At 46.1% G+C, this 952056-nt stretch overlaps 141 protein-coding genes, 5 long non-coding RNA genes and 4 other non-coding genes across 238 annotated transcripts; 78 read left to right on the top strand and 72 right to left on the bottom strand.

Annotated features, from left to right (window-relative positions):
* Window positions 1-4867: 4867 nt before the first annotated feature.
* Window positions 4868-5977, top strand: LOC120446190. The gene is made up of 2 exons (XM_039627036.2): window positions 4868-5084; window positions 5142-5977. The coding sequence occupies exons 1-2, from the start codon at window positions 4941-4943 to the stop codon at window positions 5418-5420; spliced, it is 423 nt and encodes a 140-aa protein (XP_039482970.1). The 5' UTR covers window positions 4868-4940; the 3' UTR covers window positions 5421-5977.
* A 3-nt stretch (window positions 5978-5980) lies between these two features.
* On the bottom strand, window positions 5981-6854 carry LOC120446191. 3 transcript variants are annotated; one of them, XR_005615833.2, is made up of 5 exons: window positions 6679-6854; window positions 6523-6619; window positions 6415-6456; window positions 6154-6351; window positions 5981-6098 (listed from the first exon to the last, which is right to left on the bottom strand). XR_005615833.2 is itself a non-coding variant. In XM_039627037.2 (4 exons), exons 1-4 carry the CDS (start codon window positions 6829-6831, stop codon window positions 6260-6262), a joined length of 384 nt encoding a protein of 127 aa, XP_039482971.1. In that variant the 5' UTR covers window positions 6832-6854; the 3' UTR covers window positions 5981-6259. The 3 variants fall into 3 exon arrangements, 2 of the variants coding, with proteins under 2 accessions (XP_039482971.1, XP_039482972.1); XM_039627037.2 differs by having other exon boundaries at window positions 5981-6351; XM_039627038.2 differs by having other exon boundaries at window positions 5981-6351; window positions 6693-6854.
* A 1014-nt stretch (window positions 6855-7868) lies between these two features.
* LOC120445490 lies at window positions 7869-8901 on the bottom strand. Of its 2 annotated transcripts, none has more exons than XR_005615750.1 (3): window positions 8698-8901; window positions 8445-8642; window positions 7869-8389 (listed from the first exon to the last, which is right to left on the bottom strand). It is a non-coding gene; the product is annotated as an uncharacterized LOC120445490 (long non-coding RNA). The 2 variants fall into 2 exon arrangements; XR_005615749.1 differs by having other exon boundaries at window positions 8702-8901.
* A 1315-nt stretch (window positions 8902-10216) lies between these two features.
* On the bottom strand, window positions 10217-11560 carry LOC120446549. 3 transcript variants are annotated; one of them, XR_005615864.2, is made up of 6 exons: window positions 11475-11560; window positions 11203-11401; window positions 10950-11149; window positions 10692-10894; window positions 10441-10637; window positions 10217-10385 (listed from the first exon to the last, which is right to left on the bottom strand). It is a non-coding gene; the product is annotated as an uncharacterized LOC120446549 (long non-coding RNA). The 3 variants fall into 3 exon arrangements; XR_005615863.2 differs by having other exon boundaries at window positions 10441-10894; XR_005615865.1 differs by having other exon boundaries at window positions 10445-10894.
* A 1084-nt stretch (window positions 11561-12644) lies between these two features.
* On the bottom strand, window positions 12645-13580 carry LOC120446548. 3 transcript variants are annotated; one of them, XR_005615861.1, is made up of 5 exons: window positions 13400-13580; window positions 13244-13340; window positions 13136-13177; window positions 12875-13072; window positions 12645-12819 (listed from the first exon to the last, which is right to left on the bottom strand). XR_005615861.1 is itself a non-coding variant. In XM_039627564.1 (4 exons), exons 1-4 carry the CDS (start codon window positions 13550-13552, stop codon window positions 12981-12983), a joined length of 384 nt encoding a protein of 127 aa, XP_039483498.1. In that variant the 5' UTR covers window positions 13553-13580; the 3' UTR covers window positions 12645-12980. The 3 variants fall into 3 exon arrangements, 2 of the variants coding, with proteins under 2 accessions (XP_039483498.1, XP_039483499.1); XM_039627564.1 differs by having other exon boundaries at window positions 12645-13072; XM_039627565.1 differs by having other exon boundaries at window positions 12645-13072; window positions 13414-13580.
* A 19847-nt stretch (window positions 13581-33427) lies between these two features.
* On the bottom strand, window positions 33428-34990 carry LOC120446588. Of its 2 annotated transcripts, none has more exons than XM_039627608.2 (4): window positions 34840-34990; window positions 34541-34721; window positions 34232-34490; window positions 33428-34183 (listed from the first exon to the last, which is right to left on the bottom strand). In XM_039627608.2, coding segments are annotated over exons 1-4 (798 nt in total). In that variant the 5' UTR covers window positions 34842-34990; the 3' UTR covers window positions 33428-33827. The 2 variants fall into 2 exon arrangements, with proteins under 2 accessions (XP_039483542.1, XP_039483544.1); XM_039627610.1 differs by having other exon boundaries at window positions 34052-34183; window positions 34245-34490.
* A 2493-nt stretch (window positions 34991-37483) lies between these two features.
* LOC120445502 (protein takeout) lies at window positions 37484-38832 on the top strand. Of its 2 annotated transcripts, XM_039625950.2 has the most exons (4): window positions 37484-37680; window positions 37833-38070; window positions 38131-38264; window positions 38321-38822. In XM_039625950.2, the coding sequence occupies exons 1-4, from the start codon at window positions 37596-37598 to the stop codon at window positions 38749-38751; spliced, it is 888 nt and encodes a 295-aa protein (XP_039481884.1). In that variant the 5' UTR covers window positions 37484-37595; the 3' UTR covers window positions 38752-38822. The 2 variants fall into 2 exon arrangements, with proteins under 2 accessions (XP_039481884.1, XP_039481885.1); XM_039625951.2 differs by lacking the exon at window positions 37833-38070 and having other exon boundaries at window positions 37564-37680; window positions 38321-38832.
* Window positions 38833-40103: 1271 nt separating this feature from the next.
* LOC120445365 (MORN repeat-containing protein 3) lies at window positions 40104-41321 on the bottom strand. The gene is made up of 2 exons (XM_039625738.1): window positions 40787-41321; window positions 40104-40727 (listed from the first exon to the last, which is right to left on the bottom strand). Exons 1-2 carry the CDS (start codon window positions 41262-41264, stop codon window positions 40288-40290), a joined length of 918 nt encoding a protein of 305 aa, XP_039481672.1. The 5' UTR covers window positions 41265-41321; the 3' UTR covers window positions 40104-40287.
* Window positions 41322-58943: 17622 nt separating this feature from the next.
* Window positions 58944-61828, bottom strand: LOC120446647 (protein krueppel). The gene is made up of 2 exons (XM_039627718.2): window positions 61433-61828; window positions 58944-60966 (listed from the first exon to the last, which is right to left on the bottom strand). Exons 1-2 carry the CDS (start codon window positions 61467-61469, stop codon window positions 59495-59497), a joined length of 1509 nt encoding a protein of 502 aa, XP_039483652.1. The 5' UTR covers window positions 61470-61828; the 3' UTR covers window positions 58944-59494.
* Window positions 61829-103332: 41504 nt separating this feature from the next.
* LOC120445892 lies at window positions 103333-108789 on the top strand. 3 transcript variants are annotated; one of them, XM_039626544.1, is made up of 7 exons: window positions 103337-103384; window positions 104255-105652; window positions 105801-105933; window positions 106011-106153; window positions 106204-106548; window positions 106606-106662; window positions 106724-107359. In XM_039626544.1, the coding sequence occupies exons 1-7, from the start codon at window positions 103345-103347 to the stop codon at window positions 107200-107202; spliced, it is 2595 nt and encodes an 864-aa protein (XP_039482478.1). In that variant the 5' UTR covers window positions 103337-103344; the 3' UTR covers window positions 107203-107359. The 3 variants fall into 3 exon arrangements, with proteins under 3 accessions (XP_039482479.1, XP_039482480.1, XP_039482478.1); XM_039626545.1 differs by lacking the exons at window positions 105801-105933; window positions 106011-106153; window positions 106204-106548; window positions 106606-106662; window positions 106724-107359 and adding exons at window positions 107463-107586; window positions 107652-107794; window positions 107845-108192; window positions 108248-108789 and having other exon boundaries at window positions 103333-103384; XM_039626546.2 differs by lacking the exons at window positions 105801-105933; window positions 106011-106153; window positions 106204-106548; window positions 106606-106662; window positions 106724-107359 and adding exons at window positions 107463-107586; window positions 107652-107794; window positions 107845-108083; window positions 108248-108397 and having other exon boundaries at window positions 103333-103384.
* A 7710-nt stretch (window positions 108790-116499) lies between these two features.
* LOC120446370 (ejaculatory bulb-specific protein 1) lies at window positions 116500-118024 on the top strand. Its single transcript, XM_039627300.1, has 2 exons — window positions 116500-116599; window positions 116660-118024. The coding sequence occupies exons 1-2, from the start codon at window positions 116585-116587 to the stop codon at window positions 117854-117856; spliced, it is 1212 nt and encodes a 403-aa protein (XP_039483234.1). The 5' UTR covers window positions 116500-116584; the 3' UTR covers window positions 117857-118024.
* Window positions 118025-119226: 1202 nt separating this feature from the next.
* On the top strand, window positions 119227-119700 carry LOC120445499 (ejaculatory bulb-specific protein 2). The gene is made up of 2 exons (XM_039625947.2): window positions 119227-119311; window positions 119383-119700. The coding sequence occupies exons 1-2, from the start codon at window positions 119297-119299 to the stop codon at window positions 119572-119574; spliced, it is 207 nt and encodes a 68-aa protein (XP_039481881.1). The 5' UTR covers window positions 119227-119296; the 3' UTR covers window positions 119575-119700.
* A 632-nt stretch (window positions 119701-120332) lies between these two features.
* Window positions 120333-120693, top strand: LOC120445617. The gene is made up of 2 exons (XM_039626129.2): window positions 120333-120393; window positions 120444-120693. Exons 1-2 carry the CDS (start codon window positions 120379-120381, stop codon window positions 120618-120620), a joined length of 192 nt encoding a protein of 63 aa, XP_039482063.1. The 5' UTR covers window positions 120333-120378; the 3' UTR covers window positions 120621-120693.
* Window positions 120694-123339: 2646 nt separating this feature from the next.
* LOC120445494 lies at window positions 123340-125587 on the bottom strand. Its single transcript, XM_039625941.1, has 4 exons — window positions 125160-125587; window positions 123998-124189; window positions 123664-123934; window positions 123340-123600 (listed from the first exon to the last, which is right to left on the bottom strand). The coding sequence occupies exons 1-4, from the start codon at window positions 125242-125244 to the stop codon at window positions 123429-123431; spliced, it is 720 nt and encodes a 239-aa protein (XP_039481875.1). The 5' UTR covers window positions 125245-125587; the 3' UTR covers window positions 123340-123428.
* A 10810-nt stretch (window positions 125588-136397) lies between these two features.
* LOC120445611 lies at window positions 136398-137431 on the top strand. The gene is made up of 3 exons (XM_039626121.1): window positions 136398-136570; window positions 136623-136947; window positions 137000-137431. Exons 1-3 carry the CDS (start codon window positions 136470-136472, stop codon window positions 137336-137338), a joined length of 765 nt encoding a protein of 254 aa, XP_039482055.1. The 5' UTR covers window positions 136398-136469; the 3' UTR covers window positions 137339-137431.
* A 9193-nt stretch (window positions 137432-146624) lies between these two features.
* LOC120445594 (male-specific sperm protein Mst84Dc) lies at window positions 146625-147096 on the bottom strand. 2 transcript variants are annotated; one of them, XM_039626089.2, is made up of 2 exons: window positions 146953-147096; window positions 146625-146900 (listed from the first exon to the last, which is right to left on the bottom strand). In XM_039626089.2, exon 2 carries the CDS (start codon window positions 146880-146882, stop codon window positions 146727-146729), a length of 156 nt encoding a protein of 51 aa, XP_039482023.1. In that variant the 5' UTR covers window positions 146883-146900; window positions 146953-147096; the 3' UTR covers window positions 146625-146726. The 2 variants fall into 2 exon arrangements, with proteins under 2 accessions (XP_039482023.1, XP_039482024.1); XM_039626090.2 differs by having other exon boundaries at window positions 146625-146889; window positions 146953-147046.
* A 6420-nt stretch (window positions 147097-153516) lies between these two features.
* Window positions 153517-189959, top strand: LOC120445161 (protein jim lovell). Its single transcript, XM_039625336.2, has 6 exons — window positions 153517-153664; window positions 160643-161138; window positions 161290-161567; window positions 180758-182970; window positions 185584-185715; window positions 188064-189959. The coding sequence occupies exons 4-6, from the start codon at window positions 180792-180794 to the stop codon at window positions 188888-188890; spliced, it is 3138 nt and encodes a 1045-aa protein (XP_039481270.1). The 5' UTR covers window positions 153517-153664; window positions 160643-161138; window positions 161290-161567; window positions 180758-180791; the 3' UTR covers window positions 188891-189959.
* Window positions 189960-192010: 2051 nt separating this feature from the next.
* On the top strand, window positions 192011-208660 carry LOC120445162 (protein goliath). The gene is made up of 8 exons (XM_039625337.2): window positions 192011-192568; window positions 203482-204118; window positions 204181-204313; window positions 205515-205632; window positions 205690-205841; window positions 205900-205996; window positions 207693-208049; window positions 208114-208660. The coding sequence occupies exons 2-8, from the start codon at window positions 203557-203559 to the stop codon at window positions 208543-208545; spliced, it is 1851 nt and encodes a 616-aa protein (XP_039481271.1). The 5' UTR covers window positions 192011-192568; window positions 203482-203556; the 3' UTR covers window positions 208546-208660.
* Trnaa-cgc lies at window positions 204379-204450 on the bottom strand. Its single transcript has one exon. It is a non-coding gene; the product is annotated as a tRNA-Ala (tRNA).
* Trnaa-cgc lies at window positions 204661-204732 on the bottom strand. The gene has a single exon. It is a non-coding gene; the product is annotated as a tRNA-Ala (tRNA).
* On the bottom strand, window positions 205101-205172 carry Trnaa-cgc. The gene has a single exon. It is a non-coding gene; the product is annotated as a tRNA-Ala (tRNA).
* Window positions 208661-217729: 9069 nt separating the features above from the next.
* Window positions 217730-220430, bottom strand: LOC120446694 (protein gooseberry). The gene is made up of 2 exons (XM_039627791.1): window positions 220189-220430; window positions 217730-219107 (listed from the first exon to the last, which is right to left on the bottom strand). The coding sequence occupies exons 1-2, from the start codon at window positions 220241-220243 to the stop codon at window positions 217879-217881; spliced, it is 1284 nt and encodes a 427-aa protein (XP_039483725.1). The 5' UTR covers window positions 220244-220430; the 3' UTR covers window positions 217730-217878.
* A 7166-nt stretch (window positions 220431-227596) lies between these two features.
* On the top strand, window positions 227597-228502 carry LOC120446813. 2 transcript variants are annotated; one of them, XR_005615892.1, is made up of 3 exons: window positions 227597-227780; window positions 227837-228185; window positions 228252-228502. It is a non-coding gene; the product is annotated as an uncharacterized LOC120446813 (long non-coding RNA). The 2 variants fall into 2 exon arrangements; XR_005615891.2 differs by having other exon boundaries at window positions 227597-227791.
* Window positions 228503-230562: 2060 nt separating this feature from the next.
* Window positions 230563-242405, top strand: LOC120445251 (protein gooseberry-neuro). Its single transcript, XM_039625525.1, has 5 exons — window positions 230563-231019; window positions 231181-231494; window positions 234779-234890; window positions 240989-241582; window positions 241699-242405. The coding sequence occupies exons 1-5, from the start codon at window positions 230962-230964 to the stop codon at window positions 241968-241970; spliced, it is 1350 nt and encodes a 449-aa protein (XP_039481459.1). The 5' UTR covers window positions 230563-230961; the 3' UTR covers window positions 241971-242405.
* A 2044-nt stretch (window positions 242406-244449) lies between these two features.
* Window positions 244450-252458, bottom strand: LOC120446205 (neuropeptide-like 1). 3 transcript variants are annotated; one of them, XM_039627056.1, is made up of 5 exons: window positions 252155-252458; window positions 247750-247869; window positions 246934-247615; window positions 246499-246761; window positions 244450-245447 (listed from the first exon to the last, which is right to left on the bottom strand). In XM_039627056.1, exons 1-5 carry the CDS (start codon window positions 252224-252226, stop codon window positions 245121-245123), a joined length of 1464 nt encoding a protein of 487 aa, XP_039482990.1. In that variant the 5' UTR covers window positions 252227-252458; the 3' UTR covers window positions 244450-245120. The 3 variants fall into 3 exon arrangements, with proteins under 3 accessions (XP_039482990.1, XP_039482992.1, XP_039482991.1); XM_039627057.1 differs by having other exon boundaries at window positions 245317-245447; window positions 246493-246761; XM_039627058.2 differs by lacking the exon at window positions 246499-246761 and having other exon boundaries at window positions 245259-245447.
* A 581-nt stretch (window positions 252459-253039) lies between these two features.
* LOC120445313 (protein unzipped) lies at window positions 253040-275096 on the bottom strand. Its single transcript, XM_039625624.2, has 5 exons — window positions 274960-275096; window positions 274450-274523; window positions 256413-257194; window positions 256006-256355; window positions 253040-255951 (listed from the first exon to the last, which is right to left on the bottom strand). Exons 3-5 carry the CDS (start codon window positions 257164-257166, stop codon window positions 255544-255546), a joined length of 1512 nt encoding a protein of 503 aa, XP_039481558.1. The 5' UTR covers window positions 257167-257194; window positions 274450-274523; window positions 274960-275096; the 3' UTR covers window positions 253040-255543.
* Window positions 275097-275686: 590 nt separating this feature from the next.
* On the top strand, window positions 275687-296677 carry LOC120446690 (myosin heavy chain, non-muscle). Of its 2 annotated transcripts, XM_039627783.2 has the most exons (13): window positions 275687-275793; window positions 276576-276834; window positions 281344-281559; window positions 285206-285362; window positions 287571-287692; window positions 289397-289420; window positions 290411-290503; window positions 290565-293304; window positions 293402-293706; window positions 293793-294323; window positions 294386-295681; window positions 295742-295905; window positions 296445-296677. In XM_039627783.2, exons 2-13 carry the CDS (start codon window positions 276703-276705, stop codon window positions 296578-296580), a joined length of 5916 nt encoding a protein of 1971 aa, XP_039483717.1. In that variant the 5' UTR covers window positions 275687-275793; window positions 276576-276702; the 3' UTR covers window positions 296581-296677. The 2 variants fall into 2 exon arrangements, with proteins under 2 accessions (XP_039483717.1, XP_039483718.1); XM_039627784.2 differs by lacking the exons at window positions 275687-275793; window positions 276576-276834; window positions 281344-281559; ... (1 more) ...; window positions 287571-287692; window positions 289397-289420 and adding an exon at window positions 290040-290132.
* A 556-nt stretch (window positions 296678-297233) lies between these two features.
* Window positions 297234-302105, bottom strand: LOC120446691 (lysosome membrane protein 2). Of its 2 annotated transcripts, none has more exons than XM_039627787.2 (7): window positions 300552-302105; window positions 299257-299542; window positions 299106-299197; window positions 298821-299048; window positions 298479-298751; window positions 297830-298421; window positions 297234-297765 (listed from the first exon to the last, which is right to left on the bottom strand). In XM_039627787.2, exons 2-7 carry the CDS (start codon window positions 299513-299515, stop codon window positions 297413-297415), a joined length of 1797 nt encoding a protein of 598 aa, XP_039483721.1. In that variant the 5' UTR covers window positions 299516-299542; window positions 300552-302105; the 3' UTR covers window positions 297234-297412. The 2 variants fall into 2 exon arrangements, with proteins under 2 accessions (XP_039483721.1, XP_039483719.1); XM_039627785.2 differs by lacking the exon at window positions 300552-302105 and adding an exon at window positions 299882-300020.
* A 1049-nt stretch (window positions 302106-303154) lies between these two features.
* LOC120445451 (lysosome membrane protein 2) lies at window positions 303155-311680 on the top strand. Of its 2 annotated transcripts, XM_039625894.2 has the most exons (7): window positions 304750-304887; window positions 308430-308557; window positions 309286-309538; window positions 309601-309774; window positions 309844-310415; window positions 310474-310595; window positions 310655-311680. In XM_039625894.2, exons 2-7 carry the CDS (start codon window positions 308497-308499, stop codon window positions 311033-311035), a joined length of 1563 nt encoding a protein of 520 aa, XP_039481828.1. In that variant the 5' UTR covers window positions 304750-304887; window positions 308430-308496; the 3' UTR covers window positions 311036-311680. The 2 variants fall into 2 exon arrangements, with proteins under 2 accessions (XP_039481829.1, XP_039481828.1); XM_039625895.2 differs by lacking the exons at window positions 304750-304887; window positions 308430-308557 and adding an exon at window positions 303155-303194.
* A 1344-nt stretch (window positions 311681-313024) lies between these two features.
* LOC120445452 (scavenger receptor class B member 1) lies at window positions 313025-314932 on the top strand. Its single transcript, XM_039625897.2, has 4 exons — window positions 313025-313730; window positions 313778-314180; window positions 314244-314494; window positions 314552-314932. The coding sequence occupies exons 1-4, from the start codon at window positions 313119-313121 to the stop codon at window positions 314807-314809; spliced, it is 1524 nt and encodes a 507-aa protein (XP_039481831.1). The 5' UTR covers window positions 313025-313118; the 3' UTR covers window positions 314810-314932.
* Window positions 314933-316466: 1534 nt separating this feature from the next.
* Window positions 316467-317581, top strand: LOC120445457 (ejaculatory bulb-specific protein 3). The gene is made up of 2 exons (XM_039625902.1): window positions 316467-316616; window positions 317101-317581. The coding sequence occupies exon 2, from the start codon at window positions 317114-317116 to the stop codon at window positions 317477-317479; it is 366 nt and encodes a 121-aa protein (XP_039481836.1). The 5' UTR covers window positions 316467-316616; window positions 317101-317113; the 3' UTR covers window positions 317480-317581.
* LOC120445455 (m-AAA protease-interacting protein 1, mitochondrial) lies at window positions 317555-318729 on the bottom strand. The gene is made up of 3 exons (XM_039625900.2): window positions 318231-318729; window positions 317883-318178; window positions 317555-317823 (listed from the first exon to the last, which is right to left on the bottom strand). Exons 1-3 carry the CDS (start codon window positions 318594-318596, stop codon window positions 317682-317684), a joined length of 804 nt encoding a protein of 267 aa, XP_039481834.1. The 5' UTR covers window positions 318597-318729; the 3' UTR covers window positions 317555-317681.
* Window positions 318730-318829: 100 nt separating this feature from the next.
* LOC120445456 (60S ribosomal protein L19) lies at window positions 318830-319991 on the top strand. The gene is made up of 3 exons (XM_039625901.1): window positions 318830-318978; window positions 319218-319324; window positions 319388-319991. Exons 1-3 carry the CDS (start codon window positions 318974-318976, stop codon window positions 319885-319887), a joined length of 612 nt encoding a protein of 203 aa, XP_039481835.1. The 5' UTR covers window positions 318830-318973; the 3' UTR covers window positions 319888-319991.
* A 500-nt stretch (window positions 319992-320491) lies between these two features.
* Window positions 320492-322721, top strand: LOC120445453 (cyclic GMP-AMP synthase). The gene is made up of 3 exons (XM_039625898.1): window positions 320492-321878; window positions 321943-322141; window positions 322198-322721. Exons 1-3 carry the CDS (start codon window positions 320985-320987, stop codon window positions 322263-322265), a joined length of 1161 nt encoding a protein of 386 aa, XP_039481832.1. The 5' UTR covers window positions 320492-320984; the 3' UTR covers window positions 322266-322721.
* Window positions 322722-323230: 509 nt separating this feature from the next.
* Window positions 323231-328658, top strand: LOC120445454 (dentin sialophosphoprotein). The gene is made up of 3 exons (XM_039625899.2): window positions 323231-323749; window positions 326763-326904; window positions 327006-328658. Exons 1-3 carry the CDS (start codon window positions 323709-323711, stop codon window positions 327663-327665), a joined length of 843 nt encoding a protein of 280 aa, XP_039481833.1. The 5' UTR covers window positions 323231-323708; the 3' UTR covers window positions 327666-328658.
* Window positions 328659-333505: 4847 nt separating this feature from the next.
* On the bottom strand, window positions 333506-340165 carry LOC120447011. Of its 3 annotated transcripts, XR_005615902.1 has the most exons (9): window positions 339318-340165; window positions 338850-339125; window positions 337861-338791; window positions 337190-337745; window positions 336697-337119; window positions 336446-336640; window positions 335700-336385; window positions 334166-335647; window positions 333506-333914 (listed from the first exon to the last, which is right to left on the bottom strand). XR_005615902.1 is itself a non-coding variant. In XM_039628326.1 (8 exons), exons 2-8 carry the CDS (start codon window positions 339081-339083, stop codon window positions 335427-335429), a joined length of 3246 nt encoding a protein of 1081 aa, XP_039484260.1. In that variant the 5' UTR covers window positions 339084-339125; window positions 339318-340165; the 3' UTR covers window positions 333506-335426. The 3 variants fall into 3 exon arrangements, 2 of the variants coding, with proteins under 2 accessions (XP_039484260.1, XP_039484261.1); XM_039628326.1 differs by having other exon boundaries at window positions 333506-335647; XM_039628327.1 differs by having other exon boundaries at window positions 333506-335647; window positions 336697-337116.
* Window positions 340166-340274: 109 nt separating this feature from the next.
* Window positions 340275-342141, top strand: LOC120447012 (dnaJ homolog subfamily C member 21). Its single transcript, XM_039628328.2, has 2 exons — window positions 340275-340967; window positions 341015-342141. The coding sequence occupies exons 1-2, from the start codon at window positions 340362-340364 to the stop codon at window positions 342029-342031; spliced, it is 1623 nt and encodes a 540-aa protein (XP_039484262.1). The 5' UTR covers window positions 340275-340361; the 3' UTR covers window positions 342032-342141.
* On the bottom strand, window positions 342063-343611 carry LOC120447015 (LHFPL tetraspan subfamily member 2 protein). The gene is made up of 3 exons (XM_039628333.2): window positions 342538-343611; window positions 342368-342481; window positions 342063-342317 (listed from the first exon to the last, which is right to left on the bottom strand). The coding sequence occupies exons 1-3, from the start codon at window positions 342938-342940 to the stop codon at window positions 342175-342177; spliced, it is 660 nt and encodes a 219-aa protein (XP_039484267.1). The 5' UTR covers window positions 342941-343611; the 3' UTR covers window positions 342063-342174.
* A 222-nt stretch (window positions 343612-343833) lies between these two features.
* On the top strand, window positions 343834-345133 carry LOC120447016 (wnt inhibitory factor 1). Its single transcript, XM_039628334.1, has 4 exons — window positions 343834-343965; window positions 344217-344625; window positions 344691-344801; window positions 344859-345133. The coding sequence occupies exons 1-4, from the start codon at window positions 343953-343955 to the stop codon at window positions 344959-344961; spliced, it is 636 nt and encodes a 211-aa protein (XP_039484268.1). The 5' UTR covers window positions 343834-343952; the 3' UTR covers window positions 344962-345133.
* Window positions 345134-346030: 897 nt separating this feature from the next.
* Window positions 346031-347861, top strand: LOC120447017 (troponin C-akin-1 protein). The gene is made up of 3 exons (XM_039628336.2): window positions 346031-346214; window positions 347038-347357; window positions 347426-347861. Exons 1-3 carry the CDS (start codon window positions 346200-346202, stop codon window positions 347592-347594), a joined length of 504 nt encoding a protein of 167 aa, XP_039484270.1. The 5' UTR covers window positions 346031-346199; the 3' UTR covers window positions 347595-347861.
* Window positions 347862-347996: 135 nt separating this feature from the next.
* LOC120447018 (putative gamma-glutamylcyclotransferase CG2811) lies at window positions 347997-348787 on the top strand. The gene is made up of 3 exons (XM_039628337.2): window positions 347997-348418; window positions 348477-348584; window positions 348636-348787. Exons 1-3 carry the CDS (start codon window positions 348096-348098, stop codon window positions 348676-348678), a joined length of 474 nt encoding a protein of 157 aa, XP_039484271.1. The 5' UTR covers window positions 347997-348095; the 3' UTR covers window positions 348679-348787.
* On the bottom strand, window positions 348691-350155 carry LOC120447013 (protein CDV3 homolog). 4 transcript variants are annotated; one of them, XM_039628330.2, is made up of 4 exons: window positions 349817-350155; window positions 349649-349731; window positions 349274-349535; window positions 348691-349217 (listed from the first exon to the last, which is right to left on the bottom strand). In XM_039628330.2, exons 1-4 carry the CDS (start codon window positions 350027-350029, stop codon window positions 348963-348965), a joined length of 813 nt encoding a protein of 270 aa, XP_039484264.1. In that variant the 5' UTR covers window positions 350030-350155; the 3' UTR covers window positions 348691-348962. The 4 variants fall into 4 exon arrangements, with proteins under 4 accessions (XP_039484264.1, XP_039484263.1, XP_039484266.1 ...); XM_039628329.2 differs by having other exon boundaries at window positions 348691-349220; window positions 349817-350152; XM_039628332.2 differs by having other exon boundaries at window positions 349274-349517; window positions 349817-350142.
* An 848-nt stretch (window positions 350156-351003) lies between these two features.
* On the top strand, window positions 351004-359880 carry LOC120445155 (putative fatty acyl-CoA reductase CG5065). Of its 3 annotated transcripts, XM_039625329.2 has the most exons (8): window positions 351008-351189; window positions 353723-354006; window positions 354078-354503; window positions 358704-358902; window positions 358956-359195; window positions 359265-359396; window positions 359456-359581; window positions 359642-359880. In XM_039625329.2, exons 2-8 carry the CDS (start codon window positions 353727-353729, stop codon window positions 359736-359738), a joined length of 1500 nt encoding a protein of 499 aa, XP_039481263.1. In that variant the 5' UTR covers window positions 351008-351189; window positions 353723-353726; the 3' UTR covers window positions 359739-359880. The 3 variants fall into 3 exon arrangements, with proteins under 3 accessions (XP_039481264.1, XP_039481263.1, XP_039481262.1); XM_039625330.2 differs by lacking the exons at window positions 358704-358902; window positions 358956-359195; window positions 359265-359396; window positions 359456-359581; window positions 359642-359880 and adding exons at window positions 355960-356398; window positions 356453-356584; window positions 356643-356771; window positions 356835-357468 and having other exon boundaries at window positions 351004-351189; XM_039625328.2 differs by lacking the exons at window positions 358704-358902; window positions 358956-359195; window positions 359265-359396; window positions 359456-359581; window positions 359642-359880 and adding exons at window positions 357490-357928; window positions 357996-358127; window positions 358194-358322; window positions 358379-358609 and having other exon boundaries at window positions 351019-351189.
* Window positions 359881-360293: 413 nt separating this feature from the next.
* Window positions 360294-367413, top strand: LOC120445154 (transient receptor potential cation channel protein painless). The gene is made up of 4 exons (XM_039625327.1): window positions 360294-360315; window positions 363956-364183; window positions 364244-366268; window positions 366329-367413. Exons 2-4 carry the CDS (start codon window positions 363965-363967, stop codon window positions 366860-366862), a joined length of 2778 nt encoding a protein of 925 aa, XP_039481261.1. The 5' UTR covers window positions 360294-360315; window positions 363956-363964; the 3' UTR covers window positions 366863-367413.
* A 2926-nt stretch (window positions 367414-370339) lies between these two features.
* On the bottom strand, window positions 370340-399455 carry LOC120445152 (sodium channel protein 60E). Of its 10 annotated transcripts, none has more exons than XM_039625317.1 (29): window positions 399363-399455; window positions 398504-398648; window positions 396388-396922; window positions 389656-389867; window positions 384054-384673; window positions 383759-383978; window positions 383571-383705; window positions 382783-383515; window positions 382509-382723; window positions 382275-382445; window positions 382023-382216; window positions 381859-381961; window positions 381668-381796; window positions 380789-380803; window positions 380218-380460; window positions 378000-380161; window positions 377619-377946; window positions 377457-377557; window positions 376713-376887; window positions 376337-376633; window positions 375916-376070; window positions 375075-375208; window positions 374340-375009; window positions 373865-374224; window positions 373653-373761; window positions 373413-373594; window positions 373044-373144; window positions 371240-371509; window positions 370340-371170 (listed from the first exon to the last, which is right to left on the bottom strand). In XM_039625317.1, exons 3-29 carry the CDS (start codon window positions 396422-396424, stop codon window positions 370662-370664), a joined length of 8580 nt encoding a protein of 2859 aa, XP_039481251.1. In that variant the 5' UTR covers window positions 396425-396922; window positions 398504-398648; window positions 399363-399455; the 3' UTR covers window positions 370340-370661. The 10 variants fall into 10 exon arrangements, 8 of the variants coding, with proteins under 8 accessions (XP_039481251.1, XP_039481249.1, XP_043861741.1 ...); XM_039625315.1 differs by lacking the exon at window positions 373044-373144 and adding an exon at window positions 371970-372088; XM_044005806.1 differs by lacking the exon at window positions 373044-373144 and adding an exon at window positions 371970-372088 and having other exon boundaries at window positions 371288-371509.
* Window positions 386503-387119, top strand: LOC120445158. The gene is made up of 3 exons (XR_005615724.1): window positions 386503-386651; window positions 386746-386836; window positions 386942-387119. It is a non-coding gene; the product is annotated as an uncharacterized LOC120445158 (long non-coding RNA).
* LOC120445156 (mitochondrial thiamine pyrophosphate carrier) lies at window positions 390226-391411 on the top strand. Its single transcript, XM_039625331.2, has 2 exons — window positions 390226-391206; window positions 391270-391411. The coding sequence occupies exon 1, from the start codon at window positions 390235-390237 to the stop codon at window positions 391204-391206; it is 972 nt and encodes a 323-aa protein (XP_039481265.1). The 5' UTR covers window positions 390226-390234; the 3' UTR covers window positions 391270-391411.
* On the bottom strand, window positions 391375-394449 carry LOC120445157 (keratin, type I cytoskeletal 9). The gene is given in 4 exon segments (XM_039625332.2): window positions 391375-392316; window positions 392385-392430; window positions 392432-392507; window positions 394341-394449. Coding segments are annotated over 4 exon segments (1173 nt in total).
* A 649-nt stretch (window positions 399456-400104) lies between the features above and the next one.
* Window positions 400105-402427, top strand: LOC120444437 (angiotensin-converting enzyme). The gene is made up of 4 exons (XM_039624095.1): window positions 400105-401190; window positions 401287-401853; window positions 401913-402226; window positions 402288-402427. Exons 1-4 carry the CDS (start codon window positions 400202-400204, stop codon window positions 402302-402304), a joined length of 1887 nt encoding a protein of 628 aa, XP_039480029.1. The 5' UTR covers window positions 400105-400201; the 3' UTR covers window positions 402305-402427.
* Window positions 402428-402481: 54 nt separating this feature from the next.
* LOC120444436 (sodium/potassium-transporting ATPase subunit beta-1-interacting protein) lies at window positions 402482-409523 on the bottom strand. Of its 5 annotated transcripts, XM_044005779.1 has the most exons (8): window positions 408507-408644; window positions 408065-408453; window positions 407854-407991; window positions 407710-407790; window positions 407455-407646; window positions 407333-407393; window positions 406502-406556; window positions 403736-403883 (listed from the first exon to the last, which is right to left on the bottom strand). In XM_044005779.1, the coding sequence occupies exons 2-8, from the start codon at window positions 408122-408124 to the stop codon at window positions 403871-403873; spliced, it is 600 nt and encodes a 199-aa protein (XP_043861714.1). In that variant the 5' UTR covers window positions 408125-408453; window positions 408507-408644; the 3' UTR covers window positions 403736-403870. The 5 variants fall into 5 exon arrangements, with proteins under 5 accessions (XP_043861713.1, XP_043861714.1, XP_039480024.1 ...); XM_044005778.1 differs by lacking the exon at window positions 406502-406556 and having other exon boundaries at window positions 402482-403883; window positions 408507-408651; XM_039624090.1 differs by lacking the exons at window positions 403736-403883; window positions 408507-408644 and adding an exon at window positions 409439-409523 and having other exon boundaries at window positions 404163-406556.
* Window positions 409524-409705: 182 nt separating this feature from the next.
* Window positions 409706-414401, bottom strand: LOC120444569. Its single transcript, XM_039624326.2, has 3 exons — window positions 413785-414401; window positions 411929-412892; window positions 409706-411862 (listed from the first exon to the last, which is right to left on the bottom strand). Exons 1-3 carry the CDS (start codon window positions 413876-413878, stop codon window positions 411310-411312), a joined length of 1611 nt encoding a protein of 536 aa, XP_039480260.1. The 5' UTR covers window positions 413879-414401; the 3' UTR covers window positions 409706-411309.
* LOC120444953 (leptin receptor gene-related protein) lies at window positions 414307-416101 on the top strand. Its single transcript, XM_039624958.1, has 3 exons — window positions 414307-414437; window positions 415477-415732; window positions 415798-416101. The coding sequence occupies exons 1-3, from the start codon at window positions 414307-414309 to the stop codon at window positions 415903-415905; spliced, it is 495 nt and encodes a 164-aa protein (XP_039480892.1). The 3' UTR covers window positions 415906-416101.
* A 62-nt stretch (window positions 416102-416163) lies between these two features.
* On the top strand, window positions 416164-419641 carry LOC120444568 (TBC1 domain family member 31). The gene is made up of 4 exons (XM_039624325.1): window positions 416164-416706; window positions 416766-416879; window positions 416942-419357; window positions 419417-419641. The coding sequence occupies exons 1-4, from the start codon at window positions 416423-416425 to the stop codon at window positions 419573-419575; spliced, it is 2973 nt and encodes a 990-aa protein (XP_039480259.1). The 5' UTR covers window positions 416164-416422; the 3' UTR covers window positions 419576-419641.
* On the bottom strand, window positions 419549-420956 carry LOC120444570 (cyclic AMP-dependent transcription factor ATF-2). Its single transcript, XM_039624327.2, has 2 exons — window positions 419815-420956; window positions 419549-419759 (listed from the first exon to the last, which is right to left on the bottom strand). Exons 1-2 carry the CDS (start codon window positions 420824-420826, stop codon window positions 419650-419652), a joined length of 1122 nt encoding a protein of 373 aa, XP_039480261.1. The 5' UTR covers window positions 420827-420956; the 3' UTR covers window positions 419549-419649.
* A 13235-nt stretch (window positions 420957-434191) lies between these two features.
* LOC120445902 lies at window positions 434192-435340 on the top strand. The gene is made up of 2 exons (XR_005615795.1): window positions 434192-435127; window positions 435192-435340. It is a non-coding gene; the product is annotated as an uncharacterized LOC120445902 (long non-coding RNA).
* Window positions 435341-442593: 7253 nt separating this feature from the next.
* LOC120446428 (seminase) lies at window positions 442594-443343 on the bottom strand. Its single transcript, XM_039627391.1, has one exon. The coding sequence runs from the start codon at window positions 443341-443343 to the stop codon at window positions 442594-442596; it is 750 nt and encodes a 249-aa protein (XP_039483325.1).
* Window positions 443344-458895: 15552 nt separating this feature from the next.
* LOC120446030 (homeotic protein distal-less) lies at window positions 458896-479186 on the bottom strand. Of its 2 annotated transcripts, XM_039626792.1 has the most exons (7): window positions 478394-479186; window positions 476314-476489; window positions 473972-474165; window positions 459632-459773; window positions 459449-459553; window positions 459166-459382; window positions 458896-459033 (listed from the first exon to the last, which is right to left on the bottom strand). In XM_039626792.1, the coding sequence occupies exons 1-7, from the start codon at window positions 478522-478524 to the stop codon at window positions 459015-459017; spliced, it is 984 nt and encodes a 327-aa protein (XP_039482726.1). In that variant the 5' UTR covers window positions 478525-479186; the 3' UTR covers window positions 458896-459014. The 2 variants fall into 2 exon arrangements, with proteins under 2 accessions (XP_039482726.1, XP_039482725.1); XM_039626791.1 differs by lacking the exon at window positions 458896-459033 and having other exon boundaries at window positions 459162-459382; window positions 459449-459773.
* A 4828-nt stretch (window positions 479187-484014) lies between these two features.
* LOC120445554 lies at window positions 484015-484760 on the bottom strand. The gene has a single exon (XM_039626025.2). It carries the CDS (start codon window positions 484659-484661, stop codon window positions 484467-484469), a length of 195 nt encoding a protein of 64 aa, XP_039481959.1. The 5' UTR covers window positions 484662-484760; the 3' UTR covers window positions 484015-484466.
* A 10081-nt stretch (window positions 484761-494841) lies between these two features.
* Window positions 494842-495614, bottom strand: LOC120445326. The gene has a single exon (XM_039625650.1). The coding sequence runs from the start codon at window positions 495310-495312 to the stop codon at window positions 494947-494949; it is 366 nt and encodes a 121-aa protein (XP_039481584.1). The 5' UTR covers window positions 495313-495614; the 3' UTR covers window positions 494842-494946.
* Window positions 495615-495722: 108 nt separating this feature from the next.
* On the bottom strand, window positions 495723-496665 carry LOC120444952. The gene is made up of 4 exons (XM_039624957.1): window positions 496657-496665; window positions 496309-496482; window positions 496095-496259; window positions 495723-496033 (listed from the first exon to the last, which is right to left on the bottom strand). Exons 1-4 carry the CDS (start codon window positions 496663-496665, stop codon window positions 495884-495886), a joined length of 498 nt encoding a protein of 165 aa, XP_039480891.1. The 3' UTR covers window positions 495723-495883.
* Window positions 496666-497067: 402 nt separating this feature from the next.
* Window positions 497068-498719, top strand: LOC120445165 (origin recognition complex subunit 4). Its single transcript, XM_039625343.2, has 2 exons — window positions 497068-497356; window positions 497417-498719. Exons 1-2 carry the CDS (start codon window positions 497165-497167, stop codon window positions 498602-498604), a joined length of 1380 nt encoding a protein of 459 aa, XP_039481277.1. The 5' UTR covers window positions 497068-497164; the 3' UTR covers window positions 498605-498719.
* A 150-nt stretch (window positions 498720-498869) lies between these two features.
* LOC120445167 lies at window positions 498870-499619 on the top strand. Its single transcript, XM_039625346.2, has 2 exons — window positions 498870-499137; window positions 499194-499619. The coding sequence occupies exons 1-2, from the start codon at window positions 498952-498954 to the stop codon at window positions 499617-499619; spliced, it is 612 nt and encodes a 203-aa protein (XP_039481280.1). The 5' UTR covers window positions 498870-498951.
* Window positions 499497-506077, top strand: LOC120445166 (rhythmically expressed gene 5 protein). Of its 2 annotated transcripts, none has more exons than XM_039625345.2 (3): window positions 499497-499622; window positions 505056-505245; window positions 505378-506077. In XM_039625345.2, the coding sequence occupies exons 2-3, from the start codon at window positions 505056-505058 to the stop codon at window positions 505938-505940; spliced, it is 753 nt and encodes a 250-aa protein (XP_039481279.1). In that variant the 5' UTR covers window positions 499497-499622; the 3' UTR covers window positions 505941-506077. The 2 variants fall into 2 exon arrangements, with proteins under 2 accessions (XP_039481279.1, XP_039481278.1); XM_039625344.2 differs by lacking the exon at window positions 499497-499622 and adding an exon at window positions 500770-501443.
* Window positions 506078-506794: 717 nt separating this feature from the next.
* On the top strand, window positions 506795-509033 carry LOC120444763 (NF-kappa-B essential modulator). 2 transcript variants are annotated; one of them, XM_039624692.2, is made up of 7 exons: window positions 506795-506855; window positions 507097-507545; window positions 507607-507709; window positions 507768-508075; window positions 508222-508380; window positions 508441-508809; window positions 508862-509033. In XM_039624692.2, exons 2-7 carry the CDS (start codon window positions 507234-507236, stop codon window positions 508988-508990), a joined length of 1380 nt encoding a protein of 459 aa, XP_039480626.1. In that variant the 5' UTR covers window positions 506795-506855; window positions 507097-507233; the 3' UTR covers window positions 508991-509033. The 2 variants fall into 2 exon arrangements, with proteins under 2 accessions (XP_039480626.1, XP_039480627.1); XM_039624693.2 differs by lacking the exon at window positions 506795-506855 and having other exon boundaries at window positions 508441-508803.
* Window positions 509034-509077: 44 nt separating this feature from the next.
* Window positions 509078-510901, bottom strand: LOC120444761. The gene is made up of 5 exons (XM_039624690.2): window positions 510175-510901; window positions 509955-510118; window positions 509789-509898; window positions 509271-509730; window positions 509078-509219 (listed from the first exon to the last, which is right to left on the bottom strand). Exons 1-5 carry the CDS (start codon window positions 510885-510887, stop codon window positions 509131-509133), a joined length of 1536 nt encoding a protein of 511 aa, XP_039480624.1. The 5' UTR covers window positions 510888-510901; the 3' UTR covers window positions 509078-509130.
* Window positions 510902-511083: 182 nt separating this feature from the next.
* Window positions 511084-512826, top strand: LOC120444762 (tyrosine--tRNA ligase, mitochondrial). The gene is made up of 5 exons (XM_039624691.2): window positions 511084-511249; window positions 511323-511655; window positions 511709-512283; window positions 512343-512531; window positions 512590-512826. Exons 1-5 carry the CDS (start codon window positions 511113-511115, stop codon window positions 512748-512750), a joined length of 1395 nt encoding a protein of 464 aa, XP_039480625.1. The 5' UTR covers window positions 511084-511112; the 3' UTR covers window positions 512751-512826.
* Window positions 512766-513612, bottom strand: LOC120444764 (uncharacterized RNA-binding protein C365.04c). The gene has a single exon (XM_039624694.2). The coding sequence runs from the start codon at window positions 513590-513592 to the stop codon at window positions 512840-512842; it is 753 nt and encodes a 250-aa protein (XP_039480628.1). The 5' UTR covers window positions 513593-513612; the 3' UTR covers window positions 512766-512839.
* Window positions 513613-513959: 347 nt separating this feature from the next.
* LOC120444766 (larval cuticle protein 9) lies at window positions 513960-514550 on the top strand. Its single transcript, XM_039624695.2, has 2 exons — window positions 513960-514183; window positions 514241-514550. The coding sequence occupies exons 1-2, from the start codon at window positions 514052-514054 to the stop codon at window positions 514505-514507; spliced, it is 399 nt and encodes a 132-aa protein (XP_039480629.1). The 5' UTR covers window positions 513960-514051; the 3' UTR covers window positions 514508-514550.
* A 114-nt stretch (window positions 514551-514664) lies between these two features.
* LOC120447032 (histone-lysine N-methyltransferase eggless) lies at window positions 514665-519114 on the top strand. Of its 2 annotated transcripts, none has more exons than XM_039628373.1 (8): window positions 514665-515743; window positions 515810-515927; window positions 515982-516271; window positions 516331-516580; window positions 516642-517147; window positions 517206-517970; window positions 518035-518736; window positions 518812-519114. In XM_039628373.1, exons 1-8 carry the CDS (start codon window positions 514742-514744, stop codon window positions 519016-519018), a joined length of 3840 nt encoding a protein of 1279 aa, XP_039484307.1. In that variant the 5' UTR covers window positions 514665-514741; the 3' UTR covers window positions 519019-519114. The 2 variants fall into 2 exon arrangements, with proteins under 2 accessions (XP_039484307.1, XP_039484306.1); XM_039628372.1 differs by having other exon boundaries at window positions 516325-516580.
* Window positions 519115-519250: 136 nt separating this feature from the next.
* LOC120447033 (epidermal growth factor receptor substrate 15-like 1) lies at window positions 519251-526323 on the top strand. Of its 5 annotated transcripts, none has more exons than XM_039628374.2 (12): window positions 519251-519713; window positions 519806-520042; window positions 520114-520877; window positions 520936-521257; window positions 521318-521407; window positions 521616-521678; window positions 521824-522021; window positions 522078-522521; window positions 522582-522770; window positions 522829-522897; window positions 524565-525213; window positions 525272-526323. In XM_039628374.2, exons 1-12 carry the CDS (start codon window positions 519648-519650, stop codon window positions 525955-525957), a joined length of 3777 nt encoding a protein of 1258 aa, XP_039484308.1. In that variant the 5' UTR covers window positions 519251-519647; the 3' UTR covers window positions 525958-526323. The 5 variants fall into 5 exon arrangements, with proteins under 5 accessions (XP_039484308.1, XP_039484309.1, XP_039484312.1 ...); XM_039628376.2 differs by having other exon boundaries at window positions 519253-519713; window positions 524949-525213; XM_039628375.2 differs by lacking the exon at window positions 521616-521678 and having other exon boundaries at window positions 519252-519713.
* Window positions 526324-526429: 106 nt separating this feature from the next.
* LOC120447037 (glutathione S-transferase 1) lies at window positions 526430-527923 on the top strand. The gene is made up of 3 exons (XM_039628383.2): window positions 526430-526550; window positions 527100-527202; window positions 527260-527923. The coding sequence occupies exons 2-3, from the start codon at window positions 527108-527110 to the stop codon at window positions 527834-527836; spliced, it is 672 nt and encodes a 223-aa protein (XP_039484317.1). The 5' UTR covers window positions 526430-526550; window positions 527100-527107; the 3' UTR covers window positions 527837-527923.
* A 15-nt stretch (window positions 527924-527938) lies between these two features.
* Window positions 527939-529510, bottom strand: LOC120447036 (neuralized-like protein 2). The gene is made up of 3 exons (XM_039628382.2): window positions 528958-529510; window positions 528599-528904; window positions 527939-528537 (listed from the first exon to the last, which is right to left on the bottom strand). Exons 1-3 carry the CDS (start codon window positions 529505-529507, stop codon window positions 528422-528424), a joined length of 972 nt encoding a protein of 323 aa, XP_039484316.1. The 5' UTR covers window positions 529508-529510; the 3' UTR covers window positions 527939-528421.
* Window positions 529511-529599: 89 nt separating this feature from the next.
* On the top strand, window positions 529600-530197 carry LOC120447038. The gene is made up of 2 exons (XM_039628384.1): window positions 529600-529729; window positions 529790-530197. Exon 2 carries the CDS (start codon window positions 529790-529792, stop codon window positions 530150-530152), a length of 363 nt encoding a protein of 120 aa, XP_039484318.1. The 5' UTR covers window positions 529600-529729; the 3' UTR covers window positions 530153-530197.
* An 18-nt stretch (window positions 530198-530215) lies between these two features.
* LOC120447034 (suppressor APC domain-containing protein 2) lies at window positions 530216-531700 on the bottom strand. Its single transcript, XM_039628379.2, has 2 exons — window positions 530629-531700; window positions 530216-530560 (listed from the first exon to the last, which is right to left on the bottom strand). The coding sequence occupies exons 1-2, from the start codon at window positions 531592-531594 to the stop codon at window positions 530216-530218; spliced, it is 1311 nt and encodes a 436-aa protein (XP_039484313.1). The 5' UTR covers window positions 531595-531700.
* A 702-nt stretch (window positions 531701-532402) lies between these two features.
* Window positions 532403-535683, bottom strand: LOC120447035. The gene is made up of 4 exons (XM_039628381.2): window positions 535355-535683; window positions 534073-534371; window positions 533686-534012; window positions 532403-533283 (listed from the first exon to the last, which is right to left on the bottom strand). The coding sequence occupies exons 1-4, from the start codon at window positions 535373-535375 to the stop codon at window positions 532653-532655; spliced, it is 1278 nt and encodes a 425-aa protein (XP_039484315.1). The 5' UTR covers window positions 535376-535683; the 3' UTR covers window positions 532403-532652.
* Window positions 535684-535767: 84 nt separating this feature from the next.
* On the bottom strand, window positions 535768-549369 carry LOC120447030 (ubiquitin carboxyl-terminal hydrolase 43). 2 transcript variants are annotated; one of them, XM_039628367.2, is made up of 7 exons: window positions 548260-549369; window positions 541324-541407; window positions 539882-540124; window positions 539545-539814; window positions 537652-539467; window positions 536798-537597; window positions 535768-536733 (listed from the first exon to the last, which is right to left on the bottom strand). In XM_039628367.2, exons 1-7 carry the CDS (start codon window positions 548878-548880, stop codon window positions 536683-536685), a joined length of 3885 nt encoding a protein of 1294 aa, XP_039484301.1. In that variant the 5' UTR covers window positions 548881-549369; the 3' UTR covers window positions 535768-536682. The 2 variants fall into 2 exon arrangements, with proteins under 2 accessions (XP_039484301.1, XP_039484302.1); XM_039628368.2 differs by lacking the exon at window positions 541324-541407 and having other exon boundaries at window positions 548260-549368.
* Window positions 545546-592063, top strand: LOC120447031. 2 transcript variants are annotated; one of them, XM_039628370.2, is made up of 5 exons: window positions 545546-546481; window positions 571216-571959; window positions 585744-586402; window positions 586471-586628; window positions 586691-592063. In XM_039628370.2, exons 2-5 carry the CDS (start codon window positions 571243-571245, stop codon window positions 587701-587703), a joined length of 2547 nt encoding a protein of 848 aa, XP_039484304.1. In that variant the 5' UTR covers window positions 545546-546481; window positions 571216-571242; the 3' UTR covers window positions 587704-592063. The 2 variants fall into 2 exon arrangements, with proteins under 2 accessions (XP_039484304.1, XP_039484303.1); XM_039628369.2 differs by lacking the exon at window positions 545546-546481 and adding an exon at window positions 558394-560685.
* Window positions 592064-593041: 978 nt separating this feature from the next.
* LOC120445207 (beta-galactoside alpha-2,6-sialyltransferase 1) lies at window positions 593042-595861 on the top strand. 3 transcript variants are annotated; one of them, XM_039625457.1, is made up of 7 exons: window positions 593042-593136; window positions 593813-594016; window positions 594098-594640; window positions 594864-594961; window positions 595047-595326; window positions 595423-595520; window positions 595581-595861. In XM_039625457.1, exons 2-7 carry the CDS (start codon window positions 593830-593832, stop codon window positions 595749-595751), a joined length of 1377 nt encoding a protein of 458 aa, XP_039481391.1. In that variant the 5' UTR covers window positions 593042-593136; window positions 593813-593829; the 3' UTR covers window positions 595752-595861. The 3 variants fall into 3 exon arrangements, with proteins under 3 accessions (XP_039481391.1, XP_039481390.1, XP_043861754.1); XM_039625456.1 differs by having other exon boundaries at window positions 593813-594640; XM_044005819.1 differs by lacking the exon at window positions 593042-593136 and having other exon boundaries at window positions 593742-594016.
* Window positions 595862-599891: 4030 nt separating this feature from the next.
* LOC120444685 (matrix metalloproteinase-14) lies at window positions 599892-616309 on the top strand. Of its 6 annotated transcripts, XR_005615705.2 has the most exons (7): window positions 602290-602728; window positions 605012-605219; window positions 610992-611395; window positions 611465-612380; window positions 612454-612532; window positions 614773-615100; window positions 615316-615452. XR_005615705.2 is itself a non-coding variant. In XM_039624549.2 (6 exons), the coding sequence occupies exons 2-6, from the start codon at window positions 605061-605063 to the stop codon at window positions 615483-615485; spliced, it is 1818 nt and encodes a 605-aa protein (XP_039480483.1). In that variant the 5' UTR covers window positions 599892-600317; window positions 605012-605060; the 3' UTR covers window positions 615486-616308. The 6 variants fall into 6 exon arrangements, 5 of the variants coding, with proteins under 5 accessions (XP_039480483.1, XP_039480484.1, XP_039480486.1 ...); XM_039624549.2 differs by lacking the exons at window positions 602290-602728; window positions 614773-615100 and adding an exon at window positions 599892-600317 and having other exon boundaries at window positions 612454-612622; window positions 615316-616308; XM_039624550.2 differs by lacking the exons at window positions 602290-602728; window positions 614773-615100 and adding an exon at window positions 599892-600321 and having other exon boundaries at window positions 612454-612622; window positions 615316-616308.
* Window positions 616310-616324: 15 nt separating this feature from the next.
* On the bottom strand, window positions 616325-618208 carry LOC120444686 (protein painting of fourth). The gene is made up of 4 exons (XM_039624553.1): window positions 617781-618208; window positions 616836-617720; window positions 616581-616772; window positions 616325-616510 (listed from the first exon to the last, which is right to left on the bottom strand). Exons 1-4 carry the CDS (start codon window positions 618067-618069, stop codon window positions 616386-616388), a joined length of 1491 nt encoding a protein of 496 aa, XP_039480487.1. The 5' UTR covers window positions 618070-618208; the 3' UTR covers window positions 616325-616385.
* Window positions 618209-618245: 37 nt separating this feature from the next.
* On the top strand, window positions 618246-619146 carry LOC120444687. Its single transcript, XM_039624554.2, has 3 exons — window positions 618246-618406; window positions 618467-618826; window positions 618884-619146. Exons 1-3 carry the CDS (start codon window positions 618327-618329, stop codon window positions 619089-619091), a joined length of 648 nt encoding a protein of 215 aa, XP_039480488.1. The 5' UTR covers window positions 618246-618326; the 3' UTR covers window positions 619092-619146.
* Window positions 619147-619232: 86 nt separating this feature from the next.
* LOC120445086 (RNA-binding protein 28) lies at window positions 619233-621438 on the top strand. Its single transcript, XM_039625215.2, has 3 exons — window positions 619233-620377; window positions 620439-620694; window positions 620750-621438. Exons 1-3 carry the CDS (start codon window positions 619263-619265, stop codon window positions 621347-621349), a joined length of 1971 nt encoding a protein of 656 aa, XP_039481149.1. The 5' UTR covers window positions 619233-619262; the 3' UTR covers window positions 621350-621438.
* Window positions 621439-621550: 112 nt separating this feature from the next.
* On the top strand, window positions 621551-622140 carry LOC120445091. Its single transcript, XM_039625219.2, has 2 exons — window positions 621551-621664; window positions 621726-622140. The coding sequence occupies exons 1-2, from the start codon at window positions 621606-621608 to the stop codon at window positions 622111-622113; spliced, it is 447 nt and encodes a 148-aa protein (XP_039481153.1). The 5' UTR covers window positions 621551-621605; the 3' UTR covers window positions 622114-622140.
* On the bottom strand, window positions 622129-623255 carry LOC120445089 (NADH dehydrogenase [ubiquinone] 1 alpha subcomplex subunit 8). The gene is made up of 5 exons (XM_039625217.1): window positions 623115-623255; window positions 622892-623055; window positions 622541-622716; window positions 622387-622477; window positions 622129-622327 (listed from the first exon to the last, which is right to left on the bottom strand). Exons 1-5 carry the CDS (start codon window positions 623182-623184, stop codon window positions 622196-622198), a joined length of 633 nt encoding a protein of 210 aa, XP_039481151.1. The 5' UTR covers window positions 623185-623255; the 3' UTR covers window positions 622129-622195.
* On the top strand, window positions 623241-624004 carry LOC120445087. The gene has a single exon (XM_039625216.2). The coding sequence runs from the start codon at window positions 623241-623243 to the stop codon at window positions 623982-623984; it is 744 nt and encodes a 247-aa protein (XP_039481150.1). The 3' UTR covers window positions 623985-624004.
* A 161-nt stretch (window positions 624005-624165) lies between these two features.
* LOC120445092 (pupal cuticle protein Edg-78E) lies at window positions 624166-625119 on the top strand. The gene is made up of 2 exons (XM_039625221.2): window positions 624166-624268; window positions 624334-625119. The coding sequence occupies exons 1-2, from the start codon at window positions 624257-624259 to the stop codon at window positions 624601-624603; spliced, it is 282 nt and encodes a 93-aa protein (XP_039481155.1). The 5' UTR covers window positions 624166-624256; the 3' UTR covers window positions 624604-625119.
* A 5-nt stretch (window positions 625120-625124) lies between these two features.
* On the bottom strand, window positions 625125-626036 carry LOC120445090 (isochorismatase domain-containing protein 1). Its single transcript, XM_039625218.1, has 3 exons — window positions 625827-626036; window positions 625546-625755; window positions 625125-625480 (listed from the first exon to the last, which is right to left on the bottom strand). Exons 1-3 carry the CDS (start codon window positions 625947-625949, stop codon window positions 625187-625189), a joined length of 627 nt encoding a protein of 208 aa, XP_039481152.1. The 5' UTR covers window positions 625950-626036; the 3' UTR covers window positions 625125-625186.
* Window positions 626037-638040: 12004 nt separating this feature from the next.
* Window positions 638041-639624, top strand: LOC120446327 (vasorin). The gene has a single exon (XM_039627242.2). It carries the CDS (start codon window positions 638200-638202, stop codon window positions 639622-639624), a length of 1425 nt encoding a protein of 474 aa, XP_039483176.1. The 5' UTR covers window positions 638041-638199.
* Window positions 639625-639701: 77 nt separating this feature from the next.
* On the bottom strand, window positions 639702-640713 carry LOC120446329 (antigen 5 like allergen Cul n 1). The gene is made up of 2 exons (XM_039627243.2): window positions 640554-640713; window positions 639702-640495 (listed from the first exon to the last, which is right to left on the bottom strand). Exons 1-2 carry the CDS (start codon window positions 640686-640688, stop codon window positions 639740-639742), a joined length of 891 nt encoding a protein of 296 aa, XP_039483177.1. The 5' UTR covers window positions 640689-640713; the 3' UTR covers window positions 639702-639739.
* A 6729-nt stretch (window positions 640714-647442) lies between these two features.
* LOC120444283 (cytochrome P450 9c1) lies at window positions 647443-649313 on the bottom strand. Its single transcript, XM_039623798.2, has 3 exons — window positions 649012-649313; window positions 648413-648947; window positions 647443-648356 (listed from the first exon to the last, which is right to left on the bottom strand). The coding sequence occupies exons 1-3, from the start codon at window positions 649188-649190 to the stop codon at window positions 647496-647498; spliced, it is 1575 nt and encodes a 524-aa protein (XP_039479732.1). The 5' UTR covers window positions 649191-649313; the 3' UTR covers window positions 647443-647495.
* Window positions 649314-657012: 7699 nt separating this feature from the next.
* Window positions 657013-667146, top strand: LOC120444287. The gene is made up of 6 exons (XM_039623803.2): window positions 657013-657145; window positions 657588-657670; window positions 657788-658491; window positions 660547-660835; window positions 661095-661469; window positions 666211-667146. Exons 1-5 carry the CDS (start codon window positions 657142-657144, stop codon window positions 661461-661463), a joined length of 1449 nt encoding a protein of 482 aa, XP_039479737.1. The 5' UTR covers window positions 657013-657141; the 3' UTR covers window positions 661464-661469; window positions 666211-667146.
* A 110-nt stretch (window positions 667147-667256) lies between these two features.
* Window positions 667257-671458, top strand: LOC120444289. Of its 2 annotated transcripts, none has more exons than XM_039623807.2 (3): window positions 667257-667490; window positions 667553-667610; window positions 671034-671458. In XM_039623807.2, the coding sequence occupies exons 1-3, from the start codon at window positions 667425-667427 to the stop codon at window positions 671354-671356; spliced, it is 447 nt and encodes a 148-aa protein (XP_039479741.1). In that variant the 5' UTR covers window positions 667257-667424; the 3' UTR covers window positions 671357-671458. The 2 variants fall into 2 exon arrangements, with proteins under 2 accessions (XP_039479741.1, XP_039479740.1); XM_039623806.1 differs by lacking the exons at window positions 667257-667490; window positions 667553-667610 and adding exons at window positions 667909-668314; window positions 668382-668439.
* LOC120444284 (aarF domain-containing kinase 1) lies at window positions 668444-670700 on the bottom strand. 2 transcript variants are annotated; one of them, XM_039623799.1, is made up of 4 exons: window positions 670551-670700; window positions 669079-670199; window positions 668916-669011; window positions 668444-668854 (listed from the first exon to the last, which is right to left on the bottom strand). In XM_039623799.1, exons 2-4 carry the CDS (start codon window positions 670189-670191, stop codon window positions 668501-668503), a joined length of 1563 nt encoding a protein of 520 aa, XP_039479733.1. In that variant the 5' UTR covers window positions 670192-670199; window positions 670551-670700; the 3' UTR covers window positions 668444-668500. The 2 variants fall into 2 exon arrangements, with proteins under 2 accessions (XP_039479733.1, XP_039479734.1); XM_039623800.2 differs by having other exon boundaries at window positions 670496-670689.
* On the bottom strand, window positions 671370-675053 carry LOC120444285 (NEDD4-binding protein 1). Of its 2 annotated transcripts, none has more exons than XM_039623801.1 (6): window positions 674802-675053; window positions 673274-673375; window positions 673022-673222; window positions 672361-672959; window positions 672075-672296; window positions 671370-672015 (listed from the first exon to the last, which is right to left on the bottom strand). In XM_039623801.1, the coding sequence occupies exons 1-6, from the start codon at window positions 674952-674954 to the stop codon at window positions 671811-671813; spliced, it is 1482 nt and encodes a 493-aa protein (XP_039479735.1). In that variant the 5' UTR covers window positions 674955-675053; the 3' UTR covers window positions 671370-671810. The 2 variants fall into 2 exon arrangements, with proteins under 2 accessions (XP_039479735.1, XP_039479736.1); XM_039623802.2 differs by lacking the exon at window positions 674802-675053 and adding an exon at window positions 673470-673751.
* Window positions 673530-674781, bottom strand: LOC120444288. The gene is made up of 3 exons (XM_039623804.1): window positions 674241-674781; window positions 674062-674180; window positions 673530-673997 (listed from the first exon to the last, which is right to left on the bottom strand). Exons 1-3 carry the CDS (start codon window positions 674703-674705, stop codon window positions 673784-673786), a joined length of 798 nt encoding a protein of 265 aa, XP_039479738.1. The 5' UTR covers window positions 674706-674781; the 3' UTR covers window positions 673530-673783.
* A 264-nt stretch (window positions 675054-675317) lies between the features above and the next one.
* LOC120444500 (transcription factor grauzone) lies at window positions 675318-677709 on the top strand. Its single transcript, XM_039624212.1, has 4 exons — window positions 675318-675544; window positions 675608-676848; window positions 676911-677301; window positions 677356-677709. Exons 1-4 carry the CDS (start codon window positions 675428-675430, stop codon window positions 677596-677598), a joined length of 1992 nt encoding a protein of 663 aa, XP_039480146.1. The 5' UTR covers window positions 675318-675427; the 3' UTR covers window positions 677599-677709.
* LOC120444506 (S-adenosylmethionine sensor upstream of mTORC1) lies at window positions 677626-678742 on the bottom strand. The gene has a single exon (XM_039624222.2). It carries the CDS (start codon window positions 678724-678726, stop codon window positions 677749-677751), a length of 978 nt encoding a protein of 325 aa, XP_039480156.1. The 5' UTR covers window positions 678727-678742; the 3' UTR covers window positions 677626-677748.
* Window positions 678743-678830: 88 nt separating this feature from the next.
* Window positions 678831-680006, bottom strand: LOC120444507. 2 transcript variants are annotated; one of them, XM_039624224.1, is made up of 4 exons: window positions 679865-680006; window positions 679384-679804; window positions 679219-679326; window positions 678831-679168 (listed from the first exon to the last, which is right to left on the bottom strand). In XM_039624224.1, the coding sequence occupies exons 2-4, from the start codon at window positions 679771-679773 to the stop codon at window positions 678932-678934; spliced, it is 735 nt and encodes a 244-aa protein (XP_039480158.1). In that variant the 5' UTR covers window positions 679774-679804; window positions 679865-680006; the 3' UTR covers window positions 678831-678931. The 2 variants fall into 2 exon arrangements, with proteins under 2 accessions (XP_039480158.1, XP_039480157.1); XM_039624223.1 differs by having other exon boundaries at window positions 679384-679880.
* LOC120444503 lies at window positions 679911-682334 on the bottom strand. Of its 2 annotated transcripts, XR_005615672.2 has the most exons (4): window positions 681886-682334; window positions 681294-681813; window positions 680591-681160; window positions 679911-680531 (listed from the first exon to the last, which is right to left on the bottom strand). XR_005615672.2 is itself a non-coding variant. In XM_039624217.2 (3 exons), the coding sequence occupies exons 1-3, from the start codon at window positions 682221-682223 to the stop codon at window positions 680657-680659; spliced, it is 1362 nt and encodes a 453-aa protein (XP_039480151.1). In that variant the 5' UTR covers window positions 682224-682333; the 3' UTR covers window positions 679911-680656. The 2 variants fall into 2 exon arrangements, 1 of the variants encoding a protein (XP_039480151.1); XM_039624217.2 differs by having other exon boundaries at window positions 679911-681160; window positions 681886-682333.
* A 110-nt stretch (window positions 682335-682444) lies between these two features.
* On the top strand, window positions 682445-683160 carry LOC120444508 (putative ATP synthase subunit f, mitochondrial). The gene is made up of 3 exons (XM_039624225.2): window positions 682445-682499; window positions 682567-682649; window positions 682751-683160. Exons 2-3 carry the CDS (start codon window positions 682571-682573, stop codon window positions 682993-682995), a joined length of 324 nt encoding a protein of 107 aa, XP_039480159.1. The 5' UTR covers window positions 682445-682499; window positions 682567-682570; the 3' UTR covers window positions 682996-683160.
* On the bottom strand, window positions 683138-684296 carry LOC120444505. Its single transcript, XM_039624221.2, has 3 exons — window positions 683806-684296; window positions 683406-683748; window positions 683138-683350 (listed from the first exon to the last, which is right to left on the bottom strand). The coding sequence occupies exons 1-3, from the start codon at window positions 684254-684256 to the stop codon at window positions 683164-683166; spliced, it is 981 nt and encodes a 326-aa protein (XP_039480155.1). The 5' UTR covers window positions 684257-684296; the 3' UTR covers window positions 683138-683163.
* Window positions 684297-684346: 50 nt separating this feature from the next.
* On the bottom strand, window positions 684347-702501 carry LOC120444501. 4 transcript variants are annotated; one of them, XM_039624213.1, is made up of 9 exons: window positions 702372-702501; window positions 701662-701896; window positions 694516-694574; window positions 693868-693916; window positions 690076-690298; window positions 689940-690006; window positions 685867-686348; window positions 685492-685810; window positions 684347-685436 (listed from the first exon to the last, which is right to left on the bottom strand). In XM_039624213.1, exons 3-9 carry the CDS (start codon window positions 694564-694566, stop codon window positions 685239-685241), a joined length of 1389 nt encoding a protein of 462 aa, XP_039480147.1. In that variant the 5' UTR covers window positions 694567-694574; window positions 701662-701896; window positions 702372-702501; the 3' UTR covers window positions 684347-685238. The 4 variants fall into 4 exon arrangements, with proteins under 4 accessions (XP_039480147.1, XP_039480149.1, XP_039480148.1 ...); XM_039624215.1 differs by having other exon boundaries at window positions 702376-702490; XM_039624214.2 differs by having other exon boundaries at window positions 701662-702481.
* On the top strand, window positions 691435-693637 carry LOC120444504 (actin-binding protein IPP-like). Of its 2 annotated transcripts, none has more exons than XM_039624218.2 (5): window positions 691435-691733; window positions 691793-691851; window positions 691904-692543; window positions 692597-692796; window positions 692859-693637. In XM_039624218.2, exons 1-5 carry the CDS (start codon window positions 691548-691550, stop codon window positions 693070-693072), a joined length of 1299 nt encoding a protein of 432 aa, XP_039480152.1. In that variant the 5' UTR covers window positions 691435-691547; the 3' UTR covers window positions 693073-693637. The 2 variants fall into 2 exon arrangements, with proteins under 2 accessions (XP_039480152.1, XP_039480154.1); XM_039624220.2 differs by having other exon boundaries at window positions 691438-691733; window positions 692862-693637.
* A 1357-nt stretch (window positions 702502-703858) lies between the features above and the next one.
* On the top strand, window positions 703859-705359 carry LOC120444498 (testis-expressed protein 9). The gene is made up of 2 exons (XM_039624210.2): window positions 703859-704605; window positions 704658-705359. Exons 1-2 carry the CDS (start codon window positions 704034-704036, stop codon window positions 705250-705252), a joined length of 1167 nt encoding a protein of 388 aa, XP_039480144.1. The 5' UTR covers window positions 703859-704033; the 3' UTR covers window positions 705253-705359.
* Window positions 705360-705510: 151 nt separating this feature from the next.
* On the top strand, window positions 705511-706045 carry LOC120444499 (neuropeptide SIFamide). The gene is made up of 2 exons (XM_039624211.2): window positions 705511-705667; window positions 705731-706045. The coding sequence occupies exons 1-2, from the start codon at window positions 705535-705537 to the stop codon at window positions 705814-705816; spliced, it is 219 nt and encodes a 72-aa protein (XP_039480145.1). The 5' UTR covers window positions 705511-705534; the 3' UTR covers window positions 705817-706045.
* Window positions 705950-709106, bottom strand: LOC120444497 (steroidogenic acute regulatory protein-like). 2 transcript variants are annotated; one of them, XM_039624209.2, is made up of 12 exons: window positions 708898-709106; window positions 708553-708683; window positions 708341-708489; window positions 708120-708278; window positions 708005-708058; window positions 707811-707943; window positions 707617-707750; window positions 707281-707433; window positions 707122-707226; window positions 706520-707061; window positions 706330-706453; window positions 705950-706263 (listed from the first exon to the last, which is right to left on the bottom strand). In XM_039624209.2, exons 2-12 carry the CDS (start codon window positions 708650-708652, stop codon window positions 706165-706167), a joined length of 1752 nt encoding a protein of 583 aa, XP_039480143.1. In that variant the 5' UTR covers window positions 708653-708683; window positions 708898-709106; the 3' UTR covers window positions 705950-706164. The 2 variants fall into 2 exon arrangements, with proteins under 2 accessions (XP_039480143.1, XP_039480142.1); XM_039624208.2 differs by having other exon boundaries at window positions 708740-709105.
* A 116-nt stretch (window positions 709107-709222) lies between these two features.
* Window positions 709223-711863, bottom strand: LOC120444496 (peptidylprolyl isomerase domain and WD repeat-containing protein 1). 2 transcript variants are annotated; one of them, XM_039624206.1, is made up of 11 exons: window positions 711612-711863; window positions 711356-711559; window positions 711115-711298; window positions 710829-711061; window positions 710556-710769; window positions 710196-710498; window positions 710014-710132; window positions 709927-709932; window positions 709748-709868; window positions 709468-709687; window positions 709223-709400 (listed from the first exon to the last, which is right to left on the bottom strand). In XM_039624206.1, exons 1-11 carry the CDS (start codon window positions 711778-711780, stop codon window positions 709254-709256), a joined length of 1920 nt encoding a protein of 639 aa, XP_039480140.1. In that variant the 5' UTR covers window positions 711781-711863; the 3' UTR covers window positions 709223-709253. The 2 variants fall into 2 exon arrangements, with proteins under 2 accessions (XP_039480140.1, XP_039480139.1); XM_039624205.2 differs by lacking the exon at window positions 709927-709932 and having other exon boundaries at window positions 711612-711856.
* A 155-nt stretch (window positions 711864-712018) lies between these two features.
* On the top strand, window positions 712019-715462 carry LOC120444494 (RNA polymerase II subunit A C-terminal domain phosphatase). 2 transcript variants are annotated; one of them, XM_039624203.2, is made up of 7 exons: window positions 712019-712583; window positions 712680-712773; window positions 712839-713269; window positions 713339-713520; window positions 713578-714747; window positions 714812-715021; window positions 715087-715462. In XM_039624203.2, exons 1-7 carry the CDS (start codon window positions 712174-712176, stop codon window positions 715227-715229), a joined length of 2640 nt encoding a protein of 879 aa, XP_039480137.1. In that variant the 5' UTR covers window positions 712019-712173; the 3' UTR covers window positions 715230-715462. The 2 variants fall into 2 exon arrangements, with proteins under 2 accessions (XP_039480137.1, XP_039480136.1); XM_039624202.2 differs by having other exon boundaries at window positions 712021-712583; window positions 712833-713269.
* Window positions 715463-715593: 131 nt separating this feature from the next.
* On the bottom strand, window positions 715594-718052 carry LOC120444495 (unconventional prefoldin RPB5 interactor-like protein). The gene is made up of 4 exons (XM_039624204.1): window positions 717912-718052; window positions 717543-717841; window positions 716101-717487; window positions 715594-716052 (listed from the first exon to the last, which is right to left on the bottom strand). The coding sequence occupies exons 1-4, from the start codon at window positions 717984-717986 to the stop codon at window positions 715720-715722; spliced, it is 2094 nt and encodes a 697-aa protein (XP_039480138.1). The 5' UTR covers window positions 717987-718052; the 3' UTR covers window positions 715594-715719.
* An 840-nt stretch (window positions 718053-718892) lies between these two features.
* Window positions 718893-722342, bottom strand: LOC120445609 (E3 ubiquitin-protein ligase ZNF598). 2 transcript variants are annotated; one of them, XM_039626118.1, is made up of 7 exons: window positions 722213-722342; window positions 721792-722074; window positions 721593-721738; window positions 720963-721526; window positions 719687-720905; window positions 719427-719624; window positions 718893-719366 (listed from the first exon to the last, which is right to left on the bottom strand). In XM_039626118.1, exons 2-7 carry the CDS (start codon window positions 722068-722070, stop codon window positions 719169-719171), a joined length of 2604 nt encoding a protein of 867 aa, XP_039482052.1. In that variant the 5' UTR covers window positions 722071-722074; window positions 722213-722342; the 3' UTR covers window positions 718893-719168. The 2 variants fall into 2 exon arrangements, with proteins under 2 accessions (XP_039482052.1, XP_039482051.1); XM_039626117.2 differs by having other exon boundaries at window positions 721792-722312.
* A 525-nt stretch (window positions 722343-722867) lies between these two features.
* Window positions 722868-724974, top strand: LOC120444649 (inorganic pyrophosphatase). Its single transcript, XM_039624476.1, has 6 exons — window positions 722868-723090; window positions 723527-723645; window positions 723717-724112; window positions 724170-724321; window positions 724379-724488; window positions 724802-724974. Exons 1-6 carry the CDS (start codon window positions 722883-722885, stop codon window positions 724831-724833), a joined length of 1017 nt encoding a protein of 338 aa, XP_039480410.1. The 5' UTR covers window positions 722868-722882; the 3' UTR covers window positions 724834-724974.
* A 17-nt stretch (window positions 724975-724991) lies between these two features.
* LOC120444650 (ion transport peptide) lies at window positions 724992-746860 on the bottom strand. 6 transcript variants are annotated; one of them, XR_005615684.2, is made up of 5 exons: window positions 740199-740579; window positions 738620-738852; window positions 728264-728481; window positions 726091-727556; window positions 724992-725731 (listed from the first exon to the last, which is right to left on the bottom strand). XR_005615684.2 is itself a non-coding variant. In XM_039624477.1 (3 exons), exons 1-3 carry the CDS (start codon window positions 746758-746760, stop codon window positions 725623-725625), a joined length of 330 nt encoding a protein of 109 aa, XP_039480411.1. In that variant the 5' UTR covers window positions 746761-746858; the 3' UTR covers window positions 724992-725622. The 6 variants fall into 6 exon arrangements, 2 of the variants coding, with proteins under 2 accessions (XP_039480411.1, XP_039480413.1); XR_005615682.1 differs by lacking the exons at window positions 738620-738852; window positions 740199-740579 and adding an exon at window positions 746758-746858; XR_005615685.2 differs by lacking the exons at window positions 738620-738852; window positions 740199-740579 and adding an exon at window positions 743210-744283.
* A 669-nt stretch (window positions 746861-747529) lies between these two features.
* LOC120446301 (chorion protein S38) lies at window positions 747530-753482 on the bottom strand. Its single transcript, XM_039627208.2, has 2 exons — window positions 752964-753482; window positions 747530-747610 (listed from the first exon to the last, which is right to left on the bottom strand). Exon 1 carries the CDS (start codon window positions 753445-753447, stop codon window positions 752998-753000), a length of 450 nt encoding a protein of 149 aa, XP_039483142.1. The 5' UTR covers window positions 753448-753482; the 3' UTR covers window positions 747530-747610; window positions 752964-752997.
* Window positions 753483-754278: 796 nt separating this feature from the next.
* LOC120445836 (zinc finger CCHC domain-containing protein 8 homolog) lies at window positions 754279-756328 on the top strand. The gene is made up of 4 exons (XM_039626457.2): window positions 754279-754544; window positions 754602-755273; window positions 755334-755453; window positions 755508-756328. The coding sequence occupies exons 1-4, from the start codon at window positions 754365-754367 to the stop codon at window positions 756192-756194; spliced, it is 1659 nt and encodes a 552-aa protein (XP_039482391.1). The 5' UTR covers window positions 754279-754364; the 3' UTR covers window positions 756195-756328.
* Window positions 756304-758261, bottom strand: LOC120445837 (small integral membrane protein 14). Of its 4 annotated transcripts, none has more exons than XM_039626460.1 (4): window positions 758211-758261; window positions 757227-757328; window positions 757127-757172; window positions 756304-756794 (listed from the first exon to the last, which is right to left on the bottom strand). In XM_039626460.1, the coding sequence occupies exons 2-4, from the start codon at window positions 757296-757298 to the stop codon at window positions 756580-756582; spliced, it is 333 nt and encodes a 110-aa protein (XP_039482394.1). In that variant the 5' UTR covers window positions 757299-757328; window positions 758211-758261; the 3' UTR covers window positions 756304-756579. The 4 variants fall into 4 exon arrangements, with proteins under 4 accessions (XP_039482394.1, XP_039482393.1, XP_039482392.1 ...); XM_039626459.1 differs by having other exon boundaries at window positions 758112-758240; XM_039626458.1 differs by having other exon boundaries at window positions 757227-757361; window positions 758112-758216.
* Window positions 758262-758654: 393 nt separating this feature from the next.
* LOC120446340 lies at window positions 758655-760388 on the top strand. Its single transcript, XM_039627260.2, has one exon. It carries the CDS (start codon window positions 758655-758657, stop codon window positions 760386-760388), a length of 1734 nt encoding a protein of 577 aa, XP_039483194.1.
* A 10-nt stretch (window positions 760389-760398) lies between these two features.
* On the bottom strand, window positions 760399-764065 carry LOC120446339 (breast cancer type 2 susceptibility protein homolog). Of its 3 annotated transcripts, XM_039627258.1 has the most exons (4): window positions 763178-764065; window positions 763059-763124; window positions 761827-763001; window positions 760399-761319 (listed from the first exon to the last, which is right to left on the bottom strand). In XM_039627258.1, the coding sequence occupies exons 1-4, from the start codon at window positions 763962-763964 to the stop codon at window positions 760561-760563; spliced, it is 2787 nt and encodes a 928-aa protein (XP_039483192.1). In that variant the 5' UTR covers window positions 763965-764065; the 3' UTR covers window positions 760399-760560. The 3 variants fall into 3 exon arrangements, with proteins under 3 accessions (XP_039483192.1, XP_039483190.1, XP_039483191.1); XM_039627256.1 differs by having other exon boundaries at window positions 760401-763001; window positions 763178-764064; XM_039627257.1 differs by having other exon boundaries at window positions 760402-762995; window positions 763178-764064.
* Window positions 764066-764170: 105 nt separating this feature from the next.
* Window positions 764171-767861, top strand: LOC120446337 (polyadenylate-binding protein). Of its 2 annotated transcripts, none has more exons than XM_039627255.2 (3): window positions 764171-764573; window positions 764642-765512; window positions 765752-767861. In XM_039627255.2, exons 2-3 carry the CDS (start codon window positions 764814-764816, stop codon window positions 765974-765976), a joined length of 924 nt encoding a protein of 307 aa, XP_039483189.1. In that variant the 5' UTR covers window positions 764171-764573; window positions 764642-764813; the 3' UTR covers window positions 765977-767861. The 2 variants fall into 2 exon arrangements, with proteins under 2 accessions (XP_039483189.1, XP_039483187.1); XM_039627253.2 differs by having other exon boundaries at window positions 764638-765512.
* A 69-nt stretch (window positions 767862-767930) lies between these two features.
* On the bottom strand, window positions 767931-770441 carry LOC120446336. Its single transcript, XM_039627252.2, has one exon. It carries the CDS (start codon window positions 770418-770420, stop codon window positions 768699-768701), a length of 1722 nt encoding a protein of 573 aa, XP_039483186.1. The 5' UTR covers window positions 770421-770441; the 3' UTR covers window positions 767931-768698.
* A 253-nt stretch (window positions 770442-770694) lies between these two features.
* On the bottom strand, window positions 770695-772669 carry LOC120446335. The gene has a single exon (XM_039627251.2). The coding sequence runs from the start codon at window positions 772433-772435 to the stop codon at window positions 770708-770710; it is 1728 nt and encodes a 575-aa protein (XP_039483185.1). The 5' UTR covers window positions 772436-772669; the 3' UTR covers window positions 770695-770707.
* Window positions 772670-772674: 5 nt separating this feature from the next.
* LOC120446334 lies at window positions 772675-774820 on the bottom strand. The gene is made up of 2 exons (XM_039627250.1): window positions 774757-774820; window positions 772675-774476 (listed from the first exon to the last, which is right to left on the bottom strand). The coding sequence occupies exon 2, from the start codon at window positions 774430-774432 to the stop codon at window positions 772693-772695; it is 1740 nt and encodes a 579-aa protein (XP_039483184.1). The 5' UTR covers window positions 774433-774476; window positions 774757-774820; the 3' UTR covers window positions 772675-772692.
* Window positions 774821-774835: 15 nt separating this feature from the next.
* LOC120446333 (mitochondrial proton/calcium exchanger protein) lies at window positions 774836-780715 on the top strand. Its single transcript, XM_039627249.2, has 5 exons — window positions 774836-774904; window positions 775273-775623; window positions 776972-779271; window positions 779332-779628; window positions 779684-780715. Exons 2-5 carry the CDS (start codon window positions 775551-775553, stop codon window positions 780035-780037), a joined length of 3024 nt encoding a protein of 1007 aa, XP_039483183.1. The 5' UTR covers window positions 774836-774904; window positions 775273-775550; the 3' UTR covers window positions 780038-780715.
* A 1801-nt stretch (window positions 780716-782516) lies between these two features.
* On the bottom strand, window positions 782517-783380 carry LOC120446822. Its single transcript, XM_039627999.2, has one exon. The coding sequence runs from the start codon at window positions 783262-783264 to the stop codon at window positions 782644-782646; it is 621 nt and encodes a 206-aa protein (XP_039483933.1). The 5' UTR covers window positions 783265-783380; the 3' UTR covers window positions 782517-782643.
* A 4589-nt stretch (window positions 783381-787969) lies between these two features.
* Window positions 787970-789429, top strand: LOC120446056 (proteasome subunit alpha type-7-1B). The gene is made up of 3 exons (XM_039626833.2): window positions 787970-788172; window positions 788238-788467; window positions 788634-789429. Exons 1-3 carry the CDS (start codon window positions 788071-788073, stop codon window positions 789058-789060), a joined length of 759 nt encoding a protein of 252 aa, XP_039482767.1. The 5' UTR covers window positions 787970-788070; the 3' UTR covers window positions 789061-789429.
* A 591-nt stretch (window positions 789430-790020) lies between these two features.
* LOC120446057 (suppressor-of-stellate-like protein) lies at window positions 790021-791143 on the top strand. Its single transcript, XM_039626834.1, has 3 exons — window positions 790021-790117; window positions 790188-790724; window positions 790791-791143. Exons 1-3 carry the CDS (start codon window positions 790107-790109, stop codon window positions 790951-790953), a joined length of 711 nt encoding a protein of 236 aa, XP_039482768.1. The 5' UTR covers window positions 790021-790106; the 3' UTR covers window positions 790954-791143.
* Window positions 791144-793312: 2169 nt separating this feature from the next.
* LOC120446055 lies at window positions 793313-795830 on the bottom strand. The gene is made up of 2 exons (XM_039626832.2): window positions 794930-795830; window positions 793313-794870 (listed from the first exon to the last, which is right to left on the bottom strand). Exons 1-2 carry the CDS (start codon window positions 795720-795722, stop codon window positions 793441-793443), a joined length of 2223 nt encoding a protein of 740 aa, XP_039482766.1. The 5' UTR covers window positions 795723-795830; the 3' UTR covers window positions 793313-793440.
* A 226-nt stretch (window positions 795831-796056) lies between these two features.
* LOC120444949 lies at window positions 796057-796705 on the top strand. The gene is made up of 3 exons (XM_039624954.1): window positions 796057-796116; window positions 796175-796492; window positions 796559-796705. The coding sequence occupies exons 1-3, from the start codon at window positions 796057-796059 to the stop codon at window positions 796703-796705; spliced, it is 525 nt and encodes a 174-aa protein (XP_039480888.1).
* Window positions 796706-796871: 166 nt separating this feature from the next.
* Window positions 796872-797579, top strand: LOC120444948. Its single transcript, XM_039624953.1, has 3 exons — window positions 796872-796931; window positions 796990-797307; window positions 797379-797579. The coding sequence occupies exons 1-3, from the start codon at window positions 796872-796874 to the stop codon at window positions 797577-797579; spliced, it is 579 nt and encodes a 192-aa protein (XP_039480887.1).
* Window positions 797580-798151: 572 nt separating this feature from the next.
* Window positions 798152-798860, top strand: LOC120444947. The gene is made up of 3 exons (XM_039624952.1): window positions 798152-798211; window positions 798270-798587; window positions 798660-798860. Exons 1-3 carry the CDS (start codon window positions 798152-798154, stop codon window positions 798858-798860), a joined length of 579 nt encoding a protein of 192 aa, XP_039480886.1.
* A 346-nt stretch (window positions 798861-799206) lies between these two features.
* Window positions 799207-799877, top strand: LOC120444942. The gene is made up of 3 exons (XM_039624945.1): window positions 799207-799266; window positions 799328-799645; window positions 799728-799877. Exons 1-3 carry the CDS (start codon window positions 799207-799209, stop codon window positions 799875-799877), a joined length of 528 nt encoding a protein of 175 aa, XP_039480879.1.
* Window positions 799878-801311: 1434 nt separating this feature from the next.
* On the bottom strand, window positions 801312-838163 carry LOC120445709 (5-hydroxytryptamine receptor 1D). The gene is made up of 9 exons (XM_039626269.1): window positions 837111-838163; window positions 808731-808959; window positions 808504-808629; window positions 807580-807696; window positions 805408-805480; window positions 804891-805351; window positions 804240-804371; window positions 803966-804091; window positions 801312-803246 (listed from the first exon to the last, which is right to left on the bottom strand). The coding sequence occupies exons 2-9, from the start codon at window positions 808950-808952 to the stop codon at window positions 802539-802541; spliced, it is 1965 nt and encodes a 654-aa protein (XP_039482203.1). The 5' UTR covers window positions 808953-808959; window positions 837111-838163; the 3' UTR covers window positions 801312-802538.
* LOC120445712 (dynein light chain roadblock-type 1) lies at window positions 815614-816839 on the bottom strand. Its single transcript, XM_039626272.2, has 2 exons — window positions 816680-816839; window positions 815614-816601 (listed from the first exon to the last, which is right to left on the bottom strand). The coding sequence occupies exons 1-2, from the start codon at window positions 816760-816762 to the stop codon at window positions 816283-816285; spliced, it is 402 nt and encodes a 133-aa protein (XP_039482206.1). The 5' UTR covers window positions 816763-816839; the 3' UTR covers window positions 815614-816282.
* Window positions 816915-817842, bottom strand: LOC120445711 (leucine-rich repeat-containing protein 40). The gene has a single exon (XM_039626271.1). It carries the CDS (start codon window positions 817711-817713, stop codon window positions 816994-816996), a length of 720 nt encoding a protein of 239 aa, XP_039482205.1. The 5' UTR covers window positions 817714-817842; the 3' UTR covers window positions 816915-816993.
* LOC120445710 lies at window positions 817937-819374 on the bottom strand. Its single transcript, XM_039626270.2, has one exon. The coding sequence runs from the start codon at window positions 819238-819240 to the stop codon at window positions 818026-818028; it is 1215 nt and encodes a 404-aa protein (XP_039482204.1). The 5' UTR covers window positions 819241-819374; the 3' UTR covers window positions 817937-818025.
* A 1619-nt stretch (window positions 838164-839782) lies between the features above and the next one.
* Window positions 839783-841749, top strand: LOC120446532 (4-coumarate--CoA ligase 1). Its single transcript, XM_039627545.2, has 4 exons — window positions 839783-839972; window positions 840040-840434; window positions 840500-840616; window positions 840680-841749. The coding sequence occupies exons 1-4, from the start codon at window positions 839823-839825 to the stop codon at window positions 841629-841631; spliced, it is 1614 nt and encodes a 537-aa protein (XP_039483479.1). The 5' UTR covers window positions 839783-839822; the 3' UTR covers window positions 841632-841749.
* Window positions 841750-846122: 4373 nt separating this feature from the next.
* LOC120446798 (probable isocitrate dehydrogenase [NAD] subunit alpha, mitochondrial) lies at window positions 846123-847485 on the bottom strand. Its single transcript, XM_039627954.2, has one exon. It carries the CDS (start codon window positions 847424-847426, stop codon window positions 846245-846247), a length of 1182 nt encoding a protein of 393 aa, XP_039483888.1. The 5' UTR covers window positions 847427-847485; the 3' UTR covers window positions 846123-846244.
* Window positions 847486-860208: 12723 nt separating this feature from the next.
* On the top strand, window positions 860209-861576 carry LOC120446840 (serine/threonine-protein phosphatase Pgam5, mitochondrial). The gene has a single exon (XM_039628035.2). It carries the CDS (start codon window positions 860261-860263, stop codon window positions 861080-861082), a length of 822 nt encoding a protein of 273 aa, XP_039483969.1. The 5' UTR covers window positions 860209-860260; the 3' UTR covers window positions 861083-861576.
* Window positions 861577-862453: 877 nt separating this feature from the next.
* LOC120444747 (chymotrypsin-2) lies at window positions 862454-863579 on the top strand. Its single transcript, XM_039624674.2, has 3 exons — window positions 862454-862797; window positions 862853-863129; window positions 863191-863579. Exons 1-3 carry the CDS (start codon window positions 862535-862537, stop codon window positions 863542-863544), a joined length of 894 nt encoding a protein of 297 aa, XP_039480608.1. The 5' UTR covers window positions 862454-862534; the 3' UTR covers window positions 863545-863579.
* An 834-nt stretch (window positions 863580-864413) lies between these two features.
* LOC120444743 lies at window positions 864414-877412 on the top strand. 3 transcript variants are annotated; one of them, XM_039624668.2, is made up of 19 exons: window positions 864414-865196; window positions 866659-866975; window positions 868863-868918; window positions 868978-869210; window positions 869297-869484; window positions 869684-869779; window positions 870613-870824; window positions 871216-871372; window positions 871834-872359; window positions 873454-873745; window positions 873897-874150; window positions 874927-875355; window positions 875444-875668; window positions 875728-875868; window positions 875953-876114; window positions 876198-876383; window positions 876548-876631; window positions 876863-876928; window positions 877159-877412. In XM_039624668.2, exons 2-19 carry the CDS (start codon window positions 866687-866689, stop codon window positions 877259-877261), a joined length of 3699 nt encoding a protein of 1232 aa, XP_039480602.1. In that variant the 5' UTR covers window positions 864414-865196; window positions 866659-866686; the 3' UTR covers window positions 877262-877412. The 3 variants fall into 3 exon arrangements, with proteins under 3 accessions (XP_039480602.1, XP_039480603.1, XP_039480604.1); XM_039624669.2 differs by having other exon boundaries at window positions 877089-877278; XM_039624670.2 differs by lacking the exons at window positions 875728-875868; window positions 875953-876114; window positions 876198-876383 and having other exon boundaries at window positions 877159-877410.
* On the top strand, window positions 867526-868714 carry LOC120444746 (NSFL1 cofactor p47). The gene has a single exon (XM_039624673.2). It carries the CDS (start codon window positions 867626-867628, stop codon window positions 868679-868681), a length of 1056 nt encoding a protein of 351 aa, XP_039480607.1. The 5' UTR covers window positions 867526-867625; the 3' UTR covers window positions 868682-868714.
* Window positions 877413-877486: 74 nt separating the features above from the next.
* On the bottom strand, window positions 877487-880932 carry LOC120444744 (GPI mannosyltransferase 4-like). Of its 4 annotated transcripts, none has more exons than XM_039624672.2 (3): window positions 880686-880932; window positions 878743-880627; window positions 877487-878020 (listed from the first exon to the last, which is right to left on the bottom strand). In XM_039624672.2, the coding sequence occupies exons 1-3, from the start codon at window positions 880840-880842 to the stop codon at window positions 877561-877563; spliced, it is 2502 nt and encodes an 833-aa protein (XP_039480606.1). In that variant the 5' UTR covers window positions 880843-880932; the 3' UTR covers window positions 877487-877560. The 4 variants fall into 4 exon arrangements, 2 of the variants coding, with proteins under 2 accessions (XP_039480606.1, XP_039480605.1); XM_039624671.2 differs by lacking the exons at window positions 878743-880627; window positions 880686-880932 and adding an exon at window positions 878392-878692 and having other exon boundaries at window positions 877487-877953; window positions 878018-878308; XR_005615709.1 differs by lacking the exon at window positions 877487-878020 and adding an exon at window positions 878024-878331 and having other exon boundaries at window positions 878392-880627; window positions 880686-880930.
* An 813-nt stretch (window positions 880933-881745) lies between these two features.
* Window positions 881746-888507, top strand: LOC120446516 (sodium-dependent serotonin transporter). 2 transcript variants are annotated; one of them, XM_039627526.1, is made up of 8 exons: window positions 881746-882461; window positions 883249-883728; window positions 883838-884114; window positions 885435-885645; window positions 885702-886154; window positions 886256-886550; window positions 887140-887340; window positions 887412-888507. In XM_039627526.1, the coding sequence occupies exons 2-8, from the start codon at window positions 883543-883545 to the stop codon at window positions 887655-887657; spliced, it is 1869 nt and encodes a 622-aa protein (XP_039483460.1). In that variant the 5' UTR covers window positions 881746-882461; window positions 883249-883542; the 3' UTR covers window positions 887658-888507. The 2 variants fall into 2 exon arrangements, with proteins under 2 accessions (XP_039483460.1, XP_039483459.1); XM_039627525.1 differs by having other exon boundaries at window positions 881746-882479.
* Window positions 887659-888110, top strand: LOC122756436 (transcription factor MafB-like). Its single transcript, XM_044005892.1, has 2 exons — window positions 887659-887672; window positions 887732-888110. Exons 1-2 carry the CDS (start codon window positions 887659-887661, stop codon window positions 888108-888110), a joined length of 393 nt encoding a protein of 130 aa, XP_043861827.1.
* A 53-nt stretch (window positions 888508-888560) lies between the features above and the next one.
* LOC120446514 (26S proteasome non-ATPase regulatory subunit 7) lies at window positions 888561-890088 on the bottom strand. The gene is made up of 2 exons (XM_039627522.2): window positions 889723-890088; window positions 888561-889656 (listed from the first exon to the last, which is right to left on the bottom strand). Exons 1-2 carry the CDS (start codon window positions 889895-889897, stop codon window positions 888815-888817), a joined length of 1017 nt encoding a protein of 338 aa, XP_039483456.1. The 5' UTR covers window positions 889898-890088; the 3' UTR covers window positions 888561-888814.
* A 272-nt stretch (window positions 890089-890360) lies between these two features.
* LOC120446515 (serine/threonine-protein kinase 10) lies at window positions 890361-901065 on the top strand. Its single transcript, XM_039627523.1, is given in 15 exon segments — window positions 890361-890516; window positions 891273-891415; window positions 891605-892044; window positions 892109-892307; window positions 892368-892678; window positions 892746-892886; window positions 893908-893983; window positions 894048-894403; window positions 894468-896699; window positions 896757-896863; window positions 896923-897055; window positions 897840-898820; window positions 899645-899719; window positions 899722-899751; window positions 899961-901065. Coding segments are annotated over 13 exon segments (5115 nt in total). The 5' UTR covers window positions 890361-890516; window positions 891273-891415; window positions 891605-891720; the 3' UTR covers window positions 900111-901065.
* Window positions 901066-902984: 1919 nt separating this feature from the next.
* Window positions 902985-913302, top strand: LOC120446091 (muscarinic acetylcholine receptor DM1). Of its 4 annotated transcripts, none has more exons than XM_039626884.1 (5): window positions 902985-903669; window positions 908188-909304; window positions 909627-909810; window positions 909872-910008; window positions 911372-913302. In XM_039626884.1, the coding sequence occupies exons 2-5, from the start codon at window positions 908349-908351 to the stop codon at window positions 912486-912488; spliced, it is 2394 nt and encodes a 797-aa protein (XP_039482818.1). In that variant the 5' UTR covers window positions 902985-903669; window positions 908188-908348; the 3' UTR covers window positions 912489-913302. The 4 variants fall into 4 exon arrangements, with proteins under 4 accessions (XP_039482818.1, XP_039482815.1, XP_039482817.1 ...); XM_039626881.1 differs by having other exon boundaries at window positions 909872-910059; XM_039626883.2 differs by lacking the exon at window positions 902985-903669 and adding an exon at window positions 903922-903984 and having other exon boundaries at window positions 909872-910059.
* A 74-nt stretch (window positions 913303-913376) lies between these two features.
* Window positions 913377-915567, bottom strand: LOC120446092. The gene is made up of 2 exons (XM_039626885.1): window positions 915172-915567; window positions 913377-915116 (listed from the first exon to the last, which is right to left on the bottom strand). Exons 1-2 carry the CDS (start codon window positions 915287-915289, stop codon window positions 914797-914799), a joined length of 438 nt encoding a protein of 145 aa, XP_039482819.1. The 5' UTR covers window positions 915290-915567; the 3' UTR covers window positions 913377-914796.
* Window positions 915568-916985: 1418 nt separating this feature from the next.
* LOC120444936 (serum response factor homolog) lies at window positions 916986-943108 on the bottom strand. Its single transcript, XM_039624937.2, has 4 exons — window positions 941774-943108; window positions 937808-938056; window positions 917746-918097; window positions 916986-917685 (listed from the first exon to the last, which is right to left on the bottom strand). Exons 1-4 carry the CDS (start codon window positions 942353-942355, stop codon window positions 917516-917518), a joined length of 1353 nt encoding a protein of 450 aa, XP_039480871.1. The 5' UTR covers window positions 942356-943108; the 3' UTR covers window positions 916986-917515.
* Window positions 919432-919505, bottom strand: Trnan-guu. Its single transcript has one exon. It is a non-coding gene; the product is annotated as a tRNA-Asn (tRNA).
* Window positions 924113-934691, top strand: LOC120444937 (uncharacterized protein DDB_G0285291-like). The gene is made up of 2 exons (XM_039624938.2): window positions 924113-924397; window positions 933597-934691. Exon 2 carries the CDS (start codon window positions 934179-934181, stop codon window positions 934341-934343), a length of 165 nt encoding a protein of 54 aa, XP_039480872.1. The 5' UTR covers window positions 924113-924397; window positions 933597-934178; the 3' UTR covers window positions 934344-934691.
* Window positions 943109-952056: the final 8948 nt, after the last annotated feature.

Below are 952056 nucleotides of genomic sequence, written 5' to 3'. Positions count from 1 at the left end.
TACTGACAATGTCCCTGAAAAAGAATAACAAATTAATAAAAGCATAAAACTACGCAACCTACTACTTCCCTACTAGGCGCAACGGAAAATGAAGTTTTTGGCACCTAAAACATTAAAAACCTATAATGTTTAGATGCCGTCTCCACATCGGGGTGCCCCTTTGTCCTTCTGAACTCTAGGTGCGGCGCTGCTGGCCTGACAAAGGGTCAATTTCGCGACCCTTGAATTTGACATTTTCTGGCAGCAACGGTGTACAGACAAAGTCCCTGAAAAATTACAAAACAATTTATAAAACAAATTTATAAAAACACAAAGCTACGCAACTTACCATTTCCCGACCCGGTGAAATGGAAAACGACGATTTTGCATCCAAAACATAAAAAAAACGTATAATGTTTTGATGCCGTTTCCATACTGGGATGCCCCCTCGTCCTTCCGAGTCCTAAGTGCGGCGCTGCTGACCCGGCAAAAGGTCAAAATCGTGACCCTCAAATTCGACTTTTTCCTGGTAGCAACAGTATACTAAAATATCCCTGAAAAAGTACAAAATAAATTAATAAAAGCGTAAACTACGCAACTTACTACTTCCCGACTCGGCGCAAGGAAAATGATTATTTTTTGCACCTAAAACATTAAAAAACGTAAAATGTTTTAATGCCGTTTCCATGTTGGAATGCCCCCTCGTCCTCCTGTATCCTGGGAGCGGCGCTGCCGACCCGGCAAGAGGTCAATATCGTGACCCTTAAATTCGACTTTTTCCGGGCAGCAACGGTATACAGACAAAATCCCTGAAAAAGAACAAAATAAATTAACTACATCAGAAAACTAAATGTATAAACAAACCTACTGACATATACGAACCTCCCAAACGATGATTATCATAAAACCATGGCAATGTCTCCCTTCCCAAATCCCACCGGACAAATCTGAAAAATCCTGGACAATCTGGACCTGAAAAAGAAAAGACAAAAACTAAAATCAGACAAAACAAAACTAAACACATAGATATACTTATCTAATCCAATTTTCTGCATCCAATTCCATGGACTTTTACGAGCGACGGCCCAAAGCAAAGCATCTTGGCCCGGCGACCATAAGATGCTTCCTTTTCCCTGGCGAGATGACCCACAGAAGCGACGACCCTGGTGACTCCAAACAAATGACGACTTTCTCGCCGTTACCCTGTTGAACTCCAGCTGAAATGCAGCAACTTCCCTGACCCTGGAATAAGACGGCGGCGCGGGAATCCACTGCGCATTGAAGAACTCCAGCTGAAATGCAGCAACTCCCTGGACCTTGGAACAAGACGGCGGCGCGGGAATCCACTGCGCTTTGGACCTTTTGACGGCTGGCGATGAGACCCATGGGCGGGTTGGCGGCCTCCTGCAATTTATCTGGCAGACGCGGTGCTGCTGGCAACAACAAACTCCACGAAAGCGATGTTTTCTCTGCCCAAAAAAAAGCAGACTCCATCGCCAAATGTTGCCAGCGGACCCAAAGAAATCTAAATTGACGGCGGCGCGGGATTTTCACACGAAAATAAAAATCTGACGACTGGTGAAACTGCTGTAACTAAAATGAAAACTCAAACGCAAAATAACGGCCGCTGTAGTGGTAAAAAGTACCACATTTGACAGCCGGCAAAAATTCCACCATGAATACTACTTACCAGAAATGCTGGCCCAACTCGAAATTTCGAATTTCGCGCGCAGCCTGCGGCTGCAAAAAAAACTGGGACAAAGAAACTCCCATTCCCCACCGGCAATGACTCCCGAGGTTCGATGCTTCCGTCCCTCTGGCGGGGGCATCTGAAAAAAGAAATAAAACTAATATTATACTTAATTAAATTGAATAATGTAAATTGGAACTTCAAAATGTAAACAAACCAAAATGTAAACAAACTAAAAACCATATGTTAATGTTACCATCCACGCAATGTTTATAAGTAAGAAAATACCAAGACATGTATACTTACCACACCTGTCCAACCCTCACACTCATCCCCACAAATGTACAAACTCAAAAACGAAAATAATTGTACCTAGATATTGCACTCTGTGTAATCACAGGCAAATAAATGCGTGGATGCGGGGCAGAAATAAATCATTCTGTCTCCGTACTTTCACCAGAAACGTCAAAAAAGCAAACGAAAAATAAACGGGACAGTTAAGTGAAAATCTCCACAAGTGGAAAGACAAAAGCAAAGTTCAAATAGCAAAGTTAATAAAAAATATTTTAAATTGCCTAAAATTGTTTATAACAATTACAATTTAAAATACAATCGAAAGTACAAAGCAAACGAAAAATAAACGGGACATTTAAGTGAAAATCTCCACAAGTGAAAAGACAAAAAATTCCCGGCCGTAAAATTTATACAGAAACAATACGACAAACAATTAAAATAAACAATTAAAATAAACATATTAAAAAGCATATAAATTCGGTTTTTTCCGGTGAAATACTTTGAGACAAATCGACAAACTCAGCGAGCTGCAGATTTTATTAAAGAAGAGGAGCCATAAAGAAGAACCATAAAGAGGAGCTATAAAGAGGAACCAGAAAGAAGAGCCATAAAGAAGAACACTAACGTCGCAAAGAAGGAAGAACGCAAAAAAGAGGCAAAGAAGGACTAGCAAAGAAAAGGAATTGTACCAAAGGACCCGCCAAAACCAAAGTCAGGGTATTTATACCACAAAAAGTATCGTTCCTTTACATATAGTCAGCAGATATTATGGCCCATGTAATACTCTCTGACGATTCTTCAAATGACGAGGCGCTCTCTCTTTTCTCGAGCCCAGAAAGTCAAAATACCCCTTTCTACCTGGAAATCTCGCCCATGTCCCATAATTCTAACAACTCTCAGTTTAATATCAGTATAATAAACATGAAAAAATCGCCTTCCAAATCTGCAATTAACAGTCTAAAAAACCCTTCCGAGGCTGCTATAAAAATTATAAATTCACTTACATATAAGGGGAAAGAGAATAGAGAAAACAAAAATGCCCAAAAAGACCCGCTCTTCCTCACTAATACTAATAAAGAAACAGCTGGCGCCAAAAGTAGCGTCTCAAATGGGCCAGTGGTTTCCCCTCTTTCTATCACACATACAAATAGGGGGAAAAAATTGACAACAGCTCACAACACCAATGCAGCTGAAATTACTAATACCAACACGGATGACAAAAAGAGCGGCGCTCTTAGAAATTTCCCTTTCCCCACACATGAAGACAACAGCATGGAGAGAAACCTCAGCACATCTACAAAAATTGGCTCTAAAAGCATTTCCCCTCACTCTCTCTCACCTACACACACAAGCAAGGTTATTAACATAAGCACAAACAGCCGCTCAAAAAGTCCCGCGCTTGCAAATGTTGACACACTACATAAACTACATAAACATATATATGACAATAGCAGGGACCACAACCAAGGTGAAACACAACATAAATTTATAACTCGCAATACCTTTTTCCAAAATTTGTATCCTAAACCTGACATTTCCAAACTAAGCTTAAAAAAGAAACCCACCATTCTCGCGGAAACTACAAAAAATAAAAGCATCTCCCCCCAACCGAAAGGCGCTTCTTTGTGCTCCCATGTTCAGGCTAATTTAAATTTCAAAGTCACCACTACACACTCTATGGGTAACACATCTGCATCCAGAACCCTCAACCGGCCTGCAGCCAAGCGGGACCTTTTTAATTCACCCCCCAATAGCACGAACGCACTGCCTATAAGTTTTTCGGAAGTGGTGGCCGGAACCGGTCCAGGAATTGTGGCATCCTCTGATCCGGCACCAATTACGAAAACCCCGGGCAAGCGCACAAATACCAACATGGATATGGATAGCTTTAGCTATAAAACGCCCAATAAAAAAGCATGTGTGCCCACCAATTTTGCGACCCCAAACCCTTTCCCCCCCTAGCCACCCCCATCTTTAAAAGTAAGGCGGCCAAAAGTATTGTCGAGGAAATAAAAGCCCCCCGCCACCCAGTCGAGAGTGAAAAGGCCTCTGCACGCAGCGCACCGGCGCAAACTGAAATTGCCCCCCCTCCCCCTAAAAATTCGGCTACCGAACTGCCCCCGTGGCAAATAGTTCCACAGAGCCGCAGGGCCCCCCCTATTCATATAGAAAATGTTAGGGAAATCGTGCCACTATTGGAAAAGCTAAATTACTCAGCAGGGGTAGACAGTTTTACAACAAAAACGTCTATAGGAAACGGTGTAACTATTCAGGCTAAAGACTTGACTGCACATAGAACAATTAAAGACATACTAGCTAAAAGTGGCATCCCATACTATTCAAACCAGAATAAATCTGAAAGGGGTTTCAGAGTTGTTATTCGTCACCTGCACCCCTCTACCCCTTGCTCGTGGATCACCAGCGAGCTGCAGAAGCTCGGCCACCAGACTAAGTTCACAAGGAACATGACAAATCCTGCAACTGGTGGTCCGATGCGGATGCACGAGATAGAAATTGTCTCGGCCATGGACGGAAGCCACCTTAGGATCCTCTCCATTAAACAGCTAGGAGGACAAAAAGTGGAAATCGAAAGGAAAAACAGGACGAGGGAACCGGTCCAGTGTTTCAGGTGCCAGGGTTTCAGGCATGCTAGGAACACATGTATGAAGCCCCCAAGGTGCATGAAGTGCGCTGGCCAGCATTGGTCTAGTGAGTGCACTAAGCCAAGATCAACCCCCGCCACCTGTTCAAACTGCCAAGGAAACCACATCAGCGCATATAAGGGGTGCCCTGCCTATAAGGCAGAGAAGCAAAAATTAGCAGTCAACAGGATAGATTTTCACAAAATTAGGACAATAATGGACGCAAAAAGCAAGAATAACGAACGTCAGCCCCGCCCCCTTTCAACAAGACCCCCCGACTACCCTATAGTACCGAAATTGCCGAAGCCCGAAAGGAAGCCGCCAGGAAGTCTGCAATGAACCCGTTCCGGCAAAATGTGAAGGATAGTAGGCCAAACCTACCGCACCTTTCTTCACATGAAGTTGCCATCCAAAAACGCCTAAATAAATGGCGCCGGAGTGCAAACAAGGCCTCCACAAATAGCAGGACCAATCTCAAGGTAAAGGCCCCAAATATGACTAGAAACCCAGCGCAAAGGCACCTGGAAAAATTCCAGAACGGGCTACGAAAGGAACAAAAAAATGTAGAAAAAGCTATGGAGCACAAACAGGGAAAAGACGACAGCCCCCCGACAACGAGCAGAGCTGCTTTGGCAAATCTGAAGGCAAAGATAGTTAAGGAGACAACGCCCTCACCACAAAATATCAACACTCTTCCAGTAAATAGCCAACCCGACGACCCAGTCATTAAACTGGCAAATAGAGTTGACAATCTGGAAAAGAAAATTGATATATTAATGGCCTTAATTATACAAGCAAGAAATCCGGACGAATAAACCTTTTGACGACGTATTCCTGCTGACCCCCACGATGAAGACGCGAAGGACGCCACCCACTAGGACCAGCATAGACGAATCTGGAAGCTGATGGACAGGAGAAGGATCAACGCGCAGCAAAAACATGATGAATTTAAGTCGACTCATTGCAGCAGCGTATGCACAACGTCACTTATCTGAACTGTTTGCTGCAATTCCTTTGAAATGTCCCAAAACAGCAGCTGCAATCTCTACGAAAGCCATACTTGACGACAAAAGACGACCCGACTGGGCGTAATGGACAAACTAACTTCTTGACACTCATAACACAAAAAACATACAATGTTTTGATGCAGTTTCCTTATTGGGATTCCCCCCCGTTTTTACAGACCCTAGGCGTGGTGCTGCCGACCCGGCAAAAGGTCGAAATCGTAACCTCTATAATTGACTTTTTTCCTCCAGAAATGCAATATCGACAAAATCTCCGTTAAAGATAGAAATACTTTAATCAAAACATAAAACAGAGCACTATATAATAATATATATAAAAATCCACAATGTTTTGATGCCGTCCCTTTTCCAGGACGCCACTCGATTTTATTGACCCTTGGTGCGGCGCTGCCGACCCGGCAAAAGGTCAAAATCGTTACCCTTGAATTTCGACTTTTTCTGGTAGCAACGATAACACTGACAATATCCCTGAAAAAGAAAAACATATTAATAAAAGCATAAAACTACGCAACCTACTACTTCCCTACTAGGCGCAACGAAAAACGAAGCTTTTGTCATCTAAAATATAAAAATCCTATAATGTTTGGATGCCGTCTCCATGTTGGGGTGCACCCTCGTCCTTCTTGACCCTAGGTGCGCCGCTGCTGACCCGGCAAAAGGTCAATTTCGCGACCCTTGAAATCGACTTTTTTCTGGCAGCAACGGCATACAGACAAAATCCCTGTAAAATCATAAAACAAATTAAAAAAACAAATTTATAAAAACATAAAATCACGCAACTTACCATTTCCCGACTCGGCGAAATGAAAAACGACGATTTCGGCACCTAAAACATTAAATAACTAAAATGTTTTGATGCCGTTTCCAAGTTGGGAAGCCCTCTCGTCCTTACGAATTCCAAGTGCGGCGCTGTTGACCCGGCAAAAGGTCAAAATCTTGACCCTTAAATTCCACCTTTTCTTGGTAGCAACGGCATACTGACAATATCCCTGAAAAAGAGCAAAATAAACTAACAACAACAGAAAACTAAATGCATTTACAAACTCACTGACAAACACGAACCTCCGACGATGCTCTTTATAAATTCAAGGCAATGCATTCCTTCCCAAATCCCACCGGACAAAAATGAAAAATCCTGGACGAATTGGACCTGCAAAAGAAAAGACAAAACTAAAATCAGACAAAACAAAACTAAACACATAGATATACTTATCTAATCCAATTTTCTGCATCCAATTCCATGGACACTTACGAGCGTCGGCCCAAAGCAAAGCATCTTGGCCCGGCGTCCACAAGATGCCTCCTTTCCCTGGCGAGACGACCCACAGAAGCGATGACCCTGGTGACTCCAAAGCAATGACGACGCTCTCGCCGACACACGATGAACTCCAACTGAAGTGCAGCAACTCCCTGGACCCTCGAATAAGACGGCGACGCGGGAATCCACTACGCACCGAAGAACTCCAGCTGAAATGCAGCAACTCCCTGGACCTCGGAATAAGACGGCGGCGCGGGAATCCACTGCGATTTGGTCCATTTGAAGGCTGGCGATGAGACCCATGGGCGGGTTGGCAGCCTCCTGCAAATTAAAATCTAAACTGACGGCGGCGCGGGATCTAAACACGAAAATAAAAACACTGACGACTGGTGAAATTGCTGTAACAAAAATGAATACTCAAACGCAAAATAACGGCCGCTGTGGTGGTAAAAAGTACCACATTCGACAGCCGGCTTAAATTTACACCATGAATACATACCAGAAACGCTGGCCCAACTCTTTTTAAAATTGGCGCGCAGCCCGCGGCTCCAAATATCTGCGGCTCCAAATAACTGGGACAAACAACTCCCTTTCCCCACCGGCAATGACTCCTGAGGCTCGATGCTTCCGTCCTTCTGGCGGGGGCATCTGAAAATAGAAACAAAACAAAATTTTAAAACTTAAATTAATTGACAAATGCAAATTTCCTAAACCTTTAAAATGTAAACAAACAAAAACCATATGTTAATGTTACCATCCACGCAATGTTTATAAGTAAGAAAATACCAAACCATGTATACTTACCACACCTGTCCAACCCTCACACTCATCCCCACAAATGTACAAATTCAAAAACGAAAATAATTGTACCTAGATATTGCACTCTGTGTAATCACAGGCAAATAAATGCGTGGATGCGGGGCAGAAATAAATCATTCTGTCTCCGTACTTTCACCAGAAACGTCAAAAGTATGCACAACGTCACTTATCTGAACCTTTTGCTGCAGATCCTTTTGCTGTAGATCCTTTGTAAGGTCCTGAAACAATCAGCGGCAATCTCCCCGAAAGCTGTACTCGATGACAAAAGACGACCCGACTTGGCGTAATGGACAAACCAACTTTTTGACACTTAGAACACAAAAAACAGGCAATGTTTTGACGCAGTCTCCTTATTTGGGATTCCCCCACGTTTTTACAGACCCTAGGAGTGGTGCCGCCGACCCGGCAAAAGGTCGAAATAGAAACCTCTAAAACTGACTTTTTTCCCTCAGAAATGCAATATTGACGAAATCTCCGTTAAAGATTGTAATAATTTAATCAAAACACATAACAGTGTAATATATAATAATATATATAAAAATGCACAAAGTTTCGATGCCGTCCCCATGTCAAGAAGCACCCTCGATTTTATTGACCCTTGGTGCGGCGCTGCCGACCCGGCAAAAGGTCAAAATCGTGACCCCTGAATTCAACTTTTTTCCCGGTAGCAACTACAATATCCCTGAAAAAGAATAACAAATCAATAAAAGCATAAAACGACGAAATCTACAACTTACCTACTAGACGCAACAGAATACGATGTCTTTGGCACCTAAAACATTAAAAACGTATAATGTTTTGATGCCGTTTCCATGTCGGAATGCCCCCTCGCCCTTCTGAATTCTGGGTGTGGTGCTGCCGGCCCGGCAAAAGGCCAAAATGGTGACCCTCAAATTCGACCTCTTTATAATAGTAGTGGTATAATGAAAATATCCCTGAAAAAGTACAAAATTAACTAACATCAACAGAACACTAAATGTATATACAAACCTACCGACATACATGAACCTCCCCAACGATGCTTCTTATAAATCCATGGCATCGCTTTCCTTTCCAAATCCCACTGGACAAATTTAAAATCCTGGACAATCTGGACCTGCAAAAGAAAAGACAAAAACTAAAATCAGACAAAACAAAACTAAACACATAGATATACTTATCTAATCCAATTTTCTGCATCCAATTCCATGGACATTTACGAGCGTCGGCCCAAAGCAAAGCATCTTGGCCCGGCGTCCATAAGATGCCTCCTTTCCCTGGCGAGACGACCCACAGAAGCGACGACCCTGGTGACTCCAAAGCAATGACGACGCTCTCGCCGACACATTGATGAACTCCAGCTGATGTGCAGCAACTCCCTGGACCCTGGATTAAAACGGCGACGCGGGAATCCACTACGCATTGAAGAACTCCAGCTGAAATGCAGCAACTCCCTGGACCTAGGAATAAGACGGCGGCGCGGGAATCCACTGCGCTTTGGACCATTTGACGGCTGGAGATGAGACCCATGGGCGGGTTGGCAGCCTCCTGCAAACTAAACCTAAATTGACGGCGGCGCGGGATCTAAACACGAAAATAAAAACACTGACGACTGGTGAAATTGCTGTAACAAAAATGAATACTCAAACGCAAAATAACGGCCGCTGTGGTGGTAAAAAGTACCACATTTGACAGCCGGCTTAAATTCACACCATGAATACATACCAGAAACGCTGGCCCAACTCTTTTTAAACTGGCGCGCAGCCTGCGGCTCCAAATAACTGGGACAAACAACTCCCTTTCCCCACCGGCAATGACTCCCGAGGCTCGATGCTTCCGTCCTTCTGGCGGGGGCATCTGAAAATAGAAACAATACAAATTTTAAAACTTAAATTAACTGACAAATGCAAATTTCCTAAACCTTAAAAATGTAAACAAACAAAAACCATATGTTAATGTTACCATCCACGCAATGTTTATAAGTAAGAAAATACCAAACCATGTATACTTACCACACCTGTCCAACCCCCACACTCATCCCCACAAATGTACAAATTCAAAAACGAAAATAATTGTACCTAGATATTGCACTCTGTGTAATCACAGGCAAATAAATGCGTGGATGCGGGGCAGAAATAAATCATTCTGTCTCCGTACTTTCACCAGAAACGTCAAAAAAGCACAACGTCACTTATCTGAATTATTTGCTGCAATTCCTTTGAAATGTCCCAAAACAGCAGCTGCAATCTCTCCGAAAGCCATACTCGATGACAAAAGACGACCCGACTTGGCTAAATGGGCAAACCAACTTTTTGACACCTTGAACACAAAAACATGCAATGTTTTGACGCTGTTTCCTTATTGGGATTCCCCCACGTTTTCACAGACCCTAGGAATGGTGCCGCCGACCCTGCAAAAGGCCGAAATAGAAACCGCTAAAACTGACTTTTTTCCCTCAGAAATGCAATATTGACGAAATCTCCGTTAAAGATTGTAATAATTTAATCAAAACATATAACAGTGTAATATATAAAATATATATAAAAATGCACAAAGTTTTGATGCCGTCCCCATGTCAAGAAGCACCCTCGATTTTATTGACCCTTGGTGCGGCGCTGCCGACCCGGCAAAAGGTCAAAATCGTGACCCCTGAATTCAAATTTTTTTTTTCTTTTTTCCCGGTAGCAATTATAATATCCCTGAAAAAGAATAACAAATTAATAAAAGCATAAAACGACGAAATCTACAACTCACCTACTAGACGCAACGGAAAACGAAGTTTTGGAAACTAAAACACTAAAAGCGCATAATGTTTTGATGCCATTTCCTTGCTGGGATGCCCATTCGTCCTTCTGAATCCTAAGCGCGGCGCTGCTGACCTGGCAAAAGGTCAAAAGCGTGACCCTTGGATTCGTCTTTTTTCCTGGAAATAACAGTATACTGAAAACATCCTTGAAAAAGAACAAAATAAATTAATAAAAGCGTAAAACCACGCAAATTACTACTTCCCGACTCGACGCAACGAAAAATGATGTTATTGGCACCTAAAACATTAAAAACGTATAATGTTTTGATGCCGTTTCCATGTTGGAATGCCCCCTCGTCCTCCTGAATTCTGGGTGAGGCACTGCCGACCCGGCAAAAGGTCAAAATCATGACCCTTGAATTCGACCTTTTTCCGACAGCAACGAAAACACTGACAATATCCCTGAAAAATAATAACAAATTAATAAAAACATAAAACGACGAAATCTACAACTCACCTGCTAGACGAAATCGAAAAACGAAGTTTTTGACAACTAAAACATTAAAAACGCATAATTTTTTGATGCCATTTCCATGCTAGGATGCCCCCTCTTCCTTCTGAATCCTAAGCGCGGCGCTGCTGGCCTGGCAAAAGGTCAAAAGCATGACCCCTAAATTCGACTTTTTTCCTGGCAGCAACAGTATACTGTAAACATCCCTGAAAAAAGAACAAAATTAACTAATAAAAGCGTAAACTATGCAAATTCCTACCTCCCGTCTCAGCGCAACGGAAAACGATGTTTTGGCACCTAAAACATTAAAAACGTATAATGTTTTGATGCCGTTTCCAAGTCGGTATGCCCCCTCGCCCTTCTGAATTCTGGGTGTGGCGCTGCCGGCCCGGCAAAAGGTCAAAATTGTGACCCTCAAATTCGACCTTTATAATAGTAGCGGTATAACGAAAATATCCCTGAAAAAGTACATAATTAATTAACAACAACAGAACACTAAATGTATATACAAACCTACTGACATATACGAACCTCCCCAACGATGCTTCTTATAAATCCATGGCATCGCTTTTCTTTTTAAATCCCACCGGACAAATTTAAAATCCTGGACAATCTGGACCTGCAAAAGAAAAGACAAAAACTAAAATCAGACAAAACAAAACTAAACACACAGATATACTTATCTAATCCAATTTTCTACATCCAATTCCATGGACATATACGAGCGTCGGCCCAAAGCAAAGCATCTTGGCCCGGCGTCCATAAGATGCCTCCTTTCCCTGGCGAGACGACCCACAGAAGCGACGACCCTGGTGACTCCAAAGCAATGACGACGCTCTCGCCGACACATTGATGAACTCCAGCTGAAGTGCAGAAACTCCCTGGACCCTGGAATAAAACGGCGACGCGGGAATCCACTACGCATTGAAGAACTCCAGCTGAAATGCAGCAACTCCCTGGACCTAGGAATACGACGGCGGCGCGGGAATCCACTGCGCTTTGGACCATTTGACGGCTGGAGATGAGACCCATGGGCGGGTTGGCAGCCTCCTGCAAACTAAAACCTAAATTGACGGCGGCGCGGGATCTAAACACGAAAATAAAAACACTGACGACTGGTGAAATTGCAGTAACAAAAATGAATACTCAAACGCAAAATAACGGCCGCTGTGGTGGTAAAAAGTACCACATTTGACAGCCGGCTTAAATTTACACCATGAATACATACCAGAAACGCTGGCCCAACTCTTTTTAAAATTGGCGCGCAGCCTGCGGCTCCAAATAACTGGGACAAAACTCCCTTTCCCCACCGGCAAAGACTCCTGAGGCTCGATGCTTCCGTCCTTCTGGCGGGGGCATCTGAAAATAGAAACAATACAAATCTTAAAACTTAAATTAATTGACAAATGCAAATTTCCTAAACCTTTAAAATGTAAACAAACAAAAACCATATGTTAATGTTACCATCCACGCAATGTTTATAAGTAAGAAAATACCAAACCATGTATACTTACCACACCTGTCCAACCCCCACACTCATCCCCACAAATGTACAAATTCAAAAACGAAAATAATTGTACCTAGATATTGCACTCTGTGTAATCACAGGCAAATAAATGCGTGGATGCGGGGCAGAAATAAATCATTCTGTCTCCGTACTTTCACCAGAAACGTCAAAAAAAAAATCAAAACATAAAACAGAGCACTATATAATAATATATATAAAAATCCACAATGTTTTGATGCCGTCCCTTTTCCAGGAAGCCACTCGATTTTATTGACCCTTGGTGCGGCGCTGCCGACCCGGCAAAAGGTCAAAATCGTTACCCTTGAATTTCGACTTTTTCTGGTAGCAACGATAACACTGACAATATCCCTGAAAAAGAAAAACATATTAATAAAAGCATAAAACTACGCAACCTACTACTTCCCTACTAGGCGCAACGAAAAACGAAGCTTTTGTCATCTAAAATATAAAAATCCTATAATGTTTGGATGCCGTCTCCATGTTGGGGTGCACCCTCGTCCTTCTTGACCCTAGGTGCGCCGCTGCTGACCCGGCAAAAGGTCAATTTCGCGACCCTTGAAATCGACTTTTTTCTGGCAGCAACGGCATACAGACAAAATCCCTGTAAAATCATAAAACAAATTAAAAAAACAAATTTATAAAAACATAAAATCACGCAACTTACCATTTCCCGACTCGGCGAAATGAAAAACGACGATTTCGGCACCTAAAACATTAAATAACTAAAATGTTTTGATGCCGTTTCCAAGTTGGGAAGCCCTCTCGTCCTTACGAATTCCAAGTGCGGCGCTGTTGACCCGGCAAAAGGTCAAAATCTTGACCCTTAAATTCCACCTTTTCTTGGTAGCAACGGCATACTGACAATATCCCTGAAAAAGAGCAAAATAAACTAACAACAACAGAAAACTAAATGCATTTACAAACTCACTGACAAACACGAACCTCCGACGATGCTCTTTATAAATTCAAGGCAATGCATTCCTTCCCAAATCCCACCGGACAAAAATGAAAAATCCTGGACGAATTGGACCTGCAAAAGAAAAGACAAAACTAAAATCAGACAAAACAAAACTAAACACATAGATATACTTATCTAATCCAATTTTCTGCATCCAATTCCATGGACACTTACGAGCGTCGGCCCAAAGCAAAGCATCTTGGCCCGGCGTCCACAAGATGCCTCCTTTCCCTGGCGAGACGACCCACAGAAGCGATGACCCTGGTGACTCCAAAGCAATGACGACGCTCTCGCCGACACACGATGAACTCCAACTGAAGTGCAGCAACTCCCTGGACCCTCGAATAAGACGGCGACGCGGGAATCCACTACGCACCGAAGAACTCCAGCTGAAATGCAGCAACTCCCTGGACCTCGGAATAAGACGGCGGCGCGGGAATCCACTGCGATTTGGTCCATTTGAAGGCTGGCGATGAGACCCATGGGCGGGTTGGCAGCCTCCTGCAAATTAAAATCTAAACTGACGGCGGCGCGGGATCTAAACACGAAAATAAAAACACTGACGACTGGTGAAATTGCTGTAACAAAAATGAATACTCAAACGCAAAATAACGGCCGCTGTGGTGGTAAAAAGTACCACATTCGACAGCCGGCTTAAATTTACACCATGAATACATACCAGAAACGCTGGCCCAACTCTTTTTAAAATTGGCGCGCAGCCCGCGGCTCCAAATATCTGCGGCTCCAAATAACTGGGACAAACAACTCCCTTTCCCCACCGGCAATGACTCCTGAGGCTCGATGCTTCCGTCCTTCTGGCGGGGGCATCTGAAAATAGAAACAAAACAAAATTTTAAAACTTAAATTAATTGACAAATGCAAATTTCCTAAACCTTTAAAATGTAAACAAACAAAAACCATATGTTAATGTTACCATCCACGCAATGTTTATAAGTAAGAAAATACCAAACCATGTATACTTACCACACCTGTCCAACCCTCACACTCATCCCCACAAATGTACAAATTCAAAAACGAAAATAATTGTACCTAGATATTGCACTCTGTGTAATCACAGGCAAATAAATGCGTGGATGCGGGGCAGAAATAAATCATTCTGTCTCCGTACTTTCACCAGAAACGTCAAAAAAAAAAAAAAGTTAATAAAAAATATTTTAAATTGCCTAAAATTGTTTATAACAATTACAATTTAAAATACAATCGAAAGTACAAAGCAAACGAAAAATAAACGGGACAGTTAAGTGAAAATCTCCACAAGTGAAAAGACAAAAGCAAAGCTCAAATAGCAAAGTTAATAAAAAATATTTTAAATTGCCTAAAATTGTTTATAACAATTACAATTTAAAATACAATCGAAAGTACAAAGCAAACGAAAAATAAACGGGACATTTAAGTGAAAATCTCCACAAGTGAAAAGACAAAAAATTCCCGGCCGCAAAATTTATACAGAAACAATACGACAAACAATTAAAATAAACCATTAAAATAAACATATTAAAAAGCATATAAATTCGGTTTTTTCGGTGAAATACTTTGAGACAAATCGACAAACTCAGCGAGCTGCAGATTTTATTAAAGAAGAGGAGCCATAAAGAAGAACCATAAAGAGGAGCTATAAAGAGGAACCAGAAAGAAGAGCCATAAAGAAGAACACTAACGTCGCAAAGAAGGAAGAACGCAAAAAAGAGGCAAAGAAGGACTAGCAAAGAAAAGGAATTGTACCAAAGGACCCGCCAAAACCAAAGTCAGGGTATTTATACCACAAAAAGTATCGTTCCTTTACATATAGTCAGCAGATATTATGGCCCATGTAATACTCTCTGACGATTCTTCAAATGACGAGGCGCTCTCTCTTTTCTCGAGCCCAGAAAGTCAAAATACCCCTTTCTACCTGGAAATCTCGCCCATGTCCCATAATTCTAACAACTCTCAGTTTAATATCAGTATAATAAACATGAAAAAATCGCCTTCCAAATCTGCAATTAACAGTCTAAAAAACCCTTCCGAGGCTGCTATAAAAATTATAAATTCACTTACATATAAGGGGAAAGAGAATAGAGAAAACAAAAATGCCCAAAAAGACCCGCTCTTCCTTACTAATACTAATAAAGAAACAGCTGGCGCCAAAAGTAGCGTCTCAAATGGGCCAGTGGTTTCCCCTCTTTCTATCACACATACAAATAGGGGGAAAAAATTGACAACAGCTCACAACACTAATGCAGCTGAAATTACTAATACCAATACGGATGACAAAAAGAGCGGCGCTCTTAGAAATTTCCCTTTCCCCACACATGAAGACAACAGCATGGAGAGAAACCTCAGCACATCTACAAAAATTGGCTCTAAAAGCATTTCCCCTCACTCTCTCTCACCTACACACACAAGCAAGGTTATTAACATAAGCACAAACAGCCGCTCAAAAAGTCCCGCGCTTGCAAATGCTGACACACTACATAAACTAGCCAATATATATGACAATAGCAGGGACCACAACCAAGGTGAAACACAACATAAATTTATAACTCGCAATACTTTTTTCCAAAACTTATATCCTAAACCTGACATTTCCAAACTAAGCTTAAAAAAGAAACCCACCATTCTCGCGGAAACTACAAAAAAGCAAAGCATCTCCCCCCAACTGAAAGGCGCTTCTTTGTGTTCCCCGGTTCAGGCTAATTTAAATTCCAAAGTCACCACTACTCACTCTATGGGTAACACATCTGCATCCAGAACCCTCAACCGGCCTGCAGCCAAGCGGGACCTTTTTAATTCACCCCCCAATAGCACGAACGCACCGCCTATGAGTTTTTCGGAAGTGGTGGCCGGAACCGGTCCAGGAATTGTGGCATCCTCTGATCCGGCACCAATTACGAAAACCCCGGGCAAGCGCCCAAATACCAACATGGACATGGGTAGCTTTAGCTATAAAACGCCCAATAAAAAAGCATGTGTGCCCACCAATTTTGCGACCCCAAACCCTTTCCCCCCCCTAGCCACCCCCATCTTTAAAAGTAAGGCGGCCAAAAGTATTGTCGAGGAAATAAAAGCCCCCCGCCACCCAGTCGAGAGTGAAAAGGCCTCTGCACGCAGCGCACCGGCGCAAACTGAAATTGCCCCCCCTCCCCCTAAAAATTCGGCTACCGAACTGCCCCCGTGGCAAATAGTGCCACAGAGCCGCAGGGCCCCCCCTATTCATATAGAAAACGTTAGGGAAATTGTGCCACTACTGGAAAAACTAAATTACTCAGCAGGGGTAGACAGTTTTACAACAAAAACGTCTATAGGAAACGGTGTAACTATTCAGGCGAAAGACTTGACTGCACATAGAACAATTAAAGACATACTAGCTAAAAGTGGCATCCCATTCTATTCAAACCAGAATAAATCTGAAAGGGGTTTCAGAGTTGTTATTCGTCACCTGCACCCCTCTACCCCTTGCTCGTGGATCACTAGCGAGCTGCAGAAGCTCGGCCTCCAGACTAAGTTCACAAGGAACATGACAAATCCTGCAACTGGTGGCCCGATGCGGATGCATGAGATAGAAATTGTCTCGGCCGTGGACGGAAGCCACCTTCGGATCCTCTCCATCAAACAGCTTGGCGGACAAAAAGTGGAAATAGAAAGGAAAAACAGGACGAGGGAACCGGTCCAGTGTTTCAGGTGCCAGGGCTTCAGGCATGCTAGGAACACATGTATGAAGCCCCCAAGGTGCATGAAGTGCGCTGGCCAGCATTGGTCTAGTGAGTGCACTAAGCCAAGATCAACCCCCGCCACCTGTTCAAACTGCCAAGGAAACCACATCAGCGCATATAAGGGGTGCCCTGCCTATAAGGCAGAGAAGCAAAAATTAGCAGTTAATAGAATAGATTTTCACAAAATTAGGACAATAATGGACGCAAAAAGCAACAATAACGAACGGCAGCCCCCCCCCCTTTTCAACAAGACCCCCCGACTACCTTATAGTACCGAAATGGCCGAAGCCCGAAAGGAAGCCGCCAGGAAGTCTGCAATGAACCCGTTCCGGCAAAATGTGAAGGATAGTAGACCAAATCTACCACACTTTTCCTCACATGAAGCTGCAATCCAAAAACGCCTAAATAAATGGCGCCGGAATGCAAACAAGTCCTCCACAAATGGCAGGGCCAAGGTCAAGGCCCCAAACATGACTAGAAACCCAGCGCAAAGACATCTGGAAAAATTCCAGAACAGGCTTCGAAATGATCAAAATGTGCATAAGGAACAGAAAAATGTAGAAAAAAAAATGGAGCGCAAACAGGGAAATCATGACAGCCCCCCGACAACGAGTAGAGCTGCTATGGCAAACCTGAAGCCAAGGATTGTGAAGGAGACAACGCCCTCACCCCAAAATACCAACACTCTTCCGAAAAATAGTCACCCCGACGACCCAGTCATTAAACTAGCAAATAGAGTCGACAATTTGGAAAAGAAAATTGATATTTTAATGGCTTTAATTATACAAGGAAGACAAAATGACCCTGACATGGAAACGTCGATGTAACTGTATTTAAAACAAAACTATTAAAAGACTGAAAAGAAAAAGACTCCGACGGCGTTTTTAGCAACTATGTCCTAGTGGCAGAAACTCGCCAAATCTCCCTCTTGACAACCTGTAAACAAGGAAATAACTATATATAATATTATATAAAATATTAAAACGACACTCACCAGCAAGCAATCCGGACTAAAAAATCTCTTGACAATGTATTCCTGCTGACCCCTACGAAGAAGACGTGAAGGATGCCACCCACTAGGACCCGCACAGATGAATCTGGAAGTAGATGGACAGGAGAAGGATCAACGCGCGGCATAAACATGATGAATTTAAGTCGACTCATTGCAGCAGCGTATGCAAAACGTCACTTTTCTGAACTTTTTGCTGCAGATCCTTTGAAATGCCCAGAAACAATGTCCTGAAACAACAGCTGAAATCCCTACGAAAGCCATACTGGACTGCAAAGGACGACCCAACTTGGCGTAATTGAAAAACTAACTTTTTGGCATTTAGAACACAAAAAACATACAATGTTTTGACGCAGTCTCCTTATTGGGATTCCCCCACGTTTTTACAGACCCTAGGCGTGGTGCTGCCGACCCGGCAAAAGGTCGAAATCGTAACCCCTGAATTTGACTTTTTTTTCCCTCAGAAATGCAATAATGACAAAATCTTTGTTAAAGATTGAAATAATTTAATCAAAACATAAAACAGAGTACTATATAATAATATATATAAAAATTCACAATGTTTTGATGCCGTCCCTATGTCAAGAAGTTCCCTCGATTTTATTGACCCTTGGCGCGGCGCTGCCGACCCGGCAAAAGGTCAAAATCGCGACCCTTAAATTCGAATTTTTCCTGGTAGCGTTGATTATACTGACAATGTCCCTGAAAAAGAATAACAAATTAATAAAAGCATAAAACTACGCAACCTACTACTTCCCTACTAGGCGCAACGGAAAATGAAGTTTTTGGCACCTAAAACATTAAAAACCTATAATGTTTAGATGCCGTCTCCACATCGGGGTGCCCCTTTGTCCTTCTGAACTCTAGGTGCGGCGCTGCTGGCCTGACAAAGGGTCAATTTCGCGACCCTTGAATTTGACATTTTCTGGCAGCAACGGTGTACAGACAAAGTCCCTGAAAAATTACAAAACAATTTATAAAACAAATTTATAAAAACACAAAGCTACGCAACTTACCATTTCCCGACCCGGTGAAATGGAAAACGACGATTTTGCATCCAAAACATAAAAAAAACGTATAATGTTTTGATGCCGTTTCCATACTGGGATGCCCCCTCGTCCTTCCGAGTCCTAAGTGCGGCGCTGCTGACCCGGCAAAAGGTCAAAATCGTGACCCTCAAATTCGACTTTTTCCTGGTAGCAACAGTATACTAAAATATCCCTGAAAAAGTACAAAATAAATTAATAAAAGCGTAAACTACGCAACTTACTACTTCCCGACTCGGCGCAAGGAAAATGATTATTTTTTGCACCTAAAACATTAAAAAACGTAAAATGTTTTAATGCCGTTTCCATGTTGGAATGCCCCCTCGTCCTCCTGTATCCTGGGAGCGGCGCTGCCGACCCGGCAAGAGGTCAATATCGTGACCCTTAAATTCGACTTTTTCCGGGCAGCAACGGTATACAGACAAAATCCCTGAAAAAGAACAAAATAAATTAACTACATCAGAAAACTAAATGTATAAACAAACCTACTGACATATACGAACCTCCCAAACGATGATTATCATAAAACCATGGCAATGTCTCCCTTCCCAAATCCCACCGGACAAATCTGAAAAATCCTGGACAATCTGGACCTGAAAAAGAAAAGACAAAAACTAAAATCAGACAAAACAAAACTAAACACATAGATATACTTATCTAATCCAATTTTCTGCATCCAATTCCATGGACTTTTACGAGCGACGGCCCAAAGCAAAGCATCTTGGCCCGGCGACCATAAGATGCTTCCTTTTCCCTGGCGAGATGACCCACAGAAGCGACGACCCTGGTGACTCCAAACAAATGACGACTTTCTCGCCGTTACCCTGTTGAACTCCAGCTGAAATGCAGCAACTTCCCTGACCCTGGAATAAGACGGCGGCGCGGGAATCCACTGCGCATTGAAGAACTCCAGCTGAAATGCAGCAACTCCCTGGACCTTGGAACAAGACGGCGGCGCGGGAATCCACTGCGCTTTGGACCTTTTGACGGCTGGCGATGAGACCCATGGGCGGGTTGGCGGCCTCCTGCAATTTATCTGGCAGACGCGGTGCTGCTGGCAACAACAAACTCCACGAAAGCGATGTTTTCTCTGCCCAAAAAAAAGCAGACTCCATCGCCAAATGTTGCCAGCGGACCCAAAGAAATCTAAATTGACGGCGGCGCGGGATTTTCACACGAAAATAAAAATCTGACGACTGGTGAAACTGCTGTAACTAAAATGAAAACTCAAACGCAAAATAACGGCCGCTGTAGTGGTAAAAAGTACCACATTTGACAGCCGGCAAAAATTCCACCATGAATACTACTTACCAGAAATGCTGGCCCAACTCGAAATTTCGAATTTCGCGCGCAGCCTGCGGCTGCAAAAAAAACTGGGACAAAGAAACTCCCATTCCCCACCGGCAATGACTCCCGAGGTTCGATGCTTCCGTCCCTCTGGCGGGGGCATCTGAAAAAAGAAATAAAACTAATATTATACTTAATTAAATTGAATAATGTAAATTGGAACTTCAAAATGTAAACAAACCAAAATGTAAACAAACTAAAAACCATATGTTAATGTTACCATCCACGCAATGTTTATAAGTAAGAAAATACCAAGACATGTATACTTACCACACCTGTCCAACCCTCACACTCATCCCCACAAATGTACAAACTCAAAAACGAAAATAATTGTACCTAGATATTGCACTCTGTGTAATCACAGGCAAATAAATGCGTGGATGCGGGGCAGAAATAAATCATTCTGTCTCCGTACTTTCACCAGAAACGTCAAATAGAAACATCTCAAAAAGTCGCTCAATCTGCGCTTCTTGTGTAGCAATTCGGTTTCCCGATATGTCGTCTCCTTTCCTTTTCTTTCTTTCCTACGCAGTAGAGTGTAGTGGCGCCAGTGTTGTTAAAGCTGTTGAGTATAGTGGCGGCAGTGTGGTGTGTTGGTAAAGCAGTTGTGTGTTGTTTAATACCGCTATCCGCACTGGCGCTACTATACAGAACAGCTTATACAAGTGGTGCCAATAGAAACATCTCAAAAAGTCGCTCAATCTGCGCTTCTTGTGTAGCAATTCGGTTTCCCGATATGTCGTCTCCTTTCCTTTTCTTTCTTTCCTACGCAGTAGAGTGTAGTGGCGCCAGTGTTGTTAAAGCTGTTGAGTATAGTGGCGGCAGTGTGGTGTGTTGGTAAAGCAGTTGTGTGTTGTTTAATACCGCTATCCGCACTGGCGCTACTATACAGAACAGCTTATACAAGTGGTGCCAATAGAAACATCTCAAAAAGTCGCTCAATCTGCGCTTCTTGTGTAGCAATTCGGTTTCCCGATATGTCGTCTCCTTTCCTTTTCTTTCTTTCCTACGCAGTAGAGTGTAGTGGCGCCAGTGTTGTTAAAGCTGTTGAGTATAGTGGCGGCAGTGTGGTGTGTTGGTAAAGCAGTTGTGTGTTGTTTAATACCGCTATCCGCACTGGCGCTACTATACAGAACAGCTTATACAAGTGGTGCCAATAGAAACATCTCAAAAAGTCGCTCAATCTGCGCTTCTTGTGTAGCAATTCGGTTTCCCGATATGTCGTCTCCTTTCCTTTTCTTTCTTTCCTACGCAGTAGAGTGTAGTGGCGCCAGTGTTGTTAAAGCTGTTGAGTATAGTGGCGGCAGTGTGGTGTGTTGGTAAAGCAGTTGTGTGTTGTTTAATACCGCTATCCGCACTGGCGCTACTATACAGAACAGCTTATACAAGTGGTGCCAATAGAAACATCTCAAAAAGTCGCTCAATCTGCGCTTCTTGTGTAGCAATTCGGTTTCCCGATATGTCGTCTCCTTTCCTTTTCTTTCTTTCCTACGCAGTAGAGTGTAGTGGCGCCAGTGTTGTTAAAGCTGTTGAGTATAGTGGCGGCAGTGTGGTGTGTTGGTAAAGCAGTTGTGTGTTGTTTAATACCGCTATCCGCACTGGCGCTACTATACAGAACAGCTTATACAAGTGGTGCCAATAGAAACATCTCAAAAAGTCGCTCAATCTGCGCTTCTTGTGTAGCAATTCGGTTTCCCGATATGTCGTCTCCTTTCCTTTTCTTTCTTTCCTACGCAGTAGAGTGTAGTGGCGCCAGTGTTGTTAAAGCTGTTGAGTATAGTGGCGGCAGTGTGGTGTGTTGGTAAAGCAGTTGTGTGTTGTTTAATACCGCTATCCGCACTGGCGCTACTATACAGAACAGCTTATACAAGTGGTGCCAATAGAAACATCTCAAAAAGTCGCTCAATCTGCGCTTCTTGTGTAGCAATTCGGTTTCCCGATATGTCGTCTCCTTTCCTTTTCTTTCTTTCCTACGCAGTAGAGTGTAGTGGCGCCAGTGTTGTTAAAGCTGTTGAGTATAGTGGCGGCAGTGTGGTGTGTTGGTAAAGCAGTTGTGTGTTGTTTAATACCGCTATCCGCACTGGCGCTACTATACAGAACAGCTTATACAAGTGGTGCCAATAGAAACATCTCAAAAAGTCGCTCAATCTGCGCTTCTTGTGTAGCAATTCGGTTTCCCGATATGTCGTCTCCTTTCCTTTTCTTTCTTTCCTACGCAGTAGAGTGTAGTGGCGCCAGTGTTGTTAAAGCTGTTGAGTATAGTGGCGGCAGTGTGGTGTGTTGGTAAAGCAGTTGTGTGTTGTTTAATACCGCTATCCGCACTGGCGCTACTATACAGAACAGCTTATACAAGTGGTGCCAATAGAAACATCTCAAAAAGTCGCTCAATCTGCGCTTCTTGTGTAGCAATTCGGTTTCCCGATATGTCGTCTCCTTTCCTTTTCTTTCTTTCCTACGCAGTAGAGTGTAGTGGCGCCAGTGTTGTTAAAGCTGTTGAGTATAGTGGCGGCAGTGTGGTGTGTTGGTAAAGCAGTTGTGTGTTGTTTAATACCGCTATCCGCACTGGCGCTACTATACAGAACAGCTTATACAAGTGGTGCCAATAGAAACATCTCAAAAAGTCGCTCAATCTGCGCTTCTTGTGTAGCAATTCGGTTTCCCGATATGTCGTCTCCTTTCCTTTTCTTTCTTTCCTACGCAGTAGAGTGTAGTGGCGCCAGTGTTGTTAAAGCTGTTGAGTATAGTGGCGGCAGTGTGGTGTGTTGGTAAAGCAGTTGTGTGTTGTTTAATACCGCTATCCGCACTGGCGCTACTATACAGAACAGCTTATACAAGTGGTGCCAATAGAAACATCTCAAAAAGTCGCTCAATCTGCGCTTCTTGTGTAGCAATTCGGTTTCCCGATATGTCGTCTCCTTTCCTTTTCTTTCTTTCCTACGCAGTAGAGTGTAGTGGCGCCAGTGTTGTTAAAGCTGTTGAGTATAGTGGCGGCAGTGTGGTGTGTTGGTAAAGCAGTTGTGTGTTGTTTAATACCGCTATCCGCACTGGCGCTACTATACAGAACAGCTTATACAAGTGGTGCCAATAGAAACATCTCAAAAAGTCGCTCAATCTGCGCTTCTTGTGTAGCAATTCGGTTTCCCGATATGTCGTCTCCTTTCCTTTTCTTTCTTTCCTACGCAGTAGAGTGTAGTGGCGCCAGTGTTGTTAAAGCTGTTGAGTATAGTGGCGGCAGTGTGGTGTGTTGGTAAAGCAGTTGTGTGTTGTTTAATACCGCTATCCGCACTGGCGCTACTATACAGAACAGCTTATACAAGTGGTGCCAATAGAAACATCTCAAAAAGTCGCTCAATCTGCGCTTCTTGTGTAGCAATTCGGTTTCCCGATATGTCGTCTCCTTTCCTTTTCTTTCTTTCCTACGCAGTAGAGTGTAGTGGCGCCAGTGTTGTTAAAGCTGTTGAGTATAGTGGCGGCAGTGTGGTGTGTTGGTAAAGCAGTTGTGTGTTGTTTAATACCGCTATCCGCACTGGCGCTACTATACAGAACAGCTTATACAAGTGGTGCCAATAGAAACATCTCAAAAAGTCGCTCAATCTGCGCTTCTTGTGTAGCAATTCGGTTTCCCGATATGTCGTCTCCTTTCCTTTTCTTTCTTTCCTACGCAGTAGAGTGTAGTGGCGCCAGTGTTGTTAAAGCTGTTGAGTATAGTGGCGGCAGTGTGGTGTGTTGGTAAAGCAGTTGTGTGTTGTTTAATACCGCTATCCGCACTGGCGCTACTATACAGAACAGCTTATACAAGTGGTGCCAATAGAAACATCTCAAAAAGTCGCTCAATCTGCGCTTCTTGTGTAGCAATTCGGTTTCCCGATATGTCGTCTCCTTTCCTTTTCTTTCTTTCCTACGCAGTAGAGTGTAGTGGCGCCAGTGTTGTTAAAGCTGTTGAGTATAGTGGCGGCAGTGTGGTGTGTTGGTAAAGCAGTTGTGTGTTGTTTAATACCGCTATCCGCACTGGCGCTACTATACAGAACAGCTTATACAAGTGGTGCCAATAGAAACATCTCAAAAAGTCGCTCAATCTGCGCTTCTTGTGTAGCAATTCGGTTTCCCGATATGTCGTCTCCTTTCCTTTTCTTTCTTTCCTACGCAGTAGAGTGTAGTGGCGCCAGTGTTGTTAAAGCTGTTGAGTATAGTGGCGGCAGTGTGGTGTGTTGGTAAAGCAGTTGTGTGTTGTTTAATACCGCTATCCGCACTGGCGCTACTATACAGAACAGCTTATACAAGTGGTGCCAATAGAAACATCTCAAAAAGTCGCTCAATCTGCGCTTCTTGTGTAGCAATTCGGTTTCCCGATATGTCGTCTCCTTTCCTTTTCTTTCTTTCCTACGCAGTAGAGTGTAGTGGCGCCAGTGTTGTTAAAGCTGTTGAGTATAGTGGCGGCAGTGTGGTGTGTTGGTAAAGCAGTTGTGTGTTGTTTAATACCGCTATCCGCACTGGCGCTACTATACAGAACAGCTTATACAAGTGGTGCCAATAGAAACATCTCAAAAAGTCGCTCAATCTGCGCTTCTTGTGTAGCAATTCGGTTTCCCGATATGTCGTCTCCTTTCCTTTTCTTTCTTTCCTACGCAGTAGAGTGTAGTGGCGCCAGTGTTGTTAAAGCTGTTGAGTATAGTGGCGGCAGTGTGGTGTGTTGGTAAAGCAGTTGTGTGTTGTTTAATACCGCTATCCGCACTGGCGCTACTATACAGAACAGCTTATACAAGTGGTGCCAATAGAAACATCTCAAAAAGTCGCTCAATCTGCGCTTCTTGTGTAGCAATTCGGTTTCCCGATATGTCGTCTCCTTTCCTTTTCTTTCTTTCCTACGCAGTAGAGTGTAGTGGCGCCAGTGTTGTTAAAGCTGTTGAGTATAGTGGCGGCAGTGTGGTGTGTTGGTAAAGCAGTTGTGTGTTGTTTAATACCGCTATCCGCACTGGCGCTACTATACAGAACAGCTTATACAAGTGGTGCCAATAGAAACATCTCAAAAAGTCGCTCAATCTGCGCTTCTTGTGTAGCAATTCGGTTTCCCGATATGTCGTCTCCTTTCCTTTTCTTTCTTTCCTACGCAGTAGAGTGTAGTGGCGCCAGTGTTGTTAAAGCTGTTGAGTATAGTGGCGGCAGTGTGGTGTGTTGGTAAAGCAGTTGTGTGTTGTTTAATACCGCTATCCGCACTGGCGCTACTATACAGAACAGCTTATACAAGTGGTGCCAATAGAAACATCTCAAAAAGTCGCTCAATCTGCGCTTCTTGTGTAGCAATTCGGTTTCCCGATATGTCGTCTCCTTTCCTTTTCTTTCTTTCCTACGCAGTAGAGTGTAGTGGCGCCAGTGTTGTTAAAGCTGTTGAGTATAGTGGCGGCAGTGTGGTGTGTTGGTAAAGCAGTTGTGTGTTGTTTAATACCGCTATCCGCACTGGCGCTACTATACAGAACAGCTTATACAAGTGGTGCCAATAGAAACATCTCAAAAAGTCGCTCAATCTGCGCTTCTTGTGTAGCAATTCGGTTTCCCGATATGTCGTCTCCTTTCCTTTTCTTTCTTTCCTACGCAGTAGAGTGTAGTGGCGCCAGTGTTGTTAAAGCTGTTGAGTATAGTGGCGGCAGTGTGGTGTGTTGGTAAAGCAGTTGTGTGTTGTTTAATACCGCTATCCGCACTGGCGCTACTATACAGAACAGCTTATACAAGTGGTGCCAATAGAAACATCTCAAAAAGTCGCTCAATCTGCGCTTCTTGTGTAGCAATTCGGTTTCCCGATATGTCGTCTCCTTTCCTTTTCTTTCTTTCCTACGCAGTAGAGTGTAGTGGCGCCAGTGTTGTTAAAGCTGTTGAGTATAGTGGCGGCAGTGTGGTGTGTTGGTAAAGCAGTTGTGTGTTGTTTAATACCGCTATCCGCACTGGCGCTACTATACAGAACAGCTTATACAAGTGGTGCCAATAGAAACATCTCAAAAAGTCGCTCAATCTGCGCTTCTTGTGTAGCAATTCGGTTTCCCGATATGTCGTCTCCTTTCCTTTTCTTTCTTTCCTACGCAGTAGAGTGTAGTGGCGCCAGTGTTGTTAAAGCTGTTGAGTATAGTGGCGGCAGTGTGGTGTGTTGGTAAAGCAGTTGTGTGTTGTTTAATACCGCTATCCGCACTGGCGCTACTATACAGAACAGCTTATACAAGTGGTGCCAATAGAAGCATATTTTTTAGAAGTGCAGAGTTGCCAGTGTACACAATTCATTAAAAGCGCAGTGTTGCCACCTTGCACAGTTTTTAAAAGTTAAATGGCGCCACCACGCACAATTGGTATAACAAGTACAGTGGCGCACCTTCACAACGGCTTATACAAGTATAAATATACACAAACGTCAAATATAAAGGCACAGTGGCGCCACTACGCACAACTAGTGTAAAAAGTACAGTGGCACATTTTATACAATGGCTTATACAAGTATAAGTATACGAAAAAGTCAAACACAAAGGCACTGTGGCGCTAGTATGTACATTTTACATTTAAATTGAGGCCGTTAAATTACGTCAAGTATATATATTCAATGGCGCCACTATTTAAATTTTACATAGAAAGTGAGGCCGTTAAAATATGTCAAGTATATTTATTTTGTGGCGCAACTATATATATTATACACGTAAAGTAAACCATTCTACACAATGCATGTCAAATGTAGAACATTCGTACCAACAATGTATGCATTTTACATTAATCATGTAGATATAAAGCAGGCCAAGTTTACATACACAGTGGCGCCAGTATGTACTTTTGACATGTATAAAGTAAACAATTTTACACAACGCATGTCAAATATACATGAGCTGTGACGTCAATTTATACATATTACATTACAAATGTAGCTAGAAAATAAGCGAAGTAAACATACACAGTGGTGCTATTGTACACAACTGCATAAAAAGTATATTAAAAAAAGCTAGCAGGGTCGTCACTATAAACATATTAATTAGAGGCACCCAAATACTCCACCAAGTAAATGTTAATTTAAAGAAGTGTGTTTAACGGCAATTTAAATAAATTTTTTTTAATGATAATCAATAAAATAAATTATTTCCGTTAAACTCTGCAAAATAGACACAATTAAAAAACAACGCATTATTAAGAAAATGAGTGTGTGCAATTCGGCACCACATTAAAAAAAGCTCCATTTAAATTATTATAAAGCTTATCTTGTTTCAATAATAAAATAAACGGGTACAAATTACAAGCAACTGGTACACTCTTTTTTCGGATTATATTCGGTTGCAATAATAAAATATGCCATTTACATATATGTATATCCAACTCCCATTTTCGCAGCTATTTTGGTTTACGGTAATATGAACATAACTTTTGAACACTCCTACTCCTTCTGAGACGGCCATTTTCGATGGCAATATAAAAGGCAATTCGTAGATATATGCATCTCATTTACCCGCCGCCATTTTGTAACTGTGTGTGAGAGCAAAAGCTAGGCCACTCCTACCTACAGCTCGTCCGAACGCAGCGGAGCGTCTAAAGTTAGAGCACAAAATGGTCGCGTAAAAAGAGCCTAAATATATTAAGATACCTTCTCATGGGGTCTCTTTCATTACAGCAAACGCAAAATGGTGTTAAACGGCAAATAGAGATTTATATATATATAATTTGACTCTCATTTTGGACTACATATTTCTGGGAACAAGAGAGCAAGAAGTGGCCTGAACATTGATTTTCTCTGGATCTCAAAATAGCGACGGATAAAAGAACTATAGATATATTAATATTTACACTAATTTCCATCTCCCAGATTTTTGCAACCAAAAATGGCTAAGTAGACGTTCACTGTATTTGTGTCAGTTTTTGTACAATTTAAAAAATCTAACGTTTTTGTTGTTTAATGCGAATTAATTAGGAATTATTTTTAAGGGTTTAATTTTCAGTTTTCGAACCATAAACATCAAATATTTGTCAACAATTTGTTTATGGTAAACAAGCTTTTTGTTCTGTAATTTCGTTTTAGTATAGTCAAAGCAGAGAACACTGCCAATTGATTATACGTTTTAAAAAATTACTTGCATTTTTTTGTTCTAATTTTTTAAAGGTGAACGTTTATGTACTTACCTATAGAAAACATTTATTTTTGTAGATGCAAGCAGACATCATTTCCCTGCAAATTAAATACGTGTGTAAATACAAGTTTGGACTGCATTTAATTGTAGTTAAAATAGTTTGCAAAGTAAGAAAACTTATTATTTTCCGCAGGTGATAACCAACAGTAATTATTTCTAAAAACACTTTAAATAATTTTGATGTTCTAACATTTAGACCCATTCTTGTATTTGTTGGTTTGCAGCATATACGCACAATTTAAATGACTTAATTTTTAAATGCAATCTGATTGCTACATTTTTTTTGCTAAAACAATTATGATTTAGCGGTTTTTAACTGTAGTTTATCTATAAATTTATAGCCAAGATGCGTTGTTTTTTTAGCGCTTTACATCATTAAATAAAATTAGGTGGGAAAATTAATTTATTTAACTTTGCATACCAAACAAGTGCGAGTTGTGTTGCACTTTATTTTTCTTTTCTGCCCAGAAAATGCATGTTTCCGCAGAAAATTCAAACAGGACATGAACATAATTGCAGTATATTTTGTAATATATTTAAACAAAATAGTATAAATTAAAAAATTATACTTTTTTTTATTAAGGTTAAAAAGTAAACATATTGCTTTACATCAAATTAGTCTTTGTTTTTTTATTTTATCTAGAGCATGTTCAAATTTTTAAAAATGAGCTTTTGTTTTAAAAATAATAATTAAATTTATTATTATACATTTTTTTGAATGAAAACATGATAATGGGTCTTTCATGTTTTAAGAAATTATTTACAATTTAGTTCAATGTTAAACCAGTTTTACATTTTATTTATTGTTGTATACAATCACAAGAAAGATAGTTTTCCCAAATAAAACACAAATGGCCATTAAGTTGAAAAGCTGAAAACAAATAGCGACAGCAAATGCAGCCGCGTTGTCGACGGCAGCAGAGAACTCTGCGCAACGGCGCAAAACGAGTCTTGAATACATAATAACTTCCTCTTATTATTTCTTTTATATTACCGCACACAATAATGACAGTACACGAAAGAGGAAGCGATAGTTAAATTGTCTCCCCTGTTCTTCTATATTATTGGGACCGAAAATGCTCGCGTATGCGAGAGAAGTGGGCTAAATATTGTTCTTTCCAAAACCCTAGTGACGGCTACATATTCCGATCAATAATATACCTTAAAGTTTCGGAAACGCTTTCTTCTACCTCTTACATACTCTTTAATAAAACAAGCATACTCTTTTACTATACAAGTAACGGGTGATAGATTAATGATTGGTCACTAATAGTGGTCAATCGCTGTCCAATGATTTTAAATTGAAAAAAGCTGGCTAGGCCATCAGCAAAGAAATCGTAAAAAAAAAGGTACTAATTGCACTTACCTTTGTTTAATGATTAAATAACATTCCAACATTTATTGTCCCAAAAATAAATATAAAACTGTGTCGTTACATGTTTGCAATACTTTTACCACGAAACTACAGAGAACCGAACGCACACACTTAAACTCCAGCCAGGAATCGAATAACTTCAGAAAACAGTTTATCAAAATTAAGTATTCATTTCCAAAAAATTGTTAGCGTCGTGTTATTTGGTTGCACATATCTCGCGCTTACACTTTTGTCTTTGAAAATAACTGAAAGCTGGCGCGCGCACCACCAGTCCAGTCAAGAGCCGAAAAACAACTGAAAACAGATCACCTAGATTAAGTTTCACGTCACAAGAAGGCGACAACGATCTCTGCCACTTGCAACGTCGTATCTTCCTCTCTCTCTTTGCGAATTTTCCACTCTTCCAATAACCACCACACCACAACCAGCATGTACCCAAAAGCTGTTTATGGCAGAGCAAATCAGCAAACACGCAAATACGTACATACACGCTACCGTTTCTTTAATTTTATATACTGGAAAAATTAAAACAATTGAAGATATCGCATGATAATAATAATAAAATATTTTTACATTTATTGTAGCTTTTTCCTACTGGTATCAGATTAAAAAAAAAAAATAAACAAAATGATAAAAAATAATATTTTCATAGTATTATTTTCTTATTAACTAGATATATGTTATATATAAATATATGTATAGATATTAATATTTGTTCAAGAACAAGTTATTAAAGCTACCAAAATTTTAAGTTGTTTTTTGTTTTTGTAATGAAAATAAAGTTTTCCAAATATAAGCGCTTCCAGACATAGCAGACCTTTCGAGCATTTAAGAACAAATTCCATTGGTATTAGCGTTAATGAAGTTGTTGCTAATCTCAAAGGAAAAATAGAAAATGAAAACAAAACGCAAAAATATGTTTGCAAAAGGCATTGTCAATGCGCTGGGCAACACATGCATACGGCGATTTTTGTTTGTTATAGGCGCGCATGCATATGTATATACATGTAAATTTGGTGGCGCATATATTTTTAAATTGGGCATCTATGATGTTGCACCCTATTTGTTCAATTTCAAAGTTTTGCACTTAAAATGCTGATTGCAAAATACGAACCGAATAGCGAATAGTTTTAGCACTGTAATTCAATAAAGCCGTTGCACGCTCTCTGCGAACGTGCAAAAAAATGTGACGAAGAAAACCAAGTAATAACCTACTGTAAATCAAACATATCCACGCCATTGCTCTTTCAGCTAATTTTGTTTTTGCAACTTCTCTTTCTATAGAAAAAGCAATCGCCATATATGTACATGTGCTGCTCAGCGCATTGACAATGCCTTTTACAAAAAGGTTTTTGCGTTTTGTTTTCATTCTCTTTTTTTTTCGTTTAGATTGGCAACTAAAACTTTATTGACTTTACCGATAGTTGGCTAATACAATTGCAATTTTTTTTGGATGCCTAAAAGTCCTGTTTTTGTAATGAAAGTAAAGTTTCCCAAATATAAGCGCTACCAGACATAGCAGACCTTTCGAGCATTTAAGAACAAATTCCATTGGTATTATTAGCGTCAATGAAGTTGTTGCTAATTTCAAAGGAAAAATAGAGAATGAAAACAAAACGCAAAAATATGTTTGCAAAAGGCATTGTCAATGCGCTGGGCAACACATGCATAAGGCGATTTTTTTTTGTTATAGGCGCGCATGCATATGTATATACATGTAAATTTGGTGGCGCATATATTTTTAAGTTGGGCATCTATGATGTTGCACCCTATTTTTTCAATTTCAAAGTTTTGCACTGAAAATGCTGATTGCAAAATACGAACCGAATAACGAATAGTATTAGCACTATAATTCAATAAAGCCGTTGCAAGCTCTCAGCGAACGTGCAAAAAAATGTGACGAAGAAAACCAAGTAATAACCTACTGTAAATCAAACATACCCACGCCATTGCTCTTTCAGCTAATTTTGTTTTTGCAACTTCTCTTTCTATAGAAAAAGCAATCGCCATATACATATGTACATGTGCTGCTCAGCGCATTGACAATGCCTTTTACAAAAACGTTTTTGCGTTTTGTTTTCATTCTCTTTTTTTTCGTTGAGATTGGCAACCAAAACTTTATTGACTTTACCGATAGCTTGCTAATACAATTGCCATTTTTTTTTGGATGCCTAAAAGTCCTGTTATGTCTGGTTGCGCTTATATTTGTGCTACTTCATTTTTTCCATCTAAAACTGTTTTTGTATTTGCGTGTGCTTTTGGGTACCTCCCGTAAGTGTGGTATTCATTGAAAGAGTAGAAAATTCGCTGCGGAGAGAGAGAAATAGAGAGATGCCTGACAGTGATCGTTGTCGTCTCCTTGTGATGTAGAACTTAATCTAGATGATCTGCTTCAGTTGTTTTTTGCTTCTTAAGTGGAGCGGAGGTGTGTGCGCGGTCAGCTCTCAGTTCGTTTCGGGAAAAAAGTGCAAGCGCGAGATATGCACGCGTCGTGTGAGAATTTTTTTTGGTAATGAATACCTAATCTTGATGAACTGTGTTTTAAAGTTCTTTGATTCCTGGCTGGAGTTATAGTTTGTGCGTTCAGTTCTCGGTTCTTTCAGTGTAAAAGCATTGAAAACATGTAACGGACGATCGTTTTGTATATATTTTGGTGAAAATAAATATAGGAATGTTATTTAATCATTAAACAAAGGTAAGTGAAAGTCCTATAATTTTTAATTGTTTCCTTTTGTTGTATCCGTTATCTATCTGGAAATCTTTCCTGCACTTTAATTGATGACAATGTTATTAAACAAAAACAAAGAAAGCCTTTTAATCTTAATCATTTTCCGATATCAAGTTTTTTGAAGATTTACCACTAAATTATGTACAAATATCTATATGTTTTTTTTAATGAAATTTTTAAAACAAATTGAACAAAAATGTTTAAACGACATTTATTAAAGAAACTTAGATATCACAAAAATAATCAAATTAAACGTACAGTGGGAACTTTGGCATATGTAGGCAGTAATATTTTTGTTTTACATTCAAAAAAAAAGTTTCTATTAGATATTTTTATATAAAAAATATTTCCTTTTGCGTCTAAGCCCTTGTGTATTATAAAGGCTATAAAGCAAGTGGGATTCGAAAAAAACAAATTTTGGATGATTTCTGGCCAAATATGGTTTTGTTTTTCTATCAGAACTTTAGTCAACTCGACTTTCGTAGTATTATAAGTTTCGTATTATTGTCTTGCAAATTTCTATCGATATGCCAACAAAATCTAGGCGACACCCAACACTGCCACGCCCACACATTTTAATAATGTTCGGATTATTATTTATTTTATTTATTGTACACACACACTTTATTTTTTAATTTTTGTCCGTTTTTTTTATTTGTTTTGCCAATTACTACCGGTATACCGAAAACAATATTTTACTTTTTCGATATTGTTAAATTACTTTAATGAATTTTACATTTTGTTGAATCCGAGTCTTGACTTTGGGGCTAAACAGGAAAATTCTTATTTAATAAGTTGGTTTAATTCTATAACTTTAAAACCGCGGTGCAAGCCAAATGCGGGCGCTTCATGGGTTGATTTTAATTCTGATAATTTAGTTTACGAATATAAATACAATTATCCCTTGCTAGAGTAGATATTATTTAATAGTTTTTTATTTATTTTTATATTACCAAAGATAATTAGATAATACCGAATTGAAATAACGGATTTTTAAATTATTTTTAATCGATCATCTTCAATCTGTATGTTGGCTCTAGTCGGTGGATTCCATTTTCATTACAAATTTCTCCATTATGGCGTTAAGTCGCTTACGTTCCTTTAACTGCTGCTGCATTAAATCCGCTATCTGCGTACCCAGTGCTAATAATGCCTCGGTGTTAGCTTTAGTTCGCTGGGCGTTTAAACGGGATCGTCTATTTAAATCACTAAGCTCTCTTGCTATATCCAAAAGAACCGGAACAGAACGTTCTTGTTCCATTTCTGAAGCATTTTCTTTAATACGCTTTCTTTTTTTAGGAGTAGTCTGTGATGTGTTAGCGCTAAAGCTATGCTCTAATTGAACACCTGTACGTCTAATATTGATGGAGCAATCTTCATCCTCATACTCGTCTGAAAAATAATAGTGGTAAAATAAGCTTTACTTAAACGCTTGCTTACGATTATCTGTCACCGTGGAATCGTCTTGGTCGGTTTTTATGCATTTTAGAGAAACTCCGTGGCTTATTTCAGTTTGAGCCCTGGGGCAGGCTTCGGCGATGGTGTCTGCCATATCGTATAAGTCGCAGATTACAGCAACTGCATCCTCCAGGGGAGTGAGAGTATCTTGGTATAGCGATCCTTTGCCAGTAGCCTTAGGGTCCTCTAGCCGATTATTAGTAATTTTTTTTCGAATACAACTTTTCCAGTCTTTCCAAACCTGAAAAAAATTGTCTAAAATGGTAGCTAGTTTAATTTAGTTGTATTTACCCGTTTCCATTCGCTGGCTTCCTTGACAGGGGGTCCAACACTATTTAGCTCATTTGACAATCTCTTCCACGCTGCCTCCGCAACTTGCTTGTCGCCTTTAAGATAATTTTTCGAGATGATTGGATGCCGTTCCATGAATGCTACGAAGATTGCATCCTGTTGCGCTGTTCTGTGCTTACCCCTGAAACAATCCAAAAAACCCAAAATAATTATTACTGCCGTCTCCGAAATTTTCCTCCTGGAATTCTTATGAATACAAATTTCAACACAGCATATTCCTTTGATTTCTGCTTACTTACATTACGATGGGGATTTAATTGCAAGACAAATATTGTCTTTTATAGACGATAAAAACTATATTCTTCTTATATTTTATTTTTTCCTATATTCCCTATTTTTTGTTGTCATTTGCAACTTGTGTGGCTTTACCTTTGACAATTCAAAAATACCACTAAAAATTTGTTTAAGATACTGAAATATAATTATTGCACGGACTTGAACCCTTAACAATGGTTTCGGAGACTCAAACCATGTAGAATGTTCTACTAAATAATGATTTTCTGAAAATTTGTTAGAAGAAAGGTGGCGTACGTCAAGGCTGGAAGCCCAAACCATATAACTTTTAAAAAAGAGAAAATGCAATAGTCAAGTTTTTCGACTAACAGATACCCCGTTACTCAGCTAGGGGAAGAGCGAACTAGAAATTTTAATATTTTCTGAAAAAGTGGTAGATATTATAAAAAAAATAAAATACAAAAATTACAAAATTTGTTAAAAGTGTTGGCGTCAGTTGGGTGATTTGTGGGCGTTTTAGAGTGGGAGTGGCAAACGTTTTTTTTGGAAAATAAAATAATTAAAATTTATCAAAACATTTTTTAAAAGTATGGGCGTGACAGTTTTTGGCGTTTTGTGGGCGTGTCAGTTTTGTGCCGTTTATCGGCGTAGCAAAAAGTTTTTGGGCAAATCGGTAGAAATTTAGAAGACTAATTAAAAATATCAAAACATATTTTAAAAGTGTGGGGTTGGCAGTTTTGGGCAGTTTGTGGGTGTGAAATAAATAAACAAACTTGCGCTCCGGCTATATTTAATCACTTGTAGAGTAAAAGAGTATCGTTGAAAAGTATGTAACAGGGAGAAGAAAGTGTTTCCGACCATATAAAATATATATTTTCTTCATTAGGATCAATATCAAAGTCTATCTGACCATGTCCGTCTGCCTGTCCGTTTGATCGTCTCGATTCCAGGAACTATGAAAGCTTGTTACAATTAAGGATGCAGATTGCGGAGACAGGCCCACCGCATGTTTGTTTCCAAATGTTGCTACACCCACTCTAACGCCCACAAATCTCCCTAAAATTTCAGGCCCTCACTTTTGAGTTTTTTTCATTTTATTATTGTTTGTTTTTCTTTTTATTATTTTTTTTTTCAATTTTTATCGTTTTTCTAGAAAAATGTTAAAATTTATTTTTCGCACCCCCATTACCTGACTAACGGCTATCTTATGGTTCAAGAACTCGACAATAGCGTTGTTTTAAATTGGAGTTAAAAAAGTAATAAAAAAATGTTTTCCGTCGTTAGAAGGTAATCGTGTGCAATTTCGAATACGGAAGCATTGCTGCTTCTATATATATTATATATTTTTTTCTCGCACATGTTATGAGCAATGGTTATCTAATTGCCGACATACTTGACAATAACGTAATCTTCTGTTGTTCTTACAATAATTGCTTACATATCTATCAATTTTATCATCATAAAACATGTTAAAATTTTTTTTTGCAAATATATAGGTCTTACGTTAAAATACTACCTTAGAAATGTATGGGTATGTTAGCAAACTCGGTACACGTCCCCGTGTATGTTCATCATCATTATCTACATTTCTGATTCTCGTCATGTTGTGGTAAATCCATTTAAGTTTTTAAGTTGTGTTTTATGTACTTGAGCACAAATTTGATGTCCGCACGTAATAGGGCGTTTTCCTCCCCGTTGGTTTTCTTCCCGTACCTTCGAAATTTTGAGTTGCACAGTCCGGCCATCATTTTATTGCACTTGAAAACTTAATTAGGCCAAAATGCGGTGTGAAAGCCTATCGATGGAAGAGAGAACTTTCATTTCGACAGCTGTTCTGGCTTTTTATTACACGCATCAAAGGTAATTTGTTACAAATTTGATGTGTTTCTACTTTCTGCCAAACGATAAAAAAAAAAAAAATGGAGATAAATCCTGGGAGTTGGTTGTGCTTGAATTAACATTGTCTGTGGATATTCGTCTTACCTTTGAAACATTTCGTTGGTTCTATGATCAGCAACCTTTTTTAACAAGCTGCCGTGTTGTCCCTTTTCCCTATTAAATAAAGTTTTAATGGTTACTTTTGGTGGCTTACCATTGCGATGGTTAATTTTGCTTCAATAAATCAAGCTGCACTAAACATAAGTACATTCTTAGAAAGCAATTTTTATATAACAATTGGTGGTAGCATGGTGACTAGTCTATGGTTTATTATATGTTTTCCTTGCTTACTTCGTTTATAAATTTCAAATTTGCATTACAAAAAAATAAACATTTTTGTTTTTCCTGATTGGTGTTGATGTTATCCCCAATCTAGTTTTGTTTCATCCTTGCGCATACATTATAACTGTAGCGCTGAGGCTGGCCCTTGGAGGATGACGATAAATTTATTATTTAAATTTTCGTAGCTGATTTACTTGCATTTGTTATTCAATATTAGGGCCATGAATTCGGCATTGTTTTAATTCACTTTAAACCACATAAATTTAACTTTACATGCAAGGCGACAACTCACGTGCCCCTGAGTGGCGTCAGCGGGCAAGTACGTAATCGTTGCCTTGTGCGTTTGTAAGTGTGAGCTACTCGTTTAATGCTATGAAAATGTCGCGGGAGGGAGAGACTTAGCTAAGCACGCTTAATTCAATCAAAAACACGATCTACTGCCTGTTGAATCGTTAGTAGACCGCTTGGCTGCAACAACTACAGTTCATTCAAATCACAAACGGACATATCGTAAAGCCATTGTGAAAAAACCGCTTTACAGATGATTTACTATAGGTGTTTTGAGGGCTCCGTGTTATTGCTGGTGTGCCTGGCGTTGCAGTATACTGTAATTTTTGCAAACTTGCGTAAGTATCCAATTGCATCGATTTCAAGGGATTATCTTGTTACGCATTTCAATTTCTGTTGATGTGTGAATGGCCTTGAATAAAATAAATAATAACGTTTCTAATTGGGTTTCACGTCAAATTGTAAGTTCTTATTTTCGCTTTTCTGTTAGCATCCACAATTAAACCATGCCCCCGCAACGAACCTCTTCTGGAGCGCTGTATCATTAACGCTGTGTACCAAATAAGGCCATTACTAGTGCACGGAAACCTGGGGGATGGCTTTACAACACCCCCATTAGAACCGTTGTCCCTAGATAATATTGAACTAGGACTAAGTAGTCAGTTTCAAGCTGTTTTCACGGACCTTGAAGCCAATGGAGGAAGTAACTTTGTCATTGACCGTCTTATGTACTTAAGTATTAGCATTATGAAAATGTTTATTCTAAGATATTAATTTTTTGCATGAAGTGCCAAACCGTTAGACACATCGTACGATCTCTGGATTACACTCCCGCGCATTGACTTTAGAGGGAAGTACTCGCTGCACCTTAATTGGCTACTTCTAGACATAAAAGGAAAGGGAAATATGCAGGGATATTGCGGTAGGTTTTAACTTTGAACATAAAAACTAAAAAACAACTCATTTGCTTTATATTAGAAAACGCAAGAGCATTCGTTAAAATTCGTGGCTCTCGCTATCTGCGAAATGGCAAAGAATATGTGAAGTTCACCAAGATGACCATGCGCATTGATTTTGAGGATTTTAAATTAAACTTTGCAAACCTATTCAGCGGCGATCGAATTTTGGGGGACGTAGGAAATAAACTTATTAATAACAATCAAGAATTATATCTGAAAGAGATTGTGCCTGGCTTAGAGCAAGGACTTTCGAAAAAATTTTTAGATGTGGCGAATGAAATCATTGCCAGCGCTACATTTGATGAGATGTTTCCCCCTGGAAAGACGTTCATCAATCCGATAACACAACCGCCTAGATTACCATCATCGGTTCTCGGTCCAGATATATTTGAGCCCCCCTTTGAAGTTGGAAATCCCGATGGAAGTATTTTAAATAAAGTGTCCTTTTAAAACTGATTTTAATTAAATAATTCATTTGTGGGCCAATATTATTGATGATAACCTACACTCTTTTTGGGAAATTTTTGATAATATAATGTATTGCCCATTTAAAATTGTATAAACTATTTCTTTGTTAAATGGAAATTTTTGTGTTTTATATTACATTGTGAAATTATATAAAAATTATGATCAAGGCTATGAATAACTTTTAAAACCTCTTCGAAGTCTGTTTTTGGATTTTAATATTAGGCTTGTACTCTTTAAAATGTAAAGTCACATCTAACTGCACCATGGGGACAGCTTAGAGGGGGCACATATACACTCTATCCGAGCAATACACCTTGAGCATTGTGCGCGGGACTATTTGTTGGCCCTCTCTTGCTTTTGATTAATCACCGGCCACGACATAGATGAATTTACAGAGATTTTTTTCTTCAAAAGTTTTTACTTTCATTTCAGGGAGGAGGGCAGTTAATTGCGTTGGATGGACTTGGGTTGCCAAAAAGTGTTGCTGCCCTGGTGATATTCAGCTGGCTATAATTAAATTCATGCGACGCAGCTGTCACTGGCCAAAAAAAGCATTATCGACTTTTAGGTGCTTAATATTTCAAATGAAAATGTTTTTGATGTAAACAGAGGGAAGCCAAAGTAAAACCTTGGCAACATCTTCCACTTCCGTACTGACCAATGCCTTGCAAAGTGTCGTCGGCATTAATTTCATTTATTAATTTTTAACTACGCCCGCGCACCAAAATAAAAGGAACTTGATAAATGGAGAGCTTGCAGGAGGAGCGTTATGTAGAGTGTGCGCTGGGAGGTGGTTTGAAATCTTTTTCTTTTCTTTCATTGTACGAGTATTCATTTGTTGTTGCTTTTTTTTCCGCTTCTTTTTTCGACCTTTTTTGCTAATTTTTTTTTTAATTCTTTGCTTTTCACTTGAAAGCCGCTCAAAACGTTGAGATGCTCCGAGGCCCGCTAATGTCCTTTCTTTTATCATTAAGTAGAAAACGTGGGTGTCTTTTTTGGGGATTGTAAGATGGAGGGTGGTTCATTTTGGGCGTGGCAAGACTGTTTTGTTTGAATGAATGGGGGTTATGGGATACACAGGTATTTTTGCTACCATTAGAGATATCCTAGCTTGGTCGGCCTAAGTTACAATTTCGTGAAAGGAAGGGAAAAAAGCTAATTTATATAAAGCTTGTAAATAACATTTTAAAAATAAATAAGCAATTTATATAAAGAGCTTACTGCTTTGTTATACATAATTGCACTGCAAATATACCGGTATAAAACATTACAAAATACAATATTTTTTTTTTGTTTTTTTTAGTTCCCAAATTTTGAAAATCATCTTTGAAAAGTTTTGGGTCAGAATGCTATATTTGACTGACAATTTATAGAAAGACCTTACTGACATGTTATACATTATTTCACTGCAAATATAACAATATTAAACATTGCTATGACATACAATTTTGTCATTAATATTTAGGCTGCCATTTTTGTAAAATCAACTTTGAAACGTATAGGGTAAAGTATAGTATGCTATATCTGACTAAAGTTGGCTTCGTTTCTGGCCACAGTTTCGCAGTCGCAATTGCATCCAAACTCAGCTTTGGGGTATAGGTTTACAATTGTTGGTGAAGCGAAACGTTCTTCGCAAGAGGCATACTGTCGGTGATGGTGAATGAAGGCAAGACTGAGCCTGTCATTGAATCTACGATGGGGCTTATTGCTGAAAGCTTTGTACCTTTGAAAAAGTTCTCGCATTATTTCGTTAGGGTACTTAAGATAGTTTCGCGGAATCGGATATGACGTTATTGCAGTATTACAGCGGATTTTTTGTTCATCCTGTATCACCGACGTCTTTAAATTATCATTTTCCCACATCCCCTTCTGAATTTGTCCTGTATGCATATGGTAGAAAACACCCTCGCCATTTTTGTATCCACGTGCAAAGTGTCCTTCGTACCGATTTCCATTGGCTAGTTTATATTAAAATGTTAATTCGGAAGAACCATTAAAACTATTATTATTTTCGAACCGTAAAACATGACCCCAAGTCCGTGCCGGAAATCTGTCTCCCATTCGCCCGCATAGATATTCCCATTGTTGTACCACTGGATGCCCAAACCGTGCCGTCGATTTCTTATCCATTTTCCAAAGTATACGGATCCGTCGGAATAGAATTGTTTACCTTCTCCACATTTCATGTCATCGTACCATCTTCCCGAATATATCAGTTGTACTTCAGTTCCGCGTTTTCGTAGCATTGATCCAATTCCTTGTCGTTTGTTCATCACCCAGTCCCCTTCATAAATGAGCTGGCCATCAGGATGTTTTTTACCAAAAAAGTATTGGCAAGTTCGTTTTGCCGTCTTTTTGACACCCCAGCCCTGGTGTTTGTTGCATAACCAGTATCCAGAGTAGGTCCCACCTCCAGGATAATAGAAAGTGGCTCTTCTGCCCGAGCTGCAGATAGGTTTATTGGGACAAAAAAATCGTTCCAGGCAGGTACTCATACTGTCAAAAAAAAATTTGACTTGGACACTTTAAGATATGCTAATGTGAGAGCTAGGATATGCATGACAATAGAAAATTTATTAAATTGATACAGAAGGAAATGTAAATACTTTGATTTATATTTTTCAATAACTCGACCCTTGAGCAACTCAACATATGAGCAGAAACTACCAAACGGTACGGGGTTTTTAGAATCGCTTTACCATAAATTTCGGGGAAAGTTTATGTTAACGATTTGCGTGTGAATAAGCCGTAATCATATTATTAGGATTGGAAAGCGAAAAGGTAAATGGTTGTGTATGAGTTGTGGATATTGAATAGATTTCTTTTTTTGTGGCACTTAAAGTTTTTGATGAATGAAAAACCGATTTACCGAGGGTTTAAATGATAATAGATTAATAAAGAAAATGCTTTTAAAATCAAACTTTCGGGATTTTCTTATCTTGCCTTAACATTTCTGTAGATGCATTTAAATTGTCAATATCTGTTAAATATAAATAAATATTAATTATTTTTAGTTTATATAATTTATAACTCTTTGATACATACTATAACATAAAAAAATAAAAGCTGCCAAATAATCAGATAACATTTATCATAGTTGTTTTTCATCATAAAGTGGGGTATACACCAGCTTTTCAACAATATATAATTTGGGTTTAAATTTAATTATAAATATCATATAGTTGTCGGAAAGGTAATTAAAAACAAGATAGAACGCTATAGTCGAGTTCCCCGACTATCTGATACCCGTTACTCAGATAGTGGGAGTGCGAAGGAGAGTCTTCAACACTGACAGTTTGTGGAAGTTAGAGTGGGCGTGGCAAAAAGTTTTTTGGCAAATCGATAGAAATTTACAAGACTACAAAAATGAAAAAATATCAAAACATTTTTTAAAAGTGTGGGCGTGGCAGCTTTGGACGGTTTGTGGGCGTTAGAGTGGGCGTGGCAACATGAATCGACAAACTTGCGCTGCTTAATCTCAGCTTTCTAGCTTTTGTAGTTCCTGAGATCTCGACGTTCATACGGACGGACAGACGGACGGACGGACGGACAGACGGACATGGCCAGATCGACTTGGCTATTGATCCTGATCAAGAATATATATACTTTATATGGTCGCAAACGCTTCCTTCTGCCTGTTACATACTTTACTCTACGAGTAACGGGTATAATAATAGAAAATAAGTCATATCATAAAGTCTTGTTATTCGGTATACAAAATTGTTATTTTTGGTATTTACTTACTTTTTTAGGGTTTACTCTAAGTGATAGCCTGTAAGTAAACGACTATAAAATAAAAATAAAATTGGTCGTATAAGGATTGTTTTAAACTATTAAACGAAACCTATTAAGCCAAACCTATTAAATCAAATCTATTTTTATGTTAGGATGATGGCAGTTGTACATAAGTTCATTCATCGAATTTCTTCCTTCGGTAGCAACAGAATCGAAATCCACCTATGTGCTGAATATATGCAAGTGACAGGCGCTTTAATTTTTCTTCCTGTTCGACAGCTTGTATTTGGACTGTATATGATAAGCCTAATTAAGTAGGTTGCTGCTTATTTTTTTGTACGGAAAATCACAGTAAAGGCAAACGTTCGGTTTTCGTTGCTCTCTTTGTATCCATCCCCTTGTATTCATGAACTTCAAATAAACAAATCAACGACAAAGAAGAAAAATATAAAACTCAAATAAGTACAACTTTTTTTTTTCGGTTGAGTGAAATGGAAAATTTTAATTGCTTTGCCAATATATATCTATAAAACATACAGTGATTTTTCTTTATAGGAAAGTGTGCAACCAAAAAGTTAAACATTTTCATGTGTATTAAGCATTAAACAATTAAATTGTGATTTTGAATATCATATATAATTGATACGCATCGCAACGCTACCATAGGGTGAGCGCTTAATCCAAGAGAAAATTTTAATCTCTGTTAGGACTCACAATATTACCAATATCGATTATAAATAGTTTTAAGACGCATCATCGTAAAATTAAATATGCCCAAGATAACCCTTTAAATATTATATAAATCATAGGGGATGTTTATTAATAGCCACGCAGCCATTAGATAAAGTGAAAGAGTAAGGTCCGACAGCATAAAATACATATCATTTATGTGGGGTTGTTTTCTCCGTTGTTGAGATAACCATCGTGGTAGAAAGCTTTTTGTTTTAATTTAACCCTTTTATATCCAACCTATGCCTAGTGGGCAGTGGCCAAACATCCAATAAGGGGTCACCGCCTGATTAACCCCTTTTTCGTAATTAAGGGTGTGAGCCACTACTGCCACACCCACGAAAACCCCACACATAGGCAATATTTTCAAAATCGAAAAATGTAAACAATTTATTTACGAATAATTATACCCGTTACTCGTATAGTAAAAGGGTATACTAGATTCGTTGAAAAGTATGTAACAGGCAGAAGGACCATATAAAGTATATATGTATATTCTTGATCAGGATCAATGATATTTTTTCATTTTTGTCGACTCGACTACAGCGTTCTCTCTTGTTTTATTTTTTGGTGGGGGTAGTCAAAACTTGAGTTTCTTTGATTTGCATGCGCTAAAGTTTCTTCAACTGGAAAGAAAAACAGAAAACGAGCACCAACAAAAATTTGAGCTTGAAACAAATTAACAGTCCAATGATTATTTTCAAAAGCAAAGGACGAGAAAGGCAAAGTTTGAGTCTATGGTACTTATCATATCCCTCCCTTCTCCTTTCTGGGGGGCCAGTTCAAAAATTAGAAAAGGGCATAATTTTAATGAACTTTCTTTTTGAGTCGCGACCTCCAATCAAATAAATACTGCCTGGTATCCAAAGCAGCTGTCGAATAAGGACTTACAATTTTCCATTCCGCTCTGCCCACTTGTCTTGGGTTTTGAGTACTCTGAGCCTTGATGGAAGTTTTTTTTGTCAAAATTTGTTTGCAAAGTATAGGTAATATACAGCTTTAGTTGATATAGACTAGCTTAAATAGTGAACGAAACGACGCCCAGATCATATGATATTTGTAACTCTAACATTACTCGCCTAATTAAATTTGAGTTTTATGTAGTAGCACCTACTCATTTAATCTGATAACTTGACCCGAGCTTCAAACATTTTCGATGGCACAGAAACTGCTCTCGAACAAAGGCCACCAGTAACAACTCAAGTTAAGATTCCTATGCAGAAGTATATTTAATGTCATAATAAAGAAAATAACAAATCAAAAGATAATATTGATTTGTGTTTTGCAATTAAATAATTTGTTGATTGGGCTTATAAAACAAAAAAACAAATTGTTTTAAAAGTTCGATATGTAATCAGCGATATTCACCCTCAAGTATTATTCTTTATCTATTAATATGTTTTAATCTATAAGCCCTAAACAAAAATTGCCGCTTTAAATGTCTTTGAGAATCAGACACGAAGCACACAAATAGATAGATCTCTATTCTCTGAGGAGAAACAAACCCGAAATGATTGATTAGAGGCTTGGTTAGACAGTTAGGTAGGCATTAAAGACCTCAATGTGCTCCGAACTCAATCTTGCCTAATATTTCACGCTCATTTATGGTATTACTGGAACAGACAGCGATGCACCCTCCCCTTTACAATAGACTTAACTCTTGAACGGGCCCAAAAGGAATTGCAACTGTGGATCAAAGGATCACAATAGAGCGGATGGGAAAAATAAAACCAATGCCCGCTTGACATTTGGCTGCTAAACAAACAAATACTGCAAAAAAGGAGAGCTGCAAGGAAAAGAACGGAGAAAAACGGACAATCTGGCAAGTACCCATTCATTGCGGGGGTGATACTCAGGTCAATCAAAGGCTAGGATCTGACGTGTGCAGTTGCTCTACGGTGTTGCCTTTCGTTTTAGGAAAGGGAATATGAATCCGCTTCCTTGTTAAAAAATGGAAACTGAAATTGAAATTGTGTCATTTCATGCCATAACCTGAAACGAATGGGGAGGGGCAATACCAAGGGACACATATACACCTGGTCTTCAATAGGTTCTACGTTCTTTGTGTAGCCAGCTTCCTTTTAACTGACATTTTTAATTGTTTGCGTTTAACCGTTATCAGAAGAAAATTACGAATGCAGAGGAGACGCAAATTTATCGAAAATTGTATTTTTCTGTGGGGTTTTTATGGCCTGAACTCTTGTCGTGGCCAGTTGCCCATTAAGCTTACTTCTAAGTGTCATTCAGCCCCGTTCTCCCCGGTCTCTCCGCGATTTCTCCATCAGAGCGCTTTGCACTTGAAAAATTTGCGCATGCACAGCAATTTCTTGCCTTGCTTTTCACTTTGTTTCTCATTTTCATTTTCATTTCCTTGCCTTCTTCTTATACCAATCTTAATTTTTTGTTGGTGCTTCTTTGGGGTTGAAAATAATTCATTTATGCAAATGAGGGGGTGTTTAAAATTAAGCAAAGAGCACGTAGGCAGAAGCAGCACAAAAAACAACAACAGCAAGAAGCGGCAGAAATAATGAAGGAGGTGACTCGCTAAGTGGAATGAAAAAGGGAACAAATTCGGGCAGTGCGGGCAGTAAGGCCATAAACAAAGGTTTTTCGCTCTCTCCCTAGAATCCCCAAAAACCCCTGGGTGTCCTATATATTTCCGAGCAGTTTCCATATTTTCTTTTGTTAGATATATGTTACAAGTTTAAGCTGTCCATAGAAGCTTTGGTTAAAAAAGGGGAGAGAACCGCACGAAGTTTGAAAAGGTAAAACACCTCAAAGTAGGATTAGCTAGAATATATCTGGTACCTCAAAAGAAAATCCTTGTTTGTATTTACATTTCTAGATCGGACGAGAAACAATTAAAACTTAAATACAATTTTATATACTTTCAAGTAAACAGCTTCTTGCTCCAGCCAAATGGCGATAATGGCCATGGATGCATCATGCCCCTTTTCAGCACAAACAACAATCGAAATTCAAAGCACTGAAAGGAGTAGCTCAGCCTTATCATGAAAAACATGACATTTATTACGGTCTATTAGCGATGAGAAACGAGTCGGAGAGGGGGAGTGGATAACTTACATACGTTGGTGTGAGGTCATGCGAATCCTTTACTGTTTTGAGGGTGAAGAGTGTGTGCGACCGAGTAGGTGAAAGGCAACGATTTGTAATGCTTTCTGTGTGAGATTTTTTATGCAAATATAACACACATGCATATGGCCACGGAAGTTAGACGGGGAAGCCAACACAAAATGTTTACGCGTGCTGCTTCTGTGGCCACATACGCATATGTGACGACTGAACGGAAAAAGAGAGCTGAAGCTCAAGCCAGAGTAGGAGTAGGAAGGGCCGTGCCCTCGCCTCGAGCGGTTGTTTGTGTTTTTTTTTTGTTTCTTTTTCACCACGCTGAAAGGTTAAATGTTGCTACTAGGCACATAATTTTGTCAAGTGCTGTCAGGGGGTCTTACACTCCATCCTAAGCTTTCACTTATTTGTGTTGTTTCCGACCCTTACGTGCACAGAGTAAAGTGTCTAATAGGAAACTAACAACTTAATTAATTCCATTGCCATTTATCTTCAGTCTGGAAAGATACATATTCGCCAAGCAAATCAACAAATTTCTATTGGTCAAACTTTGGCGTATTCGAATAGTCTTTTCTTCAACTTTTACTATACGGCCTTATTTCAAATACGATTTATTTATGCGAAAGTTTAGCTCCAAGCTCATACGCGATTGACTGCTTCGACTTACTTACTGTCCTGTTAAAGAATTTGTATTACTTATTTTTCTGCGCCAGTACAAAGTTATTACAAAAAATAAGTCTTTAGTCGAGTAGTTATCCTTAATCATAATCAATAGCCGAGAGGGTTTGGAACTTTAAAAGCTAAGAAGATTCAGATTATGCATGCAGCTTCCAGAGACATAGACGCAGCGCAAGATTTTGTTCGACTCTAACGGTCACAAAACCCCAAAAACTGTCATGCCCACACTTTTTAAAACTTTTTTGATATTTTTTGTTTTAATTTTTGATTAGCCAATTTCTATCGCTACACAAAAAACAAGAACTCGACCGCTCTATTAGGTATACATGTACATATGTATGTATTTGGAATTTTTTAAATTCTCAATTTTTAAGTAAACTTTCACTTTCAAGTTTTGTCGTTGATATACACAAAAAAAACTTCATAATTTTGTATTGCAAAACCATGCTCATGTTATGAACTATTAAATATTCATATGTGTTTTTGTACTAAGAAAACACATTAACCAAATTTGCCTGCGACGAGTGAAACGTTGTCAAAAACTGAATTATTCGTTGAGTTTTCCGGGCACTCACCTAATTGCATTAAAAGAAATGTCTTTATCAGGGAATGTCCAAAGGGCACCCCAAGCCCTAGCGAGGAAAATTGCAGTTCCTTGCTTACTAGGCATATGTTGCCTTGTCTTTTTTGACGCTGCTTCCCCTCTAAGGTTGTCTGTCGCCTGCTTTTCAAATTTTATGACATTTTTACTCGCTGTGGTTCGGAGAACACGAAAGATGTCGAAATAGCAAAGTACTTTTAGTGTTCTTTCCTTTTGAAACAAAAACATTTCTTATTATTTTCTTAATTCTTTGTGTTGGTGTTTTTATGCATTACCTTTTAAGTTTTTATATCTGTAATAATAGGCGTAATTGTTTAGGTAGTTTCACTAAAGGCTGTGTCTAAAAGCTTTTTATTGTACGTAGTCAACGAATAAAAAGCACGTATTTTAGACTTAGTCTTTACAGTCAATTCAACCAAGTTAAATGCATTTCTATATTGCCAAATATATAGTAATTTAATTTTAATTTATTAAAGGAAGCTGAAGGTTGTTGATTAATGTATTCGATGAAAGGCAATAATATAATAATTTTATTACCGTGAGCAATACATTTGTATGAAAATATACCTATAAGAAAGTTATAGATGCATATCATAGAGAAATCCAAAGGGCTTCATATAAAAATAATCATAAACAAACATTCACTAGCGATTTAATCATTGTCATCAACATCCTTGCCAAAAAATTTAAAGCAAAAAATCAGATACAAGTATATCAAACTATGGAAATGTATTGAGTTCGGATGAACAAAGAATGGAAGATTGAAAAAAAATAAATGAAAATATCGATCAACAACGGTGGTAACGAGCTCCAACCCCTTTGCTTGGAGCAGGATAATCAAGTAGGGCTAGGGCAGCAGACGAAACGGCGTTATTGATGATCTAACATTGAGGAAACGCATCGTAATTAAATGCACGAATGTGACTGTATGTGATATATTAATATACGTTTTTAAAAAAGATTAGATAAGTGGCCCATATTGGCAAATTTTATAATAAACCCTTAGCGCTTGATTTATTTCTCCGGTTTTGTTTATTTTTTAAAAATTGTTCTTACTTTTACTATATTCTGTTATTGTCGCCTGCTGTTTTTGTTAACTTTATTCACCCTTTGCAAATGAGGTAGATATATTTGTGAAAGAAGTATAAAGCAAGGGGAAGAGCGCCCACAAGAAAAGTACAATTTTCCACATTATCCCCCGACGCTGACGAAGGCTGCGCAGTTGAAGGAATCGTTGGCGCGAGCTCATTCAAATTTTCTACTCTTGCTTTACAGGCGCGTTTTCGTTGTTTTCGCTTTTATATTTTTTAATAGGTATACAGTTTTTTCCTACGCCAGCTTCGGTCGAGGGTGGCACCTTTTTTTCAATGTCCCCTTTTAAATGGCGGCTGTGCCAGCCACTTTTGGCTGTGTTGGTCTGGCACTTAAAACGGTTGCCAGAAACTTGCTGTATTTGTTGCGAACGTTGCTTACTCCACACCCATTCTCGGCTTCTTACTCTGTCTCCCACTTCCGCGTATTCCCATCTGCACTTGCCGGTATTAAACCTAATGTTAATTGTGTAATATTATATTTGAAAGACAACAAAATTTAGGGTTGCATTTGTCTTTTTAATGAAAAGTCAGTTTTTTATTGATCCGCAGCTGTCACTGATTTTTTTGTTAGTTTTAAGTGAAACCTATGTTTTTTTTTTACTTATAAGTAATTTAATATGAAAAACACTTAAGTTTATGGAAACTTGTGTTGTTAGTGATCAACTTAAACAATTAAGTTTAATAACCAGAAAGTTGGTCATTCTAAATAAAATACAACATTAATGAAATTTTTAAAAGTAATCATTTGCAAAATGTTTATTCGAGGTGTGGTATATTTTTGGTTAGAACAGACTACATGTTAAGAAATCATCATTTCCCTTATTAAAATGCGCGACAAGTCAAGTGTCAATTGTGAGACCCCTTTTAATAATTTGTTGTATAATTATGCGATTTTAGAAATAAAACGAAAACTTTCGATGAATATTAAAATACAAAGTACATTTTGAATTTGGAACATTAAAATCATACCCTTTTACTCCACGAGTAATGGGTATAATTACCACATCGATTTTCTATTTCACCATTCCAGTGCTTTTCGTGAAGAGGTTGGTGGAGTGGTGTTCAGTATAAATTGGGTTTGACGCTTACTTCCAGCGAAGTTCCCCCACCGTGACTATTGCTGTCGTTTTTTTGCTAGATCCCGCAGCCGCTAGACAAAAAACCTTTGACACAACTTTTTTAAGCATTTTTAGGGGTAGCTCTTATTTTTTTCTTGCCATCCCTTGCACATCCTTTTATTCAGGAGCTTTTCTAATAAAAAGCCACCGACAATTACAAGAAAGCCACGCGATTAATAAACAAAGTTAAATTACTTAAAATTTAAAAAAAATGTTAGATACTCAAAATCTACATTGTACCGCAAATGTAGAACAGCAATTACTGTACTAAACCAATTTTAAATAGATATATGTATATACATATATACAAAGTTTTACAATGACGTAAATGTTGTAGCTCGAATTGTTGATTTTCTCTTTATCGAAACTATATTAGGACAGATTGGTTTTTTGGCCAACATAATAAAACCTCTAATACAAAAGTAAGTTTAAATATGCTTCTTTTAAAGGTAATGGTGGTTTATTCATATTCTAGCGGCAGTTCCTGGCCAGCACATGTAGCTTTTACTGGATATTAATCAAGACCATTTTTTGTCTTCCTGCTGTGATCAATCCCAGACCTTAGGCCCGCAAGCCTTTCTGTTTTGGCTAACCTGAGCGAGCAGCTGTCTAAATTGCTAATAGGCGAAAATGAGACGCCCAATGGACGCCAAAGGAAAGTATAATTTCCGTTCCTTAGAAATACTGAAAAGAAAACGACGTGTGCCGCTCGCATTCTTTACGCAAAATCTGTTGTTGATCTTCATCTGCATGTGCTGCCCCTAAATCGGGATTATTCGTCGCATGCTAAATGCAAAAAAGGGAGAAGGGAAAACTAAAGGAAAATCGAAAACCGAAACCCTTTTTAAATTCCATAAATCCCTATTGTGAGGTACATACCGAAATCTGTCTATACCGTTTTTTTTTTTTTACCAGCAGCCGGAATTTGCATACCCAAAAAATTAAATATTCAAAAAAGTGAGGCTGTGCCTGGCATGGCACACGACAAAAGCACCCCTCATAAAGATTTTTTCTGTTCGTTACCCAGACAACATTGAAAGTCCTATGGCTGGGATAGCGACAACCCTTTTTGCACTTTTTAAAAGGGGTTTCCACAACTTTTAATTTGCATTTTGTTGCTTTGTGTTTCTGTTAGGACTTGAAAATCAAGTTTTAACTTACCCCTAAAGCTGTCGGCATCAGGATCTCTGCATAAAACACAAATGCCTCATTTTTTTGGTACAGTTTTTTTTAATTTACGAGTGAATATTCAAGTATGCTCTGTAAGGGTTAAACGGGTAAAAGAGCTAGGGTAAAACGCAAAAAAAAAACGTGGGTTATTTAGCATGTGCTCAAGCTGAAAAATTTAGGCTGATGTGGTAAAAAGCACTTGTACTAATAAAAATTTTACTTTTTTTAAAATTTTTTTTTTTTATTAATTTTTGTTATATTAAACGAAAATAATTAATTTATTGATAGGGAATTTTAAAAACCCTTTACAATGCAAATATATAATATTGTAACAAATTAGTTAATCAGATGATTTATATCATGTTTTATATAATAATAGTATTACTACATATTATTAAGTCGAAAGAAAAGCATTTAAATAATTATGTTCACCTTTAAGATCTTAAAATGGAAAATAAAATTACAGCAGTGCAATACGAAATTCAAAAACAAGCAAAGGGGTAAAAAAAAAATCGTAGCCTTGCATGCAAAGCAAAAGTTAATCACAAAATACATTAAGGTGGATAAAAAAAAATAAATGAAAAAAAAAAAAATGAAGCAGACATGGGGGTCGTTTTTTTCCCCTTGATAGGGGTTAATTTAATTTATGCACAACTCTGAACTGGAAGCGTGTCAGCTCTGATGATTGCGGCAGTAGATGCCATACTGAAGTTGATAATAAAGTAAGCGAGCATCACGAAATGCGCTTATTTTTTGCTCGATTTTTTAATTTGCAAAATATGCCTTGGTCTATAAAAAACGCGGCCCCCACGGTTACGCTGTTTGCATAAGTTTTCATTAAAGCTATTAATTTATGCATGCCTGGGTGTGTTACGCATTTTATACTAATCTATACTAAACAGAAATAATATGTTGTTTAACTCTTTGCTACTACATTTGATTACAATTTGTAATAAACTGCATGCGGTCCTTTGTTCCATCAAAAATACAAAAGGTATAAATTTGTTATAATGTGCACTCAAACTCCAATTAAAAATTATAAGCATGGGTTCTTCAGTCAAATTTTACGCGCAGTATCTATAATACCACCTTGATAAGAATTTGTACATTAAGAAAAACTGCGTGGCCACCTGCGCAACCCAGAGCCAAATGATGCCGTTAAGATGCTTATGGCAAACGAAGGGCGCCAACTAGGGACGCAAATACTTCAAAAGGCATTTAAAAAAAGCAACAAAATGAAAGCTAAGATACCCCAATGCCGCAAAGGGGGTGGCTTAGAAGGGGTGGCAAACGAAATTTAATTTTGTACTTCGCATAAACTTAATTACTCGTCTTGGACGGCTGGATGGGACGGGTGTAGAGAGACGTCCAGCTCTTCAATTTCCTTGGGAGAGTCTGCGCAGTGCAAGAGTTGCCTTTGCTTCGTTCATTACTGGTCGCGCTTAATGGGAAATATTAAATTATGCCCGCGGCACTGTGCTTTGCTGTCTTCATTTTGGGTCCTTTGCTAATTTAACCCTCAGCCAACCCAGATTGTGAACAGCAAAGCCTTTTGTCTCCCCACTAGAATGCTGGCTTTCATTTGAGTGTCAAACAAAGTAATTTCCACGTTAATTGCACGCCATTTTGTGCCTTTGGTCTTTGGCTTTGTTGATAGGCTGATTATCCTTTCATTTATGCAAAGTCGTCGCTGTTGTTAATTCATTTATTCGTTGCCAACATCCTGGTTATGGGCTTGTCTGTCTCTTAATTAATGTTTTCCTTGTTGTTGTGCTAGGGAGTCATCTGATTAAAAGGATATAACGTCAAGTCCTGCTTTATACCAGGGTACTTGGACGGATGTGAAAGGTAATTAAAATTTTTTTTTTTTACAATGTTTGATTGCGTTTTAAATATTTAGTGGTAAATCCTTCAGACGAAAATAAAGTGGGTTTTATTGAGCGCATATTTTTTCTTGTTCCATTGAACAACGCGCTTACGTGTCAGGCTTCGATGTTGATTCAAAGTCATACTCGTATTTAGTTACTCATTTAAAGTTTTTGTCTACCAAAAACACTCTTTGGCGAGTGATGATCACACTTCCTGCAGAAAAAAGTTCTGATGACAACTTCTGTAAGGTTTACCGATTATACATTTTCTATCATTTGGCTGATAAATTTTGAATAATTTAGTTTTGTCATGTTGTATAGTAGACATCTTTGGAAATTCTTTTTCACTACGTTTAGTGACGTACACAGCTGAAAGACAGACGGAAATTCGCAAGTTGCACAACCTAAGCTGCGACCTTTATTTTATAAGCGAATTACAAATCCATTAGGACTATTTCGCAACAACATACGAGGACGATAGACATTCGATACGAATCTTAATGGAACAAAATTTAATAAGTGATTTTTAGAAAATCCTTTTTGAGGCAATCCCATCCAAAACCCATAACAGGTTATAATTAAATTGTGAAACCAAACTGAAACCTCTTGTTACCAAACATATATATATGTATGTATCTTAAACTGACTGGTTTGACTCGCCTTCCTTCATTTTCTTTCCCATGAGCTTTCTGATATGTATTTTACAGTTGTCGTAATTGAAACAATGGACCAGGCGAAAGTAAATACACAACAAATTGCTTATGAAGTATCAAGCCCAAAACAGCCCTACCTCATCTAAAACCCTTATATATATATAGGTTATAGTTAATTGTTAAACCGAACTGAAACCTCTTTTTCTGAACTTTTTCACACGCCTTCATTTCTTTTCCCATGAAGATGCAGTTTTCATAATTTAAATAAAGCACCCGCCGAATGTAAATGTCAGCAAAAAAAACACACACAAATCGCTTAAGACGTATCAACAGTTGCCAAACGCCCTCGCTCACACACGCAAAACACTTTCGAGTGTGTGTAGTGAATGATAGCTGGTTGATAGCTCACTTTCCATGGAACACAAAATGTCAACAAGCCACACTCCTCCCTGACACGTCAACGAACCACACCACGCATATAATTTTCAAACGTTTTTCACTTGATTTTTTCTAAACAAATTTTGCAAAAAAAAAAGGGGAAGAAAGGGTCCACGACCTTCCCAAGGGGGAATAAAAATCCTAAACCACATGAAAATCGCGTGTGCAGTTCGTCGTCATTGTTGGAAAATTGGCATTTCCGCTGTCAAAGTCGTTGCGGGTTATGCATGTAAATTTGTCCAAAATTGCCGAAAATTTGTGGTAAATAAAAACATATGTGTTAGGGCGGATGTAATTCACTTGTCTAATGTTTATGTATTCACCAGACCTTTGTTATACAATCAGCAGTATGGTTATTTAGCACGGTTAATAAAATGTGTAAAAGCAGATAAATGGTTAAAATTTTTTTGGAGGGTGAATAAAAAACGCTTAAGTTCATATGTGCGGAAGAAACGTTTTCGAAAAATGTTTCATAGCTTGCTTGGCATTGGGGCTCATAGTCGAAATTACGAGAATTTTCTAACGGAAATTTTAAAGCCTTTCGCAAGTACACTCCTGAATTCGTTAAACGAATGTTTAAAAATCCCATGTAAAGTTACCCGTCTTTGCGCTTTGCCTTTCCTGCGTACGACGTTAATTCCATGAATAATATACGCTCATTTCTTAAGCTTTCACGCTGACGGTTTTTTGTACTCACTTCCTTGGCTTCATTTGTTTCTTCGTTTCTCTGCATCTAATTCCAAAGGGGTTGTTCGTAATTTTCGTTAAGGAAAAATGTCTTTTTGCTTCTACATAGCTTTCGGGGAACATCTGAGAGACTAAAATGAAAAATATAAATGAGTCAGAGAAACCGCTGAGAGCTGCTAGCATGGAAAAGCTTTGCTGCAGGGGGTGTTGGGCGATGGGAAGCAAAGATGGAAACGTCTCAATGAGTTTAACGCTCGCTGCTTGATAATGAGTAGCAAGGAAGCGCTTCAGCGAGCTAGCCGAAAGCCGGGAAGCTTTGCCCCATTCCAGGTCGACGCTGTTCTTGGCTGTGACTGCGTTATTCCAGGATTAAACTCTTTGATATGAAGGCAAAGGTGCAACAGGGACGCAAAGTGGCCACCCTCTCTTTTCTACAGACGCAGGTGGCCTATTGCCGCCATGCTTCAAAATAAAGAATTGGAGGGATTGGTAAGGAGAGAAAGCGAAAGCACTTCGTATGCAAATGAGTTTTTCGTTATCGTTGCTGCTGACGCCGCGGCCGGTTTCGCAGTCGCTGCTGTCCTGTTTGAGAGGGTTGTTTTTCATTTTTTCTTGCCGTTATTCTTTTTGCCCTTTCTTCGCTTCTACTACGTGTACTTGTACTTGATAAGAGCAGGGCCAATCTCGAAAATTCCAAGCGAAATTAGTATGAGTAGAATTGTAAAATTATAATGAGTGTTTTGCGCTCACCCACTCTCTTGGTATGTACCATTTGTATGTAAGAGATGAGGCAATTTTTTTCTAACTCATATTCTACCATTTTGCGGGAATTCATTTGTAAGCGGGGCACTGCTAGATTGCTATGCTTGATCCCGATCCCTTGCTAATTGCGTTTGCCTACATTTGCATGACCTGCTAGGGTCCTGCTGGCTTATACTGACCCTTGGCGTTCGCATGTGTTTTTCGCATTCCTTTAAACCGTTTTGTTCCTTTTTACTATTGTGTTAAATCATTTTGTTTGTCCCTAGGTGGTAGTCCCATGCTCTTTTGGTGTAAAAGGTGAGCAAGATTTTTAAAAATGTTACGTAAAAATTCGCCGTTAAATCTCAACAAACAATTTTAAATTACAGGAATAGAGTTTGTTATACAGTTGTATCAATTCACATGATTTATAGAACCATCCAGTTGAAAAAGTTTGGGCTATGAAAGCTGAGCTTAATTAAAAAAACATCCATAATATACCTTTTACTCGCCGGGTAAAAGGGTATACTAGATTCGTTGAAAATTATCTAACAGGTAGAAGGAAGCGTTTCCGACCATATAACGTATTGATTAGAATCAAAATCTAAGTCGATGTGGCCATGTCCGACTGTCTGTTCGTCCGTAAGATAGATGAAATAAGGTATGCAGATTCCTGCGACATTGACGAAAGCTTGTTTACTAACGTCACAAACACTCTGACGCACACAAATCGCTTAAAAATGTTTTGATATTTATAAGTTTTTTATGTCTTGTAAATTTCTATCGATTTTTCAAAAAACTTTTTGCCTTGCCCACTCTAACGCCCTAAAATTCAAGAAATAGACCGAGGCTGACAAATAATAGGAACACTGAGGTGAACCCTATACCAACAATCCATATTTCAATCTATTGTCCGTTTCCCTTTAGGGAGCTTGTTATAATGCCTTGCTTGGATGGGCGCCTAGATTTTGTGAGCAGAAGTCTTCGTCCTTATCCTCATTTTCGGACGTGAAAATTATAATTTTTCAATTTGAATAATGAGCGACAGTTGGGTGCGTCGGCGATTCTTTGCCGGCGGAGCCTTTAAATTCATTTTGCATGCCTTTTATTTTCATTCTTTTGCGGCACGTGAAATATTTCAACAACCGAACACTCGTAAACTCATTTGACAACCAAAAATTTTTGTACCCCCCCTACCAAATCATTTACTCGACAGCTAAAAAAAAAACTTAGGTAGGTAAGAATAGGGGGTCCGAATAATATACCTACACTTTAAAACTGTAGTTACCAAGAATATATTTTCTTCCTTAGATTTATTTCGTAATTAGCTTTTATAAGTTAAATGGGGCGTACAAATTGTATTAGATATCGTTACGTACCGCATTTTACTTGTTAAGTTATTTTTATTTTCGTGTATGCTCACAGAGTATGTTTACAGAGCTCTAAACGAAAAAAGGCTAAAATGCTAATAAGCAGTGCAAAGCTTGAGCATTTGTCCTGCGTCTCACTCTTCTAGACCATTTTTTATATGTAAGTACATAAGACGTTCTTTATATAATACTCGTATATACCATTTTATATATAGAGAGCTGCCAGGATGAAGCCTTTTTTGGCTGTTGAAAGGGGCACAAAGAAGTGAAGGCGTCAGTTCCGCGGGAAGGTTGAACGCGAGGCGGTGGGTATGAGTGGGTAGTATCGACTTTCTTTCATAGCGTTGTAGATGTTTGCTCTCTCTCTCTGGAGATTAAATGGAAAAAACACTGTGACATTTTCTGACTGCGCGGCGCGATTTTTATATTCGTTTTTTCTCAGCTGCTGCCGTTGCCTGCAGACGTAAATTTAAATTCCAGTGAAGGGATGACGAAAGGGGCTGGGCATGGGGAGAAACGTGGCTACAGCATTAGTGGGGCGTCTTGTGGCAAATGTAAAATAATGCGAAAGGGCTTCGTTTGCATAAATTAAAAATTTATGTAATGCTGCCAGTTTCGCTTTTACGAAAAATCGAAGAAAGCTGTGGCTAATTTTCCTATAGCGGGGTGGTTTTTTTCACGAATCTGTACAACAAATTTTGTTTAAAATATATATAATCTATAGATATTATATATATATAAATATTTTTTTGGTTTCCCAGATATAGCATTTTTATATTTAACATAATATATTAGGGTTTTAAAGTAATAAATAGTTATTCAGTATGTATATGTATGTATGTATTTATTAAACTTATGCATAAAGGTCAAACGCCTGGAAGTAGTAGAACATTAAACAAGAGAAGAATAGTTATAACAAAAAGTAACAGCTTTGTTTACTTTTTGTATGCTCGACCGACATAGCTAATGCAATCATGTACCATAATATAAATTTTCTAGCTTATGTTTACTAATGTTTTTTTACAAGTCGTATGTATGTATATCTATAAAGGTTTTAAATATAAAAACCCCAAAAATTAACACAAATACGGCTTGTTTCTGGATACATTGCACATCCCTAGCCTCAGTAAGGGTTATAGTTTATTTACATAAAAATTGACTGTGGTGATTTTATATATTTAATTATATCTATCGGTTTTAACGTCAAGTGTTGCTGTACACAATTAATATGAAACATATGTATTTGAGGTCTTTCGTGCGCTGACTTTCAAATGATTCGAAATGCACTTTCTATTTTAGTTTATAAGTTTTGTATTCTTTTAATCTTGAGGAACTTGTATACCATACATTTGAATGAACAAAGAAAATTACATATTAATTTGTTGCATTTTTATGACTTTACAACGTTTTGAAATAAAAGCAGTAAGTTGTTAGCTTACTGAAGAATGGAACCAAAAATTGCACTAAAATTATTTTAAAGTTTACATTTATATTGTTATATACAACCTTAAATATTTTTACATCTAGCTCAAATTTTCCTAGTATTCAAAATTGATTTCTTATTTTAGGTCCTTTAAAATATGCATCAAAATTGTAATACATACATATAATTTGTTTTTGCTTCATAATTTATATTTCTAATTGTTGTATATAAATTCAGTTGAATTGTACGATTGCCAAATTGTTGAATGTATATACTGTTCAGCTCACAACAATTTCGATACAGAGGTATTGGAGGTATTTGGTTATAGCATTTTTTTCCTGTGTATTTGGTTCATGTCTTACAATTATAACTAATAGTTACGAGTGCTAAGATACATGGGATTAACATACTTTTGATACGCATTGATCTACATTCTTATTAAGGTAATGCTTTTGGAATATATAATTATTGTTTGCAACAATATAAATATTTATTTAAAAATGGATAAAAATTAAGATAAACTGCGGGAACGCTGTTTAAAATTTAATCTTACAAATAAAAAACGAAACAGTTAAATATAAACGTTACCATTGTTTTTCCATTTTTATTTATTCTTTATATTTCAAGCAGCAGCAATTGAACCAAATATTTATTAAAGTATAAATATAAAAGTCCATATATTTAGAAAGAGCTTAAAAAAACAGAATTAACTCAGTTATTATATATAATAATAGTTTTAAATAGTAAATGCAAACAAAACAATTAGCGAACAGATGTTTTTTTTATTATTTAACTTAAAGTTAGTTTTGATTTCAAGATTATTGGCATTGTTTTCTCAAAGAATTTTTATCAAATTATATAAAATTAATCTATAAATTAAATAAAATTATTTATAGATTTCCTAATTAAACCTTGTCTTTTCATTTTCTGTTACAATACATTTTTAGAGCGCTGATTACTTTACAATTGGCAGCAGCGTAAGATGAATATGTACAATTTAATATGCTTTGAAACCTAAGAATATAATTTAAACTTAAGGTAAAGAATGGCACGACATTTTCGATTTGATTTGGTGGGGTTTGGCGGCAACAAGCATATGGCAGGGCTTACTTTGTACAATTTTAGAGTTTGTTTTGTGTATGTCCTAATCTTTTTCTAGTCTCGTATGTATTGTGATTTTTTTTTACTTGTACTTATCATTAAATTCCTGTTGCAACAATTTTTACTTCCCACTTCGAAATAGCAAAATTTTCAATTTTGTTTTAATAAATGCCAGTCAATTCCATCTAATGAAAACTGACTATGGCTATGTACAATTAGGTATGGTACTGGCCTAATGTTGTGTATGGCCCATATAAGGAGCAGCGGCATCATCCAAATCATACAAGTCTATATCATCGGTTTGCTCATGAGATCCGATCGAGCGGGGCGAATGCATGCTCAAATCCTCTGGCTCGGTTTGCTCAGGCATATCACTGGGTACGTGAGGGATTTGCGGTGGAGGTAGGCGAAACACTCGGCGAATGTCCTGGGCCTTGCGCCGTGCAATGCTGCTGCAATGGCCATCTACAGAGCTGGCTCCATCCTCAGACAAATCCAATGGACCATCGTCTTCCGTTGTTTGTTTTTCCATGTCGACCGACTCATCCGAAACTCCATAGTTGGCACACATTGCCGCAAATTTATTCGTGGATGACTCGATAGCCATTGCGGAGACTGACATGGGGTAATCTCCACTCATGGCTGGTGAAAGAGCTGGAGTAGGCGGCGACTGAGTGCCACACTTATGATTCATCAGATGGTGGCGCCGTCGGAACTTCATGTGGCAGCGGTCGCACTCGAACGGCTTTTCGCCGTTGTGAACCAGCATGTGTGACTTTAGCTGATTGGAGTCACTGAATTTGCCATCGCAGATTTCACACGTGTAGGGACGCTCGCCAGTGTGTACTCGCAAATGTCTTCTAAGATTGGCCACCTGAACGAATTGCCGATCGCAGTGCGAGCAATGATATGGCTTCTCTCCAGTATGCAGACGCATGTGGGTTTTTAAATGATGGTCACGAGTAAACCGTTTGTGGCACTCCGGGCATTCGAAAGGCTTCTCCCCGGTGTGGGTGCGTTCGTGGTTCTGGAGCACGTGCTTATAGCCAAAGCTGCGTGAGCAGATTTTGCAGGTGAAGCTTTTGTCGCGAGATGGGTCCTTGGAGACAGCGACTCCTCCAGCATTGCCACCCGTTCCGTCGTGCGTTGAGTTGGGCGAGCTGCCACTGGAGGGCGGAGATATGGGGCCTCCCGGTGTATGGTAAAGATCGTTTACACTCATGCTGATCTCGGTCTGGAACTCCTTCTTAACCGACAATTTTCGAGCCTTCTTCGCTGGCTCATGGTGCTGGGGTGTGCTGTTGGGGGAACTTAACGGGTGCTTCCCACTGCCTAGGGGCGTAGACAGCGGCGAGTGTGGGCTGGCGGGCGGCGAATGTAAATGCGTGCCCTGGGTCGGGAGCGTCTGTTGGGCAGCCCAAGCCCCAAACAAAGCCGCCGGATTGTGTGGAAAGAGCGTGTTAGCCAATGTGCTCATGGGCAGTTGGGCCATGAATGCAGCAGCCTGACGGTTTGCAGCCAGAAGTTGGGTGGGTGAGAGCATTCCGAAAGCTGAGGCAGCTGCCGCCTGTTGGAGACCCATAGCTGGGTACATCGCTGCGGCGGTTGTGGCTGATGTGTTGGCCGACATGGGAGGCGATAGCGACATGGAGCGGTCCAGAGCGACGTCCTCTTGTTTTATGCCAGCTAATGCAGCAGCTAAGGCTAAAGGAAATCATAAGTTAGTTGACTGTTTAATAAAGGAATATAATTTGAAAATGTCTAGCTACTGATGTGACCTCTTCGTAAGAGCAACGGTTTAAAAGAGCAGACAATTTAACATATGTTAGATGTGTGAGAGAAAGTTTCGTGCTCTCCGTACTCTTAGTATTTTGGCAGCTCTTTATATGCGCCTAACTAGCTTTTGTTTTGGTCGATAACGGCTTAAGTGCCGGGTTTCTGTCTAAACGTGTAAACACAGTCTAACTGATCGGTGTGTGTACATGGGTGTTTTGTATTTTTTTACATTTGTCTTTGCTATCTTAAAGCCATCAAGACGTCAACTACCAAGTCTTATAGTGATATTGATTTTGATGCGTAATTAAAGGACTAAATGAGGAAGTGATCAAACACAATAACTTCTAGACAGTTTACAAAATGACCGAATATTTTAATATTGGCTTATACTTACTTCGCGTTTGTGCGTCTTGAAGCATTGATATGGACATCAATAAATTTTTCCTGTGCTTATAATTGTGTGCTCGCGCAATTTTCTACTCCACTCAGCAAACACTTAAATTATTCGCCTTAGTAGTTTTGAAGCTTTAGTTTTTTAGACAACAGATTTCATTTGAGCAAATTGTGCACTTTCAGGGATATGAACAATTTTTTTACGCACTTTTGTACTTTGAGGTAGAGAGATTTCACTAAAATTTCCTTTTCTAAAAGTTCACCGATTTTGCAAAATGAGGTAGTTGAAATTTGATTCGATTATATTTTTCGCGGTTGTGTGTGGCACAACAAATGGTTGTTCCTTTCGCTGACAGAGCCAAATCACGACTGATACAAATTCGCTGCGTGAGCTAACTATAAGTACGCTCTGTCTCGGCGAAAGAATCTCACTCACCCTCGAACGCACGCACACCGGGACTCAATGCGCTCTCCCGCTCACACGCACGCAAAAACGCGTACAAACAGGAAGGGAAACCATCACGGCGAAAGCGAAAAACGATCCCCAAGCCCGAAGCAGGTAAAGTATAAATGGGTACTTCTCTGAGTTGAGTGAGTGGATTTCATCGGTTCCTTTTTATACCTAAACGTGCTGATTTTTCATATGCAAATTAGTGCGAACGAGACAGCCAGTTCCTTTCAATGCCGAAGACATTTAGTTTGCTGGAGTCCAATATGGACGATGAGGTTTTTTAACATAGGATGCCGTTGAAAAGTATCTTCGCTCAGAAGAGGTTTTTATGACCTGTGCGTTTCTAGTCAGTCATAAAACATAAAAAATCAAAACTATGTGTTGACCATTAAAGGACATTTTTTAATACTTATGACCACTTCCGTTTGTGTTTTATAGAGCCTTCATAAAAGCTGCACTTGCGGGAATATTACTCCAAATAAAGATCACGTAGGAGTTATCAAAATAGCTAAGGAACGTATAAAAAAACTCACTCAGATATGTCTTGGTCATTTCCCCTTTTTACATTCGAGTTATAAAAATTATCTAAGCTGGCTAAGGGGGATGAACGCCAATAGAGAACTGGGCGAAAGGGAAACAGCGAGAGCAAAAGAGCCAAAAGTCATGAAAAGAGATGTCATGGACGGGGTTGAATTTCAAGCGTGCGCTGTAAGAGTGAACAGGAAGTAAACAAAACATCGGCATAAGAAGTGCACAAAGCAAGAAAAAAGGTCGACTTTTTTTTACCAGCTAGACTGAGTGAGTTTTTTCCCTTCGCTTGTAGCCTGTTGAGCAAAGTCTCAAAAAAGTGGAAGTTCAGTTTAATGGGTAACTAATTATTGGCACACGTCTAAAAAAGAAATCGTAAAAAAGGAACTAGTAAAAAACGCATTCAGGTAGGAAAAAGGATCATAAAAAACGGTTAGAGAGCGTTGTAATGTTTCTGCTTGCATGGACGTCTTCTGTGACTTTTGCGGATTGACTTTTAAATGGTTTTATGTAGATTTTTATGGCAAGGACATGCTGTGCTAAATTTATGTTGAAAATGTGTGTAGATCGGTATTTTTGGTTTTGTAGGTAGGCCAAGGACGCTCAGAGCTCGCCGGGTGGTAAATTCGAACTACCGTGGATTTTGAGAAAGTGAAACCAAACAAAAGCAGAATATCCTTGCTCTGCATAACGTTACGTAAAATTAGAATGGTTTTTGTCATGGCATGAGCATGGTCGACTTCATCGAAAGAATTTCACCAAAACAAAATTCGCAGAAGGCATTAAACAATATGCAAGAACAGCGCTTTAAAATGACCCTATTGATAAGAGATTCTTAAATTTCGGGCTGAGCTGACCCGTTTCAGCACATCGTCAGACAATTCCTAGGTTTCTGCGATTAGTCAGAAAATTTTTTGGGTTGTTTGCGTGATAAGCAGCAGTGTATGGCTTGATATTAAAAATCCATTGAAGCTCAACTGATTTTATTAAGATCCGGGCCTTATCTTTCATGACTTTGTCGACAATCAGTAAACCAGACTATTATCAAAGCGAGTAAAAGAAAAGGTAGACTAGGTTTAGATTGGCAAAGTGAACCAACGATTTCTGTGTAAATGGGGCAGTAGTGCGTAGTGCAGTGCGTATGGTCGTGGCCGTTGATAAGGTCCGAAATAGGGGAACTTACCTTGGTCAACAAATTCAGTTTTATTTTTTATAAGTCATAATTTGTTTCCCATATTTAATTTATTTTTGTTTAATATTGATGTATAGTTTTACATGTTTAATTTTTAAATTAATAAAGATGCGGCCAACTAATATTTTAAACGCGTTTAGCTTTATTTTAAGAGAAACCATGCGCTTGGCAAAAAGTTATAACTATAATATTTGTGAAAGAAGAGATCAGTTATTGAGCAAATATATGGAGTGACAACGAGGATTGTTGACAAAGGGATAATGGTTCAATAAAAAAAGGGGAAAATGCGGAAATAAAGTTGAAAGTAAAACCCTAAAACATGGGATGCAACGGTTGTAATTTGAAGCATCCCTAGGGGTACGATAGGGTTTTTTTTAATTGTTTAACATCCCATAAGTGTGCCCACAATTTTTTTTTAGCAATTTGTAACACTCGATTGGGTTTCTGTTCCATTTTTTGAGGGTTTGGTTTCTTTATTTATGGTCAGTCCATAGTAACGATAGTAACGTTAATAGCGGTTACCACATGTACGGTAAGATTAAGCAGTACGTAATAAGGTATTATGAGCCTCTGATTTAAATTTAATCCGTTGACAAAGTATCAAGAACAGGATTGAATTTTGTTCACGTTTGTCTTTAACCAGTCGATAATCGTTGGTCCTAATCCACGCAACCTTAAGCTGCCATGGAACGGCTTAGATCTATTTAAATATATTACAGAATGCAATGGAAAACCCCTTTTGAACGAACTCAGGAAGTACTCAAACTCAGTTTCGCCGTTGAAGTGTTTCTTAGATATTTTATGTTTACATATGTATAGGGTGTTTTTTTTAGAGGTATAGAACTTTAAATTGCAATAAAACAACGATGGATTATTCGATTGACATGAATTTTATTGACATGAAAGATAATCTTGTGGCATTACATTTTAAATATGATTTCTGGCATATGACCGCCACGGCTGGCTCGGATGTAGTCCAATCTGGACGTCCAATTTGCAATGACTTTTTCCAATATTTGGCCGTATATCGGCAATAACACGGCGAATGTTGTCTTCCAAATGGTTTAGCGTTTGTGGCTTATCCGCATAGACCAATGACTTTACATAGCCCCACAAAAAGTAGTCTAGCGGTGTTAAATCACAAGATCTTGGAGGCTTATGAAAAATCGGGAACAACAGCAATCTCGTTTTGGGCCCATTCGACGAATCTACGCCTTGCTTGATGATCGTTTGGTTTCAATTCTTGCACGAGTTGGATTTTGTAAGCACGCATGACGAATTGCCAAACCAAACTGAGAATAAATCACTCGACAGCTGTTAAATCGGTCGCCATCTTGAACAGTAATGCCAACTTAAAGTTCTATACCTCTAAAAAAAACACCCGTTATATAAAGAACACATATTTTGTCGTTATAATGTCGTTACCCTCGGTACACGATCTGAAAAATCTCAACAATTTTTTAGGACGATAACATCCATTAACACAGGGCTTTTTTTAAATCGGGGTCACAGCAAGGGTAAGGGTTAATATATGTAGAAGGTGCCAAAGAAATATAATTTGAATGAATTAGCAGCTTGCGCATCTGGTAATCATAATGATAGAATCAAGAACTTGGATTGCCCTGCCGGTAATGAGTATAATTTTACAATTGCTTAAATAAGAGAAAAGGTGGAATTGGGATATATGTATAATCTCGGTTGAACTTATATCCACGCCTACTTGTCTTTGTCAAATATTCTTCTGGTGTCTATTTTTTTCCATAAAATAAATAAGACTTATACCTTTTGCTGAAAAATTTCTGCGTAAACGTTAACTTTATACGTCGATATGGTCTGAGTAGTTAATATTATTTGAAAGAGCGTTTACAAAAATGTTTATATTCTAGATGTTGATTATTGACCTTTAAAACAACCATGATTCGGAAAGTTAAAAAACTTGTTAGCCATAATAAATAGCAGGTAAAAAGTCTAATAATAAAATTGGCCATTAAAAAACGGAAGTACACAAGTACTTCCTTGTAAAAAATTTTTCCCTTTGCATTCGTAAAAAAGACAAGTCAAAATTTTAAAAAAGTGGTGCGAAAGAGTGAGATAGCTAATAACGCTGAGTTTCAACTTATGTGGCGGTTTCGTTTACGGTGCAAGAGTGACATGCAAATGATCAAATTTTAAAGGCTGCCTGGCCATGTTTATGATGCAAGAATCCTAAGCCGGATTTAGTTCAGTTACGCATATTTTTTGCATTGTTTTTCCTTTGACATTTTTTTTGTTTTTAAGTGAAATTTGACTTCTTAATTGCCGACGATCTCAAGGCTGGAATATTGACTACCTGTGACCAGAGAGTCTCGAATTCAAGGGGCAAAGACGGAACCCACGCTTACAGGTAGATCAACGCCATGTCGACTGCCCTCCTTAGTGTATTTAGGAATTCCATAATTATGATCCTCATTCGGTTCTTAGGCCTGCCTTCTTGCGAATTGAAGAAAGTGAAAAAACAATGCAGAAGGAGTCGCGAAAAAAACGCGTCGCGCTCTAAGCCGGAGATTAACCGAGGGATTTAAGGAAAATCCGTCAATATTACGCCCCTTGGTAGGGGATCAAGCTTAATCACCATGCTTAAGGCTGGATTATTTGTCTGAAAAAATTTAATCCGTTTCTGAAGGTAGACGTAACATTTTTTCTTTCCTAATCCAGGTCCCATCTGCTCTAAAGAGGTAAAAGCATAGGAAAATATAAATTGTAGCAAATTGCTTTTTATGCCCATGCATGACGATTAAGTTAAAACAGTTGTCAAGATCGGTAGACTTAAGCAGGTAGCTCCATATTTCCATTCCGGAAAATGCTACTTAGCTACTGATCCAGTGATTAAGCTGGGATTATAGTTAACTTAGGAGCCCGATTTGACTTGATCCACATTAGGAGCTAGGATACTTTGCGTGTGTGGTGCAATAGGAAAACCGCAGTTCCGCATATCTTGATTAACATGTGGATTAAATCCCTCAAACCGTAATAATCGGTAGGAGCACTTTTGGTCGAAAGTAAAAAAGCATCGACGATTACCTGAGTCTTATAATATTTACATATATCATATTTAATCGTAATTATCATTATTATAATCTGTTTCCATTATTTCAAAAAATTTTAAATTGTGTCCTGGCCTCTGAAAAGCGATAAATGTTTTTGCTTTATTATGTTTTTACTATTTCCAATAACTAATGCTGCTTTTTTACCTTTCACGTTGAGATCCTTTTTTAATATTTGTAAAACATTTTTTGATGTGCACACTCCACCATTGTTACTTTGCTGTTTATTTAACTCCCAGATGTATAATTGGAAAATGATTTTGAATTTTTTGCGATGCTGTTTTTCTTATCACATCAGAAACGTTGCCCGCTGGGCTCGACGCGCAACTTTTCGCTACGAACTCGTGCTCTTATCAATCTTTGTTTCTTGCACTATGCTAAGCTAAACGCTTTAGACAAAAATACGTAAAAAAAAACATTTAAGTTGGTTCAGCAGCATAAATTTGCGAGTTGAAACGCAGCGTCAAGATCAAGGATTTTGCCAGGCTTATCAGTAGGTCGTACAATGCACCCGGAGCGCATTTAGTCAACCAGTTTGTTATCAGCACCAAAGCTATTTATTTTTCAAATAATACTGTCAGAAGCTCCAAGCGTGTTTAAAATGCGGGGAAGGACAAAAACCGGCATGGCAACCAGATATCGACAGAATACGATGGCAGATTTACCCACGAAATATAAGTCCCAGATAATATACGCTAAATAAAAAAATCAATGCCCAACTTCTTAAGGGTTTCATGTTTAATTATATATCAATATATATCAACTTGAGTAAGTTAACTTATATGCAAATTAGTAAAATATATAATTTTTTAAAGAAATAAGTATTGCTGGTAACTGTCTATTTAGTTTTTAAGACAGCCATATTTAAGCCACCAACCCGAAAAATTATCCGTTTTCAACCTATTCAAGTAAATTAGGTCTCGGTCGATATTGACTAATTTGGCTCGTTTGTGGCAAGTCGTGTTTTTAAAACAGTGCCAGAAATGGAGAGGTGCGATGAAGATGTTGATGTGATGTCACTCAAATGTCCGCAAGTCAATCCAATTATACAAAACCTCATTGTGGAAACCGCAAAAAAGTTGAGCCGTGACAGGATAATCAGGCGACGATTGTTTGGCAATTAGACAGAAGTGAAGTCGTAGAAAAGTTATATGACAAAAAACTCATGACCAGTATTAAAAAAAATATAAAAGTATCGCATTGCACATAGGCAGCTTTTCAAGTAACAGTTTGTGGTTGGATGTGTCCTTTGTTTATCAGCGGTTGCCTGTCAGCGTTGTAACTCTTGGGAGATTTTTCGAGTAAATTTGCAAAAATGAAGCTATAAATTGCATTGATATTTCGCTGACAGCTGGGCGATTATAGATATGATGAGGGGTTGGTATAAGGGCCACACGCATAGAACCAGGCCCTGAGTTGAAGCCGGTATTTGTAAGCATAGGTTGTCAACAAGCGCGCCAAATGGCAATTGCTTACGGCCAATCCTTTTTAGGCCCTGGTCGGAATCAATTAATCAAATGTATTGCCACCTACATAACATAAAGGAAGTCCTTAGGTGTCAATCAATCGACCTACATGATTTATGGATTCCAAAGAAAGTAGCTCCTTCCCTTCGTGTGGTCTGAAGAATTCTATATGTTACAAGGTTTTGATCTTTACTTTTTCTCCTTGACACTAATTTTTTTTAGCGTTGTTTGGATCGGGAATCCAGTGAGAACATTACAAACAAGAACTGCCAGCCAGTTAGCTTACTTTTATTGAAGCAGATTCATTAATCATAATTCTTACCTAGCGAGTTCAGTGGGTTTTATAATTCAGGATATTTGACGTTACCCAATAAACGCCACTGCAGTTTAAGAATTTTCAATGTGTGAAAAAGTTTTAGGCATTTCTTAGACCTACAGTCTGTTAAATATTCTTGTCATGCGGTGTTGTTTTAGACGTCCACTTTTCTCCGTGAAATAAAGTTGAGCATCGCTTGGTTCTGCATTCCCTTCACAAAATTGAAAGAGCAGATGTGTTTCTATTTGTTAGACCTAACAAAAACACAATTTTCAGGAGGTATTTGGGTATTTAAAGTATACATTTTATACTGCTTTTCATTTTAATAGAGAGTCCAAAATAGTTTTATAAACCCTGCTCTGATAAAATTAAATTGACTGACATTTTACGGCAATCCTCGACTAATGATTCTGGTGTACATGATTGCTAACGACTGATTAACAATACTCGACATTCAATTTTGTTGTATACTTTTCCACTTTGTGTGGACACGATTTTTCTGGCAACCAGACATACATTGACATGTCATCACCTACATAAATTATCAATTTAAGTTGAAATTTACGTGATTTTATATAAAATTATCAAACGTATCTCTCATCCAATGTATTCTTTTGTACTGATCTTATTATCCACAGTGTAAAGTATATGTTTCTATTTGTACATGTAACCCTAATAGGACTTCGAATTCAAATCTTCTTTGATCTGTACCGCAATCCTTTTTTTTGTTGGATTGGCACGTATCCTTAGTTTTTGGATCGTGCAGGCATTTTATACGGTCTTTAATCTTATTCAAGTTCCTCAGCACTCAAAAATGTGCCATTTGTTAAGCCTTTCCGTCAATGTTACATAAGTCAACCAACAAAATACGATTATAAGTGCAGTATCACACGGTAACTAAGCTGACGGGGAATCGGTATAATTTGAAGAAGCAATAAGATAACCTAAAATCAGTCTGGTCAGTCAGTAATTGTCAATGAAGCAAGTACATTTCCGGTAATGTTTACTCAATTGCAATTTTAATCGACTGTCCAGACTAAGAGACTGATAAGCAAAGAGAAATTTTCATGGTTTGGGAACTCGCTGTGGAAATTTATTTTTAAAATATTGTTATTGAGTTGCTGTTTGCCTTATTGTGTGGTTAATGACAATGGGTGTCTTATCATTTTAAAAGCACTCCGAAAATGACTAGACATTTGGTTAAGCTAAATGTTTATTTACTCTAAGGCGCCAGTCTAAAGGGGAATAATTACCTTGTGTTAGCACGCAAAAGGAATACTGATTGGTCGAAATTTCTTATTTCGATTTTTAGTTTTGACCAACGCAAAACATTACAATTTTCGCCTATACATTATTCTATGCTCCCAAAAATAAAAATAAAATAAAAAACTGACCCTAATCACAGATGCCCAAGGTACCCACGCAAAATATGTTCAATCTTGCGCAAAGGGATAACAAATTTTAAGCACATGGAAGGACAGGATATCTCTTGCCGGCCTTCTGACCAGGGTGCCGTTGGTGAAAAACGAAGATGAAGAATGTGTGCACTGAAGCAGGCATGCAAAATGTGAGGACTGTCGTTTTTAACAAGGAAAACAAGTTCATGCGGTAGAAAACACATATGCCTCGTTGAGTTTTGTTTTTTCCACTTCTTGTTCCTTAAGTGAAGGTTCTCGTCTTTATCCCTCGAGCAGAAACCCGACACTTGGGTAACTAGGACATAAAACACAAATAAATCAGAGAGGCGCTCGATAAAAGTAAAAACCATTTCCGGTATCAGCGTGGAGTCCAGGCAACTTTCGATTTCGATTGTGTATCAAGGGCAGGCAGATTTTCTTTAATTTCCACGTCAAATCGCGCACAATAGCAGAGCGAGGCACGCCCCGTAAAGCATTCAAATTTCATTTCCGCGTAGTCAGTTCTCTGGGTCACGATTAAACGATCAAATTTGTGGTCGGAAAAACAAAATCGAAACTTCCTCCAATTTATTGTGTGGTCTTATAATTATAACTTATCATATTGCAAAAAAGGTGAAAGAAGGTATTATTAGAAAGTTATTTGCGGTTGTATGGATATACATATGTTCTGGAATTCTGTTTGTTTAAATAAGAAGTAAAAATACCCGCATAAAACCAAATGCTTGTTTAAACTAATCTAGCATATCCGTGGCCACAATTTTTTTGACAATCTTTTTATCGTCGTTCATCCCTAAACGACTGGCCATTGAATTAGAATCTTAATACATATTTCCGTTCATTGATAACCAATTTTTTTCTGATACAAATTTCCCTCTTCTTACTCCAAAATTGTTAAATACAATACAATTGTTAAAAGGCGCAGATAAATACAAGCTTAGTCATTCATAAAACCATTGGCAAGCTAGGTACATTTAATAGTTAGTCTTAGTTAAAAACAAGAGAGAACGCTGTAGTCGAGTTTCTCGACTATCTGATACCCGTTACTCAGCTGGTGAAAGTCCAAAGGAGTGCGCGGTGCGGTGTGCAGGGTGCGTGGTGCAGGGTGCGGGGTGCGAGGTGCGGGGTATACGGGGTGCGTGGTGCAGGGTGCGGTGTGCATATGATTAAATAGGATATAAACGATAGAAATTTACAAGACCAATACAAAAATGAAAAAATATCAAAACATTTTTCAAAAGTGTGGGCGTGGCATTTTTGGGCGGTTTGTGGGCGTTGTAGTGGGCGTGGCAACACGAATCGTCAAACTTGCACTGCGTCTATGTCTCTGGGGTCTGTATGCTTAATCTGAATTTTCTAGCTTTTGTAGTTCCTGATCGACTCGGCTATTGATCCTGATCAAGAATATATATACTTTATATGGTCGGAAACGCTACCTTCTGCCTGTTACATACTTTTCAACGAATCTAGTATACTCTTTTACTCTACGAGTAACGGGTATAAACATACCTTTCTATATTGCTTTCTATTACAGTCATTTGTGCGAAAAGACATTTTTACAGACAGCTGGAATACGGACATGGTTAGATCAATTTTAATAGAGATTACTAAAACACCTGCTTAAGTAAATTTGAATGAATATGATCTATTTTTTTTTGTTTTAAACTAATTAATTGAAGTTTACTTCTTTCCGGTAAATATTTTTGTTTATAAAAACAATTTCGAGCCAAATTTTCGGTGTTTTTTTTTCTGCGAAATTAACAGTTTGTCTAGATTCACAAGATTTAACACAATTTTCTGTTTAGTTTTTTAATTTCAGATGATCCAGTTAGGAGAAATAGTGGTAAGCGAAAAACATTTTTTTTTTCAAGAGGAACTCCCGAAGATCAGCTGCAGCTCTTTTTATTATTTTTATTAGTACTTGGTCTTAAAATATATTCATTTGTATGTATACATATTTTTCAAATGCCAAGTACAAAAAGTAAATTCTTTGTCAGGGTTTCTAATTGTCTTTCTGCCCTGTCAGTTTCTTAATGCTTTTGTTTGCTCACGTCATTGTCCAGCAAAAATGTTTAAGTGTACACTCTGCGATTTTGCAACATGTTTCACATTATTGATGAAGATCCGGTAAGGGATCCTCTCTATGCTGTTGCATTGCACCATCATAATGACCATCTTATGACTGTTCACCATACGATATCGTTTAGCTTCCACACAGCCTTGTATAATGAACGCTTGACCTAGGCAGTCTTTGTGTCGATTTTAATTGTCCAAATTTAACCGATGAGCTGTAAGGTTCACTGAGCTTCTATGTGTTATTTACATTTAACATTTTTTATTTAAAATGCATTGTAATGCCTATAATATGTATAGGTGCGTGAATCGAATCCTTTGCAATGTGTTGCATACATTTTCCCATGACGTATAAGAGCGGGCCTCATTCTGGCAACATTGTCTTCATTTTACATGTGTGGGAAACAAACACTTTCTCTAGCCGCTGGTAGCTCCTTATTCGTCTCACATTACACATTGTACATCCTGTCGTAACGTTGCAAAGGATTGACAGCGACTTTCAGATGGTAAGTGTCATTGTAAACAAAAAAAGACTGCTTCGCATCAGAAAAGAAAAAAATAAAGAAAGGAAACCATAATAATATTTTTGAACTCGAAATAGTTGCGGAAATAAAATCCAAGGAATAAAACGTAGATGAGTGCTAAAAGGGATATTAGGACCCAAGTCTCCTCCAATCGTAAACCTGACCGTTTAGGCCAAAAAAAGCAAACTTCAAATCAAGTTGTGCTTTTAGGACGCAATTTATATACGCCTAAAGTCAATAAAAAAATAGTATACACCTTCAAAATACGCTCGAATGCAATCATTTGCAGACGTAATAACAAATATTTTTTGCTTACACGCGCAATAAGAAACGTTACTTTTACGCAGATAGTTCTTGGCCACTAGTGTTTTTATGACGGCCCATTGACACATTGCTGTGTTGGGGCTCGCATTAGTTACTACCCTGCACAATATACTTTTTTTCGAGTGTGGAATCTTTTTCCGTAATAAAACACTATTATGCGGATATGTCTACTTTGGTGAAAATAAAAGATTCATTTTTTATGGATTAAATACGTAAGTCGGATGTTTTCGTGTCTGTAGGTATCTGCCATTTTTACAAAGAAATAATATAATTTAAGTAAATCAAAATGTATGCCATTATTTTTAACTTTGTCTTTAAGGTTGGTTAAATTCTCTCTCTGTTGATAATATTCCTGTTTTTAATTGACTGCTCTATTTTTGTTGACAATTCATTTTTACTTTGTGGCCCCCTCCCTGTTGAATTTTATTTCGTATCCGACAAGCGTGCTCAGCGCCTGCTGCATTTCAAATGTTAAAAAGTTCAAATATTTCTTTAAGATATCTCAAGCAAATGTCTCATTTCCTGCAACAATTGCCTCCATGTGCTCGCCACTTGGAGAACGAATAATAATTTTTCTTGGCTCCTCCCCAAGAGAATTTAGGAACTCTTCTAGGATGCGCCATATGCATATGCTTTGCTCAGCATATTTTCACCTTTGTACGACATTGAGTGCGTGCCTAAAATAAGGTGCAGGCTGAAAACATACATAAGGGGAATATAAAAAACTGGTAGTAAAAAATGAAAATGTTCTCACTTTATTTGCCATAAATCAATGCCATAGTCTTAGGTATAACAAAGAGAACCCCATAGTCGAGCTCATAGAATATCAGATACTCAGCTAGTAAATGTGCGATGGATAAATTTCTTGCTTATTTCTTAGTTTACACCATTGGTAACGGGTAGAAAAATAGCTAACTATGTAACGACTTTTTTTGGTAACGAATACTCAAGAAAGATTAATAAAAACCTCAAGCGGACTTTTTATTATGAAAGATAATCTTTTGGAAGCTGGACAACAAACAAAACCCAAACACCTGAGCCAGAGAACACCTGTGAGAATATTAAACAAAACGCAAAAGATGCGCAAAAATTGCATGAGTCTGAAACACCTTTAGCAAATACCAAGGTTGAGAATATGAGAACACTTAACTCAAACAGAAAACCACAAGTATACAACACAATTTTTTGAAACCAACACGATCAGCTGTATAAAGTGCATCCGTTCTTGTGTTTTCACTTTCACAATGAAAACCAAAACCACAAAAACAGAACACCAAATAGTATATGTATGCACAGGATGTGCGATTATTATGTCCTGCGTTGAGTGTCCTAGATTTGATCGAAAACAATAACCCGGACACTGCTATCAAATTGCAAAAGCTGATTTTGTATAGATATACAACCATTTATAACACTTTTCGAAATAATATAAAAAAAAATTAGAAACAAAATTTAAATATGTGTATATACATATGTATATGTATACATATATATGTATTCCATATTTCCTAGTTAGTCGACCCCGAAACTATACACGTTTTATATTTCCTAATTTTTAGTATTGGCCAACGTTGTCCAGGTTCAGGGACAATAAAAATTGTTTATAAAACAAATAAAGGAGCTTAACGTACTTGATTGCTGTGCGCCAACCCATCACAGACAAAAATGGCCGCCAAAACAGAGACGGAAAACAGCACGCATGTGCTCCAATTTAACACTTTCGCTCTCTTTCGCCCGCACGTGTCGCCCACTTTAACCCTTTTAATGCCGTCTCCGTCTGCATCACGTCTGACATTGATGTGCGCTCTTTGGAGCTGTGGGGCTTAAATTTTGATTTTGGGCCAACATCCTCTCTTTCTTACTCATCGCAAATGCACGCTCTTCGCCGTAACACCTCTTCGCTCAGTAAAAGTAAAAAGGGGAAGCAACACTTGTTCTCTTACCCCTTCATTCTCAGCTCCATGCTCGTCCGTGTGTGTACGGCTTGAGTGAGTTTTTTTTCGTTCTCTCCTCTCATACTCGTATGAATTTTCAGATGAAATCGAAAGGATTTTTGTACATCAAAAGGGTAAAAAGGGACTCTTGGGGTTGCTGCTTATATTATCGATTTAAGAGTTCATATATTAGTATATTAGGGTTGCGAATACCCACACACACAAACAACTCTGTCATTGCCATTCGCTGTTTGCTCTTTAACTCTTTATTTAGCGTTGGGGAATTGATTTATATTTCTAAAATACACACATGTATGTTTGTATTTGTGCGTAATGTGATATGAGTAAAAAAGGAAGGCGGAGTTTGATCGATATTACCTATGAAATGGTGTACTGCTTTGAGGTTAAATTTCTTGCGAATTTCTCTGGTGAGATAAGGAGGATGTCGTTGAAAATGCAAAAGTAAATAATAAATACACCATCTAACATATGTATAACAGAGCAACAATAAAAACATTATACAAAAAAACAACAACAATAATGACTATATACTTTGTTCGGTAATTCTAGTTGTTCTAATTTACTTAAGTATGTTTGATAGTTTTCTTACAGTGGATAATTATATATATGTATGTATGTACATAGATTTGTTATTAATGTTTGGTAGACCCAAACTAAATCGTTTTCCTAGGAGCTAATAAAAAGCATGTTTGATCTAAACATTGTAAGAACTTTTCTTATTCGGTATATTAAACGTTGTTCCTGGAAAACAATTGCTTAAAATATTATATGTAGTGTATTCACCTTTTGCTTTTAATAAAAAATAACTATTTGAATAGACTGCATTTTTATTACATTTTAGCCCTAATGCAGTAACGGAAGAACATGTGCATGTAGATGTGTTTTAGCAACATCTTTTTTCATCCACATTATGTTTTCTTTCCATTAATATACATATGTAAAAAGCTCGTTAATAACTAATATCCTAAAGTCACAATAAACATTCTCGTTGTTGTTTTGCTTTTGGATTTTAATTACATAAGAAGTGGGAGGTAGAGCTTAAATGACATGTCTGTATATTTGTCTCAGTATATAAAAGTTTGAAATTAACACCGAAATTGGTTAGTCTTACCCTGCGTAATTAATGAGTAACAAATACCCCCGAGAAGCAAAAAGAAACTTTATCAAGATATATGTATGTACACTGCTAAGAAATAAACAGAAGCTGATTTTGGATCTGTAGTTTCCGAAGTGTTTTAGGTTGAAATAATGATTTCCTACAGTGCAGTAAAGTTTTTCGTGCTCAATCGGTCAAACTGTGCGAAATTTTCTTGTGGCAGCTTACAAGAAAATGATTTTAGCTTTGGTTCTTTTTACCTTTCTCATATTTCTTGTTCACTATATTTTTCGGTAATATCCCAGGGCTCACATAACATAATGTATTTTTTCTTCACAATTTCCAATGTATTTTACATATACATATATATTTGCATATTTATAAAATATACAAATAAAATAAAGTTAGTTATGTAATGAGAATAAAACTGTGTATCTAGCCTCTCCCTTTATTCAACGTCTCCTATTAAATGGGAAGAGCTCATGATCACACTTGCGTGTCCAGGCAGCGGTTGTTCTTTAGCGCCGCCTTGCATGATAAGTGGTTAATATCAAACTCAATTTTCACTATGTAGCAGTGCCGCATATGCCTGAAGTACAATCCAATTCGACTACAGAAAGCGACAACGAATCATCCGAAACCAACAATCCGTTGCGTTCGCAGCTCTTCTTTAATCATTCTTATTTATACGTTTTATCGTGGTATATTCAAAGTAAATTTTGTTTAATTCGTATACAATAGACGGATTTATTTTTTTTGTATTTTTGGCATCCATCTATACAACGGATTGATATGCTGACATTCTTATACTAACATTTATGTGGATACTTTCCTCCATATGAGTATTTTTTATTGCAAGAGTTATATGCTATGAATTTTACTTATGAAATTGTAAGTTTAATTTTTACATATTATCCTGTAGATCCAAAAGGTATGAGATTTTGTTCTAAATTTTAAATGTCTAGCATTTTAAACTGACCAGTAGGTGAAGCTATTAAACATCGCATGCAACTAGTTAAAAGGAAAAAAATAAATGTTGGTGCTTTCAGAAATATATTGATATTAATGTGTGAACGAACACCACAATGATCAAAAACAGGAAGTTCGATCAAAGTCTTAATTCGTGCTAAGAGGCAGACTGTGGGTAGCTAATTAGTTTTAGTTATTCGATTGAAATGCTCCCCCATTTTAAGTGGATAACGCCTACAAGAATACAAAACGCAGCCAATTAATACAGTCGCAAAACAAATTAACCCCAAAAAATCAACACGAAAGTTCTTCTGTGCGCGAGACTGACACACGTCAGAGCGTCAAGACGATAAACGCCATATGGTATTAGCCCCAGTCCCTCGAATATATAATATTATAGCAAGCTAAAAATTCGGATCCGATACAGCGCACATGCCGAGATTTCTAGTTGAAAGACGCGTGCGCTTGTGACCCTTTTATTATTGCATTCGAAGTATAGGCAAACTAAACTGAAGTGGGGAATGAAATCCGGCATTGATCACTAAATTAGGGGTTAAAAGATCAAGACGAAGAATAAAAAAGAAGGCGAGAGAGTCAGAAAGGGGTGCCATGGACAGAAAACAAGATCCAGGGACGCGATCCCTAAATGCTTGATAATGAGTTCACATTTCCTTCTTCTCTTTTTTTTTTATTCGAAAACATTTTCGAGACGGGGTTAAAATTCAATTATGTTTTTAGGATGCCTTGTGGCATTTTAATGTGGCTAATATGTCACCCTTTACTGCTGTCAAAGGAGTTCACAGGTAGGACCAGTTTAGGGATTCTGAAGAGGCTTCCACGTTTGCTCAAGTCGCTTAAATATCGTATTATTCATTTGATCATGATGGATTTTGATGTGAAAGCCAGATGACCGAGTGTTTTAGATTATAATCGCATCAAAGTTTGATTTGTAATGGCAAGGTAAGCGAACTGACTTGAATACATAATGTGGTTATAGCGTTGAACGCGGAGGATAGCTGTTGTCAAATGCCTTGACAGTCAAAAGTATTTACTCCGCAAGCCCAATTTAAAATCAATACTTTACTATTTGTGGGGGCCTCGTATTGTCTTGGCAAATGCCTCTATTTTTATTTAAACAACTTTTATAAAAATCAGATTTTTAACGGATTAACTGATGGCCATAAAAAAAAATAAATTAAAAAATTAATTATCGATAAGGTTTTTTTTTTCAATCATTTCGTAATATCGCGCTTAAGAGATACTTTGGTTGTGTCCTTTCCCAGAAACAGTAACAGGCAAACATTAACTTGACACCGTTTCCGGGAAAACGCCTAAACTATAATTTACGTAAGCCTCTACCTCATCGCTTATCAAATGACTTCACCTGTATAAAACACACACTTGCATCCTGAAATAGCCAGCAAGACAATAGATTGTACGGTTTCGTGACCGAAACTTATCTTTAATTGAACCGTAGGTTTTATCAAAAATTACACAAAATTAACGCCAATGCAAATAAGAGACCAGTGAAGATCGTCCTAAACAAATCGCACTTCGGCTTTATTTTTATCAACCGCAGCATTGCGTTCTCGAGGAACCAGGACAAACATCCTTTTTTCTTTGGTGAACGACGTGCGACGGTCGTTATCCTTTTGTAAATATTGACGTCTAAGCGTGCTGAAGTGCTCATTGGGAATCCTTTCGTTGCGCGGCAATAGTTATTTGTAAGTCTGCCGGCACTCGCTTTTCCTTTCATGTGCGATAACTGTTTTAACCAACGCTAAACATTTTTCATTTGTAGATCAAGAAACATGGAAAATGTTTACTAATCAAAATTTGTTTTTGTTTTCCTTCGGCCTTTTGATGGTTTTAAAATTGATACGCCAAAAATATTTTCTTCACGCCCCCTAAACCTTTCAGATGTGGGGATTATTTTAAAAGTTCTTGCAGTCCCAAATCCTTACTATTTTTAATGAGTTGCTCGTGTATGTAATGTAACTTCACTCCGTTGTTATTATGCATTGATGATGCATTAATGAAGCAGCTTAAAAATGCCATAATTATTTAGTATTTAACTTCAACCTGGTAGTCCCGACATCTGTTATTTTTGGGCAGAGAAAGTGGAATTTCGTTAAGGAGTATGTATTGTTAGCAAGTGTTACGGTCTTATATTGTTAGACAAGTCGATTTAAAACCGGCGGCACTCAGTAAAGAGTAGACCACAAAAAAGGGAAAATAAATGAACATATGTTTGAATGCGTAGGTAACTCAGAATGTGAAGGTCAGTAGCATGATGTCGAATTTCAAGTATTAAACGAAAATTTCTAACTAAGGTTTTACAGACCGCTTTAGACTGGGTCCTTTCGCTTACTTTCATTTTCCTACTTGCAAACTAACCACTTTCTTTTATGATTAGTGTGGCGCATCTAATTCGAGGCATGTGAGCCCTTTCAGGTTTCTTATATGCTATGGGGTTGCTTCGTTAAATGCATCAAATTGTTGGAATAAGGCACAAAACGGCAGTTGTTATGAAGCAAGAAATATCATCAACACAGCCCACCACACCAATAACTATCCAGACGGTCAATACATTAAACAACATTTTTCTCCGGGTCCAAGACCGCGAGTACACGTCTTCAATTCCCGGTTAAACCTCAACTGAATTGCGTTGGCCGAGTCATCAAATCAGAGCCGAAGGATTTACGCTGCAAGTAAAAGTAGTAAAATGTAGTTCAATACCATTCTTGGTGTGTTGGCAAATTTAGATGACATTATTTGGTATGCCATAAGTTTCCTTCCGTAATCATTGTTGGGAATCATTGCGCAACCCTTAAATCACAGTCTCGCAATTTTGTTAATAATCCTCAAGACAATTTCGAACGGCCATAACAATATCCTTTCCATGATTGTTCGCTTCCTATCTTGCCAGCAAGGATATACGACCTTTACACATCTCACGCAAAGCTCCAATCAAATAAGACTGCTATCTGTCAATTTCATTTTGACTCAAACTGCTGATGTTTTTTGGCTAGGTTAAGGCGATATGATATTGATTAACTAGTAAACTTGATGAATAATTTCTTATTTTCAGTCTATAACAAAATTATAAATAGTTTAGATCACATTGTTGGCTTTAAATTAAATTGGCATTTTAAAAAGTATTCTATTATACATATTGCCCTGCTTTTGCTCGTGTAACTTAAAATTCTATTCATGCCTAAACGTACATAAAAGTAAAGAAAGCGGAAAATATTCAAGAACTCAAAGAAAATATTATAGGTATTAGTACTGTAATGCAAATTGTTATTTCATGCAAGAATGTGAGCTAAAAAGGACTCAGTCCATGCCAAATCTCCCTTTGAAAAGGACAGCCTAAAGGATTTACTTGGTCAAACATACATAAGTTGAAAAAAATTTTGTTTGTGCTACTTTTAACTTTTTGTTATACAGAACAGTCGACTTTTGCTAGTGTTGGTGCTCTTAACTGGTCGGCTTCTCAGCCACATTTCATTGCCTACTGGACCTTTTTCAATAACGTACATAGTTTGCCATAAAAGAGATACATATTTTAGCTCACCCATAGCCCAAAAAGGAGAATTGAATGGCTTCCATTACATGATATTTAAATATGTATGTTGCAGCTGCCCAATTGTTTTTGTATTATTGTATTACTTTTATCGTATTAAAAATATATATGAGAGTAGAAAACGTTTAAATATTTGCACTTGCTCTCAACTAAAATTTTGGTTATCTTATATTTTACAACGTTAAGAGTTTCAAGTGTATACCTTAATTTGGACGGTTTAAATTTCCTCGAAATTTGGTTGACAAAAAAATTTTTTAGAGTTCATTGAATTGTTTTTTTTTTTATTAATTGACAATTATAAAATGTGCACAAAAGAATGCAAATTTAAACCCACCACAATTTCAGTTTATAAATTGCATCCCCAAATTTTTGGAAGACTTACCTTTCTTTATATATGTAAGTTGCGATCCCTTTTTGGATGCTTAAAGTAAAAAAATATAATATATGTATATACCACTGAATAATGACGTACATGCTTATATAGGTAGTAAGTTACCCAATGACCTCTTAAATCATAGAGTTTGTTAAAACTTAACTTCTTACTTAACCATATGGTCAAAATATAATGCATAAATAAATTAACCCTTAACAGGCCGAACTTTATGTATGTACATTAACCGTAATATCAATGTATGTCAACCAGAGCCAGGAAGTTCATCGAAAATTTAACTTTGGGTAAATACGGGTTAAAAGCATTTCTGGGTATTTATAGGTATATGCGACGAAAAAAGTTTATATATGATCTTAATTTCCTTTTACAAAAAATGCATTTTGGAATCCATTTTGTTTTTTAGCTATTAGTAACCCAACCCCTATTAAAGGGTTGGACAGAGTTCATATAAATAACCAAAAGGGTTGACTCATAGGAGGGAGGGAATTAGTATATAAATTCAAATGGCCAATGATAAATGCCATATGAATATAATTGAAATAAAACCATGCTATATAAATATGTATAAAGCTTTCCTGCAGAGTAAACATTTATGTTTGTAAGTTTTCTCTAAAAAGTATGTGTAATTTATTTATTGGTTACATGGAAGTAGCCATCGACATCCAGGCTTTCAACCTTTGTTTTTTTTTTTAATCAATATTACTTTTATATAGTACATAAGACATAAATAGGCGACCGCGATATAAAATAACCATTAAGTTAATTAATGTTCTTCAATTATGGTCAGTAAAAAGCTTATGGAGCTAAAACTATAATTTTAATTCTGTAAGTCGTGCTGGCACATACAAGTCACAGCGTGCCTTCTTAATGTGCTATTCCTCACTCCCAGTCCCGCTTTATGTTTATGTTCTAAGAAATCTTACATCATAACAATTAGTTGCCCGCTGATTACTTTTGCAATTAAAATAATAAATGTATGATAAAATACAGAACAAATTGAATTTTTTCTGCGAAGATCGCTTTATAAATATTTAGTTACAAAAATACAATTAACAAACGAATAAATAAAGACGTTTAGTTTTTTTATTTGAAGATAAACTTAAAACCTTGAGCTGTAAATAATCTAACTTTTTTTTAAATCTCCGCTTTATTTGGTTGATATGGTTTAGATAACAAAAAAAAAATAGTTTGCTTCTGTTAAGCATTATTTTGAAAATATGAAATACAAAATTTTTAATAATTTACTAATTTTTATTTTAAGCTGATTCTTGATTCCATTTTATCTTCCCATCTACAAAACGCAATTAATTAAAATTCTACTTGTATAAGTTCAAACATCCTCTATAAACAAACATACTGGTGGAGCAAAGTCGTTAACGGTATGAAACGTAAGGCGACCAAGCCTACGGCGTGGGTAAGTAAAAAGCGTTATCAATTTCGCGTTCTACACTGGGGCTTTTTAGTCTTTAATTGCAAATTACATTTAAGAAATTCTGCTTCAAGGGCCGTCCGCGATTAGCCAGTGCTAGGTTAAGTATTTCTTCGTTTTTGCCTTTGCCTCGGTGTCCTTAAAAGGCAAGCTCCTTTTCTTAAGTAGAAAACAATTAGTATGCTTTTGATCCTTTGTTTACCCCAACAACAGCCAAAACGACAACGACAGCACACCCAGGCATCGTTAGCACCCACCAGACCACGTCCAGCTTTTTTTTCTTTTTGAAGAATTTTTTAATTTTCAAAAGCAAATTCTGTGTCATGAATACCAGCCCTCCTTGTGATTTTACTTTAGCTTGGTCATGATGTTTCATGCGGTTGGCTGTTTCTCACATCCGTTTCATAAAATGCCCCCAAGACGCTTCTCAGTGTCTCCACCATTTTCTTGGTGTACAGTCCCGCGTTAATTTATATTGTGGGTGTTAAACTTAAACGGCGCAACTGAGTTTGGTTTAGCTATTGAATATACATAAATGCTTAATTTCCAATCAAAACGTGAGTTTAAGGTTATATCACCTTTTACATTTTCACGGCTAATAATGTGCACAAAAGTGCCTGAATTCCAAATGACCTAAATATATTAATTAAAACCTTTTTTACAATCTAGTTACAAAATACATTTAAGAATAACAGTGCAAAAATAAAAAGTCTACGTTATTTTGATTCACCCTCCCAAAAATGCGTCACCCATTTTTTTTTTTAGCTAAACTTTTAAATTTTTTTTGGTGTTTATAACAAACATTACCTAGAGAACTAAAATTATAATACAAGCTTTTGCGATAAATCGATAGTCCGCTTCATTTTTAGCAAATTTAGACATGTTACCCTCTTCTCCCACAAGTAACCCTTGTGGTGGTGCAAACCACACCAACCCTATGCTGTCAACCCATTTGCTTTTTCGTTGCTTTTCCCCTTATTTTTTTGACAGAAAAGCAGCAGCAACCGAAGACGACATGTGGCCAAGAGCTGAAACTGGACTGGACCTGGCCAGACCGGTTAGTCTCGTCGAAGTTCAAGCAAATACACCAAGAGCGTTCTAAACGTTCCGGGGTGGGTTTTGCACCAAGTACAATATAAAAATAAAAAGTTTTTATACATCTTGCGAGGGTAGAGCGGTGTTACTCAACCATCCAGCCTATATACACTTGAAGGGTACGGTTGTGGGACTTTTGTCACATGTGTCTCAATGTGTGTTGCCTTCCATGACCCTAACTGGCGTTTTATGTATATACAATGTTGAAACGCACACTGAACTTGCGAAAAGACTCTGGATTGCCTTTCACCCTTTTTATTGCGTCTTGAAGTTGTTTTATCTACCCTATGTATTGGTGATTTGTCTGTGTAACGTTTATATACAGATGTATGTACATACATATACAGAGCGTGTGTTGAATAACCGGAAATATGAGACATCAAGGCTTTTATAAATGGAGGCCGTATATGCTTTTTGTTGATGTATGATGGTTCTTTTGGTCAATGGGGGAGTTTGGGCTTCCGAACTTCAGCTGCAAGATTAGAAGCGGGAAGTCGAAGTCCTCGACGTATGGGTTTGACAGGCCCATATAAGGGGTAAATTGAGTTTTAGAAGGGTCCAAGGCAGAGAAAACAACTAAAAGTTTTCGCCTTGTTTGCTTGGACCAGCTACAGTTGAACAGCGGGAAAAAATAAATAGTCAATAACTTTTATAACAAAATGTATTAGAAAGATGTCAAAGATAAAGAAACTTGAATATGTAGTCCCAAAAGAGGTAAAAAAGTGTATACTTTAAAAAATACTTCTATTCATAATTTTGTAATGCAACAAAAACATGTTAAAAAGTAGTATGCGAACCGATCTTCGAAAAATGATTACAGCACCGTTCAATGCGACGTATAATTTGTAATGTACTACATAGTAAATATGATTTTTCTGGAAACAAGGCAGTCCACAAAACAAAATTAATAATAAATGAGTTTATAGTTTTTCTTGCCTTTTTATCGTGGGCAAAAGTGCCAGCCCCTTACCCCTTACTCCGCGATTTATGGGCGCCTCACAATGTGTTGCTGCTGTAGCTATTTGCCAACGGCTGCAAGGACTATCAAAGAATTATACTTCTGCATTCCCTTACTCTTGAACAATTTTTACGTATTACCTCGCGCCTCCCACAAATAAAGAAAGCTGCATTTTAATTTGCCTTCCATATCGTTGGAATTCTATGTGTTCAGTGCGCCACATGTCACGAATGTAAAAGAGACACACACACACATTCGGTAAAGCGTTGTGTATTCTTTTAAAATTTGATTGTCTTGTCTGCAGAATGGTATCAAAAAAATATCAATCCAAAGAATTTATCGGTTTTTTTTTTGTATTTATTTGTACATATTTCAATGCTTTTGTATTATGTTTTTAATTATAATGCTCTCTACGCATTTTAAAATGTACACCTGGCATAGTTTTAAGTAAAGTTTTGAGTAAAATAAGGCAGATTAACGATTGAGCAACCAGTAAATTTCCATTGATAACAAGGTTCGTTGCCTTCGGAATAAGTTCGGTCTTTTTCTTTAATCACATTTCAAATGACATTTGAGGCACGACCACACAAAGTCCATAAAAAAGGAAACGAAAAACCTCGAAATAATTGGAACAATTTCCTACCAAATTTATGTGCCATAATCGGTAGCAGCAGGTTAAAAGATAAAAATCGAGCGCATTCCAATATAGAGTGTCCCGGGCCCTTGTGCACATGTTCGTAGGCTTGTAAGGACAGGTGAAAGTGGTCGCGTCTATACAAAGAATGTGAATACCTCGAGGGCATCGGAGTCGTTTTTATGACCACCAAATCGCTTTCTCAACAATGATTTCCCCGTTTGCCACTATTTTGTGGTTAGCTCAACTCCTTACGTCCTTTTCTAAGCCTTGTTATCCTTCCCTTTTATGCTTCCCTTTCTCAGCTTATCGCTGATGTGCCATCTTGACGTAAAGGATACAGACGGGCAGTGTAACCAATAACCGTCGCGTTTGATATTATTTCAGATATGTCTCAATCGTGGCTTCTGTAAATTGGCTTTAGCTAATAAGCGAAATGCCTCTGAAAGGTAACATTTCTAAGGCTAGATCATGAGGAAAAACCAGTCATAACCCGGAATATTAAAGGAGCCATCGTTGACATTATTCTCGTTGCACCCATTTTAATTTATCCTTGTTCATTGGTCTGACCAATTTTATTCTAAGCGTTGCTCTAACCTGCATTATAATGGATTTCTTTAAAATTAAAATTTGTTTATACCTCAACAACAACTTTAATTTTTAATATATCTGCAATGTATAAATGGGTGCCACCCTTTGAAAATACTTTTCATTATGTTATTCCAAACTCAGAAAATTTTCTTTCGCTCTCCTTATACTTACACCTGAATCCATAACTGTCTGTCAATTGTGTCTTATGGCTTCCTGCTACATCTACCTGTCTGCTGCAGATGGGCACCGAATCTAATCTTATCATAATAGTGTTCGTCAGTGGACCATAGCTCACCGACATTAGGCAGGTGTAACTGTTCCATTTGTTACAATTATCCAAAACATTTATGCCCCTACACGCAAAAAGTGTTCTTTTTTTTTAAAGATATTTAAGTACAACTTTTGCCAAGTTGAAGATTAGATAAATGGCAGAATTGATGCTCATGCCAAGCATGATACTGATCTGAAATGGTTGAAGCCGGATCCTTGTCGACTCGCCCGCTGTGAGAAGTGAAGTGGAAAACGAAGGACAGTCAGGTCAATAAGGAGTAGAGCAGCATGTTATAATTCTAATACTTTGCAACTGACCCTTTCAAGGACTTTTACAGATAAGTTGATTGATTTCATAAAAGTGTTTTCAAAAACCGGCATTCTTAGACTATACTTTTTGTTGGAAGCTCATGTTATAACCTGTATATAAAAGAAATGAAAAGAAAAGCAATTGAAATTTAAAATGATAAATGATTTACTCTTTTCGAATTGAAGTACCGTGGCAAATTTTTTACGCAAAAACCGTCAAGATCTATTCAGATCATCATTACGTACGAGTTTTAAACTTGTACTTATATATTCATCTCCTCATACTCCATGCATTCTCTAATTACATTTTTCCGGTTTAGGAAATAAGCGAGGGCGGGCAATTTCGACAGTTTTCGCTTTCCTTTCGTTCTTCAGCAGCACAATTAGTGGCCTTTTGACAAAGGCTATCGAGCCCCTTAAAAAAACAGCCAAATTTCGATTTCGGTTCGAAAGCCGAAGACCTTTAATGGATTTCAATTTTATTGATACGAAAATTGGTTTACACCAAAGGAAGTCGGCAGGGCAGCTGTCTTGCAGGGAAACACCTACAGGACGCACGTGGGACTGCGTATTCGTATACGTTTGTGCAAAGAGAAAGACACGCGTTCACATCTAGCGTTGGCTTTGCATTTGAATTTTTGGTCAGCTTCCAGAGCAAAATATTTCAATTTTCTAGGCCAGTGGGCAAGCTAGAATTCAACTAGGAATTGAGATCCGTTGTCCTGGCTAGCGTAACCACGCACAACGATAGCATTGTCGCCTAAGGATTTGTTTGTCAAAAACAGACAGCAGTAACAGCAGCATAAGGGAATTCGTCCTGGTTCCTTTTTAGTTAAGTTGCCTGTCAACTTAAAATTTCGTTTATTCATTTTCTTTGCTGTTCCTATCCTAGATCTTAAGTTTTTTGCGGCACCAATTGCTACTTGTCTCTATAGCTAAAACAGCACAATATAACACCTACTCTTTTCCGTTAAAGTTACAATCCACACAATTAAAATTAGTTCAAAATCATCATGCTATTCTGGGTTCTTAGTTGAGAACTACAATACTTCCTATTGAAAGCATATTTCTAAGATAGGGGCTAGCTACCCTTAGTATTCTGCTGGTTTTTGGGTATGTTTTAATAGTTTATTATATATCACCCTTTAACGAAGGCCAACAGAAAAGGGTTGCTTTGTTTGATTGTTTGTGTTTGATGCTGATGACACCGCTAATTGCTGCCTAATTTGTTAAGTTTGGCTATAAAGGGTTGAAATGTTTATTATAGTGTTGTCCATCACAGCGTTTTTCTAAAGGCGTTGAAACTGTTATTTATATATGAGGGAAAAAGGTCGACAAAAAAATGTTTAGTGCTTACCGTTTTTGTTTAAAATGTGTGCAACAAAAAAAGAATTTTTATCTTAAACGGTTTATGCAAAACATTATACAAAATTCAATAACCCAACTAACAAAAAAGCTGACGAACACACTTTTTGAATGGGTCTCAATGAAAAGGGTCTTAAAAATCTTAAAAATGTACAACGAGTTTAACAAAGACGTGACGTGGTCATTCACAGGACATCAAATCTTTTGTTTTCTTTCCTGTTTCTAAATTTTAAATAATTTTTTTATCTGATTTTAAGATTGCCCTCAATTCCGGTGCGATTCATCTCTACATAGACAGACTTTCGTCCACAGCCAAGGAGACATTGAAGTAAAATTAAGCATTGGTACTTCAAGGCGCCTGCTTTTAAAATAGGATTTATTCGGGTGAACTCATGCAAAAATGACTATAATTAAAAAACAAAAACCCGCGATGATGGCACAGCAAGCCCAAGTTTGCTGTGCAAATGACAGGACAATGAAAACTGACTTCCCATCTAAATTTGTTTTAACACATAATGGTCTGCTACTAATTAAAATTATGGCCAAGTGAATGCCATTGAATATACAAGAAACGAAAAGACGATACAGAAATTGTAAAGTAAACAAAAACGATATAAAAAAAATATTTAAACAGTTTGCAAATAATTTTAAATGCACTATTCGAATATAACATGAGAATATAAAAATTATAAATGTATGCCTAGTATTTAACTCAAAATAATTTAAAGAAATTTTGTTGGTACAGATGTTTTAAAAAAAAAGGTTTGTAAACTTTTTTTTACAAATAATTTTTCAACTTTATTAAATTTTTTTCCATCCTAGTGGTCATTTGTTTTTTACTTCGCCCCAGCAGCACATTAACCCACCGAAAATAGCCATAAAAAACGTAGGCAAAAAAAAATTGCCTGCGATTTTTTACGTGGGTTGCTTTTCTGTCCATTGTTTCATTTCACTTTTTACTCATTTTTCACTTAAAATAAGCCGCCGGGCATTCAAAGCATGTCCATCAGGACTAACTAAAAATGGTGCCGGTTTAATGCCGCACGCACGTTAACGCCTAGCTTTCAATTTACGAAGCCTAGCACATCCTTTCAGCGTGTCCTTTGAGTTCAGAGCAGCTTAGACATCCGCTATTTTGGAAACCTCTGTTTGCTTTTCGACGTAAGCAGTATTTTCCATTAAAATTCCGACACTTTTTGTTGCTTCAGTGGGACAACGAGCCACAGAACGAAAATTTAGAAAAAAGTGTGGAATTTAAATAATAAAGCAAACGCGCACAAATGAATCTAATTTTTTAAGAATTGAGAAGGATGATAAAGGAGAACTGCGGGGCTCTGGTATCTAGAGAACACTTGGTACGACCAAGTAAAGTGCCTTGAGTAGGGAGTACGAGTAGCAGGAAGTGGAGTAAAAGCAAACTTAAACGTGGAGCCTTGTAAATGAAACCTGCCAGCTGAAAGTGGGCGGGGTATAGAAATCTGTAACGGGTTTTTTTTTCTTTCAAATTTTATTTCTTCACACCATATATATGAACCTATGATTCCTAGGGTGTGCAAATAATCAAGTGAGACACATTAAGGACACGTTTGTCTTTCTGTCCTCATCTGTTCCCATTATTCATTTACCTCGTTCTAAACACATAAGTGAGCCGAATTAAAAAAAATCTAAAAATCCGTTTTTCATGTCACGCACGGCAATGCGTCGCATAAAATGAAAACTGCCAAACACAACCCTGCCCCTTCATTAAATCCTCGGGTATAATCAACGTTTTGCACAACCACCAAGTCGGCAAGTTGGTGAAAAACAACTTGAAAATGGGCACAAAAATTGCAAATTGATACAAAAAAAAATGCAATGACAGAAATACAAAAGAAACAGGGGTTTTGTTGGGTTGGTAAAGGGAGAGATGGCCCACGGCTGATTATAGGGTTGCGTCGAGTATTAGGCACGTGTACGAAAAAAGGATTTAAAAGTGCTCTAACGTTATTTAACAAAATTTTCATGCTTTTTTTTTACTACATTTTTAGTTTGCCAGAGCTAGGTAAAAGTGCCTAGGGGGTGGAAGCAAAAGGGCTACATTTGACTGTGGTGCAACCAAACTGAAGCTGCTGTGCAAGTATCTTCAAACTACCCTTGACCACCATACTCGAATTGATGCTATAAGTCTTACTAAAATTCGAACATTTCATCTGTATTATATTGCAACGCATCCTCGATGCGGAATTGTTCATTTTAACCCCAAATTCTACGGCAAGCTGACGTAAGGCCTTTTGGTAGTTTTGTTGGTCAGTCCTCTCTTTACCTTTTTGCATGACCAGCACATCTCTGGTCAACCCCTAAAATGGCAACAAAAGGACAGCTGGTCAATACTACGTCATTTTAAATATGGAATTCCCGCCTAAAAACAAGAAACTGTTTTAAGAACTAAACCTTTTTATTTTTAACTGCTTATTAGTTTTTGTTTATCTATCTACAATTTTTAAGATTTCTGTTGTGGATCGGTAGAGGCATATTACAACATTGGTAAAGCATTAAAAAAATCTTTAATTTAATGATTACACATGTTTATTTAAATACTATTACACAAAAAAAACCTAAATTTTAGATATTGTTTGTGTTCTAACCTAAAAATTAAAACGACAGCTGAGCTGCTGCGTTTCATATAAATGACCTTTGGCCTTAGTCTGACACACACATCCACGGATCCGATATACAGACTACCAGTATGGAGAAAAATGAACCCTGTGACTGTTGCTATATTCAGGACAAAGGATAATATACAAAAGACCAAGCTGACGTAACAATGGCAACAATTTTTAAAATCGTTTTTGTACAGTACTTCCAACGCCCGTCTAATTTTGTGTAGAAACTATAGAAAAACCAAAGAATGCGTACCGTCAATGTAGACACACAGTTTTAAATGGTAAATAAACTGTGCTTAATAGTAGCTCTCATTTTATTTTCCTTTTGAAAGCCACTAATCGCAGAAATAAAGGGAATACTAGATTTGATAGAAAGTATTTAAGGAAGGAAGCATTTTCGATCGTGTTTAGTATATATACTCTTGACCGCTAAGCAAGACTAGTTTTGTGTGAAAACTATTGAAAAACCAGAAAATACATCACTTTTCTAAATGGCAAATAGACTGTGCCTAATAGTAGTACTAATTATATTTTACTCGCAGATATAAAGGAAATATTAGATTAGATAAAAAAATTAGGGAAAGTACTTAATCACGGGAAATAAAAATAGGGAGTTATTTTCAGTGATTAAGTACTTTCCCTTAATATATTTTATATACTCTAATATTTCCTTTACATCAACAATACTATTCTAGTAAGGACCATGAAATGTAAATCAAAATGTTGCCAAGCCCACAATCGCCCAAAACAAAATGCAATAAAAATTGTTGCTAATGATTTTTTAAAAAAAATCTTAACGCCGCCCCTAAACTTTTGGATATGCGGAGGATGCACTCCTCACGTGCACCAAAATTTTATTCCTGTACCATTTCCAAGGGGATGTCTAAAATTTTTTAATCGTACCAACTGTGTCACTGATCAAATGTCAAATCAAACAAAAAATTGACAGTGAAAATGGAGATAGCACAGAAATAGACACGAAGGGAGTCCAAACCTTACGTTTGTGAGAGATTGGGGATCCGCTTGCAGACAAAACCGCTCGACTGTCAAACGAAGTGTGCAGCACATTAATCCTCTATGGAGGATGTGGCCTCCAAATTCACCCCCCGTCTCCTTAAGCAGCAATTAAAAGCCACAAGGCACGCGTTCCCCTTCAATGTTTTTTCCATCGCCTTGGCATGTTGACAATTTGGATATGTAAACGTGCGACTAATGAACACTTTAAAAATGTCCCCGCCCCACAGTGTGGAATGTGCCAGTCGCATGGCAGCTGTTTCTAAAAAACCATGAGGGACTGAAAGGAAAACCAAATCGGGGAAGACAAAGTGCAGTAGCCGTCGAAGAGAGCGGAACCCAGGTATATCTAGCAAGAAAAGTGAGGATGAAGATCATCGCCACGTGCCACCCTCAAATGATCGGAGCACACTTTTTATGATCCTAAAAAGTTACAGCTTCCTTGCTCTATGCTCCTTGATCTCGTGCCTGGCAGACGATGCGCCTCTCGTCAGTTTCGTTCTCCCTATCATTGCCTCATACCATCTGCAGTAGCCCATTTTTTTATACGTAAATCTCTTTGTGCCGCACTGCAGATCATAGGTTCCAGTTTTCTTGTTTGTTTTTTATATTTCTGTGACTTCAAACAGTGGGCAATCAGCAGAATCTATTTCGTCGCGTGCTTTGGTTCCTGGTCCATAGATTTTTTTTCCGATTATTTTTGTTCGTATCCCGCTAACTGTAGCGTAATATTATATTAAGCGTAACATTATGTTCAATTTTACTAAAAATCCTGGATTTTTCCGATTCTAGTTAAATAAAAGGCACGCTTATTACTATTAAAAATATAAATAAAATATTTAAATTTTATATATTTCTGAGTCATACATATATGTGGGCTTTCTATCTTATAAGCTTTTCAATATTATTTTGAGCGATTAGTGAAATACAATATTTTTTTTTAATTTGAGTAGCAGAAAGTAAATTTGGCATGAATATTTTAAAAACTTAAATTAGAATCAGATAATGTACCTTTTTTTTTTATACCCGTTACTCGTAGAGTAAAAGGGTATACTAGATTCGTTGAAAAGTATGTAACAGGCAGAAGGAAGGGTTTCCGACCATATAAAGTATATATATTCTTGATCAGGACCAATAGCCGAGTCGATATGACCATGTCCGTCTGTCCGTCTGTCCGTCTGTCCGTCTGTCCGTCTGTCCGTCTGTCCGTCTGTCTGTCCGTCCGTATGAACGCTGTGATCTCAGGAACTACAAAAGCTAGAAAGTTAGGATTAAGCATACAGACTCCAGAGACATAGACGCAGCGCAAGTTTGTCGATTCATGTTGCCACGCCCACTCTAACGCCCACAAACCGCCCAAAACTGCCACGCCCACACTTTTGAAAAATGTTTTGATATCTTTTCATTTTTGAATTGGTCTTGTAAATTTCTATCGATTTGCCAAAAAACTTTTTGCCACGCCCACTCTAACGCCCACAAAGCGCCAAAAGCTGCTACGCCCACACTTTTGAAAAATGTTTTGATATCTTTTCATTTTTGTATTGGTCTTGTAAATTTCTATCGATTTGCCAAAACACTTTTTGCCACGCCCCCTCTAACGCCCACAAACCGCCCAAAACTGCCACGCCCACACTTTTGAAAAATGTTTTGATATTTTTTCATTTTTGTATTGGTCTTGTAAATTTCTATCGATTTGCCAAAAAACTTTTTGCCACGCCCACTCTAACGCCCACAAATCGCCAAAAGCTGCTACGCCCACACTTTTGAAAAATGTTTTGATATTTTTTCATTTTTGTATTGGTCTTGTAAATTTCTGTCGATTTGCCAAAAAACTTTTTAAATTTAAATGCTGAGTAACGGGTATCTAATAGTCGGGAAACTCGACTATAGCGTTCTTTCTTGTTAACGATATAAATGTTTAAAATATAGAATACACAATTTTTTTTTATTAATTACATTTTTGTATTACAAATATTACTATTTGTTTTTTATAGAAGTATAGCTGTGCTATATTGCAAGCTGTGGTAAATACATTAAGTAAAAACATAAGCTTTATGCAAATAAAATGATTGTTTAAATGGAGTCACATATATATATTTGATATAATATATATTTATGTATGCTGTCGTTCTTTTCCAAATGGTCAACCCTTACGAATAGCGTTATGCATATTGCCCTCCCTCTTAGATATCAAGGACCCAGTATACATATATGCATAATGTCCACCCCTTTTCGGGATCAAGTCAGCCACCCCATTAAAATAAAAATGGCGTACGTTTCTTGGTAAAGAATTATTTTCAGGCACGCTGTCGAGAATGCAGGATTTGGCATGCAGCATATCAATTTACGCAACATATGCAGATACCATTAGGGGGGAGAGATGAACAAAAAAATTCGAGCGCAGAGGCTGATGGCACGCTAAAATCTTGGCACACTCCCAAATTCTAATTCTTAAACTCAACTCGTCGCGTGCCTGGAGCATCCTCATCGAATCTTTTACGTGGTCGTATATAAAAAATAGTTTTAAAAATCGTGGCAAAAATTTAGCATTCAAAACAATGAAATAAAAGAATGTGAAAATGTCCAAAAAGCAGGCAAAATGTGTATATGTGAGTGAGTTGCATCCCTTGTCAACAATGGCAGAAAAATCCCGTTGCTGACCTTACGATGACCCCAAACGAAGGTCTATAGTCCTCTTTCCGTCCTTGATGATTTTGTGTTCCCTTCGGCTTCATTCAATCTGCAAACAAAAGACCGGCATTTCTGTGACTGATTACATGTAACGGCAGCACATTCTTGCATGTATTTAGTTATGTGTGAGAAAGAATCTGGCGCTTCGACCAAACAATGATTTTTCAGAACAAAATTTTTCTCTTTTAGGCACGCCATTTGCATGTTCTCATTTTTATGTTGTTTCTTTGAAAATAAATGTAAAATGTATAGAACATTATAAATAAGGGGTTTCTCTGTCACAATTGCAAGCGCCCTGACAACGGCTCACAGCAATATTAAAAAAGGGAATACTAAACTGTGGCACCATTAATAGTGGCCTTCTCAAAACATTTCTTTTAAATTAGTTATACCCGTTACTCGTGGAGTAAACGGGTATTCTAAATTTGTTGAAAAGTATGGAAAAGGTAGAAAGTAACGTTTCTGACCCTATAAATTAGGATTACTAGCCCAGTCGATCTGGCCATGTTCGTAAGTCTGTCAAAGTAACGAGTAAGCATGTATATTCTAGTGACGTCTTTGCTGTGCAAAAAAATTTTCAACAAATCTCCTCATTCTCCTTTCGAGGTAATTTTTTGTATATAGTAGTTGGCTTAAGTATGAACAGAATCTTTCGATTTAATTAATACTCAAATAAAAAGTAATATTTTTAATAATAAATGAATATCATACCCGTTAATAAGCTCTTATAATAACTCAATTCGTACAACAATGCATCAAAAAGAGAAGCAAAACAAAAAAAAACAACAACAAAAAATTGGAAGAAGGTCAACAATATAATAAAACCCCTGCTTCCTAATGGCGCCCAAGATGAAGTATCTAAGAGTATGTCAGTATTGCTGATTTTATTTTTATTTTACACCCCTATGATATACTTTCTCCTTCCTTGGTTTCCCTTGCTATCAAGTTCTTACTGCCAAAATACAAATTTGCGTACAAAAAATGGACACATTCCTTATGGGCTTAGATACTCTTGCATAGGGAGAATATGTTCTTAGGAGAACTTGCTAAACAGATGTTTGCATATCGTAGACTACATTTATTTTATATACTCTTGCACAGGGTGTGAGAAGTTGGCACCATAGTTATGAAGCGTTTTAATGAACTCCATAAAATTAGAACTATTCATACCGGAGAAACATACGAAGATTTGTTTGAAAAATGTTTAAGGATTAAAAATATTGATTCGTCGTTTTTAATAAAATTGTTTTAACTTTATCAAAGCCTTACGGTCTTGAGTATTTGTAACTCGATTTTTACTGAGTATATCAAATGCGGCTTGCTTAAGCTAGTTTTCGTTCTGGGTTTTTATTAAATACATTGTTGGAAAGGCACCCAAATTTTGGTTTTCGCATTTTCGCCTTACTTTTTATATATAACCAATGTTGTGCGTAAGATGTTCAGATAAACGCATTAGAGTGAAACTTTGGTTCGTAGTATTTGGCATATAAGTCAATTACATGGATCATTTATTACATGGCTAAAGAGACCTTTGTATCTGTCCTTGGCTGTTGATGGTGCCGTGTGTTTGTTATGTACTTTTTTTCTTTAATAGTCTTGACTGGATTTTTTTCCATGAGGATTACGTTATCCCAACATATTATCGATGATAGTCCTGGACCTGGGGTGGTAAGTCAATCTTTTTTTACACGCGACGAAATTTTTAGTGGGATAGAATGCCGAAAATTAAGCATAATCCTAGATCATGTTGCATGACATTAATTTATGTATCTAGTATCTTATTGAAATCGTAAATCAATAAATTTTAATTGATTCCACAGTCTAAATTATGGGGACTAAGTACTGAAACATGGGTGATGTTTAAATACTGTCTATTTAGGATTATATTTTTAAGATCATTTTAAATGCTATTGTACATTTTCTCAGTAGTATAACAACATAAACAGCTACAAAAAATGCTAGCAAAAAAGATTCCACGACCATTAAAACTTGTGGCTTGGATAATTCACAATTTTCTCAGCTTGCTCGGTGAAACCGGAATGTCCATTTTTTGCGTTCGTTACAGAACGAATGGTAAATATCTGCCACTAAAAAGATACAGATACCCTTGTTGTGAATGCCATCTTACTCGAATTGAGTGCCATGCTCCCGTGAGATTGTTTGATTAATGGCCCACAAGACTTTTTGTTTTTCTAGTTCGTAAGGAAACTGTTAACGGACATGTGGGCTGGACCCTATTAACTTTCCCCGCAATATAAACAGAGCAGTTTTTACCTAAACACAAAGTTCACTGTTTATAACGCAAAATCATCAAGTTAACATTTATATATGATTTATAGCACATTCATACGACATGGGGCTTCCAAATTGTATTGGTTCCGTTCAAATTTACAGCACGATATGGGGAAACCCATCAGAAACTACCTGGCGCTGACAGTTTGCGTTAGTCACGCGAAGGCATTTAAGCGTTATTGTGCTTGACGTTATATAAATATAATCTTTATCATGACCCTATTGCTACATTTAACGGAGCCTAACATGTTCCAAAAAACAAACCATATTGTTAAAATTACAATTAAGATCTATTTGGTCACGCTGGCAGAATTCTCCAAAAATGTATTAATTTAGATCAGACTTAAGTTTTTAGACAATTACTTTACCGATTCACAGTGGTTAAAGAGTTTGTCGCACGCAGATATGGCTGTTTTTATTCGCTATGTGCTTAATTCATAAAGTAAAATAAAATATCCTTCCAGATTTAAATGTCGTCAGGGCATACTTTACTTATCAAGTTTATGTTATGTTATATATTTAAATTATAATTTTGCACTTCCTCTTAAGAAAGATGATGGAACTGGTACTAATCTATCAGGATTTTCATATTTTGTGCTACTTATAAATACTTAAACCACAACGTATAAAGACAAATAAATTATCTTACGGTGTATAGCGCGGGCAGATGTACAGCAGCTAGGTACAGAAAGTACGCCGATATGCATAATCCGTATGCACACATTTTACTTAGACAATGGTAAGATTTGATTAAGGATGACGGGTGTTGAAAAAATACGTTTATATACTCGCACATACATTGATGGTATCGGAATTGACGAAGAATTTGAAAAACTGAAAAGGGCCAAACAGCTGTTCACCTTGTTTGGCGTATGCCAAGTAGATTTAAATATTTGTTTCTAGCACTGGATGAGTGTTAAAAGGGTATTTCTTAATTTATTTTAAATAAAATGGTTAGACGCTAAAGTATTCAAAATAACAAATCGTAATTATTTTTTTAGAGTTATGATTACAACTACTATACAAAATATACCGGCCCAATGACGTATGCTTAAAATTGTTTATTAGCTTTTGAATCCTATTCTTGCCGGCTGTTTGAAGCAAGCATCCTCAGAAGAGCCAAAGAACCAAAAACTTTATTTTTTATTAATTTGATCTTCACTTTCTTTAAAGCCAGCATAGTGTTGCAACGTGTTCATCTCAAAGAAGAGAAGAATATACCTGAATGATCGGATATTATTTAGGAAACGTCGATAATCCCTCCAGATCACCCTACTTATTTAGAAAATCTTACCAACGTAAGTTTTGCAAACAACTTACCTAACATAAATACGCCCTTGCTATTTAAATTAGGTGCAAAGGGCTAGTATGTGTTGGTGCCATTTCCTTTGTTAAATAAATCTCTTTGGCTAAACCATTGGAATGTGAACTATTTTATTTCCAAGAAGTAAGTTCTAATTTGGGTAAATCGGATTGCCTTACGCTGGTCTTATAAAATGCAATTTATATTTTTGTTGGCCTCAGTCAGTGAGGTCTTATGAAATATATGCAACTAGTTCGAAAGCAAGCATCGGCATTTTGGTAACATAAAAGTAAATCCAGAAAATGGATGTCCTACACATTCAATTAATATACGTAGAAACAGCCTAGGACTTGTTAAGCCCAAACTAATAAACCCCGCCAATAATTTTTAATGTCGTTAAGGCACTGGTAGAGGAAGCTTTTGTTGTCTCATGAAAATTTGTTAAGGAACTTAAGCTACGCATAAAATACTGTAACTTTTTATACCCAAACTATGCGCTTCTGTCAGTTGTTATAAAGGACACATGTCCATATTCTGTCTCCTGTCAGCCAACAGCGCCAGCGCATAAATTTTTTATTCAAACCCCCACACACACCAGAAATGATTTTGTGAGCTGTGACATAGGCACACCTTTAGCAGCGTGTTGAATTTATGTACAGGTCGAAAAGTATTTAATTCAAGAGCAGAAAAATTTGGTATACAGCTATGTACGTCTTTGGGTTTATTTTAAGTGAGATGGTTTTCGGTTAAGGGTTTACTTTTTGAAAATCAGGAAAATCCAACTTAACGTAAAATTTTATGTTATTTTTACTAATTATTTAAAATGTTTTATTCGAAATGGTTTATGTTGTTGCTGCATACGCTAAACAATACAAATACCAAAAAAGCGAGTGCTCGACTGTCATGATTGAACCGTTACTCAATTAATGCATTTTAAAATATGTATACATTTATACACAAAAGACGTGATGTGACATCCCATATATTGTTAAATGTATTTTAACCATACTGTTACTGTTATTAACCATACTATGTCGCTCGAACTTTTAAATTAATAATCAGTTGTCGGTATTGGCAAAAATAAGAATTGTAAAATGGTGATATGGTCGCTGATCTATCAAGCATGTATACAGTTTGTGTGTTCAAAAGTATGTAACTCTACCTGTTACACCTTTTTAACAAATATAGAATACCCTTTCACTTTACGAGAATAAAAATACAAAGTAAGACAAAGTCACTCGGCGTAAAGAAAATGAAAAAGGACACTGAACTGGACTTCTGTCTTGCGTGGGAAAGGCAAACTGGTTTGCTTCGAGCGAAAATACAATAAATTATGTGTGGTCACAAAGGGCAACATACAGTACAATGGAAAACAATTATAGATTGTGAGGAAGAACGTTTGAGTTACACAGAAACTGGGCAAATTCGAAGTGAGGGGCTTAAAAGTATTGCCAAAGGATTGTATATTCTGCTGGCCGTTGTGTAATTTACGGACTTTGAGGGATCGGGATCTTGCTGACCATTTTCAAACAGCTGCACTTGGATTCACAGCATGCCGGCATCGACCCGGCCCCTTTGCTGCACGTGGCCTGTTTACATTTTAGATGTAATTTAACGTAATGTTCCAAAGTAACAATTTATGTGAAACGACAAAAAAAAATAAGTCAAGTCTGTCTGTTTGTTGCAATTATACACTTTTTATTTTTATTTTTGGTTGATATTTCTGGTAAGCATTGTAATAAGCTGTACTAACTTGGAGGGTTAACTATATTATATTCTATAATATGTAGTTAAATCGGTAAAAACAAAGATATACGCTGACCTATTCTGACAGAATAAACTCATAATTTAAGCCTGCTATATGATAATTTGCGTATCAATGGAAAGAGCATTTGACATCCGATTGGAACAGTCTTTATTTTTAACCTTATTCGTGGTGAAGTGGATAGTCCCGACTTGGTTAGTCGGCTAAACTTCACTGTTCCGAGCAGATTTACTAGAAATTACGTACCTCTAATTTTAAATCATTGAAGATCTAGTTATGAGTTGCATGATCCCTACAGAGTATTATGTTCTGACTATAATAGATTGTATCCTATTATCTCTAATTCTGACTCTCTGCCGTTTTTAAAGCGATCAATACTAACATACTTAACGAATTCTTAGATCTTACTACTATATACATATATACACGTCTATCTTCCCGCGATTCGAGCCGTTCGATACACGGCAGCGCCCCTCGGTCGGTTGGGCGGGAGGTTTTGCCGTGGGACTCGCGCGAAAAAAAAAAAATATATACGCTGACCTATTCTGACAGAATTTTATGTTAAATAACCTCATAATTTAAGCCTGCTATTTGATAATTTGCGTATCAATGGAAAGAGCATTTCACATCCGATTGAATGATAAAAACTGCGCCTAACCCATTAAGTCCCCACTTAAAAAGTGGGGTTTTTAAAAATGAATATTTTTTACTAAGACACAATTTGTCCTCTACATACCCAATTTTTTAATATGCAAAAGCATAAAGAATACATGAAAGTTGATGACGGTCAGGTGGAAGAAAGGATAGATGGTCACGCGACTGTCGATGCTGATAGAAACGAGTTATACTGCTAAGCACCAGCCTATATTTTCTTTATATAAGGTAAAAATACAACTTCATATATATGCCCAGGAATACAACGTAGCATTCATATGAAAACTTTAAAATTACGTTAGTTAAGGGAATGTCACTTTCTATTTAGACAAACTGCTTTAATCATTTGAGTTTACAGAATGAAATTTTCTATATATGTAGGTAGTGTTATATTGTATGTGTGGATGAGCTCAGTTGCCAGCAACACAATTTAGCTTAGGGCAATATATCTGTTCAGAATGCTCAGAATCCATCCCGAATTGCTCCTTCTATTTGACCCACGCACTTTGGCAACAACATTTTAAGCTGCGTCGTAGTGTTTTTTACAGGACATTCTCAGCTTTGACATCCTTCATTTTATCCTCCAGCAGAATCGTCGCTAGGATACCCTTTGCTTGAGTACAGCCTACCGTTATTTGATGCCTTGCTAACTTTCATCTGCGGAACCTGCAATAGATGTAGTGAAGGGAAGAAATTTGTCGTTTTTTTTTTGGTTTTTTAATAAATGGACTTTCTGTGAAGGAGGCGGCGGCCGTTGGGAAAGCTGTTTTTATTTTTGTATTAACGAGAAGAACTACGTCGTTTCATAAATTTTTTTTATTTAACCTTTCTTGTAAGCTTGTTTTTATTCATTTGGGATGGCGTTATATCCACTGCCGGTTATTCCTTTGTAGTAGCCAGTTTATTAGCTTGTAGTATATTGTAGAGGCTTTAGGTTACCGGAGCAGCCGGTCGCTGAACAATACACCACCTATTTTGTTAGTATTAATAATTAAATCAAAACCTAAATACTATAAATTTTAAGATACTAAAGAAAATTATAATTTGCTTTCTATAAAACAACCTTAGTACTTCTAACTATTGGTTACGGATCGGTTATTCATTTAAAGCCTTTATGTTTTACAAATGCCTTTATAGACAGCAAGTGAGTCCGTACGTTTGCTTGTTTAGATAAAGCCTTTTACTTGACGTGAAATTTTTTGATTAGTTTTTAGGCTTCTCGAAAGTTAGGAAATGAAATTCATTTAGCTCCACCCACATGTCGTGTTTTGTATTTAGCTAAAACTTAAGCCAGAATTATCTACATTTTAGGTCAACGAAAATTTACATTTTCAATTTACATTAAAATGCAATGTTGGAAGATCTAAACGTCGACACTTTTTACATTACTAAAACACCAGAAAAATAAATAAGATGTCACGTCCACTAATCTGCGAACGAAAATTTACATTTTCAATCCGTGTATAATAAAATGCAAGGTTGGAAGATCTAAACGTCGACACTTTTTACATTACTAAAACACCAGAAAAAAAAATAAGATGTCACGTCCACTAATCTGCGAACGAAAATTTACATTTTCAATCCGTGTATAATAAAATGCAAGGTTGGAAGATCTAAACGTCGACACTTTTTACATTACTAAAACACCAGAAAAATAAATAAGATGTCACCTCCACTAATCTGCGATTTTTAAAACACAATACATACATCCTAATGGTTATTTATGTATATGTTTGGTTATGAAGAAATAGTAGAACCTTTTTAGAATGACAAATATTTAACATTAGTTTCTCTCATTTTATAGACCTCGTAAAGTGAATTGCTTTATATCAATTTATTTCGTTTATTTATAAAGCTATTCAGCTTTGTTGAACCTCAATATACATATATGAATTGTAATCTACGGCAGGCTTTCTTACTAACCTGTAAATAGCAAGAAGAGATCTAATGTACATTTTATATTAGCCAAGATCGAAACCACTGGGTTTATGTACCATTTTGGTATATTTGGCTGCATATGGTATTTTTGCGTTTTTTCGTTAGCATGATATACACTCGTTTTGGTTTACAGTATGTATGCATGTACATACACTCGCTTACACATATTTATAAATATGTGCATTTATTATACATAAAGAAAACATAAAATTTGATTATTGGTTAAAAAACGATATACGATATGAATGGTTCTTCTGAGAAACGCAAATGTTATGAAAATACCAGTTGTGGTATACTTTTCATTTGCATCCTCTTCTCTTAACAACTTGAAATTTTTTAAGTATACGTTTTTTAAATAAAATGCACACCATAATATGTAAAAAAGGCAACATTCTTGTAATTATACCCGTTACTCGTAGAGTAAAAGGGTATACTAGATTCGTTGAAAAGTATGTAACAGGCAGAAGGAAGCGTTTCCGACCATATAAAGTATATATATTCTTGATCAGGATCAATAGCCGAGTCGATCTGGCCATGTCCGTCTGTCCATCCGTCTGTCCGTCTGTCCGTCCGTATGAACGTCGAGATCTCAGGAACTACAAAAGCTAGAGAGGTGAGATTAAGCACACAGACTCCAGAGACATAGAAGCAGCGCAAGTTTGTCGATTCATGTTGCCACGCCCACTCTAACGCCCACAAACCGCCCAAAACTGACACGCCCACACTTTTAAAAAATGTTTTGATATTTTTTAATTTTTGTATTGGTCTTTAAAATTTCTATCGATTTGCTAAAAAAAACTTTTTGCCACGCCCACTCTAACGCCCACAAACCGCCCAAAGCTGCCACGCCCACACTTTAAAAAATTTTTTTGATATTTTTTCATTTTTGAATTAGTCTTGTAAATTTCTATCAATTTGCCAACAAAAATTTTGCCACGCCCACTCCAACGCCCACAAACCGCCAAAAACTGTCAGAGTTGAAGACACTCCTTCGCACTTGAGTAACGGGTATCAGATAGTCGGGGAACTCGACTATAGCGTTCTCTCTTGTTTTTATATGCGTTACTTCCAAAGTATAAGGGTATACTAGATTCGTTGAAAAATATATAAAAGGTATAAGAGTTTCCGACCCTGAGATTAGTTGAAATTAGACATGCAGATTCCAAGTTTGTTTACTGATGTTGCCATGCCCATAATTCTGAAATTTTTTGGTCTTATTATTTGTTTTTCCAAATTCTACCTATATGCTAAATTTTTATATTTAAATGGATTTTTAAAATAAGTATTTGTATATTTCATAATTAATACTGATTATTATAGCTGAGTCCTGTACACATATACTCACAAGCCACAGTTTCATTTAAATGACCAGTAATGTCTTTGCTAGTAAACAACTACATATGTACATATGAACAGTTTTATATTTATATTAATAAATATATTTATACTTTTCATTTATTATTTTTTGCATAGCGGCTTCACCACTGTTTCAGTATTTCCATTGGCTTAATCTTATCATTTTTACTGATAAACATTACTTAAAAGATAAAAGCGATTGCTCATGGGCGAGGCACAGGTTGTAGCTGGTCAGAAAATGAACCATTCAGTTCATGAGAGACAGCTGGTAAAACAAGGTAGTGTTCTGAAATCTGGTAGTAAGCGGTAGTAAAATATAAAAACTTAAGAAAGTTAACAACTGATTAATTAATAAACACCTTCGTGAATAAAAATATTTCGGTTTTCCGATTCAGTAAACAATGATTAACTTACGTTACAAATATTTCAAGAACGTGTTGTTAGATACGCAAAACTTCTTATCTAATCGCAGGGCCCTAAACTATGTTAGCTTTAGCAAGTGCTAGAATTGGGGCGCGGGTCCACAATGTTCTTATGTGTAATTTACACCTGACTCATTTTTTTTATGTATCACCGATTGCAAAGTTTCACAATTATTAGTTGTACAGTATTACCAATCTATATAGTACAAACTACACCAGTAGTTTGACGATCTCATAAAATTTGAAACCGAATATCCCCAACAATGTTCTTAAGTGTAATTTACGCCTGACTCACTTTTTAATGTATCACCGATTGCAAAGTTTGACAATTATCAGTTGTACAGTATTACCAATCTATATATGTAGTTTAAACTACACCAGTAGTTTGAGGATCAAATAAAATGTGAAACTGATATCCCCATTAATGATTTTAAGTGTAATTTACACCTGACTCATTTTTAGTTATCACCGATTGCAAAGTGTCACAATTAGCAGTTGTGCAGTATATAATATACATATATAGTAAAAACTGTAGTTTGAGGATTCTATAAAATGTGAAAGCAACATCATTGAATAAATATACCACACTTGACTAATTAGCATAACTAGCATGTTCTTAAATTGATCCAACACACATTTCAACATTCAACGCACATTTGCACATCCAACGCTTAGTTCGGTTTCATATCCAAAATATAATGATATTTAATTCAATTAAATTTGTAGTTATCACAACGAAAACGATTTATCGTACAATGAAATCGAAGCAACTTTTGGCAGCAGCTCTCTGTCTAGCTGCTTCCCTTTTTCTGGAGACAATGGCACAGGAAAATGCAATGCTGCAAATTCCCCCTTCATTGGTTGAGTGTTATAATACATCATACTTCATGAATCGGGATAATCGTCTACCAGCCAACATGGACACGCTCATTTCTCTTATCGAAAAAGTAGAATACAGCTACGCAGCTAGTTCAGGTGTACAAGCCGATATTCGAACCGTGTCGGTAGCCTTGCTGCATCGTTTCCGTCAAGATGGCATTAAGAAGGCTGCTGGAATAAATGCAGCTGACGGGGTAATACCGTACAGTCCAACAGGCTTTCAGTTTCCGAAGCTAAAAATTTTGCTCTCAGGGCTTATACCGGGAAACGCCTATACCTTTCCCAACAGTTCATTGACAAGAGTGGAGCGGTGCTCCCTCCATTTTATGCTATCTAGCACCTTTGACACAAGAACGCGCGGCGATGAAAACAATGTGTGCAATCAACTCTCTCAGTATAGAGCCCAGCGACTGCCGAGATCCTTAAAAAAGGAGCATCACAATAATTTTATAAGCGATTCTGAATGGCTGGAGGCACGCTCGAAACGAGGACGATCATCCGACTCAGTATCTAAATACGAACAATTGGGAGAATTAGACTACGAATCCGACTGGGCTTATGCCGGCCCTGAAACTAGCCAATGCCCTGTCGAGGACGGCTTGGTACGAACACGCTGGGGAACGATTTCTGGAGGCACTCTGATCGCCGGTATTGCTGCTGGTGTCCAGCAGCAGACAGTGCAACTCAATCAGCTATTGACCCGGGCTACCCCACTACGTGCTCGTAGTCGCAGTCAGTCCCAGACTAGCAATACTATTGACAACAGGTGGGCGGCAACTTTGGCCGGGGAGTTGGCGGAAGTCACGTTGGTCCAACTACCAGTGTCGAATGGCAATTCCGCTTCCGTTGGGGCTACCGGTGGATGGAATGACACAGTCCTACCCCATTGGTACTTCTTATCGCAGCGCAACAACCTTGAGGCTACCGATGCCGAGATCCGTGGTGGCCTTGATGGTCTGATTCTGGCTAAGAATGTGGCCAGTTGGAGGACTCAAGCATCAAACCTGAAACTTTCACAATTGCTGCGCATGTACTACTCAACAAATGGTGTCCTTAGTTCAGGGATCAATGCCTGCAGTAGGCAAAATCAATTCACAAATGTGGCTCCGTCGCAGGAAATGGAGGACCAGACAAATGCGTTTGCCGTAGTACTGGATCGGCAGATGCAGCTGCGTGTCACCCTCCAGCCTTCCCTTATTTCCCAATTTGCTGGTAACGCTACCGCATCTCTGGTGACGTATGTGCGTAAGTAATACCAGGTCATTATTATAGCGGAACCACCTTGCTTTTACTTAAATTTCAAGATATCCAGAATAATCGACACTATGCTAAACTTTTGAAATACATCTTTATTGCTTCCGTGTGCATTACGGCTTGCGTTTTCCTTGAACAGCACAATCGTTAAACGATGTCTCTTGCGTGGCCACCAGTAATCTTGATTTGACAGATTCTATAACTCCAATGACTAACCTGTATCTTTTCTTGGATACTTCTTGGCAATATAGCACCATTGTTGACTATGTAGCGTAAGTTGGTCTTTTCAAAGCATTGCAGACATTACATATATAATAATGTAAAAAAATTGTGAATAAATTATTTTTAGTTATGTTATCCAGCAGCTTAATATTCACCCCTATGCCAGCACAATCACAATGCTTTCCGCACAAGATGGATCGATTATCGTAAACACCACAAACTATATTACCGATGTCTATCAGCAATGGAATGCCACTTCACAGGCGACTTGTAAGTTCTATTTGCGAGAGATTTGCTTTCGATTAAACGTTTTTTCGCAGATACTCAGGGATTCAACCTTCCTAATGTTCTGCGTACAATTCAAAATCTAACCCAAAACTTAATGAATGAAGAAAAGACTAATTCGAGCTTAAGTGGTCACTCACTAGTAGCTCTAATCATTCCGAATCAGCAAACGGTCAATGATGGTGACTCCAGTTACGCCACTACAGAAATTCAGTACATTCAGGAGCAAATTCCAGACCTGCGTTTTATATATTATGGTGGTGGAAGCATTCAACGGTTTTCAAGCTTTGTTCGAGATCCCACCCAAGACCTTTTCTCCCTCACGTTGGGCAGTACACCGGCGACTTCAGCGGGACCAGTAGCAAGGCGCATTGTCCAAAGTAAGTCAACTTATTTTTGTATTTTAAAATTTATTTAAAGGTTTTTTGTTCTTGCAGTTCCCCGTCGCATTATTAATCCACGTTGTGGATCAAGTTGGTACACAAATAGCTGGGGTATTTAACTAATTATTAAATAAATACAATTTTTATATTTACTATTTTATATACCTAACAGGCACTGATCAAACAGCTCAATATGTTGGGCCTGGAAAGGTGAACTTTTACCGAGTTTCTGCTAACTATTTCTTTGGCGCTGGTGCGAATCGGTACTTGACCATTCAATCTCAGAATGGAGGAACTTATACCATATGTACTTCACGTACATATGCATGGCCGCAACAAAACTCTACTACTCTTTCTACAGTGAACTCGATAGATCAGAGTTGCACACAAATAAGTGGAAATAGTTATAGCTACGATCTTTCAAGTGCCTGTGAGGGCTACTACACTATCACCCAGTGTCCAGACTTGTATTTGTCAGTCCAAGCTACATCAAATACCACGTCCTGTTCACAAGATGCTTGCCAGACCCCTGACCAATGGCGTTATATAATGTCAATGGTCAACATGGGATGCTACAGCGGTGTCTCGGGTCTAGCAGCCAGCCTACTAACAATTATATTCGCATTGTTAGCTCTAATGCAGATTCAATGATTGGTAACTAGTGTATGGTAGTATTAGTGGTACTGCCGCAGGTTTTAAATCATAAGTCAATTCTCTTTTCGCAAACAACTATTTTTTCGATTTACATTAATCTTTTATTTTTTGATATGTTTCAATAAACAGTCCTAAATAAATTTCCTGAATATAACTATTCTGGCTATTTTTATTTGATATGTTTGGTGGTTCCCGATAGGCGCTGTTTAAGAAAGACAAACTTACACTAATTTAACCACTTTTCGTTTGGTTTTTAGCAATTATGGATTACTTTCCGTCCCCGCAATGGTCTGAAATATCCAATCTAACCACAATAAAGACTGATCTATATGTGTTTGTCGACACATACTGGCCCTTCAGCTGGGTTGTTGATTACGTAACGTAAGTTTGCTTAACGAGATAAAAAGTAGAAAATTGTACAATTTATTAATAAGATGTTTTTGCAGCTATGTGCTGCAGGGCCTTAACATTCATCCATACGCAAGTAAGGTTACCCTATTCGGAGCTTACGATACCACGGCCATAGTTAATACCACCGACTACATAATCAACGTCTATGAAAATTGGAATTCAACTTCGCACTCTTGGCGTAAGACTAAATTAAACTGATTGATATTTCAATAATTGTATTCATTACAGATCCACCCGGTTTTAGTCTGCCACGTATCCTAAACACTTTAAATGCAAGAGTTGAGGACTTGCTAGAAACAGATCGTGCTACCGATAATCTGGGAGGCCGATCATTAGTTGCGCTATTAATACCCAGTTCGCTATCTTACGTAGATGAGGAGGACTATGATTATTGTCAGCGATATTTGGAAAGAATGCGTGTGCGTTTACCCAGTTTGCACTTTATTTACTATGGAGGGGGAGCGTTGGTAAGGTTCCACGACTTCGTACGCGATCCAAGTAAAGATTTGTACCTTTTGAACACCGAAAAGCCACCAGACAGTTGCGGTGCTCCCGTTATTACGCGAATTCGGCAAGGTGATACCTTAATTTGTATATAATCAATTAAAACTTATCGCCTACTTTTTTTTAGTGCCCCGTCGAATTTCAAATCCACGTTGCAATGTAAAAGGCGCTATCAGCGAGTTTGGAACCAATTCCCTGACACAATTTGGGAGTTTGGGCAGTATTAATTTCTACAGACTGGACTCGCTATATCTACCGGCTAGACAGAGTATGCGTTACCTAAAAGTTTCTCCCATTAGTGAAATTACTTTTACTGTTTGCACCTCCCGAAGCATCGAACGCCCATTTAGAAATTTAAGTGCGCCATTAAGGGCGGAAGAGAACTGCGAATCTACAGCATTGGGATCATTTAGCTTTGATCTTACTGATGCGTGTGTTGGTTATACCTTTGTGGCTTGTCCTCCTTTATTTTTCTCAGTCCAGGCTCAAAGCTTTGGTGAGGTTTCATGTATAGTTGAGGCTTGTCAAACTCCAGATGAGGCGCAGTATATCATTAGTTTGAACAATCTTGGCTGTAACGGAGCTACCGTCGCAACAATTAATATGGTCTTACCTTATGTGGCTTGTCTACTTTTATTTTTTAAGAAAATGTAATTTCTAATAAAAAATTTTATGACGTTTTTCTATATATAAAGTGTCGTTCTTTAGTTTTTGTTAAGCAAAGATATAATGTTTTAGTCAGGTGCACCGGTATACACTGTTTACTGCTTTCGAAATAAATATGATTCTGTGCCATTAGAACATCTTACATGCCTATGTAATTCATGATATTTCTCATTTCGTTTCAATTTATTCAATCTTTTAATTGTTTAATTTAAAGTTCTTACGGAGTACTTATAACCAAGCTAACGGATATAGTTCTTTTCTTGCCTCATGATACGTTTATATACTCTAAGAAAAATAAAGATTTTTGAATATAAATATTTGAATATTAGCTTGAATATATAAAAAGGGTTCTTAAAATTATCTACAATGTTTTAAATTAAAACTAAAAAACACCCAAAAAAAGAACACACATTCACCACATTATTTCTAGACCATTGGAGTTGAAAATTGAAACACTTAAAAAGTACAAAAGGAAATACATCTGTACCATAAGCACTTTTCTGATTTTCTCCAAAAAATAATCACTTTCGTGGTAAACATAATATTTTCTAAAAGTCCATAAATATGTATATTTTATTTTAATTTATCCAATACACCCTCCACGCTAGCGGGTGCACCATCCTCCTAAGGCTAGAATAATATTGGGATTGTAGCGACATCTAGCTCTGGATTGTATATAATTTTTTACGTGTAAGGTAAAGAAAACGATATCACTGTTTCGACATTTATATAACACTAGTGAAAGGTTTTGCTTACTTTGCAATTGTATTTACACCACAATTACATAATATTTATGACAGTATTTTTATACCCTTGCAAAGAGTATATTGATTTCATTCACGCAAACATGACATTTGCGACCAAATAGCCATATTCTTCATTTTGTGAGCTGATTCAAATTAAGTTATTTAAGTATTTAATTTTTTTAGAACCATAGTGGCCTAATGATATGTGATATAATAAAAACATTAAATACGTTCCAAAATGGCCTGTCTAAATACATCTACTTTGTAATTAGCTTTCTCTTTGTTGTTTTTTAGTGATAACATTATTGTGCTTAAAATGAGTGAAAGATACTTTAATTATTTAAATGACAAACATTCGGAAGGGAGTTGAAGGTGGTTATGACGCTTTCTAATCTTAATCAAGCGAAAGGATGAGTAGGCAGATAGAGAAAGACAAATCGGGGGTTTAAGTTTAAAATAAGTTTTCTTTTTCTATATAACTGTAGCCTTAAAAGACTAGCGCATTATGTGTGTCGTTAAAAGTTAAATGGAGAACGCAAATTCTGCTTGTTTACCTTAAGGAACCTTACAAAAATTATTTACAACAACCAAGACCGAAGAAATTATGAAATTTGGTAACATCTAATGATATACATACATATGTCTAAAACTTACATTTTTTTATTTTATTAATAGCTAATTTTGTCTATTATAGTGTCAAAACTTTTTTTAACTAATACTATCATTAAATATAAAAATTATTGTTTATTTTTAAAAATATTATTATAACTAAGCTACTTATTTCTTATTTTTGCTTATGATTAATGCTATATTTTCTTATTATTTTTAGTGTGAAGTGCTTAATCATGGCCATGAGAGTGTTCAACAACGAATTAAGTTTAAAATAAGAAGAAACCCCTCCAAACGTGCATAATGTGAAATTCAAGAAAATAGGTAAGTTCCAAATCTGGAAAACTACCACAAGGGTGAAAAATAGTTTTATATAAAGATTTTAAATGTGCTTTATTGGGAATGAAAATAAATCCAATCCATGGGAGACAGACCAACTTCATTAAATCTGTCAGAAAGACCGCAGCCCAACTCATGTTATTTTATTTTAGTATCTGACAAATGCTGACCAAGACACAGAATTTCAAGTTTCTATATGCACTTGACTTACGTATTTAAGGACCTGCATATGCTCCAGAAAGCCACCGGCTGTGACCACAAAACAGGGCCGGAGACCGACATTTTTGAAGTTAAGAATGTGTCTTGGAAAATATTATTGCTGACTGTGCAACGGTAGTTGATGAAATACTAAAATATCATTCGATACATGTACATAGCAAAGGGGCTGAGGCGCATATCAGTGTCTTGACAGGCGAACTTGGAATATGCGAGGGACAAATCCAGGGCGACCGCAAATCCAACTTGCTGGTAAAGTTTCTGGCCAAGGGCAATGGGTAACATGTGATAAGTTTATTGTCTTGCCGGATGACGCAAAACTAAAATAGGAGTGAAAAAAGGACCGAGAACCAATATCACATTTCATAAGGGAAATATGTTTTCTTTGTAAATAAATTAAGTTGTCTCGCCCACAAATATTAATTGCTTAATTAGCATATGCGTCTGGCATGGACGAAGGAACTCGAAAATAATTTTTGTTTAAAAGTTGGTTGGGGCAGACAGCCCAGCACAGGCAATGACATTTTGAACCCAAAACCCGCCTAAGGAGAAGATTTGTCTAACTGACGTATACCCACAACATATTTGCTTAACAGAACACGTGCTCATTCGTTATTAGAGGACTAATTTAAAGAAAAAAACGTAAACGACATACAAAAAAAATATATATGTTGTTTTGTTTAATTTTTTGAATTATTTTATTTTATTCCGGGAATTTAATGGGAATTACTACCGTGTGCCGCAAGGTGCTGTGAGAGGTTTGTGTACTTACACTTCGCCCTAGAGTCTGAAGACAATTGCAAAGTATACTTTTGGCATCTTTTAATATACCCTCACCTTCCATTACAACAGGGTATAGCCGCGCATGAAAATTTCTACAGCCGAAATGGAGGGTTGTTATTTATTTTTGGGCTTTAATTATTGTTGATTCTGCTTCGTACATCAAGTAATGTCCTTCATGTGCTTCAGATGTAGGTTATCGATTTGCGTTGCTAATTACTAATATTTTGAAAAAATGGACACCCACATTTAAAATTAGAGTTTTAAATCTAAAACTAATAAAGTGCATCTCTTATATCTTGTACCAATTTTAGAATAAGCTCATTTTTTCCTCATCAAAATAACGAGTTGACTGCTATTGGCATTTGGCAGACTCTGGAATTAAACAGTTTTTGATAACTTTAAACGAAATACAAGCAGATGCAAGAAGAACACCATATCCTCGAGACTTAATTGCAGATACCAAGGAAACCACAAGCTAACAATCCGTTAAGTTTTTGCCATTCAGCTGGTACAACTAGAGGAAATGGGCACCCTTGGCAGTTGCTTCTTATGCATAAAGAGAACTTTTCATATTTTTTTTTTGCAATTGTAGTGGGCTCTTCATCATCAGCAGCAGGAAAAACCAGACACGCAAATAATGAAGAATAAAAGACTGGGGAGCTACAGGCAGACATACGCGTATATTTTTTATTTGTTTATTATAAGTTTGTCTTGCTGTTTTAACTTGAGGCCAAGCAATACTTGTACCCGCAACTTTCAGCGTTTGTTTCAGAACCAGGCAAACAAACCGCCGAAAACAGTCACTTCTTTATCCGAATCGAAAAGTGAACATTTGGAATAGAAAAGTAGTACAATTAGAAATTTGCCTAGATCCGTGTGATACTCATTTATAGTCATCCATTCGTCTATTTTCCGTGTATCCCTAACGTATCCTTGCTTGGCGTCAACTTACATTAAATGCTGTTACGGTCAACAACCCTAAGTCAACCCTTCCCGCTTTGTTTCTGACCGACCTTTAAAAATTTGCTGCTCAAATAAACAGCTGTACAGCATAAATGCAAAGGATCAACGTTTCTTGACTATAAGGGTTAGAAATCCTGAAAAGATTCTGTGCGGTTTCTTAAAGCGATACGAATACGTTTACCCAATTTTCAATTAAGCGATAAGGATCTAATAAAACTTTTCATACTCGAAAATGTCCTTGACCGCAAGTCATGTGCTTGGAGTTTTGTGATTAACGAAGTGTTGACCAAGTCAAAATGAATGTTGAACCTTGACGTTGATAAGAAAGCTGACCGATAGAAGCCTCCTTTTATTTTAGTAAACATGTGTGCGACCGTCCAAAGAAGTTTGGGATGTGAGTGGTTGGGGTTGGGATTTTGTAGTCCGCATACCAAACCATGTGCTAAGTGGCATGTGGTCGAATTGATGCAAGTTTTGGGTCCATGGTCAAGAATAGTTTCAATTTACGCCTTATGAGCAAACATTTATCAAATGTATTTTAGAAATTGTAAATGTCAAAAAACCCCTCGCACGCCCCCGCAAAGCCTTTTTCACAGCTGTGAGTTCAACCCTTATCGATGCCGAAATGGGTTAACTGTCCGGTTTGCGAGTTTGAGTGTCCGGTCATGGAATAATTAATCACACACTTGCATGCGATTTGTAAAGTTAATTACCGTGGCGAAAGCCCATATTGGGAGCAGGGTTCTCTTACGTTCTGTTTACGAATCATAAGTGGTAGGTGTGAGATGGCAGTGGATGTCTAAGTGCTCGGCTTGTCTACAATTTTTGACACTTTAGCACATATTCCAATTGCACAGAGCCGGCTCTTTTATTATTCATGCCTGACCATTTTCCATTGCAGCTCCGACCCCCACTTAACCGGCAGGATAAACATTGCTAGCGGCAGCGTCGTTGAGTGTACTTTGAGGCTTGGGTTTATCTTGGGACGGTACTGTGCGTAGTGATGCTGATGAGATTTCGGTGCTACATTTAATAGTTTTCAGTTATCTTTGTGCACCAGCACTAGTCAAAAGCTGTTTTGCTTAAACAACCTGTACAAATTTCATGGATGACAACGCATTGTTATGCATAGGTGGGATTAAGTTCAGTTAATAAGGTTGCATATATAAATTTTAAAATTATAGATTTATATCAAATGTATTTATTACAAAAAGTTCCTATGACTTTAATTAAAACAATGGACAGAAAAGTTTAAGAGACATTTGTTGATTTTCCTACGCGTCTACGAAACTTTTGCCAACTTCACTCCTCCAAACAGAATAACTGAATACAACGATGACAAGTGTCCTTGAATTGAATTTTATACCCGTTACTTGTAGAATAATACTGGATTCATTGAAGATTATAGTAAAAGGAAACGTTTGGCAAGAATATATATACTTATATGTTCTTGATCAGGATAACTAGTTAAGCCGTTCTGGCCATGTCCGTCGGCCCGTCCGTATTAATTTTGTTTTTATTATTTGTTTTCAAATTTCTATCGATTTGCCAGAAAATGTTAAAATTTCTCGTTCGCACTTTCACTAGCTGAGTAACGGATATCTGACAGTCGGGGAACTCGACCATAAAACTCTGTCTAGTTATACCCCTTACTCGTAGAGTAAAAGGGTATACTAGATTCGTTGAAAAGTATGTAGCAGGAAGAAGGAAGCGTTTCCGACCATATAAAGTATATATATTCTTGATCAGGATCAATAGCCGAGTCGATCTGGCCATGTTCGTCGGTCTGTCTGTTTTGATATTTTTTCATTTTTGTATTGGTCTTGTAAATTTCTATCGTTTTGCCAAAAAACTTTTTGCCACACCCATTCTAACGCCCACAAACCGCCCAAAACAGCCACGGCCACACTTTTGAAAAAATGTTTTGATATTTTTTCTTTTTTGTATTGGTCTTGTAAATTTCTATCGTTTTGCCAAAAAACATGTATTTAGTCATATGCACTCCGCACCCCGCACCCAGCACCCCGCACCCCGTATACCCAGCACCACGTAGCCCGCATACAATTTGATAAAAAAAAACAAGAGAGAACGCTATAGTCGAGTTCCCAGACTATCTGATAACCGTTACTCAGCTAGTGGAAGTGCAAAGGAGAAATTTCCACACTGACAGTTTTTGGTGCGGTAGCACCCCGCTGAGTAACGGGTATCAGATAGTCGAGAAACTCGACTACAGCGTTCTCTCTTGATTTTATTTTAATTATTTTGTTTAATTATTTTCAAAAGAGTTCGTATTTATTGTTCGACTGCAAAACCATTAGTATTATATGAGTGTAATCTAGTCCGAACTTAAAAACATGTCTGCAGTTTATATTTAATGCAGCGCTTTTGTTAAATTTTTATTAAAATCTCACGTTCGAAATTTAACTTATTTACAGTTCTTTATACATTTTGTTACAATTACAAACAATTAACAATAATGAATGAAATTACTAAATTGCTTTTGTATAAACCGTCAACCTTTTCAAGCTACACGCAAGTCTGATCCATGAGAGCATATATAAATACAGAAAATAAAGAATTTCACACGAAAATTCATAAATTAATCAAACATATTTTATCCTCGCAAAGGAAGGTTAGAGGAAAATAGGTAAAAGGTCGGCGTCTGCACGCGACAATTGACCCTTTTATTAATTAAATTTTATAGGCAATGAAAGGACATTTCTGTGTTTACCCAGTTAATAATCAAACAAGGAAACAAATTGTTTTAGGGAGGGAGTGAAATGTTTACCTTTATTATATGAATAGTGTCGTCTGTTTTGATAATCAAGGTCGTCGATATAAATTTACGAAAAGTGGCGTTATCTAGCTGATATTCTCGGGTCTATGCCTCTTTGTGTCCGAAAAACATTGAAATATGCCCTATACATTTTTTCGTTATACTATGAAAAAAGGGTTGGCAACCTTAGCGGGAAGTGACACCCTTGCAGCTCTTCGAACAGAAGCTTCAGTAGATTAATATTCAGATAGGAAGACCGACAGGATATGTATTCCCTGCATACGATGTTTATCTTTTAGTCTATTAGCCCACATAAATTATTAAGGCTTATTCTGTAATGTGCATGCAGTCTATTAGCACTTGAGGACTCGAACTATAACTATTGCGTGTGCCCTTTTAATGTCCTTTGCATGTTTGGTTCACTTGCCAAAACTTACCATGCCTCCATTTGTATTAATTTACATACGACACGCATTCTCGCACTCGCAGTCGCACCATCCTGGCAAAAGAGGGTATAGGTTGACATCTATGATATATTTCTGAAGCCAAATATTGGGTCGGTTTCAATTAGTTCATTTTCCAATGGATTTAAAGATAACATTTTTTTCATCTATATTTCAAGTCGTGTGAAATCCTTTAAATTTTGGTAACAACTACTTTTTACTGGATATATAAAATTAAATTTATAATATAAAGCTGCAATTTTTTATTTTCTAATGAATCAGTTTTTATTAGGCCAGAAATAATACTCTGTGACCAACAAAAAAATAAAAGAGAATAGATATCAATGGTGACATCAATAGGGGAGGCTGTAAAGCTGGAGAAACACAACATAAACAGATTTCTGGACATTGAACCGTTCTGCTAAAACCTTTTGTAAATAATTCCACTTATCATCAGCAAATATTAGAGTGAAAAAGATAGAACGCGATAGTCGAGTTCACCGACTATGAGATACCCGTTACTCAACTAGTGCAATTTTTATTTCATATTTATTTATAACATACATATAGTATAGACTGTTGTATCATAGCACAGTATAGACATAGCTTATTTAAGATATTGATTGTTCTTTTTATGAAAGCTATTGGCTTTTGTTAACCATTTAAGGGTTTTTGCTTTATTTTCTTGATTTTCTGAGCATCCTAGGTTATATTGCTAAATAAGATAGTTTCTAAGATGGTTTCTTTTTTTCGATTTATCTTGACAATTCCTTACGGTAGTTTAAACTGACACCTATACTGCTGTTTGAACTCACAAGATTACTTTTGCATAATATTTCTCATTTATATTATAATTATCAACTAAAATCACTATAAAAAGCAGATCTTGAAAGGCACAACATCAGTTGTAAGGAGCATTTGCTATGGTGCGACAATTGGTAAAAGATTATATAATACTTAATCTCGAACAAGTCTCATTCTTATTCACCCGTTTGCAGATTCTCGTCCTTTCTCTGATCCTCTTTTGCGGCAGCTCACATGCTATTGTCAGTGAGTTGGCCCGTCAGACCGAGTCTGCCATCCAAGGATGGGCAGACATAAAGATGGCCCCTCTACGTTACTTAAATGTTCTCTTTGGTGCTAATCCCGGAGGACTTCGGGGTCTTAACGGTAGAAATCTCGCACTTGAAGCTTCTTTATCTACTGCTGCCAATTTGCAAGTAGCTAAATTAGTCAAATTATTGGCAAGTGGCAACCTATTTCCAGGAGGTTATTTCCCTTATCCCGGATATGGTAAAATTATAGCTGATGTGCCCAAGGGAAGCGACCTAATCACTATAATCAAGAACCCACGGTCCTACGATCCGTACTTAACTCCACCAGGTATTCCTGGTTGGAATATTCCAGTTGGATGGCCTCGTTATCCAGGTTCTCCCCTTTGGCCATGGGGCACAGAGAAACCTTCGCCGATACGTCCCGAAGATCTTTTCCCTGGTGAACCTCGACCGACACTACCTCCAGGTGGAAATTTCCCTGGATTTCCACCTTTCCCGGATGTACCTCTACCTCCACCGGGAGGACCTCCACATCAACCGGGTGGACCTCCAGATCTATCGGGTGGACCCCCAGATCTACCGGGTGGACCTCCACAGCAACCCGGTGGACCTCCACATCAACCAGGTGGACCTCAACGTCCACCAGGTGGACTTCCACCATTACTACCTTTACTACCTTTCCCACCACGACTACATGGAATACCTGGACTACCTGGAATACTTGGACTACCTAGACTACTTCAAGAATGGATACTGCGTGGTATTTTGCCGAAAAGACCTGTTATTATTGGTCCGGGTGCAGAAGTTGACGTAGATGCGACGGTAAATATAGGCGGCGGATTCTTCGGAAACGGTGGACTACTCGGTACAGGAATTTTTGGAAAAAATGGACTTTTTGGAACTGGATTTCTTAGTGGACCATCATTAGACCCCTTTGGCATTTTCACCCCAATCGGAAGTTTCTTTGGAGCACTGGGAAGCCTATTTGGATTTAGTCCGCCAGTACCGTTCTTTGGACCTTTCGGACCTTTCGGACGCGGAATGGAGGGGTCTGTCACCTTGGATGTCGGCGGCTACGTGCCATGGCCAAAAAGCATATTGGCAGGAATTTTGCATCCTTTCCTGGGATTTCTGGGATAGTACCAAGGAATCGAGTCTGCAATAAAAAATGGACCTGGCGGCTTAACGCTTAGTTTTAACATTTAGTATTAAGAAGCGACAAGTGTCGGGGTAAAATAAATATTTGTCTTGGCCAAGCTTTGTAATTTTAAACCCACTAATAAAAGTAAGCAGCATTCCAATTGTAAATCCTTTGAACGGAAGTAGGAATATGTGTATACTTCGCTTCATCCCGAAAAGTGGTCGGTGTAGATTTTACAATTGATATGATATACTTTGTTAATCGGTTGATGTTTTCTAATTAAAAGTTTTTTCCAATTTGGGATAACCAAAAAAAAATATCTCTTAACTTTATAAAAACATTCTTTTATTAGGTCTGGTGGCGAATATACGAATGAATTAATGAATATGATACTTGAAAATGTCCTCTATCGTTGGTCAATTTTTAAATAATTCTAAGGATTTTAAAGGGTACATATACCAACAATGCATTCGAGCTTTAAAAGCTCACAAGAATGCCATGTGGTTGGTTTCATCTAGGATTATATTAAAAAATGTATTAATTTTGTTTAAATTTTATTGTTTGTCGGGCCAGTTTCTATATATATGTATGTCAAAATTTAATTTTATTTTTTAATTTCTTTTTCAAACTCGCACTATCCGAGTTACGGGAATATTATAATCGAGGAGCCCGACTATAGCACTCTGTTTTAGTTTTCGCTCAATAAATACCTTTCCCGCCTTAAGATTTTGGTATGGTTTAGTCGATAAAAATGAATGTAAAAGATGACTATATAACCTATATTTTTTCTTGAGTAGGATCACTAGACGACTGTTCATATAAACGTCGCCAAGTTTAATTGATTGCAACGCCCACTGTAACGGCTAAGATCCACACTAACTCCCACCCTCAACGCATTTTTAAAATTGTTTTGAATTTATGATCTGTCTTGTCAATTTCTTCTGGTACGCCGAAAATAATTATTACAAAAGGTTTAAAATATCAATAAATAACGATTTTAAGATGTAATTACAGTGACGCTCGTGGCCAATCTGGAAAAGAGTCCCTTCCTTACTCAAATGTCTGTTTCGCATTCCCTTTAACTCAGTAACGGGTATATAAAGGTCCTACTTTGTTTTTAAATGGGTGGGTGAGTGACAGCTTATGTACCTAAAATCAGTATCTCCTTTCTCACTAAATATTTAGTATAATACAAAATTATAAAGTCACAACACAAATTTACCACACAAATTATAGTCAGTTTACGGTAAAGAAAATTAATGCAGTTTGTTAAAGCAATTTAACCTTGACTAGGTGTCTGTACACTTTTACGACTTGTATTAACATATTTTTAATCTGCATTTAAATTGTAAAAATATTGCTATATAAACCGAATTCAAGACTTATTTGCTATCAACTGAGAAATACTTTCAGTGCGACACTTGAGCTCAGTTTACATCATGATTCGAATTTTGGTAAGTAAACTCGGATAAATAACCCCTAACTATAAACCCTAACGCACCCCTAACTATGACTTTCCTCACAGGTTTTAATGATTACATTCGCTTTAATGACTGGTAGTGCTCTTTGTTCTATCGAGAACCTTATGCGTATCTTTGGCGGTGGATCTTCTGGAGGCGGTGGATCTAATCGAGGCCGTGGATCTTTGGATGTAAATATAGTTCCACCCAGTAGCGAACTATCCTTTGGATATGGCTTTCGTCCTGGATTCTTTTGATTTGGTCCGCACCTATATTATTTGTTTTGTGTTGAGGGCAGCTGGTTTCATGTAAAGCGTATTCGCTTTATTATAAATAAATATACTATTTATCCAATGCTACAAATACACATTAAGTCACATTAAGGCTTTTAGATTCTTTTTTAGTCCGAGCCAAGTTGTTTAAGGTGGTGCTACTACGCTGCCAGCGCTGTGGTGGAACGACAAAGAAGATCGCTTGGGTCGGGTAGCCCAATAAAGATACGTAACGATATTCCTTAATTGGCTGTGTCTTATAAATAGATAATGAAGATAATGAACATTGACCGAACACCATTTGGTAATGGATATACAAACAGATGGGACTTTGGTCAAGACAAAAAATGTCCCTCCGTTGGACGAGTTTTTGTTCAAACTCTGACTTTAAAACAGATAACTTTTACGCCCAAAAAAACAATATATATATTAAACATACACTATATATGTACATCTCCCGGGAATAGGTATCTAATAGCTGAGGCACTCGACTTTAGCGTGCTCATTTCTACTCCTTTGGTAAAAATATGTAAAAATTTGTATAAACTTTTTATGACATAATGCTATTTAAATGTTCGACAGACAGTTCAAGCCGATTACAAATTTTTATTTTTGGAAATAATTAACCTTTAGTCCGTCCCCATGAAATCGAAAGCTATACCTTTTATGGTCTATATTACCATATTTCCAATTTGAAAATTTGTCAGATTTTGCTATATAAACAAAAATTCAAATATATCTGCTATCATTCGTTTAACTATTATTAAAGAAGCGAACAAATTCTGCGCAATGTCTCGCCTATTTGTAAGTTTCATTTTAAATAGTGCTTTGCAAACTACAACAATGTCTTTTAGATTCTAGCACTTGTTTTGTGTATCCTGGCTGATAGTGCTCTTGGTGATATTGAACAGATATTACGAAGCATCAACAGGGCACTTGGTGGATCCACCGGTTCAAATTCTGGTAATACAGGGTCTGGACTTGGCATAAGAACACCCAATAGCGAATTTTCGATTGGATTTAATGGCTGAATTATCCCATTTTTGAGAAAGCGTCATCATGAAATATCTGGTTGACAAAATAAAACGAATTATTTAATTGTAATTCTTAATATAAGAGTATTACATGAAAAACTAATAAGGAAAACAGGTGCATTGAAATCAAGCAGGGTAAACAATTTTAAAGCGGATTTGATTAAATGATTGAAATTTTGTATTTGGCTGTTGTGGGTATTTAAATTTGTTGGCTGTCCTATAGCAGCCCTTTCCATCCGCGCTTTTTACGTTCTTGGCCAGCCGTTTTCTGCTTGTTCACCCACTTCGTTAGCAATGTAAATGACTGTTTCTTCTTTGGCATCTTAAGTAATTCCTACGACAGGCTGGCAACGCCGCTTTTATAAACGCACATATACCAACAGCTCACGCATGTTTTCGCGTTTCGAAAGGCACTGATTTTAACCCTTTGAAAGCATTGCCACCCCGAAAATTAAAAGGCCGTTCGTGTCTTCACTTATGTATTACCTTATATACAACCAAAGAAGGGGAAATTTTCCGCTCATCATGCATGAAAGTCGCGTCTACGGGGCTAAGTTTTTGTGTATATAGACAAATGTATGTATGTATATATTGCATTTGTATTGACGTTTGTTCGTTTTTGTGCTTATCCTCTTAATATTGTTTTTCGTATTTGCCCCGAAGCGTTCTTTGTAAAATGAAAAAAAAAAAAAATATTCTCAAGCCAAATAAACTCACATTAGTTAAGTGTTAAAATACATGGTTACACCTAGTTGGCTTGGTATACATTCAATTATTGAGGAATAATCGCTTGATTTTTATTCATTTCATATGCAAAAAAAACTAATTTGTAAGAATATCCGACTTTTGACAGGAAAATAGGGAACAAACCTAGCCCCAAAAAAAGTAATTTTATTTTAGTAATGTTGTAGTATATACACACATTTTTTAGCACTCTAAATATGACACTAAAAATCAAATTTTATTATGGTTGGACTTCTATAACTCTTTCATTATCTGCGTTTTAGTTACGCAGACTTCGACCGTTTAACCTATGTATACCTACATTTTGTGAAACCAGTTTAACCTTTAGAGACAGATGGGAGAAGTTTATATTTAAGTTTCGAGATGTTAACTGCATTCGTAGTAGATAATCTTTTTCCTTTAAGAACTCCAAGTTCCCAATTCTACTCCCAAATTTGCTCTAAGCTACATATGTATGAATGGAAATATATGTAACATTTTATAAGAAATTAAACCCCAAGGACACCGTCTCTGTCTATGCGGACTTTTTACATTTTCTATATTCTGCTTTGATTAACATTCGTTTGTAGGTTGAGGTAGCCACCGTCTTCGTCTGGGTCCAACGACGGAGAGTTTTAATTACTTTTGGGGGTAGTTTTTCTGCTTTCATTTTTTCTTTGTCGTGGAAAGAAGGAAAAGTCTGAGAATCAACATAAAGAAAATAAAATGTTTGTGTGCAGACAGGCATACGTGTCTCAATAATGTGTATGCATACATCAATTACTTCGCATGTTTCCACACCCTCGATTTGATAAATTCATTCTTCTCTGATTTAAACCTCCAGGAAACATTCCCTTTTCAATTACCATCTTGTATCTATTTATATTGCATACCGTAATAAAAAAAGGCAAATAAATAATATTCAATCCGGTTTACTGCCGGGGGTTCATTTTGCCACGGATCTGACCACTTGACCGTGATAAATATTTATCCCCTGTTGACCACATGAAACCGGAAATGTATACTTAATTGACCTCAGGGAATGGACAATCACGGGGAAAAGGTGATATTGTGGAAAATCGCATCAACTGACCAAAGCCCTAAGTGAATCGTTTCCATACCTGTTGCGCTGGGTAACGGACAATCAACAGTGAACTACGAGGGTCGTCATGTCCAGCCAGTAACCCCTCTTCTTTTAGCTTCCCTTGTGGGTCAGTATCTCTTTATGCCGAATGGTTTGAAGGGGCTGGTCAGTAGGAAGGTCAGCTTCATGTGTATGTCGCGTGCCCTTTGTGTAAACGAATCAATTACAAGCGCTAAATACGCTTTATAAGCACTCGCTCACATTTGCATTTTAAATTAGTCTTGTTTTCTTTGAGGATTGTCAGAACTTTTATAAATTGACCAGGGGCTGTTTTATTGTTATATAGTTGATTTCAAATTATAATAAAGGGGCTATTTAATATATCAACAGGAAAATAACGTGATAAATATTACATACATTAAAAGGCACCACAAATAAATCCTAGTATAGGTACTCAAGCTATTCAGTTTTTTATTTGCATAGCTTCTGAATGCATTACCCCATACCATATTCTCATGTGCTGTGAAAATACGCTTTTATTGCACACCACTTGACTGAAGCTCGACTGGCATTCAGAGCAGTCAAGTGCGAAATAAAGCCCTACCCGTCCTCTGCAATCGCATTGGCTGTCGGTTGTCCTGTTGCTGCAGCTTTCACTGCATATTGCATCCTTGCAGCCTTAAAGTCCTTTATTACAGTCAACTGCGAGTCAAACGAAGTGCAACAGTCAACGTGCTTGTGCATATGCATTTAAATTCCCTGCTCTCGCTTCTCGGCGTGTGGCTTTTGCGGTGTGGATGCAGTCTAAGGTTGCATTTTTCTTTTGAATTGGTTCGTTGTGTTAATTTCCCCTTTTATGTTGTGCTTCAACGGGTTGAAGTACGACACGTCATTTTGCAGTTTTCTCACTTGACTTTTTAGATAATAGGGATTTTACTTTATAAATTGTATCAGTGAAATAAATAATATATTAAATTAATAAGTAAATCTAATCATCATTAATATTTTTTGACCATCTTTTCTGCCAAACTGCGAACTACATTCTCATCGTAGTCCTCAATTTCATCGTCTCCGTCATCAATATCGACATCGTTCGGTCTTACAGGATAACCTTGCTCTGGGGGAACAATTTTAACTCCGTGATCTCCAAATAAGAGACAGTCAAAGTTTCTGAATTCGAAGAAAGGATGTTTTATAAATGCTAGCTTAACTCGCACCGTTTTTCAAACTTACCTTTCAAACAACTCAAAGCCCTGAAATTCTCCTGACATATACATGCAAACGTGCATATTACGCCCGACAAACCATATATCATGAAATTGAATACAGGCTTTAGCAAAATTAAAACGTGGCGGCCGGAAGCAGAATGGAGGCGGATTCTTGCCAGATACCTTTTGTCGGAACCAAATATTGTTGTTAACCCGCATTCGCAACTCGAATGAAAATTCTTCAGGTCGATATGCCACTTCTGTGCAACTGTTCATACCAATAACAGATAGGAAACCTAGGAGCAGACAATTGGGTTTCTTTTGTGTTTAGTTTTATTGCCAAGATAATTTCACCTTACCAGCACAGCACTTGCATAACCCATTGTCACAACTACAGGGTATGCGGTTCACGATGTTCCCCAGTGTTATGTTTGGTAAACTTAGTTGTCTTGATTCTTCCTCATGGCTAAGTAAATTAAGACGATGGTTAAGTAAGCCTAGCTGTATAGCTGCGTCGTATGCCACATCTTCAGTTGGTGGTTGTAATGGCACTACAAGAATTCAAATTAAGCAGCGGAACTAGAAACTTTCAACCTTTTCTTCATCATATTTTGTTTGTACAGGGTTAGATTTAAGAAGAGATTACTTTCATCTTAATTTAATTTTGAATTGGAGTACGGATTAGTAGATTAGTTCCCAAACTATACAAAAAAAATTCGAAAAACTGACAAAACATAAACAAATACATTTTGCTCAGTCATTCAAATCAAACTTCCGCGTATAATGTTAATCAGTTCCGCATTTAGCCAACTGACATAGCCGGCAAGTCACAACGATCGCCTAACAGTTTCAACTATTAACCTTGAATGCACAAACGAGTTACCTGAGTGGAAGATACGAGACGATTTTGATGTCAATGAAACCAACGTAGCAGCAGTGAGCGTTATGTGGTCAAGATCATGGACAGCAATATGTAGATAGTACACGGATAAGTTATGTTAGTTGTAAAGTCTCTCTTTAAATAGATTACATTTGATAACAAGGTATTAAACAGGCTTTGCAAGGTCTTCAGTTATCAGAAATAAAATCGTGAATAATTAATTTTTGTATTTAAAGCTTAGCTTAAAGATTAGACTGAGACTCCACGCCACTTAGTTAATAATATTAGCAAAGTTGTTAGTAATTAGAATATACACATATGTAAATAAAACAGCATTACAAAAAATATTTAAAGAAATATTTTTTATTGCACAATTAAAGTAAAATAGTTTCTAAACTTTATTATCACAAATATTCTCAAAAGCAAATGATACATATTTACAAGCTTAGGAGTTGTTCTCATACATTTGTGCACCAACTTAAAATGTACCTATAAAAAACTAAAGTATTTAAATTGCTGTACATTGCTTTACGCAAGGCAAATATTTACAAATCGATAAAATATCGGCATTGCGAAAGGGTTTATAAAGTTAATAACCAAATAGTAAAAGTATGAAACAAAGTAAGAGTTCTTTGTACTACCAGCATCCGACTTGGAAACGGCTAAGAGTGAGGCAGCGCACAGTAAATAGAAGAACAGACGTGAATGTGAGCTGGCTGCTGGCATCTTTGCACGACGATCAGAACGGAAATAGAAACGAAGGTTGCTGTTGACCCGGTTTGTGGACGTTGATTTTACACGCTTTAGTGTTTTGTTTTCTCTTAAAAAATATATATGTTTGTGTTCACAGTGCTCTGCCTTTACTTTTTTGATTAGTATTTTCTTTCGTGAGCACCAAGAAATAAACTCCTTTATAAACGCAACTTTCGCTTTCGTGCGAAATACGACGAAAGTTTGTTAGGCACCAACTTTAAAATAAGTTTATATAAAGTAAGGTTGAGTTTGCTCATATGTGTTTCACACTTGGCTTAATCTCAAAGCGCGGGCGCAACTCCGTACGTGCTAATGGCCAAACTACAACTGGGTAAGAAAACGGAAGCGCATGCGCATGCTAGCGGACGGGCCAGCAGCAGATGCCAAGCAATCAAGTATGGTACCATCGACAGGTCCAATAGCTCTACTATAATACAAAATACAAAACACATGAAAGCCGAAGTCGTGCGTCAGACGACGATGAATACGAAGCGCGTCAAAGTAGTCTGGCTCTGCGTCTTTTAAAAACGACATATTTACTCTTCTAAAGATAATCTTGATTATGATGTATAGTGCGCGGTGGCACTAATAATGGATACAAAAAAAAAGATTATCAGTTGGAATTTTACCCTAAATTTCCAACTAACAAATATTGACTTAGTGCATTCTTAACCGCAATTTGTTTTGGCCTAGGGTATAAAGTGTTCGGTGTACTAAACTTAAGCTTTAAGCGAGAGAAAAAACCAGTATTTTGTCCATATATGTATATCTTCACAGTTGGCAGTTCTTTTGATTTCTGCTATAATTTCTCTCGTATCACCTTTTTATTTGCTTACATTAATGACTCTCACTTTTTATCTTCGGAATCGGCGGTGCTCGGCATGAAATTTATAAATTTTTAATTGACTTGTCACTTTAATGGTGTGTATATCTTATGTTCTTGGTCGAAACCATAGCAAACAAATATTACCATAATGCTCTTTTAATGTCTATGTCCCTAGCAACAAATTATTAATAAAATGCTTTTTAAATAAAATCGAATGTAGCAGAATCGTAATTATGGTGCCTACATACCTATAAAATACATCAATGAAGTGGCACACTTTCATTGCCTGAAGATATTTCTCACTTGTTAACGCAGTAAACATATTTCAGGTTTACTTGGGTTGTCCTACTGAGTTCGTTCTTTTAAACTGGTTTCCGGCTGCTCCGCAGATTTTAATTGTATGCGTTACCCAAGTATACTTGGGTATACTTGAATCGAAAGTAACGGTAATAAAGCCAACAATAGTGTGTGACAAGAGCAAGAAACTGTCATGCCCAACGACCCACGTGCATATTTTGTACCAAAAGTATTAGCTGAGTAATAGGTATCTAGTAGTCGAGGAATTGGACAATCGTGTCTTTACTTGTTTGTATGACAATATGATATCGAAATGTAGTATTGGTAAGTTAAATTATATCTTCAAAATCTTTTCCAGCAAATGCCGTTGATAAATGTACACAAGAATTTTTGCATGTTGCAGTACGAACACGAACAAACAAAAAAGTTTTGTTTGCCACAAAGTCATTCAAAATGCGCAAGACTGTGTATCAAGCATAAGCCGGCTAACGAGCACGGACCTCGCTGTATGATTATCTTCAGCGCTGCAGCGGTACAATCAAAAATTGATTTGTGAAGCTGAAACGGCTGTGCACGTAAATCATGTGAACTCAATCTCAATTTCTCTTGCACAATTTCCACTTTTGGCAAATATGTCAAAAAAGACCAGAGGGTACACCAGTAAAAGTCGTGAGCAAACATTTCCTTACTGCAAGCCCTCTTTATCTATTGCTGCTATTGTTTGGTAGCATCTTGGGCTCAAATAATACCATGTTCACTCATGTCATCCTATTAATAAGTCAAAACTCGTAGCTGCTTATTCTGGTAAAGGAGTTTTGGTATGAATGCATTTTGACCAAGTGCATGGCGTTGTACACGCAGAAAGGAAACTTGACTTAGTAAATCACATGTGAAATTTTAATAAACTGTGCTTGTATCTTTGCTCTACTCCGAAATCACCAAATGTATTAACAGTCATTACTGGTATAATGTATTGTATTCGCTCTAAAGTGCGTAATTAGTGTCAGAATTTGTTAAATTTATCAATTTAATGAACGTACGTTTTAAAGGTTGGCCACTACTTATCCCTTTTAAAGTAATCAAATATTTCTACGAGCAAAATTTGTATTCTGCTTTGTTTTCTTTTTATTTTTTAGCTGAAAAAAATCCTCTTCAACTCTGCTTGAACCATCCTTCATTAGCAAGGTTTTGGGGGTTATAATTAACCCTTTTGCATGAGCAACATGTAAAAGGTTATTTAGCCGTATCCCCTTTACCATGCCAACCACTTCATCGCGTATTTCTGAAAACGAAAAATATGAGAACAACAAGTCGGAAGAACAAAAATTAGTTTGTTCTTTTTGGGATGAAACTGCCGAAAAATGAAAGAATTGCAATATGCACCCACATATTCTCTAAGGACACTTGACTTTCGGCTTCTTGTGCCTTTTGGAGCATCAGCCAAAAAGAAAGGGCAGGGCTCCACATTGCCCGTTGACAGCTCCCTTGCTTTACAGTCCCGCATCATAGACTTTTTGTTAACTCTAGACATTTGACGGTGCCAATTAATTAAGCGAAATAAAAGCAGAACAAGCGGCAACGGGAGTAGGAAACGTTCATTAGTAGCTGCAGAGAGTGGTAGTAGGGGTGGTTGAGCCCTTGGATGGAGAACGGATTGCACAAATTCTGGAATTCGATTTAAAACTCATGCAATTTGTTTCGTTCAAAATGCTGAGCTTTAATTCGCAATTAGCGCAATTCAATCAGCGTAACGCCGGTTTGGGGAGATGCGCTCGGGTGTTTGCCAAAGCCTTGCCATAATTGTAGACGCGCTGAGGCTATTCACGACGCCTTTTACCACCTGCGGCTAGCGGTGATTACGAGCAACATGAGCATAAAAATTGCTTACGCTATGTAGACAAAATCTTGGACCCTAGGAGGCGGGTGTCTGCCGATGGCTTGTTTCGGTTGCTTCGTTAATGGAAATCAGAGAACAGAAACTGAGTCTATGTCTGCATCTTGAATCGCAGCCTCAGTGATGCCGTGATCTGCCACCAATCGATGGAAGCGATGTCAAGCCCGCGAAATGCATATCTCCTAGTCTGCTAACAAAGTTGAAGACCTTTACGATCATCGTCTATATAAACACACTGTGTCACGCGCACATCGCTAGATAAGCCTGAACTTTTGTCGGTGCGTTGCAACTTGCTTATGACACATGATGCAGTTGATGGAGATTGCTGTTCGAGCGGCTATCGACAGACCTATGAGAGGCAGAAACAGATTAAAAGACTTAGTGTACACAATTTATTGGCGTAAACTTAGAATGAACTACAGCCAAGTTGGAGGAAAACAGATATTTGTAGGTGGTCAGTCTTCTGGGTGGAAGACTTCTGTGATTGGGTATGGATTCGTTAAGATTTGATTTAAGCGTTTTTAGTTTGCTTGTTGAAAAATACATATGTATACATATGTGGGTTGAAAGAGCTTATAGTATGCAGGCTGCCTGCTTCTTTGAGTAGGAGCCTGCACCGTACCACCTGTTGATCTTTTAAAAGGGGTCAGGCCCCACAGGGGCGCGTTGTGATATTCTCCCAAAAGCATGTTCCTGTTAATCCGTTCGCATTAATATTTTGTAGTTTTTCCAGTTCGAAGTTATGTTACTTGAACTTCAAATTCAATTTCATAGAACAGGCAATGAAAATTGCCGATGTCAAATATTCAAACCAATAAGTTGATTACGTTTATTATTCGATGAAACCTAATTTCCATGCGTATTCAATACGTATTCCGGTTCAAATCTCCGAATACTTGAACGCAGTCACGTCCCATATGATGACGATGAAGTCAGAATATGGCAAATCACAGATGGACGAAAAGCAATCATCTCTGCAACTGCTGAAGGGATTAGATGGCTGAAATGCAGTACACAGCAATCTATCACGTATGTAATTCCCATGAAAAATTTTCAGATTCTGGAGACGGAAAATACTAAAAACGGGAGCCAAATTGGTGAAGGTGGACTAATAACATCGAGTAGTTTGTCTGCTCGTAAGTTACATGGTTGGAATTTGAAGCGTAGCCAATCGATTCGCCAAACGCATTGCACATGATGATGTGCACCAGTTTTAATCCATTTGGACCTATCTGAATGCATTAGGCTGTGGAAGTTCAAACTTGAGTTCAGCACAATTTGCTGTAGAGGAAAAATGCTATCTGCACGATCTGGGCAATCGATCGGGCACCGATTGCTGCCCTCGGTGCGTTGTTGTGGCAACACGTAGAGACCCAATTTTGTAGCATTTCGCCAGCTACTTGTTACGGGTCAGGCGGAGAGCTTCATCATCAATTTCGTAGAGGCCTTGCAGTCTCATAATCCCATGTTTGTTTGCATTAGCCACCGCAGACAGGCTGCAATTATGTCGTTTGGGGTTTGATGGCAACCGGCACTGTGACTGGGACTTTCTGGCTTGTGAGAGCAGCGCAGCTTCAGTTGATTTTGGGGGGCAAGCAATGCTGCCAAGCCGTACCCTCACAGATAGAAAGTTCCTAAGCTTTAAAATTGGTAATGCATAATCAGTACAGGTCTCAGTTAGGAAAGGGTATACCATGTTTTATCTCACTGGCTGTTTATTGCCAATTTGATTGCTCCAGACTTTGTGGCGCATATGAATTATGGGTTCAGTTTATTTTTAAGCCAGCAGTCGAGTCACATTCCTTTGGTCTGCACTTTGGCTTTGTGACTCGGCGGTATTCTGGGCTGCATTCAATGTTTCTATTGCCGGTTAGTGGACCATGGGAAGTTGTGTCCTCGGCGTCAGAGGTATTGAGCGTTAAAACGCGTGCGAAGCGCTTGAAGGCAGTCAACGAACCGCACGCTCCGTTGCCTATCTGTCTGTCAATTTTTTTCCGTCGTCTGTTTTTTGTTTTCTGCACATTTCTCAAAATTAACACTTCGCCACACTCACTCTTGCCAAATTCATAAGTGCGCATAAATTATGCCAAAAACACAAGCCAACCCTGTGGTGGGTTTTGCGTTTTTTGTTGTGCTTAAATTTTAATGAGTGAAAAATCATGTTGAACATTTAATGCACATGTCTACTCACTGAGTATAATTTCTTTTAACCCTATATTCGAATAAAAATTCACTTAATTTAAAAAGTACATAGTTCTGCAAATGTACTAGTTATTATGTCTCCATTCTAAGTTTCATTGATTTAGGTCCTGAAGAAACATATACTGAGGTAGAAAAACCAACGAAATTATCTGCAGGTCTCCATGGACACATTTAAATTAAGTGATAAAAAAAAGTAATAAACAAAAATCTTGGGGCTAAAGCATCAGCGCAACCAACACAATATTGTCAAGTCTCGTCTAGGTTCAAGAGGGAAAACGCACGCCAAAATCGTCTACGAAAATCATTAAATAAAACTTTGGGGCGTTGAAAGAAGGCTTCCAATACTTTTGCCTGACTGATTTGGTAATTTTGCGTTTGTATCGAATTTAAATAAAGTTCTCTTAGCCGCATGAGAAAGTTTTTGATATTCACGAAGCAAATGAGTTTGCAATTTATTTTTCGAGTTTTCTTATCTCTTCTCTGTTCTTTTTCTAGCATTGCAAATAATTTGTAATGAATTGACAAAATTCGACTGGAATAGGGAAAGACCATACACTCTCACTTCCCTACGTATATAATACGATTTTAATGAGAAATTCAGTGTTGGATTTTGGCTTCAGGCAAACAAGCCGTTTGGGTGTGCCAAAGTACAGTCCGCGACCTGTCAATTAAATTAAATGCTGTATTACGCTTAAGTTTAAGACTTTGCTTAATTCCCATTACGCATTTTTTTTGTTTTTGGGTGCGTGGTATGGCCTTGTATTCAGCAGAGTCATGCGATGACAATACTAGATTACGAGGGACACGCCACTCGATTGTTGGAATGGAAATTGGTTCCTCGGACCAAGTTTAATTACTTTCTCCCATGCACCGCGCATCTGTGCGTCGTTCCTCGAAACAAACTAGAATTTTTTGTTGGATGCTTTTAGGCGGAGTTAAAGGTGGTTGGTTGAAGCTTAAACGACACGAGCAGTCTTATTTTAAAGCTGTCTTGAGTTGTATAACTTTTATTTTTGGCTTTCGTGCCTCATTGTGAAGAAAAATATTACAAGAAGAAAAACTTCATTGTTTGGGACCGTTGGAATTCGAAGTTAGCTCCAAAAACAAAAGTAAAAAATTATCGCCCGACCCAAGAGCCGAAGGCAGATGAAAGCATACTCAAGTAGTCTCGGTGCTTTCTAGTGTTTGCATGGCTTATTCAACTTTACCCAGTTACAAAAAGAACGAACAGAATAGCAGGCACAAGTGTCTATGTGAGATTCGGAACGGTTGTAGGCTGAGCGGCCCACTCAGGCGTCTAGAAATCTCAAAAATGTGCACAGACTCAGCTTCATCCGCTTCCGCCCGCTTATCCTCAACGGAACCCAACTACAACAGCCAGTGCAGCCCCAATGTGAGCTCTGCCGACGATGTCTGGCAAGGCGATTTAGCAAATTAAAAGGTTTTTAATGCATGGAGTGCTCTCCTACTTACTTCATAATTTGATGCCAACTGTGCCAGGGAAATGCGAGAAACAGGACGGGCAAGGATCCGAAATCCGCAATTTGCTTCTGTGGGATGTATTTTATTTTTATCCAAAAATTGTATTTTTTGCTTTTACATAGGAATTTGGCCATGGAGTTTTCGGTAGGCCCTGTGTAATTTCCTCTTTTACCTATTGCAGACGCAAAATTTATAGGCGGTATGGTCAAAGACTGCTAAGAATTTGTTTTATATTGAAAAGTAAATGGAAGTAACAAAAACTCTGTTTTTCTCGATGTAACATATAAAGCTTGTTTCGCGAGAGATAATTAAAAAGGTAATTTCCTTACTAAATAAACACATTGCAGAAATAAACATCCGGCCTAATGCCATTGTACCCACACTTCCGACATTCCCTCACACTTGGTTCCATCAAATCTAAATGAAGTAATATATTTAAAGCCTCTTAAAAAGCAACCACAAATTATACACTTGACTGCGACACATTGACACATCGCGAAAAACTGGGAAATGCAAAACCAAGCCTTGTTTTGCAAGCGCACACACTCGACAACTGTCACGTGTCTTATTGAGTGCTTTGTTCTGGAAAATTTCGCAGGTCGGAAAATTCGCATGCCCGTGGTGAGGGCGGCTTACACCCTAAGCATACTTCCCTCTTATTTCTGCACGTCCTATCATCCAATTTCCTTAATATTGGGTTATTGGGTTGTGTACTTTTGCGGGTTTCGGCGGTAATGGAGATCTGGTTGTAAGTAAATTTTTCGCCGGCATTAAAGCTTATGAATGTTCAATTGCCTTGCAAAAGCATTTAAATACGCTTTGCGATTGCTAAAATGACAGTTGAATTTTTGATAAATGTCGACGCGTGTGTGTGGTGTGTAGAATAGCACGCTGTGCCTGAAAAGCAGGGGTGTTCGTTGTACAGATTTTATTGCTTGGAAAATGGCATGCAAGTGAAGGCTGTGTTGTTATGGCTTTGGGCCATTTAATGTTACTTAAGGGCGCTACTTTCAACAAATTAAGCCAATTTTATAATAATGTGTTGAAGCATTTAAAAGGTGTGATGGACAGGCATATGCAGCAGAAAACCAGTAAGGATATTTATTATACTAAGTCCATAATTGTAAGAAAGTATAAAGTATTCAATACCTCACAAATAAATTTACAATACAATTTCCTGTTATTTATTTTGATTCCTTTCCGGGCCAAACCAAACTTTATTTGAAAGACAAACTTTGACGGTCATGAGAAAAGGTTGTCTTTCCCATGATAAAAACATTAAGCAACAACTAAAAATTCCTAAGCCAGCAAATAATAATAGTTTGTATACAAACGTTGGACTCGACTACCTCTTTCCCGCACCTATACTTGGAGGTCAGTCTACGTCTTTGTTTACGACGCAGCATTATTGAAATCAGGATAATTGTGCAAAAGGATGCGAAGAAAAAACCGCAAATACTTTAGGTTCAGAGCGAAGCACCAGTCCCAAGTAGTCATTCATTCCGTAACGAAGATATCTCAAGAGCCATTTCAGTGCGACAAAAACTGAAAACTGGAGGGCTGTGCACGGCATTAGACGGCGAAGGCTGAAGTGGAGTGAAAAGCTCTACCATGCAGAAAGTGGTCAACATTTTTGCCACTGCCATGGGCAAGAATAATAGACGTCTCTCGACAAATGCAATACGAATGCAGCTAAAAGGTAGCAATCATGGTGCAGAGTAGTCGTCGAATAATAATAACCTCCATCTTAGTTTCTGTTATACGCAGCTGAGCAGTGGGAGTTCTAGCGGTAATAAACCGTAAGACATTTCGCATGGCATATTTTCTTAAATGTGGGAGTAAAGGCCATTAAAATGAGCATAAAGATCCGAAGCACATTTTCTTTGTTATTTTGCGAATTTTACACTACATTGGGGATGGAAAGTAATATAAAAAATTAACTAAAATATTAAATACAAATTTTTGAAATAACATTGATCGTCGTCTTAAAGATTTACAAATCATTGCATAAACTATATTATTTGATAGTCTTCTTAAAGAGTTGAAACATTCAGCTTATAGCTGTAACTTAACATTTTTACATTCCCATTTCTAATCAAAAATAAAAGCGTGGTCCAAGGTCATCATTCTTTCGATCAAACATTTTCTAAATTTAAGCTCCAAAAATAACCTTAAATTAGCACCCAGTTCATTTCTTTATAAGAAAACTTTTGTCGTCAGTTTATCGTTGCCGTAAAGCCCATCCCAAAGGACGTTCTTTATAATGAAAGATCTTTTTACTCAACCACCATCCCGTTTGCATAGCCTACTTGATTTTTTTTTTAAATTATGCTTGTATGGCCACGTCAAAAGCAGCGACAGCACAAAACAAAAGGAAATGCTAAATGCGGCGAAAAATCAAAAAGGAAACCACGCCAAAGTAAAACATGTTTTGCTCTACAAATAACTGCTACTCTTTGATGAGGGATTTTGTATATGCAAATTTTACATGGATCTTAGGACAAGCTTCTAAAGTCTTGGGTCTGTGCAATTTCGCCGCATTGGCTCTGCTACTATGATTTATAAACTCACGGCGTGCGCGTATTTATCAAACTCTAATTAATCGGTGATAAACCGATCAAGACGCTAAATGCTGCACTACACGAAGCCGCCAAGACAACGAAGACTCGCTGCAGACCCTCACAGGGGATCTGCACTTTGCGCCTGCAAACGAGTTTGGAACACCTCTTTCCGAAACTTGGCTCCGATTGCATTTTTATTTCTGGTTTCAGTTTCGTAGTCCACCGATTACCATGTGATTTGGTACACCGCAACCCACCTCACCCCATTAACATCATCCTCCACATCTCCAGCCCCTTTTTGGGAGTACGAGTATTTGTTGAAGCAATTTGCTTTCCTGCATCTTGTGGCCGACCAAGACGACTGCGATGCAATCAATATATGCTCGTGTCCAGCAAATAATAGACTTCAAACTGGCATTTTAAAAGTTTTTTTATAGCCAAAGTCTTAGTACGAAGTGCGACTGAGCCTGGAAGGAGTCCACCAATCGTTTTGGGGTTTCAATTCATTGCTCTTACAGAGGGCAGAACACTTTTCCCCCAAATGCTCACATAGTTAAACTTATGAACAGCTCGCTTTGTGTTGCACTAACAGGGGCCTCCAACGAGGACCAGCTTACTTTCCCCTAAAGACTACCAACAACGAAGATCAGTGCTTGGCAGCACAGCTAGAACATCCTGTATATGTCATAGCAATGAACTCTAATCCACTCTAGCAAATCAATTTATTAGCCACGTATGACTTATGCCTTTTTAAATGAACGCTTGCATGCGTTCCCTATTTTAAGGTTGAACGTTTAGAGATTGGCCATGCCTCAAGGGCGAGCTGAGTCGCAGGATCCTCTTAAACAGAGGAGGCACATGATATTTATGTTAACATGGTCTGCGTAGCGCCTTCTGGTATGTAATTTGGCATTGTTTAGGTATCACGATTACGATACGACCTTAACTGGCCTGTCCTCCGACCTTAAGACGGTACAAATAGACCATAAAATACGAGCACTAGTATATGTATGTGCTTCGCAATAGTTACTTGGGTGTAAGCCATGATTATCTCTACTGTAAGTGATGTGTGCAAAGAAAATACAGTTATGGGGAAAACGTTTAGCGTTGATAGTAAGCGTGTGAAACGACCTGTGCGAGTTATATGTGCTCGTATCTGGATGTGTGTTTATTTATGGGTGCGTTATGGTGACCAGAAGGACTTCCCAAAGCAATGCCGAAGTCAACAAACGGAAAAATATCAATTACATAGCTAGGCGGCACCCGCTGCCAAAAAATACGGGAAAAAATGCTTAGTTTTTCTTGCTTAACTTTTTGGACAGCTTTTGCCATTTGCCAGTATGCACATAAACGTTGAGTATAAATTGAAAAAGCCATTTTGCTGCCAATTTAGCAAACACTTAAACCAATTTTGCACTTCAATCCACCGACGCACACAAAAAAGGAGTGTCTCACTTCCTATTCAGCTGAAGCCACACACTTGCACCCGGATCCCAGGCGGATGAAAGTCCATGAAGCCTGCATCGACGCTGACTTTGACGCGGTAACAAGGACGACCCAAAAGTCAGTTGCTATGCCCCACAGGGAGGAATGTGTAGGAAGCTTCCAAAACGTTGCCAACAAAGTGTGAAAATGTCAAGTCGTAAAGTGTCCACTGGCTAAGGGGATGCAGCGAGCGGAAGATGGGTTCAGTCTGTAAAGTGAAATATTTACAAGAAAGTGGGCTACCCAGACACCCTTATCTGTTCGGACAGTTTAGTTTAATAGTCTGATTTGAGAGAAGTATTTGCATCAAAGTTATTTTCCAAAAAAACATGGCTTTTTGCATTATGACAATTAAGGAATTTACATATGTATATAAGTTTATCGAGAAACTAGTCACTTTTGTGTGGGAAGTCATGTGCAATTGATGCTGTAAAATACTTTCAAATTTATAATGTCCTGTATATGCCAATTCCATGATCTTGGGGACATTGCCAGCAGAGACCTAGTAGCGTTTCCTTTGCCTGCAAGTGACGACATGACCGTTTTCAACGAGTAAGCGATAATTTAAATAATTGATCTGTGGTTACCACTGGACTTTTCATAGGGTGGATAAAGAATCATCGGAGCATAATGCTTCTAAGGTTAGGTTCTCGGCCTCAGATCTATCCGACTGTCGTGCAGAAAACTGGCTCCATAAGAAAAAGTTACGGGAATACGAAGTTACAATTGAAAACCTGGAGCAGTTGGTGACTACTATAGTTGAGAAGCAGCACCAAATTTTGAGCGAAATGTTTTACTTACGCAAAGAAAACCGAGAGCTGCAATCCGAATGTCATCTTCAACGCGAGTATCACTCAATGGAAAGAAATGCCCTGATGAGGGATCTGCATGACGCTCAAATCTTGTGTAGAAGTCGAAATCTCGGCATGGTAAGTGCAAAGTTAATGAAACCAGTAGTGCAACTCTAAATGACAAACGCAGGGGTGTCGATCCACTGAACATCCAGACATCGCAAGCTTAACACATGGAGACTCGATCATAAAATCTGAATCATCTTATGGTGACTTTGAAGAGGACGACATGATTGAATCGCACGACGGTGATCAGTGCCAAAGCGGTTGCGGCTGCAATAATAATGAGGATTATGATGCCAGAGAGAATTGCGCAAAGCCTTTAGCACCTAGTTCAGGTGAAAATTCTGGTAGGACATCACCATCTTTATCAAGCTCAGTAACAGGGGACTCGGAATCGGCTGACGACAGATTTCTTAATTACAGAAGAATTAATCAAAGTCTTATTAGTGGTAGCGATTCGGACTAACCAGACAAATACTTACTACTTGATGCCTTTGAGTTTAAATGTATATATTTTGGTTCAACATAAATACATGTTACTTGTAGACAACACATTTTAGCATGACTTTAAGATGTCATTTATCGCATTAAGTAATCAGAACAAAAACGTGACATTCGCACAAAACAAATCAACAATAAGTTTGACATAACGTGACGGTATCAGATTGTCTGCAGACATGGCACTACAAAAAAAAACGCATTGAGAAAAATAAAAGAATACCGGTGCCAAAGTATTTGCATATCAAAACGCCAAAGGGCTGCAGAAAACACGTTGCTAAAGTGCTCTTCACGTAGCTGCCACACAAATATGATTGAATGGTGAGTAAATATATGGTCGTCAAAAGGGGAGTATTTAAATTACTGGCAAAAACGTGTTAAGTGTTTATCTATCGAAAAAGTTCAGGCCAAAACAGCTGCCAGCCCTTTTACAGCTTCTGGCTTCGCTCTACATGGTTTGAGGTTGGCCCACACAAAGTTGTAAGAGAAGCGGGAATGTGTGCTTGTATTATGGGCAATTTATCAAGCAGAAAGTTTGCAGCACAAATGAGTCGTGGCAAGGCAGCCGAAGGGCACCCGGGCACTCGTTTGCCACCAGGATTAATGAGTCTCGTGTGCTGCCGGTCCTATTCTACATCCTTGAAACCCGTCTCACAACACGTACTAATAATCCATCATGAGCCCTCTTCGAGTGGCAACTTGTGGAAGCTTTTGCGTTCTCTTCGAGATCGCTTGTCTTCGCTGCGTTACGGGTGAGGTTTTTGAATACTATATATGGGTGATATGATCAACAGAAGTTATGATATGTTATCTTAGACTTGTAAAATGTTAAGACAGGAACCATAGTTTCTCTGTTAGTGTGAACAAAAGAGCATATTCCAATGCAATGTTAAAAACTATGTGCTGTTCGTTGCTGGTCTGCAAGGACGTACACAGAAATAATAAATGACCAACGGCCTCGACTCAATTTATATCCAGTCAAAAACTGTTTGCAATGTCATTTATCAGTTCAGAATTTTGTTTAGAAACTTGTTGCGCACAAAAAAGATTTTCGTGTACACGTGAGAAGTGCAACGGATACCTTCGCAACGACAAGGTACGAGGACTACCGCAGCAAACATGGATTGGATACGAGATGTGAAACCAAACAAGGCATGAAAGAAGCGCGCAAACTTACGTCTGAAATATATTAATATGCAATGCCAACTTGGCAACCATAAACGCATTGCGAATTGCATCATGATAGGTGTTATATCAAACTGCTGCTGAGTTAGTTCCTCGCACCGACATTTTTCCGGCGGAATCTGCATCGGAACCTGCATCAGCCTTTCCTATGCCACCAACAAGTAGCTTAAAGTTGTGCGAGAGTTAGCATGGGGACTTTTTTCAATTCAACTGGGTAAAAGACTAATTGACTTTAGGCTACATTGAGATCAACTATAGTTAATAAATATACGTGTGAAACCAAAAAGGTGCTAAATGGTTACTCAGTGAATGGCTTGGATGAAAGGTACGATCAAGCGACCATCGCCGATTTAGTACATATTATGTTATACCAGCTGCCTCTATCCGATGAAAATCGTATTTTCTGGATCAACGCCTACCTACTTACTGAACCGTGAAAATAATACACGAAACATTTGCAAAAAACCTAAAAAACGTATTTGCGTGTTCTAAGCAATTTCAAACCAATAATCGTTGGGTGTCTTTTAAATTAAGTAACCGGAGCCATGCAAGCCAAATATTATGCCGCATTGACATGTTTATCAATACTGCTATGATGGTTTCGATGGGAAGAGGGTAAGGACTTTTTGTTATTTTTTAATTTAACTAATCTAAAATTAAAATCATTTTTACTCAGCCCACAGGAAGTGTGGTACCACGACAGAAGAACGGACGAGTGATACATGGCTCCTAATAATCATTGCTCGAAGTCAAATTATAAAAGATACCCTTTCTATATATTATTACCTTATAACGAATGAATATTGATATATACCATTTTAGCGGTAAAACAGAAGTACAGAAATACAGTAAGACTCCCCAATTCCGTTGCCTCTTATACGTCCTGACGCAGGGCTAAATTTTCCCTTATAGGCAATTGGATCTAAGTCATTGAAGCGCAAAGTTATATACAGGAAAATACTACCCAAGGCAGGCCACATTTCTGCAATTCTACCGCGCTTCTTATATAATATACATTAAATTTTGTTTGACACAAAAACCTGACTTACAACTTTCTCCAAACTTCTATGTAGGGTAAATGTTGAAAAAGGGTAATTTTTACTTTATACACCTGAATACATTTAGCCGTTTATTATGCATATTTATGAAACTTAATTTTCATTTAGCCGAAGAAATGAAATCGAACAGTATTTGTTTCAGAAAATGTGTGCATGTGCGTTTCAAGAGCCTGAACCCCTTTCCCTAGCGTAATTAGAAGACTATAATATTGTATCAAGGATACCCTTTTGTCCAATGCATATTTATGAGTATAGATTTAATAAACATTTGTTCCTGATTGGTTTACGTGTATAAACAAAATAGTTTTGTTGCTACAGAAGCATTAATTAGACACAATCAATGGCCCAACAGTACCGAGTAAGGAAAACTTTCCTTCTCTAGTTTCCTTCACAAACATTACCAAATGGAGTCCGAAAACAGGTATTTCCCGTTATTTGAAATTGTTCTTAGCACTCTGACCGCAGTCGCAGAAATACAACATGGCAAGCTGTTATAAGAGAGAATATGGAATCATACTTATTTGTGTGCAGAAATCCATTTTCTAAAGTAGAGAAAATAATATGGCATACAGCAAGGTAAACGCTGAACCGTGAAGAGTGCAACATGTGTTGCACCCAGAGGATCGGAACGATTACGATCGTTATCACCAAATCAGCGACCGGGGTTAATACAGCTGTACACGATGGTGCGCGGAAAATGCTATCCAAATTAACGAGCGGCAAGAACGAAACGAGCACACATGGCTCCCACTTTGGTTTGCAGCCTCCAGGAAAGGGAATGAGCCTAGATGCAGCTGCGAGGAGTTGGCCACATTATTTGCGAATCTAGCACCTCCACTATTACCGCTACCAGCAAATGGAAAGCGATTCTGCACCAGTCAGTTTGCACTTGACCACACTTATACATCTTTCTTGTAAAATTTTGTGAAATAGCTTGCGAACGGCAAGCTGGAAAGATCGAAATCGGCGTTTGATCGCCTATCCGCTGGTCCATACTTCGATTACAGTTAAGTAGACAGCAGGCTACTTAACCTCCAGCTAAAGCGGTTGACTTTGGTGAGGAAGAGTCGACTGCCGATTACCTTGTTTTGGCGGGGCGTCATTTTTAGTAAATTACTTTAATAGTATAAACATAATCATTTGTACTGCGGCTGCTGATCAGCAACCAACTTCCCAAGACAACAAAATACAAGTGCACGTTGTAGATGCCTGCATTTTGCACTGCGGGGAGCAACGAACTGACTATGTTCTGGTAGTAAATTCATTTTAGTAACGAAGCTGTGATTGACCGAATCACAGTTTTCTTGGCAAAAGTAATAAATTAAAAGCATGTCGAACTATGGAATGATCGCTTTGAAGGATGGGAAGGTTTTTATAAATTTGTTCTATTCAAAAAGAGTTTTTACGCTTGCTCTCTACGAGTTCAAGAGGTGAATTCAATTAAGCTGAAACCTACGATCCACAAATTCGAGAATTCAAAACGCAGCTGTCAATGTTTTCTCCCTTTTTAACAAAAAAGGTGTCCCCTGGCTCTTGCCTTATTTAAATTTTTAATCAATCTTATTTGCATACGGAGACTGATGTGTGCATCCGTATATCGTTTACCTGAGTATACAATATCGGTAGACAAGGATACCCGAGGATCGCCCAACAAGGGATTAATTCAAGCAGCTGGATGCTGTGATAGCTCTGAAAAGGGTTGAAACTCCCTCTCTTCGTCTTTTCTAAACCTAAAACCGTTGCGCGTACAGTTTTGTTCCCTTAGTATAAAATGCACACCAATTTGAATAAAATAGCAAGTAAAGTGTAGCAGAAAGAAAAAGAAACGACTAAGAAAAGAGCGCGAAAACCACGAAAATTTGTGCATAATTTATTGAAATTTCGTGCCACAGACAAAAGAGTCAAGGCAGTAGAAAAACCATGAGCCAAGCATCGTAGTCCGAAATTGCATGAAATGTGTTTCTATTTTCCCACTGCGTTGTGGTGCTCCGTGCTGCATTATCCTGTTTGGCTTGTGTGCATTTATTTTTCATTTGCATGAATTTTTCATTGTTTTCCCAGACACGAAAGGAGCTGCCGCTAGGATGCACTTAACGCTCCATGGGATCAAGGACAAACACGCGATATTTGTCGGCGGGAAATCATCCGGCAAATCGAGCTCAACTACGTTGGACTCTGGGTAGACATTAGGTGATACATATATAGACATTCATCCTTCTGATAAACTTCTGAGGAGCATAAGTAAATATTTTTCTTTTTAATGTGGCAAAATCTATATTTCCTTGTAGCCTTCCGATGGCACTGCGGGAAGAACGCAAACAGATTTTACACAAATTGTTGCATTTAAAAGATCTTTTTTAAGAAAACTAAGTACAAATAAATACTGGTATTTATTTTCATTAAAAACAACAGCTAAATTAGTATTTTTTGTATTCAAATATGAGGCATTATTTTACGAAATTCGAGCCACACAAACTGCAGCCACGGATGGCCTTCAGCCATTTTCCAAGAAATCGGGGGTGTAGAGACTTAGATTTAATCGAAAGCTAAATCCTTTACACGAGTGTGTCCATATCCGAACAACAACAATGTGAACGCATGTTCACCCCATCTCAGGCATTGCAATTGTCTAGGAGGAGGGTGGCAGCGTAGGTTGTTGGTGGTGCGGTGGTGGAATTTTTGGCGTCGGTGGTTGATAAATGCAATTTATCATAAAATGAAAAAAATAAAAGCTCGAAATTGAAGCAGACGAACCCTTCGGGGAAGGGGGTGGCGTAAGAGTCAATGTTGATTGTGGAAGGAGAGTGAATGGGAGGGCTAACATGGCACACATAAAAACACCCACAGTCAGCTCATCTAATAAGGCGCATTTAGCGTCTGTCAGTCTCGAGTGTGGAACGAAGAATACCAAGAAAAAGGCAAATAGGAAAAGTTATGGAGCTGTAATAAATTGGATTAGTTCGAGAAGCACCGCCATTTTGTCTTTCCCGCTAAAACTTACGAGCTCACATATAAATCTGGAGGGCGAGAAAAACTTAAATATACATTTTCCAAGCCGCATGCCGTTCTTCATTTGGAAGGGATTAGCGGGAAGTACAGGGGGTTAGGAAAGGTGGTAGCATCCAAAGCACTAGAGGCAGAAAAGCTCTTGAGGGCGCCACTTTCATTGAAAGGCCCCGTCATCTATCAGACTCTAGGCTACGTGCCAAATCAAAATCAGATTTATATTTTTCGCTCCTGAAGTGCACTTCAATTTGCATATGAAAGCGATTAATGTATCCCTTTGTTCCTCCTAATATTTGGCACCTTTACATTTTTTATTTTTAAATGATTAAATTTTTCGTTTTCGTTTCAAATTGTCTTTTATGGGACCCGGGATCTCCTCTGGCAGCATCTATACTCAGCTTCCCCTTTGGTCTACCACATAGTATACATATGTATGCAGATTTTACACTGCTTTTCAGTATAATCAGCGACGATAATATTTGTTTGATACAGCTGCCTTCCAGCGCAATACTATTTTTTTTATTCAAACGCATAAAAAATTCAAGTAATTAAGGGTAAAGTATAATTTTCTAAGCGTGCTTCGGCGAGCTGCAGCTTATAACTTATTGATACAAATTGGCAAGACAAATCATAATATCAACCAAAATTAAAACATTTTGTGGGTGTGGGCAATTGTCATTCTTATTCACCCCTTAATATGCATTTTGTTTAATCTAAAATTTCGGTATCAATACTTTTACCATAGAAAAAGTTTTTGGGACCGTAGAGCGGTAGGAACCAGAGTATGGCAAAGGCGTCTATATTTTAATCGATACTTCCGTCGGGTAAAATTTATAAAACACACGAAAATTTGTCGCGAAGGGTTTATCTACCAGTAAATGTGAAATTACAGAAATATAAAAATAAAAGTGTAAATCCCTTGCTTTAACCATTTCAAAACAAAGATAACTTAAGCATTCACTTCTATACAAAGATATCTTAAGCCTTCTTCTATACCTTATTCATTATTTTATTTTTTGCCTGCAGGCTGTTAATTTATTTAACTACCGAGCTTTTAAGGTGACGCTAACCCACATATCAAAGCTTCGTTTGCCATCAAATGGATTTCATTTTGAAATCCAATAACTGTCAAAAGGAAACATTTTCTAGCTGGCACAACCCTTTCAGTCACCATCTACTTGTGAAGCCAAGGCATATATGTATATCGTAAAATGAAACATTTTCGGTGTACATAATGTAATAAGCTGTTTGTGTGTGTGTACTTGTATACGTACGCAGTGTATTTCGCACTTTACGCAATTTTCCCCGCCAGCGCAAAAAGGGTTGAAAGTGCGTTAGGACGTGAAGGGACAACACCCCAGCACACGCACATGCTCTGTGGCGTTGCCAGACTGTCATCGCTTTAAGCATCTTCACGGCTTGCCTGAAACCCTTTCTCCAACGTACTTTGTTCTCTGTTAGAGGCCATTATTATTTTGCTTTCCAGTCCTTTTACTTAGTTCGGACCTACCACTCCCCATCAGTCCTGACTTCCCCGTCGTTTTGCTTCTTTCTTCGACGGTTTTGTAATTTTCTTAAAAATATTTTGGGAGTAAACTTTATATATTTAAGCCCTTCCCGGCAGCTTTTCTTTCCCAACCAACCCTCCTCTGGTTTCGGCAAACCATTCCCGAGGTTTTGTGGTTTGCATGGCTTTACGGAAGCTTCCAGTGAACTCTTCTACAGCTTCTTTGCTCCTTAACAGCGACCAGGGACCTCGCGTTTTAATCTCATTTTATGAAATGAAAATTTTTCAATTTTTCGACAAGAGATAAACTTTTTCTACTTGAATGCGTAATTACTCGGCTTTGGAATGAAAATGCTGTGAATTTTCGTTGGGTTCTATGAGGACTTCTGTTGGTAACCATTGCCGATGGTGTTGCTGCCGCCCCTGCTGCGGTAATCGTTGATGATGCCCCTGTTAACGATGATTTTCATAATGGCGGGCGATTGAAATATAACTGTTAAGATTATTAAACCGAAGTAAGGTACCGGCTGACTTATGATGTGGTCAAAAGGGGGTTATCCGGGATTGGGCCATGAAAATACGTACCGAAATTTGTACGTATTCAAACCCTCACCTTGAAATAGGATTGACATTAACACACTATTATATCATGCAAAAGTTGTACCTAATTTTTGTTTTAAATTACATTTACAACGGTTTCGATTTTTTGTAATTATCCAAATTGGAAAACTCAGATAAAACGATAAAATTGCTAAATCATTATCTTCTTAAAACGAATGTGAGCGATTGCAATTTTCTTAGTGATTTAGGCACCCTGCTTAAAATCAGTGGAAAAACAGAAAATGTAAAAACAAACAAAAAAAACGGAAAACAAAGAAGTCTGAAGATGGTAAACCATTTTCCCCAACTTTTAATGAGCACACACATATACACACACGTTTCGTCGGAAAACGTATAAAAAGCGTTAAGGGCGCGTTGCCAAGAGAATAGAAGAAGAATTTAAATTTCTTGGCATAAGCGGCCTACAACCACATTCACAAAACTCATATATGTACATATGTAGCTATATACATACATTTAAAAAAAAACCAAGTCAATTTAAAATATGGATTTGGGGGAGTTCGAAGAATCCCAAATATAATAGCTTTGGGGGTTGAATTTTGAAATATCAAATTCGAAACTCTCGACCAAAACTATAAGATTCCTCGGACTTAATTTTTTCGCACCAAAAAAGAAAAACTTTTAGTTCTTTCGTTTATTGAATGTTTGTATTTGGATCTGTTAAGATAAAGTTGCATAATTTTGCATTAAGTAAGAATCTAAAAATACACAACTAGTACAACTAGTAACTAGTACGTATATGTACAAGCCGATTTTCTGCACGATATGCTAGGAAATTTCTGATCTACTGATTCACTGACAGTAAAAAGCCATTTTTTCGGAATAAAAATCGTTGCTTGAAGTTGTCTATCAGGTATCACATTACATTAGCAATGGTAAATCATTATTACTTGTGAAAGTATTGTTTTTTTTAAGTATGTGTGTAGATACATATGTACCTTTTCTAATATCTTTGGGTTTTTATTCTACCCCACTATAAATCCTACTGTTAAACATCTTATGCTCTTACGCCGAGTCGCACTTTGCAAATGGCATAAATTATTTAAACCCATTTAATGTGCAGCTTCTGGGGAATCTCTTTTTACGAAATACAATTTTTATTTTCGGGTTTCTTTGCCACCCCTCAAATTCCGTTTCGTTCTCTTTTCGCGTTCATTTCTTGGTTTTTTTTTGGGTAAAAGAAAATAATTTTGTTGGAAAATTAAAATAATGTGTCCGCTGTCGTCGCCAGACGCGACCCTCAGTCTTGGTGGGATTTGGATGTTGTGGACTTTACGTATGGAACACAAGCAGTAAACTTTTCTATTGGCAAGCAACTTCCAGAATTTAGACTTGGACTATACATACATACATATCTTGAAAATCTCCGATAACTTACATTTAAAATTGAGTGGTCACTCCCTAGTCGGTAAATTGGTACCAAAACCAATGGTCAAGCATAATGGCCCTTAACCCCTTTCTACAATCTAAAGCCAATTAACGCAGCTTGAATTGATAATGAGGCTCATGTCATGTTTGCTTTGTCACACAACCCCTAATAACACGCTGCTTAACTCGTGTTCACACTGACCACACAGTAATCAAACGAGGGGACGTGAAGTAAAACGGGAAGTGACCACGCGATACAAGCCCAATATGAAGCGGTCAGTAGGGTCAACTGGTTTATATCTGACCCGCTGACTTTTGAAGTGTTTGTCCTGCCTAATAAACTGTTTTGCATTCGCTTTGGGCTGCGCATAAATTAGCACTAACAATATACACCAAAGGACCTACATAGGGGAATTTTATAGCAGTCATTGGGCAATTACCAGCGTAATTGATGGTCTAAGAGATGAGTTGGACAGGAGCCAGATGTCCTCAATTAAAACAAGACTTCGAAAAGTCGAACACCTTTTATTACGACTTGATCTTGATTTCAAGACGAATAGGCCACATCAATAAATGTCCTTTCAAATAATGTTGGTTACTGGTTACCAAATTTAACACGACGGTCCGCAGCTGCTGCAGCATCCGCCCCCGCAGCAAGGTCCACATGGTCCACTATAAAATCCGCACCGTGGTCCAAAACAGCGGCCACTAAAGCAGGGGCTACAGCAAGGGTAGTAGCAAGTTCCACAGCAGGGTCCGCAACACATCACGAAGCTGTCAGAGTTCTAAACAACTTTTCATTAAAATATATAAATGGCAAATATATAACTCACTTACACAAAAAATTTCCAAAAATGTAAACAGTTAACAATAAATTTTGGTGTTGTCGTGTTGAAGGCCAGTGTAAGACTAAATATATCTCGGCAGTAGAGCCTGTTCACAAATTTGACAAGCTACAGAAACACGATCAGGGCAAATGTGATCTTAATAACTATTTTTGTAATGGTCGCTTTATTAATACAAATTTAAATGCATATCTGTATTTTGCAGTATTTAATAAACAATACGTCTATGGCTTATCAATTTGTTTAGAAGTTTCATTTCGGTTTTGCAACCAGAACCTCCGCATGCTTACACCTTTGCAATGGACGGTACTTCGAATATTAACAAAAATCTTAGGTCACTAACATTAGTCCGCCCTGGTACCGGATGAACTTTGTCCCGAACTCATGTGGTAAATGTAAGTGGCCACCACTTTACCATTTAGCTTACACGCACACGGCACGCGTTCTGTGGTCGCAAATATCATAGCAAGCCTAATGACCAGTACGCATTTCCGCCTGTGCCTCTTGGAACATATATTAATATACTAAATATTCCAAATGCTCCTACCCAACGCAATCAGCCAAAAGTGAGGTATATTAAAAACTAATTTACCAGCAAATGAGTTAACATTTTTTCCTTTTGCTGGTTCTTCTCCAAAGGGACTTAGAGGGAGCCAAGGAGACGGAAACACATGCTGTTCGACTCAAGCTTGACCGGAACTTCCATACGTGCCGGAAATGCGTGATTTTTGGTTAAGTAGAGCATAATATCGGGTCGATATGTAAACGCTAAACGTAATACTTTATATTTAAGAAAGCTAATAGCTTGAAAACAACACAAGGTTTTAGGCACACATGCTTGACGAACATTTCAACTTAAACATAACTTTGATTTATTTACTTTAGTATTTATTTATAGTAATAATAATATATTTCTATTACCTTTATTGTCCGATTTTTTTTAATTCGTTGTTTGATTTTGTCATTTACTTCTGACGAGTTCAACAGTCTTAGCTTTAGACATACGTAAAACTGTGGTAAGCATCACCTCGGGATCGATTCGTTATTTCTTTCGGCTTGGAGTTATGTTTGTGTTTGTTGTTCGGGCTTGTCATCTGGCTAAGCTCTAAAAATTAATGATGCGCGGCACATTCGAGAGTCCCCTGCTGTCATTGGCTGTGTTGGATATCCAAAAAATATGTAGATGTGCAAAAAAAAAAAATTAGAAACGAAATTCACATTCGCCGCTTTAAGCTGCGGCTTAGATTCGCTTGCTCATTGATGAAAATTAATGAGTGTGCGTGTTGCGTACGGTAAATATTCACAAGGAATATTTTCGGAGATTCTGTATTTATTTCCTGCCCCGGGACCTTGCTCTGTCTCAGCTATGGCGTATTCCCCTACAGCGAACTACAGACTCAGGACTAATTTGCATAATTACAGCCCGTAATTTTTTTCGTTTTTTACGCAGCACGAAGAATACACACGAATTGTTTGTGTGCGCCCTTTAGCAAAGGGACGCAATTTCCTTTTTTGTGTATGGCTCTTTTTACTTGATATTTGTTTATTACGCAACCATATACACACTCACATATTCGCTGGTTCTGGATATTCAATGAACAACGTACCACAATGCATTCTCAGAAAAAATGTAAATAGGTAGAGTATGACAATATCATTGATACTCATATTCTGAATTATCCAACGCCCTTAAAATCTATACATGCAGGACACTTTTATTTATTTATCCACATTCTAACTGAATAACTTAAGAGCGTTTCTGTTGTTTAATACAATTTTATAAAAAATATTCTCCTGTACAAAAGTCTGAAGTTTCATAATCAGTAAAAATGGTCCTTAAAAACCTCATTAAAATTTCGCGCTCCCCCATTTCTAGCTATATACAAATGCAACCCTCAAAGCTATTTTCCTCATTTCGGGGTACATATACGGATTTTTAAACTAATTTCAAGTCGCGCTCTTCTCTCATTTACTTGCGTTTTGCTCTCGGTTCAAGGATGGAATCGTCGGGCTCGGGACAATCCAGATTGTGAGTTCATTCCACTCATTAGCATGTGCTTGGCGTAAAAGAAAATTGTGAAGGGAGAAGCGGTAGTTTTTCATGTCTGCCTTCTTCCTTTAAATTTATCGATTTTCCCGGATGGGTCGCACAGCTATTTACCGTTACTAGCTAATGAGGTGCACTTGTGTTCCGGTTTGCTCGGACTTCACTTGGCCCAAGCGGAATCATTCAACGTTACTGGCTTCGCTGATTATAATCAGCATAATATGTACTCTCTTACACTTCAACAGTTCACGCCACGGATCAGTGAAGCTCAGCTCAGTTCGTCCTGACCGGACCCCTCCCTTTCCTGCGGCTTCGATGCGTAGTGAGAACGGAAAGTCGCAGCGACCAGACTAGCGCTTCTCTGCCATTTTTTATAGGCTGTAATGACCGTAATCAGGTTAACGTTAACGTTCAGTTTACCTACTGATTTGCTGGCACTTGGCAGTCACTCCTTTTCCTATTCCAGATCCAGGCATGGCATCTCGTCAGTGAATGTGTGAACATTGAGAGCCTAGTTTCTGCGAAGTCGTTTAAAGTTTCAGAATACCCGCAGGTAATTTTACAGAAGATTTTAGAAGCTTGATTTTAATCAAAATGGCGAGGCTTTCAGGTTAAGGCAAGATCGTGGCCGTTGTTTGCTGTTTTTTTGACCAACCGAAAAGGCCTTTCTCCCGCACGTTAGCTGTTTATATAATTATGATATTCTATTTAATGACGACTTGCTTCCGAAACAATCCAATCAAAAAATTTGATTGAAGTGGGCGTCGCGGCAGCAAAACAGGAAAGTAACTTCTGCTGCCTGCCAGGCGTGATACTATTTCAAAGGTCAGGCAGCTTTAGGAGTTTCTTACACTTGCTAATGGTAAGACAGCTATGAAAATTGTTTAAGCTGATTTATTGTAATAGCCAACACCAATAGCTAAGCAGTCATGGCCGTTTAACTGAAAGTTTATAACCACCTGACCAACCTTCACACTCACAAGCTAACCCGATCCTTGTCTTTTAAATTCTTAATTTGCAATCATTAGCAGGCACAGGGGATAAGGCGTCTACGAAGAGGTCCGATATACACATCTCAGTCTTTCGATATTCAATTTGGCGCTAGCAGAGCAACTGTGGCAGGAAGTCGAGTTTCCACTGTTCTTGCCAAGAGCAAAATCAAGGCGGCAAAATTTAATACCCATATATCGTTACCAAGCTGCTTTACAGCACACACGTCCTGGCCACAAAGATCTGAGATGCAAGATCCGATCATCGTGCACCTCCTGCCTGCCTTTGATTTTTAAATTGAAAATAATAATTTTGCGCACTCAATTTTTAGCGATTTGTCAAAACATTGTTTATTGTCGAAGCCAAGTCCCGATTCTCCAACATTCAAGTCCAACTCCATTTCGCCTTGGCGCTGTTCTGTGTACTCTCCTCCACTGTGGCGGCGCACTTTAAGTTAATTGAAATATTTCAATGATTTTCGCCCTGTGGTTTCTTCTACCTGCCGACGCGTCGTGTGTTCGTCTTTGGGATCAAAGGGGATTCCTCTCTGCATGCGCGGCTGCGATCAAAGAGCTTTTTGCATATTCTCGGTGTACTTCTCCGGCTGCCTTTTAATAGAATTGAACGCTCATTTCTATCTCAATTGATTTATTTCCTTCCATTTTCTGTTCACGAGTTTAAGCCTCTCGCCATTTGTTGTATGAGGAGTTCTGCATTGGTTCTTATTGCATTTTGACCGCTAGGCGCCATTACGCTTTTCAATTGAGTGATTATTGATCGTGGAATAGCGAGCTAGTACTAACATGGGTAATTATTAAAGGTAAATATTAGAAGTCGATTTATGTGTACTGAATGAAAGAATCGTGAGTAACGACAGATTAGCTTGAGCTGATTTTAAAGGGTTAATGCGTAGTTTTGCTATCCATAAGAGAAAATGTAGTATCGTAATGTAAACATGTACAGTTCGTATTTTTTAGATTTGCTAGTTGGCTTTCATAAACCAAAAATATTTGGTCTTTCTTTTCTTGGGGCTCACTTGAAATGATAAACTGCTTCATAAGCTTGAAACCAATGTCTGCAAAGCATCTAGTCACTTGCCCACAGGCCTGCTGAGCACTTCAGCGGTAATCCTGAGCTTTGTAGCCCACAAATTTGGGGCTTGTTAGTTCTCCCAGACTGCACCTCATCTCACCAATACTTTAGCATTCCCAAAGTTTTTGCCATCTGGTTGCGCATAGGCAAAAGGCGTTCTTTCTGTGAGTGTATAACTGTCATACGCTATTTCCACTGCGAGGTCCGGCTAAAAAATTGTATACAATGTCAAGCAGCCAACGCCCCAAAAGTTTTTAAGCCGTCAGAAGGCAGCGCGTAAATCTTTTGCATAATTCAGTGCCTGCTTTTTCTTGTGCCTCTTCAGGCCCACTTGAGGGGCCACTTCCATCTCCTATCCCAGCCCTGGCTCCCACTCCAATGGCTCATTCCACCCTCACGCACTGTCCCCCGCAGTCCTTGTTTATGTCCATCCAGTCGTACTGGCGAAGAAGAACCCTCTGTCTGTACCCATTCTTTAGCAGCATCTTGGTGGGTGCCCGATGTAAAGCCTCCGCTGTCCTTCATTCGCGCCCAACCTACCCTTGGCCTCATCCTGGTCGCGTGCGTTTTATAGTTAAACATGCCACCCATTTAATAATCATCCCTCCACGTTCCTGCAATGTCGCAGCCACATGTAAATGATTTCTTCCTCGCCCCTCTTGTCTAACGCAGCTCCACGCTTTGCTACTTTCTCGGGGTCTGTTCAAACACACTCTAGATGTCCCCCTGCTTGTGCAGATAAATGTATATACGAGTATGTACACTTTTTAAAACTTATTCCAGAACTCCAGTTGGGAGTGTGCTCACAACCACGGTATTTTTCCTTAGTCTCTCGGGGCGTCATTTGTAAAAAGCGAAGGTGAAGGATTTTTCAATTCACGTTCCTGCCCCTCACTGACGTGTTCAGTTTCTTTGTCTTTGTTATGCCACTGTGGAATAAATTGCTCAGAGACGGCGGCATTGTCTTTTATTTGATAAAATTTCAATGTATGCCCCACTGTTGTAAATGCCAATTTATTTTCATCTACGCTCTTTGATTCTTCTTCATACACCTTAAGTTTTATTGCTCTTAACCAAAAGGTCAAAAGGGTGTTGATGTCTGCCTTTGCAAAGGCCCGGTGGTGCATTCTTTTAACTTCCTCTCAGTTTTGGGGAAGTTTATTCATTACGGTTAAAAATTTAGGTGTGAAAACTAATTTCAATAGAAAATTTGATAAAAAATTGTAGAATACAAAAATGTTGTTAAGCAGTCATCATCGTAAATAATGAAGCACATTCGGTAAAAATGACATTTTATCAAGAGATCTCACGTGCAATTTAACGAATTTGCCAAGACACTAAACCCACAGCCGAACTCTGGATGATAGTCGCACAATCGTGGCTACGCAATAATGCCCAAACTCCCAGGCGGTTATTTCTCCCACCCACCTGTAACTCCCAGAGCCGTGGCAGTGGAGGTTGCCCACGCGCAGTTGGCGTTCCGCGGAGATCATATCACAGAGCAGGCTTCGATGCTTGCCTGACACGAAACGTAAACTAGCCGGCCTTAAATGTAATATTTGTATGCGTTATGGGCTTATGCGGTTTAAAGGGAATACTGTGGAAGGTGCTGAGGCGAGGCGCAGGAAGCAGTCGCAGAAAGTCTTGTTAGTGTGGACTTGCCTTGACCGTGACTGTAGCCACCATCGCCACTATCATCGCGGCCTAAGCAGGCATTGAGATGTGAAGGCCAGTTTCTCTGGTCCTTCCTGTGGTGGCTTGGTTTTGGAAAGGGGGGCCCTGGGGTCATTTAGCTTCTAAAGTGCGGTATTCGGCAACACTTTGCTAGTGATTTTTGCACTACAAACTGTTCAGAAGTGCTTCCTAACACATTTGCACACAGTCGTTGTCGAAGCTTTTATTGGTTGGTTGTCGAGCTATGTAATTTAAAATTAATTCAGTGATTTTATTCGAATATTACGAAATATATCTTATAGTTTATTTAGTTACAATTTGTAAAAAAGGTAAAGCTATATTCACACTTATCGGCATATTTGTTGTGTAAATATTTAAGTAAATAAAAGGATTATTCAAAACTTTACATAACCCTTTAGTCTAACATCCTGATATTCTCGAAGACCAACCTTCCATTCAAAAGTCTTCTGCATTATGATATTACAGAAAATATTCTTTATACGTTATACAGCCCATCAACAATTCTTGCATTTTAGTCTATCAAGAACTACGGCAACTAAAGGTAGTCTCAGTTATTATTATTACTACTTCCGGGTATTAAATTGTTATCTTTTGCATCCAGTTATTTCCTGCTGACTCCAACATTGAAACGGTCACTTTAGCTAAATATTCGCCCTTTGCCCCAAGTATTGTGATTCATTAATATATGTTGGAACAGGTTGGCTAGCTTTTGCTGTCAATTGTGCTGTTTAGATGTTTAAAGTTTCCGTAATACCCACAATAGTGTTTCTTGAACGTTTTTAGTTTGGGGCACTCCTGCACTTAAAATGAGATCTTCAATGGATCAGACACTCTAGTCAAGAATATGATTTATTTAAGCACGCGCACTTGGAAATACAAGGTGAGCTCCTGAAGCCACGAGGAAGTTTATAAGTTTGTGCTATCAGTTGCAATTAATCCGAGTGTTTGGTATTTTCACGCCCACATGGTGATTTGGTATGTTGGAAGGTCTTAGTAGTAAAAACTGCATTGATCTCTCTTTAAACTTTGATCTAAAAACTACTACTACTAAGGAAGTTCATGTTTTTTTACTCTAGTTACGAATGTTCATATGTCAATATCATGAGCCCATGATATTATCTCCATTATCTCTTGTATTGGTAGTATTGACAATATCTTATATCCGAAATAGAATCCAAATCGAGCAATGAAAGTAAGAGCTCCCAAATCCACAACTCAGAATTTTCGTGCCCCCAGCACAAAGATAAATAGCGGCAATTGACTTCATTAGCAGTAAATGTCAAGCAATGCATCGCAAAGAGTGCGTGTGTAATTTTGTATAACAACAAACAAAACCCCACAATTTCCTCCTACCCTCAACTCCCACCCCCGTTAAATAGCAAATCTAAACCCCACTCCCGAGGGCACTTGCCAAAACTTCCGTTAGAGTCAGAAGAGAATTTGCATACGCATTTCGCTTGCATCGTTGCGTGAAGGCAGCCAAAGGAAGCTGGCCGCAGTGACTCCATTACTGCGGACCCCGGGACAGACAATGAAACCATCAAAATCCAATGAAATAAAATAAAATTCCAATAAAAACATTTTGGCAAAGGGCAGCCAGGGGAGAGTTCCGCGCCCTTTGCACTGATTCCTGGCTACGGTTTCTGTTGATATAAAAGGGAAGAAAGTGTGTGCAGCCAACCAAAATCTGCACATATACAAGCCACCACCACCCATCCTTGTTCCCGCCCCCGCCCCCGCCACGACGCCATCGACGTGTGCTTGGGATTTTGCAAATTTTCGCAATGTCGTGGAAAAACCACTGGAAAAACATTTTCTCTGGGCTGATGCTGTGCTGGTGTTTGCATTTACCCTTGTTAGCGGTTTCTACCAAGCGACTCTGCTAAACTGTCAAATGTCAACATGGCACTTGGTGGGTCTCGTCAAGCATTGGGCGTGGGCAGAGAGCAAAAAGGTTTGGGAAAACTCCGATAAATTCCACCGGAATGCAAATAATATAATATTTGCTGCTTTAAGCATCGCGCCATTTCCTATTAGCTTTAGACGTGCTGTCTGTTTTCACGATCTATTAAAAATTTGAGCGAATTCGATGCGTTCTCAGATGAAATTACGGAGTCTTGGCGGCAAAGAAAACGTGGCGAGTCCTACAGTCACACAATCAGAGCCTGATACAGATACGGTAATTTTCACAACATGCAATTACCGACATATGCCACACATATCCACGAGCGGAAAGGAACAGCAAAGTAATTCACTTTGACTAGCCAGTTGGTCAACTCAGTGACGGGTCTGGAGTCCGCTCTTCGAGCCGCACAATTTACGATGCATATTTGGATCAGGCCACATTATACAGAGTAATCGTTTCTCAGACGTTCGTTGCACGTTTCGCAGATTGGAACAAAGCCATGCTGTTGATGGGCAATGAATATTTTCTGAGATCCCTTGCCGGCATTTACATCAACATCACCGTAACATTAAGCATTTTGCTAATTTTTTGTGTATTTGTCTCGAATTGCGATATTGATTCCGGTAAACCTTTGAGCCTTCATTTACCTTATGATTGCAAATCAAACATTGCCGAACGTATGGCAAACTTTTCTGTTTTTATACAAGCGAAGTAGTCATACGAGTATGATGCATATATTGCCACTGGGCCTAGTTCATTCTCGACTACATCCATATATCACAGTTTCCCGGTAAAACCGGTCTGGATCAGTTTGCGATCCCTGCCTAAACACTTTTATTTCGTTAACAAATTACAACTTAATCAGGAATTGACCCACAATTCGAGTGCGATTCAAACGAAGCGGAGGGCAGCAGTGGTGCGCAAACAAGCAGGGGAACGGCGTCAAGCAAAGGTCACCCAGCGTCCATTACGACGACGGATTGGGCTGCAGACGTGCGACAACAGACTGACCGCACGAACAAATAAATGGACACGGGTCGGCACAGAGGTCAGTTTCAGGTTCGGTAGCAGCAACAAAAGGTGGGCAATCATAATAAAAATAATTTGAAAAGGGGTGACGATTATCCGTAGGGGTGAGTGGTGCCCGCAGAGGGCGGTAGGCCAAAGGCTACTTAAAGTTATTGTGCTGTTGTTATTTCGGCTGTTCCTAGCAGCAGCCGCAAATCAATTAAGGCGACAAGTCATATTGCAACGCGCCAGACCGGTTTTTATATAGCTTCGGTTGCCTGGCTTTTTATTTTGAGCAGGTTGTCCTAGGTCATGCTAACCAAACAGCCCCTTTTAAGAACAAGGGAAGAAGGGAAGATGCTCTAATAGCTAGACTGCTAAATCAGCACAGCCATTAAATTAAGCAACCGGAAATAAGCGGAAATACTAAAAAATACAAACGAGGAATTTTCATATCAACTGGGGTTAACCAGCAATAAAAATGTTGCGTGCATTAATATGAATTTAACATCTTTCTAACGGTGTTCACTGCCCTGCAATGATCCAATCCCGACTGTCGTTTGTCCAAGCCCTTCAAATTGCACTCCCAATCGTGCAGGTTTCTACTAAAATTCGTATTTGTACTTATTTGTAAAATAATAATAATAAGTACGAGCGAAATAAAAAAACCTTAAAATATTACACGCTCTAGAACGTGACCAATGCAAATGCATATGCTTCGAGGGGTACGGAGAGAAAGTCAACTTAATTGAACTTTGCAGCTCAACGTGTTGCTTCTGCAGACGAGGACTGCGCAAGGCCTTTGCCTTCATGTAGATCATCTGTGTAGCGAAATAAACTGACCCTATAGTCTGCCTGGCTCGCGTGTGTATCGCCTCTGGAGGATCAGCAGTGGCAGGAGTCGAGGTATGGAATTATCGGTCACGTAGTAAAACAAACATTTTCAAAGGAATGCCATACGTAGCCTTTTGCGCATTCAGGTAAGGGGCGAGGTCTCGCCATGGAAACTACTCATAATGGATGATAATCGTTTATGAACAGCAGGGAAACCAGAGACCTTAGACTGAGCAGTTGGACAAGGAAGCGCCACTTGGCAGTAGTTCGCGAATTGCAGACTGGATAGCCTTGCTTTAATCGGCCTGGAGAGCTCTGTGACACACATCCTTTCGGCACTATATCGATTTATTTTTGGTAAAAAGAATATAGTGCACATATATTTTTAAAAAATTACTAAGGAGATACATTTGTTAATTCATTTTAATTCATGTCCAATTTTCCACCAGATGAATTTTGACTTAACTGAGGCCCCTTAGCAGATACGGATTGTATGACAATCAGATAATAATACCTCTGAGATGCGGGGCAATTCCCTTTATAACCATGAGCCGTTGACAGGCGCCGCATGCTGCCCCCAAGGGGCGGAGTGGGCGGAGTTAAGGAAGAGAGCCCTCTACTTTGTCGGTGTGCAAATTTATTCTGGGAACCAAAATTTATGACACGCAACTTCGCACACCCGCTGCACGTAAACAAACATACACCCTCACCCTCATAAAAGGCAGCCAATAAACTAAACGACGGCCCATCCTCCTCTCGAATTCCCCCTCTTAGCGGCTCTTCAATGTTTGCAAAAAGCAGGGAAGGAAAGAATCAGGCGTACCCTAATTTAGTTTGGCTTTCACTTTCATATTTTCGGTTTTGCACAAACCAAACGACTGCAGAGCAGGACTTTCTCTTCCATCCCTTCCCTGACGAAGTGAGCATCTACCCCTGCGACTATGGGTTTTCTATTTCACGTCATCGCTTTGATTGCAATTCAATTGCAAAATTGGCAAAAACATCAATTTCATGCCGCCGCAGAACAATCATCAAGTGCCAAACCATTACGTAATCAGCAGCAACAATGGCGGGGGTGGAGGCGGGGATGGCAGAATGGCGTAGAGGGGTGTGTCCCAACAAGTATTGGCAAACATGTTACCCATATCCTAATCCTGTGCCCTGCTCAGCGAACCCCATAAAGGATACTTAACTCGACTTTACACAATCTGATTTTCGGCTTGCAAATTTTTCCTTTTGCGTGGCGCATTTTCCTGAGTTTGCCAATTTTCCTATCTCCGTCCTTGTAAGGGAGAGGGTGTCTTGTTGTGGTTGTTGATTTAGTGGTGTTGTGATTTCGAGGCTCTGCCTTTGTTGTACTCGGTCCTTTTGTTGTTATTGTCGTTCTTGGTGCTCAGTGTAACCAGGAAATATTTGATAAACGGTTCAATCGCATTTGCATTAAAATAAGTAACGAAAATGTCTACCTTCGCCGAAAGCAATAAATGAATTGTGAAAGGAATGTTCATTTTGTGCGAGCCTGCCTTACTGTCATGGAAACGAAATGTCCTAAGGCAAAGGATTGCGCAGCTAATTTTATTTCAAAAATGTACAAATCGATATTCATTAGTAGCCAATTCAAGAATGGGGACTTCCAACTTGCTATCAACTATAACGTCAAATACCAATTACTTGACTCCTAATGTGAGGTGATCCTGTCTCGGGAGTTGCTGTTGCTTCAGTTGTCTTCAGTACTTTGGTAATTCAAATTCATGCGCCGATAGGCAGGCAAATCGAAATCCATAGGGCCATATGTAGCACCCATCCTCCACCAACGTTACGCAGACGATTGAAAATGCTAATGCCAAAGCCACCTAGCAGCCTGAATCGGCCGGCTGTCGCTCAAAAACTTTATGCCACCAAATCCAATTGATTTCAACCAATTTCTCAAACCCCTCGCCAAAGTAAGAAAGAAACGGAAAATACAAGGAATACGTGCCATCGGAAATAAAACAAAAAAAGTAGCAAAAAATCAATTGAAAAAACTTTTATATTTCCAAGTGCCAGCGGAGAGAGTCTCACGCCCTCAATCCCACCATCCCTCGTACCAATAAGCCCCCAAGCAGCACAAGTCCAAGCACTTCTGACTCCACTGGGTCCATACTCGTGCGTCGCATGAGTGACAAAGAAATGGGAAAAATTGAGAACTAAATCCGGCCGTGCGGCGAGTCCTTCGACAGCACCGAGGATTCCCATTGGCCGTTGTGCAACACATTGTCAACGGAATTGCGTATCCAAATGGGCAGCCCCAGCTACATACATACGTATGTATATACATACAAGAGCAAATATATATATATATATATATTGCTGTCTATCATGGTAGGTATATATCGCAGTTGAGGCTGCTCGCAAACGTAGCAAATAAAATGCAAAAGATGCCAAATAAAAAATGACATTTGGATACAAATCGAAATCGGAAGGCGGGTAGGGAAAAGGAAGTACGAAGAGAACTTCAATTGAATATTTAATGGCAGTCAACTGCTGCTCATCCGTTTTGGAAGTTAGGGTGGATTCTAATTCGGTACATTTGTGGTTAGAACATCTTTTTATAATCGAAAATAATATGTTTACCTGGACTAACTTATATTTAGTTAAATTAAAAAGCTGGGATTGAGATTTATAGATATACTTTAATAACGTTACATTATTATTAGTTATAAAGGTAGTACAGGATCAATAGCTAAGTCAAGTAATTTGACTACCAAATAGAAGTTGCACCTAAAGAAGCAAACAAAAATATACGTAGTTTTGCCATAAGTCATTTTGCTGACTTTTATGCTTTGTTGAACTAAAAACAAAACTTCTCCCTTTAATTAAATTTTGACCCATTTTTCCCAAATGTTATAAAACAAAATCGGAACATGTTTTTAAAATCTAAAAGCGTTAGCGCCGTTCGGCTAATCTTGCCTATTCTATTCTTATTCTAAAAACAGCGTAAAGAACAAGTTGTGCCAAAAAGTAGTTATTAAGGCCTGTACATACTTTTCAAAGAATCCGCTTTACTCATATAATGAAAGTTATAAAATCAATAAAGTATCTAAAATTGATATTTACTGATTTCTTTTTACGGACCTCTAACTGTCAACACTTGTCCGGAAATTATTCATTATGTGCAACGTCTCAAGTAAACTTTACGTGGCTTTCGGTCATTATGGCCGAGCACAGAGTAAAGAACGAAAATAAAAAAGTAAAAAACCCTGAGAAAACTTGCGCATTTTTTCCAGGAGTCCATTGTGCTTGGTCAAGACGGCGAGGTGCAGAACGAAACGAAGAAAAAACCATCCAGGCGAACTGTTGTTCAAAGTCAAGGCAAAATCTTAAAGTAATAAAGTAGCCACCATCGCGAGGTCAGCGCCGGGCCGGACCTGGTCCGAAGTGTGAATGACCTTAAAATGACCCGCTTTCCGTCTCTTGCTGCCCTTCTGCGATTTAACTTCCGCGTTGTAGTCCACCCTCTGCCGCTTAGGACTTGGCCTTGACTTGAATTAAATTAAACTTTCTTTTGGTCTATTTATAAAATTCTTACTTGCTATTACTTGATTTTTCAACCGTTGCCTTTCCCATTCGCAAGTGCTTTTCGATGGGTTGCATTGCCATTGTCAAACCCTTTCCTTTTGACTGTCATTGCTGGAAGTGGGGCTCTCTTCTTTTTAAATAGAGTACTCTCCTTTTAAAATAACCCTTTGTGAGACCTGGTGCTCGCTGAACGATGCCCGAGTAGCTCTTCTAAGTAGAGTTCTGACCAGCTTTAATTAACCACATTTCCATTCTCTCTTTTGTTCAAATATTTTTTTCGTGTATGTCAACTCGATGACTGTGCCCGTTCTTAAACATGTATACCTTGACTAAAACCACCTTGTCGAATACGCAATTTGTCATACGTCCTGTTTACTCCCTCCCTCCTAGAAACATATCAGCCATTTCAGTCAATCGCATGCAAGAATTTGAACGCAGTGCACTACAATATAGTATATAGGGAAAGTAAGGAGGTGAAGGTGCAAGTACATAAATTTTCACTCGTATGTATGATTTCGTGTTCTAAATAAACCTAAACATGTTTCCAAGCAGAATTCATTCGTTTCCCATTCGTCGTTTTGCTGGGAGACCCAACTACACATCAAGTTAAAAACGAATGGATGAGAGTTAAAATGAGCCAAACACACATACACAGGGCAAGTGAGCATAAGTACGCAACGAGCACAGAGAATAAATCACACGATGCGAATGGAACGAAACGAAACCGAAGCACACTGCTACATACATTCACTCTTTCACCAGGCAGCCTCTGGCCCACCGCCTAACACCCATTCCACCCATTCCACCCATTCCCCCATTTTAGCCTTCTAGTACAAGCAGAGACGACGACGTCGCTTAAAAATCCCACAACAGTAGAAAGTGCGGGGCCGATGGAGGTTGGCCGCTGAAAATGGTGCGGGACGGTGGGAAGGCAGAGACACACAACCAGAGACATGCAGACGACAAAAAAGGCGGAGTCTAAAAACTGGGGAGCAAAACAACAACAACAACAGCGCCAGCGTCAACTGAAAAAGGAAATAAAAATCATGTAAGAGTCAGACACACACCCACACATACACACTCATATACCGCTATATGTATTAAAGCGCCAACTCGTGTGCAGCAAATAACAACAACAACAGTCTGCTTTGTATGTGTGTGTATATCTATGTGTGAACTGTTCTCTCTTTCTGCCATAGTGCTCGCTCTTTCTCTCGGTTGGAGCTTGGAACGAAAAAAGCGTGGAGCAAAAAAAAATATTAAGCGAATACCAAGTAAAAGCCGAGCTGCGCAGCGGGCAGCGCTGCTGGCGCCTCAGTTGCAGTCGACGTCAACGCAGCGTGTATGACGAATACAACTCGCATTGCACACTCTCATACGTGAAAGCTGGAAAGGAGTCGAAACGGGAAGGTGCCGGAAGGGGAGCTCGGATCCGGGGAGGGGAAGGAGATGATGGCGATGCCTGATTCGTACATGGGTAAATATGCTTACATACGAATGTACCTATGCGAGCGTGTGTGTGCGAGCATGTATACGCTCATATATCTTAGGCGGGAGCATGAGTTTTTCAATTTATTCCTTCCAGGAGGGATTGGGGAGCACGGGTGGACAAGCCATGCACCGATAAATGACGGATAGGAAAGCACACCAATACGGCCAGCGACTTTCACAAAGTGACTTGAAGGATAATTTTATATGAACATCCTTTTTAGTTAACTCTTTGGGAAGATGGTTTTTAAATCAAAGACCACTTGATGCAGGCATGCTAATCAGTATTCAGTATTCATTTTGCGACAACAATCGAGAAATTTTTGAGGAGTTTTTGAGGACCACAAAGCTAGAGAATATAAAAGTACATTGTATTATAATAATCTTAGCAAGCTCAAAAGTTAGTTCATCTTTAAACGATTTAGGGAAACTACCTTCACAAGACCTAGCTTAAGCCACCATGTCATTATCAGTATAACCAGAATTGCGAACATAAATAAAAAAAATCATATGCAGAACTAAAGCCCAAACTCATAAGCTTATCGCGTTCTTGGCCCTTCCTATGCAGATTTCGGCGACAAACGCGGCTAAAAGCAAATTGCGCAAATACAAAACGGAAATGTTTCCATCAGCAAACGAGACGGGGTGGCCAAGCCGAAACGAGCCCGTTTTACCCAGGCCAGAAAAGCCGGAGAGAAAATAAATTAAAAATCTGACTTAATGCGCAAAAAAAAAGAATGTCTAAAATCTGTGCATTTGTAAGAGGAAACAAAATATTCCCAAACAAAATTTGCCATCGGACGGGAGAGCAATCCAAAGTAGGAGCCGCGACGAGCACAGGAAAGCACTCAATGCGCATTCCAGTAGTTGTGGAATGGAAGCCGAAGCCAACTGTCGTCGCTTTGTCTGTTAGGAAAAAGCGCTCAAGCTGTCTGAGCTTGGGGGGACCAGCCAGAGAGAGCGCCAGAGAGAGCAAGAGCAAGTGGGTATGAGTGACTTTTTGAGCGCATTTTTGGCTGCCTCTAAATTTTTCCCGGTGAAACTCTGCTTCTTTTATTTATCTATTCACTCCTTATGTACCGAGACATATAGTGAAAGGGTTAAAAACCTGTGATCTTTCCGGACAGCACCACTGACTGCCCCGCTTTCTTAGGGACGCAGTTAAGTGTTGAACTTTTCTTGCTTGAATTATTGATTATTATTTGCGTCCACTTAATTAAATGCTTTGGTCAGAGGTATTCTGAAAATTGTATATTGGCTTTCTGTAGCTTTTAACCGTATTGGTTCCTTTAACACCCTTAACAATTACTTCGGTTTAGAATTCTAACAATCCCAACTCCACTAACCCTTAATTTCTTATAATTACACCTGCGACGTGGAGTCATTTTTGTCCTCCGTCAATAATGATTATCTGTGTTTCCCACTTGCGGCTTTGAATGATTCCACGTTATTTTTCACACAAATCAATCTTTTCAACCTTTGAAGTCTAATTTATATTTTACCTAAAGTCATCGTCATCCTCCTTCGCGTTTGAGGACAGCTCCTGTGTTGTGCAAATCAGACAGCGTGGCATTTGGGAAAATTAATTTCCTTTCATTTTCTCTCCTCCAAAAACTTTGGTCGCTATTGGGAAAAGGACCACACAGGTTAGCCATTTGAAGTATTCGCTGATGCTGGGTTAGAATTAACGATCCGTTTCGATCTTTGGTATTCAGTTAGGCATTATAAATGGCTGATTATTAAGCATAAAAAACTTTTATTTTCAACCAATTAAATTATTTTAGACAGGGTTCCAGCTCAAGAATGAGCTCCCTTACGTAATGAACCATATCGCTCCAACAGTAAGTAATACTGACCGCCCACACCAATAAGAGCCATAAACGTGCCTCTGATCGCGACGATTGATCATTTAGCAAGCGGTAACACCTACTTTGGCTGGTGCTGCATTTTTCACCTTTTGTTGTGCTTCCAGCCATATCGCGGTCTTTTCTTATACACCAACGAGCAATTTGTTGCCATCATCCTTTCTATACTCTTGCAAAGGGAAAAACTATTTAACCCTATACATACGTACATATTATATATGCTTCATAAGAAACCATTAGTGCCGATTAATTAATGTATATTGCAAATGGGCCCTTATTAGAAATATCAAAGTTAGATAGCAAGCATGTGAGGGTATATTTCGTTTCGTCGTGCAGTAAAGCCCAAATAATTTTTTTTTTGCTTCGGACCATTTTTTGCAGTTTTCTATCCAATGTTCACGTCAAATGCTTAATTTATGACTTAAGTGATAATATACATTTCTTTAGATGGATCAAATTATTCATAAGAAAAGAAACTTTTCGCTTTAGGTTTTAAATATTTTCTACCCTTTTTAGACAGAAAAGTGCAGTCCTCTTTTGATTTGAAGTCACAGGCAGTTAGTATGTGGCCGTCATTACCTAGTCCTGCTTTGATTACGTTATTTACAGTAGTGGAATGTCCAGCAGCTCTAAAGCCCCATTTAAGCATCGAAGATATATGAAATGATTCTAGTCGGAAGCCGCAGATGAATAGCAAGTTGCGAGTGAAGTAGGGATATGGGTAGAGACCCTAGATCCGCGTGCTTGGAGATCAGAGCTTGCAAAATCAAATTTGGCTCCAGAGAGCGGTAAGGCATCTTCGACGCTCCAGCATCGCTTCGTTAACTGAGCTCAATGGCTGTTGTCTTGGGAAATCTTGTCCAGACGGCAAATTTAGCTGTAAAATGTCATTTCGTGCAGACAAGTTAACAAGGCAAATAATAATGTTGACGGGTTGCATGGTCGCCATCCCAATAACCGAAATCCAAGTCGGCTCAGTGAACTGGCTTACTGGGTCAATTTGATTAGCTTCAATAGTCCAGCTTGTCTGCAACCAGCTTTTAGTGTCGAAATTTATTCGCCTAACAATAAATTATCGTCGTCGGTTATGAGATACCCTTTTCTCTGTGCTTTGGTGAACTATCTGTTGACATTTGAATTGTCTAATTACCGTCTAAAGTTCAAGTCAAGTCCAATGATAGATCAATAGTATGCACGCCACAGATTTGTAGATACCAGTCACTGCCAGCAGTTCACTTCCAAATTCGTTCACACAATGTTCTGAAAACTTTCTCACACTCCCTCCCCAGCAACTACAATGGGGGAAAATATAATATAGACATTATAACCCCAGACAAATACCCAAACTACAATTCGTCAATTGTATTCAAATTCATGCAAATGGGCAGCGCTTCAAATAAAGATCTGGAAGAAGTTATTCCCCCGTCCTTATTCCATCTGACCACCAGTGCCCAATAACGTGCCATGAAATTGATCTTCACACTTGAAACAATTTGAAAGCGCTCACATGCTGTGCCCTGGGCAGCTCGGCTGTTGTATTCCCGACCCAAGCGTTTTAAATAAACCGTTTCGGGGGGCTCGGATCGTTTTCAGTGGTTATTTCAGTTTGCACTGGTGCCTGGTGCTTGATCCGCTGATCTTCTCTTAATCTCGATTAGTTTCTGCTGAGCTTTGATCAGCGCATATGTCTGACGAGAGACGTCTGGCCTTTGTCTTTATTTGAGTGGTTGCGGTCTTGAGCTGCTAATCACGCGTGCACCATGCCGCAAATCCAAAAACAAAGGGATCAACGTTCGCCTCTTGGCCGATGGTCTGGACCTTTGTTTGCTGGAGGTTTGAATAGCGAGAAATGTGTGTCAGCAATGCTCCTATGAAAAAGGAGTAGAGTAGGGAAAAGCGCCGAAGAGTTTCTGAGACAGAGCAGCTACAGCTGATTCGACCCAAAATCAAGTCATTTTCTAGTAATGATTTCAAAGTATTCACCAAGGATTTCATTAAAGTTCTCGTATCGAACGCTTTTTATTTTAATGCGCAGATAAAGCGAATCCAATACGCGAGTACAGCGTATTCCCAACAATAGGTGTGTTGGGGCTTGCTGATGACCTGGGTCACAATAAATATTAAAGCAAAACAAATGTTTCTTTTAAAAAAGATCGGTTATACATTGCAGGGACTTAGAGGGCTTACTCAATGGAGTAGACATTCTCGCGCCTAAGTGTGCTGCATTGCTACCAAGTGATGAACGTGGCCAGTGAACTCCTCCGCCGACAATTAGAATCAAATTTTGTGCGGATCGCTTCTTCGCCTGGATGAAGATTCAAATGCTTCATCTAACTTGGAAGGTTGCCCATGACCACATTGTGCGTCACGATGCGGCCTAACGATCGAAATCTTGGACTCCACTGCCGAGTCGGCTCACTCACACACGTGAAATCTTGGGCTATGCTTCCTTTCGTTTTGATCCGTACGGCGTGGCCGATGATGCTGCTGATTTGGATCTTCTAGTTTCTATGTTCTGATCTTGATTTCGATTTCAACGACATGCATTGTTTGCGGGTTCTGGTTGTGTTGCTGCTGTTGCCAGCGCGCCGGCGACGACTCCCCGGTGCGGCAGCTGCAGCTTCAACTCTGAACTTGCAACAAATTCAAGCGCCAAATTTGAATGCCCCACCACGACGATGAAGATGATGGCGGTGATTGGGTGCGGGTGAAGGGAACTGCTGCAGGAACTTGTTGTGTATGCGATCAGTTGGCTCCGCGATCTACCCCCAGAGAACGACTTGGTCTGGCTCCCCTCCCTCACTGTACTATATTTCTTTTCGTATGACACGACAAACATGATCTTGTTGCGGCAGTTGTTGTTGTGGTGGCTGTTCCTGTTAGTAGATCACTTCGCTCTTTGTGTGGCTTTATCAGTCGAGACAAGCGCTACGTTTATTGCTGCAGGAGTTACGAAGGAGTTGAGTTCAATGCAGTTTCAGGTTCTCGCGGACTCTACTAGCAACTCCACCTACACCAGAGAACCGTCGCTCTGGGCTGGCCCTCTTGACCACGTGATCACGATTTATTTGCTCGCCTTGCATTGTTGCGGGCTTGTGTTATTGTTTTTGTTGCTGTTGCTGTTTGTTTGAGCCTAAATACCCCGCGTGTTGCTGCTGCTTTGGAAGCAGCCACTGCAACTGTTGCCGTTGCCGTTACCGCTCCCGTTGCTGCTAGAGCTGCTGGCCTAAAAGTCGTTGACTGAAACAGTTCCCCGTCTCTGCCGAAGAGCTTTGCGCATTTGTCTGAACGGATTATAAGCCTTTGACTTCATTTAAATTAGACCCAAACTGTTGAGTATTGCTTTTACTGGGCTTCACAGTCCGAACGTCACTTAGCAAGCTCAGATAAAGTTCAAGCATCAATTGCGATCACACAGTATAACAATACATCTTCTTATTGCAGATAATTAAATTCAAAAATAAATAAGACTTTGCCCACTCATTTTCAGCCTTGTCAATGAAAATCCAATACTAAGCAACCTTTTCGCATCATTGCTCATCCAAAACCAAACACAATTAGCGCTCAGCCTCCATATAGCAAATTTCGCAATCAAAAGACAAAAACATTTATATTCAGAAAAAAACACAGCCACATCATCTCAAGCTTAAAGCTGGCCACTAGGAGCGCAAAAAAAAAAAAACTAGTCCTCCGTTGCACTGAACTCGATGCTATGCGGCGCGATCCGTTTGTGCAAATGTCGGTCATAATATATTTCTGACCAATTAGAATAAAAACTAATTGCTCAAGAGCCGACGGGGAAGACTACTGACCAATTAGTCAGGCCAACAAAACATTATCCCCAACTTCAATCGAGGCAGCACAAGAGAATGAGCAGCTTTGTGGCCAAAACCAGTTCCGAAACCCTCTGGAAGTTGGTCAACCAACCAGGGGACTCGGAAAGCGCTCAAAAACACAAGTCGCACGAAAAGCCTCGGTTCCAGCTTAAGCCGAACTTATCGAGTAGCTGTCCCCGATCATGGTCCATTCAAGCTAGGCCAGTTGCGGGCCAAACGCGAAGTGAACCTGACGCGCAAGCGCACAGCACAGTACAATTGAAATTGCAAGACTATACCGTAATGTGGTCAAATATCGTAAGAGCATCGAAGGTGTTCGCGCCGTCGGTAAATCCACTGCAAATTGATCGGAAAACAGTTTAAGTAATTTGAAAGAAATGAACGTTTAAGGTGCTAATTAAAGCAAATAACCATGCCCGGAGTTTAATTAACTGCAATCTCACGCGAATGCAAATGTAAAATTTTTAGCAAAGCCAATTTGAATGGAAATGTATTTGCATACATGAAATGCAAATATCTATCATTGAATTAGCATTTCTCATTTTATAAGTTGCAATTTGATTTAAAGTGAGCAACAAGTATTTGAGAAAAAATTTGTAGAAATTCCATGTGTCTTTGTGAGGGCCGTCCTCTGAAGTACTTACAGCATTTGCATAAGTTCACATCGCAAATAAATAACAATAAATCGCGAGTATTTTTTCATACCCAAAGCATACTTTTAAATACTTCTTAATTGAATTTAAATGGGCATTGGCAGACTCCCGTGTCTGTGTTTCAATGATTACCTTCAACTTGGCCAATTCTTGAATATTCTATGCGGCTTTAACTTGAAGGTAAGTTCAATTAGTTTCACCCAAGAGGTTAAGAGTTTAGGCTTCTCTTCGCTTTGTCCCTGACAGTAAAGTTTTGCCGTCAAATATGCCCAACACGCAAGGCAGAGTCTGAAATATTCTAGTATAGGTGGCAACCAGATTTAACGCAGCAGGATCTCAGTCATTATATCATCCTTTTGTTTTTCCTTTTTTTGGTAGTATTATAGTTAAATTCGGTACATATTAAAATTTGTCAGTGACAGAACTTATTAATATTTAATAACCTTGCATTTCAACCAGTATGTAAAAAAAGAGAGAGATCCTGAATATTTGGCGAAAAATGTTACAGGCACACCAGTTGCGACCAAAAATACATTTTTGGCTGCCATGACAGCAAATGTCGATGTCCAGAAATAACGTTGAACTAGAAAAGAACAGAAAAAGGGCGGGTGTTCAGGGGGCTGTGGTGGTATGATATCCAAGCTGAACAATGCGAAATGAGTGAGCCAGACATGGATAGCATAAAACGTCATATCCGCAGGGAACTGGCAACAATTACTAATAACAAAACAATATAAACCAACAACAAAATACCGAAAGGTTATCAAACTGCTGAAATCAAAACAAATCGCAAACCAAAATGAAGCAATAAAAGCCAAAGCGCAGGCATTCGGTTCGGTTTCTGCTTTGGTCGCCGCTTTTGTAGCCCAGGGATATGCCAAGGATACGACATGTTGATAGTGGGTTTGGTTCGGGTTCCCATCTATTTGTCCACTTCAGAGCTCCTCGTAGTCGGCCAGACGCCAGGCGAGCTGGGAGCCGGCAAAAACAGTAGCCATCCTCCGATGCGAGTGGCAGATTCATTCGAGATACGTGTTGATGGGACCGTCCGAAGGGGCGTGCATAAATTTATTGCAGTGAAAGTGCTACAATGTTGAAATGGTGCACGGAAGTCTTCGTGGACGGGGTAGGCCGTGTTGATAAGAATAGAAGGATTCGCTTTCGCTGTTATACTTGAATTGTGTTGAAAATGGTTGGGATGCTTGGGCTGTGATTATATATATTTGGTTGATCCCCATCGGCGCAGACAACGTATCTCTTTTGCCTAATTTTGATGATTATCCGTCATTTTCAAACAGAAGCACCTTCCTTATTTCTGCACCGACTGACCTAATTTTGGTAGATGGTGGGTAGATGGATTAGTCGCCCCTGTCTTGTGGTCACTAATATTGTTCTGTCGCTCCTCAGAAGAAAACTGGGATAAAAATCCTTCAAGACGACTTTGCCTGGCCCGTGGCTAGACGATGGTAATCTTAACTTTTACATACTCTGATGCTGCTAATGTTTATTTGATTTCGCCTTTGTCTGGCCTGCATTAGGAACTGGGACAACGAACAGCCAGGTCACGACGTGGGCTGGCTAATCCTGGCGCTAGGATAATCCTCTATTTAGACGTGGCTCAGTCACAAGTCTAGACAATGGTCAGCGCCAGGCATCTCGATAAGCGTATTTCTTTTCCAATCGAAATAAACCCATAACTACGATGATGATGTAAGGTGTTTGCCAGAAAGCTCATTTCACATGTGCTCAATTTAAAAGCCTTGTGCCCATTACCATCTCAGTCAACAAAAGCCTTTCCCGCCGATGGCGCTTAGTACGAACAATGGACCACACCGCGGCAAAGAAAGATTTGCTTCACTGGATCGCCGTGTTGCCGACGTAGTAAGTCCCTGCCCTTGGTGCGTTTAGTGATGAATTCGTGATTTTGATCGTTATGCTATAAGCCAGTCTGTGTCAATTGCCACCAAAGAATACGGCGCCATGGGTATCTTTCGAGATTGCAGTTGATTTTTATATTGATTTCATGCAGCTGCTTGCACCCAGCGATTGCAGTAATATAATAATTCAAACAATAAAGCGTTTTATGGGCTATAGATATTTTTTTAATTTATCAATAATATTCTTACGACTAACCCGCGCTTGGCATTTGCATAGGTCGTCTTTGTTTGGTAAGAGAGCCATCAATTGTCCAACTCTAGTAAGTCAGGATCTGTTTGGGCTCAGCCCATTGTTCGAGGCCAGCCGCGCATGTGGCAAAACATACAAGCTCCGTCTCATATGTGCTGGGGTGTGGCAACTTCTGAAACTAATAGGAGAACTAGGCACAAAAATAAAAAGTGAGGTGGTGCTTCGGTTTGAAGGTTGATATTACAGCTATTGCCTGGAGCGGACCAGACCGATCAGATCTCGAGAATCGAAATGTGAACAAAATACAGTAATTACCTTGTAGGGGTTTTCTTTAAATCTTAAAGTTGGATTTTTTATTTATTCGTTTTGAATAATTGGATCTTCCAAATCACTTTAAAACTTTCAAAAACTGTAAGGCAAACTTGAATTGCGTTTTCTAATTACGAAGGTGACTCAATTAAAAGTTTTTTAGTCACATTTCCAATTAGTTGTATGGGCTATCTCGAAGTTTTCTTGCAGTTAGATTTGAAGCTTTTGCAAGCGAAAATTTCAATTTTACCTGGGTGAGACCGTTTCGCCCAGCTCATTTTGAATTAAGGAATTCTGTTGAAATATAGAGTAATTTAATTTCATTTCAAAAATTCGCAATGTAAGAGATCAATCTGGTTTTCTATCCTCTTTTTAATTCTGAACTGTAAAACCTTTTATGCAAGTGCGACAATGTGCACAAAAGGCGGCTTCAGAAGGCGTAACCTGAGTTGCAATTAAAAACAATGAGTGACCATTGTTCAAAGGAAAGGAAACTAGATTGGAGGTCCAAACTACAAGCAGCTATGATAACGCTAACGAAACATTGTCGAAATATGAGGCCCAAGAACTTCACCTTTAAATAATGTGAAGCGAAATTCGAGCGGGCAGGGGCTCTCCCGGGAAACTGGTCACTGATAATATCACTTTAAGGTGATTCCCAGCGCATATTATGACGGAGATAAACATCGCTTAAAGCGGGAGACGGCGACGTCGGCGACGAATGACCAACTTTAAAGGCCACTCTCAGTACTCGCAGAATGTAAATTTACCCTGGAACAATTTTCGTCCACCGAAAGAAAGTCGAAAAGAGTGCTAGAAAATGGTGGAAACGAAAAGAAAATACCAGAGTAATAAGAAGAACAACTTTCGGACAATAAAGGTTACCTTAGGAAAGTTGCCCGACGCCTTGCTGGGCAGTTGCCCGACGACCGCGTGAATCGATTTTTATCTTGGCGATAAGAGAGCAGTTGGGGGCGCCAAGGGAAGGCCAGGAACACGGAACTATGTGCCCAACTTAATGAGGCAGTGCTCAAGTCACGGCCTGGTCAACTTTCCTAAAGAAAAGACGAAAATTTAAATTAGCCCAGGCAGCAGCTTTGTTGTCTTCAGCCCACATCCACCACGAAATATATGCTCATGTGTAAGCATATAGTAGGGTTGAATTGGGCGAGCTGGCCGAAATAAGAAACTAACTGGAATTATAATTTAAGCGTGAGAAAAACCCATTGAATTGTGTGAAAAAATCTAAAGATTTTCTTTTGTAATTCTTAAATGTGTTCACCTTTGGGTTCGCATCGAGTTGCACACTCAACTGGACTAGTAATCGGTGAATAATGTGGGACAATGGGAATGTGTAGTTACTGTATAAGTAATGAACGTGTTTAAACGCGTGAAAGCGTTTGGTCTAATGCTTGTGAGCGCATAAACTATTTTTTACTTCTAAATATTTTCATATCTTGAGACATTCATCGTTATTGTTGTGTTATAGATTCTTTGGTCAGACGACATTTTCTCAAATGCCAAATAATAATAATAAATACTTGCTACTTTAAAATTGAATATCAACACTCCCAATACATGAACACGGCCTATCAACGAGCTATAGGAAACTAGAACGAAGCCCTCGAGCTAAGTACCCCAGATCCAAACCCCATTGGAGGAGCGGGTACATAATATTGTGTACATATATACACAAACATTCGACATCTTAAGCTATTCTGATATATAAGTGGTGTCGTACCGATTGCGGAGAACCGTCAGCGAAAACGACAAACTTTCCTTGTGGGCGGTGAGCAAGAAAAACACCGTCGGTGGAAAAACTTTGCCACATACGCAGGAAAGAGATAAATGACGTTGAGGACGGTGAGAAAATTTGCCGAGGCGGGAAACGCAAAAAGCCACGAGAAAATGTATGTGTGTTTGGGCAGCGTCAGTCGCCAGTTAATGGATAAGAAACTGTGTTGTCGAGGCGATGGGGAGGGGAAGATGGGCTACCAACGCATATACCTCCCAAGCCCCCTAGCCCACTGTTAAGTTTGAAACCCCTTGCGGTGTCCTGTAAACACTGATATCAGTATGGTAGGAAAGGTCCTTAGTTTTTCCTCCATAACGAGCGTTCATTTTCTTTTTCTTTTCGGGAACCGACTTTCACTTTTCAGTTCTTTGTCGCCTCATAATGAACTCTTTAAGGTGTATTTGGAAGAATATTCAGAGAGTTTAACGACGGAGTTGGGTAGAATAAAGAACTGACCAGGCCAGTTTATTAGACCGATAATATTGTGCAAAAAATATATACAAAAATAATAATATTCCTTCAAAAAAAGTAAACTTGGTAAGAGTTAAAAATAAGAGACAGAGCACAAAGTGCGCAGAAAAGTGCAGAATTCAAGGAAAAAGGACGAACTCACTACTAAAAGTGCTTAGAGGTAATTATGAAAGGAATGTGGAGGAGCATCGCGCAAGGCAAAAGATCAAAATTACAGCCGAATGATTAAGTCTGCTATATTTTTAAAATTTTTAGGACAAAGCAAAAATGGAGCCCCTTGACTTAACTTATAAGATGTAGCTGAAAGTATAATATTCTCAGCTGAAGAAATTAATGAAAGTATCAGACAGTTTTGGAGCTGGAAAGCCACCACCATGCCCAGAAGGTCCACATATCCATTGGCCCACCCCATAAAAACCGTTATTTGTTCCTATGCCCAGGAAGTTATTTAAAAAACTCGGCTATTGTCTTTGAGCTCAAATTTCAACTTACAAACAAGGAAGACGGTCATGACAGTTCTTGGTGGGGGTTTGGGGAACTGCCAAGAGATGGAAATGGGCAGCCCGGTGGGCATGGTCATGGCAACGGTTTTCGTTTCTCAAGTACACTTTGTCCAGGGATAAAGCTAGGAGCAAGACAGCTGCTCCGGGGACGAAAAATGCTTTGGTAAACAATATTAATGAATAAACGTAAAGAAGCGCAGGAAATAACTCCAGTTATGCCAACTGTCTAGCAACATTTCTCAGGGTACATGATAAAGAAGGCGATGTAGAGATGTAAAAGTTATAATCAAAATGTTAAAGTCAAAGAATCGTAGGTGCTTAAGCGATAGACAAAACAAAGAGTACTTTAAGAAAAAAAAAATTGTTTTTTGGACGTACGTTTTCTCTGTTTTGTCCGTTTTTAATTTTATCCTTTAGACGGTTTCGGTCGCGTTAAATGTATCCTAGACAGCCCTTCGGAGAGGCTGACATTGTCAACAGTTGCAAAATGAAAATGGCGTTGACGGCTGGCGCAGTGAGCGCCTTTTTAATTTAATTTTTTTTTTGTTTCGTTCTCTCTTCCTAATGTTGTTGATGTTGGTTATGCATGTTCTTACTGCCTGCCTTTTTTGTGAGCCCTATAGATGGTAGTGGTGCGTCCACTTGGCCAGCGCCGGCAAGGAGTCAAGCCAACTTTTCTATCCATGTTGAACTGGACGGCAGGAGCTTCTTCCTGTGGGTCTATGTATATGTGCCTGGGTTGCATCAGTTGCGATGCAGTCAATGCCTCTCCGCCCCATCAGGAGGCCATCTCACTTCTCCGGCAAATCGGTCGCTTGTTGCTCTTGACTCCTCGGCGTATTTCTCGGAAAAACTTTTCTCGCATTCGCCATCCCTTTCCTTTGCTAAACGTGCCTCTGTCTTTGTCCCGTAAGCCCTCCTTCACCGTCTACTTTTTTATTTTCCTTTAATCATATTTAATTTTTTTTAGCTTTTTCATTCCCGGGCTCGAGTTTTTTTCCTAAAGTTTGTCTTCTTTGCCTGCTGTTTCTGGCGACTTTTCTCGCTGGTGCACAGCAACCTTCTGCCGATTTCTGGGCGCCTGTTCCACCACTGGACTTGGCCGGCCATCCAGCTGCCTATTCCTTGACTCTGTTCGTGGCCGCGTTGTTGCGCGTCCTGTAATGGTCAAGACGTATTTACACTTGCATTGATTTTTCGTTTTCTTCTCACGATTTCTTCACCACTGTCAGCTGGGATAGAGCAATCTTTAGAGCTCTGTTTTAATTGTAAATAAGTTCCCTAAATTCTATTAATACGCATTAATTTATTCGAAAAATAAAAAACAAAACAAATTCATGAATTCATTGATGGATCAAACCACATATCGTTGTTGAGAAGAAAACGGATCATCGTTAAACTAGTATTCGAAAATTACTTTAATAGAAAGGGGAAATCAACTGAAATATTAAGATGGTCCGTGGCCACCTGATATCTCGTTAGCATGCATCAATTATGATCCAATCCCAAGAGCATCCCTTTTTCCCGTTCGCGAAATAGAAGTTACTTGTAGATAACTGCTATCAAAACACGCTCCACCGGGCCACTGCCAACAGACAGTAGACGTCGGCCAACTTGTGAGCTCTTAATTAGTAAATGCTGGCCATTATGGCGGATCCTGCCCCTCCTGCCTCTAGCCACTACAGAACATCTCGAGTAGCAAACAGACCAGAAAGCTCCAGCCCCGTCCTCACTCGTATATAACCCATACAAAGAGAATTCCATACATTTCATAATTATCAGGCGAGTCAAGAACCCCTTTATCACAAACAGGCGCACCTACAAGCGGTCTTCCACCCACATTACCCTTGACAACCCCTCTATGTGCTTGGGAAGCCAAAGGATAACGAAAGGAAGGAGAGCAAAACAAGAGTGAGAAAGGGGACTTCTACGCCGCTTCCTCCGCTGCGTCCACCCAAGCGCTCTCATTTTCGCGAGCGTGAAAAATTGAGCAACGAAGGAAAATACGGAAAAAAGGAAAATATAGCCGCGTCCTGGGCCGAAGACATGCGCACGTGTGCCGCGGAAACCGCGCGGAAGGGGTGGGAGAAAGGAAAACCAGATAGGGCAATGAAAATGTACACTTCCACTCGGCTCCTGCAGCAGCCCCACGCAGTCAGAGCGACAGCAGCCTCTGCCGCGAGCAGACCGCGACAGACACGCGCTGCATATGCCGATTCGAGGAACTCTGTTCGCTCAAATCGCAATCGGAATAGCGGGGAACATAATTTGCATAATTTTCAAATAAATCCCTTCAATTCGCATCCGAGAGGTGCATCCGGCGGGGATTGAAACTATAACTATTGCCACCCTTGATCGGTCCTTTTTTCTCTTTTTGTTGTAAGGTGTAAAAAATGTGAAAACGTATCCTTTATTTGCCCTTTGTCTGAATTGGAATTTGCATATGAATCGGGAAACTTTCGTGCACTGAATTCCTCGCATTTGCATAATCGATGCGCGCATGCGTGCAGTTTTAGATTTAGGTTAGCTATTCGATATGATTTTCTACCCCTTGGGGTGATTTGCGATCAACTGGGTAGGCTGTATGCAAACGACATATTGTCGGTCCTTTTTAACGTCGTCCAATATCCATAAATGTGTTCTATGAGTTTGCGTAGGACTCCTCCGATAACACATTTCATATATGTATGTGTTCTATACCTAGATATTGAAATATGATTTTTCCAAAACAATTATAAAAGTAAAATATTATAACAATCAAGAGGCATAGAACAGGAGCAAAGCGGAACAGACGAGACCCGACCGAGGTGCCTAGACTAAAGGTGGGCACCACAGCAACGGAACTCCCTGCTCGTCGTGCTCCACCAACAACTTAAAAGAAAGAGAACGCCAAAAAGTAAAAATCGAAGAAAGACAATTAAAATTTATGGCGAAAACAAAGCGCTGGGAACAAAGCGCAGGCAAACAAATCATAAAATGTAAATGAGCCACCAAAAAGAAAACAAAATTCAAGGCAAACGAAGCGGTAGGAATAGGCTGGCTTTTAGGCAGTGCATAGGTGGACTTTATTTGGCTAGAATACGTGTAGCAAGCCAAAATTTTACCAGAATTGCTATCGAAACAATTGGTGAGGGAGCTTTCATAAAGGCCCCTTGTGTCGCAAACACGGTTGCGCCTCAATGTTTCTCATACGTCAGACCCGCTCCTAGGTTCCCAGCCAATGCCTGGCTTCGACTGCCAACACACGGCTGACCTCTCCTAATCCATTTGAGCACATATGTGGGCGTGTGTACATAGGCGTCTACTGTGTGCAGTGCCTAACCCATGTACTTCTGCATTGGTGAGCGAAAGATTTGCGCTAACAAATCGAAATGTTGCAAAAACGTGCTCATATGGCCCACACACAATAGCAGAGGCACACATGCTGACATACACATCCACCCTCATCCTTCCGTTCTGAATTTCCCGCAACCGCTTTTCCGATTTCCACCAAAATCGCGCTCAGCTAAGGGTTGGTTTTTCCGAACTTCGCGATGTACATACAAACATTTTTTGTTTTTTATTTCTCTTTCGCACACATGCCCGAGAGCGAGAGACATATGCACACACACACACTGCGTGTGCTATGTGTGTAATGTGTTGTGTATATGATTTTTTTGTTGTGCCTCTGCGCCAACGCCGAGCTCCTGCGCTCCACCCCCCGAGCTTCTATGTAAAGGCAGCCTGCATGCATGGCATAGCACGGAATAGATAACATATTAAAAACTGAGCACATGCGACAAGGACAGCACCAGCAGTCCTGGCTGCGCTGCCTCGGAGAAGCAGGGCAGCGACGCAACGTCGCTGCTGGAAAAGCTTTCCCGGGGCAGATGAGCAGAAGAGTTGTACATGTGTGGGGTGCACACACAAACACACCCCCACGATAGTCCTAGTCTCGCTTGTTGTCTCGTGCGCTCTCTGTCGGAACTGTCGTCCGTCTCGCTCGAAACTCTCTCCCTCTTGCTCACTGGGCCACTTTCCCCCATTCGTTCGACTTCGACAGCGGCAGCGGGAAAACTCAACTCGCAGCTTTTCAAATTTCCATAAGCTGGCAAAAAAGGGATATGTTGCCGTCGACGCCAACGCCGGCTGCGACGTCCGCTTTTCGGGGGGCTGTTAAAAAATGTTACACTCCCGCGCAGTCGGCGGCTCCAATGTGTGACAACTGTGGGCCGTGAGTGAGTGAACTCTGTGTGGTGTGGGTGTCCTTCCAGCTCTTCTTGTTGCGATTCCCCTGTTGTCTGGTGGTGACTATTACTCTTTACGGGCATTCAGAGCCTCCACATGAACACGAGTGCGTTTATGTGTATGTGTGCACGAAGGAAACTCGGCGTGCGTGTGCTCTTTTTGCTCCCTTCGTGTCCTTTTGGCTCGTCCGGTCTCATTCGGCTCATGTTCGGCTTCGGCTACGCATGAGTATGCAAATGTATTTCGTGTACACATATACATAATAAATTTTTTTCGGTGTACGTGACGTGCGAGGACACCCTCCAACTCCACCGTCGCCCCGCTTAGCTGCTGTTGTGATAAGGGAAAATATATATTTTATGTGATGAAGGAGTAAGTACGACGCTTCGCTGCCGACGCTGCTGCCTCTGCCGACCGAACATCGTCCTGCCGAACGGAGCGCCGCATCCTCATGTGATTCCTGTTTCGTAGAGTCCGACCGTTTGTGGCCCGCTGCTCATACGTGTGCGTGTACGTGGGCGGCCGTGGCCCACGCGAGCAGGGGGCGTGGCAAGTGGGTGGCTGTGGGGAGCAGCGCGTGTGTGCCGTCGCTGCCGCCGCCTCTGCTGACGCTTCTGTTAGCTGCGACGTAGTTGCTGTGTTTTTTCAGGCCCGGCCGACATCATTTGAATTAGTCGCTTCGTGACGTTTGAACGGTTCGAAACATACACGCGACACCCACACACGCTCTTCCGTTAACCGCTCACCCGTTAACCGTTACGATGTTCAGCGGTCTTCTACAACGCCGCCGCTAGTAATCTACCATATCAGTTCGATCGAGAAGTATGTTTAGAAAGTACATGCTCTTACGTGAAATTAAATATATCGATTATCGCGTGTTTCAAAGTACATATATTGAAAAGAATGAGTTACAAAGCTTCGATACGTTTTATTGTTTTGCTTTGTAAATTTATGGATATGATTTTTTTATATCTCCGTTACATTATTAAATCCCTCCCAGCTAGTTTCTTAAAAAGAAACAATTTAATTCAAATGATCGCAAGCAATCAAACGGCGGCAATTAAAATATCCATAATGTTTTGTCAATCGTGTCCAAACATCTAGTTTTTCTTAATTTGAAGTTTTGTAGATCCTTTAAACTTTAAAAGTTATAACTTATAGGTCTCGGAAGGCCAAAGTACGTTTCATGTTATTATATTACGGTCAACGCGCCCTTCAAAAAAACATTGTATTTAAAACATTTCAAATGAAACCCAAAATCAGTTCTTTGAAAATTGTCTTAAAATTTAAAGGACGGCGGGTATGGCAATATAAACACAGTAATAGGCCACAAATTGACCTGTCAGCAGCCATTTAGAGAACAAAGTACCTACCCATTCGTGATCTACCTGTTCGGCTGGTCTGCACTTTATTTATTTGCTTTGTGTGTGTGTCAACATACACGATCACGCACCTGATTATCACCTGCACTGTTGACCAAAGGGAAATCCTTCGTCCCGCAGAGTGAGAGCAATGCGAGAGCGAATTTTAGCCGATCCTGCCCACCCCAACTCACACATGCACGCATAGTGTGCTGTATGGTGTGTGGTGCACGTTGATTGAGGGTTGCATGTGTGCGGGGTGTGTGTTGAGGGTCCTTCGCTCATAGGTGAACACTGTTACCAACTTGCTGTGCGTTTATTTGCATAGATATAGCTCAGTTTGTTGCAAACCCTCGACAGGAACGTGCAACACTAGAGCAGCGCGAGTCGGGTCTTGTCAAAAATAACAATTAGTGACACCCATATATTTTGCACAGAACTAAATTGTGAACAGTGAAAAGGGATTAAAGCGTTGCCTTTCAGCTCTGTTTTTCTAAATAATAAAAGTGCCATCAAAAATATCGTAGGAGTCACTTGAAATGGTATGTTGGGCTAAAAAGTTACATTTTGTAAGGATAATGGTTCCTAGTGCCTTATAAAGGTTGTGTTGTTATGGCTTTCGCACTCTACATTTTAATTTAATTTTTCAATTCATTATTGCCAATTATATATGGCTCAGTACGGGAACTAGAAAAGGTATTTTCTTCACACAAAATAGTTGTATTTTTGATGAAAGTGAGGAGTGAAAATGTGTGATTGCAAGATAATAAAGGAATCGTAATTGAATGTAGAAGACAAATCAACGTTACCTAAAAAATTTAATCTTAAAATGAGTCCAAGTGTTGCATCAATGTGGGATCCTTAGTCACTTTTAGCTGACTTACTTTGCCATTAATTAAAAAACTTGATTTGCCTTCTCCGCGTTCCACTAACTTGCTTTTACCTGTCGCCACTCTAAAGCAAAATAAATAAATAAAAATGTTGTCTCAGCTGCCACAAACCGCAAATGAAGTACGAGCTGAAAAAAGGAGCAAACCAGCACCGAGAAAGGAACGAGGTAAACGCCTAGCAGCCCGCTGCTAATTGCACATTGTTGCATTCGAGCGTGGTTATCCTTTGGCTCTGGCTCGGTCCCAGCAGAAAGATCTGGCGTGGAGAAGCATGTGTTAATATGCGGTTTCAAGCTCCATCCACCCTCCTCTTCTACTCAACAGCCGCTCCCGAACGGTAGACGGACGAGCCAAAGATGCAGCAACTACGGCAAATAAAAATGTTTATTTTGCTTGCGCTCCTACCAAAGTTTTTTAATTTTGTCTAAGGAAGTCAGTGTGGGGTGGACTCTGAATTTTGAAGGCGGAGGTAGTCAGGCAGCTGGTGACTGTTTTAAAAATTCACACACGCAGCGTGCGATGCTTTCGGGTAGATGGGGTGCGAATCCAAGCCAGACAGTCGCTGAATTAATTAGATGCCTCGCACTGGATGTGGCAATAGCCCATGAATAAAACGGTGGCAGATCCACACAAACAATCACAGTTTTGCTGTGGTAAGTTGTTTCGAACACTTTTTTATAGCCCAAAATATAAATCAAAACGGTTAACTAGTCTCAAAAACGGTGATCTTCAACAAGAAATGGTTCTGAAAAAGCTCCCATATTGCCAGATTCATTCCACTGTGAAGTGCCGGGAGCACCGTTAAACAAAGCAAAACAAAATTCGAGGCAGGGAAAATGAGCCATTATCACACATCACACATCTGCATGTGATATCCTAGAGGATATGCGACACGACACGTAGCAACTGTGATTGCTACACCTTCGTGCTCTTTTTTGCCATTCACTGTCTCCACAGCTGGAAAAATGATATATGCCGCGACTCATTAACATATTATCACATTGTACACACTTCAAATGTGCCTTACAGCATATGTCATGAATACGAATACATTACGGCTGGCATTATCCTTAAGCTTTGCTTATTCGTCTCTCGCCTAAAACGTTCTCTCTTTCCTTTTTCCGCATGTTTTTTTCCCATAGAATTGAAGCACGCTGCACGTGACTGGATTGGGGCATGTTAAAGGACGCCAACCAGGAGTTGATTAAACATCGCCAATCGACGAAGCTCCCCATGACCGACTTCGCTCGTCAGGCGGCGCCTGTACAGCTGCCTATGCCGCTCGAATTGCCGCTTCCTATGTCAGTGCCGCTGCCGCTTTTAGCCAAGACTCCGACCAGCGATCACGCCCCCATGCACTCTACGCCCCCTACGACCCCGCTTACGCCACCACCTCTGCCCTTGAACATGAGTCAATCGGCATCAGCGGTAACAGAAGCGGCTACTCCATCAGATCACAGTCTGCCTGCCACACCACCCACAGCAGGAGCACCAGCTGCAGCGTCGGATCACTACAGCCTGCGCTGGAACAACCACCAGAACCACATCCTGCGGGCATTCGATGCACTGCTGCAGACCAAAACGCTGGTGGACGTGACCCTGGTCTGCGCGGAGACTTCGATCCGTGCTCACAAAATGGTGCTCTCCGCCTGTTCGCCCTTTTTTCAGCGCGTCTTTGCGGAGACTCCCTGCAAGCACCCGGTAATCGTGCTCAAGGATTTCCGGGGCTGGGTAGTGCAGGCCATTGTAGACTTTATGTACCGCGGAGAGATCAGCGTGCCCCAGCAGCGACTCCAGACCCTCATCCAGGCCGGTGAGTCGCTTCAGGTCCGAGGCTTGGTGGAGAGCTCTGTCCCAGAACACACACCCACGCCGGCCGCCTCTCCCGATGATTTCGGCATGTTGGACACATCTATGCTGTCCTCCAGCTTTGAGGACGAGTGTCCGACGATGGTCAGACCCGCTGCGGGTGGAAAGCTTATGATGCCGTCCGCCCGACTGTTTGGCAACGCTTCAAACGCTATGGCTGCGCTAGGTCTGCGGCGGAAACGAGAGCAGGATTGCGACCGCGACATGGAGAGCGATCAGGAGCTGGGAGGCAGTTCACCTATGCCACGACGTAAGCAAGCACGACCGCGGCGCCGCTCCGGCGATGTGCCGCACGACTTTACCCTGAACAAGACCGATGCAGAATCCTTGCCAACTGTGATCAAGCACGAGCTTCTGGAGCGAGCGGAAAGAGATCAGGACGAGACTCATGATCGAGATCACGCCCAAAGTGAAGTTGAAAAAAATAATTCGTCGCCAGTAGAAACGTTGGGCGAACAGGCTAAGGAGCAGCAGTCCATGAAACAAGAAGGACCCGACCAGCCACGCGGCCACAACGAGAGTCACCACCACCAGCTCGACCTTGACGATGATGACGACGACGATCAGGATCACGAAGAGGAAGAGGAGCAAGACATTGAAGAGCTTATTCACACGACCAACGAGCTGAGGCGCAAGGCTGCAGCAGCTGCTGCTAATGCGGCCGCCATGTCCCCCAACCCTTCTCCCAGCCTCAGTGACGGACCCGAAGACCTCTGCACCACAAAGAAAGCCAAGGAGGGAGTTTCTGGCGCCCCTAGCTCGTCAGACTGTGAGTCCAATAACAACAACAGCAGCAAGCTGCAGGACAACAACCAGCGCATAATGCTGTCTCTGAAGGACATCCGCCAACTAAACGCTAATCCGAACCCCACGGCCATCCACACGCCTACTAGCTGTTCGGGGGGCAACAACGGACTGCTTAGTTTTCCACCGCCAGGACTTCGGCCACCTGGACTCCCAGACAGCCCGCCCTGCCACATGGAAGCGCTAGAGGCACAAATGCACGCAGCTGCGGCTGCTGCCGTGGCGGCTGCTGGATCTGGGGAGCACCCCTTCCATCATATGGAGCACCAGATGGAGATGTCTCTGGCGGCTGCAGCGGCCGCTGCTGCGATGCATCAGCGTGAGCCACGGGATCCCCGTGATGGGCGCGACCACAACGCATTTGCGAGCAATTTGCTGGGGCCAATGGGGATGCCCCCATTCGGAGGACATAACGGAGGCCATCCGGGCAACAGTGGTCCAGGAAACGGATGTCCTGGACAGGCTGCGCACGAAAGACTCGAGGAGAGTATGAATCGACTGAGTAAGGAGCTTGGCAAGGAGTTTGGAAAGGACTTTGGGAAGGAGTTCGGAAAGGAGTTTGGCCCGGCATCGCCGATGAGTCTGCAAGGTCCCTTCAATGCGCCGGATGGACCTCCGCATCCGCCATCACCACTGCCCTTTCCTGGCATGTCCTCTGCGATGACGCTGACTCCCCCACATAGTGAGTAATCCGTTTGAATCTAATTTTGTTTATCTTTAGCCAATTGGGCCCAGAGGTCACTGGGCTATCTGCCTGGATAAAAGTATATGCCCAGCGGAAGCTTTAATAACAGAAACCCACTTCAATGTGGTCACGTGCAAAAGGCTTCCCTCCCCAATAAACTCTGACAAAGATTCCCTTCGACTTGTCTGCCCTTTTTGCCACTCCGAAATGCAACATGTGGTCTTAGCGCGACATCAAAGTGTCGTCAAGTGACGAGTATCCTTGGAGAAGTGCTCTTGCATTGCCACTCAAGACTGTTCCAAAAGCCCCTAAGCACATTACGGCTCCTCAGGCTCCTTTTGCCGCTAATATGACCTGTTAAGAACTCCATAGTGAGCATGACACTGTTGAAATGGTGCAGTGCTTTAAGCGTTTCTGAAAGAAGCATACCTATCACACCGCTGGTGCATTTTTTTTTGTAATTAAGTCATAAAAAGTTTCCGCTGTTGACAGCTCGTAAGAAATATGGAAAGGCAATCGTATAAGCTCCTAATAATTTGACAGTTTGGCGGCTCCCAGTCCGTTTTCTACTGACAACAACGTCTGGGGAGCTAAGAAAGGGGAAATGGGAATGCCTTTGCGGTTAAGTCCCAGGAGGAACTGCAGCCGAAGTCAATTCAATTGCGTTTTATATGATTTTTACATTCATGTCACTCGGAGTCAGGCGAAGCAAACACAAGTTGAGGTGCAAAGGTTAAAAATAAGGGCGGGTTGGGTTGGCTTCCGCCGTTGCGTGCAGAAAGCGCAAGAAATTTATGTTGTGTTTCTCCAACATGTGATTTTCGGAGCGGGTTGAGTTTAAACTGTCAGCAAACGTTTAGCCAAATGACTTTTAAGTTGCTTGGCTGCCGAGCAGAGGACAGCACTTCTCCACATCGGAATATTCGCTGTCTGCTTTATGCCCTTTCTGGTAATGTGTTGTGTTTAAAGTATGCCAAAGCGCGCACAACTTAAACCTTTTGGCAAACAACTTTGGCAGCGTCGCCGGCATAAATAAAAATACGTGGCGACGTCTCGTGGTTGGGCTTTCCTTACCTTGGTCTAGTCCTTCCACACGACTTTTGCATACATATAAGTCGCGCGATATTCATATTAATAATATCCGTTTGGGGAGGCCCATGCCAAGCCGGGCCAGAACCCAAGGACCAGGACCTTCACCTGGGAAGAAAGGGGGCGACTGAATGCAGGCGAGACGCGAGCACACAGGATATAAAATAAATTAAGGCACAAAAATATGAAAAATTGTACGAAAACGCCAAGTGGAAGTCAGGCAGGAAGCGCAATACCTTTTAATGCGACAAAAATTTCAGCCAACATATCAGAAAAACGAATAAGAAAACGAGTACGGGTGAGTACAGCGCACCAAAGGCGCGTCGTATTCGAGCAAATCGCTAACTACTGCATAAACAGGCTGCAGGCAATGAGAAAACCGGCGAAGGATACGCTAAGCCACAGAACTCCAGTGTCTTCCTACCAGAGAAGTAGTCGCCTACATAACACCCTGTAGTATGAACAAGTTTAATTTGAGCTGCTATAACTTAAATCTTAAAACAAGAAAATCCCATCGAATTGAGTGCCAAACTTTTAAAGGATATTAAATTAATTTTTTATTTATAATTTGGTATCTTTTTATGGTACTGTTGCTATTTGTTTTGTGTATGTTTCCAAGTATCCAGCATGGCCAAAATTTATTTACGAGTATATATATTAACATTCCATATATCTCGTCCGCCAGACAGTCGTGCAAGAGATTTACCACCGTTTGCCTTTCGTATGAAGAATGTGATTTATTTTTTTAAGCTTGAACATATTTGGCGTGAAAATCATTGAACTAATAGCTTGTGACATGTGGGATGGGCTGTGAAGTCTATCTGCTTGAGATCATTCTGGATTTCAAAAGGAAATCCACTAATTTTGCACGCCGTCAAAAAAGTTTGAGTAAAAAACCCATATTACGTATACGCCGCGTGTTGTAATGTCTACTTCAGAAAACGGAGTCAGACAATGCGCGCTCGTTATTTTGTCATTATGCTGCAGATACAACACATCCCCAGAAACAGAAACGGATACGTCCCCTTATTCATATGCTTAAGCATTGTTTTCGCCCCCTTCCGTCTGTATGTTGGCTCGTCTGTTATGTGGCGCTTGTTTGCATCTTGAAATCCGCGGCGCGACTTATAAAATCAGTCAGCACAATGTCAATATTATGCGTTACCTCCCAGCTAGGTGAAGAGTCTTTGCGGAATCATTCCTTAGTTATTCTCATCCTTCTTCTTGGCTCATCAGCTTACCAATTGTTTCACTCATGTGGAGAAGTGCACTCCAAGCGTAAAATATTAATAGAATAACGATGTGCCATTGTCTACTATCAGTAGGTACCGTTTGTCGGAGTGTGTTTGCGTCCATTGTCTTGCCGGCTAATCAGCTTCAGTGAGCTGGAAAATGTGTCGCTTATGCTTAAATTACCCAATGCAGTGACTGTTGTATAAGAGTGCAGTTTGCTATATATAAAGTTATTATTTTGGTTACAGTGAAAAAATCAATATTAACTGATAATGTTTTTGCCCGCAGTGTTTGGCCTCGACTCCCCACTCGGACTCTTTCCACCCGGAATCGATCCTGGCAAGCTGTATAACCCGCTAATGGAAATGAGCGATCCAAGGGACATGCCTGGCGGGCCGCCTCCGTTTCTAAAAAAGAAAAGTAAGTACACGTATCCCATAAAATGACTGAACAGAACAAACTTTCGCCAAGCCGAGCAAACAACTAATTAACCCGAAAGACAGCGCGAACCCCTTCAAACTTCAACGGCCAACACCTCCCTACCGATCGGAAAGTTTGAAATCATTTCGGCATGATTGGCGTCGATCACGTTGAGGCAGTCGAGCTTGTAGGCCGATCTGTTCCGTGTCTGGCTGCAATACTTCACACCTGACTGATTGATCATGCCCAGTCTTCTACCTTTGTACCTCTTGCATTTGATCTGCTGCACTTTTGATCACGTAGTTGCGCTGTAGGTACAAAGAAAACACTTCGGTTAGGTATCGATTGAGGGTAATTGAAGAGCAAATAGAAAGGGTCATAAGCAGTCTTGTGAACGGCAAAGCTAAAGCTTAGTTTGGATTATATTTTCTAAATGTTGCTACGAACACAAATAACTTTGGATTTTGTTTTGAACACTTGCGCACTTCCTTTCGAAAAGTTACGCCTTATAGGACTGCTACAAGTGCACACCAAGCCACATTCTATGCCTCCCATGCCTCGGACCGTTCCAGATGCGATCACTGATCACTCGTGCGATCATGTGAGGCGGCAAATTTGTTTCTGCGGTTTTCCTGTGCGCCGATGCAGTCGTTGAATCGTTCGAGAAATGGTTTGTTTGTTTCTTTTTTTTTTCTTTTCTTTAATGGGGCAATATGTGCACCTATGCAAAACGTAAAACGCAAGCGTCGCTTTTTCTGATTGACAAATGGGAAAGGCGAGGAAGTAAATTCAATGTAGAGCCCCATGTTTCTGTCGCTTTTTACTAAGCTCACCTGCAAATGGTGCTACGAAACCTCAAACGATGAAATACGTTTTGTTTTCGTTCGCTATAAATGTATTTGTGAGTCAGGAAATCAATAAATTTTTTTTATTTTTTTCAATGTATTTCTCAAATCAATTATGGCCAAGCTGCCAACTGATTGACAAATAAGACGTGAAGGAATAGATAAAGTTAGGCATGTAGAAAAATTTTTTAAGCTACATATATGCTTTTTGCTTTGACAGTGAATGTGACAGCTAACCGCTGGTGCTTTCTTTTCAGGCCCAAAAAGAAAAGTAAAATAACTATAAATCATAAAGACGCCAAAATGTAATTGCTTAATTTTCTGCTCTTCAAGAACCTATTAATTGAGCCCATCAAGTGAAGGAATAACAATGGCAGAGTCGTGATCATATGTTAGGCACGTCAGGTTGAAGAACATCCAGAGCAGATTTGTTAAGTGTTATCTAATCTGAATCTTGAGGCGTGCTGAATGACGTCGATTTACAAACTCAATTTCAACAATGTAAGCCGGCAAATAAAACGCAAATTTGGCGTATAGCACGATATTCTTTATTGCAAGTCTGCAAAACCTGTTTCTCGACTGATACTAATCGGGAGCCGCGCAGCTATACACTCACAACTTCGATGCGATCCACTCGTGGTCTTTGGCCCGCAATCGTGTGGGTGTGATTTAATGATTTGTTCACATTCATTTGTTCATTCGTCGATTGTTTTGAGCCAGTCTGTGAAACGTGATTTCCGATTTGTACCAAATTTAAATTTCGCTTATGTGAGATCCCGGCTAACTAACATTTTTGTCTAGTGGAACTTCATTAGGACGGCTTCATAAACTTGCTAGTTGCAGTTCGCTTTTCAGTATTTTCGATTTCACCGGAATCAAAGGGTCATACCTTGCTTGAGGCCCATCGGCTGCAGACGAGCCAGGCAAATATTTATCCTCTGGATGGTAAATGTATATGATCAAGCCGAAGCCACCAGTGAATTGGGGTATTGAATGAATTACATATTTACTTGCCCACATGTTCGTCCCAAAAAGAAAGAAACCTGTGCATTTGTTGGACTTTTTGCCCGTGCGAGACGATATCTATGGATCTAAATTGAGTTTTAGCGGCGCATGTGACGCCACAGTCTCTGCTTACTTTTAATTTGCATACAGAAAGGAGCCGACCAAAGCCGGCAGGTCAGAATGGGAACCTCCACAGCGTTCTTATTTCTTTGGATGTGCCGAATGATAGCTCGCCTCAAGAATAGGTGCCACACAGACATGTATCAAGGTGTGTACGGGCTCAACGCAAGCTGCATCGCTCTGTAGACCCCAGACAATGGGTAACTTTTCAGAAAACTTGTCTAGGCAGTATATGAGGGCAGAGATTGAAACATTAGCAGATATAAGCCAAGCGATAGGTTGGGCTTGTGGCGCCCGTGTGGTGCCTTTTCTTATCCCCGTCCTATGACGCAAGGCTGTGAAAAGCATTTACTTTATCCAAATGATCCTTCTTTGCAGTGCCACGACCAAAGGGACAGCACTCAGCCCCTCGCGGCGGTCCTCCGCGCTCGTGGACTAACACAGAACTGACGGAGGCACTTCAGCATGTTTGGAACAAAAAGATGACCACGTCGCAGGCTTCGCGGATTTTCGGAATCCCCTACAATTCACTACTTATGTACGTCCGGGGAAAGTACGGAAAGAGCTTAAAGCTGGAGCAGCTGCGTAAGGACTGCATCAGTGGACCACCGATAGAAATGCTGCAAATGGGCATCGGCGGAGGCAGCGGTGGTTCCACTAAGAATGAGAAGAGCAAGGAGCGCAAGGAGAAGGACAAGGACAAGAACTCCATGAGCAACAACGGTTCGGGTGGTTCTGCCAATGCCCAAGGCGGAGGGCCGACCTCCGGCAACGGGTCAATGCAGCATCCCGGTGAACTGGGACCTATGGGACAGTTAGACCTGGATCTGGGACTTCCCCTGGGTCCTCCGGGAGGACCCCGTAGTAACAGTTCAGAGCCCGATCTACTGAGTGCCCCAAATGCCCTGTTCAATCCCTTCAACCCACAGGGTTTCTACCCGGATTTTTCGGGCGGCTTTCCCGGCCTCCCTCTGAGCATGTTAAACCTTTTGCCACCGGCAGAGCGCCACCATGCAGCTGCCGCCATGCACCATCTTGGCGTGAGCATGGATGAGGACTGCAAGTCTGTGGGATCGAAGCAGTCCTCCTCCGTGGACGAAGACTACCCAGGTCCTGGAATGCCGCTCTCGCTGGAGCACCGGCGGGAGATAAGCGCGACGGGCCCACCACTTACGCCATCTAACGGCGGGGCCGGGCAGGATTGAAACTTGTGGCGGGATTGGGCAGCCGGGGCTGCCAACGCCAATCCAATGTACTTCCCTGCTTTTGAGCTGGACCAGGAAAAAATCCCGACCCCGCCGTCCCTGCCTTCGCGACCCGCCCTTTACCAAATGGCCTGCCGTGAGCTCAGCTTTAAGCCAGACCGGTTCATGGCAAGAAGAAAGCTGAAACGCTTCCGGGCCAAGCGCCAACTCCAAGCGCAGATTGACACTCCAACAGCAGCCGTTCCTGCGCCTTGTCCAGTCAGCAACGCGCTGCCCCCGCTAAGGACTTGAAAGTGAACCCGAATGCAATACGTTACTATTAGTTGATGATTTCTTTTAGTTAAGTAGCCCCAAAGGAATATATTTAAAGAGGATTACAAGTTTTTTTCTTTAAGCAAAAAAATTGTGTATAATTTGCTGGTGCTTTTAGTTCCTATTCCCAATCATTTATTTATATTTTGCAAATAATTTTAATTAAGTAATCAAATATGACAAAGCTTACAAAGCATTTGAGGCAATACGTGAAACAACATTTTTAACACCCTGTATTTATATATAATTTTAGTGTGGAAAGGATTATAATCAAAATGAAAGAAAACTGTAGAAGATGAACAAGTGTATATATGAGACGATCCAAGCTAACAAAAAACATTATCTCTGCCAGCTTGGAAGCAAATTGAGGGCAACCCCAATACAATTAGAAGTATCGACGGATACATAGCCGATGACTGTACCAAATTTTTGATGTTATTTAACAAAACAAATTGGAAAAATTTGTAGTATTATTAAGTGTTCTTGTAGGCAATTCATATTTGTATAGAAAAGGATTCTACCAATATTCCTCATTCATAGTTGTGCACATTCCCCTTACCAAACATGCAAGTTCGTAGTTATTCGTAGAAACCGCTTTGTAAATCTCAGCCAACCTAATGGAATCCTGCAGATTAATCCGTTTTGTAATCTCATTTGTATAGAAAGCAACAACCAACCTATAAAGAGGCATAATAGAGACACGTTCCCGCATAGTGTTAATACTTTTTAAGCTCAAAATATTTTAATATTAAATATTTCAACAGAAACGTATGTAAGTAAAATAATATTAAAACATATACATTACAATAAATAGTACAAGTTATTAAACAAAATGTTTTTATCTTAGGACTGTTTTAAATGGAACACTACCACAATATTTTGAATTAGCCAAAAAAGTGGTTTTTATTTGTAATACGCTTATATATAAAGTGGTACAGGGCGAGTTCCAGTTTCGCTTACATTGGGGGGTCTTTCCGATAGATCTGGAAATTGTGAGAAATCATTTTTGTTCGATTTATGCATTTATAATTTCCAATTGGTCCGAGAGCCTTCTGTTTGATACAATATAACCCATTTGACATTACAGAATACTTTCTGTGATTCCGTGATTCTGCGATTTTCATATATAAAGAAAAAACTATTGACAGTGTGTTATGTAATTTACATGATTTATTTTACATGTGTGTAAAATACATATCATTCACCACTAGGTGGTGCAATGTGTTGTGCTCTTATTGAACGCAAACAAAAGATGGAGCTCTAAAATTTATCTTGCGTCAATAGGTAATGCATTTAAAATTAATCAATAAATACCGCTTACTATAGTTAGCCGGCGCGCCCAAATGGGCTGAATTAAGCTGCCAAAGATACGGAACACTCAGCATTGGCTGCCTAACGTGTATGCTTAATATATTTTTGTGTGACCTAGATTTAATTTGAAAATGGTATTTATTCAGAATTCCTAACTAGCCCGTATTAGCCTAAGTTGTAAGGTGCTGAAATATATTTTTCTTTCACCCGCTGAGTCAGATTGCTCGGTGCAAACTTTATCTTTATCGCGCTGATTCTTCGGCTAATGCATCACCAATCGCGGCATTGCTGCTGCCTCTCTATACTTTCGTTCGTTGAACTGGCGAGGCAGTCAAAACAGATTATTCACTTTTGAACCCTGTCGCTAAAGCGAATGCTTATTAATAGTATATACCTTAAGAAGCCTCTCGGGCGCAGCTTTAGTATGTTTTATTAAGTCTAAATCACATATTTATTTTATGTAAGTGTCGCAAGGCAGTGTTTCGAAATGGCTTGACAGTCTGTGCACATTTTAAAGATACCAAAAGCCTTATCGGCAATGAGTACGATTATCAACACGTGCAGAGAACGGTTTGTTTTGATTTCCACATGAAGTCACAGAAATTGAATTTCTGCCAAAAATTATGTTTTGTATAACTTTGCGGGCCCTAGGTAATTAGTGTGTCAATGATCATCCCAATAATTAGTTACTAACGGCCTTTGTCGTCGAGATGGTCACATTGACGAATCAGGCAAGGGGCCATGTGACAAGCCGCTCATCGCCACAACACAAGACCGGGCCGTCGAGCTCTAAAAATAGCATGCTAAGCCTCAGTGAAGGTGTTCCAAAGGGAAAAGCAGTAAAGTACCTGGTGATTTTAAAAATCCTGGGTATGTTGAAGGTATCAAAATTCTCGGGTGCATCTAATATTTAAAGGAACTGCTCTAAAAGTCTTACAAGTCTATATAAATATTTCAGAAAGGATGTAAAGTGTAAACTTTTCCGTCACCTTTATATACAGGACTTTATATACAGCGTAGATAAATAAAAGCCTAATAGCATATAATAAATTGTAGTTGATTTTTAGAAAGATATATTCAAATATTTGCTTTGAAGTCGGTGTGAATTACGATGTATCAAATAATGAGTAATGATTGACCAAACAAAATAGTGATTTTTTCAGATCGTACCATTTATATTGTTATTATTTTTATTTAGCTTCTTTTTTCTTTTTCCTCTCTGCTGATAGCAGAGCCACGAACCATAACAAGTTTGTATTTGAGAATTCGTTTCAGCTTCGAACTCGAATAAAATTTTAGTTTCAATTTCGATGATTCGAAATTCTCTTTTCTCTTTGTACATTTTAGAGAGCAGCAGCTAAACAGTTCCGTTTCCACTGTGTTCCGTCGAGGTGAAGGTGAAACGCCTGGGATCTCAGTTAGCTTGTCGAATCAAATTGGAATGGAATTGTCACTGTTTTTGTTTTAACAGCAGGCAGCGTTTCAATTTTTTCACAGCGCTGAATCAGTCTTTTTCCGTGCTTGCATCGAATCGGATATCCGACTGCTATATTGGCGCTCCAGGTGGCGCGTATCTGCGGATCTGTACTAATTGCATTTTTAACTCGTTAGTCAGTTGTTTAGTGAATAAATAATTGTGCCGGAACTAGCTCAGCTGCAGCCTGACAAGTGATATCTAAAGAAAACTGCGCTTCAGCCAGTGTCTTGGAGCTACAGGGGCAGTCTATTAAAAGAATACACATGAATACATATACTTCAATCGCGTTCGCGTAACAAAAACAAAATAGATAAAGTAGCTTCAACAAAAATTATTACGAAAATGCGCCAAGAAAATTAAAAAGTGCAGATATATTTCAGCCGTGCTATAGAGAAGAAGGTATCTGCTGTTTATTTATGTTATTCGTGTGTGAGGGGGTAGAAACAGCTGTTGAGGCAACAAAAGCGACAACCAGTTCGGATACTTCGAGTGTTGAATACTTTTCGTCAGCAGAGGCAAGACACAACAATACTGAGCTCTTCTATAAAAAGTGTTTCGCTTCCACAATTTATATTCAGGTGAGTTTATTTACATATTTAAACAGAATAGCTCAATTTTCGGCTATGACGGAAAAAGTTGTTTTTCTCTGTAAGGGTATACTGCTTGAAAAGAGTTGTGCAACACACGTTCAAAATTTTCGCAAAGGTCAATGCCTGCCAACTTGAACTAATGCTAAATAAAACATGTATTTATGTTAAAATGATCACAGAGGAACTGATAATTTATGCAACAGGTTACCTATCATAAGATTTCCTATATCCTTAAGTTTAATTTCGATTGGACTGCAGTTTAAACTTTTCTTTTCGTGAAATCGCAGGTCTGGTTTTCAAACCTTTGTCCACACCTAATACGCAATTTAATGAATCAGATGCTGCATTTTTATACAGCATGGATACTGAGTGAATCTGCCAACGGAAACAAAGAACCTGGGAAAAATCAATAGAACGAACGCCCAGCGGTCTCAGAGCATGTTTTCCCTCTCCGCAGGAACCAACTCGAGCCACTCCTTTGCGTTCAGATGTTCAGATTGCTTCTAATTCAGAAACGCGATTGGATCCAAAAACCGATTGCCTCCTCTTAAAGGACGCTGACATGTTGACTGGTTTGGGACTGAATTATAGCGGTTGACTACTCCTTCGTACTGCTTATATTCTCGTCCTGCAGGAGTCATTGTCAGATGTTTCCAACCTTTAAATGCTACCGAAAACAAGTCTGCACGCTGGTTAGTGAGAAGAGCAGCGCATGCGCGTTCTTTTTCAATCCGCAGTTTCAACCAAAACTCAAGCTCCCATTTACCCGATAATTGTTGTTGTTACTCATATGGTTTTTTTTTTGTCTCCGGTCTATTGTTAATGTATTTCCAGCTACAAACTTTTTCGCTTGTATGTATATCCGGAGGGATGCCACTGGCAATAGAAACGCGAGTGGAAAAAGAGTTTCTCAATGCAAAGAACTACGATTGCAATAACTGCACAAGATTGTCAAAATGGCTGGGGCATGGACACTTTCGTTTGAAATGGCAATTTGGGTTACTGGTCTACAACAGCCTCTTTAATTGGGTCACTTCGAAATAATGCTATTGACCAACATCTGGAGTGGATGTTTTCATCATAGAGGAAACGAGACATACCCAAGGGTGGAATACTTTGTTGAGCAAGTGGCTTGCATAGCGAAAGTATATACGTACATAAAGCGAGATAAAGTAAAACGGCAGCGCTTCCGGCTTGCATGTCAGATACCACCTTATCAGTCGCCATCTCAGCAGCGTTGATATGGACCAATAGTAAAAACAATTGCGTTGTAATCATAGCAGTCGTTCTCCCAATTAGCCAACGCCAATACGGATTCATTTCACTGTCGTAGATATCATTGTTTGCATACAAAGTTCTTCTTCCACCAACACTTTTTTTACAAGTGTTTAGTTTGCAACGCGATGCACTCCCAATTATTTTAATATCTAAAGATTTTCTTTATTCACTAGACAAACATCTTTCACGCGACGTATACCTTCGAGTTTTAACGCCTGATTGTGAGTTGGCGACCGCTGATCCGCTTTTAACATTTCTTTCTCTTAACTCAATCCAGAAATGTTGGAAAATTGGCTTGCCATAAGTATGTCATCTGATTCATAGAAAATTCGAAAAATACAGTTCAATTATTGTAGCGCATAGACACACATTTGTTGGTGTTAATTATCCATGCATAATATTTCAAGTTGCAAATGAAAATTTCCTGGTGAGGTATCATTTTTGGACATTTCGGGGAAAGGCATTCAGGCACGCGCCAAACAGTGCAAAAATATATGTTTACTAAATATAAAACCGGCTGAGGACGGATGAGGCACTCGCTCTTTGGAACCAGTAGTAGCCGGTGGCGATTTTAACTGCTGCAGACAACAACATAGTCACGTTCTTGTTATTTATGATTGCGATAAATAAGTTAAGCTGTGACCGGTTCATTCTAGTTAAAATTTAACGAGCCCTAAGTGTTGATGGCATTAACTAATTGAGTTTTCCATTTTTCGTCCTTTGGTTGCGAATATACTTTTCCATAATCATTGATGTATGTACATACATAAATACATACCTATTTGGTTTTATGGCCACTGTTAAATCGCTTTTATGAATATACTAATATTGCTTCGGAATTATATCAGGCCGATTTATTCCAAGCCAATATTTATCATGGCTTGCACAACATATTTTAAGATGACGTTTAAATAATTTGAAAGCACAAATCAACAAAATCGCGAAGACTCGTGGAGATCTACAAGAAAGATATAATCCGGATAAGGAGCGAAAGTAAAGCATTGGAAAATGTAGCTCACTTAGACGTAATTAACTGGCCCACTACATACGTAAGTATTTATGCAAATATCAGGTTGGGGATTTAACAATCTTTGCAGTTTTTAAGCTGTTTTTTAAGATTGAACTTAAATACTTTCTCTATCATTAGAGCCATGTGGCTTTTTGTAAGCGAGTTAGCGCTGCTCTAGCAGCACCTTGAGCATACACAAAAGTGTTAAAAATACTCTTCTGCTTATAAATATCTATGATAACTGCAGGAAAGTCAGATGGCTACTAGTTCAGATCCAGATGTACCAGATCTGTCAGGCTCTGGCCTGAAAACGGTCAATGTGAATGAATGTGGCAAGTGTATGAATGACCAGTTTTACGTCACCTTACTTATCAGACAAATTAGAAACGCGTGCTAGAAAACTCTTGGCAGCGGGGAATTAATTAAAAATCAAGTGCCGTTAGCTGGCGAGAGCCACTTCCTAACCGTGTGTCCAAAGACCTTTGTCTACCGAAGTCTGTCGTTGTTGGGGCCAGTGACTCGAACTGAAGTCAGTTATCCCCGCATTTACACAGCTGAGGCCAGTTTAGACTTGCTCAATTTACTGAAATCTAGCGTGTGTGACATAGAATAGTTTTTTTGTCTCTTTAAGTTCTTATTACTTTCACGCTTTCGGAGATTCAGAACAATAACAAATGCAAGTGTCCATTGATCATCAATTGGTTTCGCTGGTCAACATCGCTATGTATTTAAACTGCCTGCACTGAATACGTGAAAAACGCAAATTTGTCTTACGAAAATAATAGCATGTGTTGATCTTCAAAATCTTTAAATTATTAAAACGGACGGCTGTGCTGTGACAACTCGAACAGAAGTATGTTTAATCACATGGCAGACATGGCCGAGATATTATTTTCTGCTTCGTAATTAGCCAAATTTTTGAACAGTTTAAATTTGTATGTTTAATTTGATTGCACTTTAAATTAAATGACTTCATGGGTTTTAATTTTCCCATCACTACACCCAGTTCATAAAATCTCCCCATCGCTGACTCAAGCAACTCCGAGCATGACTCACTTACCCCAGTCCCCAGCATAGACTCCAGGAGGGCGTTATTTCGAAGCCCCCATTCCCAATCACGGCGCTGCAGGAGATGCATTTGCATGCAAAGACAAAGAACAATATTTTCTGGTGGGCCGCTGTCTTTGGCGCTGTCTGTGCCGGATCCTGACTTCCCAGGGCGACGTTAATTAGGGCGACAAATGCCTGGGCGGGACCGGTACTGCAGTCCCCGCCTTTGTATGCATGCCTTGGTAGTCCGTGACAACTGCGTCCTTAAGTGGTGAGCAAAGCATTTACCCTGACATTCCCTGACCCTAGTTCAGCACGTTGTTTTCCCCTGCAGAGTGCACCTACTGATTAATACATCGACACATTTTTGAAGAAAGTCCAGAAATCATCTGTGCTATTTTTATACCCGTTACTCGTAGAGTAAAAGGGTATACTAGATTCGTTGAAAAGTATGTAACAGGCAGAAGGAAGCGTTTCCGACCATATAAAGTATATATATTCTTGATCAGGATCAGTAGCCGAGTCGATCTGGCCATGTCCGTCTGTCCGTCCGTCTGTCTGTCCGTCTGTCCGTCTGTCCGTCTGTCCGTCTGTCCGTATGAACGTCGAGATCTCAGGAACTACAAAAGCTAGAAAGTTGAGATTAAGTATACAGACTCCAGGGACATAGACGCAGCGCAAGTTTGTCGATTCAGGTTGCCACGCCCACTCTAACGCCCACAAACCGCCCAAAACTGCCACGCCCACATTTTGGAAAAATGTTTTAATATTTTTTCATTTTTGTATTGGTCTTGTAAATTTCTATCGATTTGCAAAAAAACTTTTTGCCACGCCCACTCTAACGCCCACAAACCGCCCAAAGCTGTCACGCCCACACTTTTGAAAAATGTTTTGATATTTTTTCATTTTTGTATTGGTCTTGTAAATTTCTATCGATTTGCCAACAAACTTTTTGCCACGCCCACTCTAACGCCCACAAACCGCCCAAAGCTGCTACGCCCACACTTTTGAAAAATGTTTTGATATTTTTTCATTTTTGTATTGGTCTTGTAAACTTCTATCGATTTGCCAAAAAACTTTTGGCCACGCCCACTATAACGCCTACAAACCAGCAAAAACTGTGTTTAAGACTCTCCTTCTCCCTTCCACTAGCTGAGTAACGGGTATCAGATAGTCGGGGAACTCGACTATAGCGTTCTCTCTTGTTATATTTGATTTTTTTTATATTTTTATTGATTTCAATAAGCTGCCCACAATTAGCAGCGGCAGTCGAATGGCGAGGCAGAACCAGGAAGCTGAGTAGATCGATAGTTGGACCTACTCACCTTGCTTATTAATTGCGGGCAAGACTTCTATTTGCATCCGAGAATGGGCATAGCAAAGCTGAATAAAAATATTCTGCCTTGTCTGACATAATTGAATAAAATGTTTGAAACAAAAATAGCGAAGCCAAGCACAGAATGGCGCGAGCCTAGAGGAAAAGGAAAAAGGAATAACATTGCGAGGAGGAGACAGCGATAAGACGTGTGCGTGGAATTTGATATGGCTAAAAATGTCATCCAACAAAAACCAATTCTTCGCACTAATTGGATAAAACTGCGAATTGTTTGATGCTAGACGAGATGGCACAGTGAAGGGGCTTCAAACTGGCGATGAATAAATACCTCCCCGTACTAAACAAATCAATATTGTTTAGCAATCTCGGCACGCAAATCGCAAGCCACCAGCACGTTGCCATGGCCAAATTGGGTGGGGGTGGAGAGGGTTTGCTATGAAGGGAACCGCTCACTAATTACCAAGTGCTAAATACTAAATATTCTGACGCGTGTTCCTGTGTTCTTATGACGGTGATAAGGTGGATGGATACCCAGTAGATTGTGGTGGAAATCACGTGTTTGCAACAAGTGCTGAGATATTGTCAATAACTGCTGTGCGATGCCTCTCTCTCCATTCTAAATCCGGATTTGGTCTTCAAGACTTTTGCGATGTTTCGTGTCATGAACTTGCTGGACAGAAAACGGGTATCACCAACCTGATATTTGCGTTCATACTAAAAGTTAAGCCTTTTATAATGAAATGGGAAACGATTTAATATTTATTTTTGATCAGAGCGGCAAACAACCAAAGTTGGCCAAACAATTACGCTCAAACAGAGCCAGCAGAGAAATAGCGGAAATCACGTTTTTACACTGCTGACGTACGAGTGGCTAATGAATGGAATGAATGGATGGGCGCATGGAAAAAGCCGATCCAAGCCTGCTTCCGACCGCCGACAGCGAAGGGGTTCATGGGGTGTGGCGGGCGGTAGTGGCTGGCATGTAGTGGGTGGACAGCACGTGGAAGGTGTGCAAAGATTTATGACGCCGTTGCCGGCGCTGGCTTACACATGTTCCTTCCCTCTCTCTGACTGGCGCACTTAGGGATACGACAAACACTAGAAGAATAACAACTCGGCAGTGAATCGCAGCGACCCCGCTTCAAAAACGTGACTGGGGGAACACGGCACCAAGTACCTGGTGTTAATATTTTTATGACCGTGTCTTGTGGTCTACCTGCACTCTGACTCTCTGACTACCAGGGCTTCCAGCACTACCAGAAGCAATTTACTGGAAGTGAGTTTCCGAGAGACTTGATTTTTTCGGCAGTTATGTTCTTGATACGTCATGGCTGTTATTGGTTTTGTCTCCGAGTCAAAAAGTGCATTATAAATACTTACAAGGCTGTACCTCATTATGGTGCTCGTTTCGCCGAGTCCTTTTTGGCCGCAACTCAAGGATACAAAACGACTCAGGCGCTCATTCCCAAAGCATTTCTTTAATTAATCCAAGCTCATTTTCTTAGTGCCCTTGATCCAAATATCTGGCCCCAAAATGACCTTGCAGTTAAAACTCCTATGCTCATTTAGGATTGCTCCTTGTACAAAGCGGCCCTTAGCAAGGCAGAGACAATGTGAACCAAAGTGAACCTCTTACCTTTGAAACTGTATGAAAATTATGTGATTATTGAGCTCATGTGAATCTGCAAGTATTACATTCATACTTGTACTGTACGCAATGGATCAGTTAGGGACAAATCAGTGCATTGTTCATTATTCAGATTTTTGCAGTTTAATGTCGCCGAGAAAGCAGGGTTATATGCAAACAGATGTAAATACATACCAACTAGATACTCTCGTGTATTTGTATACGGGAAACAAACATGAAAATTAACCTAAGTTATTATTGTTCGCGAGGCACGTTTTTGCAAATCACGTTTTGCTATAAAAAGGTACAAAAAAAAAAATTAAATATTCGTATCGGCAGTTCCTATATTCGTTTATGGAAATAAACTAGTTTTAGTGTTTATATAAAAGTAGTTTGTCGAAAGGCAGGTTGAAATATGTTTTAGCAGTAGTCTTTAATAAGCTAATGAATCTAAATGTATTGGTTAAAGTCCGCTCAAGCCAAAACATTCTACCTAACAAACAAACCACCTGTGGATCATTTTAAATTGAGGTAGTAGACAATAATTGTCTTGCAATTACAAGTTCCATTTTGCCCTGGCAAACTGCCAAAGTTTATAAAAAATAATCAAACGGAAGTACAATAGCCGCATCGTGCACCACCAATTTTATTATTGTAAGAAAGCTCAGATATATTTTTAGCCTTCAATAATAAAGTTTTGTTCTATTACGCTTCATGTTTTATTAACTACTAAGCGTTTTGAGAGCACACAAACAAACTTGCTATTGTCCCTATGAACAAAATATTAAAAATAAAAAATCCCATTGTATATACATACATATACAGACTGGTTGTGGAATATACAATATCCTTATATTTTTGTATATTCCTTTATTTAAGATTCGCCAAGAAAGAAAACAACGACCAATGTTTATATTTGTACGTTTCTTGCCCCCAAAACGACAACTTGTAAACGCAAATATGATACAGTAGAATCCGGTTATAGCGACTTTCAAGGGACCGACGATTTTACGTCGTTATACCCGAAAGGCGCACAAACGGAAAGGTGAAAAAAATTATGATTGCCATGTTCGTACTATGTTTTAACATAAAACAAATTAATTTTTATTTTAGCAAACAGAAAATTTGTTTCCGATTTTTTGATAAAAAATAATCCGTTTTTTTTCTATAGCGCTGAAAACAGCAAATGTTTATTAGCAGCACAAAACAGTCTTAATTTTAGCTGTGCGGCCGTTTTTGGCCAAGTTATGGGAAAAACGCCGATTGAAAATATCCGATCTTTTACAACAACTTTTGTTGCGATTTTTTGATAAAAATAATACGTTTTTTTTCGATTGGAGTAAAAATAGTTGTCCAAAAGTGGAATGCCATAGCTCGTTGAATTCGTAACAAAATTCCCTATCGATCCATGTACATACATTGAAATGCTAATTTTTTGCTGTTTTTCGCAAATTTTGATGATGGTACATACCCCCAATCGAAAATGCAAAAATTGTCAAATTTTTTTTTTACGAAAACCGAAAAAGTAGGGATAGACATAGTTAGCTATGTTTATTAGCAGCACAAAACAGTCTTTATTTTAGCTGTGCGGCCATTTTTGGCCAAGTTATGGGAAAAACGCCGATTGAAAATATCCGATTTTTTACAACTTTTGTTTCGATTTTTTGATAAAAATAATACGTTTTTTTTCGATTGGAGTAAAAATAGTTGTCCAAAAGTGGAATGCCATAGCTCGTTGAATTCGTAACAAAATTCCCTATCGATCCATGTACATACATTGAAATGCTAATTTTTTGCTGTTTTTCGCAAATTTTGATGATGGTACATACCCCCAATCGAAAATGCAAAAATTGTCAAATTTTTTTTTTACGAAAACCGAAAAAGTAGGGATAGACATAGTTAGCTATGTTTATTAGCAGCACAAAACAGTCTTTATTTTAGCTGTGCGGCCATTTTTGGCCAAGTTATGGGAAAAACGCCGATTGAAAATATCCGATTTTTTACAACTTTTGTTTCGATTTTTTGATAAAAATAATACGTTTTTTTTCGATTGGAGTAAAAATAGTTGTCCAAAAGTGGAATGCCATAGCTCGTTGAATTCGTAACAAAATTCCCTATCGATCCATGTACATACATTGAAATGCTAATTTTTTGCTATTTTTTGCAATTTTTGATGATGGTACCATACCCCCAATCGAAAATGCAAAAATTGTCAAATTTTTTTTTTACGAAAACCGAAAAAGTAGGGATAGTCATAGTTAGCTATGTTTATTAGCAGCACAAAACAGTCTTAATTTTAGCTGTGCGGCCGTTTTTGGCCAAGTTATGGGAAAAACGCCGATTGAAAATATCCGATCTTTTACAACAACTTTTGTTGCGATTTTTTGATAAAAATAATACGTTTTTTTTCGATTGGAGTAAAAATAGTTGTCCAAAAGTGGAATGCCATAGCTCGTTGAATTCGTAACAAAATTCCCTATCGATCCATGTACATACATTGAAATGCTAATTTTTTGCTGTTTTTCGCAAATTTTGATGATGGTACATACCCCCAATCGAAAATGCAAAAATTGTCAAATTTTTTTTTTACGAAAACCGAAAAAGTAGGGATAGACATAGTTAGCTATGTTTATTAGCAGCACAAAACAGTCTTTATTTTAGCTGTGCGGCCATTTTTGGCCAAGTTATGGGAAAAACGCCGATTGAAAATATCCGATTTTTTACAACTTTTGTTTCGATTTTTTGATAAAAATAATACGTTTTTTTTCGATTGGAGTAAAAATAGTTGTCCAAAAGTGGAATGCCATAGCTCGTTGAATTCGTAACAAAATTCCCTATCGATCCATGTACATACATTGAAATGCTAATTTTTTGCTGTTTTTCGCAAATTTTGATGATGGTACATACCCCCAATCGAAAATGCAAAAATTGTCAAATTTTTTTTTTACGAAAACCGAAAAAGTAGGGATAGACATAGTTAGCTATGTTTATTAGCAGCACAAAACAGTCTTTATTTTAGCTGTGCGGCCATTTTTGGCCAAGTTATGGGAAAAACGCCGATTGAAAATATCCGATTTTTTACAACTTTTGTTTCGATTTTTTGATAAAAATAATACGTTTTTTTTCGATTGGAGTAAAAATAGTTGTCCAAAAGTGGAATGCCATAGCTCGTTGAATTCGTAACAAAATTCCCTATCGATCCATGTACATACATTGAAATGCTAATTTTTTGCTATTTTTTGCAATTTTTGATGATGGTACCATACCCCCAATCGAAAATGCAAAAATTGTCAAATTTTTTTTTACGAAAACCGAAAAAGTAGGGATAGTCATAGTTAGCTATGTTTATTAGCAGCACAAAACAGTCTTTATTTTAGCTGTGCGGCCATTTTTGGCCAAGTTATGGGAAAAACGCCGATTGAAAATATCCGATTTTTTACAACAACTTTTGTTGCGATTTTTTGATAAAAATGATACGTTTTTTTTCGATTGGAGTAAAAATAGTTGTCCAAAAGTGGAATGCCATAGCTCGTTGAATTCGTAACAAAATTCCCTATCGATTCATGTAGTTACATACACTGAAATGCTAATTTTTTGCTATTTTTCGCAAATTTTGATGATGGTACATACCCCCAATCGAAAATGCAAAAATTGTCCAATTTTTTTTTTTACGAAAACCGAAAAAGTAGGGATAGACATAGTTAGCTATGTTTATTAGCAGCACAAAACAGTCTTTATTTTAGCTGTGCGGCCATTTTTGGCCAAGTTATGGGAAAAACGCCGATTGAAAATATCCGATTTTTTACAACTTTTGTTGCGATTTTTTGATAAAAAGTAATACGTTTTTTTTCGATTGGAGTAAAAATAGTTGTCCAAAAGTGGAATGCCATAGCTCGTTGAATTCGTAACAAAATTCCCTATCGATCCATGTACATACATTGAAATGCTAATTTTTTGCTATTTTTTGCAATTTCTGATGATGGTACATACCCCCAATCGAAAATGCAAAAATTGTCAAATTTTTTTTTTACGAAAACCGAAAAAGTAGGGATAGTCATAGTTAGCTATGTTTATTAGCAGCACAAAACAGTCTTTATTTTAGCTGTGCGGCCATTTTTGGCCAAGTTATGGGAAAAACGCCGATTGAAAATATCCGATTTTTTACAACAACTTTTGTTGCGATTTTTTGATAAAAATAATACGTTTTTTTCGATTGGAGTAAAAATAGTTGTCCAAAAGTGGAATGCCATATGTTTTGTTTTGCTGGCTATCTAAACGAACGACACTTTTTTGATGATCCTAAAACCTTTCAAGCCAATTTTAAATTAAAAATTAAAAAATATGGTCCCAGTCAAAAAGGGAATTTTTTTCTGAGCTTAACAAGTTATAACTTTGAACACTTGGACCACTATTTGATTTTATTTGACAATAAACGGTTTTTTTTGCAGAACATAAGTCAAATAGACTTGACTTAAATTAGACAAATAACTGAAATGACTGTGCATACCTCATAATGCGCGTAGCTGTAAAAGTATTAAAAAAGAACCTCATAAATATATAATAAAAATTTGGTCTAACTCAATTCGTCTTTCTCGTTTTAGTTTCCGTACCACAACGCTAAGAGGCAAATGCGACATTCTGATTAAAATAGAAAACAGCTGATACAGTCCTGCGTCATGTATTTACGGAAAACGCTCCTACTCGCATGCCTTGTTTTGCTGTTCGGAGGACTCCCGCCTTTCACTTCCCCTGCAACGACCACTACCTTAGTGGCGGCCATGTCCATCGCAAATCAGGACTTGGAGCGTTACTTTAGACCAGGCAACGGCACGCACAGCTTCTCCGGCATGGAAGATCGTATTGCTGTGGACGTATATAACTACGCCTTCCTTAACTGGTCGTATGTTGAGCATGGCAACATGCTGTGCAACATGGAATTCGCCCAGGAACAGGCTAGATACGGGGAGGGCAAGGTGTTGAACGTAACGGGACGTTTGGTCCACATCAGCGCCACGGACAACTTTAGTGACGATTACGCGTGCACACCATACATACGTGGAACCCTGGGAGCACCCACACCAGATAAGGGGGAGACCTGGATCGCTTTGGTTCGACGGGGACGCTGCACCTTTGAGGAAAAAGTTAAGCATGTCTACCAGCAAAATGCTGCTGGTGTTATTATCTACAACGACAAGCAAGTAATGCAGCTGGAGAAGATGCAGATCAAGGGCAAAACAAGTGAGCTTCAGCCGTAGTATTCAATCTATCAGCCTGCTCATCAAATTACACTTTTTTCCCAGGAAACATAGCCGCAGTGATAACTTATCAAAACATTGGCCAAGACCTGGCTATGACTCTTGATAAGGGCTATAACGTAACTATTTCGATCATCGAAGGACGTCGAGGTGTTCGCACCGTAAGCAGCTTAAATAGGTAAGCTCCATCCTATTAACTTCAAAGCAAAAAAGAATTCAAAACAAAGTTACTCCTGCTTATCTTGGAGACGCCGGGGTTTGAACCCGGGACTTCTCACATGCGAAGCGAGCGCTCTACCACTGAGCTACGTCCCCATAGAAGCACATAAATATCAGTCTAATCCTTCAAACAGGTTACTAATATAATTTTGATTTAAATGTCACAATTATTCAATACTTTTAAACGCTCGGTAATTTCGGTAGCCGAAATTGCAAAATATTGCTTACAGAGATCGGGTTTATCCAACTAACTTGTAAAACCAAGTTCCAAAAAAAATATAAAGTAGAGATTGACATATCTGCTGCTGGAGACGCCGGGGTTTGAACCCGGGACTTCTCACATGCGAAGCGAGCGCTCTACCACTGAGCTACGTCCCCTTGCGGCTTTGTTCTGACCTATTGTCAACTGAAATCAGAACCACTTTCACTACTGCGCTAAAACTGCTTAATATAACGTCGGTAAAGCAGTACTTTCAAATTCCTTGTCAAATCCTCAAAACTGTTCTAAAATGTAACATAATGTGACTGTCAAACTGTAGTGTAACGTTACGTTTAACACTATTGATATTCGGTTTCTTATTTTATGTGATCTCTGTAGGTCAAAGTAGAATACTTCATGAATAAATCCAAATAATATACCAAATAAAAACACGGTTCGGTCTGAGTCATGAATAATTTGTTAAAATGATCTATATCTAAATTTGGTATTCGGGAAAAAAATAGCACGTTGACCTTTAAACAACAGATGGAGACGCCGGGGTTTGAACCCGGGACTTCTCACATGCGAAGCGAGCGCTCTACCACTGAGCTACGTCCCCTTGTTCATCTCTGTTGTCTAATGCACCACTAGTGACAGTCCAAGAAAAAACTGCTTTACCACAATAACGTCGGTAAAGCAGGTATTTTATTGTCATAGATGAAATACTCTTTTGACAATTATTGGTAGCAATATGTTAGTCAGAAAAGTAATATAATATTTGATCCCTCAAAAGCTTGAGAACTAGTTATTCGACAAGCGAGTCTGTGAATCCTAGTCCATGTTTCGGAAATTTGTAAAGATTTATGTTTTATTACTCAGTCTGAGTTTGGGTATATTCTCGTCAACTTAAACTTAGTGAACTTAAGCTAAATACTTGACTTTTTTTCCGTTTATATTTCAGAACATCAGTGCTGTTTGTGTCGATTTCATTTATTGTTTTGATGATTATATCTCTGGTATGGCTCATCTTCTACTATATCCAGAGGTTCCGTTACATGCAGGCAAAGGACCAACAATCGGTAAGCCCTCTCTTGATAAACAAATACATAAATTAATCCACCCTTTGGCCGATGTAGCGCAATCTTTGCTCTGTTACCAAGAAGGCTATCATGAAGATTCCAACGAAAACCGGAAAAATCAGCGATGAGAAGGACTTGGATAGCGACTGCTGTGCTATATGCATCGAGGCCTATAAGCCCACGGACACCATACGGATACTGCCGTGCAAGTAAGAATCCAGTTCTTCAAGCTTCCAACAGAAATACCATTTGACTTCTTAATTTAAGGCACGAGTTCCATAAAAACTGCATAGATCCGTGGCTCATAGAGCATCGAACCTGTCCCATGTGCAAGCTCGACGTCCTGAAGTTCTATGGATACGTGGTGGGTGACCAAATCTATCAAACCCCCAGCCCGCAGCATACAGCGCAAATCGCCTCCATAGAGGAGGTGCCCGTCATAATGGTGGCCGTACCGCAGGGGCCGCAGCCCCTGCAGCAGCTCCAGGCCAGCAACATGAGTAGTTTCGCTCCTAGTCACTATCTCCCGCGTAGTCGTAGTCCTAGCAGTAGTGTCCAGCAGCAGCTACCGCCACTTGCGTATCAACCCCACCCGCAGCAGGCGGCAGCGGAGCGCGGCAGACGCAACTCCGCTCCCGCCACAGTGCCGCACGCAATCACTGCCAGTCATCAGGTGACCGACGTCTAAAATATCGCCAACTACCCACGAATAAGGCTTAGGTACAAAGTTCAGCTTACTCTGTACATAAAAACGCGTGTATTCAATAGTCAGCTATAGTTAGCTATAGCCAGCTATACCACCAGACCAATTTTCATATTCCTTTAGTGAGGTCCTTGCATCGGAATTTGTATAGTAAAATTGACGCAAACCCGCCCATGGAGTCCAGGGTTCTTTTCAGCCCTAATCGAATTTTGTATTATTTTAACATGTAAGACTCTGTACGTAGTCAATATGAATTTCGGTACAGATTAGGTTCATAGATTTTGCAAATGTGTAGCCTATATTTTGTAATGCCCGCCAATGGACGTAGTGTAACAGATCATGCCATTGACTGGTTTTAACATGATTACTAAGATTAACGTACACCTCGGTTTACTTAATTAAAAGTGCTGATACCGATTAAGGTAATGAAAAAGCTTATGGATATATTCACTCATGTGTAAATAAACTCATTTAAGAGCAGTGTACTTAAAAAAGCTGATACGAAGACTTCCATTTTAGTTATTTACAAAAACCCCACGCACATTTACATGTATTTAAGCAACAATAGAAAATACCGCTAGAAGTTCAACTTGAAAACGGAATCATGAATACACTTAAATCGCGTACGGTTTAAGCATATGTTTAAGTTCTATGTAAGACTTACAATTGTCGATAAAAGTAGGCAATGAAAATGACTTGCGAGTATGTACTACAATAACTATGCCTACTTCAAATTCAATACCAATACAATTATAAACAATGACTATATCTGATAGCTGTAGGAAAAGTAATGGTAAATGCAATAAATGAGCGACTGTGTTGCTAGTCACATATAAAAGGCTACACAAATCGCACTCAGCGCACATTATGAACTAATGACTACTGTAATATAAAAGGTGCCAAAGTATTTGCTTTTAGTTATTCAAATTAAATAAAGAATGAAACAACTTTATTTACTTTGCGTTTGTTTGCATTTATTTTTTTAAGTTTTTATGCTTAAAAATAAATTATTAATAATTGTTTTATGACCTTTTTTAGATGTGCTATTATAACTTTTGAGTTTTAGAAGGATTCCCCGAGTAGTTTCGGTTATAGATTCATGTTTCATGAATTTGTTATTTGCTTTACCACCAACTTTGAAACAAGACCATGCTGATCGGCAAAGGTATCCGAAAGGTATTCATACATTATCTGTGCTAGACACCTTCAACATATTATGGACTCAAACATTTTAAGGAACAACCCCAATAAACATATTGAATTTTGAGAATTTACCTAATGAACCGCTTTTTGAATATAGAACCGCTCCTCAGATTTCTCAGAGCCAAACCAAAACTAGATGGTTTTTGTCTTACAGTTTTTAGGCAGCGAGGAAAGTATTCTGGAATATCAGCCTGATCCCCCGCAGGGTCTGGCAGTTGTGGAGGCACGGGACGAGTCTGCGGAGCCTGTGGCTGGATCAGCGCAAACCAGGCCTAGTGCTTTGGCGGACCTTATTCGAAGCCGCGACTTTGTAGTAGACTTTCCGCGAGTATTTGTCCTCGACAGCGGTAGTGTTGTGGGAGCCCGCGAAACGCTGTTCCCGACTCGGTTACCCGAACGATCTCAGAGCTCCCTATCGCTCAGACAAGCCCGTGATTGGATGAGCCTGATGAGCAATAAACTCGAGGAGCAGCAGGGACTGCGCCGCATGCGCAAGGATGAAATGCAGCAGGTAATCAACTGAAAAATGATTTAATTACCCCCGAGGTTTGTACTCAAGTACTATTTCCTTAAAGCAACTTCTTAGTGCGCGGGAGTCGGCACGCCACCGGCGATCGCGATCAGCGGATGGGCGCTACTCAACTGGATGCTTTGGGGGTCGCCAACGCCAGCCTCCTGTGCCGGCATCTAGCCAAGGTCAGCCGCAGCTCCATAGCGAAGTCGCCCAGCTGCAGCGCTCCAACTCCTCGCAGGCTTTGCAGCAGTTGACAGACGCCGCCCACGCCCAATCGCGGCAGCGGCAGCGTGAAAGCTTTGACTTCGCCAGGACTCGGCGACGATTCATGAGGCGCGAGAGCGATGAAATATCCTTGCGCTCACTTCCTAGGCGAGGAGGAGCCCCTGCGTCCCGTCGGCAGTTGCATCGGGAGAGAGAGTCAGAGGACAGCGGACACACTGACCAAATTACCATTCAGGTAAATGGGGAAGGTGTGGACCTTAACGAGTGATGAAACTGCAAACGCTTAATTGATGAACAAATTGTATTAAATGTAATGTATCTATTTTAGTAACTTTTAACAAATTATTAGAATTATGTTTATTTGACGGTGCATATATGGACTGTCATACCTCGTTGCACTTCTAATAAAATAGCAAATTAAAAAGGATGCAAGCTTTGTTCTTTTCGATTGTAATCCATTTTGGAAAAGTTGAAAAACTTCCGGGATATCATCGTTAGTTTCACTTATCGGCTGCACATTTTACACTACAGTTGCCAGTTACTACAAAGCATGGGAAAATAATATTTGGCACATTTTCGCATCAAAAAATAAATCGTCACTAAATTCATTTATATATTTAAAATAAAGCAGGTTCCCTGAAGTTCTTTTAATCATCGATTGGCGAACTCTGCGCAAATTCCATTGAGAATTTGCGCGTTTGCCTTAGGTGTAGTTTAGAAATGCAGAAAATGGTCTGATCCCTGCCAACTGATATGTTGTTTAAGTTCGGGTGACCAGGGCAGACAGCCAGGCAGCAAACTGGGAATGGATCCAAATTTTGATCCCACCGAAGGCGAGGAGCAAAAGCAAGAGAAATAGAGTACAAGTTATGAGGAAGCCGATCGGTTGAAGTTGCCGCGGCCAGAGACAGCTAATAAGAATTCATCATGTGCCGCACCAGTAAGCAGCAGGGGCAGCATTCTGCCAAGGGAGGCAGGGCCAGGCGTTGGCTGCACGCGCCGTAATTGCAACGCAACAGGAGGGCCGCTAAAGCCTGCACCAGGAGCAGATGCAGGGCGACCCAGGCTTAGAGCCACTCGATGTTTATAAACCCAAAGTCTGTAATCACGTTTGGGCTTGCATCAGTGGCTTGCCTGGCTTTCCTGCCCAACTGTTGCAGCTTTATCACCTGACGGGGCTTCGCTTCTCGGACTTCGCTCATCTCCATAGTCATACTCGCCTGGTTTTAAGATCGCGATCGATGACAGCACGTACGGGCCTCGCTCACTCTTCCGAGATTGGAGGCACGGCCGCGTTGTGTTTTTTCTGAGCTTTGGGCAAGAGGGGCGTGTTCGTGGTGGGCGTTACTAAGCATTCATGATAAAATTATTATATTGTTGTAGGGCGGCCGAATAACAGAGAGGGTAAGAGAAAAAGTATAACGGGCAGCGAGTTTTTTCCCAGTAAGTATTTACGCTGCGTATCCATACATTAAGAAACACGAAAAAACGCAACATTTAAATATTTAGTTAAAGAAAAAGAACTCTGGTCGATAGTGAAAAATGCTGCCGATTATTAGTCTTGTTGCATGAATTTAGAAAAATGCGAATTAAAGGAAGCTTGTGGCTATCAGTTACCAAGAAAAAAACACTTATAACTTCCTCCCAGTATAATTTTTATGGTCTGGCTGCAGGTCACTAATATATGGGCGCACGACAAAAACAATGCATCGTGCTAATGTGGCAAGTAGGTGGTGATGCCATTGAGGCGAAACCAATCGCCGAGGCGGCAGATGTGGCTTCGTTATCCTCCTTCATCTCGTTTATGGCTTAAACTTAGGCCAGTCCACAATGCGATCACCAGGGCCGTCGCTGATCTGCTGTAAATGAGTAACACAATAAATCGAAATCATCATAGCAACTGACGATCCTCCGTATGGTCCGGGAATCCTGCCATATTCGCTCTCCCAATCGGAACTAATTGGGGAAACAATAAAACCGTTCTCATGTACCCTCCTACGATGTGTGAAGTTAAATCCAATCACAGAACCAACGGCGTTTCAGGATTAAGTAAGTCCCCGGGCTGCTGAAGAAGAGAGTTGTTTTGCACAATGTTATAGCCAATACTTTATTTTTCGTATTTTTTCCACTATTCATTGACCGTCACGTGACAAATAGATCACCTATGCGATGTTTCGAGAAAATGGAGATTTTTCCAGACTGCCTTCCATCCCTGACATTCCCTGTGGCTCACGACTCCCGATTTAAAAATGGCAGAATGAGTGGATAATACTTGTTATTTCAAAATTAAAAGTTCCTAATCAATTACTAAAATTCAATTAAAAATATTTCTACTTTCTATCGATTGTAAGGCAAAAGCAGTCGAAACTTAGCAAAATAGCTTATTTTTTGTTTGTTTAATTAGAGAAGATTTTTCATTGGAACACCTAATCTTGTATCTGATTTGCTATGGACTTACCTTGAGGTACCGCCGCACAACTGCTTCCTTTTGCGGGGGATCAGCCGAGACCGGCTCAGAAATATGTTATATTGTAAGACTTGTTGGTGCGAGTGATTCATAGGACGGAGATCACTTGGGGCGGCCTTTCTCAGAGTGTTTTGTGCTCTGTGTGTTGGCCCGTGGATTGAGGTTGCGATCATGTCGATTGGTTGCTGATATAAATACAAATTGGCAAGCATTGCGCTGATTTGTCGGCTTAACTACAAAGAGAAGACTAACGGCAATACAGCTAAGCCTTTTCGATTCTGCGCAGACTTGTAAACGATCATTGCGATCTCTAAGCGATCGCTAAGCGATCAAACTTATGCGATTTTTTGTACTCTTGGAATACCTTCAATATAAACGTCATGTTTCCTACTTTCTGAGAATTTCCAACTGCTTACCAGTTCATTCACAAGTCCACAAATGGTTCAAGCTGATCACAAAGTTAATCCATAAATTGTCGCAAAATCAAAATCCACCAAAATATTTTCAAGACCTTCCTAGGCCCTTCCTGCCGAGCACTCTAAAATTCCTCCGAAGTCAGGCAAGTATATCCGAATATCCGATTATATAGATCAGCGCGATCAACGGACAAAAACATTCTGGCGAGAAACGACAAGAAAACGGCATGTTGTCAAACGTTGAGTTGGCTCATCCGAGGCCAAGATTATGTTGGAACTTTTGCACCTGAATCCGATGAGACCGCAGAGATGAAGAAGAAAAGAATGCGGAGCGAGTCAAGGAAACGAGACCTGTGCCGCAGGCAACGTGGGCGTGGCTGCATTTTGATTGAAATCAAACACAAAAGCAGATTACAATTTATTTATTTGGTCAAGCGTGTGGGAAAAGAAGAGGGTAAGGAGCGACGGAAAGCCTTAGGAAATGTTGAGTTCGTGAGTTGCGCGTGTGCAGCGGATTATCCTTGTACACTTGTTACACATCCTCGTAGGAGACCGCAGAATCGGCAAAGTCGGCGACAAAAGCAACAGAATTTAAAGGGGACCAAGTTCAAGAGCCGGAGGAGGGTGAGCAGATGAACTCATCAGACAAATTCAGATGGCCAAAAAGACGACGGGACGGAGACCGGCACTGATCCCGTTCGTCTGCCTTGAACCCGAATGAATGCGGATTAGTTGCCCGAGAGGGTGCTAAGACGAGTAAACGCCTACATGGCCAGAAGTCATGTTGGCCCAGAAAGGAAAGGATTTACTTTTGCACTGACACAATTTCTTGCGCCTGCGGAGTCAGAAAACCTGCTAAGATCAAGATCTCCCTTTTATCCTTGCACCCAAAAGGCACTTGGCACGGTTTGAAAATATTTATTAGTTTTTATTGGATTTTCAGCTTAGGCTTATTTCCATGCGCAATCTTGGATGCGAATCTGCCAAAGAAAAGGTACAGAAAAATATGGCCACCCCAACGACTTTTTCATGTCACCTACTTGGGCGAAACAAATTCTACTTGGTCATGGGGAATTATTTTGCACTGTTTCATTATAAGTTTTCCTTTAGTCAAATGCTCAATGACGAGCCACCCAATCCGGAAGGGATTGTGTAGGTATCCGTTTAAATTGATTATTTAAAATATCCAACTTCTTTCCTTGCATATTGCCCTTACTCAATGATCCACAGGTAAACCGCAATGCATCAGCTTTTCGCAGGGAAGAAATAGTCCCAGCTCCACAACTTCTTGCAGGGATAGTTGCAATTCATAATGGCTGCCGCAAGGGAAGAAATAAGTATGGAATGTTCAACCCTCAACATTCAGCTCAAGCGCGAGCTCGGACACACCAAGCGTTTATAACCGCCAAAAGCAAACATCCACCGAGCATTTCGAAATAAGCGTGAAAATAATCCTTACTTTCGCTAAGCAAGCTGCAGCCCGCTCCCGTCACCTCGTCCTGTTCTGACACTTGGACGCATGGCCTGCATGGAACTTGCCTAGGCTGGGCCGCTTTTCATGGCCAGGATCAGCGCATGGCAGCTGCTAGGGGGAGAATGGCAGCAAAAAAAGTGTCAAAAAATGTTTCATTTTAGATTTGTTGAAAAATAATGCTCCCGTCTTTGTCCTTTTCCCGTGATTTCTGCACGCTTCACGCCAATTTGCGCGCCTATCAGCTAGCAGTTGGCAGCGATGGTGGTGCTGCTGTGCCACACATCCTACATTCTACGCATCCCCTGCCCGCTCGATAGCGTTTTCTACATCCTTTCACATACTGATTTCATTCGCCCTTCCTGCCCAGGGAATCACTTTCAATGGCGCGAAATATAATTCATTTGAATGATTGGGTTGTTTGTATAGACTGCATATACGGGGTGAAGAAGAGGTTGCGCTCTGCAATCCGTGGAAATTTCTTTTCCCACACGTTCACAGAGTTTTCTATTTTCCGCTGCTGCTGGCTTGCTTTGGGGGTATTTTCCATATTCTATCCTAAATCAGTGAGTAAGTCGTATCTTATTAAACAACATTTTGGCCAACAAATTGGCTGCTGCCAGACCTTAACCTTGGTTTAAGTTACGGATTGAGCTTTGCAGTTACAGGCACCTTCACAAATAGTGGAAACTACCAACAATTGAAATAATACGAAACGCTTGTCTCGCTTTTCTACCAATAGAAAAGCTGGCGAAGAAAACTGTATGCGAATCAACTCGAAAGTGTTCAAGTCGGACTTGCCGAGGCTACAATACGGCTACAATTACAATTACAAATCCCAGTTGGCGCGTCGGCAAAAGATCAAAACAAGCACAGAGCTCTGCAAGTCAGAAAATAACAGAAAACAAGAGAGAACGCTGTAGTCGAGTTTCTCGACTATCTGATACCCGTTACTCAGCTGGTGGAAGTGCAAAGGAGAAATTTCCACACTGACAGTTTTTGGTGCGGGGTGCTAAATGCTAAAAATGTTATTCTAAAATCATTTTTATAATTATATTTTATAATTAAATAATATGAAAAATAATATTAAAATAAGGGGTGCGGGGTATACGGGGTGCGGGGTGCGGGGTGCGGGGTGCGGGGTGCGGGGTGCGGGGTGCAGGGTGCGGGGTGCATATGATTAAATACATTTTAGCTTTTGTAGTTCCTGAGATCTCGACGTTCATACGCACGGACAGACGGACATGGCCAGATCGACTCGGCTATTGATCCTGATCAAGAATATATATACTTTATATGGTCGGAAACGCTTCCTTCTGCCTGTTACATACTTTTCAACGAATCTAGTATACCCTTTTACTCTACGAGTAACGGGTATAATAACTTTGCCAGCGTCCACATTAACAATGGCAATAAAGATAAAAATAATAAAATATAAGCCAAGGAAAAGCGGTGTACAGAAATGGCACTACACACACCAGCCACAAGAGGTATCGCATAACATTTCCATCTTAGTCCCCAGCTCCTAAGCCAATCCGACCCCATCGCCAACTTTCCCAAGCTATGCCAGTATGCAAATATATCAGAGTCGGCTGGCTAGTTACCAGATGAATGCTGCAGCCGAAAGTTCCGTGAGTTCCGTGAGTCATCCGCCCTGGTGGCCGCTTCCTCGAGCAGGTACGACACCAAAGTTACGGTTTGATCACAAGTTGAGCGTAAAATATGCTAAAGATCATCGGGTGTCAGTGACTGTGTGTGCCGGCAAATCAGCGTAAAATGATCAAAGAATCTTCGCGCGCTATGCCAAGTCTGCCTTGTGGCCTCACTACCCTCCTTCACCCTGCTTCACCCTGCTTCACCCTGCTCCACCCGATCCCCCCATCTGCTGGGTCAGGACTTAGTCGTCTTCTGCAATTGAACACGGCACGTATACTAACTACGTGCGCGCATTTTGTAAAATAACATTCAATTTGTGCAACCTGATCAAGCCATTGCAGCAGGACCAGATTACTGATCGCCTTTCGACAATCATCCAAAAGCCTTCCTTAATAAATAATCAATATACCCCATTGTAATCACATTTCTGCGATCCACATTTTCAAATCCGTCGACCGACGTTTGAGCATATTTTTACGCTTGCTTAAAACGGCCGACTGCCGACCTCAAAGAAGATAGCCGCCGGCTCCACCGTTCCCATCCCGCTGCGACCTTTGTTCAAACTGCCACCATCAGAGATGGAAATTACACGTTGCAGGCCCCTCTGATGATTTCTGCAATTGCTGGCCAACATCGGCGGCAATAACAACAATTTGCTCACATAGCCGCTGCAGACAGCCTGGCTGCTGCTGCTGCTGCTGCTTCATCGCTGGTGCAATTGGCCCGACTCGGTCGGTAAGGCATCGGTATCGAAATCAACTCGCAGCTGCATTGCCATTACTCAGGCGATCTTCGAGGCTCCTCCCGGTCTGGGGGGTTCCTTATTGAATTATAATGTTATTTAGTTGCGGCTGCCGCTGCGGCTTCTCCATCGACGTCATCGATGGTCGATTGCGGACTTAATCGAAGCGACTGTCGCCCCGGGCTCACAAAGTGCGACGCGGTTGATTTTAGTGGCATATGAAGACATTGAAAAGTCATATAATTAGAAAGCTAATACGAACTCTCAAAAAGGAGGTAACAAGGTCTTCAATCCTGATGCTGGCCACGATTAACCTGTAATCCATGGACTTTTTTATATAGACAAAGTCGCACCTACTGCTGAGTCAAGAATGCTGCGGGTTGATTAAAAGCTCGCATGCGCAACTTAAACACGGCTTATCAAATTTTCAACGCGAATCGATCAAAAATTCATGCGTAATTGCCCGGCTGCATGAGGAAACCCTTCCAGGGTGGACTAACCGCATCCAAATGTTGTTCGAAGCCCTTTATGCCGCAGGGCGCGCAGAATCCACACAGACACGCTCTAAATTTGCGTTACGTAACGGAATTTAAAGCGTTTCTTATCAGATTGGTTTTAATGTTTTATCAACGCTTGCTGCTTACCGCTCCCATGAACATGAGCATGAATGGCTGGTGTTGCTCTTCACCTGGGCCATTTAATACGTTAATAATTTTTAATGAATATACGAAAAACAATTTTTGGCGTGTGGTTCGGATCGGATCACGCGAATGAGTGTGTGAAAAATTACCGAAAAATTTCCAAACGTCAACACTCGGGAAATATATATTAAATCGTCAAGAGACGAGAGAAGAGCAACACAAGAGGTTGTTTTGCTGCATACTGAAACATTTAACGGTTGCATTTTGAATTATTTATAGTACTTTGGAAACCGCAGACTTGAGGTGGTCAATAATGATTTAGTAATGAGATATAGTTCCCAAGCCATAGTGATTAGCGAGTCAAACTCAGTCCGTACAATAAGATTCGCGAAGCTGAAACGTGATCATCAATCATTGGAGCGGATTCAGCTACCGGAGGTACGCCTTCAGTCAACTTGGCCACACAGGAAGTCTGAAAGTAACAGCTCTTGTATATCGAAAACGCATAAATCATAGGCCTTTTTTGTGTCGGGAGCACCTTTCAACAGACTTGTCAATTGTGCCGCTGCGGAACTTGTATCTTGGCCCTCGGCGGCCACACAAATTTAATTTGTATAAAAATAGCCAAGTTGGTGGCCCAGAATCCAGGCCAGAGTAGGAGACGGCAGGACGCAGGCTACTGTGTGGCTTGGGATCGACAAAGTGGAAACGGGGAGGAAAGACGTCCAGAGGATGCGATGTGCGATCAATTATGATTGTCACAGTTGACACACATTATCGCCCTTGTAAGGGCCCAAACCTGTTGTCGTCGTAGGACCCTCCAGCTGAACTGATGTCCGAGCCGATGTCCGACTATAGGAGCTAATTGATGTTTTCATTTGGGCACTCTGACCGCCAGGGAACGTTTTCATTCTAGGTGGTAAGTGCGACGCCCGCTGAGCACACATAATTGGGAGCAGCGGGAAGGTCCTGAAGAAAGACACCGACCGCCGAGGACCGACCTAACTACGGCTGTACCTACCAGCAACACCACCACCCAGGAACCCGATCGGCCGTAACTAGTGCATGGGGAGAAGCCTGATATAAGTATGAGTCCTGCCCTCCCTCGCTGTCATATTGTCAATGGCTTTGTTCACTTCTGTGTGCACTTGGCTGCCTTTTCGGGTCCTATCATCTTCGGGCAGGCCCACATTTGGCGGCATCTTAAAAGTCCCTGGTCGGTGACGTTGGTGGTCGCCCGATTCTAGTGCTCATACTTTGCGCATCTACCTTGTCAATTGCCCTATTTTGCTGCGATGTGTGTGGTTTCCCCAAGCCATTCACCAATCCATAATTATTTTTGTATTATCAAATCCGCAGTACGTGTTTGCCGTTTTTGTCTCTAATTGTTTAATTGTCAGATCATGAGTCTGTTTTTTGTCTGAGTATGGCAGGAGAGCGCCTTTACCCACATCCCGGCCTCCATCCAAGCAACAAGGGATTTAGGGCGATCGACATGTTAGTACATTGTCACTTTGTCATTTTAGAGAAACGTTTGTGAACTATTTTGAAGGATTACTCGGATGGGCTTGTGAACCTGTTAGGTTGCCAAAGGAACATGACAAAATCTGGTAATGTGTGTGGTCCAGGAATGTCTTTAGTTTAATGGATTGTAAGCGGCTTGACTCTATTGTGCGAATTTATATGGTTTGAAATAACTTCAATGTCAACGAGAAATTCAGAATTTGTTTGCTCCACCGTGCAGCTACATTTAAAGTAAAAGCACCATTAAAAAAATGTATTACATACACGCCTTATAGTAATGTTAGAAACGTTGGGAAAGATACCAAGCTAAAAAAAACTTCGGGTCTAGAAAGCTACCTTGACTTTAAGATATTATATTTAACAACCAAATATAGCTTTCGTGCTTGTATTTATTCATAATTTTTCTGGGTGTACAGAAATGCATTGCTCCCATGTTTCTTTACTGTTTTAATTATATAGGTATATTTAAGTTCTCAGAAATAAAACTAATCGTTGGTTTTTATTAAATGTTTACTTTTATTATTTTGATCATCGCTCCTTAACCTAAAACTACCAGGAAAATATGTCTTAAAATACTAATTTAAATATTTTTAAACAGTCTTAGGGGGATTAGATGTAGGCCTTTAGCAACATTAAAGAACGCTCAAAGTTTTAAAACGATTAAAAAGAAAACATATTATCGACCTAAAATCCAAAGTATGGGTAGGTTGGTGCAGTGGTCATCATTGAGCTCTTCTGATCGACCTGATGATGGTAGCCGCTAATGTGGTTGCTTGTGGCAGCAGCGGGAGGGAAGAAGGAACCCGCAAAGTTGTAGCTGTCCCACGAGGAGGGGTGGTGCGAGCCCGAAGCGGCGGCCGATGCAAACTGGGATCGCAGCTGCTCCGCGGATGTTGTAGGAGTTGGCGGCATGGAATAGGCGGCAGATGGGTAGGTAGCAGTGCTCGATCCTACGCCGTACGTGGGGGCCATGAACTCGCTTCCAGTTCCTGGCTGCTGCGCTTGCGTCTGCACGGGACTGTGGGCGGCGGAGCTGGTGCCCGAGGTGCTGCTGGCGGGGGACATGGATGCCACCGATCCACCATAGGCAGCATGGTTGTCATAGGCTCCAGATGATGGCCAGTTCTGTGAGCCGTACAGACTCATGCCCATGCTGGGAGCTGGGGCGGCACTGGTGGTGGGAGTTGCGCCGTAGGAAGTGGATGTGGGGGCAAAGCTAGGCACCTGCTGGGTGTTCAGCTGCTTGCGCAGACGAGCACGGCGATTGGAGAACCACACCTGGACACGGGCCTCGGTCAACCCTGTGCTCTGGGCCAACTCCTCTCGGGTGTAGACATCGGGGTACTGGGTACGGGCAAAGATGCGCTCCAGGGCGTCGATCTGATCGTTGGAGAATGTGGTCCGGGAACGCCTTTGCTTCCTTTTCAACTGCACACTGGGCTCGGCATCGTCTTCGCTTTCATCCTCGCTTCCCGCAGATCCAGCGCCTCCGCCGAGGATGCCGTCGATGCTGTGGGAGGTCCCCGATCCTGAGGATCCTCGCAGAAGGCGCGAAATGGAGCTCACCGATGGAGCGTTTTGCTTGTCACAGACTCCTGCTTCGATCAATTTGGCGCGGATCTCCCAGCTAAAGATACCGGGCTGCGTCTGTTTAAGCTCCTCGATCCTGGACTCGATGTCTGGCGTGGCTACACGGGGCTTGCTGCCACCGATCACTCCGGGCCGAATAGAGCCAGTCTCCTGGAAGCGGTTCAGAATCTTTGAGACGCAGCCATGGGAGACGCGCAGCTGGCGGGAGATGACACAGGGACGAACTCCAGCGGCTGCCATCTCCACGATTTGGCGACGGATGTGGTTGGGTAACGGACGGCCGTTGATAAAGACGCCGCCCAGTTGGTTGACGCGACCTTGTCCTGGAAGAAAAAAAGAAAAACGGGCATGAGTACACTTGCAAGTCAGCATTTATTCGTAAGTCCGTCCGAGGAGGTCTGATCCCATTACAATATCTTAAGTACGTTAGTTGTGTGGTCTTGTTTTCGGGACGATCTTTCAATTAACTTTTTTCCCTGCTCCATTGAGCGGAAGCAAGTAATCTAGTTAGACGGCATTGACCACTTCAGTGAAATGCTTACGAACTGAACAGCACTAAGCAGGATAAGCCGGAGGATCAATTCGCACGATCTTTTGTTGCAGATTGGTACAAACGATTCGATAGCCATTTGTAGACATAACAAAACGCAAATTGGCCATTTGCGTAGGCCTTTTTGAGAGAATAGTAAGCCTCTTGCAGACGAATGGATGGCGGGCTGGTGTCGGGGAAAAATACCAATCTCGCCAGGGGACGGAGCTGCGAACATAGCTGCATCCCGGGCCGGCTCTTGCAATCAAATCAAACTAATAATCCATAAGCGCAGCAGATGCCCAGCTGTGCCGGCTAATACACAAGTGTGTGTATATGAAAAGGCGGCCCCAAAACAGCCGCAAAGAGAAATGAAATCCCGGTCCGTGTGCAGGGTCTGTTGTTTGGGGCGCTGACGTTACTCAGCTACGTGATACACAAGACCCCGAGCTCCAACACAGACACTGAGTCGATTGAAGATCAAAGCCCAGCGACACGAAGCCGCCGTGGAGTGAGTCGAGACATGAGCTGGCAAGACGGTCGCGCCAAAAAGTCTGCAAAGTCCGCACCTTAAGCTGGGGTTGGATGCGGCTGGCTTTGCTCTGGGTCTGAGTCTGGGTCTGGGTATGGGTCTGGGTCTGCGTATGGCCATTGGGTCTGGCCTGTCCGGGCTAGTTGCCGATCACAATCAATAAGTCAAAAAGCTGATCATGCTGCCGAACGGGTAATGATCCCTCGTTTGAAAACAGCGGGCGAAAGCGCTGCCCCAAATGATGAGCCAGCACTTTTCTGAGTCCGAATCTGGCGTTTTGTACCAGTAATTGTGGTAATTGGTAATGGTCGTTGTGATCTGCTATCTATCGGTCGGTGCTTACCTTGGAAGGGATATCCAGCAAAGTAGGGTGTCATGTTGAGAGCCGAAACAGCCATTTCCTTGCGGTAATCCGTTGGAGAGTTGGAGGGTTTTTCCGGAGTTTTGTCAACACTTTTACTTCTACGTTTCAGATTAATCTTCACTAGGCCCGAGAGTTAGGAATGCTAGGTTATTCTCGGAGTGTGTATCTGCTGCGAGTATCTGTTGCGAGTGCGCAGTGAATGATGATGCTGCTCGGTTGCTTGACAGCTCGAAACTGATTTTGGAACGGTCAGCCGCAAGACTAAAACGAATCCGTGAGATTCTCAGAGCCAAGAAAACAAGTTTTGGTCGACGAGGAAGCAGTGCGGGCGAGGGTGGAATTGCAGGCCGACAGCCGGCAGCCGGGAGAGACAAGAGGCAAGAGCGAGAGGCTGCGATCGGCGCCGGTGGTTAGAGCGGGCCAGCTGCTCGGCCTGCCGCGTGAGCAAGAGCAGTGCCGTCAAACCAGAAACGAGAGAGAGACTCCATAGCATGGCTGCAATTTCCTTAGCTCCGCCCCCAGAAAACAGAATTGAATTCGGTTTAGTATCCCTCCCTGACGGATCTGGGTTTTGGAAAATTCCGAGTGGGCTCACTCGGTACTCCATTATGATTGTTTATTTTATATGCGCTTGATTTGGAGTTATGCCTCGGGACGGGAATCTAGGGCTTGAGGTGGGTGGGATGCCCAGTTGGCAAGCTGATTGCGCATATCGTAATCAAATTGTAAACACGATTTCCGACGCCGCCGCAAATAAACTGTTTTCCTGAAACCGTATATTTGTGCGACACAAAAATAGATTTCCATTATGATACCCGTAGAAAAGCCTTGAATGAATGGGCAAAAAAGAATGCAAAAGGTTTCTGAGCCCTCTCTTTCTCGTTCCGCCGTCAAGACAGACGGTCTATGAAACGCATTTATGAAATGCATTTTCTTCTGGCTTAAAGACGCCCTCGCCAAACCAATGGCCTTGGCTAAATGGGGAAAGGCGTGGGGCTGAGGTACACGTGTCTGGCAGAGTCTGTTGCAGGATTTTACTATTCAAACAAGTGAGAGCAATCGATTAAATAGTTGCCTTCCATTGGAATTCCAATTTAAAGGCAGGCATATTGAGACTGTAATGGTTTAACTCGGTGACACGCTTCATTAAAAGCTCATTCCGAATTTCTATTAGTGATTCAATTACTGCCTCTACTTAACAGGCACTGTTTGCCAAAGCTAATTGGAAGAGCCCCATCTGCAAAACCACTCTCAAAATTAATTCATGAGAAAAAGAGAATGGGAACGGTCTTTAATACATGTATGTGTGGCCGAGTGGGAATCTGGCTAAAACATTTTCGCACAGGTAAAAAGGAAGAGGAAATGTAAACTCCATTTCCGAGTGCATGACTATCGGTTAATTTTTGAAGCTGCTTAGCTATGAGTTGGCGGTCGAAATCAAAGGCATTTTGGCCATGTTGCGTATACGCCGCGTGTGCGAGCATTGAAATTATGCGGCATCATATCCAAGGTAAGACTGTGGAACAATGCAGCCAAAGCTGTGGCCACTGTTGTTGGGGCAGGCAACTGTCGAGATACTCGTCCAGCGGCCAATTATGTATCTGTATAGGTATCTGTGAGATACTTTCGGCGTGGGTGCGACTGTGGATATGTGCCATTTGGCAATAATTGTGGGACCATTGTTTGGCTGGCCGCTACGGTCTGTGTGGCTTCGCCGCAAGGCAATCGCTCAAATCATTTGACAACTGAAACTGCTACTGTGCGATTGGCAAAGTCTTCGATGCCGACACTGCCTCAGATGCAGATTCCGATATGGATTGTGTGTCAGTGGGAATGATGAATCTGAATCTATTGAGCATTCAAATGGCAAGTGTTCGGCCTCTGTTTTATCTCCATCGACTGCGTGTCTGTACCTCAGCACCAGCTCTCCCTTATCCAATTTTGGATTGACCTGGACCAACTTTTATATAAGAACACTATCTGTTAAACTCAAGCAGACCCGACGCCAAATAGCTAAATTCTTTCCACTCCTCGACTGCGGCATTTTTGTGGGAATTTTTTAATATTTATTCTAAGCCAGCCGCAGACGGAAGGCTCGAAGGCCATGTATTTGCCTGGCTGTCGAAATGTACATTGTGGGTATTAGCACAAGTTGGAAAATTCATTTGTGAGTCGACAGGCGAACTGGTGACTGCAGCCGAAGGAATTGGCTTGACTGATGGCTTTAAAATGCTGTGGAATTCAATTTCATTTCTCAAAACGAGGTCCGTGACAGGCAATTCCAAGGGGCTTTCCCGTATTGATACAAGTAAGTTAAAAAGAGGTTTTTGTGGGGAACAATTTTTCATAAACCTCTTTTACTAGTGTATAATGAAGAGCTCTTCAAAATACTGGGCTAATGATTTTCCAAGCGCTCCCAATGAATACCGCTGAAAAATAACCACTAACGCCCATATGTCAGATTAACTGAAAGTCGCCTTAGGCAACAACAACAGCTGGGGCAACAACACAAAGCGCGAAGCGGTGGAACAAATAACTTAAATTAAAACTCAGCCGCATCTGTTTACACAGCAAATGTTACCGCAAAGGGGCGGCTTGGCGCACAAGGCCTCCAACTGACTCCAAGCTGAAATCCCGGAACGGCCTGAGCCGGGAGATGATTAATTAAGGGGGCTACTTGGAATACTTGGAATAGGAGGATCGGACGAACGGCTCGGACAGTTGGCCGGCGAGGTGAGAAGAGTAATATGTACAAATATATCACTCCTTCGGAACGGTTAAAAACGAATTAATAATCTGTGATCGGAGACCTCCCCAAAAACACGAGGAGTGCCAGTTGGCGGACCCGAGAAGATAATCGACTAATTGCGGAGTTGGCCTGAAGGATGCGGCGGCCAATCAGAAGTGTTGTGCGGGCGGGCACACGCACCTCCGGGATGACACGGCAAAGGACGTCTCGGACCCAGGATCCAAGGACCGCTTGACTTCGGTTGGCTGCACAAAGAATGCCATTATGTGCATGATCTGTGGTTTCCCTTTCAGTCCGCGCAGCTCCGTTTGCGGCGCTTTGTCGGCGAAAGTGTGAACAGTGAACTGAATAGGGGAGTGGAGTGAGCTGAGTTAGGGGAGGACACCCAAAACGCTGGCCTGGACCACCACCATCAATGTGTGAATTCTAACAGCCCGCGTCGGCGTTTCATCGTAAATAATGCGTTTGAGATTCGGTCACAGTCGCTGAAATGTACGGATTCTTTGAAACCCAAGAACGAATGCACACTTTACGTCGGAAATGATGATAGAGATGAAGATTGAATCCACCTTAATTGCCACGGCAAAGCGCCTTCGGCTATCGCATTCCTGTTAATTTCGGTCCGATCCTTGATTATCACTCCGTTCGTACTCTAATAAGGATTCTTTCACGCAACTTCTTTACGTAGATTTGATCTTGTATGGCGTTAAGCCATAAAATTCGTTTAACACCTGTACAGCCGCGAGAGGTGTGTTGTCAATGATTATACTTATAACGCCCCACATCGATGAATCTGTGATACAACAAAAATCGGTCGTCATGATCTACCAGTTCTTGCAGAGAGGGAGGGCGACTTTGACCTATTGGCTTTTCGGAACAAATGCGTTTTAGATCCACTTCAATTCCAGGTCTTCTCAGCCGTAGCTGCGTGTCCGCGTGGAAAATAATTCATTTTTTATCACTCCACGATTCTAACTAATTTGACATTGAAATATTAGCATGCCCCTAGCCAGATACCCCAAGAAAAAAACCCCCGAAGATTGTACACCAAATAATCACTAAACGCAATCAATCCTTTGACGATTACGCAGATGACGAGCTGAGCCATACTTATGAGCTGCATCCACAAAACATAAATAATCAAGAAAGGCAGGAATTTCTCTTTTCCATGCACACTGCTTTCCCGCCTTGATTTATTTACCATAGAAAATATAAATGCATTCGAAATGCATTTTAGTTATGCACTGAGCCAGCCACCAATTTTCGATTTTAACGTCTTCAGTTCTATGTGAGAATTAAATATAGATAATTCTCCACAGGTTTACAGAGCCACTGAAAACGACGATTCGTGCTTATTGTTCTACCTTTAATTAAAAACGCATTTTTTCGTTTGGATTTCGTTTGGAGTCTTTAGTTCCAGTTGCATCCCAAAATCAATTTGATACAATTTCAATTTTTGTTGATTTTCCCCAAAGTGACAATTGGCCTGCGTGATTTTCAATTATTTGCAGCTGAATCGATTCGACAGTCCGACAGTCGGCACATGTCAAAGGGGGATAGCTGCTCCCAAATCCCCGCGACCATAATTGTGGCATCAGGTTCGGTTCCCGTTAAGACGAGTGTAATGCCCCGTGCCGAGCTTTCCAGCTGGAATTGCAGCGGCTTGGTGCGGAAGTTTTCTTTTCGGCGAGTGTGAAGAATTAAGCTGCATGTTATCTTCCGTTGATTTAATTAGATTTCGATTTGTTGCGCCATTTTCGCATTTAATTGATGTTAGGTTCCTGGAATCCAAGGTTTTTATTGGGCAGGTTTTGAAGATGCCGCCGAGCAGATAAGCCAACGGTTATATTGTGCGGAATAACTTTTTAAAATCGTGATATTTATACTTTTGATCTTAGAGAAGCATTTCTGAAAGCCTCTTTTCTTTAAAAACGTAATTGGCAAAAGACAAATGTATTTATTGTAGGTAAAGCTATACTATAGTCTCTTTTCACATGTATACATATTTATTTTTAAAATCTGGAAATAATTTACTGCCTTTAGTGGGCGCCCAAATCAATTTGCAATAAGCGTCATTAGGTCGATTAACACATTAGGTATCTTCATCTTCATTATCATTATCATCGCTTATGGTAATTTTCCTGCTCATATACAACCCACAAATTCTTCGTGCCTCAATGTAACATTTAAAAGACTAATTTTATTAGCATAATTTGGCAACACCTTTTCTGGCTGTTACGGCTACGCCTAAACCCCTATGGACAGATGCGTATCTTCCGGATTGCCGGTAGACACTCGCATCACTGTTTGTGCGTTTAGGCCAGAAAGCGCTGCTAAAGCGATTGGCGACGCCAGAGCAGGATATAGGCAGCCAGAAGTCGACTAAGTTGGCGTGTCAAATCGATCATTGGCACAGTTTGACAAGTCTATTCGGCTGGACAAGTCCGTGAGCCAGAAAACAAAACTCCGACCGGACAAAGCCGTGTCGCAGCGACCACCGGCAGTTTCGGTCTGGCCAAGTCCAGACGCAGAGTCGCCCGGCGGACAGGGACGGAGCGTAACACTTACGATTTGTAATGGCCCCTAATCATGCGACAAAAAGTGGCAGATCGCCGTGTACGGCCAGGACCTACCGCCGTTAACAGGTAGTCGCGTTCGCTGGTGCAGCATCACTGCCAGTGGGCAGTGGACAGTTGGCAGTTTGCGGTTCGGGTGTTAATGGTTTGTTAGTACGCGCAGGTGTCCTTGCTCGCTCTCGTCCTTGAGTGGCATAGTCACAGGTTCGCCCACGCAGCTCCCCCTCAGACACACCGCAATTATAACGCCTGTGGTCGTTGCGTTTGCGGTAATTTAGTTATCTTCCAGGACTTCATGCGATTTTCGCCGGAAATTGACAGTCGGCGGTCGAAGCCACAGATCTTTGATTTAGCATGCACTGTTTAAAAACACATTCGGCAGCCTATAAGTCAGCTTTACTGCCAATGCCAAGCGATAAACACCCAGACAATACTATACTCTCGGCCCATAAATTCGCGAAAACCTGCCCAGTCCTGCTCCATCGATTGGCAGTTGCATGTTTAGCAAATTACTCAACAGCTGGTGCGGGGACTCCGTCGGGGTCAGCGAGCCATTAAATAAATTATAACGAACTGCTCGCCGAAGAACGCCCTCCGCCTTTGGACGCTAAGCGGAATGGACATTGCCGCAAACAAATTGCTCCCTGCCAAGAGCTCGCCCGCCATGTGGGAGACGACACGCAGTCTGCAGTTTCCGCGGTGCGGTGGGATTGGGGCAGGGCCAGAAGGTGCCAGTCAGGATCGCGGAGAGGAGGATTCATGTGTCAGCAGTTTGCTCAAAGCCAATGCCGCTGGTGGTTTTCTTTTCGGGCGAGATTTTAATTTATGTATTTGATGCAAAAAGGGGGCAAAGTGCACCGGAAGAAATTGAGGTTGGGCAATCAAAAATACATTTGCCAATAGATTGCGTATTCTGGCTATTCTAGCTATAGTGTGGGAAAATATTTTCATATGCAAATGCTATGAATCGGTGAGGGTTGCACTTTGAATTTTGCGTGAGCAGTTAACGAACATACACAAAAGAGGCGAAATGAGTTACGGATTTGCAATCGCTTAAGTTGAGTGCCAATCTGAGCCGGCCCCAAAGCTCAGTCATATAAACAAATGAACATATGTAAAATCCATGCTCGACAGCGACCACGACAACTTGGGCTGACGCTGATGCTGATGTTTTTTACGACTTGACACAGAGTTTCCGAGGACAGACGAGGATGGGGATGAGCATGGGTCTGCAAAGTCTGCCAACTCTGCCAACTCTGCCAGCTCTTCAGTGACTGGACAAAGTGGCCGACAAAAGTCGGTCTGAGATCCGTGCGCTTCAAGCTTCGAGTTCGGCGGGCTGCTGACTAAAATGGCTTTGAAGCGCACATTTGCCAAAGTGATCGTAAAAATGCCAGGCCAAATACCTTGAGCACGTCAAGCGCGGCAATTAAAATTGAACTTTTATGTTACAATGACATATAGCCCAGTCGCAGGCCCGAGTTGGCCCACGTCGGAGCGCCCTAGCGCTCAAATGTGATGCTGATGGGCGGCGGCGAGAGGGGGGCCGCGGCATGGGGATGGAGTGGAAAGGCCATGCGTGTGAACGGGGCAAGATCAAAGCTCATGCCGCTGCCACGCACTTGCAACTGGGAAAAGGACGCAGCTAGAGTGCGAGCGAGTGGAGTATCTTTTTTGGCTTTCAACTGTTGCTGGACAATGCAAATGCCAAGGCTGGGTCCCATGCAGTTTGGTTTCACAATTTAATTGCAAATAAATTGAGTTTTTGGTACTTCATTTAAGCGAAACACGCTAAACCTTCCTTGACCGTCGGATCCATCAAAGTCGGCTGGGGATGTCTTTCTCGCACTGCTTAAAGTTGCCTTTAAGAGGCTTCCTGCGACCGCAAGACTTTTGAAACGAATTGTTTGCATGAAATTAAAATGGTTTCCTATCCAACTCGACGAAAGTGTCTTCTCAGGACTCCTCGCAATTTTCACCAATCGTTCCTGGAACTTAGTGTTCGCATTCACCCATTTGGGCCCTGCCGTACAATGAGGTTCCGCTAACTGATCCATCAAAACTCCGTTAGAAAACTGTCAACAGATGCACAGGAACTCTGAAATTGGGCACACAGTTAAAAAAGTCAGCCAGTAGCCGGTGGCCAAACGGAAGGCACAACAAACAGACTGGCGATCCCACAAATATTGAACAATCGCACATGACGGATCGCTCATCCATCTGGACCAGGTCAAGGAGGAGGACAAGTAAAAATTAGGTACAAGCACGCATGCACAAACAAATTTAACTCCTGTATGCTAAGTTGGCAAGGCAAACAAACGGCATCGTTGGTCCCGCCGGACTCTGCCCAGGACTCTGCCCAGGACTCTGCCTAGGACTCGGCAGACACAGCGGCAGTTCAAGGACGACGAAGGTGTCACAACAACGGGGTGCCGTTAGCCGGGGTGGACGGTAGCACAGCAAGTGGCGAGGAGTAGGCTGGGACATTTAGTACCCGATTGGGACTCGGTAGTCCCTGGCCCCAGCAATCGCCAGATGCTACTGGACCATTCTAGGAAGTCGCCACCTATTCATACGACAGCATAATAATGTGAAAAACTCGTAAGCGTCCCCCTGTTTTCTTACGAGATTCGAAAGAGGTTTACAATCTCGTGAGTTTGAATGAATTTGACTGTACTCGCACTAGCCTTTTACAGCTTCTTATAATGGATTTGTAGGACAAGTTTTATGCATGTACTACTGGCGACAAAATTTACAGCCTCCAGTAAATCACGGTTGTGAAGTGTGGCCCACATGTGCTCTGCTCTGATTCAGGGAAAATGGACCTTGGGATTTGGCTCTCAGTTTACGGCATTCATAAAAGCCCGTCAATAGTGTGGCATGGAGCAGACGTCTTCAGGGATGTGATACAATTTTAAAACTCTCTTATAGAACGTTAATTGAGGGCTTTGTTGACGAAATATTAACTGGAAAGTGTCCCAAAAAGTGTGAAATGTTGTTATTCTTCAGCACTTGAATGTTTTCCAAAAAAGTCATTTTATGAGCACATCCTTTAGAAACTAGTTCATATATTATTCCCGCAGCATTTGAATTGTTGATTCAAAAATGAGATTTAGCACTTTTCAGTTCTTGATTTGGAATGTGATGCACGAGAACTCAATCTGTAAATTAGAAAACCCAAATGGCAGAACCACATGTTTAGCGTTTGACTCTTACGAGTATCAAGAGTTTTAACACAGTCGCTGCCACGCATGAGGAACTCCGATAATTGAAAACTGTCAATACGCATATTAGGTAATTTGTTATGTTTATCATGGCCCAGTACTTGTGGTTTCGCTCTGAGCACGGAAACGGGCGGAGACGCAATCAAATTATGCCTTGGCCGAGGACGTCCTGTTTGGCTCATTTGCATTGCCAGTTCTATTGCCGATGCTGATGAGGCATACCAGTGCACTCAAGTGGATGGCAATGCGGCTCCTTGCACAACGCTTCATTAGCATCGATTTTTATGCTCATTACCGCAGGGACTCCAGGTCGGCTTAGCAGATTGATCCTGCTTTGGAGAGCCCTTGCATATTTCTTCAGCCTGCCAGCTCATTCTGCTCAATTCGGTTTTGGGCCGCAGCTTCTTGTAATATTGTTCTAGATCAGAAATTTGCATGTGCCCGACTGCCACATTGTACTCCAATACGAACCGAACACAGGACGACGAGCGGCCATTTTATGGCTGGGTCCCTCCCCTGTCCCTTTCTCGCACTGAAGCCAGATGCAGGCGGCATGTGCGTATCCTTAATATGCGTAAACTTCACGCTTAATTCTTTATATTATGATGATGTCCTTTCGCTGTTTTCGCTTTTGTTCGTTGGTTTTTCAATTTTTCAAAACTGCAGACCGTAGACCGTTCAGACTGTACCAGGTGTGACTTTCCATGCTGTTAATGGCTGTTGATTGATTTTTGTGTTTGTATATTGGTAATTGACTTTCCTGATGCGGGGTAGAACAATCAGGATGTGTTCACCGGGCAGTCTAAAACGGTTCCTTCTAGGCAGTCGCTGGTTCACCGTATCTAAGCTTTGTTATCCTTCGATGATGAATGCCTCATAACCAGTTAATCCGCAAGGGGTCATCATTACATTACATTCCCTTCCATTAATCAAAAGCAGAATCCTATGCCAGTCCTGGAGAAATAAGCTAAACCCCCTCAAACCTCGGCTCGCTTCACCATCGGCTGAATGTCACCAGGAGAGGATAAGCCAGGGAGCTACAGGAAACCCGGACCCCATAAACATGGCTGTCAGAGAACTAGCCTAACTAGCCAGAAGCTAAAGGAGGGCGCAGACTGCAAAATGGGATAAACATACATATATTGGAAGCACACGACATGCAACTGTGGGTGCTGGAAATGACAAAACCGGAACAATTGATACAGTGATGTGGTGCTGGACTGGAGTTTGCGCCTGGGCTTGGGTCTGGGCTTGGTCGTGGTCCTCGGCATGTGTCCTGTGCTGCCTGCAGCCTTCACGGTTTAATTGGCTGCCAGCGATGAAATAAAAGTCATACAATTCCCACAAAATGCCCGGGACAGCTGCATTCACACAGTGATCAGGCAGGCGAGTGTCGTCAGGGGGGTTGATGTGCGGATGGATTATGGATGCGTTGCAATATCAAACGTCGGGCGAGCTGAGCCCAGCCAGATCCGCCCTGAACCAGCTCAGCCAATCACGTCTTCCGAGGCGTGGCATTTGGCATTTCCTCGATTAAAGCGCGGTCCGCTCACTACCGACTCTATCTCCGCCCGGCAGCGAGGCTTTGATCGGTGCCATATTGTATATTGTGCCTGGTCGTGGCGCTCGAGCAGGCATCAACCACCGAAAGGGCGGGCGCGAAAGCTGCTCTCGCTCTCCCTCCTGCCAGCATCTCCATCTGCGTCTCCATCTGGCGCTGGCCGTGGTGCTGGTAGTGGTGGTGGTGGTGGTTCGCCGCGAAAACCAGTTTGTGGAGCGATCTCATTGTGCGCCCGTCTGCGGAGTAGTCGTCGTCATCGCCCGGACCGGCCGGCCCTCGTTAATTTATGCTCGCGCTTCTCTTTAGTTGCTTTGCAAGTCTCGTGCCGTTTGATCGCTGAGGCGCGCGTAATTCCAAGAAAAATCCCGCTTCTCACCACCGCGCTGAGAGTTGCAAAGTACCGTCGGAATCGGGAGTCGCCCGGCGTAGTGATGAAGTGGATCCTTTGAGTTGGCCCAAAGGATTTGAGTGATTTTCCGCAAGGAACGACAGCCTACTGATTCTAGCCCATTTCAATTATAATTGTGCAATGGTATCGACTCTGATGCACTAACCTAACGAAAATATAAAGTTTTTAGCAGTTTTTCTGCGGTGCAGCGTCGTTTAGATTCTAAGTTGTTATAAGATCTGTGCACTCGGACCATGGATATGTCCAGCGCCAACTCGTTGCGGCCCCTTTTCGCGGGGTATCCCTTTCAAGGTAAGATCATAATACTGTGTATTTCGATTTCGATTTACCCCTTGAAATCGCGCAAGACCTATAACTATTTAATTTAAAGAAAATAAAAATAAGCATTTGAAGGCTTGCATACCAAGTTCGTTTCACCAGTGCTCATGTCAATTGATCTAACTTGCCCACAGGACAAGGCCGGGTAAATCAGCTTGGGGGCGTCTTTATCAATGGACGTCCGCTGCCCAATCACATTCGACTGAAGATCGTGGAAATGGCGGCCAGTGGAGTGCGGCCCTGTGTAATATCGCGCCAGCTCCGCGTCTCTCACGGCTGCGTATCGAAGATCCTGAACCGATACCAGGAGACGGGCTCTATTAGACCCGGCGTAATAGGTGGATCTAAGCCCAAGGTGACCTCGCCCGAGATCGAAACGCGGATCGATGAGCTGCGAAAGGAAAACCCCAGCATATTCAGCTGGGAAATCCGCGAGAAGCTGATAAAGGTGAGTACCGAGCTGCACCTGCAAGGCTGCAGGAAGCAATAAAATGTGCCAAAACAAAGGATGCGAGGATTTGCTGGACCTACCGGTAGCCCTAACCGCATGCCATTATGCCAAGACAGAGGAGGGTCCAAATACGCACCGAATGCGAATCAGTTTACTTCCGTTTTCCGAAAAGTCACGTGGCAGATTCGTACCGCCCGCTGGCTTTGTTATGGCACGTTGCCAATGACACCTACTGGCCTTTTGCATATGCCGGCTGGCTAGCTGCACAGATGGCCCAAACTGGCCAAGGACCCAGTTTGAACTTGGCCGCTCATTGACAATTTTGTTGTACAACGGCGACGACAAATTCTCGCTTGCCACCCAAACCGTTAAGAAATCAATTTAACCATAAAGACACTGCTGCTGTCGTTTTCCTTGTCGGCATCGTTTGTCTTTCATCCTTGAGGCGAAAAGGTGCTATAAAAGAACATACATAGTTATATGTTTTTCGCCGTCGGGACTTTGCTTTAAACTTCCTGTTTTGAGGCGTGGAAGAATCGGTCCACACCAAAGCAATGAAATGGCTTTCATCAATGATGGTTTCGATAAATCCACTAGATTAACTTAATTCATGTTTATGCTTTAAGCAAACGACATCTTTCTCGCCATCCATTCTCTGTTTTAATATGTCGCCTCACAAACCTTGTCACCTTTGCCAATACTGCGATATTATTAAGCTTCAGATTTGCGTTAAAGCTAAAAGATGAGCACACATACCCACACCTTTTAGCTTTTATATGGGAGGCAAAAGCGAAGTCCAAAGGGGAAATTGTGTTTCAGCTCATTACTGAACCTACGCCAATACGGCTCATTCACCGAGACCAACAGTCTGGCCAAAGCTTTCGCCACACTGCCTACCAGCCGGACCAGCTCCTCCGATTCACGCCTGCATGGATGGATGGATAGTCCTCTGACGGCTGTCTTGAAGTTGATTTTCCCTTTCGGCAAAACTTATCGACGGTGGAGGGAGCGGATGGAGTGTGGGGAATGTGGGGGCTTAGGATTAATACAAGCGCTAGTGTATTCATGCGCCAGCCTCTTTTGGCGGCATCGTCCCGCTCTTTATTTGAAACCGCAATTAGCCACACTTTATGTGGCGATAGGACTCGGGCGAGTATCGATACGATCGGACTATGGATCAGAGTCGGCATCACTTCGTTCCAAATCCATGAGATGCGCACTATGTAATATGCACAGAAAAAAATGTAGGTCGGTTTAAGTTCGTAAAAATTTATTGGAAATGCAAAGTTTTTAAGCTTAATACCTACTTGTGTTTTTGATAGGAAGAGTGTTAACTAAATCATATTTCATGAAAACAGCATTCAACATTTTATCAACGACAATCCACTGCTGATTGATCTCAAGATAAGAACAGCCGCTTGATCGCGATGGAGATTGTTTTCTGTGTTACAGACCTTTAAAGTTTGTGCTCGCTTTGCGTGGCAGTAGGCGTACAACTGCCTCCAGGTGAGCTTCACGCTTAATTAGAATACGCTTTAGGCATCTCTTGTGCCGTGATTTCATACCTGACCGCGATTGCCCCTCCCTTTGCCTACCTGATACGACTCGCTTAGTGGCGACTTATCCATCGACGATCGGGATGTCAGATTGCAATATTGTTAATGCACTTCGGACTTGGATTTTATTTTCGCTCTTAATTCCATGTCCTTATGGTTTCGCTTCTCGATGAAAAGTTCAGTCACCAAATTCCATGATTCCTGATTCCAAGAAATTTAATTATTCAAAAAACAGCGCGCACCAGTCGTTCAAACTAAGAAACTAGAAGGAACAAAACAAAATATAGTCAACGAGCGCAACACAGATCGGTCAAGTATAAAGCGCAGTCAAGTGTCAATCCAACTGTCATCTAATTAATTAAATTTCAATTGAAATTGTAAGCCACAACCCAGGCGGATGCAAAATATGTGTCTCACAGTCGGGGGCTCGACCGAGATCGAGATCGGGATTGGGATTGGGATCCAGTTGTCAGTTGCGTCGAGATAAGCCGTCACACATTCCAGCCGAACAACTGGTAGACCCCAGCCGGAGTTTAAGACCCAACGCGAGCAACGCAACAAAGTCCAGTTGAAAATCAAAACATTTTTCTGTTGTTGTTCCATGACACATTCAATAGAAATAGGAGCCAGTAGCCAGAAGACCAAGACCAGTTAGCCAGACGGACGGCGGCAGCACTCCCAGCATACTCGTACACTCCAGACTGGACAAAATGTCAGTTTCGGTTTCCGAGCCTGGCGTCATATCTTGTCTGGTCTTGTCTATGAGGTGCCAGTTATGCCACCTTTGTTAGCCGGGGAATTAAGCGCAGCTTAGAGCGACGGACATAGGTCTCCGCTCCGCGATAATTTCGTTACTGGAAAAATAATATTATTAATCATGAAAATGTTTGCGGCACATGCCACTCCATTTGAGCCACGGCTGACACTTGGACACAGGACAGACGAGCTCGAGTCCTCCGCCGGTGACGCTGGGTCACTGAACGTCCACCGATGAGTCTGGCTGATTCTGTCCGACCGACACATCGGTACTTCGCACAGGGGAGCTTCGTGTTGGCAGCAATGGGAGCAAACCTAGAAATTTTAATGAAAACTGACACTTTTAAGTTCATTACTATGGGAAACAACTAGTTTTTGGACTTGGATGTCTGTTTGCTTTCAAGGATGCGAGGATGTTACTGCCCTAAGAGCGCCAGTACTTGTACGCACAGATCCGAGTTTTAGTCTGGGGAAACTAAAGCCTCCTTTTCTTGGCAGTCAAAACCGAAAGCTTAACTTTGCTTACATAGATTAGACTCTAGCAGTTCCCTATTCTTTACAATCTCTGCACTTGCCTTGTCTTCTAAGAAAGCACGCGTCGTTATCGTATGGCGAGCAGAAAAACAAAGGTCAATTCTTATGCGGGGCCCAAACTCCCGGTTTGACATTCCCCTAATTGGATTACCATCCAAAGATCGTGGAGAGGGAGTGACAGCTACATGAAAATGGTCCAAACACAAGGCAGCCATCGACAGAGCTTTTGAAGTGTCTGGTTCCCAAATGAATCGCCCATGGGACATGGAAATTCTTTAGGTGGCCAACAGTAGCGCCCTACATTTTTTATCAGTCCTTATCCTAATTGGAATTGGGTAATTTATGATCCCCGAATCCGTTGTCCAATACTCATTAGACCTAACACAAGGAAACAACCAAATAATCGAATAACTTTCTATTTTTCCGATAATGCAGGAGGGCTTTGCGGATCCACCGTCAACATCGTCGATCAGTCGCTTATTGCGGGGAAACGATCGCGGCAGCGAAGATGGTCGCAAGGACTATACTATAAATGGAATTCTTGGAGGTAAGAAAAGCCAGATTACTACGATAGACGATTAAGGCGATAGACAATCCTACGAGTTTGGGAACGGGGACAGGCATCTTGCTGTGAAAATCACCGATCATTTATTTGATAATTTCGGAAAATCATCATCAAATCATTTGTAGCTCAAATCAAGAAACTGGTGTCGGCACCTTGGCTTTGATCGTCTTAGAACTAGCGACTTAAACTTAAATAAAAGCCGCTCGGAGTGGGAAAGAAAAGACTACAATGGATCTGGCTGGCCATACGATAACGATCTCGATCACTTTTTGGCCATACACAACAGAAATAGGTGTAGATGATGACACCTTAGAATCAGAAGTACACAAGTTCCGAGATTCGATCGCCGCAACCCGGTCCCAGCTAATAACCCTGCTTTTCACTGTCTTCGGAGAGATCTCGCAGTTCCCCCTGCCTCTGTCCCATGATCGGAGCCAATAATCAGGCTATAACTGCATAGTCATTCGATAAACGACCGGCTGGGTCAAAGAGGTGGTCGCTCAGCCAGGGAGCTTGGTAGCCGAATTGCTCATGCGGTTGGGAAATTGGGCAAGATCTTTTAATGATGCCTCGTAGAATCATTTTATGCATTCAGCACCTAAATTCCAATTTTCATTTAGCACCAAGTGCTGAACTACTACCAAAGTAGTCCCTCTTCTCATTTGTTGATCTGGAAGCCATCCTTTTTCTAACCTCGTACTGTCACAACAGAAACAGGCGTGTTTCAGCCTCACAATAGCCTAGAGGGGAACCCGTAAGACCTTGTCCTTCTCAATGCCTACGACCTGACAATGACTTTAGTTTGCATTCGATCAAAAAATATTGTACAGGTGTTTAGGTAAGGTGGCCTTGAAGAGAAGTCGTGTACCATGTAGTTTGTTTTCTATTTGCGAGAGAGTTTGTAAAAATCATTCACAGGAGAAATGTCAAATAGAAATGAAGAACGAGAAAATTACTACCAAATATGATAAATGCTGAATTGTGCCCTTTAATTTAATACTTACCGAGGAGCACCTGTATGTCAGTGCTATTTAAATGTGGCCGGAATCATCCAATGTAAAAAATTACTAAGCATAATCTACACAACCCTGCCACAAGGGTTATCATTATGTTGTCGAAGCGTATAATAAGCACACGCCCTCCCATCATCATTGATTCCCCAACCCCAACCGATCCCCGGCCCCAAGTCCATCTCCGTCCCAGTGCCGCGTACCTTTATTATAGGCGGGCAGGGAGAAGTAGGCAGCTCACAATCACATCCCCAATCGAAAGGACTGGGCAAAGACACATCCAAAGTGCAACTGGCCAGATCTTTGGGATCTGGAATCTGGGATCTGGGACCTGGGATAACGAAGTCGGTGCCGTTGCCTGTAATCAACGCCTTCTTCACCGGCGACTGAATGTTTCCTGGCCCTCACCTGCAGACTCGAAAAATAAAATTATGCATTATTAAATATGTTTCTTCATCTTTTGTTTCGCGTATAATTTCCTTTGATTTGGTTTTTGAACAATTTATACAAGTGACTCTGGCCCACGTCCCTCCTCAGGTCACCCTTTCCCCAGTCGCAGTTTCTTTCCCAGACCCATCCGGAGTCTCGAGCTTCCCCGGCCACAAAGCCGTAGTGTCGCTGACAGTGTTCACCGGCGGCCCGCTTTGATCTCGCAAATACCGAAAAATCGATGGAAATATATAAAATACCCAATAATAGCTGAATTAAGCAAAAAAAAAAGAGAAATTGTGTAGGCTGCTGAAATAAGTTAGGTGACAATGTGCTGCCATAATTTTTGATGAAAATGTGTGTGTACATTTGCGGGCAAAGTAAATGCGCCGACCACAATCGTTATTAAGGCCATTGATAGCAGTCGAGAGATGTTGATGAAAATCCTCAGCTGAAAATTATTTTAAATCGTAATATTTCAAAAGAAAAAGTGATGAGACGGGGCACTCACACTCAGTTTAAGTAATTTAAAATCTTCCTGCAGAATTAGCGACCAAAGTTCCTCGGAATCCGTACCTCTGGGCTTCTCAATGTTCTCCAGCTTGATAAACATGCGTCTCCACGCCCCGTCGAAAACACAACAAACACGCCGCCAAACGCTGGAACGCCTCCGCTTATCAGCCTGACAATAGCCAAGCTGATTCAGAGCCCAAAACCCTGACTGATAAATACGCGTGCGATTTGTTTTATTTAGTGCGATCAGAGGGCAAACCGACCCACTCAAAGAAAGAAAGTGAGGCAAAACAATGAGCCCAAATGGCAAAACACCGACAAGGAGTCAACGGCGAAAGAAGAAAAGCCGAGCAGAACACTTGTGGCAATTAGTGGCCGCACAATGGCATCAAGAGACACCGTCGTGGGAATGAACAGCGATATTTACCAAATATTCCCCCAACCCCAGGATCCGGACCAGACAATGAGGCTACCACGCAAGGGCTGATCCTGGACGAGTCCAAACACAAACAGGTTCAATTATTTGCAAAAAAAAAAGTAATACAAAATGGCAACAGGCAACAGGCAACGGGCAAAGGACGAAGACAAACGGACGCCGCCGAAGGATCCTGTTATGGGAGTTCACACCTCCTCTAATGATTCGCAACGGGATGTCAGTGGGAGCAGGGCACAGAAGAGGAGCATCCTGCAGTGTCACATGACAAATGACTGCTCGGCGAGGGAGGCGACTCAGCTCAGTAACTCTGCGCAAAAATGCCCTATCCTTGCCCCGGCATGTACATGTGCATGTGCATGTGCGGTCTAACCCGCAGCACCGACGTCGTGCTCGGAGCTGACCCTATCTCACACATATGGCCCGAAGATCCAGTGGTTGGCTCATTTGTTCGACTCGAAAACCCATTAAAATCGTTCATGCCCGAAAAAAGTGTCAACGTAACAAAAGCAGCGCTTTGACTTCAAATGCACCGATCTCGAGCGGCTTCTTTAATGCCCACCAGGGTGTCCTGGAGCGTTCTGTTTGATCTCATTGTGGCCCGGATCCTCTCGGACCGACTCTCGTATGTTTTCCGCCGCCTCGATGCACTGCTGCGCCCCCGAGCCCCGTCGTTCGTGCTGATGAGTTACAAAATATTTTATTAACGTATTATCACACTTTAACCGGCTTCTCCGTCCCGCTCCCTCTGCAGCTCCCTGCTTCCTTCGCTCCTTCTCTTTCGCTCTTCCCTGTGGGATTTTGTTTTGATCAACTGTTTGTATGCATTGTTATTTAAATTAGTTTCATTTGATTCTGGTCCGATGTTGAACTTCTTCGATTTCCATGATTGCGTTTCCCTTGCCATCGGATTATGCTCATAACGAAGTTTGGGATCAGTCCCCTGTGGTAGTCCGACTTTGTAAATTAGTTTAAATGGACCTCAGTGGGTAGTCATTTGAATTCAAACATAGTATTTAATAGATTGTGGGGGCGCTACTTGAATACATTTCTTTTTCGGTTGAAAGAAGTATTTAGCAGCGAATGCCAGTGAAACGAGTGTAACTTAAATATGGAAGTCATGTTTGCTTAGGTTTGCTTAGTTCTTAAAAACCATTTGCTTGGTTTGGACGGTTTGAACGGTTGGACTGCCTTTATATTTATTTTTAATGAGATATTTCATAAAAAACTATGTATGTATATCTGGTCAATAAAGTTGGGTTGCACCACATTCCATCCTTTGTGCGCGACTCAGCGCCTGTTAAACTCAGCGCACATAAGCTTCCTTACTTTTAAAGCTCCTGTAATCCTTTTGCTGACATGAATCTTAAGACACAAATCTTAAGACTTAAGAAATAACATTCGCCGGAATCGGGCCCAACAGAAATGAGCTGAGTTGAGCCGGGTGGGTTACCCTTTCGGCCAAACCTTGGCCAAACCCAAGTCAATGTCGCGTGGTCCGAGGCCTTTGAGTCGAGATTCTGTGGCTCGGCGACAGAGAACGCTCGTCTGACTCCAACTGACATCTGACAGCCGACGTGGGGCACCCCTCCTCTCCCAGCGGACTTTTCAATTGCAGGTCATATAGCATAACGCTTTGCCATGCATTAGATGCACCAATTTAAATCAGGGGTCAGTGTCAGGGTGCTTGATTGATGACAGTGCAGGGGTTTCACTCTCCTCCGCATGTCTAGCCGAAAAAGAGAAAAGGAACTGAGCAGATTGATCTTTGCCTTAACTGCGGTAAAGGTGAGGTGATTGGGCTCCAAAAATAAATAAGCACAGAAAAGAGTAGGGAAATGACCGCTAGCCATTTGAACTATTCCACAGAAGGTCTGGTTCCTGAAGTGCGTGTACTACCTGCTGTTTGAAAACACAGCCTAAACGTCGTCAAAAATGATGGAATACCTGCTCGGATTACGAAACCACAGCAATTTATCAAAGCCCAGTGCCCCAAACGGTTTTCCGCGGCGACCAGTCACCAGTCCCCGAAAAGAAAGCCCAAAAGTCAAAGAGCTCCAGCTCCAGCTACAGCTCCAGCTGCAGCTCCAGCTCCACAGTAGCCAAAGTGGTGTCCGGCCTTTGTCGGTGTTGGTGCCAAAATAAAAAGGCTTTGTCTTCGACGGAGCTGGATTGTTTTCCCCCCGGATCGCCGGTGCTGGCGGGTTTCTTTTGCATACGGGCGCTTTTGATGGGCAAGTAGCAACAAATTAATAAAATGTTTAACATTTAAAAACTAATTGATTTTTCTGCCTTCCACCTTTCTCGCTGCTCTTTCCCTTAGCCGCTTTGCTTTGTCTTCTTGCCCTGGTATCCACAAGCGGCTTCTGCATCTCCAGAAGCCCGACCCCTTATTTCGTATAATTAAGTTTTATTGTTTCGTGCGTTGAAAGATTAATAGTCCGACTTCTGTATTTTATCATTCATATCCATTCGTTTAAATTTAATACGCATGTGAACTTTTCGATTTCTTTATTGGACCTCAGCCCGACCTAAACAGTGGGCGTTCCGCGCGCCAACATTTTCAGGGGTTTTGCCCAAGATGATTTTGGGTGTGACCAGTTCGTCGACAAAGCTTATAAGCGTGCCGAAAGATTATTTCACAGTTTGGGCTTCAAAACGGAGTTTTCGCCAATCCGATTTTGACTATTGCCATACAAGACTCGGGCAGATAAGAAATAGTCGATTGTTGCTGATAGATATAGTGATTTATGTGATATAAACTTTAAAAAAAGGTACAGAACAGGTGAATAGAACAGGAAGTGGTTTTATTGGTGGATAATTTTTTAATTTCACTTGACAGGCCGGAAAAGATTAGCGCCGCATTGGTAGCAGCCACACAGGAACTCTTGAATGCATTCAGGACAATGAACGTTTCCGCTTTACCGCCGGGAAACAAAGTCAGGGATTTGTGGTTCCTATTTTGAAAAACGAGCTTGTGATCTTGTTGAATAATTCCAGCAGAGGAGGCCTCTTTTCCGCTTTGATCCTAGGCCGATAGGGCTGCGACCGAGCACCGCCTCGAAAACGCAGTTTATTGTGTAATGAGCTCTCAAAATAATATGGCACGGTTGTGAGACCGCTCTGCCACACGCCGCGCTTCAAGCCCGATTGCCGATGACGGCGGCTTTCCCCATTTCCCTTTCGTAAACAGATGCCGAACTTAATTGGCGCACTCCTCCATGGCCGCTGATAACTTGCCGATCATCTTCTTGTGTAATGTGATATATTGTGTCACTTGTCAATGCTGTGACTTTTACGAGCTGCCTGCGGCAACGCCCCCACCCAGCGGTCCCAACCCGCTGGATCTAAAGAGCCCATCTTGCCACATTGCCGCGTTGCTGCCTTCTGTGGGATCGTCGGTGGCTTTGACAGATTTGTTGCGCTCCCTGACGTCTCAATTAATATGCAATGGCGCGCAGTGAACGTCGACTCCCATTCACATGGAGATTGGACCACGGGACAATCTGGGGGTTACACGATCGCCAGCGATCCACGTCGGTGGCCCTATTCATTGAATCTGGAGATCAAACCGCCGAATATGATTTAGTTTCGAGGGAACCAATGGGCGTGGAGAATTGTATGGCTTCCTACGAGGCGTTAATAATTTTAGTTGCCTTTTAATAAATACCCGAATCCCTTTCCCATCGTTTCAGGCCGAGACTCCGACATAAGTGACACGGAATCGGAGCCTGGGATTCCGCTGAAACGCAAGCAGCGTCGCTCCCGCACCACCTTCACCGCCGAGCAACTGGAGGCTCTCGAGCGAGCCTTTTCCCGCACCCAATACCCGGACGTCTACACCCGGGAGGAGCTGGCCCAGACCACTGCCCTTACCGAGGCTCGCATCCAGGTGTGGTTCTCTAACCGCAGGGCACGCCTGCGCAAGCATTCTGGCGGTTCGAGTTCCGGGCTCTCGCCCACGAACAGTGGAAGCTCTAATGTGGGCGTGGGTGTTGGGCTCAGTGGGGCGACAGCGCCCCTTGGCTACGGACCCCTGGGAGTTGGCTCGATGGCCGGCTACAGTCCGGCGCCGGGAACCACAGCCACTGGAGCTGGGATGAGCGACGGAGTTCACCACGCCGCACACGCACCCAGCTCCCACCACAGCGCAGCTACGGCTGCTGCAGCGGCACACCATCACACACAGATGGGTGGCTATGACTTGGTGCAAAGTGCGGCTCAACACGGATTTCCCGGAGGCTTTGCTCAGCCGGGACACTTTGGCAGTCAGAACTATTACCATCAAGGTGGGTTGACTTAAGCACATACACCACATTCCACAGTCACATATACAAGATTTCTGTTGGGAGCCATCTAACCACTGCTCATCTTATGAACCTCCGTACCCTGTCTCCCTTTGCAGACTATTCCAAGCTGACCATTGACGACTTCTCCAAGCTCACAGCCGACAGCGTCTCAAAGATCTCGCCCTCACTGCACCTCAGCGACAACTACTCCAAGCTGGAGGCTCCCTCGAACTGGTCGCAGGCCGCCTACCACGCCGCCGCCAACTACAATGCCCACGTAGCCCAGCACCAGCTCAACGACTATGCCGCTGCAGCGGCTCACGGGAACCCAGCCACTGCCTACAGCCACCCCTTGCCGGCGCAGGGTCAGGCCAAGTACTGGTCGTGATCTGATGAATCGGCGACGTCGCGATACGACGGAGAAGCATTCAATTTTCGCGTTAGTTTTATGCATTTCAATTATCAGCAGAGGCACATGTAAATGTTAGGCAACTATTTATACCCCCAACGTGAGTATGGGAAACATCGGCTTGGCTATAATTTAGGATTACTGCGCTTACTGCATGTGCATTACATGGCTTTTATAGGCGCATTAAGGCTGGCAACGTTTTCATACAAGCATTATGAACATGCAACTAAGCTAACAATGTATATTTATTTACTTAAGTATTGAGATATTGTTAAATCCAGTACTTCGGTGCATCCGACAATTCAACCAATAAGAGGTACTTTTAGGCGTTGCAGGGCGTTGTAAATTTTAGTAATTAGTAAAATAAAACAAGAGAGAACGCTATAGTCGAGTTCCCCGACTATCTGATACCCGTTACTCAGCTAGTGGAAGGGAGAAGGAGAGTCTTAAACACAGTTTTTGGCGGTTTGTAGGCGTTATAGTGGGCGTGGCAGAAAGTTTTTTGGCAAATCGGTAGAAATTTACAAGACTAATACAAAAATGAAAAAATATCAAAACATTTTTCAAAAGTGTGGGCGTAGCAGCTTTGGGCGGTTTGTGGGCGTTATAGTGGGCGTGGCAGAAAGTTTTTTGGCAAATCGATAGAAATTTAGAAGACTAATACAAAAATGAAAAAATATCAAAACATTTTTCAAAAGTGTGGGCGTGGCAGCTTTGGGCGGTTTGTGGGCGTTAGAGTGGGCGTGGCAAAATTTTTTTTGACAAATCGATAGAAATTTACAACACCAATACAAAAATGAAAAAATATCAAAACATTTTTCAAAAGTGTGGGCGTGGCAGTTTTGGGCGGTTTGTGGGCGTTAGAGTGGGCGTGGCAGCATGATTCGACAAACTTGCGCTGCGTCTATGTCCCTGGAGTCTGTATGCTTAATCTCAACTTTCTAGCTTTTGTAGTTCCTGAGATCTCGACGTTCATACGGACAGACAGACGGACAGACGGACGGACAGACGGACAGACGGACAGACGGACAGACGGACAGACGGACAGACGGACGGACAGACGGACATGGCCAAATCGACTCGGCTATTGATCCTGATCAAGAATATATATACTTTATATGGTCGGAAACGCTTCCTTCTGCCTGTTACATACTTTTCAACGAATCTAGTATACCCTTTTACTCTACGAGTAACGGGTATAAATATATTATTTTAACTCCTAAACTACGCTCAAAATATGTGTTTCTCATTTGTAACAACGCCGCCATTCAACAGTACTAACCTTTGGATCGACACATTCATATGTTTCCGTTTTAAAAAACGCAACAATTTAATATAAACAAGTGAGAACGCTATAGTCGAGTTCCCCGACTATCTGATACCCGTTACTAAGCTAGTGGAAGTGCGGGAGAGAGTTTTCAACACTGACAGTTTTAGGCGGTTTGTGGGGGTGACTATGTCTATCCATACTTTTTCGATTTTCGAAAAAAAAAATTTGACAAATTTTTGCGTGCGGGGTGCGGGGTTTTCCGTGCGGGGTAAGGAGTTTTGCGTGCGGGGTGAGGAGTTTAGGACCTTTTTCGTCATAACTTGGCCAAAAATGGCCACACAGCTAAAATAAAGACTGTTTTGTGCTGCTAATAAACATAGCTAACTATGTCTATCCATACTTTTTCGATTTTCGAAAAAAAAATTTGACAAATTTTTGCGTGCGGGGTCCGTGGTTTTGCGTGCGGGGTGAGGAGTTTGGGACCTTCTTTGTCATAACTTGGGCAAAAATGGCCGCACAGCTAAAATAAAGACTGTTTTGTGCTCCTAATAAACATAGCTAACTATGACGGACGGACAGACGGACATGGCCAGATCGACTATTGATCCTGATCAAGAATATATAAACGTTATATTGTCGGAAACGTTTCCTTCTGCAAGTTACATATGTACTTTTCAACGAATCTAGTATACCCTCGAATGGAAGCATCCTCATTCAATTATACCATATAGGGTGAGAACTGAAAGAGGTTATTAAAACACAGGTATATATTGTATTATGGGAACAAACAGGTAATATTTGTGTATATATTTCCATTAATTTAATATGATATATTGAATTTGTATACAGACACTTTTCATCGCCAGTTAGTGGCCACAAGTTGTCAGCTCAATTTTATGCTTAGAGCTTCACCGCAAGCCGGAGCTTGGATTGGTTTCGTTCGTACTCGTATATAATCGAAGTAAATACTTGGTAATAATTGAATTGATTAACCTTTCACTTTTTAGATACTTTGGTTTGAAAATTCATAGTAGTTTAAATTAATTATTGACAACATCAGACTTTTTATTACACACAGAGACTTAGAAATCTTGCTTTATTCCTTTTTTCAATGTATTTTACCAATGAATTGAAAAAGTTAAATTCAATCCATATGACTCGTAAAGAAGTACTTAATACCCCGCAATATTTTATTGTCAATATTCTTTATTGTCTGGAATACATTTAAGTATAATATATTTATGTATATATAAATCGATATTTTTCTTTAGTTCTCATCAAGTTTTATTGTCTTTGACGCAGTTTGTTAACGCTTTCATGTAACAGTGATCGTTGGTGGTAATTCTTAGTTTTTGACTAGTGGAAACAGTTATTGTCATTTACACATAAAAGACGTCAGGGAAAACAATCTCAACTGCTATCATATGTTAGCAATATAGGATAAAGTTATTTGAGCGAGCTCTAGTTCTTGCAAGGTACAACACTAGCACTAATTTAAAACTTCCGTTAAGAATTCCTTTTAAATTATAAAGACGATATGACTTGCTTTGATATTTACCGTGTTTTCGCTTTGCACTGATATCAGTTACTTTAGTTTCATAAATATATTTATAAATTGAGAGTTATAGCAATAGCAATACAGATCCTACAATTTTGAGCACCCCCAACTACAGCTCTCGGTTTTACCCGCTAGCATTAGTAGTCGCAGAGTTCGCAGGTGTTGTGTGTGACATTACCAATAGATTTGGGGGATTTACACTAAATACATTCTCTGTATAGTTAAATATTCCGACTACTGTATACGAGTATACTAGGAAATCTGTATCGCGGTATTTGCATAAAGAGTATATTGTCGATATTTAGTATTCGTAATTTTCCGAGTTGCGTCGAAATTCTCGTCGATGCAGTGCTGTGATACGCGGCGGAGTGCCCCAGGTGTGGAAGGGCGGATAGACTGGAGCCCCTGAGCGCAGGAGCGGACGCGGAGGACGTCCCGATGGCAGCGAGTTAGTGGACAGGCTGGGCAGGCGCGCAGAGGAGGGCTCGGGATCCACGTAGTACTTGGGCAGACGACCGCGTACGCCGGCACTGCTCCAATTGATCATCGGTTGGTTAGGAATGAAACACTGCTTACAAACGGCTGCGGTGGGTTGACGCAGTCGCTCGTGTTGGGGGAAGTACCCGGCCTGTGTGGGGCAAGGAAACCGCTCGAATTACTACTTTTCCAAATGCAGGCTTTCTAAAGGGGGTCTACGATAATTAAGAATACAGAACAGTCTTGCACTCAATGCTCTAGGTCCACGATGCAGTCCATTTATCAAACTCCCGCGCAGCTACGCTACAGAAATGAACTTAGAAAAACAAACCAAAGATACAGAATCCATCATGCCAATGCGCTTAAACATGCCAATGCAAACTGATTGTTAGAACACCACTGAATCAAAAAAATGTAACAATTTATTTCAAATGAATTTGTAAAAACGTGTCTGATGATTTGGTTTTGTAATATTTATCTACATAAATGTTTAAAACATCCGAGAGTGCGTAATGAACTAGCCCAGCGTACGTTGCATACTTTTCGACTGAAACGTAAATACGACCACGATGTGAGTTTACATGTGTCGTGTTAGGCGCTCAAAGATAGCGCACAAGTCCTAATCCTGTTTCAAGTTCATGACCTTTAATTTAATATCCTCAGACTACGTAAATGCTTTCAATATAACCTGTGAAAAATCTGCCTGTTTGGGAAGCCAAACGAACGCAAACAAAGTGCCGGAAATTGGCCGCTTGTTGTAAAGTCCTGTGCAAAAGGAATTGTGAAATTTTTTCGGAAATCAAATTTCCGAACCCCGTTTAAATGGGAAATACTACATTGAGTATGCCGACGGAAATACGCTTTATTGTTGTAGGGGCATTTGCAGGGCTTGAAAAAATGTGCAAAGTGACTCAAGAGAATCGCAGAAGGTTTTCTGGCTGGAATAACACAAAGCATTCAAGAAATCACAACAGTAAGTTTAGCATCAACGACTTCTAACATGCTACTTGTGAAACGTGACAACCAAATTTCTACCGCTTTAAAGGGGCAGGCACAGCAAAGGATGGAGAAGGGTCTCCGGAGCCAAATATTACAACTCGAACCAAAAAATAATCACAATTTCCACAACAGAAAAGGAATCAAGGAAAACAAATAAAATAAAATTAAGCAGCACACATCGAACCATCGCCATTTACTCATACAAATTGCCTGGCGTCACGTCCCGAGCGACTGAAACGCCCCCCGGCCCCGCCAAAACCAGCTCCGCCCCCAGGGCTGCGAAGGTAGCGGTAGCTGGGCAGGAATCCGGAGCGGTAAACGGCGCCTATGTGACGCTTCTGCGGCGATGGCAACTCCTCCCCATCCGCATCCGCATCCGACTCCATCTCCGCCTCGTCTGCGGGTGCTGCAGCAGTGGCATCGTTGCCATGCTCGATGCCGAACAATTCGGGATCCTTGGATGTGTCTTTTTGGGATAGTAATATAAACATATGTACAAAAAAGTGCTAGAAGACGGTGCCGCATGGCTGCTAGCTAATGTGCAGGTGCTGGTAAGTGTTAAGTGTGCAACAAGAGTCCGGTTCCAAAAGGATTACCTGCAGACTTCACGCGCTCCTAGGAACCGGTTGAGTACTCACCTAGGAATCGCTTCTCGGCCCGGCGATAGTCGTTCCAGTCGAGGTCGGCGTACCCGGCGTAGCTGGGGTACCACCAGTAGCTCTGCATGGGATCGGCGTAGTCGGGGGCGGCCGCGGGCAGCAGCATCTCTTCGTCCTCGCGCTTCTGTTGCACTCCGTGGACCGGCGAGGACTTCAGGGCTCCCAGGTTGCGCTTCTCGGCACCAGCGCGCTGGATGTGACCCTGCTGCGAGTTGTACCGTGCGACGGCGGCCACATTGCGTTTCGGATCTCGGTGGGTGGAGGGAGCACTCTGCAGACGGGCCATAGTGGCGATGTTTCGCTTGCCGTTGGGAATGGGCAGCTGGAAGTCGCGGGCCAGGGTGCCCACGTTGCGCTTGCCATAGGTCATCAATCCGCCGGCCCTAGACAGTGAGCCGATGTAGCGCTTCTGCTCACTCGGCTCTCCGGAGTCCGCGTCGGCGTAATCCTCGCCAGGCTCCGCCGTGGGCAGTTGTCCGTTTTTAGCCAGGGTGGCCAAGCTTCTCTTCGGGGCGTTTAGGAGGCCTTGGGCAGCCAGAGCAGCCACCGAGCGCTTGTCCTCCTCCAGATAATCGGTGTACTCACCCAAAGGCTGTTCTTCGCCCACGGCCAGCTGTCTTTCCCGAAGTAAGTTCTTCAGTTGATTGCGCAATGCGGAGGCCTGATAAAATGGAATTTGCGGAATGGAATAGCGGAAACCAATTTAAATTCAAAGCCTGGGCAGATGTTGCCTCCGATGGCTCAAATAAATCCTTTAACGTCAAGGATAAATGCGGGATGCAGCAGGTGACTTACGTGAAGCTGGTACTCGGGACTGGGGTTCATCAGTTGATTTATAAGGGACTCCATTTCGCAAGGCGACACATTGGCGACATCATCAGTGGCACTCACAATACTGGAGTGTGGCTGAATGGCCTGGAAAAGTGGGAAAAATATTTTAAATTGGATATCGGTCTTGCATTCTGTTTGCTTCCACGCATCTCAATTATCGAAGAAAGCGACATAGCCTCTTCCTTCATTGCCGAAATTAATTAAACTAAACCAAAGAACACAAGTTTATTTTTGGGAATTTAAGGAAAAGTTCAAAAAGTTTGTCGTGAACGGTGGTGCATGGTTCTCTGGACCACGCGGTCGGCACATTTCAATTATTGTTGCCTACTTATGAGAGTCCATTGCTAGAGGAAGGGCCACCCTAAAACAGTATCGTCGGCCTGTCGCATCGACTAATCGGCCTTTCACGTTAAATGAGTAAAACAGCAGAACACAGCCTGTGCAGCCATCTAACAAGAGTGCCTAAGCTGAGTTCATAATATTTTCCTATACGTTCACAGAGTCAAGTGAGGACAGGTCGGAGCAGTTTGTTCGCCAAATGGTTGCTCAACTGAAAGAATAATTCTGAGCTGGCTGCTTGTTATCTCGGAGGGATGAGCATGTGAGCTCCTTGCGAGCACCAACGTGTGTGGACGTGGACGTCTTCCGTTCCGACCAAGGGGCGGGGGTGGGCCAATACACAGTGTTTCCGCTTTTAATAATGGGCTTGCTGGAGTATGTGTGGCGGAAGGAAGGACGCACAGGATGTGTTGCAGGACGTGCTGGCTGGCGGCGGCTCTGTCCGTTAATCTCATGCAGGAATTGACAGCCTCTGAAAGTGGCAGGACCCAAGTACATATGTGCCAGCGGCCTTCCTTTCTGTCTTATTAGCACTTGAGATAATAACCCAAAGGTGTTTGTTAAGACGACTGTATTCGTTTGGATTTTACTCTTACTAGCCATACTTGCCAGCAAATATTATTCTTAGTTTTTTTGCTGATATTAAATTCGTTGGGCCATAAATCTGCAATACTGTACTCATTTGAAACAATGCACAAATTGGTCCAAAGCGGTGGAGCGTAGAATCAAGCAAACAAAAGCCCATACAAAATAATGGAAACCACGTATTCATGTTTTACAATTTTTCTGAAATATTCGTTCAAGACTAAGCAACACGAAACTGTGCAATGGCGACTTGAAGAATTCTTTCGCATGAAAGAGCTTTTGTCACCAGCATTTCCTAAACAAACAAGTAAAAACACTAATGTAGGGGCGGTTGCGCTGCGTGAGCTGTTATATACGAGGAATCCATTCATGGCAGGCCTGTGTTGCGTAACAATTTAGGGGGTTATTTCCTTATCTCGCAGACTTTTGCAGGAAGAGATGTAAAATATTCGTGGTTTATGAGCTATTAAATATGAGTCCTGCCCAGTTTAAGCCTGTATATCAGTCCTCCTCTTAAGCAGGCGGATAAAAGTAATTGGCTTACCATTGTTTGTTTAAATTGAATTCCTAACTAATTTCTGAGTCTGACAACAATACATCCTTTCAATTGTAAAAAGCCGTAATATTGCTGCAGCCAATTAAAGTTGAAGCTCAAATGGACGGAAAAAATCAATAAGCACTAAAAGCGAACCTAATTAAAACATTCGCATAGCCAATCAAGTGGACAGGCAACAGGACATGTCCAATAAAAGAGGACGATGCCACTCGATTGGCTCAGATTGCTTGCCTAATTGGGCGTGAGATTATGCACAACTGCAATGGCCAAGAGCGCCATAAGCAGTGCGTGCCAGCAATCCGGGCAATGTTTTTCCTGCCCTCCAGCTCCACAACATCCTCTGAATCCCATTTTTTCTCCACAACGTCCACTGATTTAATTCCTTTTTCTGTGATGCCTGTTGAGGCGCTTATGTCGCCTAAGCCCAGCCGCAAGCAAATTTTATTATCGCAGACGTTCTCCCTGGGTTTCCATCCATTTCAGGGGCGTAATTTGTTGCCGTTTTTTTTTTACCTAAATAAATACTGTGCGCAATATTAAAACTTAAGTGCTGTGACCTTGCCGGGAATTCAGAGTGTCTGAAGCCCTGGAACGAGGAGTCAGCCACGCGCGGGTGGAATTTGTGAAGGTATGTGGGTGAGGAAAATGTACTGCATTCCGCATTTTATGTGCTTAAATTGTTTTAAGCGTTTCGAGTTGCATGAAAGGGTTATATTGAAAATATTTTGTTCTCCGGAAGAAATATATAAATATTACGAACGATATTTACTATGCTGATCAAAAATTGTATTCATATCTTTTCCCTGCTAGTAGCTCGTCCTTATTTATTGTTACCAAAAGACAGGAATTTTATTGGCCATGTAGGCCAACTGACGTCCATTCAGTTTCATTTGTGTCCATTGCGTTGAAATGCCTCAATTAACAATAATGGTCCTTGCAATGAAACCCACATGTAACCTTTTCCAAATCACTTTGTGGACGAGCTTAAGTGTACATACCATGGGGAGTGGTTACGATGGCATGTGGTAATTACTGAACACGAACCAAATAGACAAAGGCAATAAATCAAGGTTTTCGGTAATCAACCAGCCCAAAAAATAGTATTCTTTCGAGTGTTAAGTAGAACAGCCAACAGATAGTAATGCAAGTTTCGTTTTGGTTTTTCTCTTAACCGATTATATAAATACTAATATAATTACTAAGATGCATAAGCGAGTCTGGAGTGTGGATGATTTGTACATTTAATCTGGACATGCTGATGGTGTGGGATTAATTCAAGGAAAATAAGCCTTAAATACTTACTAACGGTCAAAGGATAGCAAAAAGGATACTTGAAGAGGCTAATCGGAAAACTTTTCAGACAAAACTCAATCCTTCTCACCAACTTCGAAGTGAGCCCAAGTCAATATTTATGTAAATACTCATCCGAAATAACGCACAAAGTACCAAAACGTTGCATATTTATTTGCTTGTTCGGTGCGTATACGCGATATCCTGCAGCCCGACAGCCATGGAAAAGATGAATATTTATTTTATTGAATAGACCAACAGAGTCGTTATTGATTTTCTTGTTTGTTAATTCGCGGCCGCAAATGACAATGACGAGTCATATCATAAATCGCACATATCTAGTCTGATGCCAGAGAAAGACACACTCTCGCGTTTCTGTCATTTCAATATTGGCGTCATATATTTCACGTCAACAGTTTGCATCGTCATTCATTAAAGAGCTGATTCATTGTCTCTAATACTGCGATGCAGCTTCGAGATCATAATCAAGTTTACATTGAACCATGTTGTACAATAGTTGTCATTGACGTTGCAGTTTCCTCTGACGTTGCTCGTTTCATTGACGTACCAGATATATCCTCGCATACTTGTAGATGGCAGGGAAATTTTTAGTATCTGAGGAACATGTTACCTTTATCTAAAATTAAGAGTTCAGCTCCTGAGCGTCAAAGCCTTAATGGACATGTGGCTTAGTTCGTTATTATCGAAACAAACATTTTCAGTGCTAAGATTGTCGACAAGAAAGTTTTATTTATGTTTGATAAAAGTTAACAGAGAGAAAGATGCTCAACATGAAAGTTTCTTCTCTCCTATTTCTGGGAAAGCAGTTTGATTAACTAGTTAAAGCTTGCTGTGCTGCAGTTAGTTATTATGAAAAGCTCTCATGGAAATGCCAAGTTCCGCGGAAATGAAAAATGAAGAAAGGTCCCCATACACATGTCAGTGAAAGACAATAGGAATGCCAGCCATTTCGCAAGAGATGGTTGAGTGCACCAAACGGAAAAGTGGAAATGCAAAATGAATAACTGCACTGTGAACGTGTTTTGCTGGTCCTGACCAAAAGGATGCAGATGCAACCGCAGAGGCAACTGTTGCAGAAGTAAAACAGTCCGCGAAAAAGTAATGCCTAAATGGGGCGTGGCTGAACCAATATAAATTACTGCAAAATGCCAAGTGGACGGGGTCCTTGAAAAATGTAAATAATTTGCTCGTTTTTTAGACACTGAGAAGCTGTGGCCGAGTGCGTCTTCTGACAGCATAACTAATGGAAAGCGGATACTTTACTTTCTGCCATGGTTATTTGTAACCATGTTGCAACGTGAGTTAGAAATGCAAGAAGAAGAAGTATGTCAGCAATTTAATTAGCTTTTTAAAAATATGGATGTTTTCTAAGGATTAAATCGCGTTTTCAATTTCCGTTCGTCGACAAAATACGCAGGCCACAAACCAATTTCGCCAAAATTTGCGCCCCACTGCACACGTCAACATAAAAAAGATAAATTTAGGGGAAGGCAGTAGCACGGTCCATGAAACAGACAGACCGAAAGATGTTGATAGCGCTACATTTTTAAAATTGAAAATATAATCCCCAGGACTTACGGCATTGAGCAGCATGGAGAGCAACAGCATTAGCCGCCTGCTGCTGTGCGCAGATTGGAGCACCGCCTGCATCGTGGATGTCGTTCTGGGGGCGGCACAACTGCAAAGTCCCTGTTAAGTGAGTTTCGCTCGCTTGCAACGCGACAAAAGGATCGACCGCACTCGCACTGCCTCACAAATTGAACTGCCTCCTGCAGCACCCACTTTCAAACCGATTCAAACCGTAACGGAAACACGGACGCAAGCCTTTGCTGTGTTCGCCAGCTGCCGTACCAGTACCAGTAACGTTAGCCACGAAGTCGTCTGCTCGACTGCTTTCTCTTGGCCAGGACCCTCGACTTTTTATACCCGAGCGGCACCCCGGATAAGCTCTCTCGCGGGAGCGAAACCGGAGCGCCGTCAACTGTTGCTCTTCTAAAGCCTCTCTGTTGCGTGTGCAGTGTCCTGTTTCGTCGGCCGCTTATGTAGGTAATGACGTCATGGCGGCTGCAGGACACGAGTTCTGTTACTTGTTGGCAAGCTCTGTGTATTTAGGCCAACCGGCCGCACAGTGGCTGCGATAAAGCTTTTCGATGTCAGCTCAATGTGCCATGTAAAATTGGTATTCGCAGGTGACATAATTGAATCATTTAAGATATATAATGAACATTTATGCATTACTACTATATTTCGAATTTCGCTTCCCCTTGAAAGAGTCTTTTAATCATCTTTCTTTCTACTCTGCCAGTTGATTCCACTGTGCACTTGGCGCTTAGGGACCAATCTAAGAGTTTTTGGTTTCTCTTAATTTGAACATGAGCTATTGGCCATATGTCGGCGCTCCCAGCGGGGACATTGTCCATCGCAGAACTTAACACTTCAATATAAAAAACATTAAAACAAACATATGCTTCAATTATTCTTTATTGGAAATTGAAGTCGATGACAATAGTTAAAATACACTTAGGCTTCGTTGAAATATTTTTCTAACTTTTGTATTTGCAATTACTGAGTATGTATATATTTAATCTGATTATCGCATAGCAATGGGCTGGAAATACATTATCAATCACATTTACTGTTTGGTTATTCAGAATAATAATTTTGAATTATGTTCAACATTGATTATATTCGTTTTAATAATCTCCTTGTCACCTTTTCATCGTTTGGATAAAACAAATTAAAAATATTATAATTCAACGGAGTACAAAATTACTCCCGAAAAGAAGTGCGGCGTAGTGGTGACCTATCTGTCCCGAAAATACAAAACAATCAAGTAGCTGGAAAGTAATGCCAACAGACAGATTGCTTCATCTCGCCCGCTGAAGCTAAATTTATGCAATTTTCGAATACAATACTATGAAGCGTAGAGCGCTGAAACATAACCACCACGCACACGGCACAGCGAGATCCGCGGTTATGCCCAGATCCCTCAGTGCAGCAGATGCAATGCACAAAGTGCAGGGGCGGTCACATCCATTTGCCTACGTCAGTAGAGTCAAACGCTGTGGGGGTTTCCCCGCGTCACGCCCAAAAGCAGGATATACTCGTACAGCGAATGGTGGATGGTCGATGGTGGATGGAGCGGCGGATGTAGCAGATTGTACGTCGATACAGGCGGCTGGCAGAAAAACTTGTCAGCGCACTGCAACAAAGGCTGGAGAGGTTGGAGCCTGCGGTACTGGCGGCGTTTGTTTCAAGCAACCCATGCATATCAAATTTGGTCAGCAGACCAGAGCAACAGTCGAGGATGAGTTGGTTAACATGTTGGCATCCCTAGTTCTGGCTTCAAGCGGACTGAGCTCCCCCACATTTCTGTTGGTATATCATTAAAAATTCGCACAATGATTTTGGCTATATTGCAAAGAGCCCAAATAAGTAGAAAGATGGACTACTGAGTTGAGCTTCCCTTCAGTGGTACCGACGCCCCCTAAGCAATGATACAGTTCAATTGCCCTGCCATCCGGATCAAAACCCGTTTGATAGCCATCATGTGGTGGTCACGCTTTAAAAATATCACTCGCATAACAATACATGGGATTCTAATGCGAAACAGCTTTTTGCCAGCTTGCTATCAAACTGCTTTTGGGAACTAGTCTCCAACAGCGCAGAACGAGCGAAAGAAGCTGGGAATATATAACACTACCAGAGCAGTTAACACAACGTGCTTTGCATTGTACACGAAAGCCAAGCAGACTGCATGGCAAATTCAATATGCGAATAGGTTATTTAAACCTATTGGTTTGAGTAGAGTACTGTCTCATTTTAGTTAATTAATTCGCTCTCGCGCACGCTATTTTTTCAGGTGGCAACTAATATTTCAATGTCAATAAATTACGCTGAAAAGGTAGGCGCAGGTGTGGCTCAAAGAGCGAATTCGGATGTATTGTGATAGAAGTATTGTGCGCTGAATATTTCATGAGCTTAATGAGACTTTAATAAAGTATTGTCTCGAAACCCGATTGAGCTACTCGTTTGATTGTAAAGATATATAAATTGGTCGTTAGAAAGTTTAGGACTAAAGTGTAACAAACTTATCCTTAACTGTATTGAATTGACAGCATTCAATCAGCGTAGTATAATAATTGTTTGTGAATAATTGATTTTCAAAGCACAAATTAAAATTTAATTTTGGTGTATAAGGAAACCAATTTTGTTTCGATTTTCATTTACAAGCCTTTTATTTATTTTATACGAAATTAGAGATTCATTGTTTCTTTTATGAAGTTTTAATTGAAGTCAAATCGATTCTGATAGAGATTAGCCTTAAATAAACGCAAATCATATTTAAAATCAAAGTGTTCAAATAAAAAGGTTCTATTTTACATATTTGGAGTGGTTGACTTAAAAAATAGCATACATACTCGTTCTTATGTTATACATAGGTTTACATATTAGACATACATGTATACGTACATCATTTTAGAGAGCGCGATTTGTAATATCATCCCTAAACAAATGTCAATTCAAGTTTAGTATTTTCTCTACTTGCTATTAATGCTGCTTACTAACTACAAAAATGAGAAGCGATTTAAATCATTGCAAATAAAAAAACTTGTAAAATATTTCTACATAAAAATATGGATATATTTATTTTTATTCATACTTTTGATTTATTTCCGCTTGTAAGGGGTTCTGTTTAGGAATGTATTACGTTTATTTTCGTGATCATTTAAATTCTTTCGCTTGCATGCGTGTTATAGAAGAAGCCTTGGGACAAGTATAAAAAATATCGACTTTTGCTTTCCGTTTTCACACCAAATTTCACACCAATTTTCCCGCTTCTTGGGGTTTATATATGCCTACAATGTCTATCTGCTTATTTCATCTCTCTGACGCTCTCAAAGACGGGTACAACAGGTACAACAACAACAATTAAACGCTATACTAAGTCCAGAGCTCAATTTCATCTACAGACTCAAAAAAAGTGTTAAAAGTAGCGTCAATGAAGTCGACCCAGCAATAAATGTTGACCCCGCTGCGTTAACTCCGAACCCTGCCAGTGCCACATCCTTGGCCGGGTTGGAGGACATGTTCTCTGGAGCCTCGTGCGAATTTAACTCGTTGCTGGACGGTGAGTCGTGCAAAGTCTTCTCCAGCGTATCGGGACCTGAATGCTGCACTCCATTGTCCTTCATATGGACCAGCGGGGGCTCGTTTATGGGCGTCGGCTCCTTGGTGCTGGTTGTTGTGGCATGTGTCGTGGTCGATGTGGACGTGGTCGTTGTGGTGGTCGTTGTGGGCACCAGAGTACCGTTCTCAATCCAGTAGACGGGGCTGAACTCCAGCTTTACCTCCTTCAAGTAGCTCTTACGCACCTGTAAGTTGAAATACATTAGAACTTGACTTTGCAAAGAGCTCGAAGCACTTACCTCTGCGCTGATCTTACGGGAAACGCTTTCTTCGCTTCCGTAATAGAAAGCAAAGAGCTTGCCACTGTACGGCGCCTCCAGGGTCACATAGTTACCACGTAGCGTAACATTAATTGCTGTGCCGGGCCAGAGTTTCGTGTGGACTGCCTTGTTTTCCGATCGCTTCTCGGTGTGTTTTAAGGCCCAATTGATTTCAGCCGGGACGGCTTCATCTTTTTCGAATATTTTTGTGGGCAGCCCCCGAGCAACACCCTCATGGGATCCCCAATATTGATTATAGTTGAAGGTATAGCTTAGAATGGTCTCCACAGTGCTATATTTATCTTCCAGATTCTCAAGCCTCCTAGTAACTACGAAAAGAGTTTATGTTATTAAAAAGCTAACCAATTATATTTGATTAGACTTACCCAGTTCAGTCATGTTCTCTTGAATATCAGTGCGCAAGCGATCCAGTTTGATGTCCCTGAGCTCGTACCGGAAAGGCTCTGTCTCGACTAGAACCTCGCCATCGTCGTAGTACTTCTCACGTTCGGCTTCAATGACCCTGATTTTTCCCAGACCCACCGGCTCCAAGTGGCCGAGATTAAAGTCTGCGCCCCAGTGGGTGACAACGCCGTCCTTATTCGGTTGACTTGGGGCCCGATGGCGACCAATGTAGGAGTCATCTCCAATGCGTATGGCACCCACGGGAACACCAGCATCGAACTTACGCCAATGACGCCAGCCAACCTTCCCCAGGTGACCCTTGTTCATCAGGACATCGAAGTTGTCGTACTTTCCGTGCTTATAGTGGGCCGCAAGGCAGACGTGTCTCTGAAGGATTTTCTCGGTGTGGCCGGACACTTGGATGCCATCGATTGGCACACGGCATACGTACATGGGGTAATGCTCATCCTCAGTAACGTACTTTCCGCCTTCAACGGCGAACTGCAGCTGTGTGGCATCCTTGGGTTCATAGCTCTCCCATACTAGGGTGCTCGAGGTAACCAATTGACCCAAGACCGATGATGCGTTTTTGTGGGTGAACACTGAGTGCTCCGCAGCCTTTGCTGGAGCTAGAGTTTGAACAAGGACCAGAAAGCAGCCTAGACCGATAAAACAACTAGTTGATGTCATTCTGTCAATTGTACTTCGTTGTGATTGGACTCTGACTTTTGTCATTCCAGTTTGTGCCCAAAAGAGGTGGGATCTGAAAATAAAAGCAAGGAAAAATAATTAAAAATGATTTATTAATCTGCAAATAGTACATTGGATTTTCCCTATCAAAACTTCAAACTATGTGCTTTTTGTTTACTGCGTCAACTTGCCCATATGGTTGTTAACAGCCAGACATGACGGAAGTTCACATGGTCGCCTTGTCCGAAAAGCAAACATTTGATCAAAGTTTAAAGGGAAATATGCAGACTGATGTTATTTGTCTAGTGGAGGAATCTGCGCCAAACAACTCCACCGCTGCTCCCATTAGCGGCATCAATGTCGCCGAACCCAACACTGAGCTGTCAATTGGGAGCAGAAGAAGGGGTAACATGCTATACGTCTGCATGTTGTCCCTATGGATAGGATTCCCAATAAATTTGTCGCTTGTTGGCCCAACTTTCGTGCGGACACACGCCGTATACGTAACTTTATAATTGAATTTATGGCGAGGAGGAGCGCAGGACGAAACGTTTGCTGCAGCGGAAGTGACTGGTCGCCATGTTTGTTCATTAGCAAGCATTGTGTTCAGGACACGGACACACTGGTCATGTGGGTACGAGTGCAATACACATTTACGGCAGCAAGACTACAGTTTGTCTTCGTCTAGTGCCCCATTGTAATGTGCTGTCCTTGTTTTCAACCGAGGTGGCTCTTATAAACGAACTCAGAGCATTTGCCCCTAGGTGGCCGGCTTTCAGCTGCTCACCCATGCTGACCCTTCCCTGCCAAACCGTATCGTCAGCGTATGCAGCGGATATGAGATGATAAGGTTACGTGCAACATCATTTGTTGCCTTGACAAATGATGTGTTATTGTGATATGTTTCAGAAGCCAAACTCAACGAGGGGATGACATTACGCTCGCCGGGGCCAAGTAACTTTCGAGTGCCGGGAGTTTAAGTGGGCTGGGTCAAAATTTAAATAATACATGAGCAGCCACAGATGGGAATAGCTTGGTCTTGGCTTTGTGTTCAGCGGCGAGGCTTCATTGCTCAGACGACTTGTGAGTAGAGGCGCAAGAGCTTACATTGACAACACAGCACCATCCTGATAGGAGGAAATGCTCAGCTTCCGTTCCTTCCGGCTGCACCTATGCTCCCAGTGCTCCCAGTGAGTAACCAGTTTAGGCAGTTAAACGATTCTGCTATGACGCACCACTTGCCACTTGGGGCACTTGCGGAACACTGGCATTCCTTCGGCCATCGCCGGAAGCAACCGTCATAAAAACGTCGCGGGTTGCGACCGGAGGCAGCAAGCAGCAACTTATGGATATTCACATTTCGAGGCATATTGACCTCTGGTCACCGACCGCATTGTTGGCCCGTTTTTGCGCATGCAATTAAAATGCTAAAAATAGCCGAGGCGAAGACCGGGCAAATTGGCGAAGGCATCGCAGAAAATTATTTATTAAGGTCCAGCATAGTTGCACAATGCCGAAGCCCCCCGCCAGCCGACACCCTGCATTAATTCAATTGAGCGCTCTGGCAGTGCGGAAATCGGGCGGCGGAATCTGATCTGCCCATGGCTTATGGAGGAGGAGTCGGGAGTCCGGAACACACAAGCCAGGAGAAGTTCACGTGGCTGTATATTAAATCACATGGCTTGCAACATTCTCTTAGGCTTGCGAGTTGCCAGTTTCCTCTGCAGGTTAGCTTATTAAGATTTACGAGCAACAGGGTCCGGTGAAAGGTCTGCGGGTTCTGCAGCAGCGTAGGGAAAGGGGGAGGGGCAGGGCAGGGGCAGGGGCAGGGGCAGGGGCATGGGTAGCCTGAGGCAGTTTAATTGGATTTTATTGAACTTTGACTCTGACCCTCGCGTGGTTGAGAAAGTTGCAACAAGTTGGTGCGGTTGCTCGTGCCTGTGCAACACGACATTGGGTTGCACCCAATTGATGCAGCTAGTTGTTTTGAATTATAGTCGCTGTTCTTGCCGCAGCCGCACCAACCACTCCCATCCCCATTCGCATTCTGATTCCCATTACTATATGAGGGCCCGACCCGCGCTTCAATCAACTCAATTGGGCATTGTGCATTATGACTTTGACATTACAATGATCCGGCGTCCGGGCGTTTCAACACTTGATTTCTCACTTCATCGGTTAGTTGGCTAGCGCTTAAAGAGCAGGGCTTCAGTGCTCTTGGCATCGCCTTGAAATATTTGCAAACAAAAATAATTAGAAAACCATTAAAGCCAGTAATGGCCAACAAACTCTTCCCGGCACCATCCGAACGTGATGTTGCCGCCAAACTAGCATGGGAATGTAGCTATAAATAAGTGGACTGAAAGCAAGGCAGATTTACAGATTTGGAAGTACTTGCTATGAATGCTTGGGGTTTGGGGCTGGAAAAATGAGTACGCAATAAATCACAGCTTTCAATGGGGTACCTTAATTAATAGAATTAGCGAGCAATTGTTTTCAGTTCATCGGTCAACTTCTTCGGGAATTGGGAAAAATGTTGAATGAAATGACCTGACCGAACAGTAAGTCCAGTCTAGTGGAATTTAGTTTCCAATTGTGGTAATTGCTCACAAAATCAATTAAAAGCATTTCCTTCATATTAATTAAGCAATTACTTATAAGTCGGTGATAGTTAGCAATGCTTATAACACTTACAGCTTATACAGCTTTCCATCCAATGCCCTCACTTTTTACTTTTCAATTAAACGCCGATTGAATAACTGCCTTGCTCCGGTTTGAAAGTACTCAACGATTGCATGAAATGCTTATCCGCAATCCTAGCTAAAGCTATTTCTCAATAACTGGTGTTCAATTTTTCAGGTGACTTAATTGACGGTTCAGTTTGCGTGCCGCTTTCGCGTCTTTCCTCAAATGCCTCAATGCGATTGAAACTTTGAAAAACTCATATGCAATCTGAACGATCTGAACGGGTCAGGTATCCGCTCAAGTACTATCTGACTTATATATGTATATATAATTGCCCGTTCGTTATTGTAATTTGCTGGCTATCTGGCAACAGGTGACACTATACCCTTAGCCTCCCACGCTTTCGAGAGTCCGAGCCTACGCCGCTTCCCGTCCCGCTGCTCGTGGCTTTCAAGCCATTTCAAGCAGCGAAGCAAAGCAGTTAACCAGCGAAGCACGACCAAAACGCGGTAACAGACCCAACGGCTGGTTTCGCCGGTCGGTCTTTTTCAAGTCCGAAAAGAAACTAACGCGAAAAACAGAGGGAAATTACTATTCTGCTGTTTCTAGCTGCAAGCGCAGCATTACAAAAACAGTTGTTAACTTAATTAAAGTGCCCGGCTCAAAAGCAATAAGAGGTAAACGGAAAAACACGTGCCTTAAAAGCCTGATCATAAGGCCTAGATTTTTTCGAACAACGCGTTCGCTGGTTGGCGACTACAATAGGGGTTTACGAGGATCTGATTTAAAATCCTTAATGTATTCATTTCAAATGCCCAAAGGCCATCAGTCCTGCACTTATATCACAAGCTGAGCCCAAAACGCTTCGTTCCATGTCAAGTATATATATATATATATATGAATACATACAAATAAATTTTAAAGCTCCGACGTCACAGATTCATTCCACTGACCCCACCCCGTGCCCATGTCGGGCACCTCCGGTGTTTGCCCAGCTGCGACAGAGCTCTCGAATGGCGCAAGTCTGGCCCAAAGTTATCACACCCCGCTCCCCCCACTTGCAACCTGGCAGACCCATTTGCATGTTGCATCAATTAGGGCGTCTGGAGCAGTCCGCTCAGGTTGGCCGGCTACCGGCGGCCCATGATGAGTGAGCCCATGAAATTGAATGCAGTCTGCACGAGGCACGTGACAATGGACAACGTGTGTGCCCCATCTCATCGGCTGCCCTGCGTCGCTTAAAATGTACATTGTTTGCCAAGCGATTCCACTACACTCAATTAATTTAATGGATCAATCGATCGCCGTGTTTGATGGGGGGCCCAAGCTAACAGTTAACAGTTAACAGTTTTAAAAGTCGAAGGGGGAAATACACAAATTGCCACCTGACTAGCCGCCGTTCAGGGAGACTGATTGCGGTGCGGACCACCCTGATTGCCTCACTATTTTCATTACCTTTAAAGTGATGGAAAACTCGATTTAGCCCAAAATTGAGAGCAAGTTCGTTACTTCATTTCAAACTAGTTTATGCTTGCCTCGTTTTAAATTACCAAAGCTATTTAGTATTCAATGCAAATTTCGAGCTCATAAATTTCCATTTCAAATTAAACCCGTTCTCATAAAAAAATATATACAAATATAAACGCATATTAACTAGATTTAATTAAATAAACATTTCGGTGTGAAGTGGAAAATCTTTAATTAATTTGTAATGCCTTATGAAATTGTCATTAGTTTTAATTTCAGTGCCATTCAAGGAAACTAAGCGTACCAAAAAAACAGAAAAACCATTTCCGCCCAAATTTCCTATTTTTTTCACATTTTTTGCAATTTTTGATGATGTTACCCCTTACAAAAAATAAAAAAAAAATTGCCAAAAATTATTTTAACAAAGTTGGTCAAAAAGTGATTTGTTTGGTTAGCATTGTTAATTAGGAGTAATAAACTGTAATTCTTTTCGCTTTATGACCATTTTCAGCGAAATTATTCCGAAAATACCAATCGTAAATATTGAAATTTGGGCGAAAATCGTTTTTCTGTTTTTTTGAGTAAATAATTATGAGTATTTTTATCACAGCATTCGAAATAGTGGTCCAAATATGGAATGCCATACCTCGTTGAGTTCGGAATTAAAATTCCAATCGAACTGTGTTTTCAAAAAAAAGTGCTATTTTTTTCACATTTTTTGCAATTTTTGATGATGTTACCCCTTACAAAAAATGAAAAAAAATGGCCAAAAATTATTTTAACAAAGTTGATCAAAAAGTGATTTGTTTGGTTAGCATTGTTAATTAGGAGTAAAAAACTGTAATTCTTTTCGCTTTATGACCATTTTCAGCGAAATTATTCCGAAAATACCAATCGTAAATATTGAAATTTGGGCGAAAATCGTTTTTCTGTTTTTTTCCAGTAAATAATAATTAGTATTTTTTATCACAACACTCGTAATAGTGGTCCAAATATGGAATGCCAAATGCATCAAAATGTAATGGGAACCGAATAAAAAACCAACCGTTTTGGTCACTTTGGATCATTGGAGGTTTTCTTTGCATTTAGTTGAATGTTCCTCAACCATTTCCCAACGATACGTGGAAGACCGAACATCTGACAATAGTTCGTTATAATTGCTTTTTAATTATGCACGAAAAGTAAGGGCCCTATACAAAAGCACTCAAAGCTCTTGAAGACACACTAATTGAATTCAATAATGTAATACGCCATTTTCCTTGCAGGCTTCCGACAAAAGACATTTCGCCACGCTGATGGTGTACTTTGGATTCTGTAGTTGGTTTTTGAACCATTTTTCCCCTCGATGGGATTCCCATTGACCTCTCGCAGATTGCGTTGCTCCGAAATTGGTCATGGGCCGTTGGAGAGGGAGCCATATGTGTTTCGAGCGCTCTGGGACTACGTCATCATCGGAGCACTGTACGGCCAAAAACAAGGCAAAACCGGTACCAGTGTAGCGTTCTTGAGCCAGCGAGCCACGTGCTGCTCCTAAACTGATGCCGCCAAAAACGTAAGAAAAACAAAAAGGTAAGTTTGAACTGGTTTTTGGACTGGACTCCGATTTAACGATGCCAGTAGAGAGGAATCAATCTAAAGCTATGCCTATTCTGAGCCATTCGTTCTGAAGTAAATCAAACTCTGGAGTCCAACATATATAAATTGGATTTAACGCCAAGGCCACATGGGGTGTTCTTCAAAAAATCTGATCTAGCCATTGCGCAATATGTGCAGATACACATTTCTTGATTCAAGTCGAAAGCTACTATGAAAATATCATCTGTCAGCATTAATTCATAAGCTAAGAAACTGAGCCAAAAGAGCCCAATTGCCGCAAACAATGTATATTCTACTGGTTATGTATGTACCATAGTATTGTTTTTTTGCATTTTAATTCCCCCATACGAATTGCGTGAGCGAGGTTTATCTGTTGTTCAATTTTAGATGGCAAACACGTCATGGCAGCTTTTGCTCAGACCTTGGGGACTGCGGCGCTTTTGTTGGGTTCATCTATTAACAGATATATAAGAGCCATTTACTTTGCAGATTAGATATGTAATTAAATATTGAAATGGGGCTATATAGGGAATAAATAATGTACGTGATGTAGATCTAGACGCGGAAAGATTGTCTTGAATCTGCGCTTAGATCTTTGAAAGCGTTTTTCTCAAAAGCAACCACATAAGCTTTTCCAGATGCCTTGAAAACACAGATCCCAGATTAATACCAAAACAACAATACTCCGTGGTGGTCGAGGGAAGTGGTTAAAGAAGCTCCAGGCGGGAGGCCCGCCGTCCCAGCTCCCTTATTAGACGTGGTAAGTCTTGTAAGTCATAACCGCGGTTGCGGCAAACACACCATCTAACTGTACTTCCATGGTACTGCCGTGGCCGAGAGTGGGATCAGTGGAGCAGAGAAACGCAGCATGCCGCGTCGGCACGCCGCGATTCATTGCCAGGGCTCCATTAGCACCTCACTGACAGGCGGAGAGGCTCGGGTTACGCACATCGCAGACGACAGGGAAACGCAGCTGGACTTGGATGCAATGCATAAGTGAATGCCTGATGCGGCCTAGATGCCGCGTCGCGTGCTGCACTCATTACATACATACATATGTACATATCGCAGCGCTAGAACTTGGCCATCGATCCCGGGGCGGCCTTCGTGGCTTGTGAGCACCATCTTCGAGTGTTTATTGAGCGCTTGGCAGTAAGTTTTGACAGTCCATCAATTATAGTCGAACATTGCTCATACGCCCAGTGGTGACGTGATGCCTTCAATTTGATGGACACAAGTGCTATTAACAAAACCCTAGTCTTCCCAATGTCCCTCGTCTTTTGAGCCGCGTGTTTCAGCCTTCAAAGAATTTGTAGTGAACTTAGTTGGAAGTTTCCATATTTGTCACTTGCAAGGGTCGCCGCAAACTCATTTTGTCCCAAACGCTCATTTGTTATTTGATCCTTTTGCCTCAACCTCCAACGGGCTTCCCCGTTTCAGACGGTAATTAACTGGCAATTTGAACTTTGACCCTTCCGACCATCGTTATTGTTTACTCTAGAAAATAAGTCCTTTCCTCCCTTCTTTAGTACCAGTATTCTTTTGTTTCAGTTCTGTGTGTCTCAACATCTTACCCGACCGCTTAATATATTCAATTTGTACGCTACTCTGTTCGACTAATTTGAAAGGGGTCTCTGCCCCAAATACCCCGCAATTTGTTATGATAAAAGAATGTTTCCATTTGCAGCAAATTTAAGCTCGTGCGATACTCAGTGTCACTTTAAATTTCTAGCAATTTATAGTAGTTCGCGTTCGCAGTTAGTCTAATGTGCGTCTCTGTTTTCTGTTCTGGTTTGTTCACTGCGCTTCCGTCGATGAGGTCAGCAGTTACTAATCCATGTTATGCATAAAGTTTGCCTGTATAAGAACTCACTCCCAAACGGGTTTCTATGAAATTACTCACATTGGAAAATGCAATGTATAGCTTATGCTTTTATCTGCTCTGCTGATCAAAAATCACTTCTAACGTCCACAGTTTGAAAAGAATGCAAATGGAATGCTGACCCGAACGAAGTAAAAGCAATTTGTAATACCATTTTGTTAAACAATGAAAGCACGACAATGTAGAGCACGAGTAGCACAAACATGAAAGCAATGGAAATGGCAGTGTCATGCCGACTTCGACCATGAATGCACTGCAGGTGATGCTCCTGTTCAGGAGGCACTGCAGTGGAATCCTTCGACCGCACCTGTTTTAATTGGCGAATTCCAATTACCATTCCACTCCCAGTTCCTTCCTGCAGCGGCGGAATTCCAGCGCGGGTAATTATATAATTCAGTTCGGGTGAAGTCACTGCATTTCTAATTAAGGTTTGCCAGCCATCATCGCCGATGATCTGCGAGATACGAGATACTAGAGCCTGGGTAGCGGGAGCAAAAAATGTGTGTCAGACACTTGACATTAAACATTAAATGAAATGAAATTGCCGACGCTCCATGTTTGGCATCTATTGCTGATGACATCGTTTGACAACGTTCCATGGATGCGAGCGAGCACCTAATGACCTGTAACTGCTCCTCCAATGGAAAGCCGTGCTTCTGCACTGCGTGGGTGAAGTGGGTCGTTGTTGTTCTTGCGGTCGAAGTCGTGCGTCGGAGGGTGTACTGTACGGTGATACGGGGCGTTAAACGCGATAAGCGGTGTTCCCCATGCTCGCATTGACAACCTTCTCCACAAAGTGAAGAATCCACGCACTCTAGTTGCTTCCAGTAGGTCAGAGCCGAGAAAAATGGAAAGCACTTAAGCCATTGTCTTTATTGAGACGTAGAGCCGCACTCACGTAATAAAATGCAAGGCAAAAGAGTGTTTGAATTCTCCTTTTTAGAGAACCAGCAAAAACTGTATTCACTAATTCGAATTATTTTTGCACGAAAAATAAATAAATGCAAATGGCAATAAATGAAAGCAATAAAGCTTGTAGCGACGGATGAGCTGAAAACGCGCACGAATAAACAAACCCCGAAAGGCAGACGCACTAAAAATACAAATTTTACCCAACAATATACTACAAAAAAAAAATAAATAAAAAACGGGAACTAAGTGGTGAGGAGAAAGAAGTGAGAGGCAGGCTCGCCAATTCTCAGACAAGGTAAATAAAGCAAACGACCCCCGGAGCCACGAAAACCCAGGCTGATCTCACAGCTCGGATAAGTGTCCCACAGAAAGAGGAAAGCGTTTGTCTACGGTGTAAAGCTTGAAGTCGTCATCCCACACTGAAAAAAAAATGTAATGATTGTTTTATGTAACTTGTTTGGTAACCAGAAAAGTCCAAATTATTTACACATATATTTTAAGAGTACTAGTGCTGATCCCCCGAACTGAAACTGCATTTTGTAAAATGTCGTGGCCTTTTGGCCATCATTTTTTTCTCTGCATGTTCAGGCAGTAGTAACCGTCGACGGAGACGTCGCCACTGCTTGTAGTTCAAGGTGCACTGGTGAGTTGTTGAGAGGCCGACAGGCATGCGGGTGCAGTGGAGACTGGCTGGCACAGACGACGCCCAGGGGCCAGCAGCAGGGTTTATGCTCCCGAGGGCGCACTGCTTACCAATTTCCACTGTCCGCCAAGTACAGGCACCAAGTCATTCTGCATGTGCACTGTAAATTGACAATGATTGCCCACAATTTGCTCGACACAAAACGCCACAGAAACGAGCAAGAAAGGCTGGGAAAGCCAGTTGAACGGAGATGCAAATACAGAAATGCGAACTGCTGCGAGCAGATACAGATATCCCGCTGCAGATAGAGATGCAAGTGCTGGAATCGCAGCTACTTTATGGGCATGTCTCTATCTGTGACTTGTTCCCGGCTTGCCGGCAGCCGTCTCATAACTCTGGCCACTTAAGTTGTGGCGCAGCCTCGTCCGGTGGGGGATCGCAAATCATCGCGGGCACCGCGGAGGGGTTTGGAGCGGCAATAGGGCATCTTCTCAACGAATTTGTAAGCAGCTCCAATGTTTATACCCGTTACTCGTAGAGTAAAAGGGTATACTAGATTCGTTGAAAAGTATGTAACAGGCAGAAGGAAGCGTTTCCGACCATATAAAGTATATATATTCTTGATCAGGATCAATAGCCGAGTCGATTTGGCCATGTCCGTCTGTCCGTCCGTCTGTCCGTCCGTCTGTCCGTCTGTCCGTCTGTCCGTCCGTATGAACGTCGAGATCTCAGGAACTACAAAAGCTAGAAAGTTGAGATTAAGCATACAGACTCCAGGGACATAGAAGCAGCGCAAGTTTGTCGATTCATGTTGCCACGCCCACTCTAACGCCCACAAACCGCCCAAATCTGCCACGCCCACACTTTTGAAAAATGTTTTGATATTTTTTCATTTTTGTATTGGTCTTGTAAATTTCTATCGATTTGCCAAAAACACTTTTTGCCACGCCCACTCTAACGCCCACAAATCGCCCAAAGCTGCCACGCCCACACTTTTGAAAAATGTTTAGATATTTTTTCATTTTTATATTGGTTTTGTAAATTTCTATCGATTTGCCAAAAAACTTTCTGCCACGCCCACTATAACGCCTACAAATCGCCAAAAACTGCGTTTAAGACTCTCCTTCTCTCTTCCACTAGCTGAGTAACGGGTATCAGATAGTCGGGGAACTCGACTATAGCGTTCTCTCTTGTTTTTAATTAAGATTGATGGTAATGAAGTCGTATTAGGGCCTGTCGTCGTCCTGTCTAACGGACCGCTCCTGTTATGTAAGCTACAGACCGACAACGCACATTTCACTTGGACACATCAGTCCTATATGGAGCCGCAGATATAGATCCTTAGATGGATTGAACAACGCACAAATAGTGCGAGTAATTGGCTTTACTGAAGCCCAGCTGAAATTACACTTTTCATTGAAAAAAACATTTCCAATTTTACGAGTTCTACTGATCTAATCTTACAATCCCTATCACTTTCCCGCCGACTTTGTGGAATACGTATTTTAACCAGTTTATACACTGAGGAGGCCAAAGCTGCTTGCACATGGTAATCCATCACTTGAGCCGACACTATCGACGCTAAATCTCACGAGCCCGATGCGATTAAGTATCTGGGCAAAACAAACTGATAGTTATGAACTCCAAGAGCCGGGCGAGACGGAGGAAAATGGGGTACCGTTAGCCACGACTTGAGCCAGGCTAATTGCAAAGTCTGCCAGTGTGGCATATGTGTGGTAAAAGTAAACCAGTTTGCCGCGTTCAGCTAGCTGCCCGCTTAAAGTCAACAAGCGTAATCTTCACTGCACGTGGGGCAGAGCGGCCACTGAGGAGGCCAATTCCGAAAATCCGCTAGAACAAAGAGGCCGCCAGAGGAAACGGAGGCTTTTGAGCGGGAAATACAATTGAGCGCTCGAGCAACGATGCATGCCAGTTAGGAGGATGTGGTCACGGATTAGAAGCCCTAAGCTTAAAGCGAACTCGGCTACATTTTACCTGGCCATATCTCTTCGTTCGCTAATCGATATTGGAACGTGCTGTTTTACATCAGCTAATTTGCGTCCCGTCTCATTCACTAATGAATGAATATAGCCATCAAGCTGCAGGATCGTAAAATAAATTTGCTAATTAATTATGAAACCGCGGGCATTTTATGGCCAGGCCATTAAATTCCGTTGTTTTGCAGGCTAGCGTGGAAAGCGACGAGTCCGCTGGCCGTCAACTGTGTGCCATCAAGCCGGCCATTCCAGGTGTGAAAAATTCATAACTTTTGAGGTCAGCCCGTTCCCGTGTCCCACTGATCACGGTGTATCCCAGCCACAGGCGGCCGCACCTTAATATCCACAGAGACCCCTCAATGGTCTTTGAAGAAATGTTTTCCAATTAGGCGACCCAACCTCGAGTGCCGCTAATTTGTCTTAGACTGCCTGTAATTACAGATGTGAGATACGCCCGCGCAGAGATGCAGATTCTTATCTCGATTGGTTGGCGCCATACTTTTTGCTTGAACTGATCGGGGGAGGCCAGAGGAAGTCCAATTTTACGGTGCACTCGACGTTCAGAGCGGACAAACAGACAAACGGCATTTTAATTGGAGCTGACATTTGTGTGTGTGAATATCCAGCTTCTGCTAAAATTTTGAACGACCCATGCAAATGTCAACAGCAGACGCTTAGAAATGTGGCACACCACACACAATACAAATTCCCCACTCTGAAGTGGTTGACCATTCAGGCTGAGCTGTGCGGAATTTCGGGGGGCAGTTGAGGACTCGAGAATCCCATAGTGGGAGCTTAGAAGTCCACATTCTGATTTCAACCACAGCCCAACCACGAACTCAATCAGCTCGTATAAAGTGCCTTCCATAAATCAATAACACACAATTGCAGTGACCCAGTCCATTAGCCAGAATCAAACAGGCCACTACAATAGGGCTAACTGGCAGCCCGGACAACTACCAGGAAAAAACTTGGCAGGACCCTTCTGAAGCTGGCTAGTTTTCGGTGGCCAGCCATATGGAAAATTCGTATGGTCAGCGCAACTCCATTCCAGGGAAGGGAGTCAAGGAGCGGACTTTTACGGTAGCAATTTTGCCGGAAGTATACAACCTGTTTTTAGTTTGCAGCGAAAGCGTGGTCGGCAGCAAGTATACCATGTCAAGTGCCAGGACAGGAGCCCAAACATGAGACATTTGCTGACATGACATGGCGCCAACACAAGCCAGCCGGGGACACTCCACTCAAACTGCGTAGTGCCAGGCATTGGAGCCCGTCTATTGATTTTCCATTGTTGTATGGACATTTTCGTCCTTGTTGTGCCGTCACTGGCATTTGTTGTCAAGCACTTATCGCTAATACCCAGCAAAGGTTTTTAGCAATGCTATCTTGGTTGTGAGGGGACTCGTCTCGTAAGGCGTGCACTCAGGATATTCTGGAGGAGCTTCACTTTGACCTCGCGTCAGCAGCTGCCGCAGCTGGAATCGAATCAGGTGGCTCACCTTGGCCGAGGCTCCAACTGAAATAGTCTACTGTTGTTGGGCGAAATTGCAATTCAGCATGGATGGCGGGGAGGCCCACGATATCGTATGAAGGAGAAAGGGCACATCGCAATCCCTGCCTCAGGCGCACAATGTTGGATTTGACTGCAAACAGCTGTGCCCGCAGTTTTACGGGCGTGATGGAGTCTGCTGTGCGCTTTTGTGTATCTTAAATTTAGCGTTAACTTGCAGGTTCTCGGCTGCTTTTTACTTTGCGCCTTCCTGGCAGGATTCACCCTCGAAGGAAAGTGAAAAGTTCCGCATCCGAAATACGTCTTTTCACAGCGCCGCACACAAAGCGGCTTCGTCGCCGATGCTGGAAGTAATAGCGGCGGAGGGAGACAGGTTGAATGGGCCATAGACTGGTGGGAACAAGGACTTCACTTCTGTGGTCTGGAATTTCTAGCAAAGGTTCGTCAAAGGTTGATTGGAAACTTAAGGAATAGGAATAGGGCATAACCCTGCCTGGTAGCACCCACAACCATTCCAAAGAGTTAGATTACTCTTAAGCAAAGTTATTTGCGCTTTAAAACAACCCGTTAGCCCTCCAGAGTAACAACAAACAAACGGTTTCAAAGGCACGCAATCCACTTTAGAGGAGGACTTGGCTCTAGAAGGTGTGAGAGTGTCGAGTATGCCAACGGCCAGAATGCAAGTCATGTGCCTTTTTCCCGGTCCGATGCGAGTCTGAGGGGTGACAAGTATGTGGGCAGGAAGCCAAGGAGCGGGTCAGGAACCAAGCCGCCCTCGAAACGCGGCCAATAAGTCCAACGACAATGTGGGCAATTTCGAAATTTATCACAACAAAGAGCCAAAGGGTCCTGGCGAAGGGCATGCACTGCAAACGCGACCTTTACGGGGTGGTTTTCACATTATCAACGCCGCAGGATGCACGCGGGATAAGCGTGGAGAATGCCCCGGTTCGGTGTTGAGAAATACCGGCCCAAATAACCATTTGTGTGGGGAAATTAATTTTTACTTTATGTGTCTCGCTTTGTTTGCTTTGTTTGTTTACAGAAACGTGAAATAATTGGCGGTGGGCGCCGCTCGCCAGCCGTTTCAAGACCATATCCAGGATATGGAACAGAGCACGTGCGGTTTACGAATTTCGCAGAAAATAATGCTTGCGGCACTTTATTGTAACCGGAAAATGTATAGAACTGTATGCCAATATTGGCACTCGTTTTCCAGCCGTTAATCACGCTATATAGCCCAATGCCGGAAATGCAGATGAAATTCCTATGGAGCAGCCCAATCGGTGGTTGCTACAACGATAGCGCAAAATAAAGAAGCCTCGAATTTTGCATAAGGGAATTGCATACTCAATATTTCAGCCACCACTGTCGCCCAAAGAACTCTGCTCAATCCGAGGGTCTATCTCACTCAAAGTTTGACTCACGAGCACCAAACAGCACAACAAATGCGGAATAGAGACAGAAATAGCGAAATAATAAAATAACAAAATAAGCGAATGCCACTTCCAACCCCCCGGCTGCCAGTCTGCAGGATGTACTGCCCGAAAAATAGAAAAATAGAAGCCACGATTTGCGAGTGGCAACAAGAGCAGGGGCCCTGGGAACGTGTAATGCTGTAAGCAGGGCCAGACGCCGAGCAGAACTGAGCCAAACCACCCCTCGGTGGTGCCGGTGCCAGCAAGGATGGGTTCGGCGGCAGAGGACAATGCCGCAAGAAGAAGCAGCTGCTGTTAGTTGCTCACAGGCTTCCATCGCCTTTCCCATTTTCCCTTTTGCGTGAGTGTCTCTGCGCGTCATCGTCGTCCTCGTGCCCATTCTTGGACTGAGTCCTGAATCTCCTCCACAGCGCCGCGCTCACGCTCATCGTGTTCCCGTGCACTCGACAGGCTGTAGGAAAAGCTTGAGCCAGAATACGAAATCCCACAGAACGTGATTCATTCACGGAACTCTCCCATGGCGGCTCAGAAGTCAAGTCCTGCAGACTGCGACCCGCTCTAGTTTGTCTGGTAGCCTCAAACCCCGAATGGCATTCAGGTGATTCACCCAGACACCAAATCATCGTGATGAGTGAACCCAACCAATTAAACTTAAATCTAGAATAAAGGATGCTGTAGATGCAACGCCAAACGATTCGGATATTATTTAGCAATAATGTGCTACCTTCAAGTAAATTCAATCATAATCCAATACCCATCAATTTAATCCAATCAAGATCACGTTGGAGAATAAACGCCATACAAGGAGGCGATTCACTCACTTTACATACATAGCTAAAAATGAGCATAGAAAATCAATCAACGAGAAACTGAGTCATGACCGCGGGAGCCGATGGATGGGAGCAGAATTCGATTCAAGGTTCCCATATAAATCTTCGATATGATGACATCACACGCCGCCACGGAGTCAAGAATTTGTGTGCAAATATTTCAATTAAGTTTAATGTATTGTGGGCTCCGCGGTTCAAGACGAGCACTTAAATATTCCAGAAATGTACAAAATAAATTGAAAATGTGCCAATCTTTTGCAGGAGTAAAAATTAAATAGAATCCAATATACTGAACCCTCATTTCATTGTATGCCTTTGCCAAGACAACCCCAACAAACTAGAAACTAATCAGCACCACTAACATTGCCTTCTGTCGACGGAGTGCACGACCTCTCATGTCTGACGTCCATCAAAGAAAATTGATTTTCATTTTTGGGAGTGTTTGGAGGTCTTCCCACCATCAGGCCTAAATGCACCATTCCGACAAACAAACAAAGAGAATCGAAGCCAACCTACCGCAATCCGAAACCCAACTGAGCAACATCGGTCTTTTTGTCTTTATGCATATATCTATGCGAACTTGGAGGCCTATATGGGCCATCGCGTGCTCGACGCGAGTTAATTGGGCGCCGAATAAAATTTCATAATCAACAACTGCTAGCAATGGGAAATTTACGACGTTCCCCCGAGTTGCTGCTCTCCTTTTTGGGCCATTAACTGCTGAAGAACGAATGACTCATCGTGTCCCCACGAATCCTGCGACCTTCAACAGGATCCGAGAGAGACCTCAAAGCGGCCAACGGCTTCGCAGCGAATTAACTGCCAACTTTTGTTCATATCCTGAATCCTGATATCAAGCCAAGGTTTCGTTATCCCCTTCGCTGCTTTCGCTGCCTTCGCAGACAATTGCTGCCGCCCCGCGTCCTTCCCCCTTTGACTGCTCCTCGAGCATTTATTTGTTTTCGTGCCGGTGTCCTTTGCCCTCCAGCTCAGCTGTGTGCGTGCGGCGTCAAATAAGTTTCCTACCCAGGGGCAGGAGGTCGGAGAGGAGGCGTCAACCGAGCGAACGTCAACTTGGCGCCATTTCAATGCCGCCAAGCTTCAATGGGGGCCCCAATGGGCTATGGGGGCTATGAAATGTCAGATATTCAGGGGACGAACGCGGAGTATTTAATATCCAATCATGTTACCAGGCAACGTAAATATTTTCAGCTGTTGAAAGTGTTCTTGAATGAGTTGCACATGTCCCCAAATAGACATTAAATTCTGTCACTAAGATCACAGTAACGAGGTGTGATTAAAGCAAAAAGTAAGCACACAAGAGCACCATATATTAGCACAAAAGTGTTGATTGGAGATGATATCACACAACATTAGCAGTCAGCAAGAACGGCAACAATTGAGTGCCATCAAAATCATTCTAAAAATATGTAAATTTGCGAAAACAAGTAAATGCCGAGAATAAGAAATGCCAAGCAGAAACATCAAAATGTGTAAATAAAACAAGTTTTGATGGTTTGGTGGGCTGTGGAGTCAACGGCTCTGCGAGTGGACCTCGCGAATGAGCAAATCGAATAAGATTAGGGAACGCATATATTCGCTGGGGAGCTTATCAGAGATCTGCTTTTCGATCCTGGCCGGGCGAATTTGGAACTGACATAAGGGCCTTCAGGCTGAACCCAGTGAAACTCCCTTTCGAGCAGGACATAAGCACAGTAGGCTTGCGGGGTTTTCAACTCGATTAACATCGAAAATCGATTCTTGCCCTCGGCGGGAGCCCGGAAGCACTTACAGCTCTGCGCTCTGCCGAGTCGTAAATGCGATGTACCACGGCCCCCATTTGCTCAACGACCCCTTACGTATGCTTATTAGGTCGAACGTGCTCTGTCACGGGACTCCGGGCCAGGAAAACTGTCTGCGGCAGGGTTTCCGGACGGACCCCAACCGATTCCAGCCCAACCATCCAGCCATCAAGCCATCCGCCACTTGAGCAGTAAAGGCCTTTGATTATGTTGTTTCGGGATCCTCTGGGAGCGGGCATACCTTGTTGTCTGCCGCTTGTCTGGTCTTTCATTATTTACAGCCTCCCAAAAAAGCGGAATAGCAGAACCGGCAGGACCGCGGCCCTCTGCCCTTTGAAGATTTGTCCATTTTAATTTATGTGGGCTTGTTTTTCTTTTTCACTAGCAGTCTCAGCGCGCACACATTAAAAATTCATTATCAGCATAAAGTCTCGTGTTTGCTAGCATAATTTAGGAAAGATAGGCTGGCTCACCTTACCACGAAAATTCAGTGAAAACCAGAAACTGCACGTGCAATTATCATTGCTGTCTGACCCAGTTGCTTCAAGGAGAAACGATGGCTTACCTGAATCGATAATTCCTGGCTGCACGTTAGTTTGCCATTCACTGAATCCTATTCGGAGGCACTCACTTAGGATCCTGGAAACGAGAAACCATAGACAAAACGTGAGAGTCTAGCGAAAATAGCAACTACACTCGCACTCGCGACAACAACAATCGATTCTGTTCGCTTGCAGTTAATTCTTCGGTGAATGCAAATTGAATTCGCTATTGCGCTCTAATTTCGACACATACACACGCATACGCACGCTACCACACACACACGAACACAGGGAAACTGGTCAGCAGGCGAATGACGTCATTGCCAAGGATGCTGCGCGCATCTCAGGAACGCTGCCAGAAGTCGCACTTCATTTCAAGAACTTCGGTCTGCTTCGTACTTGCATTCACTGTATAGTCCGTTTCCCCAAAGTTAAAAGTTCACCAAGCACGCCAGATATTTTATGAGAGTCAATTAAATTGCGACTGGCGCCAAGCACTCACTTTTGCCTGGGATACTCGGAATTGAACTTACTGATTCAAGCGCGGACCTTCACCGTTCCTCGAAAAATTCGAAAATAACTGTAAGTCTCCGCACATCCGCGCATATGCCCAACGGTTTATCGAAGTTTGGTTTTACCAAGAACTGATTCGAAGAGAGGACAGTACGCCAGACCCGGCAAAACACCAAAAACGAAAAAGCGCTAGGGTATTTCGTTAATGCCGTGCGGTCCAACTAAATGAAGAATGATATCAGATGGCAACGCTTGCAATCGTCTACGTCCAATGACATGTCAAAAGTAGACTGGCATATCCTGCAACGATTTTACTTATTTTAAATATTTATATTTGCTAAATTTATATTTGCTATACCGAATATGCAAATGAATTACTTCCGGTGAAATATTTTAGAGCTACTATCCTGATCTCTGCACAATTTAGACGTAGCCATCCTAATATCTTTACCGGCTATACTCGATTACAATCGATATCGCATGGTTTGAAACCGCGATGATTTCGATCTTAACAGAAATCATTACAGACTGAGGCGAAATCTGGTGTGAAAACAAAAATTATTGAATAAAAGCGATGAAAATGTTTCAGAGAGCCCATATCGGGATGCGCTCCATCCGTAGAACCTCTATCTTTGGATGTGTGTCTTCACAACTCGATAAGCACAAAGCGCTGCTGCGGCCGCGTGATGAACTAAATAGAATCGATGCATCGATAGTGCGAAGGTAATCGGAAGGCATCGATTACCATCGAACTCGAAAAGTACTCGGTCGGCTAAACGGCAAGCGGCGAAAAACAGTGAAAAAAATAAGGGGAAAGCGAAAAGACGTGCTCAGGAACTGCGGTCGAAGTCTTTGTGAGTGTGAGTGGGTGCAGCTGTCGCCAAACAAATAAAAAGCGCCTGGCTTGCGCGGAATACGGTTCCCCAAAAATTCGAAATGTGCATAGGCATCCAGCGGATGCAACGGCCTCGTCACCGGCGTCGGGACGCCGCCTGCTGAAACTGCAGGGCCGAATTCGGCCGAATTTGCACAAACGCTGTGCTGACGCGGGGAAATGGGAGCATAAAAACCGAAACTTGTGTGCGAAATATGCGAATTCGCGAAAACTTGGCTCCCAGTGCGATCTCTGTGTGTGTGTGTGTGAGCCGTGCAGTGTGTCGGTGTTGCAGAACGAACAAAGTGGGAAGCAAGGCGAGAGAAGACGAAGAGGAAGAAAAAGAGCCGCTTGTACCTGCTCCGAAAACTGAAACAACCGAAATTGGAGGAGCCCCCGGCGAAAAGGTGCTCCGAAAGTGTTTGGCTGCAGTTTTCGGAGATGCAAACTGGTTAATTGCTACGTAACGCTATTTTTCCGCTAAATCACCTTTACCACCCCTCCCTTTTCTACGTTCAGCGGCGACGTTGGCTTAAGAAAATGAAAATGTGTGGCCATATTTTTTCCTCTCCGTCTGCCTCCGTCTTTCTTTCGCCTTCGCGCTCTCCCTTTTGAAACTCTCGCCGCGCGCTGTTCTCGCCGCCTCCGTTTTGTGCCGCACTTCCGAGATAAAGAACGCAAACGCGAGATAAATGCGAAATATTGTATCTGAGGAGCGAGGCAACATACTCATTGTTCTCATCGATTTGTTTTGTCCGACAGAAAAGTGCGTTGCATCCGAAAAGCGAATATCCAGTATCCAATATCCATTATCCAAAAGCCGCTTATTACCGACATACAAGGAATTATTAAGTGACTTAAACAGGGAGACCGCCAGATCGCCGCCAAAATGTCGGAGGAAGTAGATCGCAACGATCCGGAGCTCAAGTACCTCTCGGTGGAGCGCAACCAGTTCAACGATCCGGCCACGCAGGCCGAGTGGACACAGAAGCGTCTGGTGTGGGTGCCACACGAGAACCAGGTGAGTCTGCTTAGTCCCTGTAGTCTGTACTGCCTACCTGTAGAGCCTGTTCCTGCGCTGGAACCTACCTCTGCCACGGGATTTCCACCCCGGCTGACTCAGTGAGGGAGCCACGCCCGAGTCGCCGAACTACCTGAGTAATCCCTATTGATAGCCTAAAAGCAACAGGAACTGCCACAGCTGAGATATAAATATAGTACTGTTTATTTCGTAAAGTCACACTTGAGTTAGCTATAATCCCTTAAAAGTATTGAGCTAATTACCAATTATGTTGTTTTGTAAAAATGACAACAGTTGTTAGAAAAATTACCTAAATTTAAAACATTGCCAAAAAGTAAAAAAAATGAATGGGTATAGTCGACCATAGTCTGTTCGACACATCGTGATATTATTTTAGCCACAGCTGTACGTGCTCTAATCAATTTGCGCAGTGTTTGTCCCCGGCTTTGGCTCCTTATCAACCAACACCTTTCCGAGCCATTCGGCTCACTCATCGATTGGTCATGAATCACGCTCCGCCGATCCGTTTATTTTTAATTTTTAACAGGGCCAACTTCTTTGAATTTTCATTACATTCGCACCGCGGTGATAAACTTGGGTAAACATCCGTCGGCGTCGACGCTGAATCACTCATTTCTCCTGCGCTGATGCTGAATTGATCTCACCGCAGTAGTGTGCCAGATTTAACGGTTCACTTGGCCAAATCCGCGACCATTTGCTACCAATTTGCATGCAGACGCTCTCCTCCGACTCAGTGACTCACCTTCGAAGGAGAGTGGAAGCAGGAATGGCCCCAGTTCGCAGTTCCCACTAAGAGCGGGCCAAAACAAGTTTTCAACGTGGCCAGGTATTCGTGGTGTCGATTTGCTTGTGTGGGGCTCCCGACCCTCAACCACACATTTGGCCAGGCCAGCGAAGAAACGAGCTGAGATTGTGCCAAAGAATCGCTGCCCTCGGAGTTTGTGCGCCCACTCTTGGCCTATAAATTCGAGCCCAAATCTTTGGTCGTCTGCGATCCAGTCTTATGATAACAAGCTGATTGTTTTGCTAATTTCGGTGTGGCTTGTTCTTCTCTTTTTCTGTTTGAAACAATTTCTTTCAGGTGTCATTCAACTGCATTCCAACGACTTAATTTCCAGACCATAAACAACGTAAACAGATAAAATTAGCAGCCGCTCTTTTCTCCCCCGGCTGCCCGTAACTGCTGTATTTGCCAGAGATAATTCCGGACATAGAATGGTAGCACTTTTGGGTGACTTCGTATAATAAAAAAAAGGCACCGAAAACAAAAGCCAACAACTTCACATTTTTGTGTAATTACGCGATCACTTAAACAGACATTTACTTTACAATGGAATCTGAAAGAAGACAACGGCAGAGATAAAACCCAGAAATAAAACGAAAATAACGAAACGCTCGATTGTCATGAGTGGTCCGTCGGACGGTGGGACAGACTGTCTAAAGGCTAAAAAGTCTTTGCGGCTGACGAACGGCACATGAGACGGGCGGGAATAGTTAAGAAATTTGCATATAGCGCAACTGTTGCTCCGCTGGAATGTCCACAGATACAGATACAGATACAACTACAGCTACGTCTTAACGGGAACGGACCCGGCCAAAAGGGTATTCGCCAATTGTGTCAACACTCCGTTCGTTTCGCTCAGCAAGTGTTCCAGCTTTGCGAAATGTAAGGGAATTCGCTGAATAATGGCGGCGTCAGTCCACGTACGTGATATCCAAATTCAGTAATTTACTGCTGCATACGGATACACAAGGAGCGCTTTTGTTCGTGGTTAGATTTCGTGTCTTTTTGTTTGCTGACCAGCGAAGTAGCTTGTGTTTCGTCACTATGATTCATCGTAGCAAGTCCACATGGAGGAGGTTTAGATAGGGACTAGGTATAGAAGCTGTATTTCGGGTAACGAAAAGAAATTATTGCATTATTTGCGATCTTGAGACTATTGAATTAGTGATATGACAATGCTGTTGGCTTCTTCGTTTTCAAACGATCCTGACAATTTGTAGATTTGTTTTCCATCCAACGATGAAATTGAAAAGTCAATAAATGGGAACCAAATGAGTATTCGTAAACATGGTGGCGAAGTGTTTACACTTCCTCCCTCATTTCTCTCTTCTCCAGCGCTAATGCTCTTCTTATTCGCTGACGTTGTTCGGGCATTCCTGCATGCCCCCGTACCCACTCCCGCGACCAATCTGGAAACTTTTTATATTGTTAGCCAAATTGAAGTCGGCTTAACCTTCGTCATGCCCAGAGAATCGATTCGATTGTAACGAACGGCGATCATTAGGGGGTCTCTGCTCACCCACACATGCTGCGTTTGATACTTCCAAGCGTGTCTGTGTGCTGCTCGTATTTATAACCAACGAAACCACTTTGGAGTTTGTTTGCGACCACTCCCACTCCGCTTCCCCGCCCCCGCCCTGGGCCTCGCCGCGATGGGTTCTGGCGGAGATGCCCGTGCCGCCGCGCGAGTGTGTGTGTTTTCTTTTCGGTTACGGCAATGACAAACGTAGCCAGCTTTCGACTCTCGTCCGTCCGGTTTACGGTCAACGAACCTGCGCCTCGTATCTCGTATCACGTATGTGTAATATACGCTTCTTACCCTCTCCATCTCCACATCCATCCCCACACATGCATATGCGTTGATCGATTAAGCGAAGGAATAAAATAAAAGAGTAACAAATTGTAAGGGGCCATCCATCGGTCGTTCAGTTTGCTCGCATCTAGATCGTGTTGGAAAGAAGGGGGCACCGGGGACTCCTATTCATTATTCTGTTCATATTTACATATTCGGTATAGTGTAAACAAAAGAAGTTGGCGAAAACCATACGCTCCCAGAGAGTAAATAATGGCCACAGATATATCTTGCAAAATCCCCAGTATTCTCGTGCGTGCTGTTCGGCGGATACCTTGGCAAGTTCAAGGTTGCGGTTGGGCACCCGAAAATAGTCAAACCCGAATCGGGGACTTCCCTCTAGACTGCCCTCCTGCGCAACTTCCTTTCTTCGATGCCCGCCTTCCTGATCATTACCATCACCATCATCGGCGCTCGCTTGGTTTCTAGGTGTTGTTTATACATTTTCTTTGGTTTCGCTTCACTGATTGCCTGGAATGCCCGAGATGCCGTTGAGCGAGAATCCGAGACTGATGACCTCATATGGCCCAGCCTCTCGCTGCCGCCTTGCTGAGTAACTTTGGCCAATTTCCCTGGCCCGATAACTCCAATTCATCTCTTGCAGGCCATTCCGATACCGTGAGTCACGCACCAACTGGCTCAGCGGCTACAGCATTTTCCGATTCAGCGAACTTTTGGCTTCTTCTGCCACTGTCACAAGCCGTGTGTATGGTTTGTCCAAACTGTCAAACGTTTTATGCACAAATGTTTTGCAGGCTGACAGCGGCTGCCCACAAAACAGACAGACGCCTGGGAAATGAATTTAGAGACAGCGAAAGTACTCGAAATGTAGGCCTATGTGCAGACGACTTTACCTAATGACTAATCTGTAAACTTTTCGCTGCGCGAAATGATTCGCCTTAGGACCCAGTTGAGTATTCGAACGAACTCGTTACATGCTCTAAATGGTTTCATATCCGCCGCATCCGCCCGAGAATAACGACTTTCTTATGGCTGTTTATCAACAGTACCGGAAAAGCGCAAAGATAACACAGGGCGAGGCAAGAAGCACCACGGCTCGCGTTTTTCCAAATCTGATCGCTGGGGCGTGTGCGTATTTAACTTAATGGACCCGCACCGGGTTGGGATGCGTTGCAGATGCTCCTGCCGTTGTTGGTATTAATGCATTTCTGGTTTGCAGCGGCGGCACTCCACTCCACCCTTTAATGACTGAGTTACGGGCTGCCCCTGATTTGATTAATGCCACTGCGCCGCGTGCAACATGCTCCCCTTTGTTGTTGTTTCACTTGACTACTAATTGAAGCTGTTATTCTGTTGGTGCAGCTCTACCAAGATGTTTTCGTTCGATTCAATTTCATATTCGTAGAAGCAGACAATTCGGAGAAGACTCGGAAGTAAACCCCATTTGGTACCCTGATTTAGTTATGGCCACTGCGCTCCGCTCCGAACGGTGCAACATCAAAACTGTGATGCCATCCCGAAATCCGAATCCGCGCCTTGAACTTGCTAAGCACCCGGGTCGGAGGGAAGGGGGCCAGACAGGCGGACAGACAGTTGCATCTGCCTCCCGTTGTTCTGGGTCGGTTCTGGTTCCGTCTGCCTGGGCCACTTGATTGGGTGCAGCTCGTTCCTATGCATTTCACTTGGCAGCGAGAGAGCGGAGGCTGAGTGGTTTTTCTTCTGGCGCTTGACTCATGCGGCGTCATTGCACTTGTTGTGTTTATCGCCTTCCCGCTGAGATGAAGAACAGAAACATACGCGCGCCCCGTTTTCGCATAACACAGCCATGCCAACCACACCGTAGGAAACAGAGATTGCAACCGTGAATAACTCTTTCTATTTTCTTTTACAGGGCTTCGTGGCCGCCAGTATTAAGCGGGAGCATGGCGACGAGGTCGAAGTGGAGTTGGCCGAAACCGGCAAGCGGGTATTGATCCTACGCGACGACATACAGAAGATGAATCCGCCAAAGTTCGACAAAGTCGAGGACATGGCCGAGCTGACATGCCTGAACGAAGCCTCCGTTTTGCACAACATCAAGGACAGATACTACTCTGGCCTTATCTATGTGAGTACCCCGAGTTGTAGTACAGATTCCCTATCTTATATGTTTGTGTTGGCTGCCCCAAGTTTCCGCTGCGCCAGCTGCCGGCTGGCGGCAATGTGACGATGATGATGACACTAAGTAAACAGCCCTCCCTTTCATACAATTGATTTCGCTTAACTGGAAACTTTGAAAGGCAAAACTTTATAGAGGCGTCTTGCCTCATCGCGTTTCTATTTATTTAAAAGCATCACAAATATTTGACACTCCAAAGCCCAATCACTCAATCCTTTGCTGCATTCGTCACATGACGAATGATTTATAAACATTAACTCACTCTTTCGTCCTCTGTTCACCCAATCCCCCGCAAAGCATATCCGCTGTTAATTGGCATGCCAAAAGCGCTTCGGTCTGAGTAGAAAGCCAGCAAAAAGTTCATTTTCGATTCGATGAGAAACGAATTTCAAGTGGCGCATTCGAATTCGACTCCATAAATTCCAGCTGCTTTGCTTTGCGACTGTTCCCCTTATGTCTCCCCTAATAAAAATCATTTAATTAGCTTCTGCAATGGCGGGCAGCAATTGATATAGATTTATCTGTTCACAAACCTTCAATAAATAACATCCATAATTTGCTGGTTAAATATATAAGGCTGAAGTGACTGAAGCTGGTTTTAACTCCATGACAAATAATCGATTTGCCTATGCTATCAGTCGCGAAACTAAATTAGCTTTCGTCACCAAGCCAAGTCCAGCAACATGTTGCAAGGGAATGTTGCCCAACTACTTGGCTTCAGTTCTGGTTGTTCGTCTGAATATGTCTCTTAGCCTTGATTCGCCGCCATGAGGCAGGTTCGTTGCGACTTCTTTCATTGTTATAGCAAATTATGTGCCGCTGTTTAAATATTTTATGTACTGCGCCTGCTACTTATCGCAGTCTTTCTCCCTCTTGCCTTGCAAGTTTTAATTTAATGGCCAAATGGTTGTTGCTGCCTGTTTTTGATGTGGGCGCGAACTACTTTAAATTTGTTTAAGTTGTTGTTGGCCAGCCATGCTTCAGCGCACTTGCCATTGTCGTTTTTGTTGCCAAACTCGAGCGCCGCTTTACCGTTTACACAACCACGCCACGCACTCATCTTGCGTCCCTTTCCCGCTCTTACCACGGCCTGTCCCACTTAATTCGCTTGCCAATTGTTGCTAGCTTGTTGCACGAGCGATGGGGGAGTTAGAGGGCGAGGCGGTGGCGGTGGCGGTGGCAGTGGCAGCCGGGGCTGCACTTAACGGCATAATTATTATAATTTGTTGACATTTAATTCGATTTTTAAATTTCATTTAAATTAATTCGCCTGGCAGCTGCCGGCTGACGGTAGCTTGTAGTCTAATTAATATGCGTCGGCAAGAAGAATGTATCTCGCACGGCCACACACACGCACACCCATGGCGACTTGCTCGCATATGCTAATCAAATTGTCAACACCTCAGCAACACCTCAGAAAATCGAAAAATCTGCACAGCTCAAATCTATACAGCTCATGTATAGACATTTCCATATGGCCGGAAAGTGTAATCTATTGACTGACCGCAGGTAGTGCAGACTTGCATATTTTATTCTTCTTTGTAATAGATATTAATGTTTAAACTATTTGTTTGCCAATAAAATAAAATTGACGCCACAAATTTTAAATTTGTTGATGCATAGCCCATTAAGAAAAGATCTTGTTTTTGAAGAATGTCTAGTCTTGCAATTTTGTCAAACATCTCCCTCTGCTGCGCCTGATTACACATGAAATTGGGTTTGAAATATTCCACAAAACATTTGCCGCTGTCCCTGTTGTTGTTGCAATTAATTGATTTACGTCCACCGGGTGACTGGGTGCAATTGCTCACAGGCACTTTTAATATTACCTAATGTATTCCGCTTGCTGTTTGCTTGGCTGCGTTGGCAGCCGAAAGAATCGCACTTGACAACGCAGCAGCGTCAAGGAGATGATGACGTGGTCATCGGCGTCTTGGCTGTTATTGCCGTCTCGATTCCCAGTCGGTCCTGATTATCTGTGAGAGGCGCTAATTGAAATGGCCAGCAGAATTAGACAGAATGGCTTATTAATGTAGGGTTGCTGTGACACTTGGCTCCCTTGCTCGGATTTAAATACGGATGCAAATGAGGCACCACATGAGGCGTGCTCTTTGTGGCAAATAAAATATGATTCCCGCATATCAGCCAAGCAATTTGTTCGCACATATTGGCACAAATTGCAGACCCCCAGGAGCGGGTGGATTGGCAAGCAGGGGGGCAGGCTGACACCTCTGACGGTCGAGCACATAATTAACAAAAAAGGCGCTGCCGTTCGTTGGCTCATGCCTCGATTTTCTGTGCTCTGCTTGCAACACGTCTTTTGACCGCACACGGCCTTAAAGTGTTACCAAAACGGCTTCATTAAACGACTAACATATTTGGTGGCCAACTTGAGTGGGTTCCGATGCCCATTAATTCTTAACTTCTTTCAGCTGCTCTTCAGACTCTCATTCTTTGTAAGCCATATTTAAAATCCTTTCACGTTAGTCCTCCTCCCAGCACTCCCATATGCAAATAAATATCACTGTATTTTGAATGCCTTGTCCCCATTTGCTGAATGTTTCGTGACCATATAAGGCTTTATATCAGGGCAGGTTAAGTGATTAATGACATTTAGGGGGACGGTAGAAATATGCACCAGGACAATGACTCAAGCCAGCATAGCCGATGTGATGCAAAGACGAGTGGAGCAAAAATCGTCACGAGTCACTGCCACTTCTAAACGGTTGCCAAAAACAGAAACTGAGAAAACAATTTCTTATGCCATTTTTGGATGCCTGACATACGCACACACACACAAACACACACATACACACGAGGAAGGTAGCTGATTGGCAAGACGTGATTTTGATTGTTAATTGCGGGCCCCAAAAGTGATTCAGTGTCCCACCGCCCTCTTCATCACCCTCACCTGTGCGAAGTGTTGAAGGCATTTTCTCTACTATGATTTTTGCCTGCGGTACTTTCCATTTCGATCTGTGTAGGCTGCACCACACTTCTCCACCTCCTCCTATTCCCCGTGAAGCTCGCGGCACTCGCATCTAATGTTTGGCTAGATATGTATTTAAATGGTACAACAAATAGCAAAGCCGCATACTTAGTGCCCACGCCGCGGTCTCGGTCCCAATCACAGTCGCAGTTATGTAGGCTGCCGCTCGATAGATACCACCAACGGATTCGGATTCGGATACAGATAGAGCGGCAGATACAGATACATGCGTTTGCTGCTTATGGTACTGGCCAACTTTAAAGCACATGTCTTGTTGTCTCGGACATTCATGCGAGCGTGTTAGAGTTTGGGCAACAATAACTAGGCCACTGAAAATCAGTTGCCGGTTACCAAAGCTGCCGTTAGCCCAAGCATCACTTTGATTAACTGCAGCCCAATGGACAGCATTTGTAGCTGGATAATGATCAACCTTAAGAATGGAAATACATGGAAGTAAGATTTTATCTAACTAGGTTTAAAAAAGTGTCAAACATTCATCATCAACACAGATTGATTATAAGCAAACAGTCTAAACTATTAGGAAACCTAAGGCCAACATGAACAATACTAAACATGAACTTACACTAAAATATTTCCTAATTGCAGACATATTCCGGTCTTTTCTGCGTTGTGGTCAACCCGTACAAGAAACTACCGATCTACACCGAAAAGATAATGGAACGGTATAAGGGCATAAAACGACACGAAGTGCCTCCGCATGTATTTGCAATCACGGATAGTGCCTATAGAAACATGTTGGGTGGTAAGTATCTCGAACCTGCACTCACTCACTTTCCCTTTCACTTTTGATCCAGAGTCCCATACATATAGGAGGTGGAATGCCAGCATTATCTTCTTTTCTCTGTTGCGCGATTCCTGGTCGCTATCGAAGTTCCATTCTCCGAATAAGCAAGCGAAAATGTTTTTCAGACTGATTAGATAAGACGTGGAAAAGTAAACAACGGGGAGGGCATTTCCATGAATTACGTTGAAGAGGGGTCCATACATGACACACTTTGCAGAAATAACTCCCAAAAGGTGCATTAGCCTTCGAGTTCATATGAATATTGTGAATCATCTGCAAGTCTGCTGCTCTTCCCCGAACGACTGACTGCCTCGTCTAATCTGAAACTGGTTTCCTTTTTCGGCTTGCAGTTTCAAATGGGATTTTTTCAAGTTTCCTTTTCACTTCTGTGCCGTTTAGTTCGGGCTTCACTGAGTTTCGATGGTTTGCATGTCCGTTCCAAGCGTAACGTCGCGCCGGGAGATGACTCACAGCAGAGACTCCAGCTCGAGGCCTTATCTATAGGTTCCTCTGCATGTGTGTGTGTGTTTCCCTGCTTGAGATTGGTTAACTAATATTGCGTATACGTGTCATTACCATATTTGGATCTAAAACTGAGCAGAGTGGGGCCGCTTGGACAGCAGGCAACTTTGTTTGCCCCATCATCAGCTATGTTTTTGTTGCTGCCGTGAAAATGTTTAAACAAATCGACACCTCACTCTGGCTCACCATATTTCACGCTTATTAATTTTCGGCTTATGCACATTTGCCCGATAGTATATTGTATATTCGCGGTATCCATTTTTTCGTGGAGTTCGCTCTTGCTGCCACTGGGGAGGGAGTGGCATTTGCTTTGATTTATTTCGCTGGCCTTTAATAAACTTAGCCCAACCCCATCGCCTCCGACTCCAACTCCATTGCCCTGAAACACGCACCGCACTTCTGCATTCAACTCCAATCCGATCTGGGCACTACAGTGGAACTGGACAATCGTCGGAAACCTTTATCTTTTTGCAATTCTTGGGCTGCTCTCCCGACTCGAGGCAATCGCAATTCTTGCAACTCCGAAAGCTTCAATTTTCATGGCATTCCATTTCATATTTCCGACGAGTCCCGTCATGATAAAATGAACACGCCTTGACTTTGACTATATAGCTGCATGTCTACATGCACATATGTACGAGTATATAGTAGCTAAGACCACGGGGAAAGGTCCGTTACTGGGCAGATGTTTTACCTGTCCGTATTTTTTCAGTTGTTTAAATGAGGAATTTATTTTGGGCGTGAAGTCGCCATGCGATGCAAAATAAAATGTTTTTACAGCTTTTGGATAGGAGAAAAAAGCAAATGTATGATCGATCGTAGCTTCGAGCATTAAAATGCATCTTTAAGAAGCTAAATTTGTCTTCTGAGTATTACATTTATTAATGACTCAAAAACTGTTGAAAAAGTCCCATAAAATGAAGTGTGGAGATATAAAGTTGGGACCATTTATGGTCAGATATAGAATGTAGTATGTGTGTACGTATGAATATGCGACTGGCTCTACCCATAATAATAAATAAGTACGGGGTCGTGATATGGAAGCTGTTTGGTTGTTTGGAGCTCCGTGCCTCCAATGCCTGAAAATCTATGGCACCAGAGTAGATATATCTGACTGCGAGTCTCTCCGCCTGAATTTGTGGTTAGCTCAATGCTGGATCGAATGACGAGGCTGCCATGTGGCGGGGTGATCCCGGGGTGCAGTGCGAATCTAGTTCGCTGTATTCTAGATGGGATCACTGGCGCCATATCAATAGCTACGAGCACCAGCAATTTACTGCTTATGTCTGTTGTCTTTTGTATCTTTCAGATATGCAGCCTGAAATCAACTGTTTTTGTTCTTCGTTTCAAATTGATCATGCATATACGAGTATGAGTTGAGTTGAGTGTTGGTGCTCGAGCGAAAATCGTTTGATTTCATTTGATGTATGTCCCATTTTTCAGTCGTCAACCATTCTGTGTTTTACTTTCTGTGCCTTTTTTTTTTTTGTTTTTGCCCGGCTGAATTTGGGTCAACAGAAAATTCAAGCTGAGCTGGGCTTTTAACATTTTAATTACATTTTTGGCTGGTCAGCCGCATTACTCCGCAAATGAAGTGTGTCACTTGCTCACCTACTCACAATTTTCCCTCCATTTTTTCTGCAGATCGCGAAGACCAATCGATTTTGTGTACTGGCGAATCGGGTGCTGGCAAAACGGAGAACACCAAGAAGGTCATCCAATTTCTTGCCTATGTGGCAGCTTCCAAGCCCAAGGGCTCGGGTGCGGTAAGTACAGAAGAACAGAAGCGAAATGAGTTCCGAGAACCGAAGCAAATGCAAAGTTGTATACACCAGTGGGGTGGTGATATCTGCCCGAGAAATACAGTCCCATATGGGTTTTTTTAATGGAAATGCTTATTAAACTCACATTAATTGCACGCAAGCCCGACAATTGTTATTGTTTGGTATTGTAATTAATGAGACAAACAATGTTAGCAACACATATGTACGTATATGTTTGTCGTCGGCAGAATGACTTTAATCCGCCTTCGAAACTATGACTTAGTCGTGGGTGAATATCTGTTTTAAATTACCATTATCGGAAAACTTCTAGATTTATTTAGCTTACAACAGTAATTAGATCCGCTGACATTGCTATTTATATATGAGATGTAAAAGCAGGAATCGATCACCAAGTTATTCCTCAATAACGGCCCTCAAGAATTAGAAACAAACTTCAGTCGAATTCAGAGTTTCTACTGATGCTCCTTAACTGATGCTCCCCATATGGTGGATGGCCGAGGGTAACGCTTTAATATGTGGATGGCTGATGACTTGGCAGCTGGCTTATGTGGTTTTATGTGGTCCCGGGGAGCCGGAGCACACTTTATTAATCAAGAGGCATAGTTGCTGACAAATTTGGTCGTTTACAGCAATAAAATAAACACCATAAAAAAGATGTGAGAATTGAAATTGAAAGGCAATTGATAAAACAAATTAAAATTAAATCGCAAAAATTGCGGCATTCGATAAATTTCTGGGGCGGCAATTGCTGCTCTGTACAATTTTGCTACTCTTGGGATTGCCATATCCATAACTGTGGGGAAGAGCAAACAGCTTTTTGTGTTTTTCGGACTTGCACAATCCTTTCAAGTGCAAACAAGCTGTTCTTGAGCTCCAAACACACTTTTTATTATGTTTTATGTGTTTGCTGCCATATATGAGCCTGATGCTGAGGCTGCGGCCGAATCGAGATTACTTTGCTGCTGTGAACGTGATAAGCTGCAAACATACTTAAAAAGCTTCTTAATACATTAAACCAATCTAGAAGTATTATATTTTTACACCTTTCAGTTCGTACATGGTTTTAAGAAACATTTTTCTATCTGATTCCAACTTCCATAAATAGAAGCTGACGATAAATAACATATATCACTGACTGCAGTGATTCATCGCAAGTTACTGTAGAACTGAATTGAACCCAAAGCAATTTTCGTTAGTTTGATTAGAAATTGTGTGTTTTAGTGGTACTCTTTATCAGGCCAAGATAAGAGGAGCGATAAGGAAAACCGAATACAAACATTGATATAACTTTGCATTTGTTTAGAAAATTATATCGTTTTTGTCTTTCATGAAGTTTAGTTTTATCAAATATTTTTGCTTGATGCTGAGGATAAGGCGAACTTTTAATTGATTTACTTCTGATATAATTATTATTTATAATTGATCTTATTTATTTTCATGTCCTACACACAAACACTCCACTATGCCACACAACAAACACACCTATAAATACACGCACACTCACCCTGTACATTGGACTTTGGTTGTTGTCTTCACTCTCAACTCTGCTCAATATGCTATAAATATATTTATAAAATATGTAAATACAATTTGTATAAAATGCTGCCAAATATCGCAATCAATCCAAATATCCAACAACCAAATCAAACCTCAACACCTCCAACCAATTGACACCAACTCCGACAGGTGCCGCATCCCGCCGTGCTCATTGTAAGTATTCGAGGACTGATAATCCTGAAACGTTATCCCACTTTGTGTTTCAAAATTAACTCGAATTATTTAACTTCATAACTGTTTAATTTAACTTATTCATCACCCTATGTCTATTTCTGATCCCAACAACATCCTTGGTTTCCAAACGTTATTTTGCTTTCGTAATCCTTAAAATGTGGCCGAAATATTATTATTAACCCTCTCCGAATGAACTCTCCCAACTCTGTTTTGGTTCCCTTGTTGCCTTGTTGCCGTCCCATCCAAGCCAACACTCATCTACTCAATCTCATCTCTCTGCTCTGCTCTGCTCTGCTCCCTCATTGTACTACATTGCCAACGAAATTTTAGAGTAGTCATCAAGAGACATTTGCGGTAAAGTATGCTTGACGTCCAAAATTCCCTTTAATTATAATTTTTTAGTAGATTACGTGCCGTACGCTGTATATATCGATTTATTTGTACCTGTTTATTTCGGTATCTAAATATGATTTCAAGACTGGATAGATCAAAGCGCGTAAACGATGCAAGTCGTCAGGAAATCCCTGAATATCCCCCCGTACCCCATAATCCCATTCCTACCTAATTGCAGAACTTCTCGGTCAACACAAACAAGTACATAAGGGTCAAGATTATGGCCCAAAGTCAGAATCAGTCAATCGAGGTAGTCAATGGATTAAAGATGGTGGAAGTTAATTCCGACTGTCCAGAGGTAAACCGGGTGATGCCATGGCGCCGGCATTGATCGTGAGAAGCTGTAGGAGATCGTCCAGTGTTTATTGTCCTTCGTTAAGCTTGGCTTTGCCTCCTTCCTGCATGTCGTCGTAGTAGACTAACCATATCTAGTTTCGTAGATACTTTCTGTTGCTTGTGATGTTACTGTACTTGTGTTAAGACGGCTTTTGTACATAAATGTGGCTAACCCCTAACCCTGAGTACCGTCAAACGTATAAACCTAATATAAATATCATCTTGTTTATCTCTAAACAGGGCGAGCTGGAGCAACAGCTGCTGCAGGCAAATCCTATTCTGGAGGCCTTCGGCAATGCCAAGACCGTCAAAAACGACAACTCTTCGCGTTTTGTAAGTTGTATCTTCCTTCGTTTTACCAACAGAATGACAATTTCCGTTTGCCTCATCGCAGGGTAAATTCATTCGAATCAATTTCGATGCCTCGGGATTCATCTCGGGAGCCAACATCGAAACATATCTGCTGGAGAAGTCGCGTGCCATTCGTCAAGCAAAGGACGAACGAACATTCCATATATTCTACCAGTTGCTGGCGGGGGCCACGCCGGAGCAGCGCGAGAAGTTCATACTGGATGACGTCAAGTCGTATGCATTCCTTTCCAATGGCAGCCTGCCTGTACCCGGCGTGGACGACTACGCCGAGTTTCAGGCAACGGTCAAGTCCATGAACATCATGGGCATGACATCAGAGGATTTCAACTCGATCTTCCGCATCGTGAGCGCCGTCCTACTGTTCGGCAGCATGAAATTCCGTCAGGAGCGCAACAACGACCAGGCCACTCTACCGGACAACACGGTGGCCCAGAAGATTGCCCATCTGCTCGGACTTAGTGTGACAGACATGACCCGGGCTTTCCTGACTCCGCGCATTAAAGTGGGTCGTGACTTTGTTACGAAGGCGCAGACAAAGGAGCAGGTGGAGTTCGCCGTGGAGGCGATCGCTAAGGCCTGTTACGAGCGCATGTTCAAGTGGCTTGTAAACCGCATTAACCGTTCTCTAGACCGCACCAAGCGCCAAGGAGCCTCCTTCATCGGCATTCTCGATATGGCGGGCTTCGAAATCTTTGAGCTCAACTCCTTTGAGCAGCTGTGTATTAACTACACCAACGAGAAACTGCAGCAGCTCTTTAACCACACCATGTTCATCCTGGAGCAGGAAGAGTACCAGCGTGAGGGTATTGAGTGGAAGTTCATCGACTTTGGGTTGGACCTGCAGCCTACCATCGACCTGATCGATAAGCCCGGCGGCATCATGGCACTGCTGGATGAGGAGTGCTGGTTCCCCAAAGCCACTGACAAGACGTTTGTCGATAAACTCGTATCGGCCCATTCTATGCACCCAAAGTTCATGAAGACCGACTTCCGAGGAGTCGCAGACTTCGCAATAGTGCATTACGCCGGACGTGTTGACTACTCGGCGGCCAAGTGGCTGATGAAGAACATGGACCCATTGAACGAGAACATCGTGTCGCTGCTTCAGGGCTCCCAGGATCCGTTTGTGGTGAACATCTGGAAGGATGCTGAGATCGTTGGCATGGCACAGCAGGCCCTGACTGATACTCAGTTCGGGGCCCGCACCCGCAAGGGCATGTTCCGCACCGTGTCTCATCTGTACAAGGAGCAGCTGGCTAAGTTGATGGACACTCTGCGCAACACGAACCCGAACTTTGTGCGCTGTATCATACCGAACCACGAGAAGCGCGCCGGCAAGATCGATGCTCCCTTGGTGCTAGACCAGTTGCGGTGCAACGGTGTGCTCGAGGGCATTCGTATCTGCCGTCAGGGCTTCCCAAATCGCATTCCCTTCCAGGAGTTCCGCCAACGCTACGAACTCCTTACGCCCAACGTGATTCCCAAAGGATTCATGGACGGCAAGAAGGCCTGCGAGAAGATGATTCAGGCGCTGGAGCTGGACTCGAACTTGTATCGAGTGGGCCAGTCGAAGATCTTCTTCCGCGCTGGTGTCCTCGCTCACCTGGAGGAGGAGCGTGATTTCAAGATCTCCGACCTAATCGTTAACTTCCAGGCCTTCTGTCGTGGCTTCCTTGCGCGTCGCAACTACCAGAAGCGCTTGCAGCAACTTAACGCTATTCGCATCATCCAGCGGAATTGTGCCGCCTACCTTAAGCTACGGAACTGGCAGTGGTGGCGTTTGTATACAAAGGTCAAGCCCCTGTTGGAAGTTACCAAGCAGGAGGAGAAGCTTGTCCAGAAGGAGGATGAGCTGAAGCAGGTACGCGAAAAGCTTGACACACTGGCCAAGAACACGCAGGAGTACGAGCGCAAGTACCAGCAGGCTTTGGTGGAGAAGACCACTCTAGCTGAGCAGCTTCAAGCCGAGATCGAACTTTGCGCCGAGGCCGAGGAGTCGCGTTCTCGACTGATGGCGCGCAAACAAGAACTGGAGGACATGATGCAAGAGCTTGAGACGCGCATAGAAGAAGAGGAGGAACGAGTCCTAGCGCTGGGAGGCGAAAAAAAGAAGCTTGAGCTTAATATTCAAGATCTGGAAGAGCAACTCGAAGAAGAAGAGGCCGCCCGCCAAAAACTGCAATTGGAGAAAGTACAGCTCGACGCTAAAATTAAAAAGCACGAAGAGGACCTTGCCTTGACTGACGACCAGAACCAGAAGCTTCTAAAGGAGAAAAAGCTATTGGAAGAGCGTGCTAACGATCTGTCCCAGACACTTGCTGAGGAGGAGGAAAAGGCTAAACACCTGGCCAAGCTGAAAGCCAAGCACGAAGCCACAATCACTGAGCTCGAGGAACGTCTGCACAAGGATCAGCAGCAACGACAGGAGTCTGATCGGTCCAAGCGGAAGATCGAGACCGAAGTTGCCGATCTTAAGGAACAGCTCAACGAACGTCGCGTCCAAGTAGAGGAGATGCAGGCTCAACTGGCCAAGCGCGAGGAAGAGCTTACCCAGACTCTGTTGCGCATCGACGAGGAATCGGCCACGAAGGCCACCGCACAGAAGGCTCAGCGTGAGCTGGAGTCGCAGCTGGCCGAGATCCAAGAGGATCTAGAGGCCGAAAAGGCGGCACGTGCAAAGGCGGAGAAGGTTAGACGCGACCTTAGCGAGGAACTAGAGGCTCTTAAGAATGAGTTGCTGGACTCTCTGGACACCACAGCCGGTAAGACTAAGCATTTTTATTTTAATAACGTTTTCTCACAAATCCGTATCTTTGAAACTAAATAACCTATTTATTCATTTTATTGTTGAACAAACAGCTCAGCAAGAGTTGCGATCTAAACGCGAGCAGGAGTTGGCTACGCTGAAAAAGTCGCTCGAAGAAGAGACTGTCAACCACGAAGGAGTTTTGGCCGACATGCGACACAAACACTCGCAGGAGCTCAACGGCATCAACGACCAGCTTGAGAACCTGCGCAAAGCCAAAACAGTCCTTGAAAAGGCCAAGGGCACCTTGGAGGCGGAGAACGCCGACTTGGCTACTGAACTGCGCAGCGTCAACAGCTCCCGGCAAGAGAACGACCGCCGGCGCAAGCAGGCAGAGTCGCAGATTGCTGAGTTGCAGGTAAATAAACACGAAAAAATAGGCGGCTCATCGCACATGTTATTTCCGTAACAAACAACTAATATGTTTTCCTATGTTTTGCACAGGTAAAACTGGCTGAGATTGAACGCGCCCGCTCGGAACTGCAGGAAAAGTGCACAAAACTGCAGCAGGAAGCAGAGAACATAACAAACCAGCTGGAGGAAGCCGAACTAAAGGCCTCGGCCGCCGTCAAGTCTGCAAGCAACATGGAATCACAGCTTACTGAAGCTCAGCAGCTGTTGGAGGAGGAAACGCGCCAAAAGCTGGGTCTCAGCTCCAAGCTGCGTCAGATCGAGTCAGAGAAGGAGGCTCTACAAGAACAGCTGGAGGAGGATGATGAAGCCAAGCGTAATTACGAACGCAAACTGGCTGAAGTCACCGCCCAAATGCAAGAAATTAAAAAGAAGGCCGAGGAAGATGCGGATCTGGCGAAGGAACTGGAAGAGGGGAAGAAGCGACTCAATAAGGATATCGAGGCATTGGAACGGCAGGTCAAGGAACTAATTGCCCAGAACGACCGCCTCGATAAGAGCAAAAAGAAGATTCAGTCGGAGCTTGAAGATGCCACTATTGAGCTGGAAGCGCAACGTACGAAGGTGAGTTTCTGAATGACTTTAATAAAACAGTTGTAATACAACAAATCCTTGTCCTTGGTCAGGTGCTCGAATTGGAGAAGAAGCAGAAGAACTTCGACAAGATTCTTGCCGAGGAGAAAGCCATATCAGAACAGATCGCCCAAGAGCGTGACACTGCAGAACGAGAAGCCCGCGAAAAAGAGACCAAGGTGCTGTCGGTTTCCCGCGAGCTAGACGAAGCTTTTGACAAAATTGAAGACCTTGAGAACAAGCGAAAGACCCTCCAAAATGAGCTCGATGACTTGGCCAACACACAGGGCACTGCCGATAAGAACGTCCACGAACTGGAGAAGGCGAAGCGGGCGCTAGAGTCTCAGCTGGCTGAACTGAAAGCACAAAATGAGGAACTTGAGGACGACCTACAGCTGACCGAAGATGCAAAATTGCGTCTGGAGGTGAACATGCAGGCCCTACGTTCCCAGTTCGAACGCGACCTCCTGGCTAAGGAGGAGGGCGCTGAGGAAAAACGACGCGGACTTGTCAAGCAACTGCGGGATCTTGAAACCGAACTGGACGAGGAGCGTAAACAGCGCACTGCTGCTGTGGCGTCGAAGAAGAAACTGGAGGGCGACCTGAAAGAGATCGAAACCACCATGGAGATGCATAACAAGGTAAAGGAGGATGCGTTGAAGCACGCGAAGAAGCTGCAAGCACAAGTCAAGGACGCGCTGCGCGACGCCGAGGAGGCAAAGGCCGCCAAGGAGGAGCTACAGGCGCTGAGCAAGGAGGCCGAGCGCAAGGTCAAGGCCCTGGAGGCAGAAGTATTACAGCTGACTGAGGATCTGGCCAGCTCAGAGCGGGCGCGACGTGCTGCCGAAACGGAGCGCGACGAATTGGCCGAAGAAATTGCCAATAATGCCAACAAGGGCTCCTTAATGATCGACGAGAAGCGCCGATTGGAGGCCCGCATAGCCACTCTTGAGGAGGAGTTGGAGGAGGAACAGTCCAACTCAGAGGTGCTGCTGGATCGCAGCCGCAAGGCGCAGCTGCAAATTGAGCAGCTGACAACTGAGTTGGCGAACGAAAAATCCAATTCTCAGAAGAACGAAAACGGGCGCGCTCTGCTCGAGCGCCAGAACAAGGAGCTGAAGGCTAAGCTTGCCGAAATCGAGACAGCACAGCGGACTAAAGTAAAGGCGACAATCGCCACGCTAGAGGCCAAGATCGCCAACCTCGAAGAGCAACTGGAGAACGAGGGCAAGGAGAGGCTGTTGCAGCAAAAGGCCAATCGCAAGATGGACAAGAAGATAAAGGAGCTTACGATGAACATCGAGGATGAACGGAGACATGTCGACCAGCACAAGGAGCAAATGGATAAGGTGAGTAAAAAAATGGTTCATTTATAAGAATTCTTACTTAACGAGTACTTGATTTTACAGCTGAATAGCCGCATTAAACTGCTCAAGCGCAACTTGGACGAGACCGAAGAGGAATTGCAAAAGGAGAAGACGCAGAAGCGCAAGTACCAGCGTGAGTGCGAGGACATGATTGAATCGCAGGAAGCCATGAATCGTGAGATTAACTCACTCAAAACGAAACTACGGTAAGTCTTGCACTGTGCCGACCTATTTATTCTATGATCAAGACTGGGGTTCCTTAGGTGTCTCTTGGAGATGCATTTTTGATTATTGTTTGAAATTTATCTTTGGTTCAAGCTCCATACAAGTGGCCGAGACTGAAAAGGCCAAGGCATATTCGCCGAAAAAGGATGCCGCACTCATTATGAATTGTGAGGGTCTGCATTAGGTTTCGTTTCGCTTCGATTCGCTTCGTTTCCTTCTCGTAGGCTGTAAGTGCTGCTGTTCGCCCCGATCCTTAGAACCAGTGAATGTCAACCGAACCCAGCAACCAAAACATCGTCTTCTCTTTGCATGTTAGGAACAGAACTCACGACAAGACCAAACATACAAATTTATGCAGTGCTCCAAACTTCCTCAAAAAGATTTCTTAGTCGTGAACCCTCCAACGTACCCCTGTTTTGACTTGTGTATCTGTTGCCCCTGCACTGCACGTTCACACAAAAGCGCACAAGCCATTCTGAACAGAAATACTAATCATATATCACGCTCTATCCCTTCCTAGACGCACCGGCGGCATGGGTCTCAGCTCCAGCCGGCTCACGGGTACACCTTCATCAAAGCGTGCAGGAGGAGGCGGCGGCGGCGACGACTCATCGGTGCAGGATGAATCATTAGATGGAGAGGATTCTGGCAATTGACGCGTTAATTATTAGAGGAAGAAAAAGTTGAAGCGCAGGAAGAAGGTGATGATGAAGAGCAAAATAAACGATTATATTTAATGTTTCTTTTATATAATTTCTCTGTTATTTTTTATATAAACTATTATACATACTTAAATTAAAACGTAAACAAAGAAAACCAACATTTTTATAACGACAACACTTAAACAAAAAGAAAATGTTGTAAAACACAAACACTCAAGAATTTTCGCATCCCTCGAATGGCTGCGTGTTTAAGCAGTCAACGAAATTAAATAAAATAATACAACACAAAACTCAACCAAGAAACGTATTAACTCTCAACCCCAGAAACCCGCAAACACCAATAAAGAGAGACTAAATCAACAGAAAACTGATTTCTACATTTTTTCTACCGTAATATAAACCCATAGAATTACTCAATGCAATGTAATTTATGCATTTAACAACTAAAACGGTTTTCAAACAGAACAACAGACCATAACAGAAAATCAAATGTTGAACACGCAACTAATATACGAATTTCGTTTTTGTTTAGAACTTAACAATAAAATATTTGCTACATGAACAGTTCTTTCCTTGGGCAAATAATTGTGTTGCAATGTGATAAGCTTAATTTATTCTACGGCACGCATATATGTAAATATTACAAGTTATAGGTAATGAACAGTTTATTGAACGATTCTACATATATATACATCAGATTCACTAAAGACTAAAGGTAACTGGCGACTCTATGTTTACAAACTATTCTATAATTAGTGCAGACAAATTCGAAAATCTCATTTAAGTTTGAAAACTTTCCCCACTCCCCCCCTTACTAATGGCACTTTTACGTTCCTCGATGGTTAATGCCCTCTTGGACGGGCAGTGGAACAGGCATGTCCATGTGGTGCACAACGATGATGTTCTCACCGCCGTTAAGCGCCTCCAGCTCAGCGGATGTCTTGCTCTCCTGGAGCTGCTCCTCCCGCCTGCTGTTCAGGTAATAGACGCCGGCCACGATCAGGCTGAACGATGTCACCGATATGAGCAGGGTGCCGTACTTAAGGGTTTGCTGAATGGCATTCAGACCAAAGGTGCTCAAGTACAGCGTGTGCAGCACCTCCTCGGAGAAGTCTCCCGACGTGATCTCGATCCAGATAAGAGGAAGGATGGTAGTGTTCTTCAGCCGATCGCCCTGATCTAAAACAAACCGGTACATACAGTATTAGTTAAAACAAAAGGTTGTCTGGTATTTGGCGCTTACTTCTTAGTATCGGCGTTTTATCCAGCATAATGTTTATCTGCACACGGGACGCGCCGCTAATCGGGAAACCGAATCGAGGATGGATGTCGGCATAGGTTTGATGCAGTTCTGCGTCTGGTTCGATGCCTTCAAAGTCTTTGTACAGCACCGGATCGCCAGTGAAGAAGTGCGGGAACGAGGGAAAAATGGGCGCATCCCCGTAGCACTTGGTGGCGTTGATCACTCCGCTGGGCAAGCACAGTTCCGTGTTCTGACAATAGCACTGGTTCGCTGGATTTTTGGAGGGATGACTAAATACGTCCATTGGCGTCTTGTAGCGCAGAACATCTATGTCGTTGTAGATGGTTACCTCTTTTTCGAAGTGAAGCGGCACCTTGCGGCACAGGACCTGCAGGAACACATTGACGGTGCTGCGATCCTGCAGCAAGTGCGGGGAGAACATCGAGGGCTCGGAGCCATCGATGCGATTGCACTCATCGCCCTCCCAATAGTCCAACTGGGGCATGCCGTTAAACTGGGTAATGATGCTGAACTTGGTGATGTCGTCCTCGCCTGTGTTAAGCTGGACCGAATCCACGCTGGTCCCATTGCGCTAATCGAAAACATATTTTGATAAGCCGACCATTAACCAATTTCTTACTTTACTTACGCTCATCAGAAGACCAAATCGTCGCCGACCTCTGCCCAGGGACTTCAACTTTATGATTTTGTCCTCATAACCCCAGAGATATTCGGAGACTGTGAGTTCCTTGAATAGAGGCTCCTGGAACTGTTTGATCCATGGGGATACAAATAATCGCTCAAAAGGCTTCATGCGCTTAACTGGCCCGGCGGCAGAGATAAGCGGCACGTTTGGCACCCTGACCACGTAGTCTTCCCCAATAGACGACTTTTCCGGCAGAAACTTATAAGACTTGCGGTCCTGAAAAGCATATTGGTTAACCATGTAGTTTGCATAGTTTGGAACAGTTTACTTTAATTGGAGACTTACCCTGAAGCTAACAGTGAAGTTTTTGTTAAAGGACACTTCATCTTTAACAGTGTGTTCCTGGTAGGTGAGAGGTCCTATATCCACGACCTTTATTTTGTCGGCCCGCCCTGCTAAGTAGTCATCGATGTTGGGGTAGTCAAAAATGTGAGCCTTTAGCAAAGTGTCGTACTTAGGATCGGGATTGAGCCAACTTTTAGCGGTATCCGAGTTCTCGGCGAGTATCAGATTCTGAAAATCAGTTCAAATTAGGAACACCGAGTTACAAAGGACGAACTACTGGCTCACCTCCAGCATGGTGTTGTTGTAGTATTCGGTGAACCACATTACGAAGAATCCGGTCACGCTGATTACAAAGAGCAAAAACATTACGCCCAGCACTGAAAAAGTGAACCAGATTAATCAAGCGTGCCGGGCTTGTCGAGAGTGCTCTACTCACTTATCAGGGTTCCAATATCCTTGGATGTTGGCTCGCGGTTTTGAGCCTGATTGCGCAGACCCAAGGCTTCCATTATCATGTGCAGCACAGAAGGTTTCTCGGCCCCGTTCGTCATGCCGTAACCCCCGAAGTTTCCCGTGCCCACCCCACTCCGCGTGGAGTTCAGAGTGAGGGATTTTGTATTGGATGGGGCCGCTGTACGATCAGATTCCTGGCGAGAGGAGGGCATGGACATCTCCTGATCTTTGTCTTGCGACATTGTTCTGTGATATTTTTTCGGGGTAAGCTGAAATGGTGGTAATAGTAAATGTTGTTATGTCATACTTATGTTGGTGTCCCCAGTTTAAAAAGTAAAAAAAAATCTTTTGTAAAAAGAACCCAGTAACTTGTAACTTAGTTGCAGTTCAAAATCTTGTTCATTCATATTAAATGTATATAGAGTGTTATCTTTATAAATGCGAAACACGTGGCTGAACTGAGGGATCTGTTTGGCAAAACTATTAGCTTATCAGGCTGGGCTATGTACATAGAAGCCCGGGGTTCATTGAACACATAAGAACACTATCGACTCCTGAGCACCCTTATTTTTACTTTAATTATTCACCTAACACCAAATAGAAAGTACCTTGTATAGCCTAATGATAGTATATTTCCTTGTTTGTTGTGCAAATTTTAAACCATTATTGACGCGCCGGACAGATACTTAACCATGCGCTTACAGATGTTTCCACGAACTAATCGGGGTTTCGATTCCGAGAGCCTTGGTTGCTCCGGAGCTCGTGGAACTGCCCGTGCTGAATTCAAAGTTCAAACGTATGTGCTCTAGTCTTATCAGCAGCTCCTGCGTACATATTATGTACTACATAAGCTGGGCACATACTTACTAGGCATTAATTCATTATTAAACGAAAGCAACACGTATCAGTCAGTATGGGCACTATATGTATAGAGTTGAGATTTAGTTCGATTCGCCAACTCTGAAATCGGGTCAACGGCATCCGATAAGGCGTTGAAATTTTCCAATAATTTGCTCGATCTTGAACTCGAATGTGAACGCGATTGAAATAATTGTTTGACCACTTTAGTAACTTTAAGTAAGATAGGACCAATCTGAAGTATGATTTGTTTTCGATTTCTGGAGACTTCGAGATCAACCAAGGGCTGTCGTAATGCTACGGCCAAAATAAGTCTATCTATCCTGACAATTTAGATTCCTAGGTGTTCGTTCTACTATGATATCTTAGGATCTGATCTATGGATGGTAAGAGCCTGCCGAGCATTTCACTATAACTTACTTGTCAACGTTTAAAAACCGCAAATGGTTCCTCCGCTCTCCTCAGTTGCACAAAAGAGGCATTGGCTGATAACGCGATGCGTGGGCGTAGAAAGGGGGAGGGTGGGTGGCACTGAGCGGGAGAGCGCCTGCAGAGAGCGCGGTCTCGATCGGCGTGCACTTGGAATGAGCTTTGGGGCACCAGCTGATTTTGGTGCGCAACACAAACGTGCGCGCTACGTTGGAAGCGGAACCACTCTCCCGTAGACGAAGTGCACCCACACGCTTATCTTTATTAGCCGCTCTCTCCCTCTCTTTCTCTCTCTCTCGGACTTTCTTTCTCTATCTTCCTCGTTGTTTACTCGCTGCTCAGGGCTCTGCACTTTCGAAGTCTGCCAAACATTTGGCGTCTTAATTAACAATTTCGTCGCGTTTACGCTGGCTGAGCACAGTCGTGTTTATTGGGTTTTTTCGGGTCTCGTACCGCTCCCCTACTGATAGATGCTCCTGCTGGATGCACCACCTATGAGATGTATCTATGCGACAGACTTGTTTTGTATCTGGTATCTGTATCTGTATCTGTATCTGTGTTGCTGTATCTGTGCTGCTCTCTGTTCCTTCGTTCTTTTGTTGCCGCGCGCGTTCTTTGTTCGCCCGCTTCTTTGTTTTGTCGCCGTCTCTTTTGTGGGCTCGATCGCACTGGCTGCCACTGGCACTGTTGTTGTTTTCGCTACAGCTGCAGCTGGAGCTGGAGCTGGAGCCTAGAGTTGGAGCTAGAGCAATATCAGGTTTTCCGACCGAACTGCAGTTTTCCTGCCCAGCTGTGTGTGTACGAATCTAGCGCGGATTGATTTCCGCCGCCACTTCCAGCCAAAAGCAGCAATTAAAGACGGACGGACTGGCTTGCGGAATTTGATTATCTGCGCACGGAGTTCGAGTTTGGCCCACTGCCACCAGTTGATCCACTTGCCAATTGTTGCTTGGCTGCGATTAGCTACATACTCGGGCCGGCCCACGCACTATCTGGCCGAGAACCCTATGGAACCGATTAGATTTGGCCCGTTTCGCGGCGATCCGATCTGCGCTGGGATTAGAGAGCGGGCCTGGAACTGGGACTGGTTCTCCGCTGGACTGGACTGTGCGTACTGCCGACCAAACAAGTTATTACTACGACGTCGGAATCGGGCGGAATCAGTTCGAGCTGGGCAACTGAACTGAGCAATGCCAGCAGCGCAGTCGCTCCTCTTTCCTCATTCTTTGCCGTCGCAGTTGCCGTCGCTGCCTAGGTCGACGCCGCTGCCGCCGCACTGATAAGCGCGCATGCGTTCAGCTATGATTGCAGATTACCGCTGGACGGAGCTGGCGCCGACTGCGCTGTCGAGAAATCAAGAAATCGGGATCCCTTGTTTACTACGTAGCAGCTTTGTGCGTACCCGCGAGACAAAGTGCAGAGCCAATCGTCAATCGTCAAAACAAAGAAGCCACTTGGGGCAATATAGAAGATGTAGCAACCATCCAGCTGCTCGTTCCGCTCCAGCTTCGTCTGCGCATCACTACTACGGAGTTAGACAAGGTCCGTGGGGGGAGGGTCTTCGAAACAGGCTTCGTAGATTTGCCTTAAAAAGTGTAAATAAACCAGTCTATGTTTTGAATTTGTTTTGAAAGCATTTTTCTGAAAGCATGCAAATGCAAATGTGTACAAAGTCCCATATCTACGTCTATTTTTAGGTGTGCGCTGTCGCCAAAACAACTTAATTATCACTTAAGTACTTTAGGTTCCCTTCACCCATGGCCCTGCATTTGGTTTACCCAAGTAATTAACGGCGGGGAATGCACTGTGAGAACTCCGATAAATACACAGCTGCTTAATAGGCTTTCATGTCTTGTTTTCGTTCGCAATTCTGAAATCAAGACTTATTTAAACTGGCTTATCACGCCCCTTCTTGTAAGATTGAGCAGGCAGAAAGGCCGGAAGATCGCAAATACCCCCGCCGGAGCCGTGTTATTGAACCCCAAGTGTACGAGTACGTGTATATGAGCTTAGCATTATCAGTTCAAGTAATCCGCCGTTTCAAAACGTCCCTTTCCCGAAATGCCTGCTTAATGCCCACATCATCGGGTTTCGCATCAGCACAGTTGATGATAGCCCTCTGAACTTTTTGTTTTCCTCGGATCGGTTGACGCGCACGGCTCTTCAATCTCTCGATCTGCCGTGCTAGCTAATGTCTGGCAATGGCAATTTGGCAGACCTGCCTGAAATATTTGCCGGCACACTCTACACAGAGCAGTCTATTGCGCGGTGGTCAAGTTCGGCTGATAGCTCAAGGGGCAGGATGAGTGGCTTAAACTTGTTTTAGGGCCTTTAGGGCGCCTAGGCCGCCCTCAACAGATGTTTGCTCGTGCTGGCTATTATCGGCTAGTGCCCACTTCCTTGCGATCGCTTACAGGCATCTTATCACCCGAGGGAGCTGGCTTATCAACCCGGTTGCCAGGCAGTAAAGTGCCAAACAGTTCCCGAACGCAATCAAATATCAGTATATCAGCACACTGAATCCAAACAGTGAATCCAAACAGTTGAGGAAGTACTCCAAACGCTCCAAACCTTTTCCGGGCCTCTTAATGGAACTCTGATCGTTGGCCATGCAGTTGGCCGACATTCTGCATAGTAAGTTAGCCATGGAATCATTACAGATGATTGACTTTGACACCACATTCGGGGCTGGGTGGGGGCAATTGATGACACGCCACCGGAGCTGAATTAACATATGCGTCCGTCGTTGTTGTTGTCGCGGTGTTTTTGTTATTATTTATTGCATCATTTCCAGCAACAAATGCGCCACTTTGTACGACAGTTCACATAAACAGAAAGGTCGCATGCAACCCGGTTAGCCTTATTGGCATGCAAAGTCACTGCGGAGTCAGGCTTCGGATACGGGTCTCCATTAAGGTGATTATGTGTGGTTGGACTTGGCGTGGAATGTCACAAGCATTGGGGCGATATCGTCTTGGCCTACCTTCTATGTACGTAGTACTGAGAAACGATTGCCCAAGAGGTTAGACTCAAAATGGATCATGTTATATCATATAAAACACAACCAGATGCGCTACCGCCAAGCAACTGAAAGTACACTACATTTCCGTGGATTAATGACGAGGAAAACTTATTCTATTAGCATTTTATAATTTGCCTGGGAAAACGGCCCACTTGCAAGGTTTATAAAGCAAATCCCAGTTAATGGGATTTGTGAAAAGAAACGATTCATAAGTAAATCGAAGTTTGCCCCTGATTCACCAGCAGGTGGAATTTCTCCAGCTGTTTACCCAGAACTCCACCTCTGAAAAGAAAACCTGGACAATTTAGTGAATCGCATAAGCGTCATTGATTTCCCCTTGCTGATTGGGTTATGTAAATGCAGCAAGTTTCTGACGCCAGTTTTTTCCACAGCTGAGTCGCGCATATCCCAGACTTCGTTTTTGCCGAGCACGGGTCTTTGGCGAGATTTTCTGATTCTGGGCAGGCAGCAAAGAAACCTTTCGCAATGCAGGCAAAAAGCTCCATCGGCAATAACAATAATTTGCGATCGCTGGAGCTGTCAACTTTGCATACATTCTTTGAATGCAACCTGTCGTCGCTCTTGAATGTGGTTGTTGTGGATGTGGCTGAGTTTGGCAACCGCCCGTTGCAAGTGACTCACTTGCCACAACAACCACAACCGCGAGAGGAACACCGACAACAGATATCATAATCCCGCGAGTGGACGAGTGTTGGTGTGGCAATCAGTGATATTTTTGGAGTTAGCAGCATAAAACGAAACGCGCAACGCAACAAAACGAAAGACTTCAATGCAAGGCAAGGCAACAAACTCGTTTTATCAGCCTGGTCCAAACATTGGCAACCACCACATGGACCGCCTCATGGATCGCCTCGGCATCGGGCGATGTCGATGCCGATGCCGATGCCGATCCGCTCAAGCTTTGATCGCATGCGTTGCACTAGCAAAACCCAAAAGCTCCCGCTTGCTCACTCTCGCTTTTGATTTGCTACCTACCTGCCGGTGGGCTGGGGGTTTCGCCTACCTGTTTATCAGGTTTTCCAGTTGTGCTTTGTCGCAACGCGAAGCCGAGCTTTCGCCGCCTGAACATCTTACGATCTTACGTTGGGGGGCCACTTGAAGACGGCGACTTCAGTTACTCGACGGCACTGCGAGCGTTCGAGTCGTTTTCGATTTTTACCGGCGGTTGGTGCTTTACGTTCCCTGCTCACCGATCAGCGATTACCTTCCACGTTATAGCCCGGGCCCAAGAATCTTGGCTTGCACATCGGACCGCCGCAAGTCCGTGTTACCGTCGAAAACAGTGTGAGTGAGTGAGTTGGCATGGCCATTTGGAAATGCCTGTGGTTTCCAGCCCGTCCAGCACGTCCAGCCCGAATCAAACCTGCCGCACCAGATACGAGACACCAGTGGCAGTAGAAGAGTGTTGGGGCAGCAGTGCGAGTCGCATTCCTAGGAATTGCCTGACTGCACCTAGAGTTCGATTGTTGTTTCTGCCCCGATCGGTGGCAGACCCTTGGTCCCCATTCCCCACTCGCCATTACCCATTACGCGGTCCGAGTCCGAGTCCGAGTCTGAATCCGCATCCCAGTCACCAATTTGGACTCCAATCGGAGCGCTGGTTAAGCAAGACCTTGCCCAGTCAGCCAAAATGAAACCACTTCGACAGCGAGTTCGCTTAGCAGCGCTACAAAAGCGGAAAATCATTGAATTATGCTTGGGGGCTATGATTTTTCAGTGTTTCTGTTTTTATTTCTGCTTCGGTTTCTGTGCTGCCTCCGCGGCTAAACGCTGTCTGCGGCCCTGCCAAAAGCGCATTTGATGTACGTGCATAGTTTTATGATTACTTGTGTGGAAAAAGTGAAATTTCGCTCTGCACTTCACTCGAGCTGCCACGAAGCAGCGACTCACAGCAACTCACAGCGTCTCACAGCGACTCACAGCGAAATCAAATAAAAAGCAAAGCCAAACACACATTTACAAGACGCGAGATCCGAAATTAAGCATGCGCAGGCAAGAAAACCTAAGATAAATACTTGTAAATAAATAAACAGGGGCCAGCCAGCTTTTGACCACATAACGAAGACGATTATGTGAAGGTTGCAGCAGCAGCAAAAAGCTTCGGGCCATCTTCATCTTCGTCATCAGGTCTGTTTGCCCTGCCGCCCTGCCGCCCAGCCGCTCTGCCCAGTTGAACATTTAATTGAGGTGACAATTGGCTGGCTTTGTCTTAGCCTGCTGTTGACACATTTCACTGAGAAAGCCACCGCAAGCCTCGCTTTGCACTTCGAGGTCCCCTTCCTCTCCCACAGCGGAACTGACCTACTGAAAGTCCAAGACGAGCCACTTCAGTCCGCACATGTCTGTCACGCCATTGACGACGACATCAACATGGTTTAAGGCCCAAATGTAAAACCCATTTCGTTGCGTATTATCAAATGCAGCTCGGCACGACAAAACGGCAGGTGAATTGTCAGCCGCTGGCTTACTTTTTTGGCCGGTCAGTGTCACAGTGTCCATAATCAGCGGGAGCATAGAAAGAGGGGCTCCGAAGTTTCAAATACTCTGTAAAACTGTGCTAGGTTATTTTCTGGAGCTTTCATTAAAAAAAAACTAGATGGGTAGATAAAAACAATTTCAAATTATAGCCAAAATCTCGATTAATATCCCTAAAGAGTCCCCCTACAGAGGCTGGATATAGTACAGAGATACAAATTCAGCTTCACTGACTTGAAGCAAGAAGAAATCAATCCCACCATTTAACTTTTTACATAGTGGTTGTCAGTGACTTGTCTGAATGTAATACCCTCTGCAAGGGTAGCGTCTCGCAAATTGGGTCAGGGTAATTGCCTCCACTAAACAGCTACTACCGCTTGTATTTCTTTGTGCAACACTTAAACGCAGTGAAATTATGAGACGATTCAGCTCGATCTCTGCGCCACCAAGCTGATCAGAGCCGAGGAGCGGATGGCTTTACCGCTTTCCGCTGAGCTCATACAAAACGTGTGTTTAGAAAGTAAGTTTCTATTGAAGTTGGTGATTCTGGCCAGGCAGCTAGGCAGCCAGGCAGCCGCCAGCAGCTGCTAATTGAACAGCCACCGCAAGTGAAATCAAAAATAAAACCAACTATTACATCAGAAATCGCAGTCATATGGAATGCCGAGTGCCGAAAAGTGCTTTTGTTATGGAAAGGTGTTGTTGCGTCTATGGTTTTGCATACTTCGCGGCGAGCTTGGGGCTGATAAGAGTTGCTCAAGTTCTGGGTAAACACTTGGCTCCGCTGACTCACGCGGTCTGTGTAAACATTTGGCCCCAACTGGGCCTGATTCCGAGCAGTTGCAGTCACTTTTCGGAACAAAGCGGCCAAGTGGGGCGTGAACGCAGAACCCAATTAGCAGGCAAAGAGCCAAACAGCTGAAGGGTAGCCAAATCCCAAATCCCAAATCCGAAATCAGAAATTGAAATTGAAATCACTGATTAATGGCCTGACTGGCCGGCCAGTGTCGCCGAAAATTCATTTGAGGTGAAATAATTATTGGTTAATTAGTATTCAATGGGCATCGGCATCGGCATCGGCATGGGCATCGGCATCAACCAACAATGGTGGATCCAATAGCCAGCTGAATACAACAGCACACATATTTAAGCCCAGCTCAAGTTCGGTGGACGAGGGCAGAGCCAGAAGCGGGGAAGTGCGACCTTGTGGTGCTCGGAAAGCGCAGTAAACTCGGCAAATAATAAAACTTCGTGGCTGTGTGGCTGTGTTGGCTGTGTGCGTTGATAGGCTAGAGCGAACTCAAAGTGCAAAGTTTAACGCTTTTAGCTAAAACAGCGGAGAAATCGTAAAATCACTAGCCGCCATTCTCGCGAGCATCCAAGAATCAGACGTCCAATTATCGGCGACTGGAGGAGTGTACGTGCCACATAGATCCATCGTAGATAAGCGGCCGTTTGTATGCACTCCGGAGGAACTGAATCGGACGTCAAGGGACCACTCGATCAGGACGCCATTAAGGTGTTTCCACTGTCTATTGTTTCTATTGCCGTGCGACGCCTGCAAATGGCTCGTTGGCTGGCTATTAGACGAAGTCCAATTGGCTTCATGTCGCTTCATTTGCATTGCTTTTTCGGCTTCGCGTATGAATATGAATAATGGCATACGGCGGTGTGGCTGGAATTGTCGATAATAAAATGTCTCGGCTTGCGAACGAAAGACACAAGTATCTCATAAGTTTTGCGCTTGCGCAGCCCTGGCCTCGGTCAAGGTAGCTCGCAGGTTAACCTCAACGGAGGCCGAGCCTGTTGGCCCATTAAGAAGCGCTTAATGGCGCAAGGTCCATGTGCCTGTCAGGAAGGGCGCACTCGACTGCTGGAACAAAGTTCGCTGACTCGAAGGTTCTGGAGTTGGACTGGCAGATTGGCTTTTCAGCTTTTGTGCTGCGATACATACGATTTCAGGCCAAAGCCCGCATATTGACAAAGCGATGTCAAAACAGCACAAGGCCAGCACGCCCCAAAACGTGTCTGGGCTCTTTGGGCCTCGGGTTCTCTTGAAAAGACGGCAGGTGAAAATGGAAAGATCGGGCAAGACGACAAGAATGATTGGAATCTGAGAGTCAAGATCGCGAAGCGATGGCCTAGGCCCAATGTCATTCAGAACAGAGTGCAGTGTTCGAGATGCGGTATTGAATGATTACTTTCCTGTTTGTCTGGCTGCCACCGGCAATTATAGATTAACGAGCTAAGACTACAATTTAACCGGTATTACGGCTAGTTTGTCCGTGTGTCTCTAGGTCTCCGTGAAACAACGCGATATGCTTCATATATAATTTTATTTTGCATTTTAGTTAACAACTGCAAGGCGGTTTGCTCTTCACCCTCCAGCACCCCAAACCCCAAAGCCGACCTGTCAACATGAACGGCCCGAAACACAAGTTTTGCACAAAACTCTCCAGCACATATCTGCGAAAGTGGTGTAAGTATTCCATAGCGATGTTTAGATAAGACCTGAGGTTAATTCCAAATCGCCCACATCATTACGGGGCAGCACTCCCATGCAAGAAATTGCCATATAAATTTCCAGATTGTTATCGTAATAACCAATCAGACAACTTCACCGGTAATCAGGTGGCGATTGAATCGGTGTTATAACTCCACGTGCCACATTCTTGTTTTGAACCAAAGTATAGTTCCTATTGCTCGACTGGTTAGACTGGTATCTGAGCGGAAGTAGTTCTATTTATTACAGTGTACATAGGTATGAGATGAGCTGGATGCCAGACGAGTTCCTATTTACTCGAGCATTCCCATTTCCACAATTGTCTTGATTCCGAAGTTCTTCTGGCAGGCATAAACGAAATCCGGTTATAGTTTTAACTAGACTTTCCAGTTCTGCTGTATACTTACTCAATCAATACTAATTGGCCGTATTTATAGATAATGGGAGATTGTAGAACTGGGAGCTAAGGTCAAAGGGTCAGTGATTCATTCGCACAGCTCGTTCAGCGATCTATAAATATTTATGTCCCATCCCAAACATTGCAACCGAGAGTTTTCTCTCGTGCGTCAAATCAAATATGAGGTCCGATCAAAGGCAATACACTTTTCACGTTTACCCACCTAATACTAAATGACTCACCCCACTTATCCAGTAATTTATGCAATCGGTGAACAATTGCTAAACAATTCGCAACGGTTTTTCAGGGATTACGATTGTCGTCGCGGCGGCGCTGATAATTGGCGGCATTGTGGTGGCCTGTGAATTCACCGTGCTGATCGATGCGGTCGTGGACCGAATGGTGGCCCTGCGTCCCGGCGCCAAGACCTTCGGTTGGTGGGCCAAGCCCCCAGTGGAGCCCAGAATCAGTCTGTACATCTACAACGTAACCAATGCGGACGACTTCCTCAGCAACGGCTCCAAGGCCATTGTCGATGAGGTGGGACCCTACGTTTACAGGTAAAAGATCACAATTGTTATCATTAAAAGGCATCTGGCTTAATTCATTACCTCATCTGCAGCGAGACCTGGGAGAAGGTGAACATCGTAGAGAATGACAATGGCACGCTGAGCTACAATCTCCGCAAGATCTACTCGTTCCGCGAAGATCTGTCGGTGGGGCCCGAAGACGACGTGGTTATTGTGCCCAACATTCCCATGTTGAGTGCCACCTCGCAGAGCAAGCACGCGGCCCGGTAAGTACTCCGTACTTAGCTCCGTTTAAAAGTGTTTCCCCATTTTTAACCGTGAACTTCTTGGTTCAGATTCCTGCGTCTGGCCATGGCCAGTATCATGGACATACTGAAGATCAAGCCATTCGTTCAGGTGTCCGTGGGCCAGTTGCTCTGGGGCTACGAGGATCCACTGCTCAAGCTGGCGAAGGATGTCGTGCCCAAGGAGCAAAAGCTGCCCTACGAGGAGTTCGGCCTGCTGTACGGCAAGAACGGCACCTCATCCGACCGGGTGACTGTGAACACAGGTGTCGACGACATTAGGAATTACGGCGTCATCGACAACTTCAACGGTCGCACCCATCTACCCCACTGGACCACCGACGCATGCAACACTTTGGCCGGCACCGACGGCTCCATCTTCCCCCCACACATCGACCACGATCGCATCCTGCATGTTTATGACAAAGATCTGTGCCGCCTTCTGCCCTTGGTGTTTGAGAAAGAAGTGATGACTTCAAACGAGGTGCCCGGATACCGGTTCACCCCACCAGAGTGGGTCTTCGCCGACGTGGACAGCCACCCGGACAACATGTGCTTCTGCCCCGCAGGCAAGCCGTCTTGCTCCCCCAACGGACTCTTCAACGTCTCGCTGTGTCAATACGGTGAGCATGAACCCGGTATACCATTCCCGGCCAAATTCAAAAGTAAAGCTCTCTGCAGATTCTCCCATCATGCTAAGTTTCCCGCATTTCTACTTGGCCGATGAAAGCCTGAGGACACAAGTGGAAGGTATTTCGCCACCTATGAAAGAGAAGCATCAGTTCTTCTTCGACGTTCAGCCTGTAAGACCCAAAAAATACCATCTATCTCGCAGTTGTAAACTTACTATGTTTTTTCGCAGAAAATGGGAACTACGCTGAGAGTTCGCGCCCGTATCCAGATCAATTTGGCCGTAAGCCAGGTGTTTGATATCAAGCAGGTGGCCAACTTCCCGGACATCATCTTTCCCATCCTCTGGTTCGAGGAGGGCATCGACAACCTTCCCGACGAGGTCACCGACCTGATGCGCTTTGCGGAGCAGGTGCCTCCCAAGATCCGCGTGGCACTTATCATCGGTCTATGCGCACTAGGTGTGATTCTACTACTGCTGTCGACCTTCTGCCTGATCCGCAACTCGCACCGGCAGAGCACCCTGCATCTGGAGGGGTCCAACTATCTGGCCACCGCCCAGGTGGACATGAACAAGAAGCAGAACAAGGATAACCAACCCGCCAGATACTAGGCGCTCTAGTCGCTGTCTGGTCGCAGTACGAGGGTCTTTGGGTGACTTCGTTTAGTATAAGCCGTAGCTAGTAACAGGGACCTGCCCGTCCCACTCCCACTCCCACTTCCACTCCTACTCCCATTCCGACCTCCCTATGTCAACCCCAATCCCAATCCCAATCCCAATTCCATCCCCGCAGAGGAAGGTGCGTCTATGTAGTTAAAAGAAATGGAGCTGGGAAGACTTGTATGTATTTGTATGTGTATCTGTATCTATTGTATTGTATGTAGGTTATCTTCGTAAGTAAGCGTTATGAAAATTTTGATGTGTAGTCTAACGAAACAGTCGTGATCGCTAAAGGGCTCAAAGCTTCGACTTAGACAATATTTGTTATACCAAAACAGAAACAGAAACCGATCCCGCACTTGCTTTCTTTAACCCTGTTGAAATGAAATTTAATGTCCAATCAAGTCACAGAACTCGAAACGTTTCTCAAATAAAACAAAGTTCCGTCCTCGAATACAAATGTGCTTTATTAGACCAAATGCTGGACCTGGACACGATCCGCATATGAAATTTATATTCTATAAATACATAACATTGTCGATCTAATGTACGATTTATATTCATTAATGTGTACAATAAATAACGATATGATTTTAATTAGAGATCCTCTTCAATCCATGTATGTGTAAATGATTCACAAGCTCTGCCTTTTATAATGAGCAGTGCTATCCAGATTTCAAAATTCACAATGAATGCAAAACTGAGTTTCCAACTGCGCGGAAGAAATTATATAATAATCGTGAATACATTATTGAAAGGAATGTTTCTGCGTATAATAAATGTGTAATTCAATTATATTATATATATAGCCCAGGTAAGGAACCATTTCCTTATATGCATTGTGTGCATATCGTTTTTTGGAGTCTGATCAAAATTGATCTGACAAATTCCAATATTTCCAAGTAATATATTTTGGAAAATATTTTTTTATTAATAGTTGAACTACAATTTAAGATGACCTATAACTCTGGCCAGGTTATTTCAATCCCCAGTTCAGCAATCTAGACGTTTCCTGCTCAATCCCAAAAGTATGCAATCCCAAGAAATGTCGGAAAACGGAAAGTTAAAACTGCCAATTTTTCTAATACAGCTCTTTTTCAAAATTGTATTTGTACGTTTCAGGGACCGTTAAAATGGAAAGTATATGTTTAATAAAAGCACCTCCATTTAAAGTTATTGTAATGAACATCTTCTGTCATATTCTTTTTTAAGTATAATTTCCGGAATGATTGGCCGCTACATCTTTTCAGCGTTTAAGTATTACCCTAAGGCTAATTTATACCTTTTATAACGCGTCACATTAAACGATTAATTTTTACGACATGAAATTAGGGCACCCATTGACCGGTATATTGAATTAAAAGTACTTTTACTTTTTATTTTCACATCGAACCAGACCGGATTCTGAAGCATAGCCACTACGTTGTCAATAAAAATGAGATTCCGAGTCCGGGGAAGATCAGACAGACCAGCCAAAGCCAGACGTTAATGGCGAGTCATTTGTTTCGTTGCACGTTTGGCTGCCCGCGGCACCGATAACAGCAGATTCATCTGTCTGTGGCTGATAAGCTCGCCTTTGCCAAAACCCCAGGGCAGACTCGCCTGTTCAATGGCAGGCCATCCACACCTGCTCCCGATCAAGGTCAGTGCTATCCCGGTGGGGTCCACCCGGCGAGAGGGGGCATCTCTGGAGGCAGTGCAGCAGTTCCCAGCCCTCGAGGACAATCTGCGTAATGGCCATTTTCTATGCTCGGATCATAGGTCTGTCGTTATCACAGCTATTCCCAGTGTTGGCAGCAGCTTTGGTGATAACCTTTCTGCTATTTGATTTTATAAACTTTGTTTTCATTCCATTTCGATTCAAATGAAACAAGAGGAGCCAATGGGAGGCGGAGGCTGGTGATAAGTGATTGCACGGCCGTTGCCGAAAGCATTTAGAATTCGACTCAAACGGATCGCGTGTTTTCCCCCGATCGGACGCGAATCACTCCCGTCTCTGGTTTCGGTCAAAGCCGTCCTTAGAAAATTAGAAACAATGAAGCCAGTTCAGTGGGTGAAAATAGTGCTCTGCCTGATCCTTGCGGCCCTCAATGTATTCCTCTTCGTGGTGTCATGTGGCGTGGACTACCGCATCTTGGTGGCTAGGGAACATATACGCTTCCGCCAGGAGATGCCGACCATGGACAGTTGGATAAACTCGCCGTTCGGGAAGCTGAAGAGCTACGTCTTCAACGTGACCAACGCCGAGGAGTTCCGCCGCGGTCGTGATAATAAGCTTAAGGTGAAGGAGATTGGCCCCATCGTGTACAAGATCGTGGGGTTCAACGACATCCTAGAACGCAACGAGACAAACGTTAAGTATCGCAAGCACCGATACCGCGTAGTGGAATTCCTTCCGGAGGACAGTGTGGCACCCGACGTCCTCAACTGGACCATTACGTCCACGAACAACGTTATCCTGGGCGCAGCGACGAAGATCAAGCATACGGCGCCATTTGCAGCCTTGGGTTTTGATGCCGCTCTTATGATGGAGGATATATTTGTTACAGACAGCGTTTACTACTTCCTGTGGGAGTTCACGCGTCCCCTGCTGCAAACGCTCTCCAGGATCTCCAACATAAGATCCAACGTTGCAGTTCTCTACAACGTAAGTTCCTTGCATATCCTTAGTTCCTCGCTAATATTTTCCCGCAGGCTCTCAAGGAGAAGGAAGAGGTGTACACGGTCAACATTGGCCCGAAACGCGGCATTGAGAACTTCTTTCGCATCGAGACGCTCAACGACGAGGTGATCATCCGGGAACAGCTTCCGCACACGCTTCTGCACGACTCCAACTCCTGCCCCTTTAACGTGACCGGAGCGCTGGACAACTCTCTCTTTCCGCCCTTTGTCCAGCCGGATACGCCGCTGGACATAGTGGCTATCGAGTCCTGCCGGGTCCTCCCGCTGACGTACCAGCGCCAGGAGCGGTACAACGGCCTTGACACCTTCCGCTACACGCTGCTTAAACCTTACCAGAAGCCTCCCGGATGCCTGGACAGTAGCTACGGGATCAAGCTTCCTGACGGAATGTTTGACGTATCCCAGTGTGTGATAAGTACGCTTCTACGGCCATAACAGCACCGCAGGTTTTGTAAGAAATCTATCTTATCCCCAAAAGATGACGCCCCCTCTGCGTTTTCGATGCCACACTTTTACGGAAGCAGCTACAACTGGAGCCAGCACTACGAAGGATACACCCCCAACACCGAGGATCACGAGCCATACATTTTGCTGGAGCCGGTCACCGGTATTCCGGTTACGGAGAAGTACCGCTTCCAGTCCAACATTCCTATTCCGGATCTCAGCAGCTTTAGCTTACGCCTTAAACGGTTTAGCAACATGATGATTCCCAGTTTTTGGTATGAGTTCGTAAGTACTTTCCCGCTGCACGAGGTGTGCATATGATCACTCTCTAATCCCTCCCAGGAAATGGGAGAGCTGCCCGGCTTCGTGACCGCCCTCATGTGGATCAACGTCAACATTGTGCCCCACATGCAGCCGTATTGCATGGCCCTCTTCCTGGTGCTGGCCCTGTGGAGTGTCCTAAAGGCCATCAGAGTGGCCTGTGGCGACCTGAGCTATGCGGGTCTCTTCCGGAAGTTATGTGGCGACATGGGTGCGGTCACCGCGCTAGAGACCAAATTCCAGGCCACTAACGATTCCCCCGACGTGGCTGTCAAATAGTGATCTACTTTCTAGACTGGACCCGTGTATATATGTATGCAAGACTTAGATTTAGGGTAGAGGTGTCGCTGCTGATGAACTATCAGTAGTCCGCCGTTACGTAATATACGATTTAGTGGAAAATTGAATGTGCCTCATTTCACCTTATCTGTCAGCCGGTCAGCCAACCAGACGGCCAGGTCCAAGCGCTCCTCTGCCGTCTCCTCCTCCGCCGCCGTCACCAAGCAGGCAGTTTGAGGTCGCGGCTCTGTTTGATTCGCCCCGCCTCTTGTGCCGTGCGGCATGACACTGAAAACTTGGGCACGTACCGAAGATTTATTTTGCGTTTTATTCAATCTGTGCATTTACTTTTTATTGTTAGTATTTCTTCAGCCTCTATGCCGCCTCTGAGCCGTTGTTGTGGATTTTGCGGTTTGTTTACTTTTGTTTGCCTTGCTTACTTCTCCTTCTTCTTCCTGAACCTGAACTTTTGCACATGTCTCATGATCTTCCCTGCCTTCGGTGCTGATGCCCTGTCCGGCTTCAAGGTAAGGTACCCTTGGCCCCCTGCCCCTTTACACCTTGGACCTGTTGGACCCGTTAACCCCCCCGCCGGAGCACCGCGTCCGGGAGTTTTTTTCCTTTCCGATCGAGCACTCGCGATTTGCATAAATCGATGCGAACCCCCAGCGCAGCGCTCGAGGCTAAGGATGCCCCAATTTAAATGTTAATTAATTAAACCGCGAACAAGCAGAAAGTTGTTTGAATAATTGGCACGAGAGTTATGTCACAGGTGAAGAGTCAACGCTGGTGATTTATTGACCTCCATGCCTAGACGGAGCGGAGCTGATCCACCGAGCCGAGCCAGCCAATCAGTAGAATCGTCTGCGTCAGAGTCGTAAAATGCTCATAATTATACGAGGGTATGAAGTGAATTTTGGCTTTATGGCCAATTATTGTTTGCCCCACCATACTAGTAATTTCAAGTTGAGCCGCGCTCCATTAGCGAGATCAGTTCCAAGTGCGGACCACCGCCTGTGAACCCCCAGCAAGATGTCCGAATTGTCCACCTGGACTGGGGTAAATCCCGATTTCTGAGGCAGACCAGTTGGACTCGGACGGGCCAACAACATGCGCCAAAACAAAACCCAATAACACTCGCCCCGGCCGATGAGCTTTCGAAATCTGGTTCAGTCTAGACTGGTGCGTGCGATTCATGACGCCAAAGATAATTAAAAGGGAAATGGAAATGCATAAAAGTGATTACAACACAGCGACAACAACTCTAGCACTACCATATGCGCTCGTTAAGTCGGGAAAGAGTTGGAAACCCAACTCCAAGCTGATCCGAGCTGCGAGTCTCGGAGCAACTAAAACCGACTGGCAAAATCAACATGTAAATTTCAATTTTCACGTACGTCGATGCTTTTCCTACGAATCTCGTACGTGAACGGGTAAACAAACGACCGGGGTGTGAGAGATGAATCTGTGATAAAACTCCCATTCCATTCCACCCTTTGAACCGCTGGCCCGAGCCTCGGACCACTTGCCGAAATTCGGCTGAAAAAACCTTAAGTCACTCATCGAAAATCCGGTTCAGTTTGCCAGCTTTGGGTCTACACTGTGCCGCGACTTTGGCCAAACCCGCCGCCTGCTCCCCGCCTGCTAAAGCTTCGACCGCCAGAGAGCCGACCATTGCGCTCAGTGTACGAGCCGTTAAAGCTTCTGGTATAAAAGCGAGGCCAGCAGGCTAACTGCTCGCAATCCAAGTCGCGCCTTCGAACGCACCACAACTGCACCTGGATCACCGAAAGCCACCGGAAGAGAAGTGAGTAAGCCATTGTTTAAGCCGTGCTTTGTTTGACCGGGTTAGGCCGAGCACCCGAGGAAATAAGGAAAACTGCGCCACCACCAAAACCACAACCACCACCACCACCGATTGCGTAAAAGCTGCTCAGGTGGCCACAGGTTAACAAGGACTGGAATATGGGGCGCAAAGAAGTCGAAAGCAGTTAAGACGACGTGGTGTTGGTGAAATTGTGAAATCTTTTCAACAAATATTATAACCAATCGACCGCCAATTAGTATGCATATGTGATATATATGCCAAGGGTCATAAATAATACATGAGTTGGTGGGCAGACCACTGATAGCTGCGGATGATTCTGTCGACATGCGTTGAAAACACATTAACGCCGAGACTGACTGACGCCCTCTTATTATCTGCTTACCCGGCAAACAAGACGGTCATTTTAGGAAGTGCTTTTTATAGTTTACCTTGGTTTAATTGAATTTCTCGTCCGCCTTTCCAGACAGTCCTTCAAGATGAAAGCCTCGCTGGCACTCGTGTTTTGTGTGTTTGCCGGTCTTGCGGCCGCCGGTTCTCAGCAGCAGTACACCAGCAGGTTTGACAACGTCAACGTGGACGAAGTACTCGGCAACGACCGAGTGTTGAATAATTACCTCAAGTGCCTGATGGAGAAGGGTCCTTGCACACCGGAGGGCCGTGAGCTAAAGCGCCTGCTACCCGACGCTCTACTGTCCGACTGCTCGAAGTGCACCGATGTCCAGCGCAAAAACTCAGAGAAGGTAATCAACTACCTTCGCGTTCACAGAGCCGGCGAGTGGAAGCTGCTCCTGGACAAGTACGATCCCAAAGGCATCTACAGAGCAAAGCACGGAGCACACTAAGCTCTTTGCTTGTCCAGCATCTGCAGCTAAATGCACTCATTTCACATGAACCTTATTTAAATCAGAGATCCACAGTAAAGATTTTAGTTTTTTATACCTAAATGCGGCAAACAAAACTTTTATTCCAACGAAGGCGGTGGCAAATGCCAATATAGGCTATGAGCCGGTGAACAGTTCGGATGATGGTAGTCATGAGCATATGTTATTTGGTCTCGTTGATGAGGTCGATGGCCCTAAACTGGTTGGCCACATTTACGGTCCAGTCCGATTGCTGCCCGGCGGTGAATTCTTTCACAAAGCGGTAGTTGCAGATGAACACCTTGTCCTGGTACTCGGGAAGGGTTCTGCAAAAAATGAGAGTGAGAAGGGGCCGAACGCTAGGTCAGTGACAGTCCAAACTAACCCCATGTTCCAGGGTATTTCCTCGCCACGTTCCCGCATCTCAGATAGACCACGCATTACATGAAACACCATGGTGATTTCTACGAAACGCTTTTGCAGCTTGTCGTTGGCATCGTCGAACATAATACCGACTTGGTAGGGGAAGCTGAGATATATGTCGCTCTCCTTGATTTCCAGCTGCCTCCGCTGCGTCATTGACAGTTTCTGTATTACCGGCCTAAGCTCCGCGATCGCCTCGGGGGAGACAAGATTGTCCAGCGAGTCTAGGTCGCCGCCCATCAGTTTTGAGGACACTACCTAACAGGGATGAGAAGTCAGTACGGATTATGCTAGACGGACCATGACGCACCTGCAGGGCTTGCTTGGCGCCGTATATGAACTCCTTGAGTTGAAACTCGCTGTCGAAGTAGGGTCGAATTATGAACTGTATGGTGATCCAATTCTTCAACGTGTTCAGCGCAGAGGGCCACACGATCTCTGGGAAGTCCATTAGGCGAGGCAGGCGGTTGAGGCTCTCCCTGGCATTCTGCTCCTTCTTGTCTTGCTCCTGCGGCAGCGAGGCGAAAGACCGACTGGCCGGTTGAGTTGCCGTCGAGAGGGGAGTGGTGATGGAGCTAGCCTCCTGTCCCCTGGAGGCTGCCAATGTGGGTCTGGGCTGCAAACGCGTCAGGGATAGCCGGGCCATGCCCAGGCTGCGTCTAAGCGTGTGCTGCATCGCAAAAATTGCACTTTAAACAGGTGCAACTGGGCTTAAAAGTTGTTTTTGTTTTGTTTTCGCCAGTTTAGTGTGACCGCAGATGGATCATTAAAATATACCAAGCCTTGTTACTTAATCTCTTTTACTAACTTCGAATAATATAAATATGGCCTGATTTTGCACACACAAAGTGCTGGAAACCGCTCAAAATAGTTATTTGTTATTCAATAATTTGTTAAAGAAGCCTTGCCACCCCGTTAGAACTAGTTGAATTCCGAGGCGTTGCCAGACCCCCGATTCCGCTATCGATGTATCGATAGCACCCTCCAGAAAATGGTGCTGACTTCCGGCTGTCAAATTTTTCTTTCTTTCCCAGCCACGACGAGGTCGACAGCATGAGGTAGATTTGAGTTCGTAAATATGAGCGAAAAGTGGCGCTCGCGGTGCCAAATGTTTGCAAACTGTGCCGGGCGAACGCGTGCTGTCCACTGCAGCTGCCGGGCGGACAAGTGCAATTCTGTTTTCCGGCAGTTGTGAAATAACCAAACGTGCGCCGCTCACACACACAAGCAAGCAGACAGGCGCATCCCAGCACGCTACTTTCGAAATGATGGACTAACAAGTACCCCTCCTTTGCAGTTCTCTAAAGCTCCAGAAGAGGCTCGCAGCCTCCGTGCTGCGATGCGGCAAGAAGAAGGTCTGGTTGGATCCCAATGAAATCAACGAGATCGCCAACACAAACTCGCGTGAGTAGAAATGGTTCAACATGGAGTGAGAGCCCAGCTAACTGTGTATTCATCCCATTCCAGGTCAGAACATCCGCAAGCTCATCAAGGATGGTCTGATCATCAAGAAGCCCGTCGTGGTCCACTCCCGCTACCGTGTGCGCAAGAACACCGAGGCCCGCCGCAAGGGTCGTCACTGCGGATTCGGAAAGCGCAAGGGTACTGCAAACGCCCGTATGCCCACCAAGCTGGTGTGGATGCAGCGCCAGCGCGTTCTGCGTCGCCTGTTGAAGAAGTACCGCGACAGCAAGAAGATTGACAGGCACCTGTACCACGACCTGTACATGAAGTGCAAGGGTAACGTGTTCAAGAACAAGCGCGTCCTGATGGAGTACATCCACAAGAAGAAGGCTGAGAAGCAGCGCAGCAAGATGCTGGCTGACCAGGCCGAGGCTCGCCGACAGAAGGTGCGCGAGGCCCGCAAGCGCCGCGAGGAGCGTATCGCCACCAAGAAGCAGGAGCTCATTGCTCTGCACGCCAAGGAGGACGAGATCGCTGCCAAGGCCGCCACCGCGGGTCACTAAGCAGTCCGGCCTCGCTAGTCGAGGTACCCTATATTGATAGTACTGTTTATCATCTGAATAAAACACCTTTGGTTTGGCCGAAATGATTTTGTACAAACGTGAAACGCTCATACTTCTTAATGGCTGTCATCTGTGGCCAGTCGTACGGGAATTTGGTTAAGTGTGTCGTGTTAGTACTTATATTTTCTCACTGCCTGCATGATTATAAATGCCCTGTTCAAAACCGTTGTTGCTTTTCTTTGTGAATTCAGATTAAAGACAGTGATAAATCAAATTAAAAATATATATATATATTCATATCCGCAATACCCATGATACGCATGATTATTTATCGGAAACCTTTCACCATAATGGAAATTTAATAATTGGCTGCATTTAGTACAAGAACTTCGTCTCCATTAAAATAAAGATTTTTGACTGTTCAGTTATCGAGATCAGTACTTTAAGCTTCAAGCCGGCACAGAATTGGCTGATATCGAATATTTAATTAATTCACTTACACCCTAAGTAAATAATTAAAATGGTTTTCAGTATTTAATCGATTCTACAAAAGCTCTCAGCTCCGTTCCAGCGGATCCGAATCTTAATCGTTGAAGCTTTCGCTATCCATTAGTATTTCCGACTTGGTCTGTCGTTACGCTCTAAACTTATAAACCACTTCTTCATAAATCTTCTTAAAATAAAATAATATATTTAAGGAAAATAAAATTGTTTAGGCAAACCATGATAGGTAAAGGTAAAGACTTTTTGAGCAAAACCCTAGATGAATGCAAAAGTAAGTATATTGTCATCCCGGAACACGAGAGACAAAGATATGGTAAGCACTTCGAGTCACTGAAATCAAAAATCTTTGGAATATTGAGAAAGGAGAATGCACAACTGGACAGCCTCATCGTTGAGTACAGTTTGGAAGGTATGGTTGGGTATGTTCCTGGTGGTCCTCGCCTCCTCAGGCGAAAAGTCCACGGGACCTTGGGTCGCAGAAAATATTACACACCACACATCCCCATCTCCTTTCCCACACAGTGAGTCAGTGCACGTTATCAGTGCAATGAAGTCGTAAAGATACTTTTTTCGGTCACTGTTTGCACCGCACCATGTATGCGTTTCCCTCGCGTTTCCCCTCGCGTTTCCCCTCGCGTTTCCTTTGCGTTTTCCTCGAGTTCCCCGTTCCGCGCTCGTCGTGCGGCGTCGCGTTTCTCTGTCGTTACTCACCGCGAAGTTTTCATTCCACAGGGAGTACGGGAGATAAATTAAAGGTGGCGAAGCCTAACGAGTTCGATTTGGTATTTAAGTTGCAAGTTCCGTACTACGAAAACATCGTCGTGACGCGTGATCCGCAAATTCCGGGCAACGTATTTCTCGATATGACGCGCGTGCTGGAACTTCTTAGGAACGATCCCCGCGAGGATTTCCAGAGCATTCGGAAACTTCTTCAAATTCAACTCGTGGATGCGCAAAACTTTCTCGTCGTGGACAAACTCCGTTCGTGGCTTCAGAGCTTGTTCAGCCAAGCACTCAACCGGATGGCAGATCGCGTGGAGCTGGTTGACGGCGTCGTGTCCCAGCTTAAATATAGGACCTGTGGCCCGGCCCACACTATCGTCGTGTATGGGGAGTATGAGTACTCTGTCGACTTCGTACCCGCCATCCGTTTGGCGGCCAAACAGAACGTGTTGCTCAGGGATCAGCTTATGTACTTCGAACGCGCCAAATTATCCCACTGGGAAGCGATTCCCAAACCTCTGAAAATCCAAACCCAGACCAGCAGCATCTCCTTTCGCTCCTCCTTTTACGCCGCAGAGAAGGCAATGCTGCGGGGTAAGCACGAGAATTGCCTGGATGCAATCAGGTTTATGAAAAAATTTCGTGATGTGAAGACCAACTTAGGCAATTTTAAGAGCTACTACATTAAAACTTTATTTCTTTGGAAGATTAGGCATGAACCAGAGTCGTACTGGAATAAGCCGGTCTTAATCATTTTGACCGATGTAAGCATCAAGTGCCTTCAGCAAGTCGACGCATGTCAAAATAAACTCAATCTAATTCCTACAGATGTTCGACGAGCTGGAGGACCTCTTGATGCGGGGAGTTCTTCCCTTTTTCTGGGATCCCGAGCTGAACATGCTCGACGTGTTTACCCCGCACCAAATTTCGGAAATGCTCCGGGGCATCCGAAGGATTCGAAGAGCGCTTAGAGGGGACGGCATCCGCCGGAAGCATAGTTTAAGGCTTATCGTTCTACGGGGTTTTAGTAAGTTCTTCTAGTAGTTGTAGCTTCACCATTCTTATAGCCTGTTTGTTTCTTAGGTCACAAAGAGGAAAGAAATCTGAAGTGCAGCCATAAGCGGAAACAAAATAATGTCAAGCGGATATAGGACAAAATCAAGAGGGAAGACCACTTAGTTCCACCTGCCTTTATAGCCTGTTCGTTTCTTAGGTCACTTAGAGTAACAAAATCGGAAGTGCATCTCTAAGCGGAAACGAAAGCGGCTGAGTTGGGACAATTGCGCGAAGGAAGACCACGTAAATTTCCCTTCGGGGGATTTCCCCCATAAATGTCCTTGAGGGAAGGAGATCTCGAGAAACCTAGAGCTATCAGAGCCAGTTGGAAATTCGTCAGAGGATCTAGAAATTGGAAGTGCAGCTCTAAGCGGAAACAAAAGCAGCTGAGTTAGGACAATTGCACGGAGGAAATTTCCCTTCGGGGGATTTCCCCCATAAATCCCCTTGAGGGAAGGAGATCTCGAGAAAAATACCTAAGAGCTATCAGAGCAATTTTGAAATTCGTCAGAGGATCCAGAAAAATATATGTGTGTATATTGATAATTTAATTGATTTTCGTTGTTTCAATTCGTTTTTAACCCAAAACTTTAAATAAACTTATTTTTGTAATTTCTGTTAAATTTCTTAAAAAAAAAACAGTTCTTTGGTTAAAACAAAATCAATATTAATAAAAACGTACTATAAAAAGCTCAATATTTCGCCGTTTATCATAATTAATTTTTACACAAAACAAAATAAAATTTAAACAATTTTGAATCATACCTTAACAGCGTTACCCCCGTTTTGTCATTTCTGATCAATTTCTTTAAAAAAAACAGCTCTTTGGTTAAAACAAAATCAATATTAATAAATATTTCGCCGTTTATCATAATTCATTTTTACACAAATTTAAACAATTTTGAATCACACCTTAACAGCGTTACTTCGAGCTGCCACACTTAACATGACAGCTGATGGCATATCGGGTGCCCCGAGCTGAGTAATCGATAGTTCTATCGAAGAGTCTGCAGCCCTGGCTCGGCCCGTACTATAAAAGCAACTGGCAATGCTCCCCTCTCCGTAATTTTTTTTTCAAAATTCTGCTCGCTGGCTGCTCGTGTCGAAACTGAAATTAAATTAAACTCAGTGCGCGTGCAGACTGCTTAGAATTCCCATATTTAATTGGTTCGGACAAGATCGACGGCCAAAGCCAAACCAAAGTCGGGGTATAATCGAGCTCGGTGCGTGCATGCAAATTTTTGGCATAAAACAGCCGCGACTTCTTGAAGGCAGCGCACTAGACACAGCAGTTCCGCCGGGGCAGCAGCTACTCCTATTCCGAATCCAACCCAACCCAATCCAATTCAATCCAATCCAGGCAACCGAACTGAAGCCAGCCCAGTCACCTGTGCCGATTTCGTAATCCCAGTCAGGAATACTCCGATTCCAAACGCGAGTGAAAGTGCGCGAGTGTTGGTGCGGCCAAAGAAAATTTCTCGAACTACATATTTGCACCAGCAGTAGTACATAGTCATCAGGAACACACAGAAGTCATCATGAGTGGATACACAGACCTCACCAAGCTGGAGACAAGTCGGTAAGTCGGAGTCCGAGTCCGCTAGTTAAAGCGTTTAAGTTCAATTTGCCCAAGTGATGCTAAATTGATCCCACCCCCCCTTCCCAACCGTTCGCGTTCCCGTTCCCGATCCGCCCAAGCCCCGCACCGCTCTCTCCACCATCTCATCCGAGCCCGAACCCGAATCCGAATCGCTCTCTTTCGTTGATTTACTCGCCTCTCAAATTGAATCCAAACCGCACCCCGCGGGCGTTTTCTCTTTCGTTTGCACTGCCACCGTCGAACGAAAAACGAGATACAAGAAATTTATCGTACGATTTCTCGTTGGGCAGAGGGGGACGGACGGCCATTCAAACACGAAAGAAAAATACAACGAAAAAACCAAGCCAGCGCTAATATGACACAATCGGCTATATATTGTACACCTATACCAAAGTATGCTGGTGTTTTCAGCTGTTTGTTTGCCCAAATGTTTCGAGTGAGCCAGCAGCGGAGGGAAATCACAGCTTTCGGATAAGCGATAAGATGCCTTATCTGTAGCTCACCTCCGGCCCACTGACACCAGTCCGCCAGCTATCTGCCTATGCCCATTACTCATCGCTGCTAGTGCTCCCAGTGCTGTCCGCCTCCTTGGGCCGCTTAAATCGCAGAAAATTCTCTGATTCACCTCGTTCCGCTGGCAGTGTGTCACTTTTTGAGGCAGGTGTCGCCTTGAGCGCCAACTTACGGCCGCCAATGCGCGTTGCCCGATGGCCGAGTCAATCCGGCCAACCCAGCCAAACCCGGCCACCGAGTAGGTAGAATATCTAATTTGCGGGCGTATCAAAAATCGATTATGCTGGAGGTCGGCGCGCAGCCAAAGCCAAAGAAAACCAAATATTGGTCAACTCGGTTCAAAGATGTTTATGTGCGTATATGTTTATGTGCGTCTGTATGTGCCGTTGCTCAACATTGCAAATACGAGAAATACCACTGAAAACAGTCGGTCGCTCGCATGAAGGGGGAGGGGAGGGGAGGGGCGTGCAGAGGAGGGCAGAGCATCGCTAGCGATTCGATTCATTCATCTTGCTCAGCTGATGGAGGCGACTCTGCTGGCCACTGTACAGTTTCTGAGCAACATCACGCCACTCGGCAGCAAAGAGAAAACAGCCGCACCGAAGAGAGAGCGCGAAGAGCAGCGTTTGATTCGCTTGCCACATGAAGCCAGCTCGGCATCGGCATCGGTAACAGCCACCCACCAAACCGCCTAACCACCACCCCTTCACCGCCCTCAGCTACCGCTGAGCGAAAAGTCGCCTGATTTCGGCGTTGTATGCGGTACCCACTCTCTGCCGCCGCCTACCCCACAGCTTACCTCGCCCATCTGGGCGCGCATGTCGCGTGACGCTGGTTGGGCTTAGCCGAATTCCCACACCGAGCAAGGAGTAGCACACCCAGCAGGTGTGCCTCTGCCGATTGGCTGGCAGCATGTGGCGTGTTCCCAGACCGGCCTTTTGGGCTCTCGGGATCTGTTTGGAGGAGTCTCTAGGAAGGGAAAGGTCAACAGCGCCCTCCAAAAATGCAGTGATAAGTTCAACTTAGAGCTGGTTCTGATTATGATAACTACCCAACTATGCAAAGCGAGGGTCGTGGTCGGGGAGAGAAAATGACTATAATTGTAAATAAATGGAGGCGATTACTCAGGTTCCACGAGATTGCAATCAATTATGGTCGAGTGTCCAAGCGAATGGCGTTGATAAGATGGTAATTGTTTTCGCATTCCTATGCGGATTCCGTGATTGGAATCCGCTGCAATTAGCTTAATTAGTCACTGGGCTGAGTGGCTGGGATGGGAATCTTCCGTCGGCGTCCACGACATTTAACCGTGCCAGTGGAAAGAACCTTGACACCCGCCGCCAGCCTCTTCTAGATCTAGATCTCATTCTGGTTCTAGACCACGGTGAAACAATGTCGGTCAGCAGGGCTCGGAGCACGCAGTACTCGCGTGGCCACCCCCACCACCACCCCACCCCGGCCATCGATATCTAGATTTTCTAAGTTTCTTTGCCACGCCGGCGGAGCGGGCGCGGGCCGGGGATAGAACTGTAGGGTAGAGGTCTTTAAATGGCGCAGTCACTGAAACTAAATTTATCAGTGCGCTCGGCGCTCGCTCTGTCAACTAGCTGCGATCACGCGGCCCCGCACTGGCTCCCACATGCCGTTCCGCCCCGGACTATCTGGCCGCATTAAATGAGAGGTGCGGGGGATACGCAACTTTAGCTCCGTCTGGGAACCGTCTGGCGACGATAAGCCAAGCCGCCTCTAGACTTTGGCCGCTCCAGCTCCAGCTCTAGCTCCAGATATCAGCAACTAACTTTCATTCCCATTCCCATTCCCGGCGGGTTAATGAAGGGGGCTAAGGCGAGTTTATGGGGCTTGACCTGGCGATGTTACGCGATCTTGTCGTGAAATTAAAGTTAATGAGACCAGCTAGAGGATTGTATAACCATTATTTTGAAGCTAGTGAGCAAAGTCGGGCTTTGCCCTCCGCACCTGACACCCCACCACCCAAATACCATCTGGCCCTCGCCAGCACGTGGACGCGATAAATTGGCTTTGGGAACCAAAATAGAAATCTTTCTATACGTCCGTCCGTCTTTCTGGGCTTTGTTTTAAGAGCCACACGAGCACTGTCAGGTATAGAGCAGCAACTGGTTTTCCATTTTATACAAATTGAATTTGCGACAACGCCAGCGAATCGCTGATTTGCATAGAAACCAATTCAAATATATCATACGCCACGTTGACCAGCGGGGAGGCGCACCCATCTCCAGCCGAAAGCATCAAAGAAAGATGGTTTCGAGTGGCGGAAGTCTGATCGCGGCAGACTTAACGACGCTGTAGAACGGCCACCGCTTGGTCAAGTCTGGCGTGATGTGGCATGGTCACCAATCACGCAGACTATTGTCCACTCCAAACTGGTTCCCCTGCACACGCTCTACTGGTTAACTGTGCGCTGGCCCAAGCTCATCTTTCGATTGTTCTGTTTTTTCAGAAACTGCCTGCGCCGCATCGCCCGCCACGATGAGCAGCAGTTCTCCAAAGACAGCATTGTCAATGTGATGGAGAAGTTTGTAAAGACTGTCAACATTATGGACGACACCATACTGGTGCCATGCAGGCTCATGGATCGACAGGTTGGTACCGCTTAACCCAAGAATCCCAGCCCCCCGTTTGACCAGCCATCTGGATCGTAACCATCAACTTATGGCTCCCACTTTACATAATTTATCTCCAGATCGGCGACAGCACTGACATCATCCCAGCCACCGGCAAGGACTCGACCGCCAACCAGCTGACACAGAGCTCCAGTGTCCACGGCAAGCGGGGAGCGGCGCAATCGAAAAATGTCCAAGACTTTCTCAGCGCCTCCGAGTTGTTCAATCTGTACAACATGCTGAACTCGCTGAAAAAAGATCTGCTCTGGACCGCCAACCAGGAGGACGACGAGCAGCAGAACCCCCAACAGCAGCAGCTCAACGCCAGTTCCAGTTCCACTTCGAGCTGCAATCCCAGCGAGAGCAAGACTGAGTCCAACAGCGGCAGCACAAGCACAACCGCTTCCGGCAGTGTCAAGGGTCATGTGCGCCGTACCTCTACCGCCTCGATGATGTCCACCAACTCGGTGAGCAACATGAGTGACTCCGACTCGGACATATCGCAGGAAAACGACTCGGGGCTGGAGTCCGATGGCAACAAGAGCGACAATGCCCAAAGCAGCGACGGCAGCGACATCGTGGACGTCGCCAAATCGAAGCAGGGCTCGGGGGACAAGGCCACGGAGCTGGCCAAGCGCTGCCGGAGGCATCTAAACGGTCTGTACCAGTGCCTAGAACAAATGACAGAGGCGGCCAACTACCTGACCGCCAGATACCAAAGTGATATTGGGCCCGTCTAGGACCGCCAACTCAACGCCTTCTCGACCCTCCTTTACCTACGCCTCCTACACCTACACTATCACTTCCTTTCGAGCTGGTCGGGGTTAACTTCATACCATAGTCGCGGGCGGGTCTTTACACTCATTAGTATCAAGTGTGAGGTCTTTTTTAACTTTAACTATAACTGTATCAAAATATCTATATCTATGTATATGATTATGTATATGTATCTTGAGGGGGTGCTAAGCAAGACATATGAGAACCGTATGTGTGCATGAGGATTGTATAAATGTATAACTGAGGATGATAAATAACTGGTAGATATAGTAGTGGATAAAGCAGCGCCTACAGCAACAAATCAACAAACGTTCTATTGTAAAAATTGTAACCTCTTCGTTGTATCTCTCTTATGGGTTTTAAGGGGAACCAAAGTCAAAATCACAGTACCCGTCGAGGCTGCCCTGCGCCCAAGTCAAAAAGTTCTCCATGGCGCAGCGGAGGCACCGACCCGAATGTCCCTCTTTCTTTCTTTACAATTGATTTTCGTATATATATATTGGATAGATCGCTATGGGAACTGCAACACAACACTAAAGCAAACAATGTTCAACAAGTACAAGAAATCTAATTTCTAACTACATTACGAATACGAACGTAAGTGAAGTGGGAGCTTTGCTAGTGGAGACTGGACTTCACTACACTTCACTTTTAGCCTGTATGCAAATTTATATATTCCACAATTGTTATTGTAATTGTTTAAGCCAACTATTTGTGCCGTTATGTTTCGTTTGATTTCCTCCTCGCAGCCGACCAGTGACATCCAGTGGTTACAGTGCGAGTGCGTGGGATCGACCCGATCCCATCGAGAGTCACCTGGAGATCCGACTGCATGTCCCTGGTTCGGCAACGAGGACCGCAGAGCAAACTGTAAATTACTAACGTTAATAGCGCTTGTGCGAGAGCTGAAAGAGAATTATTTATACACAATAAATAAATTTTACTTAGAAAATATATTCAGCTGGCTCTTTTACTGTGTTCGTATGGTCGTATGGTCAGCAGCCCCCCTGTGTCCCGCTTTTTGGGGCTTGGCAACGATAAAGAAAGTGCCAACGGAGCTAAATTTCAGTTCTGGCTCGTGCGATGGGTACAAAGGCCGGACGGTTGAAAGGTGGCATTGGCTGTTGTAAATGCGCTATTTAGATTACAGTGGATACCCCGTAAACGAGCCCCGTTTTGGTGCAAAGTGCATGCTAGATCTCTTTTATTGGCACTCTTTTCAAGTCAAAATAACAATCGAGGTGTATTTAAACACACTTCAACTTTAACGTCAACTTCATTGCTTTTAAACGTTATCTTATAAGATGTTATTAAAAATTCGATCGAAATTTGTTCCTAAAGTAAATTTCTCTTAACGGAAATTCCTTTTATCTTATCCTAACGAAGACAAAGAGTCGATATTATTTGTATTTATAGCCACAACAAAGCCAACGTGACCACTGGTCATCTAGATGTGCCTCTGCGAATATAAGCTCTTCAATCCGAATCGGAAACTTCCCAATCTAATCACACTTCCAGGTTATTTAATGAAAGCAAACGCGTGCCAGATCTCGAGAGTCACTGGTTTTATTCCTCTGGTGACTTCGATTAGGCGTAACTCAGGGAAAGGGAAAACCTTTCCTCGAACCACTTTCAGGCGAAGCCTATGAGGCAACCTTATCGCCACATAGATAAAGTGCTTAAGGCGAAGCATGCGTTCAATAACAAAGTACCTCCCCGCCCTGCGGACGCGTAGCCTGTGGCCGTGAAAAACTACCGATCATGCGACTGACTCATGGGTGTATCTGCTTCGCGCTCAAGTGCAGGGCGGGACGGACCGGGGAACTGGTGGCACTCGAGTTCTTGGATCAAGAGCTACAAATTCGGTTCCAATGCGAAAAACATGCGGCGCAAGGTAATGATGGGCGGAATCCGTCTCAATCTGAGTTCGGTCACTGTTCTGATAAGTATGTATAGGTATGTTTATGTATCTGGGCCAAGTTAATTGTGCTTTCTGCCGCGGCCACTTGACGGCTAGTTAGTGTTTATTGCTGTTTCCATTTTGGCTGTGCTCTTGGACGTGGCCTTATCATGGTGGTGTCTAGAATCGCTACCAGTCTAATGGAGAAGCCATGAACTTGTTTCGTGCTTATCGGCAGACTCCACTTGAGCGGTTTCCAGGGTTTCTTCCTCCTGGCCCACTGAATTGGGTGGTATCGAATCCGGCTGTGAGTCGGGGGCTTTCTTCTTCTGAGAGGTTCTACCCGTACGTCTCCTCCCAGGCAATCAATTAGCGCCCTGCTAAGGCTTCCGCATCGCCGGGTGGTGGCGTGGAGGGGGGTGGCCAAGCATTTGCTAACTGCGCCAGTCTCAACTCGGGTTTCTTTCGAAACTTTGTTTTGGCCTGGTTGATTGCCTTAGATTTCGGCTGCTGTGAGCCAAAACTTGTTTGCGGTTCTAGTTGCCTTCGGCTTCCGCTTGTTGTTGGCCAATGGCCATTCGCTCGCCTTAACCCCGGACGACGGCGGAGATAGACGGAAGTAGCCAAGATCGGCGAAGATCGATGCTGCCTTGTTGCCTCTCCGTTTATTGACCCCGTCCGATGCGAAAGCATCTGAACCTTGAGCCGGGCAAGGGAACCGCCTTCAGCCCCTCGCTCAAGGAATTAGCATAACTCGGCGGCGACAAAAGAAAGTCGGAGTCGGCGTGAGTCAGCAGTTTGGACCGTTTGTAATGGTTAAGCATTTTGGTACTGCCCAAGGTCGGAGTCCAAGTGTCCAAGGCTGGAGCTGGTGTTCTGCAACATTGAGCTGCAGCTATCACGGCAGCTGAGAAACAGAGTCGGAACCAAATTTTATCACGTGCCGCGGCTGAGATCCGAAAATAACTCGGCATGCAAATCGAAACGAGATATTAATTAATAACGGCACTCCGAACAGCTCCATCGCGGATTAGCATGAAAGGTCCGAGCGCATCGAGAAACACTTCCGTTTGACCCCAGATCGACGTACGCAGGCGGAAGCTGAGAGGTCTTGGCTCGCGCCTTAACAATTGTGTCTAACTTTGACTGGGTTAGCAAATCGCCGCTAGGGCCGCCTCCCCAGTAACCGATTGCTTCCTGCTTCCATTCGCGGATGCTGGTCTCGTTATGGCCACGGAGCGATGGATATGGTTGGGGTTCTGCCGCCGAATCGGGCCCCGAGAACAGAATTCCGCATTATGCTGTCAGCAGTACGTCGCATTGCTGAACAATCGGGCCCCTCCCCCCCTCTCCGCTCCTCACCGCACTACCGACGCCCCTGCCCATCTGCTAGCCGCAACAGATGAATAGCCAAGCGCAAACAACGCTTACGATCTTGCGGGGGCTGGAGGGGCCCGGGCCGTGTTGTTGGCAGCCAGCACTGCGAAGTCGGTTCATGGCTGTAGTCTCTGGTACAAAGTCCAAAAACTCGAAATTCGACTCACAAACACACACACACTCGTCCAGAGCCGAGCTGGTCGAGCTCACATCGCAGACATTACAGAGCGCGCTAAATCACGCTTAAGATATTCATTCACGAACATTCTGCGGATCTGTGGAGCAAGTTTCCCAATCCGCGTTACCCTATCCCCAACCACAACCACAACCCCAACCCGAACCCCAAAACCCGATTTCAGCCCCCAGGGGGATGCACCGACCCTCTCAAAGTCCAGCGACCAGCGTGATCTCCGGCGGGATGGGAAATGGGAGCGAGCGCTAATTGAGCACCCTCGAAATTAATTAGCTTGACCCACTCCACTCCACACATTAAAGGGGAACTCGCACTCGCATGTAGGTGGGCCAAGTTCGGAAATCCAAAGAGCCGTCGTGACGTCAGTGGTCAGTCAGTTTCCGAGTCGCAGGCACCTGAAGCCAAGAAGCCAGGAACAGGTTCAATTGGAATGCACTGGGGGATGTTGATTATGCTATGATGATAATCTTGCAAATCTCTTAAAAGCTCAGACCAGCAATTGAATGATTTTGAGCTGGAAAGGAATACATTTAAGGCGGAACATGATATTACGTATAGTTTAGCTACCAGCGTTAACAAATGAGAAGAGTACTATGTAAGCATGATGCCGCTGAGGTGGGTGCCATTTTTGGCAGGTATCTGCGACCTGTTTGTGTAGACGCAATCAGTCAGAGATCAGATCGAGTTGGAAGCCCCCGTTTCCTTGATGTCAAGAATCAGAACCGGACTTTCCGCTACGCAGCGGGCTGAGCCGACTTTTGCATAGTGCCGCATGACTGGGCTGTTTTCCTTTGTCATCTGTGTTTTGGGTACGCCTCACATCCACTGCCTGCCCAAAAACAAACCCCCATCTCACATCGAGTTGCAATTGGCTTAGAATTGCGCACATTTGTCTCAGATTGCGAAACTCCGAAAATGTGGCTGACGCAACATTGAGAACTGGACAATAACACCATGGGGAAGATCACTCATACGCCCTGTGCAGCAGTGTGGGTAATTACACGCTTACAAGAGGAGGCACGGGCAAAAGCTCGGACTTGAGTCACACGCACACCAGCACAAGCGAGTCATTGGACTAGTTTCATAACTGCCAAAACAACAACGTGCCCCTCTACCCACCTGTCCGCCGGCCCGCCCCACCTTTTTGGAGCTGCAGTTCGGCTTGGAACGACTCGGATTCGGTTTCTGTTTCGGACTTAGTATCGGGCTCGGCCCGGGCTCAGGTGAATCTGAATGCCACACACCTGGGCATGACCTTCATGGCTAAAAACAGCGGTTGCGGCGACGCCACTTCGCTGTCGAAGCGACTGCGGCTGCGACTGCGATAGCGGCAGAGCCCGCGACTGCGCCGGCGCACCGAGCGGACGCTAAAGTAACATTTTACGGCCAAAACCCAAAGCGTCGACAACAACAAGAATCTCAATAATAATAACAATAATCGACAAAGACGTTAAAAAGCAGCAACAACGCACAACACTCAACACGACGGCAAACAGAAACCACAACAACATAGCCCCCTCCTTGGAGCCCAAAGCTTTCGGCGCGCTCGAGATCGAAAGCTACATTGCAGGCACAGATCTCATCTCGGTTGGAGTCGGCCATGGCAATACCCTAACCGGAAATCGTCGAGCTGCGGTACTTAATATATAGGTTTTCAGCTGTGAGACGTACTGCTACTAATTTCATTTTTTAACTAATTATTTTAATACATCTAGCCATTTGCGAACTATTCATCTGTTGTCGACTTCGCAATATTTTGAGCACTCTTTGGTTAAGCACCTGACATACCCTAAGTAAAAAAGCGAATCCGCTGGTAGACCGGCCCCTGCCTTTCAGATTGCATTCCTCCCCCTGGTCAGCGTTCAGCTTGTGGAAGGCGAACCAGTTTGGCCATTTAGGGCGCATCTCCAACGGAGCCGGAGACAGAGCCAGAGCCAGAGCAGGTCGCGCCTCCTCCTTCACTGGGCCACCACGCATTTAATGGCAACTCCTCCGAGCCATGTTTTTGCCCACTTAATGCTGATTTGATGTTTCAAGCGTGGCCTGCTCAATTGGTATTCCAGCGGGCAGGCAGGCCAGTGTTCCTCGCCCAGCCCGCTCCCTGTCTCCGCCTCCATTTGCATAATTAGCAGCGGCCAGTCCATGATCTGTCTGCTAATTTTCCATTGCCGATGCTCTTCTGGGGATTTTTAGAACAGTGCGAGTTTATTTTTATCGCCAGACATAATAATGAACGAGATGACAAGAAACGGGGATCGGATCGACGTCTCTGGAAATTCCACGATGACTGGCATCTTGTTCGAACGTGGAAGAGCAATTAAGATATGAGGCAGTTCAAAATATTGGTCCTTTATTGGCGTTTAAAGTACATGGGTTCAATAATTACACGTGTCGACTGATAGGATAATCGGTATTCAGCAGAAACGAATATCACTCATACCACACGTGGTACTGGGTCTCGAACGGATGTAAGTCCCCGTCTTCGAAGTGAATCTGCAGCAGTCTTTCCTAAGTTGCGGTTTGTAAATCGTCTTATCAAAAGCTCGTTGGATTGTCTTAAGGTCGCTTTAATCGGAAAACCAATTGAATATTTGGAATCTAGGGTGCATAAATTACCATGACAGCTGCAGGTCCAAGCCGTCACTGTGGGCTGGGTGGAACTACGCATTAGCTGCCCATTTAAAGTTCAAAACAGCGAGTTCGATGTCTTGATATCGCTGGGTGCGTCTTTCGTTTTGCGGCCTAGCGTTCGATGTTCAAGTGTCGCGTCGCGGGTGAAACTAATTAAGTAAATTTAACACAGCATACCGAACAACTACCCCACCTGCCCAGAGGCACTCTAAATACTAGATGCAGGCACTAGTACGTAAGCAAAAACGAAAATTGCAATTTTAATTTGGATGAGCATCAAGCTCGCAAAGCTACAAAGACGTACGTACTACTAGAAAGTACAAACAAAACAGCTGAGACTTATGTAATTAATTTATACTTACAATTCGGTGGATCCTCTTTGATTTGGATTGGGATCTGGTTTGATTTTGGTCTGGGGGTTTTCATTAAGTTTATTATCACGTTACAGTATGACTTAGATTATGTATTCCTCGTGTGGGTTCTACAGCGTCTATATGCATATTAATTGGGTACACAATACCATACATAATTACATGAGTCGATTAATCCAATTTACAACCAAATTTTGCCCAATTGGAATACATTATAATTGTTGCCAATACAAACAAATTCGAATTCATTGTAAAACCAGCTGGAATATACTGCGATTTCCGTTATTTTATCCAATGTCTGGCATAAAAAACAATCGTCTTTATCTACTTAACTAAGGGAACAAAACAGTAAAACAATGCCTTTTCTTTTCATTATTCTACAAACAATTTGGCTAAACAATTTTAATTTGGATGGATCGTAATGTGGGTTACTTAGAGGTCTACTTCCGAATACTTTGGTAATAAAGTTAATTAGGTGAAATGTTCTGTCAAGTCTAGCAATAAGATGAGCTATAAATGTTTGCGGGGTTGATTTAGAACTTGCATTGCAAGGTAAGGATATTTTCCAAATTACCGCACAAACACACAAACGCTCTATAAAAACTAAGGAATATTATCAGTTATTAACTTATGTAGAGTAGTATAGTTACTAATATCAACGTATTCAAGCTATGATTGGATAGTATGAGTTGGTAGGATAGTATAATTGGACATGCCATGGAAATAGTGTTCTGAACACACTTTCAGCTTGGGCACATAGACCGTTTAAAAAACAAAATTTTAATGTTACAGTAAAAGAAAGTACTTCAAAAACAAAATATATGTAAATACACAAACGATTAAATTCAACAGAATATTACATAGTATAAAAATCGTTTGATATGCTTTAACTAAAATCTAAGGTGTCTAAAGAACACTTTAAAACCGAAAATAATACTTAGAAAACTTCTGGGTTATGATTACGATTATAATGTAAAAACTCCATCAAAAACAATTTTCTACATGCTACATTTTTTGTAATACGATTCTGCACCAGTTCATATGTTCTATTACGGCCCTTGAGTATTATGGTATTTTTGTAAATAATCGTCTTCTCTTATAAGTAAAAGTTATTGCGCTCAGTTTCAGTGTCTAGTCTGAGGGACTAGTTTGGACTGTTAGCCTATATCTTAGCCTACTAGTTACTGCCTATATGATGTGTTAAGAATAAGTATGATGATGATATTAGTTCTATTAGTTAGTTAAATCAGTTCTATTCGCCATTAAGACCACTCAGTTGATAGCTTTGATGCTCCAAGCTGCGCTTTAAATCGACAATGGTATTCAGTATGAGCTGCTGCTTGCGATTACTACCGCCTATTGCATGGCCCTTGGCCTCGTCAACGGTCACGTCTTGCATAGAGCTCTTGGCCGACACGGAGGCCATCAGTTTCATTTGCGAACGCTCATTCGACTTGCACCGTCCGTTTGAATCTGTGTATCATTTGATTAAATATTTCACTAACAAACTAGCCGAATCACTTACCCAATTCCAAGTCGAAGTTCTTCTTTATGCGCTCGAACGATGAGCTTCCCTTGTATACTTTGCGCTTTAACGGCTCGCTGTGTGGGCAATAAAAGTTGTTATTAATATTTAATTCGGCTTGCAATGGGTTTTCCATCTTCGTATTCGATTCATCTTTGTTATCCATCGTATTCGATTGGGGCTGAGGCAAGTAGTTGTGATTGCCAATATCCTCTACAGCTATGCACTCCATCTCAGAATCGCTGCCGTGGAAGCTAATCACCGTTGTCGTGGTCGTGGATGTCACCATCATCGTGCGTCGCTTGCTTTTTGGACTCTCCTGAAGACTCCTTCCATTTAGCTGAAGTTGTGGCGAGAGTGGAGCAGAGGGCGGGTTGCCTTTTATCTTGCGTGGCGGCAACTCTGGTGGAGCATTTTGATTCATAAAGTTGGTCAGATGCGTTTTGCGAGGACTGCAACGAGCAAGCTTGGGACTGTTTGGTGGCGAAGAAGCAGACGATGTCTCAAACTTGAGCATTTCTATGCGCTTATTAATGGCTGCTGCTAACTCATGCTCAAGCGGAGGAGAGTTCGGAACCGGAGCCTGTTTTTTGGAGTCCACTTCACTATTTTTAAGCATTTCCACGCGCTTGTTGGCCAAGGGATTCAAACGCCTCGGACTGGCGACAGGTGTGTCTCTGGGAATGCTAATTGTGATACATAATAAATAGTAATGAACAAAATACTTTAACTTTAAGGTTCTTTACCTCTGTAAGCTGTTCTTCATAGATTCCAGCAAGGACTCCGCTTCCATAATAAGTTGTTTATACTTCATATCAGCCTCCAAGTCTGCCTTAAGAAGTGCTTTTTCGCTTTCTGCGATAGTGAGTGTAGAATTTTTATTGATGCTACCAAAAATCAGCGAGTTGGAGCGGTTTGACAAGGGAGACGTCTTGTATATTCTGTGGACAATATTATTAAAAAGACTATATAACATAATTAAAGTGTTGTCTTATACCTCTCTCTTGGACCCAGTAGATTGCGGCGCAAGCAGACGGGCGTGCCACCCACACTTCGGGTCCCTCGTGGCTCGCGAAGAGGCGACGATGGGGTCTTTTCGCGATTTTCACAACTCTTCTTACGTGTTTTAAGGAACCGCTTGCGTCGTCGCTGTTGGGAGCTTTCCCCTGTCTCCTGACCGCTCTTGCGTCGGGAGCGGACTGATGCCTTGCGAGTCATCATGGGACTGATGGGGTTATTAGTATAGTAGTGACAGTTGCCCAGATTTCGTGACAGATCCTTGCGGTCCAGTTCCACCTCTTGCATGGATGAAGTGTCTATAAAGTCAATTTCCAACAACTCGTCAGTGTCACACTCATCTCCCGCATCTTGTCCAGTGTCTAGCTCCGAGGCACAGCAGTCAGTAAGATCTGAATCACTGCTAGAAGGCGAATTGAATATATAAAAGCAAATTAAGTTGACTAGGCAAGCAATGAACAACTGCAACTCACCTTAATATATCAGTTTCCTTTTCGTAAATGTAACTCTCGTCAAACTTCCCAATCATTTCGTTAAGGGTAGCCTCGTCATCACTAAGAACGAAGGATGTAGTGGTAGCTCCAGTTCCGCCACCAGCTACTACGGGTGCTGAAGTTGTTGTAGTCTCGGCGTGCTCCAAGTGACGCCGCTTTATGGTATGTGGGGCATGCATATTTTCCACTTCAGTCGAAGTCGAAGAGCCCTCGGACTCGTAAGCGACTCCGGCTCCAGGTGCAACACCGGCCCCACCCCTAACAATGTCCACACCAGCCTGTTTGGCTGCCTGGATAGGAGTAGCTCTGCACTTGGGGGTTGCTGCGCAAGGGACTGGCTTTCCTGCTTTGTTTGGTATTGTTTTGGCCGCCGGAACTTCCAGTTCATTGCTTGACTTAATGCCCGACGAGGTCGTGGAGGTAGTACTGGTGGCATCCAGATCCAATCGTGTGGGGCCTGTGGAGGTTGGCAAGTGCTCTCCCGTGTTGTACCAGGGATTTGTTCTTATGCGACAGCGCTGTCTCGGAGAGGGAGCTGCAAAAAGTGGGAGAAAAAAGGAAATGAGAGATGGTACTTCAGGCAAGTAGAGACTTTAAATGGGTTAATTGCTCAGTTTGCCGGCAGGCGGACTAACAACACTGACACTCACACTCAAAGAGCTTTGACTGCTGCCGCAGAGCTAGCGGACTGGGCGACGACTCCAGGCCATGATTGGCACTTGCGAAGTTGCTCTTGGGCAACGGATCCATAGGCGACATCTCCTCAATGCGGTTTAGGCCGAACTTGTAACGTTGGGCCTCGACGGCCAGCGAATTGACGCTCTTGGGGAAGTAGTGGGTTCCCGAGCGCATGTTAATGTAGTACTCAGGTGGATTGTAGTTGCTGGCGGCGCATGGCGATGTGCCATCTGTGGAGTAGCCCGTGGAATAAGCGCTTTCTGGCGAGGGCAAGCTGTGTGGCCGGGGTCCCGGCATAAAATTATTGCGCTGAATTCCTCGTGGAGTTCGCATACGCGAGCCGCTAAGAGGAGCGGGTGGAATTGGCGGTGTAGCTGTCAAGGTGTCCAAGGAATCGCCAAGCTGAGCCGGTGCTAGCTTGGAGGGAAGCAGGCGACCGTAACGAACATGGTTGTTGCTTTGCCTTGGCTCTTCCTCGTAGACTAGACGCATGGCGCTTAAGTTTTCTGACTGCGGGCGCTGTTGTTCCGCAATGGGGGGTGGTGGTCGAAGTAGCAAAGCGCCAACTTCCTCATACTCCACCTCCTCCTCAGGTGGAATGTGATATTCCCCATTTAAGGACTGCTCTTTAAAAGTGGCTTGTTTGCCAGAAGAGGGCTCCTTTGATCCCGTTGACCAGGACAACGACGATATAGAGGATGAAGAGCAGTTTACCCTGATAGGCGATTTCTCTGCACAGGAGGGGTCCTTGCTATTGGGCACGCCTAAGTGGTGTGACGGCTGCTGGATCGGTAGATGCGGCTGATAGCAGTGCGGAGCGTAAAGCAGGTTGTCCGACTTGGGAGAAGCTATGACATAGGAGTCTTCGTCTGGGGATTGCCAGCCATATCGACGACTGGGCGGCTACGGAAATATGATCGACGTAAGCGTTTTGCATATTCCTAAAAAGGAAGCTACTTACGTGACACTGGATGGGAGAGACCTCGCGTCTCCGCACCGGACTGGCGATGCTGTGGCTTCCGCTACTAGTCAGGACCGGGCTAGTTAGGTTGCTGCCCTGTGGGGGTAAGGTGCCCGCCTTCTTCCCCAAGCAAGAACTGCCTGCTTCCGCGGTCCCTTGCTTGTGTTTACTGCCCTTCTTGCGGGGACGCACAATATGCGTCTCCATCCAGGAGCGCAGCTTGGATCCAAACATAGTGGTATTCTAGTCTTAGCCGATGTGGACGGACGGTAATTCCTGAAAGGGAAGGTCATTAAGCTAGCTGGCTGCAATTCAGCTGCAACAATGAAGAGGAGTGGACTCCTGGGACCACTTTGCGCTGATAAGGAAATCCATTTACTACCGCACAAAAGCCGAACAGCTTTTCAGTAGGGACACATTTTCTATAGTTTAGGTGGGAGGCTGTGTTGGAATTTTATGCGAAATTACCTTACTTGCAAATGCGGCAGACAACGTTGGCCTCATATCCTTTGCGCCTCCTTTTATTGTGGCGCCCACACACACACTCGCACACAAAGATGAAAGGGCAACGGTAAATCTACACCAACACACACACGGACTTCGTCGGCTTCCTGTACTTGTGTTTGTTTGTTTTTTGTTGACGGTTATTTTTTGCCGTTATCTGTTACGTCGGGCCGAGTACCGACGCACCCAATGTTGTTGGGGGTTGCTCGTAAGCCGAGAAGCTTCAAGGACTTCACTCCCGCACTCACCCGATTGCGTATGTGTGTGTGTGGGCCTGTCTGTGTGTTACAGCTCTCGGTTGTAAATCCCACGTAACTGTAAATTTTATGTCAAGCTATTTTCCTTTTCGTCTGCAGACTCAAATGCTTAACGACATTTTGGCACTTTGTTTGTATTGTTATTGGTGATTGGCAATAGTCAATCTTCGATACCAATCAGTTTTGTATGTATTTCATGCAAATCATGTAAAAATGTAGTGGAAACTAAGGTGAAAAAAGCACAGTTCCTTCCTGGAAAAAACTACAATTCCTGATGTGTTAAACTGCCGCTTTTCACAGGAACCTTTTGGACTTTAACTTTTTTCCGTGGCTGTGTATGGGTATGCGATGTGTGAGCTTCGGTGGTAGTGAGAAAAGCATGCGGCAGAATTTAGTGAACTAAGGATGCGCGGACACGAATGAAAAGAAACATCCGTCGCCGTCGAAAGTAGAAAAGCTAATGGCGGAATGCGCAGTTACGTATGATAGCAAGGAGGTGCCACTTGCAGTAACGTCAGTTAGATGGAGAATTTTAATTAAAAGACTTCGTAAGAATGGGCTTCTACTGTTTTCCTAACGTTTTTTCCAGCTATTACAATAGATTCAACGCTTTCAGCCCAAAAGCAAGCTATTTTGATAGAAATTTACGTTTCGTATTGGCGCTTTGCAGCACTGACAACGCATCTGTGAGCACCAGCTGTCTTCCGCCCATCTGGCAACTCTGTCAAAATTATTTGTTGTGCTGAGAAACATGCGTTGCTATTACGAGGAGCTCGAGCTCCAAAGAGACGCCAGCGATGGGGACATCAAGACTGCGTACCGTAAGATGGCCCTGCGCTGGCATCCGGACAAGAATCCCGACCGTCTGGCGGAGGCGAAGGAGCGCTTTCAGCTGATCCAGCAAGCGTATGAAGTTCTCTCCGATCCTCAAGAGCGGTCTTGGTACGACAATCATCGCGAGCAGATCTTGCGGGGCAAGAACTCTGACTACGCGGAGAACTCCCTAGACGTGTTCCAGTTCTTCACCAGCTCCTGTTACAAGGGCTACGGCGACGATGAGAACGGTTTCTACCGCGTGTACACTGAGGTCTTTGTCCAAATCGCCTCCGAGGATTTGGAGTTCATGGACAAGGACGACCGGCTGGGGATGGCACCTGACTTTGGTCACTCGAACAGCAGTTACGAAGATGTAGTGGGTCCGTTCTACGCCTTTTGGCAGGCATACAGCACTAGAAAAACCTACGAGTGGCTATGTCCATACGACGTTCGCGAAATAAAAGAGCGCTTCATCCTTCGCAAGGTGGAGAAGGAGATGAAAAAGATCGTCCAGGCTGCCCGCAAGGAACGCAACGAAGAGGTGGGCAATTCATATCGCTTGTTCTGGTATTAACCTCATTTACTTAGGTTCGCAACTTAGTCAACTTCGTGCGGAAAAGGGATCGCAGAGTGCAGGCCTACAGACGCATGCTTGAGGAACGCGCCGAGGCCAATCGACTGAAGCAGGAGGAGAAGCGCAAAGAGCAGTTAAGAAAGCGCCAGGAAGAACTGGCGGCCGTCAGGAAGAATAATGTCTTTAACGAGGGCTACGAGGAGCAGCTGAAGCAGTTGGAGCAGCAGTACGGTAGCGAGTCAGACGATTACACGGATGAAGATGAAGATGATGAGGATGGCGAGGACTCTGACGGCGAAGGCGGTGCTGAAGCCGAGGAGTACGAGGTGGAATATGTAGACGATCTTTACTGCGTGGCGTGCAACAAGACGTTTAAAAACGCCAAGGCGCGTGCTAATCACGAGGAGAGTAAGAAGCATAATGAAAATGTGGAACGGCTGTGCCAGGAAATGGAGGAAGAAGAGGACGCATTCAACGAGGCATCCCATGAAGACAATTTAAAGGACGTACAGGAATCCCTGGAAGACTTGCAAATCTTTGAGGATGAGCTATCTGTTGATGGGGCTCCAAGCGAAGAAGAATCTTCACTAGCCAAACGGACCAAAAAGAACAAAAAGGCAAGGAAGTCCGCTGTCAAACAAGCGCAGGAGGAAGCCAGTGACGGACCAGATGAGTCAATAGAAAATAAAGCAATCAACAGCGAGTCAGAGGATGAAGACTGGAGTAAAGGCAAAAAGGCGAGCAAAAAGAGTAAGAGCAAAAAGACAACGACAAGGAAGGTGAAGCCATTAGAGCAAACGGTTCCGGAACCAATTACAAAGGAGGCTAAAGCGGCTCCAAAGAGCGGAGATGAGGACCTCGACCCGGACAAGCCGCAACACACTTGTGTCACCTGTAGGCTCGTCTTTGATTCGAAAAACAAGCTGTTTGCCCACCTAAAGAAGACGAACCATGGCGTCTACATACCCAAGGCAAAGCCTGATGTTGAGGGCAAGCCTCCTGGCAAAGCTAAGGGCAAGCGCAACAAGTAGGTCGTATGGATATCCAACCACACATTGTATCTATACTTTAGAATGTTAGAAGTTTATTTATGCTAATGATAAATTTAATTCGTGAATGAAGTTAAGTATGCTCGCTCTTAGTCAGATATTGTTCTTATTGTATCCGAAGGCAGCTACGGAATGCACACCAGTTTGGTGCCCGCCTCCACGCTTCTGCGAACGCGGGACCGCATATTGGAAGACTCTGCCTTTAGGCTTATACCGGCGGCAGTGAATGTAAGGAGTAGGCCAATGATTCCGCAGTAAAATGAAACTCCTGTAAGGGTTAAGTTTAGTTAGTTTAAACGAACAGTTTTACTGAATTACCTAAGCTACAGTCGGCGGGGTAAAAGGGTTCGGCATCCATGCCGCATAGACGTTGAATCCGGCTAGCTCGCCATCCCATCGGGTGCAGAAATAGAGCCAGCATCATACATATTCCTAGAAACAAGGCACACTTAACTGCTGCGAAGATATTGCATATAATAGGAGCTTACCTGCTACCACCTGGGCGCAGGCCGTCATGTTGTGTATGCTCTTGCCACAGGCCGACTGGCGGCAGCAGGTGATCAGGGTCAGGAGCACCGTTACGGACAGTATACTCATTCCCAGCGTGACGAAGAACATTGCCGCTTTCCATTCGCCGGGGTAAACGCTACTGTCCGTGGCCAGTCCGTCCAAGTCGAAGCGGCCGCAGCTGAATCCGCCCTCGTGCATCACCTTACAGCGCGTGTAGATGCCCACCGAGGAGTGGCGGTGATGGCTGGCGTTGGAGTCAATTCCTTGGGCGGGGCCCACCAGCCACTTGGGCGTGACCAGGGCCACAGCGAAGAGCATGTCCGCCACCAGGGAGCAGAGGAACCACACCAGACTGGCGCTAGTGATAATAACGTAGCACATTTCGATGCACCAGATTTGCCACAGTACACAGATTCAGCGATCGACGACGGACGCCAGCAACGCGTCAGCACTTGCCGGATAGATAATAGACTCTAAGCGCTGTGGCTTTGTCTGGGCACACACATCCCACACCCACTTTGCCGTCACCCACCACCACCGTCGCACCACTCGCCACCACCAGCAGCGCGGGGCCAGACCAGAACTTCCTCCCAGCTGACCAGCCCGAAATGGAATTGTTTATTTTATGCTTTCGCCGCTCGCTGTTATGCGCTGCCTTCTGCCTTCTGCTTTCTGCCGTCTGTTTTATGTTATTCACCCCACTCACACGCGCGCGGAGGGTGACTGGGGGATAGGGGGAGCACGGGGAGAGGGCGGGTGCGAGGCGGTAGACCGCCCAGTTCGCGGCTCTGTCAAGAACTCAATTCGGAGCTGACGTCGTGCGCGGAAATAACTCTGCCTCGATGGCGTTTTCGCTAATCCCCCAAGCGGCTGCAGCTATTTGGCAACTTATTCCACACTCTGGATCTCTGGATCTGAGCTTCCGTTCGCGCAGGCGTGTCTGCTGCCGTTTCTCACCAGCGTCATCTCTCGCCGACTCCGACCGACCGAATGAATGGGGCCCATTAAAGCCAGCTGCAGTCCCAGACGGAGCCAGGCCCCAATCGCAGCACTGGGAGAAAAGGTTTGGTGCATCTTTACATTTTAACAATACATCGTGATACTCGTATTCTATTTTGGTTTTGCTTTAACGAGTGTAAACTTTAACGAATTTAAGTACTTTAACCCAATCATTTTACTAAGAATCTAATAATTTAATTAAATATATTTTAATTTGAATACCTACGTTTTCAGTGCCTCATGCAGATGTGGGCGCCGACTTCTCATTGAGAGCGTGGAAATCCAGACATTCCAAATTCAGAATCAGTCCCCGATTGGCTCTCCCTGGCTCTCTGCACACACGTTCGAGTTGGATCCGATCTGACAACTCCACCACAACCCCACCAATGCCTCCATGCCCCGATCGGGTGAGTAATGCACGCCGCCGCTTCGATTCGGGCTGATCATGTGCAATTCCGATCAAGACGATCTCCGGTCGAGCGGTTATCAGTTGGCCGAGTCTGTTGGGGGCCATTGCGTCATCCGCAATGTGTTTGTACACAGTGATCGTGACCGAGGCCGTAATGGGATCCGCACACAAATTGCGTCGCCTCCGGAAAGCACTTTCACTCTCCCTTTCATTGCCGGAACAAATCCGCTGCTCATCACTTGTCATTAGCCAAGATGTCGCGCCGGATGGTCTTCCTTCAGTTGCTGCTCTGGACAGTTGTAGAGGGCCACTACTACTACGACTACGGGTACTGGGAGATCAACGAGCCTCCGCCGCTTTGTTCCGACTACGAAATGCTGGTGGTCAACACCCACCAGTGCGTGAGGCGCTGCAACATCGTCTGCCGGAATGGAGTGTGCTTTGAGGACGGAGCCTGTCCCTGTGCCGACCAGTATCTAGCGGGCAATCCGGATGGGTTGGTGTGTGCTGCAGAGTGCCTGCCCGGGTGCAGGGCGGCAGGCGGCTACTGCGCCGCACCAGACCTCTGTGTGTGCCGTAAGGACAGGCACTACTACTTCGATCCCCTCTCCCAAAAGTGCCGCCACAGGGCGGCCCGACTGCTGGATCCCTGCCTGGGGTGAGTATGATTCTTGCTCCTAACCTTATCGCTTCTGAAATGAATGTGCCCTTTGACTTTCGCAGGCGCTGCACCCATGGCACCTGCTCCTCCGACGGACGCTGCATCTGTGCCCAGGGATACGAGCTAAGAGACAGCCTGCTTCACGGTCAGCAATGCATGCCAGTCTGCGATCAGTAAGTTTCATTGTCTCCGTATCTTTTGGCCATACTGACCCTAAAATATATCCGCAGCAACTGCGGAGCACGTGCCTACTGTTTTGCTCCCAACTTGTGTGCCTGCCGGCACAAAGAGCATCATTATGCCCACAATGGTGTCTGCTCCAGGGACTATTAACTTGGAGGGGCAGTCGGATACAATGGGGCTGTTTTAGGTCCCGCTGATGACGCCTGGGTTTAATATATGTATTTATTGAGTAGGTTTATGAATAACTATATTACGCTTTTAAATAAATTATTTATCTCATAGAAAGGCAATACGAATATACTAAATTCAAAAACGCATTGTATATTACGAGTGCTTATCTTATAAATAATCGTTAACAAGATAGACGACCATATGGCACTCTCTTGTGGTTCCTATTGAGTCCAGAAACTGATGTGCCTCACCTTTTGCAGGGCACAATTAAGAGAGCGCTGCGGACTTTACATTTTGAAAGAGAGCATGCCAACTGGTTTTGTTTTGGTGTTGCTGTTGTTGCTACCGCACACATCCCCCGCCAAATTACAAAGTGTCTTTGTTATTGTTTATAACAGATCTGCCACATGGAAGTGCAGAAAACTACAATACAACATACAATATACAATTTTCGATTGCCACCGATCGGCTGGGAAACCGGAGCAGACATGCGTACGTGTTCTGCAGAGGCGTCGCCTGAGAATTAAAATGTTGTGAGGGGGGTCGGTCTCGAAGAAGGAGCGTGTATTCAAAGAGGGGCTTCTGTACTCAGCATTTATTAGGCTTCTGATAAGGCCCGAATTTTAAACTGTTTCTGCTTGTGGGACCCATCATATTTGGGGTATTTCAACTAAACACGCACCCCCACCCCCCAGAGTGTATTTCTTAGATAAAGCCCAGCGAAGAAAGGCAGCGCCGTCATTTTTAGCTTTGCGCGTGTGGCGTGTTATTGTTTTACTTGTTGTTGTTCCCGTAGAGGCGGGCCTCTTGGTCTCGACGACAGGCACAGTGGGCAGAATCACAGAACAGACTATATTTAAATTTCTAGTTGTTTTAACATTATGTTATCTGAGAAATGGTATATGTTATATAAATATTATTAAGAGGTATTTTCCCATTATTCATATTAAAATGAACCGAGAACACGTTCTAATGAGTCCCACTGTGCCAGCAGCAACAACAACAAAAGCAGCGGCAGCACTCGTGTCCGCCGCCGATGTTCTCCATCGCGATTCAGTTGGAGTTTTGCTGGCCATCGGCGCGGTTGTATCTTTGCTGGAGCTCCTGCACACCATCCCATCCAATCCCGAAGAGCTCTCTCGCTTTTGCTTAGTGCAGCAATTTGCAATTTTAATTATCTGCAGGCGGTTCGACCAGAAACTAAAAGACACAGGAAAATGGGCCAGGCAAAGGTAAGCTGAGTGAGAGGGCAGTACACTGGAAAGCCCACGCACACATGCACACCATTCACTTACATATGTATGTATATAAGCGCATCCCTTATCCTTCGTCCTTGGCAAGTGGGCAGCCCCGAATGGAAAGCGTGGAAAAGGCTGAGAAGTTGCTCCTAATTGCAGAAATTTTAAAGTTATCCGATGCTTGGAAAGTTGAGAGATAGTTTATTGAAATTTTTGAGATATCCATGTGTGTGAGCCGTCGTCTGTTCTGTGTTATGTAAGCGGATTTGCCAAGATGCTTTGATGCAACCGCTTGCCTAGTAATGACATTGATTTAAGGCCGCTTGCGTGTGCTATCCATTTACAGCAATGATTAGACCGATTTAAGCAATTATTAATGCACCTAATGACATGTGTACAGATACCGGGGATATACATATGTATGTACCTATGTACCTGAGGAGGAGGCGTAGCTGCTGCGCAGTTTGTGAGGCACGCATTCAGTCCCAAAAATACGAGAAAGCTACATATATTAGCAACCATAACCGACTTTAAGAATAAACATGTGTGAATGCACGAAACCGGTTTAGCCATCCCATCCTCGCCCAAAAAGCGGTTCATCTGGGAATCTCGCTAAACACCGAGACGTATCGTGAACCACCTTATCAATAAATGTAGAGCGCTAGCCAGTGGAAAGTATTTGGTTGCCTGATAAGCCATGGCGATCGATTGATACTAGTAGAGCAAACTCTCACAAGATACCACCTGTTTATCAGATCTCTAACCTAACCCTACTTCTCTGTCTTTTCGCCACACCCACCTCCCACGCACTCCACAGAAAGTCTCCTCCGCCCTGAGCAAGCTGTTCGTGTACGGCGCCCTCAAGTACGGACAGCCCAGCAACTCAATCCTGGCCAGCTCCGGCAACGGATTCGCCAAGTTCTGGTGCAAGGCCACCACCACCCAGAAGCTGCCGCTCGTGATCGCCACCCGCTACAACATTCCCTTCCTGCTGAACAAGCCCGGCGTGGGCTATTACGTAACCGGGGAGATCTACGAGGTGGACGACCGAATGCTCAATTCCCTGGACAACCTGGAGGATTGCGAGGAAATCTACACTCGCGAGAAGCACGACATGAACATTGGTGTGGGAGAGGGGTAAGCTTTTGTCGAATCTGACGTCATTTCAGCAATGGGGTGTGATCATGTCACCCTTTCCCTTCCAGAACCGTTCCCTGCTGGGTGTACCTGCTGCAGAAGTACCCGGAGAACCTGCTCAGTTTGCGCTACTTGTCCAGCTACGAGAACTCAACCACCCATCCATACATCATGCGCCATCGCCGCACCCACAAGCATCCGGCCCAGGACGACCTCACCTACGAGGCCCAGAACTAATGACCTATGTAGGTTGTGGTGTCGCCCGTTTCATTGGATGTGCTCTGGATAGCCTGGCCACTAATCTTATGTTACCGTAGTTGCATTTTAAGACCGTACTTGCAGACGCAGATGTACTGATCGATATATACACGTATATATTGGAAAATGATATACACTGATATACACATATGTACCATACGCATTATTTAGGTTTTAGCTAACGTAGTCTGTAATTTGATAGTTTTCGACAAACAAAGCAAATAAACTGAAGAAATTCAAAGAAAACTGTGATCTCTCTCCTCTCTTATGGAAGTAAGGTGCTGGGCAGCACCTACCAGTCTCTGGTAATTTTCCACCGACTGCCGAGTGCTTCTGTTTCTCGCGGTGTACGGGGGCAAGATTCGGTGCGAATGGCAGCAAGAAGAAGAGAGGGCGGATTATGTCGACTGTGCAATCTACAGGTCGGATTTGATAGTACGATACGCCTGGAAACTGATAAGCCCGGCGGCGGGAAGCGCAATGGCTGAAAAGCTGAGAATGGCGGCAAGGGTTTTTGTGTATGGCACGCTGAAGCGCGGGGAGCCCAATCACCACTGGCTGACGAAAAAGGAGAACGGCCAGGCCCGCTTTCTTGGCAGGGGAAAAACGGAAACGAAGTTTCCCCTGGTTGTGGGCACCCGCTACAACATTCCTTTTCTGCTCGCCCGTCCAGGCGAGGGGAATAACATAGAAGGCGAAGTCTACGAGGTGGACCAGACCATGCTCTCCAAACTGGACATACTTGAAGACTACCCGGACTACTACGATCGCGAGCAGCAGACCATATTGATGGAGCAGAATGAGTATTAAGGTGTGGGGCGATTGCCAGATGTGAGAACTCACTTTTGCCCCTTTGTGTAGAAGCATTCAGTGCTGGCTGTACCTGATTCGCAACTTTCCAGAGAAAATGCTGGCCAAGGAGCTGCTGATCTCGTACCACAACACCCCGGAGAGGCCGTACAACGAAAAGTCAGTACGCACTGTTTCAGCCAGAGATGATCTTTCTTACTGATTTTGCAGCTACTTGGAGAGCTGCCCGGAAGACCTCGCCATGGATGAGTGAGAGACGGAATCGTATAAAAAAGTAACGTTTATAAACGGATTTCAACGCATGGCTATTATTCGTATTGTATTACATTAATCCATTCTTCAAAAATGCAAAACGAAATGAACAATAGTAGTTTGTGGTTTAGGGTAAGAGTAGCAGTGGTGGTTTATATGAATCAAAAAGCCTAGAAAATCTGCATGTGCTGGCGCAGAACCCTTGTATGACTTGAGCTCGGCAGCGGACACTGTGGTAGATAGCGGTTCCCGTGGCCAGCAGCAGCACCGTTGGCGTGGGCTGACCTAGCTTGCTTCGTCGTCGAGAGACTGGAATCGGTTGGAGGCCGCCACCGGGGCAGCCGTGGACTCCTGAACGCGCTGGAAACGGCTTCCGTGCCGGACTTCTTCAAAGGCGGGTTCGTTTTTCTTCTTGCGCTGTTCCTCCGGACGCGCTGCACTGAGTGTTGGGAAAAACTCGGTATTGGTGATGTCGGGGGCGGCGCGTCGTGGACGCAATGCCCCCCCAACAGTGCCGCCTCCCAGACCGCTTCCGGCCTGCTGCTGCAGAGCGTTCGATTAATCTGGGTCTGGATCGTCTAGCTCTTCCTACTTACGCTGTATCGTAGCGCGGGTGAAACGTAGGTCTTGGACGAGGGCTTTTCCACCTCCACGGGCACCGGGATCTGCATTACCTCCTCGGCTGGGACCACTTTCTTCCAGGGTCCGTGACCGACGCGCTCCTTGTTTACGTCCGCGTTGTCATACCCATTGCTGTCCTCATCGTCCTCGTCGTAGTTGCCGCCGTCCGGGGCAGTGGGCACGCGAGCGGCTCGCGACTCGGCACTTTCCTGGGCAGTTCTGGAACGGTCCGAAGAGCTATAGAGAGCGGGTTTTCGCAATATGCGGGGTCATATGGAAAGTTAATCACTGAAAGTGGCCTTTTCTCGTGCTCATCGAATAGGCGGTCGGTGTAATGGTCGAAAACTCACATGGTGCTCAGCTGGCCGATCTTTAGACCGCTGTAGTCCTTGCGCTGCTCCTCCTCGAACTCCTTCCATTCCTCCTCGACGGGCTACGGAGCAGAAAACAATGAACCTATTAGCATGCCTTCGGTGGCCAACGAGCCCCGATTTCACCAGCCCTAGATTTGGACTCACCGGGGCGGACTCTGGCACCTTGGTGCCGCTATTCTCGTTTTCGCCTACTACTGCCACGCCGCCAGCGGCTGCCTCCGGTTTCTTAGGCTTGACCACCTCGCGCTTGGTGCCGTCCTCCAGGTTCTTCACCATCTCGTCGGCGGTCACGAACTTAGTCTTGTTCTTGGACTTCTTCTTGTCCTTTTTCGCGAAGAAATCGTCCAGTTCGGCCATGGCTTGCAATTAATTATAAATGAATAAAATTCGCGACAGGAAATTTGGAGAACAACTCTGCACGCCTTTTGTGCCAGATGTATCGATAGACGGGCCAGGGCTGAAGATTCCTGGAAATTCGCAGCGAAATTACAAATTTTCGATATACTTTCACAATTTAATTTACATAATTAGTTTTTTTTTTTTTTTAGCTTGATTTATTTTCTGGGTAATTGTGACTAATCAGTTTAAACATCACTGTCAGCACTTAGCTGACAGCCCGAGCTTCGATATCCAATCTGCATGATATCGATATTTCCAACTTTGGCGGTCTTTTTGAAAGCAACTGTAGTGAAGTGACTGTTTGCACCGTCGAAACATATTCGTTTTTTTGCAACAAAATTGCTAACATGCATAATTTACCGTGTGCAAAAATCGCAGGAAAGACTGCATTAATTACCTATATTTGCTACATTGGGCAACAATATATTTGCATAGGAGATTGATAACCACCTAATTAAGACAAACAAAGTGGAAACCACCGCCGCGGTGGCTGCGAATGCAAAGCTGGACCATTGTGTAATGGAAACCAAACGGATCCGTTGCTAATTTTGCATCCATAATGACGTCAATATATCAAATTCGCGACAAAGCGGCAAAGGCAATAAAACTCGTCCATTTAGCAAAGCTAATGTTTCCCAAAATATGCCAAACAGTTCCTGGGCCTGGGACTCGCATCTTGATGGACCGCAGCAGCCCCACCCAAGTACTTACAAGTCAACTACTTGGCCCAGCAGCCTCTTAGGCCAGACGGTCAGTTCCGCCTAGATTAGCCCAGCCAATAGATATTTATGTCTGTACCAACACCTGCCGAATACCGACCACTACGACCACAGTACGGCGTGCAGCCAGGCCAGTGGTTTTGCTTCGTTTCGGCTTGGTTTGCCACATCCCAGAGCACTGCCAGCCCACTCCGCAGCGTATTCATATTGACAACCACCGGGCTGGTCGCGTTCAGTCTTCTTTCGAGCTTCGCAGCGTGCACACCGCTCCCTCCACTATTCGATTCGATCCGAACTAGTACGATCCGAACCGATATAGTCTCGCATTAATTCGCGTGCGCGAGAGTTTGATACAAATATTGCAAGTGTTTTAATTGAGGAGAATCCCAAGCACTCAAGGTAATTAAAACACTTAGTAGCGCCACAAATGATTTAGACCTGCGAATCCATCTTTTGATTGCCGCATTGTAAAGACAATGATGCTCATATTTCGGGGCTATTAGGCTGCAATTCGAGGCATTTGCCAGCCCAGCGAAGCATTTAATTGGGGACTTAAAAGGTAGACCCCTCTAAACTTGAACCGTACCGTGTCAAGTGTTTGCCCTACTGAGTTTGATTTCGAGACACGCTCGTGAACCCCGTCTGTGTCAGGGTTGTGTCATGACCTGTCGCAGAGCCTGAGATTTCGATATTCCACATTTTCCGCTTCGAGTTCCGTGGTTTTGTCTGGCCCTTTGCATATATATGAACCTTGCTGCTTCTGCTAATTTTATGTGTCGGGGTTTCATCTCATTTGTATCAATGCTGATCCAATACAAAAGCCATTTACATACTGAGGGGGTTTTTTATTTAAATATTTCGTGAGACTGTCTGAGCAAAGGCCAAATGGGAAATGGAATGGAAGAATTGCCAAACATTTAAAATTTGTTCGATTTCATGGTTTAATGTCTCAGCCTCAAGTGGCTTTCTTAATGATCCTCCACACGGCCATCTTCTGCGAGCTTACGTTGCCTTAGAAAAGGGGTCATTGGTGCGAAGCAGTCGGTCAGTCCGTCAGTAAGTCAGTCAGTCAGTCAGTCAGTCAGTCAGTCAGTCTGACTGGCTGTCATTGCGCTGCATTGGGTTTATTAACTGCAGACAGATTGCAGGCTGCACTTTGCATTGGAAAATTTTAATGGCCCCATCATCGTTAGCCAGTTCTGAGGTCGCAATAGAGTTGCAACAACAAAATGTTACATTGGCTTAAAAGCAGCAATGAGTAAACAAGAGGAACACACCATCGATAAACACAGCCACATACAGGCTAATTAAAGATTCCAAAATATTTCTACTTACAACTGATATACCGGTTTTGGCTCCAATAAAAATATGACAAACGAAGGAGGGAAACAAATATCATAAGCTAAAGAGTCTTGTCGTTTTGAATAGGGTCAGTTTGCGTAATATCAAAAAGCAGAAAAACACTCTTGCCAATTGTAGGGAAGGTAAATATAAAATGGCACGAAAACATTTCGGATTGAAACTTTTCGAATACTACGTAATTTTGGCCAATCGTTCGACAGCATCAATTTACCTAAGAACTTAAATAGATAGTAACAGTTCACATAAGCTTCTGGAATTCCATTATCTTTTTGATGCTCGAATTAAATTCTATGTACGGTGGGTCCTTTTATTGAAAATCACAAATAATTAATGCTATTTTGGTCGTCTATCAGTATTTAGCGCATTGGTTACAGTTCTCTTCGCTCGACTCTTTCTCGCTCGGCCGCCCTAATTGGGATCAAGTTTGTGGCCTAAGTCTTTCGTTTACAAAATGAAGCTCCGTTGTTTTAGGTTCAGTCTTAATAAATACGTTTGTGTGTAATGCTCATAGCTTCGTGTTTGACAACTTGGCCGACCCGACACTCAAAATTTGGCTCAATGTGTGTATTTGGATGCTTGCATAAGTGCAAGCACTCTGAGGTTGTTTCTCGGGCTGTGGTGCTGCTCTCGCTGGTTTCACACATTCGGCGGACGCGTTTTAATTGGCAATAAAGCCGAAAACTGGGGCTCAGTAACAAGCCCCTAAAGGCAGGTGCCGCGAGATGAAGGACAACAGCAGTGCTCCAAGTGAAGTGATCCCAGAAACTGCTCCCGCCACATAGACGTAGATTAGAGCTTGTAGTTCAAGGTGCAGTGGGGTTGCTGTGTCATGCTTCCTTGCAACTTCCATCTTCGCCAGCTCTGCTCTGCTGGAGGAGGTAAACACTCGCAGATAACCAGTCGGAGATACAGTATTGGATATGCATACTCTTGGGCTGGGTGTGACCACAATCAAGCTGCAATAGTGCAATAGATAGGTAAACAAGTACGTCCGCTCGGTCTTGCGTGAAATGTCATGACATGCCCAAAGTGCAAGGGACAGCCACAATCCACCATCCACAATTAGAGATTGTCGAGCAGATGTGGCCAACTGTAACGCGGCTGCAATCCAACCCAGCCGCATGCAGATTGAGAAACATACACTTGCAACAATCCCCGTCGGAGGGGGAGATATAAAGTTAGCCTGGCACGCTAGACGGGTTCGATGCCTGCTACCCCTGGCAATTGCATAAGCCAGCAAAGAAATGCGAATCCACAGGCGCAATCGAAAAGCCAAATAGAAACCGAAAGCCCGCTGGAAACCAGTTTGCGGCAGGTTCAGCTCACTGGTTGCTGCCGCCTAATGGCTGCTTCCAAGTCGGACACCAGATGTGGCAAGAGGGGCACGCGTGGCCAGAATTAGCCCCAGTTTTTCCAGCACCACTTGCGCCACTCGCTTGCCAATCACTAGTTTTTCCTTTGACTGGTTTTCGCTTTCCCGGAATGCTTCTTGCGTCACTCCGTTCCCATTCGCATTCCCATTCCCATTCCCACTCCCAGAAATTGTGCTAATACAACTCCTCTCTTGCAGCAAGATGACGGTGGATCTATCGCCAGTGCAGGAATACTACAAGGACAAGACGATCTTCATCACTGGAGCGTCTGGGTTCATGGGCAAGGTGCTGCTGGAGAAGTTGCTCTACTCCTGCCACTCCCTCAAGGAGGTGATAATCATCTGCCGCCCGAAGCGGGGCAAGGCACCCGAGACGCGTCTCGAGGAGATGTTCAAGCTGCCCATCTTCCAGCGCATCAAGGACGAGCGTCCGGAGATGCTCAAGAAGGTCACCATCTACCAGGGCGACGTTACCTTCGACCGTAAGTGTTGCCCAACAACTGCACAGCAATTAAAACTGAAAGCTTTTGCTTCTCCTGCCCTTCATCTCCAGAGCTTGGACTCAGCGGGGAGAGCTTGAAGCACGTGACCGAGAACACCAACATTGTTTTCCACATGGCGGCCACCCTCAAGCTGGAGGGCAACCTTCGCGACGCCATCGACATGAACTTGCTGGGCACGCGGCGAGCTCTCAACGTGGCCAAGGAAATGAAGCAGCTGGAGGCCTTTATCCACTTGTCCACGGCTTTCTGCAACTGCGACCAGGAGGTGATGTACGAGAAGGTGTACGATTTTCCACACAAGCCAGAGGATCTCATGCGCCTGGCCGAGTGGATGGACGTGAAGACCCTGGACGCCATTACGCCGGATTTGCTGAAGCCGCACCCCAACACCTACACCTACTCAAAGCGCCTGGCGGAGCTCCTGGTGCGCGACCACTACGAGTCCATGCCCGTCATCATCGCCCGTCCCAGCATCGGTAAGTGACCTTTTGACCACGGATGCCATCCCGCTGTTGCCTATCCGCGTCGCTTGGCCTGCGCAAATCGATTTATTTGAGTCGTTAATGCCCCACGTCTCCGCACGGGGATTGCTTGCTTGCTTGGTAGCCAGCTGCGCTGGAAGCGAAATGGAGACTGCAATTGCCAGTTGCCTCCAGTTTCCCTCTGCTAACTAATAATGCGCCTCCGCTTAGCTGCCTTATGTCTATGCCGTCTATGTCTGTGTCTATGTTGCCCTGGGCCACTGGCTTGCTTATTATTTATATCTTTTTTGGCCACCTGGCGTCTTGGTTGAACGTCTTGGTTGGACGTCTCTGGTTGAATGTACAATCTGTCTGCGCTGGCAGTCAATTAAACTTTTCTATTAGCGGTTTTGGCCAACCTGAGAGGTCGTTATTCATAGCAGTTAGAGAAACTATCGGGCTGAAACCAGTCCGAGCAGATTGATTCAAATCTGCAAAACCAAACACTTTTCAATTTGAAGCCGAGTGGTAATTTGATACGAAGGTATACTGTTTCGGTGATAACATGCAGATTACCCAGCAGTAGTACTCTATCTGAGCAAAGAGCTACATTTATTCAATCCAATCTTGGACTTTTAAATAACATATGTTCTGAAATTAAGTGGAATTAAGTAGGAAACTGCATGTTTGTGCATTGTATTTCCGATTACAGCTCCCCTTCAACTAATGATAGGCTAGCTGAGTGCTCAAATTAATAGGAGCGAATGAGTGTTTCACTTGCAACCAGGCGGGCTAAGGGTTCAAGGCAGGGCTGACCTGCTTAGCTGGGCAAATAGCCCGTGGATACAGTCAATATGGACGTTCGCTAACTAGCGAGCAAAGTTCCGCAGAGTTCGCGGATTTTAGCAGATCTTCAGAGATATTAGCAAATTGGTATTGAACGTACTCATTGGGGTGGTGTTCGCTGCTTTGGTGCTAGTCTTAAGCCGCTTCTTGCCACCTACCGCTAATTCGTCAATGGTTTAAGCTTTCCGTGTGTTTTATGACATCGCCACCGGTTGATCTCGCGTCCTCCTCTCCGGCGCGGGCTCACCCGCTTGCCTCCTCCGCTGCCGCGCTTCTTAATACGAACACCGCACATGAACCAAGCACAGCAGCAGCAACAACACAGATCTGAGCCACCACAAACCGCCAACCAACACCACCACAACCACAGCGCTTGAAAAGAAAAGCCCGATTACATGGCACGGTGTAAAACATTGCTTAAAACAACAAACTACCTCAGCCACTGCACACAAACGCCGTCGTCATTGACCAAAAAGTTCAATGAGCATGCAATGAAAACAAAGAAGACAGAAACGCCAACCAGTCCCCGCTTTACCCTTCCTACGCATCCGCATCCGCATCAGCCCGATCCCAGGATAGTCTGGGGGAAGGAGGCCCATTCTGAACTCATCTCCCGCACGCCCAGTGTCGCCGTCGGCGTACGAGCCCGTCCCGGGATGGGTGGACAACCTCAACGGACCCACCGGGCTGATGGTGGGCGCCGGCAAGGGCGTCATCCGCTCGATGCTGATTGACACGCGCCACCTGTCCGAGGTGATTCCGGTGGACTACGCCATCAACGGACTGTGCGTGATCCCCTACCAGTTCGCCAAGATGACGGAGCGGCCGACGGAGGTGCCGGTATACAATATCACGTGCGCTGACCACCGCAAGATGCAGTGGGGCGAAGTAATCGAAATGAGCAAGGAAATAGGATACAGATACCCGATGGAGGCGGGTCTCTGGTATCCCGACGGATGCATCACCACCAACAAACTGCACCACAACATCAACGTGCTGCTCTTCCACTGGCTGCCCGCCTACTTGATCGACTTCATCCTGCTGCTGCTGGGCCAGAAGCGATTGTAAGTTGCGGATGCTGTGGATCGCGGTCACAGATCTTGATCCTCTCTCCCTAGCATGATCCGCGTCCAGAACCGTATCTCTGTGGGCCTCGAGGTGCTGCAGTTCTTCACGATGCGCGCCTGGTTCTTTAAGTCGGACGCCTACTCCTCGCTGTGGGCCATGCTAAACGAGGCGGACAGGAAAAAGTACGTAGCGCGCGAGTAGAGGGAGAGTAGAGTTTACTTACCTGATCCCACCCAAAAGCTTTAACATGGACATGGATCCCGAGGAGACCGTCCCCATGTACATAGAGTCCTGTGTCCAGGGAGGGCGACAGTACCTGATGAAGGAGTCGCCCGACAGTTTGCCCCGCGCCCGGCTCCAGCTGAAGCTGTAAGCCACAGATCCCCGAGCCCTGAGCCCGATCTCTAAGCACGGTCTTCCTCTCATTTATAGCATGTACATCTTGGACCGCGCTTGCAAGACGCTCATCGTGGGCACCCTGTGCTACTGGACCTACGGTTTGGTGGCCCGTCTGCTGGGCGTCTAAGACGACGGCAGCCCGGAGTTATCACGATTCCCAATTCATTTGCGCGCTTTTCTCAATCAATCTCTGCTTAGGTTCGCTTGGGGCATAACTTCGAGCCTCTCGACGAGAGGCCTCGGATCTGGTTTTCATTTCTACTTTAAGTGATTATCTATGTTTCGTGTCAAAATAAAAAGTCTGTGTACTGAGCTTATGTGTCTGTGCTTCAAGTGTACAAGTGTTGATCCAGAGGAATCGCGCGACAACCAGAACAACACAAACAAAACACACAGATCACACACAATACACAGAACACGCCGGAGAATGAGCACAATGATATTTCCCCCAATCGCACACTATTTCCCAATTTCTAAATTCACGTTAGAACACACTCATCCTGGAAACATAATCCCCACCATACAACTACACCACTTACACCCACACCACTCCACACCACTCCACACCATACACATTCACACTTAATACGGCTTCGGTGACCATCATCTTGGGCTCGTGGTATGTAGACTGGTTTCACGTGAAGCACCCATCAGACAGCTCCTAGTAAACCCCTCTTCCTTCCTGCAGTGTCTCCGGCTGCCTTCGAGCCCTTGCCCGGATGGGTGGACAACCTGAATGGACCCACTGGCCTGATGATCGGATGCGGAAAGGGCGTGATCCGGTCCGTGCTGGTGAACCAACGGAACAAGGCCGAGGTGATTCCCGTCGACTACGCGATCAACGGACTGATCGTCATTCCCTACGAGTTCAACAAGCAGGCCAAGCGGCCCGCCAATGTGCCCGTGTACAATATAACCAATGCGGACCACAGGAAGATGACCATGGGCACCGTGGTGGAGATGAGCAAGCGCATCAACAAGCAGTTCCCATTTAACGCGGGTCTCTGGTACCCCGACCCCTGCGTGACCACCAACCAATTCTACCATAACTTCAACGTGGCCCTGTTCCATTGGCTGCCCGCTTACTTCCTGGACTTCCTGATGCTGATCTTGGGCCAGAAGAGATTGTAAGTTGCGCCGTGAGTGCACCTCACCTCAAATGGAGCCGTATATAAATGCCGTATTCCTCCCCAGCATGCTGAGAGTGCAGGAGAAGATATCCACAGGTCTGGGCGTCCTGCAGTTCTTCACCCTCAATGCCTGGATCTTCCGTTCTGAGAACTACTCCTCCCTGTGGAACAAACTCAACGAGGAGGACAAGGCGATGTAAGTGCTGTCGAACCCATCTACTGATAGTAGCCACATATGAACATTTCACTACCCCTGGTTTAGCTTTAACATGAACATGAACACCGAGAACACCGAGGAGGAGTACATGGTTGAGTGTGCCAAGGGCGCCCGAAAGTTTATTCTCAAGGAGAAGGAGGAGGATCTGCCCAGGGCGCGCGTGCACATGAAGATGTAAGTTAGCCCAGAGGCTGTACTATCAACTATGACTCACCTGTCTTTACTTCCAGCCAATGGGTCGTGGACGTCGTGTGCAAGACGGTGATTGTGGGACTGTTCTTCTACTACCTCCTCAAGTGGACGGAGGTGCTGGCTATATTCTGATTCTGGTTCTCCGTGGACTTGCATTGGTTTGGTGGTCACGGTCACAGGCATTTAATTAGTCACCTAGCTTAGTTGTAGTTACGCATATTCGAGGTTTTGAATCCAAATAAATATGATTGTAGGTTGTTGAATATTCACATTTGGCCAATTGCGCCGTGTTTCTCTTTCTTAAACCCGTCACCAATAGCGGCCCTTGTGTCTCAGCATACTGACATGTACTTTGTTCTCCAGTAACTCCAGCTATCGCTGAGCCCCTGCCAGGTTGGGTGGACAACATGAACGGACCCACGGGTGTCCTTATTGGCGCCGGCAAAGGAGTCATCCGTTCCATGATCTGCAACGGGGAGCTAAAATCGGAAGTAATCCCTGTGGACATCGCCATTAACGGCCTAATCTTGTTACCATACCACAACAGTCTGGCGGAAAAGAGGTAAATTGTTCAGAAGCCAACCATGTGAATGTGATATATAGCTTTTGCCACAGACCTCTTCAGATTCCAGTCTACAACTTGACCGTGGACGATGCCAAGAAGCGCACATGGAAGTGGATAATGGACGTGGGTCGCGACTTGGGCATAAAGTACCCCTTCGAGGTTGGACTCTGGTATCCCGACGGCAACATGACGTCCAGCAAGTTCTACCACACCATCTGCACCATTCTGTTTATGTGGCTGCCAGCCTACCTTATCGACTTTCTACTGCTGATCTTCGGACAACGTCGCTTGTAAGGTCTTCAAATGAATTGGGGAGTACCGATCAAGTTATCCAACCTGCAACTTTTCTGTTTGTCTAGCATGATCCGGGTTCAAACCAAAATCGCTGTGGGTCTGGAGGTGTTGCAGTTCTTTACCACGCGCAGCTGGGACTTCAAATCCACACACTTTGATCAGATCTACAAAGAATTAGGATCTACCGATCGGAGGATGTAAGCATTACATTTGAACTTATACTAATAGGTTTGTAATGCAATTATATTTTCGACAGATTTAAGATTAATACCGACGACGTCGACGATTATGAGTACATGAAAGTCAGTATTTTGGGTGGTCGTCAGTATGTAATGAAGGAACCTTTAACTTCCCTGCCGAAATCACGCATACAATTAAGATTGTAAGTAATATTTTACTTCCATCTTTAGTGTTTAACCTCCTTTTTTTTCTTGTTTTTCAGCATGTATGTTCTGGACCGCATTTGCAAAACGCTCATTATTTCAGGCCTTCTATACTGGGTTTCCCAAAAACTGAGAATATTACCTTCTAGTAACTAAGCATAAGTTGTTCTTCAGTTCGTTTCTTAAAGTTTTGTACCTTTTATTTCATGTGCCTTTGAAAGGGTTTATAGTAAATCAGGTCAACAATGTTCAGGTGTTTTGTATACGTATAACTTGTGATTGCAAGTCGTGGAAAATAAAAATGTTAAAACAATAAGCTAGTTGTTTTCGGGGTACTGACTGTTTTGGGCAGTGTCTTGGACATATGTATATATCAAATGTATGATTTGACATTCTTGGGAGGTTTAACGTCTTTACTAGGTCATAGCGCTTTATTAAATATCTACACGTTTGTTGTTAGTTGGCAGTGCGGCATGTAATTGGGAAACCCCCAAAGTTTGAAAATACATTTTTAAATGCGCCCAAAAAGTCTCCAAAAGTGTGCCCATATTCGTGGCGTTCAGAAAATCAAGCTCAAGAGATAAAAGACGTATCGATAGGCCACGTGCCACGGTGAGTGCCACCAGAGGCGCTCTGTTAGCATGCTGTTAAATTTAAAATTCCTGTTAAGAGCCCGCCTCTTCGATCGCTTTCACGGATCAGATTAGTCGTTGTCTGGATACTAACGAGCAAGGTAATGATCGCGCAGCAGTGTGGCGCGTTTTTTGCTTAGGCGCTGAGTGTTTTGTGTTTTGAAAACAGTTTTTGAAAGCCCGAGGAAGATCTCCAATGGGTCAATGAGTCATCTCATCGATTATGCAAATCAGTCCGGTGTTGCGCCAAATCTTTACTTAAGCGAGATGACTCGCGGGGAAGTTAAGATGTTTTATTAGTTACTGCGAATGAATCATGTGTAATGCAGATCTGAAACCGCAGTTGCAAAGTGATCTGTGCTCGACTTCAACCCACACAACAAAAACATAAGCAGTGAAAACAAGTTTTAAAACATTTAACGAACCAAGGTTAAGAAACTGCAGAAAACGGCGCCCACGGCGCAATCGCAAAAATATTAAAAAAAAAGCTTTGTTTTAATGACGCCAGAACAGCTAATAAATTGATTGAATTGCATTTGATAAATGATTAATTTGGAATGTATTTATACGCGATCTGTGACATCATCGAAGTTTTAAAAAACGATTTTTAAATGCCTGGTGGGCAGCTAACGAAATGCCCTAAAAGGAAACGCCCGCGGTGTCCACTTTTCTGTGAAGTGCTCGGATTGTGATACCATTTCCTCATAAGAAATACGAAATACGAAATAAACAGATAGTGTTCTTGCTGACCAGGCGAGTCCACAAAGTGTCGTGTAAGACGAGCCGACAGAGCCCATGTTCACCCAACTCGGAACTGGGTTGGGGACACTTTCCTCTGGCATTTCCACTGGCATTTGCATCGAAATTAGGCGCACTGTGCTTCCGTTCCCCTCCAGAAGCGCTTAATATGCGTTTTTTATTGCCAATTACAATTAAGTAATCCATCGATTAGGCGTTATGCGGCTATGCGGCATGTTAGGACCCTCCTCCTCCTCCTCTGGAGCCCGTGCTCCAGCCTACTCACGAATGCATAAGCCGTGCGAGTGGATCATTCGCTCGCTGATTTGGCTCCGCCCATCTAATTTTTGTATTCGTTTTCTGCTGTTCGTGGGGCACAAGGGCGTAGATCCAGAGGGGCCCAACTTGCTTAAATCGATTGGTAAATGGTGATTCCTCCAGTTCAGGAATCCATCCATCCTAGCATACGAATTGGTTTTTGTTTGTATTCCTGAGTTGATCTCACACATGTACTATGTACGTCCGAGTGTGTTTAATTAAATTATTTGAAATTACTGAGTCGTGCGGAGCCGAGACTCTCTGGCTCCCCACTCCCCACTCCGCACACCCCTCCCAAATCTTTTGTTGTGCACACGATGTGGGCCAGTCAATTGTTTATGAAGTGCACAGTGGGTATATAGAGCAGCGATCTCTATGTGGCGGGGGTATCCACTTTCGTGGGGCTATTGCCCATGTGTCTGTGGGCTGTTCGCTTAAACATTTTTTCCGAATACAACTAAATTCTGGCGCTGTTGTTTTTTCGCGGATGCTTCACAAACTCACTTCACCATGAAGTCAGCCCCAGTCCCCTGTCTCCCGTCCCCCGTCTCCGTTTCTCGTCTGTGTCCAAATCTTCAGACCCATCTCCGCACGCATCCATCTTAATTATGACTTTTTTACGATGACAATTTCGGGCTGAGCTTCGCGAAGTTGATTACACAAAAACTTCACTTGTGGACTGTTGTCCCCAATCACGATCGCTGTTTTTCAGCCACTCCTAAGCATTTAGTTCAAGGAATTCGAATTTCTGGCTATTTCCCCTGTTTTTCCAGCCGCCAATTCAAGTGTAAACACAGCGAAATGATCGTCTGTTGTTCATTAAGTGCAGAAAGAGCAGTAAATTAAGCAAACAAAATCTTCCGTTGCCAATAAACGGACTTTATGGACAAGTAAATTAGTTTATTGTATACCGAAATCGCCCACTCCACAAAAATCTATAAGGTCACGTATAGCCGAAATGCTGGCACTCCATTCGTTATGGCGCGTATGTACATACATACATACTCGTATACAACATGATAAACAAGGGAAGAGTAATATTAATATTCCTTGGATATTTGCTTGGATCCAGAGCGACTATAATTATCTGCACTGCTTCCTTTCCAGCTGTCGGTGTCGCGAATCTCCCCTTCATTCCGACATTTTCCAGACTATCCCCCCAACCCCCATTCCCCTCTCTTGTTCCGGGATGCCCGATGGGGCGCTGTTGGGTCTGATTTGGATGTAGTGCAGAAAGAGGGGGGAAGAGAAAGCGGGGAAGAATGTTATCAGCGAGCCGAAGTTTGTGTACACTTTCAGGGAATTAAAGAATATTTGCTCATGGTATTTAAAGGCAGCTCTGAAACTTCTCTATTAATTCACACTGTAAAGGAAATGAGTAATGGAAACTCCGATTTTTCCACTTTTCTGCCAAGAGTTGTGCAATTCCTCAGTTTAAGTTAGTATTTGCTTGTCTGTTGCTTTTCTGTGCAAACCTGATCGACGGGTTTTCTTTTGGCAGTCTCTAAGTGCATTCCAAATCCCAATCCCGAAGACTGCGAAGAATTTGCTTCCCCGGTTCACTCGACTCACTTTAAGTCTTATTACGCCATTCTGTCAACTGTCGCCTAAGACTTTGGGCCTGAGCTGGGCAAACAATAAAGTTGTTTGTCAATTGGTTTTACAAATAGCCTAGTGGCCAAATACACAGCACAAACAGAGGGGCCAAACAGTGGGCCAATTAGAGGAGATGATTGTGCGATTCTGTTTATCTTATCAGGCTGAACTTGCCACCTGGGGGGGTCATTTACAAAACCCAAAAGACTTCGACTGAGAAGCCGCTTTTAACGGATGAGTCGGGTATACGTTTCCTGATTACCCATTCTTCGGCTGTTGATAAATAATCAGAAGCGGCGTATTCAAATTAGCCAGGTTTCAAGTGTGATTAGCAGATTTCTCACACATTTCAAGTATCAAGACGGTCAGCTCAGAAAAGTGGAAACGAGAATCCCCAGAAGAAGCCGCCTTGAAATTTACGAACAAAGCCGCCTATAAATCTCGCGATTTCGCCGATCCCATTGCCTTAGCCGCCCCCAGGCTCCATTGGAGGCCCATCAAGGGTTATCAAAGCGTGGAGCGCAACAAATTGATTGCTAATTGATACTGATGTGTCGATTATTTTATGATTATTCTTTATGATCGTTAGCCGCTGAAACCCGCACCAAACCTGATTCAGATTTAGTGGATCACTGCTGGCACTTTGGGAGCTCAAACCTCGTCTTGTCTTCGCATGGATTGTTATAATTTAATAACTACACGGGGTACCGAATTCGGTACCACAGAAACCACTTAAGACGCTTTCTTTAAGTGCCCCCAAAACGGAGATTTGGTTGTGAAGAAACCTGTAGGGCAGCTTTTTGCTCCCGCTCCATTCCAGCCTCATGTCCACGTCCACGTCCACTCCATGTGAAAACCATCGTAGCATGAAGCGATGTCAAATGCCGTTTTTTGAGAGCGTCCAATTCAAAGCCATTGTTTCTGGCTTCCAAGGCCTTTGGGTCTAGTGGGGTCACAAAGTTGGCTGAGTGAGCAATGCGGGTTCTTGCTTCATTTTAAGCTAACTCAGTTAAGTTACTCATTCGACGCGTGGGGGTAATTGCTCATCTCACTTTGCTCATCCGCTCCGTGGCTGCTCTCTCTTTGCAGACCACACCAATGGACTTTAACAGCTGCGGCTTCATCGATCCGCAGGCCCAGTTGGCTGGAGCTCTGGCCAAGCAGGACATTCGGCAGTTCGTTGCTGCCCTGGACAGCGGTGCCCTGGCCGATCTGCAGGACGACCGGCATACCAGCATCTACGAGAAGGCACTCTCCACACCAGGTTGTCGGGACTTCATAGAAGCCTGCATCGACCACGGCAGCCAGGTCAACCACGTGAGTAAAGCATCAAGGAGCAGAGGTCGGACCACAGCTAACCCCAGCCCATCTCCACAGATCAACCAGAAGCTGGACAAGGCCGCAGTCAGCTATGCGGCCGACTCAAGGGACCCAGGGAACCTGGCGGCGCTGCTTAAGTACCGCCCCGGAAAACAAGTGCAGGTTGACAGAAAGTACGGGCAACTCACTCCACTCAACTCACTGGCCAAGAATCTCACGGAGGAAAATGCTCCAGAGGTGCACTCCTGCATGCAACTCCTGCTGGACTACGGCGCCTCGCCGAACATCGTGGACCAGGGCGAGTTCACACCCTTGCACCATGTGCTGAGAAAGAACAAGGTGAAGGCTGGGAAGCAGCAAATAATTCAGCTCTTCCTGGACCAGCCCGAGCTGGACATCGATAGTTACCGCAACGGAGAGGTACGCCGACTGCTGCAGGCGCAGTTTCCGGAGCTTAAGCTGCCGGAGGAGCGTCATACCGGGCCGGAGGTGGACATTCAGACCCTCCAGAGGACTCTGCGGGACGGGGACGAAGCACTGTTTGAGCAGCAGTTCGCTGAGTACTTGCAGAACCTCAAAGGCGGGGCGGATAACCAACTGAACGCCCACCAGGAGGAATACTTCGCTCTGCTGCAGGACAGCATCAAGAGGGGCAGGCAGCGGGCCTTCGAAGTTATTTTGTCCACTGGCATGGACATCAACTCGAGGCCGGGCAGAGCGAACGAGGCCAATCTCGTGGAGACGGCCGTGATATACGGTAACTGGCAGGCGTTGGAGCGACTGCTGAAGGAGCCAAGTCTGCGACTCGCTCCAGACTCCAAGCTACTAAACTCGGTGATCGGCCGGCTGGATGAGCCGCCGTACGATGGCTTCAGCCACCAGCGCTGCTTTGAGTTGCTCATGGACAGCGATCGCGTGGACGTGAACGAAGCCGATTCCGGGCGCCTGGTGCCCCTTTTCTATGCGGTCAAGTACCGCAACACGAGTGCAATGCAAGAGCTCCTGAAGCACGGTGCCTACATTGGATCGAAGAGCGCATTTGGGACACTGCCCATCAAGGACATGCCACCCGAGGTTCTCGAGGAGCACTTTGACTCTTGCATCACAACCAACGGAGAGAGGCCTGGTGAGCAGAATTATGAGATCATCATCGACTATAAGAACCTAATGCGCCAGGAGCGGGACTCCGGCTCCGGAGTGGACTCCGGGAAGACTTCCGTTAATCTCAACCAGCTGCACGACGAAATGGCCCCAATCGCGTTCATCGCCGAGTCGAAGGAGATGCGCCACCTGCTCCAGCACCCGCTGATCTCGAGCTTCCTGTTCCTCAAGTGGCACCGACTCTCCGTGATCTTCTACTTGAACTTCCTGATATACTCGCTTTTTACCGCCTCCATAATTACATACACGCTCCTCAAATTCCACGAAAGCGATCAAAGAGCTCTCACTGCATTCTTCGGATTGCTCTCCTGGCTGGGAATCGGCTACCTCATATTACGGGAGAGCATCCAGTGGATAATGTCCCCAGTTCGTTACTTTTGGTCTATAACAAACATCATGGAGGTGGCTCTCATTACACTATCCATCTTTACCTGCATGGAGTCCAACTTCGACAAGGAGACGCAGCGCGTCCTGGCCGTATTCACCATCCTACTAGTCTCCATGGAGTTCTGCCTATTGGTGGGCTCCCTGCCAGTGCTCTCAATTTCGACGCACATGCTGATGCTGCGAGAGGTCTCAAACAGCTTCCTAAAGAGCTTCACCCTCTACTCGATCTTCGTGCTCACCTTCAGCCTGTGCTTCTATATCCTCTTCGGTAAGACAGTGGAGAAGGACCAGCTCAACAGCACCACGCCGGCTCCAAGTCAGGAGGCGAAGGAGGACGACGATGGGGACTTCAACACATTCACCAAGCCTATCGAGGCCTTGATCAAGACCATTGTGATGCTGACAGGCGAGTTCGACGCATCGAGCATCAAGTTCACCAGCATCTACACCTACCTGATTTTCCTGCTCTTCGTGTTCTTCATGACGATAGTGCTGTTCAACCTGCTGAACGGTCTGGCCGTGAACGACACCCAAGTAAGTCCATCGCCATTCGTATTAGCTTCCTCCGCTAATCCCATTCTCGACTTCATCTAGGTTATTAAAGCTCAGGCGGAACTGAACGGAGCCATTTGCAGAACCAATGTCCTCAGTCGATATGAGCAGGTCCTCACTGGCCACGGACGCGCTGGGTTCCTGTTGGGCAACCATATCTTCCGCAGCATTTGCCAGCGTTTGATGAACATCTACCCGAACTACTTAAGTCTGCGTCAGATTTCCGTGATGCCGAACGACGGGAACAAGGTGCTTATTCCCATGAGCGATCCCTTCGAAATGAGGACCCTTAAGGGCAACAAGCAGGCCAGCTTCCAGCAATTGCCCCTGAGTGCGGCACTGCCCCAGAAGAAGCTGCTGGATCCACCGGTCCGACTCCTGCCCTGCTGCTGCTCCATGCTCACCGGCAAGTGCTCCCAGATGAGCGGTCGGGTGGTGAAGCGGGCGCTCGAGGTGATCGACCAGAAGAACACAGCGGAGCAGAAGCGGAAACAGGAACAGATCAACGACAGTCGCCTGAAGCTGATCGAGTACAAGCTGGAGCAACTGATACAGCTGGTCCAGGAGCGGAAGTGATGGAGCCTGTATTTTGTATTTTGTTAGGTTTAGTATTTATGAGACTATTCAACCGCTTAGATCGATTTGCATTTAACCTGTTTAAAGAGTTTAAATTGTTTAAAGAGTTTAAAGAGCCGGGTTAGTCGGAAATTGTTTTTATTAACATACGAGTAATGAAATTGAACAAAACCCTTAATAATTGTCAGTAAGTAAGTAGTATATAATGGTTATATAGACAGTAAATATTGTATAAACGAATATCATTACTGTACCATTTGTACCCGAGTAAATATTTAATTTCAAATGTTAGATGTACGCTTTTTAGAGTTTTCATTTAGTTGTTATTCGCTTTACTTAATCTTCTTTTATTTTATTTTGATTTGATATGATTCGGTTCAAAATGTGTGTTAGTCACATATTATGGTTAATGGATTCTTAATCTTTAGCTTTTTGTCTTCCTTGTCTATCATAATCTTTTATCGCTTATTTAAGTCAGAGCTGAACTGAGCGTAGCGGACCAAATCGAATTACACGGGCGTAAAGAGCTAACGAGGCAATCAATGGCAATGGAAAACCGACTGGAAAGTTATGCAAACTGTGCGGTCTTAATTTGTTAACAATTTTCAGCCTAATTATTTTTTCTTTATGATTTCCGACAGCAACGGATAAAAAGCTTGAGGCCGTTGTTTTTGGAGTGAGTGAAGCGCAGGCGTTGATTAAGCTAAGCTAGAATACAAATTACTACTAGGGCTTAGTTTGGTTACTCGACTTGATTACGCTGTCTACTTGCTGCTGTTATTGTTAGAGGACTAGGACTAGGACTAGGACCTTTAAAGCGGCAAATCAAAATAATTGACTTAGTTCTCGGAGCGTTTTGGACAATCGTACGACTTGTTATTCGGTTTAAGTGGTATTATTCGTCTTACTTTGCTGCTGGTAGCGTGGCCGATGAAACATTAACTGCTATCGTTCGTATATACTCGTACTTTGAGCTCAACAATATATATATATATGTATATATATAAATAAAATCGTGTATTCTGTAAGGCATGCCTAATTAAACCAGCCGTATTGCTAACTATAGGTATATATCTGTGTACTTCGTGTGATTTTGCATCCTGCATCCACCTACCCCTCCCAGGTCCGGGAGTTCGTCCTTACGTCTTGTCTGTGTTGCGTGAGCTCTAAATGCATAGGATTCGGTTCTGTCTTCGCCTCCAATTCAGATTCAGGTTCGCTGGCTTCGTATTGCTATTGAGTGTCTTGAGTGGGACCAAAGCCTCGTCTACTGCGATTACGAGTACGATTCACGATTCCATAATAATATCTAAGAGTTAAGTTTGTCCTTGTATTCCCAGATTGTGTGTGAGTTTGCCTGTCTACCTGTCTATCTGCCTGTTTTTATTTTGAGTATTGGTTTCGGTAACGATGACTCGAACTTGCGTCTCGCTAATTGAATATGCATCATTCTTTTTATTGTCGTTATACTCTATGACTAAATTAAACATTCCACTTCCCACATCCCACATCCTACATCATAGCATCGATCCGACTGGTCTCGCCTCGCTCTGTAATCTGGTTAATCGATTTTTGTTGAGGAAAACTAAAAAAAAGCATTTCTCTTCTTTTTTTTTTGAGTTTTTAGTTTTTTTCCTGGTTGGATGAGGTTCTATTGCTATTTCGTTACCATTATCATAATCGTTTTTCGTTTATGTACAATCGAATACGAGTACGTACCAATATTAAATATCACTTAATTGACGAGTGTTTGGTTTCTGTCTGTTTTTGGTTTTGTTTTTGGTTTTGGTTTGGTTTTGTTTCCTTGTTAACAATTCTAATTAAAATTATGACCTTATTTTTCGTACTTTCTGTGTAAAAATTGCAGTTAAAATCACAATTAAGTTGTTGTGTGTTCATTTGGTTGTTTGTTTCTGGAAAAAACGTTTTAGTTGGTACCATAGAATTTCAACTTACTATCAATCGCTGTCTGATTGTCTGTTGTTAAGTTATGAAAGTAGAGTAGAGTAAGAGTAGCAAAGTGCCCTGAATGGCGCGGGGGTGCATAAGTAATTCGGGATTTGTTAATATTTTCCCACTCGGAGTGTACGTTATTCACTTCTTAACTCTTTTTCCTGTTCGATGTTTAAACTGTTTAAACTTAATGCGATCACAATGGAGACTTAAAAGAGAGAACAACACTTAAAAAGTAACAAAACAAGGCGAGTTTCTTGGAAACTTGGCCCGACCTAACCATTCTTAGTCGTACAATAAAGTGAGTGTAGATTGTAAATTATTTTGCTAAAGTAGAGTTCTTGTGGAAGCTTGTTGGTTGTTCATTGTATAGGAGACCAAAATTGTTGCGTCCTGCATTTGATTTGCTTCTTTCGACTGTACTTATCGAAAATCAACTAAAAAACTTCACCTTCGTAAACTTCTTCTGACCTGTCATGGTACTTATGTGGACTGCTGATTGAATCCGGGATTGATTTCGTTCGGATCTCGATAAGAGTGCAGTGTAGTGGGGAGATCCCGACTGGGATTAGGATTGATTTAAATATGTGAGTGCGTTGAGTACAAAATCACTTGACATTGTTTTTGGCTTAGTGGTTACCAAAGGCCAATATAATCTCTAATCATCTTCATATACTAATGTCTTCGTCGTTACCGCTGTACAGGAGATGCACAAGAGAAAGGGCGATGTGGATGGGGAAGGAGCCAAAAGATATGTACAATACAATATAATAATAATCAAATCTACTAATACTTCGCTTTTGTACTTCGAACAATCGGTAATGGATAATATTAGCTATCGTAATCGCATTTGTAATCGGCAATTTTTGCGCTATCGTAACGAAAAACCTTTATAAATATTTCAATAAATTGTATCTAACTAACGTCATATGTCTGTAACTATAGTATTAGCTCTTTAATTTAAAATACTTCCTTTGGCATATGTACAAAATGTATTTAGATACTATTCACATATACCTTCCGTATATGCAGGTCGATAATTACGAAAACAAACACTACAGTTATGAGCCTAGATCTAACCGCGATAGTTGGTTACACATGTAATGTACGCATGTGATGCAAACCTCTACGTATTGTATAGTTCAAAAACAACCTTCGAAAATGTGGCAGAAAGTTGGCCCACGGCAGGAGAGCTGAAGGCCGTGCACAACACCTCGCCTTCATTGTCTCACTTGTGGGTCAGGCATTCTGACTACAACTAAATCGGGCAGTAAACTACCGACAAACTTGCTCTTCCTCAATTCTGATTGTGACATTAACCACGATGATGGCGATTCCTACTTCCTACTTCCGACTTCCGACTTCCGACTTCCGACTTTCGACTTTCGACTTGCGAGTTCGGACTTTTGATTAGTTTCGAGTACTACAACGGTTTAATGCACGTTCTTGTTAACATAGTTAATATTGATTTCCTCCTTAAACTGACATTGCATGTATAAATCTGAATAGTTTCGTATCTGTATATGTGTATATATGTATGTATATCGTATAAAGCGATTAATATATAACTATATAGGTAATCGACTATGATAACAAAGGGGCGGGCCCCATATGCCTAAGCCTAAGAAACTACGAGTTCTGACACAAATGCACACAGGAATCGGCAAAGAATACGCACTCAGACCGAAGGTTGTCAGCTTGTACGCCGTGCCGAGGGTGCGGCTGCCGATGCCGCCGACGACGACGAGGAGGAGGAGCAACTCCTGATGCTGCTGGTGGTGCTGCTACTGCGGCTGCCACGGCTGGAGCGTTTCTCCGAGTCCCGCAGGGGAGTGTTGACCGGAGGTCATCTCTGTCTGTCTGGAAGTGATTCGCACTGCGCTGCCTCCTCCTGTCCACTCACTTGGTCATCGGTGGCCTTCTCAGGATCGTAGTCGTAAAACACCTGCGAGGTATCGCCCTGGACATTCACATCGATTGGCGCACCCACATCATCAATCGGTGCTGAGCTGAAATCGCCGCGTGGCGGATCCTTCGGACTGTCCACCATTATCTGCACTGTGGGCATCGCGCAAGTGTCCATTGAGCTCTCTACCGAACCCGTTGTGATGCGTATCTGAGGCGGCGGCTGCTTGCCAAGCATGTCCAGGCCAATACCAAAACCATTTCCGTTGCCGGGCGAGGACGAGGACGGGCTGCCCTCATCCTCCTCCTTGTACTCCTCGCTCTCGCGGTGTACCAGTACGTGGACCAGGGTTGCGTTGTCCGGACGCAGGCTCAGCGAGTGCGGATGCGGATGCGTCTGCTGCTCCGGCGATGGCCTGGTGACGATCACCTCGGGGGCTGGCGCCTCGGCTGGAAAGGGCAAGAGGGGACTTTAGTGGGCTGCTCGGTCCGAAGATAGCAAGTACAATTCACACATACAGACAAAAGCGTTCTTGTTTACTCTTAAAGCGCTTTGTGCTGACAAACCTCTTTCTAGGGGCGGTTTCTTGCGAATGAAACTAGAGGCGCGCTTACGTGAAGGAGCCGACCCACCCCCCACCGCCTGGTGTCGGTCGCTGTCGGAGGCGGAGGTGGCTGCTGGGCCACACCCAGTGGCTGGGGCGGTGGCGGTGGCGGTGGAGGAGGCCGTGCCGGAGGTGGAGGCGGAGGCGGAGGTTGAGGTGGTGTTGGTCGTGTTGTTCATTGCGGCTGTCGTGGGTGAGATGTACGCATTAGTGTCAGGCAATCGTGGTGGCACAACGCACAAGTACGAAGGTTGTGTGGACAGATAGGTAGGTCAGATAGACGAATAGATATAGCTATAGGTATAGGTATAGATAGAGCGATCGCAGAGAGTAACAGTTGATGACTCAAGAACATAAGCTTACAACTAGAAATGCAAAATACTGTTTTCGATGGAATGCATCTTAATGGAAATAAGCCACAAAGGTGAGGTTGATACTAACTGAGATTCAGAGAGTGGTGCAGATGTGGTTCGAGGTGCAGGCCTTTCGGGCAGTGGCTTTGTACAGGGTACGAGTACGAATACGAGTATATACAAATAGCGCAAGAGTCGTGAATGGTCTAGTAAGTGATGGTTGTTGGTGCTGGGTTGTTAGGTCGAGTGGAAAGTGGGTGGGTGGGTGAATAGGCACTTGTCAATAATTACTTTTTCTATGTACTGAAGGTGAGGTTAAGCTGTCATCGACAGCATCCTGATGACGCAAAAAGAAATTATAAAAGCTTCGGCGACGACTTGCTCTAGGCGCTTCCACAAAAATGCTACCGCTAATAATAGTAATAGTTTAGTAGTTGGAATAACAGTAACAATCATAAGCATAAATTTCATTTATCTGATGTAGATGTAGAATGTTAGGTTTAGGTCAGTTCACATATAAAAGTCGAGGATTGTTTCGTTTCAACGATAGCTGCAATTTTTTGACGAAATAACAAAAGAAATAGGGAAAGCTTTCAACGCTAAAGAAGCTGTACATCATTATCAATTGTCAATGGCGATGAGATCGATTTGGTATGAGATTTAGTCTTACGGTTCCAATTACCTGGTGACATGTTCGTTAAGCTACATTTAAACTAAATGAGAGTACTTATAGATAGCCAAACTATCTTAACGATCTATATAAGGGCAAGCAACCAATCAAAATGAAATCAAATGGCGCATTCACGTGTTCATCGCAAATGAATTTTGGCGAGACAAGTAAGGTCGGAATGGGTGGATTTACGGATTGGATTCAAAGGAAAAGCCGCTACTTACAAATGATCTTAATATTATTGGTATAGGAAGTTTTAAATTATTTTAAAACTGAAATTACTGTGGGTCTTGTTCTAATAATTGTTGATTAATAGTTGATAAGAGTTGCTGTAGAGAGCTGCTGACTGCAAATGAGTTTTTGACAGACTGCTGACGTTCGCAGAAATGAGCTGAATCGAGTTGAGGGTCGAGTTTGGATGGAGATACTATGTTAAATAGAGTAAGTATAAAGTCGAATGATTCGAGTACTGGATAGTTGGTACTGTAAATACATATACTTAATCTATCTGAATATACAAGGATTGTGGATGAGTTATAGTCGAGAACTTAAAACGAAGTTGGTAAGATTGCTGTTGCTTTTGTTTTAATACTGCTATTGATGTTGTCTGTTGTAAGATTTAAGATTGTACGTAAGTAGTAGGTTATAGATTGCCAGCTAAGCTAAGCAGCTGATGAATGGGAGATTGCCTTTACCTAGGTAATTCAAGCCACTAGGCTGCGAGCCACTTCTGAGAACGGCAGTGACCATGTCTGCGAGCAGGGACTCATAGTTTAGGGAGATACAAGAGGATTTGCTAGAAATAGGGCTTAAGTTCATATACACTGTGGACACACAAAACGTTAATTTATCGATGCAGATCGACGGTTATGTTCTTGTTGCATGTGGCATGAGCATGGAAAGCCTTTCGTTTTCGTCTAAAAATTGCATTTCAAATTCATCGCAGCCATGAAACATAAACATACATGGAATGGCTACGTGTCAGTATGTGTGTTTTTGTAGTGTGTGTCATGAGTCGGTGTGGCTGTTGTGAGTAGGTGGAAAGGGTGCTGCTGGATAACTACCGTTTGCCCAGCTCGTCGTTTTGCAGTTTGATGTCCTTGACCACTTCGTCGGCACCTGAGACGAGCATCAGAGGCAGGTTCAACCAGGGTCCAGCTAGTTCGCTGAGATCGGATGCATCCGAGGCACGCGACGATTTCCGAGACGAGGCTCGACTGGAGCAGGCGGTGCCTCGACGACTCACCTGCGGAGAATCAAGTTTAAGCACCTTCATGAGGTCCACGGTATATCTCTGCACTCACCTGAAGATGGAAGAAGTTTAGGGCAGAAAGTTTTGATTGCCATCCGCCAGGGCTGGAGGTTTGAGTGGCGCTGTCCCCAGAATTGGAGCGTTCCTTTTCCCGCTTGCGCCTGTGAAGAGACACCACACGATTAGAAACTCGCAAGAATCAGAGAGGGAGTTCGCCGGAGAATGCTAGGGTGAGGTAATGGGCTGGTGTGGTAAGTGTAGTACCGCAAATATTCCTTCCAGCCCGTTTGAATGGTCTTGGCCGCCTTTTCCTGGCGCTTCCAGATCCGCGTCGACGAAACAATTTCCAATTCTTTGCGCGTTGGAAACTGTTTCTTGAACTTGACATCCATTTGTTCCTGCAACTGTTTGAAGTTATCGGTCTCCTCGACATGACCTAGCACGTGCTTAACGAGCGCGTGCAAAATGTCGAGACAGTGTATTTTATTACCCTTAGAAATGGGCAGATTAAATGACACTAAAGCGACATTATTGGGCTTCGAGATGCCCAATGGTGGATCGAGAGAGGCAATAAAATCGGACAGTTGCGAGAAGTGTATAAATTGGGTGGCATGTGGATCGTATCTGCAAGTAAATCAGACGGAATAGTCAGCAGTGATCCTTAAATAGTTTGCCAGGCAGCTTTTGGTGAGATCCTACAGCTTTTGGCTAGGCCTACCGTCAGCCAGAAAACACCTACTTTGACCAGCGAATGTAAAACATTTCCAGATCGTCCTCGACGATGCCGATCTCCTCTTCCTGGTGCGCCTGATTGAAGTTTTCCAGGATGATGGCAATGTACATGTTGATCACTATCATATAGCTGATGATGATGAAGCTCGTGAAGTAGGTAATGGCTAGTAGCGGGTGTCCGCAGTCGCCGTTCGTCTGTCCATGGATAAATGGGTCGCAGTCGGGCGGCTGTATCATCAGGGACTCAAGGACGTCGTTCCACCCGGCTGATGTCATCAACCGGAACAGCAGCTGCATGCTGCGCCCGAAGGTCTGGAAGTTTACCATGTCATCGAGGGCACCTTGGAGCTTGACATGTCCGAACAGCGACATGCCCAGAATGGCGTAGATAAAGGTGATAAGGCCTAGCAGTGCCCCGATGTTAAAGAGGGCGGGCAGGGACACTACGAGAGCGAATAGCAACTTCCTGATCCCCTTGGCGGCCTTGATTAACCTCAAGATACGCCCGATGCGGAAGACGCGGACCACCCGAAGTAACGTCGGACTAATGGGCAGGTCTATCATGATGTCTTCCATCAGAATTCCGAAGATGGAGGCCAGCACCAGAAGGAAGTCGAACACGTTCCATGGCACTGTGAAGTAGTGGTAGCGCAGACCGACAATCTTCACAATGGCTTCTGCAGAAGGAAGAAAATGTAAATACATCAATATTTATATTTACGAAACCGTTTCAGGCGCTTACCTAGACCAAATACAGTGGTGAAAAAGGCGTTGCTCACTTCCAGAATGAAGAAGACTGCATGCGGCTGATCGTAGTGCTCGATGCCCATTGTAAGCATATTTAGGAAAATCAGTACAAAGATCGCGATCTCGAACCTGCACATCACAAAGGTGGATTATGATTAGAATTTTTGATTGACACTATGAAACATCGGACTAGCCGAACTCGCGGTGCTTGAAGTAATTCAGAAAGACGGGGATTATATACAGGCAATTCGAGGAGCACCATTATAAGTAGTAGTAGGTATAGTAAACTAGTTCTAATGCTAACTATGTTGATCATGCTGGTTGTACACCAAAGGGGCGAGGTATAAAAGGGTCGGATTCAGAGGCCAAAGGACTGCTACTTATCCGATAGATAGAGCATGCCTAGAGTGCGGAGGGTCTGATATTTTGAATAATATCTAGTTCAGTCTTTAAGTATCATAGCAAAATGTGCTCTACAAAACTTCCAAGAGTATGCATTTCAATATAGGATACACAGATTAAAAATACAGAAGATAGAGGCATTTTTGACGGTGCTTGCTTGAGACAAGCACCGGTTTTGACCAAAAATGTCGGGAATTTCAAGTGTTTAAATGAATTTTATCACCAAATCAGAAACATTCTTGAGATGTGTTGTGGGCCTAACCTAAGCAACTAAGCTTTAGCATACAAGTTGGTACAAAAGTACAAAGAGAGTTCATAGAGGACAGAGTCAGACTAATACTAGTAGTAAGTACAAACTATAAGTAGATATACGTAATTTGCTGGTCTTAGATTGAGATTGGTGGGAGCAATGGTTGATTGACGGGTTTGTTTACCTTCTCGAATTGGATAAATCATAAAACATAGCTAAAAAATGATTTATAGGTCGCTTAATAACTTTCTGTGGTTTCTTTCGTCCCAATTTTTTCATAGCCGTGTAATAGTGTTTTTGAGATTCGGTGAGAAACATTTCCAACACTCCTCCTTCATACTATAAAAGTGATGAGAATAAAATGAACATTTAATTATATATATACAATCCACATGTATGTAACACACTAAGCGATATGCAAAAGGTATTCAATGAACAACTCGTCACAACATAGCAACACAATAACACGGATAGGTTTACACATAATGACGGCGATTCGAACGGAATACAGCAATTCAAATCAAAAATGGTTAGCGTTTGTACAGGTGACTTAAGTGTGGATGCAAAATAGCTGACCGGCCAGGAGCATAGGCCAATGGGCTTACCTTCTTCTTAAGCATGTTAAAGTTATCAATAATAACTCCAATGAACAGATTCAGTGTAAAGAACGATCCGCACACAATAAATATAACAAAATAAATATACGCATATAGGTTGGCTTCCCGCTGCGGTTGCAGATCCACTCCACGAGCATCCACCGCGTCGGCCATTACCTCCATCCAGCCCTCGAAGGTCGCCACTTGCAGCAGGGCCAGATAGCCCATTCCCACGTGGTCGAATGTAATCTTAGAGTTAATCCACGTGTAGTTCTGTTCGATGCAGTCCCACTTGTCGTTCACCTCCTGGAATATGCAATGATTAATAATATCCCAAATGTGGATTGGTGTGAAGCTGCATCTGAACATTCACCGGAATACTTACAGTAATCGGCAGTAGCTCGCCCATCTCATTAACGCACTTAAAAAATTTACCACCAAAGAACTGAACACCCATTATTGAGAAGATCAACCAAAAAACCAAACAAACCAAAAGTACATTGAAAATTGATGGTATTGCATACATGAGAGCGTTTACTACAATCCGCATTCCTTGCCACCTGGAATAGAAATGATCGATGAAATGCCAGCAGCAATAACGTGATGGACGCAGGTCGTCTCAACTGTGCCGGGACAGTGCTAAGTGGTCGTGGTCAAATGGATACTTAAAAAAGTAGTGAATGGATTGTGGAGTGGAACTCATCTGCTTAGTCAACTATTTAGCTAGCTTAGGGCATACATATATACATAATATTCGTTTCTACTTCTACAATATACTAAAGCTACAGAGGCACAGAAAAGGTCTATACTTCAAATACAGACTAAACAGATTTAAGGACGAGGACAAGGACGGAGGCGAGGACGATGCAATGCGTGTTCTACGAGTACGTATTTCTATTCGAAATTCATAAAGAAGACGAGATTGTATTAAACACTGCACACGGCTTGGATCGCATCGCTCGGTCTGACCAACTCCTCCTCGAAAAGATAAAATAGATCAGTAGTGATAGAGGAAGAACGAGAAGTAGTGACGGAAGTTCCTACGCAGAGAGCTTTCTTCATCGGATGCACGGATGTCTGAGTAGGTTGTGGTGCAGCCTATCGGGAGACCAACAATTGGTCAACTTACCGAGAGATGGCTCTCAGCGGACGCAAAGCTCGTAAGGTGCGCAGCGATCTTAGGACCTTCAGGTTCTCATTCTCTTCAATAAGCAGCGAGAAAACTGATACCTGGAGGAGAGCAAGTCGGTAAGAAGTCACGGTTTAATACACTTTTATAAGAGTCACTTACAAACACTATGATGAAATCAAGTATGGTCCAGAAGCTGGTAAAGTACTTGGAAAATCCCAGGGCCAGCCACTTGAGAATCATTTCCACGACGAATATCAGACAGAAGGAGAAGTTAATCCAGTATAGCACTCTTTTTAGCGTTTTGTTCTTGTCCAGGTTAATGTCCTCGAAGCAGAGCGTGATACTTGACGCAAAGATCAGCACCAACACAAACCACTCAAAGGCCGGAGTATCGACAACCGTCAAGACAGCCGTCCTCACGCGCGTCCAGTGCTTGGCGCTCTGCGTGTCCATGCAGCTCATGAACCAGGGGCAGCGAAAGTAGAAACTGAAAAGGAGTCTCAATTAGAGAGCTCAGGGGGAACGCTGAGGAATACTTACTGATCGTAGCACTTCTGGGGGAAACAGTCGTCAGGCACCTTGGCGGGCTTTGTGGCCCCGTAGCTCGGAAAAGTCATGGGATCATTGTAAGCTCCCTGCGAGTTACGTCTCCCACCGACAGTGAGATCGTCTACGTAGGAAACCAAACAATGCCATGGTTTTTCGGTCAGTCGCGTAAATGCAGACGGCTTCTGGGTGGCCTCTGGCGCCGTCGACTGCGACTGCTCAGTCTTTTGGGCCATGGCCAGAGCCAGGGCTGAGCTCGTGTCTGCCGCTCCCGAGCTGTGCGACTCGGTGCGCGCGGACTGGAAGGATGCGGCTTTGTCTAGCGTCGATTGTGGATGCTCCTGGCGTCGCCGCTGCCCAGCCATTGAGTGAGCATGTGCCTGAGAGTGGGCATGGGCATGGGCATGGGCGTGGGCGTGAGCGTGAGTGGGTGCTGCCTGAATGCTTGTGGCATGAAAGTGCTGCTGATGCTCGGTGAGAGCAGCCAGCGGCGGGGTGGTTTTCAGCGATGAAATTTGCGCCAGTGTCGGTGGCTCGATGCTCGATTTCAAGGAGGTAGGCGGAGTAGCAGGAACGGCGGGGGGCGCGGCCATGCCCAGCTTCTGTTTCTGGATCAGGAGGTTTTCGTACGAGTTCGTGCTCTTCAGAGAGAGGCTGTCCAGACGCAGCTGGTCGTGACCGTGCAGAAACTTGCGCGGCATCTTCTCCGACTCAATGCGTAGCGTCGAGATAGGCTTCTCCTCCTCGGGTACTTCCTCCACGCGCTCTATAAGGGAAAGGCGCTTGAAGCGATCGAACTGCACTGTGAACGGATCGACCTTTCGCCTGAGAAAGGGTGATTGATTAGGTTGGGTCGCCTGGCTGGCGCTGGTGGCTGCGACTGCCATTGCTTCCATGGCCACGAAGGGGGCGTGGATTTGATCACAGATTTTGCGTATCTCATTTGAGATGCTAAAGTCCTCATCGATCTTGCGCTGTTTCTCCAGGCTGCGTCGCTTTAGTTTCACGGACTGGCGCTGAGCGGCTGCGCTGACGGATTGCGAACGTCGTGGTACGCTGGACAGATCATAACTGTCGTATGGGTTCAGGGGGAGCACTACCTCGTCGGCGGCAGAGCGCTCGGAGGCGCCTGTAATGATAGCAATGTGCTCCATAATGGCTTTAGTGGCTTCATCGGCTGCCGGAGAGGGCTCTGAAAGGTTGGAAAGTTTGCGCTCCAACGATGTGGTGGATCGCTTGATCTCTTCTAGTTCTTTCTCAAAACTCTGAATAATGTTGTCAAACTCAGAGTGCTCCACCAATGCTTCGTTATCTGGCTGTCCCATCTGACTAGAGGGTCGTCGGGACCTCATTACATTTGAGATGCGGTTCAGGTTGGTCCCCTTATGCAGTTCCTCTTCCTCCTGCAGGAACTGAAATAGTTCCTTTTGGTCGCAATTGAGCAGTTCCTCTCGCAAATTGCCCTGCTGAGACAGCAGTTCATCCTGTTCGATATATATGGAGTTCAGGGACTGGCCGCTATAATGCCTCCGCATCTCAGCCTCCTCCGACTTGAGCAATGAGCGCTGAGACTGCCCACTAGATTGGGATAGGCGATCCAGTGACTTTCGGTAACTAGGAGATCGCGTCAGCAGGGACTTCTGGTACTTCAGATAGGCCTCATCGTGCTCTTCGCTTCCGTACCGCCGCGAGGAGTTGTCCTGCAGTGAGTCGCCTCGGTTGAAGGAACCACAGCCGCTCCGTTGGTCGTTAGCGTACGGGTCCGTATCCGTTGAGTTGTACTGGCCCAGCAGACGCAGCTCGATTGATTCTGTGTAGGTAGCCTCCTCGCGTGAATCGTTCTGCTGGGTGCTCACTCCCGAGGAGATTTGGTGCTGCAGCCGGCGCTCGGCTTGTACGAATGGCGTTAGATTTTGACTGTTTCCGTTTCCATTGACAGAGGAAAATGAGCCCGCAGCGGCGGCCAGCATTGCACTCTCATAGGTAGGAGGCATCGAGTCCGAAGTGGGTGGCAGTGGATGCGCTTGCAGCTGGATCTGCTCTGGCAAGTCTTCTGTGTCCTCATACTCTAAGCCATCGACTATCGTATGCAAGCCGTCGTGCAGGGGAATCTGGAAGCCAAAGTCGGAGCCGGAAACTGGGCGATTCATAGATTCCTGAGAAAGATATGGATTATTTTCATAGTTCAAACGTGAAATGCAAGACTTATTACCTGATAGCTCAATCTATGAAACTTGGTTTCCGCCAGCGCACTGGGCTTGTCGCCTCTCTCCAAACCGACTGCAGCCTGGTGGGAGTGAGTCTGAGCATGCGCCTGCTGGGCATCCAGTACGATCTGCTGGAACTTCTCCGCAAACTTTCGCTCCTTGCGATCCTTGCGCTCTTGCCGCTTCTTGCGAATCAGGTCGCGCACCCGTTCGATGCTCCTCGCCAACTTGGACTCCTCGCCCACTTCCTATTTGGGTCAGAGAATGCAGAGCATTAGAACACAGCGAAGCCCAAGAGTGAAACTCAACTAAAGAGTTTGCTACATGTTTCTTTTTGAATAGACATCAACATTGATATTACACAATTGGGGATCCAATGCATACAGAACTGAAGAGGACTTATGCTAAGGGCAGGCAACATAAAAAATACAACGACATATATAGCCTGATCGACTTTTGACTACTCTATACATAAGTATTTACACATACAGTATGTCTGGATTTAGATATGGATTGGTTAACGCAAACGAGGCAAGCAAGTTTAAAGCAAGTAAGAAGTTTAGTTAAAAAAATTACCTTCTTCTTGAAAATCTGTTTAACGTTTTCAGTGTATTTAAATTGTTTAAGTTTCGTTTTGATTGGGTTTAAGATTGTGTTTGTGTTAGGTGTTTTTTTGTGTCGCAAGTTAGGATTTAAAACGCATTGTGCAGAGTTGACGACAGAAATTCGGTTAATTGGAATACGCTTTAGTGCATTTAAGAGATTTGTTTTACATGTAGACCTACTATAAGACTTATGCGAGGTCTGTTCTGGGTCTGATTTTATGCGATTTGAGTGGTTGCTAATTTCGCCAGAACAAACTTCGTAGAATCAGTTTTCGGACGGCTCCGAACTGATGAACCCAGCAAAGGGCGTAAGTAGAACTCTTCATAGACTCCTGTGCTGAGTGGGTTTATTATTGATTTGGTTAAATAGGAGAGTATGAACATTTAGCACAGTTAGTAACACAATACAGACAGCGATTAAATTTAGTTGGATTTTTAGAAACATGAAAATTATAATCGGTTTTGCTTGTAGAAACAGAGGAGTGCCACAGATCGTATGGTGTATAATTCAACTGGAAATGTAATTGGGGGTGCCATCGCGCGATCATGATAAAGCTAAGATCTCACACTCAGAGACACACAAATACCGAAAACCACATAAAGTGCAAGACACATTCAAATCAAACATTTATAGGTCGACCAAACAAACGATCATCTTAACCATTTTAAAGGGGTTGTTTTATGACACGGGAGAGATGATCCCTCCCCCATCGCTTTTCGAGATTTTCGGATTTAGTTATCGGGTTGTTTAAGTGCCTTTTCTGGCACACACATAGACATAAAGACATATACATTCACGAACGCTAAGAAACTGGGATCAAAATATGAGCATCCGGAACATTTGACTTGCCTCTTTTTTCGACTTGAGCTCCTCGGAGTTAAAGCTGTTGAGCAACAAGGCCAAGAACAAGTTAAGCACCATGAAGTTTCCCATCACGAGCGTCGGCAGAAATATGGCAAAGCAGGTGGAGGCTCCTTGCTGGAAAATGTAACCAATTTTAGTAACCTTTAGTTATTAGTCAATAGCCGTAAGGGCCATACCTCCTCTTCGGCTCGCATGCAATCCCAGAGAGGCTCGATCCATTCGCCGCACAGAATGCGAAAGATCATCATAAACGAGTGAAAGAAGTCATTGAAATTCCATCTGTTCAAAGGTATAAATATAATTAAGCTAAAATTTTTGAAAGATTTCCTTTCGGTCTTGCCTTGGCACAGGATCTGGATCGAATTTCTCGGGCGTATAGTCTTTGGAGAACAACTGCATGCCGATGACAGCAAATATGTAGATGACTATGACTAAAATGAGCGTGAGGTTGCCAAGGGCGCCGATCGTCGAGATTATAATGCTAAGCAGCACCTTCATTGTAGTCCACGATTGGGCCAACTTTAATACCCTTAGCTGGAAAAATGAATATAAGATTAAAATATGAAATTGAATGCTAGATAAAGTTATTTACCAGTCGCAAGCCACGCAAGACACTCAAGCCATCGACCAACTCGAATATTATATCCAGCAGGCTCGCAGTAACGATAAGGAGGTCGAAAATGTTCCATCCGCAAAGAAAGAAATCTTTAGACAGAGCCATTAGCTTCACAATGCACTCAAACGTGAAGATGGACGTAAAGACCTATGAGGTGCAAGATAAATAATGATGATGACTTACTCTGGTGGTTGGCAATATTGAACTCACTTTGTTTCCCACATCCAGTGCGTTGCGAAAGGTTTCACTCATCCCGTGGTGTTCCATGGCCAAAAAGGCGGTGTTCAACACGATGCAAAGTGTGATGGCCAGCTCGAAAAGAGGATCCCTCACCACTTTGTATAGGCAGTTTTGAAACTGTAGCCAGCTTTCGTAGTCGGTGCACCAATGAACGCAACGATCACAGTTTCGGTCGGGTAGGTCATCTTGAATAGTGATATTTGCATATAATCTGTCCATTCACATAACTTTTTTTTTTACTTACCGATCACCACCACCTCCGAAGAGAATTCCTGGTGCAGGGCGTACACATTGTGGTTCTTGATCCGTGCAATGTTTCCATTGCACTTAATAAGGCGTACCTCGCGTGGGGAAAGGGCCAGCTCAACAGTGGAAACGTGTCCCAAGTCGTTGTTCGTATCTTGTTCCTCGTGATCGTCCACTACCCCAGAGTCGTCCTGCGAGGACTCGCGATTTACGCCGCTTGAGTTGGAGCTAGGCTGGCGGCTGCTGGCGATGAGCTGCCCTTTGTAGTCCGAGGGGTAAAGCATATTGGGGTTCTTTACGCCCATTCCGGTGTCCTGGAAGCTGATGCGCCCCTTGGGCGTGGGGGCCATTGCAGAGTTGCTGCCGCCAGTGCTTGATTTGGCCAGCTTGTGCTGCTCCATCTGCTGGTATTGTTTTTGAGCTTGGATAGTAAGTGCCGTCGGGCATTCGGTTGCGCTGTGGCGGGGACTTGGTCCAGGACTGGGGGTGGCCGAATGGGATTTATGGTCGTCCCCGTTGCTGCCGTTCCCATTGCCGTTGGTGCCACCTTCTTTCCCCCCTTTGGTTTTTTTTCGTCTCGTTTTCTTCTTGCTGTACGATGCCAAGAGCACTCCCTTCCGTGAGTCGATCTTCTTTTTGTTATTCTTGTTCAGTTTTTTTACGTTAAGCACCGAGGGATCGAAGCTGAAAGTGGAGTCGTCCCGGTGGTCCAATAGATCCTTCTTGCGTTCCTGCAGAGCCATTAAAATGTTAGTAATGCACAAAATAGGGTTTACGTGAACTCACCTCGTTCGTGATCTCTGCTTCCTCCTCGTAACTTAACGCCACTACAGCCAGCATCAGGTTGATTAGATAAAACGAGCCAAAGAAAACCACCACCGTAAAGAAGGAGACGCTCATGGGACCGCATGTTGCCAGCACCTGGAAGAAATGTGATTAGACCCTCAAAACACAAAGACCCTGGAAACACAAACCATGTTGTACACATTTTCCCAATAGTCGAGCGTGATCAGCTGAAAAGTCGTCAGCATGGACCACATAAAGTTGTCAAAGTTGGTGTAGCCGTGATTGGGATTCTCGCCTACGCAGAGGCACACGTACTCGAAGGGACAATGGCGGGCTCCAGTTAAGTTACCACACAGCACGGGCAGTTCATCCTCGTCATACAGCCAGTTGTCGGTGTCGTTGACCCAGCTGAAACGAAATAAGTCATCGATTAGATCGCACTTCTGACCGGAAAGCGAGACTCTGACTCTTTGCACAACTCACATCTGCCAGTCTGTGTGAGAGACGTTCGTCCAGTCGGTGGGAACCTGGCGCACGCACTTATTGCGCAGCTCGCCCATGTAGACCTGGAGGGCAAAGAGCGCGAAGACCATCAGACAGAAGATGGTCAATGTCATGACCTCCGCCAGCTGGCGGAAGGAGTGCAGCAACGCGTTGATGATCGTCTTCAATCCGGGCATGATGGACACCGTCTTGAGGGCGCGCAGCACGCGGAAAGTGCGCAGCCCCGCCAGGTTGCCCACCTCCATGCCGATGGTGGCGTAGCCACTGGTAATGACCACGAAGTCCAGCCAGTTCCACGGGTTGCGCAGATACGTGTACTTGTTGAGCAGAAATCCCTTGGCAATAATCTTGATGACCATTTCGATGGAGTATATGGCCAGAAAGATGTACTCCGCCTCCTCCACGGTCTCCGTCATGGCCAGGAAGATGCAGTTGAACAGGATGGTGGCCATGACGCAGTAGTCGAAGAACTGGTTGGTGGCGATGTAGACGCAAACGCGCCTTGCTGGGCTCCATGGGTAGAAGAGGAAGAGGCTCTTGGTTCCCGTAAAGCGATGGATGTAGTTCTTCCGGAACCGCTTGGATACCACACAGAAGGTCTGGAATTAAAAAAAAAGCGCCTTTAGTACAGGGTGCTGCTCCGTGGAGGATTTTATTTATCCAGTTGGGGCACCTGGCGATGGTGGTAAGCGTTGTGCAGTTCTTATTACTTTTCCACTTGTTAAGCGCTGCCGAACCATTTCCAATTAAGCAGGACTTTCTTTTTAAATTTTATTAAAATGGAATCGGATTTTATTTTTTTCAAATTTTTTGCAATTTTTATATGGTGATTCTGGATTATTGCCGGAAATCGATTTTCTGTGTTTTTGCGATTATAAATATCAGTATTTTGATCATAACATTCGAAATATTGGTCCGAATATGGAATGGCATACCTCGTTGAGCTCGTAATTAAATTTCCTATTGGACTGTGTTTTCAAAAAAAAAAAAATATTATTTTCACTTTTCTTCCAATTTTTGATGATGATTTTTTGCCGATAACCGCTTTTCTGTTATTTTGCGACTATAAATATCAGTATTTTGATCAGAACATTCGAAATATTGGTCCGAATATGGAATGGCATACCTCGTTGAGCTCGTAATTAAATTTCCTATTGGACTGTGTTTTCAAAAAAAAAAAAATATTATTTTCACTTTTCTTCCAATTTTTGATGATGATTTTTTGCCGATAACCGCTTTTCTGTTATTTTGCGACTATAAATATCAGTATTTTGATCAGAACATTCGAAATATTGGTCCGAATATGGAATGGCATACCTCGTTGAGCTCGTAATTAAATTTCCTATCGAACTGTGTTTTCAAAAAAAAAAAATATTATTTTCACTTTTCTTCCAATTTTTGATGATGATTTTTTGCCAATAACCGCTTTTCTGTTATTTTGCGACTATAAATATCAGTATTTTGATCAGAACATTCGAAATATTGGTCCGAATATGGAATAGCATACTTCGTTGAGCTCGTAATTAAATTTCCTATCGAACTGTGTTTTCAAAAAAAAAATGTTATTTTCACTTTTCTTCCCATTTTTGATGATGATTTTTTGCCGATAACCGCTTTTCTGTTATTTTGCGACTATAAATATCAGTATTTTGATCAGAACATTCGAAATATTGGTCCGAATATGGAATGGCATACCTCGTTGAGCTTGTAATTAAATTTCCTATCAAACTGTGTTTTCAAAAAAAAAAAAATTTATTTTCACCTTTCTTCCAATTTTTGATGATGATTTTTTGCCGATAACCGCTTTTCTGTTATTTTGCGACTATAAATATCAGTATTTTGATCAGAACATTCGAAATATTGGTCCGAATATGGAATGGCATACCTCGTTGAGCTCGTAATTAAATTTCCTATCGGACTGTGTTTTCAAAAAAAAAAATATTATTTTCACTTTTCTTTCAATTTTTGATGATGATTTTTTGCCGATAACCGCTTTTCTGTTATTTTGCGACTATAAATATCAATATTTTGATCAGAACATTCGAAATATTGGTCCGAATATGGAATGGCATACCTCGTTGAGTTCATAATTAAATTTCTAATCAAAACATGTTTACACCAAAAAGTTTTATTTTATTCAAATTTTTTTGCAATTGGATAACACACGGAAGGTCTGGAATTTTAAAAAAAAGCGCGCTTAGTACAGGGTGCTGCACGGTGGAGGATTTTATTTATCCAGTTGGGGCACCTGGCGGTGTGGTGGTAACCGTTGTGCAGTTCTTATTACTTTTTACTTGTTGAGCGCTGCCGAACTATTTCCAATTAAGCAGGACTTTCTTTTTAAATCCTATTAAAATGGAATCGGATCTGGCAGCACCAGCGCGAAAAGTAAATGGCAGCACTGCCAGGTGGCAGTGCTAGGTGGCAGCGCCACTATCGATAGGCAGCTATCGCACCGAAGCAACCCTTCAGCGTGCTGTCAAATGGCCACGCGAGCCTAGCAGGCCGACTTCCGTTTGATATTCGTTCTTTCGTTCTCAAACCGTCGTCCAGACCAGAAGGAAAATGAGAGCTAAGGTAATTAGTCGCGAAGAGAAAATTTTCCCTTTGGAATATAGTGAAACGCACCCAAGTGAACAGCAACTAACAGTGATATTTCTCTCGTTTGCAGTGGCGTAAGAAGCGTATGCGTAGGTTGAAGCGTAAACGCAGGAAGATGCGTGCAAGGTCCAAGTAATCGCTGCACCATTGCCCACTAAATGGTGAGTTCATCCGCTGACCGCAGCCTCTGGTCTGGGAGCACCCTTTCCCAAACCACTCCATTGCCCGCACGCGAGGTTCTAATCCAAGTTCCCTTCTGCTTGCAGGAACTCTTGATTGATGCTAACACACCGAAACGAAAAACGCCGACTGGGTCGCCCCAAAAAAGTGGCCCACATGTAATTTTGCAAACCAGTTTTCACACAAACGTATATGTGCATTTAAAATTCACGTAAAATTGATTCTAATAAATTACTGGATTTTCGCCAAGGTTCCACAACTAAACCATGCGTTGTTAATAAGAGTGGCAGAAGAAAGAGAGCGGTGAGAAAAGGGCCAGCGTGCTCTTTCGACATAACCACATTCGCGAATCATGTGTCTATATGTGCGTGAGCGCGGGAGCACGTTTTGCCAAAAGTGTTTTGCTTGCTGTTCAGATTACAGATTTTAGCCCACTTCCTGCCGATGGATGCTTATCGGCCAACCGGCGGATTGGATTCACTTGGTGCCCATCGCAAAGGCCCCATTAAACATTGATCAGCTCGAGGCAGGCCAATAAATTGCCTCCAAATCGGCTAATACGGTTTGGTAATTCAAGGCGCAGTCGGTTGGAGGAACTGCCTCCTGCGACCCCAGGGAGCGCGTGTCCTGCGCTCGTCATGCTGTTCCGCTCTTGCCCCTTGGCCACGTTCGGAAAATCGATTTGTTTGCCTCCAAAGGGGAGCAACGAGAACCAAACCTTAAGGCAGCCGCCCAGGCCGCACTGAGTTGTTCATTAGCGCCCTGATTCCTTCAATTATATATGCAGATGTGCCTGCCGAGGATGATGTTTCGGCTGGCCCAGTAGCGTCCGACCGACCCCCCCCCTTCCAGACTCACGCTCGTCTGAAGGTCGTTCGTTCGTCACTGTAATACACACATAAACGTCGCCCAGCCAAGTAAGCAGAAATTTTAATGTAACAAGCAAAAATTTCGATTGGGTGGCATTTGCCATTTACCATTTTGTGGGCCTGGCTGTAAATTTGCATGCCTATCCAGTTCCCTTCCTACCCGGAATGTAGTTGGTGGTTGGTGGATCCGGCAAGCAGCGGAGCGGAGCGGAAAGCTTAAGGATAAGCGTGTGTATTTTTAAGTGCCCGAAATGAAAAGCTGTGTAGAAGCTTGTAGAGATTCCGGACAAACATGCGGCGTCTGTGTCTTATCGTGTCGCCGGAGACGAGCAGGCGGGCGTTGTTTGCCAGCAGATGGCCATTAAAATGCAATTAAGCACTTTGATTCTGCACCTGCAGTGGCTGCTTGAAAGCCATGCAACCCATTTCCAAAGGAGGCAACTAGCCTGGGATGCGGATGGAAGCCACTGGGTGGCAGGCTTGCTTGCCTACGCTGTTTGGTTAGGAAACTTACTCAAAGGCATAGTTTAAGAATGTTTGGTTTGCCTGAATCCCAGGGCACTACCAGAGGTGAGCAATAGTTACTAAGAGCCTAGAATCAATGTCTTGGCTGTTATTAGAATGTAATAGTTGGAAGTTTCAATTACTTAATCCCCTGTCTATTCAAAGCATTTTGAACAGAAAATCAATAAGCTTAAGACAGCAATTATTTTGCTACAAAATAATCAAATCTAAAGCCACAGCTAGGAAAGCCAAGTGCAGAGGGGGGAGGTACCTTGGGAGTTGCCTCGATTCTGTGGCACGGATTAAATAAAGCCGTGTGCTCAACAGATTAGGCAACCGGAGAAACTCCGTTCTCATTTGCTTCCCCAAAAACCCAACCACTCTGGATTTAATTATAGAATGTGGGACAACATTGCAGCACCCATCGCAGGAGTGACCCAGAAAGAGCGTCGAGATTCGCAGTGGGATGTTCCAGGACTGCAAGCATGTCGCCAATAAGATTTAATTATAGATTGCCGGACTTTGTTTGTCTTGGACTTAGTGGGATGTCCGGTAGATCGATAAACACATCACTCGGCGTCACAGGTACGCTCATCTTATCGCTCCCCGTAACTCCCATTATATTGTGCAGCCCCGTGGACTGGGCACTTGCATGTTTACTCAGCCCCGTCCAGTCCAGTCGAGTCCAGTTCGTCCGGGGGTCCGGCCGCGGCTGCTATCCGGAATTATTTCGCCACGACACGTGGCGCGAAAGCCGCCAAGTCTTGAGTACACTTGCATGTTCGCCTATAATTTGTCCTCCGCGGCTGCTGCGGCAGAGGCAGCGGTTGCGGCAGTGGCAGTGGCACCGGCCACTTTGTTTGAGTCACGTAAATACGGCTGTCAACTTTGCTGCCCGGAGCCCTGTGCATGACATGACCCATATTTCCAGCACCGAGCTCATGCCTACACACTCACACTTGGGCACTTGGGCAGACGTGTTTGCAACTGTGTGTCCTTTGTTTGATGTTGCTGTAGTTGATGTGGTTCCAAAATTTATTCCCGGCTTTGAAATTTAACGAGCGAGCGGCATTTACGCTGATTTCCTTTTCGGCTTTCGAGGACCCACGAGGGCCGTTCTAGGCGTTTCCATTAACCGCAGTTTCCCTGCGCCAAAGTGCACTTCCACTTGTGCCCACAATGGGGCAAGTGCAGCGCGACGACGGTATCAAAACAAAAGCAGCAACAGCCGCGCCCGCCGTGTTCCATTTCCGCCTCCAGCACCACCGCCTACCACCGCGAGGATTGCCCTACTGCCCCACCACGAGAACACGGATCTGGGGTCTGGTGGTCGCCGCCTGCCTGTGACTTTTTAATTAGAGCCAATGGGCGGCCAACTGAGGCGAGGCCGCGGATAATGAGGGAAGGCTTAATGCGGCAGTACTCACCTCCTCGTAAATGAAGGTGTCAATCTCCTCCAGCGGCTTTCCGTACATGTGCTCCGGAAAGGGCTCGAACTTGCGGGGCAGCACGTCGCCGTCCTCCACGGAGGCCTTGGTGCGCGGGTGGAAGCCGTACTCCCGCACCAGCTGGATGTGCCGGTTCTCGTGCTTGACCTGCGACCTCTGCGTGTACGCGACAACCTGGTGCTTGGCGACGGCTGAAAGAGATCGAAGGGATTAGCACTGGGAGGAGCAACATAAACATATATGTACATATGCAGACCCCAACTAATGTGGAGGTAAATACGTAGACACCTCACTTATTTTAAGCTTTTACATTATTGTCAGAGAAATTATTGTGTATTTTAAAAATTCGACTAAATAGTAAATTGAAAAAAAAAACGTGTGTGATGGGCCGGAGCTTAAAAAAAGCCTAGCCGATTTCTTATACAGTATCAGAGAATTTAGCTTGCGGAATGACAACACACCACCTCGTCCACATCTGTACAGTGAATAGCTCCTGCCGTGCTGGGGAGCTCGCCCCGGACCGAAAGCCCACCCGTCCATTCCTCGTCACCACATCCGATGCCCGAGAACTCGGTTCAAATCCAGATAATGCAGGCCGTCGGCGGCGGAATCGCCGGAGCTGCGACGCGGGCCATAACCCAGCCGCTGGACGTGCTGAAGATACGCTTCCAGATGCAGGTGGAACCAGTCACCAACCATCACGGGTCCAAGTACCGAGGGGTCATCCACGCTTTCAAGTCGGTGTACGCCGAGGAGGGAATGCGCGGCATGTTCCGGGGTCACAACTCCGGTCAGGTTCTGAGCATCTCGTACGCTCTGGTGCAGTTCTGGTCCTACGAGCAGCTTCGCTCCATGGCCCACCAGTGGGACTTCTGGACGGAGCGCCCCTTCCTAATGTTTTTCATCTGCGGCGGCATAGCCGGATGTCTGGGCGCCGTGGCGGCCCAGCCGTTTGACGTGGTGAGAACCCAGATGGTGGCCGCAGACCCCTCCTCGCGCCGCAGCCAGATGAACACTTTTTCTGGACTTCGCAAGGTCTATAGAATGGAGGGGTGGACGGGTCTGTCCCGAGGATTGCCCTTCACGCTTGTGCAGGTGTTTCCGCTGGTGGGGGCAAACTTTCTCTTCTACAAGTACCTCAACGCCGCCGTCCTGATGGCCAAGCCTCCCGACCAGCGCCAGGAGATCCACGGAGGCTTCCTCTTCCTCAATGGGGCACTGTCCGGGGTGCTGGCCAAGATGATCGTCTACCCGGCGGACCTGCTCAAGAAGCGCATCCAGCTGATGGCCTTCAAGCAGGAGCGCAAGACCTTTGGCCGCAACCCCGAGTGCCCCACGATCCTGGGCTGCATCACCACCACGTTCCGGGAGGAAGGATTCGGGGGCTTCTATAAGGGGATGTCGCCTACCCTGCTCAAGGCGGGCCTGATGAGTGCCGTGTACTTCTCCATTTATGACATGTTTAAGCGCCACTATATAGCTCCAATGAAAGAGGCGGAGAAAAATCGGCACAAACGTGACAAGGCTTAGGTAAATCACACGCTGGGCAGTTGGCTTAAATTATTACACTAACATGGTTTATTTGTACACCAGTATCTTGGGAGAATGTGTGGAATATGGATGAGCGAACATGTCAAATATAAGTTAAACGTGAACAGTAGACTAGACGACCAGATGGCCACGGACGGACATTGCCGTCTACTTCCAGCTTGGGTTGGATCCTGCCCAGCCGCCGGAAGCCGGCGCCGAGTAGCTGTATCCGTCGCCACCGCCACCGCCGCCGGAAGATCCGCCGTAGGAGCCACCGCTGCCGGAAGCAGCGGCTGCAGCCACCACCTGGGTATCGTAGCTGGATCCGCCGCCACTGCTGTAGCCGCCGCCATGTCCACCGCTGTATCCTCCGGAGCTGTAGGACGAACCAGCGCTGTAGGAGGAGGCACCGCTGTAAGAGGATCCCCCAGAGTATCCACCATCGTAGCCACCGGAGGAGCCACCGCTGTAGCCACCGGAGGAGCCACCGCTGTATCCACCAGAGGAGCCACCACCGTATCCGCCGGAAGAACCATGGGAATCACCAGCTGCAGCAGCAGCCACAATCACCTGGGTGTCATGACCTCCTCCGCTGTGACCGCCACCGCTGTAGCCTCCGTATCCTCCGCTGCCACCATGAGCAGAAGAGTCCGAGGTGGCGGCGATGGCTGCAATGTTGGCGATGGCATGGCCACCGTAACCTCCGCCGTGTCCGCCGCTGCCTCCATGTCCACCATGTCCGTGATCAGAGGACGAGCCAGCGGCAGCTGCGATAGCAGCAATCTTGGCATCATCATGACCGGAACTATATCCGCCGGAACTGTATCCGTGGTCACCGCCACCGCCTCCGCCTCCTCCGGCACTGTATCCGTGGTTCTCGGTGATAACAGCATAGGTGTTCACATGGCCACCACCTCCTCCACCGCCGCTGTATCCGCCATCGTGGGAGTGAACCTCATAGCCGCCACCTCCATGGCCGCCAAAATCACCGCCTCCGTGGCCGCCGTGATCCCCACCGCTCTCCGGCAGGTGAATGCGGATGTGGACATGTTCTCGTCCGAAAGTGGGCTTGCCCCATACAGCTGGGCTAGCCAGCAGAAGCGCACTGATCTGGGATTGGGAGGAGGGAATCTAAGTTAGGATCCACCTGAACTGACGTGGTGTCGTGCCAAACTCACTATGAAACGGGCTGCCATTTCTCTGGATTCGCTGCGAAGGACTCGAATGATTGCTCGCCTCTGGACCGACTGGAAATGATTCGGCAATCGTGGGCACACGCCGTTTTATAGCCCTCTTCTGCACTCGGGAGCCATGGGGTTATATAAGCGATCGCTCGCCGCGGAGCAAGTGCAGAGATAATCTCTTTCTCCGACGACGAGCTGAATGAAGTGGAGCCAGACCACTGGGGCTTCACGACCGCGACCCATTGAAGGCCACATGGCCGCGTCTTCGTCTTCGTTTTCGTTTTCTTCTCGGCCGTCCGGTCTTCACTCTCCCTTTCCGAAGATCGCGAGAGTGTTGACCTTTCACATCATCCCCAGCATGTGCCCTTTTGCAATCGCAATCCCGCTCGGCTCACGAAAAAAGTGTCCCAAAATTATTTCAAATCCCATGTTGTGATGCCAACTTGAGTGTATCAGTCATCTTTGGTTTTCCATTTTCAATATTTTATATGATAAACAAAACCGGTTTCCTAGACCCATTTAAGATCGCCAAATGATATCTTAAATTCCTTTTGATATATTTACGTAAGAAAAACGTATTTTATATGTCTAGAAGCTGTATCTAGATTTATCCAAGCTGCATAATAAAGAATGTTTTTCTAGTTGATTTCTGATTTCTATTAACATTATTCCCTTGGAACTAAAAAAGTTGGGTTTTAATAAGCTGTGTATTATCTCCCAGTGTACTAAGTCACTCTCTCCCGAGGAGCATTCGCTTCTGTGCTCTACTTTCTTTCGAGAGAAAATCTGAGTGGCCCTAAGCCTCGTGGGCTGGTCGCCGAAAATAGCTAACACCGAAACTCAAACTGTTGTAATATGCAACTTGACCAGTTCCAGTTTTGGCCCAGAGCTAGCTGCTATTGCTATTGCTACTTTATCACATCGCCGATGCTGGTTGTTAACCGTTAGGTATTTTGTTGACGTTCATGTTTATGGATTTTATGCAGATACGACGAACTTCCTATTGGCAATTCCTTATTGTTGGTCCAGACTTGCATAACGATTGGCCAAGGGTTGGCCGGATTGGTTGGCCAGGTTAGTCAGGTTGGCTGCTGCCCGCCGGCTGCTGGCCGTCGTTAGTCATTAACCCATTGATGGCCGTTCCCGTGCCGGAAATTAGCAAGATAAGTTTGTTTGCCTCCACGGAGGGGGGCTATGGGGCTGTGGGGCAGGGAACGAGCCAGGCACTGTTCTTCGGATTGGGCCAGGTCAGGTCCCCTCTTAGAAAGCCAGTTCGGCAAGAGACTCTCGAGCGTTATTGGGTTAAGCCTCGCCTGCAGCAACATCAAAAATATCTTGTCATGCCCCGGCGCTGCAGCAATGGGTTTTGTTCGCGCTTACATCACCATCACCAAGATGTCCGACTGCTGGCGGAGAGAGGTCATGGCCACTGGCCACCCAACAGCCCCAACACCGCCAACTCACCCACCACTCAGTACGCCTCCGCCCTCCTCCCTCCGCCCACCGTCATGCTTTCGCTGTTGATTAGCCACTGCTTTCATTAGCAGTGAGTGACTTGGACTGAGCCGAGCCAGCGAATCGGGGCCATCCGGCCATTTCGATTACGTCGCTGATTATCATTTCTCATCTGGCAGCTACGACGCTATGCAGCTAGGCAGATTCCATCACTGCCGAATAATAATTAATCCACATTTAAACTGTTTCGGATTGTAAACAAAGCGGGCTTACATAAGGAACTAGCTGGGAGCAGCAAGCGGGACACCGACGCAATAATCTGTTGCCAATCAAACCACATCGACATCGTCATAATGACGATGCTGAGGCGAATGAAGTTCGAACTGGAAGCCGCTGTGCTGGAGCCCATGGCTGGAGCACATGGCCTGCACTCCAGTGCCATCGGAGCATCTTTCAGTGGGGATTACATCTTCAGCTGGCGAGGGCCATGCTCACGATGATGAAGCTGCTTCTGCTGGCGCGGCGATGACGGCAATGACGATGGGCAACCGGTTGGCGGTCGCACATTAACATCAGATGCAACAAAGACGCACATCTTCCCCATGTTGCATAATCGACCCGGGCTCGCGACTCGAAACTCCAGACCTGCTGCCGCATCTTCACGCGGAAGCAAAGTCATTCTCAAGGCGCCCAAAAACAAAAAAGGAAATTGCACACCGACACAGAAAACTTAAAAGCAGCTAGCAACGTGCAATGTCGTGGTTTTCCCAAAAAACCAGTTGCATCCACACACGGCGAGAAAAGTTTTGGTACAAGTGATTCATGCGATGTTCTTAAAAACTGCAAATTGTGTGGAGAAAGTGTAGAAAGTCATTTCGATGTTTTTCTTTATTAATAGGCACTATAGCAAATCGTAATGGACCGGCTGCGTTGTTTCTGATTTTCCGGTTTTATATTAAACGTTTTTTGTTTTTAGTGCAGCTATTGTTGCAGTTGCAACTGGCGCTGTTGCCTCTGTTGCAGTTGCAGCTGCGCAGACCTTTGAGCAAGTTCAATGGTGACGGGAATGGGAATGGAAATTGAAATGGGATTGCGATTGGGACTCGGAGCGGAGCGGAGGCTTAGGGGGTGGGGCAATTACGCCCCTCGCAGTTGGGGCACTTTCCATACATACAGTGCTCTCGACTGCTTCCTGGCCCTGGCCAAAATCCAAATCCAATTCGAGACTGGCAAGGCGGAAAGGAAGGTGGTCGGTCCAGGCCCCAGCCCAAGCCCAAGCTCAAGCCCAAGCCGAGCCGAAGGAGAAACCGAAACACTGGCTGCACTGATGCGGGACCAACAAAAGTGAAAAAGTGAATCGGTAGGATAAAGCGAGATGCAGCAGCAATTGCTCTACATATTTAATTAGTTTCCGTTTCCGTTCATATTCGTAATCCGCAGCTGGCAGCGCCCGCTGGCCTTTGTGCATTGTTCACCTCCCCAATGAATATCCTCCGCTGACAATGGCGTCCTGCACCCTGCGCCCTGCTCCCTGCGCCCACTTATCAACCCAAGGCCCACCCACCCGCTCCTGCCGAAAGGACAAATGGCGCTCTCTATCGGCGCCTGCGAAAACGATTGCGTAACTTATGGCCAGTCATCAGCCGAAACTTTTGCGTCCGGCAAAAGCGCTTCCCATTTTCGATTTGTTTATCATTTATTTAAACGGCCTTAGGGTCGCCCTGCCCCGCCATTAAGCTGGTTCGATTCCATTTTCGTTTTATTGGCCAAGACCCAGGACCCGGGAAACAGGACCCAAGTGCAGAAGACCCACGCCCATGCCATGCCCCACATCCGAGGCACAACCGGCACAGCAATCGCCCAGCACACAATGAGCAATGCTATTTAATTATGTTGATGAGCAGGACCGGACAGCGGACAGGAGTTCGGGAAGTGGCAGGAAAACGCTCAACACGCACAAAAAGCAAATGCCTTCGGTCCTCCCGCCCCCAACTGCCGTTATGTGGCACTGTGGGTGGCTGCCACACTGAATTTTTGGTGTGTGTGCAATAACCTGATGAAGAATGTCCGACTTTGAGCTCATAACTCGGCCTACTAATATATTGTTTGCAATTTGTCAGCTTGAAGTCAGATAAGAAGTATGCGGCATGTAAAAGGAAACTTAAACAGACCCACAAATGAAGTAGAATTACAAGTACAGGTGTAATAACTCTATAGAAAGAAATCCTGTAACTTCAGTCATGCGACAACTGGGCTTCCACAACCACTGTGCACGACTCTCTTTGGTTGGCGTGCAGGTGTCGTTGTCAGGATGTCGGAGGAGCTGATTGAGGAAGGAGGAGGAGGAGGAGGAGGAGCACAAGTCCTGCCCTGTGACACCTGCCCTCCTGACCTTGCACACTCCCGCATACAGATTTGATGGCCTCCCGCTTACTCCTCCAACTCCCCGCTGGACAACTTGGGAATAATATTTATGAGGCCGGGTGGCTTGGAAAACTATCAATAGCAGTATCAGGAGGGCTTAGCGGTTTAGGGGACTCACCTTTCTCATCGTTGGACGTCGCTTGATCATCACTCATCTTGACTGATTGTCGTCGTTTTGTTGGGTGCTGCTGTCTCTGGTTGCGGTTGCTTCTTGGTCCTTAGCCTCGTCGTCGTCGTCGTCGTCCTGGGCGAGGTCCTTAGGGCAGCTGCATGGCTCGGTCGCGCTCTCTCTTGCCAGGCTTCTCACTCGACTTTCGAACACTAGTCATATGTCTATCTCACTTTTCAAGCGAGCGGATCGCTCAGTTTACCGATAATATTGTCACCGTTCCCTTTGTTAACCATGTTGTGCCTAGTATCTACTATTGCTGTTGCTTTTGTTGCTGTGCTTATCACGCTGGGGGCTTTCATGATGTCTTCTGCTATTGCTATACTATGCAAATCTTATGACTACGACCGTTTCCAATAATGGCATTTGGCATCGCCCCAGCTCAGTTCCTCCGGCTCGTCTACTTCTATTGTGAGCTTTGGCTTTGTTGTGCTGATTATTGCTTTACATTTTGCGATGCGATGCGACGCGATGCGTATGTTTTCTAAACGAAAGAAAGATTTCGATGTAAGTGGAAAGATTTAAGCTTATGTAAGAAGGGGGAATGAGAGTAAATTAAATCGCCTCTGCCGGCAATTGCTCTGCGTCGTCTCATGGTAATTGGTAGCGCGCTAATCCCCGACAGCTCAAAGCACCCGCACCAATGCGCGCGGCTTACACACAGAAAAAAACAAGAGATTGTTCTAAGAGTAACCAAAAAAACCAAACAAACGATAAAATATATTTGTAAACTCTGTTTATTATACTACCCCTACAGTCCGCCTCTTTATTTCAGACCAGACAATCCAGTTACTAGGGGAAAAAGCTGGTAAATGAAAACAAGGCAATTGAAAAGAGAAAGAAATTTACGGATTTTGTTACATGAAACCAAAATAGCAGTCAGCACCGAATGTATACTTCCTCAAGACTAAGAAACCGCTTTCTGCGAGTGCAGTACGTATACGCAACGTAACGACTCACTCGACTTACGTATGTGTAATGTGCGTAACGGAAGAGATAAACACCTGAAGGGGGAGGATGCGGATTGGGACGAGGGCCGGGAAATGAGTGCCGCTTTAAGTCTTAAAGCTTGAGCGAGATAAAGTTAATTAACATTATGGGCATACCCATACACACAATCTAGCATCGCCCGCACAGACACACACACAACACAAGTAAGATACAAGAATTGATAAATGGCGCCCAACGAAGAAGCAATGAGGTTGCGTGGGCAGTGGCGTGGGAAGTGGGGCGGGGAGGGGCGAGGCTGCTTATTGCTCAGCGCTTTGTTGATGCTGCTCCCGGCATTGTTGTGCATATACTATATGGGCATGTGTATGGGTGAGTATGGGTGTGTAGGTGCTTGTGTAGGCCGGTGCTTCCTGTTGTGTTCCTCGCAAACTTCTTGACACGTCTGCGAGCAACTGGCAACTCGCAACTGGCAGCAAAAATGGAAAAGCGGTAGATGAAGGCGCCCATAAAATATTCAATATCAAGTTTCCACCGCCCCGTTATGGCAGTTGACGTGATGTTTGCTGGCGGAAATTCGCTGGCAGTGGCAGGGATGTGCCATTACGCCTGGAGGCTGGGCGGTCGTGTGCCATTGGAGATCCACCTGCATTTGCTGGTCTGTCCGAACACACACACAAATCGGCAAAAACACTTTTATTACAACAATGAGAGCGGCGCTCGAGGCATTAAACAGTGTGTTGTTGGCTTTCAATTGTTTGGTGGGGTCTTCCCCTTAGGGGCGGGGATACTCGCTTCTGTTTCTGGTCTTTGCTTTCTGGGCGTGACCAGCGGTTGGTTTTAAAGTTGGCTCATAAAAGTGCGGCTGGCAGAGCTTTGCCAGTTGGCCCCTAAAGTTGTGCTACGAATTTTGTTCTCGGTCCCCTTACGCCATTTTTGCTCTCTCTTTCGTGCGAACAGAACGAAGCGATTCGAAACGAAACGAAGCGAAAGTGTGGCCACCTAGTTAAGTGCACATCAAGGGCTAATTTATGGTCAGGACATTGTTGTTGTGTTGGAACCCAAACTTCCCTCCATGCACTAACACACGCACACGCGTATGAATTTTCGATTTTACCTTTAAGCTACGGCCATCAGTTTTTTTATTCTCCGCTGGCTGCAGTTGTCGGATGTTCGGGATGATAGCGGGGCTTTATGTAATCGCTTGTGTGCTTGCACTCCGGCAATTTCTATTTCTATTTTCGTATTTCACTTTCTTGGGCCTGCAACACACGCACACAAGGCACACTTACACACTTTCACACGTGAACACGTACACCTTCACTCGCACTTTAACATCGACTTCCCAACACTGGCGCACTCACTATTCCCGATCCAGTTGTTTTTGCGCCTGCTGCTGTGTTTTATTTGATTTTATTTTACATTAATTACATTTTTATTTAGTCGCAACTGTGCAACAATGTGAATGTGAGTGGGTGGGGGAGTTGAAACGGAACCACCAACAAAAACAGAAACAGAACAAAGCAAAAAACTTCGGGCACGCACATTGTTTGACACACGCACACACACACACACACATATACAAGCGTACTGGCAGTCTAAGAAGTGTTATTACAATTTACTGTTGATTTCTTTCGCGGCCCGAAGGGTGAGTGCGAAAGAGATAGCACGGTGGCCTCCCTGCCAGCGCACGTGTGTCTGTGTGTGTGCCAGCAAAAGCGTGCGAAAGAGCGCGAAAATGTAGGTTAGTTTCCGTCGTGGCCCCTCCCCCTCCACCACCCTTCACCCACTCAGCAGCAGCAACAACAATATGCAGCACACAGTTCACTCTATTTTTGGGCGCTGAAGAATTTTCATCGCACCGAATGCACTTGCGATGGTAACGCGCTTGGCTGTGCGGCTGTGTGTGTGCGAGTTCTGCGTTATGTTCCATGCCCTTTCAGGCTTTTCACTGCCTTTCACTTTTCACTTTTTACCATATTCCTTGGTTTTTTTCACTTCACACTAGGACACTATGACACTGGGCCACTGTAAGTACGTGCGCTCGCATGGCGACTGCTCGGTTCTAAGGTTCGTCGGAGACTGAGCTCGGCTAACGGGTTTCCTTTCCGTTTGACGTAATCTGCAGGGCGACCACGATGCAGAGCGATGAAAAAATACACACGCGAACTTCCCACTATTCTCTGGAAAAGGACTCGCGCGGGAAATGCTCTCACGCTCGGCTTCGTGCTCGGTCTCCCCCTGCGCCCTCGCGTTTGCTTGTAGGTCAGCCGGCATAAACAAATGCCGTGCCACATGCCACACGAGCGACGACGAAGTTCCCTCTATTTCTCCGATTTAAATTCCGAAGCCTCCGCTGCTGCACCGCGGGGCAAAGGACTACCGCCGCTGTCCCTTCCTCGGAAGGAATATGTCAAAATGATTTAGCTTGAATATGGGCCACTGGCTAACAAAACCAGCAGCATGCGGACGCTGTTCATCAGTCCAAAATGGTGTAAGGATGGCCTCTCTTCTCCGCCTTGCCCACTGCGATTTCCGCCTCGGGCTGGCACACTCAGCGTATACGTAATGTCAGAACAAGCACGTAACGTATACGCAACGTTTGCTTGGGGAGATCGCCAGCTGGGCTTCTTTCGCAATTACAGATAAGCTCTATGCCCCGGACTTGGAATGATAAGCCTGCGGCTCGACTGGCAGTGTCGACTCAGTTCTGCTCGAGCTGCCACCAGAGTCGGAAGCTAATCCAAATCCCAAGTCGCATTCGAAGGCACTCAGATAACCTTATCAAGGCGAAACGGAAGCCAGCAAAGTCAAAATGCGGTTGCCATTTTTAGGAGTGTCGCTGGTCCTTCTGCTCACCGTAACCTTCGGAGTCTGCCAATCCAACTATGAACTGGCTACCAAACGCATTCTGGATAGAGCCAGAGACCGCATGCGCCACGTGTGGAGTCTGAACCGCAGGATCTTTGTGCAGCTCACGGCCAAGGGAAAGTCGCCGCTGGGCGGACAGGTTCTCAACTCCAAGCAGGAGGTAGAGGCGGAGACGTATCGACTATTTTACGACTTGGCGGGCAACCTCAGCGTTGTGCCAGTGGCTGAGTTGGATGACCCACTTCTTCGCAGGCGCGTGCAGCGAATGGTCAAGTTGCAGCTGCAGGGCCTGCGGCCAAAGGACTACGAGCAGGCCAAGGACCTTTTGCGCCAGATTCATAACTTTGTCAACGGACCACTGGTCTGTCTCTACGAGGACTGCTCCACCCGCGGTTCGCTGGCCATGTACCCGCAGATCGTGAACAAGAACATGCACACCAAGTTATACGAGGATCTGGTCGCCAACTGGAAGGCCTGGCGCAAGGCCATCAACGAGAAGGACGTGGCCAAGAACACGTTCATCGGCTACGTTCGGCTTCTGCGGATCGCTGCCACCTACAACGGACATGTGACGCCCTCGCGCACATGGTACCTCAACTACGACACGGAGAACTTCCAAGCTGAAATGGAGGCGGTCGTGTGGGAGATAATGCCGCTCTACCGGGAACTGCACGCCTACTTGCGCCGCGAGGTGCAAAATACATACCCAAAGGCGGACACAAAGAGCGACGGCGCCATCTCCGCTCCCATTATGGACCAGATCCTGTCGCAGGACTGGTACCCCCACCAGTTCTTTCGCACACCGCACCAAGGCAGACAGCACCAGTTGCCTTCTGTTCATCGCCGTCTGGAGGAGGTCCTGGTGACGCCCGTCAAAATCAACCGCAAGGCCGCCGAGTTCTTTGAATCGTTGGGCTTAATGGTGATGCCGAAGTAAGTAGTATTGACTTTAAATTTAAATTAAAAAAAAATAGGATAAATTTATATATTAAATTTATATATTAAATATAACTAATTTTTCGGTGACAGCATTTTTTACGACCGCTTTTCCCGCCGGATGAACGACGAGGAAGGCGGAGCTGAGTGCAAATCGCAGGTGTTTTACTTTCCGCCGGACGTGGCGCTGCGCTACTGCCCCAAACTGGACTACAAGAAGATGATGCAGATTCACGGCACGATGGCCGAACTGCAGTACCACCTCTACAAGATGCAACTGCCGTTTGGTCTGGACACGGAGCCCTGTCCTGGTTTTGGAGCTGCCATAGCGGAAACAGTCATCCTGGCCTCAGGCACTCCACGCCACCTGCACCGCCTCCACATCCTGCTGAACGACAGCCTTACGGAGGAGCAGTCCCTTAACCGCCTCTTCCGCATGGGTGTGCACACCTTGATAGCCGTGCCCCAGTACTTCATCAATGACAAGTTCCTCGTGGACGTTATGGACGGGCGGATCGGAGTTAAGGACTATAACTGCGCCTACTGGGGCCTCCAGGACAAATACGCCGGAGTTCAGCCGCCAATAAAACGCCTTAACAAGGACTTCGATCTGGATTTCAAGTTCTATCGCGGATTAAATCCGGAAACCTCCAACACCAAGTCAGTTTGCATCCCTTGTATTTGATGGCTAAGAATTTTCTATTCCCCGACTCCCACAGAAAATTTCTGGCCGAGATCCTGGGTTTCCAGTTCTACCGTTCCTTTTGCCTGGCAAGTGGCCAGTACAAGCCCGGTGATCCCAATTTTCCACTTCACAATTGCGATTTCTACGACAGCAAAGAGGCAGGCAAGAAGATTAGCGACATGATGCAGCTGGGAGCCACTCGGCACTGGCGGGATGTCATGGAGATAGCCACCGGGGAGCGAAAGTTGAGCGGACGCGGTATCCTTGAGTACTTTGCCCCACTTTTCACGTGGCTGAAGGAGCGCAACAAGCAAATGGACATTGAGCCGGGCTGGGATGCAGATGAATGTGAGTATCGGTGGAGATATCCAACACTTGTAGTGTCTCATGTTTTCGTACTTTTTTTCAGTGTGTCGGAGGGACTAGGACCCCAAGTATCTACCGGTATATATAACCCAAATACCTAAGATGAAATATATAATATATGAACATAAACAATTTAGTATTGAGAGAATGATCTAAATGAACAGCAAACATTATTGAGTTTTCTTTTTGGCCGTATTTATGAAAACAATCTGTTCTGATATTTAAATAACCGATCCATTATTTTAAGTATTTATTTACAAAGGCACTTTGGTAAAACGACAGAAACTTACGTATAAATTAAGCACTACAGATATCGTTATATTACGGATCAAGTATAAGCTATCCATGTGGTTAAAGCACGAAGTGGTTGCCTTGGCTTGTTGCACAAGATATTATATGATTTGGGCATGGGGTGATGGCTTGATGAAGATTATGTTTAATTCAAGATCCATGTGCGACGATGAAGACCACATCCCAATAGAGGACTACATGGTCGTCTCCGAGTCGGGCGGCGTGTGGTAGTTAAGATTGTAGGCGGGCGGACCGTTGTTGAGAAAGGCCATGGAGCGGATGCTTTCCCGCGAGGCAGTCCTTTTGGAGAAGGACATAGTGCTGACGTAAGCAGGCGCCGGATCCATTGGCGGCGGTGGAGGGTACTGCTGCTGCTGCTGTTGTTGTAGTTGCAGTTGCATGGGATGCTGTTGGTAGAGGGGCGGCGTACAAGGAGCCTGCGGTGGACTGGCGCTGGCTCCGTTCAGTCCAGCGAATACGTTCTCGCCAGCGGCATTCCCGTAGGCGGTGGAGAGTGGCCGTGAGCCGTGAAAATTCGAGTAGCTGGAGCGCACTGAGGGCGGTCGATTGTTGTACGCTTCATCGGGAGCGTGGCCAACGTCGTTTAGGTGCGTCGTGGAGTGTTGATAACTGGGGTTGTAGTGACCTCCACCGCCAGCGTGCAGAGTTGATGCTGCAGCAGCAGATGGCAGAGGTGGCGGCGGCGGAAGGCTCGGCGGCTCCTCCAGCGCTCCTAGACCGTTGGTATTGTAGTAGATGGGGTCCAGCGGTATGTTTTTGCGGTAGCTGTGGTAGTAGTGCTCGTTGGGTTTGCCCAGACTTCCCAGTTGGCTGCCGGAAGCATTCGTGTTGTTTACGAAGTCATTGTTGAGTGACTGCAGGTTGGAGGCAGTCAGCGAGAGTTTATCCTGACGGTGGAAGGAACCCAGGTGAGGCTGCTGCTGCTGTAGCTGCTGGTCGATGATCTTAGTCACCGGGTTCTGATGATACTTCCGGCGGGAGCTCCGAGTGCTGCTCCTCACATAGCTTCCGCTACTGCTGTCTGCTCCGCCTCCACGTCCACTGTGTCCGTGCTTGGATCGCAGGGTGCCGCTTGATCCGTGGTATGAGCGCCTGCTAGAGCCTCCTCCATTTGACTGCCTTCCTTGGGTGCCGCGCGCCATGACCGATCGCCGCTTGACGCGTCGTGGTGTCATCGGCTTGGGACTCAGTTCGCCGCCGTCTTGGTCGCCCCGGGGATCGCCCAGTCCCAAGGAGTGGCCGCCATGCCGGATGGTGTCGGTGCTGCTGCCGAATTCGATGGAGTACAGCGACTGGCGGTGTTTAGACTGCTTGCTAATATGCTTCACTGCGCCGGGGAGAACAATATAGGATCAGTGGGAGATTGTTAAGAGCGTTAAGCCGCGGATACAATGCTCAAAGTTACCTTGGCTTATTTTTGAGTGTGCTTTTGTGATTGGAGCTGTTAAACAAGTTGGATTAGCTACGTTCGGAGAGAGTCAATGGTTAGCGGTTGGTTAGAGCCACAAATGCTACAAAAAGCCAGCTACCAGAAGGAGAGCAACTTAGGAGGATAGAAGGATCGGCTACGAGAAAGGCTTCCGACACAGAGATAGATAACCCGTAGTATGGTGTAAATGAACATTTTTATTGGAAACGTTTTCAATCTCATCGAGAATTGGCACCAGTCAGCGCAACTCGCATGGCTAAAGATGGGGGATCTATCTAAAACAGTAGTGTCTACGCTAAATGGATTTAGATCTGCTCTGCTTATGCATATTGTGGCCTCAAGCTTAATACTAGACTTAACATTTCTATACATAAATCTAAACGTTTTTACGTATGCTTGCGCTTGTATAACGAATCTCACACTTAACGGAATAGGCAACTTCTTGTTTGCGTTCGACAACTAAAGTTTGCATCGTAGTACATTTCGTAATCAAGGGCAAATACATTCATATGTATTACTAGTTAAACAACAAAAGGCAACTCTTGGGGAGGCTGCGCTCTCCCGCACATAACATCGGTATATATATGTTGTATATTCTAATCTCTATTCCGTCATTCATCCAAGGCATCTGGTTGCAATTGGCTCAAAATTTCATTTATCTTGCTCGTATTCTCAACAAATTGTCATATCCTTTTCTTGATAATGTTTTTGTGACATTTTCGTTTTTTAAATAATCGTTTGTCGTTCATGTTTGTTTTCAGTTATCACAGTTCAACATAAAAATTGTTAGGCTTGCACTTTGTCACGACTTTCCACGCCTTCTATCACAATTCGAGGAAAGTCTCAACTGTTCGCACGTATGTGAATTAATAATTAGATTTACACAATTAAAGTCACCTCAGCAAGGCATCATTTAAATCGATAAACGCCTGCATGGGAAGCTATGGTTAGGACCTGTTCTTAGCCAGGTTAGCCGGCTGGTTAGGCACAACAAAGAAACAGCAACACCTATGTATATGAAGGGTTTTATGTGTTTAGGGATCGAGTGATCCTGGTAGAGTTAGTAACAGCCATCCTGCCTAGGCAGAAAGCATAAGTAAGAGAGAGGAGGAGCAAGTGCAGCGGGACGTACTTAAGTCTAACCCTGCACGCCCACTATCGAGTTGCAGAAAGAACGAGGACGGGACTTTTGACCGCTACCGCCGCGACCGCTCCGACGATTCACGTGCGGAGCAGCCTCAGCCTCAGCCTCGACCTGTTCCATTAGGCGATCGTCGCTCTGAGCGCGTACCACGTAACCAGGAGGTGTAGCTCGAATCTGGTCGCAGAAGTTCACGGGATTCGATGGCCTTGGTCGACGGTTACTGCGACGTACCATGGGCGACCCATGGGGAATGGGAAGTCCGGGTCCAATCTTGCTGGGAATTGCATAGCGCTCGGCCACTTCCGGAGAGAGATCTAGGTAGGGCGCCTGACCCAAGCGCTGATGGATGTGAGGCCGCACTACCGGCGGAGGCGGGGGCGTCAGCATCTGATCGTGGTCTGGCTCGGACTCGCCATCGGCGTCCTCATCATTTTGCACCTCCTGGCAGTTGTGCATGGGCACCGTGGGCAGGGGAATGTGAGTCGGTCGTCGGGCATTGGAATTTGACCCCAGACGGAGGGAAGAGGGCAGACCGTTCTGGTCGTAGGGATAGGCGTTGTTGTTGGGACTAGAGCGAGAGTTGGAGTGGAAGACGAGGTGAGGCTGGGCGTTGTTGTTCTCGCCCAGAAAAAGACTGTTTGGAGTGGGACTTTGAAAAGGGACGTAGGTGACACCGTGTTCTCCGGGAGCAAATTGTTGAAGTGAAAAGTTGTCTTCGTCGTCCTCGAGACTGCGCGACAGGCGATCGAGCGGACGGACGGGCGAGGATATACCCATGCCCGGATTGCATTCTCCAGAAATAGGATAATCAGATTTGGGCGGCCGGGGCTTGTGATGAATGCGGGCGAAATGAGAACTGCCCTGGAGCGAGTCGGGGCTCTGGAATATGCTGTAGTTGCTGTTGCTTAGGGAGTTCCCGGCTAGGTAGGGGCTCGAGTTTTGCAGGGAGGCGTACGAGAGTGACGGCGTGGTCTGGGGGGACATGGGACTGGGGCTGACGGGTGCCTTGGAGTGGTGGTGTCTATGGCGGCGTAGGCTACTGCAGTTGCTCCCCTCTCCGCCTGTGCGCTGGGTTACATGGTTGTTTGAGGGGTGACTTTGGGGTTGGAATGATGCGCTGCGGTTATTTGTTGTGTTTGGCGGCAGTAGCGCAGGCGCGCGCTGGTGGAGATTATTGTTCAGTGTATTATTGTTGCTGCCGCTCAACTGGTAGTTCTTATTGAAGTGGTGTAGTTTGGGTTGCTGCTGTTGCTGATGATGATAGAGTTTCAGTGAGTTCTGCTGCGGCTGCTGGTGCTGCAGTTGCAGATGCTTATTTGATTGCATGGTGGCGCTTGCGGATGTTGTGGGTATACTTGTATAGCTCACGTACATTGGGTGCACCACGGTATGCTGTGGACTCTTCGCGTCGCCGTTCATGAAATCGACTGAAAACCAGAAATTGATTAAGATGCTTTAACAATTAACTGAGGAAAACATCGGAGGTATCAGGACACTGTGCAGCACTTTACTAATTATAGGACTAGTCAAAATTAATTAATTTAGCCTGTTATTTGTGTAAATGAATATGTTTTTATGTTCTTTCTTCAGCTATTTGTAAAACACAGGATTTTTTACATTCACATTTGATATCATGTAATTCATTTCGAAGCATCTCTTTCAACTTTGCTTAGAGCTGCACAGTGTCGCTGTCCATATGCAGATACAATGTTTCTGATTTCTTGATTATGAGTAATGACAAATACATAACATGAATAACAATACGATTATATGGTACGTGAGTAAAATGTTTTTTAAGGCATATGTATAGATGCTCACAATTCAAATGGACACGTCATAATGGTTAATATAGGATACAATTTATGTTTAAATCGAAACCATAATTTTCGGGGGGTACAGTCGCATTCCAGGTTGCGGGTTTTTGGGTAGGGAGGCAAGGGCCTTCTTATCGACATCCTGATATAATCGAGAATAACAATAAGCAATTGACTGAATTCTCGATGACAACTTTACAAACACTGCTTACACATAGAGGAATATTGCAGGCTTTGGGAGAAAAGGAAACAAACACCACAGTGCACAGTGAGACCCGAAAGTGAAAGATCTTATGGGGATGAGAGGGGTTAGCAATGACCGTTCCCGGTTAGTGATGTTTATGACAGACGAGCATGTTTCGTATTCGCATTCAGAGAGCGCCACTTACATCTGTCGTCCTCGTCAAGAAATATGCAACTAATCAGAATCGCACCGAGTATGCCGAGCAGCTGTGGGAGTGGGCGAGACAATTTACGCAATTCAGGCAACTTAATCCAGTAGAGCACTTACCGCCAGAGCGCACTGCACCCCCGAGTGGGTGATCTCCACCAGCGGGTAGTCCAGCAGGCAGCCTTCCACGCGCTCCGGCCGCTGGGGACGGAACGAATCGTCTGCGGCCATGTTGTAGGTGGGCTTGCAGCCGTATCCATTCGCTTCGAACCAGGATACGCTGCCAGTGCCCAGGTTGAGCAGGTCACTGTCCTGTGAAGAGAGATCCGCCTAGTTGAGAAGAGATATGTCTCTCATGGAGCTATGTTAACTCACCCTGTTCAACTGCCCTACATTTAAGTAGAAGCAAATGAGGAAGGCGTTCCACCCGATCCACAGGAAGTTCCATATTAGATACTGCAGGCGGGCACACAAAATAAATTGGGGTTATCGCATAGATATGGTAATCAGGGCACTTACGGTGATGATGTATTTAACGCGAAAGTGGTAGGCGCCGTAAAACCCGAATATGATGAACAGAATGTGAAAAAAGTTCACTAGGATGGGCGCCCACATGTATCCGAGGAAATCGAATACCTGACGCTCGATAATCGTTATCTAGGGGGAGCGGTTTGTAGCGGTTGTAGATTTTGAATTGTAATTTTAATCATCCGGAGCGCTGACTACTCACCACTTGCAGGAAGCATATTGACAGCAAAAAGTGTCGCCGCGTACACGAGCACGAGCCCATCACATCGTCATTCCATTCAGAATTTGAATAATAAATAAATCCGCTCTCCCCGTCGCTATCTGTCTTTCCAGCTAGCTGTCTACTTCAGTCTATCGTGGCCTTATCGGGACTTGAACTGGTGGCTATCGGCGGCTGTAGCTGGGTCTCCTAGAGGCATTTCCGCGTTGCCTGCAGACCTGCTGCAAGTCAAGCGTGGCAAGTGCCGCTCTACCTCTGCCTCTTGGCCTCTCGCTCGCACCTCGAGAACGAACAGGTGCAGGGGTTTCCAGGGGCAGGGTGGGAGCGAGAAAGAATGCAGCTGCCCCGTCGAGCAGCGAACAAAACCTGATCTGTGTGAACCGAGAGTAAATAAAGAGAAATTAAGCCAAATGAACTGCGCTACCGAGAGAATCCCTGCTTAAACAGAGCTGGCGAGGGTACTAGTTCCTGGAACCTCGGGTACTGCACTGGGGGTTCATGATTTCATGAATATAACTTGAGTTATGCTTCCTAAATTTCCAGAAATATTTTATCTACAAATTCTAATTCAACATGAACCGTCAAGTTATTTTGAAAACAACTCTAAATAAATCACCATATGAACGTAGTAATTTATAGAATGCTCTTGCCCTGGCAAAGTCATGGGTACCAAACTATTTCACCTAGGTACGAGCACAGAGGTACTGCCCGTGCCCCACACCGCTGCTCACACACACTCGCGCACACGGAATGCTCCCTACCAACACACTCGAAGCGAGGGGCTCACGTAACTTGAACTGAACCAAGCACGCACTATTTTCGCCCATTTCATCTACGCGAGCACAAAAGTGTTATATATATGAATTGTATGTATTGTGGATTTCAACAGCGTCTGCTTAGTGTCCAGGTCAAGTATGAGCAATTAATTAATTAGCACACAGACACAGCCAGAGATGCTCCCGCATCTCCATTCCAGTGCGAGTACGCCATGTCTATATTTGAGGCCCCTCACAGATGATCGATCGGTGATTGGACGTAGCTTGGCGGCACCCGGTAATCAAATTAAACTGTAATTCAATGGACAACGCATGACGCGCTTTATTTGTCACTCGAATATGACTCAAACCGAGAACTCAATTTCATTTGTTTTCCACTTGCGACACGGAAGCCCCACTACAACCATGCACACAAACACACACACACACACAAGGGCAGGAGGGAAAGATACGCTGCATTTAGATTCCATATGTTTGGAACGGCCCTAACGCAGCGAAATCGACACAGCACCACTCCACTTTACATAATACGCAGCCACGGCGATTTATTATCTCGGAAATTAACGCTTTTCGGACTTACGCTGGGAACAAGTGCGCGAGCAAACGGGACAAACAATTGAAATAACTGAGCAGTGTGACCGTGCTACAAACGATAAGAAACCTTCCGACCTGAAAGAAAACGCCAAAAAAAAATACCATTTCAGTTTTGAGAAATACCAATCGTTAGAAATGGTATTTTCCGTTACTTTTCAAATGTCATCTACCATTATCAAAGTATAAAATATACAACTGTTTTAGCATTCCAAGTCCAAATACGTGTTGATTGGAAAAAAAAGAAACGGCGTGATTTTGGTTAGTTTAGTTTATTCTGTATGCATATTGTATAATTTGTGTTTTTACGGTTATCATACATGAATAAATATAAATTAAATTATGCTCTTCATTCACAAAGTGTTTTCTCTGCACCTCCGCTTGAAACTTAGCATTTCGAGTCCTCGTTTTGAGTTCGGATTATTTTCGTGTCTTTGGCCAATCACCATAAAATATATATTTCAAACTCAACATTACGCTCAACGTACATTCATATGCTATGCGCATTTTATTGTGGCTAAGTCAGTTTCGATTTGGAATTCAAATTCAATTTTCAATTTTCAATTATCAATTTTCAATGCTCCAAGATGCTTTGCATTCGCCTAGTTAATAGAAATATAGTATTCGTGTTCTGTTTTCTTTAGCTAGTTTTTGAACTCGCAAGTTCTTCAATTCGGTTGTATTCAGTGTATTGTTTCGGCCGCAATGGTTCCTAACTCTGTCCTTTGCCCAATGTTTCATGATTATTTACAGCAATCGAGAATATAGTATAGTAAAATGTTCGCTACAGTTTCCTATAGTAGTTCTTGGGGGCTGGGAATCGTAATCGTTTCCGCTGATAGTTTTCATTAATAATCTCTCACTAATCAGTAAATAAATTGTTTCTTCGTATCTTCGTATATTCTCTTTTTTTGTTTTGTACAATAGACGCGTGTTATTTTTGTGTGTTATCAGTCGTTTTTCATTTACTTTACATGAATGTGCAGGGAAATTATTGTTAAGTTTTACTTGTAAATAATCCTCTCCTCCTCTAGTCGCGTCTCCTGCTATACGAAATATATTTGCTTGCGCATGCAAACAGATTGGATGCCGGAATTGTATTTCTAAATTGACACAGATAATTTAGGATCGATCACAAAGCGTAGTAAAAATGAGAGAAGATAGTACACCACACAGACAGGTAAGTAAAAAGGTGTCCGCCTCCGTGTATCCGTGTATATAATACAATAATTACATGAATATATATCTATATATAAATATGTGTGTGTGTGTATACATATATTTATAATAATATAATATGTTAGTTTGCTTCGGTTGGTTGTCCCTCCTCCTGAGCTCCTAAGCTCCCTACCTCCTTAGCTTCTCCAGACCTCAAATCCAACGATTCGCAGAGACAAAAAAAGTTCATATACAATAACCCACGCTGCCGTGCAGAACAGAATTACGCAGCCGGATCTTAACAGAATCACCAGCGTTGTGCAACTGACAGCGGGTGGAAACTGGGTGGATGGGGTTGGGATTGGGATTCGGATAGGGATTCAGATAGGGTTCGGGGAACCCACGGTTCACTGGCTCAGGCGTGCTGGGAGCTATTCTTACCGCATAGCAATTACGTTACATTACCGGACTTATGCATATAGGGAAGAATAGTGACAGATAGCTGAGTTGTGTTGTGTGTGTGGTTTGCTCGGCTCCTGGAATTACATTCCCTGGAGTGTCTGTTAGGAATTCATATATATATGGCGCTACCACCTAGTCTGATCTGTTTCTGAATCTGTGTAGAGGATGTGTCTGTTGGCTGACAATTGATCAGTCAAACTTTACCAATTGCCCCAAGAGGGAAAACAAAGTCCAGTCGCCTTACTTCTTGCTCTTGCGCTTCTGCTTGGGCTCCTCCCCTCCGGTCGTTGTGGTTGCTGATGCGGCTGAAGCGGCTGCTGCTGCAGTGCCCGTGGCGTTCAGGAGATTAATGTTCGGCTTGACCGTTCCCTTTTTCTGGGTGGCCGGCTGCTGGGGGGTGGCCTGCGTGATGTTGTTATTGGTCGCGGCTGAAGCATTGGCAGCTCCAGCGGCTTGGGAGGACAGGTTGTTCGACGGCGTGGCCGGCGTCTCGTCCAGGAAGAGCGGATTCTTCACCTCCATCTCACCAGTGGGCGCCAGGCCGGGGCACTCGTACACCGTGTAGTCGCCCTCCTCGTTGTCGTCGTCGCTCTCCACGTCCGACATGCCACAGCTACCGTCCGTGGCCTGGTTCTCCATGGCGATGATCTGCTGCTTCTGGTGCTGGTAGTGGTACATCTGGGCGCTCTGGGCCAGCTTCCTGTCACCGGACGGCGAGACATCCTTGTTCGGCCCGGTTACGCCGTAGGCAGGGTATTCCACGTCCGCAGCTGCCTTGTGTCGATTATGGAACCTATCACCAAATACATTCGTTAGCTTTTGGATAAGGCATTTGGGGGAGGTTCTCAGGGCTACTTACCAAGTTACTCCGAGGGCGAGCAGCCCAACGGTCACCGCTGCACTAACACCCGCGATTAGAGCCACTATGTAGACCCCCATCTCGCTGTTCATGCCCATGTGCTGGCGCAGCACAATCTGCTCCTGACTGGAATCACCTCCGTTGACCAGCGTCAAATGGGAGGGCGCTTTGCTCTGCTTTTGCAGCTTGTTGATCAGTGCGTTAAGTTCATGGGGTGGTTGTTCTTTGGTCAGGGGAATATTGACTCCCGCAACGGCTGCGGCGGCCACGGACTGAGGATTGATGCGATGGAAGTTGGCGTTGGCGGCGTCAAGCAGCTTGGGTGGCTCAACGGGCACGGGAGCCGGCACAGGCGTATCGATCTTGGTCTTACTGGCGGTGGTGGCTACTTCGGGCGTGGGCTCAATGGGAGCATACTCCTCGTAGTCCTCCAGCGCTCGGGAATCCAGCTCCCCCGAGGGGTCGTTCGGGTTGTCAAAGAAGCGTGCGTCGTTGGGACCAACGGCGAAGGGAATCCGCTCGCGGAGCACACTGTTCCGGTTCGGGGAGTTGCTCAGGCTGGGCCGATTTGGAAGGCTGGGCAGGGGCGGAAGATTGGGCAGCCGAGGGAGGTAAAGAGGAGGACTTTGAAGATCCGAGACCGCCTCCATCGGACTGCCGTAGCTGGCCTCTGCTTCCGCGTTGTCGTACTGGTCGTACTGCTGGTTCAGGTTGTTTCCGTTGGTCTCGTAGTCCTCCTCTGCCTCGCGCTGCACCTGGAGCTCCTGCTGCCGCTGACGGTAGCGCTCTTCCTCCAAGAGTTGCCGCTGACGATCCATCTTCATGTTGATCTCGTGCAGCTGCTGGTCGAACTGCTGCTGCAGACGACGGCGGGCGTATTGTTCCATCATCTGGGCCAGGAAAGCATACTCCTGCTCACTCTGCGGATCCATCACGGGCGGCTGAATGGGTCGACGGCGCAATCCTGCAAGGATTCGGATTCAGGTTCGGATTCGGATCAATTTAATCGGGTTAGCAGGCGCGGATAGGTGATTATGGTAATGGTAATGGTAATGAGCCTGGCCTGCGTGTTAGCGTTCGGAAAATAGAAAGTGAAATCGAAGTCGAAATGGAAATAGAAGGAATAGAAATATAAGTGGTGGGGTTGGTCTGCCCCCGAAGGCCTTAAAGGATTCGAAATAGACAAACAAAAGTTCGTTTTATTGCCAGAGGCTAAAAATAGACCAATTACACACGCGCCCAGGTCAACCCGAGCATTTCCCGCAGAGTGAGGGAGACCAATATACAGTCGGAGGACTGGGAACTGAAGTCTGTGACGTGCGTGGCCATTCGGCCATTCTATCGCACTTTGTTGTTGTCGTCGTGTGCGGCCCATTGTTGCGCTCGAATCGAGGAAGTATTTCTTAACGAACAGCTTTAAGGCGCTTAAATGTATGCTATGAAAAATTTCGCTATTCCTTATATTTATACCTAATGCAGGATATCAATGGTATGCATATGTACATATGCATATGTGTATGTACTTTTCGATTGAAGAACTTCCACCTGTGTGGGTGTTACGGTAGCACTTATGTATGTATATGTAGTTATGTATTTACGACGCTGCAGTTGACTTGACTTCTTACTTCTGCCGAAGCATAGAGCGTGGGTGTTTTGGTTTGATTCGGAGCACTTCGCAGGACACGCTATGCATGTATCTAGTGCAGGGGATACACAAATCGAGGTGGCAGCCCCCTCCCCCGTCCTCCTGCTCCATTCAAGCACTAAGGCTGCGAGTGTATGGGTGTATGTGGAATGGGTGTATGGGTGTGTGTGTGTGGGTGAATGGGTGTGTAGTGCGCTATTTTTAGGCTTACCTGGGTAAACGGACATTTCGCAATGACCCAATATGCTGCAGAGTACCGTTGCAGCGAGCGCCAAGCTAACGGTGATTTCCAGGCGAGCCGCCATCTTGCACTTGCACTTGCACTTGCAGCTGCACTTGCGGATTTCTCGAGAACTCACAATTTGATTGCGAATGGAAACTATCTAGCACTGCACCAACACCGCCACCACTGCCATATGGCCGGTTAATGGGGCTTTGGCCAGAACGACGACGTCGACGAGGGTTATTGATTTTCAACACCCACACTAGCACACTCTCGCACACACTTGCGAATATACCCAATTGGCAGCTGCTGGTGGTTGCTCCCCGAACTTTTGCACTTTCGCGTGGGCGTGCAATATTTGTGGCTAATACCCAGAGCCAATTGCACTTTTCGAGGATTTTCAGGCAGCTGGTGCCCAAGTAAAGGTTTCGCTGCACTGCACCGGCTGCTGAAAATGTCAAATGGTGCACTTTTCTCACAGATTGCTGGCGGAGAAGTTCAGATGGACATATGGATGTGAGGATATATGCGGAGGGGACTCGACTTCTGGGCTGCGTTGCTCCGCTGTCGACGTATACCGTTATACTGAAGAAACTGAATGAGCCTGGCGGCGGCAAAAAGCCCGAGAAGAAGCAGAAGCTGTGACGCAAATGTTAGGTTCGCCCCCGCGCTGTTAAATGTTGCGGGCAGCTTTTGAGGGCAGGCCGCGCAGCAACAACAACCACGGGGGCACAGTGGTCTGAAGCAGCGCCTGCGCACAGTGGGGCTGAAAAGCTCGGCACGTCCGTTCCTTTATTCTTTCAGTAAACACGGGCATTCATAAAGAGCCGAGGCGAAGCCAACGAGACTCTCGGCCAGCTAGCAGGTGGCTGCCACTCACGAATCCCAAAGCCGCGCCAACCTACTACTTGCCCGCATTGGGGAACCTTCCCTTTCCTCCAGCTTCCTCGCTTGGGATAGGGCGCGCTTAATTTTTATCAATGAATTGGCAGCCAAAGAGCTTTTCTCACCAGCGAATGACTGCGGGAGTTATGGCAGGCGGTGAAGAATCAGTCATGAGGATATGGGAGCATTAGAACTGATGTCAGGATCCTGGATCTCGAATTCTTGCGGGAAAAATAATATTGTATAATGAAGGAAATAAACGGACGTTAAAGTTAAAAACCCTTTACAACAAAAAAAATTCTCTAAACAGATCTTGGGAAAGCAAAGCTGAGCCCTAAACCAACCAATGAACAGAGGTTCGAAAAAATAAGTATATAAGTTGAAAATAAAATTAAAAAGGATTATATTAAAAATGTCTAAGAGTACCAACTCTGAAAAAATTCAAAATCGAATTCAATAAAATACTTTTAACGGATTTATACAGAATCAGTAAGTATAGTAAGTATTTTTGAATGGTCCCGATTCGGCCACACTGATGAACTAGCTCGCCTGGAACTACACATCTGAGTCATTTTTAGGAGCGACAAAGGAAAACTTATAAACAAACACAATGGCCACCTTAAAGGGTAATTATGAACAACAATCTAATGCAAATCTAATTTCTTACGTTCTTTGCCTACATCAAATCCAAATGGAACCGGCGCCACCTCTCCTAAAACCACCACACAGCGTATGTCTACATCTACACCCACTCCTGCAGCCAATCGTCTGATAATGATTCTCCTCTTTGTGCAGCCTCTTCATCTGCGCCTTTCTCACATGCATTGGCCTTACCTTCCTGATCCTGGCCTGCGCCGTGCCCTCGCCGAAGATTTTCTATCCATTCTTCGTTTTACTTTTCTACGTGCTGTCGGTTCTCCCGGTCTTCATTGCCAAGAGGACAACTCCTGGAAATGAGACCAATCCGAAATCGGAGTTTGCTCTTTTCCTTACCGCGGGAATGGTGCTGAGTGCCTTCGCCCTGCCCATCGTGCTAGCCCACGCAGCGGTGGTAAGTGAACAGAGGGAGTTATTGGAATTGTAAGAGTGTTTCACACGCGTTTTTCTTGACCACAGATCACCTGGACAGCGGGTATTCTGACGATAATAAGTAACCTTATTAACTACGGCACCATCTTCGGGTACGCCATGCGCGATGACGAGCCATACGGCTCCATGTTCTAGAGGGGATTTGAATTCCAGAAGCCCTTTAGGCCAGTAACCGGCGCAGGAATATCACCGATGCACTGAGTCCTGGGGTTACGGCCAATTATCCGTAAGCACGCATGCTGGTAGCTTATCCGCAGTCATCAACAAATCTCATATAATCAATTGTATTCAGATAAACAAAAACGAAATAAAACAGACGTAGTAAACATTAGCTGTCTGGTTCCGGTTCCTCCTGCTGGTTCGATATCCAAACCACTCTTCGATAGGCAGTAGTTCACTCCACTGGCGTATCAAAGAGGGATTAGCTGGCAGTTTTCACTCATTGAATTGAACTGAAAATATTTGTAGTCGGTTAAATTGGCTTGTTCAATTAGCTGAACAGAAAATAATAGGAAATAAGCATTTAGTTATACCAATTAGTAAATATCCCTGCCCGATAAATGCATTGACTACGCGTGTGGTGATACTTTTTTCATTGCCAAAAGTAAACGCCCTTTGACAAATGGAGTTGGTCCTAATTTGAGCCCATAACATGGACAGGATAATAAAATCAGAATTCAAGAAGGAAGAGATCACGGGTATTCCAGCTGTGACCCTCCATGGCATCGAAAACTCGCTGCAGGACGATGGGGATGACCACACTGACGTGGAGGAGGACTTGACGGAGGAGGAGTTGGAGCTATTAACTCACCAGGATGCAGACACGGGGGATTCCGATGTAACGCTCACGCAGCCCGAGGAGGCTGCGCGCAGTGTGCCCTTGAGTGATGCTTCTATGCGCAAGTACCCTTTCAAGCTGAAGCAAGGCGAATCTGGGTGAGTGTGCGCTTTAAGCGAATCGTGGAGCTGACGCCAACGAAGTTTTGGAATTCCAGGAACGTCCTGACCGTGCACCACACGATCAAGGAAGCGGGTCAGCCAGTGCGCATCCAGATTGCCGCCTGCTGCTTCAACGAACTTAGCAACAAACTGGTGGTAATAGACAAGCGGTAAGGATCAGTGACGACCAATGAGGAAATCCACTTTTAAGCACTCTTTTTTTCATCCCCAGTGGCAACGTGTTCGTCTTCGACTTTGTACGCAAACGCTACTGGCGCCTGGGATTCCGGATGCCCAAGGCCAAGCTCATCCGTCCATCCCCTCTGCACGCTAGCGACTACATTGTGGGCAATAAAACGGGCCACATTTACATCATAGACGTGGACAACTCTATTCTTGGCGTCCACGCAGAGGTGGGGAGCGCAGCGCTTGAGGAATTGAGTTGGAGCAATCGCCTGCCGAATGCACGCACTTCCAACGCTCTCATGCGCTTTGGCAGCGATGCTCTTCTGGTGAATCTGCATACTCTGCAGGTATCCCACCAACTGGATTTCGATGAGTCGCGCTACACGCTGAAGTTTGCTGCCTTCCTGCCCAATTCGGACCAGTTCTTCATAGGGTTCTCCAACGATTCTCTGCATGTGTGGTCCTCCCATTCATTGGGCACTTTGCGGATGGCGCAGCCTATCAAGGCCAGGAATCGCAAGCTGAGACTGCTGCCAGCCGGAGAATCCGTTCCGGAAATAGTTCTTCGATGCCCTGATGACAGCGACTTGGAGGAGGACTTGACGTTTGACTGCCAGGACTACGACTTTGCCGATGGATTGCTACTCAGCTACTGCTTCACCCCCGACGGCAACAAGATGTGCCTTAGTACCTTGGATGGCTATCTTTTATTGCTGAGCGTGGCCACTTTTGATCTGGAAAAGATGTATCGCTTGACGGACTTTACCCTCCACCAAATGGCTTTCCTCTCGCAGCCCAAGGAGCGCATAGTGTTTGGAATCACAGCCAGAAACCAAGCGGTTATGCTGGATCTGGCCAATACAGATCACAAGCTTATTGTGCAGCACTCCAATGCACGTAGCTTGAGTCTGAGTCGGGATGGCAAGCTGTTGAGTGTAACGTCCCGCTGCGGAGAAGTGAATGTTTGGTCCACCTGCCGCATTTTCAACGCCCTGCAAGCTCAGACCCGCTGCCTCAGCCAGGTGAAGTCCACGTTCAAACAACCGAAATCTCTGCCGGCTTGCATCGTCGGTGGAGGCGTTAGCAAAGAACTGCGGCACCTGCTCAATCCGCAGCGCCTAAAAACCATGCTCAAGGAGTACGGTTGCTATCCGGAAAAGTACAGGTACCTAATTTGGACATCGCTCTTAGACCTGCCCTGCAATGGGCCACAGTTCCAGGAACTGATCAAACTGGGAGCACCTCTCATGGTCAGAAATCGAGCCAAGAAGCTTAGGATTCGCAACGATCAGCAACGCCGCGTTGTGATTAAGATCTGGAGTTGCCTCGCTCAATGGTGCAAGGTTCTAGCTCACGCTGATTTTCTGCCGCACCTTATTTTTCCGTTTGTGAAGCAAATGCCCAAGAATAGTCTGGTGTGCTTCGAGTTGATCGCTACCCTTGTGCTGAACCATTTTCAGCTGTGGTTTGAATTCCACCCGCTGCCGCCCTCCAATTATCTGGCCATGTGCGAAAATATCCTGCAGCACTGTGACGAACAACTTTGCAAGTTTTATAAATCCCATGAGATCTTGCCCAAAGATTTTGCTTGGCCTCTTCTGAGCACCGCCTTTTCCGAGGTTCTTGAAGAGCAGCAGTGGCTGTCGCTGTGGGACAACATCTTCTCGGAACAACCTTGGTTTCCAGTCTTTCTGGTGGTGGCCTACAATTTGATTCATCGAGAGATAATCGTGCGGCTGCCGGACAAGCGATCAGTGCTCTCCTTCTTCCACGATCAAAACCCAGTGGACCTCACCAAGCTTCTTTCCAAGGCGCGCAAATTAATGTCCAAATGTGCGCTTGCACTTCACCCGCAGCGTTTCATGCAACGCTTCAGCCCCATTCCGAAGGGCGTGTATCCGAAGTTCCTCAAATATCCCAGCGAGTGGATCGATGAGCAGGAGGACCAAGCAGTATCGCTGATCAAGCACAACCAGGAGATCGACGCCCGCATCCGACATCTAGAGTTGGAGGAGGTAAAAATCATGGAACGTCTTGAAAACGGACTTAAGCAAGAGGAGCACGCCCGCCGCCTCAAAGAAATGGAGAAAGTGTATCAGGACACAATCCATCGCGAGGAGGAGCGCATCACCTGCCAACGGAAAATGCTGCTCACCTACCAAATGGAGGTGCGTCGGCGCAAGAGCGAGGTCATCACCAAGTTACAGGAGTCTGAGCAGCGACGCAAGATTCTGGAGATGGAGAAGGACATGGACCTGCTGATGCACAGCATCGAGCGAGAGCGTCGACGCCACAACCAAGAAATGCAGCTGGCCGAAGATGAAATACGTAACCAGGAGATGGAGCTCCTTGCCCAGCGCTACTACTCGGATACGGAGGGTGCTCCACTGGCGCAAAAGTATTACGACAAAATCCAGAAACTCTGTTCGCAGCGTGATCAGCTGCAGAAAAACTTGCGGGATGTATGTAATGAAAGATAATTATATTCTGTGATCTACAACGTTTTCTTTCTTCCGAACAGATGACCATGGAACAGCTGCGAACTCCTGCGACTTCATCCGTGCAATTTAGTCCCCATTTGGTGGATATCGAGAATTCCATTTTTGAAATACAGAGAGAGTTTACGGAAATCATAACGACAGATACAACCACATTGGAATACAGAAGGAATTTATCTTAATTGTACAAATAAACGTCTAGGGTAGGATTATGTACATGGCACTAGAAAATAAATTAACGAACAAGGCATCTCGACTATTTTTTATCCGCGCTCGCATTGCTGGCGGACGAAGGCACTAACACGTTGGGCACATTGATGAGCAAGTGTATACTGGAGGGAGGAATCCGCAGCTGGTCGGCCACCACTGTAAATACAAATAAATTAACTTATGAACTCGGGAGCGGCTCAGGAAAGCTTACCTCCAGCTAAGCTGTTGTGGCTCCTGTGCTGCTGCAGCTCCTTTTCTAATCTGGTAATTCTTTCGTGCAGTTCCTGATTCTCCTGCTGCAACTGGGCGTTCTGCTTGATGAGGTCCTTGTGCTCGTTTCGCATCTTGTTACGGTAACGACAGGCTGCTGCCCTTCGCCGCTCCATACAATCCTCGTCCCGACTGCGATCCTTTGCCTTCGCAACCTTGGGCGGTGTGGAGAAGTTGCGTCTGTTGTTATTGCTGTGGATAATGGCCTTTAATCGCTCCTTGATGGGCAGCTGCGAGGTGGGCGTCAGACTGGCGCTACTGGGCTCGTAATTAGGTGGGTTGCAACTGACCAGAATAGGCTCGGGCCTTTTACTGGCTTTATGTAACTCCTTGGCAGTGGGTTTTGGCAGTATGAAAGGATGAATGGCACCAGTCGGCTTCACTCTGCTTCTGTTAGAATCTGCTGTGGCGAGGGAAATGGGAACTGACTGAGCAGGCAGCACCCATGTGATGACCTGGGGCTGGATCAGCTGAAGCGGTGGCGGACCGTCTTGACTGGCTTTGGAAGGCGGATTCACTGTCGTGGCCAGAAGCTGATCCACATCCATATCACCGCAGCTGACATTTTGTGGGACCTGATTCTCAGATGTAACTGATACCGTGGTGGAGGCCTCCACGGGATAAACCTGCGGCGTGTGCAGGGACTCGCCGTCATTAGGTGGAGCCTCTGGACGACTGGGAGTGCCGCTGACATTTCGCTCCGCTGCTTGTTGGAATCCAATGTCAAAGGGATTCACGTGCTGCAGGTCCTCGAAGAGACCCACCTCGTCGCAGTTCTTGATCAGTCGCGTGGGCGTGGGCGTCTGGTCGGCGGCGAATAGAGTATCTGACTTCTGCCCCAGCGAAATGTCCAGCGAGACATGTTCCGCCTGTGCCCGAAAGTTCTGATAGCAGTTGCCCTCAGTGGATTTGGGCTCAAAGTCGCCGAAGGACACACTGGCCATGTCCTCCATGTCTCCGGCGGTGCTGAGGTTACATCAAAATCATGTTATTTACAAAAAAAACGACATAAACCGCGGACAATCCGCAATAAAAACAAGTATTTTGTAAATCACATTAGCAAAACAAAAAGGAAATTGTTATCGATGTAAGGAACCTATCGATTCTATAAAGAAACCAATTCGACTGATTTCAGCCCAATCAGCAGTGTTGGGAATTGAATTGGGTTTTTATACCTAGGAATTTGCGATGTAAAATGTAATATACTACCGGTAGAATACCATAACATGGAACTGAAAATAAACTAAATAAAAAATGAATAATTAAGAACTAAGTGATTTCTTCAACGTTGAAATAAAGTATTTTTTATTTGTTTTTGTTTGCCGTAGACAAGAGGCTGACACAGTAGTGATGTGAGCAAACCGATAATCCGATACCGCGAGTGGATGCACAAAAGCGCGCCAAGGTTTTGAATTTGAATCTGGTTACCAATAAATACTATGGGGCTCTTTTTGTTCCTAGCCCCAATCGTATTGAATGATGTTATGCAACCAATGTCTAAGTAAGCCACTCTTGACATTCAGCATTTCCGCCACGAAATTGCGTATCTGCCATCGCTTCCCAAAAGGCCCAAATGCGAGTCTTCGGCACGTAGAAGCAATCATATGTGAAGAGGAAGATAAAGCGAAGAAACCAAAAACGACGAAACATTTTTGGCAGCCAAGAAAAGCCCATAATTTAAAATTTGTATCTTTTAAATTAGATTTCTCATTGGAGGAACAAGCAGAAAACAGACAGCGGACAAAACAACACGCAAAATGCTTTCAAGTCGCTCGCATTTTGGGAAACATGCACGCAACGAAACGAGCAATTTTCTAAAACTCTGCCGCACAAAAAGCAGCAGTCTCGTCTTGTGGGTCAAGTTCAGTGCTCAAATTGTTCCCAGCGACAAGATGGAGGACCCCTTCTCGTCCTCGTCCTCGTCCTCGTCGTCCTCATCCTCCTCGTTCACCTCCACTGCAATCCGCTCCGTTTGCGAGGAGGAAGGGCCGCAAGATGCACAGCATGAAAATTAAGAAAAAGTGATGCGTAATTACAGTCATTCTCTTTCACTGCAGCCAAGCGGGCTATTCCACATAGCCATACCCTTGGCCACGTCCCGATCTCGATCCCGATCCCATCCCATCGCATCCCATCCCTGCCACGTTGCATGCAACGGACGCGCGTTTTTCGGACAGCGTGGTCCATGGTCCATGGAGCTATGGGTTGTGGAGATGGAGATGGAGATGGGTTCCGATCCTCGGCTCTGGGTTCTCGTTTCTCGCACTGCGCTGCTGCCGGTAGAAACAATCAGTTTGAAGTTCGTTCGCATAATTATGGGCAATTTTCAAAGAACATGCGTTCCGATGAACATCTCTCTCTTGCTCGCATTCAAAGTATCTTCCATACCCCATACCCCACACCCCTCAGCTCCTTTTCCCCCTTTCCCCCCTTTTCCTCCTGCCCACCGCCACCTCCTTGCCATCATCGCACTGCAACCTCGCCATTTTTCTTACTGTCCGTCGGCCTTTTGTGGTTAGGACCAAAATGGTTCCCAAACTGGGAATGGCTTTGAAATGTTTTGTTTGTGTGAATAAAATCTGTAATTTAACTATCTTAAGAACACCTGAAGTTATTGTTTGTAAGCTTTGGTTTGCATAGGTTATATTAAGTTGTTCGAATTCATAAGGTTTCTGTTTCTTGCAGTTGTTTTGACGTGACCAAATGAGAATTCCATTCCTTTTAAGCCAAGCAATGATGTGGTGGACCCTAGCGTTGGTTTTCATTTGACCAACTTGGCGATCAGGTTCCAGGCCCTAGGACATCTGCAAACGAGTCAAGGACCGTGGTTGCCCATAACGGGAAGTGCGGACCGCAGGATCCGGCTGGTCTCCAGCTCAGAGGATCAGAGGAACTCAGTCCTTTCATAAATATTCAAAACGGAGTTCCTAGAACGCCCAACATTTGTTTTCCCCTGCTGAAAGTTGGCTTTCCCGCTGCCTTTTGGACACTTTGTTGGTTTGCCATTCCGCCAGCGGCAGTTTTGCATATAATTTATTAAGTTTGGCTGGCTCATTTGGGGTTCCTTTAGCGGAGCACTGCAGCCGAGAGGTTGTCGACCAAACGGTCTTGTTTATTTTCCCTGGTATCTCAATTTCTTCATCGAGTGTAAAAGTCGAAACGAAAGGTGGACACCGAACGTTTTTGAAGGCCTATAGAAGTGGCGGCTATTTCGGCAGATTGCGCATATATTTTTTAACAAACAACAACTTCCACGGCCCGGGGCACCGAAAAACTTCCTGTGCCGCCGCGACTCGAAATGATTTCTGCTTTTCCGACGGCATACACAGAATCGCCTTGCCTCCGAGATACAGATACGTTTCGCTGCCGTCGCTGCTTGGCGCTCCAGTAATAATTTCATAATTATGGGTTATCTGGCAAGTGGCATTCGTAAATAATAAAAACTAAGAGCAAGAAACTACGATTCGCGGCAAAACATAAAACCGAAATACAAAAGAGCCCAGATCCGCAGTTCGGTTGCGTTGCAGCGCTGCCGAGATTGATTGTCGCTAATGGGCGTGCGGCTGGGTTCCAGCGAAAAGGCGAAAAAGCGAAGAGGTCTCTCCTGGTTCCTGGCCAGCCCACTTGGCCCAGACACCCCAGACACCCCAGACCATCGAGACACCCAAAACATCCGAGACAGACTCGGATTCGGACTCGGACTTGGATTCAGATGCGGACCCTAAGTCCCTGTAATTGTTTTAATTGCCCTGCAGCAAAAGTAGAGCAGGCGGCATTAGAAAGAAGCGGGTCTCCATCTTAAAGTGGGTCCACTTAAATGTGACCTTGGAGCCGCGCTCCACTCATAGGCAACCATCCACATGAACTGTGCCACATTTTTGAATTACAAAAGCCCAGAAAACATGGATAGATGGGTATTAGTAGTTCTTGAAAGCCTATTCAGAGTGCAGATACATTGGCAGAGCTGTCCTGTGTATCTAACGGTGGAGCTGAAGCCTTTTAGCTCGTGCTGCGAGCGCGCCAATCTGCGGGCCATCATCATAAGCCGCAAGGATGGGGTTCGGGAGTTGGGCCTTGTCGGCGCTGCTCTCATCACGCCGTGATTCGCCGGATGATGGATTGCGTTCACTTTTGATGGATCTGCCACTTTCGGTTGGAAATTTAATGCTCACGTCCGAGAGGCGCTGCCTAATTGCCCAGCCCGTCGTAGGATCCCATTCGCGGTGCCGAGTTCACTGGGGCCAGATCCCCCCAGGACCCCGCGACCATTTCCATTTCCGTTAAGGCCGCTGGCCAAAATCTTGGCCCAACTTTCGCTTTTCGCCTTTTTCTGCAGTCTCCTTAGTTACCTTAGACTTTTCAGTGGCTGGTAGACTGCGGCTGCCGTCGGCTTCTAACATCCTGTTCAGTTTGTGTCCAGGGGCGAGTCCTTTGACTTGGACTGCATAATTGGCGTCTGGAGGCGGGTCTGCGGGTCCAGGGCTTGTGTCCAACATGTGCCAAGCACATTCTGGCCCAAAGAAAGCAAGGTTAGACCTCAAAGGCGTGTTTGCCCTAAGAAGCCGCAAAGAACCGATTAAACCCCCTTTGAAGAGGGACCAAAACCCAAACCCAAACCCTAACCACCGCTGGGCATTTGGAACCCTTTGGAGACTCGGCTAACGGTATCCCTTCTTAGGCATTTGTTTAATTGCAGGTTTCACTCGCGTTTCAGGGGAATTTCAATTTCGGAAATCCTAAGCCACATGCAACATGCCTTGCAAACTACGATAACCCATTGCTAAACAGCCAAACAAATAAAACAAGAACTAAACATCAGGGGAATAGGTGTAAATATCTCTTAATGCCACAAACACCCGCGTTCTCTCAACCTCATTCATTAATGGTGGGCATTCGCAATCATTATGGCTCCAAACTGAGGCAGATCCATTAAGCTGAGCCAAAATCCATCAATGAACATCAATTCGCCGCTTATCTTCCCTCGATACTTCAGGGTTTAGTGGATATCCACTACATTGATGGAAAATAAGTTACATTGTGGAAATATAGTGCTTAACTTTATGATCAGTTTACAGGTAAGGTAACTGCCATGTGGACAATGAAACGTAGCTACAACTACCATATTTCGTTTGATTGCACTTGAGTTGCTTGCAAGTTTTTCTTTGCTCTGCCAAACTGACTTAGAACTCATATTATTGGGGCAGCTCCATCACACTTGCCCCATTCACTGTTTCACCCAAAACGGATTTTACGCATTCGTAGGCCGCGCAGAAAAGCTCGCAGTTTCAATTCGCGACCTGCGGCCATTTTCGCGTTCTCGACTCTCCGCGACGGCGGACTTTGTGTTTTGAGCCAAAAGTGAAGCCATTGACAAATGATTGGTGGCAGGGTGGAAGGGGGGAGGAGTGCGGCTAGGAACGGAACGGCAGCAAAAACTCATCAATTAAAAGTGCTAATGGCTATCATAATGATATGTTAATATCACTCGCAGCTATGGCCATTCTGCCTTTGTTTTTGCGCTCGGGCTAACTGCGGTTTAGTTCAGTTAGCCGGGCCGAAAGAACCGGGTTGAAAAAAGGTTACACAGCGGTCTCTAAGCCGAAGAATGTTGTTGCATGATTAATTATGCCTTGGCGACTTTTTGGCGGTCTCTTCGCAAACGCAGTCAAAACACATTTCCCAGCTTGCCGCGGCTTCATTAGCGCATTTCTTCCTTGGTGGCAAAAAGCAAAAGGCAAAAAGCAAAAGGCCAAAAGCAGAGGGTCCACAGCTCGTGATATATGTCAAATTAATTAAGTTTTCTGGCACAACCGTTCCGAGGGGTCAACGGAGCAGGTGAACGCGGCTGGTTGGCTCATCTGCCGGAGAGCATGTAGTCCACTTCCCGAGACTAGTATGCAGCTCCCATGGCCCATGGCCCCAGATCTGATTTATAAGTTCAATCAAACTCATGAATATGCACATCAAGCGCCCGCGGCCCTAGGATCGCTGATTTATGGCCTGGAATCGGGATCGAGATGGAGATGGAGATCGAGATCGAGATAGACATCGAGTTCGAGATCAGGATCAGGACTTTTGCGCTTGTCCAGCTGCAGAATCATTGCCAGATTCGAGGCTCGAGTATGCAAAGGTTGCAGATCGACGGGCGCATTTTTCACCATTCCCAGATTGATACGTGCTGGAATGCTCTGTGCCCGGTCAGGTCGTAATTCTTCTCGCAGCCCGTCACAGGTGATATATGCGTCTGCCCGGATCATGGGATCAGGGGATCAGGGGATCAGGGGAACTGGGAGTCTGCGGATCAGGGCAGGGGTCGTCTTCGTGCGTAGGCCTAATGATTGGGTTGCCGCGCGATCGGGGTTAAGAATTATGGTTGAACTCCGCGGCGGATGTAGTGCATCATTCGCAAGCGGCCATAATGATAGGTCAGCTGGGCAGTGGAAAGCGTCAGCTTAGATTTAGCATTTTAATTGTTGCGCTTATTTTGGGAGTCGAAATTTATGCATCCGTTGGATGGCTCCGTTCCCAGCGCACAGTGTGCACTAGATACCTTGCAGGACGCCCAGGACTGGGTGGGTTTTTCAACAGGACCACGTGCTAGTCCGGGCATTGCGTGCCAGGAGCCCATCACTGAAGCCGCCAGCCAATTGTATCGCAAAGTTCTCCATGCCGACTTGCAACGCCAACGCAGCTCCGCAGCTCGCCCCGCGGCCAATTCTAATTTAACTTCTTTCTGCGGCTTGATATTTGGCCAAAAGTCGGGCCGCCATGGCGGGCTGGCTAACAAGTTTGGAAATTTGCGTTTCCGGCATTTGCAAATTTACAATTCGCGCCTTGCATTTTGACAAAGATGCATGCCCCTTGCGATCGAGGAGTCGAGGTTAAAGTTGCCCCGCCAGTGGTGCGCACTGACTGCGGGCTCTAGTTTCTTCTGAAAATGTGTTATTATAGTATAGGGAAATTCAGTTAAGTAGATCTTATAGTTCTCTCAATAAGTGATTTGAAGAGTATAGCCCCCTGACACTTTTTCCAGTTCAATTTGATATATTGAATACATTCGAAACTTTTCGAACTTCTGGGATATGAAAACTCCCACTTTTTGGCAGCCACATTTGCTCATCTCTGGTGGTGTCGTGGTCGTAGGTGGTGCTTGGTGTTTGGTGTTTGGAGTTTTTGGTGTTTCGGGACCTGTCTGCGGTTGACTGACTGTGTGCTCCGCTGGACGGACGGATGGCCGACTGCTTTTTGGGGGGGTTTTTGGGGGGTTGGCGGCTTGGCTGGGGTGCCCAGCTAACCCGTTATGTAAACGTCTTTGCGCGCCTTCATTTTGCGGTTTCAGCAGCTTGGAATTTTTCCGTTTTTGTTTTGCCCGAGCAAATGTTTATGGGCTGTGGGCTAACTTCCTTTTAACATGCAACAATTTACGCCGCTTTGGCTGAAATTGCATGCGTCTGTGACCCCAAACCAGGCGCAACTTCCCCATCCGCGCACTCCGACTCCTAAAACCAGTGCCCAATTCCAATCCCCACTCTTTACTCCAAAGTTGAAAATGTTAGATGGCGGGCGCCATTTCGCCCCGAATTCACGAGTTTTGGATTTCGCACTCCGAGGACGGGCGGAAATGCTGACAGCTCATGGCATTGCAGCTGCCCGGGGAATAGAAGTGATTTTCTTGCTGCCGTCCAGATACAGATACAGCTACAGATACAGATTGACCAGACTGGTCAGATACAGATATCGACAAGATCAACCGCTTTTTGCTCAAGTCCCGCTCCCATATAAATCACAAGCCGCGCCGAGCCAAACAAAACGAAACGTCAAATTAAAATGCAAATTTAATTGATGTATCGGGCCGGCCAACTAGTTTCCAGACTGTGTGCATTAGAGACACCGATCCGAGAGACCAGACCGATCATTAGATGCAAAAAGCTGAAACTTAAGCTAAAGTGCACCACACACTAGACCGCGTAGCGGAAATTATACCAGCGAATGCAATCTGGTCGCCGCGCTGCCGCGTTGCCGCATTGCCGCGCTGCCGCGTTGCACTTTGCAATTTGAAATGCCTCGTCTAATTACACGCATTTCGCATGTGGCCAAAAGGAGCGGCCCATGGCCAGCAGCCCCTGCCCATCCCTGGCTCCAGGATACGTGCTCCTCGCCCATTAAGTAATAGGCGCGGACCCTGCTAATAGTTGCACTTCCAGTTGCAGTAGCTGTTTCAGTTGCAGTTGCAGTTTCAGTTGCACTTGCACCAAGCAACTCAAGCTTCAAAGGCATCAAAGGCATCAAAGGCCTCAAAGGCAGCAGGACAGCAACTGCGAACGCCTCGGATGACATTACCATTAGGCAGCTTGTGATTGCCAGTTGCTACGCATCTCCGAGATACTTTGGCTAACAGCGAGTGGTGTGATTGCAGTGATTGAGACTCACGGATTGAATTGTAGCACGTGTGCTTCATAAAGTCATAATGGAAGTAATTACATTCTAGGACAGCTGCAGTTTTCAAAACACACCTTAAGGAAAACAAATAATCAAACTGAATATAGGAAAATCGATTGAAGAGATAGCTTTAAGAAGTTCTTGCAAATCAGGAACTTATTTTACATTCAGTTTGTAATGCGAGTTCCCTCTTGGAACTGACACTCGACCAGTCAAAGGTCAAGCTGCGAAGTCGAAAGGTGTTGGTGTCCCTCAATCTTAGACGAGGAGGCGGCGGAGCAGGAGGAGTCGCCAGCGACTTCAAGACAAACATTGACAGGGAATGCAGATGCGGCACAGCCATCTGACAGATACTAAGATACTATGTCTGCCTGTCTGTCTTGGTCCATCTGTCTTCTGTCTTCTGTCTTCTGTCTTCTGTCTATCTGTCTGTGTGTTCTTGAAAACTCCAAATTGGCCGGGCTGCTGTTGCTTTGCATGCGAGGGACTCTGCAGTCGCTGCAGCTGCACAAAGCCAAAGATTCAGATACTTTGCTTGGTTGAGGGCCACAGTCGAAAAAAAATGAAGAACCGAAAGAAGCGGATGAGTAAAATGGCCGCCAAAGCCATGGACCCATGCCGAAATCCAGGCCCAAGCTCCAGCCGAGGCAGCCATGGATGCGATCTGGTCCTGTCCTTATTTTTCATCTCATTTTCTACTTTCTGGCAGTGCCTGCCCCTCGTTGTGCTTTATCGTCTGCTGGAAATCTGCGCACGTTTTGGCCGGGTTATTATGCGCGCCTTGGTTGGCTTGGCTAACTTGGCTAACTTGGCTAACCTGGCTGGCTTGGCTCTTTGCGGGGGCAGCCCTCGAACGTCGAGGAAGGCGAAGAGCATTGGGACTCTCCTCCATCTTGGCTCTTCTCTGCTGCAGTTGGTGTTTTCACAAGAAACCTGGTACTGTGCTGTGGTGGTGTGGTGCTCCCCCAAACCTGGCATCGCATCGCATCGTATCTGGGTATCTGCCAGCACCCCGCTCCCCCCGGCGAGCTGTCAGCCACTTGGCAGCGTGTTTGTTAACATATAGTATTTTGAAGGCGTGGGAGCCGCATTGCAGGCCGGGTTCAGGCCAAGACCGAGACGCTTTGGGCCAAGAGTTGGAGGTGGCTGATGAGGAGGAGGAGTACGTGGAGGAGGAGGAGGAGGTGGATGAGGGGAGCCCGCGGAGAAAAACGTTTTTAAGTTTCTGCCTTTGTCTGCGGCAAACGCCATTTTTCCCCTTGACTTCGTTTGGTCTTGGGCAGAGAACATCCGACTTCGACTTTGACTGCGACTCTAGTTTTCTAAGCTTGGCTGGCTGGCTGGCTGGCTGGCTGGCCATGTTATTTGTCAATGCATGACAATTTTATTGGCTTATTTCTGCGGCCCTGTTGCCGCTCTTTTGGCTCTTTCCGCCCTTCCTGCGGCTTTGATGGACGTTTTGCGGTCTGCAGACACTTTAATTTGGGCATCGCCCGACCCGGCCAATCCGCCATCCTGCGTGCGCAGTCCTAGGAAGGAGGCCGTCCATAGGAGTCTTGCATTTGGATTTGGGCTCGGGCTCCGGCTCCGGCACGAAGTAAATCACATCACGACACAGCTCCAACGATCCAATCCGATCCGATCTGCGGCAGTTCCATTTCCATTTCCAGTTCCATGTTCATTTCCATTTCCATTGGAGGCAATCGAAGTTGCATGCCTGGCATGGGACGGCTAATTACGGGGATCGATTTGTGTTGCTGATATTTTCGGCGACTTGGCGTTAAGCGGCGAATCATGATCCACGGGGTGTTGGAAATTCAGCGAATGCCGCCGGAGAGAAACCTTAACCCACTGAGTACATGCTCAGTTGTGTCTCAGTTAACACAAACATAATACATGAGTAGTGTTCCTCATGAGTGCGGTATGCGAATATTGCCAATTTTTGCGTTTTCCAAGGAAGAGTTCTAACAACATTAGTGAATGCAATCTTAAGAATCTTACTTGTTTTGGCTTTGTTTTTTCAGAGGGTTAAGAGCTGCTGCGATGACGTTGCCATATTCGATGGCCGCAATCGCTCAAGGAAAGAAATCACACGGAATCGTGCCTCATTTTCCGCTCTCCCCCAGTCAGTCGTTCCACCCGCTTTTCCGAGGAACTCCCCCTACTTTATTTTTCACTTTCGGTTAGCTTTTTGCCTATACCTCCTTCCTATAACTATAGCTAAGGCCAGAACTCTTTGGCTCGTTCGTTCGGTGGCTTGGCGGTCTCGTTTCCTCCCATCCAGCGTACTAGCCACATCCACATCCATAGCTGCACCTATAGTACAACCACATCTAAAGCCAGTGCCCTGGGGTTGCAATTCAATTTGGCTTTGTGGAAGTTGCCGTCGCCATTCGCCGTTGATTCTCGTGGCATGTATTTTGCATATTGACGCGCGGCATTTTGTAAGGCAACATTTCACATTGCAATTGGCATTCGACAGCCCAGAGTCGCAGCCACGTTTCGTGCCAAGATAACCAACTGCCACATAGCACACCACACACCACACGAGCTCCTTTGGCTCACAAATGCAATGCAAAATAAAAGCAGCTCAGCTCACGACATCTCGACAGCCGCAGCCCATGACTCATGTGAATGCAAGTCCCGCCACGAACACGATCAAGTCAGTCCGCAAATCAACGCCGACACTCGGCCGATAAAAGCCATCGCATATCTGGATGCATGAACGGCCATATAGCCTATAGTCGCATATAGTTGCATAGCCAACAGATAATAACAATAACCATAACCGCTTCTGACATTTTTATTGAGTGTCTGTTTGATGAGTTGTTCGCCACGACAGGTTTCGGTTTCAGTTCGCAGTTCTCAGTTTTCAGTTTTCAGTTTCGATTCTAGATTTAATTCCCCGTAGAGCTCGTTGCCGTAATCATAGGCCAGTACCGCTTCCACTCATGAAATGCCAGAACCCGGGGCGTCTTTGGTTCATTACACATGTCATAATCAGGGATACTCACTTACTATTCAATTACTACTTATACCTATTACTGCAGCATGAGCATTGCTGTTCCTATGTCGCAATTACTTGGCACCTTTACGAGTTTCATGTTCCGGATGAGATATCACTGAGGTTTCTACGGATTCTACAACTGAACCAACAGAGGTGTTATTAAAATCTTCAGAATGCTGGACAGCTATGGGGATTGGCCCACCTACAATTTGCCTACAAACTGTCCAACTGCTGGCGACGATCGACTGAGGAACCGAAAGAGGGCGGTCGCGATTCCCTCGAATCAATAACCATTCATCATTCGGGCCTAACCGGGATGGGGATGTGGAGCCACATGGCTGACCAAAATTTCTTCATTGGTCCGGGACAAACCTCCTCCTCCTCCGCAGAGCAGAGCAGCCCTTTTGGGTGCCCCGATCGCCTCGTGATGTTCCGCGGATACGCTTTTGATAGGACTTTTGATTTATTACAAATTGAAGTTGATTTTAATCGAGTGTTTGCCAAAGTCCGCACGCTCCACGTACTCCAGTTGGGTTTGGATCGGATCGGATCGAATCTGGAGTGGACGAGGAGCTGGAGTTGGAGCTGGAGCTGGACCTCAAGTTGGACTGGGGCTGATTGATGAGTCGAGCAGCTGTCGAGCGCGTTTGAAATTTATGACAAAATATATGAGCCGCACTTTATCAGCTCGCGGTGATCGCGGCACGCCGCGAATATTAATTGGAGCGACTTGGTCCTGGTCCGTAGGAAAGTGTTTTCCATTTAAATTGAATCTGGAATCTGGGATAAGGGATATGCCTCGGCTCCTTCGAGGGCATTGCATTATTTTATTATAATGTGATTATTTATGCTCCGGCCGAGACGAGACGAGATGAGATGAGACGAGACGAGACGAGACGAGACTTTGGTTTGACACCCGACGATCGACGTGGTCGCATGCATCGAATTGATTTCAAAATTACAGTAATTTTCACAATTTTCTAATTATTTAATCGATTATTGATTTTTGATGTGCGCTAAGTGGCTCACTTAGTGCGTGAGAAATTGATGTGCAGAATCATTTGGCTGCGCCCGCCCGATCTCCACGAGGTGTTGATTTGCGAGGCTGCAGGTGGGGATGGGATAAACGGCATGGATGTGGAGTGCCCACTCCACAGGCTGGCGACTGGTGGGGGCGTAGCAAATGGAGTGCGCGTAGGTCACCCCCAGCTAATGACTCAATTAGGTCCGCTCGCTCGGAAAGTAACAGTGAGAGTAAGAGTATCCCAGCCCACGCAGAAGCAGACGCAGACTCCGGAGTGATCTCTCCCAGCTCTGCAGACGCCCCTGAATCACCCATCACCACGCCGATCCCCTTCGAAATGAGCCTACGAAATCGACGGCAATTGGGAGGAAAGTGAAATCCGAATCAAATTTGGCGCCAAGTGCCAATTGAGGTGGTCCGCCGAGCGGGCCAAGAGCAATTTAGGTGTCTTTCCCCTTTCGCCGCCACGCTCTATTGGTGCAACAAATTTCGGCTGAGGCCGAAATTGAGGACTCGTTCCTGTCGTGTGTCCAGTTGGATCCCCTCCCTCCTCCACCTCCTCCTCCTCCTGTGCAACCGCTTAAGATCGAATAAGATATAATGATAATGCTCTGAGGACGATGACGATCGTAATGAGCTGCAATTGCTGCGCTTGGAGTGTGCCACACTCCTCCTCCTCCTCCTCGGGACTCCGACTCCGACTCCAGCTCCGACTTCCATTTCCACTCGAGTTCGACTCGGCTTCGACCTGCGACTGTGATTACACTTAAGTGGAGTGGCCAATGTGATTTGGATTCTGGCCGGGTTTTTGCTTTGCCCGCAAAGTGGGCTGTGGTCGTGGTTGTGATCTGGAAGATCGCTTTACGCTCTTCAGCTTTCTGGTTTGCGTCGATTTGGCGCAATCATTTCATGGTTAGCCTTAGCATACGCATCCCGGAGCCAAAGTCGGGCCACCAAATTGCTGAAATTATTGCGGTACAAACTGTCACAGCGGAGCCATCAGCGAATCGAATCCAATCGGTTCTTTGGCTCATTAGAATGTCAACAAAATTTCGCTGACAACGATTTAGTAAATTGCCTTGACTTGGTTCGGATTGCCGGCGACTATATGCATATGCATATGGATATGGATATGGAAATGGATTCGGGCAGTCGTGGCTATAATTACTCCGGCCATACTTGGACGAACGCTGGACAGGTGTCCCCTGTCTTCTGTCCACTGTCCGCTCTGCGGGATTCTGAATAATTCAGCTGACTTGACATAACATCGGCGGGGATCCGCGACCTGGTGTTGCATTTCCCGTGACGCGACAGTGCGTAGTCGCAGTTCGAAGTCGGACTCGGATTCGAATTCAATTTGCTTGAATTATTAACGCAATTGTGTGTGCCTGCCATCTTCCCACCATCCCCGATTCGCTTTCAGCCCCTTGAAGGATTTCATAATGCGGGGAAGTCATAAACTTGTTCAAATATTGACGCCCAATTATGGCAATTTGCATTGTCCAGTCCGCATGGCTTATGGATAATTTTCATAATAAAAGTCATGTGCAACGTGCTGCGATTCCCCCACCATTTCTGGGAAATACCCGGTACTGTCTTTGCATTTTATTCTAGGAAGTGCCGTCGTTTGATATTCAATTCCGTTTCGAAGCATCGCCGATATCATTAGCTTGAAAGGTTTTGGCCCTTAAATTTAATGGCCGAAATCGGTGAAAAAATAATGAAGCCATAAGTTGATGGCGAATGGCATGGCACGATACCAAAGACACCAAAGTAATGTGTACTATTTACATCTATGCATTTTCGACAAAAATTTAAATTGTAAAATAGAATATTTGCGGTGAAAATACGGAAACGTGTGCGTTAAATGTGACACCATGGATTGGACTTTAATTTGAAGTTGGCGCCAATGCAGTGCGCAAGCAGTGTCCAAGCAGTTCGCAAGCAGGCGAAGCAGTGAACCGGTTGCAAACGGGTAACACGCACTCAAGCAGGACTTCAATTTGTGGAGTCCCCTTTTTATTGGCTATAAACCAAGTTTAAAGCATAGAAAGCCTCTGGAAGGCACAGCCATAGCCATCACATACGACACCATACGACTCCAGCTACAAGCTACCTTAAAATGCCCTCGAGCACCTCAATTGGCTGTCGATTGGCCAACTAGCGACACTTTCAGTGCCTAATAAATTAATTACGCTTTACGCTTTAATTGATGCCCGTCGTCGCTTTTGTCGCTTTTGTCGGTTTTGGCGTGCGAACAAGTTGGCCAGTTACCCAGTTTGCCAGTTAGCCGGCCAGTCGCAGTCAGGAGCAGAAGTCACCTGGGCTTGGTCAGGTGTCGGCGCAACAACAGAGTCATTAGCCACCGCGCTGGGCGGGATGGGGCTCCTCCTGCTCCAGCTCCTGCTGTTGCTCCTCCTCCTTCTCCTGCTCCACTGGCATCCACCGCTTTCAGTCGCCGAACTATGTGACATTTTTCAAATGTTCCCGCCGGCGGAACAAAGGAGGAGTACGGTTACAGCTGGCCTTGTGCGTTCCCTGGACGCCCCCTTGCCACCTCCTCCTCCTCATCCTCAAGGAACGTGCTGCAATGCCTACGCGTCAGCGTTGGAGTCAATTGCAACGCCAATCGAAGCTGCAAGTACACTCGCAACAAATTAATCCGGAAGTTTGGATTCATATGCCATTCGTCTAAGATCTTTGATGCCTTTTAAACACAATTCGCTTAGGTGCTATAATATAGAAGTTGGAGTTTAGGTTGTAGCTAAGATGTTCTAATCCAAAGTAATATATACAGAGAAACCCATTTGACATATTATTATTATACTCAGTATTCATTCATCGCCAGTTTCGTTGTGAAGTATTCAGTTTCTGTGAGTGCCTGCAACCAAGAGCGGCAGTTCGGCACTGGGCCGTCAATGGTGTCACAACGCCGGCTGAAAGCCAATCCGCGTCCCAGCAATGAGATGAGATGAGCTGCGATGGATGGGACGGAATGGAATGGGATGCGATGAGATGATCGGTCGTGTTCTGGCGGCTCCACCGCATGTACTCACGCCTGTCGAAAGCTATTTAGCCAGCATTCATTCAGAGCTCTTCCTCTGGGCTGATCCTCCAGCCATTCACGGGACTGGACTGCAGTGCCAGGGCAGTGGCAGTGGCAACCAGTTCTCGTCTTCTTCTCCAGCTGCCGCTCAACTTCAGCTGCAGCTTCAACTTCAAATCCCAATCAAACGTCGCTGCCGAGGGGAATGGTGAGAATTTCCTTTGTGGCCGCGGACGGCGTTTTGTTAACAACAAACAAGTGGAATGCAAACTTTCAGTTGCAGCGAGGGAAAACAGAAAACAGAGAGCAGCAGGCAGCAGGCAGAAGGTAGGGGAAAATAAAATAATTTCGGGCCACTCGTCTGGCTGGATGGCTGGATGGCTGACTGGCTGACTGGCTGGCTGGCCACTGACCACGTTGACATCTCATCTCTCGACCGGCGGCAGCACTTCAAAGCCGCGAATGCGAATGCGAACGCGGAGGATTCCCGCTGGCGTTTCTCAGTGCCGCGGCACGAAAAGAATTTCTCGTGCCTCCGCGGTTTGTTAGCGGTTCCTCGGTGCCTTGGTTCCTTGGCTAAGTTCCCAGTTCCCAGTTCCTGGCCAGTTATTCGGCCTGACGAACTGCTGACCAAGCGACCAAGCCGAGAGGTTTTCCGCGTGGTTTATTAACCTTTTTGGCGACAAGCACTGCATCGATAGGGCCTTCGGATTCCGGTCTCCAGGGTCCACTGCCTATCGGCCAACTGCATCTGCGTTCTGACCGAGTTCCACTCGCCCGATCCGTTTTATCTTTTTCGGCCCCTGCAATTAGACACAATGGCTGCGCTTAGCCAGTATCGCAGCGGATATGTTTAGGAGCTATTTGAATATTATTAGCGGCGGATAATTACAGACACGCACACCCACACACACACTGCCGCACACACACAGCACTCTCCAAGTGCCAAGTGCACGCAGGCAGCCGACAATAGGAGGATGATTAGAGGGAGAGGAAGGGGAAGAGGCAGGAGGAGGACGAGCAGGACCCGAGACAATGACACAGAAACGGGTCCTTGGTGCTGGACCTTTGTTACTTGCCGCCAGGCACAGTGGTCAGAAGCCAGATAAAATCTACTTGGATCGGGCAAAGATGCCTACTTAAGATTGCATTGACTTGCATTTGGCAAGCTATCCGAGTGCATAATCGCTTCATTGGACAACAAGGGGAGGATGCATTAACGCAAAAAAGTAGTTTCATCATTGAGATCAAATGCCTTCTACTTCAGAGTAATCATAAAGGTGTCAGAGAATAACTTTCTAATTAAGTGAAGTACTCAACATGAGGTATAGCTCCAAATGCAGACTGTAACCTATAAGATACAATTTTGTTATCAAACTGGAAGACATTTTACTTCGATAAGTAAGATTACCTTTTCTTTATATTAAAGAAGCTGCCAGTAGCGTTTTATATTATAACAATCCCTAAATTTAGCACAAATTCCCTCAATTTCAACGATCGAGTGCCACTGTGGCCTGCTGCTGCGGGATTTTCTGTTTTAAAATATTGTGTTTTCCCTTTTTGGTCTATGGAAACCTACACTCACGCAGGTAATTATAATAATTATCCGGACGGATGCATGAATGAGCAGGGAAGGGAGAGGAAGTGGCGGGGGCAGGTCCTGCGGCACATCGTCCATCTTGGGCAGGAGCGTCCAGTCGGCCTTCGGGGGCGTGGCCGAGTGCAGCACCGCCAGTGGTCTGCAACAACAACTACAGCTACAACTACAAAGGGCGGCCAAATGTGACTTCGCAACTGACACTAATTACACGGAGGCGGCGACCACGTCGGTGGCAGCCGAATTCCTGCTCATCCGCTCATCCTGGCGCGCATCCTCGTCCTTGTCCGCTCATCCGGTAGGAGGCAACCTGTGCCGCCAACTAATTGCACCTCCGCCCCCGCAGGATGCGGGATGCCCTGAGTTAGTCGGGCATCCTTTAAAGTCGCATCGAGACAGTCGAACTGACTTGAAAATCAGCCAGGACTCGTCCTGCCGCGCAGCGCACGTGCTGCAGATTACACGTTTCAATGACTTTTGGCGGCAGCGGAATAAAAGGAATTACAAATGTCTTGCCGTGCCACCAACCCCTCCGCAACCCCCTCAGCCCAACAACCCCACAGCCCTTCGGCGGACGAGGAACTGAACTTCAAATGCCCGACTGCTTTTTCAATTTGCTGGCCATTGTTGGTAGTTGGTCGCTTAATTAAGTTGACGCCGCAATCAAATCAAATAAAAATCAAAATCGCACGCATATGCCATTCGCCGCGGGAGCGAGCAGCACAGCGATAGGCGGGCCACCCCAGGAGCAGGGCGGCGGCCACAGGAGCGAGCGGGATGGCAGGAACTCCGCCCAAGGACCTTCGGCACATGCTCCTGCTGATTCCGCTCTTTGCCCGATGACGCTGCTCCTGTGACCCTGCAATCAACAATTGCTCGTCAGTGTGGATGCGACTTGGGCGGTTGCCAGTTGGTGGGTGGCGAAATGGATGAGGTGGGTGGAAAGGGCGCTATGGATGGGATGGATGGAATGGGTGGGGTGGGTGGGGTGTGTGGGCGTACGCGTGCGGTCTACTAATTCGCTTTAAAGCCTTTCAGCTTTCAGCTTTCAGCTTTCAGCTTTCAGCTTTTCAGGGTCGCTGGCTGGATGTCGCCGCGATAACGCGTCTTCTTGACACACACAGCGTCGTCAATGGGATCGTTAGGCAATCCATTCAATTGATTCGCTCATCGCACTTTACGGGAGCTATGTTTCTGTGCTTCCTCGATGATGATTGCACTGTTCGAGGCGGATGGATTTCAGATGTACATATTGTGGTTTCATTACAGAAAGATTATTGTTATTATCAGAGCGATAATCCCACAATCATAGATTGTTGTTATTAGAGAGGTAATCTCAATAAAAATCATATGCCACCGGATACGCTTACCTAGGCCGCTTTTCTTCGAACTCCGATTGTATCCAATTTTATGTGTTGATCGGGTAAGATTTGAGCCAACTAAATGCTTAAATAACTAAGTGTTCACAAATTACACTTAGTACTCGGATTTACTTAACATGCCTATGTAAAAGTTATAACTATTTACTATCAATAGAAGTTCTTCCAATCCACTTGAAGCTCAGCTTGATTCATAGATTTGCTTAAGCCAGAAGTACATTAGGTGAAATCTAAGAAACTTGCGTTTCAACATAACTAAAGACAGAAATGTATATAAGCGATGGTAGAGATATACATGAAATGGAATCCTTTTACTGCAGCTAATAAACCCATTACCTGAGCAGATTCCCTGCTGCATGCTTATCCAACCAACTGCGAGCACCTCTCGAAACTGGAGAGCTAATCATCGCATTTGGCCCGGCCCAATAACCAAATTCACAAATTAGAGAGTCCAGTGGGCAGCCCACTACAAATCATGCATAGAAATGGTAAAAATATTGGACACATTGGACACAGTGTCCATGTGTACGCACATACATATGTGTACAAGATACGGGCTCCACCTCCAAGCCAAATGCTAATTTGAGTGCTCCACATTTGCGAGGGAGGGCGGCGGAGGGAGGGTCGAAATTTGGATTTGTAATTGGAATCAACGGACGGGTGATTGGATGATTGACTCCACAGGAGCGGCTGGCATCGGGTGGCTGTGGACCGGGCCTATAAGTAGGCTAGCATTGCCATTGATTTTAAAGGATCTCGCTTCACCCGACCCGAATCCATGCAAATTGGAGGGATGCCCGGGTGGCTGGTGGACTGGTCAAGGGTTGAGGAAGGTGGGAGGAGCTGATGCCCATGGAATCGGACAAACGGATGCGTAATGTCGCCTCGGTAAATGAATGACTCGAACGTCGAATTCTACTCCGTGTGTGTGTGGTGTGTGGTGAGTGGTGTGCGTGCATTGAATGTGGCTTGTTTTACACTCGAACGCATTTGAATACGTTGCTAATGGGATTTTGATGATGACAATGTTGCCGTCTGTCCCACTCCCACTCCCAGTCCCACTTCCATTCCCACTCCCGTTCGGAACCCAAGTGGGTCTGTGGAAACGTCGCTCCAAAAAAGCAGAGTTTCCACAATTCGGGAGTCTGGAAGAAACTTTAACCGCAATGCAGCCGAGGCTGGAGTCCCAACTTGGAGCCCCAACTTGGTCTCTTGGTCTTACACAGTTTGGATGGCCGGCCGGAGGAGGGCAGCATTATGTCGCTCTAATGCGTACAAGTACATAATGGCAAGCACACACAGAGCCGGAGAACGTCCTCCCGGGTCTGCCCATCCAATTACCACCCCGCAGCAGGGCTTTCGACCCCGGCCGGATGACGACAGCAGTCCAACAACACGACCACGTCAAGCAGCGGCAACATAATGTGCCATTCACTTCCGTTCCGGCGGAGGTCTCCGAAGAACGGCAAAAGATTCAGCACCCACTCCTCCTTCCCTGCGCTGCGAAGGTCCCTTTTGTGAGGACACCTACACACAAGTACACACACGAACAAACAGACACACACAGAGACAGCCGGACTACATGAACAAACGCCTGTTCCTGTCACCGCTCCTGTTCCCGCTCCCTCTCCCGGAAAACCGCTCCCGCTTCCACTCCCCCTTCCACTCCTACTGCCACTGCCGCTTCCACCGCCGCCACATTTGCGGTTACGTTTTCAAGCCATTGCGCGCCATTGCCGCACCGACACTCACACGCACACCGGCGCAGGAATTACAACAGCCACCCCTTACCTTTGTGACCCCTGACCCCCACCCCCATCACCACCACCACTCCCCTCCCACCCCGTGCTGTTTACTTTCTGCAGGTTGCGGCTGCGGTCGCTCGCTGCGCGGTGGTTGGTTTTCCCTCCGAGGGTTAGCCTGTACAGTGAGCCCCCTCCCGCGGCGCCCTTTCGGTTTTCCATGTTTTAGTTGGCCCTTTGCCAATGCAGGTTGGACAACTTGGGCGTGTCGTTCAAATACCGCAGGCCGTGGGTGGCCCAACTCCAGAGCCACTTCCATTTCGAATCCCGGTTCCACGCCGACTACTCACGCAAGCCCAAAAGAGGCCAAAATCCAGGAGCTACGACGCCAGTGCTGACTGAACTGTATCGACCCTTAGTTGCAAGGACCCAGTTTTCCATCGCTGTAACTCAAGTAGAATGTCTGGGCCATAAGATGAAGAGGAGCACTTAAGCATAATGTTGCTCTCTTTCCAATTTTCGAGGAATAAGTCTGTATAACTACAATTTCAATAAAAAGAATGATACATTTATAGCTTGTGGAGTTCTATTAGCCCACAAATTCTAACCATTTCCTGTCTGGTTAAAGCCAAGTTGTCACCACCGATCAAACTCCAGGCCTTCGCAGGGTCCTTTGCCGAGTAGCTGGAGTGTCCTTTGGCCGGGACAACTTTATTGGGCGGCCGGTTCCGCCCCTACAGAGCCATAAGCCACCGCCGACGACAACCACCCCTTGGGTGGCGGCGGTGGCTCAAACTTGGCCATATCGAAGGTCTCGGATCGGGGAACTACCCCTGGGCATACAGTGTGGCTTGTTATTGGCTTTCAGTGTTGGCACGTTCGATTATTTGTGTCTTAATTAGCGTTTGTTGAGATTTGCTGTTGATGTAATAAACTAATAAGCGACCGCAGCGCGGTGACTGCCCCACCTGCCCCACCTGCCCCACCTGCCCCAACTGGCTGCAGCCTAATTGCACTTCAATTGTCGATGTGCCACGGCAAAAGTTTTGTTCAATCTTTTATTGGTTCTGGCCAGCAGTCGAACAGTAGAAGCCGTCAGAATGCTAATTGGCCGGCATGAGCGAACGAGTTTAATAATAATAATTTGGCTAGCTGATTAGCCGTGGAACTTGGCTCGTTTCCACCTATTCTGGCTCATTCACAGCCATTCTCGGCCATTCTCAGGCATTCAGGCCTTGGCTAATTCGTGTATTTGTGGCTGTCAATCTGTCGATGGATTTCAATGTTGATGTGGGCTTGGATGAGAAAGCTTTTCGCCGCAATTACAATTTATTTTCGGTTCAGGCACTACTTAGCACAAATTGAATGGAATCACACTTGGCTTTTGACCCTCCTGCGAAAGGTGACCCGCTTGCAGGTGATAGGTGATGTCCACCATGGGGCAGCATTAATAGCGAACCCATTAAGTGCTCAATCAAACGGGAGCTCATTAAACTGAAGAAATGCACTCTGGATTGCGGCAATTGATGATAGCAGCGATTGATTAGTCCGCTTGCGGTGCACCACCGTTATGGAAATCGCCACATTGTCGGCCACATTATAGTTTCATTAATTATGGTTTCATCTAAACGCACTCATTGCGGCGAGCGGGTCTCCGTCACCTCGCAATTACACAAATGAGCTCGATCCGCTCGATCCGCTGGATCTGGTGCGGGATCTGCGGTTGTCACCAGATCGCTCCATATGAGAAGGCGCTCCAGCTGCAGAGCACGTGTTAAGTGGCGCTTTAACTGCACTTAATTTAGATGGAATTGCTGGCAATCAGCGGCGGACGGGATATGAAAGCTGGCTGACTTGGACTGACCCGTGCTCCGATGGTGGTCGGCACTTGCCCACTCAGTGCTTCCTTCCGCTGCGGTGCAGGAACCTTCCATCCTCCTGACCAGCGCCCAATCAATGCAAATCAAGCCTAGCAATCGCTATAAATTAGCGCGCGACAACAAAGTCAACACTCGGAAGTGGCCACTCATCATCGATCGGGATGATGAGGCCCTTGGCCCTCGTTCAGCGCACCTTGGACAAAGGTTCCACTTCGTGCTGGTGTACTTCGAATTCGTAAAAATTCCTACAACTTATCTATATTTCAGCTTATTGTTAAAGTCATTGAAGACAATTTATAGTATAGTTTCTTAAACTGAACTATCTAAGTGACATACATGTTTCAGCATTTTGGCATAGTTTTCACTCACTGTGCATTGCCCACCAATTTACATGCGGCAAAGCCACAAAGCAGATGGGTGATATCTTCATTGGCCCATCGCCAATCTGCAGTCGCCCATCCGGTCCGAGGACTTCCCGACTTCCTGACGACAGGCGAGGAGCACGAGCACTTGCACTAACGATTTTTAATTAATATTTTAACTAACTATTAATAGCTGTGGCTTCCGGCGAGCCCACAGCTATCCCTTGATTGCCCACTTCTGCTCTCACTTCTTGATGGAGCTGAGAATGAAGCTGCGCACCCGATGGACGCTGGTGTAGACTCCGGGATACTTGGCGTTGGCGCAGCCCAGTCCCCAGGAGACGATGCCACAGAGCTGTTTATTGAAGATCGCCCCGCCGCCCGAGTCGCCGGAGCAGCTGTCCTTGCCGCCACTGCGGGCGCAGAAGGTGGAGGCGGTGAGGGTGTCCCTTCCCTGGTAGGCCTTCTGGCACACCTTCTTGCGGATCAGCTGGATGCTCACGGTGCGCAGCTGGTTGGAGGGGCTGGAGTTGCCGTAGCGCGTGGTGCCCCAGCCGGAGACGCGCATGTAGTCGCCCGGGTTCCACTGCACCTGGCAGAGCGGAATGGTGGTGATGCCACTGCCAGTCAAGGCGCTCTGCAGCTTGATGACGCCCACGTCCCAGTTGAGGCTGGAGCTGCTGTAGCTGTTCGGGATAAAGTACTTGGCCACGCGTCTCACGACGCCCGTCTGGCTCAGCTTGCTCACTCCGCCCTGGACGGTTATGCGACCCGCCTTCTTGTCTTTGAGGCAGTGGGCCGCCGTGACCACGTGCCTGCTGGTCACGAGGGAGCCGCCGCAGTAGAAGGTTCCGTCGTAGCGCAGGTTCACCACGAAGCCTCCGACGGCGGAGAGCGTGGTGGTGGTGCCGCCCACGATTCTCGGCTGGACCTGTCCGTTGGCCAGGCCAAGGAGCAGCTGGGTGAGCTGGAGGAGAAGCAGTGGGCGCCACATGATGGAGGCGACTGATTATGCCGGGGATTGAGATATGTGCTTTTATGAGCGCAGGAGTTTCAGCTGTGCAAACAAGCTGTGCGGATTGACTTTCATGGTCACCTCACATGACGCAGAGCACCCAGACTGGGACTGGGTCAACATCGCTGAGATCTTCAGGGTTGACCTTGTGGGGATCATAGCAAAACATATATTTAGAGTTCAGCTTATGTAGATCAGTTTTGAGAAGGCAATAAATAAGTACAAATGAGCGCTGTTTGCGAAAGTATCTTAGAACGATGGTAGAAAGTAGTAAGTAGTGGTAGAAACTGGTCGAATATTTCAAACTTATGATTGTTTACTGGTACTAAAGTATTCGATCCAGCAGCTTAGCCAAATTAAACACGTGGATTGAGCTGTCAGTAAGTTAAATGTAGAAAGTTGTATATGAAATTCGTGTAGCTTAAACAAATAAGAGCCTCTCTCAGCATTCCAGCCTCCATCGGCAGGTAACTAAGCAAAGTTCAGTCTTGTTGTGAGTCATAAATCGGGCCCAGAGTCAAAGTCAATGGGCAATGAAGAGGAGAAGAAATTGGCAGGACGGAATGGCAGTGCCTTTGGGTTCGTTTTGGCCAAAGCAGCTCATTCCACGGCGCGGAAGGGAACCCAACGTGGCATGCGGGATCGATGTGCGATGGCTACCATATTGGGTTGGTGGATGGCTGGATCCGAAGCCTCCTGGCGTCTGGACTTCGCCTTGGACATGGGTAAGGGTATAGGTATGGCTATGGGTTTGGGCTTGGGTTTGGGTTTGGGGCTTGGGGTCTTGGAACTTGGCCTGGCCTGGGCTACACCTACTGGCGGACGCCGACCTTATCGCACCCATTAATCTGGAGGCCGGGAAAGAAATGAGCAATAACGAACCAAATGAGCCGAGGCAAGATGGTGGATGTCCCGCACCGCTCCCTGCACCCTGCTCCCTGCTCCCTGCTCCTTGCTCCTGCCACTGGACACAGCCAACATGGCGGAGGACGCAGAACGGAGCAAGACCTAATGAAAAGCAAAAGCAAAAGCCAAAGCAACCCTCGGGAGGGAGCGGTGAGTTAAATATTATGACCGGCTCTGAAAACGCCCGCAAAAGCTGGGTTCCTGCAACACGGCCTGCCCCATACGCAGCCGTCGAAAAAAAAAACAGAAAAAAAAACACGAAAGTAAAAAAAATAAAAACGAGAGAAAAAATATGAATTTTTTACGATCTCAAGTCATGCAAAAAGCGAAGCGAATCAGAACGCGCTGCGCATTGGACGTGAGTCGCGAATGCTTCGTGCGGGGCTATGATGGCGGCCATGGTGGGTTAACGTCATCCGGACTTGGGAGCCCATCCCCTTCCCCCTCCACAAACCCCAGGTTTTGGGCTTTGGGCCGGGCTTTGCACTCCTTTTTCTTGTGCGCACACACCGCCCGAGATAAGAATGTTTTTTACTTTTTGTACGTTTTTGTACTTTTGCGCTTTTTGTAGTGTGTATTTGGCTGGTATTCCGTGATGGCGAACATCATGGAGCATGGAACCTCTGGCGGAAATGTTTGACAGACACGTAATGCCCTCGCCACAGTCATAAATTTTTCTATTCTTTGCATACGCTCTGTGTTCTCCCCCCCCTCCCCGCGGAGCTCCCCATCTCCTCATCACCGGTATCGAACGATTTTCCCCAGCTGTTTTCGGATTCGGAAAACCCAAGCTGAAGAAACTGCCGATGGAATTTTATAATGAACACTCAGTGGGCCTGACATTTGCGCTGCTAAAGTGCAGTTAGGGAATAATTGTTACTCTAAAAAACAGCAGCGAAACCCGTAACTAAGCCCCGGGACCAGCAGTAGTAGAAATGAAGAGCCCAGTTCACAATGGCCCTAAACACACGGCGAGAAAAAATGCTCAGAAGGGGGCACTTTAAAACAAAGTGAGGAGAAAGGTCGTAACATCAGAAAGGAGCAATCATGAAAGGGCATTCAACAAGGGATCAGGTATGCCAAGTGCCACACACGCTACTCGAAGGTATAAAATGTTGCACATATGCATGGCTATTTGCTGATTTGTCCACAAGTATTCATAATTTCTGTAGTCGCACTGATGACAAACGCCCAAAATTCGTGCCTACGTCCTACAGCAGAATGTTGGAGTGGAAGTAGTTTGAATTTGAATTTTTAAATGGAACAATACAGGGCACTCCAAGAGGCTTTCTGGATGCACTAATCAAAACCTCAGCCCACATTAATTGCTTCCAAGCGGAGTGCTAATGCATGGCTCATCACCAGAAGCCTTCATAACTTGTGCCCCAGTGGAGTCCGGTGCCAAGACCCAACCGAAGCGAACCAAGCCCAAAAAACTTCAGGGAGAGAGCTGTGGCGGGTAAGATGGCTGACGACACTCATACGCCCCGTTTTCGCTGCAGCCACCAAGCCACCAAGCCACCAGCCACCATGCCCCACAATGGCAGCCAAACGAGCGCGGCAGCCTCGAAAACCGCTTCAGCTGCGTCGGGCCAAAAAAGAGGCACAACAAGCAGCTCAACAGTGCAAACCCGGGCACCGACCAACAACCATGACACCGAGCTAGGAGTTGGGGGAGTTGGAGCTGCAGTTGGAGCTGGAGATGGAGCTGGAGATGGAGTTGCAGTTGGAGTTGGTCGAAAGAGAGGGAAAAGCGGCGGAGGGTCTGGAATATTCGTGCGCAATTTCGAGTTTGACGAAACATATAATCTTCGCACATTTCTATGGAAATGAATGGATTGGTGAATGCCTTGCTGGATGCATTGATAGATGCAGGCCCGGATTGATGGATATATGGCTGGTTGGATAAATTGGGCTGGTATTGGTTTTCCAGCTGCTCCCCAACAAGACTCGATGGTCGTCAAAGCGATGGGTAGAACTGCAAAAAATGAACAAATGGCAAAAAAGTGCAGAAATAGGTGGCACATTTCTTTGCCAGCTGCAGCCACGTTGCAGTTTCTCCCGCTGTCGCTGCATGCAAATGGGTATCTCCTGCTCCACCTCCGTGGGGGCCACACCCTCCTCGAGATCTCATTCCCCCATTCTGCAAGAGGCAGGCGCCCCAGCGTCGCTGTTTTTGATTTTTCCACTCGTGTTCTACTTACGGTGTGTGTGCACTCGATTGTGTTTGTGTGTGTGCATTTCGTGTGTTTTTCTGCTCTGCGCCTATGCAAATATGCAATTAAGTCGGCCTGGCCCGACTCTTGCCATCGAACGGCATGTTTGCTGCCATCTAACATGGCATTCCGTCAGCAAACAGACGAGCCATCGACATCGACATCGACATAGGCATAGGCATCGGCATCGGAATCAAAATCAGCAACAGAATCTGAGTATGAACCCCACTGCCTGGAGCCGAATCCGAATCCGAATCCCCTGCTTCATCTATACGCTCATCGTCGCAAACTTGCCACACTTGGCACTGCGAGTGGAGCTGGGAAAGGCATTGGAGTCGGATGTGGAAGTGGGAGGGACTTGTGGACGAGTGGACGCTAGATGGCCATCATGCGATTGGGCTAATAGTTGGGTCATGTGTGAGTCAAGTGCGGGCTGTGGCGTCGCAAATGGCAGGGGCGGATAGATAAGAGCACGGCTTGATTATACGGCCAGATAAATAGATAGAAATGCCTATAATCCACAGCTGGCTATAAGAGTGATGACTGTAGGCCTAACTGGATAATACCAAATTTGATTTCAAAAGTGGCTCAATGCTAACAGAATAAACTTCTTTATTTCGGGAACATAACCCTTTTCACCGCCTTTACAGAACCATTCTTTAAGGTTAATTAGAAATCCATCTTTATGCAAGTTTTTGCTTTCGAGAGTAAAGTATCATCATATGGTAATAGCATTTATTATGCGCCACCCCAAATTTGCATTTTCCATTGAATGGGGCGTATACTTGATGCGCTTCCGCGGGCTTTGCGTATACTTAATATTCTGGGAGCCCCTAACGATTTCTGGCTAATAGGAAATTTGCATCAGGTATGCAGGCAGCAAAATGCCGCAGGGCAAAGAAATCGCAAAACGAAAACAATGCTGAGTGCTTACAAAACGCTAAGCCGCAGAGGAGAAAGGGAAGAAGGAGAAGAAAGAGTAGGAGGAGGAGGAGGAGGAGGAGGAGGAAGGTAGCGAGATGCCGCAACGAAAACAGAAAAAGAAACAGAAACAAAAACAAAAATGCAGCAACGAAATTCCGATGAAAGCGCTGCTGCATCTTCCGTCCCTGTTCCGCGCACGCCTCTCCCTCTCGCTCTCTCCCTTCGGGCTGCGCCTGTGTGTGTGTGCGAAGGCGACGCCATGTTGCGTGTAGTACGCGTGCAGAGGAACATGAACATATGTATGTGCGAGTGTGTGTGAATTCGCATGCACACGACACGGAGTTACACACGTACGTTTGTATGCATGTATGTACCTGTACGTGTGTGGCACGTAACGCATTCGGATTTCGCATTATGGCCGACGCGAATGCTTGTGGCCACATGGCCATATACACACACACCATGTGGCTATTTGGCCATTTGGGTCTCGGCTCTTAACGTGGCCCAACTTCCACTTCCACTTCCAGCCACCCAAACCCGTACACTCGCAGAAAAGAGGATAGACTTTGCCATTGGATTAGGAAGGATGACTTCACTCTTTGAGCTAAGTTTTTCTAAAGTGTTTTATTGCTGGCGACATTGTGGATACATGGAAATGGAGCACACCATACCCACTTTCTTGCTCTGCAGAAGAGTGAGCGACAGAACGACCAAAGAACTCACTTGGCTGGCTGCGCAGTGAAAGGCGGCGGAGTCTTCGGCTGGGGGGGAAACACCTCGGGGGGCGGAGATCTGGGTGCAACGTAGTGCCACAAATTACACTGTGGATAAGCTGCAGCGAGGTGCTGGGTTTATGAGTAGCTGGGCCTACGCAAAAGGCCCAGAAAGATTGTGATTAATAAAGCTAATTTCGAGGCTCTCAGGCTTTGGAACTATTCCAAATTAGCTGGCATGAAATTTTCAATTAATTTTGAAATTTCAATTTACAAATTGAACCGCCAGCTGTCGAGTGGAACCGCGAGTAACGGCCGCCACTGAAAGTGTGATGAGAAATTTCGTAATGACTTCTTAGCCCCCGTGAGTCCATAATAAGTGCAATTAGGCCATTGATGGTCTCGCCAGCTCCACGGTCACTCCGGAGCACTCCGCTCTCCACTCGGATGGGGATGTGGATGTGGAGGTGCGTCCGAGGTGGGAATGGGTGCAGTGGACTCCAGAGCTCCTGCAACTGTCGCCTCGCCTCGTTAGCCGGCCAGCAAATTTGCAGCATCTAACATGGCCGGTCGCCATGTTTAATCAAATACGTGACTTGATTTCGATTCGGCGCCAGTTCGCCACAGATGCAAACCGCCTTTCCACGTTTAAGGCTTAAAGAGTTTCCGCCAGATGGCTCGCTGGTGCGTGGCAGGTGGGGTTCGGCGACAAGAGTCCTGGGGCACACATATCTCCAGAGTGCCAATGGAAATGAATATGGCATCTATAATCCAAATGGTTTTTAGTCCAAAAGTAAAATGGCAGTGATTATGTGATAAGCAAAGATTTGGTTTTATGTAATAATAATGGTAATAAACACTGGTTAATAATAGACCAGAATTAAGTTCAAAGCATTGCCCAATAAACTCTTTCCATTAGCTCTGCCAAAATACAAAAAACCAGTTTAAATTGCAATAGAAATTGGCCGCCAAGTGTTGGGCTAATTACGAGGTTTCGGTTCTCGACAAGTGCGTGGATCTTTCGGCGGATCCCAGGGACAAATGGCTCGGGTTAACCTGTTCCGCATTTCAACAAGTCAATCACTTGGCCGGCTCTTCGGTGATCCCCGTCTGACCGTCTGAGGTTCGATCTCTGCGTATTGGATACGATAATATGCCAGGTTCCGACAACAAGCCAGTCGCCGTCTCCGCTCTCTGCTGAAAGTAATAATAATAATATGTGCTGTTCAACAACAACATAATTGCAAATTGGCCCCAAAATAAAAACAACAAAGCGGCAAATAAAAAAACAAAAAAATCAAAAACGAGCCACAGAAACACGATAATTTAATGTTTGCCAAATGGGTGAACGGGACACACACACACACATAGATACGAGACACACACACACTCTCACAGTCGCAACGGCGAGCCGAAAAAGTAAATTATAGACTGTCGGGTGACCTTGAAAGTGAAATGCTCTTCGATTGGAGCGAGTCTGGAGGGGATGGGGGGTGGATCGCTGGATGGAATCATCCATCGGGAATCACTGTATCGGAAAGGTGCCAGGAGCTGGTGCCCAGAAATTAGCTGCTCTGCGACCAGAGTGCCCGCTCTAATTGCGTAATTGACTGATCCGACACAACGGCGAGCAAAATGCAAACAATTGACAGGCACTCAGCTACATATTGGGAAGCAAAAACCGGGGGGCAGCGCCGCTCCACTGAGAGAAACAAGGATGTGGTTGCTGTGATGTAACACATCTGTGTGTGATGAATAGAAGTGGCGGTTGAGCTGCGAAAGTAAGTACTTCACTCTATTCTCCCTTCTAATTACTTATGGCGAACACTTAACTCTGCTCATTATTCTAAACTAAAAAGAAAATGCAAATAGTTGTCGACCTTTTTTGCCGTGTTATTCCAGCTATTCCAGCTTAGGGCTGCGACAATCGGAGCCAGAAGATTGAAGCCCAGCAGGGTGGCGGGGGACAGGGAAGGGAAGGGAAGGGAAGGGAAGGGAAGGCGACAGGACAGGACAAAAGGTCCTTCTAGGGTTACGCAGTTGCTGCGCATGTATCTTGCAGATACGCGGATACACATTCTGCTCTCATGAGCCGCACCGCTGCACCTTCGCCACTCACTGGTTTTTTACTTTTATGCAATTGTTCGGCTCCTCTCTCGCTTTTTCCCGCCCTGCTTTTTGTTTAAAACATTCGAATGGGCGTGAACCGAAAATACTGCCGCTGCTTTCTTCTCGAGTTTTATACTTTTTTGTTTTGCTGCCGAGCTGATTTCCGGCGCGTTTTGGATTACACAATGCAAGCGGCTGCCAGCGAAAGGTGAGCGGATTTTACTTGTTTCTGGGCCCCGGCCTGCAGAGGAGTTCCCTGGACTTGCCTGGAGATGGAGTAGATGCCAGGCAACAAGGCAGGCGGGCGAGTGGCGAGTTCCGCCCAGCGAATTCCGTGGTGCGCGATTCCTGTGCCGCCGTCGTCTTGAGAATCCAATTTGAATTGTCAATGCCCGGCTAGCGAGTCCGGAAGCCGCTGGAAACAAAGCCTTGAACTTGTGGCACTGCCACATTTGTTGCGCCCTCTCGAGAGCTGCCTTCAAGGGTGCTTGCCACTGGTTACCCCTTCCCGGGGCACAGCACTCCTCTCCTCCCCCGGTTGCTGCCCGCCCCAACTCGATCGGCTGGTCGGATTGTCAACTCACTCCCTGGGTGCTCCTTGCCATTACAATTGGTTTGCGTTTACAGTTGGAACTCGCATCTGGCGGAGGACCTAACGGAGCGGAGCAGCTGCAGGATGGCAGGATACAAGCTGTTAGGTCTCGAGAGCACTTCTCGAAATGGTTACATAAAAGAGGTGACCTTCGGCATTGAATCGTCTCGGCTGCTTTCAATATCTTTAACTTTCCAATCATATTTAGATCTGACCTTGCCAAAGCAAAGCCAACACTCTCGTATCTCCAGTCACTCAAAATAGCCGCTTGATAGAACCACATCTGCTTTCTTGCCCCACAAAAGCTCAAGTGAAATCGAAAAACCTATTAACGCTTCCAGGAAGCCGGGTGGGCGTGGAGAATTCGATTAGAGCGACTCTGTCACAGAAGCACTCAGCGCTGAGCCCAGAAAGCGCAATCCGCGTCCATGGAAGGTGAGAGATGAGCGGCTCACAGCGGGACAGTTCAGCTAGTTCAGGCAGTTCAGGTAGATCAAGTAGTTCAGGTGAAATTAATCAAATCTAAGCCGGACCGGACCGGGCCAAAGCTCGAACCCATTCACACATCGGCTGTGGGCACCAGCGGGTTAATCTGCGCCGAATCAATGAAATGCCGGCTGTGTGGGGCTGTGTGTGGCTGTGTGTGGCTCCAGCAGCTCCAACGTCCGCCAAACAATGAAAGTGGCAATTAACCAGAAGCCGAGCATTAAATTACAAAATGCGATCGCAGCAACAGGTTGCCGATCACTCGATCACCCGATCGCCCGATCGCCATCAATAGATAGTTGTAATAATAATAAAACAACGGCAGCGGCGCAACAACCACTGAATGGGCTTGACCACGGGGACCTGGATGTCCAGTGGATGGGAATGTGGAGCTGCCACTGGACTGGCACTGGAACTGGACTGGTTCTGGCCTTCTCTCTCCCTCTCCCCGATCTTTTAATCGATTTCTGAGCCCCCGGCCGCAGCCTCTTGCACTCTGCCATTCCTGCAACTGCAATTAGATGGGCTTGCAGCTTGCGGTTCGGGACCTTACCTTTAACCCTCGAGTGGCCGAGATCCGCAGATCCGCAGATCCCCATCCACATTCCCAGATCCAGATCATCATCCAGATTCCTCGGCAGAGAACTCGACTGCCCGCTGCGCCAATGCATATTGATTGAAAATTGATCCATTACGAGTCTCAAAGTGCGACATCGATAATCCGCTGCAAAAGTGCACATGGCCGTGGAACAAAGGACGCAAGTAAGCCAGATCCGCTTGTGGGCGTGGCCGATGCACCCCAGCATTGCATCCCAGATGCACTCGTAGTATCCGATCTGTGTGTTTAGAGTGCGCCCGGCAGGGGGCGCCTCACACCTCTGTAATCCCTCCTCGCTCCGTTTGATTGACAGGCGGCGACACCTCTTATTTACGACCGCTTGCTTATTTGTTGTTTGCTGCTGTTGTTTGTTACTGCATTTTTAATGATATCACGTAGTTTAATTTACTCTCGCTGCTCAGTTTTTCTTCTGGCTGTGTACGGCGTAATGCGTACTGTAAATGGCGAAAAGCGAAAAGTTTTCATTTCAAACACATCACATGGCAAACGCTACTTCCTTCCTGTCCGTTGAAGAGCAGGGGCATGATGAGCCAGCATTCAATGGATTTGCTCATTATTGTTTGCACAAACTTTTGCGGTCAACCCATTTGCCAGGGGTCGGAGGTCATTGCGGGCGAACATATCCATGGTAATGGACATGGATACGAGGTGTCATTGATAGCGAGTGCGGTTGGGCAATGCCATTTAATGGGGATATCAAATCGGATGGCCAACCAGTTTTAGCTTTACTGCGGATTAGTTGTTTAATGGGCAAGCAGCAGTTGATGCTTGTGGCTCTATTAGTTATGTGTTACATACCTACATGACTATCAACCAGCTATTTATTAATTCAAACTTACTCATTACCTACAGAGATATTCAAATGGGAAGCCAACCCCTTGGCAGTCGTTGATAATCAAAAGGTTAGTAGTACCCATTGATTGACGGAGATGTCAACCCCTAACGTGCCGAGATATCCAAGCACTTTGATTTGTCAACTGCTCTGAATGCCGAGTGGCTGGCTGGCTGAGTGACCTGGGGTTCAAGTTGTTTGCATGAGCCACATCTTGATTAGCCCAAACACTCTCGGAAAAACTCGACTCACATACATACAGTGTACACTGTACCGCTTGTGGTAATCGAATTGTTTCAGCGCCGCTCGGCAGTTGTCCACAAATCGAGTCAATTTAATTGACCTCCAGAGGTCAAGCTGTTCCCTTTTGTTGCTGCGGTCAGTCCGCCAAAGGAAGGGGGGAGGAGTGGAGGAGGGGAGGTGCCCCCATGGGACGCTTACGCTTTCTTTCTTCCGTCGGATTCCCAGTCTTTGTGGGGAGTGTGGGATCCGCCGCAGCACCCGACTGTGGTGTGCAAAGCGAGCTCCTTGCCCGTTAATGGATTTAATTGAATTTGGCTTGTTGCTGCGTTTTATTTGTCTTAATTGTCTGCGAAATAATCATAAATCAGTTTTGTGAGCCTCCACGGAGACGGGACAGCCCCAGCCCCAGTTCCAGTTCCCCACCCATCCAGAGCAGAGCCGAGCCAGCACTTGGGTCAATCAATTTATGACATATCCCCAGCTCAGCTCGTTCCAGACCATAACTCGACCGATCTCAAGCCGGGCGGATGATGCGGCACTTTCGAGCTGGGAACCTGGGAACCTCTGCTGCATCCGTCTCCGCCGTCCACTATCTCCACCGAGTGGCATTGTTTCGCGGGCAGCTCCTTTGTCTCCAGCTTGGTGCTCGGTGCTCCGCGGGCAAGGGTCACCCACAATTGGAGAGCATTTCAAACATTTCCATGCGGGCTGGGCCCGAGATTTAGTTAATTTAGCATAGCAGATCCCCAGATCCGCACATCCCCGGATCCGATGAGTTTGGCTTGGCGGCTGCTCTGCTCCGTTGGCCAGCGGTTCGAATCAAAGCCAGTCGAGGCCAGCTTCCTGACCATGTTGACAACTAAATAACACGTTAATGTGTTTATTGCGTATGCTACAATGTCCCCAGAGTCTCTCGCCCAAGCCTCAGCTGGGACCGAGATGGAGATGGAGCTGGTGATGGAGCTGCTCTCGGGATGGAGCATCCAGAGCTGGTCGACTTGGACTTGTGTTAGGTGTCGCGGCCAACACATTCGATCTGGCCTGCTCTTGATCCGCACAGCTCATGGCTTTCGCATTAAACATGAGGCTGGCCAAGTGAATCGCAGCCGGGGACACAAAACGCGTTTCACGCCTGGCCAGAAGCTTGGGAAAGCTGGTTGCACTTGGCCAGCTCCTTAACATTTATTTATGTATTTATGAAAACGTCATGCGATCACTCGGATCAGCGGTAATCGTATGCTGTGCTGCCTGCCCAGTGCCCCCCCCCCCCCCTCCAAACCTCTGTCCCCCCATGCCCACGAATGCTAAAAGTATAAATAAAAGATTAGGCTTTGCGGAATTATCATTTCGCCAGTTGTCCGCATTTAAAATGTGTCGCAATAAAATTCGGAATTATTGAGCCAGATATTGGGCTGCATAGTGGGAAATTCAGGGAAACTATATCTTAAGTCGATATATTGAAAACTAGCTATTCCCTTTGGAAACACTTTCCTGCTTTCATTGAGTACCAATTTGTTGACCATTGCAATGAATTATGATATATATATGGCTTAAGTGCCCTTCTGTTTGAGACACACGCACTAATTACGTATGTTAACCCAAGATCAGGGTCACATGAACTTTTTAGCAATTAGATCTGCATTAGGAGGTGTTTCCTCCCGCCGCCGTAATTCCCGCTTGCAATTCCACGTGGCAGCTGCTCCTGCGTTTCCCTTCCGCCGAGTGGGCCAGATCAAACGACGCTTGTCACGTGCCTCACGTGCCACGCCCACCGGCTGATTAAATTAGCGGATTTATGCGCCGCGGCGGCAATCGAGAGCGGTACATATCTGGGCACGGCGGAGCTAAAAAGCGAGCTGCCCGTAATTGCCAGTTTCGGATTTCGGTGCTCGGTTCGGTTTTTGGGTTTTCATTTTAGGAGCTGAGCGCAGCTGAAACTCTCGCCGCCCTGATCTCCCCTGATCGCCCCCTGAACCACCCCCTCCCTCCCCCGAAGGCCGTGTTATGAGCGGATCTCGTTACACAAGCCAAGTCTGTTACACCAAATGTCAGGCGAGGCGACCTTACGCATGGCGGGTCTGATGTTCGCCGCCAAATGTCGGCAAGTCGGAGTGCGAGTGGGCAAATTAATTCATTTTCAACACCTATTTTGACAGTTCATAAAATACATTTGTCATAAAGTCGGCCAGCGACAGCGACAGCGACTTCTACTTGCCCGGTCGTTACCGACCTGGCCAAGATTTATGTGGCTCATTGAAAATGCGATTCAAGAAGGGCTGCCTGCCTCTGCCTGTTTGCCTGCCACGTCAAATTTGTCCCTTTTTCGCCGGACCTTCGCCTCTCTTTTTTTTTCGGCCCATTTGTTTGGACCGTCGCCCTGGTCCTGCATCCGATTCGATCCGATCCGGAGGCCCGGCCCAAAGCGAGTTGCAAAAATCTTAACAAAGTTATTTTAGCAAACGGTACGACAAAAAATGTCATGTCCCTAAACATTGCAACAGACCAGCGGGCATCCTGCGATCCCATCCCCGGTGAGCATCCCCGATGAACTGGCCCAACTGACTGACCACTGCTCTGCAATCGATATGCGTGCAGATGCTCCACTTTGATCAGGTCATCAGCGACACATCGTTCATCATTCCAAGCGGACGGTGCGCAGGAATGCAGCAGCTCTGGAAGCTGATTCTGTGGTGGAGGAGGGGAAAGGGCTTAAGGAAAAGGAGGAGCTGGAGCTGAGGAAGCTATGCATGACCAGTAGCCGAGTTCAAGACAATGGGCCAAAGCCATGAAAGGAACGCTTTTCAAGTTTCACGCCGAAGACCCAATGTCTGGGGTTTGGGCTTTTGCCTCGGCTTCCACTTGGTCCTGGACTTGAGCTACAGCTGAAAACGAAGCCGGGAGTTGGGAGTTGGGAGCTGGGAGCTGGGAGCGGAGCTGGATGAGGATGAGGATCCCAGGGCCAGGGCCGCGACTTTGACGGATGAATTTCACAAATAACTTCAACTGCTTCTGCAGTGCAGCGCTGCCGTTTTTTATTCCGCTGCTGCTGCCTGCGTTATTTATTGTACGAGTATTTGGCATGGGCACACGGACGCAGAGCTACACTGCGCAAAAATCGTGCATATTACTTAAATATCATATATTATCCCTAAGAGCAATCTTTTGCGATTTGAGGTTCATTTGAAAATAAAGTATTTGCCAAGCTTTTCTAAGTACTGGCTCATCTATCGAACTCCTTTCTTTAAAATCCTGAAAATCCTGTATAGTCCTGTGCTAGATTTGCGCTGAGTGCACCCATTTTTGAGCTGAGCCTGGAGCTGCAGTCTGCAGCGTTGACACAAAACCTTGTTGAGTTTCGGAACGCAGGCCAGCGAATGACAGCAACAACGTTGGATGTCCCCGATGTGTCTATGTTTGGTATGCGTCATTTTTACAAGGAAATTCCTCTGACTTTCTGGCTCTGAGTCCGAGTCTGAGTCCGAGACCGAGTGGGTCTCTCTGGAGTGGAGCAGTCCGGTCCTGCTGCTAATTTATGTAAACACGCTAAGTACAGTCCTAGCTGCACTTTGCTCCCTTCCCCACTTTGCCCCTCAATTAGAAGCCACTGAGCACGCGGAGCCGCGAATTCCGGCTGCAGTTTTAAATTGAAATCGCAAAAAGCGCTCACAAATGCAAAATTCTCCGCGAGCTGGCATTCCACTGGCCGGCCATTGTCTTCTGTTGGCCGGGTCGAAAAGGTGTTGATTTAATGAGGCCCAGGCAGCAAAGGCAAACGCAGAGGAAGAACCCATGGGCTTGGACCCATCGTTCCTGCGAATACTGAGTGAATGCTCAGTTTTGAATCCGAAATCCAGCGGTGATTGACATGGCCTGGGATATTCTGCAACTCTGGATCTCTGGAGCTCTGGAGCTCTGGAAGTCGCGTTGACAGTTCTTATGTCTTGTGGCTGGAGTCTCGTTTCTTGGGCTAATTAATTGGCAGCAAATGAAACACTTGGACGCTTTAAGGAGGCGTGTAAATCAGTGTTTTCCTCACTTCGAAGGCATATTGCGAACGGATCTCCATCCCTCGAAGCGGTGAAACGATGTCGCTTCGAGGACATAATGGAACCATTCATCCAGCCCGTAAAAGCCCGCCCGTTTCAAGCATATCCTGTTGCGCTCTTTCATGATTAATGGAACAGATTTTCCAGCTTCCTTCCGCCCTCCACGCAGATACACAGATACTCAGATACACTCACCGGCGCATACAGAGACGCACCCACACACACACACAGTTGCCACTTAACTTTTTCAAGTGTAATGCATTAATGTGCCGTCCTTCCCCGCACCCCACACCCCGCACCCCGCACCCCCTGCCATCTGTGTCCTGAAAGGACAGCCAATGTCCCTGGAAGTGGCCCTCAAGTGGAACAAAGTGCGGTTTTTTATATTTAAATTTTCTTTATTTTTATTGGGGTTTCGCGCTTTTTTCGTTTGCTTGATTTGATTTAAAAATTACATTAGTTGCTAAAATTTAAATGGGGAGGGGAGTCGCTAGGCTCTTCTGTGATTTGTGTTGCCATTTTCTAGATTACAACTAATTAATTAAATGCTAGCACATAGGGTTTTGTTTATGCATTTCTCATTGATTTGATTTCGATTCGAATTTACCATGTGTTTTTGTTTAGTTATTGTTTTGTTTACATTGCAATCGCGCACTTAGACTCATCCACTCATCCACTCACTCATCCTATTCACTCGCCTATTCATCGCACTCACTCACGCACTCACTCGCAGTTTAGGCGGTAAACTATCAATTATTTCCTTTAGCTCTTGCTGTGGTTAAATTAAACTAGGGTGAAACACACGCACTAATTACCACTTAAACTAGATTATGTTAATCCATAATTACAGCTACAGCAAGCTCAGCAGCGAGTCGAATTTCGAGTCTGAATTCGGCTTGATTCGCCTTCTTCGATTGTTTAAATGGGATCCCTTGACATTTGATGCGCCTTCTGCAAGCGGTCTATACAAAATGTACACTTCAAGCAATTAGTTAACGCCCAAGAGGTTGGTAAATAAGATTATATTGCACAATAGAGAACGAAAGCGGGCTCCTCTTCTGGGTGCAGGTAAAAAATACACAAAAAAATGAGAAGGACATTAATGAATTAAGAGGAGTTTTCCTTTTGCATTTGAGATCTGATTTTACTGATTTCTGTTGCTCGTTCTTTTGCCTTTTCTCGACTCTTCTCTACTCAAGAACAAATCACTCGAAAGAAACTCTAAGATCAACAGCTGATTTTCATTTGTTTGATTTCATTTATTTACGATGTAGATGTACTCTTTACGATTTATACTTTGTTGTTGCTCACTACATATAGTTACGTTCATATAGATAGGTTTATACATAGTTAATTTGCTAAATTAAACAAAATTAAAGGACACGTTTCATACTCTCTCTCTCTCTCTCTCTCTCTCTCTATCTCTCTTCTTGCTTCTGTGATTGAGGAATGTTCTCTGCTTTAAGTATTTTTTTGTTTTTCTTTTCTTTTTGTGTTTGATTTTTTGTTTGTGTTTGTTTTTCGATTTCTTCTTAGCTAGACTACATTTTAGAACGACTTTATTCACGTTGGTAAACATACTATATTTATATTACGGTTCAAATGTACAAAACTTTACGCTTAACTTGCCAGTGCTCTTGCTTCTTTGCTTCTGTCTCGACACAGTTTATCAGTTTATGGATATTTTACAGGTTGCTATCATGGTTTATTGGCTAAGATATCGTGTGCTGCACTGCCCCGCCCCCGAAGGCCCTGCCAGCGAGGTCCTGCCGCTGGAGGAGGTGTTGGGCCTCCGCCTGGGCCTCCACCTGGGCCTGGTGCTGCTGCTCGAGCTGCTCGATCTGCTCCAGCTGCAGTTGGTGCCCCAGCTCCTGGCAGGAGTGCTGGTGAAGCGACTGGTGCTGCTGCTCCAGGCTCAGCTGGTGCTGCGTCCAGGCACCCGAGGGCAGCTGGTTCGGATGCTGTTAGACCGCCGGCCAGACACTGTGGGTTAAGCGGAGCAGAAGGGAAACGGGGTTAGAAGATTTCGAGTGGGGGATGAGGGTTGCAGCTCCAGGCTGGTGGTAAGCAACCAACTGGATATTTCCGTGGTGTGGGAAGGGGGGGAACACTCACGTCACTAGTGATGGATTCGTCTCGGGCTGGTACCAGTACTGGGGCACATAGCCACCCATCTGGGGCGGCGGGTTGTGGTGGTGCGTCTGCGGATGGAGCGATGCCGCTGGATGAGGTGGTTGTGGCGTCATTTGGGGCGGCGGCTTGTGGTCGATCCAGTGCGGTTTCTGGTCCCACGGCGCTTGCGTCGGCGGACTGAGGCCCGTTGGTGGGAATTCTGTGGGCACAAAGGCAGCTGATGAAGTGGTTTCTTGATGCTGGGCCTCCGCGCAGCCAAACTCACCAGGTGAAAGCTCGGACACGGGTGTACTCGATGGCGTTGGACTGTGTCCGGGAGGTAGATAATGTGAGGGTGAGCCGCTGTTCGAGCCACCGCCGTTATTACCGCCTGTAAAATTAGACAAGAGCGAGAGTTCCATTAGTTTCGTTTGGGCCACCCGAGGGTATCTCCCGTTTGCCAACTCACCACTGTGCATTTGATTGGGGCTATGCTGGCCGGGATTGGGTCCTCCGCCGCCCAGGGGCATGCCGCTGTTGGTGCCCGGGCCTTGGGCCGCCTTCATCATCTTTTTGTACTTGGAGCGTCGGTTCTGGAACCAGATTTTCACCTGCAAGCAAAGGTTGGACTCGATTAGCGTGGGAATTGGCCATACATACAGCAAATGATTATCGACTAATGCGAGTGGACGGCATCCTTAATCGGGGCAGAACCCCGCTAACAGATTCATTTACGGCTAGAGATACAGATACTGTGTAGCGTTGGCAGCTTTTCAAACAGCTTTTCAGTTGAAATTAAGAGTGAACGCTTGTGAAAAGCGGCTGGCAGGAAAATGGCTCTATAAACTATGGATTTTGGCAGCGTGCGACACATATTCGCGTCTTAATCGCGCTGCAGCTCGAGATGTGTTTCATCAGTTGCGAAACCCGTATCTTTGGGGCACTTGAGGCGACGGCAGCCGAAAAGTATCTCGCAGATACTTTCGGTTTTCGTTTTGGAGGGGCACTGGAGGCACTCCAAGCTCCAGCTGCTGGTAGAACTAATTGTGCGCTGAGCTGTGAGTTGTGAGCTGAGAGTTGTGAGTTGTGAGCTGGCGGAGCACTTCACTTTTGAAAGCCCCGCAGCTGAAGCTTCGCTGAATCCCCAGCCGAATTCGAATCCGAATCTAAGTCTGACTCAGGAGGCCCCTTTTAAACACACATAGATACAAGCAGTAACAGCGCGTATCTAATGCTGCTTATGAGTGCGAGTGCGAGTATTGCGAGTATCTGCGAGTGCGAATATCTGGGCCTGCAATCTTGCACGTTGACTCTGCCATGGCGTCTACGCTGTTTGTGTGTTTTATGCACATGTACATGTACCTGGCATTATAGATACTCTACCAGCACTAGCTATATAAACTTGCCCAGCCAGACTTGTTCAAGGTCGTTCTTCGCGGTTGGCTGGATCTTTGTGGCGCCGCTGGAGCTCGCTTTTTGTGTTTGGCGAATTTCACTGACTTTGGGCTTTCGGTTATTCGTTTTTGCTCATAAAACAGTCGGAGGAGACTCGGCTTTTATGTGCATTCCACCCATCGATTTCAATTAGCCGATAGCTACCAGAATTGACTGTCCGCTTGGGCTGAGCTATTCGATTCATTGTCGGATCATTGACATTGGCAGCCCCGAACTGCGGTAGCCGAAATCCACGATTGGATTTCCATTTCATTTTGGTGTTCAATCAAGCGCGAATCGCTCTATGTCAGGCCACACAGATCGCCTCAGTTAGAGATACTTTCGGCTACTGAAAATTCAAATTCATCTTTGCATATCTGGGTTGTAGCAAGCAGAGGAAGGAACTGCCCTAGGAAACAATATTGTTTTTCGTGCATACACATTTGCTCAGATGTTACGCAAGGCAGGCCAAGCGAGAAATCTGCGGCAATAACAAAAAACTGTCGAGGTCTCAAAAAGTAGGCACTTTTTTGAAACATTTAATCAAACACTTTTCTATGTCATTTGGCATTCACAGAGCTGAGCAGGTGTCAAAACTAATGGTCAGCAGCCTCTCAATTGTCAGCTTTAAAGCCATCCAGCGAATGTCTATATACATACATGTGTATACATATGTTTATATAAACACAAAATAAATGCTCAAGCAAGATAAGCGAAATATCAACTCAACAAGTTCCCCCTCGCGAAGACGACGACCAAAAGTTTGCATGAGAGTAAAAGTGTCTTTCGATTCCATCGGACGGACGGACGAACGGACAGACTGTCAAATGTCAATCAGCCTTATGCCATTCGCGTTCCCCTGCCCGAATTTGTACCACTTTCGCATGAGCAAATATGGCAAAAACGGCAAGAAATTAGCATGTCACTGTGTCAACTCTACGGCAACCACAACGGATCGAAGCTGCCTGCTCGGCATTATCCTTTTAACCCACTTCGATTCAGATAGTCAGATGGCCAGCCAGCGGCAGCATGCGACAGCAACACTTGCTTGATCACTTCCGCAATATGTCACTTGGCATATAATTCTTGCAGTCAAACGCAGAATTGATGGCTAGCCAAGAGTCTGAGTCTGAGTCTGGGATGGCATGAGACCTGGGGCCTGGAGTTCCAAGTCGGAGGCAGGGGCAGGGGCAGTGGCAGATTACAGATGGGTTTTATGACGACGGCAACGCGCTTCTCCTGCAGCCGGTGCTAGATCTTCACAGCCAAGTGGCTGGCGATGACGGGGCTCCAAATGGAGTTCCGAGATGGAGCTCCAAAGAGATGAAGAGAAGATGCAGCCACCAGGGAGGAGCGCGGAGTGGACGCCACGGAGTAGAGCGGGCTTTCTAATGGCGAGCACTTGCCGTTCGAGCGACAAAAGCCAGTCACAAAGACAGAGACGGAGACACCTGCGTGCCCCAGCGAAGTGGTAACTGGTTCCGTGGGGCATTGCCAAATGTGTCGCAGGCCCCAGCCAGACTCTAATTCATTTGACAGTTGAGCATTTAAAACGTGGGAAAAGGTAAGCCAATCCGTGGTAACGCCAACCGATCCGTCGATTGATTTGTGTGGGATCCCTGTACATTTGTGGCTGTACGTTTTTCCGCTTTCCGCGGAAACACTTCACGTCATCGCCGTTTTTCGTACGTATTTTCCCTGATAAATCACGTTGCAACGAACCGACCGCCCCTTGCCAAGTCATAAAACGGCGGAGGAGCCGCCCTCCCTCGAGTCCATACCCAAAATCTTACGGCTTTATTAGGAAAAGCTGGCTGCGAGATGTGCTAAGCAAATAGAGAGACGGCTCGGACACAGATGCCTTGGCTTAATGACACCAACACCGCCCCAAAAACGTTGCATGGAATGAAGTGCGATGCTCTCCAGTGGCAAGTGGGCACTGCGAGCTGGTCATGCGGCCTGTGTCCTCTAGCCCCAACAGTTGTTAAACTTTCAATTCGAGGAGATCCCTTTCAAATCCTATTGTGTAATCTAGGCACACTGTTGTGAGATATTATTATGTCCCTTCCGAATAACTGGCTAGCATTATTCGATCCTTAGTGTTTAGTTACCCTGCCTAATTATATCCACCTCCGATCTGATAGGGTATCTCGGCTTCTTCCTTGGGCAGCTGGCTGTTGCGAGTGCATTTCCACCTCGACCCGCCAACGATGTCTGTCTAAAAAGCAACAAAAATGTTTATGGCTTTTCCCCGCCACCAGGGGCAACTGACACAAAAACAACAACAACAACAATAACAACAATCTGCAGCAAGAGAAACAGCGGCAGCAACAACAAATGGCAAGGCATGAAATGGTCTCAGTTTTGTTGCCACAAATTTATGGCTATTAAACGGAGTTTTCCCCTCATTGTTCTCAGCTTGTTGCTTGTTATGTTCGCTGATGTTGCTGCCGCTTTGGTTTTCATTCATAAATTCCGTGCAACAAGATTTTAGCATTTTTGCAGCACATTTTTGGTGCGAGAAATTTCAATTTGCTGGCCAAAGCGGTTAACATGAAAAACATTTTCTGGCGGCTTCTTTCAGCGGTGGCTTTGAGTTACGGCCAGGACCGCGGGCATTGTCTTAGCCGTTGATTAATAGCCGCATACGATTACCCGCTTACTCGGGATTATCGATTTCCGATCGGCATTCGCAGGCGCCAAATGTAACTTGCGATTTGCTCGCAAATTTCATTACCAAATTGGTTTAGCGAGCCATTACGCATACGCCCTGTGAGTCGCGGTCGAAACTCAAGATCGGCCAGATCACTTTCGTTTTATTTTCGGCTATAGCCAAGCAGCTGTCCACTTTTATGAGCAACAACTTTCCTTTGGAGTCGCGCAGCACGCGCCAGCTGACCAAACGGTTTTAATCGCGCTGCAATCGCTAGCAAAACGCGTGCAACCCGCTTGCGCGGCAATTTTTAATTTATGCACAAGAGGAAAATCGTAAAAAAAGCACAGAAACCATAAAAATTTAGATAGGCGATAGAGTGAGAGAGAGAGGAGGAGGGAGTGGGTTGCGGGACAGGGACAGGTAAAAATCTGAGCTGCTGCGCGAAATAAAATTTTGATTTATGATCTTGTCGCTGAAGTTGTTCGTCAACAGCCGGCGACGGCAAGTAGCGTGTTTGCTGTGGTTGTTGCTGTTGTGGCTGTTATTGCTATTGTTGTTGCTGTTGTTGCTGTTGGCCGAAGCTGCTGTACAAGTTTGTTGGCGCAACAAGTGCTTTCGGCCAGTATAACTCACTCGCCGACGGTCGGTCAGTCAGTCATTCATAAAAGCGGTGGCCGCGTGGCACTTTTGATTTTGTTGCCGTTGCTGTGCTGTTGCTGTTGCTGTCTTTATTTTGGTAAGCGCATGTTCGGGCCTGATTTTTATCTCCGGACAGTTAAAAACAAAAAGTAAAAGCCAACAAAACGCATTTAATATATTTCTCAGTGGCCGCAGTGATTGCAAATGCGCGATTGAAGCGATTGCAGCGATTAAAGCGATTGAAGCGACAACAGCAACTGTTGCGTGTGCTGAGCGCAGCCAGTTGGAGCTGGGCCCACCCTCGCAAGCCGCACAAGATACTGCCCCATCCCACTGGCGGCCACAGAAACATCAGCATATTTCTTCCTCGACTTCTGCCGCTTCTTAGCCGCCGCTCCCCGCTCCCCGCTCCCAGGCATGCTCTTTTGACTGCCATGGTTGACGGATTACGCAACTTGCCGGCCGTAGCATTTTCATTTTATTATTGTTATTATAAACTCTCCGCATTGTCGGTGGCGTTTTTCATTGTGCTTGGAAAATTTGAACATTGCATGCGATTGTTTGTTGTTATACGCTCCGCGGCAGCAACAGCAACAGCAGAAACAACAGCACCTACAGCTCAACAAAAAATTTGTTTATAATTTTGAATGCAGCAAGCGGCAGTGGCAACAACAGCAACAACAGCAATCGCCGCTAGGCAGGCAATGACTTCGAAACATATACAACAATGCCATGTCGTGGCAAAATATGGAAAAAAAACGCTACAAAAAGTTTTCTTTTGAAAAGGTTTTTGTGTTTCCCGTGTGGCGGGCCTGCCCTAGAGTCAAGTGTCACGCACACTCCGTACTCTGTGCTCCGTGCTCAATGCTCCATGCTCCATGCTCCATGCTCCATGCTCCATGCTCCATCCCCAGTCGCAGCCTCAACTTTCAGCTCATTAAAGCCAACACCGCATGCTAAAGCCAGTTCAAGTTCGCTGCCTAAGTCTTTCGTTCTTGTTAGCAAGGAGAGCGACCCGCAGAAAGGGACGGCAACAGCTCTTGCAATGGATGGATGGGGCAGAGCAAACAGAAACCTTCGCCGTTGCGAAGACGAAGACGAAGACGTGCAACCAAAGTGATTTCCAAATAAAACCGTTGCGGGCTGTTTTGGGCAACGCCTTCCCGAAAAAACGAAGTCCGAAAACTGAAAACCAAAAACCGAAACCCGAATACAGTAGAAAGGAAAGCGGCAGCAACAGAGTTCCAGCAAAAAGCGCTCCCAGGCTTCAAGGCCAACAACGCAACAGCGCAACAACGCCTTGAATCCGCTCCCCTGCTCCAGCTCTGGACGCAGCTCGGACCCGACTCCATGGAGCAAGATCGCTGCCAGCAAATGAACACAAGTTAACACCGGCCGATCCGGTCGCGTTCAGTCCAGGCCCCGACAAATTGAAAGCAAATCGATGCCCGTTCAAAGTTGAAACACGTGGCCGCAGTGGAGCAATGCAGCAACGCAACTCTGACCCCGTGGCAACTTGTGAACTTGTGGCAGCTTGTTGGTGGCAGGCACGTGGGGCGGCTGCAGCAGCCCACTGCATTGCAGACAAATTAATTAGCTTTTAATTCCACGCTCATCGCAGCTACTGCCGCCGCGCCAGCCGCATTTCGAAGTTCACTGAGCCCCAGTGGAGCCCATTGGAGCCCAGTGGACATTGGGATGCAAAGTATGCGGCCGCCTGACCATTTTTGGGTCACCACCAGTGCCGGTGCCAGTGCCAGTGCCAGTGCGCTTTTCCCTCGGGGGCCGCGCACGTTGTCCCAGCTATGCCATTGATCTTTATCAATGGAGCCGGAGAAGGAGTTGCACGCCGATAGAGTCGCCAGTGCCATGAATGAAGCTCTCGGCGATCCCGGCTAGATTCATTAATTTATGCATATATAGGCAGTGCGGTGCGTAAAAAGTGAATGAGATGAGCGAAACCAGAAGGCACAAGACGCAGAAGCAGACGAAGCACCGAGCTCCCGGCCAGTTATGAGCTGCGCCAGCGGTGGCAAGCCCCTGCTTAATAAACAATAAATATGCAATTAGGCAAGGCCAGACGAGAGAGCTGTTTATATAAGATGTTCCCTCCGTTCTATAGCCTCTCTAATAGCAATTAACTCCGACTTGGATACTTGGCCACTCGGATACTTGGATACTTGGATACTTGGTGACTTGGGGACTTGGATACTTGGATACTTGGAGTGGACTGAAACGAAGCCAACGGCGAGGCGATCGTGGCGGCAGCTGCTAATGAGAAACGCGGCAGCGACGAGTGGAACAATTTTTATAGACGGCTGTGTGTAAATGAAGATATTGATCTAATTTCTATATAGCCATGATTGCTCAATCGCCGGTCGCAGCATTTCACCAGCTTTCGACCCGAACTCGCTCAAAGTCATATTAATTATGTTGTTAGGCCGAGTTAGCCGAGTTAGCCGAGTCTGCAGCAACTGAGCCTCTTTGGTAACGGAGCTGGGATTCTGGCTAAGTCTGGCTAAGTCGAGCGACAAGTGCAGCCGCATGCCAACTGCCAAATTAGCCGCGGCCAAGGACAAATCGAGCATTTTACTAACTCAATTAGTGCTTAGCTGGCCGAGAGAAATGCCTGGGTTGCCATTTCGAGAGCACTTCACTTCGCAGAATCGATTAACGATCAGGGACCGATCAGGGAATCAGCTGAACTATGTACCATGTACTGTGTACTGTGTACTATGTACTATGTACCGTGTACTCTATGGCTGGATGACGCTCATCCGGCCCAAAGCGATTGTCAATCGCTTTTGGATTCAGACTTCTTGACGCGATCGCCTCGCATTGTGCAACAAAGTGCTGTTGTCAAATCCGGAAACTGTTCCCATGTTCGCTGCGAGTGCGAGCCATTGAAAGCAAAAAACAGCGACTGCTGATCGCTAAAAAGCTGAATACTGAAAACTGAATACTGAAAACTAAAAACTGAACACTGGGCACTGAAAAACGCCCCAAAGCAAACGTTCAAAGCTGTTCTGACTGACTGGCATGCAATGCGACTGAGAACTTTGCTTTTTTGATTCACCTGCAAAGCCTTGAAATTTTGTAATTCTAATTCGCCGCTGAAACACTGACTCAGTTCAGCTTTTGTAATCCATCAGCGCGGCAGCAGCGCGAAATTATGATGAAAAAAATCCGCAGAAGCAGCCGCAGCCGCAGCTGACGTACACAAATTGTTCAACAATAAATCGGCGGCAGCATTTGATCAGCAATTGTCAAGGTGAGATTTTAGCAGATACAAAAACAATAACTGCGATCATGACGACGGCAGCGGTTGGAGCAGCAACCACAAGTGCAGTTTCCAGTAGAAGTAGAAGTAGAAGTGGTTGCCCAAGGGGCGGAAAGAGGGGCGTGTTCGAAATAAGTAATACTCACATACATAGTTTGTATTCAGTATACTATAGATATACTGGAACTATATATATATATATATTTCGAGCGGACTCGCTTAGTCAGTCAGTCGACTTTCTGCAAGTCTAAATCGCCTCTACAGTCACTGCAAAATATTAGTCATGTCTAAATTAGTTTTCGGCTCTCTACTCGTAGCAAGTGTCGGTGCAGATCATTTGGCACTATGTTTGGTGGAGTCATTAATTCTTGGAGATGACTAACTTGTTGGCCAGAGAGAGCAACGTTCTGGTAGATTTCCGTGCAGCTGCAGGTGGGGGAAACCCCGAAACTTGTTTAATATTAATGCGATTCTTCTGAAATCAGAATCAAAACACTCACAATCAATCAAGCTAGACTTCAGACTGGACCCAAACAATAGACTTGATTCCCGGCTATCTGGAAGTGGGGGAGTCCCGCTGGATGTTGGGATCTTGGGAAAGGAAACTCCTCGCTGGGTGGGGTGCACCCTCCCGACCATCAAGCTCAATTAGATGGCCCAATTATAAGCGGCCAATTGTCCAAGCAGCCATGGCCGCCCGCCCCATCGAAGTGCACTCGAAGGAAGGCATTTTCCGCACGGCTAACCAGATTCCGGAGCGAAATTAAATGCGGAGAGGGGATGGTGACCCCTCCGCCCCTCTGCCGCTCTGCCCATTGGCGGGCAGAAATCATTTTGTGGTCAGATCCATCGGCCAGATAATGACAAACAAAACTGGGGGAAAAACGCTAACAAAAAAGTGTGGCGGCTAATTGTGCAATTTATATAAGCGCATTCTTTCACTGGGCTGCTTTTTGTTCGGTCGCCGGGGCTGGTAATTTAAATATTGCTCTTCAGTGGTGTCCCCCTTGTTTTTTGAGTCGGAGTCGGAGTCGGAAAATGAAATCATGGTCAACTGACTATTATTTGTCGCTTACACACAGTTTTCCTATGCATTTTCACAGCCAGATAGATCATGATAGTGCTGCTGGCAGCAACAAAAGAGTCGAAAAAAGACCCGCGAGTTAACCAAGCGTTAAAAGTTTGTTGTCTCGCCATTGTTGTCGTTGGGGAAAAACCTCCAAGGAAAATTTAAGCCAGTTGATTTCCGATCTCCCACCATCCAGCCACCCCCTCGCATCTGTATCTGTAGCTGTATTTGTATCTGTATCTGTATCTGTGCATGCAGGCAGGAAAGTCCCGCTTTAATTGGTGTCAGAGTACAAGGCTGCTGGGTGGATGGGTAGCGAAAGGACGGATTCAAGAGTCAGGACATTCGAGTGCGGCTAATTGGCATCGCGTTTACAAGGCCAAACAAGTGCAGAAGGGTTGCGAGTTCGCTGGCTCGGCTGTTCGATATCTGCAAATTTGAGAACCAATTAAAATATGAAACCAGCCTGTCTCTGAGCAGCCAGAGAAGAGCCACCCACTGGAGCGGGCTATCTTGGCTTGTGCAGACCCATCACTTCCTCCGAAACCAGTTGGGCCGCAGCCTCGGAGTCTCCGCAATAAAATAATAATTATTATTATTATCGCATCGGAGAAATCTGCCAACCAGGGGCATCCTTGGCTCCGCATCTGGCCAATTTCTGGCCAGTTTCTGGTCAGTTTCTGGCTTGTTTACCTTTCCGCCGTGTGTCAGCAAATGAAGCCGTAATTAACCCTGCCTGCCTCGCTCGTTTTGTTGGCCAATAGACCGATGGCCAAGATACCTACGGCACTACGGCACTACGGCACAGATAGCCACTATGCCAGGCACTCCAGCTATGCGCGATAATAAAAAGTCGTAAAGCTTTATTTATTTGAATACTCTCACTTGAGCAGGCCAATAACAGCCTTCCCCTTCCCCCTGCTCCCCCTCGTTGGAGCTCGTTGGGGCATTTTGTAATTTCCTGAGCATTGCATACGATTTTGATCGAAGCGCTGACGGATGGGGATGGGGCAGCAAATGGAGCCGGAGCTGGAGCCGGAGCTAGAGCCAGTTTGAGCATTTTGAAAGCTGCCAATATTGTGAATGAAACGCGAAACTTGCTTTCAGCCCAGGGACCTCAAGCTGGGTGGAAAGGCGGTGGAAATGCGAGTGTAGTTGTGGTTGTGGATGTGGATGATGACCCATGCTGAAGGCAAGAGGAAGCCGTAAATGTTGGCCGGGCAACCATTATAGGTTACCCTATCCCCCAGGCTTTTGGCTTTCATTTCTGCGCTGCGGCACGAGGATGCCATATATGTTGGCTAGGGATTGGACGATCAGCTACTTGTATAAAAGTTGTCTCTTTGGCAACTGGCTCACTTTGGGTTCTCAGCCATCTGCCACTACAGCGAACACAAGTATTTTCAAAGCTTTCAGCTCTTCTGTACTTGTTTCTTTGACACTAGTCTACAAGCTGGGTCATCTTTTTGGCACGCTTTGTGGGTTAATTTGAGTTTCGGATCGCTACCTGCCACGGCGAATTATGTCAGCTGCAATCGAGATTGCACAAGCGGCACGTAGCCACTCATCTGAGCCATCTGCGATCCGCGGATACATCCATGAGTCTGGCTATCCACATGTGTCCGCTGAGCTCTTGACTGGCGTTAGATTGAGCTCTCTTCCAAATGCAAATGCGGTCGGCGGAGCAGGCTGAAGAAAGGGGCTTCGGAGAGGGGGAGGTGGCTGGAGAACTGCTGGGGAGAAATTGAGAAACGCTCGCGCCGCCGAGCAGCTATGCATCATTGTTAATGGCAACTTGTTTGTTGTCGAGTGTCGCTGCTGCTGCTGGTGATGTTGCTGCTGCCACTAGTGTTGTAGTACTAGTGGTGTAGTAGCACCAGCACCAGCATCAGCATTGATCAAACTTAATTCAAAGTTCCTGTTACGCGAGCAGCGCTGCAGAGTTACGACACAGAGGGGCGGCGGGGGGCGAGGAGTGGCTGGTGTTGCAGCAATATGCGTGCGATTAAGACGCAAGTGCGGCTGCTTAGTTACAGCGTATTATGTGCCATAATTTAATTGACATTGCCCGCGTAAATCAGGCAATCACTGATCTGATATACGATGTGTTGTTGCTGCTGCTGCTGCTGTTGCTGCTGCTGCTGTTGTTGCTGCTGCTGCTGCGGCTCTGTCCGCAGCATAAACGAACGTGAGCTGAGCATTTAAATGCGGTCAGCCAGTTTTTCATTTTTTCTCGCTTAGCCGTTGATACTAACTAGACACTTGTATTATTTAAATCAAGTTGTGCTAGTTTTTTTCCTAATACAATAAAAACGCGCGCATTTTTTGCCGCTGCCGCTGTTGTGTGTATTATTTGATGTGGAAATTAATTTAATTTCGTTACAAGTATTTTGTTTGGCCTGGAATTCCAGCGAAGTATCATTTTGGGTTTCTCCGCGGAGTCCATGACCTTTGCGCCATGCCAGAGCATTGGCCACGTCTCACGTTAGGGGTGGAGCAGCAGACTTATCGCTGCTTGGAGCCCCCAACCCCCAGCTCCCAGCTCCCAGCTCGCCGAGATGCCCCAGCCAGGCGAAGGTGTGCACCGTGGGCGATGCGTCTGCGTCTGCGTCGTCATCAGACCAAGTCTGATCTGCGTGCAGCGGAGCTTCGCGGAGCTACAACAACATCAGTCGCGCAAGACACACTCAGAACACAACACACCAAACACACACACCACACACACACCACACACACACATGCACACTCACGCGGGCGGACTCATAAAGCGGGCGTTGTTGATTTTTGAAGACAGGCTCGGGCAGCGGCAAAGACCCACGGCGAAATGTTAGTGCAAACAAGTCGGGAACTGAAACAAGTCGAGATGCACGAGATTTTTGATCCACAACTTTTCCTACTTTACTTGAAAATAGCAGTTCTTACTGTCGTCTGTGTTTGGTATGTTAAAGTGAAAAGACTGGCTAATAATTTGCCATAACTTTTGAATAAGTTCACTTAGCTTTTACCATCCAAGCTGTGTGTGTAGTTCAGTTATGCAACTGGCAGCAGCACCAATATTTTTTGCCGGTCCTATGCCCCTTCCTCCTCGGCTTCTTGCTCCCACAAGCGCCGTTTTGGCAGTTCGTCTGCCAAATCCTTTGTTTTCAGCCAGCGTGGCCTCCTACAAAATTTCGTGGCTTTTGTGGCTTTTGTGGCTTTTGTGTCTCGTTGAGTTTGTGGCTGTTGTTGCTGATTCAGTTGTTGTTGCTGCGCCTAAGAGCCTCGGCGGAGGAACCAGATCAAAATGCGCCGATATGAGCTCATAAACACGCAGTTTAAAAGTATTTTTTATTATTTTATTTCAGTTTGCTTGGCCCAGCTTTTGTTTCTGCTCGTCTTCGTTTTTCGGCAATGAAGATCGGAGCCACGAAAGGCGAAAAGGGAAAGGGGCTCGTTGAAACGGACTGTACATACAGTTTTGTCTGGCGCTGTCAGCAGGAGTGTTTTTGCTTTTCGGGCACCGAGAACATTTGGCAGTCCACTTGAGCGTTCTATGTAATTATTCAATTAGTCGGGGTGCAAAAACGAGCCAGATAGCGAGAAACAGTAGCCGGGATTTTGCTCTAATTGAAACTTAATTATTCTCCGAATATTTGTGTTTGTACAAACTCCAACCAAGTGTTTCTGTGCTCTGTGCTCTGGGCTCTGAGCTCATTAACAGTCACCGGATGCACTTTCAAATCAAGCGAACAGCAAGTGGCCAAGTGAAAGATGCAACTGCCAAACGAGTTTTTGCTGCCGAAGCAGCAATAGCAGCAGCAACAGCAGCGGCAGCTAAAAAATCATAATAAAATTACCATAATTATAGAAAAAAGCTGTAAAACAGCAAGTAGTATGCCACATTTTTTTGCGCTAAACTTTTCGACTTTTGCGCAGGGAGAGTGGCTGCTGCTGCTGGCCGGCAGGTGTTAGAACGGACAAGTTGCTGTCAGCTGAGAGCTCGGACTTTAAGGCACAGAAACCGAATTGTATAACACGCCCCGAAAAAGAAAAACTTAACTTACTAGTAGAAAGACACCCCACCGCCCCTGATGGCTGAAGACTGAAGGCCGAAGGCCATTAAGCTGGCCTGGTGTTTGTGCAACGCATAAATCTTAGGGCCAAGCACAACGGTTTGTTTGCACGGCCCAAACATTGGCGTGTACTGGCGACTAGCCTCTGACCATCGCAGACCATTCTACCATCGCAGACCATCATGACCAGGAGCAGCTCCTGAACCTGGCCAAATCAATAAAAAACTTCCGTTGCTCAAACGACGAGGGCGGTTTTAATTAACACGCGGCCCGAGTTTCGACGACGGCCGCGTGGAAAGCGAAAGCGGCCAAAAGCGACTTACACCCCAAAATGCAGTCATAAATTCAGGCTTTTGGCCAACTGTGTAGCGTTTAACCCCTTCAAGGCCCGCGGCCACGGAGCACTGAGATAGATCGCGTTGATTGTGTCGCTGGGGGCGCAGGGGCGTGGCTATTTGCTTAGCTGCCTCGATTGACAGCTGCCACAGTCGCGACTTTGGGAAATCAGGGTCTCTCTCCCGATTCTGCGGGGTGACTAACAATGGGTCTGGCTTTTGTTGGTCTCCATACCCAAACCCAAAGCCAGTCGCAGACCCAGGAGAATTTATTACACAGCCGCCGTGTGGCACGCCCGTTCTAGACCCGATCCCCGATCCCTTGGATCCCCGCTCTCCCACCACCGACCAACGGTGTGCAGTACATATTCAAATATGTATCTTGATAAACAACTTGCGGCGGAGCAACACCCACGCCACCAATACCAAGCCAGTCGCAAATACACAGGGTCTTCAACTTGTTTTACAAGTTTTTCCTTACAACATTATTGCGCCCCGCGCCCCGCAGTTTCGGTTTCTGCCCCTCCGTCGTGAGCACATGAACTTTCGTGGCACACTAATTCAATTAGGAAGCCCACGCCCACTATCAATAAATTTCTCAAAACACGAGACTCATTCACGGCAGCGTTTTGCGAACGCGGCTCATCTGGAAAGCCATTAAATGGAGCAGTGGCAACTAGACGAACTGGGAACTGGGTACTGGGCATCGAGTTTGAGTACTGCGAGTACGAGTATGAGTACGAGTATGAGTAGTACTTGACTTGGGTGGGTGTTGCCTGTGACAATGCCGGGCACCCGCCCCCGCCCCCGCCCCTGTGGGCAGCAGCGCGTGCAAAAACAAAACCGAACGGCAACTGAAAAACTTTTCACAAAGTTGACATTGACACACGTGGAGGAGCAACAGCAAAAAGAACATTACAATATTGCACATACGCCCGAGTGGCGTGTTGTCAAGGGAGAGGGTCACAGGCGTAGGAGGTTGCCATTGTTACTAGTTCGCTGTTCGCTGTTCGCTGTTCGTTGTCTTGGCTCGTTTGTCAGTCAGCATTAGAGACATGTCAACAATTCAATTGGGAAAACGACAACTAGCCGCGGGCGCAGCCAATGAAATGGTCAAAGGATCCTTGCTCCTTCAGTTAGGAGCATTGGTGTTGTGAGGGTAAAGTTTCGCCAGTTCAATGTAGATGTAGATCTCAACTTTGAATGGCAATATATCGTAACACTAATGACTTGGGAGCTCTAGCCTTTGCTCAACTGTATTTATAATATCTGTATAATATCCGTATAATATGCACACTTTTGAATGTCTAAGACAAGACAACCAGAGATGAATATGGAACTCACCTGCGTTTGCGTGAGGCCCAGACTCGCCGCCAGCTCCGCCCGCTCCGGCAGGGCCAGGTATTGGGTGCGCTGGAAGCGGCGGTTGAGCTGCTGCAGTTGCAGCGAGCTGTAGATGGTGCGGGGCTTGCGCATCTTCTTGCCCTTGCCGTTGACGCGGAGGCCGGAGTCCTCGCACTTGTCGGAGATGGAGAAGTCTGCGGGGGAGAGGGAAGAGAGAGAGAAAACAATGCGATGAAAGGAGCAGTTCAGCAGTTGAGCAGTTGAGTAGTTGGGGAGTCTGTAAATGGCAGGCTGGAGCTGAAACTGGGCAGTGATGAATTTATAATCAGGCTATGGAATTATGGCCAGAATGGCCCTTTTTGTGCCCGTGCACCAAATGCATATTTATGAGCGAATTCCCGCCGCAGCTGGAATGCATGAAACTGTTACATTTATGGACCTGCATTAATTGCAGCCGCATCGCTTAGAAATCGGGCGGCACCCCGCCCGCTCCACTCGAATATCGATTCGTTAAGTAACTTGTAAATGTCAACGAATTAGCGTTAATTGCCGAAGCGAAAGTTCAAAGCACTCCACGACGGAGTTGTCCACACAGCTCATAAAACTATAAAACTATATAGTGCGATGATGATGATCGGCCGACACTCAAGTTCAATGAGCGACGACTGCAACTGTTGACGTTGCTAATTGTTTGAAAACAGCGCACGGAGCCACCAAACGAACTATTATTAAGTGCCAAATATGGCCACAGGTGTGTATCTGTATCGGTATCTATATCCGTATCCGTATCTGTATCCGTATCTGTATCTGTATCTGTATCTGTATCTGCGTATGTGTCTGCCACACGAGTGTTGGTGGCGGCAGTATATTTTTGGCGCCCGAGCAGGCGCACGTGCTGCACACTCTTAATGGCAAAATGGCAAGACTGAGTGCGGCGGAGCAGCAGAGATGGCGGCACTCACTGTCACCTCGACCACCTCCGCCAACTCCGCCGACTCCGCCACCCAGCGCCCATTTGTCTTCAGAGAGCGTTAGTTGTGCGAGTGGACGGACAGCCGCCATTGGGCCACATTATCCCATAACAGAATGGAGCAATTAATTACGGCTAACGAAAGCCTAATTGCAGCAATTATGATTACGAACACCTGGGGATTCCTTCTAGCGATCAAACGATCAGCTGCTTTGCAGATCTCTTGGCCAGTTGGACCTGGCGATGAGGCGGTTTCAAGAGCAAGTGCACCAAGGTTAATTGGCCCACGTTGCGTATGAGTGACGAAAGTCAAAGACAACAAATGGAGGCTGGCTGAAGCGTTGGCGTTGTCGTTGTCGTTTTCGTTGTCGTTTTAGTTAGTAATGTTTCTACTGTTTTTAGTGCTGCTGCTGACGGTGCTCACATCCCCGACAATGGATAAAAATGAATTGCTTTTCACTCACCGAAAAGCGAAACTGCTCAACCAAAACGCATCGAAATAGCAACAAATTGTTCAACAAATACGACAGACAGCCGCATCAGCAGCAACAACGAGTTGTCACAGTCAAGCGCGCAATTATGCCAGAGACTGGGAAAATGTTCCAAAAAACATAAAGAACACACAAAAAGCAGAGAGATGTAAAAATAAATAAAATGGGAAAATTGCACGTACGTGGATGAGCAACAAAGAGCTAACAGAGGTCCCACAATTTCAATAGAATACGTTTCATGGGAAGGAAAAGTCACATAAATATTAAAAAAAAAAGTAAAACCTTTCGTTCTAAGCGTTATATTTAACCTCAAATGTAACCTGGCATTTCTGAGTTTACGTGTACATTCCCTCTGAGGAACTAAGTTTGATTCTGAAGAACTTCTGATTATAAAAAGAGCAGAAACTGAAAATAATAATAGTCTTTATAATAAGAGTGTTCACTCTACACTGCTATATAACTTATAAGAGGAATATAAGAAGACCTTAGGGGAAGTTTTACAAGAAAGGAAGTGTAATAATGAGGAACGTATAAACACAATGAAGTCCTAATATCTTTATTTTCGATCTGATAGCTAAGTATTTCTATGGCTAAGTATTTCTATAACCGATTGAAATTGAAATTTGATGAAAGTGAAAAGCACCGCAGTCGCGAGAGGACAGTGAAGGCAGCCTAATTGAGACGAGTCGAACTTGAAGTCAACGAGCAAACAAAGCCCGCAGAAGACGACTACAATGGCTCTCGACGGCGTGGAGCTCTCGAGTTGAAGTGTCGCCAAAAAATAGACAAGGAAGCGGAGAGCGGGATCTTCTCAAGATCTCTTTTTCAACAAAAGACCCGGATCTCTGGGGGATGAGGCTTGGGATTGGAGCAGTACTTACCATCCTTCGGTGGACTGGCGCAGGGCGGGGCGTAGCTGCCCAGGTGGTAGCCGGAGTAGGAGTTCTGGTGCATTGGCGGGAACGGGTAGCCGAGGGCGCTGCGCGGACTGGGGAAGCCGGAGTCCTGGCCGCCCTGCGGTCCGAAATGCTGATAGGTGCTCCGGATGCCGCCGTACCTGGAAAGCCGCAAATGCACGGAAAATAATCAATACGTGGCTGTTAAAGTAGCTATAGCTTTAGTGGAAGTAGAGGAAGTAATGGAAGTAGCATACACTGGCTGTGAATGTGAATGAATCGTACCGGGGACAAAACTTTTCCTCCTTGCGTGTTTTGTCTACACTTTTCACTATTCACTATTAAATTCAAACGTCGCCGCGCATAGGACGAGCGTTCGTTCGGCCGGGAAAATATCAAAAAGTGGGCCCAAAATGTTTCATGTTTAATGCAAAAAGCGTCGAAACGAAAACTTTTTCTCTCACAACAAAAAATTAGGCTGGCGGAAAGGCAGGACATTTTTGCCATGACTTCATTTACACAATCCAGAACCGAAACCAAACCAAAGCCCGAACTAGATGCGGCTTAATATATCAAAGAAAAATCAATACGAGTGTCAGAGTCGCTGTGTTTTAGTTTCGGTTTGGTCCGCAGTTCCGTTTGCAGTCCCGCTCGCTTGCGGTAAATATTTTGTTAACACTTTGCGGGCGAACAGTTGAGCAAGTTCCCATGCATTATGTTCCGAGCGAACTGCATGAAATATTCAATGCTCTCCTGGCCCCTCGAACACGGAAACGGAAGCGGGCCGAAAGCAGCAGAAACCGCAACGGACAGCGGACAACGGACAACGGACAGCGGACAACGGACAACGGACAACGGATAGCGGACAACATGGCAGCCACTCCCGGGGACGGAGAAAAGTCGTGGCCAGGGACAACTCCCGAGGGCTGGTCGGCGCAGCCATGCATTCCAAGTTGCAGCCCAAGAGGCCAAGAGCTCAACACGCACAAATGACAGAGCAGTGGAAACCGCAAGGCTCAAAAAGCAAGAATGCAATAAAATATGTATAATGAAAAATCGAATCGTGCGTTGGGAAAACAATTTGCGGCTGCAAACAGTTCGCCGAGTGAGCGGTAACAGTAAACAGACCACGAATCCCGCCGACTTATTTCTACCCCTGCTCCACTGAGGAACGGATAGTTGTATAGTTGTATAGTTGGATCGTTGGATAGGACAGAACAGAACCCTCCGGAGCAGACGCTTATTTAGCACACGGACCGGGAGTAAACTACACTTAATTGAATTTATTTTTGGCTTCCGCTTGCCGGCCAGCCAGGCACCAGCATGAACTGTGAGCCGGAAAGTGCAGCTGAAGTGATTTTCTTAATCAAAACTAACAGTGTGGCGAGACCCCAACGCGAAATCGATCCCAAAAGTAATATCACAGAGATGGAAAGCTGACGGGAAGCTAAGTCGATTTGACTCAGGGTCTACAAAAGGAAAATGGCAAGTTTCCAAATTGAAAATTTTGATTTGGAATTGATATTATAAATTTAAGAAAGAACAAAATAGTTTTCATCGTCTTCTATAAATCTACCATTTTTATCTTTGAATTTTTAAGACAACTATTTTTGCGTAAGCTTGTAATATTAAGACCCATCTATAACCCTGCAAATAGGATCCTAAACAGTTATACAAATTTCCGACTTAGAAGTCAAAATTCTATTAGTTAACTTGTCTTCCTTTAACTGCTTGCTTTTATTCAAAAGGAAACTGTGATTTGTTATTCCAAATTCGATTTTTTTAATTTAATGTCATAATGTAATCTGTTTAGATATGCATGAGCCTAAACTGCAAATTATTTCTTGTTAACTGTAAGTAATTGAAGTGTACGGATAGCGCTCTTTAGATGCATTTAAAAGATTGGAATTAGAGTTTTGGGAACGCCCTGGCCACCAACTCCTTGTTTCTCGGGTGTGTCAACTACTCCGCACACTAGATTGGGTTCCGATAAGTTTCGCTTTGGAAGGGCTGAAGTCTGGCGGAGATCAAGCAGCTCCACTCCACTGATCTTGGGGACACTCACCCGGCGGCGGCGTGCTGCTGCAGCTCCACGAAGGCGGACTTTCCGGGGATGTTGATGCCGGGCGTGACGCTGGCCGCCGTGTTCCCGCCGTCCATGTACTTGGGCGTGTGCGGCGCGTCGGGGGCGTCCATGCCGGACTGGGGGGTGCTGGGAGGCCCCTCGTAGGGGCTCCCTAGGTCCGTGAAATTGAGCGTGTTGGCGCCTATTGAGGCCACTTTATCAAGAATTTTGACGGCTGTTCAGGGGGATGCGCGCGGGAAGGAAGTTCGCAGCGATCCGATGGCAATGATCAGCTATACTTGCACAGTTGGAGTGTGTGTGGTTGGATGGTGGACTTGTGGACTTGTGGAGTTGTGGTATTGCTAGGACACAATGTCTTGGCTTCAGTTCAGTTTGGCGGAACTGTCGAGCGCGTAAATCCTTTCAGCTGGCGAGGAGGCACTTTTCTCAGCACTGACACTCAACTTGTTAGCAACTCAACTCACTCGGAATTGCTTTCTTGTATCACTTCGATCTCTGGCTGTGCATATTCTTTGTCGATTTTCACGATTTTCAACTCTGTGTTGCGAATCAATTGAATCAATTCAAATCAAATTAAATCAAATCAGATCGGATCAGATCGGATCACAACGAATCACTTCTAGTCCGCGACGGATCACTCAGCTCGACGCAAGAACGCAGAAGCGCAAGGCGCAAAACGCTAAACGCTAAACGCAAAACGCAAAGCGGTACGACGGATCGACGACGGCAATTCAGCGGCGAGAACAGCGGCGACGACTGCCCACGAACAAAGTGCGTATACGACTAGGTGAGGTTTTCGCGGCGCGGTTGCGCGAGACTTCGACTCGCTGCGCTGTCGCTTTGCGGCCGTGCCGCTTTGCCGCTCTGTAGCAGTGGCGTGCGAGCGGCGCAGCTGCCAGTCCAACGCCGTGCGTCGGAGCGGGACGGCTGCTGAGGCCCGAGTCGCTGGCAGCGACTCTCGCCGAGCGTCGCCAATCGGGTGGTTTGCAACCGGTTTTCTCGGTGGTGTCTCTGTGTGGTGGTGCAGAAACCGCACCAATACCATAAATTTCCCCGTTGCGGACGCACGGGGTGCGGGTGGGGCTGGGCTGTGGGCTGTGGGCTCTGGGCCCCGTTTTTGTGCCGCTCAAGTCGACAACTTTGTCTAGGTCTAGGGCCCGCATCGAGATTGAGGCGTGGCCTGTCGCCCCGCGCCCCCACGGATTATGGGGGACTTGCGGACGTGTATATGCAAATTCCAGGGGGAACTGCCCGTGGAAAGTGCAAATATTTTGACGTTTTAAATAATGTTGATTAAATGCAAAGGTCTCAATTATTAAATTGAATGTTGAACCTGTAATTTGTCTTCTTATTTAGCCGCTGCTCCTTTCGGGTCTTATTTTCGGATCAATCGAAACTGTGGCACACGCATTTCCTTGGGTAATCAACAGTTGCGGACAACAGACGAATTAACTTAATGATTTGTTTACGTTTTCCAATCGGTGGGCTTGCTTGTCGGGTAAAGAACGCTACGCAGACGGATAACAAAGCGTATTCCATAAATATGAAAGTTCTTCTATCCTTTCACAATGGTACATTTAATTTGAAAATCCTTTTTTAGGAAGTCTTAAAGCCTCCTTGGAGTTGGCACTTGTGGCGCCACCTAGTGGCCGCCTTTGGCAGCCGCAAACCAGTCTATCGGGCCAACCTGCTCACCTGTCAAACACACACACACACACACACGCACACACCCTCGCAGTCGCACACGTACACACACACCTGCGCACCCAGCACGCCCCCTGCTGAGAGCGGCAACTCTCTCGCCACGCCCCCTTCAGCGCTGCACGAGAGAGCGGAGAGCGCGCGCAGGTCCAATTCAAAATGGCGTCCTTTCGGCCACATTATGTCGCTTTGTGGCTTGGGCCAAGCGACACGGACCGTTTGCTCGAGCGGACTTTTCATTCACAAGACAAAGTCGCCGACCGGAGAGAACAGCGGAATTTCCACCTTTGTCCGCTTCGCCTAACTGGGAGTTAAAGCGGCGGTAGAGCGGTCTCCACTGCCCCTTCTCCGTCCCCGTCCCCGTACCCGTCATCCAAAAGCGGACAGTTGTCACCTGAGAAGGATTTCCGCTAAAAGTGGAAAATATGCATATGCATGACTTGGAGCGGCGCTATTAACCAGAACCACAGTGCCGCAAAAACCGAATTGAGTTTATTTATAAAAGTTATCCAGTGGTGGTAATTGTGCGCCTGATCTCCGACTGAAATGCTAATCCCCTCGTCCGGATTTGATTGGATTCGATCGAATGGGATCCAATCTGTGGCCGTTCCGAGTGGTGACCTGGTCGGCTGCACCGCGCTGCACCGCGCTGCGCTGCACTAATTTAAAGGGAGCACTGCAAATGCACGTAATTGTGGCAATTACTTAATGAAATATTTATTAAATGCAAATTATGATTAGCCCGGGCTAGCCGCCGCACTGCAGCCACTGTTCCTTTTCCCAGTGAGGCGCCCGGACTGCGCCGGTGGTGCTCGACTAGGCCAATGGTAATGCGGGAGCCCCTCTTGGGCCCCGGCCCCGATTAATTGGCCATAAATCAAAATCAAATTACCGCCACACGAGGCACGTGCAAATATGTCAAGCGAACACGTTTGCAAGTCAATCAGCCAGGCGAATTAATTTATCAACTGTCGCAGATGAGCTCGCGCCATCGATAAATCAGCAGATATAGGGCACATCGGATCTGTAAGTTGTCTTGGAGCAGTATTATTCATTAGTGATGATTACTTACAAAGCAGTTTTCAAATATATGTGGCTATCAAAACAAACAGAAGTTACAAGTTAGTTATTGCTAGTGGTTTTTGTATATGTACAGATTTATTAAACGACCTTCCCCAATCCCTGCTATTAGGAACAAACAAATAGATTAAGGTAATGAACAATTATCTCGCCAACATTCCTATTGACCTAGTCCACTTCCCTGGCGGCCCTCCCTCCTTCCTTGTGGCAGAGATTAACATAATGGGCATAAAGGCGCAAATGAACAGGAAGAGAGGAAAGCCTTTAAGCTTTTCCCATTCTGATATCTTACTTGGGAGAAACCGAGAAATCACTTCCAGAAGCGGGCAAATACGGAAGCCAAATCGATTTTATTACCAAACAACATTAATTCCCAAATTAAAGCCAAGAGCGGGCATTTGGACAAATGAGACGATTAATTTTCGGCCAAGAAAAACCAAGAATAGCCGCTCAAAGGAAATCAACGGAAAACTGGAAAAGAACAGCCAGAACGCCCACTACTGTGGCACAAAGTAACTGAAAGAATCGGGGAAGGGAAAGGGGAAGGGAAGGAATCGAAGGGGAAAGCGCACGGAAACACCCACGAAACTCCAGGCCGCGACCAAAGTTCCCGGCCGAGAGTACAATTTATCATTTAAATAATAATGTGCCACAAATGACGGGACGAGTGAACGTGAACGTGGACGTGGACGTTAACGTGAACCCTTGTGCGAGCGAAAGGGCATAAATCAATCGGACTCGGGCCAGAAAGAGATGGCGAGCTGGGCTAGCTTCTGGGGGTTGCTGCCGAGCAGTTGGCCAATTCAATGAAATGGAAACTGCCTCGGACTCGTACTGCGACTTCGACTCTCCGCCGCTGCGACTCCAAACCACATTTGATGGCCTGCTCACTTGACCGTCGCCACTGCAGCCAAACAGCCAAACGGCCAAACGGCCAAATGAAATGCGAGGCAAGGCGCTCAAATTACATTTTAATGAGTCCAGTCCAGTCGAGTCGAGTTTGGATGGGATGGTATGGGATGGGATGGGATGGGGTGAGGTTTGGGTTCCCGGCTAGCGAAAATCAAACTGCCGACTGACCTTAGAAGGAGCGCGGACCATTCGATGCGCCTTTCAACGCCGCAAACCATGGAGCCCTGCGAAGTGCAACGGAGTGCGGTGGAGGGGGGGCCAGTTTATGAATCTGTTTATGATGTACGAGGAGGCTAATGAAAGCGCCCCAGCAGGCGCCAAATTGGGTCAGGACCGCCTGCGGTTCGCCTGTCGGCCGTGGACCCACATGGAGCCAACTGGGCCTGTGTGTATTGACATTCAATTCGAAATAAATCAGGGTTTACGACTCCAGCAGAGCCAACGACTTCATCGCCCTCCTCGAGCCACTTCCAGGCGGCTGCCTTCAAAGCTCAACGCTGGTGGCTGCGGCTCCACGCTCGTCGCTTGGCTCTCATCCTGGCGTTAATTGGCAGCGCCGACACTGGCCGGGCCAATAAATTTGCAGGCCAACGGATGGCTTCGAACCGTGTTGAGTGTTGATGTATTCATTGGATCCTAGGACTGGTGGCTCTGATCCCGGCGTATCGCGCGTGACTCGCTTGGGCTTGGTTCCTCCCGGGACTGAGACACAGATGCCAAGTGCGCCAATTAGCCACCGAATCGCATTGGCCGAAAAGCGGCTGCTGTGGAAACGGGTTGGCTGCACGGGTGAAGAAATGAGAGCCCATATCAAAACAAAAGACTTAAGCAAAAAACCTGATCGCAAGTTATCTTAAGAAAATTGATTCGCGTAATGCGTTTTGATCCCCCTTTAGAGAACATTAAAATTATATTAAAAATTACACAATATTAAAAAGTAAAGAAATGTTTACCACTTTATAAGTTTGAAATGTATTCAATTGTATAACATGAGTGTGTGGGTGCATGAGCATTGGATAACTTTTCTAACTTGACTCGCTGAACCCATTACTGGAAGTTTCACAGTTGGCACCTCAACTAGCACCCCTGAAATCCGCTCAACTTTGAAGGGGATGCGGCAATCCCAATTTCACACTTTGGAAACCTTTTAAGCAGCGTCACTCGAAAGGAACAGCCACCAACCGCCGCCAACCAAAACCCCCAAAAACATCAAATAGCTTAGCACCGAACCAAAATGAAATGAAATGTTTGGAAATTTGAAAATAATTGTTGACACTTTATTATTGTACTGGCGTCGGCAGTTGTCGTTGCTGTTGTTGTTGTTAGTGTTGTTGTTATTGCTGTTGTTATCCCAGCGACGTAACAAGTGTCTGACCCCGCACCTTCGGCCCCCGCCTCCTTCCCTTTGACCTCTTGGCTGCACATGCGCAGGCCCGAAAAACTTCCGGCACAACAAGCACTACACTACACCACAATAGTAACAACAACGAGCAGGGGGCGCAGTATGTAAATGGGAAAAATTTAGTTGTGTCACATTAAAAAGCAATTATCACCTTAAATTAACCGACGGAGTCGGAGTCGCACACATTGCCATCGAAATATTCAAATTGCGCGACTCGACGTTTTTTCTAATGACTTACCAAAAGGAGCGAAAGGAGGAGGGGAGAGGGGCTGTCCAAATTAACTTGTTGCTATTTTCAATTGGATGCCTTCGGTTCGGTTTGTTTGGGTTCGGGAGGTTTCAAACGGTTGCGCTTTTAATTCGCTTTAAATTATCTCGTAGCCGTAGTTTTGTTTCCGTTTTATTCGGATGGAAAAACTTGGCTCCCCGAATGCAAAGTTGGATTCATCATAAAGTGGCAAGAACATTAATGCTGATTAAAATGTGTATTAACTCATCTAGAATATTATTTGGCTTAAACTTTATTTACATTATCAGTCACCTCTTGTAAAATATGTATTCATAATTGTTGTTAAATGTTCATATAACGCCATTTATTCATTTGATCAAATTTTCGCAGAACGCAGCCCACTGTGCCCGTCCACCTCTGGGTGCTATGTGGCCTGGACATTGACAAAACAAAATGAAAACTTTTTCTGTGTTTTGATGGCAGCATTTGTCAGCAATTTTCCAGCGCCAGGCCCGAAAGCGCGCTGGAAAACATTTTGAACAATTTAATTAGGAGCACATAGGCCAGACCTCCACCCTGGCCAACCTGGCCAAATTATCATGTGCAGCAAGAGCAACGGGGAAAAACCGTTTCCGATGTGATTTACGAGCAGCATGTGTGACATTTGTCGCCTCCACCTGTCCGCTCGCATCAGGAATCTCGGCAATTACGACGAGGTGTTGGCCCACCTACATCTGGAGCAGCTTCACCAGCAGGAGCAGGAAGAGGCTTTCCAGGAGGGCGCACCACCAGGTCAGCTGGAGCCTCTTGGCGGTTACACTTTGCAAGGGGTGGTGCGATAGGAAGATCTCCTCGTGGAGGTAGCACTGCTGGCGTCCCACAGTCAGTCCAGTTCTGCACTCCGCTCCTTCGCCTGTTTCCATTGGCAGACTCAAACCTATAGCCTATGAATCGTAGGGTCTCTGAAATATATCGAATATGTTGTTGAATTTGGTCCCTCCTTCGAAAAATGCAAAGTTTGCTGTGACTTTCGGGGCGGAAAAGGAAAATTCGAAGCCTGAAAAGGTGTCTATTCCGGAGCAGCACAATTAATTAACAAAGGCTGCGGTCGCGTACCCCTTCCCCCTTGTGCGAGAGTGTGAGTGATATGATTTATACTCCCTGGCCGGCGCCACATCCAGAATCCTCGGCACCGGTCGGCATCTTTCATGTCTTGAAACTGGGAACTTAGAACTCAGAACTCAGAACTCAGAATGCAGAATCCAGAATACAGAATACAGAACCCAGAACTCAACTTAATTCCCTGTGTGCGTGAGTGTTTTGCGGACGTTGCTAAGGATGATGCTGATGATGATGAGAGGCGGCTGCGCTTTTAATTCCCGGCCTCGTCTGCCTCTGCCTCTGCCTCAGCTTCAGCTTCAGCGTCCTGGGCTCAGTTTTCGGAAATCCAGCATCGACTTTTCACACTTCCTTCGGCTACGCTCCAATTTCAATCGGAACACCCCCGCTGACTGGCCGGCATTAAAAAGAGATTTGCCCGGCTCGCTAATTATATTTTGGTACATAGCGAAAACACCTTCCGAGTCCTCAAACTCGAGTCCGAAACCCTTGACCTTACCCTTACCCTTACCCTTCCCATTACCTGGGTGGGTGGTGGTGTGGCTAATGAGGTGCCCTGCAGGAAGGAAGGATTAGGCGGCTCGCATCGGAACGGATTAAACTAATCCAAGGTCTTTGCCTAGCGCCGGCTCAAAGTTCGTCTCAATTGGGTTCGCATTCGCAATTCAGATGCGGATTCGGGTTTGCGCGTCGAGAACTGGGCCACCGAGTTTATGGCCCGATGCAAATGAGGCCCAAACTCACAAGCCAAACCAGCTAACGGTGCGGCTTCTACTGCTCTGCTACTTTGCTACTTCTACTGCGAGGCTGTCCTCCAATGTTGCACTGCAGCACAGCAGCAACGCCCCCTGGTAGATCGCTCCGGGAGTCCGAGTCAGCCGCATCTATCAAGCTGCGAGGAGGGGCAGATACCCACTCCGCGCCAGAGATGAGAGCCATGTTCCCGGGTATTATAAAGTGCATTGTGGCTACCAGTTAAGTGCATGTTGCTGGCCAGAGGGTTCGGCAGACGGAGCCCAGCCCCCACCTTCTACTTCGACTGCGGCCTCGGTAGGTGTGTAAACTATGTTGCTGCTGCCCCATGTTGCCGTTGCTGTTGCTGTTGCTGCATGCCGCATGCCGTATGCCGCATGTTGCTGTTGCCATTGCCGCTGCCGAGCAGTCAGCAGAGCCAACCCATCAAAAGCCAAAACGCCACGGGGTAGGACCTTTTTCTTAGCTTTTTTGAGCCAGTTATTTTGATACCCTGAAACAGGGGTATACAGCTTGCGAAATATTATTGATCTTGCAAGGTAATAAAATACAACTTATTTACTTAAATATATCTTATAGGGTTTATACTTCTGATTTTTCAATCTTGCAGGGTATGGTTTTCGTTCGATTTGGCAAGGGTAGAAGAACTTCGGCACTTCATAGCTGTATCCCTACTTTTGTCTTAGCTGTTTGGTGCGGGTAACCGAGTGGGCGCGTTCACGTACAACATCCACAACAACATCCCCATCCCCCAACCCCACGTCCACGTCCGCGTTCACCTGACGCCGCCACTGCTGCTGCTGCTGCTGCTGCAGTAGAACAGCTTCTGTTTAGCAGGGAAAACAGCAAACTGGAATGGCTTTCTTCCATTCATGCAGTTGGGCCAGGCTGGCAACAAGTTGCCAAGCTATAATTACTGCATCCATGTCGCTGCAAGTTGCTACTTCATAAATTAGCATGCTGCTGTTGCTGTTGCTTTTGCTTTTGCTGCTGCTGCATGCCGCATGTGGCTCCTGCTGTTGCTTCAGTCAGCGGCCAGCTCTTTGTCATTGCCAGAACTTAGGCCAGAAATGGCGCGTTTTCCAGGGAAACAGATCGAGGCCCAAAAGCACAAATCGCAAATCACAAATCACAAATCACATGGCCAGCATTAGGCTTCCGTGTGTTGTCTACTGAGGAATAAGATGGAGCTGGAGTCCAGAGACAGCGGAGCAGCCCCAGACGAGGTCGTTCCCCGCCTCCGGGCAGGCTCCTCATCCTCATCCTCATCTTCATCCTTTTTCTGTTTCTGTTTCCCTTGAATTCCTTGAAACAACGGAACGCCCCATGGCCCGCTCATCTTCATCCTCATCACCACCTCATCCCCATCCCCATCCCCATCCCCATCCGCATCCTCCTGCTCTTGTTAGGCCCTGCTCCGCGCCAGGCTGACCCACAAACAATTTGTTTTTGCATTTCGCTGAAGGGGACGCGGACTTCGGATCTCGGACCTCGGAACTCGGACCATGATATGGCTACAACCCCAATCGGAGTTGGTAAAAAGAGCGAGAAAAACTGGCTCTCGACATCATTATCACTGCGATCTGGGCCCCTTGCGTGTCTCTGGCTTTGCAGCTCGTCTCAAGGTTTCGATTTCAGGAAATCAATCTTGTTTTGGCCAAATACTCGTACCGCCACCTCGCAACTTGGCCAGCTGAAATGTACGAAAAGCTGGCTGCCCTGGCAATCATTAGCCCAGGTCGATCTACCTTCTCCCTCTCTCTCGCTATCTCTCTGTCTCGCTTATGCTCTCTGGAGGGAGGACAGGAGCTGCCAGATGACCCCGGGCGCAGTCTGAGACTGGTCAACACCCAGGCCAAATGAATGGGGGGCAGGGACAGTCCCAGTCCGCATCAGAGTCCGCATCGGATGCTGGTGATGAGGCTTGGCCTGACTTGGACCTGGGCTGTGACGGTGCCCCGAGCCCCGGGGCAGCAACTCGTAAGCGTTTTGAAGACCTCCAGTGCAGCACGCGATTTATATACGACACCCAGGAAACGCACTCCGCCTGCCCCCCGAACCGGGGACTCGTGCTCTCGTGCCCTGGGTCTTGATCTTCTTAATTCCGGACTGGAGCGGACTGGGACTAATACTACGAGTGTTTGCGCTCATTAACGATTTCACTTGAATCCCCATCGGATCGATGAAAAATGTGGTTTTAATTGGGATTAGGCTGGCCAAAACAAAACAAAACAACTCACTCAGGGCAGCGCAACACGTGCAACGCATCGGAGTGTTTGAAATGCTAATAAAAGATAGATTTATCATCCGCTGCACAGGCGCTACCACAATGATTACAGCAAATACTCGCAGTCAACGGCAGCGCCTAAGCAGGCACAGCTTCACCGACTGCTGGCAACTTCATTCCCCCAAAAAGCGCTGCATCATGACGAGGGTTCCCGGGTTCCTCGGTTCCTCGGCTCCTCGGCTCCTCGGCTCCGCTGGCCTCTCCGGGGAGGATGATCGCGCTCCAGCGACAGGCCAAGCACTTGCGTGTGTCACTGCGGTGACGCTCAAGTGGTCGACTGGCTCCGGCTTCGGCTCCGGATTCGACTCCATCGCAGCCAAAAGCAGAGGCACCTGATCCGGTTGGGTTAAAGGTGCGCGGCAGCACTGAGAGAAACGGAGTTCCCACACAGAGATCGCATGTGCGGAGCGCAAATGAAACCCATCCGAAGTTTCTTGCAGTGCTGGCTGGGTCGGGAATTAAGTCATCACGCCAGGCAGAGAGCTAGGCTGAAGTAGGTGCTGTAGGTTCCCCAAAATCAAGAAAGACAGAGATATATGCTTGCGAACCGCCAGCCAGACACTTCTTGATGAGATTTGAGCTCATCAGCCAAGTGTCTGGCGACTGTTTGCTACCTCTGTCTGCGTACCCGGCTGGCAGATGATGATGAATGGGTCGAGTTGACATATGAGGGTTTTAATCGTCATAGAAAACCTACGCATGCGATTCGGGCATTAAAGTTGGAGAAGCAGCTTCGAAATTGAAATCACAGAACTAAAAACAGAAACAGAAACAGAACGTCGCCGAAATGGAGACAAAACAGACTTCCTTACTCATCGCCAGAAATTGATGATCGAATTGGATTGGATTGGATTGGATTGGATTGGATCACTGGATAGCTGGATGGATGGAGAGGGGATCTTTGGACAGGCACTCCCACGCTCTGCTCCGCAGCCTTGTTATCCTGATCCTGGACAACTGGCGGCCCCTTTCAAGCGCCTGCACAAACACTTGACTTTTGGGCAAATCATCTGCGCCGGAGGATCAATGGGGCAGCGCCCCTTCTGGCCTCGTCAAAAGGATCAAACGGCTTTCAACAAGTTTGTGCGCCCTTTGTTGCTTCAGTTCAGTTTGGAAGTGCCGAAAAGAAAGCAAAGCTGGGCGGGAAGCGGCATCGGCATCGGCATCGGCAGCGAATGTCAGTCAAGGGGCATTGATTATGATCATCAAATTATTGAGCGCCCATGAGCAGGCAGACTGGCTTGCTGGCTTGCTGGCTGGCTGGCACAAAACGCCCCCTTCCGCAGCCAAATGAAGACGTGTACATGGATACATGTGTCCGCTCTTGGCCACAACCAACCAACCAACCAACCAACCAACCAACCAAGCAACCAGCTAAAACTGCTGACACAATCGAAGCAATTAAATCGTATGACGCTGCCCAAACCCAAATGCAATCGAAGTCCGATGAGGAGATGAGATGGAGATGGAGATGGCGATGGCGATGGAGTTCCCCATGGGTTGAAGTCAATCGAAGAGGCTTCACCTCTCGAGGAGCGGCAGGCGACGATCTCGACAGCGATAAATTGTTGTTTTCGAGTCTTTACAACCTTAACAGGTGAGAAAATGGGTTCAGTGCTTGGAACATGCTGATCTCATGCCCCCGTCTTGGATCTTCACTTCACTTCACTTCACTTCGGGGTCTGGCCAGGCCCATTCATGAGTCCTGCTCTTCTAATTCGATTGTCCCAGCCGGGCCACTGATGCCAACCAATGACGATCGCGGCCGGCTATCTCCCATCTCCATTTATTTCCACAGCTCAGCAAATCTTCACGAGCCGATGGCCGATGGCCGATGTCCGATGGTCTGTGGTCTATGGCCGAATCTCCCGGCCACTGGATAATTTCACCCATAAATTGAACGCAACTTCCGTTGCGATTGCCCGCTTGCGATAAAGGTTTTTGGCCCGGTTTGGGATTTGGGGTTTGGGGTTTGGGGATTGGGGTTTGATCTGATTTGGTCCGGTCGAGGTCACTCATCAATGGGTTACACGGATGGCTGGGAGTGGAGTGACTGGTCAAGTGGATGCGATTGGTCTTTAATCTGTTGCAGTCGAGTGGAGGCCTGAAGAGGGTCAGGGGGCAGGAAACTCGTATCTATATTTCCTGGTAGCAATTTTCCTAAATATGAATGTATCAATCGAGCGAACGATCGAACTTAATACGAACAAATGCAAATAGGTTTTCATATTGTAACGCCATTGCAAACTAACAAACGACAGGTTCTAAGGTCAGTTCAATATATTCCATGAGTCAGCTGGGAGGGAGGCTTCCGTAGTTCGAGTTGCTAGCGAAACGAGTTCGAGTCCAGATCCATCGGATGGGGAATTGATCCAGCTCAACAGCAAAGATCAGAGCGTAATCAATCAGTATGCAATCGGCAGCAATTAAGCTAATTACTGGCAGCACAATCAAATGATAACTCAGATTTCAGGTGGTATCCCTGGCTAGGAGAATATCAACGCAAGAATATCAACGCAGTTGAATGTTTTCAGATATTTTCCAGATTTTTGCTTTTCGATTTCCGTCGACTTTTCCACGCTGGCAAGGCTAGCGGCAAATTGGCGGCAATTTATTAATTCAAAACAGCCAGCTAGCCAGCAGAATACAAAAAACAAAAAAATACAACAAAAAAATAAAAATCGGGGAGAAACGCAAATCCTATTTGTCAATTTATTTGCCCAAGTATGCGTGCAATCACAACAAACAACGCAACAAAGCAGCAACAAATGCCAATTGCTTAAGCAAAATTGCGCATAATTGACAATTTTCCCGCTCGTGGGTTCAGCGGGGGCTGAGGTCACTGTTAGATAGCCAGCCCCTATCCCCTTCTCCTTTCCCATCCCAATCCCCTTCTCCTATCCCGTCACGCCCGCTCTATAAAACTGTCCGCGGCAATGATTTAATTTCCCAAATATTGTCGGACATAAATTCCACTGCGAGTGGATGGGAATGGGGCGATCGGCGATCCTAGATCCTAGATCCTAGATCTTGGCCAAGTGTCAAGTGGAATTAAAAGAAGTTGCCGCCGGGGCTGGACCGCACGAAATCGGCATTTATGGTTTGTTTGCGGCCACTCATTAGCCTGGCCAGCAGCCCTACTACCAACTATAGACCAACCATAGACCATAACGAAGGACCGACTATCCTCATCCTCGCTCTCGAATGTGTCGCATTGTGTGGCTTCCATAATTATGAGCCTTTTGTTGCTCAATCTGCCGCAACACTTGTTGCATTGTGCTGGCTTTGTCGTTGTGCGCTGTGCCTGTGTGTGGGTTCCATAGTTTCCGCCTAAAAGGATTTCACAGCTCATAGATAATCCCATTGGCACAGGAATGGGATTGGGACTCTTTTGTCCGCTCTGCGCCAGACGAGGGCGTTGGCTCCCAGCTCCTCTCTCCACATGCCCACTTACGGGTATTTTGAGCACCTTCCTCGACCTTAAGCCATAAGGCGATATTCGGTGTAGCTGGTAGGGTATTAATATATTCTGGATATACAGAAATTAGTAAATTTCGCTTTTTGTGCGGAAATGGAACACTGTACCAGCAGGTACACCCTTTCAGAGACCGATAGCACTTTGGGCATTCTAAGGCTGCGTGAGATGTCGTCTTGGTATCTTGCTGCCTCTGACAATGTCATGATGGCGTCTTGAAAACATTGAAACGGAAACGTAGATGGAACACAAGCACACTGTCTGACAAGTTGCCCCTTTCCGTTTCGTCGGCCCTGCCCCTACCCCTGCCCCTGCCCCACCCCCTCACCCCGCCGGCCATGGGATCTTGGCCATATAGCGTGCGTGGCGGCGGCGGCGGCAAAAGTGGCCCCTATCATTATGGCTGTCGTCTTAGCCGAAATTGGTCGGAGTAGCAGCAAACAACAAGATTTCTCGCTGCGGATGCTCTTCCAGAATGGGCGCCTCCTTTCCCTCTTCCTCCTCCGATTTCTAGGCCTAAACCTAATATTTCGGCTGAGAGCATTTTCCCCATTTTTCTGTCTTTTGAGGGGGGAAAAAATTGATTTACGACTTCCGCTGGCAATGAAAATTCACTTTGGGCTTTGAAAACACTTTTGAGCCACTTCTGTCTTCAGTTTTGTGGGTTTTGGCCATTGGGTCCGCGAGATTGCCGATTGAGCTCTAGTCGCCGCTCGAGGTGCTCATTTTTATAGACTCATTTAAGGCGATTATTTAGCAATTTTTTAAGACATTTCAGTCGACGTTTTTTCGCATACTGCCTGACTCTGACTCGGCTCGGCTCCTCGCCAGTTAGTGGCGAAATTTATGGCTCAGAAAGTGAATCATTTAAGTTAATGACTTTCAAACGTGTTTCACACCGCAGTGCGAGCGGGATGCCCATACCCCGATCAGCAGAGTGCGACGGAGACGCCGATAGGCGATGGCCGATTGACTTGACTCACTAGCCAAGACAAGTAGCCGCCGTGATTGATAATGCGCTGATTGAATTATGGCCATAAGTGTAATTTGGCCAGTGGCGTAGCTAAATCGAATGAATTCGGTTTGGAGAGGAGAAGGTTTGTCCTTTCTTTTCAAGAAACAATAGATCACAAGGATCTTAGAAATGATTTATTTAAACATTTAATTAAACATAACAATAGATATCCAATATTTGCATCTTGGGTCCCCGTTGTCCACTTCCTTGGCTGGTGGCAGTGAGCCCTTGATAGAGATGCCTCGTGGATACTATCGCTGGTCTAGGCCACCTTACGATGTGATGCTGCTTTCCACCGAGCACAAGATCCCAAATGGAAGTCGGAATTTGTGTGCCCGGCCTGGGGGCGTTTTTGGGGTTTTATTTTTCAGAGTTTCAGAGTCGGACTGAAGCAGAGAGTTGTGTTTTGTTTTGCGGTTCGTTTTGTCTTCTGGGTTTTGGCGGCAAATCAAACCGAGTTTATGAAATTGGCAAATTGGCTTATGGGCAGTCGCGGCGGCGAACCAAAGCGAGTTGATGGGCGACCCAGACCCAGGTCGGCATTGGAGTTGGAGCTGGAGTTGGAGTTGGCGCTGGAGAGTTCCAATCCAAGTCCAAGTCCCAGTCCCAATCCTATCTATGCGTGCCAAAGCGCCAATGGCGTTTTAATTTGAAGTTGGGACCGATCGGCGTCAGCTGCCGAGCGTTTATGAGCTGCCTGACTGACTGACTGCCGTTGACTTTTATTTATTTAATGTTTCGGCTTAGTATGTGGTTCTTTATTATTTTATTTGGCTTTTCCTGTGTCTGTTCCAGTGCCAGATCCACAACCAAAGGCAGTGCCATTGCGAACCTGATCACCGTCTTCTACCTGCAATGCGGAGCGAGATCGCTGCAAAACTGGATTAAGTCCCTGCTACGCCCTAATCCCGGCTGGACTTGGTCCTTGCTGCGATGCTCTGGCACTGAGGTACTGAGGTACTGATGCTCCTGACCTGAGACATGGCGCCAGTCAGTCAATCGAGGCTCCTGACGACTGACGAGCACTAATAGGATCAGCAATGCTGTCTGAGCCCTGGCGTGAAATCCGCAAATGTTGTTTACCCTGCCCGAAAAGGGGTTGACCCCTGACCTCTCTGCACACCCACTCCCGAGTACTGCAAAGTACGGCAAGTAGGTGTCTCTGTGTTTATTTGTTTTGAGCCCTACAGCTCTGCGCAGCTGAGAACTCCGGCTCTGGCCTGCTCTTTCGACTGTCACCACTCCTCCTCAGTCTTGAGCACCGCCAAAAACAGAGGCCATCCGATGGGATGAGTGCGAGTGTGAGTATGAGTCAACAGAAAAGAGGTGATGGTCTCGAAAAGTTCGCATTGATGCGAAGCGATGCGATGGGATGCTGATGGGAAAATCGGGGGAACAATGATAGCCGAGAAAGGCGCACAAAGCTCTCGTCTCGAGAGCCGCATCAAGCATCAAGATATGGAAGCATCATATATAGTATACTGGAGTCGGGGTAAGTACTGATCCGACCATCATTATGGCTTTCGATAGCAATTATTCGCTACCGTTTAATTGCGCGCTCGGCGATTTTGTGGGCCGCTGCTGTCTGATTTTTCACACGCACTTGCCGCTGCCCACCTGCCGCTCCAGCTCCCCTCCCCTGCCCTGCCCACCAACCACCACACACCACCCACTCTGTGAATGCTGTCATGTGTCTAATGAGTCGCCGGCTCTGGCCCAGTTCGCAAGTTGGCCCAAAGTTAGCGTCCTTTGTGTAATTTGCACACTTGCATGGGCATTTGCATTTCCTAGTTTCCCCATTTCACATTTCCCATTGCACATTTCCACTTGCCACTTGCCACTTTCCACTTGCGCATTTCCATCTACCACGCACTCCGATGGACGGATGGGCTCGCCTGAAACTTTGAGGGTAATTTGCATATGGAACTTTTAAATCATACTGCTCGAAGTTGGCCCACAACACCTGGGCTTACGTCTGCGAACGCAGGAGGAGCAGCTGCGTCGATGGACACATTTATCAAGTAGCTAGTCTCTACTAGTTGGTGCCCCAAAATAGCTATATCCTTGCAATGAGTATTCCACAATCTATTACACAATTGCGTAGTGGTTCCCCAACTAAAGGAAAGCGACTTTCATGAACGAGATCCCTAAATCCACATGGTATCTACAATTAATTCAGAATATTTCCCAGTTTATGGGCGCCATAAAGCAGTTTCCGAGATCGCGAACAAACGAGGCGAGTCATCTCATCGAGTGGACAGACGCGATCACTTAATTACCTGTGCGAACTTTTCAGCCGCGCCCCAGTAGGAGAAGGTACAGTGAGCACTCGGTACGGCGGCGGGTGGGGAAGGGCGGTGCGGGGTGGTGCAACCAGTTGCAGGTGGAACTGACGTTTTCACCTTGTTAATTATGCGCACGGTCATGCTAAAATCGCGTAATGAGTGACGGCCATTGAGAGTTGCATTGTCAGCGGAGAATGATAGTTTAATTGCGAGTGCTTCTGGAGAGGATTGGGGTGCAGAGTGCAGAGTGACACCCGGCTGGTCACAGGGAGTCCTAGCACAAGTACAGCTTGGAGGGCTTCATCCGGCCGTACTCCCCGTTCTCGGTGGCCGGTACCTTGAGGCCCGTAATGCCGTCCTTCTCCAGCATCTTGCGATCCTCCAGATCGTCCGCTACCTCCTCGGCAGTGACCATGAACTTCTTGGCCAGGCGCCTCCGGCTGGCGTACTTGAGGAAGTGGCCGTCGCCGTACCGCTGGCGACTCTCCAGATAGATCTGGTCGATCCGCTGGTAGTGGCAGTACTGCATCCTCGGGTACCACGCGAAGGTCTCCTGCCAGTGCCGCGTCGTCCTCTCCATGGCATGGCTGAAGGCGAGCTGGTAGCGCAGCTGCTCCGTGGTCACTATGTCCGCCGGCATCTTGTCAAGGATGTAAGGGTGTGGGGTTGTGTTTACTTAGCTTCGTGTCCTTCTGGTTGTGGATATATGTGTCCGAAATGTGTGAAGTTTGTGGCTGGCCCACCTGATTGGCAGCTGAGTTCTCTGAATTCTCTGGGTTCTCTGGGTTCCCTGTCCCGAGTGCCAATCCCGTTTTCGGAGTCCTCCCTAATCGCATTAGCAGCCACTTGACAGGCGACAGGTGCAGTGCATCCAGGTCACTGCCAGCCACCTGTGCAAAAACTCAAAACTCCAAATGGAGGATCTTATATTTTGACTACTCTCGCTAGCCTACATATTTAAGTTCGCTTTCGTCACTACACTATATTTATTTTCGTAAATTTTGACTACTCTCACTAGCCTACATATTTAAGTTCGCTTTCGTCACTACACTATATTTATTTTCGTAAATCTCAGTTATGTGGCAAATACAACTTCTGATATTCGTTGAGACTCACTATGTTGATACTGGTCCTGGTGACCCCGATCCACTACCAAACCCATTTTGGTAGAGTTTGGAAATAACTTTTTGGAAGACTTCTGAACTGACTGTTTAGCTTTTGGTGAAGTATAGGACGACATCGGAGCGCGGAATGCCCGCCACCAGCCAGGTGGTGTTCATCACGTATCTCCCATCGGGGATGAACGACTGGACCATCTTGTTCAGGTGCTGCACGGGCAGCTTGTCGACCACGATGTCATGCTGCGGATGGAGGAGGCCAAAGGCGGAGGTTAAGCCGCAGGACATGCCAGCACTCACTTACGTCGTAGGGACAGGTGTGGTTTATGTTCGAGTAGCCGGCGAAGGCCTGGTAGACCCAGTTGGCGATCGCGTGCTTGCGCTCCCGGAGGAACTTGCAGGAGTCCACCTTGAAATCAAAGTTGTACGGGATCCGGCTGTTCTCCCGCATCCTCAGCTGGAACCTGGTCTGGAAGAGTGTCGAGTGGTGTGAGACCGACAGAGTTCTATCCTCTTACCTGGCAGTTGTCGATGGGCAGGTGGTACATCTTGGTCTTTAGCGAGAGGTACTTGTAGGTGCGATTTTCGGACTTCAAGTAGCAGTACTCATAGTCCATGAACATCCTGTCGCGCACGAGGCAGATTGCATTGTTGAACTCGAAGTGTCCTCGGATCTTTGAATACCAATTATTCTATAGAATTGTGCCTCCAAGAAGACATATGCATTCGATTCTTACTGCCATCGGAGCCATGGAAATCAACAGGAAAATCCACAATGCGCTCATTCTGAAAAACGACTGCATCACAATCACTAAAATAAAGAGTGCCAAAAGCTGAAATATTTAAAAGGTATTAATTGTAATTACTCGGTTCATTGCTGTTTTTATAATTGCCAACCGATGTTTAACAAACGCTGACAAGCCATTGAGTGCTTAATATACAGTTTAATGAACATATAAGGTACGTGGTATTCCGAATAAAAGCATTCCTCAGAACGTAATAAGGAAATTTGTTGATTTTTGAAAATTTATTTATAGTAATAATTGATTATTTGTTATAGAGTTACTTTCTTATTAATGGATGTCGATTTTGTACGAACTGAAAAGCTGATTTTTCAAAATGTGCTAAAGCCGTTGAAATTAGATCGTGTTGGTTTGTGTCACGGATTGGTTCGCTTGTCTGCTCTTCCCCGGTTCGGGACAAGACTAAGTAGTATCAGTGTTCCAAACCACTGTACAGTAAGCAAAACTAAATATCGACTTTTGTTCCATCCCTAATACATTGTTTACGTTTTTTTGGCGCGATTTATTTACTGGCGGAAATCCAAACTGTGCGTCCTTTTGAACTAATAAACCGAGGAATTCTAATTCGCAAATGCCGGAGGCGGATAAAGAACTAGTGAGCATCAGGCGCTTCCTTAAGGAGCGCCTGCAGCGGGACTACACCACCTTGAGGGGCTACGCAGAAGAGCGCTCCAATGTGCGCCTCTTGCTGCAGCGCACCGCTGAAATGGGGGAATCCAACTCCTTGCTGCTCATTGGGCCGCGGGGATCCGGCAAGACAACGGTATGAGAGCAGCACTTACCCGTAAACCCATCCAGTAATCCGTACTTTCAAATTTCCCAGCTCATCAACGCCGTGCTGGCGGATGTGCTGCCCAATAAAGCGTTCGCGGAAAACACTCTGGTCGTCCACCTGGATGGTAACCTGCACACGGACGACCGAGTGGCCCTGAAGTCCATCACCGTGCAGATGCAGCTGGAGAACGCCGCAGACGGCAAAGTGTTCGGGTCGTTCGCCGAGAACCTCGCCTTCCTGCTGCAGTGCCTCAAGGCGGGCGGCAAGCACTCCAAGAGCGTGGTCTTTATCCTCGAGGAGTTCGACCTCTTCTGTGCCCACCACAACCAGACACTGCTCTACAACCTCTTCGACGTCTCCCAGTCGGCCCAGGCGCCCATCTGCGTGCTTGGCGTTACCTGTCGGCTGGACGTGATCGAGCTGCTGGAGAAGCGGGTCAAGTCGCGCTTCTCGCACCGGCAGGTCTTTCTTTTTCCCAGCTCGCAGCGCTTTGAGGAGTACGTTGGCCTGTGCAAGGAGCTGCTGTCCCTTCCGAGCGGCAATTCACTTTTGCTGGCGGCGGAGCGAATCTATAGTCTACAAAATATCCACTCGGAGGCACTTCACTTCTCCCGCAACCACTTCGACCCCGGGGAGTACGGCTTCCCGCCCAAAGTACGCGAGACCTGGAACAAACAGGTAGGCAAAGTGTTGGCCACTCAGCAGGCAAGAAGCACTCTGCAAACGCTCTATGACTTTGACATCAGCGAGGCCTATCTGAAGAACTTCCTATTCCGCCTGGTGGCACATCTCCGACCGCAGTCTCCCCACATCACAGCCGAAAAGATGGCTGCCGTGGGATCGCAGTTCGAGAGCGACGACAAGATAGAACTGCTCTGCGGGCTCTCAGTCCTGGAGCTGTGCCTGATCATCGCCATCAAGCACCATTCGGAGATTTACGATCGCGACCCTTTCAACTTCGAGATCATCTACGCGCGCTTCTCCAAGTTTGCCAAAGTGTCCACCACCATGCAGGCCGTGGAGCGGTCCATTGTTCTGAAGGCCTTCGAGCACTTACGCATCGCAGAGCTCATTATGCCGCTCTCCGGTGGAGCTGGCGGGGGCGTGGGCAAGGTGCAGAAAGAGTTTGAGATGCATAAGCTGGCGCTGACTTACGGCCAGATTCAGCACTCTGTGCAGCGATACCAGGCCCTTCCCACAGAGGTAGCCCAGTGGGCGCAGAGCTCACTGATTTAGCTGAGGATCAGACAGCCGCGTTCTGTTTATTTAGTATTTGAATTAAGGATGTTCCGAATTATTTAGTTGGTAATGCTTTGTTTAAGAAATTAATTAAACTACTTATAATCTTCAACAAGTAGTATAAGCTCTTTTGCAAAAGAAAAGTAATATGTAGGAAAGCAGTTAATTATCGCCAGGCATTTAGGTCAGGTTAGTTCAGTTTTATCTGTTGCGCACTTACCGATCGATAATGCTAATTCCTGGAGTCGCCCGCATTTCTCTGCCACTAAAATGAGGGTGGATCTCGGTATATAAAGGCCTCCAATTGTGGAGCAGGAGTCAGGTGAAGCTTCAGTCGCATCAGCATGAGATTCATAACAGTCCTGTCTGCTTCGCTCTTGGTGGCTATTGTGGCCATCGGCCAGGCGGATGACAGCAGTCCAGGATTCTTCCTAAAGATCACCAAGAACGTGCCGCGGCTGGGCAAGCGAGGGGAGAACTTTTCCCTCAAGAACCTGAAGACCATTCCTCGCATAGGACGAAGTGAACACGTGAGTACAAGCAAGGGACTCTTAAAGGATCTTAGTAAACCTTGAACGATTTCCAGAGCTCTGTGACTCCTCTGCTGGCCTGGCTATGGGATCTGGATACGAGTCCCAGCAAGCGGCGCCTGCCCGCAGGAGAATCCGCGACGAAGGAGCAGGAACTTAACGTGGTGCAGCCCGTCAACTCGAACACGCTGCTTGAGCTGCTCGACAACAACGCTATTCCCAGCGAGCAGGTGAAGTTCGTCCACTGGAAGGACTTCGACCGTGCCCTCCAGGTGGATGCGGATCTTTACAGCAAGGTTATCCAGCTGGGCCGCCGTCCGGACCGGCACCTCAAGCAGACTCTCAGCTTCGGCAGCTTCGTTCCCATCTTCGGCGACGACCAGAACCCGGACTTCATGATGTACAAGAACAACGAGGATCAGGAACTGTACGGCGGGGGAAATCGCTACGATCGCAACTTCCTCAAGTACAACACCCTGTGAGAGGTGAAGTATCAATCTGAAGTATTTAAAATATTGATATATCCGGAACCTAGAAATCTATCTATGGATTGAGTATTTATTTAAGCCTATAAACTATACAACTTAGTAGCTCTAGTCTTCATTAGAATGCTTTCCCATAAGTACATAAATGCGAAATAATCAACAAAATCCGCGTGTTGGGGCTGGCAAGAGAAAGTCGCTGAAGCGGAGCCTTTCTTTATCGCATTCCCGGAAGGAATCGAATGGGAGCAGCGCATTAACGGCGCTTCTTTGACCAGGTCCACTCCACTCTGCATCGCAATCTGACGAGTCAACAACCCAGCGATCTCTTCTCGGCGGAGATGGGGGGCGGATGACTCAACGGAGCGAACGCGGGCTTATCAAATTTATGGGGCCCGTGATGTTAGGAATTTCCAGCGATTCCATCGCATTCTTCTGCTACCTTTTACCGACTTTTACCTCATAATTGAATTAGGCGATCTGGCCGCGAATTGAATTCCCAAACAAGATCATGGCGCCGTGGCATTTTGGAATCTAATGTCTTTATTTTGTTTAATTAGCGTGCTGCTGTTAAGTATGCTGACCAGAATACTGGCCACAATGGAGCGAGTAATCGCGCGGCTCATCAACCATTTCAATTACCAGCCCGGCTTGATCGGAGTCTCGGACTCAGACGCGATGACGACGCAAACTTGACTTTGAAATTTTTGCAATGCCTCGCTGATGTTCGACTCAGAGCTGGTTGTTATTGTTTCTGGCCTTTTTGATTGTTTACTTTGGCTTTTAATTTCTATTTCCAGTGCAAGCGTAGAACACGTTTGCTGGTGGCGAACAGCGGCTTAGGCGCGAGAAATGTGAGGGGGATCGGGAGTAGTGCCAAGATACCCGACTCGAAGGACCTAGAGGAACTATCAGCATGAGAATCCATTGCATTAGGGTCCCCCTCTTTGAGGTCCCAAATCTGCAATGGCGCGCCCCTGTTTTTTTTTGGGTGCTCCCCGCCCACTGCCGCTCTCCCGCTCGCTTTCGCTCCCTGTTGCTTTCGCTCCGCCGCGCAATCGCTCTCTCTCTCTCCGCTCTCCGCGATCCGCTCTCCCGCCGCCAAAGCCGATCTCCGATCTCAGAGCTTAAATACGTGTGGAGCGCCAGCGCCGTCCGAAGACGACTCACAGACATCGCCGCGCTCGGTTGCTCGACATAGTTATATGCCATAGTGCTGAAGTGCTGAAGTGCTCGCTCCGTTTCCGTTTCGCTTGGAATTCGCCGTTTTCGTGATCGACTGATCGGTGTTCGGTGGGCGCCCCTCCCTCTCCCTAAGCCGACTCCCCCATCTTGCCGAGAAACCAATGTGTGAAACAAGCTTTTGCGTTTCAAGCTGAGACACACGTACACCCAAAAACAGCGATAATACGAATTGGCCACGCTCGTTGTTTGGCTAATTCAATTAAGTGCGTCGGACAGAAGAAAGCCACTTGGCTAGCAGCCTAAACCGAAACCGAAACCGAGTGATAATCCATCAAAAGGCCACAAAAGCGCTTTTTTTTGGGCCCTAAAAAAAAGAAAGTCGCCGCACAAAGGTTACACAACCAAAGCGAGCAATTGACCCACGAAACTCGGACCACATATCACGGATCACGGATCACTCGGCCCGAATCCCCTGAACTCTCCGTGAAGTGCGGAGTACGCAACATCAAAAACAGCAACGCCACTATGACGACTGCGGCGAAAGTAATCTTGGCCTGCTGCCTGCTGGGCGCCTTCCACTTGCAGATCGGCTCGTCATCGGCCATTCCCATCTGGGAGTTCCTGACCCGCAACGAGAAGGTAAGCGAAAATGCACATTGCGCATACGCCGCGTGCGCCAGGTGCACGTTGCGCATACGCCTCGTTTACTCCACTTATGTACACTTACACTTGCACTTACACACGGCCATTGTCCTTGGCATTGCGCATCTGTCGAGTTGAGTCTATTGAGCTCGCTCCAACCTGTCGAATCTAGCGCAGCGCTGAATACTTGATCAGCAGAGCATGCTCGTTAATAATAGCGATATTGATATTGATATGGTGTTTTGATAACTTCAATGAGTTCGCATATTAACGGCGCTCTGCGCGCTTCTGTTTTTGGGTTTCTCTCCGCACTTTTCAGTCCGTCGAAGACAAAACAGCAAAGGAATGAATATGAATACGAGCATCAGCATGAATATGAATGGTTGACAAGACGCCGTTCATTGTCAGTGAGCGGTATTCGCTGCTCATTTGCATAACTGTACCGCGATTGGCATCGTAACCAACACCAACATGGCACAACAAATACTCGAGCCGAAAGCTGAAGAAGAACGGTCCTTGGCATAAATAGACGCCTGCGGAGTGCGGTCTTGACATTGGGCCTTATCAGCGCCGCGTCTGGCGAGGATTGTGCGGTGTGGTACAGTGGGGCCAGGCCTGGAAATACCGGATCAGTGGGCAGCACCGGCTGGGCAGCCACTTGACTTCGAGAGCGTTCGAGGGGAATCCGCTAGCTGGTGTTGGCCAAAACATCAGCCAGCTGGTTTCACAACTGATGAAGCGAAAAGGTTATGCCGCCTGGGATCTAACCGCGCGATTAGTCAGCCAATCCCCCAAAACCACCGAGACAGTAGAGTCCGGTCGAGCGTGGAGCAAACATTAATTTTCATTTATGAGGAACAACAGTTTCAATTTACATTCGCAAGTGCCGCAAATTGCCAGCGAGCTGGGGAAAAACTTAATAATGGCTAAAAGCTTTTCACTTTTCTGCACAAATGTTTGTGCAACAAAGCGTGACAACGTTGCGGCAATTTTCTCCGCTGTTTTTGTTTATTTGGTGTTTTTTGGTTAATGAACTCCGCCAAAGTGGTCCGCTCATTAATTAGCCGCCGGACTTAATTTATATGTATACTCGCATATGTAGCGATTTGGCAGTCATTAGATCTTTGTGCTGCCTGCTGCCAGCGCATCAATCTCTGCTTTTCTGCTTTTCTGACCGCTAAGCACGCGAACTGCGCCTTAAATCCGCGGATCGAGACAATAGACCCCATCCGATCCCGCCCAGAAGTGATTGAAAGCCGCATCCGGCACCCCACACGAGTCTCTCGAAATGGGAAAATAATTTCTAAAAGGCAATTAGTTGCCGAAACGCTGAAAGGCAGCGACGCAGTTTTGTGGGATGATACTCGACACTCAATGCTCAATACTCGATAATCCTCTTTTTGCACTTCATGTAAATTTCTAACCAGATTCGCCTCGGAACGATCACTTTTAGGTGTATTTATAGAAGATGCTTCAGCTTCCTGCTTTTCGAGGTGACTTTACCCCGCTCCCGACTATTTGAGCGCTTTCGATTTTCGATTGCAAAAATAAACAAGAGCTCAACAATTTGTTGTTGCCCTTATGTTTTCATGGGTGCAAACGCGTTTGGCCGGTTTGCGGTTCGGGCCCCAATAAATAAGTTATGTTCGCATTACCGTTTTGTTTTTACGTAAAATATGCTGGGGCTGGGATCACCAACATGTGTAGTAATGGAACCCTTGCCCATCGAATAGCCGATCGAACCGGAGTCATTACCTCGTCTCTTGGCTTTTTATTTTGTCTGTTATGAAATGTTTCATTTTCGTGGCTGTCTTTTTGTTGGTTTCTTCGGTTGCCAACTTCGATGTTTCATAATGTAACCTGCGCATATCAACAGGTTATTGACCGCCAATCCGCTGGGGATGGCATATGGCCTGTGGTATGTGCCAGACCCACGAGACAGCTTTTGGCCATCTCTGGGATGGAGTACTGCCCATACCCACAAGGAAGCATGAGATCACATATAGATAGCTCGGGTTAAGATCAGTGTGTCTATAGGCTAGACGCTGGCTTTCGGAGAGTGCAAGTGCAGGGGACTGACATCCCCTCACTTCGCTGGAAGGCTAATGAATTACAACCTGTCCCCGACGATCTCGAATCAACATATCTTAATAAAAACGAGCGTATATTATATAAGCGCATTAAGTACGTGACTTTGACAACTCCCGCAAAGGCTTTTGGAATATTTGCACGCCAAGTTATAAATAAATTGCTGTTTTGCTGAATTTTCAATTTCGACTGGCTAATTATTTAATTGTGCCAGGGCCTGGACCATAAAATCCGGCCAGAGTTATTCCAATCAGATAACGCGCTTCTGACGCAGGCTTTCACTGGCTTCCACTGGCGGTGGGCTGGACACAAAGGAACCCATTTGTTAGGTTAATCGCTGCCCACTCAAATATTTGGGCAAAAGCACACACGGAGGGGTGCTGAGGAGGTGGTGCGATGGTATCCACTGCATTTCGCAGTTTGCACACGTTTGTGTGGCCCCACCGAGTGGGTAACGGTAATTGGTAATGTGAGCCAACCCACCAACCCACCAACCCGCCAACTTTGGCCCCTCCAAGCGATCCAAACCGATCCAAGTCGATCCGATCCATGCAATGCATTATGCAAACGGCGTAGAATTGTAAAACCCAAAGCAGAGCCAATGCAAATGAAGCTCTTGCTGGATTTTGAAGCAGATCAAGGGTATATATTTCTAGAAGGAGGCTACGGACCCGATACTGGATCCCCAACTGAAGTAACCCAGTTCCCCACATAGCTCTTTGTTCTGCTGTTTGCTCTTCCACTCTTCGTTTGTTTTTCTGTCTGCCGAGCAGGGGTGCTAAATCGTGATCGATGCCGGATTCGGAACTTTCGGATCTTTCGGGGAGTTTCTGCTCTTTATGGCCACCGAATTAGCATAGGAGCAGAGGCGATCCACTTGACGTCACCGGCGACCAGAGAAATACCCAAACCACAGATGCAGATGTGTCACCGCAGTAGAACATTCGGCGCTAATTAAAAGTCCATTCAACGCTTCGCTGGCCACGGAGAATAGACAATGAGCTGCTGCTTTGGTCGCTGAACCGTAAACCCATACCCATACCCATACCCGTACCCATAGCCAGCCCATCCGAACTGGGGCACACATACCAGATGCCAGCCATCCAATCGCGCCCTGGGAGGCAGTTGCTCAACTCGCAGCCGCGCTGTCGAAATGCATTTCGTTTGTGCAACGAAAGTGCAATCATCTCCCGGCTGACACACACGCACCTTGCGAAACCTCCCCATTATGGGGCACAAGCAGCTCCACCTCTGCCCTGCGACACCCACGAGACCTGGTCTCATCGGCGAGGCGGAATATGAATACTTCAAACTTTCTTTTCAGCTCGTCGTTGCTAATAAAATCTAAGAAATCAACAGTCTAAGTCTGCAAGTTTTTTTGGAAACTAATATCACCTATGCTCTCAATCAATACCATACTCGGTTTCTGAACAGAGAGTTGCTAAGCTGCTTTCTAATTGTAGTACTTGATTTAATAATACAAATTGCCCCCAAAGTAACCCCCGATTTTGCTCTCTGCAGATGTCCCACCTGTACTCAACATTCGCCCAATTGGTTAGCGTGCACTGCAAGTCAACAGCCGCCGTCGGAGGTCTTCCAGTGAACCAGTGCAAGCACAATCTGCTCGGCTACGGGTCCGCCAAGCTGCAGACGCTCTCCGACGCCCAGCTGGAGGCACTAGATCCGTATCAGCGCGATGCCAACGAGCTGAGTAAGTGCCCCTATCTGCGTGGGAGGGAGACTGATCGATTTCCGCGTCAGAACTTCCGCAGTGCGCAGTCGCGACGTGCTCGACGTGAGCTCTCAATCTCGATGTCGATCTGACCGCTCTTTTCTTCCGCAGTCTGGTTATCGATTATGCGGGACCATCCGAGCGGAGCCAGCCTGGTGACCACGAGGCAGCCGCTCCAGCAGCCCTTGCCCACTCCGCCCGCTTCCTCGCTGATCATCCTAACGCGCCAGCAACTTCCGCACGGAGCATCTCATGTCATGCAGAGCTCTGGTTCCGGCTCCGCCACCAATCCAATCTTCGAGAGTGGCGAGCAGGAGCACAAGTACGCCATGGATATGGACATGGCCTACGGCTACGGGCCCCAGTCCAGCAGTGAGCTGCCAGTGGCCGCCGCCCTGACTTCAGAGCCGCCCAAGAGATTCCTCACCGGACCTCTGGTGATCCGCGTACGACCCGATGGCTCCCCGGTGGAGGAGGACAAGAGGATGCCACTGCCACGTGACGAGGACCTGCCCTACTTCCGCCTTGGTCTGGCCGCCGCCCAGCCCAACAGGCATCGCAAGATCGCCACCATCAGCGCCTTGAAGCAGCAGCACTTCGCCTCCATCCTGCAGAGCGACCTCCAGCCACCCCACCAGACGCAAAGGCGTCTGTTCCGCCAGCAGCAGGCGTAAGATCCCGGAGAGCCGGAGGATCCGCAGACCTAGACCTAAGTCCTTGTGTGAATGTGATAGAGGAGATCAGGAGGTCATCCTGCATCGTAGAGTGCGAGAGTGAACGAATGAGCCTTCTAGTTGTAGCCGTTTGAGGAGTTTTCTTGAATGCACTTGAGCTTTAATGGAATTTCGTATCGTATTCGTTTAAGTTTTTTTAATTTTATTTATTCGCGTGCATTAGCCGTAAGATCAAATAGAGATTCTCGAGTAATAAACCGCATGATGATTATCATTGTTACGAACGTATGAATTCTAAAATGTGCGGATGGAATGGCATGGAAATGGGGATGGAGATGGGGTCTCTGCACATAGCCAGTAACCGGTTGATTATGGTAATGCGAAAGTCGCATCTCGGCCAGCCACCAGTTCCTTGTCGCGAGTTCCACTCATACCTATATTAAACACGCGAAAGCCTTATTAACCCACATCCACAGAGTTGAGGCCGAACAATGGAGGTACTGAATCCGGTTTGGCGGGTTCAGAACGCACTGCCAGGCCACCAAATGGGCCGGCCATTAGAATTTGCGAGATTTGGCAATTACATTTCGGTGTAATTTCGCTGGCAACTGGTTTGTCTGGCTCAGGCCTTTAGGACGCGCCCATTAATCTCGGCCGTGCAACAAAGGAAGATAAATTGGGATGCACGTCACTGGGCTTAAATGCCGGACCTGGCAGTGCATGCACCTTCATTAGCGCGAGTTTAAGGCGTGTAATCTGGCTTATTGAAATTAGCTACTTTTGAATTCCGATAAGCGAGTCCGCCGACTGTCGATATCGATTCCGATTTCATATTGTAATCACTATCAAAGAAACGGTACGTCTGGAAAGTCTGCGGTCACACTGGTCCCAGATGTTATGGTAAAATAGCAAAAGGTAAATATTATTTCGCAGAAAAATTGTATTTTCCACGAATCTGTTGGCAAAGCAAAGAGAGATAAGGTAGGAGGTACTACTACTGATAAGCTATAAATGGAATACTCATTACCAAAGAGTGTATAAACATTGCAACGCGGCAAGGTAGTTCCCACTGTAAATGAATCACTGTTCTTAATCTCATATATTTAGCATACATACATATATCCTTGCAACTAACGTGTGTGTGCGTTTGTTTCAGATTTGCACGCAAGATTTCAAAAACAGTTGGCGTTTCGAAATCCGTGCTGCGGAATTTATCGATTAGGCAAATACGCTGCTTTTTGGGTTTAGAAAAAGGGGAATCCCCTGAGTAACCTGGGATCGGAGTCGTATCTGATGATTAAAACCAGTCAGTGTTACCGCGACAACGGCGACATGTCGGAGGAGGATTCGTTCGTCATTTTGGGTAGCTCGCCGTACTCCTCGCTCGTTCCGGATGGTTCCTTGGTGTCCGACGGTTTTGATGATGTGCAGGAGGCGAAGGAACCCGTTGCCTCTACGAGCACCCAGCCACCAACAGTAAACAGTACTCCAGTCAGCATGAGTGCATCGCAACAGCAGCACATATCGCTGGACTCTGAATCATCTCAGCACCAGTCCCTGGCGACCAGCTTCATCATGGGTGAAGTTCAATCCGATGTCCTGAAGGTAAGACTTTGATTACTCCTCGCTTGATTCATCAAAATCTAACATCTAAATCCATCCACAGAACAGTGTTTACTCGCAGTTTCCCAGCCTCTGCTCGCTGCAGGCTTCCGCAGAGGATGTAGTGAAGCTCCAGAACATGATGACCGAGTACCTTGCTCTGAAGAGTGAGTTTTCTTTTCCCGTATAGTAGTAACAAGCAATAATCCACTATTCTCCGGCCAGGCACACTTGACAAGGTGAACCAAACCATGCTGAATTACCACAAACTGACTCAACAATGGCGTCAAGAAGCCGCCGATCGGGAACAGCAGTACAAGGAGCAGTTAAAAGAGTGTCAAGTGCAGGTCGAGGCTCTTCGCGAGGAAAATCAAAAGCTGAAGGAGGACCTTGAGACGAAAATTGAGCAGATTGAAGTGGTGCAGTCCATCAGCCAAAAAGAGCAGGATGAGCTTCGTCAGAGTGTATCTGGGAAACAGTCACTGATCGACAATATGCGGGTGGAGATTGACAAGCTGCAGCAGCTAAAAATGGTATGTATGTAGGTCGACCAGTTGCCCCTTGCACCAAGCGATAGGAGAAATACTTGGGTAAAGGCTTGTACGCACTACTGTCAACACTATAAACTGCGCAGTATTTTGCTAAAATAATCTCTGCTCTTTGTGCTTTGATATTCCAGCACTCGTTTGAGTTCGTACCTGAGGACGGATCCCAAAAGGAACCTGACCCGAGCATGGCCTTGAACTATGTGCAAAGGGACGAGCACGATCGCCAGGTGCGGGACCTTCAGCGCCAGCTCTCTAAACTCTTAGCTGAAAACCTGGAGGTCACTGAAATGGTTTGTGTTTGTATACTGCTACGCGATGTTTCTATATAACTATAACACCTCGAATTGCAGAAAAAAACCTATATTGAGGAGATCGACTGCTTAAAGGTTACCTTGGCGAGCGCCCAGGAGCTGATGCAGAAAATGCACCGGGATATTAACGAGCTGAAAGCGAAGGACATCCAGAAGCAGGAGGTGATCGAACATCTACAGACCCAAAACGATATCTACCGCAAGGACTTCGAAATGGAGCGGGCAGATCGCGAGAAAAATGCCGGCGAGAAAGATCAGTACCTTTTGGATCTGCGAGCTCTGCAAAGGAGGAACCAGGAGCTAATCGAAGCTCTGGCTGAGTCCCACAAGGCAAGCAAGGCGAGCTCGACCGCTTCCTCGCTAAGTTCAAGCAGAAGCAGTTTGCGGGAGGAGCAGAGACCAGTAAGAGTACGCAGATTTCAAACTCTATAAATGTCAATACTCATTTTTGTTTTTGTAGGTTCTCGATCCAACAGGCGCTGCATCCCGGACTTCGGATACCACTTTGAGATGTCCCATCTGCTCAAAGTCCTTTAACACCCTAAGCGTGCTCCAGAGTCATGTTAACGATTGTTTGGATAAAAACTAAGCACAATAACTAACCATTAATATATTTTTTTATTTGTAATCTACATGGTATTGTTTAAGCTTAAAGATTAGCCAACCGGCAATAATGTATAAAAACACTAATTACAGTTACGTTAGCAATGAAAAAATTACGCGAGTCCCTCAGAGTTTGCTGCGAATGGGCGGCATTTCCAGAGACCAGACGCGGTGTACATCTGGACTGGCTACCAGATTGCTTAGCACATTTACGTCTGCAAAGAATTGAGATAAGGCACAACCCATCGATTAAACACTCTGCTCACCATTAGTGCGCGCAAACTGCTGCAACGTGTTGCGGATATCACAAATTGGAATGGCTGTATTTATATTTGGGTAGACGACGTCGTCTAATTTAATGTTGGACACACAGACGCCTAGGATGCATCCGTTCTGGTCGAACATGGGTCCTCCACTTTGACCCGCCTGCACGCTGCCATCGGACATAATGGCACCAGTGTCGCACTTGATGATCCTGCCTTGAAAAATCGAAGGATTGAAGTCGTGCCTGAAGCTGAAGTTAACGTAGTAGGGAAACCCGGCGTTGTACACCATTTGCCCGATGGTGGCCGGAGTTCTGGCCAGTCGCACGCAGCATCGATCCGGCACATCCTGCGGAGCAGTGAGTAGCGCCAGGTCGAAGGGCTTGTCGCTGTCCGGATTGCACCAAATCACCTCAGACTGAAACTCGCGATCAGCAGCACGGCAATTAACAGTCTCAATGCTCTACGGGAAAGACAATAATTTAGTGCACCAAGGCAAAGAACAACCCATACTTGCATACCTGTCCCACCACATGTGCACAGGTGAGGATGAAGCGCTTATTGTGAACTCGTATGAATGTCCCTGTTCCTTGTTGTCCAGCCGACTCAATGACCACAATTGTGCGCTCCCCTGGAACGGAAAGAAGTAATTACTTGGAGATCAGCGTGGAATCAGTCCTTATTTACAGGCGAAGCTCGAGGGCTCTCGACTCAGCTGGAATGCTGTAGTGGACATGCCGAGCTTTTCCATAAAGTTGCGTAAAAGGTAGCCAAAGTTCGCGGCCAGTGTCAGGTTGACGTTTTCCTGATGGCGCTGGAACGAGGTGCATATCACAATGCCAACGAGCCGCCTGATGAACGGAAATTCTTGGTATATTACTATTATTACTTTGTGACCATCACCTACAGCTTGTTGTTGAACACAGCAGAGCCTTCACAGCCCAGTGGCAGAGCATTTGAAATGGCAAACAAGCAGCCACTGCGTCCCATTACGTTGGATACCTTTCCAATGCTGATGGTCTTGTAGAAGTTCTCCAGGCCAAAGGGCGAACACATGACCAGCACGTCGTCCAACGTGTGCAGGGGCTGCAGGTGTCGCAAGTAGTTGCCGATGTGCGCGAGGAAGCGCTTGAAGGACTCCTCCCTTTCGGGCTTTCGTAAACCCAAGACCACAAAGCTGGAGCGCAGTACCTCACCCGCATCGCCGGAGTCAGCGGTGAGCAGTATGTGGTGCAGGTTGCGACTTACCTCGTCGGCACAGAACACGTACAGCGGATGGGCAGTGAAGCGGGAGAGGATGTGTGGTTGCCGCGACCCAGATGCAGTGTTGGGCCTCGGGCGTCGTTGCTGCGGATCGAAGGTGACCTGGAAATGTAGCGAGCGGATCCGCGCACCCTCCTTCTGCTCCTCATTCTGGACATCCAGCAGTTGACCCCGCTGCAGCCTGGAGACAATGGCCTTGTTCTGCGCTCCTTTGTCCTCGTCACCGTCCAATGCCAGATGTGGTTGCAGAATGCTTCCCGAACTGATGATCACTTCGTTGTTGATGATGATCCCGGACTGCTTCGCGGCCGGTGGACTAGTGACCTCCAGCAGGGCGTGGCGTATTTTCAGCAGCATTATCTCTAGATCTGACTATGATATGGCCCTTGTCATGGAAAACTGCGTTTGCTCTAAGCGGAACCTTTGTGTTTGGACTCCGCTGCTGCCATTCGCAGCGACAACCAGCTGTTCGTCCATCAAAACAAACCAGATTTCGCCATTCACCGCGCGCCGATCAGCTGATGGCTCCAACCTCAAATCCAGTCCATGTAGAAATTTCAAATTTCTAAGGAGCTTTGCATAATGTTGCCTCTGCGCCGGAGTTTGCTGAAACCGCTCCAGGATGTAATCCGACATAGCCATCGCCACCTGGCGCAGAAGAACCTCCTGGAGCTCACAGATCGAGGCTTTTTTCAGGGCATATTTCCTGACACAGCGGCGTAAGTACTGGGCCATATGCAAGTAGAAGAATCTTCTATTCCCATTTCATCTATGAAAACTGCTGCTCCACAGTCCCAGGATGAAACAGCTATTCACCAGCGGCCAACAGAGCATCTACGCAGGATTCGATCCCACCGCCGACAGCCTACACGTGGGCAACCTGTTGGTAATAATGGGCCTGATCCACTGCCAAAGAGCCGGCCACAGACCCATTGCACTCGTAGGAGGAGCTACTGGCCTGATCGGGGACCCCAGTGGACGCAAGACAGAGCGCAACCAACTGGGCGAGACGGTGATCGAGACCAATCTGAAGGCCATCGAGCAACAGCTTTGCCAGGTGTTCGAGAATCACGAGAACTGCCTCTGGGACTCTAAGAAACATAAATCCCCACTGCCTCCCCTAACGTGAGTGTGTAGCATACATTAGGATGTGTGAATCTCCTTCTAATCTCCCGCAGAATTGTCAACAATGCCGACTGGTACGCCGACCTGCAGCTCATCGACTTTGTGGCCAACATGGGACGGCACTTTCGCATGGGATCCATGCTCTCCAGATCCTCGGTGCAGTCACGCCTGGAGTCGGAGGACGGGATGAGCTTCACCGAGTTCACCTACCAGATATTCCAGGCCTACGACTGGCTGCACCTCCTGCGCCGCCACAACTGCTGCTTTCAAATGGGAGGCTCCGATCAGACGGGCAATCTAATGACTGGCCACGAGCTCATTAGCCGCGTAGAACGGAAGCGAGAGGTCTTTGGGCTCACCCTGCCACTGGTCACGACGCAGGAGGGTGATAAGTTCGGCAAGTCGGCGGGCAACGCAGTGTGGCTGGACGGTAACAAGACCTCGCCGTTCGCCCTCTACCAGTTCTTCCTGCGCATGCCGGACTCCGAGGTCGAAAAGCTCCTGAAGCTGTTCACCTTCATTCCGCTGCCACAGGTGGAGCAGTTGATGCGGGAGCACACGAAGGAGCCCGAGAAGCGGAAGGCGCAAACTCTGCTGGCTGAGGACGTGACTCTGCTGGTTCATGGAGGTAGTACTCTATATCAGTGCATTCTGCGTATCGGTGGTTGAGAAGTTTTTAATTCACAGAAAGTGGACTGAAACAGGCGGAACGGGTGACCAATGCGTTGTACAAAGGCAATGTGGAGGGCTTAGCGGAGCTCAACCTTCCCGAGATCCAGCAGACCTTTCAGGGGGCCACTATGGTGAACCTGCTGACCGAGCCCGGTATGTCCATACTGGAGCTGGCTATGAAGGCGAAGTGCTTTCCCACAGAGAGTAAGTTGTCTTTGTGTTGTAAGAAATGTGGCCTAAACGAATTTTGGACGCTCTTTAGGCGATGCTGTACGTATTATAAACGCAGGCGGATTTTACGTTAACCAAAAGCGGGTGCAGAACATCGCCGAAGTGCTTACTACGGGCGTGCACATCCTGCGCAACGGAATTTCACTGCTGCGCGTGGGCAAACGCAACTTCTATATTGTGCGCTGGCAATAGTGAACAGTAAGCTTCTTATCCGGTAATGTTAACTTTTAATTTTTGTTAAATAATCATAGATTGGCTTACATTGTAAGAACTTATGCTATTTATGTGGGTCTGGGTGCGGGCTTCTTGCGCCACCGCTTTCGCGCCAGCATTTCCTTGGCCTTCTCCTTTTTCAGGTCCTTGTCGTAGAACTTGCCGCTTTTCGTGAAGGTCTTCTGCTCGTTGCGCATCTCGGCCAGCTTCCGGTTCTTCTGCTTGATGATGTTCTTCTTGTTGGCAGACTTCTTCTTGCCCGCCTCGGAGATCTGCACCTTGATGCTGCGGCCCTGCAGCTCTGTGTTGTGCAGTCGGAAGGCGTTCTGGAAACTGCTCAGGTCGGCCATTTCCACAAAGGCGAAGCCACCTCGCCGCTTCTTGGGGATGCGGATGGACTTGACCGTGCCTGCTGCGCTGAAGTGCAGCTCCAGGTCGTCCTTTGTGGTTTCGAAGTTCAGGTTCGTCACGTACAGGACGTGTCTGTTGGTTTTGGATGCGCCGCGAAGCAGTGAAGTCAGCTGGTCACTGGTTATTAGTCCATTTTCCACGGATTCCTCTTCCTCAGCACCGGAGGCAGCACTGCCCTCCGCGGCTGCCTCGTCTTCGGACCTGGCCTCATCCTCGCTGTTACTATCCTCCGGGTCACTGGGATTCCGTCCGTCCTCCTTGTCGACATACGTGCCCTCAAAGATCTCCTTCCGCTTTTGGTCATCGAAGTTTCCCAACAGATCCGCACTGTCGTCGTTGACCGTGCGCCGCACCCGCTTGGCTTGGATGAAAGCCTCCACCTCATAATCGCTGCCAGAGTCGCTGGCCATCGTGTTGTTTCTGGGAGGGATTGCAGTGCACACGGATACGCGGACACTACCACGTGGGATTCCCTCTGAATGGCAAAAATCTGTGCGGTCCCAGTCATTTTCCAGCACTGGCTAGTTGCGCGCCAAGAAATTCAAATGAAATCTATTGCAATCGCAGCTTGACCGAAACCGGTTGCATCTGCGGGAGCCAAATCCGCAATCTGATTGAGTTATGCGAAAATTATGCTAATCGACGATATCATCGGTGGAATAGACCGGTTAGCTCTTATCAGCTAAAAATTGATCGAGCGTGGTTGACAATTTGGGTATATTCCGCGCAGATCTTCTCAGATAACCGCATGAATATGATATGCCGAGTGGAAGAGTGGGGCGATAATTAATGCCTGCAGAATGACTGCATCAATGTCTTTTGTTTAATTAAGACAAACGACCGCTTGGAGCCAGTTATAAAGAAAATTTATGCAATTGGCCATTCCGGCCGGTAAAATGCCAAGGGAGAGCTATAAAAGCGCAGTTTTCGGCAACAGGCAGTCAAAATTGTTTCGCAATCTATCAGCACACACATCCCCTTTTCCAACCATGAAGTTCCTGGTAAGTGCCATCCAATCTGTGTCTTGGGACATCTCTGACCCTCGATCTGTCCTGTAGATTGTTCTTGCCTGCCTTTTGGCCGTGGCCTTCGCCAACGAGGAGGCTGATGTTCTGAAGAGCGACTCCGAGGTTAACGTGCTGGACTTCAACTACGCCTATGAGCTGTCCAACCACATCCGCGCCGTGCAATCTGGAGCCCTGAAGGAGCACGACAACTGGGTTGTTTCCGGGGAGTACGAGTACGTGGCCCCCAACGGCAAGACCGTCAAGGTGGTCTACACCGCCGACGAGACCGGCTACCACCCAAAGGTCGTCGAGGCCTAAGACACAGGACTCTTTCCCGTAGAACGAAATGAAAAATAAATCCCTTGCAGAACCGTACTTATTTAAATTTTTTGAATATCCGTTCTTTCGGTTTTGGGTGAATGGTCACTCTTCTTCTTTCTGCCGCTGAAATCCAGGGCTGCAAAATTACCAGCGAAATTGTATACAATGCAATCGCTTGGCTCGTAATTTATTTGCATTAATGTGTAAAGTTAAGTAAACATATTTAAAAGCATGTCTGGGGCATCAGCAGCCATGGACTGCGCAGAGAGCAGTGGAATCACAGTGGTGGATGACCAGGAAACACCTGCGCCAAGGGAAAAAACTTCCGGGTCGCCGGTGGTTGAAGGAGAAAACACCGTGTCGGCAGAAAAGGAAGGACAAGCCGCAAAAGATGTGGAGATGGAGGACCTGACACTCGAGGATCCACCACAAACTGAAGCAATCGACGCACCCGGTTCAACCAGGAAGCAACCCCCAGATGAAGGTAAGACCCCTGAAGAACCTGGAACGGGGGGCGACGAATTGGAGGACCCCAAGGAAGAAAACAAGGAAGATGTCAGTATTGACATTGCAAGCAGCCCGGTACTGGTAGCAGTGGACTCGGACAGCAGCGTCGAGCTAATAGAGAGTCCTGTGAAATCCCCCTCCCTCGACGAAAGTGCTAAAGATCCACCAAAATCAGATACTGTGGATGAAGCTGCGGCAGTAGAGGCTAAGGAGGCCGAGGAATTGGCGGATAGGAGCATCGATCTGATCAGCAGTCCCACATCCGAGAGTACGCCCGAGAACGATGAAGGGATTAAAAAGCAGGAGCAACAGAAAAATGAGCAGGATCCAGGCGACTCCACGAAGGAAACAGAAGCTTCTGGCATGGAAGTAGATCAGGACTTTGAGGATTCAACCGACGAAAACAAGATAGAGGAAACATCAAAAGAGCAAAAACCGGTTAGCTCCATGGAAATCGAAGAGCTCCCAATTGTTGATAAAAAGGATGACGTCCTTGAGGTGGAGCTGGAAAAGGGCACTGTTCCTAAAGCTGCAGAGGACGATTTGCCATCAGATGGAGATGTGTTCTACGACAAGGATTGTGTCAATTGCAATTGCAAGAAGCTTTATAAACAGTACGTGTTGGCTAACATGGCCACTTTGAACTTTTACCAGGTGGTCCGAAAGACTTCCAAGCAGCAGTTCCTCTGCATGGGATGCCATGACACAGCCATGGACGTGTATGAGGTCAAGTAGCACACTTCTATTCACTTAACTTAGAAGATAACTCAAAATGCTTTTTTCGAAACTTAGGAATATGCGGGTCAACTGCTGGCCAAGCAGCCGCTGCTGCTGAAGGACTTCCACCAGGATCAAGCCGACTTTGTTGCTCTGGACAGCAGCGATGAGGAGGAAGAGGAGAAGCCACCAGGTGAGACTGCTATCACGAGCAAAATAACCAACTAAATATCTTTTATCCGCACAGAAAAATCTGACTTTTCGAAAAACAAGCTGCAGTTCATTGAAGAAGAACTCGAAGATGCCATCAAGAATGTGCTTAACAAGGTGGACTTTAAGGTTCAGCTATCCTGGTCAAAGACGATTCTCCAGGCGAAAGCGGACCACTTGGAGCGACAATTTGCACTGGCAGATGTGGAACTCGAAAAAGTTCAGTCCACCGCTGACAAAATGCACTGTGCCCTGTATAATTCGTGTCCGGTGGCACACAAACATCTGCCCGCCCTGGACATCGAACCCAGTGTTAGTGACTACGTGGTAAGTCGGATGTAATGACGTTTGGAATCGTTTTAATACTACTATTTACTCAGCATCAGGTTCCACCTGCTGGCGAGATCGTACGTCCTCCAATCCAATTGGGAGAGACATATTACGCAGTGAAGAACAAGGCTATTGCCAGCTGGGTGTCCATAAAGGTAATCGAGTTTACCGAGAGCACCTCCATCAACGGAAACACTATGAAGAGCTACAAGATTAGGTATCTCAACACGCCGTACCAGATGATCAAGACGGTGACTGCCAAGCACATTGCCTACTTTGAACCACCGCCAGTGCGACTAACTATTGGTAAGTAACCAATATAATGGATAATTTTTAATCATAATCTAATCCATTGATTGTGTACTAGGAACTCGAGTGATTGCGTACTTCGATGGCACCACTTTATCGCGGGGCAAGGATAAGGGCGTGGTGCAGAGCGCTTTTTATCCAGGCATCATCGCTGAGCCGTTAAAGCAGGCTAATCGTTACCGCTACCTGATATTCTACGACGATGGCTACACCCAGTACGTTCCGCACCGGGATGTCCGGCTAGTTTGCCAGGCTTCCGAGAAAGTGTGGGAGGACGTGCACGCCGCGTCGCGCGATTTCATACAGAAGTACGTGGAGAAGTACTCCGTGGATCGTCCCATGGTGCAATGCACCCGGGGCCAAAGCATGAACACTGAATCCAACGGCACCTGGCTGTACGCGCGCGTCATTGACATCGACTGCAGCCTGGTGTTGATGCAGTTTGAGGGAGACAAAAACCACACGGAGTGGATATACAGGGGTTCATTGCGCTTGGGTCCTGTCTTCAGGGAAACCCAGAACACCATGAATAGTTCAAGCTCACAGCAGATGCGTGTTCCAAGAGTAAGCATCGTGCCCATTCATCCTGCCGCTCTCACTACAATATTTGTTCCTTTTTCAGCGCACGGAGCCCTTCATCCGGTACACCAAGGAGATGGAGTCCAGCAGCAAAGTTAACCAGCAAATGCGGGCCTTTGCCCGCAAGAGCAGCGCCTCCGGGCAGAATGTCGCATTAGCGGCAGCTGCATCTTCATCAGCCAGCTCTGCCGGAGGACGCACCAATGCAGCCGGTGCCAGCACAAGTAATAGCGCTAGTGCAGTGCGGCACCTGAACAACTCGACAATCTACGTGGACGACGAAAACAGGCCCAAGGGCCATGTAGTTTACTTTACAGCCAAGCGGAATTTGCCTCCCAAAATGTACAAATGCCATGAGTGCAGCCCGAACTGCCTGTTTAAGATCGTTCACCGTCTGGACAGCTACAGTCCGTTGGCCAAGCCACTGCTCTCTGGCTGGGAACGTCTAGTCATGCGTCAGAAGACCAAAAAGTCCGTGGTATACAAGGGACCTTGTGGCAAAAGTTTGCGCAACCTGGCCGAAGTTCACAGGTATCTTCGAGCTACCGAGAATGTATTAAACGTAGACAACTTTGACTTTACGCCCGATTTGAAGTGCTTGGCGGAGTACTCTATTGATCCCTCGATCGTAAAGGACACGGACATATCAAAAGGGCAGGAGAAGATGGCGATTCCGCTGGTAAACTACTACGACAACACACTGCCGCCTCCATGCACCTACGCCAAGCAGCGCATCCCCACCGAGGGTGTGCATCTTAACCTAGACGAAGAGTTCCTCTTGTGCTGCGACTGCGAGGACGACTGCTCGGTAAGACAGCTCTAATCATCACAATTTATACCTAGCCCTCAAATCCTTTGTGTTTCCCTGCCAGGACAAGTCCAAGTGTGCCTGTTGGCAGCTAACGGTGGCGGGCGTGCGGTACTGCAACCCAAAGAAGCCCATCGAGGAGATCGGCTACCAGTACAAGCGGCTCCACGAGCACGTGCCCACTGGCATCTACGAGTGCAACTCGCGCTGTAAGTGCAAGAAGAATTGCCTGAACCGGGTGGTGCAGTTCTCTTTAGAGATGAAGCTGCAGGTGTTCAAGACCTCTAATCGGGGATGGGGTCTGCGCTGCGTTAACGACATCCCTAAGGGCGCCTTCATCTGTATATACGCGGGCCATCTGCTCACGGAGACGATGGCCAACGAAGGCGGACAGGACGCCGGCGACGAGTATTTCGCGGACTTGGATTACATAGAGGTCGCTGAACAGTTGAAAGAGGGATACGAGTCGGAGGTGGACCACTCGGATCCGGACGCAGAGGAGGACAACGGGGGACCCGATGCCGAGGACGATGATGACTTCCGGCCAAACTATCACTATCAGCGCAAGATCAAGCGCACTTCCAGAAGCAACTCCACGCAGAGCAGCGAGTTGGACTCTCAGGAGCGTGCGGTGATCAACTTTAACCCAAATGCCGATCTGGACGAGACGGTGCGCGAGAACTCGGTGCGGAGGCTGTTCGGCAAGGACGAGGCGCCCTACATCATGGACGCCAAGACAACGGGCAACCTTGGTCGATACTTCAACGTGAGTTGAATGTTTTTGGTTCCTACGCTTTGTGGTTTTCGCTTTGTCATTCCTCTATGTCTTCCTTTTCCGCAGCACTCGTGCAACCCCAATCTCTTCGTGCAGAACGTGTTCGTGGACACCCACGACCTGCGTTTCCCCTGGGTTGCCTTCTTCTCGGCCGCACACATCCGCTCCGGCACCGAGCTGACCTGGAACTACAACTACGAGGTGGGAGTAGTGCCCGGCAAGGTGCTGTACTGCCAGTGCGGGGCCCCCAATTGCCGCATCCGTTTGCTCTAAGTCCTAGTTTAAGTTAGAGATAAATAAGCGAAATTTCTTAATTGAAAAACTATTTGAAATTAAAGTTTAAATGTAAACATTATCTGGTCACCCTAACGGAAATGTTTTTATCACCTGCGATTGAATATCTTAAAACAGCTTATTTTTTGAACTGTCAGTATCGACTTACAACATCCCTTTTTTTGACGTTCACCGCTGTAACTTTAGATAAATAAACAATAACAAAATATTTATTAAAACAACATGATTTTTGTTTGGTATTTGACGGTATTAAAATAAGTGGTATCTTAACGCAATTACCCAGTGGTATACTTTTTTATCAGCTGCACGGTATTTTTAATCGTTACCCGAACGGTCACACTGTCCACCGAGCAAAAAAGCAAATTTAGGCTTTTTAAAATTCGAGAGTAGCTAAATTAGGGGCCGCAATGCGCCAAGCTCACCTGTAAGTGGCTCCAGCAAGTGTCTCGTCGCAGGTGCACAGGTGCGAGGCAGCGGACTCCGCCGACCGCTTACTAAGAGCAGCTTATCCGCCCCTTGGGAAGAAAAATCGATTTTGTGATAACGGGCTTACGCTTACGCGTTTTTGCACTGCTAGTCGGAGCCAATTGGCCAGTGGACTCCACACCATGAATGTGGACTTTGCGAGGGTGTGCGGGAAGCACATAGGCGTCTACGAGGCCTACTACAAACTGGTAAGCACCACGCCTCCAAGCCGCACTCTTAACAGGATGGCGGCCAATGCTGGGCATCCGTATCCACACCCACCCCCTATCGATTTTTGCAGATTGACCCCAAATCCACCGGGGCAATCGAGGCCATGACTGCGGCCAAGTTTCTAAAGAAGTCCGGCCTCAGCGACGTTGTGTTGAGCAGGATCTGGGATCTGTCCGATCCCAACGGAAAGGGCTTTCTGGACAAACCGGGCTTTTTTGTGGCCCTCAAGCTGGTGTCCCTGTCGCAGGCGGGAGAGGTGGCCAGCATGGTCAACATCTACCTGGACATTGCCAACCCGCCCAAGGTGGTGAGTAATCGCAACTCCGCCCGAAATGGGCAAGATGAGATTCGATACATTAATGTCGCCGCACTCGCCAGGGTGAACTACCAAAATCAATGCCGTCGCGTATTCAGACTGTTCCCGTTGCAAGCGCTGGTGTGGCAAACGGTGACTGGTCCATCGGGGTGATCGATCGACTCAAGTACGAGCAGCTCTTCGAGTCCCTGCACCCCAGTAACGGAATGCTGCCAGGCAACAAGGTCAAGGGCGTGCTCATGGACTCCAAGCTGCCGATGAGCATACTGGGAACTATATGGGATCTGGCCGACCAGGACAAGGACGGCAACCTGGATATGCACGAATTCGTAGTGGCCATGCACCTGGTCTACCAGACGCTGCAGAAGCGCACCATTCCCAGCGTGCTGCCGCCCGAGCTGCGAAAGCCCGGAGGCGCAGGTCCGCCACCGAAGCCAGCCCTCCCACCACCGCCAGCGGGAGCTGCTATGCCTCGTGCCCCCAGCGGGGAGGGATTCGGAGATGGAGGCTTCGTAGCCAATTTTCCCAAGGACATCGCCCCGCCGGCGGCTATTCCGCCGCTTCCGGTGGCAGTGCCTCCCATGACGCGCATTCCCCCGGTGGGAGCAGTCAGCTCTCAGCCGCTGATTCAGACGGATCCGTTGATACCGATTGGAGCTCCAGTGACGGCGAATGCCGACTGGGTTGTCACTCCAGCGGAACTTAAGCGGTTCGAGGAGATCTTCCGTCAGTCGGATCTGGATAAGGACGGCCTGGTCTCCGGCCTTGAGGTGAAGGATATTTTCATCAAGTCGGGTATTCCGCAGCGCAGCCTAGCAGACATCTGGTAGGGATTTCTTTGTAAGATATTGCCAAACTATAACTAATGCTATCTTCTCTTTTAGGGCTCTTTGTGACACCAATCAGTCTGGCAAGCTGACTGTGGAGCAGTTTGCTCTGGCCATGTGGTTCGTAGAACGAAAGCAGCGCGGTGTGGACCCGCCTCATGTCCTCAACGCCAATATGGTGCCACCCTCAATGCGCGCCACTGTGGCTGGTGTCGATCTACAGCCGCAGGAGGTCAAGCCCACTTACTCCAACCCGGAGCTGGAAATGATCTCCAAGGAGATTGAGGAGTTGGCCCGCGAGCGTCGCGTGCTGGAGACGGAGATTGCCCAAAAAGAAGCGGATGTGCGCATCAAAAACGGCGAAGTGCGCAGTTTACAGGCGAGTCATCTATAACTAGTTTCCAAGTTGAAATTCATAATCTAGTATCTCCACCCACAGAGCGAACTGGATACTCTTACCGCCACACTGAAGCAGCTGGAGAACCAGCGAGGAGAGGCCCAGAAGCGACTGGATGACCTGCAGGCTCAAGTAGTTATTTGCATGATTCATTGGGTGCTTTCGGCCCCTGCGCCACTGCTTACCTTTTCCCTGCTCCTGGGCTTACGTTTAATTTTATATTTAAATTCAATCTTTGGTTTCCTTTCTTTATCATGTTCCCCCAACACTCTGTTAACAATTGGCTAAACCCATACTAAACTGGTGAATGCACTTACACTTACAATTATGATCACATAAGGTTAGCCACAATACGGCCGTGCTGGCCAACGTAAGTCTTGACATATCCCGCACCAACGATCAGGTTTGTTTCAGTTCCTCATGATTTCTGTATATATTTGCTTTGTGTTTTGTTCTCGTTCATGTTATTTATGTTTTGGACCATGTGTTGTGCGAAAAATTTTTACAAAATGGAATAGTTATTGATCGAGATAACCGCTTGCTTGCAGGTGACTAAGATTCGCGACCAGTGCCACATGCAGGAGGAGACCATTAACGAGCAGGAGGGCGAATTAAACGCAAAGCGCTCGGAGCTGCAGAAGCTCAAGGACGAAGAGGCTTCGTTGCAGAAGGAGTACGACAGTAACAATCGCGAGCTATCCAAGCTTACCAACCACCTGCAGGCAACCCAACTGCAAATCAGCTCGGTAAGACTGCACGTGATATGATCAACTGATCAGAGATTAACACAAGTTGTCTGAAGGTCCGATCGATGGTGACACAGCTGCTGGAGACCCAGCGACAGATGACAGACGCTTTGCTCATTTGTCGGGCTGCCATGGAGAACCAAAACGCCGAACTCGTATCCGAATACCAGTTGAAGATAGAGCCGGACTTCGATGAGGCGCGCAAGACCCTGACCAAGGAAGTGCAAGTGCCCAAAGATGATCCCTTTGAGGAGAACAACAGCGGGGTCGCCAATCAAGCTACCAACGGCTTCGGCAGCGATCCCTTTTCTGGTCAGGCGGCCAACAAGCCGGCTATTTCCACAGGCTTTGATGACAGCTTCAACATGAGCTCAGGCTTCGATGGTGGCTTTGATGCCTTTGGTCAGAGCGGAGCGGGCTCAGCCTTTGGACAGACCCAGCGGGATCCCTTCGGCTCGGATGCCTTTGCGGCCAACAAGAGCAGCGCCATTACTCCTGAGGTAGTATTTGCTATATAACAATCGAATTTGTACCTTAATCAATATTCAAAACACATGCAGCCCGGTAAAGACGACTTCGGCAGTGATCCGTTTGCCGCCCTGCACGCTCCAACCGGCCAGGGCCAGGTGCTCAGTCCCAACGCTCAGAAGTCCGGACCGCCGCCCAGACCGGAGTCTCCTAGTCCAGCATTGCCGCCAAAGAAGTCCAAGGTGCCGCCTCCACGACCTGCGCCACCACGAGCAGCCCAGGTAAGAAGTCTTGTTTATGCTGTTCAACGGAGTATTTAACAATTATTATGTATCATAGCCCACGGGTGGTTTCGGAAGCGGCGGCGCCGGAGGAGGATTTGCCGACTTTGACGACTTCGACAATAAGGTTGGTACCCCACAATTCAGTGTCCGCTGGGATCGGTGGTAATGCATGCGCCCCGCACCCGCATCCCTGAGTCTGTTTTATGTAGCTATTAGCAGGCATGTATTGCAGTGCTAATCCCTGGTTTTTCGTTTATTATCACTAACACTTCCTATGTTTTGTAGAAATAAAACACTTTGACGCACACTCAAAGAACGTAGCACTTGAGTACTATGATTTCTGACCGGTTTTTGATTTGTAGCATCTTTTGTTTACCCTTAGTAGTAGGAACTGCCGCAACACATCCCACCCAGATCACCTCACTACCCAACCTCGTACATCCCAGTAGATCAGTATATTTGTCTTGGTCCTGCTTGGTGCGGTATTGAACTAACCGTCTGGTCTCTCATCTCTGCAATTCTCTATTTTCAGTGAACACCCTAAGATAACCCATTCTATAAACGACATATACCAGTACTAACACACATACTCAGTTAATGAATGGCCTCCTCTAGCAGCATAACGAAACAAATCAATTTGAGCGTACAAAGCTACTTGCAGCAGCATATTAACGTACATATATCAGTCACGGTGCATGGTATAATATCTAGAGGACGCAGCATTATCGTTCATGCCTAATTAGCTAAATGTACTAAATCAATTCAATCGAAACTCAACCGAACTCAAACCAATTTCAAGCGTTACGTATCGTGTTATAAATGTAGTCACAAATTAAAACAGGCAGCAGATGGAAGGAATCTCCAGAGTTCTAATCGTTCGACTCCCTTTGCTGTGCAGTATTGTATTTAACTACTATTATTACTATTATGGGTTCCCCTCGAATCGTTTCAAGGCCAGTGTATTATCCCGCTTAGGTTTTGTGGGTGAGACCTCTGTAAGGAATTTAATGCAAGTTGTTAGTTGTTTTTGCATATGCGAATACTAAAGTTTAAAGCAATTATACATCCATATACATAATACTATATATATACCAACATTGTACACCTAAGCATCACAAGCATATAGACATTAATGTAACTGCCGTCAAAGTTCGACTCTAACGGGCGGTCCGCCTCCGGATCCGGACTGCCCACTACTATTTACCGAAACCTTTCCACTCAGCTTTTAGAGCCGCGTAGTGTTCCCAGTCAGGAGTGCGTCGCGGTGTAGCCAGCAGTTCGGCTTGAGAGGGAGTTGGTCTCCACTATATCAACTACTTGAACACACGCATATATATGTATTTGCTAGACATCGACTATCATAGCCACAGACGTACGAACACCCACACCGAAACTATGAAGCTTCCGTGCATTGATTTACTGAGAGTACATATTTCGTGCAGACCACATACCACATACTTATAGAGAAACTTTTAGAGAAGCCCAGCCTAACCGATACAGAAATGTAACCGACACAACGTTTTGCATTACTAATAAAGATATCTATGTTCGACATCATTCAACGTACGCCTGTCGGAGTTCTTTCGATACGTAAACCCAATATCCTCATGGTGCTGGTCACGATCTCACACGAACCACCCAATCCTACGTGGCTGCTTGAACGCTTCTGTTGACCTTGATTGATTTCGGTTTCCCCTTTGTTGTGCTTTTTGATTCCGCTTAATTTGAGTTCGTTTTAATTTAATTTTGTTTCATTCACTTCTATTCCCCCCACGCAACACAACCACGCAGCTCCACAACATTCCAAGCACACCCACGGCCACGGCCACTGCACTGTCCCTGCCCCCACCCACGCTGCCACCCCCCATTCCGGTCGTCAGTGGGTCGTCATTGCTAGACAGTTTCTCACTGTTCGACGATCCCGGCCAGAACCGCAGGCAGGCGGCCACCACGCCCACTCCCACGCCCATCACTGTCCCCACCGTACACACCCTGCTCCCGACATCTTCATCCACGCCAGCAGCCCCACCCCCGGTATTGGCTTCTGTATCAGCATCAGGATCGGGATTGGTAGCGGTAGCGGGAGCGGGGGCAGATCTCCCCAGTAGCGTCACCATTACCACCGCCCCCAGCTTGAATAACCAGCATCTGTCGCGTTCCAATACACCGCTGCAGAACCAGAGCACGACGCATGTGGAATTGGTGCCCAAGGCGGTAGCCAGTGTGTTTGATGCCTTTGGAGAGAGTGCCAGTCGGAAGGCGCCGACTCCCAGTGTGATCACTGGCCCAACCGACTTCAAGGATGATCCATTCAAGGATTACCGGTACGAGGATCCGTTCAGCATCAAGGATCCTTTCGCCGAAGACGACGATGAGGAGGTATCCGGAGCCAAGGGAGCTGACCACAAGAAGAACTTTGCCGAGGACTTTAGCTCGGGCGGTGAGTAAAGTGCTCTTCTCCAGCACATTCTCATCTAATTCAGGTTTCTATTACTCAGATGAGTTGGGAGCTGCAGCTAAAACGCTGAGTAACATCGTGAACAATAATAGCAGTAAGCCCAAGGCGGCCACGCCTCTCAACAACGACCTGCTGCAGCAGTTCGACGCCTTCAACCTGAACTCGAGTCCTGCGCCGTCTCACCACTCAAACACTTCGTACCACTCCAACTCCAACTCCAAGCCTAACCACCAGTCGCAGACGGCGCTGGACGCATTCGCTGACTTTGACGACTTTGCAGCTACGCTGGCAACCACTGGCGGATCTGGGGCTGGAAGCACGGCCACCACCACTAGCAATACGAAACTCAACAATTCCTTCTTTGATGCATTTAACGACAACTTCAGTGTGGTCCAAAACTCATCGGTACCCACTGGCGTGGTCAAGCCCAACGATCAAACGGCAAAGGCCTTTGACGCCTTCAACGACAACTTCGAGGATCACTTCAAGACAGAATCCAACGCCAACTTCGCCAAGTTCGATGGCTTCGAGGCACACAACTTCTCGAGTGACTTCGGAAACACCTCCTTCGGGACGACCGGCAAGGAGAAGCAGAACGGGCAGGTGGACAAGAAGGTTCAGAGCAAGGAGCCGGTCAAGGACAAGTTTGCGGCTGACTATTCCAAGCCGGAAAGCTTCGACGCGGATCTGGAGGAGGCGCTGAAACGCAGCGTACTGGACAACTAGATAAAATGACGACTCGACGACCCTAGTGGGCTGAATGTGATTGACCCACGAGATATTCGCAGTGGCACCTGCAATGTTTCCTCTATTCGCACTCAATCCACTCCCTAGTGTTAGTGCTTTCTATCCGCTTCGATCAAGACATCCTGGGGCCGCACTTGCAGCTTCCATGGTATTTACTCAGTACTCCTCGTGCTCAAGGATCCGGGCGAATAGAGAAATCCAACGGAGCGGCAGCCGCAGCAGGTATTACAAGCTTCGTGCTATATACAACTATATATAATTTCGCGTAACCACATACTCGTAGAGCCTAATCATGTTGCGATTTAACCTGTACCAAAACCCTATGAATAAACGTACGAAATAACATCACCATTTCGGAGAGGAGGAAAGAGAGTGCGAGAGCGAGAGAACGGAGAGCGGGGCTCCACTCTCGCCCACACCAACACCACTGACAGTTCTCAGCTCAGCAGAGCCGCCGGCAGAGCTAGTGGGGCTGCTATTTAGTTTCCTGTTCTCGAATCAGATCGCGTTTGGACTTCGGAGACTACGTTCGTGCGGCAGTTGTGTATTTAGTTTTGTGTTCCCAGAGAAATGTGAGTTGCGAGTGGAGTGCGCTTGTGTGTGTGTGCGGGCGAACTAATATCAATGCGATGCGCAAAATCAGCCCCCCATAAAAACAAACACACACACAGGCGCACAAATTGCTGCATTGGCATTATAAAAACAATTTGCCGGCGATTGCAAGCGCACACACTCACACCCGGGGGCGCTTCTGCATGTGTATGTGTGCTGCTAATTACATTTATTTTGTAAACTTAACTTGACTTGGAAAGTCACCGAAGATGACGACAAGGGGAAGTGAGGGCGGAGTGCGAGCGATATATGTAGTTCCAGTACCTTTCCAACGCTGTGCGGTTGCCATGTTAAGTTGTCTGATAAGTCGCCAGAGATGGGGGCTGCGGATTCGGGGTTATCTGATATTGCTGTGGGTGCGACACGGATTCGGTGCTGATATGTATGTGGGGGCTCCGAAATGGTAGTCGTGTGAGTGCGGTTACCAGTACTCGGGTTGATATCGCTGCGTTGGGAATCTATAGGTAGAGAGTCGTTACTCTAGGTACAAATATTGCAATATCCCACAGATCCTACCATGTCCAAGCCAGCTCTGTATTATGCCACCCTGAGTCCCCCATCGCGTGCCGTCCTCCTCACGGCCAAGGCGATCGGGCTCGACCTTGAACTACGGTAGGTTCCCACACCGTGCCACTTAACTCAATTAACAGAGTCTTCGCGCGAATACAGGCCAATTAACCTGCTGAAGGGAGAGCATCTGACTCCGGAATTCCTCAAGCTGAACCCCCAGCACACCATCCCCACCCTGATCGACGGCGAGGCCATTATCATTGACTCGCACGCCATCTGCGCCTACCTGGTGGAGAAGTACGGGCAGAAGGAGCAGCAGCTCTACCCGAAGGACTTGGTGCAGCGCGCCAATGTGGATGCCCGGCTCCACCTGGACTCCGGCCACCTCTTTGCGCGCCTGCGCTTCCTCTACGAGCCCATTCTATATCATGGATCCACGGACTGCTCCATTGATAAGATCGCGTACGTCCAGAAGTGCTGGGAAATCCTCGAGGGATTCCTCAAGGATCAGCCTTATCTGTGCGGTTCTGATCTGACCATCGCAGACTTTTGCGCTGTGGCCACCGTCACCTCGGTGAACGACGCCGCTCCCATCGACGAGTTTAAGTTCCCCAAGGTGCACGCCTGGCTGAAGCGTCTCGCCGAGCTACCCTACTACCAGGAGGTGAACGGCGACGGCGCGGACGAGCTCAAGAGCATCTTCAAGGCCAAGCTGGCAGAGAACCGCGGCAAGTAGGCGTCGGTTCCATCATGTTTTGTTTTGTACCCACACTTTCTATATGCACATCCACTCTTGAATAAACGGATTAGTTAAAAGTTAAAAGTAAGATTTTAGCAATTACAGCTACTTTGATCGATCCTTTATTAAGTGGACTTAACTTACATATAGCAACAATACGCTTAGGCGGTAATGGAAACGGGAATCGCCTTGGGGACCGAAACGGTAAAAGACAGGGCGCCCAGAGGACCTCCGCTGCTGTTAGGCGATCCACACATACACAAACGCTGGCGAGGATTATGCTCTACAACATAGGGTCGTCCAGGTAAAGAGTGTATTGGTAACTAGAACCAAAGTAAAAAATATATCTACAGAAATTACAAATATAAGCGCCGTCTAGCCGAGATCGGGCAATTCCGTAGATCTGTTGGGTCCGGAGTCGGGCGTCAATGAACGGGCACTTCACTAGAGCTGCAGGCGTATAAAATATATATATATGGGTAAACAGACTATCACGACCCAGGCTCATGCACACTCCCTCACACACGCATTTCTCATTCACACACACTGGGCCCTATTGCATAGAGCTCATGGTCCAGAGCCCTAGTCACGGCGCAGCAGGAATCGTTTGATGCTCTCCGGTAGCGGCAGCTCGCTGATCGCGTCCTCCGCAAAGTTTTCCAGGATCACGTTGCGACAAGCGCTCTGCAGGGACAATACTGCAGGAAGCAATGATTAATAAACAAGACGGAGATGATCACCCGGTTCTGTTCCACTTACTGCCCTCTAGCTGGATAATTCGAATCTGCTTGGTGGTACCATACACATCGATCACCACGAACAGAGGCGCTCTGTTGAGCGGAATGTCTCGGGAAACGGGGCCGCGGTCCACCCCATTGATGATGAAGTGCAGCTCGCCCTTCGAGTCGCTTTGCACAGTGGGCACGTAGATGATGCCGATGCGGGAGCCCTTGTCCGTGAGCAGGATGTCTGAGTCATTGCCGTTGCCCATCGCCGGACGTAGGAGTCTCTTTGGTAACAGGCCGCGAGGCGTTCTCACGTGCGTAGCGTCGCCAAGGAGGTTTCCTGCCAAAGACTGGTTATAGACATGGACGCATGGTAGGGAAGGCTGTACATACTGTGTGGCGCGTCGTCCGTCTCGGGCTCGATGATGTCGTTTGCCTCCTGCCGCTGGTTCATTTCGAACTTGGAGATTGGGTAGATCCAGCTGTTGCCTAGGTTGGCCAGGTCGGGAAGTGCAAAATGGGGCAATCCCTCGCTGCTGGTGCGAATCACATTGGGCGCCAGTTCGGTGAGACCAAGGCGCATGTGGCCCGACCAGCCGCGCTCTATCTTCTCAATCTCCACCAAGAAGATGTCACCAGGGGCCAGCGGGCGCTCCGAGAATGTGAGGGCGTCGGCAAAACTTGCTCTCCGGTAGGCCACTGTGGCGTCGTCGCCCAGCTGGATGTTGGATCCGTGGTATGGATGAAAGCGACTCAGCTGCCGCTTGCGGCTGCTCTGGGTGGGAGCGCACTCCCATGGCCCAATGGCCGATTCCTGGCCCCGGTCCTGCTCCACGTCTGGATCTTCCTGCTCGGCTGCTCCCCCGGCTGCGAAGGCTGCTCGTGAAGGCCCGCAAAGGGCGGCTGGTGCCGCCGCCTGGTCGCGCTGCTCGGCGGCTTCCATGGGCGCGTGGTGTTCGGTGATCCTTGAAGAATCCCCTGGCGTGCCCGCAGGTTGATTATTTACCTTTTGTTCCACGGAGACTCTGAGTGTGACCGTATGCCTGTTTTCAACGAAATGCCAGGGCTGGAGACGGACTGCCAATCACCGCGGAAGCGTGAACCAGTTCGTGACGTAATCTGAAGCAGCTGTTCGGTTTGGCCAGGCGACGTTGGAAATTACGAGGTGGGTAAAGTCGTATTTATTGACTGAAATGCCTGGAGTTACTGATCCCAAGGGTTACAGATGCGCGTACCCGGAGCCCTGTATGCCGCGCGCGGCCGAGCGCCCCAGAACGAGAAGGACGTGCCCTTCCAGGAGATTCTGCCGCTGCGGTTGAAAAACACCGTGAGCGGGAAGGCGGACTCCGGATCCGATGTGGCCTGTCTGCAGGAGATGGGCGTGCTGTTTGCCTGCTTGAAGGACAACGAGTTCGTGGAAAAATACTGCCACAAGGAGATCAGCCAGTTCCAGAACTGCTACAAGTGCTACATGGACCGCAAGTTCGAGGCCAAGAAGACCGTGAACCAGGGAATCGTCCAGCCGGGTAGCAACCTGAACTACAAGCAGCTTAACAAGTACATGCGCCGCTACCCCAATCCCGTCTAGCCTTAAATCGTTCAAGTTGTTTAATAATACACTATTTACAATGTACGCTGCAGCTGTGATTCCTCAGTAGACGACATCGGCGTCTCCTAGCCCGGCCGAGGATTGGCTGACCGGCGAGGGCTGGCTGAGCACGAAGTTGGGCATGGCACGCAGGAACTGCGGATGGGAGTGTGAGTGCTGCGGCTCGTACAAGTCCGACAGGAGCGGCGGCTTCTCGCGCACCCGGCTGAGCAGATCGGACATCTGCCTCGGTTTTGGGACGGTAGGTGTCGGCAGAGCCAAATTGATGTGCAGTGGGTAGCCGCCGTGCTCCCAGGTGTCGGCCAGAATCTGGAGGCTGCGATTGGCCTCAAGAACGCGGGCGCGCTGGAAGTTGAGCCTCTCCTGCTGCAGTTCAGACCACTGTTCCTGTGGGGAAATCATCCAATTATCAAAGGGGTAACTATTGTTCACAAGCAAGAGTTAGGAGCACTCACAAATCTGGTTCCTAAGCGGCCGAAATACTTAATCTGCTCCTGTACATTGAGCACCTGCATCATATACCAATCGCGCGCCTTCTCCACGCCATCGAGTCCGAAAAGAAGCAACTCCCGCTGCTCCTCCAACTGCTTCAGTCTTTTTAGCATGTTGTAGTCGATGCCGTGTTGGAGGGTGTGCCTTCGTGACTCCCTGCGCTTGCTGCTGGTCTTCTTGGGCACAGCCGGAAGAGCCAGGCTCCAGTCGGTGGCCGAGGCGGAGGTGGAGGAGGAGCCCCCATCTGCCGAGCCGCGATGCTCGAATTGTTCCCTCGCCTGCGTCGTGTTTGGCTTTCCGGCATCCGCCATCAAGTTCAGTTGCCAGTTTTGGAGGGCATGGCGGATGTCGGCTTTACCCAGAGCAGGCGACTTGGGCACCTGTCGCGGCGGCTTTGGCGGCGGAGCAGGTGAATTGAAGTCCATCTCCGGAGCAAGATTGCCGTGGGAACGAGGCCGCAACTTCAGGTCTTCCACGGCGTTTTGCTGATTGCGGAGCAGGCACAGCTTGAGGCCGGCGCAGAAGCGCTCGAATGAGAGCAGTCCGCTGCTGGGAGTGACACGACGCAGTGAGTCCAGGACCCCACGGGGCAGTCCCTTGGAGCCATCATCCTGCCAGCCCTTCTCGATGTCCGTGAAGCGCACATATCCGGTCTGCTTGTCATCTAGGATGTCGAAGAGCTTCTTCATGGACAGGACAAACTGCTTCGGCAGCGTATCCAGCTCCAGAAACTGCGACTGCCCCTGTTGATGGTTGCCTCCTCCATCGCCGATGCTTAGGTTCAGCAGACTGGTACTGGTGTTCTTGTTCTGGCGGAGCATCTTCGTCTGCGGATGGCGCAAAATGGAAAGTGGGATGAGATTATGGATGGCATCGTCCCACGCTCGGCACCAATGCATAACTGAATATTCATAGGAGCTCATTTGCATGGGTAAGTCCAAATGGAATGTGTGTGAATTTGGCACGCTGCCTTAGGACTGAATCTCTGGGTTAAGATATTTCTTACTTATTTACTAGCAGTTTAAACAAATTCATATTAACAACATCGTCAAATTGATACAGCAAATTACTTGATTTCAAATGAAACTCTCAAATTTAATTTGATTTCAAGAATACAATTATATTTCCTTAATTGCTCTGTTGATGTGAAGATTTCAGCAGATAATAGAGCTTTACAATCCGAAGATTTCGTTAGTTTCTTGTACTGTCTTTACTGTTATTTGTTTATTACTTTATTTGATGAAAAGTGCTTATCTTCGCAAACGTAGACCCACTTTGATTGCTTCTTTTGTTTATAAACAAGAACACGGCCCTCCAATTGGCTGACTTACCCAAGCTATGCGGAAAATTGGCTCCCGAAATCCGAGTCCGCGGCTCGTTTGGCAGCCTTTTGAGGCCGTTCGTCAAGGCTTCTGAGCAAACTGTGCAGCTAGGCTGTGTATGTAATGCAGCTCGATGGCTTGGATCCCCGACCAAAACACCCAAACCCAACCAACTGGTTATATTGACTGCACACTAGATCAGCGGCCGAGGTTTTGGGCCCGAGTCTCGCACGCATGCGCAACTTGCGCGACTGGTTTCTGTGGCTTTTCGGTGGATCTTCCAACACAGGCGCACGTGAGAGAGTGGAGTTAGCCAGGAGGCTAACACACACACAACCTAGTCCAAAGCCACATCAAAGTCCCAGCAAAGTGCCGAATAGAGAGGCTCTCTTAAGATTTGGGTAGAGACGTATTTATTAGTAGAAATGCAATGCGCTTGGCTTAATCAGTCGAAAGAGGGAGCTAAGCGCCTAGGTTAAAATTGTATCTGCTAGATGCACGAACTGCAAACTCTGCGTGATCCGTATAGGGTGTCGTACGTGTAGGGTACCCGGTTGGATTACTAGAATGAGCCTTTCACCTCGAAGTTTTGTTCCTCTAAAGGCTAGCACTTAATCTTATTCTAAGGATCTCCTTGGAAAATCCTGTCCAGGAAGTGGACTTGTTCACAAGTCGGCCACCGACTTCCGGCGCACGTACTTGGCGAAGTAGTCCGGGCGCCAGCACTTGCAGGAGCCGGGGATGAGGAACCAGTCGTAGTAGAGACGCACCTGGAAGCAGCCCAGTTCATCGTGTCCATCGCAGTGGGCATCCGCCTGCGCGGCGGAACTTGCTGCTGCAGACGAGGTTCCGTCGGAGGCGGTAGCCACTCCGGCCCTCTTCTGCAGGTACTGCTGGTAGGCCTGGAAGTCCTGCACCGAGGGGGCCTGAGTGGTGGTCGAGCTGGTGGGCACCGTGTCCTCCGCATTGGGGTAGAAGATCTCCGCCACCAACAGGCTCACCCAGCGTGGTGACGACAGGCACCCGCCGTCCAGGTAGTGGCAGCGTGCCTGGATGCAGCGCGTCACTTCCACAGTCTGGGTGAAGTAGCCCTCGTAGGGAATTTGGACCACATAACGCCAGGCGCCCTGGTAGTTCTTGGCGAAGACGGGAGTAGCGTACTCCACCTTGGCGGGACAGGGAGTGGGTGGACCCTCGTATCGAATGGGACCCACTTCCTCGCGCCGTTCCGCAGTGGGCGTGGAAGGGGCTGCTCCGCCGGTGTCTCCCTGAATGGCTCTGTATAAGGTGCAAAATCTGCGGGTGGAGTAAGAAATGTTTCATTAATTGACCTGCAAAAAGTTGTATCGTCAAAATGTAATAGAGTTCAATACCCCTTGCATGTACTCTTCTCAGAATTTGATCTATGTATCTCAAGTTTGAGCTTCTTTAGTTATATGGCTATACAACATGATGTGGAAAGTGAAATGGCCACCTCATCTCTGTTTTTTGCCTTGATAATTCTTGGAATGTATAATTTTTTAAAGATGACTCATGAGTATAAAGTGGTGACCTCTTTAGCTTCAAATGTGGCGCCTTTCCCCTTGCTTAAATTAAGACACTCTAGCTCTCTGGCAGTTCGTATATGAAGCTAACTCCATAACTCATCAGCTAGGATTGGAATAACTTGACTCCCCCATTTCCAAGTTGAAGACTTACACTCCACCGCCATCGCAGAACTTTCGTGGCTTCCTCTCCTCGGCGGCCCTCCTCTGCTGGCTGTTCCGATCCCTTTGCTTGTGCTGCTCCTCCTCGTCCAGGGCGGGATCGAAGTAGCTGTACTCGTTGGACTCCACGCCATCCGGCAGGCTGCGGCGGACGCGAGTGGAGCCTCCAGCGGGATAGGGCCTGTCGATGTTGTTGCTGTCCAGCTGTTCCACGGGCTCATCTCGAATGATCTGGGTGACCTTGGGGAGGGTATCGTCGGCCTTCAGAACGGGCAGCGTTTTCGAAAGGAACTTCAGCGTTTGGTTGCGAATAAGTTCGCTGAGAAGGAGGTTTACATGAGATATTTCTGAAATTTTTTACGCAAATTTTGTCACCTACAAGGGATAGGGCTCCCCCAGCACATTTTGTCCCAGCGGATTCTTGGGTATCTGACCCTTGTTCAGATCTCCGCAAATGTTGTGAACGGACACGGCAGACTTCTTGCCGGCGGTCACATCCTTGCACTCCGCATTCACAAAGGTGTAGGGTGGCGGCCTGACTTTGGGAGGCACCGCATTCGGGGACTCGACGAAAGCGTAGTAGCCCTCCGGAGGCTGCTCCTCGCCGTAGTCCGATGGCGACTGCTGCTGCGGCTGGGAGAAACCAAAGTGGGCCAGCAGCAGAAAGCTTAAAATTTTCTGCAAAGAGTCAAAACAAAGACGGTCATAGTGGGATGGAATCAGGGGCCGTAACCGTCTGGAGTCAAGTTAATTGCCACGAAGAGTCGGTGAATGGCCCAATATTGTCCGGAAAAAGAAGCGAGATCTTTTACACGGCCATACATACACTTTTCGATGTTTTGTTGTTTGGCGAAAGCGCGAAAGTTTCTGTTTCTGTGAAGATAAACAAACCGAGGCAGCAATTGCGGTCCAGACACTGTGCTCACTTGACCATTAATTGTTCGAGGGAACTTTCCCTGAAATTCTGGGCACTGGCATCTCAATGAAACCAAAAGTTCCACGGACAGACCCGAGTTATCCAGGTCAAGTGGCTCAGCTTGGTGGGCGGCTGCAGTGCCAAGAAGCTGTGGAATTTCTCTCTTTGTGACACGGTTCACAGCGCAATTTGAATGCGGCGTTGGGGAATCGGAAATCGGGTCAGCCGCTAAGCTCGTTCTTTTGTTTTTTCCCTTCTAATGAGCCAGAAACTTGTTTGCCCTGCGAGAGAGCTCGAGAGCCCGAATGAAAAGAACCCAATTTGCATAGGTAAATATTGGTGGCTCAATTGCAGATTGGAGACCCGACCCGACCGCCTTTCGGGGCCAAGACAGGCTGATGTGATCTGGTCAGGGGAGAACTTGTTGGCGGTCTGTTCCCAATATGCGTGCCACACGCCTAACGGGAAAGTTGCTCGGCACCCGGCCAAAAGCCAGTAGTTAGAACTTGAAGACCGAACTAGAAGAACAGATCGGAACGTACGCTGCTCCGCAGTTAGCTTAATTCATTAGCATGCTCCAGAATCGGGCGGTTCCCAGTGAACCGCCTGGGTAACAGTAAACGTGAGCGGTTAGCTCGCCAATGTTAACGCATTGCAAAACAAAAGACTTGGGCAACGAACTTGACCAGCGGGCCATGGAAAAACTTGGCAGTTAGCAGTTAGCACACCCGTAATGATGACATACCAGCACTAGACGATAATCCATCTCCGCTCGTTTGCTTCTTGTAGAAGGTTCTTGGACTTGGCCTTCTTCAGGCTCGATTCAATCCGCAGTGGTGGAAAGCAGAACCAGACGCGTCAAGTGCAGCAACTGAACTGAGTCTTCGGCCAAGTCGCTGCAGACGTTGAACCTCTGGTTGCTTTCAAGCCCGGTAAACTAGCCAGAGCATGAGAAAGTGGAAAGAAAGAAAGCTTTACCTTGAGTTTTGCATATTTTGAGAGAGCCAAGTATGAAGACCATAACAGAAGTATACTTTCCGGCTGAATACGATGTAAAATGGCTGTCGACTAAAATCTGGCTTACTTCGTCAGAGATGAACCCTTCCTAGCCACAGCCAAGTGTTTTTTACATTTTATTAGTTCACTTCCAAGTCGTACTTCATATTCAACAACTTCACGTTTATTTATGAATACAATGAACGTTTTACACCGTAATAAAGTTCTTCCTCTCCAGAAAACAATGTGGTAGAGTCCTTAAACATTTTTTATCAATATAATGTTTTGGTGTAATGCTTTCGTCTACATATAGAATACATTATTTATAAAGTAATATATATGTTCGTATATAGATCCGCATTATAAACGATTCACAAAACGTAGCCCGACAACGAATCGAAAGAATCATATGCAGTTGTGCCAGAATTTTATGGTTGTGGAAAAGTTACAATCGTATAGATTAATGTAGAATTCAAAGTAATGGTAATTAAAGAGAATACGTGTCCTTACATTTCTATCTATGCGCATAAATTTAGTCTGAAACTTGGTTTCATGTACAAAAAGCTAAACTTAGGCATGCCAAGCACTTCATCGTTACGTAAAAATCGTTAGGGAACTATACAAGAAGGTTAATAGGTTGAACGGAGAACTAAATCAAATCAAATTGTACTTCATTGTTTGGCTAAATTAATATCGGTAGTCGTTAGGTTAAAAAAATCCTCGTCGATTCGGTAAAGTGTAAAGAAAACTAATGCTCGTCATTGGCTTTGAATTGCTGTCGAATAAATATTCTAATGCTTATAGATTCTATTCAAGTTTCATCAAACTTTCAAACGTTATGCAATATTGCAAGTATCGTATATATGAGTACGTATCTTAAAGTAAACAAAGTTGTATAACATCTTCATAATGCGTTTTGCTTATCGCTCGGGAGCTCCGGTTAAGAAATATCATATAAAGTAAACCTTAGGCTTATGGCTATAGTGCGTTTTTGTATATTCTTGTTTCGGCTTCGCTTTCATTTTCGGGTTTCATTACTCTTTATGTCTACAATCCGAGTGGATCCTAATATCGCATCTAATTCTTGGGCGAAACAGTGATGAGTTTGTGTGGCGTTACGGGCGATATCTGCAACAGGATGTTTAAATTTAGTAAGAATGTCTCTAGGGATTCTACAACTATATTGACCTACCCAAAGGGACCTGCCCATGTACGAATCATCGTCATCTTCGATCAGTCCGGCTGTATGATGGTGACTCTGTTGGTCGATAAACAGCAGCGTGTCCTTGCTGCATGTGTTTGCAGACTTGCGTAGCAAGGATGATAGTGTCTCCGTGTAATTTGAACTTGTGGAAAACGAATGCCGAAGGCTTAGACTGGCCGCCGCCTGCTGCTGTTGATGGTGCGTGGCATTCTCTACGGCTGACACGCTGCTCCTAGATCCGTGCCATTGATGGTTATGCAGCACATGTCGCGATAATTGCAAGCTGGACGAGAGCTGCGACGTGTTTCCATTTCCATTGAAAAGAGCTGGTGCGGCGCTCATGTGGCCGTTGAATTTGCTCTGCAGAGTAGATGCCGCTGTCACTGAAGTACTCAATGATCGCGGCGAGGAGCGTGACGAGAGCGAGCTTTCCGAGGAGGAAGAGCTGGACGAAGAGCTCACATGGCCATTGGTCTTGAGCTCGGCGGTTGGTTCGCTCACATCTGGGGCTTCGGAGAGTACGTCTTCCTTCTTAACGGATTCCTCCTGCTTCTCCTGTTCAGGTTCGGGACAATCTTCATCCATGGCAAATATAGGCGTGGCTTCCTCTACCTCCACCTCCACCTCCACCTTCTTTGGTTCATCCTTAGCGGCTGGATTTGCCTCCGCCTTGCTGGTCTCACTTAAACTGGTGTCTACATCTGCATCGGCAAATGCCAGTTCCTCAATATGTAGATCACGTGTAACAGATGTCTTTTCTTCAACGGCGTCTGGGCATTCTTCAGTAACTAAAATAAGAGCAAGATTAATATATATCTTATTATATGTTGGGTAAAGTTTACCTTTCGCCTTCTCTTGGCAAATTATGGGTATGTCCACCGGCTTGGACTGGGCCTTCTCCGCTACTGCTGCCGCAGGAGATTCGGTGGTTTCCTCCAACTTGAGCGGCTCCTTCTCCTTTCCTGACGTCGATGATGCGGACGATGATGGGGCTGGGGCAATTCGCGATACCCAGTGATCTCCGGAGTTCGAGCTGGAGCCGGAACACTCGCCAGCATCTACACTGCGTCGCTGGTAGAAGAGCATGTAGGCCTCGTTATTGATGATGTCCTGCTCAATGTCGTCCTCCGGCACCTTGCTCACTCGCTGGTCGTCGAACTTATACCACTGACGGTCGTACGGATTCTTGCAGGCGGCCGTATAATGGCCCGTTTCCAAAGTATCGCCCTGATGGTAGCACACGGCATAGAGGTCGTACCGCGTGTCCTTTGCGTCGCTGCGCGAGTTAAGTGTGGAGGAGCGCGAGTCACCGGATCGAGCCTTCTTCCAGGGATTCGAGCCCAGACCGAGTCCAAGTCCCAGACCCGTTCCCATGCCCAGCGAGCTGCTGGCACTTTCATGCACGCCACGAGCCAGGTGTGGTGACATGTCGAAGGCGGTCAGCGGGAATTTGACCATTGTTGTCAGCTTGGCCGCTTGCGGACCCTTAGATTGATGTTGCCGGAAACGCTTGAAATGCACCACCAGGATGTCGGGAAGCGACCACAGACCCAGCGTCTTCACTACTGGAAGGTATTGCTGGCAGTGTGGACAGCGCCAGGCATCCTCGGCACTTAGAGTCTCTGCCTTGGTGTAGTGCTCCAGGCACTGCTCCAAAGTCAGCGAGGCTGTGTCGCTCGGTTTGCTGGCACTCAGACGCGCAACGCTCTCGTGTTCCACGACGGCTTCTTCCGTGTCCTGCTGTTTACTGATAAAGTGTGCCTCGGGCGAACTCCACTCCAGAAGAAGCTTTATATGCTGGGGTCCCGCCTCGGAGGACAGCACGGAAAGCGCCATGTCGATCATCTCGGTAAGCAGCGGGTGCTCCACCTGCTCCAAATAGGTATCAGGGTCTGCGGAGGGATCTTGCAGTCGAATGCGGAACATCTCGTTCAGTGGCGTGGCATAGGAGAACACCTCTGGCTTGAGCAGCGGCGCCATTTCGCGGAGCATTCGTTTCTGCAGATCCTGGTATGAGCAGTCACGAGGTGCCTTCATGCTGAAGGGGGCTCCAAAGCGGCTTATGTCCGCTCCATCCTTCGCACGGTATACGTTGGCCACTAGGAGCAACAGGTCCGCCTGCGATTGAGCTGCAGCAGGAGCAGGAGCCGCTGCTGTTGGAGCAGCCTTATCCCCCGTCTCTGGAGGAGTAGCAGCCTTGGGAACAGGAGTTGCCTCCGGCACCTCGATGCAGTAAATGGTTTCAATGCTAGATAGCGTCTCCACGGGCTGTGTGTCGTAGAAAACGCGCGTGAATCCTTCGGCGTTTAAGTCAACCAGGACCATTCGCGATCCCTCGATCCCTGTGTCCGCCTGAAGCTGCTCGCGAAGCGCTACTATCGGGGATCCGGCTGGGACTCGCAAGCCCATCCTCACCTGACGTGGGAGCTGCTTCATGTAGACCACCGTGACGAATATCGTCTGCTGGGTGAGCTGCGGCAGCTGCACGGAGATGCAGTGGAAGGGGTCGAAGGTGTTCGATTGCTTTTCGCAGCGCGGGCAGGTGAGCGATGAGCGGAACTGGGCCTGGAACACGGCCTGGACGAAGCTGTTGTTGCACCGGATGTGGTTGGCCAGCGTCTCGGCGGCGATCACCTCGTCCGATCGGCCGTACGAGTTCTGCAAGGGATTATAAAGAATAAGAGTTAGTTGCTTTATCTAAAAAAGCGGTTGCCGCCAAGTGGAATTTCGCCTACCTTGAGGCTCTTGTAGCGCCGCTTGCTGGCCGTGTTGAGGTCCTCGTGCACCTTGTCGAGCAACCAAAAGAGAAACTCCTGGGCATCGTGTTGCGTCGAGCTGCGGAACTGCGTTCCGTACCGATCCACCACTGCCTTAAAGCTGGTGCTGTGGTCACTCTCGTTCTTGCAGGTCCACAGCGCCTTCAGCACGTTGGCCAGCTGCTCGGTGAGCTCTCCCTTGGTGCCGAACTTTCGCGAGTTGATCTTGTTGCGTCGCTTGAGGTCAGCCTGCGAGGAAAGGTTGAGTATTATATGGTGTTGGAGTTATATGGAGTTATCTGCCAGATATATTTACCTTGTACTGATCCAACACAAAGTACTCGGCCAGGATGTCTGTGTGACTGAGGCACTGCAGCACCGCGTTCATAAAGCAAGTGTTCCCGTGGTTCTTCAGGCCCATTACACCTGGAGTCTGATCCGCCGGCCACTGATAGCCTCCGATGGGGGGCACTCGCTCGCCGCCACCTGGTCCTCCGCCTCCTCCTCCGCCGCCGCCCGCCGAAGCTGCCGGGCCCGATGGCTGTCCATGTTTGTTCGCCTGGGAAGGGAAAAGGGGAGAGCTGTGTTAGTCGCTGGGGAGTACCAATTGTATCGACGGTGAAGGATCTCGTTACTAGATCACACTGGAGTGCAGTGGAGTAGACTGGGGCAATTGGCGTTGGCTGTTTGTGTTTCAATTTCGTTGCCAATTAAAAATTGAAAAAATGAAAAAATATTTAGAAAACAAGGCGAAAAAGAAAGGTTTGTAGGTAAATGCTCTACTCTACACCAGCTATGGGTAGATAATTTCGATAACCAGATATGTTAAAGCTTCCGCGAATTAGCTTTACTGCTATGCAAATATTTAATGAACCAATTAGAAGTGCATATTTAGGGAGGGCGAGTGATTGGGCTCAATGGTGTGGAAAATTTCGGTGCTAATCAAAAAAGAAATCGAAATTACTTCCATACGATGAGGGAGGTGTGTCTGATGTCTAGATCTCTACAACTGCAAAAGATTCCGTAAAACATAAATCAAACGAGAATCTTTAACAAACCGAATAGTCTTTCGCTGATTGATCTCTAGCTACACCTCTCAAAGGTTTAGGATTTACGATATTACAAGCAAGCCATGTAATCGCCAAGAAAACTAATGGAATATGTGGCTGAGATTGAGGCTGTTTCGATGTGGCACTTTCGACGTGGCCGAGTGCCTTTAACAGCGTCGGTTGCGTTCAGCAATGAAATTTGGTGGATTATGAAATTGGCAGCCGCACGGGAAACAGAGTGCAGTTGGAGGTCACTTGGCTGGCGGAGGTCAATGCTAAGTGGGTCTCCCAATTCCCCTATTTCCCAGCGAAATGCAAGACTCGGTGACGAAGGCAGGCAGACGGACAAAAGATGAGTAAGACTCTGGTAACGTCATCGTGCGATGCCAGAAAAAATATACCCGAAAATGTGTTGTACGAAAATATCAAACAAAAGCCAGCGAATAATGGATTCAATAGAGTCAACAAAAAGTGGGCAAAACAGCGACCAAAATAAGCGCAAATCGAACACAAAAACCCGTTTCTGAAAGCGAAACCCACGCAAACCCAAGAGGCAAAGAAATAGGCGGCCAGTGGTAAATTGGCCAAAAGGAAATAAATCTCTGTGTGGGATGGGCATTGATGTAGGGATGGTGATCATGACATTACCAGCGGGCTGTGCCATGCTTTGGACTGCAGCCCACCGATTACTGATTACGTTCGTTGGTACCTCTTTTCTGCGCCAGCATCCGGTGTAGAATGGCACAATTTCAATGAAGGCGATGCGATTCGCAGGCGAGTGCTGCTCCTCCGACTGCAGACGCGGCATTTCCAGGTGAGAAATGGGGAGATTGGTTAGCTTGGTCGTCAGTTAGCACATATATTCACTCGCGTCACGCTTTCCGGAAAGTTCCCCAGCTCCTAAGTTCCCAACTTCCCGAGTTCCCAAGTTCCCAGGTTCTCAAGACATTAGCCCGGATTTCGTTGTCTCATTCGCTTAAGCTTAGTGACACCACTGACACAACGATGGCCCCCCATCGTTGGCTTTGAATAATTGTTGCTTTTGTTGGCAATTTGACATTGAACTGACGTCGACTGCATCGAACAAATGCCATTTGTATAGTGATCTGTGGGGAAGTTGAGCGGGCGGGCAGTGGCCACGTTGAATGGCGGCCAAGTGGCTGCTCGAGTGCTTGCCGGACAAAGGAAAGATGCCCTGCAAAGGGCACGAACTGGGGCCAAATTTAAGTGCCACCCCTCCCCCACCAGTGCCTGGAGCTTAAAGACTAAGCCCCGGAGCACCAGGTTTTTAGCCTGCGATTGCCCGACACTAAGCGGATTTTCTTAATAATTAAAGGCGTGGCGCTGAGCTGAAAGGGTTCCGAGTTTAAGCAGCTCAGCTCATTAGACGACCCAGCTCGAAACCCAAATGAAATGGCCGGCAGTGATGTAAACTGAGCCAAAGCCATCGCCTAAAACGGCGGTCTATGATTTCGCGGTTGGAGCAGCGTCGCAATGAATAAATTGACTTGAATTTCTGCCCCAAACGCATGTCCAGAGCTCGTCTATATATACATATATCTTCCAGTTCCCGTTCCCGTTCCCGTTCCCATTCCCGTTTCGCATGTGAGTCTGCTGACCTAATCGCGGTGGTCATTTCTCACACAGCTGGAGCCAAAGCAGCAGACTCTGAGATGTTGCGCATACGCCGCGTTCGCCCGTCTTCCATTTGTACTTTTGTGGCTGGTTAATTGAGCCAGAAACGCGGGGCATAGAATCAAAGTAGCCACTGGCCACTGGCCACTTGTCTCAATTTGCGCCGGCAATTTTATCATCATCGTCATTATTATTTATAAATTTAAGCAAATTCCTCCCGTTTTGTTTGTCCGCGGATGAGTCGCGCAGTCAAGTGGCCCCAAATGTTTTTCTTTATATAGCAAGTGTCCTCCTCAGTCCATCATCCTATGGCTTTGTTTACTCTTGCGTATTTCGCTTAACGTGATGTATCGAATTATTAGGCCCTCGTCTCGTGTTCATTTAGCTTCTTCCCCGTTTTTTATTTATTCCAGCCAGCAAAAATTCCATTCCACCGGAGCAAGTGTGTGCTCTTCTGATAAGACAGTGGAGCGCTGTGTGGAGAGCGGAGGGAAGGGGGCTGGAGCGGAGCGGTACCGCGCCAGATAACTTAAAAATATTGCACTGCACTCGAGTATTTGCTCGCCCTTACGTAAGCAACAAACAGCAACATGCCGCTCCAGATGCAGATATATCTGTGGTGCAGTTACGTTTGCGTTTTTATTAAATAATTGTAAATAATTGAAGATAATTGCTGCTGATGTGGCTGCCACGAGGTTGTTATTACCTACGAGATCTTGGCCACAGCATGAATGAAATTGCCTTTTGGGCTGGGCACCAGAGAGATAGACAGAGAGAGAGAGAGATTCCGGTATGGAATCTCGGTAGGATCGAGAGCGGTCGTAGATCCGAGACCGAACCGAGTTCTCCTACCGGTTGGACGGCATTTTATTAATGGAACGCTCGAGCAGACTATTATTAGAGCTCAGTTGCCCCCATATATCTCCGCGCCTTATCGCCACCCATTCGTCAAGCGTCTAATCGCCAAATCGGGAAATCGCATTCGATACTCGGCCGTTCCGAGCTTTGGCTCTGTACTAAGCGATGGGTTCGATTTGCGTTCGCCAGCGATCACGTGACACCCGAGAGAGTACTACTAATGCATAGCGTCACCATAATCATTGATTCCGTTCCGTCGGTCCGTCGGAGGGTAAATCATTTCGGCGACTGAGATTTCGGAGCTGCCAGATAAGGTCTTCGAAAGGCGTTTGGCAAACAACCTGCTGCGGCTTTATGGGGCTATTGTCTCGCCAGAAGTAATCCTCGGTGTAGTCGCGCTGTTTCCACCTCCCAGTAAACCAATTAGATCCCCCCGCTCAATATATATTTAATTATGTAAGTGGGGGCACCCGCACGCCCATTTCGAAAGGGGCGCGATTACGTGGCTCTGTCAAGGTTGCGCCTACAAAGGGGCTCTAATCAGGCCACCTTGCGAACACGCCGCTTATCAGAACCCAGAACCGAGTGCTCATATCTACATATACAGCTCGCGGCATGAGGATAGCTCTTTCTGGTTCATGGGGGTCTAGATTGGTGAACTAACTCTACTTGATTAATAGCAGAACTTGTGCGATGACCAAGTGGTCAATACTTCATGAGCGACATTCCTTGAAGACACTTATTGAAGTGTCCTGATCACTCAGTGATCAAGTTAAAGAACCAACTGAGCTTTTTAAAAACTCAAGTATGTCAATGATTTAAGGGTCCTCTAAGCTGACTTCACATCTGGCTTTACACTAGTGATCGGCACTGTTTGTTGTGACTGTCGCTATGACTTCTGTCAACTTTAACTGATATCTGCCGTTCATGGAACCTCAACGTCTATTTTGAGGCTTTTTCGAGCAAGGGCAAATCGCTTGACAGCAGACCAGTGATAAATTTGCACTTTTCACTCGGACCTGCTGTCACATACGTAGCACACATAATGGAATACTACGGAGGGGAGGCCCCTCACCACATACTTGATGATGGTTTTTGGGGAGTTTGTGGGACTTTATAGCCATATATCATGGTGGGGCCAGCGGAGCAGTGCGTAATTAACTGCGGATGACGTGGATAATTTCTGGCTGCCTTCTGGGAACCAAGCAAACATAGAAGAGTAACTGCTATTTGGACAACCTAAGCGCTGAACCCATAATGCTATAATCCGGCGACATAGAGCGACTACTATGTAAACCCCCTAAAATTTAAATTAAATTTAAATTCTGAAATGATTGTTTATGAAAATAAACGTGGCGGGCCATGGAAGTACGAAAATAACTGCAAAGGCTAAAAATTCCGAAAACATTTTTTCAATTAGTTTGATCTCAATTGATTTTACCTTGAAAGCGAATTCAGCCAGAACGGCAGAGTGAAAGAGAGAGAGGGAGAAATGGGGCCGAGCGGTACGGAAAACGTGCGGAGCAGCCCCAGCAACAACAACAACCAGTGCAGCATTAGGAATCGCACTGAGAGCACAAACAACAAACCATACAAACCATTCAAACCATAGACTATAGACAATAATTCGCACAGTTGTACAACAGCAAAGTTACGTGTGAGCCAGCGGGCGGAAATACGGAATACGGAATACGAAATACAAAGACTACGAGTGCGCGAAAGGCCTCCCAACCCCCCAGCCCCTTTCCCCATCCTCCTACTCCGCCGCTCGTGCTCTTGAAATATCATAGAAAATCAGCAAACAGAGGCGGTGGCGGCGGAGGGGGGAACGGGGCACTGGCGTTACGAACTAATCTTGCCATCAACAAGTGCACCAACAACAACAGCAACATCAGCATGAAACGCGCTTTTGGGTGGCAAAGCTTAAGGTACGGAAATGTACAAAACTGTTGCAGGCACTGAGCGAAAAACACACGACATGCAACTCATGTGGCAGAGTAGTTCATGAATTAGGTAGTTCTTGAATTAGTTTGCTCAAAGCAATCATGAAACAAAAACTAACATTTCAGATACTAAGTATATCGCACTGACTAATGCTAGTTGGAACCTCTGGTTTCTCCGCGTGTACTTGCTTGCATGTGCGCCATCTAACTCACGTGTTGTTTTTGGCGCCTTTGCAGTTGTTGTTGCTCAGATCGTCACACAGTGTCACTTTTGACTTTTACACCCCGCTTCCTGCCCTCCCCTCCTCCGATGCCCAGTGGCATTTGCAATTTTTGGCATGCAATCTTTAATAAGCCATATTATTGCTGCCGTTGTGGCCGCCCAGTTTGCCAGTTTTCCCAGTTTTCCCAGTTCTCGCAGGGCGATTTTGCTTTTCTTTCTTTTTGCATTTTGCATTTCGCTCTTCCGCCATTTGCGCCGCTTTTGTTGTTTTCCTGCAGCTATTCAAACTCAGCTTCTGAATAAAATCAATGCAAAGTGCGCGAAACGAGATGCCAAGTGCCAGAGGCATGAATCATAAATCAAAGTAGTTGTTTGCAATGTTTACAATGAGGTAAGCTCACAACAACAAACTCAACAATGCTCAATTGCCACATAATGTCATTAAGAAAATACTCACAGCAAAGGCAGTAATAAGTACTTGTTGCTCAGCTAACCGAGTATCTGAATATCTGGCCTTTTCGTGCCTTTTGTTGGTGAAAGGTGCCAAAAGACAAAAGCCAAGAGGCAAGAGGTAAGAGGCAGGAGGCAAGACAACTACAACTGCACCTTGCCAAGTCTGCATAGCCATAATGGCACAGTAAAAGCTTGCAGCTTGCAGCAGACAAATCGGTCGAGTTTCCCATTGCAATCTTTCGGATGGAAGTGGAAGTGGATGTGGATTCACGAGGGGCTTTCATGGCAGAAACTACAGATACTGTAGTTCCATTGAGCTCTACGTGCTCCACCCCTCGAGTCGAAACACTCTGGCAAACACCCGCACTGATCACTCATTGCCGCTCGTTTTGAATGAAATTAAGTCTGTTTTCGTATGCGGTTATCGTTCTGGAATGCCGAGCGCTAAAAAGGTCAGCTGCACTACGGCCATAAGGTCTGCCCTCTACAATTAATCAAACTTTTGCAGTCACACAGTCACAGTAGAGCCTCCGGCAACGAATCGTTCCATTTAATAAAATCAAACTAGAAATCTATAGCGTTCATTCATCTATAATCTGATTACGAATTAAAACTGAACGTGTAGTAAGCTTTGAAATATTTGTTTAGTGCATCTACCTTCGTGTTACATTACTGGAATGTGTCAAGTGGCAGAAAATTCGAGACGCTAAGCTGCACTGTTTATAAATTGATACGCACACACTGGGGCGTCCAATGTGAGTATTATTAGATCAAATTCAATTCCAGCAGCCTCGCGTTGCAGCGCTATCGCTTTCTGGAGGGGATCTGGAGGGGATCGGGCGACTGGCGGGCGGAGTGTGTCATTGCGCCGTGCACTTGTCTTCAGCGCTTCAGTTGTCGCTTTCCCCGCTTTGTGGAGCTGTCTTCTCCGACGCAAGCGTGGCACACATTGGTTGGCAGTTGCCAGTTGCCAGTTGGTAGTTGTGCTCCCCAGCAACCCGGAGTTCCCGATCCCCGATCCCCGGTTCACCCGGTCCGTCATTAAGTGCTGTCTCGCTCCAGCAGCTCACGACCTGAAAAACTCTTGTTTTTCGGACTGTGTGTGCCTGTGTGTGTGTGTGTGTGTGTGTGTGTGTGTGTGTGTGTGTGTGTGTGTGTGTGCGTTTGCCTGTTTGTTTATTATAGCCCGAACGGAGCAACAAATGTTGGCAACATTTACACAAAATTGTTTGAACAATTGCTGTCTGCGAAACAAAAGGCGCCCACCTACACCTAGTTACAGACCCCCGGAATCCCGCCAGCCAGCCACTCCAAAAGCACAACAAAAATTATGATAATAATGAGACAGCAATTGTTTAAAAATAAAATTAATTTCCATTCCCCGTCCTCGCGTATGGTAATCGTAAATTGCCGCTGAAGAGCGTAGAACATTTGAGATACACTTCAAAAAAGCGGAATCCGCTGTATTTATAGTTGTGTAAACAAAGGCTTTTTATCCGTCGAACGGAATGTGTGAACAAAGACTGCGGCGGCTACACCATATAGATTAACATACCGAAACTCCCTGGAGGAGGAGCACAAGGAGGAGGAGGAGGTGGCGGCCAGCCAAAGTCCCAATAAGCCGCTTTTTGGACTGATATACAATACAGAACACGGCTCGGCTCCCTTATCATCGGTCACGCAAATTGTGACTCAGCACGGGTAGCACAACAAAAAGCTGGGCGAGCGAAGCGCTACGAAACAGAAACGTGGCAAGGGGCGATTCGTGCCCATGCTCCATTCCCCACCCGGTGGGTGGTTGGTGGTGACTCCTTGCGGCACAAAAGACCCAGAATCATCAGCTGCAGCAGCAGCAGAATGGTGCCAAATCAGAGGCACTCCCATCCCCATTTCACATGCAGATGAAGATGCTGATGCAGATGCAGAAGATGCCATGTGTCCGGCGAAGACAAAGAGCAGCGAGAGCAAAACAAAGCAGCCGATAACGCACTAAACGAAGATGCATTCCATGGCAGTGCTGCTGGACTCCTGATAAGGGGCATTGTGGCACTGCACACTGAGAAGTGCGGAATGCGAGGGATGCGGAGCTAGGAGATGCGCTCTAAGCAGCCCGCTGACAAAGCGAAGAAAGAAAGGTATACTAAGTGGAACTACATATATGAGCCTCGTTTATGCGCACCCATTAATCGCAGATAAACAGTTCATGTTACATATGTATACCCATTTGAATGTAATTTAGCTACAAAGACTATTGGCTTAGTTAAAGGAAGTAAACAACCTGAGAAGTAAATTGCCAGATAGAAACCACTGATTAGAGTGATTAGTTACCCTCGATTTTTGATGTTATTTGTAAACTAAATCACTGCGCAAAAAAGTGACCCGTTGAATTGCAAGTCACAAGAGCAAAACATGATATGTTTTGATGAGTAATAGTAATATAATCGAATTGCATTGCTTGCTAATCAAAAAGTCGTAAGATACATTGTGAAATATCTGCTCTTCGGCATAGCTTTCCACGCTTTTCCGGGCTTACCACGACATTCACCGTCGAACTCAGGTGCTGGGCGATCCGGTTGAGAAACTTTCTGAAGGACGAACGGCGCAGGGCACGTGTCCGCTTGCTGTTGCTGTTGTTGTTGCTACTACTGTTGGTGTTGGTGTTGCTGTTGTTTCCATTGCTGGCGGTGGTGGTGTTGTTGTTGGCCGTATTGTTGTGGTTGCTGGTGGACGAAGTGAAGGGAGCCTCGTAGCTGCTGAGGGACACAATGCTCCCGCTCCTGCCACGCCCCCCGCCCACGCAGGACGAGATGGCCGTGTGGCTGCCACGCCGCTCCCTGCCCCCGCCCCCGCCCCCGTTATCCTTGCCGCTTCCGTTGTCCTTTTCCGCTCCCGAGGACGACGTAACGGCAGCTGCCGTTTTGAACTTGCGCGTCCAACGGAAGGGATTGCGTGGCATGGAGAAGGTGCGGCGAATCTTTTTGGCGGCATTCGGCGTGCTCGTATCTGCTGCTGCTGTGGTTGCTGCTTTTGTAGCTGGCGTAGTAGTAACTTCTCCTGCTACTGTTGCTGCTGCCGTTGTAGTTGTTGTTGTTATTGAGTGGGTGGTGGCGGCGTCGCCCTCGCTCTGCTCTCTTCGCTCCTTTGTCGTACCCATGCTGGTCTCGCTCTCTCGCGCACACACTGAACACTCTCAGATTTCGGTCACATATAAATTGGTATTAACGTATGAATTGCACGGACGCAGGACGTACTGTACTACCAAACTAGTGGCTAAAACTATCGCGAGTCCGAGGTTGACCTTTTAGCAGAGATTTCGCGGCCTCGTTATTGCACTTTTCCGATTTTCGCCTCACTGTTTCTCGGTTTTGTGTCTGCCCCCACCTCTTGCGCCGCTTTTCTTGCGCCGCTGGCTCTTCTTCTTGCTCGCTGACCCACTCCGCGACTCTTTTCCGCCTCTCACATGCAAATACTTTCACTTTTTCGGGCGGCGTCGGCTGTGCAGCAAAAAAATTGGCTGGTCGATGGTCGCGCGATCGAACCGTTTTTTATTTTGGGGCCGCGAGTGCGCTAGTATTATTAACAAACAAGAGTGTGATTGTTTCTGGCTGTTCAAAAATACCTTCGATGTGTCGAGTGTGACTGTTTCGCGTTTTGCTGAATTTACTGAACACACACCGATTGCTATCGATGTTTCCCGTCAGTGTGAACGTATTTTTCTGGGAAACCACATTCGGTCTAATAGTTGGCAACGCGACAAGCGTTGGAATCTAAGGCAAATTATTCAAATTTTGTTTAAGCAAATAAAGTATTTTTAAATGCAACCCCAGAGATATGAACTCTAAATATTCTTCAGCAGTTGAAATAACTTACATTATATATTATACATATTCGATTACTTATCGATAAGTGTACGCATACATTTATCGGCAGAAATCGATAGGTAGAAGAAGGGCGGTAATTTCAAATGATGTATTTTAAAAGGAAACATTATAAGTGACGTATTGCGATATACTTATCAACCATTTTCGACTACCTAATTTATGCCAGCAATGCTGATAAATTACTTTAGTACGCGTGGGAATTAAAGCGGAATTATGCCTTAAGTGCCGTCAGGCACTCTGCGAAATTCGGCGCTTGCAAATGATATTCAAACACCAGTGATATTCCAGATTTACGACGGAGACAAAGCCATCGCCACCGGCGACGAGGACGAATGGTCTGATGGTCGGAGGGACGGAAGGCTCATGGCTCATGGCTCATGGCACAGTTTTACTTTCAGCACTTCAAACCCGATTAAGCACCTCATTTTATGTGTTATTTATCTACTGATTGGATGGCGATGTGTGGCGGAGGAGCCGATGCCCTCCAGCCTGTGTGGCTGGTCTATTGCCCTTGTTATTTTCCACTCGGCTGTTCGTCTATCTTGCGCGCTCGCCCTTCCCATTAAAAGACGACGAAAATACGCGTATAAATGCCACATAAAACAATACAAAGAATAATAGGCCACCATTTTTCACCACCCAGCCCACGCCGACGGGCCACGCCCACTTCTGCGAGTCTGTCAGACAGCCACTCAGTCGGCGACACCTGTCAGGACCCCACTTTCTCCCACTTTCCCCCGCTTTCTCCCACCCTCTACCGCTTTCTCTCCGCAGGCGCGTATGTGCGTAGGCATAAAATAAATAAATAAAAAATTGACTACCAGACGAGGACCCACTGAGCCAGGAAAATAATATTATGTCGACCCATTGAAACGAGCATGATGTAATTTTCTTTTCCGTTAAGTTTCATTTGGTCGCTGAGCGAAAGTGGCTTCCCCAAGCTGACACACACATTTCCTTTATGATTGCGGCGCAGGTGCTGCGTTTGAGCCACTGCCTCTGGACTGGCATTGACAATTTGCCATTTTGCCATTTTGCCAATTTGCCAATTTGCTAATTTGCAATTGTAAACTTGTAAACTCCCCTCGACACTCGACACACTGCCTTAGTCTTAGTCTTGGTCCTGGCCGAATGACATAATTCCGCGGGATTCAATTATATTGCCATATTACATAAGCCGATTACAGCGATGATAACAAAGCATTAAACTCATTAGGAGACAGCGTGTGGGCGACCAGAGTGGGCGGAGTGGGTGGGTGGGAAGTGGGGAGTGGCAGTGACAGAGAGTCAAGATGAGATGGCAGCTGGCGAGGCCCATGCCCATTAAATGAACTTATCAATAAAAAAATGAAAGCGCCGGGGAGCAGCGAAAAAAAAAAACAGCACACACCACCAGGAAAAGTACAGTAAGGACTCGTATTCAAAGTATGATTTATTCAAAGATGGTTAATTTGTAGCAAGGGCGATGCTAATTTCAAGAAGATGATACGTATTTTCCGATCTCCTACAAAATATATTCAAATGCGAGTCCTATCACACCTAGCGAGGCTCCACTGTGCGAGGACAGCAAACAGGGAACGGAAAAAAGTCGAGAAAGACAATAAAGGCAAACAGAACATAAATTGAAGCAGGCCGCGCCAAATATCAACAAAAGCTTGCCCAGTGGGTGGCAAACACACCCGCAAACACAATGCGCCACCCAGCCCAAAAAATAAAAGAGAGATATGGATAGAGTGTGAGAGAGAGAGAGAGAGGGAAAGGATGGGGGTGCGAGGCAAAAGGCGATATCGCATATCAAGAAAAATCACAGCCAACAAAAAACCCCAAAATTAAATGTCCCCAGCGGACATCCGAAAATGAAGGCACGGGTACTTCGTGGGAGCTGGAATGAAAAATGATTGACTTTTATGGGGTAGCGCATAGTCGGTCTTTAACATAATATTTGTCATAAAATTAAGGGCTGCACAGGACGAAGAGACAGAGAGAAAGAGAGAGGGCGCGAGAGGGTGAGAGAGGGAGAGGCAAACATTGTCGTACAAAATTTGCTAAATGCCGGCACGCAGGAAGAGCTTCCTCTTGGCCGAGGCACAAAAGTTCATGCAGTTCACAAATTGTACACATCGGCACACGCACACACACACACACACATGCGCCCACTTCCGGTTAAAATAATAATGCCAGAGGGGGAGGGGGGTGGTGCGTGAGGAAGGACGATAGCTACCAACAAAAGCAATAATTATGGCAAACGAGTTTGCCTCGTCTTACGCCTTTTGTGGCCCATTTTCCTGCTTTGACACAAGCCTTAACCTACAAAGATGTTCCCCCCGCCGCCCGCACCCCTAAACAGCCACCCCCCACCCCCACCCCCTCTGCAGCGCAGAGAGAGACACCCAATGCCTTTGCTTTTGCTTTTGCTTTTGCTGTCATGTTCGAGCAACAAAGCCATCGAAGCTGCCCCTTCAGCACCCGCCGAAGATGAAGCCGACTATTGTTGGCCAGCTACCGAGGAAAACCTCCCAGCCACCCCGATTTCCTCCCCTCCATCTATCTACCCCACCTTCCCCCTCCATCCCCACCGCCGATATCAGTGTGTGTGTGCAGGAAATTTCGTTTTATGCGCGAGACAAATCGCACCTTATTATGTGGGGCGCGCATGTGTGTGTTCGTGTGAGTGGGTGGCAATAAGGGGCTTGTGCAGACATTTGGTGGCTTGGTTGCTTGGTGGGTTGGTGGGTTGGTTGGTGTGTGCGTTGCGACTTTGCGACGAGCCATTATCCACACTCATGCACCCACGCTCCAGCTATGGCTTTATCACCCAACAACAACGACGAACGCCGCACACCCACAGGAATTTACATTTTACGTCCTGCATATGTGTGCCAATTGCGAGCTTGTGAGTGAGAGGTGCGAGGGGTGGCCAAAACGGTTGGCCAGCGTATGCGCCACTCGTCCTTGTTCACTTCATAACGTTTGATGCCCTGCAAAGTAACTCCAAGGAATAGGGAATACTCAGGAACTGATGCCACATTGTATGAAGATCGAAATACCATTATTGTTGAATTGTATTGAAAACTGGCAGCACATGTGATTCCTTTCTTTGATGGGTTGATGGGGTTGATGATAGGAGGGTTCTCTAAGTATTAGTCTTGACTGTCCCAATTACTCGAGCTATATGCAGTACGAACTTCGCAGTAAACGCAGTAAACCCATTTGCAGGGACAGTAACCCATTTCCGCTAACCGTCTTCCAAATCCGACTTGGTTTTTATAGCGCGCACTTAACCGCATCTCCATAGCCATCTCCAATCTCCAATCTCGAATGGCTGGCAGTTTGCAGTTCGTAGCGGGCATAATTATCAGATGGCAGGATCCATTTGTGGGTCGCAGGATTGCAGGCGAGTCTGCGTCCGATTTCCAATCTGATTCTGAATCTGAGTTGGAGTCTGAGTTGGAGTCTGAGTCATAGTCATCGTCATCATCGATAAGCGCCGAGCATTAGTTTAGTTTCCCTTCTGCCTTCCAGCACTTCCTTTGCAGAAAAAGAAACAGAAAAGGCGAAATAGGGAAGCAGCCCAAGAAGCGGCTGTCGACGGCTCAAAGCTCCTTTTTGGACTTGAAGTACGGTCGAACTTCCTTGGGGTGAACTGCTTCATTAACTGAATGCTCAGCAATCACATGGGAGTGATATTGTGGTTAATTCAACTAAGAGTGGAGTAAATCAGGCTTTCACTGCCTTTTTGTTGGCTCATATGGTTTGAATCCTTCACAGGAGCGATTTATCGAAGCTTGACTGTGTTTTTTGGCGGCATTGTTTGTGTTTGCCTTTGTTTTCTGGGGCGTAGTGGGTGGTGGTGGGTGGCGGAGGACTCTGTGCATCCGCTCGCCGCGTGACTTGCCCGAGGGATTGGATCTGGAGCCAGGCCTGGAAGGACGAGGGGATGTCCTGCCGAAGCCGCCGCCTCCCCTCATCACATTGTTTGGCCGCTTTGTGCCTGCGCGAAATTTCATTCACAAAACTTGCCTCTGCCTCCTGCCGCCTGTGTGTGTGTGCGTGTGTGTGTGAGCTTTCTTTTTCGTTTGCTCTTCGTGGTGCGTGTGCAAAAGGGAATAAAATAAATAAAGTGAGCAGAGCGCCTTGTGCGAGCAAGGACTGCGCAAAATCCTTGCCGCCCCTCCCCTCCTCCCCTCCCCATCCATTCCATTCCGCTCCTCTCGTTTCGTTTCGATTCGTTTGCTTTCGTTTTGGTCAGGCGACGTCCTTGTAACGGATGTATCTGAACGGCTGAGCGTCGCAGCTACCTTGGCACGCTCGCAGCCGAGGACCAAACTGCCAAACTGCCTAACTGCAAAACTGCCAAACTGGGAAAGTGCGAAATGGCGAAATTGCGAAACTGCGAGGTTGCTAAACTGAGGCGACTGAGGCTGAAACTGAAACTAAGAAACCGAAGCTGGCACCGAAATTGAAGAGGATGCTGCCCCGACGTGCGACGCGATGCGATTGGATGCTCAACTTGCCCAACTGTCAGATGCGGCGACGATAACGAGTCTGATTCTGACTCGAGAGCAGAGCCACCCACCCAGCACCACCCACTCCTCCTTCAACCTACTTCAACCTGGTAATGCACTCGATGGCATCCCGCCAGGCAGAGGGCTTGGGTATCAATCAGCCAGGCAGCCAGCTCTGCAAGCGGGAAATAATCGGTTTAATTAATCAGCCGAAAATGTATTCCCCGTTTTGGGCGAGAGACAATCACAGGATTGTCTAGGATACGCTCGATGAAATAGGCTTATCTGTACATCGCAAGTACGCAGCTTTACTTGATTGATATAAGTTAAATTTAACAAAAAAAGCTGAATTTAATATGCGTTATGTAATTCAGGGATACAGCTTTAAAAGAGTATCCAGGACTCTTCCTATCGCTGCCATACGAGTATTCCCTAGTTGTTGGCATTATTTTGTTATTTGTGCTGGCATTTTGGATTTGTTTTCCATTTTCTCAGTGCCTCTCGCATCCTCGCATCCTCTCAAACTCAAACACAATCGCACATACACACACCCACACGCACACACACTTTCACTCGCCGCAAATTTTCTTGAGGGTTATTCCGTTTCTTATCAATTTCTGCACGCACACCGACATGCGAGTCCGTGTTCTTGGCTGTCAGTGTGTGTGTCCTGTCCATGTGTGTGTGTGTGTGGATGTGGGTGTGCGCCCGCATAAGTTTGACACATTCATATCCACGCCAAAAAAACACACAAGCGGCAGTGAGCCATCTTCGGAGTGCTCGATGTCCTGGCACTTTCACTCTCCTCGTGGCTCCCTGGCTCCTTCGCTTCTGTGTCCTTTGCTCCTTGGCCGCTTGGCTGCTTGGTTCCTTGGCTGCTTGGTTTCTTGGTTTCTTGGTTCCCTGGCCGCTTCTCGGGTGGTGTGTTTGGGTCTGGTCTCGGGTCCTTCTCCGCTCGTCCTGTTGTCCTTGCATGTGTCACAGTTATTGATTGGAATGCGCATAAATTGAAGCAAACTGCTTTCCAAGCCAAATGATTCCCCCGCTTCCGCCTGCCGCCCTCCCTCTTATATAGTAATCTTTGTATTTTTTCGATTTCTGTTTGTTTTGCTTCCCACTTCACTTGGTCACTTTCCCTCGAATCGGCTCGGGTGTGGCTAATATGGTCTGTCCTGTTCTGGCCAGGCTTTCCAAGGACTAGGCCTCCCCTTTGATTTGTCGTGGCAGTTACTTAAGTTAATTACCAAAAAGAAAACTTAATAATTCAAGTGCTGTCTGTCCACCCCATCCTGTGGCCCGACTAACCGCCAACTATTGAGTGAGTGCCTGTTCCTAGACCCACTTCCTCCGGTTCCACGGATTCAGCTGCTGTCGAGTGTCTGCCTGAAGGTCGGCGTGGCCTTGGATACTTGGATGTTTGGAGGCGAGGATGCGAGGATGCTTGACTGCTCGGATAGTCATCGCAATTGGACAGCCGGCGAGAGTTTGGCAGAAATGTGCATCAAATTGCTCATCAGCTCGGTGGAATGGCGAGCAATGGTTTTCGAAAACATCTCAATGAATTCTTAAAACGATTAATGGATAATCGTGAACTGCTGAAGCCTTTCTATTCAATTGATATACCATTCTCCTATTTTACCTTTCGAAAATATCCATTTAACTTGTATATTGTGGTAATTGTTAAACACACAAGTCCACACAATTGATTTGCGTATTTAAAGCAATATGCAATTACTGCGCTGCTAATTGGCAATGAAGGAGCTTCAATCGGGACACTCGCCCGGAGGCTCCTGGAAATTATCCCTCCATCGACTGCGACAACATCCCGATTTCGAATCCGACTCTGACTCCGACTCCGATTCGAGTGCGATCCGACTCCGGATGACTTTGGCTAAGCTGGCGGGCGAAACTAAAACACGTCGAGTGGGATTAAACGACATTATAGGGTATTACACATTTAGGCCAAGTGAGACAAAGACAAAACGCCATAACGAAATGCGCACACAAAAGCCAGAGACCGAAAAGTAAAAGTGAAGACGCTTGGGGGGGCCAGGACGAGGGGCAGGACGAGGGACAGGACGAAATAGATGAGTCGAGTCAAGTGGGGGGCAGTGACTCTCTCTCTGCATATCCTTCTCCTGCTCCGCTGGTGTGATTAAGTGCCCTGCAGCAAGTAATTCTTCTTACTTCAACTCGAACTGGCCCCAAAAATGGGTTTTCGAAACGGCTGTTACTTAACAGCGCCCTAACAGCCCTGTTAGCTGGACAACTGGATGGGTCCTGGAAATCGCCGAAGAGCGACGGCGCACGAGAGAGCGCACGGGAGAGCGCACCGCTCTCCTTTGTCAGCTGCTGAGCCCTCGGGCGTGAGTTCGTCCGTGGATTCGGGTAGCTTCGGCTGCGACTCGGGTCGTTGTGGACCGCTCGCACATTCCAGTCGAGCGCCATCTGCAATGTGGCACAGTCAGTGCCGTTTGGGGCCATCAGCAGGAAGCAGGATTGTACGGTATTTGTCCTGCGACGTCGCGTCCACAAAAAACACACAAAGTCCTAGCCAGTAAAAACAGCAGCCATTGGCCAACGGCAGGCAGCCTCAGCTCTTCAGTGAATCAATCGGTATTCGGGTCCTTGGCGAAACTAACGAAATCAAACGAAACTAACGAAATTAAACGAATCTAACCCAAATTTGTGGCTCGAATCGCAGTCAAATCGTAATCTTAGCCGAAAAAGGCAAAGAATCGAGCAGGAAAATCTGCCAAGCATAACTCTCGAGTTTTGCTGCCTACCACGCCCCCCGCCTTGGGCCGTGGGCCGTGGGTCCCCGCCCACACAAGCGACACAACACGGCCGTTGATGCTGCGCTCTACGGGAAATAAGAAGAGGAAGAAATAGAGTCCCCTTACCCCCCCTCCTCCACCACCGTGTATATAGTACATATTTACCTATTTACATAGGTAAAGCGCATAGGTAACCCCGAGTATTTGACACTCGAGAAAGTGTTCCCCAAGTGCTTTCGAACTCGTTAATTCGCCAAAGAAAACGGACGGTTGCCCCCAGCTTTTGCTGTTATATAATGCAAAAATGAATGTCCCCGCAATTCGGGGAGTTTTTCGCTTTCGCTCGTCCCTGAAGTGCCGCTGCCGTTCGATTGGCAGTGGCTAGGAAAAACAAAAAACCAACCCAAAACCCAGAAGCGAAAAACCCAAAAAAAAACCCGATAACCCAAAACCCGCTGAGGAGTGTTCCAAAGTTTTTCGTGCTACGTTCCGGGCTTATATAAGCGGCTGTTGTACTGAAACGAAAGGATCCACAGCCAGCACACGCACCATCGAAAAAAAGAGAAAATCCTTATACATATACAGCCAGCCAGCCACGAGTGTGCGTGCGTGCGAGTGTGTGCGTCTGTGTGTGTGTGCGCAGTGTCAACGCAGCAAATAAAACAAAAGTGAAAGTTAACACACAAAGAGCGAAGGAAGAAAGCCTCCGCAAAGAAAGCAAAGAGGACAGTCGAGGATTTAAATGAAACGCGGAAAATGCTGATTTTTGATTTGTTCACAGTCCTTTGTGGTACACACGTTCACGAGGGTTATTGAAAGGACATGAATGTGATTTGGGACTTTTTGTTCGTTTTCCCAAATATGCCTCGACTTCCACTTCTTGGACTCTTGGACTCTTGGCTCTAACACCAATACCAGCGCAGGGAAAAGGCCAGAGAGCCACACACGCATAGGCTTACCACCAATACAGCGAGAGGGGCGACTTCTTTTGGTCCTTCTGGCCCTGCTCTGCTTCCCCCCTTCCGCCTTCTGCTTCCTCGCCATCTCCTTGTTCTTGTTCCTACCCAACTTCTTCTTCTTGGCTGAAATCCGAGAAAAGTGGTATGCGAAGTGCTTGCCTGGCCGCCCCAAGTAACTGCTCACACGCACACAGGCTTACTCGCGCCCTCGCTGCCTCGCAGCACTAAAGAGGCGAGAGAGCGAGCGCACGTAAGTGAGTCTGTGTGTGCGTGTGGGTGGGTGGCGAGAGAGCCACGGCTTACACCCACTCGCGCTCCTTTTGGATGGATCCCTGCGTTCGCTGTTTTTGTGTTTGCAGCGAAGCCAACAAAAACAACCAGCGGCTGAGCGGCTGAGAGAAAGCTGAAAGCAGAAGCAGAGCAGCGAATTATATAAATTTCTTTGCATGCCCGTGTGCAAGTGTGCCAGTGTGTGTGTGTGTGTTAGATATACGGGACTTCCACGACCGTTTTTTCGGCTTTTTTCCTTCTTTGTGTGGTGTTTGCGTTCGCGTTCGCTCGGTTTTACCGTTCGAAAACTTCGGGAAAACTAAGCGCTAGTGAAAATGAAAATATGCAAGGCAATATCAATAAATCACAACAAAAATGAGCTAAAAGTTATTAGTCCAAAAGCCTGGCATCGCGAAAAAGTTCCCGAATCATATTCATATCCATTAGCATTACCGTAATGAATTTCGAGAGAGCAAATAGCGCAAATAGAGCGCATTGGGAAACCGAGAGCGTGAGCGCACAAAACGTTTTCGAACATTAGCCCCCATTTTTTTGTGACTGAAAACACACACATTAATATCGGAAAAATGCCCCTAACAGTGCCTAACCAGCGATTCTTTGTCTTTGTGCAGATTTCTTAATTAATTAATAATAATGTGAGCAACCCAAGCCCAAATAATAATACAAATCAAAGAGCGAAAACCCAATTCAACGAAGCAAACGAATTTCAAAATGTCCAATTCCGATTCCAATTCCAATTGCAATTCGAATTCCAAGGTTATTGTGCAACACCAGCAGCCACCACCAGCAGCCACCAACAACAATAATCTACGTTAAATGAAATAATCAAATTAATACTATTATGCGAGTAACGAAGAAGTAAAACGCTAAGCGCAGTGTGTTCGAAACCCAAGAATCGCGCTCCTCTACGCAGGTGACTTGGTGATTTGCATGCTAGCCAGTGATCAGCTGGAAGGGAACTGGGAACCTGGCTGCTGCGGATTCATGCCGCTGGATGTGGACGCAGGGCAGCAACTGAAGCTGGAGCGGCTCTGGCGGGAACAGAGGGATAAGAGGGAACAGAGGGATCAGACGGATCTGACGGATCGAGAGAGAGCCGATCGCCATCCAAGAATACCGCTCCGCAGCCCACACTACTGATGATGATGGGGCCATGAGCCCATCATTATTCGCATTGAATTGGAGTCGCAAGCGCGTCTCAAGCGGGCCTGCACCATGCTAGCACCGCCGAACCCGAGGTCAATATGCGGCCAGGACCCGGGCTGGTCGTGATGGCGCTTGCGTTTATTTCGGGGGCTCGGCGTGGCAGCAGCAGCAGCATCAGCTCAGCAACAGCAACACCAACAGCGGCAGCAACATCTGCAGCGGCAGCAGCGGCGGCGGCGGCAGCAGAAACATCCGCAGCATCAACATCCGCAGCAGCAGCAGCAGCAGCAGCAAACACAGCAGGCGGCCGTAAAAGGGGCAGAAGTGGCGGCGGAGTCGGAGGCGGAGGAGTTGCAACCACGTTACCGTCCACTGGCGAGTCGTCGTCATCGTCATTCGTTCGCAGCTCTGGCTCATACCTGCTGCCCATCTTCCTGCCCCACCATCTCGACTTCGCGCTCCAGTTCCACCCACAACTGCCGCCGCGGGAGTACAGCAAGGACCAGGCCCACTCCGAGTCCTGGGCGTCCTCGAGGATTGCGGACAGGCTTCAGCAGCGGCGACGACGACGCGAGAGCAGCAGCAGCCGGGATATAGCAGGTAGGGCAGGCGGAACAGGCGGTACAGGCGGTAAAGGCGGATCGGGAGCGGACCCAGGAGGTCTGGGAGTCACTGCCGGTCACAGCACCGAGTCAAGCGAGGCCAACAACCCGGAGGACGACGGCCAGGAGGATCGCGGCCTGACAGTGCAGTTCCCCTCGTCGCAGGCCTACGACGAGGACCAGGACATCTTTGCCCTGGTGGCCGAGGACGACCTGCTGTCCGAGGAGTCCTTCGATCGCCTGATCAAGCTCAACGAAGACGCCGACGAGGAGGACTACAATCTGCAGCAGCAGCAGCAGCTGCAGCAGCACTTGCCGCAACACAAGCAGCAGCAACAGCAACCCGGAGCGGAAACGGAAATAGACACAGAGCCAGAGAGCGAGACGGAAACGGAGACGGAGACGGAGACAGAGACAGAAGCGGAAGCGGAGAGAGAGACCGAACAGCAGCAGCAGGACGAGAGCCGACTGATTGATGAAGGTGTCCTGCAGCACAGCGACCACAGCAACAGCCACTCGAAGGAGTTCGCCATCAGCTACGATAACAACAATAACAAACGGGAGGCCAGCGGCCACATCCTTGATGCCCAGACGGCGCAGTTGATCGGCCACAAGGATAACACCGCGCCCGCCTCGGCCAGCACCGAGTCGGCAGGAGCCAGCAGCATCACCACATCCTTGCCAGCGCCCGTGGATCTGAAGAAGTCCATACTCGGGACTGCGACTTCGCTAACACGCCTTAATCCTTGGATATCAGCCTGTGATCTGGCACAGCCGGGCACAGGAACCGACTTGCAGGTGAGTTTGCCGGCTTATCGCCATTCCTTGTCCTTGTCCTCGGACCTCAATTCATCAATCCATCGGACTGACCGCCTTGGGGCTGGGATCTGTGTAGTCATCATCAGGGATTTCTGTGTCCCTGTTTCTCTTGCTCCCATTAAGAACTTAGTATTCACTTCGAGAAAAATTCGGTTCTTTTGCTGCCTTAGATTTCTAGAATATGGAATTTATATGGTCTGGGATATTATGGTAAACCATACATAAGTCCTTGCTCGATTACTTAACTAAGTTACGAGTTACTACGATATTTTCCCAAGTGCATGGCTGTCAGGCAATCGACAACAGAGCTCGGCTTAAGTGCACACTAGTGCAGACACAAGGAACACGCACAAAGCCCATTCGAATGCATATACAAATTGTGTGCATTTCGAGGACTCTCAAGCGATTCGACTGGCAGTGGTCCTTGGACAGTGGGACTTGGCCATATTGAAAGCAGCCGTCAATTATTGGCCAAGTCGATAGTTGGTTGCCTACTTCTGAGCGCAAAACCAGGAGATTACTAGAATGAATGCCTTTAAGGTCGCAGGCAGTTCGGTAAACTGCAGCTTAAGTTTCCGCTAGAGGGGAAAACTGGCCACAAGGCATTTCCACATTATTAGAGCCGCTATAGAGGCAGCTACTTTCGGTTTGTTGGCTTGCCACTCAAACTCGCAAACTGCCAAAGGAAAGTGATTTTTCGACGCTATATAGCCGAGTGTTCGCTGTGACAATTGTGCGCCAAATCTTCGACCACTTCAAGAGCCACGGCAGCTTCATCATGGCCGGAATCGTCATCATCGTCCTTTCCTCGCCAAAGTCATCAGCGGTAGTGCCTGCGACTGGCGAAACGTGCTGCAAATCAACGAGAATGCCCGGGTAATTGAGCCTGCCGAGGGAGAGGGAGGTGGAGGGAAGGACGAGGCACTAGCAAACAGTTTCCAATTGATTTCCTTTTTTTGCGGCTGGCTCGGTTTTGGTTGCGTGCCAAAAAAAGCCCGGACAACCAACCACTCACCTACGGAGGCCCAACTGCGGCAGCTGCCCACCCAATTGGGCTGCCAAGTGTAATTGAGATCCAGATATATTTATTAATGCATTCCACTCCTAATGCAAATTTAATTGAATCGAATAGGCTCCTGCCTTTCTCGCCTTTTTCGCCTGGGTTCCCTGTGTTCCGCCACAACTACGTTGGAACTCGACTGACAGACAATTAGCTGCAACAATTAGCTGCAACCCAGTTCCAAATGGCGATTGCTTAAGCCAGAGCCACACTATTGATTTTCCCATCATTGGCTGCTTATTTAATTTCGACTGTCTGTCAGTCGGCCAGCCGGCAATTAAGCAATTAAAATTATCAATCCGCTTTCAAGACCTAAATGGTGTGTCTAAAAAAATAATTAGGCCTTTCACAGCCAGTCCGATTTATATGTTTATGTCGTTCAGGCTAACTGCTGCTTCATGGAATCTCTGGAAAGTAGGTCAGTTCAAGAAGGACGAAATCAGAAATAGTCCTTTAACAAGGATAGTTTGTCTTTGTTGCACTTTTGATTGGAGCGGTATATGTTTGTGGGATTCGATTCTGTAGTATGATTCAGACTAATGCGAAATTGGATAATAATAAATGGCTTAATTTGAAGAGTTTCTCTGAATTTCCACCCGTGTTTGGGATGAAAATGAATGCTGCTTGCCGATGGGTTGTTGATCTTGTTTTCAAGACCTAAGTTACAATAATGTGTTAGGACCAAATAATCAATTGCCCTGTCAGCTTTTCTTTTACTTTGCACAGCTTTAGGGCAGCTTAGAGCGTATAAAACCCCCTCATCGAGTGGCAGCACAAAGAACTGTCTAAACTTTCCATTAAGCCGTGTCCAAAAGGACGAACCGCCTGCATCCGAGCTGCAAATTAGCCAGAGGTTCTCCAGTCGCCTGGTTCATAGTGGATTAATCTCTCCTCTTGGCCCTTTTCACTCTGCCACTTTCTGTCATTCTCTTTTGGTGGCACTTTTTGCGACGAGTGCACAGTTTATGATGGCGGAATTCGCAGGATTCGGCGGCCTGTTGATAAGTTGATGCCCCAATGGGTTGCGAGCCAGGCTCCTCTGGCTGTGTGGAGTGTAGGGCAAGGATTTTAGGATGCAGGGTGGATGCTGTCACCCAAGTGGCTCTTGAAACTTAATACGTGGGAGTGAAAGAATCGAAGAATGAAAGAATGGAGGCATCGAGTTGCGCTGCTCATCGCAGACCAGCCATTTTCAAAGGACTCCATATTCCCGGTCGCTCTTGAGCTCGTTCTGTTTTGCCACAGGACACAACACAAACACTCCAATCGGGCGTAGCAACTTCATTGGATTCATTAAACTTTCGCCTGTGACTCTGTGCAGACAGCGCATTGAATTGAATTTGCTGTTGAAACCCCTCAAATTCAATTAAAAATCCTTAAGCTTTGTGCGGACTTAATTCACAATTTCCATGCAGCTTTGCTGGGGGTCGCTTGGCAAACTTATGGTGGGTTCAACTTTAGCAGAGCCGAGCGAGTGTTTATTTGTGTCAAGGATGTGAACAAAATCAATTATTTTGTAAGCAGTTGCCGCCGCTGTTGTTGCTGCTGCTGTTGCTGCTGCTGCTGCTGCAGTGGCTGTTGCAGGTTGCTCCTTCTGGTTACATCATTCCACTTTCCACTGCGGAGGAGCCGAGCTATCCAGCTACCCACTGCTACCCATTCAGGCCATCGGGAAATCGGAACTCAGCCAGACACAAACAACCGAAAACTGTCATAAATTTTCCGCCAGCAGGCAAACGATGCCAGTTCTGTGGAACATCGCCAGCTCAATGCCCAGATGTCTATATGCATCAATTGTGGTAATTTCCCATTGCTGTTTGCCATCCTGCAGCCCGGAGTTTAATTCCCATGATTTCTGCTCTTGGTCTCGCCACTTCAATCGAATGAAAAGATTGCAATTGATTACAGGAAATGCCATATGCAAATTATTTCGCCTCGTGCAGTTTCATTAAACTGAAAGCCGGCGAAAACAATGTTGAAGTGGGATATGCTGAATACATATTGTGCGAGGGGCTTACTTTTGTTTATGACTGTCTATTTGGCTAACAAATTATGAATGCACGTGATTGATGAACAGTCAATAGGTTGAAAAATGCTTTTAGTTAATTGAAAGTTTTGGCAGCAAATGCTTCTATAGAGTCTTTCACTTCAAAGTTACCCATCGACTTGATTGCGAGTGCCACTGAAACCAATCAAAAATTGGCCATTGACAGAGCAAAATAGTGAATGAGAACCCCTTTGTGATCCGACTTGAGGTCTGGGCCAAATGTCTGCACATTAGCAGCTCGACACAGACAAAGTTTAATTAGTTGGCTCCAGATTAGCTGCCCCAAGATGCCGGCATTGGTGGCAGTGGTGGCACCTTCGTGCTGGAATCGCTTGAAACGCTAATTGCCAGCAATTTGCATTTCGAGCTTGTCAAACGGGGCCAGAAGTTTCCCAGCTCGGCGATTCGTGTGCATTGATTGGCTCATTAGGGGAGGTTGGAGGTCAGGAGCAGAAGGAGGAGCAGAAGGAGGAGGTGCAGGATCAGGAGCAGGACGTGCTGCTCGGATGCAATGTCCAGGCTGCTAAATACACAAAACAATTACATTAGCCCGGCGTGGAAATGGGAAACGGGAGCCACATCCAGCGCATCCGGCTAATGCAATTATGCCCAGCGCCTGGGCCCCGAGCACGTAGATTGCCAAGGGACTGGGACTGGGACTGGAACTGGGAGCTCACTAAGTGGAGCACTGGTGCAGTTTTCCACACCCAGCTGCTGAATGCACCCATTTCCCCATTTCCCGATTTCCCCATTCCGTTTGCTTTGGGTTTTCATTTGTGCCGGCGCAGGGCGTAAATTATTCAATGAGCATTGTTTCAGCAAAAGTTGCAAAATGAATTTCTACTCAAGAATTTCATTACGAGTTCGAAAACAAGCGAGTGCGCTGGAGCAGGGAGCAGGATGCAGGGAGCAGGATGCAGTGAGCAGGACGTAGGGAGCAGGGAACAGGACATTTCCACAATGACTCCTTTGTTCCCTCTTTTCCCCTCGCTTCGTTTCTCCACTTTTTCACCGCTTGTTCGCAGCTGTCCACATGTTTACATCTCATTTCATTAAATTCATTCAACTCATTGTTCCCATTAGAAGGGACGCATCCAGCCACACCCACACCCACACCCACACATGTGAAATGCCGGTAAATGTTTGACAAATTAATGTTGATAAAATTGTGTGGCATAACGACAGGCGCCTGATCCTGCGGCTCGCGTGTGTGTGCGTGTGTGTGCGTGTGTGTGTGTGCGTGTCAGTGTTAGGCAAACAAATATGTGATGTGACAGACAGACAGGTGCGTCGCCTTTTTCGCCTGGGCCAACAGCTCTGCTCCTTCTCATCCTTACTCTCTCTCCAGTGTCCTTTCCTTTCCTCTTCTCACTCTGTGTGTGTGTGAGTGTGAGCGGCTTTCCTTTTGGGCGCGGTTTTTCCACGAATTTTCGGGGCATTTGTTTGCCCGTTAATGGGGTCTCGTGGCCGTATAGATTGATATATGCATAAATAATGAGCGATAAGTACGGGCGCTGTTTAAATATGACTAAAACGATATGACGCCCCCGCCGGCGAGCTCTTCAACTTGATGGATCGCTCCGGTTAATGGCACTGAAACATAATTCCCGCATTTGCCCAGGTCCTAATCTGAAAGTTTAGCAAAGTAAAGCAAAATAATTGGTGGGTAAACCGGGATTTGTTTGGTCAAACGAAAATGGCTACTAAAAATATAGCTGTGGAAAGTTGAATCCGGAATGCAGGCCATTTGAATGCAAATATTAACAAATTAGCTTTGCTCCTGCAAGAACCTCTTTTTGTCAAAAGCAAACAAATACCAGTTGATTGAATAAACGACGCTGCCAAAAAAGGATTTGTGGCAAGCGGGAATAATTTATGAGCCAAATGTGTCAGAACTAGCAAATATTTGATGATTGAGTGAGTGGGTGCAAAATGTATGAAATTTGCGGCAGAACAAGCACATTTAATTGCTTGCCAAATCAAATATAAATGCCACAGATTCTCGGTGCGGCACTCGCACTCCATAAAACAGTCCATCCCCCCATTTCGGCCACTTTAGTTGCGTGCAGGAGCCATTTGTCTCATTGGAGTGTCCCTCTGGGAGTCCTCGCTGAATAATGCACGAACTGTAATTGTCCTGAACGACCTGACAGCACTCTCGCCTTGGATCCTGGAGAACTGGAGACCAGGAGTCCTGAAGTCCTGCTTTTCTGGTTTTTCTTAAGCACGACAAGCGATTGCCGCCTTGCTCGCTCCGATTTCCCCGATTTGCGCCAGTGAAAACGCTCCGGTGCCTCTGGTTTTTGCCTGCCAATTGCACATCGAAAATTGTTGCATAATTGCGGAGCAGACTGCTGCTGCTGAGCTGCTGGATTACACTTGTTATGCAAAGCAATGCAGCTGGCAAATGCGTGCAGCTCTGCACTTCTGCAGTTCGACAAAGTGCAAAACAATGCCACATGGCTGCGACTGGGCGTGGGGCGTGGGACGAGGCGTGGGGCGTGGCCGGGTCATGTTTATGATTTTGACAACGAAACGGCAGCGAGTCCTGGTGACACCTCTACCGCTTACCACCCACTTAGCATCAACCACCCATCGCCCATCAAGGTGAGCCGGCGAGGGGCGGGCACTGGGAGCTGGCCCGGCCATGTGACAAACAATTTGCCTACGCCCAACCTACTGCCACTGCCACACTGCAACACCGCCTCTCGCATCCTCGCATCCTCGCATCCTTGCATCCTTGCATCCACTTGCCAAAGCCTGTCCCTTGCGGCTTTCAGCCACGTCAACGCGGCCATGTGACTGTGCCAGTTTGTATCTGTGTGTGCTCGGGGTGTTAGCCATCTCCTGCCTCAGCCTGCACTAGTGTGTGTGTGTGTGTGTCGCCTGTCACTTTTTACGCTGCTGCACAACACATCCCCATTCCCATTCCCATCCAGATCCACACCCATAGAAACCCCAGCACTGACGAGCTGCATAAATATCTAAGCGAGAATACGCTCTCAAACGAATATCTGATACCTCTGTGGGGATGTGTAGACACAAGTGCTGGAAACACGATACTGCACACTATACTGTGCGCAAAGGCGATTTTTGAATAATATTCAATTTGGAAGGCAATAAGGATTGGGTATCCAAGTACACACAAATATTCAAAGAACAAACAAAAGAGCTAAGCCTGGATTGTATATCTGACATACTTTGCTTCTAGCTACGCATTAGATTCATTTTAAATGTAATCAGATTATTTGAAATGCAAACAATTTTGAATTGAGTGAGTTAAAACGAGTTTACCGGACATGAGTTATACCATTAAATGTAGACTTAAGTAAGGATCACAAAGAAACTCCAAACATGCAGTAGTGGCTTGAACTTGGCCCGGGTGCACAAGCATATTGCCTCAAGCTCGGGGAAATTGTGCATTCGAGAGCCAGGCTCGAGCACTCGTAACATCCTTTTCCAGGAAGGGTATCGCTCACCCACACATTTGCATGCATGCATTTGAAAATTTGAGTGCTGCCTGCGACATGTTCTTCTGCTGTTGTTGTCGTTTCCATTGCCGCTGCATTTTTTCTCCGCCTGCATTGTTGACAGGCGTTAAAATTTGACACACACACACACATGCAGACTACCGACTAACACAGAAGCAGCGTGTCCCTATCAGGACGTGTGTGTGTGCTAGGACATTGTTTGAATTGCCCGTCGAGGTTAAGCTGTAACATTTAAAGTGTTGTCGGTTCCGTTTGCCGTTTGCCATTGTGGCTGCATGTTGCATGTTGCATGTTGGTGCTGGTGTTTAGCTCAAGTGCACTTCGGGTGCTTCCCTTCTGGCCCCAGAAGTTGACATTCCTGCTGCCGAGGATCCGCTCTGGCGGATTTAAATTGCCCCCGGCACTCGGCAAAAGTTCTGAATAATATTGCGCTTGCACAACTAATCAAGGCATTAATTTCTCGGGGCATTTGGGGGTTAACCGGGTGCCCAGTGCCATGTCACACATCCATCAGAGATTGCTGCCAGTCATGGTGTCATGGTGTCATAGGTCAAGTGGCCGGAGAGCTCCTCCTTGGACCTCCTCTCCCGCTCCGCTCCGCTCCTCTTCGCCCGCCCTGCAACTGACATCATTGTGTGGGCCGAGTCCATTTTCATTGTCTAAGCATTTAGGACCTCGGCTTATTAGACATTGTGGCCCGCCTCTCTGGACCTCGCAACCTCACAACCTCACAGCCTCACAGCCTGCACAAAGGATCGCAGCCACAAAGGACATCTCCGGCTATCTGCACAGGGCTCAAATGTGTAGTTGTAGGCGTGTGCCATTAGCCATAATGCATACTCCATTATGCCGGCATTGTTTGAGTTTTTGCGACCCCTACCCCCCCGTTCTCCTTTCTTTTGGCGTGTGCAATGTGCCAGAGGATGAGGGGTGGAGGGCAGGGAAAGGTGGATGCACGGAAAGAAAGTGTACACTACCAGCCAGATTTTATATATCTACTAGACCAGCTGGTTTAGCTTGAGAAAGAAAGCCTAAGATCCTGGAAATCACTTTTAAAGGTGCCTGAAAACAAGGCTAGTTTTCATCTTATCAGGTCCCTGATTACCACAATGGCAACTCGAAAGTGATAGTACCACGCAACATGTTTTTGCCACATAAGCCCAGAGACCAAAGCCATTTGGTTGTCAGTCAGATTCAGATTCAGATTCAGTTTCGGTCTCGGTTTCGGATTCAGTTTCAGTTACAGGTCCACAGCCAAGTTAATGACAACTTGCATAAGAACACTTTGCCCCGCCGCAGAGACAGCTGGCGAGTGTCCTGCACACATGAATGTTTCAGCCTCTCGCCAGGAGTCCTTGGCCACTGGAATTCCTGTTGCAAAGCCTCCCATCCTCCTGGCCAGAGTATGAATATTTCATGTCGAACTCACTGCCGCCCGACTGCATCCAATATGCTCTATATGCTCCCTATGCAGGCCAAAACGGTAAGACAATAATGGCCACTGGACTCTAACACTTTCGAGCCTGCAAACGTTGAGGAATGTCAGCCGAAGTTTGTGTTGTGCTGTGGGAGGGCTTACAAAATTCATGGAAATAGATACACCAAATAAAGATGGGCACTCTTCGCCTTCACGGAATATGCATAGATTAAATATTAATCGGTTTTAGTGCTTATTATGATGTTGGCAATCGTGCAGAAATTGCAAAGTTTTCAAAGTTGATCTGCTGCGAGTGGAGTGGAGTGGAGTGGGGTGGAGTGGAGTAGAGTGGGGTCTGGCAGGACTTTCCGGACATCCGCCCCCGGGCAGGAAGTGTAATTTCTTACTTTGCCTGCTGCGAATTGAAGAATTTATCTTTATTTTTTACCCAGCACCTCCCCTTCGCTCCTCCCAGCCGCATTGTTGTGCATTGGGCCGCAGCTGGTCTGCCATTAAATCAACAATGGCCGCCCGTACACGTGCTCGTCCTTCTCCACGAGTGTGTGCTAGTGTGTGTGTCCTGTATACATATCTGTGTATGTGAGTGTGCTTTGCTGTATTAGTTTCCCTTTTGTATGATTTTTCATTTGAGTTAAGACCCTCGTGCACCCCTTCCAGCCCCTCGAGCCCCTCGAGCCCCTCAAGCCCCGCGGCCTGGGCATATTTGTGCGTATTGCAAGTGAAATTCTCTGCTGCTTATTGTTATTGCCCCGGGAACATGGAAAACGATTGAGCGGGCGTACGGTGCGGTGGCGAAGTGGGTGGAAAGCTGGTGGAAAGCGGGTGGAAAGCGGATGGAAAGCGGGAGGAAAATCGGGGGGAGAAGGGCGCACAGGACATTCGGAAGACAGGGCTCGGCGAACAGGACACGCAGCAATTGAGAGTTGTTGATTGTTGCATATTACTCACTGCCCAAAAGTTCAAAGGGTCATCGCTGCTGCCAAGTTGATTCCGCTCCTGACTCTGAATTTGTTCTCAGCTCGGCAACAGAAAAAAAAGGGAATTTCCTGTGCATACTCTAGAGAATAATGCCCGTATTGTTCGAGCAGCGTGCAGTCGGATTACTCGGACTTAAATTGATGTTTAAAATTTTCCAAAGGAGCTTACATCGAGCGAAATGTTTGACATTTTCAATTGGATAAGTTCGGTGTTTAACAGGATATTAACACGGACGCTGCATTGCACACACTATACGTGTGCATCTCTGCAGTTATAATCGCCATGAACTAGAGCCCAAGTTGAAGCCTGAATGGCTCTACTCACACCAAACACGAATCACCTCAGATTGGATAATATCCTGCACATTTAAGGCACCTCTGATAGACGAGCAGTTTGGGTTTGGGTTGGGTGCCAGCAATCGGGACACAGTTTTTCCTGCCGGGCTCATAAATATTCATGCTTTAACCGGAAAACGATTAAGTCGCAAAAGGTTTTAAGCTTCCGCTGCAGCTCCAAGTCCGTGGAGCTCCTGCTGCAGCAGCTCCTGGCACTGGTACTCCAATATTGATAGTAAATTCCTTTGCAATTCTCCAGTTCCTTACCGCCCACTTACCACCCATTTCCCACCCACTTCACGCCCACTTGCCACCCACTTTCCGCCTCTCCTGTGTTGTTGCTGCAGCCGCTGCCTTGAGTTTTATGCAAGCATGTGGAAAATTCCAACGAAGTGCGGTCATTTTAATAACAAAAACATCAGCTCTTTATGCACTCAATGCTCCTGTTTTTTTTTGTTTTTTGTTTTGTTTTTCGCTGTTCGCAGCTTTGGCTTCTATTTACTTGCTTTTTTGCGTTTTATGACTTTCGCTGTTGTTGTTGGCCGAGCAAACTTTTCCAATATACCAGTGTGCTTTTTGTTTTTCCTGCTGCATGCAGTAGTTGCTCCCCGTTGCCTTTCCCCAGTTTTCCCCAGTGTGTGTAGCTGTGTGTAGCTGTGTGTAGCTGTGTGTAGCTGGGTGTAGCTGTGTGTGTGGGTGGTTTGTGTGGCTATCGCAGTCGGTTGGTTTAATTTTAAAATCACACAAGACAGTTAATTGATGCAGGGAGGAGTGGTGTTAGGAGCAGAGTGTTTCAATAAATATGAACTGCATTTCACATTCGTTTATATGGCTAGGAATACTTGGGACTTGGAGAAGTGCATCAATTCAAACTATTGTTATAGAAGCTGTCCACAGAAAACAGAGCAGAACTAAAAGATTAAATGCCATATTAAATTGAGACAGCGAATCTCTAGTTAAGTGTATTCCTCAATTGTCGGTCTTAAATCTTGGTTAAGAGCTCCTAAGAACATCGTATTCCAGATTCGGGTTTTATTGTTCTGCAGTTTATAACCCCTTTATGACTTGCGTTATCACACGGCAATGTCCAGCATTCATATCATTTCGAGTATCTATAATATCCTTGCTAATATCTATGAGTGTTCTCGGTCTTCCTGCAGGGTCAGTGCTCGGCTGGTACACTGCCCATGGCCTGGGTCGATGAGGGACCCGGGCCCCCAACCTGCCCGCGATCCTGCGCCGAGCAGCAGCAACAGAAGCCAGTGGCCTCCAAGGCCAAGCGGAGTGCCACCAGTAACAATAAAGTCAAGTATTTCGTAAACTATAAGACAACCCAGATGCGTTTGCGCCGCGCTGGGGACCACGCGATGGACGCCACCGACAGCCATTCCCCGCTGGCCAGCGAGCGGCCTCCGAGCACCACCGACGACCAGGACGTGGACGCGGACGTGGACGTGTCCTCCACCACTACTGAGGAGGCGGAGCCGGAGCCCACGCTGTCCTACAGCCATCTGCATGCCCAGGAGCCGGTCCTCGCCCACCAGCAGGATCCGCGGGAGCGGGAGCAGGAGCAGCAGGAGCAACAACAGTGCCTTGAATATCTGGGCGATTCCGCCGAGTCGAGTCCGCAGCACCTGTGCGGCCTCCAGTCACCTGGTCACCTGCTGGAGCGGCTGAAGGTCCTGCGGCTGCGCAACTGCTGCGAGAGGAGCGTCTTCAGCTCCCTGCACACGCTGGCCCTCAATGCCAGCCTCACCGATCGGCAGGAGTGCGTCCGCGTGCTCAGCGACCTGCTGGACGTCGATGGACTGGCCAACAGGATCACCTGCGAGCTGGCCGAGATCCTCTTCCGCTTCGACTGCCGGCAGGTCTACTCGCTGATCAACCAGTGCGACGACTGCAAGGTGAGTTTAGTTTTCACATCCCTCCCCCCGAAATATCCTTGGCCCTTAACCCATCTAATCCCCTCCTCGCCCCACTCCCGCCTTCCAACCCCGTTAACCCAATTAAGCCCAAAACCTCATTCGCTTTCCACTTTGGCCCAGGCCGAAACTCTTCCGCACCGCGTGACATTTTTAGCTGCTCATTAATTATTAAAGTTGCGCTGCGAAAAAAGGGAAAAACTGAAAACAAAACCAAATCCAAAAGGCCCTAAGAGCGGAATCTACACTGGGAGAAATCAGACTTAGCTAGTATCTAAAAACAACTTATTTTAACTGCCGAAAACGAAACTTAAGTTATAGGTAGTGATTGAGACTTTGGCCGGGTTTTCAATGACAACAATTACTAGACTAGCAGATAAGATTGTAAGGTTTCTTTCAGTGTGCGACCAAGGGTCAGAGTTAAGCTTTCAGGGCATCTAGGTTTATCAATTTATCAAGGGTTCTTCGTTTCACTCTCACAGTAAGCAGCTCCCTAGGCAAAGCAGATGTCAGAAATAGTAAGCTTTACTCCGCCAAGAACAAAGCCTTTTTGCATTTTAAATTTCCTGCCCCGCCCCTTGGCCATTTGGCCGTTTGGGCGTTTTTCATTCTCTCAGTGCAGAGCTCATGCTGCTTTTGGCCCATAAGCGAGCCAGGACTCTTGTCCAAGGATTCATATTTCAGACTCGTAATTACGGGGCAGGATGACGGAGCAGGAGGAGGAGCAGGATGAGGAGCGACGCAGAGTCCACGTTGCGGTTAATTTGTGGCACTTAAGCGCGGCTGCAGTTGTCCGCTACATGGGAACACCAGATTTCGAGATTTCGAGATTTCGAGATTTCGGCATTTCGGTGCATATCTGATGTCTGTTCCATATAATTGGTAATTATTCGTCGAGTGTCGGCCAGAGATTCCTTTCCTTAACCTGAAAACCTGAAATGGCTGAAGGGGCGAAGGAAAAGCTGGCTGAAACAATGACTACGCTAATGAGGGTCTCTGTGTGCAAAGGAAAACCTTTTGAATACTGCAAAATCTCCGAGAGAGAGAGGCAGTGAAAAAAGTGGAAAACGAAAAAAACGAAGAAAAAAAAACAGAAATGTGAATTGCGCTGATTAACAAAACTTGAGGCAAATGCTAAGCAGACGGCAACAAAACAACAACAACGCGGGCCAAAAATACACAAGATGTGAGTGGGAGTGGACTGTGAGGGGGGTGGCGATGGGGGTGGATATGATGATAAGGGAGAGGAGAGGGCAGGGTAGGCGAGGCGAGGGGTGGTGCAGGTGCTAGGGGCAGACATATGTACACACACAAATTTAAATTTAAATTACGCATACGCCTGGTGGCACACATTTAATGCGCTGTGCAGCCGCAGAGGCAACAACAACAAGGGCTTTAAACTAACCGAAGGATAGGGATTGCAGGAGTGGCGAAAGGGTGGCGGAGAAAGGAGAGTGGAGAGCGGAGAAAGGAGAACGGAGAAAAGAGAATCAGAGCAGAGAGTCGCCAGCAGCAGCAGCAGCTTTAGCACAATTCTAGTTCGAAAAGTGGAAGTCAGTCAGCGCTGGTGAGAGCGGGTGAGAGATTTCCAGGGCCTCTTCCGCTCTCTTGCGGTGTCAGCAGCACACGCTCTCTGGGAGAACCCTCTTTCTTTCTCCCTCTCGCAGCCTCTTTGGCTTTTGGGACTCTGCAAACTTTTTCGCAGTTTATATAAGTTTCAACAGGCCAATGTTTTTTTTAGGAAAATTCAAAAATCCATCAATTAACAGCATTTGTATGCAACTTTTTCCAGAGATTAGTGTTATTAAGGTGTTTTTGGGATTTATAATATTTTACGAGCTCCGTTTTTAAATGGTCATAGTGGGGCAATGGGACCGACAGGAGCCATTCGAATGTTCGACTGCGCGCGCTGCTCCTGTCCATCGCTCTCCCATTCCTGGTGGCCATTCAGCAGAGGTTTCTTCGCCTTTCCAAGTGCCAGATTCCAGCACAAAACACGTTTTTGCACATGGCCCGAGTGGCGTAGAGTTTGGACCTAGCCAACCTAACCCCGCTAGTATCGGAATTGGTATCGCTATCACTCGGCTGCGCTATCATCCATGGTCCAGTAAACCGATTTCAGATTTCAGTACTCCAAACTACACCAAGTGCATATTTACTTATGATTTCTTCCGCACCTTTCCCCACCACAGCTCCTCTAATTAGTCGCAAAGGCTTGACATTGCGGCCAACCGCAAAGGGAAAATCCATTTTCCGGAACCCTTCGCTCCGTTGCTTCAAGGCAACATTTTGTGTCCTTATTTGCGGTTTGCGAAACATTTTTGCCCCTTTCGCATCATTGCGGCGATTCGATAATTTCCTCATATTTGTGGAGCAGACTAATAGATTTTTAGGGCAGCCATTTGAGGGAAATTATCTTAACAACCAGGATATAGGATATAAGCTTATTCATCAGTTTGTAGAAATAGCCAGTTATGTAATATTTACTCTGCTTAATAGCAAGACTGGACACACCGAAATCAGCACCCTAAGCCAACTCGCAAAGAAACAACAAATATTGCCACTCTGCTCAGAGCCCAATTAGTTTTCCACCGAATGAATGACAAATAGATGATGCATATTCATAAGATAGCTTTATTATGCACAAAGCCACAATAAAGCATTGACCTCCAGAGGCAGCAAAGTGAAACTTTAAACTCCACCGGAGAGCAATAAGGCCAAAGTTCAAGTTTCTGCCTGATTCCAAGTGATTTAATCAATTGCGTAGATTGCTTAGGTGTGTGGGCTTTGTGTGTATTACCCAAATTGGCTTGGCCAAAATCCTTTATCTGTGTTTGCTGTCATCAAAGTTGGCTGCCGTGTGGCCGTAATCTAATTCCATCGATGATTTCGATTTAATGTGGGGGACTTTCGTTTCCTTATTTTCCCCACTCGATTTTGTTTCATATACTTTGTGGCAGTGTGTAAATTTGCATTTTACATATAGACACATATCACATAACCTTACGTCATATAAGAACCGAGGGAGGGGGAGGGGGGCGGTATTGGTTCTATAAGAAGCCTGTGACGGCGAAAGAAAATTGTCAAAAGCGGAAGTAGCGTAATTTCATAAATGATTGATTACAAACACTTTACACGCATTCTCACTTATGTGCGCCAATCGCACACAGCCACCCACACACACACATACACGTCCACATGTCCTGCCGAAGGATAACGCCCTCCCTCCCCTCTTTTCCCTCCCTCTCTCTCTCTCTCTTGGCCATATTTGCTTAGGTGTTTGGGCCATAAACGATTTGTTGCTGTTGTCGCCTGGCGACAGCTGACAACGCTGAGCTGTATTACACTATAGCCGCGTTTTGTTAGGTCCGCTTTGCACTTCTTTATCCTCCCACCGCCGTATACCCCATGTCCTTTACACCTCCCCCCTCCCCCCACCAGTCACTTTGCGGCTGGACACATGTGTGCGTCGACAGTCAGTGGAAAAACTTTCTGTGTTCCAATAATCTTTTCCCCCCTGCGCCCCCTCCGGCAGCCGAGGCATTTGTTTCCACCTTTTTTTGCATTGGCATTTGGCTTGGCATTCTCCTCCGGTTATCCTGGCTGTCCTCGTCCTGGGCGCCTCCTTCCCAGCTTGCCACTTTGTGCAATCTAGCAATTTATCGAGTTTTGCGTGGGCGCCGCATCTTCCAGATTATAATCCTGCCGAGGGTGTATGTGGCAGTGGAAGTGGAGCAGCTGGCCCAGGACTCCAGATTGATAGATTTCACTTTGCGGTGCACGGTGGATTAAGGAGAAAGTTGATTTCGCCGAGATTCCCCAGCAGGATGCTAAAAATATCCTGCCACGAAGTAGAAGGAAAAGATCGCTTTTCCCATAGTAACTTCAACTCCTCAATCGAAAGAACTTCCAGTACGAACGAGATATAGTATAGTTTCAAATTATATCCCGGAAAAGGGCTACAATCGATACCGGAATGTATGGGTTGCTTCGCATTTGGGTCGCATTTCCCACATCGACGCAGCAGCGCCACATGAAATGTAAAAGTTTTCCCCTGATTAGCCCTGGATGCCCCTTTGAAAACAGGAGCAACTTTCGCTTTTGGCCCTCAGAAGTAATGCGAATACGCCATGTAGGCCCGGTACTGGGAAAGTTTCAGTTGAAGGGCCTCTTCGGCAAATAAATGGCGCAATGCAGCGGAAAATTGGCCAATTGGAGCCAACAGAAGCGGCAGAAGCGGCCGAAGGAGCGCTAATGTGGCCAAGATGTTGGAAGGGGGAAGTGGGCCTCAGGCAGCAGCAAACGATTAATCAATAAAACGAAGTCTGATGAGCAGGACACAGACGGGCCGCAGGACCGCAGGACAGACAAAGGGTGGCTGGGTGAGTGGCAAGGGCAGCAGCTGCTCCTTGTGCTCTGCTCCTCTGGGTCCTTGGGTTGTGGAGCCCCCCGCGAATCCTCTCCAGCTCCGGTTGAGCTGCTCCCACGTTGACTGACAAGTCTTTGTGCAAACAGACGCACAATCCCACTCACAAACACACTCGCAAATAGGGCCAACACACACACACACACACACACACACATACAGAGCAACCAGCTCGTTGCTGACACAATATGAAAAATGTTTTTTTTCCCTCTTCCAGGGGCGGTGGCTTTTGGGGCGGGGCATGTTCGTAATCCACAATCGACAAAGATAAATCGCTTTTAGTGTGCTCCAAAGCATTTATTTAAATTTACGCTCGCTCTCTGTTTCTTGTTCTGTCTCGCACGCACTGTCTGTCACCTCGCTCTTTCTTGTCAGCTACACCGGGAGAAAAGTGTCCCTTCAAGTTAATTTTTGTAGGGGTATGATGAGGTGTTGCTGGATTCTTTGCAAGCTAGTTCAGGGATATCGCAGTTCGTTGTTATTGCCCGAAGGATTAGAAGCCTTCTTTTTCCATTGTTATTGATTGACAAGTTTTTTTCGCCGTGGAGCCGGGAAAAGCTGAACATCGAACCCGAAATCGAAATCGAGAACGAAAACGAAAACGAGACTAGAACTGAGGCCAACAAAGGCCAATGAATTATTTGCGGTTTTCGCTGCACGCTGACGTCATAGATACGCGGCTACGACAACTTAAGCTACCCAGCAATACACTCCACTCGGCGCCCACTTGCAGGACCTCAGCTCAGTTAGGGATTCAGGACTCAGGACTCCGGATGTCCCGCTCCCCGGGCGACTGGTGGCAGGCATTAGCGTCATTCATACTTTGGGGCCAGCTCCTTCTTCTTGGCGCTCAGCATGTGAGCCGCCTCCCAAACTTATGCCCCACCCCCTTTCTGTATGCATGTGTGTGTGTGAGTGTGTGCTGGATGCTAGTGTGTGTGAGTCCTGGGCGAGGGTGTTTAACTGCCTGTAATGAGCTGCCAATGACTCAGCCTCGGTCGCAGCTTAATGAGCAAATTAGTCGGCTAGAATTGTTTTGTGTCCTGTGACTCTGTCTGTCTGAAATGGATTCGTATACTTATAACTTATAAGCTGATTAAACAATACCCACCGCCCAATCCATCCCTGCTCAAATATTGTGGTAAGCTGATGTGTGACATCACTAAAAAGATATTAGGTAAATGGTGAAATACTTTAGTTTTGGTCTTCTTATAGTTCATTGTTCATTGTTTATTATGCACTTTTTAAAGTCCTTGCAATTGGTGCAGCGGTGTAAATAGTTTCCACCAAACATTCGCAATCGGCATTGTGACCCACATCGCGCTGTTTATTTACATATGTGCGCCTTATTGGGTCGGACATGGTTCGATGGGTATTTCCGCGTCTTATTTTTAATTAAAGTTTCAATTCATATTTGCCGTCAGTTAAGCGGCTTTCGAGGAATTGCGCATGCTGCATATCTGAAATATGGAACATGGCCTGCCCGCCTCACTCACTGACTGACTTCTTCTGTCTTCTTGGCCCATTGACATGGCTGCATATTTCTCGGGCAAATGTTGCAGACGTGGCTCACCCAGTCACCCAGCCATCCAGTCACCCAATCACCCAGTCACCCAATCACCCTTGTCCCCATCCTCACACTTGTGCTGCGAAATCGACTGACTTCGCCCAACACATTGAGCTCGGCTGGTGCATTATTTACTTGTGTGTGCCACTGGCATCCAGATCCATTGTATTTGAATTGTCAAATCAGTGGCAGCCGAAGGGCGCTGAAATGGGAGGGGCACAATGGCCAACGATGGGAAGTGCGCAGACAAACAGGCGGGGCTCCCATTCCCCATCCCCCATCCCCCATCTACCATTCCCCATCCTTGGGGCTCTATCAGCGCCCTCAACGGCTGACTGACTCGACCGGACGGAAGCTGCAAAACAAACTAAGCATTGCATTTACGGCTAAATAGAGCGGGCTGAAAGAGCAGCTGCGCTGAAAGGTTAAGGCAGATGCACTGCAAGGACGACGCCTGTAGTTCCACATCGATTTAAAATACTTACTCAGCTTGAAAACATGTCGATCTCATGATATGGGCACCAGGCCATGGTATTCCCGGAGTAGGAGCTACTACTACTTCCCAGCTTAAGGCTAATAAGTTTTAATGGCGCTTATCCAGTGACTTCTATGTTTTGTAATCCATTTTTGACTCACTCCTCATGCGATGAATGCAATCCTCTGCTAATGAGTTTCCCAAAGAATCCGTCTTCTGGCCACATCCGATCTAATTAAGTGCTAGCTAATGTGTTTGTCCGTACTTCGGTTGGCCAACTGGACTGGCTCCAAATGCTAATTAGATGGAAATAGTCCCTTCGTCATGCGAGTCCCTTGAAATGAGTACATTATCTGTTTGAATATACTAATGTTTATGGATGTATGCTGCGCCAGAAATGACGGCTACATAAATTCCAACACTTGTCGGCCAACATATCCGTCATAAACATTTCACATCAGCCGCAGCGTAAATTTCACTTAAATATGCAAATTTCTATTCCCCACAAAGAGAGGGGGAAGGGGGGAAAGGGGTTTTTGGGGCTGACGTTTCAACTGTTTGTCGCGTTTGACAAAAAATGATTCGAAAAGCGAGTGGGCGCCGTACTCAAAGCAAACACGTTAATTGAAAAATTTACCCACATACCGCATCTGCTATGAAAATGTATGTACGAGTTTGCTGGAATGTTTACAATGGCGAATGTTGTTGGCCAGTTATGACAGGCAATTAAATTTCGACTAGGGCAGCATTTTGTTGCCCAATTAGCCGAGTGGAGGAGTGGAGGAGCACTCCGGGTTGACAACAGCAACCAGCCACCAGAAACCAGGAACCAGCAACCAGCTACGGACAATTATGGAGAGGCGGCAAATGACTGCGGACAGCTCACCAGATACAGATACAGATGAAACTGAATCTGAATCTGAATCTGAATCTGAGGCCGAGCAAATGTGCCAAAAAATGCTCATGATAATTTGGACGGACACCCTTTTAAACACTCATCCGCCCCGTTGTCCCCATTGGCAGCGTTAAAGCGCCAGCAGCTCTGGCATTTTGTTATGGGATTTTGCGGTTTTAAGTTTAGTATTTGTCGGATGCAGCACGTAGCGGTTGGGGAAATGGGTTGGGGATGCACTACGGGTAGGGGTAGGGGTAGTGGTAGGGGTAGGGGTAGGGGGATAGTAAGAGCACCCGAGCTTTATGCGCTGCACTCAGTAGGTAACACGTGACCGTGTGGCAAACAAAACAAACGAAGCAATGAACCAGGCACCGAAAGCGAAACTGAAACAGAAACAGAAACACAAACCAGTGGCACACAAGAAAGTGCTGACGAAGGGCTGCTTCGTGGCTCGGGGCAAGGGGAATGTATCTGAAGGGGTACATAATGGCCCTTGCCAGGCGTTTGTTCGCTGGTTGCGAGCTGCAAAAACCGCTCCGCAAGAAAGCGGACAGGCCACACTTGCACTTACAACCACACTCACACTGGCACGCACACTCGCGAATGGATGGAAAATAAAAGTTTATCCTTGGACCAACAGCAAAGGCATTACTTAAGCGCAGTGCACACTGTGTGTTCTGCTTCTGGTTCTGCTTCTGCTTATTGCCATAGCCAATGCGACAACACGTGCCGCACTTGCCCGTGTCGAGCTCCACAGTTTCCCCATTCCTCAGTTGCCCCGGATCCACACAGCTCCACAGTTGGTCAAGTGCGTTGGCGTGAGCGAGGAGCCACTGTGGCCAGGCCACTTTGAGCTGGCTAACAAAATAAGCAGGCGCACACACAGCCACTCGGCCCGAATAGTTCAGCGGGTCTTCGCTGCATTCACCGCACTCACAGCATTGTAATCGTGGTCGAACGCGATGTCCTGCAAGGCTAGGTCTTAGTTGAAACTTATCCCAAACCGTTTATTATAATACATTTCAAAGGAATATATCACTGCTTGTCATTTATGGCGTTGGTTATACAGCGATCATATTCTTGTAGCCACATGAGCTGGCAATTACACACGAAACTGGCATACATTTGCTTCGAATGGTTATTGTTTCTACTTGACATAATTGAAGTATTTACTCTGCACAAGCAATAACCAGATAAATTTCGAATTTGCATATAATGGCTGCAGAAATCATGGTGATGGTTATTTATGGAGTGAATTTTAATAAACGTGTTTTAAATTTCGCACACATACAAAAGTGTAGCACGCTTATGGGGGCCCGCGATTCGCACAAAGGCACACACACAAAGGCACACACACGCACACGCACCGTTTCGTGAGCCATTATGCAAATTGGCAACCACATGATGGCCGTGGCATCGGAGTGGGCCCGAACCGAATGGCCCGAAAGCTGAAAGTCGAAAGCCGAAAGAGTCGAGAGTTACTACTCATAAATCTACTGCAATGGTACAAATCAAATCATAACTTATTTGCATACATACGAGCCTCATGTTCGTATGTGCGAAGGTTCCCAATCTGCAACTTCATACATACGCACTGTGCTATGTGTGTGTGCTATGTGCTATGTGTTGTATGGTGTATGGTGTTGTATGTGCTGTATGTGCTGTATGTGCGCCATATCAATTACATTACATAGTCCTGGCCCGGCAGTTGTGTGCTGCGCAAATCTTTGCCGAATTCAGTCACGTTTCCATAACACACTGACCAGGACTTCACCACCAGGACCACACCAGCCAGGACCTCACCAGTCCGCCCACATGAAAGTGTATTAAATTCGAGCTGAAGTTGGGACTTGGAAATGGGGGCTTGGCCCCTCTGGGGCGGCGGGGGCAGGAGTGCGCTTAGAAAGCCATAAAATATTTATGTCTCAGCCAGTTTGCGAATGAATTTGAAGGCCAATGCAGGAGCATAAACGCTGATACACCCAACCAAACCAACAGAGCTGGCCAATCGAATGGCGGTGGCGGATTGAATGGGGGGCGAGTGGTGGGGATCGATAACGCAAACAATATGCAAGGGCAAACAAAGTTGTTTTGCTGGCCATCGTAAAGTGGTCCCTTCATTCAATAGTTTTGTTTAGCTTTGTCGACTCGCAAAAATAATAGAACTTGATTTTTTACACTTTTCAACTTTAATCCTTAATCGATAAACAAATAAGCTGGCTGCTCAGCCGAACTGAGCCGATTTGGCCTAATAAAAAGTGGTATAATTTTCGCGTGTTGTTCGGGTTGCGCCCTGCGGCTTATTTATATGTGTATTATATTTTTTATTGCCAGGCGCCTGGCCTGGGCAATGCTTGCGTTATTTCTCTGGTTCAACGGCTTATGAAATTATGATAGTAAAACCCGACTACCCGACTACCAACTCCCTACCACGGCAATGGCAATAGCAATGGCCATGGCAGTGGCAATTCCAATGGCGGCCATTTGAAAACTCGTAAATCAACCCACACGCAACGTCTGCTCCGTTTGGCAAATACAAAAAGGACTCCCTGGCCGTCTTGCGCTTTCAAAAAGACGAACGGACGGGAATTCAATTATTTGCCATATGAAACGGTCATTGACTGACTGATGGTCAGTGGCAAAGGTCGCTCCTTCCTTTGTTGTCGCTTTTCTATGGCCTGTGGGCTGTGTCCTGTGTCCTGCGTCCTGTGGGCGGTGTCCTGTGACCCCTGCCCCCAGCCGACGACCCTTAACCCTTAGGTTAGCCATTAATGTTTACGAGGGACAAAGGCGAGCGGAGTTACAATATTTTTTCAGCGTTGTTCCTATTGATGATAAGGCTGGCTGTAAAACCGGCTAACTCTTCTGGTCAAACGCACTCGGCAAATATATGAAATTAGAATTTCATCGCCCAATCTGCATTTGCAATTAAGCCGCGCTCATCGGACTAATTATCGCATATTGGGTTTCAAAAATGTTAAGCCACAAATCCGCGATTCCGATTCCTCTGCGCCGCATCCTGTATGCCCACTACCATCCGGTCAATCTGGGCGCCAGGAGGCGGAGGCGGAAGCGGAGGACGGGGACGAGGCGCGAAGGTCACACGTCGATGGGCAGGCACAACCCGGCTTATTTACTGCCCGCATGTGTGTCCTGCGTCCTGTGTCCCGTGTCCTGTGTGCTGAGTCCTCTCGCCACCCCCTTTTGCTGCAGGCTGCACGCCCATGCCAATGCTGATGCCAATGCTGATGCTCATGCTGATGCTCATGCTGATGCCAATCCTGATACTGATGGTGTCGTGTCGGCGTAATGGCCGAAAAGGACGAAAATCGGGATTTTGCGTGCGGAATGACTTTTGCGCCCCGCATTTAAATGAAGGCAGGCTTAAATGGATTCCGCCGGCTGTCGGGGATGAGCTTAAATCCACTTCTTCAGCTCGGATTGATTTTTGCAGCTCCTCGGCGTGAAAGTTGCGACCCGCTCCCTGCGCCCATCCGCTGCACAGGCTCCAATTAACTTTGCACCTGCACACCCTCTAATTGAGTTCGCCCTTTGAGCCTTTTTATTTTGGCGTCGGAATTCATTTAGTGCAGAGTGCATAGTGCAGAGTGCAGGCGCATGTTAGTTCGTGGCACAGCAGATGGGACAGGTCGGGCTCAAGTTATCTTCCACGTGCCACGCGAGGCGGCGGCAGGACTCGTTTCGCGGCGAGGAACTCTGCACGACGGTGTCCTATTAATGGCAAATACTTTTTTGTAATTAAATAATAATTTAGCGAGCGGGGCACTGAGGACGCGATGACGAGATGACGAGCTCGCCCACGCAACCCAAGAGAACCCAAAGTTGCCCTGGCAACAGCCCCCGTGTTCCCATGTAGGTGCATATAGATATGAAATCGAGTAAACAGACTCGTAAAAGTCGTGTTTTTATATTCCTTATTTGGGTCCTTTTCTGTGTTATGTGAATGAAAGGCAGGGACCCTCTGCAGTAGCTATTCTCGCAGTGTACGCAGTCGTGGGTATATTTATTTGTAGACGAGTATTTGTGGTTTAATGTCGGACGCTTGCTGAGTTTATGGGCCGTTGCTTTTCATGACCAACACAAAATGAGTGCAGGTCTCACTGAACCACTCACTCACCATTCACTCACCACTATTTTGGCCATTTCACGAGCTTGGGGACACGAGCTCGCTCGGATGATTGAACTCCGCTCGCGATTAGGCCGAAAAGTAGTTTTGGTCTGGCCTCCTCATCTTCATCCTCATCCTCAGACAGAGCCGCACGCTGTTGCGGTGGATAATTTTAGATTTTTTTTTGCCGCAAACACCATCGCCCGCAGTGACAGCGGCGGCAAACGCAAACAATTAGCCTTGCCAGCTGCAGTGGCCGCAGGGCAACAGTGCGTATGCGTGATTTATGAATGCGGTGCACGCTTTTGCGGCTATCAAGGGTAGGTAATATTTGGCTCCGGCTAAGGACATGCACATTATGGCCGAAAGGGGGGGCGGGCTAATTCAATTAGTGCTGTGTTGTGTTTGCATTCGGCCTTTGCCCAGCAGTGCTATGTTCAGTGCACACGAGTGCGAACACGAAATTCGATAATTGATTAAGACAATCAGTGCACTTTGCTGCACTTTAACTCGTGGCAATCAAGAATGTGGATAAATATTGGGCAGATTTTCTGCTCCTTTGCCTGCCCACTGGTGACCAATATAATGTGTGTGTATGCATAACAAAAATCCAATGACTTTAGTCCCTCACTCTGAAGCCTGCAATCCTGCAATCCTGCAATCGTACAGTCCTGCAATTCTGCAATCCGGCGAGCAATGTTTCAATGAAACTGAAAACCGACATTTCTCCGCCTCGCTGTCCTTGCAGGGAAATGTAATGGCAGTACCGACACATTGATAGCCACAGAAATGTTGGCAAATAGCAAAAATTTCACCTGTACCGACCGAATTTCTCTGCAGGCCTGCGAAGAGTTGTTCGTTTGGTATGTGCCTTTGACCAATAGTTATGGCTAAAAGCCGAAGGGCATTTGGGCGGCGGGGGAAGCTGGTAAATTCCGAAAAAACTACTGCAATAGTTCTGACAGCATAGAAAATCACAAGAGCAGCTGGAACAAACAGCAAAATTCAGCAGCAGCAAAGAATAAGCAAAAATATTTTGAAACAAATTTGCTTCCCAATGGAAAATATGTCGGCCGAGTGGAGGGAGGAGTGGATGGTCAGATTGGAGGGCAGATTTCAAATTAATATGTGCAGTATGAAGTATGAAGTATGGCAAGCATTCGAAGCTGAGTTTTGACAGCGCCAAACGGGGTAAATTCCATTACTATCCGAATAACAATCTGGTTTATTTTACAATTTCACTTTTTGGCCAGTTTCATAAGGGGTAATGACATTACAATTTCCAACAATCTTAAACTTATGTCTCTTTCAACTTAAAGGCCAATCGATTAGGATTGTGATTATAGAATGTGAATAAAGTACAGCACAGCACAAGTACAGAGGGTAACCTTCATAACTTGGCCAAAATGAGTCAGAATCATCTGAATAATACTTTTTTGCATAGCTAAAGGCCCAGACTAAAGATCCCTATCACAACTTTGGGTTTTTTCAAAAATCAATTTTTGGCCATTTTTCGCATTTTTTGTAAGGGGTTACATCATCAAAATTTGCAAAAAAAGGAAAAAAATGAAAAATTTAAAATTGAAATGCCAATCGGTTGGGAATACGATTAGGAGCTAAACAAAGCAGAAAATTCATCATTTGGACCGTAAATTCGATTTTTGTGGCCAAAATACCTATTTTTCGGTCTGAATATAAAAGGGTAACCTTTATCATTTGTCCAAAATGAGTCAGAATCATCTAAAAATGACTGTTTTGTAAGCCTAAGAGTCCAAACTAAAAATCCTAATCACAGTTTGTCGGTTTTTCAAAAATCAATTTTTGGCCATTTTTCTCATTTTTTGTAAGGGGTTACATCATCAAAATTTGCAAAAAAAAGAAAAAAATGAAAAATTTAAAATTGGAATGCCAATCGATTTGGGTTGTGACTACGTGTCTAACAAGGTGTTACATTTCAGTATTGGACCATAAAAATGGTTATTGTGCCCAAAATACGATTTTTTGCCTGGAAAAACCGGGTTTAAACTCAATTTTGCCAAAAAGGGGTATCATTAGACATTTTTTTTCATTTGAAAATTGTACAAATAGCACCACCGATACGCGTAGTTAAATGACATGAATATAAATCTAGGCTTCCCCCTACTGAGCAGTAATTCAATAAAATCAATTAAACTTTCACGACACAAAAGCGAACACAAATTTCGAGCGAAATAATTTAAATGTGGCCCAGGGACCTGCATAATTGATGAGTCCTTTCAATTGCTTGTTTTGCAGGAAGCATATCGTCGCTGGGTCTGCAGTACACTAGTGCCGTATTTCGCCGAGCCAAAGGACGTGTCGCCGCAGTCGCAGTCACAGACGCAGCCGAAGGACGAGGGGCAGGGCAAAGGCAAACGCTCGGCGAGGAGTGCGGCGAGTGCGGAGGCAATGGCGATGGCAACGGCGACGGCGACGGCGGACGGAATCAAGCATAAATCTCTGAAATTAATCAGCAATAACAATAAATCAAATAACGGCAATAACATGAACGAGCGTCAGATTAATCAGAAGCATGACAAGAGCTCCAATGCGAACGCGAACGCGAAGGCGAACTCGAACTCGAACTCGAACGCCAGCAAGGACATTGACCGCAGCGTGGAGGAGGCGATTGACAGGGACCTGGCCCAGACATTCTACGATGTTGTTGGCCTGTCTAAGCCCCGCCGCGGCGAGGAGGAGCTCCTGCCGGAGGACGAGGCTGGATTAGGGCGCAGTGCGGACGCGGACGCGGACTCCGAGGTGGATAAGGGTGCGGAGGCAGAGAGGGAGACGGAGCTGGAGCTGGAAACGGAGGCCGAGGCCGAGGCCGAACAACAATCCAATAATTTCATATCGACTGCCAATATTTCGGATCCCAGAGCTACGGATCCAGTGATATCAAAACTACAGAAGAGGTGAGTTACCCATTTCAATATGGCAATAAAGTGAGTACTCCTAAATTGTGTTTCCATCACCCACTTAGATCAACACGCAAGACCGAGTTCCGTAAGCGTCGTCGTATCCGGCCGTGCCTGAGCGTCTGCCAAACCGTGGAACAAAAGTGCCCCTACCTGCTGCCCGCCGATCGCGCCCCTGCGCTGCCCACCCAATATGCCGGCGAGCCGACATTTCTCTGCCTAGGTGAGTACGCCATGCGGCACCACAGGATGCTGTTCTCATCCGCGCACTCCCATCCCCGCCAGATCAAAACATACCCGAGACAGGGGCGCAGCTGGAGAAGTCGAGCTACGGCCCCAACGACTGCTGCTACAGCTACTGCAACGGACCGGCCTCCGGAATCTGCACCGTCTGCCAGGACTTCAGCCAACCGCGCTCGGAGGAGGGCGAAGTGGCGGGCAACTCCACCCGCCGTGTGCACAACATCACGCTCTCGCTGAGCTCACATCCCGGCGAGCACGCCCGCGCCAAGAGCGTGGCCTTGGCCCTGCGGAACGTCAGCCAAACCGGAAGCGATCCGGACGCCGTGGATACGCTGCTCGACCGCCTGCCGTACTACGCCAGCCACGACGGCATCTTCTACTACGACGAGGAGGGCGAGATGCCGCACGCCTCGCTCTCCGGCGACTGTGCCGTAGTGCCCGCTGCGACCACGCGCTGCACCATTCCGTACTACGCCTCCGGGACGGGTGCGGTGGCCAAGCCGCCGACGCAGCTGCTGGTCTGGCTGAGCGCCCTGCTCGGCCTGCTCAGCAGCTGTGGAGCGGCGCGCCAGAGGTGGAGCTGCCAGTGGAGCGGTGGCTGCGGCGGCCACCGGGGTCGCAGTCGCCAGGCGGTCGCCTGCGAGGCCAGCTGCCACGAGCAGGAGCTGGTGAAGAGCAGGAGCTGCAGCCAGCGGAGTCCGAAAGTGCGCAGCAAGGAACAGGTCAGGCCAGGATGTCGGGATCAGGACGCCGAGCTGGTGGCCTTCAGGACGTGGCTGTGGTCCAGCTCCTGGCACGCCTACCAGCTGACCTGCAGCAAAGTGCGATACTTCAGCAGCCGGAGTAGGTTCAAAGGCGAGACGAGACCGGTTCGTTCAAATCGTTCCACTAACTCCAAGGACCCGCGCTCGCTCAGAGGCGGGAGCGGAGTGCAGTGGAGCCGGGGGGCAGGATGCACTAGGACTAGGAACTACCGCTTCTTCTACTACTACAACTACAACATCAACGACTGGTGGCGGAGATGGTGGCGCTGCCTGAGCAGCGGGGCCTTATAGTGCCTGCGAGGAATAGGGACTACCATGACGACTCCCTCTCCAGCGAGGAGGCGATACCAAGCACTAGTAGTAGCTAACTCAGAGGCGATGCATATGCATATGTATATGCATAGTAGATGTGGCATAGTAGATGGTTCTAGGGAGACACACAGTGACGCAGTGACAGAGAACACACAAATCCATGGAATACGAATTAAACGAAACGGAAAACAGAAACCACTTAAATATTTATGGTCCTCTTTCAAACGAAATAAAAACAAGCATGAATTAATTATAAATCTCTATTGAAACAAAACCAAAATAGCATATTTTATTACAACTAGAACAAAGAATATGAATATTTAATTAAACAAAAAGCAACTGCCACAAGAATAGGTTTTTTAGATAAACGATAACGGAAGTATAAAACATAAAAAAAAACCAAAACAAAATAAAAAAATAATTTAAAAAGCATACAACTAAAACATAAAAGGGATACCGACGGAAAATATAAATAGTTATTAATTTAATTGCTGGCGAACATAAATACGAAACGTTTAGGTTAGCTATAAAACAAAAAGACGAATGGAAAAATCCAAATTTACTAGACTACAAATTTGAGAGCGGCAAGGCGATTAGAGGAAAATGGGGAAAACCCCAAGTTCCACACACAATTTCATTCAGACAACAACAAGACGAGTTTAAGCCGCGTATCAACCACCTTTCAAAGAAGAGCGAAACGTGAACTTTACTTAAATTAGTTTACACAACTACATACGCGTATGTGTATGTGTATGTGAAAAGTACTATAGTCAAGGTGGGAGCGATTTAACTAACAATTAAAACAATTACGGGAAGAAAGCAAAGAGAAGCCGCAAAAGTGTCTAAAATGTCTTTATTTAGTATGCAAATAAGAGGAAGTAAACATTTGTATAACCCAATAAAGCAAAAGAGCCAAAATGAAAAATGAAAAATGAAACATGAAAAAGGAAGAGTATGTAAAACGCACAGTAACACGTATCCTTAAGATTCATCGACCGACCGACAAGGCGAGGGAGCGACTCTGGCCGAGATTCGAGATCGGATTCGGGTAGCAACGGATACCGGGCATTACCGGGATTACCGACATAGGACATATATGAGTATGAGTCGCATATAGTATATGTATGTACGTTAGATATAGTCAAAATGTGCAACGTAAGCCGCAAATTAAGGTAGAAGAGGGGCGTGGCGCGTCAGAAGAACAACAATATACCTACTATATAAATACTAACAATGAATAATAATACTTTTTGTAATAAAGTGAACTCTATGTAGCGTATATATATATATTAATTATATATATGAAATATATATATTTATATAATATATATTGTCTTAACAACTTATCGTACATAAACTTTCAGCAAATGAAAACTATGAGAAAATCGAAACGAGAAACCGAAACCGAAACAGAAACCGAAACCAAAACCAAAACCGAAACCCCTAAAGGCGAAAACCAAACGTAAATAATTAAGAAATAATTAGTCGTATTTGGTATTAACTAATTAACTATTAAAGTAAGAACTAAACAATTTGAGAGAACCCTCTGATAGAGCACACTCGCCCACACTCTCACAGATCTAGAAAGACACCTCTTCGAGCACTCCTAATGGTTCAGTTCAAGTTAGTTTCCCCCACCCAATCACCCAATCACCCAATCACCCAATCACCCGATGAACCGATGACCCCAAGACCCGATGACCCGGTGACCAGGAATCCGATCACCCACCCCACTTCCATCTGTCACTCCACCACTCTCAGACGCTTTCAAGTTTTCGGAAAAGTCCTTTGTTCGATCCTTTCACTGAGGTCTATTGTCGAACGGTTGAACCCACTGCAGGCAGTGTCGGAATTACCAGGACTTAAGTCTATTAGGATGTAATTTTCCGTTGTGCATCGGAACGTTACCCACTTCTACACTTTCCCACACGAGTTTCCACAACATCTTGCATTACCAAACTGACGAAATTACTTTAGGAGGTAGGAGGAGGTAGCAGGACAGCAAGACAGCAGTACGGATTTTGTTAGGTGTTGTAGTAGTAACGTATCGATATAACGAGCAGGAGCAGGAGCAGCAGCAGAAGCCTTCATCACGAACCCTCCATTTCTCTCTGGTTAGCCCCCATATCAATAACAATAACGCTTTGTAAATACAGATTACGTATGAGCAATTTGCCTCGAATCCATCTGCACAGTCCCATCCCCGAAGCATCCACATGCAAACGACGTTACACCTTCGCTCCTTTGATTCTCCAGGTGTCCATCACCCCCAGTGGCGTCCGTCGATATGGCGATGGTGCGGGTTGACGTGGCCAAACTTTTCACTTATTACTATAAGTACAGGGGCGTGTCTAGGATGCATGCCTTTTCTTGAGAAACGGGGGGCGTAAGAGCGGTAGAGGGGCGGATAGGGGTGGACAGGGGCGGAACGACACCGTTATCAGTCATTTCAATGGCGGAACGGAAGCGGAAGCGGAAACGGAATCGAAAACGGAAACGGAAAAGGTAACGGTGGCGGAAATAGAAACAGTAACAGAAACAGCAGCAGAAACAGAAACAGAAGCAGAAAGAAAAGAGCAAAGGAACAGGGCAGAGTCAGCCGCTGGCACAAATTGCGCGCATATAGAATGCAAATTGTTATGAATTATTGTGTACTTTTGTAAAACTTTTTGATATATATAATATAGTTAACATGAATAGATGCCTAAATAATAATAAATTAAATATTAATTTATTTAAATGTAAACAATAAATAGAGAAGGACACTGGAGTAGGCCGGCGGATGCGGACACGGAGGCGGACCGAGATCGACTCCAGTCCGCTGCAGTTGGTCGGTGCGACTCGATCCCGGGCCCCAATCCATATCCGTGCCCCGGCATTAGCGTATGTACGAATAAATTTTAGGCACCGCAGGATCTTGAGGAGGATCATGACGCCCCTTCGGCGGGGGATGATCCGTTCCAGGAGGCGGCGATATCTCCGATATCCCTGTGCATAGCGAAACTAGTTGAATTGTGTACGTAATGTGGGTGAAACCATAGCTCCAGATCTGATCCATCTGATCCATCGACTTTGCATGGTAGACAGCGCATCGACACCACCTCATGCGGTCCATACACAATCGATTCACATTCGAATCCAGATCCGAATCAATAACCAATTAGCACGAATTATATAATAATTTTTGTAATTGATTAGCCGCTGCCACACAAGCAAAACCAAAACCAAAACCAAAACTAAAACCAAAAATCGAAAAACAACAGCAAGCAAAAAGCAAAACCCGCTGCAGCGTTCGCTAGTAATTATTTTTTACAAAAACCGAAAAAAAACAAATATTTCAAATATGTAAAAAAAGAGATTTTTAAAAACCGAAACAAAATTGGAAACACGAAATTCTTTTTAGGCCAAATGAAATTACATAATTGTGTGCCAGGACAAAAGTGACAAAATATAAAAAAGAACAAAAACGTTAAAATGTGTTGTATTTAATATCATGCAAGCATGCACAGAAAACCGAGCGAGCAAGGCGAATAAACAAAAACAATTAATATAACGAAATTCATAGCGTCAAGTCAAGTTTAATTTAATTAAATGAAAACATAGACTAATTTAATGGTTATGGTTTAATGAAAAGCCAGCCGCCACACAGCTAGCAAGCAAAACAAAAAGTCTCCATCAAATTGAATACTCTAACCATAGTAATTCCCGAATGAAAGTTTGCATAGTGAAAAATCGAATCCAACAATGACACAATGGCCCCTCCCGAATAACAGTAATTTAGTGGAAACTGATAAATAAATAATAAAAAAAACGTAAAACCTAAACCTAAACCTAAACCTAAACCCCACTTGAGACAGCTAAAACTTTAAAAAACTAAACTAAAAAACTGAAATCTTCTGTACTTGTTATTAAAATACAAAACGTAAGGATAAAGAAAACATAGAAGAATCAACAAATTATAAATAAAACGTAAATGAAAATAAAAATAAAAATAAAAAACGATGAAAAGCCCAAAAATAGAACACAAAAACGAAATTTCATAGTCCTTAAGCTAAACTCTAAAACCAAAGAAAATTAAAAATTAAATTCCCCCAGCCAAACTATCTAACGTAATGAAATTCATTTCCCAAGCGAACGGAGGAGGAATAGTAATACTTTCTAATAATAATGGCAACTGGCATAATTATGGTAATTGTAAAATAATTAAACAATGACGTAAACGTAATACCAAAAACGGAAAAAATCGAAAATAATAAAAATAAATTGTTGTTATTGAATGTATTTGTATAGAAAAATTATTATGATTATGACGATGAATAATAAATGATTACAAAAATAATAATTATTGTTCAAACCGAAAAGCAAACAAAAAAACAAAACAAATATATATATATACGAGAAACCGTCTTTGACTTCCCACTGGGCTGAACTGGAACTGGAACTGGAACTGTAACTGGAGGACAGGTCACTGCCACTCACTTCGTCTTGCCACTCAAATGCCACGTGCGAATACCCGCGGGTTTTGCTCGGCAAAATCGGAATAATGGTCGGGGATACCCCGACAAACAAAATAATTAGGAGCACTCGAGGGAGGAGGAGGAATGAAAGGGAAAGTAATCGCATGACTCCGGACCAAAGCAAAGGATAATTGCATGCTTGTACTTAAATCTTTTTAAATCGTTGATTTAGGTGCCTATAAGTGACCATGCAAACCCAACTGCATTCCAGCGCTCAAAAACTGTTGCCTACTTTCGCTTGCAAAACAAATTCAATTATGAGAGATTAGCAAGACTCGACTCCACGATCCCCACGCCTTGTTTGCCTAATCCACCTGCCCGAGTTATACGTTATTTATGGAAAGTATAACCATGCATATCAGGTGAAAATCTTGATTTCCCCAAGCAGCTAACCGGCAAAGTGCCAGCAATCAAGTGGGGAAACCAGCGAGCGGTGGCAAATGGCATGTTCTGCAATCTCGCACGCACTTGCGTTTAAAGGGCTTAAGGGTTTGTGCGGGACTGGCGAGGACGAGATTGTGTAACCTGTGTAACTTTCACTTTCGAGCCGCTCAACGCAGGTGCTTAGCGGCAGTAACAGCGGCAACATCATCGCCAGCCGCAACAGCAAACACTCTAATTAGGCGCGGCCAGCGGGGGGAACGAGTGAGGGGGCAGGACAATGGGTAAAGGACGAAGGACGAAGGCAGTCGGCATGCTGCTGCCGAAGCTGGCTCCTTCGCACACGAATCCTTCGGCTCCGTTGGCCGGGGCACTGAGCCGCCGTGCGCCGAGTTTTCAGATACGTTTCGGCTGGCGAAAGGGAAAGTTCGAACTGCGGATGCGGCGCCGGGAAATTCTTCGTTTTTCCGGCTGTTTTTCCGAGTTTTGCGGGCTGCATGTGAACGCACTGTCGGTACGTGTTTATCCGCCTTTGAAATGTGTGTTTGTGGGCCGAAATATTTGCCTAGTGCTAACGAGTTGTGCGTCGACGGTCAACTAGCTTTTCTGTTTGCTCGCGGCACTGGCGTATATTTTTGCATACTTTTTGGCGCCAGCTGAAAAAGCCCAAAATAGAAAACTGAAATTGCGAATCCGTCCAAAAGCATTAATATGGCATGAAAACGTTTTGCCAACTGACAGCTACATGAATTGCTACTCAGGCCTAAGTGCGAGCAAAAGGTCAATGCTAATTGACACTGACGCGGCAAATAAGTTGGAAATTTCTCGATAATTGGGAATTCAATTAAATACTCTCGAAACTTGTTGTTCGAGAAATGGAGAAGAGCTTGTGCCAAAACTTTGTAACGTCCGATTTGTAGCTTAAATATTTAATTTGTATCTCTTAGTTTTATGGTTGATTCACATATCCTAATTTTGTATAAACTAATTTATTTTATGTTGGCACATGAGCTGTTTGTGAACTGAAATCTTAGCAGATCCCTGAAGTCACAGTTTGGCTTTGTAAAGTGAATATGTGTGTTTAAATGCCACTGAGGGTTTTTGAATAGGTCTGCATCCATTCACGAATCTTTGACTGCTGGCAGCATCTTCAGCTCGCTTAAATATTAATTGAGCCCTCGTTCGACTAGCGTACTGTGAGTGGAGAATGAGACAAGTGAGGGAAATGAGGCAAGTGACACGCGCATCGCCGGGTCAAAGTCAGGCCCTCTTTTCCTGCCTCATTATCGCCGTGTGCGCCGCATTAATAATTCAAACTGGGCAAATCCAGGGTGCAAAAGCTCAGCAGGGACGCGAACCTGGTGTGGTGAATTCAGGGCAACCGAACGGCAACGGTGCGTATGAAAACGGCAGTGCCGACAGTAATGACACAGAAAGGCGGTTGCGCAAAGTAATTTGGAAATGCATTTCCACAGGAAATGGAAGCAGTGGCCGCCGCGTGCCGCGCAGTGTGTTCCACGTGCGCTGGAACCCCAACGAGAAGTTCATAGTGGAGAGTCGCGAGAACCCGGCCATCAACTCCTCCAAGCTGGCTCCCCATCCCCGGCTGAAGGTCTCCAAGAACACCAAGCTCACGCTGAGCCCCAAGCTCTATCTCTGCCACGACAAGCACTCGGAGCTGTGCCACAACAAGACCCAGCAGTTCCGCCACCGCATTGTGCGGGCCTTCGAGAAGGCCATGGTGGAGTCGGTCAACGAGTCGCAGGCGAACCACTACAACGTGGACTACAAGCCCGTGTTCGGGGACAGCTTCGAGGAGCAGTACTACCCCTCCACCTGCCTGGTCATGGAGGCGGGCGTGCGGGTCCTGCGCCGCAAGGACGCGCCTTTCAACAAGCTGCCCTTCGGCCGCCTCTTCCCGCGCCAGAAGCTCTTCCGCAACGTGAAGGACATCAAGACCTGTGCCATCGTCTCCAGTGCGGGATCGTTGGCTGGCTCCAAGCTGGGCCGCTTTATCGGTGAGAAGAACTACTAGTTTGTAAGAGCCTTTACGTAATGCCTCCATTTGAGCAACGATGTGTGTACAATAAGTTTCGCTGTGTGCAACTGCAGTGCACCCACCTGCATGCACAATCAGTCGGAAGAGGCCGCTCGTGATCGGTTTGATTTAGCCGTCTACTCTAATTCTGTTTATATTTTGGCACTGCGCACTGTTTCCACTGTAATACGTCCTGCTCCCAGACACGCACGACATTGTGATGAGATTCAATCATGCGCCCACGCAAGGACACGAAGTGGATGTTGGCAGCAAAACCACGATTCGTGTGGTGAATTCGCAAGTAGGCTGAAACGCAGTTCCGCACTTTCGATTGCAGCTGCAATCTACCTCTTCCCTTTTCCCCCTTCCCTCTTCGCTCTTCCCAGGTGGTCACCAAGCCGGAATTCGACTTCACCCGGGCCCCCATCTTCCGGAACGTCACGATCGCCGCCTGGGATCCCGGCAAGTACAACGGCACGCTGGAGGATTGGCTCACCAGCGCCGACTACGACCTCTTCACCAACTACGAGCTGTACAGGCGGCGCTATCCCAAGTCGCGGGCCTTCCTCATCGATCCCCACTCCGTGTGGCGCCTGTGGCAGAGTCTGCAGATGTTTGCCGGAAACCGCCCGATAAGCCGGAATCCCCCCAGTTCCGGTTTCATAGGTGAGCATGGAGCATGAACGCCCAGCTACTGGGAATTGTGTGCCTTAAGTTCTTGAAAGTAAACTGTTGAGTGATTTGTGTGCTGTGCCTTCCCAGGACTGGCCCTGCTCCTGCCGCACTGTCCCCAGGTGGACTTCGTGGAGTACGTGCCGTCCACACGACTCAATGGACGCTGTCACTACTACAGCAAAGAGGTGGGTCCGAAAATTAATGTACTCAGTCGCTGCTGAGCCACTGACTTCCTCCATTCCCAGATGAATTCCGCCTGCACATTCGGCTCCTGGCATCCGCTGGCCGCCGAGAAGCTGATGGCCCTGGACATGAACATGGCGGAGGACGACGACATGTCGGTCTTCCAGTTCGGCATCCTGCGGATTCGCAGGCCGGACAAACTGCTCTGCGGCTTCAACTTCTTTGGCTACTGAGCAATTCCCAGTTGTCAGTTAGCAGTTCGCAGTTTGCAATTTGCAGGCGGAAGTGCCTGTGGCAGTGGCAGTGACAATCCAGGTGCATTTAATCAAGCGGTTTTCATCGAGTGCAATAAACAATTCAACTTTGCAATGAATACAAGCTGAAGTACACTTGGTCGAGTGGCGCGGGGGAGGAGTCCGGGTCCCAAGTGGATTCGCTGCCTTTTGATTGCTTCTCTCGGCTGGCTGGAACAAAGCCCACCAGAACAGAGCAGAACTGGGCAGAACCGAAGTTATGACTGTCCTCATGAAGCCGTGTTTTCCTTAGCCATTAAATGCCATAACTGTTTGTCTACACGGACGACCTGAGTGCAATAAGTATAAGCATTATGATTGTTATTCCGGCCCCAAGGATCTCGGCGTGGTGTGGGCGTGGAGTGGAGTGGACGAGGTGTGGCGAGTTGGGTTGAGAAGGGAAAGGGGAAGGGGAAGGGGAAGGAAAGCACTCATTAATACGTGATGCGGCAGGCCGAACGTGCGGCGACTCCAAAGTGGAGAAGACTTCAAGTCAAGTCGCTGTTATGATGGCAATTTTTGGTCGTTTTCTGCCGGCGTGGCTGGAGTTAAACGCTGCGTATGCGCGATTAAATAATATACAGTATAGCAAAAATAAATATAAATATTGGGATTCCGTTGAACCAGGAACAGGGCACCGAACGAAAGTTATGGCCGAAGGGCACTGTGCAGCATCTCGAAAAGATTTGAGTAAAGTGTGAAATGGGCAACGGGAGTTTCTTGAACCCGCTGGGCCACCTGCCCAGTCTGTCCATTATTCCACTCGCAGGGAGTTTGCTCTTTTGCATTTCAACATTCAACAGCCAGCCACAAGGTTCATCTAACTCGAGTCCACAGAATTGCAGTCCGAATTTTTGATTTAAGCTGCCATTTCGGACGTTTATTTGACAAATGCAAATAGCAAGACGTTCATGTTCACGTGTTTATGTTTGCTGCGGCCACTCTTTGTTTTGGTAATTGTGCAGCACCTCCTCCCGAAAATGGCCAAAAGCCATTGGCCATCGTCCACTGGACACTGGCACTTGGCGGTGTTTTGACATTTTTACAAGCAGTTTCAGCTTAACTTTTGTTTTGCCATTCTGCCGAGAGCTCTTCGCGCAGGCGCGTTCGTTGCCCTCGTGAGAACGTGTTTGCCATGCTGATAAATGAGCTGATAAATGGGCGAATCAAAAATATGAATTTTATAGCTGAAAGTCATAAAGTGATCGTTGCGCGTGTGCACCTCCAGCGCCTCCATGGAATAGGACACCCTACTGTAAGTAATCCCTTAAAGCTCTCAAGCCAACTGAGGCAAAGTTCCCATCGTAATGTGTGACTCACATGGGACTCTGGAGGAAATCGAAATCGAAGGAAATCTGTGTCATTTGGTGCCTGCCTATCACTTTGTTTTTAAATGTTGCAATTTCTTGCTGCACATGAGTTTGCTGGTGACTTGGTGACTCACTGACTTGCTTTGCTTCATTTCAGTCTGTCATTCCGTGGCATATTCTAATAAGAAGTAATATCGTCTGAACCCATTTTATTTTGAGGAGTGTGCCACATTTTGAGTACTTTCTAGCTGGGGCAACTCCCCCACACCGTTCCCCCCTCTTGTGTAGCATGCAAATTACAAATGTTGCTTTTTATTGGATTTTTATCGACTGCTGAATGACAGGCCCGGCCGCCCGAGAGGGTCAGCAGTGACATGGACGTGGACATGGACATCTGTTTTGAGAGTCCACAGAACCTCCCCCTGAAATGTCAATTTGGGTCGGCTTCAATGTTGTGCTAATTGAAATCAAATGCCCGACTCGTCCATCTATCTTTGCAGTTTGAAAGTTTTGGGATGTCACAGTGGGCAAAGGGATGACTCATTCCCCAAAATTGAGAAAACAAATGTCTGTTTTCCTCATTGGGTTTATTCATTTGCATTGCACGTTTGCGTAGCTTGAGGTGGCTGTGGTCTGCTTTTGTTTATACCGAATTGTGTTTTGTTTTTCGGGGATATCATTACTCAGGGGATTCCGGGAATCATCGCCATAGTAGCTCGTGTGCCGAAATAAAATATGAAGCATAGCTTATGCACTCTTGTGGTTTTGATAAAAGGGTTAGTCCAGACGTGGCTTAGGACTCAGTGTAGAGACTGACTAGGGTGATGCATCTGGGTGTGTCCGACGACCACAACACGTAGTGGATGCGGACCAGATCCAGACAAAAGATGGAGTTGGCCTACACAAACAACCTGCGAAGAGTCAAGGACGGCAGACTGCTTTATGTACCTTTCATTATCTCTTAAAGAAATATGCGGCTGGGCAACTTGTCTTTTATTATGAGAACATGAGGGTGGAGCAGGTTCTGGCCAATAAATTGTGAGCAACTACCCTACATCCTAGTGAGTCGTGGGCTCTTCAAGGACTTACACGCACAGTCAATAAAGAAGGACGTGTGACCAGAAGAGTTTTGTGAAATAGGTGCACCATGTTAAAGTACCAAGAATTCTCAAGTAAAACCGATGATTGCATTATCAGCAATCGCACAAAGACACCAACTGAAGGATTTCCTTTGAGATACCCAAAAGGAGTGGCCCCATCAGTCAGCGCGGTTAATCAAACAATCAAACAATCACCCAATCAGACTTCCTGCTCGATTTGAATTGCGCTTTTGTATCTAAAATCCTTAGTTTATTCGCCAGTGCGACGGCCATGTCAAAATATTTAATTGCATTACAAAAGAAGACATCCCCTCGAGTTTCTAGGTGGGGGAGTCCGTACTGCAGGTGGGGAGGGGGCCGTTTGAGGAGGAAGCCAAGAGGACGGCATTCCAGCACGTTTGAGTGCGTATAAATCAAAATATAAGAACAATATAAAGCGAAATTTAGCATCGCGGCGAGCGAAGTGGAAGCAAAGTGAATCCAAATGAATCAGCCCGCTCTGCAGCCGAAAGTGTTCTGCAGCGGTGGAAGTCAATATGCCACATGCCACATGGCGTTGCACCGATAGACGGAACTTTTGGGATCGATCTGGCCGGGATTGGTACGCAACTATCCCGTTTTCGAAACGGAACAAAACGAGGAAGGTCCCCGATCCCCCAGCTCGGCACAACGCATAAGGGGTGCTGACAGGGAAGGACGCGGGCATCAAGCCGAGCTGAATGACTGGCGTTTCGGATCGGATCTCGGAACGGAACGCTATCGGAACGGATCGCCTTGCTACCCGGCCATATAAAAGAATCTAAGCGGAGCGTCCCGAGTCTCAGTCTAGCGCAAAAAACGCACTCGCAGTTACGAACTTGCAGTTACGGCAGCTTGCTGCGCAAGGCAAATCCCCATAAGATATTGGATATAGTATACCTAAGCAAATTAGCGAGTGTTAAACAAATTAGTTTGTGCTTCCGCTGCGTGAAAAGCTTTCCACCCAGTGTGAAACACTCAACTCAGACTGAGAGAGAGAGCGAGAGAAAGCTGCGCCCTCAGGTGAATCATCATCGTCAGTGGATCTAACAGCTAGCCAAAAGCTCGCTAACGTGCTAGCTTCTGGCTTACAGTGCGCTAACAGCGAAGGTGAGTCCTAGCCACGAAGAGCTTTGCCCCAGCCCCTGTTGCTCTTCTGCTCGCCAGAAATTAGTGCTGGTATTGGGAAATGCCTGCACTTCTTGCAATATCAAATGGAGTTTTATCAAGGGTTATATTCAGTTGAGTAATATCCAATCGATCGCCTTGGCTAGTACACAGTCAGCTAGTCTGGCTAACTAAAACCTAAAGAGAGAGCTAGTTCCTAGTCCTGTTGCTCCGCATTCACATGCAAAGCACGAAGGAGCAGGGGCGAGCAGCTATTTTCAACCACCAGAACTAGGATTCTAATTCCACCTACGGGCGACTGTGTGTGTGGATGGCTATTCGCGTGACTCGTAAACTAGAGGCGAACACACAGGTCTTAGCCATTAGAAGCACACACACTCGCAAGCAACTTGGATATACAAAAGTAGGGGTGGCGAAGTAGACTACGCGAACATTATTTTGCTGCCACCACAAAGGCGGAATGGTTGAATGGCGGAGAGCTGGCACTGAAACTGAAACAGAAACAGAAACAGAAAGCCAGACGAGTCGCAATCGGAACCTGCTGGGAATCGGTCGCTATCGCCTCTCGCGGAACAAGTAGTCTTGGCCAGAAACTGGGAAAGTGGGAAACTGGGAGCAGTGCTAGCCCCCTGGACATGAAATGAGTGTGGATAGTGCCCAGTCGTAGCGAAATCAAGTGAAACCCAGTGATAGTGACTATATATATTGTGAGTCCGCCTTATCTAACCACCAAGATCTAATCGCCATCGGTGGCAGATAAGCCCGATAAGTTCGAAACAGTACAGCTCGTTGTGGAACTTAAAGAAAACAAAAGGCGCTTTGTGCAATATTTGCTGAAGGAGCACGGGCACCGAGCTGATTATTTCACAAATTCGTTTATGCAAATTCAGTTTGCTCAATTCGTCTGTCTGCCTGTCTGCCTGTCCGGCTGTCTGGCTGTCTGCCGTATGGTAAGTAAGTACACCAAGTGACTCATCTCCGCCGGGGAATTCCACTTTCTCGCCATCGAACATCAATGGGCCAAGAGCGATCTCCGTCCGGACTTTGCATTTGACATTGCGGACGGATCACAAAGGCGACCCGAACAATCGGCACGTAGGAGCTTAGTAACATTCCGATACATGAATAGATATAATTATAGGCACATCAGATACTTCATATACTTCATATACCTCATATACCTCATATACCTCATATACCAAACAACTATCGATGCCTGACCGTGACGTGATTGAGTTTAGCAATAGTGTTTCGCACTCAAAGTCAGAGTCGCGCACTCTATTCAAATAATATACAATACAGCGAGTATATTCATATACAATTAGCATTATCTGCCCCATCTGTATGACAATTATATGTTCTGCTCGGCCAGGTGGCACAGTTCAAAGGCAAAAGTCAATGCGAAATCGCTTGAACTGAAGCGGCGTGGAAAAGTTCATTTCACTGCCGCCAACCTTAATGCCATCGCACTGGATCGCATGGGGATGGAGTTGGGGATGGGGATGGGGACATGGTCTAAAAATACCATAAATAGTTGCCTTTAAAGACAGCAGCAGAAGAGACTCATAAATATTTCATTGTTCCGATGGCAGAGCGACTGAGCAGCAGGGCAAACTGCATCGCACAGCGGGCGACGACTGCAAGTCAACTTGTCCACTGCCATAACAGCGAACTATACGAGTATTCGTATCTGGGCCCAGATCCCAGAACCCAGATCCTAAGCCCACAGCAGATGGGCAAGCTGAGAGGAGGGGGGCTGACAGCAGGCCAGATGCACTTGGTCCATGGATAAATGGCAGCAACAGCATCCGATTTGTCTCACAGCCCCCGCTTTGTTCTGCCAAGTTCTGCCAAGTTTGTCGCGTTGGATGTGCCAGCTCCATAAAGCGAATCAGGAACTGTCGCAGAGGCGGAATGTTGCCCATTATCTGGCTGTCGGATTTGCTCTTCTCCAGCTGCATCCCAGCTGCATCCAAGATGCAGCCAAGCTGAACCTTTGACTTGGGCTGGTAGCAAATTGCTCAGGGCGATTACTGGATTACTGGATTTGTTTGCTCTAGGTGGCAATTTGCTTCACGTGGTTTTACGCCACTTTTCGAGGCTGAGTCACCCCAAATTGCACTCAATTGATATTAATGGGATGGCGCAGACGTATACTATCGATTCCCAGAAGAAGATACGCAGATGAATAGCTTATTAGCACAGGCGCTAAAAAGGCAGACGTGTTTATCTACAAGATACAGAAAAGCAAATTAGGGCCAGTTATCAGCCAGAGTTAGTTATAGACATTTCCTCTATCTTGCAAAATGATGTGTGCTTCAGCTTGTAAAAGATTTTAGGGTGTGAAAGGCACACACTTTTCGATCCAAACTTGATTATCACTCACGAACTTACGCATTACTCATGCGCCCATTGAGAAACCGCTTGGCCAGGGGAATCCAGACCGCAGATTCATTCATAAATCCCATTCAGTTAGGCGCGACATCGCATGCGAATTTCAGGAAACGAGATCCGCTGAGTTGTAAGCGTTTGCCAAAGGGAAAAGGGAGCTGGAAAGGGAAGCAGGGAGTGTGCCAAACTTACGGATAAGCTGTGAAGTGCCACCGAATGCCGGAGCGGCTGCTGTTCGCTGCTGGACCAGCGGCGTATGACACATGTGTGCTGATTCCAAGAAGCGCATTACTCATACGCCCCCCCCTCCAGCGCGGAAGGGACAACTTCGATTATTGGCAACAGGTTTCGGCAGTCCCCCGCCACGAAATCTCCATCTCTCCACGACAGCAAGCATCGCCATCGTTTTCGCCAGCGACTGCGACAGCGCCTCTGTTAGCCCCAAAAGCTTCGGGCTCCCCTCTGCGAAAGCTCCACTCGCGATCGCCAGTCGTCGTCGTGCGCCAGCGAGCGCTGAAGATCAGTTGAATTTTGCGCGCAGGCCAGGGCGGATGTGTTGAGCGGCGAGAAACCGAGAAACCGAGAAGCCTAAGAACCGAATAAGAAGTCACTACGATAGAATAGTACTTGCTGCTTTTTAGTCGCGAAGAAAGTTATCCGAAAAGTGAAAGAGTTAACTGAGTTTTTAGTTGAGAGTTTTGAGTTTTAAGTTTTGGTTTCGAACGCGGAAACGAGCGCGAAAATGGAAGTGCCAGCGGGCAATTAGTGCAGCCAGACACAAATCCATAAAGACAAAAAGACACACTCACAGCTCGAAAATACAAAATACAGCTAAAACAAAAGGATTGCGACTGTGAATTATAAAGTATAACGTATAACGTATAAATTATAAGCAACGACAACACATCCACAGCGGAATACGCAGCGACGACAGCGACAACAACAAACAACAGAAACAACTGAAAGAAATGTATGTGCCGAGAGCTAATTAATTAATTCGTAAGTGTTGCAAGCGACATGCAGCAACAAAGGCAGCAGCAGCGATAGTTCATTGATCTGCAACTGCATCCCACTGGCAGCGCAGCCAATTGAAAGGTCAAGCCCATTCATCAGGCCTAACCCATTGAGCCCATTGAGCACTCCATTCCACTCCGCTTTGGAGGTGAACTTGAAGAGCACTGGGAATGGGATTGGGCGGTTTCGACACTATAAAGTGCTTGCCCAACCCGGTGTGTGATATGGCTATCACTAAGGTCAAGTTCTAGTAACACTTGGAGTAACACTGGCCACTCATCCCCGAACTATGCATGTGCTAACACTCATAACACAACATAACTTCCCCCGATCGCCGTCCATATCTTATCGCCCACGGGGCGTATTCATTGGGGAAAAGTCAGCTGATAAGGCTAACAATGCCAAAAAGCCATAGTAAGTGGGAATTTTGTGATGGGGTATTTTTCAACGCACGTCACCATCGAAGCCGTTCTTGGCCAAACTGGTTGGAGTCCAAATTTATTTATTATTTTAATTCGCGTATAAATGGGCTTTGACTCACGCCTCTTCGCAGAAATGCGCACCTCGAGTTTCGAGATGAGAAGGAGCCGGCCTGCTTGAACCGGTTTGCAGCTGGCCAAGTCCACCTTATCATTGGCGGAGTAGAAGCCCTGCTTATGACCCAATTCTGAACATCGAGCACACACCCAGACGTGTGCTACATGTCGTATACGTAACCATTACGATAAACGAAGCAGGGCAACTTTCGCGCTGCATGCAGTTTCGCCATCGATTGCTCTGGCCCAAGCACTCGAAACTCACTCGCCTTATTGATCTAACAGCGCTGAAATGCGTCCACTGTTATGACAACCCCATAACCCCACAACTCCACATGGATACCCACTTTCCCCTTCAACCCATCAGCCGAGTTAACCACACGGCGCTAACCTTAAACTGTCAGCCCGCCGACCTTCAACCCGGCTTTTGCCCGAAACATTTGCCCAAAGGGGAAAATGTGAAATGGCAATTGTTTATGATATTTGCCTAGCGAAATTATTGTAATCAGATAACGCCGGCGGGCCAATGGGGCGTGCCTATATGCGAAACACTCACCTGTTCATTTGGCTGCCTAACTGCGCGGCTAACTGCTAACTGCTAACTGCTAAGCGGCTAATTGCCTGGCATAAAACAGACTGTTCCCGGCTTTGGCCGGATTAGTCAGCCACAACAAGAATGACAGGCTTAAGTGTTCAGCGGCCGCTCCAGATAAATACTTCTATGTACATACATATATCATGTATTTGCAACGCGCAGCGCCACACGGCGTGTACTTGATACGAGTTATCATCACTCGGATCCCTATCAGCATAGGTGCCAGATTTGATGGGGTAAACATCTCCATAAACATAGAGTATCGCGCCCTAGGTCAACACCATCCATCCACCATCCACATCAGCAGACTTACGAACTCGGACGCGGAAAACGGCGCTATATTTAGCAAGCCAAATATCGGAGTATCAACAAAAGGCCCACACTCCTTAACGGTTATGGCCGACCTGGTATTTACTAGTCTAAAATTAAACTCCCATTGGCGTCTAAACTTACACACGGGGTCTAAACTTATGACGTCCGAGCTGTCCAGACAACAGACACCACATGACATTCTATATCTCCGCCGATGAAAACATCGCGAACTGGACAGGACAGCTGCTGCTCCGGGGGCTCAACGAGTCCGAGTTGCTCTCGGGGATTAGGGCGGCGCAGATATGGTGGCGGGTTCGGCAAATATTTGGCTCTGATAAGGGGATAAGGGGATATTCTTGGCTCGATGGCTTAATGGCTTGACAAGAAGTGAGAGTGCACTTTTCGGCCAGCTTGTTTTGCTGCCACAACAGCAAGTGTTTTTTTTGCTTAAGCTACGTGCATAATGAAGGGTGGTGTGCTATTTCTTACCTCAACTTGGCACTATACTATATATTGTGTGGTTGCACTGAAAAAAAGGCCCGATTCACGGCAACGCCGGCCACTTCCGATTGCCGTTCCACCTGCCACACAGAATGTGTGCCACATTCAACCTGTTGGAAAAGTGGGAGTGGAGTGGATTGTAGTGGAGTGACTTCCGTTCGCCCTTTGCACTTGTACTTGGCCTGCTCCCTTTTCCATTCGCGCTGTTCCTGTTTGCTGCTGCTTTATTACTCGGCCGGCTTTATGAAATATTAATTGACCTTTTCCTTTCCCCATTCACCCTTTGCCTTTGCAGTGATATAAAGTTCAAAGTGCCAGCGGCAAGTGGAACCGAACCCCACCACATGACAAGTAGACCAGAATCAGGAGCAACACAACACAGTAACAGCAACAGCAACAAAATGACAAACTGCCAAAGTTCAGTGTTCATAGTCGTAGGCACCCTGTTTTCGATCCTGGCAGCGGCTCAATCGGCACCCGTTTCCACCACCACACAGGCGGAGGTAAGTCTATGCACAAATAAACAAGTTATTAGAGTTCGCAGTAAATTGCTAAATAATTTAATTCAGCTATAATTTATATAAACGCTGTAGTGCACTGCACAAAAAGTGCTGCATGCATTGGCAAAAGCAGGGGATAATGACATCTATCATTACAAAATAAAGCAGGAACCAACTCGGAATGAAAATGAATCAGAGCCCGATTCCGAATCCGAATCAGTTTTTTGCACTTGAGATAGCCGCTTTGTCTGCTCTGTCCGGCGATCTATACTATATAGCATGTACTATATAGTCCGCGAGGCTCCACTTCCGATTTGCATGACGGGCGTGCCAGGCGCTCAGAGTTCTGAGTTCCGAGTTGCCAGTTGCGAGCTGGATGCATTTGGGAATTATGCCCAATTTTCCGCCAGACAAAATGTTCCGTATTCACGAGTGTGGCGGTGCAACAGGCTCACGCGCATCGCAATCGCATGTCAACGGAATTTATTCCGCTCACACACTTGCACACTTGGTTTTGGCCCGGCTTAGAGGTTCTGGCCTTAGCCTTAGTTGGCCGGCTGGAAGTGCATGCCGGCGGCTAATTGCAGTCTGATTATCGCTATCGTTATCGCTCGTGACATTGGCCAGCGGAAAACGTGGCTTTCCACCAGGAAAACTCGCACGCCATTCGCTCCTCCGAAACAATAATCTCTGTCAATTTCCCAATGATTCAAAGTAATGGAATAGCGGACTTAAAAAGAATTCATACTTACCTATAAAAACACAGATTAACATTATAGGTCTGGAAATTCCCTCATTCATTTCTTAGCTGAATTTCTACGAAACAAGTGCAGAGATAACAAGAGAACCTAAGTGAATTATTTGTTATGTTTATTTCCTATTAAGTACATACTCGTAGTTATTACCATTTAAATTTAGAAATGACTCAAGAGCGCTGTCTTGTTGGAAAACCCAAGTTAGACACCTCTTAACCTGTCAATCGATTCGGAGTGCCGCACCCAAAGTGCATTAAGTTCCAGCCACCGCCACCAAAAAAGTGATAACGAAACGCCATAAATTATTACTTTCGATTCGCTGGTTTATTCCACCCCGCGGGCAACTCGATTTCCACGCTTTCAATTTATAAATATTTATCTGCGATTAATTGCTTGTCATGATCGCTGTTTTGCTGCTTCGCCGAATGTAATTTGCAATTACACATTCTGCTATCTACGCGAAGCTAATCACGTTTACTTGCCACAGACTTGCATAAATTAACTGGGAAGACGCGGAGAAGCGGACCCAGAAATCGAACTTCCTGATTACCCATTTACGATCGCCGCCAGCGGGTGATGATATAGATATAGATATAGATACAGATACAGTATATCCAATGGATTCGCTTTATATCGCTGCTACACCTCATCGTGCCACGCATTAGCGCGTGCTTAACTTTGATTCTAGTTTTATTTATGTTTTACGTAACCCGCCGACTTCGCCGACTTCTAATTGGTATGTTGGGCGCGTTGGCCATAACTTGGCTCGTTGTCGCTGGCCAGTCGCCCCAAAAGCAGCTAAGTCAGCTAAGCAGCAAAGGCAGCTAAGACAGCTAAGGCGACGGTGTTACGTGTTTGTCTCTCCAATGTCAGGTTCTTTGTTCTCACATCCCTCCCGCTGCCAAACGCTGCCAAACGCTGCCAAACGCTTTCCAATAAATCTCCCATCTCCCCGAGAATGCAAATCGTGCAGACCACCGCCGCAGCCAGGAGGAAATCGTGATTTCTACCCCACTATGCAATCAGATAACACTTTCTCATAAGCGACGATTAATAATCTGGTGCGATGCGATCGGAGCAGGAAAACTATATCTATTTCCCAGTGAGTCATGCGCCGAGCGTAATGGAGCTGTCAAGAGGTTAATTACTTGACCAATGAGCGCAACCCACAGTCACTGGGGTTGTAGCATTCGTCATCGCACCAAGGCAAAAACAGAGAAAACCGAAGAACTTTTCTGCTCCAAATATAGCTAGTCAAGTGCAGCAGTTGGCAAGTTAATTCGCACTCCACCACCAACTGCCAAGTTTCCTGGCCAAAAGCAATCGATAGAGCGAATTGTTTGCCATTCGTGTGCGAGTTTGATTGATTTGCCTATGAAATAGTTGCGTGCGACCTTCGCGAGGTGCCAAATGCACAAACAAAAGGCTGCATCAACTTGGCTGAGAAGCACTTGACAAACAAGTGATAGTTTTTGCTGCTTTGGGCCAACATCCTTTCTCCTTTTCGGACTGCGCCAAGGTCACTCATAGCTTAGCATTTCGCGCTTCTCGCCATAAACAACCTGGTAACCGCCTAAAAAGGCTGCGGAATGGCAGCGGCAATAAAATCCTTTTTTGCCTGACTTTGCATGAATAGCGCTTTTTATTGTCCGGTTATCTTAGCATCTTGACGCTTATTTATCGCCGTTTGAAATTAGCCACTTGGGGGAAACGAGCCGCAAAAAAGAAGACACCTTGTGGAAATGTCAAATATTCTGTGGGAGTTTCCCTGCCACGCAGCCTTATGTTTGAGCTTAAAACTGACATTTAAAGGACTTAAAGTCCTTCCATAGAAAATCGCTGCTGTTATTCGCTCCATAGCCCAATTTGGATGGTTCTTTCAATTAAATCCCCTCTCTGCAGCTCCGCATTAAATTGAAATCGTTATACAACTTTAAGCCGTTGGCCCAGTTTCTGTTTTGGTTTCCCCAGTCTGGTTTGCTTTCGTTTTGTTTCGCTATAATTTTTGAGTTTTCTTTTCAATATGCCAATCTCGTTATGGAAACCCAAAAGAAGTGCCGCCAAATGAGGCGCCTGCGCTTCGATTTGCCACTGAGGTGCGAGGGGTGGTGATGTAATCGCCGCGCTAAAACATTTAAACAAGTTAATCCTGTTTGCTAGTTGGCGGCGAGATTGGACAACTCTAATGACTGCGGTGGGAAAAGCGCAGGGAAACACAGGGAAAACCTCCGCTATTTGCCTTTAATTGTCGCAGACACTTTCGCTTATGCACGTGCTACGCAAATATGTGTGCAACTAGGTCTAGGTTTGTTTGCAGCCAATTTTCCTAGGCGAATGCAAATGCAAATCGAGGTGGTAATGGAAATGGAAATGGGTGGGCGTGGAATCCCCTCTGCCTGTGACCACCGTGTCATCATAGCGGACGAAAGTCAACGACCTGGCTGACCCACATACCGCATTCCTTGCCACGTAAACGTAAACTAACCACGCACCCCCGAAAAACGCTGAACGTACGCCCCCGAGTTTTCATTCGCCCGCTTTTCCCGCTGGGCAATAATTTTCCCATCAATTTTCCATCCAGCAGGCGCAGGCACGTTGGCGATGTATACGAAAAGTGTACACAAAGCGATACTCGTTTATAATTTATGCATGTCCTGTTCTTGTTTCTACCGGAAATAAACGAGGCGGAGCTCTACGCCTCCAATTGAAATGGGTGAAAGTTCAATGACTCCACGAGGGAGCGCCCTCTGCAAAATCAAATCAACTTGGCAACTTTGCAGCTTGGCAACTTTGCACCTGTGCAAATTGTGTTAAATATTTGAAGGTTGCACTGCGATTGTAGCATACTTTCCAGGGCTCACACACACACACACTCCTGCGACTCCTGGCCAAGTCGAGCTCCACAGAAACCCCCGTGGGCCACTTCCTGCAAGTTCAACTCCTTCGGCTAAGTAAACCAGGCAAGCAGGTCAGCCAGCTGAATAGATACCACTTGCTGGGCAGGAGTGCACGTACAGAAATGCATAAATATTTACTGGGTACAGTAGTAAATAGGTGGCAAGTCACAAGCCTTGATGAAGTGTTCTCTTAAGCAGATATTTAAACGCATTTTTAGGGTTATTTCTTTCTAGCTCGTTTCCAGGTAAAGTAAATACGTATAAATTCATGTACATATCAGTAATCAGAATCAGTTAGTTTTACTGTGGAATACCAGGAGTTCTGCTTGGTGACGAAAGCCATTTGTTGACATTTCTGCTTTGCCGCAAAAAAGTGTGTCAATGTGCAATAATAAATTGAAGTGCAATTTCAACGCCCTCCGAATCGTGACCCGACTGCAGTGGCCCTCACCCCTGGAGCGCGAATTATTTCCAATGATTTGCATCTGTCCCATCCAATCCCGTCGAGAATCGGTAATCACATGCAAGTGCACGTTTATCCAAATCGCCGTGGATGCACTCAAATCACGGCTATTGAGCAGCTGAATGGGACGCCTAGAGCGATGAGTCCCGAAATATTTAAGCCACGTTAAGCCACGTTGATGGCCCCCACTTCCGGTTTAGCCCCGACTTCCGTTCGCCTTGTGACGCATTCCCTGCTGTATGGAAAATGCGTCAGAAATGAGTCAATTACGGACAGGTTGAGTAGTCTTTTGTTTGCTGCCAATGGGGGTTATCTTATCGATGGAAGATAACCGAAAGAGCGGTGTTTGAGGCCCGAACAATGCATTCGATTGCTGTCATTCTGTTTGTTCTATGACAAAAGCTGCATTGCTATCCCCACCTTCTCCGGTAATCGAGAGGTTCGTGTCCGCCAAAGGGCAGGTTTTTCACTCCCAGTAATTATGCTAATTGCACAAAGAAGCGCTGCTAAGGTCGCAGATGAGTCAGTAGAACCACTCCGCGTCTTCCGAATGTCTGAATGGGAATCTGGGCTTGGAATGGATTTGGAGTGGATTTGGAGTGAATCTGCAACTGTCAGGAGATGAGTGACAGATACTCTCCACTCGCACCGTGCTTTGTTTACGGTTCGTTTACCTTTCGCAGAACGCAGCCAGCTGATCGGAGGCAAAGAGTAAGAAGTAAAGGTAGCCAACCCACCCAGAAGATCACAAGATCACAGAGCCACTGGCTCGCGGAGGCGACTTGAATACTCAAGATGCCAGCGAAATGTTTACTTCCTCGCAGGCGGAAAGAACACAATAAAATTAACAGTCAGCTGGCATTATGCAAGATTCGGCAAATCATTATACAACATGTACTATACACTATACCCTATACACCATACACCATATACCATACCATATACTCGTACATGCGGCGGCATTAAGTCATTAAGAATGTGCGACACATAAACGGCCGGGGAACCTGATGCCCATGCCAAGTCGAAAGTCGTATTGCCGAAACGTTGAGCGTTAAGAGTTAAGCGCATAAAACAAGCGGTTGTAAGACAGTTTGCCGTTGTAATTGGCCAGAAATCAAATTGAAATTCCTATTCCAAGTAGCAGATGATAGTGAGTGAACAAGTGAACACTTAACTGTTGCGATAGCCTCGCATTGTTCTCCGATCGCAGTGCACTTCCCTGATGGGCAAACGGTTTTCATTCGATGTCTCAATGTTACACTTCTCAACTTACAATTTACAATTTACAATTAGGCAGTGATCGCTTCCTTAATGCTGGCGATGCTTGCTGATCGATTAAGCGTTTTCACACCTTTCCCAGTCACGTCGCATTCGCAGTTTATCTGTATGGATATATGTATATATATAGGTACACACGCATATCAAGCATACGACATGGGGCCCCTCTTCCCCTCCTCGTTATTTATACAAAGTGGAAGCCAGTGAGGCAGTCGTAAATTATGCAAGTCAGATGGCAGGGAAAGGCAACAGCGTAGCCAGGACTAATCGGATGGCCATTAATCATGTTGGCCACGACGGGTGGCCATCGGTGCCATCGGAGCCCATTGATCTTTGCCAGCTGTCCCTAAACCATCCTTCTTCGCTTCCTCCCTCCTTGCAGATCTACCTGTCCCAGTTCGGCTACCTGCCCGCCTCTGCCCGCAATCCCGCCAGCAGCGGGCTGCACGACCAGCGGACCTGGGTGAGCGCCATCGAGGAGTTCCAGAGCTTCGCGGGACTGAACATCACCGGCGAGCTGGATGCGGAGACCATGAAGCTGATGTCCCTGCCCCGCTGCGGAGTCCGGGATCGCGTCGGCACCGGCGACAGCCGCTCCAAGCGGTACGCCCTGCAGGGCAGTCGCTGGCGCGTGAAGAACCTCACCTACAAGATCTCCAAGTACCCCAAGCGGCTGAAGCGCGTGGATGTGGACGCGGAGATCGGTCGCGCATTCGCCGTGTGGTCCGAGGACACCGACCTGACCTTCACCAGGAAGACTTCCGGCCCCGTGCACATCGAGATCAAGTGAGTAACCCCAAAGCCTCTACTCACATTTCGAATGCTCATCATCTCCTTCCTTCTCCTCACGCCCAGGTTCGTGGAGAGCGAGCATGGAGACGGCGACGCCTTTGACGGCCAAGGTGGCACCCTGGCCCACGCCTTCTTCCCAGTCTTTGGCGGAGATGCGCACTTCGACGACGCCGAGCTGTGGACCATTGGCTCGCCCCGCGGAACCAATCTGTTCCAGGTGGCCGCCCACGAGTTCGGTCACTCCCTGGGACTGTCCCACTCCGATCAGAGCTCGGCTTTGATGGCGCCCTTCTATCGCGGCTTCGAACCCGTCTTCAAGTTGGACGAGGACGACAAGGCAGCGATACAGTCACTGTACGGCCGGAAAACCAACCAACTGAGGCCCACCAACGTGTACCCGGCCACCACTCAGCGGCCATACACTCCTCCCAAGGTGCCACTGGACGACTCCATCTGCAAGGACTCCAAGGTGGACACGCTCTTCAACTCGGCGCAGGGCGAGACGTACGCCTTCAAGGGCGACAAGTACTACAAGCTGACCACGGACTCCGTGGAGGAGGGCTACCCCCAGCTCATCTCCAAGGGCTGGCCGGGATTGCCGGGCAACATCGATGCGGCGTTCACCTACAAGAACGGCAAGACGTACTTCTTCAAGGGTACCCAGTACTGGCGCTACCAGGGCCGCCAGATGGACGGCGTCTATCCCAAGGAAATCAGCGAGGGCTTCACTGGCATTCCCGACCATCTGGACGCCGCGATGGTTTGGGGGGGCAATGGCAAGATCTACTTCTTCAAGGGCAGCAAGTTCTGGCGCTTCGATCCGGCCAAGAGGCCGCCGGTCAAGTCCAGCTATCCTAAGCCCATCTCCAACTGGGAGGGTGTGCCCAACAGCCTGGACGCTGCGCTGAAGTACACCAATGGCTACACGTACTTCTTCAAGGGCGACAAGTACTACAGATTCCACGACGCCCGCTTTGCTGTAAGTGCTGCCAGCTGCCAGGCTATACTGAATAATAATAATAATAATACTATATTGTAATGTACTGTCACAGGTTGACACGGCCACGCCCCCCTTCCCCAGACCCACCGCCCACTGGTGGTTCGGCTGCAAGAACACGCCCTCGTCCACAGGTAATATCGTCGATGGTTCGGACAACGAGTTCGAACAGCACTCCATGATCCCGCATGCCGACGATGGTAATGGTGATGACTTTGACGCAGGTGAGTGGGACCGACTCGGCGGTAGTTTTGTTTGAGGTCGAATCGATCTACAGGATCCACGAATATCGAATCCCGAACTCTGAAAGTCAGAAAGATCTCATAGGAAGAAGTCTTGTATGAGTTGTTACTTAGCGAGAAGCAGTTACGAGTCATGAAATGATAATATTAATAAATCCTATCTTTATGGTATGTTTAATTAAGTTAATGTCTATGTAGTGAAATTCTATTACTCAAGTCGAATGTGTTTGTCTTTGTTGCCTATGGAAGAAATACATTTATACTACCTATTGAAAAACTAATTACCAAACTGTGTGTGTCCAATGTCTTTTGCCAGTCTATATATTCAGTCTGTATATTTATATTTATAAATATTGTAAAATTGTGCCTTCTCCTAATCTTGATTTTGTGGTGTTTCACTTTAGTTTTGTTTCAGTGCTTTCACGCTGAGTTTTATTTGGTGAAGGTACTTTCCTATAGAGTAACCCCTAACTTCATTTTACTGAGACCTCTGTTTTAATAACTTTTCTAAACTAGCTGTACTAATCTTGAAACTAACCCCAATTTGCTAGTTACATCTTCGATTAACTATGTGTTCCTTCCATTAACTTAAGTAATGCTAACTAATCCTTGCAAAACTAACGCTTTTGGTACTTTTGGTTTTTGATTCTACTGAACTAACCAACTCAATTTAGCATACCATGTACAAAGATACTGCATACTGCGAAAGGAAGAAATGACTATAAAAAACAGCCATAATATAATACCTTGCTTACAGTTTAATAGCCCAGAGAATAAATAAGCAATTATCTACCGCAACGACAACAACAGCCACCAAAACTACTGGTCAGTCGGTCTCACTAACGTGGTCTAAGATCAACTCCACCGGAAACCATGTTCCTAGCCTATAAGTCACGATCCTAGCATGCGCACTCTCTAACCGCCTAACCAAACCAATATAGCATCTGCAATAGTCACTAACTAGTTAACCCCAAGATAAAGCAACACTATCTGTTGAACACCACAAACTCCGAAAATGGAAGCCCCGAAAAGAACACCCCACCCTATGGTCTAAGCTCCGTAGTTCCATAGTTCCGTAGTTCCGTAGTTCCGTTCTTGCGTAGCGCTAAGTATTTATCTAGATATGGTAGTGTTAATATTTGACCTTCCACTCCCCGAACTAAACTCTATACCCTGTAGTCAAAGTCGCAAAACCTCGAACAGTGTTTGTGCGTAACCGTTTCCTTGTTTTGGCACCTCCGGCACAAAATTCCGAATGGCTAGTGGCTGGGTTGAGCCGCACCTAAAACCACCCACTCACCCCCAACCACCCACGCAACCAACCAACCACCCGATACACACTCAAAACACACTCACACCCAAACTACTACCGTAACGTAATTGCATGAACAACCGAAATGAGTACTAACATGGAACAAGAAAAGATTCAACTCACCTGCATGGCACGAAAAGTCGAATGGGGATTGCATTGTGGGATTGTAAGAGTGCTGGATATATGGGGCTCATCATGTGATATGTGATATGTGATATGTGATCCACTCCCGTTATGACCCAATCTCACTTAACACTCGCTTGCACGTGCCTGGCCCATAATCGTCTAATTTGCATTCAACAAGAGCCGAACAATCCAAATGTATTCGTATGCGTATTCGTCATTGTCATCTGTTTGTATGTTACATACGTACATATATTTCTTGCAGGCTTTAAGAGACGCGGCTACAAAAACAAGAACAATTAACCACAGCACACATCCAGCAAGCACAACAGCAACAACAGCCGAACAAAACGACCATCAAGTCCATACCAACACTCACACCCATTACCAGCCACCACCACCACCACCACCACCACACCCACATAAGACTCATCGCGCAGAAGAATCAGAAGAATCAGAATCAGAATCAGAATCAGAAGTATCTGCTACTGTCTTTCTTCCGCCTTCCCGCCTCTCTCTTCCGTTCCCTGTGTGTGTAGTTGTAGTCCTCCTGCCCACACGTAGTATCATCCTGTTCGTAGACCACTAGACCCCATCGCACATCCCGCTGCATCCCGAGCATTGCTTTATGGTTTTATTCAATACTTTTGTTCTTTAAACGAATATTTTTATTTGCGGCTCGCACCGACCGATACAGCACCGCAAGTGCCGAGTGTGAATCCCAACCCCAACCCGAACCAGGGCATTCTGCCCGGCTGGATGTGGGGCCTCACGAACAGGTTCTTCTAGTCTAGAGGATCTGGTAGCCAGCCCATCCGTGTGTTGTAGCCCGTCCCGTTGTAATTTGCCAGCATTAGTGTAATCCATCGCCCGCATGAGTGATCTCTGTCTGAATAAAGTAAACCATCAATCGAAACATACAAAAAACATGCCACGCCCACGAACTGCGCCGCCTGCCGAAACGCCAAGCCAAGCCAAGCCAAGACAAGCCAAATATAGAAAGAAACGAGTTTACAGAGTGAAGAGTATGTTGCATCAATTATTATCATTTGCTCCCCCCTAAGTTACTTAAGTTATGCCTACTTTCTGTTCTATGCCCCCCAAATGCCCTCTAAAATACCATACCAATTCCAAAACTATCTAGCTTAGCTCTAAGTCGTTTCTGCACACAACATCCCCACTCTGAACCGCCCACCGAGAATCACCACTAACTTGACTTCCCAATCCCTGTTTCCCTTAGCCGTGGGCGATCACCAGTCCAACGACGAGCCCTTAGTTCCGGAAGTGGCCGAGCGAACCGGAACCGGAAACGGAGCCATGTCCCAGTCGAAAGTGACGAGCAGCTCCGCCGTGAGCACCGTGATCACCACCATCCTGATGTGCCTCCTCTCCAAGCTCATCGTTAGCTAAAAGAGCCAAGAGATCCTAGCGAACCTTCAGGATCAAAGCCAGGCACTCGAGTAAAGTTTGCGAGACTTGGAGATTTGACTGCACGCTGGACACCGAGGTGCTTGAAATTCAAATGTACACACCACACATCATATCGAATACGATGAGAGGGAATCCCAAAAAGAATCAAAAATAATCAAATTGATACAAATACAAATTGACATTGAAATCGAGCAGAATATCAATTGTAAATTGAGCGATCAGCATGTGACACAGGTGCCTTATCATATACTTTTGTTGTTGTGTAAATAAAATCAGCCTTAAATATAATGAAATAGTTTATAACATTCCGCATTCAAACGATCAGAAGTCATATCAAATCAGAAGTTCTCTACGCAGTAAGCTGTTTTGGTAATGACAAATTGCGATATTAAATTTAACGAGCCATATGCAAGGAATTGGAGAGAACCAAACAAAAATTAAATACTGAACATTGAACCTAATTTAGTTTAGATATAATTGTTAATGTCGGCACATGGGAGAGGAGCCTCGCAAGTTCCTCCAGCTGTGCTACAATTTCGCAAACGCAAGTGTTTTAAGTTTACAAAACGATATGATACGTGACTTGACCATATAAACTAATATGAAAATCATCATCGAGTACATATGATTATTGTATAAGTGATATTTAAGACAGTCCATTAAACGATATTGCTTCGGGTTTAATATTTAAAACCGAAATATTATTTAACTTACGTATTATTATGTGTAATTTTATTTTATATACCATAAATGTACGCTGAAATAAGAGAAACTGAACAAAAACGAAAACGAAAAGATAACAAATAAAGAAACGGTAGTTCAATAAAAAATAAACTAAATTAGTATTCTTAGTAATTTGGTACACTGTAGCACGACAGATTAAGGATCAGGATCGCGTTCTAGTTGAGCATAGAGCTCCTCAAGTCGGTCATCCTTCTCGTGCTCGTCAGCAGCACTGGTGCCTCGTCTGAAAGGACCCGAAAACAGCCGCCCAAAACAGGAATCTGCGTAAAAGAAGCAGTGAAAGGAGCAATGAGCAGTGAGGCAAAGAACTCCATCGGAGTAAAAATATACTTTTGGCTTTCTTCTGGCTGTCATCCAAGGGTTGTGTTGTCGGCTTGCTAGCTGCTACGGGATCAGAGATTCCCAAATAGTCACACTCTTTCTTAATGTCACGCATTAGGTGCACCTCATTGGATCGTAGTAAACCACCTGAAGGATTCACGCACGGCTCTACTTTGGGGGTAAGATCAGGTATAAATGTATCTGCGAATGGAAAGGTGGTATTTTGAATGGAGCCGAATTTGAGTTGCAAGCAGATTTATATACCTTCTAAGCTGTTCTGTCTGAATTGCAAACTTTTTATAATAGCGCCATACTCGACCATTTGACGCTTGAGCTTCTGAATCTCTCTCTCCTGTTCGTTAATCTTGTTCTTGCGCTTGCTGACGTCTTTGCCATTGCCACTGGAATCTGAGCAGTTGTCGCTGTCGCTAATTATGATCGACTCCACCGGCGGTGGTGATATGACCTTGCAGTCGGTATTGTCGTCGTCTCCATTTGGCGACTGCAGCGTCTGGAAGGAGGTGGCGCACTGTACCGTGGGCATGCCGGCGCGCTTACGAAGACGCCGGTAGCGAACTGTGAGAGTGCGGCTGTTCAGCGGCGAGTCGACGAGCTCCTTGAACGCCTCCATGGTCTGGTCAGGTGTAGCGTAGCGCACAAAGGCGTAGCGGGCGCGCTTCTCGCGCTTCAGCACTCCGATGTCCACGCGCATGGCGTTGGCGAAGTAGGCCTTGATGGCCGAGGTGGTCATGTTGAACGGCATGTTGCCCACATACAGCGAACAGGGATCGATGAACTCGGCTTGCTCCTCGTCGGAGAACGGCTTGAGCTCCGCCCGAAGGTAGCCCGTACCAAAGCGCACCTTGTTGATGACGCGAATGGTGGCCTCCACATCGGCTCCGGCCTTCAGATGCACTAGACAGTATCGCGGCGCCACGCTGATGGGCAAGACCACGTCCCGTATCTCCTTGGACAGTCCTGCCAGCATGGTAGCAGTAATCTCGGGATCGGGAAAGCGGATGAGCAGCACCTCGGCAGCGGGTGCCTGGCCCGGCTTGTTGGTCAACTCGCGTTCCAGGGCGAGGGCCCTTAGTGTGTGCTCGCGGCGCATCTTGGCCAGCTCCCGACGGGACAACTTGGCAGCGTCGGCTAAATGGAATGCTTATGTTTGTAACAGAATACTGGGAAGAGGACAATGTAACGGCTTACGCTTCTTGTTGTCACTGGCGGTCTTCTCCAGCTCGGCATCGTTGTCCGAAAACGGACCATCCGCGCTGGACTTCCACGGCAGCAGTTGGCTGCCGGCGGGAGTGGACTCGAACAAATAGGACTCCAGCGAGGGAGTGCATCCGTTGCCCGTGTAGGGTGCTACGTGTTTGGCCAGCATAACCTGCCCGGCGTCGCCACCCGACGACTCGTTGTCCCGATCGTGGGTGGTGTCGAGACGCTTGGCGTCCGGACCGTCGCCGGATTCGAGGGCCGCGCGTTTCGAATCCATTTTGTTAAGGTATCAAAAGTACAAATGGTACCCGTCCTGTGGAACGTGTTCCTAGCTAATGTTGTGGAAACTGGAAAAAGACTGTTCTACAGCTGTGTTGTTTACCTACTGACTGTTTTGGGGTGGAGTGAGCTTCAAATCCTTATCCGAAACTGACGCAAAATTCGTAGCTGCTGCGACCTGGCAGTCCGGCAACTCCGCCGCACAGCTGACGACGCTGCCAGACTGTTTACGGAGCCACTATAAGAAAACACAAAATGTGTGCGGCGCTCTTACGAAGCATAAAATTGGTTAATTTGCGGCCAATATCAGCTAAACCGGCTTTCCAGGGCTTGCAGTAAGACCTATCTAGTGTTTCCCAAAGTCAACTGAATCACTCAACCCCTTTCCCATTCAGCACCAGCAGCTGGCTGCGCAAGTGGCGCAATGTGTCCTCCGGCGAAGTGGAAAGGAAGCTCCTCTCTGGCGACAGGCTTCCGGATAACTATAAGCTGATCTACCGGGCACCTATAGAGAGCTACGTGACCTGGACGAAGAACATATCCACTGCCACGACCAGTATCCTGGCTGCGGTGGCCGCGTACCACTATGCCACATCCATGAACTACCTAAATATGGTCCAGACAATGGACATAGCCATTCTGGTGTCCCAGGAATCGGATCTGTACTACTTTGTGGGCGGATTCGTGCTAATAAACCTGGCGATTCGGGCTTTCGTGGCCAAATATCCCCTGAGAATATACAAGAGCTCGGAAAAGTAATTTGGATAAGGTAGTACACGAAATGCACAAGCAGTAACTCCCTTTATTTTTAGATACGTTGCAGTCTACGGCTCCCAACTGCCCGTGGGAACTGTAAAACACTATTTCGAACGCGGTCAAATAGCTGAGTACAAAAACTTTTTGAATCCCTGGAGCCACATTATGTACAAACTGGGCACCCGCTCCTCCATGCTGCTGGTGGATTACTTCAAGACGCCCTCGGAGTTCCACCAACTGTTCGCGACCAAACAAGAAACGTAGACCTAACTGCTTAATTGTTTATGATTGTTAAAAATAAATTTCCCTTTTGTTGAAATATTTCCAATTCCGCGCCCAAATACTATCGGTAATACCAGGGATGGATATTCATGTTGGGTACTTTGCCGATCAGCTGTTTTGTTCGTTAGTTTTCATCAACAGTTCCACGTGCAAATGGAACTCAAGAAAATGAAACCTTTAACAGACGACGCCGCCGAATCCCCGCCAGAAACGGGGGCCCGGAAGCGCCGCAACCCGTTCAACACACAGCGGCTGAAGGAGGAGAAGGAGCGCCGCCAGAAGAAGCGAGCTCGTCTCATCGTGCGCAACATCAGCTACAAGTCCACGGATGATTCGCTACGCGAGCATTTCGGACAGTGGGGCACGTTGGAGGACGTACACATCCTGAAGCGCGGCGACGGCAAGCTGGTGGGATGCGCCTTTGTGCAGTACGAGACCATCAACCAGGCCACCAAAGCGATCCTCAACTCCAACGGCAAGGAGCTGCTCGGCAGAAAGGTGTTTGTGGACTGGGCCTTGGGCAAGGACGAGTACGTGACGAAGAACCCCAAGGAGGAGGAGGAGCCGGAAGAGAAGAAGCCAAAGGTGGAGGTGAAGGAAGAAGACGGCGACGTGAAGGAAGTTAAGGAGGAAAGCGACGAGGAAGCTGGCGAGGAAGGCGCCAGTTCTGGGGAAGATTCTGGTTCGGAATCCGACGAAGATGAAGAGGACGCTGTGGAATCAGGGGACGAAGAGGACGACGACGACCATAAAGAGAACAAGGACGAATTAAAATCAAAATTGGATATCGAAAATGTGAAAAAGGAAAAGCAAATCTCCAACGACGTCCAGGAGGGATGCACGGTCTTCATCAAAAACGTTCCCTTCGATGCAGAGGATGCCGACCTGAGAAAGGCGTGCCGCAAGTTCGGCTTGGTCAGCTACGCCATAATCAATCGCCAGGCGGTTTCCGGGCACTCCAAGGGCACAGCCTTTGTTAAGTTCAAGGCCAAGGAGTCGGCGGATCTTTGTCTGCAAGCTGGAACGGAGTTCAAGCTGATGGATGAGGTCCTGGATCCGCATCCCGCATTGAGTCGCGAGGAAATGAAGTCGAAGCAGTCGCAGGACAACAAAAAGGACGATGCCAAGGACTCACGAAACCTGTATTTGGCCAGGGAAGGTCTTATCATGTCTGGAGCGAAGGCAGCCGATGGGGTTTCGGCCTCAGACATGGCCAAGCGACATGAACTGGAGCAGGTTAAGACGCAGGTGCTCAAGAACTTGAATCGGTAAGACTGGTGCCAAGTACACACAGCAGTCGCATTTGTAATCCAATTGATTATCCTCCAGGTTTGTTTCCCGCAATCGCTTGTCCATTCACAATCTGCCCCAAAACTACGACAATGAAAAGCTGAAGCAAATGGCGCTCACCTACACTGGTTTCCGACCCCACGAGTGCCGGGTGATGAGGGAGCACAAGGTGACCCCTGAGCATCCGCAGGGCAAGTCCAAGGGTTTCGGTTTCCTATCCTTCGACACGCATCAGAGAGCTCTGGCCGCCCTGCGGAAACTAAACAACAACCCCAACATCTTCGGAACACAGAGTGTAAGCAGATTGTAGACAACCCACTTTATTACTTGCTAATTGTTCACTCTTTTAGCGCCCCATTGTCGCGTTCAGTATAGAGGATCGTGCTGTCCACAAAATCAAAGAGAAGCGCACAGAGCGCTCCAAGCAGAACAATCCCACATACCAGAACAAGCAGCAGGAGCGCAAGAAGCGTCGCCAGCAAAAGCGAAATGGCCAGAAGACCAAAACTCCGGCTCCCCAGGCCGATAACAAAACCAAACTTCAGAAACATATTAAGAAGCTTGAGGCTTCGCGAGCAGCCAAAGCCGAAGGTAAAGCGGCGGAGAAAAAGCAGCTGAGCGATGTGCAGGGCGACTATGTGGGCACGGCAGCCAAGCCGGGCACTTCGCTGAAGATGCGATCCAAGAAGAAGATTGTTGAGCAGGCCAAGGAGCACTTGAAGAAGGTGAAGACCGAGAAGCGCAAGCAGAAGAACAAGAAGATACGCGAGTCCCACCTGGCAGAGCGCAAGGCCAACAATCGGCCCAAGCAGGGACGCAAGAAGGAAACGGATGACCTTCGGCCCCTGATCAATAAGTACAAGAACATGATTAGTGGAAATCAAGGAGGTGGCGGTGTTACGGGCGGTAAAGTCAAGAAACCTAAGCGCACCAAGTGGTACACGGAATAACGCTGCCTTGTCTAGGATAAGAACTATCTTTTTAGCAATAAAACTGTAGATGAGAAAATCTATACAGGTAATCACTACAACCAGGTAAACTGGGACTTTTTCTTGGGATTAAAGACGAAACATCTGCTTTGGCAATGATTCTACCTGGAGGGTCGCTTATGGTGCATATATAGTAAGCGTAGTGGACCAAGCTCGTTAGTATTGCATAGCAGTGACTGAAGTGCGTCGTCCGCAGAAAAATAAATATATCTCCAAGATGGCTCCCCGAGAGAAAGTTGAATTCGTGCTAGTTCGCCTGGCCTTTGTTCCTTACATGTAAGCATTAGTATAAATATCTACAAAATCTCCAGAAGCTCATGCAAAGTTCCTGTCGCAGAAATCCTCTGTACCCGCGCATCAGCTACCAGATCAGGAAGCATCCTCCCACTGGATCTATCATCCAGGTGCGCGATTGGTTCGAGCACGTGATGATGAGGGAGCGCTCCAATCTGCCACCAGATGTCAACATACGCTACGCAGAGTGGCGCATCATCACCGGCGACATGGACCTGTTCCAGGTGCAGGGCTTCCGCTTCGACAAGATCATGCTGGTGCTGGGCGAGGAAAACATCTCGTGGGTGTTCTATCAGAACACGCCGCTGTACCGCCGCATCGAGGGCAGCGCCTGCTTCCCCGTAAGCTACTGCGGATGCTGCCTGAACAACCAGTACCTGGACATTATGGCCAAAATCAAGCAGACTGTGTCGAGAAAGAAGATACGATGAAATAAAGATATCGAATACTAATGGAAACAAGAGTTTATATTAAGATGAACGCTTTCAAATTTCACTACGCGCTGGCAGCAGTCTACTCCAGCCAGTGGAAGCGGGAACCGTACTTTGCCGGCGGCTTGGGGTAGTCCTCGGGCAGACCGGGGGTGGCGTCGGGGTAGGAGACCTTCTCCTCCTTCTTGGGTGCCTCGCGAGCTGATTTGACGATCTGAAAACAGAAGTGCTTAGCAGAGGTCTGTGGTCAGAGAAGCGCTGCTGGCAAATTACCTTGGCCCGCGAGAAGTAGCCATAGGAGGGACGATCCCAGTCGAAGTTGTCCTTGATGCACTTGTCGAACACTCCCTGGGTCTTGCGGCAACTAATGTAGGGATGGTATGCAGTATAGCATGGTTGGAATATTCCACATATACGGAGTTCTTACTGTGAAAAAGCCATGGTACCACTGCTCTTGTCCAGGCAGGTGGCGTACTGCGTGAACTCCTCATGGCAGGTCTTCTTCACCTTGCGGAAAAAGTCCAGGGCGCAGCTGGTCACGGCTCTGCCCTCCGCCAAGCAGGCCCGCGGGTCGTCCAGCTCCTGCCGACACAGCATAAACTCCTAAAATTACATGAAAGAAAACGTAAACAAACTGAGGGAAGTGCTTTTTGAGGTTAGGTTATATAACTAAACCGCTCCGATTTCGAAGTGGAAACAGCTGCCAGCTACCGTTTAAGCCGCATTTCAGCTGGGCATGGCTATGAGCAGCATTTGCCTGCAATCTGGAGGTACTAACATTATTGGCCTGCTCGCATTGCTTGCCCAAATGGAACGAGCCCGCCCGTAAGACCGCCGACGAAAGATTTAGCTCCTGCACGTTCAGCTCCGACTCTTCGGGCAGTGTTGTGTTGTTGGTGATGACCATGATAGCGCTGCAGTCCTGTGCGATCAACCGAAAACCTGTAAGGCGTCGGAATTCAGTGAAAAACAATAAATTGGTAAGATTTTGTTAATTTTACGTTTGCCTACAACACAACAGCTGATTTTGACCAGGGCTGCAGAGGCGTAGCTGTCAATGCGAATACCCATCGATAGTTGAGCCGTTCCACAAAGTCATCGATAGCAGGCGCTCAATTTGAATTAAAATGATTTCCTTAATCTTATACATGTTTCTATTTTATACTGCGACAGCTGAGCGTAATTTAAAAGTAGTTAAGTATGAGAACTCGGTGGACTCCATTGTCAGGGACCTCATCGACAACTGGCAGTCGCCGCTTGTCTACCTGAAAAGCCGCGGCTACCTGCCGAAAGATGCACCCGAAATGGATTTCCAGCAGCTGCAGGGGAATTCGGTGCCCGAATTGCCGTTAAAGGACTTGATTGAGCTCAACAAGGATTCCAAGCGGGAGGCGGAAACCAAAAGCCAGGGAAATCCCATGGAACAGATGGACCCGCGAGCAGTGCGATCTCTGCAAGATCCGAAGGATCTCGAGCTCAAGAGGATGTTCCAAACGCTGTTCTCTTCCAGCGACAAGACGGCCTCCGAGGAGATCCAATCCAAGCTGGGCGTGTCCTGGGACATGAACGCTTTGAAGTCATCTGCCCGTCTGGGGGCCAAGAAATATCTCGAGAGGTTCAACAGCAAGCGAAATCGAGGATTAACTGAATCTCTGGATGGCTCACTTACGAACGAGGCATCTCTGAACTTCTCCTCACTGATACCGCACATCTTGGAGAAGAAGAGCAACGATTCTATGGCGAAGTCCCCTGTCAATAAACCAACCTTCCTGAAGGGCGTGGCCAGGATTCTGAGCAACCCAGAGATAAGGTACAGGGACTGGGACTCCAAGCCTGCCCAGGAAATCCCACCGAAAGCCGCGGGCACATAGTTCTCAAACTCATTGTGGATGATTAAACGTTGTTTTGGTAACGCAATGGGCTAACCGAATCACAATCAATTAAGTGGGGGAGGCTGGCAGCTGGCTGCTGGTGCCAGAAGCAGACTCGATTGGGTAGCCGCAAATTTCATATTCATGGCTGTCTGGTTAATCGCAGTCATTTCATTAGCAGATGCGATTGAAACCCGTTTAGTGGGCTAGGCAACTTCGGCGCAGTATAAAAGGCCGACGGCCACTGTTTCACTTCGAGAAGCTGCTCTAAAATGCTGAAATATGTAAGTTCAATCGGATTTCCATCGGAATATTGGACATTGACTAATCAGTCACCTCTCCACTGCAGACCCTCATCTTTGCCCTGTTCGTCGCTTTGGCCAGCTGCAGTGAGGACGATCTGCAGGCGCAGCTTCTGAAGTCGGAGAACAAGCAGAACCTGGACGGAGCTGGGCAGTTCCAGCATGAGATCACGGTCAGCAATGGCATCCAGGTGAAGGCTCAAGGCAACGTGAACGGCATCCAGGGCGAGTACTTCCTGCCCGGCGAAGATGGCAAGCAGATTCGGGTGACTTACACCGCAGATGCCACCGGCTTCCATCCGAAGGTCGAGGAGTGATCAAGTTACTTTTATGTTTTTTAATTTATAATGCCGGTTTTTTCCATAAAATGAGCTGTGAGTTTAAGTGTTGTTGTGCCTATAAAACGTTTCCTGGGATACTAAGATGAAGTTCATGGAGCGCCTCTGCATCTTCATGCAAAGGCATATGCAATTAGACATGGAATGGGTCATGTGGCGGCGAGTACGGCGATGATTTCCTCCTCCTACTTCCTGCTGTACAAATAAAGGTTTCCGAACAGCACTCAGCTTCAAAATCAATGGCGGTGGAGGTGGCATGAAATACGCATTGTCATTCGCATAATAGGGAACCCGGCGGAAATGGGGCAAAGTGGGGTAACTTACCGGAAGGGAAGCCATTCGGGCTATTGTTAAGCGTCAAATTCAAATATGGACTCGCCCATTGTGCGGGTCATTGGAATAGCTTACGGAAATGACAACTTAAATGGGTGCTGCTCCCATTTGGCCCATTTCCCGCTTCACTCCGCCATCCGCATATCCTTGAAAAACACTATGCTGCATGATGGTTTTATAAATGCAATTGGCTTCATAACAATCACAGACATTTGGACAAGAGCTCTTCTCACAACTTGGCACTGCCCACCGGAACTCCGCTGCCGTCGCGCGTCAGTTCCATATCCACCGAGGGCTGGTTCACCATTTTCCGGACCACATCGAACTTGGGGTTGTTCTTGTCGCGCACCAAGTCGAAGATGACGCTCTCACTGGTGGTGATCACGCAGCCCGCTTGGCGCAGGCGATCCAGGGCCAGATCTCGGTCCTGCTTCAGCCTGGAGGAGCAGCAGTCCGCCACTATGTACACGTTGATTTTCTGCTCGAGGAGATCGATGGCGGTCTGCTCCACGCAAATGTGGGACTGTTGGAAATCAGAAATTATTTAGCATGGGATTTCGAATAAGAGTGTTTCGCTGCTTAACCCACCTCGAGGCCATACAGCACGACATCCTCCGGCTTGCCGCTGAAGATGTCCTTGATCACAGCAGTGACTTCGGGAGTAACCATGCTGAACAGGGTTTTTCCGGAGACCAGCTTGGCATGGCTCACATCCAGCTGGGCCACTGTTTTGCCCAGTTTTTCCGGATAGTGCTCGGTTACAATCAGCGGCACATCTAGAGCCTTTCCCGCCCGAGTCTGAAAGGTAATTGAGTTAATCTCGGAGGTTAAAGATAAGAGATCAATAGCAAAATCAAAGTTCAACCCACTAGTTTGTCAACGTTTTTGACCATGTTGTCGAACAGCGGCATAGCCGGTCGGAACTTTTCCTGTATGTCGCACAACAGGAAGAGCGTTTTCTTCGGATTCAGGTGACAGCGTCGCAGGGCCATTTTGTTGTAAGATATTAACTAATTTCGGTTTGGAAAATACGCAATATTCACTTGCTAAATGAACTGCTAATTGTAACAGCTGTTTACTACCAGGGTTACGAAGAAGCGAAACGGTTGGCTTGATCGATACGGTTTTGAGCAAAGCACTTATCGATTACCGAATAAGTAGTTTTTAGTACATGTTTTAGTACATGGCTGTAACCGTTTTTCAAACTCGTAACATTTATGATAAGATGCCATATTTCAGAAGCTACAAGCTACGGAATACTAAGAGCAAAATACTATTGGAGTATATAGACTAGACCACATGCAGACCGAGTTAATTAAAACCAAATCCGCATTTAATTGAACTTTGCCGCAGGCGACATCATGAAGTAAATATGTAATTACTTAAACGCCTCACACCACCGCCGCCCAGCCAGCAGATTTATATTCATAAGCCAAGGCGACCTGGAATCTGAAGGCATTTATAATTGAATTCCTGGCCGGCACAACCGACATTATAGTAATGAAGCTGCCAGTCCATTCACCGGTCAATTTCAATAACGCAATCAAATGCGTGCAGTTTCAAAAACCACAAATGTGAAGCGGGGGAGGCGTGGAGCAATCCCAATCCCATTCCCAATCCCAATGCCATTGACATGCCCGCAATGAGCGTCCGGCGGGCAATCTCTTGGACATTCCCGGCACGTAGCCTCGATGGACCCGATACTTCTCCGGGAAAAGGAAGCCCACGATAATGGCCATGGCGAGTCGCATGCATATTTTAGTAATTTGCGCCGCCTTTTGTGTGCCACGCCCTGCTCCTCCGGCCCCGTCCCCGTCCCCGCCCGGATATTACTGGTCTACATATTTTATGAGACCCCAAGCTTGCGGATGCTGCAATTTGGGGGCCAAGAAGGAGAAGCCTTAGTGGAACCACTCAAAAAGTAATCGAAATGTCTGAGACAAACACATGCGTACGCACCTGAATGGCACCTGTATTTGCTATTTGCGTGGGTTTCTGTATTCATGGACTCATGGCCCCTCCATCTCTCCATCTCCACTCTCTATTTTCCTAGTCTTCGAGAAAAAGTCATCTTGATTTTCAATTTCGACGCCATTTGCGCTTCACCGGAATCGAGAGTCATTTGCATTTTTCTTCAGCTACTCTTTCACTTAAAAGTATCTGCACTTCCCGGGATATAGTGCTACGTTCCGATGATGGAACTTCCTGTTTTCGCTTTTAATAAAACCAAAGACATTTTTAAATATTTTGTATCTGCATACAAAATCCATAAAGCTTACTGTAGGGAAATGGATTATTTGGAATCTCTTATCCTTTTGCTGGCAAATCTAGCTCCAGGCCAAGAGCTCCCCCAGTTGAAGAGTGTGCTTGATTTGAGTCGAGAAGTGCTAATGCTAATAATAAGTCGACACAATTGACAAAAGTTTTTCCATCTACAAAGGAAAGTGGCCCAGCAGCAATTTGCCCGCATCCCAGCAGCAATTTATTGAATGTGAGAATTTCAAATTGTTCATTTGAGAAACAATTTGCGAGCGTAAGTAAGTCGAAGCGAAGCGAAGTGCGTTCGATTTGTTGTTTCACAACTGGCAGCCATAAGTTCGAATATATGGCAATAAAAATCCAAGATGCTCGGGGAGCAGCAACAAGCGCCCAGGGAGCTGGTGCGTCTGTCTGACTGTATTTTTATGTGATTTCTGAGGCCATCCTCCAGGAGTCCCGGGAAGTGCTGGGAGTGGGAAAGTGCTCTCATGCGAGATCACATAGGAGAGGAGCGGGGAAAGCGTTGTGCCATTTATTTAGAGTATTCAAGTCTTTGAGCTCCGCTTTCCGTCTGCAGTGCCATTTGCAATTGTGCAATTTACCCAATGAAATGTAAATGCGAATCAATTGTAGTTTTATTTGCCGTAATTCCTGATTCGACAAACTGTTCGACGTCTTGTGTGTAAACGCATTTAATTTCGAATATTCGAACACTCGATGCCATTTGCATATTGCTGCTGGCTCCACAATATGAATCTAAAGCTCCTAGTTAGTCACTTATGTAGGTGGAGCAACTAAAAGAGCTGAGGTCTCGTGGCGGCGCAAAACATTGGAAAGCACTTTGCCCCTGGCCCAAACATATATGTGGCATACAGTATGTGGCGGCAGCATATACATACATGGCAGGTACGTGAGACTGGAGCTGTAGCTTTCGCCGATCCAATTTGATTTTCCCACCCGCGTGCGCCCTCTGTTTACACCTCTTGGGGTCGCCTGCCTCGCTAGCATATCAACGATTTTCAAATTGGCGCCGAAATGATATGCCAAACTACACGGCGCAGGAGGAAAATATTTTCTTCTCCCGCAAAACTCAGGCATCCAGTGGGAGCACCCAGGACGGAGGACTGAGGACCACGTGTGACGACATGCAGCGACATCGACATGAGGGGGGCACAGGCTGGAGCTGGAGATGGAGCTGGAGCTGGAGATGGGGGTTGTCCTGTAGCTAATGCTTGTCACGTCGCCTTCAACATTTGACAAGGCAAATTCGCCGAATATTCCGCCCTGACTTCGGGGCGCACCTTTGTTTTTTTCGCCGAAACGAAGAAAATGATTTTCACAGGTGAATTGGAAAGCGCGTAATGTCGTAATGTTTGACTTGCCGGCAGGCACGTTGCCCACACATGTCCTCAGGTCCTCACAAAGTCAGCACTGAGAGAAAGAGGAGGTTTCGGATAATGGATTGCTTCCACATCAATAGACAGGAGGACATATGACCAAGTAATTGGGCAAGTAATTTATCCCTCCAAGCTAAAATATATTTCATTCAGAAATCAATGAAAATCAACCTTTTGATGAACAGACATTGGACAGGAAAGGTTTTAAGTGTACGCTCACGTGTCGCATCGAATTCGGTGGACGATGGGGCGTATGCGTATTCCACTTTTGCAAATTGGATGAAAATCTTTGGCTTTTCAGCAACGCAATCCTTTTGCCCCATTCCGTGGCCATGTGCGATGCATCAGGCTGGAAATTGACATGTCTAATGGGGGAATCCAAAGGCAAGGCGGGCCTTCCTCATTCATCATGGCACCATGGCACCATGGCATCCTGGCATCCTGGCACCACGGCATCCTGGCACGCCTGGCCATGTCACACAACATACAGGTTGTATGGTGTGTGTTGTGAAAGGATATTCGGGCAACGGCAAGCAGCAGCAACAATTTCGAAGAAAAAGGATTTACAGCGCAGATCCAACACCTACACACAAGACAGGACAAGTTCTTGGCAGCTTGCTCGTGTTTTCTATTTTGCCCGGATTATTTCTGTAAACTTTCGCCCCCTGCCACTCGCACTCCCACTTTCATTCCGGAAAACAAATTCAAACAAATTGGAGAGCTCGGCTCACCTTGTTGCCCATTAAAGGAGCTGAGCTGAGCTGAGCTGGCCATGTGTTGCAGCGTCCGTCGAGTGCGAAATGTGGCCGTAACTCTTTTGGCCCACGTTTTTATTGCCCCCGGAACTTTAAGGAGATTGCCGGAATTCTCTCGCACTTGCTGCTACTTCTACATCTACTTCTACTTGTACATCTCCACCTGCTTCTACTGAACTACTGAGCATCTGAGCTGCTGAGCTGCTGTCATTGGAGTTCATTGAACCGCATGTCAAGCGGGCCGCATTTCCGCATTGCCGGATTCCGGGTCTGTGTCTTGCAACTCCGCCGGAGTCTGCAAATAATCCCGGCTGAGTGGCGTGCTCGGAGACTCAACCTGGCTTTGATAGATGTGCACATAATTATGGCTGCTGCCCTGAATGGCGTCCCTTCTTTAAAGCCAAGCAGTTGGCCCGCTTAAAGGCCATATCCACATTGGGCCTTAATTAAAGTTGCATAATTAACGTTGGCGATGGGTGGAGAGGGGAGAGGGGGGAGGGGACAAGGTAGCTTTGAGGAACAAAGTTAAAGCGCGGCAGAGAAAAACAAACCGAAAACAAAAACTTTTCTAAGCCTCTGCCGAACATAAAGCATACAAATTCTCACATCCTTGCCGAAGAACACGAAAAAAATTGCGGCCGAGCTCAAAGGAGCAGGAGGTCCCAAAGGGCAAGTGGTGCCAAAGGCAAAAGGCAAAAACAATGCCCGAAAGGGGCGTGGCCGGGCGGGAATTCCCACTTTCGGCTCTTTGTCGCCGACGACAGCCTTTTGGCCACCTTCGTCGACTTGGGGGAGCGCCTTCAAATTGGCGCCAAGTTTTAATTATTCCATCATATTTATAAACTTTTGTACTTGCCACGCAGACTCATTATGTGCGTCATCCAGCCACACTCACACACTCACACACTCACTCACTCATACACACAACACACACAAAGACGACGCAACATAGCACAAAGCACCCACACATATTGGCAGTTCAGCTGGAGCTGCACTGAGAGAAAAAGTCAACGGCTTACGCTGTGGGGTTAGGACTCACTATTACTACCTTGAATCTCAATTGATATAAAATGACTTTAGATGACTTGGTATGGTTTTTCTTCCAGTGCACGGGAAAGTGCCTTGTTGTTGCCGCTGTTTCCCACTTGTTTTTGTGTCGTATCACAATAATGGCAGGGCGACAACGGCAGGACAATGACGACGGCGGCTCCGTCCTGGCATCCTTCGCACCAGAAAGGAGTAGGGTGCCAGGAGAAGGAGCAGAAGGAGGAGCAAGGATAGGGCGGCGACGCGAGGCGTTACTCCATAAAAATGAACAACAGCTTTTTATTGCCAAACAATGGAGGCAAAGCAGCTCTAAACAACCAGAGCAGAGCAAAGTTCGACCTTTCCCCTCCGCCCGACTCCAGATCCAGTTTTCCGGAGCTGGAGCTTGAGTCCTTGTCTTTGTTCGGTGCTGTTCGCCATTGGAAGGAGCATTTAATGAGGCTGTCGCATTATTGTTCAATTGTGCTTGGAACGGCTGAGCTGGACGAGGAATTTCCAATAAATACGACGGTGAAATTGAGAGAGTTGCTCTATAAAATGTTTATGGGCAAGTCGAAGGAGCGAATTAAATCAAGCATTTGCTTAAGTCAATAGAAGCTTATGGACCCTTTTATTGATAGTTAAGTACAAAGGACTCTGAGTTTGAGTGTTTGACTTAACGCTTAAATTGAGTCAAAACTTTGGCAAAATATAAGTTGAATTGTCTTCTCACCCCATGCAATAAAAAAGCAGAATACATTGCACGTTTAAATCGAAATAAGTTAGTTCAAATCCCAAATTGGCTTCCGAAATAGACTGGCGGAATGAGGTTGGATTTGGGCACCGAAAAGTCGGGCCTACGGAGGCTACTGGCTCAACTGCCGGAGGACTCAATTAATGAAATGGAAACGAGAAACATCGCTCCCCAAGCCCCTCGTTGCCACTCTTCCGCTGATGAAACTAATAACATGTCATCCGAGTTACGCACCAGGGCACACAGAGGCACCACCTCATCCCAGGACCTGTCAGGACCTCCTAGAACCCCCCTACCCCTTCACCCCTACCCCCCTGGCGCAGCACTCAAAGGCTAAACGAGGCTCAGCGCTGACACTCAAAGCCGACAAGTTAAGCCTGTCGCACATGGCGATTAAGCGGCGAAGAAGAAGCCTCCTGCTCCATCTCCTGCTGCTGCCCCCCCCCCCTTCCAGCCCCTCTAGATTAGCACTTTGTTGCAGTTGGAAGGCTGGAACCCTGGACGCCCCAAACAGTGCCCCCGAAAGTCGCGTCCTCCTCTTCCGGGCTTTCAAGGGCTTCGTTAGCCCGCCGGCAGTTGCTGTGCCCTCCAGGCTGCGGCCTACAGTACGTATGAGCAATATTGAATCGCAATGCAGCTGCAGTGCAGGGAAAGGGAAAGGAGAAGGGGAAAGGGGGAACGGATTGCAGAGCGGATCCACTGAATGTGCATAGTTAGAGTGATAAACTGCTTGGCACGGAAATGGCCCTGGAAATGGAAATGATGTCGAGTGTGCCTCTGTGCATAAAAAGGCCAATTAGAGGACGACCGAGTTGCACGTTTTCCGCCAGGCACTGAACCAAATTCCCAGGTTCACTTATCAGCTTGGATTAGAGCCAATCCTCGTATCCTCTAGTAAATATAACCAAATATTACATACTTGTAAATAAGCTACGTATTCTATTTGGCTTTATAACAAAACATTCCTAAAAGCACCCCGATTTCTGTCCGTGCATCTGAGACCACCTCCTCATCGGATTTCTTCCAGTGCCTTTGTAGGCGGAGCAGCGCACACTTGGCGACTGACAAACGCCAGATTTACGAGCGAATCTAACTTTGCCCGGCTACATACATATACACTCGTCCTGGTCCTGCGTGTTTATATTTTAGGTTTGGGCCTAGGAATTTATGGTTGCAAGCAAACTTTAAATGAACATTTTGGGGCAGGGAAGGAAATTAAATAAGTTACATGTTCCAGCATGTGCCGCTCTGCGTTCCTGCTCTCGGCATAATCAAAAGTTTTAAATGCATCATAAAAAAGAAGAGGAACTTTTCGCTTTCGGTCAATTTGAAAACTTGCCGGTGACGTATGTGGGGATTTATGTGTTTTATTTACTTTTGCAGCGGGCCAGAACCAGCGGACTTCTGTTTATGACAAATCTAGAGGCGACAGGTGGAGGAGATCTGTCAAATGCAGTAAAAGTGCCACTGTGAACATAAAAATATTTATGAGGCCGGCGTTTCAATATCGGCGCAGCAACAGAGGCAATAACAAGTGCGCATAAATTTACCTGCCACAAATCGGGCGTGTCCTTGGCTCTTGAACTTGATGTGTGAGTGCAGAATACAGAACACAGAATACAGAATACAGGATACTCGTACATGCTGCAGGATAAAGCACAAGCTCGTATCTTAAGTGGCTGCCTAGCTGGCTGGTGCATTAAACATTGCTTGGGGAGACAAGCGAAATCTGTGCCACATAAATTATGAGACAAATGCTCTTAGCCCGGCCCGACTCGATGTCACTTTTATTGACAGTTTTTGGCGCTGTTTTAGGGCCAACTCATGCGTCGATGCTCGGCGTACATGCCATGCCTGCCATGACGGGGCAAAAGGGGCCATAAAATTTCAATTATCGAAAATTGCCTTGGGCTCCGGCCCATTCACAATATAATTAAGGGCGGAGTGCACTGAATGCTGACGTTTCAATTAAATTACGAAAATGGAAATCATTTCATACGAGCAGCGCTTAATATTCATTTCGCCCACGAGCCGGCGAACAAGACTGTTGCCTACTTCCCAGCGCCGTGTCTGTGTACACTGCAGTGCAAGTGTGTGGGTATGAAAGTGTGTGGGTATGGTGGTATTGGTGTCTGCGTGTGTGTGTGTGCGGGCCTGTCAAGTGTGCTTTGGCGCTGTCAATTACACACATCCTTCGGCTTATGAGTGTGTGCGCAGAGGAGGAAGGACACCGAGCAGCGGGTTAGGTGTTCTGGGACACCTGGGACACGTGGGAGGGGAAACTCTGATTGCCGGCTTACGGGCTGCATCTTTTGTTATCTCGAGGACTTCAGAGCGTAATTCAGGCTCGTAATTAAATTATACTGCACTTATTGCCAGCTGCCAGATTTCATTCTCCTCCTTGAAGGGGTTGAGGATGCAATCCAGTATTCCTTTTCCCCTCTTAAAATATGCCCCATCACGGCCAGACTCCAGTGGCAGCGCCACCGGCAATTGACCCAGTTAACTAGCCCGGGATGTCAGTGGCAATTGTCTCGGGTCTCGGGTCTCGGAACTCGCATCTCGGATCTCGCCCACTTTCACTTCATCTAATTAAGCGACCTCTCAATGCGTGACACAATCCCCTGGCCCATAAATGAAAAATTCATTTATTTGCCCGAACTGCAGCAGTTTGGCATTCAGTCTGGCATTCATTGCGCGACTTTCTTGGCCAACAAAGAAATCCGAGAGCTGAGAGGGTCAACTGCAGTTGCCACACTGGAACAAAGTGGATGGTGGATATTCCGAGCTAATGCTTGGTAATTAAGAAAAAACCCTGTCTTAGTGGACATAAATAATTTATATGTATGAATAATCCATTTATATTTTCTCCTTTGCAAATAATAATTCATGTGGGAAAGAGGTAAAAGTGTAACACCGCGCGTTCATCAGTGCTTAAATAATTAAAATAGTTACACCGTTTTGCGCGGATGCCAGGGGAGAAAGTAAAAGACACTTTATCTCGCTGACAGTAATTTCATTTGGCTGAGCAGGACAATAAGTGGAGTCCTTGCTGAGCAACTCTTTTCCCACTTTAAGCAGTTCGCGCGCTGAAACTTAAGTTTACGATCCAATCAGGAGCAGGACATAAAATAAATGCTGGCCAAGCGAAAGATGAAGAACTAGCAAGTCGTACGATATGAACTCGAATATATCGAGTATATATGTATGTGGTAATGTATTGGAGACACTGACCGTAAAAAGCTGAGCAATAAAATTTGAAAGAAACAAGCCGAGGGAAGACGCCTGTCACGGTCTGCCGTTCTCCTCTGGCTAATGGCTTATGTAAGAGCCCGGAGCCTTTGGGGCAGGACCTCCGCAGGACCTCGAAAGGGTGGGAAGCCTTCCCAAACCCAAACCCAAACCCAAACCCAACAAACAAACCCAAACAGCAACAGACGTAAGCGTCTTTTTAGATTTTCGTGTGTACTTTGCGCCGGGGAAAGGACTCGAGTGCAGGGCAAGTGCCAGGACAACCACGGCGACGCAGAATTGGCAGGACGGCACTCGCATTAACAACTTCATTAGGGCCCAAACACACACACACACACATAGACAGGACAGGCTGACTGGGCAAGCACACACGCGCACACAACAACACACAGCTGCTAAACTCAACTGTGAAGTACATTAATTTTGTGGGCTTTTGGCAACTGGCCATAAATCTTCGGCTTTCCTTGCGAACTAAGCGGCTATCTATATCACTGGATGGCCAAATCGCATTGACAGCTGGATTGAATTGGGAAATGCAGCCTCGACTGACATTTATGGGCCCCGAAAGGCGAACACAATGCAGCCCTATCTCCCAGGACATTGGCTTCTTTGTTTGCGGGTCAAAATTAATTAGTGCAGTCGGGTATCCGACAGAGAAACAATGTAGCCAGAGCAAATCAAATCAAGAAGCAGCCAGCCACTGTTGACGGAGCATCCGAGGCTCCTTTCCAAGGACCAACGAATCAGGAGCAACACTTTCGGAGTGGAAGTGGAAGTCCGTGCCAGCCAGCTGCTGCATGTTGGCAGTGGAGCAACAAAAGGTGCAGGCCCATAGCCGCAAATTGCCTTTTTCGTGGAGCTGGCCATAAAAATGGAGAGGGGCAAGGATGTGCCAAAGGATAACAATTGGGAAATTACTCAAAACAGAAACTTGCATACCTCGTGAGTCCTTCGACGTGGGATATCTCAAAGGCATGTGTGAGCAATCAATCATTCAGAGGGAAAACCCTTCATTTACATTTCGTGTGCTAACAAGAAATGTTTTAAGTCCAAATTAATTAATAGCATAATGCAGCAAATCACTATTCATCCACTTTCAGACATATACTTAGAGAATATTTCAAACACGTCGTACATCTACATCTACAACTACATCTAATTACAAATAAAATCGTAGCTGCTCTCTGCTCCTGAGTTATGTGCCGGATTATTGGGCTTGTAAGTTGGAGCATTACATCCATTCTTCATCCATTATTCCAGGGAAATGCTCGTACATTGCTGCGGAGCCTCCCCGGCGTATACTTAATATTTGAGCAGGCAGAAGGTTGCCGCCCATTATTTGTTCATTACTCAGTTGTTATCAGCTGGATCTGAGCCAGCACGAGATCCAGTATCCTGCCGCCTCGGACTTCTCTTCTCTGCGGTCTAAGGTCGCATTCTGTGGGCACGTCTGCCCATTAGAGACAATAATTTTCTTTAAATTTGCCGATTAAATTGGGCGCAGCGAATTCGAGTGATATCCCATTCCCAATGCCAACCGCAAGTGCGCAGTTGTGTGTGTGCGTGTGATCCAGTGTGTGTGTGTGGGTGCGTGTGTGTGTGTGCTCGGGTATGCGGGTGAATGGGTGCTCTTAAAGCCAGACTAATGAATTTAGCCCAGTCCGCCGGAATTACGAGTTTTAAATTGCGTGACAGAAGCGCTTTCAAAGGCAATTAGAAAGCGAGCGAGTGTGCAGGCTTTTTGCTGCACACTGGATTCCGAGTTAGCAGGCCATGACAGAAATGTTTAGCATACATCTGGGCGGGCATCCTGACGAGAGTCCTTGCCTCATGCCACGTGACCTGGACGTGGCGCCACTGACTACTTCCGGGCAGCGGAAGCTGTAGCTGGCCGGTCCGCATTATGGCGAATTAATGCGCCATTATTAGACAAATGCATGACAAGCGATTCAATTAGGGCGCCATAAACTGTCGCCGGCAAGGCACACAAACCCGTATCTACTATATATATGCTGTGCTGTGAATGGCGGCTGGCATTGCCTCATTATAGTCGATTGCAGGATGACGCAGGACAATGCGCTCGCCTGCGGATAATCAAGCGCTCTTAATGATTTCGCATGCTGTCCGACGGGAAATTGCATTTCTGCCATCGATGGGCAGCTCTAGTTTCCACGCTCGCAATTCCACTCGCTCGCTGGCCATCAGAATGCAATTTAATATTAAAATTTTCATAAATATTCAGCCAGCGAGGCGGCAGGACCTCGCTGCCATGTTTGCCCATGTTTGGCCATGTTTGGCACGTTTGGATGGGATTTTATTTCACGATTTCCAGATTTCCCGATTTGCACAGAACGCATGTCCAGTGCTTTTCTAAGCTCGACAGCTGCCTCAATTGATGGCCGTTTTTGATTCGGGCTATTAATTAACAATTCCATTATTGCAGATGTGCGAAAATTGGGCCTTAATTAAATTGCTCGTAATGCCGTAATTATTTCACACACACACACGAAGCCCAAATTCCCCGTAATTAATGGGATTTTAGTTAAAAATACATTTTTGCTTGTAATAACGAGAGGGAGGCAAATACGAATACGAATTCGTATGTATAGCAGCATGTGCGTGGCATTTTCAATAAATTTAAGCACACACAGCTCATTAAATGCTTTACATGTGTTGGCTTTCCCCCAATCCCCAAGCTCCGAGCTCCAAGCTCCAAGCTCGAACTGTAGAAAAGTCAAGATGGAAAGTCAGTGGGAGGGAAAGTGCCTAATTTATGCAAATGCCTATGCCACAGTGGGCGACTGTGGGCTGTGGGCTGTGCACTTATGTAAGCCTCATCAATTTTCCATTGACACAAAGAAGAGTTCCACAGCGATTGCAAATGTAAATAGGGCACCAGAAAGTTCATTGGGGTAGCTCCCTTTAAGAGCGAAGTGCGACGAGCAGATACTTTTCCAAAATGATTAACTTCAGTTGCCCAATTTTTAAGTACGTCATCTTTAAAGGATGCTAACAGCAGCTTTCAACTTATTTGCTGCCTTTCTAAGCCCTTCTCTTTTTTGTCAAGTATAAAATACCTTTGAGTTGGTAGACTTTAAAAGGCATACTCCTTACCCTCGGCAGTTCCCTTTGCGACCTCAGCAATTAAGCGGCAAGGGAACCGCACACTTAATCCCCGGAGCTGGAGGACATCCTCTCGACATATCCAGCAATCAGCATAAAGCCCCAGCGAAAAGCATTTGGCGTAATTACGAATTGGGCTCAAGTCGCGACTTCTGGATGCAATGAACTAGATATGAGTGAGTCCCCATCCAGATGGGATTAGGCATGACTTTCGAATCGGGACCAAGTCACGACTTCTCGAAGTGTGAAATTGCGCCTTCGCAGATCCATCAATATGGCAAATGCGATTTAACTCGTAGTGGGAAATGATTAATGAAAGATATCGGGCGATAAGAAAAGCTGCGATAAGGCGATATGTGTGGGCGGGAAGCTATTTGCTCTATTTGATGAGAGAGGAAGAGATAAAGAGGTAAAGCTCTGTCGTGCTATCTTATCAACGATTCAAATGCCCGGGGCTCTCAACTCTGCACCCAAACTCACCGCCCGCTGCCCAAAAGTATTTCAATGAGTAAGCCAACCCAACCAGTGCAAGACCAAATCGTTTTGCTGATAAATTTATTGGAAAAATCGACTCAGAATGTGTGGGAGCTTTTCCGCCACTCGATAAGATAGGAGCACTGACAGCACTGCCTGCGAGCCACTCACCCATTCATTCAGTGCACCGAGAACCTTTACGATGGCGAGTTTGAAAAGTTTGCAGATTGTGAGCGGGCTGCTGACCTTTGTCCTGCTGCTGACGCAGCTGCTGGCCCACGCCCACGTCGTCCAGGCGGAGAACATCGACGCGGCGGAGACGGACCGCTTCTGCTATCCGGAGTCCTCGAAGAACACACGCCGCTCCTGCGAGTGCAGCAACGTGAGCGCTTCGCCGTGGGGCAACCGAGCCCTGCGCATCGACTGCAGCTACAAGGACTACAGGTCGGCGGATCTCTCGCTGGTCCTGCCCCTGTACATCGACTCGCTGGATCTCTCCTGGAACGCCCTGGACTCGGTCCCGATCCTCTCCAGCGACACCCTGCACCAGCTGAACCTGCGGCACAACAACGTCTCGCAATTGGTGGCCGGCAACTTCAAGCTGCTGACCAGTTTGCGGGAGTTGTACCTGGGCTGGAACAGCATTGGCAGACTAGAGGCCGGTTCCTTTGACGGATTACCCCATCTGCAGGTCCTTGACCTAGCCCACAACAATCTCCACCTGCTGCCCGGTCAACTGTTTGCCCCGCTTCTGGTACTGGGCACCTTGGACATCTCCTGGAATCGACGCTTCAACGAGTCTGGCGAGGATCTGTACACCGGACTCGGGGTGAACTGGAAGCTCTCCACCTTGAGACTGGACGCCTGCAACTTAGGTGATCTTCACCTGCCCGTAAATGCGCCCCTGAAGGAGCTCTCCCTGCGTCGCAACCAGCTTAAGCGGATTCCCGCACAGCTGCCGGAGACCCTTCTCCGCCTCGACATCAGCGACAATCTGCTGGAGGAGCTGCTGCCGGAGGACACGTTCAATCTCACCCAGGTGCGCCAGCTGTTCATCGAGGACATGCCGCTGCTCCAGAGGGTGATGTCCAATGCCCTGGCCCATGTGGATGTCCTCGAAACATTGAGCTTCCAGAACAGCCGTCAGCTTAGCCACCTGGACGCGGAGGCCTTTGGACCCACCATGACCACCTCCACCAAGAAAACAGCTCTGCGGTCGCTAAGCTTTCGCGGCACTATGCTGCGCACCTTTAATTCCACGCTGGCGCCGCTTTTTACGCAACTTGCCGAGCTGGATCTCAACGGTCTCCCGCTGCAGTGCGACTGCGAGCTGGTCTGGCTGAAGCAGCTGCCGGTCGAAACCAACGGACGCTGCTACAAGCCGGCCCGCATCCGCGGCATGCTGGTCACCTCCGCTCGAGGTGACGCCTTCAGCTGCGACACCTGGCCGAGATGGGCCTACGGCCTGGTCGTGCTCTCACTGATCGCCCTCAGCGCCGCGGGCATCTACCTGATCGTCATGGGACTCAGGCCCCACCGCGGGGTCACCATGCGCCGCAAGGTGGGCGCCGGCAGCCCCTACGCCCGCGTCACCATCGAGCCCAATCGCCAGGAGAATCCCCACTAGGAGGCGCCCCACTAGGAGGAGCCCCACTAGGAGGCGCCCACTACCGCCTAAGTTCTTGTAGTTCAATCTTGGAAAAACACATTTACATTTGAAATATATTTAAGAAACTACCCATTCAAGGATGTCCCAACTGGATATTGGGATGGAAGGCTACACCAGGAGGAGCTGCCCAAGCCTTCGCTGGTTGGGATTCGCTGTACTTGATCCTGATCGCAAGTGGTCGCTTGGTGTGAAAGCGGTCCACGGCGTTCACATCGTAGTGCTCCTGCAGGGCGCAGAGATTGGGGTAGCGAGGATTCCTGCCCGACCTGCATCCCGTGCCAGCCACGCCCACCTGGTAGACCTGCTCGCGTGGCATGTTGCTGCGGGCAAAGTTGCAGACGATGAACTGCTGGTGCCACCGCATGTGGCTCCTCTGGCGGAGCACGCCGCATCCCATGTGGGTGGAACTTTCCTGTAGCAACTGCCGGAAACTGGTGATGTCACTAGCTGGATCGGCGGCTTGAAGATCCTTGTTGGCTCGCTTGTACTGGCCGAACCAGTTGGAGATTTTGTGGCGCAGCAGCTCCAAGTCGCCGTGCTTGCCCGCACTGAAGATTACGTGGCCAGTCAGCTGGCCCACGTGCTTGAATCGCCTGGTGTTGCGGCATCCATCGCCGGACGCACTGCACCTCCTGGCCGCCAGCTCAGCCAGCTGCGCCAGTTCAGGATCCCAGCGCACACTGGCCATGCGGTGGGCGGGTCCGAAGGCGGGAAGTCCGCCCGAGGCCACCTGATTGCGATAGAAGTTCACCTGGTGCACAATGAACGCCCGCTGCTGATTGCTAAGCGGCATTAGTCTGGCCTCCTTTCCGCATTGAGGGCCTAGGGTCTGGGTCGTAAAATGGAGTTGATATTTTATCTGGAGGGGCATAGGAGGTGCCACTTACCCCGTTGTTGTTGCAGGCCACGTGGTCGGTGGAGCGCGGACACCAGTGCTCCTGGCAATAGTCCCAGGAGTGGGCGGGAAAGGGGTTGAGGGAGAGAATCACCACGCAGGTGAACCACACTCTAAGCGGAAACATTGTTGACTGTAATGTTCTACCATGTACTCAAAAGTCAATCAGTACGAGGCAAGAAAATTACAATTTCCACGGCCTAATGCCTCCAAAAATGCGAAAACAAATCTGGAATTCATATGACTATGTATAGATGATATATGGCTGGTTAAAGCAATAAACCGCTCATCTTCACAATTGTAAATGCTTTTTAAGTAGGCCTTAAAAAATTAATTAATTCGCCCTTCTATTTAAGCGCCATTGAATTAAACCTGTCAATATGCCACTTGCCGAGTGCTGAGTGCTTCGCTTGGGGGAAACCAGAATTTATATCCCCGACCAGCTGGCTGCACTCCATTGTGCGCGGCATTAATAATAATAATACAGTATGTAATAGTCGCGTCATAAATACTCGGACCAACGGCTTCACTTGCGAGGGTGGCCAGGGTAACGAGGGTGGCGAGAGATTTACGAGCCTCGCGAAAGGAATTCGCATAAATAAATATTTTTTGTATCGCCTCTCCTTTTCCAGTCTGGACACCACCCTCCAGAATGGCGCGAATTATTAATTTCGATATCTGACTGCCAATTATGGTACTTTTCGTCCTTTTCCGCTCATGAATTAGTTAGCAGGGGATCCGGAAAATGTGGAATGCCCATGCCACCATGGCAAGTGGCTCATGATTAAAGAATAAACATTGTGCAGCCAATTTAAATTATATTCAGAGCTCAAACATAAGAAAATGCCACATACCATTGGGTAAATCCATCCCTTCAAGTCTAATAGTTCGCATTTCTACAGCCAGTTGTGGGCAATTATTGAGGAGTAATTTGCATTTCACTGCGACAATCTATCAATGACTAGCTCGTCACCGGCGACGCCTGTGCATATTAATTATGGGCCATTTTCACGCCGTCTGTGGGCCAAAGCGAAAGCCAACGCCAAATCCAGATCCAATGCCAAAGGATGCGGTCTCTCCAGGCGCCTGCGTCCTGCGTCCTTGTGCCAGTGGCCCAGTGCCACGAGTTGCATGCCACTCCGAAGGCGAGTCCGAACCGAGTTCGATTCCGAATCCAAATCCGAATCCGAGTCCAACGCGGAGCCAGCAGCATCCGGAGGCGGGCTGTGTGCCAGTTGGAATTGGTGCGTCGAGGCGAGTGGACGCGCTGGCGGATGATTGATGCGGACATTGCGTATACGTCGTGTGTGCGGTTCAAGCGTTCGTCGGTAGTGTGTGTGGACTGGGAAGCTGTGGCTCTGGGAAGCAGTGGCTCAGTGACTCTGGATAGCTGAGGGGAACTAGCTAACTTGAGGCCCGTTAATTGTGCGCTTGACGTTGTGGCATTGGCCGTGCGAATTACAAACCGTTGTTGTTGTCCTGGCAGTCGTCAATGAATTATTATGTCCTAATGCCAATTGACAGCGAGTGGAGCTGGAGCGTTGGGGGCATGAATAAAATATCAAAAGCATTTTGGGCCCCGAGCTCTTGCTGGCGTTATCATCGCGAATGAGCAAAAGGCAATTCTCGGGTGTGCCGATGCTTAACTTGACGTTGACTTCATTGCTCGTATCCGCGTATCCTGGTATCTGGGCGAGCACACATCCCCTTTGCATTATTAAATATTCAGCGTTTATGCGCAACAAACAAGAAGTCGTTGCTCTTGCTTTCGCCCTTTGCCCCCATTTGTTACCATCTATCTCGTCTTTTCGCCGAATCTCAAGCTGGCTAGCAAAACAATCCTAATGTACATTGACAGTGTGGTCGAAGGGGGAGCTCCTACTGGGCCACGTCGCCAGCCATCTATATCCACAGTCACAACCACATTCACAACCTAAACCAAATCCACATCCGTATCCGCCCAGCGGGCTTAGCGAGTCATGTTTACTTAATGGATACGCCGGGCAACTATTAAGTGCTCCCCAACCGCTGCCTCGCCTCCCATTTACCATCTTAGTTCCGAGTGAATGTTAGATTCAATATGGTTCAGCTAGTGAGCCACATTATCCGCATGTGCAATACAGCCGCGGCTGCAGCAAAGCTCGCTGGCGGAGATTAGGAGATTAGGAGCACCCTGCCAGAGCCATTATGCGCACTTATTATGATTATTATCCCGGAATTACCCCACCAGAAATATAGAGCCCAGAGCCAGAGCCAAGGATTTGAGCGTCCCCGGGGACGGCAGCCTGCAGTTTGTTATCTCGACGGCCCCATCTCCACGCCATTACCCTTCCCACAGGACAACAAAGGCATTCCGCGCCAGACTCGCCGCGTCCAGATTCCCGAGCTTTCCTTTTTAATTTTAATGCGAATCTTCCTGCTGCAGGACAGCGGCAAAGGCGCAAAAGCGGCAGGTGAAAGCAGTGAAAGCGTAGCCCGAGGAGCGAAAAAGGAAAGAAAGAATTAAGCCAAGTTGAAGAGCGAGCGAGAAACAACGCCAGCGGGCGGTCCAAAAGCCAACTTCATTTACGTCTGAAACGCAGTTGAAATAAACGACTTCACGACACTGGCGGATTTCCTAAAAAGTAAGTTAAGCCTACGCCACCACCTGTCATCCCTCACCCATCATCCACCACCCACCAGTCACGCCAATCCTCACCTGCACTCGCCCTCGGCATTCCGAAGCAGCTCATTAAGCTGGGAAAGTTTGTACACGGCAAATAATAAAGCAATACAATTGCAATATCCAATGGGTTATAATTCACCACTATAGAGCCATAAACATGAGTGAATCACATCTGCGTTTTCTCAGTGAAAAATGCAATAATATTTCATGCCACATTTCCCTCTTAGTTAATAGCCTATGCTGTATTATCGTTTCCAGTTTAGATTTATAATGCGAACACACAATATTTTCCAAGCTGCGAGGCAAACTCTAAATCAATATTAAATTGAAGCAATTAAATAAAGGATACTTGTCCTGGTGGAATGAAACGTAATTTAATGGTTTCGAGCACAACGTGATTCCAAGTTTCAAGTTTCAGCGCGCCAGTGAAAGTATCGAGTTGATTTGGCTTAGACAGAAGTTCTTTGACGGCGAAACCCCGAATTTTGCTCCATGTAGAAGTTCCCGTGGCCCCAAGGCCAAAAGTGGGAGAAAGCCAAAGAGGATTGTGCTTTTGGCCAGTTGGTGGCATTGTTTCAACTCGCAGGCGGATGTGCCACTCGCATTCCGCTCATCCGAGCCAAGTTCCCGCATTCCAAGCCGTTTCCTTCCGCCCTCCACCCTTCCACCCTTCCATCCCCCCTCCCATCCAGCAGATATTTACAATTGTCGAGGGCGGCTAATTAAATTTCACAGCGTGTGCTTGGTCGAGTTCAAGCGAAACAATTGGCCTACTGCGGAGCATCCGCCTTTGTTAGTGCCGCACCTACGGGCGGAATCGGGAATCGGTAGTCCGGAATCCGGAATCCAAGGCCCGGATGCAACTGGCAGCACTGCGCTGCATGTGGTTGTGGCGCGGGCTTAGGAATGGCAACAGCTGGCGGCGGAGAAATATTAAAAGTTTTTACCTCCGGCTTCCTGCCAGCTGCCACATGCCACATCCCCAGTCGTGGTGGGGATCCCCAGCCCAGCACGAGGCATCCCAACCGAAAAATGTCACACAAATGTGGACCAAAGCGATTTATGTGCAGCAGCTCAGTTATGACAATGCCAGCAATGCAAATTCACGCTTGGCCAGCCGAATGTGCATTAGACAATAATGCTGAGTACTGTGCTGTTGCACCCATAGATGGATGCAACGAATATGCTCGCAAGGATCTTGCAGCTGGCAGAAGAAGAAGCAAAAGCAGCAAGGACGAGCCAGGAGCAAGCCACAGAAACTCGATTGCCATCGCATAAACAAAAATGTTGCAGAAATTGCTGTAATGCGGCGGAGCATTAAATAAAAACCGAAAATAAAATTATGTTTATTTTCCCCATCCCAACGCAATTGTGTCAGTGTGTGCATGTGTTTCTGTGTGTGTGTGTGTGTGTGTGCGCTTGTGTGTGGCTTCTGGAGGAGGTCTTCAAAAACTTGCCAACGACACAAGAAACTTTCTCTTGAGCACTCTCCAAATTATGCTTTTCCTTCTTGTTTTCCTTATGGGGGAAACTTGCTTACACCGAATTCAAGAGACGTTAACAACGTTTTTCCCCAACTGAGGACGCAGGGGGGGACTGGAGAAGAGGGGGGCTGGCTCGTATTTATATACAAGCTCCACAAGCTGCGATAAGCAAAAGGAGAGCACATTCAGATGGGGCTCAGATATTTGACTACGAGGGAACAAACAATGTCAGGCGATTCAATTACATAGTTTCGAAGTACAGGGACTTTTAGCATCATTATTGTCCTGGTCTTCGGGCCCATTGTGACATTGTAAGCCATTACGGCATCCTGAAGCTGGGATTTGATTATGCAGGTGCACATAGTAATTTATAGAACCTTTCGGTTCGGTGGCAGCAACAAATTTTCCAAGCAGGCGGCACACAAATAAGACAATTTTTCAATACTTATAATTATCCATTTGTCACCGCTTTTCTGGTCGATGATTGAACGCCAGGACTTGAAATTTTCAGCAAAATGTGCGCATACACGAGGGAAAACACTTGACTCACAGCCATGCGAACGCTATCGCTTCGTGCTTATCGCAAAACGCATCGCAGCAAGGGCAAGAAAAGCGTGGGAGAGGCCGGGAAAGCTGGAAAAGAGGAAAGCCAGAGGGAAAACTCGTGTGCGACAGTTTGCCATTGTGCCAAATTGTTAATGCTCAGCATTCTTAGCTCAGCTCGGCTCGGTTCGCCTTCTCCTTTTGGCCGCTGCCTCGTCTTATTGTTCCTGGCATTATCATTGTATCGTCGTCATCGCTGTTTTTCTCCTATTTCCCTACTTCTGCCGCACCCTTCCATTTTATTTCTTCTCTGTTTTTCTTTTTTTATATTCTGCGTCTGCCGGGAAAATGTAATGCTTCTGTTGGCGTCTGGCGGTCGCGGCGCCAAAGTTTCTTTATGACCTCTGCTCTGTATCGAGGATAACACCCCACACATACCACAAAAACATATATATATATATATAGATATATATATATAGTATAAAGGCCACATTTGTGTGGGTGAATTGATTGATAAGGTTGCTGCGAACAACACAGAAAACGCAAAACAGGAGTGGCAACAGAACGCAGTTGTAGAAATAGCTCTGCTGGTGTCGCCACAGTTTATGACGTTCTACAGATTACGCATACGCAGCGTTGGCATCTGAAGATTACGCATACGCAGCGTTGACAAGCAGGCAGGCAGGCGGGCGGGCGGAACTCGAATGCAGCCACCCAAAAAGCGAAGGAGAATCTCGAAACTTGACGCCGCCTTCGGCAAGCTGGGAAACTTAGAAGCTGGCAAACTGGGATGCTGGGAAACGGACAAACTTGGGCCATAAAACGAAGGGCCAGAACCGCAAAGCGTTTGCTTAGTTATCCCCGCCAGCATCTCGCAAACTTTTCGCTTTAATTCCACTTTCCACTGCCTTTGCCTCATTTTTAAGCAAATATTGTGGTAGACTTCCACACACATCCACTTCCACGTCCACGTCCACGTCCATGCGGGATTGCCGCCGGCCTATTTGCTCCTCCACATGTGACTCAATCCAACCAGACCAGACCCGTTTTGCATGGGCAACATTGTTGCAGCGAGGACGACAACAAGGCTGCCAATAAAAAACATCCAACTAATTTGAAGCGCGTTGAAAGTTTTACGAATCTCGAGGCCCCAAGTTATATGCAACTAATTACGTGCGTTACATTGTGCGAATGGCGAATGGTTGTGTGGGTGCGTGGGTGTTTGCACGGCCATATCTGGTAATTGCCCTGGGGTCTCAGCCTAATGACCATAGGCGTGCTCCGGATTTGACCACCGTCACCATGGCCGTCAATAGGTGCAGAAAGTTGGGGCCAAGTTCTTCCAGCTAATCAGACTTACGGGCCAAGTGAATGGCCAGTACGTTGTAAACAAGGCTTACAAAGTACCACTAAACGTAATGCGATGAAACTAAGCAGGTTAGCAGAATTACTGCAGTTGTAAAGCCGTAAAGTAGATGAAGTATACCGGAATATGATTTGTAACCAAAAGCAACCCACTTTGAGTTTCCCAGGGTTTTGGACAACGTTTCACTCGAAGAAGGAAACTGAAAGCCGGGGAAAGCCTTTTCAGTTCAGGCTGCAACACAGTTTGATGTTAATTATTTATTTAGATTTAGCTTTACAGCATATGTTTGGCAGTCTATTGCGGGTGGGAAAATCGAAGGAGGGGTGCTTTTCCCTTGCCAACCAACGCTTTTCCTGCCCTGCGAAATCGAGTTTATGACACGAGTGTAATATAATTCATACTGTGCCGAAAAATTTTAATGCCGCCTGAAAAATACCCCCCAATAAATAATCCTTAATGTCCCGCGTGTGTGAGAGTGGGTGGCTGTGCTGGTATGCTGGTGTGCTAGTGTGCGGGTGGGCGTATGTGTGGCTGGTGACACCGCCCACCACCCAACACACACCACCCACACCTCGTTGTTATTTTATGCGGTGTAACCGCAACACATACAACCTGGGTGGTTGGACGAGGACATCATGTCCTGACAGTATTATGACGTGGCTCGTCGCCCGCTCCCAGCCCGCAATCTCTGCCCGTGACATGGACCTTAAAGCCGGAGGAGCCAGGGAAAACAAAGCGAATGGAGAATGAAACATGGCCGCGACAAATTTGTCAGCACAAGGGTGTCCAGATGAAATAAATTGTCAGCTTTTGTTTCGTTGCCGTTACCGCTCGCTTTATTAATATTTATGTGTGTATCTGGGGGCGTGTTATTAATTAAGCGGCTCCACGGGACTCCAGCCTGCACCAGAACAGCTCACGGGGCAGCATTTGAAAGCCGGAGAGTCTGCTCATCATGTCCGCCGGCGTGCGATCCGTGGGCTGCAGGTGGTAGCGCAGGACCAGCTGGAAGATCAGCGACTTGACCTCCATGAGAGCCAGCCGGTTGCCGATGCAGCTACGTTGGCCCACTCCGAAGGGCAGGTACGTGAACTGCCGGATCTCGTGCTTGTGCTCCTCGTCAAAGCGCTCCGGCCGGAACTCCTCCGGTTCCGGGAAGTTGTCCGGGTCGTGATGTAGCGCCGCCACGTTAATGTGCACCAGGTCGTCCTCCCGCAGGTTAGCCACAACCTCGCCCGCCTCGTCTTTCAGCTGGAAATCAGCGCTACACATTCGATCCAAGACGAATGCCGGTGGCCACTTCCTCAGCGACTCGGAGACCACGCAGTCCAGATACTTCATGCCGATCAGGGTGTCGTAGTCGAGTGGCTTCTCCCCCAGCTGCTGCTTCACGGCCAAGATCTCCTCGTGTAACTTCTCCTGCACATCGGCGTTCATCATCAGTTCGTAGCTGGTGAAGCTCAGGCAGGTGGCCACCGTGTCGAATCCTGCCGAGAAGAACAGGAGGCACTGGGCCAGCAAGTCGTCATCGTTGAATTCTGCCCTATCCTCCTGAGCTCCACTCCTTGAATCCGAAGATCCTTCCTGCTCTGCCTTAAACTGTCGCTGTGCCTCCATCAGCAGGTGAATCATATCGGGCCGCACGATACTCTGCTCCTTGCGATACTTCATGGCACCGAAGACCAGCTTCTTGAAGTAGTCCACGTTGTTCATGTCCATCACGGGTACGCGTAGTGCCTGCAAGGAGGGAAAGGATTTACACCCTCTAAAAGAATGGAGAGTGCATAACTTACCTTCATCAGCCTCGGCATCAGAATGTACAGCAATACTTTGAGTCCGCCCCAGAAAGTGAACTCCGAAATGCGCTGACCGATGGAGAAGAACTCATTGTTGGGATCCTTGAAGGAATTCACCTGGATGCCAAAGGCAGCCGACGCGATCACGTCGTTGGTGTAGCGCGTGAAGAAGTTCTTCAGCTCCAGTTCGGAAGTGCCCGCATCCAGTTGGCGCTGCACGTAGTCCACCGCCTCCACGTTGCAGTAATGGATGAGCTCGAACATCTGGCGGATCTTGAGGCTGGTGAACGTGGGCGTCAGGGTGCTGCGCATTTGCTTCCAGCGACGATCCCGCAGACTGAGCAAGCTCTTGGAAATCACGCTGGAATCGTCGAATCCATCGGTGATCCCCTTGCGATGGTTGGCGAAGGTATCGAAGCTCTTGATGCCCACTTGGCGAATGAGTTCCGGGTCGGCGAGGTAGTACAGAGGATCCCGCAGGTTGTAGACGCCATAGACCTTGTGCTGCTTCAGTCGCAAGTGCAGGTCAATGCTAATGAGAACGGTAACAAGGGCTTAGGAGGAACTGGAGTAGGGTCATACCTGTGCTTACTCACCTGTGCTTTATGTACGACTCTTGGCCCATCAGCACCGACCACGGAATATTGCCCAGCAGCGGAATGGGCTTCTCGTGGGCCACGCCCCTTTTCGAGAAGTACCCGAAGGGATAGACGGACCACTTGTACAGCAGCAAACCGACGAAGGCCACGAATATCAACAACTCCACGAAAACCATGACGGAATTTTGGGGATTTGGTGAGGGAGTCGGGGATTCTAATCCAGCTGCGCAGCGCGGGGAGCTGCCGAGAAATTCAGAGAGCGACTTCGCCAGTCAACAGACGGAACGCCACTGAAATAAACAATGTGCGCTCTCTCTGCATATATATAAGCTATCTCGGAGAGAGGTGTATGCACATATACACATGTATAGCGGGAGAGCCAGAACCGGCGAAATGTGTGAGTGTGTGCATGTGTGCTTGAGTTTACCTGATTGAGCGAAAAAGCCAAACATTAAGAGAGTGGGTTTGCTTATCAATTCAATTAGCATTGGGAGTCACATGAACATTATAGAGTTATGTATATTCACCCGAACTATCTGCATTGTATTGCAAAGCCCATTAGCCAAACATCTTGTGAAATGGGGAAAACCAATGACGTAACTGAGACCTATTTATAGATCCTAATCGAAATATTCCATTAAATGGCAGCAAGATGCCACCACACACACACACACACAAAATGGATTAATCCAAAGAGATAACTCCAATCTGATGACTAAGCACGATACGGGGAAAGCTTCTTGGCTGCTTTTCCGCAGTAAACACACTGAAGTCCTTGAGCATGTGCGACTAGATTCAGTTCTCGGCCGAGTTGAACTTGGCATTCGGCATGTCATGCCTAATCTCATTGGCATAAACTAATTTCAGCACTAATCCCCCAAAGCGACTCAACTATTTATTATAAAGGACTTAGCGAAGACAGCCCGACGTGGAGTGGGAGCTTGGGGCTGCTTAAGGAGCCAAAGGGGAACTACGTGCCTGGGATCTTCCCGCAGCGGCGACCTCAAACTGAAACTCAAACTCAAACTCAATCTCCCTCGCTGCATCTTACACTGGCAAAGTCACGGGCAGGATTGAAGTATATTTGTACAATTAAAATAAATTGCTTAAATGGCAATTAGGCGGAGTGATCGGTATCTGTTGAGAAAACGATACAACAAAAGGTTACAATTCTTCAAAATCACTTTTTCAAGTGGCTTGGAATTCTTCTGAGAAGTACAACCTTATATGATTTCGAGAGTTTTAGTGGTGAAAGCATAATGCAATTGCTTGCAGTTAGCATTTGGGAAAAGTTTAGTTTCTAACTCGCTCTAATCCGAGAGGTCCTGTGCGAAGTCCTTGGGCATCCAACGCACGTCCCGTGCAAATGACAAAATTTGCTTGCATTTAGTGCGAGGCTAACGGGAAATTATTGCACTGCTTGCAGGACGAGGGAGCGCTGGCAAGGACCAGAAAGGATGATGAAGACAAAAAGCCAACAAATCGGTTGGCAGCCAAAAATCCCATTTGATTCAGCGGTCAGTCAGGAATATCAAATGAGAGCAGAATCAATCTCTCGCTCGTCCTTTGAGCTCCAGTTCTCACCCGCCTCGTTGTTGGGCACTAAGTCTGCCTGCCACTGTAACTGCTGTTTGGGGCCAGAGGCGCTGGAGGTCCCGAAAAAGGGGTTCTCTTCAGTAATGTCCTTGTTTTCATAGTATACCATCAGCGATATTTAATGTGAGCTTGCCATATGAATGAGACTTCTGTGGCGCCCCTGTTCATAAATCTTACCTACGCCACTGTGCTGCTCCATCGTTTTTGTTTCTGCTGGATATCAAATGTGTTTACATTGGCAAAAATGGGTGGGTTCAGTGGGAGGTGGAGTACAGAGGAGTGGAGTGGGGTGGCGCAAATGGCCAAGTACTTGAAGACGCTTTTTTTGCACTTCATTGGCAACCGATGGGTTTGGGCCATTTGAATCGTTCGTCCTCGCAATCGACCTCGTCGTTGGCTTTGTTGCTGTTGACTTGGCCGTTTGCAAGTCTGTTTTCGCTTCCCTTTCCGTCCGTTCGCCAGTGGGCTTGAAGTGCCGCCAAGTTGTGCTCCTAAGTGGGATCCTCTTTGATGTCCGTCCAAATACCCAAGTACCCAAAGTCAATGTTTTGACATTCTGACTCTAATTAGGCCAAAACGTTGTGTTTTCTCTAATCAAACGGATAATAACGCTATCGCGGCCGCGCACACAAGCGCAAACATTTGCCCAGCCAGTGAGTGTGTGTGTGATTTTGAGTGCCCACAGCGGTGTACACGAGGTGGTGCAGGACACGAAGGACACAGGGGGGTGGTGCTGCGCACTTGACATATATCTTGCATTCCCCATAACTACCCACCCAAGTAGGTAGAATGCGATGTGGGAGAAAGCAGTACGAAGGACGAGCTCATAACATCGAACTCACCAGTGCTTTTACAAGAAATATAAAGATGTAGGTCTAATCAAACAAGTATAAAATGTAATGTAAGGCTCATCTTTACCTCTGTATGTTATGGGATGTCTTATGATAGCATCATTAACTTATGTAATACGCTTTGGGCCTGGATTGTGTTAACTTTAATAAGGTATTTATATAAGCACGATTGAAATGCTCTCGAAACGCCTTGAGGCAAACACTTGGCCATTGTTTTCGTCTACGAGATGTCTGTCTACGTATGTGCCTGTTATCCTGCCATGTATGCTCCCCTGCTGTATGAGTTTATAATTTATAATTAAGATAAACAAACAAAAAGCAGGACCTCACAAGTTTCGATGGAAAGATGGGCGGCCCCGAAAAGTATGCAACCTGAATTAAGTTATGTTCAAGGATTCCTCGGAGACCTCAGCTCGGATCCTCGGATCCTTGCGCTGGGGCAAATCCGCTTTGAATAACTGCTTATTGGAATGCCAAAAATGTTGCTGCCCGATAATCGCGCCATAAAAGGCTTAGCCAACTGCATAGTGGAAAAGGACTCACACACACACACACACACTTACACTCTTACACTCGCACGCGCCGAAACCACATTCCATATAAAATGTTAATTTATTGCCATTGTGGGCCATTCCACAAACGATGTTATTATGCAATCGCTGGCAAAACATACCCGGAAAAATGCCAGAACATTCAAAGCAAATCGGCCGAGTTTCAGTTTAAATGTGTTTCTATGGCGGCGTGGCCCTCGAATTTATGACAAACGGAAACCGTTTTGGCTAGATTTTTCGCCCGAAAATCAACAAAATGCAATAAATGTTTGTACGAAAATAAAGCAGCCCATGCCCCGACCTCCCTGCCCACCTATTGATTCCGCCCGATGCGCCGCCCTGTCGTCGGCATCTCGCAGAAGGAAAGTGGCCAAAAGACAATGGCCAAGTTGGCTGCCAAGCGGCCAACACCTGCTCGCACGTGACTCGGGCCAGGAATTTATGTGTGTCGAAGGAAATCGAAAAACATTTTTTATGCACACATCAAATTTATGGCCAAACAAGGCCGATCTCCCCCAAAACATGGACTTGGCCAGATAGCCTCCACTCCTCCCCTTTCCATTTTGGGCTCCTGCAGTCCCCGGAGTTCGACGGAACTCAAATATTTGCTCACGGAGCCCGTCCGCCGGCAACGCGACTCCTGTTAATCGCAAATTCCTGATCCCGGGGTGCGGGTCAGCCATGTCCCCGCATAGATGAGTCCTGCTTTGTGCGCATACCCGTGCACTGGGGCATCCGGAGCTATCCGCTCGTCGATGGAGGCCAGATTCCACACAACTGCGAAGCTCAGTTCAAAGTTTACTCGCACTTTTGCGGAATTTCTTGTCATGGCATGGAAATGTCATAAAATATAAGATACTATACATGGGAGTTTGGTGCATGCACCGCAAGGCTAGAACTGAAACTTATAGAAGTGTACTTTAAATACTAAAGAGTAAAAAGTCGAGTTACAGAGTTGGTAATATGCTTTCGGAGGCATCGAACCACTGGCCTGTATAGCCTTTACCCAGAATCCTGCTCTGCGCATCTCTGGCCGAAAAAGAATGCCTAAAATGTGATAAGGATGCCTACACAATGTGGGCCTTGACCCTCGTTCCACTCCTCGTTCCTCCACTGTGTGCACTCATTCAAATTTATGCTTATGCCTAAACGCTGATTATGACAAATATGCCACGGTCCACCGAACACGCCACCCACCCACTTTCCACCCACTTTCCACCTCTTTCTAGGGGGGCCTATTATTCCAGTGGGCCTGTTTGTTTGCAGGCGCTTTGATGGCCCGTCGGTCAGTTGAGGAAAATCCCAAAATAAATAAAAGCTGTATTATTAGCTCCTCCCCGCCGACTGCCAGGATTCCTGGCTCCATTCAGACGGCCACTAATGACACGCACGCAGAGTCACAAATAAATATGGGAACCCATACATGCTTTATTTGCGTTTATATACGAGTATTCACGCATCGGGGAGTGTCAACAATTATACTGCGCAAATTGTTCGACGTGTGCGTAGTGCTGTGTGACACCTGCCACATTTGCTTTATTGCCACCCATTAGAGACGCTCGACGAGCGTTGGGTGAACCCTTCCACCTGGACTCCGCCTCATCACCCTTCCTTTCCGACTTGCCACTGCCGATGTTTTACATGTTGCTCTGTTGACTTCCAGCACGTATTAGTTTTTCCTTCCCCTCATCAAATCCCTGCGATTTGACAGCAAATGACAAAAGATTCCGCTCGCCAGCTGCTGCGACACTTTGATGAATGGGGTCACCGAGTTGCGGCTCCGGGATTTACGGCTCTGCCTCATGGGATACAAATGTTAAACGCTCCGACGATCGAAGTTCAGCTACTCACATGCACGCCCCAAGTTCTCAACCCAAGTGGTCCGCAATTCGGGACTGAAGTTTCTTAACTGCTTCCAAAGCCATACATTTCAAGTCAATGAGAGCATTAAATGTACATTTCCGCCTTAGATCACAGCTTAAGCCTATTTTCATCTAGCTATACTTGCCACAACGAAACCTTAATGGTGGAAACTAAATGCATATCAACTGGCACAGGCTTTATTATTTTCAGTGTATGCAGTGTGGGTAATTGATTTTGCAGAATTTATAACGATTAAATCTTGAATAATAGCCGCATATTAAATTTGTGGCTTTATTGGCAACGCACTCTAATTATTCTTCAGCTAGACAAGTGACATAAATTAAAACTTTTAATTTAAAAGCCAGTCTATTTGAAATCTGATTACGCTTAAATCGGATTAGCTTAATTATTGTTTTGGCTAAAATGCCGATTTGGTCGAAAAATTAGCACTAGAATTATGGCAAACATACAACTTTTTCAAAAGGCTCATCCTCAAAAATAAGCAAAAAGTCCTTACAATCATCTGAAAACTACTTTTTTGCATAGCTAAAAGTCTAAACTAATAATCGCTATCATAATTTGTCGGTTTTTCAAAAATCATTTTTTGGCAATTTTTCTCATTTTTTGTAAGGGGTTACATCATCAAAATTTGCAAAAAATGGAAAAAAATCGAAAATTTAAAATTGAAATGCCAATCGATTGGGAATACGATTAGGAGCTAAACAAAGTAATAAATTCTTGATTTGGACCATTAATTCCATTTTTGTGGCCAAAATACCTATTTTTCGGTCTAAAGATAAGGGGGTACCTTTATAATTTGGCCAAAATGAGTCCGAATCCTCTGAAAAATACTTTTTTGCATAGCTAAAGGTCCAGACTAAAGATCCCTATCACAACTTTGGGTTTTTTCAAAAATCAATTTTTGGCCATTTTTCGCATTTTTTGTAAGGGGTTACATCATCAAAAATTGCAAAAAATGGGAAAAAATTGATAATTTAAAATTGAAATGCCAATCGATTGGGAATACGATTAGGAGATAAACAAACCAAAAAATTCCTCATTTGGACCGTAAATTCGATTTTTGTGGCCAAAATACCTATTTTTCGGTCTGAATCTAAAAGGGTAACCTTCATAACTTGGCCAAAAAGAGTCAGAATCATCTGAAAAATACTTTTTTGCATAGCTAAAGGTCCAGACTAAAGATCCCTATCACAACTTTGGGTTTTTTCAAAAATCAATTTTTGGCCATTTTTCGCATTTTTTGTAAGGGGTTACATCAGCAAAATTTGCAAAAAATTGAAAAAAAATGAAAATTTAAAATTGAAATGCCAATCGATTGGGAATATGATTAGGAGCTAAACAAAGCAGAAAATTCCACATTTGGACCATAAAGTCGATTTTTGTGGCCAAAATACCTATTTTTCGGTCTGAAGATAAGAGGGTAACCTTCATAACTTGGCCAAAAAGGGTCAGAATCATCTGAAAAAGACTGTTTTGTAAGCCTAAGAGTCCAAAGTAAAGATCCCAATCACAGTTGGTCGGCTTTTCAAAAAATCAATTTTTGACCCTTTTTCAAATTTTTTGTAAGGGGTTACATCATCAAAATTTGCAAAAAATGGAAAAAAATTGAAAATTTAAAATTGAAATGCCAATCGATTGGGAATACGATTAGGAGCTAAACAAAGTAATAAATTCTTGATTTGGACCATTAATTCAATTTTTGTGGCCAAAATACCTATTTTTCGGTCTAAAGATAAGGGGGTACCTTTATAATTTGGCCAAAATGAGTCCGAATCCTCTGAAAAATACTTTTTTGCATAGCTAAAGGTCCAGACTAAAGATCCCTATCACAACTTTGGGTTTTTTCAAAAATCAATTTTTGGCCATTTTTCGCATTTTTTGTAAGGGGTTACATCAGCAAAATTTGCAAAAAATTGAAAAAAAATGAAAATTTAAAATTGAAATGCCAATCGATTGGAAATATGATTAGGAGCTAAACAAAGCAGAAAATTCCTCATTTGGACCATACATTCGATTTTTGTGGCCAAAATACCTATTTTTCGGTCTGAAGATAAGAGGGTAACCTTCATAACTTGGCCAAAAAGGGTCAGAATCATCTTAAAAATACTTTTTTGCATATCTAAATGTCTAAACTATAAGTCTCTATCACAATCTGGAGTTTCTTCAAAAATCAGTTTTTTGAAATTTTTTGCATTTTTTTTAAGGGGTTAGTTACATCATCAAAATTTGCAAAAAATTAAAAAAAAAATTATTTTGAAATTTGTATGCCAATCCATTAGGAATGGGATTAGGGGTTTGCCGAAGAACAGAAATCAACATTTGACCCATATAATCAATTGTTTTGGCCAAAATACTGATTTGTAGTAGGCCAAAAAGAGATGGATGTGCATTCTGCATTGTTGGGTTGTAAGTTGCGTGGGAATCATACATCCTTTTCGGTTATTGTTCGCTCCCAATTCCAAGGATTTGAAGAGCACGACTTGCAATGCGGCAATTGTCCTGGCAACGGCGATTATATTGAGTGTGCGATGCGTAATTGTCGGAATTTGTGCCGGACTAAGTCGGGCAATCGCTCTAAGCCAACAATGGAAGGGTCCCTGAAACCCGGATGGCGTAACTAAGCCGTAGCCGGATTCGGAGCCGGAGCCAACAAAAAAAGGATTATTTTGATTATTTTGCTTGTTTCCCGGCGAAAGTGGGTGGGTGGTTAGGGCAGCTGTTTATTTCAATGAACTTGCCTTTCAAACGAAATTTTATCATGCTTGGCCAGGCCGAGCCAACCATTTGGCATTCGCCCCAAAAAGCAGCACAACAGTAAACCGAATGCGTGAACAGAGCACATTTGAATGAAATTTGCTTATGCCTGCGCCTCATATTCTCTTCTCTACCCCTCCTTACTCCTCGCAGACATCCAATCCCTGTGGCTAACGAGCTGGCTCAGCTCTGGGAGGACCAGCGGGAGGACCAAGCGGAGCACCGGCAAAGGACTTGGAATTGGAATCGGAATCGGAATCGGAATCGGAGGCGGAGGCCACGAGAAGCGCGCAGTCAACGTTTACACGCTCCAGCAGCCGCATAAGTTTCCGCTTCAGTTGGACGTGCACGGCGGCGGTAATTGTAGCTTTGATTGCCACCAGGAGCTGGACAGGATCCGTCATCCCGGCCTCCCAACACCCCGTCAGCAGTCAACACCTTCTTCGGCACGGGCCGGGGAAATCTACGAAACCAAATTTATTGAATGCTCAATGGGTAAGCAACCACACGCCCTCCCTCCCCTTCCTCCAGAAACAATCACAATCAGCAGGCAGCAATAAGAATTTAAATTAAATTTTCGCCTTTTTCCCGTTTCCCTTTTCGAATGCGGAAAGTTGAAACAGAAACGCCGTCTGCTGTTTGATTTCAGAGTTCAATTTGCATAATTTTGTTAAGCAACATTTTCGACTCGGCCTTCATACTCATATTATGCTGGGCTACGGATTTCAATGGGTCATTCAGTCGGGTTTCTTATCACGGCGAAACTGTTTCAACAGCATTCAAGTACTACTTTCCTTATAATCATGTATTTGCTTCCGAAGAGGCAGACAGATAAGATACTTTACTTGATTTAAAATACTTAAAATGAAATATTTAAAATTGATTCGATTCGGCACACAATCGAAGTAAATCACAATCCTTCTCCTTGTCCGCGCAGCCCAAACGATGGACGACATGGTCTTCCAGTGCAGCAATCAAAACTCGATCTATGTGCTGAATGCCAGCTACGGTTCCTATGGGGTGAGTCCTCTGCCAGTCCACTTGCACATCTATCTGAGCTCCTTTTCGTCCTTTTTTTTCGGCACCCTCTCTCCTCGTTCCCCCCTCCTCCCGCATCGCCATCCACCATCTTGGCAGGACTATGGCACATATGCGGCAACAAAGCGTGAAATAAATGGCAGCCGGAGCAGAGCGGCAAATCCAATTGGGGCAACTTGCTCGAGTGGCGTCCTGCAGCATAAATTCAAAACTTTCGGCAGTGGCGCAGCAACAACAGCAGCAGCAACAGCAGCAGCTGCAGCAGCACCAGCCATGGACGCAGCAGCGGGATGCGCAGCAAACTACGTAAATCCTGTCGCTACATCAATGTCAACCGCAATGTGTTCACCGGCAACGGCGGCCCTGCAAAAACTGTTCAATTGCAGCGTCGGCGTCGCCTGCCAAAATGTCACCCACGCCCACAGCAACCACAGCAGCAGCACCAACATCAGCAGCAGCAGCAGGAGCAGCAGCAGCAGCAGCCACATCCACATCAGTGGCAGCAACAACAATGCCGCCGCCAGCAACCATAACAATAGCTGCCTGTCGGCGGCAGGCGGAGTGGGCCTCCAAAGCGCCCGGAATCGGAGCCGGAGTGGCGGCGAATGCCTCGATGGCGCAGCGGGAGTGGTTACCTCGCCAGGCGGAGGAGGAGGAGCAGGTGGCCTTCCTCTGCTCCCGAAGAAGAAATGCACCACTGTCAAATCAGCGCTTATTGCCAAGAAGACAAAGTTTCTCAAATATCTCGAAGAAGAAAAATGGCGCAGCAACGCGGCAGTTCCGGAAGATGCTGGTGCCATCAGGTATGTAACACCCGTACACTCGGAGAAATCCGAGCACACCTGAGCTCTATATAATTGTACTCACTCGTTGAGGAACTTTCATAACCCTAGTGAGTAGCAGGCAGCTTGAGTTTAGGCACTTGTTACAATCTATTTTCGATCAGTTGTAAGTGAGTTGGTTTTCTTCGAGTGCAGCCGGCGAGTATGTGCGTCTGTGTCAGTGGGGCAATCTCCTCTAGCCGTCGCAAAAACTTATAAATTCCCATAAATGTTATAGGGCGTCGTGCAACGCGCTGCAAACTGTGGCAAGTTTTATGACGGCAATCCGGGGACAAGTGCTGGTTCCGTGCTCCTAGTTGCCATGCCGAAGTGGTTTCTCATTAAGTTGACTGAGGAGGACCGCAAATTCCATCTTCATCTCTTTCCGGCATGCGATTATTTCTTAATTAATTATTGAAGCAATCGTCGTTAGTTGCCATTCATATCCCAGTGAATTGCTGCACCCATCTTTGCCATAATTCTTCTGATATCGATTGGCCATTCCTCTTGGCTGCGTTGGTGGCTTCCTAGGGGCCAAAGGCGCCTTTCTGTGGTGCGGCTTTTAAGCGCTTTCAATTATCTGTCAGCGGACACTTTGTTGCATCGCAGAAACTTTGCGGCGTTGTTCGCGAAGTCATAAGTTCCGATCATCGTCGCTGAGCAAAGTTGCTGACCGCATTTTCCACCCTCATTTTCCGCCCGCTTTTCCACCCACAAGTCATTTGCGAAATTGAAAAATTAACGCGGTCGCCGTAAACATAAAGTGAGACGAAAGCATCGGAGCTTAAGGAGGACTTAAGAAGTTGATTAAAACTTGGCCCATACGAGTACATGCACATATTGAAGTGCAATAATCACATTCCGCGAAACTTGGCGCCCAAGTTGCACTTACAAGTTACGAGCCACGAGCTACAACCATACCCCCTCCAGACATCACTCATACGCACCGTTTTCGGAAGGCCCTTTTGGGTGGGGCGACCTATCCTCCTTGCAATAATGATGTCAGAAGTTCGCTCACTGCACATTTTCGCTGGCAAAGGCGGCTGGGAAAATTTCATTAATTGCACCGCGCGAAAAGGGCGGCTTCGCTTTGATTTATTAGTGCCCTGTGCACATTTAATTAGTAAACGTCAGCAGGGAAAAAACGCAGAGCCCTCTTCCTTCTTAGGCATTTCCACGGCGGAAACTCTCCGCTACTCCGGCGCACATTCATCAACTTTCTGGATGGCGACACCAGCGCACTGACAGCCATGACTCCCAACTTGGGTCGCCAAGTAACTGCGCGAGTTTGTTGTGCAAAGTTACTCGCTCTTGCATTTTCCCCCCGCCCCCGCGCTTTTCCGCCTATGCGGCTTAAATGCTCCCCAAAGGTGGCTTAATTCATTGTGGCCACAGGCTGCAAGTGCTGCAAATGCTGCTGGTACCAGTTGCCAGTCCGACTGTCGCCACAAATTAAATGGGAATCATTGTTTCAATTTCAAGAACTTAAACTTGCGGGCGGCTGCTGGGGAACGAAGAGCTGCAAACCGGCTATTTATCGCTTTTATCGATCGGATTGCCTTTGTTATCGCTCGATTTCAATGAATTCTGTGGTTCCACTTCTTATAGCTTTTGGTTTTCACCCAATTTCGTTTATTCACTATTTTGTATTTACAAAACAAGCAACGTGTATTATTAATATATATTCACATTACTAATTTGTTTTCATATAAGAAACCATCGTGTATTATTGTTATATATTCACATGTTGCTACTGATTTTACTGATTTTTGCGATATCCTGCAAAAGGTTTTTAGCTTAGAAGTGTAGTACATTTTTATAATTTCCAGTACGATAGAGCCTTAATTTTCCCGAACACACCACTTACCATAACCCTGTTAGCAGCAGCTCGTTTCCCACTCTATATCAATTTGCATGGCGCCCCCGATCGTCCTTGCTAATCGCAGCGAGTCCTTCCACGCCACTTGCAGCCATTTGATACGCGTTTAGTTTAGTCAACCAAACGCTAAATAAACTTTCATTTAACATGCTCGACAGCAATGAGGCGGAGCCACCCACTCCGGGCGGCAACAACAACGGCGGGAACTTGAAAAATCAGAGCAACAGTCGGGAGGCTGGAGCTGGAAATGGCAGTGCCACTGGTAGTGGGGGCCAGCTGAACAAACCGACCAACTGGAGCATGCATAATGAGGACACCAGCACGCCGCTGGCCAGCCACCAACTACAACAGCAGGTGAAATCGAGTTTCGAGCTCTACCAGGAGGCAGCCGACATTTTGGGCCTGAGTTGCAGCCTCTGTGATAATTGCCGATGCCTGGACTGCCAGGTGAGTATCTCTGGGGATGAGGGGGAGTCGTCGCTAGTAGAGCCAGTTGCCTCCCAGTTGGGACTTTGGTTTATGATTCATTAGGTCTCGATACAGTTGGTTTGCCCTGTAGAATACCTCTTTCGAGAGAAGAAAAGCATGACCTTTAACAACTTAATAGAGATACAATGAAGTCCAGGTGAAGTGATGATGACTCCCACTTTCCCGGCCAATCAAAATCCCAATCTCAAGTGTTAACCAACCAACGATTCGCCCACAGAGCGGTTACTTTGACTGCGACGACGACGATGAGAGCTACTCGGAGCAATCGCTGATGGACGACGAGTACGAGGAGTTCGACTGCGGTGCGGAGGAGCTGCAGGCGGCGATGACAGCAGCCCGGCACCAGGATGTGCCCCGCATGCCCTGCTGCCCGCTGGGTGCGAGTTCCCACCTGCCGCACAAGGAGGACTCCCAACCGGCCGCACACACCCCCCCGCAATCGGAATCCCTGGGCCATCGGGTGGCCATCGATTTTGATTTAATTAACGCCACTTGCAGCCAGGTGCTGCAAAACTGTGAAACATTCAACGATTTGAGTCTGCTAGACGCCGCCGCCGGATCCGGAGCCGAGCGTCCTTTCACGTAAATCCAGGTAGGTGTCCGGCATGCAGCACAACACAACACAACGCACCACAACACACTACGTGTGTTGTTCGTGGGGCATTTCTATTGCATTCCTATGCGCTGTATGACAAGCATATCCCATGCCAGAGCCGATTTGATTTCACCTGTCGGCGATCAAAGCGCTTTGTTCCTCCTCACCAACCGGGAACGGGTATCCGGGATCTGGGAACGGGTATCCGGAATCTGTCCGAAATCCACTGCGGACTCGCACTCGCAGATGGCTACAGCAATTTCTCATTCCTTTCCTGGCAGCGAGAGTGAAACTGAAATGGCGGTTTATGCAAAAATGAGCAAATTGCATTTTATTCTGGGGAAACGGAAAGAAACTGCGGCGCGTGACTCTCGATTTAGGGATACCCTTTAGGGCTCATGTGCAGATTCTTATAACTATCTCAAAAGTATTTCATTTGGCTCCAGTGATTTCCATCTCTCCATATAGAAATAGAAACCCATAAACCAAGTTCAACAGTCCTCGCTCGTATGGACTCACAAATCATGAGCACCCTTGAAATCAGTGAATGCGGGGTACAAACTACGCTGCTGAGTTGGCAAAGCTTAGTCCAGAGCTTGGCGAGCGAACTGCGGGGGGATTGGGATCGGGATTGGGATTGGGATTCGGATGGTTACGGACCGCAACAGTGGCGAAATGGCCAGGCACTGGTCAGTTTATTGCATTTAGTCAAGTTTCGCTGTTTGCGTGCACGATTGCTGGCAACAAATGAAATGCGGTGTTTGGAGGTTGGCTGTTGGGGAGCCTGGCAAATTTGATTTTCCATCCACTCACACACACACACACACTTACATATAGAGACACACACACTAGCGACAGCAGGAAATTTTCCATATTTGTTGAGGGCTCAAAGCAATATGCAAAACATGCACTTCCGTTTGTTTTCACCCGCTTTTTGCGAATTAAACTTTCCATGCTGCACTCGTTTCATTTTGCAGGACTTTTTGTTTGCCGCTTGCCGCCCATTCAATTGAAATGCAGTCCAACAAAGGACTCAAAAGCCAGGCTGAGCCTGAAACTATGAAAAATTCATTGCCATCAGAATGGCAAGCGGCAAAAATGGCAAGTCGAGAGCGCAACTTAAATCGAATTACATTTACCAAATGAAATTTAAAGAGCCAATCCCGCCGCTTGAGTAATGACTGTTACAAGCGGTGGCAATAAATAGGATGCTCCTCGCCAGCCAATCCCCCATGTTCCCCCGCCATCCCCACCATCCGCTCACCCGTCTCTTTTGGCCAAGTTTCGCTGCTCGCTGGCAGCCAAAGCGTCCAAAGCCTACCGTCTAAGCCCCGGAGGCTTAGTGTCTACAATGATGCACTGGGAGAGATGCTGATCCCGTTGTTAAGCCAACGTTGTGTTTTATACTTGAAAAACACATTACCAAGGCTACCAATTCTCTTGCTCTGGAAAATTGAAAGAGTATAACCATGATTATTAGAAATAATGGCGCTGAAAAGTTAGCTAGATGGGTATTCCATAGAAAGATCAAGTTGAAAACACGAAGTGCGTGCGAAAGCACTCGCAACTTTTTGCCGTGTAGCATGTGGCCCAGTGTGTGTGTGCTCGAATGCGAGGGAGTGGCCGTGCCAACACATCAAGTGCATTTGGTGTTGGCCAACACCTCCCCGAAGGAGCAGCATCCCAGAGCTGCGCCAGCTGTTGGCCATTTGCCAGGCACCCGGTGGAATTTCGCTTGGCCCAAAGACAATGCACTAAAAAGGACGTTAGCCCAAAAACATGGCTTTCAGCGCCCTGTCCGTGTGAGCTACTTATGCACTTGCTGCCCACGGCCACTGGGCTTTATTGAAAACTCATTTTACCTTCGCTTTTCCGACATGGCCCATTGGGCACCCCCCCAATCTCCAACCCCCTACGCCCATCCCCACTTCCGACTACAAAGCAGTTAGATGGAAGCGCCAGCCATAAAACCGCTCAGCAAATGAAATTTTACGCAATGGCCACAGAGCCAGAACATTTTGTGGGCCAGCTTTTATTTTCAATTTAGCATTCGGACGCTGGTGCAATTTCATTACCAACGAATAGAAAACCTGCACTTTGTGGATGCACAGAAAGGCGTGTAAAAGCAAAGGAACGGAGAGTGAAGTATGAAAATAGATACAATCATTTTTCATTCACATAGCCTTGCAACGCTTTAACACAAATGGCAGAACCTTATCGCCCAGAAAGTGGAAAACTATTTCGTGCTCTATTCCAAGTGGTGCCCCACTTAATGAACCGCAGCACCCAAATCAAACTTTTCCTGCGGCCTGCGACTGCCAGTTTAGCAATCCTTAGTCCAAAGTGCTCCTAACCACGGTGCACGGCAAATCCGAATGCAATTGCCATTAGGGCCCAACCGCAGCACGCCCACAGCCACGCCCCGCTTAATGATGCTTGATTTAATTAATGCCGCATTACCTACGTGGCAGGACGCAGTCCCCGCCTTTGGTGGCACTCTGGGACTCCGATAGGGATTGGGTTGGGGATGGGGATTCGGATGGAAATGGGAATGGGAACGGGAATGGGTAATCGCACGGCCGGATGGCAATTGGAAATTGTGCGCGTCTGTTGGGGAAGCGGCGGCGACAGGATGAACCACATTGCCATTTGCTGATGATGATAATTTATTGCCCCGAAGGGCTTACAGACAACCCCGCTTTGCCCGCTTGCCAGGACCCCCGCATCCTTGGTGGCTCCTTGGAGGAAACGATTTCCGCTCCGGCCTGCCTCGGGCGTGGGCAAATATTTGCCATGGCTTTCTATTTCCCCAGCCAGGCCAAACAAATTGTTTACAATATTTATTGTTTGTTCGATGTTCTGCGGCCGTTGACAATGATGAAATGGCAGCCTGGGCGAAGGACTCACCCACCGCCCGGCCGGGAAATCAGCGCATGTGACTTGACCAAACGGACGAAGGACGAAGGACGAAGGCACCCCGAAAGTGGATGTCTGGGTCACGACAACGGCGTCAATGCTCATTTCCGTCGACATATTTTCATTTCCTTTCGGCTCTCTGCGCCGCCTTCGCTGGCTGTTTGTCCAAGGATTACCAGCAGCTGGCTCGTCCTTGCGCTCGTCCTTCGCCGCCGCCGAGTGAAATGTAATTCATTAAACTTTATTGTCCAGCGCTTTTCACTGACCTCGCCTTGAGTTCGACTCCAGTTTAATTTGTTTCTGCGGCAGGAAAACCTCATTTATTGCCCATGTACACGAAACTTTTTGGCCAAACTCACGAAAAATTCGAAAACAGCTAAAACAAAAACCCGAGCGAACGCACACAAAATCATAATTACAATTTTCAATAAAATCTGCGTTAGCAGGGCGAAAAACAAACAGAAACGCTTTGCTGGCTGCTAATTATAAATTATAATTTTCCAGATCCTTTGCTGCCAAAATTAATCTTAATGAAATTATGCAAACAAAACTTTTCTGCAATCGCCGGGGCGGCTTTTTCCCTTCCCTTCACTTCGCTTCCAGCCCGCCGGCAATTAATTTCGCCCAACATCCATCCAACCATTGACAAAGTGAAAGCACGTTTCGATAATGAAAGCCGCCAACGGCCACGCCCCCACACGCCCCTTCACGCCCCTACTAATTGTGCCGACAACTTGATTCCAGCTGAGCAACTTTCCACACTCGACAACGGCCCTCAAAAGTGGCCTACACCACATAAAAGTGCCCAAACGAAAGGACGAAAGGACTAAGTCCCCTTCCCTTCCTGGCTGCCCCAAAATGTATGCTATCTAATTGTTGGGGCATCGAGCAACTGCCTCAGATTTGCGAGGAAGGAAGTCAGACTCGAACGCTCCTCCACTGCAGTTTCATAAATTTGAATTTCAAATTTAGTGCTCACATGCCGCAGATTCGACTCCCAGATACCTTAAATTAAATTTTGGGGAGCGCCTTAAATCTTGGGGGAGGCAACTTAGCACAAATCAACATATTCACGTGCTGACAGCCTGACAGGTGAAATGCTATCTCCAGCCTGTTGCTGACGCCAAAGGGGGGGATGATAGTAGTGGAGGGGTGACTTTAGTTTTTGATTATGCTCAGCAGAGATTAATTTTTTGGCTCTGGCATTAGTCTGTATTAAGTAGTTGTTAGAGGCACCTATTTAAAATATTTGACATTTTCCTCTGATAGCACATATGTCTGTATATATATTTGCCTCGTTGGAGAAAGTTAGAAAGCTCCAGCCACATGCAAATTGATTTGCGTCGTGTCTTCTTGCCACAATTTTCCATTTCCACCCACTTTCGCCTCGTGCGTGGGCGTATTCATATGTAGTTATTTGACAAAGGTCCTGCCTGGCTGGCACTTTGAGTTTGCATTGTAAACTCGCAGGCAATACAAAACTATTAACAAGACGTGTGTAGTCGGGGATAAATTAATTAAAATGTCAACCTGGCTTTATCTTTGCCATTTCGTGTTTGCGCAACTCGACAAAAGTTGTAGCTGCCCGGGTGTGGGTGGCATTTCTAAGGAGGCAGGCATAATTTGGGCTGAAAGCCACAAAAAGCCAGCAGGATATGGAGGGTCTATGAATTTTTGATGAGCACAGAGCGTGCATAAAAATTAAAATAAATTCTGTGTGATTTTTATGCGAGAGTGAGCCTGCATATACATATTCCCACTCAGCCACAAAGTAAACAATTCGCCCCGCCTTTATTTACCTATCAACTTTCTATTTGCACAGGCGACGAGCTGGAAGGCGGCGGAGAGTGGGATATCCCCCAATCAGGAGTCCGCACACTGCAGCTAATTAAAGTTTAACATCGGTCAGGTTGGAGCCCATTAATTGCAACTGACACCTTCCACAGTGGCTGCCAATTGTATGCGGACACAGCGCTGGTGTTTGCCTTCCATTTATTTTCTTATTTTGATTTCAATTAAGTTCGATGCAAATAGAGCTGCTGATACTGGTGAACAGGACACTTCCGCTGGCATATAAACTGCATAAATACGCAATGGCCATTGTGCAAACCTAAATAGTTGGCGAGCGTGACGAACTGGTCAGCAAATCGCAAATAAATTAATTGTGAATTGCGAATTGCAATTTCGATTCAATTTAAAGGCAGCGGAAACTTAATTGAAAAGCAGATGCGTTCCGGCGATGGCGATTATCAGTGAACACAAACCACATATGCAAAAAAAATGAAAAACCAAAACGAACTGTGCCAATTTCATATTCATATATATGAATGTTATCGCGCTGCAATGAGTGCAAACCGAAAGCGAATTCACTGGGATTATTCGGCTCGTAATCTGACAACTCAACTACTTGAAAATTCAATGAAATATTTATCCCTAATCTTTGTAAAGGGTCTATGTTGTTAGCGCCTAAGTATGTAAGAATTTTAGTGTGATGCTTTTGTTTTGTTCGTTCACTGATTTCAAATCAAGGAGAAACATTGGAAATATATTTGTGTTGGAAAAGAAGCCCGCAGACTCTGCTCTGCGATTTGTTTGGGTGGGGTTAGGGGTCAAGGGTCGTTCTTTGGCCGGAATTCGAGGATGCAGAAAGCCAACGACCAAGAGATTTGCTTCAATTAAGCGTTAACAAGTGACTGACGGACAGAATCCGGAGGAGATAACGACCGACACAAACATAAATGCAATCTGGCCGAGATAAGTGTGTCTGCTCACTCCGGGATTTGGCCATTTGGAGAGCGGCCGGCAGCTGGCCCAGTTCGCTCATTAGTCTTGAAGGGATCCCCTGCGGCCGGAGACAAAGGTGGTAAAAAGTCCATCAACTGCTTAAAATGTAATCAGAGTTCGGGCCACTCGCCATATCTTAGATACATATCTTATCGCTTTGACATGTGCCCGGGGCTTTAGAGTGAATCACGAACTCCGTTTTTGGCCAAAACAGCTCATTCGGCGGGTCATCTTGCGGGTCATTTAACCGAAATGGATAATCTAGGAGTCGTGCTCCTGGTCCTGTGCGCCCTCAGCTTCCTGCTCTTCTTCCTGCGAGTGAGTGTTCTATATAGAGCCCATACTATGCTCATACCGCTGTACCCCGTGTCGTCTTCCAGGTGCTCCTGATTGCCTGTCGCCCGTTCGCGAAGTCGCTGCGCCCGAAGGAGGAGCAAGGTGAGTTATCCAAGCATTTGAGGAGGGCAAACATAAATATTTGCCGTGCTTGGGCCACTGAACTCGTTCTCGAGATGAGTGGGAGCGAGAGCGCCATAAATCAAGGGCGACATTAATATATATTTATGCGTGTGTTCGAACATATATCTATTTGCGCACATTTATCATATCGCCTCATTAGATAAATTGCGAATGCGAACAAAACACAAAGCCCTGGCTCGACACTGGTTTTGTCGCCTTATCAGCTATCAGCTAATGATTACAAAGCAAATATGTGCGTTCTTCGTTGTCAGCTTCGAGTCTGACCCATGCCCGGATGTCCCGTCAATTCGGTGGCCAGTAGTTCAGGTTAGTCGGGTCTGTCTGTTCGTCAGGGAACAGTCTGTCTTCGAGACATTGTTTAGTTCCGAGCAGGACCCAAAATCACAGCAATAAGCGCGGAATTAACGCCCGATTTCAACATGGCCCCTGCCATAAACGCGACGATGAGCAGCCCCATTAACGCTACCACGTCGGTGGTGAACGCTACACTTAACACCACCGAGAGTACGAGTACGGTGTGGCAGTACGATAACACCACACCCGTCACCATTTGGATCGACGGCGGCTACGATGGTCCGTACATGTTCTTCTATCCCAGCTATGTCATTTACATCGTGCTGGTCTTCCTGTTTGTCATCGCCTTTCCGCTGGCCATGATCATGGTAAGCCAAGTCAGAATGGGACACCTTCTGCTCCTGCTCCTGCTAATGATTCACTCTCTCCCCGAAGAGCGCGAAACGCAAGCGAGAGGCCAATGCGCGGAATCTCGCCCAGCAGAGACAACGAGGTAATTTCCCTTTCCTGTCTCGTCAAGAGTTTTGTACTTTTAATCGGGGACCACATTTAGCCTAAATAACCTGCTTGAGTGCTTCGAGGAAACCAAAATTAATCAGTCCCAGGTAGAGGTAGTAGCAGTTGAGCTTGAAAAGCTCCCATCGCTCGCGCACCCGCAGCCACAGGATTCGCGAGGATCCGGATCCGGAGCCAGACTGTTTGGCCCGCTGTTCAGCGTAGGAGGATTGAACACAGCACTTGGACATAACCCAGAAGGCTGTCATCCGGTTCTGCGTGCGCAGCGTGGACTCGATTCCGCGGATCAAGTCATTTGTCTTCAGAATGAGCAGCATCTGACGGTCCACCTGTTCCAGCACGTCGGAGATGTGCGGCAGCACCAGCGACGTGTTGCTTTGCAGCGTGTTCTTCTGCAGAATCAAAGCATAGACTATGAGTAACTGAAGGGAAGAATTTCCTGGACAAACTCACCTCTTCTTTGGAATATTGGACCTTGGTCAGGCCCTGCATCACCGTCTCCCAAGGTCGTCCCGTCACCATGCATGCGAAAAGACCGTACAGATCACCCTGGATCAAGGAAATGTGAAAGTTAGAGGGTTTAGATTCAAATCCACTTCACAAGTCTCGTCAATACCTTAATTCCCAGCTGCTCACTGTGTTGTCGCATCGCTTTGCGGTCCACGTTCAGGATGCTCAGCCAGAGATTGGAGTAGTCGTACCGGAACTTGTCCGTCAGATTTGCGTAGAGCCCGTGATCCAGCAGAACTATCTCCAGACTGTCCTTCAGTGTGCGTCTTACCAAGATGTTTCCTGGGTGTGGATCGCTGTGCACGAAACCGGTGCGGAAGATCATCTCGGAGTAGAGCTGTCCAATGCGATTGGCCACCGCAAATGCGTCAATTTTATTTCGTCGTATGTAGTCCAAGTCCGTGACATGTCCGCCCTCCAGGTACTCCATGACTAGGACTCGGGAAGAGCTGTACTTCCAGTGTATCTTGGGCACCCGAAGCCAGGAGTACTTCTCGAACTGCTTGGCTACCTTTTCGGCATTGCGTCCCTCGTTTAGGAAATCGAGTTCGACCGGCAAGTTCTTTTTGGACTCCTCAACCAGCCAGTGGATCTTGAAGTCGGGAAATATCCGCGCCAGCACATTTACGGCCAGTTCCATGGTCTTCATATCCACGCGGGAGTTACCCTTAACGTAGGGATGTTGCACCTTCACGGCCACCACCTCGCCGGTCTTCAGTCGCGCCTTGTGTACCTGGGCAAGGGACGCGGTTCCCAAGGGCTCCCTCTCGAAGCTGTCGAAAATGTCTTCCGGATTGCAGCGCAGATCCTGTCGGATAACCTTGTACAGGTCCTCAATGGGGTTTTGCGGCGCATCAGAGTGAAGAACTTTCATGGTCTGCACAAACTCCTTAGGCAGCAGGTACTCCAGGGCACCTATGTGCTGACCCACCTTGATGTAGACACCCTTGTTTATGCAGATCAGCTGGAGCAGCTTCTCGGCGGCTATCTTGTGCACCCGGCTCTTCTCCGCCTTATACTCGGGCGTCTCCTTGTCCCATTCCCTGTAGTAAAGTTCCCGCTTGTAGGTGAGTGCCACGTCCACGACGGCGGCGGCGGATCGCGACAGCCGTACGATGCCCAGTGAGTTGGGATCGTAGTCGTTGGTGTGCAGGCTCCAGCCGGCGGAGGCCAGTCCGGCGCCGACTACTCCGTAGCCCAGAACGCGTCGCAGCAGCATTCCTCCGGCTGAAAAGTGAAGAGCATTCAGTCTGGTGTGCAAAATCAACAGGTGTCAATGCCGATTAACCTCTGGGCTTTCACCTCTGCTTACGCGCGTTAAGCTCGTTTTACGCGCAACTAAGGCACTGAGGCTCTTTGAACTTTTCCCTCGGGCAACTGATTTTGGGCGAATGCAGCGCCCTAAACCTGTTGCATCTCCGCAAGCATGTTCATTCACTTTTTCCCCATTTACATTTTCCAACGCTCACATGTAGCTAAACTTTCACCTCAGCAATTTCGGCTGCGCCATTATGTAAACACACCTGACTGAAGGTGAGCCGCGGCTCACTCGGAGTGACTGCCAATAGTTTCACTTACTCGATAAGGTGCACTAAAGGTAGCGCCGGAGTTCGACGGCGCGTAGGTGTTGAAATTCCAAAGTCTGTGATTAAATTGATGCGCTCCAACGTCTGTGGCCTCAGTTGGCGCAATCAGCTGTTGGCCTGACGTCAGAGCAGCTGACTCAACAGCGGAGCTCAAGGGCGTAGTTGTTTTGGCTCAAGGGGGTTAAGTGCTCTTACAATATCACAACGGCTTTTTTTTATCAAAATTATAACCTTAATATTAAATGTTGCTTGAAACATAGAATAACTAAAGAAGTATGTTGAAAGTTATTAGTGACCCCCCTTGAGCAGACTGTAGTTACTTCTTTTCCCTCAGCCGAAAGCGGTTAACAGTTAGCGGTTAACAGAACAGGGCGGTAAATGTTAAGTGTATTTAAAAACAATACTTGCCAGCTTCCGTTTTTTTTAAATCTTCTAAAGCTTTTTTGTTCACTCAATTTGAATTTGTCTTTCGCAGCCCGTCGCCAAATGGAGATCAACGTGACGAACAATTGCAACGGCGGCTCCGGAGGAGTCGGAAACGTGTGCTCAAACAGCCAGGATGAAGTCAGTGTCCTGCCAAAAACCTTGGATCTGCCGCCCAGCTACGACGAGGCTGCGTTCAGCGAGCGAAAGCAGGACAGCACACTGACCATAGCCACCAACTTGGAAGCAAGCAATCCCAATTTGGCGGCTGGAACTAACGAACCACCGCCGGTTTACGAGGCGAATGTGGCCACAACGACCACGTCTACCACCACCACCGTATTCTTGGTCAACGGCCACCCACCGGTGGTGTAACTCAGCATTGGACTTCTGAGGAATTGACATTTATTATTATTTATACACCTTACAAGACACTGTACAGTTTTGCCTATGTAAATAAACTTTGCTCCTCGAGAACTGCTGAATTTTGCAGGATTGTACAATATTATGCATATGAAAACACTTTTCAGATCGAAAGTATGCTATGCAAACCTAATGAATAAACTTTGCTCCTCGAAAACTTATAAATTTGGCAGGACTTTAAAATTATAATGCATATGAAAACACTTTTCTGGCCGAAAACTATGCTATGCAAATCTAACAAGTTAACACTGCTTTATATTTCTTGAGTTTTGACCAACTAAACGCTACTTGAAAAATAATATCAGGAAAATAAAGATGGATGGATGATCCGCAACTAAAGCTACTAACTAAAGAACTAAAGAACTGAACAATAATTTCAAAATAAATAAACATAGGGGTTCGTGCATTAGCACCTCAAAATTTCGTCGAGCGTAGGTCCCCAGCGGCCGTAGGGATCCTTGGGTAAAATGAATATGTTGTCGCACCAGGAGTAACCAAGGACTCGATTCTCAACGATCTTTTTAAAGGCAGGATTCTCATTAATCAGGTCTCTGTAGTTGTCGTTGGAAACCACGGCAGCATTCTTTTCGTATGCCAGTTGCAAAATGAAACTGAAAAAAGGAGTTATAAATTTCCAATCTAGAAACAAATGTGTTTCTAGGAAGCTCACCGATCATCGTAGCTAGAAGACATTTGACCGGGAATGTTTTTGCACGGCGTAAACACAATCTTGCCTTCCTTGTGCAGCTTATCGAGAAGCTCGGGATTCGAAGACTTGAAGTTGTTCTTCCGAAACATTGGAATCACAGCCTTTACTTCGTGACCCATTTTCTCGAAATACTGCAAGCAATACTTTATTCCCTCTGATGAAAAGACGTTTGAGTTGCCATGGCTGTTGAGTATAGTTGAAGTAAATAATAAAGCCAGTCTGGTGTTTGCCTATGGCAGAAACTTACGCAAAGGCTACATTGCTGCCATCGATGATAATAAACCTCTTACTCGTCTTCGGCTTATCACTGGTCTCTCCTGCCTCCTCCGTCGGATTAAATGTGTTGGTGTTATAGTCTCCAAGTTTCTTCTTTTCTGCAGTGGTGAAGAGGCTGTCATTCATTCGCGCAGTCTTCTGTTTGGGCGCTTCCGCAATCCTAGCACTTCTGCGCTTCTTTCCTCTCCGCAACGGCGGCGAGTACGATGGGATCGGGATGAAATCTTCTCCGGTCGTGTCCTCAATAAATATAACTGAGTCGTTGTTTTCAACAATTGGACTTGGGTCTGCTTCGGAGGATTCATCCAAGTTGATGATGGACTCTGAAAAATCCCCTTTTACGATAGTAGAGTACAAAACTGGGTTTTCAGTTTTCGGCGCTATCCGCAAAGCAGCCTCGCCCTTGTAATCTGTAACTATCTCTTTTGGTTGCTGGTCACTTGTGCTGGGCTCATCATCGTCGTCATCTAGAATGCGAATGGATTCGTTCGGAGTTTCCAGCAACACGCAGTCGTCATCGTCGCTGCTCTCCAACTCCTCGATGAGTTCTCCTTCTTCTATACTGTCGTCCTGATGTTCGGTAGAAATTCCAGTGACCATAATTTTATATTTATATTCCATAAAAGCATTACCTTATGGTTGAAGAACCGCGGCTTGGGAAGCACGACGTTCTTTGCTGGCGATTCCCTTCTGCGGAAGTCCAACCTGCGTTTGATATGAGGATTTTTCTGCGCTGCATACTTTTTTTTAATAGAGCTTAAGAGCTTGGATATCACTTCTCGATTGAGTGCATTCTTCTGATTTGCATTGTGCTTCAGTCTTTTCGGTGCGTTCTGTGGAATATCGCATGCCTTAAAACAAATATATATATTTCGATTTGTTACCTTTTGCTTATGGTCTCGAATCTTCTTGAAGCCATTGGGCTTAACCGCTGGTTTGGGCATTTTGGTGTTTGAAGTGGAGGCCCCTGTTTCTGGTTGTGCAACCTATTTGGAAAAATTTGATGTTATTAGTTTTAACCGAATTGTGACTTTATCATATTTTTGGAAAAGCTTCTCTATTGTTACTTTTCCTACTTACTGCGAAGTTAGTTTCAGTGGTTCTTTAAGTGCTTTGAGTAATACTGCATTTTTTGGTACATCATTTACATCAAATTTATTGTGAGTTGGAGTCTACAGGGCTTACGTATATATCTAGGCGTACACACTAACTAGGAAAATGATTTTGATTACACTTCACTTAGGAGTAAAATTAAGTAGATGTTCGGCAGAGGAGGTTTCTCAACCAATACACGAGTGCCTTGCAGTCAAACGAGGTAAAACGGCCAGTAAGTACACAACTCAATAGCAGTAAACAAAGCAGCCCCGTCGCATCCCGATCCTCCAAACTCCGGTTTACTGCTTCTTAAGCTCGCTGATCTCGTTGCGAATGTTGGTGCGGGCTAGCTCTTCGTACTTATCGTGGTAGTCTCCAGTGGCGTAGATGGAGGGAATCATCAGCAAGGTCTCCAGCACCTTCATGCGCATGGCCTTGTAGGTGGCATCGTCCAGATTGGCGTACTCCGAGCGCAGGAGAGTTGTATAGTGCTTGTACTCCTCCGGCGAAGCACTTCAGTTGTATAAGTGAGTATGAGATACACAAATGATGTATAGATGATTGTAAGGATACTCACGCCAGGACCACCAAGTCTACGTCCTGCAGCAAGTTGGCCTCGTCGTCATGGCACCAGGTCAACTGGTTCTCCGGGGTCTTGCGCCCTAGCAAATTGCATACCAGACTTTTTGCATGGTCCTGTTCAAGGCAAAAAACACTCCCAGTATAGAGGCTCAGTTATCCCGCACGCTTACTCACATCCTCGATGACGGCATCGTGGCAAAACTCCTCAAAGACCTCGCAGTTCTTCTCGGCACAGCTGCGGTTGCCATCGAAGTGGTAGTACTGGAAGAAGGCGGCCAGCACAATGTTGGGATTGGCCACGCCCGCCAAGTGCGGCTCCTTGCGCCGCATCATTTCCTCCCAATTGTGGTAGGCGCGAGCGGGATCCTCGGAGCTCAGGTGCTGCTGGATGCGGGCGAACCACTCGTTGGCCACCTGCTCGGGCACATCGTGGTGCTCGCACACCTTCTTCCAGATCTTCTCCATACTTGGTGGGTTGTAGGTGATACTTTGGCCTCTTGGATTCGGAGTTGCTGATTTCGGCAGCGATGATTCAGTTGGCTGGAGCTGGTCTTTCTGGAACTTTTCACTATTCACTGGGAATGTGGGGTGCAGGGCGCTGGCGATTGCGCACTGCCCAAAGAAGCCCCACCTCCACATGGTTACCACTCGCGGGAAAACCGAAACTGCGCGTGCCGTCGACGCGAGCTCAAAGCGACGCCAAAACGCATTTCCTCTATAAAACAAGGAACTTACCGTGTTCTTAGGATAGCCGCCTTTTTTGGGATCCTCGGCCGCCAGCATCAGCAGGATATTTGAAGCCATTTTGGAGGCCGATCCGCGCTTGTGCCAATGTTGCTTTATCAGTTTGGCCTTTTTGGGATCCCACTTCTTCTTGCTTTTGCCCATTTGGGGCACGTGCGTCTGAATAATGCAGTAAAATTGTTTAAACTCCGATCTCTAACTACTTTTCAAAACCAAGGAAACAGCTGATATTGCAATGTGCGTTATGTTTTGGTATTTTTCCAAGCACTAGTACCTTTCCACGGCGTCTAGCTGCGAGCTAAAAGGCGTTAGGGTGTAACTATAATGTAGAGTAACTATAGTTAATAAAAGCCTCTAAAATTAATAATTAAAATAATTATTTTATTCACACAAAATGAAAGTTGCTTTTAGTACTCTTCAATACAAAGATCAGCACATTCAACATGTTTTTTTATTTCCCAAATGGTTAATGAGCGATACTATCGGCTCACCAAACTTTTCGCACGCCCCTGGCAACTCTGCCTTGCTTTGGAAAACAAATTTTTGCAAAATCGTAAACAAAACTTTGTGTGGAAATGAGGCAGGATTAGGACTGAGCCAGTGCATCCGGTTACGTCATGACTGTCTGCGTGCTCTGCCTGGCCAGCTCCAATGCCGGCTACGGCCTAGAGTCCGCCGAGGGCGTCCGTCTAAACATTAGGGCGACCATCAACAAGCACTTTTCGTTTTCCGAGGTAAGCTCTGCGCCATAATCGCAAGTTTTTGATGCACCGGACTAAACTCTCCGCTATTCGTAGGTTCTTACGGCGGGCAGTGATGCGGAGGTCTGTCGGGAGTGCTGGGACTGCGTTAGCAGCTTCGAGGAGTTCCACCAGCGGGTATCCTGCCTGCACCAGCAGCAGAGCAGGGATTCCAAAAGCGAACCCATTGAGTTTTGTGGTCAGACGGAGGAGGCCATTAATCCGCTGTATTCTGTGGAGCTGGACGCTTTGGCGGAGGGCTTCTTTGCGCCCAGCGAGGTCAAAGTAGAGGCAAACGAACTGGAACCCCTGCCGAAGGTGGAACTCTGGGAAGACCCAGTTAAAACGGAAACCAGAACAGCTCCGAAACGGTTGGGTGTCCCAAGCGAAGGCTCACCGCATTCAAAGCGGCGCATTAAAAACGAACTGCCAATGGACAGTGATTCGGATGCACCTTTGGCCGATTTTCTAAACTCAGATACAAAGAGCTGTTCAATTAGTTCCGCGAAAAACAGCGAGACGAACAAGGGGCGCCAGCTACGAAGGAGCACGAGAAGAGGACGCCCGCCCAAAGCTAAGCCGGAATCCCCCACTTCTCCAAAGAGGGAAGTGGACTCCGATGATGAGTTTGTGGGAGTCCACGCCGTCTTGGGCACGGAGGACAGCTCCAGTTCCTCCAGCGAGAGCAGTGGGGAGGACTCCGACCACAGCCTACCGGACATAGAGCCGGAGGAACGCTACGCCGAGATTCCCAAGCGGAAGCCAGTGGTTAAGCCCAAGAAGTACCAGAAACGGGAAAAGCCACTGGTTCCACCCGTTCGCCTGAGTCGCGAGGAGATTGAGCGGAGGAAGCTCCAGCAAGACGAATACGATGGGATTATCCTGGAGTTCTTTAAAAAGTTTCCGTGCGCCGTCTGCAATCTACTGGTGCAGAACTTTGCGGACATGCGACGCCATCAACGCGTTTCCCACAACATCGAATCTGGCTTCATCGAATGCTGCGGGAGAAAGTTCCACCTGCGCAAGACTTTGGCGGAGCACGTGTTGGTCCACAAGAACCCAGAACACTTTACGTGCTCCCAGTGCGGGCGCGTGTTCCAGGACTCGCGCTCCCTGGAGGTACACGTACAAACACACACAAGTGCGGAAGTCAAGGCGGAGCCGAAGGAAAAGCGGGTCTATCAGTGCGAGAAGTGTCCCAAGAGCTTCACCACCAAGGCGGCCATAGAGTACCACCACGTTTCCAAGCATGTCCCCAAATCCGAGTTTAAATACTCCTGTCCAGAGTGCAACAAGAAGTAATTGTCTATCGTGTGTTTTGCATATGAACAACCCCCAGCTAATCCCTTAATGCTTTCAGGATTCCTACGGAACGTAAACTAAAGGAGCACTTGCGTTACATGCATGATCCGGAATCGGCCATCATCTGCGATAAGTGTGGCAAAACGCTGCGTTCACAAACGAATCTCAAAAAGCATCACGAGCTGGAACATTCCGAGGAACCGCGTCCCAAGCCCGATCCCGTGCAGTGTGAGATTTGCGGCACCTGGCTGCGCCACCTGTCCGGACTTAAGCAGCACATGAACACGGTGCACGAGCCGCCGGGCGGCGAGCATCGCTGTCACATCTGCAACAAGACATCCACCAACTCCCGAGCCCTGAAGCGCCACATCTACCACAACCACCTCTGTGAGCGAAAGTTCAAGTGCGGGATGTGCGAAAAGGCATTTAAGCGTCCACAGGATCTGAGGGTGAGTGTTGGGCTCCTTCCAGAGAAATCCAAGATTAAGAAACCCAATTTACAGGAGCACACATCAACCCACACCGGCGAGGTGCTGTACACCTGTCCCAACTGCCCCATGACGTTCTTTTCCAACGCCAACATGTACAAGCACCGCCAGCGGCTGCACCGAGCCGAGTGGGAGGCGGATCGCAAGAAGCCGCTGCCACCGAACATCATGAAGATTTCGCAGGGTGCCACCACTGCGATGAAGAAGCGCCAGGCGAGCGGCGCTCTGTTCCCACAGTCGTCGGAACAGAAGCAATAGCATTTGTCCATTTACGACATCCATAGATAGTAGATAAATCATCAACCATTATTATTAACTCGCACTTAACACAGATAAGTTAAGCCATAAATAAGTAGACGTGGACATATATTTACATCGATTTATGGGGGCTAAATCTTATCTAGCCATCTAGCTATCGTCCTGCGGTATCCGAATTTCCTCGCACATCCCCTCCTCCCGGTGAATGCTCGCCCAGTGCTGCGAGAGCTCCCGGCTGATGGCCTTGCGGAACACCATACACGATATGTGCGGCAGCTTCTCGAAGCGTACCCGCAGCAGGCCAATCCTGGCCAGGGAGTAGCGCCAGTTCTTCATGAGGTGGGCGTTCTTGCCAACGTGCTGGGAGTCCGGTGTGATGAGCACGAGGATGCCCTCGGGCAGCAGCAGATCGTAGGCCTGGAGGCAGCACTGCAGTCTCTGCTCGGCGCTGGGCATGTACTCCAGTAGCAAACTGAAAATGACGCACTCGTAGTGGTTTGCTGGTAGCCTTCTCACGCTGCCATTCTCCAGCTCAGGTTCCCCTATTCCGGGTACCACTTCCACCTTAAGGAAATCCGCCTGCAGCACATCTTCGGTGGCGGGACACAAGTCCAGGGCGGTCACCTCCAAGTGCGGAGCACTGGAAAAGGGATTGAAGCAGCTGCCCACATCCAGCACGTGCAGCCTGTCCGGCGGCTCCTCCATCAGCCTGCAGGTGCAATCGCCCAGCTTTCCCTCGGCTTTGTAGGATTCCAGGAGACGCTGCTCCCGCTGGCGCTTCTGCAAGTATATGCCCTCGGTAAAGAAGTACTTGGTGATGTAGTCGATGGCCCACTTGATGCGACTGCGTGCCTGCAGCTCCACCTTCCCATCGTTGGTCTCCCATATGGCCGCCAGTTGCTTCATTGCCTTGGCGTACTCCGCCAGTTGCTTGGCGTTTCTGGGACTCGTGTGCTCCTGCCAGGCCGCTGTGGCCCCATACTCCTTGGTCAGCTGGCGCAGGCTTTCGTGGCAGCTCTTCACGATGCTGGCCAGGCGCTGGTGCTCCTCCGTGGCCATTTCGCTGCCGTTTCTTTGGTTGACTGGATTGGTGGGTCGCGTGCAATAGGGATGAGACAATCCCGACATATCAACTAATCGGTATCGTTATCGAGGCAGCCGCAACGAAGCGACTTTACCGGTAATATAATATTGAAAAGTAACGGATAAACCGTTATAAATAATAAATGTAATAAAAATGTAAATTACTTCATTTTAATGCACTTTCAATTTTAGACGTCTCACAATTTACGTATCTGGTAAGATAGACATGCGTTCCCGGACGTCCTGTTAGCTAGCCGGTCTTCCCGGCGTCTGGTTTCATCATAATCCTGGGATTGGGGCAGTCGTCAAACCAAGACATTACATTGGCGCAAAGAGCAAGGACCTCCATCTGGGGATTCGGGGGAAACACGCGACCAAAGCACTCCAGCAGCATGGGCTGTCGGCGGACCACCTCGTAGTATTCGTCCACCCCAATGTTGGTGTCCTTGTCCAGGTCGAACTTGAGGAACAGCATCTCCTTCATATCCTGAATGGGAATGGGAAGTGTATCAGTGTATCAAGAGGATGGAGCCTCACCAGTCGCAGCTCAATGGATTCGTCCTCGTCCTCGCTCTCGAAGAACTTGCTGACAAAAAACCCCACTTGCTCGCCATTCAACTGCTTGGAATCGCTCTTATCGTAGACCTGCAACGGAAGCCACAGGTCTAACCTAATTTAGCAGAAAGACTATGAAATGCCCACCGAGAATGCGAACTCCATTTTCAGCTGAAGATCTTTGGTGAAGTACAGGGTGAGCAGCCTCACAAAGGACTCCAAATGAATGTGCTTGTCGGGAAAGAAGTCAGGAGCCCTGGAGCCTGGGGTATGGGCTATTCTGTACACAATGGTCGCAATGAGATCCCGGTCCACGATCTCGAACAGCAGCTCCATCAGCGCAGTGAGTTGCAGAATGGTCATGTACTTCGCCCTCGGTCCATTGACCAGGACAAACTTGTGGTAGAGCATCACGATGCTGACCAGCTCGTTATGCGAGAATATCGAGTCCTTGGCCAGGCGAGCAACATCCTTCATATACACGTAGTTGAAGCGCGCATTCTCCAGGGTATCCAAGGTACCGTCCAGGTCCTTCATTTCGAGTTACAGCGCGTTCCAAAGGTTAATACTTGAAATAAATTGATATAACCCTTGATTTTAAACATTGAACATTGGCAGACTTGCTCACTTTGATTCGTGTTTGTGGTTGTGGGGAGCATTCAAAGGCACGTCCATCGGTTTATACACTATGTATTGTATTTGTATTTCATTATCTAGTTATCTCTCGCCCGATATACGGTTTTAATTAAGCTGAAGCAAGTGACAGGATATTACAGCGCTATACAACACGACGTACAGTAACTTATGATTACACGAATTATAAAAGATTCTCGTAATGTATGAACAACATACATTGATCTACAACTACGGCATGTATAAATAGTAGTTGTGTACAAAAAACTTAAGGCTAAAAAAAATGAATGTATCAAAATAATACAGTGGCCATAGAGAATACTGACTGATGAGTAGATGCGTTCGGCAAAAGGGAACTTATTCGGAGTCTGTGCATGAGTATTTTCGAGTTTGTTTTCGAGGACACAACCGCGATTTGCGTTTTGAATTGATCTCTGCGCCCGGAGTACTTAACAGATACGGATACAATTATATAATACTAATTTCTTGAAAATGCAATGCCTGTGAGTTCGTCTGGTGCGAGTCGCACAATAAACAACAGTCCAGTCCATTCGTCCGAGTGGCAACTTGAGTGTGTCGATGAGTATTCATTCGCGTATGAGTATGCGCGTCCGGTGTTTCCGCTTCCGGCTATTCTGGCTGACCGGAAGAGCTACATTTCGCTAAACATATTTCAAGCTAAATTTTAAAGTACTGTTGATGTTTCCTCTAAATGCCTTACACCCTAATTGCTGGCTCTCCTCGTATTGCATCCGCATACATATATGCGTAGCCAACAGCCACGCCCCTAGTTGCAGGCGGCATTGAGCGCCAGCGCCCCCTCCGCACTGGTCGATGGCCCGACCTCGTGGACATTGTTGTAGTCCGCTTTGGCATTGCACTTTGTTGAACTCTGATCCTGTATGCTTCCGTTCAGGCCGCCGCTCTTCAGCGAGTAGATCCCCAAGCGCGCCTCGTGCTCCCGTCGTTGCTGCCGCAGCCGGATGTCGTGCTCCTCGCGCATGTGCCGCAGCTTGAGGTCCTGCTCCTGCCGGTAGTAGGCCATCTTGACCTCCTGCTCCATCTGCTCGAAGCGCAGCTTCTGCTCGTGCTCCCGCCGGGCGTAGTCGATCTCGGCCAGGCGCGCCTGCTTGAGCAGCTTGAACAGGTCCTGCTTGTACTTCTGCTCCATCTCCGTGGCGGCGACCAGATCTAGTGGCTGGCTATTTGTGTCCGCTACTGGGGTGGCGCTCGCAGCTACGTTGGTGGAGGCTTCGTTCTCGTCGGACAGCAGCGACTGGGCCTGTGAGAGCTGGTAAACGAAAAAGTTCAAGTATTAGTAATTTCCGAACAACGCAGGAACATTAGATTAGGATTCCTCTTCAGAATACTACTCGGCTTGCAGTGCTTAACCTTAATTACTTGGGGATTTTGTTCAAACTCACATTCCTTTGTCGCCGCTTTCGTGGCGGGCCTACGCCCTTTTCGTTCTCCTCCCCCGTTTCGCCGGACGCTTCTGTCTTGGCGCCCGAGGGCGACTGCTTGGCCTTGGTCCGCTTGCGTCGCTGGGCTGGCAGCTGGGCGGGATTTCCCTCCTGCTGGGAGTCCCCATCTCCGCCAGCGGTGGAGGGCGGCGGCGAGGGGATGGCTATTGTGGAGGTCTGCAGCGTGTCCTCGCTGGCGTTCGTGGAGTTGGGCAGAGCGGCCAGCGGCATGTCTTCGTCCTCGTCGATGTCCAGCAGCTCCTTCTTTAGGGCGCCGTTTGTGTTGGCGCTGCGTGTCTGGCTGCGCGAGGTGACCGGATCCTTCTGCATCTCCTCCAGGAACTCGATCATCCGCATGCCTTCCAGGGCCTCTGTCTTCGGGTGCTTCTGCTGGTGCTCCCGCTTGGCGGAGTTCTTCATGCTGCGCCACTGCACCTGGATCTGCTCCAGCAGGCGATGGCGGAAGTTAAGGGCGTTGAACCTGGATGGGGGTTGGAACGGGAACGGAATGTTTAGAGGAGGAGCCCTATCTCTGCTCGATTGCGCAACTTACTGCTTGGTGATCTGCGACCAGGCCAGACGCTTGGCCTTTATGCTCTTGGCGTCCACGCTGCGGTTCTCCACGAAGGCCACCTTGGACTTGATGACCTCAAGGAGCAGCCCCCTCTCCGCCTCCTCCCAGTTGAGGGAGCGTTTCTTGCGCGTGCCCTTCTTCTTGCCACCCGCGCCTTCCTTCTCGCCAGCATCCTCGGCCGCATCCTCCGCGTTCTCCGCCCCCTCGTCCGCGGTGGCGCTGCTCGACTTTTGCGGCTTCAGATCCACCTTCTCGTCCTCGTCGTCGTCCTCCGGCGGCGAGGAGGATCCCTTGGTCAGCAACTCCTCCAGTTTCATTGTTTTTGTTTACACACTGGATTCCCTTTGGCTGGATTCTGATTCGAATGCCCAGGCTTGCAAAAATCGTATTTGATTTCTGTATATACTGGAGCTTAGTGATGGGAGAAGGCCTGCATCAGGCTTCGATGTATGCGCTGTATCGATATATTAGCGAATACTCCCTCCGCTGCTAGCGGAGACGCCCACCCTGAAACTGAACAGTATATTTCGGTATATTAGTGGCTGAAAATCCCAGCCGTCGCCGCTTTGGTCATACTGTCGGTATCGAAGGAAGTAAGTAGCAGGCGAAATTTTATGTTTCATAAGAATCTGATTTAAGAATATATTGTAACCAAACCAGCGAGATGGCATTCGGTGACTATCCAGCTGAGTACAACCCCAAGGTGCACGGGCCCTACGACCCCGCTCGCTTCTACGGCAAAGGTGAGCAGATTACGTAATTTTTGCGGCAGGCGCAAAGCACATTTGCAATGCCCAAAAATGTCGAGCGTTTTACATAATTTAAACAACTCTGCGATTCGCAGCCGATGTGCCCTTCGGACAGGTGAAGCTGGGCGAGATCGGCGCCTGGCTGGGACGCCGCAACAAGACCCCCAACGCGGTGGCCGGAGCCGTGAGCCGTGCCTGGTGGCGCTGGCAGCACAAGTACGTGTTCCCCAAGCGCGCCGGGATCGCTCCCTTCTTCCAGCTGACCGTCGCCAGCATGACGTTCTTCTATCTGATTAACTACACCAAGTTGAAGCACCACAGGAACTACAAGTACCACTAAGCGGCGCTGCCCGGTGGTCCTGCATCTACAACAGATTCTACACTTTCCACAAGGCGTGCGAGAGGCGGGCGAACACCATTAAACTATATCTATTTGGCTTTTGTGTTTTGAAAACTGCTTAAGTGAATAAAACGGCTGCGAATATCCATGCTGCCATAGACTCAAGTCTCAGTCGTTGCCGCACTCGAGGGCTGCATTTGGGCCGATGTCCAGCTCGGAACCGGAGCGCTCCCAGGCGAAAGTTGAGCGCGCCGTGTGGATTTCGCAGAAGAAGGGCAGCTCCCGGTCGCAGTTCAGGGTTTGCCAGGTTCCCTGCGGCGTCAAGGCCACGCAGCTGGCGTGGCTCAGCTCGCCACTGAAAATTCGGAGAGATTTAGTTAAGATAACTGCTATGTATCTAAACTGCCCACCCAACGCGAGGATGACCTGCTTCCCAGGCTCTGTAAAGAAAGCACTGCAAGCTCTCCCGTTGCGAGTTCCTGAAATCCAGTGGACTCAAGGACGTAGAGCTGTTGTAGACCAAACCCACATAGGCCAGATAGACATTGCTTTCTGCCTGAGACTCCGATTTTCTGTTGAATTCCATTAACCAGTGGGCCAATAAGTTGGTTCTCTGCTCGGAGGCGATGTGGGCCAGACTGCCAGTGAACTCCGAAGAGTTGGAACAGGTCAGCGAGGCATTCAAGTAGGCACTGGGCTGAGTATACACTACGAACAGTCCAACCTCCGGTATGCAGCTGTAGTTCCCAACGACTGACAAGAACCACAACATTACTTAACTGAACAGATATTCTGGAGACTCTTCTCAACCTGTGGGCCTTCCATATAAGCTGTAATAGTCGAAGCGACTGTCGTTGACCATCCCTGAAAATGTGTTATTCTGCGGACACTTCAGGACATGGCAGTTGAAGAACTCCCCGGGCTGTTCGAAGACACTCAATCGACTTCTATTGCGCTGCTCCTTTTCCCCCGCCTTGCCAAAGGACCTCTGGTCAAATGAGTTTAGCCTCCTTTTCGGTCCTCCTGGCGCGTAGTTCAAGGCCAGGCCCCGCAGCTCATGGGCCAAGTGGGCACATTCCTGCAGAGAGGATGTGTTTTCCAGGGCCAGTGCGTCATCGGCTGCGGCACGTTGGCACTGGCGAACCAGGTGAAACTGCAGGGGGTTCGACTTTCCAGTGGGACAGTTCAAGGAGCACCTTGTCGGACTCATCAGATAGGTGAACATGAGAAACAGGATGGGTGCCATTGGAAGGCACTCCATTTCTCTACTCTCAAAACTTTACTGACACGAACTGAAATTGTGCAGCGTGTGCAGTGTAGTCCCCGACAGGTAGTGCCACTCACTTTCGGCTATTTAGGTCAGTTTGAGTTTATTGTTCATTGATTAATATTAACTTAGAGGTACGCTAACTTGAATCGCGTGGCTTGGACGGCTCCAGAGGAGCATTCCCCCTGCCAGTGGTTGACGTGGGAATGCTCGATTGAAGCGGTGCAAATGCTGAGCTTAGTTTGAGAACTGTTCATTTCTGCTTTCATATACGACGAGTATGTTATATATATACCATGTATAGTAGGTGGCTGATCCGGACGGCTGATTACTAATAAGGGCGCCTGCCGCGTGGGAATTAAGTACGTAAATCGATGACAAGAAAGTATTGAGGAAATTCTACTAGAAGGGCAGTTGGTCATCCGATGGGTAAATAAATTACGAATAGTACATCCATGGTTGGACATTAAGTAGATACGAGTACAAATATCACCTGAGCGTCGGCTGCTGCATTCGTTGTTAGTTCGACAGATTATAGATTATAGTGGATTGGAGGAGGGGTCAGGGATGTAGAAACACGCTTAGGGGGGGGCGAGTCCAACACCGACTGTGCGGAACAGAGCTCCTTGGATATCCGTTTCCGAATGGGGGGTGGGGGCACCAAGATCTCTGCGACATTAGCGGGCAATTAGGATGGACCCCATTGCCATTGCCCGGTAATCTCTGCACATCATTTGCAACTAAGGCTAGACCTAATCTAAGAAACAGCCGCTGGACGTCTGACTGCTCCGGCATCCTAAAACTAAGTGGCTCCGCTCCTACCAATCGTTGACTACCGCAGCGCACCTGCGCGACCGAATCTCCTCCTGGGAACCCTCTGATTTTTTAAACACTTTGAGTGTTTTGCATTTTGGAAACGTTGAATTTAGAATCTCCTCCTGGGGGACTTATCATCCGCCCCATCTTCCTGCCGCGCTTAGCTGCTGTGCGAGAAGGCGGTGTTCGTGTAGGGTCCGCTGTAGATGGAGCTGCCCGAGTTGGACACCGTCTTGGTGCTCCTGCGCGCCATGATGCAGAGCACGGCGGCGACCACGGCCAGCATAAGGATCAGTCCGGCGATGGCAATGGCTATGGCGAAGGTGCGTTGCGACACGCACAGGGCGTCGTCCAGAGTCTATAGCAAAGGGTTATTAATCAGATGCTGTAAGCCTATATTCCTGTCTACTAACCTTCTCCTTGTAAACCGCGTCCTCATCGCTGTCGTTGGCATTTTCGTTCTCGTTCACGTACAGGCCAGAGAAGACCTCGATGGTGGCGGGCAGGCCGTCCTCCTCCTTGCTGTCCACGGCAGTCTGGCGCTTGGGCCTCTTGCCAACGCACTGGGGAGCCTCCTGGCAGGTGGGATCCTCCAGAGCGCACAGTCGCACGTTGCACTGGTAGTAGACGGAGGTGGTGTAGGGGAACTTGTGCGCCGGGAAGGTCACGTTGGCCGCCAGTCGGTCCAGGGTGTAGTTGAACTGACCCATGATCTCGTTGTCCATGGGGCAGCTAAAATAACAGACCGTTGTATATACCATATCCAAACGGATTCAAGTCCATCTTACCCATCCTCGCCCACCAGTCGCTGCTCTCCCCAACCCAGGCCATCGCGAACTATGCAGTCCGTGACATGGAGTCCGTAAACCTGCTGCTTATCGATGCTGATCACGATGGTCAGAGGATCGCCGATCTTGACATCGTCGGCGATCTTGTGCTCGTCGTTGTAGATCTTCATGTGGCAGCCCGGCATGGGAATCTCGTTGTTGGTCACGTCCTCCTCCTGCGACGGGGCATTCGCATCGTAGACATCCTCCTCGTCCAGGTCGTCGTCCTGCTGCTTGTCCAGCGATCGCCCGTACTCCCGCCGATCGTCGCTGCGGAAGGCCTGCGGCTTCTGGGCGTGCTTGCGCAGGTACTTCTTGGGCTTCATGGCCGCGTCGCGACTCTTGTAGGCGCAGCGGACGTGGTAGCCACGTCCCAGGTCAGTGATGAGCTTCAGGTGGGGCTGCAGCACGATGGTGTTGAAGAACTCAATGCCACCGTCATCCTGAAAGATTGTATGCGTCTTAGGTACAACTACAATTGGCTTTTATGGATTCTTCTACTACAAACGAATGAATGTTGGAATAAATTGGTAGTGGCGTTTTATTACCAGCTATTACCATTAAAATGGGAACTTTTCATCAAATCACCACCCATCGACAAAAGACTCAGGCAACAAGCCCGTTCGCCCCAATCCGCCAGTTGAGCTGAGCTGTCCAACATCTTCCACTTATAGTGAGTTTCAAAAACTGGAAAACTGGATACCGAAGCCGAGAAGCCATATCATACACCTAACCCAACTAGAATGGCGACTTCTCATTATGCATTCAGATTCACGCTTGGCTGCAGCCAGAAATCGCCCCTCAGAGTTGAATGTGCGATCCAAGTCAAACAATGCCATATGCCCAAGCTATGGGGGCTGTGGAGCACTTCCTGAAGTGGCCAAGTCGCCTTCAGAATGGTGCTAGAGCCGATCAGCCAGGTGTGACGTCTAGTCGGGGATCTGCGGGCCTTATCTCCTCGCGAATTAGCCAAGTTTGCATGATGAATCTCACTAGCTTCTTGCTTGGCACTTGGGCACTTGGAAGAGCCAAGAATAGTGCCATCATCATGATGCAATTTCCCTTGGGGGAAACTTTAATTGGATATCCACTACTTATTCACACTTGCAGAGATTCGTGATTAAATTCTAGTAGATAATTACTATAAAAGCCCTTTGTAATTCCAATGAAGGTTCCTGAAACATGATTATATTGAGTCCAAAGATTATAGTGTTCCGCCTGAACATGACAACTTTCAAAGTTTTTCGCTCTGTGCACTGGTAACGGGTTATTCGCCCATCGGTGATTGTGCTAATTCCAGCGGACAGCAGAAACAAATCGAGTACACACTCGATGGCTTTGGCTTTGGCTTTGCCCACGGAGAGCCAACTCCGCGGAAGAAAGGTGAGGTAATGACGGAGTACTCCATGCCATGCCATGCCATGCCATGCCATGCCATGCACGCCGCCCGCTCGGAAGTTTTGTAATTGGGTCTGCACAGATTTGGGCACGGAAGTTCTTCGCCTAAGTGGGCCCTCCTCAGGCGGTCATTCTTAATGGCCAGCGCCGATGTTTGTTGCCAAAGCGGGCTGAAGCTGACTGAAGCAGTGTAATCGACGGCTAAAGAAGCCGACTTTCTGTGGATTTAGACGCTGGTCAGTGCGATTTATTGCCCAACACGGTTTCCGCCTAAAACAAGCCGAGAAACTGTTAGGAAACTAAGAAGATGGGGCTTCCTTTTGTTGCCCAAGTCACCGAGAAGCGTTGACAGTTATGTTGGAGGGTCGGTTCTCAGCATCTGGGCATCATCATCTCGGGACAATGGGCCAATAAAAAGCATAATAAAGTGACATTCAAGACTTAAAGCACGGCCAGCGGAGGTTCTAACGGTAGAAAACCCTATTATGTCATTATAACACTTCTGCGCGTAAATATGGAGCTCGAAGCTGCTCTGCTCCGGAGCAAGTGTAAATGTATCGGGTGGCTGGCTGGGAAACAGGTTCGGAACGGATGCGTGGGAGTCAGTCGCCGCACTGACCTTCGCTCCAAACACGGCGGTAGCTGCCTTTAAATATCAATATCGGCCATAAACCGCTTACAGGTCCGAAATGTTTTGGCCTTTTCATGGTCATCCGACGGCATTGGTGGCCAATGAACGCATTGCCAGCGCACAGAACAAATTGATTTCGACGCGAGATGGCTTACTAGCGGAGCTGTGAACAATCAGTCGATAGCATGGAGTTGGGAGTTCTGGAGTTTGAAGCTCTGGAGTTTGGATGGCAGCAATTAATTTTTAATTAAAAATCTCTGACGACCCTGCCAGAGCTGCGAGTGCTGCTCGTACTGTTCGTGGCTCATTTAATTATGCCTGACATGCGCACAGCCAAGACCCTCGACTTCCAGCGGAGCCAGTACCAGTCGCCCAATGGCAGCAGATGTGTCGGCCTGTCACGCGACTTTTTACACTGCAATGAGCTCATCTCGACGCGGATCACCATGACGTAAGGCAGGATAGCTTCCATTAGGGGACTGCACGCTGGATGAGACCCGCTCATCGCGTTTAATGACAAACATTTAAGACATGTACCGACGGGCCTTGGCCGATGTTGATTTTCCAGTGTTTGCGGGGGGTAAATAATGTTTACTGATTCTGGCTTATTGAACACTCGACGTGAATTGCTTGGATCAACAAAAAAGGCGTAGCGGCGAAGGACAAAGCCGTAAAAAACGAAAGACTTAGGCAACGAACTAAGTGAAAAGAATACTCATGTGCTATATATGGTGGGTAGACCTCAGTTAAAAGATCATTCCAGTTATAAGTTCGATTATACAAATTGGTAATCACTAAAAGTTTCGTTATGATGAGCATTGCAATGAAGTCTGTGCATTTTGTATTAGTTAAATTAAAAACAAACGACTTAGGCAACGAACTTAGTTATGCAAATGCCCGGGCGTTTAAGTAGTGCTTACTGGCTTTATCGTTCTTAAACACTAGTTTTACATACTAACCAGCAGCATACAACACCATAATGACTTTAAAGCACACTTAAACACACGTTTTCAGATATCTATCTTCTTAGATCATGGGGCAGCTAGCCTCATCACATCTTGTGATTCTTGCCTCACCGACTTTATGGCGACTATCGTAACTGCAATTAACATTAGTAATTTCAGAAATTGTGTCAATCCAATCGAGCGAAAGAAATGAGCAGCAGCCGCACAGACGCACAGGCGATTACAAAACGCTGGCCCCATAAACGCCGAGAAATTACATTAATATGTATCACAATCGGACCGATTCAGTCCGACTGGCTACAAAATGCCAGTCGGTGCGTGAGCTGCAGCCACATTCGCCCGGTTAAGTGCTAATTGAGATTTCCAAATGATTCCGAGCACAACGCGGCCCGTTGTTTACCCCAACCGATCGAGTGAATGAGCCAATAAATAAGTCGAGCCATATAGGTATTAGACTAGCCCAATGTGAGACTGAGATGTAATTTATATGGCACGTCTCGTCCGTCTTTCGGATCATTCGATATGGCTTACAGGGACATGGGAGACAGCTCGTCATGGCTGGTCGAGCACTACACTTGATTGGTTCAGAAATCTTGGGTAATATGCTTGCAAATGTAATTAAAACAAAAATACATCTCTGACACAGTCACTCAATCACTTCTGGCTGATTCTAAGCAAGCGACAGACATTTACAATAGCCAAGCCCATTGCTAATGGTGCCCATGTTACCCAGCACATCTAGAGACTGCTATTTTAGATAGAATCGCATCATTAGTTAAGCCGCAAAAGGTGCGTGAGTTGGCCATTTGAGATTCAACCTTTCAATGGACTCATCATCTTGGCATATGGACTTTACCTTGTAACCAATGAGTCGGGTCTGCCTGCCTTATAAGTGCTTAAGCTTAATGTTAAATTTTTATTTCGTTTTTATTTGCATGCCAAAATGGTGGAACCAGTTGGCCGGCACATGGCGTCACCTATGTACGTAGGTGACTGCCTGTGTGGGAGTTTTTCTGGGGAGGATGGGGTTCTAGACTTACCGTTTCCTTTGGCATCGTGTTGCAAGACCTCAGCGGCAGCTTGTACCGCAGGGAGCCCACATGATCTCTGCGGGGAGGGGTACGGAATGTGGATTAGAATCCAGATAGGAGTGAAGTGCCTAAAGTGCGGACTCACCTGTACTCGCTCAAGCAGGTGGAGTTCTTGGACAGGCCTTTCGGGTAGATCATGCCACTAAACAGCCCCGTCTCGTGGTTCGGAGGAGCGTCTTTGATGGTGATCAGCATCGATCCGGAGAGGCACTTGATCCGCACACTCGGCTCCACCGCCGGCTTGGAGGTGGAGGCCACCTCCGCCTCCGCCGCTGCAATCGCCTCGCTCAGCGAGCTCTGCGCATCCTCTGCAAGGGAAATCATAATCGGAAAAATAATGAAATGCAAACAGAAACAAAACAGGCTCACTCCCAAAAAAAGCACAGTTAGACGACCCAATGGACGCCGCATCCACCTTGGCATCCTCGAGAGCCGTTAGCATAAGTCATGAGCAAAACCAAGACAAAGGCCCATGGGAGCAGTATTTGGAGACCTGACTTTAACTGGCATGCGGAAGACTTTAGCAAACAACAATGAACTGCGAAAAATTCAAAGAGCTTTACAAAGTGTATTTAATAAATACTAAAATATGTGGATATCAAGAAAGAATCACAAAGATTCTCTAGCTCTAATTGATATAGAATGAAAGTTCCACTTTAGGTGCGATTATTAAGCAGCAAATAAAGTTTTTTTCAGTGCACGTTCATGACATTGAGAAGCCATTGAAGCGGCAACTTCGAAAATCAGCAGAAGCAGCAACTGGGGGCGCAGACACGCCACAGAAGCTCGGGGCCATTAGAAAGACGGCACGCCGCAAGTTCCTTGAACTTTGCAACCGATGATTCGATGCACTGCCGGGGATTTGGAGGTGCTCTTGGTGCTCTTGGTGCTCTTGGCATTTCCTGCTTTTAGCCAGCCAACGCAGAGAACTCCCCGCTGTCACCTCTGTGAAGGTACACAATTGGATTCCCAGACCAAAGCAAGACCAAGAGCAAGACCAAACCAAGACTAAGACCAAGACCAAGACCAAGAAGAGGAGAGACCAGAGAAGAGCTGCCCAGGCACGTTCGCCCTGCCAGTTGGCGGTGTGTATTCAGTGGTGTGTATATGGATCGGATGGGATGGCATGGAATGGGATGCGATGGGATGGCTTCGGTCGAGGCGGTTCAACGAACCTTGCAGCATTTCGCATCACTTACTGCGGTTCTGGGCAAAGTAATTGCATGCAACACGGCCGTCGCAGAGCCGGTTTTCTTACTCCACTGGAATGGCATCCACTCGGCCGCTTGGCAGGCACATAAAACATTTAATGGCTTTCTATTATGTATAATTTTACGGCCTCCGCAGGCGAGCAGAGCTGCACTCCTCAAATAGAACAAACTCTTCTTCAAGCTGTTCCCTTGGCACTTGGCGAACACAGAAAATGCAAAGCCCAAATACATGTTCACCGAGTTGGCAGGAAAAACAAATCAACTTCCCAATTTCAGGTTATGGTTCCAAAAATTTATGGGATACTTCGTGATAAAGATCTAATTCGAGCAAATTTAAAGTGCAAAGATGGCTGAGATGAAGCAGGCAAATAAGTTAGCACAGACATGGAAAGGTGGTAAGATGGACCAGGCCGAGATCGATGCCCTGGCCGCGGATCTGGCTGCGGCCATATCCAGCTCATATATGACGGCAAGGAGAGGAGAAATCGTTTCTGGGAAGCGAATTCTAGAGTCCTCCTCCGAAGATAAGCAGGTGAGTGAATATGGTTCATGGTTTCATTTAAATGGCATTCCTCACACGATCATCTGCAGCTGCTCTTAAGTAAGAAAGAAATTATTACAAACCCCAGTTCTAAAACAGATATCAAGAGGTGAGTACCTATAGGAAGCCCATCTGACACGATATACTTGACAATCACACAGTTCCGAAAAATCCGAAACCGTGGAACCGGAACCCCTGAACTCCGCTTTCAGCATGATGCCCACGACAAGTCCAAGCGGAGAAATCCTGAACTGCAGACAACCCGCCAAAGTGCCAATGGATGCCAAGCTACTCCGACTTCTAATTGACCCTGCGTGCTGCTCCTTTACGGTTTATGTGGGCAATTACAAGTTCCGCTGTCACCTGCAGGTCCTGCAGGCGCACTCCAGGTTCTTCCAGGACCTGCCCGATGCAGCCGTCACTGCCAACTTGGCCAGCGACATGGTGACACCGACTGCCTTCCACGTCATCTACAACTGGATGCTGGACCTCGAGAGGTGCCCACAGGCGGACTGCTTCCTGGTGGAGCTGTACAGTGCAGCCTTCTACCTGAAGATCGATGAGCTGGTGGAGTACGCCTTCGCTTGCTTCAACGAGAGCACCGTCTGCGGAAGCCTGGCCTTCGAGCTGTTCCGCGAGGCGCAGAGGTTTGCGATCCACACATTCCAACAGTTGATGCTCTCCCGCATCGAGCTCTTCTTCCTGCCCCTGGTGGCCTCCAAGGACTTTGTGGAGCTGGACATCAACTGGGTGCAGGATCTGCTGAGCGTCCAGAGCTTGGGCGTGAACAGTGAAATTGAGGTAAGACGATCGGGGATAATTGAGATCGGGAATTAAGCGACCCCACCACACAGATCTTCATGAGCGCAGTTCGCTGGCTGAGTCATGACTGGAGCGGACGTAAGGTGCACATGGAGAGGATTATGGGATGCGTCCGCTTCCGCCTGCTGCCTCCGCTCTTCCTGCGCTTCCTGCAGGGGGAGCAACAGACCCGGGTCATGAACAGCATTTGCCAGAGCCCCAAAGTCAGGGAGAGAGTCAGCAAGGCCTTCGTGTAAGTCCAAACCAGCTGGTCACTCACTATGAGATACGATTCAATCTGCATGGATCTCCAAGCAGATACACCTCCTCCGAACTCTGCGATCTGTCAAAAGACGTCGTCGGCCTGAGCAAGGATCGCAGGCCCCCGGTGCAGCGGAAGTGGATATGCGACAGTCGCTGCTCCTACCACCGCCAACCAGGCGGAAACCAGGGTCAGTTCTTCACCTATCAGCAATTTCTCAACTACCTGGAGTCGCTGCACCAATCGCTGCCCAAGCATGGCTCCTAGGTCATCGGGGTCTTAGCCAAATTCAATTCCACTCCAAGCGCAAGCCAAGCCGAAAACGCAATGTGAAAGCCAGAAGGAAGTGTGCCGCAATGCCTCGCCAGTCGCCTCGCAATGAGGCAGCTCCAAAGAGTCCCCACAAGAGTCGCCATCACTGGACCGCTGTGTGCCACGCGATTATAATGCCTCGTTTTGGTTTTGGCAAACAGAGTCAGCAGAGTCAACAGAGATTTGGCAACCAGAAAGACAACAGCCAGCTTAGCGGGTTTGCTTAACAATGGCAAAAAGCGCTGGCGGATTAAGTGGAGTGCCTTTGTAACTAATTAGGTAATGGGTGACCGTTTGGCGGGGAACCAATTCATCAGGCATTCGTATCTATTTTATAAATAAATTTGTAAGCTGCTTCTTACGTCATGATGGAGCTATAACTTTGGGTACTCTACTCCCTCTCTACTGCTGCAAATTAGATCTAATTTCCTTATATATATTTCCAATTTGACTACCAAAGCCATGGAAGCTACCAATCTCAACTCCTTTGTGACAATAAAAATAACAATTATATTCTCCATTATGTTTACTTCTGTTTTAGCGCAAACCAGTTGATAAGTTTGGCTCCGAAGCCTCATTTGAATACTGCTTTATGTTTCCAGAGACCAACAAAGCCCCCAACTGAGTTTAATCTTGGCCGCGTCTCCGTTACCAATTTGCTGGCCATTTTTCACTGGGCCCCCACTGGCTTGGTACCCCCAATCCATAGAATTGGGTTTAGCTAGCTAATGAACAGATTTATGTACTCACTCATTGCCGTTGGAATCTGCGCCGCGTGCGTCGTCAGAGCTGCGATTGTCTGCAAAGAAAGTGGAGACAAGTCACTCATTAGCATATGTGGCATATGGACTCCACCATGGACGCCATCCATGGATCCCCCGCCCCTTGGCGAACACAAAGCGTTGACATAAATCACGACAAGCCGACATTAAGTCCCTGGTCTAATCCATCGCCAGTAAGCCTTCTTAATTAAAGGGGAAATTTCGATTTCGTGTTGCCGGCGGCTAGGAGAATCGCTGCATTCTCACGATTCTGAGGCTCCTTTGGACAGGCTGGCCAACTTTCGCCAGTCTGGGTTAGAGTTGAACCCGAACCTGAATCTGGGATCTCGGAGGTTTGGGGCCAAGCGGCTTAGAATGGCGCTGGTGTGCCACTTTTGGCCACTTTGGGCCGCTCGGAGTCGCGTTTAGCATACAGTCGCTGGATAGCCGTGGCCTCCAGTCCCGCATCCAGGTTAATCGCATTGGCATGCAATTGTCATTCAGCGGGCTGCCTCATGTCTGCTGTCTGCTGTCTGCTGCCTTCTGCCTGATTGATTTGTTCTGGCAATCCGACTCCGGCAATTTTCCATTTCGATGGGTGGTCGATGGGGAAGAGAACCCAGTACAAAGTACTTACGATTAAGTGCAGCGCCGTGTGGAAAGCGTCCATTCGAGTGCCTGTCTTCATGGTGCGAGCTGCAAGAGTGAGAGAAGACCGAATGACGGATATTAAAACCTTGGCAAATAGTCAAAACCGAATATATATATATAAGCTGAAAGCGCGCCGCAAACCGGTTCCACACCCACTGCACACATGTAGGAATATGCTAAATCACTTGAGCACAGCGATTCTGTAATGAACATCGTGGCCCAAAGGCAAACTTTCTGCTGCCAAATGGGTCAAGTCAACAGCGGCGAATTTGGCTTTGGGTTTGGGTTTGGGTTCGCGTGCGGGCTCATTGCAAATGGGTTAGTATCGTTGGTATCGAGTGGATGGTTGTTGCTGGTTCCTCGAGAAACTCCACATCTCGCAGGTGCCAGCAGTCGAGCGCTGGGCAAACAGCCATCCACCAAGTGCAACTCATGGCATCATGGCAGCATGGCATCATGACTCGGGTTTCCGCATCTTCTGGCCAACAGAAGCTGCGGCATTACGAGGTATTAAGCGCATATCAATAGCCCGTGACAAACGGTTTTCCACTTCCTGCCGATCGCTGAGAACTTTGCAGGCGAGTCACGCCACGCCAGGAAGTCATCTTCCAAGTGGTGTGTAGTGACCAGTTACGTGGCGATCGGAGTCGAGTCGAACTGAGTCATAAATATGCTTTTTATTACTTTTTAATACTTTTTTGCTCTATCTGATACTTCCAGAGTAGAGTATTAATGAATACTTAAAGAGCATTACTGATCAACATACGTTTGAATGGCGTATTTGACTACCAAGCCATTAAAAATGTAATTAGGTTTATTAAAGATAAATCACAATTACAGTACGCTGTGCTCCACTTATACTCTTCCATACCCTGCAGCTCTATTTCAATCTCTATTTCGAATTCAGGTCTTTGGCTTAACTAAAAATATGCAGGAGATCTTTTAGAACCCCATTTTGGCCATAGTACACCCCAGTTGATACACGAAATGAGATCATTTCTCGCCGTGCATGTGGATCCGTGTCTTGGGCGTCGCAAGACAACAAATGCGGCTTACACTGATGGCCGAGAGGCGATAATGATTTGTTGTTACCGCTGCCGCTGCCAACACATTACATTCACCACACACACTGGCACACACAGGCACACACAACTGCAGAGTGATGATGTCACAAGACCAACACTAAAGCACTCCAGCTACATCCACTCACCCCGAATGGAGATGGAGATACAGACTCAAAGATACGGCCGGTTATTATCCGAGAGGTGTAATCTCGCTGGGAGTCTGGCTGCTCTGGCTGCTATTGAAATTGGTTCGGGGAGAAGCACGGAATTGGGTCAATAGATCCGCTGGAAATTGATAGATTGTTGGCATTATGCGGCGAGCACACGTCAATTTGTCAAAGCTCGAGGCCCACACTTCCTGAACGCCAGGCGATCCGTAAGTAGACAAACAATCGTGGCTCAGCGTCGAATGCAAATTGCCAACTAACTGACGCCAGCTAAGCTTCACATCCAGCCAGCAACACATCCCACCAGCGTACTCGTGCCTCCACTGGCATTGCAATAAATTAGCTAAAATTAGCAAATGACGCAAGCGAATCTAAGCGAGATACACAGGTAAAAAGCCCGGATTGAAAACGCACCTCATGCAGGCAAAAAAATGAGTTGGAAAAATGCGGCGGAGCACGCCAACGAGCATTATGAATAACGAATAATGCTTTGATTGGCATCTGCTCTCGTTACCCAGTTGGGGCTAAAAAACTGAAAAGGAAACAAGCATGATGCCAAATTCCCCGTGGAAATGGCAAGCCGACCTTCAATTGCGATCATCGGCGATAAGGGAAATTGCGCGAAATTGGGGCACAAATTGCAGCTATCTGGTCATATGATGGTCATAGTAAAGGTTCCTATACAACAAAGCGGGGAATAACCAGAAACCCCTGTTACTGAAACAGTTGAGGATTGATATTAAACGTTACTACCTAAGACACCGCTTCCTGTAACTTTGTGGCATTTCCCCAACTTGCAGCCCAAGAACTCCTGACCAGAATAAGAATCATGCATTGATGATTCACGACCCAATCAATCGTGTGCATTCGAATGTGACGAATGGCTGCAAGTGTCGATTTGAATTCATTTGACACACATTTCCCAGAGCAAATAGCAGCGAGGTAACTAAACAAACATTCGGTAACTAAACTGAAAACAAAAAAAGGAAAAACAAAAAACCAACAAAATGGGCCGAGCAACTGAATAAATTAAATGGGTTTTGCGTGCCAGGCGGGCCACAAAGTTGTGTGCTTTATGTGCTTTATGTTTTTTGTTAAAAGTTTAAACAATTGCAGTTTCATTGGAGTGTGTGCTCTGCTAATGTTAATGTGGCGGCTAAGTGACCTCGCGTGTCTCCATTTTCCCGTAGTTTACTTGCCTTAAACACCCGACGCGGGTGTGCAAAAAACAGTTTTGAAATGCACACTTGGCTTTACGGCTTTCTGCTTGAGCAAAATCGCTGGGAAAATGGGAAATGTGGAAAATGTGTGGAATAGCGTGAAAAAAGCGCGTAACTGTGCGTGAAATTGAAAATGAAATGCTAACGGCCGTCGGAACTAATCCCCAATGAAGTGGCTAATTAAAGGGAACGCACCTCCCGCAGATCTACCAACGTATCTGGGTGAACCACATTAAACTGGGCGCTCAGCTGGGAACCTTCGGCTATCTCAGCCAGCTCCGCTATCTCGGCCATCTCGGGAAGCCAGTCAATTAGAATATCTGACGACTCCCATCTCGAAAGTCAGATCTGGTTCCAATCTGAATGGCCGCGGGCATTGGCAAATCGCAATTCACAAATCACAAACAAAAACAAAAACAAAAACAAAAACTGTGCTAAGCACACAAACCCATAGAAACCCATAACGTGGCTGACCCATTTGGAACTATGATGCTGGTGGTGGAGCTGGAGCTGGAGCTGGAGCTGGAGGGGATGTGTTCGAGGGGGGTTCTAGCGACTTTCGGTTGCGGTTTGCCATTGCCATTAAAATGGGAAATCTCCGTCGTACATCGCGGCGGTAGTGTGATCAATCACACTCGGAGAAAAATGGCATGTCAGGTGGTGACTTCTACTAGCAGATTTCACAGGATGATTAAATAGGAATTAAGCTAAGGAGGGGAAGTGTAGCCGCAAAGACCAAATACTTTGTATTTGACACCTTTCCACATTCTACTTGGCAAATGGCATTCGAGCATCAACTTTTTTGTTCTGTGTAGCATAGCGATGCGTAGAGCTAATTTCGCTGCAATTCCGCTGGCGTAGAAAGTAAGTTGGGAAGGGTTAGGGCCTTCAAGACCGACCTCTGACTACTGAAGACAGAATACAGAAGATTGAAGACTGAAGAGCCGCTCTGAAGATGCATTGTGCGATTGTCCCGCATTGTTCTTAATGACGGCAATTAACGAGTCGAACAAAAAGGGCAGCTTAGGCCATTCGCCGATTGGGGTCAGACCGGCTTTATAGCCAGCTTTTACTTTTACTCAGCTCCGAAATTCTAGTTGGCCAGCGGGCTGGGGCTAATCAAGCGCCGGAGATCAATGGCAATTGAGGCATCGACTTTCACCTGCTTGTGTATGCAGGCTCTGCGTCGCTTCTGGAAATTAGAATTTCAAATTTCGACTTCAGATGCAGCAATTAGCTGGCACTTTATGGGGGATTGATAGCTGGCCAGGTAGCCAAACGGCAAAGGCCAGCGGATCGGAACGAACCTATCGCCTCCCATTGTGGCGATTGCCTCAAGGTCAGTGCAATTGTCTCGCCGTTGCCGTCGCCTTTGTTCGCCTCAAATGAGCTAACAATGCTTAATTTGCTGTGGCTATTGGCCAATTGCAATAAACGCCAACGCCGATTCCGTTTATAGATTTAATAGATTGGGCCAACGGCAGCAATTGGCCATTAAGCCAATGTGAGAACTCGAAAATCGCGCATCATTAGGGGACTTTAAAGTGGAAAAACGCAACTCCACCCGCTTGGCCAAATGCGTTGACCTGGTTGTTGCCACACGCAGCAAACTGGAGCGTGGAGACATCGGCTCTTGCCACACATTGTGCGAACCAAGTTTGGCTCTAAGACCAAAAACTGCCCAATGCGTTGCGTGTCTCAGCTTTTGCTGCTGCTGCCATGGAGTTATGTAAGTTCTCTGCAAATGACGCGCTTCCCTGCCATTTGCCAAACTGTCCAACGTCCAATGTCCAATTGGGCTCAAACCGACTGGCCAATATGCAAACCGCTGATTGGACACCCACAATAGCTCGGCCCGCGGCGATGCCTAAATATATTTTTCTCTCCCAGTTTGACGCCTAATTTTGGTGGCTGCAGGCTTATTGCCACGAACAAAATATGTAGGAAAAGGCAAAAAACAAACGGCAAAGAAATTCGCATTGAACGTGACTTGAGCTGAGCTGTAGACATGAATGTGTTTGATTTTTATCGGCCGGGTCTACAATATTTCAGTTTAAGCCATTTACTTTGCGCTGTTTGCTGTTGCTGTGCTTTTTGCTTTTTTGCCTTTGACTGGCGCCCATTGTTACCCGCTGTTTTTATGGCTTTTTTGCTTTCAGCCCAAAGGCAGAGCTGAAACTAGTTTTGTAGTTCCGTTTTGGCTTGGCTGGGGTTTCGCGTCTAGAAGTGATTAAGTACATTGGCAGCTACTGCTGGCCAGCATCAGCCAAATCCGTCATTAAAACTTATTTATTGAGCCCTCTTCTTTAGAAGCTAATTCCCGCTTGTGATGAGGCATCCGACTTATGAGCTCGAGAAGTGGGCATTACTTATTAATGACTGGCCACGCTGACCTTACGTTTCCCATCATAAGTTTATCCAAGTTTTCCTCAGCTCAGTGCTTAGTTACTAGCTTTTTAGGAGGATTTCCTCTGAACCATTAAATACCTTATACTTGAAGTTTATGAGCGTGGAACTTCACGGAGCTAAATTAGTTGTAGTCATAAATGCTAGACTTTGTCGTATAAATAATAAACGATTCTATATTTGTTTATTTATCTGGCACCCTGGCATCTGAGAACCTTAGACATATAGTACGTGAAACAGTTCTGTGTTCACTTCCTCTGAACAGAGTTTGAGCCAGTTCAAAAGTCTTGGCCTGCCACTCCCCATTTAAGGCTTGGATTTGAAAGTGTTTCGGAATGAATTGAACAAGATCGTGGTCGACTGCAGTCGCGGGGTTTTGCGTGGGGTTGGTCTAAGGTAAAAGCCTGCATTTAAGTCCGCTTGAGCTTGCCAATGTTGATTTAATTCGCCAGTGGTGGCGAAGGAGGCAGGGGAGTGGTGGCGAGGTATCAACTAGCCAGACGACTTTTCATTTTGGCCGCAAACAAACAGGCAACCAAATGGAGAGTGTCCGTCTTGCGGGGGGGCTGTGCGACTTATGACTCACGGCGGGGTTTGGGGCACGCCTTTCGCTAGCATTTGGGTTTTTGCATAATTAGTGGTGAGCGCCAACGTGTCGTATGAGTAATGCACTAGCGAAGTTCGTTGCCTAAGTCTTTCGTTTCAACGGTAATTTAATACCAACAAGCATGCGGAAAATCTAAATCCGAAAAGGTCTCGGCTTGGTTGAATGAACTCACCATATTTGGCGCTTTCTTTGTTAGTTCTTCGGCGGGAGATTATTAATCAATCACACACCTTTTGGCAAGCCCACACGCACATCTCGGCTTAGTTCATAAACCCCCGAAAGTCCGCCATTTGTCTTTACTTCTCTCACTTAGCTGAGCGCACACACATCGCCAGGCAGCAAAATAATACGAAATTATACGTACAATCATATTTTCCGTCTTTGCCTTATTTTGTACCCGCTTCAAGGTCACTTCGCGTTGTTGTCTGGCTGTTATATAAACAAGTTAACTACGCGATGGCTCAGAAACTGGTATTCGAGCAGCTCGAGCGTGGATTCGCCTTTTAATTATACAAATTTTACGCTTGCGTTGGCGTTCCTCAACACAAAGCTCTCCGAGAATGCCGGAGAACTGGGGAATATCCAACAGAAGTCGGAGATAAACGACTTCGACGGATGGGCCATAACTCACCAGCCAAGGCGTTGCATTCAACGCATATGAAGACCATTACATTGGCCAACTACAATATTTTGATGGCTAACAAACCACAAATTAACCAATTAATAGGCCATGCATCAGCGAAAAGGGAAAGGTTCCCATTCCCATAGACCATTGCCCATAGCCCATAGATGATGCAAGTGTCGGATCGGGATGGGCTGAGGCCCGGTCTCTCCATCAATCAACTTTTCTAATTGCTTCTTTAGACGCCAACCCAAGCACAATGGAACGAACATAATTATGGCTGTGTGATCCGTGGAAGTGCTAAAAGTTCCACAAGGAGAAGAACCCGCTCCCAGCTCATGTGGGTAATGTTGGGTCAGCCAATTAGCAACAGATTCTGGCTTATAATGGCCGCACACGGAGTGGGTAAAATGTGAATGGACCCTTGATTCCCAGAGCCCGATGACACATTACATATGCGGTGCGCATCCAGAAATGGGCATTGAAAACCGGGAGAAAAGGAAGGAAAAGCGGATGGAAGACGGATGTCCGTGATGTGGCTACTCAAATAGCCAATAGCCAACAGGCGAACCCATCCCGGCCATATTTGTGTCCCCAGGTGATGCAACTGGCTGCGAACTTGGCAGCCAACTTCGGCCACAGGCAACCTTGGCAAACAGGTTCAGATCCCCGGACAGATGGCTTCTTCGGCCGCTTTTCAGATAAGACCCATTTCATTTGCACAGAAAACCGATTGCAACGCTTCTTCAAATTTATTCCCGCAAGTACAAGTCCCATGCCAGTGTATTCCGTGAATTCCGAATTTCGAGCGAGGCGAACTGAGGGCAACCGGTTTGGCTGATGGATTTTTGGCACATCCACAGCGTCGGGCGATTTATGAAGTCATCTTTTAAGGCTGTTTTGGTTGTGTTTTTGCAAACGGCACAGCTTTGATTTTCTGCCTGATTTTAACTGTTTCTTTTTGCGGTTTTCGGCATTTTGGTTTTTGGTTTTTGGTTTTTGTTTTTTGGTTATGGGTTTTCGAACAGCAACTCCGCAATACTCACCTCTATCCAAATTCGCCCTTTTTGCGTAATCCAATTCGTTATGTGTCCGTTGTTTGCGATTTCGCTGTGCTTTAAACTGGTTGTCCGGAACGAATGATGATTTTAAGTATTTTAACGAAATTTGGTTTCACATTAGTTTGATTTCTATTTTGTGTACTTCCTTAGTGTTTCTTTTTTGCGTGCTTCCTCTATAATTATTTCGTTTTGTGGCCAACACTCGTTTTACATGTTAACGCTGCGGGAATTGCACATTTAAGAGTTGGCCAAGAGCGTTAAAGAGACGCTAAGAGCGGCTCTTTGGCGATTTGTGGCAAATATTCCGAGCTGTTGTTGTTGCGGCTGCTGCTGCGATTACGCCGTCCCAACACAAAAGACTGAGGCAACAAACTTCCCGACACTTTTGCACTTCCCCAGAAAACGACGCGAAATATTCAAAAGATTCACAACTCATTCAGCACGTATTTGCTGGCCCGGTTCAACCACCCGCCGAGCTTAATAGCTTCCCAAGGGCAACAACAATCAGAGAAAATCACGACAGAAATATCACAGGCACAACAGCAACAACCGCAACTATTTCAAATCTCAAATCTCGGAAACCCTTGAGCGTCTCTTCGAGCCACGGGAAGCCGTTCCAAATCCGCACGCACGATCCAATTAGAACCGGGTAAACGGAGCCATAACCGCACAGCTAGGGCACTCGAAAAACTCACGCACGATTCGGGATCGAAGCGAATCGGAATTGGAATCGGAAAAGCAAACGGAATAGGTTCGCTGGAATCGAGGTTCGTTGAGCGCTGTGGATGTGTCTCGCACACCGACCTGGCCAAGACTGACTTGGCCCGAAAGCGAGGCGCTCGCACTCCGACGAAATCGACGTCGGCCAAGACGATGGCCGACAACCGGTCTTGCCAAGATTCGGAGTGGCGGCGCTCTGCGTTTTTCGGAGCAATTGGCACGTCTACTATATGTCTACTCTTCAGACGATCTCTTCACTAAGCTAAAGTGTAGTATATAGTAATATAGTATCGCCTCCGTTTGCGGTGGCCGCGGTGTCGCTGCCAGTTTTTCAGTTTTTCAGCAGCTGAGCTGCACTTGATGACCGGCGGGAGTGGTGGCCACGCTCCGCTGGCTCCCTTTAATACACCTACGGCTGCGGGTCCAGATTGTCTTTCTAATGAGTGCGGCATAATTAGAGGCTCGGGCGGCGGTCATCCCATATCGCAAGTGTGCACATGGAAAAACATTGGACTGGAAACCTCAAAAGCAGAGCATTTTGAAATACATTTTTTAGAGACAAAAAAGACAAAATGTCCAGCTGGTATCCAAGTGTCTATGGAGCCCCTCCAGGCCAGCGTCATGCTCTTGGCCACAGCTGTGCGCTCGCAACTGGAAGTCAGGTTCTGCTCAAACTTGGCAGCAGATCGCTGCAATTATGGCCAGTGTGTGGGCTGTCACCAGAACACCTTGATGACGGCATATATAGCCACTGGTGGGGCTGATTGCTCGGATTGACGAGGCTGCTCTGTGGGACACATGTTTGTCTTCTTTTGTTTTACTCGGCAGGCACATAAATCTTGAACTTGCCTCTGCATTCTGTGAACCCAGCGCCCTTGCAACCTCGGGATTCCAGGTGCGAGTACAGGTAGCTGTGACACCTCCGAGGCCTCGACTTGTTATTTTCGGGCGTATTTCCCTTGAAGTTCTGTGCTGTTCTGTTTATACTTTAGTTATACCAATATTTATGATTATTATGCGTGTTCCTCTTCTTCGATCCTAGGGGTGTGGGGAAAACTTGGATTAGGTGCACGAGTTATTCTTTTAGGACGTGAGAGAATTTCTAAGGACTGGGGTGGGTAAGGATCCCTCAATTACCACTGTTTGGCATTAAAGGTATTTTCCATAAAATTAAAAAATAGGGCTAAAAAATGCATTCTGAAGAGCATATTCAGCCCACGTCAGGCACTATCTAGTGTGTGAATTACTAACACCCACTCTGGTCGAGGAATTTTAAGTTCCCGAGGGGAAGTCCAAGCGACAGTCGTCGGGGGGACAATCGAACAAACCGAAAACCACCCCATAAACAGCCACTATACAGCAACAGGACATGGACTTTTGAAGAACGCGATTCCGATTCCCAGAAGGCGGACGGGCAATCAGGACTACGTAGCCCGGGGTAACTGTCACTGTTTGGCGTCCGGAAAATGTATTTACTTCAGGCGAGTTTATAGTGTCAGCCTTGATATAGCCGTGTGGAGCTACCAGCAAATTTCAACTGAGAAAAATTCAATGTGTGTAGATTGTTCAGGTCTTTTATCAAATCAGAATCGTTGTTGCAAGAAACTTAGCCACTGTCCCCGCATCGACCCACCGTAATGGCCGAGCTTCTGTCCCGCGAGAAGGAACTCTTCAAGATTAACCAGGAGCTGAATCTCCTCACCCTCAGTCCAGCCGTCGAAGCCATGTACCCTTCAAAGGGGTCACCCGGAACCACTGCGGTGACGGTGCCGCGTTACGCCACCTTCCAGAAGCAAAAGGGACCGAGCAGCCTGCTCCGCAAGAAAGGTGTCCCCACAGCGCCCACGAAGATAGCACCGAAATCTTCGCCCGGCAGAGACGTGGCGCCCACAGCGCGGTCGCCGCTGCCCGATACAGGTCCGCTGGCCAAGTCCAAGCCCGCTGCCGGACCCACCTCTCCCACCACCCGCACAATGTCCAAGTTTAGCACCTTCACGCGCGATGTGAGCAGCAAGACGGCCACGTTTGTCAAATACCGGAACCCAAACTTCAGCGAGAGTCCCTCCCTGGACGAACTGCTGCGTATCGACGCCGAGGAGGCGGCCCGGAAACAGGATGTTGTCGAAGTGGAGGTCACTCAGAAGCGGGAGAGCACCACTGTCGTCAATGGCCAGCTGAAGAAGCAGGTCACCAAGGACAACTTTATCAAGTAAGTGGGGAATCCGAAACAAAATAATAAAAGTCTAATTTGCGCCTTTTAGATTCCTCAAGGCCAAGGTGGCCATTCTGGAAGAGGATCATGCTCACCACGCCGGAGAGCTGACCCGACAGAAGGAGCAGCTGGAGCTCGCCTTGGAAGCGCAACGCAAGTCCGAGAACCAGCGCGACCAGACGGTCAGTTCCAACAAGCATCTCTCCGAGCAACTGATGCGGGCCGAACGCCAGTGCGAGGATGCCAACCGTCGCCAGAAGGAGCGCCAGCTCGAGTTCATCACCCAGCAGCGGGAGTTGGAGCAGCTGAAGCGGGATGCCAAGGTTTCCAGGCAGACGACCATTAACCTGGAGAACCGACTGTCGCGCGTCCAGGAGGACGCAGACGTGGCCCGCCAGGACCTGAAGCTGCTGCGCGAGGAGCAGCGCGACCAGTTGGAGGCGCATCGGAAGGAACTGAAGCTGCGGGACGGCCGGATCCGGGCCATAAAGCGCCAGCGGGGCGACCTGCTCAACGCGTACAAGAAGCAGCTGTACATGATCGACAACCTGAAGCGCCAGACCAGCTGCTTGGAGCAGTCGGCGGCCATCGGATTCGGCGAGAAGGAGTTCAACAAGGTGCTCGACTGGAATGCCAAGACGTGAACCCTTTCGCATTCCGCACCAAAAGCAGCCTAGGTTAAGCATAACTCAGCAATGTACATAAGTGGAATGTAATTACATTTTATGGTCTCACTCGAAGAATTCCCCAAGCAATCTAGTTTCAATTATCCCGCGTTAACTTGATTAGGCGGCGGCATCCTTCTGCTCGGTTAGCGAGTATAAAAGTCGTGGATTCGTCTTGTTTGGCCACAGAATCATCCGGCATCTTCCAGTGCTCAGACCTTCCTTCGCTCACTGCCCACAACGCTCACCGAAAACTGCAAGATGGCTCTGCGATTCACGCTCACTCTGCTCCTGGTCACCATTCTGGTCACAGCCATACTTCTGGGCTCCAGTGAGGCAGCCTACAGGAAGCCTCCCTTCAACGGCAGTATCTTCGGCAAACGCAACAGCCTGGGTAAGCTGAAAATCCGTATCCCGGTAGAGATTCCGTATTCGAAACATCCATATTCCCCTGCAGACTACGACAGCGCCAAGATGAGCGCCGTTTGCGAGGTGGCCATGGAGGCGTGTCCTATGTGGTTTCCCCAGAACGACAGCAAATAGGAACACGCCCTGCGACTCCGCCTCCAAGAACTGATCTCGAGCCTACGACTAACACACCAGCGGCAGGTGGGCAGATGCTGTGCCTGCTCGTGCGACTGAATGTGGAATGTGGAAATGCCGAACGTTAAAAAAGTCATGTATAAAATTTATAATGTAAGCCGTGCATATAGGTACATAGAACTTATGCCATACATATACATACAATACTCAATAAACTTATAGCACTGAACTCGCTCTCCTGCTTCAAAATTATTGAAATGTTTCAACTTTTCTATTAGATACCTGGCTGCGGACAGCACTCGCTTGAGATACAATGGGATTTAAATTAAAATACGCTTTACTCATTTCCTAGTGGGTCCTGGGGGCTCGGCCACGCCCCCTCTGCCTCAGTTCGTTGACGTGCTTGCGCAGATGGCTAATGTAGTCGGTCATGGAGGAGGTGAGAGCCTGAAAATGGTCATCGCATCAGTTATCAAACAAGCAAGGAGCAAGTAGGATTAGAAGAGCACTTACTGCATCCAGGACATAGCGAGGAATGAAGCCTTTTAGGTCTAGGCAAAGAACCCATTCCAAAATGCAGCTATCGGACTTGCCAATGATTTCTCGAAACGCAAACCCACTGACAATGTTCTGCCCTCTGAAAATTGAAGAGTCAGCTGTAATATTTATGTACTGTCATCCAATTTTATAGTCTCCAACCAACCTTGTGTATTTCGTGGTAGGCGGAACGGCTGCATATTGCACACTAATCGCCGAAGTGACCCAAACCTTGTCCTTGGTTTTGCCCACGCTGGGTACATTTGGTTTTGTCATGTTATTCGCTTCGCCGTCGACCTTGTCCCTAGCATCCTCGAACTCGTCCTGGTCCAGTGGCGGTGGCTCCTCGTCAAAGTTCACGATGGGACCCAAGCTCTTGGCGCCCAAGCTGTTGCCCAGAGTGTCGAAAGGCATGGGTGCTCCCTTGGATGAACTGGGAAACGTTGCCTTGCAACTGGACACGCTACTCGGCAGCAGTGGGGTGTTTGAGTCACCATCGGAAATGGTACTAACACTACCCTCGCAAGAGCGATTTAGATTGCTGTTTCCATCATCGCTGCTGAGCTGGGCCGTCTCGTCGTCATCGCAGATTTGACCATTATAAAAGAGCCTGCAAGAGCGCAAGTTCACGAAGTCACGGCTCTTCACCATGCCACCTCCTCCGCCCACAGATACCTGATAGGTAATATCGGTGTAGGAGTTGATTTTCTGCGATAAATGCTCAATGTTATCAGGGGTTTTTAATCAGTACGCAGGGTGCCCACTTACGCGCACTATTTTGGACTCCAAAAGAGCAGGATTCCACTTGGGACAGTCTTCAATGCGATAGAACAGGTCCTCCATCAGAGCCTTTGCGGGATACTTGATGCGGGCCTGTGAAGTGACCATATAAGATTAAATATTCCCTCATCATTGCTCTTTTCATACCGTCAACTTGTAAATCTTTCCAATCTTGTCGCGCTGGGTGCTATGGATGGTGTCGCCTTTTTGGGTAACTTTTTCCACCTTCCAATCACTAGACTCGATGATCTCGTAGGCCTTTCGCAGGCAATCCAATCCCATTTGTGTGTACTCATCATCCTGAAATGCAAACGCATAAGAAATATAAGTAAGGTGGAATAATCTCCAAGAACTACCGATGTCATTGTAGCACACTCTTAGGAGATGTGGAGATCAAATCAATTGTTCTTCATTTTATATTGCCACTAGATTCACTTTCTTATTCTGAACAGACTTAAAAATGCGCATTCATGAATAGCATACCAACTCATCCTCCTCGTCTGAATGATGCGCCGTGTCCATGGGTGAATAAAAATTAGTTACACTTTGCGGAGGTCGTTCTTGCTCAATCAAAATGGCAGGCTGGTCCATGGGCGTGCGATCATTTGAAGTCATAGCTGAAAAGAGAAACCCAATAAATTTGCAATTTGAGGTCGGAAGCTGTCTGCGTAACTTACTTCGAAAATAGTGTTGGGCATGTCGCTCTTGAGGAATCACCCTACAGTCCAGGAACCAGGCTTCTCCCCAAGCCAGTATGAACGAGGTTATTATGAGGATTACCTCAAATACCTGCTGCTTCGAGTCCAGCCACTGAAAGATGAGTACAAAATTATCAAAGAGCACATTAAGGTGGCTGGTTTCTCTATCTTACATCGAACACAAACACCTTGGAGATGAGGAACAAGCAAGACCCACTTGTAGAGAGCTGCGGAAATAGGAAGAGCTAGTTCTTTGGAATTTCTTGGAGATAGGAAAGCAATCCATACCGCTATGATGGACCAGTGGTTGATGTACAATATGGCGTAGAAGAATATGAGCACCACAAAGCGGCAGATTGCGACGGCCACAACATCAAAGAGCGATTTGTAGATGGTGTACTCCACGATTTGCTTGTGGAAGGCAGTGAATATATTGTCTCCATTGATCTGGGGAAGGAAATGCATGATGAATCCCATCGTAATCTTATTGGAATACCCCCATCCCCTACCACAATGCAAATGAGCCACAGCAACGAAACGAAGACCAAGTCGAATGTGACGAAGAGGCAGAAAAATCTTCGAACCACGGACATCCTGCCATCCTGCATGTAACCGGCCAAGAAGTCCTCCGTAATCAGGTTAATGGAATGTGCCCGTGCTGCAGGCGGTGGGAGATCGTTATGGCTTGCACGGGGTAAATGATTTAGCCATTGCTACTCACACATATCATACTGCATGTTGTAGGCGCTGTTTCCCGGCCGAGCGTTGGACAGGATGAGCTGGGCGGTACTGCGGACATCACTTGGATCCATATTAGACATGGCGAGCGGTTCTATTTCACTTAGCTCATCTCTGAAAATAAGGAGAATCACATTAGAGTGTACATATTGAAGACAATATATATGTACCTTTGCTTGCGAATGTAAATAAACCTAGTGTTCAAATCTGGAGCAGATTCAGCGCCAGTTATAGGTAGATAATGGCCAGTTATAGATTGCCGATACGCACAAATGACTCGTCAACCCCGAGCTCTTTGTTTTTTTGCTCAGCCATAAACAAATCGTACCGTATCGTATTGTCGTATTAGATTGCAAGAACCCGCATAAAGCGCAAGGAGCACCTTCTAATTTCCGGTAATCACAGTTTAGAACAGCTAATTGCTCTCTAATACTAGTAGGTCCACAACTTATTCCGGCTGCAATAATGGCATTCGATTTCCAGCTGTCCTAATTTATATTAATTGCACCATCGAAACAAAAGGAACACCGACTGCAAGAAACAAACCAGCTGTTTAGTGTGCCGCGCTGGGAAAACACCAAAAAACCGAGTTCCGAAAAAATACCAAAATTCTTGGTGGCGCATTGGCGCTCCTCGAAAGATTTGAAAACCAGTTTCGTTCAAAGTTTTATTTAGGCCCTGTGCTCAATTACTTAAGTGTATTGAAATAATTTTAATGTCGTCGTAGGGCTTGTCCGTCTTGGGGTTCGCCTTGGAATTGCAAATGTTGAGCACCACCTCCATGCCGCGGTAAACTCTTCCGAAAACAGTGTGCTTGTTGTCGAGCCAAGGCTGCAAGTTAAAATTGGTTTATGAATCAAGTAAAGTTAATCAATCATCACTGAATGTATATCCTCACCGTGGGCAGGACAGTAATGAAGAACTGGCTGCCGTTCGTGTTCGGACCCGCGTTGGCCATGCTGACCGTATAGGGACGATCATGCTTCAAGCTCGGCACGAACTCGTCCTTGAAATCGCTGCCCCAAATGGATTTTCCACCCGTGCCCGTTCCCGTGGGGTCGCCAGTCTGCACCATGAAGCCCTTGATCACGCGATGGAATATGTGGCCATTGTAGTACCTAATAGCAATATGTGATTACAATGGGACAGTTTAAACCATCTTGAAGTGTGTATAATACCCATTCTTTGCATGAACACAAAAGTTTTCAACCGTTTTAGCAACCTCCTTGAAGAACAGCTTCATGTGGATATCACCTTTCGTTGTGTGGAGCACCACGTTCTCGTAGATACGTTGCACGACTAGAATAAATGGAACATTTTGTAATGAATGGTTCTTGAAATATCAGATAGGAATAACCTTCGTCTTAAAATATTGTTGGCGTGCAATAGAAATATGTTAGCGGTTAGTTGGGAAAGTTAAATGGGATAATCCAAACTAAAATACCTGAGGCTTCCGGCACGGCGATAATGTCCTCCTTAGAAGGCTTCTCGTTGAAAATATCACGATCGACATCCTGCAGATCCGAGGGCAGTCTTCGGCTATACAAGTAAAAGCGGCTTTTCCTAATAAGAGTGATAGTATTGATGATACACCGTAAACATAATTTAAAAATCGTATGAACTTACTTGTAGGCAGTGCAAAAGGCTGTGGGATCGTTTAAGATATTCTGGAGTGCGGGGTTTTCACTGGCCTCCTGCTCCATTGTTATAGCAGCTTTTTGTCGCTTAATTCTTCCCTGGAATATGGCCACCTGGAGGGGCCGTATGTTGTCGGTTTTCCCTAGAATAGAGACGCAGCGATTGGTGACCACATTGATCACCTTGATGCCCAGCATCGTAGGGTAGAGTAAAAAGTTTCCGGTGCTGTCAAATAAAATATTAAGCGTTGCATTTTGGGCAGTCTTCTCCAGATCCCGTTCAGCCGCCATTCTGGAATTACACGTATACGTTAGAGCTTTGATTGATAACTATTTTATTTTACTTTACCTTCTGCCAAACTCCATGTTGGGCAGGGCGTGCTGCGTCTGCTGCATTTGGGTGTATGTAGACAGAGCTTCATCGAATACCCGGATCAACTTGCCCGTGTTAAACTGAAAGACGCGGACCTTGCGATCCGTGGAAATGGCGGCAAATCGCTTTCCATCAGGCGTGGCAGCCAAGCCCGTGACTTGGGTCTTCTGCTTGGCAAACTCAAAGAGGCCTGAAAGGTTAATATTTCAGCTGAGTTCAGGTTTACTTTGCTTAATCAACGCATTTTACTTGTGTCTAGTTTGGAGTCAAAATTCACAAGGCGCTGTGGAAACTTGTAGTCGTGCTTGGAGTTTTGCCAGTACTCTAGAATGCCATTGCGATCGACGGATATGACGGTCTCCATGGCCACATTCAAGCACATCGCCACCACAGGCGCCGAGTGAAGTGTCTCCAGGGTGTGCATGGCTTCTCCGCCTCCCTGTCCATCGTAGATGTGTATGCGGCTGCTCTCCGAATCCGAGCTGAAGAAAGATCAATCAGAAGCCTAATCTCTAGAAACTGAATAGGTACTTACATGGCCAGTGCTTGAACGGCATCTCCCGGCCCATTTATCCACTCACTGCACTGCGGCGTGTAGCCCAATCGGATGATGTTGATCATGTCGAAGTTGACCACATCGAAGACCTTGGCCGTCTGATCCGTGGCCGCCGAACAGAGCAGCGTGCCGCTGTCATTGGTGGTCAGTGATTTGATGGGAACTACAACAAATGCTTGGTTAATTGAGGATATACATAGTGTTTGCGTCATGAACCCACCTAGGTGGCTGCGGAAGTGCTTGACAAACTCGATGCCCAGCTCGCCCTTCTTCCAGAACTTGATGTGTCCATCCAGACTGGCGGTCACCACGAAATCCGTCTTCGTGCACACCAAGTGGGTGATCACATCGCGGTGCATGTAGCTCCTCTCGTAGCTCTCGGCATTGGGCAGATTTTCCAGGTAGATGTGCTCATAGGGCAGGACTATTTATTGATTATTATAGTGAGCACATTAAATGCTAGGCTTCATGTTTACCCTTCTTTTTCTTGGCCGGCGCGGGAGCACTCTGCTCCGACGGCATGGGTCCAATCCAGGCGTCTTCCTCGGCTTCCGCCTCTTTCTCGGCTGACACTCCTGTTTCCTGAGGCTCATCCTCCTCCTCCGGAGCACTGCGCTTTAGATCTTCCTTGGTTTTATCACTCATTTCGAGGATTAATAAACAAAATACGGCTGAAATTGTTTGCCGCCGTTTGACCAGTGTTGGTAAGTGTTCCAAAGCAGCTGACTTGGCCAGGGCTGGAGAGTGCTTCTGTGAATTTTGGACAAATAATTTGCAATTTCAGTCAAAACTGAAAGAAACCAGTGAAGTAAACCGAACCATCAATCAATCAACTGTTAATCAAGTAGATTTAATACCCAAATCGAAGAAAACTCTACCAGCATTTGCCGCCTTTTGCACTTCATCAGCTGTTTGCAACCAGGGCCAAAGTTGTCCGCGCTTTTATGCGAATACCGCGCAATATTCACACAAATTGCAAACACAACAAGGCACTGGGATTTAAACAAATCATTTGTATATAAAAACGCAAGCCTAGCGATGCAGAACATAGCGGACGAGGAGGGCGCGACGCCCAGCCGCGTGCCAGGGGGCGTGGCCGCATCCGGAGCTGCCGAGGGCGACGATGGCGGCGGAGGAAACGGAGCAAGCGGAGGCAAGAGCAGCGCCAGCGGCAACAGCAAAAGCAACAACAACGCCAGCGGTGGCGGCATCATTGTTTTGAGAGCTGCGCTGGGAGAGAACGAGGCGAGAGCGGTAATCAATAAATGGCGGGTTCGCGAGGGACAGTTCGTGTCGGCGGCCCAAATCCTGTTTCTTTACCAGCCCGTGGGCGAGGACGCGAAGCCGGGAAGGCCGGGCGGGGATGGAGCCATCCAGAAGTACAAGTCCCAGCGCGCCGGAGTGGTGAAGAAGCGGCTCCGCAAGGAAGGGGAGCTGCTAACGAAGGGGTGAGTTTTGGGGTGGCAGTTGGGCGGCTAGTGGGCGTGGGGGAATGCAATTATGCAGTCACAGCCGTATACACACTAACCGAGCCTGTTCTTTAGGGATGCCATTCTGGAGCTGTCCGAGTGCATACACACCACGGTCATCAAGGACATGTGCGCGGACTGCGGAGCCGACTTGCGTCAAAACGAGAATGTGAGTGCAGTGAATTGCCACCCGCCTCAATGTCGAATAATTAAACATTCAACCCGTAGGGACAGACCTCCGAGGCCTCGGTGCCCATGGTGCACACCATGCCCGATCTTAAGGTCACCCAGAAGCTGGCCCAGAAGCTCGGACACGACGACACCCGCCGCCTGCTGGCGGACAGGAAGCTGGTCCTGCTCGTCGATCTCGATCAGACAGTGATCCACACCACCAACGACACCGTGCCGGACAACATCAAGGGCATCTACCACTTCCAGCTGTACGGCCCGCACTCCCCGTGGTACCACACGCGCCTGCGCCCCGGCACCGCGGAGTTTCTGGAGCGCATGTCCCAGCTGTACGAGCTGCACATCTGCACTTTTGGTGCACGCAACTACGCGCACATGATTGCTCAGCTGCTGGACCCGGAGGGCAAGTTCTTCTCGCACAGGATTCTGTCCAGAGATGAGTGCTTCAACGCCACCAGCAAGACGGACAATTTGAAGTGTGTTTCTATCTCTGAAAGCTGACATTATATCGTATTGAAGAATAACCCACAAATTGTAAATTACAGGGCTCTGTTTCCGAATGGCGATTCCATGGTGTGCATCATAGACGATCGCGAGGACGTATGGAACATGGCTTCCAATTTGATACAGGTTAAGCCTTACCACTTCTTTCAACACACCGGGGACATTAATGCCCCGCCGGGCTTGTCCAAGCATGAACTGGATGGCGAAGGGGTTGACTTCAAAGGTTGGTGTTCCCGAAAGCTGTATTAAATGTTTCTAACGAAATCTCCATTTGTTGCAGAGATTACCGAGAAGCACGAGGACAAAGATAAGACGGAATCCAGCAGCGAAGTCAAACCAGAAGATACCGATAAGGGTGACAATACCGTCACAAGCACAAGCAAAGATGACGATGTAAACGAGGAGTCGGTGGACGTGTTCGAGCTAGAGGGCGATGCCAAGGATGCAGAGATTTCCAACGCCTCAAGCGCTACCGAAGCACCCAAAGAGCCGAGTGACAAATTAAATGGCAAGACCAATGCAGAGGATATTGTGGTCATAGACGATAGTTCATCTGGCTCACCAGATGCTGAAAAAGCAGCCAGCGATGGCGAAGACGTTGTTGTTATTGATGAAAATTCCAAGGAGAGCACAAAAGCCGAGGTGCACCCCACAGCGGCAGAAAAGAACGAGGTTGTGGCCTCATCCACTACTTCACCGGAGGAAAAGGAACCATCTGCTGATGCGGATGTGGCCACCACGTCTAAGGCGCCCAGCTTACGAGTACCGCTAGAGGGGCAAAAGCAAATAGAAATTGAGGACCCCGACGATTACCTGCTGTATCTGGAGGTTATACTTCGTAACATTCACAAGCGATTCTACTCGATTTACGACGAGACCACGGAAATACCTGATCTTAAGGTCATCGTTCCGAAGATTCGGTGCGAAGTCCTGCGAGGCAAGAACCTGGTGTTCTCAGGCCTGGTGCCCACGCAGATGAAGCTCGAGCAGTCGCGGGCGTATTTCATAGCCAAGAGCCTGGGCGCCGAAGTGAAGCCCAATATTGGCAAGGAGATAACGCATCTAGTGGCGGTCAACGCAGGCACCTACAAGGTTAATGCCGCCAAAAAAGAGCCTGCCATCAAAGTGGTCAATGCGAATTGGTTGTGGACCTGCGCCGAGCGCTGGGAGCATGTGGAGGAGAAGCTCTTCCCCCTGGACCGCAAGGTGCGCAACAAGGGTCGCCAGCCACCCGCTCATTGCCATAGTCCCGAGCACGTGGTCAACTACAGCGAGCGCTCGGAGATCTCACCATCGAGCAGCAAGCAGCAGGAGGAACAGAGCGGAAACTTTCGCGAAACGCTAAATCCGCTGCTGGTCTTCACAAACGCAGATATTGAGTCCATGAATAAGGACTACGAAACATTCTTTGAGTCAGACTCATCCAGTGACGAGGGTCCTGTAAATTTTGGTAAGTCTTTTTCTTGCTAAACCATGCGTCCTGTCTTAATCGAAATCATCATTATTAATTCAAGAAAATCCACCCATGGACAAGAAGCTGTTGAAGAGAAAGCGCGAGGATGATAATTCCAATAGAGCGCATGACTTTTTCACGCGAAGCGAGGACATAATGATCGGAGCGCCGAACCTGGTGGAAGTGGACATTAGCTCGAACGAGGAGGCCGATGACAATAACGAGAAGGAGGATGATGACGATGAGATGCCCAGCGCCAAGTTTAGACGAGGTAACCAGTCCGGTCATTAAGTCTTGAATTGTTTTTAACACTTAATTATTTAATTAATGTTTCAGGGGAAGACCTGCCTTCCGACTTGGAGCTTGGCTCCGACTCTAACAGCGAGAAAGACCCAGAGGACGAGGACGACGGCGAGTGGAACATGATGGGCGCCGCTCTGGAAAGGGAGTTTCTCGGCCTGGAAGACTTTGACTTGTAGAAATTCTGTACCATCTGTGAACACCGGACAGGGCCATGAGACCCCTCATTGGAGGTCCTGCTGCCCAGACACTCAAGACAAAATAGTTTCTCTTTAGACCACGAATGAACTCGATGTGCTGTGTCCTTGAGTAGAGCATCCAACTACACTTATGCTTAGGGTTCGTACTGTATGTATTAGCTGTTAATATGTACTTTAAAATAGCCTGTAAGATATCGCACATGTGCGGGCGGCCAGGTCCTTCAATCGCAGTACATTTTTGAATCAAAAACTCTCAATCTGATCGATCTAATGTAAATTGAAGCCTAATGTAAATGTAAATGTTTTAAAAATAAATTCCGTATCAGCGGACTAGTACCTAGTGTTTAATTTTAAATCGAATGTAAACCACACCAGTAGTTGTTTATTGTTTGCGTTGTGTTTGTAATACAAATCCACATTAAACTTAAACAAATGTACTAGTAATATCTAGCTGAAGTTTTACTCTTCGCTACGTTTTGTTAAGAGCTCGCTGCTCCTTGAAGCGGCTAACCCGCTTCCTGGGCGCATGCGAGTCGATGAACTTGCCCGAGGGCAGAGGCTCCGGAGCAGTCGGCTCCTTCTCCACGAGATCGTGCATGACCTTTTGGTAGGCGCTCATGTCGCGCAGGTCGTCGTCTAGGGTGCGCTCCTTTTTCTTCTGCTTCCGGCCCTTCCTGCCCTTCTTGGGCTGCTGGCTGACATTTTGCGGCTCCAGGTCCACAGCGGATTTATTTCGTAGAATTGACTTGGTGGACGATTCAGGGTCAGTAATGTCGCCCTCAGAAGAATTCGGCTTGGAGAACTGCAAGGCACGTTAACTTAAGTTGCGCACGAAATTATGTGACCTTACCTGACTTCTGGGATCCTCATAGGCTGATCCACGTAAAGCTTCGCTCATTATGGGCACTTTAACTTGCTCCTCGCCCTCAAAACCGTTCACATAAATAGGAAATGAATCATTCAGCCGAGCTCTCTCCCTCTCATATTTCTCATAGAAATCAGATGGGTTTCCAGGAATGGCATCGCTTTGATCACTTCTGGGCGAGGGAATGGCACCGGAATGAGTAAAACCTATGTGTAAAGTGTTGATGAGTCCCGTAGACTCCTCCATAATTCTATTGAGCAAATCGAAGTCCTGGACACTCTGGTTTTCCTTGACAAACTCTATGTTTCTTTCTACTTTTTGCATAATATCCAAGTTTGTTTGACGCTCTGTTTTAATGGATACTGGTTGTGGATTTGCTGCAGGTTTAACAGGTGCATTTAGCTTGACGATGTCCCTCGAGTTTTTTTTCGCATTGGGCAACATTTCGGCAACGGTCTCCTCCCTTCTGAATTCTAGTTTTTCATCGCTAAGGGCAAACGAAATGCGACGTTTATTTGTGCTGGCTTCAGGTACAGTAACAAGTTCTTCACTTGGCTCCTCTGGAAGACGATTGTCTTCAACGACCTCCTCTTCCTCGCTGGCCTCCAGTTCCTGCTCAAATATCATGTCCTGTAGATCGTCCTCTAGCATGACGACCACATTCATCAAGTGTATCAGCTCATCGCTAATAAAGTTCACCTTTTGTATCTTCCTCATTTTCGCTTTAAGTACTTGCAGTTGAGCTCTAAGGAAGGGCTCACGCTCTTCGTTGGGCAGCAGGCACATCTGCTCTCGTATGGTTTGCACCTCTTCCTCCTGGTCACCGTCATCATCATCATCTTCTGATGTGGTTTCCTGAACTTCCACCGTTCTACTGATGGCAGCAACACGTTTTTTGGAAGACGGAGTTTCCGTTTCTCCGGACATGAGCTGGCGCACTAGTTTGTCCGTTGTTTGCAGGCTTTCTTCTGCTTCTGAGCTGAGCTCTGCGGCTTCCTGCTGCTCCTCGGCTTCCAGCTTTTTCCAGAGCTCCTCCTCCTCTGTCTGGGTAAGGGACTTAGGACTACTTTCGTTGATAGTTTTCTGAGGTTCGTGAATCAGCATTTCGTGCAGCTGCCCTTCATCGATATTGTCGGGATCCAGACCTAGTTCCTCCATCATTTCTCGCTCTTCTAGCTTTCTCAGCACTTCATTATCTTTTTCTGGAGGTTCCGCCTCTCGTTCGAGCCGTTCCTTCAGCTTTTGCTGACGCACTCGCTTTCTGTGCTCCGCCAACCACTTGTTGTGGGACTCCTCGTTGAAGTCCTCCACAATCTCTACTTGATCGCCACTGGGAACCGCTCCCTCCGCAAACGGAGTGTTGAGTTTTTTCCTGTTGGACAAGCGTGGACATAAATTTCCCCACTTCTGTATACTAATTCACTTACTGCCACAAATCGTTCTCGACGGCGAGCTTTTCTAGCTGCTCCTCGGCCAGCTTCAGGCGGTGCTGGCAGATCTCCTTGGCCTTGTGGGCGGAGCAGGCGGAGAAGTAGCCCTCGTAGTGACCCACCAGAAGCTCGTTCGTGTGAATCAGCTCGCCGGGCATCAGCGCCTTTCGTCCAATGGGCACCATAACCTCCACGCTCAGATTCTGGGCGAACTTGTCCAAGTTCCGGATGGTGCTCTCATTGTCGCGCTTGAAGGCTTCCCAGCGCTCTGTCTCGCTGGCGTTCGTTTGGAGGGCCTGTCGCACAAGGATTTATAAAGTATATCCCCCCGTATATCCACTCATATTTGGTAATTAATATCATTACCTGTAGCAGAGCATCCTCTCGCCGGTCCATTGTTATTGTTGCTTGCGAGCTTAGTGTGACCGTAGGTCGCGCCATGCAAATAAACTTTACGAATGTATTTTTTTATTAATAATTTAAGTAATATTATAACCATTAATAAATATGATATTAGACACTTGTGTGTTACGTAATAATGACTTAAATCGAGGCAATATAGTAGTTAAATTTTTCTAATCCGGGCCATGTTACTTAAAAATGTACTAACGCGACTCTGCGCGCCTTTGGCTTTTTATACCCATTAGTCGTGGAGTATATTCAATTTGTTAAAATGTATGTAACAGGTAAAATAAAGCGTTTCTGACCATATAAAGTATATATATTATTGATCAGGATCAATAGCCGAGTTGATATGGCCCTGTCCAGCTGTCCAAAAGTATGATCATCGAAATCTCAGCAACAATAAAAGCTAGAAAGTTGAGATTAGACATGCAGATTCAGCAGACATATATATGCAGCTGCAGCACAAGTTTTTTACATGATGTTGTCAGGCCCACACTTTTGAACAATTTTATTCATTTTATTATTTTTCTTGACCATTTCTATCAATATGCCAAAAGAATGTTGAACTATAATATTCGCACTCTTATTTTCTGAGTAATAGCGTTCTATCTTGCTAAAAAACATAGGTGAGTTTTGTAATAAAATTGGATGTAACCATCCGTGGGAAATCTAAATGAGCATCTATCGAATTTCATAATTGACAAAAGCTGTTTTGCGGTTACTCGGCAATATTATATTTCTAAAATCAGAAAATTAGCAACCAAACACCGCTCCACAGCTTGCCAAACAACGAAGATAAGAGCAGAGGAGCTCCATATGTCCGACAATAAATCTGCTCCATACGAGCCAAGTACAACCAATTTCCATTTGGTGATAACCGATCTGCGACCACCATATGTGGTCACTAGATAAGGGGACAAGGTAGGCAAACACACCAGGTAATTACGAAACAATTGTGATTGATTTGAACTTTATTAGGTTGCGGGCATTTGCTAGATATTAAAAACGCATCCCCGACCAACAGGTGACTCACTATGCTTCTGTTTGGAACAGAGGGCATCGTGGGTCGTGCTTTGTGGGGTGATATAGTTCGGCTAGTTCTTTCTCGGATTTCCACTCACAACATGACCTGGGGACCTGGCTTTTAGATGGTTGAAACGGTATATACATAGAAAATATACAGGGATAAAGCTTTTGTTGTCCTACGATCCCACCGCCTCAGTTGCGGTGCGTGTTGGAAGCTGAGCTTCCGAGTACGGGAAAGTTTTTGGTTAGCTCATGCGCCTGCTGGTGGCCCTTTAAGTCGGCGCTGGTGAGGATCTGTTTGCATACCTTGCAAACTTCAAGTGTGGGCACGGATTTGCGCTGAGCTGGCGACAAGCTGTTCAGGTGTTGCTTGTGCACTAGGTACAGTTCCTGGAAAAGATCCACATAATGGAGTTACTCTATTTATGTGGCTTTTCAAACACGTCTTACCTGCTGTTTGCTTATGTCTGGCAGCATGGCCAGCAGCTCCGGGAACAGGTTGTAAAATGAGCTCAGCATGGCGCACTGGCAGTGCTCGTAATAGGCTTGACCAGTACAGGATCCGTCCCGGAACTTAGACGAAAGCAAGCGAAATTCGTTCAGTGCCTCTGGGGTCTTGAGTAAGGACATAACCTCATCAACCAATTTCTAAACGGAAAACAAACGCTTTCTCAGTACATGTCTTGTTATTGTAAACGACGTTCGCTTACCTGATTTCTGATCCCGGTATCTGGTGGATCGGTGTACGTATAGGGACTAGGTACAATGTTATACGACTCGCCCAGAGAACTGGTGAACGTGAGATTGTTGGGCAGCTTGGCCACCGAGTTGACAGTCACGTTGGACACGAATCCTGGTGGTGGTTTAAGCGATCCGCCAGATTCTAAACCGGGCGGAGAACGTATAGGCGTAGTTTGAGCACCATTGGTTTTTTGTTCGTTGTTATTGTTTCTTTCCTTCTGTTTGCCCGTCTTGGGCTGATTCTCCTGATTGCTCTTTTTATCCTTCTGCTTCTTATCCTTTTTATTCGTCTGCTGCTCTTGGACATTGTTATTGCTGGCCTTGGGAGCCGGTCTAGATGTTGGACTCGGCAATACCGGGGCCGGTGCCACTTTGGCCTTGCGATTCTCCAGCTCACGTTGCTTTTTCTCGGAAGCTGGCTTGGACCAGTTCAATGAGGGAGATCCACTGGCTGGCTTCGGAGCAGGCGCCCTGCTCGAGCTGGCGCTGGCGCTCGGTCCAAGACTAGGGAATTCGGACGCAGTGAGTTTGGGCGCACTCTTCTTCAAAGCCGCCTGACGCGCTTTGGCCTCGTCCTCCTCCTTTTGTACCATTTGAAGCTTTTGGAAGGTGCTCGGGTTAGCCACTGACACGTAGTCATCGGCCAGAGACCGATGCTTAGCTGAGATGTTCGCCATGGGCACTGCAGATCCGCTAGGCAGCATATCCTCCTCTAGGTCCCGCAGGTTCTTCTTGTTCCCCTTACCCGGCAATGCAGGGAAGTCTAGCTGCGGTGCGGCTGCCTTCTTTGGCGCAGCTGCCGGTCGATTTGACACATGCAGAAGCATTCCGTTACTGGCAGACCCACTTCGACTGCCAGAGTTTGCCGCGCTTGTGGGTTTCTTAAAGACAGCTGCCACGGGATGTTGAGACTGAGCAGCTCGGGCGGCGAGGTTGCTGCTGGTCGGCCCGGCGTTGCTAGCTCCATTTCCCCCTCCCAGAGCCGGGAAGTTTTCCTTGGTCCGAGCAAGTCCCGAAGATCCACTAAGATTGCGCATCGAGGGCGGCGGCGGTCTCACTAAGGATACGCTGGGAGCTGTGGAAGCGCCTCTCAATGTGGGAAACTGCTCTTCGTTGCCAGCATCAATGCTCACATGACGCTGGCTACTCGATGGCAAATCGGACTGGTAGTCGTTGTGCTCGTCATTCCTGTAAGGTATCAAATTCTAAGCTTGCCTTCTACATATCGGATTCTTTTCCACCTACCTGGCTCTCATGTTGGCTATGCCCTGCTCCGTCTGCCCGCTTCGTCCACGAGGCCCCAACGTAATCTCCAGCTGCAAGGTGCGCGTCTGCTTGGCCTGCTGCTTGTTGAGCGACTTGCCGTGCACGTTGGCCACGTGGGCCTTGTACTCGATTTCGTTGCGGAAAGCGCCGACAAACTGCTCGGTGGCGCACTTGCCCTCCTCGCAGAGAAAGTGCTCCGCCCGGAAATGATCCGCCAGATCCGCATAGTCATTGTAGAACTCATTGCAGCCGTCGGCGTCGCAGAAGTGGCAGAAGTAGTGCTCGCGGCGCAAATGCCGAAACAGCTCATCACGGTCCAAATAGCGTTTCTTGCAGTATTCGCACAACGGATGACCGCGATGCGACCGATTGTCCGGATCGCCCTTGGTGTTGTGTAGCTGCAGCTCCGCCTGAGTGTAGCACCTCCGTTCGAAGGTGAAGATCTTGAGGGTTTCGACGCACAGGTCACAGTACAGCAGGCTGTGCTCGCTGCGCACATGGTTGCGAAGGCCTTGGAACGTGCGGTATGGAGGGGCATCGCATCTGTAATTTAACGTAAAAGGGTGAGCCCCAATCGTGCAACTCAAGTGGCGGACCAGGCATACTTACTTGGGGCAGGGATGGTCTAGCAATTTGAAGAATTGCTGCTGAATCTCGGCGGTGCAAAAGCCGATGCGGTACTTCTTGCTGTAGAAATCAGAGCGGTTATTGGCCTCCAGTTCGCGATACGGCAGCTTATCCAGTGTAAACAAAACCTGCAGGTTGTATCAAATGAGCAAGACGTTCTTTAGACAAGCACAAGACTTACCTTGGACAGGACGTGGCGGCAGATGGGGCACTCGTTCTGCTGGCAGAGCACCCTCATCCGAGTGGAGCACTCGTAGCACACGGGATGATCACAGTCGCCGATGGAGAAGATTTCCACGTTCTTGAAGCACACCACGCAGGCGTTGTCGTCGTTGCCCGTGTGGTTGTCCGTGGCCTCCGGCTTGACGGCAGAGTTATCAGTGGAAGTGCTGGCCACTCCGGATCTGGGACGGCGGTGGTACGACGGCCTGGCCGCCGATCTCGGCTTTCCGTTCTGCATTTCACTAGAGATTTTGCCGTGAATGGAGGGGGGAAAATTACTTGTTGCCAAGGGCACTTGGAAATGGACGTTTAACGATTGTTTTTGGGTAAATCTGGTGGGGTTTCTGGTATGCCTTGGTTGGTTTGCTCTGTTGGATTACCTCGTTAGCAGAATCAATCAAATAAGGGGATTTTTCGCAACGCCAACTCGAATGCAAGGCAACACGCACACACGACGGACGAAAAGAAAACTCTGAAATTAGAAAACTCGATTGCCGTCTCGATGACACCTGCTCGCATCCCTGGCAGAAACGATAGTTCTCTGTCGTAAGCTTTGTGTATGTTAAGTTAACATTATGCAGAAATGGGATAATTTCGCAACGATCAGTAACCACGATACGTAAGCTTTTTGATTTCGAATTTATGAAAAATGCTATTGTTTATTTATAAACTTTTAAATATTGGTATCTGCTGCTCTTGCAGGTATGACCACACTCATATAATAAGATACTTATACTTATAGCTTAAATTGAGTTTTAACGGTTTGTCAATGACCCAATATACTAAATGATAATGATACTGCTTATCTTTTCATGTGAAGATAGAAATATATTTTTTATAAAAATATATTAATAGTATAAATTTAAAATAAAATCTTTATACTCCAAATTAGAAATATGTAATTATAATAATAGTTTTGATTGGTATAGAGAAAATCAAATTTCCTTTTGGAAGTTTTGTAGTGAAGCTAATCATTTTCTGAGCATCACTGTCAACTGTAACATCGGATGCTATCGGCCTATCGATAGACTCAACTCAGGGCTGAAGAAAATGTTGGCAAAAATTACAAGGAGTTCATTTTACGCTTCACGTGCGGTAGCTCGCTTGTCCGGTTCGATTCCAACGTCATCAGCGGCCGTTGCCAGCAATTGCAGATATATTCAAATAGAGCGGAAGCGCACGAAACCACACGAGATGGCTCTGTACGAAACCGTTGAGAAGGGCGCCAAGAATTCGCCGAGCTACAGCCTGTATTTCAGTGAGTAGAGCAGCGCATTGGGGGCCGAATGTGACCCGGCTTAACCCTTTGCTTCCGCATTTGCAAGTTACCCAAACTGGGTGCAGTTACTGCAGCTAGCATTAGTTGATCGCTACCGGGCTGATTATGCAACAAGTCAAACCGGACTCTGCTTATTTAACTCGTCGCATTATCAATACTATCAGCCGATCCGATTTGTCTAGCGTCGGAAATGGCGGAAACACCAAGAGTTTCGGCCCCTTTGGCCTTATCTCTTAGCTTTATTGGTTCTTATTCGAAATAAAAGATATCGGACCTGGTGTCCAAACTTCGGTTTATTGACACGCGAATTAGTGACCTTTGTCTAGCCGACAGGTCTCCAGTCACTATCAATCAAATCGCGTGCCCAGGTGTCGCCCATATATCAGACTTAATAATTTCTGGCCATTCTCCACAGAAAACAAGTGCGGCAATGTCATTTCGCCGATGCACGACATTCCACTGTACGCCAACGAGCAGAATACCATCTACAACATGGTGGTGGAGGTGCCACGTTGGACCAACGCCAAAATGGAGGTCGGTCTGCCATTCACTAAGACCCATTGAGACACCCTGAGTAATCCAGCAATTGCATGTCTGACCCTTAGATTAGCTTGAAGACCCCTATGAATCCCATCAAGCAGGACATCAAGAAGGGTAAGCTGCGGTTCGTGGCCAACTGCTTTCCCCACAAGGGCTACATCTGGAACTACGGAGCCCTGCCCCAGACCTGGGAGAACCCCGACCACATCGAGCCCTCCACCGGCTGCAAGGGCGACAACGATCCCATCGATGTCATCGAGATTGGCTACCGTGTGGCCAAGCGCGGCGACGTGCTGAAGGTCAAGGTGCTGGGCACCATTGCCCTGATTGACGAGGGCGAAACCGACTGGAAGATCATTGCCATTGATGTGAACGATCCGCTGGCTTCCAAGGTCAATGACATCTCCGATGTGGACCAGTACTTCCCGGGTCTGCTTCGTGCTACCGTTGAGTGGTTCAAGGTGGGTGAAGTTCACATTTCAGACGATGCCCTTTCTTACCCTTTGCATTCCTAACAGATCTACAAGATCCCCGATGGCAAGCCTGAGAATCAGTTCGCTTTCAACGGCGATGCCAAGAATGCGGACTTTGCCAACACCATCATTGCCGAGACCCACAAGTTCTGGCAGAACTTGGTGCACCAGAGCCCAGCATCCGGGTCCATCTCCACGTGAGTTAAATGCGATTCTATACCTTTATAAAAAGCCTAACTATATTCGTTTTGCAGCACCAACATTACCAACCGCAACTCGGAGCACGTCATTGCCAAGGAGGAGGCCGAGAAGATACTGTCCGAGGCCCCCGAGGGCGGTCAGGTCGAGGAGGTGTCCGACACAGGTAAGGTTTACTATGTTAGATCGAGCTTATAGCTGCTTCACCCGATCCCAAGCAAAAACACGCTACTCCAACACCCGCTTTAACCAGTAACTTGCAAACAAATTGGCACACAAACCCAACCTGCACGCTTACTAATAGCTACTTTAATTGTCCAGTTACCAAGCTAAATTAAGATTACCCCATGCTGTAAATACTGCTGAAACCGAATTCATGTAATTGGCTGGCATGCGTTCGTTAATCGTTGTACATATTACCTTATATTGAATTTGATCTTGAAATAAACCTTTATAAATTACGTCCTTTGTAATTGCAGTCGACACTTGGCATTTCATTCATCTCAAGTGAGATGTTCTCCTGGGCTGATTCCATCACAAGATCCACGATCTTTTTGTAGTCTAATCGAATCGAATCGAAAATGCTTGCACTTGTGAATTATTAATATTGAAATATATAGTACGTTGAATAAAGTTTTGCACCGCAATCAAATTCGCTGCCGACTCCTCTTGAAATATACAATCTTTATTTATATTTTACGACTAGATCCAAACAAGTTTAAATTAATTAATATTTATGTAATTGTAGGGCATTTGCAATAGTACATAGAATCGAATCGAATTATGCCGTGTGGGGTTGCTCAGATGTGTTTTCCGTTCTATTGCAGGAGTGCGTATGTGGGAACGTAGAATTTATTGCCGTAACAAATTAACTTAAGCTTACGAAATAAAAGAAATGTACAAATTAGTTAGGCGTTATAAATATGTATAGAAATCTTTAAAAGAAGACAAAAATAATTTTATACATCAGACATTTTGATTCTTGTTCGTTCGTTCGTTAGTTTGTTTGTTCTAATATTTATTTTCATATATGTGCGGATAAGTAGCGTGTAATAGTTTAGTAATTGTTTTCATAATTTTTTTTTCAACATTTTTGATCTGCTTTCTCTTGTAGCTAGATGTTAGCTTAGTTATTTCTTTAAGTGGTACACATTCCTCGGGTCGATCGTTTCCTGGTTGCCATAGTTTCGTGCCGTGTTCTGCCACAGTTATCAATAATAATAGTTTTAGTTAATAGTTTATAGAATTAAGTAGCTGCTCGTGCCAGTGACGGTGCCAGAAAATCCCAGAGAATCGCTCTTTACTTGCGACCCAGGGTATCGCGCCATTCGTTATACTTGTCCATCTCCTCGTGCAGCTGAAGAGCCTCTATGCAGGCGTTGAAGAAGGGCGATCCGAAGCATTCTTGCCTGTTTCAAAAACAAGAGGAAACGCGGATTAGAAAACCTGATATTTTTCAGTTTGATATATAGCTTGCTCAAGAAAAAGGAGCCAAAATCTCAAAATCCATTTATTTTCAAGCCCTACTTCAAAAAGGGCTCAAGTATGGTTGAATATTTCAGAAAAACTATTGCTCAACCGGTTTGCTCAAAAAAATACGAGCACACCAGTTAGAAAATTACTAAGTATGTAATTTGAAAAAAGAGTTTAGAAAAATAAAGCATAACTGGTCAAAAATCACCTATCTTGTGTACTAGGTAAGAGGCCAAGAATGCACAAGGTCAAAAATCAAATAATTAGTTAAAAACAAAAGGAAATTATAACGTACCAAAACAAAAACGGTAAGCAGGCGTTTTTAGTCGCGCCAGAAACGCGCGCAAATCGCCAGCTGCAGTCTGTCTGTCTCTGTCGCCTCCTCTATGGCGGTCTCTTTCTCTGGCGGTGTCTCTGGCATTCTCCGCCGCCTATTTAGCGATATAGCGATCACTTTCTCGTGTCTCTGGGTCTCTGGGTCTCTGGTCGCTCTGCGTCGCGCATTCGCATTCTAAATTCTCATTTATCACAATTTTGATGCTCTCAAATAGCCAGCGAATGATTATCCTTTATTAATTTACAGGGGTTTATTGTTATTATTTATTGCCGCATTTGTAATGCAGTCGTACTTCGCGTGTTTTTACCAGGTTTTTGTTTGTGTCTTGCACAAATTGCGATCTTGCTTTTCTCTCTAATAGTTAGCATGTGTGTAGGGTACTCGTATTCGGATACATACGTAGGGCTTTAGCTTTAGATAGGTATGCATATACTTTATAGGCAAATATCTCGTTTTTGCGCCAACAGATTTACACTATTTAGGGTTTCATCTTTACAAAATAGCACAAAATTGTAAGTGTAATACATTTGCAAAATACTTTCGGTCTCGATTGCGTATGTGTGTGTGTGTGTGTGTGTGTGTGGGGGGGTGTGTGTTCGAAATGGGTTTATCTTTATCAATGTAGTTTTGCCCTTGCGGAAAATCGTGTAAAATGTAAACTCTAAATGCTGATTTTACAGTAGAATACAGATACAAAAATAAAAGTTATCATTTTACATTACATAGATTAAAAACAATGGATTTCGTTTTGTTTATTTTATATACAAACCGCATAACGCAATAATAATAAAACAAGCTAAGAATACTTAAAAATAAATACTTCGGCTTCTATGTATATTTGGGGAGTGCGAGATCTGCGATCCTCCTCCTTATCATCATCATTATCATCCTCATCATTATCATCCTCATCATTATTATCATCATCATCATCAACATCGCCCATCTCTCACTCCCCGATTATGTTACTTACAACAAACGCATCACGTTCTCAATAAATTAATAAAAATAATTCGTTTTTAAAAAAACACATATAGTAAAAACTGTAAGGCATACAGTAATAAATAAGTACGAATTAAATTTGGGCGTTTTAATATTTTAGATTTCTGTGTTCTGGCTCTGCATTTGTGGTCGTAGTGGGACTGCATCTCGATCTGCATCTGGATCTGGACTCGGATGCCCGTTCCAACCCACGATATTCGTAGCGATTCTCAACTGTGTGTGGTGTGTGGTGGGTGTTGGGTGGTGGTTGGTGGGGGTGTGGGTGTGTGGGCGGGACTTAGAGTTATGTTTGCGGCCCCATGTTGAAGGATATGGGCGAGCCGTTCACTACTCTCAGAAAGTGCTGGAGGTTGGATACTTCCTCTTCGGGTATTAACAGCACTTTCAGGCAATCGCCAAACCATTTTGAATCAAAGCAGTCTTTCCTAAAATTGAAAATGAAAATCAAAATGAAACACAACGGTAAAGGTAACGTAACTGAAAGTAGTAAGAAATCAGGAAAACGAAGGCGTTGCGGAAACGAAAGTGGAAACGGGAGTGGAAGTAGAAACGAAAGTGGTCGAAGTAAGGAGTCTAGTGGTAGACGGGCTTGTGAAACGGATAGGGCGATCCGTTGATCACTTTCAGATAGTGCTGCAGCTGCGATATCTCTTCATCGTCGATCAGCAGCACCTTCAGGCAATCCCCGAAGGTCTCGTGGACGAAACAATTGGCCCTGCATCGAATAGACAAGAAACACAGATGTAGGACTCGCACAGAGGGAAGTCAAACCAAAAAGTGATAATCTTAATACTACATATTTAAATGAACATATAGTAGCGCTATAATAGATGAAAGCGAGATGTAGACCAAATGGAAGAATTCGAATAGGCAGTGTTTTCTGTGCGAGAAAGTGGAGGAGAAAGCAGCGGGGAAAGTTCAGACACAACCGAAGGTCCCGCGAGCATTTTCCGATACCCGGCATTTGTGTCAGGGTCTGCCGGCACTTAAGATCATAATTAGTGTTTCTTGGATGGCCTTGCCTCGCCTTGGACGCTGTAAGGAACACCGATGCTGCTTTGGGGTTTTGTTAGATGTATATGTTGCTGCGACTGTGTCCGTGACTGTGGCGTCCTGACTGTGGGAAACTTACTTGCATAATCGGTGTATACTCGTATGGCGGAACAACTGGTAGCAGTCCTCGCAGATGCTGTCCAGTCGGAAGAACATGGTCTTGTTGAAGATGCCCTTGCACTCCAGGTCGAAGAAGTTGCTGCGCTTCGACAGGTTGTGGTTGTGTGGCAAGGCGGCGAAGATTGGTATCAGGACGAGAAACAGCACCACCGAGATCTTAATGTTGCGGGAACACATCTGCAAAAGTGTGGGAAACCGGAAACGTGCGTAAGAATAGATGCCTATTTATAGGTGCGATCAGATCAATTAACTGCCTGCCTGGGCCACCAGGGCCACCAGGGCCACCAAAGCCATTCTGGCCAAGCAGATGTGGGCCAAGCCAACGCGATGTCGGCCCAGCTCCTCGATCCGCAATGGGAACTTGCCGCCGCCAAAGGACAGGGGCAAGGGCAGCTCACCCAGGTGGCATCGAGCTGCTGCCCCATCGCAGAGACGGGGTACGGGGTACGGGGACGGGGAATGCATGGCTATAAATAGAACTCGTCCGACAGCCGTCTGCCGACTGGCTAAAAATAGGGCCCCCATCCCAACGCCATTCTCCACCCAAAGGTGCAATTGCAATAGTGGCAACAGTTGCAGTCGGTGCCGCAGACGATCTTATCGCAGGAGCGCTCTATAAATAGCAGCGGCGATTTCAATGTTTATTGCATTATATGCCATCTGTCGGCGGCGGACTTAATTTATGATGTAAGTCCGCCGCTTTGGCGGCTCAAAGGAGAGCCAATTAGCGGACGGACGGGCCCCCAAAACTCGCAAGTCCGCCGCAAATCAGCCGCGCATTTGTTTACTTTGCATATTTTATCAATTTGCGCGCCCGCCGGGAATTACAGCGATGACATATATATGCAGTCGCATTTGTGGCATTCGTGGCATTCCGAACTATTGAATAATTTGATTAACAGCGCTTTTCGCAAACTTTTCCATCGCGCGCCGTGCCAATGGCTTGTTTGCACACGACATGTGTGAAATTCCTTCGACCCCGGCTGAAAAATTGAAATGCTGAATGAAAACCAGGCAGACACGACGACGTCGGCTATTTCGAGAGCAAAGTATCAGCAACATGAAAGCGAGTTTGCGCCGATAATGGTTTGAACATATATACTATAAATACTTATATTGTTTTAGCGAGCGCATTTCGGCTGTCGAATCTGAGGATCATCTGCGCCCTCCCAGATCTTTGGCAAATTGATTTTTTATTGCCTCGCTGATGTCTTCAATTAAGTTGAGCAAATTTTTGCGCAGATTTATGGCCCCGAGATGGGAAAACACCGAAATCGGAATGGGAATGGGAATGGGAATGGGGCATTGGCGACTGCCAATGGGAATTGAAAATCATAGAAAGTTCATCAAACGGCCGCCGATGGCCTAGCCAAAATTTATATGCCTGTTTGTATGAATAATATATATTCGCACTAAGTGAGACTTCTCGCTTAAAAGTATGCTCCACCAGGATCTTTATATGATAAATTTTTGGAAACATTTTTTTTTGGAAGTATGATGTCAAGCTTTGTTTTATCAAATGGATTTTATTGTGTCATACTGATGCCGTATTCCAAATCTCGCCTTGTGTCGTCATACTTAATTACTTTTTTGTACTTCTCTGATGACTGAGCTCATATGTGACAAACAAGTGTTTTTAGATAGGCGCATATTTTTAATGTGAATATAAGTAATTCATTCTAAACCAGCTATCGTCATTGCCTAAAATAGTACTTAGTGTACCGAAGCTCGTAATGGACCACAACTTTTATCTAATGTCGAAAGCGTACATAAATCAAGAGTAGTACGTACTTCCATCTGTCGTCATAGCTATTCTCGGAAACTTTATAACTTTATGAATAATCTTATGACTAAAACTTGAACTTGAAAATAAACCCTACTATCCACCGAGTTATTCCCTCCGCAAAAGGTGCATTCGAAGAGGGCAAGTTGTGGTTGGCTGGGGAAGCCTCTGCACCCAATGCAGTCCTATAGGGAATATAGCTTATAGCATTAGCATATAGCATATAGCATCTAATTCGTCAGAGATCTCGACGACGTCCCAGTGCAAAGTGCAACAGCTTGGACGACTCAGCTCGGCTCGATTTCCCCGATGGATTTGGATTCGGATTTGGCAGTTGGCTGCTGGGCTGTGGGCTGAGCATCTGGTGATAATTGGCTTCGAGTTGCACGATTTATGGCATCATCGTCGCTGCAGGCGGCTATTTTTAACGCTCTTTGCCGGCGTGAGTGCCATAATTGATATGCGAACCGCGTCGAAGATAATGTAACATGGTCCGCGGAAAGGGGCTGCGGTATCGCACAAGGCAAGGGAAAGTTGAAGGAGCGGTTGAATGGATGATCCGGCGGATGGGCCGATCGAATGGCGTCATCATCGCCAGAAGGAGCCAATGAACGGCGTCATCTTTATCGATCGCCAATCTTCGATCTCCGATCTGCAGTGCTGCCCATGATCATGTACCCATGCCATCCTATATAGCATCTTCGATCCATGTCGGAGGCATGTGCTGGCAATTTGTTTGCATTTCACTTTGATTAGCTGCCAATTGATTTTATTTGTCGGCCGGCGCTTTGCATCAATTTCAATTTCAATTTGAGTCGCAAGCGCGTTGCACATACATATACAAGCCCTCCCATTATTCGACTTCCAGCCACCATCTATCTATGTGTCCGTGTGCTCCATATGCTATATGCTATACATACATATATGCCGAATGCTATATATACCACTGATTCATTGGAGCGGGGCGCACGCACGCCCCTCGATTCCCAATTGGCATCTCGCTAATGCCGTTGTTGATAGCCGCCTGATTGTACCCCATTCAACTGAGATTTGATTGCTGTTTTCGCCGATGTTTTAGTTGTCGCTGCTGCCAGGCGACATTGAATGAAGTCATGAGCCAAAAATAATTATGCCAATTATGACGGATAGACAGATAGACAGACAGACGGTGCCTTCTTTTTGCGCAATAGTTTATAATTATTATTGTGGCCGCTGCGGAATTTCGATGGGGCGGTATATGTTCGATATTTTATCGCGATTCTTGGCTTCTTGGGGTAAGTAAGCTAAGTACTACTGAGACATATTAAGCCGCATTTCAAGGTCGACCCCTTTGGGCGGATCCTCTTCACCGTCTCGCGCTATTCGAGCTATTAATAGACCAGGCGCTCTTATCAGTTCCCCGTAAAATCGTCTCGGTATGTGGGAATGTTATCGTTGATATCTCCCCGTGCATTATGTGGATTATGAGGCGGTTGCAAAGCTGTGCATTCTCTGCCAGATACACCCGACTGCGATCTGTGGTAGACACTAGTGCCACTAGTGCCACTAGTGCCTCCACTGTGTGTCTTAACGCTTGGCTACGCAAGCATGGCGAAGCGGAGAGCCAAAACATGAAACACAGGCCCCTCGCTGTTTTTTACGGCGCAACTAAAAAGTGCTTGGACACGCAAAAACAACACCACTGGCAACAGAACAACACCGAGCAGCAATTTTCAACGTATAAACACTCATGGCGAGACTGCTTGGTACCAGCCTATACCATACTATATACTATACTATACTTTATCGCAGCACACATGTACGCATCTCGAACTGGCACATCGCCACACCGAGTGGCTGCCACTTGGGTGCTGCGCCTGCGCGGATCTCTAAGCGCTGCTGCTAATTTGATGGACATGCAGTAGGAGTCCCGAGCTCAATTTGCATGATGTGTGTCTTCGATTAATATTCATGTATTCATGAAATCTCCGTGGAACAGACAGATAGTATGCGAAACAGGAAAGGCCCAGTGGAAAGCCCATTCTTGGTGGCCGGTTGAGGCCAGTGTGCACTGGAGAAAACGCCTCCTAAATCTTCCGCAGACACAACTCGCCTGTCATCCAAATAAACCTTCACTTGCATCACATGACTGGGATATCGTTTTGCTTAGATATAAAAACACTCAACTCTTGCCGCTGCGTGAGTATGCACTTTTCGGAAATGTGATTATTAGTTTATTGATGTTGTTAAACTATGTAATGTTAAGGAAATAAGCTAATCATCTAATCATCATATCATCTAAAGGCAAACCTTGTGTTGCATCAAGACGCAACACTATTTGCTAACTAGGCACTCACAGTGAATGCTGCCACAGCAGCGATTCTATGGCTTCCGTCCGAGGGGCGACCGCCGAGGGAGGAGGAGGAGGAGGGCATGGCTCAGAGATCGGAGCCAAGTGATCTGAATATGTGTGTGGATATCCAATTGATATTATTGAGATTAATGGCGAATAGCGAATGGCTATGGCGATGGCGATGGCGAATGGGGAATGGCCGCTACGTTTCGCAACAGATCAGAGATCAGATCTCGGCGTCTGCCAAAAGGCAATTGGCCGCGCACTTGGCCCGCTTGCCGCGCGTTTTCCTTAAGACTGGGGCAAACAATCGCGGTGTTTGGACAGCGATGACACAAGCGAGTCGAGTCGGCAAACAGCACGAGGTGCTGTTGGTGCCCCAACCGAGGAGCCAAATAAAGGGTGAACAACGAAACGGGAGCGACGCGCGAGCAATCAACTTTTGTTGGCAGCTCGAAAACAAAACTGAAGACGGCGATCGGCTGTTGAGGCTGTTGGGGCTGTGGGGCTGACTACAGCTACCGCTTTGCTTATCAGGCGGCCCACACAGATACTCACACACACAGGCAGACGCAGCCGACGACAGCGAGTCTGGCGAAAAGGTATCTGGCTAGCGCTCGAGTATCTGAGAGATCGCTGCGCTGGCACCGCTGAGAGAGCGAGTGGAACACCCAGGCGTATACGTGATGTGCATGCTTATCACTCTGGCCGGCCAGCAAAAGCCGTTAAGAAAAAATCAGTGGAGAGCGGCACTTGTCCTGGCACGTTGATGGAATATCAAATCGCCATTACTAAACTAGTTTGGCCCCGCCTTTGCCAGCTTGCCCCTTCCCCTTTCCCCGTCCCCCTGAATTAATAAATAAATCAGCCATAAAAACGAGTGGTTGCAACTAAATTTTCCACCTTGCAGTGGAATTTTCTCAGCCGATTCTACCTGTCTAAAAAGAGTTCAGTTCAACCACAAGTGACTAAGCGGCCGAGTTAATTGTCATAAGTGAAGTAATTTCCGCAAGATCTTTGAATAAATTGACCACCAGTCGTTTTTGTTTTTATGTCGCCTAAGAATCTCGGCCATTAAGGCGTTTTGGTCGTCTTGGGGAATTCGTTGCATACATTTGGGAGTTTCCAGGGAGCTGTAGTTGTGATTGCCTAATTAGCCAGTTTACCCAACTACTATTGGCACATAAATTATAACTACTGGTACATTATGAATTGCAATTTCTGTAAAATCACAAACTTACACCTGTTTGTATTGACGAATGACAGCCGCAGCTGCAGTTTTGTTCACAAGGGAGATGTGTATCAACAAGCTATTCAGCTACATTAAGTGTATTTTTTAAGCAGTGCTTTAAATAAAGATTAATCATTCTGTATAAAAATATATAAAATAACTCACAAAAGTTTATAGATACCAAATGTACCTAGAGAAGTATAAATGACTAAGTTCCGCTTTAGTTATTTCTATTTAAAAGATGAATCTATATTAATTTTCAGTCATAGATTTATTAATAATTGTTTATACATAAATCATATATATGACTATTTCTTGATCATAATTGAATCGCAAGCTTTTCTATGAAGTAGACTTGAATCCTTGGTATTTGAACTGTACTCATGCATTACTTAATAAGTTTTTAGAATCGTATGCCAGATATGGGAATTCTACAAATGCTCATACTTTCTGAAATACCCTTTGCTAACAAATGGAATTTCAAATTCCGCATCACTCATACGCGGCGTTGCACTGCTCCACCAATTAATCTGCCAGCTCTGTAGCTCTGAAGCTCTGAAACCATTTCCATTCTGCCGATCCAACGTAATAGCAATAGCAATAGCAATACCCACCGCATGCGATCGATAAGTGCATCGTGTGCATTGTATCTCATTGTGAGTGTATCGCATATTGTGTGTTGTATGTGGTGCTGACGTTGTCGCGCGGTTTTGCCAGCCAGTTGGGCGACCATTTGGCACAAACAGACTCACAAACTCACAAACTCACAAACTACCACAGATACAGATACTCAGACACTCAGAGACTCAGATACGCGCGGCGCAGCACTCACACACGACAATTGGCTTTTTATTAGTTTAATTGAAAGCAAAACAATTTAGCATGGCGAACTGGTTTCAGCTCGTTTTCCAAATGCATGCCAAATTACCATGCTCGACTCAGTGCGGCTTTCGTATATGTGTATATGTGTTGCTGTTGTTTTGCAGCCAGCCAAAGCTTTGAGCCAAAGTTTGAGTCGGAATTCGAGTCTTGTATCTTGTTTCTTGAATATTGTATCTTGTATATTGTATCTTGTATCTGGAATCCGAATGTGAGGCAGATGTTGGGGCAGCGGCGCACAGAAGCGTGTCACACGTTTCGCTCTCGCAAGTGTTTACTTATACGCTTTGAATTTGTGTATAAATAAACAAGTCCATTGAGGAAATTATTTGCAAAATAATCGGAGAGTGAGAGCAAAAAAGAAACCGATCGCCTTTTCGCTGATTGTGCCAATTTTGGTGTTTTTTTTGTTTTTTTTTTGCTGCTGTTGCGCTGCTGCCAAGCGCTTTGTTTTAAATAAAATCGAAATGAGAAAATCGAGAGGCTTATAAATCACATAATTAAGTTTTGCATCTCCAAATCGGACTCGATCTGAGTGTTATGGCTGCGTGAATCGGATTAATGAAGCGTAACCCAGCGGGTGTTGAGCTCTCGATAGGGCCATTACGCCCCGCAGCTGGACGCAGCTCCTCATCCAAGTCCCAGGGATCCCTGATGGAGCCCTGAGAGGAGGGAGTCGCCCGAGGGGATCGCATCTCCGATGATGGCGAGATGTGGTTTATTTCGGTCGCGAATTTCGCGGAATCCTCGCTCATGAATGACACTTAAGCTGATTAAAAGTAAACGCCTCATGAAGTCACGCTCGAGGAGCTTGAGTGCGAAATAGAATATACAAGTGAAAGTGTTTGCAAGTCTGGATGATAGCTAAATTCAAAAGCTTAAATCTCGTTAGAATCTTAAAAACAATCAGTAGTACCTTCAAGTTTTTAGTTTCTGAGGAATATACATATCTTATATCTGTATCACAGTCTTATCTGTTGAAACCTAAACGAACCTCATATAGTAGCCATATATAGGTTTATATTTTTAGAACCACCTAACTGCACATTTCGAGGATATCAACATTTGGATATTTCCGAAACGTGGCAGCAATTATTGGAACACGTAACACACCCAAAGTATTCGAAATATTCCAAAGTGACGACCTATATTTGAGATTTTGTTTAAAGAATTTGGCAAATACGAGTGTGCACATTGCCATGCCGCGAATGTCAAACTGCGGCAGCAGAAACGGAAATGAGTCATTGGCAAAGTGCGAGGCTATCGCGATCAAAGAACCAATTACAATGAACGGCCATTGAACGATGGATCGGGTGTGAATAAAGCTTGGAGTGTGGAGTGTGGAGGAGCAGCAGATAGCAGCGGCAGCGCAAGCTGGCCATAACCAATAAGTGCACAGATACATTTACAAATGCAGATACGGATACAGATGCAGATACAGATATAGCCAATACAATCGCTCGTGCATTCCAAGAATGCGAGAAATGCCCCAAACGGAGTGGTGCACAGCAAGAAAATAGGTGGCACATGTAGTGACTGAAAGGCTAACTACACTAGACCATATCACAGATATCGGATTATTAACCCTACAGCCTAAACCGACTTAAGATAACCGCGTTGATATAGCATCTGCTTGCGCAACAGGCTACTTTATTTCTCCCTGTGTGCAAATCGCGTGATTTGTGTTTTGGAAGGTTTTTCACATTCCACTTGGGTGCTGGTGCCGTGCGGCTTGGTTTTTCCATTGGCCAATTCTCGTGGTCTAATAAGGTCACCTACAACTCCGAGCAACTGCAGCCACTGCAGCAACAGCAGCCACTGCAGCAACTATTGCAACGATTGCAACTGCAATTGTCGTACGGCCAAGGACGGAAGAAATGTGCGCGAGGAGATCGGATCGAGCCAGTTGACGTCAATTAAATTGGCTAAATGGCTGAAACAAGTTTGCGGCCCAGGTCCCCCCGAGTAGTCGATTACATGACACAAAATCAATCATTAACATTTGTACGAGACTCGTACCCGAGGCATTCGCATTTGGTAACCCGTCGTGGGTCTCCAGCTCCAACTCCAACTTTTCAGCTTCGACGGGCCCCCGTTTTCATTGTTTTTATTATTTCGCAGTTTTTGTTGCTTTCGTTGTTATTGTAATTGTCAATTGTTGATCGTCAAGTTTTAATGGCGTTTTGTCAATTTGTTGTTAGTTTCATGGCTTATTACAGCACTTCTTTCGCTGCCTGCCATATGCCTGCTGGCATAGGAATCCATTAATAATTTAACGATCGCATATTAATAACAATCTAATTGATTCGCTCGGCGTAAACTGATAATTATTGAATGTTTATATGTAGAGTCATGTGCATTTTACGACCATTTGGGAGTTAGCGGGGCACGGCCATAAAAGGCAAAGTTAGTTTTATTTGCAGACAAGCCATAAAACCTTGCGGTTGCATCAGCCAATCTCAATGTGAATTGCTGGCCGTGATTAAGAGTGATTCCCGGCCACCGTTTCATAGGGGCTTTCGTACTCCGAATTCTTTGGAATCCGTTGAGTCATGAAGTTCGTAAGACAAATAAATACTCACGATACTTGAAATACGTGAGATAAGATAGTGCGAGATAGATGCGTAGGTGCTGTGGACATCTGATATCTCTTCGCCTCGAAAGTGCTGACTAAATGTGTTTATTCCTTTTCCCTGACTATCTATTCTGTACTTAGTTAGTTAAGGATATGACACGATGTGGCCATACTCCCCCACCAAAGCCCAGATAAATAAGCAATCAAAGGGGCTTTCAAACTAACAGCAGCAGCAGCAGCAGCAGCAGCAGTAGCAGGGTTTTGGGGCATTGAACTGCGGAAAATAAGCCAAACGACAAGTCGGGAATGTGTGGCAGATGTTACGGCGCACAAACGTACAATTATACGAGTACACACTCGCATTCACATTTCACATGCATGCTGGAGGCATATGCATATTGTGTTCTGTATGATATATGGCCAATGACTGGCACTGGGGCGCAGGCGAGCGGTCTCTTGAGTTGCCAACATCAAAGTCGCGTATCTGCGAAATACATTTGTATCTGGATCTGGATGTGGATCTGGATCTGGATCTGGACCCTGCTCGTGGCGGCCGTATCTTCTGCCACACATTAACCCCGAGGAGACCCACACTCGGCTAGTTGAGTGCGCCACAATTGCTTTTCAATTAGCCAGAGTTGCGGAGGAGGATCCCCGAATGGAATATGGCGAATGGTGAGTGGTGTACGTATACGGGATGCGACTGAGGTGGCGCGTGGCAGTGATTTATTGCAGAATTCAATTAGACCCACTTCAGTCTCTGGCAATCCGCAAAGGCGAAGGTCAATCCATTGACCGATGACCAATGACCAATGACTAGTGGAGGAGGTAAATGCCTCTTCAAATGGAGCCACATTTCAAAGAGTGAGGGATTAAAGTAAGTGAACTCTATCAACAGTGTAAAATCTGTCTAGTTTCCTATACTAATCATCAAGGTTTTTAAGTCATGAGACGGAAGCAGATCCGAATGAAATATCATTTTGAAATGTGCAAATTTCCGGGCTTCGGATTATGATTAGATTTGTAGCAGGAAACAAATGATCTTTTATGATCCCCTAAGATCGGACTGCGGATTCTCTGACTTGTCAGTTGACCTGAATGTCTCCATTCAGTTTCCCCTTCAACTGGCAACTGGGGAGCTGCTGCTCCTCCTCTTGGCGTCCGATTGCGCACTCCATTTCAACACCGATCGTCATCGCCTGGAAGTGAGGAAAGCAACTCCGTCATGCTGCTCATCCTCCGCCGGCTGGCTGATGATCTTGGTCTTTTCAAGTTCATTAACATGACACGGTCCCACCAGCACCAGCACTTCTCCTCGGAATTCTCTTCTCTTCCGTTGCTGAACTTGAAAAGTGCACTTCCCCCGCCCCCAGCCCACGGACACGCCCCCTGGGCAGAAGGCCCTTTGTTGGGACAACATGTTGTTTGCATCAAGTTCTATATACTATATGCAAGTACGAGTATACGAGTGGTGATGTCAATTGTTGTGGCGCGACCGACCAGATTGATACTCACATTTAGTGACAGCTTCTTCATAGCTGGAGCCTTTCTGCTGGGTGTTGCTCTGCTTTGGCCGCGGAGAAAGAAGTCGGTTGTTTGGGTTTTTAATTATTGTGTTTCTAATAATGTCGAATGTTTGCTTAAGTACTGTTGTTTGCGCTTAAGTACTTGGGTTAACACAGCTTGGGTTGCTAGTTTGTAAGTTGCTTGGCCGCAGATGTTGCGATTGATTGGGTATCTGATTGGATCTAGAATATCGAAAGGAATACGTTTATACGTTTATATCTGCTTTTCCACGAACTCTCGTCGCTGGTGTCGTCGCTCCGACTGACGGCGTCTGATGCGATTTGAATCACCACTTCTTATGCAATTTGGATAACCGATCGGCTTAAGCAACAGATTGACAGCAATCAACGATCAAAGTCGAAGTCGAAGTCGCAGTCGCAGTCTCGCGGACTGACATCTAAATTTGTTGTTCGCGTTCCTTACGAGTCCATATGCATATGCAAACTGCCATGATCGCTGATTGTCATTTATTGTTATTAATGCTGCTGCTGTCGCTGATTAAAATCGTTTATATGCATTGGAGATGAACGGGTTGCTGCTGCAACAGCAACAGCAACAGCAGCAGCAGCAGCAGCAAAAGCAGCAGGGCAGTTGCAGTGGCTACTGCTACTGCTGATCTGCTGATGTTGATTTATTTAGCCGGTTCGCTGGCTGGGCTGCATTTAAAATGTCGGAAGTGTTTGCACGCAAAAAATAAATACAGCAGATACAAAAACACATCGCACGCTGGAAATGTAGTGGAAAATGTGTGAGTTGCTCGGTCTTCAGCATAAAATGTGCTGTATTTCCTGTTGCACACGCACTATTCACTATTCACTATTGAAGTGAAGGGGCAGCGATAGACGCCGGCGATTAAACGCGAGATTTCGGAGAAATATGCTCAGGGTTTTGGTATTTTGACTTTGGCTTCGAATGCCGACTGTGCCAGTCCCTAGGGACTTATGACATCATCGCCGGATCAATATCGGCTGGGAATCAACGAAAGTTGTTCTGGTGGCTTGACAACATGGGAAGCATGAATACAAAAAACACAGAACGAGGGGAGCGACAAGGAGAAGCGCTGACCAAAAGAGACTCCGATTGAGATTGAGATCGGAGTCGAGATTGAGATCGAGCTGGAGGTGGAGGTGGAGGTGGAGGTGGTTATGGCGATGAAGATGGAGATGGCTGCTGCAAGGTGGCAACATCGTGCGAAAAGGGCCACGAGATGTTGACCACCACCAGCAGGTAGTTAGTTGATGCACACCTCAGCCTGCTGGCAATTCGGTCAACTGGCCAAGCGGACGGACAGAGATTACAGATAAGCAATTGGTATTTGGCAAGGTAAAATCAGAGCCATCTCATAATTGTTACTTAATGTCCACCAGTACTTTTCCATATGGGATCGGATACCGATTCGGATTCGGATTTGTGCCATTTGTGATTTTTATTTTGTTTTCGCTTTAATGTTAATTGCTGCCAATCTTGAAAGCTGCTCCACGTTCGAGCCGTATTTTTTGTTCATAATTAAACGTTTAACGTTTATTACATTTTCGTAATTCTGTTTGTTGTTTTTCGGCGGGGAACTTTGCGCTGCGTTCGATTTTCAGTGCTGGGCACCGACCCGCACGGATTGGTTGTGTTGCAGGGGTCACAGTTTACAGGTTACAGGTTACAGGTTACAGGTCACAGGTTGCAGGTCGCGTTTGTGTGGCCTTTTCCACGCGGAAAACCCTGCTCTTTCACTGGGTAAGGCTGTATGAGCACTTGTCGGCTTCGGTTTTCGAGCACACACTTTTCGCCTTTCGGATTCGATGTAAATCAACAGAAAACTGAACGCGAAACCGGAGTATCTGAATCTCAACTTGCTGCAGTGCGATGCGATGCTTGCTATGCGATGCGATGCTTACTTGTTGCTTCGCGTTTAAGGACTAATATTCAACTCGGCGGTAACATTGTATTTTAAGTGATTGCTGGCAGCGCTCTCTCGCGGCATTTGTATCTGTATCTGTATCTGTGTCTGTGTGCTGCGTCTGCATCTGTGAATGTATCTGTGAAATTAGCGATCCGAGCGAATCGGGTGAAAATTCTCTGAGCGAAACGGTTGTAACCGCTCTCACCTCAGATCTATTAAAACTGTGGTTAGTTTTTAAAAGTATGGTTTTCGTAAAACAAATTATAACAGCAGCTCGTAAAACGACACCATGTACAATAATTCGTGATGTTAAATAAAGAGTGGCAATCGAAAAGTTATTTCTTATTCCTATTACTTCCCCACCTTACCCGATTTCCTTTCTCTCTTTCGCAACCACTTGTTGCCGGCGGAATAGAATAACTGTTCTTGGTCTGTGGGGCATTCCCTTTGCATATATGTACATATACTCGTACATATGTATATGTCATACCTAATTGCTAATCAATGTAATTACATATCTGTAGCGGTAATTGCAGAGCAATTTCCATTGTTTTCCACGAGAATGTGAAATCGTCGTCCAAAATCCCAGCAGAACGATGACGAGGCGTATTTAACGTTTAACCGGAACTGTTACTATGCGCAAATCGCTTGAAATAGGTCCTGTGACTTTTAATTACTTGTTTTCAAGGGCACTGGGCTAGTGGAAACCACTTGCGTGATTTCACGAGATGGATCAGGGGCTTGGATTGTATAATTTCATAATACCCAGCAAAAATAATATATTTTAAAATTTTTTTTTTTAAATAAGTTTTGATAAAGCTGACCTTGAAATATCAATAAGAAGATATATAAATAGGACAGTACTTAATCATATAAATATACAAAAAATATTTATTTAAATTATCAGACAGTTAAATAATATTTGCCCTAAATTAAAAGGAGGTGTCAAATCTCTAGATGCACCGAATTAATCCGAATAACTTAACAAATATTTAGTTATTAAAAGTGGGCGTCAAGTGTTATTGAAAGCAAATTGAGCGTACCAGTACTGTAGATATATGTACCTGATCCCCACTCGAAATTTCTCACTTTCCGACCCAAGAGAACAGAATCTCCCATGAGGGGTGTTAATCAAATTGATGATAATAAGACACCTTGTGGAATTGCGTAGATGGGCGACTGCGACTGCACTTGCTGTTGATAAACCTAATTAGGCGTAATTCATCAGGCGAGCGTTCCCCTTCCCCGCCGGACTTTCCCAGTCCCACAATTGTTGTTATTTAACAGAAGCGAATACAATTAATGGCCAATTTTGGTCATTGCCGTACCTGGTGGGGTACCGTCGCGCAATTAGCATAATTCGAATCGATACGATTTACGAGGTGTATGAGGTGCTGGGGTCAGAGGATCCCGGGGTACTTTACACGTATTTGTTCTGGGTGACTCAGTTCCAGTGCCAGCAAACTGGAAGTGAGGCAGGTGGAAAAAACCGATCGCCGGACGTAATAATGTTCAATGGGTTAGGGTTCCGCGGCAGTTTATGGTCTTATATAACAGAAGTGGATGTTCTCGTTTATATTATGATGGTGGTTCCCGATAAGGCAAGGTTGTAATATAGCCGTCTAGCGGGTTTTGAACTAGTGCCTCAGTGGAGCCTATTAAAAGCTTTGGATTTATAGATTACTTATCCAGAGGGGGTCTTCTAGTGCTCCGAATAGTATGCAATAGATTTGTTTTAAACTCTGTTGAAAGAATGTAGAACAAATCACAAAAGCACTCTAAGTATACAATTTTCAACATCCAAGACAAGTTTGATGATCAGACTATAGGGTTTCCCACACTCAAATCAACTGAGATGTGAATTATGCACTGTGGCCGTGGCACAGCAACCAGCAACACTTGCCACGCACACACAGACAAGCGAACGTAATGGAGCACCCATTACAGACTTAAATACCGGAACCGGAAGCTGCCCCAAGAGAATCTTGACTGATATACGTACATGCCCACTTGAAATTCAACTACTAAACACAGCCGAAATTAAGATAAGTTACTATGTGACGTACATATATCTCCCCCAATTCGCCACTCACTCGAACTACTGACCTTGTAACCATTTCTTCTTACACGAATTAATACCCCGCTTAGTCGGAGAAATAATGATGCAGGGCCAGGGACAGAGCCGTCGACTATTTGCGGCCTTTCGGATTGGCGGCCACTCGAATCCAATGTACTTGACCGCCCCAGTGTTATTAACCTCCAAGTGGGCCAGACCCGATCCCGATCCCGATTCCGATTCCGATCCGCACAAAAGCTGAACTTGTAAAAAGGGTGTGACACCGCTAAAAGTGAATGCAAACAAGCAACAATCGGATGGATATACTCGCAAATGTCGATCACAATATACTCGAGAAAAATCCCCGTGAAATCTGGCAGATACTCGTATTTCGACTCCATTGCGAATCTGCGACTGAGTCCATTGTAAGTTTTTGGTCCTTCATTTAACTTGTTTCCTATGCACAAGAAAACATGTCACTTGTGGCATATTAAAGATATTTCCCACTTTCGTTGAACAGTACCCGCTTTTCTCACAGTGCTGGAATGCGAGGTGGTATTTCGCAGCAAAGAATTGTACTTGAGCTTACCTTAGGCGCTTGTTTCGGGGTTGGTGCGGGGTTTTCTGTGGACTGGGCCACCCAAATCTTCGGATGCTTATCGCTGCTTGTGGTGGGTTCTGTGGTGCGGGATCTCCGGGGGTTTAGGGGGGCATGGGTGATATTGTTGTGGGGCAGAAACGAGTTTGTTTACCTCCTTTTTATTTGGGGAACGAACTTTTTGGGCCCGCGGCGTTTCTCATTCTCTGGCACTCGAGTTTATCGCCATTTTGTGTGGATTTTGGTCAGGTCTTTGTGTTTGTTGTGTTTGTTGGGTGTCCGCTGATAACGCGTCACAGGGGGCGTCATAAGGGGGCGTGCCCAGAGCGAACTTTTCGACTGTTGCTGCTTCCACTTCATTCGCTTCGGCCACCGCAGCCCCCGCGCATTTTCCTACGGTTCACACGCGATACTCTCCGCGCTCTTTCCGCTCTCCGGTCTCCACTCTCCTTTCACCTACTGGTTCGTGTTCGTGCGTGGTGAAAGAGCAAAGCACAACTGGCGATAATCGCAGCAATGAATGGGAATGAATGTGAATTGTCGCTTGCTTGTTTGTTTGTTTGTTATTGCTGCTGCCGATGCTGCTGTTATTGCTGTTGTTGTTGTTGTTATTGTTGGCGGTAACTGATCTACACGCACTGGAAAGAGAGCAGCCCCACTTCCACTTCCACTCCCACACTCGCGCTCTCTCCCTTGCTCTCTTTTAGTGACATTCAGTGCCAGGAGAATCACTCACACACACGCACACGCACAGGGGGCATCTTTGTAAATATATTTCCACATAATTGACACTCCACATGGACGTTACAACAACAACTGCACTGCGAACTTGCAACGCCAGCGCGATTCCCACGTTCGCACCGATTATTCACACACTTTGGCGACTCTAAGTGCTCTTGCGTATTTATCCAGTTAACAAAGGTATATGTTTTAGCTCAAAATATTTGCACATCGGTGGCGTAGCTATAGTCTCAGCTATACACACTCGTACATACATATAAAGATATAGATATATGAAGCTATCGAGCAAGGCAACGGACGCGATCGCGATCGCGACACAAGGATTTTCCGGCGAGACCAAAGGAAAGGAGGAAAAACCCAAACCGCATGAGAAGCGAAAGCAGACTAACTGCAGGCATTAAATGTCAAAGTGCTGGGGACCGTTCTGCCTTGCACACCATCTCTCGCACACACACGCACACGAACATCGCGCGAGGGTTGAGCGAAGAGTTTGCCTACAGCCACACATTGCCCACTTAATTGGAAGCTCTTATGAATAAATCGCAAGGTATATAGTGCTGAGCATATAGTGGAGCATACCTTTTTGACAACTGTATGACAAACTCAAGAAGCGCCCCTCGCTGGATATGTGGAACGATTGTTGCTCGAAAGAGCACGCATGTGCCAGTGGTTTGATTCGCTTTTCGTTTCGCTTTCGAGTGTTTGTGTGTCTGTGAGACAATGCGGCCCCAAATCTTGCCCACCCACCCCACTGTGCCACCCGCTCGATCGCGCACCTCCCCCCACGCCCCACGAGCGAGGAGACAAGCGCCTCTAAGGGGTCTTTAGACGAACAAAGGAAGTGGCTCGAGGGTGATAAGTCCACATGCACATCCATATGCATGTCCACACTCTCAGCGAGTCATGGTCGCTGTTTATCGGGCTATCGGGTAATTGGCCCCCGTTCGACTACGTTTATCCGGCGATCGACGCCCCTGCCCACCGACTTTAGCTCACCGTGTCACACGCGCACACATGCGCACGTTCGCTAATTGAAAATGAAGCATGTAACTGTAAGTCGGGCTCTCGCGAAGAAAACAAGTGGGAGCGCGGTAGTGGCTCCTCCCACCCGCACGCACACCAGTGCAGCTTGGAAGTGCCGAAGAATCCGCGGGAAGTTGATGCTGGAGTTTAGTGCGAGGAACGACGGGTGTGTAAAGTTTGCGTCGCACTTTATTACCCATTTCCGTTCTGTCCCACTGTTCCTCCGTCCGACTTTCTGTCTCTATTTCTCTCCCGTTCGTCCGTTTGTTCCAGCAGCCAAAATAAGCTATGATGTAGTAAGTATATCTATCAAATTGAAGACTTTTTCTTTAACCGTTATTACTGCCAAACAGATACATTATCTATAGTATTTTACCATTACCCTACTACAACTGAAGTCATTTATACAAGATTGCTTTCCCTGAAGGTGGCCTGCACGCCTGGTTGCGAATGAAAAGCACTGTGGACAATGTAGACTTGTTCACGTTAGATTTACGAGCATTCTGCACTCACGACCGTCACCCGGCTCATATATCATGCACTTCTGCTATGAATTGCATTTTCAGGTTGTGTTTGCAATAAACATATTACGTATACGTCAGCAAGGTGTCAACAAACTTGTAATGTGGCACAGTGTGATTCAATAGCCGGCCCCCAGGTGCGATCGGAATAGGGTACGTGTGCCCGGTCGCCACTGGAGTTGCAAATGTGTGGTGGATATTGGTGGTTTATAGGTGGTTTATGGGTGGACAGGCTGCGGTCATAATGGTTATATAATGCTGGCACACTCAAGTAAGATATAGAAACAAGAACCGCTGCACTCGGTTCCGAGTCGGCTCGACTTGACTTGACTTTGACCGGTCGGTCAATTTAGTTGCAGTTTAGCAGGCGAGCGGGCTAATTGCCGCTTTCAGATCTAAATGAGCGGCGCACACGCAAATGATAAAAATGGAAACACGGGTCGGCAGTTGAGCAGCTCACATTGTAAGGAAATGCCAGGCACAAGCTGGGATCGAGATTCGGATCTCAGATGTCGCATCTCGGATTTCGGATCTCGGATTTGGGGCCTCGGGCTCCTAGATGCCCCAAGATGCTCCGCGACTTAGGCACTTTCTCAGAGCCTCGCAAAGGTCACAGCGAAGCAGAGCGAAAACGATCTGCAGATGTATCTCAGTTCGTGACTCTGACTCGTGATGGGCACTTAGGAAATCCAGATATAACCGATGCCATTTAGAGAGACGCGCCGCAACATAAATAGCAATTCCAAACAATTTTCAATTGCCAAACGCCCGAGTCGGCGGCTTTTCTCACCCCGCACCCGTCGTCGCCAAACGAGTTTCCACTGTAATTGAAACTAGATCTATTTTTAGACCCAGTCCGGACAGACGCCAGCTCAGAAAGTATTGCAAAGCCCCGATACTCACACTTAGCCCCAATCGACCGCAAGCGATCAATCGATCGATCCGTGGATGGGTTTATGTGGCCATAAAGTCCCACGCGAAATAATAGTGCCATATTGGTGGGGACATGGTTCTGAACGGTGTTAGCCTGATCTCAAAGATTTATCTATTCTTTCGCGGAACTGCAGTTCTATTCCAGTACAGCAAGTATTATTTAAAGAGGTAAATAGTAGGAACTTTGATTGCCTTTGAAAAACCGCACATAACATTTAAAAACCGCATCCATAGTTATCTTTTTCACATGAACTTTTGAGTCACTGTACTCAAGTCTTTCCCTTGAATTGAGATACCACTTCCTCACTTCCTTGCACTCACCATTCTGAAGTCCTGTCGCTGGCTTGACGGCTTGAACTTGAGCGGAGTGAACTTAGCGAGACTAGCACAAAACTCAGGCGATGCCAAAATGTTTGCGAAACTTCTGGCCAAGTCGCTTTTATACGCCGCTCGCATCCAGCGGATGCAAGGGCTTGGGGTGGTGGTGGCGATGGTTTTGCATAATGCGCGGTTAGTATTGGCTGATTACAAAGAGCCCCGAGACACAAACGCAAGACAACCCAAACTCGAACACAACTCAAACTGAACTCAAGCTAAGAAAACCGTATAAATTATTATTATACGATTGTGCCGCCTCGGAATGTCTGTTCTGGTCATATGATTATGATTACGTTGATTAAAACGCGCTCTTATCGCCACTTGGTCCGCTGCTGAGTGCTAATGTGCCGTCCCACGCCGAGCATCCCAGCATCGCTCATCCGCCCCGTACGCCCCTCCAATTGCAATTGCTCATACGCCGCGTTGGCGACAGGACAACTGGAAAAGCAGTCCCGCCTTTCAATTTGCTCACAAAGGGACATCGTTAGGCGAGCGAGTGATGGATTCATTATGCACATCGATATGCGCTCATTGCGGGCTCAGTGCTCTGGGTCACATTTACTGGGGGCGGGGAAACCCCTTTCACTTTGTACTTCTTTTGTTCAAGGGGGAGTGGTGGGGCTGAGAACTTGTGGCTCATTCGATGCCCGCCATATGGAAGAGCATGTTCTAACTGATAAAGACACTTTCTACTCTCACTCTTTTGTTAGGTATATCATATCATTTTATTTTATTAAACTTTTTACATGAAGTGGGTTTTTAGGTTGTCACAGTTGTACTTTAAATAATTATTCACCTTCAGTACCACTCCAAACTTCGAGAAGTAAAGACGTGCGACTAATTAACAGCGGACCTATACGCCTTATCAGTTAAAAACCAACAATAACACTAACCATATAAAAAATTTTTTTGGACAAACAAACGACATTAAAAGAGAACAAAAAAAAAGTGACTAAGCAAAAAGGGCTAGTGCCCAACAACAATGCCTCCCGAAATAAATAGACTATTTAAATCATCAGACACTGGACCCAAATTCATAATCATAAAAAGAACAGACAATGAAACATTTAAAAACGTAAGCCCATTCTTAAGGAAAAAAGTTATTGACTACGCATGCAACGGTGAAGTGGAAACAGCCAAGGTCACAAAAGAAGGATTGATGCTAATCAAAACTAAAGACACCCTACAAGCACAAAAACTTCTAAAAATGACTAACTTTCACAACTTCCCCGTAGAAGTAAGTGAGCACAAGACCCTCAACTTCTCCAAAGGAGTTATATACTCCAATGATCTCCGTAACATCGACGACGAAACAATTGTAAATGAACTAAAACCACAAAACGTGACAGAAATACGGAAAATTAAAAAAATTGAAAACAACGAACATAAAGAAACTGGCCTTATCATTATCACCTTTGCATCACTAACGCTTCCAGATACACTGATGATTGGATACGAGAGAGTGAATGTACGCCCATATATTCCTCTACCACTCAGATGCCGAAACTGCCTAAGATTCGGACATCCCACAACTGCTTGCTCATCAAACAAAATATGCATCAACTGCTCCGCAGAACAACACACAACAACAGACGAAATATGCACCAAAACTAAATTTTGCGTAAACTGCAAATACGATATCCCAGACAACAAACACAGCCCGTTAGAAAAAACATGCCCAGCATTTATAAAACAAAAGGAACTAACATCTATAAAAACCCTCGAAAAAGTCGACCACAAAAAGGCCCTAATGATTTACTACTCACGACATACCCACCAACCTACTCTATACTCAACCATAACAACCGAAAAAACAACAAAAGTAGCCACGCCAATCACCAAACTACCCATCGTCTTACCCAATTCACTTCAGAACGGAAAAAATACTGCCTCCACCTCTTCAGCCGCTAAACCCCCATCTAGAAACACCACAACATATGATGACCTCGACACACTAATGGACACCACCCCGATCACTGCATCTACATCAATACTGAACTCCTCCATACAAGAAGACCTAAAACTAAGAATCTACACCAACAAACAAAACACTCTCGCCAAACCCCTTAAATCTAAAGAAAAAACTGAACAAAAACAAAAAAAAAATAATAGCAACAAAACCCCACTTCTTAATAGCGACAGCGACAGTATCTAATACAAACAAAAATAAAATAAATACAAAAAAGTAGAATGCAATTATACATCAAAACAGGTAAACTGTCTCTATTTCCTAAATTAATTAAAATCCCAATTTAAAAAAAAATGCTTAAAGTAATACAGTGGAACATGAACGGTTACATTAACAACTACAACCAATTGCAAATTATTATAAAAAAACACAACCCTAAGATAATATCCATACAAGAAACACACTTACACTCTACTCAAAACATACCTATTCCAATAAACTACACCATCTATCACAAAAACACCGCCACAAACAGTTTTGGAGGAGTTGCTCTCCTCGTCCATAACTCATTACAACATCAAAATGTACAAATCAGCGCCTTTGACTTCGACACAATAGCAGTAACAATTCACTCCAAATTCAAGTTCACCATATCATCATCTTACATCCCACCCAACAAACCTTTTACAATACAAAACCTCAGAAATATATACGACAACTTACAACCACCCCTTCTAATAACTGGAGATTTTAATAGCTGGCACAGGAGCTGGGGCTCACCAACCAACAACCAAAGAGGAAACACATTATTTAAATTTATCAACCAAAACTCATTCGTAACACTTAACAACGGCTCAGAAACCCACTTTACCACACATCATACATTCACACACATTGACCTTTCCATTGGATCACCCCCTATTAACCTAAACTCAAAATGGTATACGGACAGCTCGCTTTCAGGCAGCGACCATTACCCAATTCACATAGACCTATTCGAAGAACATAACATGAACAACCCAATCGAACGACCAAGATTTAACCTTAAGAAAGCAAACTGGCCCCTATTCCAGGAAATTGCGGATAAGCTGTCTATTGAAAAACCCCCAAGCTCCAATGTTAATAAAGAACTCGCTATTATTACAAGAATAATAATTCAATCCGCCAATGAATCCATCCCCCAATCACACCAGTCTAGAAGACAGCGGAACGTTCCATGGTGGGACCAAACCCTCCAACAATTAAGAAATGAAAAGCAAACAGCATGGAAAAATCTCAACAGAAACACTAATATGACAAACGTATTATCCTACAAAAAATCCAACGCCAAACTCAAACGAGAAATAAAAATAAGAAAAAAATCAGCAACGGAAAGCTTTACAACCGAAATTAGCCCAAGCTCACCCATCGGAAAAATATGGACTAAAATAAACCATTTCTGCGGCCTGAAAACTAGGCACCACATCCACTGCCTTACCGATCCCAATGACACAACACAAAGCATTATGGACAATAATGAAATAGCCAACTACCTCTGCACCCACTGGTCTAAAGCATCGCTTGACAGAAACTTCCACACAGCATTCATACAAAGGAAATCAAATCCAATCCCTCACACACACGTCCCATCCCCTACAGCGCTTAGCATCGAACAGGACATATCTCTTACAGAACTCCTTGCTGCACTTAACCAACTTAAAGGAAAAACTCCAGGCCGAGACCGTATAAGCTATCCTATGCTTAAAAACCTATCCGCAAACCTACATAAAAGACTGCTAAAACTTTTCAACAACATCCTTAGCTCACATATACCTCAGCAACTTAAAGTAAGCAGCGTCATACCAATACCCAAACCGAACACGGACAAAACCAACATTAACTCCTACCGACCCATATCACTCAATCCATGCATATCCAAAGTCCTTGATAAAATAATAGCAAAACGGCTATGGTGGTTTGCTTCAAATAGCAAGCTTCTAGATAACCGGCAAATGGGATTCAGAAAGGGAAAATCGGTTTCTGATTCTCTAGCTATGCTAGATTATCAGATAACTGCATCCCTATCAAAGAAAAGCCACGCGTCGATCATCTCACTAGACTTCGCCAAAGCGTTTGACAGAGTAGGCATCCACAGCATCATTGACGAACTCATAGCCTGGAAAATAGGCCCAAGGATCTCCAACTACATATCATACTTCCTCACCAATAGAAAAATAACAGTCCTTTCCAACAAATGCTACTCAAACCCCCAACCACTACACAATGGAATACCGCAAGGATCCCCCTTATCTGTGATATTATTCGCAATAGCATTCAACCAATTAAACAAAATACTAGCTACGCACAAACAAATGGATTTCACTGCTTACGCCGACGACTTCACAATAATTTACAATCCTGGGAAAAAACAAAACAACCTCAACCTAGACGCACTTCTCAACGACATAAATCAATGGTGCAACTACTCGGGTGCATCCCTGTCAACCAACAAATGCAAACATCTGCACGTTTGTAGGAAAAGAACCTGCAACTTCACACTGCAAACCATCGATACCCCCATACAAAATGTAACATCCCTCAAAATACTAGGAATAACAATAGCCAGAAACTACAGATGGAACAAACACATAGAAAATCTTACTTTAGAACTAGCTAAAAGACTAGACGTCATTAAATGTCTAGCCAACAAAAAATTCTGCTGCAACACAAACACAATAATATATGTGGTCAAATCAATTATTATGTCCAAAATAGACTACGGAATACACATTTATGGAAATGCTCCAAAATCAACCCTGAGCAAACTAAGAACGATTTACCACTCAGCAATAAGAATCGCCTTCAATGCCTTTCGCACCACTCCAATTAACAACCTATTGCATGAAGCTAACATACTGCCAATAGAACATAGAACAATACATGCAACACAAAAAAACATCAAAATCATAATCAACTCCAAGTTCTCACCAATTGAAAAAATTTACAACAAAATTAAAAATTCCAAAAGAATACCAAAAGTCCCGTCTTCACTACACAACACAATAGAACAACTAAAAAAAGTAAATATTTATGTATCACCCGAAACAAGCAGGAAAGAAAAAACCCCACACTGGCTGTGCAGTAATACAAGCACTAACACCGCACTACACACCTTATCCAAAGCAGAAACGGCACCATTAATATACCAACAAAAGTTCAAGGAATTAAAAAACACACTAGCAGGCAGACACTTTCTTTACACAGATGGATCCAAGTCAGCTAGCGGAGTCTCATATAGCGTAACAACGGAAACAGAAATTATTTACCACCATATACTCCCACAATACTCCTCCATATACACAGCCGAAATAGCAGCAATTCTGACAGCATGCAACCACGCCAGCAAACAACGAGGAAAATTTGCAATCTGCACAGATTCCCTATCAGCCCTAAAAGAAATTGAAAACATAAAAAGCCAAAACTACTACACCACCTCCATCAGAAATATCCTAAACAAATACAAGAGAAATAAAATCTTAATTCTATGGGTCCCGGGACACTGCGGGATTCCAGGAAACGAGCTCGCGGACGAAACAGCAAAAAACGCACATAATTTCCCTTTGATTACCCAAAAAAACTTCAACACATCAGACATCTTGAATCACATCAAACAAAACACTGTAACCTTTAAAACTTCAATATTTAACAACTCATCAATCCACTACAAAAATATTAGCCACGACAGCACCCCGACGAAAAACATCTCACGATCAGACTCAATAAAATTCACAAGAATAAGACTAGGACATACCAATCTAACCCACAGCCACATACTCAATAAAACTCCACCACCAATCTGCACAACCTGCAACATCAACATAACATTACAACATATATTACTCGACTGTCCTGACCTTCAGCAAAACAGATCGAATCTCTTAAAACAAACAATGAGAGAAATCACCTCATACGAAAACATTCACCAAACAATACAATTCCTAAAAAATACGAATCTTTACCATACAATATAAGCAAAAATAAAAAATCATATCCATAAATAACATAAATAAATTAGCTTTAAAAAACTATTACATAGTAATTAACCGTAAAATAAGAACCTCCCTTGTACATATAATATAACCAAACTCAACAAAATGTATATAACTTAGCTTAAGGCCCTCAGCTGCTATAGCTAATCCAAAATTCCGCATAATTTTAATCATGCGTTAATTTCTCAATAATAATAATAATAATTATTCACCTTACTGTCTAACTGTTCTGTAAGTTTATTATAGCTAGTTCTTGCCATGGTGTCCATGATGTCCATGATGTCCGTGGCCGTGACCCCCTCCACCGCCTCCACCGCCACCTCCGCCAACCGCCACGGGCTTGATCACCACCACCGGCTTCACGATCACCGGCTTTATGAACACGGGCTTTGGTTTCACGAACTTGGCGGGCAGGGCGGAGAGCAGTTGGCTGGGATCCTTAAGGAAGGCGGGCTTGGGCGGCAGCTTGGCGAGCAGCTGGCTGGGATCCGGGAGAGGTGGCTTGGATTGCGCGATCTTGGCCAGTAGCTTAGAGGGATCCTTGAGGAAGTCCGGCTTAGGCGGTAGCTTGGCCAGCAGCTGGCTGGGATCCGGGAGAGCGGGCTTGACTTTCTGGATGGTGATCGTGGCCTGAACGCAGGCGCACAGGTAAGCTCCGATGGCCAGGAGCAGCAGGTGCCTCTTGAGCAGATCCATGGTGAGTGTACTGGCCCAGCGAAGATGTCAACTATTTATGTTGGATGGCGATCCAGTGTCCAGTATCAGCGACTGCGGCTCATTGGCATGCCACTGGTGGCCCAATCTCGGCGAGCTTTTATTCAAATTGGACGAAACTCTTCTACGGCAGCCGGCGGCATTCCACGCGTTCTGTCGGAAGAATTCCCCGACTGTAAGTTGAATTCACAATTACCTCCGAAGCAGGGTTTTCCTCCCCGTAAGTGCGAGCCACATAAACTGGAGATCGATGCGATTGGCATTCAGCAGGTGACTCGCGAGATTCAAATCAGACCCGACATGACGTCTTCTGCGCCCGAGAATCAAGGTTCCACTCGCATGTCTGATGTGCTGAGAAAAGTTGGCATAATTTCTGAATCCGAAGGCGGAAGTTTAATTGAACATCGCCAAATCTGAAGTTATCTCCAGAATATTATGTTCTATATGGGTAAAGCGTGTTTCCAATATTAATTAGCTTTTTTAGTTATGTAAAAGAGGAAAATATTTTACTCACATACATTATAAAATCTACTTCTTAATATAGATATTTCTGTAAACGGAAATATTCCATACGTTTTCGTGCGCACTTTATGATTAATATAAATAAAACTCCAATTAATTTGTTTATATAATTACACTACATGATATTGTTTACATTAAACATAGCAGAAATAAAGATTTAATTTAAAATTAACGAAAACGGAAACACCAAAAAATATGCAACGATTTTTTAATTTGGGCGCCGATATCGATTGCAGCTATCGCATATAGAAATCGATAGCCACATTGTATGTGATTGAGTGCTTTGCGTTGGCATGACAACCCTGCAATTAGGGAGAAAAATAACAAATATTTGCAAACAAATCTTAATTATTAGAGAAAAAAACCTGTAAACAGAAATGGACGATAGCGTTATACTGCTTGACGACTCACAGAACAGCGTGGAGGTGGTGGAGGTCGACGTGGAAGACGGAGAGCTGGACGACGATGTGGTGTTCGTCCATCCCGCAGAAGTGACCAGCAAAGAGGTTGAACCTGCCGCCAAAGTTGAGGAAAAACAGACAAATACGTCCATTCAGGTGGGTAATTCAGGATATATCCAATACTGTGACAAGGTGAGCAACTCCTTTGTTTAGAACACCACCGAAGGAGACGCAGATAGCCTGGTTTTTGAGGTGAGATTCAGCAAGGAGGAGCACTTCGCCAGTCTGCAGCAGCAAGTGCTAGTCGCCTTGGAAGGCGCCTTTGCAGACAAGCAACTGGTTTTTCGAGACAACCCACAGGAACTGGTGATAGCAGCCTTCGAGAAGAGCAAATCCGTTCCAGAGGAGGAGCCCGAAGACTTCTTTCTGATCGACACGCAGCCAGCGGCCAAGCTGAATGCCGCACACGTTCCCTCCTACAAGCGCTGCAATGCCGACGTCCTGGACGAGCAGACAGCGGAGCGGAAGAAACTGAAGGCCGAGGCGGTCAACAAGTGCTTCCGACCCAAGGCGCAGTCCTCGTGCTTCAACTGCGGCGACACAGATCACTCCCTGCGCGACTGTCCCAAGCCCAGAAACAACGCCAGGATAAATCGCGCTCGCAAAAAGATTAGCAGCCGCACCGAGCGCTATCACGTGGACACAGAGCAGCGGTTTGGCCACATACGCCCCGGAAGGATCAGCACCAAGACACGCCATGCCATGGGCTACAGTCGCGGTCAGCTGCCATTCATTTTCTACCGCATGAGAATGCTGGGCTATCCGCCTGCGTGGCTGGAGGAGGCCAAGGTGCAGAGCTCGGGCATAGCTCTGTTTAATGCAGATGTAAGTTAGCTACTCGTGTGATCAGCCTCGTGTGATCTGTCAATGCCTTCTTCCTTGCAGGGCACAGAAGTTACCAAATCCGACGACGAAGATGGAGAGTCAGACACCTTCAAATATGACATCAACAAAATAGTGGAGTATCCCGGCTTTAATGTCGAGCCCAATGCGAAATTTTTCGACGTGAGTGCTGCCATTATGAATCCCGCACCCTTCTCTTATCCCCTAATCCCACAGGACTTTAAGCACCACAATGTACCGCCATTCCAAGAGAGCCAGTCCAAGGCGAACTTTATCAAATCTCTGGGCGAAAACGTTATCAATGGATACAAACGCAAAAAACTAGTGGATTTGCCTGCTCCACACGACCCTGCTTCCGTGCCCAGCGAGGAGCTCACCAGCTTCGATGACTACGACATGGAACTGGAAGACGAAACAGAGGATCCTCCACTGCCACCATCAGTGCCCCAGCCGCCACCACCTCCGCCGGAAGAGTGCGAGGATGGCGAGCTGACAGTGCGCTCGCCATCTCCAAGTCTGGAGGACTTGAAGGCCCAGCAGGAGAAGCTCCTCCAAGAGCTGGAGGGCAATGCGTCGCATAACACGACGGCGAATGAATCGAAATCCCAAACTGACCTGGATGAAACGTCAGAGATGGAGGTAGCGCCATCTGATGCCGAGTCCGGAAATATTGACCAGACCCAATCCGCACCATCGACTCCCTTTAAAGCGACCTATGAGGGCACGCCGCTGCTGAAGTTCTCCGTTTACGATCGCCTGCCTGTGGGCAGTAACTTCAAGGTGGGCGTCAGCGATGTGATCAACTTTGAGAACCTGCCCGACTCCACGGGAAAGTACGAACAAATGAAGGATCTGCTGAAGAACGTGCGCGAAAAGATGGTAAAACTGCAGAACGAGAACTGACGAGTCCAACGAGAAGAGAGAATACAAACCACATCATTGCCCGCCCACCAAACGTACGTTTTAAATATTTTAAAGCCTCTTGTACAAAGGAAATACACACGGAAAGCGGTTCGTTTTCCAAAGTCTTTTAAAAAGTGTCCAAATATGTTAGTTGATAAGCCGGTGTGTTTCAGAGTGCGCGGTTAAGTGTTTTGTACAATGTAAGGGATGTATAATTGGCCTAATCTGTGTAAACGTGCGAACGGATGGCACCAAGTCGATTGATCTGGCTCTATCCGTGGTTTCATTCCCAATAGCGGGAGAAATAACAAAACAAGGAAATGCTGTTTGCAAATTGTGTTGTGGATGCTCAGGTTTTCGTAGAAGCAGGGGTCCTCGGAGTCACCTAGTTGATGGCCGGCGGAGGAGGCTGTGGCGGCGAGCCGTCCTGGTTATTGTCGCGTCGGCCGCCAGCTCGCTTGTTGCTGGTGAAGTTGCCCCAGGTACTCGGGTTCACTATGTACATGAACATGGCCACGATCAGGAAGATCATGGCGACGGAGAAGCCGCTGTCATCGCCGCGTCCGGCGACCTGCGCCTGCTGCGAGGTGCGTCCGACGACTGGGAACGGATATATTAGTTAGCAATGTGGATAAAAGTGGGTAAAGTCAAAGCATGCAGCTCTCAATTGCTGCATACTTTTTGGCAACTTATTACAAAGCCTAATTTTTACTGAATTGTTATAACAACGTAAATACCATTGGGTATAAGCGAAACAGCAATGTTATCATCGTTACTTCAGTAAAAGTCAGACTGTTTCTGCTGTGCAAAATGTACTATAAATCCAAAAACGATAGATTAGAAGTGGCAATATATAAAGGCTTATCACAACTAAAGTTTTCCGATTTATATTTAGAAAACAGACCTAGTGAGTTACTGATACTGATACTAACCATCCAAGCACTCGGTGTCCGTGCAGGCATCCTGGTTCTGTCGTATCTGTAAAAAAGGACCATGGATCAGGAGTTTGGAGCTGGGCGCAAAGGAACTTACGAAGTTGATAATGCGCTGCATCGCGTACTCCTGCGACCAGACGCACTCGCAGCCATCGAAGTCGTCGGACATGGTTTCGGATTAGCCTTGGTCTGAGTTGCGCTGCGGAGACCGGAGATCGGAGTGGGTTATATGCTAGGGAATGGAATACGGCGGTTGGAGTAGCGAATACTATATTCTGAATTCCGAATATTCTGCCTGCTGCCACTGACGTGTCTCTGGGGAGAAAGAGAACGCGAGCACTGTTTCCAAACGAAACGAACCGAGCTGAGACTAATTTGTTTGCAGCCGCAATCGAGTTTTATACAACATGCACACATATGTATATGATATATGGCGGCAAATTTCCGATAAAGGGGGCTTAAAATCGCGAGAGTGCGGAAAGAGAGCTTCCAAGTGCTGGTATATATCTGGACAGCAGGGTCTAGTGTCCTGCTACTTGGTTCTCACAGAACACGGATTCAATTTTGGGGCAGCTGTGAGGAAATAACTTACACACTTGACAGCTAACGCCAGTTGAATGGGGGAATCAACTGTGGAAACTGTGGAAAGGGTCCACCCCAATAGCTCCCTACTTAGTATTTAGTATATACACACACGTAATGCCCACTGTTTAGTGTGTGTGGGTACTTGACACAAAAACACGATTATCAAAAGGAACAAGACGTGTAGTTCTAATTGCCTTCGAGAGCACTAGGCGCTTATCACACTTAATTACAAGGTCTTTCCGCTGGAAGTCCCCAGTTTTAGCCAAAACCACCCCGACTACGTAAACGCTATTTAGTATTTGAAAACGTAAACACAACTTTCCCCTTTTGTTTTTGTTGTCCCATTGGGGGCGTAAACAAACCCGCCTGCGGACGTAAGGCAATTAAGTGGCGTTACCTTGCGAGACCTAACACTCGAATGTGCAGCGATTTGGGAAGGGAATCGAATTTTGGTACAATTTCACTGCTGCAACGTAACAATTACACTTTTTCTTACCAACTGGAATGGGGATAAAAAATTGCACATATGGCAGTGCTGGACAACGACCAGAACTGGAGGCGCATATCGATGGAGCTGCCAGTGCTTGAAAGCGCTTTTCGCGTTCGAGGGGCGGGAAATTCAAAACTAAAACCTAAAACATACACTCTTTCAAATTCTTTACATTGTTTGTCCCTTGGTCCGATTTTGGGTGTCAAGTTCTACCCATACTACCCACACCTTCCGCCGGGCCTGGTTCGTTGTGACCCCAACTTCATCCTACAACTTAAATGGTTAATGCGACGCTATCTAGCGAAATAATATGACCTTTGTTTTTTTGAGCTTAGTTTTGTTAGGGTGGATGGCAATTAATCCATTATTACTTTAAATGCAACGCGACAAACTTTTTGCCCGGTCATGTGGGCATTGTAGGCAGCCTATAAAGGCTCTTCCCACTGTCCCATGGCTATCAAAATGTTCTCTTTACTACTGGGGTCAGTTCTCCTGAGTTTAGTTGGTGCTCCTGAATTGGAATCCATCCAAGTCCAAGTGCTCCATGACCTCAACAGGGCACTCCAAACGGAGCTCAATGTGTTTATCGATTTGGATGGTTTCGAAAACTCAGAGATACTCCACATATTGGACACCCCGAGAATCCTACTCTCTTCCAACTCGAGCGCAGCTAGAGATCTTCGAGTTCGAGGAAACTTCAAAGAGAGAGCTCTGATCATTGTAAGTCTAATGAAATCTGGACGCGATGTGAATCAATTGGTTTTAAGACTTTTGCCACGAATGTTGGACGAGCTCCATGAGCTGCACATAGTGTTCCTGGCCACTGAAGAACCAAGATTTTCGCAGGAGGACCTCTACGCTTACTGCTTCAAGGAGGGATTCGTGAACGTGATTCTGCTGAGGGGGAAGAGCCTGTACAGCTACCTACCCTATCCTCGCATCCAACCGATGAGTCTACCAAACGTATCCGAGTATTTCAATCGCGCAAAGATAATCCGAGATTTTCAAGGCTATCCCCTGCGCATACTGCGGACCGCACTGGCTCCGCGGGACTTCGAGTACTTCAACGACCAGGGTGACTTGGTGCGCGCCGGATATTTGTTCGCGGCGGTCAAGGAGCTGGCTAATCGCTATAACGCCACTATCATAAGTGTAGCCAAGCCCGTCCTGCCGGATTACGAAGTGTACTTGGCTATTTCCGATATGCTGCGCACAAAGAGGATCGACATTGTTTGCTACTTCAGAGAATTACGTTCAAAAGTGGCCTACACAGCACCACTCTCGATTGTCCGCGAGTACTTCATAGCGCCCCACGCCCGTCCGATTTCCAGTTACCTCTACTACTCGAAACCCTTCTCCTGGACCCTTTGGGTGGTCGTGATCTCGACTGTGCTGTACGGCACCCTGATGCTGCACCTGGCTGCGCGACGGGCGCGGGTCGAGATGGGAAAGTGCCTGCTGTACAGCCTCAGCCACATCCTGTACAACTGCCACCAGAAAATCAGCGTGGCGGGCTGGCGGGACATGGCTATCCATGGCATACTAACGATCGGAGGCTTCATACTGACCAACGTCTACTTGGCCACGCTCTCCAGCATCCTCACATCCGGGCTGTACGACGGGGAGTACAACACGCTGGAAGATCTGGTCAGCGCTCCCTATCCCAGTCTGCACGACGAGTACTACAAGAGCCAGTTGCGGGCGAAGACCTTCCTGCCGGAGCGTCTGCGCAAGAACAGCATGACCCTGAACGTCTCCCTGCTGAATGCGTACCGGGATGGCCTCAACCAGAGCTACATCTACATGCTGTACGAGGATCGCCTGGAGCTGATCCTGATGCAGCAGTACCTGCTGAAGACGCCGCGCTTCAACATGATTCGCCAATGTGTGGGCTACGCCCTCGAGTCCTTCTGCGTGTCCATGAGCCTGCCGTACTTGGAGCTGACCAGTGAGTTCATGAGGCGCCTGCAGGAGCACGGCATCGGCATCAAAATGAAGGCGGACACTTTCCGGGAGCTCATCCATCAGGGAATCTACACCCTGATGCGGGATGATGAGCCGCCTGCTAAGGCATTCGACCTGGACTATTACTTGTTCGCCTTTGTTTTGTGGGCTGCGGGTTTGGGTTTGTCCCTGCTGGTATTTTGCGCGGAGTTCGTAGGTAGACGGCTCTCATGCAGGTAGTTAACTCATTTATTTCCTTATACGGTGTATGCTACAACAAAAACGCTTATTATAATAACTTATATCAAGGCAATGTGACTAAGTGACTCATTCAATATGTCATACTTTAATTCAACTAAGTATCTACCCATTTAAATCGACCAGCGGCTTAAATCTGTTGGGTATAATGCACCTAATAGCGGCGTCCACTCAAACCAAGTCTTCGACTCTTTCTGGGTTGCATGCAAATAGGTGACATGTCCTCCACACTCTGCCTATCCTTTGTGCAGTCCTCGGGGAGATTTGAATTCCTGGCAGCCAGCGGAGTACTTGTCGCAGCGGGCATGGGTGCGAATCGCTCCACAGCCGGCGAGGCACATGCTGCAGAAGTTGCAGTTGACGAGGTGATCTTTCGTCTTCTCTTCAGTGTCAGGATATTTCGGCGCTCTATCACGGACTTCTTGGTGGCCTGATCCAGTGGGGATATGCCGGCAAGTTGCGATAGGGAGGAGTGGATCTCCTGGGACCTCTTGGGCGTCCTCGGATGCTCTTTCTTTGCCGAACGATCTACGGAGGAGTTGCGATGGAAGTGCTCAATAGCTGAGGTATTTCCTTGACTTTGTACATCGCAAATGGGTGCTTTGCTGGGACTGTCTTCTGCCACCACTTCCTCCACGAACTGGGCAGAAGTACTTTTCGATTCCTCAGGGATCCCAATTGGTTTGGTTGAGTCAGTACTTGGGCCAACGGCTTGAAATTCACTCATAAACTGCGCAGCTTTGACTTTCGTACTTTCAGAAATCACAATTCCTTTATTTGAGGCCGTGCGAAAACCAAAAAACTCGCTTTCAAAAGCGGCTTTCGTATCCACTGTATTGGTTTTTTCAACATTTATTGGAGTTACAGTTAGGTCATTAGAGGTGGATGCAACATCAGGAAGATCACTAGGCTGCTTTGACTGGGCCAGGAACATGGCTCCTCTCCTCTCCATCGCCTCGGTAAACTCAATGGCTTTGTTTGACGCTGTTCTAAAGCCCATAAACGTTGATTCATTGGAGTCACAGCAATCCTGGGCATTTGTGGGTTCATATGGTTCTTTCATTTTAATATCAACGACCAACTTGGAGGTATTCGATCGCATTTCCTTTGAAATCTCAATTGATTCCGTGTCATTTGGCTGATGGACTTCATTACCATTTTGCTGATTGGATTCTGCGGACTGAAACTCAGCCATAAACTCTGCAGTTTTCATTTTCATCTTTTCAGAAATCACAATTCCTTTGTTTGAGGCCGTGCGAAAGCCAAATAACTCGCTCTCAGTTCTAGTTTTCATATCCACAGTATTGTTTTTTTCAACATTTACTGGAGCTACAGTTAGGTCAACATCAGGAAGATCGCTTAGCTGCCATTCACTAAAAACGAGCTCCTCAGTAAGTTCTGCGTCTTGTTGGTCTGTAGCCTTTGACTGGGCCAGGAACATGGCTCCTCTCCTCTCCATCGCCTCGGTAATCTCAATGGCCTTGTTTGACGCTGTTCTAAAGCCTATAAACGTTGATTCATTGGAGTCATGTGGTTCTTCCATTTTAATATCAATGACCAACTTGGAAACCTTCGATGGCATTTCCTTTGAAATCTCAATTGATTTCGTGTCATTTGGCTGATTGACTTCATAACCATTTTGCTGATTGGATTCCGCGGACTGAAACTCAGTCATAAACTCTGCAGTTTTCATTTTCATCTTTTCAGAAATTACAATTGCTTTATTTGAGGCTGTACGGAAGCCAGAAAACTCGGGCTCTGCTATGCTCTCCTTTTTCAGAGGACTGCATTTGGCATTTATTTCTCCAACCTCAAGCTTTGCTTCCTTGTTGGTAACATCCAATGTTTCGATGGGTTTAGATGTTGATTTCATCACTTGACTATGATTAGCGGAGTATTCCTCAGTGACTGAGTGGCACTTTTGAGTAGACTGATATAAATCAGATACAACTTGGGCTACAAACTTTTCGCCTTTAAGTTTCATTTCTTCCGAAACCTCAATAAATTTATAGGGCGTTTTTCGAAAGCCAACAATTTTATGACCTGAGGACTGACTTTTATTGGGTGTCTTCTTCTCTGGTTGCTGCTCGTCGTCAGGCTTCATTGAATTGATCTCTTTCTTATGCACTTCAATTGCGTCCTTCGATGTCGATGGGCCTTCAAAACTCTGTATTGGGTTCCATTCATTAAACAGAAACTCCTGAAGAAGATCACCGTCGTTTAAAAAATGTTCATTCTCTTTAGACTTGTCCACGACCATAGCACCTCCCCTTTCTTTGGCAATATCGCTTTCTTTGTTTGAGACTGCTCTAAACTTTGATTCATTTGAATCATTGCTACGTTCATGCTTTTTCTGAGAACTTGGCTCCAACTTTACCTTTTCTTCGGGTATATGGTTGATTAGCTCTTTGGATTTCTCTGGCAGCTCCATTGGAGTTTGCCATTCGCTCATTGGGATGCCTTTCAATATTAGGTTCGTATTCTCATCTAGAGGATGTTCCGCTTGCATTTGTTCCTTCAAAACATCTAATGACATTTTTTCGGTCTTTTTCAGTACTGAGTCTGCATCAGACCAAACTTTACATTCTCCTGTTTCAAAAAATATAGGTTTATATTAGTGGACTCTGCAGCAATAAGAATTGCGCTTATTACCCAATTGGGGATGCATGGTGGAGATCGCTTGCCTGGTATCGCCAAAGAGAGTGTCTGCCAGAGTTCCTGGAAGAAATGGGTTACAAATGTGTTTCTGGCAATATCAGACTACTCCCTACCTTCCGGCTCATTGTCACACATAGAGGCCTCGAAGGTAAATCCGTTCTCCAACAGGTCGTCTCTCAAGTTCATCACTTCAGTGTTCAAACACTCATCTTCCAAATTTGTATCTGAAAGGTTAACTTGGTGGTCTACAGAATTCGGGGGATTCTCAGGATCTCGCCCGGCTTCGGTTGGAAGATCTATTTGCGATGGGACGGAAGGAGTGGGACTGGAATCGGTCGCGCTCACCGAAAGATATTGACTTAGGTTTAACAGGACCTCGTGTATCCTCTGCGATGCCGCAGCATCGAAGTCACAAGCCACAGAGGTCAACGAAGTATTGGGATCCCTCTGTACAGAGAGGGCCGAGGAACTACTGGGCTCCTCGTGCTGCACAACCATATGGCCTTTTGTATCTCTCTTCCGACCGTAAGTTTTGATCCTTTTCTTGCGAAATCGAAACCACGGCTCCGACTCATAGCTAGGCTCATCCTCATCCTCTGTGTAAGTTGGAGACGAGCAAAAGTCCAGCATGATCATCTCAACCCGCTCCTCGGGCGTGGGCTCAGCGCTGGCCAGAATAAGGTACTCCACGGCGACGAAGCCACTGTTGTCAGCCGAAGGCCGCTCGATACCTTGAGTCCTTTGAGCGAAGGAGCTAGTCTGGCGATCGGCTTCGCATATTTTGGCCATGTCCTCGATGATGTTACTTCGCCGAATTTCCGCAGCGGCCTGATGCGCATGGGTGACTTTTCCTTGGGATAGCCGGGTCGAACGACTTCCCGATGCGCCTTTCTGGTCCATCACGTCATTTAATTGTGGTTGTGTACTTTATTTGAGGTAAACAATTAATTGTGGTTGCATTTCCAAAACAAGATTCAGTGTTGGCAAACGCTGCTTTGGAGGCAATTGGTGGGGCTGATTACCCGCTAGTTGAGGAGGGTGCACTTGCTAAGCAATCGCTACCGAGGAAGTTATCGATAGTACGGTCCAGAACATCAAGGCCCCACGTATCGATGGCGCAGATGCATCGATGTTTTTTAACATCACTAATCACTAGTAGCGACAGTTTTTGCATAAAATACAATTAAATAATAAAGGGCTATCGCCGAAGCTGCAAAAACCAGGTTTTATACTGCTGCAATTGCTGAAGAATCTAGTTTAGGTGCCACTCGAAAACAATACCGGAAAGTGTTACGCGAAAGCACAGCAGAGCCCCAAAAAACCAGCCCAAAAGTGAAAGCCCCCAGAAAAAGTAAAGTACAAAAGAGCGAAAGGAAGAGCCAGAGAGAAAACGAAAAAATAGAGAGAACGAGAGAGCGAGAGCGAAGAGCGTGGAAAAGAGTCTGGGCGAGAGAAAAACGATTTTTTCAACTCCGCGAATCCTTGGTCATATTCCGTGTGCAAATCCTGGTAAGTGGGCAATCCACCCATTCCATGACCAGATTGGCCATAACGCATATTCCGGTCAACGCAGGTAGAGCGGGAAGTTAAAAGGATTGAGACCAGGACCAGAACGCCGTCAAGATTCTCGGGCCCATCTACAGCGGTATCCAGATCCAGAGCCACGGCCACCAGGACGCAGAATCCACCTACAGCACCTACAGCACTCCACTAGCCGCCACCACGCTCCACAAACAGCCAGCAGCCATTATGTTCGTCAACTCCATGACGTTCCGCGGCAATCCGGCGAACTACCACCAGCAGCAGCCGGCCCTAAACCACCACACGCTGGCAGCGGCGCACCACCAGCAGCAGCTGCACCACCACGCCGCTGCCGCTGGCCACCTGAGCCACGTCGGCGGCGGCCACGCAGCCAGTAACCACCTGGCGGCCGCCGCTGTTCTGGGGCGGCATGGCCACAACTCCCTTGGTAGCGGGCACACGTCCAGTTCCTCGCACTCGGCCAATGTGGGCGTGGGAGTCGGCGGCGGAGCTCTGGCCAGCGGCTCCACCGGGGGCAGTGGAGGGAACAGCTCTCCGGACAGTGGCAAGATCTATATCAAGAACCTGGAGCGGTCCATCGACAACAAGGCGGTGTACGACACGTTCTCGGTGTTCGGAAACATCCTGAACTGCAATGTGGCCAAGGACGAGGATGGCAATTCGCGCGGCTATGGGTTTGTGCATTTCGATTCGGAGGAGGCCGCCCGGGCGGCCATCGAGAAGGTGAATGGGATGCTGTGCAATAATCAGAAGGTGCATGTGGTCAAGTTCATACCACGGCGGGACCGGGAGCAGGAGAAGGCCACGCACTTCAAGAATCTGTATGTGAAGAACCTCAGCGAGGAGTTCACCGAGCAGCATTTGCGCGAGATGTTCGAGCCCTACGGCCGCATCACCAGTCACAAGGTACGTTGTTTGGTCACCTCATCTTCCCTGCGGGGGTGTCAGTGGGGCCGGGTGGTTGGACGACAACCATGTGGCACAGTTTCGCACTCTCTTACATCCTCTCTTGCGACATTGCTGCGCATGCCCATGTAGCCACGAGGAGTTGTGGCGGCGGGGAAGATGAGGACTCCACCTGGCCCACCTGGCCCATCTGTGCTGATTTGTTTATATCATCGATTTGCTTTCTCCGATCCTTGCAGCTCATGCTGGACGAGGAGGGGCGCTCCCGGCGCTTCGGTTTCGTGGCCTACGAGAACCCGCAGTCGGCGCTGGCCGCCGTAATTGGCCTGCACGGCAAGCAGCTGGGCGACAACAAGTTTTTGTACGTGGCAAGAGCCCTCAGCAAGGCCGAGCGGCAGCAGGAGATCAATCGCAAGCTGGAGGAGCGCAAGCGCCAGAAGGCTGGCCAGATATTCTACTATTAAGGTGGAATAGGCGGTGGAGGTGGTGGTGGCGGCGTCGGCAGCTGATCCAAGGACATCGCTAGGAGTTGACTCGGAACCCACACACATACAATACACACCCATATATAAACCTATATAGATATTTACGAGAAATTGTATCGAGCAGCTAGGCGGACATTCAGGCAGCAGACGGACGGGATGCAGCTCCTGCGCATATACACTTAGATGTAGGCAAAAGTCTTGCAACACAGTTGAAATTTATAGAGAAACACAGGGCAGAAACAAAGCGAGAGGTGGTAGAAAGGAGCTCTCGAATCGAAAGGATTTTCTAGGCATTAGGACAACAATTTCTTAGCACTCACTAGCGTTTTTTTGGAATTAGATGTTTGTCTTTACTGTTGAATTTAGTGAGCAGAGGCTTTGCTGTCAGCTTCTCGCCTAAAGAACACATTGCGTTCACGTATTTCGAAATGTATTTACCCACACCAGGCCAACATTCACACTGGCCCCTTGGCATTAAGTCTAGATCGTGCGATCGCAACTAGAGCTACGCCCAGCAAGTCCTGGGCAACATATGAATATTTACACTTACCTAATATATATTAAAACAAAACTAAAGCAAGAAACAAAACGAAAAAAAAAGGACAAAAAACAAAATCGAAAAACGGAAAAAAATACAATTGATGTAACCCCTATTAACAAGTGAAGCACCCACTCCACGTATATACATAAACATATACATATATCTAAAGTAAACCCACACGCTGTAGTTAAAAAGCGTTTATAATACTCACACACCCACATCCTACGCTATAACTAATACTTTTGACGAGGAAATCAAGTGCAACCATTGCGAAAGCGAACCTACACGTAATTTATATAGTAGACGCAGATTAGCTGGACGAGGATTAGGTCAGAGCTGGACAGCTGGTCAGCTGAAAAGCTAGAGAGCTGGGAAGATCAGATATGGAAGTAGCAGGGGCCCAGCGCCACTCCTGCGGACAGTACATGAGTATTAAAATTTTAGCAATTACAAGACATTTTTGTAATTATTGTACATTGTTTCAAGTAGCAGAAACTAAAGTGAAACCACAAACAGGACCGCAGACAGTAACGACAGTAAGGTAAAAAGAACAAAAACAAAATTAAAACAAAACAAAAACTAATTGAATGTAACCAATCCAAGAAGTGTACACAGTGCAATGTTTGAAATCTTTTAGAATATGGATATTATTATGGATACAAGGCACGATCGCCAGAAAGTGGATCGCAAGATCGATCGAATAATTCAAAGCACTCTGTAGGCAGGCGTGTAACCCAAATGAAAGCAGATACATAAATAATTTAAGATTATTGAGCTTAATTTTTAAAGTGTTTCCGCGAACCGAACAGAAAACGAAAGCAAATAGATGTGAGAGAAGAAAATTATTAACGCTAAACTCAGTCGAAATTTGTAAGATTCAAGTTTTGCGTCTAGACATATACACAATGTATAGTTAAAACAGTACCACACAAACAGAAAACAGAGAAAGAGAAAGAGAAAGAGGAGAAATTAAATGACATAAAATAGTTATAACGATGGCAATATTTAGGATGGCATAACTAACGTACTAACGTACCCTCATTTGACCATATTTATTTCCATTACACTTCACTTCATTTCGAGGTTACGACTCTAGTTTCCAGGACAAAAGTAGGATTAGGCCTCCACTGTAGCAAGGTAACACTGTAACACTAAAAAACTGTAACTCACACAGAACATATGCAATATGAATTTACAAGACAACCAGGAGAAATTACGCAATTACGCAATTGAATAATATTTACACAAATGTAATGTACAAAACCAAACAAAAAAGAGAAAGAAATGAAATGAAATGAAATTTATTTTCCTTTGCCAAGCAAATGCGACATACTTCTTATTATTATTACAAATTATAAATTATAAATTACAAATTACAAATTATAATTGTAATCGAGACGTCATCTTTGGTAATTGCTTTTGCAGAATTTACCTAAAAACAAAACAAAATAAAACTAGAAACGAAACGAAACAAAACAAAAGAAAAGAAAACAAAACCCAAAGGACAACCCTTTTATAGTGCTAAATTTTTAGAGTACAACAAATGTTAATTCAGTCCTGCAAAATTAATTGATAACACACCATCGAACCACACACACTCCACACTCCACACCAAGTTTACTCAATTGTGCACCTTTGCTAACGAGACACACGACACCTGCATTCGAACTGCATTCAAACTGCATTCAAACTGCATTCGAACTGCATTTGAACTGCATTCTCCTCACGAGAACCCAGTTTATTTGACCTTTTGCTTGGAACTTTGCTGGGAAAGTCCCATTTTAATGACTAGCGAACCACGAGGAGCACAGATGATTGCGACACAGATGGCGTATAATATATGCATTATATATGTAATTCCATTGAAGCGAATCCTAATTATAACATATTACGAATACCTACTTATTAACAAACCTAAAAACAATCGAACATGAAAATGAAAATGAAAACAAGTAAAATGAAAATGAACAAGAAACGGAAAACATTTAACGATGAAAATCAAGATGCAGTGAGCAGAGACATGTGAAACTTGAATAAAAATGCTTTTGCAAAAAGTGTTTGAAATTGCGACCTGGCGAGTTTTTAATTACACACTCTACTTAGTACTTGGACCCCACTTGGAGCAAGGTAGCTCCACAGCTAGCACTATTGGTAATCCATTCAGAGTGCGGCGTTCCTCGAATGCCACTTGTAGTGAGCCACCTCCAGGAGGAGCACCAGGGTGCTAAAGCCGCAGCCGCCCAGGAAGCCCAGCCACACGAACTGAAAGTCGGTCCACTTGAGATCGCAGTACGGGTTACCCGCATCCTCCTTGTACGAGATCTTCCGGAGAGCCACCAATTCGTCGAAGCTGCGCCGGAACCAGAAGGGATACAGTCCGGTTTCGCGGGTGAGAGCAGCATATCGAACCAGGGACTTGCGGAACATGGAGTTCCGTGGCAGAGGCATAGTCATAATTTGAAACGGCTGGAGCACCATGTCGTAGGATCGTCGGAACAGGGGTCGCCAAAGTCTCACCTGGGAGAGCTCCAGGAACGGCCACAAGGTGTTGCTCACAGGGTAGGCATAGGAGGGATCCATGGAAAGGCGCCTCCTCTGGAAGTCCGTCTCGTTCGAGAACTGAAATATGTCGCCGTAGGCCTTCATAAAGTCCGCGCCCAATAGCAAGGACATGTAGTCGAACTCTTCGCGGACGACCAGGACTTTCAGCTGCAGGCAGCGGAACTGATCCCAATCTAGGATGCGATCAACCGCCGGCGGATGCACGAGCCCCATAGTCAGATAGGCCAGGTAGTAGTTGCTCAAGAAGAACCCACTTATCAGGAGCAGCGAATAGATGAACATCAGTTTGGGGGAGAGCCTCCTCGGAAGGACAATTGGCTGTGCCAAGGCCCCTCGCAGCATCTTATCCGCCAGGTAGTAGCAGCGCCAGGTGGGCCTCAATCCCAGCTCGAGCCGATGGGCATTGCCGAGCACCAGACCCACAACTATCATGATGGCTAGCAGCCGCTCCAGGCCCAGTTTGACGAAGAGTTCGGCTCGCGGAACGGGGGACTCCATGGGCAACATGAGGAACCAGCTGGAGATCTCCATGGGCACTTCCTGGCTGCCTGTCTCGTTGTAGAGCGCCATGATGCCCATCGGAATGTCCACGTGCTGCATCTTTGAGAGCCGGGACACCGTGAAGTGCCTCATACCATTCTCGGGCACGAGGTCCCAGGAGATCTTCAGAGTCCCATTAATGGTGTCCACATAGTTGCGTATGAAGGTGTGCACGTATCCGGCCAACTGGCGCTCTCCCTCGGCATTCCGGTACGACATTGTGCGTGGAATCACGTTGCCAGGTACTGCAGTTACTGTATGCCCCCCAAGATCCTCCAGCTGTGGAACGAAGTACCGATGAACTTCCTCCAACTTTCGTTTTACAACGCGGAATGCCGGGAATGGCTGGTAGCTGTAGATGAACTCTGTGCTGGAACCCACGAGTGCCAGCACATTCAGCATGTTTTCCCTGAAACACCCCAGGAATAGATCCGGTATCTGCTCCTCCGAGGATGCGAAGAGTAGGGTGGGAGTATCTCGGATGCCCTCAAGACTGCTGTACAGCGACTTCAGTGCATCTTCGCTGCTGTTCTGCAAGCACGCCAGTGCTAGCATCTCAGAGTTGAAAGTATCTTTCAGATACGCGCTGGGCATTCCCCTCCAGCTTAGGATGGGAACATCGTTTTCGTAGGGCTCCAGGTTCCAGCACGCAGTGGAATCCCCCACGACGAGCATTGTTGTGTAGTGTAGCTCCTTCCTGAGTGACCTCAGTATGTCGCTCAAGAAAGCACTCCGAGTGCCAATCGAACTGAGAAGTACGAGGTATAAGGTAAGCCTCATTTTAAGGCGACTGCTCAGTTAGGATAGGTGGGATAAACTGCAAGTGGACGGATCTTTCACACGGAGTTGTGGTATGATAAGATCTAAAGTCCAAGCTAACATCCAAATGAGTCAAGCAATTAGAGACCATTAATCTCATGAGTTCAAAAGTCACGGTTCTTAATTGGACTGCAAGGGGCAAGAACATTGAGGCACACATGAGAACCACGAAAGGTTATTTCACAAAAAAAACAAGTGCCATTTATTGGTAAGTCATGTCATGGTTGAAATATGGTTACAGAATGAGTTCAGTGGTGAGTGCGCTTGCAGAGCCACCTGTGGTACCCAATCTCGCCCAGGAAGACCAGGCAATTCACCGTAGTTGCCGCAAGGAGGCCAAGCCAGGCAAAGTGGAAATCCTGCCACTGCAGATCGGAGTAGGAGTCGTGGACCCAGTCCTCCTTATAGGAGATTTTGTTATTGCCCACCAGCTCGGAAAAGCTGTTCTGGAACCAGAGCCGATACAGGCCGCCCTCACTGGTCCGTAGTCTATATCGCTTGAGCGAGCTGAGGAATATGGAGTTGTTCGGCATGGTCATGCCCATAATGATGAAGGGCAGGAAGACCAACTCCTTGGAGCGCCGGAAGATGGGCCGGTGGAGTTTGACTTGTGCCTGCTTCAGAAGTGGCCACAAGGTGCCCGTTATGGGGAAGGCGAAGTGCAGCTCCATGGACATGCGCTTGGTCTGGAAATCCGCAGGATCTGCTGCCAGAAAGAGATCGCTGTGCGACTCCACATACTCCTTGCCCCTTATGGACGTCAAGAAATCCTCCTCCTGCGGCAGCATCAGGATCTTCAGCTGCGCTTTGCGCATTTGATCGAAGTTGGTCACCGGATCTCTGGTCGGCGGTTGGACGAGCCAGGCTGTGAGGTAGACCATCACGTAGTTGCTGACAAAGAAGCCGCTCACCAGGAGCAGCCAGTAGACGAACATTAGCTTGGCCGCGAGCCTTTGCGGCAGGATAAAAGGCTGTGCCAGGACGCCACGGAGCACAGTGCTGCCCACCGAACAGCACCGCCAGCTGGGAGGTAAGCCAGCTTCGAAGCGATGTGCGTTACACAGCACCATGGCCAGGAGTATGATGATGGGTATCAGGTAGAGCGACAAGCCGAATTTGGTGAAGAACCGAGCTCGCGGAAGGGGGGGCTCCATGGGCAGCATGAGGAACCAGCTGGATATCTCCATGGGGATGTCCTGTTGCAGTGTCTCGGAAGATATAACGACCAGCCCCAGCGGAAAGTCGACGTGATTTCTCCCAGTGAGTGTGTCCATATCGAAGTCACCATCCTCGGGGTACAGATCCCAGCGGATCTGTAGACTGGCGTTGATGGTGCTCACATAGTTCCGGATGAAGTGGCTCAGGTATCCGCCCATCCGCATCTCTCCATCCGCGCCGCGGTGCACCAGAGTTCTGGGCATGATGCCGTCGGGCACACCCTGCAGGACGCAGCCCCCCAGATCCTCAAGCTGCGGCTCAAAGTAGCGACGCACTTGCTCCACCCTGCGCTTCACAACTCGAAGTGCTGGGAATGCGCGGAAGCTGTAGATGAACTCCATTCCGGAGTCATTGAACGCGAGGACATTCAGCATACTCTCACCGAAGCACTCCACGAAGATGTCGCTTATGTGCCTGTCCGAGGATGCGAATAGAATGGTGGGAGTGTCTCGCATGTTCTCCAGATAGCTGTACAGTGACCTCATTGTATCTTCCTCGCCTTTGTCCAGGCAGACCAGCACCAGTATCTTTGCGTTGAAAGTATCTTTTAGGTGAACGTTCTCGTTCGCTGTAAAGCTCAGAAGCGGAACTCCGTCGTGGAAGTTGGCTTGCTCCCAGCACCCGAGTTGGGAACTGCTTTCCAGGAGCAACAGGGTCCTGTAGCCCAGCTCCTCCTCAAGGAACCTCAGCATGTGCCTCAAGGAACCATCATGAGCTCCCGCCAAGCAGGCGAAGGTGAAGTACAGTGCGAGCCGCATTGCTATGGCGACTGTCCGGAACGAGTTGGTAGCACATACTGCCACTTTGCCGCACTTCCCAGAGGGGTATGGCCACTGCGATAGGATCTGATATCTCCCACTTGCACAGCCGGGAGCGGAAAGCAATAACAATCAGTTGTCACTTACTTTAATGGCAGGCCAGTGCTGCACTTCTGGGTGGCTCTATCCAATTAGGACTCGCAGAGTTCTATAAATGCTTAAATAAAACGAAGCCGTATCATGGTATTTATTCAAGTTCAATGCTGATTTCGTCCTGATTGCCACCTGTGGTACCCCATCTCGCCCAGCAGCACCAGGATACTTGCGATGCTTCCTGCCACGAGGCCCAGCCACACGTAGCTGAAGTCCTGCCACTCGAGGTCCCGATATGACTGCCGGCCATCATCCACCTTGTAGTGGAGCTTCCGGAGGGCCACCAGCTCGCCGAAGCTCCGCCTGAACCAGAACTCGTACAAGCCGCTCTGCTGGGTGAGGGCTCTGTACCGATTGAGGGACTTGTGGAATACGGAGTTCTTCGGCAGGGGCATGGCCATGATGAGCAGCGGTATGAGCACCATCTCCCGGGATCGCCGGAACTCCGGCTTCGGCAGGCGGCTCTGTGCGTGCTCCAGCATTGGCCACAAGGTGAACGTCACGGGATAGGCATAGGATTGGTCCATGGCCAAGCGCTTGTCCTGGAAACGCGCCGAGTCCGAGAGCTCGAAGAGATCGCTGTTGCTCTCGACAAACTCCCTGCCCAGGGCTTTCGTCATGGTATCCAACTCGGAGGGAACAATGAGGACCTTCAGGTTCAAGGCGCGCATTCGCTCCCAGCTGCAGATTTGCTGCCTCCATGGGGGATGCACGAGCCACGTCTCCAGAAGGGAGGTGGCATAGTTGCTGTAAGTGAATCCATTCAGCAGGATGAGCGCGTACACAAGCTTTAGATTGAAGGAGAGCCTGCGGGGTAGGAAGAATGCCTGGGCCAGTGCTCCTCGCAGGACTCTGTCCGCCAGGACGCAGCAGCGCCAGCTGGGTCGCAAGCCCATCTCAATGCGATGGGCACTGCTCAGCAGGATGGTCAGCATCAGCAGCATTGGCGTTAGTTTCTCGAAACCCAGCATGATGAAGAACTGAGCCCGAGGAAGGCTGGGTTCCATGGGCAGCATCAGGAACCAGCTGGAGATCTCCAACGGAACGTTCTGGCTCGTCGAGCCGTGCTCCATGCCATGCATGCCCAGCGGGAAGTCCACCTTATAGATCTCCGAGAGCCTGACCACTTCCCCCAACTGGGTGGTGCCGTCCTCGGGCACCAGACGCCAGCTGATCCTGAGAGTTGCGTTGATGGTGCTCACGTAGTTCCGCAGGAAGGGGTAGAGATACCCTGCCAGCTTGCGACTTCCATCCGGGCTCCTGGAGGCCACAGTGCGCGGGATAATGTTGTCGGGCAGAGCACTGAGGGTAAAGCCACCCAGATCTTCGAGTTGGGGCTCGAAGTACCGAAGGATGTCCTTTACATTGCGTTTTATGACTCGGAATTCGGGGAAAGCCCGAAAACTGTAGACGATCTCCTTGTTCGAGCCTGTGTACGCCAACACATTGAGCATTTTGCGGCTCAGACACTCCAGGAAGACATCCTGGACTTCGGAGTCCGACAGGACGAACAGTATGGTGGGCGTATCGCGCATATCCTGCAGATTCTCATAGAGAGCCTGCATGGTGCGTCCTTCCTTTCCGTTCAGGCAAACTAGTGCCAGTATGTTTGTGTTGATCGCATCCTTCAGATACAAACTTTGATTGGCGTTGAAGCTTAGAACGGGCACCGCTCCTTGAACGTACTTGTGCTCCCAACACGGTTCACTTTCACTCGCACTTTCTACCAGAAGAATCGCTTCGTAGTGCAGCTCTTGCTGGAGCGCATTCAGAATGTATCTCACGGATTCGCAGTGCGCGTCTGCCAGACCGATGGCTACAAGCAGATACAAACTCAGCCTCATTCTCGCGCTGTCCGCTCTGGAGTGCGGATTCAAGTGAACTGCAACTTAACCAGAACTAGGGATTGAGTAATTAGGAAAAAGTCGAAAAGCTGCCCGAAGAAGTTAGCATTGTTTATTGAACAATGGTTATTCAAGTGTCATAGGATTTAATTGGCGCTGGTTGTTAGCCCAAAGTGCATTAAAGGTCTATATTGGTTTGGAAAGGCTGATCTAAGTATAAAACCTTTGATGTCGCAGTAAGTGTAAGCACTAAAGATGCTTTGATGCATTTCTTCTCTTCAATCATTTCTTCAATCATATGTAAAATCCATCAAGTTACATTACGTGTATATGCCACAACCTGAGTCCCCCTAACATACGGCAATTGGCCATCGGTGTTTTTTGGCACTCGCAGAACGGTCACACTGATGTCAAACGTGAAAAAAGTGAGAAAACAGACGGTTTAGTTTAGATTTTATTATTTACTGGCACGGTAGGAATGACAAATGGCTTCTATATAAACTGCACTGCGGACACGCTACAATCAGCGGCTACATTGCAGGCGTGATTTAACCGGTTGTCAGTCGCACGAAATGCGAACACACTTCGAAATTTGTTGCTGTAGTTGTGTAATTTGGTGTGAAAGAGCGTGCGAGGCAAAAACAAAAACAAATCGAGATCGCGCGATATTGCGTCGATGACGTAGCTCAGTGCGTGAGTGTGTGTGATAGTGTGTGGGATAGTGTGTGTGTGTGTGTGTGTCCAAAAAGAAATTTGGGATTTAATCAATGTATTGACTTTTAACCAAATCAGCAGTAGGCTAAACCCAGAATTCCCACCTTCTATTTACTTTCCCATTAGACGAGAATCGTGGGAAGGAACCCGTTACTTGCGCCAGCGAAAGAGGAACAGAGAAGGACAGTGAGGACAGATAAAAGCGACAGCAAACAGCAGACGAAAACAAAAACAAAGGCGAAAAAGGGCAAAAGCAATCAGAAGGCGAGCGACAGAGAACCCAAAGATACACAATCCACAGACAGTTTGTCGGAAATTCAAAATTACATTTGAAAATACTTTGGATTCGGATTGGAGGCAGCGCAGAGTCACGCCCCCCTTCGCCAACGCCCGCCGCCGCCACCATGAACGCCCTGCTGCGCCACAAAGGACGCAATCTGCGGACGAGTCACTTGGCCCAGAATGTCTACAAGCGCTGTAAGTTGACCAAAACGGGGAAGCAAAGGCGAAATCGCGTGAAAACTTTCCACTCGTGTGTGCATTATCGGGCACTTTGTTTTGAGTGCACTTTCGCTGGAAACAGCTGACTGGCTGGAAACTGCGACGTGCGCTGGAAGTTCTACAGTGGGTGAATAGTAGCAGAGGCGTAGCCTCACTTTTTTTAGGGGATCCGAATTTATTTGCTTTGGAGCAAACAACAAATACAGTTTTTACCGGTTTGGGAGCTCTACTGACGTATCAGTGTTTTGGAAACTTAGCTGCTAATTTAATTACTGCCATTGTGTTCAGCAATTTGTTGACTTTGGATCGCGACAACTGACAATCTAATCTCGTACCCTATTCGTATGGCTTATATTTGATAATAATAATTTCTTTATCTTCAACATCTTTCACTATAAGCAGAATGGCTCTTTAGGGTTATACGCAGGATTATTTCTATACCCTTGTTTTTACTAGTGACTCACAGAGCGACAGATTTAGATTTCGTAGGAAGTCACTTGCCAGGGAATAGATTCGCCGACAGGTAGCAGAAAACCCAGACAATGAGGCACCTGCGGAAAAGTACAGTCCTAGTCCGGAGTAGAAAGCGGGTCTAAACCATCGTAGATACTCGAAATAGGTCGGAATCACCCTCACCTTATCCACAGCGGTTTCCCCTCCTGTTCCCGCCTTTTCGCTCAATTGCAAAATTATTTACCTTGAGCGCTTGCCAAGAATCGGAAAATCAAATAAAAGAAAGCAAAAGGAAAAGGAAAAGTGCGCTGTAAACAATTGCAGTCGACGGCGACTTTTGAATGTTTGCTAAGCATGTATTTATAGAAGAAGGTAGAGAATTCTCACCGGCTGTGTGAATTTTCGGTTTTTTCGCTTCGCCATTTATGTAAGCTCCACTCCAGGTGCTAATTTATCTGGTCAGTCGCCGGCAATCTTTGCCTTCCCATTATCAACTATCAGCCCCACGGAAAACCCCAACGAAATCCATGATCAAGGCGCTTATCAACTACAAACTCTCCTCATTTCTTGTAGCTTTGATTAATAGCTCATCAAGTGCCGTTTCCTTCATTCTTTGTTCTTCATTTTCCGCTGCCTCTTCATCTGATCGCATTTTCATTGAAACAAGGAAAGGTGTTTCGGGAAATCATATGGAATAAGGTTGATGACCTAAAAGATTCTTTTGTGGGAATATTATATTGTCTTATATCTTTGTTGTGTATTAAAATAAAATACAGACATTACTTGAGCACTGCCTGCTTTTAAATACAGATATACTTATCTTACTTCTACTATCTATCTTACTAACTGCCTCTTTCAATGCCTTTTGCAGTTCTCAAATCGAACTGTTGCGCATGCAGCTCGGTGAACTTCACAGATGAACCCGCCAAAGAGGATGAACGACCACGAAGATCGGCGTCGACTTCGGTGCTGGAGCTAAGCAGAAGGTTTCAGCCGCCTGCCAGCTACGGATACCACTACTCCGGCTATGGATTCAGGCACCTGCACACCAGCCGGACGATGCTGGAGACGTCCAGCTCAAAGATCGACGCGACCGTCAAGAAGCTGAAGAACCAGCAGAAGGAGAAGGTCGAGGAGATCATGAAGGAGGTGGCCAATGGCCAGGCAGCGGCAGTTCGTGCTAGCAGTGCCGCTACCGCCACGGCCTCCTCGGAGAAGGGTCAAAACGCTAGTGCGATCGCGGGCTCCACTTCGGCGACTGCAGCAACGACAACTTTGGCCAAACCCGCTGACAAGTCGTTGGCGAAGCCAAAGAAGCCGCTCCGCACACGCATTTGGGATGAGCTGGTGCACTATTATCACGGCTTTCGGCTGCTCTTCATCGACGTGGCCATTTGCTCGAAGCTCCTTTGGCGGGTGCTCAATGGCAAGACGCTCACGCGGCGCGAGAATAAGCAGCTGCAGCGGACCACCTCTGACCTGTTCCGTCTGATCCCCTTTTCGGTTTTCATCATCGTGCCCTTCATGGAGCTGCTGCTGCCGGTGTTCATCAAATTCTTCCCCGGCATGCTGCCCTCCACGTTCCAGACCTCGACCGATCGGCAGGAGAAGCTGCGGCAGTCACTGAGCGTCCGCCTCGAGGTGGCCAAGTTCTTGCAGCAGACCCTAGATCAGATGCCCGTCCAGCACAAGGAGCACAGCAGCGAAGAGGCCAAGCAGTTCGAGGCCTTTTTCACTAAGATCCGGAATCCAACTGAGTCAGTGAGCAACGATGAAATCATCAAGTTCGCCAAGCGATTTGACGATGAGATCACCCTAGATTCACTGTCCCGGGAGCAATTGGCGGCACTTTGTCGCGTCCTTGAACTGAACACAATTGGCACCACCACGCTGCTGCGGTTCCAGCTGCGTCTGAAGCTCAGATCTTTGGCCACCGATGACCGGGTGATTGCTCGCGAAGGAGTCGACTCCCTGGACCTCCTGGAGCTGCAGCAGGCGTGCAAGGCACGTGGAATGCGGGCATATGGCCTAACGGAGGAGCGTCTTCGTTTCCAGCTAAAGGAGTGGATAGATCTCTCGCTGAACGAACAGGTGCCCCCCACGTTGCTGCTCTTGTCTCGCACCATGCTTATTTCCGACGACAGCATCACCACCGATAAGCTCAAGGAGACGATGCGCGTGCTGCCGGATGCAGTGGGCGCCCACACACGTCACGCCATCGGCGAGAGCGAGGGCAAGGTGGACAACAAGACGAAGATCGAAATCATCAAGGAAGAGGAGCGCAAGATCCGCGAAGAGCGCGAGGAAGAGCGGGAAGAGACCATCGCCAAACGGTCGGCCATCAAGGAAGAGATTCCCGCTCCCTATGTGTTTGCTGAAAACCTGGCGGGTTCCAAGGATCTGCTGGATCACAAGGAACAGCCAGCGGTGTCCGAGACAGACAAGGGCATTTCCTCTACTGATGTACAGCTGCTGTCTGAGGCTCTGAAGACATTGTCCTCTGATAAGCAGCTCGTGGTGGAGAAAGAAACAATCAAGGAACTGAAGGAGGAATTGGCCGACTATAAGGAGGATGTGGAGGAGCTACGCGAGGTGCGACAGGTGGTCAAGGAGCCTGTGCGCGAAAGCCGGGCGGCTAAGTTGCTCTACAATCGGGTCAACAAGATGATCTCCCAACTCGATAATGTGCTTAACGACCTGGAGGCCAGACAGCATCAAATCAAGCAGGCGGAATCCAGTGATAATGCAGCCTCCAGTCCCGCGGCCGAACCACAGCAAATGGTGCACATTGATGAGCTGGTCGCCACCATTCGACGAATGAAGGAGGCATCCGATGAAGAGCGATTCAAAGTTGTTGGGGATCTGCTGGTCAAACTCGACGCGGACAAGGATGGTGTGATCTCTGTGAACGAGATCACCAAGGCGGTGCAGAGCATCGACCGCGAGGCCACGAATATCGACAAGAAGCAGTTGGAGGAGTTTACCGAACTGCTTTCAAAGCTGGCGTCCCGGCGACGTCACGAGGAGATCGTGCACATCGACGATCTCATGAGCAACATCAAGGTGCTGAAGGAAACCAGCGATGAGGCACGACTTAAGCACATCGAAGCTGTACTGGAGAAGTTCGATGCCGACAAAGATGGCGTGGTGACCGTCAACGATATTCGCAAGGTAATAATGACATGTGTGTTGGGCTGAACATACACTTAACTGATTTGGTGTTCCTTACAGGTGCTGGAGTCCATTGGTCGTGATAACATCAAGCTGAGCGACAAGGCCATTGAGGAGCTGATCAGTCTGCTTGACAAGGAGCAAGTGCTGCAGGCAGAGCAGAAGATTGAGAAGGCCATTGCCAAGAGCATGAAAGAGGCTGAGAAACTGAAGTCTGAGGTAGACAAAGCGGATAAGGATTTGTCCAAGCTTGTCAATGATATTCACGATTCTGCGAAGGAGATTCAGGATATTGCTAACGAGATGCGCGATAAGGAGGAAACTTTGCCCGATAAAGCCAAGGAGCTGAAAGCAGAGGTAAGTTTTAGTACAATCATACAAGTCAGTGGTCTAACAACTCTAGCTCCTTCAGCCCGCATTCAAGGATACGGCCAAAACATTGAAGGATAACGCGAAGAACCTGGACGACTTGGCAACGAACCCAAAACCGGACCCCAAATCTCCCACCAAGGCTTCAACAGGATCTGGTCCAACCGGAATATCAGGTGGTGGCCCCACCAGTGGTGGCAGCGGCATTGTCAGCGGATCAACGACGGAATCAGCGCTGCGAGAGGCGGCCGAGCGTCAAATGGAAAAGATCCTGCCCTCCACAGACATTGGTCTGCCCCCCACGATACAAACTCCATCGCAACCACCGACGTCCAAAAAAGCAACGGCCACGGCATCGACCCTCTCCACGACGATTACGGCCAAGAAGCTGCTCTGACCGGCCAAGGAGTCCAAGAAGGGAGCGGCTGAGACAACTCCTAAGCGTGTACCTAAGCCGAAGTGATGTGTTGGAGTACGGAGTAGGGCGGAGTAGGTGGAGGAGAGGTGCTGCTCGTGTGTCCCATATTGTTCCGACTATGCAATGAATTAACTGTTACCACTTAACATAAACGTAGCGAGAAAATCGAAACGAAAAGGCGACTCTGTTTCTAACTACGTCCGAGATTCTGGAGCAGGATGAAGAGGAGAGTTTGCTATACTTAACGCGTGGCTGTAGTACGGTATCTTCTCTAAGTAAGGCACAAATCAGAAACTACTAGAAATACATAAGAATGTACACTTTACCTATATATCTTGATTTCCAACGACCTAGTTTTACATAAAACCCATCCGAAGCAAGTGGTTTGTAACTCCTTTTCATTTGGCCCAAATTTGCGAAGCGATTGTGATCATTAGGCGAAATGTTAATTTACGATTTATATCATCCCTCTATTAATATGTATATGCATCAAGCAAGTTCATTTGGCCGACCGGTTTTCAGGTATTACCGAAAGGTTGCGATGCATTCGAGAATAATTGAAACCACGTGATAGATCTAAACAATAATGTGTGTGCTTGACCTAGCAAAGCAGAATTTGTAAAAGTGTTTCGCAATAAAAGTTAGTATAAAAACCAATAACCAACTGTAATTACGGGAAAACGAGTCGGCAAGTGCCTTATTATCTGTGAAATGGTTCTAACAACGGCTCTATCACGAAATTTCCAGAAACTACTGCTGAATAGCCATTCGGGACTTTAAATAACTGACTCCAGCCGAACAATTGCCTTTGCAAACCGCATTGATTGCTCAGAATTATAGTTTTGCATTGCGTATTGCCTTGGGGGCGGGATGCTGGGGCTTCCCCACCGCCCACAAAGACCCGGACTTGCCAACTGGCCGGCTGTGATTCGCAATCGAGAACCGCAGAACCCAAACTTTTACGGCCAAGTTAGTTTTGGCCGACGGGGGGGAAAGGAGCAGTGCATGTTCAGCATCATATCCTGGGCTATTGAAGTAATAAAAATTACCACAAAATGTTCCGAATTTTCAGCTTTTGCTGCCCGCTGACCCATAAATTCCCATCATATTCAGCGCGAGCCAAGAAAGTGTGGTACTCGTAAAACATTTGGACCGACTCTCCAACTATGCTGGCCTCTTTTTGGGGCAAATAAATTAGATATGGGGTGTGCAGGATTAGTAACTTGTGTGTGCCCCGGCATTAATCAATCCCAGCTTGTGCGTAAACATGGGAAACTTCCGACCAGCAGCGAAATCGAAAACAAATAGACGCAGAGCGCTGGAAAAGAATACAAGGGAAATTTATTTAAAGGTAAATAAAAGCGCCAAAACGCGAAACAAGCCAAATAATAATAAACTTCAGTTCCGCTGGGAGGGAACTGTTGTTTGCAATCAGGCAAACCAAACCCAACCAGCCAGCCAGCCAGCCAACCAACCAACCAACTCAACAACCCAACAAACGGGAACCGCAGACAGACCAGAGGATCCGAGGAGCCGGTGATCCGGAGGGGTCGGTGTGTAGCTGGGTTGGTAGCACGATACCGTGGATGCTGGATGGACAGGACGGGAAAGTTGGCAGAGTGTCTTGGTCGGCGAAAGTTTGCGCAGCTCAAAGTGCTTCGGATGCAACAATGAAACTCGAAATCTGCCATGAATTGTCTGAAGTGCAGACAATCAGCGACAGAGGACCGAGGACAGAGAACAGAGGAATTTAAAGCATTTCGACATGGAACGAAGTTAATAAGTTTTAGAGCCAACGCCCGGAGAATGCTCATTGCACTGGCGGGTCGCCGGAAAAATGTCAAAATTATTTGAAGACGTTGAAATGAAAATGTTACAAAACAATTAAAAAGTTGCCGACTTTCATGAGTCAATCAAAGGAGAGAGGCAGCCGCAACGAGTTCCCTCCCTCCGAGAAGTTGCCCAACTTTGGCCCACTTTAAATGCCAGACAACAAGCATACGCCCCGTTGTACGTCATACGAGCAGCAGACTAATGCAATTGTCCTTGCCGGATTCCCTTCCGCTTTCCGCTTCAAACTTGAAAAACTGCTGAGCTGCGGAACTGCTGCTCCTCCGAAAGCGCCAAAACAACAGAGATCGGCCTGTCGGAAAGTGGCGCTGTCAGTGGAGCTCTTGGCATCTGCTCCACACATCGTGCTATATGAGCTCGGGATGAGCTCGTCGAGGCGCTGATGCACACCAGATGCAGATGCCCCAGATGCCCCAGTTGCCCGGGTGGATGGCATGCGAGCGTATTTGATAAAGTTATTTCGCCTTGCCAGGTTTGGACATTTTTTCGTTTAATAACTTTTAATATCGCCCTTGGCGAAAATCAAGCTGAATTATTTTGACCTAAACTGGGCCTTTCCTTTTATTAGTTTTTGCACGCTAAACGCCAAATATCTAAACAATATCCATAAATTTTTTATCTAAACAATATCCGTAAATTTTTTATTTATATCAATTTCATTTAATAGCCAAATATTTTAGAGGCTCCCCTGAAGCGAAGAATTTCATTGAAATGGACGAGCACGACATGCTGTTCTAATCTCGCCGGGGCACTCGCTTCTGCAGGGGATCGGACTCCCGGTGGAACCAGCCATATCGCCAGCTGGTGGCCTCCGGATAGTTGTACTTGTCGTCCGGGCTGCGCTCGTAACGCCTCTCCAGGTAGCTGGTCCGCTGGCCACTGTGCAGCAGTTGCAGCTCCGCTGCTGGCACGGACTTCATGGGATCCACCGCACTTTTGGCGAATCCGGTCTGCTCCAACTGGGACAGATGGTACAGGAAGACTCCGTGGTCGTGGGAGCGGCGGGCGCGGCTGGTTACAGTATAAGAGCTCCGTACGGGAATGCAGAAATGGTGGCTCCTACTGGAGGCAGTGCTCCTGGTGGCTGCGGAGCCTGGCAAGGAACCTGGCCTGGGAGTAAGACCCACATTGGCTTTTCTCACCATTTGAGGCCTAGCACTCGATAGTCCAGTGCTTCGATTTGGCGGGCACTTCGGTTTCGATTCCGACTTCTCCGGCGTCTTCTCGGAAACTTTATGATCTGGTAGATTAGCAGCAGCGGGAGTAGTCTTGGCCACATTGTGGGGCTTTTCCGCGTGAAGTACGGAAATGGATGTCTTTATGTTACTTGACTTCACCGAAGCTATGCGCTGCATCACTTTACTTTGAAATTTGGAAGTTAGTTGTTTATTGCGAGTTGTTTATTGAGATGTGCTGTACCAAAGACAATACAAACTACCAACACATTTTTGACTTTGATGGAAAAGGAATAGATCGCTTGAAACGGATTTCAATAAGACTGAACTTTTATTATTAAAAACTCTTTAAATGTAACTAGTAGAGTTTTTGCTGAAGCACGTTTTATACGTTTATATGCCAGCTTTAATTCCCAATAAATGGTAATCTCCAACTGGATTTTCGGATCCCTCGTAACCGGATTCCGGATTCCGAGTTCCGAATTTGTGTTTATTTTCAATTTGGATGGTGGTGTGAACATATAAAGTGGATTATACGGAGATAAGAGCGCTCTACAGACACATTTCTCTCGCATTTCCGTGTTTTTTTTTTTAGCCCGGCCAAAAGGAAGCGTGTTCCACACGATGGCCATAAAAATATCTCAGATATGTCGCCAGACTGTGAAATGTTTATATGCATGGGGTCGCGTGTCGAGCTGCAGTTGCAGCCGGAAACTGCATGAGCCCGAAGAAATCGACAGGTCCTTCCTATTTCTCCTGCGCACCGCCAGGATATACTCGTATGTAGTGGAGCATTGATTTGCAGCCATTCCAATTGGCTTGTTTACTTCCTAGTTCCAACTGCTTATTCGACGGCTTCGTTAAAAGTGTTTTGGTACTTTTTCGGGTTTCGGGTTTTGGCTTTGTTTGCCACCTGAACTTGCCTCCAGGGAAACTGCATAAATTACTGGCACGTCTGGCTTAGTTTCCACTAGCTCTGCCAGCTCTGCTATCAGTGGGCGTCGCAATATATCACCGAAATTCGATACTTTCGCTGCGATTGCGAGTTCTATGTGACGTTTGATGCAGTATCGCAGATTGATTCCGCCCACTGCGATATGATAGATGGGCGTGGTGTCAGCGCAATTCCCTCGGAACTGAAAAATTGAACGACTTGCAACTTTAATAAGATGAAAGTGCGCGACAGCTGAAGCACTCGCTCTTTCCTCCAGCTCGCTGACCATTAGTGGAAACCCACTCGACTCTACTCTACTTTACTCCACTCGACTCGACTCGACTCGCTTCCATTTCCATTTTCTTTCGCGTGCCGCATTTTTCTCGATTTCCCATCAATACCTTACCCCCCGCCCCCCTTAATTTGCGCGGCATTTGTCGCCATTTGGCTTTCAGTAAGTCGGCAGAGGCGGAGGAGCGGGAAATCGGAAAATGGGGAAATCGGGGGCCGCTCTGCTGAGTGATGGAGTTGCAGTTGCACTTTGCTGCAATTGGTTGCACTTTATTCGCGGTTGCGTGGGAGGAACTCGCAACTCGAAACTTGGAAATGGAATTGCAATTGGCGGCGGGCGGGTTTAAACTTCTAAATTGCATTATTGCCAGTCCTAAACCAAGCCACGTCCATTGCAGCACGCCAACATCTTGTTTCTAATTAAACGGAGCGCTGTGGATAACTATTGCTCCTCAAGTAGTGAGGAGCTCTTCGCCCATCTGGGGGATAACCGGAAACTATAAGGTTAAACTTACCGAAGACCCCATCTGCACCAAACTAATGGGTTAATACGGCTCAATTAAGATTTCGCTGACAAATTCCTGTCGAATCCTTGAAGTTTTATCGGAATCGTCTTTGGCCGCCGAGAAGATGAGATGATTATCTCAGAATGGAGCAAACGACCTGATTGCCGTGACCTGAGAGGCGAGTGCCGTGTGCCAGGACAAAGTTCGTTGACGCAAAGTGGCACTTTGGGGCCGGGCACTCGCAACATCTACATCTCCATAAGCAGCAGGAGCAGAGGGAGCAGCAGGTCGCGCAGGATTCCCGAGAAGGACTATGTCAACAATGGTGTGTGCATTGCTAGGTTTATTAAAAAGGGCTCAGGTGAATGTCTGAGCGCCCCGCTCAAAACACCAGGTGCGCCCCCCATCTCAGCCCGCGCTGTGTTTACTTAGCTGAGACACACGCAAAGCTACGTATACGTAATATGGAGATAGAGAAGGAGCCGTGGCAACCAGGAGCCTCTAGTTTCCCCACTCGAAAGTCGGAAGCAGTCTGCCGGCAATGGTCAAAGGTCATTTGCATTTTGCCAGCGTCAGCTTGTCCTGGCCAACCAAACAAATACACACGTTCGACGTCTGCTGCTGATTAAATGGCCGAGATTGGAGGGGCGGCAGAGATACTACACTCGTATATATATGTTACTATACAAAGAGCTCAGCAGCTCTTATGAATTGTTTAAAGCTACCATATTGAAGTAAGGATAGAAGGATATATAAGAGTTGAAATGCCTCTATTCCAAGAGAGCGATTTCATCTTTTCCTAATTTTATATCAATATTTCACCATTAAATGACTGTCTTTGTGCGGAATGGATAAGATAAGAACATAATAAAGACAGTCATAAACTCTGGAAGGTATTCGCCTTGTTGCGACCCCAGGAACAGCCATAAAATTCATAAAATTCATATATTTCGTATATTTGCACAATGATTAATTGTCAACTTGCAGAAATATGTTTCTTCGCATGCCACATGCCACAGACGTTCGAGGACCGCCAACATTTTCACGATGTAAACACATTACCATCGTCGTCGCTCCATCTCGATCGCATTCCCATTCCCAGATCCACTCCCAATCCCAAACCCAATCCCAATGCCAATCCCGTCGTGTTCAAATCGCTCGTCATTAATTTCCACACATCGGAGTGAGGAGTGGGGAGTGGGATTGGGAGCTGGAGAACAATGGAAGCACTTGAAACTGTGCTCCAAGCCTTGTTTATCCGCAACAGCGTCCTTAACTTTTATTGGGTCTTTAGTTTCGACGAAAACAGGGACGGCGACTTCGACGGCGACGTGGAAGGGGAAGGGGTGCTTAAGTGGGTTTTTGGGGCTTGGGTGCTGGCTGCTGGATGCTGTTGGGTTAGAGGCAAGAAAAACAACAATCAACTCCATTTGACGCTACAAATTAAGCTGGGAGCAAACAAATCGTGGCAAGTCTCTACCCTCTTGGCTCTTGTCCGCCAAAGTTCTTGCTGTTTTTAGCACATGTTGTGTTGCCTGCTTTTATGTGGCTGCCTCGTCTGCCTTCCCGCTTTTCCGCTTTCCCACTTTTCCGCCTTTCCGCTTATGCCTCGAAAAGGAAACCCACTCCACTCCACTGCACGATTGTCTCAGGGCCAATTCACCCTTCGATTGGCGATGCTCACTATTTATGGGGCAAAAGTGCTTAATCAAATGCCAAGCGGCAGGGGCGCGCACCGAAAACACGGCGTATACTTAATTTACGCACATTGCCCGGGGCCAAAACATTCCTGAGTGCTAATGAAGCCATGGTCTTAGCATCGAAATTCTTATTTAATTAACAACTCGAACAAGGGCTTAACTGCTAATGGGCGACTTGGCACATTAGAAGTATGTATTTAGTTATTCAAAAAATATTTTCTTTATTTCGCTTTTTATTGTTAGGAGAGAGATATGAAAATATGTGAAAGGTTAATGAATCATAAACAATTACCTCTATTCAAAGTGACGCGCTTGTGTTTGGTATTCAAATGCGTCCTGAAGTTTTCCCCGGTTGAATGCTTAACTCAAAAACTTTAGAAAGCACAGCTAATGCATTTTGATTGCCAATTCCGATAAATGGCTTTATTAATTCATTTAGCGCTGGCCCGCGGCGAGAGTAATGCAATTTGAAACAAAACGCGTGGCCGTCAATGCATAGAACATATTTCCAAACTGCCAAACTGCGAACCTTTGCATGGGCGACAACGTGTGTAAATTGGCAAAATAATTGCATTTTTGTGATTCTATTTGCAGGTCGTTTTGTTTGCAGTCCGCCTAATTTATTTATTCGCCAGCCGCACTTTTGGAAACGTTTGTTTTGCGAATTGGCCATATTCGGCTGGCACGTGCCTAATCCTGGTGAGTATGCGCCACACCCAAAGGACCTCTTTCCTCCCCTCCTTATCCTCCTCCTTCTCCTCCTCCTGCGAAGCTCGACTGTCATAAAATGTTAAATATAAATTTATGCCCAGCTGCGCGCTGCTGGCATACTAAGCACCGCATCAGGAAGCAGGACGCAGGACTCTGCGCTCCGGAGAGTCGCAAAAGGACGACTCTCCGGCGGTGTCCTTCGTCCTTCGTCCTGCTCCGGTTGGCCAAGCACATTAGCAAAATGAAGCTGTTTCGATTACGATTACATTTACCAGAGATTTGCGCTTTTGTTGCACTTTGTGATTTTGTTGTCAGCATTTCAGACGCTGGACCTTTCAGGAACAGGTGCCAAGGACACAGGACACAGGACACAGGACCTCTTTCCGGAGGGTCCTGTTTGAAAAGTGTGCCAGCCGATACTAATAGATTGAAATATTTGCAAAATGTGGCTGAAACAGTTTTAATGTAATTGCCCCATTTCGCTGTGACATCGGTAATCTGATTAACACGATAATTGTTAATTCGCTTATGGATTCGATTATGTAGATTTGCCTTTGTAGCAGATTACCTCATTATTGAAAGCTGATTTAATTGCACGGATGTATTGTGAGCGAACTAATAGAAAATGTATTGAAAGCTAGTTAAAATTACGTTTTATGATAAATCAATTGTTGCAAAAATGCGATTAAAACCATCATTGTGTTTTGAGTATTATTGATTTGATTATTAAGCACCTAGCAGGCGGTTAGATATAACACACATCTTGAAATCCCGATCCTATACACAAAGTACACTTACATACACGTTGCTCCATTAGGGTTTCCAATAAATTAGCACGAGTTCCATGGCTGAGCGTTACGATCGCGCGGTGACCATTTACTCACCAGATGGCCACCTGCTGCAGGTGGAGTACGCGCAGGAGGCCGTCCGCAGGGGTTCCACTGTGGTGAGTGCCGCCTGGTCGCCACCAGGACTTACCTCTTAGGTAATCCCAAATGCCACATCCCACAGGTGGGTCTGCGCACCAACAACGCCATTGTAATCGGCGTGGAGAAGCGCTCCGTGGGCGATTTGCAGGAGGAGCGCATAGTGCGCAAGATTTGCATGCTCGACGACCACGTGGTGATGACTTTTTCAGGGCTTACCGCTGATGCACGGATCCTGGTGAGCCGCGCCCAAATGGAGGCCCAGAGCCACCGCCTGAACTTCGAGAAGCCCACGACCGTGGAGTACATAACGCGGTGAGGAAAAGCACTAATAGCAACTTCCTAGGAAAAAGTATGCAGTGAAGCAGCAGAGTGCCGAACCACAAAATATTCTTGCATACTTTTTGCTGGCTTTCAAAGAAGTGCAGAACTATTTTCTCAGTGTAGCCACTAGGTTGATTTGGATTTGCTTCCATTGCAGATACATAGCCCAGCTGAAGCAGAACTACACGCAGAGCAACGGCAGGCGTCCATTTGGATTGTCCTGCCTGGTTGGCGGCTTCGACGAGGATGGCACTCCGCACCTCTTCCAAACGGAGCCCTCGGGCATCTTCTACGAGTGGAGGGCCAACACCACCGGCCGCTCCAGCCAGCCGGTCCGCGATTACATGGAGAAGCACGCGGACGAGCTACTGGCCACCGTCGACGAGGCGGCGGCCATCAAGCACATAGTCCGCACCCTGGTGAGCGTGTCCTCGCTGAAGCACAGCCAGATGGAGGTGGCGGTGCTCAAGTACCGCCAGCCACTGCGCATGATCGATCGCAAGGTCCTGGCCGATCTGGAGGGCACCGTTCGCGCGGAGCTGGAGGCGGAGACGGAGGCCAGTCGGCGGACCCGAGTTCCCTAGTCCTGGTCATTCTGGCCATCATGGTCATCTTGGTCATCTTGGTTGCCGTGGCCCAAGGCCATTTTCATGACCAATCAAAAGTTGATAACCGGTCGTGCCCTCTCTTCTGCTGGGCAATTCAATTTCGGCCGCGGAGTTGGGGAAAAGTAATCAGCAGGAAAAATGTGTAAAGCGGGCAAATCACTTAATTTGTCTCGAGGGCGTGTTTGTTTGCCTTATGTCCGCTTCATCTCTACGGCGGAGATGCGTACGCTTCTTTCAGGCCAACCAAGTTAAAAAGTTTTAAGTGAAAATGCGAATTGAATTTGTAGAGGAAAAACAAGAAAGTGCGCGCACACATGCAGAAAATGTTTGTCAATCAAAATGGTATCTCCTGATTCGCCTTTGATTTTGGGCAGAACGTCAATTGGGTTAATAAATGGCCAAGATGCCAAGGGATGCCCACTAATCCTGATGGGAAGAGCATCCTTTGCTGAAGACAAGCCTCTGTAATGCAGGCTCCTTTCATATTGCAGAGGTACATTCGATTTTTTCGCTGTGAGTTCCATTTGGGTTCTCCTGCTCCACCTACTCTGTGTTCCCCAGGCTGTCATATTGGTCCTTCAAAGTTTAGTCCTGCTCATCTCCTGAAATCGAGTGCCTCCACCGAAAGTGCGCTTCAGGGGTTAAGGTGTGTGCTTTTATCAGGGTATCCACTACGCTTAACCCTTCAGGGCTGCATTACTTCATCGGTGAACTGAAGATGGCTGGCAATAGTGGATCACGACCTCCACCTTCTCCATTTCCCTTAAAGCAGCTGCCAGGACTACGTTCTGGTCATCACAGACGCAGTTTGTGGCCAAGGTTTTGGGTATTACACTCAAGACAGCCTCCAGTGATAAAGGGTTTGGAACACAGGTGACTCACTGCTGCCCTGTCGGACCTTCTGCACATTCGTTTCTGGCTAAACTGACAAATGGATGTCATTATGGCCTAGTAGGTCTTGTCAATAGACGTCATTTCGTACCGGACTTGCTCAGTATATTTTTTACAAGTGACTTGGCAACATGTCGTTCCCGTAAGTAACTCGCTCTCCCCCATAGAATCACAGAAATTCTGGATTCAGATTCGGATATTTTATCTTGTAGCCAGAGCAACGAGCCGATGGGAGATGGCAGCTGGATCAGCTGGTTCCTTGGGGTCAAGGGCCACGAGTTCCTCTGCCGCGTGCCCACCGACTTCATAGAGGACAAGTTCAACCTGACGGGCCTGGAGCTCTTCATCCAGGCACTGGACATGGTCCTGGAGACGGAGTTTGACAAGCAGGGCTGGGACGAGGGGCTGGACACCACCGATGCGGAGGAGCTGTACGGCATGATCCACGCCCGCTACATCTTATCGCCGCGTGGCGTCGAGGATATGCGCCTGAAGTACGAGAGGGGTGACTTCGGCTCGTGTCCGAGGGTCTACTGTAAGGGGCAGAGAACCCTGCCCGTGGGCCTCTCCGACCTGTGGAACCATTCCCACGTGAAGGTCTACTGCCCTCGCTGCAACGATGTCTTCCTGCCGCGTCCCCGCTGCGGAATGCTGGACGGAGCCATGTTTGGGACCAGTTTCCCGCACATGTTCTTCATGCAGCTGCCGAGCATGCGGCCCCATCCGCCGCTGGAGAAGTACGTGCCCCGGTGAGTGCCTTTCCGTTTAAAATCTTTAAAATCCCGATTCTCCCCTAAAAACGATGGCATTTGCAGACTCTATGGCTTCCGGTTGCACCAGAAAGCCCTGATGCCGCCCGAAGCGCCCGAGTCCACGCCAAAGAGTATCGCATCCTCGGCCAGCAAGTCGCCCTACCTGACTGCATCCATTCCGAAGTCGCTGCCTTCACGATTCTCCAGGAATGACCTGAATGCGTAACGCCACACGAAGGAGTGCACAAATGTTGTTCCGTTCTCTTGTTGTTGCCATTAAACGGATTGTTCCCAGTGCGTTGATATGGCCAGATACCACATACCACCTATGGGTACCTTGGGTACTCTACCCGAAACACTTAGTTCACACTGTTTGGTCAAAGCTGGCCATATCAAGCACTTAGTCGAGTAGCAAAGTGTACTTGTCATTAATAGTGGTAATCTCCAGGGAATCACGCTCGGAAGTGAAGCAGCTTTGGGCGGCCTATTCATCCGCTTAGTGCCACACACTGCGAGAAAGTGGGAGTCATGTGGCAAGGTATTTGCCAAATATAATTAGGACCCACTCGTTTACAAGATGCATTCTTGGGAAGTGGCATCAAGTGCAGAAGGATTAGGGACTTACACTCCAAGCGTTCAGTTGTATTATATTTCATCTCCGTGCTCCTTAAGTTCGCCGGACTGCGCAATAAAAATCCACTTGCCGGCACAACCTGCTAAGCCGATAATGGGAATTACGTTAAGCTGAGGAGCGGAGGATTCGCCTCCTGTTCCAGTCCCAGTTCCAGTTGCTGATCCTTCGCCAGTGGCATCTCCAATAAGTCATGCCTTTATTATTATTTACTGCCGCCCTGGCGCTTTCCTTTTCACTTTTCCACGCCACTCGACGCCCTTTCTCCTTTTCTCCTTTTCTCCGTCGAGTGGAGGACTGTGGAGCGCCTTTTCCGCTTTTCTCCATTTCTCCATGGCGCCTCGCCCATTTCTCGCACACTTTTCACACTTAATTTCATTAAGTAATCTTTCATACTGCAGCTTTTATTGAGTTTTAAACTGGCGGACCGTATAATGAGCATGGCTGTTGGTGGTGCAGGAAAAGCCGGGAAAGTGCAAAGTGGAAAAGCGCAGGATGCGAGCGTTTTGTTTTACATTACAATCGCGCTGGCTGGCCATGTGGCTGGATTTGGATTCCTTTGCTCTGGCGGCTCCTTTGTGGCTCCTTGGCTACCTGTTGATCGCACCCGTCATTCGTCATTATTTATTCATAGTTATTTCTAGGACCCTATCGAAATACAGCTCCCCGTCTCATTTCCACCGTATTTATCCAACTTCAGACGAAACACGTCGGTCCGCGTGGGCAAACAAATCCGATTGCTGTTCTTGTAAACAAAGTGTCTGCTCCCGATTGGAAGTCCTGCTCCTGGTGCAGCTGTGCTTCCATTCTGTTTTCAAGAATGGTCGGGTATTTGATTGTATCGCCGCTGGCTGTGCCACTTCTATCCACCAGTGGAGCCCATCCAGTTCCCCATTTCCGGAGAGTTGTTTTTCGAGTGCCGCAAAAGCCCCCAGAGAAATATTATTGTGTGCCGGCTTTTCAAAATATTTTGACTCCCTTCGCTGGCCACACAATAAATACAATTCGAACGAGGTATCTAGAATTTCAATTTTAAGAATGCACCACTTAATCCGACTTTAATCCGATGCAGATAGAAAATACATAGGAGCAATCGAAAACTAAATTTCGGCCTTACTCTGCTGTAGTAAAAACACAACTTTCTAGACTTCATCCTTTGTTGCATGCAACCAAATCGGGACTCTAAATGTTTCACTATCTTGTTGGCCCACAGTTGGTCTTTTTCGCGATTAACCCCGTTTTAAGCGGCTAAGCGAAGCGGTTCAGCAATTTATGGTTAATGGCACCAAATTGGAATTGGTTAACTTTGGCAGGCGGCAACTTTTCCAAACTTGCCAAAGGAGAGGAAGGCGGCCGGTTCCGTCAATTTGGAGCCCAGCGGTTGACCAAGCACCAAAAGACAGCTCCAAAGTCCTAAGAGCCGGCTGATTAACCCATTGGGACGGATGGCCTGCTCCAGAAAGGACACGGCCCTAATTATCCCGGCGAGATTGGCCGGCCGGAACACCCACTCCACTCCACTTCTCACCACTCCGCCGAAGGATGGCGGGTTCATCAGCCTGGTTAGCAGCTCAAATTAAGTTACGGGCGGAACGCCGGACATGTCTGCCCGGTAATAAGCTAAATGAAAACAAAAATGGATGTCACTCAGTGCCGCAAGTTGATGAAGATGGAGCAGGAGGTCCTGAATGTCCTGAATGTCCTGGATGACCTGGAGGTGGAGGACGTAACCCAATAACTTTGGCCACGCATTAATTGGAATTTATGAAGCCAGCCGGCCACTCTGCGCTTGAGATTCTGCGCTAAACAAAGCGCGTAAGTGTCGCTGGAAAGGGTTACTGACCAATTCACAGTCGCTGTCAAGAAAATGGCTGAGGAAATGGAAAACTGGCAAAGGGGTGAGAGAAGTCCTTTTGCGCCAAGTTTAAGTGCTTTTAAGAAACCATTAACGTCATTTCCTTGGCTGTCTGTCACCATTCCTTTTTTCTATATTTTTCTATATTTATCTTTGCAAACGGACAACATCAATACAATAAGACCTAGAAACGTAAATTTTGTTAAAGTGCAGGCGAGGATTCCTGCTTACTTAGATTTCTTCTTCGAGTCTGGCTGCAGGGGTCCGGAGCCCCAGGTTCCAGCGGGATTGGGCACGGGCGCTGGTCTATCGTTGCCAGTTGGAGGAGATGCCGCCAAAGAACCAGCTCTTTTGGAGCTCCTCTTCATCCTGCGTCTAACTGGAGGCTGCGACTTGGGAAGGGGCACATCCTTTGCTTCCGGTGCAGTGGGCTTGGATGTGCTGACGGGTGGACTAGCGGACGGAGGAGAGCCTTTTACGTTGGAAGACGAATCCCTGGCATTGGAAGCCGAGTCGGGTTTCTGAAGGGAATTCAAAACCTTGCCCACAGCACTGCGCAAAGTGGGCTGAGTACTCTTGGTCAAGTCTGGCATGGGTGGCAGCTTCATGGAAGGCTGGCTAATTTTCCGCTGGTTGTCCAGCGGGTCGTTGTGGATCACCTGCATGGGACCGGGGCAGGCGGCTACCGTTGGGGGATCCGTGTAGCAAACATGACGGGCGTAGTCAAAGGACTCCTTGCTATCCGTGGCGGGCATTCCACGGCGGTGGAAGCAATTGATGGGACAGGAGGCGACACAGGGGGTGTATGGTTTCTCCACCTCGGCCAGCTTCTTGATCTTCACCGAGTTGCAGTAGATCTGGTGGCGATCGGCCACCTGCTCCTCGCGGCACTGCTCCCGCTGCTCGTACTTGCGGTAGGCCAGCTCCGCCTTGGAGAAGAATCCCGGCCAGCAGTAGTCCCTTAGACGGCTCCTCTTCACTATCCTGCCCTCCGGTCGCATGTCCAGCTGGTTCTGCCGCTCGTAGAGATCCACGGCGGTGGCAATGGGATACAGGGGTCGCCCCACCTTCCTGGACTCCTCCATGATGTCGACCGCCTGCTCGAAGAACTTCTTGTCGTCCTCCAAGTATGGATCCTCATTGCAGGCGGCCAGGTTCATCAGCTCGGCGCGCCGCTTCTCGAGGAACTCCTCCCGCTGGCCGAAGAGCACGTTGCGCAGATCCTCCTTCACCTTGTCCCTCTTCCGCTTCTGGGAGGCATCGAAGAAGCGATTCGCCTCGGCGTTCTTCAAGCGGCGCGCCACATGGAAGCGCTGCAGCTCCCGCTGGCAGCGGAGCTTCTCGGCGTCCTGCTCCCGCTCCAATTTCTGATATGCGCGCCGCTCCTTGGCCAGGATCTCCCTTTCGCACTGGCGCCGGTTCTGGTCCACCTCCGTTTCGAAAGCGTGGCGATCCTCCGCGTTCAACTGCCGATCCTCGAGCTTCTTTTGCAGCACCTGCTGCGCCTGGGCGACGCGGAGTGCCTGTAGTTCCCTCTCCTCCTGGCACTTTTGCCGCAGCTGCTTCACGTGGCTTCCATAGCGACTGTCCAGATTGCGACTGGCCACGATGTAGACGCAGTTGCGCCGGTCGTCAATGGCGTCGCAAATGCGCTCATCTGGCAAAAAGGAATAGTATATCTTTTGTTATATGATGTTATCTATCCACGGTACTTACGTTCGGCAATCTCCGCCTTTTCCTGGAGGGCATCCTTGTATGCCTTGCGATTGAAGGCGATCTTGCGGGCCTTCTTCTCCTTGAGCGCCTTCTCCTCCTTGTCCTGCAGACACTTGTACTGCGCCCGGTCCACCTGCTCCTCGAAGATCCGCTGCTCCCGCTCGGCCTCCCTGATCTTCTCCCGCTGCGCGATGTCCGCCCGCATGAGCTGCGCATGTTCCATGTTCTTGGTGGTCTGCCTGGTCACCTCCTCCTCCTCGGTGGCGTGGCCAAAGGGCACCAAGGTAGCGGGACACAACTCCTCGTCGGCCCTTTCCTGGGCGCGGGCTGCCTCCGCGATCTCCTCGTTGAGGGCCTCATTGTACTGCCTCTGGTGAATCATTTCGCTGTAGAGAAGCGCCTGGTGCAGAGCTCGGGGTCCAGGCTTCAGTTGATCCAGCAGTCGGTTGGCCCGCAGGATCCTCTGTTTGCGCAGTCGCTCGTCTGCCAGCTTTGTGTCCACATCCTTCACCACTGCCATGGCTTCCTTGCTCTGAGCCCTGGCTGATTTCTTGACCTTCGGAGCATTGGGATCCGTGAACAGGCTGCACAGGAGCTCGTTGCCGTCCTTGAGGTACTGCCGGTACCTGCGCTCCTCCTCGACGGCCTCCAACTGGGCATGTTTCTCATCCTGGCGAGAACGGCCCTTGATGGCTGCAAACCGCTTCGCCGAGATCACCACCGGATGACGCGTAAAGCGCTTCCGGACAAAGAGTCCATCGGGACCCACTTCCTTGGGCTTGCACACATTCATTTTGGCTATGGCCACATAAATATATTGGTTCGGTGGGAGTGTTTTATGTATGAGCTGCTCTCAAAACAGGAGAGATTCGCTTATAAACGAAATATATGTCAACACCCGGACTACTGAGCCTCAGATCTGAACAGATCTAAGATTATATATCGATTTACTTGGGTACTCGGGTGGGCATTTGTTATGTTCCGCTTGGCTGAGTTACGCGCTAAGACGATCAATTATCTTCCATTCAAATAATGGCCTAATGGCGTTTAACGACGTTTCAATTCGAATTGATGAAGCCATTGTACCTGAACAGGGTCAGTTCTCTACGGGTGCTCGATAGATAATCATGGAACAAAGGATTGTAATTCTGGTGGTTTTGCTTATAGTGGCCTTCCTAGTCTGCAGTGTAAGAGGAGTTACTACTCTCATGAATTTGATCGCAATACAAGCTGAAACTTCCTTAGGAGGCTCCGTTTGTTAAAATGACTAATGCGGTGTGCAAGTCCTACAACCAATCGTGGGTGGTGGTGCATTACTGCCGCCTGAAGGCCTATTCCCGAACCAAGACCAGCTTGAACATCAATGCCACCTTCATAGAGCCAGCCAATGAGATATCAGTGCATTTCAAGATGATGAAGAAGGCCAATGGATATAAGCCCTTCTTGTACGACTATACCTTCGACGCCTGCGAATTCATGCGAAGGCGCCACCATCCAGTCGCCAAAATTGTTTGGAACTTTATCAGGAACGTATCCACGGTCAATCACACCTGTCCCTATGTGGTAAGCTTGAAACTTGGAGGCATTTTAGTCCAGTAAGCAGAATACTTATGAAATACTTACTTACAGGGATTGCAGGTGGTAAGCGACTTCCATCGCATCGAAATTCCTGTTCCACTGCCATCTGGGGAGTACGTAATCTTTTTGGACTGGTTATTCGATTTGAGGCCGCAGTTTGCCACGAATGTATATTTCACCTTCGTAGAGGAACACTGACTATCGGAGATGTCAAGAGGTTTCGATCGGTAATAGTATTAAATCGATATTTAATGATATATAATAAACGCACTCGTTACCAATTTAATTTGCTCAAAACCGAAACTCATTTTCGAAATAATTAGCCGCATTACGTCAGTTATACACGGATAGTCGACCAAGAGCCATGCATCAAAAGGTGTTCATTTTTGCAGTTTCGCTTTTAGTTGCTTATCTGGGCTGCGGAGTAAGAAATCGGATTATAGACCTAATCGAATTTCAATTAAAGCCAAAAATTCCACCAGGAGGCGCACTTTCTCAAAATGACAAATGCAGTGTGCAAGTCCTACAACCAATCGTGGGTGGTGGTGCATTACTGCCGCCTGAAGGCCTATTCCCGAACCAAGACTAGCTTGAATATAAATGCCACGTTCATAGAGCCAGCAAATAATATATCAGTGCATGCGAAGCTGATGAAGAGGGCCAATGGGTATAAGCCCTTTTTGATTGACTTCACGATCGACGCCTGCGAATTCATGCGAAGGCGTAATCACCCGGTGGCCAAGATCGTCTGGAATATGATTAAGAATGTGTCCACTGTCAACCACACGTGTCCTTATGAGGTGAGCCCGCCAAGAATATTTCATGTACGGGGTGGATCAATTCATCTACTATATTATTTTTGGCCTTTCAGGGCCTGCAGATGCTGAGCGATTTCAACCCTATCGAACTTCCTATTCCACTGCCATCTGGAGACTATTTACTTTTGATAGAATGGTTGTTTAATGGCAAACCGCAGTTTGCCACGAATGTATACTTCACATTTGTTGAGGACTTGTTACCGACCAGCTCGAAGCACAGAAGGAGCTTCCTGACTTTCAGAACTGATGTTTAAAAGCTATCCACAAGAATTCGGAACTTGAATCGACACTACAATTGCAATACCGAAGAAAAAATCACAACTCAGTTCCCGAGAACATTGGTTTTAAACGGGTATTAAATGTAGGTCCTTTGAGAAGGAGTGTTTTCCTTGCCTATCTAGGTCTTGTGCAACTTGCATCATGTTGTTTGATGAACATATAGTACATAATTATTACTTTCTTTGCTTCTTTGCCGTCTGCTGTTGCTATGCCGCTCCTCTGTACCCGGATTTGTGGGGAGTTTAAAGACTCCTCACAAGTTCCTATTCGATTTGAGGCCGCAGTTTGCCACGAACGTATATTTCACAATTGCAGAGGAACATTGACTGTCGGGAATGTCAAGAGGTTTCGATCGGTAATAGTCTTTAAAAGCGTATTGGCTGGTTGAATTTGGTGCTATTAAAATATCTATCAACGGTTTTAAATCGATATTTAATGATATATAATAAACGCACTCGTTACCAATTCAATTTGTTCAAAACCGAAACTCATTTTCGAAATAAAGAGCCGCATTAAGTCAGTTATACACGATAGTCGACCAAGAGCCATGCATCAAAAGGTGTTCATTTTTGCAGTTTCGCTTTTAGTTGCTTATCTGGGCTGCGGAGTAAGAAATCGGATTATAGACCTAATCGAATTTCAATTAAAGCCAAAAATTCCACCAGGAGGCGCACTTCTTCAAAATGACAAATGCAGTGTGCAAGTCCTACAACCAATCGTGGGTGGTGGTGCATTACTGCCGCCTGAAGGCCTATTCCCGAACCAAGACTAGCTTGAATATAAATGCCACGTTCATAGAGCCAGCAAATAATATATCAGTGCATGCGAAGATGATGAAGAGGGCCAATGGGTATAAGCCCTTTTTGATTGACTTCACGATCGACGCCTGCGAATTCATGCGAAGGCGTAATCACCCGGTGGCCAAGATCGTCTGGAATATGATTAAGAATGTGTCCACCATCAACCACACGTGTCCTTATGAGGTGAGCCCGCCAAGAATATTTCATTTACGGGGGTGAATCAATTCATCTAATATATTATTTTTGGCCTTTCAGGGCCTGCAGATGCTGAGCGATTTTCACCACGTCGAAGTTCCTTTTCCACTGCCATCAGGAGACTATTTACTTTTGATAGACTGGTTGTTCGATGGCAAACCGCAGTTTGCCACGAATGTATACTTCACATTTGTTGAGGACTTGTTACCGACCAGCTCGAAGCACAGAAGGAGCTCCCTGAGTTTTAGAACTGATGTTTAGAAGCAATCCACAAAAATACGTAACTTGAATCGACACTATAATTGGAACAAGGACACAAAATCAAAACGTTGCGGGTATTAAATGTAGTATGTCCTTTGAAAAGGCGAGTTTTGCTTGCTTTTTTAAGGTCTGTTAAGTCCACACGCGGTCAACAGAATTATACAACTGGCATAATCATGTTTGATGTACTACTATATATACATAATCATTACTTTACTTTCCAGTTGGGTGGCTTTCATGCCAGATCTTGTTTACAACATTGGTTAATTGGTCTTTAAATAAAAGTGGTATTTAACAAAGAACATATAGCTGCAAATTGTCAGTCTGAACGGATAGATAAACAGCCATGGATCATAGGTTGGTCATTTTTGCTGTTTCGGTTATATTTGGCTTTCTGGTCTGCGGTGTAAGAAAGCAATTATAGTCTCCACTTAATATAAGTTAAAATACTTGAACAATTTCCCCAGGAAGCTCCTTTTGCAAAAATGACGAATGCAGTGTGCAAGTCCTATAACCAATCGTGGGTGGTGATTAATTACTGCCGCCTGAAGGCCTATTCCCGAAACAAGACCAGCTTGAACATCAATGCCACCTTCATAGAGCCAGCCAGGAACATACACCTCCACTTGAAGATGATGAAGAAGGCCAATGGGTATAAGCCCTTCTTGTTTGATTACACATTCGACGCCTGCAAGTTCATGCGAAAGCGGAATCATCCGTTCGGCAAAATCATTTGGAACCTAATAAGGAACGTGTCCACGGTCAACCACACCTGTCCCTATGAGGTGAGATCGTATGACCTATGACGTCTTTAAACCCAATTTCCCAATAACCCAATTTCGACGGGGAACTTTTTGGATATTTCAGGGCGTGCAACTACTAAGCGACTTCCATCGCATTGATATTCCTCTTCCATTTCCGTCTGGGGAGTACTTACTCTTAATGGACTGGATATTCGATTTGAAGCCGCAGTTCGCCACGAATGTATATTTCACCTTTGTCGAGGATAATCCTTAGGTGGCCTAGATGGAATACCTCGTAAAATAATATCCGAATCTTAACAAACATGTAAACTGTAATAGTATGGTTGTGGGAAAATAGTAAAAAGTAAGTAATAGTACTTATGTACATATATAGTAAAAGTAGTAAATTGAGTGATTGAGTAAATCTCTTTGTTTTGGGATGACCTTCCATTACTTTTCCCACATCTAGATAGATGTATTCTCGGAAAAGCTAAACGAATTGAATTCAGGGGTTTTGTTCGGGTTCCGATTCATTGCCCTGAATAATTCAAATCGCAAATCTTTATGCAAGCATTAGCACGCAAATAATAATAATTTTGACGGTTTTTCTAGTTGCTAAAATATGTTGATTGGTCAATTTAGTTCGCGGATTTTAATATCTCACTGAATACCTGGCTGAAAATTGGCAGCATTTACGGTCTAGCTTTTTCATATAACTGCCCGCATTTAATTGGCGCCATAAATCGTATTTGAAGACTGGAAACTGTTCCACTGCAGCACATGATATCCTGGCCATCCGCAATTAGATGGACCCCAATTAGTGTTAATCAAATTAGGCAAAAACCGTGGTTGAGCAAATGGCGCTCCATCCAATTCCGGCAGGCGTCGAATTATACGGAAAACTCAGATGGCACACAAATGGGAATCAAGAAGAGGGAAAAAGGAAAGTTGACTTTCATGCGAAAAGTTTTGCGGAGCTGGGGCGTGAATTCCTGCACCCAGAATGTTCATGGTTTTCGGGGATTGGATTTTGCGTTGCGGATTGTGGGCGTTGGACTGGCGGCGCTGTAGGCGTGGTCAGACGCCAAACACCGGCGATTATTGTTCCAAAATGCAGCGGAGCGTGTAATTTTTTTGGGCACGGAAGAAACGCAAGGAATCCGCATCCACATCCACATCCACATTCAGATTCAGATTTAGTTTGAGATTCAAATTGCCCAAGGAAACCATTGCCCTTTGAGGAGGCAAGACGGGAGAAGGGAGGAGAACGAGGCCTCTGAAAATTGTTTTGCGAAAATTAGTTTTCAAACTTTCTCGTCCGTTTATCTTGCATTTCTGACGGGCTCGTCCCTTTTTTCTCCTTCGTCCTGCGAGGCCAAATGGAAATCTAAGCGCAGTGTGCGATATTAATTTGCATTTGGGCCTTGTCATCTGGTGGCTGGGGGATTGGAGTTTGGTGTTCGGGGTTTGGGGGCTCCGTGGTACAATAAAAATGAAATTTAAATAATTTTTAATTTATTTAGCAACGCTTCGGTCGAAATTTGTCGGTGTTTTTGTGTAATTGGGATTCAGTTACGTTTTGGTTTTGGTATCCATTTGTTGGCTTCCTTTTTTTGGACGCTTTCGGCGTAATTGCCTCGAAATTACCTTTTGAGTGAGCCAGAGCCAAGGGAAACAAGACTTTATGCAAATCGCTTTAGTGATATTTATTTATTTCGATTTGAATGCCTTGCCTATGAAATATATTCGTTACACACCTCGCGTTTTCGCGTTTATTTAGTTAACTAAAGTTAGACTTACTTAGACTGTAAATTTATTTGGCTTTAACTAGTCAATTACTTAGCTACAAATTAAAAATGATTTAACAGTAATGTCCACACCGACCTAAACCGACCTAAATTCTTGACAATCACAAAGTTAGGATTTGATTTTGATTCGTCGAACTGTGAGTAAGTTGGTATACGATACGACTTGAGCTATGGAACTACAACTATGATTAACCACAACGCTTGAAGGTCCGCCAATATCAGAAACTACGTAGATCCTTGATCCTTTATCGTTGATCCTTAGGAGGTGGTAAATTTAGAGAAGGGTTTCCGAATGTCGAGGGTTTTGTAGAGGAAAGTCTGATATCTCTGTTTTTCCATCTAGCCTACGTTTAAGTTAGCCGACGCACACACACAACAACTAGGATTATATTATATTATATGTTACTCGTATGTTGGGCTGGGAAACTTAGGGTATCACAAACATTGAATGAACACTTACTATGGTTAACTTCTGCTTATCTCGGTTAATTTCGATCCCCCAGATCAGGTATTGTAAAGAAAGGAGCAGTCTGGCTAATAGAAGTTCTCAGATGGATATAGAAAGTGGATTATCTGAGGATGGGTGCTATCTTCTTGTAGTCCTTTGCCAAGGCTGCAATCCACAATCCGTGGGCTACTTTGCGAATCTCAGAGACTTGGAATTGAAAACCCGACCGTAGGACCTGCTAGATCTTAAGCCTAATAGAAAACACACATATTATGGTTTGATCATGCGGTATTATATAGACACTCACACGCACATACACCTATGGAATCTTATAGATACTCGCTCGCTCTCACTCCCTATTCTTCCTATTCTCCCTACACTTTGCATGGTTATACCATATATACTGGGGAAACTTGGGAATCCTTGCATCCTGGAAACCCGTTTCCTGGCATCCTTGACCCCAATGCGCTCTGTGATCCTACTTGCGGTACTCGGCCATGGGAAAGCCGGACTTCTCCGGCGGCGGACTGTGGCAGGCGGCGCGAATCCGGCTGAAGCGCAGGCTGCCCGTGTGGGAATGGAGCCTTGGAGTCTTGGCCTGCTGGTGCAGCGGATGGTGGGAGCACTTGGCCTGCCTGGCCAGCAGCTGGTTCTTGGCCAGGATCACGTCCTCGGCGTACTAGATGTCCGGAATGCTGCGGCCGCAGGCCAGCTTGCCGGAGGACTCCCCCTGTTCCCCGTTGGCGGCCTTGCTCTTGGCGCAGTTCACGTCGTGGAAGAGGTGCTCGCACAGCTTCGGCTCCGAGTTGGAGAACTTGCCCAGCTCGGCGGCCGTGGCCGCCTGGCTGAGATTCAGGTTCAGCTGCAGATCGCTGGCCTTGCTGAAGGAGGTGGTCTGCTGCTGGTGGTGCTGCTGCGGCTGGTGGAGCTGGTGGACCAGGTGGTGGGTGTAGGGCAGGTGGGGCGGCAGGTGCTTCTGCATGGCATTTAGGTTGCCCGAGCTGACGGTTCTCTCCAGGATCTCGCCCCAGTACTTCTCGGAGAGGCCCTCGATGTCCGGCCGCGTGGTGGAGAAGGCCTCCGTCGCCTGGTGGTTGTGGACTCCTCCGCCGCCCATGGTGCCTCGGATGTACTGGGAGGCACTGCGGCTGAGGCTGTTTGTTCGCGAGCGGGCGCAGATCCCCAGGACGGAGCCGCTAATCGAACTGGCCACTCCGCCGCCAGAGCTGGCTCCTCCGCTGGATGGACCTCCTGCTCCTCCTGCTCCGCCCGGAGGACGGGATGAGGGGGGTTCCGGGGGAATCGGAAGCGTTGTGATTTCGAAATCGTTAGCATTGATGTGACAACAGCCTGATTTGTGCTCGGGCGTATCCTCGTGGGGGAAGCACTGGAATGGGGGAAACAGGGGGAGGCATCATAAATTCCGACTCGCACAAAAATTAATAAGGATTTTAAATGCGCATTTATTCCGGCAGAGCACAAGGTTGGGCCATAAATATTCCACAGACTGACCCCGGGCTCTCCGGAAGTAAATCATGCAACTTGACTGCGTTTACCAAAATGGAATCAGGAGCTATGGGATGCGGATGCGAATGGGAATGGGAATGGGGTTTGTAGGGTTTGTGTGGCTTCATGGGGATGTAAATGCCCTTTTAGATTTGCTCTTTCATAATTCAAAATCACTTTGCAGGACCTGCTATTGTAGCTGCTGTGTCTGTTGATTGTTTACTTTGCCGGAGCCAGTCTGCCAGCTTTCTGGAGCTTACACCTTTGGCTACGGATTTATGGGGGTTTTTCGGGAGGTGGCTCCTGTAACTCCGGCACCTCCTGTTTTTGCAAAGTTTGCGCTGTGCAGCCGGAAAATTTTCGAGCTGCAGGAGCATAAACTTGGGCGAAATACCCATATTTGGGCTTGGCGATTCGGGAATTGGAGGGGAGGTCAATGAAAGTGTGCACGTGGTGTTTGCAATAGGGATAAGCGAATCAATCAATCAGGGCTTATGACAGATTTGCTGCTGCAACAGACAGTGAACATCGCTCCAGATCAGAGATGCACTAAATTAGCCCCAAAGGCGGAGATTCATCTTTCCAAACACTCATACTCACTTTGTTCGGCATCAGCTGGCGACTGAGGCGCCGGAAGTCGGAGTTCAGCAGCCAGTACATGAACGGGTTCCACAGACTATTGCTCAGCGCCGTCCAGGTGACCAGGAAATCGAGGAACGGCGGCAGCTGTGGGCGGACATAGAGCAGAGTGGCACAAAGTGTCACAAAATCAAAATCAGAACTGATGAGCCACACGTGGCCTCATTACGTATGCGCCACGTTGTACGCAGCGCACAAAGCGGCCACACAATAATCCTTTGTACAGGACACTTGCCTTGGATCCCGTGCAGGCGGTGACTATCTCCTGAATCGTCCACGGAGTGACCATCACAATGAAGCCCAGCGAGATGGCGGCCATGGAGCGCGAGGTGCAGCCGCTGGAGTTCTTCTCCTGGATGGGAACAATCTGTGGGAGTATTTTGGGGCAATTTAATTAGGGGGCTATAGTATTACAATTTGTTGATTCAATTTCGTGTGGATACTTCCCAAATGAAATGCTTATTCCTGCTTATTAGGTTGTCAGTTGAGTGTTCCCCACTTCTGCTGCTTTCTATTTGACTAAAATGTAATATTGCCTTCTGGTAACATTCTTATGTAGGGAAAGTAAGTAAAGTTACTTTCACAGCTTGAGATCTTTTTTAAATGAGTTTTAGTTCAGTTGATCTAACTTCTGGAGTTTAATTGAATTAGCTGGCACCAATATTGAATACCTCGTTCACAAATACCCAAAGCTGCTAACAGTTATTTAAGTTTTCAGAATGCACACTGATAGTCTTAACAATTTGTTTGGCGATGCCGAGAAAATTCTATTTACTGCTAACTTAATCCCCAACTCGCTCGCCTGAGCAAACTGTTGTGCAGCCCGCCTCCTTCGGTCACCTGACCACCTGCTTTGCCCAGTGTTCACCCGGTTCAGCTGGCTCACCTTTTTGGTAATCTTGTTTGTCATGTTCGGCATGCCGGCCAGTCCCATGCTCATGGCCATGCTGAGATGGCCCATCATCGGTGGTCCGTGGTGGTGTGGGTGGCCGTGGTGGTTCGGATGGCTTGGGTGGTTGGGGTGGTTGGGGTGGTGCGAGTGGCCGTGGTAGAGGTGCGAGTGCATCCCCGCCTGCTGGTGGTGCGGGTGCTGTTGGTGTTGCTGGTGCATCTGCAGCTGCTGGGCGGCGGTGGGGTGTGGGTGCGGATGGGGGTGGTGGGCGGCGGCCGTGAGGGGCATGGTCGGGTCGTTTAGCCGGAAGCGGCTCATGTGGAAGCTGGAGCCGTAGCAGTACATCAGCACCATTGTGGTGGGGAAGTAGAGGGCGCACGTGGACAGTATCCTGTAGGATGGCTTGCTGTAGAAGGGCTCGCAGGCCATTAGACCCGTATTGTTGAAGTAGTAACCTGCGCATATAGTTTATGGTTTGACGTGTTCGAGAGCACATTGATGGCCAGCTCACCTTTGGGCAGCACCAGAAAGCCAAACACCGTCAGGCTGATAATCCAGGTTAAGCTCAGTATGGCCACGCAGCCCTGCAAAATGAATACACAATTAGTGGAGCACATTTCCGCCAGGTGCGGTCTGATTTACGACTGGCGAAGATCCTTCAGGCACGTATCCTCTGCATTTCAATCGAAATCAATTATGGGCAATAGCAAACTGAATTGGCATTTAGATGCTGGAGCTTGGGTAATCCATATTAAGTGTTTATTTGGCCAGAAGTGACTTATATCTCACTAAGGCAAGCAGATAAACCGGAAAACTACCTCTGCAACTTTCTAATTTGCTAAAATTCCACTTGCTTCACTGCACATTCCATCTGATATTCAGAGAGGCAGTCCAAGAGGCCAAAAATGGAATTACAAACTTTTGATTATGCCAAAATCAGTTGGTGAAGGGTGCAGACCACAGAGGGAAAGCGATTCTTCCGCTTTTGGGAAATGGAAAAGTCCTGCCACAATGGCAATGCCTGAGTTACTAAATGCAGCATTCTGACATTCTGACATTCTGAATGGGAAAATGTTGTCCACCTGTCCACTTCTCCACTTGTCCACCTGTTCAGCTGAAAAAATGAAAATGGCCCCATCCCAAGTGCCAAAAAGTCCTGGAAAAAGGGAGAGCTCAACTTTTGTTCGTGTCTCTTTGAAACGGACCATGGCTGTGATTAATTTAATTTACGCTATCACATTTAAAACTTTTGCCAAACGAAACAAACAACGGCGAGGCACCTCAACAGTTACGTACAATTTTTGATATATAAATATTTTTTTGCACAATAGCAGGATGTCAGGAGTTTTTCGTAAAGCGATGCTGAAGCTGTAAGGATAGTCGGCAAGTGTCCCAGATAACAAACTAATTGAATTTCCATGTGCATTTAATTCAAATTGTGACTGGCGTAGAAGAAGTGTTTCGAGTCAAATTCTTAAATTCACTTAAAATAGAGATTGAGAGAATTTTTCAAGACTTGTTCTGAATTTATGGCACTTTTGAAAGTGAGCAAAACGAAAGTCAAAAGTTCCCGTTGCCATTACCAAGTGCCATCGAGCATTGGTTTTTCTGCATCCAAAGTATTTCGCATTCAGCATCCATTTATTAATTTTCGACACTGCGCCCATCATTTTTGCAAATGGGGCGTGGCAGTGCGCCAATTTCGCCCACTGGCCCCATTTTGCAGGCCAGATGGCGTGGAAAACCCGAAATGGCGCCGATTATCGTAGCATCAAAATTGCGGCGCACTGTTGTGCACATTTATTTGCCACTGTTGGGACTTTCCCGTTTTGCATTGTTTTATTTGGACCAATTGTATTTTCTTTTAGCTAAATTACAACTGATTTCAAAATCTCATAGCAAACGACGAATTGAGAGTTTCAGCAAATCGCATTCATTTGGGCAAGGACATTCGGGCTTCGGTGTCCTTGTACGACTCCTGGCCTCCTAGTTTTCGCTTGTTTACAGTCCGGGAGCCATAAATTACGAAGTCGGGGAATGGGAAACGGGGTTGGTTTGAGAACTCGTTTGCTGCTCTTTGGTCCTGGCTGTGGTTTCCGTGGGAGGTGCCGCTTCATTTGCCTGCCTTCGTCCTGGAAAAAGGACTTTGCTGTGGTCGTCGCCCGCCGCCGTCGAAGTCATTGCGCGTAAAAAATCTCTAGGCCAACTTTGCTCCCTTTTTTATCCCCGTTTTATACACTTTTCGAATGTCTATTCGACTTGGCTCTCGTTTTTTCGTTTTTTTTTGTTTATTTTTTTTTTGCTGGTTTTGCTGGTTTTTGCCAACTTTGCTTTTCCATTCTCCATGATGCTTTGTTTTGCACTTGCTCTTTGGCGCTGCTGCCCACCCATTTTTTGCCTGTTTAATGACTGTCAAGCTGCTTAAAGCCCATTATCCTTATTTATGCTTGCGTAATTGGCTCCCCGACCATATTGTGTAGTTGTGCTGTGTGGGGTGCTCATCCCATTGTTATGTTCGATTTTATTGGCGCGTGATTTCTCGTCATTACGCCGGAGCTTTGTTTATTGTTTTACTGTCCTTCTGGCGAGCGGCAGAACAACAGGATAACGATCGCCGAGGAGCCGAGGAGCGTGCCTTATCCAAGCAACCCAAAATAGAAGTTCCCCATCGATGGAATCTTACCTTCTTGCTGGAGTGCTGGTAGTAGCGCCGCGGATGCAGGGCACACATGTATCTATCGACTGCCATGCAGACCAGGATGACGGCGCTCTGCTGGGAAAGCGCTCCACGGAGCAGGGCCTGGAAAACGCGGAAAATGGGAGTCCGGAAAATCCGTTACTGCTCGTTTAGAAGTTATGTATTATGGCTAACTTTTACGAATCGAAAAAGTTGTAATGAAATTATTAAAGTCAGTTTGTGTGGAATATCAGTGAGTTATGCGGGGAATGCGTGCATGTTATACCAATAACCTTATAGAAAAATCTCCAAAATTCGTGTTGGAAAAGAGCTTGCATGAAAAAATATCACGAGTCGGGTTTCCATGAACTCAAATAGTTGCATGGGTTGCCTCTGAATTTAAGTTCCATATTTCAAAATCTAACCTTCATAAGCAAGTGTAAAAGCATACAACAGTTTTTGAGATGGATTCATGGCTTGTGCCAAGTTGCATGCTCTCGACACTTTGATAAATGATAAACTAATAGTGATTTCCGCTGCACACCCTCGTCTCTGTCTTATGTCGCCATAATTAATGCCACTTGCCACAAAACAATGGCTTCTCCATGTGTGCAACAGCTTTTGCGACCATATTGCTGGGATAGCTTTCCACTTGCCACACCTCCTGCGACGGAACCATGAACCTTGCCACAGAGTCCTACACACTAACGTGGTCGAGTTAATACTAGCATTACACATGGTTCCGCCCGTTAATCGGGATTGTCCGTTTCCATCGCCGCCGTTTATGTCCAGTAATTACCGTGCATTGTGAAGGGAGTTAATTGACCGCAGTGGCAACAGACGCAAACGGGAGACGGGTATTTCACAACAAATTATCGCACTTCCGCCCCACTTGTTGACCTGGTGGTGACCCACTCTGGACCCACTCACCTGTATCTGACAGAAGATCTCTCCGTACGGCCAGCAGTGGAACAATGCCGGCATTAGACCGAATGGCGTAATTAGCAGACCGATTGTCAGGTCATTCAGGGCCAGCGAGGTGAGCAGATAGCGGGGCTACATGGACAGACACAAGATACAAGATACAAGATGTACAAGATACAAGATACACGATACAAGGTGTGTGAGGCAGGTGCAAAGCCAGTGACTCAGCTCACCTGTTGGTGTATGTAGGCCGCATAGCGGCGGTTGTTGATGACGAAGATGACCAGGCAGTTGGCACCGATGACGCCCAGTGTAAGGACCAGGATGAGCACCGCCTCGATGGTCTCCGCGATGCCGATGTGGGCGATGAAGTTGTGGCCGGAGTAGCGCGGATGCGAGCAGCTCGAGTTCTTCACGGCGGGCGCTACCAGGAGAGAGCCAGTCTTGAGATCCATGGCAGAGCTGCAAAAAAGATATGAAAATAATATATACTGGAGTCTTTTTAGAAGGCCTTAAAATAAACCCCAAGAAGGAAATTTACTAGTACCCCCCTGACAATGTTGTGCAATCAAGACATGTGAGAAACTGAGCTGGCATTTTCTATGTGGCCCGTGACCAATCCGTCGTGCGGCCACAAAGGCCCAGTTCGCAGTTTCTTTCGGGGATGGCTTCCACTTCCCCTTCCACATCCACTTCCGTTTCCGCAACGAGGAATGCAAAATGCCGACGATTTGTTACGCCATAATGAAGTCAAAGCATGTGGAAGGCAAGCCGCGCTGACGATTTATCAGAAGGAGTCCTGCGAGGGAAGGGCTGAGGATGGGTATGAGTGTCCTGCCACCGCAACCGCAGTGTGTCACTACTAAACAGAGTGCTCCGCATAGACAATGGCGCAACAATGGCCAATGGCCCAATATGGCGGCGCATCCGGTCCCGAAATAGCCGCGTGACATAATGAAAGTTAGCAGTATAATTGGATGGGAATCCCCGTCCGTTCTGCCTTTGTTGGCGATAAATCAAAACACTTGTTCCTCCCCGCGAGTCGCGTTGATGTCTCTCTTTGGCGATCCGTCTGCGCAGCCATGGCGCGGTGAAAAATGTCCTGTGCAGCGGCATTGCTTTAAAAGATTTTTCCGCTTTCCACAATCCCATTTCCCATTTCTCCCGCCGCCGTCTGTCTATCTGTCTTTCTGTCTGTCTGTCTGTCTATCTGTATATCATTTGTTTGTTGTCGCATCTCTTATTAAGTTTCGCCACGCATACCATATCCAGTATCTACTATATGTATGCCGGGCTCCCGGATCTGCGCCTTGATTTATCGTGCCCGTCCAAAGTCGCCAGAGAGTCGGGTTGTCGCCGGGCCGTTCGGTTTTATGCTAAGTCCACAAATCACCGCATGATATATAACCGAACGGCAAAACATTAAGCTCACCCAATGGTCTAGACTAAGTACGCCAATGTGTCCCAGGTCCCAGGTCGCAGTTCCTAGGTCCCAATCCGAATCCCCATCCTAGTGTCCAGTTGCCAGTGCCCCGTGGGCAGATGGACTACACGTTTTTCATTAACAAATCGCTGTGCGGGCGGCAGTAAATCCTCAACTTTGGCTGAATCAATTAGGATGTGGTTGCTGAGTGGTAGTGCGCGACTCCGACTCCATGTGTGCGTCCCAGTTAAAAAACCAATTTCCATTGCCAAGTAATGAAAGGGGAAATTCGCTTAATTCCTCCCATTGTTAAGTCTAGCGTAATCGAAGAGTTGCCAGTGCATCAGCGAAAAAGGATACCAAAGCCAGACGCAAATGCAAAACCGCGTAATTGTTTTAAAATGCACAACGAAAATGGCAATAAATGGCACATCCGCCTGGTAAATGCTAACTGGTAACTGGTAACTGGTAGCTGGTTGCTGGTTACTGGTAACTGGTTCATGGTTTCTGGAAACTGGAAACAACCCGCTTCATGGGCGAATGCCATTAAAATAAACGAAATTTCCATGCCAAATTTGGGGAATAAAGTCCTGTGGCGGGCGAAGTTGCAACAGCGTCATCAGAATGGTGCAAATGCGAATTCGTGAACTCAATTCGATGACATCGCCGGAGACAAATGGTGAATAAATAATTTGGCTGCCGGATTAGAGAGCCGCAATCCGCTTTTGAATTTACACTCAAGTAACTGCCATTAGCGGCGCTCTATTGCATATCATTAGGCGCCACCGCAAATGCAACTCGAATGCAGCTCCGCTGTCTCTCTCCCTCTTCCCCCCGCAGTTCACCCAATCAACCGCCATTGTGCATCCGCCCTAAGCCGCCGGAGTAACTGCAGCTATAGCTGTATACTCGCCACTGGATTTGGCCAGGATGAATCTAACAACTCGCCACGCTCTCTCCTCTGAGCTCCCTCTTTTTGGGCCAGCGACCAAATGACGAAGAAATACGCAACCTGGGCACCAGGCTATTCTATGCACTGCGAGAAATTACACATGCATTCTGAAGAATTCTTCAAATTTTCCCATAAAATCTTAATTTCACTTAATATTACTCAAATTCATAGTAATCGCTTTTAAGTTGCCATTTAATTTGTGGTGGCCAGATCAAGTTTTATATTGCAATCGAATGTTTTGAGCAGTGTATTAAGGGCAGCTCCGAAAAAGGACACTCTCCAAATGGCTGGGCATAAAAAACAATGCCACAGGAGCAGAACGGACGCAGGAAGTGGTGCCGGCGAAGGGAAGGGACACCAATTCCACATTCACAGTGCGTTTTGTCCTCCCAAAGGATGCGTGTGCGCGTGTGTGAGTGTGTCTGTGTGTGAGTGAGTGTGAGTTTGACTCTGTGTTTTGGCCCTCTGTGCGTGCGTGTTAATGCACGAAAGCGCAACGCCGGAGAGAAGAGGAAAAAAACGAAATAGTTGAAGCCATCCTGGCGATGCATTTCATGCACATTTACACTGCGCAACTGGAAAACTTGCTCCGGCTGAGGTCCTGATCGTGAGCCAATGCTGACAAGCCAGAAAGTGAGTGAGTGTGTGTGTGTGTCCGTGTGCATGGCAGCATTTCACATGCAAATTTGCTGGCCAAGTATCCATTTTTTTGAGGTCCTTGCCAGCTCGCTGGCTTATTTATAAGACTTTCTTTGAGGCCACTCACTCGGCACATGGCACCGAGCTGATTCGTTTGACAAGTTGCCCCAGCTCCAGTCGCCCGCTGACTGATTGCCACGCCCACAGCTCCACAACGCCCACTAGTTTGAAGCATGGGGCATGGCAAGTGCTCAAGTGCTCAAGCGAGATTGCGGCGAAATACGGACTCTGGCTGGGAATTTGCGGGCTCAAATTGCCTGGTTGGCAGCACAGATCTGCCGACTTGCTGTGCATTGTCAAATCGTTTCGCTTAACTAATTCGAGCACCTGGAGATGCGTTAATTAATATCCAGATAAACAGATATCCAGATATTCAGATGTCCTGCAGATGTAGCTGCCAACTTAAGCTCCATCTGCCAGCCATATGCCAACGTGTCGTATGCGTAATCAACGCAAGAAAAGGCAAATTAATTATGAAGTGCGTTTCATGAAGGCAAACATGGTGGGTGTGTCACTCGGCTGTGTCAAGATGTGTTTACTTTTAAATAATAACTGATTACCGACAGTCAAGTCAAGATGTTGCCGGGCTGATGTTGATGTTGATGATGTTGAGATTGTGAAGCATGAATAATTTGCAGCCACATAAGGCTGTTTAATGGGCACATGCTGGAATGATAATAGCCCATAATATTTGTAATTAAATTATTCCTCTCGAAGCGAATGTTTTTAGTACCTCTTTCAATGCGTTCAATATGCTCAATATGCCAATCGAAACTTGTTTCAAGCACTTCTTTGTGGCGCGTCTCCATGCAACCGAGTTTTATTATATTTCAGTACCTCTTCATAATCGGTTTCGTTCCAAGAACTGCTAAAAATCAGCAGCAATTGAGTCGCTGAGTCGAAAAATAAACAGCGCAATGAGTGGAAGTGGTGTGGCTTTGATTGGCATGCAAAATGCTTGCTGCCACAAGGGAAGCCATTGGCTCAAACAGCACAATTGCAGAACTTGGGGCAGGTTCACGTATCCACGTATTTGGGGCGGATACAAAAGTTGTGCAGCCAAAACGGTGCAAACGGAATTTAATAAGTACGTGCGAGGCATTTGTAATTTTAATCGCACTCGCAGCTAAAAAACTTGCCGGAATAATCACCCGCTTGGCTGCAATTAAAGAGCCCCCGCAGCCATAAAGTAAATCCCCCAGGCACACACACACACACACACATTCTGTGTGTATTTTGGGTGTGTGTTTTTGGGTGTATGGTGTAGGTACGGGTTTTCGGGTTTTCTCGGGCTAAACTTTGCGTTTGCCATGCGTGGTCACGTACACGTGAAAATGGCGTAAATGTTTTAAAAGTTGCATCAAACTTGTTATGAAGTATTTGGCCCCAAAAGTGAAAGGAGCCTGCCACTCCCCAAAGTCCCCAAACATTTGCCAAGAAATCGCATTGCATGTGCGACTGCTCAAAGAAATTAGCAGCTACATTTGCTACATTTCCACTTTCCACATTCCACTAGTTGTGGCAATGGCCAGGTGGCAAAGGAGTTAAATCTGCAGATATTGAGGCATTAATGCTACACAATGTCATTTATAAAGCTTCTGGTTAACATGTACTTACTTACAGGTCTGCAACTCATGGTTAGCAGTTAGCCCCAAGTTGAGCAGGCATTTTGGCCATCAATCCGGCGGCTTAAATTATTTTCCTGATGTAATTATTCAACATTTTTCAGTGCTCCAGTGCTCTGTGAGGTTGGCTAGGAAAATCGTCCACCGCAACGAAAACACATTGTGCAAAGTTATCTTTGGCTCCGGGGATCGGGCCCATGTTAGTTTTCAGGTACGAAATAAGCAGACTTTTCCGAGCCCACGGCGGCAGGTGGAAAATGGCGCTGGAAATGGGAAAAGCCCATCCAACGAGCAGTTTTCTCTTAAAGCTAGGGCACGCAATTAAAGCAATCCCCTGGGCGCTTTTCCGATGTTAAACTGTCTTTGCCAGACTTTGTGTGCGCAGATCGTTGAGGTTTGAGCCGAAACTTAAAGTTAATTAATGCCTCAATCGGAAGTTGAAAGTCCTTTTCCCCCTCACCGATTCGCTGGCTGCAGAACCTACGATTTTAATTCCCAACATATGTTTTCATTAATTAAGTCGACTGATTGCAGGCTGCACTTCAGATCTCTTTCGCAGAGATCCTAATGACGATGCCGCTGCTTTTGATTGGAGGTCTCTCCAGATGCAGCTCTCACGTGGCTGCCAAGGTCTCGAGAAGCACATTAATTGTGGCTTAATTGGAAAGTAATTAAAATGGAAAATTCCTTTGTTCGGCGGAACAATGGCAGTTGGGCACTTGGGCACTCGGGCACCCGCACTCTCGCCGCAAACAATGCAAATAGTTTTATTCCGGCGGACAGAGTTTCCGCGCTGTCAATATAAATAATTTGTTAATTGCCGACTGCATTGCTGCGTTCAGAATTATAACTCTTTAATTTGCGCCATACAAGCGGAGCTCCTGCAGATTGATTTGATTCCCACTGACGAATGGCAGCTGGCAGCTGGGGGGCAATCAGTGTCACATGTGAATTTAATTCATTAAATTCCCAAATACGGGGCATGATACCACTCATGACCGACCACTCATTTGCAGCATTCGGCGTCATTTTTAATCCGCCCCAAAAGGACTCAAATGGCCCTAATTAAGGGCAGCACATGTTGGATTGCAGGATTGCTGGATTGGCTGCCAAGATGAATGTCCGCCGAAGGGAGGACCATCAGTCATGTGCTGGAAGTGGTCACTAGGAACACGGAACTCGGGGGAAACCCCTGGATGGAGTTCACTTGGCAGATCATTTGCGGAACCAGCTGCAGTATTCATAGTTCTATGGCATTACGCCACTGTTAGGCTGGATTTATGATTGTTTAATAATTGCTTTTACTATTTGCATTGTGCACCGTGCGCACTTAAATAAATACAGCGGGTAATCGGCTTTGGTGGTCCGCAGTTAAACGGCGACTCATGTGGCTCAAACGCCCCGTAATGGGAGTGAAAATCGGTTTTCCGTTCGCCGATGGCCTATTTGGTATTTGGTAGTCTGGAAGTCTGGTAGTCTGGCCAAATGGCCCTTAACCTTTTGGCATTATACGAGTGAATATTCGCTTGCATGCAATTTCACGATCCGGCGCGTTCCAGACGTCGGAGCACTTGGCTTCTGATTCGGTTTGGTTTGGGATCCGGTTTCGGATCCTCGGGGCAGCTCGGTTGGCTGCACTGGAGAAGGGACGTGGTCGTGGCTTAAATCGAAGTGCCTTTAAATAAGGCTGGCAATTAAAATGGCAGTCGCAGTCGCAGTCGCTCACACTTCACTGGAGTGGCTGGCATGTAAATTCTGGCTTTTACATTATTAATAACTCTCGAATATTCATTGAAAGTCAACGCATTCCGCATTCGACTCCGATCGAATCGCATCGCATCGCATCGCATCGAATAAATTAAATGTCAACATGTGTCGAATGGTCCGCTGTTTGGTCACTTAATCACGTCGACCGATTTCCCAATCGACTCTTCAACTCCTTTGATGGAACTGCTGATTGCGGCCTTTCAGCACGGCCAGTAATACGAAATGCCGGGATTATCCCGTTTCAAAAACACATTCATAAAGGGCAAAGGGCAAAGGCCAGAGAACACTTTGCGTTTAGCCGGACAGACAAGCCATAAATATTTGCACCACATTGAATAATGAAACAGCCCGGAACCAACAAGGCAGCACATGTATCCTGGCGGCTTAAACACGGCCAAAATACACACGTGAGCCCCCGGCCAAATGCCACATCCCTGCGCTGATTCAACACAACAGGTGGGATAAACACGCGCAATTGGAAACTAAAACAATGTCGAACTATTTGCCGAACAATGGGCACAAAGCCACCAGATTTCATTGTGGGAGTTTAGTTAGCTTTTCACTCCCCCCTGGGAAATTGTGAGTTTTATTCTATAAATTGGGAGGCAAACTGAACCACAGGGCGTACAAATAAAGTTATATTGAATATATTCATCGCACCTAATGAATCAATATGTTTTATTGGCTCTAAACTGATACACAGAATTTTGTGGATTTTTCCAAATGGATTCATAGAGGTGATGCCATTGATGCATCTTGGCATCCGCATCGAACTGAAATACTTTTATTGTGTAACCATTTTTCACGGAAGTCACGTTGTGAGCCCGCCGAAGTGTAATTGCCATTATCCTTTAATTTTTCCGGTTATCTCTAATCTGCAGTGGGGTTTTTGGCGGACTGACAGCCGCGTGATTGGGTTTTAATGAAGCTGCATCGTGGGTTTCGGAAGCCAAAGGCCAGAGGCCGGAGACCAGAGACCGGAGAAGATTAATGAGTGTGGCGGACCCAATTGAGAGGTCGTTGAATTCCAAAATGCCGATACAACTGGCACATCGAAGGCTGCACTAATTGCAGCTTTGATGCGGTTGCTGGATTGCAAGCGCTGCATAAACGGATTAGTTTGCGCTGCTTTCGCAGGGCATTTCCTAAATTTTCAACGTTTCCAAAAATTTCCGAATTTCCCGGCGAAACCAGTGCGACCTCTGCTCGTTTGCCGCAATTGCATGCAATTTAATTTAGGTGAAAATATGGGAAACACAGCACAATTAACTTTCGCACGCCGCAGACGCACACGCACACGCACAGCGACCGGGAGTGTTTTATGTCATGGAGCTGCTCCTGAGCCTCCTCAGCTTCTGCACAATGATCAGGATGAAGTCCGAGCCGAGGGTCATGTGGATCTCGCCCATATTGGAGCGGATGCGCATGAAGGTTATGTCGTTGGAGGGGTCCAGATCCCTGACCACGTTGCGAGCCATGAAGAGCAGCGGCTTCAGGTTGGAGACGAACAAAAAGGTGCGTCTCTGGCTGCAAGTGGATCGCAGTGGCACTCCATGGCTATCCAGGATAATGATGTCCTTTGCTCCGCGACGGACAAACATGTTGACGAACGCATCTCCATCGTAGGATCGACTGCGACTATGGGGGATGTGGAATGGAGGATTGGTGAATGCGGAGGTGGTCAGGAGCTTTCAAGAATCTTGGGTTGCAACTTACGGGGGCGCCTTTTTCACCACTGGCACAGTCGTTGTGGTTTTGCGCACATTATCACCAGTGGAAATCCTCGAGCTTTTCGACATTTTCAAGTTTCGTATGTATATTACAAGTAGTAAGATTAGTAGTGTCCTTCTCCCAGCCAACTAGGTTTTGACTATGTTTTGGTAATGACGCAGGAATCAGAGCATACTATCATTACACTCATCTAAATCCCACAAAGGAGAACTACTTCTAATTGCGATCATAATGCACAGCCATCAGTTTATTAAACAATACTTTGCAATTTCTAGAAATGCAATAAAACAATCTCCGATTTATATGGGAATGCGGGTGCGCAAGTAGCTGAGCACCGCCTCAGTGCCCATCGATAGAATCTGGTGGCGGGGCTGGCGGAAGGGATTCCCGCACAGCTCCAGGCTCCTGAGATTCCGCATCTTGCCCATGGTCGGCGGCACCATCTGGATGTCATTGTTGCCCAAGTCCAGACTATGCAGTTCCCGCATGCCGCCAAGGCCGGAGTCACTAGCATCGATGGCACGGATCTGGTTGTCGTGGGCCGACAAGGACTCGAGGCTCTCCAGCTCGTAGATGCAGCGGGGCAGCTGGCGGAAGCGATTGTGGGAGATGTCCAGATTTCGGAGCAGCCGCAGTCCGCCCAACTCCATGGGCAAGTCGCAGAGGAGATTGCCGGAGAGGCTCAAGTCCGACAACTTGGAGTACTGCGAGATGTTGGTGGGCACAAAGGAGATCTGGTTCTTGGTCAGGTTCAACTGGGTGAGCTGCTCGGCCAGCAAGTGCAGATCCTTGGGCATCTCGCGCAGCGTGTTGCCATCCAAGCTCACGATGTTCACCAGCTCCTGTTGCGCCGCCTCGAGCACCTCCATGGGCACCTCGCTGATCTGGGCCTTCGACACCCGGAGCACCCGCGTATTCCTCATGTGGTACTTGTCCGGAAACGGCGAATGATTCACTTCCACCTCCTCCCTGCCGCCCTGCAGCCGGGGGCTGTTCAATCCGTCACGAATCTCAATCATATTGAGGAATGATTCGATGTCGCAAAGAAGTTGAAAAGCGTAAACTTTCAGAATTTTAGAAGTATTTTATAAAGCCTTGTTGCTTCGACTGATCCGAACTGAAAACTGAAATGTGTGTGAATCCTATTTTGAAGAAGCAGTTGTTGAACTGACAGTATTTCCCAAGGGATTGTGATCTACTGACTTATATCTGGTACTTGGCTCAAACCGATTGCAAAGGTGATTTATACAAATTAAGCATTTATTTGTTTTTGACAGCTTCTTAGGCAATTCATGAGTAGATTCCAACTATCTACTGGAAATTTGACATCCTCAGAGCACTCCACAGTCCGTCAGCGAGATCATGTTGTGGCTCATGGGCAGGTGTCCAACGGCACCCTGAATCCTCTCCAGGAGCTGCATGCCCTTGCGAACCTTCCCGAAGGCGATCCTCCTGCCATTGAGACTGGACAGGGGCTTGAAGCTGATGGTGAAGTTGACGGCAGTCCGGGCGTTTCCCCTCACATAGCGACTGGGAAAGGAGAGGATCCCGGCATCCACTCCGTGGTTCAGCACCTCGAAGTCGTGCTCGATGTTGGTCAGCTCGTTGCCTTTCTGCGGATCCATGGCCAGGCGTCCCTCCATCCAAATGGGGGCCAGGGCACGGGTGAACACGATGGCGTCGCTCTTGTTTTGGGTGCAGATTCTCATGAACTCCAGCACAACCTGCGGACAGGCCTCGGTGAAGAGCTGGATGACCAGCCTGCCCTGGACGCGGGCTTCCCGCACCTCCAAGTCCAGGTAGATCTGCGGACGCAACAGCTTGCACAGAACGCCCACTTCGCACTGGTCCATCAGGTTCTCGTAGCGATGGAGCACGTGCATGGGAATCTCGCAGCTGAAGGATTCCGAGGACTTGGGCTTGTACCGCTTCGACTTGCCCGCATCCGGGTCGAAGAGCCCGCCTCCCTTGTGGAACTGCTTGTTCTTCTCCAGCTGGCGGCGCTCCTTCTCCCGCGCCAAGTTGGCATTCCGCCACCGGCCAGTGGTCAGTCGCTCCGGCGACTTGGTGAAGGTCCGCAGGGTGTTGTTGCTCTTCTTGTAGAGGGCGGTCAGCATCTCCATGTAGGACAGCTCCATGCCATTGCCCTCGATCTGCACCTTCGGGGGCGGTAGATAGGTGTTGACCTTGCCCTTGATGTTGGACATGCGATCGCGGTGCTGGCGGTACAGCTCCCGCTGCTCGTTCATCACCATGTGGGATCGGGTCTTGGGCATCGTCCTCCGCGAGGTGGGCACGGGGATGAGGCGCTGGTGGTGGCGGTAGTTTTTCTCCAGCTCCTGCTTCTTCACATTGAAGGTGTGCTTGGGTCGGGAGTCCTCCACCTGGCCATCCAGGCCCACCAGGTTGGGATTGTGGGTGTTGTACACCGGATTGGTCATCGTGTAGGGACCGCGCGTCACTGCCGCCACGTAGGGCGTCATGGAGCTGGGGATCTGGGGAACCTTGCCCCGGCAAGTGCGCGGCGCATCTCCGCGGATGAACATGGTGGCTAGCTCTGCCAAAATCTATATCTCTGTAGTCAATATACTTGAATTTGAAACGACTAAGCGGGATTCGGGTCGGGTTGTTGGTGTGGGAATTAGAAAGGTTCAACTGAGGGGATTTGGGGGATTTGGGGGGTCGAGTCAACTGGCAGGGGTCACCTGGATTGAAAAGTGTAGATAGCATAGGAGAAGCCATGTGGATTACAGCGTGAGCCCACATAATTATCTGCTCTGGCTAATGCTCATTTCATAAACTGTAACTATAACTAACTAACAAACCAACTAACAACGCGCGTAAACATTCTTTGATGTGGAAAACAACGTGAAATTACACATTTCGACATCTATTATTAATTCGATGTATAATGATGCGCACATATGCATACATACATATGTATGTTTATGTTTAAAACTGAACTGCGAAGCTCAATTTAATTATTTCCAACTATTTCGAACGGAATTAACAGTGGCGGTGCGGTGGCCTCATAAACGCAAACTTGCATTCGCGTAATTAGTGATTAAATTAAAATCAGCAATAATGCATATACACGTCATTAAAACCGAGCTGTTCACCGCACTTCAAATTCCCATTGTTTTTCGGGGGGCTAGTTGGCTCCTTCAACTGAATGAATGCTGAATATTGTGTCCTAACATTTAAGGGCTTTATTATTTGTTGCTCATTTGCTGGATCCGGATTTGGCTTTATTTTCCACTTTTCCACGCTTTTGACTGGTTGTAAACGCCCGTTAAATTTGCCATGAAATGGTTTTGACACTTTTTGTCAATGCAATTGGTGTTTTTAAGTCCGCTCAACCAACCGTATAGAAAACAGGATGGACAATTAGTGGCCGTGGCACTTGAATAATTGTGTGTGACAAAATGTATGTAAATGGGGCAACCATGCAATGTAATAACAATAGAAACCACTGATTTGCACGGCCTTTTAATTTATAATATTTGTATTTTTTGTATTTTTTTATCCATCATCCGAAGCTGTACTAAATCAGAGCCAGTCCCTTTTAAATCGGATTAAACAATATCAATAACATATGGTGCCCATATTCACTTACTCGTCGAGTGCAGATAATACGTAGAAAAAGCCTGTTCGCATAGCATTAATTGATTGTTAATATGGTAGGGCTTTTGCGGTCACAATTAAATGATTAATGCGATTGTCTGCGGCACAGCGCGATTCCAGCATGCGGGGATATAGTAGATATATATGCATATGGTCGGGCTGATTCGATGCATTAATGGCCTCCACTCAGCCACGTCAGCTGAAGGATGTCGGCTGAAGGACGTTCCCGAGCGGGCCAGGAGTGGCGGGGCAAGTGTCATTAGGCCAACTCTCTTATCGCTCAACAATCAACGTCAAAGTGGGTGGATGGGTGGCTGACTGGGTTGATGGGTGGCGCCAGAGACATTGAACCACTTAAGCGTTTTTGTTCTCAAGTGTCACGCCCCCTTTGTTGCAGCGGAGAGCGTATTATCATCGCAGTTGCCCCAACTTTCACCTCCTTCGACGTACGACGTGTTTTGCACTTTCTCTAGTGCCGAGCCATGGCATTCGCACTTGATATCCATATCCGTATGGCAGGATACGTCTCGAAATGTGTCAACAATAAACCCTCACACCCATGCATTTTGTTTTCATTCTTATTTTTATTTTATTCCATTTACCTAACCCACAATGCCCGGTGACAGCATGCTGAATATTTTCACCGGAATGTCGGTCTGTGTCTGGTTACTCTAGTTATTCGAAATACTCCGACCAGTCAGGGGTAAATTCTTTAAAGCCCACGTTCCGGGTGAGAGTTCTTTAAAATCGAGGGCCTGTTCTTATGAGCTCTTTGCAGACAACTAAAATTATGGTCAAATCATAGCCACCAAACGATGAAATACTCGTGAATGTATACATCATGCTGCCAAGTGCTGACCTTGTGGCCAATGCTCCCTGCCATTTTTTATGGGCGAAAACAAAGCAGAGCCCCAAGTTGAGGGCATAATGGATCATAAATGCTCTGGCTCCGAAAATGTGATTTTATTCTGTCTGCTCCGACGCGTCTTTTGCCTCCATTATCCCCGACTATTCCCGACTTTGGCTTATGGAACCAGGTCCTAGGTCTTATTGCTGCCCGGCTCCTGGATTACACATACGAGTATAGTGACATTAGTGTCCTTTGTGCATATATGACCGCACAAGTGTGTATTTTTATGACATTCTGTTTGCACTCAGCACTTTGGGATTGTCATATTTTCTTACCACCGAATAAGTGATGGGTGGGATTTTGGTAAGAGAGACAAAATCTTGTAAGTGGAATGTGCAGGTATTTAAGCTGCACAGAAGGCATTGAATACTTCGCAGAGACTTTAAGACTGGCAGCAGCTTCCAGTTTCCAGCTTCCATCCAGGCCATTAAATCAGCTCCAATTAGCACCGAAGTAGCATTAAAATGTTCGAAAAATGGCCAAAATTTGAATTTGTACTGCCAATAAACATATCTAACTATTCCAATCACTTTTTTTTATAATTTTCGAAAAAAAATATTTTTACAAATTTTCGCATTTTTGATAAGGGGTACCATCATCAAAATTTGCGAAAAATGGCCAAAAATTTGAATTTCCTTTTGTGAGCATATCGGGATAGGGAATTTTGTTACGAATTCAACGAGGTATGACATTCCACTTTTGGACAACTACTTTTATTGCTATCGAAAAAATAGTGATTATTTTTTATCAAAACAATACAAAAAAAATTTTTTGCCAAAAACGTGAAATTTAATTCGGGGTTTTCGCCATATCTTGGCCAAAAAAGGTGGCAGAGCTAAAATGAAGACCGTTTTTAACTGCCAATAAACATAGCTAACTATCCCAATCACTTTTTTTATAATTTTCGAAAAAAAATATTTTTACAAATTTTCGCATTTTTGATAAGGGGTACCATCATCAAAATTTGCGAAAAATGGCCAAAAATTTGAATTTCCTTTTGTGAGCACATCGGGATAGGGAATTTTGTTACGAATTCAACGAGGTATGACATTCCACTTTTGGACAACTACTTTTATTGCTATCGAAAAAATAGTGATTATTTTTTATCAAAACAATACAAAAATATTTTTTTGCTAAAAACGTGATATTTTAATTGGGGTTTTCACCATAACTTGGCCAAAAAAGGTGGCAGAGCTAAAATGAAGACTTGAACTGCCAATAAACATAGCTAACTATCCCAATCACTATTTTTATAATTTTCATCAGTAAGCCTGAGCTGAATCCCGATGAATCCCCATCCGACAGTCGTTGAGTGTCTGAATGGGCTGAGTCGTGGAGCCATCAGTTAATTAATGCCATTAATGGCATTAATGTCCTAGCAGTCGCTCTCGAAACCAGTAATTAACCGAGTTGACAAATCAAGTTTGGCCCACAGGCTCCAAGACGAGGCTCCAAGGATTATATCAGTTAGCAAGCGGGCCTAATTAACAATAAGCCAAGGTGTTAATATCCCGACGACGGCAACCCAAAAGTTCGCTTCCCGCCCGAAAAACATTTAATCCCATTCGGAGACAAGGTGGAGGCAGTGAACCATTGCCACCCACCCTCATCCACACATTAAAAAACCATTTGAAAGGATTAGGTTCTCACAGTTGCTTACCTTTTGCGAGAGCCAAAATGTTAAAGCCGAAAAGTTGTTGTGCCGAAGATGAAAACGCCGAGATACAATGTTAAGTATCTGTGTAATCCCAAAACAATTTATTAGCCGGGATGGCAGTCAGCCGAGTGGGAAGCCAATTAGGTTAATGTGTCGAATGAAATAGCAAAAATAAATTCCAAATATAGAAGACGGCCGTAATTAAATGCCCTTAAAGTTAGACAGCATCCGAAATGTGAGGATTTTGTGTGTTTGCACTGGTTGTAAGCCCTGTGCCATATTTATTTCTGAGGGGATTTGTGCGTAATGCTTTAATGAAATTCATAAAACGAACTGTAACTGCAAAAGCATTTAAATGTGGACATCTGTGCAACGAAAACGTGGGAGCTTGGGTGCACGACTCCTGCCCTCGGATCCTGCCGTTTTCTGGAACACTCCTGTCGGCAGGGGGAGGGGCGGGAACACCACGAGTGTTCCTGAGACACTCACAAAGGGCTTGGCACGCTCACAGAGCCGGGCTTACATGCGTTCTGGGTCCCTTAGAGTGCAGGATAGTTGCGCCGAGTTGGCCACAGAGTTGGCTCTGAAAAGCCATTTATCAGGACATTGCATAACAATGGCGCCCTGCCATAAAGGATATTCAAAGGAGCTAAGCTTTATGATTTGAACACGTGTTAACAACATATAAAAGCAAGCAGCGATTTTGCCAAAGGCGAGATTCCAACTAAATAACACTGAGTCCAAGATGGATTTAGTGGAGTAGAAAAACCTAAATCGCTGCCCTCCACATTGAAAGTGCAAAGTGAGTGCTCTTGCGGCGCTTCTTGGGCAAAAACCACTCTGCGGGCTTCATAATTTATAACAGAACGCAGCCATCAAACATAATAACTCTTGAATAAGAGGTGCCGTGGGCAGGATCTTGAGTGAAGTTCGCAAATTGCACGGATCATAAATTAGAATCAAGAGCAAACAGTCTTTTCTCAGAATGGGAAAAGTTTGCTAAGCAATTTTACTTAGGAAGGACTCACTCAATAGAACACTTGGTTCACTTTCGTGATGGTGCAGATTACTAACAGCTCTAAAAGCTTTTTGTTAAATCTATAAAGACAACATATTTCATTTGAATTAGAAAATCTTCTGTAGCTTTTTATTCTTCTATCTTGGCCAAAATGAAACCAAAAGTCCGAAAAAAGGTGCTAATGGGCGGAACATACTCGAAAAGCCACAATTATACTGGAGATCTCTGGAGCATCCGCGTAACGCTCGACGGAAGTGGTTCCCCTAGCCTGTTGCCAACTTCCGGCGGAAGTAATACTCCCATAGAGCCAACGAGTACCGGGCATGAAGATCCCAGCAACACATGCACATGGCGAAAAGTCAAGTGCATGCAGGGGCGGCTGGGATGAAAAGCCTGGGAAAGTGGAAGCTGGCTGCCACAAAGCAGCTGTAAAATAGTTTTAATATCCGCTGGCAAGTTTTATTGTGTTGTTGCTGCTTGCCCCCCTCTCCTCTCCGCTCATTTCTTAAGCTTTCCCAGTGGGGGACCTCGCTCGGTTTTCTTGGTTTCCCCTGGTTTTCCTCTGTTTTCCCAGCTTCCCCCAGTTTGTCACCTGCCCTGGTAGCTGCCAGCTGTGTGATTGCACATTCATAACATTTCCCATCAGCCGCCAGCTTTGTATGCTATATTGCACAGGCCCTTTGAATTGGAGCTCATTTCTAGCATTTGGCTTGCGGAAATTTGAACTTCGTTGAATCAAAGTGCACGCCCAAACCCCACATCCAACCCGTTTGGTCCCATCTCAAAGTGTCTGTCACTAAATAAACTTTGATTTATTTACACACACTTTGCACTCGAAACGCCCCCCTTTCAAAGGAATGTCCTTTTAGACAGGACAACTATTTCGAGCCCCGTCCTTGCCGTCTACTTTGCGATTCTCAATTCTGGTCTGGGCTCAAGGTAGATTTCAGTTTTGGGCATCTGGCCAAGCTCAACAAATCTGAATTTCCTGGCTGTTATGCCGTCCAGACAATTAGGAAGTACATTTCCAGACGTGCCACACACGCAAAACTAATGAGGTGGCCCTTTGAGTGCACTCAAATGGTCCGCAAGGTGTGCAAAGTGAGTTAAATTGTAACAAACGTGGCCTTAAGTCTGCTCCTCGCTCGGTTGGCGCACAAGACCAGTCCTAGCCATAAAGTTTAATCTTAGAAAGTTGTTTAATAGCCCTCTGCTCATTTTCTAAAAACTCATGATTGCTTGAAAGTCTGCTCCATAACATATGAGAAAGGTGTCTAAAAGCACGCAACAAAAGAGTTGAACTCAGTTTCGACACTATCATTCGCCTGTATAGCCATTGATTTCAGATCTCCATGGGGCTATGAGGCCCACTCGATTTAAATATGTAAACGGAGCCCTTATGCTGCGAAACTCGGAAGATTTTTCATCCTTTGCTCCACTATGTAGACAGCTCAGCAGGGCTGAAAGAGTTTGAAAGACTTGTTGCCGGATGAGAATCTGCATAAATCCTCGTTAACGATGTCGCAACTCGTGACAATATGAGCAAGGCAGGGATTCACCATCTACTGCCATCCGTGGAAGTGCCTGTGCAGTAGTAAACTTGAAAGGGGGAAATTGTTGCCACTGCAGGAGTCGTCAAGTGAATTGCACAGCCCGTCGCCCACTTTCCACCTCGTCAGGTGGAATCCGGGGGAGTCCAGGTGTCCTGGTGCTCGGCTCACAATGCATACGCGTTTGCTCAACACCGATTGCTGCATATAGATTGGAAATCGCTGCGAAGGCAGAGCTATTCACATTCACCTGTTGACACGGTGACTTTTCTCCGAACGCGGCTAAATGAATTATCGCTTAGCTCTAACTCATCCACCGAATCACGCAGGATTTTCCGTGTGGCTGCCAGCGGCTTTAGTACCTCCAATGAACCACAAAATGACTTGGGCACAAGGATCGAGAGCAATCCTTGAATTCGGGTGAAAAAAGTACTGGCAAGCTGAAATGTTTGGTTACTCCTGGGTGTATTTTTCATCTTCGGTGCACGTACTCTGAGCCCCACTTGTTACCCATTCTTCTGGCATAGAAGCAATAAAATCACGTAGAAATACTTACGAGCTAAACTTCCACACTCGACTTTCGTGGCCTTGGCCTTGAACAAAAGAGCTGGAATTTTCGGAGGGAAAACATGAAATATTCCCTGTGATTATGGCCCAGAATAAAAGCCAAGATGGACTATTATTGGGCTACCGAACAAACCAATTACCGAGCGAGCATTCCTCTATTGCCTATGCAAATGGATGTCACTTCTGGCAGTAATCCCCCGGATTATTGCTTTTCCAACTGCACTCGAAGTGCGCTCTGCTCGACCAGAGCACTTGGCTTAAATCAAATTTCAGGGGAAAAACACAATTTCAGCAAGTAGTCGGGAGACTGGCTACAAATCTAATGAAGAGGGCATTCCCCGGCAATCGGAGATGCTTGCCGCATCCATCTGGCTCTGATTGACTCCAGTGGCTCCACCAGGATTGAGGATTGGCGTACCAAGTACAATGGAGTTTCTGCAGGAGCGAACTAAAATAACTGAGAACGGATTGCCGTAGAGCGAAACTTTCGTTTCGAGTGCTTGAATGGCAAATGGTAAGCACAACCACAAAACGACGAGTGAGCAGCACGTAAAAGCGACTTTATTGTTTGCTCCATTCCTGCGGCTCTGCGACTTTGTCGCTATTTAATGCAAGTTTCCTCTCAGTGCATTGCCATCGTTGCAGCTCGAATATCTGCACTGCAATGGAAGTCACCAGTGCATATCTAATATGCATTCATAAACCTTTTTACCAACGCGCTACTTTGAAAAACAATGTAGTGATAAAATAATAAAGGTGGGATCTTATGGTCTTTAGTCCGGCTTATGTGTTTTACAACTTCCCACAGCTCGGAAATTCGAAGAGAGAAGAGCCATTCAAGGCACAACATCTTTTCCCAGTGTAGACATTGTTTTTCCAAACATTTTGCCCGCACTTTGGCAAATAGAATCCAGTTCCTATGCGGAAATACTCCTATTTTTCGGCAGTTGTTTGCCCTTCGCAGCTTAAAAATGTTTTTATGCGCTGCAGATAAATAAAATGCTGTAATATTCAGGCGCAGGCCGAATAGACCGAACAAAAACACCCAGCTGGCACCCATGTATGCAATATTTATTCATACATATATAGTATAGGCGGGCGCTTAAATGCAAGCCATTTAAGGCGTGTTTTGGCCCAAACGGAAGTTGGTGGATGTTGTTTCAGCCACTGCTGTTGCTGTTGTTGCTCGTTTCGTTGTTGTCTCCGCCACCTGTCGCCGGAGCAGGACTTGAGAGCTGATATTTCAGCCCGGCTTTATCCAGCCTCCACATCTCCACATCTCGGGCGCACACGGCGTATGAGTAATCCGCATGACGAACGGCGCGAAAGTGCGCGTTCGTTCCACATTTTGCACTTTTTTCGCATTCTGCAAGCGCAGCTGCCGCCGCCGCAAGTTTGTGCTGAGTAAATTAAATTTTAACTGTGAGTTTAGCTTAAATGGAAAGTTTCCGATCCCCCGGGGCCACTGAAGTTGAAGGATGGAAGGGTTGGCTCAGTGAGCCCTTCGACCAAGAAGCCCCTGCCTTTCTTAGTTTGGAGGGTCTTAATTAAAACGCGAAACTTGCTCTTCATGTGTTTTTGTGCGCCTCTTGATGCTTAATTAAAATACTTATACGACATGTTCTACATGCCCGCGTACATAACTGTATCTGTATTTGCATATGTATCTGTATCTGCATCTCTTTCGGCTTCTGTATCTGTATCTGCAGAGTGTGTCAACAGCTGCTCAGCCCACACCTGTCGTCCATGTGCTCACCTGTGCCCACCTGAATGGAGTGCCCTTCTCCATCTCGCGCTTCCCTCCTTAAAGCTCCTTGGCAAAATTCTTGGCAAAAAGTGCGCAATCCGCGCTAATTTGCCATTCCCTGTTAAGTGACACCATTAGCTGGCTTCGCCGCTTTGGCTTTTAACCGATGATGAGCTGCTCAGCACTCAGCACTCAGAAAATGTGGTTAACAAAAAAGTGTAATCCCTTCCTTTTTCGGACTTATACACTTATCAGAAGAAATGAGTTGCAGCTTAAAGTGCCATTTCCATATTTCGTGAATTCCCAAGTCCACAATCTTGCGATGCCCCCGAAGATATTTTAATTAAAGGCCGTTAGTCTTTCGGCCGGAATTCGGCGGCGCACAGCGTTCAAGCTGGCTCATAAAATGAATTATGTTAACAGCCATCCGTTGGCGGTAAATTTCGGGTGCCCAACTGCCATAACCGCATTTTTCGTTCATATCACCGTTTTTGGTTTTGGTTTTCGGGTGTCGTGACTGCGGCTGGCGTTTTATGGCATTTCTTTGTACAGATTTTGCGGCTGGCGGTTGCCGCATTGACGCTGACAGCCCGACAAACCAACAAACCGACAGAACGACAGCCAAGTGACTGATCCCTCCGCCATAAAGGACATTCCCGTACACATCCAGGATGGGGCAGGATGCTCCTTGGCGGCTCTCAGACTAATGAGCGGATGCGCCCGTCGCCCGGCGGTTTAAGCCAGGAATTTGTCGGCGACGTCGGGCTTAAATGAGTTTAAGCGATTTGACTTGAAATAAGAAATACACCGAATTTATAAGAAATATATTTCAGCATATAGTTGTATATATTCGATCCTGACTACAATGGGCTTAACTATTGTAACAAGAAAACAAGCTTCTAAGGATTAGCAGGATCTGTTTGGTTTTTGTTGCAGCACTTTGCCCTTACTTGTTGTGATTGGTTCTTAATGGCCTAAATGGTCTAAAGTTCCGAGCATTAGGCCCTGAGTAACAACTTTCTGTGATTAAATGCATGCATTTATGCATTTATAAGTGGCGTAATCGCCATCTGCAGCCCAAACCGCAAGACAAGAGGTTATGGGGGTGAAATGTCACTGGCTTCGATCACGCACATAAGCAGATTCCCGGGATTTGGAACCCCTCCTCCTCACACTCGCCTCCCCGCTGCGGTTACCCCTGGCTTTGAGTGACAATGTCTTGTTAGTCAAATTGGATTTCGCTTGGCTAACTTAAAGCATATATGCGTACTTGTGCGAACGGGTTTATGCATCCTTGCCTCAGTTTTCGCCGAAGCTTATGGGAAAGTTGAAAAAGGGTTATCAGCACGCAATCAGACCGCACCCCGATCCCAAACGGAGGGCTCCGACCTCCGGCCTCCAGGAGGAGGAGGAGTGCTCCAGTATGCCAGCGGAGGATTGCCGCCCCCAGCTTCGACTTCTGCTCCTGACGTTTATTATATTGCATTATGCGAACATTTCTATTGGTATTTATGCGCGTGCTTCTTGTGGCAACGCTACTTCTCCTCTCTTCTCCTCTCCTCTCCGCCTGCTTTTTTTAGGGGCATCCCATGAAAGTGGGCGTGTGTCCTAATTTGAAATGTGGTGCTTGACTTTTTATACTCGCAGGAGGAGTGTGGTGTGTAGTATGTGTGTTTGCGACACTTGAGGCGCGGCGTTTTGGAATTTTATTTAATGTGCTTTCATTTTTCATCCCTCAGCGCGCCGTGTTATTGGCAGACACATGCGGCTGTCTATTTATGAATTATTTATTGATGGCGGATAGGGAGGACAACAGCAGGACTGAAAATGCTGAAAACACATAGTAGACAGTAGACTGTAGACAGTTAAGTAAAGTTTCGCCCTGGCTTGACAGCCGCAGAGAACTTGTGTCGAATTATCCATTCAAATTGGCAGCGAAAACTTTAGCAGAAACTTTTCAGTCCAAAAGCCACAGCCACCGGAAAGTCGGAGCCAACTGATAAGTATGCAATGCAGTGACATCTGAATGTATTAGGCCCAATTCGATGGGATCGAGGCGAAGGGTTGTACGACTTAACTCGATTCATATAATTAAATGACAAAAAAGTGGCAGTGGCACGTGTTCCTGAGCGGAACAGGAAATAAATGACGACATTTCTAAATGACGGCTAGATATGCCGCCAAAATTCTGCGGCTAAGGCTGAACATTAAGCCGCCCAAGTCGGCCAGAAATCTGATCGGGATCGGGACAACAGGGCGGATGGTGACAGAGATAAACGTAGACAAACGATGGAATCCCCGCGGCTGGTGGCACTCACAGCACACATACAGACACATACAGAAGCCTACATTTACATTATTCATATATTAAAAAAAGAGGCGCAGGGTGGCCCGAAAAGGGAAAAGGGGGCGAACGCCAAGTAAATAACACTACAATGTGAAAAAATGAAGATGAATGCGAAAATATTGCGTATCCGCCGGGATGGCATCGCATCGAATCGCGCTGCGGGTGGCAGCCCTGATGTTTGGTCCTGGCAGTTGTGGTGACAAGCCCGCCCCGGTTTATGGCCTTTAAATCCGATTTCGATATTAAATCCTGCGGCACGTAAGTGCCAAGTTAAGTTGTGCGAATGCTCAACAACGCAAAAACGCAAATACGGAAAACTTGTGCACTGCTATTTGCGAATCAATCAGACTTATTTATTTTGTGCAGAAGATTAGGATCGGAAATAAATAAGAGTGGGCGAAAAATCTGAGGGAAATTTCGCATGCCTATGGTGTGGCAAAATTTAAAACCACTCATAATTCCAAAGTGCCTGTAGGAATTTATTGGAGCAAGGCAAAAAAGCCAACTTTATCAAGTATACGCAGTCTAATGGATTTTGCGGGTAACAAAAAAGAATTCCCCAAGCAAAGGAGGCTGTGAAATAAAATTGTATATAAATCACTGCACAACTTCACTTGGCGGAGCAATAAAAAGCCATTAAAACATATAAATGTGATTTAATTCAATAAATCGATATGAACAAACACAGCTTCATATAAAATTCGTACCAGAAGAAGTAAAGCCGAACAAAGAGTTCGAAAAGATTATATCGCCCAAAGTTGAAGTAAGGGCTCTAAAGCTGTGGAACAGCAGATAAACAAAGAAAATACCCAATGCCAAAGGAAAAATCGAGAACGAAAAATGAGGAAAAAAACGGGAGCTGTAATCCAAAATAGCCATCACCGAGTTTGTGGCGGAAGGTTGCAAGCCAAATTTGCGACTTAAAGTTCATTTTTGGGGTTTTGGCCATTTGTTTGGGAAATTCTGCAAAACGGTTTTGGGGCTTGGGAACGGATTTAATGTCACTTTAAGTGGATTTCAAGCATGATTTATTTAATTTCGGGTAGAGGCAGAAATACAAATTTAACGTCACTCAGCTCCAGTTTTTTGTACGCACGAGTATTGACAAATTAAATATGTGTCTAGCAGAAAAGTTCATTGAATATTGATTGAGCTCTAAAATGGATTTACTTTTATTGCTGCCATCGAGAATGCATAAGTCGCCTGGGCTTTCAGCACTAAACTTTTAATCCATCGAATAATATTGACTATATCGAAAATTGAAAAATTGAGCAAATACAAGTAAGCTCGTATATGAGATTGCATATATATTTATGTTCTGCTTCATTAGCCAAATTGAAAGCGTTTCATTTTTTCCGCAATAATTTAATAATTCAAACAGACTCACTCTGCCATTTGCTTTTATAAGCAAAATCAATGTTGCTCTTGCATGCATATAAAAGTTTACATAAAAGTTTACATAAAAGTGGTTTGTGGATTCCGTAGTGACCGCTATAGCCCTCGCTGCTGCCAATCAATAAATCATTTCCGCTGCCTCTAATTAAATCCGATTCCCCCTCCCGCCATCCGTTCACAGTAGCTTGAATTATCAAAGGAAAAGCTCAAAAATAAATCCCATTAAACTGGTAAATCGCCGAGGGCGTCGAAACGCGAAAAAAGCGACTCGAAACACCAGCAAGAACTGCCTGAAATATGGCAGCGTAAAAGTTAAAGTGCCTTCAAGAAAGTCGAGAAACGAGTGTCCCAAGTGCCGCCAAGTGTATTACATTTCTCATTCTTCGCCGCGCCCTTTGTTTTTCTCGGCTTCTATTCCGGCACTGGAAAATCCATTTCCCTCCCCCCCGCCGGATTCTCTGGGGGATTCCCGTCAACGCCGAGGCGACTTATGCCTGCCACGACTTTGTGCCCCAGACTCTAATTCAGACCGAGACTCAGACTACACAAATTATGATAAGCACTTAAGTATAATAGGCCATGGAGCAGCAATCAATGCGGAGCCCAGGTCCCCCTCCCTGCTGACTATTGGCCAAATGAAAGTCCGGGCGAGAAGCTCCTCCGAATGATTCGCATGATTCGGATGATTCGGTGCCAAGTGCATGGTCAGCAGCGGTCTCTTTCTACGGCCATCGCGCCGTCTCTCTCTCTGCTGGGCCGACAAACAAAATCACTTAGACGGCTGTCGACATTTGTGCTTGCCAAGAAAATTTACAAAAATAATATAAAACTGCAACGGAAAAGCGTGCCAAATAGTTGTTTTCCCCGCCAACTTCCTCATTTCTCCATTTGTGTATTTGCTTATAAATATATACATACATATATATTTACACAGGCGAGTAGTGAAAACTGCAAATGCAAACTGAAAACTGAAAACTGAAAACTAAAAACTGGAAGAAAACAAAGCACAATCCCAGCCGGAAAATGCCTTGAAATGTGTCAGAGGCATACATTGTGAGTGGAAAAACTGGAAACTCCGGCCAAGTCGAAATAAATTATGGCAACACAAGAAAAATTTGCTTCAAGCAGCCCACACGCCTGTCCAAAGCAAAAACCCAACTGGGTTAGTCATGGAATTTGACTAAATATTATACGAAGCGCCAAATCCCAATGGATCTATTTGCCAAACTTAACCGCACCAGACCAATTTCATACACACACTGAATGAGAACTGCCCCTGGACCTCCAATGGCATTAGCACATGGCAGTTGAAAGGCTCCCAGAGGCCCCGAAAGGAGTAAACATGCTGGATTTTAACTGCAGCCATTGACTGATCAACTGCAAACGGGAAAATGACGAGGGAAAGCCAGGAAAAGTGTGGAAAAGTGGGTAAGAGAGGAGAAAACTGGCGAGCAAAAGCATTTGTCTGCCCAATTTAACTATCGCCCGATGGCAAACAAACCTGCCCGGCTCCGTTTTGCGGCTTCCCATCTGTCCCCACGGTAATGGAGCCCTAAATCTGTAGGGCGGAATACATACATATCCAGGCGCGGACGCTTGTCCGGGGAGGAGTGGCCTCCGGGCGGAGGAGGGCCAAACAAGATGCAGAAGGCGCTTATTATTGTTTGCCATTCAAGCATCACCCGGACCTCGCAGTGCGGAACCCAAAACATTGGAACCCGAACATCGACAACTGGAACAGTGGATCAATGGACCTCTCGACATGAAGCGCGGCGGAAACCAAAACCAAAACAATGGAGGCGCAGCGAGTCGACGAGAAATGACCGATGAAGTGAACGGAGCGGGAAAAGCGCAGGGATCCGGAAACTGGGCGGCGAAAGTTACGCCATAAAGGGCCATTAACTATTTGTGGCCAGCTACACAGCAAGTCCAAAAATGGCTGCCACCTAATGTCCAAATAAGCAATTAGTTGGGGCATTTTCTAGGTGAAATTTAATTGTATCTAAAAGGCAACTTTCCATTGCACACATTTAGTCACATTTAGTCACAAGATTAGTTAGCGACAACACGGCGGATGTTAAACTGTGATGTTGCTGCACGAAAATCTTTAAATTGCGCATACGCCGCGTGGGCCGCGTTGGCAAACGAAGCAATTAAAGGGAGAGAGAATGCAAATATCCGGCTGACCAAAAGGAGCAAAGCGTAGTGAATTAATGTGGCGTCAAATTGAATGACGAGCCGCTGCCTACCGCCAGAAAAGGTGCAAAAAGAACGCGCAATGGAATTAAAGATGCTGATGGAGCTGAAGAGGGCGCTGATGAGAGGAGGGGCCCTGAGAAATGGAACGACAATTTCATTTCAAAAATGCAAGATGCCGTGATGAAGCTGATAAAAATGAAGTGGATTCCTCCCGGAATTATAAACAGCTGTAAGGAGGAAAGGGAAGATGCCAGACAGCCAGCCAGCCGTCTGTCCACTTGGGATCCGTAACAAGGACCTGGACAACAGACAGGTGGGTGGCAGGAGGAGGACTCGCTGTCACGTTTCAGTTAGTCAAATAAAAAGGGGCATTGCCGCGGGCCAGGACAGCCGGAGTGATGAACGGAATTATAGGGAGAGTTCCTGGATACTCTGTGTTCCATAATGAAGACCCTCGACTGGCAATCCGTTTAAGACTCGTCAAAGGTTTCTCGATGTCCGCCCGGAGACAGAATCGAAGTGGAAACTGCGAAGATGCTGCATTTTAATTGAAGTTGCCTGGAAAATGCACAGAGCAAATGCATAGGTTGCTACACCTACAGACATTTGTTTGATAGCAAATATTCGCAGATAATTGGCAGCATGCATTGTCTTGAGTCCAATTACACTTGAAAGTTGTGAGAGCCATTTGATTTGGAGCAATCATAAATTTTTCATGAATCTACACATAAATGGTTTTATTGCTCAATGCGCAGGCAAACCAAATGCATATCCATATCCATAACCATATCCATAAAACAAAATAAATGCTTCGTTAGAGCCGTTTGTGTGCCCGGGGGATAATTTAATATTTTCTTTGACACTCGAAATCCAAACAATTCCCGGGGCCACAAATGAATGCTTTGTCATGATTTCTTTCATTACAGACACCGACCGACTTCAAATGACAAACCGCACGAGAAACACTGCCAAAGTCAACGAACGACTGCAGGCGCAATCTGAGGCAGGTTTAATGAGAGCTCGCTTTCTGAAAACCCCCACCAATAGTAACTAACCCATACCAATACCCATCCCCACCACTCCTTTATCCCTATTCTTGCCCACACATGTGTGCGAATTATTATCCCGACCACACACATACGCACATATAGGACTGAGTGTTGATTTACATTTTTGATTTATTTTATTTATTTAAGCCATGCCTTGTATCTCTATGCCTCTGTGTCTGTGTCTGTGTCTGTGGGTGTGTCGTCGTCTAGGCCACAGAAATGCCAAATGGCAAAGCAACAAAGCTGGCAAAAATATTGCTGGCCATAATTTTCGTGCTCTCATTCGTATATTTTGTGCATTTTTTTGTTATTCGGTTTTTCGGTTATTCGCTTTCTGTGGATTTATCGCAGATTTTGTTCTTTATATAAGTGCTTTGTTTGCCTCCTTGTCCTGCACAATTCCCCCTGTTTAGGAATTCCAAAACGAGCTGAGCTGAGAGAGCTGAGCCACTTGAACGGAGTTATCCTGGGCGGGTCTGCAAATGTTTCGATGGCTTACGCAGTCCTACAAATAGTCCTGCTGACCCCGGGTTCAAGTATTCCAAGCAGCCAGGACTCGGGGAGATGGGCTTCTTCCAATATCCAACTAGTTACCGTCGTGTTTGCCACCAGTTTTAGTAGGGGCAAGTGTTGGGTGAACCAGTTTGACTTTCGACTGCATGCAAAAACTGCTGTTTGATTTCGGAATTTAAGGAGATACTCGATTCCTCTCCAGATTCTATTTAGCTGCCCATTCGGCCGAAGGCGGGTTTTCGAGTGAACAGGTCAATCACCAGTTAATTTACCCCGGTGATGCAGTACTCCAGTGCCTAATGGGCCTTGAGTCGTAAATTATATTTTACGCAGAGGCTTCTAAATTTATTACCAGTAAAATTTGTGCTAATGTCCAGTCAGTAATTAAGTTATTTGCCCTGCGGAATCGGATGTTTTCGTGTTTTGAGCACAGATCTCCCACAGATTTCCCACAGCTGTGCAGCTTAGACAAGCAAACAATCTGCCGAGCAATCTGGGTGTCGAGCGTAGCCAGCCTCCACTGTACTTCGTTTGGTCGAATGCCTTGTGTGTGTTTTTCATAATTATGTGTGCACATTACTCATGAGCAGCCAAACGCAAACAGGGACAGTGGCACGCACAGGGCGTTAGGTCCGTGCACGGGGGGCCCACTGTACAGTAGCTAGGCAAACATTTGCCGTATATTATGGCTAATTTAATTGACTTCCTCAGCTTCCTTCTGCAAGTGTTGTGTGGTGTGGTGTTGTGTTGTGTTGTGTTATTTTGTGTTGTGTTGCGATGGGCGCCTGTAGTTGCTGTGTAGAGGGAGTTGAGAGGCGATTCCACGTCTCGTGTGTTTGCCTGTGAGTGTGGTTCCCTTTGATGTTGGGCAGAGTCGTTGAAGAATGTCCTTATTGACAATAGAAGGGTCCCCAAATGCCAGACAGCACAATATCAAGCGCAATCAGTTGAGTTAAAGAGGTGAGCAGAGGTAACATTGTGAGCTTTATGAGTTCAATCGAACAGTTGAGACAGAGCCTCGCAAATTATCAAGAACCAAGTAACATGACGACTGGCCGATATGAGTCCTTTGAACGTTCCTTTTCCACGCTCCATTATGAATTATCACTCAAACTCATATGCAATTCTCAGGCATTCTGGCACATCCAAGTCCATTCTCCAGCGGTTAAGACGGCATATTCGATTCCATTTCTGGTGATTCTCAATGTTTTGAGAATGCGTAGGGACAGGAAATTCCTCCTGGATGCCCATGCTGCCCAGCATGCTCTATATTCACTTAATTATAGATGCGACACGCACAATTTCTGGTCCCTCTCGGTGGGTATTGTAATGCGAGTGGGATCCCTTTCCCCAAAAAGCGAGGCATATTTATGCGCCTGGGGCTGACCCTCAGGGATTCGGGGGCTCCTTGTGTCCATTTCATAATGGGACACAAAGCTACGATAAAGTAGCAATTACCGAAGTACCAACACATTGAAATGCCCAACAAAAGACCTCTAAGAGGGCTTTCAGAAGTTTCCCAACTTGCCTGCACCTCGTTCCGTACTTGGTTTCTACGAAAGTACGTCCATAGAGCTGTTATAAGTCCCATACTCCCGAGAAAATATTAAAACCAACTTAAGATTTGTTCACATTTTGGTGCCATTCCGAAAATTATTTTACGATTTATAAATGGTTATGAAAACTTTAAGCTTCAATTGATCTTTGGATTTCCACAGAATTTCAAGTTATGTTGGGTAATACCAAAAGTGAACTTAAACCTGCTTTGAAAATGAGTCGAGTAAAGTTCATCGCTGGAATCGAGTGTACAATTCCCAAAAAAAAAATTCGCTGCACTCACCATTCGCATTCACATCACACGCCCAATCTGTTCACTTGGCTGGCGGTTCACGTAGTTAACCAAACAGGATCGAAGGACTGCAAGGCGCACTTTTTCCACAAATCCACGAATGCACAAAAGCACAAACTCCGTTCTGCAGTTGGGCCGGAAGGGAAACGAAACCGCGGCAGTTTCGCTTAACTAAATTTCGTTGTCAAAACTTCAATTGTATGGGGCCAGGGCGAAGAGTTCTGGCCAAAACATTTTGACTGGCCGAAAGGAACGTGGGATGAAGTTGGAGCTGGCGTTGGGGCCAAAGCCAAAACACTTTCGACGTGTGTATGTGTGGAGGCTGCGAATGGGCCGAGTTTCAGTTTGGAGCGCACTTAACTACCACGACTAACTTCGCAGCACTTAACAACACTTGGAGCAAACTTTTTGCTAACCGCACAGACTAGTTTGGCAATATGTTAGGCTCTTATCTGTGGCTAATTCGTGGCCTGAGTCTGAGCCCGAGTCTTACCCCTTGGAAGCCCCAAACTCGAACGGATCCCGTAACTGATTTTCCGACCAACTCGAGAGCCGACCTGCAACCGCCTCGTCGAAGGAATCACCGCAAACTGCCTGAGCGTGTCCAAGTCCCCAGACAGCAGACTGCTGGCCCGTTCCTTCCCAGCATCGGACGTGCAGCATCCATGCCGATCCGATCCGAGTCGCCAGCCGAGTCCTCGGCTGAGGAAGAAACATCGCCGCACTTTATGAATGGGGCGATGTTTCGGGAACGCCACGGAATCGGAACCCAATCCGCGCATGCCCACGGGGCGTATGCAAGATTTATGACAGTTGCGCTCCGCCGGAATCCAGCGAGCACGTGGCGGACCTCCAACAAGTGTGATAAGCGTGATAAGGCCCCGAACGCAAATCCAACTGTTTCCACAGCCACAGAGCCACCGATGACTTGGTGTCTAAGGTCAGGGACACCTACCACACAGCGCCGATACCAGCGAGTTGGAAGCAGCTGCGAATAAAGTTTATGAAACTGTGTTTATCTCTTCATTTTTGACTTATAATTCAGAGCTGGTATTATAATTTAGATAACCATTAAATCAAATGCAAAATAGTTTCGGGGTGCGCAGTGTTTGAGCTGATAAGGATTTAGCTTACAAACAAGATGATATCAGTGGGCCCAATTTGTTTCTCCGCTGACTTATCGAAAACCTGATTCAGAAAATTTTCATTCAGAAAATGAGGGGGATCTCAAGTGGAATAGTATTTTTATCGGGCATCGACAGTCTGCTGTATTATAAAACAAATTTGCACTTGAGGCAAACTTACTGGCCAAACTGACCATCCTGGCCACAAAGGTGCGATAAGCCGTGGCATAATAGTATTTCCTTATCAGCCATCGACTGCTGATTCAATTATGTAACACTTCGCACTCGAGTGATGTTAATTAATTAAACCGACACTTGAGTACAAACCGACCGTCTGGCTGTCCGCCGGATTAGTCATCCATATGTACCAGTAGCCAGTAGCCAGTAGCATCCCATCACCACGACATACTTGCGGTGACAATCCCTTGGGGGAGTTGAGAGGTGGGTGGCGGAATGTGGGTGGTGTTAGGTGGGGGGCATCCCATTATAATGCGCATTATTAAGTGACGCCTCCTGTCACGCCCGAGTAGGCAAAGAGACCACGTTGGGGTAACCCGCCAGGACAGGCGCCCAAAACCGCCAATCAAATCGGCATCGCTACTGCACTCCGAACTCGCTGGCACGGAACGGCGTCTCGTCCTGCCCGAAAATCCGCAGGACTTAAAGCTTTAAGATGAGGTTTGCTGCGGGGGCAACCATTTTGCTCATTTTGCCAAACAAATTCAGAAATTCAGAAACACTTTAAAGTATTTCGCTCGCTTTTGGCCGCTCTGTCTGTAATTTCATGTTAATGTATGCATGCAGGCGGGCTCCCGGAGTTTTGGGAGGCAGCGCCCCCATTTTGGGGGCAGCGACACACAATGCAAATAGCGCAACAGGGCGTGGCCCCACCCGAAATTATTACAGCCATAATAAAATGCCGGCGTTGAGTTCATTTAAAAGGAACTATTTCGGAGAGTCCTTTGCAGAGCAACATTTAAGTGCGGGTTAAGCGGCGAGATAGTTTCGGAAAACTTAAAATAAACCTGCTTTACTTTACTTTAAGGGATACTTAATATCAGCAGCTAATGACTAATCAGAAATATTGTTGAGCTGCTGTTGAGTGCATGTTTAAAGATACAAATCGAATAAACTTTCCTTAATCAATCATAGAATATATGTTTGTTGTCATGTCCAAATGGCGCCACCTTTAAAACGCCTTTAGTTGCAGAGATATCGAGTTTAATATTTTCCCAGGAATATAGGCTTTTATCTGATAATTTTGGGGAATCACTACCATTAATACCCGCGACGGTTACTCACCTGCCGCTGAAAGGTGTTCCCATGGGACAACTAATACGGAAGTCACTGCCTCCGGGAGCGGAAATTAAAAAAGTGACGCCGGCTAGATTAGACGAGCCCACCTCGGGAATCAGCTGATGTTGCCGTAAATCTTCAACTTATTTTGGCCAAACTTTGGACCTGGCGAGTGTGGCGATTAATTGCTTAATTGATATGATAAGCACCCCTCCAGGGCGATATAAAAAGACAATGTAACGGTACCGGGCACTCAGTAGCGATTTCAAATTGGACTAGCAAAATGCCGACAAAGGCGGTTTTTCCCACCTTCTACAACAAGGAGACCCAGATCTGGAGTGGCCCGCCACGGCCCACGGTCTACGACCACAACACCTCCATCGGCCAGGTCGTGTTCAACTCCCTGCGGTGCTGGCCCACCAATGTGATTCAGGTAAACGATTGCGTAACTGGGAGCCGGCGGAGTCGGGAGTCTGATGAGCTCGATTATATAAAAGTAGATCACCGACGACGACGGCACCGTGCTGACCAACGCCGACATGCTGGCCTACGCCACCCGGATCGCCCTGTTCTTCAAGAGCGAGGGCCTCACCCAGGAGGACCGCGTCGGCATCATCGCCAACTCCAGCACCTTCGTGATCCCCGTGGCCACCGCCTGCTTTTTCCAGGCCACGCCCTTCCACGCCGTCAACTACTCCAGGGAGCCGGCCATTGTGCAGGGTCTCTACTCGGTGACCAAGCCCAAGATCATGTTCATCGACGGCCCGGACTACGACCGCATCAAGGAGATCACCAAGGAGTGGTCCCCAAAGCTGATCACGCTCACGGGCAAAGTTGAGGGCGTGACTAGCATCGAGGACCTGGTGAAGCCCCATCCCGCCGAGAAGATCTATGTGTGAGTAGCTAAGCAGCTTCAAGTAGTTCAAGATCATCAAATTCACGATTTCGAATTCCTTGCAGACCCGCTTCCCTGGCCACTGGTGGCGACCAGATCGCCGTGGTGCTGTGCTCCTCCGGCACTGCTGGCCTGCCCAAGGCAGTGGCCCTCTCCCACCGCCACATTGCATCCACCAACTCGTAAGTTCCGGATTTCAAAACTCCCAGATGGCCCGGTCTAATCCAACTTACCCACCCACACAGATTGTGCATCAGTACCGATGTGCTGTACACCAGTGCCACCATCGACTGGATGACCGGATTCTCGATTACCGTAATGAATCTCACCTGTGGCTTCACTCGCATCATATCCAGGAAGGCATTTAGCGCCGAGACGGCTCTCCACCTGGTCAGCAAGTACAAGGTCAGCTGCCTGGCGATGGCACCATGGCAAGCCTACGAGCTCTTCACCAGTCCACTGACCACCACCGAGCAACTGGAGTCCCTGAAGATAGCCTTCGTGATTGGAGGCTGGATATCCCTGGCACTGCTGCGCCGGGCCCAGGAGCTGCTGCCCAAGACCTACGTGATGTTCTCGTACGGAACCACAGAAACGGGAGTGGTGACCATCAACGTCGACCATGGTCTGGAGTGCTCTGTGGGCCGACTGGCGCCCGGCATGAGGATCAAGATCCAGGACGAGAATGGCCAGCAGCTGGGCGTGAATCAGACGGGCGAGGTGCTCATCGACATCGGTCTGAAGTGGGAGGGCTACCTCTCGAACCCGGAGGACACGGCCACCACGCTCCAGAATGGCTGGATCAACCTGGGCGACCTGGGCTACTTCGACGAGGACAACAACCTGTACCTGGTGGACCGCAAGAAGGACCTGCTGAAGTACAAGTCCAAGCACTACTGGCCCAACGAGATCGAGCAGATCATCGCCGAGCTCCCAGAGGTGGAGCACGTGTGCGTGGTGGGTGTGCGGGATGCGAGGTACGGCGACGCCGCCGGAGCCCTGATCATCAAGAAGGAGGGCGCCGAGATCGCCGACCAGAAGATCATCGACCACGTGGCCCAGCGGGTGGTGGTGGACTACAAGCAGCTGAATGCCGGCGTCATCTTCGTGGACAAGTTCCCCAAGAACGCCAACGGCAAGGTCATGCGGAGCTTGGCACGCGAGGTGTTCGAGAAGACCAAGCCCATTACCTTCTAGAGCCTAAAATCAATATGTACTTTTAAAATTGAGCTACCTGGTTTAATGTGAGGACAAAGATAAGTTCTTGTTGCTTGTTGTTAATTCGTGATAATTAAAACTTACATTTCATAGATTACGTTTGCAGCTGTTGGCTTCTAGTTGTCTGTTCTTGCTAATTAAGTGGGTAACCATTGGAATTCATGAAGCGTAATATCCGCATTGCTTTAATATCTATCTTTTTAATTAAGTTAAAGTGCCAAGTGCTTAGCGGGAGATTAGATAAAGCTTCGATGAAGGAACTGCTGGTCATGCACTTGACCACTTATCTACCTATAGATAATAATGACCAATTATTAATTATGCATAACGAGGATACAGTAAAGCACAGTACAAAACAGCCACCAATTTAATGCAGTTCCCTGTTTTAAATAGCCTTTAAACACGTTCGAATGCGCCTCTCAACGTGGCTTTCCGGACTCCAAAGTACGCATAATGGCGAATTGCGAGTGAAAGAGGCAAATCCGTGGTTTGATCCTTGTTGGTATATGAACACCTTTTGTGACGGCCAAATGCGCCAATTTACGGTTATGGAAATGGAAATGAAAATGAAAATGTCTGGCCGTCCGATAGCAATAATTTACCTTCCGGTCGATGGCGGCATTTGTGTTTCCGGCTGCGTTCAAAGCTATCGCAACCGCTGTTTCCGCCGCATGTGGCACAATCTGCTCGATTCCGCTGCTCTTTCAGAGCTTATGGTTATGCAAAACGCAGACGACCACGTCTGCCCCACCCCCCGCAAGTTCAATGTAGCATATCCTGTTTGCTCTCCTTTTGGAGTGGCTCTGCTGGAGTGTCCTCGTGGCTCCCAAAGACGACGCATCCCACTGCACCCGCATTCCCGCATTGCATTCCTGACCCGCCGTCGTCGCCATCGTAAATTATTCAAATCTAAGTCGTAAATAAGCGCGCATAAACATAAGCACAATTGCTGTTCGTCGGCCTGCTCCTGCCACAGGACACGCCCACAGGACATCTTTGCAGATCCGAGATTCCGGGACTCGTCTCCTCACCGCGTCCGTCTCCGGGTGCCACAAGCCCTCGAGAATCCAGTGGCAAATTTCTGAAATCTCCGGCTCCACACTTGAGTTTGCAGCTGTAAGTTTATGGAAATCCTCGACAATAATTTGCGGCTGCAAATGCCGCTTAGGAAATGTTTTTCCCTTTTTTTGGGCTTCGAAAAGAGAGCCCAAGAGATCTTAAGAGCCTTTTAGGATTAATTTTCCAATTCAACATTTTTCTACATTTCTACATTTGTATTTTCATATCCGAATAGCTTGGTTACTCACATTAGTTAACATGCCTTCAAAAGCTTTACGAGCATTGGCACCTGGCATTGGCAAATGTGATTGACGTTTGACTAACGCACGAGGTGATTTCGGATTTGCTTCGCTGGATCGCTGACAGGCATGCCGTCCATACCGAACCACCCACCTAGCCATAGCAGCCGAGGAACTTATCAGATCCTGGCACTGATGCCGGCTGAATGGACTCAAGGGTCTCGACTCCGCGGCGAGCGGCAAGTGTTTGATTGATGGAGGCAGCTGAAGGGCTGCGATTGCTCGCTCGCTTGGCTGAGTGACGTGGCGGTGGCAGGCAGTGTCTTTATCTGCGGAGGACACCCGATCTTGGCCCGCTTTAATCACCACCCACTCCCTGATTACGGCAGCGCCACGGGGCACCACCAGCTACACCACAATGCAGGCTGCTCCTCCAAAACATCCAAAACATCCAAAACAACCAAACATCCATGCTAACATGTTTACATGCAATTACCGTCTCAGTGTTCCGCTGTCAACTCGAGTGCTATTTGCCATTGTTTATTACACGAAGCTCTCAACTCCATTCGCTGGGTTTGGGTTTGGATTGCATGGGTGGCGTCCAGGTGATTCAGGGGATTGGGTCTCGTGTCGGTGGCATTCTTAATTGCATTGCCAGCAATGCATCATCGCAGAGCATTTGCAGCTGCAGGAGCTGGTAAAAATGTTCATCGCTAATGTCGCAAATGTTTGCCGTTGGCTTGTGACTCTGCAGTTGGCCAAAACACGAAACAGAGCCAAATTGCCAAGGAATTGGAGGTGGTCGTAAAGAGAACGTTAATGCAATTGCTGCTGCTGTGCTGCTGAATTTACACTCCGTATGTGACACTGAAAAGTTCAAATGATGTGAACTAAGTTTGGTATAAGGACAGATAGTTATGATATACAATGTTCCTCATTCTTTACATTATCATTGGTGAAAAACGTGGTGAAAAAAGCAATTAATAAACTTCGAAATTTGAGGCAACTTCAGTTAGTGCTTTTTATTTATTAGCGATAACAGATTGGCTAAGTCAATTAAAATTGGGCTATTTAAATTCACTGGGAATCTTGAAAGACTTCTCGGACACTTTGCCATGAAGACCTACAGCCAAGGCATTTTAAGTTGTTAGGCGCCAATGAATTATTCATGGCCAGTCGTTGTCCTGGCCTACGCGTCGATGATTAAATCAAATCACTTCAACCCGTTGCCAATGCCCCAAAAAGCAGCCAAAAACCCCGCCCAAGGTCGCCGTTCTTCGCCCACCACCCACCATAAGCACCCGCTGGTCAACCTTATCAGTAGCATTGGGCAAACGATGCCCACGGGCCAAATTACAAAAGCATTCCGCAGCCTGGCAACTGTCGGCGATTTCAAGGGGTTAATTGTGGCGCATCCCGCTTAATGCCACGAAAATTTCTGTTTGGTGGGCGGGCATCGCAGTTCAGGGAGTGGCACGCCCACTTCCTATGCTCAGCTCGTTGGCTTGGGAGGACGCAAACAAACTTCCAGCTGACTGGAGCCGAAGTTCGAAGAGTCGAAAAGGTCCGGGAAGGTCAAAGGTTGCGCCATCGGAAAACAAAGGAATAAATAGCAGTCACTGCAGACAGTTATTGGGGTCCAGCGAGTTGAAGCTCTCTGATTAAATCACAAAATCACAATTTTTAGGGGATATTCTGCTGTACTATGCAGTGCGGCAGTTCTTGAATTCATCACATTCGTAACGGGTGCATGGGCCAGAAATTGAATGGACATTTTCATTCAGCAGCATTCTGGCCATTTCGCTTTGATTTGGATTTCCATTTTGGTGCATTGGCCATTTGCTTTTAATAAAAATTCATCAAAAGCCAACAAAACGCCAGATTCACAGGCACACACACAGGCAGTGGCAGTGTGGCAAGGCAGAGGCAGAGGCAGAGGCAGAGGCAGAGGCAGAGGCAGAATCATGTGCGCCAGAAGTCATAAAAAGGGGTGAAACAATGGCGAGCGTGCAACCGGAAACGGAAGTCGACGCAGACAAACACCAGATACGAAAGGGCGCCATTGCTGAGGGGGGAAAGGGGCGGAGAATGGGAGGAGGAAAGAAAAGGATAAGGGACGGGCCAAGGCTCAAATGGAACTCGAGTCAGGAGCAGAGGCAGTGACAGCAGAAATAAGCTGCCCTTTTCTTCTCGGTTTTCCCAGATGATTTTTAAATAAGCAAGCATGCGGAGTAGGTACCTCCGCATTTTTATGGCATTCCAATTTGAGCGAAACACAGAGAGCTCCAGAAACAACAACAACACGGCTGCGTCCTCCTCCTTTCGGCCAAGGACTAGTAGGCACAGCCTTGACAGCACGTCCTGCCTGCGGAGCGAAATGGCAGCAGCCATAAACGAAAATGTGTAAAAAGCTTAAGCGGCACTAAAAGAATCCCCCCTTTCCCCCTCCCGCAACCAGCGAGCTCCCAAAATGGCGAATAGGTGCATAATGGCCGCCTGACACTGTGGGCAGATGTCAACATGTGCTTTTATTATCGCAGAGTGCACCGCCACCATCCTCCATCCTCCACACACCAGAGGCCGTGGCCACGTGGCAGGACTCGAAATGCAACTTAATTAAGAGCCGAAAAAGCGGCAAAGGAAACTGCAGCTGGCATCTGCGGCGGTTAATGCCGGACGGCCATAAATCTGCCGAAATGCACTGCAAGCACCAGAGATCTGGGCACTGGAAACTGGGAGATGGGAACTGGAAGATGGGAGATGGGAGCCAGGAGCTGGGAGCTTGGAACCCTGAGCTCTGAGCTCGGAGCTCGGAACTGCAAACTGCGAGCAGAGAGCACGGGGCTATATAAATATACGACCACGACTGGCAAGCGATAGCCAAGCGAATTGCGACTTTTATGACCCCCAGCGAAGCGAGTGAATTAAATGCAAGGTAATTACATATTATAAATGTGTTTAGTTTGGCGATAGTTTAGTTTGGCCAAGGAAAGTCAGCTATCGCACTGAGCTCACCAGGCACATAAAGTCGCAAAGTCACATCTGACGACAATGTCCTTTCGATTTCACTCTGCTTATTTGGCCAAGTTGGCCTCTGAAATGTTAAACTATTTAATAGGATTTATAGCTGCATTAGCCAATGACCCAAAATAGCGTCTTAATATGTGGATAGTTTTTAAAGTTCCTTATATACATATATTTTGTGAAGCTTTTAAGGTAAGGTTAAGGTTAGTCAGTATGATAATTGCTTCTATATGATAGCCAATTTTGTGTTTCCAACCACCAAGCACCGCCTCAGTTGTCCGCTTCGAGGCAATCGCACACGGCCTTGACGAACTCCGAGCACTTGGCCTTGCCGCCCACATCCTTGGTGCGGATATCGGTGTTCCTGTAGACCCTGCGAATCGCGCACTCCAATTGGTCCGCCTGCTTGTCCAGCTTCACGTGGTGCAGCATCAGGGCGGCGCAGAGCAGGGGGCCCGTGGGATTGGCTGCATCCTTGCCCGCGAGGGCGTGGCACGCCTTCATCCGGCAGTCGAAGACGGTGCCCAGGGAGCTGACGGAGTAGCCGGGACAGATGCCCGGCACGCCCATCATGCCGCCGGCTATCACACGCAGCACGTCGCCGTACATGCTGGAAGAGACCATCACGTCGCACGTGTGGGGCTCCAGCATGATCTTCATGATGCTGGTGTCCAGGTAGCGCTCCTCGAACATGACTTCGTCCACGTGCTTCTCCGCCTCCGCCCGCATGGCCTCCAGGAAGTTGCCGTCCGTCATCCGCATGATGTTGGCCTTGTGGGCCACCGTGATCCGCTTGCGCTTGTGCTTCACGGCGTAGTTGAAGACGAACTCGGCGATCCTGGACGCGCCGGCCGTGGTGCTCACCTTGATGGTCTGCATGACGCCCGGCACCACGCGGTGCTCGATGCCGGAGTAGTCGCCCTCCATCTGGTCCCGGATGATCACCACGTCGAAGGCGCCGTAGGGCGAGTCCAGACCCTCGATGTGAGAGCACAAGGAGACGTAGGCGTACTGGGCGAACTGCTTGCGGATCTGGCGCTGCCAGTGGCGACTGTCCACGGGTCCCTTAATGCCCACCTTATTGGTGCGCAGCGACTGCAGGACCTCCGGGGACACATCATCGCTGTCCTGGGCCTTGAACTCCTCGACAACGTCCCACTCGATTGGCGCCTTCACGGCGCAGATCACCTCCTGCACCGCGCTCATCAGCTCGGGTCCCACGCCCTCGCCGTTGATCAGGGTCACCTTGGTGGCCTTCTTGCCGGGATCAGCCGACCCAGCGCCACTTGCCTTGCCACTGTCCTTGCCCTTCTCCTTGCCCGCTGGCTTCTCCGGCTGCCTGGTCTTCTGCCCCGCGGAATCCTTCTTCTGATCCTTGCCAGCAAACAGACGATAAGCACCGCCCGCCGATCTCAAAGCCGGCAGGCTGTTCAGTTTCCGCAGGGAGTTCATTTTTGAGAATTTGGCCCGAAATGTGAGTTGTGAGTGGAGCGGACTTGTTTGCTGGGCCTACGTGTTCGCCCATTCCCGAAAAGACTTGGCCGCAAATTGATTTGGCAGGACCTCAACTGGCTGCCCATAAATTCCGCGAAATATGTCTTGGCAGCGAACCCAACTGGGTCATCGCATGCTTGCAAGCTGGATGACTCGCTTTAATGTGAGTTCCGTGGAACTCACCTGGAGTCCAGGTGAAATCCAAGGAGGAGGGTGTCGCCTGCGGCTGTGTAAATGTGACAAATGGCGACTGCTGGCGACAGACAAATGTCCGCCATGCCACGCCCCGCCCCTGCCTCCGCGTCCAAAGGGGCGTGGCAATTATGAGGACACGCGGCGGTGATTTTTCAATGGGGCGTGGAAGAGCATACCATTAAAATCGACGACCATTAAGAGCAGACCACGGGGAACCGAGATATAAATATTCAGTAATTATTTCGCCCCCGCTTGATTACAATTTAAGAATTATAAACGACCTGTTTGCCGCCGTGCGACTTTAGCCGCCTGGCAATCAGCGAAGAGAACGCGCCACGGATTTACGACACCTTCAATTCTCATTTACGAGGCAGAATCGTAATCCTTGAGCGGATATCGCATATCGAACAAAAATGGCTGTGTTTGTCATCGCGCAAGCTTTACTATCATATTTTATCGCGTATGGGCTCTCCATTGACAACTTCCTGGCCATAAAAACCAACTGAGTGCACTTCGCCAACAAAGTCGGTGCGATGAATGGCCAGAACTTGGAAAGTTTGTGTAAACATTGGCCAAAAGCAAACTTACAATGTGTGAGCCAAACTATTATTAACCCTAGTCCATTGTTCCGTGCTCGCAGTTGGGTGTTCTCTGTTCCCAAATTGAAAGTTCAGCAAATTGAAAGTTGAATCGAGGATCGTAACCTATGATACAGCCTAATCATCACGAGAAAAGCCCTTCTTCTTTACTAATTCATTTTAAGCTATATTGCAGAATAAACTGTTGTAAGCAAATGGCTTTCCAATACGGAGCTCATCAAAGTGCCTGCACTTGAAAGCGTTTAAGGACGTAACGAGTAGTACAGGAATAATGCGAGTCAGTTGGCTGGAAGGAAAACAATATAAATACACGACTTGTTTGCAGGATGTGTGCTCTCCTCCCGGTTGCATGCATAATTCGAGCACACACACACATGTGCAGCTGCAAGGACGATTTGCTGCTGAAAGGCTTGGCGGAAAACCGTGTAAGTGAATTACTTTTCCGCGATTGCAAGCTCATTGAAGTCCCACTCACACACCCACACATGCAAGCTGATCTGGGTTCTAGTCATGAAAGCAAGGATTACTCTCGCTTTCGCGGAAAAGGAAAGCTACTTTGTGCCATTCATATGGCATATGTGCATATGGAGTGCAGTCTGGTGATAAGGCCATCTACTTATCAGGGTTATCGGGTTAGGAGCTGGAATGAGCAGTTATGATCCGCTGGTTTGCATTAGGCCAGCACGGCTAATTCCGGCTCATGAATTATGCAGGCCGAGTTTATCATTTCTATGGGCCACATGTTGATTTAAGGGCTCGCCCCTGGCCAAAAACCCTTGCCAAAAAATGTCGAGCAGAGAAAAGAAAACGAGGAGGTTTTCACACCCAAAAGCACCGGATGGACGGACAGATTTGGTTGTTTACGTAGTCGAGGGACGTGCAACCCTTCATTGTCAATGAAAGTTGGAAATTTAAGACGGCAAAAAGGAGGAAAAATCGGACAAATACTGTTGCATATTTGATTGTCTCGTTCAATATTTACATATTCGTATTCGGACTCGGACTCCGTCAGTTTCGCCTGCTCCTTGTCTTCTGAGGGCTTACGCTTCGTTTGTTCTGGCCTCATCCTCCTCCAATCCCGCCCAGAGTCAAGCCATCGCCGACTGCCGTGACCCTCGAGATGCTCCTGGACCCCATCCCCATCCCCATCCCCATTCCCATCGGCATCCGGCTGAAATCAGAATTTGCATTTCTATTGTTGCCCTTTGTTTCTCCTGCATCTCATAGAAGTGTGGTTGCCAGTTGGCCAGGAAAAATGAATGCGAAAAAAGGTAGGAGCGTGTGAATCCCAGCACCTGTTTCGGCCAGCAATTGGACTCCGCTGCACGGAAAAGTGGGCAAAGCCGGAATTTCGACACGCACCTGATACCCGTATCGCGGCGTATCCATAACCCGGCTATAAATGGGCTATAACCCGGCTATAACTGGGCTCAACCCGCCAACAGTCGATTATTTATGGCTGGCAAAGAGTAATCAAAAACTAAAGTGCAAATACTTTTTGCCACTCGTACAATAATTGAGCATTTGGGTGCCGAACATTTCCAATATGCATTTATTTATAGCGCTGGCCCGGCATTAATTACAAGCCACTATTTGCACAGAAAAAGAAAAAAGTACGCAAAAAATACAAATCAAAAAAATACAAATTAAAAGTATGCATTTCATACCAATTTATGAGTGCGCTGCGCAAATATTATATTTAACAGCATTTAAGGCGCAGCTCTTAGCCAAAGTGCAGCTACGTACTTCAATTAGTTGAGTCTTTCTTAGGTGGCTTAATCGCCAATGTTGAGTTTCAATTAAAGGGCGATTAAAAGTATTTATCAAAAGCCTCGTTTGCGGCGGGCCGCATCATTTACATGCCAATCACCACACAATATTGAGTCACTTTGTGGCTGACCACAGACTCGCTTGATTTGCACAGGGTTTGGTCGGCGTCTTAACTAAATTTACAAATAAACATTCTTAATCAAGCCTGCGTTTTCGGGCGTACAAATATTTGGGAGTGGCTTCGCATGATAAGCATCTGCGCAAAAAGCATACATAAAATGTAAGGCAGAGATATTCGACAGCTCTGTGAGATGGCTGTGAATAATTTGGCAAAACAATCCTAAAATGCAGCTGTTCATCCTGCCGGCCAATGTCCTGCTCCCAGGCTGGCCAATAATTGCAATTTAAATGCACAAAAGCCGCAGACCAGTGTATGTATGTACATATGGGTAATTCTTCGGCAGTATTCCAGTCACAGTATTGAGAATATTTTTGCACGCAATGCGGTTTGTTTATGCGGTTGCCGAAGCGTAAAAAGTCGCACAATGTGACAGTTAAATATCGAGGAATATATGTTTTTACGGCTCCCATGCACGTTCCACTTCCGTGCGGCAATAACTGGGAGACAAAAAGTTAATTAAGTTCTTAAAGGACTCCACTCTCTGTCTCTCTGTCTGTGACGCCATTTCTCGTCGTTCTGTGTGCCTTGCATATCTATATCTCAACGAAAACGGGGCCACCGCGCGGCGTGAACGAGCACCAGGTCGAGGATATCGCTCGCCGGAGGTCCTGCAGCCCGGCTCACATAAATTGATTCCATACAAAACCGTATAATTCATTCTCGTTTCGTTTGCACCTCGATACCCAGTGCATACCCATTGTCCTCCTCCTCTGGCGGAGGAGCAGGTGGACGTGATGGACATGGTGTGGGGTCCACGCTCGCCTGCTGGGTCTTAACCCGCCGGATTACCATCGCATCTGCATCAGCATCCGCACTCGGACAATATAATAAATCATGTGCTCCATGGGACCATTCCGGACGGCAGCCAAAGTGTCCCGACAAATCAACTTTGTTTCGGCAATTGTGATGCGAACGCTTCAAAAGTGACTTTAAAGCTGATTTCTTGAAAACTGTTGCACTTACAGGAAACTCTTTACGTATGCCACCCTCTTTATGCCTTGCACTTTGCACCTATCAACTATTTATGTGTATTTCTCAAACGTTATTAAAGTTATCAGTTTCGCAGACTCTCTTCTCTTTCCCACCTTTCACCTACTCTCTGCACTTTTGTAGCAGTTGTTGATTCAGGGCTCTGTCCTCCAGTTAATTAGTTTACAAACCATTAACACCTCACCGGTGTCACTGGAACTGGGTTCCAGCCGGAACTTGAGATTTCGCTCACGTCGCGACTTTGGGCCAAGTCAGTTTAAGCCAAGTGCGCGAAACGGGAAACAGGCGTTGCTCGGAACTTCGAGTGAAGTCTATGGCCCCTCATAAATCGGGACTCCGGGCCACAGGCAACTACCAAATTTAATTACAGCTACATATTAGTTGGAAGTTGCATAAACAGGGCGTGGTCGCTTGTCTAAAGAAGTGTTTTGCAATTTCAGCAGGCGGCCAAATTGCAGGCCATCCAACCCACTGGCTGTCACTTCGGTTTCCTGGCCAGCTGACTAGCTGACTAGCTGGACAAACTTGAGCCACTTTCGAGCTGCTGCAGTCGCAGGCCACTAGGAGGAGGAAGAACTGACGTCTATTACTTGCCTTCTCAGCTCGGCTCGGTGGCTGTGTGTGTGTACGAGTATTTGGCCAAGACCGGGGATACTCGCTGTCTGGGCCAGGGCCATAAATTATTAAATTTTAACAAGTTTTTATGCAGCGGCAACATCCTGTCTCCCTGTCTCCCTGTCGCCCTGTCTGTCCAATGTCTATCCCTTCGACGCCAGGGCTATCTTCTCTTGGCCAAGTCAAGCAACTTGGTTTACTTTGTCAGTGGTGAGGACGTGACTGAGAAAAGAAGGAGTCTGCTGCCACGCCCCTAATTGCGAGGCATGCGGCTACTTTGATTGCAATAATGATATTATTAATTGTAACAAGTTTTCAGCTGAATGCTTCAAAGTGTGCTTAAGATTGGTTTCATTAAAGCCTGATTGCCGACTATCTTAGCACTGAACAGTTTCATTCGTAGAAAACCAGAAACCAGACCCGGCTAACAATAGCAAGAGACATTAACATTTTGCAGGATTATTTACTTGTATTAAGGATGAAGCTAATAGCATGAAAATAAGCCGCATTAAAAACTTTCTTTTCCGGATTTAATTTAATGCCAACTAAGAGAGAAGAGCTACAAAGAAGCCAGGTAAAAAGGCAGGTCAGATGCGAGTACCACGAGTATACATATAGTCTCCAGCAGCGGCAGATACAACAGCAAAAACGAAAAAACAGAAAACAAATTAATTATTATAATTAGAAAGGAGTGGGGTGGTTGGGGGTGGTGGATGGTGGAGATGCAGACCGCGGTTAGCGCACATCTCATTGTTGCATTGTAAAATGAACTCGGGCTTTAATTACAGCCATAGTCGGCAAAGCCGGCAACGAAAGCAACACGTGACTCCTGCGGCCGCAGAATCCAGAAAATGGAAAACGGGATCCATGACATTCAGGACATTCAGCACATCCAGGACATCCAGGACAACCAGGAACCAGCGGCTGTGAGCCGAAATGGTTGCCATAATTACGGAATATTATGCTGCTTAACGAGCATCTCCTGGCTCTTCTGTGCCCGCCGCAGCAATACATTATTTATGCCATTATGTGGGAGGCGTGAATGGAAGTGGAACTGAACCTGGATCCTTTTCCGGAAGGAAATCTGTGCGTGAAATTATTCAAAGTGACCGAAATGGCAAAGCAATATCCTTACGACGAGTTTCGCATGCAAAACTATCCCATGGCGGTCCCTTTCAGGCCAACAAAATCATAGCATACTTTCTGGGGCCCACCTGGTCGCATCACCAGTTAGTCCTAGTTATTGCTAACAACATCGGTGGGAGTTCAACTTTAGCTAGCCGAGATTATCAAGAGCACGCCACTTATTATTTATGGAAATTGTTTGGCCTGCTACTGGCCAACTTCCTTGGGCGGCGGAAAAAGAGAAAAAAGAAAGTGCAGAGAAAGGAATTTAAATAAAAATGGAATTTCTTTAGTTTTTACTATGCAAATTGCTAATTGCACTCATCAACCTCCTCCTCTAATGAGAAATGCAAAATAGTCTCAATTTATAAAATGTTCAATGGCCAAGCGCGGAAAAAAGAGAATCGCAAAGCTGAAAAAGATGAGCGGCGAGTTCGTTAAGTCGAAAATTAAGCATTGGCCCGGGAAAAGAAGGGCAGGTTGGATTCTGCCCAGGGACCTCGCAATGGGAATGGACGAGGGAGTGGGAATGGGATGCTTCTATGTAGAAACTTAAGTGCCCAGAAATGCGCACGCACTGAGGCGTACAAATTGTTAGGGGACCTGAAAGGGCCAGGAAGAGCGGGCTTTCTCCTCGTAGACTTAAACAAAGGTTCCCCAGCGCCCTTTTCTTCTCACATTCTCGCATTCTCTCGGATGCTCTGATGCTCTGCTGCTCGCTTTCTTTCCTACTTTTCGCCTTTTATCACTGCGGGACGCATTATGCACAGGACGAAGTGGGCGGCAGGAGTGGCGGAAGTGGGCGGCGAGTGTCACGGATGCCACAGCGAGGCGCTGTAAGTGTGAAGTATGGTATTTGCATGAGAATAAACAGCGAGCTGAGCAGCGGAAGTGGCGGGCAGCAGGAGACAATGGGGCTGTGGAGCTCTTGGTCCGCTCCCACTTGTTAATTGAAAGATTAAATATTAAGAGTATTTTGTTTTATTTGCATCAACTGCACGCCACCTGCCACTTGCCACCTGCCACTTCCCACCTGCCACACACACTGTTCCATTGCCGCTGTTCCGGAGTCCTGCAGCAGTATAACAGTTTGCGAAGGAGCAAAAGGAGCCAGCCCGCCTGCCGGCAGAAGAACAAGTAACTTAACATAAATTTGCAAAATTCGAGACCGGATTAATTTGCATATTTTAGACATCCTGATGAAGCCCGGCACTGTCATGTGGAAGTGGCATAATTACGGCTATCAACTGCTGCCTGCATACGTTGGGAATGCAAATGAAACAATGCGAGGATGTGCTCCCATACATTAGAGTATCCATCGAGCAACTGAGGCGGAGCTGAGATGGTCCTACTACCTACTGAGCTACTGAGATGGGCGGAGTACTGGAATAAATAATCTTAAAGGCACAACGCCAGCCTCGCCAAAGGAGGGAAATTGAACATCCGTTGCGGGCACTAAAGAGCCGAAGTAAGTCGCTGGAAAAGCGGCAAAAGCGGCAAAAACACGGACACAGCCACCGGAAACCATCCGTAAAGCCCAGCTCAACTATGACACGGCTTGCATGTTCTGCACAAACTAACTCAACTCGACTCAACTCAACCGAACTCGGATGCACCGAAAACTAAATAGTGGTCTTGCTGGCAGGGTGGCTCAGAATACAACGTCAGTGATATCACTCATACGCCACGTAATCCGCGCTTAAATTTAGGTAATTCCAAGTTAGTTACTACATTTCATGACTTTGAATGGCATGAAGCTAAGTGCATTCACAGGACTTAAGGTCACGAAAATACAGGCCACTAGATCAGGGGTCACCCTATGCCAGCCCCATATATATCTAGTTCGCCAGCTGATAATGCTGATGACTCCTAAGCGAAAGCGCTCTTGGGTCGCCGCTGATGACGCTGGTGGGAGGTGGAAGGTGGGTGGTAAGTGGAGGTTGGTTGGCGGTGGGGAGCGTGCGAAAATGTGAATCTGGAGCGACAGGGGAAATGGATAACCATGAATGAATGAAAAGCGGATGCTCGCCACCAAGCCGCCGTCAGCAGAGCAGATTACACCAACAATTAGGGGCCGAAAGCGGAGCCAAGCCCGGAATCAGATGGAGCAGAAGAGCAGAGTCGAGGCATCGAGACGCAGCAGTTAGCAGTTAGCAGTTAGCAGTAAGAATCCTCCATCCAGCATACAGCATCCAGCGGGCCAAGTGCCAAGGGTGGCCGTTGCTGGGGGACCGTGGGGATAAGCCAAATAATGTGACAAGGCTAAATGGCGGAGCTGACATTGCACAACTCCGGCTGGCGGGCTGACTGGCTGGTTGGCTGAAAGGACATGGCCCAGAGCCAGGAGGAGGACCTGCAGGTCGTCGGCATGGCGACGCGACTTAGATTTCTGCATTTTTAACTGACTAAGCCAAACTTTTGTGACTTCTAATTGCCGTAAAATGTAATTACCATCCCTTTCCTTTTCGTTCGCTCGGCGAGCAAACTTTCTTAAATGGCTGCCGTACAACGTTCCGTTCGCCAAGGGAAGTGGAGTAAATCATAAATTAAGTAATACACCCAACGCTTGTATTCCCGCAGAGCAACTGCTAAATCGATGCAGTGCAGCGAGGCGGAATATCCAAAATCGACATGTTTCAATCGAGAATAAAACACTCAGCTCACACACTCTCTCACACGAGTCCTTGTTGCAAGGATTACGATGCTTAACTGTCCGTACTTCTGAACTTGCTCGAACAAACGAACATACGAACATACTTATTCAAATGCATTGCAACTTTACTGTGTCCGCAGTTGCGAGTGTGTGTGTTCAGCTTAAAAGTTGCCATGACTTTCGGGCACAGCCATTGAGCGGTATAGAAACTATTGCAGTGGATTGGTTCTGCCGCGACTCAAACTTCTTGGCCTGGAAAATTTAAAATAAATAATATAGTGCTGAAGATATGCGCCTGAATCTTGCAACTTAGAACGGCTCGGGATAGTGATAGCTTGTATTACTTGACCGAGGCTACTATTTGTACTGCTCAATTATCACCGAAACTACGAGATAATCTGGAATGTTGTCCAGACTCGAGAGCCAATGCATCGCAGCCCAATATGCACTCCATTCCCATTCATCCGTGAGTCCCCAGTGGCTGGCATTGTTCTATACCCATATAAATGCATATGCAGTATGTAGAATGTGGTATAGAGCATTGCAAAGAATTGTTCAATTGCCGGAACATAAACGTGTGCGTGTGTTTTTTGGCCTTTGTTAGTTTGATTTAGGCGGCAGTATATATGAATTATGATGGTTAAATATGGATATTTATTGCAATTTCGGGCGATAGTTGTAATGCGAGAGAGTTTCGACCCCAAAACGCAGCTGAGGCGGAAAGCTTTTGATCTGCCGGACACACCCATGAATGTATATGAAAGCTCATACATTCATACATGTATGTTGCATAAATTCATGCATTTGGAATTTTATGGACTGCCAGAGGTTGCACTTCGAAGTTGCCTCATTTCGGTAATATTTATTTCTTTGAGTGCTTTTCGAAAAGGGAGACGAGAGCCCGCAAATTTAATTGCACAAAAGTTTTGTCGAAAGCCTGAAATTATGAAATGAGCAAGTTTCTCGTTTGTGGGGCTGTTTGACTAATAAAACAAGGGGAGGGAAGTGCGTTTTAATTGCAACTCTGCCGAAAATCAAAGACAGCCACTCCACTGATAGCAGTGAAAGCAATTAGTTTTAAAGAGCAATATTTCTGGAGCTGTTTTAAGGCTGGCAAACAATCAAATTGTAACTCAGCCCAACTGAATCCAGGCCAACTGAAATATAAAGAAAACAAAGTGCAGCAGGCAACACGAATCTAAAATTTATGTGCAGCATTGAGAGTGCGCAAATATAGAGTTTTGGCCAGGGTCTTAAGTCGCAGCCCCCGGGCAGAGCCATAAATTGTAACGGCTTTGGTTCCACCTTATGCAGATTTGTTTAACTTCAAAAGGAGCAACATATTGCCAGGCACTGGCTCCTTCTGACTTCTATTTGGCTTGCTTTCGGCGAATGCTTTCCGCTTTTATTCCGCCCCCAAAACATTAATCCACTAAACCGTAAACAAACGATGGCAGTCAACAAAGGGCCAACATGGCGTATGAGCTATTAAGTGTGGCACATGTGAGCCGCTGTGTTCGTGGGTCTAGCCGTATTTTAAGCTCCCCTGCACAATTGTACGATTGCTCTGTTTCCGCATGCCGTTTCCACTTCTACTCCCTGTTTTTTACCAACTGCAACTGCCGGCCGTTTTCACTTCGAATTGCATCGCTGCCAGGATTTATTGCACTGCAAAAAGCCTTTAAAGGTGAAATTTCCACATATGGGGAGGGCAACTTTCCAAATCAGATGGCTTTCTAGCAATTCTATAATTGTAATAATTTAAGGTTTGCTTTATTCTATTTTTATTTATATTATTATTACATCAAATCCACAGCACCACATACCCTGTAATTAAGTTCCTCCTTCATCGAGTTTAGCCCAATCAAACGAATCGCCCAGATTGCCCACTAAGATTAAATATTTAAAATTAATTCCGCTTGCCTTGCGCGGGGGCAGACTTGAAAATTGTGTAAATGAAATATTTATTTGCGCGCTGAAAAGTTTGCTTTACTTTCTGCCAAGTGCTTATCCTTTCACCAAAGTCACAAGGTCGAACCGCAATGGGGAACTTGCTTTCATTGGCAATTTGTATTTGTTTGCCGCTGCTTGTTGCCTTGTTGCCTTGTTGCCTTACAAGTATTTTTATTTGAGCACAAACACTAACCCAACGAGCGGCAATGAAAGTTAAACAATGTTTGCGGCTTTGCTATCCGTTTCCGCAATAATTTCTCGGATCCGCCCGCTGGCGTTTTGTGTCCTTGACACAATTTCCACGGGAAAACTTTTGATTTTTCACAAGATAATTTGCTAGCTGCGATGTGGGCATGGCTCTGGGTCGCGGCCACTTAAAGCAATGCAAAAAAAAAGGCGAGCAAGGCGAAGGCTTCCAAATAAGGAAATCAAAATGGCAGGGCAACATAAAAGCCGAGCGAAAATTGAACATCCTGCAGCAGGATGCGCTGCGTCTTGGCGGTGGAAAAGGCGCTGGAAAAGCACCGGCACCAGGAACAAGCCGCTCCTCCCGCCAAGACGAACACCATAATTATGGGTGACCGCGATAAGGAGGAGCCATGAATGCCCGGGAACTGCGCGAGTCCACTCCACGTTGCACGGGACAACTGCCGCCAAGGACTCGGTCCAAGGATTCCGGCCAGGGTGGGTGGCACTCCCCACAAGACGGGAGGATGGGGAAGGGCCTCCTCGATCCGGACGACTGGTCACCCTGTATGGTGAGGGAGATGGTGATGCAGATGGAGATGGAGATGGTGATGGAGATGGAGATGAAGATGGTGCCCCACTTTGTGCAATGAGAAATTTCCGCTCGCTCGTTCGTTTTGCCTTTTTGCTTGAAGGATGACATTTTTGCAAATTGCCATCATAATAATAATCAAATTCGTGTAAATTTGTTTGCAAATTCAAGAAGGAAATGGTGTCAGCTGGCCCAGTTCGTCCTCTTGTCCTTTTTTTCCCGCCCCCCCTCCCCTCACCGAAACATAAACTACACAGAAGTGCGGAACTTGGCACAGGACATTACAGGATCTGCACTGATTATGGAGATGGCTTCTGCACATTTGAGGAATGTAAAGTCAAATTATTTCTGCGAACGGATGGCAATTAATTAAGGAGAGTTTGTCAGTTGAAATAAATGTGCCACCGGAATAAAAGGATTGTCTCACTTTAATATGGGCGGCACTGTTTCAATTTATTTAAAAAGGCTTAAAACAATGTAAAATCCAGTAAGCGCAGTAAATCCAGTAACAAAGCGTATTCATAGGTAGTGAATAAAGGGCCAGGCCAAATTGAACATTTTTCACTCAGACCCAAAGGGCTCAAAGTTTACAGGACACGAATTTAAGCCTGAAATTGACTTGTCTGCCATTCACACTCACTATTGCACTGGCAACGCCTTTCACACTTTCGCACACCTACTTATTCATTCGCCTTGTGAGCGTAATCCCCTCGCTTCTAGGCCGGATATGTTTTATGGTTATTTCGAGTGGCTTATACCGAGCTCCCCACAAAGTAGTGAGTGCATGGGTGTGTGGCTACAAGGCCAACTCACGTGAGTGTCGCTGCACTGGAAAAAATAAAGCTTAATGCATTCAAGTGCCCAAAGCTTAATATATTTATATTCCATGGTTAACCTAAGTTCATTAGCCTGGTTGACTTGCATATGAAAAGTCACTAACTTACCCACTTTGCAGTATGTGTGAACAGTTGCTTTCAGTGCGAATTTAATTTAAGGTGTCAGTCAGCAGCTTCCTTAGAGAACAGATAATCCGGCATTGGGCAGATCTGTCCGGGAAACCCGCTTAATTTCAATCCGTGCGGTCACCAATCGATGGGGTTGAACCTCCGAGCCGACGACTCAACTTCTCAACTTCAGAACGTCCCTCGATGGCGGTGGCACGTCAAAAGTTTCAGTCAACTTCATTAGGCCAAATCCGACGGCCAACAGACTGAGCCCGTCATGGTCAGCCACTTGTGGATATGCCGCTGGTGGCCACATTCCTGGTGGCCATGACGCAGCCCAACGTTTTGCCTCGCCACTGGGCGCTGGGTGCTGGGTGCTGGAATTAAATGAGGCACAAACTTGGACAAAGTGGTTTGGCCAATGATAGGCAGTTTCCCTTTTCCGGCTGAGTGGCAGAAATTAAACGCCGAGCGCCCCGCCTTAAAGGGGAGCTCATTTGCAGGAGATTCCCCATTCGAATGGGCTTTCCAGGGCATCACCTTGCCAACTCAGTTGGCTTCTTGCCGCCCGATTGTGGAGGGCGCAAAGTTTGCCGCTCGAAAGTTGGTCTCGAGTATCCTGCCGAGGGTAAAACAACTTTGACACAAAAGTTGACCAAAACCTTTCAGGAGTCCACTTTCTTAACTCTTTCAAGCCCCTCCGCCGTGCCTCGAATGCTAATCAAGAAGGGGGAACTCGACTTGAATCTGAGTAAACTTTTAAAAGTGCGACAAAACCCACCGAGGAGTCAAGTTGATTGCCTTTGCAATGGAATTAAGCCAATAAGTTGTACTCTTTAAAGCGTTTTCATTGAGTTCGGAATCTATTAAGATACAATACTCCTCAGTTTATAAATACATATATTAAATAATGTACACTACACCGTAGTAGCCCGATTTTAGAATGATTTGAATATATACTTTCGATACATCACTTTGCCAAGTTTGCCATGAGGTATTCCGCCCTTTGGCGCTCGGTGGGCGCCATGAGCTGCGGATCCCTGGTCACCTACTTGGCCATCCGGCTGTTCGACAGCCTGGAGCCCTCCATGCTTTCAGGTGGAGCACGGGGCGGTAAAGAGCGGGCGCTGGAGCCTTTGGCCAGTGGCGCCTGGCTGCACCATTGGGACTTGGACAAGCCTCAGCTGCAAAAGGTGGCCAATGGCGAGGAGTCCTCCGCCCTGCGACACATTATCCTGGTGCGACATGGCGAGTACTCGAGGACCACGAACGGCAGTCACCTCACGGAACGGGGTCGGCGGCAGGCGGAGCGAACGGGGCAGAGGTTGCGGGAAATGGACTTGACCTGGGACCACGTGGTGGCCTCCACAATGCCGCGAGCCGAGGAGACGGCCATGATCATTCTGAAGCAGCTGAACCTCGATCCCCTGAAGATGAAGCGGTGCACCTTGCTGCCGGAGGGCACTCCGTACCCAGGAGATCCGCCCTCCAAGAGGAGTGCCCGCAGCCTGGATCTGGCCTACAAGAGGGATGGTCCACGGATCGAGGCCGCCTTCAGGCGCTACTTCTTCAGGGCCAGCGCGGAGCAGGAGCACGACTCGTACCTGCTCATCGTGGGCCACTCGAATGTGATCCGTTACCTGATCCTGCGCGCTCTGCAGCTTCCTCCGGCCGCCTGGACGCGCCTCAACCTGAACCACGGCTCCATCACCTGGCTGACTGTGTGGCCGTCGGGCTATGTGACCTTGCGCTGCTTGGGTGACTCCGGCTTCATGCCGGTGACCGAGATCACCCATCGAAGGCCTAAATAGCTCACGATTAAGGCCGTACTCCCGGATGCGTCTTGGGCACGGACTCGAGGGACTAGCTCATTTTGCAGTACTAGTGCAGTACGTGACTTCATGCACATTTTGTCGCAACTGGGCGAAACCCACTTTAACTTTGCCCAAAATCACTTGGTCAACAGCACACTGCCAGCTGCATCTGCATCCGCATGCCAGCGCACTCACATTCACATCCACATCCAGTGGCCGCAATGCCAGCGGCTGCCACGCCCAAAGCGGTCATGCCGCCCACTTTCTGGCCACCCGGTAGTTGGCACATTTGCGCAACTCTTTCGGGATTGTCTCTGCTCATTAGTGCGGCTTTAATGTTGGTTATTGCGCCTGTCCCATGTTGTTCGGTTCGGTTTTGGTTTCTGGTCTCGGTTTTCCGCCTCTGGTTTTGGCCATCGTCGACGATGTTGCCTTTGCGTTGCCGTTGCCGTTTGCCGCCGGCGTTTCATTAAATTTGCATCGCTCCACAATTTGAATTTAATTTGTTGGGTGCTGAATATTGCATTATACTCATACACCCATCCACCCCGCACATCCACACCCTCAACTGCCACTCACCACGAGTGTCAGCTGCTAAATATTTGCCTCGCCGCAAATTCTGGAGCACATGGAAAAAAGGCAAGTGTTTATTTTATGGTCCTGTTATTGCTGTTGTGGTTGGCTGCCTCCAAATGGCCCTTGACGTCCGGCGAATGTGCATTATAATATGCGCAGCCCAGGATGGGTATATTAGAAAATCACAGGATAGTTGCAGCACTTCCTACCATAAGCATATATACTGTAACTCTAATACTATACTAATAATTACTAGTTATTTAACTACAAGCTTGTTTAATGTTATCAGCTGATTAACGGGTAGCTAATAGTCGTTGCTAAGAAATCACTTTGCTATCATTAACTTCCGAATTCGATTTTGATAACTGTGTTCAGTGCCTATATAGTCCATATGTTCACCTGGCAAGTGATGGGATGGATTAGCCATTTTGACAATGTAAGAGCCTCTATGTCTATACTAATCAAGGTGGGCAATAAAAGTGTCTGATTACCAAGTGTTCTTATCGATAATGGGCTCTTTGCACCGCAGACGACTAATTAATTGACAGAGTTAAAGTACGTTACTTGTTCTTTTTGCCGCCTTACTCTTTGGATCGATTACCTAACATTTGCGATTCGAAATGGTCTGAAGTGATTGATCCCTAGAAGGACAGATAAAGAGTCTACTTCCTGTACCTTGTCCAGGTGCACAACTGGTTCTGTGTAGACACTGTGTAAGGCTATGATATTCACCACATCTGTGGATATCCAAGTATATTAGAAAGCCACATTTATTCTCCACATTTTGTCAAGACCTACCTATATGGCATTCCGCATATACACATTTCTCCAAACTTCAACAGTTTTGTTTCAATCTCGAAAATCGAAAAAACTATGAAAATTCTGACGGTGTTTTTAGGACTTATCTTGAGTACATCGCTATCCGAGGCTGACCTGGGCGTGATCGGCGACATAAGCGACGAAACCTTCGAGATGCTCATATCTGGGGGCTACAAGCCGAAGAGCAACCGGCTGTCCCGCCACGTGGTCTCCATCCGCACCAAGAACTACGTGCGGCACCGGGGAGACAATCACTTCTGCTGCGGCGTCCTGGTGAGCAGTCGCGCTGTCCTGACCGCCGCCCACTGCCTGACGGAGTAAGTTCCAGGAGTGTCAGTAGGATGTTCCAAGTAACCCAGCAATCCTCCACAGCCGGTACAAGGCGTCGATGAACCCGCGGGGCATACGGGTGGTTTTCGGACACATAGCGCGACTGGCGTACTACGACGAGCCGGACTACCGGAGCGTGGATCGCCTGGTGGTGCATCCGGAGTACGAGCGCTACAAGAAGAACGATCTGGCCATCCTCAGGCTCTCCGAGCGCATCCAGAGCTCCAACCACGACGTCCTCCCGCTGCTCATGCGCAAGACGGCCAACGTGACCTATGGCGACACGTGCATCACCCTCGGCTGGGGGCAGATATACCAGGTGAGCGCCAGCCCGTGTGTTCGAGTCACTGCCATGGAGTAATCCCTGCCATCCCTGCCAGCACGGCCCCTATTCGGACGAACTGGTGTACCTGGACGTGATCCTGAGGCCGCCCTCGCTCTGCGAGCAGCACTACGACACCTTCACCGCGGACCACAACGTGTGCACGGAGCCCGTGGACGCGGGCATGACCTGCGCCGGGGACATGGGCGGACCACTGCTGTGCAAGGGGGCGCTGTTCGGGCTCATTGGCGGACACATGGGATGCGCGGGCGGCAAGGCGATGAAGTTCCTCAGCTTTCTGTACTACAAGGACTGGATTCTGGTCACCATCAAATCACTTTCCGACTCCGGGGTTAGAGTATCCTTAAGTGGGCTTTTTCTTACACCCTTCGTACTGATTCTCGTAACTTGATATAGAAAGTAAAGCGAAGAAAAAATGCAGCAAAATAAGGTGCGGCTGCATCGCACTGGGTTCAGACTCCTTTGATGACATTTGATGGTAATACATGTGGTTGTCCCCCCACCAAAAGGAACCGCAGTTGCCTTTCAGCTGGCGTCATTTGTGACCAAATGTGACATTGATACACCGAACAAAGGACGACGACGAGTGCGCACAAAGAACCCGAGGGACCGGAAGTCGGCGAGCTGATATCGCTGCTACCAAACTAGATGCGCACCTGTGCGGATGTTTCCGGTTTGCAGCCGAACTGGGGCCATCATGGCTGACTTTAAGTTTGAAAGCCTCTCGAGGCCACTGGCGTGCGAATCTGACGCAAAATGCATAAATCATAGGCAAATTGAATTTTGGCCGTGAAAGGCACTTCTGCCGCGGATGCGCCCAGGCGATGTCCTCATCGTTTTCGTTGTCGTTGCCGTTTTCGATGTCGTTGGCGTTGTCGTTGTCATGGGTGCCTCCCGCTGCGAGAGCTGACAATATGTTGGGAGAAAGTGCAGGAGAAAATGACAACCCTCCTCCTGAATTCCCGTCATCGTGGTGCTTAACTTTAGCCTGCTACGCTTTCGGCTTTCAGCGATGGCGAAACTTTGTCTGGCTCGGCGTTGATGCAAGTTTAAAGCAAAGTCTACTTAATGCAAAGCTCAAGGCGCCTGCCGCCAACACAAACAAAAACTGCGAAATTGGTCGTTAGTTCTTATGAGATATATTTGCCATTTCCACGAAAACTAAAGAGCTCTTAGCCAGCCTGTGCCGAATAACCTGCCAGCCAAAGCGGGCTTAAGACTCGCAGGATCTCCGCAGACCCCTAAATATTCTATAAAACTCTTCGCTTGATATCTGCAAATATGCATATGTCATAAGCTATCCAAATAAGTTGGCTAATGCTGACTGTGTCAGAGTTACCTGTCTCTCACCTCAGCCTCCAGTTTTCCCGCCTGAGCAGCACGTGCTTTTCCCCCGGGCAAAGAAAATGGGCAATGGGAAAGTGGCCTATACTCACCATGCGCCTCTTGTGCATTTTCACTCGCTGGGCTGGGCGGTTAATGCAAATAGTAAAACAGGGAAAAATTTCTAAGTTTTCTTTGCCGATTATTTGGGCCTTAAACCTTTTCACTGTTCAGTCGTCGGACGGCGCTGGTCGAGCTTTGTGGTTGAATTGCGCGGTGGAAAGCGAGTCAGGACATGCCTTATTCATACTAATTATGTGAAAATGTATAATTAATTGGGTGATAATTGTCGGCCTGATTGCATGCAATGTAAACATCGAAAAATTGTCGCAAAATCGCAAGCGGTCAATAAACGTGAGCCAAGGCCTGTATTCCAATGCGCTCAATTACTAACCGTTTTCAGCTCAATTTCGAGTTTCGGTAACGAAACGTTCAAACAAACGAATTGAATTTGCATCGAGTCGAATCGAACCGAATCAACATATCAAACTAATTGCAATCGAATTTAAATAACGTTCAATTAAAAGCATGGTTCGCAAAGCCAAGCCCATAATCACGCCATATTTGCCTGTGTAAAGTGTGTGAAAGTATTTAGCGAGAGGGGAAAGGAGAAAGGGCTCCGGGTTCAACATCAATCAATTAATTGGGATCTCGAACGAGGTGCGTAAGTTCGTTTGGCGTGCCATTCGTTAATTAATCGAATGCGATGCGGATGCAGATGCATTAGCACAAACTGGAGCGTTAAGTCTGACTCATTATGTTTAATCCGAATTGCCGACTTCGAGTTGGTCTTAAAAAGTTACTCAAAAAGTTCTGGTAAGGTAAAGGAAAGGGTATACAAAAACACCAGTGCATCGCTACACTTAAATTTTTAATGAATAGATTGGATTACACATTGTCCTACCCAAGTACCACTTTACTCTTGAGCTGCTGCACATCCATTATCGAACATCTTTTATTATCCACCCTACTGTTAAGTTACGTGAATAGCTGCACTCTAAGCCGTTCTGAAAGCCTTTTACTCGGCGTGACCCAATGCATTGAACTCTGCCACCTCGCCGCATAATACTCCGCCTGTTATCATTGAACGGCTTTCACTAATATCTTTCTAACAAGCGGAGTTATGGCTACAATAATAGGGAGATAATGGCCGACAACAAGTCCACACATTGCGTATCGGTATCGAGTTGCCTTCGCAGCGCTTGGCCAGCACACTCGAGCGCCTTGACTCGTGTCTAACTTGGCTAACATAATCGCACATGCAGCTACATACACAGGGTACAGGGTACAGGGTACAGGGTATACAGACATACATATGTACATGCATATATGCGAACGAGCAGGGGTATCGAGTTTTAATGACCCACTTTCCAGCTGAAGACTGTTTAGGTTCGGCCAGCCATCTGTATTGGCTTGGTCTAATTCGGAAAGTCCCCTGGCAGAGCAATTAGTATGGCCATTGGCCAACATGAATGGGCGATAAAGGCGGCAAACGACGAACGTGGTATTGTCAAGGAAAACAAATGAGTTGGGTTTGCAACGGGCACTTGAGGGGCTTCTGCCCGGGTCTCTGTACTTCTTCAGGCCCCCAAAGAGATGTCCGCACCCAGAACCGAAAAATGGCAAAGAGAAAACACTGAAAGAGTAATTTTGCAGTCTTTGAAAGTCATTACCCATTGATATGTGCAATGTAGGAGGTGAAAGAGAGAGCCTTTGGGGTCAGCTCACTTTGTATTTAATAAACAAAATTTTAGGTCCCACAGAAACAATTTGTGTGGGAAAATGCGAGCATTCCCCACGAAGCTGCAATATTCATTAATTTGGCGAATGTCACATAATCTTGGTGAGTTACTAGGGGCCCAGCTAGTTACTTGGGTGTTTTTGGAGCCCCGAACCCGAACCCGAACCCGAACCCGAAGCGTAGGAACATACATATGAATGCATAATTGGAACATAAAATTCCGGGAATATTTTACAGCATTCTCGGGGGCCCCATGTGAGTGTTTGGTTTTTGTTTGGCCCGATACGGTTGTGCTTCTGTGCTACCCTCTGTTCCCCCGGCTCATCCGCATCATTCCCGACTATTCATGGCCATGCCTGTTCCGCATTAATTCATTCGCAGGGCGGAGAACCAAGCCATCCGGCCGAAGATGGACCAGCGCAATCTAACACTGCCAACGCCAGCCGCAACAACAATTATGTCCTCGTCATCCGCAGCGATGGCGGCGGGCTTCGCATCCCTTGGAGGACCAACCACGTCCGCCCTGGCCGGATCCACAATAGCATTAGCCACAACAACAACAACGGCGCCGCCGACAACGACGCCAGCCACATTTTTTACCTACAGCATACCAGGCATGGACATTGCGCCAGGACCATTTATATTCACCTACGTTAGTGAATTTTTATCGCTTATCACGCCCGAGGAATTGCCGCTGGGTAAGTCCCCCCCTGTCCGCCTCCTCGGTGGGCGTGTCCCTGCATCCTTGTGCCCCCCATCCTTGTGGGATAGCATCGAAGGACATCGGGGAAAGGGTTTGTGGGCTGGTGGTCTGGTATTCAGGACGTCTGCTTGCCGGCAATGAAGGCATTAGAGATGTAAATTCAGGAGAGCCTTTGATAGGTGGGCAAGTTATTCAGCACAGATGGTAGACCTCAAATAAATCGTGCACCGGGAAAAACTAGTGTCTACATAAATTGCATCGATTTAGTTCCTTTTATCGGATCTTCTTTATATGCAATGGAGTTCTGATGACGCTTTATTGGCTTACACAAGCATAGGACATTTTATATAAAATTTGTATGTGGAAATTACTGATTTTTCCAAGTGCTCAAAGGCTTTGTACTGCGTTTAATACAAGCAGGACTTAAATAGTTCCAATGGCACTAATCCCCCAGTGTTCACAGCCTCGTCCCTGACCCTTTAGCCATACAAAATGCCTGTTGGGCGAGAGGTTGTGGCTGCCACAAGGACTTTCGGAACGAGCCAAAGACACAGTCGGCCTAGTTAAAGTGATCGCCCTTCGGACGATATGTGTTTCTAAATTCAATCCGTCGAAACAGCCCCAGAGTTGTCCTTCCCTGCCCAGATGACCGATGAGCAGAAGCTGAGCACTTTCATGGAACGGCATGGGGTGCGCGAGGAGGTGGCCCGCCAGTACCTGAGCTCCAACGACTGGTCCCTGGAGGTAGCCAGCAGCTCCTACGAGTCGGAGGCGGTTTCCAAGAAGCAGGAGCCCGAAAAGTCCTCCGAGCACTCGCAGTCGAATCAGAGCAATCGGGATCTCCATTCGCTGCTGAGCGAGATATCGCGGCGGAAGGAGGGCGACCATGACGGCTACCAGGCGTGTGCATCGGACAGCTCCTCCGACACGCCGGCGGGCAAGCGGGTGAACATCAATAGCTCCACGCCGGCTCTGACCAACAACGACAGCGACCGGAGTCTGCGGGTCTGGGGTCATGGCATTCGGCTGGGCAGCGCCCATCCCATCAATCCCCCTCTAAGATCCGCGACCGAGGATTCGGACACGGAGCCAACCGACGACGAGCACACCATAGTTGTCCTGCACCTCTGGTCGGAGGGGTTCTCCCTGGACGATGGCTCGTTGAGGTTGTACGCACTGCCCGAGAACGAGCGATTTCTCCGCGCCATTTTGAGGGGGGATTTCCCGGAGGAAATGCTCCGGGTGCCCAGAGTGCAGCTGAGCGTGCAGGATCACACCAACGAATCCTACCGTCACTTGTCCCGGAAACAGTTCATGGGACCCGGCAGACCGCTGAACAGCCCCTCCCCTCAAACACTCGTCGGTGGCCCAATGCCCGTTGAGCCCCAGAGCCTTCAGCTCAACGAACAGGCCGCCACGACCACCGTGCAGTTGAGGATGGCGGATGGGAGTCGCGTGGCCGGACGCTTCAATGTCGACCACAACGTGGGGGATCTGTATCGGTATGCACGACTGGCCAGACCCGAGTTCTCCGACCGGAGCTTCGTCCTGATGACCGCCTTTCCGCGACAGGAGCTCGTCGAATCGGACACCCGTACTTTGGTGCAGGCCAATCTCTGCAACGTGGTGGTCATCCAGCACTTAAACGAGGAGCAGGCGGATCCGCTGTCCAGCGATGCTTCAGAGACCCTCGTGCAATAAACGGCAGCCACGATGTATTGTTTAAATTTATAATTTTCTGTACGTAGTGTTTTATACGGAACAATGAGCTGAGTGGGGGTTACATGCAAGTCATCCAGGGATAGTTCCTATCCAGAGGCAGATTAGGTGACTAGGTCACTGGGTTATCACCAAGATTAATTGTTTGACTGTAACATTGCAGATTCCATACGCGATGTTCTACACAAAAACACCAGCCTGCTGGACTTCGCCTCCAATGTGAGTGCTTGTATAGATGAGTCCTGGTCAAATCCTAAGAGTTCTCATCCCTATCGCAGGCTATTAAAATCGAGTCCGGCTTCATTGCCCTGATGAGCGTGTTCGCCATCCTGGCCCTGGTTCCCCTGATTGCCACGTGTGCTTGGTGCTGCGGTCGTCGCTCCACCCAGGAGGAGGTGGACCACATACGGAATGCACCCTGTCACATCCGGGACGAGTCGCTGGAGGAGAGCTTGCGGTGCCGCAAGAGCGCCGGACTGGTCACCCTGTGGATCGTCTTCATCCTGCTGACGTGCGTGCAAACTTAGTGCTTGACTTTTGGGGGCAATGGAGAGTAAATGCCGGGGAAACCCATTTCGCCATTTGGCCATTTTGCAGGCTGAGCGACTTCAGCATATTTTACGCCAACAGCCGCTTGTCCGCCGGAATCGAGATGACGCCCGAGATGGTCAAGTCAGCCGTGCACGACGTGGAGGTCTTCCTGAAGGACACGCATCTACAAATCAAGCAGAAACTGGATAATGGCTTCCACGTTTCCGTGGAGCGGGTCGTCAAAGACCTGGAAGGTCAGTAGTCATTCAGACAGTCGGTCTGCAGAGTCGGCAAAGTCGCCAAAGTTGGCCAACTTTGTGTCGCCGAGCACTTGAGTTCGAACTCCCGCCCATTTTATAGCCTTCGCTTCGATCCATGCATTATGCTGCAACTTTTCCCGCACTGCGATTTAGATGTCTGAATTTATTGTGCGCCTCTCTCTCTCTCCCGCAGACGTGGATGTTCTCCTTGGCGAGCCGATTCAATCGGAAATATCCGCACACACTGGCCTCGAGCTGGCGTATGATTCACTGACGACACTTAGCCTGGGTGAGTACGTATGGTTAAGTGCTCCCCATGCGATGGCCATGCGATTGTCTGCTTACGGACTTGACCCAAATTCCGCCGCTGGTGCATGGTCAGTAGGACCACGCACCACCAAACACCACCCACCACCCACCACCCATATTGGCCAAACATGACAATAAAGCAGCCACAATAAATTACGGCCCCAAAAGGGTGCGACCTTTGAGTTTAGGCTTAAACAATCCACTACTCCCCCCTCATTTCATTCGTGGTTGCATGTCATTGATTTAAAGCGCTTTTTCTGAGTTCGGGGATAAACGGACGCTCTGTTGAGCGGACAGCTTGAAATCCTAATCGTCTTAAAAAGCTAGCAATGTTATTAATTTATAGAGAGTATACATCATATTGTCCTACATCGCACATCTCTACACAAGGCTGTTGTCAAAATTGCAGTGGCCTCCACTCGGGAGCAAACAATATGAAAAATCAAAATCCACTGGAGTCCCACAACGCAGGCCATCGGTAAATAAGTTGGCAGTGGTTTCTCGGCGAAAACGATTGTTTGCGCCCAATTTCATTAGGGGAATGCAAACGGAGGCAGCCGGATCCGGCGAAAGTCTTCCTACACAATTGCCAAGATGACAACTCCATTATGTTCGCCATCGAACACAATGTGTAATTTGGAATGGCTCCTGCTGCTGCTACAGCTACTGCTTGACTCACCCATCCCAAACCCAAACTCAAACCCGAACTGAAACCCAAGCCTGCTATCCACCCACCCTGCTAGCCATCCCCAAATAAAAGACGCTACAATAACGCTGCAAATAATAATATTTTCGTGCATTTGTCGCTGTCAGCGAACGCGGAGCTCATCTACCGCGTGCTCATGCTGCAGGAGACGGTGGGCAGGGCCTTGAAGCTCTCCCAGGAGGCGGCCGCCAGGATGGAGGAGCTGCAGATCCAGCTGTCCGTGCTGCAGCGCCAGTGCACGTACCGCGACCGCCCGCTCTGCGACACGTTGCGTATACGCAGCTTCGAGGAGAACGGCGTCGTCGACGCCCTGAAAACTGTAAGTCGCCTCGCTCTGTGCCGCTCCATTGTGCTGCTCCTGGATTGTGGATACTCTTGCGGAATGTGTGTGGAGAATATTCAATATTCATGGAAATCACGTGCTCATAAAAATGATTGAAGGCTGTTCACAAGTTTGCTACAATATGTGCTGCTTGTTAAAGGACCTTTATAATATTCCAGCTCATACTCAATGCTCCGCAAGGGTATTCGCAGTCTCGGTGCCCGGAGGCCAGCCCTTCTTTCTAGTTCAACGTATAAATAATTTGTACTCCGACTTCCTTTCCCCCGTTTTTCCCTTGGACCTCACTGTTTTTCTAATTCCAACCGCCATATCTCATTTCCTGGACAACGGCACGACGACATCACCGACATCGCCGACAATTTGTCAGCTGCAAGAGGACCAGAGCATCTTCCGAATGCGCTACTTGGGCGAAATTGAATTCGGTGCCACTGTCAAAAATCTGACATCGGAAGTTGGCGTGTCACGTTCCATTTTCAGCAATTTCCCGCAACAAGTTAAACATGACACGGCTTATGAGCGGAACTGTGAGTACAGCAATCAAAACAAAAGGGGGCCGCCTAATCGCCCGCCCTACATCTAAATCCATATTGTGACCTGGCCCAAACTCAATTATGCCAACTGGCCAAAGTGTGCAATTCAATCAATGGCACAGGTGTCGACCCTCCCATCCTGCCCCCCATCTCGACAGCCCCAAGAATCCGGCAATGCAATTTCCTAAACATTCAGCTGAGTGCACAGGAAAAATAGCAATGAAAATATTATATAGGCTCATGACTTGAAAAATAATTGCTTGCTAGATAAAGGCTTTATATTTCAAAGGTCTACAGATAAATATATAGACTAGCCCCCTGAGAGAAGTGCACTTCGCGTTTCTCTCCGTGTAGCCACATGAGTTGCTCAAGTCTAGCGCCCAATAATAATTAGTGTCATCGGGTTCTGGTCTGTGGATGCTAATTGAATTGGCTCTTACGTTGCTCGCCTGCAGATACATTGGAGCAGTTGGCGAGTATTCGCCACCGGACGACTGTCAATGCCCAGCAGCTGACCTCGACGGTGAATGGACTGCTGCAGCGACTGGAGGGCACCTGGTCGTCCCTGCAGCCCGCCTACAACGAGCTGAAGGAGTGGGCGGACGCCTACTGGAGCGTGGGCTGGATTGCCGGAACGGTGATTGTCTGGGTAATGCTCTTCATGCTGATGTCCTACTGCTGCTTCCTCTGCGAGTCGAACGCCAAGTCCGGCGTGGTCTTCTTCATCGCCGTGCTGCTCATCTGCCTGGCCAGCATTTGTCTCACCATTTTTGGGGTGTTCTCCCTGGCCGTGGGCGGCAATGCCGAGGTCTTTGTCTGCCGATCTCTGTACGACGAGGACTACAACATGCTGGGTAAGCTGCTGGATAAGCCGGGTTACGCATACGCCCGGGAGCCAGAGACCGGGATCATCGGCGAGCTACTGCGTCCTGTCGGCGTCAATCGGTCGGTGGTCAACGTGGGTCTGGGCCAGGCCCTCAGGTGAGTCCAAGTCCACTAACCACACGTGTGTATCCAGAGTTCCCAGGTAGTCAGTGTTAAAGCCCAGCATGCCAGCGTCGAAGTAACGAATTTGGCTATCCAATTACTTTGATACTGTACGTGCCTGTAATTTTGATTGCCCCCAGAGACCGATTTTCCCTGTTCTCCTTGGGAAAAATGAACATTCGCCAGCTTTTATGGTTGTATCGATTCGCAGTTATCAGGGAAATTAGGCATGTTTTTTAACGAGCGAGTCTCTTGAGTTCTCTGGGATTTTTAAAATGCTAAACTAACCAAAACCAAAGGCCCGCTCATTGTTCCCTCTTTAAGAAATATAGGTTTCCTTTAATTTCTGGCTTCCATTATTCCCTTTCCGAAAAGCCAGGCTGCACTTTGCGGAAGCTCCTCGTGAGCCCATCGAGTGCTTGCCAAAAGCGCCTAATCGATTCCACTGTGATTACCCATTTCTGTGATTATTGTTGCCACTCCCAAACTTTCCCAACTGAAACTTGGACAACCGCAACGCACTTGCTCTCCAAGTTGCTCGGCTTCCAAGCCCCATCCATTCCGTGGGGAACTCAAGGGTCCGGCCCAGCACAGAGCGAAGGCCAGGGAACAGAGCAGTCGGCGGCCTGGGCCACAAAGTTTTGAAAGCCCAGTGAAATTTGCTAGCCACATGGCACTCAATTTTGCAGGGAACACACCAATGCCAATTCAGCACGCACCACCCACTCGGCCGCCACCCACTAACCACCAAGCACCCTCTGCCACCCACTGCCACCCACTTGTAACCGCAAATTTTAAGCACGATTCCAATTATCCGAGCAGCTACAAAATGCACATGCAGGCGGCAGAGATGTGGAGCTGTGGAGTGTGGAGTGTGGAGCTGTGGAGGCGGAGATAGACTAGGAGCATAAACTGCCGACTTTGCAGGGACGAATCCTGCACCCTGCATTCAGTACCCTGCACCCGGCACCCTGCACCACCCAACCTCACACCCACCCACCCCGTAGACATTGCGGGCATATACGGGGTTTCCGGACCCAACAAACCAGCTCCGGCCAATCTTTTGACGCTTCTTTGACACAACACAGGGGCTGCGAGCAAAATCAAGCATCGTACAATGTCTTTCAATTGGATGCGTTCGTGAACACCAGCAAAATCGCCGACCTGAGGCAGTTCCCCAAAGTGTCCACCGCCATCGATGCCATCTCCGTGTCCGGGCGCACGCTCCTCTCGCTCACGCAGTCCGTGCAGAACATTTTGGAGAACATGCTGCAGACGTCCTCGTTCAATTTGACCACGTACCGCAGCAGCGTGGGTGCGCCCACGCCCGAAAAGGATTTGGCCACGTTCATTGATCAGATGCAGCGGGTGGCCCTGCAGGTGAGTGCGCCACCTGGTCCTGCTGCTCCTGGTGCGGCGTCCCACCCCCTGATTAGTTTCAATTAAAACGAGCTGGGGTTAGTGGGAGTGCGAGGACTACGTGAACGGCATAATATCGCATTCCATTCACTTATCCGCTTTGTGCCGCCAGATTCAGGACGTGGCCACCTCCTCGCGCATGACCACACTGGGCAGCCGCTCCAAGCGGCTGCAGGCCTCGATACTCCAGCCGCTGGAGAACCTGCAGAACGAGATTCTCTACCACCTGACGGCCCTGGAGCTGCAGCGCGATCCCTGGGCCAAGCAGGTCAACCAGACGCTGAACCACCTCAAGAGCATCCAGAGCTACCTGGAGAACAAGGCCGGCGAGATATGCCACAACATGACGCGGGCCTACACGGATCGGTGAGATACCAGTGCCCTTGTAGTTCTCCATCTCAATAGTTTAACTGATTCTGATTTCGTAAATACCGACCACAGACCCAGAATTATTGTTCTTAATTGCGGCCAAGTCACAGCAATTTGGCCCGATAGTTTCCCCACAGAGTGTCTGCCATTTAACCACTTTGCCCTTCCGAACGCCTGCGGCACTTGGAGCTGAATTCTCAGTCTGTCTGCATGTTTGAGTTGTAGTATTGTGTTGCTCTTTCGCAACCAGCGGATAAACAAACAACTCAAACAATTGCAGTTGTGCACTCGGGAGCAGAGCACATGGTATCCGGCTTTATCAGATAATTGAAAGTCCTAATCGTTTGATTAAGTTTGCCAAGTGTCATGATTGCATTTTTAGTGTTTTTCCAAGTGTCCACTTACGTCTGCCACACGAACGCTCAACCTCACTTATGATAGGCGAAATGTAGGGGCAGGAATGCTAAGCATATCCTTTATCTTCATCCTTTATCCTCTTAGGCCAACTGGACTCCCTGTGCAGTTGGAACTGGGTTTCAAAATTGTTGCAGCCACTTATGCAGCACAGAGCTCCTCAGGCGATATGCCAAATAAACAATACAATTGTATTTCGAGTGTCTTATTTGTTATCACTGCCTATTCAAAAGCAATGGTTGAGCATATTTTAAATGCTTAATGTGTTTAAATAAATTCCATTCAAAGTTTAGTTAAAGGCTGACTGCTTTATGCATATGAACATATATCGAATATTCACAAGTATTTTCCGGCTGCAGTATGAAGGCCTACCTGACCACCAGCAAGGCCACCATGGAGTCCCAGCTGGGCGACACCACCACCAAGTGCCGACCCTTCTACGACACCTTCGACGCCAGCCGCACCTTCCTCTGCCGCAACATGGTGGACTTCATCAACGGCCTGTCCTTCTTCATCTTCCTCACACTGCTCCTCTGGGCCATCGGCACTCCAGTGGGCCTCAACCTGATCACGGTCCAGACGCGGTTGAATGTGATGCAGGCGGCCCAGTCGCGCAGCAAGGGCAGGCACCGGAGGAGCGACCGGAGTCCGGAGCAGGAGCAGCGGAGCGGAAGCCGCGGCCGGAAGAAGCAACGGACGAGCAGTTCGGCGACCAGTGGACGGAGTGGCAAGAGGGCCCAGAGCCGGGAGAGGAGCACCAGCAGTACGGCGAGACCGAAGCCACCATTGTAAGTGAGAGGCCTCTCGATGGATTCCTAGGCACCTAACCCAAGCTATAATCAAGTCCTGACCTACTGCAACTGCTTAACCTTGCAGAAGACGGACTGCCACTGAGGAAACCCTTGACCTCGCCGACGAAGACTCCAGCCCGTCGAGACAGCAGCAACAGCAGCAGCAGCAGCAGCCGGCACAGCGACGCCAGGATTCGGACCGGGAGCGGGTGCGAGAGCGGGATCAGCGCAGTCGGGAGCGGGAATTGAGCCGGGGCCGCGATGCGTCAGCCATGAACACGCCGGTGCGCAGCCGCAGTCGGCAGCAACTGTGAGTAGCTATCGTTGGATGAGCCACCGCATCTCATTTCATCACGTTGCATGTGTCAGGCGCCACGATCCCGAGGATGACAATTGGGGCTCATCCAGCGGACCCAGTAGGGCCAACTCTCGTGAGCGGGAGCGCGAGAGCAGTCAGACTAGAAAGATACTCAATATTTGGCAGTCGCGCAATAAGGTCAAGACGCCCCTGTAAGTCGAGGTCCCTCATCCACCCACCCAACCACCTTATTGGCTCTTCTGACTTCTCTCTCCCTCCGCCGCATGTACTCAAAGTCGCCGTCAAGGCACTGAAGAGTTCGACTTTGAGGATGCCCACGAGGACAGGGGCTGGCAGGCGCAGACCCAAAACCAGGTTCAGAACCAGTCCAGTGTCAGTCCCGAACAAAGGCCCGATCCGCGCAGCCATCGCTCCAATCTCCGTACTAAGCCGAAGTTGTAAGTGCCCCTTGATGATCCCGAACGATCCACCTCGAGGTCCGCCCCCCAATCTCACTCTCTGCCCCCTCTCTGCATGCCAGACGTAGTACCAATGCGGATAGAGCTAGCAGTGAAACGGTCCGGCGACCCATAACTCCCGTGCTCAGCGTAAATCCGGACATTCCGGCCGCCATTCCGATGCCCCGGACGCCGATGCGTCTCAAGAGCAAGGTGTCCTTGACCGCCCGAGCTGTGCAGGACATTGTCAACAAGCGGAATCAGCGCCTGTGAGTGCCTCAGTCCCGCAACCCTGAAAGTTTGGACCCCCACCCAGTTTGGAGCACCACCCACTCAACCACCAACCACCAACCACCAACCACTCACCCAACCCATTAGCTCAGCTATTCTGCTTTGAAATGTAGCACTAACCAAGTTTGTATCACCAACGCAGCCAACGCACCGGCACCGATGAGTATGACTTGGACGATAGCGATGCATACGGTGCTGGAGGCCACTTGGATGCGGACGTGGCGGCGTAAGTCTGTGGGACCTCGGATATGGGTGTGTAGCAGAAATCTCGAGATCGTAGGAGAGATACATCAATCTGTGAATGAATGAAACCAATCTATCGACCATGTGATCACCAAAGTAATTCACCAGAAAAGAACTTTTTAACAAACTAACTGGAGTTACGATCTGAGATTTCTGTGACACCTCCAACAATGGCCTAATGGGAGCTCCCCCAATAATTTTCTCCATCTTTCAGCGCCCGACGCACGCCGCCCAGGGGCGCCCCTCCGCCCCCTCCTCCGCCAGCGGCCGGCTTGAACAGGTTCTACCAACGTTATTAACCGTATTCTGTTGGCAATGAGTTTGTTTTTTGCTTTGACTTGATTTTGATTTGGTTTTTTGATTAATTTGATCGAATCTTGAGCACATGCCAGGGACAGAGTACCAACCAAATCACACACAAATTCTTATTGTGTTCACAGCGACAAAGTCTATATATTCTGAACTTGCTTTTTCTCCCCGCAACTCCACCGATCCGAAAACATTCAGTAGTGATCGCACGGTGCGCTGGAACCAGGACGAATCCGAGGACTTTGACTTCGAGGAGGTCGACGCGCCGAAGAGTCCCATGTATCTGAGCCACAATCTCCATTGAGCCCATCTAACATCGCGTGTCCCACATCTCGAATATGCGATTTGTTTTGTATCTCGCTTGTAGCACTCCTTAGATCTTAAGTGAACTGTAGCTATATTGGCATTTAACAGGCGTTAATAAAGTAACTATCTGTAGCCAATTTAACTGAAGCTTACTCCTGAAACTTCTCCACCCTTCAGCTGGTTTCTAAGGTGGCCTTAGACCGCTGGTTAGTACATAGTTTAGTTGTAAGATCTCGCTTAGATTGGCGTTTTATTTAGTTTATCGGATCGTTTGGATGTCTGAATGGTGGTGCGCGTTTACTTCTTCTTCAAGAAGGGGCTGACGATGGCCGGAGCCGAGTAGGTGGTGACGGGAGCGGCATACGCGGCACCAGCATAGGTGGCCACCGGAGCGGTGTAGGCCGGAGCACCGTACACCGAGGCGGTGTAAGCGGGAGCGGCAGCAGCGTAAGTGGAGTAGGCAGGAGCGGCGGCGGCGTAGGTGGAATAGGCAGGAGCAGCGGCGGCGTAGGTGGAGTAGGCAGGAGCAGCAGCGGCGTAGGTGGAGATGGCTGGTGCGGCAGCGGCATAGGTGGCCACGGGAGCAGTGTAGGCGGCGGCAATGGCTGGAGCAGCGGCATAAGTGGTCACCGGAGCGGCAATGAAGCCAGCCTGGGCGGCGGCGATGCAGAGGGCCAAGCAGATGAGGAACTGGACGAAGTGAAGAGAGTATCCTTTAGTGGTTGAACACCCCGAATGGGCAAGTGTAACATACCTTCATGTTGATTTTGTTGATTGGTTTGGTTGGTTCGTCGATGACTGATGCTTTTGGGCAAAATGGTCCAGCATTTTATAGGCCAATTGTCGCCTCATTGCCAAAACGGGTTTACGGCTTAGGCGGCCCAAACACACCAAATCTAAATCAGAACACAATTGCGTCCGCAACGAGATTTCTGCCGGGTAACGTTCAATGAACGCGGATGCCGCGCCCCACGCCTCAGATGTTTGTTGGGAATTAAGAGCCAACGGCGTGTCAAATGGATTACTCTTTTCCAGCGCTCGACAACTGAAATGGACAGAATTACGATTCTGGTTACTGATTGTTAGATGGCTCATGTTAAGTGTTTTTCTGGCGGAGATCAAACTCACCTCTAGATAGGATTTTAAGCTTGGCTGCTCTATTTATCTATGTCACTCTGTATTATTGTCCTTATATGTTAATGGAATGTTAATGGAATGGATCTTAAGATCAAGTTAATATTTGGTAATGACTAGCCATATTTATACTATCATGTTCGTTGTGCACATATTAAGAATGTTTACAAGAGTCAAGCTTTACAATAGTTTTTTGTTTGCGAAAGTTGTGCTTGAGGAAATTAAATTACAATAAATACAATAATCTTAGCCTAGAACTTTGGTATAAGGCACTTGAATTGGCCAAAGAGTGAACACTACGCTGGCGTTTCCGTCAGTGAGGATTTCTTTAGTAATACGGAACGAGGCTTGTTGCGCGTCACATCGATCTCGTAGAGCGCCAGTCCTAGTTGGTGGACGACGGAGCTGAATTGCTTGTTTAGGTAGGCAAAACTGAACGCGGGTAGCTGCTCTGCGGCACAACGGCCCCGAAGATCATCGTACGACCAATGAGGAGCATCCACATCGCACGGATGCCTTCCCTGAAGTCGGGGGAATGCCTCCGTGGAGAAATGAGGATAGAACACCTTTAGCAGTTCAAAGCTAAGGTAGCTGGTGGCATTCGAGTGCTCTAGAGCCTCGTGAAGTTCTTCACTTAGCGACGCCGGAATGGCCAAGTAAAGTTTGTAGCGCCGCCGACTTGGTCCCGACTGCTTCACCTCGCAGCTCCCACTGATGAGTTTCACCTTCTGCAGCAGGGATTCCAAGGGTAGGCCTCCGTACTCGTACATATAGAAGTCTCTTGGGCGACGATATCGCTGGTGCGTCTGCCGGTTGAAGTGCAGTACCCTTGAGCTGGGAATGTTGATCAGGTGCAAGGGCAGGCTGTATATGTGCGATGTTATAAGATGAACGTGCATTGCTGCCGGCTTAGTGGCAATCACATGCGAAATGTCCGATGCCAATGGATAAACGCCCGCCTGGTGGATAAAGCCAAAGAATAGGGTCAGCGCCACATTGCTTACGTACCAGATCTTCAGCAGGTAGGGACCAGAAGCTTTGCTGGAAAGCAGTTTGTCGTAGAACATGCGTAACAGCGGGTGGTCCTTTTGGAAGGGATACTTTGCACTAAATCCGGTGATTAGTTTAGGCGCATGTAGCAAAATAAGGGGAAATGTGACTGGCAACAGAAAGCGGGGCTCCTGGTGGTTGATTAGCGAAAGAAAGAAGAGGGGCACAAATATGGCCCCCGACATCAACGACACGATGCTTTGGAAGCGCGGCAGCACTTGGTACTCCGCCCGGAAGAATCTGAGCAGCAGCTGTCCAAAGGCTCCCAGCGAAGCCAAGGCAAGGACGTTGAACAGCATTGGCATGTTGACCATCAGGTGGACATAGCACGGGTGGACTCCGTGGCTGGCCGTCTGTGCCGAATCCAGGTTGGCTTTAATGAAGTTCCAAGGCGTGAAGACAAAGTTGTCGATGCTCAAGTGCATCATGTGCAGTTCCCCGAGGGTCAAGTGTTGGTAGTACAGCGAGTCGCAGAATATAAATAGTACTAGCGCAGGCAGGGCGCACAAGCAGAAGAGAGCAATGCGCAGGTTAAAGTCCCTGAAGGTGATGCTTCTGGTTCCCATGCCGCGCAGCAGCCAAAAGAAGACCATGGGTGCTCCGAAGAGCAGGAATGTAGGTCTATTAAACACTCCAGCCACGCAAATGGTTGACATGGCCATGAGGTGCTGCAGATTATGCGCCGGTAGGGAGTTTTTCAGCTTCCAAATGCGCACTCTTTCGCTGATGGACTCCGCCTTGTCGTACTTCTCTTCGAGGAACTCCTTCTTGTACACCACTGTATTCGTGCGCAGCATGCATTCGGATACCAAGCAGAGCAGCCAGGAGCACATGGCCATTTCCAGGCTGTTGGAGAAGGTGCGGGTGCCGAAGACGAGCAGAATCCAGGAGCTACCCATAGCCAAGAGCCGGATTTCGAATCGGAGTCCATATAGGCGGCAAATGCGGTACAAACAGTAGTCGTTGCTGAAGGAGATCAGGGTGTAAATCAGCCGAGGGAACACCACATAGGTGTAAGTGCCCAGCAGTTCCAGCTGCCACCAGACCTTCAGGCACTCGGCAATGAACTCGTAGAAGCTCCAGGGAATCCGGAGCAAAGCGAAGGGCAGAACAATCGACCTCACCGGCAGCGAGTTGTTGAACTCCCAGGTGCGCGTGTGCTCCAGCCGGAAGTGATCACCTGCAAAGTGGTGCATTAACTACCCTTGCCGGTGGACACTGCAACAGCCAATCCTCACCAGTCATCACCTCCACGCTCTGGAAGAACTCATCCGGATGCACGTAGCCCAGTTGGGGCACAAAGACAAGCAGGAGGCGCACTGCCGCAAAGCAGAAGTATGTGCTCAAGTGGCGGTCGCCGGGCGAGCGGTTCTGCCACAGCTTAGTCAGCCGCATTTCGATAATTCAGTTACTTAATTGTGTTTTCTAAGTTCTAACAATTCAACAAAAGTTTATTTGTTTTGTTAACGCATTTGTGCGAATGGCACCCTAGTGTGACCAAATCCGACCGATATACTTAATACTGAAGAGACAAAAATACTGAATGGGAAAGTGCAGTACATTCAAACTTGTATGACGCAAACCAAAGTGCGCGCGCATTTTAAATTTTATGCAAAGTGATTTTAGCATTTATTCGGACTTGCTTGATAAGAAACTATATGCAATGACTGAATTCTCTTATCACAACACGATGCGATAAGCCCAGCGCACATTTCCAACGCGGATGCGCGATGAATCTATTCAAATATCGCGCCCACCGTTTACTGCAGTTTACTGCAGTGTGGAGCCAATGACGTAGTTTGCGGCTTGGCTAGGAAATTCGATGTCGGGTTACAGTTATGTAAGCCCGCCTCTGCGGCAAAATAGTTCAGGAACGCACACCCAGCGATGATCCGGTGAATAATACCCAGGGTGTTCCAGTGCGCGAGTATCGCTCCGCACCGCAGACACTCTGGCTAACAGCAGAGTAAGCAGTCTGTGTGCTCCTCTAGAGCTCCAGCCCGCCTACCCCAACCACAGAGAACGTGTGCTACCCATCTGGACTCCAGATGATCATACCCCCAACACCCAACCCCCACCCCAGAACCACGATCCGCGAATTCCAGTGCCGCTGGCCATTCGCAATTACGCTGAATCAGGGACTAGTCCACTTGGCAATCCGAGTCGAGTCGAGTGTGCGCGCCACGTAATAATAATTAGCAAAAAAATAAGCAAAACGTTCAATTCAACGCTAAAAAGCGCCTAATCACCGCATTAAATCGAGCGATCAAATGGAAGCATCACGAGTTTCAAAATCAGATTGCTCCGGCTCTTCGTAGGGTAAACAACTGCAAAAGCTGTTCAAGTTCCACGCGAGCCTAAATAAATACTTTTCAGAGCTCTTAAATAAAGTCGAACATCTAATTGCGAAGTGATAAGTGAAGTTTACAACTTTAAAGTTACAGCATAACTTGAGAAGCTGAGTGTTTTTAGTGACTTCAATTGCATACTTACTATACGCTTTTACGCAATTATACAAAGCAACTCGAAACTGAATTAGTGAAATGGAACTTGTGCCCCTGTCAATCGGCTGGTCAGGATAGTAATGTGGCAAGCTAGGCGCTCCTAATGGGCCACGCCCACAACAACGCCCACTTGTGCGAAGGCAGGGGGCGGGGCGGGCGTTCAATCAACTTGTTCGATGAGCAACAGTTTGCCGCAATTTAAGTTACGCTTTGCCACCTGTCGAGCGCCAACTTCGGAAGCCTCCAACCCCAAAGGATACGCTGGCCACAGCCGAAGGACACTCGGCCTGCCGACGACAAACTGGCGCCCGCCTGCGCATCCAGCGTATAAAAGGAGCCATCCGGCACCAGGACGCACCAGTTGGCCCAAAGGAGCGGCGCGCGTCTCTCAAATCGGACGCATGGAAGCCAGGAAAACTGAAAAACTATTGTAAATCCTTCGAAAGTTGTGCAAAGTGCTTAATTCAAAGTGTGTGGCGGCCTAAGTTTAACAATTTCAATCATAGTTCTGTAAGTTTGATTCACAAAGTAAGTAATAGTTTAAAAAAAAAGCATTTGTGTCAATTAATTATATATTAGGAATTTTAAAAAAGCATTCTTTTTAAAACAGTAATTAAATAACTGCATAGTGCCATTAATGTTTAGTGCTGTTTAGAACAACTCTCTCTTAATTTTTAATATGAATCAGACTTCCATTTGCTTAAATATCTGAGGTGAAGCATCTGGAGAACAACTCCATGGCCTCCATATCTCCACATCTCTAAGTGGCCTTTAATTGCGTTGAATTTCGTTTTCGGGCCTGTATTTTTAGCACTTGTCTTATCAAAACGCTTCTCATTAGGAAATTCCGTCGGCACATGTGGCCACTTTCTTCACCTTTATCTGCTGTTTGCTTAGCGTATGGGCCACAATTAAATGGCAATTAAAAAGTAGAGAGGAAAGGGGTTTGAACGAAGATCAAGGCTGCAGTTGTTTTCATTGGGTGTTTCGTTAAGCATACGCCGTGGTGTACGATTTGAAATTTAAAGTGTAAAGCAAGGATAAGTATTTAAGCGAAATCGCTGTAACTCACGGCTTTGGCATTGAATGTTGCTTTGGGGTCATGGCAGCGGTTCCGAATGCAGTGCCCCTGACCGCAGCACTTAAATATTATTTTACCACTCCATGGGATGCTCGCATCCCAAATCCTTTGGAAAACATGGCAGAATCTGTTACTCTCAATGCCTCCCTTGGGCAGTAACAAATGGCCATCGTTAGTGAAGCCCCATTTAATGCGATTGTTTAACTCGGCTTGCAGTTAATTGCCAGTCGATTCAGCGAGGCCAGCATGTGACGAGCCGTGGGAAAATGCAATTTCCACCAGCACAGCGCTAAACGGGCCGGAAAAGCGGAAAAGCTAGGGACTGCAGGTGGGCGAGGAGCAGAGAAGAGCAGCGAAGAGCCGTAGGTAGAGCGCAGATTTCGCTTTTTCTGGCCCCGGACTGAGTGCAGATCCAGAGTTCGGCTGGCTAAGCTCGTGCCGCGATCGGCGTACACTGCCACGCCTCCAGGCACCACGCCCCCGCCCTTGTCACGCCCCCCGCACCGCAAGATGGACCGCAGCGGGAGCTCCGATTTCGGAGGAGCAGCTGCCACGACGGGCCGCTCGAATCCCGCGCCCTGGAGCGACGACAAGGAGTCGCCAAACAACGAGGACGACTCCAACGAGGACGATGGCGATCACTCGACGCCCGCCAAGGTCACCGATCCACTGGCCCCCAAGTTGGCCAACAACGAGGTGAGGCTCGCAACTAATGCTCTGAAAGAATGGATGAAACTGAAAGCAGAGATGATGCAATATATATTTTATTCTTTATTCTATTCTGTTTCTGCTGTGTCCAAAACAGCGCATTTTGGTGGTGTCCGTGACGGAGCGAACTCGGGAGACCTGGGGACAGAAGGCGGAGTTCCTCCTGGCCGTGATTGGGTTCGCGGTGGACCTGGGCAACGTGTGGCGCTTCCCGTACATTTGCTATCAGAACGGAGGCGGCGCCTTCCTGGTTCCCTACTGCCTCTTCCTCATCTTCGGCGGACTGCCCCTCTTCTACATGGAGTTGGCGCTGGGCCAGTTCCACCGATGTGGCTGCCTCAGCATTTGGAAGCGCATCTGTCCGGCCCTAAAAGGTGAGTGTAAGAACCAGAAGTCACTTCCCCCGCCAATCGTATTAAATTGCCATGTGGGTCTAGAAAAATGATGGGCAAATAAACATGGACGAGCCTGGGGCCTGCGAACATATTTCAGATTAAATGGCAATTTAAATGAATCTCAAATATTGAGTTTTAGTCGCAGAACGTAAAAAACCTGATTGCATATTGGAATCCATATAGGCCATTCAATATTTGCGCACAGGTTTAGCCGGAGGCTCCAGCGTTTTGTAACGCGAAATGAGAAATTAAGTATACGCAACGTGGCTCGGCGAAGAGCGTAGGGAACATAAGCTCGTGTGTTGTTGATGTCTGATATTTCACGCTCGGCCGAGCATTATTGTCTCAGCCAGGCTCCGAGGACACCCGCACTTGTGGGTCACAGGACCTCAAAGGAGCAAAGTTTGGGGGCTTTGAAATACAAAAAAAGGAAGCCATTGTGTGTGCCGGCGACATTATCAAGCAGCCAGATGGATAAGGGGCATCCGTTTGTTGCAACAATTAACGAGTCATTCAAGCGGAACGCACAAGGCCCAAATCAGGACATTCATCCGGGCTGAAGGCCCTAATTAAATTGTGCCAAATTGATTTACACCAGCGATGAAAAGCCAGCCAGCCAGCCACTGGATGGGGAAGTCCCATTCAAAGTTTTGCATATCGAGTTGATAATTCCATTAGGTGACAAACAAAATGCATGGGCTGCTGCTGCTGCTGCTGGTGCTCCACTGGATCTGCGCTAGAGACCGCTCAACTTCTGCCAAGTCACTTTGTCTAGGCCAAATCCTCTCCACCTCTTAAAGCCACCACCCATCCGCCTTCCGTCTTCCGCTCATAGAGTCGTAAAAAGTCCAAGAGCAAACACCACTTTGCGGCAGTCATCATTTGCTCAACAAGTGTTTGCTTTGGCGAACCTTTTGCCGAGCGACTCGAAATGAAAAGCGCCTGAAAGGAAGGCGAAAAGCCAGGCGAGTGGAAAACTTTGGGGGGGGAAAATCACGTGACGTGTCTTATTGGCCTCATAAGTGACGGGCGGACATCTGGGGGTGGTTTGTACAAAAGCTGAAACCTGCGAATTGTCACGCGGGAATATTCCCATTTCTTTGCCGATTCTCCGTTGGCCGTTTTCAATCACAGATATTGCCGCTCCTGGGCCAAGTTGAGTTGAGCAACCTGTTGATTTGCATCTGCGCTGCCTTGTTAGGCGAGCAATTAGGGGATTTGCTTGGGGACTTGGGGACAGATCCTGGCATTGTGAGTAAACTTCCTTAAAGGTCCTTACCATCCACTCAAAACTTGCAGGCGTGGGCTATGCGATCTGCCTAATCGACATATACATGGGCATGTACTACAACACCATCATCGGGTGGGCGGTGTACTACCTCTTCGCCTCGTTCACCTCCAAGCTGCCGTGGACGTCGTGCGATAATCCCTGGAACACGGAGAACTGCATGCAGGTGACCAGTGAGAACTTCACGGAACTGGCCACCTCGCCAGCCAAGGAGTTCTTCGAGTGGGTACCCCTACAAGATATACCTAAAATCATGTCCTTAAGCGACTGACTTGCAGGCGGAAGGTTCTCGAGAGCTACAAGGGCAATGGGCTGGACTTCATGGGTCCGGTGAAGCCGACGCTGGCACTCTGCGTCTTTGGGGTCTTTGTCCTGGTGTACTTCTCCCTGTGGAAGGGGGTGCGCAGTGCCGGGAAAGTGGTCTGGGTCACCGCCTTGGCGCCCTACGTGGTGCTGATCATCCTGCTGGTCAGAGGAGTTTCCCTGCCCGGCGCGGATGAGGGCATCAAGTACTACCTAACCCCCGAGTGGCACAAGCTGAAGAACTCCAAGGTCTGGATCGACGCCGCATCGCAGATATTCTTCTCCCTGGGCCCCGGATTCGGAACCCTGCTGGCCCTGTCCAGCTACAACAAGTTCAACAACAACTGCTATCGGGATGCCCTCATCACCAGCAGCATCAACTGCCTGACCAGTTTCCTCGCCGGCTTTGTCATCTTCTCCGTCTTGGGGTGAGTCTCTTCAGATTTTAAGTAACTCATTAACTAGTTCCTGGAACTTGGAGATCTTACTTCTTCCAATGTGATTTTATATACTTAACCATCTCCCAAAGGTACATGGCCTACGTCCAAAAGACCTCCATCGACAAGGTGGGCCTGGAGGGTCCGGGGCTGGTGTTCATCGTCTATCCGGAGGCCATAGCCACGATGAGTGGCTCGGTGTTCTGGAGCATCATCTTCTTCCTGATGCTGATTACCCTGGGACTGGACAGCACCTTCGGAGGATTGGAGGCGATGATAACAGCGCTCTGCGACGAGTATCCGCGGGTGATTGGCAGACGAAGGGAGCTGTTCGTCCTGCTGCTCCTGGCCTTCATCTTCCTGTGCGCCCTGCCCACGATGACCTACGTGAGTGCTCGACTGGGATTCGGTTAATTAACTCCTAAGCACTTCCCATACATATGCATGCCAGTCCAAGTGGCCCATTTAACGCTCCACCTGGCTGATGGCAGCCCCTGTTCAAATATGCCAGCTTTAGCTACAGGAGTCGATGGATTGCCGTGTTAAGTGCTTTTTATCGTCCGCCAGTTTATCTCCACACACTCACTCCCTTCCTCTCCTGCATTTTTATCACCTGTCAAGACGAGTGGACTTGTTTGCCTTCCGCCCGGTCTAACAACCACCACCAACTGGGTTTTCCTCCCGCCACTTTATCTGATTACATTTGAAATTGTAATTCGCTGCCTTCTTTATGCCTGCCTGTCCTGGTCACTTGGCCAATTGGCCAAGTCCGCCCGAACTGGTCGGAGTGACCAGTATCGGTCAAGGGATCAAGCTATTCAATAACTCAGCCCACGGCCATTAATCAGTGCCAGTTAAGGGAGATTCTGTTGAGTGGAGATCTGGCTGCTATGATAGGGACTTCCAACTTATTCATTATTAGGCTACAGCTCCACCCCTTCCTTTGTGAAATGAAGTAACTCCCCTTTCCCTCCAGGGCGGCGTGGTGCTGGTCAACTTCCTGAATGTCTACGGACCGGGATTGGCCATTCTTTTTGTGGTCTTCGTGGAGGCAGCCGGAGTCTTCTGGTTCTACGGAGTGGACCGCTTCAGCTCGGATGTGGAACAGATGCTGGGCAGCAAGCCAGGCCTGTTCTGGAGGATCTGCTGGACGTACATTAGTCCCGTGTTCCTGCTGGTGAGGAGATGAGAAAGGGTTAAGGATAAGTTGAGATAGTAACCTCGAAATTCCCATTCCCATTCGCACAGACCATATTCATTTTCTCGATCATGGGCTACAAGGAGATGCTCGGCGAGGAGTACTACTACCCGGACTGGAGCTACCAGGTGGGCTGGGCGGTAACCTGCTCCTCGGTGCTCTGCATCCCCATGTACATCATCTACAAGTTCTGCTTCGCATCGAAGGGCGGATGCCGCCAGAGGCTGCAGGAGTCCTTCCTGCCGGAGGATAGCTGCGGATCGGTGGTGCCGGGCCAGCAGGGCACCTCGGTGTGACATGACCACGCCCAGGTACACCTCAACATCCGCAACAGCTGCACCAGCATCAAGATCTACAACCTGAACTGCAGCAGCAACAGCAACAGCTTGTCACCAACAACCTCAGGAGCCGAGGGAAGGAGCTGCCAGGCCGCCTTCCACTCAAACAATCTCAACTGCAACCACTTCTGCCCGTCGGAGGATCAGTATCGAAGCCGAAACCACCAACAGTATCGTCAGCATCAGCATCATCATCATCATCAGCACCAGCATCAGCATCGGATCAGCAGCGATATCGTTAGTTCTAGTCTTAGGCAGTCGCACAGCTATAGTTTAAGCCTCTGCTCGGTGCAGAGCAATCCCATGTCGTCCACTAGGATCCCACTTGCTGCCGAGGACAATAACTGCTCGCTGCGACTCAGCAGCTGCCAGCCGCTCAAGTTCCCGCTGGCCAGCGAGTGGCTGGTCTAAGGGAAGCCTCCAGTCCACACCGGAGTCCTGCAAAGCAGCCATTTTGCAGGGCTCCCGTGTAAAGTGCTTCCATCCGGAAAAGGGAGGAACTCAATGTTTGATCTAGTTTCTGATTGCTTTGCAAGCACATAGTGAACCTAAGTATTCTAGGTTCTAGTTGGAACCATAGCCTTAGTTCGTAAGCGTTAACTAGCTCAGCTGTAAGTGAAGTGAAATTTGGTAAAATGCTTTCTAAGTAGTAACTGCTCTAAGATAGAGAACGCCCTGTACAATGCATTACTCAACCGTTTTCGTGCTCGCGGAGAGGCAATCGTAGCTCAGCCATTTACATTGCCTCTCCAGCGAGTCTAATTTGTTTTAAAATATAATTTCGGTTTTACGAAATACAAAAACACAAGTCTGAGTTTTTTTCAATTGTGCTGAAGGAGCACACCAAGCAAACAATCGGAGTATTTAAATTATTTAATTTTTAATTACATAAACTTGCCATTAGTTAGTTACGCGAAATTATAAAGAGGGAGCTTGATTTCATGGGGACAATGAACGATGAACGGTAGCAATGTTTGATTTCTGAGGCCACTGCACACCCTCGCCGTGTGGTCTGCAGATGTGTTCCAGTTCCTGGAGAACAGAAGAAGCAGCAGCTAGTCCTGCGGCCCCTGCTTCTTTCGCTTGCGACGGGGCTTGCGCTTTTTCTTCCGCTCCTATTTGCGCGAACCCTTGCCGCCTTCGTCCTTGCCCTTGTCGGCCTTCTCCTCCGTCTTCTTGCCGTCCTTGTCCTTGGTCTCCTTGTTGTCCTTATCCTTGCTCTCCTTGTTCTTCTCCTTAGCTTCCTTGCTGTCACTCTTACCCTCCTCGGCGTCGCGGTTGGCCAGCTTGTTGTTGATCAGGTTGTGCAGGGCAATGATCGAGCGCACCATTGAGGCCAGGTAGACGACCAGCATCTGGTCGTTGGTCTTCACGTACATCGTGCCCGTGAACTGGTCATTGGTTATGTCGGGCAGCAGGTTGAAAATGTCCTGTAGCTGATAGACAATCTGGTGGTTGATGGGCATCTTACTGTCGCCGACGCGCTGCAGATACTGTTTGATATCACGCAGTTGGGCATTCAGGCCTTTGAGGCCCATGAGCTGGTTGGTGATCTTTTGCGACAGGCTGCCCACGGTTGTGTCCTTGATGTCACGCAGCAGGTGTTCCACGCCCACCTCCTCCGCCTCCTCGGCGCCAATCTCGCTGGGCACATGTTCGAAGGTTTTGCTGGTCGGGGAGCCATCGTCATGGACTTCCTCCACCGATATGTACGCCTCTGTGGGCAGGCCCAGATCCTTGGGCTTGGCGTCGATGATCACCAGCACGGAGTTGGGACAATAGCGGCGGACCAGCTCGTTGATGGCTATGTCGTTTTGGTGGAGCTTGGGACCCGTGTGATACCATCCCACGACCCGTTCCCTGGCGTTGACCTTCTTGAACATGCCGTACATGTTCTCCAGGTAGTCGTGGTCCAGGAACCACACCGACTTGTCCTTGTCATCTTCGTCGAAGGGCACTGGAAATCGGAAGCGGGTTCTTTTGTTCATGCGTCTGACTACTGATATGCAATTGCAATACGAACCTGCGAAGCTGTTGGACACATCGAGGACACCCTTGGATCGCCAGCAGCCCAGAAGGACTCCCACCACGCGCTTCTGGTTGCCTATCTTTCCCATCCGGTTGAAGTGATCCACCACGGACAGCAGAACCAATGGATGCACAATCACTTTGTTTACGCTCACCTCCTGCGACGGCATGTTTGTGCTATTTCTGGGTTTTCGACTCGGGGCTTTACAATGACGTCTGCACCGATTGCTAAGTACCGGGCTGCTTTGTTTTTTGATGGGTTTGTATTCCTGCGACTCCTGTTTTTTGCAAAATTACCTGCAATTTGCGGCAAAAAACTCAGGCCAAAATGACAAGCAGAAACGATTTACAGTGTGGCCGACACTTTTCTTTTTTAATACCACAACGCCAGAAGGAGCGAGATTTCTCAAAAACTATCAACTGGTCACACTCAGACAGGGCTGGACACAGCTTTTCTCACATTTCCAGCACTTACCTTCTCTAAAATAAATTTGTCGGATTACTGAAGTAGTGCATTGCTATCGATTTCTTATAACCGTGAAATAAAAAATGTATTGGCCAAATGTGTTATAAAAAGAAGGGTATTTGAAGGCCGCATTACTGGGTGTGCCAAAACATCAGAAATTCGGTATATTTGCAGTTTTGTCGAACGGCCACACAATGCTGGTGGAAAAATCATGAGAGGAAAAGCGCCGTGCAAACAGTTAGAAAGTGCGCAATCGGACAGCGGAAGTGCGAAAAAGAACGTTTGCTAAGTCTGCTCTTGGCGAAAAACAGCTAAAAAGCAAAGTAACTAAACAAAAGACGATTGAATTAATTATTTTCCCCGCCTGCGTGTGTGTTTGCATAAGTGTGTGTTGTTTCTGTTTTTGCCCTTGGCGAAGGCAAATAGTGCTGCTCTCTTCTGGCACAGATGACCTAAACGGCCATTTTTGGCCGGCGCTGCCAGATCGCCAAACAGGGTGCAATTGCAGCTCAGTGGCAACACGAAGCGTTTGCGCGAGAGAAATTTCTAAGCATTTTCGGGGTAAAATACGCCTTAAATGGCTTAGTGTGCGGCAAAAACAGTCGAAATAGCGATAGTGCAGTGAATGATAAGGCCGAAAGCCGTGGAAGTGACTGTGTGCGAATGAGGTAATACCCGATTCCGTTTGCGTGCGTCCTCAAGTTTCACGCCCATTCGCCGACTATACTTGCTCCGTAATCATCAATGGGATGTTGATTTTAGTTAAAAGTGCGCGTGTTGTTTACAAATTTCACAAATTACGAGCTGCACAGTGCGAAGTGAAGGTGCCACTACAAATTGGTCAGCTTTGGCATCCGTAAATCCGCGGGTTTCGCTGCAAATTTGGCGTAAATAGGTGTTCGGTTGTCGGAGAGGGGCTTGAAGGGGGGAGGGGCTTAAAAGCCCAGAGACCAGCTCACAAACACTCGCAAGCAGAGACACACGCACACACACTCACGCTCTTTTGTCTACGTCTTTGACTTTTTCTCGTTTGTAATCATTTCCCTCCCATTCGTACGTGTTTTTTCTACAAATATTAGAGCTCGCTAGCTGCTAATTAAATTATAAAACATACAGAACACAGAAGCGCTAAAGACGGGCCAACCAAGCCCACAATCCCCGCTTTTTGGCCTATTTCGCTGAAGAAAAGAGAAGGAACCGAGGAGAGAGTGCTGCAAAGAAGGTGAGTTTAGGCCACGATATCTGGGCTATGTTCTGCGTTCTACAACTGCCCAGTTCCACCCCGGACTCCGACTACGACTCCGATTCAGATTAAGTTTGAGTTTGAGACTTAGATCCAGACTTGAAACCCTGCCAAGTCTGTGATATACACCTGCCTGTCCGATCAATAAACGTTTGCCAATGTCCGCAGCTTTCACCAAATCTAGTTTTCCTGCTTGGACTCTCGCCCAGGAGCTCACTATGTAGACTCAACCCAAGAAATCATCATCGTCAGCAGAAGCAGGGGAAATCTACAAGAGAGCCAACATGTCGTTTATCACCAACCTGAAGAAGGTCTTCCACCTCGGCGGGGGTGAGGCCAAGAAGAAGCGCCTGTACAACAACATCAAGATGGACACGGATCCGGCGGAGTTCTGGGAAATGGTCGGCGAACTCGGCGACGGTGCCTTCGGCAAGGTGTACAAGGCCCAGCACAAGGAGCAGAAGCGCTTTGCTGCGGCCAAAATGTGCCAGCTGGAGGACGAGGAGAACCTCAGCGATCACATGGTCGAGATCGATATTCTCTCGGAGATCAAGCACCCAAATATTGTGGAGCTGTATGAGGCCTTTTCCATCGATGATAAGCTGTGGGTGAGTATTAGAAGTAATTCTCGTTTTAAGCAGATTATGAGTCATTCCTTGAAATTCCTCTCAGATGCTCATCGAGTACTGCGATGGAGGAGCCCTCGATAGCATTATGGTGGAGCTGGAAAAGCCCCTGACTGAGCCCCAGATTGCCTATGTTTGCAAGCACATGACCGAGGGTCTTACCTTCCTGCACCGCAACAAAGTCATCCATCGTGATTTGAAGGCAGGAAACGTGCTTCTCACAATGGAAGGTGGCGTCAAATTGGGTAAGTTATCGGTACACTCTTCGCTGGCCATCGTCTCAAAGAGGAATCAACTCATTTCAGCGGACTTTGGCGTCTCGGCCAAAAACAAGCACACCATGCAGAAGCACGACACTTTCATTGGCACTCCTTACTGGATGGCCCCAGAGCTGGTGCTCTGCGAGACGTTCCGGGACAATCCGTACGATCACAAAGTGGACATCTGGTCACTGGGTATCACGCTCATCGAGCTGGCGCAGATGGAGCCGCCCAACAGTGAGATGTCGCCCATGCGAGTGCTCCTGAAAATCCAAAAGAGCGAGCCGCCCAAGCTGGAGCAGCCTTCTCGATGGAGCAAGGAGTTTAACGACTTCCTGAAGAAGTCCTTAGTCAAGGTGGGTAACCCTAAAATATGTTAGTCGCTACCCATTCTAACTTTACATATATATTTCTGCTTAACAGGATCCGCAGGTGAGGCCCACGACGGATGTGCTGATGCAGCATGCCTTCATCAACAGAAATCTGGACGCCAAGCCCATCAAGGATCTGCTGCTTGAGTACAAGGCCGAGGTCGTGGAAGAGGTGGTGGATGATGAGACCGAGGTGAGTGCGCCTTGGAAGCCCATGAATCCCTGTGTCCTGCACCGCACCCGTGTAGTCCAACTGCTAGATGTGATGATAATCTCTACGTTCTCTCACCTCTCCAACTGCTCTTTCTTCTCTCTTACACGCTGCCGCCTGAAAACCCAACCAAATCGCACCGCGCGATGAATTATTTTATATGTTTATCTTCGTTTTTCTCGACTATTCTTTGCCTTGCGTTTATGTTACGTTCTGTTTTGTTACGCCAAAATGTCGCAATGTTTGCTCTTATCATTTGTATGTGGTTACTCGGAAATAATTGATATAGAAGCTTAAACGCCAAGTGAAGCGGCGCTCGCTCTATCAGAGGGTTGGTAAGTCGTTCTACAGCAAGCCGTCCGTGCTCCGTCCGTTCCTGGCACCCGCACCCCTCCCCTCCTCCGTATCTGCATCCCAGGCACTGTCCTTCAAAAGCGGACCCACAATTTACTCAGTTTACTCATTTTATCAGCATTGCCAAATGCCGCTTATCACTTAGCTCCTCTGCCGGAGGCATTCTTCTGTCGTTGTGTTTGTTATTGTACTTGTGTTTCTCCGAAGCCCTTGCTATCGGTTTCTTGTGGTAATTATAGGCATATATAAGCACACTTTCAATCACACATGGTTTTAAATTACTAAACAGTCTGACCCAGCACATAGCTGACAAACGTGTCAGTTTCACTATCTATAAGCTCCTTACGTTAAGACTTAGATATTGTTTATGGAGCAATAACAGATAGACTTTGCGAACAATGCGTTTCATGCTCAAAGTCGGATGTAAACAAATTCTTTTAGGGCTGTTTTGGGGTATAAAAATAAAATGAATATCAGTGGTATTTATAAATCAAAAGGATGCTAATTCGGCATGCCGAGTGTAAGCATAGTTTTGCAGTATGATTTGCTATTGTAGTAAAAGACAAGTAGATCTGCTAGCTGAGAAGATATTCTTTAGGAACTACTTTAATTATCAATATGCTAATGAGCTATATTTAATCTTTCCCAGGAACCCCGCAACTCGGCGCTCCAGCTCGACCTGGACGATGACTCTGCTTCGCTGCAGAGCCAAGACATTGACAAACGTAAGCTTCTGAACTTTGCTGCATATTCTTTCTAAACCTTGCTCACGTTATACACTCTTTACAGTTCCAGGTACACCTACATCCATTTTGCGGGATGCCAAAGAGCAGTCCCAACCAAGTAGCAGTTTACCAATCGCAGCAGCGGCAACTGCAGCAGCAGCAGCTACAACCACAACTAAAGCAACCACTCCGGACAGACCAAACAACACAAAGGATGACAATGCTGAAGCGGCAGCCCAGCAGCCGCCGCATACCAAAGTGCCTGCTCCAGCCCCGCCGTCGTCCCAACAAACGCCACCACCGCAAGCTCAGCAGCCACCTACACCACCAGCCCAAACCACAGCGGCTGTGCTGCAAAAGAAACCTGAGGATGTGGTAGCTGTTGCAGAAGCATCTGAAAAAACCGATTCCGACAAGAAGGTAATCACACACAACTCATCCAGTTAAATAATGCAAGCTGATTGAAATTCTCCCTCGCCCATAGCACTTTGTCAAAAAGGGTAAGGCCCCGCCCCCGCCGTCACCATTGGGCCTTGCAAATGCCAAGCCGGCTGCCAGCGATTCCCAAACGTCTCCCAAGAAACTGGCCACTCCCGAACCCGCTTCTCCAGTCACCACGGCTATTGAGGTGGCCATTGGCCAAGAAGCGATGGAGCCGAAACCGCAGCCGCCCTCGCCCACAGCCTCCTCCATTGTCTCTGTGCAATCGGTGGCCTCCTCCAGCTCCTCGGGCAGTGTCTCAAATGCTGTTCTCAGTTCGAGCACTTCCCTTATTACCATCAACAGCGATCCACCCACACCGCAGCATCACCAACCGCTGCCGCTTCAACCGCAGCACTTGGTTTTGCCAAACAGCTTGGAGTCGGTGAGTCAGATTACGGTCGTAACCAGCACCCACCCACCGGTGATCATCGACAACTCGGTGGTGCCGCCGCAAAACGAAGTGATCATCGTGTCCAACGATCTGAACAAAAGCACTCACCTGCATGAATCCTCGACGGACGACGATTTTCCTTCGCTGGACGACAGCTTGGGCGATGCCAGCACTCCGCCCCACAAGCAATCCTCAATGATATTGGCTGTTAACGAGCCAGCAGGAGTGGTTCCTGCACCTCCATCGCAACCGCAAACTTCTTCCACTGTTCACGCCCGCAAACTGGACGAAAGTGAGGTGTTAATCGTGAGTCCGTCCTACGCGGATGATGACTCGGCCTATAACACTGCGTCTGGCAGTCATAGCCACGATCACAGTGACCATTTGATGGACACCAGCCACGTCTCCGTGGTCACCGTGGGCGATGAGGGAGTCAAGGTGAAGGACAGCAGCAATGAGCTGGGCAAGCGCCAGCCCAATGGAGTTGGCATAGTGCCGGAAGACGTAAACATCATTGTAAACCGATTCAAGCACGAGAAGCGGTCGCCGGACAGCTCGCTGAGCGAGAATGGCTCGGTGCGCGGACGCCGTGGTATTGAGGTGCTGGTTGGCGGCAGCGGAGGATCTGACGTGGACAGCATTGGCACAAACACTAGTCAGGAAAGCCGGCACGAAACGGATCACAACAACAAGCAGCAGTATCCAGCGGCGGCGCTGATGCCTCCTCCACCTCCCTCGTTGACGAATAACCACAATCACGAGACCATTGATGAGGAGGAGGAGGTGGTGATCCGGCCCAAGGCTAGGGTTCCGCCCGTAGTTAAGTCTGCAAACGCTCAAGGTCTCACCAAGGAAGAGATTGAGCTGCGCAACCTGCGCAAGAAGACACGCAAGCGCACCCGCAAGTTCGAGATTGATGGCGTGCAAATGACAACAACCACAAGTCGAGTGATCTACGGAGACGACGAGAACGGACGAATCTACGATGATCACGACTTCCGAAAGCAGGAGCTGCGCGAGCTAAAGATGTTGCAGAAGCAGGAGAAGAAACAACAGACAGAACTGCACTTAAAGGAGCAGCAGGCCAAGGAACAGCAGGATCGTCGCTTTGAGCAGGAGCGCTCCTCGCTGGAAAAGACCTACGAGGCGGACATGGATATGTTGGCGCGCCAGCATAAGCAGCTGGTGGAAAAGACAGAGCAGACGCAGGAGAACGAGCTGCGCTCCTCATCTAAACGCATTCGCTCCGAGCAGGAGCAAGAGTTGAAGATCTTCCGAGAGAATCTCAAGCAGGAGATCCGACTGCTCAAGCAGGAAGTTGACCTGTTTCCCAAGGACAAGCGCAAGGATGAATTCAAGCAGCGGCGCACAGCCATGGATCTGGACCACGAAGAGAAGGAACGCGCCTTTCTGGATTCCCTAAAGGAGAGGCATGAACTTCTACTAAGGCGATTAAGCGAGAAGCACCGGGACCACCTGGCCACCATCAACCGCAACTTCTTGCAGCAGAAACAGAACGCCATGAGGACGCGGGAGGCACTTCTCTGGGAACTAGAGGAGAAGCAGCTTCACGAACGACATCAGTTGTCCAAGCGGCATGTTAAGGAACTATGTTTCATGCAGCGACATCAAATGATAATCCGGCACGAGAAGGAACTGGACCAGGTGAAGCGCATGTTGCAGCGTAAGGAGGAGGACATGGTCAAGAAGCAGACGATGGAGAAGCGGGCGCTGCCCAAACGCATCCGGGCGGAGCGCAAGGCGCGAGATCTGATGTTCCGTGAGTCCCTGCGCATTTCCACGAGCCTAGATCCTGAAATCGAACGCGATCGCTTAAAGAAGGTAGGAAAAATGTCTGGTTTAATGACAGAATCAAACTAATCACTATTTCAAATTCAGTTCCAGGAGCAAGAGAAGAAGCGGTATATGCAGGAGGAGCGACGCTTCGAAGTCAAGCATCAAAAGCAATTGGAAGAGCTACGCGCCACACGTGAAAGCGCCATAAAGTGAGTAGATGGCCAACTGGATTCCCTGAGCCTATACTCATTCCATTTCCTTTTTACAGAGAACTGGAACAACTTCAGAACGAAAAGCGAAGGGCTCTGGTGGAGCACGAGCACTCCAAGCTTTCCGAGATCGATGAGCGACTGAAGGGGGAGCTGCGCGAGTGGCGCGAACAGTTGGTGCCCCGTAAACAGGTGTGTATGCAAATCTCCGTTTGAGATCCGCCCAAGAGCGCTCTCAGCCAAAAGCTCTCCGCCCTATTTCGTTGGTGTTATGTGTTTTTTAATGTACAAAGTAGATCAACTCGTTTGATATAACTTGGTAATGATACTTATTGTATATTGATTGGTTTACGGTGAACTGTGGTGTCTTGTGCTCCCTATTTCCTTTTAAATTGAAACCCATCCCAACCCGTTCCGTCAATGCTGTGCGGTTTGTAGATGAGCATTATTCGACGTGATTTCTCCAGTATGAATAACGTTTGGTCGTTTAATTTCATTGCCCACTTTTCCTACTGACTTGTCATTCAGTCAAACGGCTTGTGACTCATTTTTTAAAATGCCACAGAAGAGGCAATGAATCATCAGTTAGCTAATCTATTTTCAATTGAAAGGCGTGTCTGCTACTGATACGAGAACTGGGACTATGACAGACGAACCCCTAGCTCATCTTCAAACCGCTGCAACTTGACTGAACCAAGGCTGAACTTAATCCAATTATTTTTTCAACTTTTTCTCTCTCTTTACACCCACGCAAATGCATTCACTTTGGTGGCCTACTGTACCTACTACTACCTACAAAACTTAACCAAAAAAAAAAAAAAAAAAAAACCGAAACCGATAACTGATAACTGATAAAAATTAAACAAAATATAAAAATGCTTACCGCTGTGCTTCCCAACTACTAACCAAAAACCAACCAACCGATCAACGGACTTGGTCATGCATGTGTTTAACAACCAAATTGAACCGAGCGTAGGAGCTGAACAAGCAGATCAAACTGGCCATTGATCAGCACGAAAAGCGCTTTGGCCTTGTGGCCAACCGCGAGGAGTTCGAGGATCAGGAGGTCATGCTGCCCGCTTATCTGCGCAACATCTACAACGAGCGATCCTCACGCATGCTACCCCGCAACACCTTTATCGATCCTCAATACATGCCACGCTCTCGCTCCTCGCTGCTAATGATGGGGGGCGGTGGCAACCGACTGTCCAATTTCCGCGGATCAGCTCCAGATCTTAGCCGCAGTGTGCCCAGCACTCCTATCATGCACAAACAACAGAGATCGCAGATGATAAGCGATCTGGTGCTGGAGGAGGACGAGGAGCAGATGCTGAGCGAGCAGATGAAGCGGGCCAGCGTCACTACGCTTCCGGCGCAAAACCAACTTCGTCTTATTACACATCTTCCGGCCAACGAGCTAGTGAAGGTAGTGACCTCCACGCCACCACTGAACAGCGCCGAGGATGTGAGCTCCAAGCCAGCCATGAGCACCTTCAGAGGCAGTACGCCGCCCAAAACACCAGATGATCTGGGCCTGGTCACCAATCGATTCAGCCGCTTGGACACCAAGGCTGCGGCGGAGGCCAGTGGCGTGGAGCTGCGCATTCACGAGGGCCCAGTGCTAACCGCCCACACGCAGCGGCTCCTGCACACCACCTCCTTCGCTATCAAGCGACCCTCGCTGGCCAGCCGGAGCAGCGGCAGATCGTCGCTAAGCAGTGCGCAGTCGATGTACAACATAAACGAGCTGTCCACGCGGTTCGCCAGCGATGCGGACCTCATCTTTGACTCCGGACGCAAGGCAGCCGCCCTGCTGGACGAAGTCCAGCCGCAGCTGCGGTCCTCCGTCAAGCCGGGACACAGTCGCACCAATGGAAGCGTCGCCTCGGCCGATTCCGCCGCCTCTTCCGAGGATATCTATTACGATCTGTTTGCGGCGCAGTACAGACTGCCGCGAGTCAATCAGCGGCAGCACAGCTGCGAGGAAGACTCATCGGCCATCTAGAAGACGAACGCGTAGATTATCGCGATCAGCACTTGCCACGTTTCAGCAGCCAGTTTCCCGCTTGCACCTCATCTACTATACTAACCAGCCAATCAACCTGTACTCACACCTACTGACACCGAATCAACCTGCTTTACATTCCTCGCTGGTGCTGGCTAACTGCACATCCCTCGTAGTCCCCCTTTCCCCAAACTCTTCATCCTGCTAACCGAATTTGTAAAGCTTTTCTCACCTATTTACCTGCAACGGAAAATGCCATACATTCTGTCTTGCCAAAAGTTGATTGTTTGTTGGAAATGCTATTTTAATGAACGAAAGTGGATTAATTGTTTGCCTATTTTTAATGTTAAAGTATTCTCTTGACTTGGACCAGCCCTCCGCCTCCAAATGCATTCCATTTAAGCAGTATTATCGAAGTACTTAGTAAACGAAAATGAAAAAGAGAAAGAGTATAACGAGTGTAATGAATGATAAAGATAATACAATCCACATTCCACTTAGCAACATGCCAAGCATTTGTGTAGCCATATCTTACTCTAAAAATTCTTACAACTATGAAATACTTACAAATAAATATTATCATATCGCAAATTTCATGATGCTTCACTGTACACACCCACTCTTATATATAAACACCCACATGCAAACAACAACGCGCTGCTATCGAAAACCAAACCAATCCAAAACAAACCAAACCAAACAAAAACCAAACCGAATCAAAAATCTGTATCCAAAAACTTTTCTTGCCGGCTCTCCTCTTCTCGTAATGTGTAAAGCAACTACAGCAACGGCTGCAACAAGAGGTTAGTCCTTTGATCTATCCCCAGTGTGCTTCCCAACTATTCGATATGGCATGGCTCAGAGCCCAGCAACTGGAGCTCGCGTATCCGATGGTTCCGGAAGGCACTGTGTATTCTATGTATAGTTAGCTATAAGTGTCCTACTAATGCATGCGCTATTCAGCTAACTTCCCCCGCCCCTTTCTACTCTCTAACTTGATGATGTATAGATTGAGATTGTATGTTGTTGTTGCCCAGTAAAGTGCATTGTTGCTCTGTGAAATACTAATGATACTCCCATGTTTTGCACCAGCGCCTGGAGGAGACCTTCGCCCAGCAGCTGGACGAGATGGAGACCCTGTACGGCGGCGCCCTGATTGTGTCCATGCCCTCGGACACGCTGCAACGAGATCACTTCACCGGCTCGACGCGCAGCAGCCTCAGCTCGTATTCCGAGGGCTGAGGCCAAGAAATCACCACGCTCGGGGACGGGAAGCAGCCTGTCGAACCGGCGAACAAAGGAACTGCAGCGGCAGCAGCTATGGCAGCCACGGCAGCTATGACAGCTATGCAGAACGTAACAAAACAATTGTCAGCCATCCATTAAGGCTTCCGCCAGAGATTGAGCGCCTCTGCCTTGCTTATATATATATAAGAGAGAAAGTATATATGTTTTAGATGGTCATGTATGTATGTAAGTCGTGCCAAGCAGCGCGTCGGGTCAAGCTTAGTTTTTGTGTCGTAAAATGTATTGCATAAGTTTAATTTTATTATCTTTCAGTGTACGTTAGCCTATTGTTCTATTATTATTATTGTACATGTCTATCGATCTGTCGAAAATCCAAATCCAACGCGTTATGATACCGTACACCATATACCATATACCATATCTTCGAGTATATGCATGCCACATGTATATACATATACGTTATGTATGCGAGAACCGTCGAGGCAGAATTAAATTTACTTAATATTTACCTACGCTTAACACACCACTCACACTCCCGCAGACAAAAACAAAAGGACAAACATACGTACTCCAAACAAATATTTTTGTTGACCTTATCGCTATTGTAAATATATCTATAATACTTGTATCTTAGCTATGCAACTTAACACACACACACACACACACACTAGAGACAGAGACACATCCACGGAAAGTTTAGCAAAGTTATCAGTTATCAGAAATATGTGAGATGTTGGGATTCCATGAAACAAATTGTGTGAGCTCGAGTTTCGAGCTGCAGACGGACGTAGATATGCAGATCGATAATGAGGGGCCGTGGGGTAACAGTAAAGATATTTATATTTGTACAAGTTTATGCTTATATATTTTATATAAATATATATATATATTTAAAATAAACAAAAACAATATTCAACAAAAAAATATTAAAAGAAAGAAAAAAGACAAATAACGATCTTATTATTGGGTTGTAAGGCGCCTTTGCCAATTACAAGCGACTTACTCTCCTCATTGCTCTGCATGCCGCTAGATAAATTCAATTTGGCAAGATTAAACTCAAAAAACTTTGCCGACGAAACTTCAGCGGCTTAATTGCAGTAACTCAACTTGACTGGAAGCCAAAGTGAAATTGTGCTTGAGCGTTGGAAAATATGTCAGTACCAAAAATGGCCAAACTCTCGCCAGCATTCCAACGGCAAACAGCAACGGCATTCGTCCCTTGGGCCTGGCATTTCTCTAGCTGGGCGATGGCATGCTGTGCCTTCCGATTACATGGTCAACGGTGCGTATGGGCAACGTGGTGGCGGTGGCACTGCAAAGAATTTTCCGGCTTTCGAGAGCGTGCGGTGTCACTACCAAATTCCAGCATGTGGATGCACTGGCCACTGCTAAAGCCGACCCCCCCGCTGCCCCGCTGTTGGCCGTTTATTGCAGCAAGTATCGGAATGGGATTTTCTCGGGACCACACCCTCGGTCCACTCGCTCAATCAATTCGCCCCTAATCCGAGCTGGCCCTCCTCACCCATCATCCATCCGCATCCTCCTGGTCCCGGCGGCACAGAGCTCTTACTCATCTTTCCTTTTGCATTGTCCATTTATGTATTTTTATATCACATGTGCTGGCATGACGAGCACACAGAAGTATCCGCACTTGCAGACCTCAGCACATGCCAAGCCCAAGGGAAGGTGCGGGCTTGTCGGTGGCCGGGATTCGGGTGGCTCCTGCTCGTGGGCTGGGTGCGGGTCGCTGGGGCCAGTGGCAGTGCCATGTCCGCTGCGTTAGTTCCATTGTTGTCCAGTTTAAACGCGACATGAGTTGCTATTAATAAAGCCAAGGCACTTGAGGGACCCGCTCGCCATGGACGAAGGGTTCGAAGTGAAAGTACTGTAATGTAATTAGCTCGAGGATGGGAAATAATCATGGAGGTTCCTTAGTTATTAGACAGAACAAGGAATTTAGTTTAAATTGTAGACTTGGTAATATGATCACTTATCTCTAATACACAGGAAAGGTCTTTAATATTTATTGACCATCATTATTCTTGAGCACTCAGCACTTCAGCTGTGCTTACCTTTCTTAACACTCTGAGAATAGAACCCTCCAGTCGAAATTCCGCCAAAGCCCAAGTGGTTATTCTCCTCACAAGCTCGGAATGCCCATTGAACTGGCAATTGTGACCGTACGCCGCTGGTGTTATTTAATTGAAATGTGAATGCGCTTTTCCAGCGCTTCCACTTCACACGAACACCCTCGCAGCGGCACTCACACAAATGCGTTACGCTTACACTCGTGCGCCAGGAGTCCCATTGAAAAGTGGCTAGTGTTGCTGCTGCTTCTGCTGTTGCTGTTGCTGCTGATGCTGCTGCAGATGTGTAGCAGCAGCATACACAAGATGGCACTCGAGCCGAGCCATGCCCGTGGGCCTCGTGCGGACTTGTCTTCGCCACCTGGAATTCAACTACCACCCACTGTGCGCCTCTATCCCCTGGCCCCCCTAGCCCTAAGATCGCCCTGCCCCCTGCCCACTACCCCTCAGTCGTCGCGCAGTTGGACTGTTGCGGCGTTTCATTCATATTCATCCATTAAGTTCCGCTGCCAGCACATTTTCGGCTGCACACGCACACGCACACACACAGCCGCAGCCCGTTTTTCCGTATGTCCTTTGTGCGAGGGTGTTGGTAAAAGGATGCTCGCCATGCTGCCCAACAAACACAAATTCCAGCATAAGAAACTCGCGTCGCCCACACTCTCCACATCCACGTCGCCTCTCTCGGCTGCTGCTCGGCTCTGGCTCTCCGCTCCTCGGCTCTGTACCGTTATATACCTTGGCCAGAATTTTCAGCTTCAGTCCCGGATGAGATTTGGCAACGTGCGCTACAGCCTCTCTAGCGCGAAACGGTGAAAAGTAGTAGCAACAATAACCGAGTGGAAAACAAACGCGTGCAAGAGCTGTCAGCGGTGTCGGGGGAATTTTTACAACGAGCAATAATTAAATACTTAAGTTAAAGCAAGTCATTAGAGTTGTGCTGTGCCCGCATAGCGAGTAAAACAAACCCAGTTGCAATGTTAAATGTGCTAACTTTAAGCACGCAAAGTCGCCGACGTCGGCGTCGCAGTTCGCATTGTGTATAATAAAATTGGCGAAAGGCGAAATGAATTGAGCAGGATCCAAAGAGCAGGAGGCGGAGGCGGAGGCGCTGGGGGCGGGGCTGCCAGGAGCGGCAGGATACGATACTAGAAAGCAGAAGCGAAGATGTGCGCGCACAATACAAAAAATTACAAAGCATACTTTTGGGAGCGGCAAATGGCCAAAATCAACAGAAGCAGCAAAAGCAACACCAACACCAACGCCACGGCAGCGACGCCAGCAGAGGCAGCATCTCTAAGCCCAAAAACAAAAACAAAAACAAAGCCAGTAACAACAGCAGCAGCAACAACAACAACAGCGATGTCACCGTTACAACGGAACCATCGCAAATAAGCAATAGGTTAGAGCAAGAGGGCACGCGAGCGCCACGAGAGAGCTTCGACAGCGAGAGAGGGAGCGAGAACGTAAGTGAGAGTTCAGTTCCCCAGTGTGTGTGTGTGCGTTGGCGTCGCCGTCAACTTCGACGTCGGCAGCGCTGCTTTCTCCGTTTCCAGTGCTCTCGTTTTGATTAAACTTTGTGCGAGTAGGTCGGTGGGGCGCGGCTCAGCCACCCCCCCGCCCCGCGCTCTGTAGCGCCACCACCCGCTCGACCTACAACCCAGCAGTTCGCACAACCTCACCCGAGTCTACACAGCGAGAAACCTTGCAAGCAGCACAGTCATTAGTTATATTTCGTGTGAAAATCTGGCTTGAAAAGTTCACATGCAAGCATTCGCATAGTAAGCTTGCTCAAATAGTTTGGAAAGCTATTTTTATTTCTATAGATTTAATATTTCTAATCTATAAAGTGGCAGTGGAATAATGTGATTAGAAAGAATGTGAACTGCAACTCCCCCCCGCCACAAGCAACCAGTTTTTCTCCATGTGTGGGCGCATTTCGCTGGGCAATATGCTTAGCGGACAGTCGGAGCATAAGGTGAAAGCCAGTCCAGCAATTTAATTTCCGCAAACAAGCCAGGCAAAGCAGCTCGCATTTCGGTCCAAGGAAACGCTGAAAAGCGGGCAGCACGAAACAGGCAACAGAGAACAGAAAGCAGGCAACAGAACAGAAAGCAGTCAACAGCTAACGGCATCCGCTTGGCATCAGCAGCCATGTGGCAAGCAATTAAACTCGCGCGAAATTAACATAAGCCAGCAGAACAGAAAAGAAAAGAAAGAAAGGAGAAATGGGCGCCGTGAAAGACAGGGCGCTCGAAAGTATGCAAGCTAGTTGGCTTGCCCATCCTTTCCTTCCGCAGCCTCTCCCCTCTCTCTTTACACCCAAAGTGCGTGTGTGTGTGCGCGTGTGTGGGTGGGCGAGTTGGTGTGCTTAAATAGGCGTGAGCGAGTGTGTGTGAGCGTTGACAGAGCCCGCATAAAAAGCGAGCCAGAACGAGAATAACCAATGCAAAATAAAGCCGACTGTTGATGAGCTGATCAAAAATATACACTTTCGAGGACAGTGAAGCTCGGCAAATAGGGGAACATAATTTGCGCGCATGCAGCGAAAAACTTTGAGAACGATGAAGCCCTTTGTTGTTTGCAGTGTTCAAAAGCGTCGCACTTTCGTAAAGGAAATATTTTGTTGCATACTTTGGGGGGCTAACGTGTCTTAAAGATCCACAAAAGCTGAGGTCGTAATATATTAAGGGGACTGTCAAACAAGTTACATAAATCACTGAATAATTACAAATGGGAGGCGTTAGTCAATACTTCACTCTTCATAATATCGCGGTTGCCAGGAGCTTACGCATAAGAACTGTGTCACCTGATGGCCTGTAAGCAGCTGATAAGGGGAAAGTAACAATCATCCAGTGAGCCACTAATTGACTGGCGTTATAATTTATTCGGCTGTGATAAACAGGCAGATTTACAATTGCCAAAACTGCATCTGGCCATAGACATCTGTGCCAGTCTATCGACCTACAAGGCACAACACAGTTCCCATGGCTGAAAAGTGAAGTGTGATTTGATTAGCGGCTGCATGGTGGGCTCACTGTGCTTACCCCATCGTTCCACCAGCTCGTGGCAGTGTCATAAAAATAGCCTAATAAATGGCAAAACAAATCCTCGCGGGTCGCAGGTTGCTCAGCCATGAACATGTGTGTGTGTGTGTGTGTGTGGTATATGGTATACTCGTGTTGTGTGTTGTGTATGTTATATGGTTACTTGTGTTTTTGCGCCCGACGCATTTGATAATAAATCCATAAATCCTTTTTTATGGCAGCCAAAAAGCGAGGCACGGCAACAAGGAGCTCAATTCGATTACTTGCCGAAGGAGCGGTCGCCTGATAAATTTGAATGTAACACAAGCGGACAGCCGCCAATGATGGCAGCTGATTACCAATAACTACATTCCCCGAAAAATGCCAATACATTTGTGTTGTTCTATCATTGGGAAATTTATAGTTTACTGTCAAATGGTATTAAACTGAGTTTTCCCTTCAAAAATTCGGTGAATTCGTTTATCCGGAATTTCTTAGAAAGGAGCTTCCTGTCGTATCAGTTTCTATCGGTGTAGTTCCGCCCCGCAGTCCGTAATCTGACGTGGCCAAGTCAAAATCACGTAGCCGTAGCGCTCCAACTACTTGGGTTCTGAGGAGAAGCCCCCACACATGGGGATAACAGAGAAGTACCGAGTCACACGAGCGATTTGTTTTTTCACTTATTGGAAATGTTCTGCCCTCTCCATTTGTTGCTGAGGTTGTTGTTTTTCGTGTGTTGTTGTTGTTGTCGGTTCAATTTATGGCGCCCCATTGGTTTTGCCCATCTCACCAGTTTGTTAGCTTGTTTTGCAATTGATTTATACGTGTGTGCGTGTTTTCAATGAGATAAACAGACGGATTTTGATTGATTTATTGTTTAACGCTGCATTTAATTGGGCATCCTTTGGAGTTAAAGCCATAAATAGCCCAAAAACAAGGGCAGAGCACAGTCGGTGCAAATTACGCACTTTTCGAGCTCCACACAGGTCAATTGAATCGTCAACGTGCACATTTCAGTTAGTGATGATTTGTGGTAATTCAATTCGTTCCTTAATTGATGCTATTTGCATTGGCCATCGCATTCGACCGCTTATGTGTATATGTACTGGTGCGACCTAAAAGTAGGCTATGATATTTTAAAGGCCAATTAATCAGCCGCTCGGTTTGTTTTCTTGCAATTCAAGGGTTTTAACTACAGGCAACTGCAAGTTAATTGGTTTAGTTGGAAATTTGTATGTCTACTCAGGCCATTTGCTGTTCGGAGAATTCATTTGCTTATGGTTTTCATGGCTTTCACAGAACTTATATTTTTCCAGGAAAATTAATCCATTTAACAAGGTGTGCTATTTTTGTTCAGGGGGTAAAAGATCGCTTCAATTGGATGATGTGTGTTATGTCACGTAGATAACGTTTAATTACAAGCTAATAGCGATTAGGATTACAGTAGTGATTGCGCGCTGATAACAGGCCTAAAATCAAATATTAAATAGGTTTTCTGCAAAAAGATACGTAAATTAGTTTTCTGGAATTTGACCCTTTTGTGGCCTGATGTGTATGGAACCGCCCTGACCAACGACAATGGCGCGGCGCACAATAACTTCGCATCCATTGAATGCGAATCAATCACGGACAGCTCATTGTGGCCTGTTCATTTCGCCACGTATCGTGGCCTATCAATCAGCTGGCAGCCATGGCGTATGCGTAACGTGGCTTTTCAATGCGAGCTGGTGAAAAACTTTCCAAATCAAAGTCGCCGCGCACAATGGCTGCCAAATGAAACAAGCCCCCACCCCCTCCTCACAGATATCTATAGGCATATGGCCAATGACAACATCAATAGTTTTGAAAAGTGTCAGAGGAAGCCGCCTGGAACATTTCCGTGCCAAAGTAACTCGTAACTCGCAACTCGCAGCTCGATGCTCCTTGTTCCTTGTTCGAGCCAAGTTCCTCCTCGACTGTTGCACGGCTGTTGTTATTTTTGTCGTTTTTGCCACTGCCATTGTTGGCAACAGTAATAAACGAACAACAAATGTTGTGGGTGTGGCTGAAATGGTTCAAATGGCTGAAATGGCTGAACGGCTGCAAATGGGCTGGCTGAGGCCTGCCAAGGAAACGCATTCAAGCCGTTTTCATTTTCATTTACATTTACATTTACATATACCTACATTTCCATTACAACAAATCACACAGAAAATGTCATTTTGCAGAAGCACAAAGCCAGTCGGCCCCTGGCATTGTAAATATGTTATTCTGCTTCCTTTCCCAGGATTCCTTGCCAAGATGAGATATATCAAAGGCCACTGCTGGGACAGTTTCTCATAAATCTCGCCGTTCCTCTTTTCATGCCTCTTGGCCATCCGCTGACTTTCGCAGGACATTCGGGAATGGTGTGACTATATGCATTTGCCAGCCCAACATGCAATTACTCTTCGAGCCTGAAGGCCTCAAGTCGATTATAGCCGCTAAGCTCAAGTACTTTACGCTGCTTAGCCGCCCAAGCTGGCCCATCATAATTATCGCAGCATCCGGATGCGAAAAACTCGCTTCGCGCATCTCGCGCTCTTATTCCTTACGCCCACTGACATCTTTTGACATTTACACATCTTCCTGGTTAATTTAATAAATTTCTGCGGCGCCACTTTGCAGCACATCCTTCGGCATCTATGTGGAATTTATGACGGTCGTTCAGAAGGCTGTAAATTTATCAAGTTACGAGATCTTCGAACGGTTAACTATAAGGCAGTAAAGGAGTTTTCAGCTTGGATACTCCGATACTGCACTGAAAAGATAATGGTGGAAGTAAAGTGTGCTTGTGTGCTTAAATTCAATCCCGTGAACATGCAGCTATTAATGAACAATAGTAATGTATAACATTATATTGAAATAATTATTTCAGGCTGCTTTCCGGTCGGGCCATTCTGACATCCCACCTAACATCCCCGTTTTTCTTCCTTTCAGGGTCTGCGAAAATGGCCAACGCCTTGCGTGGGTGCAGTAAAAAGGATAAGCAGCGGATGAGGCTCAACTAAGGACAAGCCAAACACAGAGAGAGAGAAAGCGCGCGGCAGCGAGCATCGTAATCCTTACAGCTGAAAAGTACATAAAATCACGTATACGCCATGGAGCCGGTCATGAGTTTGGCATTGGCCGCCCATGGCCCGCCCAGCATACTAGAGCCGCTGTTTAAGACCGTAACCACGAGCACAACGACCACCACGACCTCGACGACCAGCACGACGACGACGACGGCGAGTCCTGTAGGCTACTCCCCAGGATACCCGGGCTCCACCCTCCTGACCGCGTTGTTCGAGAACCTCACGTCCACGGCGGCCAGCGGGCTGTACGATCCCTATGCGGGAATGTACGGGAACCAGACAAACGGCACCATGGGCTTCGAGACGAAGGGACCGCGGTACTCACTGGCCTCCATGGTGGTCATGGGCTTCGTGGCGGCGATTTTGAGCACGGTGACGGTGGCGGGCAATGTCATGGTGATGATATCCTTCAAGATCGACAAGCAGCTGCAGACGATCAGCAACTACTTCCTGTTCTCGCTGGCCATCGCGGACTTCGCCATCGGCGCAATATCAATGCCGCTCTTTGCGGTGACCACAATCCTGGGCTACTGGCCCCTGGGTCCCATCGTGTGCGACACCTGGCTGGCCCTGGACTACCTGGCGTCGAATGCGTCGGTGCTGAACCTGCTGATCATCAGTTTCGATCGCTACTTCAGTGTCACTCGCCCGCTGACGTACCGCGCCAAAAGGACCACCAATCGGGCGGCGGTGATGATTGGCGCCGCCTGGGGCATCAGCCTGCTCCTCTGGCCGCCCTGGATCTACAGCTGGCCCTACATCGAGGGCAAGCGGACGGTGCCCAAGGACGAGTGCTACATCCAGTTCATCGAGACCAACCAGTACATCACCTTCGGCACGGCACTGGCCGCCTTCTACTTCCCGGTCACCATCATGTGCTTCCTCTACTGGCGCATCTGGCGCGAGACGAAAAAGCGGCAGAAGGACCTGCCCAACCTGCAGGCTGGCAAGAAGGACTCCAGCAAGAGATCGAACAGCAGGTAAGAGAAAATGTGTTATTTAGTTCACTAAAGGGATGAACAATATTGATTCAAAACTACTTTGGTTTGTTTCTTTCTTGAATACCTTAAAGTAATATTGTATGATTAGAATATCTTCTGCTTATTTGGCGACCCAATGAGCTGAATCATTTTGAATTTCGAATGCAGAAACAGTTTTCATTTCACAGCTCATTGAGTCGTTTTCTTTGATTACAGTATAGTATCCTTTTCCAACCACAAACTTACAAGTTTGTTTTGTTTGGTCGTTCTAAATATAAAACTAAGCATTTGGGCAAATAATGGAATATTGTGACTTTTGCAGTGAAGAGAACACGGTGGTGAATCACGCCTCCGGCGGCCTGCTGGCCTTCGCCCAGGTGGGCGGCAACGACCATGACACCTGGCGACGTCCGCGCTCCGAGAGTTCGGCGGACGCGGAGAGTGTCTACATGACCAACATGGTCATCGACTCCGGCTACCACGGGATGCACTCGCGCAAGTCAAGCGTAGGACCATTTGCTCTCATTTTTTCATTTTTTCCCGATTACTAATACACACCATCCACAGATCAAAAGCACGAATACAATCAAAAAGTCGTACACCTGCTTCGGCAGCATCAAGGAGTGGTGCATTGCGTGGTGGCACTCCGGTCGCGAGGACTCCGACGACTTCGCCTACGAGCAGGAGGAGCCTTCTGATTTAGGGTATGCAACACCAGTAACAATTGAAACTCCTTTACAAAGCTCCGTCTCCAGGTAGTAAAAACAATCAAAATTCTGAACTTTAATCGTCTATATTTCGAGTAAGCCGACACCGCACCCACTCTCTCACCCCCAGTTATGCGTATGACTCGCTTCCTTTGCACCCAGAGCACTTTTTCGAGTGGCAAACAAACAACAACAACAAACAGCCTGCACCCAAATATATCACACATACTTGTATATCTTCGATTTCCCATCCAATGCCTGTGCACACAAACGCAAAGTGGCAGTGGTGAAGAGTGTCCAGGAGGAGGAGCCTGGGCCCGTTCTCCACTGGCCACCACGATGCACCAATCCCACTCCATCTCCATCTCCATCTCCATCTCCCTGCCCCACGACCACTCCCAGCACCCAACCACACACGAATCCATCAAAGTCCATCCAGCACTAAAGTAATCCACGTAGATGGAAGGCTTTGCACCACTGCACACATCGGGATGGAAACTAATTGCGGCTTACAGTCCAAGGTAGTTGGAGCTGGCCATTGCGCTCCGGAGTTTCTCCATTCCGCTGGCTGTAATTAATTCATAGGATTGGATTTGAACCAGTGATAGTTGCAGCTTAGGTTACAAATCGCTCTTGCGCGCAGAGAAGAACTTATTTAACCCAACTTTAAAATCAAGCTTGGCCTAAGATATTTCATATAGTTCATTTTGTTTAACAATTTGTTCAATGTTTAGTTTAATTTCTGCATTAAGCTCTCTCGAACTGAATAAATTCACAGCCTGCGTGCAAATTTGTCGCTTAGATCAGTGGGGAACAATTAGCGAGTATAAACAGTCAAATAATTCGCTAATGTGCAAATCCATGTGGAATCTGAATTAGCATAGAAATGAGTTGGGAAAATGAGCTTTTTCAGATGAATCCGCGATGTGTCGCCATTGAGGCCAGCCCAAAAATGTGTAGGATAGCCACTTCATACGCGACAGCTATAATTGAAACGAGTGCCAGAAACCAGAAATGCATTTTAAAGATACGTATCTGTTTGACCGCCGGACTTGTTTCAATTTATGTGTGCCATTGGCCACCGGCCATCGGCTGGGTAATCGATTTAAGCTGCGATTTCCGGCCACTTGTTTCCATTCCAAATGCACTGCCCAGATGCATGATGTGTTTCTGTGTCCTTTCTGTCCATTTGGATGAGCGGAGGCGCAGTTGCATCCAGATTTTGGCCCGAGCTGTTGTTCATGTTCTAGTTGCCTGTCAGTGTCGTTGGAGTGGTCCACTCTAATGTGTGTTTGCCGCAATGCTAACCCAATGCTAACCGAATGCCACATCCTGTCTTCTCTCTTCCTCCACATCGCAGATGCACCTCGATGAACGTGATGCGGGACAACTACTCGATGGGCGGCAGCGTGAGCGGCGTGCGGCCGCCCAGCATTCTGCTGTCGGATGTCTCGCCCACACCGCTGCCACGCCCACCGCTCGCCTCCATTTCGCAGCTGCAGGAAATGAGTGCGATTGCGGCGAGCACAACGGCGAATGTGAATCCCAGTGGCAATGGCAATGGCAATGGCGCCATCAACAACAACAACAACACCAGCCACAATGGGAATGGCGCAGTGAACGGCAACGGGACCGGAAACGGAAGTGGAATCGGACTGGGAACAACCGGAAATGCGACGCATCGCGACTCGCGCACCCTGCCCGTTATCAATCGCATTAACTCACGGTCGGTGAGCCAGGACTCCGTGTACACGATACTCATCCGCCTGCCATCCGACGGTGCATCCAGCCATGTGGCCAATGGAGGCGGCGGAGGCGGAGGAGGAGGTGCCACTGGTGCCGGGGCAGCTGCCTCCACAGCCTTGAGCCTGCAAGGCGACTGTGCGCCCTCCATCAAGATGATACACGAGGACGGGCCCACGACGACGGCGGCGGCACCTCCTTTGGCAAGCGCCGCCGCCACCGCCACCCGACGACCTTTGCCCTCGCGAGACTCTGAGTTCAGCCTGCCACTCGGACGGAGGATGTCCCATGCTCAGCACGATGCCAGGCTGCTCAACGCCAAGGTCATACCCAAGCAGCTGGGCAAGGCGGGGGGCGGGGCAGCGGGCGGCGGAGTGGGCGGGGCACACGCGCTCATGAACGCCCGCAATGCGGCCAAGAAGAAGAAGAAATCGCAGGAGAAGCGGCAGGAGTCGAAGGCGGCCAAGACGCTGTCGGCCATCCTGCTGAGCTTCATCATCACGTGGACACCGTACAACATCCTGGTGCTGATCAAGCCGCTGACCACCTGCTCCGACTGCATACCCACGGAGCTGTGGGACTTCTTCTACGCCCTGTGCTACATCAACTCGACGATCAACCCCATGTGCTACGCCCTGTGCAACGCCACCTTCCGGCGGACCTACGTCCGCATCCTCACCTGCAAGTGGCACACCCGGAACCGCGAGGGCATGGTGCGCGGCGTCTACAACTAGATAATTAATACTTAATCACCCATCATCTGGCCCGTTAACTACTAGTAGTTGCAATAAGTGTTGTGTGCTAGAACTTTTGGGAGGCAGTAAAACCAAAACTAGGCTTAGGATCACCCATTGACAAGCAGTACTGATTTTTTGATGTCTAGCCCCCGACTATATACACGCATCACCATTCCGGGAGGGTTGCCATAAACAACAATTGCCAGAACTGAGGTTTCGCGCGGTGTCAAAATAAGTTTTAAGTTTGCAATAAAGTTCTTTAAAGTTCTAAAGATCTGGTTAGGCAGGAACTTGCACCCACTTACCTCTTCCAAGCCAAGTTAGTTGCAACCCATGAGGTTCGACCAACTGCTTCCAAGCAAGCCAAAGATCTCATTAACGTATCTTTAGACTAGTTCCCGAGGCAACCCTCCGCAGCACCTGATCACAGCAGAGTTATCACGATGATGATCACGTGATCCTCCCAGGAGGAGGAGATTCCCTTTTGTTAGGCGTTTACGTACTGTTAGGTAGGCACATGCTCGATGCAAGAAGAATTTAATACAAATATAATGGATTACGATTGCAATTCATACATACACGTACACAAATATAAGATATACAGTATATTTATTATTATACACATGGCAAATGAGTTAGCTTAAGTTGTTGGCGAAAGTTGTGGGCAGAAAGAGGCAGAAACCAAAAAAGCTTTAATACAAGTTCAAAGTAGGAGGATTAAGTTCCGCGGGCAACGAATGCGAATGCGAATGCATCTTGCGTCTTGCATCTTGGCCAACCAATGGAATCGTTTTGTTTTCCTTACGATTTTCGTTGTGTAGGCTGGTGGCGGGGAGGGGACATGATATGGGGGGATATGGGGGATATGACATGTATTAATTGTAGGGGGAATATTGTGATTGTACTGCTCGTTTTCAATAGTTAAAGTTTGTTTTTTTGTAACATACATGTGTGTAGAAACCAAACCAAAGCCGAACAAGCGTCAACCGTGCAAATCAATTTGTAGACACATACCTGCTAATATATCGAAATATGTATGTATAAAATAACGATTATTTGTATGTATTAAGAACGCAACCCACCATGGTTCGACAACTAAGAACAAACCTTTTGTAACTGACGTGGAAAATGTCCCCGAAAAACCGGGACGATCTTAGCCCGAGAGTAACAACAGTAACGCAAGCAATATGTTTGGGGCACGTGTGTCGAAGAGATGGCCCAGTTGAGGAGGATCAGGACACAGACCCGGACGTGGGGCGGGGATCAGGGATCTGGGATCTGGGATCAGGGATCTACGATCTTGGATCAGGATCGCGAGGACCCGGACACGAGACGAATAGTATTAGTAACCCTATCAACAGGTTGTGCTGAAAGTGGCCAATCCGTCGACTGGCGGACCATCTCTTTGGGCAGCATCCCGAACTCATAGCAAGAACTCATAGCTATTAGCCAATTGCTTCTTCGAAGTGCACCAATTCCAGTAACTAACTAATAGTGAACCGCAAGCATATTCATATTCAAGGCATATGAGAGAGTAAACAAAAACATAACGTAACATACAGTGTAAGCAAACGACATCCAGGTACTACGATATATTCGATGCGATCGGGGGAGCGAACATTTTTAATGAGTGTGTAGGTAACTAATTGAAATATTAACAAATTGTTGGCCCCAGTTAATCGAAAATAGAGAATCGAAGGGACGCGGGGCCTGGTGCGAATCAAGCCGAAATCAAAGCGACATTTGTAGTGTCTGTGACACACAGTACGCAAGTACGCATATTTATACCTAACGATACGATATATACAAGTACATATATATGAATACGACGTTTAATATGAATATGAACTAACGATACCGAGCAACAAGAGTAAAAAACAAGTGTAAACAACCAAGCAAGCAACCAACCAACCAACTAACCCAAAAGACATGATTTACAACCACGCACACACATCCTAATGAAGCATATAGTACTGCAATCAATATCTAAACGACCGAAATCTGAAATCAGAAATCTGAAATCAGAAATCTGAAAACAGAAATCAGAAATCCGAAATACCTACATTTAGCCTTTAGACGTACATATTTAACACTCGATTACAAATAGATCACGTTTTTGACTACCAAGAGAAAAGGTTTGACATATAGGATTACAACCAAGAACAGATGGACAGCATTTTGACGATGAGAGCAGATTTAATTGCATACAATCTAATTGTTTGGAAATATACTACGATATATAGTAATACATATATAATTTAAAGCTAACAATAAAAATGTGAATGAAAAAGAAGTTTAAGTATCTCTAGACCTTCTCGGGCTCTTCCTCCTCGTCTTCGTTCCTGTCGCCTTCACCTTCGCCAGCGGTTTCCCTTTCGCCATGAGGCCTCATGAGCATCTGGGCATTCTTCTGTATGATCTCCAGCTTGTGCTGCATGAGCTCCTGGCGCCGCTGCTCGGCCTTTAGCTGCTTCTCCTCCAGCTCCTCCAGGGTGAGTGGCTCCGAGCTGGCCGCCCCCTGCATCAGCTGCTGAATCCTCTTCGGCGGCTGGCGCACCGTCTCGTTTAGCGGCATCTCCGGATTGTCGTCGCTCTCCAAGGGAATGGTGAAGGCCTCGGAGGCAGCTGAAAGAAGGTTCCTGGTGAAATTCCCATTAATCGGCTTTATATCTCCACCTACGGTACTCCTTCTTGGCGTCCATTCTAGTTGCACTGGACTTGGCCGAACCGGGCTTCGATGAGTGGGTGTCTTCTACGGTGGCGGAGGTCTTGGAACTGGAGCAGCCCATGCTACGCATCCACTCAGGCGCAAGGCATTACGCCTAAGACTTCCGTTTTAGTGCTTCCGATACTTTTACCTTTGGCGTTTCCGTTCGGCGGAGAGATGGCTAAGAGCGATGCCGATGTGATTTCCTGCTGCAGCCGCTTGGTTAGAGCCAACATTCAATTTCCGCCGCCGCTCAGCTCATTAGACTACGGCCGACTGCAGCTGGGGCCACGTTTAATGGCTCATTAGTATTGATTTTCGCAGGATTGGATTTTCCGTAGGTAAGGTAGTCCTCCAGAACACAGCCGTTTGGCGGCACAACGCGATGGCAACTGACTACTGGGACTACTGAGAAATTGCAATGCAAAGTTTTCCGCGCGCGTGACCATTATTAATAATCGTCGGAATGGCAGGACAGCCGAGCGGACCAGGATCAATATTCACATGGCTTTGCGTGGGTGCGGTTAATATTGAAGCGGCTAGTCGGGACAAACACGGACGGACAGACAGACAAACACATACACACATGACCAGCACGGACTTGCCCACAAAATGTCAATCAACTCTGCTGGCCATAATCAACGCTAATTGCGGTGCCATTCGCAAACAGCGTCGATATCTCCGAGTTTAGTGACCCACTCAACTTTGACCGGGCCAACGGCGAGTGGGATGTGGGCTGTGGGCTGTGGCCGTAGTCTTTGATTTCTGTCTCCGCCGTCAACACCCGGCCATAAAAGCACACATGGCCCAAACAACTAACGGCTTCCGGCTGAAGACCAAGTCAAAGTCGAAGACCAAGACCGAAACCGAAGCCCACGGAAACCGCGGCGCGTGCCAATCCACCGCCCAGGTCGTCCGTTGTCCACACGGTGATTAAGTACAGTGGAAATACTTGAAGTGGAACTGTTTGTCAAACTTTAAATATTTTGGAACTGTGTGAGGAGAGTTGTTAAGAATTAGTGGACTTTATTTACGCGGTGAGTATAGTGGTTGCCTTCAAGTCATCAACTTAAGAGCAAAGACTGGTTTTCCACCTGTAAAGTTCTAACACCATTATTTTATTAAGAAGCATTGATACCATGATCCCCATGGTACTCCAATTGGTAAGTGGCAAGCATTAGTATGTGCCACACGTTGCGCCTTTTGTGGCCTTTTGTGGGCCTCCTGCATGCAAAGTGCCTCCGCCGAAGCGGAAGTACTCGACCCCCTTCCCTTCCCCCCGCCCCACCCCGCTCCAGCGGCCAGAAAGATCAATGGGAAGACGGGGACCTGGGCTCCTTAGCCCCAATCGAGGGCCATAAGCGGTAACAGGTGCTAGACGGCGAGTGCGAGTGTGAGTGCGACTACCTGAGCCGGCGAGTAATGAGCGACGTTTAATTAGGTTAAGTGTCAATAAGATTATGTCGTCAATCAATCAATTGCACAATACCCACCACGGACACATCCATCAAGCGGCAAAATACCAAAAGGCATTTTCCGCTGCTCTTTTTGCGAGTGTGCTTAATCCAAGCACTCTCATGCTCGTAGATACTAACTATGTATAGTATATATACTAGCAGGTAGGTGGCCGTAATAATAATCGTTGGGGCGGGCTCTCAGCTGCTTAAGTGTCACTTGATTGATTCACTTGATTGAGCCATGAATTACCTGGCTTAGTTGCCTGCAAATTGGCAAGAAGCATTTAATTTAAAGGATTAAACCACTTAAAGGAATAAAACACTCTGGGGTTTTTGGTTTTATGCAAAAAAAGTTGGTTTATATGTATTTATGTATTGTATAATAAAACAATATAAACTAGTAACAAAGCAACATGATCTCTGCGATTTAGGAACATCCATATCATCCTCGTTTTCCATTTCTCATACAATCATCGATCATAATTCATCTCGATTTCAGCAGATGCCTGCACGTATGTTGTTGTATAACTTGCAAAACTTTTAAAACTTACGTATGTAGATATGCCGCTGGCATCTTGGATACCAGCTCAGGGTGTTCACTTCACTTCTTCTTGTATAGGTATAAAAAATAGTATATATACGGTATCGGTATCGGTATCGGTATAGTAGATATAGTATGACTTAGACGTAGCAGGCGATCGTCATCCCCGGCTGATGACGCGAAAACTTTGGATAGACTTTAAGAGAGTAGTGGGTATGGAGTAATGGTAATCTCCTGCTGATGATTTCCCAGATGGTGTGTGGCAAGTGTGGATAAACGCAGTTCTCAGTGGTGGATAAGCAGTGGGCGTGGCTGGGGGCTAATCGAACTCCTGTTTGATGGTCAACGGCTTGTCGGCACTGGCACTCGCATCGTTCTTGACTGGCGTTCCTGATCCTGGGGCTCCCGATCCGGAGGCTGTTAGCTTGTTGCTCTTTATCAGGTTCGCTGCCGTGGAGCTCAGTGGTATGGTCACATACTGGTTGCCATCTGTAAGTTGGATATCTGTTTAGAACTGGCACTTTATTTAAAGATTTCAGAGCTACTCACCCTCTTCGGCGTGCACCTGCAAGTGGCCCGACTGGATGAGCTGCCTCAGCATCTTCTGCGGTATGTTGGCAATCGAGGCAGCTGAGTAGACGTACTTGCTGTCCGCCGAGGCTGCTCCTCCGGCGGCCGTGGACGTCGAGGGTCCGCTGTTGGTCTCAGTCTGGTAGTTCAATGCTGGCATGGTTTTGGGGCCAGAGGACGCGGTGGCCGCCGAGCATGAGGCAGCTGGAGGCGCTGATACCTCTGTTTTGCTGGCCGGCAGCTTGGTTGCCACCTCAGCCGCCTCCAACGGCATCTCCACGTCCGACGAATCATCCGACTCGTTGCCCGACGAGGTAGGCGATCGGTCATCCTGGAAAGAAAGAAGCCAAGACACCCGATTAGCGGCGTAGACAAACAGTCTGGCAGGCTGATCTCAAGCAGTTAAGCTAAGCACAGCTTAGGATGGCTGGGATCTGTGGTCTGTGGCCCGGTGCGCTGTTCTATATGCCGGCCAAGTGCAGGGAGCAAGGAGACGTCGAGATGACAAAAAAATCCAATATGTTTGGCCCAAATATGGCGCGAAATTGCGTATAAGTGCTGGCCAGGCTGTTCGCCGGCACGCATCTCAATGAGCTGGCGTTGCCTTAAATGTGCACACGCGTTAAAGAATTTAGAATATTGATTTCTGGCTCTCCGGCCAGAGGGGCGATCGGTGCGGGGCTATCATCGTCGTTGTCGTTTTCGTCGCATCGCATCGCATCGCATCGCCTTGGATGGGATGGGATGGGATGGGATGGCAGCGAACGCGTCATTTTAATTTTGATTAGTGCTCAAGCGCGGGGACGAACAAAAAATAAATCAAAATAATTGCAAACTGTAACAATGCGATCGCCATTTTGTGCGAGGGAGATCGCAGTCGCAGTCGCATTGCGCATACGCCGCGTGCCCCTGCAACATCATCAGACATCAGCGGACTTCCAATGAAATTGTAGCAGCAGCAGAGGCAGCATTTCGCGAAAGGCAAAATCGCATTGTTGCCGCTGACTGCCTACTAAAATGGGCGTCGTCATCGTCGTCACCGTCGCCGTCGTCCGCTGGTAACCAAGAGACTCGACTCTACTCGACTCGACTTGGCCAGTGGATCAGGCGACCGCCTTTTGAGTCACAGCACCAAGACATTTTAATTAGCAAAACCAGCGACGACAAACTGTCTCCAAGTTGCCATGATACACTTGGCCACGTTGCTGGCGACACCAACACACCATGCGCATGTTGCATGTGCAACTGTTGTTACGCTCGTGGTTTTCATCCAGTTGCAGCAAGCAGAGGCGAAAAAGAAACCGGTGAGCAAACCAGAAGGCGGCTGAAAGTGGAGCTGCTCATGTAAAGGTTACATTGTGCCCAGGCTTGCGGCTGAGGCACACACGTATAAGGCTTGAAATAATCCTGGTAATGGCGCTGCTATCGCTCAATAAAAATCAAATTATACGCCTGTTCGTTCGTCGTTCTTTCCAGTTGCCCAATAAATACTGTGTCTGTGTTCTTCAGACCTCCCGCAGCGTGTGCGATTTCCCTTTACTAATTGCACACTTTGAATTCGCCACACAAAAGCGATAAATAAAAGCTTTATGAACCCAAAAACATTAGGGAAGCTATTTATGAAATTAAAAGTAAACAAAACAAGTAAAAAAATTTTCTTTGATGCGCCCCCGGGTGGACTCGAACCACCAACCTTTCGGTTAACAGCCGAACGCGCTAACCAATTGCGCCACGGAGGCAGTTGAAACTCGACGGGAAAAAAACCCCTCATCTGCCCACTGCGCAGCTATCTCATATGACATCATCTTGGGGGTGATTCCATTATCAGTTGATTAAACTATTCAACAGGTTTTACTTGCTTTACCTATATCAGTATGAACTGATTTAGGGATTGATGGCGCCAGAAAACCTTATAATATATAATATATATATATATAATTAGAAATTATTCTTTTGGCATTTCACTTCTGCACATAGCAATCTGCAAAGACAACAACTTCGTATGCCGGGTAAGCATGCAGCATGCCAAGAAATTTAATCTATAAATACATACTTATTAGACACATAGAATACGCTTATTCAGTGAACATGCTATGAGAAAGGGATTTAAGTGGTAATAATCTTGAGCTACTTTTGAGCTAATCTTTTGAATGGCGTATCTAAAGATGGTAGATGCAATTCCAGCTTGCAGAATCGATGCAGTGCGACAAGTTGGGTTGTCAGCGAATAGAACAGATTCATCGGTGGCTTCTTCTACTGCTGATTCTGACTCTGATTCTGATTGCGACTGTTGGCAGCGGGCAACTGCAACTTGCCAAATTGATAGTCGTGTGTCGTGCGCAAATGCCGAGCGTGTCTCATTAAATGACAATTAGAGTTTGAGCCAGGCTAAAAGCGAGGCAAAAACACAATCGGAGCGAAAACCCTGCCCCGAGTCTCGAGCCCCAACTCTCCGACGACAATTGGCTGGATGGAATGCCAACTGGCCGGGCCAATGGCATGCAATTTATATAAAAATAATGCCTGGCATTGTCTGGCCGATCTGGCCTCGCCAGTGGTATCGAACTTCGAGGCTCGGAGAGCCTGCGACAAATGCAATTATATAGAAATTTGTCTTGCTGTGATATGTGCGGCATGTTGTTGTTGCTGCAACTGCTGCGACTGCATCTACTGCTGTGTGGCCATCGGCAGCTCCAAAAATAGTCAGTTTGGGAAAGGCTAATAATAAATGTTGGCAATAGTCAGTCAGCGAGTCGTCAAAGCACTGAATGAATGAATTTTCAAATTGGCTAACTGACATTCACAACCAAGGTGGCATTTTATGTGCCCCAAAAGTGAATGCGAGTCAATTCGGTGGCCGCTGCAGTTGCAGTTGCAGCTCAAGTTGCAGCTTCAAGTTGCAACCAAACCGCGAGTGGTGTCGTGTGACCTACACCACCGCCAACTGACTGCGTGATTGACGGATGGCACATTTGCCAATTGATTAGTTGTTTTTACCAAAATGGTTGCTGCCACAACAAAAGGCGACAACTTTGTGGCAGTCAGCACCCGCCGCTCCAATCGCTCCAATCGCCAGGCAACTCGGAGACGGAGGCGAGAAGCCAGAAGGACCGTTGTTCTCAGTTCAGCTGGCCGAGATCGTTCAGCATTTGGCCAATAAACATTTGCATTTTGCATGTTGCTGCTACCGTTGATGCCGTGTACATCTACCGACACTGATAACTTTGAGCCCAAAACAAAGGAATAGCCAAATGTGCTCTCCTCCGAAGCCACCAAAGCCTCCAAAGCCTCCAAAGCCTCGGAAGCCAGCGGGCTCCATTGATGCTGGCGCTTTCAATGAAAACATAAAAATAAAAATGCAAATTAAGCCTGGCAAACGAAAGCACTTAAATCTAACGCACAATTGCCCAGGGAACAGGCAAAAGGATAACAGTGGCACAAAGGGGTTTGCATACGAGATGAAATGGCTTTGGGTTGCTACGATTCTTGTGTTTATTGCCCAAACGGCACATCATTGAAATCAACAAACACAATCGCAGTCTCTATAAAAAATGTATGCATGTTCATTGGACACTAAAGTAGCTGGAAAGTTGGGGTTCTTTAAAGTATTTATAACCTAAAACTGGGACCTCTTGTGAATAATCTAAATGTGAATGGTGAATATTCAAAACATATAATAACCATTCATTGTGACATCTCTGCAGTTCAAGTGAGACATCTTTGCGAACCACTGTTCCTCGATTTCGTAGGAGGAATCACACAATCAGAACCGCAGGACAGTGGCCACATTTTGAGCAGGAAGCGCTGGGGAAAATGTTATGGGATGGCTTGGCTGGCTAAGCAAAATGGGGCTGGTGCTGGTGGAAACAAAAGCCGAAAGCTGAGGCAAAAGTCAGTTGACACGGAGCGGCAACAAGCGAACAACCAACAAGCAACTACCAACTGGCAACTGGCAACAACGCAGGGCAACAAAAGCGGCAGAAGCGACAACACTGCGTAGACATTTGCCAGCTAAACTGGGAGTCGGATTTGGCCATTTGGTCGGTCGTCTTCACAATTGTCGTCGCATCCGGGCCAGGCCACAATATGGAGTTTTAAAGCGTTTATATCCGCCAAGCGAGGCTTTCTGGCCGGCTTTCTGTTTTTGGGCAAATCACAGTTTTGTGCCTTTTCTCTGGTGCGGATGGCGGATTGCGGGTTGCTGGTTGCGAGTTGCGGTTACACGGATTCACGCGCAAAGAAAGCGGCCAGCAGGAAGTTGCAAGTCGCCTCCAATCGCCGCGTCGTGAGTCTGCCACAATCGAGTGGCGGGTTCAAATTCATTAGTTCATCGAGAGCCGAGAACGGGGAAGGGGGAACGGGAGACGGGAGACGGGGTCTCCAGTCAGTTATGATGGGAATTAGCATCTATTTAAATGTCTGGGCCGCATTAGGATGCCACGATTGGTTGGGAGTACGAGAAACGAGCTTATTGTTTTCGGTTACCAATTATTTGGCCAAATTGCGCGGGGTAACCTGCCACTAGTGCACTGAGCTAAATGATATATAGAAAAGGAAATATGTCTCTAGAATAAAACATGCTTCTATACTCCAATTTAGTAAATCTAGAGCTAAACGAATGAATCTTTCAGCTCGTCTAGTATCTGTGTGACATATGCAAATCAGCTCGCACTAGTTTCTCGCAGTGCAGCGAGCAAAACGATTGTCCTCAGGCCTAATTATGCGTGCGCCGACAGGCGAACAAGAGGCAACAGGACAACAGGACAGCAGGCCGCAGATGAAACGCCACCGATTAGCCTGTGCCGCTCCCTCTACTCCCTCTACTCCCCCTGCTTCCATGGCTTCCCCTGCTCCACTTGGCCACTCCTCCTGGTCCGCATGCCCAGTGGCTGGAGGGGATCCCCTCACGGCTTCTGCAATTTATGATGGGCACTAACAACCGCAAAACTAGCCAAACAAATGAAACGGACTCGGACACAGAGCGGCGGCGAACAAACAGTTGAATGGAAATTGCAATTATACGAATACAAGATCTCAACTCGGCGTATGTTAAGTGCCTCCGATTGGAAGGCTGCAAGGGAAGGATGCTGATGTGGGTGCCCAGCCAACTGGCAACTGGCAACTGGGTTCGATGTTTGGCTAGATTTAGCCAGGCCCAGCCAAGCCGCAGAAGGTCCCTAACTGAGCAAACAATCTGGAGCCCCTGACAGCGATTAAATGCTGGGCAACCCATTGAATGCGTGCCTCGGTGGCTCTGATAAAGTTCCATGGAGGGAGGGATCTTATAAATCAATTCTAAAGCGTTTGTTTTGTCATTTGAGAAACTCATTTTAATTGGGTAGATGGTCAAGAGTGGCCAAACACCAGAATGTCATTGGTCATGTTAAATTTTGAAGTCCAAGAAACAGTCGCAAATAGCTTTTGTTTCAGTGCCCGTATTGAAAACTAAATAAAAAGTAATCGCCAACTTGTAAACCCTAGGACTATGTTTAGAAGGGGAACACGTTTAACTGATATATGTCATATATATAAAGCCAACCTGAGATCGCTAATGGAAACCCCCTGTACATTTTACAAAAATCGAGCACAGTCGACTCCAAAACTAATTGACAAATCAGTTCCAGCGCCTTCATCATTAGTCAAAGACCAAGCCGAGAACTGTTTGGAAATCGCTAAATTGTGTCATTTTGCAAAAATGACAAAAAATCAGCACCAAATGAGCAAAAACAAAGCCAAGACCATCTATAGGACCGGAGCGTGCCCACGCCCACCAGCGGAATACAAAATATTCAATCGCTGATTTCATATTTGTTGCTCGAGAACTGGTTACACCCAACAGCGAAGTACCCGCTGCATATATATATATATAGATATGTATAGTAGTGAATAGATCGCAGTAAATACATGCAGAGATACGTCATTTTGTAGCAGGTTGGTGTAAATTGAATTTTCATGCCCGCCGCGACCGGGGACCACTCATTTGTGTGCCCATCTACCCATATGTCCATCTGTCTAACTGTCCATGTGTCCATGTGTCCCCACGCAGCCAATGTACATAGACCAGGCCCAAGATGGAATTGGTGAGCGAGTCACAAGCGGGTCTATAAAATCTAATACGCACACGAGCGGCCACAAGTCCCGCCCACATCTCGGCGCTACATGGAGGACTGTATATAAGGTATAGGTGCCTAATAGGCGGCTTAAGAGAGACCGAAAGAGAGCGGCTCAAAGGTGGCCTCCCTGTCGCACCCATTCCTCCAGTGCGGATCGCAGTGCTGCTCTTAAGCCCCTCCAAACGGGTTTCTCCTCGGGTTTCTCCGGCTCGGGACTCAAGAGCTCCGATCGCCGGGGTTCCGTTTTCAGTCTGTGAGCAACTGCGTGACCTGCACGACGATCGAGGAGCGATCCTCGGCTTCTGGCTTCTGGCATTCTGGACTTCAGTGATTGAAAGACGTGAACAGTGTGATCAATCAGTGAGAACTGAAACTGGAAAGTGTGTGAAGAAAATCGTACGGACACATCGGAAGATGGTGACTTGAATACCTGACCTGAGACCTGATCGGGGTGATCGCGGATGCTGGGAGGAGATAGCTGAAAGATCTGGACAAGACCAGCTGGCACCTACTTATGGGTGAGTACGGCATACTAAGTAATGCAATTGTGGCTAAGGAGTGACCATGTGCGATATATTGGCTATTGAGCTAATAGTGCTGTCTCAGATAGTAAACATCATTAAGTGGAGCGCTGATGGCGGCTGAGTTTCCGACTCGGACACTTTCGGTGTGCCAGTGCAGCCGTAATCCTTGACCCCTTCCTGCCAAGCGGTGATAAGTGGAGGCTGGTCGAGCAGCTGCGATGCACCGCAAGATAAGCCACGCGGCGAACTGCAAACAGTAGCCCAGCAGGCCGACAACTCAATCATGGGCCCACAATCACACACAATCACCCCTGCCGACTTTGCCCAGTTAGAGGCCCCTGGCATCGAGTATCGAGTACTCACTACCCAGTACCCAGTACCCACTACCCAGTACCCAGTGCCGGGTCTAAGCCTGGCTAGAAAGCTGGCCTAAGGCGGGGTGGGGGGCTCTGTTTGCGGCTTGTGGGCCGCCACATCGGCGTCCACATTTCATAAATCAGCATGAGCAATGGAAATGTGCTCGGGTCCACGGAGAGGCAGTGAGGCAGTGAGGCAGTGAGGCAGTGAGAACCGCCTGCTGCGAGTCCTGGCTATTTATTGTATTTGAACAACATTATAAACGAGCATTTAAGTGGCGAGTGTTGGGATTGCTGTTGCCCGTTTTGATTTGTGTTAGAATGCGAGTCCGAAGACAATAACCAAATATCCCCGGACACCGACAAAGCAGCCAGTTTCATAATCAGTCGGGACTTGCAGACTTGCAGGCAACCTGGCAACCTGGCAGCCTGGCAACTTGGCCATTGGCAAGAGACCATGGGCAACATGTGGCACGGCGGCCATAGCGCTGTTGTCGTTTGGGCCGGGTCAAATGTCAAGCACATTATTTTTGTATTTACGTACAATAAATATAAAGTGCATGATGCATTTTTGATAGATTTTCATGCCAATAAACAAGCTAAACGAACCGCTAGAATGGTGTTTAGGCCAACACCACGGGCCCACAAGCACCACGGCTCCCCAGCAGCGGAGACGAAGCTCCTCCACTCCAACTGTTTTGTTACCCCATTGTGTGGGTACATAAATTTCAGACACAAAAAGACCAGGAAGCTGCGTTTTCGGGCCCGGCTCTCGGTCTCCGTCTTGGTCTCATATAATTTTGTGTCTATGCAAATGTACGCGCTGCATTCGGTTTTGCATTGGCCCGACTTTTGCCTGCCTTTGCTGCTCTGATGCTGAAAAATCGACGACGATCGGACGGCCGATCGAGTCTGTCAGTTGAGTCAGGAGTCGGGAGTTGGGAGTCGGTGGTCGGTGGTCGGGAGTTGGGAGTTGGGAGTCTGGAGCCGGAGGAGTGGGAGATCGGGATGGCCGGAGGACCCAGACCAACCACGTTGACGTTCGCCAAACAATGCCTTGTTGACACTGATGGAAAATCTGCGTGTCACAAATATCAAAAATGCCATCGTTAGAAAGCAGGACGAGCAGAGGCTCGCATGACGGATCCCATATGATGCCATGTGATGCCATGTGATCCCGTACCGTCCGATCCAATCTGCGATCCGTCTCCGCGGGGCGGAGCAAACTGTCAACTGTCCGTCGAGTTTAGTTATAGATCTTATGACCGATATGCTAATGCCAGCCAGATTGGCTCGAACCGAGATTGGCCAGGTAGCCGCAAGATTTGGGGATCAGGAAATCGCAGTGAAGGCGTCGCAAGTTGCGCACAAAAAGGAATATAAATTGAAAACGAATAAAAAGCAATTATAGCACAGCCGAAAGAAATAGGATTCTGATCTTTAAACTGTATAATTATATATATTTTAGCAGACACATAAGATAGTTCATAGTGTAAATAAATGATAAATAGTTTGTTATTTATAAGAAAGTCTTTCACATTTCACACGATCACATTTCCTGATCAAATGATCAACTGCCAAGCCGAAGGAGCACTTCTACCCACCAGAAAACAAAACACCTTTGGCCTAATTGAATGCCAATTTATTACGTTTATAGAGACAATAACAAATTCAGCTCACAAGAAGCTCTTTAAACAAATATGCCAAATGCCATATAGAAAAAGCAAAATGCGCCGAGAGAGTTGGCAAAAAAGGCCAACTAAATTACTTAACAAGCCGTTGGCTTTCGACTGTGGACTGTGGACAGTGGACAGTGGCCACGTCTTTCGATGATTTACTTGTGCGTAATAATGCAACGCCCGCAATGTTCGTGGGGCTTCTCTCGAGAAGATGAGGTTGGAGCTGGAGCTGGAGCTGGATGTGGATGTGGATGTGGAGCCCAGCAGTCCAGCAGTCGTACTCCTCCGCCTCGCAAATCGAAGGATGCCTGCGACGGCCAGGTAAATGCATGTGAGAAGAAGTATAACTGGGAATGCGCCTCAATTTAAAATGCGAATTACATTATCTGATCAAATGCATTCTTCAGTGCGCTCCAGGAGGAGCACACACACTACGCGCGTACGATCCACTCCACTCCACTTCACTTCACTCCACGAGAGCATCCCCATCCCGTGTGTGTGGAGGCCTCTGAGATCCAGAGCTAAAGAGCTCCACAGCTTCTGAGCTTCTGAGACTGCGGAGGCTGCACAAATAAATAAATTTTAAAATACAAACAAGTAGCGCGCGCAAAAAGCGCCGAGTGGAAAATTCGTGACAGCAATTGTTGATGAGCAGCGTGTGAACAGCAGCAGCCCGTGTCCCCTATACCATCCCCATCCCCATCCCCAACTCGATACCATCCCAACCCGATCCATCCCATACCGCCGATAAGTCAAGATCACAGAACTCGGGGAGCGCAAAAAGCAAGAACAATGTTGTCCGCCAAACGCGTAATATTGAGCGACTAATAGCTGGGGCTTGACTTGAAAGCGAACGATCGCTGAATCGCTGGATCCCCAGATCGCCGGATCTGAGACTGAAAGCTGCAAGCTGAAAACTAAAACTGAAAACTACAAACTGAAAACTGAAAACTGGGCCCGTACACCTCCGCAGTCTAATTAACTCCTACGAGCAGCGGGCACAGTTTTAATTAAGGCGCACACACACACTCCATTTTTACTCATATGTACGAGTATAACAAGAATCAAATGTATATTAACGTCCAATAACAACAATAACAGCTAAACAATTATCCACATCGTGGGCAGCAGAGTAAAAAAGTACGTCGCAACTGAGCGGCCAAATCAAACAAAAGAATTGCACAATTACAACGAACTTGCGGATCGAATGAGTAGTTCTTTCTGTTGAAATACTTGGCAGTCATCAGCTCACAAAAATAATCAAATAAATAATAATAAAAAGAACAAATAATTCGGTTGGATCATGTGATTGCATATGCTTAGGACAGAAACAGTCTGCAGAAGGACATTTTAAGTCCTTTTTGCATGTTCTAGGATTAGAATAGGTGTTAGATTAGGTAGATACATTAGAGATATGAAGTTCATTTTGATAGCGAACTGTAAGCTTTGAAATGCGAGAAGTTGGTTTATTTTGAATAGAACACAGTTGTAATAATTACTTTGAATTGAAAAGGACGTTCCTTTTTTTTAGTTTTTTGTACTTAAGAATGCTAACATTTCATCTTCGAATGTGAAACGCAAGAAGTCTTTCAGTCCATGCGAAAACATACGTTTAATAAATACATTTTCGACGCATATCACATATAGTACCCAAAATTCTTCGGCTCGCAAATGAAAATTGTGTGCCTTATCTCGAAGTTGGGGCAATCTCCGCCCCAAAATTCCATCTCGGCGAGGGGCAGTGGAGATGCCGAGGTGCGCAAACTGTGCCAAGCTGGCCTCTGCTCACTCCCCCACCTCCACCTCCAGCTCCATCTCCATTCCCTCCCCCGATCACCACCGCCTCGCATAATTCCGCGGGACACATGGACAGATGGACAAATGGACAGATGGACGCATGGACTCGTGGACTCGTGGACCGACTGACTGACTGCCTGCCCGACTGCAGAGACATCAATCTAGAAACGGCAGGCAGAAAGATAGCCGGGACAGAGGACAGCAGACGGACGACAGACGATTGGCAACTCGTTGAGAGTTGACAATAATGACGATGGGACGTCGTCTTGGCTCGCATCTCTGCATCTCTTGCATCTCTTGCATCTCTACATCCCTGCACCGCTGCCTCGGTAGCTGGGTAACTCGGTGACTGGATGACTCGATGACGATGATAGAAAGTAAAAGAACAGAGGCAGCATCTTGAATTTAAACTGCAATTTTAATGAGACGTGGGAAAAAGTGGAAACGAGTGGACTGCGACTGCCTGGCTGCTCGAATGCTCAACTGCTCAACTGCTCGACTGCTCATTTCGTAATTTGTAAAACTCGCACGTTGCCGGCATTAAGGACATGCAGATTTCTGCCTCCTCCCTGGCGATCAGCATTTATGGCTATATTTTTAGTGGCACTGCACGAGCAGCAACAAATTAGCACTGACAGGCAGGCGGCAAGGAGCGCTTCCAAGACAAAGGACCACCGGCCGCAGACCCGGGCATTGTCCACTTGGTGGCACCAGCCACTGGGCACTAGTCACCAGTCATTGGGCGCAAGGCAGTGGACGGTGGGCACCATGTGGCATGACCATGATCGGCGGCAACTGCAGCCAATTGGACGCCTAGCGTGAGCTTTCTAGGTGGCATCCTCGGCCAGCGGACAGGCGATGCTTGTTAAATGTTTGCCGCCAAAGAGAACGGTTCGGTACAAACAAAATGTGTCGACTTTGCTTGCCACCAGTTGTTGCATGTTGCAAGTCGCTCGCCGGTGGCCAGCCAAGCCCGCAACATTCGCCACTCGAAAAAACAAAAAACATTCGTGAGCGTCATTTGAATGGTGTGATAATTTTTGCGCCTTCGTTTGGCAGCTTTGCCTGTGGCAGTGAATTAATTGCGTGCCACATTATAAATTTGGGCTCCCTTATTAAGGGTTGCCCCCACACCGACGCCGGGACACACTCGTGAATTCTCACACGCCGCAACAGCGGCACAACATTCCAAAATGCTGTGGCATGTTGCAAAGTTGTTGGGTGTTGTTCTCGCCGGACGTGTGGGCATGTCAAGGCGTTGTCGCGTAAGTGGTAGCCAAACCAAAACCCAAAACCACAACCAAAATCAAAAACTAAGTCTGAGTTCGAGCTGCTTGCTGATTTGCAAAGATCTTACGCAAATATTGCGCATACGCCGTGTGGCACACGCTGGTTTCCCCAAAAAGCATTCCCTGCAGCGGGAAGTTTGGCCAAAGTCAAAGCAGAGAAGTATTAGGAAGGCAGTAGATATCCTCCTCCCTTCACGGAAAAAAGGTGCTATCGACTTTATAAAAATTAAATTGAAATGTGAAGTTTAGACCACCAAATATCCGATTTTCTGGGCTTAGCCCGCTGAAGTAGATGTGTGGCATTACCATATGGAACCCCCGATTCAAAGCTCCCACAACTACATCAACAACAACAACAGTCGTCGACAGATACGATAATTCTGCGTCTCTTTGTAAGAGCACACAATTTGCATATCAAACGCAGCAGAAAAGCAGCAGAGCTGCAAAACAACCAAAAAGCAGGCAAAACAGACGCCGCGCAGTCGCCTTTCATAACAGCAAGTAAGCGAAAACAAGCGCGACTCTATAGACATGTAACTAATGCACGGACAATGTTTTCTTCCACTTTTTTTCCGTTCCCCGCTTGGCAAAATGCAAAATTTGCGTATTCAGAACGATTCGAAATTAAGTAAATTACAATTCAGTACGTTGATTGTCGCCGGCGAAGTGGTTGTGCCTGCATTTGCCGTGCTATTTGCTATATCTGCGCGAAATTATTATGGCAATCGATTTGGGGACCACACACACTCGCTGACGGAGGAAAATCGGAAAAATGGGAAAACTAGGAATGGAACGGCGGTCAAATTATTATTGATTACTCATACGCAGCGTGTAACGGGCTAATGAAAACGGGCTAACTGCGATGGGCTTTCTACGAATAATCGATAGCGATGATGACGCGATCGCCAGTTGGCGATAGCAATAGCCAGCAATTATTTTCGTCATAAGTCAGCCAATGTGGCGACGACTGCTCCTTTCCGCTGCACTCGCACTGAACTCGGCCGCCGACGCTACACTGCGCGAAAAGTGTGAGTCACACGTAGTAATATCATGTTATAATGATTCCCTTCTTAATCGAATCCCTTTTTCATGCGAGTGCCTTGCCATTTACTTTGGCTATTGATGTTCTGGAGAATGGCGCATTTCGCAGCCGAATCCAGCCGAATTTCTCGCAGTGCAGCGATGTGGTTGTGCTGGTTTTTTTCGCGCTCGCTCGCCTGTGTGAGTCTGCTCAGGCCGCGTCGCACATACGAGTATAATTGTTGCGCTTCGCACAGCACACAAGCTTCCAAATAAGGGACGGCACATGTGAGCTGAGGAAGCTATAACTATCGCTGCGGGCTACGCAAATCGCTGGCGTTTCCACTTTCGCGTAGATTTCGAGGGAAACCAACGCCTGCCGCCGGTTTGAAGTTCAGCCCGTTGATGCAACCGCCACAAAAGTGGTGCAGTTGTGCCAGGTGGTTGACAAGTCGCCGTCGCCGGTGGCTCAGCTGCCCCAAAAGCGATCGCCGATCGCCGATCAATGACGGTGGCTTGGCGGTGGCGGTGGATGTGGATGTGAATATGGATGTGGATGGAGTACGGCTGCTGGTGGCGACCAGGAGTCGCCTGTCGTGCAACATATGGCAGCGATGACAACGCATGTTAACAGCTTTTTAAAGTCGTTGCACAACGCTGGCAATGCTGGCACTGCTGGCAACACACGGCCAGAACAATGAGCCTTCGCCGCTGCCATTGCCACAATTCCCAGGCCGATAAGTCCGCCGAATTGATGTTTGTGTGTATGCGTACATATATCTTTAACCCCGCGTGCCACAAAGGACGCCAAATTTGGCTGCAATCCGATATGAAATGTCCCAAAACTGCAGACAGGAAATCTCACGCGTGCCACCAGCAGTTGCAGTTGCAGTTGCACTGAAGCGGATGGAGCTGGAGTATATTATCCAAAAATGCGGTCTGGCGTGCCTTTGAATTAAGGTATCGATTTAGCCTGCGGTCGTTTGGCCATCTCAGTCCGTCACTTCGGTTCACTTCAGTTCAGTTCAGTTTAGTTCGGTTGGGCCCAGTAATTTTCATTCATTGTTGGCTCGCGCTCATTGTCGGTGTGAAATTTAGCACAACAGCAGAAGCAGCAGCAGCAGGAGGAGCGGCAGCAGCAACAGCGCAACTGCAGCAGCAACATCAGCAGCAGCAGAAGCAGCAGCAGAAGCAACTCGCAACAAGTGGCTGCGGTTGCAATGAATCCGCATAACAGACATACAACAAACGGACAGAGGGACGCACTCTGCGCGTCTCTTAAAATGCGGCAAATATTTCTTGCCGCTGCACTCTGCCACTTTGTTGTTGCTGCAGTTGCTGTTGTGGCAGTGGCACAAAAATACTTTTTAAATGCGCTGAAGCGTCAAGTGGCCAAGAGCCCAGCGTTCAACGGATACGCACAGGATCAAGTGTTATAAATGTTAATTCGCAAATAATTGCAGCCAAGCTGCGAAGTGAGCCTCGCTGGATAACTTAATCGCTGCCAATCAGAGGGTTTGCCTTGAGTCTTTAATTGAAAATTTATGGCACTTTCATTAGCGCCGAGCGGCAACGTGGCACTTACTAGTGCTTAGTTCTGGGCCAGGCCAACAAGCCCAGGTTAAAGAGAATGTGATATGCGAATTACTATTCACATACATCTCGCCAGATTTCAACATTTTGTTGTGGGCAGGAAATGAGCTGAGCCAGCCGAACATCGATTGTTGTTAACTTTTGTTTGCCGTGCGGACTGTGGGTAGAGGCGGCTGTTGCCCCGCTTTATGTGGGAAGTCCGCGTGTGCTTCATTATATAATGAATCGGAATCGGAATTGGAATTGGTATTGAAATTGGAATCGCATTCGGATTCGGGAGATGGAAGATGGGCACAGTCGCAGTCGCCAGCTCAAAGTTTTGCCTACAAACTTTGGCTACTACACATGTTTTCCTCTTGTAAAGTACAGTTTGCCTGGAGTTCTGCTCGAACTTGCTACAAATTTATAGATAGCAGATACATAGATACATACAAATAGAAGCAAAGTTTCCAGTCAGCGTGAAAAGTTTCAAAAATATTTGTCAACACTTTATTGGCCAAGCTTGTTATTCGAAAGATCATTGAAAGCCATTAATTAAGCAAACAACTAGAAGCGGAAATCTTAGCAATTTTCACAACTTTTTCTAAACGACTTTACTCCATTTTGGCACAATATAGATATAAATATAGATGTATTTATATCGGGCGGTAGGTGAACTGAAAGTTGCCAAAGGATATTAGACATTGATTCAAATCAAAGCTTAACAACTAACTTGTAGCTATTTCACCCAACATTTCCTGGCACAATTAGGCAAGCATCTCCGCTGAAAAATCCACACTATGTGGATATGTGACTATGTGGCTATGTGGCAAGCAGACTGGTAAAGAAGAAATATTCCCAGCCATAAATTGGTCAGTGAAGCGGAGCTGCCTGTGCCTATATAAGTATCCCAGGCGGGAGCGGTACGGCGGAAAGCCATAAGTTTCCTCCAAATCGCTGCCTCCGCCACGCTCCACTGAAGGGGCGTTGCATGGGCGTGGCTCGGCGGCGCTAGAAGAGCCACGGAAGAGGGAGGGGGTAAGGTCGCCGAGATTTCGACGTGGATAGCCAAGAATTTTGATTAACTTGGAAAATCATTGGAGTAAGTCGGTTCGGTTGGGTTTGGGGCTGGTGGAGATTTGGAGGGGATGTGGAGGGGAACCACCGAGGCAGATAGACTGTGAGGCACACAATGTACGCATTATTTGTTTGCATTGCGGCCCAATAATTGCTTAACTAAATGTGAGTCCTGCTGAAAGGCCAAAAGCGCCTCGTTAAGGTCTCAGTCTGGCTTTTAAATAATCACAATGAAAGCAACAGGGCCAAAAGCAAAAGCAAGACGGCCAACCAGCCAACTGGCCAACTGGCAAAAACGAAGAAACGACAAAACCAAAACAATACAAAGAAATACAAAACGAAAAGAAACGAAACGAAAGAAAAGAAAAAACGCTCACAAATTGTCATTTCTTAACCTTTTCAGATTGCGAAGGCGGCGGCGCAGGAGCAGAAGGAGCAGGAGTTGGAGGTTGTCGATGGCCAAGTGGCCAAGTAGCAAGTACCAAGTACCCAGCATCCAAGTCGCCAGAAGTTGCCGACTCACAATGTGTGTGCGCAAAGCAAAGGCTTTAAGAAATGCCGAATTCCAGAAGCCGCAGTACAATCAGTTGAATTAAAAAACGAGCGCACAGACAGAGGACGACGTCTGGATGGGATTCGGATGCGGATTGGGGATGTGCATGTGGATGTGGATGTGGATGGAGATGAGTAGGGGGAGATGGAGTCCCCTCGGCTTCCAGAGGATCGCCGGCGATATCATCGCGTGGTGAGCGCGGGCTAGGAAATTAAGAGGACATTGTGGCGGCATGCGGTTAGAACTCGCAGCGGCGGCTTAAACACAAAATCCGCGGAGGAGATTCCTTGCGTGGCTGCGTTGTTGGTGGCTTTTGGACAGCGGACAGCTGGACGCTGCCTGTGCTGACAGAGGTCGCCCTCGTACGTAATCGACGAGCACTGCAAATGCTTGTGTCCTCCGCCGCCTGCGTCTTGTGCTGCGCACGTGGCCATGTTGCAGCCGCAGCAGTCGCAACAGCAGCCGCAACAGCAGCAACTGCAACAGCAGCCGCAACAGCAGCAACTGCAACAGCAGCAACTGCAACAGCAGCAACTGCAACAGCAGCAACTGCAACTGCAGCCAGAGCCAAGCAGCAAATCATTGAAATGTCGTTAGAGGCTCGAGCGGCACGCAGCTTCGATAGTCAGCGAAACCGCAAAATGCTTTTAATTTCTCAAACTGATATGCACCCGTGCTCCCGCTTCCACTGCCGAGGAGGGGGAGGAGCAGGAGGAGGAGGAGGAGGGCAGGGCCAGAGGTTTGGTCTTTGTTTCCTTCCTTGGCTTTTCCATACCTAATGATGAGGAATTGGGGGGCAAGGTTCACAGCACTAGATTCGAGCAGAAAGCATCACAAAGAAGTATTTAGTACAGTAGTCAGCGGCTAATTTCATTTGTATAATAAGCATGCACACAAATAAAGCTGAAGTAATGTATCTTGAATAAAGTTTTGAAATAAACACGAGTCGTAGAAGCCGACAAACTGGCATTTCTTACTGCTTCGACTTCGTGGGCGGCTGGGATGATGATGCGCAGGTGAGCGGCCATAGAAGGCGATCCGCGTAGCCAAGACACCCGCGCAGACTGATGGATCGCACTCTCGATGGGAGTCGGATACACACACACAAACACACACAGATACCTCACAGATACACACAGCTCCATAGGCACGTATCTAGCTAGTGAGCCAGCAAACGCTGGCAAACAGCGAGCGGCCCACTGCAAGTCGGCAATTAACCTTGGCTGGACAAAGAGTTGGCGGCGGCAGAACGACCTACAGCAGCAGCGGTACGAGTTATGGATTTTGTTTTATCAGTCAGCTGGCAGCCAGCTACCAACGGCAACACTGCAAGAATTCGGGGCCACTTGATTGGCCTAGATTGTATCTTGAATGCTGCATGTAAGAGGGACTTCTTGGCCATTCGTGCTGACCACGCTCCACAGAGCCATTAAATGTGGAAAGGGCTTAGTTGAACGATCTCCCATTCACTTTCGGTGGAAGAAACGCGAGACATTTCTTTGTGTGTAGAGCAACAACTGATGACCTGAGCCGGCGTTGGTGTCACACCCACAACATTTGGCTTTCATTCATCGGCCCATGCTGAATGGAAAAACTGAGCCGAGCTCAGTTGAGTTGAGCTGAGTTGAGTTGAGCTGGGTTGGATTGGACTGGATTGGAAGAGGGGGAAGCGAGGGGCTGGGGCTTGGATAGTGGCACACGTCATCGGGGCAGCCAAGAGGCCAGTGGGGCCTACGCCAAGCTTTTGGCATTGAAAAGTACGAGCCAGAAACGCGATTTGCATGCCAAGCGGAGAGGAAAGCGAGGGAACTGCGGCGGACTGACTGACTTGGCCGGTGGTGCATGACGAGCCAGTGGTGGTGGCTCTGATCGATTTATGAACTCGTCGCCAGCATGGTTTGCCTGTCATGACGTCACAGAGCCCCCGCAGCCGAAACTCTGTTATTGGAAGCCACAAAGCGGAAGCTATGTGTTTGCAACATCGAAGGAAAAGCGAAGCGAACAGAAATTCAGTTACGAATTCATTCATGGAGAGCCGACGACCCACTCGCCAGTGGGATTGGATTATTACTAGATAGATGCTAGATGAGATGTGGGCAGGTAACTGGCAACTGGCAACTGGCAACTGGGTAGGTTGGTGGTAGGTTCGGTCTTATCGCGGTGCTCTTAACCTTGCTCTTGAAGCAGCTGGAAATGTGTTGGGGAACCGCAGAGGTTTGGTGTTTTGTTCGTTTTATGTTTATTATTTCGTAATATTGCGCTAAATAATATATATATTTATGTTTCTGGTATGTAGATACTATTTTGTGGTGTCTTTAAACATATGTTGATGGCTTAGGCTTACTGGGTAAATTGCTTTAGGGTTATCCGATTTACGTCGCTTGCTTTGCTTTGCTTCGGCGCATTGCACGATCAATTAAATAATAAATTTAACTAGTATTTAAGAAATTACTCGGCTTTCTGTTTGACAGAAACGTGTGTTTCGTTTTTTAAATTACGTGTTGTTGAGTATTTTCACTAACGCAGTAAACATAAAGTTATAAATACAATAAAAAAGGGATATGAGAGAACTTGCTTTGAGCTGTTTTAATTTGGTATTTAGGTTTAAGTATAGGTACAATAAATATTAGTAGAAAGGCGAAAAGCAAACAGCTCAAATGTGAGTAGTAAGTGGCCATGTTGCAACTTAGTTCTTTCTGAGCGATTAAGAGCCATTCTTCATGCAACACTCCAGTTAGTAGGGGTCAATAAAAGCCAATCGGATCGATCGGATAAACATAACTATAGCGCGGTAATACAACTAACATTAGGCTAACGCATCTGGAAAGTACGCTTAACTCTACGGAGCACGCTCATCACACTCACGCACACACTTTCACTCACACTCACACTCACACGCTTTCACTCACACTCAGGAAATCGGCCGCCGGCGCCTTCGACATTGCTTTAACATATAGTACATATACTCGTATTATTTGCTATCAACTTGTTTAAACTAAGTGTAAGTTTCGTAAACGCACAGTAGCTGTTTACTCTCTAGACTCTGTACAGCAAATCCTTGCGGAAAGTATCCTGCTCCTGCTAAGTTGTGTGTGGTATTGCACTTATGGCTTAACTTTAAGGACTAACTAAGCAGTCTCGGCTGTGTCTCGATGTGTTTCTAGTGGTCTACTGGTCTAGTGGTCTCGTGGTTCGGTAGAATGGCACTGGGTTGGAAGCTGCAGCTGGGGGCACTGGGTCTATTGGGTATATTGGGTCTATGGGGTGTACGATGTACTGGGAGGGGCTGTAGCTTGCTATGGCACAGTCGCCTTTAAGTAGAGTCTTGACTAGTATACAAAAAATGTAAATGTAAATGTAAATGTAAATGTAAATACACATTAATAAACACAAAACACTGCTATCTGCGGTAAACAAGAACAAAACGAGCGGCGAGATCGTATTGGCCATGGATCCGAAACACGAAATACGAAGTACGAAGTATCGAAGTTCGATCAAGCCATTTGCTGCACTTTGGATCTGCTAAACATATGAACTGTCTATGAGCTGTCTAACTAAACGGGCTTGGTTTTAGTGCGGGAAAACCGGGAAAACGTCGAGATTTTCAAAAGGGAGTCATTTTGGAGTGGTAAAAACGAACTTCGTAAGCTAGCAGTTACTTTACAATCATTTAACTTTTGTAAAGTAAGCGCCAGAATACAAAGCCCGGTGGACCATAGCATCCTAGAAGCCTATCTTAGAGGAACTGATGAAGAAAGCTGTAGCCTCCGCTCTCACCGCACTAAACCAAGTCCCGGATATTGCCTAGGAATCCTAGCCAGAATCACCTAGCGCTGCGCATGCGTGTGGGACATGTGCGAGTGCGTCGAGTGCGGCGGCGGCACGTGCGGCACGTGGGCGTGGTGCCCGTGTCCGCCGTACTGGGCGTGGGAAAGCGGCGAGGCCTGGCCGCCACTGTAGCCCGACTGCATCAGGCTCTGCTCGAGGCTGTAGTGCGAGGGCGGCGCCGGCGGGTGACCCAGATGAGCGTGCCCGTGGTGACCGTATATCAATTGTCTTACTTTCGAGTCCTCGTCGGCGATGTTGTAGCTGAGCTCCGTCTCCTCGAACCCGGTGGCCGACATCCGCTGGTCGCCGCCGCCCACGCTGGGCGGATCCGGCGAGTTGAGGCAGGTCTGGATGAGCTGCTTGCCCGCCTCCGAGGTGATCATCGGCTGCAGCTTGCGCGTGGCAAATGTGTACACGTGGCCCGTCTCGCTGGCCACCAGCAGCATCACCTGCGTCCCGGTCAGCGTGGACAGCTCGTAGGCCTGAAAGTGGAGGGAGAGCAGAGGATCGTGGTAAGTACTCGATGCTATCTCGATCGCGTATCGCGTATCTGCGGATTGAACTGGAGAAGCGTGTGTGCCTGTTGCCCGAGCGGCACATAAATTTCCCCACCAAACTATGCGATTATGTTGCAGCGATAAGGCGCGTTAAGCGGTATCCCCAATGTGCCGGACTTTAAATTACCAGAGATGGCGGCGTGAGTTGGGCGGACTAAGCTGGCCACTTAAACTAGAGGTTGGACTACAGTATTCCGTACTTAAAGCTGTTTCACTTCTGACTAAAAGTAAGGCGGATGAAAGTGGCATATATTACCATAACTATAATGTTGCACTACTTAACTACCTAGTCACCCATTTTACTGCATGGCGTCAAGTAAGCAATCGTGTGCGTTTTGTAAAACATCTTTAATCTTCAATAAAACCAGACAGATCGCAGCCAACCCATTTCGAACTACTATGCCAGAGAAATCGCCAAGTCAGGCCCTTCTTTCCCTACTTTTTCCACCAGCACGCCCACGCAAAAGACCCGAAAGTCACGAAAGCATCGCGATGGAGCTCCATGCTGTGGATGTGGATAGCCCCCCGGGCCATGGACCGTGTTGCTGCACATTAGACGGTAGCCTAAGCTGCCTATCAACAGCTCGTAATTACTATAAAAGCGATAAAGTCGAGTCGGTCTGGCTGGAAACAGTTTCGGCTGCTTTTCTGCCACTTTTCCGCCACTTTGGCTGCCGTGAGTGTGAGTCGAAAAACACAGCGCATAAATAACTGGCCGACCGAGAAGCAAACGCTGCGAGAACATTTATTAATATTAATGAAATTGTTGTACACATTGTTGCCTGGATTGCGATGCGAATTGGGTATTGGTAGTGGATACCGCGGATCGCATTGCATCGGATAGGATCGCATTGGATTGGATTGGATTCGATTGGATTGGGCTACCCCAACCCCAAAGCCTGGCAGACATCGATTGGCTGCCAATTTTATGTGTAACATGTGTAAATGCAAACAATTGACACGGTCCGAAAGCGGAATCTGAATCGTATTCCGATTATTCTCGTTCTGATTCCGATTCGAAATCGGATTCTGATTCTGATGCTGCTTCTGCTTCTGGTTCTGGTTCTGAGTAGGTGTCGATTGTGTGGCTAGGAGGGCTACTTGGGCACCGCGAGCAGGCCAACAATTCATGTCAATTTGAATTTCGAACAAAGACAAAAGGACACGACTCGGATTCGGAATCGGAATCGGATTCGGGCGAGGATTGGGGTACGAGCGCGTTGACAGGACAAGAAGGCAGCCCCAGAGACCGCGACCGCAACCGCAACCGCGACCGCTTCGTCCAGATGGAGAGTCATTTGTTAGAAGCCGATTGTTGCCCGTTGCCCCATGCCCCCGTATGTGGCAACGGCGCAACAGGCTGTTGCATGTGGCCAAAAGGCGAGCCGACGTGGAGCCTCTTGGCCCGGCTTTCTGCGGCTTATCTGGGCACAATCTGCCGACGAGGCAGCGGCCTAAGCTTCCGTGCTGCAAGCTGGCCCCGAAACAAACAATTCCCAAGCCCAGGCCCAATCCCCAATCCCGAATCCCAATCCCAGGCCTCGTGATTTCAATTTAACACCTTTTGGCGGCATTTTGCGCCCGGCTGCCCTTTTAGCCATGGCCAATTGTTGGGAACTTGTCGATGGCTTGTTCGATGGCCGTGCATTATGCAGAAGCCAGAAGCCAGAAGTCACAAGCGAAAGCTGCGAATCCATCGATGATGCGGCCCACGCAATTAGGCTGGCCAGCAAATGAGATCACTTCTGGACGGACATTAGCTCACTTTTCACTCTCGTCGCCTTTTTTGGCCTTCTGACCACCGCCACCCACGCCAAATCCAAGCCCCGACTCTCGGCCAGATCGAAATGACCAAAATTGGCCAGTGGAAAGCATGCCAGCAGGTTGGCGCGACAACTCTCTGGGCCAAGTTCATTGGCCGCAATTTGTTGGTCGCCTGGCTGGTAGGGATTGCGGTTGGAATTGGGATTGGGATTGGGATGGCCGATTGCAGATCGCTACCGCTTTTTGCTGCTACCGCTGGTAGCGCCAAGCCAAAATCCCATTGTCTGCCTGTCAACTGTCCGCCGGCTGGACATCGATGAGGGACCGCATCAAAGTCACCAAAACGATATTTTTTTTGTACTTGCAACGCACATTATGGAAGCGGCCTTTTGTCCCGGGCGTGCGCCTGTCATAAGCTCGGCCCCCGAGAACCCGAGAACTCGAGAATCCACGTCCCAGGGGTCAAATGTTTTGGATACCCTCACCGATGAGCCAGCACCAATTCGGGACCAAATGAGATTGGCTACGGGTACTGAGCGCTTTCATAAGGGAATCAAGTCGTGGATGCATTACCTCAAAGACATTTTGAATTACGGAATCGTACTTAATTACTTTGCGGCTTTGCAGGAATCTAAATTGATGTGTTTTAGTCTTTATTTTAAGCATCACATTTTAGTGCCATTCTAGAGTATATCAAGCTTAGCATTTTCTCAAGTATCCCCTTTTAGATTTAAGAGCTGCAACGTCTTAGTTTTTGGCCCGCTTGGGTCAAATATTTCATAAGATTTTGTGTCTTGGGCAAAGATCGTGCTGAGATCGTGATTTAGCGCCGCGATGTTGATGCTTTTTGTCTGATTTTGATCGGGGCTTGGTTTTGGCCAAGTGTGGTGGCAAGTGGCCAGGGAAGTCTATTTGAGAAATGTGAAAAATTTCATATGCGGCCCCCAGATCGATGGAAAGCGGCAGGAGCTAATGCAGTGCCATTATGTAAGTTTGCGTGTGAAAATTGGTCATTTGAAAATGCCAAGGCAACGGAGCAACGGGGCAACGTGGCCAGCCAGTTGCAACGAGACTTGTGGGCCGGAATCCACAAGGAGCACGCATCAATTGTGCACTGGCGGGGGAGGAGCGCTCCGTGGGCAGGAGAGCCTCCTTTGAATGCAATTGCGGCGGCAAATTAACATTTTATGAAGCCGAAAACAAAGGCAACGCGGAATCGTGGGCTACCGCGCTTACACAACGCCGCCAAAGCGGCCAAACAGTTGGCCAAACAGACGCGTTCTGGCCAAAAGCAGAGGAGATCAGAGGAGGCTACCGTTCTGGAGATGAGCAAGCACAGTGGTTGGGGTTCTGGAGTCTTTGAACAACATAGAACTTAGGGAGTTCCAAATCAAATCATTTAGGATTTTGTTTGGGATTCCAACCATTTCCAAGTAGAACTTGTAATGGTCTAATAAGTAACTTTTGATGTATTGGCCACAAAAGAGAGTTGAATATCTGATTGGAAATAGAATAAGTAAGTCCATTATCTTCGCTCGCTCCAAAGTTCTAATCAGAGGCTACTTGAAGTGATATTCCAAGGTAGTGCTCCTCCCGAGTGCCAGCTATCCCGACCACTGTGCCGATGGCCAATTGGCAATAAATCCCCGCTCCTTCCGGAGGCAGAACAATGCCAGAGCTGCGGGGGAACTTCTGGATTCCGTCGCAGCCGAATCCCCGAAGCATTTATTAATTGCACATGCGCTGGAAACGTGGCCCAATGTCGACATCCCAATTGCAGCGCCAATCGTGGCTGGGATTGGGATTGGTACCAGGAATGGGTATATCGATGGGGATGGGGATGGAGATGGCTAGGGGTGCGTTCTCCAGCGATCTTACCTTCTTCATGATGCCCGTTTTGCGCTTGGAGAAGGTCGTGTAGCGACGCAGCTTGTTGTCGATGTATTCCATTTTGATTTTGACACGTCCCTTTGTCTTTTTGCCGTTGGCGGGCGGAGACTTCTTGTTGGGCAGCGGGTTGTAGTTGTCCACGCTGTCGTCGACGGCACCGCTGGCCACGCTGTCCAGTCCTTGGAGGGTGAGGCCGCCGGAGGAGCGGTGGTGATCCTCGTAGCAGTCGCTGCCGGAGCGCTTGAGGCCGCGTTGCTGCTGTTGCTGCTGCTGCTGGTGTTGCTGCTGCTGCTGTTGTTGCTGCTGCTGCTGCTGTTGCTGCTGCTGCTGGGAGGCGTGCTGTGGGCTGTGGAGCGTTTGGCATTGGGGGGCAGGGGGTGCTCCTGCCGCGGGATTGGGGCGCTGCATCGGCGGAACCCCGCCCATGTTCTGGAGCAGGCCGCCGGAGGGCGGACGGCCCGCACCCAGGGCCGGGTTGCCGTACATGTCCGCCGGATCCGCCAGGCTCAGCCCGATGCTACTCATCGAGTAGTTGAGATTGTACCGCGAGTCACCTCGCGTCGGATCCATTCTGAGGTAAAAGTTCTCCACCGTGGAGCCGTAGAGATCCAAGGCACCGCGCGCGTCTATTATTGCGTTTGGGTTTCGGGTGCTGGGAATCTGAATATCTAGAATCCGGCCGCGGCACACTTTTCAGATCAGATCGCTTTATATTCCAAAAATAAAACCACACAGAAAACACTCAACGCGCGCGTTTCGCTGGCGTTTTGGGCCTTCTCGGCTGCGGCGGACGCGTTTCTGGGGCGGTTTTCGTGCCCGGCTGCCTGGGGGCCAAGTTCTCAGTCGAGGGAAACGCTATAACTTATTAACAACCCGGGTTTTTTGGCCAAGAACGCGAATTTAAGTTTCTTAAGTGCACGCACACACTCACGCGCGCACACACACACAGGAAAACTGACAGCTGACAGTCCTGCAGTGTTGGAATGCGGCGGAAGTCCAGGGATGCAGCGCTCGAGTGTTGCGCAGTGTGCTCGCTTGGCGGGGAATTTGAATTTCAGGCGAAGAGTGGAGTTGCTGTTTGGTTTGTGCTGATTTTTTTAATTTTCTGGATCGATTGTATGGCTGGTTTCCAATGGCTTTAAGTTTCTTTGTGGCTTTTCATTTAAATCTACTTTATTGCTTGCTTGCAGTTCATTTATTTTATTTTATTTAACTGGTTTTGAGAGTTTATGTTTAATTTGTTGCGTTTGTAAAACTTGTGTTGTGTTATTTAATGTTTACTATAAATGTTGAGTTTGTCAAACTGCTGTTAATTAGGTTTCGGATGTTTTACCAAATCCTTTCTCGCGTATTTGTAATTTTTGTGGTTTATTAGGATGTTTGTTATTTTCTAAACGTTTTCGAAAGTTTATCATCTGGTTGATTCTACTTCTTTATTCCTTAGCTTCCTGCTGTCCTTTTTATGGCCTCTGTGAGTTGGTGTCAGATCTTGAAGTCTTCCTTTTGTTGTCTCCTTGTCGCGAAGTTATTGCTTTGATATCCGTTTTTTTGTAAAATTTGTTCAAGTTGTCTCCTTAAAAAAAAGTTTAACTTTGTTTCGACTTCGTGGATTTGGTGCAGTTATGGGAAATATTTGTGTTTTTGTTTGTTCCGTATGCGTTGCAGTTGCTTTGCTTATTTGTCGCTAGGCACTTGTTTGGACTGTTTACTTTATTTGTGGCGATTTTATTGTGGTTCATTCCAAATACGAATTCGAAACGATTCGACGGTCTAAACTTGCGCTTGCGATCGATAGCTGGCGTTCGTTGTTCTTCAGATGGCGTGCAAATACCTAATAAACTTCAGCGTATTTCCACCAACGATGTTCGCTCGATATTCCAAACTTGGGGAACCGGTTTCCTCTTTTCGAAAGAGCACTGTGCTCTCTTCGCTCGCCTCCAAAGAGTGCGGAGTATATAAAAATACAACCCCCCCTCTCGTCGTTTCATCGTTTTCGTGCTGCTGCCGTCGTTCATTTTGCTGGCTTTATGGCTTAATTAATTAGATGGCCACGCCCCCATATGCATACCCATTCGCTGCGCATGCGCATAGATCGTGGCTTTGGGATTCAGTTGACTGGGTGGCTTGATGGCTCCTCCCCTTGGAAACTCGTGGCTGAGCTCGCTGATTACGTGGCTGGCCTTTTGGGCGAACTGCGCGCTTATCAGCGCCGTTAATTTAGTTAATTTGTGATTTTCTGATTTTGTAATTTCTTCTCCAACATTGTGTCTCTGCCTTTAACTCTGATCTGCGAGCATCGCGAGTCCCCAGCCAACCAGCAGAGGCAACAAAAAGCGATACACTTGAACTATGCCTGGAATTTCTTGGCCCCGCCAATATGGTCAGAATGCTCTAGAGGATTTGCGTGGTGGGCCCACTTGTACACAGGAGCACGAGTATTTCGCCATGTCCTTAAATAGAGGTTCGCGGAATGGGGCAAGGGGCAAGGGGCAGGGGGCGGTGTGGCGGAGTGGCGGAGTGGGCATGGCCACGTGCAGCGACTAGCAGATAGCAGCAGATATAACATATAGTGGTAGTATGCAGTAGTAGCGCAGATAAATCGATACACTCACTGCGCCCCGATCCGCGATCGAAGATGATGCATTCCCCAGCTGCAAATGGTCATCGTTGCCTTTTCCAGCCATCGGTGTCGTTGTCGCCAGCTTGTCTCTTCCGCGAATAAGCCAGGTCTTTGGCTGCAGTCCACCAGTCCACAAGTCCAGGCAAAGATCGAGACCCACTCCGACTCCGATCCAGGAGCAGGACCACAGCCAACGGCTGCTCCGCTCCTCTCGCATTTAATTAGATGGAATATAGGAACTCGATGGTTTGTCTACCTGCCCGGGCTGCCTAATGATTTAAATTAATCATAATGACTGTCAAAATAGAACGTTTGCCGCTGCCAGCGGATCATATAAGGATCGATCCACGCAGCGGGCACCCGATCTTGCAGACACTAAGGGAAAACTGAAGACTTGGATTTGTATATATACAAAATACTCTTGAAGGGTAATAACTTATATTCCATTCCATTAAATGAAGATAAAGTTAATTGATCTTAACACATTCACAATAAGTCATAGATATATGGACTCAGCCATTCTACTGGTAAACTGTATTACTTTAGTTTTATATTCTACATCACCTTTTATTTGAGAATGAGTTTTGTACAGCCAAGTATTTCTCCGAGTGCAGTTCGCTGCAGCTCCTGGTCCTGCTGACATTTCATCATACTCACACGGCCTGCTGGCTTCTTAACTTCTCGGCTTGTTGGCTTCTTGGCTTCTTGGCCTGCAAGCCTGGTCTAAGGTTCTCACAATTGTAGACGCGTTCTGTGCAGCGCTTACTAATTGGTTAGTTGGCTGAGGTTGAGGCTGATGCTGATGCTGGGGTTTCCACAGTCTGCAGCCATCTAGACCCCTTTCTCCGCCCCTTTCTCCTCCACAGTCGGCAGTCCGCAGTCCGGTGGCTCCAGTGCGGCTGTCTTTCTAGGCGATCGTCAGCCTGTCTGGAGGAGAACTGTTGGCCAGGAGGCTGCTGGCCAGCTGGGAACAACTGCAACATGCTGTAGTTTTTGCCATCGCACTTTCCGCGGAATTCTCCTCAGCTGAACATTTCTAATACTTAATTATTTGCCAGCGCTCGCTTGCCGTTCTACGTGCACTTATTCCAGAGCAGAGAAGAGGGGATGAGGTGGATACTCCTGCTGCTCGGAATCCGCATTATGTAATCCTGCAGAGCTCACCTTCAAAAAGCGGTGGACAGATCATCTAGGCGCTGGGATGGCATAGGTATATTCCCATTCCCAAATATATTTATAACTCGGGAGGAACGGTTTGTTCCATTTACGATTTCGAACAACTTTTGATTTTGCAGCTAGCCATAGCCGCATATGTGTATTTCTATATATATATAGACTTTTTTACTATTTATAGCGCTACTTGGGCATTTGCCTTAAGCCAAAGCCAAAGTGTTTTAAATAGTCGAAATATGTAAATTTCTCTTGCTGTTTTGTCTTTTTCCGTTTCAGTTTGGTCATGTGGGAAAGTATCTGCGAAATGTTGTGTTAGGATTCGAATTGAAGACAGTCGTTGGTCATTCGAATGACTGACTGGTGATAGAGCAATAGTAGCTGCATAAGATGCACTTGAGATACCAAATGGAAGTGTAATGAGCAAAGTAAGCAAAACTCCCCAGGTATCATTTAAAATAGAATATCTATTATCTGCGCAGCAAGCTGGTTGATTTACACACTTCACCTACAAACCAGCGAGCACACTCCTTATACAGATGGACCAATGAATACGAGTACTCGTATATATCTGATTGAATGCAAGAACGTGGCACATGAGTGCGATGCATGATCGCCAGAAAGCGAGTGGCTGAGCAGCTCAGGTGTCTAATTGGGCGCTGGGGTGACAATGAACCACTTAACCAAGCCCCAGCTTCAACTCCAACTGGAGCTCCAACTTCAACTCCTGCTCCATCGCACTAAGCCAAAGCCCAGAGATTGACAAAGCCGGCAGAGAAACCGCCAACGCCAGCTCAAAAGTCGAACCAATTGGCAATTGGTACAGGCGATCGCAATGTTTTTGCCTCATGAATAACGCATAAGGAGCAGGGAGTAAGGATTGGGCTGGGAATCGGCATCCACATCGGCATTGGGATCGGGATCGGGATCGGCAACGGAATCGGAATCGAAATCAGGATCGAGGCTTCGGGGCAATTGTCTGGTCGCTTGTGTTACAATTTAAATAAAATTGCGGCTGCCTGCGCGAAAACAAAAGGAAAAGCTGCGATTTCAGTTCTTGCTGCTCTGTTCCCTGATCCCAATTCCCTGTCTTGGTTTTTGGTTTTGGTTTTGGTTTTGGTTTTGAGAGGTGCTTTTGGGCCGAAGTGCAAGTACCGTTCGCGCACAGGAAACAAAAGCACCGCTACAATCATAAAACGATTAACAGGTCGTGACCGCTTCACCTGATTACCGGTAGTCCGGTAGTCCAGCTCATTTGCATGCAGCTGGTGCTGTGGTGTGTGTCTTTTCTTGGCGACCAGTGACAAGTGCAGGAAGTTCTTCGCCCCCCCAACACCACGCTCCACCAGCTCCACGCAGCTCCAACTTCCTCGCCTTCCGCGCATTTCAATTCACCCAATATTAATTATGAAAATCAAAAGGCAGGTTGCGCAGATTGGTGCGTGCCTCGCATGGAAGTGGGCTTCTCGGTGGAGCAGCTTTTGGCCCAACTCCAAACCAAAGCCCAAAGCCCAAAGTCAAAAGGCACTGCCACTCGGAGCCTCTACAAATTAGAACAGAATTATCCCACGCATCTCGGATAATGTACGCGAAATACTTGATCGATTGCCAGCGATCTACGGCTGCTTGTACTCGGTCTCCAACTGACAACAACGGCAGACAAGGAGACGGAGGATCGTCTCTGGCTGAGACTGAATCCGAGGCTGAGGCCATCAGAACGGAAAACAAACTGAAAACTGCAAACTGCCAACTGCCAACGGCGGAGAACAGCAGCTTGGGATCTGCTCGTCGATGGATCGTCGATGGCACAACAAATTTCAGCGCGTAGAACGGTAACTTATTTTTTCCTCCCCGCTAGCTAGAGGGTATGTGGGGTAGCTTGGACCGGAGATACATAATATGACACTTCATTGCTCATTTAAAGTATCTATATTGAAGTATCTATCAGTACTCCAGCGATCTGTCCATCATTCTGCAGAAGTTTGGAGCTGGGATATCGCAACCACTTGTAAAGATCCCTAAACTAACAGGTAGCCATCATTCGATTCCCATCTCTCCACCTGACTGGGAGCCACTTATTGTCAAGCTGCGCAGAAGCCACAGAGGGCATGAGGGGAGCGGGATGGGAGCCAGCCAAAGGAGTTGGAGGAGGAGGAGGCTCACTCAGCGATGTCTCCAGTTTGGCTGTGATAAAATGTGCGTAAGTGATCAGTTCGAAGACGATGACTGTGGATCGGGATCGGGTTGGGAATGGGGTTGGGGATCGGGGACCCGGACTGAGATTCAGACTGGCAGTGCCAGTGCGACTTGGGGTTAAAATTCCTGGACTTGGCGATGCTTGGCTTGGCGTTTTTTGTGCTGCTGCTGCTCAACTCTCTCGGCACTCGGCAGCATTTTAAAATTACAAGTATGTAATTTTGCTGAAATCAAGCGCTCATATGAAAATTCCACTGGCAGAGGCCAGTGCTGTCGATCCATCGATCTCGTTCTCGATCTCATCGGCAATTGTGGGGCATTTTTAATTTGTGCCAGGCTTTGACTTTTGCCTGGAAATCAGAGCAGTGGACGGAGTCGCCTGGCAGCGGACTGTGCGACCTTATCGCGCCCACTGTGCACAAATGTACAAATGCACAAAAGTACAAATGCACACACAAAATGTCAATTCTGCGCACGTCGCTTCACCAGGCATCCCAATCAGTCGTGCCCCACCGATCCCCACCAGACTGCGAAAGGGGGTGGTGGACCAGCTCCTGGCGAGGCTCCTTAGCCTCTGGCCGGGCTGGCAGCTCGTCATCATTATCTCTGCGCTCTGCCAACATCACAAATAATATGAGCAAGCCACAAAAAGGCAGCACAATCGAGGGCCCAAGAGCCGAGCTCCGCTGGCCTGCAAATAAACTATTTCAATCAATGCGTTTGTCGTCGGGCCATCGATCGCATGCCAAAGGTAGTTAGGCATCCCATAGGATGAGTTGTTGGCTCATCGGGCATTGGGCATCGGGCATCGGGCATCGGGATGCTTTTTCGTTGTATTTTCGAGGTTTGGCCGATGGGCATGGAAATGGGCGCAAGGGTGAGAGGCAAACCATAAATACCAACGCTCAACTTACAATTTACTTATGAAATTTTACAAATTCCTTTGGATTTTATAGAAAGTACTTTGGTATTTATTTATTGTTTACCTAATATTGCTTTTCTAATGCGAATGATTTACTTATATTACTAGCCATTTTTCAGATTTTGAATTGCACGAATTGGCGCCAACTGACAAGCAGATAACCTCTCGCAAGCAGTAAACCACCGCATATGCACTGCTTGCGTAGATGGCGCCACATAAGCTATCGGACAAACTGCTTAGCAAGCAGTACGCCTATCGATATTGTTATGTTTGTAACAGCTTTTTGAATTCAAATTTAAAGTTTTCAAACGCAATTTAACTATTTACGCACCGTTTGAAAATAGCTGCGAAAATAAGCAGCAAAAGTAGCCAGAGGACAGTAAGTTAACATATGTAAAGTTTTTTTTATCATTTTTAATATACAAACTTTTAAATTTCTTAAGATAAAAAAAAAACAAAGTTACAAATTCAACGCTACTGTTTAAATGTTTATTTTTATTAATATTATTCATTGAAATATTTTACAGTGGTTGGCTAAGCTCGATTTATTCTCACGCTCCTATTAATTGGGAAGACTTTTCTAAGCAGCAGGCAGCGAAAAGTTTTCGCCGAAGAGCCGACTTTCATTGCCGAATCGCCTGGCATCAGCATTAAATGTTATTCATTTCTGTACTCATCAGCACACGGTGACAGGGAACGGGCTCGTTTTCAGTGGAAGTAGAGTCAGAATTACAGAGGTGAAGCACAAAAGCACGAGAATCCCCTTTTGGAAAAGAGTTTGGGGTCGTCGAACTGGCTGCACTCTAAATGGTGTTAAGTACACTGCAATTAGGTGGAAATCGCCGAAGTTTTCGCTAACTGGGCTTTGTGAAAAGTATGAATTCGTCTGCGGCGATTAGTCAATGCAGCAGCGTGCTCATAGAACTGAAAAGCTATTCTATCACTTCTAAATGCAACAGAACCAACCACCTTCATAGGATGGCCTTTCTTATAAACAGGGGCGTGAGAATAGAACGGGTGAGTAACCCCACACCCATTGACTCGAGTTCACTTCGATTGGGGCTCGAATTTAAGGAAGTGCAGCGTAGAATTGTAGAATTGGCTACGCGTCATCGAGATAAGGTGAATGATATGGGCAAATAAAATGAAATCAAAACACAGCACAGCACAACGCCGTCTAGAAATCATTGGCCAAAACTCCCAATTTATAAACACAATCAGTCGGATTTTCGCATGTATCAGACGACTTTTTGCAGAGTGCAACGAACGGCAGTTGGCTTTTTGCTGTTGGCTGTGAGCTGTGAGTTGTGAATTGTGGCCGCTACTCCTCGTATTTGTTTTGTTTACGAATTCGCGGCTTTTGGCCGTCTTATCAGTCGTTTGCCAAAATATACGAGTATATATAAGACTCTTAGGCACTTTGCGCGTGGTCGTTGTCGACGGCAGATAAACACGCCTACGATTGCCAGCTGGGGAAACGCTTAAACAGATCAAGGTGATAAAGAGGTGTTTTATCTGATAGACTTTCTCCCAGTTTAGTATCAATGGGTAAATATTTATGATTTGTGACAGCATCTATGCTTTCTTACTCAAGTTAAACAAAGGGAAATTTGAGGGGGCTCATAGCATTTGCATTTCTAATCTTATCACAGCTCATATTTTGCGTATTCATCTAAAGGAAAAAACATTGTAGGTCTGTATCTTGTATCTTTAAAAGAAGCTATTAGTTATAATTAATTCTTATACATATATCGAGATTTAAGAACAATTGTAGATTTCTTTTATATTGCATTCCCAAACAATTATATTTTATTATTTCATAAAAATAGGTAACTTATGAACCTTCTCAGCTGAGAAGAGGAGCCAGTAAATAAGTGACTTTGCTTTGCTTTAATCCCAAAGCCAATAAACCAGTAGTTTCCCCATAATCAATATGATAAGATAAGGCGGACAGGAATCGATCTTGCCTCATTTAAATGGTGCATTTCATCACCTTGCCCAGCTGACGGACCCGCTATCGATCGATGTGGAATCAGTTCTTGGGCAAGAACACCCCACAATGCAATCCCCCAAGAACAATAAGGGTGCAGTTAAGAGCATTTTGAAATACGAATATCTTTGTGGACGCACAAGGAAGCACTTTTGCACAATCTCGATGGAGTCATCGATATGGGCGATATTCGAATCAAATTCGCTGCAATAGCTTGACTGATAAGCGCGGCAGAGAGGCTGTCCTGTCATCGACGGCGGAATACCCTCTTATCGTACACGGCGCACGGGGCGTATGATTAATAAGGTCCGGGTAAACAAGAGGTGGGTACACAGGCAGAAAAAAGGGGGGAGCGCAAGAGGGGCGCACCTTCGGAAAGTAAACGACAACTTGACCCAAATTGCAGACTCGAAAACCTGGGAGGCGAGCAGAGAGAGAAAGAGCGCCAATGGAGAATGGAGAAGAGCGAGAAGGGAGGCGACTTCACAAATCGCTGCATTTAAATAAACAAAACTACGAGGCGTGCTAATTTTGATGAATTTCATAACACGGTCTTAATTTTAATAAGACATCGCTGCCTATTACGTGAAAGCTCCCCGATGCGTTGCGTTCCGACTGCGAAGTCACGCATGCGCGCCAAAAACAGGCCCCAATCCCCAAGTCCCCCCATCCCCAATGCCCAAGCTCCAAGTCAACTGCACTTCTGTGTTTCTGCTTTTCTGTATTTCTAAGGCGAAAGAGCGAGGCGAAACCCAAACACGAATCGGAGTGGGCAAGGCCCCAAATTGGGGGATAAATGGGGGTCGGAGGTGGCGGGGGGTTACGCAGCGGAGTGCCGGTGTGTGCGGGCGTGGTGTTGTTGCTGCTGCTCTTCTCCCAAAAAAGCAAAAACCGAAAACTAAAAAGAAAAAAGCAAAAAGCAAAAACCAAAAAGCGAAAAGCCACCAAAATGAAAATGAAAGCGAGAGCCAAGGAATAAAAAGCGCTGGCTGCGCTGCCGACGTCGCTCGTTGCTGGTGTGTGTGTGCTTGCTTGCGCTTGTGTGGGTGTGGGTGCCGTGGGGGCTCCCTTTGTGTGACGTCACGCGATCGCCGAATCGCATTGAGTTTTTTCACGAAATGCGCTGCGTGCATCAGCTTATCACTGGCACTAAGTTTTAAGATAGGAACTTGATAAAGCAACTCATTTTGATTAGCATTTCTTTTTAAAGTTAAACTATGTTGTATGCATAAGAAACATTACAAAAGTGTATGTTTCTCTAATAAATTCTTATTATTTTCCTGTAATATCAAGTTCCAGAAACTGAAGAATTATCTCTAGAAATCACGAATGCTTGAGCATCAAATGCACATTGCTGCCTGGTTAATGGCTTG

Source organism: Drosophila santomea, chromosome 2R (assembly GCF_016746245.2).
Source record: "Drosophila santomea strain STO CAGO 1482 chromosome 2R, Prin_Dsan_1.1, whole genome shotgun sequence".
Classification (NCBI taxonomy): domain Eukaryota; kingdom Metazoa; phylum Arthropoda; class Insecta; order Diptera; family Drosophilidae; genus Drosophila; species Drosophila santomea.
Note: the sequence above shows the minus strand (reverse complement) of the source record. Positions and strands in the feature narration are given on the sequence as shown.

Bases quoted from the DNA above. Each gene is read 5' to 3' on its own strand.
- LOC120446190 (XM_039627036.2), top strand. From the start codon at position 4,941: ATGAACCCGTTCCGGCAAAATGTGAAGGATAGTAGGCCAAACCTACCG. The intron at 5,085-5,141 runs GTAAAGGCCCCA...GAAAAATTCCAG, and splicing joins ATAGCAGGACCAATCTCAAG to AACGGGCTACGAAAGGAACA.
- LOC120446191 (XM_039627037.2), bottom strand. From the start codon at position 6,831: ATGTGTTTAGTTTTGTTTTGTCTGATTTTAGTTTTGTCTTTTCTTTTG. The intron at 6,620-6,678 runs GTGAGTTTGTAA...GCTCTTTTTCAG, and splicing joins TCGGAGGTTCGTGTTTGTCA to GGATATTGTCAGTATGCCGT. The intron at 6,352-6,414 runs GTAAGTTGCGTG...ATGATTTTACAG, and splicing joins TTTCGCCGAGTCGGGAAATG to GGATTTTGTCTGTATGCCGT.
- LOC120446548 (XM_039627564.1), bottom strand. From the start codon at position 13,552: ATGTGTTTAGTTTTGTTTTGTCTGATTTTAGTTTTGTCTTTTCTTTTG. The intron at 13,341-13,399 runs GTGAGTTTGTAA...GCTCTTTTTCAG, and splicing joins TCGGAGGTTCGTGTTTGTCA to GGATATTGTCAGTATGCCGT. The intron at 13,178-13,243 runs GTAAGGACGAGA...TTAATGTTTTAG, and splicing joins CAGCGCCGCACTTGGAATTC to GTGCCGAAATCGTCGTTTTT.
- LOC120446588 (XM_039627608.2), bottom strand. The intron at 34,491-34,540 runs GTAAATACAACT...AATTTTTTTCAG, and splicing joins AAGCCAGCGAATGGAAACGG to GTTTGGAAAGACTGGAAAAG. The intron at 34,184-34,231 runs GTAAGCAAGCGT...ATTATTTTTCAG, and splicing joins TTCCACGGTGACAGATAATC to ACGAGTATGAGGATGAAGAT.
- LOC120445502 (XM_039625950.2), top strand. From the start codon at position 37,596: ATGATTTACTATAGGTGTTTTGAGGGCTCCGTGTTATTGCTGGTGTGC. The intron at 38,071-38,130 runs GTACTTAAGTAT...TTTTGCATGAAG, and splicing joins TTTGTCATTGACCGTCTTAT to TGCCAAACCGTTAGACACAT. The intron at 38,265-38,320 runs GTAGGTTTTAAC...GCTTTATATTAG, and splicing joins AAATATGCAGGGATATTGCG to AAAACGCAAGAGCATTCGTT.
- LOC120445365 (XM_039625738.1), bottom strand. From the start codon at position 41,264: ATGAGTACCTGCCTGGAACGATTTTTTTGTCCCAATAAACCTATCTGC. The intron at 40,728-40,786 runs GTTCGAAAATAA...AATATAAACTAG, and splicing joins ACTTGGGGTCATGTTTTACG to CCAATGGAAATCGGTACGAA.
- LOC120446647 (XM_039627718.2), bottom strand. From the start codon at position 61,469: ATGTCCATATCAATGCTTCAAGACGCACAAACGCGAA. The intron at 60,967-61,432 runs GTAAGTATAAGC...GATTTCCTTTAG, and splicing joins TCAAGACGCACAAACGCGAA to CCTTAGCTGCTGCATTAGCT.
- LOC120445892 (XM_039626544.1), top strand. From the start codon at position 103,345: ATGAACCATTCAGTTCATGAGAGACAGCTGGTAAAACAAG. The intron at 103,385-104,254 runs GTAGTGTTCTGA...TTAAATTTGTAG, and splicing joins GAGACAGCTGGTAAAACAAG to TTATCACAACGAAAACGATT. The intron at 106,663-106,723 runs GTATTTAACTAA...TATACCTAACAG, and splicing joins TTGGTACACAAATAGCTGGG to GCACTGATCAAACAGCTCAA.
- LOC120445494 (XM_039625941.1), bottom strand. From the start codon at position 125,244: ATGCCAGCAGCCAGCTCACATTCACGTCTGTTCTTCTATTTACTGTGC. The intron at 124,190-125,159 runs GTAGTACAAAGA...GAATTCTTGTAG, and splicing joins CGTTTCCAAGTCGGATGCTG to TGCCATTACAACCACCAACT. The intron at 123,601-123,663 runs GTAAGTTTGAAA...CTTCGAATTCAG, and splicing joins GGCTTTGAGTTGTTTGAAAG to AAACTTTGACTGTCTCTTAT.
- LOC120445611 (XM_039626121.1), top strand. From the start codon at position 136,470: ATGTCCTGTATATGCCAATTCCATGATCTTGGGGACATTGCCAGCAGA. The intron at 136,571-136,622 runs GTAAGCGATAAT...GACTTTTCATAG, and splicing joins GACATGACCGTTTTCAACGA to GGTGGATAAAGAATCATCGG. The intron at 136,948-136,999 runs GTAAGTGCAAAG...TGACAAACGCAG, and splicing joins GAAGTCGAAATCTCGGCATG to GGGTGTCGATCCACTGAACA.
- LOC120445594 (XM_039626089.2), bottom strand. From the start codon at position 146,882: ATGTGTTGCGGACCCTGCTGTGGAACTTGCTACTACCCTTGCTGTAGC.
- LOC120445161 (XM_039625336.2), top strand. From the start codon at position 180,792: ATGTTAAAGGACGCCAACCAGGAGTTGATTAAACATCGCCAATCGACG. The intron at 182,971-185,583 runs GTGAGTAATCCG...TTTTGCCCGCAG, and splicing joins GACGCTGACTCCCCCACATA to TGTTTGGCCTCGACTCCCCA. The intron at 185,716-188,063 runs GTAAGTACACGT...CCTTCTTTGCAG, and splicing joins TCCGTTTCTAAAAAAGAAAA to TGCCACGACCAAAGGGACAG.
- LOC120445162 (XM_039625337.2), top strand. From the start codon at position 203,557: ATGTATTTACGGAAAACGCTCCTACTCGCATGCCTTGTTTTGCTGTTC. The intron at 205,633-205,689 runs GTAAGCCCTCTC...TGGCCGATGTAG, and splicing joins AGGCAAAGGACCAACAATCG to CGCAATCTTTGCTCTGTTAC. The intron at 205,997-207,692 runs GTGGGTGACCAA...TTTGTCTTACAG, and splicing joins TGAAGTTCTATGGATACGTG to TTTTTAGGCAGCGAGGAAAG.
- LOC120446694 (XM_039627791.1), bottom strand. From the start codon at position 220,243: ATGGCTGTTTCGGCTCTCAACATGACACCCTACTTTGCTGGATATCCC. The intron at 219,108-220,188 runs GTAAGCACCGAC...TTTTTCTTCCAG, and splicing joins TGCTGGATATCCCTTCCAAG to GACAAGGTCGCGTCAACCAA.
- LOC120445251 (XM_039625525.1), top strand. From the start codon at position 230,962: ATGGATATGTCCAGCGCCAACTCGTTGCGGCCCCTTTTCGCGGGGTAT. The intron at 231,020-231,180 runs GTAAGATCATAA...ACTTGCCCACAG, and splicing joins CGCGGGGTATCCCTTTCAAG to GACAAGGCCGGGTAAATCAG. The intron at 234,891-240,988 runs GTAAGAAAAGCC...CCATCGTTTCAG, and splicing joins TATAAATGGAATTCTTGGAG to GCCGAGACTCCGACATAAGT.
- LOC120446205 (XM_039627056.1), bottom strand. From the start codon at position 252,226: ATGCAGGCGGTGCTCCAATCTGCGCACAGCAGCAGGCGGCTAATGCTG. The intron at 247,870-252,154 runs GTAAGTCCTGGG...CCACTTTTCCAG, and splicing joins TCTCCATGCTGCTCAATGCC to GCCATTCAGCCACACTCCAG. The intron at 245,448-246,498 runs GTATGAGTAAAT...TGCCCCACACAG, and splicing joins GACGTGACGCCAGGCAATTT to GCCGGGTACTTCCCCCAACA.
- LOC120445313 (XM_039625624.2), bottom strand. From the start codon at position 257,166: ATGACAAAAGTCAGAGTCCAATCACAACGAAGTACAATTGACAGAATG. The intron at 256,356-256,412 runs GTAAGTCTAATC...CTCTTTTCGTAG, and splicing joins AGAGAACATGACTGAACTGG to TTACTAGGAGGCTTGAGAAT. The intron at 255,952-256,005 runs GTAAGTGCTTCG...TTCAACTTACAG, and splicing joins CCCGTAAGATCAGCGCAGAG to GTGCGTAAGAGCTACTTGAA.
- LOC120446690 (XM_039627783.2), top strand. From the start codon at position 276,703: ATGTCGGAGGAAGTAGATCGCAACGATCCGGAGCTCAAGTACCTCTCG. The intron at 290,504-290,564 runs GTAAGTTGTATC...GCCTCATCGCAG, and splicing joins ACGACAACTCTTCGCGTTTT to GGTAAATTCATTCGAATCAA. The intron at 294,324-294,385 runs GTGAGTTTCTGA...GTCCTTGGTCAG, and splicing joins TGGAAGCGCAACGTACGAAG to GTGCTCGAATTGGAGAAGAA.
- LOC120446691 (XM_039627787.2), bottom strand. From the start codon at position 299,515: ATGTCGCAAGACAAAGATCAGGAGATGTCCATGCCCTCCTCTCGCCAG. The intron at 299,198-299,256 runs GTGAGTAGAGCA...TCACTTTTTCAG, and splicing joins GGATATTGGAACCCTGATAA to TGCTGGGCGTAATGTTTTTG. The intron at 298,422-298,478 runs GTAAGTAAAGTA...GTTTTCGATTAG, and splicing joins GATTTGGTCTTCTGATGAGC to CGCAATGGGACCAGCGTGGA.
- LOC120445451 (XM_039625894.2), top strand. From the start codon at position 308,497: ATGAACGGCCCGAAACACAAGTTTTGCACAAAACTCTCCAGCACATAT. The intron at 309,539-309,600 runs GTAAAAGATCAC...CCTCATCTGCAG, and splicing joins GTGGGACCCTACGTTTACAG to CGAGACCTGGGAGAAGGTGA. The intron at 309,775-309,843 runs GTAAGTACTCCG...TTCTTGGTTCAG, and splicing joins CAGAGCAAGCACGCGGCCCG to ATTCCTGCGTCTGGCCATGG.
- LOC120445452 (XM_039625897.2), top strand. From the start codon at position 313,119: ATGAAGCCAGTTCAGTGGGTGAAAATAGTGCTCTGCCTGATCCTTGCG. The intron at 313,731-313,777 runs GTAAGTTCCTTG...ATTTTCCCGCAG, and splicing joins ACGTTGCAGTTCTCTACAAC to GCTCTCAAGGAGAAGGAAGA. The intron at 314,181-314,243 runs GTACGCTTCTAC...TATCCCCAAAAG, and splicing joins CGTATCCCAGTGTGTGATAA to ATGACGCCCCCTCTGCGTTT.
- LOC120445457 (XM_039625902.1), top strand. From the start codon at position 317,114: ATGAAAGCCTCGCTGGCACTCGTGTTTTGTGTGTTTGCCGGTCTTGCG.
- LOC120445455 (XM_039625900.2), bottom strand. From the start codon at position 318,596: ATGCAGCACACGCTTAGACGCAGCCTGGGCATGGCCCGGCTATCCCTG. The intron at 318,179-318,230 runs GTGCGTCATGGT...CATCCCTGTTAG, and splicing joins GCGCCAAGCAAGCCCTGCAG to GTAGTGTCCTCAAAACTGAT. The intron at 317,824-317,882 runs GTTAGTTTGGAC...CATTTTTTGCAG, and splicing joins GAAATACCCTGGAACATGGG to AACCCTTCCCGAGTACCAGG.
- LOC120445456 (XM_039625901.1), top strand. The intron at 319,325-319,387 runs GTGAGTAGAAAT...ATCCCATTCCAG, and splicing joins GATCGCCAACACAAACTCGC to GTCAGAACATCCGCAAGCTC.
- LOC120445453 (XM_039625898.1), top strand. From the start codon at position 320,985: ATGTATGCGTTTCCCTCGCGTTTCCCCTCGCGTTTCCCCTCGCGTTTC. The intron at 321,879-321,942 runs GTAAGCATCAAG...TAATTCCTACAG, and splicing joins TCTTAATCATTTTGACCGAT to ATGTTCGACGAGCTGGAGGA. The intron at 322,142-322,197 runs GTAAGTTCTTCT...TTTGTTTCTTAG, and splicing joins TATCGTTCTACGGGGTTTTA to GTCACAAAGAGGAAAGAAAT.
- LOC120445454 (XM_039625899.2), top strand. From the start codon at position 323,709: ATGAGTGGATACACAGACCTCACCAAGCTGGAGACAAGTCG. The intron at 323,750-326,762 runs GTAAGTCGGAGT...CTGTTTTTTCAG, and splicing joins ACCAAGCTGGAGACAAGTCG to AAACTGCCTGCGCCGCATCG. The intron at 326,905-327,005 runs GTTGGTACCGCT...ATTTATCTCCAG, and splicing joins GCAGGCTCATGGATCGACAG to ATCGGCGACAGCACTGACAT.
- LOC120447011 (XM_039628326.1), bottom strand. From the start codon at position 339,083: ATGTTTGGATCCAAGCTGCGCTCCTGGATGGAGACGCATATTGTGCGT. The intron at 336,641-336,696 runs GTATAAGACAAC...TATTGTCCACAG, and splicing joins CTACTGGGTCCAAGAGAGAG to AATATACAAGACGTCTCCCT. The intron at 335,648-335,699 runs GTAAGTGATTCG...AATGATACACAG, and splicing joins GAACTTCGACTTGGAATTGG to ATTCAAACGGACGGTGCAAG.
- LOC120447012 (XM_039628328.2), top strand. From the start codon at position 340,362: ATGCGTTGCTATTACGAGGAGCTCGAGCTCCAAAGAGACGCCAGCGAT. The intron at 340,968-341,014 runs GTGGGCAATTCA...TCATTTACTTAG, and splicing joins GCAAGGAACGCAACGAAGAG to GTTCGCAACTTAGTCAACTT.
- LOC120447015 (XM_039628333.2), bottom strand. From the start codon at position 342,940: ATGTGCTACGTTATTATCACTAGCGCCAGTCTGGTGTGGTTCCTCTGC. The intron at 342,482-342,537 runs GTAAGCTCCTAT...CCTTGTTTCTAG, and splicing joins CTGCGCCCAGGTGGTAGCAG to GAATATGTATGATGCTGGCT. The intron at 342,318-342,367 runs GTAATTCAGTAA...TAACCCTTACAG, and splicing joins CCCCGCCGACTGTAGCTTAG to GAGTTTCATTTTACTGCGGA.
- LOC120447016 (XM_039628334.1), top strand. The intron at 344,626-344,690 runs GTGAGTATGATT...TGACTTTCGCAG, and splicing joins CTGCTGGATCCCTGCCTGGG to GCGCTGCACCCATGGCACCT. The intron at 344,802-344,858 runs GTAAGTTTCATT...ATATATCCGCAG, and splicing joins TGCATGCCAGTCTGCGATCA to CAACTGCGGAGCACGTGCCT.
- LOC120447017 (XM_039628336.2), top strand. The intron at 347,358-347,425 runs GTAAGCTTTTGT...TTTCCCTTCCAG, and splicing joins AACATTGGTGTGGGAGAGGG to AACCGTTCCCTGCTGGGTGT.
- LOC120447018 (XM_039628337.2), top strand. From the start codon at position 348,096: ATGGCTGAAAAGCTGAGAATGGCGGCAAGGGTTTTTGTGTATGGCACG. The intron at 348,419-348,476 runs GTATTAAGGTGT...CCCTTTGTGTAG, and splicing joins ATATTGATGGAGCAGAATGA to AAGCATTCAGTGCTGGCTGT. The intron at 348,585-348,635 runs GTCAGTACGCAC...CTGATTTTGCAG, and splicing joins GAGAGGCCGTACAACGAAAA to CTACTTGGAGAGCTGCCCGG.
- LOC120447013 (XM_039628329.2), bottom strand. From the start codon at position 350,029: ATGGCCGAACTGGACGATTTCTTCGCGAAAAAGGACAAGAAGAAGTCC. The intron at 349,536-349,648 runs GTGAGTTTTCGA...CGCTCTCTATAG, and splicing joins ATCGGCCAGCTGAGCACCAT to CTCTTCGGACCGTTCCAGAA. The intron at 349,221-349,273 runs GTAAGTAGGAAG...AACGCTCTGCAG, and splicing joins CACCCGCGCTACGATACAGC to CAGCAGGCCGGAAGCGGTCT.
- LOC120445155 (XM_039625329.2), top strand. From the start codon at position 353,727: ATGACGGTGGATCTATCGCCAGTGCAGGAATACTACAAGGACAAGACG. The intron at 358,903-358,955 runs GTAAATTGTTCA...CTTTTGCCACAG, and splicing joins AACAGTCTGGCGGAAAAGAG to ACCTCTTCAGATTCCAGTCT. The intron at 359,582-359,641 runs GTAAGTAATATT...CTTGTTTTTCAG, and splicing joins TCACGCATACAATTAAGATT to CATGTATGTTCTGGACCGCA.
- LOC120445154 (XM_039625327.1), top strand. From the start codon at position 363,965: ATGGACTTTAACAGCTGCGGCTTCATCGATCCGCAGGCCCAGTTGGCT. The intron at 364,184-364,243 runs GTGAGTAAAGCA...CCATCTCCACAG, and splicing joins ACGGCAGCCAGGTCAACCAC to ATCAACCAGAAGCTGGACAA. The intron at 366,269-366,328 runs GTAAGTCCATCG...GACTTCATCTAG, and splicing joins TGGCCGTGAACGACACCCAA to GTTATTAAAGCTCAGGCGGA.
- LOC120445156 (XM_039625331.2), top strand. From the start codon at position 390,235: ATGCCCGAGAACTCGGTTCAAATCCAGATAATGCAGGCCGTCGGCGGC.
- LOC120445152 (XM_039625315.1), bottom strand. From the start codon at position 396,424: ATGAGTGATGATCAAGCGACGTCCAACGATGAGAAAG. The intron at 383,516-383,570 runs GTGAGTTCACGT...ATGGCTCTGCAG, and splicing joins AAGCAGAGATCACGAACGAG to GAACGCAAGAAGGATCTATT. The intron at 382,724-382,782 runs GTAAGTAAAAAA...TCACTATTCAAG, and splicing joins TTCGGAGGTGGTGGTGATCG to ATGACCTACCCGACCGAAAC.
- LOC120444437 (XM_039624095.1), top strand. From the start codon at position 400,202: ATGCGGTTGCCATTTTTAGGAGTGTCGCTGGTCCTTCTGCTCACCGTA. The intron at 401,191-401,286 runs GTAAGTAGTATT...TTTCGGTGACAG, and splicing joins GGCTTAATGGTGATGCCGAA to CATTTTTTACGACCGCTTTT. The intron at 401,854-401,912 runs GTCAGTTTGCAT...CGACTCCCACAG, and splicing joins CCGGAAACCTCCAACACCAA to AAAATTTCTGGCCGAGATCC.
- LOC120444436 (XM_039624090.1), bottom strand. From the start codon at position 408,124: ATGGGCTCGTGCTCGTGTACGCGGCGACACTTTTTGCTGTCAATATGC. The intron at 407,992-408,064 runs GTGAGTAGTCAG...CGCTCCCCCTAG, and splicing joins CAATATGCTTCCTGCAAGTG to ATAACGATTATCGAGCGTCA. The intron at 407,647-407,709 runs GTGAGTTAACAT...CTCTCTTCACAG, and splicing joins ATGTAGGGCAGTTGAACAGG to GACAGTGACCTGCTCAACCT.
- LOC120444569 (XM_039624326.2), bottom strand. From the start codon at position 413,878: ATGGCGGCTCGCCTGGAAATCACCGTTAGCTTGGCGCTCGCTGCAACG. The intron at 412,893-413,784 runs GTAAGCCTAAAA...GAATCCTTGCAG, and splicing joins CGAAATGTCCGTTTACCCAG to GATTGCGCCGTCGACCCATT. The intron at 411,863-411,928 runs GTAAGTAGCCCT...ATTTGGTGATAG, and splicing joins CTCGCCCTCGGAGTAACTTG to GTTCCATAATCGACACAAGG.
- LOC120444953 (XM_039624958.1), top strand. From the start codon at position 414,307: ATGGATGTGAGGATATATGCGGAGGGGACTCGACTTCTGGGCTGCGTT. The intron at 414,438-415,476 runs GTGACGCAAATG...CTCTTTGTGCAG, and splicing joins CCCGAGAAGAAGCAGAAGCT to CCTCTTCATCTGCGCCTTTC. The intron at 415,733-415,797 runs GTAAGTGAACAG...TCTTGACCACAG, and splicing joins TGCTAGCCCACGCAGCGGTG to ATCACCTGGACAGCGGGTAT.
- LOC120444568 (XM_039624325.1), top strand. From the start codon at position 416,423: ATGGACAGGATAATAAAATCAGAATTCAAGAAGGAAGAGATCACGGGT. The intron at 416,707-416,765 runs GTGAGTGTGCGC...TTGGAATTCCAG, and splicing joins CTGAAGCAAGGCGAATCTGG to GAACGTCCTGACCGTGCACC. The intron at 416,880-416,941 runs GTAAGGATCAGT...TTTCATCCCCAG, and splicing joins CTGGTGGTAATAGACAAGCG to TGGCAACGTGTTCGTCTTCG.
- LOC120444570 (XM_039624327.2), bottom strand. From the start codon at position 420,826: ATGGAGGACATGGCCAGTGTGTCCTTCGGCGACTTTGAGCCCAAATCC. The intron at 419,760-419,814 runs GTAAGCTTTCCT...TTGTATTTACAG, and splicing joins CCACAACAGCTTAGCTGGAG to TGGTGGCCGACCAGCTGCGG.
- LOC120446428 (XM_039627391.1), bottom strand. From the start codon at position 443,343: ATGTGGCGCCCACTGCTTCTCCTCCAGCTCACCCAGCTGCTCCTTGGC.
- LOC120446030 (XM_039626791.1), bottom strand. From the start codon at position 478,524: ATGGACGCCCCCGACGCGCCGCACACGCCCAAGTACATGGACGGCGGG. The intron at 476,490-478,393 runs GTGAGTGTCCCC...GCGGCTTTCCAG, and splicing joins CAGCAGCACGCCGCCGCCGG to GTACGGCGGCATCCGGAGCA. The intron at 459,383-459,448 runs GTGAGTTTGGCT...TTGTGCCCACAG, and splicing joins CGTGTCCGAGCTTTCACCTG to AATTCCCACCAACGGGCCTC.
- LOC120445554 (XM_039626025.2), bottom strand. From the start codon at position 484,661: ATGGAAACAGGCGAAGGAGCGGAGTGCAGAACTGGACTGACTGTGGGA.
- LOC120445326 (XM_039625650.1), bottom strand. From the start codon at position 495,312: ATGCCGGCGGACATAGTGACCACGGAGCAGCTGCGCTACCAGCTCGCC.
- LOC120444952 (XM_039624957.1), bottom strand. The intron at 496,260-496,308 runs GTAAGAGGATAG...ACACTCTTCCAG, and splicing joins TGCCCATCGACAACTGCCAG to ACCAGGTTCCAGCTGAGGAT. The intron at 496,034-496,094 runs GTAAGTGAGTGC...CTCCATCCGCAG, and splicing joins ACCACACCTGTCCCTACGAC to CATGACATCGTGGTCGACAA.
- LOC120445165 (XM_039625343.2), top strand. From the start codon at position 497,165: ATGCCGGAGGCGGATAAAGAACTAGTGAGCATCAGGCGCTTCCTTAAG. The intron at 497,357-497,416 runs GTATGAGAGCAG...CAAATTTCCCAG, and splicing joins GGGGATCCGGCAAGACAACG to CTCATCAACGCCGTGCTGGC.
- LOC120445167 (XM_039625346.2), top strand. From the start codon at position 498,952: ATGAGATTCATAACAGTCCTGTCTGCTTCGCTCTTGGTGGCTATTGTG. The intron at 499,138-499,193 runs GTGAGTACAAGC...AACGATTTCCAG, and splicing joins GCATAGGACGAAGTGAACAC to AGCTCTGTGACTCCTCTGCT.
- LOC120445166 (XM_039625344.2), top strand. From the start codon at position 501,330: ATGACGACTGCGGCGAAAGTAATCTTGGCCTGCTGCCTGCTGGGCGCC. The intron at 501,444-505,055 runs GTAAGCGAAAAT...TGCTCTCTGCAG, and splicing joins TCCTGACCCGCAACGAGAAG to ATGTCCCACCTGTACTCAAC. The intron at 505,246-505,377 runs GTAAGTGCCCCT...TTTCTTCCGCAG, and splicing joins GCGCGATGCCAACGAGCTGA to TCTGGTTATCGATTATGCGG.
- LOC120444763 (XM_039624692.2), top strand. From the start codon at position 507,234: ATGATTAAAACCAGTCAGTGTTACCGCGACAACGGCGACATGTCGGAG. The intron at 507,546-507,606 runs GTAAGACTTTGA...ATCCATCCACAG, and splicing joins TTCAATCCGATGTCCTGAAG to AACAGTGTTTACTCGCAGTT. The intron at 508,810-508,861 runs GTACGCAGATTT...TTGTTTTTGTAG, and splicing joins AGGAGCAGAGACCAGTAAGA to GTTCTCGATCCAACAGGCGC.
- LOC120444761 (XM_039624690.2), bottom strand. From the start codon at position 510,887: ATGCTGCTGAAAATACGCCACGCCCTGCTGGAGGTCACTAGTCCACCG. The intron at 509,731-509,788 runs GTATGCAAGTAT...TCTTTCCCGTAG, and splicing joins GTGCACATGTGGTGGGACAG to AGCATTGAGACTGTTAATTG. The intron at 509,220-509,270 runs GTGAGCAGAGTG...AATTCTTTGCAG, and splicing joins GCAGTTTGCGCGCACTAATG to ACGTAAATGTGCTAAGCAAT.
- LOC120444762 (XM_039624691.2), top strand. From the start codon at position 511,113: ATGTTGCCTCTGCGCCGGAGTTTGCTGAAACCGCTCCAGGATGTAATC. The intron at 511,250-511,322 runs GTAAGTACTGGG...GCTGCTCCACAG, and splicing joins ATATTTCCTGACACAGCGGC to TCCCAGGATGAAACAGCTAT. The intron at 512,532-512,589 runs GTAAGTTGTCTT...GACGCTCTTTAG, and splicing joins GAAGTGCTTTCCCACAGAGA to GCGATGCTGTACGTATTATA.
- LOC120444764 (XM_039624694.2), bottom strand. From the start codon at position 513,592: ATGGCCAGCGACTCTGGCAGCGATTATGAGGTGGAGGCTTTCATCCAA.
- LOC120444766 (XM_039624695.2), top strand. From the start codon at position 514,052: ATGCAATTGGCCATTCCGGCCGGTAAAATGCCAAGGGAGAGCTATAAA. The intron at 514,184-514,240 runs GTAAGTGCCATC...TCTGTCCTGTAG, and splicing joins TTCCAACCATGAAGTTCCTG to ATTGTTCTTGCCTGCCTTTT.
- LOC120447032 (XM_039628372.1), top strand. From the start codon at position 514,742: ATGTCTGGGGCATCAGCAGCCATGGACTGCGCAGAGAGCAGTGGAATC. The intron at 516,272-516,324 runs GTAAGTCGGATG...CTATTTACTCAG, and splicing joins CCAGTGTTAGTGACTACGTG to CATCAGGTTCCACCTGCTGG. The intron at 518,737-518,811 runs GTGAGTTGAATG...CCTTTTCCGCAG, and splicing joins ACCTTGGTCGATACTTCAAC to CACTCGTGCAACCCCAATCT.
- LOC120447033 (XM_039628374.2), top strand. From the start codon at position 519,648: ATGAATGTGGACTTTGCGAGGGTGTGCGGGAAGCACATAGGCGTCTAC. The intron at 519,714-519,805 runs GTAAGCACCACG...CGATTTTTGCAG, and splicing joins ACGAGGCCTACTACAAACTG to ATTGACCCCAAATCCACCGG. The intron at 522,522-522,581 runs GTAGTATTTGCT...AAACACATGCAG, and splicing joins GCAGCGCCATTACTCCTGAG to CCCGGTAAAGACGACTTCGG.
- LOC120447037 (XM_039628383.2), top strand. From the start codon at position 527,108: ATGTCCAAGCCAGCTCTGTATTATGCCACCCTGAGTCCCCCATCGCGT. The intron at 527,203-527,259 runs GTAGGTTCCCAC...GCGCGAATACAG, and splicing joins GGGCTCGACCTTGAACTACG to GCCAATTAACCTGCTGAAGG.
- LOC120447036 (XM_039628382.2), bottom strand. From the start codon at position 529,507: ATGGAAGCCGCCGAGCAGCGCGACCAGGCGGCGGCACCAGCCGCCCTT. The intron at 528,905-528,957 runs GTATGTACAGCC...AGTCTTTGGCAG, and splicing joins GACGGACGACGCGCCACACA to GAAACCTCCTTGGCGACGCT. The intron at 528,538-528,598 runs GTAAGTGGAACA...TGCTTCCTGCAG, and splicing joins AATTATCCAGCTAGAGGGCA to TATTGTCCCTGCAGAGCGCT.
- LOC120447038 (XM_039628384.1), top strand. From the start codon at position 529,790: ATGCGCGTACCCGGAGCCCTGTATGCCGCGCGCGGCCGAGCGCCCCAG.
- LOC120447034 (XM_039628379.2), bottom strand. From the start codon at position 531,594: ATGCAAATGAGCTCCTATGAATATTCAGTTATGCATTGGTGCCGAGCG. The intron at 530,561-530,628 runs GTGAGTGCTCCT...ATTTCCCCACAG, and splicing joins GCCGCTTAGGAACCAGATTT to GAACAGTGGTCTGAACTGCA.
- LOC120447035 (XM_039628381.2), bottom strand. From the start codon at position 535,375: ATGGATTATCGTCTAGTGCTG. The intron at 534,372-535,354 runs GTATGTCATCAT...GACTCTTTGCAG, and splicing joins TGGATTATCGTCTAGTGCTG to AAAATTTTAAGCTTTCTGCT. The intron at 533,284-533,685 runs GTAAGTCTTCAA...CTCCACCCGCAG, and splicing joins TTCTGCGATGGCGGTGGAGT to ATTTTGCACCTTATACAGAG.
- LOC120447030 (XM_039628367.2), bottom strand. From the start codon at position 548,880: ATGGGTACGACAAAGGAGCGAAGAGAGCAGAGCGAGGGCGACGCCGCC. The intron at 539,815-539,881 runs GTAAATATATCT...CTTTCCTCGCAG, and splicing joins TTGTGTTGGATCAGTACAAG to GCTGACCTCAAGCGACGCAA. The intron at 537,598-537,651 runs GTAAACTTTACC...CTCTTATTTTAG, and splicing joins TTGCCAAGAGAAGGCGAAAG to TTACTGAAGAATGCCCAGAC.
- LOC120447031 (XM_039628369.2), top strand. From the start codon at position 559,384: ATGCGGCCAGGACCCGGGCTGGTCGTGATGGCGCTTGCGTTTATTTCG. The intron at 586,403-586,470 runs GTGAGTTACCCA...TCACCCACTTAG, and splicing joins ATATCAAAACTACAGAAGAG to ATCAACACGCAAGACCGAGT. The intron at 586,629-586,690 runs GTGAGTACGCCA...CATCCCCGCCAG, and splicing joins GCCGACATTTCTCTGCCTAG to ATCAAAACATACCCGAGACA.
- LOC120445207 (XM_039625456.1), top strand. From the start codon at position 593,830: ATGAGACAAGTGAGGGAAATGAGGCAAGTGACACGCGCATCGCCGGGT. The intron at 594,641-594,863 runs GTGAGAAGAACT...TCCTGCTCCCAG, and splicing joins CAAGCTGGGCCGCTTTATCG to ACACGCACGACATTGTGATG. The intron at 595,327-595,422 runs GTGAGCATGGAG...GTGCCTTCCCAG, and splicing joins CCCCAGTTCCGGTTTCATAG to GACTGGCCCTGCTCCTGCCG.
- LOC120444685 (XM_039624549.2), top strand. From the start codon at position 605,061: ATGACAAGTAGACCAGAATCAGGAGCAACACAACACAGTAACAGCAAC. The intron at 612,381-612,453 runs GTAAGTGCTGCC...GTACTGTCACAG, and splicing joins TCCACGACGCCCGCTTTGCT to GTTGACACGGCCACGCCCCC. The intron at 612,623-615,315 runs GTGAGTGGGACC...TGTTTCCCTTAG, and splicing joins TGGTGATGACTTTGACGCAG to CCGTGGGCGATCACCAGTCC.
- LOC120444686 (XM_039624553.1), bottom strand. From the start codon at position 618,069: ATGGATTCGAAACGCGCGGCCCTCGAATCCGGCGACGGTCCGGACGCC. The intron at 617,721-617,780 runs GTAAGCCGTTAC...CATTCCATTTAG, and splicing joins CGCCAGTGACAACAAGAAGC to CCGACGCTGCCAAGTTGTCC. The intron at 616,773-616,835 runs GTATATAAATCT...TTCCATTCGCAG, and splicing joins CAGACAGAACAGCTTAGAAG to ATACATTTATACCTGATCTT.
- LOC120444687 (XM_039624554.2), top strand. From the start codon at position 618,327: ATGTGTGCGGCGCTCTTACGAAGCATAAAATTGGTTAATTTGCGGCCA. The intron at 618,407-618,466 runs GTAAGACCTATC...TTTCCCATTCAG, and splicing joins CCGGCTTTCCAGGGCTTGCA to CACCAGCAGCTGGCTGCGCA. The intron at 618,827-618,883 runs GTAATTTGGATA...CTTTATTTTTAG, and splicing joins ATATACAAGAGCTCGGAAAA to ATACGTTGCAGTCTACGGCT.
- LOC120445086 (XM_039625215.2), top strand. From the start codon at position 619,263: ATGGAACTCAAGAAAATGAAACCTTTAACAGACGACGCCGCCGAATCC. The intron at 620,378-620,438 runs GTAAGACTGGTG...ATTATCCTCCAG, and splicing joins GTGCTCAAGAACTTGAATCG to GTTTGTTTCCCGCAATCGCT. The intron at 620,695-620,749 runs GTAAGCAGATTG...TCACTCTTTTAG, and splicing joins ACATCTTCGGAACACAGAGT to CGCCCCATTGTCGCGTTCAG.
- LOC120445091 (XM_039625219.2), top strand. From the start codon at position 621,606: ATGGCTCCCCGAGAGAAAGTTGAATTCGTGCTAGTTCGCCTGGCCTTT. The intron at 621,665-621,725 runs GTAAGCATTAGT...TTCCTGTCGCAG, and splicing joins CTGGCCTTTGTTCCTTACAT to AAATCCTCTGTACCCGCGCA.
- LOC120445089 (XM_039625217.1), bottom strand. From the start codon at position 623,184: ATGGGTATTCGCATTGACAGCTACGCCTCTGCAGCCCTGGTCAAAATC. The intron at 623,056-623,114 runs GTAAAATTAACA...GACGCCTTACAG, and splicing joins CTGTTGTGTTGTAGGCAAAC to GTTTTCGGTTGATCGCACAG. The intron at 622,478-622,540 runs GTAAGAACTCCG...TCCCTACATTAG, and splicing joins GGTACCATGGCTTTTTCACA to TTGCCGCAAGACCCAGGGAG.
- LOC120445087 (XM_039625216.2), top strand. From the start codon at position 623,241: ATGATTTCCTTAATCTTATACATGTTTCTATTTTATACTGCGACAGCT.
- LOC120445090 (XM_039625218.1), bottom strand. From the start codon at position 625,949: ATGGCCCTGCGACGCTGTCACCTGAATCCGAAGAAAACGCTCTTCCTG. The intron at 625,756-625,826 runs GTGGGTTGAACT...ATTACCTTTCAG, and splicing joins TCAAAAACGTTGACAAACTA to ACTCGGGCGGGAAAGGCTCT. The intron at 625,481-625,545 runs GTGGGTTAAGCA...GATTTCCAACAG, and splicing joins TCGTGCTGTATGGCCTCGAG to TCCCACATTTGCGTGGAGCA.
- LOC120446327 (XM_039627242.2), top strand. From the start codon at position 638,200: ATGGCGAGTTTGAAAAGTTTGCAGATTGTGAGCGGGCTGCTGACCTTT.
- LOC120446329 (XM_039627243.2), bottom strand. From the start codon at position 640,688: ATGTTTCCGCTTAGAGTGTGGTTCACCTGCGTGGTGATTCTCTCCCTC. The intron at 640,496-640,553 runs GTAAGTGGCACC...TTTACGACCCAG, and splicing joins TGGCCTGCAACAACAACGGG to ACCCTAGGCCCTCAATGCGG.
- LOC120444283 (XM_039623798.2), bottom strand. From the start codon at position 649,190: ATGGTTTTCGTGGAGTTGTTGATATTCGTGGCCTTCGTCGGTTTGCTG. The intron at 648,948-649,011 runs GTGAGTAAGCAC...CGTTCTCATTAG, and splicing joins GAGTCGTACATAAAGCACAG to CATTGACCTGCACTTGCGAC. The intron at 648,357-648,412 runs GTAAGTTATGCA...CCCTCCTTGCAG, and splicing joins TGATGCCGAGGCTGATGAAG to GCACTACGCGTACCCGTGAT.
- LOC120444287 (XM_039623803.2), top strand. The intron at 657,671-657,787 runs GTGAGTCCTCTG...CCATCTTGGCAG, and splicing joins CCAGCTACGGTTCCTATGGG to GACTATGGCACATATGCGGC. The intron at 660,836-661,094 runs GTGAGTATCTCT...ATTCGCCCACAG, and splicing joins GCCGATGCCTGGACTGCCAG to AGCGGTTACTTTGACTGCGA.
- LOC120444289 (XM_039623806.1), top strand. From the start codon at position 668,072: ATGGCCCCTGCCATAAACGCGACGATGAGCAGCCCCATTAACGCTACC. The intron at 668,315-668,381 runs GTAAGCCAAGTC...CTCTCCCCGAAG, and splicing joins TTCCGCTGGCCATGATCATG to AGCGCGAAACGCAAGCGAGA. The intron at 668,440-671,033 runs GTAATTTCCCTT...TGTCTTTCGCAG, and splicing joins CGCCCAGCAGAGACAACGAG to CCCGTCGCCAAATGGAGATC.
- LOC120444284 (XM_039623799.1), bottom strand. From the start codon at position 670,191: ATGCTGCTGCGACGCGTTCTGGGCTACGGAGTAGTCGGCGCCGGACTG. The intron at 669,012-669,078 runs GTATTGACGAGA...TCCTTGATCCAG, and splicing joins GTGAGCAGCTGGGAATTAAG to GGTGATCTGTACGGTCTTTT. The intron at 668,855-668,915 runs GTGAGTTTGTCC...TTGATTCTGCAG, and splicing joins TCCAATATTCCAAAGAAGAG to AAGAACACGCTGCAAAGCAA.
- LOC120444288 (XM_039623804.1), bottom strand. From the start codon at position 674,705: ATGTGGAGGTGGGGCTTCTTTGGGCAGTGCGCAATCGCCAGCGCCCTG. The intron at 674,181-674,240 runs GTGAGTAAGCGT...TGCCTTGAACAG, and splicing joins ACGATGCCGTCATCGAGGAT to GACCATGCAAAAAGTCTGGT. The intron at 673,998-674,061 runs GTGAGTATCCTT...ATACAACTGAAG, and splicing joins GTAGACTTGGTGGTCCTGGC to TGCTTCGCCGGAGGAGTACA.
- LOC120444285 (XM_039623801.1), bottom strand. From the start codon at position 674,954: ATGGGCAAAAGCAAGAAGAAGTGGGATCCCAAAAAGGCCAAACTGATA. The intron at 673,223-673,273 runs GTAACAAATCGA...GATATTCCACAG, and splicing joins TTCGAGACCATAAGCAAAAG to AACGCACCGAAAAGACTGAA. The intron at 672,016-672,074 runs GTGAGCTTCCTA...TCCTTTTTTCAG, and splicing joins TCTTCTAGCTACGATGATCG to TTTCATTTTGCAACTGGCAT.
- LOC120444500 (XM_039624212.1), top strand. From the start codon at position 675,428: ATGACTGTCTGCGTGCTCTGCCTGGCCAGCTCCAATGCCGGCTACGGC. The intron at 676,849-676,910 runs GTAATTGTCTAT...TAATGCTTTCAG, and splicing joins TGTCCAGAGTGCAACAAGAA to GATTCCTACGGAACGTAAAC. The intron at 677,302-677,355 runs GTGAGTGTTGGG...CCCAATTTACAG, and splicing joins AGCGTCCACAGGATCTGAGG to GAGCACACATCAACCCACAC.
- LOC120444506 (XM_039624222.2), bottom strand. From the start codon at position 678,726: ATGTCGGGATTGTCTCATCCCTATTGCACGCGACCCACCAATCCAGTC.
- LOC120444507 (XM_039624224.1), bottom strand. From the start codon at position 679,773: ATGAAGGACCTGGACGGTACCTTGGATACCCTGGAGAATGCGCGCTTC. The intron at 679,327-679,383 runs GTGGGCATTTCA...CTTCCGTTGCAG, and splicing joins AAATGGAGTTCGCATTCTCG to GTCTACGATAAGAGCGATTC. The intron at 679,169-679,218 runs GTGAGGCTCCAT...ATTCCCATTCAG, and splicing joins AATCCATTGAGCTGCGACTG to GATATGAAGGAGATGCTGTT.
- LOC120444503 (XM_039624217.2), bottom strand. From the start codon at position 682,223: ATGAAACTGGAGGAGTTGCTGACCAAGGGATCCTCCTCGCCGCCGGAG. The intron at 681,814-681,885 runs GTAAGTTGCGCA...ACCCCCATCCAG, and splicing joins TGGTCGCAGATCACCAAGCA to GTTCAACGCCCTTAACTTCC. The intron at 681,161-681,293 runs GTGAGTTTGAAC...TTCGTTTACCAG, and splicing joins GAAAGCGGCGACAAAGGAAT to CTCTCACAGGCCCAGTCGCT.
- LOC120444508 (XM_039624225.2), top strand. From the start codon at position 682,571: ATGGCATTCGGTGACTATCCAGCTGAGTACAACCCCAAGGTGCACGGG. The intron at 682,650-682,750 runs GTGAGCAGATTA...TGCGATTCGCAG, and splicing joins CGCTCGCTTCTACGGCAAAG to CCGATGTGCCCTTCGGACAG.
- LOC120444505 (XM_039624221.2), bottom strand. From the start codon at position 684,256: ATGGAGTGCCTTCCAATGGCACCCATCCTGTTTCTCATGTTCACCTAT. The intron at 683,749-683,805 runs GTTGAGAAGAGT...GGTTCTTGTCAG, and splicing joins CTTATATGGAAGGCCCACAG to TCGTTGGGAACTACAGCTGC. The intron at 683,351-683,405 runs GTGGGCAGTTTA...CCGAATTTTCAG, and splicing joins GCAGGTCATCCTCGCGTTGG to TGGCGAGCTGAGCCACGCCA.
- LOC120444504 (XM_039624218.2), top strand. From the start codon at position 691,548: ATGGCTGAGATGAAGCAGGCAAATAAGTTAGCACAGACATGGAAAGGT. The intron at 691,852-691,903 runs GTGAGTACCTAT...ACAATCACACAG, and splicing joins TCTAAAACAGATATCAAGAG to TTCCGAAAAATCCGAAACCG. The intron at 692,544-692,596 runs GTAAGACGATCG...CCCACCACACAG, and splicing joins GCGTGAACAGTGAAATTGAG to ATCTTCATGAGCGCAGTTCG.
- LOC120444501 (XM_039624213.1), bottom strand. From the start codon at position 694,566: ATGAAGACAGGCACTCGAATGGACGCTTTCCACACGGCGCTGCACTTA. The intron at 686,349-689,939 runs GTAAGTCTAGAA...ACAATCTTTCAG, and splicing joins ACACGATGCCAAAGGAAACG to GATGACGGTGGCATTGAGTT. The intron at 685,437-685,491 runs GTTAGTAGACAG...CCTTTGCTATAG, and splicing joins ACGCGGTTTACAAGGAGAAG to ACTCTGGACGACGCCCTGTG.
- LOC120444498 (XM_039624210.2), top strand. From the start codon at position 704,034: ATGGCCGAGCTTCTGTCCCGCGAGAAGGAACTCTTCAAGATTAACCAG. The intron at 704,606-704,657 runs GTAAGTGGGGAA...TGCGCCTTTTAG, and splicing joins ACCAAGGACAACTTTATCAA to ATTCCTCAAGGCCAAGGTGG.
- LOC120444499 (XM_039624211.2), top strand. From the start codon at position 705,535: ATGGCTCTGCGATTCACGCTCACTCTGCTCCTGGTCACCATTCTGGTC. The intron at 705,668-705,730 runs GTAAGCTGAAAA...ATTCCCCTGCAG, and splicing joins CGGCAAACGCAACAGCCTGG to ACTACGACAGCGCCAAGATG.
- LOC120444497 (XM_039624209.2), bottom strand. From the start codon at position 708,652: ATGTCTAATATGGATCCAAGTGATGTCCGCAGTACCGCCCAGCTCATC. The intron at 707,751-707,810 runs GTAAGTTACGCA...TTCTCTTTTCAG, and splicing joins TGCCCAACACTATTTTCGAA to CTATGACTTCAAATGATCGC. The intron at 707,227-707,280 runs GTATGAAAAGAG...GTCACTTCACAG, and splicing joins GAAAGATTTACAAGTTGACG to GCCCGCATCAAGTATCCCGC.
- LOC120444496 (XM_039624206.1), bottom strand. From the start codon at position 711,780: ATGAGTGATAAAACCAAGGAAGATCTAAAGCGCAGTGCTCCGGAGGAG. The intron at 711,560-711,611 runs GTAAACATGAAG...ATCAATAAATAG, and splicing joins GCCGGCCAAGAAAAAGAAGG to TCCTGCCCTATGAGCACATC. The intron at 710,770-710,828 runs GTAAAATGCGTT...TTAACCTTTCAG, and splicing joins TGACTCCAAACTAGACACAA to GCCTCTTTGAGTTTGCCAAG.
- LOC120444494 (XM_039624202.2), top strand. From the start codon at position 712,174: ATGCAGAACATAGCGGACGAGGAGGGCGCGACGCCCAGCCGCGTGCCA. The intron at 712,584-712,679 runs GTGAGTTTTGGG...CCTGTTCTTTAG, and splicing joins GGGGAGCTGCTAACGAAGGG to GGATGCCATTCTGGAGCTGT. The intron at 715,022-715,086 runs GTAACCAGTCCG...TTAATGTTTCAG, and splicing joins CAGCGCCAAGTTTAGACGAG to GGGAAGACCTGCCTTCCGAC.
- LOC120444495 (XM_039624204.1), bottom strand. From the start codon at position 717,986: ATGGCGCGACCTACGGTCACACTAAGCTCGCAAGCAACAATAACAATG. The intron at 717,842-717,911 runs GTAATGATATTA...CTTGTGCGACAG, and splicing joins GAGAGGATGCTCTGCTACAG to GCCCTCCAAACGAACGCCAG. The intron at 717,488-717,542 runs GTAAGTGAATTA...CTTGTCCAACAG, and splicing joins GTCGAGAACGATTTGTGGCA to GAAAAAACTCAACACTCCGT.
- LOC120445609 (XM_039626118.1), bottom strand. From the start codon at position 722,070: ATGCAGAACGGAAAGCCGAGATCGGCGGCCAGGCCGTCGTACCACCGC. The intron at 721,739-721,791 runs GTAAGTCTTGTG...TACAACCTGCAG, and splicing joins GCCGCCACGTCCTGTCCAAG to GTTTTGTTTACACTGGATAA. The intron at 719,367-719,426 runs GTAAGACGTGTT...GATCTTTTCCAG, and splicing joins CAGACATAAGCAAACAGCAG to GAACTGTACCTAGTGCACAA.
- LOC120444649 (XM_039624476.1), top strand. From the start codon at position 722,883: ATGTTGGCAAAAATTACAAGGAGTTCATTTTACGCTTCACGTGCGGTA. The intron at 723,646-723,716 runs GTCGGTCTGCCA...TCTGACCCTTAG, and splicing joins GGACCAACGCCAAAATGGAG to ATTAGCTTGAAGACCCCTAT. The intron at 724,489-724,801 runs GTAAGGTTTACT...TTGTAATTGCAG, and splicing joins CGAGGAGGTGTCCGACACAG to TCGACACTTGGCATTTCATT.
- LOC120444650 (XM_039624479.2), bottom strand. The intron at 727,847-728,263 runs GTAAGTTTCCCA...TATTCGATGCAG, and splicing joins AGTATACACCGATTATGCAA to GGCCAATTGTTTCGTCCACG.
- LOC120446301 (XM_039627208.2), bottom strand. From the start codon at position 753,447: ATGGATCTGCTCAAGAGGCACCTGCTGCTCCTGGCCATCGGAGCTTAC.
- LOC120445836 (XM_039626457.2), top strand. From the start codon at position 754,365: ATGGACGATAGCGTTATACTGCTTGACGACTCACAGAACAGCGTGGAG. The intron at 754,545-754,601 runs GTGGGTAATTCA...TCCTTTGTTTAG, and splicing joins AGACAAATACGTCCATTCAG to AACACCACCGAAGGAGACGC. The intron at 755,454-755,507 runs GTGAGTGCTGCC...CTAATCCCACAG, and splicing joins CCAATGCGAAATTTTTCGAC to GACTTTAAGCACCACAATGT.
- LOC120445837 (XM_039626460.1), bottom strand. From the start codon at position 757,298: ATGTCCGACGACTTCGATGGCTGCGAGTGCGTCTGGTCGCAGGAGTAC. The intron at 757,173-757,226 runs GTAAGTTCCTTT...CCTTTTTTACAG, and splicing joins TGCAGCGCATTATCAACTTC to ATACGACAGAACCAGGATGC. The intron at 756,795-757,126 runs GTTAGTATCAGT...ATCCGTTCCCAG, and splicing joins GGACACCGAGTGCTTGGATG to TCGTCGGACGCACCTCGCAG.
- LOC120446340 (XM_039627260.2), top strand. From the start codon at position 758,655: ATGGCTATCAAAATGTTCTCTTTACTACTGGGGTCAGTTCTCCTGAGT.
- LOC120446339 (XM_039627256.1), bottom strand. From the start codon at position 763,964: ATGGACCAGAAAGGCGCATCGGGAAGTCGTTCGACCCGGCTATCCCAA. The intron at 763,125-763,177 runs GTAGGGAGTAGT...CATTTCTTCCAG, and splicing joins GTGTGACAATGAGCCGGAAG to GAACTCTGGCAGACACTCTC. The intron at 763,002-763,058 runs GTAATAAGCGCA...CTATATTTTTTG, and splicing joins CACCATGCATCCCCAATTGG to AAACAGGAGAATGTAAAGTT.
- LOC120446337 (XM_039627255.2), top strand. From the start codon at position 764,814: ATGTTCGTCAACTCCATGACGTTCCGCGGCAATCCGGCGAACTACCAC. The intron at 765,513-765,751 runs GTACGTTGTTTG...CGATCCTTGCAG, and splicing joins GCCGCATCACCAGTCACAAG to CTCATGCTGGACGAGGAGGG.
- LOC120446336 (XM_039627252.2), bottom strand. From the start codon at position 770,420: ATGAGGCTTACCTTATACCTCGTACTTCTCAGTTCGATTGGCACTCGG.
- LOC120446335 (XM_039627251.2), bottom strand. From the start codon at position 772,435: ATGCGGCTCGCACTGTACTTCACCTTCGCCTGCTTGGCGGGAGCTCAT.
- LOC120446334 (XM_039627250.1), bottom strand. From the start codon at position 774,432: ATGAGGCTGAGTTTGTATCTGCTTGTAGCCATCGGTCTGGCAGACGCG.
- LOC120446333 (XM_039627249.2), top strand. From the start codon at position 775,551: ATGAACGCCCTGCTGCGCCACAAAGGACGCAATCTGCGGACGAGTCAC. The intron at 775,624-776,971 runs GTAAGTTGACCA...TGCCTTTTGCAG, and splicing joins CCAGAATGTCTACAAGCGCT to TTCTCAAATCGAACTGTTGC. The intron at 779,272-779,331 runs GTAATAATGACA...TGTTCCTTACAG, and splicing joins CCGTCAACGATATTCGCAAG to GTGCTGGAGTCCATTGGTCG.
- LOC120446822 (XM_039627999.2), bottom strand. From the start codon at position 783,264: ATGCAGCGCATAGCTTCGGTGAAGTCAAGTAACATAAAGACATCCATT.
- LOC120446056 (XM_039626833.2), top strand. From the start codon at position 788,071: ATGGCTGAGCGTTACGATCGCGCGGTGACCATTTACTCACCAGATGGC. The intron at 788,173-788,237 runs GTGAGTGCCGCC...CACATCCCACAG, and splicing joins TCCGCAGGGGTTCCACTGTG to GTGGGTCTGCGCACCAACAA. The intron at 788,468-788,633 runs GTGAGGAAAAGC...CTTCCATTGCAG, and splicing joins ACCGTGGAGTACATAACGCG to ATACATAGCCCAGCTGAAGC.
- LOC120446057 (XM_039626834.1), top strand. The intron at 790,725-790,790 runs GTGAGTGCCTTT...TGGCATTTGCAG, and splicing joins CTGGAGAAGTACGTGCCCCG to ACTCTATGGCTTCCGGTTGC.
- LOC120446055 (XM_039626832.2), bottom strand. From the start codon at position 795,722: ATGAATGTGTGCAAGCCCAAGGAAGTGGGTCCCGATGGACTCTTTGTC. The intron at 794,871-794,929 runs GTAAGTACCGTG...CCTTTTTGCCAG, and splicing joins AAAGGCGGAGATTGCCGAAC to ATGAGCGCATTTGCGACGCC.
- LOC120444949 (XM_039624954.1), top strand. From the start codon at position 796,057: ATGGAACAAAGGATTGTAATTCTGGTGGTTTTGCTTATAGTGGCCTTC. The intron at 796,117-796,174 runs GTAAGAGGAGTT...AAACTTCCTTAG, and splicing joins TGGCCTTCCTAGTCTGCAGT to GAGGCTCCGTTTGTTAAAAT. The intron at 796,493-796,558 runs GTAAGCTTGAAA...ACTTACTTACAG, and splicing joins ATCACACCTGTCCCTATGTG to GGATTGCAGGTGGTAAGCGA.
- LOC120444948 (XM_039624953.1), top strand. From the start codon at position 796,872: ATGCATCAAAAGGTGTTCATTTTTGCAGTTTCGCTTTTAGTTGCTTAT. The intron at 796,932-796,989 runs GTAAGAAATCGG...AAATTCCACCAG, and splicing joins TTGCTTATCTGGGCTGCGGA to GAGGCGCACTTTCTCAAAAT. The intron at 797,308-797,378 runs GTGAGCCCGCCA...TTGGCCTTTCAG, and splicing joins ACCACACGTGTCCTTATGAG to GGCCTGCAGATGCTGAGCGA.
- LOC120444947 (XM_039624952.1), top strand. From the start codon at position 798,152: ATGCATCAAAAGGTGTTCATTTTTGCAGTTTCGCTTTTAGTTGCTTAT. The intron at 798,212-798,269 runs GTAAGAAATCGG...AAATTCCACCAG, and splicing joins TTGCTTATCTGGGCTGCGGA to GAGGCGCACTTCTTCAAAAT. The intron at 798,588-798,659 runs GTGAGCCCGCCA...TTGGCCTTTCAG, and splicing joins ACCACACGTGTCCTTATGAG to GGCCTGCAGATGCTGAGCGA.
- LOC120444942 (XM_039624945.1), top strand. From the start codon at position 799,207: ATGGATCATAGGTTGGTCATTTTTGCTGTTTCGGTTATATTTGGCTTT. The intron at 799,267-799,327 runs GTAAGAAAGCAA...CAATTTCCCCAG, and splicing joins TTGGCTTTCTGGTCTGCGGT to GAAGCTCCTTTTGCAAAAAT. The intron at 799,646-799,727 runs GTGAGATCGTAT...TGGATATTTCAG, and splicing joins ACCACACCTGTCCCTATGAG to GGCGTGCAACTACTAAGCGA.
- LOC120445709 (XM_039626269.1), bottom strand. From the start codon at position 808,952: ATGGATCTCAAGACTGGCTCTCTCCTGGTAGCGCCCGCCGTGAAGAAC. The intron at 808,630-808,730 runs GTGAGCTGAGTC...CTGTCCATGTAG, and splicing joins CGGCCTACATACACCAACAG to CCCCGCTATCTGCTCACCTC. The intron at 803,247-803,965 runs GTGAGTATGAGT...CCCCCATTCCAG, and splicing joins GCCAGCTGATGCCGAACAAA to TGCTTCCCCCACGAGGATAC.
- LOC120445712 (XM_039626272.2), bottom strand. From the start codon at position 816,762: ATGTCGAAAAGCTCGAGGATTTCCACTGGTGATAATGTGCGCAAAACC. The intron at 816,602-816,679 runs GTAAGTTGCAAC...CATCCCCCATAG, and splicing joins GTGGTGAAAAAGGCGCCCCC to TCGCAGTCGATCCTACGATG.
- LOC120445711 (XM_039626271.1), bottom strand. From the start codon at position 817,713: ATGATTGAGATTCGTGACGGATTGAACAGCCCCCGGCTGCAGGGCGGC.
- LOC120445710 (XM_039626270.2), bottom strand. From the start codon at position 819,240: ATGTTCATCCGCGGAGATGCGCCGCGCACTTGCCGGGGCAAGGTTCCC.
- LOC120446532 (XM_039627545.2), top strand. From the start codon at position 839,823: ATGCCGACAAAGGCGGTTTTTCCCACCTTCTACAACAAGGAGACCCAG. The intron at 840,435-840,499 runs GTGAGTAGCTAA...AATTCCTTGCAG, and splicing joins CCCGCCGAGAAGATCTATGT to ACCCGCTTCCCTGGCCACTG. The intron at 840,617-840,679 runs GTAAGTTCCGGA...CCACCCACACAG, and splicing joins CACATTGCATCCACCAACTC to ATTGTGCATCAGTACCGATG.
- LOC120446798 (XM_039627954.2), bottom strand. From the start codon at position 847,426: ATGAACTCCCTGCGGAAACTGAACAGCCTGCCGGCTTTGAGATCGGCG.
- LOC120446840 (XM_039628035.2), top strand. From the start codon at position 860,261: ATGAGGTATTCCGCCCTTTGGCGCTCGGTGGGCGCCATGAGCTGCGGA.
- LOC120444747 (XM_039624674.2), top strand. From the start codon at position 862,535: ATGAAAATTCTGACGGTGTTTTTAGGACTTATCTTGAGTACATCGCTA. The intron at 862,798-862,852 runs GTAAGTTCCAGG...AATCCTCCACAG, and splicing joins GCCGCCCACTGCCTGACGGA to CCGGTACAAGGCGTCGATGA. The intron at 863,130-863,190 runs GTGAGCGCCAGC...CATCCCTGCCAG, and splicing joins GCTGGGGGCAGATATACCAG to CACGGCCCCTATTCGGACGA.
- LOC120444743 (XM_039624668.2), top strand. From the start codon at position 866,687: ATGGACCAGCGCAATCTAACACTGCCAACGCCAGCCGCAACAACAATT. The intron at 876,115-876,197 runs GTAAGTGCCCCT...TCTGCATGCCAG, and splicing joins CTCCGTACTAAGCCGAAGTT to ACGTAGTACCAATGCGGATA. The intron at 876,632-876,862 runs GTAAGTCTGTGG...TCCATCTTTCAG, and splicing joins TTGGATGCGGACGTGGCGGC to CGCCCGACGCACGCCGCCCA.
- LOC120444746 (XM_039624673.2), top strand. From the start codon at position 867,626: ATGACCGATGAGCAGAAGCTGAGCACTTTCATGGAACGGCATGGGGTG.
- LOC120444744 (XM_039624672.2), bottom strand. From the start codon at position 880,842: ATGCGGCTGACTAAGCTGTGGCAGAACCGCTCGCCCGGCGACCGCCAC. The intron at 880,628-880,685 runs GTGAGGATTGGC...ACCACTTTGCAG, and splicing joins GAGCGTGGAGGTGATGACTG to GTGATCACTTCCGGCTGGAG. The intron at 878,021-878,742 runs TCGTTCCGTATT...AAAATCAACATG, and splicing joins GATGTGACGCGCAACAAGCC to AAGGTATGTTACACTTGCCC.
- LOC120446516 (XM_039627526.1), top strand. From the start codon at position 883,543: ATGGACCGCAGCGGGAGCTCCGATTTCGGAGGAGCAGCTGCCACGACG. The intron at 883,729-883,837 runs GTGAGGCTCGCA...TGTCCAAAACAG, and splicing joins CCAAGTTGGCCAACAACGAG to CGCATTTTGGTGGTGTCCGT. The intron at 886,155-886,255 runs GTGAGTCTCTTC...CATCTCCCAAAG, and splicing joins GTCATCTTCTCCGTCTTGGG to GTACATGGCCTACGTCCAAA.
- LOC120446514 (XM_039627522.2), bottom strand. From the start codon at position 889,897: ATGCCGTCGCAGGAGGTGAGCGTAAACAAAGTGATTGTGCATCCATTG. The intron at 889,657-889,722 runs GTTCGTATTGCA...TCCGATTTCCAG, and splicing joins TGTGTCCAACAGCTTCGCAG to TGCCCTTCGACGAAGATGAC.
- LOC120446091 (XM_039626881.1), top strand. From the start codon at position 908,349: ATGGAGCCGGTCATGAGTTTGGCATTGGCCGCCCATGGCCCGCCCAGC. The intron at 909,305-909,626 runs GTAAGAGAAAAT...TGACTTTTGCAG, and splicing joins AGCAAGAGATCGAACAGCAG to TGAAGAGAACACGGTGGTGA. The intron at 910,060-911,371 runs GTAGTAAAAACA...TCCACATCGCAG, and splicing joins TTACAAAGCTCCGTCTCCAG to ATGCACCTCGATGAACGTGA.
- LOC120446092 (XM_039626885.1), bottom strand. From the start codon at position 915,289: ATGCGTAGCATGGGCTGCTCCAGTTCCAAGACCTCCGCCACCGTAGAA. The intron at 915,117-915,171 runs GTAGGTGGAGAT...ACCTTCTTTCAG, and splicing joins GGACGCCAAGAAGGAGTACC to CTGCCTCCGAGGCCTTCACC.
- LOC120444937 (XM_039624938.2), top strand. From the start codon at position 934,179: ATGTTGCAGCCGCAGCAGTCGCAACAGCAGCCGCAACAGCAGCAACTG.
- LOC120444936 (XM_039624937.2), bottom strand. From the start codon at position 942,355: ATGGATCCGACGCGAGGTGACTCGCGGTACAATCTCAACTACTCGATG. The intron at 938,057-941,773 runs GTAAGATCGCTG...CTCCACTTTCAG, and splicing joins AAACGGGCATCATGAAGAAG to GCCTACGAGCTGTCCACGCT. The intron at 917,686-917,745 runs GTGAGTAGCTCT...TCCAACTTACAG, and splicing joins GCAGGTGCACGCCGAAGAGG to ATGGCAACCAGTATGTGACC.